Below are 1,153,433 nucleotides of genomic sequence, written 5' to 3' on the forward strand. Positions count from 1 at the left end.
TTTCAATCGGCTCCCACGAAACCATCCAGCCACAGCTTCCAAGCATCTGGTCAGTGAGTTCGGGGTCGAGTCGGTGTGGCCATCCATCAGCAGATAGAGCCGAGTGTCATCAGCATATTGGTGACAGCCCAGCCCAAAGCTCCGTATAATCTGGGCAAGGGGGCGCATAAAGATGTTAAAAAGCATCGGGGAGAGAATTGCGCCCTGTGGCACTCCACACACCAAGGAGTGGCGCGACGACATTTCCCTCCCTAGTGCCACCCTCTGTCCCCGACCAGAGATAAAAGAGCACAACCAGTTACGGGCTATGCCCTGTATCCCCACATCTGTGAGGCGGTGGTCCAGAAGATCATGATCGACCATGTCAAAGGCTGCTGACAAATCTAAAAGGATCAGCAGTCCTGACCCGCCTCGATCCAGTTGTCTACGGAGATCATCTGTTAGGGCAACCAGAGCCGTCTCCATCCCAAAACCAGGACGGAAACCGGACTGAAATGGATCTAATGCCGATGTTTCCTCCAGAAACCTACCAAGCTGTTCAGCAACCGCTCTCTCAATTACCTTACCCAGGTATGGAAGATTTGAAACTGGGCGGTAATTGGATAGGTCTAAGGGATCTAATGAAGTTTTTTTTAAGAGTGGACACACCACTGCTTCCTTCAGTTCCCCTGTGAATGTCCCCGTGTCAAGGGACAAATTGATAATTTCAACCAGGGGGGTCCGTGCAACATCTGGACACTCCCTAATCAGCCAAGACGGGCACGGATCAAGGAGGCAGGTGGTGGGCCTACCAACTTGGAGGAATCTATCCACATCAGTAGGGAGTATCCTAAATGGGGAGAACTGTTATTGTGTTGCCACTCTCCAGGCTTCTCATGGAGGAAAAACATAAAGAAAGACATCAGATGATGATTGTAGGGTCTGGGTTGGGTCATATGGGGAGAGGCTGTCCTTGAGGTACTGTGGTCCTGAGCTGTCTAAGGCTTTATAGGTCAAAACCAGCACTTTGAACTGGTGATCCAGAAGCCCCAGGAAAGTAATTACAATTCCCAGAGATATTAGCATATGAGATACTGCATACCCTCCAAGTGTCCCAATTTTCCAGGGACAGCCCTGGAATTATGAAAGCCATCCAGGTTTTTGATTCGATCCCAGAATGTCCCTATTCCGCCCACCATTGCTGCCAAGCTCAGGGAGGAAGGTGAGTTGATGTTTGTCCTGAGTGATGGCATTGGTGTGAGGGAGCACCTTCCATGGCTGCTACTGCTAGTCTCCTCCCTTGGGTGGCTCACAGCTGCTGCTGGATGGCAGGTAGGCAGGGAGGAGAAGAGGCTGCTGTCACTGAGGCCCTATGTAATGTGCTGGCTTTGAGGGGTGGACAGAGGGCAGGGCCACTCTGGGTGGGAAGAAAGGGGGAGTGAAACTGAGTGCAAGCAGTCTTGATTTTGTTTTCTAAAAATGCTTTGTGCATCCGTGTCTAATCTTGCCCCTTTCTGAAATTTATTTATTAGTGTGGTTTTCTTTTCTTTTTTGCAAATCTACCAAAGAGTAAGATAAAATGAATCAGGATTAGGGGGTTTCCTCAGGATGGTGGAGGCTGTGTGTGCTGTGTCCCGTAGTGGTGGTAGCACTCGCGCTTCTGCTGGGAGGAAATGCACGTGGGAGGAGTGAAAAATGTTCCTATTTTTATCTGAGTAATGTTGATACTGTTCCTGCAGCATTCTGGGAACTATTCGAACTGCAGCAGACCTCATTATCTAGCACTACCAAGTAAGTTTTTAAGGGGGAAGAAAAGTGGTCTTAGCAGGGAAATTGGGGTCTGTAAAGCCCCCTTTTTTCACCCCATTTCATCTACCTTAAACCATTCTTTTGGCATTTTTTTTCACTACATACAAATGGAACTGCAAAAATGGGGCAGCATTTCAGTTCACCCTGGCCACTTTAATCAGCTTGCCACATAGCATATGAACCTGTTTTGCATGCCACTGACTTCAGAGATAGACAGTGGCATTTAGGGCTTCTTTAGTGGTGACACCCCAGCTGCAGAATATTCTCCCTAGTGACACTTGACAGGTGACTTGTTTGCAACACCAGGTGAAGACAATTGTGTCCTCGTGTGCTTTTTAATTGATTTTCTGGTTAATTGCACTTCTGGGTTTCCTTCTGTGGTGCTTAATAGTTTATGGCTTTCATGTCATACAAACACTGGTGGAGGAATGGGGCTGCGGAGGGAGTGGACCACCCCTGGCACCACTATTCTGGTAGGGTGCCATTACAGCCCCCCCCAACACGCACCGTGCACCCCCCTGCGCTCTGGGCGCCATGCCCTCACAGGCAGCACATCACACCCCCAGAACACACGCCATGACCTCGCAGGCAGCGTACCATGCCCCCTGAGGGAGTGTGCAATGCCCCCGGAAGAAGAAGAGTTTGGATTTGATATCCTGCTTTATCACTACCCGAAGGAGTCTCAAAGCGGCTAATATTCTCCTTTCCCTTCCTCCCCCACAACAAACACTCTGTGAGGTGAGTGAGGCTGAGAGACTTCAAAGAAGTGTGACTAGCCCAAGGTCACCCAGCAGCAGCATGTGGAGGAGCGGAGATGCGAACCCGGTTCACCAGATTATGAGTCTACCACTCTTAACCACTACACCACACTGGCCAGCCATGCCCCCGCCTGCTCTCTGCCCCTGGTAGTGGAACATGCAGCTTCGCCACTGCATACAAATAGCTAGCTGAGGTTTTTTTTAAAAAAAACACTGTTAGCTACCTTGAAATTGTGGGAGTTTTTTAGTGAAGGGATTGAGAACTTCAGGCCCAGGGACCAAATGCAGCTGCCCAGGCCCAGGCTAGGAGCTCCAGTGGCACAATGGGTCAGTGTGTCTGGCTGTTAACCAGAGGTTTGGTGTTTTGAGCACCCAGAGAGAGCTCTGGGCAAGATTCCTGCATTGCTGGGGGTTGGGCTAGATGACCCTGGGGTCCCTTCCGATTCTACAATTCTATGAGTCTTTAGCCAGACCACAAAAACTCTTCTCAGGCCACACCTTGATTTCCCCTGGCTGGAATAAATTATTGAACTGTCACCTGCTTGCCTGGAGGATGGACAGGTGTGATTGTGACTGCATGCCGAGACCTCTGGTTTTGCATGGCTGGAATGCAGCCTACTGTGCAAAAATAGCAGTCACATCCAATGCTCCAACTGCATTTGCATCTTGCTACATTCATTACTGGCATATGGCCCCTGGAAAACCTTCCCATCAGTAAATGTACCCCCTGGACTAAAAATTGCCCCGCATCCCTGTTTTTATGAAAGACACATGCACACAAAAAGCCTTTTTCCTTTTTTATTATTATAATACATAGCATTAAGGGGCAGAGTTTATACATGTACTTCTTAATGCCCAATGCATTTGTGGAATTAATCACAGGATGAGCTAAGGGTAGGAGAGGATGGCGAGTGCTTCTTTCCATGTTGTTGAGGTATCAACATGGTGGATGGACCATAAAAGTCATTAAAAGGCATAAAAGTCAAGTGTGTACAGAAGGGAAAGAAAGACACATTGCTCCAGCAGCTCACTGCTACAAGTAAGGAAGGGATGGCCCTTTCTCTGAAGATGATAGTCCTCTAATCGAGCAGTGACTTTATCTGAAATTAAAATCAAACCTGACATATGGACAGTGGTAGGAATGAATTATATCTCAGCGATGACTGGAGCATTCCTTGCTAATTTTCTGCTTTATTCAGACAAGGAATGGTTTGAGAAGGGAAAGCAGAGATGGGGGGGGTGCGATTTTCCCATGCTCCCAACTCTGCAGGCATCAACAGCTCTAGGATGGAGTAATATGAACAGGGAGCCACTGTGCAAAAGCACCAAGTGGGGTGGGTAGGGCAGATGGCTGGGTGGAGAAGGAATCCCTTAAATATCCGAAGCATCCATGTCGTGAGTCCCATGGAAATGTCATGAAGGAGATGGTCAGATCATGAGGAGGAATGGAAGGAGCTTAGTGGCTGGAGCTGGACAACCCTAGGGAGGGTCTAATGTCTGAGCTATATTCAGGATAAGGTGGAAACCCAATGTCCATTTTCTTTGAGGCTCTAGGAGTCATTCCTAGGTGGTAGAGCATCTGATTTATGTAGAAACGTCTGATATCTGATAATTGTCTGTGGGGAGGGGTGTCTCTCAATGGGCCTCATGCTCAGTGGTAGAGCATCAGGTTCAATCCCTGGTATCTCCAAGTAGGGATGGGAAAGAATCTGTGCCCGAAACCCTGGAGACCCACTGTCAGTCAGTTAGGGCAGCAGTGGAGCCTAGTACACCCTCCTTTCTCAAGCAGTTCATGCTGGGCATGCTGCCTTTACTGGCACACTGTTCCATGGAGTGCAGGGTCCTTGGAAGCTAGTTTGCTGGCCCCCTGCAAGGTTTGGAAGCTGCCCACTCTGATCCAAGGATCAGTGACAGTGATCATACTTGGACAAAGGTTTCCTGCCTTTGTGACTGGGCCATACTTGTTTAAACAGTGATTACAGAAACATTTCTGAACAGTGAGGAGAGGCTAAAATCAGGGAAAGGAGCTATTCCCAAATGTGTAGAACTTTAGATGGGGGGGGGAGGGGCTGAAGTCTGAAAATGCACTTCAGATAGAATGCATTTGTTCAACAGTGACAAAAAAGGAGGAGGAAGTTCAAAATGCAGTTTGTAAACTCTCCTTCTTACATGGATCCTCAATTGATTAAAAACCCCAGTACATTTAAAACAGCAAACTTGTTGTTCACACATTCACACTGAGAGAGCATCAAAGGTGCTTTCTGGCAGCACAAAATTGCATGTGCAAATTGAAGTTATGTCCAGTAAAAGTCCACCCACTGTTCTGACATCCCAGCACAGGGAAAGTAACATTATCCCATTTTCCTGCAGCTCATTTTACTGGCTATCTACTGTGCTGTGTTGCATAGGGACCCTACTGTTGCAGTCAGAATGGGATGGGGAAACTGTGGCTGTCTAGGTGCTGTACTTCAACTCCCACCTACCCATATGAGCCAATTCATAGGGGCCAAGGGGTCTTCCCCACAAATAAAATATTTGAGGGGCCCACCCCCACCCCAAGCTGATGGTCATTGCCATTCAAATGGTGTGTGCGCACCATGTCATTTGATCAATTCTGTGGGGTGGGGCCTACCTGCCTCCACATACTTTATTCAAGCTGGGACGCCTGCACCTGCCCCATTCACCATGGCCAATGGAACATAGGAAGCTGCTTCATAGTGAGTCAGATCATTGGTCCATCTAGCTCAGTATCATTTACACTAACTGTTAGTGGCTCTTGAGATGCTCTGCATGCAAAACAAATGCTCCACTGCTGGGCAACAGCCCTTCCTCCAAATGTTCAAGGATGATAGGAGGTGGAGAGATATAGAAGATACATACTATGTCACCTATGATATAGAAGATCCAAGAGCTTGTCTGCCCTGCTGCCTGCATGCAAAGTTAGACATATGTACCTCAACCACAGAAGGGCTTGCCGATCAGAAGGTTGGCGGTTTGAATCCCCGTGATGGGGTAAGCTCCAGTTGCTCAGTACCTGCTCCTGTCAACCTAGCAGTTCGAAAGCATGCCAGTGCAAGTAGATTAATAGGTACTGCTCTGGTGGGAAGGTAAACGGCTTTTCCATGCAGTGCTCTGGTTTACCAGAAGCGGCTTAGTCCTGCTGACCACATGACCCAGAAGCTGTACACCGGCTCCCTCGGCCAGTAAAGCGAGATGAGCGCCGCAACCCCAGAGTTGTCCATGACTGGACTAAATGGTCAGGGGTCCCTTTACCATTACCTTTTACCTTAACCATTCCCTGGTAAGAGAATTTATTTTCCTAGTCTATGCAGAAATGTAAACTACCGGTAGACTGCCTAGTAGAAAGGTCAGACTTACTTCTCTTATGTATGTATGGCTGTGCCTTTTTCCATACCTAGGTGAGAGCCAGTGAAGTGTAAGGGTTAGTGTGTTTGGAGACCAGGGTTTGAATCCCAACTCAGCTATGAAGCTCACTGGGCGACCTTGAGTAACAGCCACTGCATAACCCCCAACACTTCTCTGATGAAAATAGGGATGTCCTATTCTATAATAATGATAATAATAATTTTATTATTTATACCCCACCCATCTGGCTGGGTTGCCCCAGCCACTCTGGCAGGCTTCCAACACACACACACACACACACACACACACACACACACACCATTAAACATTTAAAAGCTTGCCTATGCAGACTGCCTTCAGATGTCTTCTAAAGGTTGTATAGTTACTTATCTTCTTGGCTTGGGGATCGCATAACTCCATACTCTTCAACATTTATCTGGTGAAAATAGGGACGTCTTAAGGAAAAGTGGGACATTCTGGGATCAAATCAGAAACAGGGACAGTTTCTGTAAATCTGGGACTGTCCCTAGAAAATAGGGACACTAGGAGGGTCTGCCACTCTCAAGCTACCTTGCCTCACAGAGTTTCTGTGAGGTTAAAATGGGGAGACGAGATTCATGTGCACGTCGAGCTCCTTGGAGGAAAAGATCGTATATAAATAAAATGAATAAATAAGAACATAGGAAACTGCCTCATACCAGCTCTGACTATTGGTGCAGCTTGTGCAGTAGTCTTCCCCAACCTGGTGCCTTCAATGTGTTTTGGACTCCAATTCCCATCAGCCCAGCCAGCACAGTCAGTGGTCAGGGATGATGGAAATTATAGTCCAAGCCATTTGGTTGCAGGAGGGCTGGTGAATGCACTGCCTGGCTTTTACCCTCCAAGGTTACATGCAGTGGTCCTTTCCAGTCTAGGATTGAACCTGGGGACTTCTGTATGCATAGCAGGTCCGTTACCCTTGAGCTACAATATGTTCCCTTTTTCTGCACTGAGTTGTGGTCCTTCCCCCATTCTTTTCCCTCCTAGTTCATGTAGCCAGTGGCAGAGGAGCTGGGTGGGTAAGATATGTGGCTCTGCTAAAATGAAACTGACAGCAAGGCTGTCTGCAACACAACTGAATTTCAAAGCCATTCTTTCCAATAATGAAATGACTCTAAAACAGAATGTAATCAGTAATTCACATTGTAAGGCAAGTCTAATTGCTATGAAGAGGGGGGCTGAAATGGGTTTTGGAAAAGGTTCCACTGATGTATTTCGCATTGAGTTTGGTGAGGTCACAAGATAATGGGACATCCATGCTCAAGTGTCATATAAATCAATCTTCAGAACATCTTCAGTCTTTCTTTAATGGTAAAGGAGAGCAATGTTGCTTCCTTCAAAGCATCAGAAAACTTTGTGAGGCTTCAGTCTTTGGTTTTCTGTCTTCACCCAAAAGGAAAGTAATGTTAAACCTGGTGACAGCCTCATGAGCTGCATCCAAGAGTACTAAAGGAGCTTGTGGATGTAATCTCAAAGCCTTTGTCTATCATCTTTGAGAAATCTTGGAGAATAGGTGAGCTCCCTACAGACTGGAGGTGGGCAAATGTTGTCCCCATCTTCAGAAAGGAAAAAAAGGAAGACTCAGGGATTGACTGGTGAGCTGACAATGATACCAGGGAGGGTCCTAGAACAGATAATTCAACAGTCGGTCTGTAAGAATTTAGAAAAGGATGTTGTGATTATGAAGACCCAGCATGGGTTTCTCAAAAATAAGTCATGCCATACCAATCTGATTTCTTTATTTAATGGAATTACAAACTTGGTGGATCAGGGAAATGCTGTGAACATAGTGTATCTTGATTTCAGTAAGGCTTTTTGACAAAGTCCCCCATAATATTATTGTGAGGAGGCTGGTAAAATGTGGATTGAACGAGGTAACTGTTAGGTGGATTTGTAGCTGGTTGACTGACTGAACCCAAAGAGTACTCATTAATGGTTCCTCGTCATCCTGGAAAAAAGTGACAAATAGGGTGCCACAGGGTTCTGTCCTGGGCCTGCTGCTTGTCAACATTTTTATAAGTGACTTGAAGGAACTGAGGGTGATGTGCATCAAATTTGCGGTTGACATTGCAGTGGGAGGGGTAGCTAATGCCGCAGAAGACGGAATCAGAATTCAAAATGACCTTAACAGATTGGAGAACTGGGTCCAAGCTAACAAAATGAATTTCAATAGGGACAAATGTAAGGTTCTGCACTTAGAGAGGAAGAACCAGATGCACAGATATAGGATGGGGGACACCTGGCTTACTAGCGTGGCATGTGAAAGGGATCTAGGGTCTTGGTGGACCACAAGCTTAACGTGAGTCAACAGTGTGATGCAGCAGGGGAGAAAAGTTAACGCTATTCTAGGCTACATCAGCAGAAATATACTGTCCAGATCAAGGGAAGTAACACTCTATTTTGCCTTGGTCAGACTGGAATACTGTGTCCAATTTGGGCACCATAATTTAAGAAGGATGTTGACAAGCTGGAAAGTGTGCAGAGGAGGGCAATCAAAATGATCAAGGGTCTGGAAACTAAGCCTTATGAGGAACGGTTAAAATAGCTGGGTATGTTTAGCCCAGAAAAGGGGAGATGGAGAGGAGATATGATAGCCATCTTCAAATATCTTAAGCTGTCACGTGGAAGAGGGAACATGCTTGTTTTATCCTGCTCTGGAGGGTAGGATTTGAACCAATGGCTTCAACTTACAAGAAAGGAGATTCTGACTAAACATTCGGAAAAACTTTCTGACAGTAAGACCTGTTTGGCAGTGGAACAGACCCCCCACAAGAGGCGGTGGACTCTCCTTCTTTGGAAGTTTTGAAGCAGAGGTTGGATGGCCATCTGTCATGGATGCTTTAGCTGAGATTCCTGCATTGCAGGAAGTCCCTTCCAACTCTAAGATTCTATGATTCAATGAACTGGCTGTGAATGATCAGGAACAAGACCTTGGGGTCATGGTGGCTAACTGAATGAAAATGTGAACCCCGCAGCTGTGAAAAGGACAAATTCCATTATAGGGATTATTAGGAAAGGGGCTGGAAATAAAACTGCCAATAGCGTAATGCCATTATACAAATCTGTGTTGCAACTGCAGTGGAAATGTTTCATGCAGGCATCCCAGAAGGAACTAGTTGGCCACTTTGAGAACAAGATGCTAGAGTAAATAGCCCTTTGTTTTGATCCAGCAGGGTTCTTCTTATGGTGTTATATTCTTACTGTATACACTACAGCAACAGAGACACAAGATGACCCTCCCTGTTTGTGTAGTTGTAAGTTGTTTTAACTGATATTCATCTTGTATTTTTAAACTATGAACTGTTCTGGGACCTCATGGTGAACGCTGGTTACGGAATCTAAGAATAATAATTGTTCCCACAATGCCCCTGACATAGTCCTGTTTGCAGCTCTGCTGTTGGCACCTGCTATCATTGCCAGGTAAACCTTCCAATACCTAGGTGAAGGTAAAGGGACCCCTGACCATTAGGTCCAGTCATGGCCGACTCTGGGGTTGTGGTGCTCATCTTGCTTTATTGGCCGAGGGAGCTGGCATACAGCTTCTGGGTCATGTGGCCAGAATGACTAAGCCACTTCTGGCAAACCAGAGCAGTGCACAGAAACGCCGTTTACCTTCCCGCCGGAGCAACACCTATTTATCTACTTGCACTTGATGTGCTTTCGAACTGCTAGGTGGGCAGGAGCAGGGACTGAGCAACAGGAGCTCACCCTGTCGCGGGGATTCGAACCACCGACCTTCTGATCGACAAGTCCTAGGCTCTGTGGTTTAACCCACAGCACCACCCGCGTCCCTACCGGTTGTTAAATGTAGGTACTAGTGAGCCTGCTCGCATAGAATCATGGAATCATAGAGTATGGCTGGGGATGGGCTATGGCTCACTAACAAAGCATATTGCTTTGCATGACAAAGCTCGCAAGTGATGGAGTGCGGCAGGGTCAGTTGGGGTGAAGTACTACTGATTATTCCACAGCAGGGATTATGATGTCATCTCCTGGGGCGCTTTAAGACAATCCTCTGCATAGCAAATAAATAACCATTTCCCAGAGAGAAACCCACCTTGTCATCTAAGATAAGCGGAGGAAGAGGGAGGTTGCATTAGCATGCAATGCTAAGGATAATTACATTTGATATTTTGAAAAATCCACTAAGTCCATATATTATAATTGACCAGCCATGTCACAAGAGAGTGAGCAAATCTGTGAGTCCACCAGAACATTCCATCAGGCCAGATGTTAAGGAAAGCAGAGGTGGGGTGAATGAGGTGGGGAAAGCTGCCTTGGTACCAAAGCTATAACATCTGCACTGGTTTAAAAAAATCATTTTTGCTGTGCAATCTTGGAAGGCTGTGTGGGTTGTCATCACCCTGGATTCAGTTATGTGGAATGCTCTCCCCAGGGAAACATGCCTGGTGCCTTCACTGTCAGTTTTCAACCACAAGGATTCACCCAGGCTTTTACTTGTTAATTTAGATCGCACCTTGGTATGATGGCAGTCTTTTCTATGGTGCTCATCTTTTAGGGGGCAGGGAGGCCTGCAATGCATCACTATCATCTTCTAATATTACACAGTAGCAAATCAATATTCAAGGTATTTCATAGTGTGCAAGATGATAAGTTCTGCCCCAAAGAACTTACAATCTAATATTTGACACAAACAGAGGCCATGGATGCCATGCAGTCACAGTCTTCCTCCCATACTTTGCTGGGGGGTGGGGGGCTTCTACTAGCTGCTGGCATGTATGCTATGGTGTGGCAAACTTACCTGTTAATCTTTGCCTTCATTCCCAGCCAAACACACACTTGCACAAAACCAGCAATAACCTTGGGGAGATGAATGACCTTGAGAGATTGCAAATATATTGCCTGTCATCCCTTAACAGAGCTGCCTCTGGTCCAGAGCTCCTCTCTGCGTTTGCTTAGCTAAGTGCAGGCCCTGAGAATACCGCAGAGACACACGACTCATTACAAGGCACATAGAAAATGTGTGCAATCTGTGGAGAGGCAAGGATGGAGGAAGGAACACAATGACTTAAAGACCTCCCCACCGTGTGTGTGTCCCCCCCTTTTCTTCTTTTTGTGCATTTCTTGGAAATTTAAAAGGTCGCCAGGAGCTAATGAACCTCAGATAGCAAAGCTGTCTCCTGTTTGTTTGTCATTTTGAGTTTTTCTGGTTGATTAGGATCCAGCCTGGCAGGAAGGTATGAAATAACAAGTGCCTGGGAGTTAAGAGAGGTCACATTTTGTTCCCTGAAAAATGCTGAATTGACTGTGGGGGGGGGGGAATAATTTGTCCAGAACACTAAATGGAGTGGGGGGGGGAGAAGAGTGCGAAAGTGCAGTAGTGCCACAGAAATAAACACACTGTTCTCTGCCTCTACCTACCCTTTAATAGATCTCTTTACTTATCATTTTTTTAGCATACCCCTTCTTCAGTAAATCTATTTCTTTCTCCCCTTCACCAGCCCCCGGTTACAGAACTCAGTGACTTTGCCACCCAAACAAAAGAGAACTGTGTTAGAAAGTTGGGTTGACTCATTCAATTGGTTAGAAGGTGTGGTTGCACTGCTTAAGCATTGCAGACTACAGTATTTCTGTGTGAGAAGCTTGGCTTTATTTATTCATCTGCCATCCCTTTAACAATAAATCCTCTGGACAACCTACAAAACGCTATTACAGTATTATTAACCGTAAAATGTCTTTAAAAAATGCAATGCAAACATAAAATTGAACACGCTAAAGCACCACCAGAATAAAAACAGAAACAAACCCCAGGACAGAGTAAATGGGGTTCCCACTGTCTAAAAAGCACTCAGGCAAGTTCAGGTCCACAGTCACTCGCTCAACCAAGTGAATAGTTGTGGACAAGTACCATCTGGATTTGGAACACTGAACCAGGCAAAAGAAGTCAAGGGAGATGTGAATCAAGGCTGGCAAGGAGTGTGTCTTGAGAAGGCTGGCCACATCTGCCCCCGGAAACTAAGGTTCCCCACCTCTGCCCTAGAGTTTCCTTTACAAGCTCTCTCTGCCCCCTGCCCCCTTGTAATGAGTGTTCACCTGTACTCTTGTTCCTGCCTGTTGGCCTTGTTTTGGCTTCAACTGTGTTATAATCATCATCCCTCCCTCAGCCCAATACAACCTTAATGTTCAAAAATGTTACTTTACTTGCTTTTATTACATTTCTATCCCACCTTTCTTCCAATGAACTGTAGGTGACATGCATGGTTCTTTACGGGACCGCATCTCCTGGTATGCCCCGCAGAGGACCTTAAGGTCTATTAATAACCATAGTTTAGAGGTCCCGGGCCCTAAGGAAGTCAGACTATCCTCCACCAGGGCCAGGGCCTTTTCAGTGATGGCTCCGACCTGGAATGCTCTGTCCCATGAGACAAGGGCCCAGCAGGGTTTAACATCCTTCCACAAGGCCTGTAAGACTGAGTTATTCCGCCTGACTTTCAATTTGAATTTAGCCCCATCTTTTATTCCCCTCTCTTCTCTCCCCCTCCCCTTTTATGAAGATTACATGCTCTGAGACCCCACAGCTAATTCTCCCCTGGCCTTCTCGCTGGCCCAAGTAGGTCTAATTCAGCCAGCTAGCCCTGGGGATTATCTAATGCTTATTCCCCTAAACTGATTTCTGAACTTTGATTTTTATTGTTATTCAAGTTTTTATTATTTTATGCTGCTTTTACAATTGAGTGTTTTAAATTTGTTGTTAGCTGCCCTAAGCCCAGTTTTTGAACCAGGAAGGGCAGGGTATAAATAATTTTTTTATTATTATTATTTCATTCTCACAACAACCCTGGAAGGTAGGACAGGCAGAGAAAGAGTGACTGGCCCAAGTGAGCTCTATAGCTGAGTGGGGATTTGAAACCCAATCTCCCAAGGTCCTAGTCCTAATTTCCAACCACTACACACAACCCTCCCCACCGCCTCTCTCTCTCAGTCTGTTCTAACACTGCTTTTGATTGGCTCTAGTTTATCTTACAAGGTCTGGACATTCTATATGCATACTGGGAAATATCCTTTACGTTAAGTATTATGCTAATGACAATGGATTTTCAGGATCTGGTAACCTGTACCTGTTTCTCCCCACTCCTGGGCTATCTGCCGTGTTTGGCCCTGAACTACATGATAATCCACTCCTGGATTTCTGCCATCAGTGGGGATGGATGATCTGGCTTTTCAACCACTGCTGATTGCAAAGCTCCTCAAGAACAGAGGCCAAGGCGTGTAATGAAAGCTACTGTATACAATCGTAACCGCAAGGGGCAATTTAGGCAGATAGAATGCAGTTACCCAAATTACAATTTAGCCAGGGCATAAATCTTTCAGCAGTAATAATAACACTTACCCCGGCTATGCAGCTTTGCATGTTCAAAGCACAGATAGTAATTTGTGTGTCAGAGGTACTTCAGCCCCTGGAAAATTATTAACCATCAAGGAAGTTGCTCCAGCTGTGAGCACCTCCAGTTTCAAATTTGCAAAAGTGGCTGGGGAATCTGTGCTCACATTATTTTTCTTTGGCCAACCACTGCAGAAACCTGCAACTTTGAATGGGAAGAGTAAAATAAAATAATAATAATAATAATAATAATAATAATAACAACAACAACAACAACAACAACAACAACACGTGACAACCTTTCTAGCCTGCCAGAGCTGAGGTTCTCATTCAGCAGGCTTTAATCCTGCCATGGCACCCTGATGCCCTCTGGATTAGGGCACAATAAAAGACTGGTAGTATGCATTGCAGTATCCACCACTCCTCAATAAATAAATAAATGACCCCTCCAAATTTGAAGGTCATGGCCCCATTGTTCCCGAAGGAGATGTTTAAAAAGCAGTATATTTCAGTAATAGGTCAGCACCATTGAAATAAGCTTAAAAAACACAATAAAATAATTAAATCAGCACCACAATAAGACCTTTAAGATGAAGCAGTATGAGATGGATACTCATCTGGATAGCTCAGTTGATTAGAGTGTGGTGCTGATAACACCAAGGCTGCAAGTTGTACTAGACCAGGCTTCCTCAACCTTGGCCCTCCAGATGTTTTTGGCCTACAACTCACATGATCCCTAGCTAGCAGGACCAGTGGTCAGGAATGATGGGAATTGTAGTCTCAAAACATCTGGAGGGCCGAGGTTAAGGAAGCCTGTACTAGATGATCCTCAGGGTTCCTTCAGACTCTATGATGCTATGATTCTATGGGTGAGCTTTTAAAGGCCATATTGAAAGGGCCAAATACACAGTGGTTGGGAGGGAGCTCCACGTGTGAGGCAACCAATATTACAGATCTTTGAGCAGGGCCTTCATCATTCATCTGAGCCAGGGCAAGCTCATTCAGGTAAAGACTGCCTTGCAGCTATCTGCCAAGCAGACTGGGTATTCTATTTCCTGCATCTGACAGCAGGAGCACAGGAAGCTGCCTTATACTGAATCAGACCTTGGTCCATCTAGCTTTGTATTGTCTACACTGAGAGGCAGCAGGTCTACAGGGTTTCAGGAAGCGGTTTCTCTCTCTCTCTCTCCTGAGGACTGAAGATGCAACTTTCTGCATGCAGAGCAGATGCTTCAACACTGAGTGATGGCCCTTCCACATGAAGGCTTTTGCCATAAGACATTTGATAGTCTGTTTACTTCAACAGACTAATATGGCTGCTCCTCTGGAAATTGGTACTGTTAGAGCAATTGCTATTATTTATTGCCCCCGGTTACCATTCTGTGTGTGAAATAACCATGCACACTTCATATTTATTGCCCTCGGTTACCACCCTTTGCAAAACAACCATGCACACTTCATATTTATTACCCTCAATTCCCATTCCAAGTGCAAATTTAGCATGTACAGAAAATATTTTGTAGGATTTGTCCTTTTTATAGTATCGCTGGATGAGCACTTTAGGAATTCAGTTTATAGTGTTTCTGTTCCTTTTTTGTATCTGGTTTCTAACTGGTTTTTAATTGTTTTTGTATTTTTATGGAATTGGAAGTTGCTTTGAGACTTTTAAAAAAAGCAATAAATAAGTGCAAATAATAACAATAGTTTGCTGTCCTTGATCACCTTTCCATGTGGATAACAAGCATATACAGCAGCTCATATTTATTGCCCTCTTCACAATTCCATGTACAAATTAAGAGCAAACATGTAATTTTTGCTCCCCTCAATCACCATTCCAAGTAAATAGCATAGCAACCCCCACCAGTCAGTGCCTGGTGAAGTGTGTGGGGGTGTGTGGTTTGCAGGTGTACTACACCATGGGGGTGGGGGCATCCCAAGTGGGTGGGGCAAGCAGCGCGGGGTGCGCCGCCCGAGCAAATGCATCCCTCCCGCATTTGGTTTTAGGACAGCTTCCCTCTCCCCACCAGGTGAGAAGGTGGTTTGGCATTTTGGCAGGGACTGGGAAGCGGAGGAATGATGAAGACCGCCTCCCCAGCTTTGACCCTTCCAGGCAAGAGGAAGACAGTTTAGATTTACAACAGGGGGTTGAGGGAGGTCACAGATAAAAGACAAATGAGGGGGGAATTTGGGAAATAGTGGGAGAGGAGGAGGAGGAGGAGGAGGAAGCACCTGGGGGGTGACAGCTGACGGACACAGTGTCTTTAGAAAGCATTCCAGACCCCCCTCCCAGAACACGGCAGGCCTTGAAAGTAGGAGAGCAAAGATCTCAAAGGCAGAGGGTACATAGCAGCACCCGTTCCACAAACGAGGAATTGGGAGAGACGGCAGGATATAAATTCACTTGGGATAGCACCATTATCTAAGAGGCTGGGTTCTATTGCCTCTCTCTGTAAATACTGAATAAAAGGCGAACAGTAAGAAAAATTCCCTTGTCTTTGTACATTCCTGGGCAACCAGCCGAGATTTGCTGGCAGCATCCTGACACATTTTCTCTCCAAAATAACTTTTCTTCTTGGGTTCTTCTGCCCCACCCCTCCACTCACCCACCTGGCTCCACAGTTTGCCAGCTGCTCCAGTGCGGTTTGCCAGCCCTCCCTCCCAGGAGCAACCCAAAGTTAGACCTAAACTTTTGGGAAGAGGCCAGCTGGCGGCCAGGAAGGAAATAGGTGCCACCCAAGAGCTGCCAGCCAGCCTTGGAGGGGGAGGGGGACTTGGAGGGGCAGAGTTGGCACCATGCTTCTGTGTTGCCTGCGCGCCACCTCTGCAGCTCTTGCTCCTCCAGGCTTTCCAAGAGTTACTGCGGGAGAGCCACTGTGAAGGAGTGGATGCCATGTTGCAAAAGAAAACCAAAAACAAAGGGAAACATTTTTCAACATGCTGCTCTGCTTTTCTTCCTATTGAAAAGAGGCAACTCACAGAATGGGTGTTGAAATATACTCAGAGTCGCAAAGTGATTTCATGCTCTTTATTCAGCTCATAGTGGTGAGGAGGAATGAATGAAAGTCCCCTCAAAGTATCTGCTTTATATACATTATTTACACAATGGGCTGCACATGATTGGCTAATTCTGGAATTCTACTGTAAGCCAATCAGGTTGTGGATTCACTTATATCTGGAGCATGATTGGGTGGTTCCTGCCAACCAATCATACTGCTGCATTGTTCTAGGACCAATCAGACTGCTTCAGTTTGGATCCTATTCAACTCAGTACATAACAGGTGTGATACAAAGCACAGCCACCTCCGAAGAGACCTGTGTCAGCCGGAGACATAGCTGGGGGGGGGGGCTCTAGCCAGGGTTTCTGTCCCAGGTGAAGCCTCCAGAGGGGCGCCATTGAGGCTCCCAGCTTCCCAGCATGTCTGGGCTTCAACCGGAGAGAAAGATGAAAAAGTGAATAGCAGCCGCAAGCTCTGTCCTTCTGAAGAAGGCTCATTTGCAGAGAGAAGGAGAGTTGGGAAATCTGGAGAGGCTGTGTGGCTCTTCCGGTGAAGCAAAAGATAAGATGCCCTGTGGGTTTGCTACTGTGTGAGAAAGAAACTCTGGAGGGATGGAGGGACGGAGGGAGGGGTGGGAAGCTGAGGAAGAGAATCAGTTGGACTAGATGATCCTTGGGGTGATTCTATGATCACTTCAGAACTTAGAATGTGTTTAAACAGCTAAGGTTGGGTCATTTTACAAAGTATACATGATCTACACACAGGAAAGTAAAGGGGGGGGTGAACGTTTTTCCTGCCAGAGGCACTTCCCTGACAAGTTTTGGTCAGCCTGGCTGCATTAGGATTGTAATGGAAGGGCACTTTCTACTTTAGACTCCCAAAAAGAATTTCTTCCCTTACATGGAGCCTAAAATGACTACAAAATTATCATTTCCTAAAATGAGTAATCAAACCAAAATAAAATTGAAAGGAATCTTGTTGAAGCTTACTCAGGCGTAAATTTACATGACAAAATTCCTTGAAAGGGTTTGCACAGAACCAAGAAGATGAGTGGTTGGCATAAAGTCTCAAAGATGAAAAAAAAATAAAAATGTAAGGGAACCAGAGGGTCTTGGGCTGATATTATGAAAATGCAGTCTCTTAATGATCCTGTGACCAAACAAATCCAATTCAAAACCTAACCTTGGATAGACAATTATTGCACATTGAAGTTCTACTTTTGACAAACAATTTGCTTTTACCGGAAGGGATGCTCATTTTCGCTTTGGTCATACGGTTGTAATACTTCTTAGGATTACTTTATATTCAAATGATATATTGTCTGCTTTTTATGCCCTTTACGAATAAATGTGTTGTGGTGTGTGTGTGTGTTCATATGTATGTATGTATGTATGTATGTATGTATGTGTATGTATGTACTGTATGTACACAAACATGCATCTGGGGGTGGGGTGCCAAACTGGGTTTTTGACCCAGGTGACAGAAAGCCCAGTTTCACCCCTGCTGGATCCTGCCCTGAAGGCTCACTTGTTCCACAGTGTGCCTCACACTGCTTTTTCAGGCAGCACTGGGCCTGCTGGAGGGCGACCAGGAGGGGAGGCAGTGACTGGGGTCCCCTGCAGCCCCAGTGCTGTCCAGGGTGCCCCTCCCCCTCCCATTCCTAAACTACACTTCCGAGTGATAACAAGTATGCACAGCTCCTATGCATTGCCTCTCCATCACCACACCAAGCTGTGTCAACTCTGTTCAATAAGTTTGCAGAAAGAGATATAATGGGGGAAAGAGACAATAAAGCCCCCTGCCCCCAGGATCTTCAAGGCTTGAATAACTTTCCTAGGCACAATTAAATGGAACACAGCACTCAGATTTAGCCTGCAGCAGAGATCCCAATGGGGGCAATGCAATCTGAACCTGCAAAGCCTAAGCTTCCCTTCACTTTCTCTTCCTTTCTTGCTCAGAGCAACGAGGGAAAGACTGAATCATTTGGTGGAAGGGAAAGAAAAAAACAAACCCAGAAACCACTGCCATGTGAACTTTAATGGCTTAGTTTCTCGTAGCTGGAGGCAGCGGTTCATATGCATTCCAAACAGCGCTTTGAAAGCAAATGTACCATTTTGGAAGCTATTCTACCTGAAAAACAATATATTTCATCTACGTTCCCCCTGCATCCTCGCAGGGCCAAGAGAACACATCAATCTGAGGGGGGTGGCAGGTTCACACATGCAAGTGAGATGTCTGGGAAGGGAGAGAGTCAGAAGAAGGTTGATCAATCGCAGGTGCAAACCCCCACCTCCCCCCTACAATAGCTTTTACTGGAGGCCCCCAAAGCACTGGGGTTCTGAATGACTGTAGGGTGGGAAGTGATTCAGGAGGATGAATCAAATCAGTCTTCTCTGGTTTTCTTATCCCAAACTCTCCACACTACATGTGCAGGTTCAGCCCTGCCCAGATCTCAAACCTGGCATCTCCTCATGGTGCTTAAGAAGAGCCCTGCTGGATCAAGTCAAAGGAAAGCTTGCACAGAAAATGAGGCAAGACAGAGGCTGCTCACCTATTACACACATCATGCTGCAGCAAAACTTCCACAGAGCAATTTTCTGTAAGGCACAGGTGATGCATGTGCATATGTCTGGCTCCTGTTGGAGTTTTGTAAATATATTGCAGCTGTGTGCAGAAAGAAAAAGAAAAACTGGTAAGACTGCTGGTTGAAAGGATAAAGAAAACCCAAGGTTTATCGTTCATGACAAACTAAGCCGTTCTGCATAAAGGCTTTATATGTGGCCAGTATGGAGTCAATAAGTGAAAACTAGCACATGCAAACAACAAATACTGACTAAAACCCCAGTGCTTTGGGGGCCTCCACTGAAAGCTATTGTAGGGGGGAGGCACCATCTGAGGGGGGGCAAGGCAGTGTCCCCCAAAAAATTTTTCAAAGAGGTGGTCAGGCCTGTTATGTATAGGAAAATAAATTTTGATGATATGCGAAGGAGCAGAGTAGCTTACAGCTAGGGAGCTAAGTAACTCTTCTAGGTGATTGATAGCTTCTTTGTAAAGACTATACGTACCATGTCCAGACTCTTTATATTCAGAAGAACTTTACTTTCATAAACATATAACTGATAATAATATATTTACATTCAAACATGGGTACGTTCTCACTTGAATTGTAGATGGAAGACTTCTTCCTTAGACTTATAAATAAAAACTGTGGTGATACTTGCACCAGAGTTTTACCTCACTCAGGCCTTACAGCTTCTTATAAGAGGTTTTTACTTTCGCCTCAGCAGTATTTTCTCTGTTCCTTACAGAGAGCTCCTGCACAGGTTTCTCCCAATTAACGTTTAGGGATCTTCCTCTGTATGTTTCACTTCAGACAGATCACACTGACACAACACTGCCCTCAGCAGTATCCAGAGAAGCCTCTCAGCAGCCATTCTCTCCCCCCACACACACACACATAGAGGACAGAGAGCAATTAAAAACAACAGTTACTGGAATAACAGTCACAACAGAATGGAATGCGTGTCTCATGTGACTCAGTCAGCCAATCACATGAGAGCTACTGCCAGAGAGGGGAGGGAACCCATGTTAAAAGTACACAGTAATTTAACACAAGTAAACATTCAAATTTCAGGAAATTCAATCATTATCCTTAACAGGGCCCCTTCAATATTCTGCCGCCTGCTTTGGGTCCCCTTGGGCCTTCCTGTGGCTGTGATGGGGTCTGTCAGGCAGAAGGCCGCACTAGCCTGCTCAGCATCAGGAGACGTGCCTGACGTCACACATCACTTGTGCGCACCAGGTCCCATCAATTGTGGGGGCAACTTGGTGCCTGTGCCAGGAAGGAGATTCAGGGTTGCCACTAATGAGCCCTGTTAACTACATGTAGGGCTGCTCAGGAGAAGGGGGAAGTACGTGGCAGCATCTCCCAGATCAGGGCCTGGTTGAAAGCCAGTAAGTGGTGGAGCCCCCAGCTGCTATATAAGCTCCCAGTCTGGGCTGCTCCGTCGCTGATGCAACAGCTCTCTTGCAAACTTTAGCCTGCCAGAAAAAAGAGCAGGGTTTATCCTTGGCACAAGCTGATATCTACCATTAGGGCAGGACTTTGAGGCAGTAACCCAGGTCCAGGATCAGCAAGAGCCTGCCACCACCCCCTGCATATAAAGGAGCAGATGAATGTAAGACAATTAACACTGTTGTCTGTGGGTATTCATTTGCCTCCATCTTATAAGAGAAGTAACTGTTTTTGAGTCCCACTCTAGAACCATAGAATTGTAGATGACCAGGGGTCATCTAGTACAACCCCCTGCAATTCCGGAATTTCAACTAAAGCATCCATGGCGCATGACATCCATTACAGATGATCAAGTCTCTGTAGGAGACTTGGATGAATTTCCCTTTCATTCATTTTTCCAATAAGGAATTCATCCTCCAACTGGTCACCCAAGTACCAGGAACAATATATTGGGGAGAGTGTCAGAATGGCAATGATAGTGAGAGCATGTTCTTGGGCATAGAGACATAACCACCTTATGCTGTCAGAGCATTGGTCCATCTAGCTATGGCCCTTGCTCTAAAGAAGCAGGATGCTGGTTTTAGATGGAACTTTGGTCTGGTCCCTCAAGCTCCCACTTATGTACTACCCATGTTTGTTATGTTCTGCCTGCACTGTCGGAAGCAGTACATCTCTGAATGCCTGTTTCAAGGGGAATGCTGTTGAACTAAGGCTCTGCTTTGTGGCTTCCCATAGGCATCTGACTGGCCACTGCAAGAACAGGAAGTTGAGGGAGTGGGTGGCTCTGCTTATATTCCTTTCTGTTCTAGTGACCAGTCTTACAGCTCCAGCACCGTTTTTGCAGTGGCTGTCAAGGCCAGCTGTCAGGGTGCCAGGCAGAGGTTTTCGCCAGAAACTGGACCTCGGGTCTTGTCTATGCAGGGTAGGTGCTATCCAACTGAGCAACAAGCCCTCCAAGAACAAGTTGAAATATATGCTTTCTATGGTTTGAGGAAGGGAGTGTGTGAGAAGGGATGGACAGTCAAATAGCCAGTCCTTTGAGGGGTGAGACGTCAGCTGCATAAGCATAATGGCTCCGTGGTGTTGCCCTGGCAACTGTAGCCTCCAAGACGATGCAATCAAATTTGGGGAAGAATGAAATGAGAAATGACAGAGGGGACGGGAAACAGAGATATAGCGCATGCAGGCTGCCACAGAACAGATTCAGGCAGCGAGACATTATTCCAAGCAATTACACTAAGCATCATCTTGTATTTGCCAGCTAATTACAGAATATTATTTGGAGCCCACTGTCCATCCGTGCCAGCCGCCCCTTGCTCTCTGGGCTTCGTCAAAGCCTAAGGAATGACATTCTCATTAACCCAACTGTGTTTGATCTGTTGCTACATCTCCACTTGGCACAAGCCCAACTAGAACCGAGCTGTCCCCTTTGTAACACATCGCCACATCCTCTGCTGGTTCTTCTCCTGCTACCCCCTTCTTCCTAGTGCATAATTTGTACAAAGGGAGGGCCCGGTGTTATGGGGAAATCACACCCTTTAGAGCTGAAATCTCTTCCCTCAAATTAAAAATATTCAGGGATGTGGTCCTCAGTACATGCACAGGAGCCATATTTAATATTAATTCCCTCAATCCAATGCTGAACAGAAGCACTGGAAAGATACCTCAAAGAGGAACCCCATAGAATCCATATTAAGGCTTTCCTGTTTCTCTGCACATGCATGTATCTGCACATGCATGTATGTGCTGGCTGCTGGAAATGGGCTTGACTTCTCTCCTGACCCTCTGCTCTCACAGTGTGGATTCACTGGGTTAAGAATCAGAGAGCACACATCTGACATTAGAAATCTTAGAGCCCTGGTGGATCAGGCATGCTCTCCAGATACCTATGGGAAACCCAGAAGCAGAACCTGGGTGCAACAGCAAATCTCCCCCCTTGTGATTCCCAGAAACTAGTACAGTCATACCTTGGTTCTCGACAGGGTTGTCTTAAGCATATCCGACACCATCGTGCAAAGCTCCTTCCGGTGCCCCCCTCCCCGTTTCCAAGAGTTGTCCACCTTTTTTTAGGAAGGGCAGCGCTGCCAGCGGGGCTGGAAGAGGTGGGCAGCAGCTGGAGGGCGGCTCCTCTGGTGGGGAAGAGGCAGAGGCTAGATGCGGCGCATCCCGGCTCAGCTGGCCGCTTCATGCCGTGGTGGCCACGACAGATGGAGGCTCCGGGTGCGGCGCTGCTTCGGCGTGGCATGGCAGAGGTGGGCGAGGGTGGCAAGCTGATGCCAGGAGGTGCCGCGTCCAGCCTCCACCTCTTCCCTGGTGCCCTCCAGAGCGTGGCACCCTGTGGCACTAGCCTCTATGGGTAAGATGCCCATGATTCTCAAATGCCTTGGTACTCATCCATTTTGACTCCCAAATGCCGCATTTTGACTCCCAAATGTTCCAGTTTGCAAATGTTCTTTGGAAGCTGAATGCCCGACGCAGCTTCCGTGGCTTCCTATTGAGTGCAGGAAGCTCCTGCAGCCAATCGGAAAATGGGCCTTGGTTTTTGAATGCTTCCAGAAGTCAAATGGACTTCGAAGCCCAAGGTTTTCATCCCTCCCCCCCCCATTTTTTTATTGCTTTTCCACATTTATAACAAATATAACATAAAAAAACACACAAAAGAAAACACATTACAATACTGAAAAGAAAAAGAAACAAAAATATAAACACATGTTACTTGTAAAACCCAATTTGTCTTTCATTGTTAACTGACTTCCTTGAATTTCCCCAACTGAATATCATTGTATCACCTTGTAACAGCTCTCCAAAACCATCTTTCTAATAAAATTAACTCCTTCAATTTACTATCTTCTCTTTTCTTAACAATCTAAATCCATATTTCTTTACAATATATTCTTATTCTAATTTTAAGCCTATTTGATACTTTCAAGTGTCTTCTAATTATCTTATGTTACAATATTTGTCTAAATAATCTTTAAATTTCTTCCAATCTTCTTGGTACTCCTCTTCTTTCTGATCACGGATTCTTCCAGTCAAGTCGGCCAGCTCCAAAAAGTCCAACATCTTCATCTGCCATTCTTCTATCATTGGTATTTCTTGTGATTTCCAATTTTTGGCTAATAAAAGTCTTGCCGCTGTAGTAGCATACAAAAACAATCTAACACCTTTTTGGGGCAATTCCAATCCTATTATTCCAAGTAGAAAGGCCTCTGGTTTCTTAATAAATGTATTTTTCAACATTTTTTTCAACTCATTATAAATCTTTTCCCAGAAGTCTTTCACCTTGGGACACGTCCACCACATATGATAAAAGGTGCCTTCTTTTTCTTTGCATTTCCAACATAAATTATCATTCGTATGGTAGATCTTTGCTAATTTTACCGGTGTTAAGTACCATCTATACATCATTTTCATAATGTTTTCTTTTAATAAAGGTACGACTGTATCCAGAGGCATACTGCCTCTGATATTGGAGGCAGAGCAAAGCCATCATTGCTCGTAGCCATCAATAACCCTCTCCTCCATGAATTTTTCTAATCCTCACATAAAGCCATCCATGTTGCTGGCCATCACTATGTCATGTGAGCAAATTCTATAGTTTAACTATGTCCTGTGTGAGGAAGTATTTTATTTTGTCTGTCCTGAATCTTACACCATTCAGCTCCATAGAATGTCCATGAATTCTAGTATTATGAAAAAATAATTCCCACCCAGGGACGCGGGTGGCACTGTGGGTGAAACCTCAGTGCCTAGGACTTGCCGATCGTATGGTCGGCGGTTCGAATCCCCGCGGCGGGGTGCGCTCCCGTCGTTCGGTCCCAGCTCCTGCCCACCTAGCAGTTCGAAAGCACCTCTAAGTGCAAGTAGATAAATAGGGACCACTTTATAGCGGGAAGCTAAACTGCGTTTCCGTGCTGGCTCGCCAGAGCAGCTTAGTCACGCTGGCCACATGACCTGGAAGTGTCTCCGGACAGCGCTGGCCCCCGGCCTCTTAAGTGAGATGGGCGCACAACCCTAGAGTCGGACACGATTGGCCCGTACGGGCAGGGGTACCTTTACCTTTTCCTTTTAATTCCCAGCCACATTCTCCATGCCCTGCATAATTTTATACACCCTTATACACATTCCTCATCTAGTCTCTAAATTAAAAAGCCCCAAGTGATGTAACTTTTCCTCCTAAGGGAGCTGCTCCAATCCCTTCATCGTGTTGCCCTTTTCTGAACATTTTCCAGTTCTCAAATATCCTCTTTGAAGTGAGGCAGCCAACACTGTATACGGTTTCCAAGTGTGGTTGTGCCATAGATTGTGCTTTGTGGCATCAGTAGTTTCAATCCTATTCCTTGAAAACCCCTAAAATGGAATTTGTCTTTCTCACATCTACTACAACGGTGGGTTGACAGCATCACTGAACTATCCACCACAACCCCCAATGTCTTATTCCTGGTTAGTCTCTGTTGGTTTACGACCTACAAGCATGTATGTGAAATTCAGATTTATTTCTTTATTGCCCCAGTGTACATCTCTTTGCACTTGCATTGGATTGCATTTGCCATTTAACTGCCTGTCCACACAGTTCTGAGTTCCTTCTGCAGTGTGTTGCTGCTGTGGGAAGTGGCAGGAAAAAGTCTGCTGTATGGTTCTAGAGCAATTTTGGAAGTCATGCCTGATTCAGGCAGCCCAGCTAGGATCATGAAAATAAATGGGAAAAGGGAAGCTCTGGGCTCATCCACATATATCTTTGCCCTGCACTTTCTAGACACAGGTCTGTACTTTCAAGCTTTTCTTTTTGCCCTGGTGCTTTCTGCACCAAAAAATGCTCTTTACTGCTGAACTGGAGCAAATGTCAATCCATCGAAAACCCGAATTGCTATTTGCTCCAGTTCAGTGGTAAGGATTGGGTTTTTGTGGAGAAAGTGGCAGGCCAAAAAACCCCAAAAAACGCACTCAGACATTAACTAGGAAAGTGCAGGCCTGTGCCTAGAAAGCCCTCACTGAGCTAGTGAATCTGCTAGTGGCTTTAAAAGTCAGGGAGAAGGCTGGCCATGGGTATTATATATATACAGCAACCCATACAGTTTTCAGAATTTGATGTTACTGTTTAACCCTCTGGCAATCCTGAAGATTATCCTAAATCTACTAAATTGGGTAGGGGAGGGGGTAATCACAGGCGATCACTCCCTCATCTGCTGCAAACCCAAGAAATTGATGAGTCTGTAACTGCTCCAGCCAGATGGCTTGGAATGGGCATTTACTGTTCTGCTGTCTCCATCACTAGATGCTGACAGCCCTTTATCCCAGGCCTAGAGTGTTAATCCCATCACCTTCTGTGGCTTCGGAATAATTTTTTCCCCTAGTGCACAAACCTCTCAGATACAAATTCTTCCCTCTTGCCACTAGTAACAGAGAATGTGTCAGGGGAGGGGGAGGGACATGCCAGGAACTGAACTAACCTGGCAGGGGTCCAAGACCTGGTGATGGGGGGGGGTGGGGGAGAGGTGCCTGTGGCACTTGGACAAATGTAAAGACTTTGGGTTTGCAAGCAAGGGAAATGGCAGGCATACATGGAAGAATCTGCTTTTGCCAGCTGGGACACAGGGAGGCAATCTTAATTTGATCGCTTCCAGGCTTAGCAGCTCAGCAGAAGGAAATCATTGGAAAATCCATCCAGTGCAGAAGTAATTCTCATCATTAGGAAACAAGATAGGCTTGTGGTGTCTGCAGTGCTGAGGCAGGTGCTGTAGACAAAGGAAGGTGCTGGCCATAAATGATGTGATTCTCTTTGTCCTTTTATCTATCTAACTGTTGCCTTTCTTCTTTTACACTTTGGGAGAAACTGCTCCTGCTGGAATTCTCCCTGCTCTGTGCAGCAATGATGCATGCAGCAGGCATCCCTCGTATTGGCTTTGGAAGCCTTAAGTAGCCTGCAATGCATGCTAGACTACAAACTGTCTGCTGGACACTGTAAGAGGTCATGTCCTGGAGAGAAACACAGGAAGTTGCCTTATACAGAGTCAGACTGTTGGTCCTTCAATACTGTTAGCAGTAGAAGTAGGGAACTCCAGGCCTCTTAAAACTCATTGCAGCCCACTCCTCTCTCCAAAGGCCACACTTCCTCACTGTTTTGAACCCCAAGTGTTTTTTGCCTGGGTGGAAGATAGAGAGCAGCATGGGTGTGTATAGAGACCAGCCTACTATACCAAGGAGGGGCGTCATTCCTGGCTCCACTTTTGACTCTTGCCACTCATTAGAGTTAGAGGCAGGATGCCCAGAAGGAAATGCAGCCCTCAAGTTAAAAGGTACCCCACTTCCGCTTAACAGTATCATCAACTATCATAGCTAGGGGTTGTTGTTGTTGTTGTTTAGTCGTTTAGTCATGTCTGACTCTTCGTGACCCCATGGACTAGAGCACGCCAGGCACTTCTGTCTTCCACTGCCTCCTGCAGTTTGGTCAAATAGCTAGGGGTAGCTCTGCTAATTGCACAGTAACTTGGGTGTAAGTGCAACAAGGAAACTTCCTTCTACCAAACCAGATCATTGGTTCATCATCACTCTTGACTTTTCTTATAGCATCCTTCCCCAGCCTGCTGCCTTCCACAGTGAATCACAAAATTCTAAAGCGGAATAGGACTCCAAGTGTCATCTAGTCTATCCCTTACAATGCAGGAATCACAGGTAAAGAATCTCTGACACATGGCCATCCTACCTATGTTTAAAGACCTCCAGTAAAGGAGAGTCCATTTATGTAGACATTAAAAAAGCATTGGGGACAGGATGGTATCTTGTCGCAACCCACAACACAGCTGCCCAGAAGCCGAAAGACAGTCACCCACTGCTGTCCTATCAAACCAACCCTGGATACAGGATCAGAACCACTGTCAAGCAGTGCCACCAATACCCATCCTCCTAAATTGGCTCAAAAGGGTACCATAGCCAATGGTATTAGAAATCATAAAGAGATCAAGTAAGAATAACACAGTCACACTCCACCTGTCCTCCTTCCAATAGTGGTCATCCATCCACGCAAACAAGGCTAATTCTGTCCTATAATTAGGCCCGAACCAGGATCAAAATGGGTTGGGATAATTGATTTCATCCAAAAATACCTGCAACTGTTCCATCACAATCCTCTTGATCACTTTTCTTAAAAACAGAACATCTGGAAGGCATCTAGCGAGTCTAGTACAGTGGTACCTCGGGTTAAGTACTTAATTCATTCCGGAGGTCCGTTCGTAACCTGAAACTGTTCTTCACCTGAAGCACCACTTTAGCTAATGTGGCCTCCCGCTGCCACTGCGCTGCCGGAGCACGATTTCTGTTCTCATCCTGAAGCAAAGTTCTTAACCTGAAGCACTATTTCTGGGTTAGCGGAGTCTGTAACCTGAAGCATATGTAACCTGAAGCATATGTAACCCGAGGTACCACTGTAGTCTGACTAGGACCAGAGCTTTAGGGTTTCAGAATGAAGTCTTTCCCATTTGTACCTGATGATACCAAGACTGAATCTGGGGCTGCATACTCACTAAACGCTTGAGGCACGTTTAAAGCATGCTTCCCTATTAAGTATAGTGATTTAATTTACTGAAATTGAGAATGCTTAAATGCATTACTGTGTCTTTAATTCTGGAACGTTCCCCAGTTGCTCTCATGAGATTGGTTAACTCTGGTCACCTGGTGGGTATCTTATTACATTCTCCATTATGTTTTGTGTTTAATGACTTGACTGTAATGGTTGCATTTCCATGAACACAGAAGAGGAGACAGTGTTAAATAACTCTCTCTAAATGCAATAGAGGTAAGGAATGCCAATGTTTCTGTGTGAAGGTATGTGACAGAAAGAAGGACAGAAGTTGATGTTCTCCCAAAGAACCAGTAAGGAGAAGTCTTCTGGAAGGAGAAAGTGGGAATGTCTCAGAAGGAACTGCATGGCCTGGCTGGGTCATGTGCAGAAGTCTGGAAAGAGAGAAATACTGTACACCATTTGTTTGAAGGTTTAAGGAAGAAGCTGTAATCTTCAACTAAGAAAAAATAAGCCCAAGCTTGTATAAGCATGTGAATGTAAATACTTTGCACATATTCTTCTTTAGCTATATGTTATGCAAGTAATAGCTTTTGAATATCTTAACAAGTGTTAGGACATTGTTTTAGTTTCAAGAAAAGAGTCAGTATTGCACATGATTTGGCTTCCTAGCTGCAGTTTAGCTACTCTGCCTAAATAATCCTGGAAACGAATTTGTTAAGGATGTTTGGAATTGCAGCTCTGTGAGGAATAGTTTTCTCCTAGGGGTGTGTGCTTTCAATATACGGTGTGTAGACAGCCTGAGACGTTCTTCAAGCAATGGTATGCACATCTATCTGGGAGAAGTACTTGCTTCTGAGTAAACATGCAAAACAAGTCTACTTTAAGTCCCTGGTTGCCCTGAGGGGTAGCAGACTTTGGGCCTTAAAATTTCAGCAGGTGCACTGTGCGATGCCTAAATTTGGCACCCCCTGCCTCCATCTTCCATTGTTCGTTGTTGCTGCAGCACACTCTGCAGCTCTCTTGGCTCAGTGCCCAGTGTAGGCAAACCAGTTGCACGTTCCTAAATTCACTTCTGCCCTAAGGACAACAAACCACCCAACCAACAATGGCAGTTGTATTCTAAAGTGTATAGCCTACTATCTAGCCAATAAATAGAGAGAAACAGACAGGGACTGGAAATCTCGAATCCGTAGTTAAAACCTTTGGGTTTTCCACCTCCACCACTGCTACCATCTCACACTTTCTCATGTAGCATTCCCAAAGCAAGCCATTTTAAAAATAGTCAAATACTTTTGGATAGCATTAAAAAACAAACAAAAAAACAGATCAATAACTTGATGCAGGCCAGACCACTTGAGTGCCAGTTCTTTTCTTTTTTTTATAGTAGTAATAAAAACCCCTGCTGCCCAATAATGGAAGGAAGAGGAAACGAAGACGGATCTCAAGGGACACTGTCAGGTTTGGTGTTTCGTTTCTCTCTCTCTCTCTCTCTCTCTCTCTCAGAAGAAAAATCCAGGATGAAAAATTCCACAATTCATTTTGCCAATAATGCTAACCATTCATCATCCCAAACAGAAAATCTAATGTCCTGAAACTGTTTTTATTGCTTTCGCGTCAGGTTCTTGTTTGCTTTCATCCATCGTATTTATTTATATAAAAGCGGCTGTGATGCTTTTTCATCCACAATGTTTTAAAAGATGTTGGTGTTTCACTGGGGGGGGGGAGGTGTGTAATTAATGGAACAAAGCGCTAACTGCCCTCTTTGGTGCCCTCCCAATAGGCTTCTTCATTAAGCCCTGGTTGTTCTTCTATAATTATGAGGCCTGTGCATCTATTTGTGTGTGCATTTTTTTTTACCACCTATCCAAGTTAATTAGCTGTTTCCACTTCTCTTTCTCACTCCCCTCCCCTCCCATCCTCTCAAGTGGCTCTTAGGACTCAATGGGAGTAAACAGTGTTCTCTCTCTCTCTCTCTCTCTCTCTCTATCATCTTATCATCACAACTAACCTGCAAGGTAGACTAAGCTGGCAGGTGGAGACTTGTCCATTGCACCATAGGTGTGCAAAGGGGTGCTGAAACCAAGGGTTTGTCTGCATTCAGTATAGTATAAACCTGAGGTGGGGAACCTGCAGTGCTCCAGGTGTCATTGGACTCCAGCTTTCACCAGCCTCATACTTCATAGCCAGAAGGGACACGGGTGGCGCTGTGGGTTAAACCACAGAGCCTAGGACTTCCGATTAGAAGGTCGGCAGTTCGAATCCCTGTGACGGGGTAAGCTCCCATTGCTCAGTCCCTGCTCCTGCCAACCTAGCAGTTTGAAAGCATGCCAAAGTGCAAGTAGATAAACAGGTACCGCTCCAGCAGGAAGGTAAACGGCGTTTCCATGTGCTGCTCTGGTTCGCCAGAAGCGGCTTAGTCATGCTGCCCACATGACCCGGAAGCTGTACGCCGGCTCCCTCGGCCAATAAAGCGAGATGAGTGCCGCAACCCCAGAGTCGGTCACGACTGGACCTAATGGTCAGAGGTCCGTTTACCTTTACCTTTACTTCATAGCCAGTAGTCAGGAATGTTGGGAGCGGGTGTCCAACCGTTCTAGAGGGCCACAAGACAGTAATCGGTCTACACACAGCAGGAAAGGGGTGAGCCCTAAAATAGGCGGGCACTAAGGAAATCAGCCCTGAGTGCTCACTGGAAGAACAGATTGTGAAGCTGAGGCTCCAAGACTTTGGCCACCTCATGAGAAGAGAAGACTCCCTGGAAAAGACCCTGATGTTGGGAAAGATTGGGGGCACAAGGAGAAGGGGACGACAGAGGACGAGATGGTTGGACAGTGTTCTCGAAGCTACCAGCATGAGTTTGACCAAAATGTGGGAGGCAGTGGAAGACAGGAGTGCCTGGCGTGCTCTGGTCCATGGGGTCACAAAGAGTCGGACATGACTGAATGACTAAACAACAACAACAACAAAAATGTCAGTTGGGAAGGGGGATAGGGAGTATCCTATAACCTACCAAAGTTACACTTCCTGACATAATGTGTGAACCAAAATGCAGCCATCGTTTGAAATTTACACTTCCCTGAATATTGCAGTGCAGCTCCTCATCCCAAACCTTATGTACAAAAGTGTGTATAACTGAGGAAAATTGTGCATAAAAATGTTGATATTAGTGAAAATAACATCCAAAAAATGCAGTATTTGGGGGAAATTATTTGCAAAAGAATGTGTGTTAAGCAAAATTAGTTTATATGGATGTGTTCATTAGGTGAACTTTGCACTAAATGCTAAGAAATCATCATTCTTTTCCCTTTATTAATAAAAAAAAATGCTGCAGACATGTGGAGGAGTGAATATAAGATTGGGAAAATGAAAACCAAGAGAACCAAAATTGACAGATCCATCCATTCCTACCTGAAAGAGGGCACGCCACTCTAGATCAGGGGTCAGTAACCTTTTTCAGCCGTGGGCCGGTCCACCATCCCTCAGACCATGTGGTGGGCCAGACTATTTTTTTTTTTTTTTTGGGGGGGGGGGAGAATGAATTCCTATGTGCCACAAATAACCCAGAGATGCATTTTAAATAAAAGCACACATTCTACTCATGTAAAAACACCCTGATTCGTGGGCCGGATTGAGAAGGCAATTGGGCCAGATCCGGCCCCTGGGCCTTAGGTTGCCTACCCCTTCTCTGGATCCCTGATCAAGACTTCTCTACACTGCAACATTTTGTTGCAGGTCACACTTGTGCTTTACCCAATCACATGCTCATACACTCGTGTGTGTGTGTGTGTGTGTGTGTTTGTGTGAAATATACCTACCTCAGAGCTCTAAGCAGCATTGGATGACTGAATTTCTCAAGTATTCTAATTTCCCATAATGCCCCAGTGCAACACTGTGTCGGGAGCATTGTGGGAAGTTTAAATGGTGGTTGGACTCAATTGCATGGTGCTGCTGCTTCTGTCCACAGCCAGGCACTAACTTTGAGGGGAAAGGATGCCCCTGGGGGGAGGGGGAGAGGCTTGATTAGACAAATGGATTAGTCTTTTGTATTGATATTCTAAGGACTTCTGGATTTCATTTATTCTTTTTTTTTCCTATTTGATTTTGCTGTTAGTAAAAGGGGGAGAAATTCAATTTAGTTTGCATGTAAAGGCGAACTGACAAATGCACACTTTTCAAAACAATATGCAGACCGAAACACAGCAAACCTTCAAAATTCTGAATACCAATTATTGGAAACCACAGAAGGGAAAAGGACTCTTGTGCTCAAGTCCTCTGAGAGCAGCACTCTCATAATTTTCTTATGTTCAAACTTCCTGAATTCTGTTGTGCAGTTCCTCAGCCAAGTTATGTCTGTGAAAATGCATATACTAAAGTGTGCATACATTAGTGGAAATAGCATATAAAACGCATTGTATTGGGGGAAAGTGCTTTGAAAAAATATGCACATTGGGCCAAATTGCATACAAATGAAGAAAAATTAACCTTGGAATGCTGATGATCCTTCTTTAAAAAAAATCTGCACATTGATATTGTAATGTGGAAGACTGGGGGGAAATAAGAAAGTGAGACAAAACCAAAATGGACAGATTCACCCATCTTTGTTTATTGCAAATCACGCAGCAAATTTCATTATATGAAACATCTAAACAAAGAAAACATAAATAAGGTTCCTTGTTCTTATTTTTGTTTTCAGACAATTTCCACAGCATCCTTTGCTTCCTCAAAAGCCTTAAACACACTGCAGTCAAGCTATTCCTCCTCTCTTCCCAGCACCCTGTCCGTGCCCCACAATGCCTGCTAGTTCCCACTGGGTTGAAAAGCAATAAAAAGTCAAGAAGAAGTATAGCCTCCCCTCTTCTCTTTGTCATGTGGATGAATAGCACAGCACAAAGCACTGAATGCAATCAGTTCAAACAAACTTGCTGCTCCAGAAAAGTACATCTTTGCAGTGCCCTGTGTGGCTGGGTGGGGTGGAGGAAGGTTGCTGTGCTTTTGCATTCTGAAGAACTTTTGCTTACAAGCTCCCAATGACAAGGTCACAGTTGGTATCTTACATGTTGACATAGGGCTTCATGCTGCTTCTGCTGCTTTTCTGTTTCTTCGTGTCACAGAAACAAATCTAGAAAATGGTAACTTGAAATCAGGATACCTATGAACATTTCAGAGAATCTGGCATCATAACCTCAGGGTGGAGAGGTGGTGTTGTTTAGTGGGTTTATATACGACCTATCTGCCAAGGAGCCCGGCAGTCTTTAATTTAAATACAGAAAGAAAAAGAATATATACCATATTTTTCACTCTATAAGACGCACCAGACCACAAGACGCACCTAATTTTTGGAAGAGGAAAACAAGAAAAAAAATATTCTGAATCTCAGAAGCCAGAACAGCAAGAGGGATCGCTGCGCAGTGAAAGCAGCAATCCCTCTTGCTGTTCTGGCTTCTGGGATAGCTGCGCAACCTGCATTCGCTCCGTAAGATGCACACACATTTCCGCTTACTTTTTAGGAGGGAAAAAGTGAGTCTTATAGAGCAAAAAATACGGTAAGCCAAAGATTGACAAGAGTCCCCTCATACCAACTGGTAGTGGATGCTCTGTGTGTTCCCTGACCCCCTTCTGTTAGGACACGAGGGAAAGTGAGAGAGCAGCTGCCACAACAGTTATTTCAAGCTGTTGGTGGTTCTGGCAGCAGCTGATGTTATGTGTGCTCCCTGACCTGGGCTCACTTAAGAAGAGCCTTTGCTGGATCGGACCAAAGCCCCATCTAGTCTAGCATCCTGTTCCCACAGTGACCTACCAAATGCCTCTGAAAAGCTGACACTCTCCCACTCATTCCTCAGCATTGCACCTCTGTTTCTGACATTCATTCTGCCAGTTCACTGCTGCAAACCAAGACAGAGAAGGGGAGAAGCAACATTGACCTTGCTACCCATGACAAAGCTGTTTTTATATATAAAAAAGGCCCCTTACTATTTTGCATCCTCAGATATATTGATTGAATTTCTCTCTCTGTGTCTCTCTCATCTTTTCCTTCCTTGCTTGCTTCCTTCCTTCCTTCCTTCCTTTGTTTCTCCATCTGTCTGTCCATCTTCCTTCCCCACATGCTTTTGATTGGTTCCACAGAACAGCCCATGTGCACGTGTATGGGATACAGATATTTAGATATGAAAGCAGCCTTGAACCCAAAGTTGTTCAGGAATTTTAAAAAAAAACAACAACCAGGTTTTGAGATCAGTGGTTAAAATCCATGATGTTTGTAAAGGTTCATCCAATTATAGAAACTAGCCCACTGAACAGGGACGCAGGTGGTGCTGTGGGTTAAACCACAGAGCCTAGGACTTGCCAATCAGAAGGTCGGCGGTTCGAATTCCCGTGACGGGGTGAGCTCCCGTTGCTCGGTCCCTGCTCCTGCCAACCTAGCAGTTCGAAAGCACGTCAAAGTGCAAGTAGATAAATAGGTACCACTCTGGCGGGAAGGTAAACGGCGTTTCCGTGCACTGCTCTGGTTCGCCAGAAGTGGCTTAGTCATGCTGGCTACATGACCTGGAAGCTGTACGCCGGCTCCCTTGGCCAATAAAGCGAGATGAGCGCTGCAACCCCAGAGTCGGTCACGAATGGACCTAATGGTCAGGGGTCCCTTTACCTTTACCCCACTGAACAAAAGTAACATTTACATTTATTGCTTTTCTCATTTTTGTCTCTGCCACTGCCCACCACTGGTATGTGGCCGTTGGAAGGTTGCCCAGAAGAGAAAGTGTCCCTCAGGCTGGAAAAGGTTCCCCACACCTCCTCTAGCCTCCACAACACTTTGCAGCTCTGAGTATCTGGCCCCAGCATTATGACTTGCTCCTCTCCAACTTCCCCCTCTACTCATGCAATGAGGCTAAGGCAGAATAAACTAAGCTATTTCCCAGAGAACAGAGCAATTGCAAAGAAAAGAGGGATCCTGCCCCCACCCCCCACAGCCACTGTCTGGCAGACATCCTAGGACACAGGCAATAGAAGGCTGATTTTATACAAGGTCTTCCTTTCGCAGTGGCTTTGCCATCCATTCTCTGATGTCTGGCTCCTGCCAACACCCTGCAGGTCTGGAGGTGGGTGGGAAGAGGAAGACTGGAAGGAAGGTGTGGTGCTAGGCAGTCAACTTAAGCTGAGCAAGGAGTGACTGCAAACATACACTATCAGTGCTTTCATCCTGGAAAACAGAAATAACCATCTCACCTGTTTGTTTAATATTATTCTGTGCTCCCCCTTTCCAGAATCTTATACCTGGGCCAACTTCCTCCAGAGGAGGCTGTGCCAGATCTAAGATTGTCTCCAAGTGGTCAGTATTTTGCAGGAGGGGTTCAAGAACACATCTGGAATGTCTGGTTGGAGCAATTAAAGTGGATTAAAGAACTCTGTTACCCTGGCAGAAGAAATCCACTTTTTTAAAAAGCAAGCTTTTGTGGTTGATGAATTTTTTGTAAGGGTGTGTGGGGTGTGTGTGTGTGTGTGTGTGTGTGTTTGCATGCGTTAATTTATTTCCAGGCATTCTTAATATTCAGAATTTCTAAGAAATGGAGATATTTTTACAAGAAGTGTACGAAGAATAAGCACAATTGAAATTTGTCCTCTTGGTGAACAAATGAATGATTGAAAGATGCAAACAACCAAAAATGTAGTGCTTGAATATCCACTGCCATACTGGATAAGCTAAGTTGGTGTGATGCTCATAGCAGCAAGGTTGCAGGTTTGATTCTCATATGGGACAGCCGCATGTTCCTGCATTGAAGGGGATTGGACTAGATGATCCTCAGGGTCCCTTCCAACTCAGTGATTCTATGATTCTATATAACCTTCCTGCAAGCAAATAAGAAGGGATGCTCAGCCAAATGACTTCTTTATTGAGCATTCATCCTGAGGTTTGGAGCATAGGAAGCATTCTGAGGTGAACCAGAAAGAATAGAACTACACAGATGTCAAGCCAGGAGGCAGGGCTGACAGATAATCATGGAAACAGGAAAACATCCAAGCTAGGGAACCAGGCAGAGGGTCTTCTCGGCAGTGGCACCCACCCTGTGGAACGCCCTCCCACCAGATGTCAAAGAGAAAAACAACTACCAGACTTTTAGAAGACATCTGAAGGCAGCCCTGTTTAGGGAAGCTTTTAATGTTTAATAGACTATTGTATTTTAATATTCTGTTGGAAGCCGCCCAGAGTGGTTGGGGAAACCCAGTCAGATGGGTGGGGTATAAATAATAAGTTGTTGTTGTTGTTGTTAAGGAAAACCATGTTGCTCAACCAAGGCTGAGCTGAAACAAGAGGCCTTCTTAAACTCCTTCCTGTCCAGGAGCCATAGGAGCCAACTCCTAGGGGCTGATATTCCTTCACACACACCCCTAAAATATTTGAGAGGGCTGGGCACCCCCAAATTTGATGGGTATTGCCATTAAAGTGGTGTGGAGAGGGTTGCATCTTATGTGGAGCAGGGCTTACCTAGGTCCCTCCAATGTTTTATTCAAGTTGGCACCCCTGCTAGAAGCATCCAATAGGCAGCCTGTGAGCCCAGGACCCCAAGGCACCTAATCTAGAAGCCATCACTGCCGTTTGATAGCTTACCATATGGGGGAGCTGCATACTGACTCTCAACGATCACCTTGAGTTCCCTACATGGAAGGAAAGCAGAATACAGGGCTACCTCTGGTTACGAACCTGAAACTGTTCTTAACCTGAGGTACCACTTTAGCTAATGGGGCCTCCCGCTGCCTCAACATCTGTTCTCATTCTGGGGCAAAGTTCTTAACCCGAAGCACTACTTCCGGGTTAGCGGAGTCTATAACCCGAAGTGTTTGTAACTCGAGGTACCACTGTATAAAAATTAGTAAGTGGGATTTAAAACCTAGAGTTCTCTGCCACAGGATGCAGTGATGACCTTTGGCTTTAAAAGAGAATTTTATAAAGTTTATAAAAGAGAATTTTATAAAATTTATAAAGATGGAGAGGTCTCATCTGCTTATGCCCTGTTTGCAGGCTGGCTCCCACTAGCAATTGTTTGGCCACAGTGGGAAACGGGATGGTGGACTAAATGGACTAGACTAGACCTGATCCAGTGGGGATCTTCTTATGTTCTCACTAGTCGTGGCAGTTAAATAGAACACCCACTGTTCAGAGCAGCAGTTCCAAAATCTTTTCCACAACGAACCACTTGAAAATTGTTTTGTTTTTCGCCTGTGATCTCAAAACTGCTGATCGATGTTGGAGGCACCTGAAAATCAAATGCTCTGAGCTGCACCTGGGTGACTTTTCATGCACCACCCCTTCTCTCTCTCTCTCTCTCTCTCTCTCTCTCTCTCTCAGCTGAGTTTCTCACCACCATCTATTGTCTCAGGCAGTCACATGACTCCCAGCATGATTAAATATTTATAAGTTCTGTAGCTTTCAGCATTTTTCATTGCAAACTTCTTTCTTCCCCCTCCACTCTTTCCTTCCCTAGTACAGAGAGAGGCATCGTAATGTAAGAATCTCTCCAGAAATGGGCTGATGAATCAGCCATTCAGCTTTACGTTATATTCAGCATTTACACAGCGCTTTTGAGTGCTCAGCCCAACACATGTTATTTTGTGTTGTTGCTCCTCAGGATAGCTTCCAAAATTATCCTTGTCCACATTTCTTCCTGTATTTTGTAGCTCAGAATGAAGTGGAACCCAAGGTGTTAAAAACTATTCCCAAATTGCCACAGTGCTACAATCCTTCATGCCTTTTCAGTGGTACAGCATTTGCTTGGCTTTCAAAAGGTTTCAGGTTCAATTCCTAGCATCTCCCGGTAGGTCTGAGATAGGTTACCAGTTTGAAATGCTAGGGAGCTGTAGTCAGTCAGTCTAGACAGATAGATGGACTATTGCCATGGCTTGTGATGTCATTTTAAAATGAAGATTTTGTATTTCAATGGCAGAACATCTCCCGGTCATGTAAAATATTCCAGGTTCAATCCTGCACTGCCGACTTTAAAACCCAAAGTGCTGTTTACGTTTTAAATTTATTTTGAATATTTCTATGCCACCTTTTAGGACAAAGCCCACTGCAACAGGAGCGTACACGAAAACAAGCATAAGGCAACAGCACTGTTGTGGAATTAATATGCATCCATGCCATTCCTCCTTCCTGGGCTATAAATACTGATCAGGCAGGCAGCAACACAAGGAGCATAAACAAGTGTATCAAAGGGAACTAAAGGACACCAATCAATCCTCCAGTTTTTCAAAACAGACAAGGCCATTCATTGCAGCGGGGCGGGGGAGTTATAAGTGTAGGAGGCTGAGATAAATTATGCCTGGCCACCTCCAGTTATTGCCAGGATTCCCTTGGTAACCCTCCACTTTGGTTCATTGCTGGGTTGGCACAACTGAAGAGTTGTGTTAGGGGTAACTTCCTCTCAGTGACTTTCTCTTCTTTGACTTTCTACTTTCTGCTCTTTAGTAGCCCCCCATTTATGGAATACTCTTCCCAGGGATACTCACCTGGCACCAACTTTGTCACTGTTTCAGCACTAGGCAAATATGTTCTTCTTTTGCCCAGTATTTGAACAGCACCAATAATATCATACTATGCTGCTGCTTTTTAAATAGGCTTTGTAATTTTATTGCTGTATTGTTTTTTATTATTATTTTACTTGCTTATAAATGGCTTTGGGGCTTTTTAGTGGGACACAATACAGTGGTACCTCAGGTTACATATGCTTCAGGTTACATACGCTTCAGGTTACAGACTCCGCTAACCCAGAAATAGTGCTTCAGGTTAAGAACTTTGCTTCAGGATGAGAACAGAAACTGTGCTCCTGCGGCGTGGCAGCAGCAGGAGGCCCCATTAGCTAAAGTGGTGCTTCAGGTTAAGAACAGTTTCAGGTTAAGAACAGACCTCCGGAACGAATTAAGTACTTAACCCGAGGTACCACTGTATACAAATTTAATAAATCTGAATCTGCACCTCACAATGCTACGTTTAATTGCAGCTACCACTTGTCACTCTGGTTGATAAGGACAGTTGGAACACACCCAGACCTGTCCTTTTCTGTGCAAAGACACCAATGCAGACAGGGATTCCCCTTCCAAGAAGACCAATAGCCCTGGATATGTTTGCAGAGCAGCGATAGGTTTGCGCTCTAGACAGCTCTGTACCTGGGCTTTGAAGTGTAGCTTTGCTGGTGGGGTTTCCTGTGCAGCATCTCATTGTGATTTTCTGGCAGGCTTTTGAAAAAACAAGAGGAAATTAATCCAGAGCTCGCTACATTCACCTGGGAGCTGACAAGCCTGTGGGGTCTATTTCTGGCACTTGTCTGCAGTAACAGGCAGCTCCGTGTGTGTTGTATCAGGGGCACACAATGAATTATTTGTTTCACAGGGTTTCCCCCCCAGTGAAATAGTTCGTTTGCAAAAAAAAGTCATGCAGCCTTATTTCCCCCCACCCCGCCCCCTCTAGGTCTGCAATCTTAGTGCTTTCCTCGAACAGGAAGCAAGCTTTATGACCTCCAAACGCTCTCCCCCTCCCACATATCCTTTGCATGCAGAAAGCTGTAGGTTCCACATAATCTCCACATAAGGCTGGGAGCGGCTGTTGTGTGAAACACTGGAGGGCCAATGACAGTAAATGTAGACAATAATGAGCTACACTAAACAATGGTTTGATTCAGTTTAAGGCAGCTTCCAGTGCTCCTGTGGATAAATACAGGCCATGGTTCAGTGGTAGCACATTTGTTTAGCATGCAGAATGTTCCAGGTTCGTTCCTGGACTACTCCAGTTAGGGCTGTGAATATCCGCATCCAAAACCCTGGAGGACTGCTGCCAGTCAATGTAGACATTACTGAGCTAGATAGAGCAAATGTCTAAGGCTACCTATAGTCCTCCAGCAGACAGACTTATTGGAGGGGGATTTTCAACTGGTGGCAGAGAACAGTCTGTGACACCATGAGACAGGTGTAAAACCAAACTAAAATGAAGACTTTATTACAAAACAATAAACAGCAACACTTCTGGGTGTTTTTCCTGCAGGCAGAGTACAAACTGCAGCTTTTTCCTTTTGTAGCCACGGCCAGCTGCAACCAATTAACCCAGAGCTTACAGAAACTTCTTAAAGGTATACACATGTTTCTGTGCAGAATGTCTCCCAACAAGACTACACACAACTGGTCACCAAAGCCTCATCAGTCCACAATAACCCCACCATGATAAGCCCACTCAGCTACTGCTGCTACTTCACAGGTGTTGTCAGGGGCTCCTGTGCTGCAACAGGGAGCCTTTGAGGTTTATATGTGGCTACCCCATGTGAAGAGTCAGCTGCTTTTTGCAACATCTGCCTAGACCAGGGGTCAGCAACCCGCGGCTCCGGAGCCGCATGTGGCTCTTTTATACCTTTGCCGCGGCTCCGGGGCGGATACTAGCGAGGGGAGGAGGCGCATTGTGCGCCCCAACACTCCCCACTGTGGCGGGCGCTGTACTGGCTGTGACGTCGCATGGGGGCGGTGCGTGCGTTAGTCACGCACCGTCCCGACATCACCTTCCCACCCGCTGTCAGATCATGGCTCCGGAGATATATTTGTTTTAAATGTCGCAATGGTTTTGTGGCTCCCAGTTTTTTTTCCTTCGGAAACGGTTCCAAGTGGCTCTTTTTGTCTTAAAGGTTGCAGACCCCTGACCTAGACTCAGGGTGGGGAATCTTTTTTCAGCTCTAGGGGCCAAGTGCCAGTTGTGGATGGAGCCATATGCAAAAGCGGGGAGATCAATTAATGTGATTGTAACCTTTAATATAAGAACATAAGAAGAGCCCTGCTGGATCAGGTCAATAGCCCATTGAGTCCAGCATCCTGTTCTCATGGTGACTAAGCAGATGCCTGTGGGATACTCACAAGCAGAACCCAAGCACAAAAGTACTCTCCCCACCTGCTGTTTCCATCAACTAGTATTCAGAAGCATTGCTGCCTGCCAGCTGTGTAGGCAAATCATAGTATCATGGCTAATAACCATTAATAGGCCTCTCCTCCATGAATTTCTTTTGTTGGCAGCCATCTGTCTCAAGAGACAATGGAGTGCACCTCCAGGGATGAAATCAAACTGCTGTATTAGCAGGACCGAAGTGACCTGCCCAGGGCCCTGTTTTAAGTGAGACAGCTTTGCTGTTCACTTTGAAGGTGTCCTGGGCTCTGCCTTCATCCTGGGGTGTCCTGGTTTAACATGATGGGTGGGCAAGAGCAAGTGGAGATGGGCAAAAGAGTGCAGAGATGGGGCGAAGGGGATCTCCCTCTCTGGCTGCAACTAGCTCCCATCCCCCCTGGTCTTCAAGAATGGGCAGAATAGGGGGGGCAGAACAAAGATCAGAGGTGCGTAGACAAAATTTGAGACTGCTTGGGAAACATCCTGGAGAGGAAGAGCCTTGGGAGGGGCGGAAGACAGGGATCTTCAGTCCTGGCAACTGCTCTATAGGGGCAAGACATGCTGGGAAGTGTTACTGGGTTGTCTACCATTTCCTTGAATAAAGAGTTAACAACTGACAACTGTCTCTGTCTCTTCATTCTGAACTGCATCTGACTCCAGCCTTGACACCCACTTTGCCATCCCAAAATGTTGAGGGTATGCCCTCTGAGCCTTGATGATGTGGTCCAAAGGAAAGCAGAGCAATATGTTTTGCACCAGCTAGGCTGCAGGAGTTGCTGGAAGGTCATAAGCAAATAACCATCTTAGGGACTTCACTCAGGATTTGTGTAGGGTTTAATCCTTAACCTTCACTGCCTTGTGGGATATCTTTGATCTAGTCCAACCCCCTGAAATGCAGGAATCTCAACTAGAACATCCATGACAGATGATCATTCAACCACTGCTTAAAAACCTCCCAGAAAAATGAGTCCACAACCTCCTGAGGCTGAACTCTTGAACAGTTCTTAAACTGTCAGAAAGTTCTTCCTGATGTTTAGACGGAATCTCTTTTCTTCTAACTTGAAGCTATTGGTTCGAGTCCCACCCTCCAGAGCAGGAGAAAACAAGTTTGCTCTGTCTTCCATGAGGCAGCCCTTAAGATATTTGAAGGAGGCTATCATATCTCCTCTCAGTCTCCTCTTTTCCAGGCTAAACATACACAGCTCCTTCAACCGTTCCTCAGAAGGCTTGGTTTCCAGGCCCTTGATCATCTTTGTTGCCCTCCTCTGCACATGTTCCAGCTTGTCAACATCCTTCTTAAATTGTGGTGCCCAGAACTGGACACAGTATTTCATATGTGGTCTGACCAAGGCAGAATAGGGTGGTATTATGACTTCCCTCAGTCGAGACACTATACTTCTGTTGATGCAGCCTAGAACAGCATTAGCTTTTTTTTGCTGCTGCATCACACAGTTGACTCATGTTAAGCTTGTGGTCTGCCATGACCCCTAGATCCTTTTCACATGTACTACTAGTAAGCCAGGTATCCCCCATCTTATATTTGTGCATCTGGTTCTTCCTGTCTAGGTGCAGATCCTTACATTTGTCTCTGATGAAATTCATTTGTACATTCAGCTCGGGGCCTGAGGTTCTACACCCCTGATTGAAAGACCAGCCACACAAGATTAAGCAACACTAGAGACAGAATTCTTTTGATACAGCCATAACTTGAGCCCAAGTTATGTCTAATGTTCTCTGTAAATCATACTTCATGTTTCAATACCTTCTAACATTTCTCTGATGAAAATAGGGACATTCTATTTCATAAAAATAATTTTACTATTTATAACCTACCCATCTGACTGGGTGGCCCCAGTCACTCAAGGCGGCTTCCAACATATATAATAAAACATGAAACATTATTTTTTTAAAAAACAAAACAAAACAAAACTTCCCTTACAGGGCTGCCTTCAAATAGCTCGGGGGCTGGATAACTCCACACCTTCCAACATTTCTCTGATGAAAATAGGAACATCCAAAGGAAAAATGGGACATTCTGGGATCAAATCAGAAACTGGGACAGCTTCTGTAAATCCGAGATTGTCCCTGAAAATACAAACACTTGAAGGGTCTGTATTTTCACTATGTAGAAAAACAACTTACAAGTTTTCTAACCCTCTCCTATAACTCTGCCAGTGACTCCACATTCCTTATTCTGAACTGGGAGAGTTCACATCTAAAACCAGATGCAATTGCTAGTTTAAGCTGTACACATGCTTTCCCTCAAAGTAGCCAACAGAGGGCGTTGGCATCTAGCTGAGCTGAGTCTTCAGTGCACAAATACACATACTGTATATTTTAGACACGCTAGTGGCAAAACCAAGCTAGGCCCTTTTATCATATTTTGACATTTCACTGTTTACAGGGCTCTGCCTCCTTTTCTTCCCTTCAGCCCATGCTTTTAGTAGGGATTGTTTTCTCTCAGAGATGATTTAGGTGGGAGGGGAACAAGAGCTATTTTTTTAGAAAAAGAGGCACTGGAACTCACTATAAACAACACCCTTGTTCTCTTATAATGGCAATGGCGCCCAAATGAGAGGAGCTGGAACTGAATTCCAGTGAAAGAAAGTCCTGGCTAAAACTCTTCGGCAATGCAGGTTTGATACATACAACTTAGCACACACAGAGAGAGAGAGAGCATGCCAAAGTATCGTTTCTGATCCATGCTGTGCTCAACTAAATCAAAAGAGCTACCAAGGCATTGAGGAGAGGAGACAGAAGGAGAGGCTTTTGAGAATGCATGCCAGCATATTAGTGCTTTTGGAATACAGAAAGCTGCCTTCAGAGGTAGATTTGGGGGAGTACAACTGGTTTGCCCACACTGGGCACTGAGCTGAGACGATGCCACAGGGTGTGCTAGTAAAGGTAAAGGGACCCCTGACCATTAGGTCCAGTCGTGACCGACTCTGGGGTTGCAGCGTTCATCTCCCTTTATTGGCCGAGGGAGCTGGCGTACAGCTTCCAGGTCATGTGGCCAGCATGACTAAGCCACTTCTGGTGAAGCCAGAGCAGCACATGGAACTGCCATTTACCTTCCCGCCAGAGCGGTGCCTATTTATCTACTTGCACTTTGACGTGCTTTCGAACTGCTAGGTGGGCAGGAGCAGGGACCAAGCAACGGGAGCTCACTCCATCACGGGGATTCGAACCGCCGACCTTCTGATCGGCAAGTCCTAGGCTCTGTGGTTTAACCCACAGCGCCACCCACGTTGCACTACAACAATGGAAAACAAAAGAAGGCAATAGGCTGGGGGGCAGGGTACTGGTTTTAGGCACTGCACAGGGTGCTGCTGAAATTTTAAAGCCTGAAGTCTACCACTGCTATATTCATCTAGCTCAGGGTTGCCTACACTGACTGGGTCTCCAGGGTTTCAGGCAGCGGGCACATCCAGACCAACCTGGAGATGTCATTGGGGATTGAACCAGGAACCATCTACATGCAGAGCAAACTATCTACCACTGAGCAGTGGCCCTTCCCCTAAGCCTTAGCTTCATTGACAAAAGACTTTCCCCGACATTACTAACCATTTTTGGTGGCTAGAATGAAACAAAAGCATTTAAGGAGGTGCAAACTTCATCCTTTTTTGCTGATGCAAGACAGGTGATCACAAAGTATTAGAAAGGTGGAAATGGAGGCTCTGTGTAAGAATGGCATTGTGTTACAGTTGGCAGTGCCCACCCATGAAGAAGAAGAAGAAGAAGAGGAGGAGGAGGAGGAGGAGTTTGGATTATACATATACATATATACATTTTTAAAAAAAACAGAAGCTTTTTTACTTGGTATTATAGGTCAGGACATTAATAGGCAAGATGTTAAAATGTTTTATATGCAATAACTGCGGCAAGAATATTGTTAGCCCAGAAATGGAAACAAGAAGAAATTCCAACGAAGGAATAATGGCAGACAACATTAATGGACTATGCAAAATTGGACAAAATGACAGGAAGGATTCGAAACCTGCGGGACCAGACATTTACAGAAGATTGGGAGAAGTATATGAATTATTTGAAGAGCAACTGTAATCAACAAATTACGCTAGTAGGACTACAAGACGTTTTGTAAGGAGAAATATACGAAGTGTTACAAAGTAGAAAAAGATAGAGATATTGGTTGCATACTGGAAGATAAGAACTGCATACTGAGAGATTAGACTGGAAAATTTTCAGACAGGATTCATGAAGTCAAAAATTTGAATAAGATGTAAAAATATGTTTAATTACTGTTGAAAATGATATATTAAAAAAACTAATAAAAATTTATATATATATATATATATATATATATATATATATATATATATATATGAGTTTGAATTATCACTACCCAAAGGAGTCTCAAAGTGGCTAACATTCTCCTTTCCCTTCCTCCCCCACAACAAACACTCTGTGAGGTGAGTGGGGCTGAGAGACTTCACAGAAGTGTGACTGGCCCAAGGTCACCCAGCAGCTGCATGTGGAGGAGCAGAGATGCGAACCCGGTTCCCCAGATTACAAGTCTACCACTCTTAACCACTACACCACACTGGCTCTCCATGAGGTAGACTGAAGCAGCAGCCTCAGGCAGTGGAATCCCCATGGGTGCCGTGCCTTCCCCTTCTGCTGCTGGTGTCTTGAGGTGGCTTCTGGTGAGATCTCATGGAACTCTCACAAGAGCTCACTGGATGCTGCTGCCACCACACAACCTTTGTAAGCAGGGCTTCAGGGATCTGGTGACATGGTACCTTCCTATTTTGCCTCAGTTAGTGAAATGGGATTGGCAGTCCCTGATGGAAGGCAAGGTGCCTTAGCAGCGAACCTGGCTAAAGCTGATTGGCAGGTCTTCAGGCACCAAGTTGAAAAGAAAAAGGGGGAAGGAAAAGAAAATATCATCTGGTGACTTGGTGATGTCAAGTGATTGACAGGTAGGTTGCTCCAGCCACCCATCAAACTTGGCCCATGATGGGCAGAGGAGATAACAGTCTGGTCCACTGAGCTATCAAGGTTCCTCACCCCTGGACTAAATAAACCAGAGCTTTGAGGATGGCTGAATGTGAGGATGACTTTGCACCTCATGGTTATACTTTTATTCTATGGTTTAAAAGAGAAGGTAGCCACTGGATTTCACCATCCAAACATGGGACTTTATGGACTGACCTGCTGAGATAAATAAAAGACATCCCTTTCCTACTCAGCAAATTTAACTAGTGATAGCATATGGGGTTTAGATGCATTAGCAGAAGTTTGAACTGTGCGCAGAAATCTCTTGGAGGAGTGCACGTTGGCCTGGATGTAATCACAAAGAGAAAAGTTTAAGGTAAAAAAATACATGTTAGGTAGTAAAGATCATAGTTCTGTCGAGTTGAGTTGGAGATGCAAAGAACCATGTTTCGGGGAGAGAGAGAGAGAGAGAGAGAGAGGGAGAGAGACTAAAGTAAATATGTCTCCTCTCCCAAGGTGTGATTGAGAAGAAAGGCAAGGAAAAGTTAGGTTAGCAAACCTAAGATTACCAGACACCAGAAGGAAGGTCAGCACAGGTTAGGTCAGAAAGACAGTCTTGGAAGCTTTGAATTCATCTCTATCTACCTTCTCCCTGAGTTGCATTCTAACATTTCCAGCAGCCCTGACTGATGCAGTATCAAGCCCCTTTAAACAGGGTTGGCTTCCCCAAAGGAAACCTGGGAACTGTAGTTTGTTCCCAGTTCTAAAGAGACACCAATCCCCTTCCAGAGCTTCTGGGAATGCTTTAAGAGTTCCCAGGGAAGAAGGATGGGTTGCTAAACCACTCTGGAAATTGTGAGAGGAATAGGGGTTTTCTAATAACTCTCAGCAGCCTTAAAAAACTAAGGTTCCCAGCAGGGTCCCAACTTGAATAAAATATTGAGGGGCAGGTAAGCCCCACTCCACATAATTGATCACAAGACGCACACACCATTTGAATGACAATGCCCATCAACTTTGGGAGCCCCAGCCCTCTAAAATATTTCATTGGATGGCCAAGGGACCTGGGCCCCTAGGAGTTCCCAGTATTGTTGGGAGAAGCCATGACTGTTTTAAGTGGTATGATAATGCTTTAAATGAATAGTGCAGATATGGATTAAGATTGCTACATACTTACATATGTACTGGTGAAAATGATGTGCCACATGTTGTTAGGTTTTTGAAATATATATATCTAAATAAATAAATGGTTCTCTCACTTTTTTTAAAAAAAGTACATTGCTTATGGGTGGCTTTGCTTAACATTTAACCACACTTTTGTGTTTCTGGTGGGTTTTCTGAAGAGAAGGAATCAACAGTCCTGAAGCTAGGACAAATATATATCTATATACACACACTCACATGTTTATATATAATCACATATACATAAATCTGAGCAGATGGTGTCCGTTGCTTTGCAAGAACGCAGAAATCCTTGGGGTTTGGCAAAGACAGAAGGAAAGATCCTATTCTCAGTACCTTCAAAGGCCATCTTTTGCAGCTGCTGTAAAGACGTGGACATCTCTAGGCATATCATGGAATGCTGGATTGGTCTGAACTAAATTAAAACCAAACATGATAAGCCATAGCTCAGCTGGTGTTGATAACGCCAGGGTTGCAGGTTTGATCCCCATATGGGACAGTTGCATAGTCCTGCATGGCAGGGGGGTTAGACTAGATGGTTCTCAGGGTTCCTCCCAACTCCACGGTTTTATGATTCTATGTGGGTCCTGCAACCTATCATTGCAGTGTGGAGTGATGCTGTTCAGGCTCCAGCCAGGCAGTCATACTAGAGATTCCATTATGTTTCCCCTCCTCTTTGTTTCCTTCCCTGCCCCTAAGCCAATGTTCTGTAGCTACTGATCCTGTCCAGTCCTCAAGTTCTCTTTGCACTGGTTCTGCCACCCCCAGCCACTTCTCTTTTAGGTGTCTGCCCCCCCCCCCAATACTTTTTGCACCTCTGCAAACTTTGTGTATGCTGGTACTGTTACATCCACTGTGCTTAGCTGGTAGTGAATGAGGCTCTTAATCTCAAGGTCATGGGTTTGAGCCGCATGTTGGGTGAAAGATTCTTGCATCGTACAGGTGTGGACTAGATAACCCTCATGGTCTCTTCCAAATCTACAATTCTATTATTCTATGGATGGCATGATTTTGACTGCATAAGGACCTACACTCAGAAAATGAATCTGCAGATAGGATTATACAGCCAAAAAAATGGCTCAAGGCCCCATGAGGAGCCCCTGTGAGTGCCTGAGGGCCCTGCTCTTGCCACTTACCATCTGGCCTGGGGCGGGGCCTGAAGCCTCAAAAGGACTGCTCTGCTGCCCAGGAGGACTCCCCTGTGAGTGCCTGAGGGCCCTGCTCTTGCCACTTACCATCTGGCCTGGGGCGGGGCCTGAAGCCTCAAAAGGACTGCTCTGCTGCCCAGGAGGACTCCCCTGTGAGTGCCTGAGGGCCCTGCTCTTGCCACTTACCACCTGGCCCAGGGCAGGGCCTGAAGCTTCACAAGGACTGCTCCTGCCACTTACTATCTGGCCCAGGTGGGGCCTCACAGGGACGGTTGTTGCCACTGATGCTGCTACTGCCCAGGAGGACCCGGAGGGGTACAGAGTTCTTTTTAACATGTTTTAAAATGTTCCTTTCCCTTTAGATTTTTTATATATGGGGGTGGGATGGATGTTTGGGTGGGCTTGGGAATTTGTTAGATTTTGATGAATTTGTAATTTTGCAGTTTTTATTTGTATTGTTTTATTGTTTTCTGGGTTGTTTTTGTTTTTTCTTTTTATTGTTTTAAGGTTTTATTGTTTTAGGCTGCAAAAGAATAACATTAATTGCCATCAATGGAGGCTACTATGAGGCTTGGGATTGCTACCGTGGAGGGGCGAGAGAGGTATGGCGGTGGGAGCAGATGTTATAGGTGAAGGGGCTCGAGATATGGATATGCTCATACCCCTTCCAATCTGTGCCTCATCCCGAGGGACAAGGGCAGGGTGAGCAAGGATTACGCACCTCTGTCACTGGTGCTGTGCAATGCCAGGTCTATGGGCAACAAAACCGCCACCCTACAAGATTTCTTTATCTCGCAGGGGGTCGACCTGGCTTGTGTGACGGAGACCTGGGTGTGCGAAGGGGCAACAGTTACCGGGTTTCTCCGTCCTCCACCAGTCCCGGACTGTGGGCTGGGGGGGAGGGGTGGCATTATTAATCCGGGAAGATTGTCCTTTCAGGGCTCTACCATTGCCATCGATTGAATGTGTTGGCCTAGTGTGGGGCTCCGAGGAGAGCTTGGCTGTCTGGCTGGTGTACCGGCCACCTAGCGCACCAGCAGCCACCCTGTCAGGCCTATTGAAGGTGGTGGCCGGCTGGGCCTTGGAGTTCCCTAACCTATTGGTATTGGGGGACTTCAACATCCATGCTGATGCCACTCCCTCCTCACAGGCTCTGGACCTGGTGTCTTCCATGTCGACACTAGGGCTCTCCCAGTTTGTTTCGGGCCCCACACATCAAGCAGGCCACACGCTGGATTTGATCTTTGGCGTAGGTATAGATGTGATCATGTCTCCTTCGATGAAGGTGCCATGGTCTGATCACTATGCTCTGAAAGCCAGGATTGACTTTCCACCCCCACCCTGCTTAGGTGGCGAGCCGATTTGGGCTCGCCCGCAGAGGCTGATGGACCCTGATAGATTCCACCAAGCCTTGCGGGACCTTGCTCCCCCTGGCGACTCATTGACTGAGCTTGTTGAGGGCTGGAATATCCAGCTCCTGGCAGCCATCGATGAGATCGCACCGAAGCACCCTCTGCGACCCCGCAGAAACCGGGCTCCCTGGTTTACCGAGGAGCTCCGGAAAATGAAGCGGGACCTCAGACGGCTAGAGCGAGTATGGCAGGGTGCCCGTGACGGAGCCTCAAGAACATCTTATAGGGCTTTTATGAAAACCTACGAGATGGCGGTGAAGGCTGCTAAGAAGTCCTACTTCTCGGCCTCCATTGCATCCGCTAGCTCTTGCCCGGCGCAATTATTTAGTATAATCAGGTCTTTAACGTCCCTTGAGGGACAGCCAAATTTAAATAACAATTTGACACACAGCTGTGAGGCATTTGCGAGCTTTTTTGCGGAGGTCTTGTTGCTCCGCCATGACCACCCTGCCAATTTGGATACAATAAAGGAACTGGAGGCCCCTCGACTGTCCTCGGGTCCAGTATTGGACCACCACTTCAACCGGATATCCCCAGCCAATGCGGACAGACTCCTCCGAGCTGGAAAGCCCACCACCTGTCCTCTCGACCCGTGCCCGTCTTGGCTGATTAGAGCGTGTCCAGACGAGGTGCGGGCCCTCCTGGGGGATATCATCAATTTGTCCCTTGGCACAGGGACATTCCCAGGGGAACTGAAGGAGGCAGTGGTGCGCCTGCTCTTAAAGAAAACATCATTAGATCCTTTAGATCTATCCAATTACCACCCGGTTTTGAATCTTCCATTCCTGGGTAAGGTGATTGAGAGAGCGGTTGCTGAACAGCTTGGTGGGTTTCTTGATGAAACATCGGCTCTGGATCCATTCCAGTCCGGCTTCCGCGCTGGTCATGGGACCAAGATGGCTCTGGTTGCCCTAACAGATGATCTTCGTAGACAGCTGGATCGAGGTGGGTCGGGGCTGCTGATTCTTCTAGATCTGTCAGCAGCTTTCGACATGGTCAATCACGAACTTCTGGACCACCGCCTTGCCGATGTGGGGATCCAGGGCACAGTCCTTCAATGGCTGCGCTCGTTTCTCTCTGGTCGGGGACAGAGGGTGGCGCTTGGGGGGGAATTGTCATTGCGCCACTCCTTGGTGTGTGGAGTACCTCGGGGTGCGATACACTTCCCGATGCTTTTCAACATCTTTATGCGTCCCCTCGCCCAGCTTGTCCGGAGTTTTGGGCTGGGTTGCCATCAGTATGCCGATGATACCCAACTCTATCTGTTGATGGATGGCCATCCTGACTCTGCCCCACGCACACTGACCAGATGTTTGGAAGCTGTGGCTGGTTACGTGGGAGCCGGTTGAAGCTAAATCCTTCGAAGACAGAGGTCCTGTGGCTGGGACGGGACGATATGGGATTGGGGGGGCAACTACCATCTCTTGCGGGGGCGCAATTAGTGCCAGCACCATCCGTTAAGAGTTTGGGTGTAATCTTCGGCACCTCCCTTTCCATGGAGGCGCAGATTGCAGCTATTTTTCCATCTCTGCCAAGCTAAGCAGTTGGCTCCTTACCTCTCTCACCCTAGAATCATAGAATCATAGAATAGAATCATAGAATCATAGAGTTGGAAGAGACCACAAGGGCCATCGAGTCCAACCCCCTGCCAAGCAGGAAACACCATCAGAGCACTCCTGACATATGGTTGTCAAGCCTCTGCTTAAAGACCTCCAAAGAAGGAGACTCCACCACACTCCTTGGCAGCAAATTCCACTGTCAAACAGCTCTTACTGTCAGGAAGTTCTTCCTAATGTTTAGGTGGAATCTTCTTTCTTGTAGTTTGGATCCATTGCTCCGTGTCCGCTTCTCTGGAGCAGCAGAAAACAACCTTTCTCCTTCCTCTATGTGACATCCTTTTATATATTTGAACATGGCTATCATATCACCCCTTAACCTCCTCTTCTCCAGGCTAAACATGCCCAGCTCCCTTAGCCGTTCTTCATAAGGCATCGTTTCCAGGCCTTTGACCATTTTGGTTGCCCTCCTCTGGACACGTTCCAGTTTGTCAGTGTCCTTCTTGAACTGTGGTGCCCAGAACTGGACACAGTAATCCAGGTGAGGTCTGACCAGAGCAGAATACAGTGGCACTATTACTTCCCTTGATCTAGATGCTATACTCCTATTGATGCAGCCCAGAATTGCATTGGCTTTTTTAGCTGCCGCGTCACACTGTTGGCTCATGTCAAGTTTGTGGTCAGCCAAGACTCCTAGATCCTTTTCACATGTACTGCTCTCAAGCCAGGAGTCACCCATCTTGTATTTGTGCCTCTCATTTTTTTTGCCCAAGTGCAATACTTTACATTTCTCCCTGTTAAAATTCATCTTGTTTGTTTTGGCCCAGTTCTCTAATCTGTCAAGGTCTGACTTAGCCACTGTGATCCACGCGATGGTCACCTCCAGACTGGATTATTGTAACTCGCTCTACGTGGGGCTGCCCTTGAGACTGACCCAGAGACTCCAGTGGGTGCAGAATGCCGCAGCGAGACTCCTTACGGGGTCTTCGCTGCGAGATCACATTCACCCGGTGCTATACCAGCTGCACTGGCTCCCGGTGGAGTACAGGATCAGGTTTAAGGTGCTGTTTTTAACCTTTAAAGCCCTATACGGCCTAGGACCCTTGTACCTACGGGACCGCCTCTCCTGGTATGCCCCACAGAGAAACTTACGGTCTTCAAATAAAAACATCTTGAAGGTCCCAGGCCACAGAGAAGTTAGGCTGGCCTCAACTAGAGCCAGGGCTTTTTCGGCTGTGGCTCCGACCTGGTGGAACACTCTGTCACAAGAGACCAGGGCCCTGCGGGACTTGACATCTTTCCGCAGGGCCTGCAAGACAGAGCTGTTCCGCCAGTCCTTTGGCCAGGGCACAGCCTGGCAATCTTCACGGAGCTCTGGCCCAATGGTGGCCAGTGGCTTGAATTTAATTTTATAATGAATGATTTTAGAGTGTTGTTTGTGCTGTACTTTTGTACTGTTTTATTGTTGTTAGCCGCCCTGAGCCCGGCTTCGGCTGGGGAGGGCGGGATATAAATAAAATTTATTATTATTATTATTATTATTATTAAAATGGAACACCATTCCAGCGACATTCGGTGTCAGGTCGAGGAAGTTTTCTTTAATCCAGGGGCAACCGCCAATGTGGTGGTCTCCAGGTGGTGCTGAGCTCCAACTCCCATCAGCCCCAGTGAAAATAACCAATGGCCAGAGATGTTGGGAGTGGCACCCCAACAACATCTAGAAGACACTATGCAGACTTGCCCTGTTTTAAGCTATGGGCAGTCCTGCTACCATGGAGGAGACCACAGCAGTTTGCTGCTTGAGACAGAGGCCAATTTTAAATAATTTATTAAAAGACTGGGGACCTTGGCAGGCGTCAGGAGGTGTGTCTGAGGGTTCTGAGCTTCCCATGGGTGGCAAATTGGAAAGTGATGTGACATCCAGGCCCAAAGGCATTGTAGTGAGGGGTTTTTGCTGCTTCCACCACCACTACCAAAATATTGACAATACGGGGCGGCGGGGCAGGATGTACAGCCACCAGCCATTGTCAAGCTAAGGGGCAGAGGGCAAATGAAGACCCTGAAAAAAGCTAAAACCTGATACCAGTCTCGGCTGAGAGGGGCCAGAAGACTGCATAGCTGAGGATTCCAAATAGATTGGCAATCGGCTTGCTAGCTGTGGTTGCTGCTTCACTCGGTGGAACCTGCTGTACTCCATAGGCTTGTTCTATTTTAGCAAAATGAGTATGTATTTAGGGCACACGTTTATCTGCCGAAGTAGCATCCTATGGAGAATTCCCTGCTAGCAGATTCTTGCACCCTTGGGTGGCCCAATCTCCTGCAGGAGGGGCAACCTTCTATAATAAGAAAGAGAACGCTCGCTCCATACCCACTCCAGCTCCTCAGTTACCTTTAGAAAGCTACCTTGTGCTGAAACAGATCACTGGTCTATCCAACACAGTGTTGTCTGCACTGACTGGCAACAGCTCTGGGGTTTCAGGCAGGCATTCATCCCAAACCTTCTCATAAATGCTGGGTGCTGTACCTTCTGCATATAAAGCAGGTACTCAATTGCTGAGCTATGATCTTTTCTCCCCCAAACTGACATTTTAAAATGTATTTGGGTGCATTTTTTTTTATCTACAAACTGCATTGAAAACTTTGGAGTATTGCCAAATCTCAATGATAATTATACCCCAATCCAAATCTTTATTACGGTCATAGACCAGCATAAGATAAAAGCACCTTCATATATAAATAAAATATACTAGATAGGCAGTAAGGGAACTGCAGAAGTAGCGGGTACACATACTCATACTCACAGATACAGTAGACCAACATAAGATTAAAAAAAACATAAAACATGTAAATCAAACCTTCAATTTTAGACCTGCTGTGTGGCACATACCATCCTCTGACATATGTCAATCATAGCAGCACAATATCTGGCAACTGAATATGTTATAACAAGATTTATATCTTGGAGCAGTAATGAGATACAGTGGTACCTCGGGTTAAGAACTTAATTCATTCCAGAGGTCCGTTCTTAACCTGAAACAGTTCTTAACCTGAAGCGTGCTTTTGCTAATGGGGCCTCCTGCTGCCGCTGCGCGGCTGGTGCACGATTTCCGTTCTTATCCTGGGGCAAAGTTCTTAACCTGGAGCAACCACTTCTTGTTTGTAACCTGAAGCGTCTGTAACCCAAAGTGCCTGTAACCCGACTGTATGTACAGTCATACCTTGGGTTGTAAACGCTGCAAGTTGCGCGTTTTTGGGTTACGGATGCGCTGAAGCCAGAAGTACCGCAACTGGTTACTTCCAGGTTTCGGCACTCGCACATGTGCAGAAACACTAAATCACGCTTTGCGCATGCACAGAAGCACTGAATTGCAACCTGCATGTGCACAGACATGGCGCTGCAGGTTGCGAATGTTGCGGGTTGCGAATGTGCCTCCCACACGGATCATGTTCGCAACCCAAAGTTCTACTGTATAGAACTGCCTTGTGTGTCCTGGAAATGTATGTATGATCAGCAGAATAAACCTAACACATATGTTTGTGTATTACTGGCAGTGGAGGAAAACATGTTCATTTGTTTCTATAAGTCATTTTTTCTCCTCATAAGGTGTCTTCCTGAAACAATCTTCCTGGATGGCTGAAGGGAGAGCCTGGCAACAAGCCAGGCTCAAAACCCTTTGCTGTTTTGGTATCTCAAGATTGGTTAAATATGTCATTGGAGAGGTGAGGTACCTACTGGTTTCACTGATAATGAACTTTGGGGACCTAGCTACATATATCTGACTGACGTTCTACAAAAACTACACACTGTTTAATGGTTTCTTTGGCCTGTTCATAGCTCATGCCGTGTAAAAGCTGTGGGGTCAGACCTAGAGTTAACATTTTGTCTACCACTGTTGGTTTCCATGTCGTTTGAAAGTTGTCTTTTATAATTAGTGGGGCAAGGTCATGTGAGTAAAAGGATAGTCCTTGTGAGAACAGAATGCTGCACTAGCAGGGTCCTTTGGTCTTAGTAGCGGGCACTTCCAATATTGTTTCCCCCATCAACAAGATGGCAACAGCAGTGTCCTAGTTTAAAGGAGTCAAGGCCAGCCCCCCATGCAGTGAAGTAAGGTGGCCACCTCAGGATGCAGGCTCTGGAATTGGGAGGGGTGGCAGATCCACCACGCCTGCCACCTGCTGTGTGCTCCTGTCACCTGCTCCCTTCCACGAAGAGGGAGATACAACAGCAAGAAAGGTGACTGGAAAAGGCTCTCAAACCCCTCAGCCATCACTCTCGTCATTATTCTATGAGAGAGGGAGACACAGCTACTGTGAACCAACCCCCCCCCCTTCACACACACACCTTCCTCAAGAGGGTTGGTTCACAGCAGACAAGAGAAGGAGTGAAGATGAATATTGCAAAGAAGGGGAGGACTCAGATCAGCATCAGATATAAGGGGCAAGTAAAGATCTGCATGGGACACGGGTGGCGCTGTGGGTTAAACCACAGAAACTAGAGCTTGCCAATCTGAAGGTTGGCAGTTCGAATCCTTGCGACGGGGTGAGCTCCTGTTGCTCGGTCCCTGCTCCTGCCAACCTAGCAGTTGAAAAGCACGTCAAAGTGCAAGTAGATAAATAAGTACTGTTTCGGCGGGAAGGTAAACGGCGTTTCCGTGCACTGCTCTGGTTCACCAGAAGTGGCTTAGTCATGCTGACCACATGACCCAGAAGCTGTACGCCGGCTCCCTTGGCCAATAAAGCGAGGTGAGCACCACAACCCTAGAGTCGGTCAGAACTGGACCTAATGGTCAGGGGTATTTCTGATATTTCCCAAGTGAAGATCGGCATTAGAAATAAGGAGGCGGGGAGTGAACATCTGCATCAGAATGGGACAGGGTGTGAGGAGCCTCAACTGTATTTTAGAAAGCACTCTTGACAACCTACAAAGGGGTGTGTGTGCCAATTTCTGATTTGTTTCAGGCACCAAAATGTCTGGAGTCAGCCTAGACAGGGGTGTTGCAGGGGTGCTAAAATAATGCTCTTTCCTGCCCCTATTTTCCATGTTCATTCCCTAGTGTTGTATGATTTTTTTAAAAAAATAATATTTATTAAGAGTTTAAAGATTACAAAAAGAAAGAAAAAAATTAAACAAATCAATATAATACAATACAAAAAGAAAAAGAAAAACACTATGTAGAACATTGAATTAACAAAACAAAACAAAAACAATTAAAAACACTTCCAATATTTTCAATCTTAGCTTTCATTCACTTGTTTCATTGACTTCCTCATGCCTCCCTTTTTGTATTCCACTTCAATTAACTGTTTCAGCAATTCCTTTCCATCTTCCTCTGTTTTCTGTCCTGTAATTAATCTTAACATATTCTAACCTTTTTTTCCCCCTTTAATACATTAATAATCTATCTGTACCTAGTTCCTTATAACATTTCTGCCAAAGCCATATAACTTCATTCCACCATTTTTCTAAAGCTGATTAATTTTACAGTATTTCTGTAAATAATCTTTAAATTTTTTCCAATCTTCTTCCACCGACTCTTCTTCCTGGTCTCGGATTCTGCCAGTCATTTCCGCCAATTCCATATAGTCCATCAGCTTCATCTGCCATTCTTCCTCCATCTTCACCGGATTATGGTCAGAACAAGTTTTGGGGCATATCTCCACCTTGCTAGTTTTCGGAACCAGACCTCTAGTTATCCAAATTTGGTCAATTCTTGTCCATGTCATTTTAGCTTCAGAGAAAAAAGTTCCCTCTCTTCCCAAAGGATTCTTCATTCTCCAAATATCAACTAAATCCATATTTTCAGTCATGTCGAAAAAAGTTTTTGGTAGTCTACCATTTTTGGTGACTACCTGTCTCTGTGCCTTATACATATTTGTAGACACCACTCCATTCATGTCTCCCATCAAAATCATATTGTAATCCATATAGTCCACTAGAGTCTCGTGTAACTTCTTAAAAAATTCCAATTTTCCTTCATTTGGTGCATAGATACCTACTATCAAAAATTTCTCTCCTTGTGATTGAATTTCAATTGCAACAAATCTTCCTTGTTCATCTTTAAACATAAATTTCAGTCAAAACAAAAAAAATTCCTTCCAGTAGCACCTTAAAGACCAACTAAGTTAGTTCTTGGTATGAGCTTTCGTGTGCATGCACACTTCTTCAGATACACTGAAACAGAAGTTTCCAGACCCTTCTATATAGTGAGAAGGTGGGGAGGGGTATTACTCAGAAGGGTGGTGGGAATGGGTGATTGGCAGATAGCTGTGATGAGCCTGTTGACGACTCTTAACGACTGCAATAGGTCTTACAGGAAAAAGCAAGGGGTGAGAAGGTGAAAAATGGCTTTGTCATGTATAATGAGATAAGAATCCAAGGTCTTTGTTCAGACCAGGACTCTCCATGGTTTTAAGTTTGGTGATAAGTTGCAATTCAGCAGCTTCTCTTTCCAGTCTATTTCTGAAATTCCTTTGTAGTAAAACAGCTACTTTGAGATCTTGTATAGAATGTCCTGGGAGATTGAAGTGTTCTCCTACTGGTTTCTCTGTCTTGTGATTCCTGATGTCTGATTTATGTCCGTTTATTCTTTGGCGTAAGGTCTGGCCTGTTTGTCCAATATAGAGAGCTGAAGGACACTGTTGGCATTTGATTGCATACACAATGTTAGACGATGAGCAATTGAATAGTCCCGAGATGGTATGTGTGATGTTGTTGGGGCCAGTAATGGTGTTGTCCGGGTGTATGTGGCAGCAAAGTTGGCATCTGGGTTTATTGCAGGCTCTGGTGCCAGTGTCCGTGTTAGGTCTGGTTGTAGTATTATTGTGGGTTAGGAGTTGTTTAAGATTGGGTGGCTGTCTGTAGGCAATGAAAGGTCTTCCTCCCAGAGCTTGAGAAAGAGAACTGTCATTGTCCAGGAGAGGTTGTAGATCTCTGATGATGCGTTGTACTGTTTTAACTTGGGAGCTGTATGTGATGACTAGAGGTGTTCTGTTATTTTCTTTTTTGGGTCTGTCTTGCAGCAAGTTCTCTCTGGGTATCAGTCTGGCTCTGTTGATCTGTTGTCTAACTTCATCTGCTGGGTATTTTAGTTCTAAAAAGGTTTGCTGTAGATCTCTTAGGTGAGAGTCTCTGTCTGTAGAATTGGAAGTCTTCAGATAGTGCCAACCCAAAATTCTATCTCTCTCTTCTTTAGTTCGGAGGGTGATCAAACAGTCTCTTATTCTACTCTTTTCTTTTTTTCCCCCTCTTCTGAGTCTGAAGGCACTCACAATTCTGAATTCCTCTTGCTCCAAGTCCAATTCCCAAAAATCAGGAAATTCCTGCGTGAGAAATTCTATCAAACTGTCCTTCTCCAGTTCAGGTACAGCTCTAATCCTCAAATTTGTCTGTTTTTCTTTGAGCTCAATCATAGAAAGCATCAGCTTATGGTCATCGTTGCCTCTGTAGATCTGGGACTCTCTCTGCCTCCAGTTGTGTTACTTTATCTTCTACAACAGCAACTTTTTCCCTGGCTTCCTCTGCGGTCTGTCGAATCAAAGTAGATTCCTGTATCAATTTCAGGATGGTTTCTGTATTAGTATTCACCTTTTGTCCCAAATTATTTATACTTTCTGTATTTAAATCAATTTTAATAGTTGCAGCATCCACTTTCGCATTTTTCGCATCCACTTTCGCATTTGTCGCATCTGCTTTCTTGTTAAGCTGTTCCAATGTGTCATTAATCTTGCCCAATGCAGCCGCTAATGCCTCTTCTGTTGACATTCCTCTTGATTTAGAATGTACTGATGCAGCCGCTGAGGGAGCAGGGGAACCTGATGTTGAGGCTCTCCTAGGTTGCTGCCAAGACTTCCCAGACCTTGTTGTTTTTTCTGGGATTGACTGGTCTATCTTTCCTTTTCCATTTGCCATAACACTTAAAGAGTTCAAGGTCAGTCCCACAGTCCCACAGTTCTTATCTTACAGCTGGGAATTACCTAATCCAGCTCCTGTGACAGTTTCAAAAACTTCCTCTAGAGGGAAACAGTTGCAATTTGTAACAGTCCGTAATGTCCCCTTTTAAAATGCAGTTCAAGCAGTAAAGTTAGTTAGTTTCAGTTTTCAGTTACTTTTTAAAATCAGACAGAGGCAGTCAAAACAATGTATCTCTCTTATTTGGCAAGCTGTCAATGAACGTTCTATTTGCAGTGAACAAACATTTCAAAGCACGTCAGTATTACTGGCAGCCCGTTTCCAGGTTCGGAGCAGTAGTGTTCTAACTTCCTTCACTCTCTCCTGCAGGCATATACAATCCAACACTTCCCCCCTCTTCTCCTGCTTCCAAGGGGGGGGGGGTTAGATGTTTTTTACTGGTGGAAATTTAGTCCTTTAGAGTAGGTTTTCCAAGACTTTAGCTTGCAGCCTCTTTGCTTCAGTCTATTTACAAAAGGGGAAGGCAGACTTCCTGTTTTGAACCTCCCCCGTCCGATGCCAAATTAAGACATTTTAAAAATCCAATTCTTCACTCTACTCACGGGTAGTTGCTTTAAAATCAAATTGTCCACAGGAAAAAGTCAGCGCTCTCCGGCAACAGCTGTGCGGCTTCACTCCGTGAAGAAAGCAGTCGGTTCGAAGCACCGCGCCACTCACCCTGCGTCGCTCCGGATCCCCGAAACCGGGTTTCCCTGTGAGTAGGGGAGGCGCAGAAGGTGCCAGCTGAATCCCACGTTCACAGGCTTCACCCGCCTGTGATTTATAGTGGGTGTCCGCCTTCGCCGTGGCGGCCAGACCCAAATTTTCACGAAGCAAATTCCTCCCAGTCAGAGGAATTCCGCCATTGCCGATGGCGCTAACCCGGAAGCTCCCTAGTGTTGTATCATTGGACCTTTAGACAGGAGAGGAGGATTAAGGGAGCTAGGTGTACAGCAGTAAACTACCTAAATAGTTCTGGCAAAGTATAAAAGTGCTTGCTTGCCTGCCTTTTGTTAGGGAGATGGATTGATTGCTCTCAATAGCTGGCCTTCTGAAGGGCTCCACAAAATACCTGCAAGGAGGGGTAACTTTTTCTGCCGTGGGCAGCTTTCTAACGGCCCTATGCCCGTGCTGTGCAGGACCAGAGGCAAAGGTGGGCAACACAACTAATGTAAAAGTAGAGCAATGCCTGCCAAATTTATCTGTGTACAATAGACTAGTTACTACCCCTCTCTATGCTCCATCCAGGCAAGAGGGCACTTACCAGCCAGGCAAAAAGACTCAAAGAGAATGTAAAGTTAAGGCTCAGGCTTGGGAGGAAAGAGTCTCAAGGGCCAAAAAGAGAGATGTAGAGGAACAACACATTTGCAAGGGAGTACCTCTCTACCTAGGGGCGCGGGTGGCGCTGTGGGTTAAACCACAGAGCCTAGAGCTTGCCATTCTGAAGGTTGGCGGTTTGAATCCCCGTGACGGGGTGAGCTCCCGTTCCTCTGTTCCAACTCCTGCCAACCTAGCAGTTCAAAAGCATGTCAAAGTACAAGTAGATAAATAGGTACCACTCCGGCAGGAAGGTAAATGGCGTTTCCGTGTGCTGCTCTGGTTTGCCAGAAGCGGCTTAGTCATGCTGCCCACATGACCCGGAAGCTGTACGCTGGCTCCCTTGGCCAATAAAGCGAGATGAGCGCCGCAACCCCAGAGTCGGTCACGACTGGACCTAATGGTCAGGGGTCCCTTTACCTTACCTCTCTACCTACGCCAGCTGAGGATATCTGTTTGTGGAGACAGACTGCTGTCTGGAGACAGAAGAAGAGAGAGATCTGTGCTTTTGGACTGCACAAACAGAATTTTGGGGTGCTGCCTGTCTTCCTGGAAATCTGATGTGAGAGCACTAGACTTTTTCAGGTATAATATGTGCCTCCAACCATGCTCAGCCTGTATATCTACAAATTCAATTGATAAAGCACACTTCAGCATAACGTGTTGTGTTAAGAGGTTTTTGTGTTCATTCAAGCTCCAAAAAGGTGGGAAATTGCAGCTGCTACAGGCCACAAATTATTTAGGCATTGTAGATATGGTACTGTATTTTGCGCTTCAAGTTTCACAGCTATCTTGGAGCTGACTGACTGTCGGGGGCAGAGGATTGAACCTAGGTCCCAGATTTGGCTGTTCATGGGAACGAATGCAAAGAGTCTCTGCCATGGAAGCTACAAGTACCCAACTAGAATACTTGGGCATAGCCATGGGGGGAGGGGCAACTGTCTCCCCAAATCAAGTAAATAAATAAAAATGAAAAGAAATAATCCCAATATTTGAAATTGAAATGCTCACTGGGGTCACTTGGATGATGTTGTGGTCATTCTAGTGACGCAACTGGTAACCTGATTAAGCAAAAGATGTGGCTTCTGCAAACTGACCAATTGTGACACAGGTAGTTTGGTTCTGGAAGCTTCTCACAGTTTTCAAATGACTGAAGATTTTGACAGATTTTTCTAAGCAGTTGGGGGTCAGGAGAAAGTAATTTAAAACAACGGTTGCTGAGACATTTCATTCTAAATCTGCTAGACAGAGCCAGACAGAGGATGATGACAGGGGGTGTCTTGCCCGCCCCCAACATAAATCCTGACTATGCCCATGACCCTCCGCATAGAATTATAAGAGCTGGAAGGGACCTTTTCATTACAAAATGTTCATAAGTCTCATTTGTCAAACATGGGTAAGTGCTGCACCTCTGGAAAATGTCACTGCTCTGAAAAGTATGGTGTGTGTGTATGTGTGTGTGTGTGAGAGAGAGAGAGAGAGAGAGAGAGAGAATTCCATTGGACTTCTCCCCAGTCTGTCACTGCCTCTATTTTGCTAATGTGAATTGTTCAAATGGTCCCAAGGGTAGGGTGACTGGATGGATGGCTCTTATATCGAGCACATAGGCATAACCCATGGGTCGGCAAACTAAGGCCCGGGGGCCAGATCTGGCCCAATTGCCTTCTGGATCTGGCCCGTGGATGGTCTGGGAATCGCTGCATAGATTGGCATGGGGATTCTGATAGTTTCGGGTGCTCCATTCCACCCACACACACACACACTGTGGCGGCGCCTCCTCCCTCCCTCCTCCTAGCTTCTCCCCACCCTGCCTAGAAGAAAAAGGGGGTTGGGCTTTGTTGAGCCGTGATTGGCTGAGTGCCATTTTAAGCAGCCCCTCTCTGGAACCAGCCCATTTGCTCCGCTCATTGTTCCTCCGCTGCTGCCGCTGCCAACCCCTGCTACTCGCAAGGCACAGGTAAGCAGCCACCGGGGCTCGTCCGGTGCTGTGGAGAAGGGAGGGGAGAGTTGGTGGTGGGGATTTCACTCCCCGAAATATAGTCCAGCCCCCCCACAAGCCCTGAGGGACAAAAAAAGTTTGCTGACCCCTAGCATAACCCCTAAACCACCTCATTAATGTAGTGCATTATTTTTATTTTTAAGTTGTTTGGTACTTTTGTCATTTTTATTTTACTGCCAATGGATGAAGACTTGTTTACTGCAACTTCTTGAATCTCTGCAAGTAAAATATTCACTTATTTGCAAAGCTACATGTCTGTGATTTATTTTAGTCTAAGTATTTTTGTGGAGAAGTTAGTGTAAAGATGGATGAGGGCAGATGTAAATCTAACCAATTGTGCTTCACTTTGCTAATGTGTTATGAGAGAGTAAGATATCTCTCTTCCAAACTTCTCTCTAAAAACTGGTAGATTCACCTTTAAAGGTAAATTGAATAGAAGTTATCCCCCACTTTTATGTGCTGTATATATAATTGGTGGTTGGATGGAGTAGGAAAGGCAGAGTCATGTTATACTTTCTGATATTTCTCCTTATGTTTCCTTTCATAACTCTGTGTATTTTTAGGTTCAAAAAATGGAAACAACATAGAAAAGCCAGTGGGATTTGGTGCTTAGATCATTTTTAACTGCTCTATTAATAACCAAACAGTGGTCAAACGTTTTAAAAGCAAATCTTAATTAAATCAGCTTACTACAGTTGTTTCACTTATTGAAAGGGCAACAAAAAGACTTTTCATCTTCGTATGCATTTAATGCTTAAAATAATTAACCCAAAAAAGTTAGCCCGGACCTGGTGTGAAACATTGAAGTTTTAATCCTTAACGAAGTGCAATGAATTGGTATAATTTAGGGAACAATATTAAGCATAAATGCATAAGATATAAGAGGCCGAGCAGTTCTTATTGGTGTTTTGTCTCCAAATACCAGCATGAATGGGACACAAAAGGAAAAAAGAATTCAAATATGCACACTGTATTAAAAGAAACAGAAAGCAAACATAATAAAGGTCATTTCTCCCCTAAATTAGCCTTTGCCAACTTGGTGCCCTCCAGATGTTTGGAACTGCAATTCCCATCATCATCTACCAGCACAGCCATTCTAAGCCTGTTCCAAATGCTATTTACCGGTAAATTCACTTGGCAGCAAGCCAACCATTCTAGTATTTAGATCTGTGATTCTCCGGGCTCCTCCAGGCCACCTATTTATTCAGCGTTCATCCTGATCTGCTTGCCCAAAGCTTACATGGAGGTTAGTCTGTGCCTAGTGTTTACTGGGTATTTGTTTTCAATGCATTTCTCCATCACATTCCTAACCTCAAAAACTCAATCTGTTGTGCTAGGGGGACAGAATGCTTTTTACCCATGTTAATTGTGCAAAACTGAATTTTCTGGTATGCGCTCTGTCCTCTCCTGCAAAGGTAGGACCTCGTTGCGGGTAAGAACTGGCCTGCATAGTACCCTGAACCCTGCACCAGCCAAGAAGAAGGGTAATTTAAACGCCCCCCTGAGAGAGAGAAAACAGCACATAAAAAAGAGAACTGCAAAGGTGTGTTCCTGACATGTTTTGATCATGTGAGCAAGGTGAAAAATGTTGATTGTGTCAAGAAACAAAAATATAATGGTTATTGGGCAGCATAAAGCTTTGCTGCACAGACTTATGAAAGGATGGTGTACAGTTTCTCTTGATAAGGATATCTCTGAAACGCGTTGGGAATACCAAACTCTCATTTTTTAAAAACAAACCTGCGCATACCTGCATCCATTTTCAGCTGCTTTTGGCTCTCCTTTTGCTTTGCTTGAACTCCTAAAAATAGACGCACACCCCTTATCCACATTCAAATGATTACAATAGTACCTCGGGTTACAGACACTTCAAGTTACAGACTCCGCTAACCCAAAAATAGTACATTGAGTTAAGAACTTAGCTTCAGGATGAGAACAGAAATTGTGCGGCGGCAGTGGGAGGCCCCATTAGCTAAAGTTCTACCCTAGGTTAAGAACAGTTTCAGGTTAAGAACAGACCTCCAGTACAAATTAAGTTCTTAACCCGAGGTACCACTTACTATGAGTGGGACCTGCAACAAAGTGTTACAGCACATTCCTTATCTCATAACAGGGGTGCTGCTGCTGAGGCTTCTAGTCAGCTTGCCATTCAGAATGCTGTGTGTGTGCTGTAGTGACTCAAGCAGGCCAAGACACACACACACACACACACACACACAATCCCCCCCCCCACTTTATTTTCCAACCAACACTCAGCGGTCCATTGTTCCTGGAGGGTGCAGATCAAACTAAGCATGCACTGGGAGGGTTGTACTAACTACTGCATACAGCAGGAGTATGAAACCTTCTGCATGCAAAGCAGATGCTCTGTTCCTCCCTCCAAAGGGTTCAGTTATTTAGTGATAGTATTAGGCAGAAGGAATAATAATGGTGCCCCTTTAAGAAAAGGTCGTGCATTTCCCCTTTCCAGACCTGAAGGCAGGCTGGGAAATGAAGAAACAGTAATATTTTAGTTTCTATTGGCTCTGTTCAGAGCAGGAAAACTTTCCCTTCCCACCTTTCTTTCCTTGCAACTTTCTTTTTTAGTTCATGCAAGTTCAGGAAGAGAGGCAAAGATCACTTGTTCCTACAGAACTCCATAAAGAACTCAATAATTGTAGAGCTTCCTAACCACATTCATTCAAAGCCAAAAGGACAACCTACTGGAATGTGAATCCATGTGCCTTGTGAACTTCAATAAAATACATGTTTTAAGAGCTTTGTGGAGTTTTGTTGCATACTATCCAGACTGAGAGAGAAGTCTCAGGACAGAACATGCTCTACTACTGCGTTATGCTTTTCCTCCATGAGGCAATGGGTGGATGTCCGCAAAAGGCAAAAGTAAGGATGAATTTAGGACAGTAATTTACCAAGGGCAGGCAACAAAAAGTAGGAACTGCGTCAGGTAAATAGAGACCAGTATTTCAAATATTCTGAAATGTTTTGTACATGACATTCTGACTTTTAAAGATTTATTTACACTCTTCCACTAGCATCTCATGCCCCATAAAACCACATGCTGGCTCACAGTTAAATCAGAGGAAAGAATCCTGGCTGTTGGATCATAAATGTCACTTCCTGCATTACTTAAAATATTCTTTCACTACCCCCTGCTGCCCTCCCTCTTCCAAATCCAGAAATCTTTTAATTGAATTGCTGACCTAAGCATGCTCCTGCTTTAGAGGCTGTGAAAGCTGACAAGACCACAGGTTGTATTGACGTAACTCTAGGCCACAGCTAGATAATATATGGGCACAGAACAGAGTTAATACACCACAGTTTAAAGGGGGAAATTAATTCTGCAGTGTTTTCCTTTGGACTGTGAAAAACTCTCTCTGCTCTTCCTTAGAAGAGTTATTGATGCTGATCTGCATCTTGAAAAGTGAAATATAAGCCTCATATTACATCACAGTAGGGCAATATGACATATTTGACTAGCTGGCCCTAGAATTTGCCAGATCTGTTACAGACAGTGCAAATCGTTCCATATATTGTAAATACGTATATAGTGCACCATCACTGTATATACATGTCATCAATAATTGGTCCAATTGAAAACCACTTCAGAAAGAAAATTCTAAGCCTCTGCTGATATTTTGCAATAACGCTCTCATCTCCTGTACTGCTTGATGAAAGATACATTACACTAGGCTGTCCAGAACCGTAACTCAGAAGATTGTAAGGCAAGGCAAATGTTCCACCTGCTACCACTTAGACCAAAGTGGTTATTTTCTCTTCCTCTTTCTCCTTTTTAACCTGGATTGCATTGGCATTTTAAGTATTTTCCAGTTTAGATTACTGCATGCAGATGCCTGGAGAGAGACTACGCACAGACCAGCTACCATTGTGTGTGCGCCGCGTCGCCATCAGCGGAGAGCGCCGATTCCTTCCTGAAATTTGGACTGAAATTGAATACCCGTAAGTAGGATTGGAAAACTTATCGGGACTTTAAAATAATTGAAATTTGGCTGAAAGTGGGGACGGTAAATAAAGGAAGTCTGCCTCCCCCGGACTGCATGAACTCTTAAAGCAACGGCATGAGAAGCTGCAATTGAAGGAAAAGTAACTTTGGACTGTTTGAACTGTTTAACCTAGACATTGAATTTGAACTACCCCCCAGCAAGCAGGAGCAGGGGGGGGATGAAAAGGGAACTAATTTCAACCTGCATGAGAGGAAAAATTAAGTGAGAATTCCTGCTGTCTCTGACTCTGGGAACGGACTGCCTGGGTGAAGCACTTTGACAGGGGGCTGTCAGACTGTCAGACAAGAACTGCTGCAAAGCGGTGACTTTATTGGATACAGTTTTCTTGGACTCTATAGAAATAACATTGTTGCAACTTAAAGATTGAAAGACTGTTGTTAAAAACTTCTCCCCTCTGAGGGCTTTGGGCTTCTTTGTTGCGCTTGCTTATTGGATACAATGATGCACCCTCTAGAGGGTTGAAAGGTAACAGCTGTAACATAGACTGTTAAAAAACAAGTCACTGGATTTTTCCACTTAAGCTGTTCCTGTGGGAACGACCTTGGGATATGAGTGGCCCTGTAGAAGAGATAGTAACAAGATCTAAGGTTAAAACACAAAAGAAAAGGGCCTCAATAACAGGCTTACTGTCAACAGGCGCAGCTGGACAGGAGAAGGGAATAAACGCATTTATGGATTCAGTGACACAAGCATTGCTTAAAATAAATGAATCTTTAGAAAATTTGACAAAGCAGACCACAGAGCATACTAAACAACTGACAGAATTTTCAACAAAATTGGACTTGAACACTAAGAGTATTACATCTAATACAGAGACTATAAACAAATTGGCCCAAGAAAACGCTACAATTCGAAAAATAGCGGAAGATGCTAAACTAACTGCAGAAACCACACAGGAAAGTCTAATACCAGTGTGTAAGAAGCTTGACCAGCATGAGGCGGCCTTGTCTTTATGGGAGATGCAACGGAAAGAGAAGAATTTAAGATTTAGGTTGGTCCCTGAAAGTGAAGGGGACAACCTAGTGGATTTTCTCAGAAAAGAACTTTCAGATTTTTGGCAGGTAAACTTAGAGGAAGAAGAATTCAAGATAACAACTGCCTTCAGATTGGGCAGAAGGCAAGGTAGGAAGATTCCAAGGGATTGCCTGATAACTGTGAGATCTAAAGAGGAAAGAGATAAAATACTAAACTTGCATTACCAGAGAACTCTTCAGATTCAAAATGTCTCTGTGCAGATTTACAAGGACATCCCCAAATACATTTTGGAGGTAAGAATACACTTTAAGAAGCTGGTTGACCTGCTGAAGAGGAACAATATACCTTTTAGGTGGGAATTTCCACAAGGTTTGTCTTTCAACTTCAAAGGAAAGAAAGTTAAAATAAGAACAGTGCGAGATAAAGAACAATTCCTGGACAGAAACGAGGAGGACCTTTTGAAAGGAGTGTTGGAATCAACGTCTGAAACAGATCTTGGAAACTTTTGGACTCAAGTCACCATTGGAAGAAGATCAGCCGCAGGGAGCGGCTGGAGGTAACTAAACAATAATGTCTCTGCAATTTCTAACTTGGAACTGTAATGGACTGAACCTTCCCAGAAAAAGGCGTGAGGTATTTCATATCTTGAAAAGAGAACAATTGGATTTGATATGCTTACAAGAAACCCACGTGACAAGGGTACACAGAAGATTGCTTATAAACAAAAGATTAGGACAGGAATTTATTTCGTCAGATAAAGTTAAGAAAAGAGGAGTGGTGATTTATGCAAAGGAGAAATTGGCCCCAAAATTGATCTTTAAAGATGAACATGGAAGAATTTTGGCAATTGAGATACAAATCCAAGGAGAAAAATTTTTGACAGTTGGCATTTATGCTCCAAACGAAGGGAAGGCAGAATTTTACAAGAAATTGCATGAGACATTAATGGACTATCTGGATTACAAGGTGATCTTGCTAGGAGATATGAACGGCGTTGTCTCTACTAACATGGATAAAGCACAAAGACAGGTGGTTTCTAAAGATGGGAGACTACCTAAGACCTTCTTTGAAATGACTGAAAATATGGACTTGATTGATATCTGGAGAACAAGAAACCCTCTTGAGAGAGAGGGAACATTCTTTTCAGAGGCACAGATGACATAGACAAGAATAGATCAAATATGGACTATTAGTGGAATGGCTCCAAGGATTAAAAAAGTGGAAATCTGCCCAAAAACATGCTCCGACCATAACGCAGTGAAGATGGAAATGAAACTGACAACAGCTGGTTCCTTTAGATGGAGAATGAATGACACCCTATTTAAAGATGTTGAGATTTACAAAAAGGCCCAAAAAACTTTGAAGGACTATTTTGAGATAAATCTGAGGACAGAGGTTGAGAAAAGAGTGATTTGGGACGCAAGCAAGGCCGTGATGCGAGGTTTCCTTATACAACAGAATTCTTTAAAGAGAAAGAAACAAAATGAGAAGAAAGATAAGATTTTGGAAAAAATAAAAGAAGTAGAAAAGAAATTGAGGTCTAAACCAAAGTCTCATGAGATTCTGAGAGAAATCAAGTTTTATCAGATGCAATATATGGAATTGATGAATCAGGAGATAGAATGGAAAATTAAGCAAATGAGACAGAAGTCATTTGAATCAGCGGACAAATGCGGGAAACTTCTAGCATGGCAATTGAAGAAGAGACAGAAATTAAATACAGTCACAAGTTTGGAGGTGGATGGAAAGAACATTTTTAAACCAAATGAGATCAGCAATTGTTTTCAGAGTTATTTCAGAAGATTATATGCACAAAGGCCAGAAAATGAAGGGGAGATAGAAGAATTTCTTAAGAAATATGGATTACAAAAAATTTCGCAACAAAGTATGTTGATCTTAAATGAGAAAATAACAGTTAAAGAAATAGAGGGTGCCATTCAAAACATGCAACTAGGGAAATCTCCAGGGCCAGATGGACTAACCTCCAGATACTATAAAACATTGAAGGAATGGCTAATACAGCCGCTTAAGGAGGTTTGTAACGAAATATTAGAGGGGGGAAAGGCACCTGAATCGTGGAAAGAAGCTTTCATTACACTTATACCAAAGACTGAAACTGAAAAAAATCAGATTAAGAACTATCGCCCTATATCACTACTTAATGTGGATTACAAAATATTTGCTGATATTTTGGCAAAAAGATTGAAGAGGGTTTTAGTGGAGGAGATTCATAAAGACCAGGCAGGCTTTCTCCCAGGAAGACATTTATCAGATAATGTAAGGAATATAATTGACATTATGGAGCTGTTAACTGTAAATATTAATACAAAAGCAGTGTTGATTTTTGTGGATGCGGAGAAAGCCTTTGACAATATTTCTTGGAACTTTATGAAAAAGAATCTCCATGGGATGGGGGTAGGCCAAAGGTTTGAAAATGGTATAGGTGCAATATATTCCGAACAAAAGGCAAAGTTAATTGTAAACAATGTGGTTACTGATGAGCTTTCTATAGAAAAAGGGACACGGCAAGGGTGCCCGATATCCCCATTACTTTTTATATCAGTCCTGGAGGTTTTGTTAAACATGATCAGGGGGGACCAGCTGGTAAAAGGAGTTCAGGTCGGAGCTAAACATTATAAATTGAAGGCATTTGCAGATGACCTAGTATTGACTTTACAAGAGCCGGACACTAGTACAAAAAGAGTTTTAGAGTTGATTCAAATCTTTGGTCAGGTGGCAGGATTTAAGCTGAATAAACAAAAAACTAAAGTTTTGGAAAAGAATTTAACAAATGTTGAAAGAGAGAAATTTCAAAATGAAACTGGGCTAATGGTGGCAAAGAAAGTAAAATATTTGGGGATTAACATGACATCTAAAAATGTGAATTTATTTAAAGATAATTATGATAAATGTTGGACAGAGGTTAAGAAAGATCTAGAGATATGGTCAAATTTGAAGCTTTCCTTGTTAGGCCGAATTGCAGTGATCAAAATGAATGTATTGCCTAGAATGTTATTTTTGTTTCAGACATTACAAATTGTGGATAAACTAGATTGCTTCAAGAAGTGGCAGAAAGATATATCCAAATTTGTCTGGCAGGGCAAAAAGCCCAGAATAAAATTTAAGATACTTACTGATGCAAAAGAAAGAGGGGGGTTTGCCCTGCCGGACCTAAGATTGTATTATGAATCAGCAGCTTTTTGCTGGTTGAAAGACTGGCTACTTCTTGAGAATGCAGACATTCTGGATTTGGAAGGATTTGATAATAGATTTGGTTGGCATGCATATTTATGGTACGACAAGGTTAAAATTCATGAGGGATTCAAAAACCATATTGTTAGGAAAGCATTATACAATGTTTGGATTCGATATAAGGATTTGTTGGAAAATAAAACCCCTAGGTGGTTATCACCTATGGAAGCCAGGGAGGTGAAGAAACTCAACATGGAATCTAAATGGCCAAAATATTTTGAAATTCTAGAACAAGAAAGTGGTAAATTTAAACTACAGAGCTACGAGAAAATAAAGTCTAAAGTACGAGACTGGCTCCATTATTATCAAATAATGGAGACTTTTAAACAAGACAGGAAAATTGGATTCCAGGTGGAGAAATCGAAACTAGAAACAGAATTGTTAGAACCCAATACTAAGAATTTATCAAGAATGTATAACCTGTTGCTGAAGTGGAATACAGTAGATGAAACTGTTAAGTCAGCTATGATTAAATGGGCACAGGACATAGGCCATGACATTATGTTTGCTGACTGGGAACAGTTATGGACCACCGGAACTAAATTTACAGCATGTAATGCTTTAAAGGGACGCAGGTGGCGCTGTGGGTTAAAGCCTCAACGCCTAGGACTTGCCGATCGAAAGGTCGGCGGTTCGAATCCCTGCGGCGGGGTGCGCTCCCGCTGCTCGGTCCCAGCGCCTGCCAACCTAGCAGTTCGAAAGCACCTCCGGGTGCAAGTAGATAAATAGGGACCGCTTACCAACGGGAAGGTAAACGGCGTTTCCGTGTGCGGCTCTGGCTCTGGCTCTGGCTCTGGCTCTGGCCAGAGCAGCGATGTCACGCTGGCCACGTGACCCGGAAGTGTCTCCGGACAGCGCTGGCCCCTGGCCTCTTAAGTGAGATGGGCGCACAACCCCAGAGTCTGTCAAGACTGGCCCGTACGGGCAGGGGTACCTTTACCTTTACCTTTAATGCTTTAAAAGAAAATATTATGAAAATGATTTATAGGTGGTACATGACCCCAGTCAAGCTTGCGAAGATTTATCACCTGCCCAATAATAAATGTTGGAAATGTAATGAAGCTGAAGGTACCTTCTTTCACCTTTGGTGGACCTGCCCAAGGATTAAGGCCTTCTGGGAAATGATTTATAATGAAATTAAGAAGGTACTTAAATGTACTTTTCACAAGAAACCAGAGGCATTTCTCCTGGGCATGGTCGGCCAATTGGTGTTAAGGAGGGATAAGATTTTTTTTATGTACGCCACTACAGCAGCAAGGATCCTTTTAGCAAAGTATTGGAAGACACAAGAACTACCCACACTGGAAGAATGGCAGACGAAAGTGATTGACTTTATGGGACTGGCAGAAATGACCGGCAGAATCCGCGACCAAGAGAAAGAGACAGTGGAGGAAGATTGGAAGAAGTTTAAAGTATACCTTAAGAACTGTTGTAAAATAGAGGAGTGATAAAATGTCAAGGGGAAGGAAGATGCAGAATTGCAGCTAAAACTGTTTGATGATTTAAGGTAAAATTGAGAATGACAATGAGCTTAAACTTAATTGGCAAAAGGAGTTGTTGAAAAACTGTAAAATAAGGATGCAAAAAGGGTGAGGTATGGGGAAGTCCTAGAAAAGAGGCTTATGAAAATGAGGTTAAGAAATGATATCTTTGTATGTGTTTGTATTTGTTGATGCTTGTGTGTTGTTGTTGTTTTGTGTTAAAAATTGGAAAATTAATAAAAATTATTATAAAAAAAAAATACCATTGTGTGTGCGCGCGCACAACCAGAGCAACTGATGCTGCTTAGAAAAATACATCACATTACTTCTGGGATTGCTGCTAATGGCTACGGAATGAGAGCCGTAGCCTCCGGGAAAGGCTCAGTCACCAAGAGGGATCTGGGAAGAGCACAAGGGTGCTGTGCACTCCAAAAGCCCCAAATAGAATTTTGGGCGCTGAGGATTCGGTGGCGCTGGTCAGCGAATTCTCCTGTCCGCCCCACCACACAGAAAGGTGGCAGCGGCGGGGGGGGGGATGAGACGGGACTGAGTCACGGCATGGAAGAAAAACATCTTTAATCCCTGGTCCAGCTAGGATGTAGTAATACTTTCCAATTAATTTAAAGCGCTATTGAATAAAGATATTTGGAATTAAAAGAATCAGAAAATTGGGCATTATGATGGGGAAAAGTTTCAGGAGGTCCGCCCTATTCTGGCATTACCTTCTGTGACGTATGCGTTTGTCAGTTGGGTAAGTGATTTTTGGCATTTCCCTCCCAAAAAAGCTCAACAACTCTGGGTCATCTCCCCCCATTTTCTTAAATTGGAGTCCCCAAAAGTAGGGGACGTCTTATACATGGAAAAATATGGTATCTTCTTTGATCCCTTTCCCATCCATTAACAAGCTGGTATCTTGCTGAAGCCATAATAAATCAGAACTAGAGTCCTCTTTACCATCATAGAAGGTCAATGCCACAAATCATTACAATATTTTCACACAATTCAATTCTTGTAGTTATTTCGTAAAAAAATATGAAGTTCTCTTTAATTCCCTCTTGCATTACATTAATAATAAATCTTCGGGGGAGGCTTGCCAGATCATAAAACAGCAAGTATAATGTATATGAAGATAGAGTAAAGGCTCCCCTTCTCCTACGTACCAATCAGGTTATGGCAAAAGTCCTCTCCAGTGGCTGATTCATTTAGCAGGTTATCTTGTCTCCTTAGTCCAGAACGCACCTATTACTTAAGCCCAAATCCAAATACATCTTAAGAAACAGAAGGACCTCCGCTCATAGTGACTGCATTGGAGAGTTACCGATATGTGGCAGTGCTATGCACTCAGCATCCCCTGCCTCCAACATTCTGTCGGAACGAGAGGCAGGTATTAGATGAACTGCAAGCGAAAGCTCACCTCCCCCAACCCAGTTTGCAAGGATAATTACTCTCACATTATCCTTAATTTGCTGCACGGACGGTCTCCGCCAGCATGGGAGCCACTTTTCACCATGGTGGTAAGCACCGGAAGTCCTTCATAGTACAATTTTATATCTGTTTGCTCAGAGGCTGATCCTCTTCTGTCACTACCACATCCAGTTCTGAAATGTGCCAACTCTTTCTTGTATTTTCCCCAAAATTCCCCAGCCTTCAGTATCTCAGTACATCTGTGTTTTTTTGGTTCTATATGTACATAAAATCCCTTTTGGGAATTCTCACCTAAATGGGATTCCCTTTTTCCTGAGCGCTTTAGTCAGAAATTTAAAGTCCTTTCTTTCGTTCAGTATTCTTTTTAGAATTTCTTTCAGAATTATTATCCTCTTGCCATCTACCTATAGGTTGTTTTTAAAATGCATTTGCAGAATTTCATATTTAATAGCTCGTGAGAAGAATTGCACCAGGCCATCTCCTGGTAGCTTCTTCGTTCTGGTGAACACAGACAACATGGAACGCTCTCTCTATCACAGCCAGCATCTCTTCTTTCATTTTTCCCAGAAATTCCACTAGTTCTGTAGCGTTTGTCTTTAATGTTCTCACTGGACTTCAATGTCTGTACACTAATGCGCAAAGCATGGGTAATAAACAAGATGAGCTTGAGCTCTTGGTACAGCAAACTAAATATGACATAATAGGCATCACTGAAACCTGGTGGGATAAGTCCCACGACTGGAATGTAATAATGGAGGGATATAATCTATTTCAGAGAAACAGACCAGACAAGAAAGGAGGAGGAGTGGCGTTATATGTCAGGGATGTGTATACCTGTGAAGAGATCCAAGATTTAGAACCTCAAAGCCAAAGTGAGAGCATTTGGGTCAAAATTAAGGGAGAGAAGAATAACAGGGACCTCATTGTGGGACTTTACTATAGATCCCCAAGCCAAACGGAGGACATAGATGATGCCTTCCTGGAACAGATGGCCAAGCATGCAAAAGGAAGGGAGATAGTAGTAATGGGGGACTTTAATTACCCGGATATTTGCTGGATGTCAAACTCAGCCAAGAGCATAAGGTCAAACAGATTCCTCACTGGCCTTGCAGACAACTTCGTTGTCCAGAAAGTGGGAGAAGCAACAAGAGGAACAGCCATTTTAGATCTGGTCCTAACCAATGTTGATGACCTGGTTAGTGGGGTAGAAGTGGAAGGATCATTAGGCGCGAGTGATCATGCTCTTCTGAAGTTTACTATACAGCGGAAAGGAGCAGCTAAGCATACTAGGACTCAATTTCTTGACTTTAAGAAAGCCGACTTCATAAAACTTAGGGAAGTGCTGGGTGAGATCCCATGGACAGTAATACTAAAAGGAAAGGGAGTTCATGATGGCTGGGAGTTTGTTAAGAGGGAGATAGTAAAAGCACAACTTCAGGCAATACCAATGAGACGGAAACATGGAAGGTGCCTAAAGAAGCCAGGGTGGCTATCTAAAGAACTTTTAACTGAGTTAAGATTAAAAAAGGATGTGTACAAAAAATGGAAAAGGGGGGAAACCACCAAAGAGGAATTCAAACAAATAGCCAGCACATGTAGACACAAAGTCAGAAAAGCTAAAGCACAGAATGAACTCAGGCTTGCTAGAGAGGTTAAAAGCAACAAAAAAGGCTTTTATGAGTATGTTCGTAGCAAAAGGAAGAACAAAGAAACAGTGGGGTCACTCAGAGGAGAAGATGGTGAAATGCAAACAGGGGACACAGAAAGGGCTGAACTCCTCAATGCCTTCTTTGCCTCAGTCTTCTCTGATAAAGAAAACAATGCTCGACCTGAAGAATTTGGAGCAAATGATTCAGCAGAGGAAACACAGCCCAGAATAACTAAGGAGATAGTACAAGAATACTTGGCTAGTTTAGATATATTCAAGTCTCCAGGGCCAGATGAACTGCATCCAAGAGTATTAAAAGAACTGGCAGATGTGATCTCAGAACCACTGGCAGTCATCTTTGAGAATTCCTGGAGAACAGGCGAAGTCCCGGCAGACTGGAGGAGGGCAAATGTTGTCCCTATTTTCAAAAGGGGGAAAAGAGAGGACCCAAATAATTACTGCCCAGTCAGTCTGACATCAATACCAGGGAAGATTCTGGAGCAGATCATTAAGCAAACAGTCTGTGAGCACCTAGAAGGGAATACTGTGATCACCAATAGTCAGCATGGATTTCTGAAAAATAAGTCATGTCAGACTAACCTGATCTCGTTTTTTGACAGAATTACAAGCCTGGTAGATGAAGGGAACACAGTGGATGTAGCCTACCTTGATTTCAGTAAGGCATTTGACAAGGTGCCCCATGATATTCTTGTAAAGAAGCTGATAAAATGCGGACTTGACTATGCTACCACTCAGTGGATTTGTAACTGGCTGACTGACCGAACCCAAAGGGTGCTCATCAATGGTTCCTCTTCATCCTGGAGAAGAGTGGCTAGTGGGGTGCCACAGGGTTCTGTCTTGGGCCCCGTCTTATTCAACATCTTTATCAACGACTTGGATGATGGACTCAAGGGCATCCTGATCAAATTTGCAGATGACACCAAACTGGGAGAGGTGGCTAACACCCCAGAGGACAGGACCACACTTCAAAACGACCTTGACAGATTAGAGAACTGGGCCAAAACAAACAAGATGAATTTTAACAGGGAGAAATGAAAAGTATTGCACTTGGGCAAAAAAAAAAAATGAGAGGCACAAATACAAGATGGGTGACACCTGGCTTGAGAGCAGTGCATGTGAAAAGGATCTAGGAGTCTTGGTTGACCACAAACTTGACATGAGCCAACAGTGTGACGCGGCAGCTAAAAAAGCCAATGCAATTCTGGGCTTCATCAATTGGAGTAGAGCATCTAGATCAAGAGAAGTAATAGTGCCACTGTATTCTGCTCTGGTCAGACCTCACCTGGAGTACTGTGTCCAGTTCTGGGCACCACAGTTCAAGAAGGACACTGACAAACTGGAACGTGTCCAGAGGAGGGCAACCAAAATGGTCAAAGGCCTGGAAATGATGCCTTATGAGGAACGGCTAAGGGAGCTGGGCATGTTTAGCCTGGAGAAGAGGAGGTTAAGGGGTGATATGATAGCCATGTTCAAATATATAAAAGGATGTCACATAGAGGAGGGAGAAAGGTTGTTTTCTGCTGCTCCAGAGAAGCGGACACGGAGCAATGGTTCCAAACTACAAAAAAAGAAGAAAAAAAAAGATTCCACCTAAACATTAGGAAGAACTTCCTGATAGTAAGAGCTGTTCGACAGTGGAATTTGCTGCCAAGGAGTGTGGTGGAGTCTCCTTCTTTGGAGGTCTTTAAGCAGAGGCTTGACAACCATATGTCAGGAATGCTCTGATGGTGTTTCCTGCTTGGCAGGGGGTTTGGACTCGATGGCCCTTGTGGTCTCTTCCAACTCTATGATTCTATGATTCTATGACCTTCTTGCTCCAATTTCACAAAACCGCAAGATTTCGGTCTCATTTCCAAGAGAGTCATCAGATCTAATACCTGCTCTTTCCCCAGTTTAAGAGCACTCACGTCCTTCTGAGTTGTGTCCACATTGGTTTTTTTTAACCTCTTGATGTTCCACCCAAATTTTATTCACAGAATCTTCAACAGAGGTTGTTCTCTTAGTCTGTTCCACAATGTTGAAAGGAAGTTGAGTTATTGTGTTTTTATTAGCCTCTAATGCCACTTGAACCCCTCTCAGTGATTCATTTAAATCTGGATTTTTCTCCTCTTCCACTGCCACCAATCCTCTCCTTGATGAAGTCCCTATACACCTTTCTTAACTTCTGTCATTTTGGTCCTGTCAGTTGCAAATAAATTAGCTTAGACAACAGTCTTTCTGGGTCAGGATTTTGTTTAGTAGTTCTCTTCTAGACTAAACAATCTCACAGCCAAATTCTTGTGATCCTGTGATTCTTCCCCCTCAGATTTCAAAACTGGACCAGCATAAGAGGGTAAAACAACTTCAGAATTTTCATGCAGATGATCCCAGCGACCCTGCTCACAAAACTCTGCATGTCTAGACACTACAATCCCGCCATGCACAAGAAAAAAATTGATAGCCTTTGGACAAGCTCCGATATCTGACAAACCTCAACCTCTGTGCTGTGGGATCCCCTTTTCTTCTCTGCCCCCCTCAGGTTGTGCATCCAAGCCCAGCAACTAAAGGTTCTGAGATGATCTACGCATGGCTCGTTGCCAAAAAAGCAGTAAATAAGGAGTATTATCTACTGTAGAATGAAACCGCTTGTTCTGTATGTAATTAGCACACAGAATTGCTCCCCCCCCCCCCAACTTTCTGGGTATACCAGAATCACTCAGCATAGAATCCTTCATTGTTTGCAAAGATCTAATCTCACATTCTGTTCTCCTGAGGAGAAAATGGTCATGTTTTGCGCCGACTGATCCCACACTTCTTCAGCCAGGTATGGAAAGCTCCTGACATGAACTCTCCACCTCTATCACTTTGAAACTGTGCCACCTTGTGGGAGAATCTTCTATCCACATAGTTAACCCAATCCTTAATTACCTGGAACGTTTCACTCTTTTGCTTTGTGCCTCACCCACATGAGGCGCTAAAAATCATTGATTAGGACCAAAAAATACTTAGCCCCTCCTTCCATCTCAGGGAACGGCCCAAAGAGATAAACATGAACCAGAGCAAATGGTCTCTGACTAACCCTGTCACTTCTCTGATAAGACCTACATTTATTCTTTGATTCTTTGCATGTATTGCAATCCAGGAAAAGTTGAACTTTTTTCCCCTTTCATTTTGGACCCTTCACACAGCTCAGACATTTTAGCCTCATTTTTTGAAATTTGAAGTCCCAATGCATCTATGCCATAAATGTAAACAACCATTATGCAAAGCTTTATTTCACACTCTCATGCATGCCCCAGACTCTTTCACACAGCCTGGTTGGTCTTACAACACATACAAACCATTCTTCAGTGGCGCAGTGGCAAGTTTGCCTGCCTTCTCTACTGTACAGCAAGAATCAGAGAAAGACGCTTTGTTTTTTTTTTTTCATAAAGATTTTTATTAATTTCCAGTTTTTTAACAGGAACAAAAAACAACAAAAAAAACAGACAAACAAAAAACTCATATTTTCATAACCTTATTTTCATAACCCTCTTTTCCCGGACTTCCCCATACCTTTCCCTTTTTGCATCCTTAATTTAGTACCATTATTCAGCAACCTATCTTGCCCAATTAAATATAAATTTATCCTCTTTCTCTATTCCACCCTAAATTTTAAACCCAATTATCGCTGCAATTCTACGTCTTCTTTTCCCTCAGCATTTTAACACTCCTCAGTTTTATAATAATTCTTAAGATACATCTTAAATTTCTTTCAATCTTCTTCCACAGTCTCTTTCTCTTGGTCGCGGATTCTGCCGGTCATTTCTGCCAGTCCCATAAAGTCAATCACTTTCGCCTGCCATTCCTCCAGCGTGGGTAGCTCTTGTGTCTTCCAATACTTTGCTAGAAGAATCCTTGCTGCCGTAGTAGCGTACAAAAAGAAATTCTTATCCTTCTTCGGCACCAACTGGCCGACCATACCCAAGAGAAATGCCTCTGGTTTCTTGTTAAAGGTGCACTTAAGCACTTTCTTAATTTCATTATAAATCATTTCCCAGAAGGCCTTAATCTTTGGGCAGGTCCACCAAAGGTGGAAAAAGGTACCCTCAGTCTCTTTACATTTCCAGCATTTGTTGTTGGGCAAATGATAAATCTTCGCAAGCTTGACTGGGGTCATGTACCACCTATAAATCATTTTCATAATGTTTTCTCGTAAGGCATTACATGCCGTAAATTTAATACCTGTGGTCCATAACTGCTCCCAGTCAGCAAACATAATGTCATGACCTATGTCCTGTGCCCATTTAACCATAGCAGACTTCACTGTCTCATCTATTGTATTCCACTTCAACAGCAAGTTGTACATTCTTGATAAATTCTTATTATTGGGTTCTAACAATTCTGTTTCCAATTTCGATTTCTCCACCTGGAAACCAATTTTCCTGTCTTGTTTGAAAGCCTCCATTATTTGAAAATAATGGAGCCAATCTCGTACCTTGGACTTTATTTTCTCATAACTTTGTAATTTAAATTCACCACCTTCTTGTTCTAAGATCTCAGAATATTTCGGCCAATTGGTTGTCATATTAAGTTTCTTTACTTCCTTAGCCTCCATAGGTGAAAGCCACCTGGGAGTTCTGTTTTCCAATAAATCTTTATACCGTATCCATACATTATATAGTGCTTTCCTGACAATATGATTTTTGAAACCCTTATACACTTTAACCTTGTCATACCAGATATATGCATGCCAACCAAAGTTATTGTCAAATCCTTCCAAATCTAGAATGTCTGCATTTTCAAGAAGTAGCCAATCTTTTAACCAGCAAAAAGCTGCCGATTCATAGTAAAGTCTTAAGTCCGGCAGGGCAAACCCCCCTCTTTCTTTAGAATCGGTAAGTATCTTAAACTTAATTCTGGGCTTTTTGCCCTGCCAGACAAATTTAGATATGTCTTTCTGCCACTTCTTGAAACAGTCCAGTTTATCAACAATTTGTAATGTCTGAAACAAAAATAACATTCTAGGCAATACATTCATTTTGATCACAGCAATTCGACCTAACAAGGAAAGCTTCAGGTTTGACCATATTTCTAGATCTTTCTTTATCTCAGTCCAGCACTTGTCATAATTGTCCTTAAATAAGTTCACATTTTTAGATGTCATGTTAATCCCCAGGTATTTTACACTCTTTGCCACCACTAACCCAGTTTCCTCTTGGAATCTTTCCCTTTCAACATTTGTTAAGTTCTTTTCCAATACCTTAGTTTTTTGTTTATTCAACTTAAATCCTGCGACCTGGCCAAATACTTGAATTAATTCCAAGGCTCTTTTGGTACTAGTGTCTGGCTCTTGCAAGGTCAGTACTAAGTCATCTGCAAAAGCCTTTAATTTGTATTGTCTGGCTCCGACCTGAATCCCTTTTACCAGCTGATCTCCCCTAATCATATTTAACAGGACCTCCAGGACCGATATAAAAAGTAATGGGGATATTGGGCACCCCTGACGTGTCCCTTTTTCTATAGGTAGTTCATCCATAACCACATTATTTACAATTAACTTTGCCTTTTGCTCAGAATAAATTGCACTTATACCATTTTCAAACCTTTGACCTACCCCCATCCCATGGAGATTCTTTTTCATAAATTTCCAAGATATATTGTCAAAGGCTTTCTCCGCGTCCACAAAAATTAGAACTGCCTTCGTATTAATGTTCACTGTCAGCATTTCTATAATGTCAATTATATTCCTTACATTAGTAGATATATGCCTACCCGGGAGAAAGCCTGCCTGATCTCTATGAATCTCCTCCACCAGCACCTTCTTTAGTCTTTTTGCCAAGATGTCTGCAAAAATTTTGTAATCCACATTAAGTAGTGATATAGGGCGGTAGTTCTTGATCTGTTTTTTATCGACCTCAGTCTTTGGTATAAGTGTGATGAAGGCTTCTTTCCACGTCTCAGGTGCCCTTTTCCCCTCTAATATCTCGTTGCAAACCTCCTTAAGTGGCTGAATTATCCAGTCTTTCAAGGCTTTGTAATATCTGGAGGTTAGTCCATCTGGCCCTGGAGATTTCCCCAGTTGCATGTTTTGAATGGCACCCTCAATTTCTTGTTCAGTTATTTTCTCGTTTAGAAACGCTATACTTTGTTGCGAAATTTTTTGTAATCCATATTTCTTAAGAAATTCTTCAATGTCTCTTTCATTTTCCGGCCCTTGTGCATACAATCTTCTGAAATAGCTCTGAAAGCAGTTGCTGATCTCATTTGGTTTCGAAATATTCTTTCCATCTACCTCCAAACTTGTAACTGTGTTCAATTTCAGTCTCTTCTTCAGTTGCCATGACAGGAGTTTCCCACATTTATCTGCCGATTCAAATGTCTTTTGTCTCATTCGTTTAATTTTCCATTCAATCTCCTGGTTCATCAATTCCATATATTGCTTCTGATACAATTTGATTTGTCTCAAGATCTCATGTGACTTTGGGTTGGATCTCAGTTTCTTTTCACTGTCTTTTATCTTTTCCAGAATTTTATCTTTCTTCTCCTGTTGTTTCCTCCTTTTCAAGGAATTCTGCTGTATCAGGAAACCCCTCATCACGGCCTTGCTTGCGTCCCAGATCACTCGTTTCTCCACTTCTGTCCTTAGATTTATCTCAAAATAGTCCTTCAAAGTCTTTTGGGCCTTTTGGTACACCTCTGGATCTTTAAATAGGGTGTCATTCATTCTCCATCTGAAAGAGCCAGCTGTTGTTATTTTCATTTCCATCTTTACTGCATTGTGGTCGGAGCATGTCTTTGGGCAGATTTCCACTTTCTTTATCTTAGGAGCCATCCCACTAGTAATCCATATTTGATCTATTCTTGTCCAGGTCATCTGTGATTCTGAAAAGAATGTTCCCTCCCTCTCGAGGGGGTTTCTTATTCTCCAAATGTCGATCAGGTCCAAGTTGTCAGTCATTTCAAAAAAAGTCTTAGGTAGTCTCCCGTCCTTGGAGATCACCTGTCTTTGTGCTTTGTCCATATTTGTAGAGACAACCCCATTCATATCGCCTAATAAAATCACCTTATAATCCAGATAATTTGTTAGTGTCTCATGTAATTTCTTATAAAATTCTGCCTTCCCTTCATTTGGTGCATAAATTCCAAATATCAAAATTTTTTCTCCTTGAATCTGTATCTCAATTGCCAAGATTCTGCCCTGTTCATCTTTAAAAATCTGTCTTGGAGCCAATTTTTCTTTTGCGTATATCACCACTCCTCTTTTCTTAACTTTATCTGATGAAATAAATTCTTGTCCCAATCTTTTATTTATAAGTAATCTTCTGTGTGCTCTTGTCACGTGGGTTTCTTGTAAACAAATCAGATCCAATTGTTCTTTCTTCAAAATGTGAAAAACCTCACGCCTTTTTCTGGGAAGGTTCAGTCCATTACAGTTCCAAGTTAAAATTCTCAGAGACATTGTTAGTTAGTTACCTCCAACTGCACCCTGCAGCTGTTCTTCGTCCGTTGGTGATTTGAGTCCAAATGTCAAATTCCCCAAGTCTGTGTCTGCAGTTGAGTTGAGGACCCCTTTCACCAGGTCTTCTCCGTGTTTATGTAGGAACTGTTCTTTATCTTGTACAGTTTTTATCTTGACTTTCTTTCCTCTAAAACTGAAGGACAAACCCTGTGGAAACTCCCACCTGAAAGGTATGTTGTTCTTCTTCAGCAGGTCCACCAAAGTCTTAAACTGAGTTCTCACCTCCAAAATATATTTTGGGATATCCCTGTAGATTTGCACAGAGACGTTTTGAATCTGAAGCGTTTTCTGGTAATGCAAACTAAGTATCTTGTCTCTCTCCTCTTTCGACCTCAATGTAATCAGGCAGTCCCTTGGAATCTTCCTGCCTTGCCTTCTACCCAATCTGAAAGCTTGTTTCACAAGACAGGATACAGACATTAAATTATTTTCCAGACAAGGAACAATTAACACATTAGGCATTGCAACGTCAAGACTGTGAACATACACACTGTCACGCCCACTCTACCATCAGCCAGGACCACATGTGCAGGTGTATTAGGAAGCTCCTCTTCAAAAGACTGTGATGAACAAACTAGAGACTTAGGTTATTCACTGTCAATTATCCAGCATAGATGGGTGCCTCCATGAGATTCCTTGACCATTAAGCCTGATGCTGATGCTTCTTCTGCTTCTTAGCAGCTGCTGGCTGCTATTTGGCTTTGCTGCCACCCAAATTAGCAGTGCAGTTCCGCTGAAGATGTTTTGATGATCCACATGGAAAACCCTATGCTGACTCTTATGTGCAGTCACCGGCCTCTCTGGAATGCTGTCCATCACCAGCTGCATTCCTTCCACCAGAACGCCTCCCACTTCTTGGGTTGCACTGAGGGGTTAACTCCTTCCTCTCCTGGTGTTTTGACACCTCCATCAATGATCTCCCAGTGAGATACTGCATGGTCCCTTGCTGCTCAGGCAGAGCCTCAAGAGTTAAGACTAAACTGTCCCATGATTTATTCAGTGATGACAATATGATATACACCTTCTGCTGCTCTGAGTAATCCTCACCAAGCTTGCTGAATTGTGAAAACAAATCACACATCTTTTGCAGATGATCTGAAACACTTTCACTTTCCCTCAACCTGGCTCTATACAAAGCCCTTGTTCTTGCTCCCCACTGAAACTCAGCTGTATCTTTATTGGCAGCATCTATTCTATGCACATGTGATAGTTGGGAATTTTCCAAACTTAAATCGGATTAGCATGGGATTTGTCCTCAAACGTCTGTTGCCCATTATCAAGATTCCCAACAGGAGGATACATTACAGTGCTCCACAATCCCTCCTGCTTCAAATACGCCCACATCTTGTCACTCCAGGATAAATAATTGTGTTCATTCAATCTTTCCATCGGGAAAGAAACTGACGTTGAAGCCAACGCCATAGCAGCAACCAAGCTATCAGCTGTCCCGGACCGGTGATTGATTACTCACTCAGAGCGGCAAGAACACTGCTCAACTTCTGGCCCCACAGACTCTCCTTGCTGGCGCTCCTCACAGGCAACTCCTGGTAACACAGATTAGCTGCTGTTTATGCATCTGTGCCAACCCCAACACCTTCACAGGAATTAACCCATAACCTGTTAAAGATTTTATTATCTCCAGATCACACTGGTGTGTGCCAGCCCTAATATCAGCAGAGATTAGCCTTGGACAGCCGCCTTGGAAGCACACTGAAGTTCAGGTCACACACAAAAGGCAACAAAACACTCATGGAAGCAATAAAGATCAATCAAGTAAGTTGTTTACTTGAGCAGGTCATAAAATGCGTAACTGTTTCTTTTTACATGCAGTTACTACAACTGTCTCCTGTAGGAACTGTGCATGTTCAGAAAACAATTCCCACAGCAAAAGTTCATTTGTAGACTAAATAATTCAGCTCTCACTGCTTCTTGAATCTTCTTTCTGTTTCTGGAACGAATGATTGAATATACTCTCAATCACTCAGCCCAACATGCCAAACAAATCCAGGATTACTCTGAAACAAATACTCACATGATGTGAAGCCAAGAGAACACCAGTAATATGGTCTTGGAGTAAGTACTAATGATTCCTGCAATAAAAACATGCAATGCAATACAAATATATATTACAAGATGTCTGGTCAAATTACACAGGCATTACCAAATCCGTAATAACCCAGTCCTTGATAAGTTTGCTTGAAGCAATATTTCACTGAGTTCACAGGAATTTGCTCCCCCTGAGCTTGATACTGCAGTCCAAGATGTTGGTCAGGGAGGGAGAATGGCAGGTATGTAGGTGTAAACACCTTTCCCTCCAGAAAATAAACTCCCTTATATTTTCATAACAGCAGAGGACTCATGAGAAGTGGCTGGTCCCCACTGAGACCAGTAGGACCAAAAGCAGGGATGCCAACAGCAGGTAGAGCCAGAGCAAATAACATGCAGAGACAATGACAGGTGGAGCCAGTTTTGTCCCTATCCTATTCCCTGTTGGATTTTTACAAATGCAACACGGAGACTAAGAAGGTAGATGACAGCCAGTGTCACCCACTGGGTCTGTTGTAAATAGGAAGGCAGACAGGTGGAGGCTGGCTGAGGGCAGCCTGGGGTTGGTGGGACAGTGCCCTATTCACTGTAATGGAACAGCCTCCACTAGGACTCACATCTTTATGAAGCAGCCCCCCCACAACACTGAACCCTCATTCACATGGTCTTCTTTCCATGACAGGAGTTCCCATAGGCAATAAATATATTTGGGGTAACCAATACGGTGTCGTCCAGATTCCACTGGATCCCAATTCCAATCCTCCCCACCACCACCACCACACATAAAATCTCTCTGCAAGAAAAAAATCTAATGTAGCAGGTAGAGCTCTGAACATAGCCCACTCCTCTGTCTGAAGAAATGAACCTATGCTGCCAATTCTCGTAGTAGACCAGTATAAAGTAAGCAGCACATAAGCGGCACAGAAAACTCTACCAAACCATTCTACGTTCTAAAACTTATATTAATGACCCAAAAATTGAAAGAGCAATGTACAAGATCTACTACAGAAGCCACAAACAGAAAACTCATTCAAATTGTGGTCTGTGCTATACTTACTGGAGAACATTCAAAATTATTATCTTCTCCATTGCAGTAAAAAAATGAAATAATAATAATAAATAATAATAATAATAATAATAATAATAATAATAATAATAATAATAGAAGAAGAAGAAGAAGAGGAAGAAGAAAACCATTTCATGAACCTTCATTACACCCTAAATCAGGGCTGGATCTACACTGACCATTTTAACTTTATTAGAATGATATGAGATATACTATTCTAAAACGTCACAGGGGATACTGGTAAATTTTTAAAAGTTCCTTACCTTGTTTTGTCCGTAACAATGCAGCTTCCCTATTGCCGGTTCTTGGTTGCTCTGCAGCGCTCTCTGATGTCACATTTTAATAACACATTATTAACGTTAGAAGTGAAACGTAATGTGCCCATCTACATTATGAAAATCATTCCGTAACCCTTCCTGAATGTTATAAACCATGAGTGTAGATCCACCCCAGCTGGTTGCAGATATTAGTTTTGAAGCTCTCCTGCAAATACAAAAGTAGCATAGATGGAGGAGTGGGCTTGGCTAGAAAGCTAATGGCTGCATGACACTCCCGCTCCCTTGCAACCCATTGCACTCAGTGGAAGAATACAGTTTTTGCCACAAGGATTCAGATTGTGTGATGGAGCATGCCAAGAACATTAGAGCATTGTTACTGCTGTAACAATTTGTTACTAACAACTGTTTTCTCATGTATATTCTGTACCATGAAAAATAAATAAAAACTTTATTTTAAAAAAGAACATTAGAGCATAAGAAGAGTTAACTTTTCCAGATATGGTTACTCTAAGTCTGACACCCTTTCCTCTTCCTTTTGTGGCTCTACACAACAGAAACTCAGAGTAAAAGATTACAAACACACACATACACATACACTTACTTCCGACCAGGCACACCTTTTTCTCAGGCTTACTGCTTCTGATGCCTCACACATACAAGAGAAGCACCCACCTTTCAGCTGGATTTTGTGGTAGACAAAGCAAGGGTCAAGGGCTTTTGAGAGATGGGGAAAAATTGAAGGTGATCTTTATGAACATCACCACTGCTGCTATAACAAATTGAGCCAAGTGTTCACTGAGATTGTGAACTTTTAAGATCACCTCACCCATTTCTGTGATGGTGCCCTTTCTCTTTTCCCAGTTTAATTCAAATTAGTAGGTAGTCAGCCACTTACGTGCTTGCATCTGAGGCTTCCCAGCAGAGGAGTTAGCAATGATGTCGGCCTGTGTCTCGCTGCTCAGCCTGCCTCGGATTGTAGCACCCTGCTTGTGGTTAACGCTTAGCTGGAATGAAATATTCAACGCAGCAATAGAGAAATTAAAATAATAATTTATTTGTCAGACAAATAAATATGAGGCACAGTGGTATAAGGTTACCAAGCTCTGGCCTGGCCTCCTGCCATTCTGGCCAGCACTTATATTTCCTTAATCCAGCCCCCTTGCTCCTCCTGTGGCTGCCTCTGTCCAATCAGCCTGGTTGAAATTCCTATTCGCTGTTTGCTAGAACCAATCACAAAAGATACACCCATTTCCTCTTGTCCTTTTATGGGAAACAAAAAGCTATATATTCTTCTATCTATAAATGACAAATAAGTAGTAATATATCTTACATGTGTCTCAACAAGGAACCTTAATTACCAGCTCACCTCGCCCTATTGCCCTCCAAAACAGATGGTTTAATCTTAAATTTTTATCTTAAACAGATGTCAAGGATCTTGAGTTCACATCATTATTGAAAGATCTCCTTCTCTTGAAGGTCTTTAAAACAAAGGCCTGACAACCATATGTGCTCTAATGATGTTTCCTGCTTGGCAAGGGGGGCTGGGCTGGTGGCTGATGGCCCCTGTGATCTCTTCCAACTATATGAAATAAGAATCTAGCATAAGGATTTAACATTTCTTAGTTTCTAATTCCTTTGCATAATTACATTTAAGCCAATATATTTAATACATAACATAAATAACCTTTTAAAAGGAAAAGAAATCTTAAAAGGATCTCGGTTTAAGAAAGAAACAACTTTAGAAAAAGACTTCCCAAAATACTCTCTTCCTTTCTGCCAGCTAGATGCTTTTCCATTGCTCTTGACCTTTGAACCTTAGGAAAATATGGCTCAAGTTTAATGGGAGGCACATGGTTTTATTTTACTATTTACCCACTCTTAATTATGTTTATCTCTGCTTTTTTATCTTCTGTAATATGTAGGGTCAGTGTAACCTTGGCTGTCAGCCTGTAATTCCCTTTGACTTTGAGAATTGTTTTCTGCTATAAATCAGGGGGCCCCCTTGTCTAGGAGGAAAAACATTGCCAAGGTTCTTAGGCAGCTGCTCTTCTGCCTGGCATGAAACATTTGAAGATCTTTAAGCTCAATTTAAAATACAGGCCCTGATCAAGCCTCAATAAAAATGCAGGCTGTGATTAGATGCCTCAGGATGAGATCCTTTGACTCCATCCAAGGCAGGAAACAGTGATCCGATACACGTGGAAGATCTCCAGTCAACCCAATACATTTGCCTTTGTGACCCCCAAATCTCCCCCCACCAGGCCTTTTCCAACCTCAGAAAAACTGCTTTGTATAGTTGCAGTTGACCCAGAAGTCTATTTTAACAATTTTTAAAGAACAGCAGAAAAGCAGCAAAACTAGAACAGCAAAATAAAAAACAAGATTTAAAGATATACGGTAATCAGCCTTTCAAAATAACTGAAAATACTTTTTGATCACATGAGAAACTGTTGTCTGGGTGTGTATACTTTTCCTCCTCTTTCATTCAATGCCACCACAAATAGAATCTGTTTTTGTCTTGAACTTTTTGGTTACTTTGTTCAAACAGAAGGCGGATTGCCTTGAACTGGGTGTTAAGGACATCCAGCTATGATTTTAGCAACTACCAGCTTTCTCTCACATATGTTGCTAAACAGACTATCAAGTAGTAACAGCTCTTTAGCTGCTATTGATTGGAGCTGGATTTAAACTCTAAGGTACAAATCCCCAGAGCCAGTCAACCTATCCAGCGGCTGATATTTGAAAGGGCAATGAAAGGCTGAGCTGAAAGTACATTATTCTCCCAAGGCCTTCTGCTGTCTCACGCTTGCTTGCCTGAACGTAGAGGAGTTCAACATAGAGGAGCTTGGACACTTTTAGAAACCTTCTATGCATTACAAGCCTATCTACCTATAAAATGGAAATAACCAACCAAGAATATTGCCTGGAGCACAGCTGTGTTGTTATTACAGAGTTGATAGTCTTAAGAGGAATGTGTTGCCGGTGGGTAAACTGGGTAACTATTTCAGAAGAGTGTGTGTGAGAGCTGGACTGTGCAAAGCCTAGACAACAAGAGAAGTTATGCAAAGGGCACAAAAGGCATTGGAAGAATTAATAGCAGACTGGGAAGAGGAGGCAGAGAAAATGGATCGAAAGAGAAGGAGCAAAAGGGACAATGAGAGAACGAAAGATAGGATGAAAGATTAAATAAGTGAGGCAGAACTGAAGAGAAAACAAAGCTGATGAGAGATATTAATGCATTGGTAGGCAAGAAGTTTGTTGAAGGTAGTACAACAAAAGGGCAGGCCTGAGTAAGAGAAAACTAAAGATGGGTTTAAGTGACAAAGTACTGAAGCAAAGAAAAGGATGGAAGAGTAGTGCACCTCAACCAAGATGGGAATTGTTCGTAAGATTTGATTTGATTGAGAGTTTTGTATGAGAGATCCCATTCAAGGCCCAGGGAACTGAGGGCTTAAAATAAAATTACCGGAAGCAAGCAGAAGTCAGCCAAGGGGAAAGGGGAATGATGAAGCTGTCTGAAATAATCTTTAGGAAGGACTAAGGGTGGGGGAGATTAGCAGAATGTGGGAATGGAGAGGCGAAAGGTTAAATAACACAGTAAATTGACTACTTTTATCAGATAGGAGGAAAGTGGAGACAGCTTGCAAAGCGTACACAAGGGAGGAAAATATATAAAGGGTGGGGTGGGGAAAAGGCCCCCTACTTGTAGTGATTTCAATTTTTGTGACTCCCTTGTGAATTCTTTGTTGTTCTTTCTGAAGGGGAACAGAAGAAGAGTCTTGCTGGTTTAGGCCAAAGATTCATCTAAAAGCCCTCTAGACTGGTGGATTTTTCTGTGTGAGAATATTCAGCAATATGCATTAGTTGTGGATTTCAACCACATATCATTCCACTTTATTAATAGTTCTGCAATGCTTCTCCAATGAATGTTACCAAATTATTTTCCTCTGGAGGGGTACTCTTGCACTGTAGCACAACAAAAGCAGGACAGTCCCTCCCCTCAGCCCAAACAGTTATGATATGAAAAGTTGCATATTTCTATACACAACAACAGCAGCGAGAATGTTGGTAGCCAGTCATTGGAAAGGAAATTATATTCCAACAAAGGGGGAATGGTTAAGTAAACTTTGTGAGTACCTGGAGTTAGCAAAATTGATGGATTTAATAAGGCATAAGTCAAAAATTTTAATTCAGAAACAATGGAAATGTTTAAATGATTATTTATACAAGCACGGCTCAAATACGAAAGTTTGGTTGTGTCTAGACTAACCTGGTGAAGAATTCAGAGAGCATAAAGATTTGATGGATTATGAAATAATCTAAGGAAGGGAAATGATTGAAGAACAGATGTAAATGTGGGCAAGATAACTAAGAGACGTGTGGTGAATGCGGTGGAAGTCTTTTATAATATTTTAACTAAGATTTATATATGGCAGTACAGTGGTACCTTGGATTAAGTACTTAATTCATTCTGGAGGTCTGCTCTTAACCTGAAACTGTTCTTAACCTGAAGCACCACTTTAGCTAATGGGGCCTCCTGCTGCCGCTGTGCCGCCAGAGCACAATTTCTGTTCTCATCCTGAAGCAAAGTTCTTAACCTGAGGTACTATTTCTGGGTTAGCGGAGTCTGTAACCTGAAGCATCTGTAACCTGAAGCGTATGTAACCCGAGGTACCACTGTATTTGAAGCAAGAATTTGGTAATATTCCAGGTTATGAAAAATATTTTTTCTTTTCTTTTGTTCCCCCCCTTTATACCTTTTTTCTTTTTTTCTTTTTATTATTGTTTAACTTCTATTTTTTGAAAAAAAAAATTCTTAAAAAAAAGTTACAGGATTTTTGCAGGAAGCTATAGGGATGCAGGTGGCGCTGTGGGTTAAACCACAGAGCCTAGAACTTGTCAATCAGAAGGTCAGCGGTTCAAATCCCCGCGACGGGGTGAGCTCCCATTGCTTAGTCCCTGCTCCTGCCAACTTAGCAGTTCGAAAGCACGTCAAAGTGCAAGTAGATCAATAGGTACCACTACGGCGGGAAGGTAAACGGCGTTTCCGTGCGCTGCTCTGGTTTGCCAGAAGCGGCTTTGTCATGCTGGCCACATGACCCAGAAGCTGTACGCTGGCTCCCTCGGCCAATAAAGCGAGATGAGCGCTGCAACGCTAGAGTCGGTCACGACTGGACCTAATGGTCAGGGGTTCCTTTACCTTTTATAGGACTGAGCAGTATGACAAAACTTTCGTTGGTGCAAAGAGGAATGAAAAAGGGATTCTGTACAACCTTCCAAATACCATCATGAGCACACATCACCATGAATGTACTGAGTCAAATATTCTGTTTCTCACAGCGGGCAACCGGATGCCTTTTCTTGGAAGCCCACATGCAGGACCTAAGTGAAACAGTTCTTCACCACTGTTCTTTGTCAGCAACTGGTATTTGGAAACAGGCTCTCTCTGCCCCATTAGCAGCTCTGTCCTCCATGAATTTGGATAATTCCCCTTTAAAGCCATCTAAGTTGATGGCCACCATCACATTTTGTGGAAGTGAATCCCATAGTTAAATCTATGTGCTGTGTGAATACATACTTTCTTTTGTCTGTTGTGACTCTTCCATCATTCAGCATCATCGGATGACTCAGAGTTTAAATTTTAATATCAGGGCCAGGGGAGACTTCTGTCGATTTAACTGCCACGTGCTGGCTCACTGTTTCATTGTGCTATCCACCTGCAATATCCCAAAGTACTCTTCCTGATCAGCCACTACCAGCTCAGATCTCATCAATCTACATGAAAATGTAATTAATTTTTTTTTACCTGGTCCAATATACATCACTTTACTGCTAACTTACAGTTAAACTGCATCTTCCATTTTATTGCTGATGGAGACATCGTTTTTTAATTCTTTGCAGTCTTTCTGTTTTCACTTACCTTGAATAATTTGGTGTTTTCAGCAAATTTGACCACCATACTTCACCAATCACAACTCTGTCATCAGTCCCACTATAGATCCTTAGGGAGATTCCCCCCCCCCCTTTTATACGTGTCCACGGTGCGAATGTCCCCATGATACATAAGGGGGGCTGTCCTCTTGCACCAGGACTACTAAGTTTAATTTTGGCAAGAGACTTTGTCCTCACAAATTAATGGGTATGATTTGTTTTTAAAGAAATATTTGTAAAGGGGCTTTAAGATTTTGCAGGGGTGGTGGTGGTGAGATGAAGTAGAGAATTCTGAGGTGGTTTTAGCAACAATATGTTGAAGTACACTTGAGAAAAAAAAGGTGAGAGGGAATCCTTATCTGCTAAGTGACTAACTAGAAGGTGCTAATATGTCTTCAGGAAGAGAGCAGATTTAGGTTCCCTGTTACTGAGTATATTTTGAGGTTCTCTCTTCAAGCTTATGCAACAAATTCAAAGTCTTCTATTCAGAAGAAGAGTTTGGGTTTGATATCCCGTTTTATCACTACCCGAAGGAGTCTCAAAGCAGCTAACATTCTCCTTTCCCTTTCTCACCCACAACACTCTGTGAGGTGAGTGGGGCTGAGAGACTTCAGAGAAGTGTGACTGGCCCAAGGTCACCCAGCAGCTGCAGGTGGAGGAGCGGAGACATGAACCCAGTTCCCTAGATTACAAGACTACCGCTCTTAACTACTACATCACACTATATATTCAGGATGCTGCATTCCATGATTTTGGCCTTACCAAGCAGGGCTTTTCTTATGTTTTTATCCTCAAGTACTTTTTAACACATGCGTTCTATCCTCATACTTTCCCAGCCTTTACAAAATTCCTCACCCCAAGGTCATTTCCACCTACCTCTGTACACAAATCCTTCCGCTTTGTATATTTCTATTTCTCCTCACAAGTTCTTCATATCCCAAGAGTTTGTTAGTTCTGTAAAATTAATTATCCATCAACTATTGTTGGCTGTACATTCCCCTCCTTGCCAAAACCCACACATTCCAAGGACTTATTGGATGTATATCATATAATCTGAGTAGTAATTTACCACCCCAAAGTGGTGAATTTTTATTTGATTTTACTTGTACATCTTCTTTTCACATTCTGCACATTCTAGGAATAGGTTGTTGTTTTTAAAACAATTCCCCCCGCCCCTGTATCCCTTACAAAACAGAGGGCAGGATTTTAAAGAGGCTATTTATATACACTTCCCTCCAATTTCTCAAAATACAAAAAAGATGAGGGGATCCATATCTATTTTCAAAAGCAACAGTAGTATAATACTGCTTCTAATAATAATGATAATGCTTTCTGGTTTTTATCTAATGGATAGACATGCATATCTGCAATTTTTGCTTGCTTTGAAGAATTTCTATTTGAGCTTTGTGTCTACTTCTTCCCAGAGATTTTGCATCTATGTTTTTTTCCCCCAACTTTGAATAGCAGACCAGTAAAAAAAAGTGGAGGAGGAATTAAAGAACCTCTAATGAGGATGAAAGAGACTCTTGAGAGTCCCATGGACTGCAAGGACACCAAACCTATCCATTCTGAAGGAAATCAGCCCTGAGTGCTCACTGGAAGGACAGATTGTGAAGCTGAGACTCTAATACTTTGGCCACCTCGTGAGAAGAGAAGACTCCCTGGAAAAGACCCTGATGCTGGGAAAGATGGAGGGCACAAGGAGAAGGGGACGACAGAGGACCAGATGGTTGGACAGTGTTCTCGAAGCTACCAGCATGAGTTTGACCAAACTGCGGGAGGCAGTGGAAGACAGGAGTGCTTGGCGTGCTCTGGTCCATGGGGTCACGAAGAGTCGGACACGACTAAACGACTAAACAACAACAACAACAAACATGGGAACATTGTGTACACATGTGTAAAGGTGCATTAATCTTTCATTGTGAAAGGAGGCTGCCAAAAAGTGAAACTGGCAGTGTGTAAAGATTTGTATAATGTGGTGTGTATAAAGAGTACATTTATTTTTAACTTTGTGAGGGGAAACAAGGCAATAAATTGGAACATCTTTTAAGAAGAGAGAGAGAGAGAGAGAGAGAGAGAGAGAGAGATATGAATGTGAAGTTCTTTGAATATTTGAAAGTGCTATATAAATGCTATATAGTGTTTATTTATTTATTTTAGTGAGGGGAAACCCAGCCAGCCAGTAAATGAATGCAAAACATCTCTAAGTGGTGAAAGCATAATGAAAAGTCTAAATACTGTACTATTGTTAATAATATAATTATTATTGTTTTAGTGTATGTTTTCCTCTATGTGAAGCATGGGTAAGGGCAAGTGAGCTAGTCAAAATCTTTAAAAGAAGTTTGTGTAATGAATTTAAAAGCACACTTTTTTGGGTAAGGGGAAGCAAGCTATTAAGACTGCAGCTCTTTACCTGTTTACCTAGGAGTAAACCCAACCAAATTCAGTAAGACTTCGAGAGCCAGTGTGGTATAGTGGTTAAGAGCGGTAGTCTCGTAATCTGGGGAACCGGGTTCGCGTCTTCGCTCCTCCAGTGGCATAGCGTGGGGGGTGCAGGGGGGGCCGACCGCACCGGGCGCAACATCTGGGGTTAGGGCAAATCCACGGGTTAGGGGGTGCAAATCCACGGGTTAGGGGGCGCAAATTACTTGCCTTGCCCCGGGTGCTGACAACCCACGCTACGCCACTGCGCTCCTCCACATGCAGCTGCTGGGTGACCTTGGGCCAGTCACACTTCTCTGAAGTCTCTCAGCCCCACTCACCTCACAGAGTGTTTGTTGGGGGGGGGGGAGGAAGGGGAAGGAGAACGCAGGCCGCTTTGAGACTCCTTCAGGTAGTGATAAAGCGGGATATCAAATCCAAAACTCTTCTGAGTAGACAAGTATAGGATTATGCTATGATTAAAGTTGGAAGTGTGTTTCTAGGCACATTTATTTTTTCTCATGTGAAGAAGTGAGCCAGCATCTAAATCTAGAACCTATTACAAGTGTGTGTTTGATAACCAAAAATTGCTGACCACATGAAAGTGCCATATAAATGCTAAGTACTAATTTTCTAATTATTGTTTAGTTTACCCATGAGAGAAGAGCCAGTAAATTAAAGGATTTTTTTAAAGGACTGATTTTAAGGACGCAGGAGAGCCAATTTTATTTTTCTCTCCTAAGTAGTGAAGTGAGCTTCAAAACTCATAAAGTTAGAAATCTTGAAGAAAGAAATACGTGTTTCTAAGTGATGCAAATCTGTTTGACCCCTTGAAAGTAGGCATACTTTCTAAGTAACAATGTTATTAATACTATTTCAATTAAGCCTGAGTTTTGCTTCTTTCTCTCTCTGGAGAAGTGAGTTAAGATCAATTAAATTGGGGATATTTAAAGGGCTGTGTGTATCTGATGAATGCCCCCTCAATATCATTAACAATAACTAACAGAGGTGTGGTATTTTTGACCCCCAAGCTCCCCATGTTACCCTAGTTATTGTTAATAATAATAGTTATTATTATTTCTTTTTGTGAGCAAAGATGTGTTTTATGTTCCTTTTTTTTTTTTTTGAGCTGTGCATTACTCCTAAAAAGCACATTTACCGGTATATTTATGCAAAGGGAACAGAATCTAAAAAGTCAATAAAAGTTGGAAATCTTTCAAGCTCAGAGTTCTTCGAATTTCTTTTAACTCTTCAAATGCTATACACACACAGAGCCTAATTGCTAATATTACTAATTACGGCGAAACATGTTTTCTCTCTCTCTCTTGTGTGTGTGTGTATCACCTAATTACTAATATTATTACTAATTATTATGATTTTAAAACACATTTGCCTTCTTGTGAGGGGGAGGCAGGATATATTACTAATATTCATTATGATTAAACGTCTTTCTCTCTCTCTTGTGTGTATACGTACATCCTAATTACTAATACAGTATTAGAGTATATCTAATTATGATGATTTTTAAACAGGTTTTCTTTCTCATGTATGTGTGTGCGGGGGAGGCATGATATACAGCCTAATTACCTAATATTAGTGCCAATTATGATTAAATACATTTTATTTACCTTGTGAATATGTGCGCGCAGACACAGCGCCTAATTACTAATATTATTACTAATTACTATGATTTTAAAACACGTTTCCTCCCTCTCTCTCGTTTGTGTATGTGTGGAGCCATGAGGCGGCCAGTCACCCAGACTGCGCTTTAAAGTTGGGACCTGTCGAACGCAGCGTGTTTTCGCGCGGCTCAAAAGTAACTCGCTTTGATTTTGGAAGCAGGTCGCTCGCGAAGCGGCGGCAGCGGCCAGAACCAGAGCCAGCGCGCGAGGCGGAGCCAAAGCCGCGGCGGCGGCGGCTGCCGAGCTGGGGGGCGGCTGAGTCGGGGGCGGAGCAAGGGCGGGGAGGAGGCAGGCGAGGCAGGCTGTGCCCGGCAGGCGAGTCGCTCGCGTCGGCTGCTGCTGCTGCTGCTGCTGCTGCGACGTCCTCCTGCTTTCTCTCGCTCCTTCTCTCTCGCTCCCTTGCTCCCTCTCGCTCCCCGGGTCCGAGCCACCTCCTCGCGCGCCCCGCGCCCCGCTCCGCTCGGGCATGGCAGCCCCTCGCCCCTTGCTGCTCCGCCGCCGCCGCCTCCTCCTGTTCCTGCCCGCCGCTTGCTCTTCCCCGTCGGCGGCCGCCGCTGCGCCCGCCGCCTCGGCTTCCTTCTCTTCGTCGCCTCCGCCGCTACTGCCGCTGCTGCTCCTGCTGACCAGCGGGCCGGGCCCTTCGGCGGGGGCGGCCGCGAGAGTAGAACCGGGCGGAGGAGCTGGCGGAGCCGGCGGGAGGAGCGGCGGAGCTGGCGGCGGCAGCCCGTGTCGGGAGAAGACGGTGACGGTGTCTACTCTGCCGGTGCTGAGGGAGAGCGACGTCGCCTGGAGCAGCGGCGGCGGCGGGAGCAGGAGCCCCCCGGTCGGTTCATCCTCGGCAGCGGCGGCCCCGGCTGCCGATTCTTCCTCTTCGTCGTCGTCTTCCTCGGCTGCTGCTGCCGCCGCCGCCTCACCGGGCTCGTCGCCCCCCGCGGACTCGCGGCTGCTGCTCTTCGTACGGACCGAGCTGCCCGGGCGCGTTGCTGTGCAGGACGACCTGGACAACACCGAGCTTCCCTTCTTCACGCTGGGTAAGGTGGCGGGGGAAAGCGACCCACAACTTGGATGGGTGGGAGGGGAAAGGGGGAGCGGGGTGGGGTGTTTGCCTAGAGGTGCCTCCGTCCTGCCCTCTTCGCCTTCTTTGTGGGAATTTATATCTGCCTGTCGGGAGCTCCTGCAAAAGTTGTTAGGCGACCCCCTGGGGTGGGGGGGGGGAAAGAAGCATCTCTTTCTCCCCCTCCCCTTCCCCGCAATTTATGGAGGTAGCGCATGCGACCCCTGGGATGGGGCAAAAAAGAGCTCCTCTGCTTTTTGTGGGATTTCTTTCTTTCTTTTCTGTCTATCTATCTATATCTATCTGGTGATGCAAAAGTAGTTAGGCGACCCCCTGGGATGGGGAGAGAAAGATGTTTTCTACCCCAAATTTGTGGGCATGAAGAGACTACTGAGGTCGCACATAGGACCCCCTGGATAGGGAAATAAAGACTTCCTCCTCCCACATCGCTTTATTGTGGGGATTTATATCTATATCCTCAGGGTAGGGATATAAATAAGCTTTCCTTTCTCCCCACCCCTCCAATTTTTTTGTGGGCATGAAGAGAGTATGGAGGTAGTACAAGCACATACGACCCCCAGGATGATGCAAGAAATACATCCCTCCTAGAGGTGGGGGCATAAAAGGAACTGCAAAGATTGACCCCCCTCACCTTCCTCCTCCCATTGGGTTGAGGGTAGAAAGGGATGTATTCCCCCTGACCCCTTGGTGAGCATGGAGGGTTTGTAAAGGTAGATAGGTTTTCCCTCATGACCACACACAATATGGGGATAGAAAAAAGAGTCCCCTCCTTATGGATGTAGCAGGAGTACAACACCCCCAAAAGGGGGGGTGTAGAAAGATGCCCACAAAAGGGTTGCTCCCTCCTTTGGGGGCATGCTGGGAGTAGAACATGGATGCATGCTGCCTCCACTTTTTTGAGCCTGGAGAGCTGAAAAGGTGCTCCTCTTGGCATGAGGAGGCAGCAAAGAAAGGCGGGCATACCCCCTTCCCACCCAGAAGGGGTGGAACAGGGTGCTGATACCCCCCTCCCAATGAGGGAATGCAAAGTAGAAGGGTGGAAAGAGATCTGCCTGCTTTCCCTGAAATGTCTCTTGGGGAGGAGGGTGTAGTGTGCTACCATTACTCCAGGTGCTGTACAACTGAAAAAACAAGAACAAGTCCTTTACGAGTTACTTGCAACTGAATGTTCAGAGAGGGAGTAGGTGATGTCTGGAGCGAGGTGAGCAAAAATGTATAGCAAATGTGAGGTCTACTCCACAGAACTGCAGGTGCTCCTTGAAAGGATGCACTGGAATGGGGATGTGAGATGTAGTGGATGACAGTGCCTAGTATTGTGCTAGGTGCTGTGCATCTTAATTATACGAACAAGCAATTGCTAACACCTTATTGGAATGGCTTCAGCTACACAAATAATATTCCTGTAACGGCTTATTGGCTAACACACTGGGGAGCAGGCGCCCAATTGTCCAGTGATGGTTGGGGTGTGCAAGGCTTACCATACTTGAGTTGTGACTTTTCTACCCCCAACTTTCCCAGTGGGAACATACATTGGAAGATAGGTAGGCTTATCTCATCTCCATGTGAATAGGCATTGGAACAGTGGGCTGGAATGAAGGGGCAACATTAATATTGTGCCGGGAATTGTAATTAAAAGCAGCCAATTGCCTGCCTAGTTGCATACAAAAATTTGCCCACTAGGACTAGGAGAGAGACCCTACTTTGGGGGTGGGGTTGCAAGTTTACTATGATGGGTTGCAAAAGAGATGCCCCATGGGCACACTTACTGGGAATGGGAGAAGATCATGAGTAGTGAATGCCCAGCACATAGGATAAATGGATTTGTGTGTGGGGATAACACAAGGGAAGGCATGGGGTATTGAATGGCATACTTTGCAGGAAGCATTATATGTGCATTTAGGCAGGCGAAAACAAGATTCAGCAGTGGGTGGGAGGGCAGTGGCATATATTAGAAAAACCATTCAGGAGGTACAGTAGGTGGCCAGATGAAGGAATTGTGTACACTGGTGAGTAGAATAGGAGAAGTGCATGTCTTGAAATGGTGCCTTGGAGGGATGCTCATGTGCTGATGGCTGGAAGGATGCAGTGCTGTGTTTCTGGTTTCACAGACAAGAAGCTTTTTGGAGAAGAAGGGCATTGGATGAAGAATATGTTTCAGATGGCAATGGAGTAGAAGGATGGCAATGGAGTAGAAGGAGACACTGGGCCGGGGTGACCCTTCTGTAGATTGAAGGGAGCACACCATAGCACAGTAGCGAGGGGTGGGTAGGTAGGTGGTGGGAGACAGAGTGAGAGATAGTATAGAAATGAAATACTAAATAATAATAATATTGATAATAATACTCACTGATAGGTGAAGAGGATGCTTTGGAATACTTCATCAGGGTTTAATCAATCCTAAAGTGATGGAGAACCAGTTGCAGATGTTCCTTAGATAAAGTGACACATTGATAGGAATGGGTAGGTTTGGGAAGAAGTGATGATAACAGCCGTGGAACAGCCCGCTGCAGCAATTTCTTTGGCAGGAAAGAAGGAGATGATGTACTAGGATGCAATGTGCAAAGTACCAGTCATGAGAATGTCCTGGGAATGGACGTGAATGCATAATATGACGGCCCTGTGGGGTAGCATACCAGGCATGGAAGTTAATCAGGTAGGGAAAGAGCCAGTTGCAGACTACAGCAGGAGAAAGGGGGCTGAGATCCAAGACCTACGGTAGTGTAGGAGGAGCTGTGTGTGTAGATTGGGAGGGGTGGGAAGAGAGGAGGAGTTATCTTGAACATTTCTGGGACTATGGGAAATTTTTCTAGGTTGCGAGGGCTAGTCCAGGTTAGGAAGCATAGAAAACCCACATTAAAATGTTGTGCAGCTTGTCTGCATTAGATTGTATCAATAGTCTATAAACATTTAAAATTTTTTCTTTACTTAGGGCAAACTAGCCACATTAAAAGCTGTGTAATGTGATTATTATTTTTCTTTTTCTTTTTGCTAGGATGTTATAAATAAATAATAAATAAAATAAAAAGAGAATATTTTGCTGCTTGAACAACCCCTCATGTACATTTGGAAAACCTTGCGGTGGATCTAAATAAATAGTACTCAGAATAAGGGAGGTAAATGCAAGTTAGCTGTGCTCTGGAGAGTGGCAGAGGGTGGGATGGAATTTGGAATGGTGGTGGTGGTAAGGGATTGTCTTTGCAACGAATTCTTGGTGGCACCACCATGGACCAAAGCAGAATGACTGAGAATTGTGGAGCGGGTAGGCATTGAGGGTCAGGAGAAAGGTGACTGTGCTCCAGTGAGTGAGAATGTTATGAAAGGTTATTCTAAGATGTGTGGCCTGGAGGCTTGCTTCAGTTGAGGTTGGTGTATAGGGGAACAATAATGAGACTTGTTTGATTGGTATTCTGTAGAATATGAATAGGATTCTAAGCATGTGCTCTAGGCAACAGTGGAGAGGCTGGGATAACTGCTGGCAAAGCTGCTGGACAACTTGTTCTTCAAGTTGCTATCCCTGACTTCTGGTTTCTTCTGCTCCTGGTTAGGACAACTAAGAGTGCTAACACTATTGATTGACTGTTAATGATTTGGCTTATGCCTTATTTCTGTTGGGGGGGGTGAAAGAGAGAGAGAGAATGCCTTGGGCAGAAACAAGTTTATCAATATGATTTCCATACAGTTTCCAGAGCTTTGCGATGGGTTCATTTGGAGATGCTAAGCGGTTTATGGGTTTTCTTGCCATCTCCTATTCCTCCCTTGCAGTGTGTGCTGGACTGAGTAAATTGTCATTTCCATCCCTCAAGGATTGTTACCTTTGTCCCTGTGGATGTTTAAATTTAGGCCACATCTTCAAATGGAAAGTATCTTCCCTCTTCCCTGCCCCCTTTCCAAGCTGCCAAACACTTTGAATTTTGTAAAAAGACATTCTTTATGCTGAGGCAGGAGTCTCTTTAGTGCTGCTGTCACTTTGCTGTGGCTTGATTTCCTTCTCTTGCAATTGATAGCTTAATTATCTTTTAGCGCTTTGTAATTTCCCCCCTTCCCTTCTTCTGCTTCCTGGTGCGTTCCATGTCCCCCTCCTTTCTGTTCTCTTCGTCTGGTTTTGGAACAAGATCTGCAAACCTGCCCAGTATCTCTTGCTTTGGAGGAAACTCTGCTCATCTCCAGTGTGGCAGGTGGCATCCTTAAAAGACTCTGTTTTGAAGCTGAATGGTGGAGTATGAGAGTTGCGCAAAGATAAGGCTTTGTTCTAATAAGCATCTTGTATATAAATATTTTGTTCTGATTATTCTCATTCTAGTTGTCATGGTCTGTCACTTGAGTGTCTCTGTGTCTTTGCTCCAAGCTTCTAAGGTTCTCTCTAGTCTAGTGGGAAGAAGAGAAAGGAACAAACATCTGTCATCCTGTGTGTACCTTGTTGCTCTTTGCTCTAACATGGTGTGTTCTTGCCAGGCCTTGTCAAGGTTGTCGTGTGTATCATAGCTAACTTGTTATCCTCACTAAAAGTAAACTGTTTAGAATTCTGCATCCAGAAGCAGGCTCTCTGCTCTGGCAGAACAGCAAAGGCAGTCTGTTGATCTCCACACAGCTCCTCTTTTATCTACCAGCTTCTTCCCCTCACTGACGCTTCAAAACCTTGCTGTAATTTGTGGATCTGCTTGGCTTTGTGCTGCCACTGATTGGTGCTTAACTAGCTGTGGTTGTGAGTCCCCCTCACATGTCTTGCATAAACTTAAATGTGTCAGGCTGTTGTGTAGGTACACATATATGCCTGAAGTGCAGCTGTCCTAGGCAGTCTTTAGAACACTGGCTTTGTTTTTTTAAGCATTTTTTCCCTTTGATCATGGAAAGTATAATGCTGATGAAAAATACAGATTTCTCCACACTGGGGTCCTTTTAACCCTTCCCCAGTGATTTTAAATGCTGTTTTGTTTTGTTTTGTTTTTATTTTAAAAATAATACAAGAATCGCTAAGTAGAGCTTTCTATTGAATGTGTTTCTCTCACTAAAAGCACAATTTTATACTCTCAGTTACACTGGGTGATGAGGTTGCAGGATTGACTGAAAGGCCCGTCACGCTGTTTGAAGTGGATTGAGTACAGTGGTACCTCAGGTTACAGACGCTTCAGGTTACAGACTCTGCTAACCCAGAAATAATACCTCAGGTTAAGAATTTTGCTTCAGGATGAGAACAGAAATCGTGCTGTGGCGGCATGGCAGCAGCAGGAGGCCCCATTAGCTAAAGTGGTACTTCAGGTTAAGAACAGTTTCATGTTAAGAACTGACCTCTAGAACGAATTAAGTTTTTAACCTGAGGTACCACTGTATGCCGCTATTGTGAAAGATACACCAGAGACTCACCATATAAGGTAGGGTTGCGGGCAGCACTAGGGTCTACCCTAACTCCTCTGATCATGGCCACGGCCGTGTTGACAGTGCACTGGACCTGGAGTATGACGTTGCCCTCTTACAGACTTCAGCAGAAAGGATATTAGCTGCCCCTGCATTGAGGGCCACCCCACCCAAGACATCACAACAGAGCAACTTTGCACATAGTCACAGCACTCTACCACCCATGGGTGTAGCCAGGGGGGGGGCAGGGGGACAGCTGCCCCCACTAAATCAAGTAAATCAATAAAAAATACTTAAATAACTGATGTTTTTATCCCCTCCCTAATATAAAGGCTGCCTCCTAACAGAAATCCTGGCTACACGCATGCTAAAAAGGTAAAGGTAAAGGACCCCTGACAGTTAAGTCCAGTTGCGGACGACTCTGGGGTTGTGGCGCTCATCTTGCTTTATTGGCTGAGGGAGCCGATGTTTGTCCACAGACAGTTTTTCTGGGTCGTGTGGTCAAGACTGAGAGAGCTTGGGAGGATCCTCTTTACTAGCAAGCTCTCTCTTCCTTTTCTTAGATCTTTCTAATACTGTATTGTAAGGTAAAGGTAAAGGGACCCCTGACCATTAGGTCTAGTCATGACCCACTCTGGGGTTGTGGCCCTCATCTCACTTTATTGGCCGAGGGAGCCAGCGTACAGCTTCCGGGTCATGTGGCCAGCATGACTAAGCCGCTTCTGGCGAACCAGAGCAGCGCACGGGAATGCCATTTACCTTCCCACTGGAGGAGTACCTATTTATCTACTTGCACTTTGACATGCTTTTGAACTGCTAGGTTGGCAGGAGCAGGGACCGAGCAACGGGAGCTCACCCCGTCGTGGGGATTCGAACTGCCATCCTACCGATTTGCAAGCCCTAGGCTGAGTGGTTTAGACCACAGTGCCACCCGTGTCCACCCATAAACCCCATGCTACCACTCCATAAACCCCACATGGGGAGATTGTAATTCAGATGACAGAACAGGCAGCTTCAGGTTATCTCTCCCTTTCTCCATGCTATGCACAATTAGGATTTTAAAGGAGAGAACTTTGATGAGAAACAGGGAGAAGAGGAACTGTCTCCAGAAAATAAGAAGAGCTCGCCAAAGGCCCGTCTAGTCCAGCCTCATGTTCTCACTGTGGCCAAGCCGATGCCCCAGTGGGAAGGTGACAAGCAGTGCTTCAGTGCAACAGCACTCTCCCCACTTGTGATTTCCCACAAACTGTTATTCAGACACCTACTGCCTCTGACAGTGGAGGTAGATAGAGGCGCCATCTCTGTTGCTGCGTTACCCCTGCCAAACACCTGATTCATCTGGTAGTGCAGCAGCAGCAACAATAACAAAACGTTTTTTATATTTATATTTTAATTTTGCTGCTGGGAGATTCAGGGGGTCAACAGGGTAGCGCAGCAGCAAAAGATGTGTATTTTGCTACCTTTCTACCTCAACAAACAGTTGATTCACCTGGTACAGCAGTAGCAGCAAAATCCTTGCTGACTCCGTGAATTATACGACCAGGTGGGTGACGATGCTAGGCACCAAAGGTGGCACATGGACTTCTTCATCCGGTTGCAAAAGGCTGGTTGCCGGTCGCAAAATGCAGCTGGCACCTGCTAATTTCAGACATTGCTTTTGCATGCATTGCAAATACTCATACCACTGAGCTATGGACCTTGCCAGGACTGTAATGCAGGAGAGGGGGGCGAGTGGCTCCAGAACAAGGACCAGACATGTCATATGCAAGCATATAAATGGGTGTGTCGTTTGAAATCTCTTGAGAATGCCTTGCCACAAGTCTTAAAAGTAATCAGTGCCCTTAGGCAGTTGAAGGTGAAACCTTGTGCTTATCCAGAGTCTGCCACATGAATTACTTTGGTGGTGCAGGCATGGCTAATTCAAATTCATTGCCATTTCTGCTCTTGCTAAGAGAAAAATGAGGTTTTTTGATACATAGGTTTTACTCGGAGGAGATCCATTAAAATGAATACATATAAGTTAGTTGCGGGACGCAGGTGGCACTGTGGGTTAAAGCCTCAGCGCCTAGGGCTTGCTGATCGAAAGGTCGGCGGTTCAAATCCCTGCAGCGGGGTGCGCTCCCGCTGCTCGGTCCCAGCGCCTGCCAACCTAGCAGTTCGAAAGCACCTCCGGGTGCAAGTAGATAAATAGGGACCGCTTACCAGCGGGAAGGTAAACGGCGTTTCCGTGTGCGGCTCTGGCTCACCAGAGCAGCGATGTCACGCTGGCCACGTGACCCGGAAGTGTCTCCGGACAGCGCTGGCCCCTGGCCTCTTAAGTGAGATGGGCGCACAACCCCAGAGTCTGTCAAGACTGGCCCGTACGGGCAGGGGTACCTTTACCTTTACCTTAAGTTAGTTGCATTCATTAATTTCAGTAAGTCTGCTCTGAGTAGGACCAACATTGAATACAACTAGCATTTGGAATTCACCATTCACCATGTGCATTACATGCCTGAGAACTGCTCAAATATGACCAAGCTAAGTTTTCTTGTTGCTTGCTTTGCACCTGAGCCATCTGTGAGAAGTGGAGAAACTTCTTTGTTTCCCAACCTCAGCACCACCTGATCCCTGCCTTGCTTGCTTCAGAAAGACTTCTTGGAACACTAATGTCCCAACAAATGAAACTGACTTGTAGAAAATGTAACTTGAAAAAAGAGACATTGCACATACTTTTGTAAACCAATAAATCTTTAATAAAAATACGTTAAAAAAAAGGAAAGAAAGAAAGATTGCTTTCAGCCTTTCTCAACCTGTGGGTCCCCAGATGTTGTTGAACTACAACTCCCATCACCCCTAGCTAGCAAGGCCAGAGCTCAGCGATGATGGGAGTTGTAGTCCAACAACATCTGGGGACCCACAGGTTGAGAACCTCTGGTAGATGCTGGATGAGAAGCGAAGGGGGTGGGTGTGAAACTCTGAGCGGAGGTGACTCCCTGCCCATCCACCAGAGTTGCATGGTCGGCTGTCTTGGGTAGCTGCCTAGTGGGAGCAAAGAGGAGCTGTGGTGTTTATGATGATTAGGACAGGCAAGAGGAGGTGTGGGGAAGAGCAAGCAGCTGCCTTTTCCCTCCCTCTGTCCCTCCCTCCATCCCTTTGAGTCCATCAGTCTTGGTCTCACCTCACTCATATCCACTGAGGGAGGGGTAGACCTTGCCTGTGTAGAGACACCAGTTCCACAGGGCTCAGACTCGCTCTTTCCTCAAGTTGTGAAATTCATTCCACCCACCCCATGCTCTTCCCCACAGCCTGTCTTCCTTGAACCTGCCAGAGGGATGGGCTTTGCTGCTGGAGCAGATTTTGTTGGGAGGAGGGGGAGACCCTGAAAGGAGCAGCGAAGAAGATGAGAAATTGGCAGTGTGAGCAGCAACTGTGTGTCTGCTTTGCTTGTTATATGTGTGTGAGAGATAGCAGAAGCCAATAGCAGCACTGCCTGCTTGCCTGCCTGCCTGTTTTAAGGGCTGAACTGAGGAGGGGGAGGCTCCAGTAAGCAGTTTAACCCTCGCCTGTGCAGCATTCAGCCAGCCCTGATCGGCCAGACAATTTTTGAACAGGGGATACCCAGAACACATAATATAAATAATGCAGTTAGGAAAATGACCAACATCAACAGGGAGAGTCTATTCCATAAATGGACTAACATTTTGGAGCACAGAATAGCAGGTGCATTTGATTTTTCATGTTTGTCCACAACATTAATGCTCAAACATTAGCATGTAGTATCAGTAGTATCAAAATTTATTTGGATCACAAACCAGCATAAGATGAAACATATGGATAAACTGAACACATAAGACTTAAAACAGATAAGGGATAAAAACTAATAATAAAAAGGTGATCATACCATTGTTGTTGTTGTTTAGTCATTTAGCTGTGTCCGACTCTTCGTCACCCCATGGACCAGAGCACGCCAGGCACTCCTGTCTTCCACTGTCTCCTGCAGTTTGGTCAAACTCATGTTAGTAGCTTTGAGAACACTGTCCAACCATCTTGACCTCTGTTGTCTCCTTCTCCCTGTGCCCTCAATCTTTCCCAACATCAGGGTCTTTTCCAGGGAGTCTTCTCTTCTCAAGAGGTGGCCAAAGTATTGGAGCCTCAGCTTCAGGATCTGTCCTTCCAGTGAGCACTCAGGGCTGATTTCCTTCAGAATGGAGAGGTCTGATCTTCTTGCAGTCCATGGGACTCTCAAGAGTCTCCTCCATGTGAGGGGGACTGCTGTCACCATCTGCAGTGATCATGGAGCCCAAGAAAGTAAAATCGCTTACTGTCTCCATTTCTCCCCCTTCTACTTGCCAGGAGGTGATGGGCCCAGTGGCCATGATCTTAGTTTTTTTTTTATGTTGAGCTTCAGACCATATTTTGTGCTCTCCTCTTTCACCCTCATTAAGAGGTTCTTTAATTCCTCCTCACTTTCTTCCATCACTTTGTGTCATCTGCATATCTGAGGTTGTTGATTTTTCTTCCTGCAGTCTTAATTCTGGCTTGGGATTCATTCATTCCAGCTTTTCGCATGAGGTATTCTGCATGTAAGTTAAATAAGCAGGGAGACAATATACAGCCTTGTTGTATTCATTTCCCAATTTTGAACCAATCAGTTGTTCCATATCAAGTTCTAACTGTAGCTTCCTGTCCCACATTAAGATTTTTCAGGAGACAAATGAGGTGATCAGGCACTCCCATTCCTTTAAAAACTTGCCATAGTTTGCTGTGGTCCACACAGTCAAAGGCTTTTGTGTCGTCAATGAAGCACAAGTAGATGTATTTCTTGAACCCTCTAGCTTTCTCCATAATCCAGCGCATGTTTGCAATTTGGTCTCTGGTTCCTCTGCCCCTTTGAAATCCAGCTTGTACTTCTGGGAGTTCTCGGTCCACATACTGCTTAAGCCTGCCTTGTAGAATTTTAAGCATACCATACATCTCTTAAAAAGATAAAGACAAGGACAAACGGTTAAAAGCGACTATAAGGGAAAGAATGTAAAGGAGCATAGGTCTTGCATTTTGGACCTTCAGTTTAGGCCTAGTTTGTGGCACAAACCATCCTTTGACGAATATCCATCATGGCAGCGCAAAATCTAGCAACTGAGTATGTAACATCTGGGTTTTTATCTTGAAGTAGTATGGAGGTATAAAGTTGTTCTGTACAACCTGGAAATTTATGTAGTACAGTCGTACCTTGGATCCCAAACGTCTTGCGAGTCAAACATTTTGGCTCTCAAACACAGCAAACCCAGAAGTGAGTGTTCCGGTTTGGGAACATTCTTTGGAACCCGAACATCCAACATAGCTTCCACGGCTTGCAATTGACTTCAGCCAATCAGAAGCCATGCCTTGGTTTCTGAACATTTTGGAAGTCAAATGGACTTCCGGAACAGATTCCGTTCGACTTCCAAGGTAAGACTGTATAGGCAAGATGAACCTCACTCGTGTATAGTATTGGCAGTGAAAAAAGGCACGTTCTGTTGTTTCCAGTTGCCCTGAGCCACATGGGTATTTCCTCTCCTCATACAGTGTCTTCCTAAAGAGGCCTTTCTGGATGGCTGAAGGGAGGGCTTGGCAATGGGCCAGAGTGAAAGCCCTTTGTTGTTTCGGAATTTCAAGGTTGGTATTAGGGAGGTGAGGTGTCTTCTGGTTTCACTGGTTAAAAATTTCAGGGACCTGACTATATCTGCTTGGCGTTTTGTATCTTCCACACAGTATTTAATAGGTTTTTTTGGCTGGTTCATACCCCATTTTGAGGATAAAGCAGATTTGGGGGACTTGGGGGCGAAAGGCAAAAGTGGGCAGAGCAACAAATTTACTTTTGTACAGCAGGCTAGTTTCTACACACTTGAACATAGCCCTCTTTATTTTTCATCCAGGTGAGCAAGAGGCATCATAAGAGTTCAAGGAGATACTCCAGCCAGGCAAATGTACTCAGTGAGGGTGTAAAGCTGCATTGGTAATGGATATGACCTGAGAAGAGGGTGTACACCAGGTGTGGGGAGAGTCCTGATGACCAAACAGAGACTTGGAGACCACATTTGGCCATATCCTAAATTTGCCAGTCTATTTTCAGAGGCACCCCCATCACAATCTTTTGTTGTTGTTGTTGTTTGCATATAAAGAAAAACATGACCCATCCTACACCGGAGTGAAATCTGTCTACTAATCAGGATCACTTTAGACTTATTCTCTACCCACAGGCATTAGGGGGGAAAGAGAAAGCTGCAATTATCCTCCACGTTTCAGAATAACATTGTGCTGATTCTGTTATGTGTGAAGCAGCCTTAAGCCTGACAGCATATGATGTGGCTTGCTTGTTACTAGGAAGCATGAAATGGCAGGCTGAGGTTGTCGTCCTGATACCAAGAACTTGTGTGCTTGCCACATTAAACTAATAAGACTTGAATCTGTGGGGACTGGGTTGCTTAGCCCAATGCAAAGAAATGCAGTTTCCTGGAGAATAACAGAAATATCACTTTAGAAAACGGCATCAGCTATTGCTGCCCTTGCAGTTGAGATAAATTCCTGTGCCAGGGTTTAGAGTCAGTCTTCTATAAATGTGTGCTGGCCATCACTACATCTTCTGTGAGTGTATTTCCTCATGGAAATTCTACTTTGTGAAGAAGCTTGCCCTTTTTTTGCCATTCATGGCATGATCTAGTGTTTTAGTATTGCAAGAGAGGAAGGAAAAAAGCCCACTCCCATTTGGTTGTTTCCACTTGATGCATACTTTAAAAAAATTCTATGATTCTTCATCTTATCTGCCTGAAAAGAATGGTTAGGGAACTTTTTTCTGAATTCCTCTGATGTCATCTGTTAGCAACCACTTATCAATAATGGTCAGGGCTGAAACCAATAATGGGCAGTGCCCACTCTTTTCTCTGTTTACTCTCTCTGCCCAACCCCTTTCCTTGCCATCTTCTTGAAATTAGGCCAAAAACTGCAAGTTCCCCATTTCTGCTTTTCAAATAAAATGTCCCGTATATTGAAACTTGTCTTCCAAGGGGGGTTCCTCTTGCCCATGAACCTTTTGGTTGCCCTTTTCTGTATTTTCCCCAACTTTACAATAACCTTTTTGAGATGTGAACAGAATTGTGCACAGTATTCCAAGTGTGGATGTATGAAGGCATTGCAATATTGGCTGTTTTATTTCCAGTCTCTTTGATCCCTGTCATGGAATTTTCCTTTTTTCACAGCTGCCAGGAGACACTGGGATGTTTTTGTTGAGTTATCCATTACAAGATCCTTTTACTGATCAGCCCACTGTCAGCTCAAAGTTTTAAGATGCATTACTTATATTTATTGTGCACTGGACTGCATTTCTCATTTTATGCCCATTCATATGTTTTAGAGAAGTCTTTATAGGGTGTGACCCAATCAGTTTATTGTTTGTACCAACATGAATATTTTTGTGCCCTCCCCAAAGTCTGCTGCATGCTGGCACACATAAACACATTCACACCACATCCCAGCTTGGTATTGCAGAGAAGAGTAGAAATAAGATTTCTTTTTAGTGTACAAAAGTGAGTGCAACAATTCAGGCATTACCTCTTGCTGTCTTGGTCTAGGATGCAAATAATTGATGACATGTCCTTTAGGGGCATCAATCATACCTTATCTCATAGCTGTAACTGTTGAAAAGTTATGACAGTTCTTTTTACTCATCACATGTCAGAGAAGTATTTTAGCCCACTAGGGGGTGTTGGTGACTGGATGGAAACGCTTCTACAAGAAGTTTTCAGCACTGAATTTGGCTTACAGTAGTTTTTAAATTTTTATTTTTAAGTAGCCCTTATGAGTGGGGGGATAATTATTCCAGCTAACCACCAGAGCCCAAAAATAGCTTTGTGGATGTTATTGCATGATTACTGCAGGGGATCTCTGTCAGAAAACCCTGCTCCTGACTTCGTTTTCTTAGTCTCCTGGGGGCTGTTAAAATACGTATGTGGTCAGCCTTTTTTTTTGCCCATGGAATCATCAGCTTTCTGTGTTCTCCATAAACTTGCCTCTCTGTTCTGCTCTATCTTGGTGTGGCTCCACTAAAAGAAAAGTTCACACTGTACAGTATAGAAATTGGAGAAACAAACTTTGTTCACTACGTTTTGAGTTCATACCAAAAAGTGTGCTTTTGTTAGATAGATGTAAGAGACTGCTCCCCTCCCTATAAATGCTTATATATGTTTCCTGTAGCTCAGGATGCACTGATATCTTGCCGTGCATATCTTTTTTCTATCTTTTGTCATTTTCATCACCATAAAAGACTGCTGGCTCTGATCTTTAGATCTTTTATATGAGAAGGTCTCTACTCTTTCAAATATATATCGTAATTTTGTCGGCAGCCATAATATTTCTTTCGTATTATTCTGTACCTACCTTATGTTCCATCTCATTTTCTTGAACTATGAAATGCTAGGTTAGCAGAGCAGAATGTGAGTGTGTCACCAGCTTGCATGGGTGTTGTAAGGGTGTTTATCAATAAATTCACTTTGTAAATTAAAGGTAAATTTTCTGGGCTTGAATTCTGCTGTGTTGCGCAAGGACAACCTTCTGTCCTTTTAGGGTTGTTATCTGATATGAGTTGATGATCTGATAAGAGTGAGTATAGGAAACGTTTTCACAAGGGCCTGAATCCCCAACATAGAACTATACTACACTGCCAGTCAAGTACGCCACATAATCCCTTACAATGGGTACAGTTGGAGAGAGACATATTGGAAAACACACCCACCAAAGCATACCCATTCCTCCCAAACAAACTAAGGAAAATCCCCACAACATTAAACCGGTTCATGAAGACCATGCTTAAAGCATAGAAGGAAGAAGTAGGAAAACTGTCCCCAATCCCATCCCCACTAATCCCCCTGGTTCATCACCCACTATGCAGCACAAAATCTCCAGGTAAAAACCTGGCAAGCCAACGGCACAAGAAATACAAGACAAACTAAGGGACACCCAAATACCCTGGCTAACACACCACCAATTTCTTGCCCTCTTAAACAATCCAGTTGTAAAAGCACCAGCAACTAGATCCTTAACCACCTTTGAAAACATTCTCCTAACAGCAAAGGAACAAGGCAAGGGGATGGTATCCACAATATATAAAATATTGCTCCAAAGCCCCACAAACTCCCTCAATGCAATCAAAAAGCATGACATAGGCTATGAAATTAATCCCACCCAATGAACTGGAATGTGATCTAATCCTCCCTTTAGATCCATCTCAGCCAAAAGAAGGGAACTCATGCTGAAACTCACATACAGATGGTACTTAACACCACGGAAACTGGTGATACACCCAGGAACTTCACCAAAATGTCGGAGAAGCTCCACCTCCACAGGCACATACCTCCACATGTGGTGGGAATGCCCCAGAATCCAACCCTTCTGAACAACAGTCGTACAAGAGATATGCAAAATAATTAAAAAAGTATTAGAACTCACCCCAGAACTGGCCCTACTGAACAGTTTCCAAGATCATAATGACCACTCACATTACAAAGAGCTTATAACCCACCTACTCTCATCAGCCAGAAGCCTCATAGCCAGACACTGGAGAGACCTGTCAGGAGTGAACATGGACCACTGGTACCAAGTCATATGGGAAAAAGCCTACCAGAAAAAACTAACAAAAATTGAGACTGACACGGGGGCAAATAGAAGAGGATGCCTTCACCCCAGTATGGCTCCCCTTTATCACATACACAGCCCAACAAGACCACAACAACCCACCAACAACATATGAATGAATTTGGCTTACTTGACCCAACAAGCCCCTCCTCCTCACAAATGCAAACAAAACCCACTGCAGACAACTGCAGACAACCAATCACACGCTGCCCCCCAATACCTCTCACTATCAAGGAAATGTAACAAGCAAATAGAAAGAACCTACCCAGTTGACTCTGACACCCCCACTAAGTAGAAGAATATAAGCTTTACCACCACCCCTCTTCTCTTCCTAATCTTATACTGCATACAACACTAATGTCTTACAACAAATGTAACTGATCTGTAGAAAACACAACCTGAAAAGAGACAATACACTTACTTTTGTAAACTAAGAAAACCTTTAATAAAAATTATTTTAAAAAACAACAATAAGGGGCTGAATCCAATGATGCACATACAGATTTCCATTTGTACAATGGAACCTGCCTTTCCTCTCCTCTATCTCTGCACCTTCACAATCTGCGGTGGAGGGTCTTCCACTCCTCGAGAGCAGATTTATAGAATTCATTTATTTTTCAAAAACTTAACTAGCAAATGCAATAAAATGCAACAAATGAACATGTACATTGAAGCACAGGAAAGGTTAATAAATAATACAGAAATACAATGTAGAAGAAGGCACAATTTGTTTCGTTCAGTAAGCCTCTCTATAGTCCTCTGTGTGTTTGAGGTGGTTTTCTTGTATGGTTGTCATGGCATATATAGGAAAGAGGAGGAGGCCAAGATGCATAAAAAGTCAGTGGGTCTGAAGCTGGCTAGTCAGTTTTTCTGCTAACACAGCATTCCAAATATGGGCATTCCAAGAGCCAAGGGTTAGCCTTTCAGCAGAACACAATACCTGACAATTTCTAATTGTGCTGCTACCATAAGACAAACTATTTTTCATGACTTACATTCTAATTAAGATTGCCTCTGGAGAAGATTTTGAGGGTGGGGTGAGGCTGAAGGGGAGAGAAGGGAGAAGTTTGACTGTGCAAGAAGAAGTTGGTTATACTAGTAGAACAGCACGTTGGCTTACGACCCATGGCTAGTATTAAATACGCAGAATAGTAGGTAAGTAAACTCAATGTTTAAACTGACTCCAGATAGAAGTTTAGATGGACCTCTCATTAATTTGGATTCAAACAACTGCATAAATATTTCTGCATAGCTAAAGGAACTTTTGACAGCATCCAACTAAGTTCTGTTCCAAGTAGAGCGACTGAAATGTGGGCAGAGAGTTGTTACACTCAGTTCCTGCTCATCACCTCCCCAAATGAGGCGTCTGGTTTGCCACTGTGAGTTCGGGATGCTGGACTATATAGACCTTTAGCCTGATCCACCATACGCTCTTATGTTCTTAAAAGTATACCAAGATCGGTATTATTTGGCAACCACTTAAAAGACTCAGCATAGAATCCTAGCACTCCTGCTAGGGAACAGAGTGACTTCAGCTGAAAATTACAAACAAGGACAAAATTACAAACCTTGTAATAGAGGAGGGAGCACTCTTGGACACGCAACTCCATTGGTACAGCTCTTCAGACACAGGAATACATTATTTATAATTATATGGCATGAAGAGTCAAAGGCCTCTAGAGCTTTTGCCTGTTCCTGCAGGCTATTCTAATGTTCTTATTATGGCTACAACCCTTTGTGCTTCTTAAACAGTGACCAATTGGCATTTGCTTTTCAGAAAACTTTGAATTGAATTTCTTTATACTGGTGTAAATTGATAGAGACCTGATTAAGCATATTTCATTGACATATTTAGCATATATGTTTATATGTATATATGCACATAGACAGCTCTTACTGTCAGAAAGTTTTTCTGTATGTTTAGTCGGAATCTCCTTTCTTGTAACTTGAAGCCATTGGTTCAAGTCCTACTGTCTAGAGCAGGAGAAAACCAGATTGTTCCCTCTGCCATGTGACAGCCCTTGAGATATTTGAAGATGGTTTCATATCTCCTCTCAATCTCCTCTTTTCCAGGCTAAACATACCCAGCTCCTTCAAGTACTCCTCATAAGGCTTAGTTTCCAGACCCTTGATCCTCTTGCTTGCCCTCCTCTGCACACATTTTAGCTTCTCAACATTCTTCTTAAATTGTGGTGCCCAGAATTGGACATAGTATTCCAGGTGTGGCCTGCCCAAGGCAGAATAGAGTGGTACTATGACTTTCCTCAGTCGGGACATTTTACTTTTGTTGATGCAGGCTAGCATAGTGTTTTGGGGTTTGTTTGTTTTTTTAAAAAAATATTTGATTTTCAAAAATATAAACATACAAGAAAAAACAATTCAAAATCCAAATATCGAGATCACTCTGAATCTCCTGACTTCCCCCCATCCCTTCCACGCGTCCTATTGATAATATTTTCCAACTGCATATTAATACTTCTCCAATTTTTTTGTCTTTCTAAATTATCTATACATTCCGTTACAAGTGTGGTTAAAATCCTGCCAATGTTTTAACCTGCTTACAACGATCTCGTATATAAATTATAAACTTTCCCCATTCTTTTTAAAAGTTCTTGTCTTCTTGATTTCTGAACTTCCCGGTTAATTTTGCCATTTCAGCGTAGTCACAATTTTTAATTGTTTTTTTATGATTTTATTTTAAAAATGTACTTCTTTAACACTTCTATGTTTGCTACCCTGGATATCTTTGAGAGGAGGTGGGTAGCTCAGTTGGTTAGAGTGTGGTCCTAACAAGGCTAAGGTTGCTGTTTCGAATTAATCGCCATATTCCAGCATTGCAGAGGGTTGGACTAGATGTGTTGGGAGACATTCTGCACAGAAACATGTGTATACCTTTAAGAAGTTTCTGTAAGCTCTGGGTTAATTGGTTGCAGCTGGCCGTGGCTACAAAAGGAAAAAAGCTGCAGTTTGTACTCTGCCTACAGGAAAAACACCCAGAAGTTTTGCTGTTTATTGTTTTGTAATAAAGTCTTCGTTTTAGTTTGGTTTTACACCTGTCTCATGGTGTCACAGTCTGTTCTCTGCCACCAGTTGAAAATCCCCCTCCAATTAGATGATCCTCAGGTTCCCTTCCAACTCTATCATTTTATGAGGTAAAGCTTCTATGATAGAAAGGTGGAAAATAAGTCAAATCTATAAATAAATAAATAGGTTGTTTGGATCTGGATCTTTTTCAGGCTCCTTTTTTCCTTCAATATTTCCACTTGTGCACAGAGTAAAAATCCTGAAAACACTATTGAAAGGCGATCAAGACAATCAACTATTCCACTATGAAAACACCTTCAGATGTTACAGCGTTGCAATTTGGGAATTACTGTTCCTCCTTCATCTTCTAAAAAAAGGTAAAGGTAAAGGACCCCTGACAGTTAAGTCCAGTCGCGAACGACTCTGGGGTTGTGATGCTCATCTCGCTTTACTGGCCGAGGGAGCCGACGTTTGTCCGCAGACAGCTTCAGGGTTATGTGGCCAGCATGACTAAGCCGCTTCTGGCAAAACTAGAGCAGCGCGTGGAAATACTTTTTACCTTCCTGCCAGAGTGGTACCTATTTATCTACTTGCACTTTTGACATGCTTTCGAACTGCTAGGGTGGCAGGAGCTGGGACCGAGCAATGGGCGCTCACCCTGTCACGGGGATTTGACCCGCCAACCTTCCAATCAGCAAGCCCAAGAGGCCCAGTGGTTTAGACCACAGTGCCACCCATGACCTTTCATCTCCTTAGATGGTAGCTATAATCTGCAAATTCTTAACACAATTCTGACTTGTGCACAGATCTATGAAATAGCATGTTTGTTTTATAAATTTAGATTTCATGGATCTGTCCAGGAATCTGACTATTTCCCCCTGGTTTGCAATTGTTTTTTATATCCTTGAATGCAGATACCAAAATGACCTACACAGCTGCATTTTGTGAACTTAATCACCAGATTGTGTGGGTTTGGAAAGGGTGCAAGTTGGAGCTTTCTTAAAACGAAAAGATAAAATACAGTGGTACCTCTGATTGCGAACGGGGTCCGTTCCGGAGGCCCGTTTGCAACATAAAAAGCCTGCAACCTGAAGCGCTGTATCTGCACAGGTGCGCGGCGTGATTTGGCGCTTGTGTGCATGTGCGAGGTGCAATTGGCGAAACCTGGAGGTAACCCTTTCCGGTACTTTTGGGTCGCCGCGGGATGCAACTTGAAAAAACGTAACATGAAGCCAACATAACATGAGGTACAGTGGTGCCTCGCAAGACGAAATTAATTCGTTCCGCGAGTCTCTTCGTCTTGCGGTTTTTTCGTCTTGCGAAGCACCCCTATTAGCGGATTAGCGCTATTAGCGGCTTAGCGGCTTAGCGGCTTAGAAAAAGGGGGGGAGGGAAAAGACTCGCAAGACGTTTTCATCTTGCGAAGCAAGCCCATAGAGAAATTCGTCTTGCGAAGCGCCTCAAAAAACGGAAAACCCTTTCGTCTAGCGAGTTTTTCGTCTTGCGAGGCATTTGTCTTGCGGGGCACCACCGTATGTCTGTAGCTGGTAAGATCTGAATTTGCATAATTTCTTCTTTCTGCATATCATTTTTGTGTCATATCTGCTATGTTGTAAGCAACTACAGTGGTACCTCGGGTTACATACGCTTCAGGTTACATATGCTTCAGGTTACAGCCTCCGCTAACCCAGAAATAGTACCTCGGGTTAAGAACTTTGCTTCAGGATGAGAACAGAAATCGTGCTCTGGTGGCGTGGCGGCAGCGGAAGGCCCCATTAGCTAAAGTGGAGCTTCAGGTTAAGAACAGTTTCAGGTTAAGAACGGACCTCCGGAACGAATTAAGTACTAAAGCCAAGGTACCACTGTACATTAAGCAGAGATCTGCCTTGAGTGCTGTAGCGGAAGGGCAGTAAATAAAAATGTACACAAAAAACTGCAAATGTGTGTTTGATACAGGCCCTGTTGTGCTCTGAAGCAAACTTGGCTTCTTCAATGCAGAAGCTGGTTCACAACCAGTGCTATTTTTCTAGAAAAAGAGGTGCCGAAACTCACCATGAATGTCTTCCTTGTTCACTTACAATGGCAATGGTGCCCACCTTATAGATAGTTCGGGCAAGTTCCAGCTGAAAAGAAAGCCCTGTTCCCAACTATTGTTTTTGCTAGTGCATCCCCCAAAGGACACAGATTTTGTTACTTGGGTATAAAAAAGCTTAGAATTTGTGCCCCAAATAGTACCATTAACATAATTGTTTCCATTGGATATGACCAAAATAGTCTTATCAAGTAGAGTAGCAAGCTTCCAGACTGAAGAGCACTTACCTCCCGCAGAACAGAACAAATCCTGCTGAGCAAAACTACTGAAGGGAAATTGTGATGGAAGCAAGACACAGTCTGAGAACTCCCTGTGGTGGGAATTGAGTTAATGTCTACCGAGTCAAAGGATGAGGTGCTCTCACTTTTGAGGGAACCTGCCAACATGCAGGAGCCATTCTGTCAGCATGCATGCCTTTGGTCTTTCCAACAGTGTCACAAGTGTCGGGCACTGAGCTATGTCTACTTACATTCACACTGAGGGGAATAAAGGAAATAAGGAACAGATCCTGATTCTGGTTTGAATCATTTTGTTGGAAATAAGGGTCGGACTCAAACTGGTTGGCTGGCAATGGTGGTCTGCTTCTTCTTTGTAGACTACCATCTTCTTCGTAGACTACCATTTTTTACTACTAGCATGTCTAATTTACACAATCAAGACACAAACTACTTTCTTAAAAGCATCAGTGAAATAGATTTCTATTCTCATTTACAGTCAGGAAGGAAAGGAATTCTGTAGAGTAATCAGTAGGAGCATTCTGTGCAGCAGTGGGCTCACCTGATCTCCTTTTGGTTGTGTCACTGCTGCTTACCTTGAGTGAGGCAAAATTGAGGTCAATGCTCTGCCATTGCAGAGGTGGGAGTTTTGGATTTGCTTCTGCTGGTGCATTTCTACTGCACCACACTTGCTGCTACCTCTGTCCTTCCCCTCTGCCTCCTTGTAGGCAGCAGTGATGTGAACAGAGGTTAGGTGAGAGTCCCCATGCAATCATGCTGTCCACTACTACTTCTGGGGATGTAGATAAAGGTAGAATATAAGCTTTGCAGAGAGGCAGTTGCAGACTGAAGCCCTGACATCTCTAGGAAGGGGTGCAAAAGGCTCTTAGCTGAAATTATAAGAGAGCTGCTACCAGTTGGTACTGTATATAGCCTAGGCATACGGAGCCTTCCCTTCCTCACCTATTGGCCATGGTGACTGGGAGTTGGAATCTAACAATAGCTGGACAGCCAAAGTTTTCCCACTGCTAGTGTAGACAATACCAATGGTCTGATTCAGTATAAGACAGCTTCTGCATTGGGGGGGGGGCAATTCTCTTGAAGGTTCATGCAATCAGAACATGGTCTGAGGAAACTTGGTTAGTGCAGTGGACAGGCATTTTTAGTATAGTGTGCCACCATTAGCAAAACTCCACTTGGCCACTAAGACATAAGTGAGGCCAGTGCTTTTTTTCTGGGGTGATGCAGGGGTACACATACCCCTAAACATTTTGTCAATCTTTGTGGTTTTGTCCATTTACTGTATTTATTACCCCCGATTTGAACTATAAAATGGTGATTTTTTCCCCCTAAACATTTTTTTTTAAAAAAAAGCACTGAGTGAGGCATTTCTTCTGTTGAAGGGAAATTATGTTTTCAGTATCCAAACTGCAACATTTAGTTAGCATATCTGTTGCAATTGTGGCTGTGTGACATTTAATTGCACTAGTGTCACAAGGCTTGGTGCAAGGTCTATTAATGATGCAATTACCTCACTCCCCCCAATATTTGTGTACCTTTCCTTGGGAACTTAAAAAGCTTATGTGGCTATTCTTCCCCACCCCCCAAGCAGTTCCTACTATTTCATAAATGCTAGCCTCTTGCCTTTTAAAATTAATGATCTTTGTTTGCTTTTCCTCTCTGCCTCTGTAACGTGCATCTCCATCTTTCACCCCACCCCCACTGCCAAATGGTGAATGGAGGTAGGTTATTCACACCTTGTTAATCTGACCTTTAATACTTTCATTTATGTCAGGGCCTGGAAATTGTGGTACTGGAAAAGTGTGGTTCATAGTTTTTTTGTGGTGATGGTGGTGATGATGATATCAGTCAGTCATTTCACTTGTATCATTTTATTTGCTCTGGACACTATACTTCTGTTGATGCAGCCTAAAATAGCATTAAGTGTTTTTTTGCTGCTATATCACACCAGTGACTCATGTTAAGATTCTTAATCTCAGGGTTGGGGGTTTGAACACCACATTGGGCAAAATATTCCTGCATTGCCAGGGGTTTGACTAGATGCAGTTCTAGGATTCTGTCATGAAAAAAATGTTTAAAATGACATTTGTAAAAAAAAAAAAAACCAGAAGCATTTCTGTTAGGGATTCTAGGACAAGACCTGCCAAGAAAACTAAATAACTTATTTATGTATGCTACAACAGCGGCAAGAGTTTTGATAGCACAAGGATGGAAGAATGAGGAAATCCCAACGAAAGAACAGTGGCAAGAAAAATGGATGAGTTATGCAGAACTGGCTAAATTGACAAACAAACTGTGGGACAAGGACAACTGTGACTTTAAGGAAGAATGGGAGCTTTTTACAAATTATCTAAAAAGACAACAAAATGAACAAAATGAACTGGACTCCTTGGCAGGGTTTGAATAAACATACACAAATTTATTGGTTGATAACATGATAGATAGTTAATGTAAGGATATGTACAATTTTATAACATGCAGAGAATAACATGTGCTGATAAATCAGAGAGAGGAGCTGAGGGAAGTCTTTGTGGGGGGAGGGTTTGAAGGGGGGAAGGGGGGAAAAAGCGAATATGATATGTTGAAATTATTAATAAAAATATTTTAAAATAAAATAAAGTAGTCATGAATAATAAACAAAACATTAAAAAGTGCACAACCAAATTAAACAATTTCCCCATAAATCATAAGATCCAAAGTAAAGATACAAAAAATTAACAACAGTAACAACTGCCCCCCCTTTAACAATCCTCCCTAAACAATACCTGCTCCTAAGGTTGTGTTCCACAGCCTCAGCTTTTGTAGCTGGGGTCAGTCAGGCCCTGGTCAGGTGGAAAAAGGCATGCAAGGCAGGGAACAGATCTTCCAGTTCTCACAGTTCTTTATTGCTCATGCTGTTGATGAGTCTGGGCTTCCAACTTACAACACCTGGAAATAAGTGTAAAGCAATTTTAACGAGTAAGAACCCTTTCAGATTCGGCCAAAAGCACATCTGGTCCATTGTTGTGTTGTCACACTAGTTGGCCTGGTCTCCTTGCCATGGTTACTTGAATGCTGTGCTTTGGCTATCAGAAATGGACACTTAACTAGAGAGGTTCTTCAGGGAAGTGTATAGAAGGTGCCTGTGGTCTGCGCATTGTCATATACAAGCAAAATGAAATGTATACTTGGCTAGGATGAATCATAGCATGAAGTAGCAAGCTGTTGTCTAAGCCAGAAAACCTTTGGTTTTTTATTTATTTACTTCTTGGTTATGTAGCCCTGAGCAAAATGCCTAAGCATAATTTACTGACTGGATATTGAAGGACTGGCAGGGTAGGGAGAATTAATCCCACCTTTGCTTTTGCAGTCTGCGGTCTTGACATGTCTCAGATCTTTACTGTATCTTTAGGTATTTTTTTTCCTTCACCGAGCACACACATTGCTAGTGATCATCGCAAAGTGATAGAGGATTTGGAACATAGGAGGAAAATGTTTGTAAATAAGCATGTTCGGCTTTGAAATGAGATTCATTTTGTCAGGGAATGACAGAAAATTAGAAACATTGAATAATAGCAACATTTACTGAGTTTGCAAGAGGGAGAACAAGAGCACTGTAGCAAAGAAGTTCTGTCTTAAAACATGTGAAACCAAGAATGAATGTAGTAGTTTGGATAACTGAATTATGGCAGTCTAGGTTAAAAGGTAAAGGTAAAGGACCCTTGACACTTAAGTCCAGTCGCAAGCAACTCTGGCGCCCATCTCGCTTTACAGGCCGAGGGAGCCGGCGGTTGTCCGCAGACAGTTTTTCTGGGTCATGTGGCCAGCATGACTAAGGTGCTTCTGGTGAAACCAGAGCAGCGCACGGAAATACCGCTTACCTTCCCGCTGGAGCGGTACCTATTTATTTACTTGCACTTTTTGGCGTGCTTCTGAACTGGTAGATTGGCAGGAGCTGGGACCGAACAACGGGAGCTCACTCCGTCGCAGGGATTTGAACCACTGACCTTCTGATTGGCAAGCCCAAGAGGCTCAGTGGCTTAGATGACAGTGCCACCTGGGTCCCTTGGTCTAGATTAGTATAATGTATAACATGTAAGCCTCTGTGCAACAATTTATTTTGTTTTAAAAAATTGTGACCCACTTAATAAAAAGAAGATTTTAAGCAGTATACAATAAAAACAAAGCAATTACCAACAATATAAAAGATACAACCAGAAAATCTTATAAACAAGTATACATAACTAAATTATATGTCTGGATAGGCTTGCTGAACTAAGGTTTTAGCAGCTGTCACATGATTGAGCTGGGCATGTCAGTATCTCTTGGCCAGGGTATTTTTGAAGTGTGAATGCATGCTCACTGAAAAATGTGGACTAAACAGGGGATTTGGAAAACTGTTCTTCTTTACACACTGTCTGTTCCAACCTTCCCCAACCTGGTGCCCCGCAGAAGTTGTTGGACTACAACTCCTGTCATTCCAGACCATTGACTGTGCTGCCTAGGGCTAATGGGAGTTGTGGTTCAAAACATCTGGAAGGCTAGGTTGGGGAAAGTGTCAGTCTTGCTAGTTTGAATGGGGAATGCCCAATCTAATTGGAAGCAGGGTTCTAAACTGGAAGGGGCACCAAGTTATTCAAAGGCCAGGTACCCACTACCCATCATGTGTGCATGTGATGCGAAGACCTGACCAAAAAAACACTTTCCCCAGTTGTTGTTTTTTTTAGTCTCTCTGCTCTCCACCTGCTCCCCAGCCTTCACATTGATACTGCTGAATTGTTGGGATCAAAAGAGAAAAGCTTTAGTGGCACTGTAGTCCTGGCCACAGCAATGGCTTGAGATGCTATTCTGGGTGGGCAGTTCAAGCACAGAGCAGTTTGTTTAATTATAGTCTATTTTCTTACTACAATAGATTATGAGTTTGCTCAGAACCTAAATGGCTTTTTTTTTGGGGGGGGGGGTAATGGCAGCCTGCCAATAGGAAGCATGAATGGGTCAGAATCACTGAAAGTGTCTTTTATAGAAGGTGCTTATCTATTATCCAACCAGTCACAAAAACAGCTTTATCGAATTGTGGTTGTTAAGAAAAAAGTATTTATTAGAGCTACTGTTTGTATCTGAACAAAAACAAGCAACCAAGAGCTGCCCTTTTGCAAGAGTACCCATGCCGTCCAACTAGTGGCAACAGACAAAGCACTTGTACTCCCCAACAAGAAGACAGTCTGTAGGAAGGTAGAAGCTATTAGAAGATCCTAAAGTTTCAGGGAAGGCAGGCCCAGGGCTGGAATACTGTGAAGATTACAATCTTTTCTCTGTAAAGAAGGCCTGTGAGTTGAAGGTGGGGTTCATTCCAAAAGTACCTATTACCTGCGGTGGTGGGTGGTGATATAATAGGCTATAAAGCTTGCTGCCCCAGATACTATGGTGGAAGAGTTGTTGTACACAGAAGTATCCAATGTGGAATCTCCAAAAGACTAAGCATCATAGAATCATATAATAGTAGAATTGAAAGGGTCCCAAAGGCCATTTAGTCTAACTCCTTGCTGTGCTGCAATCTTAACTAAAGCATCCAATCACTGCTTTAAAACCTCCATGAAAGGAGAGTCCAAGGGAATCTCTGTTCCACTGTCAGAAAGTTCTTATTGATGTTTTGTTGGAATCTGCTTTATTCTAACTTGAATCGAACGTTTTGGGTCCTAGCTTACTGAGCAGGAGAAAACAAGCTTGCTCCATCTTCCTTGGGACAGCCCTTTAGATATTGGAAGGTGGCTATCATATCTGTTCTCAGTCTTCTCTTTTCCAGGCTAAATAGAGCCAACTCCCTCAACTGCTCCTCATAAGGACACTTGATCATCTTGGTGGTTGCTCTCCTCTGCACACGTTCCAGCTTGTCAACATCCTTCTTAAACTGTGTTGCCCAGAATTGTCCAGTCCACATTTTACCAGCTTTTCTGCAACAATATTATGGGGGATTTTGTTAAAAGCCTTAGTGAAATCAAGATACACTATATCCACAGCATTCTCTTGATTATTATTTTTTTCCCTTTTTTGAAGATGGTGACATTTGCCTGCCTCCAGTCTGCAGGGACCTCACCTGTTCTCCAAGAATTCTCAAAGATTATAGACAGAGGTTCTGAGATTACAACCGCAAGCTCTTTTAGTACCCTTTGGTGCAGGTTATCAGGCCCTGGATATCTGAATTTGTTTAAAGTACCTAGGTGTTCCCTTAGTACCTTTTTCCCTATATTCAACTGCAGCTCCCTCTTTGTATTGGTTATTCTGTTATCTTTAGGCTGGCACTGCTTTCCTTTTTGGTAAAGACAGAGGCAAAGCAGGTGTTGAGCAGTTCCACCGTCTGTCTGTCACAGTTTATCTGTCTTTTCCACATACAGTGGTACCTCAGGTTAAGTACTTAATTCGTTCTGGAAGTCCGTACTTAACCTGAAACTGTCCTTAACCTGAAGCACCACTTTAGCTAATGGGGCCTCCTGCTGCTGCCGCGCCGCTGGAGCACGATCTCTGTTCTCTTCCTGAAGCAAAGTTCTTAACCTGAAGCACTATTTCTGGGTTAGCGGAGTGTGTAACCTGAAGCGTATGTAACCTGAAGCATATGTAACCCGAGGTACCAGTGTAGAGATCTATTACTTGCTAATCCTTCATCTTTGAAATTAGCCAAAGAAAGCATTTTGTTTGTTTGTTTTTAACCACTCTTGCAAGCCTGAGCTCATTCTGAGCTTTGGCCTGCCTAACCTCCCTGCAGTTGTTGGCTACTTGTATATACTCTTCCTTTGTGATTTCCCTTTTCTTCCATTTTTTTATACATGCACTTCTTAAATCTCAGTTCATCTATAAGCTCCTTATGCAGCCACACTGGTTTTTTTAGATACCACCCACTACTCTTTCTTGTTATAATTGTCTGCCTTTGTGCCTGCACTAGTTCACCCTTAAGAAATTCCCATCCATCTTTGACCCCCTTCTCCTTGAGTATTTCTGACCATAGGATCTCACCCAGTAGTTCCTTGTGTGTTTTGAAATCAGTGTTCTTGAAGTCCAGAGTGCATGTCCAAGTACATTCTGCTGCCCCTTGCGTCTGTATCATGAAACACAAGAGGGCGTGATCACTTCCTCCCAAGGTCCCTAGCACTTCCACTTTGTCAATGTTCCTTCATGTTGGTGAGGACCTTGAATGAGATAGATGTTCATCTAGTTGCTTGTTCTACCGTCTAGGAAATTATATTGTCAGTGAGGCAATGGAGGAATTTGTTGGACCTTACATTATTGGCAGAGATGGAGTTCCAACAGATACTGGGGTGGTTGAAGTCTCTCTTTGTTTCTCTCTACTATTTTTTTTACCCATATCCTTTCAATCTGCCCTCCATGCTCCATGCTGCATTTAGGGCCTTACATATTTGGTAAGTTTGGGAAGCAGAGGAAGAGAGCTTTAATGTCCAACATGAATGGCTAAGGCATATATTTCTGATTTTGTGGTGTGTGGGGAGGGAATGGTACTGTGGCTTCTGGCAGTGACACTGAGGTCCAGCGCTGAGTGCCTTCTGGCAGTTCCCTCACTGCGAGAAACAAAGTTACAGGGAACCAGGCAGAGAGCCTTCTCGGTAGTGGCGCCTGCCCTATGGAACACCCTCCCATCAGATGTCAAAGAAATAAACAACTATCTGATGTTTAGAAGACCTCTGAAGGCAAACCTGTTTAGGGAAGTTTTTAATTACTGATGTTTTAATATATTTTAAATCTTTTGTTGGAACCCGCCCAGACTAGCTGAGGAAATCCAGCCAGATGGGCAGGGTATAAATAAATAAATAAATAAATAAATAAATAAATTATTATTATTATTATTATTATTATTATTATTATTATTATTCAATGTGAGTGTTCTGTCCATTTAAGAATCTCTGTGCCATATGTGCAGGCAGAATCTAGTCTAATACAATTGCATGACCTTGTATCTAACTCTTTAGATCCCTCAATTTGTAGTATATCAAGTTCAGGTGCATCTAAGTGTCTTGCTTAGCAGTTAAGCTGTTGCTTTCTTGAATTTAAGGAACAACAGGTCAATTTTTTGTCTTAGGAGGAGAGTGTGCTGGAGACATCCAGAGCCTTCATAACAACTCAGTTTATTTCCAGTTGTAGAAATTGAGGAGTGATAAAAAAACAGCACCCTCTTATTCTCGGGGCAGAATGGGTTACTCCTCCACACAATTTAACAAACCTCTCTTGAATGTTCAGCTTCTTCTCTTTTGCAGCATCTTATCAAGTCAGTTAAAAAGGTGTGCTGTAACTTCTTGGCTACCTGCACTCTTGTTAGCCTTTCAAGAAAACCCTTTGTGTTTATTATGAGTCTGAACTGGAAAAGTACTGTAGATTGTCAAATGCACCTTTAAGCAACACACTAGATAGCTAGAGCTTAGTGTTATGAGTGACACATCTATCCATGCCCATGGGAGAATAGTTAGGCCCTGGTATGTGTATATGCTGTGCTGAGATCAGCACTTTATGGAGTGTGTGCTTAAGGACTGGTCCCTTTCTGTGTGCGTGCAGTGGTGAGGCTGGAGTAGTTATGGCTGACTTAAAAAGTTTAAACTGTGCAAACATTGTCCTCTACTAGGGGCAACACCAGCAATAGCTAGGAGCAGCATCCCACAGAACAGAACGTTCTATGACATCTGAAACCCTTACTGTTGATCATCAGGAACCTGTGAACCTCCTGGCATTGTTGGACTACAATGCACATCACTCCCAGTCAACACAGCCCATGTTGAGGGATGAAGGGAATTGTAGACTAGGTGTCCGGAGGACTACAGGTACCCCATGCCTGCTCTGTTCTTTCATGGATTGTGTTAGGAAAACAAGTCCCCAGCTGCTATATGTTTATGAGATAAGTTTAAGCAAATGCAACCCATAGAATAGACACTATTCTTCCTCATTTCCTACAGCACTTAGTTATTTTCTTGTGTGGGATGAAAGCACTGGGAACCTTTCAGATCACTTGGCAGAGAACAGAAGACTCTTAAAAAACAGTGGTTGGGGTTTCCACACAGATTGCTTGCTGCTGCTGGATCACAACTTGTTAGGGCTGATTCTGTTAGGATTATCAGTATCTTCCTAATGACCAGGGTTTATGGGTTGGGGTTTGGCAGTGAGGAATTCAGGGATTGAACAGTGTTGACTGCAGCCTTGTAAATAAACCCACAAAATGTACAAGCTTGCAAAGATATTTGCGAGCCTGCTGGGAGCTGGTAGGGGAATGATGGAAATATCCACGCTTCTTCAGGTGGCCTGCTCCATTTCTCTGCTTTGCACATATGCTGGGTGCAAGAGGGGCTAAACATTCCTTCTCTGCTCCCCAAGCCTTCTCCCTTGTTTGCATGGAGCCCTGTGCACTTCCTGGCATGCAGTTTTTGATTGCATTTTATATTTATATTTATTTATAGTAGTATTTCTTTACTGCCATGCCATGAACTGTCAGGGCTATGAACAACATTAAGACATGAAACACCATTAAAGACAATAAAATAAGCATTAAAGTGATTGGCTAATCAGTTTAAACAGCTGTAAAGTCCTATTGGCATAAAAAGGTCTTCAAGAGACACCTGAAAGTCCAAAGTGAACATGTTTGCCAAATCTCAAATGGAAGAGTATATTGCATAGTATGGGACCAGTGTTACTAAATGCCAGACTTCAAGTTGAGGCCAATTGAACCTCTGTAACACAGAGGACAACACTAGCAGTCTTCTGGATGAGCTCAGTGATTGTGTTGGGATATAAGTGCTCTGGTGGTCCTTAAGGTATCCTAGACCCGCATTGTTGAGGGCTTTGTGTATCAGCATAAGAACCTTGAACCTGGCCATGATATATGGGCAGTCAGTGCAGATATTTTAGCAGAAGCTTTGGCTACCAGTCTACTGCTTACAGGGTTACTTAATACAGGCAAATACCTACTTACACGGGGGTTACCTTCCTGGGACCTTCAGCCATAAGTGAAATCCTGTAAAGCAGGGACCACCCTCTAAGCATCCTTTAAATGCCCTATCTGCTTCTCTCTTCAGTCCATGCCAAAAATACTGTATCCAAAAATATCCACAACTAGAATTGAAGCTCTGGGGCCAGCAGGAGGCTGGAGGTTGTGCGGGAAAGCGGCTGCTGCTGCTGCTGTGCTACCACACTAATAAGCTGTTAGGAAGGGAGACTGAGCAGTATAAACAAAGCCCCATTGCACCTAGGGCTTCCACCACTCTCACCGACACCCTATTTGGGCTCCAGGAAGGGTCTTCTCATGAGCCATGAGGACTCTCCAGCAATCTCCTGTCATTTCCGGGTATGAATTGATTATTTATTCCTGGGTGCCATGCATCTACTCTTTTGTACGTGAATAGAACATGTGTAAGTGGAGAGTACATTGCCTCTACTTGCTTTGGTGTCGCATGCTAATTCTACTCCTTTCCAGTTGGGACGCTAATGGGTGTTTCAGGCTATGTATCTCTTCCTGCTATGTAGGTTAATAAGTTGGTTCTATTAATCCAACCCCCCCCCACACTTTTTGAGAGTTAAAACACTGATTATTTTTTCATTTGCTACTGCAGGAATATAAAAATATGCTTATTGGCAAATAATTTCTTTTCCTTTGAGCATTGGTTAATTTAAATTCCTTACTACAATGAAAGCTGTTTAAAGAGGGGTGTCAGAAGCAAATAATTCAGTGCAGAGATTGCAATTATTGTAACACCCCAAAAGTTAGGAAGAGAAGAAGAGCCCTGCTGTATCAGGCCAGAGAGGAATCATCTCATCTACCATACTGGTCTCATAGTGGGCAATGAGATTCTTATTGGAAACCTGCAAGCAGGACCTGAGTGTAAAAGCATTCTCCTCACTTGCAATTTCCAGTAGCTGGAATTCAAAGGCATAATGTGTTTGATAGTGGAGGCAGAACATAGACAGCAGGGGGCAGAGAAGTGGGGCACCTGGTTATCTCTCATCAGCCTGCAATAATGATGTCCCTTACATGCCAGGTCCTTCCTCTCTTTGCTGTAAAACAGAGTCTGTTTTTGAGCATTTACAGCGATTCTGTTACAAGCTGCTTTTTATTATCTTCTGTTTTCCGGTGGATTTCCAACCTGCCTGCCTCTTATTGTGAAAAGCAAAAAACCAATAGAGATGCTTGAAAGCATGGCCAACCCTAGCTTCCTTAATGTGTGACCCTGAAATTTTGGATCCCCTCCAAACTGGTGCCAAAGGTTTTTTTTTTGCTACTTTTATGTTGTTTTGTACCACAAACCCCACATTTTGTGCCGCTTCCCAAACTGAATAACTGACGCAGCAAACCATGCCCACAAGTTAATGCTCAAATGTTCAAGTCAAAAGCATGGTTTTATGCTAGTTTTGTATTGTTTTGTGCTGCAGCCCCAATGTTTGGTGTGGCCCTCCAAAACTGAGTAATAGACACTCAAACTGGGGATCATAGGTATACCCCAAACCCAACACTGTCTGATTGACTCCAAACTGTGCCAAAGTTTTGTGGTAGTTTTGTGCCATTTTGTGCTGCACACCCCACATTTGGTGCCACCTCCTCCAACTGAGCGATTGACTTGGGAATTTGCCCCCATGCCCTCATCTGCTCAGGTGAAGCGATGGGAAATCCTAGCTAAAGTGACATCTGCTACTTTGTGTATAAAGAATGTAGTATGCACATTTGCTGGGGTGCTCTCATGCTTCTTTGCTTTAAGTCTACACCTACTTTAATAAAGCACTAGAACTGGTCATTCTGATGTTTTCACATCCTTCTTTGGTATCATCCCAACCACTCCCATGAGCCCTCCTTTGGGACTGTGATTGAGAGCAGTGTTAGATAGGCATTACTTAAACATGACAGTAGACCCTCCATAATTTGGAGACCCTGGAACAAGCCTGATTCCAGTCTCCTCCAGAAAGTCATTCAGGAATATTTGGAGTTCACCAATATCTGAGCTTTAGATTTACACATGCAAATTTAGTTTTCAAGTACCCTCTACGCCATGGGTACACAAACTAAGGCCTGGGGGCCAGATCTGGCCCAATCGCCTTCTAAATCCAGCCCGCGGACAGTCCAGGAAACAGCGTGTTTTTACATGAGTAGAATGTGTCATTTTATTTAAAATGCATCTCTGGGTTATTTATGGGGCCTGCCTGATGTTTTTATATGAGTAGAATGTGTGTTTTATTTAAAATGCATCTCTGGGTTATTTGTGGGGCATAGGAATTTGTTCATTCCTCCCCCCCCCCAAAAAAAAAATAGTTTGGCCCCCACAAGGTTTGAGGGACAGTGGACCAGCCTCCTGCTGAAAATGTTTGCTGACCCCTGCATCTACTCCAAAGGGATCCATCCCTACAAGGGTAAAGTGAATGGAAGGCAGATAATAGGCAAAGAGGTGGCCAAATTCAGCTAACCCACTCGCTATCACAGATGTTTCATCCCTTTGTTAAGTGAACAGAATGGCTAGTTTTCAGTCTTTCTCACTAGGATGAGCAATGTGAGAAATTGGCAGAAATATTGCGGGAAATAAAATAAAAGAGAAGCTGTTATGCTATTGGCTGGAGGGGGGGGGGATAAAGAAAAAACACATTAGCATATCCCTGAAACAAAAATTAGGAAATCTCTATCCCAAACCATTTAGAAAAAAATGTAGATAAAGGGCAGCAAAGTGAAGTCACTTAGTTTTTTTTCCCCTTGGGTTACAGATAAGTTAGTTTGGTGCAGGGAATACATGATCATGCTTTGATTTTTTTTTTTTTTTTTAAAAGAATAAAGTTCGACAAAACTAATCTGCCTGGTACTGGGTGAAAAGTTAGAATGCAATTCCAGATTTTAGTATCGGTCTTAAATTCCAGGCAAAATGTAGGTAAGATTTGTATCAATCTGCTCCTTAAGGGAGCAAGGAATTAAAAACTGAAAACATGTGCATGAGGAAAAATGGTTTACCAGAAGTGTGCTTAAGGCAGCAAGCAAGACCTTTTTGTGACTGCAGGGGAAAACTTTAAAATCCATTTCCAAACAACCCATTGGTGAAGAAAGTGATTGGATGAGAGCAGAGCCTAAAACATTCTACCCTAATTAAGGACCCCCAAAGTCTATGTGCTACTTGCAAAGGGACAGAAGTTTATGTGAGTCAATTGTTTTGCCTGCCTCACAGGAGAACTTACTCAAAGAGACAAGAACCTGGTTTTATAGTAGAGGAAATATTCCTGAGGGAGTCTATGAATGATTAAGGGCACAGTCAAAAGTGCCTCTAGGCAGACTGGACATTACACAGCTTACCTGGGTACAGCTACAAGAGTCAATAAGTGAAGTACCAGTATCTGATTTTCTATGGGAAACAGGAGTTCCCAGGAAGAGAGGTGATTTATACAAAATAGATTCTTTAGAACCTGTCAGGGAACTGCCATCGGAGAGTCAGGTGGTGGAGGGGCTCACGGAGGCTAGGAGACCCTCGGATGCAGAGGAAGGAACCAGCAGGGGGAGAGAGAGAGTTCATGGAGAAACCCAGTCAGAGGGATGCCTCCAGGAGACTTCCAGTGAGAACAGCGGGGAGGTCTCAGGACCTCCTCTGGGTATACCTACCCCTCTCAGGAAGCTGTCACGCCGAGAATCCCGAAGGAGAGTGTCCGTTAAGGAACTCTTATGTTGGTGCAAATTCCGGAAACGCCCACTGACAGATTCTCCCAGCGATTGAGGGAGTCATGCTTTGAGGGCTCCCGTTAAGGCAGAGCTTTGAAACCTTTGCAAAGCTCTGAGGGATTCAGCTTTTACGCACAAGCAGCTCATTATCCCATCACAGAACCCATTAAAACTATAACATACACCCATCAAGGTTCTCATTTATCTGTAATTCCAAAGCATTTTTTGAGCATTAACTTGTGACCCCAGTTTGAGTGTCAGTTACTTAGTTTGGGGGCGGCAGAAAATGGGTTTGTGGCACAAAACCTTGGCGCCAGTTTTGAGTCAATAAAGATTTTTGGGCACTAACTTGTGACCTTGGTTTGCTGTGTCAGTTATTCAGTTTGGGGAGCAGTACAAAATGGGCAGCTTGTGGCACAAAATGGCACAAAACTAGCACAAAACTTTGGCATCAGCTTGGAGGAGATCCAAAATTTTGGGGTCACACATTAATGAAGCTGCCGACTCTCTAGCCAGCAGGGAATAGTGAGAATCCTCCCCAACATTAGCTGGAAAAAGATAACCAGTCACCTGCTAACTGCCCATTTTAGGAAGATTATTAATAGCTAGGCTGTCTTCTCTACGAATGGGCAAGGAGAAAACTTTTGAAAGAAAGCAGGAGACCCAATTTTCTGTTAGAGGTAGCTGTGACCTTTGGAGATGGATGACTCAGGGCTTTATTTGAAATATTGATATAAATGTAGTTTTGAATAGATCTTCCTTGCAAAGATAAATGAAGGGTCAGCATAAGGGTGGGGGGGCAGTAGCTAATAGGCCACTGTTTCTTTTTTTTTAATATAATTTTTTATTAATTTCCACAAAAAGAATATATAACACATCACAATTTCAACTTTAACAGATTTTCCAATTTTGGACTTCCCTCAGCCTCTCTGACAATCATCCAAATTTGATTTTTAAATACACAGTTCTTAAATTTGCTATTGCCTTTCGAAAACCATTTGAGACCTGTTTTTCTTTTTTGCAATATTTCTTTGACTTTTACAGAGTTTTTTTAAATGCCACTAACGTTATTTCTCTGTCACTTATACCTTCCCAATAGTCCACCCACTTTTTCCAGTCCTCGATAAACTTTTGATCTCGTAAATATCTAATCTTCCCTGTCAATTTGTCCAGTTCTGCATAGTCCATCAACTTTGTTCTCCACTCCTCTATTGTTGGAACTTGTTCTTGTTTCCAGTTCTGGGCCAGTAATATTCTTGCCGCTGTTACTGCATATTGGAAAAGTTTGCAATCCTTTCTATTTCATTTCCTATAATTCCTAGAAGAAAAGCCTCTGGTTTCTTAACAAATGTATATTTCAACATCTTCTTCAGTTCATTATATATCAGTTCCCAGAAGCTCTTCACTTTTTTACATTCCCACCACATATGATAAAAAGTGCCATCCTTTTCTTTACATTTCCAACATTTCTTACCTGTTTTATACATTTTTGCAAGTTTTACCAGTGTAATATACCATCTATACATCATTTTCATTATATTCTCTTTTAACGCTGTACATGCAGTAAATTTCATGTTTTCATTCCATAATTTAATCCAATCATCCATTTGTATATTATATCCAAAATCCCTGGCCCATTTTATCATAACCGATTTAACTTCTTCATCTTTGGTATGCCATTCCAACAAAATTTTATACATTTTAGATAATATCTTAAATTCATTATTTATTATTTCTGTTTGAAATTTTGACTCTTTCTCTGCATACCCGTACTCCTTAAGATCCTTCTTAAACATTTCATTTGTTTGTAGGTAATGCAACCAGTCGTACACATGCTCTTTTACCTCTTCATAAGGTTTCATTTTCCATCTCCCCCCTTCCTTGACAATTAACTCTCCATATGTAGCCCAATTTTTCCTCATATTAGTTTTTTTAACACTCATAACCTCTAATGGAGACAACCAGTGTGGAGTTTTTGGCTCGAGTAGGTTTTTATACCTATCCCAAACTTCTTTCAACGATCTTCGGAAAATGTGGTTCTCAAAGCCTACATGGCCTTTCTTCTTTCCAGACCATAGATATGCGTGCCACCCAAATCTATTATCAAATCCTTCTAAGTCTAGCAACTCCGTATTATCTAGTTTTATCCATTCCTTTAACCAGCAGAGACAAGCTGCTTCATAATATAATTTCAGGTCTGGCAGGGCGAAGCCTCCTCTTTCTTTCGCATCTGTTAGTAACTTAAATTGAATTCTAGGCTTCTTACCCTGCCAAATATACCTTGAAATTGTTCTTTGCCATTCCTTAAAAATAGCCGTCCCTCTGATTACTGGAATTGTTTGAAACAGAAACAGTAGTTTTGGCAGCACGCTCATCTTTATTGTTGATATCCTTCCCCACATTGATAATTTCATTCGTCCCCACACCTCCAGATCTTTCTTTATTCCATTCCACACTGGTATATAATTATTCTGATATAAATCAATACTCTTTGGGGTTAACCAAACACCAAGATATTTCACCTTCTTCACTATTTCTATTCCTATTTGCTGTTGCATTAACTCTATTGTTTCTTGATCCATATTCTTAGCAATTATTTTGGTCTTTCTCTTATTTAAATAGGCCACTGTTTCATTAGACCCTGACACATTCTACTTATACCCTGGGATAAAAATCTAAGTTGTTGCTTAGATTTTTACCCAGTCTTCATTTTGAGGCAGGCTATAACAACTTAAATATACAATATTAAAATCTGTTAAAAGAGACTGCAGTGAAGATAATAGGGTGCCCCCCTTTCTCTGTGTAAAGGTATCAAAGGTCAGAATGAAGTGGTGCCTCTTCAGCATATGATGAAAAACAGCATAATAAAGGTGACCAGCTACACCTTTGTAAGGAGGGAATTCTGCAGCCTCAGAGTTGCCACTGAAAATAATCTCTCCTGAGCTACCACCACTCAAACTTCTGAGTGGGGCAGAACTAGTAAGAGAGCCCCCTCTGCGGATGTTAACACCTCAGAGAATCCATAGGAAATGAGTGGTCGTTTCCAATGTTTAGTGCTCCAACATCTAATCGAAAAGTACTCCTCTTGCTGCACAGTCTCCCTTTATGCAGTCTTCATATACTTTAAAGTAGCCGTTGACTCCATATCCAGAGTTAAACTATGAGAGAAATTGGAGGCCTCCACACTTGGGAGGCACTTGTTATACTTAACACGCATGTCGCATGAAGGAACCTCACTAAAAGTGTGATGTAACCCCCAGGCCATCTCTCCAGTACTGTTGCAACTGAGAAAGGTGTCAAGCAAAGGTGTATAATGGCCCTACTCTTATTGAATTTGTATATTAATTATATTTTATCCTACCTGCATAATGTGAACATCTATCCTCCAAAATTGTCAGGGACGCATATCCTTCTGCATGCAGATGATGCAGCAATTCTTTCAAGAACACCCATAGGCCTTAGAAGAGCTATGAAAGCATTAGCAATACAGTGGTACCTCGGGTTAAGTACTTAATTCGTTCAGAAAGTCCATACTTAACCTGAAACTGTTCTTAACCTGAAGCACCACTTTAGCTAATGGGGCCTCCTGCTGCCGCCGCGCTGCCAGAGCACGATTTCTGTTCTCATCCTGAAGCAAAGTTCTTAACCTGAAGCACTATTTTTGGGCTAGCAGAGTCTGTAACCTGAAGCGTATGTAACCTGAAGCGTATGTAACCCGAGGTACCACTGTATATTGCAAGGAGTGCAATTTAGAACTTAACTATCAGAAAACTAAAATCATGGCATTTGCCCAAAGGCCCCAAACACCTCCCATGGTACATTGATGATCATAAGATTGATCAGGTTGCCTGCTTTAAATATCTGGGAGTAGTCCTCCATGCTTCTGGAACCAGAAAAGCCCATGTGAACTATGCTGCTGAGAATGCACAGAGAAGTGCAACTGCTATACTTAAATATCTTAGGACCAAAGGTGGACATTATATACCCACAGCCTTTAAACTGTTTGAAGCCAAGTCGATTGCACAGCTTTTATGGTATATGGCGCCCAACTAGACCCCTTCACTAATCTTACATCATTGGAACTAGTACAATCTAAGTTCCTAAGATCAGTTCTTCAAGTGTCAAAATATGTCTCAAATGCTACCATACATCTTGAGACAGGTCTTGTAAGAGTAGATGCTATGTTGTGGATGGCTGCACTTAACTTCTGGCTTACACTATCATTTTACTCACATGGCTTTGCTCCACTAATTATAAAAGACAACTTTCAAACGACATGGAAACCAGCCGTGGTAGACAAAATGTTAACTGTAGGCATGGGCTATGAACAGGCCAAAGAAACCATTAAACAGTGTGTGGTTGATATAGAACGTCCCCAAAGTTCATTATCAGTGAAACCAGTAGGTTTAGAAGCACCCTGCACAATTTGGAGCCACAAATAAATTATGGGTTGTATTCGATGCTCTCCTACTCGGGGTAAAATCATGGAAGATATTGGATTTGACTAAGATGCATTAACTTCAGTGGGTCTACTCTGAAAAGAACTTAGTTGGATATAACACCATATCTTTTTATTCTGTTGGTGTAGGACCTGCAAACTTTGGGGTTTCAGAGAGTGAAACAAGCACAAGTGCCCATGCCTGTCAACAAGGTTGGTTCTAAGTGCCTAAAACACACATTTCAAATTGCAGTCTGATTCACAAGCGTTTTCCATGAAATGAAAATGTGTGGTGGTAGTTTGCTGTTGCTAATGTGGTGATTAGCCTTTTACAATGTAAACACAATATAATAGGGAGCATTACATTAACAGCAATATTAAATTTCAACATTGTCAAGAATGATAATATTGAAACAGCATATACTTCTGGAGAGCTGCTGAATAGGAAATGCTTTGTGAATAGGCCATTTTCCAAAATGCAAAGCTTTCTTTGCTTGCAAGCCACTGTGCTCAATACACTTGAGATTTAGCTACTCCACCATTCTGTCTTTTGAAAGCTTCTGTACTAGAAGCTCAGAAATATATGTGCAGTTTAAAACCTTATCAGTATGTTAAGCCTACATGTCTCCTCCAACATGAATTTAGCACCTTGCTGTTGAAAGTCTGCAGGCATTCCTTCGAATGTATGAACCTGGCCAAGCAATATTTCCCTCACCCCCTCCCTTGAATTTTCAATTCAGTAGGTGTGTGTGACTTGAAAGCTCAGTTAACAGTGCTTTAAACACTTGAGCCAAATAAAGGCATTCTCTGCTTGTATTTCAAAAGCTTACATCAACAAAAGGAAGAGAGAAATAAAAGTGCTTTTGTCTGTCTTGCATTTCTTAATCTCTGGGACCAACAAGGATCCTATGATCTGGATCAATCAGTTGGAGACAACAGAAACAGATTTTTCTAGGACCTTTTGTGCCTTCTCTGCTTGGTTTTTAAAATAAATGTTAGAGGCCACACTTAATTAAAATATGGCACTAAGTGCTGTTCTGAAAAAGTTGCCATGGTATCCCCACCTCCTGGCATAAGATGCAGTACAAAGGAGGTGTAGGGACTGTCAAAGCTTCATAGCACTTTGAAAAGCCTCCAACATCTGACACTGAATTTGGGGGATCACAGACTCTTAAAAGAGTTGCAAACAATTGGACAAACCTTGGTTACACCTTGTGGTTAGTCTGAATCTTGAGTCTGGGTTTGGGTGGCATGTTAAACCAAGCCATGTGTAGCAGCAGAATGACCTGGGAGGAGCAAATTGGCCTCTTGCATAACCTACGCATTCCTGCAAAGCCATGGTGTGCCTTAGCATGGTGTGTGAACCAGACCAGCTCAGAGACACTGCTTCCTGCTTCCTTGATCCTGCTTTGCTCCCTGGCTCTTTAAGTTCCTTCCTTTGTCTTTCCCTTCTCTCCAGCCCTGCTTTTCTCCTGGTACCAGGCTCACTGGTATGAACTTTTATTTCTGGATTGTTGTCTAACTTTTTGGTCTTCAGTATTGAGTCACAACCTACTACTATGCCATAGCCTGATCTAATATGGGTCACAGCAACAGCCCTACCTCCATACATATATAAGGTGGTGAATTTAAGAAACAAGGCTGCATACATATATTTGCTTAAAGCTCACAATTTCCCCCAGAGTCCAGGGAACTGTAGTTGGTTAACAGTGTTGGAAATAGTAGCTCTGTGAAGGATAACTGATGTTCCCAGGATGGTGAAAGTCATGTGCTTTGAATGTATGGTGTGTATTCTGTCTGTCCCGAAGTGTATGTTGTGTTTAAAGGTTTATCTGTATCTAAAAAGACTGAAGAGTGTTAGACTTACCTATAGCAGTGCAGAGTGTGTCTCTAGTGATGTATGGAAGTGAGAGCTGGACCATAAAGAAGGCTGAATGCCAAAGAATTGATGTTTTTGAATTATGGTGCTGGAGGAGACTCTTGAGAGTCCCATGGACTGCAAGAAGATCAAACCTATCCATTCTGAAGGAAATCAGCCCTGAGTGCTCACTGGAAGGACAGATCGTGAAGCTGAGGCTCCAATACTTTGGCCATCTCATGAGAAGAGAAGACTCCCTGGAAAAGACCCTGATGTTGGGAAAGATGGAGGGCACAAGGAGAAGGGGACGACAGAGGACGAGATGGTTGGACAGTGTTCTCGAAGCTACAAACATGAGTCTGACCAAACTGTGGGAGGCAGTGGAAGACAGGAGTGCCTGGCGTGCTCTGGTCCATGGGGTCATGAAGAGTCGGACACGACTAAACGACTAAACAACAACAACAACAAAGCCTCTTGTGGGGCTGGGGTTGAAGGGTGCATGGTTGCTGCAGCCCCACTCTGCCCTCTCTGAGCGCCCTTGTGAGGCTCAGATCCAGGGAGGGTGGCTCCACCTGCCTGCCTGCACAGGGGGGAACCAGCCAGCTTGCGGCACTATGTGGGTGCAAAGCAGGTGTCCTTAGCCCAGCTCATCTCTGCAAGCGCTGGTTTCTCCAGTGCTGGAGGAGGAGCTCAAGGCCATGCCACATTGGGGGCGCCTGCTTCATGCCCCCTCAAAAATCCACAACCGGGACCATGGCTCCTCTGGCTCCACCACACCACGCCACTGGCCTATAGTTTTCAGTCATAATTACTTCATCTACACTAGCTCATTGGAAAATATTTGGCCCTATGAAAGTCTGATAAGGAATCAAATAAATAAATAAATAAATAAATAAATAAATAAATAAATAAATAAAGGTTCCGGTCCAAACAGTTTCCCTGGATGGCTTACAAGAAAAATATAAAATGTAGCATATATTCTGTTTCCCTTTCCTCTTCTCCCCTAAGCCCAGAGAGAAGAGCCATAGATCAGTTGTAGAGCGTCTGCTTTGCATACAAATGGTGTGAGGTTCAGTCCCTGACATCTCCAGGTAAGGCTCGGAGAGAGAACACAGCCTGCAGGTCTGGAGAGTTTCTCCCATTCTGTGTAGACAGTATTGAGCTAGCTGAACCAGTGGTTTGCTTCCTAAGATTCTGTCTCTGCTAGGGGCATTGGGGGATCTTTCAGAAAGAATTAACATAGGAAAATGCTAGCTTCCCATTATCCTGCAATACTCTCCACAGTGCTTTGGGGAGACTGGTGTTTCTAATATCATGCCTGTCCCTGCCGCTACAGTTTGTGAAAAATGCTGGGAATTAATGTAGTTTGTATATTTCTTTGTTTCGCTTTGGGGAGGAGTGCTGCACTCACAAGAACACTTGAGGTTGGGAGGGAGACACTTATTCTCCACTTGCAACCTGGCTTTTTCATCTTCCTAAGATCTTTGGCGGGACGCAGGTGGCGCTGTGGGTTAAAGCCTCAGCGCCTAGGGCTTGCCGATCGAAAGGTCGGCGGTTCGAATCCCTGCGGCGGGGTGCGCTCCCGCTGCTCGGTCCCAGCGCCTGCCAACCTAGCAGTTCGAAAGCACCTCCGGGTGCAAGTAGATAAATAGGGACCGCTTACCAGCGGGAAGGTAAACGGCGTTTCCGTGTGCGGCTCTGGCTCTGGCCAGAGCAGCGATGTCACGCTGGCCACGTGACCCGGAAGTGTCTCCGGACAGCGCTGGCCCCTGGCCTCTTAAGTGAGATGGGCGCACAACCCCAGAGTCTGTCAAGACTGGCCCGTACGGGCAGGGGTACCTTTACCTTTTACCTTTAAGATCTTTGGCAAAGTGTGGAACACTTCTGATGTTCCTTAGCATGTTTACTTGTAGGCAATTTTGATGTAAAATTTACAATATTCCATTCCTTTGAGGCAAGAATAGCAAAGTTGCCTGAATGTTTCTTTAAACACCTTACTGAATATTTAAAACTGTATTTTAGGCATCCTGTTCTATTTGGTAACTGTTGAGCCAACAGAAAAGAGCTGCATATGTATGCTAGATACATTGAAAGTTTGGCAGCATAGGCATCACCATTTCTCTGAAACTCCCTCCCTATTAATGTTAAGTAGATGCCCTCATTATACTGTTTTTTATGCCTTCGAAGCCCATTCTCATTTAGGCACACCTACCCAGACATGTAATTTTATTATGTACATTAAAAAACCTCAACATGGTTGGACCTGGAAGCTGTCTGCGGACAAACGCCGGCTCCCTCGGCCTATAGAGCGAGATGAGTGCGCAACCCCAGAGTCATTGGCAACTTTTACCTTCCTTGTATTTCTGATTAGGTGGGCCTCCAGCTGAACACAAAACTCAAAATGCCTGACAGGTGTTTGTACTGTATTGCTGTATGGCATTGTAGTGGCATTGGGAAGTCTTGCGCAACATTCTGTTTGATCTAGAGCAGAGGTGGGGTACCTCTGGCCCATGGACTGCATGTGACCCACTGCATTTGGCCTGTGAGGCTGTTTTCCCCAGGCCACACCCACCTGCCCCACACCTGACCTATGTAATGTCAATTGTGAGATAGGTAGAGACACAGCTGGATCCTGCCTCTGGAAAGCAGGATTGGGAGTCCAATGCTGCTCAGTTTGAGAGCCCCAGGTAGTTTCCAAAACCCTGCGGAGAAAGTAGGATATAACGCCCGGTGCAATCCTGCTTGGTTTAGGCATGCATAGTAATGTAGGTTTTAGAGATTCATGAAAGATTCACATTTATAGTTCAATAAAGCTCCCACTCTGCTTCTCTGCACCAAATTTATTAATACTGTTCCTTTTCTCTGTAGAAACACTGTGCATATGACAAAGGCTTATTTTGTTAGCTGCATTGCATAGCTCTAGTGCCTGTGTTTGAGATGTAGAACGGAGGGGGGCATAACTCAGTCATAAAGCACATGCTGTGCATCCAGAATGTCGTAGCTTCAGACCTTGGTATCTCCATTTAAAAGGTCTCTGACTCTGAAGGCTACAGAAGGCCCTTCCTGGAGCTGTTGGGAGAACCACTCTCAGTCACAGTAGACATTAGGGAGTGATGGTGGAATCTGTGGTGTTGCTGGATTCAGATGCCCATCAGTCTCAGTCAGAATGGCCGGTGGTCAGGGGTGCTTTTATTTCATTTGTTGGACTTCTTACCTGCCCTTCACTATAAGGTTCCGGAGCAGACTTCAGCAATAAAATATACAACTATGAAAAACATACCAAATAATGGTATGTTAATAATACCATTAACAATGGGAAAACATATAAAACTTCCAGATGGAACTGACAGTATAAATTCAACAAGAGAGGTGGGTCCCCCAAAACAGCAACCTGATAGGTTTTTGGAGGGCCGAAGTTCTCGTCTTTATTTCAGTGACTCCTCAGTGCAATTCTACATAACAGCACAATGGATGTGTATGTGATTGTTTATGTGTTCCTTAGCAAGCTTCAGAGGGCTGGGGGTGGTGGCCGTGGAGGGAATGTCTGATGCCTAAAGTGCCTTTGTGGCCAGGATGCCCCTTGAGGGATTTGTTCCAATCTCAAAAGGTAGCTTTGCTGCACTGATATGAATCAGATGCCTTTCAATTCCAGGGCATATGAGTGCTTGGCTGACACCTGCTTTTCTGGCAGGTTTCCCTGCTAGCTTTATGGCATGCGAAGAGTCATTCAAAACAATTTTTTAGGATGTCTCGGCCCATAAAGCCTTTCTTCAGCAGGAATGGCTGAAAATTTGTTTTCAAATTACCTGGCGTGCGCTTTCTAAATTGCATTACTCCCCACCCAGCACTCCCCAGCCTCCCTAGGGATGTCTAGGATTGATCGATTGCTCTGTGTATACAAAACCTTTTCAAGTTGGATCGCTGAGGTGGGGCAGCTCTCAGACCTCTGCTAATTGGGAATGTCTTAACAAGGAGAAGAGTAGATGGTATTCAGAATGTAAAGTTAAAAGCCTGACAGCTGTATAAAAGACAAGGCTTATAATTTAACATGAAACTGCCTTTTCTTTCTCTCTCTCCTCACAACCCCCACTTTTTGTCTCTCTACTGGGAGATACAAGGAGGGGTGTGTTTTATACCCTCCTGCCAGCTTCCTTGAGGGAAAAAAAGGAAATTGAATTGATCCAAGAAAGGCTGTTTTCTCTGCAAGGGGAATCCTTGCACCATCCCAGAGGACAAGTGAATTGTAGCAAAAAGCCATTTGCTTTAACAGAAATATCTTTGAGCAGTATACACTTGAAATCCTAACTGAAAGAATGTGACCCCTAATGACTGCCCTATATATCAAAGTTTTTAATAGGAAAAGTTACCACCTTGCGGTGGTGAGAAGTGAAGAAGGTTTGGATTAAATGTACAGGCAGTTTTAGTGGTATTTTGATAATCAGGGAGAGGGAGGTGGCAGGCTAACTGAGCACATTGTACTTTGTTTTGGTTTTCACTCAGAAATGAGTGTTCGAGAGAACTCTTCCTATTCAGCAGGAGTACCTGCCTGAATGATTTGAGGTTGCACTCTGTCTTGATCTTGGCAGATGCTGCTGTAAATGTAAATCCTACCTAGTGTATTGATGAACTTCACTACGGGTTGTATAAAACATCCAATCTTCCTGATAGATTTGGCTGGGAGTGATTCCTGTCCTGCCTTCCACTCTAAAAGCCTGGGTTGTCGCAGTCAGCTCCCTGCTAATCAATGTTTGCCTCAGCAAATGTTCACATGCAGAAGCAATGTGTGTGTGTGTTTACACATATGTGTGTTTATATGCATCCCCATGTCTCCTAAGGCTGAATTGCAATGTTGACCACTGTGAGAACAAGACGCTGAACTAGATGGCCCATTGGCTTGATCTAGCAGCTATTCTGATGTTCTCAATGTGATGAGATCTCCTGAGGTTTTTCAAGGGGAGCGGACTTAGGGGAGCATGAATTTAGTTGAGACTTGACACTGTGGGAGGCTCTTTTCCTATGCTGTTTCCCCAGTGGAGCTATTTCTTTATTTCCCCCACCTGCTTTAAGCTTCCTGGTGGTACTGCTGGAGAAGAAAATTCAAAGCCATTGGTATCACCATTACAAATACTAATAGTGTTTACAGACTGTTGCTATTTACTGGCAAATTCAAGTTGTACAATTATAGTTTTTTCACATCAAAGCTGCTTCCCCAAAAGGTTAGATTTCGAGACAAGAAAAGTGGCTTTGAATTGCACTGGAAACAGTGGGGTAGCATTTGCTTTGAGGTGATGCCATGTAACCTCCCTGCAAGCAAATATGAATGAATGCTCAGAACTGTATTTTGTATTATTCATTTAACAGAATTTATATCCAGCTTGATTGTAACAAAACCTTTAAATGGTTTAAATGAAATTGAAATTATCAGTAAAGGCAAGTACTGTAGTGAAAACATTTTATAGACTATTAAAATCAGCAGTGGAGGGATGCGGGTGGCGCTGTGGGTTAAACCACAGAGCCAGGACTTGCTGATTGGAAGGTTGGCGGTTTGAATCCCCACGACGGGGTGAGCTCCCGCTGCCCGGTCCCTGCTCCTGCCAACCTAGCAGTTCGAAAGCACATCAAGTGCAAGTAAATAAATAGGTACCACTCCAGCGGGAAGGTAAACGGCGTTTCCATGCGCTGCTCTGGTTCGCCAGAAGTGGCTTAGTCATGCTGGCCACATGACCTGGAAGCTGTACGCCGGCTCCCTCGGCCAATAAAGCGAGATGAGCGCCGCAACCCCAGAGTCAGCCACGACTGGACCTAATAGTCAGGGGTCCCTTTACCTTTGCCTAAAATCAGCAGTAAACTAGATAGATGTAAGCATGTCAACATCTATGTGTCTGGCTAGACTTGTCTAAACAGTAATTTAAGCAGATGCCAAAAAGAATGTGGCAAAGAACGCCTCCCCTAGGCAGGGAGTTCCAAACTGCAGGCATTTCCACATTAAATTAGCTATTTCTTACAAAATTGCAGAATCGGTAATTGTTTGGCACGTGTTGTAGTGCCAGACCTACAGATCAAAGTGGTTGAGTGGGCACACATAGAGTAAGGTAGAGTAAAGCCAAGGCTATTAAGGACTTCCTATGTCAATAGAATTTGGCCTGAAGTCACCTGATCTCCCTGCAAATCTATCAGGATGAGGGCTTACTAAATGGGTGGCTTGAAAGTGCCCTAAAAGTCAACTAAATTGTATTCCCGAGAGGAAAACTGTCTTTGTGTATCCTAGGGTAATCTCTTAATTAAGTTTCCTTAATTGGGGCTGCTGGCAACTTTGGAGGGGGTGAGGAAGAGATTATTTCAATTGAGAAAATGGAATTTAAGGGAAAGGTTAAATGTGCCTTTTCTCAATTCCATTTGCCATTCTCAGTTGTTTTAGTTAATTCAGGTGATCTGGTTGTGGTTATTCTGTGTTGTTTGACCCCTGAATATGTGTACACAGGTTTTAGAACAAAAGAACCTCCCTACACACTGCCCAGGCTCACTTCCCAAGAAGTTCACTAGGTGTCGTTAACACAGCAGTTTGACTTCACCCTTGGAGTCCCAGTCCATTGTCTCTTGAGACAGAAGAATGCCAGCAAGAAATAGGTATTAGAAGTGGTGTGTAAATATATCATGCTTGCACACTTTAACACATCTGCTGCAGAAAACACTAGCACCAATTGAAACTTTTTCTAGAGAGTTAGCTGAGATAGTATTTTTCGGGGCAAAACCAAACAAATACCTTAAGACTCTTTGTTGTAATTGGAACTTAATTGCACTGCCCTAATTGTAGATCTGGCCTGACCTGTGTCTTGGAGAGAAGTGCCAAAAGATCAAACAAAACAGTTCCTAAAGAAAATTGGTTGTTAGGGGAAGAAAACTCACAAGTAGATCAAGGGATGATTACCACATGATGTAGTACCCCAATTAAACAACATTCTTACTGTGTAGCCTTGGGTGGAACTAAGCATTGAGAAGGTATGGTGTCTTAAGAGGTTGTAACATTCCCCTGCTGTTAACACTCTGTAAATGTGCTGCTGTTTTCCTCTTTAATGTGGTGATAAAATTGTTGGATTTAATTGCTATTGCCATGGGATCCCTTTTAGGGTTGAAGACTGGGGCGCAGATGCATATTAGATAAAAGAAACATAGGTTTGGGTTGTGTCTTAGGAACATGCCATATTTCTTTGTGTATAAGAGTCCCCCATGTATAAGGCAACCCCTATATTTTGGCACACAAAATTAAGAAATCAATATTTTAGGGTTGCCATGTCTCCAGAAGTGAAAATCTGGACGATGGGCGGCAGCAAAGGAAAATTGTTGAGCGAACAACCACCAAGCTGTTAAGCTTTTTTTTCGCCGAGCAGGCAAACCCAACCATTATGGTCAGCCTGTAATGGCTGGTGGAACTGGTTCTGGCAGCTTCTTCACTGCAGCCATAGGAAAGTAAGTGCATTCACCATCCATGTTCAAGACTACTCCCAATTAGATATAGTACTAAGAATGTCCATTGGTCCATATATTACCTACACTGACTGGCAGTGAGTTTTCAGGTTTGAGGTGGGGGGGGCACTCAGTCCTATCTACAGATATCAGGGATTGAACCTGGGACATTCTGCATGCAACTATGGAGTCTCCTGTGGGAACTGATATCAATATTAAGTCTCTGTTACGGACTTCTTTTCTGAGCAAATGCCATTCTTTGTATTATCTCCTTTTTTGGTGGGTTGGTACATTTATTTTCCCTACTATCCCATGCTGCTGATGTGTGTCTTTTCTGTGCTGCTGTAGCAGAATTTCATGGATTTAAAACTCATTTGACTGTGCTGACAGTTCCGAGTCTCCCCCCCACCCTTTTCATTTTGCTACTTGCCTAGAGGCCATTGACTCTGTGCTGTATAATTAAAAACACTGTGTCTGAAGAGCTGTAGCAATGGAGCTGCATGCCCAAGAGTTGCATGTCCACTGGAAAGAACTACTGTGATTTTATAAGGGGAATAGTGCCTGTTCTCCCCCTTCCCCTCCCCACAGCTATAAGACAAAGGAATTCTGCTCCCTTGCAACTGGGAATACATACTTCTGCAACACTCTTTGACACGTCATTTCAGTACCTGTCAAATAACACCGGTAATAGTAAACTTTTAAGCACGTAAGAAAAGCTTGGTGGATCAAATCAAAGGCTCATCTAGTCCACCATCTCCTTCTGACAGTGGCCAACCAGACACCCCAATGGGAAATCCAGAAGCAGGACGTCAGCACTCTGCCTACTTGTGATTCCCAGCAAGTAGCATTCATAGGTAAAGGTAAAGGTACCCCTGACCATTAGCTCCAGTCGCAGACGACTCTGGGGTTGCATGCTCATCTCGCTCTATAGGCCAAGGGAGCTGGCGTTTGTCTGCAGACAGCTTCCGGGTCATGTGGCCAGCATGACTAAGCTGCTTCTGGCAAACCAGAGCAGCACACGGAAATGCTGTTTACCTTCCCGCTGGAGCGGTACCTATTTATCTACTTACACTTTGACGTGCTTTCGAACTGCTAGGTGGGCAGGAGCTGGGACCGAATAATGAGAGATCACCCCGTCACAGGGATTCGAACTGCCGACCTTCCGATCGGCAAGCCCTAGGCTCTGTGGTTTACATTCAGAGGTAGAACATAGTAATTGCAGCTAGTAGCCATTGATAGCTTTATCCAACGTGAATTTGTCTAATCCTGTTTGAAAGCCATCCAAGTTGGTGGCCATTGTTGCTATTTGTAGAAGTGAATTCCGTAGCTTCGCATTTAAGTGCTTTTTTTTTGGTCTGCCCTGAATCTTCCAGCGTTCAGCTTCACTGGATTTCCACTAGTTCTAGTGTAAGGTTACAAGACGTCCCCGTTTCCCGGGGACAGTCCCCGGATTTACAAATCAGTCCCCATACAAAATCCATTGAGGTTGAAAAGTGTCCCCGGATTCATTGAAAAAAAATCTGGTAACCTTATTTATGAGAGAGGGAGAAAATCTTTTATCTATACCATGCATATTTTCCCCCGCCGCCCCACTTTTCATACATCTCTGTCATTAAAAGCCCAGGCTAGGTGGGTAACCATGTGTCAGGAAACTGCCATCGGAAGAACAGGTGGTGGAAGGGCTCCAGGAGGATAGAAGAGACTCAGCAGCAGAAGAGGGAACCAGTAGGGGGGGAGCAGGAGCTTCAAGGGACAGGAAGTCGGAGGGGAGGCTCTGGGACACTTCCAGTGAGAACAGTGAGGAGGTATCAAGGCCCCCTTTAGCGACCCCCACCCCTCGCCAGAAGCTGTCACGCAGGGAATCTAGGAGACGCGTTTCCGTCAAGCAGCTTTTATGCTGGAAACGTTTCCGCAAGCGCCCACTGTTGGATTCTACCAGTGACTGACGGAGCCATGTCCAAGGGCTCCGCTCAAGGCAGAGCTTTGCTACGTTAAGCAAACTCCGAGGGACTAACCCTTTTACGCACAAGTAGCTCATTGTCCCATCACAGCAATCCGACAGTCCCTGAAAGCGCTTGTGCAAGGAGAGGCATCATGAGCAATCCAACCGGAGCCGGAGAAGGGGGAGCAGCTGCAGTCGTTCCAAGCCTGGAAGAAAGGTACAGGATGTTGGAGGTTCAGTTAGCCCTGCAGACGGCTAGGCTTGAGGAGAGGAGGGCTCACGATGCAGAGAAGGGAAAAGCCACCCAAGTCTCAAGGAAGGTGCCGGGATTGGTGCAGAAATTTGGGGGTGATCCCAGGAACTATCAAGCCTTTAGGACAGAAATGCAATATGCCCTTAATCTGCAGTTTGATGATTTTTCTGATGAGGAATCGAGGGTGGCGTTTGTGATTGACCATCTAGAAAAAGGGGCGAGAGACTGGGTGAGACCCCTGATGGCAGCCAATAACGAGGTCCTAAAGGACACAAGGAAGTTTTTTCACGCCATGGATCTGATGTTCTCCAGTGAGATTGAGCAGGGAGTGGCGCGCAGACAGTTAATGGCGTGTAAGCAAGGGAACCGATCTGTCCGTGAGTACTGGACTGAGTTCACCATGTTGATCAATAAATTAAATTGGGATTTGTCTGCGGAACCGATACAAATGCTGTTCGAAGAAGGATTATCTTCGGCAGTAAAAGATGAACTTTCCCGGGCACCCAGGGTGGAGTCTATGGACCATCTGACTAAATCCGCGCTGGCCATAGGAGCACACCAGGAGGCCAGAGCCCTGGAGAAGCGGGAAGGGAAAGAGGAGCGTTGGAGGGATTTCCGCATTCCAGAGATTCCAGAGCAGCCTTCCCAGCCAGCAGAGCAGATGGAAATCAGAACAGCGTGCGCGCGCGCACGCAGTTTCAAACCCCAGCGAAGGGCGGAAGAAGGAGGGGAGAGGCGCCAAGAAATGTTTTCTCTGCCAACAGCCAGGTCACTTTGCCAGGGTTTGTCCGCAAAGAAAGGAATGGCGGGAGCTGTTGGGGAGGAGGCGGAGGGAGCTAAGGAGTCAGTAAAAGCCAATGCCTGGCTGGAACCATTGGGGCACAGCAGCCAGGCCAAGGATCAGTGAATGTGCCCACGCCGGAACCACCAAGACCAGCGCTAGTAATAGAGGTGTTGTTAGAACTGGCAAACGGACACCCTCTAAAGGTTAAGGCGCTATTAGACTCAGGCAGCTCCTGCAACTTTATGAGTAAGGAGTTTGCAGCCGCACACCAGATACAAACCATCCCTTTAAAAAATCCTCTGCAGGTGACCACGATTGATGGGAGGGCGCTGTTGGGAGGAGAAGTTAACCAGCAGACTGTCCCCATGACAATGAGGGTGGCAAGACACACGGAACTGATAGCGTTTAATATAGCCACTTTGGGAGGAGCGCCCATCATTTTGGGGATGAGCTGGCTAGCGCTGCATGATCCGCTTGTGGGATGGCATCAGAGAGTGGTTTCCTTTGGGTCAGCGCATTGTATGGGACACTGCACGGAAAAGGGGGGCCAAGTAGGTACCCAGGCCACGTTAGCAAAGATAGAAGCAACAGATCAAGGTAGGGTACCACGACAATATGCAGATTTGGCCGTCTTCAGCGAAAGGGAAGCAAATAGACTACCCCTGCACAGACCCTTTGACTGCCAAATCAACTTACTCCCAGGAGCACAATTGCCAGTGGGCAAGGTGTATGCAATGTCTGACAGGGAGATGCAGGAGTTAAGGGAGTTTATTGACAACCTCAAGCGTGGGTTCATCAGAGAGTCACGAGCGGTGGGGGGTAGCCCAGTGTTCTTTGTGGACAAAAAAAATACAGATAAACCAAGATTGGTTGTGGACTTCCGGGCCCTGTACGCAGTGTCCAAACCCGTGACTTTCCCCATGCCCAGAATCGATGACATTCTGACCCGGGTGAGAAAAGGGAAATTTTTTACCAAGCTGGACCTGAGGGGGGCGTATAACCTGATACGTATGAGAAAGGGAGATGAGTGGAAAACCACTATGTTCACCCCCCTTGGGGGCCTTTGAGTACTGCGTTATGCCTTTCGGCCTCCAGGGGGGGTCGGCCGTTTTTCAATCATTCATGAATCACGTCCTAGGACCATTGCTTTACAAGAACTGCGCTGCGTTCTTAGATGATGTACTGGTGTACTCAGAGGATGAAGAGCAGCATGTGTGAGATGTACGAGAGGTACTGAGCAAACTGCAAGAAAACCAGCTGTGGGTGAAACTGGAGAAGTGTCAGTTTCACACCAGAGAGGTGGAATTCCTAGGGTACCGGTTGTCAGACAAGGGGCTGGCCATGGATCCTAGCAAGGTGCAAGCGGTACTGGAATGGAGACCACCGAAAACTAAGAAAGATGTGCAAAGGTTTTTGGGGTTCGGAAACTTCTATCGGAAGTTCATCAAGAACTTTGCCCACTTAACGGCCCCCATCACGGATTGTCTCAGCAGTAAGAAGAAATTTGTCTGGACGGAAGAAGCGCAGCGAGCATTCGAAAGTTTAAAGAGGGCGTTTGCTTCGGAAGAACAACTCTTACACGTGGATCTGCAGCAGCCGATGAGAGTGGAAACCGATGCGTCTGACAGAGCGGTGGGCGCCGTACTCCTCCAGCCGGGACAGGATACGTCAGAATGGAGACCGTGTGCCTTCTTCTCGAGGAAGTTGAACAAATCCGAGAGGAACTATACCGTGTACGACAGGGAATTACTCGCCATCCATGAAGCGTTCAAGAGATGGCGACACCTGTTGATCGGGGCGCAACACAAGGTTCAAGTGCGGACAGACCACAAAAATCTAGAATACTGGAGGACAGCCCGAGTACTGAACCAGAGACAAGTAAGATGGGCGCAAGAGTTCTCCAAGTTCAATTTTGAAATTCGCTACGTGCCGGGGGCAGAGAATGTCAGAGCGGACGCTCTCTCCAGAAAACCTGAGTACTTAGAGGGGGAAGGAGCGGCGGAAGAAAGACATATCATCTCTGAGGACCACTGGGTTTGTGGGGCGGCATTGGTGGGGCAAAGAGAACTGGTAGAGGGTACTGAGAACGATGAATATGCCCAAGAAAAGCTTAGGGAACTCAGGGAGACAGGGGGTTTTGAGGAAAAGAACGGAAAACTATATTACAAAGGGGCACTCTACATACCAGATGGGGAACTAAGAGGGCGGGTGCTCAAACAGTTGCATGACAGCCCCACGGCGGGGCACTTCGGACAGCACAAGACCATGTGGTTGGTTACCAGGGAGTTTTGGTGGCCCAAGGTGAGGGAAGACGTGCGGGAGTATGTCCGGGGATGCGACAGGTGCCAAAGAGCAAAGGGAGAGAGGTTGGCGCCAGCAGGGTTATTAGAACCCTTACCCACCCCAGAAAGGCCATGGGAGATGGTATCCATAGATTTCATGACCGATCTATCGAAATCCAAAGGGAAAACCGCGGTTATGGTGGTAGTAGATCTACTAACTAAGATGTGCCATTTTATAGCTTGTTCACATGCAGTCACAGCGGAAGAAACCGCAAGGTTGTTTGTAAAGCATATTTTCAGGTTGCATGGCGCCCCCTTGAGGGTTTTGAGCGACAGAGGGAAACAATTTACTTCCAGGTTCTGGAGGAAGCTAATGAGCTTGTTGCATGTGGAGGTAAGTTTTTCCACCGCCAGGCACCCAGAAACAAATGGGCAAGCAGAAAGGGCAAACGGGGTTTTGCAACAATATCTGAGGTGTTATGTAAAAGACAGAGAAACTGGGTAGATAAGTTACCTCTGGCAGAATTTGCCTACAACAACGCGGAAAACGTGTCCACAGGGATGAGTCCCTTTCTGGCCAATTATGGGTGTCACCCTTGAGCATTCCCAGGAGAAGGAGGGGAGAACTGGAGTGTACCGGCGGCGGAACACTTTGTGGAAGAAATGGAAGCAATCCACCGGCAGCTCCAACTCAACCTGGAGAAAGCCAAAGAAGCATATAAGAAACAAGCAGACAGAAATAGGAGGGAAGGTGAAACCATAAGGGTGGGAAACCGGGTGTGGCTATCCACCCAAGGACTGCCATTTAAGGGAGGGTGTAAGAAATTGAGACCCAAACGGTTGGGACCCTTTGAGGTCATACAACAGGTGAACCCAGTAGCATTCAAACTCAGATTGCCCAGTCACATGAAATTGCACCCAGTATTTCACAGATCATTACTGTCACCATACCGAGAGGGACGGGAGTGGGGGGAACGTGAGAGGGGGGTCACCCAAACACCTGTCATTGAAGAGAGAGAACGCAACATGGAAGTGGCAGGAATCATTGATTCCAGGTGGAAGGGGAATCGGGTGGAATACTTGGTAGAATGGGAGGGGGAGGAAGAGTCAGAAAACACGTGGGTGCCGGCGGAAGAAGTCCACGACGAGGTTTTGATAGAAACGTTCCATCAGCGTTTCCCAAGAAAACCGCAGCCGGTGGAGCGATTTAGGAGGGAATACTTCAGAACCACTGATGAGGAAGGGGTGTTTGAAGGGTTCCCAGAGTCAGGGAGTGAGGAGGCGGCATACTCCGACAAAGAAGAGGAAGACGGGGAAGGAAATGGAAGGCAGTGGCTAGAAGTGTTTGAATCCTCTGAGGACGAGGAGAGTTCCTTCCGAGGCTTTCCAGCCTCACCGCCTGTAGAAGAGGAGGCGGGAGGGGGTAGAGGGGGGCCTGGAGGGGAGGTGGATGTCAGGAAACTGCCATCGGAAGAACAGGTGGTGGAAGGGCTCCAGGAGGATAGAAGAGACTCAGCAGCAGAAGAGGGAACCAGTAAGGGGGGGAGCAGGAGCTTCCAGGGGCAGGAAGTCGGAGGGGAGGCTCTGGGACACTTCCAGTGAGAACAGTGAGGAGGTATCAAGGCCCCCTTTAGCGACCCCCACCCCTCGCCGGAAGCTGTCACGCAGGGAATCTAGGAGACGTGTTTCCGTCAAGCAGCTTTTATGCTGGAAACGTTTCCGCAAGCGCCCACTGTTGGATTCTACCAGTGACTGACGGAGCCATGTCCAAGGGCTCCGCTCAAGGCAGAGCTTTGCTACGTTAAGCAAACTCTGAGGGACTAACCCTTTTACGCACAAGTAGCTCATTGTCCCATCACACCATGCTTAAAAGCAACTTACAAAAATAACCCTCAAAACATATTGAAAAAATAATAATATGCAGGTGCAAAAAAACCTTTGTGTATCCCCAGCAGTTAAATGTGTTTCCAAATTGAAATGCCTTGCATTGTTCATGCAGTGTGCCCTAGTGATGGCTTTGTCATAATAATAAGTTAGTACTTCTTATGTACAAACTGCTTTCTAGTATGTCTCAGTGCCAGTCACTCTCATTTGGTGAGCACAGTTGTTATTTTTTAGAGGAGCGAGCAGTGAGTGGCATGCCCAAAGCCACTCAGTGACTTCATGGCTGAGTAGAAACTCAGGGCCTCACATTCTAGTTTCAGTACATCAGGGCGGGAAACCTCAGACCCAGGGTCTGAATATAACCATCCAGGCCTCTGTTAGATCCTTGGTATTCTCTCTAGGCCACACTCACCCCAGGCTACACCCCTCACCACCCCTGATGCATTGTTTATCTAGTGTTTCTGGATGAAGTATTGGTATGTGTATGTAGAAACTTCTGACTTGCATGTAGATAAAATGTAGGCTATTCTATCCCATCACACCTGTTCCAGTGCCCCTGTTTTATCAGTGGCCTTGCCCACAACTTATATGCCCTCCCATTCTCCTGCAACATCTATCTTTTGGGCTGCGCTAGCTTTCTGGGTCTTAACATGAGTCACTTTCTAGAGTTGCCAATCTCTCATTTGATTCGTTGGTCCATTATTTTGATCTTACCAAAGCTTATCATTTGAAGCAGAGTTGCATGATAGACCTTTGGTTTCATGCAAGCATAACAGTAAATAAAATCTGATCTACAGTGGCTTTTTTGGGAGGATGGAGAATTCTTGGTTGTGTTTTTAAATGTAAAGCTTGTTCATGAGATGATAAGCCTATGGAAATAGTTGCCATGGTTAGAGGGACAGAAGGGCAAATTCACTCTACTCAGCTCCCAGTTTTGCTCTGCCACTTTTGAAATTTCTTAATGGTCACCCACCTCCAATTTTTTCCTTCCACGGCCCCATTGCAGAATTCCCCCAACCAAAAAGAAAAAAAAGAAAAAAGTTAGGTTTCCTACCTTAACAACAATGAAGTATTCCAGCCTTCAGTGGCATTAGCTGGTTTGGTGCTGTATTCATCTCTCATGAACTCCTTAACTGTTAGCAATATTCTGTCATTGGAACATTCTCTTTTTGTTTGTCCTCATCCTTCTTTTAGACTATAGCTTAAATTGCCATTGATCCTTTTGAGTTCAAAAGTAGTTACGTCTGAAAGTAAGCAGGCTTGGTCATCTGCTGAACTGCAATGCAGGTTGACTTCTGTTAGAGCATGTTTTCTACCTGTGATGGATAGGCAGAGCCAGTATGGTTAGAGTGCTGGACTAGCACCTGGGTGACCAGGGTTCAAATCCCTACTCAGCAATGAAGCTCATTGGGTTGTTTGTTCACTCTCAGCCTAACCTGCGTACAGGGTTGCCTTGAGGATAAAATGGGGCAAAGTATGTATACCACCTTGAGCTTGAAGGAAAGTTTGGCTATAAATATAATAAATGAATTCCAAAAGTATGAAGTCTGCAACAGGTCCCTATAGAAGTTTTCAAGTAAATGGGTGTCTCCTCCCTGCCAGTCACTCTGCCTTGTTACCAATCTGTTCTTTGATAATAAATATTAGGTGACTTAGTTGATCTTTTATACTCCTCTCTACCAATTCCTGTAAAATGTGATGTCATGTAACCTCAGAAGCTTCCATGCTGTACTGAAAGAACTTTGACTATTTTATTAAAGAATGATTCCTAAAAAAGGGCTACCACAAGTGGTGTTTGCAAGGAATGTGTGTGAATATGTGTATGAGTGACCAGGGGCGTGAGAAGGGAAGGGATTATTCTAGATGCAAGATAGTGTTGTTGCATGAACTGAGCCTGGGGAAACTTCTTTATTTAATACAATTATATACAGTCATATCTTGAGTTAAAGTAGCTCCAGGATGAGCGTTTTCGGGTTATGCTCTGCGGCGACCCGGAAGTAACGGAACATGTTACTTTTGGGTTTTGTCGCTTGTGCATGTGCAGATGCGCAGACGTCACATGCATGCACAGACGCTGTGAATCGTGACCTGCACCTGCGCAGACATGGGTTGCTTTTGCTTCAGGATGCGAATGGGGCTCCAGAACAGATCCCGTTCGTGTTCAGAGGTACCACTGTACAGTGGTACATTGGTTTTTGAGCGTCTCAGAAGCCGACCGTTCGGGTTTTCAAACGCCGAAAACCCAGAAGTAAATGCTTCTGTTTTTGAATGGGCCTTGGAAGTTGAACGGCTTCCGCTGCATGTACATGTTAATTTTTTTTCCATTTTCTGCAGACCACCCTTTGCGCCTCGGTTTTCAAATGTTTCAGAAGTTGAACGGTCTTCTGGAATGGATTACATTTGAAAACCGAGGTACCACTGTACTACTGCCTTTTATCAATGATTTCAAGGTAGCCTGCAATTTTTTTAAAAAAAAATATTGACATGCAATATAATTCACTGAGCACCTTAACAGTTGGGCTGCACATGTGCTCTTTCATCCTTCTCTACTTTCACACAGTTGAATACTGCTGTTGTATTTTGCCAGGACAAGATATCCTTGCAACGGTTATAATGGGGCTCCATGTTGGACAGATTAGTAGTGTGTGTTCTCTCTCCCCACCCCTGGCCTTGCATCAGTACAAAATGCTTGCATTTCTTTAAAGGTTTGTGTGTGTGTTGTGTGTGTGTGTGACTTTTCTCATTGTGATCTTTGCCAGGGGATTGACAGCCTCTCTAATTAGGCAAATTCAAGGTAACCTTAGCAACTCCTTGCAGGCGACAAGGACTCATCTCCTGCTGCCCTTGCGGGCAGCGCGTTGAGCATGAAGTGGCCTCACTTGGGAGTGCTGGCAGAGATTCTGCTGCTGCTTGCTCCAAGGGCTTCTATCCCTGTCACAGGACTAATACAGTCTGTGGCAACTCCTTGCTTCATTATGTGAGGCTTCAGTTTACAATATAGGGTTGCTTATTCTGTGTTCACTTCTCCCCCGTCCCCAGCCTTCCAAGTTCTAGATTGACAGCAGTGAAGAAGCATCTCAAGACTCTAGGAGATGCGTGGAAATGAGGATGTGTAGGAGGAAAAGCAGCATTGTAGCTAACCCTGTATTCCAAAAAGGTGCTTATTTTTGGCTTAAAAGTTCACAGCAAGTACTTTTTATAATGATTCAGCTCCTCTGATTGTATTCATGCTGGGTTCAGCAAAACACTCTGGGTGGCTACAGCTAAGAAATCATTCTCTCAGCTTAACCCCTTTCATATGAGAAAATTGGTTAAAATACAGTAGATGAGAATGTAGTTCTACTTCCCTCCCTGCCCCCTCCCAATCCCAGGATGGTATGGCAAAACAAATAATAATTTATCATTTCTATAGCACTTTCATTTTAGAACTGTAGAAAATATCTCATAAAATTAAGAGAGAAAGCCTTCTCCCCAAAATGAGAACATTTGCTTTATTTGAGAATCAATATCCTGCCGGGCTAATACATTTGCATTACTCAAGGAGGCTTACAACAATTAAACATTAAATTATAACAATCTCAAAAGCCTTTGTCAGGGCTTATTGGCATGAAGCAGACTGCCAAACCCCAACCCATAAACCCTGGTCATTATGAAGATACTGATAATCCTAACAGAATCAGCCCTCACAGGTTGTGATCCAGCAGCAGCAAGCAATCTGTGTGGAAACCCCAACCACTGTTTTTTAAGAGTCTTATGTTCTCTGCCAAGTGATCTGAAAGGTTCCCAGTGCTTTCATCCCACACAAGAAAATAACTAAGTGCTGTAGGAAATGAGGAAGGATAGTGTCTATTCTATGGGGTGCATTGGCGTAAACTTATCTCATGAACATATAGCAGCTGGGGACTTGTTTTCCTAACACAATCCATGAAAGAACAGAGCAGGCATGGGGTACCTGTAGTCCTCCGGACACCTAGTCTACAATTCCCTTCATCCCTCAACATGGGCTGTGTTGACTGGGAGTGATGTGTGTTGAAGTCCAACAATGCCAGGAGGGTCACACGTTCCTGATGATCAACAGTAAGGGTTTCAGATGTCATAGAACGTCCTGTTCTGTGGGATGCTGCTCCTAGCTATTGCTGGTGTTGCCCCTAGTAGAGGACAATGTTTGCACAGTTTAAACTTTTTAAGTCAGGCATAACTACTCCAGCCTCACCACTGCACGCACACAGAAAGGGACCAGTCCTTAAGCACACACTCCATAAAGTGCTGATCTCAGCACAGCATATACACATATCAGGGCCTAACTATTCTCCCATGGGCATGGATAGATGTGTCACTCATAACACTAAGCTCTAGCTATCTAGTGTGTTGCTTAAAGGTGCATTTGACAATCTACAGTACTTTTCCAGTTCAGACTCATAATAAACACAAAGGGTTTTCTTGAAAGGCTAACAAGAGTGCAGGTAGCCAAGAAGTTACAGCACATCTTTTTAACTGACTTGATAAGATGCTGCAAAAGAGAAGAAGCTGAACATTCAAGAGAGGTTTGTTAAATTGTGTGGAGGAGTAACCCATTCTGCCCCGAGAATAAGAGGGTGCTGTTTTTTTATCACTCCTCAATTTCTACAACTGGAAATAAACTGAGTTGTTATGAAGGCTCTGGATGTCTCCAGCACACTCTCCTCCTAAGACAAAAAACTGACCTGTCGTTCCTTAAATTCTTAGAAAGCAACAGCTTAGCTGCTAAGCAAGACACTCAGATCCATCTGAATTTGATATACTACAAATTGAGGGATCTAAAGAGTTAGATACAAGGTCATGCAATTGTATTAGGCTAGATTCTGCCTGCACATATGGCACAGAGATTCTTAAATGGACAGAACACTCACATTTAATAATAATAATAATAATAATAATAATAATAATAATAATAATAATAATAATAATAATAAAGCTTGGCGTGGTATGTAGTGGTTGGATTAGGACAAAGGTGGGGAATCTGTGGTCCTCCAGATGTGGTTAGAGTCCAAAGACCACGCCAGCCAGCGTGGCCAGTGGTCAGGGATGATTGCTCCCCATTTCTGCTTTAGAAAAGACATTGTGGAACATATATGTATAAAGGTAGTCACTGACTCTGTTCTTCTCTGCTTGTGTTTCTTCTGATTGCTGTGCTAGGACAGAATGCTACCTGCATGGGCACAATGAGGGACCTTAATTCTGTTTAATATGGTGTTGTAGCTTTATCACATACCCCTGCCTGTCCTTGTTGGTTCCTGACCACTGTGGGGCTCTGTCACTCTGTAGACAGCCTGTCCAGTTTCTCTCCAATTTTAATAGCAACTGAGAGTGAGCCAGGGTGAAAATGAGTTGAGGCCGCTTGAAGGGAGATAAGCTTAGGCATAAACTGTGATTTTCTGCCCTGTGAGCCCTATGCGTGGATTTCATCTTTTAATGGAAGTGCAGTAAATAAAAGCCATTTTCACAATAAGCCGAGCAACAGGTCATAAGCGCCTGAGCCACCAAAATTGATAGAAGTGAGCTAAGCGTAACAAATCTTCCAAAATTGCACCAGGCTCCGTGTATCCGGCTCCCTTCCTACATCTCACCAGTTACAGCCAGCGACAATTATTTCTGAGCTACAACACTCTCCAGTTTAAAACCATGCATAGCTGGGAAATGCTTTATCTTTTACTGTTCTCTCCCTCTCTCTAAATAGATTTGTATTGTAGCAAGAGGAGGGGGGGGTGGAAATCACATTTAAAGGGGCTTCCCTGCTTTAAGATAAAGGAGAAGCTGCAAGTTACAGTGAAGAAGCATGAACACTGATGGAGCGGGAACAGCCTTACTCAGCTGCATATTGGGTACATTCCTTCCACTAACACATATTGGTGAGACAGCATACTGCAACAGCCAGGAGTCAATGTTCAGCCACTGTGAGCAAGCATGACATATGAGTGGCCTCGTCTGTGCAGTAGCGGAGCAAGCCGATCGGGAGCCTGGGGTGGTGCGCATGCCCTGCACCCAGGGGTGGGGCCAACTGCCCACAGGGCAGGGAGAGCTGGGGCAGGATGCTCCGTGGGTCCTCCAAGGAGTCTGCCTGCTTCCTCCCACTCAGCCACCCTACAGCTGAGGGGGAGGCGTCAGGAGGACCCTTTTGGGCAGCTTGGAGCCTGTGGGCGCCCAAGCCACCATGTCACTCCCAGGAGAGATGCATGGCTCTGGCACACTGCAGGCCCCACGGTGAGTGCTACCCAGCACTTTGTCACCCCCCTCAGTGGTGACACCCAGGGCGGACCACTCCCACTGCATCCCCCTTCCACCGCGCCTGCGTCTGTGTCTGAAACCACAAAGATTCATCACTCTCCATTATTCTGGTTCCTGTGTGTATCTTGTGGTTCCCTGTCCCCAGCCAGCTGTGCTGATAAAAAGGTCCACTAGTCCCTAGCTCCCTAACAAACAGCAACAGTTGGAAGTACTGAAGTAGATGGGCCAAGGAGCTGACAGAGTGTTCCTAATTTCCTGTGTTCCTAATTTAGCCCTTGCTTCCTGTGCCAAAATGCCTTCATATGTTTTCATGAAGGGCTGCAGCTTATTGGCAGGGCAACTGCTTTGCATGCAGAAGGCTGCACATTCAATCCCTGATGCCAGTCAGTGTAAACTATGCTTAGCTAGATGGACCCAAGTTGTGGCTTGGTGTAAGACAGCTTCCTATGTTACTGTGGATACCTGTTGTAATATTTTCTGTATGGTGTGCATGTGCAAAGAAAGAGGAAGTTGCTCTTGTATAGAAGAATGCTCCTCCTTCTGCCATCAGTTGCTTCAGGTGTCTTTTAAAGACATCTTGTCAGGTATTAAGGTGGAGAAGAAGGTGAAATATTTAGGTATTTGGATAACAAATAACAGTGCTAATCTGTTCCAGAACAATTATGTGCTTGCATGGAGCAAGATTAAACAAAATATGGAGAGATGGAGTAGGATGAAACTTTCCTGCTGTACCTCCCCACAGCAGCGGAGGGTGCGCTGTGCTTCCCTGCAGCAGCAGAGGGATTTTCTGTGCCCCCAGAGGTTCCTGCTGTACCTCCCTGTAGTGGCAGGGGGTATGCCATGCTTCCCCAAAGCAGCAGAGGGCCTTGCCGTGCCTCCCTGCTGTGGTAGAGAGCCTTAAAACATATGGAAGTAGTAGATTTAATAAAAATATTAAATAAATTTCCGTATAGTATATTTAATATATTTCTAACTAATTTAAGAGTAGTTTAAGTGATTTACTAGTCAAGTTGCATCTGCTTCCCCACTCAGTGGTCTAAGTGGAATCTGTGCGTGGATAAGCCCCACTGAGTTAAACTAAACTTAATACTTTTCTGGGAATCAGCCTCATTGAATTCAGTAGGGCTTGCTTGTGAGTAGACACACATTTGCTTGCACTGCTTACCGAAAAACATCCTCCCCATCATTCTCACATACTACCCAAGCTGCCATTGCAGCATAAGGCAACCAGCTAAATCTTCTTCTCTCCATCCCCCCCCAGAAGGCCCCCCCCCCAGCCCTCATCTTACCATCCTCTCCCTTTTTATCAAAGGAAGGGAGGGCAAGCAAAAAGATAGTCTCCTTTAAATAAAAAGACATTTTTGATACGGAGGAAAGCTATTTAGGGGGAACCAACAACATAAACAGCACCAGAAAATAAAAATAAGTACTGTTCCCCATCTTTTTTCCATTGGTGGGGGTGATTGTGAGGGAAGAAAGAAGTGCTTTCCAGTTCTTTGTTTACATTCTTTGTTTACTTTGCCACTGGATCTTTGATTGTCTAGCTGGGAGGGGGGGCGGTGGTTCCTCCTGGATTATTAGCAGCCTCTTCATAACTAGCTGAGCTCTAAGTGGAAAGATAATGGTGGCGCTGTGGTGTAAACCATTGAGCCTTGAGCTTGCCTATCCAAAGGTTGGCGGTTTGAATCCCCGTGACAGGGTGAGCGCCCGTTGTTCGGTTCCAGCTCCTGCCAACCTTGCAGTTCAGAAGCACGTCAAAGTGCAAGTAGATAAATAGGTACCGCTCCAGCGGGAAGGTAAACGGCATTTCCATGCACTGCTCTGGTTTCGCCAGAAGCGGCTTAGTCATGCTGGCCACATGACCCGGAAGCTGAACACCCCAGGGTCAGCCAATAAAGCGAGATGAATGCCACAACCCCAGAGTCGTCCACAACTGGACTTAACTGTCAGGGGTCCTTTACCTTTACCTTTTAAGTGGAAAGATACCAGTAAAGCTTAGAGGGTTTGCTGCTTTGTGCCTTGTCATCATTTCTTATAGATTAGGAGGGAGAGAGGGAGGGGAGAGCAAACGAAGTGGGAGACACCTTGCCTGCAAAGTATTTGCAAAGTATCCTTTCAGCTGAGCTACCCCCTGGGGTATCAAGACTCCATCTTTTGTTCCCTGGTATATTGCCTTGTTGAAACACTTAACACCATTTTATTTCAATACTGTATTCAATGATGCAGTGATTTATCGCACAGCCCTACCTATTTGTGGTATGATAAGGTACATAGATAATTTTTAAATCATTATATAAGAAGATGTCTATATTGTGTGTGAACCAGATATCAAGTTCAAGGAAAACACTGCTATGGTTATCCCCAATAGAAGTGAGTACTCAAAAGAAACTAAATATGACAGAGAATTGGGGTACCTATAGAGATACAGTGGTACCTCGGGTTAAGAGCTTAATTCATTCTGGAGGTCCCTTCTTAACCTGAAACTGTTCTTAACCTGAGGTACCACTTTAGCTAATGTGGCCTCCCGCTGCGCGATTTCTGTTCTCATCCTGAAGCAAAGTTCTTAACCTGAGGTACTATTTCTGGGTTAGCGGAGTCTGTAACCTGAAGCATCTGTAACCTGAGGTACCACTGTATACTGCTTCCCCCCCAAAAAAAAATATGTGTAAGTTGAAAAAGTTCGAAGAAATCCGAGAATGGGTGTTGGACTGGTTTCAATATTATCAAATTAATGAGTATTTTAAAAAGGATTTATTAAAAGGTTTCATAGACCTTAGACCTGACTTTGAAAAGATTCTGCTTGAAGGAAGAGAAAAATTGATTTCAAAAATGTATAGTTATTAGAATGAACGAAAGAATTAGATGAAAGATGAAAAGGTTAAATCACTAATGATGCATTGGGCTAAAGATGTAGGATATAATATAGAAATGGGAAAAGTTATGGAAAACTGATATGACATTTACTTCTTGCTGTACCTTAAAAGAAAACTACATGAAAATTATGTATAGATGGTACTTAGCAACTAATAAATTGTCTAAAATGTATAAGAAGTTTCCAATAATTGTTGGAAGTGTAAACAAGTACAGAAGATGGATCTTTTTTTCATATGTGGTAGACTTGTAAGAAAGTGAGGGTATTTTGGGAAATGATATATGATGAGGCAAAAAAGATGCTTAAATTGATAATACCAAAAAACCTGAAGCTTTTCTTCTAGGGAGAAGTTAAAAAAGAAAAAGATGATTAGGTTCTTTATGTATGTAACAGCAACAGTTAGGATTCTGTATGCAAAAACAAGAGAGAGACGGGGGGGGGGGGAGAAGTAGTTCCCACAAAAGAATGGATAAGTAGAGTGATGGATTATGTCTAACTGGCAAAGTTAACAGCCAAAGCATGGGTAGGCAGACTAAGACCCGGGGGCCAGATCTGGCCTAATCGCCTTCTATTTTTTTTTTAAAAAATAATTTTTATTCATTTTTCAAACACATAATAAAAACAAAGCACAAAACAAAGAGTCAAAACACAAAACAAAAACATACAAAACATTTAAACAAATATAACTTCAAAATTGTATTTTCATACACCTTCTTTCCTTCGACTTCCCCATACCTCCCCATCCCTGCATCCTTGTTTTATGATTCTTTAGCAACCCTTAGGTCAATTTATCCTGATTCCCTTTCATTAAATTTCCTTTAGTTTTTTTAGTTACAGCTGTAATTCTCTGTTTCTTACCCCTTGACATCTTAGCATTCCTCAATTTTACAACAGTTTTTAAGGTATATTTTAAATTTCTTCCAGTCCTCTTCCACTGTCTCCTTCCCCTGGTCACGGATTCTGCCCGTCATCTCAGCCAGTCCCATAAAGTCCATCACCTTTGTTTGCCATTCTTCCAGAGTAGGTAGTTCTTGCATCTTCCAATACTTCGCCAGTAGAATTCTTGCTGCTGTAGCCTTCTAAACCCGGCCCGCAGACGGTCTGGGAATCAGCGTGTTTTTACATGAGTAGAATGTGTCCTTTTATTTAGAATGCATCTCTGGATTATTTGTGGGGCATAGGAATTCGTTCGCATTTTTTCCTTCAAAATATAGTCCGCCCCCACCACAAGGTCTGAGGGACAGTGGACCCACCCCCTGCTGAAAAAGTTTGCTGACCCCTGAAAATAAGAGAACCTAATGATGATTGTTGAGCAACAGAAGTAATTAGAGATTATTGTTTTGTTACTATGGTATAATAGAGAGTCAGTAGGGTACAGCAAGGGAGACAAATAAAAAACACCATGGACAACAGGGTGTGAAGTTGACAAAAAAAATCTATTATGTATTGGAGTGTACATGTGAACTTTTTGAAAATTTAATAAAATATAGCGGGGGAGGGGGGAGACCTCTCTTGGCTCTGGTTTTGCCTGATCCAGAAAAATATACCCGGCACTTAATTTTTTTGATCTGTTTTATTTTGTTTTATGTGTGTTTGTGTTGCAATTGTTTTGGTTTTAGGTTGCTTTTCTGTTTTAATAGGGCATATTTCATTTCTTTTTTTATAACATACACTGCTTAGAGGATTTTTTTATTTAAAAAAAACAGAAATATGGAGCAGTTTATAAATGCTTTCAAATAAAAGAAGTGAGTTAAGACTGGGAGACAGCCCTCCCAGTAGTGCTTGGTTTCCTAGGTGATGGCAGGGACCAGTGTGTGTATTGCCCTTCAGCTCAGCTCAGCCATACCAGGGCAACTTAGCTGGAGAGCAGAAGAACAGCTCAGGAGTAGCAATTATATAGATGCATGAATAATTAGTCAGCTTTGGGCAGAAAAAAAATGCTTAGAGGTCCTCTGGCTGGGGCGGGACGATATGGGTTTGAGGGGGCAACTCCCATCTCTTGCGGGGGTGCAATTAGTGCCAGCACCGTCCGTTAAGAGTTTGGGTGTAATCTTCGATACCTCCCTCTCTATGGAGGCGCAGATTACAGCTATAACAAAGGCGGCATTTTTTCATCTCCGCCAAGCTAAGCAGTTGGCCCCTTATCTCTCTCGCCCTGACCTAGCCACTGTGATCCATGCGATGGTCACCTCCAGACTGGATTATTGTAACTCGCTCTACGTGGGGCTGCCCTTGAGACTGACCCAGAAACTCCAGCGGGTGCAGAATGCTGCGGCGAGACTCCTTATGGGGTCTTCGCTGCGAGATCACTTTCATCCAGTACTATACCAGCTGCACTGGCTCCCGATGGAGTACAGGATCAGGTTTAAGGTGCTGGTTTTAACCTTTAAAGCCCTATACGGCCTAGGACCCTCGTACCTACGGGACCGCCTCTCCTGGTATGCCCCACAGAGAAATCTACGGTCTGCAAATAATAACATACTCAAGGTCCCAGGCCTCAGAGAGGTTAGGCTGGCCTCAACTAGAGCCAGGGCCTTCTCGGCTGCGGCTCCAATCTGGTGGAACGCTCTGTCACAAGAGACTAGGGCCCTGCGGGACCTGACATCTTTCTGCAGGGCCTGCAAGACAGAGTTGTTCCACCAGGCCTTTGGTCAGGGCGCAGCCTGACTCCCTCCTCTGGCAACCTGCACAGAATCTTGCTTAATCGGTTGCCATTAATTTGATTTTAATTAATTTTTATAATGAAATATTTTTGAATGTGTGATTATTTGATTGTTTGATTGTTTGATTATTGTTAGCCGCCCTGAGCCCGGCTTCGGCTGGGGAGGGCGGGATATAAATAAAATTTATTATTATTATTATTATTATTCAGTGATCAAGCCAGCGACCATACAGGTGACAGTGATGATGGCCGCTGTGGCACGCAGGCCTACTCCATACATATGATACTCTGCATAACAACACAATGTATTTCTAATGTGTTGTGCTCCGACGTTTTATTAGAAGTGGAAGGCATACTTGGCTTTTTCATTTTCACCAGCAGAAAAAATTTCAATTGATGGTATGGAAGCATCCTGCTTAGTTCTTTGCTTATATTCAGCAAACCTTCTCTCATATTCTTTCTGCTTCTGCTTCTTGACTTGTTTGTTAAGCTCAGGCATATATAATATAACTCAAAGTACTTGGCAATCATATTTAATGATTTTATGCAATATTACACACATTTTTTCATAACTTTTAAATGAAACAAGTTTAAAATTATTGGAAATTTCACAGAAACGTAAAAAGTCAATATTTTTATGTAGTTATCTACCAAGCAAAACTAAATGTTAATTTAACCAGAATATCTTCTGAATTCCCAAGTCATATGACAGCTTCATAGCACCCCACATTTTAGGAATGTGATAATTGAAAAAGTCAACATGCCCTACATTTCCACCAATCATTTGCATTGATTAGCTGTGATAGCAGTCAGAGGTGGATATGCTAGTGGATAACAGTTGCTGGATGTGTGTGCATGCAAAGACTATGTGCCTCTTGCTCATTAGACATTTACTTTATTTAATCTTTTAGACAGCACTTTATCATAAGCTCTCTGAAAATCTATTTGAATTATAGCTGCTAGGTAGCCTTTCTGTGAAACTTTCATTTACTCTTTCTTTCAAATAACTAACAGGTTACTGGCCTGAATGAGTTTTGTTCCCCTTTATGGACTTCTATATCCACTTAACCTAATCAGGTTAGGGTTAATCGGATTGTATTTAATGAAATGAGTTGCTTTCTTGACCCTTAATTTAAGATTGCACCAGTTTCGCAGCAAAGAAACTTAGTTATATGCATTTTTTAAAAAGAAATTGTTTTTGTTTTGGGCAAGTAGCTACTATTAATCTCTCTTGTCTTGTCCTTGATGGTCTATGTTATCAGAATGAGTGTATGTACTTTAATGTAAGAACTACCAGCAAAGGATTTGTCTTTTCCAAAGAGTAGTTCTGATGTTTTCAAGCATCTTGTGGGAAGTACCATTAAAAGGAAGGAGCAGCTTCAGAGTGACACAATTCAAGTTGCTATTTGTCATACTGCAAGGGAATATGTATTTTATTTTAATTTGATTCTGTTTATGAGCCACTTCTCATAAATCTACATCAAAGCTATTTTGCAATAAAAGCATCAACATAAAAGCAATTAAAAATAACTTTACATGCAAAAACAATTTCAGATCCAATGGTGAAAAAGACCAAGATTAAAAATTGCCACTTAAAGGTTTGTTGAAAAAAGAGGGTCTTCAATAAACAATGAAAAGGCAATAGCGATGGTGCCTGTCTGATATGTAATGGGAGGGAATTCCAAAGGAGTAAGGCATGCCATTTTCTAGTGTGAAGGAGGAAGAACAAATCTGATCAAAGTGGCAAATATTTGGCTGGGGGTGGTATTATTGAATTGAATTGAATTTTATTATTACAGGCACAGACCAGTTCTGGCTCACTTACAATATCAGGAAAATCATAAAATACATCAGGAATACCTTGGTGGTATTATATATGCACTAATTATTAATTCGGAAGCAGCCCAGACATTCATGTGGACCCAAATACTATTTGGGAGAAGACATATTTCATAAAATGAGATCCTGATTTTAACCACATTTTTATCAAAGGATATGAGGACTTGTCTGCCGTGTAACAGTATCAGGAACCTGGTTGTTTGACTCCCCTCAGTTCCAGCCAAAATTGCCCAGTGACCAGGGATGGTGATGGGAATTGCACTACCACAACATATGGATGGCCAAAGGTTTCTTATCTGTGTCATTCAATGTTCAGCCAAAATTTTTTTTAATTCTCATGTAGACATGCAATGGTTTGATGTAGTCACTGGAAACCAGTCTTTTAGCTTCCATTTTGCAGTGTGGCTTTCATTCAATGGTAGGCAGAAAGTAGGTCAAAGATCTATTAGTAATTTAAGCTAGATTTTGTACTCTCAGTTTAAAATTCCAACAACAAAACGACCCTCCCTTCCCACTTCTTCCCAAAAATTTATACTGCTGAAATGAGGGAAGGGAGAAGCTGAGGGGGTGTAACTGGCAGTAGGTTTCTCTCTCTGAAAATTCAGAGTATTTCAGTATGTCAGTGTTAACAGTATTAAGGAGGCTGGACCAATGGGCAGACTGTGTAAAACAACCTCTCATGTTCACTTGTAGATTTAGAAGTGAACTAGCAGAGAACTTACCTTGAAGAAAATATGTCAGAGAATGGTGTCAGGGATGCTGACAGGGCAGGAAAGGACCAAGAGCTGCCTGTTAAGACAGACATGTTCCTTAAATTTCCAGTTTTAGGAGACATTTGTCCAGAGGTTTATATGAGTATGCAGTGTTGGAAGAGCAAATTTGAGCAAGACTGCTGGGGACTGACTCTTCTGAAAAACGATTCATCAGCCAGCCTGTTCTTGGGGAACCTTAGTTACAAGTTTTAAATTTCTAAGTAGAATTGAGTATCACTGCATTCAAAAATGCAATTCCTGGATTTCAGAGAGTGAGTTAGCTGTAGTGTGGGGGCACTTTGCTACATCAGATTTAGGCCAGGTGTATCCTCCAGATGCTGATGGGTTTACAGCCCTCATCATCCCCAATCATTGGTCATTTTAGCTTGGCCTGATGGCAGTTGGAGTACAACAAAATCAGTAGGGAACTGGGCTATTTGAAACCTTGTTGATTTTTGCAGGATTCTTTTAAGCGGAGTTTTCTTGGAGCAGGGACTGCACATTCTCTGACATCCCCCGTGTTTTTAATTGACTGCACTGATGCCAGCTGAAGATGGCAGAGCTGGCCAGCCACGAGCTCCTGCTGCTGCTCTTAGACAAAATCTGTTGCTATTGTTGTTGTGTTGCTGCTGCTACCCAGGACTATAAGCCATTTCAGCTGTTTATATCCTCAGGGAGATTCTGATGACTTTCTTTCTCTGTCCCCAAAGTGCAGAATTTCACATTGCTTTAAGCAATGAGCATTCTGCTAAGCCGAGAGCCGGTCCTGCTCAGGCACAGATGGTGCTTTATGGGCTTGTGGATTTAAACTGAAAATGTGGCATCTCTTCTCCTTCTGTCTTCTGAGTGAAGGAAACTAAAGCAAATTCACACTTCATATTGGACCAGGCTTTGTTAGTATTAAGAGGATGCAAACTTGAGAGTGAAATGGAGCTCTGTCAAACAGGAATGGTTTACTAATTAAAATAATCTGCAGTGCTGAGGCAACAACTCAAAAGATCTGGCATCAGTCCATCTCCCTGTGGTGGACTGTTCTTCCTTGGAGGTTTTTTAAGCAGAGGTTGGACGGCCATATGTCATGTATGATCTAGTTGAAATTTCTGCATCACAGGGGATTAGACTAGATGACCCTCAGGGCCACTTCCAACTCTACAGTTCGGTGATTCTATGATTCTTTGGCAACCTTTGCTGGAGAAGATTTATTTTTGGGTCCACAGAAGACCTACTCCCAAAAAATTTGGAATATCTCTGAATTCACTGCACCATTGCAGCATTAGATCAAGGGACATTCTTTTAGTAGGCAACACTTTAGAGATCCTTGGCCATAACCCGCTTGTTGTGAAGCTTCTTTTGCAGAAAAACTTGGGGAAAGGCTGTAGCTTAGTGGTAGAGCATCTGTTTTGCATGCAGAAGGTCACAGGTTCAATCTCCAACATGCCTCCCTCTTTTTTTTGCCAAAGCGTTTTTTATCAATTTTCCAAATTTTAACAAATCAACCAGAAATTAAAATAAATGTAATACATTTTTTTCAAAAAGTGGCTTTCCGCATTCTATCCCATGAGGAGTGGCCACCATAGTCACGGACAGGAACCAGAAGCCCAATCTCTGATATCACTAGGTAGGAGGCTGGGAGATGCTCCCATCTGAAATCATGAAGAGCCACTGCCATTCACTGTAGACAGTACATGGCTAGATTGTTCTGATGGTCTGACTCTGTATAAGGCAGCTTCCTTTGGTCCTATGTTTTCAAAGAGTGCTTTGCCAGGCAGTACCTTAGTTCATATCCACAACTGGGATGGGGAAGGAAAATGCTGAAGTCTTAAGCATTTTTTGTGCCTCCTTCAAGTTATAAAATGTTTCCAGGGTAATTTAAAGCATATCAATAAAGCAGTAACAATCAAATTGACACTGAATCATGGTTAAAACGTGATTATAAATAACCCCACAAAAATATGACTAATAATAGTAAAAATACTAGGCTGCAAATTGTGTATTGGCCTGCTCAATCTCTCCTCTGCAAGCCACTCTTATACATAAAAGGCAGACCAATGTTCACCACTGGGCTACTAACTCTTGATGCAGACCATTCACTTGCTTAGAAGCAATCTATGTCACTTATGGTTCACCAGGTAACCGGTTGAATACAAGACAGAGTTAAAAGCGGAAAAACTAGCATTTCATTGGCATTAAAGGCGTGAGGGAAAAAAGAAGGTATTAGCCTGGCACTTAGAGGGCACAAGTGCTGTGAGAGGGGGAGGGGAGGGGATTTCTCAAGAAGGGCACAGTGTCAGATAAGGCTTTCTTACTGGTTGTCACCCATTTCACCTCAAATACAGGAGGTCCTCCAAAGAAAATATTGGTGTAAGAGCAGGCTGATGTACGGAGGTGTTCTTTTAAATATAGAGGAGTGGTGCAAACCCATCCCCTTTGCCACAGAAATAGCCTTCAGTGTGAACTGAACCATCCTCATGTTTTTTATTTATTTGATCAAATCCCACCTTTCCTCCAAGGAGCTCAAGGTAGCATAAATAGATTTTTCCCATTCCCCCCCCCCCTCCATGGTTTCCCTTCTCGTTTTATCCTGGCAACAAGGCTGTGTCGTTGGTTTGGCTAAGACTGCACTATGTTCACCCAGTGCATAGGGATTTGAATCCTGGTTTCCCAGGTCCTAGTCCAACACTCATAACCACTGCACCACACTGCACCACACACTGTTTCGATGCTATCTTCAGCTTCTTGTATAGCAGGAGTGGGCAACCTTTTCAGACAGAGGGCTTTATTCCTCCTTTGGAGGGGGACACTGTTGCGCAAGGCCAGGAGCAAATACGCATGGAGCAACAAAGGTGAATTTTATCTTTTGTGCAGTAGGCTAGTTTCTGAACTCATTCACATACTCCTTTATTCTCCACAAGCAAGAGGCATTATCAGAGTTCAAGGAAAAATCTCAGCCTGGCAAGAAGACTCAAAGAGGGTGCAAAGCAAGGCCAGTGAGAGGCATGGGGAGAGTTCTGAGGACCAGATAGGGAGTCCCCATCCCCGGTGTGACGTATTGTGACATGGGCATCTGCTATACCAGAGGTTCCCAAACTTATTTGACGTACCACCCCGTTTTCAGGAAAACAATTATTCAGCCCACCCCCCCACCCCCGGAACTCTACCATCTTTAAGCGAACAAACAGAAAGATGCAGTGACAAATTTGCTTTCTTTTATGTATCTATAATTGTACAGGCATCACAAAATAAAAAAAAATCCTTCCAGTAGCACCTTAAAGACCAACTAAGTTAGTTCTTGGTATGAGCTTTCGTGTGCATGCACACTTCTTCAGATAGTGTTGTACAGGCATCGTACAACATGGTAAAAGAAGATGTTGTTGTAAATAAGAAACCTTGAAGCTTGAAATTATAGTTGTTGTTTTTTAAGAAAAATCAAACATAGTAACATTCACATTACACACAGAAAAGTAAGATAACAAAGGATAATGTTAAAAAGAAAAATTACGGATAACATTAAAAATAATCCTTATGAGAAGAATGAATCTTGTGCCCTGCTATCAAATTTTATCAATTTTGTCAACAACATTCTTAAATCACCTTGATTAACTATTTGCAGTCAGTTTTTTTTTTTTAAGTTAACAGATTTGTGGCCACACTGAACCCACATTTCCCCTAAATAAGATGAAGGAATTGGCCAAATAGGCAAGCAAGCTGCGATCCACTTCCCGGGCCTGGGTGGAGCCAAAAAGGGTTCACCCAAGCCCAGGAAAACCCCTCACCTCCAACACAACCACTGGATCCATGGGAGAGGTTGTCACTGTCCCACATTGGCGCCTGACCTGGCGGTAAACATCATTACACAACAAATGAAACCTGTACGAATGGCTTTTCCAAAAAAATCTTCTCTTTCTTTATGCTTCCACCAGCCCCTTATTTTTATATAGTATCCGAGGCTACTACCTCACCCCTGGATTGTTCCAGTGCTTCCCAGGGGACAATATCGACCACTTTTGTAAATACTGTGCTAGACTATAGCCTGCTTCCTCAGATGAAGGGCATGATGCCACTCTGTTGGCTCTTCTTTTGTACTGCATTTGCTGTGTCTTAAAACCCTCTTTCATCCCAATACAATCTTTGTCCACCCACTGCAAGGCACTACTGCGCATCAGATCAATCAGTGCAATCTAATGTAGTTCCTGTAGAAGTTCCTTTACTTATTGATTAAATTTATATCCAACTCCTCCCTCCCGAAGCATCCCAACTTGGCACCCAATGGGCAGTTTTAAGTACCAGCTGAAGTTACACCATAGACTTAGGCTCGTGTATGCTGGTGATGGTCAAATCACACATTTCTTCTGTGTCTCTGTCTTGCCCCATAATGTGTAGCACAAACTAGGTCACTGTATCTTTATCTTTCCCCCATGACAACCCTGTGAGGTAGATTGGACTGAAAGATAATGTGTCCCAAGGTATCAGAACTAAGCCAGCAATAAATAACACAAAGTAAAGTTGAGTCTATTAGAAGAAACAGGAGTGTCAGGCCCTGTGATTTTTTTTTTAGAAAAAAAGGTGCCAGAACTCACCATGAACACCTCCCTCGTTCTGTTAGAATGGCAATGGTGTCTATCTAAGAGGTGCTGGAACTAAATTCCTGTGAGTTCCTGCTAAAAAAAAAGCCCTGACCAGTCCTAATGATCATAGCAGCTCATGGTTTCCCTCCCTCCCTCCCCATTTTATCCTTGCAACAAGGCTTTGCAGTTGGTTAGGCTAAGACTGCACTTCAACAAAGCTTCTTTCTGAATGGATGCCCAGTGCAAGGAGTATATCTGCATTAAGCCAATGGTCTGCTGACAACCAAAGAACACTTGCTGAAGCTGACACACTGTTCTTGTCTATAATAATTTTTCTCCTGAGTTATCAATGCCCTCTAAATTACCTTGTTAAAACCGCTCTTTATCTTCTCACTCCAGAGAAGCTTTGCCATGGGAGAACTACCTTTGTCCTTACTGCTGCTGTCTCACTTGTCTGTATTTATACATAGAATAAAAATACTTTATTGTTCATATGATGCGTGGTCATAGTAGAAGACTCTCCCATGGTCCTTTGCAAAAGATATAAAATGCAGCCACTTTGGAGGGCAGAAATTGATGGTGAGGGAGAAGCTAGCCAAATAATGCTTGCACATTATTCTGCAGAAAATGTCAGAGTATATTTTTCCAAATAATGGTGATTACCAGTAGTGCTAGTTTATAGTCTCATTTGGAGAAAACACACACTGATGTGGAAAGATGAATTTGAATGATACTTTGTTTTTGTACTAATGGGTTAGGCTGAGCTATGGAGTTGTCTTCTTTTTCGCCAAATCTTTATTAGCCATTATAAATATAGGCTATCATAAAACATCCATATATAAAATTATAAAATATATACAAATAAATAGTCATGGAGTTGTCACATTTATTTGAAAGAGGGAATTGGCATCAGTTGTGTTCAGAGTCTTCAGAATTCCACAGTGTACACAACTGCGCACAACAGTTGCACTCAAACATACAAACAAGTATTCTATGCAGATGGCAACCAGTTCCAGGAGCTTTTATCTCTTTTGCAAATCCTTCTCCCCACACTTTTCCATCAGCCAAATGGCTCAACTTCCTGCCAAGTTATTTTGTTTCATTCTTCTTTGTCACTGATGTCAAGCACTTGGATTTTCAACCTAGCCTACGCAGAAGTCCCAGGGACAGTTTAAGCTGTTTTTAAAGGCCATGGAATGGCTTCAGGGGGGTTGCTTGATCCTCAAATATTTGCTTCCATATGCAACATGGTAGCCCCCATTACCAAAGAAAACCCAAAGGGGCTGCCTCTTAATCCCAATTTGTTCATTTGGATTGCCTCTGAATACCAGTTGCTAGGACTTGCAGGAGGGCAGAGTGCTGTTCCACGTGTGTCCAGCTTGCAGGCTCCCCACAAGCATCTGTTCGGCCGCTGCAAGAACAGGATGTTCAGTGCTGGATTAAACCCATGGAGGCCTCTAAACATTGAACTAAGAAAGATTGGCTGTAATTTTCTTTCAAGATCAAATCAATATTATTTTGATCTGTTGTTGTGGGCTCCCGAAAAGGCACCCATAGGCTGGTGCCTACTCTGTCTGTTTGGTAATCCAGTACTGTGGGTGTTGGACTATTTTGCATGGGAAAATTTATTAGAAATGTGAGCACCCTACCTACAGTTGACAACAGCCCATCCCAGCACCTCATTCTGCTACATGTATAACCCATGCCAAAATGTTCATTTGTGTGTTCATTGTTCTGTAGACAAGGTGAGAATTAGGGTCCTCCTTTAAGAAAGCTGCAGGTTCTAAAACCAGACTGCAGCTTCCCATCCTACTATGAGTTGCATAGGATGTGATATGCAGGAGTAAATGACTAAGGTTGGTGGGGCAGTGACCCATTTGCCACAATGGACTAGCCTCCAGTCCAGCAGGGGAAGGCCTTGAGAGAAGTGAGGTTGAATGGGAAACGTGCCCCTTTATGGCTTCCCCACTACTTACCCCCCTCCCCCACTAAATAAAAGCCTGAACAAGGTCACATTCTAAGCTGTCTGAAACCCTGAGGAGGAACACTTGCCTTAGGAGGTGCAGATTGATTGATTGATTGATTGCATTTATAAACCCTACACACAAATAAATGATAAGTATATGAGTGGCAATTGATTAAATCAGCCAAATTAAGCATATGACTGAAACAGTAATATTTAAGAATAAAAACAATGTTTTCCATTTTTTATGTGTGTGTTCTTCCCTTACTCCCTGAAGGGTGACCAAGAAAGCTGATAGCAGTAAATCCAGTAAATTATTTATAGCACACACATGTATCACAGCAGGCATCATCTCAGAAGACATGTTTCCTCTTGTGTAAGAGTGGAGAGGGAATGCCTCTTCTAAAACAGTGCTTGCCAACTGCACTTTTTATAAAAGTACTTATACTAAAAACAGTAGGTTTTTTAAAATGTTGGATTACTTGCTTTTTTAGTCCAACAGATTGATTAAAGTTTGCACAACCCCTGCAATATATTAATTGCCTGATGATGTAGACAGGATACTTGTGGCTTCACTTCTGACCACATGTCATCTTGATTCCTGCCCATCCTGGTTGGAGAAAGACTGCCAGATTGGTATGACTACTTGGGTCCAGAGTTTTCAAGTTCCCTTTATGTTGGAAGAGATGACATGGCAGGGGCACCTGACAAACATTGTTTAGTAAAGGTAAAGGTACCCCTGCCCATACGGGCCAGTCTTGACAGACTCTGGGGTTGTGCGCCCATCTCACTTAAGAGGCCAGGGGCCAGCGCTGTCCAGAGACACTTCCGGGTCACGTGGCCAGCGTGACATCGCTGCTCTGGCCAGAGCCAGAGCCAGAGCCAGAGCCGCACACGGAAACGCCGTTTACCTTCCCGCTGGTAAGCGGTCCCTATTTATCTACTTGCACCCGGAGGTGCTTTCGAACTGCTAGGTTGGCAGGCGCTGGGACCGAGCAGCGGGAGCGCACCCCGCCACAGGGATTCGAACCGCCGACCTTTCGATCGGCAAGCCCTAGGCGCTGAGGCTTTAACCCACAGCGCCACCTGCGTCCCTCATGCGTGCTCTAGCGCAGTGTAAATGTTTTTTTCTTCTTCTGTTGGGGAAAGGGGATGGAATAGCATATGGCAGAAGGCATTAGTTATGACAAATGATTGATAAAACCCTTCAAGGGTTTTTGACTGCTCAAAGGGAATGTTCAAAGAACCCAATTGATTTTTGGAATGAGGAGTAGGTTTGTTCATCTGCTTTTACCCTGTCCACCAGCTTGTCTGCCTAAAAGCAATGGAGTATGGCTACTGGAATACAAAGATGCAAAATTTTGTGAAGTGTGAGGAGGTGTGTGTGTGTGCGCGTGTGTGCGTGTATGCATGCTGCATAAAATTTGATGCATTGCTTGTAACTCCTATATTTGTTTGATTTGTTGGGATCCCCTCCTTTTTAATTTAATTTTGTAATGCTTAGAATTAGTGGTGCAGTTTCACCCTTGATCTCTGCTTCTTCAGCTGCTGTCAGTTGAGATAGAGACTTATATGGTGGAGCCTTTCCTATTTGGGCTTATCTATTACATTTGAGGAACTCTTAAGAACTGCAAGCCCATGGATAATGGAAGGGTTCCTGGACAAAAAAATGCTTCCCCAAGCAGTTTTAAATACTTAAGATAATCTCCCCACTGCCTGTGACCAAGTTAGTATGCTTGAACAGCCAAGCCAAACATCAACAGATAAATTAGCACAAGAAAAATATATAGAAAGGAAATAATAAAACTTGCAGCCATTAAAAGCCAGATCGTGTGTGTGTGTGCGCGCGTGCATGCACAGGACCTGCTGAAGGGTCTGGGTGCAAGTGTGTATGATTTCACAAGGGACAACATTCTGTGTGAAAAGGTAGTGCTACTAATGTCTTTGCTGGAAATGTGCAGCCAGTGTGCTGTAGCTCCTCTTCTTGTTGGTGTGATCAATAATTGCTTAAAGAGCTCTTGTTCAGGAGACTCTATTGCTAGACAGCTCCAATCAGTGCCAGCATTTTGTAATGGAGATGTCTCTACTGCCTACTCTTTATATTACTGTCTCTCTTCAGCGCCCTCAATATGATGCTTGCATTTCTTCTCCCATCTCCCCCCAGCCACACCTACATGTGCTTTGCCAGTATTTTTAGGTCTTATGCCACTGAATCCTGTCTTACTCTCACCAGGCAGTTCTGTTCCTTTGCTCATGGTGTCACTGGTATCTGCTTTGCTCTCTTCAACTGCCTGATCTTATTAGCTTTTGAATAACCTGGAGTGCCACAGTGCAGAGGTAAAGATTGCTTAAGGCTTAGATGCATAATAGGAGAAGAGCAAAGTCAGGCCCTTTGCCGAAAGACTGCTGAAACTCAAGTTTGATTCATGACTCCCTGCTTGGATAGATGGCTGGCCTTTTTAAGATGCAAGTGATAGATGAGGGGATCCATACCTTGAACTTCTCAAGCACCTCACGTAGTTCCTGAGTACGGGGCAGTAATGGTCGACCTTCTCCCCACCTCAAAGCCTAGCCTGTAAACAAATGGCCCTTGCTCTAGCTTAAAATTTGTGTCCGCACGTCTGCTTGGGTAGAAAAGCTAATCTATTCTTGTTTCCCTAAATGAAGGATGCACTCAAGCAATTGAAAACAACTTCTAGAACAATCTCGTTCCATTATGTCTAATGGAATTGAGTCTGTGTGGTGTGTAGTGTGTGCTGATATCTTGGAGAAACAAAGAGGGATTTCTCCATTATTCAGAGAATGGATGAGACGTGAAATGAACTCCTCAGAGGCATTTTCAGTTTGTCACAGGAGAGCAAAGTGAACCACATTCAAGGGGCTAGGGATAAAATGCATTCTTCTACCCACCCACATGTGTGTTTTCCTTCCTTTTTGGTTGCTAATCAATCTGGCAGCAGAAGCCAAAACCGAAAGGCTCGTTCACTCAGTGTCTTAAAGAGTTGTCACTACTGTTTGGAATACAAAAAGCCTCATTTGAGGGTAGCATTGTCTTTCTCCTGATTGTAAGGGATTGTTCAGAGAAGCTGAATTCTGTTGGTAAATGGAATGAAAAGTTGCTGTCTTGAGTCTTTGTGCTTTCTCACACAAGTGTTTTGGCAGCTGCTTCATTTGGCTGTGAATAAAATCCCATCCCATTATGTCAGGCTATGTTGCTCTGCAGGGGAGAAAATCCATAGGTTGGGCTTTGCATATCCCTCCTGACTGGTATGTTTGAGGATGGTAGCATAAGTGCCCTTGGCTGGATGGGTTTTCTACCTCAAGGATGAAATAAGTCCAGAGCTGTGCAGAAAATTAGGGAAATTTCCTCTTTGCTGATCTAAGGGGTGCTTTGCATAGGTCTAGGGAAGATCTCTGCTCTTCCTTGTCTTTTAAAAATTGCATGTTTTTGCAGGGGCAGTAGTTGCAGGAACCTAAATATTATTACACCACAGAATGTAGCAAACTGCCTTATACTCAGACACATTGTTTCACCTAGGTTAGTATCGTCTATAGCAGCAGTGGCAGTGCAGGGTTTCAAGCAAGGAGCATACCTGGAGGTGCTAGAGTTTGAACCTGGGGCTTTCTGCATGCAAGGCAGATGCTCAACCACTAGGCTACAGCACTTCCTGATGAGTAAAGATGATTAAAGACAGGATTCTGCATTGCATAGGGTTGCCATACATCCTTTCCCCACACCCCCCGATAGGTCCTCTTTCTTGGGGGTAAAATTTCAGTCCGGGCAGATTTTTTGAATTTGCCAAAATGTCTGGGCTTTTGCAAACAGAACCAAGAAGTGTGTGTGTGTGAGTATCTTCATGGACACGCCTTTTCTCTGTACAAACACTTGCTTTACAAGCAGAACCAGGAAGTGTGCATGCAAGGATCACTCTTAACCTTTTCCTATCTCTATAGTGTGCCCGCATGGTGGGTGTTGGGATTGGGCAGATTGACCAGCTGCTGCCTAGACCTTTCCAAGCTGTTGGCCATGCCCAGTAAGCTGCCCATGAGTAGGTGGGAAAGATTCCTTGAGGGGGTCTCTGCTGACACCTCCCTTAGTGGGCCTGCCTCTCTCTCTCTCTCTTCCTTTCCCCTTCCCTGCTTTGGGGCCTCCCATACACTCTGTGTGCCTCAATGCCAAGATCTCCACCCCACCCTAATGCATTATCCATTGATTGCAATTAAGCTGACTCTATTTTACAGTACAGGGCGCGGGTGGCGCTGTGGGTTAAACCACTGAGCCTAGGGCTTGCCGATCAGAAGGTCGGTGGTTCGAATTCCCGTGACGGGGTGAGCTCCCATGGCTCGGTCCCTGCTCCTGCCAACCTAGCAGTTTGAAAACACGCCAAAGTGTAAGTAGATAAATAGGTACCACTCCGGTGGGAAGGTAAACGGCGTTTCTGTGCGCTGCTCTGGTTCGCCAGAAGTGGCTTAGTCATGCTGGCCACATGACCCGGAAGGTGTACGCTGGCTCCCTCGGCCAATAAAGCGAGATGAGGGCCGCAACCCCAGAGTCGGTCATGACTGGACCTAATGGTCAGGGGTCCCTTTACATTTACCTATTTTACAATACAGTATTAGAAAGATCTAAGAAAAGGAAGAGAGAGCTTGCTAGTAAAGAGGATGCTCCCAAGCTCTCTCAGTGTTAATTAAAAGTTATTCATCAAAGGCCAATGGGCATTTGGATAGCTATTGTAGAAATTAACCAAATCACCTTGGGTGGCTCTAAACACAATTCTTGAATGTAAGTTAAAATACAAAGCTGCCATGTAAGGTCAGGGAAAGCCCCCCCCCCCCATTTGTGCGTGGGAGGGTGTCCTGAAATCCTAGCAGACTGAAGAACCTAGCGAAGAAAGTGCTGGGGGGAAAGAGTGGAGGAAATGGCTGAAGTACTAGGCACCCGATTCCCCCCCTAAAAGCTTTGCTCCTTTCCTTTGATCACCATACTGCTTGGATCTTCATATTGTATTTCTTATTGCCATTATGCCTTTAGAAGACATCTGAAGGCAGCCCTGTATAGGGAAGTTTTAAAATGTTTAATGTTTTATTATGTTTTTATATATGTTGGAAGCTGCCCAGAGTGATGGGGGCAACCTAGTCAGATGGGATGGGTACAATTGTTGTTGTTGTTGAATGTTGTTGTTGTTTAGTCATTTAGTTGTGTCTGACTCTTCATGACCCCATGGACCAGAGCACGCCAGGCAGTCCTGTCTTCCACTGCCTCCCGCAGTTTGGTCAGACTCATGTTTGTAGCTTCGAGAACACTGTCCAACCATCTCGTCCTCTGGCCAAAGTATTGGTCTTTTCCAGGGAGTCTTCTCTTATCATGAGGTGGCCAAAGTACTGGAGCCTCAGCTTCAGGATCTGTCCTTCCAGTTAGAACTCAGGGCTAATTTCCTTAAGAATGGATGCGTTTGATCTTCTTGCAATCCATGGGACTCTCAAGAGTCTTCTCCAGCACCATAATTCAAAAGCACCAATTCTTCGGCGATCAGCCTTCTTTATGGTCCAGCTCTCACTTCCATACATCACTACTGGGAAAACCATGGCTTTAACTATACGGACCTTTGTTGGCAAGGTGATGTCTCTGCTTTTTAAGATGCTGTGTTGTTGAATAGGATGTCCCTATTTTCATTGGTGAAATGTTGGAGGATATGATGTGCACATCCCTAGTGCACACGAGCCATGGAAGGTGAGGGGACTCTTTTTTTGCTCTTCAAAGTATGGCAACCCTAGCAATGCAGAAGATGGTCAAACAAGGTATCTTCTAAAGTTGGATCCCATCAAAGTTACATTCTGCTTTGCCCTTGTAGTTCATGCTTGTGTAACTTGCTTGAGTTATTTGGAATGAAATGATCTGGGGAAATGTTCTTTGTTTCTGCTCTCTGCTTGTGGTAAACTCTGCACAAAACTTTATGACAGTGAGATAGAGTCGCTTCCTTCTAGCTCAGTGAGTCAGTGAAAAGACTGATGTGACAAGCAACACACTTGAAGAGCGGAAAAGAAATTTGCCTTATATGGAATCAGACCATGGGTTCTGTCAATCCCCTGATGTAACTATGACATCAGGTGATGTTGTGCTTTGAAGACCCCATTGGCAGGACTTCCAGTGCCATTTGAAAGCCTTTTGCTGTTTGCAAAGAGCTTTTGATATGCCCATGCTACTGTTGAGCCTCTGAAGACTCAAACAAGAAGGGGCAGAAGGGGTGTGTTTGCATGCATCTGAAAGCCCTTTACAAAGGCAGCTGTTTCTAAATCACCTGATTGGGGGGGGGGAGATGTGCCTCCTGAAAGGATTTACTCTGCAGGAGAAGTCACATGCATAGCCAATCCTTCTAAAAGGCAGCTGCTTCTAAAAGGGGCTGCTTTCTGTGTCCTTGTGTGCCTATTCCCACACAGCCAAACTGAGCCCTTTGCAAGCCATTGGCAAATTGGAAGTTGAAAGGAGCTGTGTGGATTGCTTCAAAGGGTAATATTGGGAAGGAAAAGTGGTTTCTATTTGATAGAAACCGCTTTCCCCACTTTCAGCAAGGTGCACTTCTGCTACTCATCAGCTGATGGTTGAGTGGGAGCGCACCTTGCTTCAGCAAAGAAACAATGAGGAACCCACTTTCAGATGCTGGTTGTTCCTTTGGAGCCCATATCAGATGTCATGTAAGATATCAATTGTAGGTTTCTCCACAATGGCCTTGCAGGGCAAATAAATGGGCCTGCTGGGCCAGGATTGGCTGGAGGTTCCCCATCTCTGTGATAAAGGATTGTGTCCTCATCCTTCAATCAAGCCTCTCTCTCCAAACTTGATGTCATAAGGCCCCTAACTATTGTAGCTAGTATCTAACCTTGCTTGAAGATCTTCAAGGCTTGTATTTAATGTGGCACCTGCATAAAACCTGAGAAAACTCAAAGACCTTTGTGAAGACCTTTTCTTTGTGAAATTTTCTGAGATGTTTGTTCCCCCTCCTCCCTAAAAAGACTACTTTTCATGGAGACATTGTTTTAACACCCATGGATGTTAAAACAAATATTATTGAAAAGCACTGAAAGTACTCGGTTATCTGTAGTTCTGCCCCCCTAGCAAAATCCTGGCTACGCCCATGTGAAATACTGTCATTTTATTTCCCATTTAAAATGGCATTCTGTTTTCCCTTATTTTTTTTAAACAAGGCCTCTGCAAAGAAAATCTGTTGCATGAGCATAAAATTGAGAAAACCATACATGAGTGCATTTAAATGCATTCATTAGCCTCATAATCCTCTCCCTCTAAGCAAATGTTTTAAAGAGTTGGATGGGCTACTTCCACATCCAGTGAACCTTTCCCTTTTGCAATACCCATTGGCTTTTGATTTGTTTGGTCTAAAAAGATTTGAAAAAGCTGCAGTGAAAGAGCTTGCAAAGTTTCTATTGTTTTTTTCACACAGCCTCCCCATATAATAGCAGAAAGCCACCCTAAATTTTCACTCAAAGCTCGGGAATTTCCATGTGTGTTCCTTCATACAGAAATTTGAAGCGTTGCTTCATTCCTCTCAAGTGGTTCTAAGCTGTCTCATCTGTTCTGTGGATCAAGAAGTGATGGGCCTCTCTGTAGATATCTTTTTTTCAATTAGCTTTTTATTAAATATTTTCTGGTGTTACAAAATGTTATGTACTGAGTTGAATAGGATCCCAAATGCAGCAGTCTGATTGGTCCTAGAACAATGGGATCCAAAATGCAGCAGTATGATTGGTCCTAGAACAATGCAGCAGTATGATTGGTCTGCAGGAGCCACCCAATCCGGCTCCAGATGGAAGTGAATCCACAACCTGATTGGCCTACAGGAAAATTCCGGAATTAGCCCATCACGTGCAGCCCATTGTGTAAATAATGTATATAAAGCAGATTCTTTGAGGGGACATTCATTCCTCCTCACCACTATGAGCTGAATAAAGAGCATGAAATCCACTCTCGACTCTGAGTATATTTCACAAAACAAACAAATAAATGGGAAAGGACATGTCTCCACTTTCAATTCATATAAGCTTGCTGCGTTCACAACCTGAAAGTTACATTATCCAAAGGTAACATAACCCGAGGGTCCAGTGTATTGGTTGTGTTCACTCCTGATAGGTCATTCCAGTGTTTAGTTACGATATTTCTTGTTGCTGAGAGTAAGTGACTTCTGAGTTTCTTGTCATGTGCATGGGCCAGAGGTGAAACTAGGCTTTCTTTCACTGAGGTCTAAGACTCAATTTGGCACACACACACACACACGGCAAACATACTATATTATTAAACATAATGATGATGATGGCAATGGAAACCCAGAAAGCTGTATTGAACTCAGTGGGACTTACTTCTGAGTAAAAATGCTTAAGTTTGCAGTATAAGAGTGCATAATCTTTACACATTTACCTGTGAGTAAGCTCCATTGAATTCAGTGGGTCTTACTTCTGAGTAGTAAAGGTTTGCAATTTAAGGCTCTAAAGAATAAAATAAAAGAATAGATGCTCCACAAGTTTCCCTAAAAATTGCTGGCTGCTAAACCATTGCAATAAAAGAATTTAAAGTGGATTGGCTACATTTCCCTTCCAAATTACAGGAAGGGATAGATACAAAGTGCTTTGTATGTCAACATCACATTTTTTTCATTGCCGGTATTTCATTTTCAATATAAACAGGGCTCAGTTTTTGTAGCTGATTGCAGTGCCCTCTTTATGTATTCACATGGTGTAAACATGTATGTTGCCATCCAAACACACACACACACTTTCCAAAAAGGATAGGGGGTGGTGATCTGATCACTACTTTTAATTGGATCTGTGAGACGTTGAAGGGAGGAAAAGAAGAAGAAAGTAAGAAGAAGAAAGTATATTTTAGGAGGTTGGCTGGGTCCATTCCAACTTTCCAGTTCTATGATTCCCTTCCCTTAACAGCAAAACAAGCAGCTGACAGCAACAAAACTTGCACATTTTCAACTTTGCTTGGAGGGCAGCCTTCCCCCTCCCTCCCTCCCTCCCTCCCTCCCTCCCTCCAGGATTTCTCTCCAGTGTGGTGTAGTGGTTAAGAGCGGTAGTCTCGTAATCTGGGGAACAGGGTTCGCTTCCCTGTTCCTCCACATGCAGCTGCTGGGTGACCTTGGGCTGTCACACTTCTTTGAAGTCTCTCAGCCCCACTCACCTCACAGAGTATTTGTTGTGGGGGAGGAAGGGAAAGGAGAATGTTAGCCACTTTGAGACTCCTGAAGGGGAGTGAAAGGTGGGATATCAAATCCAAACTCTTCTCTTCTTCTTTTCACACTGTTGTGAAAACAAACAGGGAGAAAAGGGAAGGAGGATCATTCACCTTTGTTGCTCAAGGCTTTCCTGATTCCCCCTTGCAAATAAGCATCTCTCTGGTACTCAGCAGCTGGCGATCCATGTGAGAAAAGACTACCACTGAAATTAGAGTTGGCTAGGCAGGAAGCTCCCTGCTGAAGGATGCTTTCAGAATCTGAAGCCACAAGGAGGGGCTGTTTGGAGGAAGCCCAGGTGGGCTGGGAGCCCCTATGGAGCCCCTCTGGAGGCTTTACTTGGCGCCAAAAATCCAGCTAGCCACTAATTACAGCACTGGCATGTGCATTTTTTCTGGAAGATATTTAATAAGGCTAGTTATGGGGTTACTTATATTACCTGTTCTGTTATTTTGGAGATTTCCTGCAGCACTGATATCAAAAGGATTGAACTTTGGGGCATTCCCACCTCACATGGAGGTATGTGCCTATAGAGGTCCAGCCTCTCCAGCATTCCTGTATGTTCCTGTGTGTATTAGTGACAACTTCCTTGGTGTTAGATACCATCTTAGTTAAGTTTCAGAGTGAATTCTCTCTTTTTTTGGTTGAGATGGACTTAAGTGGTGCTTTTTGACTATTGTATAGAGTTTATTTTGTATCCTATGTTGTGTTCCCATTTGTTTTTAATTCTAGTGAGGGGGTTTGTAGTGTCTTGGGGGTAATATTATATATATATATATATTGTTTCCCTCCCCCCTAAAAAACCCCATTTATTAGGCATTAACAGATATAGACCATCTTAAAACATCCATATACAAAAAAATAAAATATATATAAAGAGTCATATAAAATATATAGTAACATAAATTTTCATTGGCGTGTCTTCCTGCTAAACCATGCCATTCACCACTCTAAGAGATAAAATCTGATATTTTCATTGTGCCATGATGTTAAACTACCCCAAAAGGGGGATAACACGTGTTTATGCAACTGTTTGTACAGTGGACAGTAGAAAAGAATATGTTCTACAGTGTCCAGCACACTCAAATAACATCCACAATGTCTATAATTTCTAGGGATATTTCCCCCTAACAAAAGCTGAGGGGAAAACGTTCAGTCGGGCTGACATAAATGCCCTGCATCAGACTGGAATTATTAACTTTGAGATAGAAGTGATCCGGTTGTACTTAAACGATAGAACTTGGGGGAGCAGATTTTATTTATAGCTGACTCAATGTTTTGTTTTTCAATATCCCTTAAACTAATTTGGATATTGCAATAAATATATTGCTCACTGGAATTGTACCATAATTCCAAGTCGTTACCAATAGATCTAATTTTGCTGTGTATGAGTTGGAGCCATCTGGATTTATAGGAGTCCTTAAGTAAATCGGAAAGCAGACTTGAAGGCTGGAAACAAAAATGGCAACGAAGTCAGTATTTTATAGTGCTAGTCCATGCCCAATATTCCATCATGTATATACCTAATTCTGCACATATCGTCTCATAACTGATTGAATTTGGGAGCCCGAGGATACGTCTCAAGAAACATGAGTGTATCTAAATCACTATTATGTGCTTGTATCCATACTGGGATCCCAAAAAGTAGCTGGGATGACACTTTAGCTTGAAAAATCTGAATGGCAGCTGGTATAAATTGGTTACCTTTCTGAAAATAAAAGCGAGCTACTGCTGAAGAGGTATGCTTTGCCTGTTTATAGTACTTGGGCGATGGTTTAACCAAGCTGAGTTCCTCTGGAATAAAATTCTGAGATATCTATGCATCCTTACTTGCTGGATTTCTTGTCCTCTTATTTTCCATTTCTCTAGTTTCCAGGAATTAGAGAAGACCAGATTTTTGTCTTCTCTTATTTATAGAGCGTTTGTTAATTTCACAGTAAGAAACCAAGGAGAGTAAAAGACGATTCAAACCTATCTTCTTCAGTGATAATAAGGTTGCATCATCTGCATACGGTAAAAGTGGGACCGGTTTTTGGTTGATTTCAGGGGGCATGTGATTCTATTTTTTGGATGTGCTCTGGAAGATCTGATAAAAATAAATTAATGAGAAAAGAGGCAAGAGTACACCCTCATTTTACACCTTTCATGTTAGGGATATCAGAGGAGAGGTGACCTTTGATAATGAGTTTGATTTGGGAAATGGTAAAAGAATATAAATTCTGTATTAAGATCAAGAAACGTTGATCAGTTCCTAACTCTGCAAGCTTCTTCCACAATATCACACAGTCAAAGGCACCACGGAAATCTATGAATGCTGCATAAATCTTGGATTGTTTTTGAAATCTGTATTTTTCAACCAAATGTGTAAGTATGAGACAATGGTCTAAAATGGGGCAGCCTTTGGAAAAACCTATTTGTTCTTTCCCTTGTAAGTTTAGATTTTTCATTCAAGTAAGCAATTTAAGTAAAAAGTGCTTAGCATAGATTTTTCCCTATCACTGACAGCAGACTTATCCGACTGTAGTTCTTTGGTTCATCCAGATCACCTTTTTAAAAGATTGGAGTAATTATTGATCTGAGCCATATTTCAAGGATGATTCCATATTTATCAATAAAAGTAAATAATTGAGCTAGGGGTTCTGCCCACCAATCTATGAGTCTTCAATAATTTTATTGGTAGACCATCTGGCCGTGGCGACTTGCCCAGTTTAAAATTATTAACTATCTCTATAATATCCTCCTCTTTCCCCCTTGGCCACTCCTCTAGTCTGTCCAATTTGTTATCATTGATCTCCTTTCCATGAAATACTGGGTCCATTTTGATTCTGCAATTGGTGGAACAACTAAATGGTCACCAGCTTTCAGGCCTCCATACACTAACAACCAAAATGCTTTGTTGTTTTCGTTTTGGATGGAGTCAAGTAATTGGGACCATTTTTGAGAGGCATATTTTGTATGTTATTTTGGCCAAAATACTCCCACCCCACATCAAGGTAGATAGGTTCTAGTTTAGTACGGTTATCTTTGAAAATTTGGTGCATTTTAACATTCATTGTTGAACCAGGGACTAGTTCTGTATTTAAATACCCTGATATTTGGTGGAGTGTTGAGCTCTTCAAATGTTTGAAAATTTCACTATATACTTTCAGAATGTCCCTTTGAGAATTGATATTCTTTAGCTTAGACAGCAACTCATTTCTAAAATCAACTGTAAGTTTTTGCCCCACTACTAAACTTATTTCCTGAGACCATTTTAGTTGGGTCATTTGCCCATGTTGGCAAAATTTTGTGTTATTCCAATTAGTTGTTTCTAAATTGAAGTTTAAATTTATAGACATCAACAGTGGTTGGTATCACTTTTGGTATGTGTCCCAATTTTGAAGTCCAGTATCAGATTCACAATATTGTAAAGGACCATACATATTGTAGATATCACCCCTTTGCTGTGTCCCTCTCTTGTTAGGAAGGAGTTTTCCAAGCTGGTCATTGGCCTGCTGGCTGCTGCTTTTGTTGCTAGCTTAGTTAGCATGTCTTGTAGTTGGTGGTGGGTCAGCCAGGGTATTACAGTTTTCCTTAACTTAACTTGTGTATCTTGTGTGGATATGGGGTTGTCATTTTTGTAGATGTCAGTGAGGCAGCACAGTGGACGCTCGGGTTGCGAACATGATCTGTACGGGAGGCACGTTCGCAGCCTGCAGCATTCGCAACCTGCAGCGCTGCGCACGCGCACACACGTGTTGTGATTTAGCACTTCTGCGCATGCGCAAAATACAATTTAGCGTTTTTGCACATGTGCGACTGCCGAAACCCGGAAGTAACCTGTTCTGGTACTTTTGGGTTTCAGCAGGTCCGTAACCCCCCCCCAAAAAAAAAAAAAACAAACAAAAAACGCAACCTGAAGCGTCTGTAACCCAAGATATGACTGTATAAGCCTTTAGCTTGCCAGATCTTTATTTGGATGTGTTGGGGTGCATGGTAAAATAGTGGGTGATGGGCCAGGGGAGTTAGTGGGACTGGGACTAGTTTTCCTACTTTTTCCTTCCATACTTTAACCATGGAATGTGTGAACTGTTTAGTGTTGTGGGAAAGCGTGTTCTCCTTCATGGAGAGCACGTGTTGCGGTGGGGGCCGCCAGGACACTCCAAAGTTGGGGGGCGGGCTAATTGATCGTTGGCCACTGATGCGATTGGGGCTTCCCTTGTTGTTGGGAAGAAGTTAATGTTGCCATTTATTGATTGACAGCCAGAAATAGTAAAACTCCTTGCACGAGGCTAGGGCTTCCTCTTTTCGCCCGTGCATTGGATTGCCCGTCCCTCCCTCCCTAGAATAGGGTTGTTTGCTTTGACCTTGCTATGCCTGTCATGGGGTCGTCTGCTTTGGAGCGGGGGCCTGGTAGGAATTTTGTCCATCTGGCTGATTGGCTGGGGCCATTTGGTTTTCGCCTACTGCGTAGCAAATCGTCACAACTTGTAAGGTTCGCGGTTAGGCATTGGTTTATGGTTTGGTTTGTTGAGGGGCATGGATTGGCTGTGCCTGCCCCTCTAATGCTGCTGCTGCAAGGGATTCCGTTAAAGGAATTGGGAGCTAACTATTGCTTGTCCACTCTGTCAAGGGGGCTCGGGCCATAGCAATGAGCTCCTGGTTGCATTTGGGTTAGGGCAGGTTCCCTGCTCCGCGTAACCCCCAAGTGTATTCCTCCATTCTGACTTTCGCATCGTGCGGAATGTCAGTCTGTCCCCCATCGTGGGGGCAGATAGTCGCAACCAATGCCTACGCAACCACTCACAAATTTGTATTTTAATAAAGTTGTGGCCAAAATTATGCCAAAAATCTTAAACAAATTTTTTTGTGTGATGTGTGAGTTATTGGGGTGTACCTGGGGCCCTCGACACGCAATTTTCTCTTAATTTGTTTTAGAGGAATGGGTATGCTGTGGTGGGGGTGTTTCCAGTTTTTTCTATCTCCAGGTGCACCCATTGTTTTGTTTTCTATTCTAGGATGTATGGGATTATGTGGCGCACCTACCGGTAGTTGGTGATGTAGTATACTGTAGTTTTATGTTGGGAAGTCCCCATCCTTGGGGAGCGGGGTGAGGTGCAGGAATTTGGAGCTTACTAGTGGCTTTTTCTGTGAGAAGATGAATGAGTGTAGTTTTTTCTGCTTTTTACAGAGTTGGGGGAATCCAGATTGGAAAGGTTTGGAACAGGTAGGTTAGCTTTGAGAGTATTATTATTAGGATTATTATTTATTATTTGTACCTCACCCATCTGGCTGGGTTGCCCCAGCCACTCTAGTATTATCATTTTAATTATTGAGTCTCTTGGGCTTGTGAATTAGAAGGTCAGCAGTTCGACTCCACACGACGGGGTGAGCTCCTGTTGCTCTGTCCCAGCTTCAGTCAACCTAGCAGTTCTAAAGCATACCACCGTAAGTAGATAAATAGGTACCACTGCGGTGGGAAGGTAAACAGTGTTTCTGTGCGCCCTGGCTTCCATCACAGTGTTCCGTTGTGCCAGAAGTGGTTTAGTCATACCGGTCACATGACCTGGAACGCTGTCTGTGGACAAACAAAAGCGAGATGAGCTCTGCACCCCATACTCGCCTTTCACTGGACTTAACCTTCCAGGGGTACTTTACCTTTACCTTTTTAACCTTTATTTTATCTGGGAGGATGATACTTACTGGTTTTACTCCCATCTCTTCAGGTCTTTGTTGATTTTCCGCCAGAGGGGGTAGTAGTTTTGAAATACCGTATTTTTCGCTCTATAGGACACACTTTTTCCCCTCCAAAAATTAAGGGGAAATGTGTGTGCATACTATGGAGCAAATGCAGGCTCCTTGGCTTCAGCGAAAGCAACGCGAAGCCTCCGAAGCGCAGAGGGAGCGCTCCCTCCGTGTCCCGGAGGCTTCGCGTTGCTTTCGCTGAAGCCTGGAGAGCGAGAGGGTAGGTGCGCACCTGAAGTATTTGGTGGCTATCTGTGATGGCCTGGGAATCCGATTCAGAGGCTGAACCGGAGGAATCCCAGCCTGCACAGGAGTCCCCGCCTCCAGGGCCGGCTGAACTGGGGCAGGGCCTTGATTCTGAAGCGCCTGCACCTGTGCCAGATCCTCAGGAGCAGGAACCAGGTGAATCCACTCTGGCTCCAGAGGTGCTTGAGGACTCAGTGCCTACAGGTAAGTCTCCCCCTGGGCCCAGTAACCCTTCAGCCTCTCCTGAACTGCAGAGGCTCAGGGCAGAGAGGCGAAGGGAACTGGTTTCTCCCAGGAGGAGTGCTCGCCTTAAGGCCAGGAGAGGCGGGTCTCCTGGGGGCCGGGACCGCCCCTGGCCTCAGAGAAGATAAAGGCCAGTCAGCCCGGTCCCAGGTTGCGGGAGCAATGTCGTTGATGAGCTGTTTCGGCCAGCACCCGGTCCTGTTTCCCCCAGAGTTCCTGTCCTTGCCCGGCTTCCCTCTGTGGACCCCGCTTCGCCCGAGGAGGACTGTCTGCCAACCCTCAACTCAGGTCCTGGACCTCGCCCCACGGTAACCTCCCCCCCCCCCGGACCAGCACACTATCCTTGAAGCCTTCGGAGTGCAGCGCGAGTTCCGCAGGCTTCAGTTTCTTTTCGCTGAAACCGGGAGAGCAAGACTCTCCTGGCTTCAGCAGAGAGGGAGAGCTGCGCAGCGCCCCTTCAGCCAAGCGGGAGGAGAAATGGAAGGGGCTCTGTTTCTCCTGCCACTTCGCTGAAGGGGTGCTGAGCAGAGAGCGGGGATTCTTTTTTCTTGTTCTCCCCCTCTAAAACAAGGTGCATCGTATGGTCCGGTGCGTGCTATAGAGGGAAAAATACTGTAGTTTGTTGAGGATTCTAGTTATTTGTACCCCTAGATATCCAGAGTCGGTGCAGCAGAGTTTCATTTTTGTGATGTTAGTATATTCTTCCTGGGTATGGGGTGATGCGTTGAGGTACATAGCCTTGGATTTGCGAAGTTTACTTATAGGCGTGATAACATTGCAAAGGTGTTTAGTTCTTTGGTTAATGTTGTTGTGTTGTCTGCATAGAGCCCAAGTTTGTGGGTTTTGCTTTATATTTCCACCTCTATGATTTCAGGGGTTATTCAGAATTGCATTGCCAAGGGTTCGAGGGACAAGATGAATAGAATGGGGAGAGTGGACATCCTTATTTTGTGCCTCTTTGAATTCCTATATTGTTGGAGTCTAGGTTGTTGATTGTGATTTTTGCTGAGGCCTTAGAGTAAATGTCTTTCAGGATTTGTAGGAAGTTAGCGCCCAATTTCATTCTGGTTAGTACTTCTATTAAGGATTTGCATTCTAGACAATCAAAGGCTTTAAAGGGTATCTAGAGACATGATCGTTAGTGGGAATTTTGTTGTTTTGCTGTGTTCTTTCCAATTTAGTAGCTTCCTAATGGGGTCTGTTATATTATGGCCAGGGACAAAGCCAGCTTGGTCTGGGGTTATTAATTTGTGTAGGAGGCATTTCAGGCTGTTGGCCAGGATCAATGTGAATATTTTGTAATTTTGATTTATCTATGAGATTGGTGATAAGCTTCTACCATATGGCTGTTACTGAATGGCTTTTAAATAGATATTATCTTGGAGAAGAATCAGGTTTGGGGAATGGGAGCCCATTTTATGATGTCATTAAACAGATGGGTCATGTGGGGATCAGGACTTATTTGAATTTCTTGTAGAATTCTGTTGCGAAACCATCTGGGCCTAGGGCTTTATGTGGTTTTAGGTTTTTAAGGACAATCTCTCTTTTCTTTGGGGTGATCGGACTGTCCATGAACCGGTTCTTTTCACACCATATATCATATAGGCCATGAAATGGCACTGTAGTTCAGTCACAGGAACTATGGGGTCAATTCAGTAACTAGTTTCTTGTTGCCTTTCTGTGCCTTCTTTTCAATATCACAGTTATGATTAAGGAGATGGTAAACAGGTATGGTGTGAAAATAGGAAGCTGCCTTATCCCAAATCAGATGTTTGGTTCCCCTGATCCAGGCAAGGGGAAGCTGTAGCTCTCCTCTCTAGATGTTGTTGGATTACACTTTCCATTGTCCTTGACTATTGGCAAAGCTAGCAGGGGCTGATGGGAGCTGGAGTTCAACCGCATCTGGAAGACCACTGAGTCCACATCCATGTGCTAATTAGCCTTGCCTACACCAGGAACGCAGGTGGCGCTGTGGGTTAAAGCCTCAGCGCCTAGGGCTTGCCGATCGAAAGGTCGGCGGTACGAATCCCTGTGGCGGGGTGCACTCCCGCTGCTCGGTCCCAGTGCCTGCCAACCTAGCAGTTTGAAAGCACCTCCGGGTGCAAGTCGATAAATAGGGACCGCTTACCAGCGGGAAGGTAAACGGCGTTTCCGTGTGCGGCTCTGGCTCTGGCTCTGGCTCTGGCCAGAGCAGCGATGTCACGCTGGCCACGTGACCCGGAAGTGTCTCCGGACAGCACTGGCCCCTGGCCTCTTAAGTGAGATGGGTGCACAACCCCAGAGTCTGTCAGGACTGGCCCGTACGGGCAGGGGTACCTTTACCTTTACCTTTACACCAGGAACAGCTAGCCTGTAGCTCTCCAGATGTTTTTGGACCCCAGCTCGCATCAGCCCTAGCCAGCATGGTCAAAGTTCAAGAAAGATGGGGAATGTAATCCAGCAACATCTGGAGGGCACCACATTGGGGGGTCCTGGTCCACACTGACTGGTGTGTGATGATTTTTTTGTAGGGGAACAGTTAGGGCCAGAAGCACCAGTTTGTGTGGGCGATTGGTGGGGACATTATGACATCACACAGGTGAGTTTCACACCTTCCTCCCTAAGCTGGACACAAGCTTCCCAGGATTCTAATTTACTAGGAACATTTAAGCGACTAGCCTAGTCCCACTAGTGCAGTGACAACAATCCAATGGTCCCTAGAAATGCCAAGAATGAAATATCAGCTCTTTTTCATGCAAAACATGTGCTTTACTATTGAACTACAGACTCTGCTCACTACTGAGAGAATGACTTTTCCTTGTGCCCTGGCTGTGCCTGTATATCCGTGGTTTGAGGAAGGGATTTTCTCTTGAGTCACATAATGCTAAACTACCCCTGCCTCTTTCTGATTTCCTTTACAGATTGTGGGTTGAATTATTTTCTTAATCACCTAGATTTATTTGAACTTAGGTGTCATGGACATTTTGGTGTCTCTCTCCTCTTAGTTGATGACATCAGGGGAGTAATACTTATTATATATTCTGATCTTACACAGAATTCCCAGTAGTCTTCTGTCCAGATTGCTGATGATGTCTGCACCAGCTTAGCTTTAGCAGAGCCATTCTCAGACCATTTGGCCCTGACTTTGGGCTTCTTTGCCGTGCTTTCTATGCATAGCAACGTGGAAGGTATATCACAAATGGATTTCTTTGGGGGTGGATAGAGAAACATTATACCATGGACTTTATATGTTATAATGACACAGATTTGTAAACCAAGTATATCTCTTTGTGTAGTCTGACACCCTCATTGCTTCAGAAGAACAGAAATAGTTTTACAGTTCGTGCTGCTTCCCTAAAGTCTTTCTAATCTCCTTTTGAGATAGAGGCATGTGTATGCGTGTGCACAGTTGAAATGTCAGTGATTTTCAAGAGTAACCAGAATGATGATAGGCTTGTGTGGGCTGAAGCTAAACGTTTCTATGAGCAGTGTATTTCTCTCTGTTAAGTGAGTACAGCTAAGAGCCAGCTCCTGCATATGACTGTGCATAGATTAATAGTTTGATCCTGTAGTTTCAGCTTGCAAAAGGAAATGGTTTTAATAAAAGAGACAACTGGAAACAGTCAAGAATTGCTTCTCAGGTATAATTGCAGCTCACGTTTTAATGCTGCCCACCTTCAGACATTTTTGATCCAGGCACCTCCCATCCCAAGTTTTCTTGAGTGAATGAATGTATTTTAGGAACATAAAAAACAACCCTATACTGCATCATACTATATGCCTACTGTGCCCAGTGTTGTCTACTCTGACCGCAACATGTTTCTAGTGTTATAATTATGGCTCCTTTACCTGCAAGTCAGTGGAGGCTTGTGCAATAGACTGAATGGGGCTTCGTTTGCCCTCAGACAGCCCCATATCAGTCTGCCTTCTTACAGACAATCCAGGAAGCTTTCCTGCCTGCCAGCTTCCTCCTTCTCAGTCTCAGTGTTACCCCCTGTTGAACTCAGCAGGGAGGAGGATAGGGACAAAGCTGGAATTAATTAATTCTTTAAACAGCCAGGAATCGAGCCTGGGACTTTTGGAGTGCTGCAAATTGAGCTGGGGGCTAGGGCTGGGCAATATGTTGACATATCACCCCAAACCAGTTTGAAGTCCACAACAACAACAATAACATCAACTGCAACATCAATAATAATAATAATAATAATAATAATTAGAATTTATATACTGCCGTATACCCGGAGGTTTCAGGGCAGTTCACAGATATTATTGGTTTCATAATTTTAGACCTGGCAATAATGTGAATCATAATGTGTGTGTGTGTGTGTGTGTGTGCGCGTGCGCGCGTGCGCGCGCACGCACTGTGCAAAAATCACAATGTGGGGGAAATTGTGCTTCTCTTGATTCCTGTGGCCCCTTTTAATTCTGCTGGCTCTGCAGGAAAAACCATGAAGCCAGCCAATACCTTTATATAGCTCCATCCTTATTTGAGACATAGTGATATATCAGTATATCATGACGTTTAGCTGGTGATATATCATGATGCTGAAAAACAGATATTGCCCAGCCCTTCTGTTCACCTCTACATAGTTCCATCCTTATTTCAGACATCGTGATATATCGATATATCACAATGTTTAGCTGGTGATATATTGTGTAGTTGAAAACCAGATATCACCCAGCCTTACTGGGGGCATTCTGCCATTTCAAGGAGGTCATTAGCAGTGAGAACAGGCAGGTTTAGCAAGGTTGTCTCCTAAAAGTAATAAACACAGCCAGCAATGGGAATGAAATGGTCCTGAGCTCCGGGTATTCCTCTTCTTTGTTGCTGGCAGAAAGACTTATTGCTGCTTATGCCACACACTTGCTGTTCGTATTTTTCTGTTGTTTGTTATGAAGATTTCTGGGTCTGTTTGCTTGAGTTATGGAAACAGACAGGCTTTGGAACAGCTGTGTTGGTAATAATAATAGTGGCTTGGCTAAGCTGGGAACAGTCTGTTTCTTTCACTTGCTCACTGGGTGGCTGTAATTTCTGCAGTATCTCACTCACTTTATTTTCTCTGTAACATTCATATGCTTTATAGGTCTGCCTTTTCCCTGTGGATTGTTCACTTCCAGGTCTTTGCAGCTTTGTCCCCCTTTCCACCCTGCAAATCAGACCAAGAATCCTGAAATGCCACAATGATCCAGTGTAATAAGCTGTCACATGTTGTGCAAATGTGGCTCCTCACTGTAAACGAGTGTGAAACCCATGTGTTCTTGTGGTATCTGCTTGATATTCACAGGCATTATTCTATGTACTCACCAGGTTTTGCCTCATGTGTCCTTCAGAAGGTTCCCCCAGGATTTTTGCATTTCATTGTAGATTGACAGCTGCTCTGAAACACTTGTGAACCTTTCTTTAACAATTTTCACATTTTCCTTAACCCCCCACCTCTTTTTATGAGTATTTATTCTTCAGCAGAAGCAGCAGTGGTGTGCCCCCCTCGGGAGGGGGGGTTGGTTGGTCAAAAATTGGTCAGAAATTTAAGTCTCAGCATTAAAGCTAAATACTGGAATTTCTGAGGTGCTGCACATTATGGTTCATTTCAGACATTCCTCTTTTATACATGACATATGTGTGGCACAAACATGTGTTTGCAATTGACTGCATATTTTGAAGACTTATTTATTTATTTATTTATTTATCCAACGAAAAGTCAGAGGAAGAGCGCCAGACAGGCCACAATATATCCACCACCCCCTCCCCCCGGAGTGAGCTCAAGCGCTGCTCATTGGTCAGTTGGATCTGCTTCCAGAGGAATGCCTGTCCTAAGCCTACTGGCACTGACCAATTGCCAGCAGCCGGGTGTTCTGACCTGCCATCGGCTGGATCGCTGGCGTGGCCCGTAGCCTGGCTGCAGCACAGCCCACCATAGAAGGTGAGTGGATTTGCGTGCCAAGACCCCATGACCCTACAGTTCCCTGGGAAGTGAATGACCAGAAAGGACAACAGGATATTGATTTATGAATTCAACTAGGTCATAACTTTATTGGTTACAGAAGAGGATGGTTCGACATAGGCATTGGGTAAAGCCCGTCAGCTGGAAGTGCATCTGAGAGTAAATCACATTTTTTGGGGGGTGCTATATGACCTACATCAAATAGCGATACCCCCCATAGTCCCCATTGGAGAGGTGCTATGGCCTTAGCACCCACCTGGGAGTGGGACAGAAGCCACCCAAGATCCTTTTAACAGGATACCCTTTACCCTTTACCGTGGGCATGAATTCGTGTTATTTCATTCTGCATCTAGTTACCCAGGAAATATGGATGTCAGATGGAAATCCAAGGTTGTTCTCTCGATCTTTGGCTGTGGTGTGGGTAGCTCAGTTGGTTAGAGTGTGGTGCTGATAATGCCAAGGTTGCATGTTTGATCCCCGTATGGGACAGCTGCCTGCATTGCAGGGGGTTGGCCTAGTTGATCCTCAGGGTCCCTTCCACCTCTGAAATTCTATGGTACTATGAGGACAGGGAATCAGTAACCTCCAGTTGCTATTGAGCTCCCACCAGCCCCAGCCAAGTTAGGAATTGTTATCAAACAATCCCTGAAGTTTCCCAGCTTCCCCATCCCTCACTCAAAATGTTAACCACTCTGCACCAGAAGGTTCTAGGGTGATGTACAAAAGTGTGAATAAACTATGAATGCATTTAAATAATAACCATAAGCAAACTTTTTATTGAGTATGTGCTCCACTGAGCCTGCATTTCCTGGGGGCTTCCCACTGTGTCTGTGGAGTGCCAAATGTTGTGTTTATTGCTGTGTGACATGCAGTTTGCTAAATAAATATATTGATTCATATTCTCATCTCCTACAGCCCTACCTCTATAACCAGAGGTATGTTAAGTTGGGAAATGAGACTGTGGAACTGTTGTGCTGGTGTGTAGAGAGGTTGTCTTTCCCCTTCGCTGATAATCTTTGGCATGATATTTTGACAAGCATTTGCTTTTTAATGGGCTTTTTTATGGTCGCTTTGTTTTTCATATTGTGCTGTAAGTTGCATTGAGTATTATTATTATTATTATTATTATTATTATTATTATTACTAATGCAGAGAAGTGGGATATAAACTATTTCAATAAATGAGTAAGAGGGAAGGAGGGAAGGGAAATAATTTGAAATCTCATTTTTGTGGTAGCCAGCAACTGGATTGCTTCTGTTTTTTAACCCAAACATGGGTCAGATTCAGAAATAGCCTGAGTGCCAAGAGGCCCTTTAGGTTGTGCTGAAAAGCTAGAGGGAGGCACCAGTGTGGGTTGTTCCATTAGGGTGAATGATGCCTTGCCCCATCAACCTCCGTCTGCCCTCAGCCAGCCCACACCTACCTCTCTTCTTACTTAAACCAGTCCAGGGTATGGCTCTGCCAGTCATTGGCTCTTGCTCCACCTACTGCTGGTCTCCCTGCTTTCCACAGATTTGCCTTTGATGGTGCATTCAAACTTGCTGCCAGTAAAACCTATTTCCCACAATTCATTGCTCTCTGTGTGCGCACGCACACACACATTCTTGTGGTGTAACAATACAGACAGAAGAAAGTGATCCAGTGTACAGTCGTAACACTACTTACGTATCCCTCTGGATATGGAATCTTTGGGTTACGGCCACGGCAAAGCCAGAAGTGTACACTTCCGGGTTTTGCCGCATGCGCAGAAGCACTCAATCACACTGTGTGCATGTGCAGAAGCACACCTCTATTTGCGCTATTTTCGGGGTGCAAACAGACCCCCAGAATGAATTAAGTTCATATCCGGAGGGTCCACTGTAGTGACCTAAAGTTGTCATTACAACACAGACTGTTTTCCGCTTTTGAAGATATGTAACTGCTATTGCAAATCTGTAGCTACTGAAGGTATCTTTACAGCATGGGTATTTATTTTAAGGGTTATGCAAAATTGGCTCCGCTTTCTTTTAATGTTACGCTGAGTATATTTTGGTCTGGGATTAAATTGTGTGAGTTTAGTGGGAGAGAAGAGGACCTCTTATTGAGGGAGTTTCATTTTTTAATCATTGTATTCTGGACAATGCAGCTGCGATGATTTACAAGATCATTCTGTATGGGGCTTCTGCTTGTCCTGCCCAGGTCATGTGATGCACGTGTCAAATGTGGAATATTAAATTATTCATCCCATCCACAAGCTGCTGCTTTGCATTCAACATCTAAGCTGTTCAATAGGAAATGTACAGAAATATCTTGCTTGAAGTTATACAGTACTGCATTAACCAAACTAAACTTTTGTTGTACCTGGACCATTTGCTTCAGGTTTAGAGGCTGTGGTACCTTGTTTTTTGTTGACATGTTGCTTGTGCAATTCACATTGTCACCTTCTGCTAGGTCAGAAAACCTCCTGCAGCCATTTTCCCCTTTGTGGCTGGATGCAGAGGGGAACCCCCAAGGGGAACCTCCAAGGGAAGAAGGCTCAGAGCCATGGGATTGGTAGTCAGAGGGAGAAGAGGGAACATACTGGGAGGAAGAGGTGTCAAAGGTTGAAGAGGCAACAGGGTTTAGTGAGCAGGAAAAGGCTGCGTCAGAGAGCAGTCCAGAATCAGAGGCAGAAGCGGTGTGTATGTATGTGTGTCAAGAGGCAGAGTGAAGACAGGCTGCTGAAGAATCCAGGGAGTTTCGCCACTGCTGCGACCAGCTTTCCTTCCCCGTAGTCTCCTAGAACATGGAGAGGAATGAGGACAGAGCAATGAGAGATAAGACAAAGGAGCTTTAGGCTTCTAGGGAAGGAACCGGGGGAGGAGTCTTAGAGAGTGGTTGAAGGTTGGGACCTTCAGTCCTCACAACTGCCACATTGGGGCAAGACCTACTGGGAAGACTTGCTATGATCACTAGGCTTGAGTTGTTTTGATTTCTTTGAATAAAGAGTTAACTTCATGGACACCGGGTGTTTTATTGTCAGGACCTACTCCTAACTTTATTTCACAAGTGTAATCCTGAGCTGCATATCCTTTGGCAGACCCAGTTGCCCCAAGTTTATTCTGCAAGTACTATTACAGGACCTAATGTAATCCACAACACCAGGGATTCATTTTCCTACATGATATATTTTATCATCTGCCAGCAATTTTTTGCATTTTACAGAGGACAAAGAAGCCAGTCTCTATGGCAGGGGTGGGGGAATTTTTTTTTCAGCCTGAGAGAGTCCCATTCCCTTGTGGGAAACCTCCTGAGGGCAGCAGCATGCTAGTGGTGGGTGGAATGAGAGATAAAAGTGGATGGAGCTGTGGATGCAAGTCTTAACTTTGTACAACTGTATTCCTTAAGTGACAAAAACCAGAGGTTTATATATGCCACAACCTTATGTCTCTCTCAGTCTTCCATCCAGATTAGCAAAGAGGCATTGTCACAGTTAAATGATGTTTGTCTGTCAGGCAAAAGCACTCAAGAAGGATGCAGGGCTTGTGTGTGTTTGTGCGTTCTTGTTAGAAGGGGGCATGACCTGGAAAGAGGGACGGTTAGGCAGGCCCTGAGGTTCTCCACCCATGCCTTTCTAATCCTTAAGGCCTAAATGTCTCTGCTGGTGCATAAACTGCCTTTTTGGAATTAGTTGCCATAAGATATAATGGCTAAAAGACCTTATGGATAAAACTGTCTGTGGCTGCTTGTCATAATTATGTGCTGTTTCCAGTAAGTGACAATATACCTCTGAATGCCAGTTACTAGGGAATGTTGTTCTCATGTCCTGCTTCTTCACTTACCACTGAACCATTTGACTGGCCATTGTAAGAACAGAATACTTGAATAAATGGGCCTTTGGTTTGACCAAGCAAGGCTCTTTCTACCATCTTATGATTGTTTTCTGGCTCAATGAAGGGACCCAGCTGAAATGGATTAACTCCTACTAACCTAGAATCATGCTTTAGTTCAGGGTGTGAGGAACATTTGGCTCTCAGACGTTGCAGAACTATAAATCCCATCATCCCTTGCCATTGGCCATGCTTACTGGGGATGGCGGGTGTTGTTAAGCAACATCTGGAGGACCAAAGGTTCCACATGCTTGCTCTAGTTACATTAAAAAAAAAATTGAGCATGCTTGATCATATCTCGTTTTCTTGAATAACCCCCGCATTTCCTGACAAATTCCATAGTCCTAAAGTTGGGTGAATGAGCAAGCACAAATCATTAGGATAAATATGGCTGGCCCTACTGTTAGGTAGAATGAGATGGCTGCCTCAAGCAGCATATGCTTGGGGCGTTTTAAAAGACAGAGAGGATGTTGGAGGATAAATTTGTGTGTCACACAGCCTATTCTGTATCCCCTAGGCTATCTGCTATCCTCAATGGTGGTGGGGGGCACTTTCCTGTCACCAGTGTTGAAATATGATTCAGCTGTCACTGGGTTGACTTCTGTATAATTTAAGTGTGTGAGGTGCCATCTTGTCTGCCTCAGGCAGAAAAATGTCTCAGGCCAACTCTGGAACTCAAGGCTCATTAAGGTAGAGTGGGAGACTTGATATGTACCTGTTTGAGTTGGCTGTAGCAAAAAAAGATTGTGTAGAAGGCGGTGGTCATTATTTATCTCAAAAGATATTTCAGCTAAACCACAGAGTCATGGGATCCCGCAGAAATGCCCCCTCAGAGAATTTGCATCATTGAGGTTGAGCACAGGGAATCAGATGGTCCCTAAGGTACTTTGGACTCAAGTTGTTTAGGGCTTTTGTGAATTACTACAAGTGTCTTGAACCTGGTCCAGTTGAAGAAGAAGAAGAAGAAGAAGAAGAAGAAGAAGAAGAAGAAGAAGAGTTTGGATTTGATATCCCGCTTTATCACTACCCTAAGGAGTCTCAAAGCGGCTAACAATCTCCTTTCCCTTCCTCCCCCACAACAAACACTCTGTGAGGTGAGTGGGGCTGAGAGACTGCAGAGAAGTGTGACTAGCCCAAGGTCACCCAACTGGGACGTGAACCCAGTTCACCAGATTACGAGTCCACCGCTTTGAACCACTACACCACACTGGCTCTCTTGCAAATCAGCAGCCAGTGGAGTTCTCTTGGCAGTGAAGTATCATGTTGTTAGGAATCTGCTCCTGTGAGCAGCCTGCCTGCTGCATTTTGCACTAGTTGAAGCTTCTGGACCAGATACAAGGGCAGCCCCACATAAAGCATGTTACAGTAATCCAGCCTTGGAGTTACCAATACATGAACTACTGTGGTCAGGGTGTTGTGGTCCAGGAACCATTGCAGCTGGTGCACCAACTGGAGCTGGTAAAAAGTAATGTTGTTTAGAGGTCACTTGGACCTCTAGTGACAAAGATGGATCAAGGAATAACCCCAAACTACCTACCTGCTCCTTTAGGCAGGCAGGTGAGATTTCTCCCAGACTTGGGATTCCTCACCCAAAACCATTGTATTTCAAGGATTCAAGCTTAGTTTATTGACCCTCATTTAGTCCACCTCTGTATCCAGGCACCAGTCCAGGACTTGCACAGTCTTTCATGACTCAGACATAGTGGAGATATAGAGCAGAGTATCATCAGCGTGGGACGCAGGTGGCGCTGTGGGTTAAAGCCTCAGCGCCTAGGACTTGCTGATCGAAAGGTCGGCGGTTCGAATCCCTGCGGCGGGGTGCGCTCCCGCTGCTCGGTCCCAGCGCCTGCCAACCTAGCAGTTCGAAAGCACCTCCGGGTGCAAGTAGATAAATAGGGACCGCTTACCAGCGGGAAGGTAAACGGCGTTTCCGTGTGCGGCTCTGGCTCTGGCTCTGGCTCTGGCCAGAGCAGCGATGTCACGCTGGCCACGTGACCTGGAAGTGTCTCCGGACAGCGCTGGCCCCTGGCCTCTTAAGTGAGATGGGCGCACAACCCCAGAGTCTGTCAAGACTGGCCCGTACGGGCAGGGGTACCTTTACCTTTACCTTTATCATCAGCGTACGGATGACACCTTGCTCAAAACTCATTATGACTACACCCAAACATACAGATGTTGAATAGCATGGGGTGGGCACTGTCCTGGCTCTAAGGCAGAACATATGCTTTTATTGCAAAATGTCTCAGATTCAATCCCCAGCCTCTCCAGGTAGGGTTGGTATAGTCTCCCCTTTGATGACCTGGAGAACTATTACCAATTAGTGTTGGCAGTACTGTACTAGATGGCTCGGTGGCCCAATTCCATAAAACTACCTTCCTGTTGCAAATTCTTACACTGCCAATAGTTATTTGCTCATTGTAGAGCTCAAGAGTCTGAGTTCAAACCATTAACCTGTGGTGAGACGTTATACATTTGTAGACGGCATTTCCTTGCAGGTTGTCATGATCGGAACAATGTGACAGGAGGGAGAGAGCACCCTGAGCCTTGCTTGTATTTCATGCACAGTTCAGCAGCCCTATTGTTTGTTTTGAAAGGCGCCGTCTTGGTGAAGGCTAGCCTGTGTTGGTTAATTTCATGCCTGCTGTGCTGAGATCAATGGCTTCTTTCTTTCCACAGCCCAGTTAAAGGTTCTTGAATTACTAATACTAACCACAATCTGCCCAATTTAAAAAACAAAACAAAACAGTGTGTGTGTTTTGCCTCTTGCTAGGTAAATGTTATATGCTGTTTACAGTTATCCTTCCCCTGTTCATCTCCCTCACCCCCCACCCCCATTCTGCTTTCATTTCCCAGTGTTGATTTTATTAATGGCTGGTTTTGAATTTGTTCTTGGAATGATTGAGGCGGCAGCAGAGACTTACCGGCAAGTGTTTGGAAATGAGCAGTTATCCATGTCCATTCTTGGCAGAGGCAATAGAATTTTTAGTCTCCAAAATTTCCTTTTCACCTACTGTGAATTGAAGTCAGTACAGTGGTACCTTGGGTTATGTACTTAATTATTTCCGGAGGTCCGTTCTTAACCTGAAACTGTTCTTAACCTGAAGCACCACTTTAGCTAATGGGGCCTCCTGCTGCCGCCGCGCCGCCAGAGGCAACAGAGACTAATCCCTCCCTTTCACCCCTTCCCTTTGGCGTGTGCAGATAATTAGAATGAAAGGTGGACAGCAGTTCTACCTGCTACAAAGCTCATTGCAAAGTGAAGCAATGACCGCTCCCCGCTTAAAACGGGGGGGGGGGGGGCGCCCTTTGCGTGGACGCGTGCAGCCCCTGGATCTGGAGCGGCCCCAACAGCATAGGCTTGGCTTTGCCTTCCCCCAGGTGGGATACCTGGAGGTCTCCGCCTACCTCAGTCAGTTGTCCAATCCCACCTGGGGGAAGTGTTGCCAAGGAGACCAGGCCAGGTAGGGAAGGGATTACCTGCCCACACAATAGAGGGAGGATCTTACCTGGGAATCCTCACTTGGCTCCAGAGCTCTCCCACCCTACCCACCCTCAGTTAATGTCTTATTTTGCAGGTTAACTTTTCTTCACAGGTTTTGCAGGTTAATTTTGCTTCACAGGTATGCGGGCGCTGCTACGTTAAGGTCGCTGTTAAAGGGCTGGAAAGGAATTTCCCTGCATTGGCAGGTTTCACCTTTCCCGTAGCAAAACGTCACAACTTTGGCGGCATCAGGCCTTGGGCGGAATCCTTTAGTCCATCTTCCTCTTTGCGGCGGCGATACCAGGGTTCCCCGTTAAAGGGGTTTCTGAAGGGAGGCTTTGACTGTACGCCGAAAGGTCATCATTGCTCTCCCCTGCGGCGGCGGCGTAACGGGGGCGGCTATCTCTGCTTGAACATATGTTCTCCGGAGCCGGCCCATCCCCCCCCCACACACACTGGATAACCCTGATGCTCCCTAGGTCCCCGGCTGGGGACTGGGGAGGGAGAACGCCCAATGCCTGAGCCAAGGTCTACCTACATTTGAAATTTAATAAAGTTGTGGCCAATTTAATCCCATAGCACGTTGTCTTGAGTCGTTATTCCACATGACAGGGGGACCGCACGGGATCTGGGAACTCCGCCTGTCCACGCAATACCACTTTCACTCCCCTGAGTCCTCTGCTGCACACAGACTTTTTAGAAGAAGGATAATTTATTTTATTTACAAAAAAATATCAAGGCAGTACAGTGGTACCTTGGGTTACATACGCTTCAGTTTACATACGCTTCAGGTTACAGACTCTGCTAACCTAGAAATAGTACCTCAGGTTACGAACTTTGCTTCAGGATGAGAACAGAAATCGTGCTCCGGCGGCAGCGGGAGGCCCCATTAGCTAAAGTGGTCTTCAGGTTAAGAACAGTTTCAGGTTAAGAACGGACCTCCGGAATGAATTAAGTACTTAACCCGAGGTACCACTGTATACAACAATATACAGATGCAATAAAACATAGTGATATGAAGAAGGATAGAACCTATACAAGCTTCTTGCACTATTGGTGGCTGGTGCCCATTGGAACTGGTGGGGCAGGTAGCAAAGGACCAACATTAGGTGGGGCAGGAGTCAAAGTTAGGCAGATAGTGGCCAGGTCATGCGGGAGATTAATAATGATGAACTGTGTAGGGAGAGAGATTTTCTTCTCCTGGTAGGATTTTGAGTGAAACGGGTATGTTGCCCCTTTATCATATCATTGAAGACTTCAGTTGTGAAAGAGTTCTTTGCTATCTTTGACCATGGCCATTTTGGGGCTCTGCTTTGATACACACAAAGTCACTGTCAATGAGATCTCCTAATGTTCTGCTTAGCAAGCGGTTTATTTTTTTAGTCAGTGCATTCAATGACTTCATTGTTTTAACACTGAGGCAAAGCCTTTGATGCTTGGTGGGTCAAAATAGGTTACTGGAATGGAATGGAGAGAAGTAGATAGCTTGGGACCATATTCAGATTGTCCAAAGTGAGCTGGAAGATAACTAGCTCTGATGTATTTGAAGTAGCTGGATGGTTTACATTTTGTGGCAGCTGTGTTGACAAGTACATGGATATTAAACTAGTGCTTTTCACACCTAAAGTGTGAAAGACATATGCAACCTTAAACACCCATGTACTTACGTCAAGGAGTTGTGACTGCATCAGGTCTTTCAGACGCATGTTTATACGCAGATAATGGGCACCTCCCATTCACATTTCCATGTAATTAATAACTGTGGGAGCACTTCCTTACAGATCATTCTGTAACAGTTGTCAGCTGATGTGACAGCTGAATTGTGAAAGGATTCTTAACCCTTGATATAGGGCTTAGAAACACCCATCAGGTTTTAGTTCTTGTGCTCATACGGAAAAGTTTTTTGGAACGAGTTGGACAATTCATTGCCCTTATACAACGTATATAGAAGTGTAACTTTGTAGAATTTTTCTGACTCATGACCCATATAGAAAACCCATATTCTGAAGTAGAAGGCCATACGCCCACATGAGCAAAGGCATGGGCGTAAAAAGAGGGTAGGTTGTATCCAGTGTTAGTCCTACTAACAGTAGACCTATTAAAAATAATGAACATTACTTAGAGCCATTAATAGCAGTGGACCTATAGCTCTGATCTAAGCCACAGAGCCTAGGGCTTGCCGATCAGAAGGTTGGTGGTTCGAATCCCCACAACGGGGTGAGCTCCCATTGCTCAGTCCCTGCTCCTGCCAACCTAGCAGTTTGAAAGCATGTCAAAGTACAAGTAGATAAATAGGTACCACTCTGGTGGGAAGGTAAATGGCATTTCTGTGCGCTGCTCTGGTTTTGCCAGAGGCAGCTTAGTCATGCTGGCCACATGACGCAGAAAAACTGTATGCGGACAAATGCCGGCTCCCTCGGCCAGTAAAGCGAGATGAGCGCCACAACCCCAGAGTTGTTCACAACTGAACTTAATGGTCAGGGGTCCCTTTACCTTTACCTTTACCATCATAAGAAATGGGGGAACAAGAGGTGTGGCACACATGACTTGCAAGATGTGTAGAAACATAAACTTATGACTGAAACCACACAAGGAGGATGAAGAATAAAAGGGTCTATATCATATTAAGAAAAATAGTCAGCCAGTTAGATGTTCCTCATCCCAACTTATTTCAGAGAAAAATATTTTTTTTCTTTTTATATATATTCAGTGAAATCCTATAAAACAGATAAAATAGCTTATATTTGTTTTTCCTTTCATAAAACAGATGTACCAGGTAAGTTTTTCATGTAATGCAGTTTTCAATATGTCACTCCACCAAAATGAGGTGAATTTCAGTCATTGTTTTCCATCTTTAGGCAATCGATAGATGTGCAGCAATAAGAAGGCAATTCAACATATCTTGATTTTATATTTTTACCCTCTCCTTCAAAAAAAGATAATAATAATTTATGTTGTAAGCTGCCCAGAGTGGCTGGGGAAACCCAGCCAGATGGGTCCAGTATACTACTACTACTACTGCTGCTAATAATAATAATAATAATAATTCCTGTTCACCTCAGGCACTAAGTCTCTTCAATTATTATCATTGGCATAAGGTATAAAATCCACTGCACAAAAATCCAAAGGCTGTGTCTTGCTCTGAATACAGAGTTTTATAGAAACAATAATCATTTAACATACAGGAAAACTAAATCTTTACAAGCTTTTTTTTAGCTGCAAATGTATTTATAATATCACCGTGACAGAGTTTAGAAGCTAACATATGTTCTGTACTGATGATGCTTAAGTTGGTTAGTCACTGTTGACTTACTGAGCTTCGGAGATGTGTTTTTATCAGTTTTAGTTTGCTAAAACTCCTTTCATTTGAGGCAACTGATACTGGCATTGTAAGAAAGATTCTCAAAACTGTTGGCACTTGGGTCTCCTCAGCACAAAGATATAAATATATATCATCACCATCACCATCATAATGGAAACTGTGAGAATGATCAGGCACATACCAGAGAGTAAGATGTATTGAATTCAATTGGACTTACTTCTGGGTAAAAATGCTTACGATTGCAGTATAAGACTACACAGTCTTTACAGTTACCTGGGAGTTAGCTCCATTGAATTCAGTGGGGCTTAGGTAAAGTAGGTAAAGGACCCCTGGATGGTTAAGTCCAGTCAAATTCAACTGGAGGTGTGGCACTCAGCTCTGCTTTCAGGCCAAGGGAGCTGGCATTGGTCCACAGATGGGTCATGTGGCCAGCATGACTAAACCGCTTCTGGCACAATCGGACACAGTGATGGAAACCAGAGAGCACGGAAACACCGTTTACCTTCCTGCTGCAACAGTACCTATTTATCTGCTTGTGCTGGTATGCTTTCCAACTGCTAGGTTGGCAGAAGGTGGGACAAAGCAATGGGAGCTTACTCTGTCGTGCCAATTCAAACTGGCGACCTTACAATCAGCAAGCCCAAGAAGCTCGGTGTTCAGATCAAGGAAAGTAATAGTACCACTCTATTCTGCCTTAGACCAAACTTGTGTCCAATTCTGGGCACCACAATTTAAGAAGGATGTTGACAAGCTAGAACGTGTGCAGAGGAGAGCAACCAAGATGATCAAGGGTCTGGAAAGGGTCTGCATTGTGTGTGTGGTGTTTTTTTTTGGGGGGGTGGGGTTGGACTAGATGACCCACCTCTAAGATTCTTTGATTTTATGATTCTATGATTCTATCCATATCATCTGCACAGAGACAGACAAGGCCCTGCCACCACATAGCTTAAATATGGAAACGTTCCAGCTTCTCTATGGAGAATGTTGAAAGCCAATTATCTGACATTCTTTGTCTTTTGTACTTCTACCCACTCTTTAAAGGGTGTCATGCCACACAAAAAGCAATATAAGTAATGGTGTGGGGAGTGCCACTGTGAAGATAAGCATGCTTCCTTATTTTCAACTGCTCAAGAACATGGAATAATTTGATGAAAATGAAACCAGCTCAATGCAGCAGTATGGTGCAAGGGGAAGTAGTGGCTGAACGGGCTTGTCTTGCCAATAGCAGGATTTTTCTAGTTTTCTCCCTAATGATTGGAGTGCATTGTTGATATCTGACTTTTAGAAGACATCTGAAGGCAGCCCTGTATAGGGAAGTTTTTAATGTTTGATGTCTTACTGCATTTTAATTTGTTGGAAGTCGCCCAGAGTGGCTGGGGCAACCCAGTCAGATAAGAGGCATATAAATAACTTCTTCTTCTTCTTCTTCTTCTTCTTCCTCCTCTTCTTCTTCTTCTTCTTCTTCTTCTTCTTCTTCTTCTTCTTCTTCTTCTTCCTCTTCTTCTTCTTCTTCTTCTTCTTCTTCTTCTTCTTCTTCCTCTTCCTCTTCCTCTTCCTCTTCCTCTTTAATATAAATGAGTGGAGGGTGGATGGATGGATGCAGTGCTTTTGGGGGCAGGGATGCTCAAGAAAACACACCACTGGCACCTTTTTTTGAAATGTGTAGCATTTACTGTAACAACTTCATAGTGAGTACTGACACATTTTTCTATAAAAAAGAGCACTAGATAGATGGGTGCTGGCAAAGGAAAAACAGTAAAACTGATTGGGGAAAAAACCAAACTGCTATCCAAAACTTCATGAGACTTTGGACTTAAAATGGAGGCCTGGAGATAGATTGGCCCAATTTGGTCACACAAGTCTTCTTAAACCACAGTTTAGCAACTGAGAATGGGTGTTGAGATCACACATCCCTCCTTCCTTTCCTGGTGCTTCTATCTTGGTTTGATTAAATCTCAAATAATGCATGCCCAAATTTGGAAACTGTGCTTTTAACTGTTAGCTTAATAAAGAGGATCTAAAGCACACTGGTTAGCAAATGAACATTACCCTGTTTTGAATTTGATGTCTAACTGTGGCTTGTTTAAAGCAAGAGATAAACCTCCAGGAAGGAAGGAAGGAGTGTGTAGTTTTGTCACTCATTCCTGGCTGCTAATCAATGGTTTAGCAAGCTGGAATCTGTGCAGCCAAACAAAGTTGGCTTGGTCCATGCATAATGTTCAAACCATTGTTTTCCTATTTTGGGACTATGCCACAGGTGCATACTTTTTATGCATTGCCCATTCTCCATACACTCAGAATCCCTCCCTTGCTTCTTTGTCCAGGAAAGCTAAAGCTTACCATTGTGTCCAAATCAGCCAAACTATGGAATATTTATTTATTTATTTATACATACATACATACATACATACAGAGGGACGCAGGTGGCGCTGTGGGTAAAAGCCTCAGCGCCTAGGGCTTGCCGATCGAAAGGTCGGCGGTTCGAATCCCTGCGGCGGGGTGCGCTCCCGTCGTTCGGTCCCAGCGCCTGCCAACCTAGCAGTTCGAAAGCACCCCTGGGCGCAAGTAGATAAATAGGGACCGCTTACTAGCGGGAAGGTAAACGGCGTTTCCGTGTGCGGCTCTGGCTCTGGCTCTGGCTCTGGCCAGAGCAGCGATGTCACGCTGGCCACGTGACCCGGAAGTGTCTCCGGACAGCGCTGGCCCCTGGCCTCTTAAGTGAGATGGGCGCACAACCCCAGAGTCTGTCAAGACTGGCCTGTATGGGCAGGGGTACCTTTACCTTTACATACATACATACATACATACATACATACCCCACCCATCACTCTGGGCATCTTACAGCACATAAAAAAATGTAAAACATTAGACAAAAAAAATCCTGATGCAAGGTTGCCTATATTTCAAACAAAATATAGTTTGCCTGATTTGGGTATAATGTCAGACAGTGACTTGTCTGGGTCAGAACTGTGGCAGGGGATGTGAGCATATGAGAAGAGGAAGGGGTGGGCTTAAGCCTGAAGCATGACCCCATCATCCAAACTGAACTGAACTTTTGTCTTGTCTGAGGTAGAGGTACCTCTTCCACCCCTTGCACCCTGGGGCATAATATTTTATGAGTGGGTGGTATATAAGTACTTCTGCAAATAATAATAATAATAAAACCCATACTGTATCATTAATCTAGAAGTCAGGTGTGGACAAGAATTGCATTTGTAGCTGCAGAGCTACTCAGTTTTTCTTCTCTGCATTCTTCAGCTGTCTTTCTCAAGTTCCTTAGAAGTTACTTTAATGGTCCACAAATGTTCCTAGAAGTCAGAACACTGAGGAGCTTGTTAGTGCTGGGGGAATTCTGGTTGCTTGAAGCCATTAATTCCTTGTGTAATAATGTTTTAACTGAACCTTTAATAACTGCTCTAGACTCAGGGAAAGTACTGCTAGGTCTTCCTGCAAGTAGAGGCCTGAGTAGAGGTTGCTGGCATCCATGCTGAAGCATTTGGGTATGAGAATATAGCCTCCAAGGGCATTGCTATGCGGAAGCTCTCTCTCGGAGCACATTATATGGAGCCAGCCCATTAATCTGTCTAGTTCAGTGTTACATACTAAAAATGGCAGTAGCTATGCTGGAACACTATTCAGGAGTCCGAGCTCTTGGAAATTCCAGGGAATGAATCTGGAATTGTTTGTACACAAAGCATGCACTCTACCACTGAGCTACAGCCTCAGACCCTCCAAGTGTCCCTATTTTCCAGGGACATCCCTGATTTAAAGGAGCTGTCCTATTTTCTGATTTGATCCCAAAATGTCCCACTTTTCCTTTGGATGGCCCTATTTTCATCAGAGAAATTTTGTGGGGGTGTGCAGTCCCTTAACTCAGATTAGTTGTGGATTGCAATAGGGCTGATCTGGACCTGGAATAATGACAGGGGCATAAGAATGGGTGGTCCCAGATGTTCATGAAGGACTAGTTATTTGGAACACATTACCATTCTCATTAGGGACGCGGGTGGTGCTGTGGGTTAAACCACAGAGCCTAGGACTTGCCAATCAGAAGGTCGATGGTTCGAATCCCCACAACGGGGTGAGCTCCTGTTGCTCAGTCCCTGCTCCTGCCAACCTAGCAGTTCGAAATCACATCAAAGTGCAAGTAGATAAATAGGTACCGCTCCGGCGGGAAGGTAAATGGCATTTCCATGCGCTGCTCTGGTTCGCCAGAAGTGGCTTAGTCATGCTGGCCACATGACGCAGAAGCTGTACGCCAGCTCCTTTGGCCAATAAAGCGAGATGAGTGCCACAACCCCCGAGTCAGCCACGACAGCAGCTAATGGTCAGGGGTCCCTTTACCTTACCTTTAAAATCCTCATTATGAATAGCTCTTGGAGTATGTCAGATTGGAACTTAGACAAACAGTTGTCCTGCACTATGCACTTGTTTCTAGGTCCATCCTGCTTCTTATTTTTTGTTGGTGGGCAGGAGGATATTTTGTAGGACCTTTATTATTATTATTATTTACCGGTATTAATCATTGGCTGCTGCTCACGTATGTAGGTCATTTCAGGGTTGGTGTAGATAGGATTTCCCCTCCCCTGTTTTGTACTTTCTGATGTCTTCTGTATTGCCTGTGGGGACCCAAAATACTGCATTGTGGAGAAAATGAGAATTCTTACTCTTCATGGACGATTTGGCCGCCTTTGCCCATAGCTCCCCCCATTCCTGTGTTTTTTTTAAAAAGTCAAATATAAAATAGAGGAAATCTGACCTCTTTAATAAAATCCTGATTTTTTTATCCAACCTGGCTTGGGGATATATATGTCTATAATTATTAAAGGCCCTGTGGGCTCATATTAACAAGTCTGGCTTTAAATCTGCAATAACACCTTTGCAAGAGGTATGTGTAGAGACTGCTGCATCTCTCTTCCTTAGGCTGCTTTGTCCTTTCATTTTGGTATTCTCACAGAGGAATAGGAGTAGATAAATGCCTCTCATATAACTGCCTCTGGAAACCACTTAGCATTCCCTCCTTAGTTAGTTTTTAGGAGGATTTTTGAGGTCTGGTTTACTCCAGTCTGCATTTAGTTAATTTCAAAGTACTGAAGTTTTATCTGCTGCTACTGCTGCTATCTTAATTGGTATGTCATAGATTCAGATAGTGAATATTTATTTATTTATTTATTTAAAGATTCTGATAGTGAATAAATATTGATTGATTGGCTGGCTCATTTACTATTCTTGTAACATATTATGTAATCTGCTCTGTGGATGGCAACAACAAAAATGAAATTAAGAAAAGATGGTAAGCAGGTCAGGTGCACAGATTGTAAGGCTGTTGCTCTGTAGTAGAGCACCTGCTTTCCATGCAGAGGGTGTCAGGTTCAATCAACTAAGGCCCGTGGGCCGGATCCGGCCCAATCGCCTTCTAAATCTGGCCTGCAGACGGTCCGGAAATCAGTGTGTTTTTACATGAGTAGAATGCGTCCTTTTATTTAAAATGCATCTCTGGGTTATTTGTGGAGCATAGGAATTTGTTCATTCCCCCCCCCCCCAAAAAAAAAATATAGTCCGGCCCCTCACACGCTCATCTCGCTTTACTGACCGAGGGAGACGGCATACAACTTCTGGGTCATGTGGCCAGCATGACTAAGCAGCTTCTGGTGAACCAGTGCAGTGCACGGAAACGCTATTTACCTTCCTGCCGGAGTGGTATCTATTTATCTACTTGCACTTTTGACGTGCTTTCAAACTGCTAGGTTGGCAGGAGCTGGGACTGAACAACGGGAGCTCATCCCGTCGCGGGGATTCAAACCACCAACCTTCCGATCGGCAAGCCCTAGGCTCTGTGGTTTAACCTACAGCACCACCTTTCTTTGGTGAGATAGGAAGGCACATATTGTAGAGCGCGTTGGTGAACTACAGTGGTACCTCAGGTTACATACGCTTCAGGTTACAGACTTCGCTAACCCAGAAATAGTGCTTCAGGTTAAGAACTTTGCTTCAGGATGAGAACAGAAATCATGCTCCAGCAGCGCAGTGGCAGCGGGAGCCGCATTAGCTAAAATGGTGCTTCAGGTTAAGAACAGTTTCAGGTTAAGAACGGACCTCCGGAACAAATTAAGTACGTAACCAGAGGTACCACTGTACTGCCCATCCCAACGACAGAAGACAGCTGCATAAGCAAATTGGTTCTCACTATGTTTCTAGATAGTCTCTTTATCAAGGCAGATATGTAAAATATATATATACAGAATCACACATTCTCAAAGGTTAAAGACACTAAGCTGCTTTTGATCCTTCACATTTTATTTATGTATTTATAAGATGTATTACGGAGCCTTCATTATAAATTTCTGGGGCAGATTACAACAGTATAATGATACAAGTGAAAGAAGTAGAACAGTTTATATACATTTTGTTTTTAAAAAGAAAAAAGAAAAGAAGAAGTAAAACACTTCCAGCTAAATCAGTACCGTTTAGATTATATAGATCAAAAGAGGAGAGTTCTACAAAAATACCTTAATTGTCAAAGACCAGGGTGGAAAGAGGTGCTTTTTCAGCACACACTAGAAGCAATAAAAACATAACCTCTCCTGCCTGGAGTCTCCTCTTTTAATTCTTCTAATTACCATTTTAACTCTTTTCATTGTTATGCTGTTTTAATATGCTTGTTTTTATTGTACATGTTTTAATTGTGGATGTTTATTTTAATGGCTTGATGAAAATAGTTTTGTTCATACCCTCCAACATTTATCCAATGAAAATGGGGACACCCTATTTAATCATAATCTTCACTTTATTATCTATTTACCACCCATTAAACATTAAAAAACCCTATACAGGGCTGCCTTCAGATGTATTCTAAAGGTTGCGCAGTTACTTATCTCCTTGGCTCGGGGGTCACATAACTCTGTACCCTCTGATGTCCTACCATACCTTCCAACATTTCTCTGCTGAAAATTGGGGCGTCTTAAGGAAAAGCAGGACATTCCAGGATGAAATCAGAAACTGAGATGGCTTCTGTAAAACCAGGACTATCCCTGGAAAATAGGAACACTTGGAGGATCTGTTTGTTGTGCATTTTAATTACTGTATGTGCGGGGTTTTTTTGGTAATTTTATACTTGAAAACCACTTTGATTTAGAGTTATACACTTTGTAAATCAACAAATATTAATAATAATATACCTGTGGGGGAGGAACTGCTACAGGGAGAACCCTCTTCTCAGCCACTGTTCCCTGCACATCTGAGGGTGGAGGGTATTATGAATTAATTTCAGGCTGTTACACAGATTAGCAGGAACGCTTTTATGAGGACCTAGCAAATAAAGGGTCAGAAATCCCCACCAGGCGTCTCCCCTCCCACCACCCAGTAAACAAACTATAGAGATGAACTCCAGAAAACTTTGCGTTGCATCACGATCAGATTTTTTTGGTCTGTTCTTGCCCTGGTCTCAGATGTCCTGGGTTGATTGACAGTTAACAAGAGCTAAGCAGTTGTTGGTAAGTAGCTTGTCTCGTTCCCTCCCTCCGTTGCCTTTTCTGTGGGGAATTGGCTTGGGAAGGGCATGCCAGATGCCATTCTGCACACACACAGTCCCTGCTGCTCAAGGGACAGTAACCTTCCGAGGGCTGCGTTTCCATTCCATCATCCTACTGCTAAATGAAAGAGACAGTTCCCCGTTCAATAATTCATAGCCGCATGAAGCTAGCCACCATAAAGGAAAAAATGTCCTTCCTCCCAGGCTGCTGGTGATGATGGTTGGAGAAGTGATTCTGCATAGCCTTTGAGTAGTCATTTTTCTCTCCTGCCCCTCCACCCGCTCCATTGCTGCCTTTCCTTTCTTTTCCTCCTGAAATGAGTACTCCAAATAGACTTAATTAAACCAAACTTCTATTTGCACAAAAAAGAAAGAAAGAAAGATGCAAACAGGCCAGTTCCTAATTAAATAATAATCTAATGAAATGCATTGAAGAGGATAAAACTCTGCTTTCAAAGCAGTTCCTGCTGGTTAAAATGATAAGAGTCCTTCAAAGGATCGCCTGCAATTTGCCCAAAGGCACTGTTCTCTGCATGTGAGGTGGGCTTGTCTAGCAAACTCATGGAATATACTTTGTATATAGCTCCCATTCAATGCAGTGTCTTTTCAACACTGTAATATGAGCCATCTTCTAGTATTCTAAAGGTAAAGGTAAAGGTAAAGGTACCCCTGCCCGTACGGGCCAGTCGTGTCTGACTCTAGGGTTGTGCGCCCATCTCACTTAAGAGGCCAGGGGCCAGCGCTGTCCGGAGACACTTCCGGGTCACGTGGCCAGCGTGATGAAGCTGCTCTGGCAAGCCGGCACCAGCGCAGCACACGGAAACGCAATTTACCTTCCCGCTATAACGCGGTCCCTATTTATCTACTTGCAGTTAGGGGTGCTTTCGAACTGCTAGGTGGGCAGGAGCTGGGACCGAAAGACGGGAGCTCACCCCGCCGCGGGGATTCGAACCGCCGACCATGCGATCGGCAAGCCCTAGGCGCTGAGGTTTTATCCACAGCGCCACCCACGTCCCTCTCTAGTATTCTACTTGCGTCTAAAAACAATGGGACATATTCAGTGTTCTGTGCTCCCTCGTGCAAGAGCCTTCGGGCAGAGTTTAAAGGTCGCACAAAAAGGGAATCCAATGCAGCAGTTGTGCCAGTGAGAGTTTGTTGTACGGGATTTGTTGATTCTTGTGCAGTGTGTTGCACAACAATATTTGGTAATGTACTTGTTTTCCTTTGTGCTACATCATCATCGTTCTATTTGGGTGGCACCTTTCCATAGTTAAAACCATGCTCAAGGCAGCTTACAACACGAAAAGACTGACATAATTACAAACATAACGAAAGTAGTCATAAACAGTAAGACACATAAAAAGCTACACAACCAAATCGAACAATTTCCACAATGATAACAACAATAGGATCTAAAAATAAAGATACAAAAAAATAATTTTGTAGCTGGAGTCAGTCAGGGCCACACAAGGGCAGGTATATCACTAAGTGACTTTAACCTAGCCCTCTATTTTCGTAGAGGCATCCCATCCTGTTTAGAAGCCTGAAGGATTAGGATTCTAAATTTCCTAGAGAGCATCCACATGTACAGGAGACTGCCCACTTAAGATGTTCACCCTCCAAATTGTTGGAAGGGGACTGGGATTGCAAATGTTCTTGTGGCTTCTGTGTTGCTTTTACATGCAACCATAATCCCTGAAGAGGGCTACATGCTGTTATTTGTGGCAAAGAGTGGTGACGAGCCTTGGCTCCCTGGAACGTGCACCTGAGGATTGTATGTGACAGAGGAAATATAGCATCAAAGAGTACCCCTAAATATTGTGGGGGTACCACTGCTCAAAAGGTAAAGAATGAAGATGCCGGCAGAGAGGCTTGTCCAAGGAATGTGATGGACTGTGCTGTGAGCTTCTGGAAGAAACTTGCCTGTGTGTTTTCCGGAATCCATCCACCTGGCCAAGCCTGTTTCAGGATGCAAGAGGGGAAACCCCCATTGCACAAACAGAAGTCTTTGTATGGGGCTTCTGTTGACAGGATTTGAAGCGCATCCAATGCTTTTACAAGACTTCTGAAACAAATGATGGCTTACCGTATTTTTCGCCCTATAGGATGCACTTTTTCCCCTCCAAAAATGAAGGGGAAATGTGTGTGCGTCCTATGGGGTGAATATAGGCTTTCTCTGAAGCCTGAAGAGCGAGAGGGGTCGGTGCGCACCGACCCCTCTCATTCTCCAGGCTTCAGGAAGCTCTGCGCAACCCTAGGAGGCCCGGCGCAAAGCCACGCCGGGCTCCCAAGGGTTGCGTGGAGCTGCCTGCATTCCCGGGCTCCGCACAGCTCCGCGCAACCCTCGGAGCCCGGCACGAAGCCGCGCCGGGCTCCTGAGGGTTGCGTGGAGCTGCCTGAACTCCAAAGCCTGGGGCGCGCTGAAGAGCGGCCCCGGGCTTCGCGCAGCTCTCCGCAAGCCTGGGGAGACCGGCGCGGCTTCCTAGGCTTGCGGATAGCAGGCTGTTCTGGGGGCTGGGGTTGGGGGAAGCTCGAGCTTCCCCCACGCCAGCCCCGTGCCTGGGGGGGGGGGCAATATTTTTTATTATTATTATTTCCCCCCCCCCAAAAAAACCTAGGTGTGTCCTATGGGGCGGTGCGTCCTATGGGGCGAAAAATATGGTATTTATTATTATTATTATTATTATTATTATTATTATTATTATTATTTGTACAGTGGTACCTCAGGTTACATACACTTCAGGCTACAGACTCCGCTAACCCAGAAATAGTGCTTCAGGTTAAGAACTTTGCTTCAGGATGAGAACAGAAATCGTGCTTTGGCAGTGCAGCGGCAGCAGGAGGCCCCATTAGCTAAAGTGGTCCTTCAGGTTAAGAACGGACCTCCAGAATGAATTAAGTACTTAAACCGAGGTACCAGTGTAGTAGTAGTAGTAGTATATTTATATAACACCCTATACCCGCAGGTCTCAGGGCAGTTCACAAGATAAAATCACAATATAAAAACACCGAATACATAACCAAAATAAAGACAGAAACATCCGAATAACCCCTCCTCTCCCAAAATAAAGGGTATTGAATGACAAACAACCAAAGCTCTAGTTAAAGAGTAGCGATTTTGCCTGATGCCTAAAGGCATATAATGAAGGCACCAGGCAAACCTCCCAGGGGAGAACATTCCACAAGCAGGGAGCCACCACAGAAAAGGCCCCATTTTCATTTTGCCACCCTCTAGACCAGTGTTTCCCAACCTTGGGCCTCCAGCTGTTTTTGGACTACAACTCCCATCATCCCTAGCTAGCAAGACCAGTGGTCAGGGATGATGGGAATTGTAGTTCAAAAACAGCTGGAGGCCCAAGGTTGGGAAACACTGCTCTAGACCTCTCATGAAGGAGGCACACAAAGAAGGGCAGAAGGAAGGGCATTCCATGGTTATAAGGGCAATAGTGGAATATTACCCTATAATATTCTGTAGGGTGATCTAAGTGACCTTACAGGGGCTGGTGGTCTTTCAGGTTAAATTAGAAGGCTGATCCTACGGTCTAATGATCCCAGGCACTGAATAACATTTTGATCAAGGAAACAAAATAAGCTTGTTTCCTGGCTGTGCTGTACAATTTGATCCTGGACAAATTCCTTTGCTTCCCTTTTTAAACCCAACTCATCACTCCCCCTTTTTCTTCAGAGCACACTGAAAACTGATTTTTTTGGAAAATAAAATTAACTAACGATGGCAGGTGTCAAACTTTACCCCCAAACCCTGACCCTCAGTATGGGAAGATTTCCAAATGTGGCTGTTTGCTTCAGCGCCCTATTCAAAGTGGTCAGCATTCCAAGTCTCTCACTTTTCTCTCTCCCCTCAATAACACCCTCCTGCTTCTATTTTTTTTATTTTTTTTGCCGTCTGGCTCTGAAATTGCATCCTGTGCCTCCGAGCAGATTCTGCTGGTGGAGAAGTGCCAGATTGAGGGAGTTAATTGAATAGAGGCTGAAAACATCACAGAGCTACTGCTCTTGTAGCCACAGTCTCTCAGAACCCCTCCGGAGGTGTGTATCCAGAGAACACTTTGGATATCAACAAAATAAAAGAGGTTTCCCCAGTAACAGGAGTAATAAATAGACTAAATCTTCAGAAAGAGTTTGCAGCTTGGCTTCTAATCCCAGCATCTCCTTTAGGCTTGAAGTTGCAAGCTATCATGGGAGAGTCATAGATTCTTCTGTGAGGTATAGTTTCATATTGCCAAGCTGCGAAATGAGGGGTTTTGAGGCAGTGACTAGGATACACACACACACACACACACACACACACACACTATTGGAGAGGAAGAAGAGCAGTGAGAGCAGTGGGGGAGGGGAAAATCCAATACATACCTTCCAGTATTTCTCTAATGAAAATAGGGATGTCCCATTCCATAATGATAATCTTACTAATTATACCCCACCCTTCTTACTGGGTTGCCCTAGCCACTCTGGGCAGCTTCCAACATATATAAAAACATAATAAAACAACTTTGTTGTACAGTGGTACCTCGGGTTAAGTACTTAATTCATTCTGGAGGTCTGTTCTTAACCTGAAACTGTTCTTAACCTGAAGCACCACTTTAGCTAATGGGGCCTCCTGCTGTAACCTGAAGCGTATTTAACCCGAGGTACCACTGTACTTGAGGGGACGCAGGTGGCGCTGTGGGTTAAAGCCTCAGCGCCTAGGACTTGCCGATCGAAAGGTCGGCGGTTCGAATCCCTGCTGCGGGGTGCGCTCCCGCTGCTCGGTCCCAGCGCCTGCCAACCTAGCAGTTCGAAAGCACCTCCGGGTGCAAGTAGATAAATAGGGACCGCTTACCAGCGGGAAGGTAAACGGCGTTTCCGTGTGCAGCTCTGGCTTGCCAGAGCAGCGATGTCACGCTGGCCATGTGACCCGGAAGTGTCTCCGGACAGCGCTGGCCCCTGGCCTCTTAAGTGAGATGGGCGCACAACCCCAGAGTCTGTCAAGACTGGCCCGTACGGGCAGGGGTACCTTTACCTTTACCTACCACTGTACTTATGGTACCTTTATTGTAAGATTGTATTTTAAACCAATAAAGATGTATTAAAAAAACAACAACATAAAAAAATATTATTTTTTTAAAAACCTTCCCTAGATAGGATTGCCTTCAGACGGCTTGGGGTGGGGGGTCAGATAACTCCATACTCCCCAACATTTCTCCAATGAAATCCTAAGGCTCAAATCAGAAACCAGGATGGCTTCTCTAAATCAGAGGTGTCCCTGGGAAATAGGGACAATTGGAGGGTCTGCAGGCCTACACAGTGGTTCTCTGACATACATAATGAGATTTTTATTTAAGTTTTTCATAATACAAATAAAATAATGGCTACCAAAAATACAAATAAAATAAGTAGAATACGGAGTCCATTCTAATTCATCACCTTTATACCACCCACAGAAGATAGTAGCTCCTCCCAGCTCTCACCTGGGATCTATTTTTTCTCTTTCCAGCCTCTCACCCTGGGAGACCAACATTTCTGTGTCCCTCACCTAGGGTCCTCCACCAACCATTTACAACCCTCATGATTACACAATCCCTGGACCTTAACAAAAGTCGCAGGCATATGATTCCAAACAAAGAAGAGAAAGAAAGAAAGAAAGAAAGAAAGAAAGAAAGAAAGAAAGAATAGGAAGAGAAAAAGAGAGAGAGAGAAATAAAATAAAAAAGACAAAAGATAAAAAACATTAAAGAAAGATACAAAAAAAAGTCCGATTTTCCATCTGCCAGTTACATAAAAAAAAAGTATTTAAGACATTCAATCCATCCTTATCTCAATATTCACTTTCTATTAACCATTATTTCTTTTAAATCTAAGTGTCTCAGACTCATTCATTTTCCCCATGAAAAGTCCGAGAGGGGTCATGTTCATGTTAAAATATCTCCACGGCGATCACATATTGGGATAATATTCCATTTTTTCCCTCTTTAGTTCATGTCCAGTTCCGTATGTTCAAATTCCATTTCCTGTTGTGTTTACATTTCCTATTGTATTTATTATAGTATCCCACTCCTCCTCTAGGACTTTCCATTTTTGTTTTCTCCATTCTTTTTTCCAGAGTATCATTCCCTGAATTCATTCCAATAGTATGCAAAATACATTCTCTCCGAAGAAAGGCCAGGACTGAAGTATCCCCAAAGCTTCCCCCACCTCCTCAATTCCATCAATACCATATCCAGATAATTCTCCATCTCACCACTGGTGATTTTATCTTCTCCTCCAAACCCTTGTTTGGAAGCCATTTCCATTTTACCATCTGCTTTCTTCAGTTTGACCATTTCATCTTCCAGTCCTGCCAGCTTTTCATCAACTTGGTCTAAACTAAAGCATGGGTAGGCAAACTAAGGCCTGGGAGCCGGATCCAGCCCAATCGCCTTCTAAATCCGGCCCAGCATGTTTTTACATGAGTAGAATGTGTCCTTTTATTTAAAATGCATCCCTGGGTTATTTGTGGGGCATAGGAATTCGTTCATTCCTCCCCCCCAAAAAATAGTCTGGCCCCCCACAAGGTCTGAGGGACAGTGGACCGGCCCCCTGCTGAAAAAGTTTGCTGACTAGACCAGGAGTCAGCAAACTTTTTCAGCAGGGGGCCGGTATTCCTCTAGGTATTCTCCATTTCCATTTTCCATTTCATATATCTCTGATTCATTTTCTTTCTTCCTTTCATAAAACACTGATCTTATCATTTTTCATTGTTCAGCCATCAACTGTTGAACAATACTAACACCCACTAGGGGATCAAAAGGTATCATCATCATACTGGATGTTTTTGTTGTTTTGGATATTATTAGCAACTTAAAGGTAAAGGTAAAGGGACCCCTGACCATTAGGTCCAGTCGTGGCCAACTCTGGGGTTGCGGCGCTCATCTCGCTTTATTGCCCGAGGGAGCCGGCGTACAGCTTCCAGGTTATGTAGCCAGCATTATCAAGCCACTTCTGGTGAACCAGAGCAGTGCACGGAAACACCATTTAGTCTACCTTAATATTTCAAATTCAAGGTTCCACCTTAAAATCACAATCTCAATGAATCTTATCTCACCTGGATTTTTTCCCCACAGGAGTAATGGCTGATTAACTTTCAGCTTCCTTAGTTGCAAAAACAGAAAAAAGGGGTAAAGGTTTTTTTTACAGAGAATTCCCTTGTCTGTTTAATCTTTATTATCAACCATAAATCAGGCTTTTTGCTCTGCCTTAGACACTGTAACTACCAGTTTTTCTTTTTGTTGTTCTTAATGAGAGAAAGTGGTACCTACACATTTTCAGATTGTAAATTTTCACCAGCAGATAGAGGGATCTCTCTAAATCTCTCTAAATTTTCCTTGTCCCAGAAATGTTTAAGAAAGGTGCGTAAGTGGCATTTGGGTATGATATTGAATCAGCAGCAAGCCAGCTCATTCTAACTCCTGTCCACCTCTCATTGAGCTTGCTTACATACTGAAGGTTTATAAGTAAGAGACTTGTTTATAATTATATTTTTGGAATAATTTATGTTCTTATGTATCTGCATTGTTTTATACTTTCTGGATGTGCCATGAACGTATTATAAAGTAGTTGTGTTCTGTGTTATAAATCAAGCACTGCTAGGAGTTTGCTTACTAACATGACTTTGACCAAACCACGGGAGGCAGTGGAAGACAGGAGTGCCTGGTGTTCTCTGGTTCATGGGGTCACAAAGAGTCGGACACGACTAAATGACCAAACAACAACAAGGAGTTTGTTTGTTTTTTGCTTTTTGATGTATTACTGATCAATATTTTTTGGGGGGTGTGGCATGAGCAAATTTTTATTCTGAAAGTGTGACCCAGGGGGGAAAGTTTGAAAACCATGACTAACAGGTCCTTTGATTTATGTGGGTCTAGTCTGAATAGAATGTGGTTGAATATTGTTTGGTTCAGATGATACCAATGGCACCACCAAATTTGTTTGCTAACATGACTTTGACCAAACCGCGGGAGGCAGCTCAAACTTCATGTTCAGTTCCATTTTCACAGCTGCCAGACTCAGAAAAATCAAAGTTATTCTTCATTACTATGATTCAGACTTGAATACAGATAAAATATGTTGTTTGTTTCAGATCTAGTATTAAAGAACCATGTGCTGACTTTAAAAAACCTTATAAATTCATTGTCATTAATCAAGCTTTAATGGGTCTAAGCCTACTTTATAGGATGCTTAAAGAGTTTCAGCTAAGTCTAAACGACTAAACAACAACAAAGTCAGGTATAGAGAATTGGTGGTTCTCTATAGTTGCTGGACTGCAACCGTGTCAGCTCTGTCATTGACCCCACTGACTGGGGCAGATGGGAATTTGGGGTCCAGCCACATGAGAGTCACATCTTCCCCAGTTCTTAATTTAAAGTCCACATTCAGTGCATCCCATTGACTTCTAACTGTTGCTACTTTAGTGTGACAGTGCTGAATATTAAAAACAGAGTGTGTTCATTGTGTGCCTGTTTCATTTGGCTTTTTGGCAGGAAGGCTGTAGATGTCACACAGGGGCTTAAATTGAAGAGGGCTGAATCCTGCCTCTGAAACCTGTGAAGGCATGTAGGAGGCTGGGCTTTAAATCATTACCTTCCAGCCTGCATGCAGATTTGTGGAAGGGAATCTCAGTTAATCATAGGATAAATTTAGAAATCAATTATTATTTGCCAAAGTGGTTTCCCTCACTTTCCTTAATGAGAAGGTTGAAGGGATTAATCTTCTCTTCCCTGACCCCAGTATGTATGGATGAAGGGCAAGAACACTTAGCATGCCTTTCCCTTTCCTTATGCACTTGGCCCTGTAGAAGATCAAGTCTGAAGTACCTGGATGTGAAGCTGCAGAGAAATGGTTTTCCTTGTTTAGGACGATCCCCTTCATTGGAGGCCTGATGCATAATGGAATGAAAGAAGAAGTGTGTTCTTTGAGACTCAATTGCAGGGCTGGGAAGCTGCATCCAGTTCCAGTGGGATCCTGCATTTGTGATCTGGTTGGAGGGGAGCAGATGCCTCTTAAATGCCTCTTGCCTCCTAGGATAGGATGAGCTGAGCTCTCAGTGTTGATGAGTATATTTTTTAAATGGGAAATAACTCCCTTAAACATAGCAATATCATCAGCATCTCTTACTCCCTACAAAATAAGCTCTGAATGGATGGGTGCATTTCCAAATATTTAATTTACATCTCACTCTTCCTCCTAAGCGAGTCCTAGGTGGCTTGGCTGCCAATATGAACAGCTTACTAACCAACTATTATGACACTAGGTTATATCTAGTGCTTGTCCTACTCAAAGTAGTTCCTCTGAAGTTAATAGGAATGATTTAGGTTTATTTATTTTAGTAGGTCTAGTTTGAATAGAACTTAGTTGGATATAACCTACTTCTTTTGTTTCTGGATGTCACAACCTTCCCCTTCCCCAAATGTCCTAAGCTCTGAATAGTCCTCTGCTCATCTATGTGGTTTTTGAGCTTCTAAACGGGCATTTTTCACGCTTTTGTTTTGTAAATTTCCATAAAGCACAACTGCCAAAGACTCTTGGATGTACTTTCCACAAAGCTATTGGCAAAGATTTCCTCCAGCATTTTCCTGTGCATGCCTTGAATACAAGAAGAATTAGGAGCACAGGAAACTGTGTTACACTGAGTCAGACCATTGGTCTACCTAGCTCAGTATTGTCTGCACTGGCTGGCAGTGGCTCTCAAGGGTTTCAGACAAGAAATCTTTCCCAGCCTTATGTGAAGATGATGGGAGCTGGAACCTTCTGCATGCAAACCAACACACACTCTCCTCCTCCTCCTCCTCCTCCTCCTTCCCAGAGCCATTATAAGAAGTCATTCTGTACTGCTGCTCATTTTACAAACGGGGAGCAGAGTCCTGACTTATGCCTTGTCCAGGATCATCCAGTTAATGTGGGGCTTCTGATGTGTATATTGTGGCTTGCCAATCATAGAAGGATAGGTCTGCTACATGTGAACCTCCACCGTCACATGTAGTGTAGAGTGCCTCTGAATTTCAGTTGCTGAGGTGTGAGAACATGGGAGGGCATTTATTTACTTATGGAAGTATTTAAAACTTAGACCATAGCGCCACCCGCGTCCCTATCAGAGCTTTCCAAACCGTAATATAAGTTAAACTGATACAACTTGTTTGTTCAAATTTTCGGTAATTCACACCCCCAAATATCTAAAACTTTCCCTAGCTATTGGAATCTTCAACATTGCTGTAAAAGTCTGGACAGTGGGCTTCCTCTGTTCCAGTGGAATGGGAGCTAAGTTTCCGTGATGGTAGAGCTCCACCCTGGTGAAAGATTTAGGCACTGTTAAGCTCACCTGTTTCTATAATTCGGTGAGATAGGGGTTGCAACAGCAACAAAGATCATCGTTCATCTAAAGAACAATTGCTATTTCAGGCTCTCACATGAGAGCGGAATCTAACCAAACTGCTTTTGGTTCTGGATCAATGTGGATCATTTATGGATATTTACTTATTTATCTACTGCTTTTCCTCCCAAACTGATGTTTTGTGTTGTTGCTCCCTGGAAACTCTTGGTTCGTAAGCTGCTTTGGACAAGTGCAATGTACATTGTTCTACAAAATGCAGTGTAGATGGACAGTAGTACCAAAAATAAATATGTGATTTTGAAGGAGCCTCAGACTTTATCAGAACATCTAGTGAAATATATATTCAAGACTAAGTCCCACTGAAGACCATTGAATGGGCCTTAGTCATGGCTTATCTAAGCCCCATGGGGGGTACTGGGACCTTAACTAACTGGGGTGGCTATTTAAGAGAATCTGCCTTTCTCCATTTTCTCTTGTCACAGCATCCACTTGCATGTATGCTACCAACTCTTAAGTTGTCCAAAGATTTCATCCATCCCCAGCTATAAATCCTTAACTTCTCAGCTGGCTTCTCTGTCTGCTTCATGGGACAATGAAGCAGAACAGGTGAACATCTAGATGGCACAATTTCCTACCTGCCATGTTGATAGGAATGCTGACACAAAAAACACAAATATCTAATCTGATAGCACTCCTCACACTGCTTACTGAACAACATCCGGTAAGAAGTGGGCAATGGAATAGCGATGATACAAAGTTGTTTCTTGCTGTCTCTACGGTAACCCTGCAGAATGTGAGGAAGGGGCTAGGAGAATATCAGAATCAGATGATGTCATCATGGAAGGTGGAAGAGCAGCCCAGGGGTGAGAAAAGGGTGATCAAGATAGTTTGCAAGCAGGTAAAAGCAATAAATATTATTTTAAAATGTCAGAACAGCAATAACATGTTACATATACAATGCATGATATTGCAGCTGTTGTAAGAAAAGAAAAAGAGAAGAGAAGGAACGTCTGGCTTTTCCCAAAGCAAAGTAGCAATTCTCTCTGGAGAGCCAATATTTTACGAAGTTCATATTTGGGGCTTGTCTGCAGCAAGTCATAACATTTTGCAAACCGGGGGGGGGGGGGGAGGTCTTAATTCCTCCCCATTGTGTGTGAATGCATTTCCCTAGCTATCACCTGCTGCCAAGCAGATGTGTTATTTATTAAACCTCTTGGTGGAAAAAGGATCCCTTAAGCTTTAAACATCTGTGATGATGAAAAGAGCCTGGTTTTCATTGCCAAAGCTCTTTTTGTCTGCCAATCTGGGTGCTCCTCATGTATAGGCAGTGACATGCTATCTGCACATGACGGAGTGTCTTCTTCAGTTCTCTGTGGATTAATGTTAGAAAGTCTTCTTCAGTTCTCTGTGGATTAATGTTAGAAAGGCTTGCAACAAGCCCTCAAAAATGCTTTTCGGCACTCAGTGAATGTCTCTCCTGACCTTGGCACCCTAACCCATGAAGTATCTACAAAATGACATCACAAAGTCTTGATGACATTACTCAGAAACTGAAAATTTAAAAAGTAAAAAGAAAACTACTAAGCCAAATGAGCATATATAAAGATTCTTGAATGCCTCTCTCATCACTACTTGGGCTGCTTTTATAGTCTCAAATTTTGTTGGGGTTTGCAAAAACCCCAAAGTCCTGGAGTCCTGCAGGCCAGGCTCAGAATATGAACCCGGATAGAAGAGGAAAGATCCCAATTCCTTCAACCTGTTTGCCCAAGTCTTTCTCACACTACTACCTCAGATGCAGCAGGAGGCTTCATAATTCCCTTTCACCTGAATTTTGCTGTGTACAAATTGGTGGCTCCTAAATCATGCCCTGGCTCTAGTGACTGATGTTCATAGAATATTTACACAGTAAGCTGCATTGTTTTGTTTTTTTGTTTATTCATATAATTCCTAGGCCACCTTTCTAGAATATATCTGGTGCCATGGGAGACCTGCAAGTGATTGATATAAAGCTGCCATCACAACAGTGCATTCCATTATAAAGCATTTGTTGCATTGATAATATAATTCCATTCTGAAAACATGTCAAGATGAACAGAATCTTTTTTTTTAAAAAAAAAACAAAAACCTACGTATGTAAATAACATCTAATTAGCTGGAAGATAGCACTATTCTAAAAGGGGAATTAAAGCACCCACATCCAAAAAATATAACCTTCCCAACAATTCTGTATATGATTATTTCTTTCATTCTGCTACTATGGTCTTCCAATAGGACTGCGGGTGATCAAAGGTGTAATGTGATTTGATTTGACTTTCTGGCGTCTCAGCACCCATATGATTATAAAATACTGAATTGTTAGCAAATTGATGATGCATTGCAGATACATACTGAATGAGGAGATCCAGCACTGAAAAAATTCATACATTTGTGCTACCCTTTCTCAAAGGAATTGCAAATTGTCAAAAGGCAATTTGCAAACATGCCATTAAAAAACTGCTTAAAATAGTCTTAAAAGCAGTTCAATAAACAACTAAGGATTTTGCATTGTTTTAAAGTATAGGACAGAGAATCTTTCATCCAGCTGGAAAAGCTTCTTGAATTAATCTTGCCCATCCCTTTCAGTGGTCTACTCAGAGTAAGTCCCAGACCTCTCACCATTACACCATGCTGCCCCTCCAGTATATAGGATTCATGGCCAAGCAGTGACACAGTGTGCTCCTCTGGTGTGCTTTTGGGTATTTCAGGAAGCACCCAGGACCCAGTCTTATCATATTGGCCCTGAGCCTACAATGCTGACCCACCACATCCAATTGTGCAAGTGATTTTCATAATGGTTGTCTTTAATATTTGACAGCACGGTTTTCTGCTGGGTTGCACTGCTTAGTCAATGAGAACCTCTGCAGACAAATAAAAATGGGATTGGATGGCATGGAAATTGAGAGTCAAAAGGGCCCTGTAAATAATTTTAGAGTGCCTCCGGCAACCTGCTCAAACACTGCCATTATAAATAAGGTGTAATGTACTAGAGACTGAATTACAATCAAGGCAGCCATAAGGATGTGGAATGTGGACCGTGCTTATTTAAAGTATATACAGTTGGATTATGATCTGCAGGCAGCACAGCGTGAGGAATCAATAACCACTCACTCAACCAGGGGCCAAGGAGACTGTGATTATAAAAAAGGAGTTGGTGACAGGGAGGGGAGGGGGAGCGACTTAGAATTGTAAATGCCGATTTCTGAGGACGGTAGATATAGTAGTATAAGTTTCATTAATAGAGTGGCATTTATTAGTTGGCCTGTTGGCTCTCTATAAAATGCCAATGTTAAAGGAGGCTGAGATATCCTTTAGGGGTTTTTTGTAGGAATTTTGTCTTTTCTTCTTGATGATACAATGGGCTTTTCTTTCTGCTGCATGCATGGTCTTAGAAGAACTGTTTGCACCTACTGAACCAAAAGCTACTGTGTCAGTGGAGTTGTGTGTATGGAAGTGGTTTAACCTGCTCTGATGTGTGCTAAACTGCAGGGGTCAGCAAACTTTTTCAGCAGGGGGCCGATCCACTGTCACTCACACCTTGTGGGGGCCGGACTATATTATGGAGAGAGAAAAAGAGAACGAATTCCCAGGCCCCACAAATAACCTAGAGATACATTTTAAATAAAAGGACACATTCTACTCATGTAAAAACATGCTGATTCCCGGACTGTCTGCGGGCTGGATTTAGAAGGCGATTGGGCCGGATCCTGCTCCTGGGCCTTAGTTTGCCTACCCGTGTGCTAAAGGATATTGTAGCAAAAACGTCTGCCCAGAACTTTGCTCCAGGGAAGCTGACTGAAGCAAGGAAGGAAAAAAGCAGTTAAACCCAAGAAGGGGGGGGGGGGATGAGAAACAAATAAACAAAAAAGGAACCTTGTGGCACCTTCAAAGGAGCTGTTGTGGCATAAGCTTTTGTGGACTAGAGTCGATTTCCCCGAATGGTATCTTATGAAGGGGTATCTAGTCCATGAAGGTTTGTAGGTAATGTGCTAAGTAAGAATGTCTCTGACCAGGGCTCCCCCCCCCAAAAAGTGCTTTTTGGGGGAGTATGTTGTGTGAGGATACTTGGCAGATCCACAACATACATTAAAAACACATCCCATACACGGCCTCGGTCTAGTATATCTGAAGGAATGTCTCCACTGCCATCATTCTGCCCTGAGGTCCAGTGCTGAGGGCCTTCTGGTGGTTCCCTCACTGCGAGAAGTGAGGTTACAGGGAACCAGGCAGAGGGCCTTCTTGGTGGTGGCGCCTGCCCTGTGGAACGCCCTCTCACTAGATGTCAAAGAGAACAACAACTACTAGATTTTAAGAAGACATCTGAAGGCAGCCCTGTTTAGGGAAGCTTTTAATGTTTAATAGACCATTGTATTTTAATATTCTGTTGGAAGCCGCCCAGAGTGGCTGGGGAAACCCAGCCAGATGGGCGGGGTATAAATAATAAATTATTATTCTTATTAGTAGTAGTATGTGACTTTCCCTCAAAAAATCCCATGAATTGTCGTTTGTTAGGGGTGTTGGGAATTGTAGTGTTGTACGGTGTTGTAAAGATGCTTAACACAATTCACTGAGAGATTGAAACGGTATAGAGTAGGGCCTTACCTGAGTGGGTGATATTGGGCGGTGTGTGTGTGGTTATGCTGCTGTTTGTGTGGTGGCATATTGCTCTATATAAGAAGTCTTCAACTTCTTCAGAACTGGGACACACCTTTCACCCTAAGATGCATTTTGGGACCTATTTTTATATATATATATATTTACCATACATTTGCATGGCTGTAGTGCTGCTCTTGCAACGTACCTTAGATCAGGTTGCAACCCAAAAGCTGAAAGACCAATACTCTAGATCATAGGCCTACTGACCCCTTTTCAGAAAAAAAGATTACTCAGTGCACCCCTGGAAATCTACCTTCTTTAAGTGAAGGGGCAGGTCTGGCACTGCAGCCCTCCTGCCTTTGGCCAAATAGGCAGGCAAACTGTGATCCACTTTCCATTCCTGAGTGAAGCTGAAATGGTTCACCCAAGCCCTGGAAAACCCCTTGCCTCCAGCAGGATCACCAGATCCAGGGGAGGTGTCATGGCTGTCCTGCAACCAGTGGCGTAGCGTGGGTTATCAGCACCCGGGGCAAGGCAAGTAATTTGCGCCCCCTAACCCATGGATTTGCGCCCCCTAACCCGTGGATTTGCGCCCCCTAACCCGTGGATTTCCCTAACCCCCAGATGTTGCGCCTGGTGCGGCCGGCCCCCCCTGCACCCCCCACGCTACGCCACTGCCTGCAACAGCACCCGAACTGGCGGTAAATGGCACTACACAACAGATAAAACATGTACAAATGGTTTTTCAATAATTTCTTCTTTCTTTATGTTTCCACTGCCCCCTTGTTTTTATTCAACACCCCCCAATTGCACCTGAGGCTGCTCTAGATGGAAGTGGGTGAATGAGCTGGTTGTAAATTGTAATGTTGCCTGGATTTTTTTGTGTTTGCACCAGATGCTTGCTTTGCAACAAATTGTTGGCTGGGGGTTAGCTACGTGTGTTATGGGTATGATTGTTGGGAATGAACAGGAGTGAAATTTGTATGTGTAAGGATGTGCTTGGGAGATGCTGCCTTGCAGGGCTGCCAACTTAGAATAAAATATTGAGGGACCCATGTAAACACCGCCTTTCATTGATCACAAGATGCGGCATACCCATCTTCTTGGGGGGGGGGGTGGCCCCTCAAATACTGTATTGGAGGGGGGCAAGGGGACCTTGGCCCCTAGGGTTTGCCTCCTATGCTGCCTTGTGTGTAGGGCAAAGTGTAGGTGCAGCGTTTACCTTTGTTTAGTTATTAATAATAACTAAATTAATAATAAGTTAGTTACTAATTTATTTAATAATTAATAATAAGTTAATAATATTAAAATTTATTTTAAATGATTAATAATTAATAATAAATTAATAATAATTCGTACATGGAATTTTTATTGAAATACTTCTGCTTGTGCAGTGGAACTCGCCCTCCTCCTCACATGCCTCTTGTCTTCCCTAATCTGCTCCAGAGAGTTGGGGGAACCACCAGAACATATTTTGAGGTAGTGGGGGCAGGCAGGTGAGACACACAGGAGGAAGGAAAAGCTCCTTTGTGCAAGGGAAGCCCTTGTACAGTGTTACCGCAGGTTAAGAACTTAATTCGTTCTGGAGGTCCGCTCTTAACCTGAAACTGTTCTTAACCTGAGGTACCACATTAGCTAATAGGGCCTCCCGCTGCCACCGCACAATTTCTGTTCTCATCCTGAAGCAAAGTTCTTAACCCGAGGTACTATTTCTGGGGTAGCGGAGTCTGTAACCTGAAGCGTCTGTAACCCGAGGTACCACTGTACAGTTAATTTCCCTTTGATATTTACATGAATATATATATAGTTTTCTTGCTAATTATTTGCTCTTAAATTCGTTCACCATCTCTCTTGGAGCAAAACACTGGTCTCTAAATGTGGATCTTCATCATACTTTGCATTAGATTTTTATTTGTAATTATATCTTGTTATTTTTGATGCTTTAAAATTATTATTATTAAATGCAAATTGGTGTAAAATTGATTAAAGTAAAATAAATGAATAACTGATTAAAATCATCAGTTAAAAGAAAAGAAACACAGGAAAACAGATAAAGAAACCATTTTGGTGTTCTTTTAAAGTCTTAGCAAGTGCAATGCCCAATGGAACCAGGAACCAGATGGCTGCTGTTAGGAAGTGTCAGTCAGATTAAAAATGGGGAGTGAAGAGAGCAAGGATAGAACCTGCACAGGCTGCACATTTCCCTGTTCTGCTGATCAATGATCCTGCATGCATTTTGTAATAACAGGATGGATTCATCTTTAACTTCCTATGCAAGTTAAAAATAAAAATAGATAAATAAAAATTTGGAGGCCATTCCCACCTACCAGCGTTGTGATTGGAATGAACAAACAAATAAACAAATGGTTTGCAAGTGTGGATCTCAAGGGCAACAACTAGTTTGTATTGCAGAATTTTGTCTGTATGAGGGCGTGTAACTTGTCACACCGTTGATATAACAACAGCAGCAGCAGCAGCATCAACAACAACAGTATAACACATCTAAATACCATTTCCATTGGTGCTTAAATATTATAAAGTCAGAAACAAACATGATCATCCTCATTATTACAGTGGAGCTGAGAGAAAGTATTTACCCCCCACCTTTCCTCCAAAGGGTTCAGGGTGGTGCACATGGTTCTCCCTCTCCTCATTTAATCCCTATAAACAACCCTGTGAGGTGGGCAGGGACATAACTAGGGGCTAACCAGGTTGTCCCCCACCAAAGGCACAGACTCAGAGGGATGCAAATATGGCACCATTCCGCCTCTCTGCCCATCTGCACACGCCACACTTCACTGCTCTGGGCAGCTGGGCAAGGTGCACATGCTCCCCAGGGCGCTTCGGCAGGGGAATCCAGTTGCCGGCAATGACATCCCTGTAGGGCCCCTTCCCTGCTTGGTAATGGCACTATTAGCTCCTTCCCAAGGGTGCAAGAAAAGGGGAGGGGTGTTGCGCCAATACATCTCATTGACAAGGGTGCAAGGGAGCCTAGGTATACCTCTGAAGGTAAATTAAGCTGAGAGATAGTCGCTGGCCCAAGGTCATCAAGTGAACTTCATGAGTGGGGACTTGAGCCATGGTTTCCCAGGTCCTAGTCCAGTACTGCCTACGTCTCCCTAGTGAATTTGTGGCAGAGGTGAGATTTAAATTGGCTGTAGTTCAGAATATTGGTTATCCAGCTGAGTACATATAGGATATCAGCCAGATTAGAGGTTACTGGGACCTACAAGACCAATGTTGAGTTTAATCTCTCTCTCTCTCTCCTCTCTCTCTCTCTTTTCCCTGTGTGTGTGAGAGAGAGGGGGGAGGGGGGCGACACAGAGACCAATTGCCTGCTCTAGGCTACTTGCAATATCAGTTTTTTATTCATGAGCATTATAAAAAATATATGCTCACATGCTTCATGCACAATTACATTCAGAGAGAGAAAAGCGATCTATTGTCTAGGTGGGAGGTGTGGAAAGTTCCTGGCTCTTGCTAAGGGATGCTTAAGATGATTGTGCCACCTGCACATTAGGAAGCCACTTCCACAAACTCCTGCTCCCACTCCATCTGTTTAAATTTATGGCCTTACGCTGCTGCTTTTTTCTTTTCTTTGCATGGACTCAATTCTCTTTCATCTTCCGTTTTTTTTTCTGTAGATCACGTTTAGCTTGGTAATCATACTGGGAAAAGGAGGGTAGTAAGGGAGGACAGACCGAGGTGTGTGTTGCTTTTTTTAAAAAAAATAATATTTATTCAAATTTTAGAGGTTACAAAGAGAAACAAATAAAAAAGGGGAAAAAAAGAAAAATAGAAAAAACAGAAAAAATACAAACAATTGAAGAAAAAACAAATCAAACCTTTACATCACTTGCTTTCATTCACTTACTTCCTTGACCTCCTCACACCTCCCATTTTTGTATTCTAATTCAATTAGATATTTCAGCAAATCCTTTCCAACTTTGTTTTTATCTTAATAGTTTATCTTAATATTTTATCTTAATATATTGTAATTTTACATTCCCTTCTTTCACAAATTATTTTTACTTAGTCCTTTATATCTTTTCTGCTAAAACCACATAATTCTATTCCAACATCTTTCTAACATTCCTTAATTTTACAATATTTCTGAAGATAAACTTTAAATTTTTTCCAATCTTCTTCCACTGACTCTTCTCATTGGTCTCGGATTCTGCCAGTCATCTCAGCCAGTTCCATATAGTCCATCACCTTCATCTGCCAAGAGGTGTGTGTTGCTATTCACATGGGGAAGATTTTCCCTCAAGAAAAATAAGCTGAATAACTTATTTTAATAATGACCTTGAGAAATTAAATAAAAAGACAATAAGCATGGTAGATTAGAAAGAACAAGCCAATTAAAAACAAAACATGCTCTGCAAAATTCTGTGACAGATAAAAGTGGCCTGCAACCTTGACAGTAAGAGATGAATACTAACATGATTTTGCAAGGACCACACACGGCTGTGGGTTTTTAAAAGCCTTCTGAATTTTTAAAGAGTTGTAGGCTATTTTAGAAAAAGTAGAAAGGTGAAAAGGCTATCTCACTCCTTTTTATTTTTATGTTTTCAGTTAAACAACTTGGGAAGGGATGTGAGGAGGAGAAAACCATACTGAGTTTGCCTGCAGCTGGAAGGCATGGAACAACATTTCTCCAACTTTAATATCTGCTGTTTCATTTTATATTCATCATGTCAGCATAATCTGCTTTTATGGGAATAGTCTTGGTTCCCGACCAAATGCATTTAAGCCCTTTTGCTTTTAAGTTTGATTGTAATGCTACTTGAAAATTTCAATGAAATGTTTATATTTAAGGACTGTAGAAATGGCAGAGAGAAAATGGAATTACAAAATCAATCAGAAAGCATCTTGCTCTTGTGTGCGTATGTCTCTCTGTTTCCTTGTCTCTCTGACCTTTCTTGTGAGCAGACAACTGAATGGCTGGCTGGAAACGTCTTCCCTGCTTGTTCTTCAGGGACATATTTGTACAATGTGCTGGAAGCAAAATGGGCTTCTTGAGCACAATTCTTCTGCATTTGGAAGGAGAGTGTGGTGTTCAGAAAAATTTTACTCAGAGTAAACCCACTGAAATTAATTGACCTAACTCAGTCATGTTCATTAATTTCAGTGAGTCTACTTTGAGTAAAAATTAGTTGCCACCCAATCTACCTGCAAAGGGATAGCGGTCTCTTGCCTTTGGGGGGAGGGTCGCCAATTCAGCAGGAACAGAAGACTCTTAAATATATTAGCTCCTAAGCAAGCACAGATTATTGTATTGTATTGTGTTGTCACATATCATATCATAATCTCGTAATGCAGTTTTCAGTGATGAGTGCACTTCAGACAGATGTGAAGATATGAATTTCTTGGCAGGCCTTGGGAAAGGAAAGCAAATTTCCTGCTTTTTTAGCATTCTTCTGTAACACAGGGATGTATCCCACTAAGGCTGGATCAAAGAAGCACTTCAGTTAAACACGTTGTGAACTTTATATGAGAAACTGGGTTAGCAAAAGTGGAACTCCACAGTGCCATTTGCACAGTGTTAGAATGCCTAAACAATGGATATAAAGCACTTTTTCTTTGCCAATGTAGCTGAGTCCTAAGTTCTACTCAGGTGGAGGCCATGGCTTGGTGAGAGAGCATCTGCTTTGCATTCAGAAGGTCTCAGGTTCAATTGTTGGCACTTCCAGATTGGGCTGAGAGAGACTCCTGTCTGAAACTCAGTAGAGTGGCCACCAGCCAGTGTAAGCAATGCTGAACTAAATGGACCAAGTGGTCTGACTATGTATAATTTAAATGGGTATATTCTAAGAACAAACATTGGGTATTTACAACCCAAAATGTTGGTCATGTTATGGTGCACATATGCATTATTTATTTATTAAATTTATATCCTGCCTTTCCTCCCCAAGGAACTGTGGTGGCAAGTACACAAATCGTTATACAAATGAACGGCTAAGGGAGCTGGGCATGTTTAGCCTGGAGAAGAGGAGGTTAAGGGGTGATATGATAGCCATGTTCAAATATATAAAAGGATGTCACATAGAGGAGGGAGAAAGGTTGTTTTCTGCTGCTCCAGAGAAGCGGACACGGAGCAATGGTTCCAAACTACAAGAAGATTCCACCTAAACATTAGGAAGAACTTCCTGACAGTAAGAGCTGTTTGACAGTGGAATTTGCTGCCAAGGAGTGTGGTGGAGTCTCCTTCTTTGGAGGTCTTTAAGCAGAGGCTTGACAACCATATGTCAGGAGTGCTCTGATGGTGTTTCCTGCTTGGCAGGGGGTTGGACTCGATGGCCCTTGTGGTCTCTTCCAACTCTATGATTCTATGATTCTATTCTAATGGATTATGTAAAAAGAGTTCCAGTGCAGATTCCCCTTTAAGGTTGCAGTTCCCAGCATCTGCAATAATAATAATAATAATAATAATAATAATAATAATAATAATTTATTTATACCCCTCCCATCTGGCTGGGCCTCCCCAGCCATTCTGGGCGGCTTCCATAGAAACCAAAAATACAGTAAAATATCACACGTTAAAAACTTCCCTGAACAGGACTGCCTTAAGATGTCTTCTGAATATCAGGTTGTTGTTTATCGCTTTGACATCTGCTGGAAGGGCGTTCCACAGGGCGGGCGCCACTACCGAGAAGGCCCTCTGCCTGGTTCCCTGTAGCTTTGCTTCTCGCAATGAGGGAACCGCCAAAAGGCCCTCGGCGCTGGACCTCAGCGTCCGGGCAGAATGATGGGGGTGGAGACGCTCCTTCAGGTATACTGGACCGAGGCCGTTTAGGGCTTTAAAAGTCAGCACCAACACTTTGAATTGTGCTCGGAAACGTACTGGGAGCCAATGTAGGTCTTTCAAGACCGGTGTTATATGGTCTCGGCGGCCGCACTCTGGATTAGTTGTAGTTTCCTGGTCACCTTCAAAGGTAGCCCCACGTAGAGCGCATTGCAGTAGTCCAAGCAGGAGATAACCAGAGCATGCACCACTGTGGCGAGACAGTCCGCAGGGAGATAGGGTCTCAGCCTACGTACCAGATGGAGCTGGTAAACAGCTGCCCTGGACACAGATTTGACCTGTGCCTCCATGGACAGCTGTGAGTCCAAAATGACTCCCAGGCTGCGCACCTGGTCCTTCAGGGGCACAGTTACCCCATTCAGGACCAGGGAATCCTCCACACCAGCCCGCCTCCTGTCCCCCCAAAACAGCACTTCTGTCTTGTCAGGATTCAACCTCAATCTGTTAGCCGCCATCCATCCTCCAACCGCCTCCAGACACTCACACAGGACCTTCACCGCCTTCACTGGTTCTGATTTAAAAGAGCGACCAAGGCAGTTTCAGTCCCATGATGAGGCCTGAATCCTGACTGGAAGGGATCCAAATGGTCCGCTTCTTCTAGGCGTGCCTGGAGTTGTTCGGCAACCGCTCGCTCAATCACCTTGCCCAAGAATGGAAGATTTGAGACTGGGCAATAGTTGGCCATCGTGGCCGCATCTAAAGATGGTTTTTTAAGAAGCGGTTTAATAACCGCCTCTTCCAGCGGGTCTGGGAAGGCTCCCTCACGGAGGGAAGCATTCACCACCCCACGAAGCCCATCGCCCAGTCCTTCCTGGCTAGCTTTTATAAGCCAGGATGGGCAAGGATCCAGGAGACAGGTGGTTGGTTTCACTTGTCCAAGCAGCCTGTCCACATCCTCGGAGGTAACAGATTGGAATTGATCCCACTCAACTTGACTAGACAGAACTCTAGCACTCTCCCGCCCCGGCACTGCTCCCACGGTGGAGTCTACTTCTTCCCGAATCTGAGCGATTTTATCTGCAAAAAACTTTGCAAAATCATTGCAGGAGAACATGTGGCCCGTACTGGGCCCCGATGTTGCAGGTGGTTCTGCTAAATTGTGAACCACCTGAAAAAGTCTCCTGCTGCTGTTTTCTGCAGATGCAATAGAGGCGGTGAATAAATTCTTCTTCGCCGTCGCTATCGCCACTTGGTAGGCTCGACGTTGAGCTCTAACCTGTGTCCGGTCAGATTCGGAATGAGTTATCCGCCACCGGCACTCTAGCCGTCTCAACGATTGCTTCATTGCCCTCAGATCCGTGGAAAACCACGGGGCTGTCCGGGCTCCATGCAATCGGTGGAGTTGTGCTTGAAAATTCGACCACTAATGCACTTTCCAAAATAAATATATTAAGGAACAAGATAGGGTTTTAGATGTGTTTAGAGGGACAACAAACAATCAAGAGAGCTTACCCAAATAGAGGTGATGGTTTCCAGATGAACAGGCTGCCTGGGTAGGTAATTAGCTGTTGTGGTTCCCACCAATCCACAATAATCTTGGAAACATTAGGCTAACATTAGAGAACCCTTGTGTGTACAAAGCAGTCTGCCCGACCTGACTGCTGACTGTTCTAATCTTATTTTGCATTCCAAGGCGGAGAAGAATTTCTGGGTAAATGACCCTCAATTCATAATGTGTCTGAGCATTACAAGCTGGCCAAATTTTCATTTTGAACTTTGACAGTGTTGCTACTTACCAAGGAATATTAAATAGCTAAGCCAATTTCTTCTGTTCACACTTGCACCTCACCCCACATGAATTGTATGCTTTTTCTTTCTTTATAATAAAATAGTTTGGTATAAAACATGCACCCCCCCAACAAAATCTTGATAAAGGGCTGTATCTGACTATGTTCTCCTTAGAGTGCACCCTCTGGAATCAGCGGACCCTAGATGTGTACATTAATTCCAATGGGTCTGCTCTGAGTAACATTGGATACAACTCAAAACTGGAAGGTGTCAACTTAAAAACAACGTCTGGATCTCCAGTGGAAAAGCCTTAGTTAGTCTAAGGGAAATTCACAGATCTGGAAAATTTCAGAGAAGAGAGGCATGTTCTAGATTTGTCTGGTTCTAATTTGGGTGTTGCTAGTGTGCTGCCCTTAAGATTTTGTTGGACGTCCATCAACACTAGCCAAGATGGTCAGTGGTCAGCGATGGCAGGAGCTGCAGTCTAGTAAAATATCGAGGGCACCATTTTGGCTATCCCTGTTCTAACTGGACAGTGTTGGTCATCAAGTCTTAAGTACATGTGACTCACATGGATACTGTGAGGACAGAACAGGAATACAGTTTTTTAACCTGCCTTTAAGCTCTTACCTATTCTTCTAAATACATTTAATACTAACATCACATTACATTGTGCTTGGCACTGCAGTTCATATTTGGGGTTGTGTGGTGTCATATTTGTGTGATGTCAGTTATTCTGTGAAGCCAAGAGTGTGACAGTTTTAATTGCATTGTGGTGCCATCTGACAGGGCAAATTGGAGAGAAGTCTTTTGGCTTGCTAACTACAGAAATCTGAGTGTGCATACTTGCTCACTTAAGAACAGGCACCCACTTTCCTGCTTTGACACCATAACTACGCATGGGTTGTGCAATGCAGGGCTGCCAACTTGAATAAAATATTGGGGAGGGGGCAGGTAAGCCCCACCCCACATAATCAATCACATGACACAGCACACACACAGCATCTGAACGGCAATAGCCATTAATTTTGAAGGGACCTGCCCCTTCAAATATTTTATGGGGGGGGGGACTTCAGCCCCTAGGAGTTAGCTCCTATGGTGCAATGTATACATGAGTAGCTTGGTTTAAAAATAATGACCCTTGGTCATCGCCAAGATTCTAGGATAAAAGCCAAGAGCTTCTCAGTCTCATGAATATTGCTCACATTTATATTTGCATAATATCATTAGCTGTAGTGATTGATTGCTATAGTTTAGAATGTAATTGGTTTCATAATTGCTAACTAGAATTTTTGTAATGGATGGATTTGTTCTACTAAATTAGTGGTTTTAATATTTGGCCAATATTTGGCCAATTGAGCAAGGGCTTTTCTTTAGAGTGGTCAAACACTGAACATTATAATATCACATTCTAAAGACCAGTGCAATAACATCTAAAGGAGTTGGTCATTCAAACTTTTGCCACCCCTTTTCCCAGGAGCTATGCAGTACAGCTGTCTTTCTCAACCTAAGACTTTTGATGTGGGTCCAAAGTGCCAGTGTTGCTGAGAAACAGTTCTTTTGTTGTTATTGTTGTTTTAGAGAGCAACTTTCAAATCCCTCTTCATCCATGAAGCTCACACTGTGAGTGGGAGTACGGGTTAACTCCCATCACTCCAGGCTGTCTTTTACCATAAGGTTTTTTTGTGAGGGGGAGAGGGGGAATAAGGGTTAGAGGAGTGGGTGTATTTGCCTGAGCTTCTTGGAAGATGGTTGAGGAAATTTATAATTACTGTATTTTTCCATGTATAACACACCCTCATGTATAAGACACTTCCTATTTGGGGGGACTCAAAATTAAGAAAATGGGGGGAGATTGCCCCTGTGTGTAAGACTACACCCCCTTTTTTAACATTATTGTTTGGTAAAAAATCCTAGTCTTATACACAGAAAAGTACGGTAAGTATAAGTAAAATAGGTCCTCGTGTACTAGCACAGGTTGAAGCCTGCACTGTGCAAGTGAATGGAGGCAAGCAAACCAGCCAAACCAATCCTTCCTTGTTAACTTTGCTGTTGCCTCCTCTGCTCACTCAGTTGCTTGGAACTCTATGGCTGCCAGGCGAGCTGTTATATGCAAGCTGCACCAACCACATAAGCACAATGTTTGCAGCTTCTGTTTGCTTAGCTAGGATCCGAAGAGCAAGTGAAATGATAAAACTCTCACTTTCCAGTCAGGGCTACATACAGTGCTGTGAAAAATATATTTTATGTCTGGTTTAAGTCTAAGGAGTCTCGTATAGCAGAACAACTCTAGCCCTGCCCCATAGCAACAAAATCCCACTTCCTAACCTGAATTATCTGTTTCATCAGTTATTAGCAGAACATCCACCAAGCTACTTAATGTCGTCTGTCAGCTACAATGACATCTTTCTATTTAGCTGTCCCTATGTATGGGTTTCTCATATTGCCAGGGCATGACCTCAGTTTATATACAGTACTGTATTTCTTCCTTAGCAGGTGCATGAAATTCTAGGTCTCCTGATAGTACTGTTATTGCTATTGAGGTTCAGCTGAAGGGTTCTGTAGCAGTTGACAAACAGAAGTGTTTTGAGCGGATTTCCATGGTGCTGTTCTCCCCCACGCCCTCTTAAAAATACAGATATTGGTTACATCACCTCTTATATACCTCATAAAAAAGGTTTTTTATTTGAAGCTTTAGTGCTTTTTCAATGTTTCACTACCAAAGGTTATGGACTGTTTCTCTGTTGTCAGAACTAAAATGAACACATTTTTCAAAAGCAAAATGATTATTGTTTGTGTGTGTGAAATCTTGGGTGGGTTAGCTTAACTTGTCCCACTCTTCAAACTTTTTTCACTTGTGCTCCTGTTTTCCCTCTCCTGTTTTGGAAGGTTTTTGTGGGAAGACTAGAAATTGCACTCTATCTACAAGTCATACTTCACCAGGAGAACATATTACACTCCACATTTTGGTTTCTGAGATAACTCAGCTTTTTCAGCTAGAAAAAAGTAGTTAATTTATAGCTTCCAAATTGGAAAATAATGAACCATTTGGCCTAACCTTCTGTCCTGATGGCAGATGAATTTATACAAGGGATAAATTCAGGCATAATGGAAAGCCATGATTCGTTTGGCCAAACCATGGATTGTCTTAATGTCTGAACCTAACTCTGCCCGCAAACTGTGATTTGTTTTGAGACTAACAGTCTAAGACATCAAAGTTGAAGGTGATTTGTAAACCACACTTCCTGCTGTGGCTTGCTGTTCATGACTGAATTCACATATCATTAAGCCATAGTTATTTATTATAATACTTTATTTTGTAAGATTTTTTTAAACCCACCCTACATCATAAGATCAGGCTACATTGAATATGCAGTTTTAAAAGCAAATGTAAGCAATACAATAAATCATGTAAAATTCATCTAAATGGAGCAGAACAAAATAAATTCTGTAAAAGAAGTGGATCCCACAAAACAAGGTACCTTACCTGTCAAAGGTCAAGGTAAGAAGGTGTGCCTACTGTGTACAGCAGGAGATGTACAATAAAGATGCTAGATGCACCTCAGTAGGAAGTTCCAGTTTAAGGACTGTCACAGAAAAAGCCTTCTCCTCTGCTGCCATTTTTAGGTGAATTGCCTCCCTCTGCAGACAAGGTTTGTAGGGATGTTTGGATATTTGGGGCCTAAGTCATTTAGGGATTTAAACACTAATGTGAGCACCTTGAATTGGGTCTGGAAATGAATGGGCAATCAGTGCAGCTACTTTAAAACAGGGATTATATAGGCACTAAATGAAACCACAGCCACTAATCTGGCCATTGCATTTTGGCCTGGTTGAAATTTCTGAATCATATTCGATGGCAGCCCCACAATAGAGTGAGTTGCAGTAATCCAGTCCAGAGGTTACTGGAGCATGAAATACAGTGAGCAACTCACTCCTGTCTAACAACAACAACAACAACAACAACAACAACACTTTATTTATACCCCACCCATCTGGCTGGGTTTCCCCAGCCACTCTGGGCAGCTTCCAAAAAAAATATTAAAATACAATAGTCCTTCAGATATTAAAAGCTTCCCTAAACAGGGCTGCCTTCAGATGTCTCCTGAAAGTCTCGTAGGCATTTTTTCCTTTGATATTTGGTGGGAGGGAGTTCCACAGGGCAGGCGCCACTACCGAGAAGGCCCTCTGCCTGGTTCCCTGTAACTGAAGGTCTGCAGCTGGTGAATCAGCCAGAGATGGAAGTGGGCAACCCTGGGCACTGAGGCCACCAAAAGCCTCCACTGACTATGCTGGATCCAGGAGCACTTCCAAGCTACAGACCTCATCCTTCCAGGGGAGTTCATTCCCATCCAGAACAGGCCATCTCTCTACCTCCTTTACTAGTGAATGTGGAACAGATAACACCTCTGACTTTTCAAAAATTTGATATAATTTATTGGCTCACATCCAGCCCATCACTGCCTCCAAGCACTAGCCTAGCACTTTTGCCACCTCTCCTGATTCAGATGGATAAAAAGGTTAGCATTGGGTGTCATTTGCATAATGGTGACACTTTACTCCAAATCTCCTGATGACAGCTCCCAGTGCTTTCGGGTAGGTGGGCAGTGAACTTCTGCACCTCAAAAAGATTCTGCACTGTGGAGATGGGGGTGGACTTACAAATCTGTGAAGCCAACCTCTAAGCATATGGTGGGAGAGGCAAACAACTAGTTCAAGATCCTGGCTTGCCTGTCTAGAAGCTCAAACCATGGTTTTGCCAACACCTAAAGCATCTTGAGTGTATGTTTGCTGAGACTTCCCTTGAAAACCACAGAAGGCAATTTAATATCTTACCAAAGTACTTTATTCTACAATCTGGGTCTGGGGTACCTGATTAATTGCTTTCTCTTATATGTACGTTAAGGTCTTCCCCGAAGACTCTGCTCTATGTGCCTCTACCAGCTGATACACTCTGTTCTCAGGAGAGAACATAACATATAAAAGAACCTGGATCAGGCCAAAGATCCTTCAAGTCCAGCAACCTGATCTCACATAAGCCAACTACCGTAGGTTGCTCATGGGAAGCCTGCTAGCAGGACCTGAATGCAACAGTGCTCTCCCCATCAGTGATTCCATGCAGCTTGCCCATCCCACTATTGTCCCCAGGAAAGGGTGTTTCTCCTGTCCAGCTTTTGGGATTTTACAATACAGATTTTTATTAATGAATTATTGCTGCTGATAGCTGTGTTGAGTTTTGCTTCTTTGGTGGTTCTTTTTATTGTGTCTTATTGGTGCTTACTTGTAGTGGTTATAAGGGGTTACTTGTGCGTAAGTTGCCGTTACTTTCGGCTAGATTGCCTGGATAACCATGCCTCGGCTGACAGCCCTTCACTTCGTGGCCGTTCAGTCGCTTGCAGAATCCGTCAGTGGGCGTTTCTTGAACCTCTTCCAGCATAGAAGTTGTTTGACGCCAAGTCTCCGCCTACTCTCCCTGCACAGAACTCTTCTGCGCAAGAAAGGAGTGGGCAGAGGTGTGCCCGTGCTCTCTCCACTAGTTTCGGGCAAAGAGTCTTGGAGACCCCTCTCCGAATCCTCCATCTCCCTCCCTTCTCTGCTGGTGTTGCGCTGAATTCCTTCCCCTCTGCTGGTCCCCTCTCCTGCATCGCTCGGGAGCCTTGCCTCCACCTCTCGCTCCGATGTCAGTTCCCTGACATTACTGATACTTGTTTTGTTGTAGTTTAAACATTTCTTATTAGTTGCCTTGCATGACTTTGTAGATCAAAAGGCAAAGTACAAATATTTTAATAAAATTAAGTAGGAAGTTCTTTCACATATTTTCATAAATCTCTCCCCCTTTAGTTCAAAGCTCTTTCTGCTTGTTTGGCCTAGGAAATCTTGGGCAATTGTTCCCCCTTTTGTTTCAGAGATTAAGAATCCGTGGATTCCCTTCTGATCATCATTATTCCTTTCTGCACAGCGTCTTGAGTCTTCTAGGTCCTGCATTATCTAATCAAATTATCTGTGGAAAAGTACAGTGTGTTCTAAATGAGATATTACAAAGGCAGAGTAGAACAGTATTATCAATCCCCAAGTCTTCGAAAATGATGCTTCTGTTGACAGAGCCCTGAATCTGACCCTCATGCCCAGCACATATTACTGATGGGACATTAACTATATTAAGCTTCCCTAATAATTCTTAATATGGATTTGTCTTTTTGCTGCCCATGCACCTCATGCTGACATTTTTCACTGAACTACCCAGTGTGACCCACAAGTTTTCTCTTGGGTACTCAATTCAGAGATTTGTGGTTATGGAGGATTGATTAGTGAAAACAGCCACTAAGTATACAGTGGCAGTGTTAGAAAAGTTAGTTCATGTTGAAACTTACCTGTTTCAACAGAATGAAAATATACTCTAAAATACAACAAAATATCTTTCCCCCCCCCCCCCAACAGTCAGTATTGAGTCTCAGAAGATCTACTCTAATGGCTAGCTATGCAGGCCAAATGTATTATGAAAGGGGTGCCACATTTCAAAAAGTGAAAATCCAGAAAGAAACATTGAGCAAAGTCCGAAAAAAATGAAGTTTTTGAGCTAAGGCAGATCACCAAAAACAACACTGCCAACATGGGTTGCCATATGTCCAGATATTCCTGGACATTTAAGCGATTTCCACCCAGACACTATTTCTGATGACTAATCTGGCTAGCTACGTCCGGGAAATTCCAGAGGTATGGCAACCCTATATTATGAGTAGGGGTTGGGGCACAAATGTGATCAAGGTTGCAGTTAAAAGCAAACGTATCTAATCTACACATACTGAAACAATATGTGACATTGCCATCCTTTGAAATTAATATTTCTCTGAATTTTGTGCTGCAACTTTCTAATCAAATAGTGTGCAAAAATGCATATACTAGGCTAAAGTTTGCATAAAATGCATGTAATAATGAAAATGACATACACAGATGCATCATAATATGGAAACTCTAAAAGAGAAAATAAGCTTTGCAAAAATGTGTATATAAGGAGAAATTTACACTAAAGTTTTGATGAATTTTCATAAAGACTTTTTAAAATATACAAACTGATTTGGATAACTGAATGTATTGGAAAATGAGAAACTGAAATTGACTGATTTGCCAGTTCCCAACTATAGTTAATACCAAGGTCCATGTAAAAAACCGGTGCTTCAGTTTTCCTTTGTAATTAGGCAGAACTGAAATATCCTTTTGATGGGAGAAAGTCATTTTCACCTTGTTTTATCAGGCCAGGGGCGGTTTAACAGATAAATGATTTGTTCATTTTGTTCCACAAGCACACATTCTCTCCTGATGGAGGATGCAGTTTTGAGAAAAGCCTTCTCAGATTTTGGAAGGCATCATATCTGATGGTTTCCCAAAACACAGCAGACTCTGCAGTCCTGAGCAATGGCACTTACTCCCTAGTAAGTGTGGTTAGGAATGCAGCTTAAGTTTTCATTCAAGGAGCAACTTAAGAGTACTTAATCTCTATGTACTGGGTGATGTTTATTACAAGCACTATAGATTAAACATATTTATTGCTTTGCCCTGATTGAGCTGTCCTAGATGGATTTCAGCCAGGTGTGGGGAGTGTTGATTTATATTGGATGACTAGGTTGGAATACCAAGAAGACTTATCAGCAGTTTTTACAGCTTGTTCCAACAAGCGTAGTTTGGATAACCTTGGATCATTTTGATTTCTTATCAGAATCCAGTCCTTAATACCTTTTAGTAACCAAGCAAAGCTAAGAAGCCTTAGCAACCAAAGGTGCTTGCTTTGTGGCTTCTCCGGCATATAAAACTACTGTCCCCTGTGGAAGAGGTAAAGGGGCATTTAAAGGTTTTCTTGAACTATCTGGATGTCCTTAGTCTTGTCCAGAACCCTCAATTCTTCCCCAAAAAGTAGAATTCTGGAAAATAGTAATATAGTATGCATTGGATGTAAGAATTCCCAATGTAATGTAAGCATGCCCAAACCATGTCCCTAAATATTTAAAGGCAGTCCTTTGTTCTGAAGTGTTTCCATCCAGTTGAAATGAGGGGGATAGTGCCAAAGGCCCTGAATGCTTCCTTGTAATTCTGCAGTTGCCAGCATGGTGCCTATGAGCACAACAACAGCCACAAGGACCTCTCTGGTACCCATGAAACCTTTGAGCTCACTCGCTGCCTATTTAGCATGAGGTTGTGAGGACGCCCTTTTGAACAGTAGTGATGAAGCAGGAAAGAGCATTGTTTTCTGCCACATCACCTTTCAACTCCATGAAGTGACCTGGAGTGAAAAAAATTCTCTGGCTATTTCCCCCAATGCCCCACTCCCCAAACTTTTCTATGGTAAGGTTTCCCTTTTTTCAATCCACTAGTAACAATGAAGGGATGCTAATTAGACAAGCTTTGAGGTTCCGAAACTTTCTACCTCCAGAATCTGCTTGAGAGGTGACAATTAGTATAGCAGGTAGATGCAAAGTTTGTCCTAATCAGTTAGCAGTTACTAGAATCATTTTCCATTACTACCTAATCCATCTTTGAAGACTGCCAAATTCTTTGCCATAACAATATCTTTGTTACAACAAGGAGTTCTATAGCTTAAATTTCCTATAGGTAAGTCCATACATTGACCCTGGACTTAGCCTTCCTATTTTAGGCTCTAAAGCGGGGAAGGGTTCTTTTATATTTCCCCCTCCCTTGCCCAAAGATGCCATTCAAAGTAGTTGTCATCATCTCCTGTCATTCCTTGACATACCCTCCAACATGAAAATAGGGACGTCCCATTCCATAATGATAATTTTACTACAGTGGTACCTTGGTTTTCGAACGTCTTGGAAGTTGAACATTTCGGTTTTTGAATGCTTTTCTGAAGTCAAACATGCCATGCAGCTTCTGTATTGAGTTTTCCGTAAGTAAATGCTTCCGGTTTTTTAATGTTTTGGAAGTCAAACGGTCTTCCAGAACAGATTACGTTTGAAAACCGAGGTACCACTATATTTATACCCCACACATCTTACTGGGTTGCCCCAGCTACCCTAGCAGCTTCCAACATAACTCCATACCCTTCAACATTTCTCTAATGAAAATAGGAACATTGTAAGGAAAAGCAGGACATTCCAGGATCAAATCATAAACCCGGATGGCTTCTCTAAATCAGGGATGCCCTTGGGAAAAAGGGACAATTGGAGGGTCTTCCTTTCCTGCTTCTCCTTTCACACTCAACTTGTGCCCTACTCCACTTCCAGGCTGCATGTGCATTCATCCTTCCTTCTTGTACATGCACCTACAGCAGACTTCTTCTTGTATATTTGTTCTTTCTGCTCCTAGTTAGTTAGTTGGTTTGAAACGACCTTTTCTCTCTCTAATTCTACTCCTGGCCTGCTCCAGCCTTAAACCTCAGAGGAAGGAGACTTCCATTCCCCATAACTTTCCTTTTCTTCTTTAACTTTCCTTTTCCTCATAACTTCCCTTTTCTGCCTTGTTCTGGCAGAGGCTTGTGATGTGGCCAGGGTGCAGGTGGGCAAGTGAGGTGGCATTTAGCAGGCTGCAGCACTGATGCTCCCCATTTGGGAAGCAGAACGCTGCACCACAGTGCCCCTTGGGTTCTGTCTCTGCCACGAACTTCCTTAGCCACAACATTTGAGAAACTGTGACCCAGCCATGAGGTCTCCTGTCTTCATTTTGTGTGTACCACTTGGTTGTTCTCCATATTTTCTTCAGAGTCTGCTGTCTACTGCTATCAGTATTAATATTTAATGTTTGTTTAGCATCATTCACATCCTAGACGCCACACAGAAAGCAGCAGTAATACAGTCCCTGCCCACAGGGCTTACTGTCTTTATTAAACATACGAAACAGGAAGGGGGGGGTGGAGAGAGCGAGAGAGAGTGGGAGGGAAATGGTAATGAAAAGCCTGAATGATGAAGAGTCAGAAGTGTTGCAGTGGGTAGTGTAGTGCCTAGGAAATGCTTTTCAAAACAAACGGATGTTCAGGAATGACTCAGGAGACCAATGCAGTTTGATGTAGGCAAGTTCTAAATGTGTATCTATGAGTAGTGTTGGATGGATCACTGTATTTCTGCTACGTCAGTTTCTGCGTGTTCATTCATAAGTCCGTAATGACCCGTTCCTACAGTACTCTGAGGTAAAATCAACATGAGGTTATTTTGTCCTAAATTTTGCAGTTTTTTATGCATTTTGGCATGTTATTTGGGTTGAGGATTGTATTGTGAGCTTTTGTGAAGTGCAGAATTGGAAGGACAATTATATTCTGGCCCAGGTATTATATTGGCACATGTGATATCTGTTGGCTCACTTAAAAGCTTTCAAGGAAGATTGAATACACATTTTTAATAAACAAGCAAACAAAGCATTGTTAATTTATCAGGGAAGAGCATGTGTCCTGCATGCAGAAGGTCTCATGTTCAATTCCTGGCATCTTTAGGCAGGACTGGGAGAGATTTCCCATCTGAAACCCTGGGGAACTGCTTCCAGTCCAGTCGATGTGCACAGTACTGCGGTAGATGACCCTGTGGGTTTGATTCAGTATAAGACAGCTACCTATGTTGCTGTTGTTGATAGGCGTTTATTCCCCAGCTCTCCTGAAGTATTCAGATAGGACCATTAGATGGAAGTTTGTGTTTCCTGTCCTTGTTCCTGGTTGGATAATGAGCGACCTGGGCCACTAACTGTCCTCGTTGGGGATTCAAGTGGCAATGCCTCTGTCTTGGATATGTCGATAGAATAATTAGCAAAGTGCTGAGTAAGGGAGTTTGCAATAATGGTTTAACCTTGTCTCTGTCAAGGGGGAAAACAGCAGCTGGGTATTCAGGCAGCTATAGAACAGTGGGAATTTTGTGAGGGGGTGGAGGGGGATAAGTCTGATGGACAGGTAAGCTAATCTCCACGCAAAGGGTTTCACTTTCTAGATAGGGTCTGCTTTGCCTGTTCATATCTGTTCCACCAGCTTAAACTCACATCAGCTATCTTTTCAGTACTGCAAAATGGGGAGTTTGTGCTGGGGGGCCAGTGTTGTAGAAAGGAAAATGAACTTACGTGGAGCAGAAAACCTCTCTTGCGCAGAGGGGCATATGAGTCCCTGACACGAGCAGAATTTTAAAATACTGAAGTCTGTAGCTGTTGGCTACAATCTTTCCAAGAGCAGTTACTGCATATCTTAATTCTGAAGCCAGGGGCAAGCCCCTTTTAAGACTAGAAGATTGTGCATGGCTGCTCCTTTTGCTTGTATTCATGAGTATCTTTCAGAAATGGTGTAGCATCTTTCAGTTTCAGCTCATTTTTGGTAGCTGAGCCTAAGCAGGTTGAGTGTTTTATGTTCTGCTGTTGGCAGTGTTTGTACTAGTTTTAATTTGCTGTTATTTAGAAGAGGTTTTGCATGCAGTGTATACGTGTTTATCACCAGGAGCTTCTGAGATACGAGTGGCCTAATAAAGTTGCATCAAATTGAATAACCTAAAATTTGGGCAACTGGCCCAGGGTCACCAAACCATCTGGGGTTCAATTCTAAGGGTCGAAGCCAGACATTGTGAATGACTTGCTTCTCATTATATAAGGATTTGAAATGGTTTTCCTGTCTTAATAGCCTGTGGCTTGATTAAGATATAATGGGAATCCATGTTTTCCTGCTATGTCAGGTGTTGGGAACCTTTGGCCCTCCAAATTTTCCTGAACTACAACATCCATCAACCTTGGCCATTGACCATGCTTGCTGGGGCTGATGGGAGTTGTAGTTCAGCAACTCCCCATAATTGTGCCATGTGAATGAGCTGTAGTGAGCCTTGGACTCAATGTGCTCCTCCTTCCCACTTCTTTTTCATGGCTGCAAAGAGAAGACCTGAAGCATTCATTTCTGACAGGCCACTGTTCTCCCTGCCATCCAAAGGAGTTTGTTTATCTAGTGATCTGAAACCACTGTTTTATCCTGGTTTATTCTCACTAAAATTAGAATTTAAACAAACAGTTCCTGAGCTTGGGCACAGGATGTACCTAGGGGTTGGTCAGGTTGGCCACTGCCAAGGGTGCAGGCCTGGGTGGGGGGCACAAACATTGTGCTTCTCCACTGTGGCTCATAGTGATTCGGAGTCCACCCTGGGCTGCTCCTCCACTGCTCTGGGTTGCTGGGCAAGGCATGCAGGCTGCTCTGTTCACCTCGGTGTAGGAATCCAGTTGCTGGCATAGGCCATCACTGCAGCAGAGTGGGCACTGATTTGTAGGAGAAGGAAAAGGGAAGAGGAAGAGGTAGGAGGTGAAAGGGAAAGCAGTGAGCAGAAGGAGGGAGGCAGAAAGGAAGGCAGACGGACCAACAGAGGGGGGGGGAGGAGAGGAGGAGCAGAGCAACCAAACTCCAATGGCTCTGGGATGCAAAAGGCAACAAAATGCAAACTTTTTAAATTTCTGGTCCATGATCTCTCCCAGCTTTGGAGGCGTTAGGTACGCCTCTGCTTGTACATTGCAGGAAACTCAAGCTTTGTTTGAAACCAGAATCAACAATCTTTGTATGAAGCTTTGAAAGAGAAAGAGATAATGGGTGGGAGTGTGGCATTCACACTCCTTATTCATGTAGCGGGAAATCATAATATTCCATTATGTCTGAACTTGGCCACAGGGTGGGCAGGATCCCCCTGCCTTTTTCCCAGAAGGTCCACAATGCAGAGGGCTTCACTGGACACCTTTGCTGTGAAAGATGTAGCAGACTTCCCCAACCTGATGCCTTCCAGATATTTCAGACTACAACTCACATCAACTCTAGCTTGCACGGCCAACAGATGGAGTGTTGCAAATTGTAGAAGAAAACATCTGTAGAGCACCAGGTTGAGGAAGGCTGATCTATAGCACATTGTCAAAGGGCATGATAAGAGCTGTTCAACAGTGGAATGAGCAACCTTGGAAGGTGGTGGACTTTTATTGGAGATTTTTAAGCAAAGGTTGGATGACTATCTGACAGGGATTCTTTAGCTATGATTCCTGCATTCTAGGGAGTTGGACCAGAAAATCCTTGGGAATCCTTTCAAACTCTGCAATTATATGATGTTTTGAGCAGTTACATGCAGTTACATAATCTTTAAGCTTGGATACTGTTGAGAATGGGAGTTGCTGAAAGATACCCAGGAAGAAACCCTTTTCAACAGTATCTAAATATACTGAACAACTCTTTGTTTATGTTCTTGCAGAGATGTCCGGAACAGTTTCTGACATTTCCTTGGTACACTGGAAGCAGCAGTGGCTGGAAAATGGCACCCTCTATTTCCATGTCTCTATGAGCAGTGCTGAACAGCTCTCTAGGAACACACCGCCGACCCTGCAGGAGCCATCAGAGATTGTGGAGGAACAGATGCATATTCTCCACATCTCCGTCATGGTGAGTGACCACCATTCTCCCCGTGACCATCTCAAAGACACCCCTCTTTTATTGTCACCCTCCTCATTCAGCTTCTTCTGCAAAAGAATAATAGAATCATAGAGTTGGGAGGGACCATGAAGATCATCTAGTCCAAGCCCCTACAATATGCATCTGTCCCTCATTGGGATCAAACCTGCAGATTGGTGTTATCAGCACCATGCTGATTACTGACCAACTGCTCTATCTATGGTCATAAGTGGATTTGATTTATGTATATATCCATATATCTACACCTGTATCTTTATTCACACTGCTTTTCTGCATAAGTTACAGCCTTGCTATAAAACCACAGCAAAATACAATGGAAGCAAGCAGGCACGACAGGTTAAAATGATATTCAGATAAAAACCTGCAAAATGCCTGCTGGAATAGTAATAGTAATAGTAATAATAATAATAATAATAATAACACCTTCACTCACCAGCAGAAAATAGCAGGAGAAGGTGGATAGCTAAACTTCAGTGGGGGGAAGGTGTTCCACAAGTTGGGTGCCACCACAGAGAATGCCCTCCCTAGTTACTGCCAACCACTCTTTGTAAAGGGAATATGCCTTGAGCAGTGAATGCTGGTCTATCAGAATTAACTGCCCCATCAACCTCATTCTGCCCTCAGCCAGCCCCTATGTGCCTGCCTTCTTGCTTATGACTAACCCAGGGAGTGGACCTGACTGACCCTGACTGGGTCAGCTTCTTTCTCATTGTAGAATGCAGCAAGAGACCAAACCAAACGAGGATTAGTTGCCTCTGCTTGTTATTGGTTTTGTCCCCACCTATCCTTGGTGCCTGTGCTTTCTGCCTTACCAGTCCCAAGGGACATCAGCTGCCTCTGGCCTTGAGTATATTCATGATTAAACTCCACTGCTCTTAAAAGTTCCAGGCTGGTCCACTGCCTCTGGGTACTGTGTAGCCAAATTTCCTTTTTAAATTATTTGACAAGAGCAGCAAAGTGTGGCCTGGGGGAGTTTGGAGGGATGTTATCTCTAGGGCAAGGGTAAATGCTAGATGACAAATAGGATGACAACTTCAACATGCCTTTGTTGTCATTATCTCTTGTATAACTCAAAACATGTGAATTGAAGACTTCAGTGCTGTCAGAAGAGCATGGCTTTTCTATGCCATATTCAGTCGGATAAAGACAAAGCAATGGGACAACATATACTGTACGTTGATGCTTTTTAAAGTTTGATCACACTCATCAAGCAGGTATCAGCAGCACAGTGGTATTTTTTTGGGGGGGTTGTTTTTTGCTGTTTGCACTGAGAAAGCAAATCTGTTATTGCAAATCGAAGCTTTATCACTTCAAGGCTTTTTGTTGTTAAGGCTTTTTTAAAAGCTGCCGCTTGCCACTGTGCAGACTTTCTGGGACTGAGAAGAGAGACTTCTGGAATAGTAGTCTCTGACTGGTGTTCTTCAGAGAGAAGGCAAGGGGGAGACACAGGTGATGTCTGAACTCCTCTCACCTGTATAAGATGCTCATGATGGGTAGCTTTGTGATAACCTATCCAAGGAACAGTAATTGATTCCACCTTAACTTCAGCTGTAAATTGCCACAGTTCTGCTTGCACAGCTGCTGTAGTGGGGATTAAACCACTGTTATTTCTTTTTCTTTTTTGCTTTTGCCAAGAAGAGTAGTGCCTGTGTTGTGGTACCTGTGTTGAGTATAGAGTTCTTTCTATAATTTTTTATTTTTGCATGTTTTAGTTTGGGGGAAAGGCAAGGAGGTTGTGATGGTGGGAAGAATGCGATAGAGGCATATAATGTTACGCATTGTGTGGATAAAGCAGATTGGGATATGTTTTTCTTCCTCACTTGGGACAGATAAAGGGAAGTACTTCACACATCACATCACTGAACTGTGTAGTTTACTTCTACCAACTTGCAAGGCTTTAAAAGTGGATTCAACTAATTTATTGAGAATAAGGCTGTCAGCAGCTACTAGTCATAATGGCTATGAACATCAGCTGCTGGGAATTGCAACTGGGGAGAGCACTGTTGCATTCAATCCCTGCTTTCATGCTTCCCGTGAATGTCTGCTTGGCTATTTTAGGATCAGGATGCTGGACCATGTCAGGCCTTTGACCTGCTCCAACATTTTGAAAGTGGGGGGTCCATTTCCCCTTTTTGCTGCCACCTTTTGTTTCTGGTGTTGGCAGGGATTGTGTCTGCAGGTGGAGTGAACAAAACTTGTAAGGAGCTTTGAGTGCATACTAAACCCGGCTCTCTATGTTTGCATATAAGTGAAAATGAAATTAATCTTTCCAGCTGTAGCATCAGCAGGAGCTGTAGATACAATATCATACAAGTGCCTTTTTATTTATGTAAGTGCTTTTATGAACCGCTTAGAGCAGTGGTTTTCAACCTTTTTGAGTCCTTGGCTCCCTTGACCAACCACGTTCTTTTTGTAGCTCACCTGTGGGATATAGGGAATCCCCACTTACAGGTTCCATTTTGGGCCACGCTGTATGTCACTGGGACACACATAAGTGGGAATTTTTCCGTTTCACCCTTGCCCCACGCCATTCCGTCCCTGCCCATTTTCAGCATTGTTTTTGGTGCGCATGTAAGCGGGAACACACAAAAATACATTGTATTAAGACTTTAAGAGGAGGCTGCTAGGAGAGCAGAAAAGGCAGCAGAGGGTGAAACGCAAGTATTTGCTGTACAAAAGACTGATAAGTATAATTTTAAAAATAAAACTGATTTTCAAGGTGCAGGCAAAAGAGATAAAACTAGATGCTTCTTATGTGGGGAAATAGGACATTTTGCACAGAATTGTACAAAACAAAGTGGCACTAATAAAGAAAAGTTCCAGGGTGGTGGCAGAAAGCAAACTAAAAATGCATTTGCAGTTCCATTAGAACTATCTAGCAATCTCAAGTTAGAGGAAAACTGATGCTGTTGACAGTAACTCTTCTAGATGGTTAATTGATTCAGGAGATTCAGTGCACATGACATGTGATGCTGACTTTTTTCAGAGTTAAATGAAAATGCATCAGAGACAGTTACAATCGCAAATGGCCATAGAATATCTGTGCAAAGAAAAGGAGCAGGTTTGCTTAAGTGTGTTGCAGGCAGAGAAACTATTTGTAACGAAGTGAGAAATATAGTTTACTTGCCAGAATTAACAGACAGTTTGCCGAGTGTGTCAACTCTGATTAAGCACATATTTAATGTAAATTTTAATCGCAACAGATGTGCAATTACCAGAGATGGAATTTCGTATGCACAAGGTTTTGAAAATAATGGACACAGGTCAAGAAAGAGCAAATATGGTCAAGAAGAATTCAAGTGCAGCCTGTATCCCAGAAAATGGCGTAGCAGAGAGAAAGAATTACTTTCTAACGGAGATGGTCAGATGTATGCTGGCACAGTCTAATTTATGATTTGAATATTGGGGTGAGGCAGTGATGAAAGCAACATATTTGCAGAACAGACTGCTAATAAAAGCTACAAATAGAACAGCATTTGAACTTTGGTTTGGAAGAGTACCAAACATCAGTCACGTTAGAGTTTTGGATCAAAAGTGTTTGCATATGTGCCAGCACAAACTTAGCAAAATAAAAACAGTATTAAGGTTTTTTTTCCACTGCAATGGAGGGTGTGTGTGCTATGTCCCATTTATGCAGTTGGGGTGGCACTTGCCCTTCATCTGACAGGAAATGCACTGCTTGGGGGTGATACAAAAAAAATGGGGTGTTGAGGGTCAGTTGGGGAGGGAGTGAGAAAAGTCCCTGTTTTCATCTAAGGAACACTGGAGGGTATGGAAATCTGAAATGTGTCTGGAAGATGGTGAGGAAGAGGAAGAGGATGATGACAGGAGAGAGAGAGAGAGAGAGAGAGATATGCAGGAAGATATGGGCTATAAGTAAATCAAAGGAAGGGAAGGAAGGATAGACTGCTGCTGCTCTCCAGAACATCCCTCAAGTCTTCCTAGGGAGCCAAGGATCACTGGTTGAAAACCATGGACTTAGAGGAAAGTATTATTACACCAAGGCCATGGGGCTACTGGTAAAATTGTGGCGTGGGCCTGAATTGCAGCGAAAGCATGGGTGTTTGGGGTGAGGGAATGCAAGTTCAATCCTCCTGTATGCTTTTTTAAATATTTTTTTTTTATGAAGTGGGGAATTGCTTCTATTCTTAAGGCACAACTAGGCTTGAGGGTTAGATGAATTGGCCCAGGTCTGAATTAAACTCTGTAAAGTGGTGGGGGTGTAAAGTGTATAATGGCCTGGTCTGCCTGGCCTGGTAAGCCGAGAATATTTCTTACTGTCACTGCATGGAAATGCTGGTTCCTAGTGAGGGATTCACTCCCAATTTGCTCCTCTAAGGCATGGTTTAGCTTAATGTGTTGTCTAAACCTGGGATCAAAGTTAAGGTTTCTCTACTTCAGCACAATCTGTAACCATAGGACAACATACCCTCCAAGTGCCATGATTTGACTGAGACAATAACAGAAAAACATGAGCTATCACAGATTTGTCCCTTGGTCCCTAATGTCCCGAACTGAGTGGGGCTCCTAGAAACAAACTCCTTCCCAACAGGACAAACCCATCCTTCAACTGCCATGTAGCAGATTGTGCATCCTTCAGGCTCTGGCACAAGCTGGGCTGTTTACCTTCTTTGTCCATTTATTTATAAAATTTGCTCTGAATTTAAATTAGCTGCTGATGCGAGCTCCTGGTTCTGCCACTGCCCTCTTGCTACAGTTCAGCTTCCCTGGCACCCACCTGGAGCTCACTGGGCTCAGGCTTAGGAGGGAGCTTACTTGTGAGTAAGTGTGCAGGGCTTCTATGGCAGGAAGCGGGGAAGCAGTATTGCTGTTGTTGTCATTAGGAAGGGGGACCTGACCAGAAATGTATTGATTTCTTCTTGGGAAATGTTGGGGTCTTTGGCCATAGACGGCAGTGAAAGAGGAGAGACCTTAAGCACAGTGCTGTGTTCAGACGACACCATAAGCAAAACTTTGTCTTAGCTGTTGTGCTTATCTAAACAGCCAATGAAGTGGCAAAGTCGTCTCCTCCCTCCAAAGCCGGGACATTCAGGTAAAGTCATGGTTTTGCAGAGCATGTGAATTTGCTTAGCCCACAGTTTTCTACCAGAAATTACTTTTTTTTAAATCCTAGACCTGGCTGAATTGCTTGTTCCCTGGTAGATGACCCTCATTGAGTGTGTGTTTGAAGAGAGGGTGACTGCTTCCTCCATTTCTAGATCATCACTTTGTTATCTGAGTCAAACAATTGGAAAGAGCTGCTTCTTTGTTTTGTGTAATGATTCCTTTTATATGGTTTTAGGTCAGAGATAATCTTGCTCTATTTTTTATCTAATACCAGTGTGGGATTAGATGCTTAAATGAACACCATGAACATTGTAAGGATTTGCACATTTTTATGGGTAGAATATTTTTATGGGTTGTAAGGATTTGCACATTTTTATGGGTGTGGGCACAGGTGGGGGGGAATCAAAGAATTGTAGAGTTGGAAGGGATTCAAGGGTCATCTAGTCCAGCCCCCAAACAATGCAGGAATCTCAACTAAAGCACCCATGACAGGTGGCTATCCAACCTCTGCTTAAAAATCTCTAAGGAAGAAGAATCCACTACCTTCTCCCATCAAATGTGTTGGGTAACAGACTCTCCAACGGACAGATCTCACTCCTCTGTGACTGTAAAAGTGGATCTATAGAATCGTTATATCATATAATCTTCTGTTGTCCTATACATTCGGCTTCACGGTCCAAGTTTCTGGCCCCATATTTATCGAGAATAGCTGACAGACCTCAGGAAGCCCAAATAATATACTTATTAAACGACGAAGACTCAAGTAGATCCCTTGCAGTCGCTAGATACCTGATTAATGTCTTATTTCATAAGAGGAGAAATGGATCACTGTATGACTCTGACAGCTTAGCCAAACTTAAGAACCATCAATAAGTGCCAGAACTAAGACGCATATCCCCCAAAATCTGAGGGATTTGAATTGCGGTTGACATAGAGGGAGCTTATTGTGTATAGTTTACTTAATTGAAGTAAAATTGGTTTTATAGGGGTGTTTTAACTTGGAACTGTTTAAATTGTATTGTTTATGGATAAATTTTGATGTATTGTTTTTAGATATGGGCCAATGGCCGTAATAAACCAATCAATCAATCCACTACCTTCTGAGGGACTCTGTTCCACTGTCAAACAGCTATTACCACCAGAAAGGTCTTCCTGATGTTTACTCAGAATCTACTTTCTTGTAACTTGAATCCATTGGTTCAGGTCCTACCCTCCAAAGCAGGAGAAAACAAGCTTGCTACATCTTCTATGGGATAAACCTTGAGATATTTGAAGGTGGCTATCATATCTCCTCTCAGTCTTCTCTTTTCCAAGCTAAACATATCCAACGGTTCCTTATAAGGTTTGGTTTCCAGACCCTTGATTATATTGGCTCTCCTCTGCACATGTTCCAGCTTGTCAATATCCTTCTTAAATTGTGGCTCCCAGCATGGACACTATATTCCAGGTGTGGTCTGACCAAGGCAGAATAGAGTGGGATTATTACTTCCTTTGATCTGGACTCTTCCTTTTCTTTTCTTTCTTTTTTTGCTGCTCCATCACACTGGTGACTCATGTTAAGCTCGTGGTCAACAGAGACCCCTAGATCCTTTTCACATGTACTGCTTATAAGCCAGGTGTCCCCTGTCATATATTTGTGCAGCTGGTTCTTCCTGTCTATGTGCAGAACCTTACATTTGTCCCTATTAAAATTCATTTTTTAGCTTGGGTCCTGTTCTCCAATCAGTTAAGACCATTTTAAATTCTGATTCTGTCTTCTACAGCATTAGCTACCCCTCCCAATTTGGTGTCATCTGCAAATTTGGTGAGTATCCCCTCAATTCCTTCATCCAAGCCATTTATAAAGATGTTGAACAACAATGGATGCAGGAAAGAACCCTGCAACACCCCACTTGTCGCTTCTTCCTAGGTTGAGGCAAATTAGAATAAGATGCCCTATTTGACTACTGATTCAAACCCCCTAAAATGTATTTTATATAACTGACTTTTCATTTCTATTCTTTGTATAGCATATTGTTGTTTTATTGGTATGGCCGATGGCTGATTCTAATAAAGATTCATTCATTCATTCCTAGGTTGATGAGGAACCATTAATGGATACTCTTTGGGTTTGGTCCACTAACCAACTACAAATCTACCTTACAGTTACCTCGTTCAACCCACATTTTACCAGCTTCCTTGCAAGAATATTGTGGGGGTCTTTGCCAAAAACTTACTAAAATAAAGATACATAATGCCCACAGCATTCCCCTGATCCACCAAACTTGTAACTACTTCAAAAAAAGAAATGAGGTTTGTTTGACATGACTTACTTTTGAAAAATCCATGCTGGGCCTTTGTAATTACAGCATCCTTTTCTAAGTGCTCACAGACTGAGTGTTGAACTATCTGTTCCAAGAACTTTCCTGGTATTGACGTCAAGCTCACCAGTCGGTAGTTACCTGGGTCTTCTCTCCCCGTCCCCCCGCTCCTTGAAGATGGGGACAACATTTGCCTTCCTCCAGTCTGCAGAGACCTCACCTGTTCTTCACAAATTCTCAAAGATCATAGACAAATGCTCTGATATTACTTCCTCAAGCTCCTTTAGAACCCTTGAATTCAACTCATCAGGCTCTGGAGATCTGAATTCATTTAAAGTAGCTAGGTTACCCTACTACCTCTTTTCCTATCTTGGGCTGCAGCTCCCTCCTTACGTCGTTGCTTTTCTTTTGGGCATTGCTTTTCTTCTGTGTGAGGACAGAGGCAAAGTAGGTGTTGAGTAGTTCCGCCTTCTCTCTGTTACCCAATAGCATTTCTCTGTCTTCTCCATGCAATGGGCCTAGTACCTGCTTGTTCTTTCTCTTACTTCAGACATAGCTGAAGAAACATTTTTTATTATTTCTAACCTCTTGCAAGCCTGAGCTTATTCTGAGCTTTAGCCAGCCTGACCTTCCCCCTGCAACTATTGACTTCTCGTTTATACTCCTTTGTGATTTCCTCTTTCTTCCATTTCTTATATATGCCATTTTTAACTCTCAGCTCATCTGTAAGCTCCTTATGCAGCCACACCGGTTTCCTTAGATGTCTCCCACTTTTCTTTCTTGTTGGGATTGTCTGCATTTGGGCCTTCAATATTTCTCCTTTTAGAAACTCCCATCCTTCTTGGACTTCCTTCTCATTGAGTATTTCTGACTATGAGATCTCACCCAGTAGCTCCTTCAGTTTTTTGAAATTAGGCTTCTCAAAGTCCAGAGTGCATGGCTGACTACACTCAGCTTTTCTTTCCTCTGTACTTTCACTTCAACAATAGGTTCCTCACAGTTGGTGAGGACCAGGTCCAGGACAGATGACCCCATTTTGCTTCTTGCATCTTCTGGGAAATGAAATTGTCAGCGAGGCAAGGAGGAATTTGTCAGACCTTACATTCTTGGCAGTGTTGAGTTCCAACAGATATCAGGGAAATTGAAGTCTCCCATGACTACTATAGCTCTCCTTTTTGAATGTTTGGTAATCTGCTCTAGTAAAGCATCATCTAAGTCTTCAGTTGGGCTTGGTGGTCTACAGCAGACCCCCAGCATAAGGTTACTGTTGTTGTTTTCTCCTTCAGTTTTTACCCATATACTCTCAATCTGCTTTCCATGCTCCAGGTCATGGACTTCTTCACAAGTGTACACATCCTTTACATATAATGCTACTCCTCCTCCCTTTCTGTTTGGTCTATTCTTTTTGAACAGGTTATACCCATCAATTCCTACATTCCAGTCATGGGTCTCATCTCACGCGTCTTCATTAATGCCTACCAGGTCATCTTTGCCATCATGTATTAAAAGATGTGATTCGTCTTGCTTGTTTCCCATACTCTGTGCATTTGTGTACAGACAACTGGAACCATAAGATGTTCCCTCCATCTGCTTCCTTCTTATAGTTTCCTGCTCTTTGGTGGGTTTCTGGAGCACTATCTCAGTTTCCTGAGCATTAGTGAAGCTATTATCCACAGTACCAGGTGCTCTTCTGTCGACTGTAATGTTGTCTCCTTCCTCCTCAAGTTCTACTTCAGGGGTCCTCAAACTTTTTAAACAAGGGGCCATTGTCTCTCAGACACTGTTGAGTGCCGGACTATAGTTTGAAAAAAATATGAACGAATTCCTATGCACACTACACATATTTTATTTGTAGTGTGCAAAAAAACAGGAAAAACAAAACAATATTTAAACTGAAGAACAATTTTAATCAACATAAACTTACAAGTATTTCAATGGGGGGGAATATGAGAGTGGAGGGTGACCAAGTAAGAGGGAGGAGGCGCTGCCAGAAGCTGGAAGGGATTGGATCCAGCTGCTTGCAGTAGTAGCGGTTCAGAGGGAAGGAAGCTCATGTTGACTGTGGTCATCCCGGGCAATGGGCGGGCCGGATCTGGCCTGCGGAACATAGTTTGAGGACCCCTGTTCTACTTTAAAGCTCTCCTGATCAGGTTTGCGAGACTCCTAGCAAACACATTCTTGCCAACGGCTGTCAGGTGCAGCCCATCTCTTCCCATAATTCCTTCCTCAAGGAAGCACAGACCATGATCCAAGAAACCAAACCCTTCCTGACACCACCAACTGTGCAGCCAGTGGTTTACCTCCAGTATTTTCCTCACTCCTCCTGGGCCATGACCTTCAACAGGAAGGAGTGATGAAAACACCACCTGTGTCCCAAGGCTCTTCAGCTTCCTGCTCATAGTCTCATTTGTGTTTAGTCGTTTAGTCGTGTCCGACTCTTCATGACCCCATGTCTTCCACTGCCTCCCACAGTTTGGTCCTTTGCTATACATTAAGGGCTGTGTAGGGAAGTATTATTAGTACCCACATGAATCAGGTTAGTGGTCAGTGGGCTTCATAAGACTTCATAAGACTTCTTGAATCTTGCACCTGGAAGACAGCACACCTCCTGGGATATCCAGTTTCCTCTGCACACAACTGCTTCTGTTCCCCTCAGTAGGGAGTCATCTGTCACCACCAAAAATCTCTTCCTCCTCTTGGGAGTGGCAGGAATCATTCCATGTGCTGTGCCTTCCAAAGCCTGCTTGGAGTCTTCTAAGGTCTGCATCATCTTAACTTCAGTCATCCCCTCTTGTGTATTGGAGCTTATTTTGATGTTGTTGAGATCAGTTACAAAGGCAGAAATCTTATGGTTTGAGCAATTCCCTTTCTCCGATATCGTCTCCATGGAAGGTAGCAAATCTGAAGCGGTTAGATCAAGAATGGAAAAAGATTCCTTCAAGTCCATCTCCTCCTGTCTTCTTTCTCCTCTGGGGGGTGGCAAGAATCCTTCTGTGCACTGTACGTTCCACAGCCCCCTTGGTGTCTTTTGAGGTTGGCACCTGCTGTCCTAGCTCCTCTGGCTGAGAATTGGTGCCCAAGGTAAGAGCATGGAAGCAATTTTGCGACTCTAATGATAAAACGTGGCTTGTGACTGTCCTACTTCTGTGTGTCACATTCCTCCAGAGGTTAGTCTTCTGCAATGGGTGATCTTCCTCGTTCCTGGGGACACCCCATCTATCTTGCTGTTCTATCACAGCCAACTCAATTCTATCAAGAAATTCTGCATGTTGTCCTGTAGCTCGAGCTGCGGCTAGGCAGGCCTCAAGTTTGTTGCACCTTCTCTTCTAGCAAGACAGTCAGCTTGTACTTGATGCAAGTGTACTATTGCATATTCTCTGGCAGAAAGACAAACATGGCAGAGGTGCTGCAAGTCACTGCAGCAGCTGCCTTGCCCTCCATGTCTCTTGGTCCTATGTACACCATGAGATGGTCCTCTGGGCCTCCCCACTAAACTCCCCTGTTCCCCTCCCAGAATCTGCAAAGAGCTAAGTTTGACTGCTGCTGGCTGCTAACTCCTCCCTCAATTCATCCTGGCTTCCTCTAGGCTGTAACTCCTCCCCCTCAGAGCACTCAGCCACAACCTCAGGCCTGCACTGAAAGATGAATAACTTTAGAAAGGGGGTCAGTTTTGAAAAGTTGACAAAACCCTAGCCTGTGGATTGCAGAATATATCATATTAGTACATATATCACTGTAATAAATCACTGTGCAAAAATATGCAGGCTGAGCAGATTAATTCAACATCAGCATATTTGCATATGGTGCATTAATTAGCATGATTTATTTTGAGCACAGAACCTAAGTTGCTGTTACTGGATTGTGGTTCACTTAGGATAACCCTGACACTGACTAAAGTATGGGGTTTTTAAAGAATTCCATTTTTTTTAAGGGAAAAAAAGGTTTTTTAGTAGGTTTTAATTAAAGAAGTAAATTTGCTTTCCTCACTGAAGGTAGTTGCATAGCTTCATAACTCAGCCATTGGGAAAGTTGCCTTTTTGCAAAGAAGCAACAGATGTGAGCTTGTGTGAAGTACCATATCATTTACGTGGCACTTCCCATCACCACCTGGTTTGATGGAACCTGCAGGTACACCTCTTAAAAGATTCTAAACCAGCCATTGTCTCAGAAATAAACCATGTGAAAGGAAGCCCTTAGCGAGGATTTATAATGACCGGGAATTATAATTAAGCTGGGGAATAAGCAGAGCAGAGGGAGGGGTACGTTGTTCATTTTGTTTAATTCAGCATTTTACAGGGGAAGAATAATTAGTGGTTTTAAATGTTTTGACACAAGCAGCCCAAATAATCATAATAAATCATATCAGGCATATGCCCAGAACCTTGAAGTGACAGATGACAAACAGAGCAGTGACAGGTTGCTCCATCATGCAAGGGAAATCATTGAGGTAATGGAAGAATTATGGCTTCTGAAATCCACTCCACTCCTATTGTGGGGAAACATTCCAATTTATCAAAGCCAAATGAACATTAATTGCAGCAGCCTGGTAAATTTTCGAGCCGCTGTGACCTTCATTGAATTTTAATCCAAAACAGATAAGATTTACTTCCACACACAAGAGGAAACAACACAATTAAAACTCAAATGACAGCTAAGATTATGGTGCTGCGGGAGGTTAGCGGGGGGGGGGGGAGAGATGACAGCAGGCGTAATGACAAAAATATTGATTCCTTTGTACTTGACATTGCACAAATTAAAAAAGCGAATAAATAACATTCAGCTTTTGCATATTCCACTCACACCCCCACTACAACCGAAAACAAATTTCAGATGTTCAAGATGAGAAAAGAAAGGGGTGATGACAGTAATGAAGATGGAACTTCCTTTAAATGTAGTAATTAATGTTAAGTATCATTGGGGAGATATTAACGGGGAAACAAACAAACAAACAAGTATTAATTTTGTTATTAAAAGATGCTCCTGAACAAAGAGACATTGAGCAGCAGTACTTGCTTTTTGGTTTTCAAACTTGGAGGAATGCTATTTATAATGGACCAGCTCACAAATGTGTGTTCTGTATCAGCTACTTAAATCCAGCCCATGTTACTACATAAAACAAGCTCCTTTTTATTTGTTATGGTAGGTCTGTAGTTTGCTGACTACCAGGGCTTTGTCTAGGACTGCTAGACCTAGTCAACCTGCCTACCTTTTGTGAATCTTCTTTACCTCTAGGTTGTTGAGAACCAGTGTGGTGGTGTGGCTTAGTGCATTGAGTTCAAATCCATGCCCAGCAATGAAACTTTGATACACTCATCTCTGTCAACCTGATCTAACTCAGAGGGTTGTTGGGGGATCATACTCAACATTACTTGGACTAAATGACTCTTGGGGTTCCTTCCAGCTCTGCAATTCTATGCTGTTTGGTGTTTAAAAATCAAAAACTTTACAAAGAAAATAGGTGTTCGAAAGACCAATAAAATATACAATTATTAACCAGCAAGCTTGCGTAGTTTCTCAACAACAAGTTGCAAAAACTGCATGTAATTACATACCAGTGGGTTATAAAACATTTGACTGTGCTGACTAAATGTATCACTAAATAATAACTACACCACAGCATTGAAATTCCAAGATATGGTTGTCCAAAACAATTGTATCCTGCTGATGATAATTGTGCCAACCAGATGTTCTTTGAAAAACATGCCAGACATATTTCAACTTATAAAGTCTTCTTCAGTGACAGAAGTTGAAACACATCAGTTAAATATTTAGTCAGCACTGTCAGATGTTTTAGAATACAATGATGTGTAATTACATTGTACTGAGGCTACATGAGATTGTTGATCATTGTATATTTTATTGGTCCTTTTTTTGTAAAGTTATTAATAATTGTACAGGATACAATTGATGATCATAATCAACTGCCGGGGACCTGAAGATCCATGGAAGGGTTACTTTTGTGGGCTGACATTTTAACTATCAGCAACTCCTTCTAGGCTTCTGGAGGAAAGAGTGTGGATGTTGGACTCCTATTCACTTCATTTCTATACTGCTTTATATTTTTAAGAAAGAAAAATTTCAAAGCAGTTCACAGCATATTAAAACATCAAATAAAACAACTCAGAATGTAACATTACTGAAGAAAGTCAAATATAAAGTATACAAGATAATTAATAGGAAACTAAAATATTAACTTGAAAGATTTCAAAATGAACCATTACAAAGGAGGTCAACTACAGAATGCACATTTAGCCATAGAATAGTTGGAAGGGACCACAATGGTCATTTAGTCTAATCAGTATTTTGCCCAAAGTGGGCTTGAATCCACAACCCTGAGATTAAGAGTCTTGTTTCATGGTCTACTGACTGAGCTATCTGCCCAAACTTGCATCAAAGTTCACACAAAAAAATCTTAAACATTTCAAAAGAAAACATTACTAAATGGAGTCAAATATAAAATGTACATTTAAAAGAGAATAATTAACAAGAAAATAAAATATTATCTTAATCAGAGAATGTATCTGCTGCTGTTGTTGCTAATCCTGCCAATGGTGGTTCATGGTGGAGGCTGTGAAAGCTCTCTGGGTCTACAATAAGAGATAAACTGGTCTCCAGCCTCTTCAGCTGCCTCAGCTTTTGTAACTGGAGTCCATCAGGTCCCCACCTTCCTACGGCAGGTAGGAAAAGGCCTGCAAGACAGGGAGCAGGTCTTTCAAGACTCACCGCCAATACTATGAAATCAGCTTCTAGAGATCTGAGATTGAAGTTAACACCTCCACATATCTCTAATATATTTAATCATTTATTAAAAATAAAATACATTTCAATTGCAAGACAAGATGGCTAGCCAATCTTTGCTCAGAGGTAGGGATGTAAATATAACACCTGCACAACCTTTGGTAGTTCCCTAGAAATGAAAATATAATAAATTGCTTACATCCCAAGTGTTACCAGTGGTGATTTAGGACTCCTAAGTAATGTTATTGATTCCAGAAGGGGACTGTATTGCCTAATGAAAACCTCAGTTTTTACAGGAAGATAAGCTTCTGTAGATGTATGCTTGTGGTTTCTAGCCTGAAAAAAACCACTACTGTAGTCTTGATATGTTGAGCTCAGAATCAGCGTAAGGTAAGTATAGGAGGGCTTGAGATGGAGGGGGTTGGGAAAACAGGATGGTTTAATTTTAAATTAGTCCAGATTCATTTTTAGTCTATAGTCCATTCATCTTTATAACTGTATAAAACTGTTTACTAAGAAGCTTGTGGCGTATATGGGATCTTAAGGGAGGGGTAGTACCTCTGGTGGGATACACACAGTGCTTCTTCTGGGGGTGGTTTGTCCACCTTTGGTCATTACTGCAACAGCAGCCACATCCCAGAAAACTGCTTCAACTGGTCAGCTAAACCATGTGAGGGTAGCTGATGGGTCTCTCTTTGGTGAGTTAGAGACTTCCGCTATCTGCAAAAACAGGTTTGAGAGGTTGGGTGCGTCCAATGGTGAAGGTGATTTCTGCATGTGCAGAAAGGAGGGACAGATGGGGCTTGTCAGCCTGCAAAAGTAGAAGGAAAACTCTGATCCTGAAGTGCCTTGCGGCTCTTCTCATTCATGGGAAAGGCTTTGGGAATAAACATCAGGGGAAAATCTGTATCTGCTGCCTTAAGGGACACCTGCAGGAGAAGAGAAGGCTAAGGAGTAAACCCTACACAAATCCAGAATGGAATCCCTAAGACAGTTGGATGATGCTTGTATGCTGCCTCCTGGCAACTCCTGCACCCAAGCTGGTGCCAAACATATTGCTCTTATTTCCTTTGATGCACATCAACAAGGCCAAGTGAGGGGTCTTTTCTAGGCAGCCCCAGACCTCCGTACAAACTGCCCAGGCTTGTGCCACAGAGAGGTAACTTTGGTGCTGTTAACACAGCAAAAACTATACAGGAGGCAGTTACTGGTCTCTGCAGTCACACAGATGCAGTGATTCTCCATGAGTTTGAATTCCCCCAGAGGCACACTCCATTGACAGACAGATGCCAACAAGAAGAAGCTTGAGTTAACACATTCAGCTGTTACATGACCATTAATGAAATGGCCAAATATTTGGCATGAGAAGGCTTCAAAAAGTTCTCAGATATTCTTATTTTATTATTGTCTGCAACAAGTGTCGTCAGTATGAAGGTGCTCCCTTCCCAACCAATTTTTAGCCTCTCATTTTGTCAACTTTTAGCAGAGGGGCAACCAAGATTCAAGGGCATAGTAAACTTTTGCTGCTGTTGCATGCAGTTTTCATGAAATGTGCTGGGGACCCCTATTTCTCCCTGTAAATATTGGCTTTTCCTGACTTTATGGGTCCTGTAACTGCCATGGTTATTCAGAGGACTCCAGTTCACAACAAATAATAAGATGCAAAACTGTGTGTAATTACACATAAGTGCATTCTGAAACATCTGACTGCTGAATAAGAAGATCATTCAACTAATAACTACACCACAGCAGTGAACTTCCAATATACCACATTTTTCCATATATAAAACTAGGTTTCCCCCCCTAAAAAATAATGTCAAAAATTAGGGGGCGTCTTATACAAGGATAGTGTTGAGGGTGGATTTTCTTAAATCTGGGTCCCCAAAAATAGGGGGCGTCTTATACATGGGGACATCTTAGAGATGGGAAAATATGGTAAGTTTGTACAACACCATACTGTATAAATATTTTTTTGCATGATACAGTAATGCAGATCATGATCATAACCAATCGCCAAGGACCCAAAGACTCATTAGAAGGTTACTTCTGTAGGCCTTCCTCTAAGGAATGTAAGGTGATGCACATGGTTCCCCACTCTCCATTTCATCATCACCACAACCCTGTGAGGTAGATTAGGTTGGGCAACCAGCCCAAGGGTATCAAGTGAACTTCATGGCTGAGTGGGGATTTGAACCCTGGTCTTCCAGGTCCTAATCGGATGCTCATAACCACTACCTCATACTGGCTGTAGGCCTATCATACCTTAGAAGTTGCTGCCTCCCCAGTGCCCAGTTAGTCTATTGACTTTATGGCATACTTTTAACAATATCATTAATCTGCTGATAGTTTTAGTAATTAAGGCGTGAGGAGAGGTGTCCTTGGTTAATTAACTTTACACCCCTCTCCCAGGAAAAAGGGAAAACACCCTAAATACAGAGCCTTTCTGTTTGTATTTCCTCCATCCCTTTTACCTATAAGTAGTATAAGGTGCCAAGAAAAGATAAAGCTAGCAAAACTTTCCCTGGCAGAGTTATTGCACACACCTTCTTTATTAGACACTTGAGCTATTGCAGTTCCATCTCTTTTCCAGGAAAGTGTTAGTGGTGATGATGCGCCTTCTTGACCCACTTTAAGTTAGTCCATGACCTAGTTTAGAATCCTGACCCACCAGTTGAAGGCCATTGCTATAAGGTCCCGCAAACAGGGAATATCTCTTCTGTCCCTCTCCCTTTTTCTCCATGCAGAACAACAGAAATGGCCAACTAAGATCTGATTTAAGAGAAGTAATTCAACTTTGACCTGCTTTATTCAAAGAGCACCAGCATTTTATGGAAAGCTCGCATCACTGACCAAGTTGTCCCAGTGTTGCATTGATGCAAGTGGAGATATTTGGTCTACAACTTGCAAATTCATTTATGGCTACATTTCCAAAGGTGGTTCCTCACCTGTGTAGCATTGTGGCAGTTTTGTATGTGTTAACACAGCTTTATTGAACACTTTTAGTCGCACCTTGATGCGATTGATAGTAAAAATGGGGAGTCTTCTTGTAGCCCCCTAGAGGTTGTTGGACTTCAAACTCTTATCAGACCCAGTCAGCATAACAAATGTTCAGAATGGTGGAAACTGTGATCCCACAACATCTGGAGAGCCACAGATTTCTCATCCCTGGACTGGAGGGATTTTGGGGGGGCAAGGGGTTAGTTGAGAGAAGGCAACTTTGTTAACTGGCCCCAAACCCCCAGAGTTCTAACATCTATACAGTGGTACCTCAGGTTCCATACGCTTCAGGTTACATACGCTTCAGGTTACATACTCCGCTAACCCAGAAATAGTGCTTCAGGTTAAGAACTTTGCTTCAGGTTGAGAACAGAAATCATGCTCTGGCAACGCGGCAGCAGCAGGAGTCCCCATTAGCTAAAGTGGTGCTTAAGGTTAAGAACAGTTTCAGGTTAAGCATGGACCTCCAGAACGAATTAAGTACTTAACCGGATGTACCACTGTATTGGGATTGAGACCAAGCTGTGGTGTGTGAACTCGGGTGGTGAGAAGACACATGTTCTGGCAAAGCAGAAATGATACTCCCTGCCGGGTATGCCATCATGTCTGAAGAACTGCGGCCACATAGCAGCAGCTGCCAGTATTTAGCATCTAAATGGTGCAATCGGATGGAAAGCATTTGGACTGCATTAGTGCCCCAAAGAGACCCTTGCTATATGATTAAGCAGCAGGTTTTGCTCGGTCTCTCCTGTATATCCATCATCATTCCTGTCAGGGCTGGGCCAGTCAGCCTCTCTCCACCTCAGAAATTAATGATTTGAACTTAGTGACCTCATTCCCATGACAGGACAAAACTCAGGAAGTCAACATAAAGCTGTGTGGGAATGACAGAGTTCCTTCAAGTGGCCCAGCACAGCTGCCAGAGTGGCAGTAGCAGGCAAGAGCAGCTGAACTGGCTGAGGGTGGGAGAGGACCCAGAATGGAGGTGAGGCTGATGCTCCCTGCCTGTAAGCTGGTCTAAGATGAATGGGCTGATGCTCAATCACTGCAGATGGACAGCATGCCGAAAAGGGCTTCCTCCCATCTGCTTGGTAATGTGCTGTGGTTAGACATCCCTGTTGATTTTAGCAGGAAAAGTGCATTCAGAGCCTGACATTCTGTATTGTTCTGCTTGGCACTTGGACATGGCTTTGGGGTCTACTCAAGACTCAGATCAGAGGCAGGGTGAGGTAGGGAAGAGAACATTTAGTCTCTTGAAGAATTGCTGTGAGTGGAAGTCCTATTGAAATACACCCAGCCTAGCCCTTTTCTGGCTGCAGCTCTAAAAGGTAAAGGGACCCCCTGATCATTAGGTCCAGTCGTGGCCGACTCTGGGGTTGTGATGCTCATCTCGCTTATTGGTACAGCTTCCGGGTCATGTGGCCAGCATGACTAAGCTGTTTCTGGTGAACCAGAGCAGCGCATGGAAATGCCATTTACCTTCCTGCCAGAGGTACCTATTTATCTACTTGCACTTTGACGTGCTTTCGAACTGCAAGGTTGGCAGGAGCAGGGACCGAGCAACAGGAGCTCACCCCATCGCGGGGATTCGAACCGCTGACCTTCTGATCGGCAAGTCTTAGGCACTGTGGTTTAACCCACAGTGCCACCCGCATCCCTCTGGCTGCAGTTCTAGTCTGTGCCAAATGTACTGCACAGTTGGGATTTTTATCAGGAAATTGAAGCAGCATGTTTATGTCTAGTATAGCAGTCCTTCCCACCATTGTGGTCCTCACTCGCTTTCCCCCGGTACACTTGCTTTTCTAACTTAAGAAGAGCCTCCCTGGATCAGGCCGAATGCCCATCTAGTCCAGCATCCTGTTCTCACAGTAGCCAGCCAGATGCCTGTGGGAAGCCTGCAAGCTGAATCTGAGTGCAAATGCATCTCTCTCCACACTTGTGATTACCAGAAACTTGTTTTCAGAGGCACAGTACCTATGGCAGCGGAAATAGTACATAGCCATTGTGGCTAGTAGCCATTGATAGCCTTAGCCTCCACCACCCCTGCCCTCAGTTCTCATGACTTTGTACTCTACAGTGGTACCTTGGGTTACAGACGCTTCAGGTTACAGACTCCACTACCCCAGAAATAGTACCTCGGGCTAAGAACTTTGCTTCAGGATGAGCACAGAAATTGTGAGGTGGTGGTGCGGTGGCAGCGGGAGGCCCCATTAGCTAAAGTGGTGCTTCAGGTTAAGAACAGTTTCAGGTTAAGAACGGACCTCCAGAACGAATTAAGTTCATAACCCGAGGTACCACTGTATCTCTGTTCCTCTCTCAACTGTATCCTGTAAAGTTCTGCACAAGCCCTTCTTAGCATGTGCCCAGATGTTTATGACATTTTAAATAAATGCAATGAGGAAAAGAGTCTGTGACGTATTTGCTTTTTTTATTGGTTTAAATCTTTTCTCACTGTGTGTGTATTTAACCTCTAGTCTGTCTCTACAGGAACAAAAGATAGCTCAGCTGAAGCTTGTTCCAGAATTTCAGGAGCCAGAGAATCCACTTGCATATATAGCATACAACACACTTTACTCCAGTTGCTTTGAAATTGCTTTTTTAGAGCCTGAGTTCTGGTTACAAAGGATTCATAGTTTGTTTGTTTTTTAAGCTCTCATTGAATAGATTGATTAATCTAGTTACTTTCCTGAATGGTCTTTTGTTGTTTGTGTGATTTTGAGGCTCCTGCGAGTGTGAAGTTCACTGTGCAGTACATCTCAAGGGCAGACGATATTCAACATGAAAAAGCTGTTGGGATGCAGAGGTGTTGCAGCACAGAGATGATGGGGTGCTAAGTGGATGCTGAATGAGAGTTGAGGAAGGGAAACTGTCTTGAAACTAGGAAGAGGCCTGTAGCCTTTTGTGGCTGTCGGTAAAATTTAGCAGGTCTTGAACTAGTAGCTTCTCTCTTTATAGGTAGAAAAAAGGCATGCAGATAGAAATACAGACCCAAAGATGTGTCAGTAAATCATGAAGTCCCTTTGATTCTACTCTCTGCCCTCAGTACACATCTAGTAATCACAGGGCTGGCCCAGGAAATTTTGCTGCTTGAGGCACAACCCCCAACCACTCTGTGCTCTAAACCACTGAGCCTCTTGGGCTTGCCAGTCAGAAGGTCGGCAGTTCAAATCTCTGCAACGGGGTGAGCTCCCGTTGCTCTGTCCCAACTCCTGCCAACCTAGCAGTTTGAAAGCACACCAGTGCAAGTAGATAAATAGGTACCGCTCCAGCGGGAAGGTAAACGGCATTTCCGTGTGCTCTGGTTTTTGTCACGGTGTTCTATTGCTCAAGAAGCGGTTGAGTCCTGCTGGCCACATGACCCGGAAAGCTGTCTGTGGACAAACGCCAGCTCCCTTGGCCTGAAAGTGAGATGAGTGCCACAACTCCATAGTCGCCTTTGACTGCACTTATCCATCCATGGGTCCTTTACCTTTTTACCTTTACCCCTGCCACACCTCCTCCTCCATGTGCCACCCCCCCACTGCCACCTATTTCACTGCAGGTGTATGCTGCCACCATGTCTTGCTGCTGCCATGTCTCTGCCTCTGCTGCAGGTGTGTGTATGGTGGCAGCAGGATGTCAGAGAAGGTGGTGGTGGGATGTGGCAGAGAGTGGCATGCTTCTTGAGTTCAGTTCTGCTGCCTGAGGCAACTGCCTCACCTCACCTCATGGACAGGCTGGCCCTGGGTAATCAGAAGTACTTATGTGTTATGCAGTAGAGAACTGCAGCTCTCTTCACATTTTATAGTAAATGAAGAGTGGATTAAATACACACACACATATGCGGGTGGCACTGTGGTCTAAACCACAGAGACTAGGGCTTGCAAATCAGAAGGTCTGCAGTTCGAATCCGCATGATGGGGTGAGCTCCCGTTGCCCGGTCCCTGCTCCTGCCCACCTAGCAGTTCGAAAGCATGTCAAGTGCAAGTAGATAAATAGGTACCGCTCCAGCGGGAAGGTAAACAGTGTTTCCGTGTGCAGCTCTGGTTCGCCAGAAGCGGCTTAGTCATGCTGGCCACATGACCTAGAAGCTGTCTGTGGACAAATGCTGGCTCCTTCTGCCTATAGAGCGAGATGAGTGCCGCAACTCCAGAGTTGTCCGTGACTGGACCTAATTGTCAGGGATATATATATATATATATATATATACATACACGCCATAAATGCACACAGATTGGGGATGCAAGTATGAATATCAGACATTACAAAATGTGTCCTTTATATTTCTTGGAATTCAACCCCAATGTAGGAAAATGTGAAGTAGGAAGTGTTCCTCGGAGGCATATGTGCTAAGATCTGGCAGTGGTTAAATCACACCCATTGGAAGCAGGCAAGTTGGTTTGCTTATGGTTTGCTACAAGTCGACATAATAAATACTGATAATAGAGATGGAAATCACATACTTGGTTTGGGCCTCTGACTGGGCGTTACAGCAAAATGCATATGCTAAGACTCCTCTTTAGGAGAGTTATGCTCTTTTTTCATTTCTTTAGCATTGGCCCAGTCATCTCTATTTGTGGGAAGTGGTAATGAATGATTACAAAACATCCCAGTTGGTGCTTACTAAAGAGAAGAGCTGCTCAGTTTCAACACTGCTGCATGATGAAAGCAGGCACCGTGTGAGAGTTAAGGTGTTAGGGGAAGTAGCCGGGACAGCTCTAAATGGGAGAAAGAAACAAAGCAGCCAGATGTTCTCACAGACCATGAAAAGTGGGCCGTAGTTCAGAGGTAGAGCATCTGTTCACGTGCTCAGGTTCAACCACTTAGCATCTCCAGGTTGCGCTTGTTAGGTGCTGGACAGGAGTTGAATCAGTACTGTCTGATTTGTTCCCCAGGGATAAGTGAGCAGGCAGCTGGTGCCCATGGACACTGTCAGGAGAAACCAAGGACACTGTGTATAATGGCATAGATGTCAGTAGCTGTGGAAAGGGGGCAGTGGAAGTCAGGGGGTTGCTGCATACTGAAGCAAGGTACAAGACTGTGGGACATCGGCAATTTCTGTGTCTCTAAGTTTTCTCTTTCTCTCCATCATGTCCCCTACTCTATATAGAAAAGGGACAAAGCAGCCAACTGTTCTTATGAATCATGGGGTTTGGGGAAGACATTTATTTAGGAAGGATTGTAGCTGTGTGGTAGAGCATCTTATCTGCATGGGAAAGTGCCAAGTCGAATCCCCAGCATCGCCAGTTGGGCTAGAAGTGGCTCCTGCCTGCACCCCTGGAGATCTGCTGCTGGTCAGTGTAAACCACACTCAGTTAGATGGGCCAATGGTCTGACTCAGTATAGGGCAGCATCCTGTGTCCACACAGCACACCAGTAGCATATGGAATTTTGCTGCCATAAGATGTAGTGAGGGTCACTGGCTTAGATGGCTTTGAAGGGGCAGTTAGAGAAACTCTTTGAGGGATAAGTCAGTCAGTACTAGTCATGATTACAGACAACTCCCCACTTTTGAGTGGGTGAAGTCACGTAGATTTGAAACACCATTGAAAAAGCCTGCAAACCTCCCACCCTACCCCGCCTCCACCCTATTCCATCTCTTTTTGTGATGTTTTTGTGTCACTTCTGGGTTTGGCATGATGCACGTGTACACGGTCGTATGCATATTGGACATGCATAAATGGGGGGTTGTCTGTACTGTGTTTGTGGACCTCTGGAAGCAACAGTGGATGAGAGCTTATTGTCTTCAGACTCTGCTTATGGAGTTCATGGAAGCAGTTGGTTGGCCATAACAGAAAACTGAATGGTTGACTAATGTAATCACCTGGCCCAGGGCACTATACACTATCTGCTGGTGGAGGGAACAGTGAGAGTGGTGGTGGCGATTGCTTTTTGGCCCTGCTTGTGCTCTTTCACAGAGGACCTGTTTGACCACTATTGGCGCAAAGACAATGGATTAGATTAATATATGGTCTGATCTCTGTGTATGCATTTTGTTACTGTGTGCTGAAGTCACACAATATGCACAATGACACTTCTTAGGACCAATCTCCTAAGAGGATTAGCTGTGGGATAGAACAGGGTTCTCCAGCTTTTCCCCCTCACCAACTGCTTGAAAATTGCTAAGCATCTTATCTTATTTTTCTGCCTATTTCAGAAATAGATGCTATATTATTTTTTTATTGTACTTTTTTTGCTGCTTTTATTTCTTATATATTGTATTTTGACGTATTACAATTTGAATAAAAGAAGCAATGAAAACAAAACGAAAGCAATATGAACATGAATGTTTAATGCAATGGATGGTGCTATTTCCTGTCTTCTACCACACATCCACGGACATGCTGTGGATGACCTGAATGAAAGTCATGAACCAGTGGTGCTTCATGGACCACAGTTTGGAAACTCCTGTGCTGAGAGAATTGGGTGTAGGATAGAAAATTTAAAGTTTTCATGTGCAAGATGAACACTAAATTCACCTCAATAGCATAAAATTCTAAGGTAGCTTTAAGAAGAAAAGAGGAGCCTGCCGGATCAGGCCAATGGTCTAGCATCCTGTTCTCAGAGTGGCCAACAACATGCCTGTGGGAAGCCACAAGCAGAATTAGATCAGAAGAGCCCTCTCCCCTCCTGCGGTTTCCAGCAGCTGGTACATCTTGTAGATGATGATAATTGTGTAAGTCTACAGAAAGTTACTAGCTTAAGTTATTTACTTTTTACTAGCCTGCTAAGTCTTGCACACTCTATTTCCATGCCAGCTGTGGAAGTTGAGAAAGGCCACTGACCTCTTAGCAGACTGTAGTTTAAAAAAGAAAGAAGCCTGCCAAGTGGTCAGGTGGGGGAGAGATGGAGTGATCCATCCTACTTCTTCCATCCTGCTGCATTTCTATAGAGTGGTACCTCTGGATGTGAATGGGATCCGTTCCAGAGCCCCGTTCGCTTTCTGAAGTGAATGCAACCCACGTCTGTGTGTCTGCGCATGCATGGGTCATGACTCACCGCTTCCGCACATTCGCATGATGTCATTTTGAGCGTCTACACATGCGCGGGTGGCGAAACCCTGAAGTAACGCGCTCCGTTACGTCTGGGTCGCTGTGGAGCGCAACCCGAAAAGGCTTAACCTGAAGCGACTTCCACCTGAGGTATGGCTGTACAGTGGTACCTCGGGTTAAGAACTTAATTCATTCCGGAGGTCCGTTCTTAACCTGAAACTGTTCTTAACCTGAAACACCACTTTAGCTAATGGGGCCTCCCGCTGCTGCCGCGCTGCTGGAGCACGATTTCTGTTCTCATCCTGAAGCAAAGTTCTTAACCCGAGTACTATTTCTGGGTTAGCGGAGTCTGTAACCTGAAACGTATGTAACCCGAGGTACCACTGTACTGGGTACAGAAGAGATAATTTACTTCCTCTGCAGCTAGTGTGGAAACCAAGGCATGGAGTGGATCTGTCCATCATCCATCACCCCATTCACTCACCTGAATGAGTTGTGAGTATGTCCTAAGATGGTGGGCAGTGTTTAGATTTTTAATGGGCTTGTGGTATTCCAGGTGCTGGAAAGTCTAGGCCAGGCATAGGGAAACTCCGGCCCTCCAGATATTTGGGGACCACAATTCCCATTATCCCTAGCTAACAGGACCAGTGGTCAGCGATGATGGGAATTGTAGCCCCAAACATCTGAAGGGCCAGAGTTTGCCTATGCCTGGTCTAGGCTAAGGAATGAAAAGCATGGTTCAGAGGGTGTTCTTTTCCAACGCTCCTTGCCTTCTCCCCCCACTCATGTAAAAGCCAGAGATCAGGGTTGTCAGATGGCAGTGAGGGGGGTTGTTCTTGATTGAATGAATACTCAGCCTGCCTTTTGAAATCATTGAATCTTGAGAAAAGCAGGCATGTGCTCCTGGCAATGATCAAACTTAGAAAGAGGTGATGCGCTGTATGGGTATGATACCAAAACCCAGGAGAGAAGCTGTCTGCCTTTATGAACTCCTCCAGGCCTTTTCACTGACTGCTCCCTCTCCTCACATTGGGAACGAGGTCACACACACGTACATGTGTGAGTGTATGTACAAGGGAGCATACAGATTCTGAAATAAAGCCTAAGGCTCTGAAATGTATCTTCTCTGTTCTGTCCGGTCAGGTTGAAAAGAAAGAGAGAAATTCAGCTCCTAGAAGCTGCACAACTAAATGCTTAGTTGTCCCCTTAGCTGCTCTCTTGCCTGATTTCTGATGCCATCAAGACAGAGAGCAGGATATAATGATTGTGGGTTCAGAGCTCCCACCCACAATCCACTGGAAATGTCAGCAAGAAATATACCCTTTAATTTCAGAAACACTGGCATCATTAAAAGGGGAAGAGGGAGGAGAAGATGCATGGAATTTGCCATGTTGTAAATTAATGTGTCTCTTATTCTCTTATTTCCTATCAGGTTTCAGTTGCTTCATCACCAGTCTCTTTGCACCCCATTTTTCCGCCTCTCTGTTACTCTACATGTCCCTTCTTTCCCCCCACCGCACAAAACTCTGAAGCACCACAGGTCTCCCTGAAACTTCATATCTGCCCCCCTTTTCCTCCAACCTCATTTCCCCATTGTTTCTTTGCTCTTTCTTGCTCAGCTTGATGGTATCAGCATCACCACACAACAGCTTTCAGTCTCCCACTGATTCAAACACTGGATGAGAAATCTCAGAGTATCAGTGTGACAAGCCTGCAGGAGGCTACAACAAACTCCAGCATGCACCTCTCAGTTCAGGGAGAGGAGGAAGGGTGTAGGTCAGTGGTGTCCAAACTTTTTTCAAAGAGGGCCAGATTTGATGAAGTGAAGGGCCTTGGGGGCCGACCAAAGAGCCAACCAAAGTCTTTGAGCTTTTTACCCCAGGGACCAGATTAAACCGACTGGTGGGCCGCATTATGCCCCGAAATGGACTTTGGACATGCCTGGTGTAGGTGTAAAGACATGGGCATTCTTGTTTCCACAAAGTTGGTGGGCTTGGAGAGGGCCTTCAATGTGAAAACGAGTATTTGGAATTCTTCCTGCACCACTGAAGGAGCTGTAATCAGCCTGAAACTCCCCTACGAGTAAAGTTTGCAACGGTTGGGGCTAAGGAATTGACCTTTTAGCATGGCAGCACCTATACTTTGGAACTCCCTGCCATTTGATATCAGGCAGACACCTTCGCTGTACTCATTTTGGTGCCTGGCTTAAAACATTTTTGTTTTGCTGAGCCTGTCCAGACGCATAGATGCTGATTCATTCATTCATTCATTCATTCATTCATTCATTCATTTATTACTACTCATTTTAATTATTTTTATATGTTTTTCAGTTTGTTATTGACAGGTTTTAATTGATAATTCTAATATGGTAAATGGCTTAAGAGCTTTACTACGATCAAGTAGTAAATACATTTTGTTGTATAAAATACAATTTTAGTTTACTGAAAGGGGCACCGTGATAGAATGCACAGTGTCTAGAAAGTGTGAGGAGAAAAGCTATTCTCCCTCTCATAATGCTAAAATATCCAGAGATTTAGGAGAGAAAAAAGAAAGAACTTCTTCATACAGCACATAACTAAACTATGGAATTATCTCTGGCAAGAAGTATTTGACTGGGGCCAACGTGGATGTCTTTAAAAGTGAATTAGGCAAATTAATAGATGGTAAGGCTACCTGTGTCTACCAACTCTGATGAGTAAGTTCTACCTGCACTGTTGGACACATTATGCATTTGTGTTGCAGTTGCTAGAAACCTCTGGAAGAGAGAGTGGTGTTGTGCTCAGGTCCTGCTTGTGGACCTTTTGTTGAGACATCTGTTTGGCCACTGTGAGAACAGGATGGTGGACTCTGTGGGCCACTGGCCTGATCCAGCAGAGCAGTTCTTAATGTTCTTATGAAACCTGTTGTAGTGCATTCATTGGGTGGTTGTCAGAGACTTCTTTCTTTCTATAACTCTGAGATCCACCAGAGTTATATTCTTGCCCAGGAATTTTGCTTTCAGAACCAGAACTGAGCTCACAGTCCTGTCTGGAAAAATCTGCACCCGATTTCCTTCCATTCCCAAACCTTACTTCTTTTTAGCTGCCTAATTTAGTAGCAAAAGAAGCTGGGAGGGGGAGAGCTCTTGTCGGTGTTGCTATTATTAAACAGTCGTGAGGCAGATTCCTTGCCAGTTCTATAGCAAATCACTCAAAGCTACCAGTAGATCCTAATCTTCTTTCTGCCCACCTCGGCTAGTTAGGGATACCCTAACTTTGTCTCTCAGTTCCTGGAAGTTGTCATATTCTGATCCAGTCCCAGAATCCCCAAAGCAAGTGGCAATGCTGCAGGCAAAAAGGCTGGCTGAGGGTTGCTGGACCACAGATAGCTCCAAGTGAGCAACTTGATCTGATAAAGAATGGGAGCAGATTGAGACCTGTCTCCAGACTACCTCCTCCGGGATCCAGTCCTTTGAGAGAATTTCAGAGATTCACAGTCTCTGTCCTGAAGACAGGCATTCCTCCTTTGTTCCATAGCCTCCCTCCTTCTGGTGCACTTCCAGCACTGCCAAACTGGCAATTTGTAGTGGGAGGCATCTGGTTCTTTCAGCTCAGGGGAAGGTGTCCAGGAGGGTCCAGGTTCTAGGTGAATAGGCCCTGGAGGCTCCACTAGGAGTTCCTGTCCAGTTGCCTCATGTGCAGTCTCTATTTGGTACTTCTGCAGTCTCCCATCTCTATGCCCAAATTGCTGCTGGATAGAGGGGTCATGTTAGAAGTGTTGCTGGCTTGTTTAAGCAAAACGTGTTTCTGCAGTGCTTGAGGTTCATGTGCCCTGACTGATAAATTTCAGCTGCTGCTTTTCTTCGTCTGTCCCCCCCCCCCCGTCCCCCTTATTCCCTGGGGAGGATTTGCCCGCCGCAACGCACTGCTGGCTCCATCATACGATGAAGTGTTAATGACTTTTTAACACTGCACAAAGGCAGATTGGCGTGCTGGGTTGTGAGCTAATGTTCCTTCCGGTTATAGAAATAGAATTCCATATTACAGCTCAGAGGGGTGGCCACCACCTTCCTGCTCACTGTCTGTAAGATCTTGAAATCTGCATGTTCCTAGTCTGGAAATGAGCCTCGATGCCCTGGTTTGCTCTGTGATCATCTGCATGTTTTCTGCTAAAGGAAGCTGGCTTAATAAAACTCAGCATTTAGGGTTATTATGCATGAGATGCTGGGTTTTTCTTCCTGTCAGGTTTGCCACCAACCTACCCTCAGCTTTGAAAAGCAGAGTATGCTTTCTGATCATGGAAAACAATAGGGCTACAAGGGGCCAAAAATATCATCACCTGCTGACTGCATCTCAAGGCAGAACTAAGAACATAAGAAGAGCCTACTGGTTCATACCAGTGGCTCATGTAGTCCACCATCCTATTCTCACAGTGTACAGCCTGATGCCCATATACTGTTGAGCTCCTGCAATCCCAACCCACATTACCCAGACTGCACAGTGCTATAAACAGAGTGGTTGCACCATCTAGCTCAGAGGTCAGCAAACTTTTTCAGCAGGGGGCTGGTCCACTGTCCCTCAGACCTTGTTGGGGACTGGACTATATTTTGAAGAAAAAAATAAACGAATTCCTATGCCCCACAAATAACCCTGAGATGCTGAGGTGCATTTTAAATAAAAGGAAACATTCTACTCTTGGAAAAACAAGCTGATTCCCGGACCGTCTGCGGGCTGGATTTAGAAGGCGATTGGGCCAGATCTGGCCCCCGGGCCTTAGGTTGCCTACCCTACACAACAAAGATACAGAGAGCAGCTTTACATTGAGCCTGAACACTGGTTTCATAAGAAGCTGCCTTATAACAGGTCAAAGTATTTGTGGAGCCACTTTGTGGAGGATTTTGTATGAAAAGTAGGATATAAAAGCTGAACAAACAAAATGTGTTTGTTATTCCCCCCAACCCCTGGTACCTCTACCTGGGCCTCCTAAATAGTGATGTCTGGTGTTGAATCTGGGAATTTCTCCATGCAAAGCATATGCTCTGCTGGTGAGCTTCAACCCTTCCCAGGAATATGCTTATACCTCCTATATGCAAAGCAAACAGCATCTTTGGAAAGTAAATGTGAGAACATGAGAACTGCCTGCTGGATTGGGTCGTTGGCCCATCAAGTCCACCAACCTGTTCTTTCAGTGGCCAACAAGAAGCCTATGGAGAACCAGCAAGCAGGACCCCAAGCACCAGAACATTCTCAAATTTGATTCCCAGCTACTGGTATTCAAAAGCATACTCGCTCTGATATTGGAGGCAAAGCATAGCCATCATGGCTGGTAGTCACTGATAGCCTTGTTCTCCATGAATTTGTTTAATCCTCTTTTAAAGCTGTCCAAATTGGTGGTGTTCACTGCCTCCTGTGAGTGCAAGTTCCATAGCTTAACTATGTGCTGCATAGTTATGTGCCACATAAAGAAGTACTTCTTTTTATCTGTCCTGAATCTTCCAGCATTCAGCTTCCACTGGATACCCATGAGTTCTAGTGTTATGAGAGAGGGAGAAAAACATCTGTCCACTTTCTCCATGCCATACATAGTTTTATAAGCTTCTATCATGTCACCTCTTACTTAGGCAAGAGGTCCAGAGGGTGGCAACATGAGAGCAGGCCATTTCTGTGGTGGCTGCCTGCTTGTGGAATGTTCTCCCCAGGTGAGCCTCTTCTCCCATTCCTCTTCTCCCAGATGTTTGGCTTATTAAATAATCTATGTGTGTTGGTGGTGGTGAGGATATTGCTTTTGTTTATTATGGTATGCACTTTAGTGTTTATATTGTAAACCTCCCTGTGATCCTTGGATGAAGGGCAGTATAGAAATTTAATTAATAATTGTACTGTAATACTTGCCTTTTCTCTAAACTGAGAAAGTCCCAACCACTGTAACCTTTCTTCACGGGGGAGTCACTCTATTACCTTGATAATTTTAGTCACCTTTTTATGACCTTTCCACAACACTATAATATCCTTTTTGAGGTCAGGCAACCGAAAGTGTACCTGGTATTCCAAATGTGGTCGCGCCATTGGTTTGCCTAATGGCATTATGCTGTCAGCAGGGAAGGGGATGGTCTGATCCAATTCCTCCCCCCTCTGCTCCTGCGAGGTTGTTTTTATTTTGTTTGCTTGTTTTAAGTGGTGGAGCTCAATGTTGTTTTAGATTGGCCATTAGATCTTTTGTCTAAAAATGAATGAAAGCTGGGACATTTGTAGATATCTATGCAAAGCATAAGTTGCCCTCTTTTGAGTTCTTTGTTTGCTGCTGAAGATTATTCAAAGATGTGACAAAGAAGAAAATTCAGCATGAGACAGAAAATGGGGGGTATACATTGTCTGAAGGCTTCACTAGTTCATTCTGTATTCCTGAATATCGTTCACCATCCTACATGTATTGTTATGTACCGAGTCAGTTGCAGATTCTTTGCTTGGAGGATCCCAAGGCCTTTCTATTTACTTGTCCAAGGAAACAAGACAAATTCTTGTGTAAACTACTTTTGTGCAACACCAGGTATGGGTGGGTGAGAGGGCTGGAGGAGAATCTCACTTTGGCTTGCATTTTAAGGTGAATGTACGTAATTGGCAATTTCTGAAACAGTCCTTAAACCAGAAGAAAGTGATTCTTTGAAATTTGCACTTCTCTGAATTTAGCAGTGCAGTTCTCTAGCCAAGTAACATATCCAAAAATGCATCTTGGGGGGGGGGCAGTGGATTGTGCACAGAAATGGATATACAGTCAACCCCCTATTTAGATGCCTCCAAATGATGAATGAACACACACACGTGCCCAGCGCCAAACCCATAAGTATGCTCCAAATGTCATAAAGACGTCGAGAAAATATGTGCTGAGATCTGGCAAAGAACCACTGCACAAAATGAGGATTGCCTGTATTATGAAAATAAAATAATAATAATAATAATAATAATAATAATAATAATAATAATAATAATAATAATTAATTTGTACCCCACCCATCTGTGCACCCATTTGTACCCCACTCTGGGTGGCTTCCAACAAATATTAAAAATACATTAAAATGTCACACATTAAAAACTTCCCTAAATAGGGCTGCCTTCAGATGTCTTCTAAATGTCAGATAGTTCTTTATCTCTGACATCTGATGGGAGTGCATTCCACAGGGTGGGTGCCACTACCGAGAAGGCCCTCTGTCTGGTTCCCTGTAACCTCACTTCTTGCAATGAGGGAACCTCCAGAAGGCCCTCGGCGCTGGACCTCAGTGTCCGGGCAGAACGATGGGGGGTGGAGATGCTCCTTCAGGTCTACTGGACTGAGGCCATTTAGGGCTTTAAAGGTCAGCACCAAAACTTTGAGTAAAATAACTTACAAATATACAGTGTGTTGGGGAAACTTGCTTTGCAAAAATGTATATTAGCCAAATTCGCATACAAAAATGTGTATAACAAATTTGCATGAAAATACTGATGAATTTTCATGAGCACTTCTGCCCCCCCAAACCTCCCCCCCCCCAATTTTTTTGGTGAAAATATGGATAACTGAATTTAAGATGGGGGGGGGGAATGAGAAACAGAGAAACGGAAATTGTTGGATGTTCCCATTCCTAGTTGGAGATGACTGCTACCATGAAGCTGCATTGTGGGGTTCCTAGTTTTCCAAGGCTAAGCTGAAAAAGAGGGAAGAGTATTTCCTGGATTGGCTACAGATAAAGAGAACCAAAAAATAAATCAACAGGACATCCTTTTAAACTTTCTCACTGTTAAGAGCCATATCCCCTCTTCCTTATTTCTGCTCTCTGCTTCCCAAAGGGACCTTATGAGTTCAGATGCACTCGAGACAGATGTTTACTGAGCTTACTTGCTCACTGTGCTTTGAGACAGCAGGACATAGAAACCAGCAGATGTAAATAGCTGGGAGCAGAATTGGGGAAAGCTTCTCGATTGCGATTGATTATTCAGCAGTGGAATAGACGGACTCTGGAGGTGGTTGGTTCTCTTGCCTATAGATATTTAAGGGGAATGCTGTAATGAGGCAGTTGAAATAGATGACCTCCAAGATCCCATACACCTCTAGGCCCATCTGCACTGTGAGTTTGAAGCAGTATCATGCAACTTTGAACAGTAATGACTTCTCTCAGTGGATCCTGGGAACTGTAGTTTGTTAAGGGTGCTGAGAGTTGTTAGAACAGGCATAGGCAAAATCAGCCCTCCAGATGTTTGGGGACTATAACTCCCATCATCCCTGACCACTGGTTCTGTTAGCTAGGGATGATGGGAGTTCCCAAAACATCTGGAGGGCTGAGTTTGCCTATGCCTGTGTTAGAAGATCCCTATTCACCTCATAGAGCTACAATTATCAGAGTACCATAGGAAGAGGGATTTATTGTTAAACCACTCTGGGAATTGTAACTCTACATGACTCTCAGCATCCTTAACAAACCACAGTTCCCAGGATTATTGGACAGGAAACCATGACTGTTTGAAGTAGTATAATAGTGCTTTAAATGTATAGTGCAGATGAGGCCTGTGGATCTGAGGTCATTCCAACCCCCACCCCCTTGGGCCCAATCTAACCAAATTAGGTCTACAAAATTTACTCTGTATTTCAACCTAAGATTGTTAGAAGTCTGGAGCTTTACCATTGTGCCCACTGATATCTTTCCCCTTGTTTTCACTTACCTTGTAGCCTGAAGAAGTGTTCTGTTAAACTTGCTCAGTGCTTTGATGTTTCCGTTGGCCCCTAATAAAAGGCATTGCACCATAGTTACTTGTAATCTCTCCTCCCTCCCATCCCAGGGAGAACACAACACTCTACAATTTTAGCGTCACCTGCTTGTCATTCTTAGCAAACCAGGGGAGCTGTTACTCAAAGCAACAGTAAACATCCAAAATGGAAACAAAGCTTTTTCCTGGCTGGAAGAATGAAAAGGTTTCCCCAGTATTGAAGGTGTGGGTAGTACTCCACATACAAAAAAGGCAGGCTACCTGCAGGGTCTCTAGGGAATTGCTACGCAGATGAAGAGATGAAGTAAGCCTCACATGCCTGAAAGGCAAAAATGGAAGGGTGAAGGGGTGTGCACAGAAGCGGCAGGGGAGGCGTTTTAATTTTTAAGCAGGAGAGATTTAAGCATTTCATTAATTTCCTGCCAAGGTGCCCCTTTGATAAATTACAGGCATCTATTCTCCACCTCCTCCTCCTTTGCATCCCTCTATTACCCCCACAATCTCCCATGACTGCTTGTTTCTTCAGGCACCAGACAGAGCTGAGAAGCTCCCAGATAATGTGTGTGTGTGTGTGGAGGGGGCAGGGGGCACAAACAGGAAATAGATCTGCCTGCTTGTTAAGTGTGCAGCTTGCAGCCTTTGAGCTCTTCCTGCCTTATTCCGGCATCTTCAGGGATGCTTCTGTGATGGAGCGACCCGGACAAATGCAAGGTGGTTCTTTTAAAATGAGAGGTGTTACAAAACACAAGTAAGCGAGAAGATTTAAGATTTTATTCTAAACAGCAAGCAATATACACATTACCAAGCAAGCACTTTAATCTGCCACTTGGAAGCCCTCAGGAAGTGGCGAAGTGACTCCCCAGGTAGCTTTAGGTCTACACGGTCCTGCCATCAATCAGCCCATGCATGAGCTTCTTAGAACTGCCTGTTAGCCAGCTGAACTATTTAAAATTTTTAAATGATGCTCTTAAGGTGCTACACTCAATATGCCAGGAAGTTTGGAAAACATGAGTTTGACCAAACTGCAGGAGGCAGTGGAAGACAGCAGTGCCTGGCGTGCTCTGGTCCATGGGGTCACGAAGAGTCGGACACGACTAAATGACTAAACAACAACAACAAGCCTGTTACACTGTGTGGCTTGCCGGATGTGCTACGTGCTACTGGCTACATGCAGATTATTCATTAGCCACTTCTCCCAATGCCTCACTTTCTTCAAACAATGTCCAACATATAAAGAAGGTACCCAGCAATATCACTTCCTTCCAACAGATTAGGGCATGTAAGGCTGTTCTCAGTCATCAAAGAGCTTAAAAAGAGGTAGAGAGGGGAAAGCAAGCATAGGCAGGAAGGGTAACCATGTCAGATCACTAAACTCCTCGAAATACAATTATCTTCTGGATAGATTTCCCATACAGGTTCTTGAGAATCACCTCAACTAAATGTTAGAGTGCACCTCATAGCATATGCCTTCTCTTCAGCATAAAATCTGACGTGTTTGGCCACATTCTGGGGTTTTCTGTGTGAGCTCCTTCCAGCATGGGCATACAAGATGAGCACACTGAAATGTTTGCATGCTGAAAGTCAGCCTGAAGGCCACATTTCCTTTTCAGTAGCTAACCATGGACCAACCACATACCAGTGATGGGTGGGTGAAGCCTGAGGCAAAAGTGAGCATGGTCAGAGGCAAGAATGGACAGAGCAATGAATGTGAGTGTTGTACAGGAGACTACTTACTGCACATCCCTCTCCATCCAGGTAATCAAGAAGCATTGTCCTAGTCCAAAGGTACATTGCAGCTGGGCAAAAACACTCAGGGGGTGCAAAGCATAGCTAGTGAGGGTATGTGGCTTGGGAAGAATCCTAAGGACTAGATACAAAGGTCTGAAGTGCCACATTTGGGGTCTGAGGTTCCCCATCCCTGCTAAAGGTGCTTCTGCTGCGAAGGAAAAACAACATCTCAGCCTGTGCTGATTTCTTAATATTGACAAGGGTTGTCTTTAAGTATAATTTCAGCAAAAAAGCAGAGGCTTTCCTGTTGGGGTTAATTGAGGAAATTCAAATGAAAGATGTAAATTTGTTCATGTATGCAACAACGGCCGCAAGAATACTACTCCTGGCCCAGAAATGGAAGCAACAAGAACTCCCCACATTGGAAGATTGGCAAGTAAAGATGGTCAAATATGTGGAGCTGGCGAAGCTGACGGGGAAGATTTGAAATCGCTGTGATGATTTGTTTCAAAAGGACTGGGGCAAATTTATATTATATATGAAAGAAAATTGTAAGCAGTTGAATACGTTTGTAGGTTTAAGTTGAAATGTTTGGTAAAGGGAAATTAAGGAGCTGATTTACTTATAAGTAGGTGATTGTTAAAAGATTGATTTAAGGTAAAGAAGTGAATTTAGGAATGTGGAGAAATTGGTAATGAGATATGGAAGTCTGTTAGAGGGAAGGAAGGAGGTCGATGCTTTATTTAAGCAATGTTTTAAGTCATGAATTATTATTATTTTTTATTCTTTGATACGGAAATGTAATAAAATATGGAAAACTTAATAAAAATTATATTTTAAAAAAGACAAGAGTTGTCTTTTGGGTAGGGATGAATTATTGAATGGTCTTGTTAGAAATTGGCCCAAATCTTTGGCTGCATTTTTGCCACGGTGGAAGCAATTCCCATGTGGTTCAAAAGCTTGCAAATTCTCATCTGCCGTTTAGCTTTGCGCCTGGCCATAGATTTCTTCTCTATCAAGATTTTTCTTCCCTTAGGCATTGCTCTCTTGCAGCGTTTGCTGGGCTCCTCCAAATGCAACAAGTGTGCTGACTTTGTTCAGAACCATCCAACATGTGTTTAGGAATTCAGCTCATCTCCTCACAGACTGCTCAGAACTTAACTTGCCCCTCTATCTTTCCCTCTTCTTATCTTTCCCAAAGCCTGTCATGTATTTAGAGATCTATGCGCATTGTCCGTGCGGGCAAATTCAATTTCTCTCCTTCCATCGCTGTGATATAAAATTAAAGATTAAGGCAAGCACTCTTGCTGCCGTGACCCCTGGCGGGGATTTATTTGTCTTAGGCATTGTTCCTCAGAAGGACTTTGCTATCTCATGCGTAATGTGTAACTAATGTGTGTCTCCTTTGAGTGCATTCTGGTTTTCCTTTCTGTATTTGTAAGAGGATTTGAGGAGGCAGAAGTCTATGGGTCTTTCGATTTATTTTCTCTGGGGTGATCCTGTAACCAGATTGCCTAGTACTAGCATTTTGAGTTGAGGCATTCATATGAATGCCACCACCTACCATGGCATGGTACTGAACCCCCTGCCACCTTTGGTCTTTCAATTCACCTTTCAGCTGTTGGCAGAGTGGTAAAATGGGTTGTTATAAAAGGACAACAGGAGGTAACATAATTGAAATTTGCTCTGCTTGTGAGAAAGAAGAAAATAAGTTTTAATCCAGGGCGGATCTGCAGCCTCAGACATACCCATTTGCCATGAACCATAAAAGGCAAATGAGATATGTATGACCAATATCAAATAATAATAATAAATTGTGGAACTCTACTTCCGTTCTTGATGGATAATCATAAAAGAGACAGGGCACTAACCACTTCTAGATCAGACTTGTGGAATTGGTCCGATTTAATAATCCATGTAACTTTGGGATTTGAAACTGTGTGCGGGTGAGTGGATGGCTCTAACCTTCTATTTGACCTGCTTCTGTCTGGATTTCTTTGGTTTTCATTCATTGAGGACACTGGTGTCAAAGTCTTGGCTAAGTTTCAGGGGTCTGTCTGCAAGTAATCATAATTAATCCTGTTTTCGAGGATGGCAGAGGTGAGAATTAGTTGTGATTGCTTTTTAAATCACAGGGTAAAAAGGAGAGTGCACAGGGCTTTCAGAATGGCAGTCCTTGTGAGTTTTAAATGCATTCACGTTTCTTTCTTCTACATTTAATAGAAAACACATTTGGCTTTCATTTCACTGTGGGAAGGACATCCGTTTGAAGCAGCTGACCACTTACCTCCAGTTTCTTCTTTTTAAATCATAAATATTGAACACTTGAGCTAGTGCAGTAGGAAGGAGTGGGTGAATCTGTCCATTTCTAGCCTGTGGCACCTTTGCATATGTTCACACACCAGCCCATTCTCTATTGCTTCTGTATTTATATGTGATTAAATAATAATAATAATAAATCCACGTATTTTTGTTCATTTAAACCAGGGGTCAGCAACCTAAGGCCCATGGGTTGGAACTGACCTGCGGAGGTCATTTGACCAGCCCACGAGCCCCCAAACCATGTTGCCTGCTCGCGCACTGTGCTAAACTGGCACAGCGCGGCGTGGGGACTCGCTTCCACAGCGCCGAAAATCGCGTCTTTGCAGACGCCGGAAATCGTGGGTGCGTGCGCAATCCGGCCCATGGAGGGATCTCTCTGGGACCATTCCGGCCCATGCAAGATAAACCTTGCTGACCCCTGGTTTAAACCATGGGTAGGCAAACTAAGGCACGGGGGCCGGATCCGGCCCAATCGCCTTCTCAATCCGGCCTGAGGATTTTTATTTAAAATGCATCTGTGGGTTATTTGTGGGGCATAGGAATTTGTTCATTCCCCCCCAAAAAAAATATAGTCCAGCCCCCCCCCCCAGGTTTGAGGGACAGTGGACTGGCCCCCTGCTGAAAAAGTTTGCTGACCCCTGGTTTAAGCTATGAAGAACTGCAACACTTGGAGATGTATTAAATCTGGTGTATAGTTAAGTTCTGATCTGCACATCAGTCCAAGTGGTGTGGATCAGGTCAGTTAATCCAAAGTTGTGGGTAGCTCATAATTATTTCAATCATAGAATCATATAATTGTACAGCTGGAAGGGAACCAAAAGGTTGTCTAGTTCAATCCCCTGCATTAGCTATGCCCACCTCACTTCAGGACAGCTGAAGCCTAGAAAGGGATGTGTTTATGCCGTCAACATTTTTAATTGTCTGGGCTAATTTGTTCTAATTGATGGACAAGATATTGTGGGATTCAGAATTCAGGTCTACGGAAAAAACAAATAAATGCACAGCTGGCACCAACAATTTTGGGAATGAAGCCCTATAAAGATCTGAGGAAATATAAGAATTGCAATGTTTATTTGATAAATCAGGCGAATCTATTATAATACATAGATCAGCTCACAGGATGCTCCCTCCAATTAATCTGTCATCAGCTTTTAAACTTCTGAAATTATTTTTTAATACAAGGACTTACATAAACTGTAAACTGAGGAATGACTGTCTTAATATGATGCCTGCCATGATGCAGTTTAATTGGTTAATTATATGTGTTACAGTTAGATATAAGATTTCTCTAATTGTGTGACAGTCCTAAAATTATATTCTTTTCAAGGAGCTTATGTAATTTGAGGTGCCTGGATTTTTTTAACCCTCTTAGAGAAGCAGCTTGATGACTCTTTGGAACAAGATGGAAGCTGAACCAGATGGCGACACCCTGTTGTGAGGCAGCCACATTGTGTGCTGTTGGGGATAATTTCTGTGCAAAAAGGAGTAAATTTTGCTTCCTAGTGTGTGCAGCAGTACGAAACTGCTGGATATATTCTTCTCATCTTTTTAGTTTGTTTGTGGCCTTTTGTTTGCCATCCCATTATATAGATACTTGAAGACTTATTGATGGGCCATAATTCAGTGCTAGAGAAGTTGCTTTGCGTGCAGAAGGTCCCAGGTTCAGTCACTGGTATCTCTAGTTAGGACTAGAAGAGACCCCATCTGAAACCGTAAGAGAGCCACTGCCTGTCCCTTTGGACAGTGCAGAATTAGATGGACCAAGGATCAGTGCTTCTAAGAAGTGCTGCCTATTTTTACTTTGGTTTTATTTGCTAGATGGCATTGAGCTCAATGGGTTCAGAAGCAAGAGAGATCCTCTGAAAATGAATGTGTTACAATCATACCTCATGTTGCGTCTGCTTCAGGTTACGTCTTTTCAAGTTGTGTCCCATGGCAACCCAGAAGTACCGGAATGATTACCCAGAAGTACTGGGTTTCGCGGCTTGTGCATGTGCAGAAGTATTAAATCGCACCAGGTGTGTGTGCAGACGTGGCACTTCTGGATGCGATCGCATCAAGTTGTGGAAATGCCTCCGGGACGGATTACGTCTGCAACTTGAGGTTCCACTGTATTGTGCTTTGGAGTTCAGCAGCACATCAGATGAAGGGTGGTATAGATATTTAATTAATAATAACTCTTCTTCTTGATAAAAGTAATAAACATTTGAGAAAAAATATGTGCTGACTGAAGTGAAAAAGCCCCAGTTACCTGCCAATGCTCCCCCCCTCCCCACCTGTAATTCTGGTCTCTTGGGCTTACTGTGTGATGGTGACTTGATGAGGTCTGATGCGTTGTCTGCCAGCCCAGTTGCCAAACATATTATTTAAATAAGTTGCAGCCTGAAATGTGAGGTATAACTTGTTCAAGGAAGATGATCTACAGATACTGCAATTAAGCTGACAGTATTGTGTCAGAAATTCACTGTGGCACTGAAAGTGGCAGCACTAAGAAGAATGGAAGCCATGTGGGACTGGAGAGATTTTAGCCTGTTCTCCATTTGCCTGAACATCTAATTGGCTTTCAGCTGTAACCTGGATGGTGTTTTCATCTCCTCTTTTAGGGCAGAGATTCTTAGCAAGAAGAGGAGAATAGGTCATGGGCCTTTTCTGATGTCTAGAGCTGGGCGATTTATCAATAATATTGTCCAAAACTACTTTGAAGTTGCAATCTACCACAATGTCTGAAATAAGGATGGAACTATGCAGAGGTTTTCAACATTGTGATATATGACCAGCTAAGCATTGTAATCTACCACAATGTCTAAAACTGATAAATGACAATATTATCAGTCACCACATGGTCACTTTCATTAGCAGACAAGCCAAAATGCATCAAATATACATCACACTATACCAATATATCACAATGTCTGAAATAAGAATGGAGCTATGCAGAGGCGAACAAGACAGGGTAACATCCTGGCAACTTAAGGGTCTAAAACTGATAAGGGTATAAAACTTCTGCCACCACCTCCCACTGCCACCATGAGGTCTCACAGGCTGCCACAACTTTTGCTGCTGCTTCTCACCGGTGCAGCAAAACCTTGCAGGCCATCACCACTGGTATTGCCTCTACCTCCTTCAACCGTTCTCGAAGCTACCAGCATGAGTTTGACCAAACTGCGGGAGGCAGTGGAAGACAGGAGTGCCTGTTGTGCTCTGGTCCATGGGGTCACGAAGAGTCGGACGTGACTAAACAACTAAACAACAACAACCTTCCACCATGATGAGGCCTTGTAGGCTGCCTCTTACCACTGAGGCCTTGTGGCCGACTACTGTTTGTGCTGCCACTGCAAGGCCTCACAGGCTGCTGCTGCTACTGCCACCACCTTGAGCAGCACTACCTGGCAGGCCACTGCCACTTCTGCTGCCGCTTCCTATTGCCATGATGAGCCCTGTGAGATTGCCATTGTTTGTGCTGCCGTCACCAGGCCACCACTGCTTCTGCCACCTTGCAGGCCTGCTGGCAGTCCCTGATTATTTGGAGTCACTATGACTCATCATTGTATTTTGGATTGTCCTGAATGCAACCATTTGATAGACAAGCCCAAAACCAAACATCCTGCTTGGATGCATTTTGGTTTCCCTGCTGAGAAAAGTGACCATGAGGTGATTAATAATATCATGTTTTAACAATTTAGTAGTAGAAAGGACATTACCCTGGTCTCCTCTGCTTAGTTCCATCCTTATTTCAGATATTGTGATATATCAATATATTGTGATGATATATTGCAATATTGAAAACCAGATATTGGCCAAGCCTACTGATGTCACAGGAAGCTTGGGTTTACAACTACTTGACTAAACCTCTTCTTCCATTGCTGGGAGGAGTTTGAAAGCAACAGCTTCCAGTTTTAAATGCAGTGCAGTTCATCATGACATCCAAACTTGGGGAACTGCAGTTGGTTTAAGCTCTTGTAAGACCAACCAGGATGAAACCATAGTTTTAGGCCCTGGCTTGTCCACTAACAAGAATTTAAAGAGACCACGGTTCTCCCGAGTTCAGACATAATGATGAACAGCAGCTTAAACAACAGCAACTTACTAATCTTTTTGTCATGGTCACTAAAAAGCAGAAGGAAGAATGTGCAAGCCCATTAGTGTTGGTCATCCACATAGGAGGAAATCTGGTTTCCTATTATGTCAGTGTTGCATCTTCTCTGCCATACAGCTACAAGGAAGCATGTCAGTAGCCACTAAGAACATAAGAATTTTGCTGGCTTGGACCAAAGACCCATTGAGTCTAGGACTCTGTGTCTCATAGTGACCAACCAGAAGCCCCTGAGGAGCTGTCCTGGCCTACCCTAGCTAAGGAAGGCACATGTCTGATAGTTGAGTCTTTATTGACAAAAAGAAGCACTTACAGTAACTCCCATGGTGTTCTGGATGCACATGCACACACTCCTCTAGCTACTAAGCAACTTCCCCCACATATCTGTACTCTGCAGAGCAGTTGCAGCAATGGTGAGATCCTGCCCCTCCCTGACGGGTTGCGCTCTCACAACCTGAGACTTCTGCTGCCCAGACGCCATCACTGCTCTTCCCAGTTCAAGCCCCTCTTGGTTCTAGGGGTGAAGTGGGGAAAGATGGGGAATCTACTGACCCATCTGTCACCAGAACAGCCTTTTCTTCCACCACATCCTGTACACGTTCCTCTGTCTCAGACTGCCCTGATTCTCCCTCCTCCCCCTGCCCTGGTTCCTGCCTTGTAGGTGACGTCAAACCTCATAGATTGTTGGTCACCTTTACTAGATCACTCTCCTGGCCCCTTTCCTCTGCCACACAGTCTTCAGAACCCTGCCAGTCCCTGCCAGGAGCCCACTGTAGGGCATGAACACACTAGCACTCTTCCTTGAACTCCTCCTCTGTATTTATGTCCCAGAGTGAGCACACAATGGTACATACAAAATCTCATTGGGAAGCTGAGCATACAGGAAGATCTCAAGGAAAGGACTTGCATGCCACTGGTGCTGTGTGTGCGAGTGAGTGTGTGTGCATGTTCATGTAGCACTAATCCCAAATGCGACTTGAGTACAGTTTGGAATTTAAGAGAACCAGAATTCTAGTCTGTGCAGCATTTTAGTTTTACACTAGGGCTGCCTCAGAAGAACTTTGTATAAATAATCCCTTGCACGTTTGAGAGAAAGTGTAACAAAACTCCATGTACATTCAAAACACCCCCCCCCAAAAAAAACCTAGCACTTGCATTTTCTTTGCAAAGTGCCTGAGGATAACAATAGCCACTGCCTCCCTCACCTGTTCAGGTTCCCTTGTAAAAGACATTCTTAAGGAAATTTTGCTAATATTTGTGTTGCATTTTTAATGTACTCACTCCTTCAGGCTGCATGCTTGCTTTAAAACATGTTAGACTAAACTGGCAGGGAAAGTGTTGGACAATGACGTTATAACTGCTTTGAGAGTTCCTGACTCAATGTGTAAACAATACAAAGCACGCATATTATTTATTTCAACAAATCTAGTCAAGGAGTGGCAGAAAGGCTGACAATTACTCTGACAATAGGGCTAATGTCCACTTTTCTGCTACGCACCCCCCTCAGCTATAATATCCAGATGGGTTTATGTAAACATTTAAAGATAAAAAGTGTGAATGTGATAAACATATGCTTGGCAATATGTAGATCATGTAAGCCTATGACTGCTACCTAATTAAATGAATCAACAGTTGATGAATCAGCTAGAGCTCATATGCTTGATCAATTATATTTGCATATGAAAAAAATAGTTCTAAAGAAGAAGAAAAATGCTGTATTTTTTGTGACTGACACATGTCACTGCAGGGATCTTAAAAAGATGCAACATCCCCACTATCCATCTCTCTCTCTCACCTAGGAATGGAATAATTCTTCTACAATTGCACTTAGCACATGCAGGCATTACAAGTACTTGCATTAAAATATATACCTGTATTAGATAGCTTCTGGCCAATTAATCAGGGACACTTCAGTTGTAAATTTAAAATGTTTTCGATCTTTGTACCCATAGTATGCAGACTTGTCAGGATCAGCTAAAACTCCTCATTGAGAGAGTGGTGACTCACCCAGGAATGCTTCTGCGAATCTGAACAGCCCATGTCCTTCAAATTTGTTTACGTATTTTATAAAAGTTTTTTTTTTGCTGCACCCACATGCCTTCAGAACAGCTTACAAAAATCAAATACAGTTCAAAACACATCATATTGAAATAAAATAAGGTGAATGAAAGCAGATTTTGGCAAATGACACAAAATAAAAACAGCCATGAAAATTGCAGTAAAGATTATGGGTAGGCAGGAGAAATGAGTAGGCGGGATGGGAGAAATTTCAAAACCAAAGGCCCAGCGAACTACAGTGAACTCAGCAGCTTTTCATAAAGCCTGCAATTTAGAGGCTTAAAGTGATTAAACATTTTCCAAAGAAAGAACATTCCACAACCTCGGTGCCACTACTGAAAAGGTTCTGTCCCACACCACCACCGCTGGAAGCAGTGAACATGAGAACATAAAATGAGCTACTAGATCATCCCAATTCCCATCTTAGTCCAGTATCCTGTTCTCACAGTGGCCTGTGGGAAAGCTGTAAGCAGGACATGAGTGCAATGACGCCCTCCTCACTTGTGAATCCCAGCAACTAGTATTCAGAGAGGCATAGTGCCTTTGATTGTGCAGGGAGAATGCAGCCATTGTAGCTAGCAGCCATTGCTAGGGTTGCCATCTGTCCCTAGAAAAACGGGATTGTCCCCCTTTTTTTGGAGACAAGTTTTCCTGTCCTGTTTGGACTTCAAATGGGATGACTTGCTTCATGTACTCAAGCTCCTCCTCCTCCTCCTCCAACTTTGGGGGCAGAGGGTGGGTCCAGTAGGAGGAGGAGAGTGAGAGCTTGAGCAGGAGTTTGTGCAGGCAGAGAGTGGGTCTATGAGGAGGAGAGTTGAGAGCAAGAGTTATTGTGGGACATGGGCAGAGGGTAGAGTGGGGCTGAGAAGAGGAGTTTGAGAGAGAGAGAGCTTTTGCACAGGCAGAGGGTGGGTCACAGAGAGCAAGAGAGTGGGTTTGCAGTGCACAGTCCTCCTATACTGTAGTTTTGGATTTGGTATGGGATAGAGGGTGGGTAGCATAGCTGTCAACTTTCAGATTTGAAAATAAGGGATCAGCAGCCTCGAAAATAAGGGATCAGCAGCCTCACCTGTCCTGGGGACAGTCTATGGGATATCTAACAATATGGGATAGCAGTGGGAAGCAGCAGGAAACGGCGCTGGAATAAGGGAATTTCCCACAAAAAAAGGGAAGGTTAACCGCTATGGTGTGTAGGAGTGTAAGAGGGAGTTTGCAGGGGCCTAGTCTGGTTGCAGGGGGGGGGGGGAGGAGAGTTTTTGCACAGGCAAAGATGGGTGGATTGGAGATGGAGACTTGGAGACGGAGAGTGAGAGGTTTTGCATGTGCCTGTTTTTTTCCCATTGAATAAACCATTGTAAGCCCCTTGTTCCATTGTAATTGATTGCTTTGAAGTAACTTCTACACCAGGTAAAGTAATTTTTAACCCCCCCCCCCAACCTGTCCAATATTTTGCCAGACCTGTCCTGGCAATGGTAATTGATACCCTTATCATCCATGAATTTGTCTAATAATCCCCTTTTAAAGCCATTTAAACGCAGGTGGCGCTGTGGGTTAAAGCCTCAGCGCCTAGGGCTTGCCGATCGAAAGGTCGGCGGTTCGAATCCCTGCGGCGGGGTGCGCTCCCGCTGCTCGGTCCCAGCGCCTGCCAACCTAGCAGTTCGAAAGCACCTCCAGGTGCAAGTAGATAAATAGGGACCGCTTACCAGCGGGAAGGTAAACGGCGTTTCCGTGTGCGGCTCTGGCTTGCCAGAGCAGCGATGTCATGCTGGCCACGTGACCCGGAAGTGTCTCCGGACAGCGCTGGCCCCTGGCCTCTTAAGTGAGATGGGTGCACAACCCCAGAGTCTGTCAAGACTGGCCCGTACGGGCAGGGGTACCTTTACCTTTACCTTTAAAGCCATCCAAGTCAGATTGAGGCCTCTGCACTGGGAAGATTCAATGAATTTTTGTAAAAAGCTTCCTGATGTTCCTGGATATTTTAAATGTCTAGTTACCGACTGTAAATTGTGTTGTTTTTCTCCTTTGCTGTTTGCCATTCTGGACCGCTTGGGTGTGTGGGTAGGACAGAAATCTAACAGATGGAAGTGGTCTATAACGTAGCCTAGGCCCAAATCATATGAATATTATAACAACCACCTGTTTGGCACTTTTGGAGATCGTGCTTAAACCAGGCTTGTGAGTGTCCTTTTCTTCTGAAGTAAAGAGTTTGAAAGCTTTCGCTTCTAGTTTATATTACCCACAAGTTGTCATCTCATCCAAACTGCTGTTATGGTTATTTTAGTTTGTTTAAATAAGCCAGTTTCATAGCCACAGTTAGTTGCGTTTGGACTCCACAACAAGTGGAAATGGATGGGTCCCCCAATTTTTGTTCTCTCGTTTTCCATTTTTAAATTCAGTTCTCCACATTGCAGGAATTTACAATTGAAAAATCAAATTTGCTGTCAGCCCTTCTAATAAACACATTTCTGTGTGTGCAATTTTGCTCAATATACCTATTTTTGCAAAACAATTTCCCCTAATACAATGCCTTTCTGTATGTTATTTTCATTAATATATGCACTTTACCTCAGCATATGGACTGTTGTACACAATACTTGGCTGGAGGACTACCTTCAAAACTCAGAGAATGTGAATTTCCACTTCCTTAGTAAGTTGTGAATAATCAAAACTGAATGCAAAAGCTTCCAGAAACTTTTCAGAGGAAGTGACTTTATCTGGCTCATTTTCTTCATGCTAAATGTGTCTGGAAATGAATTGGGAGCTTCCTCTCTAGCATTTACCTTCCAGCTATTCATTCCTGTGGCTGTTAAGCAACCTGTTGGCCCTGCTACAAGCAAAGTGATTGCAAAAGCAGACAACTCCCGTTTGGTTGAAGTGTATAACTTTATTCAGGCGTCTCTGAATGCACCTTTTTGCCCACTCCACCTGGCAAGATTTTAGTCTGCTGCTTAACTGCCAAGTGATTCATCCCTCTTGGCATGACCTCATATACCTGTGGTAGTGATACACCTGTTGGGAACAGCTGCTCCCTCAAAGAGTGAGAGATTTCAACGTCCAAGCAGAGATGCTAACAGCGTGTGTTGACATCGTGTAGGCAAAATTGGTTCAGTCTCATCTTGTGCTCCCATTGCAGAGCGGTATACCTGTCTTAGCCGTCTGCTTTGCCACCTGAGTTTTGTAAAGCAAAAGGGAGGGGAAGCTAACTGGGGCACTGATATGCATTTAACAATATGTATATAAGTTGACTTTTAAGCGAGAATAGACATAAGAAGACTGGAGTATAAAGTCTACTAAAGAGAACTAGGTTGGGGGGATTAGCAGCTTCAGAATGTGGTGATAACCACTGGCTTGGCTTCAGATAGAGCACTGCTTATGCTAAGAGTCAGTCTTCAGCTGTCTGGTGTGGTTACAGCAAGGATGGACGAACTGTGGACCACCGTGGCCCTCCAGTGTGTGAAGAGGAAGACTGCCTCTGAACATGGCAGTTCCATGTAGCAGATCATTCCTAAGTACATTTGTTGTCCCAATAATTCAGTGGAAGGGGAGCAGGGGCTAAGAAAGTGTGGCTTGCTCAATGCTACTCTGTGTGTGTGTGTGTGTGTGTGTGTGTGTGTCTGTCTGTCTGTCTGTCTGTCTGTCTGTCTGTCTGTCTGTCTGTCTGGTGAGGTTGTACTAGGGACTTGCAAATTCACACTCCTACCCAGAGATGGAAAGACCTGTAAGTTTTGTTTCTCTCTGTATCTCATTTATCCAATCTTATATTCTGCTCTTCACTTTTCAGCAGCAATTTGCAATTTAAAATATTCTCATAAAAATTCATCAGCATTTTATTTGATTTTCTCCAAAACAAACACATTTTTATAAACACATTTTTATAAACACATTGTTTTATAAACATATTTTTGACCATGCATTTTCGCAAGCGGTTTCTCTTATGCAATGCATATTTGTATTTTGTTTTCACTAACATATTCATTTTGTGTGTACCTTTCCCCTAATCTATACAGTGGTACCTTGGGTTACAAACACCTCGGGTTACAAACACTTCAAGTTACAGACTCCACTAACCGGGAAGTAGTACCTCAGGTTAAGAACTTTACCTCAGGATGAGAACAGAAATCGTGTAGCGGCAGCGGGAGGCCCCATTAGCTAAAGTGGTACCTCAGGTTAAGAATGGTTTCAGGTTAAGAACGGAACTCCGGAATGAATAAAGTTCATAACCAGAGGTACCACTGTATATGTTTTGTACACATTGTGTGGTTGGAGAAGTGCATCACATAATTCAGAGAAATGCAGATTTCAAAGGATGACTGTGTTTCCATTCTCATATTGCTTCTGAAAGTGTGAATTGGATAGATTTAGATGTGAACTTGTCAACACATTTCTCCATGAGCAATATTTCAGGGGCCGTATGTCTGGAATGGACTGGGCCAGAGGGGAAAGTATGCAGAACAACATATTTAACACTTAGGTTAGTACAGCAGGCTGCATTTCAGACTTGCAAAACCCACTATTTCTTACACTCCCCCCCCCCCGGACCTCTTTCCCCTGGACCCAGGTAGCACGAGGCGTTGTAAAAGTTCAAGGGCACATTCTGGTTAATGGCCAAGGGGTCAGAGAGAATGGAGAGCTGCATTTGGTCCCTGGGCTGGAGGTTCTCTACCCCTGGTATAAATCGTATTGGACAAGATGGAACAGTTTTCTGGATTGATGTGTACCTTCTTATTTTTATTTTTATTTTTATTGGGTTTTATAAACAAGAATAATGTTATACAAACAAGTATACCAAGTTTTCACATGTTATTTGTATATCACAAAAATAGCATAATAAATGTGGGGGGAAATCTGCAACATAAGTCTCATTATTAGTGGTCAGTGTATAAGTTCTTGGTTTATGAATGGCCAAACTTGGCCCTCCAGCTGTTTTGGGACTACAACTCCCATCATCCCTAGCTAACAGGACCAGTGGTCAGGGATGGTGGGAATTGTAGTCCCAAAACAGCTGGAGGGCCAGGTTTGGTCATGCTAGGAAGAAGAAGAAGAAGAAGAAGAAGAAGAAGAAGAAGAAGAAGAAGAAGAAGAGGAGGAGGAGTGGCGAGTGGGGTGGGGGTGGGTGGTTATGCTTCTATTATTCTACTTAGTGTATGTGAGGGATCGTGTCAGTTACCTGTATGGGTTCTCTTACCATTCACTTGTTGTATTTCCTTGGTGGTGAGAGAGGTTGGGTGTGGCTTAGGGTGTGGTTGGTTGTCTTTGGTTGGCTGTAGTGAGGATTTTTTTTTATGTGTGAGTGGGGTTTGATTGTGTAATGTGTACTTTCTTATGTGGAACTAGCAAGAAAGTAAAATGGAATCATTTTAAATGTTTGATGATACCTTGAGCTGGACTCATTTTTCATATTTTAATGTATGAATAGTTAGAATTCCAGGCGTGGTACCTGGAATTCTAAACTATCCTCTTAAAGGAATGCCCCTTTCCATTGTTGCAAGTTTTTGTTTATAGATTTTATGACATATACTGTAAACTGAAAGGGACTTGATGCATGTCACCTTGTGAGTTACAGGTATATGTAGTGAGACTGCAGTTGCAAGACTCTTCTGGTGTGCAAGCCCCTGAGAAACCCTCTTTCAATACCCTCCACGGGTCCAGTTTTTGACATTATAGTAAACCTTGGAAGGGTGTATTTTTCTCACTGTTTTCTCAAGGAAATGAATGTGTTTCTTTGGGGAGTACTTTTTCTGTTAGACATGGTATGCCTTTCCCTTCATTTGTAGAGGTGCCCATGGTGATTTGAGCCTTTTTTGGATGTGATACATGGCACAGGATGACAGTGCAGATGTATTCCATTTGCACCCAGACAACTTGAGGAGATTAATTTTGAACTGTTTGAATACCAAGCAATGCAATTATTTTTGGAAGCTTTTTGCACTTTCTTAAGTCTGCCTGTATTTTCCCCTGAGCCCCTGACACTCTATTTTGTGTGTGGAAATTCTCTCATCTTTACCCATCTTCTCTTCATTGCAATTGCTTGAAGACTAAATATTTGTTTTCATAAGGGGAGTGCGGAGTAAAGAACATTACAGGTGCTCTCTTCTCTTGCTACCCTAAGTAGCTTGGACTCCTGGTATCACCAGCAACCAGCTCTGATTGTCCAGTTCTCGGCACCTTTCCCCTTAGGCACGCAAGCCTATGGCTCAAGCTATATGTAGCATGCAGAAGGCTAACAGCTTCATAGGAGGCCGAGGGGTCTGCCTCCCAGTAAAATATTTAAGGGGAACTCCCCCCCCCCAAAGTTGATGGACATTGCCATTCAAATGGTGTCTGTACACATCATGTGATTGATTATTCAGGGCAGGGCCTACTTGCGTGGCCCCCCACCATTTTATTCAAGTTGGCATCCCTAAATGGCTGGATATCCTGGTGTTAGGATTTTGACTGTACTACAGCTGCAAGGGCCTAACAGGTTTGTGTATTAACCGTTTTCTTGATCAAAACTTGCTCTTTGCTCTATAGAAAGGGAGCCAGCATGGGTGTAATGGTTAAACCACTGTGGAAGGACATGTGGGTCCAGAATTGGCCTCCACAGTCACTTACAGACTCACTGTTAAGGCCGTGTTCATGGAAGACAATCTTACTTGGCTACGAGTGATCGCCAAAGAAGAAATGGTTAGAATGATAGTGTTGGGATGCAGCCAAGGAATCGGGGGCAATTGGCAGGCCCCCGGCTGGCCCCAGCCCACTGGCCGGTGTGCCGGATGATCTCCAGTCCTTGGATCAGCATGAAACTGCAACCTGAGCTTCAGAAACCTTCAAAAGCTGGAGCACACAACTCAGCAGAGTAAATAACAGAAGTGGCAGGAGACGGCTGTATGAGCATATTTACAAGCAGTTTATTCCGTGTACATCAGGACAATAGGAAAAACATGTCTTCTCCCCTTCATGTCCAAGCAAGCAGCATAAGCAATAGCTATACACAAAACGGAAGTTCCCAGCAAGCTGCGCTGGAGTGTAAACAGGCATGTGACACACAACAGTCATGCCTGTACTTAAGGTGGAACGGAATATCCTAACAGTTAGACCAGGACTGCATACATACCATATGTTTAAAACACCACCAGTCAAAAGAATTTTGGGAACTCTAGTTTACCCCTCACATAGCTACAATTCCCATCACCCTTAATGAAATACAGTTCCCAAGATTGTGTTTATGGATGGGCAGGTGTCCTTTAAATGTATGGTGTGCACACAGCCCAGGGCTCTGGGGAGCCCCATGTTCAAATGTGGAGAGACTCAGCCATGCAGCCTTGGGCTAGTCATGCTTTCTCCATCTAAGCAACTTGATGGGGCAGTTGTGAGGATAAAATGGGGTGAATAATAAAATGGGAGGGAATAATGTATACTGTCCTGATCATCTAAGACATGGGTAGGCAAACTAACGCCTGGGGGCCGGATCCAGCCCAATCGCCTTCTAAATCCTGCCTGTGGATGGTCCAGGAATCAGCGTGTTTTCACATGAGTAGAATGTGTGCTTTTTTTTGAAAATGCATCTCTGGGTTTTTTGTGGGGCATAGGAATTCGTTCATTTCCCCCCTCCAAAATATAGTCCGTCCCCCCACAAGGTGTGAGGGACAGTGGACCCTGCTGAAAAAGTTTGCTGACCCCTGATCTAAGAGGAAGAGCAGTCTAAATATGTCATAAAATAATGCACGTAAAATGCTTCAACGGCCCCACCCCCTCTACCAGAGCAAATATTGGGCATGGGGGGGGGAGGCATTTCCATTAGGAAAACTACAAAGATTCTTGTAGCGCATTTAAAATCAACAAATGTATTGTGGTATGTGCTGCAGTTCACTTCTTCAAATCTGGTGTGTTGCTGGGGTAGCCTAGGAAGCCCAAGACTTGGGACTTTTGTGCAGAGTCTTCACAAGTTGTCTGAGCACTGGTGGCTGTGGCCCTTGGAGCCAGTCAGGCACATAGCTGTCAACTTTCCCTTTTCTTGCGAGGAATCCTATTCGGAATAAGGGAATTTCCCTCAAAAAAAGGAAAACGTTGACAGCTATGGTCAGGGACAAGGCAGGGAAACCAAACAGTTGTTGTTGTTGTTTAGTCGTTTAGTCGTGTCCGACTCTTCGTGACCCCATGGACCAGAGCATGCCAGGCACTTCTGTCTTCCACTGCCTCCCGCAGTTTGGTCATGTCGGAAATCAAGCCTTTATCGGGAGAAACTGGCAACTCTCCCAGCACCCAGCTTGGTCTCCTGTTGACCTCCCTGGCTGCATTCCCCAGCAAGATCCAGGCTAGGTCACGATAGGCGATTCTTCCCAAACGTGGGAAGAACACACACCCTCCCTCCTGCTCCCCCGGCAGGGAAAAGGAGATAGACAGAAACGTATTTACATGCTTTTATTTCTGTCTTTGCAGCATTACAGAAAACATGACTGCTCTCTTCAAACTCCAGCAGTCAAGGGACAAAGACTTCCTGTACTTCCTGTACAAGAGCAAGAGGAAGAGCTCATATTACACTCTGAGCTAATTCCGGTGCATTGCCCTGTGAATTGACTGTCCCTCTGTTTCCCACGGAACAGTCCCAACATTCTATCATGTGATGTTTTCAAGCTAGCAGTTTGCAGCTGCATTGCATCCATATCGTAACAGGTCAGACTCATGTTTGTAGCTTCGAGAACACTGTCCAACCATCTCGTTCTCTGTCGTCCCCTTCTTCTTGTGCCCTCCATCTTTCCCAACATCAGGGTCTTTTCCAGGGAGTCTTCTCTTCTCATGAGGTGGCCAAAGTACTAGAGCCTCAGCTTCACAATCTGTCCTTCCAGTGAGAACTCAGGGCTGATTTCCTTATGAATGGATACGTTTGATCTTCTTGCAGTCCATGGGACTCTCAAGAGTCTCATCCAGCACCATAATTCAAAAGCATCACCTGTCTGGTTGTAAGAATACTGGCTGAGTGCAGACTTGAGTTTGGTCAGGCCTCGCCCCATTTGCTTGAACAGACCATCATCCATGGTGTTGGAAGGAACTAATAGACAATGGCAGAGGGAAGTGTATTCCACAGTGTGGGGGCATGGCAGAAAATGTCCATATTTGGGTCACTGGAACAATATGCAAATTTCATACAAATTTGTGCCAAAGGCCTGTGCCCTGAGTTCTTGAAGTACCTAGCTGCTCCCCTATGTCTGATACATGAAATGTGTGTTGCTGATGTAACTTGATAAAACACGCCTGTTGTAATCCCAGCTTTGCATTTGAGCCTTCTGCTGTCTCCCAGAAAGCTCTGGTGATATTGCAAAGTTTGAACCTTGGCATACACCACTGCTGTTGCTTTCCACATGAGGCATCTGTTATGCTGAAATATTTACACATTAAAACTGCCTAAACATATTTACACAATAGTCGGAAGGGTTCCCAGAGCAATTGGCTCTATAATAAAGCTTCAAAGACAACAACAAAAAAAGAACTCAAATCCCCCCCCCCATTTCCGATGTGAACAATAACATTTCTTCTTTTACTCAGTTTCCAGCTCCATAAATTGTTTTGAATTGTCCATAAATACATTTTAAAATGCTTTTCAGTACACTTGCATGTGTTCTGTCTCCCATGGTTTATGTGGGTGGGAGGTAACTTTAGCTCCTGATAAACAACCACAACCACAGGGAACAAATGGTGAGGCCTCCTTGGGAGGGCTGCACAAACTCCTGCTGTCCCTATTTTCCAGCAGTGGTCCTTATTCCCCACCCCCAATGCATGCCCCTGGCAAAACACCATCACTGGTTCATCAATATATTTGATTTTTGGGCAGCTATTTTTCTAGAAAAAGAGGTGCCGGAGCTCACCATGAACACCTCCCTTGTTCTCTTTTAATGGCAATGGTGCCCACCTGAGAGGTGCCAGAACTGAGTTCCATTGAATTCCTGCTGAAATTAGCCCGGATTTGGGGTGAAATTTATGAGCATTAAAAGAAAAAAGGTCATACTTAGCCCCACTTCTATCACTGCTGCTCATTTAGTAGTTAAACCTTTGAGTGGGGCTGGAGGCATTTGGATCTTAGTGCACTGCATAAAATCAGAGAGTTGGAAGTGACCCCAAAGGTCATCTAGTCCAAGGCAGGAATCAGAACTAAAAAATTTATGACAGATGACCATCCAACCTCTGCTTATAAACCCAGTTATGTTGCCAAATAGCTCTTACCAGGGGCATTTTTTCAGGGGGAACTTGCCAGAACTCAGTTCTGGCACCTCTCAGGTGACTTCTGGAATCTCTCAGGTGGGTGCTGTTGCCATTCTAAGAGAAAGAGGGAGGCACTTATGGTGAGTTCTGGCACTGGCTTTTAGTACCAGAAAGTTCTTTCGAATGTTTAGTCAGAATCTTGCTGTTGTTTAGTTGTTTAGTTGTGTCCAACTCTTCATGACCCCCTGGACCAGAGCACGCCAGGCCCTGCTGTCTTCCACTGCCTCCCACAGTTTGGTCAAACTCATTATAATAATAATAATAATACTAAATTTTATTTATATCCCTCCCTCCCCAGCCGAAGCCGGGCTCAGGGCGGCTAACAACACTAAAATAGTGCAATATTCTAAAAACATTATAAAAATTAATTAAAATCAAAATTGATGGCAACCATACTAAAGTTCTGTAAAGATTGCCAAAGGAGGGAGTCAGGCTGCGCCCTGACCAAATGCCTGGTGGAACAGCTCTGTCTTGCAGGCCCTGCGGAAAGATGTCAAGTCCTGCAGGGCCCTTGTCTCTTGTAACAGAGTGTTCTACCAGGTTGGAGCCGCAGCCGAAAAAGCCCTGGCTCTAGTTGAGGCCAGCCTAACCTCTCTGTGGCCTGGGACCTTCAAGATGTTTTTATTTGAAGACGTAAGTTCCTCTGTGGGGCATACCAGGAGAGGCGGTCCCGTAGAGGTCCAGGAGAGGGTCCTAGGCCGTATAGGGCTTTGAAGGTTAAAACCAGCACCTTAAACCACCGGGAGCCAGTGCAGCTGGTATAGCACCGGATGAATGTGATCTCGCAGTGAAGACCCCGTAAGGAGTCTCGCTGCGGCATTCTGCACCCGCTGGAGTTTCTGGGTCAGTCTCAAGGGCAGCCCCACGTAGAGCGAGTTACAATAATCCAGTCTGGAGGTGACCGTCACGTGGATCACAGTGGCTAGGTCAGGGCGAGAGAGGTAAGGAGCCAACTGCTTAGCTTGGTGGAGATGAAAAAATGCCGCCTTTGTTATAGCTGCAATCTGCGCCTCCATGGAGAGGGAGGTATCAAAGATTACACCGAAACTCTTAACGGACGGTGCTGGCACTGATTGCATCCCGCAAGAGATGGGAGTTGCCCCCTCAATCTCATATCGTCCGGTCCCAGCCAGAGGACCTCTGTCTTTGAAGGATTTAACTTCAACCAGCTCCCACGTAACCATCCAGCCACAGCTTCCAAGCATCTGATCAGTGTGTCTGGGGCCGAGTCAGGATGGCCATCCATCAACAGATAGAGTTGGGTGTCATCAGCATACTGATGGCAGCCCAGCCCAAAACTCCGGACAAGCTGGGCGAGGGGGCGCATAAAGATGTTAAAAAGCATCGGGGACAGTACCGCACCCTGGGGCACTCCACACACCAAGGAGTGGCGCGATGACAATTCCCCCCCCCCCCAAGCGCCACCCTCTGTCCCCGACCAGAGAGAAACGAGTGCAGCCATTGAAGGACTGTGCCCTGGATATCCACGTCGGCAAGGCGGTGGTCCAGGAGTTCGTGATCGACCATGTCGAAGGCTGCTGACAGGTCTAGAAGAATAGCTTTGAGAACACTGTACTTTCTTGTAATTTGAAGCCATAGGTTTGGGTCCTACCCTCCAGAGCAGGAGAAAACAAGCTGTTCCATCTGCCATGAGACAGGTCTTCAGATATTTGAAGAAGGCTATCATAACCCCTCTTAGCCTTCTCTTCTCCAAGCTTAACATAGCCAACTTTCTCAACCATTCCTCATATGCAGGGATATAGTGTAGGTTCCTCGTGCCCAGGAAGGGGCGAATGTTGTGCCCCCTTGGTGGACTGGGCAGTGGTCAGTCCCTTTGCTGGCCAGTGTCTAATCAAGGGAGTCTCTCCTTGCAAACTGGTCCCAACCTGGGAGAAGAGATAAGGCAGAGAAACTGCTGACAGGAAGCCAGGCTGAACGAGGAAGTGAGTTGAGGGAGGAGTTAGCAGCCAGCAGCAATCAAACTTGGCTGATTGCGGATTTTGGGAGCTCATGACCAGGAGCTTGTGAACAGACCTTGCAAACGGTGTTTGCGAGGGCATTTAGCAGGGGAGTACTGCCTTGCAGTGTGCGTAGGGAGATTCTGAAGTGACCTGCAGCTCCTGTGCCATGTTTGTCTTTCTGCTGGAGAACATGCAACAATACACTTGCAGCAAATGCAAGCTGGTTGTCTTGCTGGAAGAAAAGGAACAGCAATTTGAGGTCCACCTAGCCACAGCTCGAACTACAGGACAACATGCAGAATTTCTCAATAGAGCTGCATTGACTCTGATGAAACAGCAATGCAGTGGATGCTCGGGTTGCAAATGTGATCCATGCGGGATGCAGGTTCGCAGCCCACAGCTTCCACAACACACAGCGGTGCGCCTGTGCAGGTTGCAATTTGGCGCTTCTGCACATGCGCGACCACCGAAACCCGGAAGAAACCCGTTCTGGTACTTCCGGGTTTCGGCGGTCCGCAACCTGAAAAAACGCAACCTGAAGCGTCTGTAACCTAAGGTATGACTGTACAGATGAGATTCTAGGCAGGAAGCAGAAGAGCCTCAGGGCACTGGTAGTCTTTTTATTACTCATGGCCCAGGAAAATATTGGAGGTAAACTACTGGCTGCATAGTTGGTGGTGTCAGGAAGGGTTTGGCTTCTTGGATCATGGTCTGTGCTTCCTTGAGGAAGGAATTATGGGAAGAGATGGGCTGCACCTCACAGTAGTTGGCAATAATGTGTTTGCTAGGAGTCTTGTGAACCTGATCAGGACAGCTTTAAAATAGAACTTGAGGAGGAGAGAGACAACATCACAGGCAACAGAATAACACCTGGTACTGGGGATAATAGCCTCATTGATGCACAGGAAGTGTGAGGTGATGCTCCAGAAACGTGCTAAAGGGCAAGAAATTACAAGAAGGAAGCATCTGGAGGGAATGACTCATGGTTTCAGTTGCCTCTACAGAAATGCACAGAGTATGGGAAACAAGCAAGACAATTTTCAATACAGGATGGCAAATATGACCTGGTAAGCAATACTGAAAACTGGTGGGATGAGACTCATGACTGGAATAATGGAATTGAGGGGTATAGCCTGTTCAAAAGGAATGGGCTTAACAGGAAGGGAGGAGGAGTAGCATTTTATGTAAAGGATGTGTATACTTTTGAAGAAATCCATGACCTGGAACATGGAAAGCAGATTGAGAGTATATGGATAAAAACTGTGGGAGATAGAAACAGTAGTTTCCTTACTGTACCTTACCTTACTGGGGGTCTGTTATAGATTGCAACTGAAGACTTGGATTATGCCTTCCTGGGACAGATTACTAAAAAGGAGGGATAATAGTCAAGGGAGACTTCAATTTCCCCAAAATCTGTTGCAACTCAAACACTGCCAAGATTGTAAGATCTGACAAATTCCTCCATGTTCTTGCTGACAATTTCATTTCCCAGAAGGTGCAAGAAGCAACAAGGGAATAATCTATTCTGGACCTGGTCCTCACCAACAGGGAGGAACTGATCGACAAAGTGGAAATTCTCAGAAACTTGGGAGGAAGTGATCAAGTTCTCCTGGGTTTCAGGATAGAGGCAAGGGAAAACTGACTGTAGTTGGACACACACTCTGTAAGGCAAATATCAAAAAGCTTAAGGAGCTATGGATGAAATCCCATGATCATAAATACTCAAAGAGGAATGAGTCCAAAATGAATGGGTGTTTCTACAAGGAGAAATATTGAAGGCCCAAATGCAGACAATTCTAACAAGAAAGAAAAGTAGGAGGCATCTAAGGAAACTTTTGTTGCTGCATGTATAAGAAGGGCATGTATAAGAAATAGAAGAAAGGGGAAATCACAAAGGAGTGTACACGAGTAGCTAACAGTTGCAGTGTGAATGTCAGGCTGGCCAAAGCTCAGAATAAGCTCAGGCTTCCAAGAGGTTAAACAATAGAAAAGGTTTCTTTGGCTATGTGTGATGTAAGAGGAAGTGCTAGGTCCTCTGCATGGAGAAGACAGAGAAATGCTATTGGGTGACAGAGGGTAGGCAGGACCAATAAACACCTACTTTTCCTCTGCCGAAAAGAAAGCGATGCCCAGCCTGGTGATAACAGAATAAGTGATGTAAGGAGGGAGCTGCAGCCCAAGGTAGGAAAAGAGTAAGGGAACACCTAGCTACTTCAAACAAATTCAAATCTCCAAGACCTGATGAGCTGCACCTGTGGGTACTAAAGTAGCTTGTGGATGTAATCTCAGAGCCTTTGTCTATGATGTTTGAGAATTCGTGGAGAACAGGTGAAGTCCCTGCAGACTGGAGATGGGCACGTGTTGTCCCCATGTTCAAAAAAGGAGAAAAAGAAGACTGTTGACTCATGTTAAACTTGTAGTTCACCAAGACCCCTAGATCCTTTTCACATTTACTACTAGTAAGTCAGGTGACCCTCATTTTGAGTCAACAGTGTGATGCAGCTATTCTGGGCTTCATCAATAGAAGTCTAGTGTCCAAGGGAAGTAATAGTAACACTCTTATTTTGCCTTGGTCAGACCCCACCTTGGTTTCAGGGACTAGCTAGATGAGGAAGAGGCCTCCATAGAAAGTGGAGCCCAGGACAGTTTGGACCCAGGTTCATGATAGTGGGAGACAGGACAAACCTCAGAGGAAGAGAAGGGCTGGGAAATGTTGGAAGGTGAAGAACAGAGGTAAGCCAGCAGATGCACCAGCCTTGAGCGAAGACAAGACTCAGACTTAACAGAGGTGGCACCAACTGATAATGTGTCTGTTGAAAGCCTGCCAGGTCCCCCTCTCCCCCTAAAACTAGGCGGTTTACCCACATCAGAGAACAGAAAACTAGACAGAGACAGAGAGAATCCCTTAGCTCTTGATGTAGGGAGGGATCTGACACATAGAAAACAGACCATAGTGGGGAGAGTCTAGTATCTCTGAACCACAGCTTACATGAGAGAGCATATCTCATGAATTTTTGTATATTTCTGTTCTGATTTCATAATAAAACTGTTTGCTGCATGTTCACTGTGTGACCTTATTGTCTTCACTGAACTGTGCTATGCTTCAGTGTTCCAGCCATGATACCTGGAATAATGTGTCCAGTTCTGTGCACCACAATTTAAGAAGGATGTTGACAAGCTGGAACGTGTGCAGAGGAGGGCAACCAAGATGATCAAGGGTCTGGAAACCAAGCCTTGTGAGGAGCAGTTGAAGGAGCTGGGTATGTTTAGCCTGGGGAAAAGGGAGACTGAGAAGGGATACGATAGCCATCTTCAAATATCTCAAGGGCTGTTCCATAGAAGATGTAGCAAGCTTGTTTTCTCCAGAGATTCCTGCTTTAATGGCACTGGAATGGATGACCCTTGGGTCCCTTCCAGCTCTATGATTCTATGAAAGCAAGGCCAGGAGCACCACACTCTTATGTCCTTGCATTTAGGTGCTCTGGGCAACACACATGGCTCCAGCAATGCTTTCCTGCCTTCTTCTTTCTCCTTCCCTCCTCAGTGGGTAGTGGTTGCACTCCCTCCCTCTCCCTTTGCCAGCCCAGTGGCAAGGTGCACATTGACGTTCCTTCACTTGCTATGAAAAGAAGGAGGTGCTGCTACCGCTTCTCCAAAGGCACAGCCCGGGTGTCACTTGCCTCCCCATGCACCCTTCTCAACTGCTGGGCTCACAGGGGCCAGGGCACAGGCCTGTTGTTTCCTTCTCATGGCGCCCTCCAATTGGACGCAACAGCTCATGGTGCTCTCCCTGCGGACCCAGCACCGCTTGCAAAAGCAGTGCTAGGCTTGCAGGGCCAGGGCACACACCTGCTCACAGTGCCCCATGAGCCCTGTGTCTTTTTTGCAAGTCTTGTAAAGTAACACTGGACTCACAGGGTGTCTAGAGCATGCCTTGCTTTGCATCAGTGTGGAGGGGTCGTTCCCCTGGCGCACACCGCCCCTGGCCTCACCACCACATTGTGCTCTGTGCATGACCTGGGCACAGGCAGGGGATGCCCCACTGCTGCCTGGTTGCTCCCTCTCATAAACTTGTGCCCGAGGCCTCCCCCACGCCACCCTGGGAAGCAGTGCTTGGAGCAGTGGAGTGGTTATTGCAGTACAACCTGTTGCCATTTTCTCACCAGTGTGATAAATGTGTATTTGGCTTGGACACTGACATGCTAGCTTTCTATGTGCGGTTATCCAGTCTCCACTTGCAGTCTGATGGGATAGAGAGCCCACATGCAGGTTTAGTGTCCCATGTGAAAAATAGGCTGTAGATAGTCACACAATCTAGCTCAGGGGCTGACATGTTCGCTCCTCCTTATCGATTTGGCCATATTTTCTTTAGATGAGCAAGAGGGCAAACTAAGTTGCAGAAAGGTTGTTGAAAAGACAGTACTTAAGTGCATGCAAGAGGCAGAGAGAGAACACAGACCAGAGGCACAATCTTTATTAGCATTTCTTCATCTGCAGATGCGAGGTTTGGTTTTCTTTTCTCTCTCTTTTTTTTAAAAAAATAAAAATAATTCATTTTAATGTATGTGGAATGTGCAGTGGAGCTGCATTAATTTGCACTAATGATCGAGAGATCCACTGAGATTAACTGCATTTTTGTAAATTAGCAAGGAAGCAAATAAACACTATCATCATAATTATCATTCCTCCCCCTCTTTCCTGAAAAAGCAAGCAGTGACTGTTCTGCAAAAGCAATTGTTACTTATTGCTTGTGGATCTGGCACGTGTTTTGTATTTAATTATTTATGAAACTTCGTTTTATGGATAATAATTATTCTGCAGCAGATTTTGATCAAATAAAGTGCTAGGGGCAGGAGAGGGGCTCAGCGGAAAGGACTGCTTGAGGTTTGAGTTGCACAATAGTGTAGCCTAGCATTAATGTACAGTATTAAGGTAATGCTTGGAAATCCTAGTTGAAAGCAGAACATCATGGAACTAAGCAGGGCATCCAGAAGTCTCTTTATGCATTTCTTTCCTGATGCAGAGTTATCAGTGACTGCAAAGTTACTATTTACTTACGTGGTATTTTCAGGCTTGCTTGACCCAGGGACAGTGGTGCTTTTTGCCATTTTATTTATATACGTATTGCATGCCCTTCATCCTAAGGTTCCAGGGTGGGTCATGGATCATCACTTCCTTCATGACCACCCTTCTGCAAGACAAGTGGAATGTCTGATAAAAGTATGCTTCAGACACTGCATGCATGTCCTGTTCTGTACAAAAATGGTGCCTGAAGGCTTTGTACTTCCATTTTTGAGCACCTTTTCAATGGTTCCTTAATTTTGCCCACTGTTCTCTGCAAATCCAATAACCTTTGACTTTTTGCACGCAGAGCCTACCCTCAAAGGATCCTAACTGGCCCATGAGGCTGTCTTGCCCATCTGCCACGTACCTGATTTCTGACATCAAGTATGGGGCAGGTAAAGACATGACTGCAAAGGGACACTCAGTCTTAAAGTGTGCTCCTGATTGTTGTCTGGCAAACAGGGCTTGCATTCATAATCTTTTAAATATGGTACCAGATGCAATCCCCACTGGCACTTGCCGTGTGGAAGCTGTAGTTTTGCACTTGGCACTGATCGCCTGATTGACACTGGCTGCATGCCTCTTTTAGGTAGGGTTCTTTCTTTACAGCCAAGCTTGAGATCATGAAGAGAAGAAAGATTTGGAAGTGTACTTAAAGTGCACTCTCAATTCTTTCCTTTTAACTTGGGTCACCTAATTCCATGGTGATGCCAGGTGACTAAAAGCTGGATGGCCCCACTCACCAGTCAAAGTGGCTCACATTGGCGGGGTAGCTAAGGATCCTTGCTGGCCTAAACCATTCTGTCGATTTGCCTTCCCCAACCTGGTGTTCTTCAGCCCTTTGGACTACAACTCTTTTCAGACTAGACAGCTAGCCATACTGCCCAGTGCTGATAGTACAAAACATCTGGAGGTCACCGGCTTGGGGAAGATTGCTGTAAATGCCTGCAATTTTCAGACACCCTATTGAGAGTTGCCTCTCATATGGTTCTATGACCTTTGTACTATTAACCCATATATCAGGATTGAGAGATAGTAGGAGAACCTGGAAAAAACAACATCCCTCCTCTTACTTTCACTGCTACTGCTTGGTTTGCCTTCCCTGGCCTCCCCTTTGACTGGGAAGGGGTAGGATTATGTTTAGGCAGATGGTATGGAAGGCTTCTTGGGATGGTGTGGGACTGATAGGGTGGAAGGAATCTGGCAATTATTATTTGGCTCAATCTTTGAACCAAGCTGGAGAAGATTGCAAGGACCTTCAAAAGCTTGTCTTTCATTTAAACATCTATTGGATCTTAGGGCTAATTACGGAGACTTGGTGGCCTTGCTGAGAGGTAATAGAATTCTTCTCAGGTGGGAGTTCATTTATTGTGTGGTTTTTCCTAGCTCAGGGAAATGGAACTCTGTGACAGGAAGGCAAAATATAGCCACAGCTTGAGTATGTGGATGCAGAAAGGGAACTTGGGTGAAAAGTATTGCAGGAATGCTCTCATGCTGCTCCAGCAACTCCATGTAACCCTTTGGAAATTCAGGTTAAACAGCATTCATTGGCTGAACTGGCTTTTGCTTGTTCAGGTGAGAAGGTGGCCAACGTTAGTGATTGCAGTTGATGCTGCATGACCTGGGTTAGTCAGATTCTCCATGATCAGGAAAGAACATCTTGGCGGAGAATTTATTGAAAGAGCCCCTCTTACTTGTTGTCAACTGCTGAACTGCATGAGGCTTTGGCAAGAAAAGCAAAACTTTCATGAGGCCAGTGAAGGTACCCCAGTGTTAACTGGGGTCTTTCTCTCCCACACACTCACCATATGACCTGGAGCAGAGAGCCGATGAACCCCGAAGAAGAGTCATCCTAGTTCGTGGGATGTGACCTTCTCTGAAATATTCTCACCTTTTGCTCTTGTCAATATGCAGGTGCAAAAAGGAACTGTACACAAGCACACCCACCCACCCACACAATTCTTAGAGCAGGGCCTCATTGAGTCATGCATGTGTCCTCATGTAATTATTCTGTTGCCCTCTTTCTTTTGGTCTGGTTTCCCCTACCTCAGGTCCTCAGCTGATAGACGACAATTCTCCTACTCCCTGACCACTGACCTGCTGGGTAGGAATAACAGCTTGCTGTCCAACAACTTCAGGGGACCTAAGTTTGGGGAAACCTATTCCAGGAAGGCTTACTACTCACTCATGTATGTGACAATGAAACCATGTTTGAAAGCAATCTTTTGTGTATTCACACCTCTCTCCCTATTACGCATGCAGTTTTGATCTTGGTGGTTGAGTTCTTGATTTTTGGAGAGAGAGAGACTTTCTCCCTCCTGTCTGTTGACAACATAAAGGAATAGAGTAGAGGGCCAGCATGGTGTAGTGGTTAGAGTGTCAAACAAAGGTAAAGGTAAAGGTAAAGGTACCCCTGCCCGTACGGGCCAGTCTTGACAGACTCTGGGGTTGTGCGCCCATCTCACTTAAGAGGCCAGGGGCCAGCGCTGTCCGGAGACACTTCCGGGTCACGTGGCCAGCGTGACATCGCTGCTCTGGCGAGCCAGAGCCGCACACGGAAACGCCATTTACCTTCCCGCTGGTAAGCGGTCCCTATTTATCTACTTGCACCCGGAGGTGCTTTCGAACTGCTAGGTTGGCAGGCGCTGGGACCGAGCAGCGGGAGCGCACCCCGCTGCAGGGATTCGAACCGCCGACCTTTCGATCGGCAAGCCCTAGGCGCTGAGGCTTTAACCCACAGCGCCACCTGCGTCCCAGGGTTCAAATCCCCACCTGATAATGACTCTCACTGGGTGACAGTGGTCCAGTCACTGTCTTTCAGTTTAACCCACCTCACAAGGAAAGGATAGCCATATATGCCACCTTGCGCCTCCTTGGAGGAAAGGCAAGATCTCTACCACAATAGTGCTAGTAGCAATAATAATAGTCTCTGGATAGGTATGGTGCTACATTAGCACACTTTCATTGTTGTGTGTGCTTTTAAACCAAGTAGTTTTTCTAGTTATTGTTCATGCTTTGTGCATAATGTGTAAAAGCAGCAAATTTTGAAAACAAAATGACAAAAAATTAAGTGATCCATTGCCCAATTGTGTGGACCAAATTAAAGAGAAATATTTGAGGTATTTCAATATTCACTCTGAACTGTACTGCCATATTATCTTGGGAGACCAAGAAGTGGAACATTTGTTTATTTTTTTAAAAGTACCACACTAGTTGCAATGGGCCTTGGTCTTATCTGAGGGTTTTTGACATGTCAAAAGGCAAGAAGCTATGATTGGTTACCAATCATAGTTACCAAAGGCTCCCCCCCCCCATTTTTCTACAGCTTTTCATGTTTCGTGGTGTGAGCCTGGTTTCAGATCAAATCTTAAGCTAATTCAAGTAAGCACTTAGTGGAACGTGGTAGTGCATATTTTAGTCAAACAAAATATCTGCTTGACAGAATTGCTGTTCTCTCTCCCTCCCTCCCTCTCCCCTTCCTTGGAACACTAAATGAAAATCAGCTTTGAGATGAAACTATACAGAAATTGAACATTCTTCACTGTGATTATTTTTTATGCACAGGAAGTCACATACTTTAAAGTTAGAGTTCCCACAGCAATTGTAACTCTGCCCTCTTGTGCATATTCTATATCTTTGGAGTACTTGTATCTGCTATTAAATGTATGCCCTTCGTGTATATGGTTGGTATAGTACCTAATAAAGACATACATAATATACGCTTTGCAAAAGGAGGCAGACTGCTTAAAATACCTGGCAGAGAGATAACCCTTTTGTTAAACAGCACTATGAATCCCATTTCATTTCTAGGTTTAAGAAGGAAGAACGCCCCAAGGGATATTGAATCATAGAATTTTAACTGTTCCTAAGGGTCATCTGGTCCAACCACCTGTAGTGCAGCAATCTCAAGTAGATCATACATGACAGATGGCCATCCAACCTCTGCTGTAAAACCTCCAATGAGGGTGAGTTCAGCACCTTTCATGGAAGTCTGTTCCACTGTCAAACAGTTCTTACTGTCAGAAAGTTCTTTCGAATATTTAGTCAGAATCTCTTTTCTTGTAACTATTCCTCATAAGACTTGGTTTACAAACCCTTGATCATTTTGGTTGCCTTCCTTGGTTGCCTTCCAGCTTGTCAATATCCTTCTTTAATTGTGGCACCCAGAACTAGACACAATATTCCAGGTGTGGTCTGGCCAAGGCAGAATAGAGTGGGATTATTACTTCCTTTTATCTGGACACTTTCTTTTCTTTTCTTTTCTTTTCTTTTCTTTTCTTTTCTTTTCTTTTCTTTTCTTTACTTTCTTTTTTTTTTCTTTTTTTTTTTTTTTGCTGCTGCATCACACTGTTGCCTCATATTGAGCTAAATTAGTGTGGTAAGTAGACAAAGCAAAGCTCAAAGGCACAGCAAGTTCAAGGCATAACTAGACACCTAAGATGTTGTTTCAATTGTTGACATACTCCCAGGATCCCTGCCATAAAGGAGTGGGAAAGTTATGACTTCAGCAGGGCAAATGGAATTCATCTTTGGACTGGGGAAGCAAACATGGACTAGGCCTGTACTGTCTGCTTACTCTAGTGCTGGCATCTCTGTCTTAGGTGGTGGTGGAGGAGGAGGCATCACTTGCTTGAAGACATACAGGTGATGTTTCCTCTGGAGGTGGACACCCACCAGCAGAGCCATAGGTATGGGGTGATGAGGAAGGCCCCCACCAGGGGTGCAGACGGGGGGTGGAATCAGTCTCCGGTTGGCGCAGCGCTGTCTCCTGCTCTGCGGAGCGGGCCAGCAGCTCCCAGTGCTCGCATTGGATCTGCGCCTGCAGCTGCCAGCTCTCATCGCCCAACGACATGTAGCCCAGGAACTCCTGGCTCTCGCAGCTCCTTTGTCTCCCACTCCAGGAGCTTGTGCTGCATCCGCAGGTGTGCCGATCGCCTGTGCAGCCGCTCCAGCTCCCAGCAAATGCGCTCCAGCTCCCCTTGCAGCAGCGAGGTGCCTTCCTTCAGCGGGTGACTCCCATCATCCTCGGCACCACTCCCAGGGGCTGCACGTCCTATCCCGGTTGGCTGCGTCTGCACCCACATCTTCCTCCAGCGCTTACGAGGCATCCTGAGCCCTGGAGGAGGAGGGAGAAGAAGGATGCTGGAGGTCAGCCAAGAGCACAGCAGCTGCCCCAGAGAGCCTGACTGACCCAGGGCCCTAGAGAGCGGAGGAAGATCCATCGCCTCTTTGCTCCATGCACAGACCTCCCCACTGTTGAGCCATCAAACCAAGGGGCACTGGCCACTCAGAGGAATCAAAAAGGGCCAGAAAGCTGCCAGTGACCCCCTTTCAAAGGCAGAAGAAAATCTTCCTCAGCTAAGTTAGGAACTGAATGTTTGAGCGGCCTTTTGGCCGCGCTCCTGATGGGCTTGGGGGGTGGGGTGGAGGAGGGCTCTCCAGGTTGCAGGGGAGTCGAAAAGGGGTGAGAAGGGGCTCGACTTGCTGGCTGCGCTGGAGGGTCCTTTGGGGCACCTGAAAACCTTTTATTAAGAAATAATAAATTAAATACTGGATTTTCTTTGAAAGAATTCATTACAGGGTGAAGTGCGTGAGGAATTGAATGGGTGGTGGTGGGGTTGGAGGAGAGGTGGAAAGAAGAGCTACTTTGTCCGTGGCTAAGGGGCGTAATCTGGACGGTTCTGCCAGGAGCGCAAGATCACCTAACCATGGACTAGGTGGCCACCAGCAGGAACTGATGAGAGGGGAGGCTCCAGTGGCATGAGAGGTGGGGATGTGGGCTGAGATGGAATGGGCTGAATAGCTGACAGCTCACTTGGTCCCTCCCTGGAATCATCAGCCTCTAACTCCCCCCCCCCATCCTTCATCTTCATCTGATCAGTCATCTTCATCTGAGCAGCAGGTAAGCCCCACCCTGCATAATCAATCACATGACACAGTGCACACAAACCATTTGAATGGCAATGCCCATCAACTGGGGGTGGGGTAAAGGTAAAGGGACCCCTGACCATTAGGTCCAGTTGTGACCGACTCTGGGGTTGTGGCGCTCATCTCACTTTATTGGCCAAAGGAGCCTGCGTACAGCTTCTAGGTCATGTGACCAGCATGACTAAGCCACTTCTGGCGAACCAGAGCAGCACACGGAAATGCCGCTTACCTTCTCGCCGGAGCGGTACCTATTTATCTACTTGCATTTTGACATGCTTTCGAACTGCTAGGTTGGCAGGAGCAGGGACTGAGCAACGGGAGCTCACCCCGTCATGGGGATTCGAACCGCTGACCTTCTGATCGGCAAGTCCTAGGCTCTGTGGTTTAACCCACAGTGCCACCCTCTGCTATAAACCCGTGTCCCATGGGGGTGGCGTAACCCCCCTCAAATATTTTATGGAGATGGTTCCTATGAATCCCTCCAATATGTCTCCACAAACCATGGTTTAACCCTGGGTAGTGCAGTGGGTGGTAGCAGCAGGACCAGAGGAGAAGCTTTGTAGCCACAATCTTCATTCCAAAAACTCACTTTATTGCTCTTTCATCCCATGGTTTGGCTGTTATCTGAGAATCTCTATGTGGAATTATGTAAAGCACCAGCCATGCCTGGACATCACACTGGTAATAAATCATCTTTAGGGAAACTAGCCTATGTATGAGTTCCACCAGCTAGGAGTAATGGGGCGGGGCAGGCAGAACCAAGTTATCTGCAATGCAATTGGTCAGTTAGTTAAGTGTTATTATTTATTTACTTGATGGGGGGAGCAGCTGCCCCCCCCATCCATTGGCTATGCCAATGAGTTGAACACTTGTGCATGCAGTTTAAGCAGCTCTCATTTCGCCCCTCCTTTCCTAGTGTGGGGAAACAACTCAGGCAGCAGCTTGCTTAGTGTTATTTACAAGCCAGTGTTCATTTTCAGTTTCTCTCAAAACAAACCACAAACAGAAGGCATGGCTTGGCTTCCCACTTGTGGTTTGCTTTGGAGAAACCAAATACAAGCACCGGTTTGCATGCAGTGGTAAACCAGCCATTCTGTGAGTTACTTTCTCTGCTTGGGTAGGGACTGCTTGACCTGAATGCAGCTCATATACAAGCTAATATTCTTAACAACAGTTTGTGACCAGCGTCACCTGCCTAGCAGTCCACTGTGTCCGCTTGAGGACTTGAAGTGAGGATTATGGATGGAAAATGTTTTTGGGTAGATAAGGGGAATTCTTAAGAGAAACAGGCCTGAGGTTTGTTACACCAGACATTCATCACCTCTGTTTAGCATTTCAGCAGCTAGTGGTGGTGAGGAGGATTTCTTTCCCTCTCTTTTCCTTCCAGGGCTTATAGAACTGAGGCACTTTAGGATTACAGAGGCTTCAGAAATGACAGGAATGCAATGAAGATGGTGATGAATGACAGTCCATGGAGAGGGGAGGAGGAGGTATCCACAAGGATTTCACTGAGATTGGCAGTAGCAAGTCCCCTATTTATCATCATTAATGACCTGTAAAGAAGAATAAACAACACATTATATTTCGTAGCATGTTACACAGGGAGGTGCTCTTGGGAGGAAGACAGCAAAAAATGCAGCAAAAAAATGTATTCACTCAATATTATGGGGCATCAATGTAGACCTGGAGCTTAAAAATATTTTTCCATATTAATTAGCTAACAAGAATGCTCTAAATTAATAATCAAGAGCATCAACAACTGAAAGATCAGAGCATTCAGCAAAATGGATCTCATTTTGGCAGAATCTGCCTCTATGGGAAGACAGCTCTTAAGTTCATTTCAGAAGATCAAACTTTCCCATTTATTGCTGTGTCATGCTCATGGAAAACATTTAGCTCATACTGCTCCAGTTCGTGCTTGGTAAGCCGAGAACAAGCCGTGGTTGTAGGTCATGGTTTGATTGGAATGAGACAGGCCACAATACTGGTTTTGATTTGATGTGAAGCAAAGGCTTATCTTAGGGTAGTGCATCAGCAGCAAAACTAGCGGTCACAGTTTTGCTTTCTTTACCTATAATCTGTTTCTTCCAGGAGAATCGGCAGCTGTTTCAAAGAACCCTCTTGAGCCCCCAAAGGGATATCTGCACCTGGGTATCAGTTGTCCAAAACATCTGGGTTCCAAGTGGAGTCGGTCCACCCTCTCCCCATGACTGTTGAATGCTAGTGTGTAGTAAGAACACTGTATGGGCAATGGAAATTTGAGGATGAAGAGAAATGGCAGGGGATTGGTTTGTTGTTGGAAGATCCTTGGCTGGCCTTATTATTTATCTAGCAGTACGCACATTAAACATTGAACACCCGGTCTCATTCTCCCCTACCCCTAGGTTAGGTAGCAGTACTTATCCCGCTTGCCCTTTTCATTATATGTCCCTAATCCCTAAAAATAAAACAAAATATGAAAATGAAAAACAAAGGGAAAACAAACAAAATCACTTCTGCTTCAATGCAGCTGTGAGAAAATGTGCTGAATGAGCTTTTTATTAACCAAGTAAGCAAGCAAACAAAGAAACAAACAGTTGCTCAGGTTGCAGAAATCACTCCAGTCCCACAATTGTTGTCTTTGGTTGCAGAACTCAAAATCTTTTAATCTGTTTAATGCCATAAACATGTGCATACTGGCAATGGACTGTGAGAAACATGGATTTGTGCTCTGCTTACCTTGGGGCAAGGTTCTAGGTACACTTTAAGAGGCCCAATCTGCATTCTAGATACTCTTCTGAGAGCTCCATGCTTTGTCCTTCTCTGCCAGTGCTTGTGTGGTTTGGGGACACCACGGAAGTATGGCAAAAAGGCTATCTATTATGCAAGAGAATATGCATGTTCACAGCTCGGAGGATTAAAGGCCTGTGTTCTTATCACTGCAGAACAGAGTATTATAAATCCTGTCTTAGAATACTAAATCCCCCCTGGATGTAGCCATTGTTTGGGAATATGGGGTGAGGGGGGAGCTTGGAGACAGAAATAATCAGTTTGGAATGACACATTGTCAAATAAAACATTTCACATATTATCCTTTTTCCTTCCCCTTTTCTCTATCTGGTGCTTTTGGTTGGACAATTCAACATGAAAAATAGATTAAAACAAGCCCTTTCTGAATCCCTCCGAAGTTTGACTTTTCAGAAAGATCTTTCTTCTCTCTCTGCATTTCATGTTTAAACACTGGGCTGCTGGTACAGGGGTCACTGACAGAAAATAGGCAGCTGAAAATGGGCAGTGTCTGTAAATGAAGGCTCTAATTCTTCTTTGTGGGGCTTGTTAACTTGTTTATCCTTTGCAGGGATGTGGAAACTTAACCTTTCCTCCGTTTGAAATCAGCTCAGGAATTATGGGCTTTCTTGACAGGTTTCTGGAGGAAAAGTATGTCTCTGTTCTTGAAGTTCTTTCTCAACTTCCAATATTGACTGAGCTTTAATGATACTTTGAAACTTCTGTTGAAAGGAGTCAATCATGCACTGAAAATTTAGGTTTGTGCAATTAGTTTAAAGTACTCTTGCCCTAGTGCACTAATGCTGTGAACACACTCAAGTTCACTCTGCACTTAGTGTCCTCCCACCACTGCTTTGGGAAGAGGTGTACACATCATCACAATCCATATCTATCCTGTAATTGTCCTCTCATTTTTTAATTAGATACTGCATTTTGATGTGCTTTCACCCTAACCAGCTTCAATCCAAATTGAGAAAATAATGACCCCTCTGTGCTTTAAGCCAATATAATGTGCACACAGCCCAAATCCACTAAAAGATAAAAGAAAATGACTTTAGCGTTCCAAAATGCCAGGAAGATGTACTGAAACTTGTGGCGTTATTGAATTATTAACGGGGAGATGTGCAACCACCCCACAAGTAAATGAGGACTAATGCTCCTTGCAGTACACTGTTCTTGCAAACAAATCAGAAGAAATGCTCAATGAAGACTGGATATAATCTAGACTGCATGTAAGCAAATTAGAATGATTGCTGAATAAACAGGTCATGTGCAGAAACCCTAAATTTTGATTTCACTTCGTTGTCAAAAAGCACCAACATCAATTACTCTCCCTTGGTATAAGTTAGCTCAGTTGGTTAGAGTGTGGTGCTGATAACACCAAGGTTACAGGTTTGATGTCCATATGGAAGAGCTGCATATTCCTGCATTGTAGGGGGGTTGGACTAGATGATCCTCAGGACCCCTTCCACTTCTATGATTCTATTATTCTAATAGGGTTCATGTTTTGTAACCTTGTCTTGTCTAACTGTTTCTTCTGTTATTAACTGTTTTGGTTACTACTTTCCATGCATTCATATACTTGTTGTTTGTTTGTCTGTATTTGTTCAACTGTGATCTATAATGGTATATATTCATAATGTCACCAGATCCTGTTTGATCACATTGTATTTTGCAGAATCTTGTATAACCTTTTTTGAAAATTATATATGGGGTGCTAGGGGAGGGGCAGTATCTCTGGTGGGGGACATGATGTCCTCCTTCTGGGTAGTTCATCTACCACTGGTCCCCATCCCCTGCACTCAGCTCTCATCTGTGGCTCCTAGAAGCTGTCAGCATGTGACAGCGGCCACACCCTGGGAACAGCTTTGTCTTACTGGCTAAACTAGGTATGGGTGGCCAATGGGTCTCAAACCCTCAGTGAGTTAGAGACTTGTCCTGCATGTGAAGGTAGGTTCCAGCAGACTGAGCAGATGAGACCAATAGTGGGTCCAGCAGTCAAAGACACAGTTCCTACACCAGATGAAGGTAGGAAGATGGAAAGGTAGCCCATCTAGGAGAAGGAAAACTCTGAAAGGGAGTAAACCCTGAGGAAAAATCTGTAGCCACTGCCTTGTGGAACATCTTCAGGAGAAGAAAAGCCTAAGGAGTAAAGCCTACACAAATCCAGAGTGGAGTCCCTAAGGTGGTTGGGTGGTGTTTTGTATGCCTCCTTCCAGCAACTCCTGCATCCAAGCCAAATGTATTGCTTTCCTTTCCTTTGGACCACAAGGTTGACTTGTCGCCTGGGCAACCCAGGACCTCCATACACATTGCCCAGGCTTGCGCCCCAGAGATGTCACTTTGGTGCTGCAAGTGCAGCAAAAACAATGTGTGTGGGTGGCAGTTACAAGTTATGAGCTCAACCTGGGTGGTAAGGTATGAGTGCTATGGGTTGCTGCCATTGATGGGAGAGATGATTGTGTCTCACTGGTCAGCTACTGCCTGCCTTAAGCTGGGCAGCCCCCAGTCAATAAAGTGCTGACCCACCATGGTCCACTTGCTTCAGTGGGTGCTTGGAGCAGACTGAACTTCTGCACCATGCAAGAAAGATCTATCTATCTATCTATCTGTCTATCTATCTATCTATCTATCTATCTATAACACAAACTTTTCACTCAGCTTCCAAGTACACCTCAAGTAGGCATACATATATTTGAGCCAAAGAGAAATACTTTATTATTGGAAATGTTGCTCAGTTTAGTATAATACACCCTAGCATTTTGAACTGACCAAATCTGTATACTAAACCAAAGGATTTCAAACACTAGCAGCGTTGCTACTTATTGTATTCCTTATGTCTAGAGCTGACCCTGCTACATGGTGTGCGGAAGGGAAGGGTTACAATAAGCAGTGGTGATTCACAACTGTGACAAATTTGCTCTGTTCAGGGTGGAAATCTAAGCTTGCCTTTTGTATAGCAAATGCTGGGTCTGACACCCTAAGCCCCTCTGCAAGAGATACCACATTAGCTTGGTTCCCCCACTTCTGCTGCATTACACAGGAAACAATATGATTTAGGGATGAGTCTTAGGCATATATGTTTGGTAAGCAGTGACATAGAGTGGGGGGTGGGGTGGGAGGGGCATTGCCCCAGGCACATTTTTTGAGGGGCACAACCAGTTGCCCCCACTACAGTTCCCTCATCAAGGGAAGCGCGCCCAGGCCCGGCCTTTGGGACTGGAGCAGCAGCAGCAGCGGCTTCTCTTTAGGGCAACCCTTGGGCCAGCTGAGGGGAAGGGGGAGGGAGTCAAGCCTGACCTGGGGGCAGAAGCTTCAGAGGGGCGGTGGTGGCAGCGATTGGCTGCAGCTTGCTCCAGGGGCAGAGCTGCGGGCAATCACAGCATGGGAGAGGGGTGCCGCCACTGCCTCAAACAACAACAAGTTTCATTAACAAAAAGAAGTTTGTGAAAGAGAGTTGGGTCAGGAGATGTGTTCTTTCATATAGAAGTTAGCTTATTACTTAAACTAAATATAAGGATGCAACAGGCTTAAGCACAGTAGTATATTCACAGCTTTTCTTAAGCTTCCTTTGCTACAACTCCCATCAGTCTAAGCAAGCATGGCCAGTGGCCAGAGTTTATAAGAGTTGTAGTCCAGCAACTTCTGGGCAGGTGAACCCTGGCTCGTGGGTTGTAGCCAAAGTTAGTCCTACTCAGAGTAGACCAACTGAAATAGGCACGTCTAAATTAGATCCATTAATTTCAGTGGGGGGGGGGTTCTGATGTACCTTGTCTGCCTGAAGGAATTTTTGTATAGCACCTAGCAATTTAGACACTGGAAAAATAATGTTTTCTTAATAAGACTGATTTTTAAAATTTGGGTTTAAGTGGAGTTGGAGAGTGAGGGTGTTGAACAGCTACGGAGTTTTGCTCTCTCTCCATTTAGGGAGGCCTGATTGCTCTCCTGTTGCTGCTGCTGGTGTTCACCGTTGCCTTGTATGCGCAGCGCCGTTGGTACAAGCAGCGCAGGATCCCGCAGAAGAGCGCCAGCACAGAGGCCACCCATGAGATCCATTACATCCCTTCGGTGCTGCTGGGCTCGCAGGGAAGGGACAGCTTCCGGAACTCACGCCTACAAGCCCACACCTCGGTCATTGGCATGCCCATCCGCGAGACCCCCATCCTGGATGACTACGACTACGAGGAGGAGGAGAACCCCCTGCGGCCTGAGCATGGCTGCCAGGAGGACGAGTTTGCGAGCCAGATGATGCAACCGCTGGACAGCTTGGGCAGGAGCGGGGAGAAGCCTGACTATGAAAAGAAAGGTTTGTTGCTTCCCTCCCCCTCTTCCCCACACTTTCCCTTTGCCAGAGGCAGCCATCTTTGGAATGTGCTGAAGGGGTCATTAAAAAGTGATGGATGAGAAGGGCAGCAGCCATGCTGGGTGTTTGTTCTTCCCTTGCCCAGAGCTGCGATGTGTAAGCACAGGGGGCTGCTGCACTTCAAATGAGTGTTGAGTTTCTAGGAGCAGTTTGCTTGCATGCAAATACAGGTCACAGGCATACTGCCTTGTGATGCTGCTGACAGGTGCTTTGAATGATAAAAACATTAATCAATTCGTCTGCATGCGCATGCGCGCGTACACACACACACACACACACACACACACATAGTAAGTTAATCATTGCCTTCCATTGAGGAACTTGGGGGTTGTATGCAGTGCAACTCTGTAGGGACTTGCCATAAGACACGTTGCAGCCTAGTACTGCTTGTGTGGTGGATATTAGATAAGATAGGAGGACTTGTCACCTGAGAAGTTTGCATATCTTTTTTGCTGGATGGAAACTTTCTGGGAACAAATGAAGTACAGCATCTTTCAGTGTAATACTTTGCAGGCCCCTCACCTGGAGCTTTTAATTTCCAAAGCACTTCTTGAAGGAGGGGATTGCCATCTTTTGTAATAGCATGGAAAGGCAGTAAGGGAGATGGGTCGTATTTCTAAATTCATGATTGAATGCTCAGGTGGATTGTGAAAGGTATTCTGCTAAGCCTCCATAGCCTTTCTTTCATTCCTGAGGGTCCCATGCTGATAAATGATTCCTGGCTTATGCTCTCATTTAAATGCCCATTGTTCCCACCACCCACTTTGTCAATGGATAAAGGCCACACTTAAATAACGTGACGTATTACAAACCGAAAATTTTCCATTGGGTATGGGAAAGATAAAACAATAGAGCAGCAAATGGAACTGGAAGGAGCCGTAGGAGCATAGGAAGTGTTCTTATACTAGCTTAGACTATTTGCCAATCCATTATGGGATTGTCTGACTCACAGTGGCTGTCTGACGTCTTGGGCAGAGAGAGGTGTTTCATCTCACCTGAAGTACGTGAGCAGAAGCACTGACTCTGTCCTTTTGGCCCTGACATTGTCACCTGCTATGCTCATGGATCTGGAGCCACAGGAAGAGGGGAGAGTCATTCTCTCTCTCTCTCTCTCTCTCTCTCTCTCTCTCACACACACACACACACACACACACACACACACACTTGGAGAGCAGTTGTCCTCTTAGATAGACAGATGTAGACAGATGTATATAACTGCATTCTTCGTTTGATAGCACAAGGACTCTTGCACTAGCGGATGCGTGAATTTCAGTATTGTGCTTCAAGAATCCAGGTAGCAAAACCTTGTTGTGCAGCAGATTGCACAATCTATTGTGCAACAAAGATACCAGCAACTTGCTTGTGTATTCTCTTGCACAGTGTTTCATAAGTGGAAAACATTTTGTCAGTGGAACAATTATGCCACTATGTGACTTTAACTTAGTGCTGCATTCGATACAACCCCATAACAATAAGCTTTCTTTTTCCTCCCTCCCTTCTCATCTTTTTTCCCCTCTTATGCTTTAGTTTGTAAGCCTGAGGACAGTGAGTAACTGGTTTTGTAAGCTACTCTGGGAGCCTGCTAAAGAACAGGATATAAATGCTTTAAATAAATGAATAAAAGTGGGTAGCAACACAACTTTTATATCCCTTCTTAATTTTCAGAGTTCCTCACAGTTGTTGTTGTGCTGAATACCTTTTGCGAGTGGCTGCTTTTAGTCCCCTTTTTAAGAAAGGGATACTGAAAGACCAAGAGTGATTCTGTATACGACAAGAGTGGAGCTCTCAGAACCTCATATCATTCATTACATTTCACCATGCGGCCTTAAGCAAGCCAGCATCTGTTCATCTGTAAAATACTTGTGATATGTTTGATTTCATTTTTGCATTTGAACAAGTAATGTGTTTAATTGCTGTGTGAATTAAATGTACAGTGCAAATTACAAATCCAAGTATAATTACTTTAAACCACACACAACAAAACAAAAACCTTATTTTACATTTAAAAAATACTCATTAAAATAAGATTATATTTTAAAACACAATGGGTACACAGTTCATGGTGCACATGCTTGAGGCATGATGGAACTGCAGAGAGGACGTGCAATGCTGAAGAGTTGAGTAGAAACATTTTTCCCCACTCTTTATGCCTTTTCTACCCCCACATCTTGCCCCCACCTCTGCTTCTACCTGCTTATGCAGCCACCTGCGCTGCAAGTGGGAAGCCAGCCTCAGTGTGAGAACCACGTCAGCAAAATAATTAAAATCCCCTGCAGCCTTGAATTTATTGTTTCCCCTTTTTTTAATGGTAGAAGGATACTCACTATATTAAAAACCTATGGAGTGGATTAAACCTCTGCAGAAATCTGATTTCTTGCTTGGATCCCTTAAAATATGATCTCTGCAGGCCTTCCACTAAAGCTAACGTGTGCTTCACAGCAGTGATGGAAGGTAGGAGAAGTCCTCCACAATTATTAACATAATCACATATTTCAGAGCAAGCGTCTGACTTCTAGACCAGCCTCCCCAACCTGGTGCCCTTTGGGTGTTATTGGTGATGTTGGGCTCTAACTCTCACCATCCTTGACCCTAGGCCATGTTGGCTAAGGAGGATGGAAGCTTCGAGTCCAACCCAGTTTGTCATAGACTGCTCAAGACACTCAAGCACAGTGCCATTTTTCTAGAAAAAGAGGTGCCAGAACTCACTATGAACACCTCCCTTGTTCTCTTAGAATGGCAATGGTGCCTACCTGAGAGATGCCAGAGTGGAGTTCAAGCAAGTTCTGACTGGGGGAAAAAAGCCCTGCTCAAGCATGTCGAACATTTCCATCTCTTCATTAAGTTTTATTAAAAAGGGAATCTCCCTGCCTTTCTTACTGCTGGTTCCAACAGTATGGTCTAGGGGTGGAGAACCTTCTTCAGTCTGAAGACTGCATTCTCATCTTGGAGCCTTCCAAGGGCCATATGTCGGTCATGAGTAGGGCCAGAGGCAAAAGCTGGTGGAGAAACATATGCATATCTTACCTTCATACAGTAGGCTAGTTTCTACAGTCACACACCCCTCTCTATCCTCTATCTAAGCAAGCAAGAGGCACTGTGGACCCAGGTGTAGTGACGTTGTGGGAGGGGGTACAGGCGGTGAGCCAAGACCATGAGACACATGAATGAATTGCAATTAGGTTTTATTGAGTACAGATGCATAGGCATGGGACTTGCATCCCTTGATCAACCAGACTGCCTGCTGGTTAATATGCTGTCTTTTCACAGAAAAGGGGGTTGACGGATGTTGGGGGTCACCCTCAACGTAAACTTCTGCTGTTCAGACACTGGTAGTCTGTCAACTGGGGTCTATCAGCCCCTGATTTGGGCTTCTGGAGAGGAAGTGTCACCCTCCAAGGGAATCTCTTGATGGGAGAAGGCAGGGGGCCCGTTTCCCCTCTGCTCCCTACTAAGTATTCAGCCCAATGCATCTTCCACCCCTAGACGTGGTGCACTTGCCAACTCATTGCCAAACCTAGAACCCCTGAAACCAATCAATGAGCTTAAACACCTGTTACCCACATGTCACTGCCTGGTGCTCACAGCTGCATGCAATCCTGCCTATTCAAGGCTCCGGTCTTGTGTGAAATCCTGGGGTGCTGTATTACCGAAGCACCATGAGCCTGCACGTTCCAGTGGACCACCTTGTTAACTTTCCTATGGGCCCCATCAACTTGAGTGAGGTTTCTGCCTCCCCTCCACACCTGCCTTTTGATCAGATTTTACCGTATGCTACTCATTTAAGAACACTCCAGTTACATCGCATTCAGCAACCAAAAAGGAGCTTACATAGTACCCTTCTCATCAACTGCTCCCCTCCTCTTAACCTGAAGTGAAATTCATTCTGGCAGAAAATGACTATTAGCTCTTGCTGTTTGGAGAGCAGGATCTGGGGAGCTGGCCCAGACTGGCTTGACCTCCTGACCCTTTTATTCCATGCGTCTTCTACCTGCCCACGCTCTGTGCACTGTGTTTAGAGGAAGGCTCACACAAGTGATAGGAATATGTGTTTTTCTTCCTTGTGCCGAACAGAAAATGCTTTCCCCAGAGTGTTTTGGCTAATGCACATTTGATTGCCTGCATTTTTAGCTGTTGTCTCTTGAAAGCAGCAACACCCATCTCTGCTTATTGAAATGTCATTAGAAAAGCATTTAATACTGTTAACCTGCAACATAGCAATAAAATTCCTCTGAAGAAACAAAAACAAGGCATTAAAATTTTAACTAGTAAGCGAGTGCATGGTAGCAGGGAGCAATTTTATTCTGTGTTCCCTCTCTCTCTGTCCCCACCCCCTTACAAAGCATTAGCTTTAATCTTTAAACACCCTGCCATGGATCGGGCCTTGGGTGGGTCTCCTCTCCAGTGCTTCCTGCTGTGCTTTTAGGTCTGCCAGGGAGACCGTGTTGATATATCTCATCGTGAAAGCAGTGTTGGGGTCATGCATGGCTGAGAACCAAGGTAAAAAAAAAAGAAATCTGTATGAATAAAACAAAACGATAGAGGTAGCTGGGAGAGAAAACAGTCAAGGAAGCAACAAGCTGCTTCAGTGTGGAACAATTCCCCAGGGATGGTCTTGTCTTCTATCTGCATTCATCCCCTGAACCCTCTGCACTACTGATAAAAGGAATCGTGATGCTTTGCCAAGAGAAGCAGACATGTGTTCTCAGTGCCACACTCCAGTGAGATATGTGGGGTGGGGGTGTCAGAATATTGAGCATATGTGCCTGTCCTGTTTAAGTAGTAATGGTGTGTGTCAACACCAAAGTTAGATACGCCTTTAAATACAAGTAGGTATTTATTTTAGCTGGCCTTTATACCCAAGTCAAAATTTAGGCTGCAATATCAGTCTGCATGTTCATTCGAAAGTGAATCCTGTTGTGTTCAGTGGAGTTTACCCCTACTCTTGGTGTCTGACCGGCCACTAAGGCACTGTGGGGAATCAAGGACAACGCCTTGCTCCCTGCTCTTAATTTAATGCTTTTGCACTGGGGTGGTGGTGGTGGTAGGAGCCCATTTTGGTAGCATGGGAGCTCACCTTAGTTTTTCAAGGCCAGAGGAAAAAGCGGTGAGTCAAGTAGAAGGTGTGCTGCCAAAACAGTCAACTTAGCTTTCCTCTTCTGCTTGGCTCTCGAAAGGAAGGGGGTGAGGATTTGATTGACTGGTTGATTGGTTTTGTTTATTTATATGCCACTTTTCCACAGTGAGCTGTGCCCAAAGCAGCTTTCAACAAGCACCCACTTATTAAATTGGGTGTGTTGAAGAAATTGTTTTATGAAATATATTAATAAATTCAAGTAGGACAAAAAAAAAAAAGAATTAATTCAGCTTTGAAAAAGAAGCAACTTAGACTTACGTGCAGAGCAAAAAGAATGTTAACAGACAATAAATAAAGTTCCACTGTACTGGTTCCACTGCTGGTTCTACTGTACTTAAAGGTGCCTCAGCTGTTGTTGTTTAGTCATTTAGTCGTGTCCGACTCTTTGTGACCCCATGGACCAGAGCACGCCAGGCACTCCTGTTTTCCACTGCCTCCCGCAGTTTGGTCAAACTCATGCTGGTAGCTTTGAGAACACTGTCCAACCACCTCGTCCTCTGTTGTCCCCTTCTCCTTGTGCCCTCAATCTTTCCCAATATCAGGGTCTTTTCCAGGAAGTCTTCTTTTCTCATGAGGTGGCCAAAGTATTGGAGCCTCAGCTTCAGGATCTGTCCTTCCAGAGAGCACTCAGGGCTGATTTCCATAAGAATGGATAGGTTTGTAAAAGGCAAAAGATTTATACTATTTCAAGAGAAACCAGAGTATATCTGATCTTCTTGCAGTCCATGGGACTCTCAAGAGTCTCTTCCAGCACCATAATTCAAAAGCAATGGAGTTTTCTTGGCAGGGGTACTGAAGTGGCTTGCCAGTTCCTGCTCCAGGTAGATCATGTTTAGTCAAAACTCTCCACTATGACCTGTCCATCTTGGGTGGCCCTGCACGGCATAGCTCATAGCTTCTCTGAGTTATTCAAGCCCCTTCACCATGACAAGGCAGTGATCCATGAAGGAGAGGATCCTCAGCAGCCAGGCTTAAATATTGTTCATAGAAGATGGGGTCTTCTTACCAGGGTAGATTGTTCATTGCATAGAGAATGCTGACAGCCTCAAAAGCAGTCTCTCCAAGTGTCCCTATTTTCCAGGGACAGATCCAGATTTACAGAAGCCATCCCGGTTTCTGATTTGATCCCAGAATGTCCCACTTTTCCTTAGGATGTCCCTATTTTTGTCAGATAAATTTTGAGGTGTATGGAGTTTGGCAAGCCCCAAGCCAAGGAGATGAATACAAACTTTAGAAGATATCTGAAGATAGCCCTGCATAGGGAAGTTGTTAAATGTTTAATGTTTCATTACATTTTTATATATGTTGGAAGCCGCCTAAGTGGGCAAGGTATAAATAAAATAATAATACTAATACTAATAATAATAATAATAATAATAATAATGGAAAAGGATATCCCTATTTTCATCGGAGAAGTGTTGAAGGGTCTGCAGAAGGAAAGTTTCAGGGGGGCCATTTGGGTGAGTCTTCTTCACCAGTTCAGCTTTTCCCTCAAAGTGCTGCAAAACTGTAGGATCCTGGGCCTCTTCTTGCTCCAAGCTGGAGAGGAAGGTCGTGGCTCCTCCCACCACCCTCATCAAAGGGTAATGATAATACATGCTACAGGAAGGGTGCTGAGCAGAAACTCTTTCTTGAAAATCTTCATGTCCTGCTTCTGTGAAAGCTGTTGCAGTTTCCTCCTCAGGTATACAGAAATAGGTATACTGGATTCTGCTCATTTTCCTCTTGCCTGTTTCTGCCTCTTCTCTTGATTTTCTTTGTGTAAATTATTTAGAACGGTTTAAGTCTGCAGGCACACAGGTGGCGCTGTGGTCTAAACCACTGAGCCTCTTGGGCTTGCTGATCAGAAGGTTGGCGGTTTGAATCCCCGCGGTGGGGTGAGCTCCCGTTACTTGGTCCCAGCTCCTGCCAACTTAGCAGTTTGAAAGCATGCCAAAAAGTGTAAGTAGATAAATAGGTACCACTCCAGTGGGAAGGTAAACGCTGTTTCTGTGCGCTGCTCTGGTTTCGCCAGAAGCAGCTTAGTCATGCTGGCCACATGACCTGAAAAAACTGTCTGTGGACAAATGCCGGCTTCCTTTGCCTGTAAAGCGAGATGGGCACCACAAGCCCAGAGTTGTCTGCGACTGTACTCAACTGTCAGGGGTCCTTTACCTTTACCTTTAAGTCTGTAAAAGACAGAAATTACTGAATTTTCAATACAGTTCAGAGAAGAAACCCGAAACAAGATTTAGGGCAGAATATTATTCTGCTAAGGTTTCAGGAATTGGCATATTTACATTTCATCACTTTCCTTCTCTCCATCTACAGAACATCTAAAAAGCCAAAGGTAATCTAACCAAAACAGTGGTGGTAGTAATACACCAATTGTCTCCCTCTTCCTGCTCCTCTAGAGAAAGGATAAAAGAAAGGGAGAAAGGAGGGACTGAGCGATGCTCAGCATGAAAGACAACTGCATCACTTGATGGATATAGTAGGTGCTGTTGTGTTTTGGAGACAGCTTGTTGCATCCCCAGGCAGGATGAGGTGTCATCCCTACTCTCTAGACGGTAACTTTTGGCTCCCAGGGGAAATCTCTCAGTATAGTATCACAATAATACTTCAGGGTTTTGTCACCAAACCTCAAACAGCTTCACCAGCAGAGCTGTCACTAAAACCTCTGTAGGGTGTCACTTGCTAATTGCCATGGATGGTGAGTCAAGCTGATTTCTTCCATCCTCTGCAACTTCACTGACCTCTTCCCCCTCTTCATTTGAACCTGTTGCAGACATAATTCATTTGGGAGACAAGTTTTCAGGTGAATGTTGAAATAGAGTAGAGAGAGGAAGCAGAGATGCAGGGATGCATGCAGCACAGTGACTGTGTGATGTCTTGAATCATATATTTGCTCCCAAAAGCTATACAGACATACCTTGGAAGTCGAACGGAATCCGTTCCGGAAGTCCGTTCGACATCCATAAAGTTCAGAAACCAAGGTGCGGCTTCCAATTGGTTCCTGATTGCGCAGGCGAGGTGGCAACAATAGCGGAAGCTGCACCTGACATTCGGCTTCCAAAAGAAGTTTGAAAACCGGAACACTCACTTCTGGTTTTCGATTGTTCGGGAGCTGGAACGTTCGACTCCCAAGGTATTCAGGAGCTGAGGTACAACTGTAGTAGCGCTCTTGTTTTCAAGAACTGCAGCATCAAGCTCCTCGGATCCTTCCTATGTTCTTTGTAGGCTATGGTTTCCCTCTTTTTTCTGCAGGAGGCATGTTATGCATTTTGATTCAGACAGAAAATTGCCATGCTCCCTATGTGAATGATTCAATCTGCCCACAGTAATGGTCCAGTGGCGTAGCGTGGGGGGTGCAGGGGGGGGGCTGGCCGCACCGGGTGCAACATCTGGGGGTTAGGGTTAGGGGGCGCAAATCCATGGGTTAGGGGGCGCAAATCCACGGGTTAGGGGCGCAAATCCATGGGTTAGGGGGCGCAAATTACTTGCCTTGCCCCGGGTGCTGACAACCCACGCTACGCCACTGTAATGGTCTTTAATGCTACAACACTCAACTGGATTGCATGCTTATCAAAGGGTGGGCCATACACTGGTAGCACTACTGTCATTTTATTTTTGTTCTTAAATGTTTTGTACACACACGTGTGTGTACATGTCTGAGAGATAGAGACAAGACAGAGATTGGCAATTCTTTTTGGGAGCCACGGATCTCCCAACAGGTATTTATGAGAATCCCATCAAGCTACAGTTCCTGGGAACTTTTGTAGAAGCCATTACTGCTCAAACTGGTATAAAACCATTATACGGTTGGTGTATAATCACCCAAAGAGAAATAGATAAAGAAAGGTGGGCACCTGCAGTCTGAAATTACACAGGATAGATTTAAGGATGGTTCCTGCACCTGAAAAAGTGAAAGCATACCTAGTAAACACCCCATAAATCAGAGTTGGAGCCCAATATATTGGCTCAGCACTCACAAAAGCTCTATTTAATATATCCAAATGAACTACCTTTCATATTATACCCATATACTGTATAAACATACAACTGAAGTGAAATGCACACTATGCAATCAAATGTGGTGATTTGATCTAATTCAGCCTGTTTGATAGAATGACTGAAATGCAGAATCACAGATTGTAGAGATGGAAAGGACCCTGAGGCTTCTCTGACTTTATTTAGTCTTGGTTGTATGTTTTTAAGTGGCTTTGAAAATAAGTGTTTGGGCTGTTCATCTACAGCTTTCTGGAATGGCCATGTTTTCTCACTTGGGCTGTTTGGTAAAATAAATTCATAATTAATAAACTAAGGGTGATGAGAAGGCTGTGTGTGTGTTTGTGTGTGTGTGTGTGTGTTGTGCAGAAAGTTAACGAGAGACAGATGTGTTGTAGATGGAGCTCTCTGTTTGTCCTGCGCTGGAGCTGTAAGCTAGCACAAATACATCCAGATAAATAAATGTGTTGTATCATCTGATGACAAGCATGTCATAGCGAGAAAGTTAATGGAGTTTCATGCTTTGACCTGATACCAGGCTGTGCAACAGCTAGATAAGAAGCAAGGTAAAGATCAGATGCTATTTTATCGCCCCCCTCCCACCTCCTCTTGCACTATTACAATGAGGCAGGGGGTGAGATCATGGTGGGAGGGAGGGAGGGAGTGGAGAGACAGATAAGGAGGCAAAAGAAACCGAAGGAAAGTTCTGATCACATCAAAGACTGACATGGTGACCTTGCGTAGAACACAGACAAAAATCCATGCAGAGAGGAAAATGCAGCATGGGACAATCTTTCGGTGGAGGAATTCAGAAAAGGATTAAAAACAAAACACTGAGATTGAGAAGAGTGGTGTGGGAATGCAGAGACAAAATCAAAGCTGCTTTGTATGTTTATTCACCGTCTGCCCTTCCAAAGCCCGGTGAGGAAAAATTGGAAATGTTGGGAACACAAATGTTCTGCGACATTCCTGCATTCACCCTGGAAGCCGTCCTATGGCAGTGCATCATCTTAAGTTAACTGTTGTTTTATTTCCCATGGTAATAATAAACTGGGAGAGCAATTTGTATGTATTTCCAGTAATGCCAGAAGTACAGATTTCTGTCAGACTACCTTTCTGCCCAACCACTTGAGATCTCTCTAATAGAAATCTCTTGGTGCTAGATATCTCTTTCTGTTGCCAGATTGCTTATTCTTTCTCCTGTTCCTCCTTTTCTCTCTTCACACTCTACTGTAGGCAGCCTCAGTTCTCTCAAAGGAGCAGCAATGAGCGATTTCCTTATCTTTGCTGTGTTGCTGGTGTGAAGCTCCCTCCCATTGGGGTTTACCAGTATAGTTGCTGCTGCCCTCATTTCATGTCTTTATCTCTCCTTTAAAAAAAGCAGACAAATAATAAAACTCATTAACTCTTAACATCCACTCTCCTTCCTTCCTTCCTTCCTTCCTTCCTTCCTTCCTTCCTTTCTTCAGATTCTATACCCAGGTAGTATCCATCAGCCTCAACTTCCTTTTTCTGCACTGTGTCTAATATTCATTCTTAGAAAAGCAGCAAAGGACCATGCACTGAGAAAGCTGGTTGGGAGGGTACTGTCCTGGGGCAACCTGTCAGTTCTTGGCTTGCCATTTTTTCCAGTCTTAAATTCAGCTCTCCACATTTTTATGTTAGCTTCCAATTCATTTTTAACATTCTCAAGGAAATCCATCAAAATTATTTGCAAATTTCTCCTAATATTCACAAGTGTGTAATTTAATTTTGCCTACTAATATTTATTTTTTGAAAACACGTTCCCCTAATACAATACATGCTTGTATGTTTCCCCCCACTAATATATGCAATTCCCTCCCCCGCCCCCTACACACAACACTTTACTACAATACAGCTGAACCTCTACCTGCAACCATAATCCTTTCCAGAGGTCCATCTGGAGGTCGAAAGGAGTTGCTGGGAGAGGCGCCGTTGTGTGCAGGTGTGGGCGGCGATTGCCCGCTTCTGCGCATGCATGAATGGCGATCGCTGCTCCTGCACATGCATGAATGGTGGCAAACCCGCCAGTTACTCCCGGATTTGCCACAGACGTTGGGCGAAATGGACACAAGCAGAGGTGGATGTAAGAAGTTTGACTGTACATGCATTTTTGAACTCATTTCTTGGCTGGAGAGCTGCATTACTAAATTTGGAAAAGTGTGATTTTCAATGGTTTGGTTTTCATATTTGTCAGGGAACTGCTATCAGTGCCGGAGGGAGAGAGCAAAAGCCAGAGGGATTCCAGAGAGTGTCCAGGGATCAGGAGAAGCAGCCCATCTTCTGGGGAAGAGAATCAGCGTAGCACCAGCGGAGAAGGGGGGCAGATGGGGGAAGCGGCGAGGCAGTCTCATGACTCCTTGCCTGGGACCAGCGGGGAGAATAGGGGTCCTCCATTGCCTACGTCCTCCTTGCGCAGGAGGCTTTCGCGCAGAGAGAGTAGGAGGAGACTAGGCGTCAAAGAGCTTCTTTGCTGGAAGAAGTTTAAGAAACGCCCACTGATGGATTCTGCCAGCGATTGAATCAGCCACGGGTGAGTGGCTGTCCAGACAGAAAAGATTCACTTTGGCAACCCACCCAGGTGTTTGCACCCAGCCGAGAAGATAGACACCTGCTTATGCACGAGCAACCCCTAGAACCATTACAATATTGTTTTGGAAAGTGTGAATTAGGGAGATTCATGTTTAAATGTGAACTGGATCCAGTATTACAGAAAATCTCCAGAACTAAACCAAAGACATTATCCCTCCATGACATTCATTCATGATAGCCCGGGTTTAGCTTATGCCCTCGCAACCCTTGTGGTTGCATGAGCTGATTAATGCTCACCAAGTTCTCAGCGTCAAATCGTTATAAAAGCTACTTAACTTGAGAGCTATAACACAGGCCCCAAACAGATGTGTCCTGACTTTATTGCCCTTTGATGCAACTTTGGGATGAAGTGCATAGTGTGCTACAGTTAGAACTGGAACATTTTCTCTGTGTCACTTTCCAGATGAAATTTGTTCACTTTCCCTTGAAGCTGTTATTTGCCATGATGGTGGTGGTGAAACATAGTGGGCTAATAGCAGGGTTGTTGTTTTCTAAATGATTTTTATTAGTTTTACAAAATAAATCTCAAATTTAACACATTAAACAAGATTCTTCTGAATCTTAGGACTTGCCTCCTCCCCTCTGTGGGTCCTTAGTATATCTAAGTCAACTGCATATTATAATTTCTCCACATTAAAGTCCTCCAAAATATACAAGTCTTTGTCACATTGCAGGAGTTGTTAAAAGAACTCAAGTGATTATAGTGTTCCTTTGAATACAGTTTGTATTTGTCCCATTCCCTATTGAAGTTCTGATCCTCCTGATTTCTGATTTTCCCTGTCAGTCTTGCCATCTCTGCATAGTCTAATAGTTTCATCTGCCAGTTCGCTTTTGTCAGCATTTTCTCTTTTTTCCATCGCTGGGCAAGTAGCATCCTTGCAGCTGTAGTCGCGTACATTAATAGTCTTCTCAAGTCCTGTCTGCACCTAAAATTCCTAAAAGAAAGGCTTCTGGTCTTTTGACAAATGTTATTTTAAACATTTTTTTTACTTCATTATATATCATTTCCCAGAATTCCTGAATCTTTTTACAATTGCACCACATATGATAAAAGGTCCCTCTTTTTCCTTACATTTCCAACATACATTCGAATTAGTCCCATACATTTCCATTTCCTTCTACTGGGTGTTAGATGCCAACGATACATCCTCTTCATATACCGGTAATTTTCCTTCAGTGTATAGCTCACTGTAAATTTTAGATCATCTTTACATAATTTTCCCCATGCTGCCAACTGTATATTATATCCAAAATCTCTTGCCCAGTGAATCATTACGGACTTCATCTTTTACCTCCCATTCCAACAACAATTTATACATTTTCGAAAGTAAGGTAAAGGTAAAGGGACCCCAGACCATTAGGTCCAGTTGTGGCCGACTCTGGGGTTGTGGCGTTCATCTCGCTGTATTGGCCAAGGGAGCCAGCGTACAGCTTCCGGGTCATGTGGCCAGCATGACTAAGCCACTTCTGGAGAACCAGAGCAGCGCACGGAAACGCAGTTTACCTTCCCGCCAAAGTGGTACCTATTTATCTACTTGCACTTTGAGGTGCTTTTGAACTGCTAGGTTGGCAGGAGCAGGGACCGAGCAACGGGAGCTCACCCCGTCGTGGGGATTCGAACTGCCGACCTTCTGATCGGCTAGTCCTAGGCTCTGTGGTTTAACCCACAGCACCACCTGCGTCCCTTTTCGAAAGTAGTTTCACCTTATTCTATAATAAGTCTCTCTCAAAGCTTGATATTTCAGTAGTGAAACCCTTTCTTTTATCCATCTTAAATGCATCATTCAGCTGGTTATATTGTAACCAATCTTTTAAAAGGTCTCTAATGTCATCATTTTTTTTTTTTCAGTTTTAGCTCATTTTATTCTTCTTTAAGTAATTCTTTATATGTTGCTGAATCTTTTCTCATATTCAATTTCTTTACAGATATCGCCTCTAGTGCCAATATCCACCATGGTGTTTTTGGTTCTAACAAACTTTTATATGTGTCCCATACTGTGTATAAGGGCTTTATTATTACATGGTTCAGGAATCCTCTGTGTACGTTAAGTTTTTGATACCATAAATATGCATCCCATCCAATTCTATTGTCATGACCCTCTTGGTCTAATATATCTGTATTTTGTAATGTTATCCATTCCTGGAGCCAGCAGAGACAGGACACCTCATAGTATATATTTTTATTTTTTGTAAATAATTTTTATTAAATTTTACATCTTTTTTAACAAAGTCACAATTAACAATATAAACACAAAATGAATTCCCAATTACTCCCTCCCCACAACTTCCCTTCCTGGTTTCTTACTTTCTCCTGCTTATTTTCTTAATTTGTTCTTAACATTTTATCCTCATTTTTCTATTTTCACTATTTATTTTGCTAATATTAAGTGTTTAGTCAAACCCTGCAAGTGAGTTCATTTCTTTACATTGTTTCTGTAGATATAACATAAAAGGTTCCCAGTCTTTTTTAAAGTTTCTATTGTCCTTATCTTTGAGTTCCAGTTAACTTTGCCATTTCAGCATACTCTGTCAGTTTTTCTTGCCATTGTTCTTTCATAGGTATTTCATCACTTTTCCATCTTTGGGCTAACAGAACCCTAGCCACAGTTGTAGCATATATAAATAAAGTCATTTTATCTTTTAGCAGATCTTCACCTGAAATGCCTAATAAGAAAGCCTCTTAACAAAGTTAATGTAAACACTTATTTCCATTTCGTTATAAAACATTTCCCAATAATTTTTTATTATTTTACAATTCCACCACATATGAAAAAATGTATCTTCCTTTTCTTTACATTTCCAACACTTATTAGAACTTGTTCTATACATTTTTGCCAATTTCAAAGGTGTAATATACCATCGATACATCATTTTCATATACCATATTTTTCGCCCTATAGGACACACTTTTTCCCCTCCAAAAATGAAGGGTAAATGTGTGTGCGTCCTATGGGGCGAATGCAGGCCTGGAGAGCGAGAGGAAGCTTCAGGAAGCTCTCTGCAAGCCTTGGGAGCCCGGCGCGACTTCCCACCGGGCTCCCAAGGCTTGTGGATGGCAGCCTGCGGGCTTTTCAGGGAGGTGGAGGAATTTCCCCATCTCCTAGAAAAGCCAATAGAAGCCGCACAGCCCCTTTAAAGAGCGCACGGCTTCTGCGGGCTTTTGTGGGAGGTGGGGGAATTCCCCCATCTCCTAGAAAAGCCAATAGAAGCCCCACAGCCTGTTTGAAATCTAGATTTGGTATCTCCAAATCCCTTCTTTTTATCTTCTTTGAAAACCTCATTTAATTGACGATTTTGCAGCCAGTCGTGAACATATTCTCTTAACATTATCCTTAAATTTTAATTTCCCTTCTTTTTCTATCAGCAGGTCTCTCTCTATATGTCGATCATTTCACTTCATAAATGTTTTCATAATCATATAATCAGGAAATCACTGATAAAAGTATGGGGAAAATATAAATATCTGTTAGAACAAAAAATTCCATGGTGGGTCGCCTGAACAGAAGCAAATTCATAATATATTTTTTAATCTGCCAGGGAGAAGCCACCTCCGTCTTTAAAATCTGTCAACAGCTTGTGTTTTATTCTTGGTTTCCCCGCTGCCATATAAACCTTGAAATATCTATTTGCCATTGCTTGAAGGGCCCTGCTCCACCGATCACCAGGCTTGCTTGAAACAGAAATAGCATTCTCGGCAACACGTTCATTTTTATCACAGATATCCTTCCCCAGAAAAATAAATTCAGCCTCCCCCAAATCTAAAATTTTCTTTATACTTCTTTTCACATGGTTAGGTAATTATCCTTATGTAAATTAATATTTTTTGGGGTCAACCGAACTCCCAAATATTTGACCTTTTTTATTATTATTACCATTTCAGTAACTTTTTGTAATTCATTTTTATTTTGTTCTGTCGTATTTTTCACCAGCAACTTACTTTTATTTTTATTCAATTTGAAGCCTGCCACATGGCCGAACTCATTAATCATCTCCAAAACCCTAGGTAAGCACACCACCGGGTTTTCTGTTGTTATCACAAGGTCGTCTACAAATGCTTTGAGTTTAAATGCTTTGTTTCCCACCAGTATTCCTTTTATATTTCTCCTCCTATTATTTTCCTTGCCAGTAGGCTAATAGCAGTTTTGGTGGGGTGGTTTGATGTGGACTTCTTTTTCCTCCTTGCATCATTCATAACAATCCTTCCTTCTAGCTGCTTTTAAGCCAAGGGAGGGGGTGTGCATGAAGATCCAGTTTTGACCCTCAGGAAATACAGATCCCAGGTACACATGCTTACCAAATTACATTTTCTGGTATGAAAAGGGTGAGAAGCAACAGATGGAAAAGGGTGAGAGGTTTGGAGATTCTCCTTGCAGAGGTCCATATTGATTTTTAAAAAGAAGATCTTGAATGAAAAGATGCTTAGAACTGCACCTTCTAATCAACTCATTTGTCTTTAACTGAAGGTTTCCTTCTTCTAATATGAGGATCTTTGACATTTACCCTCCCTGAACAGCAAAAACAGAGCGTCCTGGCCAGCTGTGTGGAGGACAGTGTGACTGTTTTAATGCATCCATAGCTGATACCCCTCCCTGCTTTTCCCATTTGTATTCCTGATAGCTTGCAATACCTATGACGATTGGGAAATTGAGGCACACAATACTTAGCCTCAAGGCCAACTGCAGAGGTAAAATGAAATTATCTGCTGGCACTTTGCCGTCTCTTGTTTTCTACAAGGAACTGGCTTTCCCCCTGACATCCAGACCAAAGATTCAGGTGGTTTTCTTCATATTTGTCTAAAGAGGTTTACCGAAAATAAACTTATGAAAATGCTGTATTTTATAAATATATGCAGTTTTTTTGGTCCCCAGACACAGGAAGGCAACAAGTATATTTGCCTTTCTGCTTGGTTGAATTATCCCTCTCCCCACCCACAAGAATCCCCATCTGCTTTAAAACAATGGTGGAAATGAATTCATTTGAATTGCCCTGAGTGTTTGCACTGAAAGCAGATGGTTTCATTTTTACAGCAGTTCATCATATTTAGGGTAGAGCAGTTAATCATATGGTCCTTATCTCTTTCTCTATAAACAAACTAGTCTTGAGGATTTCACAGAACCTTTTTGAAAGGCGTCTGGTGGGCAGAACTACACGGAGCGGCCCCAAGGGAACATGCCTGCATTATTTATGACTGCTGCAAATTCCCCACAAATACTGCATTTTCCCGTTTTCTTCCAAAGCCGGTTCCCCCCCCCCCTGGAAAAATGGGGTGTGTGTGTGTGAAATATTCAAATTACATCAAACTCCCGTTTCCCATTTTTCCGGCGGTAAATGGCTTTGGGGGGAAATGTGGGGAAACTGGTTATCCCCCCCCCCATTTTTTCCCAGGCTTTCCCATCTCTACTCCTGGGGCAGAACCATTTAGATACAGGTCTCCTTCAGATAAAAACCAGGAACAGCAAAGTTAGCTATAGAAAGGGGTGTCAAGGAGAAATAATTCTAGACGTCTTAAGCAAGACAACTGATATGGATGAAGGGAGAGACACCAGGGCCACTGAAAATTCTGAAGCTGGGAAAATTTCCCTTTGCAGTTGCAGTTAAGTTGATTAGCCAGACTTCTTGTATCACACCCCCCAGCATCACTGCCAAACTCACAGTGGCACTGATGGCTGCTTCCCATTTGGACTGTTAGGCCAGAAGGCAGGGAGGCCAGCAGCAGGTAGAGCTAGAGCTAACGACAGGCAGAGCTAGCTAATTCTAGTCCCCCTCCCCCTCCCCCCCTCCATAATTCTCCAAGGGCAGAAATAGAAACTTAGGGGAAGGAAGCTGATAGCCAGTGCTTAACCCTGGATCTGTTGTAAGAAGGTAGGCAGGTGTGTGGGTTGGCAGAGGGAAGGCTCAAGTTGATGGTGGTAGTGCTCTGTTTGCCCCAGTGAACCAGATACCACTGCACAGTGGCAAGTCTTGTTTTTCCCAGATGCATTTTGGTTACTTTACTTACTAGTTTCTTTTATTTTTTCAGGTAAGTGACTAGTAGATGTTTGGGAACAGAATCCCTCTGTTGGCCATTCTGGAGCAGCCCTACCCTAGGCTCACCTGGGTAGAAACTGTACCTACTTTGTTGTTCTTTGGTCGTTTAGTCGTGTCCGACTCTTTGTGACCCCATGGACCAGAGCACGCCAGGCCCTCCTGTTTTCCACTGCCTCCCGCAGTTTGGTCAAACTCATGCTGGTAGCTTCGAGAACACTGTCCAACCATCTCGTCCTCTGTCATCCCCTTCTCCTTGTGCCCTCAATCTTTCCCAGCATCATGTTCCAGAACATTGATCTAACTAGTTTGGTATGGTCTACACAAAACGGTATTGGATCTCCGGGTTTTCAGGCAAAGTCCTCCATCCCACCCCCCAAAAAAACCGTGCTGTGTCTGGAGATGCCAGGGATTGCTTGCAAAACATGTGCCCCATTCCTGAGTTTCTCCTTCTCATCTAAATAAAGAGTCCTCATAGTTCTGAATAAGGAGCAGAATTAAATAGGAATATAGGAAGCAACCTTATACTGAATCAGAAATATGATAATGATTATACTTGTTAGTTGTTTGTTACCCAAAAGTATCCAACTGACCTACAACATGTTTATACCATAAATATAAATATATTATACCATAAAAGCAAAGAAACCCACAGAACAACCACAGGAAGCTGTGGCAGCACAGCAGTAGCAAAATAACACAGTCTATCAGAAACCTGGGGGATGGGTGGGAAGATAAGTCTTACCTGGTGCCAGAAATATGTTAACGAAGGTGCTAGCCAGAGCTTGCTGGGGAGAGCATTCCACAACCAGGGAAGCAAACATGAAAAGGCTCACGCCCTTGCCACCACCACCCCAAGCTTTCATCAGGGTGGGGAGCTGGTGAAAAGCCTCAGAAGAAGATCAAGGTGTCCAGGTATTTTCATACTTAGGAACATTCCAGAAAATAAGCATCTAGCTGAATTATGCCTACACTGACTGGTATTGGCTCTCCAAACCTTAAGAGAGAGGTCATACCCAGCCCTAGATGGACCTTTCTTAAACCTTTTGCATACAGCTATGTTCTTCTACTGAGCTATGGTTCTTCCCCTTCATAGGGTCAGTTTGCAAGTGTGAAAGCAGATTTTGCTACGGATAAACTTTTTGTATTTGAGAGAAAGAATGTCAGACGGTGACCAAAGGAAAAGAGATTTTCTGCTGGAGAGGTATTGCCTACTTGATGCCACAGAGTTGATTTTTCACTGAGTGGAAGAAATTCTCTGCCTTTCTAGTTACATAAAATCAGACCTAATAAACCCATTTATTGTCCCTCCACCTCTGAACCTGTGTTTTCCAGAGCTGTGCTGTGTTCGATTTCCCTGTTTTGAGAAATTGATTTTTTTTTTTTACTTCCAATGTTGGGTTGCTCTGCTGGAGAAGGCTATGGATAGCTATATAATACAGCAGGCCACCTTGAGTGCAGGATGGTTAAAATGTGGGCACTGGGATGCACTACAATGAATGAGAGATGGAGACTGGAAACAGAAGGTGACATCTCTAAATCTAAATACCATTGAGACAAGGAGTGGATTGAGCCTGTGGTGTTTTTATATTGCAGGGTTAGTTCGGCTGTGGTCTAAACCACTGAGCCTAGGGCTTGCCGATCGGAAGGTTGGCGGTTCGAATCCCCGCAACGGGGTGAGCTCCCGTGGCTCGGTCCCTGCTCCTGCCAACCTAGCAGTTCAAAAGCACGTCAAAGTGCAAGTAGATAAATAGGTACCGCTCTGGCGGGAAGGTAAACGGCATTTCTGTGCACTGCTCTGGCTTTGCCAGAAGCGGCTTAGTAATGCTGGCCACATGATCGGGAAGCTGTATGCCCGCTCCCTCGGCCAGTAAAGCGATATGAGCACCGCAACCCCAGAGTCGCCCGCGACTGGACTTAACTGTCAGGGGTCCTTTACCTTTACCTTTATTCAACAGCAGCCTGTTAATTGTAAGGAAAAGAAATTTGCAGGGGATGGGAAATGGGAAGAGGCATAAACTGTGATATTGGTATCATCTTTGATAGAAGTAGCAACCGTCATGTCCTGCTTGGTGTAAGTTTGAGAGTTTGTGAATGTGTGTGACAAGCGAGCCCAGCTTGCTGGAGAGTGTTCTCTGTACTCCTCCCACCCACAGCTGTATCCAATAGGCAGATGGTCATACACACAGTATTTTGTACAGTAAACTGGGTAGCAGCCCCCAGGTTTCTACCTGCATTTATGTTGCTTGTTGAGTTAATTTGTTTTGAGCCTGGAGTTTATTACATCAAAAAGAGGGGAGGAGAACAATCTGCCCTGGTCTCAGTCTTTTGCCAAGCTTGCATTGCTGCCTAACTCTCTTGTTGCCTTGACACTAACGATGTCACAGGTTTTGAGACACTTCACTAGCTGGAGCTCCCCTGCTGCTTGTAGTGCAGACATGGACATCTGGAGAAAGATATCTGATAATAGCCTTAACCACAGCTCAAACAGTCCCATATTATCCAGTTGAAGGCCCCCCCCCCCGCCTGATCTGTGGCTAGGTGCTGTTCTGAATATGATTCTAAATTGGTTTGTCCTATGCTAGTTTTTTAGTTTTTATGCTTGGTGGCGGTGATTGGATTTGGGGAGGCCAAGTGCTTTATGGCCTTCTCTTTTATCTGTGACAGTGCATAAGAGCTAACTAGTCTTGTTGGTCATTCTCAGGCCTTGATATCAACAAGAGCTTCCTTCCAATTCCCAAATACATTCAGTTTTCGAAAGGATAATCTTCTTAGAGCTATGAAAACAGCTAAAAGCCCTTAGATTAGCCAAACCTCACATTTGTGGCAATAATACATTATACCCCTATTAAGTGCATTTTCTCCCATACAGACTTGTGTCCTAAACTGCCATTTGTGTGAAAAATAATCAGGAGTCTACAAGTCTGTATGTAATGTTTAAAAGTAACAAGTGTGTGTGCAAATACACTTAACTTTCCTAATGTATTCCAACTGTGCACACACTCTCCCTCCCCTTCCTCCTCCACCCGAGGCTTAAGGCACATAAAGACTAGCAGATTTATTGCAGAGTAAGCTTTCATGGACTGGAGCTCACTTCATCAGATGCAATATATACCATTGTCACTAGATCTTGTATAATTTTGCCTAGAGTAAAGAATGGGAATGCTGAATCTTGCGTGACAGCTCCTGGTATGGGAGTCAAGCTGCTGACTCAGGTCCTGATATACTGCCATGGAAATAAAGTCAGACTCTGACCATAAGGTGCACACTATCAAGAGAAGCTACAGGGCTATATTTATTATTATTATTTTTAATGCCTGTTGGGTTTTCTGTTGGGTCCCCCCCCCCCCCGTGGAAAGGGTAAATCTGGATTAAAGAGGGGGGGCAGTAAATACAGGCTGGTGTTTTGATTCCAATGATGCTATGCAGATGCTGCAGACAAAACAAAACAAAGCAAAACAAAACAAAACACCAGCCATGCATGAGGAGCACAGATCCTCCAATAAACACTCACCTGGAAACACTCATAAACTTTGCAATACTGAATGGTACTTCTTGTGCTGTTGCTTAAACTCTGCATTCCACCATATTTTCTCATTTCACAGTTACCATATGGGAAGTTGTTTGAAAAGCTTCTGAACTAAAACACATCTGTTTGGTTTAGCTTTAATAATCCAGCAAAAGCTATATCCAGGCGGAAGAATGATTTTGGTAGCAGTGATGGTGTGTGGGTTATTCAAAGTTTCCAGTGTAATTGTTTCTATACCCCTCTCCTTTGGTCCTCTGCCACCTCAGTCATTGCCCAAAAATTCAGTGTCTATGTTTGTGTACTTAATATATCTGTGCATCCATTGTGTATCTATATTAGCGGTCTTGTACACAGCATTGCCAGGGAATTCCAAGGAAAAACAACAAAATATTGCATTTTTAAATATTCAGTGGTTAAAATCAGTACAGTTTTTAAAGGTGCAGTCAGCCACATTGGTTCAAAATGCTATCCAACTATATCCAAACACAGGCCAAAACATTCTCCTTGATCCCAGGAACCATCATGCAATATTTGGGTGCAGTATCTTAAGAGGTGTCAAAATGCATAGAAGACAGACAGACAAGCAGTTTTCTTCACCCCACACTAATAATATTTGGAGAAAGAATCAGCAATGCAAACTTTAAAATGGTGTGCCAATTCATTGAAAGATATAGGCATATTTCCAACATGCATATTTCTATACAGGCATCTTTTTGTGGATTCCGAGAAAATAACAAAATATATTGATATTTGTTAGGAAAAATCATTCTAATATTTCCCTCCTGCTCATTCCTTGTTAAGCTGAGTGAAAAAGTGGGGGATTAAAAATAAAATTGTTCTAGATGCCTCTTAGACCATTTATATGGGTTACTATATTTACCGTTTTATTTGTCTCAGGGACTTTCGGAAGCTGCTCAGAAGATTAGTGAAAGTGTTGTGATGACTTTCTATGGCATTCTGAAATGGCTTATATGGACAAGGGTCATAAACCGTAGAAAATACCATAAAACTTTAGTTTCCCAGGGAGTAAAACAAACCACTAGGAGTTGTTTTCTTATCTAAATTTCAGTTTATGTTTTTCTTAACTTTGTCCATAACTATGAATGTTTGATACAGTTTGTACATTATTTACGGGCTGGCTGCAAGGTAGATAGTGGGCTGGTATGGAACAAAAATAGCCTAGAGGTGCTCTTTGCTTTCTGAAATAACAGACATTGTTTATCATTCTTAGAGAATTCAAAGAAATATGCTGCCTCTGTTTCCCAATTGTTTTTCCTAGGCTATCCTTTCTCTAGTATGATTCTTGTCTCAATATGGACCTCTTCTGGCTTTCTGCTGCAGAGGCTTCAGGCAAACACTTTTATCTCTTAAATAGAGAGGGGTCTTAAGCTCAAAGTTCAGGAGTGACACATATAGCAGACTGTGCCCTTTTGGCTTTGTTCAGATGCTGCTGCTAAGCTTGTAACCGTGGTCTAAGAGAAGCGTAAGGTAAAGGACACCAGGACGTTTAAGTCCAGTCAAAGGCAACTATAGGGTGTGGCACTCATCTTGCTTCAGGCCAAGGGGGCTGGCGTTTTTCCACAGACAGCTTTCTGGGTCATGCGACCAGCATGACTAAACCGCTTCTGGCGCAATGGAACAATGGAAGCCAGAGTGCACAGAAACACTGTTTACCTTCCCACCGGAGCAGCACCTCTTTATCTACTTGCACTGGTGTGCTTTAGAATTGCTAGGTTGGCAGAACCTGGGACAGAACAACGGGAGCTCACCACTGTCGCAGGGATCCGAACCGCCGACCTTCCCATCAGCAAGCCCCTAAGGCTCGGCGGTTTAGACCATTGCACCACCCGTGTCCCTTTGCCTTTAAGAGTAGCTAGATGTTGTTAGAATGCCAGTTCCCATCAGCCCCAGCCAGGATGACCAATTGTCAGTGGTGATGGGAGTTGTAGTCCCACAACACCTGTTGTACACCAGCCTGTCCTGTTTCACCACCTGAGGCAAAACAGGAATGTGCTGCCCCCCCCCCCCCCGCCTCTCCAAACTCAGTGAGAGCCAGAGTGTTCTGTAAAGCATTGCCTCTCAGCAAGAGGGGGGCGCGTGTTCCAGTGGCTGTGGAGGTGGTGGATGGGTGGGGAGCCACCTCTTATGCTTCTACTGCCAGAGGTGAGTGCAGCACCCTGCCTCATCAATGGACATGCTCTCTACACCATATTGGCTACACCTGGTTTAGGAGATGGGGAGTGGGCTCCCTTAGTGGCTCTCCTCCCTCTTCACCAAATTGGTAGTGTTAAATCCTCACTGATGTGAATCTTTTTTCCCTTCCCCCCCTTTTTTTGACCAAGCGTGTAAAGCTGTGGTCGCATAGGTTAAATGAGCTTAAGTTGCAAATCGACTGCTATTGAAACTTCCAAACTGTTTTCAAAGGCAGGATGTGAGGTGCATTGTAATAATCCCATCTTGCGGTTACCAGAGCATGGATCACTGCAGCCAATTTATCTGTATCCAGATAGGGCTGTAGTTGGGCCACCCACCTAAGGTAACTTAAGGTACTCTGTATATATTGACACATATGTGAACAGAATCAAACCTTGAACTTGGCATTAAATTAGTAGTTTGGTATGTTTGCAAGCATTTTAGGACTGCAAACATTGGCTTGGTTTATCTACTCATAGGTTTATCTACTCATTAAATTGATTCAGCAATTTTAATAGATGAGGGTAAGACAGTGGCATATAAGAAGTACGGTATATTTCTTGAAAACGTTTTTATTTTTGTCTCTGTTGTGTCAGCATAATAGGGAATGAAAGAAACAAATATTTCATATTGTCTTTTCTTCTAACACAAAGCTGGTAGATTAAATAATATTTTATTGGAAAATGCCTTCAGCCGGTACCTGCTAAATCCCAAGTTCTGATAGTATGTGGAGTGTAGGTAGGTTCAGGCATGACCCAATACTGAGATTAAGCTCAAAAAGGATTTATTGGAACATCAGGAACAAGAACGACAGTCAGAGGCACTTGGCCCAGTATATATACCTCAAGCCAGCTAAGGTAAAACACACATACTGACTGTGATAGGTTCTCTTAATACTGCAGTTAGTGAATCACAACACTGGACCTATCTCAGCAGGGATTGGCTGCCTGCCAGCTACTAACAATGTCATTGGAGGGTTTTAGAACCCTCTCTGTCTTTTGTTATACAGATGAAGCTCCTGGGTTACAGGAAACCTGAAGACCTAGGCCTGCACTGCATGCAGCATACAGCCTGGCTTCAGCCTACAGTGCCTGCATACATAAAAGTATGCACACCCTCCCCCTCCCCATGCCACTGATAAGTTAAAAACCAGATAATTATTTAACAAAACTTTAATTGGTGCATAGCTTTAATAAATCTGAAATATTGGCTGTGCTAAAATTGAAGTCAGAAACCCTGTTTTGAAACGCACATGCCAGCATACACTTACAACACCCTGGCTTTTTGATAAGGATTGAATTGTCAAAGGGCAATAAAAGGAGAGGTGTGGATGCAGTGAAGGGGCATGGAACTTATTAGGGAACTGCCATCAGAGCCAAGGGTGGAGGTAAGGCTCCCCAACGACGCTGGAGAGGGAACCAGCAAGGAGAGAGGGGGAGCTTCCGCTGGGGAAGGAGCTAGGCGTGACGCTAGGAAGAAAGGGGAGCCTGAGGGAGCTTCGGAGGGAGGGCTCCGAGACTGTTCCAGCGAGACCAGCGGGGAGAGCACAGAACCTCCGCTGGGGACGCCCACTCTGCGCAGAAAGCTTCCGTGCAGGGAGGCTAGGCGGAGACTTGGTGTCAAAGAACTTTTATGTTGGAAAAAGTTCAGGAAACGCCCACTGACGGATTCTGCCAGTGATTGAGACAGCCACGGAGTAGAGGCTGTCCAGCCGGGGGGAAAGTTTTAACCAAACAACTCAGCTTGCAGCAGTTTGCGGGTTACGCACAAGCAACCCCAACCCCCATTACAGAACTTGGCCACAGAGAAGCTAGTTGTAGATATACAACAACTTTGCCAGACCAATGATGCATTTGTTCCTGGCTGCTGCAAGCCCCAGCCAGAGCTCCTGTGTTTGGTTTCGGGCTCTTCAAGGTGTGCAGCTATAAAATTCACATGCTTTTTGTTAAACAGTGGGTAGACATAGCAAGACGATGCAGCGATTTCTCCAAAGCAGCTCTTTATTTGTAAGCTGGAACAGAACTGAACAGCAAACAGCTCAACTGGCCTGCTTTTATAGGCAGCCAGCTGTCAACATTGTAGCAACAACAACCCAGGGTTTCCTGCCTAAAGTAACAGAGCTGGACCTGAGTGAAAACTATATACACGATACTCCTGGTGGCCAGGGTGAGAACATCAATACATAACACTTTTCTCTTGCCAGAGGAGTCCGTAGTGGAGCTAGAGATTAAGGTCTCTTATTATTCATAGAATACGATTGTGCTAGGCTCCTGAGCCATAGCTGGGGGTGGGGATAGTCACATTTATTGCCCTGGATGAAGCCTCCAGAGGGGCACCAGTGAAGCTCCCAGCCTGTATGTGTGTGTACACAAATGTGTGTTGCGGGAGGCAAACTGGGTCTTTGACCCGGGTGAAATAAAACCTAGTTTTGCCCCTGCTAGGCTCTGTATGAACTTAGAAAACACAAGCCCCTGCCTGTGGACTTGGACTTAAAAAATAAGCAAGACCTATTGGAGAAAAGGTCTGAAGAAACTGAAATTGACCAATTATAGGAAGACTTGCAACACCTTCTAGAAATGACACCAAAGAAGGATGTTCTTCTCATTATAGGGGATTGGAATGCTAAAGTAGGGAGTCAAGAGATAATAGGAACAACTGGCAAGTTTGGCCTTGGAGTTCAAAACGAAGCAGGGCAAAGGCTAATAGAGTTCTGTCAAGAGAACAAGCTGACCATCACAAACACTCTTTTCCAACAGCACAAGAGACGACTCTACACATGAACATATATCATGCTACTGGAGATGACAACTTCCAGCTTCTGGTGAACCTGGAGACAGTGGTTTTCTTTTCAATTCAGTCATTCTTAGCTGTGTTGTGATGGAAATGTGCATAGAATCGTTCAGTGGAGCATCTTTATCAGTCAGGACAGCTCTAATCAACTTCAGTTATTGATGGGATTCTGAATCATGAATCCTTTGGCATTCATTCTCATCTCTTGAATACGCAAAGACATGAAGAAACATTCTTTCCTTCCCATTCAGAAGCTGAATTCTCCATACCAATCACATGTTAGTTTCCTCAAGGCTAGATAGTAAGACTGTCTGCAGTTATGGTATCCTTGGAGATCTCTGACATGCTGTTGTTGAAAAGGCTGCCCTTTTTTTCAACTTACCAGGTGATGGAAAGGGACCACACTGGTGGAACCTGCATTCTCCATTGCTGCTTCTTTGAATTTCTGCTACATTATTAACATCTGGAGGGGTAAAAGACAAATCATTAACTTTTCTGAGCCATTCTACCTGCTGACATCAAAGTATTATTATTTTTTGTAATAATGTCATGTCCTGTTTCAAGACTTATCTCTGTTCATTTTCCTTACCCTTGTGCAGAGTTCTGTGTAGAGCTGAGCAGCTGCACTGTGTGTTAGTATATGTTTGTTTGCGTTGTAAGGTGTGGTTGTTGTTTTCCTGAGTATTCTCTTCTCCTTAAAACGTCCCTCTCCCTTTTTGGTGATTTGGATACCAATGTGTTAAAGGTTGCCAGACTGTTCACAAGGGCACATGTTTGGAATGTGGAAGAGGAAAAGCATCCTACATCTTCGTCACCTTGATCCAGCAGCACAAAACTCTTCAACTGGCAGGTTGGAACTGATAATTAGGTGAATTGCACTAGCAGCACTAATGTCACTGTCATTCATATGCTTGATAAACAAATAAGAAAATCCCGTTATGCATGTTCAGGCTAAAGATGGGTCCCACATATGAAAAAGTTGAAGACTACTAGATAGCTGGCTAGTTGGGGCAGAATGTGGATAGGAAGGCACATGCTATTGAATGTCATGTGGTGTGGACAGTTGTCACATTGTGCTTGTCAGCAAGTGTAGCAGGATCAGATGTATGAGCCTGTTTGTCTAGGTAAGAAGAATGCATTGTTGTTGATGCGTTGAGCCATCTTCAAATATCTCAAGGGCTGTCAGATGGGAAAGGGAACAAGCTTGTTTTCTCCTGCTCTGGAGGGCAGGACTCGAACCAATGGCTTCAAGTTACAAGAAATGAGATTTTGACTAAACAGCAGGAAAAACTTTCTGACAGTACGAGCTGTTCGATAGTAGAATGGTCTCCCCTGGGAGGTTGTGGATTCTCCTTCCTTGGAGGCTTTTAAGCAGAGATTGGATGGTCATCTGTCATAGATGCTTTAGCTGAAATTCCTGCAATGCAGGGGATGGACTAGAAGACCCTTACGGTCCCTTCCTACTCTACAGTTCTATGATTCCATTATTCCCCTGCCCAAATTTGAAGTGAGGTCAGTGGGCTGCTTTCTTTTGTTGGCTGTTGATGTGCATGAGCATATAATGCACATTGCTTGAAACACTGCACAATGCAGTTTGGGGAAGAGCTATAGCTTTGCATATGCTTTGTGTGCATAAGGTCTCAGGTTCTATCTCCAGCATCTCCAGGATTGGACTGGGAAACAACCCATCCTGAAACCCTGGAGAAGTGCTGCCTACTCCCTGTAGACCATGCATGGCGATCCTCTGACCCACGACCCACAAGGTCCTTCAAGTAACTTGCCCCACACCTGATGCCACATTCTAGCAGGTGTGGGACAGGTAAAGACATGGCTGCAAAGCAATAGCCAGAAGGCTTTAAGCATGCTCCTGATTATTCAGTTGATGAAACAGACACAGAAACTTTGTAACTGCCAGCATAACACACTGTTTACTCAGAAGAACAGATACTAGAAAACAACAACAACAACAACAACTATTATTTCTACCTCGCCCATCTAGCTGGGTTTCCCCAGCTATTCTGGGTGGCTCCCAACAGAATATTAAAAGCACAATAATACGTTAAACATTAAAAGCTTCCTTAAGCAGGGCTGCCTTCAGATGTCTTCTAAAAGTCAGATAGTTTATTTCCTTGACATCTGATGGGAGGGCGTTCCATAGGGTGGGTGCCACTACCGAGAAGGCTCACTGCCTGTTTCCCTGTAACCTCACTTCTTGCATTGAGGGAACCGCCAGAAGGCCCTCGGCGCTGGGCCTCAGTGTCTGGGCTGAACAATGGGGGTGGAGACGCTCCTTCAGGTATACTAGAGACAAACCAGAAGTTGGAGCCACTGCTTGAAACAGAAGGCAGAACATGAAGAAGCACACCAGAACCAGGAAGAGGCATACCTTTGGCTCACCAGATGTTGCGAAACTATAACTCCCACCATCTCTGGTTAGCTGGGCCTGATGGGAGTTGTAGTCCGTAATATCTGGAGGGCCAAAAGTTCTCCATACCTGTCCTAGACCAAGAATAAGTCTTTTGTTCATCTTCCTGTCCAGAGGAGTCCGATGAGTGAACAGGACCAGTCCATGGTCTGGGACTACTTTACTGCCCAGGCTGATGCTCCAAAACACAGTTCTGTGGTTTGCCACAGAAGGTTCCAATTCTAGCATTGGTAACTTTCTACTGTCTGCTTTCCACTTTTGTCCTCGTCATACCAACATATATACTGCTGACAGGGATCTTCTTCACATACTTTATTGTTTGAGAGACAGATTTATTTCTTTAGGTCAATCTCCATCAGAGATGACAAGGCCTTGGTATGTTCTCCAGTGAGGTTGTTTGTTGACTGCACTGTGCTGTGATTCTGTTTGAAAGAATGCCTGTGAAAATGGCAGGCCTCCTGGGTCTATTCTGGTGTTTGTGTGTATGTGATTTTACTGCATTATCTTAATTGTCACAATGAGGGGAACAGCAAAGCAGGCAGGAGAAGGGGTAGATGAAGTGACACTATCTCTAAAGTGCTTTAATAATAATAATAATAATAATAATAATACCTCTCAGTCACTCATAGGTTGGGATTGTGGCTATAATTGCAAACTGTGCTATTAATACAATGCTTGTTTCATATCATTTTTTATAAGGGGGGGTGAAGCATTTCGCCGTTACCCAGCTCTAAATGAAATTAACATTCTGCAGTGTTTTCCAGTCAATGGTTAGTTTGCACACATGAGTGGAGGCAATTAGCTAGGAAGTGATTGAGCACCGTGACTGGGGAGAGGATGAGTATTGGGTCACTGTTCGGAGAAAATAAGGTGTAGGGTAGTTCTCTGAAACTAGCAACCTCTTCCCTTTTGGTAGAAATTGATGTTTTCAGCTGAGATGGGGTGCTGTTGAACTTCTTGAGGCTCTGCGGTTGTAAGGCCAATATACCCACACTGCCACATTGAGAGCAAACAATGGTTGAGGAGATTTGGCACCTCTGGGAGGGTGAGAATATGCAAAGAGTAAAGCCAAGCAGACAGTTCCAGTCCAGATAGTTCATTTCACTGCAGAATTTTACAGTAAACTTAACACTGAAGCGTACAGTCTGCAGGAATCCTCAGGTTTATTCGTGCTCATTAGTTAATCAATTTCATTGCTAAATCACTGCCCACGAAACGCCCTGAAGCCATGTCACAACAGAAACATCAACAAATGCATGCGTGCATGTGCGCACGCACATGCACACACACAATTCCAAGCTAAAGACATATACAGACTGGGGTTGGGTTGCTGCAATACATGTTAAACTACCGTATTTTTTGCCCTATAGGACGCACCTTTTCCCCTCCAAAAATGAAGGGGAAATTTGTGTGCGTCCTATGGGGCGAATGCAGGCTCTCGCTCTCCAGGCTTCAGGAGAGCCGCAGCGCCAGCCCCACAAGGTCGGGGGACAGCGGGGAGGCGTAACGCCGCCATCCCGCTGTCTCCCGATGTGGTTTGGAGGCTGATGGCGGGGAGATGCGTGCTTCTCCCCGCCGCCAGCCCCGCAAGCTCCGGAGACTGCGGGGAGGCGCAGTGCGTCTTCCCACTGTCCCTGACCTGGTCTGCAGGCGGGCGGCGGGGAGAAGAGCGCTTCTCCCCGCTGCCAGCCCCGCAAGCTCCGGGGACAGCGGGGAGGCGCAGCGCGTCTTCCCGCTGTCCCCGGACCTGGTCTGCAGACAGGCGGTGGGGAGAGGAGTGCTTCTCCCCGCTGCTGGCCCCACAAGCGCCTGGGGGGGGGAATAATTTTTTTTTCTTTATTTCCCCCCCAAAAAAATGTGGTGCGTCCTATGGGCCAGTGCGTCCTATGGGGCGAAAAATACGGTACCCTTGGCATTGATCTGGAGACTACAGCTGGTGCAGAAAACAGCAACAAGTCTGCTTGTGGAGGTGGCATATAACACCTTGCTTGCAGGATTTGTACTGGCTGCCAGTCTGCTATGGGGCTCAGTTGTACAGTTGACATATAAGGCCCTGTACACAGCTTAGGACCATGTTACTTGAGAGATTGCCTTATTCATATATATATATATATATATATATATATATATATATCCCAAAAGTTTTAACAAATTTACTTCACATGCAATATATCATTCACTTACAGTACATTTTCTGTTTTTACTTCCCACCCCTCGCCCCTGTTTGTTTTTGTTTTTTTATGTACCCGGTGGATCACTGTGGTCTGCTGGAGAATTTCTCTTACACGTCCCAAAGATCTCATAAACTCGCTGCACGGTAACTGGGAGCAGGGCATTCTGTGGCTGCCCCTGTTTATGGAATAGAATTCCTGTCAAGATGCGACAAGCGCTTGCCACCTGCCCTTTCCAGAAAGAACTGAAGATGTTTCTGTTCTGACAAGCTTTCCAAGCTGCATGAATATGTTTGCGGCATGGTTGCCCATTTTTGTTTTGCTTTTCGAATCACATTCTTTGGTGTTTGTGTTGTGTTTACCTGCTTTTTTAGTTGTTTTTATTAATGTTCTGTACAATGCCTTCAGATATGTGGAAGGTCATCAAGTATAAATAATAATAGTAATAGTAATAATAATTTGTATCCAGTAAGTTAAGGTCACATAGTGATATACTTGCTCCACTGGCTAAACTTTTTACACCCGTGAAACATGATTGCTCAAGAGCTGGTTGCTGGTAATGAGTTTTTGCTAGCACAACTGTTGCAGTGGATTTCTATGAGCTTTATTAAGAACCCAAGACTCCCCCCCCCCAATTTGTTAAACTAGTGAAAAAACTTGTGATTCTATCAAGGGGTCCCCCTCACACTGCTGCATCTCCTCCTGCCTAGTGCCAGATAAGGGCTGCTGTTGGCACAGTGCCCAGAACCAATGAAGGGGGAAGCATCTAGGGAGGGGAGGGATCTCATAAATATATGAAGGAGAAAAAGTACATTTGTTCAGTTCCCCTCAGAGGCAAACTGTATCACTGACAAAGCATCATTTTACTCTTACTTCCTCCCTGCCCCCACAATGAATTTACAATTGTGTGTGGATATGCAATGCATTCATTTTTTTTATCCTGCAAAGCGCAGTGGGTTGGAGACAAAACTGAATTTGAAGTGGGGTGTGTGTGGAGCCTTTTAATGCAGTGGATGATACATTTTTTTTGCATAGAATTCTCCCCCCTCCACCGCCTTGGCTTCTCTAAGCTAGGCAGACTGATGTACTTGTTTTAAATCAGTCCGCTGGATCAGCCTGGGAGCTGGGGAAGGAGACGAAAGAGGGTCCCTGGAGAGAACATTATCCTGCCTTGTTTATAATCCAATTCAATTGGCTTATCTAAAAACTGACTGGAGACCAAAACCACTTTCCAAAGCTATCGGTATCTAGCAGGTTGCTACGATACACAATCAGGTTTGGTTATTTTTTATTATTGCTTTGCTGCATTATGCACATCTAACAATATTACAGTAGGCCTACCTGTTCCTTTCTTCAGCAAAGGAAGCATAAATATCTCACACATGCTTTGGAGCGGGTGGTGGGTAGTGGATGAGAAGGGGGATCTATTTGATTCTTCAGGGCCATTTGCAGTTTGTGGTTCTGTACAGCCCTGTTGGAGTAGCCATAAGATGTTGAAGCACAGAGAAAGCAGTAGTGTCCACATTCTTCCCATCCAAGAAACCCCAGCAGGGGTGCTCAGTGGGTTTGCCTGCTGGTGGAAGCTGAATTATGAATGCCACTTCACAAATCTTTCAATATCTTGCACCAGCAATGTTCTTTTAAATCTACATACGCATATAGTAAGAAATGATACCCCACCACAGATGCACCTGTCCTTCCGATTTCTTATCTTCTTAGAGTAATTTCTAGCTTACACCATCTCTTTCCTCAGGTATTGTTCGCCTGTGTGTGCCATACACCTGTCCTAAGGTAATCCATCCCACTGGCAGTTAGCCCCTTGGCTGTCACTCATTACTCTCCTGATTAGCAATCATAACACATGAAATATTTCCCTCAGCCTCTGATCAACCATCTCAGGAGACTCTATGAAACACCAAAGTGACCGTGACGCAGTGCAACTTTGATGCTCTGTTAGGCTGCACAGTGTGGAATCAGCCTTACCAGTAAGCTAGGTTGTTTATCACACATACTCACAGGCTTTCTCCTATTTATAGTGTCCTTTCATAAAACTTGATTAGTTTGGCATTTAGACTTGGCTGCATTCCGGTGCCACCCAGGGGATAAACTTCCTGTCACACTTGCCTAGGCTGTTACTCCAGGCTTTTATAATTTAAGTGGAAAATGAAAATGGGTTGATGTTTGATTATCTGGAGGCTGTGGGCTCAGCTTCTTGCCCCTTTATCACCAGTTAAATAAGCAGCAAGCTGTGGTTAGCTCAGTTGCTCTGGTTTACGCTAACAAGGAGTGGGTGGCGATGCCCGGGTGAAGGACGTGTTGCCAGGGGTTTTCCCTGCAAGGGTGACAGTGGGACAGCCTTTCCCCCACTTCCACAGTTGTATCAGAGGGCAAAGTGCATCTAGCATTAGGAACAATGGAAGATACCTTATACAGAGTCAGAAAATTAGTCCAACTAGCTTAAGCTTTGTCTCCAGAAAAAGAACAAAAGACGACACGGATCTGCATGAAGTTTGTGTGCACTAACGTATATGTGTTGATTCAAATTTAGAAATGATGTCTACAATTTAAATAGAAGGATGTGACCTGTGTGTCTGCTCAGACTGCTGCCCAGGTGCTCACTGCTCATGGGCATTCTTGATACATACCTCATTCTCCCTTCTTAGGGTCCTTTACCTGTTAACCAGACTTTAACCAGGCAGCCCTAAAATTGGCAGCACCTTCAGAAAGAGGGCTGTTGTCATGCCCCCGCTAGAGGAGTCCTCTTCAAAGGAGGACCCTAGCATCCCACTGGGCACATAGGAAGCTGCCTTATACTGAGTCAGACCACTAATCCATCTACCTCAGTGCTGTCTACACTGACTGGCAGCAGCTTTCCATGGGTTCAGGCAGGGGACATTCCAGCCCTACCTGGAGATTGTACAGTGGTACCTCGAGTTAAGTACTTAATTCATTCCTGAGGTCCGTTCTTAATCTGAAACTGTTCTTAACCTGAAGCACCACTTTAGCTAATGGGGCCTCCTGCTGCCGCTGTGCTGCCGGAGCACGATTTCTGTTCTCATCCTGAAGCAAAGTTCTTAACCCAAGGTACTATTTCTGGGTTAGTGGAGTCTGTAACCTGAAGCGTCTGTAACCTGAAGCGTATGTAACCCGAGGTACCACTGTATTTAGGACCTTCTGCTTGCAAGGCAGGTGCTCTACCACTGAGCTATGACCCTTCTCGGGAAACTCATGTACACAGTAGCTCTGCATATCCTTTTCTGCCCATCCTAACAAGTTTGGGACCTGGTGATGCACCTAAATAAGCAGGCTATGGCCAGGTAAATATTTGATCAGTTATATTTGGTGTATTGTCTCTATTCAGAGGCTTCTGAAGTCACTGGATTCCTGCATACCTTTGCAACCCCTAGGAGTGACTATTCCTTCAAAGCATTTTCCAGCATTTTCATCCTGAAAAGCTTTTCTGTAATGCAGTATGCACCAGGCTACCATTAAGGATAACTCAAAAGTTATCGGTGGTTCAGAATGCTTCGGTTTGCCTCTGAATGAGTATCAAGAGGTGACAGTGTACTTCTGTTCTTCAGCAGCTGCACTATTGCTGCCTGTGAACTCTTGGACCTAATTCAGGTTGCTGATGCTTAGAAGTAGAATCTTTCATGACCTAGAACTGACATCCTGTGAGAATTCACACTGCTTATAGTCAGTCGATCCAAGGCTTGCTCTGTACACCCTCCTTAGACAAAAACTTCAACTGCAAATGGGAAAAGTATCCACTTCAATTGCCCTCAGGCTTTGAAATGGCCTCCTTAGCAAGACCAGAAACTACCCTTCTCCTCAAAGGGGTTAAATTAGAATGACTTTTAGCAGCTGAAACTGTTAATTGGCCCCTAAAATAGTTCACTGGCACCTCAACACATTTACTTGAAAATAAATTCCATGTATTTTAGTCAAACATAATTCCAAGTTATGTGTATAGAACAACTGTAGTAGTTTACCTCCTATTAATGTGTTAGTTCAAGAGGGATGCAGGTGGCGCTGTGGGTTAAACTGCAGGGCCTAGGGCTTGCTGATCAGAAGGTCGGCGGTTCGAATCCCCGCGACGGGGTGAGCTCCTGTTGCTCGGTCCCTGCTCCTGCCAACCTAGCATTTCGGAAGCACGTCAAACTGCAAGTAGATAAATAGGTACTGCTCCGGTGGGAAGGTAAACGGCGTTTCCATGCGCTGTTCTGGTTCGCCAGAAGCAGCTTAGTCATGCTGGCCACATGACCCAGAAGCTGTACCCGGCTCCCTTGGCCAGTAAAGTGAGATGAGCGCCGCAACCCCAGAGTCGGTCACAACTGGACCTAATGGTCAGGGGTCCCTTTACCTTTACCTTTACCTTTAATGTGTTAGTTCACTGTGTTTGTTGGGAATGGGGAAACATACATACACACAAACACAAAACAGAAACCTATCAATTTGTTCTGCAGTAGTTTAAGTGGGATGAGTGACTTATTATCCACAAGCTATGCAACCAGAAAAAAAATATGTAAAATTGGAACATTGTGTAGACACAAAAACACACATTTTTATCATATTAAAAATGCCCCCTTCTAACTGTCAGATGAGAGCCAGCACATTGCCAGGTCAGGGTAGCCAACACTGCACCCTCCCAGAAGTCACTGAACTCCTACTTCCACCAGCTTCAGCCACCGAGGCCTCTGCTCAGGGATGAAGGGAGCTATGGTTCAAAACATGTAGAAGGCATCATGTTAACTAACCCAGTGTTACACCAAAGATCAATGAGAAAAAAGCTGGCTTATAAGTAGGTCCATCTAGTTTGGTACTGTTTGTTTTGTAAGCTGTGTAACTTTCACACTAATTTCACAGGCGTGTGTGTGTGTGTGTGTCCAAGGTTCCATGTAGGCAACTTAGCCTTGCCACCTGATACCCATTTAAAGTGGAGAGGTTGGGGATTGAATCTGGGGGTTTCTGCAGGAAAGCCAGTACCATTGACCTATGGTTTCACACAAGTGCACCATAATCTCCTGACTATTATTAAGATGCTTTTACTGCAGATGTTTCATAAACACAGGCTTCCCTTGCTCCTACCATCCCGTGAATCCAGTTTGATGTAGTAGTGGTTTGTATGTTGAGCTAGGACTGTAGTGATACATGTTCAAGTCTCCATTCAACCATAAACCTCACTGGTGGTTTGGGATAGCGGGGGTGGGAGGCGCTTTTTCTCAGCCTAACCCACATCATGCGTTTGTTATGAGAACTGTGCCTGTCACTTTGAGCTCCTTGGAGGAAGGGCAGGGTAGAACTAAAGAAATCTAAGCCAGCAATGAAATGTGGAGAGGGCAGTGACAGTTGTGGATGATGGCTCCACCTTCACTGAGTCAGAGGCCTACCTAGGACCCCTTGTGCCCTTTGCAAGGAGCTGTAGCAGCTCCCCCGCTCCAAATCACTTTGACACACGTCTTGTGCTGCTGTGTGAGAAGCTCCCCCCACACACACATTCGCATTTGATCTTGCTACGACAGTGGCATCACCTTGCCACATACATACGATATATGCTATGCCCCTCATAGTCTGAAAGGTGATTTTTGTGGCTCACCCTGGACCTGTGCCCCAGCAGAGGCCAGTTTTGCCAGTCCCTGTGTACGCCTCTGCGTGGAATTGCCATCACCTGACAGCTTCATATCGTCACCTTCCAGAGCTGGTTCTGTCAGTGCTGATAAGTCTTTGGATGAATCCTGGAGCTCTTAAAAGCTACTATCAGGGAAATGTAGGTCCATTATCTCAGGCACCAGGGATACCCTTCAAAGGCAGAGCAAATCTGCAGCATGTCCAGTAACCTGATGTTATTAGAGACATCTTATAGATCCTGCTGCCCATAGTCCAAGTGTGAAATTACACATCCTGGCCATGGTGGCATCAAAGGCCTGACAAATGAGGGGCTGCTCGGCCTTTTTCCTTCTAACTTTTCCTCATGGTGCTTTCTATTTTCTCCTCTGTGACCTTTTTGCTGCTTTCTGCACATTTTCTAGCTCAATGATGTCAGTTGCTCTTCCAGAAACAGGGGTCCCTCCTAATGCAGTGCAGGGTGAGGGGAAAGGAAAGACTCGGGCCTTAAATAAGAATTGCATCTCCCCATGTCCTGAGGGGGAGTAGCTCATTCTATCTTGGTATATCCTACTTCACTTTACACTTTTGCCAATCTACACTGACACCCTGGTGTGTCCTGTTAAAAACACACTCTGCTTCATGCTGGAATGAGAATTAAATCTTTAGGCTGCAGCCTTGCCAGACACCAAATGCCCCAGGTGTCCAAATAACCTCCAAGTGCTATTCCTATCTAATGCATCTCTGGGCCAAGGCAGGCCAGCAGGGTTAATACTTAAAAAGGAAAAGGGGGGAAAGGCCCTGGGACTATCTTGGCATCTTAAATCAAGGTACTACGTTGAATGAGTTTAACCAATTCATTTCGCTATGTTGGCAATATAAGTTGGAGTTTGGAACAGTAGGCAAATTCTACATTAGGGCAAGTTTGGGCTAGAATACTGAATGATTAAAAAATAAAGGAATGAAAAGCAGCCCAGGAAGATTTTGTCTTGCAAAAATAGCATTTGCTTCAGCCCATACCAAGTCAGTCACTTCCCCATGTCACCACAGCATTGAATCTTCATGTCATGGCAGACATACAGCAACCAGTACTGGCATTTCCCACTGGAAGGGGGTTAATGTACCAATGAGGTTGTTGAAGGAAGGAAGGAAGGAAGGAAGGAAGGAAGGAAGGAAGGAAAAGAAAAATCATAGCTCATCCAGTAATTAATTCCCGGGCTTTTCAGTGTTAGTGGGAATGACAATTTGAAGCTTCTGTAATGTTGTATACTGGACTTAACCATCCATGGATCCTTTACCTTTACGATAAATAGTCTTTCCTTGGAGTTCAGGCCATTTATCTTCAAGTTTGGTTCTTGTTGAAGGTGTTTATAGTAGAGTTTGATAGATATCAAGCTTTTCCTGAGCCTTTACATGCCTCTCCTACTGGTAACACTGCTCTAAAGGGATCAGGTTATAGCCAACTAAGAACAGACTCATTGAAATTAATGGACCTATGTTAGTCATGCCCATAATTTTGATTTTTTTTCTGCTCTAAGTAGGAGTAACATTGGATGCGATGGGTTGCGGAAGGCTCTGTTTTGGTTGGGATGGGCAAACAGTGTTTTGTCTCCGCATGAGCTCTTTAACTGTTCAATTCCTTATTATCCCCTCACCACCAACTTGCAGCTACAGAGGTGACACAAGAAACAGTGGAGTCCCTGATGCAGAAGTTCAAGGAGAGTTTCCGAACCAATACACCAATCGAGATAGGCCATCTGCAGCCAGCACTTCGCAGCTCTTCAGTTGGGAGGCGAAAACGCAGGAACCGGCCCAGAGGTAATTTCACAACGTTTGGAATATTGAATCATTTCCCCACTCTCATCCTTCCTCTACCTCATTTCTTATGTGGTATCCTTTTTTTGCTCGGTCAAACTCAGGGGCTTGGGCATGCTTTTTTTTGGTAATGATGCTGTTTCTGGTATGTACCTGTACAACAGGCTGCATAAGGAAATCCTCATGCAACTTTCCACTGACACTTCCATAGTCATCATGGGTTAGGGAAATGGAACTTGTGTACACTAATACATCCAGGATACGGTCCTGTACCTCTTGTGCTCCACTAATGTGTCTTAGGATTTAGTGCTCCAAGTATCAGGGTAATTTGTCAGAGGCAACTGAGAATCTTCCAGGGGTGAACATAAGAAGAGTTATTCTGTACTTACCTATTTTAAATACCCTCTTTCTCACTGCGGCCTACCAGATGCCTCTGGAAAGCCTGGGAGTAGGATATGTGCACCACAGCTGTCTCCTGCTGTTGTTCCCCAGAAATGGATAATTAGAAGTGTGTTGTCTCTGATCATATAAGGTTGCATGCAACCAACCATTATGACTCATATCCACCGATATGACATTTCCTACTATCCTTTTAAAGTCATATGTATTGGTGCCTATTAGAGGCATGTGAAAAAATCAACAACAACAAATCCGTTTATTGTGAGGACCATGCCTGTGCACAAAAATCAACACTACAGTAGTTAAAAAATATTAAAATTCATTATATACTATGCCAACAAAACCTTCTTCCCACAAGATAGAAAAGGAGGGAAAACAAGCAGCAAGTTAAACAGACGATGAAGGGGTCTTTACATTGTCGTCTATAAATCTTTCCCTGGCTTTCATAGCCTTCATCACAAAGACCTCTACCACATCGGTAATGCATGGGTTTGCATCAACTAACAAAAATTTTACTCTATCTTCAGGACTGGTTATAGAATTGGGTATAATTTGCAGCAATGCGTCTCTAAAGCCCGAATAAATGGGGCAATAGAGGAAGTAATGTGTAAGATCCTCTTTAATTTTCATAAGGCAAGGACATAGACGATGTTCTACTGGGGTTTTTGTATATCTACCGGTCAGGTAGGCAGTTGGCAATGTTTGAAACCGTGCCATAGTGAAAGCTCTCCGAAGGATGGGATCGGTGATATCCACCAAGTAGTTGGCACAGATTTTGACTGCTTTTACTCGGGGGAACCTGTAGGAAAACCCAGAGTTTTTTATCTTGGTGGAGTCCAAAAAGGCATCTTTTTCAAAGATCCATTCCCGAACTTTATCAGGGCTCCACAATTTGAGAGAATTAAATTCGGGTAGGTTGTATCTGGATAGAATGTCTAGTAGGCTTTTATGCCAAGTTGTATTATTTTGTAATGATACAAAGGCTTGTTTAGCCAATAAGGTGTTCGGAGCATCTATGAGGTTGATGAAAAAACGCAGGAATCTTAAGTGGGCCCTGGCAGACACAGAAGGTAATCCTACTTCCACTCTTAGGAGAGCTGCCGGAGTACTCTGAGGGAGGCCTAGAATTCTTCTGAGATAAAATTTTTGGAAGATTTCAAGCCGTTCTAACAGCTTCTGATTCCAACCCCAGAGTTCTACTCCGTATAACATCTGTGGAATCACTTTTCCAACAAAAATTTTTAGTGCCGGGGTCACCAGTTGCCCTCCCCTCGAATAAAAGAAACTGAGCAGAGCACCAGTTGTCCTACGTGTTAGAAGGGCTACAGTCTTGAGGTGGGCAAGCCAGCTAGATGTGGCTTGGAAAGTGATACCAAGATATTTAAAAAGGAGACATTGTTCAATTTTGTGTTCATCTAGAGACCATCTAAATGTATGTCGAGCTCTAGTAAACACCATGTGAAAAAATCTTTATCATTTGTTCTCATGCTTTCTGTGGTTTGGTAACTTCCTAATTCTACTTAACTTGTAATGTTTCACACACAGTTATGAAAACTCTGGCTGCAGCAACTGTTGTCAACTTCTTTCAAACCGTTTCCCCCCCTAAGAGTATCAGTTACATTGCTTTACCTTCTCTATGTTACAGCCATTTCAAACATATGCACTCACATTGGTTAGCAGGTGAAAATGATATTATTTTCTACATCAGTCATCCTGAAGACCCCAGCCTAGGGCTTCCCATACTGTTATTTCCCCTGGTCAGTGATGGCATGACTCAGATGCTGTCCAGTTAAGCAACAGACATTTATTGACTTAACATGACTTGACTCTTGAAAGTAAAACCATCCTCAAAATGTCACTGGAAAGCCAACTTAATCCAAGTTTTAAGATTTTCTGCTAGTAATGTATACTATCCCTACCTCCTCATAGCTTCCACTTTTTCTTTCTTTATAATTCAAAACACTATTTTCTCAATATAGTATTTGTTGGTGGTGCCACCTCAGAAAAACAGCAATTGGTCTTGACACGTGAGAGGGCCTGTTCAGTGGATCTGAAAACATTTATGTTAACCATGTTTACCCAGAATAATGTTCCTGGCAACCCTGAAAAAACGAGATGAAATAATGTTTAAAACCATCACTGTTTTGAGATGTTTTTAACTGTAATTGTCTTTAAAATGTTTTATTGGTTTTATTTATTTTCAAATGATGTATGTACTTGCTGCCCTGGTCTCCTTCCGGGGGGGGGGGGGGAGGAAGGACATGATACAAATTAAATAAATACAGTGGTACCTCAGGTTAAGAACTTAATTTGTTCTGGAGGTCAATTCTTAACCTCAAACTTTTCTTAACCTGAGGCACCACTTTAGCTAATGGGGCCTCCCACTGCCACCACGCTGCCAGAGCACGAATTCTGTTCTCATCTTGAAGCAAAGTTCTTAACCTGAGGTACTATTTCTGGGTTAACGGAGTCTGTAAACTGAAGCGTATGTAACCTGAAGCGTCTGTAACCCGAGGTGCCACTGTAATAAATGTTTACCCAGTAGAGGACACATTCTGAATGACTTCCTCATTGGTTGTTGCCTGCTTGGTGCAATTCCCACTGTGCAATTTTAAAAAGAAATATGAATGTACTTTGGCATCCATCTGTCCTGGGAGACACTGGAGGAGTGTGCCTTTGAGGGTAAAGTAAAACTGTTGGAAGGTTGCAGCACCTGCTGTGGTTGTGGAGACCGATACAGGAGAGGGATATTTTGTTGCAGCTGGGGCAGATGAAGGCATCCAGTTTTTCTGCTGAAGATCCACCATGGTGTTTCTTCTCTCAGTTCTCCTCCCAGCAGTCATTCCTCCATAGCATCACTGCTATGATTGCACAACGTGTCTGCAGGCACTGTGGTCATCTGCATAGTGGGGTTGATGTTGCTAGACTTTGTACTGCTTGCCTGCCTACCTGCTTATCTATTTATTTAGCTCTTTAATTAAGTTTTCCAAAATTTCACATATATTTCAATACATAATGAAAACTTAAAAAAAAAAAATCCCCACACCCTTTTCCACGGCATACCTGTTTCTTTCCCTCTACTGCACCCTGTTTCCTATCTCTTAAACCTTAACAAAACTACTATAATCTTTAATCCTTTCTGTTGCTCATAGTTCAAATCCTGCTCACGTGTTCATCATATAATAATACTTATTTAAATAATAATGCTTATTTATTTACGGTGTTGTTTGTGCTCTGCTTTTTGCACCTTCTCCAACTCTTCCAACTTGCTCAGAAGCAGCTTACATCCATTAAATGCCTCAGAAAAAACAGCAATATGATAAAAGCCACATCAAAGAATAAACATTCAGAACAGCAATAATAAAGGCAAACCATTTATAATAATCAACAGGGATTAAAACTAAAATGCTGTTAACGTAACCTGGCTAGGGGATCCTAAACTTGATGTGTGAACTGTTTGCGTTTGCATTTTCACTAATTAAAATTAAGTCCTAAGCCTTAAAATTTCTAGACACACAATGGAAGCAATGAGAAAACATTCTAAGAAAACCCTCTAGTTTGCTGTACCTGGTGAAAAACAGTAATTATACTCTGATGGTTGGATTCCTTCATCTGCCTCCAAACCTGAATTTCATTGGGCAGAACTCCCACAGAAACATAGGTCACATTATAAAGGTAAAGGGACCCCTGACCATTAGGTCCAGTCGTGGCCGACTCTGGGGTTGCGGCGCTCATCTCGCTTTATTGGCCGAGGGAGCCGGCGTACAGCTTCCGGGTCATGTGGCCAGCAGGCCTAAGCCGCTTCTGGTGAACCAGAGCAGCTCACGGAAACACCGTTTACCTTCCCTCCGGAGCGGTACCTATTGGGTCTCAAAGCACTGACCATTTGCATGTCAAGGTTAAGGTTACCAGAGAGACTTCAGAGAAGCATGTGGAGGAGCGAAGACTCGAACCCGGTTCACCAGATCACGAGACTACCGCTCTTGACCACTACACCACACTGGGGGCATATGGACTTAGTTCAGTATTGTCTTCACTGGCTTGCTATGGCTTTCTCATAGTTCAGATAGGAGATTTTCCCAGCCTTTCTTGGAGATGATATCAGGGGTTGAAAATAATAATAATAATAATAATAATAATAATAATAATAATAATAATAATAATAGAGCTAGTGAGGTGTAGTGGTTAAGAGCGGTGGACTCGTAATCTGGTGAACTGGGTTCGCGTCTCCGCTCCTGCACAAGCAGCTGCTGGGTGACCTTGGGCCAGTCACACTTCTCTGAAGTCTCTCAGCCTCACTAACCTCACAGAGTGTTTGTTGTGGGGGAGGAAGGGAAAGGAGAATGTTAGCCGCTTTGAGACTTCTTTGGGTAGTGATAAAGCAGGATATCAAATCCAAACTCGAATAATAATAATAATAATAATAATAATAGTTGTAATAATAATTTATACATACTCACATACATACATACCCCACTTATCTGGTTGGGTTGCCCCAGCTACTCTGGGTGGTTTCAAACACATATAAAAACATCAATAGTAACAATCTGATCCAAAATAAAAAGTCACAATATCTTTAAAATGAAACAACTTACATCAAATAAAGCAATACTTAATAAGTCATTAAAATCTTATAGTAAACAGTAAAACTAAATATCATATATTTTCATCGACAGCAAATAATAATTAAACAGTTTACACTTATCAATTACAATAAAGAATTACTGACCTATAAGCGATAAAAAGAACAGCAAATCACAATACATAAAATGCCACAAAACATACAAAACTATCTAAAAGGATCAAATTGAGAGACACGGACACACAATTTATATGATAAATAAATACAAATAATATCCCTGAACTCTTCCCAGCTGCTTCTGCTGTTCTGGAAGTTGTGGTCTGGGAAAGGCTTCTAGGGCTGGAGGCAAGTGGAAAAGCTATTGCCTGATGAACAGAAAGTCTCTCTCCCCTCCTGCAAAGCATGTGCCCAGCTGCTGAGCTTCCTTCCCTTCATCTAAACTAAGGTCCCCAAACTAAGGTCCGCGGGCTGGATAAGGCCCGAGGGACTCATTTATCCAGCCCGCAGCAACACCCGCCACCCGCTGCCGCCGCCCGCTCTTACCGGTGCTGCACTGTGTGGCTGCCCACTTCTGGGTCGGAGGAGCACCGGAAATAGCTTGTATGCATGCGCAAGCGTTATTTCCTGTGCCCATCCAGGTCAGAGGAGGCCCGTGCACATGCGCACAAGCTATTTCCGATGCTCCTCTGACCCGGAAGTGTGCCAGAAATAGCGTGTGCGCACGCGTATGGGCACGCGCTCCCCCGCCCTCCGGCCCGCTGTGCGATTGGTGCTGGAGACACCGGCCCAAGGCGCGGTAAGTTTGCTGACCCCTGATCTAAATACAGAGCACCAAACATTCCCCACTGTGGTTTATCACATGGGGGTGCCTTTGGGGTGCATCGTCTTCCTTTCTATAGGAACCCACACAAAAGAGGGGAGTGGCTTTCCATTGTCAAGCTGACTGCATACCTAATCCCTGTGGGTTTCGGATAGAATTGTGGGTGGGTGCCTTGCCTTAATAGAGTTTCATTACTCATAAATGGATTTGGGAATATGACATTGGGCAAAGTGAAAGCACTTGTGTAATGATCGCTTCCTTCAGCTGGCTTAAGGTAGCAAAAAAAGACTCCCAAAATGTTCCATCCTGTTTGTGGGAGGCAAAATTCTGGGGACCATTTCAGCAAATGTTCTCCATTGGTGAGGAGAAATTCTCCCATCTGCTTCCTGAGGGCTGGGATCAACATGACCAGTTTTGGGGAGACAGTTTATTTGTTCTCTCCCCATTTTCCTCCTGTGCAGCAGGAAATAGATTGTTTTCTATTGTTATTGGAAAACGATGATGATAATGACGATCTGCTTATTTAGGTAATTTATTGATGCCTGCTAAATGCCTTCGGGGATCATACTCTTACTAAGCTGTACTAGTTAAAACAACTAAGGACAGGGGGCTAGGCAGTAGTTCAAATGGAGAACTACTTAGCCCTTAACCCACATGACCTTAGAAATTGGAGTTTTGTGCAGGATGCCAACCAAGACTGAGCATCCATCGTTGCCGCCTGTTACTTTCCTTGGTACCCGCAAATTCTGATCAATCACTCAAGGCCGCATTACCTTGAGACTCTGACCTTCCCACAACAAATGAGACCCTCTGCAGAACTAAGATTTCAACAGATGCCCTAGGCATATTTAGAGGGGAGATATCAGGAAAATCACCATATGGGTTGCAAATGTAAATGGATGCAGTCAGATAAAGGACACCACACACTATCATGCTGATTTCCCCCCTATATACAATGCCCAGAGGAAAAACATATATTGCCAATTCTTAATTGGCTTCCAGGTCAATCCACACAGGAAGTGACAGTTGAACTCCTAGCAGATAAACATCTATATATTACACACCAGGGAGCCAAGTTTGCGCTGGCAGCCAAGAAGCTCCGTTCTAGCTATGTGAATGCACTCCAATCTTAAGTTTTAATGTTGTAAAATTCTTTTTATATTGCAAACCCGCTACAGGTTACGTTGTGTGATTTTAGATGGAAGTTTCCTTTTATTCTCTGTCGTCCATTGTAAAGTCCTTTGGCGCTATACAATAAAATTGATTGACTATTGACTATTTAGGTAATTTATGTACCATTTCATATTTCAAAGGAAATCTGTAAGGTGTTTACAACATCCTAAAGACACTACAAATAAAATTCAAAAAAGGAAGGAAAAAAACCACAGGAAAAAATATACACATTTTAGAGCAGCAGAGATAATAATCAGTGACTGTCCCAAATAAAAAGCAATGACAAACCTAGACAGCATCTTAAAAAGTAGAGACATCACCTTGCCAACAAAGATCTGTATAGTTAAAGCTATGGTTTTCCCAGTAGTGATGTATGGAAGTGAGAGCTGGACCATAAAGAAGGCTGATCGCCGAAGAATTGATGCTTTTGAATTATGGTGCAGGAGGAGACTCTTGAGAGTCCCATGGACTGCAAAAAGATCAAACCTCTCCATTCTTAAGGAAATCAGGCCTGAGTGCTCACTGGAAGGAGAGATCCTGAAGCTGAGGCTCCAATACTTTGGCCACCTCATGAGAAGAGAAGACTCCCTGGAAAAGACCCTGATGTTGGGAAGGATTGAGGGCACAAGTAGAAGGGGATGACAGAGGATGAGATGGTTTGACAGTGTTCTCGAAGCTACCAGCATGAGTTTGACCAAACTGTGGGAGGCAGTGGAAGACAGGAGTGCCTGGTGTGCTCTGGTCCATGGGGTCACAAAGAGTCGGACACGACTAAATGACTAAACAACAAGCCCCAAATAAATGTGATGGAAAATATTTAGGAAAATGTTCTCCTTGTTTGGAAAGCATAAGAAACAGAAAATTATCTGGGGTAATGGTGGGGGGAACACCCATTCTCCTCCAATAATGATCCAGGAAGGACCTTTTTTTCCTAAAAATATTCTCAGCATGTGCTTGCTTGAGCAGGACTTAGATTTTCCAGACAATGATTGGAGGCTGGAGGAAAGAAAATCCTTTTCTAGTTCTTTCTGTCTTTTCTGTTTGATTCTCTCTTCTCCCTTATTTATTTCTGAGCTGTGTGAAAGAGAGAGAGAAAAAAAAAGAGAGAGAGAACTCTCTGTATGCTTCTCCTGTACTACAGGCCTGAAAAGCATTCCTTTTATTACTGTTATTATGAGGATGATAGTTTGGGACATAAATAATTCACTTGGTGGAGAGAAAACGTCGCTTTTTCTTAGCTGCTTTAAATGATGTAATTTCTCTTGTTGTTTCTAAGTATCCAGAGAGATATTGCTGAGGTCATTAATTAGGATGGGAATTTTCTAAGCCTAACAACATTTGCCACCTTATCTTCACCCTGCATGCAAATCAGGATGATAGGGAGTGGTTATATTGTCTTATAACCAACCACTCCCGTAAACAAATCAGAACAAATGCTCAGTAAATACTAGATATAGTATAACCACTACATAAGCTTTGTCTAAGCAAATCAGGGTGAATGCTGAATAAGCAGGTCATGTGGAGGAGCCCTAACTCTTCCCTTTTGTGCTATTTCTCTTATCTAAATTGCCTTGTGATCAGCTGGCATTATCTTGGTTCTTTCCTAGGGTTAGGGTAACCTGTATGCTGGGTCTCATGATTGTTATTGGGGGTGGGGTGGGGAGTTGATTCTATTTTCCTGGTGTCCTGTGATACAAATCTAGGAGGAATGCACACTCATCTTGTGTTGATTGTATATGTGGGGACTAGGAGTGAAACAGTTTTTCACACCAATTTTTTGCTTTCTTCATAGGATCTTTCCATTTGTTTGTTTTTAAAATGCATTTTAGGTTGCATCAGAGTAGACCTGTTGAAATTAATGGGCATGACGGACATAGATCCATTCATTTTAATGGGTCTCCTCTAGGACTTAGTTGGCTAAAACTCTTTATATCCCACTCTTCTGTAACACCCTGCTTGTGGTTAACACTTAGCTGGAATGAAATATTCAACGCAGCAATAGAGAAATTAAAATAATAATTTATTTGTCAGACAAATAAATATGAGGCACAGTGGTATATGGTTACCAAGCTCTGGCCTGGCCTCCTGCCATTCTGGCCAGCACTTATATTTCCTTAATCCAGCCCCCTTGCTCCTCCTGTGGCTGCCTCTGTCCAATCAGCCTGGTTGAAATTCCTATTGGCTGTTTGCTAGAACCAATCACAAAAGATACACCCATTTCCTTTTGCCCTTTTATGGAAATCAAAAAGCTATATATTCTTCTATCTATAAATGACAAATAAGTAGTAATATATCTTACATGTGTCTCAACAAGGAATCTTAATTACCAGCTCACCTCTTGCCCTCCTTGCCCTATTGCCTTCCAAAACAGATGGTTAATCTTGAATTTTTATCTTAAACATATGTCAAGGATTTTGAGTTCACATCAACATTGAGAGATCTCCTTCATTTGAAGGTTTCTAAACAAAAGGCCTGACAACCATATATCAGGAGTGCTCGATGGCGTCTCCTGTCTGGCAGGAGGCTGGTGGCTGATGGCTGACTTAATTTCAGGATAGTTACAACTCTTACAACTATATGAAATAAGAATCTAGCATTTCTCAAATCCTTTGCATAATTATATTTAAGCTAATATATTTAATACATAAATAACCTTTTAAAAGGAAAAGAAATCTTAAAAGGATCTTAGTTTAAGAAAGAAACAGCTTTAGAAAAGACTTCCCAAAAATGCTCCCTTTCTGCCAGCCAGACCAGTTGCTTTTCACTGCTCTTGACCTTTCAACCTTAGGAAGAAGATATGGCTCATTTTACTATTTATCAACCCTTAATTTGTAGGGTCAGTGTAACCTTGGCTGTCAGCCTGTAATTCCCTTTTTACGACTTTGAGAATTGTTTTCTGCTATAAATCAGGGGGCCCCCTTGTCTAGGAGTAAAAACATTTTGCCAAGGTTCTTAGGCAGCTGGTCTTCTGCCTGGCATAAAACATTTGAAAATCTTTAAGCTCATTTTAAAATACAAGCCCTGATTAAACATATAAGCTTTAATAAAAATGCAGGCTTATGATTAGATGCCTCACTTCCACCAAGGAAGAGTTCCAACTAGTGTTTATGTTTTCCCCTTTTTCTCTTCTTTTGTCCACACAACAACCCTCTGAGGTCAGTTAGGCCCAGACAGTGTGCCTGGTCCAAAGTCACGCAGCAAAAATTTGAACGAGGGTCTTTTCAGTCCCCATCTGGTCCTTCCACTCCGTGCTTGTAATAAATAGACTGCCTGCTTGCCACAGGGAAACTCAGCTCCTTTTAAGGTGCTTTTTTTGCTGATAGCCGCAATAAATCTCTTTAGTCCTTAAGGTGCCACAAGGTGCCCTTTTGCGTTTTCTGTCAAGCTGGGCGTTTCAAAACCACCTTATTCTCTTTTAAACCTTTTGGCCTTGTATTCTCAAATTCTTCTTCACTGCAGCTGTTTTCCCCTTCAGCTCTTTCCCTCTCCCATTTGGAATGTTCTCTTTTTCACGGCTCATGGTTAATTGCCCCTTTGGTGTGCTAGTGATTGGAACTCTATTGAACATTAAGGTTAAATGATGATATCACAACTTAGTATGTTTGCATTTTACATCCAATTGCAAACACAAACCCTTCGCCTCATTAATCCTTCACAATCTTTTTTTTTATTTTTTACTCTTCCTAAATGAAATTGTCGGTTTGGGATGCATTTATTTTCTCCCTAACAGCCTCATGACAGTTATGCCAGTGGAGTTCACATCCAGCGTTGGTTCCTGGGTAGAGACTAGTACCTGCCTTTGATGGATGTGCACGTGTGCAATTATTTTGACAGTTCCATTTAATTAATGCTGAACCTCCTCACAAGCTTATATTAGGAATGGCTTCCATTGTAAGTATCAATGGATGGAGGAAGGTTATAGGATGTAAACAGCTCAAAGCAGGACAGATTGTGAAAAGAACTCCACAAAGACACACAACAAATAAGCAGCACTCCCTTAACTGTGTTTTAAACATTGTCTATTTCTTGATTTCATTACATCTGATGTCAAGCTGTTACTAACAGCGATGGGTAAAGTTTATTCCCCTCATCTGAAGAATACCTAAATGTAAAATAGAGAAGATGAAAGAAAAGGGAAATTCCTTGCTATTTTACTAAGCTGTCAGACTTCTTTGTTTTTATGTATTTGTTTCCTCTACTCCAAATAGATAACTAAATAAATGCAAATCACCAAACACTCCCCTCCTTAAAGAAAACAGAGTATAAAGCACCTAATAAATGTTGCAAAGAGGCAGGTAAGAAAGGCTAGGAATGATCCAAGGGTTCTTTTTTGAGAGATGCCTACAAACAGCCAAGTTGCAGATTATTGCTGCATGTCCCTGCAAGACAGAGGTCTGAGCTAAAACAGAGTCACATCTCACCAAATAAATCCTGTGTGGTGTTAGCAAACCGATTCTCTGTGTCAGGCTTCCTTAAACTCAGCCCTCCAGATATTTTAAGACTACAGTCATACCTCGGGTTACATCTGCTTCAGGTTATGTTTCTTCGGGTTGCAGACCACCAAAACCCAGAAGTACCGGAACGGGTTACTTCTGGGTTTCGGCAGTTGCACATGCACAAAAGCACTAAATCACACTTTGCACATGCGCAGAAGCACCGAATCACAACCTGTGCGTACGCAGACATGGATTGTGAACGCTGTGGGTTGCAAACATGTATTCCGTACGGATCACATTCGCAACCCAAGTGTTCACTGTACAATTCCCATCATCCCTGACCACTGGTCCTGTAGCTAGGGATCATGGGAGTTGTAGGCCAGAAACATCTGGAGGGCCGAGTTTGAGGAAGCCTGCCTGTGTAATGATCCTTATGCAATCAAGGTAGCACCACACATGAACAAGAAAGGAAGTAACATCAAGCCTGAGATCATCCCCATATTTGCAGAAGCACCAAACCACAACGCTGGAGTCAGCTTTGGGTTCTGTCACTGAAAAAGGCAGGGTTTAAATAAAGATATAATCATAATCATAATAGCTTTTAGAAGCAAGAAATTCTAAAATGGAGAACACCTTAAAAACAGCCAGGTGAGTATCCCCATGGCCACATAATACTTGTTGGTGAAGAAGGGATGCTGTTTTATGAAAGGGACATGGCTGGTGGAAGCCTTTAACAGGGCAGTGCTCTGTGCTGTAACATTTTGTTTCCGTTCCTGATTGCCAATAAATAATTATTTTATGAATTATCTATTTATTGGTATTTTGATACTGTATTTTGATCTTGGTTGCCAAAAAGCTGTTGTTCTTTAGTGGTTGGGTTCTGCCAAACGCTCCTAAGTATTCTGAAGCAGTACATTTCTGTAACGTATGTCAGAACTTCTTTAAAAAGAACAAATGGAACCTGCAACAAAACGTTACAGTGCGGAGATTTTTATAATCTGTCCTATAACCAAAGGATAGAGTTTTGTCCTTATTTGGTTGCATGGGAGGGGGGGGGGTAATTGCTTGGATTTTTAGTAAAGTTCCAGATAGTTTGATTCCTTTTTCTCTTCTATCTGCTAGTGTGGCTTCACCAACCCATTATCTCTTAAGGTGACAATTGACTTGTTTGTAAAGAATGATTAATTGATTGATTATATTAAGCTTACCAGACATTCCCATTTCCTGGGGACAGTCCCCCAGATTTACAAATCAGTCCCCATACAAAATCCATTGAAGTTGAAAAGTGTCCCTGGATTCATTGAAAAAAAAACTGGTAACCTTAAATTATATTTCTATGCTGCTTTTCATTCAAATAAATTCCACAGTGATTTACTAACAATAAATAATAATAACATGATAGAACATAAAAGAAGTGATCATTACAATGCTACTTTACATCTCCATACTGGACATAGAAAAGCAGAATATCAGGAGGAAAGGACATTTTCTGTGTGGATAGATTTATTTATTTTCCATAAGGGTATGGGAGAGTATTCAGTCACATAATCCAGTCATGTGATCCTCATACTTGTGGTCTGATGTTATACAGCTGAGACATAGGTTGACCACCCGAGGATGATGATGATGTCAAAGCTGCTCCATGCCTGAGCTTGCTTCCTACAGTATTTAGTGCGAACCCCAAGATACATGAAAAAATTGATTTAAAAAGAGGATTTGGTGCCCTCTTTTGGATCAAAATTTTAAAGTGGCCAAATCCACTTGTCCAGAATCAGAGGTAGTAAAGCGCTGAAAATATATCCTGAACAGCAGGACCAATATTTTGCATATATAAACATAGAGCCATATCAGTGCATACATTTAGCACATGTCACTACCATGCCTTTCAGTTTCAGAGAGTTGCAGCAAGCATTCATAAAAAAAGGACTCATGTGACATCTTAAAACCCCAAAGCTGTTACTCTCTTGGGTGCCACAAGACTGTCTTTAATGTGTGCATGTAAAACAATTTTTTGTGTCCTTGAGGGCTTGCCAGAGGTCTAGATATTCCAAATAAAGAAAAAGCACCTCAGGATTTCAACAGGAGTCCGCTTATGAGCCATGAAAAAGCACCCACACATAGTTGTGCAGGTTCAGGCAGTAGTGTTTATTCTCTGCTAGGTAAAGGTAAAGGTACCCCTGCCCATACGGGCCAGTCTTGACAGACTCTGGGGTTGTGCGCCCATCTCACTTAAGAGGCCAGGGGCCAGCGCTGTCCGGAGACACTTCCGGGTCACGTGGCCAGCGTGACGTCGCTGCTCTGGCCAGAGCCAGAGCCAGAGCCACACACGGAAACGCCGTTTACCTTCCCGCTGGTAAGCGGTCCCTATTTATCTACTTGCACCCGGAGGTGCTTTCGAACTGCTAGGTTGGCAGGCGCTGGGACCGAGCAGCGGGAGCGCACCCCGCCGCAGGGATTCGAACCGCCGACCTTTCGATCGGCAAGCCCTAGGCGCTGAGGCTTTAACCCACAGCGCCACCTGCGTCCCTTTATTCTCTGCTAGCATTGCTTTAAACAGCCACAAACAGCCGGGAGAAGGGGGGGAATAGTATGTAAAGGGAAATCCTCCTTTAAAAGCAGCTGGCAGAGTTTAGCCCCAGAAGTATAAAGCTGTTAGGTGGATAAGAGCTGGCGCTGAAATATGGTGTTTATCTTGACTGCCAAAGGTAAATAAAAAGGTTAAATGAGCTCCTTTCCCGTTTAAAATAAATAAGTGATTAATAGCTCATTCTGCCAACGGGAATAATTTACTACGGTCGGGGCTGTGCTTAATGTGTTTCTCAGGCCTCTGCCGTGCTGTAATTCACCAAAAGCTCCCATTTTGGAGAGCGGCTGTGAGGGTTGGGTGAGGGGTGCAGAGAGTGCTCCACTATCAGAGGCTGTAAGCCTTTGAATGCAAGTTGGGATCGCAAGTAGGGAGAGTGCTGTTGCACTCGGGTCTTGCTTGCTGGCTTGCCATAGGGATAATCTCCCTGGAATAATAAAGGAGCGCTTGCCAATCTCATGCAGATTTATAGCCTCTTTTGTCCTTCTTTGGCAATGCTGAGTCGCCACCTTACCTGAAACTAATCTTCCCCTGTCACAAAAGAACACACCATGTTGCAGTGGCTCTCCTGGACAAGCTCTCAGTCTGCAGAGGCTGGGCCACTAATTAGGAAGCCCTTTGATTGACTCCTGATGCTGTAGTGAACTCAATAGAAGGGTCATGGCCAGAATATGCAAACTGCTTCAACTGGGAAGTCTTGCAAGTGAAGGTAGAGCTATAGGGATGCAAATGCTGTGATCCGCATAATTGAGCGGTGATGGGCGTTCCACATGGCCTCACACAGCACTGTACAAAGGAACAAAGGAAGCAGCCTTATAATGAGTGAAACAACTGGTCTATCTAAACCAGTACTGCTTACTGTAATAGGCAGTGGCTCTCCAGGGACGTCACACCAGGGACGTCTTGCCCATAGAGGCAAATGGCGTGGGGCGCCAGGGTGCCAAGTTCTGGAGGGTGCCAGGGTTAGAGGTGGAGGCTGGACGCAGTGCCTCCTGGCATCAACTTGCTGCCCTCGCCCACCTCTGCCATGCCGTGCTGAAGCAGCGTCGCGCCCAGAGCCTCCGCCTCTTCCTCGCCGGAGGAGCTGCCCTCCAGCCGCTGCAGGCCTCCCCCAGCCCTGCAAAGCTGCCGGCAGCACTGTAAAAAGCTTGGCAACTCTGGGAAATGGGGTGGGGGGAGGGATCTTTGCACCACGGCTCCAGATATTTTTAAGACGGCCCTGCTGCACGCTAGCAATCAGATGTAGGGAGAGTGCTGTTTCACTCAGGTCCTGCTTCTTGGCTTCCCATGGGCAAATGAGGTTGAGGTTGAGGTCTGTACAGAAGTACAGTGGTACCTCAGGTTACATACGCTTCAGGTTACAGACTCTGCTAATCCAGAAATAGTACCTCAGGTTAAAAACTTTGCTTCAGGGTGAGAACAGAAATCATGCTCCGGTGGCGCAGCGGCGGCAGCAGCAGCAGGAGGAGTCCCCATTAGCTTAAGTGGTGCCTCAAGTTAAGAATAGTTTCAGGTTAAGAACAGACCTCCGGAATGAATTAAGTACGTAACCAGAGGTACCACTGTACTATTTCTGGGGGACAGGGGGCGGGTGCATGTGTGGGGATTCCCTGGTCCTGAACGGGGTAACTGTGCCCCTGAAGGACCAGGTGTGCAGCCTGGGAGTCATTTTGGATTCACTGTTGTTCATGGAGGCACAGGTCAATCCTGTGTCCAGGGCAGCTATCTACGAGCTCCACCTGGTATGTTACCTGAGACCCCACTTGCCTGTGCACTTTCTTGCCAGAGTGGTGCATGTTCCTGTTATCTCCCACTTGGACTACTGCAATGCACTCTATGTGGGGCTACCTTTGAAGGTGACCCGGAAACTGCACCTAATCCAGAATGCGGCAGCTAGACTGGTGACTGGGAGTGGCTGCTGGGACCCTATAGCACCAGTCCTACAGGATCTTCACTGGCTCCCAGTACATTTCTGAGCACAATTCAAAGTGTTGGTACTGACCTTTAAAGCCTGAAATGGCCTTGGCTCAGTGTACTTGAAGGAGCGTCTCCACCTCCCATCGTTTAGCTCAGACACTAAGGTCCACTTCCGAGGGTCTTCTGGCAGTTCCCTCACTGTGAGAAGTGAAGTTACAAGGAACTAGGCAGAAGGTCTTCTCAGTAGTGGCACCCTCCCTGTGGAACACCCTCCCATCAGATGCCAAGAAAATAAAGAACTACAAAATTATTAGAAGACACCTGAAGGCAGCCCTGTTCAGGGAAGTTTTTAAATGTTTGACATTTTATTATGTTTTTAAATTCTGTTGGAAGCTGCCCAGAGTTGCTGGGGAAACCCAGCCAGCCAGGTGGGTGGAATAATAATAATAATAATAATAATAATAATAATAATAATAATAATAATAATTTCATTTTATAAGTTTGGCCACTGTGTTGACAGGATGCTAGACTAGATGGGCTAGTGACCTAATTTAGTAGTGGGGCTGTGTGCCTCTCTCTAGCAAGCAAATATTTGTGCTCTTTGCTGACTTAAAAAAAAAAAAGAGATAGCAGGTCTCTGCATAGAAATTGTCGTGGACTGGTTGAATACTGAGGAATGGTGGGAGTAATCAGTTGGGGAACCACCAGGGGAAGAAGTGTCAGGGCCCAGTGGGATGACGATGAGTGGTCAGAGGGGGAAGACGGGGAGGAGAAGGTGTTGGAAGCTGAAGGGGTAACAGGGCTTAGTGAGCTGGGAGAGTCTGTGGCAGAGAGAAGTCAAGAATCAGAGGTAGAAGCTGGTGAGTGAAAGAAGGCAGGCCAAGAGGCAGAGTTGAGTCTGGTGGTGAAGAGTCATCCATTTCATTCATTCAGCTGTTATTGGCATAGTTTAGCAATAAAATCATAAAAGAGGGGAGGAAACAACATTGGTAATCCAGGCATATTAAACACATAAAGCATATAAAAAGACTCAATAGCCACCATTAAGTAAAATTAAGTAATTTTAGATTGATTGGCTTCAGAAAAATTCGGCCTATTAAAGACATACTGGTCTACTCTGACCTTACATTGGCATGTTCTCTCACTAGTTCTAGCTTGATAAAAGGTAAAGGGACCCCTGACCATTAGGTCCAGTCGTGGCCGACTCTGGGGTTGCGGCGCTCGTCTTGCTTTATTGGCCGAGGGAGCCGGCGTACAGCTTCCGGGTCATGTGGCCAGCATGACTAAGCCGCTTCTAGCGAACCAGAGCAGCACACAGAAACACTGTTTACCTTCCCGCTGGAGCGGTACCTATTTATCTACTTGCACTTTGATGTGCTTTCGAACTGCTAGGTTGACAGGAGCAGGGACCGAACAATGGGAGCTCACCCCGTCGTGGGGATTCAAACTGCCGACCTTCTGATCAGCAAGTCCTAAGCTCAGTGGTATGTAGTAGATGTGTATTTTGCCAGTTTGTGTTACAGACAAAAGAGATCTACAATGCTCAGTCTAACTTTAGAATTCACTATCTGCCACTTCAGTACCTGCCAGACCAAATATGTGGTGTACTTAATTACATACCCTTGCAATTTAATTTACATTGGATCTGCTATATGGGCTGTCAGTGTCCGCATTAGGAAACATCAAGCCCACATTAGGAATCAAGTCATGAAAGCACCTCTATAGTTGAGCACTTTGTAGAACACCATCATGCAGATACAGATCTACTCTACACAGTCTTATAGGTTAATCAGAAAAAAGTTGGGATGAGGATAGATTATGTCAAATTACTGTACCAACAAGAAACCAGACTGATCTATCTGTTTAAATCTCTGCACCCTGGGGGTCTAAATACTGAATTAGATTTTAATTGTTTTGTTTAAGTTTTCTGTCAAGATGGCTACTGTTGGTATGTTCTTTGCTATATTTCGGATAATGTACCTTTAAATTTCCTGTAAATCTATGTGATTCATTGCACCTGTTGAGAGCCGTTATAATGCCACTAGGGTTTTGCCAACAGCATCAGCTTACTACACTTTTTAGTGGTAGCTGATCCATGGCCATTTGATTTACCTTTGGGGACTATTAATTTGGTATGTATTTATTATTGGTTGGTTAACATGCAGGGCTGTCATTTCTTTCACTTGACTGTATCTGAATGTAATGGTTTTCATTTCATATTATTGTTAGCTGATGAAGATTTATCATTGAAACAGTTCATTATCCTGGAAGAACTGTACTGTCTGCTTCTGTGCTCGGAGCACCCTATTGAGACATTTGGAAAACCCATCGTCTCACGTTTGTAGGATATTGACTGTGGAAAGGCATTCTGCCTCCATTTCAGTTATCTTTGACAGTGACTTACCACTCCTACCATTCCTGTTCATGGAACATTTATTTGATTCTTATTAGTTTGTGACTCCATGCACATATTATATGTCTTCTGTTTATGAATTTTGAAACAGTATAGTGTTATAAAAATATTTTCAGCATATTGTGAGGCTATGTGTTGCTCATTGTTGTTCCAAGTGTAGAACCTGACATTTGTCCCTTTTAAAATTCACTTTGTTAGTTTTGGCTCAGTTCTCCAATCTGTTAAAGTCTTTTTTGAATCCCAGTTCTGTCTTCTACGGTATTAGCTACCCCTCCCAGTTTGGTGTCATCTGCAAATTTGATGAGCATCCCCTTCATCCGAGTTATTTATAAAGATGTTGAATAACAATAGGCCCAGGACAGAACCATGATGGCAAGACACCTTCTAGCTTTCTTGCTGCTCTTGCTTCAAGAGCTGGAATTAGGCCCTGTGGGCAGCTGTGGCCACATGTTAGTCTGTTGAGTGGATTATCAAGCTTGTAAATCAGGAAACAGGATTACAGAGAAGAAATGCCTTGATTAAGATGTGTTTCTGGCAGAAGCTACATTAATAGCTGCAGATCCACACCCGCCCCCCCGACTCCTGGGCTGCATTCAGACAGTATATTTTCTTTTTCCTTACCTGATGATTTCCACATTTTATGTGTTCTTTCGCACAATGTTAAAGCCACTTCTGGAAATCTAATGGAATCCAGCAGAAGTTTAGCATTCATTTCTGTGTTCATTGCTTTCGGAAAACAATCCATTTGCACTGCCATTTCCCTGCAGTTTTCATGTATCATGGCATGCAATGAAATTTGTGGTGGTCTTCTGGCATGCAGTTCCCACCTTCCGTTTCCATGAGTAAATCATGGGAGAAGAGAAGCATGCATGCACATAAAGGGTGGCATTATGCCCAGTGACGTTTGCTGTTGTGTCTAGGGTTGGGCACTATCACCAGCTTAAACATCACAATATACCAATACAGTGGTACCTCAGGTTAAGTACTGTTCTTAACCTGAAGCACCACTTTAACTAATGGGGCCTCCTGCTGCTGCTGCGCTGCCGGAGCATGATTTCTGTTCTTATCCTGAAGCAAAGTTCTTAACCTGAAGCACTATTTCTGGGTTAGCAGAGTCTGTAACCTGAAGCGTATGTAACCCGAGGTACCACTGTATATCACTATGACTGAAGTAAGGATGGAACTACATCAGAAGCAAACAGGGTCATGTCTTGGCAACTGCTACTACTTAGGGGTCTAAAACTGATAAATTTTACTTACCTTTAACATATTGTTACAACTGTTATTTTGCAGTTCAGGTAATTTTTAAATCAACACATTTTCTCTAAAATTAAAGCTGTATAAATATAGTTAAAAAGGGAAAGGGACCCCTGACCGTTAAGTCCAGTCGTGAACAACTCTGGGTTTGCGGCGCTCATCTCGCTTTACTGGCCGAGGGAGCTGACATTTGTCTACAGACAGTTTTTCCGGGTCATGTGGCCAGCATGACTAAGCTGTTTCTGGCGCACGGAAACGCTGTTTACCTTCCTGCCGGAACGGTACCTATTTATCTACTTGCACTTTGACGTACTTTCAAACTGCAACTATAGTTAGAAGTAAAAAATTGAAAGAATGGATTAAATTTTACAGAATAAAAAAAAATTAAACAATTTAATCTGCCTCAGCTAACTGAAGAGTAATTTAAGTAGACTAAATGCCTTACCCTCCGCAGTGACCACAAGTAAGGTAAAGGTAAAGGTACCCCTGCCCGTACGGGCCAGTCTTGACAGACTCTGGGGTTGTGCGCCCATCTCACTCAAGAGGCCAGGGGCCAGCGCTGTCCGGAGACACTTCCGGGTCACGTGGCCAGCGTGACACCGCTGCTCTGGCCAGAGCCAGAGCCAGAGCCGCACACGGAAACGCCGTTTACCTTCCCGCTGGTAAGCGGTCCCTATTTATCTACTTGCACCCAGAGGTGCTTTCGAACTGCTAGGTTGGCAGGCGATGGGACCGAGCAGCGGGAGCGCACCCCGCCGCAGGGATTCGATCGGCAAGCCCTAGGCGCTGAGGCTTTAACCCACAGCGCCAAACAAATTCCTTATCAGGCACACCTGTGTGCCTGCAGTCAGGGATTACCAGACTCACTGGACCATATTCTCTTGGACTGCCCTTTGCACAGCAGAGTCCGCAGACAGATGCTGAGCAAGATGCCGGACCTGCAACCCACGGCTCAGAGAGAAAGCCAAATGAGGTTCCTCCTAGCGGACAGGGACAAGGACAAGGAATAGTGAAGTAGAACAACTGAGTGCCTTGCGACCCTCGACAGCCTCACTCCTGTCCCTTTTAAATCTATCCCACTGACTTGAAATGTCTTAACTTGAAATGCCAAAAAAGGTATTTGTATTTGTATTGTATTGCATTGTAATTTACAAATGTCAAGTTGCATCTGCTTCCCCACTCAGAGGGCCAAGTGCAGCTCCATGCATGTGTGTGCTCCACCGAGTTCTACTAAACCTACTTCTACTTTCCTGGGAATAAGCCCCATTGAATTCAGTAGAGCTTACTTGTGAGTAGACACACATTTGCTTTCACTGCTTACTGACAAACACCCCATCGTTCTCACTAGACAACTACCCAACCTCCCAGCTGTAATGTGGCCAGTTAAATTCCCCCCTCCATTTCCCCTATTGTGACACTGAAGCCCAGCCCCCAGCCACTCCCCCCAAATCCCACCAATCTCTCACTTTTTACCATCCATAAAGAACCAGTAGTAGTTAGAATGTTAGACTATGACCAGATAGACCCAAGCTCAACCATGATACCCAATGGGTCTCCATCTCTCAGCTTATTCCACCTCTCAAGATCTTAACTAGTGCAGCTGCTTGGAAAAGAAATACATTCTAATTCCCCCCCCCCTTCCTTCCTGCTAAGTGAATTACCATTGCCTCTTCCCAGGGAGTCAGAATGCTGATTTCCTTTCCAGCTTGTGCAGCAACACATTGTTCTGCCCCATCCCCATGTTTTAAAAACCTGTGCAGGTTCTAGGTAATCAGAAAATGCAATATCCCTGTCACTGACTTTCTGAAGATGTGTGGCCTGGGTAATTTAACCTGTCAGCACCATCAATCATGGAGGCGCAACCAGCAGCTGAACAAAAATGGAGGGGTGAAGAATGGCAGGCAGCTGTGCAATGGGCTGCAGTCTTCTAAAAGCACCCCCCTTCCTCCTCTGGCTTGTGCCTTTTGTGTGGCAGCAGTCCATTAAATGCTCCCTTAGTCAGTGAGCTGTCTTGCTTTTAGCTGAATAATTAAGTGCTTAAACTAGACATTAAAACATCTTAACATAGGTGGGTTTTGAGTCGTTTGAGCCTCAACAGTTTCCCTTGACTAAATTACAGATATAAAACTTACATTCTTGTGGAGGATCATTTCCTGCAAGAAGAGATGTATATAAAACTGCAAAAAGTGCTGTGGCCCCTTAGAGACAGAAACTGGTTTAATGAAACATTTAGTTTATTGGGCTTTACTAACTGGCTTATGGCAGTGACAATTCTCAAAACGATCACAATACTACTTATGGTCTTGCTGCTGTAGATGCACAATGCACAGGACTACAGTTGTCTCCCCCCCCCCAATAAATTGTTAAAGGTATCTGTGCATTTATAGGAGAAAACTGAAAATAAATCACCTACAAATAGCACTCTCAAAGTTCTGATCCTTAAGCAGCCAAAACTACAACATTCTTGCACAAGAAGTGGGGATATAAAATATAAATAGGTCTGGGGTATCCTCCCAAATATTGCAGAAGTCAGAACAAAAAGTGCCCCCAAACACCTTTAGGAAAAACTCAGTGTGAAAGCCCCCCCCCCCAGCCCAGTGAGGATTGGTGCATAACATCAGCCTTTGGTCAGTTGGGTTTGGCATAAATATCAGGAGTCTAGCCCCCTACGCTGTCCTGCTTCACACATCTGTGATATCTGCAAGACCACCACTCCAGCAAGGGCAGTTAGGACCCTACATTGTGAAATATCTGGACTTGGAAGCAGCCTGATCCCTGTTAGAATTCCTGCTCCGTGATTGCAGTCATGTGATTGTCTATCACATGACGGTATATGTTTTGACTCTACAAAGTGGGAAGTGACGGAGACAGGATGTTTGTGTTACTGTGTTCCATGAAGTGGGACTATTGTCCTTTGTTCATTCTCTTTGTTCTCTGATGCTAGAGAGAGAGGGAGCCATGTTGCAGTGCTTCATGTGTGTTTATACACAAAATGCTGAGTTGCTGAGGTCTGTTATACAAGCTTGTCAAACTGTGGATGCCTAAGTGTGCTGATGTCTGTTGGCATTGGTTGCTGTGATGTTCAGGCTGAAAAAAGCTCATTAAGCTCCCGAATGATCGACCAGGAGGGAGAGAACATGCCCGTCAGTCTCTGCCAGGGTCCTACCCTGTCATGTGGTAAAGTGAAGCAGCTTGCTTCAGTCACCACAATGAAGTGGCCACAGGATGGGAAATAGATAAAAGCAGAAATGGACAGTGCAACAAGACCCCCAGCAAGAGGTGTGGATACCATTTGGACTCCACTTCAGGCAACAGGATGTCTGGGCCAGCATAACAAGGTGGTTAGATATAGCCCAAAATTTCCCCACGGACGACCTTTCTAGATATTCTCCAAACGGGCATTTTCCAAAGTATTGCAAAGCTTGGCAACTTTTCAGAGCTGCCAGAAGAGTGTGTTGAGAGTGCAGCTGAATCTGTGCCACTGCCAGGGTCTGTTGTCTGAGCAGAAGCCGCAACACATTTTCCCTTGAAATATTTGTCTCCAGTTCTTGGCTGAATGGTTTGCTACCATCTAACTCTAGTTTTCCTGAAGAATTTCCTACACTTCAGAAGCATTCCCACGTGTTTTCTCCCTCCCAATGCTAGTGTCCTTGAGAATGTTTTCAACACAACCTGCTTCTCTTCCTCCACTCCTGAACCTGTAGAGGCTGCAACTAGGGAACATTGGTAGCACAGAGCTTCCTTGCAGCTTAGGAACATGAGAATTTTCCCCCAGTCACTGAATAAATCCCACCCAGGCAGTTGCTATCTCCTTTAGGACTTCAAGAATTGAATGGTACTGGAAAAGTGCTCATGAGAGTATTTTAATGCCCTAGGTTATGCGCTTGTGAACAGTTACGGTGCCCGATTTTTAAAGGGGGGGGGTTCAGGGTGCAGTGCCTCACCTTCACTCCCCCTACTAATAAAAAAGCAGGGCAGAGCCCAGTCCTGTTCACCACATTTTATTTGCCATTGCTGTAGATCTATTGGCTGGGCCACTACATTTTTGTTAACTTAAAATGATGGGTGCCCCATATGGATGGGTGCTGAACTTAGTTTTCCTGCTCACTTTGTTTGAGTTTAGCCCCTGCCCCTGCCCCTGCCCCTGCCCCTGCCCCTGCCCCTGCCCCTGCCCCCAGATCTAGGCCTCAAAATGCACACTCTCAAACATTTAATAGAGGTAACATAGGGACTGTTGTATCCTTACAGCACCCTTATTCTGACAGCAAGAAATTGTAGCCTAAGGACCCCTTGTCTCATTGCATATTTCCCTCCAACATGTTGTATTAATTTATTCTGAAATAGCAGGCTCTATATGGTGCCAATAGTTCAAAATGAACTTTGCCAGCAGCAGCATATGATATCATAGATTGGACACTTGGTGATGTGTTGATGACTGGCCCTAGGTCCTAGCAACCAGTGTCAAGATACCTATAAGCTGGTGTGTGTGTGTGTGTGTGTGTGTGTGTGTGTGTGTGTGTGTGTGTATGTCTGAAGAAGTAGCTCAGAACCAAAGAAAGGCAACCACACTGGTTAGAATGTCTGTCTGAGACTAGGGATGCTTGTGTTTAAATGAAGCTCACTTGGTGACTTTGGTCCAGTACTGTAACTCTTTCAGGTGAACCCACCAGGATTGTTGTGAAGATTAGCTGGGTGTGTCTGTACGCACACAAATGCACACAGCTGAGAGCCTTGGGGGCAATATAAAAGTAAAATGATAAAAGCTAGGGCTCAAGGGATGCAACTAACACAACATTGTTTTAAAGACATCCCCAACTCTTTCCCCAAATCAAAATTAGAAACAATGTTTTACCAGGCACAAGTATCATTAAAGAGAGCCCATCCCTTGTTGGCTGAATGCAGGAAAACAATGGCTTCAGAACTAAAGAACACATTGTTGCTTTGCAGGAAGTAGTATCTGAATGCAGAAATGGAAGATTTTGCAGTGTGGGGAATAAGCCTTGCTTATTACATGATCTTCCAGGTCTGGAGCTTTTGCAGTAAGCCAGAAGCAAACCGCCATGCCATATGCAGTAGCTTACTATGTGCAGGGCTTTGTGTTAGTCAGATTGCACTCATGCCATAATTTTCAGAGAAATCACAATTCTAGTAATATTGGCTGTATGGCTCCCACCGTTGTTCCAGTGCAAAAGCTTACCAGGAGGTGGAGGAGTGCCAGCAAATCGCAGCCCGGGCATTGCTAGTTCATAGCCAGAGGGCTTCAATTAGCAGCCACCCAGAATAATGATTTATTTCTCTTTGATATAATTTTACAGAGGGTTTTGGTTGTTGTTAGGTAAAACCACCACCCTAGACATCTTTTTCCCTGCCTTGTGTTTTTTACTTTAGCATCTCTTTAACTTTCTATTGGTAAAGAGTAGAAATACAGACTTGAAAGACTAATCAAATAATAGAAAATGATAATGCATACAGTTTCATGTTGTCTTAGAAAAAAACCCCACAGTGTTCTTCATCCAACTAAGTTCTGCTCAGAGTAATCCCACTGAAATTAATAGATCTAAGTTAGTAATGTCCATTATTTTCAATTTATTTATTTAACAAAATTTATGCATGGCTTGACTGTAGTAAAGTTGTTTTCAAGAAAAATGTATAATTATGATTAAAATACAGTGGTACCTTGGGTTACACACGCTTCAGGTTACATACACTTCAGGTTACAGACTCCGCTAACCCAGTATTAGTGCTTCAGGTTAAGAACTTTGCTTCAGGATAAGAACAGAAATCAGGCTCTGGCGGCGCGGCGGCAGCAGGAGGCCCCATTAGCTAAAGTGGTGTTTCAGGTTAAGAACAGTTTCAGGTTAAGAATGGACCTCCAGAATGAATTAAGTAATTAACTCGAGGTACTACTGTACAATTATAGTTAAAAACAGTTAAAACATTTTTTAAAAAATTAACAGCAAAGGAAGGAAGGAGAAAGCCAATAGTGGCTATACTCTGAGTAGGGCTAACATTGGATACAACAAATTTTGTTTGGTAATGCCAAACCTTGTTTGGATATGCCAACCTTGACATGGTAGGATTTTTTTAGATTCTACAAAGTCAGTCTCCTAATGATTGTTGGCAACGCTTGGTATAGTCTGTAGATCTCCATTGCTCTCTTAATCAGCAACAGTGTGAAGCATGTTCTTGCCTAAGAGACCTTGCCTAAGAGACAATTGCAACTAATTGCTTGCTCTCTAAAGGCTGACGACTGTGTATAGCATACATATTTCAGTGTGTTTCACAATATTTAAAATCTCATTTTATCCTTATACAGTAGGCTAGATTGTGTGTACATAATTTGATAAACACTCTGTAGTGAGCTTCATGAAGAATCCCACCCCACACCTTGTCTTCTGGCTGTGCCAGAGGTTGAGATCTTCTACCCGAGTGACATTTCCTAGAATGTGGGAAGCCAGTAGTGTTTTTAGCCTTAAATATTTCAAGGGCAAGGTAGCCTTTAATCTCACCTAAGCTGGCTCTATAACATAGCCTGCCTGGCAAATAAGAACAGGGATGGCTCTCCTACTTTTTAGCCTTTTTACTTTTTATTTTAAAATGTATTTTATTATATATTAATAAAAAAGATGGATCTAAAATTTCACAAGTCAGGGCTTGTCCACATTTCTGCTCATCCTGTCCCTAGAAAGAATTGGTCTGAGAGGCCTTTTGCTTGTCCTGTGCATTCTCTGCAGGGGTGCAAGAGGTTTTCCATTTGCTCTGCCACTTTCCCCTGAAAAACCCGCTCTTTAGTGCTTAATTGGAGCAAACAGGTTTTTGCAGATTGATATTTGCTCCAATTTAGTGAAAAAAGCGAAGGTTTCCCCATGGAAAAACAGCAGGAGAAACAGAAAACTGCTCAGCCCCATGCCTAGAAAGCACAGAACAGGCAGAAAACTTGTTGGACGTATGCTTTCTAGGCATGGGGCAAGCAGAAGTGTGGATGAGCCCTGAATCAGAGCAGATGTCATTCTGCAGAAAACCCAATTGACCTTTGCTCTGATTCAGCAGTAAAGAGCGGGTTTTCCCAGGGGAAAGCAGTAGGACAAGCAGAAGTGTGTATGAGCCCTTTGTGAGGCAGACAACCCCCAAACAAGAAACACTTTAATATATTTGCCTCTTCCCCTCTCTCTGAGCTCATAGCCCTGCTAAATACCGTATTTTTCACTCTATAAGAAGCACCAGACCATAAGATACACCTAGTTTTTGGAGGAGGAAAACAAGAAAAAAAATATTCTGAATCCCAGAAGCCAGAACAGCAAGAGGGAGTGCTGTGCAGCGATCCCTCTCGCTGTTCTGGCTTCTGGGATAGCTGCATAGCCTGCATTCACTCCATAAAGACGCACAAACATTTCCCCTTACTTTTTAGGAGGGGAAAAGTGTGTCTTGTAGAGCGAAAAATACGGTATCTCATTCAGGAATTCAGTCTGCGAGTGTGGTCATTGAGCTGATGCTTCTCCAAACACAGGCTCCAAAAAAATATGCCACCATATGGTCACTCTCTCCCAACATATCCTTGATAATTTGAGTACAGTTCACATGGTTCACAACTGGTTACAAAATGGCTTTCCTCTGACTCTCTTTGGAGACTTTGGTTCTCTGTTAAATGGTTAGATGTGAGGTGGGCAAGCTGCATCAGCATAGAGCTGGCACAGGATGCCATAGCCAGCAGCTTGAGACAGGTGCCTTTGGGATGCTTTTCTATACCCACACTCAAAGTCATGCTTTGTCTTCCGATGAGTTCATTGGTTGAGTCAAGTGATAGTGGAAATACCCCTCCTTATCTGCTCCTGTTGGTTGAGTTGTCCATTCCCTTGGCAAGGATGGTGGATCTTCTGCATCCCTTATTGGTGAGGCAAGGGGCAGGCCACCTCAAAATGGATCTCCAAACATCCAAAGGGTGAAACATATTGAGGTACAACCCAGACATTTAGGATGGGCACCCATGCCTTAGGTTGGGGAAATGACTTGAAACTATCAGATTGGGGGCTAGAAGCCAGACATGTAGAAAAGTCATATGATCTCATAAATCAGACGTTTGGGGGGCAGGGGATCAAATGTCTATTAAACAATATAATTTTTTTTATAAAACAATACAACACTTACATAAAAGGATGGAAATCCTGATAAAATGGAGGCAGTGCTTCTGCCACTTTTTGTGAAGACAAAAAGCATGCCTTCTTATTCTTCTCAATCAGTGCATTAAGAAAATAAGAAGAAGCTTGATTGTGTATATTGACAATATTTATTTTGATTCATTGGCCAAATCTATTATTTACTGGTCAGATGCTCAGCCTGACATACATCTCAGCACAGTTTCCATCACTCTTTCCAAGAGATTTTCACATTTCCTGGTGGTTGCTTGACCTTATTGCTTCCCTCCCAACCAACTTTGGTAAGGCTGAGCTCTGTCAGGTTAAAAATTTCTTTTGGTTCTTGGTTTGGAACAGAGGTCTCTTAAAGGGGCCAGTCCTCAGTATTACTCACAACTGAAAGCAGCTTTTGTGTCTTTAACTGCTCTCCATTCGGTGCAGTCCTCTGCCTCCTTGAAGTGATTAAGATTTCCATGGGCCAGGGGGTGGCACTTTCATTTGCAGTTCTCTTGCCAAGAAGCGTGGAGGCTGCACTTCTGCGTAGAATAATAAAGAATTTTTACAACAGTAAAATACTTTAATGGCAGTTTAAAGGGCCACTGCCAGCCCCCAGAGGCTTCTTTCCTTTTAACCTTCTTCACAGAGTAAGAGGCATGTGCCAAACATTTTCACAAGGCCTTTCATTTTCCTTTTCTTTTTTGGTTTTCCTTACCTGTACAGTTTCAAAATCACCAGGAGCATGGATCTTACAATGTCCAAAAGCAGGAGACTTTGGGGAAAGGTCTGGTAGAGAAGACTGTGTCAGGGACTGGCAGGAGGTCGAGGAGAGAGGGGATTTGTGGGAAGAGGAAGAGGAGAGTGAGGAGAATAATCTTGGGGAAGGTGCCAGTGATGCGTAGGGTTCCATGCCACAAGTGGGGAGAAATCTTCCCCTGTCACCAATTCCTTCATTAATGCCTGCAGTATCTGCGAAGTGATTGCCAGAAGAGGCAGAAGAAGTGGAGCAGGAGCAAGAGGCCAGTCAGCAAGAGCAAGGGAGAAAGGTTCAGGAATTGAGGAAAGAGCCTTCAGGAATCCCTGAACTCTTAGAGGCTACTATGTCTCCAGAATCCCCTGGAAACCCACCCACCCCTGCTGTCTCCCTGCTTGAGGAGGAGTTTAGAGCAGTCTCTGAGGAGGAGCTGATGGTTACTTGAACACAACACATCAGCCAATACAGTAATACCTCGTGTTAAAGACCCTTCGGGTTAAATCTTTTCAGTTTGAGTCCCACGGCGATCTGGAAGTACCGGAAAGGGTTACTTCCAGGTTTTGCCACTTGCGTATGTGCAAACACTCAAAATGACGTCATGCACATGCACAGAAGCGGCGAATCGCAACCCGCACATGCACAGATCCGCAGACGTGGGTTGCGTTCTGCTCAGGTTGCGAACGGGGTTCTGGAACAGATACCATTCACAACCAGAGGTACCACTGTATCTTTTAAGGGATGGTGGTTGGGGATATTCTATTGCTCCAACTATCTGAGACTCACACAGATCTTCAGCAGTGGCTTGCTTAGACAGCTGACTAGCGAAGAGCTTTGTTGCATATCACTTGTGCACTAGGACCTGATTTAACCAATAAAATGATAAAAAACAAAAGTCCAGTGTGTTGAACCAAGGTAAACTATTCTTGAAGCTCTGCAAACACCATTTTGGTAGTCAAGAGAACCCCAAAATTAATTGGTAGTTGTTGTGACAATGAGCTCAGATGTGTTTATATTCACTTGCTTTAAGGTTATGCTTATCCGTGGGCTTGGGGTGCTGGGCTCTGAGCCCAGAAAGGGGAACTATCTGTGAGACTTGGGAATTTGTCCCTTATGCCCTCATTTGGTCAGATGAAGTGCTGGGTAGGCCTGGCCAAAGTGACGTCTTCTGCTTTGTGTATAAAGAATGTAGGCACGTTTGCTTGGGTACAGACAAGCCATTTCTTTGCTGTGGTGTCCGTCCCACATCTGAAAAGGCTTGGAAACCTGGCAGGCTGCTTTGCTGTAAGTCTAACCTTCTTTAATAAAGCATTAGAACTGATCACTCTGACATTTGGAAATCCTTCTTTGGTATTCCTACTTTGGTGTAACCACTCCCTCGAGCCCTCCTTTGGGCCTGCAGTTCAGAAAATCCATTCACTTGTCCCCGTTGGTCTGGGTGTGTTTTGGGTCAGACTTGTTTTCTGGGCAACTGTTTGCCATGATCACTAGCGCTAATCCTCAATTTCCTTCTCTGTAGGTGGGATTGGATTTGGCCGTGCCAAAGGCAACTCTGGCTCTGAAGCAGATGATGAAACTCAGTTGACCTTCTACACTGAACAATACAGGAGCCGACGACGTAGCAAAGGTGAGGAGGGGAGCAAATTTGATTTAATGGCTTAGGCCACAATCGGTGAAGGTGCGTGATGCAACAACGTTGCTGAACCTATATGTATGACTGGATGGTTGACTGCCTGGGAAACATTAAATCATTTGATAAAGCCTAGGATCTTAACCATCATGCAACCCATGGGCTGTATTCAGCGGCAATTCCAGTGAAGGCTGGTCCACAAGGGCGAATGGGGCCCTTCCCCACCAGCCTCAGTCTACCCTGGGCCGATGCCCACCTGCCTGCTTTCCTACTTACAACCCACCCAGTAGGGTGGCACTACTGCTGATCTCCCTGCCTGTCACCCTTCCAGTCCCAATATGCACTATCCTGCACTGGCAAGTCCTACTCAGAGTAAGCCCATTGAAAATTATAGACATGACTAATTAAATTCATTCATTTAAATAACTCCACTCTGCGTTGAACTTAGGTGGTTATAAGCCCATGTGTTCAGCTGGAATCAGATGTTCCTTGCTGTCTCCAGCTGTCTGTACCTGCCTTCCATGGAAGCGGATTCTTTCTGTTTCTTTTTCCTTTCTCTCCCCCCCCGCCCCGTTTCATTTCCATTTCCTTTTCTCTCTTTCCTTTCTTCTTCCTGCTTATTTTCTATATCTTACTGTATTATGAAAAACTTAAACAAAAATCTCAACGTTCTGTGGGGGGAGAAGAAAAAAGAAAGAGAAACTAGTGCAGCAAGGCAAGGAATTGGCTTGGTTGACCACCTTTTCTCCTTCTGCGCCACTTTCTTTCTTCTTGCAGGAAGATTTCTTTTAATGTGTTTTATTTTACCTGAAGCAGGTATCTTTCACATTGAAGTGATACAATCCACTATATACAGTGGTGCCCCGCAAGACGAATGCCTCGCAAGACGGAAAACCCGCTAGACGAAAGGGTTTTCCGTTTTGGAGGCGCTTCGCAAGACGAATTTCCCTATGGGCTTGCTTCGCAAGACGAAAATGTCTTGCGAGTTCCTGCGGGGTTCCCCCCCTTTTTCTAAGCCGCTTATCCGCTAAGCTGATAAGCCGCTAAAAGCCGCTAAGCCGCTAATAGCGCTAATCCGCTAAGCCGTCAATGGGCTTGCTTCGCAAGACGAAAAAATCGCTAGACGAAGAGAATTGCGGAACGGATTCTTTTCATCTTGCGAGGCACCACTGTACAACCAATGGATTGCACCACTTCGTTTTGCTGTATGTGTAGAACAGGCTATAGGCAATTCTAGAGCAATGCAAGAAAAGGAGAGCAGGGAAATCTCCCAAGTTGTGTCAACTTTCAGTTTTAGCAGAGTTAGGAGGCTTGTTCTTTCTCTATTATTTTAAAGCCTTAGTTTCAGAGTGTGTCCCACACTTGCTTCCCTCCCCCCCAAAAAAAAGTTCTAATCTGCATTTGCATTCTTTTATTTTTGTGACAAGAGGTGGTTTTGAAAAATGAGTGTGAAGAAATAATGAAGTCGCAGGGTGCTTTGAGCTCAGGAACGAATTACTGTTTTGTGCGATGGCTTCTGTGCTTTGCATTCACTATCTGTACTTAAGCGTAGCAAGATGCAGGATCAGAAAGTTGCCTCTACTATCCTGGGAAAACACAGTGAAATTTATTTGAGTGATTAGGTGTTGGCATGCATAGGAATATGTTCATTTTGGGGCGAAGCTGGCTCAGTGGTTGCACACTGGATCAAACACAGGTACAGTATATTTCGGAAACAGACACATGCTGATGGTACACCATCTTTCATTTTGGAAAGTGAGAATCATAGAACTGTAGTGTTGGAAGGGACCCTAGGGTCATCCAGTCCAACCCCCTGCCATGAAGGAAACTAAACAAAACATCAGTGGCAGATGGCCTTTCAATCACGACTTAAAAACCTCCAAGGGAGGAGAGTCCACCACCTCCTGTGGGAGTCTGTTCCACTGCCAAACAGCTCTTACTGTCAGAAAGTTTTTCCAAATGTTTAGTCGGAATCTCCTTTCTTGTAACTTGAAGCCATTGCCTTGAGTCCTTTTCCTACCCTCAAGATCAAGATAAAGCAAGCATGCTCCCTCTTCCATGTGACAGCCCTTTAGATATCTGAAGATGGCTATCCTATCTCCTCCCAGTCTCCTCTTTTCCAAGGTAAATATACCTAGCTCCTTCAACCATTCCTCATAAGGATTGGCTTCTAGACCCTTGATCATCTTGGTTGCCCTCCTCTGCACACGTTCCAGCTTGCCAACATCCTTCTTAAATTGTGGTGCCCAGAATTGGACGCAGTATTCCAGGTGTGGTCTGACCAAGGCAGAATAGAGTGGGACTATTACTTCCCTCGATTGGGACACTAAACTTATGTTGATGCAGCCTAGAATAGCATTAGCTTTTTTTTGCTGCTGCAAATACACTTTTGACTCATGTTAAGCTGGTGGTCCACCAAGACGCCTAGATCCTTTTTACATGTACTGCTAGTAATAGGGTTGCCATATTTCAAAAAAATGAAGATCTGGACAGGTCTCTCAGGGGAAGTGGTGGAGCAAATAGAAGTGCTGAGAAGCCCCGAGGGAGATTCAGGATTGTATCCAATCTATCCCAGGATAGAGCTGACCCAGGATGATCCAGGACCAACTCAACCTGGATCTGGGTCCCAAACTGATTCAGGGTCCTTGCACAGTTTTAATTAGTATTTCAACCCTAACTAAACATGCAGTTGGCTGGGGGAGGGGGGAGAATGAGACACAAACAGGCTGCATCCTTCTCCGTCTCTCCTCACTGCCAGACCTCCCAACTTTTGGATTGTCCTGGGTTGGATCAGTTCCAACCTCAACCTAATATGGCCAAAACCCTGGTCCATCTGAATTTACCTGATTTGGTTCAGGAAGGACCTATGATTTGGTTGGATCTGGCGCACAGCTTTAGTAGAGGAAACCAACTACAAATGAAGTGTTCCTGTGGTCCAAGCTTTCCTTCCCCTTCCAAGCATTCTACTACTCCTTTTCCCATGCTTCATTCCCTGTCCTTTTCCATTGTAGTTATTGAAAATTTTCAGTTCTTCCCCCTCAGTTCTCCCCCAATTTACCTAATTTCCCTCTTGTAAATTTTGGGATTATCTTAGCCATGCTGGTGCTTCACTCTTGCTTCTTGGTGCCCCCTTTTTTGATACAATCCTGTTGGCACCAGGGCTGGCCCAATACGTTTTGGTACTTGAGGCAAACCACAAAATGCTCCCCTTGCCAGGGCAGAAAGGTCACTGTAGAGGCTGCATGGGGGGAGGGGGAAGCTTCTGAGGAGGCAGCAGATCAGGCATTCACTGTGACCGTGGGAAATATATTCCTTGGAGGCCAGATCTGCTGCCTCTGTAGATCCTGCCTTCTGAGGCAATTGCTTCACCTTGCCTCATTGATGGCATTATTAGATGTGAGGGGATGGTAGTGATGAAAATGACCTTGAAGATCAAAGTCTTAATTACAGGGCCAGCTGCCTCCCCCTTAACTCTCTGTTGTCCTTTGCTCCTGGTCATTTTTTCTGTATGTCCCAGTGAGTCTTTTGTGTAGGCCATTGTCAAAAATGGCCTGTTTTGTTTTGATACCTTTGCCACTTTCCCTTTATGGAAGAATATATCTATATCTGTCTCATCTATTTCTATTTCTGTATTGAACTCTGCTAATCCCATGTGCAAGGGAGATCACCAGTTTAAGATAAAACGGTGGCTTTTTTTTATAAACATAATAATTAGAACTGCAGCTGAGAACCATAATTGGGCAAGCTTCTAATTCCTACTAGGGAAAGCTGTGTCACCAGAGACAGCTAATTGTTAGTGATGATGCTTTCCTGTTGATTTTTATAGTGGGCCTCTTGTCACGGTTATTTGGAGTTAAATGGCCATTAAGGGCAGTGCAAAAGTGTCTCCAGCACAGATGAACCATAGCAGGACAGAGGACAATTGTTAAACGTGCTGCAGTGCTTTTTTTCTTCTTCCAGTGCTTATTGGAGTGGATCTGGTGGTTCATCTTTAACTCTGTACATCTCATTTTATGCTGTATCATAAAGCAGACTTTCCGCATGTGAAGCACATCTCTCCTCATTTGGTTTTGGGGCGAGAGTTCCAGGGTGAGTAATATGAATTCAAGGTTAACCCCTGAGGTTAATAAATTCAGTGGCCTTGTTAGCATGTCACACTCAACCAAGGATAGCATGGGAGCTGTCCAGTTACTGTTGGATTCGAACTCTCATCAGTCCCAGACATCATGGTAAATGGTCAGGGATGATAAGAACTGTAGTCCAGAATAACTGCACAACTCAAACAAGTTGTGTGGTTTTTTTTTAAATCAAGTAGTTAAAATAATAAATTCATATTGGGCTTTATTTAATAGCCAATTCATTTAACAGCAATTCATTCTTGTACTTTCTCCCGCTGAAGAAAAGAGTAATGAATACTCCTCACATTTTTGCTTTAGTGGATGTGTTTTGTTCTTCCTCGGGATCCTGCTACTGTTGTCTAAAGGCCGGTTCTTCACTTGTTGGCTAAAAGCCTGTTCTTCACTTGCAGGAAAATGGGGTAGCAGAATAAGAATGGACATTGGCAGTAACCATCCCAGGCTGCAGGTGAAATAAAATGACTCCCCTATGTAAAAGTCCTTGCAAACAGAAGTCTAGCACGTGATAATACAGATTATTTATTTATATTGAATTTATATCTGCCAAAGCAGTTCAGGGCAGCAAACACACCCATAATAAAACAATTAGGAGGGGAGAAGCATTCTTTTAAAATGTTGCAATAAAAACAATTTCTGAAACCTTCTCTCTTCATTCCAATGATCTCAGGCTTGCCGAGAACAGTGTCCTTCAGGCATCAAATGTCAATAATGGGGGGAGGGAGACACATGCACCTCATCAGGGTCTCACCTGCAGATTGTAGTGTCCAAGACAGTTGATATAAGGGAAGGTGTTCTTTAAGGTACTTGGGTACCAAGCCATTTAGGGCTTCTGTATGGTAGCACCAACACATTGAATTGGGCCCAGTAGTTTACAGGTAGCCACCACAGTGCTTTCAGGACCAGTGGCATGTTCCCATCAGGCTGCCTCACTTATCGAACTAGCAGCTGCCTTTTGCACCAGCTGCAGCTTCTAGTCTTCAAGGGCTGTCCCACAGACAGCACACTGCAGTAGTCCAGACAGGAAGCCAGCAGGGCATGGAAAATGAAAGCCATGCTATCCTGGTCTGGAAATGGTCATAACTGGCAAATCAGCCTAAGCTGTGCCTAATCACTGCCATCCACAGAGACTCTAGTGACAATTGGAACCCAGGACTACTCTCTATGAACCTTTTCCTTCAAGAAGAGTTCACCCCTCCCAGAATAGGTTGTGCAGTTCATTCCCAGACACAGGAAACACCCACTCACTACACCTTTGTCTTTGCAGGATTCAGCCTCATCTCCCACTGCTTTTGTATAGCTGATAAATAGCATAAGGGACAGTTTATACTCCAATTCCTTGTCTGCTTTTCTGTTTCTAATGAATTTTTGTCCTAAGGGACATTAGGAAGTACCACCATTCACCTACAGTCTGAAGTCTACCACATTATTCTGCTGCGTATAACACCAGCTATAAGTCCTAGTTTATTCATACCTTCCGTTGTAGTCATCTGTTTGGCCCCATTGTTACTTGTGCCAGTTTGCATTGTGGGAGCGAGTATCTAGGTCACATGACATACCCACATTCATGGTTCTATGTGGTATAGTCAAATATGGTTATCTTGTAGCAGCGTGAAGGAACCCCTGTGATAACTAGTGCCCCCCCCCCCGAAACATCCAAGTTTTTGACCACTTTTTTCTGTTCCAGGGCCGTGGCTGCATTTGCTTCCCTCTCACTGGACTGTGTGGCTGTTTTCTTCAACAATATTTGGTAGTTTCCTTTTGTCAAGATAACACAGTGAGCCGAAGCATTGCTTGGTCTCTGGAGAGCTGTATTATTGCCTCATAAACCAGCACTGCCATCCCATTATAGCCTAATTAAGACCATGGGGATTTAGGTTCCTCTTGTCCAGTGATAAGTTCCATGCCTTACTGAGATAAGGAGGTTCTGCTGTTGTTCAGAGGCTTGCAGCAGATATCACCAGTATATCTTATTTTTGGGAGGGGTTAGGGGAAAGAAGACCTTTTTTTTTTAGTCTACAGGATGTCCAGCTCTTTCCCCTAATTTGCAGCAATCTTTAATGGGAATTCAGGGGAGCCCAATTATCTGCCTCAATTTTGCATCAGCCACTGTGTGTGTATCTCTCTGACTCACGGAGCCTTCCGAGGGCTGTTAGAGAAAGACGAATCCAGGCTTTGATCTGCTTCTGTATTTGGTGTTTAAAACAAGGCCTTTATAAGGGAAAATTAGGTATTTGGAATCTGTTACATACACAGAAGCCTGTCTTTGATCCTCACACGCCTCTGGAGGCAACAGACACTTATTATTTCAAAGCAAAGCAAATGAGATGTGGAATGAAAAATTTAGGTAGTCTTTCTCCTCTCTTCTCCCTCCCTTCCCTTCCCCTTCCCCCAAAATGTACATAGATGCTAGGGCTAAGTAAACAAGGTGCATCACAGCAGGAGACACGACACTGGCTATAACAGCAGTAATGGGTGGGATTTTTTGGGCAGCGGGAGTGTAGATAGAAATTCACAAGTTCCCCTCCCTCCATTGCTATTCTTTGGACCTGCATTTTATCTACCTTTCACTTATTTATTTAATTTATTGTGAATAGCTTCCTGTAAAATCTCTAGAAGCTATTTCACAATAAGAAACATCAGCAATGAAAACATTTCATTATATACACAGTTAGAACAATTTCATTTATATAGAACTATTTCATAAATAAAAAACAATTTCAAATCCAGTACAGATACAGACTGCCACACGTGCGCACGCGCGCGCGCACACACACACACACACACACACACACACACCTTTGTTTAAAAGATTTGTTGAACAAGGTGTTCAATTGGTGCCAAAATTACAATAGACACAGTGCCTGCCTGATATGCAGGGAAAGGACTTGCAAAGAGTCTTCCACTGCCTCCCGCAGTTTGGTCAAACTCATGCTGGTAGCTTTGATAACACTGTCCAACCATCTGGTCCTCTGTCGTCCCCTTCTCCTTGTGCCCTCCATCTTTCCCAACATCAGGGTCTTTTCCAGGGAGTCTTCTCTTCTCATGAGGTGGCCAAAGTATTGGAGCCTCAGCTTCAGGATCTGTCCTTCCTGTGAGCACTCAGGGCTGATTTCCTTCAGAATGGAAACTCAGTTAGGCATGTTGTTGTTGTTGTTTAGTCGTTTAGTCGTGTCCGACTCTTCGTGACCCCATGGACCAGAGAACGCCAGGCACGCCTGTCTTCCACTGCCCCCCGCAGCTTGGTCAGACTCATGCTGGTAACCTCGAAAACACTATCCAACCATCTCATCCTCTGTCGCCCCCTTCTCCTTGTGCCCTCCATCTTTCCCAACATCAGGGACTTCTCCAGGGAGTCTTCTCTTCTCATGAGGTGGCCAAAGTACTGGAGCCTCAGCTTCACAATCTGTCCTTCCAGTGAGCACTCAGGGCTGATTTCCTTCAGAATGGAGAGGTTTGATCTTCTTGCAGTCTATGGGACTCTCAAGAGTCTCCTCCAGCACCATAATTCAAAAGCATCAATTCTTCGGCGATCAGCCTTCTTTATGGTCCAGCTCTCACTTCCATACATCACTACTGGGAAAACCATAGCTTTAAGTATACGGACCTTTGTTGGCAAGGTGATGTCTCTACTTCTCAAGATGCTGTCTAGGCCTGTCATTGCCCTTCTCCCAAGAAGCAGGCGTCTTTTAATTTCGTGTCTTTTAATTTCAGTTAGGCATATAAGGCATCAAATCATAAGTGTTTGGACAGGGTCAAATGGTCATTTCAGCTAACCTTCAGGTTGTATCCCTCCCCATATTCTGTTTTGGCTGTCTTTGCACCCAAAAACAACAACCCCTGCCCCACTACATAGTTTGATTTTGTCCTGCAAAAACCAGCTAATTGCATTTTTTAGTATTATGGCATCTTTTAAAACCAAGTCACAAATGGATCGGTTGCTATATATCCCTAGAACAAGGTGCTGAAATTGGGAGGGGGGCACACACACATGAGAAATGGATAGGAATTAAAACAGTTTCAAGGTGAGAGTAGTTTTTTGTAACTGAGTTATATAGTTCTTACATTATCAAATAGCTTTAGTCTTCCATGAAGTGTGTGTGTGTGTGTGCACGTGCTCGCATAAGAACATAGGAAACTATACCAAGGCAGACCATTGGTCCATTCACCTCAGTACTTGCAGCATTGATAGGGCCAGGTTCTCCAGTGTTTTGGACAGATGTTGAACCAGGGGTGTTCTGCACTCAAAAGAGGCACAGTACCACTGAACTATGGTCCATATGAACTATAATGAAATAAAGAGTGAAGCCATTGGTTCATCTAGCTCAGTGTTTTTAGCACTGCCTTGCAGAAGCTTTCCTGAGTTGCAGACAGGAGACATTCCCAGTCCTACCTGAAGATTCTGGGATCAGACCTGGGACTTTCTGCATGCAACACATGCATTCTACTGGAGCTACAGCACCCTCTCCCCACAAGTGACTGCGGACTCACTTGGGCTTTTAATCTTACTTTCAATTTTGCATTAGAGAAATATATATAGGAGCCAGCTCTTAGGGGCCATGGGGGCTTTGGCCCCCACAGTAAAATATTTGAGGGGGCTGGGCCCCCACAAAGTTGATGGGCATTCCCATCTAGATGGTGTGTGCACTGAGTCATGTGATTATGTAGGGTAGGGCTCACCTGGCCCCCCATAATATTTTATTCAAGTTGGCACCCCTAGAAGTACACATTGCGATTTGGATCAGGATCTTATTAAATCCCCCCCTCCATATTCCCGAGGCTAGTGTGTGGCATAATACACTACTGTGCCACAAACATCAATATACCTAACTATCCCTTTGTTCCTGCTTTGATGCCATGGTTGAGGAAACAACATTGCCTCTGCAGTTTGTAATCAGATCACCAACTGAGGACAGCAAGGGTAGAGAGCTGGAGTCGTGGTGGGCACACAAATGGTAATCCCAAAAGAGCATCGTCAGCAAATCTCAAGGACCATAGCAATATATGATAAGAGAAGACAGTTCTTCAGATATAGGTCTTTAATAGGATCCTAGGTGGATATTTTACAGTTATGCTCAGTGTGCAGCTGCCTGCCTTGAGCTTTGGGGATGAACCCTGGCCATAAAGTAGCTCTACATAGGAGTTCCAGAATAATGGGTGGTACAGCAGTGTTAAGTAGGCTGGTGACTGAGCTGATATCTCTGTGTGGTATCTTTGCTTGCAGCAGTATGAAAGGCAGTATGGAAGTGATAAAGTTGCTCCTTAGCTGATGAGATGCTTCCCGCTACTCTTCAGATGACTCGATAAGTGGATAGCACGTAAATCTGAGCTGAGGCGCCTGCTCAAATATTTCCTCAAAGTTCTTCTGCTTTCTCATTATTACAAAAGCTGCCACAGTGCTGTCTTGATTCTGCAGGAGGAAGAAATTGGGATAAACATTAAGTTGGGGTGCAAATTACCAACTGTTAAAAGTGAGTCCTGCGGGCTAAGGGAGTAGAATTCTTTCTCTTGGAGGAACCCAAATGTCACAGTAAAGTTTGTAGTTCTGGCATAGGGGTGAAGAACCTTTTACAGCCTAAGGAACACATTCCCTTTTGGTGGCCACATGCCATCAGTGGTGTGGCCAGAGGCAACAGTGGGTAGAGCAAAAAATGCAAATGTTGCCTTTGTACAGTACAGTAACTTAGTTTCCACACACACTTTCACATCCCTTTCTATCCTCCATCCAGACCAGCAAGAGGCATTATCAGACAGGGGCAGCCTATGCACGTGAGAGGAAGCCGTTTGCTCCAGGGGGGTGGATCCGATCCTTGCATTGCCATTGTTATCACAGTTCACACATTCCAGCCATGCAAACAAATACTCAAGGAGGGTGCCTAGTAGGGCTGGTGATGGGTGTGACTCCTGAGGGTGTGCTGCTTGGGTAGAGTCCAGGAGGTGCCATTGGGTGCCAAAGCCAACTGAAGTAGCCCTAAAATGGTACTGAGCAAGCTTTCACATTCATTAGACTGGATGCTAGACATGATTTATTATACCTACATTGAGTGGCAGACAGGAGCGTCGACTTGCCCCCCCCACACACACATTTAGGAGGTGCGGTGATGAATCACATGACGTGTCATGTGATGTTGGCTGGCATGGGAGGGGCGGGGCAGAGCAGGAAGTATGGAGGGCGATCTCTGTACTTGCTTGTCCCAGCCCCTGCCCAGGTCCTGGGTTGCCAGCCAGAGGCGGGAGCTGGGATGTGCAGAGGGCACCTGGCAGCAGTGGAGAGTGGCAGTCCCCTCAGTATTGGGGAGCGCTGCCCCCTGCCCCAATATATTGTGGGAGCCGAAGCCCCCTCCACCCCCTATAGCTAACGCCTCTGATGGCAGGGAGTATTAGGCAGAGATGCTCATTGACATGGTAATAAAATGAAATCTTACTCTGCAGTTTGTTAGAGGGAGTGGAGGATATGTACATGGACTTGAACAGCTAAAACTGTGAGAGGTGCAAAAATATTTCATGTTTTACCAAAGGCTACTGGAATAGCCAAGTAATGACTGTTGGCTCAAAACCCTGCAAGTTTTATCCTTGATCATAACATAACAGACCCCATTAGGAAACTACTGAACTACTGAATTTCCTGAACACAACAAAATAACCAAACTCCCACTGGCAATCATGTTCCTAGATATCCTTAAAGCCTTTGATCACTTAGTTGCAGAACAACTCCAGGCACACCTGGAGGATGCGGACCATTTGAATCCCTTTCAATTGGGATTCAAGCCTCACCTTGGGACTGAAACTGCCTTGGTTGTGCTGGTCGATGCTCTCCGGCAGGCTAGGGACAATGGTGAAAGCTGTTTCCTAGTTCTGCTGGATCTCTCAGCAGCCTTTGATACCATCAACCACGACATCCTTCTGGACCAGCTAGAGGGGCTGGTGTTCAGAAAGTGGTGTTGGGGGATGAGTATTTGGACTCCTGGACTCTCACTTGTGGGGTGCCTCAGGGTTCTGTCCTCTCCCCCATGCTTTTTAACATCTATATGAAGCCACTGGGATAGATCATCAGGGGGTTTGGGCTGGGTGTTCATCAGTATGCGGATGATACCCAGCTCTACATCTCTTTTAAATCAGAACCAGTGAAGGTCCTGGGTGAGTGCCTGGAGGCAGTTGGAGAATGAATGGCAGCTAACAGATTGAGGTTGAATCTAACAAGACAGAAGTATTGTTTTGGGGGGGACAGGGGATGGGCGGGTATGGAGGACTTCCTGGCCCTAAATGGGGTAACTGTGTCCCTGAAGGACCAGGTGCGCAGCCTGGGAGTCATTTTGGACTCACAGCTGTCCATGGAGGCACAGGTCAAATCTGTGTCCAGGGCAGCTGTCTACCAGCTCCATCTGGTACGTAGGCTGAGACCCTACCTGCCCACAGACTGTCTCGCCAGAGTGGTGCATGCTCTAGTTATCACCCACTTGGACTACTGCAATGCGCTCTACATGGGGCTACGTTTGAAGGTGACCCGGAAACTACAACGAATCCAGAAAGCGGCAGCTAAACTGGTGACTGGGAGTGGCCACCGAGACCATATAACACCGGTCCTGAAAGACCTACATTGGCACCCAGTACGTTTCCAAGCACAATTCAAAGTGTTGGTGCTGACCTTTAAAGCTCTAAATGGCCTTGGCCCAGTATACCTAAAGGAGCTTCTCCTCCCCCATCGCTCAGCCCTGACACTGAGGTCCTCCTCTGAGGGTCTTCTGCTGCTTCCCTCACTGAAGTTACAGGGAACCAGGCAGAATGCCTTCTCGGTAGTGGTGCCCCCTCTGTGTGGATGTTAAGGAGATAAAAGAATTACAGTCATACCTCCGCTTACGTATCCCTGCAGTTACGTAAACATTGGGGTATGTAAGCGGCAACCCAGAAGTATATTTCTGGGTTTTTGCCACGAGCACATGCGCAGAAGCATGTGTGTGAAAAAGTGGTCTCTCCAGTTACGATAACCTCGGGATCCGGGTTGACCTCCGGAACAGATCCCTTCCGCAACCGGAGCTACCACTGTGTACACAGCTTTTATGTCAAGGAAAAAAACAAGACTTTTAGAAGACATCTGAAGGCAGCCCTGTTTAGGGAAGTTTTTTAAGTTTGATGCTTTATTGTGTTTTTAATATTCTGTTGAGAGATGCCCAGAGTGGCTGGAGAAACCCAGCCAGATGGGCGGGGTATAAATATTTTGTTGTAGTTGTTGTAGTTATAAAATGGAATCATAGAATCATAGAATCATAGAATCATAGAGTTGGAAGAGACCACAAGGGCCATCGAGTCCAACCCCCTGCCAAGCAGGAAACACCATCAGAGCACTCCTGACATATGGTTGTCAAGCCTCTGCTTAAAGACCTCCAAAGAAGGAGACTCCACCACACTCCTTGGCAGCAAATTCCACTGTCGAACAGCTCTTACTGTCAGGAAGTTCTTCCTAATGTTCCTAATGCCTACAATGCCTAATGTTCCTAATCCCTACAATGACATACCCATTTCTCCAAAACAAACTAAAGAAGATCCCCACAATACTGAACAGGATCACACAGTCCATGCTTAAGCATGGAAGGAAAAAGCAGGCAAACTGTCCCCATCCACATCCCCACTAACCCCCCTAGCCTATCACCCATTATTCTAACATGCCACACAAAACCTGTCTCCACTTCCTGTCTTAGTGATTAGGGCTCTGTTTTGCTTCAGTTGCCTCTTTAACTTCCCCAGGGCTGCAATAGAGATAATGACATTTACATCTGTTCCCAGCGGTCCAGGTTTTTGGATGGTTTTTTTTTTTATTGCATCTGATACAGTCTTACCAAAGTAATTGAGTATTTGCACTCTAGCTTGGTCCTTATCTTGACAGCAAAGCAACACTTTTAATTTAATTTTGTTCCAAGCATGCAGGTAACAAATTTTACTAATCGTTCCACTCATGCCCGCTGCATGGTAATGAGCCTCTTGTTTCACAGGAAATAAAATACTACCATGTTTGCTGGGGAGGCAAAGGAGGGATGGCTTACAAGGGTATTGCTACTTTGTCTAACAAGCAGGGTAAATTGTAAGTCTTTGAGGGCATTTGGTAAATAGACTGGCATAAAGCAGGGTTGGAATTATTGAAAAGTGAATTCTGGTGTCCCCATCACACAAGTTTATTAGTAGGGTTGCAATGTTTAATTGACTTGCTGTGACTCTGACCTTGGACTGGCCCTGGGTACAGCTTTGGTTTCTGCCCCCTTGGTCTGGTTGCTTGCAAGTTCCCTGTTTACTCTGGAGCCCAGTGAAAACAGGTCATAGTAGAACCTAGTAAAGGTAAAGGTAAAGGGACCCCTGACCATTAGGTCTCACTTTATTGGCTGAGGGAGCCGGCGTACAGCTTCCAGGTCATGTAGCCAGCATGACTAAGCTGCTTCTGGCGAACCAGAGCAGCGCACGGAAATGCCGTTTACCTTCCCACCGGAGCGGTACCTATTTATCTACTTGCACTTCGACATGCTTTTGAACTGCTAGGTTGGCAGGAGCTGGGACCGAGCAATGGGAGCTCACCCCGTCATGGGGATTCGAACCGTCGACCTTCTGATCGGCAAGTCCTAGGCTCTGTGGTTTAACCCACAGTGCCACCCGCGTCCCTGATAGTAGAACTTAGAGGTGTGTAAATGACAGTATGGTTAGCTTTGTCCTTACATAAACCTGGCAACTATGTTCTGTGCATGGTTTATTCAGAAATCCCACTGACTTCAGTGGAAATTACTTCAAGGTAAACCTGAGAAGACTTCAGCCATAAGCTCTGATCAACAGAATGGCCCCCTGCTTCTTGACAGGATCATTTTTTTTTTAAATACATATTTATTAAAGTTTTTGAATAAAAATGCATAAATAAACAACATTACTTATATTACAACATAGTTTCATCACTTCTTTGGACTCCCCCGCGTCTCCCGCTCGCACTTACATCGTTACAGAAAAAAAAAATTTTTCCAAGCAAATTACCCACTTGTTTACAATCTTATCTCCGCTCATTTAAATAAAATCTAACAATTCTCCAATAAATTTATATTTTCCTTAATCTCACTTATCGTCAAAATCAGATCTAATTCAGTGGTAGGCCATTATTTATGATCTAGCATCCTTCTTAACATTCAACCAAATTACAATATTTTTGTAAATAAATCTTGAATTTCCTCCAGTCCTCCTCAATCCTCTCCTCTCCCAGGTCTCGGATTCTACCAGTCATCTCAGCCAGTTGCATATAGTCCATCAGCTGCATCTGCCACTCTTCCAGTGTGGGTAGATCTTGAGTTTTCCAGCTCTTAGCGATGAGTATCCTTGCTGCTGTTGTTGCATACATAAAAAATGTTCGGTCCTTCTTTAACACCTTCTGGCCGACAATACCCAGAAGGAAGGCCTCTGGTTTCTTAGTGAAGGTATACTTAAATACCTTTTTCAACTCATTATATATAATTTCCAGAAGACCTTCACTTTAGGGCAAGTCCACCAGAGGTGAAAGAATGTACCTTCATGTTCTTTACATTTCCAACATTTATTATCAGACAAATGGTATATTTTGGCGAGTTTAACTGGGGTCATGTACCATCTGTATATCATTTTCATTACATTTTCCTTCAGAGCATTACATGCAGTGAAGTTCAGCCCAGTGGTCCACAACCTTTCCCAGTCCTCAAACATAATATTATGCCCAATGTCCTGAGCCCATTTTATCATAACCGATTTAACCATTTCGTCTTGTGTATTCCATTTTAACAGCAAGTTATACATTCTTGATAATACCTTAGTCTTTGGTTCTAACAATTCTGTTTCCAACTTCGATTTCTCCACCTGGAACCCTACCTTTTTATCAATTTTAAAAACTTCTTTAATCTGAGCATAATGTAACCAGTCTCGCACTTTATCCTTCATTTTCTCCAAACTCTGCAATTTCCAATTGTCTCCATCTTTTTCTAATATTTCCCAATATTTTGGCCATTTGACCTCCATATTGGGTTTTTTTCGGGCCTTAGCTTCCAGCGGTGAAAGCCACCTTGGAGTTTTATTCTCCAATAAGTCTTTATATTTTGTCCAGACATTAAACACTGCTTTTCTGACAATATGGTTTTTAAAGGCCTTATTGATTTTAACCTTATCATACCATAAGTATGCATGCCAACCAAAAGCATTGTTAAAACCTTCCAAATCCAATACATCAGTGTCTTCGAGAAGTAGCCAGTCTTTTAGCCAGCAGAAAGCTGCGGCCTCATAGTACAACTTTAGGTCTGGCAGGGCAAAGCCCCCTCTTTCTTTCGCATCAGTTAATATCTTAAACTTAATTCTGGGCTTTTTGCCCTGCCAGACAAACTTAGAAATGTCTCTCTGCCACTTCCGGAAGCACTCCGTCTTGTCCACAATCTGTAGTGTTTGAAACAAAAACAACATTTTTGGCAATACATTCATCTTAATAGCGGCAATTCGGCCTAACAAAGAAAGTTTCAATTTTGTCCAACTGTCTAAGTCTCTTTTAATTTCAGACCAACATTTTTCATAGTTATCCTTAAAAAGACTCAGATTTTTTGCTGTCATGTTTACCCCTAGGTACTTTACTTTTTTAACCACAGTTAGTTCTGTCTCTCTCTGAAACTGTTCTGACTCTGTATCTGTCAAATTTTTTCCCAGCACCTTAGTTTTCTGTTTGTTTAATTTGAATCCCGCCACCCGACCAAAGTCTTGAATCAATTGTAACACTCTTTTCCTGCAGGGTCAAAACTAGGTCATCTGCAAAAGCTTTAAGTTTGTATTGTTTCGCTCCGACCTGGATTCCTTCCACCAACCGGTCCCCTCTGATCATGTTCAAGAGCACCTCCAGAACCGAGATAAATAGCAAAGGGGAAATGGGGCAGCCTTGTCGTGTTCCTTTTGCTTCTTGACAGGATCAATTATTTTATCACTATTTTATCACATCATATCTATTTTATTCTTGCACTGAGGCTCATGTTGTCTTCGATCTGACCCAGAATTCAACTCTGGTTTAAGGCATATGACAGCAATGAATCAGCCACGATTTCATCTGATTTGTACTGAAGAACAGTGGTATGCAAAAATCTATCTAAAAGATATCTATAAACAGTTTTCCTCAATGTATCAATGATTCTCATCTGATTCCAGAGCAGGGAAATGAAAGCAAAGTTGACTCCATTGATTTTAATTGTCCACTCTGGAGGAATGAGAGGGAGGGAGGGAGGCACAGAAAGCCCATCAGCAATGCGAATAAAGAGAGAACTAATTGGACTTACAAGAATGAAAATAAGCGAAATGTGTTTTGAATAATAGGACACCCCCCCCCCCATAAATGCTTTAATACGTGATAAAAAATGGTATGGTGTCTCTTAAGCACAGGTTTATATAGGTAAAAGGTTTATATAGCTTCAATGCTATTTAGGTAGCAAATACATATCAAATACACAGCGAATTCTCACAACTTATGGAAAACTCAGAAAAAGTCTGAGTGCAGAGCCACCCATGCTCCTGCTTCCAGGTATGGCTTTTTTGTCTTTTGTTTTTAAAATGGTGCTTTTATACTGCTGCCTTTATGTTGCATTTTTGTTTTAATGATATTGTTTACTTTTTTATGTGGGATGCAGGTGGCACTGTAGTGCAAACCACTGAATCTCTTGGGCTTGCTCATCAGAAGGTCAGCGGTTTGAATCCCTGTGATGGAGTGAGCTCCTGTTGCTCGGTCCCAGCTCCTGCCAACCTAGCAGTTCAAAAGCACATCAGAGTGCAAGTAGATAAATAGGTATTGCTCTGGCGGGAAGGTAAATGGCATTGCTGTGCGCTGCTCTGGTTTCAGTGTTCCATTGCACCAGAAGTGGCTTAGTCATGCTGGCCACATGACCCGGAAAAACTGTCTGTGGACAAATGCTGGCTCCCTCGGCCTGTAAAACGAGATGAGCGCCACAATCCCAGAGTAGTCTGTGACTGGACTTAACTGTCAGGGGTCCTTTACCTTTACCTTTTATTGTTTTTATATTGTACACGGCTTAGTGGGATGTCCGAATGCTTTCCCATAAAATAAAGTGGTTTAGAAGTGAAAGTAAAAACTGAGCCCCTCAGTTCTGGGCAAGTGGACAGGCAGGCTGTACGTTTGCTATGTTTACCTGACATCCACTTCTTCTCTGGAAACAATATGGACAGAAAAGAAAGTGTTTGAAGGATGCAACGTGGAACAAAAAGCCCACTGCACCTGTACTTCCCCCCTTTTTGCAGAGTGGGCATTTAGATGATTTGTGGCAGGGTAGAGAGACAGACAGTGGGGTAAATGTAACTACCAGAGGTGCTCATGTTCCTAGTTATTGACGGGCACTATTTTTTAAAAAAACCAACAACATCAGGCATTAGAGAGCGTGCAAGAAGAATTGTCTTCAACCAGGTGCTGCGTGATTTATTAATAATTTACAGTGGTACCTCGGGTTACATACGCTTCAGGTTACATACGCTTCAGGTTACAGACTCCGCTAACCCAGAAATAATAGCTTGGGTTAAGAACTTTGCTTCAGGATGAGAACAGAAATCGTGCTCCGGCGGCGCGGCAGCAGCAGGAGGCCCCATTAGCTAAAGCGGTGCTTCAGGTTAAGAACAGTTTCAGGTTAAGAACGGACCTCCGGAACGAATGAAGTACGTAACCAGAGGTACCACTGTATTTCATTTCTATACCACTTTATTTTTATTTTACAACCCACATTGTTTTCTCCTGCTCTGAAGGCTAAGGCCCAAATCACTTGCTTGAAGTTATAAGAAAGGAGATTCCTACTAAACATCAGGAAGAGCTTTCTGAGAATAAGAGCCGTTTGACAGTGGAATAGTCACCCTCAGAAGGTGGTGGACTCTCCTTCCTTGGATGTTCTTAAGCAGAGGTTGGGTGGCCATGTGTCATGGATGCTTTAGTTGAGATTCCTGCACTGTGGGGGGTTGGACTAGATGACACTAGGGGACCCTTCCAACAATTTGGCAAAGTTGTTGAGCAATATCTAAAAAAAAGAGACTCCTCCCCAATGCAGTATTCCATCTACGTCCAAATGTATGTCAGCCCTTATAAAATAAACTTAGAGCATAATATAGAATCATATCTTAATCATAGAACATTTCTGCTGCTGTTGCTGCCAGTGGTGGTTCGTGGTGGGTGGCAGCTGTGGAAGCTGAGGCTCAGTCACCTGGGTCTGCACTAACAGACAGCTGAGATCGTCTCTGGCTTCTTTAGCAGCAGCAGTTTTTGTATCTGAAGTCTGTCGGGGCTCTTCCCTCCCAGACCTGGTGGATAAAGGCCAAGATGGTCTTTTACTTTACAGTGGTACCTCGGGTTATAGACGCTTCAGGTTACAGACTCTGCTAACCCAGAAATAGTACCTCGGGTTAAGAACTTTGCTTCAGGATGAGAACAGAAATCACGCAGTGGCAGCAGTGGGAGGCCCCATTAGCTAAAGTGGTGCTTCAGGTTAAGAACAGTTTCAGGTTAAGAACGGACCTCCAGAACGAATTAAGTTCTTAACCAGAGGTACTACTGTATTTATTATTACACTAGCAGCCTTTGAAATCAATGGTTAAAATGAGAGCAGTTTTTAAAAGTTCAACCCACCAGCTTGATTCAAAATGGCATGTAAAAAGGTAAAGGTAAAGGGACCCCTGACTGTTTAGTCCAATCAGGAATCACTCTGGGGTTGCGGCGCTCATCTTGCTTTACTGGCTAAGGGAGCCAGTGTTGGCCAGCAGACAGCTTCCGGATCATGTGGCCAGCTTGATTAAGCCGCTTCTGGTGAACCAGAGCAGCACACGGAAGCACCGTTCACCTTCCTGCTGGAGTGGTACCTATTTATCTGCTTGCACTTTGACGTGCTTTCAAACTGGTAGGTTGGCAGGAGCTGGGACTGAGCAATGGGCGCTCACCCCGTCATTGCGGGGATTCGAACTGCCGACCTTCTGATCGGCAAGTCCTAGGCTTTGTGTCCCATAGTTGTTCCCAATGGGAGATGAAATCCTACTTCTTGATGTCAGAAACTTTAATGTGAAATCTAGTTGTTACATTTTAACAAGTACGCAAATGCATAGCAACCAAACAACTTTCCAAACTGCATAGTGACTTTATATCCCAAAGAGCTCAGGTTGGGAGTGGGTTTCTCCTCTCTCCCCATTTCAACCTCAAGGACAGAGCTTTGTGCCCTCTCCCAGGGGCATTTTTTGAATAAAAATGAAATGATGCCCACCAGCAGCCAGGACTCTCTGGAGTATGAATAGCCAGGCAGCTCAGAAAATAGGAATAAATGGCAGCTTTAATTGGATTTATTCATTTCCAAAAGGAAAAGGAAAAAAAAGAACCGATCCATGTTTATAGTAACCTCAACAGGACCTTTTTCTAAGAAAGGACACTTTCTTTGGCTGTGGGATTTTTGTTTGTTTGTTTAATGTCTCTCTGTCAGGACTGATAATCTTTTGGGATTACCTGCACAAATTTGGCAACCCATTTCCTATTCCTGTTGAAGATGTATACATTACATGGTTTGTTTGTATTTGAGAGATACTGATCAATTGCTGCAGTTTGACAAACTCTTAAACTGGAAGTAAGGAGACATTATTTTGGTTCCCTTCTTGAATGGGGAAATTCTCCTTGAAACTTGTTGATCAGGATTTCCACACTTCTATTTGTGCCACTGACAGTTTGACCAGCCCTCATCCTCTCAGCCACATCACCAGCCCACATGTCTTTAGAACCTGCCCCTTCTCTTGGGCAGCTGTGTACACCGTGATTTGCATTCTGGCCATAAATGCCCCCAGTTAATGCATGAACTATGAGCTAGTCAGCCTCCAGGGCCCATTCACTCCTTGTTGGCTTTGTATTTCCATTTATTCTGTTTGCAGCACCATTTTCTTCTTCCTTTCCCTATTGGGACTCCATAATATGATGAATTTGTTGGCTTGCAAAAGGTAAAGATGTGCCATAGGACTCTTCATAGGTTTTGTATGCATCAGTATCTGGCTTAAAACAGTGGGGAATAATGTTCACATAAGATTGCCAGTGTACCCTGTGTGCGCTCGTGCATGCACACACAAGAGATCAATATTTGAAGCATTATGGTCTTTACAGAAAAGCATATTTATTTCAATGCATCAGGCATTAAAACTCCTAAAGTCTACTGAGACTGAGTATTAGAGACAGATTAGCAAAAGGCTTCAAGGACTCTTCAGGCTGAATAGAACATGCAGAGTGCTCGGTTGTGGGAGTTGGCAGTTCCTGCTGCTTAAGCCAAAGATTTCGCTGTCTCCATTGATCCTGCTGCAAATTATCACCCATGGTAGATTATTGCTTTGGAGAGGGAGGTGTTTGTGGATTCTGCCTTCATCAGTCAAATTATCCTCTTTACTCTACAGGTAGCTACATTTATGTACCTCCTCAACATGTCAATTGCTGGACCACTGGTTAAGGAAGAGTGGTAGACTAGGTGGAAAGTGTTCTCCAGTTAATACTGATTCTGATAGACCTGGCTTTCTCTTTTTAAGTGAGAGTCCACTCCCGAGGTGTGTATCTATGGACAAAACCAAAAGAAGCCCAATGATAGCCCATCGTTTTGCACTGCTCTCTGACAGGATGCATTACTGTTAGTAAAGAGAGAGATTGATGACACCAGTCATATGCTCAGCTCTATTGACTCCTCTCTTGTGAATGAAAATTCAGTAGGATTGGGCATCTCACCAGTCAAATATTGTTGAAAAACTGTCAAATATTTTTAATGCAATGTACCAGTTGAGACATAATGATCTCCTTAATAGATGACAATTTAAAATGCATAGATTGAACAATCACCCTGCTGATGCACCTCATCCACTGACCTTTGTGAAGTGGCTTTGACATTTTTGCTGTGGCTGTGTAAAGTACAGTTCCCAGAACTTCCATTTTCAGGGAAGTTTGTGTCTGGATTTTTACTTTTTGAAATACAGTATGGCAACCCTACTAACTTCTTACTTAGCTAAGAATAACTTGTTTATTCTTGGCTAAGTAGCCAACTTATGAAAGTAAGGTTGGTAAATTTTATTGTTTAAGCCAAGATCATTGCATAAGAAGTGGCCTAATTAGTCTTCAGAGCATTAACAGAAATATACTTTAGGTTTTATAGTTACACTAATTACGATAGAAAATCAGTTAACTTATGAGTGGAATTTCATCCATCGAGCATTGAACACAATTATTTGTGTATAGTTAATTAATCATAGGTTTTTTTCAAGAAAGAGGAAAAAGAGAGAATAAAGCAAAAATATTTGTATAGAAGTGGAGGGGGGAAGATTTTAAAGGCAGTTGTGCTAAACTGGCAGTGGACTAGTTCTTCAAGCCTCAACTTCAACTTTCCTGATCTTTCAAAGTTGAACACACTTTTATTTATTCTAGCAGTTTGGAGATAAGTAGAGATTTTTGTCAATTTTATGTGGTTTTCCAATATTGGTCCTTTTTGGTATACTTTTAAGTCATTTTTAAGTTTACCTCCTGAACTTTTTTGGGGTTGAAATACTGTCTATAAATAAATAGAAGTATGGCTTTTTCAGAAAAGAAAATATGTTCTAGCTCCTTTTTCAAAAAATCTTCCTTAAAACTCCCAGCAGATTTCCATCTGTTTCTTTTTCCACAGGGATCAATTATGAAATAAACAGTTCACTTTTTCATCTTTCTCTTCGGCTGAAGCCCAGACATGCTGAGAGTTTGGGAGCCTCAATGGCGCCCCTCTGGAGACTTCACCCAGGACAGAAACCCTGGCTAGATCCCCCTAGCTATGGTTCTGTGGAGTTCCCCTTCCCCTGTCGTGGGGGGCAGCAGTGGGGCATTTCACTTCAGGTTCCAAAATGCCTCTGGCTGCCCCTGCTCTGTGCCAACAACATTCTGTCAAGATCCACCCACACTCCACCCCACATTTTGAGCAAAAAGATCTAAATGCAGTTTGTGTAAACCAAGAAGATATATTAGTTTGCATAATTCTACTTTGTTATTAAAAATGGAAATAAGCAATAAACTCTGCAGGCTGCTGAAAACTCTCCTCCCTATGCTGAAAATGCTACTGCACCTCCCTCCAACTTTGCAGGTTACACCAGGCAGTATCCACATAATTGAAAACACATCTTTTCAGCCATAAGTACTAGAAACCATTTTTTTGTCAAGTGAGAGCTTCAGGAAGCAAAATAATGCAAACAACTGGTGGCTTTCCCATGCTCCTGTAGCATTCTGTGTTCCTTTTGATGTAGAATTCACCTGATTGACAATGTGACATATTTCATAATCCATAAATTAAGGAATTTCTTTTTGTTTGCTTGTTTTATTGTGCTTTATTTAACAGGAGTTATCTTGCACCCTTTGATTAGCATGTGGGCCGGCTTTATGGAGTGCTTCAGCTATTTATTTATGGAATTTATGTAGGCTTTCCAATAATGTTTTTCGCTGGGGAGCTCACCATATAAAATAATAAAATGGGAAATTATTCCACAGCTGGCGTGCCATCACTAAGAAGACTCTCCCTCCATCTGGTAGCCACCTAGATAATTTCATCTGATGGGAGCACCCAGAACAGCAAAATAGGGTTCTGAACTTGATGATCCATATATATGCATGGAGATTAGATAGATAGATATATGATAGATGGATATGAAAATGAAGACATTTGTGCAAATAACATACGAAAAATAGATTGTATTTGAAGAAATTGCCTTGGAAAAATGGTCAGGTTAAGCAAAATTGCATAACAAAAATGAGCATATATTAGAAGAAATGCACACTAAAATGCTGCTGGTTTTTTGTTTTTTTAATCATAAACTTGTGTGGAAATGAGAAACTGAGAGAATCAAAGCAATGGTAGATTCACCCATCACTAGGTAAGCAGAAGGATTTCAAAAGCAGCCTTGAGAACAAGCAATGTAGACTGCAGAGATTTAACAGGAAACCTGTCTCCCACCCGCCCCTTCCATGCAATGCCTCACTGAGTCTCTTGGGGTTGTCAATCGGAAGGTTAGCGGTTTGAATCCGCTGGATGGTGGTGAGCTCCCGTTGCTCTGTACCAGCTCCTGCCAACCTAGCAGTTCGAAAGCACACCAGTGCAAGTAGATAAAGAGGTACCACTGTGGCAGGAAAGTAAACGGCGTTTCCATGTGCGCTTTGGTTTCCATCACGGTGTCCTGTTGCTCCAGAAGCGGTTTAGTCATGCTGGCCACATGACCTGGAAAGCTGTCTGTGGACAAACGTCAGCTCCCTTGGCCTGAAGCAAGATGAGTGCCACACCCCATAGTCACCTTTGACTGGATTTAACTGTTCAGGGGTCCTTTACCTTTACCTTAATCTGTAATTAGTTTTTGAGTTGCAGGGTCCTTGGTAGTGTGAATTGCTTTAATGAGTCTCTGCCTGAACATAACTCTGGATAGTTACTACACAGTGAACTCCCTTGACAAGTGTGGCCTTCTGAGGACTTCCAGTCGGCGCCAGCGCTTAATGGCGGTCCGAGCCTCGAGCTCCGAGGCAGGACTGCTTCGTTAGTTCGGGTCTTACCCGCTACGGCAAGCGGGGGACCCTTAAAATCACAGGCGCGGAGCCTGTGAACAAAGGAGATTCGGTGGGCACCTTTTGCGCCCCCCGGCACTGTGAGGGAGCCTTTTTAAAGGCTTCTGAGCGGCATCGGGGTAAGCGCGGTGCTGAGAGTCGTCACCCAGCTAGCGGAGTGAAGCCGCGTCGCCATGAGCGGAGAGCGCCGATTCCTTCCTGTAATTGGAATTTGACCACAGCACCCGTAAGATCGAAAAAGTAACGGGACATTAAATAAGAAATTCGGCTGAAAACGGGAAAGGCATAAATTAAGGAAGTCTGCCTCCCCGGAACTGCAGGAGAGATAAAGCAACGGAAATCAAGCTGCATTTGAAGGGAACCTTTCTATTTTTTTTTTAAGCTGTCAAACTGACATCGGACTTAAAACTTCCCCCCAGATTGGCAGGAGAAGGGGGGAAGGGATTGGGACGTTGTTAACCTGCCGGAAAATTATTGGAAAATTAAGATCTTCCATTGCCAAATCCCCCTGGGTCGGGCTGCCCAAATAAGACACCGGGACGTGGACTGTCAAACTTTGCGAAGTGGGGGTTTGTTCGTAACAAAGTTACCGGACCTTAGATTTACCCTGTTGCATTTTGGCCACATAGAAGATAGAGACGTTACAGTTTGGATATTGGAAACTTTTGGCTACTGTTACACTTCCTTGCTTCTTTGCTTTTCTTTATCTTTGCCATTTGGATACAATTGAATGCTCCCTCTAGAGGGCTTTAAGTGAAACTGTTGCACTTGGAAAAGTAACAGTGGGATTTTCCACTTGGAAATCAACTCTGTGAAAACGACCTTGAGGATATGAGTGCCCCTACAGAAGAGATAGTAACAAGGCAGAAAGCAAAACAATCTCAGAAGAAAAGGGGCTCTATATCAGGAACTGTTCCAGCTGCACAGGAAAAAACACCAGCTTCTATGGATCCTATGACTCAGGCACTACTTAAAATAAATCAATCCCTGGAAGCATTGACAAAGCTATCGACAGAGAATTCTAAAAAATTAACAGAGTTGACAACAAGATTGGATGTGAATACAGCCAGTGTTAAATCTAACACAGATTCTATAAATAGATTAATTCAGGAAAATTCAGAAACACGAAAGATTGCAGAAAGTGCAAAAACAACGGCTGAAGAGACAAGGGAAAAGTTTGGGCCTATTATTAAAAAAGTCAATGAGCATGATGCAGCCCTCTCCTTACTGGAACTTCAACGTAAAGAGAAGAACCTAAAACTTAGATTGGTGCCTGAAGGGGAAGGGGACAACCTTGTGCAATTTCTCACAGAGAACATTATAGCTTTTTGGCAGGAGGAATGGGAGGAAGAGGATGAATTTGAGATAACATCAGCCTTTCGATTGGGTAGAAAGCAGGATAAAAAACCAAGGGATTGTCTAATTACATTGAGATCAAAAGAAGAAAGAGATAAAATATTGAATCTACATTATCAAAAGGCATTGGTGATACAAAATTGTCAGATACAGATTTTTAAGGACATTCCCAAATACATTTTAGAGGTGAGAACATATTACAAAAGTCTAGCAGATCTGCTGAAGAAAAACACCATACCATTCAGATGGGAGTTTCCACAAGGATTATCCTTTAACTTTAAAGGAAGGAAGATTAAAATAAAAACAATTCAGGACAAAGAACAATTTCTGGAAAGATACCTGGAGGATTTGCAGAAAGGAACTGTGGAGGAGAGGGAATCACCTGATATAGCAAATTTGTCATTTGGACTTTTACCACCACCATCGGAGGAAGAGCAGAAGCTTGGAGCAGTTGGAGGAACAACTACTTAAATACAAAATGTCTCTGCAACTCCTTAGTTGGAACTGTAACGGTTTGAACCTTCCTCGGAAAAGACGACAGGTTTTTCACATTTTGAAGAAAGAACAATTAGATATAATATGTTTGCAAGAAACCCATATTGCCAGGATACATAGGAAATTACTGATAAATAAGAGACTTGGTCAAGAATTTATCTCATCAGACAAAGTAAAGAAAAGAGGTGTGGTGATCTATGCAAAGGAAAAATTGGCTCCAAAATTGATATTTAAAGATGAACAAGGAAGATACCTGGCAATTGAAGTACAAATTCAAGGAGAAAAGATACTAATTGTGGGAGTTTATGCCCCAAATGAAGGGAAGGCCGAATTCTTTAGGAAGTTGCATGAGACATTAGTTGACTTTTTAGACTATAAAATCCTAATGATGGGAGACATGAATGGAGTTGTCTCAACAAACATGGATAAAGCACAGAGACAAGTGATTTCAAAAGAAGGGAGACTACCAAAGATCTTTTTCGAAATGACTGAAACAATGGACTTGATTGATATTTGGAGAACAAAGAATCCTCTAGAGAGAGAGGGAACTTTCTTCTCTGAAGCAAAAATGACATGGACAAGAATAGACCAAATTTGGATTTCTAGCAGTCTGGCGTCAAGAACAAAAAAAGTAGAAATATGTCCAAAAACGTGCTCCGACCATAATGCGGTGAAGATGGAGATGAAACTAACAACAACTGGATCCTTTAGATGGAGAATGAATGACACCCTATTCAAGGATGAAGAGATCCACAAGAAGGCCCTTAAAACATTAAAAGATTACTTTGAGATCAACAGGAAAACAGATGTGGAAAAAAGAATAATCTGGGACGCAAGTAAAGCCGTGATGCGAGGTTTCCTAATTCAACAAAATTCTATAAAGAGGAAGCAACAAAATGAGAAGAAGGAAAAATTTTTAGAAAAAATAAAAGAAGGAGAGAAGAAGTTGAGGTCCAAACCAAAGTCCCATGAGATTTTGAGAGAAATAAAGTTTTTCCAGATGCAGTACATGGATTGTACATAGTATTGACTTTGCAACAGCCAGACACTAGTACTAAAAGAGTATTAGAATTAATTGAAATATTTGGTCGAGTAGCAGGCTTTAAATTGAATAGACAAAAAACGAAAGTGTTGGAAAAAAATTTAACAATGGAAGAAAGAGAGAGTTTTCAGAATGAAACAGGCTTGGAAATAACAAAAAGGGTAAAATACCTGGGGGTAAACTTAACATCCAAGAATGTGAACTTATTTAAGGATAATTATGAAAAATGTTGGTCAGAAGTTAAAAGGGATCTGGAAATATGGTCAAGGTTGAAACTTTCCTTGTTAGGCCGAATCGCTACTATTAAGATGAATGTACTGCCTAGAATGCTGTTCTTATTCCAGACGTTGCAGATTGTGGACAAGATGGACTGTTTCAAGAAGTGGCAGAAAGACATATCAAAATTTGTCTGGCAGGGCAAAAAGCCCAGAATTAAATTTAAGATTCTAACTGATGCAAAGGATAGAGGGGGGTTTGCCCTGCCGGACTTAAGACTTTATTATGAATCAGCAGCTTTCTGCTGGTTGAAACACTGGCTACTTCTTGAGAATACTGATATTTTGGATCTGGAAGGGTATGACAATAGTTTTGGTTGGCATGCATACTTATGGTACGACAAGGTAAAGGTGTATAAAAGTTTTAAAAACCATATTGTAAGGAAAGCATTGTATAACGTTTGGATTAGATATAAAGATTTGTTGGAAAGTAAAACCCCTAGGTGGGTGTCACCAATGGAAGCTAGGGAAGTAAAAAAGCTTAATATGGATTCTAAATGGCCAAAATATCATGAGATTTTAGAATACGATGGCGAAAGGGTGAAACTTCAGAGTTATGAGAAACTAAAGCCTAAGGTTCGAGATTGGTTGCACTACCATCAGATAAATGAGACGTTTAAACAGGACAGGAAAATAGGATTTCAGAAAGAGAAGTCAAAATTAGAAACAGAATTGCTGGAACCCAATACTAAGAACTTATCAAAAATGTATAACTTGCTGTTAAAATGGAATACACAGGATGAAATGGTGAAATCAGCTATGATTAAATGGGCACAAGATATCGGTCATGATATTATGTTTGCTGACTGGGAACAGTTATGGACCACCGGTATTAAATTTACTGCATGTAATGCTTTAAAGGAAAATATTATGAAAATGATCTATCGGTGGTACATGACCCCAGTCAAGCTTGCAAAAATTTACCATTTGCCTAATAATAAGTGTTGGAAATGTAATGAGACTGAAGGCACTTTCTACCACCTTTGGTGGACCTGCCCAAAGGTTAAAGCTTTCTGGGAAATGATCTATAATGAAATTAAGAAGGTTCTTAAGTGGACTTTTCCCAAGAAACCAGAGGCTTTCCTCTTGGGCATGGTGGGCCAAATGGTGTCAAGGAAGGATAGGATTTTCTTTATGTATGCCACTACAGCAGCAAGAATTCTACTGGCAAAGTATTGGAAGACGCAAGAACTACCTACTCTGGAAGAATGGCAAACAAAGGTGATCGACTTTATGGGACTGGCCGAGATGACGGGCAGAATCCGGGACCAGGGGAAAGAGACAATGGAAGAGGACTGGAAGAAATTCAAAATATATCTTAAAAATAATTGTAAAATTGAGGAGTGTTAAGATGTCAGGGGGTAAGAAGTAAAGAATTGCAGCAGTAAACAGAAAATTTAAGAATTTTTTTATGAAAGGGAATTAGGACAATGGACCTAAGGGTTGCTAAAGAACCATTAAACAAGGATGCAGGGATGGGGAGGTATGGGGAAGTCAAAGAAAGAAGGGTATGAACTGATGAGCTTGAAGTTGTACTGTATTATATTGTTCTTTATTATTTGTGTGGAAAATTAATAAAAATTATTATAAAAAAAAAAAAGACAAGTGTGGCCTTCTTGGGTGTTTGGTGGGCAATTCTCATCCCTCCCTTAAGTCTGCGAAAGGAAACTGGGCATGTACATGGGCAATTCTGCCATGCTTGGTTGCTTCCTTGAGGTGTTGGTGATCTACAGTTTCCTCCCCTTTCCTCCCACACACATAGGGCTGCTGTGAGTTTGCGGCTGCTGTGTACCAGAGCTTCTCGCAAGTGACTTCCTTTCATCTTAATGAGATTGGTGCAGGTTCAAAGCAGCATGGATGACCCATTCACCCCCCTCCCCAGCTCTTTTCCGTATTCCTGTAATTATCTTGAGGTGGGAATTTTCAATGAAATATCAAGTGCTGCCATGGAGTGGGAAAGAGAGACCTGATTGCTAGGCATTTTGGCATCCACATCTGGCTCCAGTTAACAAAATTTGTGCTGATTAAAAATTGGGTAATTAAAGTTCATTATGTCTTGGTTGGCTGATTTCCCAACTGTGTATTTATAAAGTTGATTTAGGACTATATTGTTATGAGGAGGTTGAGCTATTAAAGATAGTCATAAATTCATACAGAGTTGTGCATGTCTCCATCAAATCTAGCAATGTGCCTGTTTCCCAGTGTTTCCCTAACTATTAAATTCTGCATTATATTTGTACGTGACGTAAAATCTGCTTCCAGAAATATAACACAAGTTTAGCACTCAGGGAGGAAAAAATCTGTTTGCAAATAAAACAGAAATGAGCACCATATTCTGCTATATTTCTGGTAGAGGCTTTTACACCACGTGAAAGCTCAGCTATAAAGCAGAAATTAACAGGATATTGGTGAGAAAATGGAATATATGGCCGTGTGAATGCAGACCCAGTTAACCCTCCAGTGCAATAAGAGGAGAAGAAGAAACTTGTAAGGTAAGCCATGTTGGGGTGCTTATTATTCCCCTTTGCTGACCCCCCAACTTTTGGCTTCTGTGATTCTTTTGAAAGGTTTCAGAATCTTCAGAGGAATCTGCCACTTCATGGGACGTTTTCTCTAGCAGCCTGTCTGCCCCCAGTGAGTCCAGAGCACATCTACCGTATTTTTCGCTCTATAACACGCACCTGACCATAACACGCACATAGTTTTTAGAGGAGGAAAACAAGAAAAAAATATTCTAAACGAAACAGTGGATGTATGATTTTTGTGGTTCATGCTGTGGCCACAGACATGTGATCTGACGGTGAGTTTGGGGTAGCCCAATGCAAAAATCCTGAGGATCCATGTGGATCCATGCTTTGTAACCACGTTTTTGTGCCATTGCGGCCCCATGAAACAGTGGGTGTGTGTGCTTTTTGGTGCAGGCTGTAGCCATGGATATGCTATGTGATCTGATGGTGAATTTGGGGTGACCTAGTGCAAAAATCCTGAGGATCCGTGTGGATCCGTGCTTTGTAACCACGTTTTAAGTGGGGAGGGAAGGAAAAGAACTCAAGGGACAAGGAGCACGTGTGGGGTGGGTGGAAAAGGATGCTGCTAATAATGCAGGAGAGGCTCCTCTCCGGCTTTGCTCCTTTAGAACAAGCAGGCTCTTCGTCTCTCCCTCCTCCCTGGCAAGGAAACCATGATAGTAACCACTATGAGACAAATCAAGAAAAATTGCGACCAACACTCTCCCCCAACAAGCGCAGTGAGGTCAAAACACACACACGCAGAGAGAGAACTGGCCCTAAAGTCGCAGGGCGCTGGAAGTCGCAGGGGCGCTGGGGAGTGAACGGGAAGCAGCAGGAGGAGAAGGAGCCCTCTCTCACACACACACAGACACACAGAGTGTCAATTCTAAAGTCGGAGGCAGAGGGCAGGGAGAGTGAACGGGAAGCAGGAGGAGGAGAAGGAGCCCTCTCTCTCACACACACAGACACACAGAGTGTCAATTCTAAAGTCGGAGGCAGAGGGCAGGGAGAGTGAACAGGAAGCAGGAGGAGGAGAAGGAGCCCTCTCTCACACACACACAGACACACAGAGTGTCAATTCTAAAGTCGGAGGCAGAGGGCAGGGAGGGAGAGGGCAGGGAGAGTGAACGGGAAGCAGGAGGAGGAGAAGGAGCCCTCTCTCACACACACAGACACACAGAGTGTCAATTCTAAAGTCGGAGGGAGAGCGCAGGGGCGCAGGGAGAGTGAACGGGAAGCAGGAGGAGGAGAACGATAGCTCAAGCACACACACACACAGTGGCTAATCCAAAATCGGACAGCAAAAAACTGCAGGCAGGGACAGAGAGCACGGGGTTGTTTTAAAGCTCTGCTTCTCTCCCTCCTCCCGGCTAGGTTGGCTGAAAAGCTTTGCTGCTACTTAGCAGCTCAGTGGGGAGGAGAGAGGAACATAGAGGACGGGGTTGTTTTAAAGCAGCCAAGCCCGCTCTGCTTCTCTCCCTCCTCCCCAGCTCGGCTCGCTGACAGGAGCCGCTTACACCCGCTTTGCTGTTTCAAAGCGAGCCGCGGACTGCTCACAACTGCAGCAGATTCCCCCGCCATCTGTAGGCATTCGCTCCATAACACGCACAGACATTTCCCCTTACTTTCTAGGAGGAAAAATCTGCGTGTTATGGAGCGAAATTTACGGTAATTGGTGCCAATGGAAAATGTCATGAAAGAGAGGTCAGGAGGCGTGTGACACTGGCAGACACTGCTTACATGCCCAGGGTTACAGGGCACCGCAGGGAGCCTTTGTTTCAGAATCCAGCTTTCCTTCCAGACTAATTAAGTGGCAGCTGATTGGATTGAAAATGGCAATGATGCTTGGATGCCATTCCTGTTTTAAAAAAAACGACAACAAACGCTTGCATGCCTCTCCCCCTCCCCCTTAAAAAAAAAATCTTCTTGCTCTTTTGTTCTCTTAAACAAGGGTTTCTTGCTTCAGGGCCTTTTCTTGCCCTCTTCCTCAAGGATTACTACACTGGGCACACTCTTCTTCTTGAGAGAAGGTTCTGCTGCTCAGCATCCAGCTACATTTCAGCTATTGAGTCTTTGCAGAAACATACCATAAAGGTATAAAGCCTATCCCACAAGACAAAAAGCTTGCCCCTGAATTTAAACTCTGCTGTGTTTGCAAGGTGCTTCCGGGTCGGAAGAGTGATGGAAATAGCGTGTGCACATGCACATGGGCGCTCCTCCACTCCAGAAGTGTGCCAGAAACAGCACATGCTTGCGCACACACTATTTCTGGTGCTCTTCTGCCCCGGAAGTCAGTCCCTGCAGCGAGAAAAAGGCACCACGAAAAGAAAGAGCACGGAATCCCCACGCCGATCCACGTAACGGCCATGGGCCGGTTCCATGAAGCTCATGGGCTGGAACTGGCCCATGGGCCTTAGGTTGTCGACCTCTGGTCTAGATGTTTCTCTCGTAGAGCCCAGACGTGTGTTTGTGTGTGTGTGTGTGTGACTCCTGTAGAAGCAGAGCACTGTTCACTACCCCAACCATCAATGAATCAATTAATGTTCTCATTTCTTGACTAAACCTGTTTCTTGACAGCTTTAAGCTTCTGGGGCAAGGGATGAATAGGTGTTACTTTCATGTTCGTAAAATAAGCCCTGAAATCCAAGGATTCTGTTGCAGTCTGTTTAGTTAGTGCTGGGTCATAAAGTTTAAATTCATCTGTTTTTTAAAGGTCTCGTGTTAAGTCATTTATCTCTTGGTGTGTATTTAAATGCAATGTGCACATTGTGTATGCTCTCCAGGTGCAGAGAAAGTTACAGAGTTGAAAACAATTAAGTCTCATTTTTTTTTAAAAAAAGAGCCTCCAAATAATTGGCTAATACTAGCTGTATGGTATGGTTTATTTATGTACTGCTTTTTAGTCCCCAAAGCAGCGAACAGCATGAATACACATCAATACAAAAATAAATACACAATAAAAGTACAATACATAAAATATATCCTTTAATAAAATATATACTTTAATCACAGCGAACCAAGTGTAACAGTTAAAATATTTGAAGGCACACCTGTAATCTACATGCTTAATCCAGGCATTGCCAAAACTTTTTCAGAATACTATGAAAGTGGTATTAAATCATATTTCAATAATCAACTGAATAATGTTTGACAACTAGATATTGTGTTGTATGGAAACTCTAGTAACAGTTTGAAGGCAGAGACCTGAAAATCAAGAGGTAGTAGCATCAGTTTTCAAGTAAAAGATTTGATTTCAATTCCAAAGCAATTTAAGCAATTCCTACGTGTTAACGAAAACAAGCAACAGTAGTTCGAGTTGCTAGCTAAGATAATGGTGCAAAACGAGTGTCCAGGAAAACGTATTGAGCCTTTTCCTCCCCACTTCCATGTTTGATGCTGTTAAATTGAATTGGGGGTGGGGAGAAGGTTTTATGGTCACATTTCTAGGGAGTGGACTAGATGACCCTTGGAGTACCTTCCATTTCTATAATTCTGCAGTTCTGTGATTCTGCAATATTGGGTGTGTGTGTTATACTGATGTATATTTGGTTCTAGGTGGCTTAGCTTGGTCAGAATGAAGTATACACTTCCAGAGTTAATACTAAATACATTGCTTCTGGTAAATGAACCACCATAGTCAAGTGGGCTCATATGGGAGCAGGTAGTCATTAAAATATCATTATCATAACCAGTTTAGGCTTAGTTAAAATGGTTTAAAAATACTTTTTAAGAATCTCAAAAGTGAGATTGTTTTGATCACTTACTGAGGTTTCCCCACTTACCTCCTGGGATCAAGCTGAGATCAAGGCTTTGATGTTTGTGATAGATACTTTGTAGAATGCAACACATATTTTAGTGTGGAACAGCAGAATTATGTAATGTGAGCACTTGCCTATCTTAAAAGCAACCAGTGCATCTTGGACCTTTTTTTGGACAGTTCTTCACTGAGTGTGTGAACTCTCAGCACTCATCCACACTTCCCCATGTCCTGCTGCTTTTCCTCCGGGGAAAACTGCACTTTGGCTCTCAGTCGGAGCAAACGGCAATTGGGTTTTCCATGGATTGCTATTTGTTCCAATTTAGAGCTAAAGAGTGGGTTTTTCTTAGGAAAGGAGCAGGGCATTGGAAAAACTGCTCAGGCCTAGAAATTAAGGGTCAAGCCGAAAAAGCTCTCAGACCCATGCTTTCTAGGCATGGGGCAAGCAGAAGTATGAGTGAGCCTACAATTCTATTTAGTCTGCCTGTAGGGAGCTGCCAAGGCTTTCAGAGAATAATAATCAGTGTGCAAGGTTTGCCTGCCAATTCAGTTCCGATTTTGAAATCCTTCCCTTCCTGGAACAAATATTTATTTAGTTTTGGTGCATGTATTTCTCCTTAACTTTCAAATCTGTGTGGCCTGTTCTCTGCTCTTGCTCAAACTGTGTTATTATAGCAGAATTGACCCAATTATTACAGGAAAGGAGGATTCGATGTTCATGTGGTGTTGGCATTTTCCTTGTTTCCGCAGCCCCCTCCCCGTTTCTTTTTCTTTTGCAAAGAGAACATTTTGGCCTTCTTAACCTGAAGGAAGAAAGGGCAACGGGCTTTCATTCAATTAGTTTCACGGTCTTTGTGTTGTGCAGTAGGGTTGCCAATTTTTCTTCTGCTAGCACTGTAACTTGCACTTTCCCTCATTAAACTGGCTTTATTAACAAGCTCTGCGGGAGAACTAGTTTTGGTCTTGATGGAGGCCCAACTGCAGCACAATATTCCTTGGAGCTGCTGCGTATCTTGGCTCTGCATAGACTCAAAAGGTTCTGCTGGCTCTGAATATTTTCTTAGGTGTCAGCTTTTTGGCATGTGGGATGTTAAGACAGTTGGTCCACAGAGAGAGGGCACAGAAGCACTGTTTGACCCTCATGGCTCTTCAGTGCTGGGGTTGGTCTAGCACCAGATTTGGGCTGCAAAGAGCCTGTCTTCATGCTGTCAGAAATTCTTTTAGCCCACACTTGCTGTGAGAGGCCCTTTGCAAGAATGACCTTGAGCGATGAAAAGGCTTTCTGTGACTAACAAAACGGATTTTGCTGTCTCTGTACCATTGTAGCTCATACCAAGTTCCAGCTTTTATGTGCTCTGCAATTCCAGCTGATTTCCCTATAAATGATTTTACATTGGATAATACTTGATTTTCTTTATTCTTTTATGTAAAAAGTGTATTAATTTTCTTTAGAAAAAAATTATATAACTTGATGTTTCTCAGAAAACAGCTTCTTATGTAAAATGTAAGGGGGAAATAGTTTTGTGTCTTTTATTTAGTTATCTTCCTTTATCAATTAAAGTTTAATAACATTTCCCCTGCTCCAGTGTTTTTGGGAATGAGGGAGGGGGGATTTAAGTGTTCTGTAAATGAGATCCACAAAGAAGGGCGAACAAAGGAGTTTCTTTAGTGACTAATTTCACAGCACCAGATTTGATGTTCCTTCTGCAAATGTCAGTTACGGTACCTGTAGCAGGTAAATGTAGGTGAACCCCTGAGAGATGGCAAGGAGAAGCATAGTCTGGTTTTCCACAAACACACATTGTTCCTTTTTTAGCAAGGGACCACAGAGATAGGTATCATAAAGGATTGAGTCATCAATTCAAAATGGAGTGCTTTATAGGCAGGTGGGCGAGTGGGGAGATGGGAATCCCAACATGTTTCAAGCTAAAGCCCTTCCCTGGTGGGTGGGGGGGGGAATAGTTCAATAGAAACTTCTCTTCAAAAAGCATGGCTGTGTGGCTTCTTTTACAGGAACATGTATAACCATGCTTTTGAACAGGAGTTTCTCTTGAACTAAATATCCTAAGATGGAGACCTTATTCTAGCCTAAAATGTATTGGGATTCCAGCCGTCCCAACCACAAAAATGCTTTTTGTGCCTATTACTCAATTATTTATGCTCTCCATTGTTGGGGTGCTACCCAAGAAGGTACTGAAAATGCCATTACTACCTTGGTGATGAAAATTCTGGTCAGAGGTAGTTTGAAGGCTCAAATCAGAAACTTTCTTTATCATGCCTCAGTATGGTGATTGAGATGAGAATGGGCTCTGATCTTTCTCTTCACATTGTAACTGAGTTTTTCTTTTACTTCCCAGGTTCCCTGAAGAGCCCTGTGAACAAGACAGCACTTACCTTAATTGCCGTGAGCTCCTGCATCCTGGCCATGGTGTGTGGTACTCAGCTGTCCTGCCCACTGACTGTCAAGGTGACACTCCACGTTCCTGAGCACTTCATTGCTGATGGTAAGAGCACCGGCCTCACTGCTATGATGATAATTGCAGAGCCCTTCTCACACACCCCAAGCTTCCTAAAGATGTCATAGGCCATCTGGGGCAGAGGGGTTTGGGATCTGTATTTTAAATTGATCTAGCGCAGCATCTTGTCTCTGATTGTTAAAGGTAAAGGTAAAGGTACCCCTGCCCGTACGGGCCAGTCTTGACAGACTCTGGGGTTGTGCGCCCATCTCACTTAAGAGGCCAGGGGCCAGCGCTGTCCGGAGACACTTCCGGGTCACGTGGCCAGCGTGACGAAGCTGCTCTGGCCAGAGCCAGAGCCAGAGCCAGAGCCGCACACGGAAACGCCCTTTACCTTCCCGCTGGTAAGCGGTCCCTATTTATCTACTTGCACCCGGAGGTGCTTTCGAACTGCTAGGTTGGCAGGCGCTGGGACCGAGCAGCGGGAGCGCACCCCGCCGCAGGGATTCGAACCGCCGACCTTTCGATCGGCAAGCCCTAGGCGCTGAGGCTTTAACCCACAGCGCCACCTGCGTCCCCTCTGATTGTTAGGGTGGAAGAAAACCAGAGTGTGCAGTTTTTCATAAAGGGACTTTTTCTCAACTTGTTATTGCTGCTTAAATTTAAGTGTGTGTAATGTACATATTTGATTAGGAATATGTTATCTATAATTGCAGATACAGACTTATAACAAAACAAGCAATGAAAATATAGTAGAAATTATTGCATTTATATTCCCCCACCCCCAGTAACATATAAGGATTTCTTTAATCGTTTTTTATGTCCTTCCTCATGTAAATATAGTTTTTATGGCAAATATGAGATAAATAATCATGAGCTCACATTAACAATAAGAATTATCCATCAATCCCAATTTAAAAATAAATATACACTAATATATGCTGGCATGCGCTCAAGTAGATACCTACTGGTAATTATAATATGTACATTCAAATATAGAAAGGGGCAGCAAGATCTTCAGGTCATGAGTAATGGATGGTGGATGTTTATCCTTCCAACCTCGAAGAAGTCTCTGCTTCATTTTACTGCTTTGTTAAATGGCAGCACAATCAAATTTTACACTTGTGCTGTTTAGCAAGTCCAAGTTCCTGTATTTACCATACTCTTCTGTGTGTAAGACACCCCCTATTTTGGGGGGCTCAAATTGCCAGTTGTTGGGCTTTTTTGGGGGGGAGATTACCCTGGGTTGTTCAGCATTTTTTTAGTCAATTCCAGCGCAGATTCTTAATGGTCTCCACCCATTCCCCTGGTTCCATCTCATTCTCCCAAAGTCCTCTTAATTAGGCCATTGGTTTTCAACCAGTCTTCCATGGCACCCTGGAGTGTCCTGAGGAATGTTCAGGGTAGCCCCAGGGCCTGTGCTTTCATTAAATTGCATCCCATATCTTCCTGCATTATCTATCTCTCTTTCTCTTCCTGAAGAACATTCAAGGAAACCAGCTTTAACTTGCAGCCAATTATCTTCCTGAAATAAAACAATGGCAAAAAGTGGGGAAGTACTTTTGCATGACTCTTTATTTTCTTAAAATCTCTCTTCCCCCCATTCAACAACAACAACAAACAAACAAACAAACAAACAAACAAAAATCCTCCCCAGCTTCAGTAACTAACAGTTCCTTAGTTTTACACAGGGTTTTTGAGAAATGCAAGAAAATAGCAAACTAGCTTGATGGTGTGTGCTCTATAAGGAAGGATTTAAAAATAACCCTGAAAGTGAGGAGTATCTACAGTGTTTTTCACTTCTTCTACCCCCAACATCACTCCACCCTCTTCTTCTCTACCTCCCCACCCCCACCCCAGCAGGTCTCCTCCTCCTTAACAGTCACATAGCTTTATGGGAACAGGGAGAATGTTGCAAGAAAGCACCATGTCTGCATATGTGTCCTGTGCTATGCGTTTCTCGCTTTCCTTCCCCACAACGACAAAGTATTTCTGCTTTTGATCTTAATCTTGTTTTGCTCTCTCCAACACCCTCCCCCCACCATGTGTGCACAAATTTCGGGAAAGGCAGGCTGGGGCTGCCATGTGGAATATGTCAGCTCATCCCCGCAGAGCAGTGGCATTTCATGGGTTCCCATTGACACATGTGCTGCCACTTACATGTGTGCCAGAAAGGAGCAGGGCAGAATGGGGCTTACACGTGTCCTGTAATGGAACCCTAGTGTAAGTGGTTTGCCACAGGAGACCTGCGGTTTGCAGTGGCGTAGCATGGGGGGTGCAGGGGGGCCCGGCCGCACCGGGCGCAACATCTGGGGGTTAGGGTTAGGGGCGCAAATCCACGGGTTAAGGGGCGCAAATTACTTGCCTTGCCCCGGGTGCTGACAACCCACGCTACGCCACTGGCGGTTTGTCAAGGTACCTGAGGACTCAAAAATGTTGAAAACCCCTGAATTAGGCTGAGAGACATTGAATGTCCTAACAACACCTAGTAAGCTGGCAAGCCCAGTAGGATTTTGAACCCAACTCTCCATTTTCTAAGCCCATCACTCTGACCACAATACAACACAGACTTCAAAACTCTCTCTCTCTCTCTTGAGAGAGTGCTGTGCTGTTTTGTTTATCTCTTCCTGATAGTAGTAGTATTTATGAATTTTTTACCCCACCATTCCTCCCTAATGAGCCAAGGGCAGCAAACCCCAGAATGTTAACACAATACAATTAAAAAAAAACCCATAATAATAAAATTAATTAAAAACATCTAAAAACAATTAAAATTACCTAAAACAAATAAAAGCAATCACATACCCCCACAGCTTATAATTTCCAGAGAAAGTTATCTTTCAGACATCAAATGCCTGGGGGAACAGGAATGTTTTAAAATCCTCCCTGAGCCTTAATGACGAAGAAGGGAGGGAGAAGTCACCATGAAAGCGTTCCAGGAGTCAGGACCCTGCTATGAGTCTGAGAAGCAACCTTTGACAGCACCAACAATAGGACCTGTTAACAAATATTTTCAACAGTTTTTCAACTCCTAAAGTGTTTTGTGATTCATCCCTTGCTTTTTAATCTCATGCCAACCCTGCCAGGAATATGGGAAGTTGCCTCATAGAAGTCAGTCTATTGTCCACTTGGCCAGTATTGTGATTAGCAGCAGGGCTCCAGGGTCTCAGGCAGAAATCTTTCCCAGTAGAGGAGGCTGGTCCATTCAGGCAAGTGGGGCATTGCCCCACCAGTCTCAATCTGCCCTCAGCCACCACCACCCCCAATCTATGGAAAGTGCCATAGCTCAGTGGTGGAGCACTTAGCACACTCAGTCCCCAACACCTGCAGAATGAATGCGTCCTGTTTGAAACCCAGGAAATCTGCTGCCAGCAGATAATACTGAGCGAGATGAATTGGTGCTGTGACTTGGTGTAAGGCAGCTTTCTGTGCCCCTGTCTTTCTTCTTATTTAAACCAAACCAATGGTTGGGACTGCCAATGAGCACCCTCCTCCTTAATCTCAGTATTGCCATTGTAGACCTCTGCAGAGAAGAGGATGGGGCCAAAAGTAGAAGTTGGTTCTGCCTGTCATTGGCTCTGACCTCTCTGCCTTCTGCTCTACCATTCCTAATGGGCACCAACCACCACTGATCTTTTCCCAACCCCTGCTACTGGAGCCTTTCTAAACTGGAGTTTGAACCAGAGGCCTTCTGCATTTAAGACATGCATTTTGCCATTGAATTATAGACAGAAAAACAGCAACTTGCTACACACATCACCTTAGTTCTTCAATGTCCAAATGTAGCACTATTCACCATCCTTCATTGGACTGACCTTGGAGTTTCTGTTTCCAGGCTGGAAGTTTGCTAGGCTGGACTTTTTCACTGAACTCATCACTCACAGGAATTACTCAATGGAGGGGACCGGGAGAGCAATGCAGTGTGTGAATCATCCCTGAGGCACCCAGTTTTTTTGCTGCTAGTGCCTAATCATATCTGAATTGCGGAGAAAATGGTATTTGCCTTCAGGGCTCAGGAAGCCAGTCTATTTCAGCATCCTAGTGTCATCCGAAATGCTACAGTGTGGGCAGGAATGCCATGAAAGGAGAATTGGGAGTGGGTGGGGATAGACAGTTCTGCCTGGAGCATAATATAGATCTTTGAATGGGAAGGGCTGGTACATTTTATTTTATTTTACTTCCCTTCTACACCTTCTGCATAGATACTATCTATTTCGCATTATTAGAAGGTATGTGCTGATTTGTAAGGAAATGTTTCAGTGTATTTTAATAGCCTGTTATGGTAACTGTTCTTATCCAGTGCTCCAAGCAGCCAGATAGTGCTGTTGGGGCTAACAGGGGAATTTCCAGAAAGGAGGAAAGGGTCACCTCCCCCACCCTGCACCTAAAGCAGAACTGGCTCCACTGTACTGAACACATAGCAGCTGGTGGATGTGACTCCCCTGAAGCCCTTAATCATCAGGCAGGGATATCAGGGATCAGGCAGTCCTTATGGGATCATGGACCTAAGTTGTAAAGGGTCTTGCAAACTACCGTAATTCAGTAAACCTTGAACTTAGCCCAGTAGCACATGGACAGCCAATGCAAGCTTTTAAGCACTGGTGTTGTGTGCTGGCAGTTGTCTGTCTGCACCAGTGATATAGCCACAGCATTTTGCACCAACTGGAGCTTCCAAACCAATCTGAATGTTAGCCCCCCACAGAGTGTGTTGCAGTAATTGTGGCCAGGCTATTCTCAGTCGAAGAACAGCTGGAGTACCAGCTGTACCTGGCAAAAGACACTCCTAGGCACTCCAATGCTGCTAGCTAGGTAGTTTTACAATTATACAAGTGACCTCTGCTACTCAAAACCTTTGCCTTCTGGCTTCAGGTTTTGATGGTGTGTAGCAAAACTTTGATTGGTGGTGTGAGACACCTTCCCAGTACTGTTTCTATTTTTAATGTTATGACTGATAAAAGCCTCATACCTTCACTTAAAAGCTGCTCATCTCTGCTGCTTTTTCTGGTTCTCAGATGGTGAACTTGCTAATTTCTGATGGAGAAAAGAATGAGATGCTTATGCATTAGTTGGGAGCCATTGCCACTTTCTATTGCTCTCCCCACCCCCAAGGTGAATGTTCAATGTTTCTTGAATTTAGCTGACCTTATTAGCCCAACATGCAGTGAGCACCAAGTTCAACTACTAAGGGCAAATTACATTTTCTTCCTTCTGCTGGGACCCTTCACTCAGTCAGTTCTAACCTTCACCTTTTTTTCTTCTTACCACAAGGGCAAATTAAACAGCATCCTTCTCTTTTGGATCAAATGTTTTGCACAAAAACTCAGAACAGAGCAGGAGCATGGAGGCACTATGCTTGTTTCTTAGTGGTGGGTCACTGTTGCTTACCAGGATGGGTGAGGTGGAGAGGGTGTCGTGCAAACACTCTAGCAGAGCCCACCTGGCACTGCTGCTGGTGTGTTTGCTTCCAGGGCTCAGAAGTCAGTAGAAGGCTTTGGGGCTGTTCCTCATAGCCACTTATTCCTAGTGCAGGAGTCGGGAACCCTCCCTCCACCCCCAATGTTGCTAGACTCCAACTCCTGTTAGCCCATCATCATCATCATCATTTTAAATTTGTATGCCGCATTTCCGCAGTTAAAAAAACAATGCTCAAGGTGGCTTACAGCATAACAAGATTTACCGTATTTTTCGCCCTATAGGACACACTTTTTCCCCTCCAAAAATGAAGGGGAAATGTGTGTGTGTCCTATGGGGTGAATGCAGGCTTTCGCTGAAGCCTGGAGAGCAAGAGGGGTCGGTGCGCAATGACCCCTCTCATTCTCCAGGCTTCAGGAAGCTCTGTGCAACCCTCAGGAGACCGGCTCCGAGGGTTGCGCAGAGCTGCCTGCAGTCCCGGGCTCAGCACAGCTCTGTGCGGCCATCAGGAGGGGGGCACGAAGTCCCGTCCGGCTCCCGGTGGCTGCGCAGACCTGCCTGTAGTCCCGGGCTCAGCGCAACTCTGCGCGGCCATCGGGAGCGGGGTGCGAAGTCCTGCTCAGCTCCCGATGGCTGCGCAGAGCTGCCTGCAGTCCCGGGCTCAGCACACTTCTCCCCATCGCCAGCCCCACAAGCTCGGGGGACAGCGGGGAGGCGGAGCGCGACAGCGGGGAGGCGGAGCGCGCCTTCCCGCTGTTCCCCGACCTGGTTCTTCCAACCCCGCACCTGGGGGGGGGGGGAAATAATTTTTTTTCTTTATTTCCCCCCAAAAAAACTAGGTGCATCCTATGGGCTGGTGCATCCTATGAGGTGCAAAATACGGTACATAATTACAAAAGTAATAAACAATAAATAAACCACATCAAAAAAAAGACACAACCAAATGGGAAACAATTTCCACATAAATCAAAATCTAAAACTAAGAATACAGCATTAGTATCACAGTTTAAAATGACATAGGTAAAAAATAACAGCAATAAATACAAAACAAAACGGAGCCCTCTCTGCCCAGCAGCAGCAGCGGCAGCAGCAGTCCTTTATAGAGGCCATCAGGCCCTGCCCTAGGTTAGGTGTTGAGTGGCAGGTCTGGGGCCCTAGGGCGCTGAGCAGGGGAGTATAGCATGCTGGATCAGGCCTTTTTTTTTAAAATAAAATTTTTATTGATTTCCAATTTTTAACAAACACAAAAACAACATAAAAACAAACACACACAAAAAAAATCATAATTTCTTTACCTTATTTCCATAAACCTCTTTTCCCGGACTTCCCCATACCTTCCCCTTTTTGCATCCTTTTATTTTTAACAATTATTCAACAACCCTTTTAGCCAATTAAATATAAATTCATTCTCCCTTTCAATTTCACCCTAAATCAAACCAAATTTACTGCTGTAATTCTACGTCTTCCTTTCCCTTAGCATTTTAGCACTCCTCAATTTTATAGTAACTCTTAAGGTATATTTTAAACTTCTTCCAATCTTCTTCCACAGTCTCTTTCTCTTGGTCACGGATTCTGCCGGTCATTTCTGCCAGTCCCATAAAATCGATCACTTTCGCCTGCCATTCCTCCAGCGTGGGTAGCTCTTGTGTCTTCCAATACTTTGCTAGGAGAATCCTTGCTGCCGTAGTAGCGTACAAAAAGAATTTTTTATCCTTCCTCGGCACCAGCTGGCCGACCATACCCAAGAGAAATGCCTCTGGTTTCTTATGAAAAGTGCATTTAAGTACTTTCTTAATCTCATTATAAATCATTTCCCAGAAGGCCTTAATCTTTGGGCAGGTCCACCAAAGGTGGAAGAAGGTACCTTCAGTCTCTTTACATTTCCAACATTTATTATTGGGCAAATGATAAATCTTCGCAAGCTTGACTGGGGTCATGTACCACCTGTAAATCATTTTCATAATGTTTTCTCGTAAGGCATTGCATGCCGTGAATTTAATACCTGTGGTCCATAACTGCTCCCAGTCAACAAACATAATGTCATGACCTATGTCCTGTGCCCATCTAATCATAGCTGGCTTCACTGTCTCATCTATTGTATTCCACTTCAACAGCAAGTTATACATTCTTGATAAATTCTTAGTATTGGGTTCTAACAGTTCTGTTTCTAATTTCGATTTCTCCACCTGGAAACCAATTTTCCTGTCTTGTTTGTAGGCCTCCATTATTTGAAAATAATGGAGCCAATCCCGTACCTTGGACTTTATTTTCTCATAACTTTGTAATTTGAATTCACCACCTTCTTGTTCTAAAATTTCAGAATATTTCGGCCAATTAGTTCTCATATTGAGTTTCTTTACCTCCTTGGCCTCCATTGGTGAAAGCCACCTGGGAGTTTTATTTTCCAACAAATCTTTGTACCGAATCCAAACATTGTATAGTGCTTTCCTAACAATGTGATTTTTAAAACCCTTGTACACTTTAACCTTGTCATACCAGATATATGCATGCCAACCAAAGTTATTGTCAAATCCTTCCAAATCTAGAATGTCTGCATTTTCAAGAAGTAGCCAGTCTTTTAGCCAGCAGAAAGCTGCCGATTCATAGTACAGTCTTAAGTCCGGCAGGGCAAACCCCCCTCTTTCTTTAGAATCAGTAAGTATCTTAAACTTAATTCTGGGCTTTTTGCCCTGCCAGACAAATTTAGATATATCTTTCTGCCACTTCTTGAAACAGTCCATTTTATCAACTATTTGTAATGTCTGAAACAAAAATAACATTCTAGGCAATACATTCATTTTGATTACTGCAATTCGACCTAACAAGGAAAGCTTCAGGTTCGACCATATTTCTAAGTCTTTCTTTATCTCTGTCCAGCACTTATCATAATTATCCTTAAATAGGTTTACATTCTTAGATGTCATGTTGATCCCCAGGTATTTTACACTCTTTGCCACCACTAACCCAGTTTCCTCTTGGAATCTCTCTCTTTCAACATTTGTTAAGTTTTTTTCCAGTACCTTAGTTTTTTGTTTATTCAACTTAAATCCTGCGACCTGGCCAAATACTTGAATTAGTTCTAAAGCTCTTTTGGTACTAGTGTCTGGCTCTTGCAGGGTCAATACTAAGTCATCTGCAAAGGCCTTCAATTTGTAATGTCTGGCTCCGACCTGGATCCCTTTTACCAGCTGGTCCCCCCTAATCATATTTAACAAAACCTCCAGGACCGATATAAAAAGTAATGGGGATATTGGGCACCCCCTGCCGTGTCCCTTTTTCAATAGTTCATCCATGCCCATATTATTTACAATTAACTTTGCCTTTTGCTCAGAATAAATTGCACTTATACCATTTTCAAACCTTTGGCCTACCCCCATCCCATGGAGATTCTTCTTCATAAATTTCCAAGATATATTGTCAAAGGCTTTCTCCGCGTCCACAAAAATTAAAACTGCCTTTGTATTAATATTCACTGCCAACATTTCTATAATGTCAATTATATTCCTTACATTGGTAGATATATGTCTACCCGGGAGAAAGCCTGCCTGATCTTTGTGAATCTCCTCCACCAGCACCTTCTTCAATCTTTTTGCCAAAATGTCTGCAAAAATTTTGTAATCCACATTAAGTAATGATATAGGGCGGTAGTTCTTGATCTGTTTTTTGTCAATCTCAGTCTTTGGTATAAGTGTAATAAAAGCTTCTTTCCACGTCTCGGGTGCCCTTTTCCCCTCTAATATTTCGTTACAAACCTCCTTAAGCGGCTGTATTATCCAGTCCTTCAAAGCTTTGTAGTATCTGGAGGTTAATCCATCTGGCCCTGGAGATTTCCCCAATTGCATATTTTGAATGGCACCCTCTATTTCTTGTTCAGTTATTTTCTCGTTTAAGAACAACATACTTTGTTGCGAAATTTTTTGTAATCCATATTTCTTGAGAAATTCTTCCATTTCTCTTTCGTTTTCCGGCCCTTGTGCGTATAGTCTTCTGAAATAACTCTGAAAGCAATTGCTGATCTCATTTGGTTTAGAAATGTTCTTTCCATCTACCTCCAAACTTGTGACTGTGTTCAGTTTCTGTCTCTTCTTCAATTGCCATGATAGGAGTTTTCCACATTTATCTGCCGATTCAAATGTCTTTTGCCTCATTCGCTTAATTTTCCAAGGCCTTTGACTAATCTACTCCATCATCCTATACTCACAGTAGCCAACCAGATGCCTATGGGAAACCAGCAAGCAGAACATGAGCACAAGAGCACTTTCCCTTCCTGTAGTTTTCTAGCAGCTGGTATTTGTAAGTACTGCTGCCTCCAACTGTGGAGGTAGAGCATATCCATCATGGCTAGTAGCTATTGATAGCCCTCTCCTCCATGAATTTGCCTAATCCTCTTTTAAAGCCTTCCAAGTTGGTAGCATCACTGCCTCCTTGAGGAGCAAGTGCCGTAGTTTGGCTGAATGTTGCATGAAGACGTGTTTTCTTTTTTCTGCTCAAAATCTTCCGACATTCAGCTTCCCTGGATGCCTACAAGTTCTAGTGCTATGAGACAGGGAGACAAACTTTTCTCTATCCAATTTTTCCAGGCCATGCATAATTTTATAATCTTCTTTCCTGTCACCTCTTGCCTTTTTTTTCTAAACTAAAATGTCCCAACCACGGCAACCTTTCTTCATATAGGAGTAAATCCACCCCCTTGATCATTTTGGTTGCCCTTTCCCGAACCTTTTCCAACCCTACACTATCTTTTTTGAGGTTATGAGAACTGTACACAGTACTCCAAATGTAGTTGCACCTTATAATTGTATATCGGCATTATGATGCTGGTAGTTATCCTAGGTGGGGGGAGGGAAGTAAGGGAAAGACAACTGGAGTGGACTCTTTGGTCCTGGTTTCCACAATGGATCCCAGTGGTAGCATTTCTCTCTCAAAAACTGGCACATACATTCTTCTTCTTCTTTGACGATCACTCGTAGCCAAGTAAGATTGTCTTCCATAAACATGGTTTTAACAATGAGTTCGTAAGTGACTTTGGAGGCCAATTCTGGACCCACACGTCCTTCCACAGTGGGGACACTGGTTCCTGGGCAGCAGTTGATCACAGTGTGGATTTGCCAGGCGTGCCTTCCTCTTAGCACGTTTCTCCCTTGTGTTCTGAGTTCGAGTGTCTTCAGAGTCCATGACACCTTTGGTAAATGCTGTTCTCCAACTGGAGCGCTCGCAGGCCAGTGTTTCCCAGTTGTTGGTGTTCATACAAATCATCCAATATCCAGATGGGTTTTTATACACTCCTTAAATATGTCCCAACCTTTCCAACAGCAGCTGGAACCAAGCATAAGCCAACTGTATTGTCTACACTCACTGGCTGTGGCTTTTCAGAATTTCAGGCATAGAGTCTCTTCTATCCCAGATGCCAAGGACTGAGCCACTTTAATGCACTGCATGTCGCCAGGAGAACATAATTTAGGAGTTTTCCCGCTGACCTCTCCCATTGCTTTCTAAGCCCCAAGAGAATACATTTCCAATCAGTATGGAGAAAACTACTCTCCATTTTTCAAGCCCCAAATTGTTTAATTCCTTTTAAGAAGCTAAATTAATGTATTCAGTGCTGGGAAAGAAGTTAAACTAATAACACTTCATTGGGTGTTATTAAAAACTTCTAGCCCCAATGGTATCCCTAAATGGTTTTCTGTAGTTTGCTGTCAGAATGATTTGAAGCTGTTAAAGAAACAGCTCTCAGTGTCTCTGTTTGTCAAGGAGAGAGGCTCTAGAGGAGTTTGCATAAACTCAACCCAGCTGAAACACAGCAAGAGTTCATGCATACAACTTTGACAAGGCTTTTGTGAGCGACAAAGTGCTGTCCCCAGTATTGCACTGCAATCTGGCTCAGCTTGAGCTAGGATGAAGAGGGCACTGGGAGAAAACACCTTACAGTGCCCTGGCAAGAAAGTGCAACATTTCAGAATAGGAGACAGCTGCTGATATTTCCAGCCTCACCTTGGCAGCTTGGATGCTGCTCCCCATTGAAAGTCCCCTACTCTCTCTCTCTCACACACACACATACACACATTTCAAAGGATGTTTTGCAGTGTCATTATAGATGCCATTCTCATTCTACAGCTAGCTGTTCCACCGGGTCCCCTCTCTTCTTTCTCTTTAGAAAAGTCATTATGTCTGAATTGGAAAACAGCCCATTTCTTCCCCATTTCCAAGGATATTAATCTGTTTTACTGGTATTTCATTGGCAGGCCTGTGCAAGTGTTCTGAATACTTGCATAATTTGCTCAGCTGCCTTTTTCCCAAAGGGACTGGGTTATAAGTGATTCCATTTTTTATTGTAATATTATGGGGACATGTTGGATTTCATTTTATTTCAGCTTCTTTTCTCCCATTCTAAGAGGGAGCACATTTTAGTATTTAGAGGATGGTAAGACTGAGGGCTGGAGGGGGGGAGAGATTTATACCTATTATTATACTACTAGCACAGGGGACATACACCCTATGTAAATGTCACCATTTGCCCCCCTTTCATTATCTTTTTTTAGTCTTACATAGCGAATAGCAATGTTGCATGAAGCATTTTATTTTATTCATTACCCCCATCAACCAACCAACCAAGTAAACAAACAAGCAACTGAGTTCAATCTTGACTATGTCTGTTTGAAACAAATCAACTTCAAACTATGATTTATGAAGCTGGCTTGTTTCAGCAAACCGTAGCTAATATTAACCTCAGTTACATGCAAACCCTTTCAGTTAACCAAAATTGAAAGCAAAACCTTTTGAACTTCTCCACATGGCCATGCTGGAGGAGAGGGAGTGTACAAGCTCAGGTGGGAGTCTAAGCTCATTTCCATTCATAATAAGTTATGACTTACTATGATGTTTGAATGCCACCATGGTGCAAACCATGACGTGAAAAGCCTGTTCTTGCCTGATTTTGTCCTTTATGTTTAAGATGCCATTCCATTAAATAGATAAAATTACTACTTACAGTTTCCAATCTTTAGGGCCACATTCCACCCAATTTTTACAGTGTGTGTTGCATAATAGGTTCCCCAAAGAACTAGAAACTCCACTGCAGTGTGAGATTTACAGACACACAATGCATGACTTCTTGAAGTTCTATTTTGTGGCTCACATCTGTTAGGGAATTGTTAATATCTCACAAATGTTTAGAAGATGAACCCTTGGAACTTTGATCAGAACTAAAGATGCCTAGTGAGAGAGGTGTTCCTATCGGTTCTGGGCCCCTTGAAAGCATTGTCATGCACACAAAACCTCTTGGGACCTATGTGCCATGCTTGTGTATTTTGGATGATGCATCAATCTCTGATGAAGAACGTGACCTACTTATTGCAGACAAGCCATGGAAGTAGCATGACATCTGAGACATCATGTGTGTCTTAGTAACCCAAAAGACTTGAAGCTACACAAAATCCCTGATCACAGGCCAGAATGATGTGAGTGGGAAGGGCCTTTCCTCTTTCACATTAAAGAGTGGGAAAGAAGCAATGTTGGCACAAAATATTGGGAACTGCATAAGGTTACAGTTAAATGGAAATGAGTGCCAGCTCCAGAAGCAAAATATGGGGGAAGCTATTTGATTGGGGGCAGCTGTGAGGACTCATTCTGTGCTCATATTTCCTTAGTTCTGTCAATTTGTTTGTTGGTTTTTCTGTCCTCTTTCTACTCTTTGAACCATCTCCGGGTTTGTGCAGCTGCTCCATCAACATGTCAAGGACAGATGGTCCCATTCCTGCTGGATGTGGCATTAGGGCAAACCAAGATTTCCTGGAACAGGCAGCTGACCTCTTTTTTAATTATTGGCATAGAAGATTGCATTTTCTGCGTTTTGGCTTGACACCAGTGGCACCATGTCATTGAATTAGAGAATAACTTCCCTGGATAAAGGGGGAAAGCATGGCATGGGTAGAAGGTACCTTGAAATGAGGAGGATCATGGGAGGAAAGTAAAAAGGTAGCCTGTTCTGCAAAATACATTATCTTTAAAAAGTATTTTAGGTCCTCTAGTTTTTAGCCTTCCACCTAATAGTTTTTTTGGGGTTCAGGAGGTGGGAGGAGGAAAATGCATGCTTACTAGAAATAGATAAGCAGATGCACAGGAGATGATCTTGAAATATTTGAGGGTATATCCTGCGCAGCTCCAAATTTTCATCTAACTGTGGCTGCTAGAAAATTTCTGCCTCCTCCTCCTTCTTTATTATCATATTCATAGAGGAATTTTGATATACACAGTAAACAAAATAAAATAAAATATTTGAGCAGAAGAGTTAGACTACATTTTTTAAATGTCAGAAGAACATATAGAATGCATTTTTAATGCTTGGCAAAATGCTGTAAATAAAAACCATTTGAAATGAGAAAAGCACAATCCATACGTGAATGCAGAAATTTGGAGAAACTGCAGGAGGCAGCTGGAGAGAGCCCTGCTAGATTGTCTGGCTAGTCAAAGCTTGGTTGTTGTTGTTAAAATTTGTGTACTGCCCTATACCTGCAGATTCCAGGGCGGTTACAACATAAATTCACAATATAAAAACACAAATGCATAATAAAAACAAAAACAACCCAATACCCACCCGCCCCCAACACATCTTAAAAGGGCATTGGATGTCAATCAGCCAAAGCCTGGTTAAAGAGGAATGTTTTTGCCTGGCACCTAAGGTTATAATGAATGTGCCAGGTGAATTTCCCTGGGGAGAGCATTCCGCAAATGGGGAGACACTGCAGAAAAGGCTCATTCTCATGTTGCCACCCTTTCAACCTCCTGCACAAGTGGCACACGAAGAATGGCCTCAGAAGATGATCTCAGGGCTCGGGTAGGTTCATATGGAAAGAGGTATTGCGGTCCTGAACCATTTAAGGCTTTATAGGTCAAAACCAGCACTTTGATTTGGGCCCGGAAATTAATTGGTAACCAGTGCAGTCAGACCAGGATTGGTGTAATAAGTTCAAATTCTCTTGATCCAGTGAGCAACCTGGCCACTGATGTCTTCATCTGCTGAAGTTTCTGAACCATCTTCAGAGGCAGCCCTAGGTATGACACATTGCAGTAATCTAACCTTGAGGTTACCAGAGCATAGACAACAGTAGTTAGACTATCCCTGTCCAAATAGGGGTGCCCCTGGGCCACCAGCCGAAGCTGATGGAAGGCACTCCGGGCCACTGAGGCCACCTGAGCTTCGAGTGACAGCAAAGGATCCAAGAGTACTCCCACGCTATATACCCTCTCCTTTAGAGGAAGTGCAACCCCATCAAGAACAAGCATCCGGTCTAGGGAACCACCTGCTAACAATGCCTCAGTCTTATCTGGATTGAGCTTCAGTTTGTTGGTTCTCACTCAGTCCATTATTGAGGCAAGATACTGGTCCAGCACTTCCACTGCCTCACCTGCAGATAATAAGGAGAAATAGAGCTGAGTTTCATCAGTATTTTGCTGACAACATACGCCAAACCTCCTGATAACCCCACCCAGCTGTTTCATGTAATGTTGAACAGCATAGGGTATAGGGTTGAACCCAGCAGAACCCCACATTGAAGGCTCCATGGGGCCGAATAACACTCCCCAAGTATCATTCTCAGGAAATGTACATCTAAGTAGGTCTGGAACCACCATAAAGTGGTGCCACCCACTCCTAACTCAGGCAGCCACTTCAGGACACCATAGTTGATGGTATCAAAAGCTGCTGAGAGGTCAAGGATAATTAACAGGGATACATTACCAGTCTCTCTCCCAACAGAGGTCATCATACAGGATGACCAAAGCAGTTTCTGTGCCAAAACCGGGTGTAAACCCTGATTGAAATGGATCTAGAAAATCAGTTTCTTCCAAGAGTGCCTGGTCTGGTCCATGAAAACCCACTCCAGAAACTTGCTCAGGAAAGGGAGATTAGAAGCTGGCCATTAGTTAGTTAGATTTTCTGAGTCCAGGGAAGATTTTTTAAGGAGTGGTTTTACCTCTGCCTCCTTCAAACAGGCATGAATCACCAAGTGTTGTGAAGAGGTATTAATCACCTCCCTGGCCCAGCCAGTTGTTCCCTCCCTGCTGGTTTTTATTAGCCACAAAGTCCTGAGCCACGCCAGAGCCAGCTACCTCAGCATGGATGCTGAAGTCCCCCAGAAGGAGCAGTTTGGGAGTCCTCAACATTGCCTCCAAGACCAGCTCTGTCAGGGAGACTGCTGGGCAGTGAGGCAGATGGTAAACCAGCAGAATCCCTAATCTGTCCTGATTGATCAGTGCCAGGAGCACACACTCTAGATTCCCTTCCAACTGAACAGATAGCCTGGAGAGGGGGAGAGAGAGGGAGAGGGAGAGAGAGAGAATCTCTATAGACCACAGCAACTCCCCCTCCCTGAGCCTTGAGTCTGGCCTGATGCTGCACTGAGTACCCAGGTGGGCACAGGTGGGTGAGACCAACTCCACCCTGTTCACCGACCCAGGTCTCAGTAATACATGCCAGATCAGCCTCCTCATCAATAATCGGATCATAGGTGAGGGAGGTCTTTCTACAAGCAGACCTGGTATTCTTCAAGAGCAGCTGAAGACCCAAGGGCTGGCTGATATGACAACCACAGTTTCCCAAGTTGGAGGAGGGGCTGCCACACAACAGACACTAACTGCCTGTGCCATGTACCACTTAACCAGCCTGCCCCAACTCTCCAACCTTGAACCACTGTAATTGGGGCACCCCCTGCTCTCCCCCACTCCAAGCACATCCTACAAAGAGCCTTTACAAAATAAGTTTAAAACAGTTAAAAGTATTAAAACAATTAAAAGAAATTAAATCAGTCTGAACAATTGGGGACATAACAGCAAAGCCCAACCTAAGGTTCGTCTGGCTGTCTCAACTTCCAAGGCTGCAGTTAACTTCCAGGGTCCCACGCAATAGAAGGCAGGAGGCAGGTCCCACAGGACTCACAGCAGGTGCTGTAATAAAGAGGGAAATGTCTTGACCTTACACTCCTTCGGTGTGCCATTAGTGCACTGGGTGCATAGCTTGAGCTTTCTTGGTGGCAAGCAGACCCCCCCCCCCCCCGCCCTCCCAGGCTACTGAAGCAATCAGATTCTCAGTCTCCTGTGATTTCTAAAGTTTTGAGTAATGATAAAAGTGTCCTTCATTTCTCATAATATACTGCATTATATAATAACACTGGGGTGGCTGCAGATCTTCTAACATGGTTGTTAAACAGAAATATAAGGCTAACGGTTGCGATTGGAGACGCAGGGGCGGATGGATATAAGGTTGAGAGAGAATTCCTGCTCAGTCCAAATGATTAATCCTCCATGAATTTATTACATATGTCTCAGTTAAACTTGGCAATAAGCTTCTGTTTCATTGCAGTAAGCAAGTGTCTGAGAGCTGTGGGCTGGAGCAAAGGACACCAGTGGGCTGGGCTGGGAGTTTGTCCTTGCAGAACAGCAGCTTGAAATACGATGCCAATTAAAGCAAGGCCAGTGTTTTTACAACCCTCCTACATGTTATAGATGCTAGAAGAGCATTGCTGAATTTGTTAGTGAGAGAGGCTGATAGGAAGGAGTGCAGCCAGTGGTGTAGCGTGGATGAGACTGTGTGGGGCCGTGACCCCAGGCACATTTTTTTTTTAAGGGATTCAACCAGACACCCCCACAACGGGCTCCCTCATCAAGGCCAGAACTGTGGATAGGGAAGGTGTGCTGATAGACATCTGCAGTGGCAGAGATGGCAAATATACCCCAAGAAAAGCACTTTAGGCACATGCCTGCAAAGCCTATTACACCTGGATCAAAGCATTGTTCTAGAGCAGCTTTCTCCAGCCTACAACCAGGTGTTGTTGGGCTACAGCTCCCATCATTATCAGCCAGGATGGGGAAAGTTATGCTAAATATCAAATGATCAGCACTATTCTGTCCTACTATGGGAGGACTGGAATATTAATGCACTTTGTAAAGGTTAGTGGATATTTCTCAGAACTCTGTAGTAATGTTAGAATTGTGTTGTCTCATCAAGTTTTTGTTTGTTTCTAAAATGTATACCTCCCCACTGACAAAACAGTAAAGGATGGAAAATTAATAACTGGCTATTAAGGGTTAAGAGTTTCAGAAGCTTTTAGGAATATGGTCTGACGGTTGGTCCATCAGTGTTCTTATCACTGACTGGCAGTGACTCTCCTGAGTTCAGGTAGAGGACATTCACAGTCTAGCAGGAGATGCCAGGCATCAAACCTGGGATCTTTTTGCATGCAAAGCAGATGCTGTACCACTGCAGTACGCTCCTTTACCTTAAGTCTTTAAAAAGTCATGCAAAACAGAAATGAGCTTGCCTGGTGCTAGAATTTACAGTGAAGGAGGCACCAGCTAGATTCCACAGGTGGGGCCCCACCACCAAAAAGGCATTCTCCCTGGCTGCCACCTACCCTGATTCAAAGAGTGAGATTTCCCTGATAATATCCTCAATATATGTCAATGTGCAGGCAGTGCAAGACTTGGGGTTTTTCATTAAAACACTTTTTTTTCCAGGAAGGGGAGTTTTCCAAGAAACCAACCAGTGCTTTTTAGTGTGTGTGTGTGGGGGGGATCTGATAAACTTAAATATAAGGGCCTGCCTTTGCTGCACATTGTAATAAGAAGCTGTACAAGCATGGGTAGCAAGTTGCTGCTGTCTTCCTTATGAGCTTCATCACCCAAGACCCTGACCCCCCCACCCCCTCAGAGATCTTGAGGATAGATAAGTCTGGGTTCTTGAATCACCACAGGAATGCAGTCAGCAAGCTCCAGATGCAGCACCCCAACTTTCATTATTCCAGACTCCTGGCCATGCTGTCTGGGACTGGTAAAAATTCAAGCCCAACCTGGAGGGCAACACAATGGTTGTCCTGAGACTTCCACAGTGAATGAGAGAATGAGGCCTCTGTTTTCTCTGTTCTTGAGGATGCACCATTAACCTCGTACTTGAATGTCTCCTCAAACCAGCTGCAACCTAAGAGGACCCTTCTGCACACCAAGCTCTTTTGGAGCCACATGAGATATCCTGGCTGTGCTGGAAAGCACACCTGTATGACCCTGTTAACTGTTGAGCGGTCTTCTTCTAGGATACCTCAAGGCCTTTTCTTTGCTGCACACGGACCTACTTCTCTCTGCAAAAATACTTAAATCTTCAGCTTCCTCTAGGCTGGTGCTGGAACACACATTCAGCCTGATGCATTAAACCCTACTGGGAGCTGTCCATGGTCCTGATAGTCTTGCACTCTGACTTACGTATATGTTGATGGGCCTCACACCATTTTAGGCCTCTCTCTTGCTATGTAGAAATATACTTGAAGGGTATATGTGTCTGAGATTAAGTGAGTTTGGAGGCAGGTGTTAGAACAAATTGTGCCGTATTTTATTTTATTTTTTTAAAAAAGAAAAGTAGTAAAAACGTTATTTCTCCCTTGAGAGTGATTGGAGTGTAGCCTGGCGTTCTCTAATGAGAGGCTGTAATTGCCCTGAGGTTTTATATGCATCATGCATGACTATGAAATGCTAAATTAATGACAGAGCAGTGAAAAAGCCCAGGTTTGGTGTTGCTAAACATTGAGGTAGAAACAGCTGATCACTGGCCAGTAAGTTATATTTGAATGGGTCACTGACTAGCTGCCTGATGGTGATGGACAGGCTTAGTGAAGAGAAGGCCTTAAACCCAGTTAATGATAGAAATATTGGCTGTTGTGGAAAGCTGGACCTAAAAGACTAGGAAGCTATGCTGGTAAGATCCAGCCACATTGGTTTTGTATCTTGTGTCCAGGATGGCAAAGTGCTAAATAAGCCATGACTTCATTTAGCTCGTGAACACCATGCCATGATTGGTGTGCAGATGGACTTTAAGTGTTTCATCTGAAGATTGTTTATCTCTTTTCTCCACAACTGTCTCCACCATGATGCTCTCAAAATTTGATGCAGCTATTACCCACTTTCCCTTAATTTTCCTCTTGATCTCTGCAGACAGAAATGCTCGGCTTGGAACAACTTTGGTTGCGTTAATTAAATATGTTGCTTGAAACTGTTTGTTTTGACAAACTCAATCTCTCTGTCTTTCACCTTTAGAGGTGACCCAGTGTTATGTTTGTTTTTTTCAGGTGTTTACACCTGTGAGTGTCAAGTTCTCCCCTCCCCCACCAATCCCTCTGAAACAGTTGCTTGTTACATCTCAGAACTAAACAACCTCCAGTACATGATTGCTACAACTGTGTGCTGAAGACTGCAAATTGCACAGTAATTCACTCAGTATAAAAGATTAGCTTCCTGTTTGTTGACTTGGTTCATTGGCTTGTCATCCCATTTAGCATGTAAGAAATAAAAAAGTATTTATCTTTTGAATTAAAAAAGTTTACTGCTATAAAATTCCCCCTTTTCTTTCTTTACACTGTAGCTTAATCCCACAGTACAGAGCAAATTAGATCACATTAATGCTTTGGATAGCATTCAGGTTTGATTATTGCAGTAACTTTAATGTGGGTCTGCTCTTGAATACAGAACCTTCAGCTGGTTCAATTTTGCACTTTACATATTTATTATTGTATTTGTAATCAGCACTATCATAGAAGTATATCAAGGCAGTACAAAACATGCAAAGCCATAATAATATGAGTGAATGCACCCATGAAAGCATCATTAAAAACACCAATACATCCTGGAAGGTTATAAAGACAAAATAATATTCCTAAAGTCTATCTTAAAATGCAGTGGTTGCAATGTTGTTAAGGATAATTTACTGTAGGGAATCACCTCTCACCAATATTGGGAGACCTGCAAATCTTCAGCTGGGAGATCCTGAATGGATCCAGTACCAATGGAGCTTGCATTTGGCACCAAATTTAAAAGGTACTGAATGCAAGCCATACTTGCCAAGCAGTGCATTTTAACGTTTCCTGGTTGTTCCTTTGCAGCCATGTCTTCACCTGTCCCACACTTGATGTAATATATCTCATTACGTGGGATAGCTGAGCATGACCTTTGGAAGACAGTCTTGAAGGCCAGGAGCTAAGCCAAATAGAAAGCAGAAGTTGGTGTTACAGGAATCACTACTAAATTGGAATGGTAGGAACATATCACCTAGTGTGTGGACTTGTAGAACCTCAAGTGAGAAAAATCTTTGGTTTTTTTTTTTTTAATAAAATATCAGAAAATAGTTTTGCACAGTAAATAAGCTAAAGAAAACAAAAGAAAACAACATTTTATTTAAGTTGCTTTTGGAAGTGCAATTACATATATATTGAAGGATGTTAAAGGAGCGGGGAGAAGAATGGGGCGGAGAAGAAAAGGAAATGCTGCCAAGTATTTTGGGCTCTAAAGATATTTAACAAGGGAAAAGAACAAAGTCTGGGGCTGTTTCATCTGATTTTACTTGGCGGGGCGGGGGGGGGACCCACACACATTTTTTAAAGTCAAAATTTCAAGCCTTTATTGTAGAAGCTTTAAACAGGCTCACTGAACTTTGATGAAGACCTCTGGAAGAGGCATTTGAACTTCTGAAGCTGCTGTAGCCAGCTATGCTTTGATATAAATGTGGGACTAGAGAGAGGGAGGGGAAGGAATAATAAAACAAAACAAACAATGACTATGTCTCTCTGTGAACTCTTGTACAACTAAGAATCAGTTATGCTGGAGGCTGTGCAGCCACCCAATTTCTTTGAAGAAGAAGCCTTTTTGCTATCTACCACACCCAATTTTTTTTTTTCCTGTGCTAGCCATCACTTGGTCTGTTGGTGGCTTAGGCACAATCTGCCACTGGTACTTTGCTAGTGAAAGCAATTATAATCAGGTCTGTACAGTACTTCTGAATGACACTCATTGTTTTGAAAGATACATTATTGGATACCCTACACATTTTATCCATGGGCTCCTTTTCTTATTGGCTAAAAACTGAAATATAAGAAGGTAAGTGGGGGACTGTCACATCTGCAATGAAGTTTGAAGCTTTGTAGACAGTCTTCTTATTGCATAAAATGTTTCTAGTCTACAGAAGGGAATTGTGGGAGAAAATTGAGCCTACTAATTCATTTAGATAATCTTCAGAGGTCCTGGTTTGCACAATCTCCTGTTTGCCATGTTGCTGTGACTAGTGGCTGCTCAAGGCAGGTTCTTCTGTGATGGCATCTTGGTAATGAAACTTATTCCTTACCATATGTGCACATAATGCTAAACCAACATATGTTATTTGTTTAAATCATAATATGCAAATTCTGGTGCACTCTGCTCAAGCATTCCCCTTTCACTCCTCAGTTATAACCAAACGGGAAACCAAGGACAAATGCATCATGGTTTGTGGTGAGAGAAACAAACCATGAATGCCAGCTCAGATGTCATGCCAATTCACATGGTTTGTTGCACCTGAATAGAAAAGAAGAGGAACAAAACAGATTTATGCTTGTACACTTTATGGTTTAAACAAACCACACACCTTGTATTAGCATTATATGTGAACACCAGCATTGTTTTGTGGGTATATTGGACTAAGCCAGGGCTTCAAATCTGTGCTCAGCCATGAAGTTCACTGGGTGACCTTAGGCCAGCCACACAACATTTTCAGCATAACCTACCTCACAGTGTTGTTGTGAGAATAAAATGGGGGGTGGGGTGGAGATGACCTTGTATGTCATTGAGCTCCTTGCGGGCAATGTGGGATATAAATGCAAGCGAGCAAGCAGGCACAAAATAAAGTCAATTAAGACCCTATTATTTCAGAGAGTGTTTGGGATAATAGGCAACTCCTTACATTCTGCCCTTTTTCATCTCCGGTGTACTGTTGATGCTGTGCCCCTTGGATAGTGACATGGGATGTCAAATATTTTAAATAAAACAAATTAACCTGCATCTGAGCTGGCCATTCCATCTGCAGGAACTAGCCTGGTCATTCAAAAGCAGAAGTTTGTGGGGGTGGGTGGGGGTTGGCTTCTGAAAAGTTTATGAAATAAAAACCATTATTTTTTTTTAAGTCCTAGGTTTCTGCCATAAAACTTCAAGGTAATTGGAGGTCTGGGCCAGTGTTAACCATCTCAATTAGTTCCTTTTTTTTTGTCTCTTAAAGTTTTCCTGGCTTCTCAAGCTGTTCCAAAAAATCCTTTCCCAGTTTTTAGTGGTTTCCATGATGTAATTTTTTTTGCAAAATGTGGCATTATGGCAATATTTCTCCCTTGCCCCAGTCACCTCTGATCTCTGCAGCAAAATTGTGAAAACAGCCTTATAATCAATGTAATTGGAAATCAGAGTTAATGAGAACCTTGGCATTCACAAAATCCCCAAAGTGATGTTGGGCTTCAGACGCTAGATAAGAAAATGATTGGGCTCAACTGAAAATCAATTTGCCTAATTAGAAGATGCATACTCCCACCAGCCCATGTGGGAAAGACACTTTAACCCCCCCCCCCCCCACTAAGGTAAGACAAGCTGTTGGCCCATAAATGGACATTTTCTTGGCTAGTGGTTCCCAGTTAGGGGTCCGGGGACCCCTGGGAGTCTGCAGAATACACTCAGAGTGTCCATGGCACCATCCCCTGCCAGGGAACTCACTTATCTTGTTAATTGCACAGTGAATTAAACCCCCCCCCCTAAATCTTCTTTGTGTTTTAATATCACAAATTTTATGGTCTGTTTTTAGTATTTCTAAAATCCTTTGCTTATTAGGGCCTACCCTACATTTTATTGTTTTGCACAGGTAACTACCATAGAGTTATCAAAATTTTCAAAAGTAAGGGGTCCATGGCTTAGCTTTTGAAAAATATGGGGTCCTCAGTAATTAGCTAATTGGGAACCACTGTTCTAGGCAATAGTGTTCTATAATGAGATATAATAGCAACTCCCATTATTTTGTGAACTCTTTTATATTCTTTGTTCATTAATTTCCACCTACAAACAATTTCCCACTCTGTATGGAGTTCAGGGTTTGAAAAAGTTTCTGGCCAATGTTATTACTAAAGATCTTTCTAATACCTGTCACCCTGCCTGGTTGCTGCATCTCTGAGGAAGCGTGCGTAGAAGTTACAAACTACACATACCTTTACCACCTGATAGCCCCTTAAAACAGCTAGAAAGCAGCTTTCTAGTTTTGCACATCTGGGGAATCCTTTCTGGCTTCTACTAAATTGGGAGCTGCCAGTGGTCACTCTTTTGTTCCTGTTCTATCTGCAAAGCAGGGAATGGTCTGTGGGAGAAGAACACATACCAACTCAGACAACCGGTCTACCATCTCACTATTATCTACAGTGGCAGTAGCACTCCATGCGCAAGGAATGTTCAGAGGCTCATTATTTATTTATTTGATCTTCCTAGGATCATGTTGTTTGGGATCTACAGTCTGGTTGCTGACTTATTATCAAACTAACATTTGCTCTGCTTTCTGTGGTTACCGCTTGCACTTGCAGGGAGCAGTTTTGTTGTCAGTGAAGGAAGTTATTTGGACATCTCTGACTGGCTGAACCCGGCAAAGCTCTCTCTTTATTATCAAATCAATGCCACGTCGCCTTGGGTGAGGGATCTCTGTGGACAGAGGACTACAGATGCATGCGAGCAGCTGTGTGATCAGGAGACTGGTAAGTGGAAACATGGTTGGGGTTATGGTATGAACCATAGCTGTCAACTTTTCCCTTTTTTTAAAGGGAAATTCCCTTATTCCGAATAGGATTCCTCGCAAGAAATGGGAAAAGTTGACAGCTATGGTATGAGCCACAAGAGACTGTATAAAAATGAGAGAGGCATTACTTTGAGAACCACTGCAGTAAGAGGGGCATGTGGTTTCTGCAACCCTCTTTTCTTCTGGCTGGTCTAGGGAAATCTTCCTAGGCTTCTGACATTTTGTCTTCTATTCACAAGTGCTATGAATCACGTAAAATATGTTTTTATTGAAAGATTTTCATGCATAACACATAACACCTCTGTTTTCAGTTCACATAGTTCTGTCTACAGGTCAGTTACATTTGGTGTGATACATTGCTGTCATAGGCATTGCGAGGGTGAGGGAGAGAAAAATGTAGGGGGAGAGAGAGGGGAGACAGAGGGGAGACACTTTCCCTTCTTTTGCATAGTGTGTGTGTGGGGGGGGGGGGTTGTGTCAGCATCACATTGATATGTTCTTCATCTATTCATTTATTAGTTTTCATTGATGTAAGAGATTGGGGAGCCCAGGGTATAGTTGGTTGCATTCAGTTGATTGCAGTGAGTTTTGTTTGTGTGTGTACTATGAATCACTGTTGTGGACACCTTGTCCTTCACTTGGTGATATATTTGCAAACCTACGGGGTCCCCTACAAGCAGTGAATAAGGTGGGGAGGGGGGGTTGGGCGACTTCTAAATTTCCTAGTTGGAAGCTCTGGACAGATTCACTTTGAAGACAGGTTGCGAACAGCCCATGCAAAGAGGAGTTTGAATTGTCAGTCCCCCCGATGAATTCTGAAAAAGCTGCCATGGATGCTTCCTTAATGAAGATGCTGGTTTAGATGTTGCACTGGCAGAGTGGAAACTTCTTTCCCTAACTCACAACACAATAAAGACCTGCTTAATGGACACATGGGTCCTTATCACTTGACAGTCTTTCCGCAGTCCTAGGTGTATGGTGTCTTCATGGTAGAGGCCTGTACAATTGTACAAAGACTTAATTTAAATTGTACAAAGGCTTGTTCAGGAACACCATGGGATGAAGCCACGATAAAACAGCTCCTGTTCCATTGCTGTAATGTCCAAAGGACACTTGAGTAGAAAGGCAAGCTGCCTTAGTTCTGGTAAAGCTTCTTAAAAAACAGTGCTAAAAACTAAATAGATAAAGCTGGAGACTTTACTTGGCTTATCCTGCTCCCCATAGTGTAACTTGCCCTTTCTCTCCTAGCCCCTCAAGGAGATCCTCTGGAGCAGGATTTTGGGGGAGGTGGGGGGTGGAGAAGAAGGGAGCTCTTTTTGCAGGACACCACTTGTGCAATGCTGAATTGAACCTTGGGGGGGGGGAGAGATAATAATTTGGTTTTAACCAATTAAAAGTGAATACATTTTTAAGTGAACTGGAAACCTTGATCAAGCAGGGTTCAAGTGGACAGATTTACAAACCCCATCCAGATGCGGAAAGGTCAGAGCCTGAGGAGGCAGGGCTGGCATGTGCAGCCACACCCCTCCCAATATGGTTTCACTTCTGTAATGCCTGTTTGGTAGAGGTAAAGGGACCCCTGACCATTAGGTCCAGTTGTGGCCGACTCTGGGGTTGCGGCGCTCATCTCGCTTTACTGGCCGAGGGAGCCGGCCTACAGCTTCTGGGTCATGTGGCCAGCATGACTAAGCCGCTTCTGGCAAACCAGAGCTGCACGTGGAAAAGCCGTTTACCTTCCCGCCGGAGCAGTACCTATTTATCTACTTGCACTTTGACATGCTTTCAAACTGCTAAGTTGGCAGGAGCTGGGACAGAGCAACGGGAGCTCACCCCGTCATGGGGATTTGAACCACCAACCTTCTGATCAGCAAGTCCTAGGCTCTTACTTAACCCACAGTGCCACCCACGTCCCTTAATGCCTGTTTATTGTGGTATTTATTTTGTCTACTGTTGTAAGCTGTGCTGCCCTGAGTGGTGTATTCGCACCAGAAGGGTGGGATACATTAGTGTTGCTAATAATAAGCATGTAAATAATGTTGGCATGTAAACAAAATTACAAAGAGCATCTGGGAAGAAGTCTAAATGGGAAAACAACCCACATTAAACTTGAACCTCTACTGCTGATACAACTATCCAGTAGGGCTGTTCCCCAAAGACAGCTTTGTGCTGCCCAGGAGAACAAGGGGATCCTTTTGCTCAATGGTCTTTCATGGTTTATAATGGGAGCTGTTATCAAATGGGACAGCCACACAGAGATCCAAAGATGACTAGTTCAGGTCTCACCACTCTTGTGGCATGGGTAAATGGCAGAAGGCACCAAATAGCCTTATCACAGGCTTAACAATTTCTGATTTCCTTTGAATAGCAGACTAAGAAATTGTTCCTCTGACATTCAGTTAATAGTTTGTAGGCTCTTGGGAGAGGATCAATCAATCTGCAGCTTTCTTTGCATGCTTATGGATCTTGGAGACCTTTGTGGCTTCATTCTTCTAGGCAACCAATAGTGCAGATACAGGGAACACATTTGTTCGTTTTACTGGTGCTCCTTTGGGCTCCTGGCTGTGTAAATGGCACTCTGGGCTGCTGGCAGCAATCTGGTTCATGGACTGCTGTGGCTTGCATATTGAAACACAGAAGCACAGCTTGGTTTGCAGATCTTGGACGACAATGAAGAACAGAGGTCAGGATGCATGCAGAGGGATGGATTTCAGGACCAATAGCAAGTTTTGGCCTCATGCCATGATTCCTTGGGGGAAATTAACATTGCATCATGATGGTTTGGGAATGATCTAAAGGGGCCTTGCTGAATTCATAGAGCATATCCTTGCTACAGACACAAATTTGTCCCTTCCAAACACATCTGCAGCATGTAGCCTCTTCCAAGCCCCTGACACAGGAAATTGTGTGTGACATCATCCAAACAGCAGTATCTGCTGGGATTTGGAGGGTTTGTTTTTGAGTTGCTTGTCCTCAACCAAAACAGTAGCAGAAAAGCACAGAGGAGTTGGCAGGTCCAGGGGGGGGGGTGTCCATGCCATTTTCATCAGAGGTAAGGGTAATCACATCTTGTGAAGAGTTGGCTACACCTATGCAATGCCACCAGTTGCTATAAGAGTTTGGGAGCAGGAAAACAGAAGCAGCTGCCTTAAGCCCTAGCCCAGTCCTCTAGCCCAGAATTGCCCTTTCTGAGAGGCGACGGCTTTCCAGGGCAAATCTCTTTACCATCATTGGCTCTCCCAGGGTTGGGTAACACCTTTAAGTCTAAGGTCTGTCATTTCTTCCTAGCAACCTTCTGAGGACCATGCTCCAGTGGTGGGCAGTCACAGAGGCAAAAGTGTGTGAGGCAGTGTATATAAATTATGCCTTCGCAGAGTAGGCTATTTTCTACACACAAACACACATTCCTGTCCTCCAGAAAGGCAAATAAGACACACCCTTGGGAGTTCAAGGATACATTATAGCCAGGGAAAATCCATCAGCATGTGAAGCAGGCCTAGTGAGTGGTGTGGTCATGGAAGAGGGCTGTGTGGCCTGTGGAGAAGGAGAGGCCTGGAAGGGCACATTTGGCCCCTGGGCCTAAGGTTCCCAACACATGTGCTATTTAATCCTTCCGACTTTCCATGTCAGGATGGACATGGAACCTTATGCATGTAATCCTAATTTGTTCCACATTCAAGCTGTTTATAGTGTGGACCAAGCCAAACATTTTCATAGCCCTTTAGACATGTCTAAAGGTGCTTATGTCCCTGTCAGAGCTGCCCCTAGGTCCCAGCTCACAGAGGACCAACGCCAGGCTGTCGTTATGTACAAAAGTCTTTATTAAAGTTTGGTTTCCATTTCAAAGCCGCAGCGTGCAACTCTACGTCTTAAACCCTAGACCGGCGAAGCTCCATCTGAGTCTCCTCCCCTTCCACACCAGACTCTAGCCATGCTCCACCTCTTCCTTAGCTCCTTCCTCCTCTGGGCCCTCCTGCCCGCTGGGGTTTCTTCCTTTCTGGACTCTTCTGACGCTGACCCCCCTGAATCTTCCCCCTCCTTCCAGCGGGCTTTAGGACCTGGTTCCCTATCCGGGCTACCTGCTGTGCCGCTCGCCTGTACATTTGAACTTGGCGCGCGCGCCCAGCCGGCAACCTTCCTCTTGACCGTTCCCCCGCTCTCTGATGGAGGCGTGGTCAATCCTGACTCATCTCCTCTCGCTGGTGGTGAATACGCTGGTCCCGATACCTGGGACTCCTCCCCCCCACTGCGCTCTGGTGGGGAAGCTGGTCCTGATTTCCAACTGCTGCTCTGGGAGTCCCCGCTGGCCCCTTGCTTCTGGGGTGTCCCCCTTGTGGCCCCCCTTGCCCTGGCCACCGGCGCCCCCTTCTGTGAATCTTCCGATTCGCCGGAGAGGCTCATGGAATCTTTCAGGCTACTGTCATCTTCTCCTACGCTGCCCTCGGATTGCTCCCCTTCGCTCTCCATCTCCTCCCCTCCCTGCGCTCCCGCTGCGTCCCTGACAGTCCCCTTCAAAAGAAGCACAAATATGTTTTGAGATTACAAAGTTTATTATTTCTGAGCCTTTCTGGTATCTGAACTAAACAATTAAGTCCTGTCATTGTGTGTGTGTGTGTTTTTAAGAGATGCTGCTTTGACCCCTGACCTTCAGTGTATCTGATGGGAATGCATGTTGCTTTAACTGAGTTTGGCTTTGGATTTTGTATAATGCAAGAAGGAAAATTCTGCCATCAGGGATCCATTAATCTCCAGGCAGAATGTTGAAATTGTGTTACAGCTTGCCATCTTTAGTTTGCTGAAATGAAGTTTCCCATAAAATGAAGCCTGGAGCAAAAGCTTTAGCTGTGGGTATTAGAAGCACTAATTTTATTGTTTTTTTCAGGTTTATAGAGCTTCAGTTTCAGCTGTCATGGAATAAAGAAATATAAAAGGTGTTTGGGCCTTTTCTTTTCTTTTCTTTTCTTTGTTTAGGGAAGGGGGAGAGATGATTGAGTGGGGCATGATGGAAAAGTACAGTTATATATGGTATGAAGTGGACATAAAGGGTTCCCCCCTAAGGGGGCTTAGTACATTTATGGATTGGGGTAAGAGGTTCATCAACGGGCATCAGCCATTGTGGCGCAGTGGAGTACCTCATGGTCCAAGGCAGTCCATCTCTGAATACCAGTTGCTAGGGGGTAAAATAACAATGTTTGACTGCTGCTTTTGTGCCCTGCGTACCAGCTTCCCTGAGGCATCTGTTTGGCTATAGCAGGAAGCAGAGGTGCATCTTTGGTCTTACGCTATATTTCCTTGCCACCTATCCTGCTGTTTATCCAAAATATTTAAACCCTAAAGCATCATACAAAGTTTCTCACGCAAACTCCTGCTGTTGTTAAATCCAGACAGTACAAAACAGTGAAACATATTGCATTATCACGGTGTCCATAATACACACACTGTTGTTGTTGTTGTTGATAGTGCAACAAATCCACTTTTAGGAAGAAACAGATTTTATTTGCTCAGGAAAGTGACAGAGAAATGCGTAGAAAACTGTGGGATGAACAATTTCTTAACAGGAAGGCATATAAACTCCCTGCAAGCAAGTTTGTATGAATGCCTGTTGTTGCATAACCTCCCCACAATCAAACCAGAGCAATTGCTCAATAAATAAGCTTTGTGCAAGTAAATCAGAATGAATGCTACACTAAGCAGGTCCTCTAGGGGAGCCCCAAGTCAACCCCTCACAGAAAGGCATTCCATAGACAGGGCACCACCACTGGGAAAAAACGCTTTTCTGGCAGAGAAATCTGGAGAAGGTCCTTCAATGAAGATCTTAAGGCCTGGGTGGGAATAGGTGCTCTTTCAATTAAGCTAAAGGTAAAGGTAAAGGCCGGACGCAGGTGGCGCTGTGGGTTAAAGCCTCAGCGCCTAGGGCTTGCCGATCGAAAGGGCGGCGGTTCGAATCCCTGCGGCGGGGTGCGCTCCCGCTGCTCGGTCCCAGCGCCTGCCAACCTAGCAGTTCGAAAGCACCTCCGGGTGCAAGTAGATAAATAGGGACCGCTTACCAGCGGGAAGGTAAACGGCGTTTCCGTGTGCGGCTCTGGCTCTGGCTCTGGCCAGAGCAGCGATGTCACGCTGGCCACGTGACCCGGAAGTGTCTCCGGACAGCGCTGGCCCCTGGCCTCTTAAGTGAGATGGGCGCACAACCCCAGAGTCTGTCAAGACTGGCCTGTACGGGCAGGGGTACCTTTACCTTTTTAAAGGTAAAGGTACCCGTGACTGTTGGGTCTAGTCATGGATGACTCTGGGGTTGCGGCGCTCATCTCGCTCTTTAGGCCAAGGGAGCCGGTGTTTGTCTGCAGACAGCTTCCGGGTCATGTGGCCAGCATGACTAAGCCGCTTCTGGTGAACCAGAGCAGTGCATGGAAATTCCGTTTACCTTCCCACCGGAGCGGTACCTATTTATCTACTTGCATTTTGATGTGCTTTTGAACTGCTAGGTGGGCAGGAGCTGGGACTGAGCAACAGATTCGAACTGACCTTTAGACCACAGTGCCACCCATGTCCCCATTCAATTAACTAGTCCACAACAATTTATGATTTTTAAGGTTAAAACCAGCGCTTTGATTGGCTTTGGAGTGGAAAGTAGTGCAAATGACAAAGCACTGTACTAACTGGTGCATATCAGTAGCCTGCCTGCTCTATTTTGAAACAGCTGAAGATTCCAGTCTCTTTTTACACACAAAAGACCTTGCCGTAAACCTCAGTCTTCAGTGGGAGTGTACCTCTGAGTACCATTTGAGGGATGACATAGTAGGGGCAGACGTGTTAGCTTGCAGTAAATATTCAGTGTAACCAGCTGTCGGGCTCATTATACAGGTCTGTGGAGATAGAAAACTGTGGCTGGTTATAATTGGAGGTGAGTTTTGAACTATTAAAAGTACCACCTTTTTGTTATCAGAAAACAAACATTTTATTATTTGGCTGCATTAAGCTAACGAAGGGAATGTGCATATATTTGATTACCGTAATTGCATATTTGAGTCCTACCCAGCCCTAGATTTGCAAGGCAATTTCAGACAGATGTTTGGGAGTACATTCAGTGACAGAGGGTGTGCAAATGCCGTCTGGGGCGGGCGTGTAGGGTGCTCCCTTGGGGGAGGCAGGGTACGGAGTGAACCTGCTGCAACTCCTCTTGCAAATTACACCCAGGGCGCACCTGGGAGCGGAACTGTGGCTACGTTAGAGGTAGCTGTGCTGCTTCCTTGCGCGCCACAGCACAAGAGAATGGTGGCAACATTGCCCTGCCACGGCCAGGCACAGGGGAGCAGTTTGGCAGCTTCATAGCTCACTGCAGCCTCTCTCCATCCCTGGGTCAGGCTTGTCCTAAGGGTGGAGCTGCTCAGCCTCTCTCTGGAGCTGCCACTGTTGGGCACAAGCCAACCTCCACTGACAGAGCCTCTGGTGGGGCACCTGGTTGCACTCCTTCAAAATTGTGCCCAGGGCCATGGCCCTCCACGCTATGCCACTGAGTACACTGTCATCTTTGCAGGGAGCAAAAGGCTCATAAGCTAGCAGTTCAGCTGAGAGATCCCTTTCCCCAGAGGTGTGGTCTAAAGCCGAAAGGAAGACTGGTCTCTGACTCTACTCAAGGCCACACCCAGACAGTCAGAGGAGAGACACTGAAAAGTCTCAGAGTCTCTGCAGCTGGAGGGCATATCAATCAAAGTACAAATTAACAACAACAACAACAACAACAACAACAACAACAACAACAACAATTCTCATTGAGAACTGGAAAACGTGACCTGTGTTGGAGGTTGTATGCTGTGGAATGGTACAGTCGGGGTCAGGCAGATTTCAAGCAAGCTAGCCTATGTCCCCTGCCTAAACCTAGCACATCACATGCAGTTAGGGTTGCCACCCATACCTTAAAAAAATGGGATTGTCCCGTTTTGTGGGTACAGAGTCTCCTGTCCCATTTGCCCCCCAATTTGTCCTGTTTTCGAAGTTATAAAAATAAAATTGGCATTTGTGCTCTCACCCTAACTTGCTTGTCTCACGCAACTAGAAGTTGCTAAGTGCTTAGGAAGTTGGGTCTGCGCTTCCCTCCAAAGCCAACTGATTGATGCTCAAGACTAGCCAATAATGGAGCAGCAGCCTTTTCGAAGGGGAGAGTGTGGGCGTCAGAAGCAGCTTGAGTAAGGAGTCATTTTGTTTTGTTTTGTTTGCAAGATGAAGCATGTAAGCAAGCATTTGGGGATGGGGGCTTGTTTTGTTTTGATCCACCACCTTTTTGTTTAAAGCATTGTGTCCCAGAAGCAGCAGCTATGGTGCATATGAATACGAGTGATCACTGATCAGGTGTCCTTTATTAATCCTGCCAATTAATTGTTTTTGAAACATGCTTTCCTCCCCTTCTCACACACTGAACTAAATGCATCTCTTATGATGGCACATGCCACCTAGAACTGCTAGATTTGGTTGTGGGTTTTTAAAACAAATATTCAAAAAGGCAGGACTGGGTTGGCCCAAGACATTTTGCTACCTGAGAAAGAACAGTGGGATAGCAATCCTTCTTCCCAGAGGATTCTGGGAATTATATCTCTGGGAAAGGAACAGGGGGTCTCCAAGACTGTTAAAGTGGTATAAGAGTGCTTTGAATGGTGCTTTAGATAAGATTCCTGCACTGCAAGAGGTTGAACTAGATGACCCCCAGGGTCCCTTCCAGCTGTACAGTTCTATGATTCCATGAATGCCTATAGAAAACAGATGAGTTCTTTTTAGTAAAAGGTAAAGGGGCCCCTGACCATTAGGTCCAGTCGTGACCAACTCTGGGGTTGCGGCGCTCATCTCGCTTTATTGGCCGAGGGAGCCGGCGTACAGCTTCCGGGTCATGTGGCCAGCATGACTAAGCCGCCTCTGGCGAACCAGAGCAGTGCACGGAAATGCCATTTACCTTCCCGCTGGAGCGGTGCCTATTTATCTATTTGCACTTTGACATGCTTTTGAACTGCTAGGTAGGCAGGAGCTGGGATGGAGCAACGGGAGCTCACCCCATCGCGGGGATTTGAACCACTGACCTTCTGATCAGCAAGCCCTAGGTTCTGTGGTTTAACCCACAGCGCCACCCGTGTCCCATGAGTTCTTTTTAAAATGCCTCAAATAGGTGACAAGAAAAGATGTAACCCTGGTGGTTGAATGGACTTCTCTGATTATGATGCATACATGTGTGTGAATGAACTGGCATTAGCAGCTATATATATGGAAAGGGATGTTGGAGGCAAAGCTCTCCTAGGAAGAGAAACAGAATTTGTTGCTATCTCCTCCTCACTTGGACATGGGTGACGCTGTGGGTTAAACCACAGAGCCTAGGACTTCGAATCCCCCTGACGGGGTGAGCTCCCGTTACTCGGTCCCTGCTCCTGCCAACCTAGCAGTTCGAAAGCACGTCAAAGTGCGAGTAGATAAATAGATACCGCTCCGGCGGGAAGGTAAACGGTGTTTCCGTGCACTGCTCTAGTTCGCCAGAAGCAGCTTAGTCATGCTGGCCACATGACCCGGAAGCTGTATGCCAGCTCCCTTGGCCAATAAAGCGAGATGAGCGCTGCAACCCCAGAGTCGGCCACGACTGGACCTAATGGTCAGGGGTACCTTTACCACCTCTCTTTGGTGGGGTTTTACCATTCTTCTTACAGGCAGAAATCCAGCAGGCGGGGAGGATGTGAATTATTGAAATTAATGTGCATTGCTAACTCAGATCCAGAAATTTCATTGGGTCCACTCTGTGGGTGTGACCAACATTGGAAACAACAAAATGACTTTGAAGTCATTTCTGCACCAAGTAATTTTTAGCCTCCTAATTCTTCCCCACCCCCTCAACTTGTCCCATATTTTGCCTGACCTGTTCCTTGTTTTACCCAACCAAAGGTGTCAACCCTGCATTGTGCACACTATATGAGCTAAAACCTAAAACAACTCTGCAGGGAGTGTGGTAGGGAGGCTGAAACAAAAGTCCATGGAGCCAAAAATTATCTGACATCAGGACAAAGGTCCCCTTTCTCTGCCGTTACACTTTCACGACCCCTTTTTTTAAAATGCTGCATGATTGCAGAACACATATTTGTTATGCAATAAGAGTGAGGAATTAATGATCCAGGCAGTAAGAAACTTGCATGCTAAGCACTGTACGAAGAAAATGACTTATTAATGCTTCTTTCCACTTGTGTTCAAGTTCCTAAAAAAAAAAAAAAAAAAGAGCATTAAATGTGGGCCATCCCTTTAAGTTCTCCCTCCCTACCCCAGGAAAGAACAGTTCCTCCCAAGTAGGGAACAGCTAACCCTTCCTCGGTCCACCCCCCACTTCTTTTTGGAAAGGTTACAATTCAAAACCTTGCATCATGAATCACAAAGTTAGCGGCTTCTGGCAGATCATAAATCAGGCCTCTGGAGTCACTAAGACAAATCCCAGGACATTTAATCTTTAATATTAGACATGTTTAAGACGGTGAATATTTTATGAAGGTGCTGTTGCAATTTAGCACATCATTAGCTCCTCTTATTTTCCCCTCCCCTCCTTTACAGGACTTTTTTCCCCCTCAGTGAAAGAAAAGAAAAGAAAGATGTCCAGCAGATGAACCCATTTCACTTATCTCTGGCAACAAAAGATGCTTACCTAATCCCAGTGAGAGATTTTAAGGAACCCGATGATCATAAGAGCAAGTTTATCAGACTGTATTACAGTGGTACCTCTGGTTACAAATTTAATTCGTTCTGGAGGTCTGTTCTTAACCTGAAACTGTTCTTAACCTGAGATACCACTTTAGCTAATGGGGCCTCCTGCTGCCGCCATGCCGCCAGAGCACGATTTCTGTTCTCATCCTGAAGCAAAGTTCTTAACCCGAGGCACTACCTCCAGGTTAGTGGAGTCTGTAACCCAAAGTATTTGTAACCTGAGGTACCACTGTACTTCCTTAGTGGAAGCAGCTTTCAATCTGTGCATCTTCCTTCTTTAGCTAGGCGAAGGGAGGCATTTGCTTACCTTCCACCATTTCTCAAATGAAAACAAGTTCAAGACTGGGATAGCTCAGTTCTCATGCCAGTTATTCCTGTCCCTGCCACCACTACCCATAGCCTGAAAGTTCTGTTCCATCTGCTGCACTCAGTAGCATTTACTAACTCTGCAGTATTGATATAATCTACTCTGCCCTGTTTCCCACTGATTTAAAGCCCAATAAAGGTGTTTGCTCTTTTGGCTAAAGAAAGATACATTTGATAAGCATGGTTGCCTACAATCTGTTGGTGACAGTTGAAAATACATTCTGGAAATTGCAGTACATTGAAGTTTAGGCTGGGCATTGTCCAGGACTGCATTGTTTTGGGGGCTGATGACTATGCATGCACATTCATGTACACTAGAGATAGGATGCATGCCTTTGGCTACTGTGACAAGAGGATGCTGGGCTACTAGGAGGGGCCTTTGATCCAGCAGCACTCTTTCTGTATGCACTTGAGATACAATGCATTCATTTCCCAGGTCTGCCACCTAACTGTTAGGGGCTTAGGGTTTGGAACTGAAATCTGGACAGTTTCCTTTTATGGTTGGGGTTGGACTCCTTCTAAGGCTGGGGGTGGGGTTGTCATAATAGACCTAAGTGACCTCTCATAACTAGGAGGGCCTTTTACCAGCTTTGTCTGGTAGGCCTGCAGTAGTCATACAGTGGTACTTCGGGTTACATACGCTTCAGGTTACATACGCTTCGGGTTACAGACTCCGCTAATCCAGAAATAGTACCTTGGGTTAAGAACTTTGCTTCAGGGTGAGAACAGAAATCGTGCAGCGATAAGAACGGACCTCCGGAACAAATTAAGTTCTTAACCCAAGGTACCACTGTGTCTGGATTGGGATTACTTTTCCATTTGTATGCAATACACTTTATATGGGACTGCAGCAGCTGGATTGTTGATGGGACAGATGGGGCAGGTGGCTAACAGACTTCTGCAGCCATTTAAATTTATTAGCCAGTCATTTTAATTATTATATGTATTGTGGTTATTTTTTTAATGGTACAGTATTTATTTTTTTTACCCCGCCCTACTATTTTTTCATATTTTTTTCATTTATTGAATTGAAATTTCTGCTGAAGGAGCCCAGAGTGGCAAACGTGTCCACAGTTAAAAAGCAGAAAGAATTCTAAGACAGTTAAAGCGGTATATGACATTTTAAAATATGACTGTATAAAAATACTTTTATAAACAAATAAATATATCTGAGGAATGGCAACTCACACTAACAAAATATTGACAAGGTATCTTCCAAAAGATAAACCAGAGATAGTGATCAAATTGGAGCTGTCCCTGATAAATAGGAATAGCTGGAGCTACTGGAACATATGTGATGGGGAGTTATGCAAAGAGGCCCTCAATCTTCTTTATGCCAACTGTGCTTAAAACTTGCCCTAGCTTGGTGCTTTGTCAACAGAAAATGTCAGCTGAAGGGGAAAGGAGAAGAAAAATCAACACAGGCTTTTAACGGCTCCTGGATGAACAAATCCAATTAATCTTTTATTATATATTTTTGCCAGCGCTTGCTTGGGGATATGTATTTCTGTGAAACAAAGGATCAATCTAAGCCATCTAAGAATGGTGTGCCACATGGCAGCTGACTGCTTGCCCCAGGTGTGGGTCATCTGTTCCCACATCTTGCCAAACGGGAAGGGAAGCTTTAGTCCTTTCTCCTCCCCCCATGCAAGAAAGTTGCATATGAACTGATATTTAATATAAAAATTATATTTATTAGTACATGGAATACGCTTTTGGTTTCTCTTCTTTCCCCCCCTTCTCATATTAAGGATGTGTTTCAGAATGTTAGAATGTGTATTGGGTTTCTCTTTAGGAGAAAGGATATGGCTCACTGGTAGAGCATCTGATTTGGAAAAGCTCTCAGGTTCAGTCCTTAGCAACTCTAGGTAGGGCTGTGAAAGACTACCTGCTTGAAACATTGAGGAGCTGCTGCCGGTCAGTGGGCCAAGTGATACCTTCCTGTGTTCTTTGTTCCATTCCATGCTAACATTCACATATAACACATCATGAGGATGGTTCAATGTACTCTTTAGTTTCTTGGCTTTCATTTGTACAAACTGAGTCCAGAATATCTTCAGAATTTCATGAGCCCTTATATCCCACTTTGAACAATTTAAGAAGGCTGTTGACAAACTGGAATTTGTACGAGGAGGGCAACCAAGATGATCAAGGGTCTGGAAACCAAGCCTTACGAGGAATTGGGTATGTTTAGGCTGGTAAAAAGGAGACTGAGAGGAGATATGATAGCCACATGGAAGGTGGCGCAAGCTTGTTTCCTTCTGCCCTGGAGGGTAAGACCTAAACCAATGCCTTCAAGGAGATTCCGACTGAACATCAGAAAGAACTTTCTGACAGTTAGAGCTGTTCAACAGTGGAACAGACTTTCGTGAGAGGTGGTGAACTATCCCATTGCTAGGAGTTTAGCATTCCAGCATGTGCTTTCTCTTTCTAGGTGAGTGCAGCTGTCACGAGGGCTATGGCCCTGACCCTGTACATCAACACTTGTGTGTGCGCAATGACTGGGGACACAGTGAAGGGTGAGTGCAAAGTATTCTAAATGGGAAAGGCAATAAAAGCTGGCAAATGGTAGTGGTTGTGACTGGCCTACCTGTTGCATCCAGACTGATCCCTGCTGGGCCACATGAATGTCCCAACCAGTCCAGCCTCCTGCTTTCCACCTTGGCCAAGTAGGTGCTTGCAGGTGCAAACGCCGCCACCCCTTCCCCACCACCCTGATTTAGAGAAGCCATCCCGGTTTCTGGTTTGATCCCAGAATGTCCAATTTTTCCTATTTCCATTGGAGAAACGTTGGATTTATCTGATCCCTGAGCTGTCTGAAGGCAATCCTGTATAGGGAAGGTTTTTATTTTTAATGTTTTATTATTTTTTTATATGTTGGAAGCTGATCAGAGTGGCTGTGTGGGATATAAATAGAAAAAAAAATTATCATTATGGAATGGGGTGTCCCTCTTTTCATCCAAGAAATGTTGAGAGGGTATGCTCACCAACTGAGCACTGCCCCCTCCTTGAGAGTTTTTGCCTACCTGGGATGTGTCCTTGCACTCTGATAATGCCTCTTGCTTGTCTGGATGTAGTATAGAGAGGCATGTATGTGTGTGTGTGCAGAAACCACCCCACTATACAAATGTAAAATTCTGTATTTATTGCTATGTCCATTTTTTGCTTCTGGACCAAGTCCCCAAGAAGCGTGGCCCATGGGTTGGAGAAGGTCCCCCATCCCTATTGTAAAGAAAGAACCAATGTTATGGCTTGTTATGAGGCAGCTTCTTGCATTCCTACACTTGATTTGTATGTCACATTGTGAGGCTACACTCTAAAATGTAGTATATAAATAAAATAAATGCTACCTCTCTGCTAACAGGTTCTCTCCTTTCCTGGTTTCATGAGATTCTTCTTTTTCCATATCTTTCAGGCCTTGGCCATATACAACACTGGAAAGGGGCTATGACTTGGTTACAGGAGAACAAGCACCTGAAAAAATACTTCGGTGAGTCATGCAACCTCTTCAAATGGACTTTTGGCAGATATGGGAGCTGCCAGCCAGTTTTTGTTCCATTCTGTCAGAACTTATTTACACAATTAGAATCAAGAAGTTGTTATCTTGGCATGTTATGTTGGGAAAGAAACATTCTGCACAGAAACAGCAAAGATGTTTGTACCTTTAAAAACAGTTTCTGTAAGCTCTGGGCTGATTGGGTGCAGCTGGCCATGACTACAAAAGGAGAAAAGCTGCAGTTTGAACCCGGCCTGCAGGAAAAACACCCACAAGCTTTGTTGTTTGTTGTTTTGTAATAAAACCTTTATTTTATTTGGTTTTACACCTGTCTCATGGTGTCACAGTCTCTGTCATCTGCCACCAGACCTTGTGGGGGGCTGGACTATATTTTGAAAAATATAAATACCCTGCAAGCTGGTCCTGCAGCTGTCACCGGACCTGGAGGAGGAATGCACTCTGCATGTGCTCAGGAGCACATCTCAGTGGTGCCTGCTCACCGGCATTGTTAGCAAGTAGCAGCCACTCCATTGGCCCATCCCCGTGGAGCTACCAGGAGATGTGCACCATGTGCTGCAGCCCGTCGTCCGAGGCCAGGTCGGTGGGCAGGCAGCACATGCAGGGCGCTGGGCAGGTGACGCACAGCTCGCTCTCCAGCTGCTTCAGTGCGGCTGCCAAGTGTGCCACCAGCAGCAGCGTCAAGCCGGGCACCAGGTGTGGGGCCAGCAGGCACGCCAACCTCTGGCTGAAGCCCTATGATGCGCCCGCCACAATGCCCATGGTGCAGCCCAGACCCACTGCCCACCCGCCGCCCTCTCCGTCCATGGCCATGCTGGGTTTACCTCAGCGCACGGGCAGTGAGATTTCAGACTAGCTGCGGGAACTTCCTGCAGCCAATCCAAAGCCGCGCCAGTGTCATCGCCCACCCAGAGCCATCCACAGCTTTGGATTGGCTGCAGGAGCTTCCTGCAGCCAATCCAAAGCTGCATCAGCGTCGCCACCCACCCAGCAGCCATGCTAGCATCGCAGAAGTCAGTCTCCACGTGGCGAGGCATCCTCAACGGGCGGGGACTGACTGAGCAGGGTCTGCGGGCAGGATTGATGAGCCTGGGGGGCCACATCCAGCCCCTGGGGCCTTAGTTTGCCGACCCCTGGGGTAGGTGGACCTGTTCATATTTTCCTCCATCCCTAATTATTACCAGTGCTTCTCAGGACAGGGAACAAAACCCAAGTTACAAGGTAGGCAGTGAATGCCAGCGACCTATAAAACATATTAATTATAAAAAGATATAAATAGATGAGTCTTTAAAATGAACCTCAAAAGGCAAAGTCTTTCCATGATTTCAGGAATACCACTAAGAAAGCCCTATGAAGTGGTCCTGAGATGGATAAATTCCGTATTCTGTTAGAGGATTGTCTGTGCAAATGGGGCGCTGCCTCACCAACTTGCCTGCCTTCTTCCTTCCAACAAGTCCAGGAACCTGTCAGCTTCCCCCCTCCATCTCAGGGTTACCTCTTGCAGAACTCAGCAGGGAGGAAGAGGGTGGGGACAAAACCAGAATTAGTTGGCTCTGGTGGTCTTTTTCTCTGGGTCCACCTACTGTTTGTTACCCTCCCTGTCTTCCACCCTACTAGTACCAGTGGTTACCAGCCACCATGAAATCTTAAGGAACAAATAAGTCTATAAGGTTCAACACTTCTGTCAGCAATTAATTTGCAAGTAGCAAAAAGCTCAAGTATTCTGTGTTAAAAAGAGCACCAAGTTTGGGAACTAGAGCAACCACAGTCTATGTAGAATGTAGAGAATGTAGGCACCATTCTCATCTTCTGCTCTTTTTTGAAGGTCCACCTACAGCCTAGGCCAGGGTCTCTGGCTGCCTGTTAGCAAGAGCTTTGTGGTTCCTCCGGTGGAGCTTTCTATAAATCCGCTGGCCAGCTGCAAAACAGATGTCCTGGTGACCGAAGATCCATCAGATGTCAGGTAAGGATGATACTCCCTGCACTGTGGATGAGGGAAGGTCGCAGTACCCATTTAGGTTTCTAAAATGGAGTGAGCTGTTGCAGTGAAACCTCTACCTAGGCTTCTCTCTCTGCATGAGCATGCTGATCTACTGTATTTTTTGCTCTATAAGACTCACTTTTTCCCTCCTAAAAAGTAAGGGGAAATGTGTGTGTGTGTTATGGAGTGAACGCAGGCTGCACAGCTATCCCAGAAGCCAGAACAGCAAGAGGGATTGCTGCTTTCACTGCGCAGTGATCCCTCTTGCTGTTCTGGCTTCTGAGATTCAGAATATATTTTTTTCTTGTTTTCCTCCTCCAAAAACTAGGTGCGTCTTGTGGTCTGGTGCGTCTTACAGAGCGAAAAATAGGGTACCTGATGAGCCCTCATATTATGCTGTTAATGATACCCTTGATATTTATAGTGATACGAACTTGTTCCTTTGTAGAGATGGGAGATGTGTTGTTTTTCTCTTGGTTTTTCTGCAGTTGTACTCCAGGCTAGAGAACCTGGGTTGTGCACAGGCACATCTGGTTAATATTTAAACAAAAAGGGCTTCCTGCAGATACTGTCTTACCATGCATCGGGGCCCTTAGGGTGGTGGCCGTTTCCCTTTGAGAATTCCCTGCATTAAATACTAGACAGGCATTATCTGTGTTATAATTCTGGCCCTGACTGAAGACTTCAGTTTTTCAACAAGCCTTATAAGTAAACATCTTTCCCCCGACTGCTTCTGCAGTGAAATTGTTTTTGACGTTTTAATTGTTTTATCACTTGTGTCTTTGCTGTCCAGGGCTCCTTTGGGAAGAAAGGCAGAATATAAATTTAATAATAAAATAAATAATAAATTTAAATGGTGGTTTGTTTGTTTTTTGCTGTGGAGTGAGCTCTGTGCCCCTGCCCCCTCCCCTGTTCCAAGCAAGCATTTTGGCTTTTCAGATAATATCAATTCTGCTCTAAATGCTTTTGCTATCCTTATATCAAATACTGTTATTTGCCTATTCAGGTGATGTGCATGGTTAGCTCATCAAACCTTTCCTTGGCATTCTGTATATGTTAAATTATAAATAGTTTGGATTATAACCGTATTGGCCCGAATATAAGCTGCACCCAAATATAAGCTGCACCTTTAAAATTGGAGGGGGGGGGAGAGAGAGAGAGAGAGAGAGAGAGAGAGAGAGAGAGAGAGAGAAAGAAAGAAAGAAAGAAAGAACCCAAAATATAAGCCGCTCCATTCCTCACTGCTCCTGGCTGCATACTGGGGGGGGGGGGAGCCACGTTGCGTTGCCGGTGGCCTTTCCCCTTCCTCACTCTCTCCTTTCCCGGCCTTGGGGGAGAGGACGGGGGACCATGAACAGGGCAGGCACTGCTTTGCTGCACTCCTGGTGCTGTTTGCCCCACGCTCCTGGCTGCATACTGTAAGGTCGCAAATATAAGCCACACTTTAACTTTTCACGGCCAGAGTTTGGGGGAAAAGTGAGGCTTATATTCAGGCCAATACGGTATTATTTCCCTTTGTTGTTGTTGGAACACTGCTCCAAGAGGGAGTGAAGGTTGTTTCATGATTGACATAAGGGACAGCAAATCAGTTCTGTTCACAACTGTGCTCTGGGAAGGGGTTACGAGGGATTAATAAAATGGCTCCATAATTATCATAGTGAGCTAAATTATGCACAAGAGTTCACTTCTAAACATGTGTGTGTGTGTGTGTGTGTGTATGCCAGTCAACACCCATAGAAAATCTCTTAGAATTTGCATATGAGAGCTCATAATTTGGATTGTTTTGAAACTCCAAATTCAGGTTCAGGTGTTACTTTCCATTGCAAGTTAGGCAGGCTTGGTAGTAGACAAGGCTACAAATTTTTCCCCAGTGAAGAAATAATTATAAATGCTCCCACTTCCCAGACAACAACAATGGTGTCCTGCGTCATAGACTAACTGGTTTGCCATGTATAAAATTAAATGCATCACTTGTGCTTCTATGCCCAAAGCTAGTTGATGAAGACTTGGATTGATAACCCACGACGCGGGTGGCGCTGTGGGTAAAACCTCAGTGCCTAGGACTTGCCAATCATATGGTCGGCGGTTCGAATCCCCACGGCGGGGTGAGCTCCCGTCGTTCGGTCCCAGCTCCTGCCCACCTAGCAGTTCGAAAGCACCCTTAAGTGCAAGTAGATAAATAGGTACCGCTTTATAGCGGGAAGGTAAACGGCGTTTCCGTGTGCTGCGCTGGTACTGGCTCGCCAGAGCAGCTTTGTCACGCTGGCCACGTGACCCGGAAGTGTCTCCGGACAGCCCTGGCCCCCGGCCTCTTAAGCGAGATGGGCGCACAACCCCAGAGTCGGACACGACTGGCCCGTACGGGCAGGGGTACCTTTACCTTTACCTTTATTTTGATTCAACACTATTGGGGGGGGGGACTATTTAAATACACATTGGCAGGTGATTAATCTTGCCCATGAGGAAAACAACAACAGTAGGGACAAGAATATGAGAGAGCTGCAGAAGGTCTGTGGTTGTCCCTCTCAAGAAGAGAACCACAACTTTAGAATACAAGATGTGAAAAAACTGGAGACTCAGATGCAACAAAGGGAAAATAGTTAACTGAACACCTCGGTGACACACAGCAGATGTTAAATTATTTAACATTTAATAAATGTGGTAATAAATATTTTATGTTGAATTATGGAAGGCTCCACAAATACATTGGGAACGAAAGAGTGATCTATTGTGTCTGTATTCAAACCTGAGCTCTTCTCAGGTGGAGCTCAGCCTGAAAGACGGAATTGGTGTAGCATTCAATGATTTCTCCATATCTTTTTACTTGAAAGTAATCTTGATCACAGCTGCATAAGCTGCTGTGGAGATGTTAGTCTAGAATTAAGAGCTGGGTCTCTGTGTTTTGTTCACATTGCAAGAAACAGCCAAAATTTTATCTCTTCCCTCCTCAGTTTTTACCCCCACCTTCACCATTTTCTTCATTATATTGTTATTATTAAAGCACTTCTTACATAAGTGCCTAAGGCAATTTGCAGATACTTCATAAAAACAGCTAAAATGGATTTATAAGCAGTACAAAAGCAACTGAAAATAGGTTTTAAAACAATAGAGAATTAACACCTAAGGCAGAGTAGACCATTTCACCTAGCTAGGAAAGTTTGTTGAGACAAAAATGTCCTCAGCTGCTCCTGATGAGTACAGATAGTACTTTCCTGAAACAATTTAGATTGTTATCTTCGTATTATTCCTTCCTCAAACAAAAATTGCAGATATTGTTGAACATCTATAATGGGGGTGGGGGTAGCCAAGATGGTGCCCACCAGATCCATCATTCCTGATCCATGACCTGGCAGGCTGGGGCTGATGGTAGCTATATTTAGGTTGGTCAGAAGGTGGATCAGGATCTACTGGTAGATCTCTGACAAGCAGAAGATCAGCAAGGGTTTCTTGCTCCCAATTCTTTAAAGACAGGAATATATATATACAGTGGTACCTCGCAAGACGAATGCCTTGTAAGACGAAAAACTCGGAAGACGAAAGAGTTTTTCGTTTTTTGAGTTGCTTCGCAAGACGAATTTCCCTATGGGCTTGCTTCGAAGGCGAAAACATCTTGCAAGTTTGTTTCCTTTGTCTTGCAAGTTTGTTTCCTTTTTCTTAAAACCGTGCATTCAGGGGGTGCAGTTGCGACTTGACTTCGAGGAGCAACTCATAGCATGCCTTTTTTTGAGGTTTTTGAAGACTTTGGTGATTTTTGAAGCTTTTCCAAAGTCCGTGCTTCGCAAGACAAAAAAATCGCAAGACGAAAAAACTCGCAGAACGAATTAATTTCGTCTTGCGAGGTACAGGAGTGAACTTTTGTGTGAAAGGCCTGCACACAAAAATTACTGAAAGCAAAATTACTGACTTAGAATGTGCTCAGGTGTACCTGTTCTTTCATTCTAACCTGGTATCTTTTGCACTTGCCACTGGTTGGCGGATCTTAGGGTTTCTAGGAAAGCAACAACAGTGTAGTAGGTTTGACAAGCCAGAAGACTGTCACCCACACCCCAGATCAAGGACATCTGTAAGGCAGCAGGCTGGGGAAGCCTGATGTAAGCCCTGTACAAGTTGTTGTCCCAGGTTGATCTTTCACTCTCTTTTCTCTGACATCCATTGGAATATAAGACCTGCTTGTGAGCTTCCTTGGAGCACAGCCTGGCTTTGTTTCCCAGACTTATTTTATACCTGCCACTGAACTGGATGCTCTCCTGACCATGTTATGACATGTTGCCTTAGCAGCAAGGCCGCCAGGGCATTCCTCTCTCCTCCTCTGTAGGCATGGTAGCATCGCCACCCCCAGCCCTTATTTTTGAGCACACCATATTCCTCTAGGCCTCTTATTAGCCTGACACCTTTGCCTGAAGGTCATGCTTTGCTAAGAGCTTAATGGAGGAAAATTGTCAAGCACCTGCATTGTGAAAATACTTAAGTTCTTTATAGCTCTCAGGGTGAAGGTCTCAGCATGACCCTTCTATCTTAATGAAGGTGTCTTGAGTGCAGCAGATATGTGTGGCGAGGGTTTTGTGGTGGTGGGGATGCTGATCTGCTTTTGTGTGCTGGTTCAGAAAAGGATTCTGCTTTCTAGAGATGATGTTATTTACAAAGGGTGTTTATGTGTAGGATTGTTTGGATCTTTGAGACTTTGTGAATGGGAATAATTTCATGTCTTAAGCACAATCCCAGGTTCAGACAAAATGCCAAGTTAAAATCTGGCTTAGCTACAGTCCCACAGTAACCTAGAAAGCCCAGGAAGGAGCAGGAAAGTATGTGCAAGCTCCCTCCAGAAACCAGCATATTTATGCAATAACAGTACACCATGATTTGGGTTACCATGACACGCAAACCAGGCCTAATTACTAGTGTCTGTTCATTGCAGGAACACTAAACTGTGTGCAGAAGAGATAGTGGAGGGTGTATGGTTACTTAAGATCCATTCTGCACATGTGCTAGGGAAGCGGTGTGCTTAGGTTATTTCCCGATACATCTTTCTCGTAGCTTTGTAGATTATTTTCATTAATTTATGCATATCTGTGCACATGTTTGGGTTGGAGAACTGCATGACACAATTTGGAGAAGTGCAATGTTTCCAGAGATAAGCTGTACACCATTTTGCTTATTGTGAATTAGGCAAGTCTGCATGGAAATGAAAACTGAATGGCTTTCCCTCCATCCCTGTGAAGGGAAGCTCGGTGCGGGGGGACACACCTGAATCCCCTACAAAATTTCTTCTTCTTTTTTTTAAGAAGTTAAGGAATCTTTTGCATTTTCTGCCTTCCTGCTTCATAGCCTGTTGCATTTGCTCACTTTGCCCTCTTATTCTCACGTTGCACATTGGGAACTTGAGGGCCACTTGCTCTGCCACCAGTTCTAAAAAGACAATGTTTCTGTAATATTATTTATTTAATTCTTAGCATCTGCAGACATAAATCACAGGAGCAGAGACTTAGCTGTTGTGGTGACATGACTTATGGCTCTATCGTTATAGTAACTGTGGAGAGATAGAAAGGCCCCGCACTTGCCTGGCATGCTCTAGAGGAGCTTTGATGGGAGGATCAGCTGGAAGGATGTTTTCTCTTTAGCTTGCTGCAGATTCATCTTAATTTTTTCCTCTAGAGTGAACTCACTTGCTTTTGGTTCATTGCATGGTCTCTGGCATTACACTCCCCCCCCCCCCATCGGAAGGGAAAATATGCTGATTGGTGGTAGGGTGTGTAGATCGGCTGTGATGCCCTTTAAAGATGTCCTCCTTAAAATTGCCTTTGCCAGAGGGTCTTTGGATAATTCGATCTGGTGGCATGATTCAAACTCAGACTTGGACAGGATTTTGTTGCAGATCCCTGGAGACAAGTAAATGTCTTCCAGACTCTGTTCTCCTTCCCTAAAATGGGAGCAATAGCTATCTACCTCAAGAATTCTCATGAGGGTAAAATATCACAGTGGTGTAAAACAATTTGCCTATCCCCCCCCCCTGTGAATAATTGAATACCACACTGCCTCCCCACCCTCTTTCAGGGAGGGGCTATTGCTCAGTGACAGAGCACATGCTTTGCAAGCAGGTGGTCACAGGTCCAAACCTTCCCATCTCCGGTCAAAAGGATCAGATAGTAGATGGCGGGGAAAACCTTGTCCTGAGATCCTGGAGATTTGCTGTCAGTCAGAGAAGGCAATACTAGACTGTCAGACAAATCAACTCATTTTAAGGCAACTACCTGTTTTCCTTGGCAGATTTCAATCACATCTATAAAAGAATGAAAGAAAGAAATTGAAAGAAAGAAAGAAAGAAAGAAAGAAAGAAAGAAAGAACACCACTACTACTTATTATGATTATGATTAGAATTTATATACTGCCCTATACTCGCAGGTCTCAGGGCGGTTCACAGAATAAAATCAAAATAGAAAACCACAAAATACATGATCAAAATAAAAACAACAACAACCCAATACTCCCCCTCCAAAAAACCCCACATTTTAAAAGGGCATCAGATGTAATTACCGTTATATACTTGGAAAATGGAAATGAGCAACAAAAGATCTTCTGAACTAAGGCAGCACTTAAAGAAAGTATTAAAGAGAAAGTGAGATAGAAAGCAATGGGTAAATTGAATTAACCACCAAGTAATTGAGTGAACAGGACAGCTTCATTCCTAAAATAGAGCAATGGTGCTTGCAGGGGGAACATGCTTGGGAGAGATTTCCATAGTTGGGATGCAGCCATAGATAAAGACTTGTGCCTTCAGTTGCTGCCCCTGTGATCTTCGCAGTGAAAGAGGGCTTAAAGAGGAAAGCCTCTTCTGAAGATCTCAGAATTTAGAGTGCTAGAAAATGATTTCCAGTGCTTTTAGAACTTTGTAATGCCACCTTTTGGCTTCGGGACATTCCGTACACCTGTCTGAAAGAGTAGCTTCCTGCACAACCTATTTTTTCTTGCTTCTAGTGCCACTGAAATAAAATGGCTTAGCTTTGAGCAAGTCCTTTATCAGACCCTTTAATCAATGGTTACATTGAACCGTAGAGGGAGCTCCCTTCAAAGTCTATTGCTCTGTCAATAACAGCATCAACCGCCTCCGATAAAGGCATCCCTGCACTCCTGACAGCAGGCACCAGTGATGAATGGCAGATTTAACATGATGGAGCAAATTGATCATTGCTTTGCCGGACATCGCTTCACGTCACGGTGGTGCTGTCATCACCAGAGATAAATGCCCCACGCTGGGGAGATTACAGTTTCCTGGCCTTTGCTGTAAGCCATAGTGATTACCTTGCTATAAGTCAGTAGATCAGGAAAATACCTTCCAGCGAAATGGTAGAACTTGCTGGGCATTGGTACTGTAGTGCTTGTGGATATATTGAATATTTAATTGGCACTCTCAATGCGCTCAGTAATGTGTACAACAGTAAAGTGGCATGAATTGTGTTCATACAGTTTGTGGCATAAGCCAGGCATGCAAGCAAGAAGAGAAGATTGAATCATATAATCATAGAATTCTACAATTAGGATACTGAGGATCATCTAGTCCAACCCCCTGCAGTGCATGAAACTCAGCTAAAGCATCCATGACAGATGGCCATCCAACCTCTGCTTAAATACCTCCAAAGAAGGAGAGTCCACCACCTCTTGTGGGAGTCTGTTCCACTGCTGAACATCTCTTACTTTCAGAAAGTTTTTCTGAATGTTTAATTGGAATCTCTTTTCTTGTAACTTGATGCCATTGCCTTGAGTCCTACCCTCCAGAGCAGGAAAAAGCAAGCATGCTACCACATCCATGTGAAAGCCCTTAAGATATTTGAAGATGGCTATCATATCTCTTCCCAGGCTCCTCTTTTCCAGGCTAAACATACCCAGCTCCTTCAATCACTCCTCAAGGTTTCCAGACCCTTGATCATCTTGGTTGCCCTCCTCTGCACATGTTCCAGCTTGTCAACAGCCTTCTTAAATTGTGGTGCTAGAATTTGACACAGTATTCCAGGTGTGGTCTGACCAAGGCAGAATACAGTGGTACTATTACTTCCCTTGATCTGGACACTATATTTCTATTGATGCAGCCTAAAATGGCCTTAGGTTGGGGTTTTTTGCTGCTGCATCAGCCAGTTGACTCATGTTAAGCTTGTGATCCACCAAGACTCCTAGATTCTTTCACATGTACTTTCTCTTTTCCATTTCTTATACATGTCCTTCTTAAATCTTAGGTTATCTGTAAGCTCCTTATGCAACCCACAGATGTTTTTAGATGTCTCATGCTCTCTTGTTAGAATTGTCTGCGTTTGTACCTTCAGTCTTTCACCTTCAAGAAACTCCCACCATCTTGAGCTACCTGCTCTTTGAATATTTCTGACCATGGGATCTCACCCAGTAGCTCCTTAAGCTTTTTTGAAATTGGGCTTCTTAAAGTCTAGAGTGCTTGTCTGACTGCACTCAGCTTTTACTTGCCTCTGCATAATGAAACCCAAGAGGACATGATAACTTCCTCTGAAGGTTCTCAGTACTTTGTTGATCAATTCCTTCCCATCTGTGAGGACTAGGCCCAAGACAGATGATCCCCTTGTTGCTTCTTCTGTCTTCTGGGAAATGATATTGTCAGTGAGGCAATGGAGGAATTTGTTGGACCTTGGATTTTTATCAGAGTTTGACTTTGAACAGATATCTGGGTAGTGTTAACTGACCAACTGACAACTGAGCTACGCTTCTTCTCCAAGCCAAATGGGATAACAATTGGGTATTCAAGTCAGCTGTACAGTGGTACCTCAAGTTAAGAATTTAATTCATTCTGGAGGTCTGTTCTTAACCTGAAACTGTTCTTAACCTGAAGCACCACTTTAATGGAGCCTCCTGCTGCCGCTGCGCCACCGCTGCATGATTTCTGTTCTCATCCTGAAGCAAAGTTCTTAACCCAAGGTACTATTTCTGGGTTAGCGAAGTCTGTAACCTGAAGCATATGTAACCCGACGTACCACTGTACCTTGCCCAACCCCCTTGCGCCCCCCTGATTGGTGGGCATGGAGTGCAGTCCTTGTATGGACTTGTATGGACTCAGACCTTGCATTTATTCCTATTAAACAAACAAGCAGACTGATGCTCTAATTGTTTCTCACTCCAGAAGTCCAGTATGCCTCTTCTTTAATTTTTATCTTCTGATGGCCTAATTTAATATTTTTCCAGTTCTTTGTGATGTTTTTATTTTAAGGGTTCCAACATATCTCAGTGTCATACTAATCAACAGTCCATTTTCCTCAATTCTTCTCTCTTCTCTCCTTCCATTCCTTCGGAAAACTAACTTTGGGTACATTAGCAGCCTTCTCTATTTGTAAATCCACTCCCCCAGCAATCACATTAAGCAACCTCTTAAAGTCACAGCTGGCAGGAGAACACGTGTCTTGCCTTGTCACTAACACCTCTTGTAATTCAATTTATTCAACTATTAGCTGTTCATTGTTCTTTGAGGATCAGAAATATTTTGAGCACAGGGTCTGCAGATTCAACATGATCAGGCAAAAATGGCCCCTCTCTGTCATCTGCAGATTCCACTTCTATTTTTCTAAACAACAAGCTAATCTTTCTGTTGGATTTTTCCTGTACTTCTCGGATTACTTCTCAGAATTCAGATTGCAATGCCACTCGCTGCTCTTTAAGCAACACTTGCAAACGATCTTCTAGGATCAGTGAGATATTCTGATCAATTCTAATTTACTACCTCTCCCCCCTTAAGGATTTATAACACAGCTGTAAATTCCACAAAGAGATGAAGACTTATGGACTTGCAGAAGACGTACAAGTAAAATTACAGACAATAAAGAGTCATAGTCTGTTGATATCTTTAATGGCAATAGATCCTTTAATGCTTCTTGAGAATGATTCCAGTCTGTAGGATTGTCGTTTTAAGCTTTCCACAGATCTCTTATCTCTTATTTGTGTGCTTTTATAAAGAATTATTTTTCAATTTCTTCCTCAATTCATTCTATAGCTAAGAAAATAATGTGTTGCAACCCAAGTGTCCATAGCAGGCTGTTGTGTAGTTTGGGCAAGGTTTTAATTTCCTTGGCTTCAGAGCTGTTCTACTCACCCAGGGTCCCAGACATGCGGTCTTCCGGACCCTCCTGTGAGACACAGTTCTTAGAAAACTTCAAGAGGACAACCACATGTTTCACTCCTGACCCTGGAATGAATTTTCTGGCAGCTGGAAAACTTCTCAGCCACCGTAAACGCCACACAACTATCTCTTTCAGCATGGAAGCTGATAAGAGACTTCTAACTCACCACCATACCTCACTGGAACATCAATTTTTACCTATATACAGTTGTACTTCGGAAGTTGAATGGAATCCGTTCCAGAAGTTCGTTCAACTTTCAAAACGTTCAGAAAGCAAGGCATGCTTCCGATTGGCTTCAGGAAGCTTTAGCCTACCAGATAGATTTGGTTTAATTGAAGATTGTGTGTTGACTGCTGCAGGTGCCTTTTTGTATACATCTGATGAAATGGACTGCAGCCTATGAGATTTCATCCGATAATTAATTTCCTAGTCTTTAAAGTTCCTCAGCCACAATTCTCTTTATTGTTAATGCTGCCATGGACTAACATGGCCACCCCTCTGAAAATCATAAATATAAATATTTTGAGGGGATATATATGGGTGTTTGTGTGCACACAAGTGCATTTAACAATCAAAGAGACTGCCAAAATACATAATTCTGAATTATGAACCATATGGCATTCTAAGGTGTTCTGAACAATTCCCACTTCTCTTCATTATTACTTTTTCTTATCATTTTCCTGATTAGTCTGAATACACTCTAGCATTTAATCACAATTGCTTCATCCCAAAATTTAACATACCAAGATCTTAGCTGACATTGTTTTGTTTTTACATTTTGTTCATGCTAGTTTTGCTGTTACCACTATACCAAAAAGAAGAAGAAAGAAGTCCTTTTTGGTAGAGATCCTTCTAGATAAACATGTAAATAAAACTTTTGATCAACTGCAAGAACTTTAGGTTTTACAAACTGAATTGGCAATAAGTAGCAAGTACCGATGGGACATATCCCACAAGTGGGACATATCCACCAACATTGCAAAAAGTCTCCTTTTGTTAGGGTAGAAATATTTTATGCCAGGATTATGGATTCTGTAGGCCTCTATTTGTTGTTGCACTCCAACTCCCATCAGCTTCACCCAGCATGGCCCAGTGCTCAAGAATGATGAAATTCCAACAACACCTGGAGGGCCACAGTGCCCCCAATTCTTGTTTTATAGAATTATAGCTCTGTATGTGAGGAGAGGCCTTAAATAAGGGAGTTATAAGAATACTCAAAAGCTGTTGCCTTACTGAGGATTTCTAAAATAACATAGACAGAGCAGGAAATACATTCTAACCCAGAAATTGCCCTGATTTCCTTTCCTGTTCAGTTATCACACAGTGATCACTTGGATGCCAAGCAGATTATTTGGCCAGTTTTATAAAAAAGTTTTGCTATTGACTTAAACTATAGGGTGGGTTATATAATAATACAGTAAGCCCACAACTTACATATATGTAACTTGTACACATTCAGCTTTATGCGCTTGGCAAAAATTGCAAAAGAATTAAAAGGGGGTGGAAAGTGGGGAGGCATCTGAAGAAAAAAGACTTTGGCATTCCCACTCGCCTTTGAACCCAGTGTGTTTTAACTATACATGATTTTGGTTTTAGGCGTGATCCATGGAACATAACCCCCATGTAAGTTGAGGGTGTTCTGCATAAATAGGGGAGTAATGGACCCACCATGGTGTGGCATTGCCAGACATATGAGATACTAAGCTGAGGAGTGCTTCTGACTTGTGAACTGATTTGAGGGGAAGCAGCGGGTGGTGCTGTGGTCTAAACCACAGAGCCTAGGGTTTGCTGATCAGAAGGTTGGCGGTTCGAATCCCCGCGACTGGGTGAACTCCCGTTCCTTGGTCCCAGCTCCTGCCCACCTAGCAGTTCGAAAGCACATCAAAGTACAAGTAGGTACCGCTCTGCCGGGAAGGTAACGGCGTTTCCGTGTGCTCTGGTTCACCAGAAGAGGCTTAGTCATGCTGGATACATGACCCGGAAAAACTGTCTGTGGACAAACGCCGGCTCCCTCAGCCTTTAAAGCGAGATGAGCGCCGCAACCCCAGAGTCGTTCGCAACTGGACTTAACTGTCAGGGGTACTTTTACCTTTACCCCTGTGCTCAGCGCACACGCAGGGCATGCACACTGCTGCAGATGCCCAAGCGGGTAGTTACTCTGCTGTTGTTTGTGTTAGACTAATGCCAACACCTTGATTTGGGGGCAGTAACACATAGACCACCATTGCAGATTATTCAGAATATTAAGCCTTCAAAACACTAAAAACACTTGTAGAAATAAATGCAATGTTTGAAGTAGATCAGGAAGCGACTGGATGATTGTTTTCAGGTGCCGTCATCCTTTTTGTTTTTACTCATGTCTTTGCCCTTGTGTTGGGCGCCCTTGCTAAATCCATGTGTGGTGCGTTCAGTCCTTTTAAACAGCATGGCTGAAAGCATAAAGGACCAAGCTGAGAGAAGGCACTGTAAATCTGCACTGAGAAATGCAATGGGGGTGATGGTGGAGGATATTAACGTCAAATACATATTCTTTGCCTTTAAAAACTTCTAACACATTTCACTCTCTGCCAAAATACCACCCTACAATCCATCTGACTCTGCTCATAAGCTGCCTCTGCATTAATCCACTTTAATATTAATCTGCACATATATGGTCTTTTAATATGAAAATGTTGTTAGAAAATGTTTAATAGATACTTTAATAAATGGTCAAGCAATTGATGACCCACTAGACTGTGTAATCTTTCCTTTTAACCAGCTGTTTGCTCTGTTATTATAGATTATGCTTGGCTTGGCTGGACTCTAGTTTCTAGGCAGGTATACTCCAAAGAACAGGTTGGGTGTGTGAGTGTGTGGGGGTTCTCAGTGCATTCTGTTCTCTTGTCAGTTTTAAAGAGAGTCTGTGAGTGCTTCGAGGCTGACAGTATTTTGCAGGGGGGATTCAAGCACATACCTGAAATTTTGGTGTGCATGATTAAAATGGTTTAAAATACTATGCAACCAATCACCTTTTTTGTTTTCTTTTTAAACAAAAACAACAACAAATAAATTCTGCAGTTAGGGTAGTTAGAGTGCAGGGAGACCTGGCTTCATATCCCCACCTGGTTAGGAAGCTCACTTTGATGACCTTGGGTTTTCGCTTGTCCCTTGGCCTAAGCAACCTCACAAGAGCAGTTGTGAGGATAAAATTGCAGAGGGTGGACACTGCTCTTGTACTCTGCTCTTGATTCTCCCTCTCTCCCTTTGCTGGTTAGTTGCATTGTGTTACCTTGTGCTCTTGGGTTTTGTCATGCTTTGAAGTTTGCTTTTCTGTTTTGTAAACATAAGCTGCTTTGAGGCCCTAAAAGGTGTGATATAAATAGGAGACTTTAAAATATTTATTTATTTTAAAATAAATAAATGTTACTGTGAGAAAGGGCATTTTACTCCCCATCTTACAAATGGAGAAGTGAGGATTGGAGATAATGATTTGGCAAACATGGCACACATGAAAATGGGTTCAAATCTTAGGCCTTCTGATCCATGGTCAACCTTGTTTGCAGCTGCTCATCAAATTTGCTGATGACACCAAACTGGGAGGGGTAACTAATGCCCTAGAAGACAGAATCAGAATTCAAAATGACCCTAACAGATTGGAGAACCGGGTGCAAGCCAGTTTCCTCTTTTTTGCTCTTCATAATATGACAGCCCCAACTAAGCCTTTGAAGGAGTGCTTGAAGGAGCTGGGTATGTTTAGCTTGGAAAAGAGGAGACTTGGAGGAAATATGATAGCCATCTTCAAATATTTTAAGGGAGCATGCTTGTTTTCTCCAGCTCTTGAGAGTGGGACTCAAGTCAATGGATTCAAATTACAATAAAGGAAATTCTGACTAAACATCAGGAAGAACTTTCTGATAGTAAGACCAGTTTGGCAGTGGAACGGCCTCTCTCGGGAGGTTGTGGACTCTCCTTCCTTGGAGGTTTTTAAGCAGAGGTTGGATGGCCATCTGTCATGGATGCTTTAGCTGAGATTCCTGCATTGCAAGGGGCTGGACTAGATGACCCAGGGGTCCCTTCCAACTCTAAGATTCTATTATTCTAAATCAACTAAATACCACTTGGCTTTCCCAACTGTGTGCCATGATTGTATAGTAGACCTGAAGAGAGGGCATTCTGGTCTCATAGATGCCCTTGCCTAGTGTACCGGGAGGTATAGTGGGCAGGTGTGTGTGTGTGTGTCTTGATTTTAATTTAAACATGATGCTGTGGTACTCCGTTCCATAGGCTTATTTGGTTGTATTTCAGTCTACCAAGTTAAAAGTTAAAACTTATAAACAGACAAAGATACATGCACATGGACCAGAATGTGTAGCTCAGGCACAGGCAAACTCGGCCCTCCAGCTGTTTTGGGACTACAACCCCCATGATCCCTAGCTAACAGGACCAGTGGTCAGGGATGTTGGGATTTGTATTACCAAAATATCTGGAGGGCCGAGTTTGCCTATGCCAGGTGTAGCTCATATTTCCCAGAGGTAAGGCTTTTAGGAAATCACCCGGTATTGTGCAACTCCTGATAAAATGTTTGAGAATTAGCATGGCAGGATGGGCTGGGAGTGGGAGAGATAAAGAGACAGAGGAGGGGAGTTCAGTACTGTACTTTGGGCCTCATCAGCTGAGGCTTTGCTGAGATTTAGGGGATGATGAAAAGATTTACTGTCAAACATGTGTCTCATTCTCATCGCAGCAGGTCTACACTGGAGAGCTTTGTGTGTGCTCAAGATTTCAACCCCTCCCCCATCCTTTGCATTCAAAGGAGATCTGAGGCCAACAGCCTTATGTGACTTTTCCTGATGACACACTGTTTGGATTCTCATGCTCTCTATTGTCTTCAGAGTGTACTTCTGCTTCGAAGAGCCTGAAGCTGTGAGCCTCCCCACCCTGTTCCTTATTCCCTGTGTCACCATGATAGTTCAGCAGAGAAAGTTACTGCAGGTGCATCAGCTTAGCCAGAACCAGTAGCTCAGGCTGCCATTGTGACACCTGCATATGCTGGTGTGCCTTGCAGTTTCTCCTATGGCACCCACAAAATGTCTAAGTAAATATTCCCTTGAAAATCTATAAGGCAGAGAAGGTTCTCTCTTCCTGCTCAGTTCCCGTTTGCACTGACTCAGCCTTTCCTACATTGAACATGCCCCCTTAAACATGCCCACATTTTATTGGATGTCACACTACCCTCCTACCTGTGCTGAACAGAGAAGGGATGCAAAGAGTTTCTTACACACATTTTGTATTATGTTATGCACCCGGGATGGGACGCGGGTGGCGCTGTGGGTTAAACCGCAGAGCTTAGGACTTGCTGATCAGAAGGTCGGCAGTTCAAATCCCCGTAAAGGGGTGAGCCCCCATTGCTTGGTCCCTGCTCCTGCCCACCTAGCAGTTCAAAAGCACATCAAAGTGCAAGTAGATAAATAGGTACCGCTCTGGCGGGAAGGTAAACGGTGTTTCCGTGTGCTGCTCTGGTTCACCAGAAGTGGCTTAGTCCTGCTGGCCACATGACCTGGAAGCTGTATGCCGGCTCCCTCGGCCAGTAAAGCAAGATGAGCGCCACAACCCCAGAGTTGACCATGACTGGGCCTAATGGTCAGGGGTCCCTTTACCTATGCACCCGGGGCATGCATTTGTGACTGGTGTCATTTTCTCCAAATGTGCCCACAGACCCCAAAATGTTGGGAACCCTTGAGCTAGAACATCATCATCATCATCATCATCATCATCGTGATGATGATGTATTTATTTATACCTAGACTTTTCTCTTGATAGTCTTAAGTCAGCTTGCAGATAAATTAATGACAGCTAAAAACAAAAGGAAATACAATCATGAAAACAATTAAACAGTAATAGAATGGGGGGCGCACACGCGCGCACACACACACAAATCAATGGTCAGACTTGGCAGCTTCTTGTGTTATGCATTACTTTGCCACTAAAAAGCAAAAGACTCCTGGCAGAATCCGGCAGTTGTACTGTATATATTGAGAATAATTCAATTTGATTGCCACAAAACTACGTTTAGCAAACCCTCTTGAGAGAACACAAACAGCAGTTTTATGCTGCAGAAATAATAATAATATTTTAATCTGATTTAGGTAAAAGAGAGAAAACCTGAGCTAGGGAGCTGAATGTTTGGATTTTACTCACAAACATCCCAACAAAGGAAGAAAGAAAGAAAGGAAGAGTGAAACCATGTTTCAGGAGCAGCTTTGGTTCCAAGTCTTCATGGGGGCTTCTAAAGATCCCATAAAGGCTACTGCTCAGTTGACAGAGAGATTAAGATTTAAGAATAAATGAGTGAGGCTTAATGGGGTGGTTAGTGTTATGCAAAGCCAACTCTAGATTTTAGAGGAAGTGCAGTCATTGAGAGGGTGGATTGGAGGCTTAGGTGGAGTTAAACCTATCACATTTCTGCCCTTTCCTTGGCAGGCATAACAAATGCATTTGAATCAGTGTAAGAGTTCTATTAAGGCTTGGGTTTGCTGACCTTGGCAGGGGCTCTCTAATTACTTTGGGCTTTTCCCTTGATGGGGGAGAGCAGGGAAGGTTGTGAATGGAGTAAAGGGCATGGCTTGCATCTTGGTGAATGGGGAGTGGTTATTGGGAATAAATGACATATTTTTTGTCCAGGAAATGAATCACTGCTTGTACAGTCTCACAAGCTTCTTCTGGCTTCAATGCCTCTCTCTCCCCACCCCCACATCCTTTCCCAAAGAGAGAGAAATACAATATGACCCAGTTTAAGTCATCTGCTGAAATGGTGTACTCTGGTGATGAACTTTCCCCCCTCTTCCTGGGTGTACGGTATTTCATATACCCAGGAACAGGTATACTTCCCAGAGAATGGATACAACAGTGGCTGACTTTGGGGTCTCAAATCTCAACAGCGCCATGTGACATGTCTCTTGCCTTCCATTCTACATCATAGTTGTGGTACCTCCTGTGGCACCCCAAAAGCTCTGTGCCCAGTCTGGCTAAACCAGTTGCATTCCCTTAAATCTGTCTCTGGATTCAGGGAGCGATTGTGAAGCTTCCTAGGAGGTTGCTGCCTGTTCTTCAAGGAGGAATGATCTACCTTTTTCTGGCCTGCTCTACCCATCACACATTTACCTTTTCCAGACTTGTGTTTAAAAGATTTTCCATGAAATGTTTGGGCAAGAAAGGGGCAAGGAGATGAAATGTGGGCTATCAAAGGAAAATAGGAATATATGAAAGGGGGGCATTATTTCAGAAAATACTCCTCCTCACACCTTTCCATTTTGTCTTTTCACATTTACTTTTCAGCCTATAAAATCCAGTATGGACCTAGTCCTCGCTCCCTTTAGTTCTTCACTTTTTATGCTTACTCTTTCAGTGCATGGAAGGTACATTAGAAGCAGAATAAATTCAGCAAAGCACACTTATACAAATTCTTCTATTGGCAGTAATAATTATTATTATCATTGCAAAGTACACATTTCTCTGCCCACACAGCATTTCTCCAATTTCCCATTTGCTGTCTTTTAAGTCCTACACACTTGACCAAATAATACTAGTGTAATAAAACGCTGCTTGAGCAATCTGGGTGTGTAAACAAAGGCCTTCTCCTCTTCTGAGATCCCGATTTGATGACTGTCATGTGCTACCTTTGACGAATGTTCAGAAATGGCAACGAGCTCAGAATGCAGCTACAAGCTTTATAACTAGAACGTGTTTTTGTGTGCATAAAACTCAGATTTCGGCTCACAGTCAGCTTTCAGGTGCAATTCCAAAATGCTGGTTCTCACCACCTTTTAAGCCTGTTAATTGGCCTTTTCCAGCCAGCTGCCCTGCAGATTAGGGCTGGGTGATATTTCAGTATATCCTCCAAAACTAGTTTGAAGTCCATGTCATAATATTGGTGTCATAATTTTTGACCTGGTGATATATCATGAATCATGATGTGTGCTAGTGTTGTCTGGCTTTCCATATTGTGATATATCACCAGCTAAACATTGTGATATACTGATATATCATGATGCCTGAAATAAGGTTGTAACTGTTCATAGGTGAACAGGGTAATTTCCTGGAAACTGCTACTACTTATTTTTACTTACCTTTAACATATTGTTACAACTGTTATTTTATAGTTCAGAGCAACAGGAGCAGAAGGAATCATCAGAGAAACAATGACTGGCTTCACAATTTTCCCCACATCACAAATTTTTGCATAGCACACACACATCATGATTTGCGATATATCACCATGTTGAATATTATGAAATCTTTACCACAATGTTGTACCGACTATTACTACATTGTCCAGCCCTAATGTGTGTGTGTGTGTGCACGCATGCACGCACTATGCCAAAAAATAAATTGAAAATATGTGGGGAAATACATGAAGCCAGCCAATGCCTATACATATTTCAGGCATTGTGGTATATCAGTATATTCATATTGCAATATTTGGCTGCTGATATATTACGATGTTGAAAACCAGATATTGCCTAACCCTGTTCCAGATGTGTTAGATTGCAACTCCTACCACACCTCACCATTGACCTTGTAAAATTGGAGTGGTGGGAGTTGTAGTCCAAAACATCTGGTCCCCTTCTCCTTTTGCCCTCAACCTTTCCCAACATCAGGGTCTTTTCCAGGGAGTCTTCTCTTCTCATGAGTTGGCCAAAGTACTGGAGCCTCAGCTTCAGGATCTGTCCTTCCAGTGAGCACTCAGAGCTGATTTCCTTCCTTAAGGTTTGATCTTCTTGCAGTCCATTGGACTCTCAAGAGTCTCCTCCAGCACCATAATTCAAAAGCATCAATTCTTTGGCCAAGGGTCGTTACTTAGGTTTATTGTTAAATTAAGCCTTATCTATTGCCCTTTTGTTCCGTCCCTGGAGAAACTTCCTTGTGGATCCCAATGGATGAAGAGTTGGGATATAATACCTACCCCAATGAACGAACAAAGAAATTATTGTGGTCCCACTCTGAATTCCACCAGCGTTAGAACTCATTTATTCTTGTCTGTTATAGTTCTGGAGATGCCTGCCTGGTTTCTCAATCCAACATGTGTCTCAGTTTTATCATGTGGTTAGATGCCTCAGAAAGGGATGACTGTCACAGGCCTCATTCTTCCCTCAAGCAACAGGTTTCTTGGGCGTCTCCCAGCTACAAACTCTGCATCAGAGAGGACTCCATTAATATTCTGGGAATTGCAGCAAAGATTGACTGCCTCATTAGCAGGCATCGTGTGGAACCCTGACAATAATTAACAACTCAACGGTCTTATTTGCTGGCCTATCACAGAAGTATTCAATCAAAAATGTAATTTGCTCAGCGCACCCATTTAGCATGGAGAGAATATTCCTTCAAAGTTTTAAATAGACTAATTAAGAGGGAAGAAATACAAGCAGAAAATTATTAACAGTATAGTTTTAATGGGAAATTATTGGAGCGTATTAATAATGCAATAACCATTTTTAACAGCTGTCTGTCAGTTTGTGGGCCAGGGGTAATTAAATTAGTTGCAAAGGGTTAGTCAAATTAGGTTTGGGGCTTAACGAGGATACTTCAGGCTTCATGGACTGGTGTGTGACAAAGAACAATCTGCCATTGGAGCGTGGATGGCAATTGTTTAATGGGCAAAGGCTCCTCCCTCCCTTCTGTCTTTCCCCAAATAGTTAGAAATTAGCTTTGATTGAAACTTGTAATTTATTTAGCGAACACAAACTGAACCAAGCCATAAAAAAGAATAGATATGATTAACATCATTTTACAATTTTATCAAACACTTCACTGCCTGAGGCTACCAAAGCAGTGTACAAGATACAAATGAAATGCAAACAACAACAAATAAGTCTGAAAACAATGAAAACTATTCATGCAGTTGCACAGTTAATGTTTCATAAATGACTGGGCCACACTTCAGAGGAAGCCTTGTTAAACAATAACCTTTTCAGTAGGTGCCTGCAGGTAATGCATGATGCTGGGCCTACAGGCTAATTTTGTCTCGTAATTGGTTCCAGAGGTATGAAACTGCAGTACTAAAAGCCCGGTTTCTAAAACCACTGAATTGTAGATTTGAAAGGAACTGTGAGGGTCATCTAGTCCAACTGCCTACAATGCAGTAATAATATAACAATAATAATAATAATAATAATAATAATAATAATAATAATTTATTTGTACCCCGCCCATCTGGCTGGGTTTCCCCAGCCACTCTGGGCGGCTTCCATAGAAACCAAAAAGACACTAAAATATCACAGATTAAAAACTTCCCTGAACAGGGCTGCCTTAAGATGTCTTCTGAATGTCAGGTAGTTATTTATCACTTTGACATCTGATGGGAGGGTGTTCCACAGGGCGGGCGCCACTACCGAGAAGGCCCTCTGCCTGGTTCCCTGTAGCTTTGCTTCTCGCAATGAGGGAACCGCCAGAAGGCCCTCGGCTAAAACATCCATGACGTATGGCCATCCAACCTCTGCTTAAAAACCTCCAGGGAAGGAGAGTCCACAACCTCTTGTGGGAGACTGTTCCACTGTCAAACTGTTCTTACCTTCAGAAAGTTCTTCCTGATGTTATTTGGAATCCTCTTTCTTGTAACAAAGCCATGGGTTTGGGTCCTACTCTCCGGAGCAGAGGAAAACAATCTAGCTCCATCTTCCAAGGGACAGCCATTCAGATCAAATAGCCAACTCCTTCAACCATTCCTTAGAAGACTTGGTTTCCAGACTCTTGATAATCCTGGTCACCCTCCTCTGCACAATTCCCAGCTTGTCAACATTTGTCAACAATCGTGGTGCCCAGAACTGGACACAGTATTCCATTTGTGGTCTGACCAAGGCAGAATAGAGCAGTACTATTACTTCCCTTGATCTGGACACTATACGTCTGTTGATGCACCCAAGAATAGCATTAGCTTTTTAGCTGTTGCATTGACTCATGTTAACATTGACTCATGTTAAGCTTGTGGTCTAATAAGACCCCTAGATCCTTTCCGTGTGTACTACTAGCAAGCCATCTTAGATTTGTGAATCTGGTTCTTCCTGCCTGAGTTTGGAACCTGACATTTGTCCCTGTTGAATTTCATTTTGTTCGTTTTGGCCCAGTTCTCCAATCTGTTGGGGTCATTTTGAATCTTGATTCTATCTTCTGTGGTATTAGCTACCCCTCCCAGTTTGGTGTCATCAGCAGATTTGATTAGTATCCCATAAATTCCTTCATTCAAGTCATTTATAAAAACTTTTATAAAAACACTTCTGGGACATGCAGTACTTTCAGTAATATCCCATGTAGTTGCAAGGTTGGGATAAATTAGGTGAGGTGGTCCCAAGTTGTGGGAAGCCACTCAGGGCCCCACTACCATCATGAAGCATGCAAACCACTATCAGTGTTGTAAAGTATTGATCACTTCTCCTACCTGGGCAGTTATCTCTCCACAAGGCCAACACTGATGCCAAAATCCAGCATCACCTGAGCTCTGTGAGTGCGGCTTTCTCCCAATTGATGTGCAGAGTGTTTAAGGACCAGGACATTTGCAGGGAAACCAAATGCTTGTTTTCAAAGCTATTGTATTACCAACCTTATTGTATGCTTGTGAAACATGGACTACTTATAAACATATCCAACTCCTCAAATGATTCCATCAACGGTGTCTCCGAAATTTTTTACACATCACTTGGGAAGACAGGTGAACTAATACCAGAGTACAAAGTACAATATATAATTGTCAGTGTCAAAGCAATGATTCTTCAACATCCACTTGACTGGTTGGACTGGTCATGTTGTGCAGATGCCCGTTTGTGCATGTTGTGCAGATGCCTGATTATTGTCTTCCAAAGCAACTACTCTAGTCCAAACTTAAAAATGAATGGAGGTCAACAAAAGAGGTTTAAAGACTATCCAGGGGCGCCGACTTATAAAAAATATTGGGGGGGGCGGGGGCCCTTACCGACTTATAAAAAATATTGGGGGGGCCCAAGACCTCCAAACCACTGCTGCTGGGGGAACAAAAGGGGCGAGCCCCGGGCTGCCCCGACCTTAAGTGAACCTTTGAGGGCCCGCCCTTTGCGGCAGCCGATTGGCTGCCGCCGTGGACGGTGAATATTAATGAGCTAGGGGGAATCCCCGCTTCTCGCGGGGCTGACGCCAGCCCCGCGAGATTGTTGATGGGTCGAGAGCCCACAACCCCACCCCCTCTCTAGATCGGGAGTGGCTTTGTTTTAACTCATTACTGAATGTATTTTAAAAGGTAACTATCGTCAAACAAGGAAAATAAAAAAATACCAACATAATTTTGTGATTTTACAAAGCATAATATAACTAATAATTTTCTTAAATTATTGGGGGGGCAGAGCCCCCCCAAATGAATTTTTGAGGGGGCTCGGGCCCCCTCAGGCCCCATGGAGTCGGCGCCTATGAGACTATCTCAAGGCAAATCTTTAAAAATGTAGTATAGACACCGAGAACTGGGAAACACTGGCCTGTGAGCACTTCAGTTGGAGATGCTTGAACTCTGGATGAAAGGGAGAGACGTGCTAAGAGAAAGGCACGCTTGGCAAAACCTCACCATGATCAACTCCTACCAGGAAACCAATGTCCCCACTGTGGAAGGGCGTGTGGATCCAGAATTGGCCTCCGCAGTCACTTACAGACTCACTGTTAAAACCAGTGGGGGGGTGTTTGCTAAAGAAATGTTTACTCTCATTTTGACTCAAGAAAATCACCATTTCAATAGTTCAAATTGGGAAAAATAAATGCAGTAAATGGACAAAAGTACAAAGATTCACAAAACGATTAGGGGGGTGTGTACCCCTGTGTCCCCTCAGAAAAAAGCACTGATTAAAACCATGTTCATGGAAGGCAATATTACTCGACTACAAGTGATCACCGAATAAGAAGAAACCACTATCACTTACCCTAATCTTTTTTAAAATAAGAACCTAAAATTAGTGTTCATTTTGTAGATGTCTCAAAAGGCAACTAATACTAATGCTGTTTCCTGTTGGGGTTTTTTAATAGCAAAATCTTAGATGATTGATTATATATTGTTTTTAATGTGCAGCTCTGCATATCAGAAACTGGGGGGGGGGCGGGGAGCTGTTGTTTAGGAAGCATCATTTTAGAAGAGACACCCCCTCCTTCTTCTACTCATAGGAGGAAATACCTCTTTCAATATGGTGTTTGACACGTGCAGTTGTTATTAAGTACTGTATGTTTATAAACTGATCCAGACCCTGAGTTCATCATCTGAGGCCTTTGTTTGCATGCTTCCTCCACAAGAGGTCCAGAGGGTGGCAACATGAGAATGGACCTTATCTGGGGTGGCTCCCCACATGTGGAATTTTCTCCCCAGGGAAGCTTGTCTGGTACCTTTTTACATATGTTTAAGCACCAGTCAAAAACGTTCTTTTACACCCCAGTCTTTGGGCCTTCTATGGCCTTATAAATGTGTTTGTGGGAGGGGGGGTTATTGATTTGTTATTGCTTATGTTTTATTATGTGTTTTGTGTTCTCATTTTGTATTTTTATATTGTTAAATGCCCTGTGCTCTTTGGATGAAGAGCAGTATACACATTTAATAAATAAAATAAATATTAAAAGTGTTGCCGGAAAATCCGAGGGCTCTCTTGGACAAATGAAGACACCAACCAGAGCAAATCAGAGCAAAACAGCAGCCAGTAGGCTCAGTCTTTATTAAAGAGAAAGACTGTCGCGACAGGACTCCCACCGCCCACGAGGTGAAGCAAGATGGAAGCCCCGAACAAAAGACGACCCTAACTTTTATTAGTTGCTAATCCCCCAAGCTACACCCCCAGAATTACATCATATTTACATCATGATTACATTAAAATTGGGAGGGGTCGAGGAGGGGTTACACAGGTAATCCGAGTGTCCTGACACCTGGCCGGAGCCTCCTCTCCCCCTCCCACATGAGTCATTTTCAAAGACAAAAGAGAAGGGCGAGGTTTCCTGACCCCTGAGGGGAATCCGGTCAGAGTCTTTTGTGAGAGTCCGTGTGGAATACACTAAAAGGTGCAGCTTTATTGTGTCCTTGATAGCCTCCTGTCTGGACCCATCACGATGGCTATCAAGGCAGTCACGTCAACCGAGAGGGATCGCTGAGTACGTGACCGCTCGGTCGAAGGATTATGGTTGCCCAGCATCAGGTCACCCCCCCTTTGATAGTCCTAGAGATATGCAGTAAAATAAAAGTGGTCCGATAAAAATCCAACGTACGGCTGATTTTTGGTGAATATAAAACGGCGAAGACTTTGAAGTTCAATCCAACCCCAAGTTTAGGAAACAATGTAGCAAGGTCTTGATTGGATCAGTCATGGTTGATTGAATTCGGAAACGTATCAGTGAGCTGTCAAACAGGGAACCAGCGAATTCCGGCTGCAGTACCAGCGCAGCCGCCACCAGGGGCGCTGTTCGCTAATGCTGATTGGTTGAAGCGGCAGTCGACTGACCCAGGGTTCGGTCGCCCGGTCTACTCATGTTAAAGATAGGGCGATGCGGAGCGCTATAGCGGAAAACTGTCAGGCTAGCGCTTCCTTATTTACAGAAGGCTTTTAAGAGGTGACCCTCTAAAGGGACATCTCTAGGATTGGGGAGGGGAGATGCGTGTATGTGTGAGTGTGGTGCTTGTGTAATACACGTGACAATGGAAGGGGGGGATTCCCGGCGACAGTTCCCCCCTTCGGAGATAAGATTGCGAAGGTAGGAAAACCGCGCAATCCTTCTCTCCGCACAAATCAATAAAAGTTTGACATGTCATACCTAGAGTCTAGATTCTGGAAGTCCTTCAAGGGTCCCATCTCAATGGGGGTCGACTGGGTTCCAGGTGCTGGCGGTCTATAGGTGGTCGTCAATCGCGGGCGATGGGTTGGAAGGCAAGAGCCGCAAGTTTGACAGCACATCGGGAAACAGTGGATTGCGCAGCAGAAGACAGCAATGCAGATGGTCACAGTGATGAGGATCAGGAGTGCGTTCCCTAGGAGTTGTTTTATCCAGCCAGACCCAGGAAGCCAGCTCCAGAACTGGGTATCTGACAGTCCTTCGTGTTGGATGTCTTTAAGCTCGTCCGTTAGTTTATGGATGTTGTTAAGGTGTCCAGTAATATTAAGGGTTTGATCGGATACGTGTGTGCAGCACTCGGTTCCGACAAGGGCACAAACGCCTCCTGTCGAGGCAAGAACGTAGTCCAAAGCAAGGCGGTTCTGTATCGCGGTCTGCCTGACTTCTGTTAATTCTGTCAGGATAGATTGAGTAGCCGCATTGGACTCCTCCATGAAATTTAGTAGGATGTCCGTTAATTTAAGGATATCGACGTGGTTGGAGCCGGCTCCGTATGCGGGAAAAAGAGTGGTGCTTGTGTAATACACGTGACAATGGAAGGGGGGGGGGGATTCCCGGCGACAAAAGTAATTTAAAACCAGTTGAAAATCCAGCCTGTTGAACAGTTACCCTTTTTTTTGTTAATGCTAAATGCAGAGTGTTTTAATCAAGAGTGCTGTCTTTGGCCATGTTTCATTGGGGCGGCAAACTGTGTGTAAGGTTGCCTTATTCTGAAGAGCAAAAAAGAGGGCCCGTTTGCAGACTTCTACGTTTAACTACAGATCACTGTGATGACTCTCATTTTAAATACCCCTACTGTTTGTAGGCTACAGAAGCTGTGATATATTGCTCGTAGCAATGTTCTTAACTATATCCCTGAAACCGTTTTGCAAAATACTGGCAGTCCGAAGTTGTTCTCAACCTATTTGCATGCTACAATTTCCCACAGATACACTTGTGTTCAAAGCACTTTACAGAAAATAAACTATGTTAATCCACCCCAGGTTTTTTCAGAAATGCTTACAGCCTTGTCGCTAAATATCTCTGCTTCACCACCACCTCCAGCAGTTCATTACTTCACACATACACATGCTAGACGCAGCTTGCTGTGAAATGGTGAGAAGCTGCAATTACTGCAATTCCTTTTTATACATAACTATCCTTTACATCTGGTCTCTCTCTCTCTCAATCTAATTTAGAACCTGGGCAGCTTCCATCCCAGCCTTGTGCAACTCATGGTCACTGAGCATAACCCATTTTACAACAACCCCTCTCTCTGTTTCCCTCCATTCTCTGTCCCCTCTCTCAGACTTTATATATACACAATAGGGCAGGGGTCAGCAAATGTTTTCAGCAGGGGGCTGGTCCACTGTCCCTCCGACCTTATGGGGGGCAGGATTATATTTTGAAAAAAATAAAAATGAACGAATTCCTATGCCCCACAAATTACCCAGAGATGCATTTTCAGTAAAAGCACACATTCTACTCATGTAAAAACACCAGGCATGCCCCTCAAATAACCCAGAGATGCATTTTAAATAAAAGGACACATTCTACTCATGTAAAAACACTCTGATTCCTGGACCGCCCATGGGCTGGATTTAGAAGGCGATTGGGCCGAATCTGGCCCCCTGGGTAGGCCATGCAATAGGGAATAAGCTGTGTAGGCTTGAAAGTGACCTTACTGGGCGGTAAACTTGCACCAAGGGGAGGGCCAGGAGGGATGGGTTGCTGGTAGCTCTGGATAAGGTGGCCTGTCACTCATGTGATCTCCTTCCTTGGTAGGATGGAGGAGGGAGGGGCAGGGAAGGAGCTGGCAGGGAAGGAGGACTGTGTGCTGAGGCCTGGCAAGCCAGCCATGCTGAACTTGCTGTGTTCTGGATGGGATGTGCAGGCAAGCATGCCAAGGGACAGGGCTTGGAGGACAACAGGGATGGAGCTCGGAGGATGCTGACAGGCAGGCGAGCGCTTGTGCCATGTTTTTAAAATCCCCCCTGGACATAAATTTTAAGCCTGAAAAAGAGTGTGTGTCTGGGAAGATCAGAACAAATGGCAACCCTAGGGTAGGTTGGCAGAAAGGAGAGGGAAAAGAATGAGATAAAAGAGGGTGCAGTATCCACTTTTGGTTGTGGCCCCTGACACTGATCACCCACTCATTGCCAGTATGTCTCCTTATATATTACTCCTTAGGACAGGGGTTCTCAAACTTACCGGTAATACCCCAAGTGGGCTGAAATTTACTGAGACCCAGGGGCTGAAATTTACTGAGACTCACTAGTCACAAAATGTTCAATTTTCCCTGAATCTGCAATGCTTCTCAAAAATATCTCAACCAGACCCTGTAATGTAGTAAGTCCTGCCTTAAGGTGCCATTTAGCTCCTATCACAGGCTTGATGATTTTATCATTCCCTTCCTCTGAAGAAATCAAGGTGGTGTACATATTCCCCATGGTTAACAATTTAGCAAAGTAGATTATTATTATTTATTCCTGTATCGTAAGAAAATAGTGGCTTGCATAAGGCAACCCAGTGAGTTTCTTAATGCACCACAGAAAGCACATGGTGGGGTGAGATTTGAACAAGAGACCTCAGGGATAAAGGTTTCAAGGGTGAGGGTGAATGGCCACTTCTCATGGATGCTTTGGTAGCAAGATTCCTGCATTGGCCAGGGGGTTGGACTATTAGATAACCCCTTGGCATACCTTTCAACAAATGCACTACCATCTGTGTAGCTTTGGCAGACTTGGGTTAGTTTTGAGGAAGGTGCAGCATGGATAGAGATGTGTAAAGGAAGGGGGGGCATCACTTGCCTTCTCTCTTATAGGAAAATTATGAGCAGTATAGATTATTTTAATGGTAGCATTGCCTCCCATCTGCAGTTCCACCATCTGTTCTTCTCCAATTATGGATGCAAAAACCCAGCATGGTTTTTCCATTTCAGCAGTAGAGAATGATATATAAGTGCTATAAAAAGGATGCATATTCTTTGAACAATACAGCCGGCACCTGGGTGTGCATTCTTTGAACAGGGCATTTAACACCTGCACTCCTTTTCTCACACTTGAGGCTCCCATCAGCAGGAATCCCCTTTTTGAGATCAGTATGACTTTAGCACCTGCCACTCTGAATTCCTGAGGTGGTGGATGCCAGAAAAACATATTGTGCCATAAAGCTGATACTGCCACGTGAGTTGACTGAATTACTGTTGATTAAAAATATGTGTACTACAGAAAGCATCCCAAATGCTAACAAAATTAATCTCAGGACAGTGTTTAAGATGAGAGTTGGGGAACCTCAGTTCCAGCGGAGAGGAGGTGATGTGGCCCTCCAGGTCTCCCTGTATGACCCTTGAAACTCTACCTAGGCCATACCCTCAATGGCCCTGTTTTGCACCCTCCTTGAGTGTCTAACTTTGGTCATGCTTCTTGTTTGCCTGGATGGAGAACAGAAAGGGCTGTGTGTGTGTTTGCATGTAGAAACTTTCACCCAGATACATTCTTTTAGGTATAATTGGTACCTAGAAGTACCTAGAAAACGGGGGGGGGGGATGTTTATGTATGCTAGCACAGCTGCTCAAATGATTTATGCCCAAAGATGGAAGGAAGAAACAGTTCCGACAAAGAAAAACTGGGAATTAAAATTAATGGAATATGCAGAAATGGTGAAACTTACCAGAAGAATAAGAAATGAGATACTTTTAAAGAGAGAGGAAAATCTATTGACTATACGAAGACGCATTGTAAACAAATCAAAACATTAGTGGGACTGATATAAACACGTGCAGTAACAGACAGTTAAGGGGAAGATAAGTGAAAATTTGTAAATATTTTTGAATTGGATATGCAGTAATAAAAATATATCAATAAATAACTGCAGAAAGGAGGAGAGTGAAGTCGAGGGGAAGGTAAATTTGATTTGTAAAGATTCTGTTTTTCTTTTAAAATATTTGTAAAAGGTAAAAAAAAAAAATCCAAAAAAATCACACAGATACAATTTATATTAATTGTCCCACCCATTAATTGCCTTTGAGACCACCCACCACTGGCACGTGGCCCTTGGAAGGTTACCCAGAAGCGAATTCAACCCTTGGGCTAAAAATGTTTCCTTTGCCCCTGCTATCGACCATGAGCTTGAACGGGTGGGTTGGAGCCTACAAGTGGATTGTGCCCTGATCTATGATTGGTTGGACTAGTACCACCTTTATTTTGTAAGAGAAGGTGAAGATATTAAGAAGGAGAGAGGGAAAGGAGGAAAGAGAAAGGGGAAAGAGAAAGAGAAGAAAAATAGTGGGGAATGAAAAATGTATACTATTATCATGATCATGATCATTATTATTTTCAAAGTGGGTCTCATGTTGCAGGTTATTAGGTTAGCCCTGCATGTCTAATTGCACGCTCCAAAGTAACATCCAACCCAGAAGCCATTTTATCTGGCTCCTGGTGGCCATTTCGTTGAGCTATCTTTGCAGCTTTCATCTGGTCATCTGGTCACAGACCCCTGGTACTGTGCACAAACTCTCGTCCTGCCTTTGGTGAATTGCAGCCATAGCCTGACCTGTGCTTGCAAGCCGTGAGCAAAGCTTTCTTTCTTAGTTTCACGTAAGAACCTCTGGTGTAGCATGTGGGACTTGAGTCAGGACATTACAGTTGTGGACTAGGAAAGTTTTCTGTTGAAACACTTGTTGGAAAAGGAAGGTCTTCAGTTGGCACTGAAAAGAAAAAAGAGTTGTTGCTCCATCCATCTGCCTCAGGAGACAACAGAAGAGTGTGCCTTTAGGGTTAAAGTCAAACTGTTGAAGAGCTGTAGCAATAGAGACCAGTCCTGGGGGAAGACATGGGGAAAATCAGCTGGGGCAGATTTCGGCATCTGGTTTTGTAACTACTGGTCCACCATGGTGTTTCTGCTCTCTGCACTCTCAGAGTTTGTGCTTGCCTTTTATTTAATGGAAGGGAATTCCATAAGGTAGGTGCCAGAACACTAAAGGCCTGGTTCCTGATAAGATGCTATCTGCAGGAGGCTCTCACCTGTAAAGACAACAATTGATTGGTTATAATATTAAAAGGGGGGGTAGAGATTAGGGGGAGTTATCGCCCACATCTGACATGCATTTTGTTTCCTCCACACCTTCAAGTCAAACCTAGCTGAGGGAGAAGTTTTAGGGGCACTGGACGCAATTTGGAAGAAGCATGACGATTTGACAGTACTGTTAGATTCCCGCCCCCCTCTTGATATGTCAACAAGGCAGGAGCATGTTCAAACACATATGGCTGTCAAGTCTACGATGAGTCATTGCTGCCTCCTTTAAATGTGGGGTGCTGTGCCTTGAATACTAATTATAGTTGCCCCCTTGGCATTCTTCTGCTGGAGGCAGCCCTGTGAATGAAGAGTCAGAAATAAGACATACGGAACTCAGGAAAACAGAAGGGAGAGGGGAAATTGTGTTCTGTTGGCATTTTCATTTAGAAGCCTCCTGCCCTCTCCTTTTCTACAAGCGCCTCCCTCACTTGGGGGGCGGAGGATATGTAGAGAGCTGGATAGGAGGAAGGGGGGAAGAAGCAAGTCAGACGTGCAGATTCAGTTCCTTGCTTTGAGTGTTTTGTTGTTTGGCTCTTGATGCTTTTCAAGACTCCTGCCTTCTAATCCGCAATTGAAATCCTGTGAATAAAGGTAATGATAAAGGTGCCAGGAACTATTCAGAGTCACCATGCTCCCATGCGCTCTTAATAGGAACAAGTGGAAGCCTGATTTATTATAATAGTCATGGGGCTCCATCTAGCACTTTACCTCCACATCTTCAAATACCTTTAAAAAAAACAAAACAAAAAACAAATATGAAGCGGAATGCCCACCCCCGTGATTTAGGAACCTGTCGATCAAACCTTCTTTACAAGTAGTAGATAAACTGTATTGTTGAAGTGGATTGCTCAAAGTTTTGCAGTGGCTGCGGCTTGCACACCCATTATTTTATCTGTCCTTTACTGTGGCCTCCACTGTGTGTTTTGTGAAGTTTTTCCTGTGCTGTTGGTGCTTTAAGCACTACAACCAAATGCTGCAGGTGTACCTATAAAGCAGATCATGTGGGGAACCTGTGGTCCTCTACATGTTATTGGACTTCCAAATCCCATCAGTGCCAGCCATTATGGCCAGTGGGGGCATGATGGGAGTTGTAGTCCAGCAATACCTGCAGGGTTGCAGGTTCCTTGTCCTTGTTTCATGGGTTCAGTTAGATGAGGGGTAGCCAATGTTGTGCCCTCCATATGGCCTGGACTCCAACTCCCATCAGCCCTGCCCATTGGCATTGTTAATTGCTAAGACTCACTTAACATTATGACCTGAGAAGCCCATTAGACTATCAGGGCAGTGCTACACCATACAGTTAAATCTCATCCAATACACAATTAAAGCACATTACTTCCCGCAAAGATTCCTGGGGACTGTAGTTCCTCCTCACAGAGCTACAATTCCAGCACCCTTAACAAGCTACAGTTAAATACTTCTGCTTTAAATCTATGGTGTAGATATGCTCCCAGTATAAATGCATCACAGGGTTTATTCATATAGAAAGACATTTCCTTCCACACAGGAATATGGGCAAAGACATTTACTCATGTCCATTCTCATATTCTTCAAAAGAGCTGCTTCAGTTGCAACTCTTTTTCTAGTTGAGTGCATTTGCATAAGCAATCTATTAGTCTAATTTTCAGTTTAAATGGAATATTGCAGCTGGTTGGTTGAAATGATACTGCAGAATTTGCAGTGGCCAAGGGAGCCCATGCATTGCATGTGGAAGACCCTAGGCTAAACCTCTGCCGTTTCCAGTTTGAGGGTCTCTGCTCCCGTGACTGAGAAAGACCTCTTTCTGAGATCTTTGAGAGCTGTTGTCAGTCAAAAGAGACTAGAGGGATCAATAGTGTGACTCTTTGAAAGGTGGCACCATATGTTCATTTTTGTGGGAGGATCTATAACTGAGTGATAAAGCATGTACTGTGTTTTTCAAAGGTCACATATCTAATTCCTAGTTGCGTAGTTAGAACTAGCTGCCTGACCCTCTAGGGAGCTGCTGCGAGTCATAAGATAGAGCTGGCTATATTCAAGACTATACTAAGACAGCTGCATACCTTCATAATTCTGCTCATTGCCTCCTGGACTTTGCTGCTTCCAGTGATAATAGTAAAATGCATACTCATCTCAGTGACAATTATGATCTAGACCTGGGAGTCTACATGATGCCCTCCAGATATTATTGCCCCCCAAATTCCCATCTTACCTGACATTAGTCATGCTGGCTGGGACTGATGAGAGTTGTGGTTCAACAACTCCCATTAGCCCGCGTCTTTTGGTTGAAGGATTTCAGTATTTAGCAATGCAGATTTTAGCTGCTGCTAGGAGGGCCTTCCTCATTTTATACATGTGAGCATTACCTCTGGCAGCAGCACACCCAGGCTGGTCTAAAAAGCATCCTTTCCTAACCTGATGCCTTCTGTTGTTGGACCACAACTCCCATTGTCCCTGGCCATTGGCCCTGCTGGTTAAGGCTGTTGGAAGTTGGAGATCAGAATGTGCCAAGTTGGCCTATAGCACCCCATCCTTCCCAAAAACACTTTGGGTTCATTTGGTATCTATTTCTTATCTACCTATGGGGTTGTATCCAGCTAAGTTCTACTCAGGATAGACCAATTGAAATTAATGGACTGAAGTTAATAATGTCTGTCATTTTTTATGGGTCTACCCTGAGTAGGATTAGTCTTGGATACAACCCTAGATGTATTTTCCCCCCTAAGAGCATCATGGCCAGCCACAGAATTTTCCGAGTGGCCTTAAGGGCAACATTGTCTCCAGATGTTATTGGACTGCAACGCGTGTTAGCTCCAGCCGGCATGGCCAGTGGTCAAGGATGATGGGAAGTGTAGGCTAACAACACCCATAGACCCATAAATAGAGAAGACTGCTGTAAACTGCTGTAAAGTATGAAGGGATTCTTGGTACTTTAGGGTTAGCAGAACTGGATAAGTAAGAAGAATGCTGAGTGGTAGAATGAATAGTATCACATCTTCAAATATCTAGACTAAGGGCTTTTACATGGAGGATGGAGCAAAGTTTTCTCCTGCTCTGGAGGGTAGGACTCGAACCAATGGATTCAAATGATAAGAAAAGAGATTTTGACTATCTGTCATGGATGCTTTAGCTGAGATTCCTGCATTGCAGGGGTCTAGATGACCCTTGGGGTCCGAACTCTACAATTCTATGATTATACGACTAAACACGAGGAAGAACTTTCTGACAGTAAGATCTGTTTGACACTGAATTTTTCCGTGTATAAGACAATGCTTTTTGCATACACAAACATTAGGCAAAAATTGGGTGTCGCCTTAATACACGGATAGTGAATGCGGGGGGGGGGGGGCGGACATGTGATTAATGGCACCAGCATGCAGGAGATTGGCAGTGGTGATTGGGTGGGTGATTGGTGGCTGCAACTGGCTGTAGCTGTGGCAATTGGGCAGGTGATTGGCAGCTGTGGGGAGGTGGGCAGGTGATTGGCTGCGGCAAGTGGGTGGATGGGTGGGCTGTTGGTGGCGGTGAGCGGGCAGACAATTGGCGGCTGCAGCAAGGTGTGCGATTGGCAGTGGCTGTGACAAGCAATTGGCAGTGGCGGGCAGGCGGGTGAGCAATTGGCGGAAGTGACCTCCCTTACCCCCCCCCCCAAAAAAAGCTAAATAACTTAATTTCTTAATTTGGAGTTTAAAAAAATAGGAGTCGTCTTATACATAGGGGCATCTTATACATGGAAAAATACGGTAGTCTCCCTTGGGAGGTTGTGGACTTCATTGGAGGTTTTTAAGCAGAGGTTGGGTGGTCATCTGTCCTGGATGCTTTAGTTGAGATTCCTGCATTTCAGGGGGCTGGACTAGATCCCTTCCAACTTTACAGTTCTATTATTCTAATATTCTTTTCTATGACTACAAGTAGTGAGTACCATTTCCCCCCAGTCCTCTTAAACATCCCCCTGATTCACTCCTACCACCCTGCCTGGAGAACCATTATAAGGACTAAGCAGTCTGATTAATTCTAGGAATCGTCTTATGATGTGACTGAATGTGAGACTGGAGCTTTATTCACTTTAATAGGGTCTTTATTTTAAAACACAAACACTTCATTTTCTCCCTAAATTGCAGCAGCAGCAACCACACTCAGAACAAGCTGTGTTTCAAGCTGAATCCCATTGTGCTAGCAGGAGCTGTCTTTCAGCTGGGTCGATGAACATTTTCCCTGCCTTTTATATACCTGTGTAGGTTTTCCTCTGAAGTTTCCCTGTATTCACCATATAGCACATTTAGGTCTCGTTCCACAGCGCCGTTCCTGGTCTTCTTTTGTATTCCTTTCCATGCCTCTGTAAAATGGGCAAAATGTAATATGCTTGTGTGTGTTGCAACAAATGCCCTTTTTTTGTACCAAGCTGCTTCCCGCTGTTGTCTTCTCAGTGCTGACAATGGGTTGCACATTTTATTTCTCTAGTACCTTTTGAAAAGGGCTCATGTATTCCAAGAGGGCCTTTCAACATTCCCCAGCTCGTAGGTGGGAGGGAGGGACCATCCCTTGTGTGTTATTACTGGCCTGTAGTGACTTAGAATAAGCCATAAAAGTACTGGAAAAGGGCACTGGGAGAGAGGTTTTGAAACACCAACAGGACAGAACTTTACGCTGTCTGTTCCTCTTGCCAAGTTGCCTGTTGCTAACACACCAGTGGAGAGTGACTTCTGAGGCACAAGTTCTGTCTGATGTGTTTTGACAGATCTAATCAGGTGAGCATGGTGATGCCTCCTCTGTACCCACTCACCAGTGCCTACCTTTGTGAATTGCAGTTCAAACTGAATATCCTTCACAATTACTCTGTCATCTTGAAGCAGAGCCAGTGACTTCACTGAGGCTGATAAAGAAACAGAGAGGGAGAGACAGCATGCTAAGGAAGCTGCTGCAGAGCAGAATTCAGCTGTCTGGCACTGGCACCATCTCTAGTGGGCCTTGGGAGCCCAGGAACCCACATTTATTTTTATTTTTTTGTTGTGGGTGCTGAGCTCCCCCCCCCCAGCTGCCTTAACTCTGGTGTTCCAGCATTGCTGCCTTAACTCTGGGGCTCCAACTGGGCTGGGGTCTCCACATCCGCCACGGGGCTTCTGTTGGGACGCACTACCCACTACAGCCACAGATGTGTTTCTGAGGTGTGTCCTGGCCACAGTGGGCCCCAACAGAAGACCTGTGGTGGACATGGAGGCCCCAGCCCAACACCACCTCTGTGCTGGAATGTGAGCATGCACCATGACACAATCTCATGATGGTGCAGCACGCATGCACTCGGCACTTACAGTCTGAGAACTAAGTCAGCACCGCTGCTATATATTGTGGTGCTGAAAAGAGTGGCAGATTTATTGTGACAGAATCTTTGGTGGATTGCAGCCCACTTCTTTAGACAAATGAACTGCTTTCTTTGGTACACAGATTGTGTTCACACACTAACACACCCAAAGGGGAGTGTAGGCAGCAGATCAAAAAGGCCATCAAATACAATGGTTAAACAGAGCTGGTTTGCAAGAACAGAAAGGAGCCTGTGCATTCAGATAGTCAAGGTTTGGCTCAGTGTGTTATGTGAACGAAGCCACGGTCTTCAGCATTTCCATGCAAAGCTCAGATGCATAAAGAAAAGCACAGTGATCACTCAGGATAGCAGTAATCGGCAATAAGACACAGTCTTTGTAGCTTTGCTTTGATAATTAACAACTTGAATGGGAGAGCTCAGGTGATCAAGAAGAGCCAGTCATATTCCTGTTATTGCAATATATCTCTGGCCAACTGCTCTCTCTCTCTCTCTCTCTCTCTCTCTGTGTGTGTGTGTGTGTGTGTGTGTGAGAGAGAGAGAGAGAGAGAGAGAGAGAGAGAGAGAGACTGGGCAAGGAATCAGTCAAAGCACCCATCTGCACTTATTTGCCTGCTGTGTGCTCTGCCAGTTGTGCTATCTGCCACTCTCCCTGTTCTGCCTTATCCAGACCTGCTTTATTGCCTTCCCCTCAGTGTAATGGGCTATTGGTTTTCTGCCTGTGCTGCCAGGTGCTACATCTTCCTGAAACTCATCCTGCAAGGGTTTTCGTTCTGAGCACCTGTCAGGTATCTCTTCTCCTAACCATTTTATCTGGGTGTTGTTGTTTTTTTAAGTTTTGTTCCTCTTTCCTCTGAAAGGCACCAAGCAACAATTCCACTGCTGTGCCAATAACTTGCTGTTGTTGCTGACTTCAGTAAAGCAGGCAAGCAGGAGACAGAATGTCATGTATTTTATTGTCCCATGACACAAAAGCAGTTGAACAAATTGTGGTGGGCAAAGAACAATTGCCGTATGTGTTATTGCTGTATGTCTTACAAATTTGTTTGTGCCGGCATCATGCATGGTACTGTATGAGACACAAAGCGACAATGGTTAATTTCGAAGACCTTGTGGTTCACATCAGAGAGACTGGGGTGGGTATTCTGAGCCAGGTTCCTCCAGGTCCTGAATAGAAAGTGAGTGTATGTTTACAAGGAGTGGTAGATCTAGTAACTCATGATAGTTACTTAGGGAGCGGGGTGGGGTGGGGTATTGTTTTGTTATTTGTGTTTTTACTATTCATGCTTTTATCTTGTGAACTCCCCTGAGATCTTTTGACAAAGGGTGGTATATAAAACTAATAAATAATATTATTATTAATAATAGATCAATTAGGGGAGAACAGATGTCTGTCCCATTGTCTGGGGACCAGCCCTCTGTAAGTGGAATAAATAAAGCAAATGTTTACTATTGGATTAGACATGTGTACTGAAGTTAAAATGTACATGGTACTAGAGAGAGGTGATCAGCTTAGCAAGTATAATTGCAATAATAAAACAATATTAATAGGCTCAGAGAAATTGCTTAATAATGTTCCAGTTAGGATTCTTAACTATGCATCATCCCCAAATTGCAAATGAGCTTGCTGAGTTCACAGAGGAACTTACAAAAAGAGAGCGAGAGGGAGAGCTAACAGCACAAATGCATAGCTTGGTAAATGAGTTAATTAGTGTTCAATTACTAGACATTACTATCTATTACTAAATATTGCTGCTACCAATTAGATGTTGAATGGACCCATATTTTGCTGCAATTAATAATATAAATTTTATTAATAAATGCACAAATGTGTTTGGGTACCAAGTGAAACGTGTATCTGCAAATGTCTGGGTATGAAAACATAACCAGGGTTCATAGTTGTTGTGTTTAAATGTAGAAATTTCAGTGGAAAGCTTGGTTTTTAACACGTTGAACCCTTTCAGGGTTCTCGGAAGTTGGATAGGACTGTGGTGAGAGAGAAGCATGGAAACTAACCCGGCTCAGATAGCCACACTGGTCCACAATTAAAGAAGCTTCACTATCCTTTTAGACGGTTTCTTAATTTGGCAAACTGGAATCAACAGGGTTTGTGCTAACTCTGGTCAGAATGGATAAACCATAGCTTATGGCATTTTCTCTGCCCCCACTTGCTGTTGCTATGCTGAATGGCTGAGGCTTGGATGGATATGGGATACAGATTTATGTGGATGCAATGAATACAGAGAAGTGCAAACAAGGGTATGCATTTAAATTATTACCCTTCTGCCCTCCCTTCTGCTATCCTGGAGGGCTATCAGCACTTCAGGCCAGAGACAGTTTGGTTGGACTTGGTTTGAAGGAAAAGAGGAGGATCTTAGTGTAAAGTGCAGAGCAATAATTGTGAGGTGCCAGAACTGAAAGGATGACAAATAATACCCTTAATAAAATGTACCACACTCTTATATTGAATGCAACAAATTTCTTATTCTCCCACAAGCATTCAAGAGAGACCACAGTGGTACCTCAGGTTAAGTACTTACGGTAGTTCGTTTCGGAGGTCTGTACTTAACCTGAAACTTTTCTTAACCTGAAGTACCACTTTAGCTAATGGGGCTTCCTGCTGCTGCCACGCTGCCGGAGCACAATTTCTGTTCTCATCCTGAAGCAAAGTTCTTAACCTGAAGCACTATTTCTGGGTTAGTGGAGTGTGTAACCTGAAGCGTATGTAACCTGAAGCGTATGTAACCCGAGATACCGCTGTATATATTTCTTAACAGTTAAGGCTGATTCAAAAATGCATTAAGCACACATCATATTTGAATTGTGTCCACAGTTATTTTTAGTTGTTTGTCTCTTAAGTGTATATATATGTATATATATATGTGTGTGTGTGTGTATATATATATATATATATATATATATGCATGCATATTGAGAGTTAGGTTTCTCCCTACCCCCCATGTATTCTAAATAGATAAGCTGCTAAAAATACTCAGATTCTCAGTCTAAATATGCCATGTGGGATGTATATTGGATTCCCTGTTGCTTTGAAGTGGCACTTAGAGCTTTTCTGCATTGCAGTTTAAATGTATTTGTCTTCTTTTCAGCTGTTTTTTTTTTTTTTGGGGGGGGGAGGAGAGTAATGATTAGCTTTTTAAAGAATTCTAAACACAACAGCACTCAACAAACTATATTTTGTTTCCAAGTCTTTCAGCAGTAACAAAATCTACAATGTGTTGCATTCAGTGATAGTCCTACTCAGAGCAGACCCATTGAAACTGATGGAATTAAGAAGTTCATTAATTTCAATGGGCCTGCTCTGAGTAGAACATTCTCTTATCTTTAAAGTAAGGATGGGTGGATCAGGCTATTTCTGGTCTCTGCCACTTTTTCAACTGTTCACCTATAAGCCCATCCTGTGAAGTTTCTAACTTGATAGCAGTAGTTTATTGTCTTTAGCAAACTCCTAAGCAAGAGTTGTGAGTTTTATCACCCCACTGCAGGCTTTCTTTGAATGTGTGATCTTTTTTTAAAAAGGTGTCACATGCTGTGAAATTGAACACACTGAGTAATTGCATCAGGCCTTTAAGACCTTTGCAGACATATAATTTACAGAGCTCCTGTACTGTTGGAGTTTGTCATGTACATGCAAAGTCACATACTTTGTCTTAAACTTTTCACCAAATTCTTGGTTGCCAAGGAAACCAGCAAATATTGGCAGATGGAGAGAAATTCTTAGTTGCACCTGAAACCTGTCGTTGGCTTGCGTGGGTATGGAAACACTGGGAGGAAAAAAAGGCTTTCTCTGTTTGCGGCTCTGGATAGACATTGCTATTCAAAGTAGGAAGTATAGGGCTAGATAGACACAGAGTCCAACTTGGTATAAAACAACTTACATTGTCCCTGCAGTATGAGTAGCTTCCTTGATGTGTACTGAATTGGACTTCACGTCCAATATTGTGTTTCCTGTGTATTTTGTGATGCAGTTGTTTGGAGTATGGGGTGTTAGGGGAGGGTAGTACCTTTGGTAGGGGACACGTTGTGCTTCTTCTGGGGTAGTTTGTACACCTTTGGTCCACCTTGCACTCAGCTCTCACCTGTGGCTCCTAGAAACTGTAAGCATGCAACAGTGGCCAAACCTTAGAAAATGACTTTGACTGGGCAGCCAAACCTTCTAAAGGTAGCTGATGGGTCTCAAACCCTTGGTGAGTTATGGACTTCCCCTGCATGCCAAGACAATTCTGGCAGATTGAACAAATCAGACCAATAATGAGTCCAAAGAACAAGAAGGTGGTTCCCACACGTACCTTAGAATGAAGTGAGGGGCAGATGGAGTTCATCAACTCCGGAAGGTACCCCATCTAGGAGAAGAGAAGAAAAGGCCAAGGACTAAATCCTACACAGATCTGGAGTGGAGTCTGGAAGATGGTTGGATTGCACCTTATGTACCTCCTTCCAGCACCTTTTGCAGCCAAGATGGTGCCAAACTTATTGTTCTGCTTTCCTTTGGACCACATCGGTGACACTGAGAGTGGCGTCTTTCTACCTGGGAAGCCCAAGACCTCCATACTCACAGCCCAGGCTTGCTGCCCAAAGAGGTAACTTCAGTGCTGCTAACATAGCAATTTGACATCACCTCTAGAGGCACACTCCATTGAGAGACTCTCTTGTCTCTCAAGATAGACAGATACCAACATGTTAGGAAACTGATTTGTTGAAGGCTTCCATAATTGCTCCTTGTGCGACTTCTTCTCACTTTGAACTTCAGTTCTCCCCACTTTGCCCTATCACACAAACTGCTTTGAAATCACCCATTAGTTTGAAAAGCAACATGCTGCATTTCTGGGTATCATATGAGGGTAGTAGGGGGGTGGCCTGCTTTTGAAAATAGTCAGATCCCTCTGCCTCTTCCCTTTGGAGGGAAGCACCTGTTTCCTGGACTGTCAGGGCATAAAATATGCCCCTCACATGCACATGTAAATGCATCCCTATGTATTAAGAGGAGGGAGGGAGAAATTTGATTCAGTTCACATTTAAAAGCAAACCTATCTTATTCAAGAGTAATGCACAAAAATGCACCAGGAGAAACTACTTTGCAAAAATCTGTAAATTAGGCAAAATCACATGCAAATATGTATGTTAAGATAATTTGCACTAAAATGCTACTGAATTTTCATGGGGACTTTTTCTTTTCTTTTCCAAAAGAAGAATGTAAACTGTTGTAGAAATGTGGAGAACTAAATTTAAGATTGGAAAGATGAGAAACTGAAATGGATGGATTCACCCATCCCTGACTAAGAGTAGACTCCTACTCCATGCTTCTAGTTCAGGCATAGGCAAACTCCGACCCTCCAGATGTTTGAGACTACAATTCCCATCAACCCTAGCTAACAGGACCAGTGGTCAGGGATTATGGGAGCTGAAGTCCCAAACATCTGGAGGGCCGGAGTTTGCCTGTGCCTGTTCTGGTTAATATAATCTCTGGGTATAGGGTGGTATATAAATTCAAAAAATAAAATTAAAATAAAGAGATGCCAGCTTCAAACTCCTACTCAGCCATGAAGCTGATACCAGACTGAAGGCAAACAAATTGCTTTGACATAGGGTAAGCTGAGGCCTTTCAGTCCTGGCATTGGTAGGTACCCTCCTTCCAATAAAAAGCGGAACCACCTTACTTATACGGCTACATTTTGTCTTGGAGCCTTGGATTCCTGTATCACTCTGATCTTGATCTAAGTTGGAATCTGTTGTCCCTATGGATCCTGCTGCCTCACATTGTGTCATGGCCTGCTCAGAAGGCTTCCAGTGTATCATCCTGAGTGCCTCTGTTGGCCATTAGCAGAAAGCATGAATGGGGGCACTCATCTGGGGTTCCTGCTACCTACTTGGGCATACAGTTGATGGCTCTGGGATTTTGAGAACAGTATTTTTTCTGCATGTTCCCCTTACTCAGTACCTCAACAATTTGGCTTATCTGAGCATGGGACATGGGGGGGCACTCATCTGGGGCTGTATCCAACTAAGTTTTACTCAGACTGGACCCATTGAAATTAATGGACTTATGTCATATTCAGTTCATTAATTTCAGTGGGCCTACTCTTGAGCAGAATTAGTATTGGATGCAACCCTTCATCTACATTAGTACAGTGGTACCTCGGGTTACAGATGCTTCAGCTTACAAACACTTCAGGTTACAGACTCTGCTAACCCAGAAATAGTACCTCAGGTTAAGAACTTTGCTTCAGGATGAGAACAGAAATCGCGGTGTGGCAGCACGGCAGCGGCAGGAGCTAAAGTGGTACTTCAGGTTAAGAACAGTTTTGGGTTAAGAACAGACCTCCAGAACGAATTAAGTTCTTAACCCGAGGTACCACTGTATAGGTATCCAAACCAGAATTGAGCCAGAATGCTTAGAAGACTTGTTTTTTTCTGAGAAGGTGACTAAGATTTTCTCATCCACCCTGCGCCTTAATTAAAAGATCAGTTTTGAAGAATTTTATCTGAATGTTTACATGCCTCTCCACTCTTTGTGAGAGGCAACTTGTGCATGTATCTGATTTGAATAATTCTTCAATTCATGCCATATCATGCCATATCAATTCATGCGCGTGCACACACACACACACACGTTTTTCAGGAGCTACACAATCATAGTTGCAGTTAAGCATTTGTCATCAAATGTATTTCTTTTCTTAAAATAAACAGTGTAATATGTTATTTGTTTTCTGAAAAATAAGATTAAAATTAAAACCTCCTCCCTTTAAGCCTTGAATCCTTTACTTTAAAATGGGAGTGGGATTGTGGCAGTAGTCTAGGGGGCAATAATGAGAAGGGAGTATATGCATTTATTTGCTGTGCATGGGTTTATTTGCTTGTTGATGCTTTAACTGAGATTCCTGCGTGGCAGGGGGTTGGACTAGATGGTCCCTGTCAACTGTACAATTATACAATTCCATTATTCTGTGATTTTTTAAGAGTTTCCTGATGCCAAACCCTCTAGATAACATGCAATCAAGTTAGATAAAAATATTCAACAAAATCAATACAGCTTTTTAAAACAACAACAACAAAGAATAAGAAGGGGGAATGAATAGCAACTAAAGTCAGTAGGGGAGACAGTGGTCACACCCACAGCGTACATTTGAAGAACTATTGTGTCACTTTTAACAGTCATGGCCTCCCCCAAAGAATCCCGGGGGGGTGATTTGCAGTGTGATTGTGTGTTTGTGTTTGTGTTTGTGTGTGTGTGTGTGTGTGTGTGTGTATTCTAACAACTCTAAGCACCCTTAGCAAACTGCAGTTCCCGGGAATATTTTGGGGAACTAATGACATTAGAGTGCTTTTAAATGTATGCTGTGAATATGTCCTCTGAATCAAAGCCACAGGACAGGCATACGAAACCAAAGAAATTCTCTTGCCTGATTTCAAGTTTGTTGGAGGGCCATTGTTGCAGGCACTTTTCAGATGCATGTCAGCCATAAAGGCTAGATAGTTTTATGTTTCAAAGCTATATAGCCAGGCTGCCCTTGTGTGTTTTTTGTTTGTTTGCTTGCTTGTTTGAGAAGTGATTCCTCAGATTCCTGCAGATATATACTCTCCCTACCTCCTTTCTATACCCCAATTTCCTTCCCTAGCTTCTGTATTCATTGTCTCACGTCCTCCAGACTGTTAGTATATTCCCAGAAGGGTTCCAGTCCATACTGGAACTTTAGATTTGCACATTTTAGATGGATGAATGGGCTGTACTTCCCTAGCTCAACAAATCCACATTTATTTATTTATTTATTTATTTATTCATTCATTCATTCATTCATCTTAGATTTGGGGAGTGACAGTGAAATGCATTGAAAAGTGTGAGATGAACAAATGATTAACAGAAAGATGTGTAAGCACCCCACAAGTAAGTTATGACGAATGCTCATTGTCATCTAACTTCCCTGCAAACAAATCAGAACAAATGTTCAGTAAAGACTTAATATAATCTAACATCCCTGCAAGCTTTGTGCAAGCAAATCAGGATGGATGCTGAGTTAAATAGGTTAACTGAAGGGACCCTCTGTCTGCCTATTTATTCCAGTAATGGGCTGATTCCCCCCCCCCCTTTTTCCTGTTTGTCTTCTGATGGATGGGTAAGTTATTGATTCATCCCCCTCATTGTGTGTCTGTGTGACACACAAATGGATATATATTTTAATAAGTAAATTTTTGATACACCCTGTTCACTGCTTCTGCCGCAGGCACAGTATTCCAGAAAAAAAGTGAAGTGTGTGTAGAATCACTCAAAACAAGCAGCCCTTTAGAAGATCCCTGGGGCATGGAATGTGGCAGAAAAAGGTCTGGTTTGTCTCCTTCATGCACATCAGTCTCTTCCCCATGTGCTCAGAGGCTTTGCCTGGAGAACCTGCCAGCCGTTTTCTCCAAAGCAACCTTTTGTTCTCAGCTTCCTCTGGGTATGGCAGTCAGCCCTCTCCTGTTTCATTGTCACCTGCTCTTGTCAGACCTTCATATTTAAATAATAATCCTTCTATCGTATCAAACGGTTCAATGGAAGAATCCTGCTTGATACATAACAGCCCTTTCTCTGTTTTCTTTTACTGTGGCAAAAGGAGGAGAATGCCAGCTTGTTCATCTCATTTGAACACTTGGTTTCCCTCTTGTCTGTTCTCACTCACTCATACTCTGACGAGGTTAATATTTAATACATCCAGCTGCTCAGCCGAGTCCACCAAGCCTTCTGCCTTAGTGGTTGCAGCACCAGTGACAGTTTTCACCTTGCTTGAAAAGGGTGACCCTACTTTACTTAGGAAAGTACTGTTTATGTATGCGACGACAGCAGCAAGAATACTGTTTGCCCAGGGATGGAAAGAAGAAAGAGCCTCATCAAAAGGAGAATGGATAATGAAGATGATGGACTGTGCAGAGATGGCAAGGCTGACTTGACTGGGAAGATCAGGGACCAAGAAGATAATAAATTTAATAGAGAATGGTGTAACCTTGTAGAATATATTAAAGAATGCTGTAAAAATCTAAAAACGTTAGCAGGATTGACATAGCAGTTGTAATTTAAAATAACAAAGGATAAAAATGAAGTACAATAATTTGGATAAATGCAACTAGTTGCAGTTAAAAGGAAGACACATTTTGGAAGCCAAGAGGGGGGTGGAGGGAAGTCCAGGGGTTCAGGGAACCCCATAAAGGTACTGATATGGACTATGGTTTAATGTAAATATCTGTTTTAAAAATTGTGGTTTTTCTTCTTTTTGAAACTTTGAAAATACTTTTTTAAAAAAGGAAAAAGAAAACGGTGACCCTTTCTCTATCCAGCTGTTGCCACCAGACTCTGCCACTCTCTCAGTGTTATGCTAAGCCTTTAAAGTGCTAGACCATCATGGACCTGGTTATCTCAAAGGCCTCCTTCTCCCATATGGACCCTCCTGTATTTTAAGATACTTTTGGAGACTACGTGCATTTATATAAGCAAGCATGAGAGATAGGGCGATCTTAGTGGTTCCATCTGGAATACCTTCCTGATGGAGATTTGACAGGCTCCCTCTCTGCTCTCTTTTAAACAGAAACTGAAAGCCCACGCCCCTTTAAAGGCAGACTTTTAAATACAGTGTTACAGGTTTGGAGGGTCAGTCTGTGTGATCCTGGGTATTTGTTTAGAATCTAGTAGAAGAGACTGCTGAACCAGTCAGACAAGTTTGATAATGGCATTACCTGGCCAGATAAGTACCATGATTTACATATCCAAGACACATAACTGGGCCTTTTCTTACCACACCTGGTTGAATGCCACTTCATTTTGGCATGGGGAATAAAAGGGCAAGTGTGTGTGTGTGTGTGTACAGTATGTGAGGTTTTGTTTTTTTTTTTGTTTTTTTTTTTTGCTTATGCTGGAATCTTGAGATCCCTGAAATCCTAATGGGAAAGCAAGATCTGCTGGGGCATTAATGTGGTGAGCCCCTCTATCCTATACTCAGGTGGATATATGTGTAAATAAAACCATGTATGCTAAAGACACCACAGTCTCCACTGACCTTCATTCCAAGGAAATAGAACCCTGGGTGAGCTGAGGCACTCCTGGAGTCTCTCTCCACTCAGATATTGGGGTGTATGCAACAAGATGATTTCTGAAACTGGTTTGTTTATTTGTGCTTGTTAAACTAGTGGGGCTGTTCTTTCATTCAATTAAAACAGCACCAAAGCAGCACATGGAAACTAGATTAGCATGTTGAGAGGGAATTGCTAGTCTAAAACTCAATCACTCTATTTTTGTTTGTGCAGGGAATTGAGGCCCCATGTGTAGTTGTGGATTAACTTGATAGTTTATCACCTCTGAAAGAAAAGCCTCTTGTGCTCTTTGTATCTGGCAGCAATACAAAGAACAGAAAAAGAACAAAAAAACCCCCACCCTCCTCATATAAGTAGCTTTAATTTCATCCCCTTTAGCTTCACCAGTGGGCATGCTGAGCTAGTTTTAACAGCACCTTTCTCCTCCAAGGGAAGAAGCAATGCTGTCAACCTATTTCGAAACCATCAATGACCTTCTCTCCTCCTTCGGGCCAGTTCGAGACTGCTCGCGCAACAATGGTGGCTGCACCCGAAACTTCAAGTGTGTGTCAGACCGCAAAGTGGATTCGACGGGCTGTGTGGTATGTACACCTCTGAATTCCTCAGAAAGAGAAACAGCATATGAGGCTAGAGGATGGGGGAAATGATTTGGTTAATACTGGGGTTCAGATCCTACCTAGGGTTCAGCTAGGCGATGGTATCCTGAACACGCATTATATGCTAAGGTTGCTTGTCCAACTTAGGGATTGTCCAACTTAGGCAGTAGCATCCTGCACTCTAATTTGGGCACTGGGTTAAAGGTCCCACTTAAGGTTCAGCTTGGTAGTAGAATATTAATTCTCTAATTTGGCGACTGGGAGTGCAAAGGTGACCTGGTAAAAATGGGGAGATGTACACCCTCAGCACAACTGCTATGGATAAAAAGGTAAAGGGACCCCTGACCATTAGGTCCAGACTCTGGGGTTGCAGCACTCATCTCGCTTTATTGGCCGAGGGAGCCAGCGTACAGCTTCCGGGTCATGTGGCCAGCATGACAAAGCCGCTTCTGGAGAATCAGAGCAGCACATGGAAACACTGTTTACCTTCCCGCCGGAGTGGTACCTATTTATCTATGTGCACTTTGACATGCTTTCGAACTGCTAGGTTGGCAGGAGCAGTGACCGAGCAACGGGAGCTCACCCCGTCTCAGGGATTCGAACCACCAACATTCTGACCGGCAAGTCCTAGGCTCTGTGGTTTAACCCACAGCACAAGTGTAATTAATTAAATGTTAAAGCTTCCAACAGAAAGTGCTTATTGGTATCCTGGCTTCATCACTTTTTTGACATGATTTAAGCATCACTGTGCACAAATTCAAAGAGTTTCTTTTCTCCAGGTCCTTGCAAATCTCCTTCTTCCTCAAAAAGATTCCTGCATTGCAGGGATTTTTGGACTAGATGACCCTCAGAGTCCCTTCCAACTCTTCAGTGCCATTATTTTTTCTCTTCCCCCCTCCCTGCAACAAGCAAAGTGTTGGAAACATCAGACTGATCTGGATTTGGTTACTGAGGATATTTATGCCACTGATAATGTACAAAGTTCCTTAAATCAAACAGCTTTATTTTTTCAGTGGCTGTTTCTCCCATTTTCCCTCCTCCCCAATTTGTCTGACACTTTACCCTACAATCTGTGCCTTTCAGATATTGTCATCTGGATGGAGAGAGAGGGGTGACGACTGTACTGGACCACCTTTATAAGTCAATATGACACTAGAAGGGATTCATGGAATCCTAGAGTTGGAAAAGGTCCTGAGAGTCATCTAGTTCTAGTCCAATCCCTGCAATGCAGGAATCTGGGGCTCACAACTACAACCCTGAGATTAAGAGGCTCATGCTCTACCAACTGAGCTACCCCAGTCTGAAGAAACTGATGATAAATGGCAGCCCCACCTCCCTATTTACATTGTGTGAGGTGCTGATAGCGGGAATTGAAATCCATGTCATCAAGCAGGGATAGGAGTCCTCCCTCCCCTATCGTCCCTCAAAATAGCTGCATCTGTACTGAAAGGGATGCAGACTTCATGAGCCTGATGGTGCCATTTGTGTGTGAAAAAGAGTTTGCAAGCAAAAACACCTACACATCCACACACACACAAAAAAAGTATTAGAAAAGGTGTGTATGTATATATTGAGGTGTGTGTTTTTCCTCCAGTTCTCTCTGTTTTCAATTGTTATCTCTGAAGAGCAAACACTTTCACAGATTTGATGCCTTCTCAGCATTTGGTAGAATGATGCAGCCTGAAGTCACAGAAGTCTACGTTTGCCATCTTTCTCGTTTCATTCCTTCAGCCCTCTCTCTTCCATTTTGAAATATTTGTTTGAGGTAGAATAGGGAATCAGATGAGGCCAATCCCTTCAGGGGAGAAACACCCATACATTTTGCCTCTGTCGCCATGGGAAGGTCTCTCCTGTACCACTTGCTTGGGTGTGCCTTTTCTTCTTCTCAGTCTGTGCCCTGGTCTGTGGTGATCCCACTCCTGGTATTCAGCACTAATTGCATACATAACAATAGTAAAAAAGTTGTATTCCCTCTGGCTTCAGTGCAGTTTCTGTGCAATTGATATCATACCTCCAGACATGTTTTTCTTCCAAGCAAAATTTCTCACTTTCTCTTTGCACCCAGCCTGTCACATCATTATTTTCAAACTCACTCTATCTTTTTGTGTGTGAGAGAGCGAGAGAGCACATCTTCAAGATGCTGCCTGTGATTTGGCTGAAGCTGGGAGTAACAACAAAGTGCATCTGACTGTCTGTCTCTCCTCCCACTTCCAGCATCTCTCTCTTTCTCTATAGAGCTTGGGCTGCCATACGGTCAATGCTATACCTGTCTCACTCTTCTTTGCTAACTTGTTATTTTTTCTTTCTTTAAAAAATCTCTACCTCAGTGCTAGACAAAAGTTATTTAAATATGTAGATTCAATTTTATTTCAACCCTTCAGGTAACAAGTCCCTCACTTACACAGGAAGAAATTTGGGGAAAGTAGGGTGGGGAGGACGCATGGGAAATGAGTGGCTGGCTAAGCAGAAATCCTCCAAGGCAGAAATAGCCAACGTGGTGCCCTCCATATGTTGCTGGACTGTAACTCCCACCGTCAACTGTGACTGCTAGCCATGCTGGATGGGGCTGATGGGAGTTGTAGTCCAACAACACCTGGAGGGCACCATATTGGCTACCCCTGCAGGAAGGGGCAAAACTCTCCAAAATCACTGAAGACAAATGGCTATTTTTAATGGGAAGCAAATGAGCGGAGAGGCATTTAATGTCTGGCATCTTTCAACTATGTTCTGAAGTGAAGCTGCATTCCTGAATTCCTACCACCTAGTCCTCTGCCATGTGTAGATCCAGACCCAGGCCTTGGGTTTCATAGTAAAGGTAAAGGTAAAGGTACCCCTGACCATTAAGTCCAGTTGTGGACGACTCTGGGGTTGTGCGCTCATCTCGCTCTATAGGCCAAGGGAACTGGTGTTTGTCCGCAGACAGCTTCTGGGTCATGTGGCCAGCATGATTAAACTGCTTCTGGCAAACCAGAGCAGCTCACAGAAACGCCATTTACCTTCCCGCTGGAGTGGTACCTATTTATCTACTTGCACTTTTTGGCATTCTTTCAAATTGCTAGGTTGGCAGGAGCAGGGACCGAGCAACAGGAGCTCACCCCATTGTGGGGATTCGAACCACTGACCTTCTGATCAGCAAGGCCTTGGGTTTCATAGAATAGCTACTAATTATTAGTTCTCATTGATAGAATCTAGAATGTGAAAGTTCTTTTTTCCTACACAGTCATCCACATCTGTTTCCAGTGTTCAGACTGAAAGTGTCAATCTTATGTAGCCAATATAGAACTAACCTTACACATGAAGGAGACATCAGTAGGCCTGTGGGTGGGGAAATCCACAGTTTGCAAAAAAATACACACACACAAACACTATTTAGAGGAGGGGGTATGAAAGTGGGGAAGTTCTGGGGGGGGAATGCAGCACAGTGAGCTGTTTTCTGTAGCCCACTGATTGTCTGCTGATGGGGGGGGGGGTTGCATGTGTATTTTATGGAACAGCCACATCCAGAGCATATATTTCAAACACTATCATACCATCTTAACAGTCGTGGGGAATTTTTGGGAACTGTAGTTTGTTTAGGGTGCTAAAAACTGTGGCTCTGTTAGGTCAGCATCCTCAACAAGCTACAGTTCCCAGAATTCTGAATGAGTGATAAAGTGGTAGGATATGATCAGAGTGTCTAGGATTCTGAATAGGGAGCAGTCCAGATTACAACATCTTGTTGCACGTTTCACTTGTATGACTGTACATCTGTTTGACTTTAAGGTGTCACAAGACTCAACAGGTTAACAGAGCCATCCTATTTTTTATGTTTTTTATTGGATTTTACAAAGTAATATTTACATTCACAAACATAGATTTTTTTTAAAAAAACCAAATAAACGAGATTCTTCCAAATCTTTAAACTTCCCTCCACCCATCCATGGGTTCTTTATTTAACCTTTTCTACTGCATATCATATGTCACTCCAATTTCCCAGTTATCCATTATATCCAAAGTCTTTGTAGCCTTACAAGAGTTATTTTAAAACCAGCTAACGGGTTCAAATGTTTACAGTGGTCTTCCAAATATAGTATAAATTTCTCCTATTCTTTATTAAAGTTTTGGTCTTCCTGATTTCTGATTTTCCTGGTCATTTTTTGCCATTTCTGCATAGTACAGCAATTTGTTCTGCCATTCCACTCTGGTAGGGACCTTGTCATCTTTCCAGCTCTGGGCTATCAGCATCCTAGCGGCTATCATTGCGTACATGAATAGTGTTTTCTGCTCCTTCGGTAATTCTGTACCTATAATTCCTAACAAAAAAGCGTCTTTTTTTTTTTGCAAACATGATTTTAAACATTCCCCCCACCCCAGTTCCTTATATATCATTTCCCAGAATTCTTTTATTACCTTACAGAGCCATGCTTCTGAAATTGGTCCTCACTGTGGTGATCAACCTGTGGCTGGCTTTATCACTTCAGACTACAGGTGGGGTGGGGCTTACATATTTAAGTGAACCTTCAAACCACAATAAATTTTAAAATGTTAAATCTTTGCATGTAGAAATCCAGCATGTCATAAGGAAGGAGTCTTTAAGAGTCTTCTCCCTGACATGCTAGCTTTCTCCACGTAGGGCTGTGTTTAATATGGAGATGCAGTCTTTCATGCGAGCCCCACCTGCAGTCTCAGGTGACATTAGCAACCCAGGCAGAAGTAGACCACTTCAGTGCAAATAGGTGCTGAGAAGGGGAAAGTACAGAGCTGGACGTTTTAACATCCAGAAAAGGAGAAATTCCTAAACTAATTGCTAATTTGGAAACAGGAGGAAGAACCGTTGCCAGGTTTTATAAATCAGCAACAATGATGCTGGATAAACTCCCATAGATACACTGTGGTTTTTTTATTTTATTTTTTAGTGCAAAATATATGTATATCTGGCATCTGCAATATTAAATTATAACTAAGGAGAATCCCTTATTCTGCTGAGGCCTTCATTTCTGAGCGCTGCACATTGGTTGCCTCAGGGGGACACTTAGCAAAATGCAAGATATTGTGACTTGTTCTAAGATGCTCAAGAGACAGTTGAGTTTGAACATCTAAAGCTAAAATAATGATGGATTGGTCTTGTAAAGGGCATAAAAAAACAGATAATGTGAGAGGAGGAAATAGAGGTTTTTATTAAGGAAAACATTTGTAGTGTGTTGCCTTAGGAAGAGTTGTTACTTTTGGAAAGCAGGGGAATTAGTAATGCAGAAGCTGCTAATGGGAGCCAGAGGACAAGATTTAAAAGTTCTGCAAATATTGGTCTTCCAGGGACATTGAAACAGTGAGGAATATGAGGATAAAAGTTACTATGTACAGAGGTGGTTCATGCCTGCCCTTTCATAAAAAGAGCCCTGCTGTGAATCACGTCAAACCCACCTCCCTGAAACCGGTTGTTATTCAGAGGAACAGAACTAAAATGAGATGCAATCAAAGCCATTCCATGCTGATAGACCTATCACCCTCCATGAACTTATCTAATCTCATTTTAAAGCTTTCTCAATCAATGGCCCTCAGCACCTTGTGGCATTGTGCATCAATCTCATTTGGTAACTCCTAAGTTCCCGTATTAATGGAGATGCATCAACTTTATCTATGCCGTACATTAAACAAAAAACAACAACCCTCAGTCATATCCCTCTGTTGATGTTGCTTTTTCCAAGCTATGCCCAAATGCTCCCAAGCAAGCCCCTTCCTTGGTTCAAGCTCATGGTAGGTGACCAGTTCAAGGCTGGAAGGTGAAGGAAGGAGGGACTCTGGTCACATGGCTTTCGCCAAAGAATTATAGAAACTGTAGTTGAAAGCTACTGAGAATTATACTTCAATATATTTGATGCTGCACAAATGCCCAGGAAAACAAATATATATTTCCCTAGTGCCAAAGTGATGACAAGGCTGGCAAGAGGCAGGTTCCACTAAGAAGAGCTTTCCATAAACGGGGAACAATAACAGAGAAAGTGCATTCTTTTGTCTCCACGTTCTAGATCTGCTTCAGAGGTGGCACATAGAGAAAAGCTTCAGATGATGGCTTCAGGATTTGGATATTAATTATAAATCCTGTCAGGCCTAGGTCATGGGAACAGCCTGCTGGATAGCTCTAAGACCCATCTAGTTAAGCAGCCTGTTTTCACAGTGACCACCCAGGAGCCCAGCAGACAGAAACTGGCATTCAGAAGCATGGCTTCCTCTGATCATGGAGGCAGAGCACAGCCATCATGACTGACAGCCATGGATAGCCTTTGATATCCTCCAGGAATTTTCCTGATCCTCTTTTAAAGCCATTCCAGCTGATAATGGCCTTGGCAGCAACCATAGTTTAATATTGATTGTTGGGCTTTGGCTGTGCTCTTCTTTCTTTCTTTCTTTCTTTCTTTCTTTCTTTCTTTCTGGGTGGGGAATAGCATTATATGTAAAGGCTGTGTAGACTTGTGAAGAAATCCATGACCTGGAGCATGGAAAGCAGATGACCTTACTGTGGGTGTCTACTATAGACCACCAAGCCAGACTCAAGACTACAATGATGCCTTTCTAGAGCAGATTACCAAACATTCAAATAGGAGAGATACAATAGTCATGAGAGACTTCAACTTCCTTGATATCTATTGGGACTCAATCTCAATTTCTCCAAGAATGTAAGATCCGACAAATCCCTCTGTTGCCTTGATGTCAATTTAATTTACTACAAAGGGATCACCTGGTCCTCACCAACAGGGAGGAACTGATTGACAAAGTGAAAGTACTCGGAAACTTGGGAGGAAGTGATCATGTCCTTTTGGGTTTCATGAAACAGAGGCAAGGGAAAGCTGAGTGTAGTCAGACACACACTCTGGGCATGATCAGAAATACTCAATGAGAAGGGAGTATTTAAATGAATTCATATCTCCAGGGCCTGATGAGCTGCATCCGAGGGTACAAAAGGAGCTTGCAGATGTAATTTCAGAGCCTTTGTCTATAATCTTTGAGAATTCTTTGAGAACAGGTAAGGTCCTGCAGACTGGAGATTGGCAAATATTGCCCCCATCTTCAAAAGGGGGGAAAGAAAGTAGTCTCAGGTAACTACCGACTGGTGGGCTTGACAATGATACCAGGAAAGGTCCTAGAACAGATAAGTCAACAGTAGGTCTGTGAACATTTAGAAAAGAATGCTATGATTACTAAGACTCTGAAAAGCAAGTCATGCCAGATGGATCTCATTTCTTTTTTGATAGAGTTATGAGCTTGGTGGATCAGGGGAATGCTGTGGATGTAGTGCATCTTGATTTCAGTTAGGCTTTGAGGAAGCCCTCCATGATATACTGTTGAGGAAGCTGGTAAAATGTGGGTTGAACGAGGTAATTGTTAGGTGGATTTGTCACTGGTTGGCCTCCATATTGAGCTTTTTCTGAGCCTTCGCTTCCATTGGTGACAACCACCTTGGGGTTTTATTTTCCTTATATTTTATCCAGATGTTAAACAGTGCTTTTCTGACAATATGGTTTTTAAACGCTTTATGTGCTTTGACCTTATCATACCACAAGTATGCATGCCACCCAAATACGTTGTTAAAACCTTCTAAATCCAGCACATCAGTGTTTTCAAGAAGCAACCTTTCTCTCAGCCAGCAAAAAGCAGCTGATTCATAATAAGGTTTAAGGTCTGGCAGGGCAAATCCACCTCTTTCTTTAGCATCAGTTAATATCTTAAATTTTATTCGAGGTTTCTTGCCCTGCCAGACAAATCTAGAAATATCTCTCTGCCACTTCTTGAAACAATCCATTTTATCCAAAATTTGCAGTGTTTGAAACAAAAACAGCATCCTAGGCAGTACATTCATTTTTATCACAGCGATTCGGCCTAGCAATGATAGCTTCAGATTTGACCATATTTCTAAATCCTCTGGGCCCATTGTTGTTCAACATCTTTATAAATGACTTGGGTGAAGGAATTGAGGGGAAGGAATTTAGGGGATTCTCATCAGTCTCCCTCAGGAAGTTGTGGACTTTCCTTCCTTGGAAGCTTTTAAGCAGCTATTGGATGGCTTTCTGTCATGGATAGTTTAGCTGAGATTCCAGTGCTGCAGCGGGTAGGACTAAATGATCCTTGGCGTCCCTTCCAACTCTACAATTCTGTTATTCTGTTTCTGTGTTAAGCCTCAGAATGCCATCCAATTCTGGCCCCAATCATGCAGCAAGGCTTGTTTCATCCAGGGGTGTAGCATGGGTGGGGGCGGGGTGCAGCCAGGACAATTTCCCCCAGCACATTTTGGGTGGGGCATTTTGGCCACTCATGCCACCCTCCCTGAGCCAGCCCTGCACAGTTTTGTCTGGGATCTTATCAGATCCCAGCCTCACAAAGCAGCTTGGGGAGGGCAGCATGAGAAGGACCATAGTTTCGCAAAGGTGAGGCTGGGATCGAATGCCTGTTGCATTCTTCTCCTGCACCCTCTCTGAGTGTTTACTTGGCAAATGGAGTAAATGGGTAAATGGAGCCAGCTGCACCAAGCCAGCCCTCAAATACTCCATGGCAGGTTTCATCTCCTACATTATCAGCTACCTAAACACCCAAAGCTGGGACCCTGCTGGCTCCTGTTTTTTTTAAGGATGCTGGTAATTTGATAAGGAGGTTGTTTGATATGCAGTGAAGCTGATCCATAGTAGTAGCAGCAGCTGTTTTCCTTTGATATCAAATGGTGCTAACAAGGTACTAAAGGGGGAACTTTGCCTAGTTCCCAGCATCCCTCAGCAGGCTGTTTCCTTGCAGGTGATGGTGCTTCTCTAATGTAGCAGTAAACTAAAGTCACTTAGTGGTATATTTATTGCACTGGTGATTTATTTTTTATTGCACCACCAGTGGAATGTTGTTCACCAGAAAATGCACAAAACAATAACTTTGTTGTGGAATGTGTAGCACAAGTTTATGCTTGTGCAACTGCCACATTAGATTCCTCTTCTGTAGGATTTATTGTGCTATTAGACAGACAATGCTTGATCTAGGCCCATGCTTTATTCTTTTTAATTCAAGTCCACTTAACACCCCCTGTTCTTATTTATTTTTCTACAAGAGGCTACTATAACTTCCGTCCCTAAAGCTTTTCTTGCTGCTGCTTCAATCACCCCTTCCTTCTTTCTTTACTATGAGGTGTTTTTGAAGTAAGTGCCAGGAGCATCTCCACAGCACATTTATTAGCATTGTCAACAAAATGGCTTGTAATATTTAGAGGATGTGATAGAATATTTGAAAAGGCAGCAATTTACGCTCCACGGAAACACTCTTTTTCAAGTGTAATAATAAAGAAAGGAGCTGAGCTTAATAATAATAAAAAAGTGAAACCTTTTAGGCAATTAAGCTCACTTATTTTCCTTTCCATGTTGGGAAAGAGTGTCAGTAATGAGGCATTTCTGATCTTTGAAAGTAGAGCCTGTATCATCAGCCTTTGTTGTTAATGAGCTTTGTATCTCCTGAAAGTAGTGGAAATAAACAGGCAATGGATCGGATGTTTGTTTTCTGGAGCAAATGGCCCAATGTATTTCACATCTTGGACTCATTTAATCTTGCTTTCCAAGTCCTAAATACCTTCAGTTCATTTACCATGGCAATGGCATCATTTGGAATAACCACCATATTCCTGGCTATCAGATAGGAGACACAAAGGCAACATTACAGGAGGGAATTTTGCACTATGGTGCCTTCGTTTTTTTCAATCGGCCAAAACCAACTGTCCCTTCACATGTTCTCCCAATCACATGAGAACCACTTTTGCTGCTGACAGAATAAGGTAAGCTGCCTACACCAAGTCAGATTATTGGGCCTACTCCATATACTGATTGTTGTCTGCACTGGCTGACTGCAACTCACCAGGGTTTCACAGGCATTTTAGAACAACTCTACCTGGGCTTCTTTGGGATCGAACATAGGAATATGTGGATGATTTGACCACACAAGTGGGACCTGATTGTGTGGGTTTTTCTTACAGAATCAGCACCATCTGCCCTTCCAGCAGGCTGACAGTTTTGTGGGGAAGACCCACGCAGTCACCACTACCACTACTCTGCCTATGTAATTGGATCGTTTGAATGTTTCCCCAGTCACGTGCAAGCTGCTTGTTCAAGATGGCATGTGTAGCTTTGGGAACTTTAGGATTCTCTTCCCACTTGTGACCTTGAAGAGCATCCTTTGTAATGGCTGCTCTGCTGCAAGAAAAGTGGACAAGTTAGAAATGGCAACCTCTTACTCAGCACATCTGTACTTGTGTGCATTTATAGGATTTTTTTTGCTGACTGTGAGGACAAAAGCGTAACCATACCTCTTTTCTCCATCCTTTTCTCTTTTTTGTACTGATGGCAAGGCAGTGATGAAAGACCAAGCTTAAACACTGCTACTACTCCTGCCCCAATGTCAATAAATAAAAAAATAATAATGCAGGTAAACATTCTGAGTGAGCATTCTGAGCACTCCAACTCATTTGTCTGTTGTTTCATTATTACGTGGGTACAATTCAGTTCTTTGATTAGGAAGAGGGAATACTTTCAAAGCTCTGAGAATGTGCTTGAGGTGGAATTTATATCTGTGCATTGGAAATTGATTGTGTGCCCTTGTGCCTTATTCATTCTCTGTTGCATCATTTGGGACTTTTGGGTTTTGAGAATAGGCAAGTAAGAGGTGATGTGGTAGAAGTTTTTTTGGTTTTTGTTTTAATTATGCATTGCGTGCAGGAAGTGGATAGAGAAAAGTCCCCCCCCCCTCTTTCCCTCTCTCTCTCAACACTAGTACTCATGGACATCCAGTGAAACTGGAAAGTACTTCTGCATGCAGTGCAGTGGAACTTTCTCCCACAGGAAACAGTGATGGCCCCCAACTAAGGTGACTTTAAATGAGGATTAGACTAGATACATGGAGGACAAGGCTATCAATGGCTGCTAGCCATGTTGGCTATGTTCTATCTCCACTATCAGAAGCATTGTCTGTCTCGAGAGACAATGGAGTGTGCCTCTGAGGAGGGGAGGGTAGTCAAACTACTGTGTTAAGCAGCACCAAACTGACCTCTCCAGGGTGCAAGCCTGGGCAGTGTGTATGAAGGTCCTGGGCTGCCCAGGAGACAAGACCTCACCCCCCAGCCTCACTGATGTGGTCCAAAGGAAAGTTCGGCTGCAGGAGTTGCCAGAATGAGGCGTACAAGATACCATCCGAACATCTTAGGGACTCCATTCTAGATTTGTGTAGGGTTAACTCCTTAGACCTTAGTCCCTGCCATCGGCTCTCCTTGCTCCCTAAACTCTGTTGCCCCATCAGCATCTGACATGCCCCCCCCCAATCTTCTTCCTCTGACCTCCCTTCTGTGTCCCACCACCAATCCCCTGACTCTAAGCCTTCCTTCTCTAGGGTTTTCCTTGGAGGTTCCTCAGCTGGTGCCTACCACCACTCCTCTTCATCCAGCCAGTTCCTGACATGCACACACCCTTCTGTATCCTCCACCGAGGAAGTCTAGAGATATTATCAGAGTTCAAGGGCACATTCTGTGCATGGCAGGGCCAGTGAGAGGAAGGTTCCAGGGTTCTAAGAGGGAGGCCTGAAGGGCCGCATTCTGTTCCTCACCCTTGCTGTAGCATATTCCTGAAGCTGTGGTTTGCCCATGGCATCAGTTTCCTCAGTATGTATGGAGCGGTTTGACTTGGCTGTTTTTCTTATCTTTCCTAGGGATCAGTGAATGATTTGTCTTAAGTGAAGCATTTGTTCAGACTCCTGCCTAGTTTTTCTTCTTCTCAGCTGTGTTATAGTCTGAATAAATAATGCACGCAAAACTTTGTTCTCCATACAACACGCCAGCCAGCCAGGAGAAAGCTCCTGCGGGGATGTATTGACTAAGGACGCATCATCCACGATTATCCAGAAAGAATTATTGGCTGAGGTGGCTATTGATTTTCTAATAATTTCTAGCCCTCCCCCAGACTCATGTCACCAGAGAGGCAGATCACAAATTGAACTGCAGCTGAATTGCTGCAGGATTGATTAAAACTCACAGTAATTATTGCCTCTCTACTGCTCAAGGCAGACTGATCAATGTGAGCTATAACTGATAGGGTTCTTCAGGCAATCTCAGGAAATAGGCATGAGTATCATTTGCTTTGCACCCGCAGAAGAGCAGGTATATGGGAACAGTCAATGCTGGGCATTAAATGCTCCCTCAGAAAATGTAATTGATGTCAGAGCTAGAATATAATTCAACAAGTATGCTCCCCCCCCCTTCTTTTTCTTGGTCCAGATTGTTCAGGATGAAGGCCAAAAAGTCACTAAGAAACCTTTTACAAACCATGGGAATGTCTGTTGAGTAATTAAAGGTCCATTAACTACAGACTGTGTGTTCTGAGTTGCCAGTGAGTTTGCAGCCCATGCATGGCCACTGAAAAATGAGGGGATAACCAGCTTGTGTCAGGGAACCCTGGTTTGCAGAAGTACAAAAGGCAGCAGTGTAGGAGGCAGGTGGGAAGGAACAGGCAAAAACAGCAGTGGTCCAATGAAGGCTGGACATGCCAAGTAGTCACAAACACTACACTGCAGCATTTAATTGCGGCGCCTGCTTGTGAATTGCCTAATGAGACAAAGGAAACAAAGCCAAGATCTAGCTCCTCAGTTTAAGGAAGAGCCTAATAGTGGTAAGTTAGTGGAGGAGTGGGCACAAATAGTTCAACGTGGTGCAAGTGAAGGCTCTGTGGTACCTCCCGGCTTTCTTGGAAGAGCTGCTAATTGGTTGTGTCACATAGGAAGGGAGCACTTGACAGTCTGTCCCAGTCTCTCCGAGCCTGTTCACAGTTATAGGATGTCTTCTGCTGACTTGTTCAACCTACTTCACAGCCCCTGCTGTTTGGCAGAATCCCCGAAGCTTCTTGGCGCATGTGGTCCCTTGAGTTGAGATGATTAACAGCTTGCAATTAAAAGAACGAGCATTTAGAAGTACGAAATAGTTTGCAGATATTAAATTAATCATGATGATACAGGTTTATTTAACCAATAAATATATTACTGCGGGCCCTGAATTGCTGCCAGGAGTTTTTCCACCACCCAACTCTTGTGTGCGCTCTCTCTCTCTCTCTCTCTCTCTCTCTCTCCCCGTCTCTCAGAATTCAGAGGGGAGGTGTAGATGTCCAATGAAGGGGTCAGTGGCAGGGGAGTATAAGACAAACTGATCTGTGCAAACTCATCTTTCCATTAATCAAGTCAGAAGAACAGGCCCTCTTTCCTCAGAACTGGCCCACACTGAGAGCCAGTGTGCTGCAGTGGTTAAGAGCGGTGGACTCGTAATCTGGTGAACCGGGTTCGCTTCCCCGCTCCTCCACATGCAGCTCCTGGGTGACCTTGGGCTAGTCACACTTCTCTGAAGTCTCTCAGCCCCACTCATCTCAGAGTGTTTGTTGTGGGGGAGGAAGGGAAAGGAGAATGTTAGTCGCTTTGAGACTCCTTCGGGTAGTGATAAAGCAGGATATCAAATCCAAACTCCAAACTCCTCATCCAGTACACTTCATTCATCCCGTACACATACTGTTTGACCCATCTATCAAGCTTTCAGGAGTCTCACTGCTCCTCATAACAACCCTTCAAGGCAAGCTAAGGTGGAGCATCTAGGTCTTACCACCTTCCTGAAACAAAAGAGCCTGAAACTCAGGAAGATGGTTCTTCCCTGTTGAGGATGAGAGATTGAAAGGTGCCCATATCTATTCAGTAAGCTTCATATCTGAATGTGCCCCCCCACACACACACACAATACAGACAGACACAGACGCATCGTTTTATTTGTATGTTGCCTTTCCATAGCCAAAACCATGCTCAAGGTGTCCTACAACTTGAAGGAAAAAAATACATAATACAAACCTTAAAAGTAGTCATAAACAATAAACAAAACATCAAAAAGGTGCAAAACCAAATTGAACAATTTCCACATAACTCATTATAAAATCCAAAACAAAGATTAAAAAAATAATAACCGCAACAAGCCCCCCCAACCCCACTAAACAATACCCCAGCCCAATAGTTTGTTCAACAGCCTCAGCTCTTGCAGCTGGAGTCAGTCAGGGCCCCTCCCTTCTAGGCCAGGTGGAAAATGGCCAGCAAGGCAGGAAGCAGGTCTTCCAGGACTCTCAGCTAAGATGCTTTTCAATATGCATGATATTAATTCTCTCTTACACACAGGCACAAACTGGTGGTGTTTCAACTCACTTGTAGAATGTAACATCATTGATAAGCCTAGTGTAGTTCATGTTTTATTCAATACATTCAGGAAAGGAAGATTAAGAAATTGTCAGAAGCAGGTGCTTTTGAAAGGCAGGGAAGCAAACTGCTGGCTTGTGTTGCATTTCTAAATTTTGGTTGCTTTATTAACTTCCCAATAAAATATGCTCAGACTTGTTCTGTAATTTTTAAATCAATTACTCAGATTATAAATACTGTCCGTTTTCCCTTTTGTGCATAATGTCTGCTATTGCTGTTTAATGTAAAGAACTAATACCGTAAATAAGGGCTAAAAAACATAATAATACTCATTGATTTAAAACATCTTTACAGTGGTACCTCGGGTTACGAACTTAATTCGTTTCAGAGGTCCATTCTTAACCCAAAACGGTTCTTAACCTGAGGCGCGTTTTCGCTAATTTGGCCTCCCGCTGCTGCTGCGCCGCTGCCACATGATTTTCGTTCTCATTCTGGGGCAAAGTTCTGAACCCAAGGTACTACCTCCGGGTTTGGGGAGTTTGTAACCCAAAGTGTTTGTAACCCAAATCGTTTGTAACCCGAGGTACCACTGTACTTGATAAAAAGATGTCTTTACACGTATACATACACTTTCACCGTTCAGATGTCAGACTACAACTCCCATCACTATCCCTGACCACTAGCTGCACTGGCTATGACTGATGGGAGTTGGAGGCCAGCCACATCTGGAGAGCCACAGGCTCCCCTCTCCTGGACTAGAGGTCACCTGCCATTCAGTAGACAACACTGGGGAAGATGGATCATAGCTAAGGTATTGAGAGTGGCAAGCCAATGTGGTTTAGAGTGTCAGACTAGGACCTGGGAGTCCAGCGTTCAAATGCCTGTTTGGTCCCGAAGCTCACTGTGTGGCCTTGGGCCAGTCACTGCCTCTGAACCCAGCCTGCCTCACAGGGTTCTGGTGAGGATAAGTTGAGGAGTGGGAAAACCACATGTACCACCTTGAACATAGAAAAAGGTGGAATGTAAATGTACCAGATAAATGTTAATTTCTTTTTTAGCAAGAAGGGTACATGCCTGGGACCTTGGAAAGTTCCTTTCAGCCAGGGGGAGCAAGTGAGGGGCAGATGGACCAATGGGCTGGAGATCCTTAGGTTTGGGGCTTCTAAAACATGGCAGCCAGTCCTTTAGCAGCAGCACCAATGGGCATCCAAAGAAGAAGTTGTCCAGGCAGCAGACTAGAGATGGGATCTTCTGTGTCTCCCCCCCCCCAAAAAAAAATGTTACTGGTGGGGAACCTTTTTCAGCCTGAGGGGCTACATTCCCTTCTGGGCATCCTGCCACAGGCCACAGGCCAGTGGCAGGTGAAGCCAGAGGGAAAAATGAGTGGAGCAACAAACATAATTTTAACATTTGTATAATAGGACAGTTTCAACATGCAGTTGCACACTTCTCTCTGACCTGCATCCAGGCACTCAAGCAGTATTATCAGAGTTCAGGGACACAGGCAAAAACTTGTGGCACCATGCAGAATCAGTGCAGGGTGTTGCTTGTAGAGAGAGGGGGCGTGTCATAAGGAGAGTTCTGAGGGCCAGGTGGAAATTCCTGGAGGGCTGCATTTGGCCCCTGGGCTCAAGGTTCCCTTCATATAGGGGAGGGGTGGCCAACTCCCAAGAGACTGCGATCACAGAGAGTTAAAAACTGGCAATGATCTACCCCCTTTTTGGGGGTTCAGGACAAAGTTGTTGAGGAGCTTTTTTTAGAGGAGCAAACTTGTTCAGCTTCTTTGGGGAGGGGGAGCTATCTACCTGTTTGACATGCCTAATATAGGGGGTTGTGGTCACAAAGAAGTATTTTTAGGAACATAGGAAACTCTTGTCAAACTGAGTCAAACCTTTGAGCCATCTAGCTCAGTATCATGTACACGGACTGGCAGAGGCTCAGGGTTTATTTTTTTTTTTTTTAAATATAATATTTATTACTTTTAAATCTTACAAAAAAAAAGAAAAGAAGAAAAAAAGGCAAAAGAAATACAATACAATACAATATACAATGCACAACCCAACATTAACACATTAAACTAAACATAAAAAAATTAAAAACATACATCATACCGTTTCAATGCCCTATCTTTCATTCCCTCGTTTCATCGACCTCCTCTCACCTCCCTTTTTGTATTCCACTTCTATTAATTATTTCAGCAATTCCTTTCCCTCTTTCTCTATTTTCTGTCATATAATTAACTTAACTTATTTTAACCTTATCTTCCATTAATACCATAATACTTATTTATACTTAACTACTTATAACATTTCTACTAAAGCCATATAATTTCATTCCAACATTTTTCTAATACTCGGTAATTTTACAATATTTCTATAAATAAACTTTAAACTTTTTTCAGTCTTCTTCCACCATCTCTTCTCCCTGGTCACGGATTCTGCCAGTCTTTTCCATCTATTCCATAAGGTCCATCAACCTGGTGATCTTCTGTCCGAGGCTCTTAACTCTTTTCCAAGTCCCTTCTGCAGATCTTCTTCATATTTATACATGCACTTTACTTTGTCTTCTGTTGATCTTGTTCTTAATTTCCTTCCTTTGATGCCGAGGAGTAGATCTCGGGGAGGCTCCAACCTAGCAATATTTTTATTCTTTCTCGACAGGTCAGCCAAATCTCCGTAGTTAGCACTAAAGTCAAAAAGATGTTTCAGGACGGTTTCAAAATCCCTCCAAAACTGAAAGTCCCCACAACCCCAATCTCCTCCTGGCCCAAGTCCAAATCCCAAAGGTCAGTACATCCCTGCATGAGGGAATCTATCCAACTTTCCTTCTCAAATCCAAGCAGGGTTCCAATCCTCAAAATCTGACTTTCTCTAAATTCAGTCATAGAAGGCAACAACTTATATTCATCAAATTGGCTCTGTAAGACTGGGACTCTCTCCACTTGTATTACTTTAGGTTCAACAACAACTTTCTCCCTTGCCTTCTCAGCAATTTGCCATGTCAAAGTAGATTTCTGAAACAATTCCTAAATAGTTTCTGTATAGATGTTCACTTTTTGTCCCAAATCAGTCACTTTTTGTCCCAATTTGTCAATTTTGATAGTCATCACATCCGTCTTCTTATGAAGCTGTTCCAATGAGGCACTTATCTTGCATAATGCAATCACCAAGGCTTCTTCTGTCGACATTCTTACCAATCCAAGGTCAATCCCTGGTTCTCACAGTTTTTTATCTCTGCAGCTGGTAATCCCCCCAGCTCCACTCCTGTAACAGTTTCAAAGGCTCCCTCTAGAGGGGAAACAATTTCTATTTGTATCAATCCTTTTAAACACAGTGCAAGCAACAAAATTAGTTTCAATTTTCGGTTACTTTTTCTCCTTTTTAAACGCAGAAGGAAACAATGGAAACAATATATTTCTCTCATTTAGCTATCTGTCCACATACGTTTTATTCACAGTCAATGAACTTTCCCAAAACGTCAGTCTTACTAGCAGCCCTTTTCCAGGTTCAAAACGGTAGTAATTTATCTTTATTCGCTCTCTCTCCTGCAGGCTTACACGATCCAAAATTCCCCCCCCCCTTCTCCTGCTTCCAAGGGGGGGGTTAATGATTTTAACCGATGGGGGTTTAATCCTTTACAGAAGACTTTCCAAGACTTTAGCTTGCAGCCTCTTTGCTTCAATCTATTTACAAAAGGGGAAGGCGGACTTCCTGTTTAAAACCTCCCTGTTTCGGTGCCAAATTAAGACGTTTAAAAATCCAATTTTCCGTTCTACTCACGGGTAGTTGTTTTAAGATCAAATTGTCCACAGGAAAAAGTCAGCACTCTCCGACAACAGCTATGCGGCTTCACTCCGTGAAAGAAGCAGTCAATTCGAAGCACCGCACCGCTCACCCCACATCGCTCTGGATCCCCGAAACCAGGTTTCCCCGCGAGTAGGGGAGGCGCAAAAGGTGCCAGCCGAATCCCACGTTCACAGGCTTCTCCCGCCTGTGATTTTTGGTGGGTCCCCGCCTTCGCCGTGGCGGCCAGACCCTAATTTCCACGAAGCAAATTCCTCCTGATCAGAGGAATTCCGCCATTGCTGGAGGTGCCAACCCGGAAGTCGAGGCTCAGGGTTTCAGGCAGTAACTCTTCCCCAGCTCTGCCTGAAGTTGCCAGGGATTAAACCTGCAAGATGGAGGCTCTGTCACTGAACTGCAGCCCTTCCCAATTTGTTTTCCTTTATTTTCTTCCTTGAAAAAAGCAACACAGAAAATGTAGCAGTTTTATGACTTTTCCTTCACTTGACAGGCAGTTTATAGCCAACCATCATGCATCTCTGGACTGGCTGTTGTTTAGCTCATCTTCAGGAATTCTGTAATGCATCCTTAATTTGGAACTGCTATTAGGCTACATTTATTATCTTTCTTTTGCTCTCCAGATAACTGGTCAGCTTTCTGCTTTTAACTTATTGTTATTTCTCTCTCAGTTGAAAGAAAATTCAGGTGGAATAGGAGTGTTGCTTAATAAGGATGTCTATGGATTGATGTTGCTGGGTAGTTGTCTGCTTTAATTATTTGGGACAGGCAGAGCTTGCTGCAAAACAGAAATTTAAAATGTGGGTCACATTTTCAGCACGATGATAGTAGTTTAGAACCTCTAATAATAGACGAGAGACCAGGTACCCAGCTGAATTAATGTGTGTGTGTGTGTGTGTGTATGCAGGCACACACGCGCATGCACACACGGACACACTTGCCTACTCCTTGCTATTTTCAACAGAAATACTCAAGAGGATATGGGGGATATGTGGCCCTCCAGATCCTTTTGTGAGATATGGAAGAACCCCTCTCTCTGCCTGAGAAGAAGAAGAAGAAGAAGAAGAAGAAGAAGAAGAAGAAGAAGAAGAAGAAGAGTTGTTGTTGTTGTTGTTGTTGTTGTTGTTGTTGTTGTTTGGATTTGATATCCTGCTTTATCACTACCCTAAGGAGTCTCAAAGCAGCTGACAATCTCCTTTCCCCTCCTCACCCACAACAGAGAGAGGAGGATGACTCATAGGCTGGATCTAGACACATCAAAGAAGCTTTCAGTTAAACCAGGCATGGCCAAACTTTGCCCTCCAGCTGTTTTGGAACTACAACTCCCATCATCCCTAGCTAACAGGACCAGTGGTCAGGGATGATGAGAATTGTAGTCCCAAAGCAGCTGGAAAGCCAAGTTTGGCCATGCCTGAGTTAAACATATTGTAAATTTAAACAGGGAAATCCAGTAGGGAAAACAGGACTCCATAGCTCCATCTGCTGGCGCAGTGTTATATTGCATATACAACACATAAAAATTGTTTTTTCTTTACCAATCTAGCTGAGCCCTTAGACTAGAGTAAGGATGGGAAACATGTGGTCCTCCAGATGCTGTTGGATTCCAACTCACATCAGCCCCAGTCAGCCTGGCCAATAGTCAGGGATGGTGATGGGAGTTGGGAATTCAGCAACATTGCGAGGACCACAGGTTTTCAATCCCCATGCTAAAGGATACTAACCCAGGTATAGCCCATTTCTATTGTTCTCAGCATTTTTCCATCCTCCATGGGGATGAGTTGCATCTTCTCCTTTCAATATGACTTTCACATTGACCCCTGACAGGAAGTCTTTCTTAAATAGGTGTGTGCAATTAATAGTAGAAACTCAGGTAGAAAATAAATCTAGGAGAGAAGAGGTGTTCAAACTCATTTCTGTTACTTAGAATCCATTCCAGACAATCTATTTATTGAGCATTCATCCTGATTTGTTTGCAGGGAGGTTAGATAGTGTTGGCATTTTAGTGAGCATTTAACCTGATTTCTTTCTGAGGTGGTTGGACAATGTTGCATGAAGATAGTGTTATCTCACACTTTCCAGTGCATTTTCTCATCACTGTCCTTGCTGCAAAAATGTTAGCTATTTTGGGGGAAGTGAGCTTGTTGTACAAGGTGTAACTGTACAACCTGAATTTGCCGGTATGTGATTGAATTCTGCTGTGGAATAATGACAATCTGTAAGCATTACATTAGAACTCATATTGGGTTCTCATGCACAGGTGAGTTACCCATTGACAACACTAATTCATCTTAACCTCTTCTCTTCAGAGTACATCTCCTGGTAGTAGTAGCCCTCTTGCACAAGTGACTGTTGTTCTTCTAGTTTGTGCAGGCTTTTAAAGCATGAGTGCTATTGATGGACGATGCTTCACACAGACCTAAGCACCAGCTGTAAAGTATTGCTGTTCCTGGAAGTGATAGCATCATTTGGGGACCTAAACTTCCTTGCCTTCTGAAGGCGTAATACCTTGTGTTATACACCTTTCCTACAATAGTAGGCATCTCAGTGGTATAAAGGTGTCCAACTTGGAGAGAGTAATGCTCCCCTCTTCCTTAACTGTATCCTTCCCTTCTCAATGCAGTGCCCTGAGGATTTGAGGCCTATGAAGGATGGCACTGGTTGCTACGACTACTCCAAGGGAATTGACTGCTCAGATGGCTTCAATGGTGGCTGTGAGCAACTGTGTCTTCAGCAGACCCTCCCTCTCCCATCAGAACCCATGTCCAGCACCATCCACATGTTCTGCGGGTGAGTCCCATGGGCAAGAGGTGTTGGTGGGTACAAATTCAATGGACTGCAGTCTCAAAGCCTTCTGTATGCTTGCTTTTTGAACATTCCTGCCTGGCTAAGCAAATGTAATATGGAAGCTCAAGCCAACTCAAAACACTGTGCATTCAGCAGACAAAGTAAGGTTGTTGGTAGTTGGTAGTTGGGAAAATGCACCACTTCTGGAAGCTGCTACTGCTGTTGTCTGATGAACTTTGGATATGTCACTTTAAAGGGAGGTCTGGAAGTGACTGTTAACATGGCCGCTATCACCACCCACTAATTCTCAGTGTCATGCTGCCTTGTTCCATCTGGAGCCTGTCACTTTTGCACACCCCAGCCCTTTTATGCATTGTTGCTGTGAAGTCATGTTGGTGGAAGAGGGGTCAGCACAGCTGTCAGAGTTGGTTTGTGTTTAAAGATGTTGCTTGTCCCCTAGCTTTGCTGTGGGCTTTGGACTTGGGACACCTTGCCTTGCCTCTGAGATAAAGGATGCAAGGAGCATCCAGAGGAGGGGGTTTCTCTCAGCTTTGGGTTGGTGGATTTCAGCTGGCCACATTCCCCAGAGCAGAGGGACATGGGGTGATCACTGCATCCCTCTTTCCCTCCAGTGCCAAATTCCCCACAGATTTTGTTTCTTTAGCTTGTGGCAGCAGCTGTTGCTGCCTCAATACCACTTTGACCTTCAAAGGAATGTTAGGTGTGGATTTGTGCTGTGGAGAAGCACATTCCGAAATGTAACTCCAAGGAACATCTGTCAATTCCTGACACATCCAGGTGCTCAGGCAGCCGAGATTTTGCTGTGTCCCAGCCCTTCATGGCTCCCTGGGGGCTTTGAGTTCATCAACTAGCTTTTTCGTGCATGTGTCTATTGCTTTATTTCTCGGCACTGAAAAGTAAAGAGGAATGTGCATCCTGTGGGAAGGCTGATAGCTCCAGTGAAGCAGCCAGCCCATCAAAGTTTTGCTTTCAAATCCAGCAATGAAAAGATTGTAGACTGTTCTGATTCTGTGTGGATTGGCATGGGAGCAGAAGAATCGGCACACTTTCAATATTCCACCGCTCTAGAACTTGTGTCCCCTTATGAAAAGAAGAATGCAATTTGAATCAATTAACTACTCAAACAGCTGACTAATATTTCTTCAGTTGAGACATAATTTGGAAGTGGGGTTAGAGAAGAGAATGCCAAATTATTAGGAGAAATGTTTGATTCAAGGGATGAGGCAGATTGGGCTAAGCCTTTCCTCCCTGCTGTCGCTTTGGTGAGGGTTCTTCTACAACAAGTGTGGCAAACTATTTGCCCTTCAGATATTGCTGGGCTACAGCTCCCATCACCCCTGACCATTGCCATGCTGGCTGGGGTTGATGGGAGTTGGAGTCCAATAATACCTGAAGGCTGACTGGTTGCTTGCTGTTTTTCTGTTAAGGAACACATTGTGAAATAAGCACATAACACCAGAGGGTTTAGTTGGGCTCCAGAACAGCGTTTTCCAAATGCAATTCTTACCACCTCACAAGGAGCACCCCACAAAGAGCATTGGAGGTGCTAGTTTTCCCCCATGGTGCTGAACTGAAACTAGACAGCTCATTTGCATGAAGATCTGCTCTGTGATCAACCCCGCACCCCACCACATGGTGGTATATGAAGGACAGGTGTACTCTTAGCAATCCCAGCAGCAGTTTCTGCAAGCTGACATTTCTTCAACAGTGAAGTACTGAGGTCCCCCCCCCCATTTCACCCCTCCAGAGGAATTGTTTATTCTGCAAAAGGGCTTTTGAAATTATTCTTAGGAACACATGAGGAAAGCCTTAAATCATAGCTGGGAATTCACATGACTTTTGTCCAAGAAACATTTATTGGCACATATCTAATATCAATTTTGTTTATTTTCCCCAAAGCATTATAATGTAAAAATTTGCGCAGATTATCTTTTTCTTCATAGTAGGAATATTTAACCTCAGTGTTAACCCATTAAACACTGTTCAAAGTACTTCAGATGCATTGTCTAGTTGTAGTACTTAGAACAGCCCTGTAAAATAAATCAATACTGTATAATTTCTCATATTAAAGATGGGGCAACTGAGGCTATGAAATGTGGCTTGCCTAAGGTCACCTTGTGATTTCATGGCAGAAACAAGATTCAAAGCAGGAACTTCATGATTCATAGTTCAGTCTCTTTGCTAAAGCAACTCTTACTGTGTTTGTTACTGGTATTTGGTGACTGGTTTTTATCCCTGTGATGTTTGGTTTGGTTTTCTCTGGCTAAGCCCACTTTTACATGTGAGGTTTTTCTGCCCATTCTGTAACATGCTATGTGGTGCACTTAACTTACTCAGGGATTTTCATATGACTTCCACTACGCAACTGTAAAATATCTGTCTGGTCCATACTGTTAAAGCAGACTTCATGTAAGCCTATTGAACCCTCAGGAAGCTGCTCCAGTTCCAGCATGCTGACAGGGGCCACAACTGATGCCTATCAAGGGGGCAGCTTTACATTCTCCACATCCTCCCATGGTGCTCTACTCAACTCCAAATTGCCCTAGTATAGTGTTGTCCCAGGGAAAATTAAAATGGCAGCTCCCACCTCTCTGATGCTCATCTGAGCATTGCCGCTGCCTTTGTCTTCTAAATAAGTGAAACAAAATAAGAGGGACCCACTAAAGTGCATTTTGCTGACAAACCCTCCCCCACAATCTTCAAGCTGGTCCAGGTTTTAGCCAAGTCTTTGGTATATACTTTCCTCTCATTTTTCATCTCTTTCACACACAGGGTCCCTTGTGCTGTTCCTTATTTCGGTGCCTCACTTTGGTGCATCAGATTTAATATTTATGCTGCACCATTGTGTTGGACCATTTCACCTACTCCTGCCACCCCCACCCACCAAAAAAGAAACAGCGTAATAGATTTTATCTGGAACTGACTTTTGTTGTTTGCTGTTTGTGCATATCTGATGTATCTTTTTGTGTTTGGTTCTCAGCTGTGTTGAGGAATACAGGCTGGCACCAGATGGCAAATCATGTCTCATGCTGTCAGACATCTGTGAGGGCCCCAAGTGCCTTAAGCCAGATGTGAAGTTCAATGATACCCTCTTTGGAGAGATGCTGCATGGCTACAACAACAGGACCCAGCATGTCAACCAAGGGCAGGTCTTCCAGATGACCTTCAGGTATGCCTTGTTCTCCCTCAACCAGCTTTTGCTACAATGTGCATTTACTGGGTATATAAAAATGGTAAAGGACCCTTGACAGTTAAGTCCAGTCGTGAACGACTCTGGGGTTGTGGCGCTCATCTCGCTTTACTGGCCGAGGGAGCCGACGTTTGTCCACAGACAGTTTTTCCGGGTCCTGTGGCCAGCATGACTAAGCCGCTTCTGGCGAAAACAGAGCAGCACACGGAAATGCCGTTTACCTTCCCACCGGAGCGGTACCTATTTATCTACTTGTACTTTGACATGCTTTTGAACTCCTAGGTTGGCAGGACAGACGCATATGCACCTGGACAGGAGTGTTTGTGTGTGTCAAAAAGTCAAAAACTCCCAGATTCTGCAAGTACCCTGAATTCCCTTTGCTCTGCAGTTTCTGATACAGAACCCAGTGAGTCCATGATGTCCATGAACCAGAGTGTACTGGCTTCATGGACTCTTCTTATGGAAATTCTTTTAGTGGTTTAGGTGCTTCTGGGGCTGGTTCTGAGCACCATCCCCCCTCCCCGGAATCCCCAGCTTTATCTACTGAAGAAGGGGGTGACAGCTGTATGCATATGGTTACTCAGAACCTCCCCCACAATTACAACAACTAAATTGTCTTATATTTATCCATTTTTTGGCTGAATACTTTCATACACTCTCAAGTTTGTGCTGAGATTCCAGATTCTGCTCTAGATATCATATGCTATAACTCTTAGTATGAGTACAGCAGTGCAGAGTGCCCTGTTCTAAGCTTAGACCAAATAAATTGACCTAGGGGATGGAAGACTGCAAAGCTCTTTTATACCTTTCTAAGGTCCTTTGAGGAAGGATCCATACATGTAATGTTTTCTTTTTCTTTTTTGAAGTTTAAAGTTCACATCTGATTTTAAAAAGAGGATGTTGATTGAATGGCATGCACTGAGCCTAAAGAATGATCTGGCTTCCATTCCACTTTCCCTCTGTTCTTTTAAATTCAAACTGGGTTTAGGGCAGCTGATTTTATTGTAGGGAAAAGCCAAGTCTCCTCAGTCGAAAAGCCAGGTGCTTCCTTTTGTGGAGTCATTAAAATAGGAAGTGAGGCCTCAGGCCTCTAATCTAAACCCTATCCATTAAGCACATGAGAGTTTAATAATAATAATAATAATAATAATAATAATAATAATAATAATAATATGCCACCCATCTAACTGGGTTACCACAGCCATTCCTGGCAGCTCACAACAAAATATTAAAAACTCAACAAAATATCCAGCATTAAAAAGTTTCCTTTTGTTATTACTCCCTTTTCTTTATGGTTGAAAGTACTCAGTTTCATTCTGGTATCTTACTGCTAAACTGGAATCACAGGCGGTAAGAGCCTGCTGCATCAACAACAGATGGCACTTTTAGATTCCCTCCAATGCTGATTCAGCAACCCATACTCCACTGTCCTCTTCACTTGAGAAAGGTTGATGATGATGCAAATCTTAAGGCTATTCATGTCATAGTATGCAATGACTTGTTCTTGTGAGGCTGCCAGGGGCACTGCCTGGATTTCTGAATCCCACAGAGGATAATTAGGGAGAAATTCCTTCAATGTTAAATCTGTAAGACAGAAAAAGAAAACCAGTCATGGAATACTGGTGGAATATAATTAATATGAAAGCAGGGCGTGTGTGTATCAGGATGGGAGAGAATGTAGTCCATGAAAAAGGACAGATTTGCAGACAGATTTGTTGTTGTTGTTGTTGATGATGATGATAATAATAATTAAAAAATCAACATCATGGCTCTGTAGAGTAACTATATCACTCCATAGTAATAATTTTAACTATAGTAAATGGGCACCTGCAGGTTCTCAAGCTAAACCGGACCTAAAAAAAAGGAGGGAAGAGGAAAGTTGTTTTGGAAATTAGAGATCAAAGACTCAAACACTTCTCAGACAATTCTAAGGAAGGAAAGATGCAGATTGTTGGAGTTCACAATATGTGAATTGTTTGACTGAGCTTGTACAGTAAGCCCAAAAACTATGCACATTTAACCTGTGTGCATTCAGCTTTACGCACTTGAGATAGATAGATTAGATAGATGATAGCTAGATAGATGATAGATAGATAGATAGATGATAGCAGAAAGATGCGGGTGTCTGGGAAAGATAACTTTGGCAATCCCACCCACCACTGAACCCAATGTGTTTTGACTATATGCAGTTTTAGCTTTAGGCACGATCCCAGGAACTTAAACCCCTGCATAAGTTGCAGGTTTACTATATACACATCTGTGTAGCTTGAGTTCTATAGTTAGCTGTACATTCAATCTACTCATCAGAGGATGGTAGGATGGGGCGGTGCTTTTGACCTGACATTGAGCAGTGCAGTGGTGGCATGGCGGCAGCGGGAGGCCCCATTAGCTAAAGTGGTAGCTCAGGTTAAGAACAGTTTCAGGTTAAGAACGGACCTCCTGGACGAATTAAGTTCTTAACCAGAGGTACCATTGTATACGAAATTGAGTTGGCAAAAATGGAACTCCACAGCACCATCTGGTGTCACAGTGTTACTTCTCACTGCTGCTTACCAGGGCAAAAAGGTGAGGGGGAAAGGTGATGGTGAGTTTGGCATGGTACAAGCACACCAGCAGAAGCACTGCATTGGTTCCACCAGCGCGAGGTGAGCGGTGCTACCTGTGGGAATTACTTTAGTTCCCATTTAAAGAGTTATGCAGGAGAGTTCCCATGTTGTTTGACCCTTTAATTAGTTCCCTTTTCCCTCCTATAAAAACTATGCAAGACATTCTCCATATAAAGTTTAAATTTTGTTGTTGTTTAGTATTTAGTCTTGTCTTGCTCTTCGTGACCCCATGGACCAGAGCATGCCTGGCACTCCTGTTTTCCACTGCCTCCCGCAGTTTCATCAAATTCATGTTGGTACAGTTTCAAGAACATTGTCCTACCATCTTGTCCACATATAACTTTTACTTAGTGTACTTGCACTTGTTAGATTAAATATACAAGACAGGTGTTATTTACATTGCTGATACATCTTACATAGGCTTGTCTCTGAGACAAATACTGTTGCAGACTGATTAACTCTGAGGCAGACAGCAGCACAACAGAAAATACCTGCTGCTCTCACACAAAAGACTGTTAATACCGTAACTGCCACTGCTGTGCCAATGGACATAACTGCCTCAGATGTAGGACAGCACAGAGTTCCATAGCCCTTGTGAGCATTAACCCTTTACCTAGCATTTTGAATGCTTTCATCCCATGTTACCACCTCACCTCCTACTATTCTGTAGCGACTGGTGCATTATGGTGCTTAAATCGTTGTGTTGAAGTTTTGTGTTCTTCCCTCATTGCTTTAAAATGGTTGCATTCTTTCATAAAGTTTTATTGTGTGTGCTTCAGCTGTGGGTTCAGGTTTTCTGCCAACACAGGTGTCATAAGGCAGTGGCAGGGAGTTCCAGAGGAAAGGAGCAGCTCAGGAGAGGAAAGGATGGGGGGTGGGTAATAGAGGAAGGAATTATTTAATGTCACCTATTCTTGTTCAGCTTTCCTGTAACCACAATATTTAGAAATCTGAAATGCAAGCTGAAATTCTTAGAAATCCAGTGCCTTTCTTTCTGGCAGTTTAGAAGTGCTTCCCAACAACCCTGTGAGATGGGTTGGCCTGAGAGCTAGTGACCTGTCCAAGGCTACCCAGTGAGTTTCACAGCTGTGTGAGTTTAAATATTGGTTTTTCATGTCTATAAAATATTTTGTTGTGGCTCACAACAGTTTCACAGCTTATTGATATAGAGCTGTGGTCCAGACCATTTTTTTGACATTACATTTTTGCTGATGGGTCCTGGGGCAGAAATTGTAACGTTCTGACCAATTTCATGTGTATCTGTCATAAATAAAAGTAAACCAAGAAACAGCTCTTCATACTATTCTGCTTTGCAAATGGACACCATATTTAGTATTTCTGACATCACATTTTCCCCCAGTCCAGAGGAGTAAGCTGTGGACTTCCCTCCATTAGCCAAAAACATAACATGTTGGTAAACAGAAGAGGGAAATCCCTAGAAAAAATTATTTTGCCTATCTTTGGCAACACAGCCTCTGAAATCAGCTCCAGCCAGCATGGCCAGTGGTCAGGGGTGATGGAACTTCTAGTTCAGCAACATCTTGAAGAGTCATGGGCTGGATCCAGACACATCAAAGTGTTTCAGTTAAACACATTGTAAACTTTGTACAGTGCTACCTTGGCTTACAGACGCTTCAGGTTACAGACTCCGCTACCCCAGAAATAGTACCTCGGGTTAAGAACCTTGCCTCAGGATGAGAACAGAAATTGTGCAGTGGCGTCATGGCGGCAGCGGGAGGCCCCATTAGTTAAAGTGGTACCTCAGGTTAAGAACAGTTTCAGGTTAAGAACTGACCTCCTGAACGAATTAAGTTCTTAACCCAAGGTACCACTGTATAAGAAATTGAGTTGGCAAAAATGGAACTCCACAGCACCATCTGGTGTCACAGTGTTATAATGCATATACAGCACATATATGTAGAGGTAAAGGGACCCCTGACCATTAGGTCCAGTCATGACCCACTCTGGGGTTGTGGCACTCATCTCACTTTACTGGCCGAGGGAGCCGACATTTGTCCGCAGACAGTTTTTCTGGGTCATGTAGTCAGCATGACTAAACCGCTTTCTGGCGAAGCAGAGCAGCGCATGGAAACGCCGTTTACCTTCCCGCCAGAGTGGTACCTATTTATCTACTTACACTTTGATGTGCTTTCGAACTGCTAGGTTGGCAGGAGCAGGGACTGAACAACAGGAGCTCTCCCCGTCGTGGGGATTTGAACTACCGACCTTCTGATCGGCAAGTCCTAGGCTCTGTGGTTTAACCCACAGCGCCACCTGCGTCCCATACAGCACATATAAAGCATTTTTTTCTTTGTCGGTGTAGCTGAGTTCATTGGTTTTCTACTCCTGTTCTACAGCTTCAGCAAGGGAACCCCCATACGTCTGCGTGTCCTCTGGAGGAGGAGGGCCTTCCCCTCTACATGCACTTTGTGGGGAAAGATGGACACTCTCCACTCAGTTATATTTTACCTGCAGTTAAAGCCCCAACTCTGGAGACTTTTTTCTTCCCCTGCTATTTGTTCAAGCTTTGTTTCTCAATTCTTGTTTTCTCTTCCCTCAGTTTCCCAATGGAAGAAGAGAAATAAATACAGCCTTCCACCCAAGACTGCATTTAAGATAAATGGGTTATAAAGCACTCTGTGCAGGATACATAAGCTGTTTACGTATCTCCCTGTGATTGGGAGTGCTTTGCTTTTTTATGTTTTTTGTTTTTGTTTCTGTTTTTTTATCTTGTTTGTGCCAAAGATCCCAGTTAAGATATTCAAGAACCTCTCTGAGCATTAAGGACACCAGCTGTTTGAGCAGCCCTTAATTTGATGCAAGTGAAACATAGCAGGAAGCTGCCCTAATGCCGGGGATTAAAAGCCTTTTTCAACAAAGTGGAACAGGGGGGCTGCATCTTTTAAAGGGATTTACAGCTCCTTGGATCCCTTTAGCTACATGGATGAGTCAGCCTGCTTCCTGTGCCTTAGTAGCTTCAGTTTCCATAATAAATAGAATAATCTCAACCCACTGTGCAAGATGGCATGGCAGGGAAGCAACAGTCGATACTGCAGGAATCTACCCTGAGCAACTTTATCAGGTAGTAGCTAGGAATACTGTTGGGTAGTTGATTCACACCAAGTCAGACCATTGGTCCATCTAACTCAGTATTGTCTACAGTTACAGACGCTTCAGGTTACAGACACTTCAGGTTACAGACTCCGCTAACCCAGAAGTAATACCTCGGGTTAAGAACTTTGTGGCGCAGTGGCAGCAGGAGGCCCCATTAGCTAAAGTGGTAGCTCAGGTTAAGAACAGTTTCAGGTTAAGAACGGACCTCCAGAACGAATTAAGTTCTTAACCCGAGGTACCACTGTACACTATAATGATGATGATAATGATAGAATTTATATACTACTACATCATAACCTGGGACGCAGGTGGCGCTGTGGGTTAAAGCCTCAGCACCTAGGACTTGCCGATCGAAAGGTCGGCGATTCGAATCCCTGCGGCGGGGTGCGCTCCCGCTGCTCGGTCCCAGCGCCTGCCAACCTAGCAGTTCGAAAGCACCTCCGGGTGCAAGTAGATAAATAGGGACCGCTTACCAGCGGGAAGGTAAACGGTGTTTCCGTGTGCGGCTCTGGCTCGCCAGAGCAGCGATGTCACGCTGGCCACGTGACCCGGAAATGTCTCCGGACAGCGCTGGCCCCTGGCCTCTTAAGTGAGATGGGCGCACAACCCCAGAGTCTGTCAAAACTGGCCCGTACGGGCAGGGGTACCTTTACCTTTACCTTACATCATAACCTCTAGGTCCGGGGTGGGGGAGCTCCATACGTTGTTGGACTTCAGCTCCCATCAGCCCCTGCTGGCATTAGCCCATGCATGGGGGTGATGGGAGTTGTAGTCCAACAACGTATGGAGGCCAAGCTCTGTTTAAAAAAACCTTCAGTAGAGAGTCCACCACATTAGGAGGCTTTATGTTCCACTGTCAAACAGCTCTTACTGCCAGGAAATTCTTCCTAAGGCTTAGTCAAAATCTCCTTTCTTGGTGGTTGGTGAAGCAGCTTTTCCACAGCTCTCTCTGAAATGTATTTAATATGAAAACAACACTGGACAAAACAACTCGTTTTCAATTTCCTTTTCATGTTGTTTGCTTTTTTATTTGACAAAATTCCACCCCTGTGCTGATTAAACACAAACAATTTAAGCATGTGAGTCGAAATTCATGAAAATTCAGTTCACCTCTCTCCCCCCCTTCTTCCAGGGAGGAGGGGTGTGTGTCTTTATATAGTAACCCTGACTCTTCAATTCCAGAATGGCAGGCTTTTGTTTCAGCAAAGTTATGTTAATGTTGTCATGCTTCATGTTGGGTCACTGAACCGACGAGGGAGGAATTGTCATAATATTGATGGGAAGTTTTGGCAAGTTAATTTTAAAGCTGACACTTGGCATCTCCCTCACTGTTGCTTCTCAATAAAACTCCATGATGATTATGGGTCATGCATGACAGCTAGAGAGCAATATCTGCAACCAAGAGCTGAAAAGCAGTGTCGTTTCCCCCCCCCACATCCTTTCCCCAGACCCCACCCTTCCTTATCACCTACAGTGGTACCTCAGGTTACATACGCTTCAGGTTACAGACTCCGCTAACCCAGAAATAGTGCTTCAGGTTAAGAACTTTGCTTCAGGATGAGAACAGAAGTCGTGCTCTGGCGGTGCGGCAGCAGCAGGAGGCCCCATTAGCTAAAGTGGTCTTCAGGTTAAGAACAGTTTCAGGTTAAGAACGGGCCTTCAGAACGAATTAAATACTTAACCCAAGGTACCACTGTACTTTCTTTCTTCTGGTTTGCCACTCAGTTATGGATTATTCACATGGCCCAAACTGAACCTGCTCTTAAGAATTTGAAAATGAAACCTTGGGCTATACATCCCTACCTCACCTTATTGCCCTTTAAGAACATAAAGAAGAGCCCTACTCAATCAGACCAAAGGCACCTCTATACATTAACAACAACAACAACAACAACAAGACAGTGAGGGCCACCTTTCTTTATGGAAAACCTTCCTGAGACAGAGGCTGATTTAGGGCATCATGGCTGGTTGCCCTGCACAGAGCTCTGAGCCAGAGGCACTGGGCTTTGGGAAGGAGGTATGAGAGCTCTACCAGGGTCCTAGAGTGTGCCCGCCTGCTGCCCAAAGCCTAGTTAGTGCTTGCCCAGCTTTGGGCACCTTAGAGACCAGCTAAGTTTGTTATTGGTATGAGCTTTCATGTGCATGCACACTTCTTCAGATACCTCCAGATATCTTCTACTCATAATGCCCGTGGCAGCAACTCCCTTTTGAAGGCTCCTAGGGTTCTAGGGTGGGACAAGTCAGGTGTAAAAAGCCTTTGTCTGGTGGCCAGCATTAAGTCTCTTTTCCCTCGGAGGCATCCTGTGACAGATCCTGGAAGTTCCATATAGTCATTGTAGTCAGTAACCATTGATAGACCAAATGATATTTCCCCCATTCTCATATGTTAGGATAGTAAGTGGGGCATCTCAGTGGGACTGTGTGTCACCAATCCTGAAAGCATTGCACAGGCTGCCAGCAAGCTACTGAGCCCAAGACAAGGCGCTACTAGCACCCAAGTACCTAAAAGAATGGCTTCCCCAATATCAATGATCTTGGAACCTATCATTGGCAGACGAGGCCTTGTTAGGGGTGACGTATCTGCCACTCTGGGCTGCTTCAGGAGGAAGGGTGGGATATAGGTTAAAAATAATTAAATAAGTGCATTTATTTATAACCTGGTGGCTGCTGTCGTGCTCCTGTCCTAACTGTAATAGAAGTGAGGCTAACTCCTTAAGCATAAGCCCTAGAGAAGTACCAACAACTGTTCCATTTTTTTTTTAATGTGAACATATGGTAGACATATGTCTTTCCTTGCAGTGAGCGGCATGAACTGTAAGCCCCTTTACGTAGTGCACCCCCTTAGTCCTTTCTGTGTGCCTGCAGAATTATGAGAGTCTGGCTTGTTGGCTCATGCTAAAAGGCCAGCATATGAATGAGGATATTGTGAAAAGAAAGGCTATATAGCTCAGCAAGTAGGGCTAGAAAAGACTCCCATCTGAAGTTTGCAATGTAAAATCCAGTGCAGAGGAAAAGCAGCTTGAGGATCAGCAGAAGCATTATGGGGGATTGTATGCACATGAAGGTGATGGATGGTTGATGAAGGCCCCTGTGTGAGAGGCAGGGAAGGGAAGATCTCCCAGGGTGGGAGGCTGGGAGAAGAAAGGGAAGCTCCCAGGTGAGAGCTGGGAGGGTCCACCCCCTTCTTTGATCTTAATCAAAGGATTAAGATCTACCTTTGAGAGAGGACTCTACATTTTCATTTTCCTTGTTTTTGTCTAGATTTGTTTTGTTTATCTTAATGTATTACAAAAAAACCTTAATAAAATCTTATGAGCAAAAGAAGTAGAAGCATTATGGGGGAAAACCATTGCTGAATGGCAGAGCATCTCCTTTGCATGCAGAAGATCCCTGGTTTAACTCCCGGCATCCCCAAGTAGGGCTTGTTTTAAACATGCCCTGTTTTAAACATTGGAGAGCTGCTGCCAGTCTGTGCAGACAGTATGAAGCTAGATGAACTAATTCTCTGACTTGGTGTGAGGAAATTTCCTTCAATTAAGGGTCAGGTGGGATTATTTAGCTTGGTAATATTTTGGCCTTTCTCTTTACCTCTTAGTTATGTATTTCCAGGAAAGGTCTTGTATCTCTGGTTTATTGACCAACCCTGTCAAACAAAAGCCTGTGATTCTGATCTCAGGATGAAGGAAGACCCTTTAGATCTTTGAGCACATTTTGAATAGCTCTTGGGGAATATTAAATGTAAAGCATGTAACAACATTAAATTAATTTCATTGATTTTAAAAAGAGGGGTCCTTTGCAGTACCTAAATGTAAAAAGAATAATTGGTCTGTTTATTATTCCTGCCCTGAAGAGCACCACATTCCTCCGTGCCTTGAATAGCTTGTTTACCTCTTACCCTTCAGCTTGGCATAATAGATAGATCTGCTTCCCCGGGGCTGGCTTCTATTTCATTCCCTTTTATTATGGGTTTTTGTATGTGTGCACGCGCAATTCTATTACCTGTTCAGCGCTTTAAAGCCTCGGACATATTGGTTGGAGGGTAATGATAGTTTTTGAACCCAGGCTAATACCTCCACAGCACATGCTGTGCCGAAGGATTGGACTGAGGGACATGCTGGCTAGAGAGAAAAACTGAGCCTTTTGCAGTTTAAGCGGGGGAGCGGTACTCTTGTGGCAATTGGCTGGCTCCGTCAGCTCCCACTTGATATGCAGGCTCACGCAGGGAAATTCAAAGCAGTGTGCGAAAAAAAAGCTCTCCTGCCATCCGAGAACAGCATTAGTTCCTCAAGATCCATTTTGAACAAGCCGACTCTTCTTGCCCGTGCCAACGTCTCTTTTAGATAATTTGGCCTTTGCATTTCTCTGCATGCAGATGAGCTCCCCAAGGTCAGGGGAGCCTTGTTGCAACACAAGTGGGTAAACACCTTACTTGTTTCTGCAAGGCTTCACATACCCTCCGCAGCATTGGTTAAGGTGGTAAGAAGGCAGTGTATTAGCTGCAGATCTTTGGGGCTTTCATCCGTTTTGACTGTGCCCAACTCTGCAAACAATATAAGGAGGGAACCCGAAAGGGTCTGATATTAATTTAACGTATGGCTCCTCCCACCTGTCCCCCTGCCAAATGCTAGGCTTTGAATAACTACAGATTCGGCAACATTACGTAGCATATTTTGTCATTGTCTGTATTCTCTTTGTCTGGTTTTGCTATTTAGATCTTCAGTGAAGGGTGTGAAATGTAAACTAGTAGATGGAATAGCTGCTCTGAATAAGGCAAAACTGTGCCTTTAGTAAATTCAAGACATATTTCAGGTACTATTTTCCAAAAACTGGCTGCTTTTAATGTTCTCTGCTTTTAAAGTGCTGCTGCTGTTCATATGCTGTCATATATTGTTATATTATTGTTAATATGTAAGCAGCCCCAAGTATATTTTAATACAGAAGGGTGGAATACCTATATGACCTTGTGGACTGGTCTGGAAACTCCAGTGGGGCAGAATGCAGTGGCTAGACTGCTGGTGGGGCGACATGTCTGCTAACATATACTCTGTCAGTTGATATGCTAGCAGGCGATGTTCAAGGCTTTTTTGTTGATACACAGAGCCCTGAACAACTTTTGTCCAGGATACCTTAGGGACTGCCTGAGTCCTGCCCCCCTGCCCACAAAAAAATGTTACAGAGACCTGATTGATCGCAATCAGAAGTCAAGCATTAACTGCCACAGGTTCTGTGTTATGGAACGCTCTTCCAGCAGAGATTGAGCAAGATTGATGTTTGCTCTGATTTTGAGCTAAAGAGCAGATTTTCCCTGGGAAAGAAGCAGGGCAAGGGGGAAACTGCTTGGACCTATACTTTCTATGCATAAGACAAGTGAAAGTATGGATGAGCCGTCAGGGGTGAAGTGGCTAGGTCCCAGTTGCAGCAAGGGGGCATGGAATATGTGGCCCTTGATATGCTGATGGACTCAAATTCCCTGTTCCATTCACCCTGGCAAATGGTAACAAGAGCTGCAGCTACACAACATTTGGAGGATGACAGGTTCCCCAACACTGCCAGATTGAACCCAACAGCATTGGCAAAGAGCTTCTGTGACAGTGAAGTAAGAACACTGGGCCAATGGTCCATCTAGTCCAGCACTTTGTTCTCACAGTGAGCAACCAGATGCCTCTGGGAACCCCACAAAAAGGAGTGCAACAACATTCTTCCTACCTGTGATTCATATCAGCTGGAATCCAGAGGCAAATGACCTCCAAGACCAGAAGTAGAACATAACTATTAGAGCTGGGGGGTTTCCCTGCCTTCATGCCATGTAGTTCCTGCCAAGTGTTCTTAAGTAAAGGGACCCCTGACCATTAGGTCCAGTCATGGCTGACTCTGGGGTTGCGGCGCTCATTTCGCTTTATTGGCCGAGGGTGCCGGCTTCCAGCTTCCAGGTCATGTGGCCAGCATGACTAAGCCGCTTCTAGCAAACCAGAGCAGTGCATGGAAATGCCGTTTACCTTCCGGCCGGAGCGGTACCTATTTATCTACTTGCACTTTGACGTGCTTTTGAACTGCTACATTGGCAGAAGCAGGGACCGAGCAACGGGAGCTCACCCCGTCACGGGGATTCGAACCGCTGACCTACTGATCAGCAAGTCCTAGGCTCTGTGGTTTAACCCACAGCACCACCTGCATCCCTTACCAAGTGTTCTTAGTTCCTAAGAAAACTGGAAAGAAACAGCTTCCCATAGCTTGCTCTCCACCCACCTTTCCTGCACCATAGAACACACTGCATCTTCTCCACAGATGTTTGTAATCTGTTCAGTGAGTGAAAATAGTCATTATCTTGTTAGCTTGCTGTGGTGAAGGAAGTTCAAATTTGCATTTTCACAGATAATCACCAAGCACAAAAAGGGCCTTCTCATGCAGCAGCGTTAATTGGGCTGAATGGTTAGGGAGGAAATTCCTGCCACCAAAGCGCCAGATCATCCTTCACTCAACTTAGAAGAGATACTGGGAAGAGCCAGTTCTAAAAATAAGCAAGCCATGGTGGGAGGGAAGAAGATTTGATGCTGATGGAAAGGGGTGTGGTAGTGGTGTTGGTAGCAGGATGTGGGACGGTTCCAAAGGAAGTGGAGTACAATAACAATATTTGTATTAATATTAAATGACAGTGAAAAAGGGAGATGAAAAAGATAACTCAGACAGATTTTCCCCCTCTGCAGATATGTTGTGAGTATAGTGGTACCTCGGTTTAAGAACAGCCCGGTTCACAAACTATTCGGTTTACGAACTCCGCACAACCAGAAGTAGTGTCCCAGTTAGCGAACTTTACCTTGGTCTTAGAACGGAAGCCAAACGGTGGAAGGGCACTGGCACCGGGAGGCCTCATTAGGGAAAGTGTGCCTCGGTTTAAGAATGGTTTTGGTTTAAGAACGGACTTCATTTGGCAACCAATACACCACTTTGGTTTCAGATAGTACACGGGTAGACAAGTCTAAAAAGCCCGGGACACAAATTTTCACAGTCCTCTGGCAGCTATGGTGGTTCATTTACCGGAAGTATGTATTAACCATTAACTCTAGAAGTGTATATTCCATTCTGATCAAACTAAGCCTCCTAGAGCACAATATACATCAGCATGACTCCCCCTCCAATATCATAGAATTGTAAAGTTGGAAGGTACCTCAAGGGTCATCTAGTCCACCCCTGCAAATCTGACCATAAAACCTTCATCCCCTCGTTATTCAATTTAACAGCATTGAACGTTGTTGTGCTTATAGATCTGCTATCCTAGAGAACAAAAAAGAAGGACTCAAATGTGAGTTTCTTCTTCCAAATGGAACCTCTGACACGTCGAGCTATTTCCCATTTAGTCATGGGAAACAAAAAGAGGCAGTAAATTGGAAATTTCTTGGTGTGGAGCTTTCCCATTGCACCTCGGTATGAGCTGGCAATGGGAAATTGGCAAAACCCCTCAAACATTTACATAATTGGCAAAACACAACATAGGTGAAAACAAAAAACATGAGCCTTTCATCACATAGGACAGTCCTACAGTTGGGTGTGCTCATGTGCAGGATGGTGCTATTTTAAAACCAGGCCTGGATTTTCCAATGTTAGATGTTTTTGAAGGCAAAGAATGCCAGATAGCTGGTGCAGCAGCAGTAGTCCAGGAAAGTCTTAATGGAAGACCATGAGGGAGTTAACATAGAAAAGAGGAACTAATTCAGATGCTTGATGTGGCGTGGAGGACAAAGACGCATGAATGGACGTCCTAGTACAAACTTAGATGTAGAGTATGCTTCTATAATAAAGTGTCACCCTTCGCCAGGAGTAGGGAATCTTGGGCCTGGCCACTGAATATGGTTCTCTAGTCTTCTCTGTGTGGCCCTCACAACTGTCCACAGGCCACATTCATCACCAGAACTACTTTGCACTGTCCTTGAATGTTTTTGCCTGGGAGAAATGTGTCCCTGAACTCTTGGCTGCCGGTATAAAGGTAAATGTTTCATTCATCACTCTGCCCACTTTTGCCTCTGACCCTGCCCATAACTGGCATGTCACCCAGAAAGGAATGTGGGCCCCAGGCTGTAGAAGGCTCCCTGGCCTTCCTCTGTATCACCATTTTGTATGAGACAAATGAATACCTATCACCAGCAATACCTACTGCATTCTGTCTAGTAGCATGGGGAGCTTCTCACCAAAGTCCAGCTCTTCTATAGTCCTAAAGTCAAGGTGGGTTGAGGAAGTCTCCAGGTTTCCCTCACTGCCTGGATAGTAAGCTTTTCAGAATCGGGCATGATTCTCTTTGTACCTCCCTGTTCTCTTCACCTTGCAGCTGATGGCTAGGCATGGAATTAGCTGACCTAGGAGGTTTTCCTTGTCTCTTAAGATTTTATTATTCTAAATTTAACCTGGGATTATTGCACAGTTACTCCACATTATTAAGCAGTGTGACAGAAAATTGGTTTTACAATTATAATAATAACTTAGATATATTACACACCTTACCTTTCATCCCTAAAGGAGGTCCAAAGTGCTTCCCCCACCTGTCCCCATTGCTGATGCCTTTCCAGGGCACCCATAAAATAAAATAAAAATCCTTCAGCACCAAGTTGCAATTTAAATTCCCCACAATTCCACAGAATGACACCACATTTGGAGGTATTGTCAGAAATTACGTAAAATGGCAGTGCCAAGACCCTCTGTGAATGACCCAGTACCACCAAATGAAGATGCATTAAAGGGAACCTTGCCAAGGTGTCAGGAACTGGGCAGAGGAGGAATGGTGGAGACTGCCTCCCCATTCTGACCCTTCCAGGGTAGAGGAGGAAGAAGTCAGTATAGATTTACAACAGTGGTTTGTGGGATGTCACAGTTCAGAGGCAGATGAGGGGGAAAGCTGGGAAATAATGGGAGAGGAGGAGGCAGAAGCAGCGTGACAGCTGACTGACATGGTGTCATTAGGAAGCATCCCAAACACTACATCTCCCAGAACCCAGCGAGCCTTGAAAGTAGGAAAGCAAAGAGCTCAAAGACAGAGGGCACATAGTAGCACCCATAGATGTGACGAATGAGGAAGCAGGAGAGACGGGGGGTTGAGATTCACTCAAAACAATGCCTTTAACCAAGAGGCTGGATTCTATAGCCTCTCTCTGTAACAGAAGGACCTCCTCTATTCTAGGCTTTATTCTGGGGGTGAGGGGCTTGAACTGTGTAGCCCTTAATAAAACCCATCTCCCCTCCCCCCCAGCTCCTTCAGTTTAAGTCAAATTACTACTCTGTCCTTTTACTTAGGGGGCTATCAGAAAGTAAGGGGGCAGCTGCCTTGCCCCAAGCACTGAGCTAGGGGTTCAGAATGAATGTTCCAAAGCAGAATCTGTACAAGTCCTTTGCTCCACTGAAGTTGATAGAAGCTTTGGCATGCATTGAAGTGGGAACCAAATTTCAATTTGGCGTTGGTATTTGAAGCAGCACTGAGCAGTAAATAGACACCAACCATTTTACACATTACAATTTCCTAATAATCCTCCGCCATGCCATACTGTGAGGACAGCATGAAACAAGTGTTTCATGGCCATTGTGTCCATAGTATTCTGTGTCTCACTTGCAGGATCATCACCTTGTCACCACAAGTGGGCTTGCACGTTCCTATAAGTGGTCCTATTTAGGATTCACTCTGCTTACCCTGAAAAGGAGGAGGGTTTTAAAAATCACATTGTCAGGAAAGCACTATATAATGTTTGGATACGGTACAAAGATCTATTGGAAAATAAAACTCCCAGGTGGCTTTCACCTATGGAGGCCAAGGAGGTAAAGAAACTTAATATGAGAACTAATTGGCCGAAATATTCTGAAATTTTAGAACAAGAAGGTGGAGAACTTAAATTACAAAGTTATGAGAAAATAAAGTCCAAGGTACGAGATTGGCTCCATTATTTTCAAATAATGGAGGCCTATAAACAAGACAGGAAAATTGGTTTCCAGGTGGAGAAATCGAAACTAGAAACAGAACTGTTAGAACCCAATACTAAGAATTTATCAAGAATGTATAACTTGCTGTTGAAGTGGAATACAATAGATGAGACAGTGAAGTCAGCTATGGTTAAATGGGCACAGGACATAGGTCATGACATTATGTTTGCTGACTGGGAGCAGTTATGGACCACAGGTATTAAATTCACGGCATGTAATGCCTTACGAGAAAACATTATGAAAATGATTTACAGGTGGTACATGACCCCAGTCAAGCTTGCGAAGATTTACCATTTGCCCAATAACAAATGTTGGAAATGTAAAGAGACTGAAGGTACCTTTTTCCACCTTTGGTGGACCTGCCCAAAGATTAAGGCCTTCTGGGAAATGATTTATAATGAGATTAAGAAAGTGCTTAAGTGCACCTTTAACAAGAAACCAGAGGCATTTCTTTTGGGTATGGTCGGCCAGCTGGTGCCGAAGAAGGATAAGAATTTCTTTTTGTACGCTACTACGGCAGCAAGGATTCTTCTAGCAAAGTATTGGAAGACACAAGAGTTACCCACGCTGGAGGAATGGCAGGCGAAAGTGATCGACTTTATGGGACTGGCAGAAATGACCGGCAGAATCCGTGACCAAGAGAAAGAGACTGTGGAAGAAGACTGGAAGAAGATTAAGATGTATCTTAAGAATTATTATAAAATTGAGGAGTGCTAAAATGCTGAGGGAAAGGAAGACGTAGAATTGCAGCGGCAAAACTGTGTTTAATTTTAGGGTGGAATTGAAAAGGAGAATGAATTTATATTTAATTGGCTAAGAAGGGTTGCTGAATAATGGTTTAAAATTAAGGATGCAAAAAGGGGAAGGTATGGGGAAGTCCGGGAAAAGAGGGTTATGGAAATAAGGTAAAGAAAATATGATTTTTTGTGTTGTTTTTATGTTGTTTTTGTCTATGTTAAAAAGTTGGAAATTAATAAAAAAAATTTAAAAAAAAAATGAAAAGGAGGAGGGGCTAGAAAAAGTGCCCTAAACATAGTCTGCTTCTTCCCCCCCTGACTGGATCACCACACAGCGGTTGTAAAAGACAATTGAAATTTGGAACATGTAATATACGCACTTTGTTGAATAACACAGATAATGAGCATCCTGAATGCAGGACTGCAATCATTGCCAGAGAGTTGTGATGTTTTAATATTGATATTGCAGCACTTCAAGAAACTCAAAAAGCAGGAGAGGGATAATTGAAGGAAGAAAAAGGAGGCTATACATTCTTCTGGAAAGATGTACCTGAACAAGAATGAAGAATACATGGAGTAGGCTTTGCTATAAAAAATGATCTTGTGAAGCTCTTGTCAGAAGTCCTTACTGGCCTTAATGAGCAACATTCAACCCTTCAAATAAAACTCACCAAAAACTAGCAGGTGACTATTCTAAGTTTTTATGCACCTACACTGGGTGCCAATGAAGACATTAAAGAAAAATATTATTCTCAGCTGGATGCCATCCTATCAGAGACACCTAAGGAGATTATCCTCCTGGGTGATTTTAACACAAGAGTTGCATGAGATTTCAATCTGTGGCCAGGAACTATTGCGAAAGAAGGAATTGGCAACAGCAACCAGAATGGAATTTTATTTTTGACTATATGTGCAGCACATAACCTTGTTATTACCAACACACAATTCAAAAAAATAATAATCATGGAAGCACCCTAACTTGAAACAGTGGCACCTCTTAAATGATATAATAGTCCAAGCTAAAGATTGGTGTGATGTGCTCCTTACAGAGCCATGACAAGTGCCAACGAGTGCTGGACATATCACCAATTAACACATTCCACAATGGCTATTAACATTGTACCTCAACACAGGCTTCAAGGAAGGAAACCAAGGTGTGAAATGAACATTCAAGCCCTTCAAGATTCTATTAAGTGGGCTTGCTTCCAAATGACTCTTAAGGACCACCTGCTTTCAGAGTTCCATGATAGCATCAAGGAACACTTGACCAAGCTAAAATATCCATTACTACGGCCAGTGAACAAACTATTGGATACTAACCAAGAAACAGCAGGACTGGTTTGATGAGAATGATAGTGAGATAGAATGCATTATCAACAAGAAAAGATCTGGCAAAAAAATAGAAACTGCATCACTAAGGAAAAAAACCTACGCTAAGGCCGAGTTTCAAAGAAGAACCAGAGAACTAAAGAACACCTGGTGGATAAAAAAGCTCAAGGGATCCAGCACTTAGCCAACACTTATGATACATGGGACTTCTTTAAAGCCACAAAGACAATTTATGGGCCAATATATTATGGTATAAGCCTCCCACAGATGGTACCACACTTCTGTTACCCTGGAAAGAACATTACCAGCATCTCCTTAACCGCAACTCCCAGAAGCTGCCATGGTCCTCTCGCAAATCCCGCAAAAACAAATTAGAGATGAGCTTGCAGTATCTCCAGATTTGGGAGAGATGTGTACAGCTATTAACCAAATGAAAAACAACAAAGCCAGTGAACCCGATGGGATACTTGCCAAAGTCTTCAAAGTGGTCAGAAATGAACTTACAGACAGTGGCGGAGGTTATGTCCACACTGCCCAGGAGCAAGCTGCTCACGGGGGCGGAATGAGCCGCCCATGGCAGACACTCGGTGCGCCACCCGCCCACGACTCCCAAGCATTCCCCCAAGCTGTCAAAATGAAGGGGGAAGAGGGGAATGCTGCTGCCAAAGCAACACAGCTCCCCACCTTACCCCGACAGTTCATGGTAGGCTTGAGAGTCGCCGGCAGGTGGCACGCTGAATGTCACCCCCCTCAGTGAGGGCATCTGGGGCGCTCCGCCCCCACTGCCCCACTTCCTATGCCCCTGCTTACAGAACAATTTCACAAGCTCATAAAAAGAAAATCTGGGAGAGAGGAGATCTCAGCAGACTTTAGGGTTGCCAAAATTATCAATCTTTATTAAAAAGGTAATAGAACAGATTGCAGAAACTACTGTATTGAGGCATCTCTTTATTAGCTGGGGCTGGAAAAATTCTTGGAAGGATCTTAACAAACCATCTTCTAACTATATCTGAGGATACCCTTCCTGAATCACAAAATGGTTTTCAACCTAGGGGGGCAGTGGACATGATTTTCATTGCTCAACAGCTTCAAGAAAAATCCAGAGAGCAAAACTAACCCCTGTATATGGGGTTGACCTGACCAAGACCTGCAACACTGTAAATTGTACTGCCTTGTGGACTGTCCTTCTGAAAATTGGCTGCCCAGATAAATTTGTGAACATCCTTCAGCTCCTCCATGATAATATGACAGCAACATTCGCAGATAACAATGGCTCTCAAAGTGAACCATTCACAGTGGGAATAGACGTTAAACAAGGATGTGTTATCACCTCAACTCTATTATTTTCATTGCCATTATCCTACACTTTGTCAAAGGGAAACTCCCCACCGGGGTAGAAATCATATATTGAACAGATGGAAAGCTCTTCAATCTGAGCAGGCTGAAAGCAAAGAGTAAGGTTACCATAACCTCCGTCATAGAGCTTCAATATACTGATGACAACATAGTGTGTGCACACTCAGAGGATGACCTCCAAACCATCCTAAATATCTTCACAGAAGCTTATGGAAAGCTCTGCCTATCACACAACATCCAAAAAACCAAAGTGCTGCATCAGTAAGCACAAAAAACCCTTTGCAGCACCACAAATCCAACTTAATGGTGTAACATTGGAAAATCTCAATTATTTTTTCTACCTAGGCAATTATCTTTCCACAAGGGCCGACATTGATGCCAAAATTCAGCATTGCCTGAGCTGTGTGAGTGCAGATTTCTACCAATTGAAGCATGTGGTGTTTGAGGACCAGGACATTTGCAGGGAAACAAAAATATTTTTAGTTTTTAATTTTTAATTTTTTTTACTTTTTAAAATTTATACCCCACCCATCTGGCTGGGTTTCCCCAGCCACTCTGGGCTGCTTCCAACAGAACACTAAAAACAGAATAAAACTTCAGACATTAAAAACTTCAAACATTAAAAACTTCCCTAAAATGCTCGTTTACAAAGCTATTGCACTACCAACCTTACTGTGCACTTGTGAAACACGGACCACTTATAAACGCCATTTCCTACTCTTCCAAAGATTCCATCAGTGGTGTCTCAAAAAAAAAAAAAAAATACATATCACTTGGGAAGGTAAGCAACCTAATGTCAGATTACCGGAAGAAGCAAAGATCATCATTGTTGAAGCAATGATTCTTTGACATCAACTTTGTTGGACTGCTCATGGTGTTTGGATGCCTGATTATCGTCTTCCAAAGCAACTACTCTTCTCCCAACTCAAGAATGGAAGTGAAATACTGGTGGACAACAAAAGAGGTTTTAAGATGCCCTCAAGGCAAACCTTTAAAAATATAGTATAAACACCAACAACTGGGAAACACTGGACTCCGAGCGCTCCAGTTGGAGAACAGCCTCTACCAAAGGTGTCATGGGCTTTGAAGAAGCACAAACTGAGGACAAATGGAAGAAATGAGCTAAGAGGAAGGCACATTTGGCAAATCCTCACCATAATCAACTCCTGCCTGGTAACTTACGTTCCCACTATGGAAGGACGTGCGGGTCCAGAATTGGCCTCTACAGTCACTTACGGACACACTGTTAAGACCATATTCATGGAAGACGATCTGTGAGTGATTGCCAAAGAAGAAGAAGGTATTCTGTGTGAAGAGAAAGCAGACCTGGTTCACACAACATGGTAAATCATAGTTCAGCTTACCAAGACTGCACTGGTATGCAGGCTCACAACTGCTTTGCTCTTTCTGTGTCTCTTATACAGCTATATGACACTGAGCTAGGACAAGATTTGACTCAGTACATTCACCCAATTGGGATGTATGGTTAAACTCAGTGCTCACTAACCATGAGCTGTAACCTTAGTTTGTTCTGACCAGGTTGTGAATCTAGATTATGAGTCTGATTTACACATTTTTTGTCCTGATCTTCCATGCCTATTTATGTGGAAATCTAACTGCATTTTTAATGGTCCTTTAGGTTTTCTCAGGAAGTGGTGGAATGTATCTCCATGATGCCTGGGACTGGTGTGCATGTGGGGGGGGGGTCTCCCGCACCAGAGGTGGGGTGAGGGACGGAGGACAAACAGAGCCCACTGCACCTGCTTAGCCCCCACCACCACCACTGGGGTGACACCAGCCCCAAACAGCATGGCTGTTGAACCCTTCTCGCACCGCCTTCCATGAATTGAAATCTTGCAAGGCCACTTGGGAACGACAGTGTGGGATGCAGCAACTGTGCACTCTTCAATCCAAGCCTCATATGAGGAGGGTTTAACAGCTCTGCCACTCAGGGCTGGTGCAGCCCCAGCGGTGGTGGGTGCTGGGTGGGTGAGGTGGGCTTAGTTTGTCCTCCAGCCCTCATCCTTCCCCCCCACAAGGCTGGGGTCGAAGGGTGCGTAGCTGTTGCATCCCCATGCTTCCCCACCCCCCAGTGGCCTTGCAAGGCTGGGATCCAGGGAAGGCAGTGTAAGAAGGCACAACAACAATGTGCTGTGCTGTGCTGCCTGCCTGCACAAGGGGAAGCCCAGTCAGCCGACATGGCATTTGGCAGGCACCCCCAGCATGGCCTGGTGCTCCTGTGAGCATTGATTCCTCCAATGCCAGGAGAGGAGCGCTGGGCAGGGCTCTGCTGGGAGCACCTACTTTGTGCCCTCTCAAAAATCCATGCCTGGGGCCACAGCCCCTCTGGTACATCCCACACTATGCCCCCTGGTCTCATGGATCCTTACACTCCATCAGTGTGTATTGTGTGAATGCGTTTGCTGTTTTAATCCAGTTTCAGAAATAAAAGCACAAACCAGTATCTGTTGGTTTCTATCCACCATCTCTCATTCCTTCTTTCATGGCAGGCTTCTATTTCTGGTTGTTTGTCCAAACCCAACATGAATTAAAGACTCTTCCAAATACAGGATTCTACATTTTCTGGGCTAACGTCAACCTGGATATGTAACATTTTTCTCTTTTTCTTTTTTTTATTCCTTAGGTATATTTATCTACCTAATCCTGAACAAGAGCTCAGTGCAAACTTAAACATTTACTTAACTGGGGCATTTAGTTGGCCCAACTGAGAGATTTCAGCATTCTGTATGTTCTCTTAAGGTACTATAGCACAGAGATGCTTGCTTTATGTCTGGGGTGAGTGAACATGTTGCCCTAGGGTCACAGTTGGCTCAGTTTCATGCAGTCCTCAGCATCATTTGGCTCTCTGGATACTACAGGGGCAACATTTACTCTGCAGACCACCCTTCTGAGGAGCCTTTCCTCTTTCACTGTGTGTGTGTTGAGAGAGAGAGGATAGAGAAGCACAGAAAAAGAACTATGCAATGATGCAAACTGCTGAACTGTTGGAAACTCATTGCATAGTAGATTTGTATTCTATTCTGTGAAAGAAAAGTTGCCAGCAAACTGCTTATGCATTCCCTTGCAAACAAGAGGCTGCTGGTGCAGAACACTTTGCCAATGCAATGAGTAATTGACTTTAACTTATTGCCACACTGGATATAACCCTCTGGCTGTGCTCACTATCAACTGCTCCCCACCCATCTTACTTTTCCCATTGGTAAATGGCATTTCACGTAGAAATAATTCCCCCACCCCGGATCTGCAGCATATCCTTCCCCTCAATTATTCCCCCCCCTAAATATAACATTCTCCCCCTCACACACACAGTGGAGTGTAGAGTAAGAGACCCTTTCCACCCCTTTTTATTCCTTCAGAACCAGCTGCCAGGCCATTTGGGTCCATCTGATTTCTCAGCCTCCTTGAAGCAGTTTGACAATCAGTGCATCACACAACCCAGCAGGGGTTGATAGGTGGGAGGAACTGCAGAACTGATGCAGCAGGTGGTAACTGAGAGGAGGGAAGAGTGCTCAGCCTGCCTGCCATTCACCTTCTTCTCTCCCTTGCCTCACCTGCAATACTGCCATAGAGATTGCAGCTCATACCAGATGTCTGATACCTGCAGCAGCAACAAGTGAACATCTGGAAGGTTATATGGCATTGCCACACGTCATTAAGAAACCTGTGAGCCCCATGCAGTTGATGGATATGCTGATCAAATAGAGGCTGTGTGTAAAATGAAGACTGCAATAGAGACAATAGGCCTTAGTTCACAGCTCCCTAAGAACTGGATTCTGCCTCCTGGGAAAGCTGACTTGGAGATCAACTTGTGTGTGTGTATGTGTGTACACTCTCCTTGCATAGGGTGTTTTCTCTTCTACAGTTCAGCTGAAACACAGAAAAGTGACCTCAGCATGTACCCTACTTGTGCTTTTAGTGTAGACAATATTTCACACGTGAAAAGGGGGCGTACTTGCACCATCCCTATTTTCATAACAAGAATCCTCCCCCTTATTACACCTTGCTGGAAGCTGTACTGCCTTGTATTTATTCAACTTGTAGGGACTTTGTGGAGGGGGCTGAACTTGTTCAATTCTCATCAACAAATTCCAAGTAGGTGTTCTCTAAAGGAATAAATAGGGACAAGAGACCAGAAAACCAGAGACAATTGGTGTGTATGTGATGACAGGCACATGGACACACCAAACTAAACATCCTGTTTCAAAGGAATGTCTAGGAGTTGTATCCTGGTAGAGTCAAAATATAGACCATAGCTTCAAGGCAGAAAACACAGTTGGTTGTTGTTTGAGCTGTACTTATTTTCTAGCACACCACTCCCCCAGTACTAAAGCTTTTGAAGATCTGGTTCCTTCAGGAATATAGTAGCTTTCCTATACAAACTTCCCTCTCTCTTTTTTAAAAAGTCACTAATTTCGATCCTTTTCCTTTAATGCTCATGGAGTGCAAATCAGCAGTAGTACAGGAAGTAACCCTGCTTGCAGTATTGCAAAAGTAGTGGAATCAGTGTTAGAAACTCCCATTGTTCTAGGCACATTTTGCGACAGGGGATTTCATTAGTTTCTGAGCTTTGGGCACAGAACTGCACCTAAGATTTCAGATTAAAACTGCAGAGTGGAAGGAAAGGAGGACCTTTTTCTGCCTCCTCACGTCCAGCTACTCTCTGAAGACTGGAGAAGAGACCCTCTTAAGAATATTAGGGTAGGAGGAAAGCAGTGTTTAATGTCTGGACAAAATATAAAGACTTATTAGAGAACAAGACTCCAAGGTGGTTGTCGCCTATGGAAGCTAAGGCCCTGAAAAGACCCAATATGGAGGCCAAATGGCCGAAATATTGGGAATTATTAGAAAAGGATGGAGACAATTGGAGGCTGCAGAGTATGGAGAAATTAAAAGACAAAGTGCGAGATTGGCTACATTATGCTCAGATTAAAGAGGTTTTTAAATTGGATAAAAAGATAGGATTCCAGGTGGAAAAATCAAAGTTGGAAACGGAGCTGTTAGAACCTAAGACTAAAGTACTTTCCAGAATGTATAATTTGCTGTTAAAATGGAACACACAAGATGAAACGGTCAAATCGGTCATGATAAAATGGGCACAGGACATTGGGCACAATATTATGTTTGTTGACTGGGAAAGGTTATGGACCACCGGTTTGAAATTCACAGCATGTAATGCCTTAAAAGAAAATATTATGAAAATGATATATAGGTGGTACATGACCCCAGTCAAGCTTGCAAAAATATACCATTTGTCACATAATAAATGTTGGAAATGTAAAGAAACCGAAGGAACATTCTTTCACCTCTGGTGGACCTGCCCTAGAGTTAAGGCTTTCTGGGAAATGATATATAACGAGTTGAAAAAGGTACTTAAGTATACCTTCCTTAAGAAACCAGAGGCCTTTCTTTTAGGCATTGTCGACCAGAGGGTGCTAAAGAAGGACCAAACATTTTTTATGTATGCAACAACAGCAGCAAGGATACTAGTCGCCAAGCACTGGAAAACCCAAGATTTACCTACACTGGAAGAATGGCAGATGCAACTGATAGACTATATGGAGCTAGCAGAAATGACCGGCAGAATTCGAGACCTGGGAGAAGACGCAGTGGAGGAGGACTGGAAGAAATTTAAGGACTATTTACAAAAATATTGTAAATTGAATGAGTGTTAAGAAAGATGCAAGATTACAAATAATATGGCACCATTAAACTAGTCGAAAGGAGTATGAAAATAAGTTAAAATATAAGAAAAAGTTATATTTTGGATAAATATTATGTCAAAATTAAGTTTTTAAGGTTTGGGTCAAATTATCTAAAACTAGAGATATAATATGTGAAAGTTATAAAATAAGAAATCGAAATAAGGTGATAAATTGCTGGAAAAAACTTGATAAACCTGGAACGCAGGAACGAGGGACGCGAGGAAGTCCAATGAAGTGAAGAAAGTATGATTATGTTACTTTGTTTGTTTGTTCTTTTTATTGTATTAAGAAAACCTTTAATAAATATTTAAAAAAAAAAAATATTAGGGTAGGGGTGGAACTAGACCATGTGAAAAATGAACATAATATTTTAGCTGCAGTTGTTGCGCCCATAACCTAGGTTTGAGGTGTCATTTAGCTCTTAGCTTTCATATCTCAGTTTCTAACACTGACTGGAATACTGAAAAGTGTTTGATATGTATTTTAACATTTAATAAACCAGATTAAGCTTGGTTTTTCCTGTTTCCTATGGAGTTCCAGTAGGAGCTCCATAGTTATCTCCCCACCTCAAAAGAGAACAATAGTGTTCATTTTGCTGCTATTAACATGAAACTTCTTACAATCAGAAATTGGGAACTGGTGATCTTGGGCAAGGACTCCTTGTGTGGACCATATTTTTGTGGTGTTTCCACCACAGTAAGTGACAGGTTTCAAGGCTGGTGTAAAATGGACCACATTGAGACCACACAACAGCTGCAGCATCAGGAATGATTTAGATTTCTTCACTTGGCAACTGTTGATAGGCAGATTGAAGCAAAATGCAGCCAACAAAGCTGTATTTGAAGCAACTGTGTACACTATTGCTAGGGGGAGGAAAACGTAAGTCACTATATATTCCCCATTGTGATATTTATGAAGAACCCAGGAAGAAATTAATTGCAAATTTGCTAGTCAGCTTGTCTCGTTTCGGATGACGTATCTAGAGTAAGCTTATCTTTACTTGCCAATCCAGTGAAGGATGTGACGTTTAGAGGTGCCAAAGTTGCAGTGGTTGCAAAAAAGCCAAAGAAGGGAAATAGATTAGATTAAAGCTATTGCAATGAACTGCAAAGATCTGTGGAAACTTAACATCCGGCCCCTCATAGTACCATGACCAATTTCCTTTAGGCAATTAGCAATTGTGGCTGACATGGAGACATTAGAACTCTTGAGCCCTTTAATACAATTTCATTTAAACTCTTGGTACACACTAATTGTTTTATGACTTTTGGTCCTTGGCTATTATTTCAAGATGGCCATGTTTTTTGGTGAAACAACAAAACAAAAAATGTTTTGTTGTTGTTGTTTTTTGAGATAGAGATTCAAAGATGCATTTATCCAGATCAGTTTCTCTGCAGGTGATTAAGCAAGTGAGAACATGTCTTCTGGTCCCTTCCAACAATTCTGTGATTCTAGCTAGATGTTGAGAACTGTTTTACTTCAAATGCCACTCAACAAGCTAATAGATAACACACAGAGAGAGATATTTATATACACTTCCAAACAGACTCATAGAATTATTGAGTGGGAAGGGACCCAGAGGGCCATCTAGTCCAATCTCCTGCAATGCAGGAATCTCAACACGCAGTCCCCCATCCAATTTGAAACCATATCGGACCCTGCTTAGCTTTGCAAATGTGGTAGTGGTTTTATTGCTGCATTACAAGGGGTCGGAACCTGGGTAGCTGTGCTGCTGTTCTCTGAGACAGTCAGAAAGGAAATGGCCCCTTTCAGTTCAATTGCACCTAAATGAGGCAACCCACTGATTTCTTCTAACAGTGGGGAGAGTGCAGCTAGCCACAAGTCAGAAAAGCAAAGAGTGAAAGGGGGAGGCTTCAGATCCAATCTGCAAGGTCCCAGTTTTGAGGCTTCTTCAGAAAATACACCCATGCCTTCCACACTCTGGCCAGGTTCTAGCTGGCCTCGTCCTTGTTCAGCTCCTCTTTATCACCAAGACCACTGAACTACCTGTGGATTTTCATCCACAAAACTCCATTTGTGTTGTGCAATGATGAAATTCTCCAGGTCCCATTCAGAGGGTCTCAAGTGACCTCGGCTTATCCCCACATAAGCCACCAAAATGTGGTAAGAATTCACTTCTACACCACCTTGTTTATTACCCAGGTGAGGGTCCACCTTTTAAACAAACTACAGAACCAAGGAAACTATTTGGAGTCTCAACATCCTGGAGGGACCAGACATTTTTATTTCTATTGCAAAAGGACAGAGCTGCTTCAGAAATTTTGCTATAAAAAGTAATCATTAAGATGTTCTATACATGGACACTTATGCATTCCAATGAATTCTTGAATGCTGGTTGAGGGTGAGGATTTCCTGACAGAGAGCAGATGAACCTGCCAAGGCCCCAGTCTTATGGTTGAGTGGTGAAATGTGTTGTGCTGTCAACTTGATCCCAAGTACTGCAAATGTTGCACCTTGTTATTCCCAGGAGATGCAGACTATGGCACAGGTTGGACAATGACTGGGGATGGTGGTGGGAGACTCATGGTGAAGATGGCCAAGCACATAATTTTGTCTCTGCTGCATCACAGTGAACGCAACGCGTAAGGTTTACTTTGCTGCCTCCAACTTATCTTCAAGTAGCGATCTGGCAGAGTTTTTCAGAGTGGTGAGAGGTTTATTAACACCTAAATGGGAGGGTGGGGTGTAACAGCCCTCAGAGACTCACTGTGGCAAATTTGCTCAACAGTTTGGAAATGAAATCACTCGTCTCTGTAACAATTTAGATGCCATGGATTTGACAGTTCCTGTTGAAGGTGTTTAGTGTGGTTTTAAGATACCAGTTTTTATCTCAGAGGAGAAAGACAAGGTGCTTGGAAAAGTTGGTCCAACCACATGCTCTCATGACCTTTTACCTATTGTGAATCATTCAAGGAGGGTGCTGGTGAGATTGCTGCTGCGTATGGTAAAAACATAATTTCACAAGAGGGTTGTGCTTGCCACCTTAAAAGTGGTGGAAGTGTGTTTTCTGCTCAAAAGGCCAACCTGGGCGTAGAGGTTTATGTCAATCATCACCAAGTTGTAAATACACCTTTGTTAAGGAAAGGCAAAACTTGAAAACGACAGGTCATGACTTTGGGACTGAGTTGACTTTGGTCACCCTGGTGGATAACCTTTATCAGTAAAGAAACAGGGAGGGAGTGCGTAACTCTGTTCCTCTTGCTTGATCTCTCAGCAACTTTTGAGACCCTTGACCATAGTATCTTCCTAGACTGGCTCTGTGAGTTGTAAATTGATGCCCTGCTTCAGGCTCTGGCGCCTCTGGCTTGGGCTGCTCTGTGCACTGTGGCTGGCGCCAGCCTGAAGTGGGCAAAGAGGTGCAAGTGCGCAGCAGTTCCACACATCCATGTACCTCTTTCTCCAGCTTGGGCTGGAGATATGGCAGCCCTAGCTGACCATTATGGTCAGCAATCAGAACTGCAGTTTGGGACATCTCCTTGAACAGTATGGTGTTCACCTGCCTCGCACGGGGCAGTAGTGGAGAATGGGTTACCAGCCCCCAGGAAGGCGCAAAAGGGGTGGGGCACCACAGTTCACCTGTAGCACGCCCCACTGGAAGCTCCGCCATTGGAAATATGCTTTATTTTTATTTTTTTAATGATATTTATTAAGGGTTTCCAATTACAACAAAATAAAAAAAACACACCAAAACATCCAATTTTAAAATCTTTTTCCCAATAACATCTTTCCGGGACTTCCCCTCCCCTCCCCCTCTTGTATTCCAATTCTTACAAATAAACAAATAAATTCAACAAGTTCTTATCCCAAATTTAAACTTATTATCATTGACCCAATTTTAAAAATATTTTCCCATCCCCTAAAATCGACCTGTTCCCTTCCGCGAGTTCCCCCCTTTAATATGCAATACAGATTAAAATAGAAAAAGGTAAAAAAAATAATTTTACACCCTTTGGATTCCAAATTTCCCTCCCCCCTTTCCCGGTTGCGTTCCCAATGTTCCTCAACGTCTGATGTCTTCCTGGAGTTCCCACATCTCTCTAAGCCATAGTCCTTTACCAGTCATCTTTAATTTCGAATGTCCAATCTTGGAAGGAATCTGTCTCAAAAAAGGCCCATTTCTTCCATCCAGATTTTTACATCTAGGAGTAAAAACTCCAATTTTATTTCTTTAAGCCTGTCAAATCTGGATGTCCCAAATGTTCCCACTTCCAGCTTTATCCAGTTCTTATTATTTTTGTTGTTCTTGTTGATCTCACTCCTCCTTCTTTTTTTTTTTTTCCTGCTCTCCTGCACAAATGTTCTAATTCCAAAAGCTTCTAATTCCTCTGCAGAGGCTTGTTATTCAGGAACAAAACATTACGTCAAGTCCCTTTCATTCTTCAATAGATAAATCTATTGTCTCCTTTAGTGTGTAGACCTCTGTAAACAAAATAGTGTTCCATTTCTGCAGTTTCCCAGGAGATAGAAAGTTCTGGTCAAATTCCACGCCAACAATACTTGTAATATCCCTCAGCTCCTCTAGGTGGTTTGCAATAACTGAATTCCCTTCCAGATCACGTCCACCAGTCAAAATAACTTGTTATTCCTTATTTAAAACAATTTGTATCCAATTTGTAACAAATGTAACCGGCAAAGTCCTCGTAACAAAGTTCTCTATTTTATTCTTCCACTTTGACAGCTCTTTGACAGCTGTCAAAACCTCTATTTCTCTTCTCCCGGCGCTCTCACAAATCGCTCCCAGGGTTCCGGGGGGGGGGGGGTTGCTTTTTAATTCAATTCAATTCCACTTTTCTCCTCCAGCTCAGTCTTATAATTTTCCCTCGCGAAGTAATAACTTTGTCAAAGTAGGGTTGCACTCGATCTTAGTTGTCAAATCCTTTGCTTTAACTCTTCTACAACAGGGGGGGGCTGACTTCCTTTTTGCGCCTCCCCCGCTCGCTCCGAATTTTTTTTAAAAAAAATTATCCCCCTTTTTCGTCCAGGTTCCGATTACTCATGGGTTATTCTTTTAAGTCCAGATTTTCAATAGAAGAAGTCAGCACTCTCCGTCGAATGGCATGCGGCTTCGCTCGGCAGGGGAAGCGGAGGACTCAAAGCACCACCACCCCCCCGTCACCCGCTCCGCAGCCTTTAAAAAGGCTCCTTCGTGGGTCGGGGGCGCAAAAGGTGCCAGCCGAGTCACCATGTCCATGGGTTTCAGCGCCCATGGTTTTTGAGGGTCCCCGCGTCGCCGGCGCGGTAGGACCCAGCCCCTGCCGAGCAGGCTCCCTCCGGAGCTCGGAGGGAGTCCGCCATTCGGTGATGGCGCCAACCCGGAAGTCCATTGGAAATATGCTTTAATCCAGCTTACATGGCTGCCTCTGTGTGCACTGGGCACTGCAGCAACGCATCACCATGCTTGTGGCTTCCTGCTTCTGTACAGCAGCCTTGGCTGGGGAGTCAGTGGCAGCTCTGGGGCAGGAGGGAGCCAAGGGCACTTCCCGGCGCAGCAGCGACCTGGCAAGCACTGCAGCGCCAGCCATGGGGGCAGGCAGTGAGAGGGGGCTTCACCCCAGCAGGGAAGGGCTCTTGACTTGCAGCCAACCATGCACCACACTTTGCCGTGCCAGAAAATGGAGCCACCTTCCTCCCACCCTCAAGACTCCTGTGGCCTAATTGCACCCTTCTGGATGTTTGCCCAGGGTGATGCCCCACACACTACACCTCTGCCACCAGGCCATTGTATCCTCCTAGGTAGGAAGGACTATAGGCAGCTTCCTGTTTGGAATGGGATCTTATGTGAACTATGCCTCTCCTTGCCAGCCTTGCTCTGATGCAGCTGAGGAAGGCTGGTTCCTTTTGAGCATCAGTGTAGTATTTCTAAATCAGGTTGTCTTCTGTCACATCATTCCTGATTGTTCCTGGGGTTAAATTAACTGCCTGACAGGTGTGAACTTTTAAAAACACATTGCATTTGAGTAGGAGGTCAGCAGTGTAAAGGTTCTGCAATCTTTTATGTATTTATACTAGGCTGCTCAATAGAAACTCTCCCCCCCCCATCCTTTTGAACTTTAAAAAAACACCACTGCCTTTTTGGGACACAAAAATTGCTTTCCCAATTTTAGTCAAGCTTTGAACTTAATCGTCACAAACATAAGGCTCTGTGTAAGCGGCTGGAATCTCAAAGGAAGGAAGATAACCTCTGATTTACCAAGAAGTTGAGAGCAAAATAATTTAGCAGTGACTACCTCCCATAACAGTGACTTTGTAATTAAGGCATAAATCTGGAGCGGCATTGCCTTAACAGTGCATTATACATACGAACAAGGTGTTGCTGTGGGAACGATAAATTTTCCTGAATCTGTTCACGTTCCACACCGAGTCTTCCGACATTCCCTCTAGACACTTCAGGGGAAGCTAGATCTTTTTGCCTATCATGAGTTTTAAACCCATGGGAGACAGTTTAGTAAAATAAACAATTGCAGCGAGGAGGGAGGGTGGATTGAAAGACCAGAAGAGAAGGGAGGAATAAACATTAGAATGGGCATGTAGAAACTCTGCCATGGTACTCAAGCATTGCAGGAATGAATACTGTGGGTTGGGATACTTGTATGTCAGGATGCACCTCATCCAGCTCATGGAGCAGAACCCTCACATGCATAGTCTGAAGTCTGGTCAGCATAGTTTACCCATTCATCTTTTTCTTGGCCCCCTTAGAACAGGGGTCACCAACCTTTTTGAGCCAGTTGACATTGGAATTTTGAGAAGCCATGATGGGGTGCAACACAACTAAAAACACCAGTTGTTGAGGGTGTATATGAAAGGCTGGTTAGGGAAGAGCAAACAGTCTTGCATGGAAGGGGTATTATACCTTTTGTACCCTGTCCATAACACAGGTTGGACCAATTCCAGCACCAGTAACTTCCCCACATGCTAAATACAGGTGGACCAAAGACATGAGATATTTGAGGGGCCAGGAGACATCTCCTTTCTCTAAGGAGAAAGGGCAAGAGCAGGTGTTGAAAGAAATCAGAAAGACAAAGTGTTTCACCCAATAATTAGGAAGGAAGGAAGGAAGGAAGGAAGGAAGGAAGGAAGGAAGGAAGACTTGAGCTAAAGCTGCTATGGGGATGTATGTAATTGGGGAAGTAATTCTTTCCGTTTGTCCTGGATCTTCCAACACACAGTTTATTTGGATGACCTGAGGTTCTAGTATTGTGAGAGAGGAAGAAAAACTATTGATCCACTTTCTCTACCCCATACAAAGTTTTATATGTCTCTAGCATATAGCCCATGTTGGGCAAAAGATTCTTGCAATGCAGGGGGTTGGAGTAGATGATCTTCATGGTGCCTTTCAACTCCACATTCATTCCTCTCATTCAGCTTTTATCAAACTTTAAAAGTCCCAAATGCTGTAAACTATCCTCATGGGAGAGTTGTTCCATCCCTTTGATTGTATTGATTGAATGAGGGGGATGAGGGTTGTGGGTGGCTTTCCTGGGAGTTGACACCAGAGTTTCCAGGTGACACTTGTGCTGTTTTGCAAGCAGTGCACCTGGAGAGACTTTCAGTAGACAGCTGCCTCTTTATTTCCCCTGTCCCTGTGCCATTTGTGTGTGTGTCATTCTTCCTTGTTTCTTTTGTTTGTATGTGTGTGTGTGTGTGTGTGTGTGTGTGTGTTCTCAAATCAGATGCTATTAAGGAAGAAGGGTCCAGGTTGTGCTGTCTGGAGCATCCCTTGGCTCCGAAGCAAGTGCAGCTTTTAGTGCGCCTGTCGCCATTATGATTAGTATTCTGCTGTTAGGATGAAAAAAGGCTGCCAAGACAGAGCCCGAGGCATTCTGCCAGAGATGATTGACTGAATCATTTTCAGCACCTCGCAGTTACAGACCCGCTAAGTTTATATTACAGCGCTGATAATCCACCCACCCACTGAGTGGTTAATTTATTTTTAAAAGGGGTGCCAGAGCTTTAAGTCTGCCTGGGAGGCAGGTTTGCTGACCTGGACAAGGCTCTTACTTAATCCCAGGTGTGCTGTGGTTGCTCCTGGCGACTCATTTTTGCAGAAGGGCAGTGTGCACATGTCCATAGATCCTCTTCTCGTACTTGCTTAATGTGCTTAGAAGGTGAGAAGGTGAGCTCCACTTCACTAGAAGTGATACTTCCACTCCATTGATGTACTGGGGCTCCTAGCTCAGTGATTTGCATCTACAAGGTCCCAAGTGTAATCCCCGACATTTCCAGGCAGGGCTGAGAAAGACTTCTGCCTGAAATCCAGTCATTGTGAGCAATCCTGAGCTGGGGAGACCTGATTCAATATTGATATGACATTTACCGGAGCTTCAAGTTTCATGACTCTGAATTACAGAAGGGATTTTGTGTGTGTATTGGAGTGGGTGGGGGGTGCAATAAAATTCTAGCTGAACCAAAGATTGGACGAAAGATTGCTAACTCATAGCCCTTCCGATGTTGTGGGACTACAGTTCCCATCACTCCCTGACCTTTGGCCATTCTGGCTGGGGTAAGCAGGGTTGGAGTCCAGCAATACTGATGATCCTGATTTGGGACGAGGCAGCTTTGTATGAGAAAGTCTCTTGTGCCCAGTGCCACCTTCTGTGACTGACAGCAAGCAGCTCTCTTGAGCAGAGAAAGGCCTTTTCCTGGTTGTGATCCACAGAATCAGGGAATGGATGTGAGTGTGCAGCTGTGATTCTTGCATTGCTGTGGCTTGGACTAGAAATCCCGTTCCAATCCTACAATCCTGTTGTTCTATTATTCTAATAGCTTGATGACAGAGCATCTGCTTTGCATGCAGAAGGTGTGAGGTTCAATCCCCGGTACCTCCAGGGAAGGATGAGAGAAAAGCCTTGTCTGAAATCCTGGAGTGCTGCAGCCAGTCGGTATAGGCAGCACTGGGTTGGACATACCTATGGGCTGATTCAGTGTAATGTGGCTTCATTTGACTACCGAAGATGAGGCAAGGGGGCAAGATGTGGTATAAACGGGATAAACTAAGTGACAATGCACATATCAGTGATCACAAGTCATGGGTCACTAAGAGGTTCTCTCTCTCTCTCTGTGTGTGTGTGTGTGTGTGTTGGTTTGCAAGCCCCCTCCACAGAGGCTGGCCCCTCTCACTGTCCTCGGAGCTTGCATACCGGTAACCTCCTCTGGCTGACATCCAGGCAGACCAGGGAGATTTTGATAGGCGACATTTTCCCAAGCGTGGGTAAATGCACACCCCCTCCTCCTGCTTCTTCCCTAGCAGGGAAAGGAGACAAGTCAGAAACGTCTTTTACATTCTTTTATTTCTGACTACAGCACTAGAGAAAAAACATGTCCGTTCAGACCAGTTCTTCTAGCAAGTCTGACAAACTTCCTGTACATGCGCAAACGGAAGGTTTCAAATTACACTCTTCACAGGGCTCTGAGAAGCCTGTGAACTTCCTGGGAAATTCTTTCCCACAGCTAGCCGCATCATGTGATGTCAACAAGCTGGCTGTTTGCAGCTGCGATGTTTCCATATACCGACAGTGTGTTTGTGTGTGTTGCCACTTTCCCTAGGAAGATCTGCTGTTTACTGCTGAATCAGATTTTCTGTGGATTGACATTTGTTCAAATCCAGCAGTACAGTGGTACCTCGGGTTACAGACGCTTCAGGTTACAGACTCAACTAACTGAGAAATAGTACCGTGGGTTAAGAACTGTGCTTCAGGATGAGAACAGAAATTGTGCTCCGGCGGTGTGGTGGCAGCGGGAGGCCCCATTAGCTAAAGTGGTACCTCAGGCTAAGAACAGTTTCAGGTTAGGAACGGACCTCCGGAACGAATTAAGTTCTTAACCCGAGGTACCACTGTATACAGCTGGTTTTCCTAGGACCTTTTAGATCTGTGTCTTGAAATCCTACAAGAAATATGTAAAATAACCAAACAGGTGTTGGAACCCACCCCAGAATTGGCCCTATTGAATATTTTCCAAGACAATAATGCTTGCTCATTCTATATAGAACTTATAACCCACATAACTCTCAGCAGCCAGAAACATCATATCTAGACACTGGAGAGACCTGTCAGGAGTAAACATGGACCAATGGTACCAAATTGTATGGGAAACAAATATATTAGAAAAGCTAACCAACAGACGGAAACAGACCCGGGGACAAACACAGGAGGACTCCTTCACCTTGGTATGGCTCCCCTTTATTATATATACAGCCCAAAATGACAATAACAGGGATCTACCAACAGCATATGGATCAATACCGGATCAGTAACATGGCCTAACAACCCACCCCGCTTCTAAACACACAAACAAATCTCACTGCAGTTAAGCAAAGGCAATCAACCACGCCCTGCCCTCCAACCTTCTCTAACTGCCAGTGTAAACCAACAAATTAATAGAAAGAAAACCTGCCCAAGTGACGCTGACACAAAAACCTCACACATTTACCAATTTTGAAAAAAAGGAGGAATAATATGTAAGTTTACCACCCACCACTCTCTCCCCCACCTCTCTTCCCCTTCAACCCTATACTGCTTAGAACATTGTCTTACATTGAACATAACTAAGAGACTCTGTGATCTGGAAAACGAAAAGAAAAAGAAGGGAAACATTGCATGTTCTTTTGTAATTCAAGAAAATGTTTAATAAAAATTATAAGAAAGAAAGAAAGAAACTCTACTGTTTACATGCCTCTAATTAAAAAAGCCATTGCTGACCCCATATCAAAACACATCATGCTGAAGCCAGCTGAGCTGGTTTTGAATTGCTGCAGTGCAATTTCCTCATTGTCACTTTTCGGAATGTAACCTCATTGGACAAAGGGGTGGATGTTAATATGATTAACATTTGTAGCAGTGTGAGCTGGGAGAAAAGGTAATTAAATACCATGCTTTGTGGCTTCCGCTAATCACTGTCATGGGTCATGATCTCCTCCTCCTCTCCCTCAAATTAATGTTTTTATGTTGGTGCATTATGGGATGGCAAGTGGGGGAAGCTACTGCCTTAAGCAGGGAATACAGGAACACAGGAAGCTGTTGTAGGCCAGGTGAAACTATTTTATTGATAAGCGTCTATTCAGACTGGTTGTTCTACCTGATCCTCTTAGCAGCTGATAGCAACAGTGGTCCATGTGGTTCACTGTTGTCTGCAGGGACAGCAGGGGCTGAGACTAGGACCGTCTGGATTAAAGCATATTTCCAATTTAGGATGCTTCCAGACTTTCCCTATTTCAGGTGAAATACCAGAAAATTCAGTTTGCTCAAGTGGAGTGGATTTAGTGGTCTTGCACAACATACCCATTCTCCACACCCCATGCCAAAAAATTGGACTTTTTGTGATAAGGAAAGTCATAGTGAAATGCACTAGAAAGTGTGGGTTGACATTTGTTTGACGTAATGTCCTCTAACCTCTGCATAGACAAATTAGAATGGATGCTCAACATGAATGAATGCTGTATTGTTTTTAACACTTGATTGGAAGCCGCCCAGAGTGGCTGGGAAAACTCAGCCAGATGGGCGGGGTATAAATAATAAATTATTAAATTATTATAAACAGCCGGTGTAAACCAACCTCTCTGTAAAGAAAAAAGGATCTGTCTAATAGACAAGCTGTTTGGAAGACCAGTGACTTATGTCACCTGCCAGTGTTGGGTGCAAAGGGATGACTCGCCCCCACAAGCTTTTTGCTTTTTTGAAGGGTCCTATTCCTAAGACACTACCGGGCTGAGTGTGTGAGTGTGCTCCCCCCCCCCCCACACACACACTCGGCCTTTGCCTCAGTTTCATTCAAAATTATTGGAGCTGTGATCTTTTAAAAAAATAATTATTATTTTTTAAATTTCCATGTTTCCAAATACAGTACAAACTACATGGTGGAGTCCAACTTGTGATTAGAACAGCACCAAAACAAGGGGAGGGGTTGTTAAAGAAAAGAAAACACAGGAAAACAAAGTAAAAACCTAATTATGCACACCCAGGTGTATTCAAGAAACGAAGAAAGGAAGTTGCATGAATTAGCAAGCTATTACTATAGGCACACACTAAGAGGGCTGAGGCCACAAATATTTTGGCATTAAGTCATATCAGAACCATTTACGACGTGATTCCGGAGGTTTAATAGCATTGCTTTTGATACATTGTACAGGCATTGAGTGGGTATCAAGTGCTAATAAACGACTCTTTTACTATCACACCTCTATTTATTCCGTTCACACACTTTGGACCACAGAGCCCTGAGAAGTAAACAAAGAAGTGTAATGTTAGTGTCCCACTGTTTTGAGTCACACTGCCATTAGGAGGAAGGTGACCATATATTTGGGTATAAGATTTTGCCTAGTGACTGTTTGGCAAGATACTAAGGGATTATTATTATAACTGAAATGTAACTGACATTAATTAAGATCATGGAACACAGTGATATAAGATCGGAAATGCACCCAAACCATCATACAGGGAGCCACTTTAACTAAAATGTGTTAATTGGAAGTTGGTTGGCATTCTGATAATTGTATAATTTGGGAATTGTTATTTTTGTAATTTGGCTATTGTTGGGGTATGTTGGAAAACTAATAATAATAATAATAATAATAATAATAAATATTTAGATAATAAAGCTAGCTCTGTAGTCAAAGGGATAATTTGCTGCAGTGTTGGCAGGATTTCTGGGAGCTGTGAACTTGACTTGAGGAGCCTTCCACTTTAGAATAAATATTGGGATTCCGAACTGTGATGCACTTGATGGGAGTGATGGCTTTGGATATGGGAGGGTGAGAGTCAGATTGTCGCAATTTCTCAGTCTGTAGCCTATCTCAAGAGAGTGGGATAAATAGTGTTGCATTTTAAAGCGTGCAAGAGGAAAAACAGTACTTTGGTACCTCTGGTTATGAACTTAATTCGTTCCGGAGGTCTGTTCTTAACCTGAAACCGTTCTTAACTTGAGGTACCACTTTAGTTAATGGGGCCTCCTGCTGCTGCCACACCGCTGGCACGCAATTTCTGTTCTCATCCTGAGGTAAAGTTCTTAACCTGAGGTATTACTTCTGAGTTAGCGGAATCTGTAACCTGAAGTGTTTGTAACCTGAGGTGTTTGTAACCCAAGGTACCACTGTATTGCCTAATCAGTACTCATTACCAAAACAATCGTGTCCGAACACTGGCCTATTATAACTTTCCCAAACACACATTCTGTGTTTCCTCCTTCTCATACCTTCTTGTTCTCTTCCTCAGTAATTACGGTAGGTATATTTTCATTTCATGAGTGTAAGCCATGGGTAGGCAACCTAAGGCCCGGGGGCTGGATCCGGCCCAATCGTCTTCTAAATCCGGCCCATGGACAGTCCAGGAATCAGCATGTTTTTACATGACTAGAATGATGCTTTTATTTAAAATGCATCTCTGGATTATTTGTGGGGCATAGGAATTTGTTCATCCCCCCCCCAAAAAAAAAAGTCTGGCCACCCACAAGGTCTGAGGGACAGTGGACCGGCCCCCTGCTGAAAAAGTTTGCTGACCCCTGAAAAGCAATCACACACACCTTCCAACTCTTTGCCCAGAGCAAGGAGGGCTGGCCATGAGACTTCTTTAGAATTCCAAAAACCCACAGACATCCAACAAGAAACTCTGCCTTTTCACAGTTGCTTGAGAATGGAAGTTAACTGGCGGTTTTGTGAGTAGTGCATTGTTCAAGGCATGTGCAGCCCTCTACTGGCTGAAACGTCTAACTGCACCTCTGGTACCGTGTTCCCAGCTGGAAGGACTGTGAGATGTTTCTCTGCCTTCCACAATCTCTGCAAAGCCATTTCACCTTTTCAGCCTTCCACCTTTTCAGACCCAACTTTAGCCCAAACATGTGTTTTGGAAACTCACTTCTTAATGGTTTCTTAGAATCCAGGTAGTGCTGCCACTAACCTTTGATGAATAAACAAGACTACAGGTGACTTTCATTTTATTTGGACTGATTTCACTTCTTACACAATGGCTAAAGAACACGGTTATCACCCACCTGCATTTCTATGGAGAAGAATTCTAGAGTGAAAACCTTTTGGGTTCAACTCCTTGCCTTTTTAAATTCATATTGTTCTGGGGAAAGGGGGAGGACTGCTTTGGGGGTGCTGTTATTTTCTGTATATGTTTGTATATGTCCACCGTGTTCCTGAAAATCAATAAATATATTTGAAAGCACCCATGCATATACATGCACAACTTAGATCTGTCCTTGAGTGAGAGATTTAGCATGATTGTGCAAGGAAAAACACATCGTTTTAAACCTGTTTCTGTGTGGGGTGAATATGTGATGCTGGATGGGAGGAGCTGCAGCTCACATAAGAGCAGGGTGCCTTGACAATTTGCAGGTCCAGAATTTCAGGGAGGGGTCCACAGCTTAGTGGCATTCTCTAGCTGAAGGCCCTTTGGGATCTACTGCTAATCGCAGAAGGGAATACTCAGGTAGATGGAGCAAAATCTATATGGCAGCTTTCTACTTCCCGTTTCTGTCTTTGAATGTGCACTCTCAACCATAATGAGGGGAGGTGGATCCATTAAGAATGCAGTCTTGATTTTGCCCTGTTCCAGATGTTCACTCCCTCCCTAGCTACACCAGGAGTAGGTGCAGCCTGTAGTGCTGTTCAGTCCATCCATGGCTTCTCCTCCTTCACCCAGGAATAATTTGATTATGTGTGTTGTGGGGAAGAAGAAGAAGAAGAGTTTGGATTTGATATCCCGCTTTATCACTACCCTAGGGAGTCTCAAAGCGGCTAACATTCTCCTTTCCCTTCTTCCCCCACAACAAACACTCTGTGAGGTGAGTGGGGCTGAGAGACTTCAGAGAAGTGTGACTAGCCCAAGGTCACCCAGCAGTTGCATGTGGAGGAGCGGAGAACCCAGTTCCCCAGATTACGAGTCTACCGCTCTTAACCACTATACCACACTGGGAGGAGGAATTGCTTTCAAGGAAGGGAGGGAGTATGATGGCAGAAAGAAAATGGGTGGTCCATTGCTTGTTTTCACCCCACACCCTTTTGATCCCACCACTACTTTGGTATGCAGCCCCGCCAGCAAACAAATGCTGTCCTTTTTAAAAAAGGGGGGGGGCATTCCTAATCTACACACATCTTGCACACACACACACACACACACACACCTCTTTTCATTACCCCAACCCCTCAATTGCACATAGATTCTATTCAGAAATGATTTGATTTTTCTCTCCCCTCCCCCACTCCACCCCCAAATTCATATGCAGATGGAGCTTTTGGGTTCTTTCTATTCTTTGACTTCTTGCACTTTTTGGAAATCTGGGTTGCGATTGACAGCAAGCCAGGAAGGCCAGCTTCTGAGCATGTATGCATGTTTAATGTGTTCAGTTCTGGGCACCACAGTTTAAGAAGGATATTGACAAGCTGGAATATTTGCAGAGGAGGGTGACCAGGTGATAAAGGGTCTGGAAACAAAGCCTTATGAGGAACAATTAAGGGAGTTGGGTTTGTTTAGCCTGGACAGGAGGAGACTGAGAGATGGCATGATAGTCATCTTCACATATCTCAAGGGCTGTCAGGTGGAAGATGGAGCAAGCTCGTTCTCTCCTGCTCCAGAGTGGATGACCCACATCTATGGATTCAAATTACAAGAAAGAAAGAAAGAAAGAAAGAAAGAAAGAAAGAAAGAAAGAAAGAACTGTTCGACATTGGAACAAACTAGTTCAAAAGGTGGTGAACTCTGTTTTTGAACAGAGGTTGGGTGGCCACCTGCCAGGGATTCTTTAGCTATGACTCCTAAATTGCAGGGGGTTGGACTAGATGACTCTTGGTATCCCTTCCAACTCTTGTGATTCTATGAATACCAAAAGGAATTAATGTGCATCTCATGCATGTTTGAATCTCTGACATCCTCTCTGAAAACTGCAGCCTGCATTGATCCCTCTTCCATTATCTAGGGTGGGATAATTTATGAGGGTCATACTTTTCAGTGGGGTATGCTTTGTTTCATCCCCGTCACACACCGGACCTAAGAGCAGAGTGAAATGGTAGTGCAGATTTCCACTGCACCTGCCTTGACTGATGCATCTTGCATCTGCGTCCAGCATGTGCTTTGCAACAACATTCATCAGAGGCATAAATCTCCCTTGTCACTGCTACTGTCTCTCCCAGAGCTGCTGTTGCAGAGTCAGCTTTCCATGGATGCTGGAGCTGTCACTTTGAACAAAAATCTATTTGCCAAGAGTTTCAGTGTCCACGGTGCACTGTTGCCATTCTTTTCACGGGCATGGCCAGGATTTTTTTTTGTTGCGGGGCAGGGCTTTTGTTGGGGAAGGGGGGCAGAATCTCAGTTTGCTATGTGTTTTTATTTATTTTTGTTGATTCGGGGGGACAGCTGCCCCTCCCTGCCCATCCTTGGCTATGCCCATGATTCTGAATGTACATGGGGTTGCCTTACTCTGAAGGTGCACATTTCATACGTTCTGCTGTTTTGTTTAAAGAATAATAGAATCTGCAGCAAAAAGACAGCATCTGATCAGTCTGTGGTGCTGGTGGAAGAGGGCTAAACCTTCCCCACCCTCACCCCCCCCACACACACACCATTTTCCTGAAATCACCTCACCTCCCAAGCAGCAATAGGCCCATGGGACAAAACATCCAGTTATTCTGCTGTCATGTTTTGCTTGGTCCTAGATGTTGAACTGCCTAACTTGGTAGTGCCATAGCCTTCCTGCCAATCTGTCTTGAGCTCATAAGGAAGTTTTTCCCACCGCCTTGCTTTCCCTTTCTGTATAAACTGTCAGCACTGTGTCTTGTCCGGCTTACTGGATTGCAGATCAACAGGGTTATATTCAGTGTGGCACCTTTCATATCAGTTGCTGCTGCAAAGTGCCTGAAGCAAAGAATCTGAAGGGAAAGCAGGAGTGGTGGGAGAGAAGATTTGTCACACACATTCAGTGTGGGAAAGAGATTCAGGGTACTGTAGACTTCGGGTAAACTGATGGCATGAGTAGCAGATCAGACACACCAAGTATATAAGAACCATAATGACTGAGACTAAATGCTGCTTGCATTGAAACAATTTGGGCGGGGGGAACTTTGGCTATCTGATTGCTATAGCATTGGCAGAACTGTTACGTCTTATGAATTCTGAACCTTGAAGAAGTGGCTGCTCTTTTCTAGAACTAGTTATGAAACACCAGCTATCTTCTTCTTCTTTTTTGGCGATCACTCGTAGCCGAGTAAGATTGTCTTCCATAAACACGGTTTTACCAATGAGTCCGCAAGTGACTGTGGACGCCAATTCTGGATCCACATGTCCTTCCACAGTGGGGACATTGTTTTCCAGGCAGGAGCTGATCACGGAGTGGATTTGCCAAGCATGCCTTCCTCCTTGCACATTTCTCCCTTGCGTCCTGAGTTTGAGTGTCTTCAAAGCCCATGACACCATTGGTAAAGGCTGTTCTCCAACTGGAGTGCTCGCAGGCCAGTGATTCCCAGTTGTCGGTGTTTATACTACTTTTTTTTTTTTTTTAGAGATTTGCCTTGAGAGAGTCTTTAAACCTCTTTTATTGACCACCAGCATGACGCTTTCCATTTTTAAGTTCGGAATAGAGTAGTTGCTTTGGAAGATGATAATCAGACATTGATAATGCCTTAAATTCTTACCCGGAGCATGATGATCAACTTTGCTTGGGCAGAAAAGAGTCTTGAGATATCCGAGGCTTGCAGTGCAGTGGCAGAGATGGAGTCTAGTGATGTGGTGGATGTTTTGCTCTTATAGGGGTTGGTATACCCAAGGCTTTTTTTTTCAACTGGAACTTGCTGGAACTCAGGAAGGTGTTCATGGTGAGTTCTGGCGCCTATTTTTCTAGAAAAATAGCACTGGGTATACCTAAATAAAGCATTTGAAAAGAGGGCATGGGTGATGGAGGATGACAGAGGCTATGCTTGATTTAGGCTGCTTATAGCATTATATCTTAGCAAATTTAAACAATAACAACTAATGTTGGGAAAAATACACAGTAAGACCATTCATTCACTCACTCACTCACTCACTCACTCACTCACTCACTCATTGTGAATAAATAGTGATATGAATTCCTTTTCCCCACTAGCACTACTCAATATCTCTAAGCCTCCTGGATCTCATTCAGGACACTGCCTGTTAATATGCTTTAGGAAGCCTACAAGGAGGGCATAAAGGCAATAGCCCTTCTGTACTTTTTCTCTCTTTTCTATTACTCCCATACCAAACCTGCAAATCCCCAGTTCAGTGGCATTCTGCTTCCAGGTGGATATAAAGAGAGTAGAGCTGAAAGAACATATAGCAATTAAAAAAGGGCAAGACACTGACTCATGGTACAAAGAAATCCAATTAAAAAACCAAAAACAAACCTGCCACAGTTGCTGTAATATAGCAACAAAAACCAAAATGTGCATATATATTTTTTTAAAAAACTTCCAGATAGCAGTGTCCACGAAACTACCAGCAAAAGCTTCTTCTTCTTCTTCTTCTTCTTCTTCTTCTTCTTCTTCTTCTTCTTCTTCTTCAGAAAAGCATATATAATATAAATGTACACCAATATGCTAAAGGCATATTGACATATCGACTCAAAGAGAAATGAGTCCAAGATGGATGGAAGTTTCTAAAAGGAGAAATATTGAAGGCCCAAATGTAGACAATTCCAAAAAGAAACAAACATGGGAGGCATCTAAGGAAACAACTGTGGCTGCATAAGGAGCTCAGAGATGAGCTGAGAGTTAAGTAGGGCATGTACAAGAAATGGAAGAAAGAGGAAATCACAAAAGAGGCATGCACACGGGTAGCCAACAGTTGCAGCGATAGGGTCAGGTGGACTAAAGCTCAGTGTGAGCTCAGGCTTACAAGAGAGCATAAAAATAAAAATAAATAAATGTTTCTTTGGCTATGCCCAAAGTAAGAGGAAGAACAAGCAAGTGGTAGGTACTCTGTGTGGGAAAAAGAGAGAAATGCTATTGGGTGATAGAGAAAAGGTGGAACTACTCAACACCTACTTTGCCTGTGTCTTCACCCAAGAGGGAAGCACTGCCAAATCTGGTGATAACAGAATAATGGATATAAGGATGGAGCTGCACCCCAAGATAGGAAAAGAGCTACTAAGGGAACATCTAGCTATGTTGTTGTTGTTGTTTCGTCGTTTAGTCGTGTCTGACTCTTCATGACCCCATGGACCAGAGCATGCCAGGCACTCCTGTATTCCACTGCCTCCCGCAGTTTGGTCAAACTCATGCTGGTAGCTTCGAGAAAACTGTCCAACCAATCTAGCTATGTTAAATGAATTCAAATCTTCAGGGCCTGATGAGCTGCATCCAAGGATACTAAAGGAGCTTGCGGATGTAATTTCAGAGCCTTGTCTATGAGCTTTGAGAATTACTGGAGAACAGGTGAGGTCCCTACAGACTGGTCGTGGGCAAATGTTGTCCCCATATTAAAAAAAAAGGCAGGGGGAGAAGACCCAGGTAACTACCGACTGGTGAGCTTGACATTGGAAAGGTCCTAGAACAGATAATTGAACAGTAGGGCTGCAAACATTTAGAAATGGATGCTGTGATTACTAAGACCTAGCATGGGTTTCTCAAAAATAAGTCCTGCCAGACTAATCTCATTTTTTATGGAGTTACATGGTGGATCAGAGCAATGCTGCGAAATAGTGTATCTTGATATCAGTAAGGCTTTTGACAAAGTCTCCCGCAATATTCTCATGAGGAAGCTTGTGAAATGTTGGTGGAATGTGGTTAGGTGGATTTGTAGCTGGCTGGCGGACTTAACCCTAAGAGTACTCACTGATGGTTCATCGTCATCCTGGAAAGAAGTGACAAGTGGGGTGCCACAGGGTTCTGTCCTAGGCCCATTGTTGTTCAATGTCTTTATGAAGAAATTGAGGGGATGCTCATCAAATTTGCAGATGACACCAAACTGGGAGAGATGGCTAATGTTGAGGAAGACAGAATCAAAATTCAAAATGACCTTAACAGATTGGAGAGCCGGGTCCAAGCTATCAAAATGAGTTTCAATAGGGGGCAAATATAAGGTTCTGCACTTAGGCAGGAAGAACCAGATGCACAAATACAAGATGGGGGACACCTGGCTTACTAGTAGTACATGTGAAAAGAATCTAGGGGTCTTGGTGGACCATATGCTCAACATGAGTCAATAGTGCGATGCAGCAGCAAAAAAAGCTAATGCTATTCTAGGCTGCATCAACAAGAGACTATGTTGGATATTAGTGAGTACCGTATATTTTCCAACGCACAAGGTGTCCAGCACGCTCCTCTGTGTGCGTCACTCTGCACAGTGTTGCAAGGCCTTTTGGAGACAATCACCGATGCAATAAACTCACTTCACACCCATGGTTCAGGCAATAAAGTTTATTGCTGGTTTGCAGCTTAATGGTTCTGTACATCATTAGCCCATAAATTAGTCACTAGCATGCTGCTGGGACAGTCCGCTTCTGAAGATGGTTCTCTCCCTCCCAGCAGAGAGAGCAGAGAGAGAAAAGAACAAGCTCAATTCTTTCTCTCACTCTCTCATCAAGGCCATAAGAACTCTGCGCATGAACATTACCTCATGCTTCTGACCTTGAAGCTACCTGCTTCTAGATAGTTTACATGACATGGTGCAGATAAGGAATAACTATTGGTTTCAGTTTCATATATATCAACAGTCTAGTGTCCAGCTTAAGGGAAGTCATCGTCCCACTCTATTCTGCCCTTGGCAGACCACACCAAGCGTGCTGCCTTGAGTGCCTGGGGCATGCATGCATGCATGCGTGTATGGTGTTGGCAGGCCCACAGCATGCTGATGTTACTTGCACACATCATGCGAACGTACCAATGTGACATGTGCACACCCCGCAGTGTGCACATGCCACCAAGTGGAATCGGGCGGGGGGTCAGCCCCTTCATTTAAAATTTGTGGGTGCCTGGAGATCCAGGGCCATGCATGGTTGCTGCCTATGAAGCACACCTGGAATACTGTGTCCAGTTCTGTCCACCACAATTTAGGAAGGATCTTGACAAACTGAAATGTATGCAGAGGAGGGCAGCTAAGATCAGGGGTCCAGAAGCTAATCCTTATAATTGAAGGAGCTAGTTTATTTAGCCTGGAAAAGAGGAGACTGAGGGGAGATATGATAGCCATCTTCAACTATTTGAAGGGCTGTCACATGGAAGATGCCACAAGGTTGTTTTCTCCTGCTCTGGAGGGTAGGACTCCAGCCAATGGCTTCAAGTTACAAGAAAGTAGATTCTGACTAAACACCAGAAAGAACTTTCTGACAGTAAGAGCTGTTCGGCAGTAGAACAGACTCATAGAATCATAGAATCATAGAGTTGAAAGAGACCACAAGGGCCATCGAGTCCAACCCCCTGCCAAGCAGGAAACACCATCAGAGCACTCCTGACATATGGTTGTCAAGCCTCTGCTTAAAGACCTCCAAAGAAGGAGACTCCACCACACTCCTTGAGAGCAAATTCCACTGTCAAACAGCTCTTACTGTCAGGAAGTTCTTCCTAATGTTTAGGTGGAATCTTCTTTCTCGTAGTTTGGAGCCATTGCTCCATGTCCGCTTCACTGGAGCAGCAGAAAACCTTTCTCCCTCCTCTATATGACATCCTTTTATATATTTGAACATGGCTATCATATCACCCCTTAACCTCCTCTTCTCCAGGCTAAACATGCCCAGCTCCCTTAGCCGTTCTTCATAAGGCATCGTTTCCAGACTCCTACTAGAGGTGGTAGACTTTCCTTTCTTGGGTGTTTTTAAGCAGAGGTTGGATGGCAATCTGTCATGGATGCTTTAGCTGAGATTCCTCATTGCAGGGGGTTGGACTAGATGACGCTTGGGTCCCTTCCAGCTCTAAAATTCTATGATTCTGTGATATGTGCTTAAATATGCATTGGAGAGCTTCTTGATGGTGGTTATGTCACGTAGGAAGAACATAGGAAGGAATTCATAGTTCATCCAGACTTCCTTTGGGGCTGTTTCCAGGCACAGGTCCACACTTGAACATGCCGTGTCTTGTCCATGTGCTTCCCACCCTCCCTCTGAGCACTTTCCCCACAAAACCCACTCTCTACCGCTGAATCGGAGCAAATGCAAATCCGCAGAAAACCTGAACTGATGTTTGTTCTGATTCAGAAATAAAGAGTGGCTTTTCATAGAGGAACTGCCAGGGCAAGAAAATAAAAAGCTCTCAGACACAGTGCTTTAAAGCACAGACCTTTGCCTAGAAAGCATTGGGCAAAAGGTACGTGTTGTAGCTTGTGTAGAGTTTCATATTGGCTTCTGTATGTGTATTTTAAAGAAAGAATAAAAGGGGGGAACAATACAGCAGACCCCGAGGGATCTAATTAACAGCTCCTGTTTCTTGGACGGGAAATCCAGGTTTGAAGCTGAATGGCGGTGTCACATCTCAAAGAGGCAGCGTCTGTCTGCCTTCCAGAGTACATCTGCAGAGTGTTCTGGGACGAGGTTGGCGGCAGCCATCCTCCCAGACAGCAGCCTTGCTGAACATTCCTTTGCTGAGTGTAAGTGGCTCCTAAAAGCCAAGGCACCAGGCTGACTGCCTCGCGGCACTCCCTGGGCAGCCCTGTTAGTTACTTGCACCTTGTGGTGGAGAGCCAATGGTAAGGGGAACTCATTATTGCATCTCCAAAACCATAACAATGCACTTGAGCAACTTGAAAGCACAATGTTTTCAGTCTATCTCCACCACCACCAACAGACAAAGAAGGTCTGGACAAGACAGAATACCAATAGGCAAAGACTGGAGCATGTAAAATAAACGTAGCAAAAGTAGGGATGGTTTTGCTACTAAGCTTGCCACCTTCTGGTTTTAGGAAATTCAAAGCATTTTACGGTGAAGCTTAAACTGGAGAGGGGTGCCTCTCATTATGAGAGAATCAGCATTCATTGTTTAAAATGCTGCTGTTGTCCGGGTGCAGTCATAGAGGTGAGGGCAATGTGCTTGTAACCTGTCCTTTACTGCAAGTTGGGACAGTATTAGCCGCTCTAGAGTGTGTTTTAAAACAAAGAACGTAGCAAATGGTTCATTCTACAACAAATCACAGGGAGGCAGTTGATTACCTGAAGAGTTGTATCACTGAGGTTTCCCTCTGTCCTTGCGCACACACATAAACACACAATTTCTCTTTTACACAAATGCACCCTCGCTTAATGTCTCCTACCACCTAACACTGTGCTCATATTCTCTGCCCAGAGGGCACCCAGATCATTATTTTTGAGTTTTCTGATTTCTTTCTGCAGGGAGAATAATTTCATCAAGGACTTTCCCCAGTTGGCTGATGCGTTGATGGTGATCCCGTTACCAGTTGAGGAGCAATGTCGTGGTGTGCTCTCTGAGCCACTTCCAAATCTTCAGCTGCTCACAGGTAGGAGACTTGGACATAGTTGCAACTCACCTGAGTTCTAGGTGGAGGGGAGTTCTTATTAATGCCCAGTTGGGAAGGAAACAGTTTAAGCTGCTTGATGGAGTGGTCACTGCCACGTGAAAAGTGCAGGAGAGGCAGAGCCAAAGGCAGCTGGTCTTTCAGCAAAGCCAAATGCATAGTGTTCCTTCTTTCCCTCTGTTGCAGCCCGATGGAATAGCTGCTACAGACTGACAGCTGTACGAGAGCCGAGGGAAACTGGTCTATTGGCAGAGCCCTGCTTCTTCCCCTCTCCCTTTGCACTTCCCACAGATGCCACAATTTTTGTGGCTGGAAATTACGTTTTTCTGGATAATTTCCAATTCTTATGCCATGTTAAGTGATGTTTCTTCTAAAACACACACCCTGTTGGTGCCAATAAGCATGGCTCTGTCTTCATCTTGCCTGCAGCCTGTGTTCATTGAAGAACCCCAGCAGTGACTATTGTTATGAGGCTGTGATCTCTGTTACTGCACTCTTCATAATCCCAAAGTTTGTGACAATGAAATAAGCCTGTGGGAGCGTAAGTAGACAGCTCTCTTCTCTGGCCACTTCCTGCCTCTTGTGCTCTGACTCAAAATTATGTCTTCACAGGTGATATCCGGTATGACGAAGCCATGGGCTACCCCATGGTGCAGCACTGGAGGGTCCGAAGCAACCTGTATAAAGTAAAGCTAAGCACCATTGCCCTCTCAGCAGGTGAGAACAGCCACATTACAGTGACAATTGCAAGCTGGGAGACAGCTGTAGTTCTTTGCCAGAGACTTCTGCTGCAACTTGCAATGGTTGCAATGGTAACTTCTCAGTGGCAGTGTTTGAAACTCCCATTGTTCTAGGAGCATTTTGCGACAAGGTATTTCATTAGTGCGAGAAGTTTCTGAGCTTTGGGTGCAGAACTGTGCCTAAGATTTCAGATTAAAACTGCAGAGTAGGAGGAAAGGAGGACCTTTTTCCACCTCCCCACTTCCAGCTGCTCTCTGAAGACTGGAGAAGACACCCTCTTAATAATATTAGGGGGGGTGGGCAGGGGAAGGACTAGAGCATGTGAAAAATGAACATAATATTTTGGCTGCAGTTCATTCATTTTCACCTTTGTATTCTTGCTGTAAAAACGTGCACCGAGACATTCCATTGCTGCACCCATATTGTAGGTTTAAGGTCCCATTTAGCTCCTAGATTTCATGTCTCAGCTTCTAACATTGCTCAGTGGTGATACATGTGTCACACACATCCATCAACTAGCTTCCTAAAAGACTAGCAAAACACATGCCTGGCTATTGATCAGGGATGGGCATTTCAGCAGTTTCTGTACACATCTGCAAGGGAAGCAGCATTAGGGATACAGAACAGCATATTGTCAGCTTAGAGCAGATTCACTGAAAATAATTGACAAGACTAACTTAGGTCTGTTAGTTTCAGTGGGTCTGCTTAGGTGGCTATAACCTGTAGGAAGCTGCCTTATACTGAGTCAGACTATTTGTCCGTATTGTCTTCATTGACTGGCAATGGTTCTCTGGGATTCCAGGGTCTCCCCGGGGATTGAACCTGGGATGTTTTTCATGCAGCGCAAGAGCTTTACCTCTGAGCTAAAACCATGTCTTTAACAATGATTTAAGAGCCTAGTCCTCATGGTTCCATTTAGCTCAGTATTGTCAACCCTGACTGGTAGTGGTTCTCCAAGGCTTCAAGAGTTCTCATTGCCAGCCCCACCTGGAGATGCCAAAGATTTAGCCTGGGATCTTTTGCATGCAGAGCTGATGCTCTACCACTGAGGAATACCCCTTCCCTAATAAAGGATCATAAGAAGTGGCCATATTCTGGTTCAGGCTGTTTATCCATCTAGCCCAGTAATGTCTAGTCTGGCTGATCTCAGGCACGGATGGCTCTGCCTACTAAGATTCTTTCACATCACCATTTACTTGGTCCTTGTAACTGGAAATGACAGTGATTGTCCTTGTGGCCTTCTGCAGGCAAGGCCTATTTTCAGTAGCAGACAGTGAGATGGGGCAGTAAAGATGCTGCTGTGTAGGGGGAGGGGCAAGGTGGTGTCAAAATTGGTGCTATGCAAACACACCAACATTATAATGGCCCATGGAGGAGAGGGCTATCTGTAGCTAAGCTCTACTTCCAGAGGTGAAAGCAATAATGCTTCTGAATCCTAATCGCTAGAAACCACGGGAGGGGAGAGTTGCTGTTGCACTCAGGTCCTGCTTTTTGGTTTCCATGGGCATCTGGTTGGCCACTGTGAGAGCAGAAAGCTGGACTAGATGGGCTATTGGCCTGATCTAACAGGCTCTTCTAGTGTATTGGCTCCACTGTGTGTTTGCCCAGCACTGAACTCTACGCTTGCCCTTCCCACTCTCCGTACTGTCAGAAAGTCAGGCAAGTGCTGCTGTTCCACCCTTCTGTTGACTGCTGTATGTGCTCTACCACTGAGCTACAATGCCTCCCTCCAAGGCTAGGGTTATGCCATGCCTCTGTCTATAGCATTCTGCATAGGTTGGCAGCCAAAGCAACAGAAACACTAAGAATGTTGCTTATCACAAACAAGAATGTGCTCATTTCCCCCCCCTTTTTTTTGTATTTACCACCAAATATCTGTGTAAGGCCATTAAATTCATGTTCCCATTTTTCATATGAAATGCTTGAGGCTGAGAGTGACTTGGCTGAATTAATCAGCATGTCTATAACATATCCAAACTCAGGTTTTCTGAGATCTCTTATTTTTAAGTAGAATCACTGTCTGATTCTACTTACAAAGTACGGTCATCAGGCACTCTTTGCCTAGCTGTGGCATCAAAGTCTTATGGGGATGGTTCTTTAGCCATCAACCTGGATGGCTTTGAAAGAGGATTAGATAAATTCATGGAGGTTGAACTGTTATCCATGAAGGCTACGCTCTGCCACCACAGTTGGAGGCAGTATACTTCTGGATCCCAGTTGTTGAAAACCACAGGGTGGTTAGTTTGTGGTCAGGGTGGTTAGATTGTGGTCAGTTCCTGCATGTGGGTTTCCCACTGGCATCTGGTCAGCCACTGTGAGAACAGGACCCTGGACTGATTCAGCAGGCTCTTCTTATGTCCTTATGGTGTTATCCCATTCTTTGGAATTGGTTTTGGGCCCCGTTTATCTAAAAAGCAGCCCCCCAGAGAACCCGGTGGCAGGTGATAAACAAATACTCACTGATCTTGCTGTGTTGGTTGCCGAAATGGCTGAACTGAAGGTCACAGTCTTGCAAAACAGGTCCAGTGGTGTAGGTTCGAAGGTGGGCGTGTGCAGAGGGGTAAAGAAGAGCAAGCTTATCCTGAGGAATCCTTACGGAAACAGCAGTGCAGCTAATAGAGCACCCAGTTCTTGAATCTGCTTGCCAAGCACCAAAACTAGAATTTGTAGGAGAAACTAATAGAGAAGGAGGGCACATTGAGCAATTGGTCAATAGTGTATGTGAATGGTTTCCTTCTGTTGCATCATTTCTTAACTTAAAAAATAAAATAAAATAAAATAAAATAAAATCTGTGACATCCCTCCTCTTCCTCCTCCCTCTTGGCTCTTACAGGATTTTTTAATGTCCTGAAGATCCTGAACAAGGACAGCAGCCGTGAAGAACTGCTCTACTTCATTCAGCAGTATGGCTCCCACTACATAGCAGAGGCCCTCTATGGATCTGAGTTCAGCTGCACCATCCACTTTCCCAGCAAGAAAGTGCAGCAGCAGCTCTGGTTCCAGTATCAGAAAGGTAAGATGCTCCTAGAGGCTAGCAGAAGTTTTCTCGCTTACTCCCACTTTGCTTTGCATATCACGAGTTCTGCCTATTTCCTTCTGTTGTATGGCTGAGGAGAGGGCTCCTTTCCAGTGCAGGAGCCTGGGGCCACCACTTTTTTCCTTCTCCCAGATGCACACCTCTCCCCCACCCCCACCAAGTCCATCTGCGCTCCTTGATTTCCGCCTGCAAGGCTTTCGCTTTCTGTCCTGTTTCTGAGCCCAACGCACTGTGATCTTTGTCATCTGCTTGCCAGCCCTCTGAAAATTGCTGAGGGTGATTTGAGTAGGTTTCTATAAATGTGACATAATTGAGCTGTCTGGGAATGGTTCCGTTTTATCGCTTGCGACAATGACGGTCTTTAAGGAAGTATATTAATTCAGCAGCAGACTCATTGTGCAGTGCCATAAATAACCAGACACATCATTAAACAGGGCAATAAACTTTGGGACTTTGAAGTGATACAATTAGGTTATATTTCTAAAAGTTCAGCGATTTGCAATAGCCAGCTTGTTTGCCGCCTCCAGAAAACTACATGGCCACCTGGTTTTTGCAGCTTGCCTGCCACTTACCGTTTTCAGAAAGTTGGGCCACACTGCTAATCCCAGTCCCCTGCTGGTTAAATTGTATAGCTTGTTGTGAAAACAAATCTCCAGAAATAATTGATCAGGGTCCATCAGCATAAAACCCCATTGTACATGAGATAAATATCCTCCTCAACAATCTGTTTGTTGGTGACACAGGATGGAACTGCAGTGCGCTGGAATTTGGGGGGGGGGGGGTTTGCTCCCTAGGGACATTTGCCTCACTCCTTATCTGCTGGTTTATAAGGCTATTAGCTATGATAGCTATCTACTGTCTGCAGTCTGGGATTGGGCTGTGCATTGCATCCAGGAGAAGAAATGGAACACTGCGAGCATAATATACTTTTAAAGTACATTTAAAGCATATCACCCCCCCACTCCCAAGAATTCCGGGAACTGTAGTTTGTTACAGATTGATGGGAATTGCAACTCTGTGGGTGATAAACAGCAGTGCACATAGTTCTTGGTTGGGTGGGTGGGTGGGTGGGGAGTGTTTCAAATGTGCTTTGAAGTTATTGTGCATAGGCAAGTTATTGTGCATAGGCAACCTCATGCAAGACAGTGCAGGTGAGTGAAATCCACAAATTGGAGGCAAAACAGTGTGACCCTCCCAACCATTTCCTGGACAGTCTTTTCCCCTCCCGTGTTTCCCTATGTGTTGTGTTTTGTATAAAATGCATTCAGAACTCATCTAACCCATTTGCTTCAGTCTTAAACAATGATAAATGACAACTTCCTGGTGCTGCCTTACTAGAGAGTGGGGGAAAGTGAGTGTGTGCTCCTCCTTCCATGTCATTGATCTTACACACTGTATGATTTATGGGGAGACTTAATAATTGTTGATTATAATGATGGTATGAATGAGTAAACTAGACTGAATCCTGTAGGTTAGCAGTGCAGGTTTGTGTAGTAAATCCGGTGTAAAGTTCAGCTTGGTTGAGGGATTTGCGCTTCAGTGAATTCCACTCTGTAGCTTTCTTTTAAAAAAATATGTAATGTCCTTTCCCACAAAGAGAAACCTTTACTTTTCTGCATCTCGCTTTTTTACTTATGACAATACAGCAGTGGTTGCCAGTGTGGCGCCCATGGGCACTTATGTGCCCACAGAGGTGTTCCTTGGTGCCCACAGAGCTCTCCATTCCCAGTGACCTTAAGTTTGGAAGAAGAATCCAATAGGATAGTATTTGTGTGTGGTGCCCACAATCAGTTCTCCAGTTTGCCAATGTGACCATGGGGAGCAAAAAAGGTTGTCACCCCCTGACCAACAGAAAGATTTATTGTAAAGTATACAAATAAGCATCTTTGCTTTTTGCGTCAGGGCAGGTTGTTGTGGCATTTTTGCTTTCAATAACATGGCTTTCAAATAATGTAGAGTTCCTTCTTGGGAAGTAACGTAACAACTGTAGCTGAGAGGGTTTGTGAGGGTTGAAACCAGGTTATTGTTTCTTTGCGTATCATTTTTTAATGCCTTATTCTTCCACAAAAGAGCCAACCATTGTTATCGTCTCTCCACCCACCTCACCCCCAATATCACAACAATCCTGTCAGGCTGAGTGTCACCTAGCAAAGCTTCATGGCCGAGTAAGGATTTTAACCCAGGAGTCACTGTTCTAACTCCTATACCACACTAGTCCTCAGTTATATACTAGTTGATTGAAATCACAAGACCAGGACAACAAAACACCAATGAGTGATCATGTTTCTGGTATCTGCGGTTCTGTCATCTAATTCCTCTTGCATTGCTTCACCAGTGTGAGGGCAGAAGGAGAGAAACTACCCTGACCTTTTTTTTAAGGAGAAATAATTTGTTTGGGGAAATTGCAACATTTCACTGGGGACAGCCATTACACCAGCTACCGTCTGCCTCAACCATCCGATCCTAAACATATGCAGCTGTCCTGGACTGATTCATATTGTCTACTTTGAGTAGCTCTCTCTATGTTCTTCCCGAGTTTGGAGATGCTGGGGACTGAACCTGTTGCTGAGCCTATATACCTTAAGCAACACACCTAAGGAAAAGGGCAAAGAGTTCCAAGATGGAAGATTAGTGGAATGGCTGTTGTTATCACAGAGACACATCTCCACCGCTCTAAAACAGGGATGGGGAACATTTAGCCTTCAAGAAGTCCTCCAGTTACCATTATCCTTGACCACTAGCCATCCACAGAGGGGTGAGGGGGTGGCAGGGAGTTAAGAGTCCAGCACCTGAAGGGTTACAGCAGGCTTCCTCAACCTCGGCCCTCCAGATGTTTTTGGCCTACAACTCCCATGACCCCTAGCTAGCAGGACCAGTGGTCAGGGATGATGGGAACTGTAGTCCCAAAACATCTGGAGGGCCGAGGTTGAGGAAGCCTGGGTTACAGGTTCTCCAACACTGTTTTAAATTCATCACACAAGATCTACCAGTATTGTAAAATGCTGTAAAACAACACACTTTGCGACAAAGATGTCACAGCTGAGCCGTGGGACACCCCATTAGTTCACCATTTAAGCACAAAATCATGTTTATATAAGTGTGCTGAGTATATCCTCAGAAATTGACCCTTGACTACGGGATTAATTTCCCTGAGATTCAATGCCCAAGCTTGAGAGCTACCACTAAAGGTGTGTGTCCCTGATCTAGGTGAAAATACACAGTCCTTCATTGGAAGATTCAGAGAAGAGCCATAACTCAATGGTCGGGCATCTGCTTTGCACACAGAAAGTTCCAGGTTCAAACGCCAGAAGCACCAAAACTTTTCAGAGCTGCTGTCAGTCATTGTACACAGTACGGAGCTTGATGGACCGGTGGTCTGAGTCAGTATAAGATAGATTCCTATACACCCAAAACACATAGAGAAAATATGAATTCTTTGCTTCTTAATGCTTTATAGGAGATGGTGGAGGTCTTCTTAAATGGCCCTATCTTTACCTAAAATTTCTGCTGCAGTTGCTGCAAAAAAGAGAGAGAGATTGTGTTCAGGCTGCTTCTCTTTGTGTTTAAGAAATAATAGGAGCCAATACAATAAAGGAAAAGAAACCCCTAATATCTGAGTAGCAGGGAGTCAAACTTGATGAAGTTACCCTGTGTACGCCCACAGGAATTTCTGTTTGCTGCTGTTGCAATTACTGCATCTCCTAATAGCACAAGAGAGAATGCTTCTGTTTCTTCCCTACCTAGCAAGCATAATTTGTTTTTAAGACCTTGTGAAACAGACCTGACATTAAGGGGGAGGGAGGAGGCGAGAGAGGAGATGAAGTGTTTTTAATAACACCAGCTTTTTCTCTTCTTATTATTTTTGCAGTGAACATTTAATTCAATTTCCTCTCTATTACTCAGCCTTCTAAAAACACAATGCACCCTCAAGCACACAGCCAGAAACAAAAGGCACAGCAAAACACATTTGTGCAAGTGACAAAACAGTTACCCAGCTGTTTATTAATCCACATATGTGTATACCAATAGCGAATGTGGGTGAATGAGTGCCTATCAGTGTTGGAAGTGAAACAGGGGCCACCCCTACACCAAACTCAAAATGGTTTCTACAACACTTAGGTGTGCCTCCCTGCATACACAGACGTGTAGACATTTTTAGGTTAAGAGAAAGGTAATGGGATGAGATGTGTGGAACCAAATGTAGCCCCAAGGGAGCTGACCGTGCTCAGCAGTCCAGAAAGGAAACAACACTTCATCTCAGTTGAAAGAGGAAAATGGACCCAAGGAGCAGAGGCATTCCTGTTAGGGGCTGAAGATATGTGTCAGGGGTTCAGGAGCAGAGGCACAGGGAAGAGAGGAGATGGAGAGCGAAGGGGAAGAATCCGAGGGGAACGTAGGAGAAGAGGACAGTGGACCGAGGGATTCCATGAGCCTCTCCAGCGAATCGGAAGATTCACAGAAGGGGGCGCCAGTGGCCAGGGGTAGGGGGTTCCCAAGGGGAACGCCCCAGGAGCAAGGGGGCAGCAGGGACTCCCAGAGCAGTAGCTGGAAATCAGGACCAGCTTCCCCACCAGAGCAGAGTGGGGGGGAAGAGTCCCAAGGATCGGGGCCAGTGCATTCCCCACCAGGGAGAGAAGATAAGGCAGGGCTGACCACACCTCCATCGGAGAGTCAGACAACGGAGGGGAGGTCAGATCCGGCCAGTATCCTGGAAGAGGGAAGCAGTGACAGAAGTAGTGTAACGGTCAGGAGGAAGGTCACTGGGTTGGCGCGAGAGGCAAGTTCAAATGTACAGGAGCGCGGGACAGCAGAGAATGAGGATTGGGAACCGGGTCCTAAAGCCCGCCGGAGGCAGGGGGAGGAGTTAAGCGACTCAGCGTCAGAAGAGTCCAGAAAGGGGGATGCCCCAGCGGGCAGGAGGACCCAGAGGAGGAGAAAGCAGCGGAAAAGGTGGAGCAGGGCTAGGATCTTAAACTGGTGTCAGAGGGAGGAGATTCAGACGGGACTTCGCCGGTCTAGGGTTTAAGACGTAGAGCTGCGCGCTGCGGCTTTGAAATGGAAACTGAACCTCAATAAAGACTTTTGTACATAACGACAGCCTCGCGTTGGTCCTCTGTGAGCTGGGACCTAGAGGCAGGTCTGACAATATGATTCAACATTTGTTTGAAATTAATGGATCTGTGGTAGGCCCTGTTTGTATTATACATTCAGATCATTATCATACTACTTTAAGTGCTCATCACTTCCCCCAAGGAATCGGAAGCTTGTTAAACTGCAGTTCGCTATTCCCCTCACAGAGCTAACAATTCTCAGAGTGGTTAACAATATTTTTGTAAACTGCTTTGAGGATTTATTACAATTGAGCAGTACAGTCAAACCTCAGAACTCAAACGTAATCTATTCCGAAAGACCGCCTGACTTCCGAAACGTTTGAGTTCAGAGTCGCGGCTTCTGATTGGTTGCAAGAGCTTCTTGCACTCAAGAGGAAGTTGCGTCAGACGTTCGAGTTCCGAGGAACGTTTGAGAACCGGAACACTTCCAGGTTTTTGGCGTTCAGGAACTGAGACGTTCGGCAGCAGAGCCGTTCGAGTTCCGAGGTTTGAGTGTATATACATTTTATGAAAATAATAGTAATATTTCCCTTTTCCCTGGGAACTGTGGTTCTGTGAGGGGGAACAGGGGTCTCGTAACAACTCTCACCACCCTTGTTGTTGTTGTTTAGTCATCTTAGTTGTGTTTGACTCTTGGTGACCCCATGAACCAGAGCATGACTTGGAAACTCTCACTTTCTTCTCAAAGCTTCTCCTTTTTTATGTCCATGGAGTTTTCTTGGCAAAATACTGGAGTAGTTTGCCAGTGCCTTCCCCGCTCAACTCCCTTAGCTTACTACATTTCCCAGGATTCTTTTGGGGGAAGCCAAGACTGTTTCAAGTTGTATGATCCTGTTTTAAACACGTAGCCCATGTGAATCATCACTCAGTAAGAACTCTGGCTTGGCAGCTGCTTGCAAAAGCGATTCTCTCCTCACCAAAGCAGGAAAGGCCAATTCAGAGTTCTGCTTTGCCAAGAGAGGCACGTGGACTGCAGCTGGGGTAGAAACGTCCTGTGTCTTCCTCCATCTGTGCTGAAAACAGGACAGCAGAGCAGATGCAAAGAGCCCCCCCCCCCAACACAACATACAGCGAGCATGTGGGGTGGACCTCTGTGAATCACAAATGCACCATAAACTAAAATGTGCTGTTCCTCTTCCCTCTGCCCATTTGCTGTCAGGAGAGTGGAACAGATGGTGGGCTTTGCTTAAACTGCAATGTGGCTATTTGGCTAAAGCCAAGGCAGTCAAGTGCTCTGTCAGCAGAAGAGAGTGGGCTTTAAGTCCACTTAAATGAACCTATGGCTTTCCCAAATGCTCTCTGTAGTGGGATATTGACTACAAAAGATGCTCCCTGGAAGAGCGTATGCGGCAAGTGCTTATTTATAAAACACAATATTGCTTCTGCGAATCAGTCTGGCACAGGCTGTGTGCAGCAGCCAGCTCATAAAAGCAAACATTTCAAAATGGCAAAAAAAAATAAAAAATAAAAATATTGATAGGCAGCAGCTATAAATGTAATGTTTATCGAAGGGCCGTGGGTGAAGGCAGCACAGCAATTAGACAGAAGAGACACACACATACCCCAATCCAGGTGATTATTTGCAATCTCAGTTGTTTCTACATACTGAAGCCATTCTTTGTCTCTCTGTTTGGTATAAAAGCTCACTGGCAGGGCCCACCCATTAAAGCGAAAACCCACACAGGAAGGGGCAGACCACACCATCAGCTTTCCATTCACACAACTGGGATTGTGGGTCACTGTTGCTGTATTTGGGATATTACCATAAATGCAATCCACCTACCGTAATTTAGAAGCAATAGTTGGCTGCAATCAAATCTATCTTAAAAATAAAAACAGTACCCTTTCACTGTGCTGTAGATCATTATGTAGTATCTCGTGTGCAATCCAGCATGAAAAGGTCTGCTTATGTTGGAGCTAAAGCAAGGTTCTGTTTCTCATGATGATGAAACATGGAAATAAAGCAGCTTTAAAAAAAAGATAAGGTTTGGGCAAGGGTCCCAATAGGAGAGGGACAAGTTCTCAACTCACCAATACTATCATTTAGGTCTTCTTTCTCCCTAACTATGCCCTTTTAAAATGTGTGTGTGTGTGTGTGTGTGTTTTATTGTTTTTGTTTTTATTTTGATTATGTATTTTGTGGTTTTATATTCTGATTTTATCCTGTCAGCCACCCTGAGACCTGCAGGTATGGGGCGGTATATAAATTTAATAAATAATCATAATCATTATTATGAGAATATTATTCCCCTCTACATTCTTCACATCACACACTTAACAAAAATCACACAACGCTGCATGTCATTAAGAGAGTGAACACAAACAAACACAGTCTGCAAAATTCATTCCAAGTGCAGAGTCTGGGATCTTTAGGACAGAGTTACAGAGCCACACTAGCAGAGAATAAGATCTGTAGTGTTTTTAGGTGCTACAGTCAGGCAGGTGTGTGTCTGGGTTGTGCCCCCTAATTATTCACACTCCTGCACTTTTTTGGGTATCCATCACCTTAACTGTAACCCTGCCTTTCCTGAACTGTCTTTGGGAAAAACTAGAAGGAAGCTTGAAGAGAGAGCAGCCTGCCAGCCCCCCTTTTCACAAGAGTAAATTAGTAGGAAAGGTATCTATATATCCAGCTCTTGCAACTACAGTGGGAGCTTAGTGATCCTCTGTGTTCTACATAATACCTGTCACATCCAAAGCATTTCAGACCAATTAATGCTCCACTCTTGCTTGGCAGAGCCAGGGCACAAACACATATGCAGTACCTTGGCCTTCCCCAGCCCACGTTGAGAATGCAAGGGCCGTGATAACTGGAGCTTTGGCGAGCTGTGACTTTTTCCTCCCTCCAGCAAACCAAGCCACTACAGAACCAGCTTGAAATCATTTCCCCTGCCCCAGCATTTTTGCAAGGGCACCGCTGGAAGTTAACACCGTTAATTCTGGCAGATTAACGCTGGGCGACTGTGTCCTATTTATGCTTAACAAGCTGGTTTCCTTTCTCTCCAAGATATTTCGGTTACATCAGAGGGTGTGTTTCTTGTCCTTTTTTGGGCATGCCTAGGGTGTGCTAATTCACCCAGCTGTGGTTTCACGCTTCATCTGACCCAAGCCATATGCCGATTGGCTGATGCGCAAACCTGTCTGTTACCTTAAATAAGGCCTAGCGGCATCGCTGGCAACATAGCATTTTGCTGTGAAAGGAATTGAGACGTGAAGACATGGCGTGCGGGGGGAGATCCCCTGTAATGAAATAAAAAGCTGCCTTTCCCCCATCTTACGGACAAGTAGCTTTTCCATACGGTGCAACTAGTGGAAACTCATCAGGCAGTGCAGCGGTGTGGAATGCTGGATATTGAAGGTGCAGGGTTAAACATATCGTTTGTCAGATTTGATCTTGTTTACTCCCAATTTCTCCTTCCCCTAGCAGAAACATCAACAAGAAACATGGCTTTCCAAGACATTTTTTTTTTCCAAGCGAGAGACAACACAAAAGTCATGAATCAAAAACAAATCTCAGATCAGTTCCCATCCAGCAAGGCTATCGCTGCTGTTCAAAACAAAAGGTTCATGAACATAGAATCCTAGGAGACAGTTTTAGCTTAAAGTCAAGTTTCCTGCAATTGCAGCAGTCTAACTTCAGAATGATCAATGGGCACAAAGTCAGTCTCTCTCTTGCACACGCACACGCACATACACATTAACACATGTTGAGCGCTAGGGCTCTGTTGGCACTGTAAGGATGGGTGAGATCCTGGTTTGGGGAGTGGGGGGTTGATTTCAAACCAGGACTGTGGTGATGAAGTGTTTGTGATGGGTGGGTTGCACCAACACGGTTGGGAAATTAAAAGGATTCAGTAGTGGGGAAAGTACTACCAGCTACTGTGGTGAAAAGGCCAATGAAAAGAGACTGGTGCTGGAGCCCTGATACGCATGCAGTGGCAGAAAGTGGGGGTGGAACCTAGGGGTGCAAGGCAGGACTTATGAAAATCCCAGCTCTCTTTTATCAGCACTCTCCACTTACTCAGGAGATTTACTTGGCTAACTTCTATTTTAATAATAATAAAATGTGCACACACAAACACGGAGATTGCCTATCTTTTCTTCTAAGAGCACACACAAAAAAGGTGGCCGCTGCACCAGTTCAGCCAGGACTGTGGCACACTCCGCTTGAAAACTATGGCACTGAATGACAAGTCAGCCTACTAGGAACAACAAAGGAATCTCTTGTGTGGACACACGTGTTACACCCGCCCCCTCACACACACTATGCCTTTTTCCTCCTAAGGTGTGGAGTACCTCCTCAGGTGGTAACTGTAGATCTTAATGCAATGATCCCAACAGTCCAAGACTAAGAGCTGTCCCTTGGGGGTGATGGCTATGCCAACAGGGCACGTGAGTCCCTCCCGGATTAAGATGTTATAGCCACCCCCTTTTGGAAAATGCAGTATTTCCTTCCGGCTGCTGTCTGCAACGATCAGGTCCCCCCGGGCGTCCACGCACATCCCTGCGATGCACCGGAAGTCCTCGTTCTCCGAGAAGAAATGGCTGATCTGCCGGCCAAGATGGCCATCTGGGCCAACGGAACCAATTGAAAAGCCTCCTTCCAAGTGGTGCTCGTGTTGGCGGTTTTCAAGGTTCAAGCCCAGCCCCTGGGTGAAGTAGATAGTCCCTTCGGTGTCGCAAGTCACGAACTTGGGGCGCACAGCACTACACAGGCAACTGTACTTCACAACCCCAATGCTGCGGTCTACTGTGAAGCACCAAAGCTTCCCTCCTTCCACATCCGTCACTACAAACTGCCCCGATGGGAGGGCAGTGATGCCCCATGGCTTGCTTAGCTGGCTCCTGTGGCACGCCACACAGTGCCCGTCCATCGTGTACACCTTCACAGAGTTGTCGTAGCTGTCGGTCACGCCAATCAGTCCATTGCAGTTCATGGTGACAGACAAAGGAGTCAGGTTGGGTAGATCTGCTCCGAGAAAGCTGAGCACAAAGCTGTCAATGCCACTGGGACTCCGGCGGATCTCCTTTAGGAAGCCTTTGCGGGTAAAGACTTGGATTCTGAAGTTTCCGCGATCTGCTACAAGCACCTCCCCCTGGGGTGTGACGTGCAGGCTGACGGGGAGGTTGAAAGTCCCAGGAGTGCTGCCTTTAGAGCCCATCTTCTTGAGGAAGTTGCACTGCTGGATGCTGGCTGCTGCCTCTGGCATGCGTGGTTTGGTGGGTGAGGAGCAACTGGGCAGCGAGCTGACCTCTGCGTCAGCCACGTTTGCCTCCCTGAAGGAGACAGAGGCCACTGCCACCATCTCCACCTGCGATTCCTCCACATTGATGCTCCTGGGTTTTTTAACCACTTGTCCAATCTGCAGCGGCCCAACATGGCCTACCTTGAGGAGCTCAACTTCTTGCAGGGTCAACTCTTTGGGGAGGCTGTTCATCAGTTCAGGTTCCTCTTCATCACCCTCCTCCTCTAAGAGGGCTATGTCTCCCTGCTTGATTTTGGCAAGGAAGTAGTCACACCGTGACACAATCTGCACCTCGGCGATGTTCAGCAGGTAAGCCTGCTCCTCCATGATCTGGCTGTTCACTTTCTCCACCTCAGAGAGGGAAGTGGTGAAGAACTTTCGGGACCTAGCAAGCTCCTCTTGGACTTTGCGCTCCTCTTTCCCATACTCCTGCAGGACGGCTTTGTACCTTACTTGGAGGTCCTTCGAAACTCCTTCCAAAGTTGCCTTCCTTTTCTGCAGGTCCCCCATGAGCTCTCGCAGCTGGCCGAGCCGGGCCCCAAATTCCCTCCTCCGTTCGTCGGCTGCCTCTTTGATAGCAACCACGCTGTGCCCCTGCTGCACATGCTCAGCTTCTTTGCACGATTCACACAAGACCATGCCACAGCTCTTGCAGAAGTGCTTGGGGAGCCTCCTCCCACAAGCCTTGCACATGAGGATGCCAACAGTTTCGCTGAGTCCCGCTGTGTCTATTATCTTCAGCACAGTCAGGTTGTCCGTCAGCAGAGCCAAGCTGGTGATCCTCGTGACTTTGCTGCAGAAGGGACAGCGTATCCCATTGATGCTGTTGGCCAGGAGCTTCTCAGTGCACTGTTTGCAGATGGTATGCCCACAGTGCAGCAGTTTTGGCCTTAGGTGCTCTTCGGTAAAACATTCCATGCAGATGGGGCATTCCAAGACTTCACGGAGTGCGTCCACATTGAGATGAGGGGCAGCGGCCATGACTTTGCAGGTGAGGTCGAGAGTGGCTGCATTTATCTCAGCCGTTTTTGATGCTGTTAGGGAAAAGAGAAGAATAAAATATTTAAGTCCTAGTGGGTGCTTAGCCCTTCCAATATTCTGAACCAGGCTGATTTAATTGCACTGCTTTCTTTTCTTTTTTTAAAAAAAGTGTCAGGCTTCTAGATCTCATTACTTTTTTGGTGTGGAGCAGGGAGCTTCTAAGACTAAAATGGACATAGAAAGAGCTTTCACTGGCCCAAGTGAGAGATTCCTTACTTCTGCATCCCTCTACCTATGCCAAGCCATTATCTCACAAGAATCCAGTGCGTGCAACCTACTGCTTTCATTACACCTCTAGGCCACCACGCCCTTCAAGTGAGTTGCAGTTCTCTCTCTCTCTCTCTCTCTCTCTCACACACACACACACACACACACACACACAATACCCAGATTTGGGTTTGTTTCTTTGTTTTTTGTCACACTAAATAAAGCCATGGGCTCAAAAGGTACAATTAAATAGGAAGTTACTTCGCAAGTTGCAGCAGCTCTGGCACTGAGCAAGTCTGCCTTTTGAGAGGAGCACAGTATGTACCCTGGCCTTTCAAAGACTGCACAAATAAGTAAAGGAGCAGCTAGCTCAGGGGTCATCAAAGTTTTTGTGGCTAGGGGCAGTTCACGGTTCCACAGATGCTGCGGTGGGCCTGAGTGCACACACGTGCAAATGCTATTTCCGGCACTCCTTCCAGCACAGAGGAGGCATGTGCCTCCTCTGCGCTGAAAGCTTCCTGCAGCCAATGGGAGGCCAGACAGCATCACAGAAGGTGGTCCCTGCTCTGCTCCGCACTGCTTTAGCGCGGCGCACAGGAGCCGGCTGAGTGGGGGTCCATGGGCGGGTTAAACGACCCCCACAGGCCGCTTGTGGCCTATGGGCCTTAGGTTGCAGACCCCTGATCTAGCGCAACCTAGGTAGGAATGCCTCTCAAGTAGAATGTTACTCTTCAGAGCTTATGCTAAATATAATCCACCTTAATAAGTCAGATCTGTTTAACGTGATTTGGATTGAGAGAAGGACTGCAACTCATTGCCAGCACACCTGCTTTGCATGCAGAAGGTCACAAATTCAATCCCTGGCAGCTCCTGTTAAAAGGCTCCATTAGAACAGGCATGGGGGACCTTTGGCTCTCCAGATGTTGTGGAATTACATATCCCATCATCCCTAGGCATTGATCATGTTTTCTAGGGCTAGTAGGAGTTGCAGGTCAGCAGCACGCAGAAGGCCAAAGGCTCCCCACTCCTGAATTAGCAGGTGATGGGAAATATCTTCCTCTGCCTGAGATCCTGGAGGCCATTCACAGCAGATGCTACTAGGATACATGGAAAAATGTATTTTGCAGTACAAAGCAGGTTACCATATTCCTAGCATGGTATAGAATAATGAGGGGAGAAATAGACTAACAGAGAAAAGAGTATGAGATGAGAAGGACATATGGGAGAGAGAATGGAGAGCTGCAATGTTATTTCTTCTAAGAGCAGACATGGCCAAAATAATGGTCATGACCAACTTCGGTTGATTTGAGCTTTGGGGAACCTTTGGCCCCCCAGCTGTTGCTGAACTAACTCCCACCAGCCCCAGAAAATATATCCAATGGACACAGATAATGGGAGTTGTAGTCCAGCAACAGCTGGGGGGGGGGGCAAAGGTTCCCCTTACCTGGTTAATTTCTGTGTGTCTACTCTGTGTGTAACTTAGTGGAGGAGTGCAACCTATAATACCAATTATTAGATCTTAGTTTTGGCGGTAAGTCAGGCTTGGGAGGGGAAATGTGGGGGTGCCATGAATGAACAGATTCTTTTAGTGGCTAGATCACCTTCACACAGCTTCAGCTGCATGCATGTAGCTGGTGAGGGGCCAACGCTATGTAGAGAGCACATGATTCACACACATATTGAAGAAGAAGAAGAGTTTGAATTTGATATCCCGCTTTATCACTACCCTAAGGAGTCTCAAAGCGGCTAACCATCTCCTTTCCCTTCCTCCCCCACAACAAACACTCTGTGAGGTGAGTGGGGCTGAGAGACTTCACAGAAGTGTGACTGGCCCAAGGTCACCCAGCAGCTGCATGTGGAGGAGCGGAGACGCAAACCTGGTTCACCAGATTATGAGTCCACCGCTCTTAACCACTATACCACACTGGACTTGGATTCAATTTATGGAATCCTTAAAAGATGTGAAGTTGCAATGCTGGGAGAGATGCCTGCCTCAGTCGTTAGAGAGCCACTCTGAAGAGCCATGGCTCTGTGGCAAAGCGTCTGACTTGCATGTAAAAGGTCCCAGCTTCAATCTCTAATGGCAACTGCAGGTATTAGGGTTGTGAATGTCTCCTGTCTGAAGCCCTGGTGAGCTCCTTCCAGGCTGTGCAGGCAATACTGACTAGGTGGAGCAGTGGTCTGACACAGCAGAAAGTGCCTTCATAACAGGAGAGAATGACCACAGTTCAGGAGTAGAGCATATGATCTGTGCACCTCAAGCCACAGGTCCAGTCACCAACCTCAGGTAAGATGGGGCGGGGGACAAGACTCCTGACTGAAACCCTGGAGAACTGCTTCAAGTTAGGAACAAACAGATAAGATGAGCTAGATAAGATGGTTTTCCGTGTTCATAAGAGGAGCATAGCTCAACACCAGAGCTCTGCTCATGGGGAGTCGCAGAATCAACCCTTGGCGTCTGCTGTCAGTAAGCAACATACAGTGCTGGATTAGGTACATGCAGGCATACTCTGCATGCAACATATACAGGTTTTAGTTAAAAAGATGTAGTGTGAAAGAGTGCTTGAGACCCTGTGGAGTGGAAGGAAAGACCGATGATCTGGCACATTGCAATGTAGATTCAGAATAGGAAGGCCATCACTCAGTGGGAGTTTTCATGCTACCTGGATTAAGGTTAGAGATTGTGAAGCAATGATGCCAGTGAGAGCATGCAGTACTGGGGTAGTGCCTTGATAAAGGAGGTTCATGTGTTTACATACATTTGTTCACCCCTGTGGAGTTGCACCATTTGTTGGGTATCAGGAATGGCAAAATAAAGATCCTCTTAGGTTACATGTCAAAGACCATGTAACACTGCTTACTGTGGAGATGAGTTGGGATAAAATGTGAAGAACAAAGGAAATGGACTGCGTGAGGGCAATATACCACTCCTGATATTAGTCACCCAAAACAATCCTTCAAAGCAAGAAACTTCAACAAAAACCATAGATCGGATGTTTCCTAGCAGGCTTTATGCTTTCAAACCTCAAGTGTTCCAGTCAGTGCTGGTACAGCAGGGGTTAATCAGGTGCTTAAAAAAATGATTGCAAAAATCCTGTGCATTTCCCTGTGCAGGGTCACATTCCTAAGCAACCCCCTCCACATGGGCGTTTTTTTGGTAAAATACATGTAATTTCCCTTCTCAACTATCCTTAATGAGTCTTGTAACAGCCAGATATCTTGCACATACTGTATAGTCAATCTAATGAGACAGTATTGTTATCCAGGTTCCCAAACCACTTCCCTATTCCTTTCCTTTATATTAAACTCTGCATTCTCAGGATTCCAGCTGTGCTGTCTTCAAAGTAGTTAAGCCATTGAAAGCCATTGAAAAAGAGCCACACAAAACAGGTGGCATCATTAAGCCATTATGTGATAGGATAGAGATGGTCTTCGTCTTTTTCGTGGATTTGCAATTGGGAAAGCTTCCAGTTCTGCACAAGAATACAAACTTTGTATGCAGAAGATCTTGGGTGCAATCCCTAACATCTCCAGCTAAAAGTATCAGGGAGCAGATGACGAAAGAGATACCAGCAGGTGGTGTCGTACTGAGCTAGGTGAACCAATTGTCTAACTTGCTATAAGGCAGTTCCTATGTTCCAAATGCTTGGTCATTAAAGGAGGGGCGGGTGGATGAGAGAAATCCTGCACAACCACTGGGGTTATTAGAAAACATGAAGCTAGAGATGCATGACACTGGCAACCCCTGGGTTAGACAGAAGCCTTGTTTTCATCCAAATTGGGAAGGACTAGAGTACTCTCATAAAGCAGACAGGGGACTCATGTGCCCAAATGCTTCTCCATATAAATATTTTTAAAACAAGAGCAACAAAATCCCTACCCACAGAAAGCTAGCATGTCAGGGTGAAGGGTTCTGCCCTAGTCTTCTCTCCAGCATACTGATTTTCTATGTGCAGGGACTGTTTTTACTGCTTTCTTTGTGTGGGTCCTCATCTGCAGCTCATAATGCTACAGCCCTACCTATCATAGCAACTTTAATACCTGAGTGGTGAAAATTCCCTAACCTGCTACCATGCAGAATCTGATTATTAGATTTTTCATGGATGCAAGACACTGAACTTGCTGGAAATGCGCTTCCAGGAGACATTGCTTGTTATCTGCACATGTACAAGACTAGCAGATGTGTGAGTTTCTTTGTGGTTTCTTGGCTTGGTAAATTGCACAGAGGAGCTTCTGAAATGAGCTCCAAAAAGGGGAGAATGAGAAATTTTGTGGCTTTTTAATAAAAGAGAGGGCTCTCGGCTTTTACAAAACAAAAACAGTTAGCTGTTTTTTTTGGGGGGGTTGCAGTTAAACAATGAACTTGCACATCTTCTGCTTCTCAGCTGCCTACAAAGTATGACTGCAGAGAGGCATAAGTGCAGGGGAATTTCTAGATAACCAGAAGGGGATGAAGGATTCCAGGCACTATTAAATAAGACACTGGCCACGTTCTGCAGAGATCTACTTCTTAGCGATAAACTGCAATCGGTTTTAATAACAAGGCAGATTTGTGACTGGTGAAACTAAGTAGTGTTGCTGTTTTATTGGTACTAAATTCACACCATAAATACTGTGTGTGTGTGTGTGTGTGTGTCCGTCCCCCTGCGTGTTCGGATGCAGTTACTGGAAATAATTCAGCAACACAGCCAACTTGGTCTTTACCTCACTTGTGGTAGATGATCCGTAATGACATCCAAGCAGTCTATGTCTTGTGCGTCTCTTGTCAAGGCAGTTCCCTGGGTTCACAGAGGCAAAGAGAGGGGAAAGAAAATCGCAGTTAATGAGCAAGTTTCAAGCTGCCCCCACCCTGCCCCCAGAAAGTACTTTAGATACTACAAGAAACATGGTTAGCAATAAGGAGGTATATGCATTGTCAAAGTAGTAATAAGCCCAACACTTCCCAAGCTGTATTCAGCTCTTAACAGGAGAAATTTAAATCTGAAGACAAAAACTGTCTGAAGGAGACCAGCACTATATTATTTTCACTTCCCTCTGTGCTAAGCGTGAGCTGAATCAGTTGGGTACAATTTCCTGGTAGGGCCCAATTTGAATAAAATTAGTGCTGGAGTATAATTTGCTTGTCACAATTGTTTCTCTCTCCCACCCTAAAAAAGTACATTTACTCTATTTTGTTGTTTTCCAATTAATTTCATTTGCAGATGTTTGCACTAGGGCAAAACCTAACAAGCACAGCCAACAGAGGTGATTTAAAGCTGACTGAGCTGAACCAGAATTCTCAGTTGCACTGTGCAAATGGCTCCCTCTGAGTTCGGGTTTACTGAACAATTTTGCTCTATGACGTCAAAAGCCCAGAGCGCGGTGACAGTTCTGGGAGAGAATAGCTTAAAAGGAATGATCTGCAAGGGAGAAACTGTGGACAGAGGGATGTGGGCTTAACCCATTCCATGGCTTGTGGTTCCCACCCACCCGCCCACCCACCCCTTTCCACTATCTACTTGCTCTTCTGCTGAGATTCTGGACACATTTTTGCTGTGGTTGGGGAGAGGTTTGCAATGAGAGAAGAATGGGTGGGTGGCGTGGTGGGAGGGGGGCAGTTGAGAGAAAGATGGAGACAGTTTGGGGGGAAAGTGGTGGGTTGCCCACCACAAATCATGTTCCAGTCTTCCCCATAACTTTTCAGTTCAGTAGCCACCTGAGCTTCTGTGCCCATGGCTCCTGCCAAATGTCTAGAATGAGCTCACACCCACAAGATCTGACCAGTCCATACCATCTTGGTATCTCTGTGCTTCTAATTTTAACAATGGCAATAGAGGCAGGGTTCGAAATTAGCCAGGCGCCAGGCACATTTTGCACCTGCCTTTTGACCACTTGCGACTAAGTGAAGATGCCTGGGCACGTGACATCTCCACCATCTGGGAATCACTGGATCTGGACCGTTTCCACACACTAATGCCCCATCCTGCAGAATACAATCGGTTGTATTTTATCTGCACAATTGGAATGAATTTCTGGAACCAAAATTCTTTTTCTGTGCAGCCTGAGGAAGGAACAGTCACCATTAAGAAAAAGAGGTTGGAATAGGCCAATATATATATGTTGACTGTCCCTGGACCATGTGACTTTTATTATTTAAGTTATCAAAGCTCTTAACCTAGTTTAAGGTTGTCATCTGAACTAGCCAGGTGTTTAACTGAGAATCAATCAGTCAATCCATCATTTGGAAAACAAGACTTGCCTCAAAATATCAACTAGACATTCTGTTTTGGTGTCTGCAACCTTGGTTTAAGGAACCATTTGTCACCTAGCTTATATATCTGAGTTTTTAACACTGAACAGAAGTTTTAGTATTCAGGTTTCAATTGATGTATAAGAGAGTAAGTACAATACAAAAATGAAGTGTTTTGCTAGCAGTTTTATTCAGCTTCAAGTCTTATAAACACACTCTTCAGTACAGTGGTGCCCCGCAAGACGAATGCCTCGCAAGACGAAAAACCCGCTAGACGAAAGGGTTTTCCGTTTTGGAGGCGCTTCGCAAAACGAATTTCCCTATGGGCTTGCTTCGCAAGACGAAATGTCTTGCGAGTTTTTCCGACTCCCCCCCTTTTTCTAAGCCGCTTATCTGCTTATCCGCTAAGCTGATAAGCCGCTAAAAGACACTAAGCCGCTAATAGCGCTAATCCGCTAAGCCGTCAATGGGCTTGCTTCGCAAGACGAAAAAACCGCTAGACGAAGAGAATCGCGGAACAGATTCTTTTCATCTTGCGAGGCACCACTGTACTCTAGGTGCACACTTGAGTGAAAGAAGTTGGCATTGTTGGGGTGCATGGAGGGGGCACGCATGTCAGCAACTGCTCAGCAGAAACTGTCCTAAGTGAGGCTTCTCAGATAGGGGGAGTGTAGTTGCTTAGAGGACTGCTTAGCAAAAGTGTGACCAAGTGCGCTGCCTTGCCCCTGCAACTGAGGGAGCCAGGGCTACGCAAGTAAAGTTAGCACACCCTGCAGCATGTGTGGATAGCTGCTGCTGAATTTTGAGGGGGCCCAGCCCCCTCCTTGGAATTTTTTTGGGGCCCTCAGCCCCCATGGCGCCCCTGAGTGTGACCATGATAGTGATTGAACAAGACTCCATGAATGTGGAAATAAGGCAAATTAACCACGGATGCAGCTGGAGCCATATGTAAACAAGCCAAAGCGGTCTGTCTGCTAACGTGAGGATGAAATGGCACCTTAATATCAGAAGGAAGCCCTTCCAAACGTCTGTCGTTTATGCAAGGAAGTATGGCACATTAGCAGGTCTGGCTCAAAGCATCCCAGTTTGGTTAATAACAAAGGGACATGAGGCTCTCTCCCCACACCCTTAGTGTTTATTGCAGGCGAGTCCCCCCCCCCCACCAATATTAAGGGAAGTGCAAGGAGCAATGAATTCAAACTGTGGCAGATCGGATTTAGGCTGACTGTGGAGAAATATTACTTAATTTGTAAGGCCACTTGAAAAGTCTCAGGGAAGTCTAAACTTGTAACACTCAAAACCACTTTAGCCACTTTGCTGTACTTGCAAGCAAGGCAATTAAAAGATTTGAAAGAGCAAGTTCGTTTTAACCCTCTAATAACACACTGATGGTTTATAGTGGCCCATGTTAAAGTGATGTGGTGGCATTTCTGGCTAGAGGAGGGACAGCCCCACCACAGTTATTCAGGAAGGAGGGAATAAGGAGATCTGGGAGAGGCAGAATCATTTATAATCGTCAAACGCTGACACCCAGGAGTTTAGAATAGTCTTCTATCCCAAACTATCTGCTTATTCCCTCCTTTCTTAATAACCTTGGTGTCACACTTTATACACACACACTATACACACTTTAAGCCCTGTAAAAACAAACAAAAACACCAGCGCAGGAGCTGAAATGAATAGCCTTCATTGTGGTTCTGTCGCCCTGTAATGTACTGCATGAATGACTTCTTCTGAAATAGGGAATCCAGTACCCATTAGAGGAATGGAATATAGCGGACTGGAAAGTGAGGTCTTATGTCTTCCTTCCATATCCAGTGCCACTTTGTATATTGACAAGGTTACCAAAGTATGGTATGGCTTTGCTGGGCGTGCCAAATGTATGGCCAATCTAAAGCATTTTATAATTTATAACTCAAGGGGATAACCTTGACACAGTCAGTCACACTCTCGACTGCAGTTACTCTCCACATCTGTTCATGTAAATCAGGCTTAGGCAAACTTGGCCCTCCTGATGTTTTGGGGACTACAACTCCCATCATCCCTAGCTAACAGAACCAGTGGTCAGGGATGATGGGAATTGTGGTCCCAAAACATCAGGAGGGCCGAGTTTGCCTATGCCAGATGTAAATGGACTTATTTGCAGTCCTAGGTGCACTAATAATAATATGCTACTACCAATAAAGAATTTGTATTGTGCTTTCAGGTGTTCAAGCACTGTACATAATGATCCAGCTGTAGGGAAGCCACTAGGGCCCACCCTAGGAAGGAGAGGGAGACATACTTTTTCAAGCCTCTGACTGAAATGCCCTTTCCAGGATATCGCTATGGGGAAGATGGCTACAGATACTGTGTTTAAAAAGTATTTTATTTCTGGTTTTTGTTTTCAAACTATTGGTGAACATTCTTACATAACATTCTCATTGAGGAGATAACATTGCGGTGGGGACAGGACATTTTTACCAAGGTGTTGCTCTACATAGAATCACAAAATTGTAGCGTTGGAAGAAACCCAAGGGTCATCTAGCTCAACCCCCCTTCCGGTGCAGGAATCTCAACCTACAATTCCCCGATCTTATCTGAAACCATACCAATTCGGAAAACCTAACTGCCTGCCAGTTGTTAATCTCCATTTCCTGAGCAAGGTTCTGGAGGGAATGGTTGCAAACCAGATCCAGGAGCTTTTGGAAGAAACTGATTTTCTAGACATTTCAATTGGGGTTTAAACCCAGTTTTGGCACAGAAACTGCTTTGAGAACCAGCAAACTGAAGCTCAATCCAGATAAGACTGAGGCACTGTTAGTGGGTGGTTCCCTAGACCACTTGGGTGGGAGATCGCCTGCTCTTGATGTGGTTACACTTCCTCTGAAGGAGCAGGTTCGTAGCTTGGGGGTACTCCTGGATCCTTTGCTGTCAGTGGCCCAGAGTGCCTTCTATCAGCTTCGGCTGGTGGCCCAGCTACACCCCTACCTGGACAGGTATAGCCTAACTACTGTTGTCTATGCTCTGGTAACCTCAAGGTTGGATTACTCCAGTGTGTTACACATAGGGCGTCCTCTGAAGATGGTTTGGAAACTTCAGCTAGTGCAGAATTCAGCAGCCAGGTTGCTCACTGGAGCAACACGGTTTGAGCATATTATACCCATCCTGGTCTGACTGCACTTGCTACCAATTAGTTTCCGGGCCCAATTCAAAGTGCTGGTTTTGACCTATAAAGCCTTAAAGAGCTCAGGACCACAATACCTCAAGGACTGCCACTCGCCATATGAACCTACTGGAGCCTGAGATCATCTTCCAAGGAGCTCCTTCATGTGCCGCCTCCTTGAGAGGTCCGGAGGGTGGCAGCACGAGAACAGGGCCTTCTCTGCAGTGGTTCCCCGTCTGTGGAATGCTCTCCCCAGGGAAGTTTGCCTGGCACCTTCATTATACACATTTAGGCACCAGGCAAAATGTTTCTCTTTAACCAGGCATTTGGTTGATTTGATTGACATCCTATGCTCTTTTAAAAGGAGTTGGAGGGAGGTATTGGTTTTTTTTTTTTGGGGGGGGGGGGTTATTATGTATTTTGTGGTTTTGTATTCAGATTTTATCCTGTAAACCGCTCTGAGACCTGCAGGTATAGGGCGGTGTATAAACTGAAAAAATAATAAAATAAATAATAATGCCAGACTCTGCTTAGGTTTGCAAATGTGCTAGCAGGTTTATTGCTGCATGCGTAAAGGATGTTGCTTTAAAGCAGTGCTAGGGAACCTTTGACAACTCCAGCTCCCATCATCCCTGAAAAGTTGGCCATGCTGGCTGGGACGGATGGGAGTTCAGCTACATCTGAAGGGCCACAAATTCCCCCATCCTGATTTAAAAGACTGCTGTGAGTTCTCTCAAGGACCAGGGGCTTTTTTAAAAAACAACCACCACCAAACCAAAACCAAAACACAGCATCTCCTCTTCTGCCTGACACACCTCTGTGATCCTATATATTTCCTTCAATTCTCTCCACAAAACCCAGCTTTTTTTTAATCAGGCCTTTGGTACAATCTCCTAGTTCTTGTACTGCACCACAGGGGTGGGGAACATGTGCCCACCCTCCAATTGTTGTTGAACTCTGATTCCCATCAGCCCCAGCTAGCATGGCCAATGGTCAGAGGTGATGAGAGGTACAGTCTACCAACATCTGGAGGCCACAGGTCCCCCACCTCTACTGACCTGTAACTCAGCCATTAAATAACCTGCCCCTGTTGCATTACATGTGGCAATTTTTAGATTGCAGTCTCCTCCTGCTGAGCAGACTGATTGTGCTATACTGTATGTATAAAAATGAATTATGTATCTGGCTGCTGCTACAGGTGAAGGAACAAAAAATAATTTAAAAAGTGGAGACGGTGACAACATTGTTAGGCTACCCTAATGTAGATTAGGAAGTTGATTGTCAGTTTTCAAAGAATCCACAAAGCAATGTGTATGTGTGTGCTTTCTATCTTAAATTGTGTGACTTATCAAAGCAAAGATAAATTTGGGTTTGTATATGTTATGGCATCGAGAGGGAAGCATGTATTGCGACGCTTAGGACACTTTTTATAGGCTATCTCGGAAGTTTACTTAAGAGAAGGCGGGGAGGAAAGTGAACTGTGCGCCCTACTGAATTTTATTAATAATTATCAAAATGGCATCATTACATTTCCACCCTTCTTTCAAACAGCTCTCGATTCTCCCCATGACCTTTATAATCTTCACAGTGGCCCTGTGAGGTAGATTAAGCTGAGAGACAATAAATGACTGTCCAAATAAAACATGGCACTAAGCCAGGGAGTTAAAGTCATGCTTGTCCAGTCTTAATTCCAACATCCTGACCGCTAGGTTAGGGAACTGGAGGGGTAAAAATATTATTTGGCCCATGAGGCTTAGAGACTTTTGTGGTGTACGAATTTTAGTCGGGTGCAGCACTGATCACATGCTGGGCATGGAGAGAGAAAAAGAGATTTTTCTATGCATGTAATCCATAGATCTCTATGAAATTTTGCGTGCACGCCATAGCTCACCATGAAACTGGGGCTTCTTTCAGGGAGCTCTTGTCAGACCCGCAGGGGGGCTGAAGATTATGCCCTTCAGCTCCTGAGAGATAAGCGCTGCTAGTACCTCTGGAAGGATTTGGGGCTCCCTATGCAGGAAAAGACAGTGGGCTCCTTTCACCTGAAAGGGAACTTTGGCACAAATCTGCATGCAGAATTGCGGCTCCAGGAACTGCAAAACTTAGGCTGTGCTGCTGCTGCTTTCTGTCTCTCTTTTCGGCCCTCTCTCGCACATCCTTCCTACGGTGGGACTTACTTCGGAATAGAAAGTGTGCTCCAAGCTGGCCTAGATGCCCGTTTTAAGGGGCACTGAGCAGCTGGAAATTAGGAGAACGGAAGTGTTTTAAAACAGCAACCTGCTTTTGTATTGCACGGTGTGTGTCTGTGGTTTGTTTTTGTTTTTTTTAAATGACGTGTCCTTTGTTGCTTTTTCTGAAGACGGCTCTCCCCCCGCCCCCCTTGTTCGGATTTCCGCATCTGTGGTGGGCCGGAAGCTGGACTTTGGCGAGGCATCTCTGCAGAGGGAACGATGCTCGCGTCTCTTTGCACGGCCAGATCTCTCGCTCTTTTTGCACAGGAAGCGAAGTGCGCGCAGCACCGTCTGCTTTAGGGATGCAGCGAAGGGGAAGGAGGCGCGGCGGGATGGAAGAACCAGCCTTTTCTAGGCGCAATCGAGAAGGGTGGGAGTTGCATGGGGATAACTGGTTGGGGAGGAGATGTGCTGGGGTCGCCCAGTTCCTGCCCGTTGCCCCCCTCCCTTTCCGCGGTGCGGCCACCCCTTTGCCCCCCCCCAACAAAACAGAGCCCCTCCCTACCTGCAGCTTTCTCTCTCTCTCTCTCTCTCCTGCAGCTGCATCAAGCCTTTGTCCCCACCATCCTCTGCGCCTGCGCGAAGGGGCCTTTGCCACTCCCACCCCTCCTTCCCTCCCTCCCTCTGGCACAACCCTCATTCGCTCGGCAACGTCGCCTCCTGCGAAGCTTCATGGGAGTTGAAGTCTTCAAGGGAGGTCTTCTTTCCTCCGCCTCCGAGAGGAGTTTTGGGGCTAAGGAGTTCGAATCCGCGGAATACCCGAGGCGGATAATTGTTTCAGGCATTATTATTATTAATTTTAATTATAATGTAATTATAATATATTATTATTATTAATAATAATAATAATATAATTATGATTTATTATAATTTTAATAATAATAATAATAATAATGGCAGCAATAATGGAGATTGAGAGTCATCCAGCTTTAATGCGACTTTAGGGTTTTAAAACCCACACACAACAACAACTTTGTTTTTCTTTGGGAGAGTAAAAAGCGTTGCTGTACTCAGTGGTTTTGGGGGGGGGGGTGTTAGATCAATTTTGTTTTGCAGAACTCCCCCCCCCCAGTTGTCTGTTGCTGTTGTTTTTAAAAGGGCTATGCACCCGACAAATGTTTGCTTATAGCTTATATCAGCCAGACTTAGACTTTTTAAAGTGTTATTTGTATGTAGGGTGCGTGTGTGCCCAAAGCTTTTGTTCTCTTGTTATTGTTATTTATACCCCGCCTTTTTCTGTGACGGGAATCAAAGAAGCATACAGTTAAAAACAACCATTAAAATATAGAAAAATTAATCATTAAAATAAAAGAGCAATTGAACATTGATAGAATTAAAACCATATACATATGTGGTATCCATTAAAGCCAATAAAATAATCACAATAGAAACAGAATGGCACTAGCCGTTTAATTAAAAGCAATCAATTCCCGGTTGTCTTCATCTGCCAGCAGGACAAGGAAGCAGCCCGTCTGGCTTCTCCAGGGAAGGAGTTCCAAATCTTATTGCAAGCTTTTTATACTGTGCAGTATAAATCACATGCACCAATCACATCAATCCTGTACCTACTTACTTCCAACATTACTTCAGAGTTAAGCCCCCTTGAGGGACTTTCTTCTGCGTAGGGCACATTAAATGATTGCCTTGTCAATACAGGTGTCTAATAAAACAGTGACAAAAAATTTAAAAGGAAACAATTTAGAGATGTGGCAAAACTTTTTTTTTTTTTTTTAATGAATAGGGCACTTTAAAAACAAACAATGTGAAATAAGCTAAAACAGAGAAGACGAAAACACCCAACAGACTTGTGGGTTGTTTTTGTTCTGCTTGTCACCCTTTATGTTAATGGTTGCAACCATTAACTCCTCTGTGTTACAGGCATGGAAGAAAGGTCTCCTCTAGTGGACCACCCACCTTTTTTAGTGCTACCACCCACCCTTTGGAAGATGGCATAGGAGGTTACACTGGGTGGTGCCTGATGACCTGTTAATCTAGCATTCATCTTGATTTGTTTACAGAGAGATTAAATGAGGTTCACTACCTGATAAGAATTCTGATTAGTTTGCAGCTGGGTTAGATGATGTTGTGTCTACCATCTGAGATCATCATAGAGTTGGAAGGGATCCCCGAGGGTCATCTAGTCCAACCCCCTGCTCGAACTACCAGTCTTCTGGTAAACAGCCAGATGCACTGACTCATTGTGCCACAGAGATTACCCCACATTCTCCCCTGGTGCTTTCCCCCATCACTTTCTTTAATGCAGAAAGTCCAGTATTTGGGGGAGCTGATGACAAACCTCCCAATCAACTATCATTGTGCAGCCTGAATTTGCCTGAACCTACATTAAAATGGGGGATGCGGGTGGCGCTGTGGGTTAAACCACAGAGCCTAGGACTTGCCGATCAGAAGGTCGGCGGTTCGAATCCCTGTGATGGGGTGAGCTCCCGTTGCTCGGTCCCTGCTCCTGCTAACCTAGCAGTTCAAAAGCACGTCAAAGTGCAAGTAGTTAAATAGGAAACGCTCCGGCGGGAAGGTAAACGGCGTTTCCGTGAGCTGCTCTGGTTCACCAGAAGTGGCTTAGTCATGCTGGCCACATGACCCGGAAGCTGTACGCCGGCTCCCTCGGCCAATAAAGCGAGATGAGCGCCGCAACCCCAGTGTCGGTCACGACTGGACCTAATGGTCAGGGGTCCCTTTACCTTTTACATTAAAATTGATCCAAAATAATCGATTTAAATGGACATAGGATAATCACTGTGCTCTGTGTGTGTGTGTGTGTGTGTGTGTGAGAGAGAGAGAGAGAGAGATTAATATTTCCCTTTTTAAAGCAAATTACATCATCAAGAGCCACACGTTGTTTTGGGGGGACCTGAGTAGGAGTCACAAGACCACACTGCTTTCTGGGGAAAGTAGAAGGTTCCCATTTATGAGAAGATAAAGAGCTGCCTGCAGAGATCCTGGTCCTCTCTCTGCCCAATCATGCCTCACAGACATGGGGATTCAGAAAGAACCTGGCTTTCAAAGGGTGGCTTAATAAGCCACAATCCTTTCGCCTGCCCATTAAGATGACTAGGAGGTATGCCTAAGGCATTGGAAAAAAAGCTCCTTGGATTGTGGCTTTGAAGAGAAGCACCCAGCTGTGCCCCCCAACCCCTTTGGCCTATTTGGATACAGGTAGTTTTCAAATCTGCTGCTATATGATGAAACTTTAATGGGAGACAGTAGGAAGTGCCCCCGCCCACCCAGCAGGAATCTTAAATTGAACAGGGCTGTGCTCCATGCTTTAATAAACTTGTGTTGGGATTACCAACCGGCAGGCAAGACAGTAACGTCACAACACAAGTCTTGTGGGGCTCCAACACTGCTAGCACCTTGTAAAAGTGGCCTTCCCTTCCCACTTTTGCAGAACTTTAGTAGAGCAAGTTAAAAGCCTTTTCCCACTCTGGTATACTCAACTCAATGCTGGTCTGAATGTGCTGCCAGGCTCTTGTTATGACTGGGAGATGTACCTTATTTCATTTGTGTGTGTGTGCACGCACACTCTACATTTGGCATTTGTGTATTTGAATTGGTCAGGCATAGCCAGGCCTAACATTCAGTCTAGTTCTTGGGAAGATCCCTGAATGTTGAAGCGAGAGTATTATGGGAGGAATTCAGGGTTGCACTAAGTTGTTGTTTTTTCCTAGAAGAAAAGCACTGAAGGTGACCTTTCCATCTGGGAAAGAATTTTGGTTTCCCAAAGGGAATAACACCCTGCAATCCAGGGTCCAAATCCCCACAAAGTCATATTGCTCACTGCATGACCTTGGACCATGGGTAGGCAAACTAAGGCCCAGGAGCAGGATCCGGCCCAATCGCCTTCTAAATCCGGCCCGTGGACGGTCCTGGAATCAGCGTGTTTTTACATGAGTAGAATGTGTCCTTTTATTTGAAATGCATCTCTGGGTTATTTGTGGGGCCTGCCTGGTGTTTTTACATGAGTAGAATGTGTCCTTTTATTTGAAATGCATCTCTGTGTTATTTGTGGAGCATAGGATTTCGTTCATTTTTTCCTCCAAAATATAGTCTGGCCCCCACAGGGTCTGAGGGACAGTGCCCCAGCCCCCTGCTGAAAAAGTTTGTTGACTCCTGCCTTGGACCAACCATAGAGTCTCAGCCTATGTTACCTCACTTGGTTGTTATGAGGGACAGGGTGGTGGTGGTGTTGGTGATGAACCATGTACGTCACCTTGAGCTCTTTGTAGAAAAAGTAGAATAGAAATGTAATAATAAACCAAACTCTTAGAATTGTGTCCAATGTTCATCCCACTCATTGGACCCTTTGAAAGTAATGGACATGACTAACTTGGATAGATTAATTTCAGTGGGTTGTATCAAATGTTAGTTCTACCCAGAACAGACCCATTGAGATTAATGCACAAGTCTGACTTAGGTCCATTTATATTAATAGGTTCTGTTCTTAGTAGTGGAACTTAGCTGGGCACAACCCTTTACTTCTACGCCACTGTTTGTCACATATTCATTTGATGAATGTATTGCCTTAATCTTCCAAGTGCAGCATTTTTCCTTATGCTTCAGGTATCTATGTTTTGTCTGGTTTTTAGCATCATGTATACATTTATTCACTTAAATCTCCTTTTGACCCACTTGTTGTTGTTTAAACTTTTTTTGCAAAAAAAAATTGCTTCATAGAAGAAAGTGGAGGTGAGGGGATTATGTCACAGATTTCCAGCCAGTCAGAGCTGCCATGTAGACATAGCACTCATTTCCCCTTAAGCTGAACCCAGAAAATAAGATTGCTTGTCTTGGCTAAATGCAGCGAGTGTCCTTTCACAGCACCCACCTCCTCAAATTATCTACCTCAATTGTCTTGAGAATAGAAATGCAATAACAGAAGCACTCTTTTTGCCTTGCTATGAGATACCTTTTGCCACTGCAATAAGGTCTCACCAAATATTTGAGTTGGATGCTGTTTCCTCATTAAAGAAGGGAGCTGCATAAGTTTAGCCTGTTTTGGACCCTGGATCTCTGCAGAGGGCTTCTGCTTTCGGACACAATTGCTTTTCTTGTGACTGCAAACAATGCCACTTTGGGGATCTCTGAGTCTCAGAAGGAAATTATTTTTGTCTGTCTTCCTCTCCCCTCACGCACCAAATACAGCCCACTTCCCTTCACCAGAAGTTACAACTCTATAACTCCACTGGAGGGCAGCAGAAAATTACATAAACCAGTTTTTAAAGCACAGCATGCACTCCCTGAAAAGTTCAAGATTTAGGCAAGGATGGTATGTGTGCGTGTGATGTGTTTGTCTAGTCTCCAAGCAGTGGGAGATATTGGGGTGCCATCACATGCCCTGTGGTTACTTGGAATGAAGGTTGCTGGAGACTGGTTTCTTTGTGATAAATATGGTTTTATTTACACACACACATATACGTAGGCTGAGTGTAAGATAGAAGGTATCAGGGCAGGAGCACCCCAACAGATCTTTCTCCCTCATTCAGTTTTTGGGTGGGGGCGGGCAGTCCCAAAGCCATAGCATTGGTTTCAGCACAGAACATTCCAGGCTACTTGCTCAGAAGCTCTTTGGGGGGGAAACAGGAGGTGCCACCTAAGCTGGTACAACCAATTAATGGTGAAGAGGATTCTTTGGCTAATGTGGTTGGTGCTCTTGTAATTCCCTTCATTGGCCAACACTTAATCCCTGTCTATTGTTCCCCAGCTCTCTAATTCAGGACTTGCCATGGTGGCTCAAATGCAGATAGTTGGCAATTTAATTTCAAAACAACTTAGAAGGTGTTGAGAGCTGGGAAGATCATCCCCTCCACACATACACACAGATCAACCATATTTTACTTTTGCTTAATGAATGTTCAAACTACATCCTCCTACAACTATTACTTGCAACCGTACAAGCCGTTTAGAACACTCACTTCATCAATGAGCTGTTTCCACCCTCTGTGCTGGATTGTGTGCTTGTTGGGTAGACAGTTGAAGACTTAATTGTGAACTTAGAGGGTAAGTTATGACAGCTCTGTATCAGCCTATCTGGGAGAACTCTGAAATTTGCAATATTAGAAGAAGAAATATATAGTGAGAGGATAAATCCTCAACAGCAGCCCAGCGAGAACAGCATATTCTGTGGCCACATAATTCTGTGTGCTATTTGTATGGGGTCGGGGGTTCAGCCCAGAAACCTGGAGTGGGGGAGGATGAACGAATAAGATGAATGAAGTATGCTAAAAAGAGACATGGGTGGCTAAAATTCTGAACTGGAGCACTCCACATTGCACTATTTTGTTGCAGGTACCACTTTTTAAATATATCTATTCTAAAATAATTTACTTGGGACTGAACTTTAGTGTTTTACTTTTGTCCCCCCCCCTCCTCCATCCCACCTCTCCCTGCTCTGTTCCCAAACCAGAAACAACTGAACTAGGTAACAAGAAGGAACTGAAGTCCATGCCATTCATCACCTACCTCTCGGGCCTGTTGTCCGCCCAGATGCTGTCAGATGACCAGCTGATATCGGGTGTGGAGATCCGCTGTGAAGAAAAGGGTCGCTGCCCCTCTACTTGCCACTTATGTCGACGCCCAGGCAAAGAGCAGCTGAGTCCTACACCTGTGCTTCTTGAAATCAACCATGTGGTCCCTCTGTACACGCTGATCCAGAACAATGAGACCCGGGAGGTGAGTGGAGCAAGAGATGAAACTGGGGAAGTTGGCTGTGATGGTTCTAGGGGTTGCTCGTGCGTAAACCTGCGCCACACCTGGCTGGGTTGCCTGAGTGAACCTTTTCTGTCCGGACAGCCACTCACCCGTGGCTGTCTCAATCGCTGGCAGAATCCATCAGTGGGCATTTCTTGAACTTCTTCCAGCAAAGAAGCTCTTTGACACCTAGTCTCCGCCTACTCTCCCTGCGCGGAAGCCTTCTGCGCAAGGAGGGTGTGGGCAGCGGAGGACCCGTGCTCTCCCCGCTGGTCCCCGGCGAGGAGTCATGGGACCGCCTCGCCGATTCCCCCATCTGCCCCCCTTCTCCACTGGTGCTACGCTGATTTCCTTCCCCAGAAGATGGGCTGCTTTTCCTCATCCCGGGACGCTCTCCGGAATCCCTCTGGAGCCCTCTCTCTCCCTCTGGCTCCGATGGCAGTTCCCTGACATTGGCCAATTAGGGCAAATGGGGCACTGCCCCACCAGCCTCAGTCTGCCCTTGGCCGGCATATGATAAAGGGTAGAACATTCAATTTTCACACACCAGCTGCTCAAACTATATTAAAACACCTTCCTGTTGGGGGGCAGAAACTCCTATAATTCACCTTTCATCGTGTCTTTGTAAATACACTTGAAGTGCTATTGTTTCCGTGCTTTAGGCCTGTGCTGCTCACTGAGTTCCCTTTCTCTTCAGCCAATGCAAAACATATGGTCTGGTGTCCCTCTCAGCCAGTGGTGGCATATTATAATGGATGTAAAGATACCTGAGCCCTGCTTTTCCTTTAGAACACATTGCTTGTACCTGTGATCCTCTCAGTGCCAGCACCGTGGGGCTTGGCAGAAAGTATGCCGGCACAGTTCATAGCAGTGTTCTGGTATGGTAACCCTGCAATGAATTTGACTTTGTCCATCAAAGCATGGAACACACACTTTCAACATACTCAGCGCAGATTATTTCATCAATAAAAACATCATCAATTTATTTTTTGCTTTCTTAGAAGAGTGCTAAACTCACTGCTTTCCTTTTTCTTCTTCACACAAACAAATGAAAAAGATAGCAAAAGAGAAAAAAGAGAGAGAGGCAGAGGAGATCCTATTAGTGAGCCAGCCCAGAGAGCTTCTACTTTATTAATCCATTTCAACTTTGCTCACTAAACTCCAGCATCTCCTAGTCAGACCCTTAAGTCAGACCAGTAATAGGCCTCCTCCACTGAGTCTGAAACAGACCATCTAAAAGCCTTCTGAAAAACCTTGTTGGTTGCCAACTTGTTTCTGCAGACAATGCGCCTGGCAGACAAAACTGAGCCCGAACATCCTAGTGATTGTAGAGCACACTGAACACAACAGCCAATCTGACTTTGGCTGTACTTTGGTCTACTTGACTGAAGGAACAACTTGTGTAGTATTTTTTGCTGCTTTGTTGTGGAACATTTAAAAAAGAATGATGTAAGGCCAAATATAATAGACTTGTCTCACCCAAAGGATTTTCAGAGAATCAGTAGATCAACATGTATTTTAGGTCTATTGAGATTTTGGTGGAGCTGGCAGCATTGGAATAAGTTCAGGGCATAAAGTTTTGCCTGGAGGTCTGGTGTGCCTCAACCTACCTCATTCAGTCTGCTTGGCCTAGTAGCTGCTTGACTTTGTCAGAGAGTCTCTCTGAGCTTGTGCTGTAGGTGCTGTGAATTTAGAGAAGGAAGAAAGAGTTGAGAATTGACTGCAAATTTCTATGGTAAGAACTTAGCAGAACCAGGGCTGAAGGGTGGAGCAAGAAGACACTTGAAGGCAAAGGAGAACAGCAGCTGGTGGGCCATGTGGGCACACTAGAAGAAGTGCTGCATTGATTCCAGTGGTGTGCTCACACCGTCCTGAGTTCACCACCATCCAGTCATACCCTGGCAGTGGCAGTTATGCCAGTGTCAGGAGGGTGTCTCTGCAGCACTGCTCTACCATTCTGGCTGCTCCTGGTTGTGAGGCTGGATGACAAACAGGCAAAAAGGTTGGTGAGCAGAGAAAGAAGATTCATGCCAACATTTTTTTCCCTGACACCTGAGCAGCAAACACCAGGAATTTTGCATAGAATGGCATCTCAAAATCTTCTATAGTAAAAGAGAAGGTGCTCATGTTCCTCCCCTCAGAGATGGTATCTCTGGCATGTGCTTAAATCAGAGCCAAGCTCCTTCTCCTTCAATTCTCTTTCTAGCTAGAGTTAAAGAGGGAGTGTTTGACTCTCTTCTTAACTGATAAATAGATGGCCATTTTAACTTTATTTGCTCTCTTTGGTCCTCACTGGCTCTCAGTGCTGCATTGTGGCATGCAAGCACTTATTTCTTCTCTGAGCTGGCTCTTGGCACCATAGAGACTTTAGGAAGCTGCTTCATAACAAGTTAGATTGGGCCCTTCTAACCCAGCAGCATCTCCTCTGGCCCTCAACAGCTCTCTGGGGCCTTCTGCATCATCTGCAGTCTGTTTAACTGAAGGTACCAGGGATCAATCAGGGGCACTTTTCTGTGACTGAAGCACAGGACCTACCACTGAGCTTTGATCCCTCGCCATATCTTTGCAAACCTTTGTAAATCAGGAAGTTTTGATTTCCCTTCTGGCAGTGGTCTTTTCTACCTATGCCAGACATTTGGAAGCCTAAAACTAACAGCAAATCTTTGCACCATTCAAATCCCCACCAGCATACAGACTGTTTCTGTCTCACAACATCCCTACTCTGCCGTCAAATTGCCGTCAAGCAGAGGCCAATGGAATGTGCCCAACTGGCCACTGGAGGTCAGTGTAAGTCTAACGGGTGCAGGTGAACTTTCCTTGGTGACACTTCTTGAGCTTAGCTACTTGGCTGCTCTTCTTCCTTACTTCAAAACACTGAAAGAGCTTACATGTTAATTATATGTAGATTTATCTCCTCTCCCCCACGGTTCTTCATCTCGCCTTTCCCTCCCACAAACCAGGCTGTTGTTTCTCTATCCAAAAATGACAGCCCTGTTTAAAGTCACTTATTAGCACCGCAGCCTGCACTTGATTAAGGTGCTTGGAACACACCAGCTTGCAACAGCTGTGGGTGGGATGGGCAAACTGCAGGTCTGGAAGTAATCACAGGTAGTGAAGGTATGGCCACCATTCAGGCCAAGCTGATCCACTGTCCTTTACCCCATGGCAGTGGTGTAGTGGGAGGGGGCTGTCACCCCAGGTGCAGTTTTTAGGGGGCATATCACAGCACCCTGCCCCATCATGAGCTATTACATCCTTCTCAGCACCCTTCAGCTGGGGGGGGATTGCAAAGGACGCAAGAGGCATGCCCCATGGTCCCCCTGCGAACCCAGTGCTGCTTTTGTGAGCGGTGCTGCTTACAGAGAGGCTGCTATGAGCTGTTGCGTCCTTGTCACGGCACTCTGCAGCTGGCTCTCAGGCCAGGGCGCTTGTCTGTTGTGTCCTTCTCAGCCCCCCCCCCCAGCTGAGGGCACTGTGAGAAGGAAGCAACAACTCAAGGCACCCTCCCTGAGAGCCCAGCACTGCTAGCAAGAGCAGCATTATTTTTGCACTGGCTCCCGCTCCCGTGACATGGCCTGACAGGCCACTGCCCCTTCTGCCGCTGCCTCCTACCGCCATGACATGACCTTGTAGCCTGCCACTGCTTCTGCTACCACCTCCTGTCGCTGGGGCAAGGCCTTGCAGGCCGCCACTTCTTGTGCCTCTGCCATGAAGCCTTGCAGGTTGCTGCTGCTACTGCTACCACCTGCTGTGGCCATGGTGAGGCCTGCAAGGTTGCCAATGGTTTTGCTGCCACTGCCAGGCTGCTGCCACTTCTGCCGCCTGGCAGGCCTGCTGGCAGTCCCAAATTATTTATCTTCACTATAACTCATGACTTTCCTTTGAATTGTCCTGAATACCACCATTTGGTAGCTAAGCCAAAAAACCAAAAGTCCTGTTTGGATGCATTTTGGCTTGTCTGCTGATGAAAGTGACTGTGTGGTGATTGATAATATCATCATTTATCAGTTTTAGACCCTTAAGTAATAGCAGTTGCCAGGACATTACCCTGTTCACCTCTGCATAGTTCCATCCTTATTTCAGACATCACAATATATTGGTATATCACAATGTTTAGCTGGTGATATATCATGATGTTGAAAACCAGATATTGCCCAGCCCTAGCACCTATGGCAGTTTCATCAATATACGAGTACCAGAAGCACCCCATTTTAACACACACACACACACACACACACAGAGAGAGAGAGAGAGAGAGAGAGAGAGACTTATAATAATAATAATAATCAAAATAAATAAATAAAAATTGTCCAGTGGCACCTTGGAGACCAACTAAGTTTGTTATGGGTATAAGCTTTCGTGTGCACGCACACTTCTTCAGATACACGCTTCTTCAGATACAATGAAAGCTTATACCCAGAACAAACTTAGTTGGTCTCTAAGGTGCCGCTGGACAATTTATTTATTTATTCTGACTGTGTCAGACCAACACAGTTACCTACCTGAATTTTATTATTATAATAATAGTAGTAATATTGATCTTGCAGCCCAGACACAACTTCCAGTCCCACTTTCTCCTAGCAAGGTGCCTTGAGCATATAATCCATATCTCCTTAGGACAACCACTTCATCTGAACTAACTTTTATGACCTTGGGAAGGAAAGATGATTGTGCTGGCAGTGCAAATCCTGCTTAAAACCTCCACCAGACTTGCTTCCCTGCAACTGGGCTGGAACACTGCCCAGCTGCTGCAATGGAACATCTGAAGGAAGTGTGCAGAGGCACTAATGTTCCCTTTGCACAGAGGTGAGGAACATTTTTCCAGCCCAAGAGCCACATTCCCTTCTGGGCAGCCTTCTGAGGTCCACATGCCAGTGGCACGTGGAACTAGAGACAAAGGTGGGTGTAGCAACAAGTGTGAACCTCCCCTTTGTACAGTAGACTAGTTTCTGCACACACACCCCTATCCTCCATCCAGGCAAGCAAGAGGCATTATCAGAGTTCAAGGGCACACATCTATCCATGCAAAAAGCACCCAGGGTGTGAAGTGCAACTGGTGGTGGCTTGGGGAGAATTCTGAGGTCAAGTCTGAGAGGCCTGGGGACTGCATTCAGCTCCCGGCCAGAGGCTCACCAGCAGTGCTTTTCTTCTAGAAAAAAAGGTGCAAGTACTCACCATGAAGTTGTTACAGTGGGTGCCACACTTTTAACCAGTGCTTTTCTTCTAGTACAAATGGTGCCAGTACTGTGTACCCTTGAGTACACCCCTCCCAAATAAAAGCACTGGTCACTACCCTCCCTTGGCTTCCTACTCCAGAAAACTGGCTTGGGGCACCTGTGGTTTCCCCAATCCCCTCCTCTCACCCTCTGGAATTAATCTGCTGCATTAATTAGGAGGGGTCTGTGGAGGGTGATGCTTCTCCCCCTGGCAGCACAGCTTGAAGAGAACTGTTTCCAGCTCTTGAGACAGAAGCCAGCTCCTAGAATAAACCAACCAGACACTGACTGATTAGTCCCTGCAGAAAACATCCCAGCCCTGTCCTGAGTAGGGGGACTGCATGAGGTGGGGAATGGAGGCAGCATGCTTGGGGTGTGTGGAACGGAGTCCAGAGGGGGCAAGTCGGGTGTAGCAGACGGTGTGGCTGTTGAGGTGGGGCAGGTTTTTGTGCTGCCGGATGGAAGGCAAAAGCACACTTGAGTTACACCCTAGGCAAAAAAAAAGGGGGGGAGTGCCCTTATTTTGTGGGAAGAGGAGCAGGGGTTTGCCAGCAGACAATGGGTAAACATTAAGGACAGTGATCAGTGTAGTCGTAGGGCCTCTCCTGACATCATGTTTTCCTTTTCCAGAGCACTTTTGGAACAGTTCCTGTGGAGAAATGCATGCACAAAACTTTATGTGGGGATGGAAAATCCCCACATATTTCTTTCCCTTTTTCTTTTCTTTTTTCCCTCTCCTCCTCCTCCTTCTCTCCCCGCCCCCTCCAACTTTTCTTCCTGAAAGATCCATGGGCAGGAAATTGCAGGACTCCTTGTTTGCTACTTATGGATCTTACCTGGAAAATCCACTTTAATATTCCATTCTGGCATGTGGTTTTCCACATGGAGGGTGGGGACCTTGTTTGGCTTGGTGAAGCTGCTATGTGGAGACTGTTGTTTCTCACCCATTAGCCATGGCTGCAGCCACCCTCCTCCTCCCTCCCTCCCACCAGTTCTTATGGAGCAATCCGAATTTAAGGAAGCCAGCATAATTCATGCCTGGGTAGATTGTGCTGGGGCAATTTACCTTCATTCCAAACTCAGTTCAGGGGCAGTTCTGCTGCCAGCTGAACTGACCCGAGCCTCACAGAGGAAAACAAACCTTTAAAATAGAGTCTGACGTACCATACTTTTTTTTGTCTTTGCAACTTCCATGGCATTGCTAGCTTACGTGACTGAGCTGAATGGAGTTTGGGCTCTGGGGGGAAGTTTTCCAGCTGTACATTTGGAGCTTCAGTAAGAGGCAGAGTGGGCTCACCCAAGAGGCAAGGTGAGGCAACCACCTCAGATGACAGGATCCACAGAGGCAGCAGATCTGGCTTCCAAGGAATGCATTGCCTGGCACTGCCACCGCTGCTGCAGTGGCAGCAACAATTGCAGCACACTCCTTGGAGGTTGGATCCGACATCTCCTCAGCAGCCCCCCATGTCAACTCTTGGCGAACAGGAGATGCTGCTGGTCTCTTCCAGTGGGAGCCAGTGTGGTGTAGTGGTTAAGAGTGGTAGACTCGTAATCTGGTGAACCGGGTTCGCGTTCCCCGCTCCTCCACATGCAGCTACTGGGTGATTTTGGGCCAGTCACACTTCTCTGAAGTCTCTCAGCCTCACTCACCTCACAGAGTGTTTGTTGTGGGGGAGGAAGAAAAAGGAGGTTGTTAGCCGCTTTTAGACTCCTTAGGGTAGTGATAAAGCGGGATATCAAATCCAAACTCCTCCTGCTGCTGCTCCTTCTCCTCCTCCTCCTCCTCCTCTTCTTCTTCCCACCCTGCTTCCCGATACAGATTTCTCTCCCCACCCCACCACTGCTTTATCCTAAGTGTGGCTCTTCACTCATCCCTGAGGTGGGCATTTTCTGGTTCGCCTCAGGTGCCAACATTTCTTGGGCCACCCTGGTGACAAACAAGTGGGACAGTCACTTCTTCGGCTGCTTTTCTCCTCACTCTCCTGTTTTCAGCCAATCTCATTTTTTCTTGTCCCGCCAGGGCACGAGAGGCTGGTTGGGGCAGGCTTTTCTCCAGGGACCAGAACCATTTTTTTTTCTTGCTGTACCTTACGGGAGCAGAGCGTTCTTCAGCCATAGCGTCAGAACTGATGAGATCCTGCAAACCAGGATCCCCACTACTGTTGCTCTCTGTAGTTGATTACAGTTATATACCCCTCTTGCATTTGTCTGGGGTTCTAAACGGGATGTTATGCAGGTAGGAATGGATACTTATAACACACACACACCACAATTCTGAGTTGGGCAACCACCACACCAGTAGCCCCTTGGTTTGTTTGTTTTAATCAATTTATGTTAAAAGTTTTCAACAAAAAATACAATAAAAGCCTAATTGACCTAGTGAAAAGGAAAAAGAAAAAAGCAAGAATAAGAAAAGAAAGAAAAGAGAGAAAAAAAGAGAAAGTGAAAGCAAGGCCCTCTATCACAATTATATCTTAGCCCTTAGCAGTGGTACCTCGGGTTAAGAACTTAATTCATTCTGGAGGTCCATTCCTAACCTGAAACTGTTCTTAACCTGAAGCACCACTTTAGCTAATGGGGCCTCCCACTGCCGCCGTGCCACCAGAGCACGATTTCTGTTCTCATCCTGAAGCAAAGTTCTTAACCTGAGGTACTATTTCTGGGTTAGCGGAGTCTATAACCTGAAGCATCTGTAACTTGAGGTACCACTCTATTCCACACACAGAAGAGTGAACCCTCCCAGCTCCCACCTGGGAGCTTCCCCATCTTCCCTTCAGCCTCCCACCCTGAGGGATCCTTTCTACTCTGCCCCTCACATGTCCCCTTGTCTTCCATCTATCAACTTCCCGTGTCTCCTTCATTAATCCAAATTTGGGAGCTTCAAAAAGCAAAGCATAAAAATAGATAGAACAGAAAGAAAACAAGTATTAGAGATCATAGAAAGATAAGAAGAGAAAGAAAAGAAAGAATTATGACAATTATCCAAAATATTCAAAGTATGCACTCCAGGATATCATCTATCTGTATTGTCCAGATGTTTCCCAATCTGCTAGGTCTTGTTTTCTCAATCTTCCATTCCGGACATCTCAAATTCTGCCCTTTCCACTCAAAAACTCCAAAAGTAGCTCTTCAATGATTATTATCATTAAATGTCCAAAATAGTCATTCTCTGGTCCAATACGATGAATTTCTCCCCAAAGGTTTTGACAAATCTTAAAAATGTAATAGTCCATTCTTATTTCCTTTTTGTATCTTCATTAATTCATACTCAGTTCCATATATTCCAAACCCATTTCCTCTTGGCCATGCATTTTCTTGGTCTAAAGGGAAAAGGAAATATCCTTCCGCTATTTCCATTCTTTTTCTAGACCAGTTGTCAAGAGCTTAGAGGCATTTTATTTTCTGTTTTCACTTCAGTTTGTACACAAGGCCCTTTCTCTCTCAGCTCCATCTCTACCATCTCTGGTTGTCCCTGTTCATGAATCCATTCATCTCTTCTGACAGCAGCATCCTTTCTCTGTTTAATGCTCCAGATAGCTGTATGGATATCCACTCCAATTCACTGTCCGCTGTTACCCATTTTGTCTGCTGTTAGCCACATCTTTTTCCACAGGTCCTGTGCATTCTCTAGTCTGATGTATCTTTGATCCAATCTCTTTTAACGTTCTACACATCTCAGCTCTTAATTCTGTCAGCCGTTCATCTAGTAGTTATTGCATGATACCAATGATTAATGAGGCATTCAGTGTTGTCTTTCCCATGTTGGTTTCCATTAATCTCCCCCTTGGCAGTCTCTGCTTCCAGGAACTTGTACGCATTCCTTTCTCACACAGATAAGGTTCAGTTTAGTATACGCAGCTAATACAGCACATACAAGACGCAGACTTAGTGGCAGTATAAAATGAAGATTTAAAACAGACTTAGCTCTTATCAGTTGTATTCTTTTAGAGTCATCAGTAATTAAGCTTTTTTTTGGTCAGTTATTTTTATTAATTTTCCAATTTTAACCCAAGTATACAAATACCAATTAATTCCAAATTAATACAATTTCATTAAATTGGTTTCCTGTGTGCTGTGCTTGATGCGTCTATTATGATTTGATATTACTGTCTTTCATATTTTCATTAACTTCTAGTTATATTCCATTTAACAAATTAATCACTTAGACAACAGCTGAATTCTTAATGATTTCTATTCTGTTATTATGTTACTTAACCTTTTATAGAACTTCAAGTGAGGAACGCTAATTGTTCCCCCCCTCCCCAGTCTGTGTGTGACAATATATGTACAATTGTTGGTTTCATTGCCCTTGTATGCTGTCACGTCCTTGAGCTTCTCCCGCTGCTGCTGTTTCTTTCCCAGTGTAATTCAGGGTGGAGCTATGATCTCATGGTTAGCTCCTACTTGCTCGCCTTAGCTCCATCCCATAATGCTCAGGCAGTTCCATATAAACAACAGTCCACTCCTTCCCTCTGATTGGTTGAAATCTAGAAGATTTGCCATTCCCTCTTCAATCTGGGAAGGGGGAGCTGTTTCAAACATATCTGCTGATGATCTGGCAGCACTCTCCTTTTGATTCATTAGCATCCTAGGAGCCCCTGTGCCCCTTTTCATCCACAGCCACTAGAATCCTTTCATCTGGAGAAACTCCAGCGGGTACAGAATGCTGCAGCGAGGCTCCTCACGGGGTCTCTGCCATGGGAGCATATTCACCCAGTGCTTTTCAAGCTGCACTGGCTCCCGGTGGAGTACAGGGTCAGATTTAAGGTGCTGCTTTTGACCTTTAAAGCCCTTCACGGCCTAGGACCCTCGTACCTACGGGACCGCCTCTCCTGGTATGCCCCACGGAGAGCCTCAAGGTCCATAAATAACAACACCCTAGTGGTCCCAGGCCTAAGGAAGTTAGATTGGCTTCAACCAGAGCCAGGGCCTTTTCAACTCTGGCTCCGGCCTGGTGGAACGCTCTGCCTCATGAGCCCAGGGCCCTGCAGGATCTGATTTTTTCCCGCAGGGCCTGTAAGAAAGAGCTGTTCCGCCTGGCCTTTGGCTTGGAGCCAATTTGATTCCCTCCCTCCCTCTCTTTCTTTTTTCTTTTCCTTCTCCTCCTGCGATGAGGCTACATTTTAATATTTTAATGTTCCATTATTTTAATGTTGTATTTTATTTTTGTTTTTAAGTTGTAATCATTCATCTTGTTTTTATTATTGTTTGTAAGCCGCTCTGAGCCCGGGCTTGGCTGGGGAGGGCGGGGTATAAATAAAATAATAATAATAATAATAATAATAATAATTATTATTATTATTATCATCATCATCTTTATGGCTGCATTTTAGTTTTGGCCATTATTCTTCCTCTTAGGTTATGTCTCAACTCCTTTTAGTCTCTTCTTTTTCCATTGTTCGGGGGGTGGGGGTGGCGTTCAGCTCTAGTTTCTCAACGTGATCCATTTAAACAATAGAGCTCCCCCCCCCATTCCCTTTAAACCACACACAGCTTCAACTCTCTCTTTTTAATCTCAATATTACACCATCCAGCAATCAATCCTCACTTGTATATCCTTAAAACTTGCGCTTGGAGCGGGTTGCCAAATCATAAATGTAGAAACTACCGTAATATAAACAATAGGGCTTCCCTTTCCACCAGCCACCTCCAAAACAGAATAAAGTCTTTTCTCAATCTCAAACCTCAGATTGGTGTAGCTGAATAGTCCACAGTTCTGGTAATCACATCTCCTCTGGCGTGTGCCTTGCTTTATGCCAATTAAGATCCAATTATTAGGAGAACCTCTGCTTCTGAATGGCAGTATGGGGGGCTTGTGTCAGGAGAAGTGCTTACCCAGCACCTCCGCCTGCCCCTACGTTCCAGTAACAGAGGAGGCAGGTGGGGACTTTCGCTCCATTGCTTTCACAGCCGTCGATCGAGAGGGACCAGTATACAGTAGGTATACATTTGGCGCCCCCCCCCCCAATTTTTTGCCTGGGTGCACGACACCTGTTGCACCCTCGGGTAAAGACGGCCCTGTTTAATGCAACTAATTTGTCTATAATGGAGAGTCTTCATTTATTCCAATGTATTATATCCATATTTAGAGCTTTCCAAACCGTAATATAATTAAACCGATACAACTTGTTTGTTCAAATTTTGGGTAATTTGCACCCCCAGATATCTAAAACATTTCCTAGCTATTGGGATCTTCAACATTGCTGTAAAAGCCTGTTGTATATGAATGGGGTGGTGTATGAAAAAGCATGACCTCTGTTTTCTTAAAAGTATCTTGCAATCCTGAGACCCTGGAGAACTGTTCCAACTCTGTACATAGTATTTTACCTGCTGTGATAGGGTCAGAGGTGCATAAATTTATATCGTCTGCAAAGAGGCCTGAATTTTGTTCATTTTTGTTTGCAACTAATAATAATAATAATAATAATAATAATAATAATAATAATAATAATAATTTTTATTTATATCCCGCCCTCCCCAGCCGAAGCCGGGCTCAGGACGGCTAACAACACTAAAACAGTACAACATAATAAAAACATTATAAAAATTAATTAAAATCAAAATTGATGGCAACCATAAACTAAAGTTTTGTAAAGATTGCCAGAGGAGGGAGTCAGGCTGCGCCCTGACCAAAGGCCAGGTGGAACAGCTCTGTCTTGCAGGCCCTGCGGAAAGATGTCAAGTCCTGCAGGGCCCTTGTCTCTCCTGTACGAGTAGGTCCCAGGGTGGTTTGGGCTTCTACCTGCTGGAAGACCAGAATCATTTACTTGTTTGCAGCTGATGGCATAGGGACAGGGCTCCCAATCTGGACAGTGGGGTTCCTCTGTTCCAGTGGAATGGGGCCTAAGTTTCCGTGATGGTAGAGGCCCACCCCGGTTAAAGATTTAGGCACCGGCTAAACCTTACACCTGTTAAGCTCACCTGTTTCTATAATTCAGTGAGATAGGGGTTACAACAGCAACAAAGATCATCATTCATCTAAGGAACAATTGCTATTTCAGGCTCTCACACAAGAGCAGATCTAACCAAACTGCTTTTGGTTCTGGATCAATGTGGATCATTTATGGACATTTACTTATTTATCTACTGCTTTTCCTCCCAAACTGATGTTTTGTGTTGTTGCTCCCTGGAAACTCTTGGTTCGTAAGCTACTTTGGACAAGTGCAATGTACATTGTTATACAAAATGCAGTGTAGATGGACAGTAGTACCAAACATATATATGTGATTTTGAAGGAGCCTCAGAGTTCACCGGCACATCTAGTGAAAGATATATTCAAGATTAAGTCCCACTGAAGACCATTGAATGGGCCTTAGTCATGGCTTATCTAAGCCCCATGGGGGGCACTGGGACCTTGACTAACTGGGGTGGCGTTTTAAAGGAACCTGCCTTTCTCCCTTTTCTCTTGCTGTCTATCACAGCTTCCACTTGCATGTATGTTATCGTCTCTCAAGTTGTCCAAAAATTTCATCCATTCCCCAGCTATAAATCCTTAACTTCTCAGCTGGCTTCTCTGTCTGCTTCATGGGATAATGAAGTAGAACAGGTGAACATCTAGATGGCACAATTTCCTACCTGCCATGTTGATAGGAATGCTGACACAAAAACCACAATCATCTAATCTGAGAGAACGCCTCGCAGTGCTTACTGAACGATGTCCGGTAAGAAGTGGGCAACGGAATAGCGATGATGCAAAGTTGTTTCTTGTTGTCTCTATGGTAACCCTGCAGAATGTGAGGAAGGGGCTAGGAGAATATCAGCATCAGATGATGTCATCATGGAAGGTGGAAGAGCAGCCCAGGGGTGAGAAAACCTTCCTGGTTGACCATTCATCTTCACAAATGCTCCCTACACATTTTTAAACATAGTCATCTGAATTTTCCTTTGGAGTTTGTTACTACCTTCCGTGGAGATGATTCTGGAGAAAGAGAATTGCATTATGGAGATGGAAAGTCGAGAAGAAGTTGTAGGAAGTACTCAAACCGTACAATTCCTACCTTTGTAACTTATCCCCATGATATCAAAATAAGCTCCAATAGACAAGAGGGGAAGACTCAAGAGCAGCAGGTGCAGACCTTAGAGCACTCCAAGCAGGCTTTGGAAGCCACAGCACATTGAATGATTCCTGCCACTTCCCATGTGGAGGTGGCAGATGACTCCCTACTCAGGGGAACAGAGGCAGTAGTGAGTGTGCAAGGAAGAGGTGGGAACTGCTGTTACCCCGCCTTGCCCTGGCTTAAAGCTTAAAAGTGAGAATATCAAGGTGAGCTCTGTTTCTCCTCCTGCTCCTTCTTTGCAGATGAAGTTTCCTTGGGAGAGGTGGCAGGGGAAGCGGTGGAAGATATTCCCAGGGTTGGTCTGCGATACAGGGGTATAGGAAGTGCTTTTTGGATTACGAACACTTCAAACCCGGAAATCAGTGTTCCAGTTTGCAGGGGTGGAAATTGGAATATGAAGCTTCAATGTCCCCCTGCCCCTTCTCTGCTTCTCCTAGTGGACTACAAAGGGGCACCTTGCTAGACCCAGAACTCATCCTTTTTCTTCTCTCTTTTTTCTAGGTTTTTATTTATACTTTTTAAATTTATACATTTCATTAATTTTGCAAGCATTTTAAAATTTCAATGTTTAACTTCCTTCCCTCTCTTTCTGCGATTCCTTAAATTTATTTTTTAATATCTTCTGCTTTAGTGGCTGTTTTCCCCACGTGCACAAGTTGTTATTTATGTCTCGTTTTTACCTGTATGGGCCTATGGCCGTAAATAAAATTACTTACTTACTTACTATCTTCTGCATATCCATATTCGTTTACCGTATTTTTCGCCCCATAGGATGCACCGCCCCATAGGACACACCTAGTTTTTTTTTGGGGGGGGAAATAAAGAAAAAAAATTATTTCCCCCGCAGGCATGGGGCTGGCGCGGGGGAAGCCCGAGCTTCCCCCGACCCTACCCCCCAGAAGAGCCTGCTATCCACAAGCCTAGGGAGCTGCGCTGGTCTCCTCAGGCTTGCGGAGAGCTGTGTGAAGCCCGGGTGCGCTCTTCAGCATGCCCCAGGCTTTGGAATGCAGGCAGCTCTGCGCAACCTTTGGGAGCCCGGCGTGGCTTCGCGCTGGGCTACCTAGGGTTGCGCAGAGCTGTGCGAAGCCCGGGAGTGCAGGCAGCTCTGCACAAGCCTCGGGAGCCCAGCGCGGCTTGGCGCCGGGCTCCCGAGGGTTGCGCAGAGCTTCCTGAAGCCTGGAGAGCGAGAGGGGTCGGTGCGCACTGACCCCTCTCACTCTCCAGGCTTCAGCGAAAGCCTGTATTCGCCCCATAGGACGCACACACTTCCCCTTCATTTTTGGAGGGGAAAAAGTGTGCCCTATAGGGCAAAAAATATGGTAATTTGCTCACTTAATTCTCTACTCTTATGAAACTGCAGGTTATTACAAGAACCCTGCAAATGTTTTTAACTGTTAGCAATTTATCTGCAAATATTCAATAAACCATTTCCATTCTTTTATTAAAAGTTTGTTATCTTGATTTCTTATTCTTCCGGTAAGCTTCGCCATTTCTTTATATTCCATAAGTTTTTGTATCCATTCTTCCTTTTCTGGGACTTCTGCTTCTTTCCATTTGGGGGCGAGTAGCATTCTTGCTGCTGTAGTAGCATGCTAGTGCTTTTTCATTCCCCAGCAGTCCGTTAGTTTTCCAGTTGCTAATTAACTGGCAGACAGAAAATCCATTTTATATTTGCTTCCAGTCTTAGCAATAGTCAAAAGAAGGTTTTGCCTACTTGGTGCCGTGATTTAAGGGCTATTATGCAGTGTGTTGGTCCAGTGAATATTCCTTGCTCAAGAAGATCCTCTACTCCCAATAGACTGTGATTTACACACAATGTAAAAAACAACAACTAGCAGTGATATACTCATTGTTGTAAAAAACCTGGCAGTGATTTTTGGAAGCCAAAGTTGTGGAGATTTGGGGTTTTTTTCTTTGCTGCTTTTCTGTAAGAAAATTGCTGAGGAGCCAGAGATCAACCAGGATCTACCAGGAATACTCCGTGATCTACCAGTAGATCGCGATCTACCTGTTGAACATGCCTGCTCTACTCCAAAAAACTTTCTATCTCCGGCATGACGAATGTCTTCTTCTGAGCATGTGAGGCTCTTCCTGAACTCCATTATTTAGATATTACCATGGTTGTCCTAAACCACCATGTAATTATCTCTGCTGACTGGAGTGTCAGTAGTCCATTTTCCTCCCCAGAAGTTCCAAAGGCAGCCAAAGTGGTAGCTCCCCTTAACGAATAAGCTGTAAGCCCCTTAGAACCTTCCCAGAGCCCCATAAGCCTGGACAATAAACTCCTTAGGTCATCTAGAAATCAAGGAAGAAGAAACTTTCTTCCCCACAGAAGGCCCAGCAAATGCCACAAGCAAAGACTTGTGGAATTCCTAAGTTCTGTCTAAATAAAATTGTAAACACAGTCCTCCAGTTCACTTGAGCAAAAACTGAAATTGGTTTCTTACAGTGAATTTCTGTTTAAAAAGAAGAGTGGAAGGCATTCTTCCGAATCCCTTTCCTTTCGCTCTCTGCATCCATGTCTTTTGGGTGGGTGGGATGATGGTGTAACAGGGTTGGATTACATTTGAGTTTTCCCCTCCACCGACATGACATTCTTGATGTTCGTTTGAATGGTTGGTGAGAGTGTGATGTTACACAATTCTCAGCTTACATATATGTGTCCACTGTGGTAGTTTTTTGAAACAGACATGACTATTTGGGGCTATGGGTGGATGAGTTGTTTTTAGCTCTGCCAGTTCAATCTGGAGGGCTCCCGCCAGTGGAGAGGCAAAAGACTTCAAAGGGCCCTGCCTATCTGGTCCGATGGGAGGAGTCATTCTGTCAGAACAATGTCCTCTGGTCTACTCTTCAAACAGAAATTCATGGTAAGAAACCAATTTCTGATTTTTCTACCCAAACAGTTATTACAAAAAAGCATATATTAGATAAAAGTGTGAATTTAAGAAGAATACATTAGGGAAAATAACATACACAAATGCTTTATATTAGGGGAGATTGCTTGCAATAACAACAAAAAATCGTACATTAGTCAAAACTGCATATAAAATATTTTATTAGGAGAAATGCACATTAAAATACTGATTTATTTTCTTTGTTTTCTTTTTTCTTTTAAATTGTTTATGCAATTCCCCCAGTTTTATATTTACACATCATATTTCCATCCTTATACAATATTTTACATAGACTTTCCCACCCAGCTTTCCATGGCAGTTCAGATATATCTTATTTGGCTGCATATCCAATAATTTATCTACCCTATTCCTCCCCTTCCATATCTTTGTTGTTGTCAACTGTTGTTCATAAAGTTTCCCCTGCTTGGAAGCTAAATTTAATGTCATGTCTTTTTAAATACTCCCCAAATATTTCCTAATTATCCCTTGCATGTTTTTCATCTTGATTTCTTATTTTAGTAGTCATGGTTGCTAGTTCTGCATATTCTGTTAATCTATACAACCATTGTTCTTTTCCTGGAGTCTCTTTTGGTCTCCAATTTCTAGCATACACTATTGTTGCTGCTACTGTTGTATACAATAATAAATTGTGAGTCTTATTTGGTATCATATCACCAATTATACCCAGAAGGAATGCTTCTGATCATAGCTGTCAACTTACAGATTTGAAAATAAGGGACCAGCACCCTTGAAAATAAGGGACCAGCAGCCAAAATAAGGGACCTGCGGCCTCACCTGTTCCTGGCACTCCAGTCTTCCTGTCCTCCTGCAGTCTGGTCATACTCATGCTGGTAGCTTCGAGAACACTGTCCAGCCAACTTTGTAACCAGAGGTTCAACTGAATAGAATCTGAATCACATGCACCACAAGGCCTATGCAGACTCAACTTAAGATGGCTCCCCGGCCTGGCTTTGCACTGCAAAGTTTGCAGCAGCACGTGCAACAAAATGGTGTCCAGCATTCAAAAACACCCTCAGCTTGCATTAACTAGCCACACACAAGGCATGCAAGCTCTACCCCCCAGTCGTTCTTAGACTTCTTATTGGGTGAGCAACACAGCCAAGCAACACAGGGACGGCAGGGAGGGAGGGAGAGGAGCTGCTTCCTTTGACAGCAGTGGGACATGGCACTGGAATAAGGGACTGTCCCTTCAAATAAGGGACACTTGACAACTATGCTTCTGATTTCTTAGGGAATGTAAATTTAAAGATCTTTTTCTGCCATTGTATACGATCTCCCAATAATCTCAGGCATATTTACACCACCACCACAGATATATAAATGATCCTTCTGCTTCTAAGTACTTCCAGTACAGCTTGGAACCTCTTTTGTACATTTTGACCACCAATTTGGTAGGTAGGCATCAAATACCACCTATAAAGCATCTTTTGCATGTTTTATCTTATCAAATAACAGGCCAAAAAGTTTGTAGTTTTATTCCAAAGTTTTTCCCATGCTGAGATTGCAATGCTATGCCCAATGTCTATTGCCCATTTTGTCATTGCCTCCTTGATCAGTTCATATTTCGTCTCCCATTCTAATAGGATTTTATATACAGTGGTGCCTCGCAAGACGAAATTAATTTGTTCCGCGAGTCTCTTCATCTTGCGGTTTTTTCGTCTTGCGAAGCACCCCTATTAGCGGCTTTGCGGATTAGTGCTATTAGCGGCTTAGCGGCTTAGAAAAAGGGGGGGAAAGGGAAAAAACTCGCAAGAACTTGCAAGACGTTTTCGTCTTGCGAAGCAAGCCCATAGGGAAATTCGTCTTGCGAAGCACCTCAAAAGACGGAAAACTCTTTCGTCTAGCGAGTTTTTCGTCTTGCGAGGCATTCGTCTTGCGGGGCACCACTGTACAGCTGTACCTTAGTTGTTGAACGGAATCCATTCCGGAAGTCCATTCGACTTCCAAAAATGTTCGACAACCAAGGCATGGCTTCCAATTGGCTGCAGGAACTTCCTGCACCCAATCAGAAGCCACAGAACCCATGCCAGACATTCGGCTTCCGAAGAATGTTCGCAAACCAGAACACTCACTTCCGGGTTTGCAGCGTTTAGGAGCCAAAACATTCAAGTTGCAAGGTGTTCAGGATCCAAGGTACGTCTGTATTTTGGAAATTTTGTTGTTGTTGTTCCCCAATACCACTGATCCTTCTTGTACAAATCCTCTTTCTTTGTCTTTCCTAAAGACCTCATTTAGTTGAAAGTATTGAAACCAGTCAGTTACCCAATTCTGGATTTCCTCCCAATTTTTTAGTTTTATGATGCCCTCTTTATATTCAAGAAGTTCCTTATATGTTCCCCAGTCTCTTTCCATGTTTAGTTTTTTCCTGCCACTGCTTCAGTGGGTGAAATCCAACAGGGAGTCTTTCTTATGTCTTTCCCAGACATTGTGTAGGCTCCTCCTTATAACATGGTTAAGGAATCCCTTATGTACCTTAGCTTTATCGTAGTGAAGATAGGCATGCAATCCATAAACTAAGTCTGCTCCCCCTATGTCTAATATGTTTACATTCTTCATTTCTATCCACTCCTTCATCCAACACAAAATGCTGACTCATAATATAGTTTCAAGTCTTGGGGGGCAAACCCCCCTCTATTCTTCGCATCAATTAAAATTTTATATTTAATCCATGGTTTCCCCCTCCCACCGACATATAAAGTTTGATAAATCTTCTTTCCATTGCTTAAAGCAATTATTGTTATTTATCACTCGTAGTGATTGAAACAAGAAGATCATCTTGGGAAGGACGTTGATTTTGATTACAGATACTCTTCCTAACAGTGACAAATTCATTTGATTCTATTTTTGGAGGGTTTTTAAAATTTCAGTCCAGGCTTTACTATAATTATCTTGGAATAAATTCAAATTTCTGGGTGCAAGCCATACTCCTAGATACTTTTCTTTTCTACGTTTATTCCTGATATGATTTCTAGTTCTTCTTTTTCTTGCTTTCTTAGGTTTTTAATTAACACCTTGGATTTCTCTTTGTTAATATAAAATCCGGCCAAATTACCAAATGTTGTTATGACCTCCAATGTGTTAGGTAAGCTTTCCAATGGGTTGCCTAATGTTATTACTATGCCATCTGCAAAGGCTTTGAGCTTATAGAGTGACTGTCCTACATGAATCCCCATTATTCCCTTGTCCTCACAGATCTTCCTAGTAAGCACTTTCAATACTAGGATAAACAGTAATGGAGACAGAGGGCACCCTTGTCTGGTACCTTTTTAAATGTTAAATTCCGCCATAATGTTGCCATTAATGATTATGTTTGCCCACTGTTCCTTATATATAGCTTTAATTCTGTTATTGAATGCTAATCCAAAATCCATATATACGATAAATTTCTTCATTAAAAACCCACGAGACAGTATCAAATACCTTCTCTGCGTCTAGGAACAGTAGTGCTGCTTGCTTTCATTTCTCTTTTCTAGGTATTCAGTTATGTTCAAGATGTGCCTAATGTTGTTTCTTATTTGTCTTGATGGCTAGAAGCCTGCTTTGTCTTTGTGGATAAATGTGTTCAATACTTCTCCCAGTCTTTTCGGTATAATAGTTGCATATACAGTGGACCCTTGGTTTTCAAACGTAATCCGTTCCGGAAGACTGTTCATCTTCCGAAATGTTCAAAAACTGAGGAGCAATGTGCAGTTGGCAAAATCCATTGAGAAAAAAGAAAAACACACAGCGGAAGCCGTTCGTCTTCCAAGGCGCGTTCGAGAATGGAAGCAATTACTTCTGGCTATTTGATGTTCAGCTTCTAAAATGTTCGGCTTCCAAGGTGCTGTAACTTATCATCATTATTTAATAGGGATATTGGTCTGAAGTTCTTTGGTTGCTAATTAGTTTTCATGAGACTTTTTAAAAATGAAAAATAAAAAATCACAAACTGCTGCAAAATGTGGAGATCAGAATTTAAGGTTGCAAAAATGACTAACTGATAAAACTGAAATTAACAGATCCTACCATCCCTACACTTTGCCCAGTCCCTGTCATTATTTAGGATGAGGCCTTTTTCTGCTTTCCCCCCAGAATACGTAGGACAGGTGGTGTCTCCCCCCATTTGCAGAGCTGTGTCATCTAGAAAGCCTGCATGTTGAATATGGAAACATATGTGCTTCCATCATCCATCACACTCACAAACACACACCCTACTCAAATGAGAAGGGGTTGTCCCTTCTTTTGCAGCTGGAAACTATCCCCTAATTACTGTGTTTTGCCAAGGCTCTGAGCAGCAACAGCATGAACAGCAACAAAAAGATCCTCTGCTATGGAGACTTTGATTAATGCATACTTCTCCTCCCTGCACCTGCTGGACATGCATACAGGCAAACCCACACCCAGAGCAGCCCCTTTCCATGTGAGCATGGATTTCTTTCCCTGCCCCCCCCCAATCCACCTACACCCCTGCTAAAGAGAATAGAAGCACTTTTCTTCCATTCTCCACCAAGGATTCTTTGTCAACCTTTGTTTCAGGGCCTGGGTCCCAGATCCGAAACATTTGTCTAGATCCTTCACTGAAGAAGCCTGGAAAAGATAGCACAGATAGAATAAATTTCGGGTTGATTTGTCCAATAGCTGCCAATAAAAGATGTCTAGTAGGGCTGCTACTTATTAATTTTTTGGGGGGACAAGAGCAGTGTAACTTCTGGTACCCAGAGGCTGCATTCTCTCCAAAAGAACAAGTGCACAAGATGTAACCATCTCTGTCCATGTAGGCCCAGGCTATCTCTTAGCCACCACACCAATTTTAAGGTACTGCTACTTGCATGTTGTTTATTCGTTCAGTCGTGTCTGACTCTTCGTGACCCCATGGACCAGAACACGCCAGGCACCTCTGTCTTCCACTGCCTCCCACAGTTTGGTCAAACTCATGCTGGTAGCTTCGAGAACACTGATTTCCTTAAGAATGGATAGGTTTGATCTTCTTGCAGTCCATGGGACTCTCGAGAGTCTCCTCTAGCACCATAATTCAAAAGCATCAATTCTTTATGGTCCAGCTCTCACTTCCATACATCACTACTGGGAAAACCATAGCTTTAACTATACGGACCTTTGTTGGCAAGGTGATGTCTCTGCTTTTTAAGATGCTGTCTAGGTTTGTCATTGCTTTTCTCCCAAGAAGCAGGCATCTTTTAATTTCGTGGCTGCTGTCACCATCTGCAGTGATCATGGAGCCCAAGAAAGTAAAATTTCTCACTGCCTGCATTTCTTCCCCTTCTATTTGCCAGTAGGTGATGGGACCAGTGGCCGTGATCTTAGTTGTTTTTTTATGTTGAGCTTCATACCATATTTTGCGCTACAAAGCCCTAAATAACTCTGGACCAAGTTACCTAAAAAACAGTGTTTCCTTTCACTGCAGATCCTTCAGCACAGGTGTGTGATACTAGCCCAATATGGAGTAGCAGTCTGCATCTCAGTTGCACTGTTCTGAACCAGCTGCAAGGGAAGCTCCACATAAAGCTCATTACAGTAGTCCAGACATGAGGTAACCAATCCATGTGTCACTGTGGCCAAGTTGTCCCCATTCAGGGAAGTGCACAGTTGATGCATCAGCCGAAGCTTTAATTAGGTTCAGCTGGTGTGTCAGCTGCACTTTTACCTGGACAGGGATAACTTTGCTACCAGGAGTACAACCCCATCCAGATCAGGCAGGCTCCTCAGTGCTCAGACCTGGGAAGCTCTTGCCCATAGTGTATCTGTTTTAACAGGATTCATCTTCAGCCTTTTCACCCTGCTACTGCATCCAGGCACTGGTTCAGCTTATGCATGGCCTCTCCTGACAGATTTAATAGAACTGAGTGTCATTAAAATACTGATGGCAGTGTGTCACAAACCTGATGATTGCTTCCAACAGTTTCATATAGATAAGTGGTTCCCAAACTTTCAGGCCACCTCTACCTCGTGCCACTGATTGTGCCACAAATGTTACCAGCAACCTGCTTATGCATAGTCTTGTGCAACAACTTTCCAATGGTGTGGAACGAGTACAGTGGTACCTTGGTTTACAACCATAATCTATTCCGTAGGTCCCTTGGTAAACCAAAACAGGTTGTAACCCAAGGCGCGCTTTCGCCAATGGGGCCTTCAAAAAAATTTTCTCCGCAATCCCCCCCCAAAATGGGTTGTAATCCAAAAAAGGTTGCAAACCAGGACACACACTTCCAGGTTTGACGTGTTTGTAATCCAAAACGTATGCAAACCAAGATGTATACAAACCAAGGTACGACAGTATACTACTTGTATAATACTAAGTGACTTTAATTTAGCATTGGAAGCAACCCATTGTTCTGCTTTTAAAAGTGTTTCTCCCCCTTCTGTTTCCTCTTGCCTTGCTTTTTAAAAAAGAAAGAAAGAAAGAAATCTCTAATTTGGTCCTCCTCCCAGTCTTTTTATTTCCTTCACCTGCCACCACCTTCCTTTCCAGCACTGTTCTGCGGCATCTGATCTGCCCTTTGTAGCAATCTGTCCTCTGCTGGCTGAGAGATCCCAGTGTCAATCAAGGGTAATTGATAGCAGGCATTCAGGGGCTCCCAGTAGGCAATCGTGGTCACTACTGTGGAAAGAAATATGAGTCAGGTCTCGTGAGTACCAGCCCAAGGCAAGGATCCAGCCTCCCCCGCCCCCGGCCAAATGCCTATTAGCAGGAGGGCTGGTGCATGACATGTGTTTTCTTCTTGGAGGGGTGGAGCAGACAGCAGGATCAACCAAGGAGCTAGTCGAGGTGGAGATGAGACAAGCTGCCTCTTTGCTTCCCAGATGTTGGCTTTCTTTTGGCGCGGATGCAACTGTTAAGTAGACAGTTGTTCTGGAAGCAGACATGCAATGTGAGCTCATGCGTAGAGTGAGGCTCACAAGGGGAGCCAAAGCCTCACAGTAACAGACACAAAAGTGTCTGCAAGCAGCAGTTCTCCTGCCGGAAGCAGGCATAAGGTCCATGTGGCTGCTTGTAACTTGGTGTGGCAGGAAACAGGGTGCTTTATAATGAAATTTGTAGCTAATAAATGAGCAGTCTGGTTTGGTCAATTGGGAGCATCCATTGGCAAGCTTTCACTTCCGGTCATGGGAACACAGGAAACTGTCTTCTTCTGAGTCAGATCACTAGTCTGATCAGCCAGTATTGTCTACACTGACTGGCAGCTGCTCTTCAGGGTTTCAGCCAGCAGTCTCCCCCAGGCCTACCTGGAAATGCTGGGGACAGAACCTCAGACCTTTTGCATGAAAAGCAAATGGCCTACCATTGAGCTACTGCCCTTCCCCATTCTTCAGTTGTTTCACTCAGAAAGTCAGAGGTCACATATTTAAACTTAACTTTTCTCTCTAAAGCTGGACCTCATTATTCTTACAGGGTATATATGCTTTTTTTGCTTTTGTTTTGAGCTGTGTCTTGTTTCTGAATTTTCCTTCGTCCAGACTTCCGCTTGTTTCATGCTTAGAAAGTACTGGTCTGAGCACTTTCCACTTGGCTCATGCTTTCTAGGCACAGGTCTGAGTGGTTTTCCCCTTGCTCCAATCCTTTCCAAGGGGAAATCCACTCTTTAGCGATAGAGTGGAACAAACAGCAATCCAGTGGAAAAGTCAGATTGCCAGTTGCTCTGATGTGAGCACTGAAGAGCAGTTTCCCCCTAGAGTAAAGAAATGGGGCAAGAGGAAGTGTGGATAACCCCTAAGTATCTGTAGCTCTGCAAAGTCCAATGGAACTCCAAGCCTTCTGGCGCATGTGAATGGAACCTCCAGATTCAGAGGCTTATAAAATAACAGGCTGCTGGGTAGCAGCTACAACATAAGAGGGTAGTTGATTCCATGCTCAGCTCACATACGGGCTTCTCAAGGGCACCTGGTTGGGCACTCAGGGCCCAGCCACACTTCTGTTTGTCATGTGATTTCACATAATTTCAAACTATGGCTGAGAGCTGCTTTTATGTCTTGCCACTTTCCCCAGAAAAACCTGCTCTTTACTGCTAAATTGGAACAAACATCAGTTGGGTTTTCCGTGAATTAACATTTGTTCTGATTTGGCAGTAAACAGCTGGTTTTTCTGGGGAAAGCAATGGGACAAAAGAAATACTATTGGCAGGGCTTTTTTTCCAGCTGGAACTCATCGGAACTGTGTTCCAGAACCTTTTCTCTCCCCCCCCCCATCAACATTTTTTATAAAAAACCTGATTGGCTGGCTATCTGCATGTCCAATTGCAAGCAGGAAAAGGGGTGACCCAACAGGAACTAGCACTCCCTTTTCTCTCCACGTGCATTTTCCTGGAACAGTTCAGGTTTGTTTTGGCCGGCAGCTAATTGCAGAGGCTCCCATTTTGCATGGTAGATCCCAGGATCCAGGAATCTCAGATCAGCTGAGTGTGGGGTGGTGAAGGGTAGGGCTAGGGTATGTCAACTTGTGGAGCATGGCTGCCCCATCCTGTTGCCGAACCCTGGACCCAGCAGCAGCACCCAGCAGCCTCAGCTGGACTCCATGAGGCAATGAGGGGCAAGCCTGTGAAAGAAATCTCTGGTGAACATTTTCCATCTTGGAATTATATAATTAAATCATTGAAGGAGCTTGAACTTCTTCTCTCCACACCCCTCCCCCCCATCTAAGATATTTAGCAATGGAAGGAAGCCCCACCAAGCCTATTTATATACTGTAGACTATTATGCAATTTGTTAATGTTAGCATTTATGCACTACATTCACAGATGCTTCTGTTTCATTAAGCTTTTAAATGTTACTTTATGTTGCAGTGTGTTGGGTTTCCTCAAGCAAAAAAACAGGATGACTTTCTGTGCACTTGGTAGAAGTTATTATTATTACTATAACTATTATTATTAGGGCAGATCATTTCTTTCTTTAGCAACATTTTTGGGTAGTGCCACCATTTCCCTCTTTAACCTACCTATTTTGGGGCAGGAAAGAGAACAAGATTTAAGGTAGTTATAATGATCTGAGAAGAGAAAACACTTTTCTAGAATCCCTACCTTGAAAGATGCATCCCAACTCCAAGCTGCAATACAGTTTCTTTCCATGACAGTTTAGAGCATGGGCTCTAAGTTATCCATGCAATGGGAGGAGGCCAGATCCAGAATTCAAATTATGAGTGGGCAGGGAGGCTGTTGTCCTACTTTTATATATATATATAAAATTTTCAAATTTTATAATCACAATGATTCATAAATTCAATGCTTTTCCAAATAAGAGGAAACAAACAATATAGACTCCCCCCTGCCCCACCCCTGGATTCCAGTCTTTCCCCACATAATTTCTTGCATCTCATTTTATCTCCAGATTCTTTGTTTTGCCTCTTGTTTATCTTAATTTCCAATTATTTAATTACATAAATGTTATATCAAACCTGCTAACATTTTAATAGATTCACAGTGGGTTTTTTTTTAAAAAAAGTCTATAAATTTTTTCCATTCCTGCTCAAACTTCTTCTCATCCTGATCTCTGACCTTCGCGGTTATCTTTGCCATTTCAGCATAGTCCATCATCTTAGTTATCCATTCTTCTTTTGTTGGTATCTTCTCCTGTTTCCAATTCTGGGCAAGCAACATGCTTGCAGTTGTTGTCACATACATAAATAACCTTTTTAGGTCCCTAGGTCTTCCATCCCCTGTTAATCCAAGTAAAAAGTCTTCTGGTTTTTTAGCAAAAGTTGTATAATTATCTTTAAATATATTTATATTTCTGGCTGTCAACCACACTCCCAAATATTTCACCATTTTTTCTACCACCAATTCTGTTGATTGTCTAAATTTATTTATTTATTTTTATTGATATTGTGAGAGGTTAGGGGTTCCTGAGCTTGGTTGGTTGTGTTTAGTTGATTGTGGTGTGGCTTATTTGAGGGATGAGGCGGGCTAGGTTGTTTGGTCAGGTTAGCCATATGCTGTTTTGTTATATTTCCAGATTGCAATAATGCTAAAGCACTGGGGTATTATTGCAGTACAACTGAAAGTGGAATGATGTGTGGATGGTCCAGTATAAATCCACCAATAATGCACTATCATTGCATCAGTGATAGCAAAGAGCTGGGGTGCAAGTCTGTGAAGGGAATCCTGCCTGCTCCTCCCTCCTGTGCTGTGTGTGTGCCGGCAGCATCTCCGCAGCTCGTCTTTCTAGCAGAGCTCATGAGGTTGAACAAGTTGTTATGCAGAGACCTGGGAGCACTTCATTTTAGGTTTTAAAAGAAACTTGGTGTGCATTTTCCCCTAGTTGCTATTTCAATGTATCCTTGCTAGAATACAGTGGTACCTCTGATTACAGATTTAATTCATTTTGGGGTGCCATGTGCACCCTGAAAAATCCGTAACTAGAGACACTGCTTCTGTACATGCGCACGGCACGATAGAGCGTTTCTGCACATGCGCGAGTGGCAAAATCTGGAAGTATACACTTCTTGGCTTGCTGCGGCCATAACCCGAAGATTCTATAACCTGGAGGTTCTTCAACGTGAGGTACCACTGTATTGCTGTTGCTGTTTTGCATACCACTTTAAAGAATACTTAGGCACCTTGAACTGTGGCTTTGTTTGCTCTTCTATTTCTATTAAGTGTAACAATGGAACTGTTCCTTCTCCCAATAGATATCTGTCATTAAGTGTGGACAAAGTTTTATTGGAGCAGGAGCTCAGGGGAACAGAGTTCCCTTACCTTTATAAAATGATTTATTTATTTTTTGTCCAGGGATGCTGAAACAGATATATATACCCTGTGCCTGAGCCAAAAACCCACCTATATCTGTAACCAGTAAAGTTGTGCACATTTCTAATCCATATCATTGTCTGCTTGAGTTTATTAATCACATCTTACATTTAGTTGCTGCCTGGGTGTGTGGGTGTGTGTGGCACTGCGACTGGGCCTGCAGTAAACAAACAAGCAAACTTACTTTGTGGTGAGTTTCCCCACCTCTCCCCCCCCGAAAAGAAGCATTGCTTCTCGGACCCATGTCTTGAAATCATTTGAAATAATGGGATAAACAGAAGTATGGATGAGCCCTAAGAGAAACAAGATGCTAGATGGTCTGATTCACCTGGGATCTTCTCTATAACCCCCCACACTGATGCTCCGAGTCTTGTCCAGGCTCAGACTCAGGAGGGAACCAAGTGCACACTAGTAGTGTATGTTGTGCAGTTAAACTCCTCTGTCCACTCCACCAGCTGGATCCAATTCCTGATCCCTGCATCAGGGCAACCAAGGCAGTTTTGGCACTAACTCACACCTAAGGTCTGGTTGAAATAAATCTAGAAACTCGTAAGCCCTATGGGTGTGTGATCGTCAGCCTGTATAAATTGGACATTCACAAAATTCAAGCAATGCCATGCCATGAAAACTTAAATATGAGAACTCTGCACTCATCTGAAAGAGAACATGATGTTCATCTTAACTTCCTTTTTGAATTATTTGGTCTCTAGAGCATTTTCAGAGCCAAAGGTCAGGGTGGGAAGGTCATAAAGAGCAGGGAGGATAAAAAGGGTTTGCTGACTATGAGATGTCTGGGCACCTAGAGATCAGATGGAGAGAGCCCTCCCAAAGGAGACTGTCTCCCCCCCCCCCCATTTTGTTCCTCAATCATTATTTGCGGACATCTTTCTCCTCCCTAGTGGCCAAGGAAACATGAGAAAGAACGTCCCAAATTCAATATAAGCAGTGATGGTGCTTTTGATATTTCCCTCAATTGCCTTTCACATTTGTATGAAAAGTGCTGCTAGCTATATCTTGCACTGAACAAGTTTCAGTTGGTCCTGCCGTACAGAGCTGTACTACATCCACCCAGCTTGAGCAAAACTAGAGAACTAGGGTGATGATGGATTGTAATCATAGTTCCCTGTCGTTCTAGAGTAGAGTACTTTGTGATTGAGGTGAGAGCTTATAAGCAGTCTTACCCAGTAGAGATGTTAATAGAACATCCCCCACTCTCCCGCTCTCTCTTCTGTTCCCTTGGCTCCTATCAGTGACAAAACCCAGCACAAGCTGCCCACCTTGAGCCTGTTTTCAACACTGTGACCTTTGCTGCAGAAAAGATGAAGTCTCTACATGGGGTGAACCTCAGGAGATACGGCTCCCTGGGGTCTGCCAGCTTGGGGAGCAGAGCATGTGAACGCTAGAAAGATGAGGTCACCTGCCAGCAACAGTTCAGAAACATCATCATTGTTAGCTCTGTGAACCTGGCCTCAGCAGATAGAAAACCTCAGAATCCTTGAAAGCATCATCTGGCCCAGAAAGTCAGTTTGTTAATACTTTTCTTCGCTGGTGTTTCAAATGCTGCAGAACTCGCTGTAGATCCTGCAACCACCTAAAGAAAACTTGAGGTCCCATGCAAAGGTAACCAAAAACATTGCACCTGGGAGCTGTTGAGTTCCTGGGTTGATACTTTTAGCATCCCTGTCATTGGTAAATCAGGACATTATATCATTTAACTTGGGATTTAGTACGCCAACACGGTGCAGAACAGAAACAGGGAACAGATGGCCCTCCAGATATTGTTGGGCTACAAATGTCCACCCCCGCCCCCCACGCCTGTCAAAGGGAGAAAGGTATCTACACCAGCCATTTCTTCACACATAGATACTCTTTGTATATATCTGCTTTTCAGAACAGAAAGGAAGTTGAGTGTCTAGTCAGTCCTGACATCCAATGAAATGTGGGCATGTTTAAGGAGGAGTGTTCATTTGTGGCCTCCATACAATTTCCTGGCAGGCACATTAGTGCCTACAAGCACCACGTTGGTGACACTTGGCCTAATATACGCTTAGTGAATTATTTTTTACATCCTCGGTGCAGACTCCCAGTCTCCCTTGCCACTGCGAATAATTCAGCGTCCATTGAAAACAGGCCACAGGTAAAGCCAGCACGAGTGTTGTTTGTTTGCAAAACACAACACTAGCAATTCCCTTGACCCAACAACAAATGATAACCACTCCTTGATGCAATTGTCATTGCAACACACAAAACAGAGGAAGCCCTTTATTTGCTTAATGGCTTGTTGTATAAAGATGCTTAATGTAAAGCAGGATGTGAATATCCTTTTGTCTTGTTTGTGTCAAAACTAATTAACAGAATATGATTTGTGGTGATGGGGGGGAGTGATCCATCAATTCCACCCTCTGTGGGTGCACATGGGTGTGTGTGTGGAGTCAGTCATCTTACACATTTAAGAGCAAATCAGATGATGTTTTGGGTGATTCATAATACCATATATTTAATGGTATGACTCCTCTTCTACAAACAGCCATTTCTAGCTAGCTTAGAGTCTTGCAAATCCCCCTTTGGCACTGGAGGATATAAATTAAGTATAGCAACTGACTCACAGCAGAAACAGGACTTGGGTCAGAGACATTTGTGTTTTCTTTTAAGATGCTGTTGAAGGCAAAGTCTTGCAGCTTACTAGGAAGAAAAATGGTGCTGCTTGCCCTTCTCCAAGAACCAGGAGCTGTGGAGGGCAGCTTCCCCGCAAGGAAGAATTCCACTGCAGGCTGATCTATTATGGAGGTTTGGCTCCTAACATGAGCTAACTGTAACTTAAAGAAGTTCATGAAAGGAAATTTTCAAAGAAGTTCATGAAAGGAAATTTTCCCTTTCCTTCATCCTTCCTTGTAGCCACCTGTGCCTCCCAAAAACTTTTTAGGGTGCAGAGGTCATTCTGAATATTGTGGGGTGAAGCAGGCAGGGGGGCTGCTGGAGGAAGAGGGCATCACCCCAAACCAGGCTTGGATCCTTAAATAAATTAAGGAAGTTTACCCCACCCCACCCCACCCCACATTGTTCTGAAGAGGCTTTTTGTGCATTGTAGGCTTCTGCTCAGGAGGGCAAGGAGCAGACAAGAAATCTTTAAGTTTAATAATAATAATAATAATAATAATAATAATAATAATACCCCACCCACCTGACTGTGTTACCCCAGCCACTCTGGGAAGCTTCCAACAGATATAAAAAATATAATAAAACATCAAAATTACATATCTTAGGACTCAAGTTGGAAAGTTTGGATGCCTCTATTTCAGCACCTTTCTAGAGGTAATCTTAGGGGCCAAACTGGTTTTGGTTTTCTCTCTATGTGTGTCTCTTTTTAGCTCTGCAGTTTTGCCACCATAAGCTTCTCTTGAAATGCAACAGCTTCAGAGATGTATTTTTTATTTTATTATTACATATTTCTTTTCCATCTTTCCTTCATGGAGCTCAAGAAGGTATGCATGGAACTCCTCCTCTCCATTTCATCCTTTCAATCTCTAAGGTATGGTATTAGGCTGAGAGATAGTGACAGGCTTCCTGGCTGAGTGAGGATCTGAAATCTTATCTCCAAAGTCCTAGTCTAAAACTTTACCACTACACCACACTGGCTATAAGTGTCAAGCCTATTGGAGAGGGGTGTGGCCTGCTATTGCTATAACTAAATGAGGTGTGTGTCGACTGCAATATCAGTCAGTAAAATTACAAATCTAAGCCAGCATATACAGTGGTGCCCCGCAAGACGAATGCCTCGCAAGACGAAAAACCCGCTAGACGAAAGGGTTTTCCGTTTTGGAGGCGCTTCGCAAAACGAATTTCCCTATGGGCTTGCTTCGCAAGACGAAATGTCTTGCGAGTTTTTCCGACTTTTTCCCCCTTTCCCCCCTTTTTTCTAAGCCGCTTATCCGCTAAGCTGATAAGCCGCTAAGCCGCTAATAGCGCTAATCCGCTAAGCTGTCAATGGGCTTGCTTCGCAAGACGAAAAAACCGCTAGACGAAGAGAATCGCGGAACGGATTCTTTTCGTCTTGCGAGGCACCACTGTATAAATAATTAAGGGCAGATAGAACTGCAGATATATAAATGTATGTGTGTAATCAGCCAGAAACATCTAAAATACCTGTTGGAATATGTATGTCTCTAAACCTCACCCAGAGGGACACGGGTTGCTCTGTGGTGTAAACCACCGATCCTTGGGCTTGCCGATCGGAAAGTCGGCAGTTCAAATCCCCCCGACGGGGTGAGCTCCCATTTCTTGGTCCCTGCTCCTGCCAACCTAGCAGTTCAAAAGCACGTCAAAGTTCAAGTAGATAAATAAGTACTGCTCTGGTGGGAAGGTAAACGGTGTTTCCGTGTGCTGCTCTGGTTTCACCAGTCATGCAGGCCACATGACCCAGAAAAACTGTCTGTGGACAAACGTCGGCTCCCTCGGCCAGTAAAGCGAGATGAGCGCCACAACCCCAGAGTCGTCCGCCACTGGACCTCTGGGGACAAGGTTTTCTACAAACTGGTCCCCCACCCTGCAAAAAAGAGCTGTAATGGTTGTATCTAATGTAATTCCTACTCAAAGTACACCCAGTGAAAACAATGGGCATCAATAATTTCATCGAGTCTACTCCATGAACAATTTAGTTGGATGGAACCTCTATAGTATTCTCCTAATGTTCCTTGTGGGATGGGGAAGATGAATAATGTTGCCCTGAAGGCTACAGCTAAGGCCAGGCATGTCCAAAGTCCATTTTTGGGGCCTAATCCAGCCCACCAGTCAGTTTAATCTGGCCCCTGTGGAGTTTATTTATTTCCTGGGGTAAAATCCTAAAAAAAAGCTGAACAACTTCAATCATAAGAAAAAACCAATTTTTAAAAAATAATTTTTATTGAATGATTTTATGTTACAAAGAACAATACAACCATACTACCACTAAATATAATTGAGAAATAAAAATTACAAACATTAATATTTAGTTTGTTATTTGTTATTTACCTCCCAAACATTCCATGCAAAAACACACATCTGTACAGACACACACACACACACACACAATGATAATAATGAAAGTAAATATTCCCCCCCTTTTATCTTACAAAATCTTTTCTTCAACTTTGACTTCCTGTCAAGTCCCTTTGCATATATTTTATCTTACAATCAAATGTACATGAAACAACAAACCTTTCTATATAAATTTTCCAATACATTCTGAAAACATAATAAATCCTTAATTGTTGTCCACCTCCTTTTAGTTCCTTTATCACTCGAATGCTAGCACGGAGTCAAAACTAATATTGTATTTTTGAACAAATCTTCTATAACCATCCCATTTTTCTGCAAATTTTTGCTTTGAGTTTCTTCTGAGCTTGCTAGTCAATTGAGCCATCTCCACCAATTCCTGTAATTTGATTTGCCAATCTGTTATTTTTGGAGCCTTGTGATCTTTCCATCCCTTGGCCCAACAACTTTGGTTGGCCCTTTGGTCGGCCCTCACGGCCCTTCACTTCATCAAATCTGGCCCTCTTTGAAAAAAGTTTGGATACCACTGGCTAAGGCTGAAAACACAATTCAGTTGACTCAAGGGGAATCCTTGATTGTTATGGGTATGTCGTCTAAGAATAACATGAGCCTGCTGAAGATGGAGGGGGCCCTCTTTGATCTTTTTTCTTCGCAGTTATTCTAAGGCATCTCAATTCTTCACACCCCTGTTGCATTCACACAGCCTTACCTTGCATTCCCCACCACTTGCATTCATTAGAAATTTTGATTAAAAGCAAACAAAACCCTAGCTGCAATGAACCCTATCGGCTCAGCCAACTCTCCCCCCCCCCCCCCGCTCTTCTCCTGACTTAATTTGAGGTCAGTACTCAGTTGCTGCTCCATAAACAAATGTCAGCAAATTGAATTGAAACTGGGGGGAGGGGGGGAGCTCTTGTGCCTCAGTGTAACCGCGTTAAGGCACGTAGATGAACTTGCCATAATGAGGGGAATTGAAGGATGCATCAGATGGATAACGCTGTTTGTTTGAAGGTTGAGACAAGGCAGATGGTGCCTTGTGTACCTGCAGGATCTAATTAAAGCAGAGGCGCACAGTATTGGACTTACTGTAAGAAACAAATAAACCAAAAAAAATTACTCTATTGGATTAGACTCTGTAGCAAGAGCATAGCCAGCAAGATTATTCCTGTGGCTCAGCATGCCATCAAGCACCATAATCAGCCTGCCCCACTCTTCGTTATGCATCCTTATTTTATTAATTATATTGTTATACTACTTCCTCACACAAAACTTGTCTCTCAAAGCAACCCACAGGCAATGAGTAATGCAAGGCAGTGCTGAGTGTAGGCTCTGTTACTTAGATGGAAATAAAAAGCGGGCCAGGGGAAGGGCTACTCTCAGGCCTGCTGTTGTTGTTTAGTTGTTTAGTTGTGTCTGACTCTTCGTGACCCCATGGACCAGAGCACGCCAGGCACTCCTGTCTTCCACTGCCTCCCACAGTTTGGTCAAACTCATGCTGGTAGCTTTGAGAACACTGTCCAACCATCTCGTCCTCTGTCATCCCCTTCTCCTTGTGCCCTCAAACTTTCCCAACATCAGGGTCTTTTCCAGGGAGTCTTCTCCTCTCATGAGGTGGCCAAAGTACTGGAGTCTCAGTTTCAGGATCTATCCTTCCAGTCAGCACTCAGGGCTGATTTCCTTAAGAATGGATAGGTTTGATCTTCTTGCAGTCCATGGGACTCTCAAGGGTCTCCTCCAGCACCATAATTCAAAAGCATCAATTCTTTATGATCCAGCTCTCACTTCCATACATCACTACTGGGAAAACCATAGCTTTAACTATACGGACCTTTGTTGGCAAGGTGATGTCTCTGCTTATTAAGATGCTGTCTAGGTTTGTCATTGCTTTTCTCCCAAGAACAACTACTATTACTACTACTATTATTATTATTATTATTATTATTATTATTATTATTATTATTATTATTTCTGGTCTCCCTTCCCTTTTTTAAAAACTCTCAGGCCTAGAGACTTTTAAAAAAGGGAAGGGAGACCAGAAATAATAATAATAATAATAATAATAATAATAATAATAATAATAATAATTTATACCCCACTCATCTGGCTGTGTTTCCTCAGCCACTCTGGGAGGCTTACAACATATGAAACACAAAACATCAAACATTAAAAAACAAAACATCCACACAAGCAACAAACCAACCAACAAGTCAATAAAAACCAATAATAATAATAACATTCATGACAGATGGCCATCCAACCTCTGCTTAAAAACCTCCAAGGAAGGAGAGTCCATCACCTCTTGTGGGATTCTATTCCATTGCTGAACAGCTCTTACTGTCAGAAAGTTTTTCTGAGTGTTTAGTTGGAATCTCCTTTCTTGCAACTTGAAGCCATTGCCTCGAGTCCTACCCTCCAGAGCAGGAGGAAAAAAGGATGCTCCTGCTTCCATGTGACACCCCTTAAGATGGCTATCATATCTCCTCTCAGTCTCCACTTTTCCAGGCTGCATCACACTGTTGACTCATGTTAAGCTTATGGTTCACCAAGACCCCTAGATCCTTTTCACATGTTCTGCTAGTAAGCCAGGTGTCCCCCATTCTGTATTTGTTCATCTTGGTTTTTTTGCTGCCTAAGTGCAGAACCTGACGTTTGTCCCTATTGAGATTCATTTTGTTAGCTTGCGCCCAGTTCTCCAATCTGTTAAGGTCATTTTGAATTCTGATTCTATCTTCTGCGACATTAGCTACCCCTCCCAGTTTGTTGTCATCTGCAAATTTGATGAGCATCACCCTCAGTTCCTTCGTCCAAGTCATTTATAAAGATGTTGAATAACAAGGGGCTCAGGACAGAACCCTGTGGCACCTCTTCTGTCTCTTTTTTCCAGGGTGACGATGAACAATTAATGAGTACTATTTGGGTTCAGTCAATCAACCAGCTACAAATCCACCTAACAGTTAGCTCGTCCAACCCACATTTCACCAGCTTCCTCGCAATAATATCATACGCGACTTTGTCAAAAGCCTTACTGAAATCATGATACACTATTTCTCTGATCCACAAAATTTGTAATTCAATCAAAAAAAGAAATCAGATTGATCTGACAGGATTTATTTTGGGGTCTTAGTCATCACAGCATCCTTTTCTAAATGTTCACCGACCGACTGTTCAGTTATCTGTTCTACGACCTTCCCTGCTATCAACGTCAAGCTCACCAGTCAGTAGTTACCTGGGTCTTCCTTTCCCCCTTTTTTGTCTACCTCCAGTCTGTAGGGACCTCACATGTTCTCCAAGAATTCTCAAAGATCACAGACAAAGGCTCTGAAATTATATTCACAAGCTCCTTTAGTACCCTCGGATGCCGATCATCAGGCCCTAGAGATTTGAATTCGTTTAACATAGCTAGATGTTCCCTTACTAGCTCTTTTCCTATCTAGGGCTGCAGCTCCCTCCTTACATCATTTATTCTGTTATCACCAGGTTGGACACTGCTTTCCTTTTAGGTGAAGACGGAGGCAAAATAGGTGTTGAATTGTTCTGCCTTTTCTCTGCCACCCAATAGCATTTCTGCATCTTCCCCATGCAGAAGACCTACCACTTGCTTGTTCTTCCTCTTACTTTGGACATAACCAAATAAACCTTTTTTTATTATTTCTAACCTCTCCTGCCTCCCATTTTTCTTTCTTGTTCATATTGCCTGCATTTGGGCCTTCAATATTTCTCCTTTTAGAAACTCCCATCGTTCTTGGACTCCCTTCTCATTGAGTATTTCTGACCATGGGATAACACCCAGTAGCTCCTTCAGTTTTTCAAAATTGGCCTTCTTAAAGTCCAAATGTGTATCCGACTACACTCAGTTATCCCTTGCTTCTGTATTCTGAAACCCAGGAGAACATGATCACTTCCTCCAAAGTTTCCAAGTACTTCCACTTCATCAGTCAGTTCCTCCCTATTGGTGAAGACCAGGTCCAAGATAGATGATCCCCTTGTTGGTTCTTCCACCTTCTGGGAAATGAAATTGTCAGTGAGGAAATGGAGGAATTTGTTAGACTTTACACTCTTGGCAGAGCTTGAGTCCCAACAGATATCAGGCAAGTTGAAGTCCCCCATGATTGCTATTTCTCTCCTTTTTGAATGTTTAGTAATCTGCTCTAGTAAGGCATCATCAAAGCATTCAGTCTGTCTTGGCAGTCTATAGCATTCACCCACAGTAAAGTCACTGTTGTTTCTCTCTTCTACAATTTTTACCCATGTACTCTCAATCTGCTTTTCATACTCCAGGTCATGGATTTATTCACAAGTGTAAACATCCTTTATATATAATGCTGCTACTCCTCCTTTCCTGTTTGGTCTATTTCTTTCGAACAGGTTATGCCTCTCAATTCCTACATTCCAGTCATGAGTCTAATCCCACCAAGTTTCAGTAATGCCTACCAGGTCATATTTCCCATCCTGTATTAAAAGCTCCAGTTCATCTTGTTCGTTTCCCATACTCTGTGCATGTGTGTAGAGACAACTGAAACCATAAGTTTTCCCTACACCTTCATCCTTCCTATAGTTTCTTGTCCTTTAGCAGGTTTCTGGAGCACCACCTCAGTTTCATGAAGCTTTTACCCCCAGTGCCAGGTTCTGTTTTGTTGTACGTATTGTTTTCTCCCTTCTCCTCAAGATCTAGTTTAAAGCTCTCCTGATTAGATTCTTAAGAATCTTGGCAAACACATTCTTGCCAACTGCTGTGATGTGAGGCTCATCTCTTGCTAGAAGGATCAAGGAAGTGGAGACCATGATCCAAGAAGCCAAATTGTTCCTGATGACACCACCTGCACAGCCAGTGGTTTACCTCAAGTATTTTCCTCTCTCTTCTTGGGCCTAAAGTTGCTGCACCTTCTCTTCCAGCAAGACAACTAGCTTGCACTTGCTACAAGTGTACTGTTGCTTGTTCTCTGGCAGAATGACAAAGATGGCACAGGTGTTACAGATCACTGCAGCAGCTCCCTCGCCCTCCATGTCTCTGGTCCTATGCACACTGAGAGACAGAGTTCTGGGCCTCCCCCTTAAACTCTCCTGCTAAACGCCCTATTTTGGGAGGTCTGTTCACAACCTCTGCTGTTAACTGGAATTAGGGGGAGTGGGGCAGATTCTTTTATGTATTACTCGAAATTTGCCAAGGCTTTGTTTTACTACACCCTCACAAGTGAGGAAAGTGCTATTGGAAAATGGAAAATGAAATGAATAACAACTGCGTATTCAGGACTTATTAAGAGAAATAGAGGAGAAGTGTTCGCCTGAGCTGTACTGGGGCTGGGTGACTTTGAGACTAGTCGAATTTGCAGTGTATTGTCTTAGTGAAAGATCTCAAGCCAGAATTTGAATTTATGTTTGAAAGGCTGGAATTGATGGTTGTAATCAAGGAAAAGTCATGGAGGATTGAAGTGAGTAGGCCTGAAGAAGCGGATATATTAGTATAAAGGCTCCCCTGGAATTATAAGTGGCAAGATAAATTTGCCCTGAGTTTATCAACAAAGGAAAGGAGGAGGCCAAGTTTTTTATGGCTGGATTTTTCTAGGGAACATGGTAAAATCTCCTTTCTTATACAATGGGCCTGATGCAAAAGCCTTATCTCCAACAGAATGTAAATAATGGCCTTGAGATGTTGTAAGGCAATAACAAAGACTGAGACAATCTGGCTTGCATATGAAAGGATGCGTCTTCACAGATGAAGACTACCAGGGATGAGAAAATGGAATTATGCAAGTTGAAAAGAAGAATGAAAGATTTAAATTACTACAACCTCACTTGTTGTCATTTGATATAATTCCTCTATGCAGGAGTTGGTAAAGGGACAGCTGAAGGACAATAAATTTGCTAATAAATGAATGTTAATTAGAGATAACTCTGTAAAATAAGAACAATGTGGGTTGAATGTGGTAAATGTTAGGTGAATTTGTAGCTGGTTGACTGACTGAACCCAAAGAGTACTCATTAATGGTTCCTCGTCATCTTAAACAGGAAGAATCAGATGCACAAATATAGGGTGGGGGACACCTGGCTTACTAGCAGTACATGTGAAAAGGATCTATGGGTCTTGGTGGACCACAAGCTTAACATGAGTCAACAGTGTGATGCAGCAGCAAAAAAAAGTGAATGCTATTCTAGGCTGCATCAGCAGAAATATAGTGTCCACATAGAGGGAAATAATAGTCCCACTCTATTCTGCCTTGGTCAGACCACACCTGGAATACTTTGTCCAATTCTGGGCACTACAATTTAAGAAGGATGTTGACAAGCTGGAATGTGTTGTAGAGGAGGGCAGCAAAGATGATCAAGGGCCTGGAAATTGGTCTTAGGAGAAATGCTTGAAGGAGCTGGGTATGTTTAGCCTGGAAAAGAGGAGACTGAGAAGAGATATGATAGCCATCTTCAAATAACTTAAGGGCTTTCACATGGAAATGGGAGCATGCTTGCTTTCTCCTGCTCTGGAGGCTAGGACTCAAGGCAATGGCTTCAAGTTGCAAGAAAGGAGATTCCGACGAAACATTCAGAAAAACTTTCTGATAGTAAGAGCTGTTCAGCAATGGAACAGATTCCCATGAGAGGTGATGGACGCTCCTTCCTTGCAGGTTTTTAAGCAGAGGTTGGATGGCCATCTGTCATGGATGCTTTAGCTGAGATTCCTGCATTGCGGGGGGTTGGACTAGATGACTCTTGGGCCCATTCCAATTCTGAGATTATGAATTGGAATATATCTGAGAGAGTGGGAAACCGGGCTTTGGAAAAAATGTACTAAATTAATTTTAATTTGGTTTTGATGTGTTATAAATTTGAAATTGAATTGGCAGATTAATGGGACTTGAAAACAGGGAGCCCTCCAAGTAGGTGGGGTTCTCAAGGAGAGCAGGAATGAGTATTGCAAATTTCAAAGGAAGGAAAAGTTTTTAAAAGTCCAAGTACTGAGCTCATGTTTGGGCTTTCATCACTAGGAAGTATTGGTGTACCTGACCACCAAGTCTCCCTCCCACCCACCCTTATTATCCTTCCTGTCATCTTCTCAAACTATTCATTTTTGTATTGTGCGGGGGCAGGGGTATCATTTGAGTATATTGGGAGGGGTGATGCAGTCCCAGAAGCATGAGGGAACTAGTTCTCACTGAACAGATCCACCTCTGTCTCTAGGCTATTGAACTTTAGATTGCTATGTATGGTACCCTAATGTTTGGTCTTGAGGAGGAAATAGCAGCTGTAGGAGGGAAGTGATTCCAGCTGTGGTGCTGAGAAGGGTGGAGAGATTAAAACCATTTAGCATTATTTCCTACCTGAACCACTTCTCGCTATTTTTGGATCTCCAATAATCTTCTCTAGTTGTTCCCTTATATCAGGGAGCAAGGGAGGGAGGGAGGGAGGGAGGCCTGAGTTCAAACCCCCACTCAGACATAACATTTTATCAAGAGAGCTTGGGCCAGTTCTGTGCCTGCCAGCCATGCCCCTCTTCTCTCTCAAGGTAGTGCCATTCCATTTCACTCTCTACTTGTTTTCTTTCTTTTCCCCATTGGCATTCAACATTCTGTGGTGACCGACTCCTTGATGATTGTTCCCTGGTGGGGAGGGGGTCTAATAATGTCTTTTTGGTTGTAGTTCTGCAGAACTTGGGGTTCCCCCAAGTATGCATGCCTTCCTGTTTCTCAGTGGCTTTGTTTTGGCTACGTAGCCTTTGATAATCACTACTGAGTTTGTTTTTAGACATAAGATGCAATTGTCATTAAAAATAAAAGTATACTGTGCTGTTCACAACTTTGGTAAGCCTGCTCCATTGGACTGTGGTACATGCATTTTACAGCACACTCCCCACTCTGTGTGTTCCATGATTTCAGGGTCTTTCTGTTCTCCCATGCAAATTGTAGCTAGGTTGAATGTGCAGCAGTACAAAATATTGTTAACTCCTGGTTATCCAAATATTTTAGATTTCACTTGCCATTCCTATGTAGGAAGCTGCTCTGTTTTGCTATCATAAATGTGGGGAAAGGAAAACAAAGGAACATAAATGCAAATCTGTTAGCATGCTTGGTTGGTTGGATGCTAGATTCTCTCTCTCTCTTTCTCTCTCTCTCTCTCTCTCTCTCTCACACACACACACACACACACACACACACATACACATATATCCCTTCCTCCATGGAACTTTGGGGTATACATAAACAGCAGCAGCAGCAACACCAACACAACCCTAGGAAGTAAATCAAGCTGAAAGATGGTATCTGTTTTAGTGAACGTTTGGGCCCATATCACTTAGTTCCATGCTACTCCATACTAAGAAAAGAAGAAAAACCCTGCTGAATTATGCGAAAGGCTCATCTAGGCAAGAACTCTGTTCTCACAGTGGTTATCTGGATTCCTATGAGAAGCCCATAAGCAGAACCTGAGTGCAACAGCCCTCTCTCCACTTGGCAACTAGTTTTGAAAAGCATACTCTTTCCAGCAGTGGCAGAACACAGCCATTGTGGCTGGTAATCATTGGTAGCCTTACCCTCCATGATTTGTCTAATCCTCTTTGAAAGCCATCCAGCTCTCTCACACCCATTCTAGAAATTTGCTAAATATAGGGTTTCTAAGTAAAACCTTATTTTGGTTGTGGGAGAGAGATTATGCATTAATTTGGGTTTGTTTTCTGATTTCCCTAGTCACTTTTCTGTCCATGTGCCAACTTACTTCAGCAGCAGTCTGTTTAATACTGATTACTATTTGATTACTAAAATGTCCACAGATCCATCCCACTTCTGAACTTTTAGTTATGATCTAAACCTAACAAATGAAATCAGATTATCTCTTTACCTTCTGTTACTTCTCTTTTCTTCCTTTTTGATCAAATGGGAACATTTCCTAAGTGTCTGGAAGGCAGAAACAGCAGATGTGTGTGACTCAGGATGCCTTGTTAAAGGCAGCTGTGTATCTGGGGAAATTGACGAAGCTCAAGCAGTGGGGAGTGTTGCACTGGGCTCCGTTTATACCCCTTCCTTTTATAGCTGGCTTGAATAAAGTATTTTTGCTATTGTCTGCAGTAGAGCCCTTAGGATCCTCTCTTGGCACAGTGGAGGCCAATCCATCAGGGCAAATATGGCATTGCTCCACCAACCTCATTCTACCCTCAGCCAGCTCCCACTCTGCCTACCTTCTTCCTTACAACCACTTTTGGGCATGACACCACCACCTGTCATCTTCTTAATCTCAGTGTTGCCTCAGTAGGAAAGAGGATGAGGACAAAATGGGGGAGTGTGTTGGCTCTGCCTGTCAGTGGCTCTGGCTCCCCCTACTGTTGGCCTCTCTGCATTCTGCCCTACCAGTCCCACCATCCTCCAGTGTTCTTAGATGTGGATTTTAAAGGTCTACAGCAGAGATGGGAACTTGTAGCCCTCCAGATGTTGCTGGACTTCAGCCCCCATCAATCCCAGCCAGCATGGCCAATGTTCATTCACACTGATGGAAGTATTAGTCCAAGAACATCAGGAAGGCCACAGGATTCTCATTCTTGTGAATCCATAGTGAATCCTCACTATGTTTATTTGGAATAGAATCCTACCAAGTTCAGTGGAAGTTGCTAGGAAGTGCCCTAGCTTGGCAATGCTGCAGTTTCTCAAAACGTATTGAGACAACAAGTCTAGTTCTGACTAAGATGGGAAGTCTTTCTCTAGAGCTGTATCATGCAGGTGGGACTTGAATATTGTGCCATACAAAAAAGAAAACCCTGAACCTAGAATATTAATTTTTCAGGGAGAGTCTTGAGCCCAGCCTTTTGCCTGGTACACTTATTTTCTATGTGCAGGGAAACAATATTCTCTCACACGCTATCCTCTTACACACTATAAAGCTGAGCTAGAACCCTTCTCCCTGACAAGACAGTTTTCTACACACAAGGTTTGTTCATTTGGTTGGTTGGTTGATAGATATGGAAGAATATTCCACCATGCAGCCTTCACCAACCTGATGCTCTCCAGATGTTTTGGATTATAGCTGGCTAGTGCTTATGGGAGTTGTAGTGCAAAGCATGTAGATGGCACCGGGTTGGCAAAGACTGACATGGTGTGACCCCCTATCTTAGTCTGAAGCTGTACAACCCAGACACAGGTTGATTATTTAAAAAGATTATTGTTGAAAGCTGACATACAATAAGGACTGTTTAGAATGTTAGGCCAGAGAGCAGATAGAGGTTTTCTCACTGAAGTGAACTGTGTTTGCTTGTGTTTCATGCCAGGGATCAATTTCATAAATGTGATCTCCCATCAGCAGTCTGAAATAGTCTAGTCTAGTTAGCAACTGCCACCTCATTTATATATTAACACTGGCCACTTTTTCTGACAATTAGTAAATGCCTTTATCAGTTCTGCAATTCTTGACAGTCCATTTGTTCATTATTCTCTCCTAGGCCTTCAAGGGGGCCCTCATGAGCTCATACTGGTGCTCAGGGAAAGGGGATGTAATTGAGGACTGGTGTCGGTGTGATCTAAATGCTTTTGATGAAAATGGACTCCCCAGCTGCAGCCCTCTCCTGCAGCCTGTGTAAGTATCTCTTTACAGACAGACTTCTTTTTCTACACAGTAAAATACCGTGTGTGTGAATTTTTAAAACATGATTTCCAAGAAGCTGCAGGAACACCCATGTTCACAAGCAAGTAGGTTGATCCAAATTATTAGGATGATGTAAGCAAAATGTGGCGTAAGTCTGTGTCATAGCATGGAGAAAGCCCTGAGTTTGACTCCTGACATTTTCAGATAGAGCTGGGGGAAACTGGAGAAAAGCAAATTGATTCCCTTTTTTTGTAGTTAATGCACTTTAAACCACCAGAAGCACTATTTTTATAGTAATCTAGCCAACACTAACTTGTAGCCTTTTTGTTAGCTCCACCCCTAAAAGCTGAGCCTTTCTGTTTGTTATTCTCTCCCAACTTGTTGAGACAATATGTCTGCTATTTGGCTCTTTCATTTCTATTCATCGTGTTAATGGTTCCTGCATGAATAAAGCCTTTGAACTCCAGAAACTGTAAGTGATTACTTCAGTATAATTAACCCTCCTGTCTGAAACCCCAGAGAGTTGCTGCCAATCAGTCTAGGCAATACTAGGCTAGATGGACCAGTGATCTGACTCATATGGACCACTCATACAGACAAAACCTGGTAGACAGAGGAAGTGTGGTTTTCCCCAATATAGACTTCTCTTGCCACACATTTGGGGGAAAAAAGAGAGAGAGTACAATGGTTTTATAAAGATGGTAAGAAGGTAAAACTTGATTCTGAATACTAATGAAAAATGCATTATTATACATGAAAGCAGATACGGTCCCTTGAAAATTCACCCTGTACATATGATTAAGCATATAGGAAGATAAAACACTTAATAAAATCAAGTTCAATTATTCTTCCCTAAGGTCAACACAGTGTTCCATCAGTTCCAGGAGACAGTGCTATCTTTGTTGTGTAAGAACGCTTCATGCTGACAGGAGCACAGGTGGCTTATTTTGGACAGCAGGAGGGCATTACAGTTCTGTCTGGAGGGAACTAGGGACTTGGGGAATGCTGAGTCTCTGTGGTTTTGCTGGCCCTTCTGTGGGAGAGAAAGGTCTTTTTCTGGTCTGGTCTTAGGTGGTTCAGGGAAACTATAGGCCAGGCCTATGTGGCACTGGACAGGCACTGGTCATATTCAGTACAATATAAGGCAGCTTCCTATGTGTTTGCAAGCAGAAGACCTGCACAGATAAGCTCCTATTGTGTTGATTTGTGCACACAGATCCTAAAAAATACTGGGGGGGGGGGCGCAACTTAGTTTGATTCATATTTTAATGCAAACTTCCCTACTTGAGACTGTCCATAACAATATGTAAACAAAAATGCAACTAACCTTTGAAATTTGCACTTCTCCAAATTTTGTGATGCACTTCTGCACAAAAATGAACATTACGAAGGTAAAATGTGTATAATAATGCATATATTTAGTGAAAATGGCACACACAAATGCATTGTATTAGGATGAACTGCTTGCAAAAAACGCATTTGTGTACCTAAATGGTTTTTTGTTTGCAGCTGTACCAAAGGAAAGAAACTGGTTTCCAACCTGCCTGTCTTTTTCTGTTTGTCCCAGGTTGCGGCTTTCCCCCAGTGTGGAACCTTCTAGCACTGTTGTCTCCTTGGAGTGGCTGGATGTCCAGCCAGCCATCGGAACGAAAGTCTCGGACTACATCCTCCACCACAAGAAGGTTGATGAGTACACAGACACTGATCTCTACACAGGTGAACAGAGAGAGAAGGGTGGCGGGGGGGGGGGCGGGGACGGATGGACAAGAAGGAAACCCTTGTCTCTCGCCATTGTGCAAGTTCTGGGACGTGGCTGGCCTGTTTTCAATAACAAGGACAAGAACCTTGTTGGAAGGGGTTTTTTAAATGTGTTTTCCCCCAGAAGGTGACAAAATGTCAATTGTTGTGCTAGCTGCTCTGCATTAAAAAAGAAAGATGGGATATACTTTCAGAAGAATGGTTTCATGTTGCAAAGTTATCTCCCAGAATCACAAAACTCATCTCTTTCACTTGGCTTTGGATATCAGCTCATATTTTAGACCCTTCACAGAGAAGTGCCCCTCGGTCTTTAGCCTCTCAAATAAATATCATAGTGCAATACATCAGACATCAGTGAGACATCAGCTAACAAAATACTGTATCATCATTTACATGCTGATTTTCTTCCCAAACACTCAAGATGGTTCATCGTTTCCTAATCATGTGTTTATTAACCTTCTGAGCATTCTTGAGGAGGGAGGGTATGCTTTAAATGTGTAGTGTGTATAGCTTGAGAGACCTGATAGGAAAGGAAAAATGTATGGAGCTTCAAGAGGGAAAGAAGCAAATACAGGTGACCACTCCTGGGCATGGGAAATCACACTGGACCCTGAGGTTTATGCCAACTACTGATCATAAACTATCACACCTTTCTTGGCCAACTTGATGGAGAGACCAGTGACAGTTCATCTGCGGGCACTCTTAGATGAAAGTGAATTAACCCTGGTTGGCCTGATAGATTACCTTATTCAGAAGAGGAACAAGGGAAATGTGAAATGGGGAATGTGACCCTGCAACTTTGTTGATTCTTCTGGGTTTCTTAGCAGCTTTTGATACCTTTGACCACAGTATTCTCCTGGATCATCTCCATGAACTGAGAGTTGGGGAGCACTCTGACTGTGCCTCAGCCCTCTAGCAGTTACTCTGCAGTGTCAAAGACATGTTTTTCTTCCTAGCCCTGTTTAATACCTATGTGAAGATGCTGGAGGTGATCATTAGGAGATTTTGGAGCAAGATTTCACCAGCATTCTGATAACATGCAGTTCTTGTTTCTCTGTACAATCTGAATTGGGAGAGACTATGAATGTCATAAACCAGTGAATGGGTGGAGTCATTGATTAGGGCTAATGAACTGCAACTGAACTGACAGAGACCCTATGCATAGGCTGGTGCATGATCTCCTACTATCTCACCTCTCCATCTGAGATAACCAGGTGGAAACAATCTGTCTATCCATCCATTCTATCTTGGCCAAAGTATACATAAGAACAGTACCAAAACTGAATGCCATTGCTTTACCCAGTGAGCATAGAAGGGCACCCAAGGTTTTTCCAGGCAGTCTCTCATTCATGTCACAGTATCCATTTCCTGAGACACGCAATCCCCACACCCCACATTTGTCAAAAGCAAAGCACTTCCAAAATAGAGTGCTAGATCTCCAGTAGATTTTCAGAAATTGTCTCTTTTTGCCGGTTACTAGCATGGTGGCGCTGTGGGTTAAAGCCTCAGCGCCTAGTGCTTGCCGATCGAAAGGTCGGCGGTTCGAATCCCTGCGGCAGGGTGCGCTCCCGCTGCTCGGTCCCAGCGCCTGCCAACCTAGCAGTTCGAAAGCACCTCCGGGTGCAAGTAGATAAATAGGGACCGCTTACCAGCAGGAAGGTAAACGGCGTTTCCGTGTGCGGCTCTGGCTCTGGCCAGAGCAGCGATGTCACGCTGGCCACGTGACCCGGAAGTGTCTCCGGACAGCGCTGGCCCCTGGCCTCTTAAGTGAGATGGGCGCACAACCCCAGAGTCTGTCAAGACTGGCCCGTACGGGCAGGGGTACCTTTACCTTTACCTTTAGCATGGTTAGGTTTCTGGGCCTCCTCTAAAGAGCCATGTAAATCAAAATGCCTCTGAACATGAGCAGAGCACTTCATGTAATCCCAGCTCACTCCGACACAGTGCCTTGAATAGATTGGTCACAGCTTTTCATCAAGTTCCAAAATACTCCGTTCTGCTCATCAGCTAAGCATGCATGTTACCTAAGATGGCAAAGAACACAAAGTCCTGCATGATGTGTCCTTGGATCTTTGGGGGTTGTTTGAAGATAAGAATGAGTTGTAAGGGATTAATCATTCCTTAATTGTCCTTACTTCCCCCTGTCCAGGATTTTTCCTTCTGAAACATCCATTCAGAGATGAAGGGCTGGATGGGTCATTATCTAACCCAATATGGCAGTTCTGCTGTTTGCAAATACTTTGGCATCTTTGGGCTCATGTAGCTTTTGCAGCTTAGTCCCATCCCCTCTCCCCTCTCCAGGGGAAATTCAGTACTGTACGTGCCACAAAGCCAGTCTCTGGCATGTTTAGAGAACAGACCTAGCTCTGGAGGGGATATTTATGAGGTGCTAGTGGACAGATCAAGGATGGGTTTCTTTGTTTCTTTGTTTCTTTGTTTGTTTGTGGTGGCGGGGTCTACAACCTTTATGTGCAGTTTGACAGGTTCTACCAAAGGAACCTAGAGGGTACCACAGCCCAAGATGTTAGTCTCACCATCCCAGAACCTTGTGAACCCTTGAACACTTAAGATTGTTCCCAGAATGATATAGCATTCAAACATTCCTCTTACCACTGTCAAACAGGTTTAATTTTCAGCTAGATCTTCTTTTCAGATGGAAATGGGGCCAGGGCAACTTCCAAGACATGCTATATATGGCAATTCCCCCTGAAACTTATATGCAGAAAAACTCCCCTCCCCTCCATCACCAAAGTTTCCAAGACTAGGTGAGGAGCTAGTATTGAACCATTAGGGACAACCTTTCCCAACCTGGTGCTCTCCAGATGTTATTGAGCTACTGGCTGTGCTGGCTAGGGCTGATGAGAGTCATGGACTACTAACCCTGATGACTGTGTTCTGCCTCCCCTGTTGGAAGCAGTATGCTTTTTAATACCAGATTCCGCGGGAGAGGAGAGCACTGTTGCACTCAGTTCCTGCTTACATGCTTCCCATAGCCACCTGGTTGGCCACTGGGAGAAGAGGATATTGTACTGGATGGGCCAGTGGCTAGATCTAGCAGGCTGTTCTTTCATTCTCATGTAATCCAACAACATTTTGAGGGCAGCAGAGTGTGGAAAGCTAATTTGGGATGATATATGTGTGGTCACCCTGTAGAGCTGGAGGAGAGAGATCCATAGGCATAAGGGCTGGAGGATAAGACAGGGGAAAGTCAACATACAATTTAAAGATATAGACCAGAAATGGGGAACCTGCTGCTCTCCAAATGGAGTCCAATGTATATTCTCATCATCCCTCATTCTCAGGGGAGCACCAGTAGAATGATGAACTTAACATGAGTCAGCCTTATGATGCAGGAGCAAAGAAAAGCTAATGCAATTAGCATCAATAGAATTAGATCAGAGGTTTTCAACCTTTTTGAGTCCATGGCTCCCTTGACCAACTACACTCTTTCTGTGGCACCCCTGTGGGGGTCAGGAGCCCAGTTACATGTCACCCTTTGCCTGCAGAGCTGGCAGCCTTTCACCCTTTTTCAAACACCCTCCCTTGTGGAGTGTTCCTTCAACCTCTTCTCCACTCCCCTCTGCTTGGGAGTCTCCTGGGCAGCTGCTGCTGTTGCCCCTGGTCTCTGAGCTGCCCCCCTCTCTGCTCTAGTACCCACCTGGAGTACTGAAACAGTACCCACCTGGAGTACTGAAACAGTACCCACCTGGAGTACTGTTTCCAATTCTAGGCACCAATGTTTAAGGAGTATATTGACAAATGAACATGTGCAGAAGAGACCACGAGGATGATAAGGGTCTGGAAATCAAGCCTTATGAGAAACGCTTGAGGGAGGTGGGTATGTTTAGCCTGGAGAAGAGAAGCCTGAGATGGTATGATAGCCATTTTAAAATATCTCAAGGGCTGTCCCATGGAAGATGGAGCAAGCTTGTTTTCTCTTGCTCTGGAGAGTAGGACCCAACCCAATTGATTCAAACGACAAGAAAGGAGATTCTGACCAAAGGTTAGGTACAATTTTCCACCTCAGGAGGTGGTGGACTTCATTGCTGAAGGCTTTTAAACAGAGGTCAGATGGCCATCTGTCAATAATTCTTTAGCTGTGATTAGATGACCTTTGGGCACTCCTTCCAAATCTATAATTTTATGATGCTTTCAATGGCCACTTGTAGGGAGCGGGACTCTCTGAAAACAGCCCTGCTTGCATCCAAATCTATTGAGTGATAGTTGTGGAAATGTGTCCTGAACAACAGTGCAACAATATGCTGCACAGCCGAATGGTGCTCTTTGCTTGCGATGGAAAGCCTGCCTTTGTGTGTGAATATATTGCAGGCCACAGAACAACCCAGCCCATTATGTCACAGTAGAAACAGGCTCCACAACTGAAAGAAAGGGAGTGTGTTTTTTTTACAGGGTGAGGTACAAACTGAATGGCTTACAAGCATCTGGAATTAATATTAGGCTTGGAAAAAAATGTTTTTTTGTCACACCAGTGCTCCTCTGGTGGAAGGGTGAGACCCTCTAGAGGAGGGGGGAGGGGCTGGAGAACAGCAATAATTCTGTACCCCTGTGCTATATTTCACAGACTTTAATAAAAAAAAAAGTGGGAAAAATGGATGAGGTTTGTAATGATTAAGATATGCCATATCTGCCATATGCTTCTAAGGCAATGAGTAGTTTTCTCTAAAGCAGTCAACAGTTCTGGGACTGCACCACTTCAGGCTGTAGAAAACTAGCATGCTGAACTAGGCCTGTTCTCCCTGACATCTATACTTCATTCCCACTGAAGGTGTAAATTAATATCTGAGCTGGGTTGCACCAAGTGGAGACTCATCTTCCAGGTCTTCCACCAGACAAACCAAGTTCATAGTTCTACATTTGGGAAGGAGAAACTAAATGTGCAGGTATAGGATGGAGAAAAGTACACATGAAAAGGATATTAAGATTGTGGCCTTATCACATTCCGAAAATGTGTCAGCAGTAGTAAGCCAGTAGTAATGTGCAGGAGTAATAGTTGGCATTCACGTAATACCAAGCCACAGTTTATTAAATTATGGTTTGTAAAGCATTATCCATGACCCCTGTCCAGCAGCTTAACTGTGGTTTAACCAAGCAAGCTAGTTTATTCTAACCACCCCATTCCTCCTTGAGAGTATTGTGTCCCACTCCCCATCACACAAGCCTCCCACTGGGATAAGTGTAGTTGTTTCCTGTGCACCTTCCCAATCTCTTTGATATTTGTGTCCTGGAAAGAGTTGGGGGGGGGGACAAGAGAGGCAGCAGGGAGGGAGGAGTATTTTGGCCAAAGTTGAAACTATATGCCTAAATAATCCATTGAATCATGTTTTCCACAAGGCGGTTCTAGTTCATCTGACCAGTAAATTCTTTTTTTGGCTGCAGCAGGTTCTGGGCATTGCTGCTGGTTCCCCATCACTCAGGAGGTTATTTTAGGTAGGGGCCTTGCAGTGGGTGGGGTGTTTTGTGTGTTTGTGTGTGTGTGTGTGTGTGTGTGTGTGTGTGTGCGTGCATGCTGCTTTGTGCTTGGGTTGTTCTGGAAAGTCTGTTCTGGTGATATGAGCCTTGATGTGTGGGTGCCAGAGAGGTTGTGGCCAGTGTTAGCGATACTCAGAGCAGACATATTGAAAATAATGGGCATGACTACTCAGGTCCATTAATATCAGTGGGTCTACTCAGAGTAGGACTAACACTGGCCATATCCCATTGAGTGGCATGTGTTTACACATGTGTGCTGTTATATATCTCAAGAAAATAAATGGGGCTAGAATGAGAAGACCAAAATAAGTTATCTGATATATTTCATCAGGGGGAACAAACATAGTACTCTCCATATATTGTTGGACTACAACTCTGACAACTCCTTGGTTATTAACAGTGTTGACTGGACCTGATGGGCGTCGCAGTCCCACAACATATGGAGGGGCACCATGTTGGCTAGTCCTGCATCACATGCTACTTGGGCTATCTCCAGTGGTGGAGGGCAGAACATTTTCCATTCATTTATTGCTCTGTCCATGAGTAACATGAATTTATGCCAGTTGCAAATAAATATTAGGTTAGTTTGGAAGTTTTCGAAGTTTTTTGGTTTCTTCTTCTTTCACAATCACTTGTAGCCGAGTAAGATGGTCTTCCATGAACACAGTCTTAACAGTGAGTCTGTGAGTGACTGTGGATGCCAATTCTGGATCCACATGTCCTTCTACACTGGGGACATAGGTTTCCAGGCAGGAGTTGATCACGGTGAGGGTTTGCCAAGTGTGCCTTCCTCTTAGCATATTTGTCCCTTTTGTCCTGAGTTCAAGCGTCTTCAAAGCCCATGACACCTTTGGTAAAGGCTGTTCTCCAATTGGAACGCTCACAGTCCAGTGTTTTCCAGTTGTCGGTGTTTATACTTTTTTAAAAAAGATTTGCTTTGAGAGAGTCTTTAAACCTCTTTTGTTGGCCACCAGCATTACACTTTCCATTTTTAAAGTTCAGAATAGAATAGTTGCTTTGGAAGATGATAATCAGGCATCCGCACAACATGACCAGTCCAACGAAGCTGATGTTGAAGAATAATCGCTTTGACACTAGTGATCTTTGCTTCTTCCACTACACTGACATTAGTTTGCCTGTCTTCCCAAGTGATATATAAGATTTTTTCAGAAAGATGGAATCTTTCAATGATTCCAATGCACAGTCTTCACAGTAAGGCTCTGTTCCGATGGCATGAGTAGTCACGATGATTGGTAGATTCTTGTCGGCTTCACTGCCATCACAGCCATTGTAACACACAAACACTTTAGAAAAAAATATTCTAATGTACCTATTTTTGCAAAGTATATTTCCCCATATATTTATATTTTTGAATGTTTTTAGTTATTTTTTTTTTTGAATGTCTGTATTTTGGAGTGTCCTCCCCAAAATGAATATATGCATCTTTGTGCTCACTTTACCTAACTACATGCATGTTTTTGCACATTACTTGGCTGGAACACTACATTACAACATTGCGAAAACTGTAAATTTTGAAGGATGGCTAAGTTTCAGTTGGCATGCTGTTTCAGAATATGTGAATTAGCTAGAATTGCTGTTAAATGTGAACTGAATTACCCACCATACCTGGACTTTGACAATGCAGGTGGGAACTGACGAGAGTTGGAATTCCAATAACATGTGGAGGGCCACAGACTGTCAGTCAAATGTGGCCATGTACAAGAAGCAGCTTGCAAGGACAGGTGTAGAGGAAGGTTTAGGGGCGTGGAGCCTGTTTCAGTCTGTGCATTGTTTCAGAACATATATATGAGGCATGTTCACCTTTTAATTCAAACTGAATTGGATTTCATCCCCACTTGTAGTGTGAATAGATATAAGTAATAAGGAGATACCCTTGAAGTGCCCAGAATCTCTTGTGCTCAAGTGAAATTTGCTTTTCCTGGGAGTCATCCTCTCTAGGCACATTGGTGAGCCAAGTTTCTAGAGACCAACAAAGGTTCCTGCTGAACAACCCCAGGCATGCCTTTCTGCTTCTGTCCAGTTGTTTTAGCCAGATGCATCCACAGTAAGGGCTCATACTTACCTCTGTTTGTCCTGTGATTTCAAATCACAGGTCTGAGAGGTTGGAATATCCCCCCCCCCATTTTTTTTTTTTTTAAATGGTCCTGCAGCTTCTCCTGGGAAAACCCACTGTTTACTGCTGAATCAGGACAAACATCAGTTTGGTTTTTTGTAGATCAATGTTTGTTCTGATTGAACAGTAAAGAGTGGGTTTTCCTGGGAGAAGCTGCGGGTCAAAAGGAAAACCTCTTGGACCTGTGCTTAGAAATCATGGGACAAATGGAAATGGATGAGCCCTAAGTCAGAGGGCTGTGGAAGCCTAACACTACAGTTTGAAAACACACAGAGCCGTCTTTCCCATAGGGCTTAGTGGTGCGTTGCGCCAGGGCACCGGCCTCTCAGGGGTGCCCCAGAAAGTGGGGGAGCTGCGCGGCTTTGCCAGTGGCCTCCCCTTTCCCTCCCCGCCAGCTACGCCCTCCTACCACAGAGGCTTGGAAAGGGCGCAACTTCACTCCCAAGCCTCTGTGGGGATCGCTCTCCCACAGCGGCATGGGGGAGAGTTGTCCCCCCCGATGGCTGGCAGTGCGCAGCTACTGCCACCCCAACACTATCCATGGTAATTTGGGGGCGCTGGGCAGATATTTGCACCCCGGTGCTGCATCTTCTAAAGACAGCCCTGAACACACACACACACACACACACACCCTCCTTTGACACAAGCTTTAAAGCACTGGAGAGGTACTCTGAGCACCTTTCTTCCCTTTTGCTGTCATCAGCAGAACAAGCCTAACAACCACCTGTTTTAATATTGGCAGAGCATTATTTGTGTTCCTTAACAGAGGTGGCAAGATTCTCACCCTTCTCGCCCCTCCCCGCCACTTTCTGCTGCTTGTTTCACAAATGATCCACTTTATCAAGGAGCCTTTAAAGTGGCAACTTCATCAATCACCCATAATTTGCCTCTTCCATTGCATATACGTGCATAATGGGAATCCTACATTTATTAGGATTAATTTATTCTGTAGCTCTTGTTTTCGTTGTTTCTCCCTTGGGCTGTGAGTGATTTTGTTTGTTTGTTTGTTTTCCTTTTCTTGGTTTGAACACATCATTCTACACAGCACAATTTCCTGCTTTCTTTCTAAGGCCCAGTACACTTTTGATACATGATGAAACTTTTCCAAAATAAAACGAATGTTTTTTTTCTTTGATCACGGGTCTTTGGGTAAAAGTGACTTGTTCCAGTAAGAATGCCAATGAAGTTCATTTTCATTAGTATTCCTTGTGTCCACATTGCGGACAGGTAATTGATGATTACTACACTTGTACCAAAGTGTGACTGAGACAAAGGTTGTAAGCCAGTTAAATCCTTTCTTATTTCATAAGAACCTAAGAACAGGCTGCTGGATCTGGACAGTGGCACATCTGGTCCAGCATCCTGTTCTCACAGTGGCCAACTAGATGCCTGTGAGAAGCCTGCAAGCAGGACCTGAGTGCAACAGTGTCTGTGTGTGTCACATTCTAGTGGTGGACAGAGCCAGAGGCAAAAGTGCATGGAACAATTAATATGACACTTACCTTGCTCTACTAGGGAAGATTCTGGAGCAGATCATTAAGCAAACAGTTTGTGAGCACCTAGAAAGGAATACTGTGATCACCAATAGTCAGCATGGATTTCTGAAAAACAAGTCATGTCAGACTAACCTGATCTCATGTCACATAGAGGAGGGAGAAAGGTTGTTTTCTGCTGCTCCAGAGAAGCGGACACGGAGCAATGGTTCCAAACTACAAGAAAAAAGATTCCACCTAAACATTAGGAAGAACTTCCTGACAGTAAGAGCTGTTTGACAGTGGAATTTGCTGCCAAGGAGTGTGGTGGAGTCTCCTTCTTTGGAGGTCTTTAAGCAGAGGCTTGACAACCATATGTCAGGAGTGCTCTGATGGTGTTTCCTGCTTGGCAGGGGAGTGGACTCGATGGCCCTTGTGGTCTCTTCCAACTCTATGATTCTATGATTCTATGATTCTACTTATGCTTGTTTCTGCACACAATTGTGCAACCCACTCTGTCCTCCATCCAGGCAAACAAGAGTCATTCTCAGAGTTCAAGAACACATTCCAGCCATGCAAAAATACTCAGGGATGAAATGTTGCAGGCCTGGTAACTAGTGGGGATAGGGAATGTGGCTTGTGGAGAGACTCAATAACCAAATACAGCAGTCTGGAAGACCACAATTGTCCCCCCGGACCTGAGGTCCTCCAGTCCAACCTTTGAGGCTCCACAATTTTCAGAATCCAGATCACATCCAAGGTCTTGATTCTTAAGCTTAGCACTTTCCCCTCCCCCCCAAAACAAGTTTCCCTGTTCAGACTTCACTTGCCTCTCTCCCTTTTGTGTATTTCTGAGCCTCAATGAATATATTGCTTGTCCCAAGCTTACCAAACTTCCTAACCACTGCTTAGGTGATAACAGAATAAATGATGTAAAGAGGAAGCTGCAGGCCTAGATAGGAAAAGAGGTAATAAGGGAACTTCTAGCTCAGGGATCAGCAAACTTTTTCCGCAGGGGGCCAGTCCACTGTCCTTCAGACCTTGTGGAGGGCTGGACTATCTATCATCTATCTATCTATCTATCTATCTATCTATCTATCTATCATCTATCTATCTATCTAATCATCTATCTATCTATCTATCTATCTAATCATCTATCTATCTATCTATCTATCTATCTATCTATCTATCTAATCATCTATCTATCATCTATGAATTCCTATGCACACTGCGAGGGGGGCAAGTAGTCGTACTCCCCACCCCAGGCCCAGCCGCCTGCCTCATTTGCCAAAGGGCTAGCAGCGGTGGCATGAAACAGGCATCCTCCCTGCCGAGAGAAATAAGGTGCTGCACTTATCTCCCCAGGGGCTGCTGCCGCCACCGCTGCTGCTACTGTAGGCAGGTAGGCAGAGCGAGCTTGTCCACTCTGCTCTCTGGCCCACAGGAGCACTAGGGCGGTGGCGGCAGGAGGAAGAGGCCGAGCAGCAGTGGCTCTGCCGATCAAACCAGGCGTGGTGTTTGATTTGCAGACCCACCGCCGCTCGGCCTCTTCTTCCTGTTGCCATTGCCGGGAGTCTCGGCTTCACGTCGGGTTCCGGCTAAAACACGGGCTGGTTTTACGAGCCTGGGGGACCGTATCCGGCCCCTAGGCCTTAGTTTACCAACCCCTGATCTAGCTACTTTAAATGAATTCAGATTCCCAGGGATTAGTGGAATCCAAGGGTACTAAAGATGGGCCTGGGAAATCACACAACTGCTAAGGAGACAGACAGTAAAGACACCTCAGAATGAAAAGACCACAGCAAGGATGCAGTTGGAAAAGTAGGAGGTAGAAGCACTTGTTGCAGGGATGTAGCTGGAATGAAGGTATAATCACACATGAAATGTTGACAGGTTTGCATGGTTGAGGTTCAAGAGAAAGCAGTGTTCCCATGCGCCAGTAGCCTTTTAGCCTATGTGAGCATGAAAGTCCAGTTTAAGGATTACTTGGAAGAGTGGCCCTTCCCTCTTGTAGCTGAAAAAATTGGCTAAAGGTATCAGGTAGGGTGAGGGCTTAGGGCTCAGCAAGACCAGGATCTGGTCAGCTCTGACACTTGGCCGACAGAGGGTGCTCCTGCACTGTCCAGAGCGAGGAAGAACAAAAGTAAAATGAAAAGGGCAGCAGCAGAGGTTGCCAGCTGACCTTTTTTCAATCAGATCATATATTTCCAGAGCAGTTAAGGTGCCAGCAGTGTGGAGCAGTCACAGCTTCCCAGGAGTTGCTGAGGGAAGGCAAGGAAGTACATATTGGGGAGGCAGGCAGCATGGTCTTGCAGTCTAATCAACCTTTTCTCAGCAAGTGCAAGAGAGCAAAATGGGAGGATGTCATCTCCCATTATGGAAACTTTTAAGAATTCTCTTTTTGTGGCTTAATACCCAGCAGTAGTTGAATGAGTGATCAAGTGACTGAGGCATCCTTTCTAACTGGCTGTTTATGCACACCCAGGGCTGCAGTTTTTCTGGAAGGGATGCAGCTTTCTGTACAAAATAACCCAGACGCAGGTGGCGCTGTGGGTTAAAGCCCCAGCGCCTAGGACTTGCCGATCGAAAGGTCGGCGGTTCGAATCCCTGCGGCGGGGTGCGCTCCCGCTGCTCGGTCCCAGCGCCTGCCAACCTAGCAGTTCGAAAGCACCTCCGGGTGCAAGTAGATAAATAGGGACCGCTTACCAGCGGGAAGGTAAACGGCGTTTCCGTGTGCGGCTCTGGCTCGCCAGAGCAGCGATGTCACGCTGGCCATGTGACCCGGAAGTGTCTCCGGACAGCGCTGGCCCCTGGCCTCTTAAGTGAGATGGGCGCACAACCCCAGAGTCTGTCAAGACTGGCCCGTATGGGCAGGGGTACCTTTACCTTTACCTTTTTATAGCACGTGGTGCTTTGATGCCTGCACATTCAGCAGCAAGGCAAGTCCCTGTGGCCACCAAAAACCTTCTTCACTGCCCTTGTCTCTTAAAGCAAGGGTGACACCTGGACTGTCCTTGGTGATTGTTAGTTTAGGCGGAATTTATTTAATGCCCAGTGGAATTTCAACACATCTTGGTGTTGAGGAAGTGTGTGCAACTGAATGAGAGGAGAGGAATCCACAATCCAGGGTGTTGAAGTATTAGTTAAGGTTGGTGTCCCATAGCTACTCCTGCTTTCATTCATCATTTTGTTCTATAAGCCACTAGAGGAAGTGTTTATAAATACAGCAGTTTTACAGATCCACTTCATATTCGTCGCTTCTCAAAAGCAAGACCATGTGGGGTTGTCTTGGATGGATCATATACCTTATACCATGTGTCCACTGAGCCCAGTGTTGCATACTCTGATCAGCAGTACCTCTCTCAGAACAGTCATCTTTCTCATCAGCAGTGGCGTAGCGTGGGTTATCAGCACCCGGGGCAAGGCAAGTAATTTGCGCCCGTAACCCTGGATTTGCGCCCCCTAACCCTAACCCTATCCCTAACCCTAACCCCCAGATGTTGCGCCCGGTGCGGCCGGCACCCCCTGCACCCCCCATGTTACGCCACTGCTCATCAGACCCTATTGGATCCTTAACTAGAAGTATCTGGGATTGAAAGTAGGGCTTTTGGCAAGCAAAACAGATGTTCTACCCTGAGAGATTGCCTCTTCAGGTGGTGGGTGACACAACAATACTTAGGATTTGAAGGGCTTCAAATAGTTTAAAGAGATTACCTTGCAAAAATTATTACAGTGGGCAGGTGCATGGCAGAGGCAAGGCTGGCCCAATACATTTTGGCACCTGAAGTGAACCACAAAATCATGGAAGAAGGGGTGAGTGAAGATCTACCACAGGAACAAAGTGGGGATAAATATCTATATCAGGAATAAGGGTGGGAGAAAACCAACAGTGCCTCCTATTCGCCAAAGAGGCAGCTGTAGAGGCAGCATTTAGAGGCTGTGGGACTGCCAATGAGATGGCAGATCTGGTATCTCAGGAAAGTGCCCCAGCAGGCAATGCATTCCTTGAAGGCCGAATCTGCTGCCCATGTGCCCTTACCAGGCCTCATGGATGAGCCAGCCCTGGGCAGAGGTGATATTGAGGCTAAGAACTTCCTGAGTCATAGCTCAATCTCCTAGACCAGGCATAGGCAAACTCGGCCCTCCAGATGCTTTGAGACTACAATTCCCATCACCCTTGACCACTGGTCCTGTTAGCTAGGGATGATGGGAGTTGTAGTCCCAAAACATCTGGAGGGCCGAGTTTGCCTATGCCTGTCCTAGACACTACACCTACGTCAGTTATCATATATAATTAGTAGCAGTAGCACATACCCTCCAACATTTCTCCAATGGTGACGATGATCACCATCACCACCATTTTATTATTTATATGCCACCCATCTGACTAGGTTGCCTGGGAGGCTTCCAATATATAGGTAAAGGGACCCCTGACCATTAGGTCCAGTTGTGGCCGACTCTGGGGTTGTGGCGCTCATCTCGCTTTATTGGCCGAGGGAGCCGGCGTACAGCTTCCGGGTCATGTGGCCAGCATGACTAAGCCGCTTCTGGCAAACCAGAGCAGCGCATGGAAACACTGTTTACCTTCCCACCGGAGCGGTACCTATTTATCTACTTGCACTTTGACGTCCTTTCGAACTGCTAGGTTGGCAGGATCTGGGACCAAGCAATGTGAGCTCACCCCGTTGCGGGGATTTGAACCACTGACTTTCTGATTGGCAAGCCCTAGGCTCTGTGGTTTAACCCACGGCACCACCCGTCTCCAATATATATAAAAACATAATAAAACATTTAATGTTTAAAAACTTTCCTATACAGGGCTGCCTTCAGATGTCTTCTAAAGGTTGTATAGTTCCTTATTTCCTTTGCCTAGGTGCCGCATAACTCCATACCCTCTGATGAAAATAGGAATAGCCTAAGGAAAAGTGGGACATTCTGGGATCAAATCAGATACGGGGATGGCTTCTGTAAATCTGAGACTGTCCCTGGAAAATAGGGACACTTGGAGGGTCTGGTAGCAGCAGTAGTAAATAGCAACAGCAACAGCAGCAACAGCAATTAGTAGCAGTAGTATTTCTTACATGCCCTTCATCAGAAGGTCCAGGGCAGGTTGTAGCATATGAAAACACATGCAGCCAGAACACCCTCCAAAAATGTGCTTACTGATTGGAATCTGGAATGGCTCACTGTTTCACATGCACAGGTCATGTCCTTCCGATATAGCCCCCCTCAGCTAGCCCTGGTTTTTCCTGCCCAGTTTGTGTGGGTCCTATTCAGGGGTTGGTGTTATCAGATTCTGCCAAGGCTGATGCCCCAGCAGGGAAGCCCCCAAAGCTCTCTGTAAGCCTGCTGATCCTCCTTGCTGTGGCTGCCTGTTCATCTGGCCTCTCCAAGTAGGTAAAGCAGTGACAGCAAGGAGCAGGAGCCACAACCTCTGCTATCTGCCTCTTGCCTTTTGTACTGATGGGACGAGGCAAGTAAATGAGTGGTGGAATTACCCTGGGAAGTCCACCACTCAATGGCATGTTGGGTTTTATCCAACCAAATTCTACTCAGAATAGATCAATTGAAATCAATGGACCATAGTCAGTTATGTCTGCAACAAACCATTATCCAAAAGTCCCTGAAAACTTGACATCCTAGAAGAATTGAGTTGGAAGGGACCCTAAGAATCATCTGTCCCAACCCCCTGAAATGCATAAACCACTGCTAAAAAAAAAGGTGTACTAAGCATACCCAACTCCCTCAACTGTTCCTCATAAGACTTGATTTCCAGATTCTCTATCATCTAGTGTGCCAATATCCTTAAGCTGGTGCACAGAACTGGACAAAAGCAGAATAGAGTGGTACTGCCATTTCCTTGGAGATGGATAATACTACTTCTATAGCTATAATTCTTTTCTCAGCTTTCTTATGGTCCTGATTTATCAGCTATTTTAAAATGAGGCTGCATTTTAAATTGCATTTTAACCTGTATTTAAAATTGTGTTTTTTCCCTCCCCCTCTTTCCCCCCTATTATGTTTTTACTGTAATTTTATTGGTGTTAGCTGCCCTGAGCCCGGTTCTGACTGAGGAGGGCGGGGTATAAATAAATAAAATTTATTATTATTATTAAATCCTGTTCCCATTTCCCCTCCTCCCATGGGATATTCTTTTGTTTCTCTCCCCATCCCCCAACCCCTAATATGCTGGACACCTCAGTCCTGATACTCCCATTAATGTAAGAACCAGAGCTCAGTGGTAGAGCGCCCGCTTTGCATGCAGAACTCCCAAGTTCAATTGCTGACATCTTCAAGTAAAATTAGGAGAGACTCCTCATCTGAAAGCCCTGGAGAGCCACTGCTAGTTGGGGTTCATCCACACTTAACTTTTGATATGTGCTTTCTAGGTACAAGTCTGTGCTTTAAAGCTCCATGTTCAAGCACTTTTAAAAATTATTATTATCGCCAAGGTGCCTTCTCTGAGACAACCCACTCAAGCAGTAATCTGTGGAAAGCTCAAATTGTCATTTGTTCCAATTCAGTGTTAAACAGCAGGTTTTCACAGGGTAAGTGTCAGGGTAAAAAAAAGGGGAGGGGCTCAGACATGGCGCTTCAAAATCATGGACCTGCTCCTAGAAGCAGAGCACAAAAGAAAGTCTGGATGAGCTCTTAGTATCTTCAAAAGCATCTTCCTACGTCCCTCTCTTCCATTACTATTCCTGCTTCTAATTCACACAAACTGGGATGGATGGTGCATTGCTGCAACAAAAAATGGAGAGTCAGGCATATTTTTCACTCACACATGCAAGTTCATGCTGCCTTAGGGACAACTGTAAGGAATTTTTCCACTACAGGAACATGGTGGTGGTGGCTGTTGTTAATGTATTTATACCCTCCCTTTTCCCCTGATGGGATGTGAGGCAGCTTACAGATAAAAACAATTGATAAAAACATAGTAAATGCAATAATTAAAAAACACAATTAAATATTAATAAAATTACACACATATATAAAATCTGCTTAAAACATAGAAATAATAACAACAACAACAATCTATTTCTTATACTCCACCCATCTGGCTGGGTTGCCTCAGCCACTCTGGGTGGCTTCCAACAAAAATGCAGGGAAAATAACATCATCCTCAGACATTAAAAGCTTCCTGAAAGAGGGCTGCCTTCAGATGTCTACATTAAAAATAGCAGGGCACCAGCCCTTTCATTAAAAGCAGCCTGTTTTCAAAAACCTGTTGGAACAAGAAGGTATTCACCTGCCAGCAGGATAACAAGGAGGGAGCCTGCCTGGCTTCTCCAGGGAAGGCGTTACAAAGTCTGGGAGCAGCCACTGAGAAGGCTCTCTCCTGAGTCCTCAGCAGGTATGCCTGTGAGGATGGTTGGACTGGCAGAAGAGCCTCCCTGGAAGATCTCAAAACCCAGGCAAGCTTGTATGGTCTTTCAGATAGCTTGGACCATGTAGGACTTTATAGCACTTTGAATTGCACCTGTAAACAGTCAGGTAACTGGTGGAGCTGTTCTAAGAAGGGAGTCATCTGCTCCCTATAACCAGCTCCAGTCAACAATCTGGCTGCAGCTCCTTGAGCCTGTTGAAGTTTCTGAGCCCTTTTCAATGGCAGCCCCACATAGAGTGTGCTACAGTAATCCAAATGGGATGTAACTTGAGGCATATGTGACTGTGGCCTAATCAGAACATGTGAGGAACATGTTTTCTAACTTCCCTCTTCCCTTCCCCAATTCAGCTGCTCAATGCAAGAGCACCAGAAGTCCCTGCTGCTATCCATTAACACTCTCCCTGTTTCTAGGCACAAGGTTGATTCTTGCTGAAGTGAGTAGTTGTAAGGTGTTGTTGATAGGTCCTAAATGCTGCTGGGGTGGTCGGAGAGTCCTTCCTCCCCTTGGTAGCCGCCTCTGTGCCAGACATGAGATAGTATGATTGTAAATACTTGAAGTTTGAAAGCCTCAACTGGCAAAACGGCTGCTGCTATTGTTAAGCACATTCATTTATACCAGTGTCCCACCAGAATAAACAAGTTGACAAAGGGCTGATTCGTGCTGGACGTGGCATTCATGTTTGTCATGTTCCTTGCTATTTCATTGTGTGTGTCCTCTTTATGCAGCATGTAAAATGCTAAGGGATTCTGTCTGTCTCCAGAGCACATTATAGAACCTCACCAGAGAGCTGTGATTGTCACACACACACACACACACACACACACACCCCTGCTCATAGGTGTCAAAGTCCCAAGTACAAGTTGGATGTGACTAGCTGGGTACCATGTTTGCAACCGGGAACCATGAAATTATGAAAGGAACCAACTTGTTGGTGGTCTTATAGCTTCTCTCACACCTAAGGGTAAACTCAAAGCAAAATTTCAGCTTCTGATTTACTATGAATGAACTTGCTAAGTAGCCCATTCGACTTAATGGACTGTGCGCAAACATTTGGTAACTCTTCCTGTACCTACTGGACTTAGGCAAATAGATATAGCTATTCCTGGGCAAATAGTTTCAGCAAATCAATGAGGCTGAGAATTCTGGCACTCCGATAATAAAGTTACCAAATTATTCTTGTTGGGGTTTTTTTTTTTAAGTATAAAATATTAAAATGAAGTTGCAGAGCAGTAATGTAGTAATACAGCTCAGAAGTCAGAATTCAAAATGTAGCAAAAATATAGGCCAATCATTGATAATATCCGCACATTTGAATCGTATTCTACTAATACTTCAGCTGCAATCTTTTATCCACTTAACTGGGAGTAAGGTCTGCTGAGGTCAGGGAGCTTTCTTCTAAGTCAGGCTTCCTCAACCTCGGCCCTCCAGATGTTTCTGGACTACAACTCCCATGATCCCTAGCTAGCAGGACCAGTGGTCAGGGATGATGGGAACTGTAGTCTCAAAACATCTGGAGGGCTGAGGCTGAGGAAGCCTGTTCTGAGTCCTGCAACTAAAAAAAGGGGGGGGGTATTGACACCTTGTTTTTTAGAATTTTACCTGCTGTATCTAGATTTGTTTTATTGTTTTATTGTGTTGCTGTTTTGTTTTTGTTTTTAGTGTATTTTTTAAAAAAAAAATGTGTAAGCCACCCTCAACACTTCCTACAGTGAAAGTGTGAAACATATTTAAATTAATAAACTGAATCACTCAGAGAAAACATTTTAAAAATTCAGCAACGTATTCAGTTAAGCTATACATGCCGTATTTAAAATATTAAATATATACTTTAAGGAATAGTAATTAGTCATTTCAAAAATTAGGGCTGCAGTTTTAAAACACACCTGCTACGGAGTATGTCTCATTGAACACAGTGGAACTTACTTCTGAGTAAACATGCGCATGTTTGTGCTTTCAGGTTGCATGGCAAAGTATTAATAGCACCAGGAATTTAAACGGTGCTTAAGAGCAAAACTATAATCCTTACAGCACCACTGAAAGGTGGATCAGTTACTATTTCCCCTGTATTGCTGGGCGGTGGGGGGGGGGGAGGTGAAGAGAGAAAGGTTTTGCTTAAGACCCCTTGGAGAAGCACCAGCATCCTATCCACCAGCCCTATTTGCAAAGGGCACCATCCTTTATGAAGACAGAATATTTGCTGAGGGCTTCAGCAGAATGAAAAGCTTTTGCTGTTTCTTCTGAGTCCTGGTTCCACCATCCCCCTTTAATTATTCCTAATTCAGGGGAGTGGGGTTTAGGGTGAGTAAGAGGTGGCAGATGAGCTCACTTTGGTTGCTATCCTGTAACAACTTATCTAGGAGGAGTAAGCCCCGTTGTGCTTAATGGGACTTGTTCATTTCAACCTGGCTGACTTGGACACTTTTGCTATTGCCTCCCCCCCCCCCCAATCTCTCTTCCACAAATTTGCTTTGCTTTCTTGTCCTTCCCTAAAGCAAGAAGAATCTGAGGGACACAGCTGTGCCATTGATAGAGGAGGCTCATTCTGTGTCTCTTTGTATAAAAGCTAAAGCTAAAGGACCCCTGACAGTTAAGTCCAGTCACGGATGACTCTGGGGTTGCGGCGTTCATCTCGCTCTATAGGCCAAGGGAGCCAGTGTTTGTCCGCAGACAGTTTTTTCCGGGTCATGTGGCCAGCATGACTAAGCCGCTTCTGGCAAAACTAGAGCAGCACACGGAAACGCCATTTACCTTCCCGCCGGAGCGGTACCTATTTATCAACTTGCACTTTTCAGCATGCTTTCGAACTGCTAGGTTGGCAGGAGCTGGGACCGAACAACGGGAGCTCACCCCGTTGTGGGGATTCGAACCACAGACCTCCTGATCGGCAAACCCGAGAGGCTCAGTGGTTTAGACCACAGCGTCACCCGCGTCCCTGTCTCTTTGTATAGTTCATCCTATTCCCTTTGTATCGTTCATCCTATTCAGTGCCCCCTCTCCTGCTTCAGCAGGGCTGGCCCACCCATGAGCAAAGGTGAGGTGAGCTCAGGTGGCAGGATCCACAGGGGCACCAGATCCACTCCATAAGTAATGTGCTACAGTGACAGCAATAACTGCAGCATGCATCATTTGGACCTGGGGCAACCTCCTCCTCAGCAGCCCCTCAGTGCTGCCTCTACAGTGGCATCTGGGTAAATAGGACGCACTAATGATCTCCCCCCTCCCTTTGGGAAGAAATGGCAGAAGCTGCCAAGTGGGGTCTCCTGGGCTCTGCCCAGTATAATTCAGAGTGGGCCCCTTCCCTCACCTCCATTGTGGCCTTTGATTACTGCTTCAAAGGTCAGGTAATTCCTCCCACCCCCTTGTTCCCAAATCTGATCTTCACCCACCCCCTTGTTTCCAATGTAGATTTTTAATCCTGCCTTTTTCCTGAAATCTTCGCCCACACCTTCTTCCTTGATGGGGTGTGTGTGCCATTTTGTGTTTCACCTCAGGTGCCCAAATGTCTTCGACTGACCCTGCTCTTTAGTGTGGATTGTGCCTTGCCACCAAAATGTTTCACAGCCCAACCATGTTGACCTTGTACTTAGGTCCTCTTTCTTACCTCTTTCAGAGCAGGTGGGTACAGAATATGGCAGCATTCTGGCTTCCCATCTGCTGGTCAGGAACAGCTGAGCCAGCATTGCAAGCAGAGGTGTTAAAATTTGCTGATGGCTAAAAGCAGGGTGGGATTACTATCTGCCAGAAACAGGCAGGAGGCATCGTGACTCATTGAGGGGTGGGGGGTTGGCAGCAGCCAAGGAAACTGCGGGAGGGTTGCCTCTTGGGGTATTCCAAAGCAGAGCATCTCACGCACTGACTGTTTTGCCAGATAGGACTGGCTTGGGTGTCTCTGTCTGGCAATCCCTTTGTGCCCCCTTAATATGAATTTATATGAAATGCACACTCTCCGTCCTCCTCCTCTTCCTCCCCACACTTGGCCCTTCCATCAGCATTTTTTGATACATACAAATTTCATCTGCAACCACAGGCAAAGTTTTTTTTTTTTTTTTAAATTTTTATTAAGTTTTCAATTTTACATCTAAAAATAAACATTTTACAAACTTTAAAATATCCAATGACTTCTCTTCTCCTTCCATCATTCATTTTGCATATCAAGCATTCCTGCATTTTTTACTAAACCATTCAGATCAGTTTTCCACTTTTACATCCATCAAAAATTATTTAATCTGCTGAATTTATCTTAGTGCTGCCAGCGTTTTCAGCTGTATACAGTTGTTTTCCATATATTCAATAAATGTTTTCCACTCTTCTTTAAATATATGTTCTTCTTGCTCTCTTATTCTATGTGTTAAATCTACAAGTTCTGCATATTCTGTCAACATAAGTTCCCAATTTTCTTTAGTTGGGACCTCACTCATTTTCCATTTTGAGGCTAACAAAACACGGGCCACAGTTGTTGCATACATAAATAACCCTTTATGATTCCGAGGAATTTCTGTCTGGGTTATTCCCAACAAAAAGGACTCTGGTTTTTTGAGGAAAGCAGTTTTAAATATTTTTTTTCAATTCATTATAAATCATTTCCCAATATACTTTTACCTTTTAACATGTCCACCACATGTGAAAAAGGGTTCTTTACACTTCTTTACACTTCCAACACATATCTGATTCTGTTTTATAAATCTTAGCCAATTTACTCAGAGTTAGGTACCATCTATGAATCATTTTAAAATAATTCTATTTCAGTGAATAACATGCAGTAAATTTCAGGTCACTTTTCCAAAGTTTCTCCCAGAGGTTAAGATCTATATTGTGTCATATATCTATTGCCCTGTGTGTCATTGAAGCTTTAACTAGCTCGTCTTTTGTTTCCCATTCTAATAAAAAAATTATACATTTTGGACAAAAGTTTATCCTTATTCTGTAAGAGTTCTTTTTCAAATTGGGAGCTTGGCCCAAAAACCCATTCTTTCTATCTAGTTTAAACATGCCATATATCTGGTAATATTGCAACCAGTCCATAACTTGGCTCCTTATGTTTTCCATTGATTTCAGTAAAAGCCAGCAGTCTCCTGTAGGTCACCCATTGTCTATCTATATTAACTCTCTTAATTGTAATTGCTTCAATGGGAGATAGCGATAAAAGTGTTTTTCTTTCCTGCAGATTTTTATATTTCTCCCAGACTCTATACAGATTCTTTCTAAGAATGTGTTCATTAAACTCTTATAGATTTTAAGCTTCTCATACAAAAGACACATGCCAGCCAAATTTTAAATCTTGACCTTCTAAATCTGAAATGTCTGCATTGTCCAATATAATCCATTCTTTTAACCAATACAAACAAGCTGCCTCATAGAACAATTGCAGATTTGGCAGGGCCTCCTCTTTCTTTTGTATCTATAATAATTTTATGTTTAATTCTTGGCTTCCCCCCTTGCCACATGAATTTAGAGATATATTTTTTCCTTTCTTTAAAGCAGCTTAAATTATTTAGGGAAGTTTTAATGTTTTATGTCTTATCACTTATTATTATTAATATTCTGTTGGAAGAATATTATCTATACTATGGGGTATAAATTATTGCTGTTGTTGTTACCCCACCATATAAATAATATTCTTCCAACAGATTATTATTATTATTATTATTAACAATCCGGAATGATTGGAATAAAAACAACATCCTGGGGAGTATATTCATTTTGATGGCTGAAATTCTACTAAACATGGAGAGTTTCCTTCCCCATATCTCCAAGTCTTTCTTAACCTCTTTCCACAATTTAATATAATTATTTTCAAATAGGTTAAGATTTCTTACTGTCTGGGTTGAGTTAAATCTGTCATTCTGAGAACCTTTCGTGTAAAAAAGTGACAAATAAATGGTGGGTTGTATCCAACACTGGTCATATTCATAGTATACCAATTGAAGTTAATAAATATTGCTGTCTTAGGTCCATAAATACCAATAGGTTTACTCTCAGAAGAAATTTGTTGGATATAAAACAACAACAACAACAGACCTTAATTTGAAAGCCATAGTAAAGTAGTCACAGCAAGCCTTTTCAGCCTGAAGTTCTGGGACTAACAATTGTGGCCAGCATGGTCATGGAATTCATACCACTGCTGTTTTCACATGGACAGTGAGATCTGGAATTGTAAGACTCCAGTGCTCTTTCTTCTCACTCCTGCAAGTGTGATAATGAAAGCTCATGTCCCTTTGAGCTGTAGTTGCTATGAGGAACTTTAAATCATTGAGATAGCCTTGTTAGCATTTACCTTGATTCTGCTGTCAGACAAACCATAACATGCTCATCAGGAGCCTCCAGGCTTAGAGCCTGTGAATTTCTGGATCCGAGTGCTAGCAGTGGAAGAGGATTTTGTTTGGCCTGCATTTTCAATAGAAGTTACTTAATTTACATCTCCTGTTCTAACAATACACAGGTGAGCATGTCATTATCTTTTGGATTTTGCACTTCCATGGGTTTTTGTTGTACAAATCTCTGCTTTAAAACAAACAAACCAAAAAATACCACCCACGACAAAATAAATTGCATTTTAGGATAGACTATATTTAGAAATGTGTACACTGAGATTTAAATATTCAAGTACACATTTTGTGATAAACAATTTAAATCCAAAACTTTTGAATGGAAATCACAATTTATTACAGTGGGGCAGATCACATGTGAAATTGGCATGTGCTGGAAAGAGGCTGATTCATCCACTACGCCCTCTCCCTCGGGTGTGTTTAGGTACAAACATGATACAATAACGGACTTGGACTTGGGCTTTGCAGTTTTGATGGCACCCTGTTTGGCATTTAGCACACACACCCGCCTCTCACCTTCCAGTCTACCTCACTGCTGCAATGCCCCTTGTGACACCCTCTTGGCTTGGTGCCTAATGCAGGCAAACCAGTTACACTCTCATAAATCTGCCTCTGAACTATACAGGTTGCAGAGTTCCTTGACTCCAGTGTCTCACTCTTTCTCCAACCTGGGTATTGCCTCCTGTTGACTAAAAGGACTCTTGCTGTTCATCCTGTGATTTGACTGGGAAACAGTCGTGACAGGTTCCTCATAATTTTTAATTCTCAGTTCTTAGTCTTCACTTGGCAGTGACTTAGGGCCCAGCTCTGAGAATGCTGTTTGGTGGGTGGGTGGGTGCATTATATTTCCTGCCTTTGAAAACCTCTGCTTATGTCAGTAGTGTTGAGGAATATGAATGTTGTGGAGAATGCTAATTTGGAAAACACAGTTTGTGCAAATAAGACCTGGTAGTGACCCAACTTTGCTTAGCACTGCTGGGACTTTCTCTCTTCTAAATGGTGAGCCCATGTCCAGGAAAGGGGATGTTGAGAGAAAGACACAGATCTGGCAGGGTGGAGTCATTTCTTGTTTTTGCTACCAGTGCCAAAAGTGCTCAGTCTGCATGCTAATGGGCCTAGGGCTTATTAGCTGGAGAGCGCACAGAGATTTTTGACAGTGGGGAAATGAAATTTGCATACATTCTTAAGTTAACAAGCGAAACAATCTGGCGTCTGCATCTCTTTCTCTGTGGCCCCACTCCCACGCCAAAACACCATCCTCAGGAGGCAACCCTTTGGACAAGGAGAGTTGCCAGCATGCACTGAGCCAAAGGCCAGGAGCAGATCACCAAGCATTTTGCTCCAGCCAAATTTAGAGCATACCAGATTGTGTTCTGTGCATTTGGAACTGGGTGGGGCCCCCACCACTCTGGAATCCAGATTCTGGATGAACCTGAAAGAAAGCTCAGAATCCTACCACCACCCATTTCCAAACTTTTTGGCAAAACCAGGATCAAATCTCAATCCAGACCTCCACGGTTACAAATGCAGCCTAGCTCTATGTTCTTATGTAACTTTGCTTCGGGAATCCATGAATTACAGCTCATATTTTCACAGGAGCAAAGTCCTAGTGAGGGACTTAAATGGGCAACTGTTTCCCTTGTATCCCTCAACTAATAAGCTCACGATCAGAAGCTTTTTCTTTCTTTCTTTTTTGATAATTTCTGTGTCTGTCCACCCATTCTTCCACCATATAGACACATATCAGTGCAGAACAGAAACAGGATCTTCAATAATGCTTTAAATAGGACAGAAATACAAATGAAATTTAAACAAATAAGAAGAGGGGGGTGGGATCCAACTTTTGATTTGCCTGGAAATCCTTACATTTGGTAGGTTCTGACAGTGTCATAGATATAAATAAAAATATGTAGGACTGCAATGTTTAAATGATTCAACCCAACCTTGTAAACAATCCCACAAAACCTGCAAAACACACGCACACCACCCTTACTAGCCTGCTTAGAGTTTCCATGCTGGCTGTGGAGGAGGTAATGTATGGAACTCAGCAGGCTAGTAAAAGAGAAAAGAAAAACCTTTCTACCAAGTGGATTAACATGAGAGGCAATTCACTCCTCCTATCTTCTACACTCCTACAATATTCCATGCTGGTTTCAGAAGAAGGGTCTTTTCTTCCTCTGTGACCTAGCACAGGAACCAATCAGGCTGGTGAATGAGTGCCCTGCTCTGGTCTGAAGGACAGTCAGGGTGGTTGTTTCAGCACCACAGAGAGTTCCAAGTAGGCAACTTAGGGCTCATCCACACTTCTGCTTGCCCCACTGCTTTCCCCCAGGGACTCCAAGATGAACTGAGGCCTTTGAAGCCTTTTCCTCCAGCCCATCTCTGCTGAGCTCTGCCCTCTTTTAAAGGAATAGTCTGTCTGAAAGGACCAGCCCTCTGTCTTGAAGACAGACACTTTACTCTGTCTGGTGAACTCCTTGTACTGTTGGATTGGTGAGGTCATGTGGAAGACATTCTGGTTTCATGTTGGCTGGTGCCCACCGATACGCAACATTTGATGGAGCCAGAACCAATAACAGGCAGAGCCAACTGATTCTAGTTCTGCTGCCATGCTCCTCTCTGCTGAGTTCTACAAAGGAAACACTGAGTCTAAGGAAGAGGAAGGTGACAGGGAGTCCCCTGGACTGATTGTAAGCAATGAGGCAGACAGGTGGGGACTGGGAGAGGGCAGGCTGAGGTTGGTGGGTCAGTGCCCCATTCAGCCTCCTTAAAAAGAATATTCTCAAACATTTGCCAAAGTATGTTTTAACAAGCCACATTCCAGAGGTGTCTCCCAGTGCTTGAGTTGCACCATCTGGACTTTCTCAGATTTTAATAAAAGAACATGGAATGACATTATTCTGATAATGCAGTGTTTTTTTTACAAATGTGGTCTCTCTGAGATTTTCAGAACAATTTATGCTTATTGCAGACCAAACTCCTTATTGTTCTTATCCACAGTTCATTTAGTAGTTACTGCTTTTATAATTACTGTATAATACCAGGGTATGGTGTAGAGGCACGTGAGGCTTCTACCTCACTAAAGCTAAGGAGTTCTGGGTCTGGTCAGTGCCTGGATGTGTGACTGCCTGGGGATTTCCCTTGGGTTCCATGATGGGGTATAAAAAGCCAGGATATAAACAAAATGGTTAAGCACACACCTACCCTCCACTCATTTTCCACCATAAAGGCCCACCTCCAAAAACAAAACAAACAACAGCTTGTAGGGCCTTCATTCACATAACGGCTGCATAAGAAATGAAGATGGTCCCTGGAACCAAAAAGGAGTAGAACAGACTTCATCTGGTGAATCGCAAGAAGTTCCCTTCCTCTCTCAGTCTGCATCCCTGCCCCCCGGGTTCCTACCTGCCTTTCTGTGTCTCCTTCTCAATAACTTTTAAGCCCAACTCCCCAGCATCCACATCCAAGACAGCAACACCAGCCCCCTTGCCAAAGGCAGGCTTAGAGACACACACACAGACAGAGCTTCTTTAAGCCAAGCCGAGTCTTACTGGAATAATTCCTGGCCGTGTCTTGAGAAAACAAATATAGCACGTTGGTTTTCTTTGGCTGCTTTGAAAATGAGGTGGGGCCGGGGGCTTGAGGAGGAGGGAGGATCACTCAAGGACACACATTTGCTGTTCGGATCTGGAAGAGTAGCAGGCAACAGAACCAGAGCCTGGCTGCTGGGGTGTTGATGCATCAAGGATGGTTCTCGCAGCACATTAAGGAAACAGACTTGAGGATGGCTTGCAATGTGTTGTAGTGCCACTGAATAGTGCAGCTTGGTTGGGTGGGGGTTATATTCCCTTCCCTGGCATTCTCCATCATGCTCCCTGAAGTAGAGAGAGGAGCCGCAATGATGGAAAGCATGCTTTTCATGCAAAAGGCCCCTAGTCTCCAATTCAGTTTATGGTTCCTTCAGACAACAGGTCAGGGACTGCCTCTCCCCATATGAACTGACATGGGACCCTGCAATCACCATCCAAGGGCATTCTTCGTGTTCACCCTGTACAAGAGGCTTGGAGGGCACAAGAACTGACCTTTTCAGCAGTGGCTGTTCTCTCCCCAGGAAAAAAACAACTTTCCTCTATAGCACTTGATCTTAGCCAAAAGGCAGAGAAACTTTATAACCAGGTCTTTGGCCTTTAACTGTCTGTGGCCTTTTAGAAGTGGAGGAGACATTTTTAGAAGTGGAGGAGACTTAGTTTAATGTATCTATGTAGGGTTTTTTGGTTGCTTGGTTGTAAGTCGCTGTAGGCTTCCTTGGACAAAATAAAGAAACTAACACAACAACAACGTATTCATTCAGCATCCATCCTAATTTGCTTGCACAAAGCTTACGCATAGATTAGACATGTGTCCAGTCTTCATTGAGAATTAGTTTTGATTTTGTAAGGGGTGGTTATACGATAAAAAGCATTGATCCTGATTTGCTGGGGTGGTGGTGTTATATATAAGGTAAAGGTAAAGGTACCCCTGCCCGTACGGGCCAGTCTTGACAGACTCTGGGGTTGTGCGCCCATCTCACTTAAGAGGCCAGGGGCCAGCGCTGTCCGGAGACACTTCCGGGTCACGTGGCCAGCGTGACATCGCTGCTCTGGTGAGCCAGAGCCGCACACGGAAACGCCGTTTACCTTCCCGCTGGTAAGCGGTCCCTATTTATCTACTTGCACCCGGAGGTGCTTTCGAACTGCTAGGTTGGCAGGCGCTGGGACCGAGCAGCGGGAGCGCACCCCGCCGCAGGGATTCGAACCGCCGACCTTTCGATTGGCAAGTCCTAGGCGCTGAGGCTTTAACCCACAGCGCCACCTACCTTCCCATTAATCATTTGTTCATTTATTCATCCCACACTTCAGGGGATTTCTGCACCACTTTCCTCACTGAATAAAGCCTGCTTTTGCTTTAAGTGGATTTGTTGCACCAGGGTGACAGAACACTTATAATACACTTTAATTGTGCAAACATGCATACCGTATTTACATGAATCTGATGCTCCATCGAATCTAATGCGCACCTCAATTTTCAAAACCTTGAAACCAAAAAAGTATTTGCTGGTGAATGTAAAGGTGGCCAAAAGTGCATTACATTTGAGTAAATACAGTATAAGGTATGCACTTGAACACTTCCTGCAAAATAGTGATGATCCAGAGACACTTTCAAATGGTTGCTGGGTTGCAGGGATGTAAGAGACCCCTGTCTGAGCCCTTTGACAACTGCTGGCAGACAATGCTGGATGGCATGATGGGACGACAGCTCAGTGGTACAGCAGATGTATTTTGTGTACAGAAAGCTCCAGGTTCAGTCTCTGGCATCTCCTATTAAAAGGATCAGGTAGCAGCTTGAAGGGAAAGGACTCTTGTCTGAGACCCAGGAGAGATGGTGCCAGAGTAAACAGTTCAGGATAGATGGACAAATAATCTGACTTGCTATTAGGCGACCTCTTAAGTGCCTCCAGGGTTGAGCAACTTCTGTTTTTGGCTCTGGGGATTTGCTAAACAGCAGGTGTATACATGCCCATGTGTATTTCCCCTAGCTCTTTTTTTCTTTACTCACTGATAAATGTCTCAGCTTTGACACTTGAACTTAAAGGAGCAGCTTTGGCTCAGCTGGGCATTGTTAGTTATTTCTTACCATCTAGTGGAGGGTTAATATGGTACCCATATTAAACCATGGTGGAAGTGCACAGCTAAGGGTTTACATTTATCTTTTGTTCTGCTCACAGGTCTGTGCTTTAAAGCACTGTGTCAGAGCTTTGCCTGTGAAAACCCGCTCTTTAAAGCTGAAATGGTGAGGGTTGCCATTTGCTCCAATTCAGCTTTAAAGAGTTGGGGGGGGGGTTAAGTGTGGATAAATTCTAAGTGACTGAGCTGAGAATTAGCAGGTTGGCAGTTCATCTCTTGCCTTTGCTATGGCAGTGCCTTCAAATGAAACGTCTCCCTCTCTCTCCTTCTCCCTCTGCAATAACAACAACCTATAATGCAGGTTTATTTAAATAATGCCTCAGGTCTGCTTGGACTCAATGGGACATACTTCTGAATAGACATATATAGTATTGCACTGTACCGATTGGCTGTCATATATTTTTTTAAGGCACTCTCCCCTCCATTGTCCTTTTAAAATCATGCAAACCACTCTTTAAACCCCAAAGATAACCTAGCATACAGACAAAAACCATATGAAGGTCCCAAAATGCTCCATCAGCAAACACAGAAAGTCTGAAGGAGGACAGGGGAACGTGCAGCCCTTGAGATGTTTTTGAAGTCATAACTCTCATCATTCCTAACTGCTGGCCATGCTGGCCAGGCCTGTTGGGAGCTGGGAGTTCAGCAACATTGAAAGCATTTGGGTTATTAACATTCTGTGGCCTTTTAAATGCATCTGTGGGAGAGGGGATATTATTGGTTTCTTTGGTTTTGCTTATGTATTTTGCGTTTGCATTTTGTATTTTTGTATTGTGAACTACCCTGTGATCTTCAGTTGAAGGGCAGTATAAATAAAATAAAATAAAATAAAATAAAATAAAATAAAATAAAATAAAATAAAATAAAATAAAATAAAATAAAATGCTGCAGGTTCCCCAGCCCTAGTTTAAGGCCTTGAAAGATCTTATGCATCAAACTTCCCTATATCTGCAGTTTTGGGAAATGATGCATAATGAATTGGAAAAGATGTTTAAACTGATAATTCCTAAAAAAACACACACAAAAGAACCCTAGAGCCCTTTTGTCAGGAATAATGGGGACGCAAGTCCTGAAAGAGCTGACTAGTTTATTTAAGTACGTCAGCTAAAACTTTATATAAATGCATAATGGGAAGAGGCAGCAACAAAGGAGGAATGGCTTATGAAACTGATGGACTCATGCTGAAATGGTGAAATTAACTGCCAAATTAAGAGGACATAATAGCAAAGTGTTTAAGGAGGAATGGAGACCATTAAAGGATTGTCTATCAAAGTATCGCACATACATGAAGTCACAGGCCGGATTTGAAACAGAAGCAGTGGATTACTGAAAGAACCAATGATAGTAAAGTTTAGATAATAAAATCATATGTGTCGTAAAGTAGATTATAAAATGAAGTAAAAAACAAACAAACATCAGGAAAGGAGGAGTATAATTCTGATCATTCATAGAAAGCTGAAATTTTCAGCAGAGAACATTATTCTGAACTATATATTATAGTGGACACTCAGGTTGTGAATGTGATCCGTGCGGGATGCACGTTCGCAACCTGCAGCATTTGCAACCTGCAGTGGCGCATCTGTGCACACGCGGGTTGCGATTTGGCACTTCTGTGCATGTGCAACCGTCGAAACCCAGAAGTAACCCTTTCTGGTACTTCCAGGTTTTGGCGGGTGCGTAACCTGAAAAAACACAACCTGAAGCATCTGTAACCCGAGGTATTACTGTATATGGTGGTTAACAATGGGATAACAAAAATGTATTCTACATGTTCTAATGGTAGCCAAGCCATATTGAAAGAGGAAAGCTATAATCCCCTTTAATAAAAGGATTGACAATATGATAACACTTGCAACTTTTGAACAGACTACTTACAGACGTAGCCTTGGATAGATATGACAATAAGGATAATCATATGAAATTTATAAAAGAATGTATGGGTTAGGGTATTTTTCATACATATTCATATGCTGTTTTTTTCTCTCTTCACATTTTGGTGCCTTTTATTTTTATTTTCTTCTTTTCTTTTTTTGTATCACTTTATTTTTTCATCATTGAAAAATTTTCAATAAAATATTACCATAACACCAAGGAAAGGAAGGGTGGGAAGTCAAGAATGAACTTTCTGTTTTCAAATAATGTATATGATGATAAATATTTTGGAATATTTTTGGAGTGTGTGTGTGTGTGTGTTTGCGTGTGTTAGATCCAGAACAGGATTATCTCAGTAAATGAGAATGTGGCTCCTGAGGCACTGACCAACACATTCAGTTGTGCTCTCAGACAAATAGTCCACTAGCAGACCTGGGGATGTGCTACTCTTCTAAAAGTAGCACAAGGTGTGATACTCTTCTGTGTGATAAATCTTCTAAGAAATGTTCCGCAGCTTCTGGAGAATAATGCACTCCTGGGCAGTGGGCATTACAGTAATTGATCCACTGTTGTTCTCAAGAAATGACTCACCTCTCAAAGCAAAGTTAGCATACTACACGCCTCCCCCCCCCCCCCCCGGTTGCAGCAATAAGTATATTAGAGACTTCCGGGTTGGTGCCTCCAGTAATGGCGGAATTCCTCTGATCAGGAGGAATTTGCCCCGTGGGAATTTGGGTCTGGCCGTCACGGCAAAGGCGGAGACCCGCAAAAAAATCACAGGCGGGAGAAGCCTGTGAGCGTGGGATTCGGCGGGCACCTTTTGTGCCTCCCCTACTCGCGGGGAAACCCAGTTTCGGGGGTCCGGAGCGACGTGGGGTGAGCGGCGCGGTGCTTCGAATCGTCTGCTTCTTCCATGGAGCGAAGCCGCATAGCTGTTGCCGGAGAGCGCTGACTTTTTCCTGTGGACAATTTGATTTTAAAGTAATTACCCGTGAGTAGAGCTGAAGCGGGAGAATTGGATTTCTAATAGTTTAATTTGGTATCGTATTGGATTTCTAAAAGTTTAATTTGGTATCGTATTGGATTTCTAAAAGTTTAATTTGGTATCGTAATGGGGAGGTTCAATACAGGAAGTCCGCCTTTCCCTTTTGTAAATAGACTGAAGCATTGAGGCTGCAAGCTGAAGCCTTGAAAAGCCTATTGCAAAGGACTAAATTTTCATCGGTAAAGAACATAAAACCCCCCCTTGGAGGCAGGAGAAGGGGGGGGGAGTTGTGAACTGAATATGCCTGCGGGAGAGAGCGAAGAGAGTTAAAATACCGCCGCTCAGACCCTGGAAACGGGCTGCTAGCAGGACTGACGTTCTTTGGAAGGCTCACTGACAGCGATTACAACGTTCGTTGACAGCTAGCTAATAAGAGAAATACATTGTTTCTACTGTCTCCGTCTGCTTTTAAAAAGGAGTAAAAGTAACTGAAAATTGAAACTAACTTCATTGTTTGAGCTGTATTTAAAAGAGGACATTATTGACTAATATAAACAGAAACTGTTTGCCCCTAGAGCAAGCTTTTGAAACTGTTACAAGAGCTGGGCTGGGGAATTTCCAGCTGCAAGATAAAAAGCTGTGAGACTCTGGGACTGACCTTGAATCGGTTAAGTGTTATGGCAAATGGAAAGGAAAAAACGGACTAGTCAATTCCTGAAAAAACATTAAGGTCTGGGAGGACTTGGCAGCAATCTAGGAGAGCCTCAATATCAGGCCCCCCTGCTTCTTCCGCTGTTGCTTTTGTAACAGTATATTTAAAATCAAAAGGAATGTCGACAGAAGAGGACTTAGCGGTTGCATTAAGTAAGATAAGTGATTCACTGGAACACCTTAACAAGAAAATAGATGTGACAAATGCGAAAGTGGACGCTGCAACTATTAAAATTGACTTAAATACAGAAAGTATAAGTAATCTGGGACAAAAGGTGAATATCAACACATAAACAATCAAGAAATTGATACAGGAATCTACTTTGATACGGCAGACTGCGGAGGAAGCTAGGGAGAAAGCTGCTGCTGCTGAAAGTAAAGTAACACAATTGGTGAGAGAGAGAGTCCCAGCCTTACAGAGGCAACTTGATGACCATAAGTTGACGCTTGCTATGATTGAATTTAAAGAAAAACAGATGAATTTGAGGATCAGAGCCCTACCTGAATTGGAGAAGAAAAGTTTGATAGACTTCTTCACACAGGAATTTGCTGATTTTGGGGACTTGGATCTGGGTCAAGAAGAGTTTAAAACTGTGAGGGCCTTCAGATTTGGAAGAGGAGGGAAAAAAAGAGAAGAACAGAATAAGAGACTGTTGGCACTACCAGAAGAACCTAGAAGTACAACAGCCAAGAGTGGAAATTTTTAAAGACATCCCGAAATACCTTTTGGATCTTAGGTCTAACTACGGAGATTTGGTTGCCCTGCTGAGAAGGAATAAAATCATCTTTAGGTGGGAGTTTCCTCAAGGTCTATTCTTCAGCTTTAAAGGAAGGAAAATAAAAATAAGATCAGTAGAAGACAAAGTAAAGTTTTTGTATAAATACGAAGAAGATTTGCAGAAGGGACTTGGAAAAGAGCTAAGAGCATCGGACAGAAGATCACCAGGTTGATGGACTATATGGAATTGGCGGAAATGACTGGCAGAATCCGAGACCAGGGAGAAGAGTCGGTGGAAGAAGATTGGGAAAAAGTTTAAAGACTATTTATAGAAATATTGTAAAATTAATGAATGTTAGAAAAATGTTGGAATGAAGTTATATGGCTTTAGTAGAAATGTTATAAGGAATTAGGTATAAATAGATTATTAGAGTATTAAAGGAAAAATAAGGTTAGAATATGTTAAGATAATTATAGGACAGAAGATAGAGGAAGATGGAAAGGAATTGCTGAAACAATTAATAGAAGTGGAATACAAAAAGGGAGGTGTGAGGAGGTCGTTGAAACAAGTGAATGAAAGATAAGATACTGAAATTGTATGATGTGTGCTAAACTGTTTTTGTTTTGTTTTGTTTTGTTTATTGTGTTAGTGTTGTGTAATTTTTTTATATTGTATTGTATTGTATTGTCTTTTTTTCTTTTTTCTTTTTTCCCTTTTTTGTAGTGTTTAAAAGTAATAAATATTTTTTTTTTAAAAAAAGCAATAAGTATATTAATTACAAACTGTTTTCTTCTGCTGAAGGTTTGTTGTTTTGCTTGGTCTGTTTATTAGATTATTGTAATGGTTTTATGGTAATGTATTATATTGTTTTAATGCTATACCTTTGGCCTTCTTGTAATTCAATTATGAAATGTTTTTGTAGTGAGTGACTAAGAAGATGATGATGATGGTAGTAGTAGTAGTAGTAGTAGTAGTATAGCTCAGTGCAAGTGGACCTACTTTGCTCTTAGGTACAATCCCTGATATCTCCAGGCAAGTCTGGAATATACCCTTTCCTGAGACCCTGAAGAGCCATTGCCAGGTGGTCTTGAATCATAGAAATGTAGAGTTGGAAGGGACCCAAAGAGTTACCTAGTTCATCCCCCCTTAGTAGTCCAAGTACTACTAAGCACAGAACTACTAAGTGAGATGGATCCTTGTATAAGGCAGCTCAGTAGAAAGTTCTTCACAGAACTCCACACTTTACCCCCCAAGAATGGATGATCCAGGAAGGAATTTATTTTGCAAAATCACCAGAACCCTCATTCAGCTTCTGTTGCTCTCCCAGTTGCTGGTAGGCATTGTTCCCTCCCCCCCCCCCACATACTAGTGCAAAGCTCCTAAGTGAAGATGGGAAACATAATCCCCTGAGCTTCGACTTCGTGATGATTTCACATCATTGCGCAACACCCATCATGAAAGCCAAATCAGAGTGAGAGCAGTGGTTCTTCGTGTTCGCTCTCACTTGTATCCAACTAAGTTTTACTTGGGGTGCACCTGCTGAAATTAATGAGTGTGAACTAGTTATGTCCATTAATTTCACTGGGTCTACTCAGAGTAGTACTAGAATAGAACACAACCCTCCCCCCCCCGAAACCTTATTGGGGGAAGGGAGTGGTGTACCTCCCAGTATCATTATCACCACTACTGTAACGTAATCACCACCCTTTGCCTGATTTGTGCCACCACTCAAAAGATCATATAAGCCCTTCTGGATTTTGCATCCTGCAAACATGGCAGCTGAGCACTTCAGTTTAGCACTAGGGGATGATCATCTGGTGCCAGTTGAGTTTTCTGTCTAGCATAGTTGGGATTCAGAAAGGAAAACATTTGGGAGTTGGGGAATAAATAGTGAGTGAGGGAACTCACTCTGTGTGTGTGTGTGTGTGTGTGTGTGTGATGATCATGAATTAAATCCAAGGTGGCTTAGCTCTTTCTTCTTGTGGAGTAAAGTGTGTGTCTTTTGCCCTCTGTGTGCTGAGGTTTTCCATTGGTTTGGCTCTGCAGGAAGATTTTTCTTGTTGCTACTGTGTTCTCCCAAGGCAATGGACTGGAATCCTGCCTGCTCTGAGGTGCTCTGTCTTCTCTTTCATCTTTGCAAAGAGAGTCACTGAAGCAGACACTGCCATGGCCTCTGGGACTCTCCCACTCCACCCCCACCTTCAGACCTCCTGCCATGGGTCGACCCCAGCTTGCTTGGAAGGCCCCACTTGACTGCAAGCCAGCAAGACCCTCTTGGCAGCTCAGCCTCTGACTCAGAAACAGCCCCACCCGGAGCACCTTCCTTAAATCATGTATATTGCACACAGCCTGAATGTTCATTGGAAGCCCATGGCGATGGCAGGAAAGGATTTACCACATCCAAATTCACTTGACAGAAAAACAAAATTCCAGCATAATTTTAACCAGCTGTTATAGGGAAAGGGAGAGGGAAAACAGTGTGGGGAGCAAGAGAAGCGGGTTCAGGAGAGGAGGAGGAGGAGAGAGGAGAGGTTGTCACCACTGAATGTGCTTGCTGCAAGAGGAAAAGGCCATGGTGGTGCAACTTCCTAGCTATCGCTGTGCAGGGTACCTTGGGGTTGCCGATACAGATGACTGTAATTATCACCAGCAACCAGAGATGGTCACACATTTGCATGTGAAAATCTGGAGGTCACATCCAGTAACCTTTTCCCTCCTACAAAGCCACTCTTCTCCCACAGAAAACATCCCTTCATTTTAATCACTAGAGGGGGGAAATTGAGACTTTTGTGCAGAGGAATTATAATACATTTTTTATTTTGTGGGCCATGGTAGATATATTTATTTATAGCATTTATATCCTACCTTTGTGTCCAAGGAACTGAAGGTGGTGTACATGGTTCTCCCCCTCCTCATTTAATCCCTACAACAGCCCTGTGAGGTAGGTTAGGCTGAGAGGTAGTGACTGGCCCAGGGCCACCCAGTGAGCTTCATGGTTCAGTGAGGACTTGAACCCTGATGTCTCATGTCCTAGTCCAACACTCTAACCACTACATCACACTGTCACCCTGACATTGTTTTGCTGATACCAAAAAACTCATGTCTGTAAAGGAGTAGTTAGTATTCATAGAGATGTTAGGATCTGGCTGTGTGTCCATTTTATGATACAAAGGAAATGCTATTTTTCCTGTGCTGGGTATATGCATGTCATCCAGTGCACAATGCTATCCAAATATTCTGGTCATATTTGAAGGCCCTCTGCCATGTCCCTCTCTCCCAATTTAGGCAGTTATTGATAGGTGCTATGTAACACCACATGAGCAGCAGGTGATGTTTTGAGGGGTGGGGTTTTTTGGGGGGGGATAGAGAAAGTCTCCTGCCAACCTAACAGTTCAAAAGCATGCCAAAAGTGCAAGTAGATTAATAGGTACTGCTCCAGCGGGAAGGTAAATGGCGTTTCCGTGCGCTGCTCTGGTGTCAGTGTTCTGTTGCGCCAGAAGCGCCTTAGTCATGCTGGCCACATGATCTGGAGAAACTGTCTGCGGACAAACGCCAGCTCCTTTGGTCTGTAAAGGGACATGAGCGCCACAACCCCAGAGTCATCTGCGACTGGACTTAACTAAAGGGGTCCTTTACCTTTACCTAGAGAAAGTGAGCATGAAGCCCTGCAGATATTGTTGGACAACAACTCCCATTAGCCACAGCCAACATGGCCAGTGCTCAGGGCTAATGGGAGAGCAAGTCAAACAGCATCTGGAGTGTACCATGTTGTCTACCTCCACTCTCAGGTATGCTGGCTGTAAGTCCTGGGTTGCTGTTTTTGAATCATTTCCTCTGTATTTCCTAATGTATTATTAACATTAACAGCAGCAACAATGGAATCAGTTGCTTAGAAGGGGGTAGTCCCTCCCTCACTGAAGCAACAGCTCTCACTTTGGAGATCCCAATAGCAGCAGGGAGCAGGGCTAATACCCTGTGTGAGCTTTGTTTTGGTTCTTGCTAACCACCGCGTTTCCGTGTGCGGCTCTGGCTCGCCAGAGCAGCGATGTCACGCTGGCCACGTGACCCGGAAGTGTCTCCGGACAGCGCTGGCCCCTGGCCTCTTAAGTGAGATGGGTGCACAACCCCAGAGTCTGTCAAGACTGGCCCGTACGGGCAGGGGTACCTTTACCTTTACCTTTAACCACCATATTCTGTGGGGAGGAATCTCTCCTCTCCCCTTTGATTTGAGGTTGGTTGGTTTTCCTTCTTCTGAAAATCATAGTTTTTCTGCTTATTAGGGTCAGCTGGAGCTTATGCAGGATTCTTAATGAGGCATATTTGACTGCTTTGGCCACTTAGATCTTTTTTGCATTACCTGATCTGAGATAGCCTGGCTCTACTTATTAAATGGATTACATTTAGTCCCCTACAACCACCAGGAGCAATGCCTCAATGCCTTCCACAAGCTCTACATCAGGAAGATTTTGGGCATCACATGGCAGGATAAAGGCTCAAACTCCCAGCATGCTTGCATTCCTGTCTGAGTGACATCTACGCTGGCTTTGTCATGACCATAGAATGGAAGCTGACAGGGTCACCAAGCTCCAGGGGGAGCTGCCTTAAGGAACCAGGCCCATTGGCAAACCATTCTCTGTGCTACAAAGATGTCTGCAAATGTGGCATGAAGACTGGCAACATCAACCCCACTGTTTAAGAATCCCTTGCAGACAATCACAGTGCCTGGAGATAGGCAAAGAGGTTGTGCATCCATTGCAGTGACCAGAGGAAGAATGACTGCTGTGAGGACCACAGAGAGAAGAAGTGCAATGGTGGATCTGCAGCAGCACAAATGGATGCCTTCATTTGCCCCAACCAGTGGCGTAGCGTGGGTTGTCAGCTCCTGGGGCAAGGCAAGTAATTTGCACACCCTAACCCTAACCCCCAGATGTTGCGCCTGGTGTGGCCGGCCCCCCTGCACCCCCCACGCTACGCCACTGGCCCCAACTGCAATAAAACATGTCTCTACAACCACAACAGGTGCTGTATTCTTCCAATAGTTTGACCTTACCCTCAAAGGGGCACTCCTCCATTGTCTTATGAGACAGATGGATGCTAACATAGACCAGTTCAAACCACTGGCCCATCTAGTTCAGAATAGTCTACAACAGAAGTGGGGAACTTCGGGCTCCAGGGTCAATCTGGCTCTTCCAGCCTCTGTATGTGATCCTTAAACTCTTCCCAGGCCACACACCTTCCCAAACCACACCCCTCACTAGCCCTCACTAGCCCTGCTTTGTACCTTCCTTGCATGCTTTTTCCCTGGCTGAAGAGTGTCTTTGAATTCAGAACATGCATCTTGCTCACCTGGATGGAGCATAGAGAGGGTTTTGTGTGTGAAGAAGCAGGCCTAGTATACAAAGATGAAATTCACCTATATTGTTCTGCACACTTTTGCCTCTGGCCCTACCTGCCACTGCCATATTCAGAGGGAATGTGGCCATTGGACTGGAAAAGCTTCCTCACTCTGGTCTACACTGACAGGCATCCTCCTCTACTAATGCTGAGGATCTGATACTGCTACAGCTGTTAGATGTTTTTCAGCACTATGAGTAGGTCAATGTACGCCTGCCCCAATGTTATTGTGGACTCCAACTCTCATCATCTTGACCATTAGTCATGTTGGCCGGGGTTGATGGAAGTTGGAGTCCCAACAGCATCTGGAGGGTGCTATGTTGGCTGTCCTTGATCTACTGGCTTCTCTTTGAAATGAATTGTGTTGCTGCAACTGCCACCACCAACCAAAGCAAAACAAGTTTTGGCTCAGTCCATTGGCATTCCCTTGTCGCCCCATCCGCTCCTGTTAAAGGTGAAGGAATGTGCATTTGGTAGGCCTGAGATGGACAGTTGTTCTGTATTTCTAGCACCACTTCACCTAGGGCAACATCTGTTTTGCCTAATACACTGAGCACCCTGCCTTTTAGCTGAAGGTGAGAGCCTGGTAGCAAAGAGCAGGAAGAAATGAAGAGTGCTGCACCAGCTTTTGGAATGCCTGCCAACTAATTTTCAGTCTGTATGTTTTGTGGGCATGTATGTTTTGTGGGCATGAAGGCTATTCTACCCTTTTTTAATGACAACATCAAGCCTAAGAGAGAGATTTGCAGACAGAGAACATTCAAGTCAAGCTCCATGCCCTCATTTTGCATTCGGCAGAGAACACCTGCATCAGTTACATGGTGGCCATGGATAAAATCTGCACATTTGTGACATTATCCTGGAAGTACCAATTTCAACACACCTTTTTATTGAGTTTTCAAATACACTGACATACTGATACAAAATGATACCCTCACATAGCATCATGTACTGTGTAAATGAGAGAGGTGCAATTAGCAAATCTGCACATAGAATTATGGAGAGATTCTGGCACTGTGTTCTAATCGAAACTGTTTAGTCTGATACACAGTGGGGATGAGATGGTGAGGCTCTGCATCATTTGTATATAATTAACACAATGCTAATCACATTACTCTGCTTTCTTTGGACCATACCAGCGAGGCTGAGAGGGGGGTCTTGTCATCTGGGCAGCCCATGACCTCCATACACACTGCCCAGGCTTGCACCCTGGTGAGGTAACTTCAGTGCTGCTTACAGCGATTTGACATTGTCCCCAGACATGCACACCATTGTCTCTCATGACAGACAGACGCCAACAACCAACAACATGCCAGACTGCAGAAAGAAAGAAAAAACCAAGCAACCTGTCACAAATACTTTGCCTCTGGCTACGTTTTAATGTATGTGATTTTTTCTTCAGTGAAGTATCCTGCCACGATTTATTACAGTAATAATCTAAATTATCAATATCTGAAATCCCCCCCCAAATAATAATAATAATAATAATAATAATAATAATTTGTGGTTACTGTGGCTCCAGCAGCCATGAGAAGACAGGCAGAGAGTTTTCTGTTTTTGATACTTGCATCAAGAGTGGCAGATGAACCACGCTGTGCCTCTTCTCCCAAGCACTCAAGGGCATGGCCTAGATTGTTGCTGTTCTGGTCAGATGACATCATTGGGCAATTGAGGCCCTTCCATGCCCCTCTTTTGGATCACTTCACTAACCAATAAACGCTTGCTGGATTCATGGACTTCTTAAAACTATCTAAGAAGCATTCTGGGTGGGAACACTTACATGGATCTGGCAGAGAATAGAGGCTAGCATTACAAGGCACCTGGGAAGGCCCACACACCCCTATCAGGAGGGGTTGCACTGCCAGTCCTGGAGACCCAAGATTGTAGCATTGCCATCCTCTGACTCGCAGGACTCTCATTACAGAAGCCCCAGTACAAGCAGAATCTCTCCTACTTTGCCAGTGAAGGTAGAGCTTGTCATTGTCAAAGCAGAAAAGAGGAATTCCATCCCTACAACACTGCCCCCCCTTGCTGTTAATATGCACGCTCAAGAAAACCAAAGCATGAATAATAAATCAGTACCCTCTTGTGGGCCTCAGTAACTTTACCAAGCAACTCTCCATGTCTTTCCAAGCTGCTTGATGATAGATGATTGTGTACTGCCCGTTGTTACTCTGAACTCCCTCTAAAAGTATGGAAATAGGTGGCATTGCTCTTACTACAGGTTCAGGGTGTTGCATGGCTTCTTCTCTTCCTCCTCCTCCTCCTCTTCAACCCCCCCCCCCCGCATTACAGAATAGCAGTGGTTCTCAAACTTTTTGCTCTATGCCACACTTTCAGAATAAACACTTGCTCACAGCACACTAATGGAAAACAAAAATGAAACAATTTCTAGTAGTGCTTGATTTATAACTTAGAACCCAACTACTTTATAATATGACCGTGGGACATCCAGAAAGTATGAAGGAATGCAGCTACACAAGAACATGACTCATTCCATGTGTGTGTGTATGTGTGTGTGTGTGTTTTATCGTATTGCATGTGTGTATGTGTGTGTGTGTGTATATACACACACACAAACACACACACACACATGCAATGCGATAAAAAAACACAAATCTGAATAAAAACAATACAAACAAAAATACAGTCAAATCCCAGTTTTCAGACGGCTCCGTTTTCAAATGTTTCAGCTCCCAAATGCCGAAAACCAAGAAGTAAGTGCTCTGGTTTTTGAACTTTTTTTGGAACCCGAATGTCCAACGCGACTTCTGCTTGAGTGCAAGTAGCTCTTGCAACCAATCAGAAGCCATACCTCGGTTGTTGAATGTTTTGAAAGTCAGATGGTCTTCTGGAATAGATTACGTTTGACAACCAAGGTTTGACTGTAACAAGAAAGAGGATAAAAGAAGAAGAAAATACAAAGCCCTCTATCAGAGGTTGATCTTAACCCTGTTCTCACAATCAAGTGTTTGGACCCTCCCACCTCTCACCAGTGGCAGAGGAAGCCTCTCCGGCACCTGGGGCGGGGGGTGCCCGCACGGCGTCCGTACGGACTGTGCCCACACGGCACTCATATGGACTGTGCTTGCGTGGCGCCCGTATGCATGGCAGCCTGTATGGATGCTACGCACGCGCCCTCAGCTGCTGTACAGCTGAGGGACAGCGGGTCTTTTTGTCAACCCCCCCAGGGTAGCACCCGGGGCACGCCGCCTCCCCGCCCTTCCTTTGCATGCCTCTGCCTTTCACCTGGGAGCTTCCCTCTCTTCTCCCAGCCTTCCACCCTGGGAGATCTTTCCTTACCTGCCTCTCACACAGGGACCTTCATTAACCATCCATCACCTTCATGTGCATACCCTCATTAACCCAGAATGAAGGACATCAAAAAACAAAACAAAACGTAGGCAAGAGTAAAGTGAACAGAAGAAGAATGAAAAAGAGGAAACACAGGAAATAAAGATCATAAAAAAATGAGAGAGAGAAGAGAAATAAATAAAGAGGAGTCCCGATTCCCTGTCTCTCAATTATGTATATAACGATTATTCAAAATATTCCAAGTGATATCCAGCTGTATTCCAGAGTAATATCCAGTTTTTCCTCAATTAGCTAGGCGGTGTTTTCCCAGTCTTCAACCCCAAACATCTCAAGTTTATTCATTTTCCTTTCCACACAAAATGTCCAAAGTTCAATTGTTATTATTGCTAAATGTCAATAATACTTTTCATCCCGTCCAGTATGACTTTTTCTCCAAGAAATACCACCCTTCATCATCATCAGTAGTTGTTTACTTGTTGTATATTCATTAATTCATACCCAGTTCTATGTATTCTGATCCCATTTCCTGTTGGCCATGATTTCCCGTTCTAATTTAGAAAAATAAAAGGTTCCTTCCATTTCCACTTCTTCCATTCTTTTTTCCAGAAGAATCACCAGAGGCTTGGTGGGTTTTTCCTCTGAATTCACTCCAACTTGTACATAGGACTTTCTCTCTCAACTCTATCTCTGCCATTTCAAGATGCTTCTTAATGTCTCTATCAATGTTTTTATTCCACTTCTCCAACATCACAACACCATTGTTTTTCTGTTTCACTCCTATAGGCACCTGTATGGAGATCCTCTCCATTTCATCATATACTGCCTTCTCACTTTACCATTCCATTCTCATATTCAGGTAGATCTTGATCAGTATTTCCCCCCCCCCTAAAAAACCTATGTATTCATTGGTTTGATCTGATGATGATGATGATGATTTTATTTATTAAATTTGTATACCACCCTCTACCCACATGTCTCAGAGCCGTTCACAGGATAAAATCACAATATAAAACACAAAATATACAATAAAGATAAAAACAAGTAGAAGCCATTTTCGTTCACCATTTTATGCATCTGAGCGCTTGCAATTGCTCATCCAATAATTACCACATAATACCAACAGTCAGCAGGGTGTTCAGCAGTATATTTGCCATATTGGATTATGTTAGTCTCCCCCTTAACAGCCTGTTAAGATCCAAAATAAAATATTGATTGTCCTTGAATATTCCAATCACACTTGCCATCTTCTCGTGCCACACCAGTGTAGCGCACCACACCCTTTGAGAACCACTGGAATAGCAGGTGGTTTAAGGCACAATTCCATTAGTTGTTTTGCTTTTGTTTTTGGAGGGGATGCTTAGCCTCAAGCAATATGCCCTGCTACCGACTCAACCTTTGAAAACATGCTGATGATGGGGCATACCACAAAAATTACACTTCCTTGTATCTGTGCCAAAATACCATGGTTGTGGCTATCCAGAAATTCCTAGGCTGATCGAACTGATACTTTGCCTTTGATCTCCCACATATACCTGGCTTGACTCCTGTGAACTGTGTAGTGTGGCGGACAGAAGGGGAGAGAGGGAGAAGAAGATACCTGCCACTCCCAAACTGTAATGACTTCCATCTGGGACTGAACTTTGCAATGGTTTTCCTTTATTGACGTATTTTATCACTGTTCTCCCTCCCCTCCTATCTCACTTAAGAGGGGAAGGCATTGACAGCACCCAAAGGAACTTCCTATCCCAAATGTTTTACCTCGGAAGTTGGTGGGCTCTCCTTCATTGGAGGTTTTTAAACACAGGTTGGATGACCTTCTGTCAGGGATTGTTTTGTGTGATTCGTGCTTTGCAGTGGATTGGAGTCAGTGACCCTCAGGGTCCCTTCCAACTCTACAATTCCATGATTCCATCCACTTTCTACCATCTCCAGTGCTCTTCCCTTTCCTCACCACTTGGATCCATTTGTGCCAGAACCCTCACAAAACTCTCTTTATACGTGGGCAAGGGGAGTTCATATGACTGGAGTGTTGGCTTCCAGAAGAACTTTTGTCTGTTAGACCAGCTCTGCACTTCCTCCCCAAGCTGGTTCAATGCTCATATTGATCAATTTCATTATGGGTGATACCCAGTGTTAGTCATACCCAGAGTAAACCTGTTGCGGCTGCTCTGAGGATGACTGAAGTTGGATACTTTATTCAGGTACGAGGAATCCCCAGGCTACCATTCATCCAAGCCACGCCACTGCTGTGTACCACCCTTGAGTGTTTTTTTGCCAGGTTAGAATGTGTCTTTGAACTCTGATAATGCCTCTTGGTTGCTTGAATGGAAGATAGAGAAAGATGACTGAGAATGAAGAAACTAGCCTACTGTAAAAAAAGAAAACTCACATTCATTACTCCACCCACATTTGCTTTGGCCCCACCCACCACTGGCATATGGCCCCCCAGGAGGTTGCCCAGAAGTGAATGCAGACCTTGGGCTGAAAAGGGTTCTTGACCCCTGATGTATATTTCTTTAACCCACTTTTTCAGACCAAAAACTACACTCTCCCTAAAGTGCCTCATATTAGTAAAAAATCCAAGACAGTGCTGGTGGCATGGACTACTGTACACGAATATGAATGAGATGCAGCTCCTGCCTTCAACCTTATAAACTAAAAGGCACTGTTCACACACATGGGAAGTGATGTGAAGGGGGCAGTAGAGAAGGGTGTTAAAGTTGACCATCTTGGAATTATGAGTATGTCCTTTCTCTGGAAGCAGTATGCCCCTGATTAGCTGTTGCTGGGAATTGCTAGTGAGGAGAGCACTGTTTCTGGTTGCAGGCTTCACACAGGCATCCAGCTAGGTTCTATGAGAAAAGGGTGCTGACCTTCGGACTCATCCAGCCACAGAGTTCTTCTTACATTCTTAGAGAGATGGTCTGGATGCTGTTATCCATGCCCCAATAATGTCCATCCCAGATTATTGTAATGCTGGAGTCTCCACTGTGTCATCAAATACCTACAGAGATCTCCCAAGGCTACAATTAGGTCCTCCTTTCACCAGAATATAAGTCATAATGGCTGTGTGAGTGTCTGTTAACTCTCCCAAGCACTACCCACACTAGCAGTGGCTGCTAGCTACAATTCCTATATTCTGCCCCCAATGTCAGTATGCCTCCAAATGCCAGTTGCTGGAAATCACAAATGTGAAGAGTGCAGTTGTACTCAGGTTCCTTTTGTCCCTTCCCATGGACTGCTGCCTTCAAGATGGTGGACCAGATGGGCCTTTAGGCCGATCCAGCCCAATCTTAAAGAATGCTAGTGAGTTGTAAATGGCACAGCTACCCAGTGGCATCTTCCTCTGGCTTGGTGGCATAGGCCACAGTGCCTTTCCTGTTTACTTCTTCTGAAAACAGAGTTGTGTTGTAGTTTTGGCAGTTAAGGTGGAAGCCTTCCTCTTGAATTGCCAGAGGGGTCACACAGGATGTTCAGAGGACCCAGAGATTAAATACAACCTTACATATATGTTTTAATCAGGTAGCCTGATCTTTTCAAATTGTGTTAATCTGAATAAAATAAAATTAGATTTTTAATTTTTTAAAAAGTACCTTGTACTCGCCAACCATTTTGGTGTCTTTATACGCTTAGACCACATCACAGTACAATGGAGCAGATTTACTTAGTTCTGCTTTCCAGGGTGGGAAGCCTCAGGCCTGGGGGCTGAAAGAGTCTGGTCCTCTCCTGCAGACATGCCTTCTTTCCAGAGCACACCACCGTAGGCCACACCCCCTCAGCCCTCCCATTCTTTGCTCCCTACTTGGGTGTTTTTGCCTGGCTGGAATATGTACTTGAACTGTGATAATGCATCTTGCTTATCTGACTGGGGAGAGGAAGGAGGATGTAGGAACCATGGATTTTTGTGTGATATTGTGTGACTGAAATGTTGTCCTCTGCACAATGGTAAGAATCACCTCCATTGTTCTACTTGCATGTGACCCCCAAGGAAATGTGATCTTTGGGCTGAAAAAGGGCTGCTCTAGGTGGTTGGATAGGATAGTATCTGGGCAGTGGGGACTGTGGCCTGGGGCGCTTTTTTGAAAAAAGGACATAATCCAGCACTCCCATGACGGGCTCCCTCATCAAAACCAGAACTGTAGGGAGGCAAGCCATGCCTGGGCCAGGCCTTCAGTGCCTGGTTCCATCGTATGAGGAAGCTGCTGAGACAGCTTCCTTGTGCAACAGCTCAACACCACCAGCTACCTCCTGGGTCAGGCCTGACCTGGGGGTGGAAGCAGCAGAGAGGAAGAGAGGCAGTGGCAACATCATTTCCCCTTTCCTCTGCTGGGTTCTGGAGTGTGAGTACACCCCTCTGCGCTACTTTGTGAGCCTAGGTTCAGACAGTCCAACCCTAGCCTACCTCAGGCGGCAGTAGCATACACTCTGGGTGCTTTTCCTTCTATTTCCAAAAGTAAAAGGGATGAATACTTAACTTTGTTCAAAAGCTGAAAGTTAAAGGAAAGGGTCTAGGATCTCCCTGGGAGGTGGGGACCTCCCACAGCCCCTCCACCTCCTAGCTGTGGCCCTCAGTTGGAAGCAGCTTGGTGTGCAGTGGTGGTTTCTTTAAAACATTGTTTTGTGCAGTGCTTTCTGCATTGGCTTCTCTGGCAGGGACACTCTGACATCTGGCAGAGATTCCCTGCGCGCCTTGCACAAATTCCAAATATGTGTTCTAGGGCATGTACTCAGTTCATGCAGGGTGCTGGTCAAACCCATAATTTATTCTTATCCTGCCCTTCCTCCATGGTGCTCAGAACAGTACGGTACATTGGTTTCTCTCTCCCTCCCTCCCTCCCGTTCCACTTCTTCTCTCTCTTTCCCTCCTGCGCCACCTCTTTGTCCTCACAACTTCCCTGTGAGGTCGGCTAGGCTGGGAGATAGGGATGAGTTCATCTGTAGGTTCTGATTTTGCTCTGGAGTCCCTGCCTCCCCCCCCCCCCCAGTCTTGAGTTCTCCACCTTTCCACATCAGTTTTGACAACCTCTTTTTTAAAGTTCTCATGAAAATCCATCAGTGACATTTTCCTAATATCCACATTTTTCTGCAAGCACTTATCACTAATATGATTTGTTTGTGTATGTTCTTTGCACTAATACATGCTTTTTTATGAGTATATATATCTGACTGTGAAGAATGGCAGGATTTCAATTCATATGTTTCTTTGGAAAGAGTGAGTTTGGTAGATTCGCCTTTCCGTGCAAACTGATCAGAATCCCTGCTGGGAAATGGTGACTAACTTGGAGTGTTTTGGTTGAGCAGGGATTTAAAACCCATTCTCCCTGGTAAATGTCTGACTCTCTATCCACTTTCCCATCCTGGCTTTCTTAGTTATCACTGTAATCCTCATGTGAACACAGGGTAAACCCTAGGAAGCACCCGCACTTGCCCATTGCCTCACAATGCAGGGGAAGATCAGAATATTGGGCAAATACTCATATGCCTCTGGGGAAACCCACAGGGCTTGAGTTATGAAGCAGCTACCAGCAGACAGAACCATGCTGGCTCCCAGCAACATAGATAAATTGCAAATGACAATAGAAGGGAAGGACATTAATTCTACTGCAGGCTGAGAAGAAGAGACCCCACTGAAGTGAGACTTTTAAGATTTATTTTATGATGCCGCCTTACCTCAAATGTATTCACAGTGCTTTTTTTTCACTTGGGCATTGTCTAAAATGCCAGTCCTGACAGCTGACCTAAGTTTTCATGTGCCTGCTCAGCCTGCTGCCCATGTTCACATAGCAGATAGCTTCCCCCTGTCCTGCTTTCATGCTGAGAGCCTCCCGCTCCACCTCTGGCCATGCATTCCATTGTTGTTCAGCAGTAATGCAAGGTGGTGGTGGTGGGAGTGAGAGAGATGGGAGCATTTTGATTACTCTTATGGACTTGATTTATGGGGACCATTTTAAATCACAAACCATCTGTGCACCTCTTCCCGGTCCAAAATGGATAAAAGACCATCAATCTGAGCACAGGCACCCGCCACCCGCCCTGCAACACATGCACGCACATACAAAGCTAGATCTCCCTTCCTCTCTCCTTCCCTTCTTATTAGCAGCTCAGTTTCCCAAGCCTAATGGTCTTTTTGCCAGAGCCTAACTGCCTTTTCCCAAGGGTAGGGTGACTTGCATGTGTTTTTATTATTTCCTTATGGAAGCCAAAAAAGCAGATAGGGGGAAATGAATACCAATCTTTATTGCTCTTTGGCAAGATTATCTCTTATCTTCCTTTCCTGTGAGGATGCCTTGGAGAGGAGAGAGAAAGGGGGTATGCTGCCATAAAGATCCCAAATGACCTCGGCCACGTCTCAATCTCTAATTCACCCTTTTTGTGTGGTAGAATAGTGATAGCCCTTCTCATGAGCCTAAATTGGGGCACAACATGGGTGAAGGAGGTAATCATCTATGCAGAGCCTAAGGGGTGTGCAGTCAAAGCTCCTTGATGGAGCATATGCTTTGCACGGAGAAGATCCCAGGTTCAGTCCCTGGCATCTCTAGCTGAGAAAGGCTCAGGTACCATAGGGAAGGGACGCAGTTGGCACTGTGGGTTAAACCACAGAGCCTAGGACTTGCTGATCAGAAGGTTGGCAGTTCAAATCCCCGCGATGGGGTGAGCTCCCGTTGCTCGGTCCCTGCTCCTGCCTGCCTAGCAGTTCGAAAACACGTCAAAGTGCAAGTAGATAAATAGGTACCACTCTGGTGGGAAGGTAAACAGCGTTTCCGTGCACTGCTCTGGTTCACCAGAAGCGGCTTAGTCATGCTGGCCACATGACTTGGAAACTGTACACTGGCTCTCTCGGCCAATAAAGCGAGATGAGCGCTGCAACCCCAGAGTCGGTCACGACTGGACCTAATGGTCAGGGGTCCCCTTATCTTTACCTTTACCATAGGGAAAGGAAAGTGCAGGCCTGAGGCCAAATATATCCCTCAAGAATTCCCTGCCTGGCCATTGAGACTCCCCACACCACCCGCCTCCCAAGCCATACACTCTCTCCATGGGCCATGCTACTCACTGACCTCCCTTGCACCTTTCTTGGTTGTTATTGGCAGGCTTGCATCCTTGGACTATGATAACACTCTTGGTCGCCTGGGTGGAAGATAAAGGAAGGTGTGTGGTAGAAACTAACCTACTGTGCAAAGGTTATTTGAAGTTTATTCATAAGCAAATGAAATTGCAGGCAGGATTTGAAATTTGAGCAATGGGAAGAAATGATAATATATGAAATAGAGGAATGTGTATTAGGTGAAATGCGCAATATTATGCAGTATACAAAGGGGATAGGTATAAAAACAGCATGGAAGAGGAAGTGGGAAGTCAAATTATAAGATAAATGTATAACAAATTTGAAGTTTAAAATTAATTGGCTAAAGTTATAAAAAAAATTAATGAAAATTGTAATAATAAAAAATAAAATCTGCATTTATTATGCCACCCATTTTTGCTCTTGGTCCACTGCCACCAGCATGTGACCCCCTAAAAGCTTGGCCAGTAGGGAATAAGGACCTCAGGTTGGAAAAAGGTAGTAGGTGATGGGAAAGTCATTCTGCAATCTAGTTCAGCAAACATGATAATCTTTTAAACATGAGTTTCTAATAGTGAAACACTATGGAGTTGTGTGAGCAAAAGGTTGTTAGTGCTGTAAGTGCTCTTCCAGGACACTCAGTTCCATGACAGTTTTACACATTCCCCTCCAAACTCTTAGCATTTTAAGAGCATGCTCAATCCTCTGTGAGGTCTTTGAGGGGAGGATTCTGACTCCTCTGCACCAAAGAACACTTTTTATTTCTAAAGGGTTTTGGAGGGGGCGGGCAGTAACATTTGCAAATCTAGAGATTTCCATAAGTCTGTTGATAGCTCCTGACTTTAGATGGGTGTGCTGTTTTAGCTATGGAAGGATTGACACTCACCCTGAATATCATTCACAAGGGGAATGGTACAGCTATAAACATATGTACATAGACAATTATTTTAGCTTTCCCCCATGAAATTGCAGGTGCCCCATGAGAATTATCTTGTGCCTTCGTTTTTTTATTATTTGAATTCCTAGTTTGGTTTATGCAGATGCCTCTTCCTCATGGTTTGGATCATGGTAGGCAAACTAAGGCCCAGGGGCCAGATCGAGCCCAATCTCCTTCTCAATCCGGCCCGCGGACGGTCCGGGAATCAGCATGTTTTTACATGAGTAGAAAGCGTCCTTTTATTTAAAATGCATCTCTGGGTTATTTGTGGGGCCTGCCTGGTGTTTTTACATGAGTAGACTGTGTGCTTTTATTTAGAATGCATCTCTGGGTTATTTGTGAGGCATAGGAATTCGTTCTTCTTTTTTCAAAATATAGTCTGCCCCCCCCCACAAGCTCTGAGGGATGGTGGACCAGCCCCCTGCTGAAAAAGTTTGCTGATCCCTGGTTTGGTTAAAAGGCTTTTAAAGTAACCAGATAAGGAATTTATTTTTGTGCACTCATTGCCTATAAATAAAGTGCTTCTTCCCAGTCCTTGAACTCCATCATACCCCAGTAGATTCCATAACTTAGCTGCCAGTCTGGATAGTCTCTGACAGGAACGATTAAAGTATTATCTTTGAAGACTTTCAGATTTCAAAGGGATATAATTTGGAAACAAGGGCATCCTAGCCTAGTCCAAACCTCTTTTGAAGATATATATTCTCTGTTTCTAAGAACTCCAGTCACATGGAGGTGGCCAAAGTATTGGAGCCTCAGCTTCAGGATCTGTCCTTCCAGTGAGCACTCAGGGCTCCCATTTTGAATGTTTCATCCTGGAACTTTATCAAAAGCTGCCCTGGCTTCTGTCTCCAATCCCAGCTGTCCCACCTTGGCTCCGTCCACAGCCCCCGCCTCAATGGCCTCCTCCGTGGCCTCTTCTGCTACCGCCACCATACTTCCAGAAGCCCGCACTTCCTGAAGTATGGTGGAGGTGGAGAGTGCAGGTGGTAGCCATGGCAGGGCTGCCAGAAGTATATTGTGGTGAAAAGCGAGTGGGCAGTCGTGGGTACGCCAACAAATGGGTAGGTAGCAGCAGGCAGGTGGCAGTGGCAGGATGGTGCCGGGGGGGTGGGGTGGGGAGTAGAGTCCTGATTTGTCCTCCTGAGAGGGTATGCTATATATATACTGCACTGTCCATAATCCCTATTTAGCAGGAAAAGTTATTTTTAAAAAATACTTTCAAATTTAACAGAAGAAAAAACAGAGAAAGAGACAAAAAAGTTGAAAGAGAAAACAGTGTCAGCTCATATTAAGGGCATCAGCCCTGAGTGCTCACTGGAAGGACAGATCCTGAAGCTGAGGCTCCAATACTTTGGCCACCTCATGAGAAGAGAAGACTCCCTGGAAAAGACCCTGATGTTGGGAAAGATGGAGGGCACAAGGAGAAGAGGACGACAGAGTACAAGATGGTTGGACAGTGTTCTCAAAGCTACCAGCATGAGTTTGACCAAACTGCGGGAGGCAGCGGAAGACAGGAGTGCCTGGCGTGCTCTGGTCCATGGGGTCACGAAGAGTCGGACACGACTAAACGACTAAACAACAACAACAACTATCAGTATGATTGCAGATATTAATATTGCACAGTTTGAAGCGTCTGGATGCATAAAAACTGGATGCATAAGAAACTGGGGGAACCAGGTCGTTCCATCCCTTCTTAACAACCTGGCAGGGAAGATAACTTGATTGTGGAGTTTTGTTTTGCTTTTTAATCTGTCCCTGTTGGAGGGATACTTGTTAAATTTTTGTTGGTGTAACTTGTTACGAGTTTTCAGCCTTCAGCTTCTTCACCACAAAATCCTAGATTTCAGGGAATGGGGTGAGAGTAAAATTTGTGGACCCAAAACTCACTGCTGCTGTCTGAAGAGGAGCCCTAGTGGCTGCTATCCCCATCTGCAGAGTTCAGATGGGGGCGTGTGAAGTGTGTGTGTTTGTCCCACTTTCCTGTCCCCAAGTGTTGGTAGACTGGTATGGGGGACAGGAGTTCTGTGGCTTCATCTGTGATTTCCACCCTACCCCACCACTGCACAGAGCGAACGATTTGATAGGACACAGGCACAACCTCCTTCATTTCTCATTGAAAAAGAATTCAGAGGAGCCTAACTATGTTGTCAATTGACCTGAGGATGTTCACTTGAAAATATAATTTTGGCTTAGATCTGGATTTGGTGCACACCTGGCCCCTATGTTCAGTGCCCCAATGTGAACACTTACTTTTCTTTTTAGGTAAAATTGAATATTTGGAGCATGCAGCATGTTAGCAATGTGTGGGGTTGGGCGCTTCTACCAGACTGTTGGGATGTTTGTTCATTGGTTCCTGCACTCTATTAATGAAGCAGACTCTTTCTTTCTTACAAAGGGATCTGAGAGGAAAACTACGCCTCCTGGCCTAAATCACACCTCAGCCAGGCCTCCAAAGCCTTGTTTTGTTTAAGCATATGTTGAAACAATCAGTTACAGCTATACACAGGTAGAGTCATAGCTTCGTTGTTGGTTGGTATGTCTGTGTATATACATGTGTGTGTGTGTGTGTGTGTGTACACACACATACACACACAATGTAAAACCATAAACTGTATGGTATAGGTATGAATTAGAACCTTATAAAATGTGCCTTCTCATTTCTGTGTAACTCAAAGCAGGGATTAAACAATAGGAAAAACTCATCAGAAAATTTTCCAAGGTAGAAATCTTTTTGCAACTTTTCATTGTGCATTTGAGAGGATGAAGCATTTTTCCCATTTCCCTCTCCATTTAAATATTTTCCCCATGTCTTTAAATAAATCAATATAGGGTGCTCTGCGGGTGGGGGTCAGTTAGGAATGAGAAGACAGGAAACTGGAATTTAATAGGCAAAGAAAGGAACGAAGTGAAGGGGGGCAAAGTTGCTACAAACCCATCCCCCCCCAGCTTGCAGACCACCATGCATAAGGCAGAGAAAGGAGAAATTTCCATGTGTCTGTGGCATTCGGGAAGGCATCCCTAGAGCTCTCAACATTACTAGATGAGGCCCTGCTTTTCTCATCTCTTTGAAGGCCAGTTTTATGGAAAAAACAGAAATCTCTTTTTACTCCAAGGCAGGCAAAGCGACAAGGTTGGATAAAGCAGTGAAAGTGAGGAGCGAAATGCAGCCTGTGTGGGTTACAGAAGGCCAGGAGTTGAAGGAGAAGGGCTGGGAGGCACGTGAGACTGCTCTCCCACTCCTCTGTTAAGCAACACTTAAACAGTACAGTCATACCTTGGGTTACAGCCGCTTCAGATTGCGTTTTTTCGGGTTGTGGACCACTGAAACCCGGAAGTACCGGAAATGGTTATTTCTGTGTTTTGGTGGTTGTGCATGCGCAGAAGTGCCAAATCGCAACCTGCGCACGCACAGATGTGGGTTGCAAACACTGCGAGTTGTGAACGTGCATCCCACACAGATCACGTTCGCAACCTGAGCGTCCACCGTATTGCTCAAATGACCACCAGAGGAAAGAGCAGTTAAATGGTCTGAGTATCAGACAATGATTGGGAATACCCAGGTTCAGTTCATAAGGAAATAAAACAGATGGGAGTCTGTGGCCCTCCAGATGTTGCTGGTGTGCAACTCCTACCACCCCGACTTGCTGGGGTCAATGGGATTTGGAGCAAAACAGCATATTGGATGGCCATCTGTCATAGATGCTTTTGTTGAATCATAGAATATTAGAATTGGAAGGGGGTCAAGGGCCACGTAGTCCAACCCCCTGCAGTGCAGGAATCTCAACTATTGATCCAGAGAGTACAAGCCATTGCCTCCATTTTATTTTACAAAAATCTAATGATCCAGTAATTTTTCAAAAATATACATGACCTCTGCATGTTCCACTGTAATATATGCCTTCTTAGTACTTCTAAGTAAATATCTAGAGCTGAATCTTTGGGGCCAGAAGGCTGGAGGGTGTGTGGGAAAGGGGCTGTTGCTGCTGCACTACCTCACTAATCAGCTGTTAGGCAGGGAGGCTGAGCAGCATAAACAAAGCCCCACTGTGCCTCCAGTCTCTTCAGGGCTTCCTCCACTCTCATTGACATACTCTTTGGGTCTCCTTGTGGGCCATGAGGACTCCCCCGTTCTCTTTCACCAGTTCTTGGTGTGATTCTATTTATTTATTTTCTGGTGCCAAGTGTATACACAGTCTCGTGTGAGTAGAAAGTGCATAAGTGGAGGGATGCCTGTATAAAATTCATCTGCTCTCTCTGGCTCATACATTTTCAGAAGTGGAAAGAAAGACCAGGAAATAACCCTGACAAGAGGGCTTGCCCCACCTCCCAGTCACACTGATTGGGCCCTGATCACAGCCAAGAGCCCATTCTTGCTAACCCAAGTAGCACTTTGGCTTGTCTATCAAATTGCCATTTCCAATTGCCACCCGAGAAGCTCCTCACTCCCTTAGAACCACCTCTGCCTTGCTTGCAAAAATTAGGATTTTAAGGGACATACTGAAAAAGTATGATTGCTTTACGGTTTCCATGAATGTCTTGGGAGAAACGGGGCATTTGACGGGTATGCTCTTAGCCACATCCCTGTGACCCCATGTCTAAACAGCTAATCATCCTGAATTGTCCAAAATCCAACCCACCCAAAACACCTTGCATGGAGAAATGAGGCCAAAGAAAGTGGCATATTTCTTTGGGCTAGCAAGGTGATAATTGGATTTTAAAAAATTGTCCACACCTGTTGAAGATTAATTACGTTGTCAGTTTTCTCTCTAGGAAACGGCTCCTATTTTCCTAGAGAAAAAGATTATGTTGCTTTAATTGTTTTGTTTTCTTTATTAATGACCAGTGTAAAGTTTTATAAATAATAAAGACTCTGAGAAACAGAACCAATTGATGTTTATTCCTATAACAGGAATTTCACTAAGAGATAGCTGGAATGCTGCTGCTGCCGCTTCTGTAAAGAAGTAAAATATGCAGGAAAACTTTTCTGTAAAGAACTCAGCTGCAGAAAGAAATGAAAATGCAAGAGTAGATGCTCACACACCAACAGTATAACTTTGCCGTCTATATTAATTTTATTTATAAAATTCATACCCTGTTTTTTCTTTTATTGCCACACTTGCAGTTTAACAGGTTTGTTGGCAAATTCAAAGTGTCTCTGTCACAATTTTTTGATTTTCTATTCAATTCCTTGATTCAGACTTCCGGATCAGTTGTGATCACGTTCAGGTCGTGAGTTTGTCCAGTGAGCTTGTCAGGATGACTCAATCATAGAAAAGGGTGAAAGGGGGAGCGACGGCAACACAATACCCCTAAATTTCTTGATTTACCAACATTGAATATTGTGCTTGTAGCATCTGAAGGCAGCCCTCTTTAGAGAAGTTTTGAATGTTTGAAGTTTTATTCTGTTTTTAATGTTCTGTTGAAAGCTTCCCAGAGTGGCTGGGGAAATCCAGTCAGATGGGTGGGGTAGAAATAAATTATTATTATTATTATTATTATTATTATTATTATTATTATTATTATTAATTTGTTTTATGGATTCTTTTCCTGGCTTTTTGATCAATTCTTTCTCATTTTAAATCAAGTCTTCCAGAAGTTCTGGGTTAAAAAAAATTAATCTTTTGATATCTCAAGGGTTGTCACATCGAAGAGGGAACAATATGGTTTTTTCCTGCCCTGGAGGTTAGGATTCAAACCAGAGGCTTCAAATTACAAGAATGGAAATTCCGATTAAACATCAGGGAGGAAATAAGAGCTGTTTGACAGAGGAACAGTCTCCCTCAGGAGGTTGTGGACTCTCCTTCCTTGGAGGTTTTTGAGCAGAGGTTGGATGGCCGCCTGTCATGGATGCTTTAGCTGAGAATCCTGCTGTGGTGTTTGCCCGTTCTTTTGAAAATGTCTGTACAGGGGAAGACAAAGAGTTAATAGGTAGACCAATAGAAAAGCCAGAGGTGGAACCTACCTGTTTATAAAAGGGCTTAGCCCAAGGTTTAGTTAGCTAGTTAGTTAGTTAGTTAGTTAGTTGGTTGGGAAAAGGCAGCTGGGAAAGCAGTTGGCAGACAGATGGAAATAGAGAGACAGTTAGTGCAGTTGGTTCTTGTGTGAGGGGAGGTAGAAGAGTTAGAGACAGAATAAAACAAGACTAAGAGGAGAAAGAGACGCAGGTGGCGCTGTGGGTTAAAGCCTCAGCGCCTAGGGCTTGCCGATCGAAAGGTCAGGCGGTTCGAATCCCTGCGGCGGGGTGCGCTCCCACTGCTCGGTCCCAGCGCCTGCCAACCTAGCAGTTCGAAAGCACCTCCGGGTGCAAGTAGATAAATAGGGACCGCTTACCAGCGGGAAGGTAAACGGCGTTTCCGTGTGCAGCTCTGGCTCGCCAGAGCAGCGATGTCACGCTGGCCACGTGACCCGGAAGTGTCTCCGGACAGCGCTGGCCCCTGGCCTCTTAAGTGAGATGGGCGCACAACCCCAGAGTCTGTCAAGACTGGCCCGTACGGGCAGGGGTACCTTTACCTTTTTAAGAGGAGAAAGGGTAACAGCTTTTCAAATGCATTTAAAGTTTATTTGTGTTTGCAATAAACCACAATCTTCATTATTAACTTAAGAACCTGACTGAGACTAAATGATTTACCGGGGAGGACCTGGTTGGTGGCAGCAGATTAGTGGTGTACGGGTCAATAGTCCGTGAGATGACCGGGGGCTCTGTACGAACGCCATACCTGCATTGCAGGGGTTTGGACTAGATGACTCTTGGGTCCCTTTCAACTCCACGATTCATATGAAGCTACCCACTGTGACCCTAAAGTTTTGGGCCTGGTCAGTGACTGCCAGTCCATTTCCACAAATGAGCATGTAGTTTGGCTAAAATTGACAGGAAGTGGGGAAGAACCATGCCTGGAGCTCCTTGAGGATAGGTGGGGCAAAATGTAATAATTTAACAATAGCAGAGTCTGAATTTCCTCCTTGCAGGTTATTGTAGAATCATAGAAGTGTAGAGTTGGAAAAGCGCCAAAGGGTCATCTAATCCAAACCCCTGCAGTGATTCCAGCATTGGAAGGGGTTGGGCTAGATGGCCCTTTGCATACCCCCTTCCAACTGTATTATCTCCCCTTTTTTGTTGGCTACAAAAACACCATACATTTAAAGCACATGACTTTTCCCAAAGACTCCTGGAAACTGTAGCTTGTTTAGGATGCTGGGAACTGTAGCTTTGTGAAGGGGTAAGCTACAGTTCCCAAGATTCTTTTTAGTGGGAGGGGATGTGCTTTAAATGTATGGTGTGTACACAGCCTTTGTGTGCACGTTCTGTAAATTCTCAACAGGCATCTCATTGCAGACTTGTCATCCAGAGCTGCAGCCTGGGAACTGAATTTTTGCAAGGTTCAAGGCAAGGTGGGCTAGTTTGAGCAAGCCACCAACCCCAGAATCCCCTCTCTCCAGTCTTAACACCTTGAGGTGGAAAACTGGGAGAAGGGAAGGGTGCATTGAACACACACCATATGTGACGTATTTTTATGGATCTCCTAAGGCCAGGTGTTTCCTGAGCAAAGAAAGAACCAAACTGGGCAGGAGCAAAATGGAAACAATTCTTACTCACCTTCCTTTCCACTGCCTCCCTCCTTTGCACCTCACAAAGGGCTGTCATTTGGGGGAGGGAGAGGGGGCTGAAGTCCTAAGTGCCCCTCCCCCTCCCACCCTCCCAGTCCCTACCATTTATGCCTATTTGTGCCCTCTTGACAATTCTGCTGTGTTTTCCTTTCCTTGAAGGAGAGGGAATTGAGAGCCTCCCCTCCTCCCCAATGCAGGTATGTGCCTGTTCTCCATTACAGCTCCATTGGGGCTGAAATATGATCATGCCTGTGTCAGACCTACCAATATATTTATTTATCCATATAGGCTTTTCTCCTTAAGTTCATTATGTCCAAAGGTTTTCAACCTTTTTGAGCCCACGACTTCCTTGACCGACTATATTATTTCTGTGGCACCCCTGTGGGGCTCAGGAGCCCAGTTAGGTCATCCCTTGCCTGCAGAGCTGGCAGCCTCTTAGCCTTTTTTGAACACCCTCCCTTGTGGAGTCTTCCCTCAGCCTCCTCTCCTCTCCCCTCTCCTTGGGAGTCCTTCAGACAGCTGCTCAGTTGTTTCATTCTAGGATCCTACGTGCCTATTGTTCTAGGATCCATGCAAGCCTTTTGGAAGCAGAGACGTGAAAGGGCATCAGAGGCAGGAGGGAAGGAAAGAGGGACAGAGGCCAGTGTTGCCCGCAGCACCCCTGACCATCCTTCAAGGCACCCCAGAGTGCACGGCACACTGTTTGAAAACCACTGTGTTAGGCAAAGGATGGCTTGCTATTACTGTTGTTGTAGTAATAGTAGTAGTAGTAGTTGCGGTCATCATGTTAATCTCACCGCTGCTTCTAAATTTCAAAATGAAGCAAAAAGCTAAATAAAATAGTGTATGGGGAAAATACTTCATTGGCAGGACTTAAGCTATGTATACTGTACACTGTACACTCCTATTTGCTAGAGTAACTCCCACCACTGGTCCTTGAATTGGTCTACACACAAAGTTAGCCACAATCAACGAACTATGTCTATCCTGCTGTTTCTCATGAAAAAACTGTGTTTTCATACCCTCTGACATTTCTCTGACGAAAATAGGGACGTCCCATTCCAGAATGATAATTTTACTATTTGTACCCCACACATCTTACTGGGTTGCCCCAAAAGCTGCCCAGAGTGTCTGGGGCAATCCAGTAAGGTGTGTGGGATATAAATAGTAAAAGTATCACTCTGGAATGGGGTGTCCCTATTTTCATCGACAAAAAGTTGGAGGATATGCAACCTATCCTACACTTGGGCCAAGATCAGTATTTAGGCTCAATATCAGCTCTTGGCATCCTTGGGCATCTTCCAGGGCACCAGAGGTGCTGGCATCTGCCCTCTACCACCTCTGCCTAGCAGCAGCAAGCAAACTTAAATTTACCAGGATGCTCTGAAGCAATGCCATCCATTGTGGCAGTTATCACCAGGTAATTTCCATGGCTAAGGTCCCACCAAGAAAATCTTTGCCAAGAGCCCACTCGAAACTGGAGCCAGTATCAATTTTCTAGACCACAGATGGAAAACCTGTGACCCTCCAGATGTTGTCAGGACTCCACCTCCCATAAGCTTCAGTTGGCAAGGCCAGGGTTGATAGGAGTTGGAGTCCAGCAACATCTAGAGGACCATAGGCTCCAGCCACACAGTTCTAGAGAAATAAAGGCAACACATGCAACAATAGTGTGCAGCCTCAGTGCCCTTTCCCATTCACCAGGCATCACTTCAGGCCAGTCACTTCTGCCACTCCCAAATTTTGGTCTAGACTTGCTTCTTGAAACTGCTGGAGCAAACAGTGGTGTGATGGAAACAGCATAGCAATGGTGCCATTTGGGGACTTGCAAGAGGCATTAAGATGACTAACTTTGCCTTTTGGTTTCTTTAGGGAAAGAATAAATGTTCTGTTTCTCCTCTGGCAGGAGAAATTTGTTACCCGCATGTGGCTTTTTATGAAAATAATGTTTGCGTGTCCATGTTTTGTTTTGTTATTACCACTGCCACCACCTGTAAAATCAGCTCCTGGCTTTATGGATTGCTGGTTTGACACTCCAATAGGCTGGTTTGCATGTTTTATACCAAAGACTTCGGCATTTCTTATGCACTTTTGAGTCTTTGATCAGGTTGAGAAGAAAGTAAAGAAAGGAGGATAGGCACAAGAGCCATTCTGCCAAAGCCTGACTCACAATAGATGTTCAGAGCTAAGGAATGAGTTTCTTGTTACTCCAGGATGCCCAAAATGCTGACTGTTCTCTCCCTCGACATGCAATCCTACTGTGCCACTAACATGTCCAGCTCTGGAAGCTGCCAATTTATATATGAAGCCGAAAGAACACAGGGCGTGATCCAGAAGTACTCCTGCATACACAAAAGTTATTTTTGACCATTTGCAAAGCCATGCAAAGGGGGGGGGGGAAGGACTGGCTTGACAGTTGTTTTATATAAAACCCACTTTTCAACACTTATTTATGCAAACATGTGCCCCTCAACTGCTTTTTAAATTGTCTCAGGGCCGAGCTGAACCTTACTGATCTTTCATATCACATTTCCACTGAGTATTTATTCCAATTTATTTTTCAGGACGCACATAACATTGAAAGGAGCACTCTGCTTGCACTGTATTCCACTATTGTTCCCAAAAGTTAGGATATAGTGCAGAACTTAACATTTAAGAGAAAGTCATGAAAATGGAATAAACTATCATGTGAATGCAGCCTAAATCAGCACTGGTGGGCTGCAGTACTCCAGGGTTTCTGGCAGGAAGTCTTTCCCAGCCTTGCCTGAACAACTTAAGACAATACGTGTGCAAAGTGCACACACTACCACTCGGCTACTACCCTTTCACACAGCTTTCACAGAGTCCTCTTTTAAAGCCACCTAAAGTCCTCTTTTAAAGCCAGCACCTGCCCACTCATGCAAGTCATTTCCATAAATTCCAATCTGCAATGTATGGAAAAGTCCCTTGTATTGTCAGTCCTGAATCTGCTGCTCATGGGTTCAGTTGAGTGACCTCAGGTTCCAGAGTTACAGGAGATGGGGGAAGAAAAATAAACCCAACAACAACCAACTCCTCACCACTTCCTCCACCACATGCATATGTTTTCTCTGTCAAGTAAATAAATGAATGTTTCTCAGGTGTTTCTTTTCTTTGGCCTGCAGGAGAGTCCTTGAGCTTTGCTGATGATTTGCTCTCTGGTCTTGGAGCTGCCTGTGTGGCTGCTGGAAGGAGCCATGGAGATATCCCTGACACAAGCCTCTACTCCGTCATTTTCAAGTGTCTGGAGCCTGATGGATTGTACAAGTAAGGAAGGAGTCGTGTGGTGGAGTCATGGGGCATGGGGAAAAGATCATCCAGTGTCTTGTGCACATTACTTCTCGCATTTCAAAGTCTGTATGGATTGGAGACTGCCCAACCCAACCTCAGTCTGTCCTTAGCCAGTCACCATCTGTCTGTTTCTTACTGACAACTAGTTCAAGGGGTGGTGCTTCCTCTCAGCTTCCTCCTCCTTGCCCCAGCTTTGTAGAAGGGAGAAGGATGTGAACAAAAGCAAAATTAATTGCCTCTACCTCTAATGGACTCTGGCTCTGCCTGCCATTGCTCAGGCTCCACCTACTGTTGGCCTCCCTGCCTTCCGCCCTACCAGTCCCAATTGGCACCAACAACCACTTTCTGTATGGCAGTAGCAACAAAGGGCTGAAGAGAAGCAACTGTCCTATTATTTGCTTTTAAATTAGAAATGAACCACTTTTCCCCTCAAAATAAACTGAAAAGTGGTTTACAATAAAATAGACTTAACCCTAAAACTATCAATGCAATTGTTCCCTTAGGTTCTTAATCCAATCACAGTTAAGTCAGCTCCTTGGTACTCCAGGGAGCTGCAGACTATGAAATGGCCAATGGTGGAGGAAAGCTTGTGATGATTGCAACTGAACATGTACAGAAAGCCAATACAGGACTTACTATGTGACAATGGTGGTGGCAAAGAAAGCTTACTTCTCTGTCATCATTGCATCTGCAGAATGCCAGCCATCATAAATCTTTTCTGTAGTGAAGAGCCATTGAGTTAGGAGTTAGATACAAGGCTGGCCCAAGACATTTTGGCACCTGAGGAGAACCACAAATTGGGGCTCTCCTCTCCCTGCCGGGAAAGAAGGGATGAGTGAAAATCTAAAACAGGAAAATGGGAAGGGGGGGAATAGAGATCTACCTCAGGATCTGCTGTCTTATGGATCCTGCCACCTGAGGCAGTTGCCACACCTTGCCTCATGGGTGGTTAGCCCTGGTTAGATAATAAAGAGAGCCCCCAAAGAGCCAAGGTGACCAGTCTGCATTGCATTATGCAAATAAAATCACTCATATCCTTTCTAAATTTAATGCCACAGATTGGGCAGATTCAAAGATGGATATACGACACCATCTGATTGTGTTGATTTGGATACTTTCTTAATGTATCCTCCAAGCAGCTTGCTCATGGTATGGCATGGAAACAGCCCTGGTCATAGACGATTTACACTAGTAAATGAATATGGGGTATGTGACCCTGTTGTTTTGAATGGAGCCTCGGATAATTTGAATGGAGCCCTTAGTGACCTTTGATACTATTGACTGTGGCATCCTTCTGGGCTGTCTTGTTAGTTTGGATCAGGGAAGCACCAGTTTTTGTTGGCTGTGGTCTTTCCTGAGAGAATGGACCCAGTATGTGGTGCTGGGGGGGGGACTTCTGTTCCACCTCAAATCACTCCTGTCCTTCAACCAAAATTGCTAAAATGCACCTGCCAAGTTTGCATCCTGCAAGCTGGGGATGGATTTCAGCTCAGTAGTGCCTTGGGTGCTAAGGTCAAAAGCTTTGTCAGTTTGGACAATCCTCTTACTAAAATGGGTTACCTCCTCCATTGGAGTCTGTGAGTCTTTGAATGCTTGGAATCCCAAGTGGGGAAAATGCTGTAGTGCTCAGGTCCTACTTTCAGGCTCCCAAGAAGCATCTGTTTGGCCACTGTGAGAACAGGATGCTGGACTAGATGGGCCATTGGTCTAATCTAGCAGGACACTTCTGATGTTTGGAAAACAAGTCCAGGAATCTAGATGTCCAGAGAGATGGCCCCCTGCATTAGCCTTCTGCTGTGACTGTCATTTTTCTTACAACTTCCTTGGTAAAATATTGGGGGCGGGGGTTGATGGAAGAGAAGAGTGCTTTAATTTCCCTGAGATTTAAGACATGAAGTACAGAATGAAACATTAGACTGGAAAGATGTTTGGAAGGGGTGGGGGACAACCCTGGAAAACAATAGGAGAATATCAGAGCAGCCTCGGATAATTAAAACCCATTGTTGGAATGAATAATTCTCCCCCCTGCTTGGAACCGCAAAGGCAATTAAACCTGTGAACTGGCAAATCTACCACCACTGGCAAACTTTTCAGGCTTTGTTAATACTTTCCTTCTGCACCTCTAGCCAACTCCACAACCATTGGCTCCCACCAGCACCACTCTCAGGCCTCCCCTACAAACTCTATTACATATGTTGACATGATCTTTAAAAAGGAAATGGCTTTATTACACTTTGGTTTACGAGGCACGGCAGCTCTAATGCGTGCTTGCCATTTAATAATTTTTAATGTTTCCTTTTTAAAAAGATGTGCGTGTGTGTGTGTGCGCGCGCACACACACACACACACACAACCCTTCTGATTGTATATATTAAGAGTCAGGCTGTTCTGAAAAGGTGCCCAGCATGAATGTGGAAAACACAGCACAACCTGGCAGTGATTTGCTTCTAGTAAATTGTTCAGTCGCTATCAGTTGCTGCATACCCTCCAACATTTCTCCGATGAAAATAGGAACATCCCATTCCATAACAATAATTTTACTACAGTGGTCAGCAAACTTTTTCAGCAGGGGGCCAGTCCACTGTTCCTCAGACCTTGTGGGGAGGCAAACTATATTTTTGTGTTGTTGTTTTTTTTTGGGGGGGGGATGAACAAATTCCTATGCCCCACAAATAACCCAGAGATGCATTTTAAATACAAGGACACATTCTACTCATGTAAAAACACACTGATCCCCGGACCATCTGCGGGACAGATTTAGAAGGTGATTGGGCCGCATCCGGACTACGGGCCTTAGTTTGCCTACCCATGTTTTACTACTTATACCCCACACATCTTACTAAGTTGCCCCAGCCACTCTGGGCAGCTTCCAACATATATAAAAACATAATTAAACATTAAGCATTAAAAAAACAAACCTTCCCTATATAGGATTGCCATCGGACACCTCGGGAGTCAAATAACTCCATACCCTCCAACATTTCTCCAATGAAAATAGGGACATCCTAAGGAAAAGCAGGACATTCCAGGATCAAACCAGAAACCAAGATGACTTCTCTAAATCAGGCGTGACCCTGGGAAATAGGGGCACTTGGAGGGTCTGTTGCTGACTCCTCAGTTGCCAGTGGTACAAGAAAAGGAGGGGGAGGAGGAAGAGGTGAGGTTGTTTCCTTTCCCCTCCCAAATACATTGAAAGGAAGCAGCACAGCGTAGGCTTGCCCTTTGTGATACATGTGGCATGAGAATTAATTCCCCCCGTTGGACTTATTTATTTGTTAACTCTATCCATATATACCACTCAGCAACAATGTTCTCAGGGCGGTTAACAATAACGTTTTTAAATTCCATAAACAGAATACAGAAGGGAGATAGAAACAATTTCAGCCTGAGGGCCACATTCCCTTCTGGGGCCCACTTGTCAGTGGTGAGGCAAAAGTGAGCAGAAAAGTGGGTGGAGCAACAAATGGAAATGTTACGTGTGTATGTGTGTGTGTGTGTGTGTGTGTGTGTGTGTGTTCTAATCGATTATAGATATCTAGTTTTCTATAAATCTATCAGTCTGCATGGTGCATTATCTGTCAGAATAATACAAGCTATAGGAAGTCAGTGTGATTTACACCAGGGTAAATTGTGCCACTGGAGCTAATCCCTGTTCTAAACTCTGTTCAGACTGAGCTGGCCCAAGCCTGGCAGATGGAAAATAGTTTTGCTTACTGTGTCCTTTTTGCCAGTGTAACTTTCACTGGGTTGCTAAGTCATGTGACAGAGCTGAATGGAATTTGGAATGGAATGGAATTTGGAATAGGGGCCTGCCTCCCTTGCCCCATCCTGCCCCCACCATACCCCTGGAACTTTTCAGCTATGACTCTTGGGGACCCGCTTATTTGCAGGCCTATTCCACCTGGGTGGAGGGCATAGGAGGGTGGGGCCAGACTGATTGCAGCAACTTCATGTATGGCTGATGCATTTATAGACAATCCATCAATGGTCTCCATTCCTCCTTAAACACTTTGTCATTATTCAGGTAGGTAGCCGTGTTGGTCTGACGTAGTTGAAATGTATAAAAATATATAAAAACTGTCCGGTGGCAACTAAGTTTGTTCTGGGTATAAGCTTTCGTGTGTATCTGAAGAAGTGTGTATCTGAAGAAGTGTGCATGCACACGAAAGCTTATACCCAGAATAAACCTAGTTGGTTTCTAAGGTGCTACTGGACTATATATATATATATTTCAACTTTGTTGTTATGTCCTCTTAATTTGGCAGTTAATTTCACCATTTCAGCATGAGTCCATCAGTTTCATAAGCCATTTCCGCTTCGTTGATAATCCTTCCTCATTCCACCTCTGTGCATATAAAGCTCTAGCTGCTGTTCTTGGGTACATAAATAAATAGTCAGCTTTTTTGGACTTCTGTCCCCATTATTCCTAGCAAAAAGGATCCTTTTTGATTCATTATATATCATTTCCCCAAATCCCTTCACCTTTTCACAGGACCACCACATTGTTGAACTTCTTCATCAACACAGAGTATGTGCAGCCAATGGGGCTCAAAATATGTTAGACAACCAATTATCTCCTGGGCACCTTCGAAGGTGTCCTAAGAACATAGGTACACAGTAAGAGCCCTGCTGGATCAGCCTAGTGGCCCCTCATAGTTCTGCATCCTGTTATCACAGTGGCCAACCAGATGCCTCTGGAAAACTCACAAACAAGACCTGAGTGCAAAAGCCCTCTGCCCATTTGTGACTCCTAGCAACTGATATTTAGAGGCAGGCCACCTCTGACAGTGGAGATAGAAGATAGCCATAGCGGCCAGTAGCCACTGGCGGAGGAAGAGGAGTGCGGGGGGAGCACACCACCCCTGGCAGCGCAATCCCAGTAGGGTGCCATCGCAGCTGCCACCCCACCTTCACTGGGCACCCCGCCCCTGCAGGCAGCGTGCCCCACCCCCAAACTGCATGCCACACCCCTGGGGGCAGTGTGCCACACCCCCAGGACATGTGCCAGCCCTGCCCCCACCTGTTCTCTGCCACTGCTAGTAGCCACTGATAGCCATACCCTTCTCTTTCATTCCTATATGTGCCTTTTTTCTTCCTCTGACGGCAGTCCTCCCTTCATGGATGATGCTGAAAAGCTAAATGTGTCCAAAGGGAATGATTTCATGCCAAATGTTCTTGTTATCACTGGCAACATCAAATCACAAGCAAAACACTTCAGAGTAACCTTAGTGTTACCATGAGCCAAATGGCCAAGAAGCCGGTGTGGAGGCAGCCGTAAAAGGAATATCTTTAAAACCATTTGGCATGTTCTCTGCTGTGCTCTGTGATGACAACAACTGGTATAAAAGAATGTCAGTTTCCCAGTTCAGGAAGGCTGGAGCTTGGAGCTGGGGTGAGAGATGTCGCTTCAGTAATGAAACAACCCAGACTGAGAGCTAGTTCAGGAACTCCACCTTTCATGGCTTAGGGTCAACCCCTGATCCAAGCAGATGTTTCCATGCACCTCCCCTTCCTCCCAAACAGCCTCATAGGCAACTAGCTGGGCACTTGGGCTGCTGCTCACTGTTTCCTCTGCTTCTGTAGCCTTGGGGGAGATGAGGGGAGGGGTCTGAGAGCCAGCCATGAACTCAGGCAGCTTTTGTGGAGGTGTCCAGCCCTGGTGTTGGGATGTTTGGATCTGATGGCTTCTCAAGGTCATTGGCAACATGGAAATCTGCTGAAGGGTTCTGCTCTCCTTCCTCCTTTAAGGAGGAGACCTTGGGTTCAAGGACAGGGTTCAACACTGACATAGATATGGATATCTAAATACATGAAGCTGCATTATAGTGTCAGGGCAATCAGTTCATCCTTTGTAGTATTATCTACACCAGACTACAATTCCCATCATCCCATCATCCTGAACCTCTGGCTGTACTGTCTGTGATTGGAATTGGTGCCTAGCACCATCTGGGAGCTTGAGGAAATGCCAAGATTTGCAGGATGAACCTAAGAGTGTTTGGGAGGCAGCTTCAAAACAGCCAAATGTGAACTAATCATCCTCAGTGACCACAAAATGCCAACTAATGGTTGGGGGAGGATGGGATAGAGAACCGAATGAGAAGGTGAATTGAATGTGGTATCCTGGAAGATATTGCTGCAGCTGCACTTGTCTATTTAAATGTGCTTAACACACACACACACACACACACACACACACACACAGATTTGTTCTTTTTTACCTTTTTTGGGGGGGAACATTGCAATAAGCACATAGCCACCTGCCCTAGCAAATTACCTCTAGCAGAGGACCAACATTAGTCACACTCAGATTTGACCCATTTAAATTAATGCACATGGCTAACTTAGGTCACTTAATTTCAGTGGGTCTACCTTAAGTAAAACCTAGTTGGCTATAATCCAGATACCATTTTGGTTCTCACTGGTTGATAGGTATGCTGCCTTTGAGTGCACTGATTTATTTGTCCTGCCTGCAGAATAGTGGAATAGTAGGGGTACATGAGATATCTAGAGGCAATAGTGAGAGGAAGTGAGGGAGCAGGAACTGAGGAAAAGGAGCATGCTGGCATCAGCATCAAACAGATGTGTGCAGTCCTAAAAATGAGTAGCCTTCTCAAGACATCCTGAAGGCCTCTCCACTCCCAGAGGTGCTTTGATGTTAGTTCTGTTGCAGCATCCAACCCACAGCATCCAAAAAAGCTTATAGTTGATGCTGCCTTCACCTCTCTAAAGTGTCACCATCCCCAAAAGCATTGATGGATGACAGTTCCAGTGGCTGTCCAAAATCTGTCCAAAATACAGCCCATAAACATTCACACACATACAGAGAGAGAGAGAGCTTCATATCAGACACAGTTGAAAAGGAAGCATAGGTTCCTCCAGTTTCCCAACACTTCAAAAGTGACAACAGCCTAAGCTGTGGAACGTGAGGCCAGCGCTGTGCTCTGAACCTCTGCAAACATCTCAGAAACAGAGGCTCAAGAGGTGTGTTTTTGTTTTGGCCTCTCTCTCATTTCCTCCCTATTCCCAAATGACTTCCCCATTGCTTATTTGCTTCCACCACTTGCTTTCACCAGTAAGGAAAAGAGAAACACATACTCTACCTTTCACCAGAGCCCTTCCCTTTCCCTCAGGAAACTTTTTTCCCCCTCAGGAGACTTTTGTTTTGCAGCCACCTCTCAGGCATGCTGGACTGTATTGTCCTGTGCCCCAAACCCAGCCCCAATTTGAATAATACGATCTAAAGTCAGAAGGGGGTTGCTTCAGAAACCTATGTGGATTCCATCAATATTATCTAACCTACGGTCCATTTGAATCATCCTGCTTCGACTTACCTCAGGTAATTAGTCTGCAACTGACTGACTCTTTCCCTCTTCCCTTCCCTTCCCCAAGCCTATTTCCTTCCTCAGATCAAAGCTGGGCTTGAGGTTTCTGAAAACAAACAAACAAACAAACAAACAAACAAACAAACAAACAAACAGAGGCTGATTGATTTCTCTGCTTTTTTAGACTATCATTTTAAAGAAATAAACAAAAACATTATTCTCTTCCCCTCCCCCATGCTTTCACTCTCTCTTACGAAAAAGCAGTTTGGCAAAAATATGTTCTCTTTCATGTTGGAGCCGTCTTACCTGTAGATTAGGGCTTGGAGAACCTGTGTCCCTCAATATGACTACATATTCCAGCATCCCTGAACATTGGTTGGCTGGGGCTCATGGGAGTTGTAGCCCAGTAACATAATGGAGAGAAACAGGTTCCTCCAGAGCTGCTGCATCAATTACTACTAGCTACATAGGCTGTGTTCCACCTGCACTGTCAGAGGCAGCATGTGTCGAGTATCAGCTAGGGAAGGGGAGATCACACAGATAACATGTGTAAATGGAATGGAAGTCTAACAGTGCAATGCTATGCATACCCACTAATGACCTTAATTGTCCCATGCACCATTCTTCCCCACTCTTCAGATGGTTTAATTTTACTTGCTTCAAAAAGTGGCAAGCCAGACCTGCAGAATTTGAGCTTATTCTGCTCAATGAGGGCCTGGACCCTCCCTCCCTCCTCTATTTTCAATTGCAGTTTCTTTGGAAGTGGGGGAACCTCTGAGAGGGGGTGAGCAGTAGAAGGAATGCTGCTTTGCCTGCAGAAGGTCTGACGTTCAATCCATGACATCTCCAGGTTGGACTCCTGTGAAACCCTGGAGAGCTGTTGCCAGTCAGCATAGATATTACTGAACTAGATGCACCCAGCAATCTGACTCAGCTTCCTATGTAACTGTAAGGTGTCAAGCCTGCCAGCAGTATGCAGTAGTAAATTTATAATAGTAGTAGTAGTAAATTATTTGCACTTGGAGAGGCCCATAAACTGGGTCCCAGCATGCCAGTCTTTGGGCCTCCTTTAATGGAAGCAGTGGTTGTTGTGTTGGGCAGCAGAGGCTTCTAAAGGCCTCTGTTCTCCTTAGCCCATTATTTGAGAGATGTCTCTGAACAAGCTAGCAAGGCTGTTGTCTAACTGGGATGAGAAATGGAGGCTCTTCCTGCAGAAAAGGCTCATAAAGGTCAGCTCCTTCTGGCTAAATCCTCGGGCCACCTGCTCTGCATTCAGAAAACTTCAATCCTTGCCACCTCTGGCTGAAAGAATTAGGTAACAGGTATTGTGGGGGGGGGATCATTGCCAGAAAGCACTCCCTGCTAAGCAATATTGGGGGGGGGCGCTAAAAGAGATTAGAAGAACAGATAGTACCCCAGTTCCTGCTCTCTCTTCTGATTGCTTGCCATATTTCCCCAGTGCTCCACACTCCTTTTCCAAATCAATTTCAGTATTTTGGAGTTGGAACCAAAAATATATCAGTATTTAGCGTGGTAGGTTGAAGGGTGTATAAGCCAAGGAAGCTCAGTAATGTCTACACTGACTGGCCAACAGCTCTCCAGAATTTCAGACAAGGAAGTCTTTCTCAGCCCTACCTGGAGATGTTGGGACCTTCTTCAGACAGATGCTGTGCCCATGAGCCTCAGCCCACCATGTACATAAGTTAGCTGCCCTATACCAGGAGAGGCTGTTCCTTTCCACTCACTTCCTTCTAAACAATGCACTTCTATGAGTTGTCAGCCTATTGAACCTACTTCAGTGTTCCTAGAACTGGAGCCAGAAACTGGATGCTGAGAGAATGGAGTAAGGATTTTTTTTCAGGAGAGGGAGATATCATGCCCCACTCCATCTCTTTCTGCAACCCACTCCTCTCCTTCCAACAATACAGGCGGAGGAGAACTGTCAGTTGCCGCAGAGTTCCTGCTTCAAGACTACATTAGCTGTAGGTTAGATTAAATCCCAGTATTTTGCTTTATTTACATTCCTGCACGACCTTCCTAATTTCTGGTGCTTCTGCCAAGCGCTGGCCTACATGTTACTGGAAATAATGCAGAAGCTATCTCATGGGAGACCTCAGTCCTTCAACCTCCTGCTGCACATTTCTCTGTGCTGGGCCAGATTGGCTACTTCACTGTGGAGCTGACCTGCCCCACTGTGCAAGCATGTCTAAGAGGCACTGCTGGGGGAAGGTGTGATCATACAGTCATGCATCATTACCTCCAGGAGACAATATCTTGGAAGCCTTCACTGCCTCGGCCAGTGTCGTTTTGCTCCTTTGCAGGCAGCAGAGAAAAGGAAGGTTGTGTTGTTTGGATGGCAGTGGGCCAGGAGATCTCAAAAAGGAAATGCACCGTGTTGTACTCTAGCAGGCTTAAGTTACAGAGCATTTGGAGGATCTTTTAGATGGTAAGAACAGTTTGCCCATTGAAACAGTTCCTGAAGGCAACCAGGCTTTCTCACTTTGCTGATGTTCTCTAGGCAGAGATTAGCAGCCATTGGTTGGCAATGCTGTCTCTCTGGAATCCTTGCATTGAGCAAAATGCTGGGCTGCATGGCCTTTCATGACCCCTTCGAGCTCTGAGATTTTGTGCACATTGGCAAACATGCATTTACTCCACATCAGGAGTGGGGAACTTTCTCCCCACAGGCCAACTTTGGCAAGCGGTTCTGCCCACTCACCAGTTACCTGGTGTCATTGTGACATCAGGGGGACAACTTCAAAGGGACTTGCTATCGCCACTTTGTGAACCTCCATTTGCATTCAACCTGCACCTGCATGGCTCACATTAAGCCCCTTTAAAGGTGCACTGTCAGTGCCAAACAGTGCTCATATCAAGCCCCCGTGGCTACACTAGAAAATTCTTTATGACACCCAATGCAGCAGATCCCAGTGTGATTCCCTGTCCATGCTGATCAAGGTACTTCACTGGCAGGGGAACACTGAGAAGCTCACTTTAAGCTCCCACTTTAAGTCCTACACCTAGTGTCACGTATGAGGTCAGGTGTAGACAGGTGGGTGTGGTGTGGGAGGGGGAAATAGCTTTGTGGGCCAAACAGGAACCCATGTTGGGCCTAATTACACCAGCAAGCTGGAGGTTTTCACTATACACAGCCATCAAGTTGGGTCAGATAAAGAGAACAAACCAAGAGCCCAGAAGGACTCTCTTTGCTCAGTCCCCTCATGCAGGAAACTTTCTACCACCATGTTCTATGGACCAGGACTGAATCCTGGAGATCCATAACTTTGTAGTATGTATGGTCCGTCAGAACTTTCAAAATTGTCCCCTTGCCATTCATTGCTGTCATAGGCTCCCAAGCTAAGTTCATTGGCAGTCAGGGCAACCATTGATCTTAACTGCTGCTGTAAGCCAATCCTGATCACACCTAGCCCTTTCAGAACTCTCAGTCACCACCATCCTTCTTGTCTCTGCTTCGTACCACCAAGTTTTCCTGGCTGGCTGGAACGTGACCTTGAACTCCGGCTTGTCTGAATGAAGATGTGTATGTGTGAGCATGAAAGCTGACCTACAGTACAAATGTATGTGTGTTGCTCTGCCCATTTTGGCCTCAAGCCCTGCCCACCACTGGACCTTGAAAGGTTGCCCAGAATGTTGCCCTCAGACAGAAAGAGGCTTCCCATCCCCTGATGTATTTTTAATAGTAGGGCCATTCTTGAATGTGTCTCATAGCCCTGTCTCCAATTCTTAGAGTAGGAAAAGAAGCTGAACTTTTAAAGTTCCCCTTCTTCCTGCTCCCCACAACACACTTAGACTTGGACTTTTCCTTACAACATCACAAATGAAATAACATTCTTTGCATTTTTGTTACGAAGCTCATAGAATTCTCCACCCAGCCCCCAGCCATGTCCAAAGTGTGGATGTGTGTGCTGCCTTGGGCTGATGCAGGAGGACAAGGAAAGCAAGTGAGATATCATTTTGGCTTTGAACTAAAGTGGGGAGGACAAATTAGCTGAGACATTTAGATATATTCCAGCCAAGGAGAAGAGAAAATTGCTGATTGCCTTCCCTTTCTGCAAAATGTTAGCAGTTCTGTCTGTTGATAGTTTAATAACCCTTCATTAGTCATTAACCCTCCATCAGAGGTAGAACAACTCACTGGTTTTATCTCAATTCCTTTTTTTTTCTGTGCCTCCTTCATGTCCAGCAAGCTAATGTAATTAAACAAAACATTTCCTTAATCTTATATCTATCCAAGAGAGTGGAGGGAGGGAGATATCTAAGTCAGAGGCAGCAAAAGCTGTTGGTGATTTCACTTTCTGCATAACCCGTAAGTGTTCATTCCATAGCATCCTCCTTAGTGAAGGAGTATTCATTGATGTTTGGCAACCTTATTCCCATTCCTGCTAAGGCTAAAGTGGCAGGATTCCCTCCCCTTGCCCCATGGAGTAGAGTTGATGTCGTTTGAATTTTTCATTTTTTCCAGCATTTAGTTCTTCCTGTTGTGAGGAAAAGCAAATGGTGAGAAATGTACCCATGGATTCGGCTGTGCTGGCCAGCATATCAAAAAAGGCACAGCATTGTTTTTCTTCTCAAAGTTGTGAACTCTGTAGCACAAACCCACAAGAGGGCAGTGTCATAGAAGCTGTGAGAACAAGGCTAAGTCCCCTCCTCCTTTGTAAAATATGAATACACAGCCGCTTTACACTATCAGATCACTGGCACATTTAGTTTAGTGCTAAATGAACCTGGCATCTTCTGCATGCAAAGCTATGTGCTCTACTATTGAGCAGGAATGGGCAACACCAGCAATTTCAGTTTTTCATTTTTCCAGTCTTGAGTTCAGTTCCCCATATTTCCACATCAATTGCATTTTTCTTATAAAAAAAGATCTCAGGAAAATTCATCAGCAGTTTAGTGTGAATTTCTCCAAATATACACTTTTCTGTATGCAATTTTGCCTAATATACAACTTTTCTTGTGCAAAGCAATTTCCTCTGATGTAAAGCACGTTGGTAGGTTATTTTCCCTAATACAATTTATTAAATTTATGGCCCAGCCTTCCTCCTAAAAGGAGCCTAGCACAGCAAGCAACAAGTGTTAAAACAATAAAACATGTTAAGAACCATCTCAGTACAAATGCAGACTGGGAAAGTTCTCAATTTAGATGGCTTGTTGGAAGAGGAAAGTGATCAGTAATATATGCATTTATAAGCGCACCTCACCTGAATCTGTGTGCATTTCTTGGCTGAATGCAGTTCTTCAGTCAAAGTGAGCCAAATTTTGAAGAATGGTGGATTTTGGTTTGTGTATTGCTTCAAAAAGCATGTTTGGTAGGTTTGCCTTTCTCCCCCATCTCTACCACAGAGCCATCCTTAAAGGTAAAGGACGCTGACAGTTAGGTCCAGTCGTGACCGACTCTGGGGTTGCGGCGCTCATCTCGCTTTATTGGCCGAGGGAGCCGGCGTACAGCTTCCAGGTCATGTGGCCAGTATGACTAAGCCGCTTCTGGCAAAACCAGAGCAGCATACGGAAACGCCGTTTCCCTTCCCGCCAGAGCGGTTCCTATTTATCTATTTGCACTTTGACGTGCTTTTGAACTGCTAGGTTGGCAGGAGCAGGGACCGAGCAATGGGAGCTCACCCCGTCGTGGGGATTCGAGCCACTGACCTTCCGATCGGGCAAGCCCTAGGCTCTGTGGTTTAGACCACAGTGCCAATTTATGTATGTTCCCTGTTCTGCCCATGCCCCACCTCCTTAGAAGATGCAGAGGGAGGGGGAACAACACTATTTGCCTTCAGGCTCCTCTAGGCAACCTATTTATTGACCACCCATCCTGATTTGCTTGCACAAAGCTTATACGGAGCTTAGATGGCATCCAGTCCTCACAGAGTCTTTGTTTCAGCTTAGTTTGAAGGGAGGTTATATGACCGTAAGCAGTGATCCTGGTGGTTATGCACCTTCCAATTAAGCATCGGTTCATCCCAACTTTTCAGTGCATGCCTCCTCTCTTTCCTAACTTCTTTATTGTTGTTGTTAAAGTGAATTTGTTTTGCTAATTCTCTTCAGTTGTGCAAACCTATATTTCTGTCATGTGTTTGAATCCCTCCAGCAAAATACTGTCAACCTGGGAGCAACCTTCATCAGTTTCAGAATGCAAAATCCACCTGCATTACTCTAGCCATTATTATTGATACATTCTTGTTGTTCTTCTTCTTGTGGTTGAAGTGTGTCGTTTTGTGATGCAGAAAACACAGAACAAAGAAACACACACTTATTTTTCTAAGCTGGCCTTGAATGAACACTTTTACAGATCCATTTCCCTGAGCAAAGGAGAGCCTGCAAGCCTAGGCTCTGAGGTGGTCCAAAGCAGCTCTCCCAGGACAAGGTAACAGCGTGACCCAAGAATCAGTTATCTATATTAAAGGACCTCCTCACTGACACCTGCAGTATGTGTTCTATTTGCCCTGCAGGGTTTTGTTTTTTGCAGCATTTCTGTTCAACCTCCAGAAGGGTGCTCTTGCTTACTTCCCCCCATCCTGCTTTTTTTTCTTTTTCCCTTTTCTAACTGAAAAAAGACCTCCATTTTCCATCTAATCTCCCATTTACGCAAAACATTGCGTGTTTGCTGCCCCTTCGTTCCCACTCGCTTCCAAGTCCAGCTGCTACCGCCGCTTATCAGGCTTTGATAGCAACCCTTGGACCCATCCCAGCTGCGCAAGGCATTCTTACAACTCAAGGTTTTTGAGACCCAATGTTTCCACCACAGTTATCGTGGGGGTGATGCTGCTGTGCCAGCGGCCCCAGCACAGGGCTGATAGGGAAGCGGATGGTGGGCATCGCATCTCAATAACAACCCCTTCCAGGGGGAATTTGGCTCAGTCTCCTGAGACCACCCAATGGGTTTTCTCCCACGACTGAGCAATATTAAAACAGATGTTTCCTATGTCCACAGCTATCAGAGGGATGGTTAACAGGATGGGCCAAGGTTTAGATTGGCATCCCATGCTGTATGTTTCTCGCTGAAATGCAGACAGAATCGAAAAATGGTTTCACATTGTGTTCATTTGGGAAGACACATAACAAGGAAGCATATGCAGGGAAATGGCATAATTACAACCCCATTTGAACAATATGATACGATAATCTTTATTGTCATTGTCCCATACAGAACAACAAAATTGGGGGGGGGGGAATCTACATAAGACATTCAAAACCAACAAGCCTGCTATCCCAGCTATCCCAACCTGGTTAGCCCCCTAAAAACTCTGATACCCCATTTTTAAAATACAATACACTCCCATAGAGACTCCTTACACTGCGTTTAAAACCAGAATCGCATTTGGATAGAAACTGTTTCTCAAGCGGCTAGTCCTAGTCTTTATAACCCTGTACCTTCTTCCAGAAGGCAGAAGCTGAAAGAGATCATTTCCGGGGTGTGCACTATCCTGCTCTTCCATTGAGTCCTTACTTGGAAAGATGGTATTCAAAACAGCATTCATGGTTGTGGAACAAATAATTAGGGATAATTAAGGGAGCATCCAGGATCAGTTGAAGTGCTGATTTTTATTCTTTCTGCCTCTTGCAACTGTTTGGATTGCTATGAAACAAAATTATTTAATGTCTAGATTTTTGAGCTGCATTGGGTATTGAACTGGCAACCTCAAGGGAGCAAGAGCAGGAGGTTCAGCCTTGTGTGCCATTACCCAGCTCTGGGCAATGTGGGGGTGAGGTGGGAATGGCAGCCATATCAGCCAAGAAAGCAATAGGCCATAAGGAGTCGAGTGATGCTTCCTGACCCATATAAATAATCCATTTGGCCACTGTAAGAACAGAATGATGGACTAGAAAGGCTTCTTCTAATGGACTTCATTTGTTTTTCTGCCCACAAATAGGGGTGGAGAATTCCAAGAAGCCTTTCTGCCTTGCCATTGCACAAAGACAGAATCTGACACCAACCTCTCCCTTATCCACAGCAGCCTCTGAATTATACTGTCACACCCTTTCAGCTTCATGCTGATTCGGCTGAACCAAGCCACCTGTACTGTTCCTGTAAGAAGCAATCAATTCATTTCCAATCCTCAAAGCTCAAGCTTCAGTTAAAAGAACTCTTCCTCCAGCCTTGCTGGAAAAAGACTTGTTCACATTTTCTTTGGGAAGCATCAGTGGCCATTAGTCAGGTTCACCCAGGTTTACTTTATTCAGCTGAGGACAGTCCCCAAAGCCTTAATTGCCCAGGAACTTGAAGCAAATCTCAGTTAAGACCCAGAGCACTCCATGATTGGCCAGGTGCCACTGAGCACTTCCACAGTAACATCTGTTCCCTCCCCTCAGAGGCAGGATGTTTGGCTGCTTGGACAGCTGGGCTGGACCCAAAAGGATGTTCTTCTGCATTCAGCCTGGCACTGCCCAGCTGGAGGCATCGGTTCACTGCACAGCCAGGGGTGGTTTGGGGTTGCTGGGTGCTCTTCCGGAAGCTTCCAAGATTTCGCATTCCTTTCTCCATCCGACCATGTCACTTTGTTCTTTGGTTTTGCAATCAGTTAAGCTCTCATATTTTGTGGTGCTGCCACAAGAGGATGTTTTCTTGGTCAGAGGCGGCACATACTTCTGCCGGGATCATATCCCCCTGTGGGTTTCCCTTTTCTGTCTGTCTGGTTTCTGAGACTGCATTAAAAAAAAAAAAAAAAAATCAAACTATTTGTATAAATAGGAACCCTCCCATGTCAGGAAGTTGGGGGAAAGAATTCCTCAAACAAGAGACATTAGCATCCATACATAATACTGTGCTTTTGTTGTGCAACCCATGAAATCTGCAATGATAGAGGCAATCCAAGTATTCACATTCTTTGCCTATTCGATTTGAAACTAGGTCTTGGCTAAGTTTTCAACAGTTCAACCGTTTAGCCTGAATTTGGTGGTAGAGTTGTAGGGTTAAGAGGGAGCAGAACCACTTCCTCCCTTTTGCCATTTTGAGGGTGAGGCGAAAGACACAGGAGATTCTTGCAGTACTCATCAGCTGACAGCTGTCATTTTGTCTTTCCCAGAATGCCCCATTCCAATAAACATTATGGGGGAAAGAAAATGGCACCCACCAGCCAATTAGAACTGTAAAGAGCTCTGGTGACCTTTCCCACCATCCCCCCAAATCACTGACATATCACCCTTCTCCCAGTTTTATACCCTACAACCAGAAACGTTGTTAGTGTGATCAGTCCACTGCAGCTTAAACAGCTGTGCTGTCTTCACACAAGTTTGTCTGGACCACGGGGCAATGGTTTGAGGTGATCTGGAACCAAAGGGAAGTCTGACCCCAAAGATAAAGAATAGGTAGAGCAATGAAAGGGATACAGTAACATGCCAGATCTGAAGATGACCTAGTAGCACAAAACGGGGTACCGCCAGTTGACATGTTTAGTGATTATTCACTTTGATTTGCTTGTACAAAGCTTACATGGAGATAATATGATGTCCCCTCTTTATTGTGTGTTCATTCTTATGTGTTTTTGCAGACATTATAAGTCTTTAGGTCAATCAGCTATTTATCCAGCATTTAGTGCAGTGCCCTGTCACTTTCATGACTGTAAACAAAAAAACAAAAAAAAACCCCAGTTTTTTTTAAAAAGTAGATTTGTTGTGACAAAACTCTTTTTTATACTTTTAATTGTGCAAACTTGCATTTCCGGCATGTGATAGAATCCCTCCTGCAAAATAACTCAAGGTCTGCTCAAATGACCAGGAAGCCCTCTAATATTCTTGTTCAGGAGGACCTAATGGCCAGCCTGTGTGGGCTCACTCCATATCCTGAAGGAAACTAAATTACTGAGACAGATGCAGAAATGTGCAGTTTGGTGATTCACCATATGGGACAGCTGTACACAAACCCAAAGTCTCCCAGTTTGAGCTCCGGCAACTCTTAACTATCTTCTTAAATTTATTTATCTAATGTATGAATTGCTTCCTATGAAACATCTTGAAAGGATTAAGTGTGAATATATATTTGTGATGTACCTCTAGGGGCTGTATCCCTCTAACCACCACTGTCCCCACATGAATCCCCTAGAGCTTCCCCTTCCCACACCATGCAGCTACTAAGCTCCCTTTGCACCTTCCCAGCCCCATTTCTGAAGCCATTTCTTTCTTCTATTCTTCAGCCCCATTTTACACCCCTGTTTTCACCTTTACCTCAATTTATTTATTTATTTTTATTGCACGCACAGTTTACTAAGAATGGCTGTGTTTTGGTTTTCATGTTTTGGAAAGTGCGAACTGAATCTAATTTCTCCACCATGCCTAGCAGGGTACACACAAAGAAACTGTTATACACCTGTCACTAGAGCAAAGTTGGAGAAGCTTGAAGCAATTCTCTTCTCTTCCCCCTTCCCTTTGCTAACAAGTCATTGACAAAGACCAGGAGCAACAGATACTTGCCACCAGTCCCCCTGGTGTATAGGCATGGATCTGCCACCCTCCTTTTGAACCCAAGGCTCATAAAGGTTTCATTCAAACATTGATTCCAGCACCTCCCACTTGGGTTAATACCATAGACAACCTTTTTCAGATGCCAATAAGGTATATCTGTTCTTCTTGTGAAATGTTTTGCACCAGCAGAACACTGTTGTGCAAGAGAATGTATAAGCAGGTTCCTAGTGGTGCAAATGATAGTGTGATCTGTTGCACAACAGGTTTCCACTAGTGCAGCTGTTGCATTGTATTCCTTGTGAAACATTTAAAGAGCCCTTGCCCTCGTGGACAGAGAATGCTGCATACAGTCCTAATTATACTTGTTCACAAATTATTCCTTTTTAAAAACAAGAATTAACTAAATCCATGAACAATTAAAAGAGAAGTTTAAAAACCAGACTGTTTTGAAACCAAGCTCATCTTCCTTTTCATAATTGTGGTCTGATTTTGATGACTACAGTGAAGAATGTGGCTTTGTTTTCTGTATAATCTTGGGGGTTGGAGCTTGCCTTCACTATTAAAACATAGAATTCATCTTAGTCTGTCATGTGTAGAGAAAATACTGGGTAGATAAATTGGGATCTTCTGTCCCCCGTAAAAGTTACAGTATAGAGGAAGGAGGACCAACATCTTAACTGAGCCACTTGCACAAAGACAGATTATCAAGTACCAAGGCAAGCCCGGCAGACTGCCCTTCCAGATCTGCTGATGGCAAAGCACAAAGCAAAACCACCTCCCAATTGAAAATGCTTTTCTGTATCTAAGAATCTTAAATTCCCCACCCCTAAATGACTAGTGTCACATGAATGAGAGGAACAGCAGTCTCAGTCACATTGGCTGGGATTATGTGCTTGCTTCCAGGCAGCCATTTACAGGTAAACACATTGCGGACTGTGGCAAGATGAGGATGGCTAAGGTTGTATTAAATAGAACCAAGCTTCAAATCCTCTAGCTCAACACCACCACTACCCTGCGCAATCTCCGATGCTCAGTTGGCCCATTAATCCATCTGGCGAAACACCACTACTCAAGTTGGCCCTTCAGGACCTTGGGCATATTTTTTCCCTATCAACAGCTATCTGAAGAACCTGGGAACTGAACATAGAAACTCCCCCTTGCATCAAAACAAGACCTACCACTGAGCTATAATCTACCTTATCCAATATTGCAGATGCTCTTCAAGGTCTCCGGAAAAGTCTTCCCTCTCTCACACAGATAAAACCACACACGCCTAAGATATTTTTATCCAAGGACGCTGGAAAATGAATCTAAGAACTTTTGTTCATGTACTCTACCGCTGAGCTATGGTCCCTCTAAAATTGCCCAGTCTTTAAAATATTTGGGTAGGCCACGCTTCTGTTGAGCTGCCTATGTACACTGGAGCCCTCTTGCAGTCCTTTGGAGGGGAGCTGATGAATTTATTTTGGTGTACGCCTGGAATCTGAACCCCATAGAGATTCCCTAGCTTTGCACGGCATCAGCCCCCTGAAACTGCCATCTGTGACTTGTGTGTGTGAATCATTCATGCGCTCTGATATAGGATCCCTACCTTTCCTGACCACTGGAGTCAAGGTTATTTACCGGGTATTGTATCTGATCAGCCAGCAATGTGGTTCAGATTATATGGAGAGCTCTCACTAGGGTCAGGACAATGACAGTGATGAGGGAGCGTCTCCTCACACACACAGCCAAACTCTTCTCCCCCCACCCCCCCCAAGTATATTTTAATGCAAAGAAAAGGATGGGAGTGTTTACTGATAGCTGGGGAAAACTCCATCACTTGAGCAGAAATGAACAGGAGGGTAGTGTTAGGAAGAGCGATATACATAATGAAAATATATTGTGTAGAACAGAAGATGCTATATGAAGCACAGGGGCTATATGCACAGAAACCCTTTGCCTGGGAGTTCTTGTCCATAAGCTGTTGCAAAGCAGGAGGGAAGGGTGCAATAATGAGATGCATTTTAAGTCACCTATAGCACACATATCCCTGCTATCAGAAATGGTAAAATCTAGGGGAAAGCTTCTGATTTTAGCGGGGGCAGGGACAGAATTGACTGAAGTTGCCGTGTGTGTGTGTGTGTGTGTAGTCTCCTTCCTGAGTTTACAAGGGAATTTTGGGGTTCAGTTTAGAGGACAGACTCTCTCTCAGTGTACAATGGTTTGTTTTGGATTAGATAGTGATAGCACTCAGCATGGATATGAAACTGCATAGGATGGTACCTCTCCCTAATCCACATGTATGAGAATAGGAGCATTCTCACTGCTCACCTAGTTTGCCTTCCCTTTCCCAATGTTGTAAAGTGGCTGTAATATTTAAATACAGCTGACATGCCTAAAATCCAAAGTGCATAGACTCACAGATCATGTTGTTAGCTGCCAGGTTTTCTCCATATGAAAGATGAATGTAAACGTTAAGCCCCCTCCCCCTCACACACATCAACATCCAAGGATGTTGGTGGCCAGATGGGCACACCACATGTATGGACTGGATTGGAGAGATGATACAGTATACCATTCAATTTAGCCACTGATTTTTGAAGTTTTCAGAGCACATTGCATACAGTGTCCCATCTCAGAAGTCCTTAAAATGACTCTGCAAAGTCTCATCATCCACATAATATGGGTAGCAGACTGTGGGTGCCTCCAGGCCACAGAAGAATTCAAACAGAGATTGGAACTTTAGGTTTCTACAAGGTAAGTAGACTGAAGTGCTGTGTTGCCCCAGCACAACAAATCCACTTAAAAAAGAAGACTTTTTGAGGGGTTGGAATGTAACTGGGAAATACATTGGACAGTGGGGGTGAACAAATGATTAACAGAAAGATGAGCAAACACCCCACAAACAAATCAGGATGAATACAGGATCAATGCTCATTGTCATGTAACCTCCATGCAAACAATCAAAATGGATGCTGAAGGAAGATCAGACATAGTTTGACCACCACTTAAACTTTGTGCAAGCAAATCAGATTGCATGCTGAATAAACAGACCATATGGAAGAGCCCTGAAGCTGAATGATAGTGGCTTGGCCACCTCATCGAGTTTTGTGGTGGAAGTAAGATTTTAATCCATCTCAAAGCTCCGGTACCTAGCCACTACTATAAGCAGCTCCCTGATATTATGTAAAATCTCCATCAACAGATGTCTTTTTAATTGCATCTCCCTGAAAGACATCATATCCAGGGAGCCTCCCTTGACTTGCTGTATCCCACCCGTTACATGAAGGCAGGATTAAACCTCCCTAATAAAGAAAGGCAGGCTCCAGGTGGGAATGTATGTTATTGTACCTGGCTAGGTGAATCATTGGTAGATCACATGCTTTGCTTGAAGTAGGTCCTAGGAACCATTCCTTGCAATTTCAGTTTTTAGAAAGGGTCAGATGGCAGGTGACAGGAAAGCCCTCTGCCTGAGACCCAGAGAACTACTGCCATTCAGAGTAAACAATATGGGCTAATTCAAGGATGGGGAACCTTGGGTTTCTAGAGGTTATAGGTCTCTCAACTCCCATCAACCCTGGCTAGCATGGCCAGTGACCAGGAATGATGGGAGTTGTAGTACAATGGGCCACAGATGTCCCTGGTCAAGTTGGACAAATATTCTGTAGCAGCAGTTCTCTACCATTGAAGGTCTGCTAGATTTGGCCATCTCTGTGATGCATCTTGCCTGATTATCATTCCATGATGTAAAAATGGGGGGGGGGGGGAGAGACATCTGTTCCACTTCAAAGAGGGGCACATATTTTTTTGCTCACCAGAAATGTGTAAACCCCATTGAGCCTGAAGCAGCAAGTGCCCTTTTCCAAATCTACGCTGAACTTCAAGCGCATCCTGACATGCACACAGTGATTATTGATTTGACCTTAATTCAGCTTCGAAGTTTGTTTGTTTGTTTTCCTCTCCCTGACGGCCCAGCTTCTCCTTTCTTAGCTCATAGCATTCATGTGGATTCCTTGCCAGCTATTACTAGCACAATGTGCTTTCCCCCATTGCAAAGAGACCCAGAGAAGGGGAGTTTACTGTTAAAGGGAAATGCTTTTCTAAGCCAACATAGTAGACTTGTCTACAACCAGTCACAATGACTGCCTCATCCTCTGTGGGCATTTCTCTTGAACAAACTCTGTTCCAAAGCCTGTTCCCCTTTCTAGAACCACTTATTGGCCACCCCTGCCCACCACTTCATTCCCCCACCCCCTGTCCATTGTGTTTGTTTATTCCAAACTCTGCTGTACCCTTTCCTAAAAACTCAGGGCAGGTCATGACATATTTGCTGTGTAAACATGGTAAAGTTTGAAAGGATTTAGTTGGATCACAAAATTAGATGAGATGTAATGGTTTGTCTAATGCAGTGTTCTTCAAACTTTAAGAAATGTTGTTTAATTATTTTTTTATTCTTCCCTTTCTTCTAAGCCAGTGGTCCCTGGTTTTTCAAAAGCCAAACCACAGACCCCTACCTTTGAAAAAGTTGATAACTCTATGGTAGTTTCCTCTACAAAGCAATTTTTTGAACAAAATGTGGAATAGCTCATAATAAGCAAAGAATTTTAGTTATACTTAAAAATAAAAAATAAAAACAGTCTAGGGCTGATTAATATCTGGTTTTCAACATGTGATGTATCAGCAGATAAATATTGCAATATTCTGTTATATCACAATGTCTCAAATTGTAGATCAGGCATGAGGATGAGAAAGAAGCAGCTGTGGAGATAAAATGGGTGGGGGGAGGAGAGGAAGGGGAGTCACTCCACCACATGGTTTGATGGGGAAGGGATGGGGATGGGGGACTATCAAGCTGCTATCAGCGGGGCAGCCAGTGGTGGCAGCCAGTGGAAATGCACATCCACTGTGGCTGCTTTCCTACTAACTGAGAAAAGCTGCTCACCTCAGTGCCAGGGGAAGGCAGTGCCACGATGACCTGAAGTGTGGGCAATCAGCTGCCCTGTTCTCTCTCAGCGTGAGGGAAGGCAGCTCAGATCAGCAGTGTTATCAGCTGACACCATTGTGCAATATCAGCAGTGCCTTGAAATTGGCTGGCCTGCTCCCCCTTGCACAAAGAGTGATATTTTCCTGCGTACTGCCAGGCCAAAATTGTTATTTCAAAACAAGTTTTGGCCAATATATTGAAAAATCACACTGCGCTAAAACAGACCACAAATTTTGTGATATTACCATGCAAAAATGACAAAAAAATTAGTTGGGAGGAAGCAAGGGATTGGGCCGTGGACCCCCTGTGTGTTTTCTGTGGAGGGGTCCCCAGACCTCTAATTGGGAACCACTGCTCTAAGCAGTTCAGGGGAGCCCCCTTCCCCATTATTGTTGGATCACAACAACCTTGTAGCTTGGGTTGAGTTAAGATATACAGTGGTGCCCCGCAAGATGAACGCCTCGCAAGGCGGAAAACCCGCTAGACGAAAGGGTTTTCCGTTTTGGAGGCGCTTCGCAAAACGAATTTCCCTATGGGCTTGCTTCGCAAGACGAAAATGTCTTGCGAGTTCCTGCGGGGTTCCCCCCCTCCCCCCTTTTCCTAAGCCGCTAAGACGCTTATCAGCTGATCCGCTGATAAGCCGCTTAACAGCTGATCGCTAAAAGCTGCTAAACCGCTAATAGCGCTAATCTGCTAAGCTGTCAATGGGCTTGCTTCGCAAGACAAAAAAACCGCTATACGAAGAGCCTCACGGAACGGATTAATTTCGTCTTGCGAGGCACCACTGTAGTGAGTTGTTCAAGGTGTTGATGATTATGAATTCAAATCTAGGTCTCCTTGATCTAAGTCCCACACTCTATCCACTACTCAAGGTATGAGGAACATGTGGCCTTCAAGATGCTGCTGGACTACCACTCCCCATCATCCCTGACCACTGGCCATGTTGCCTAGGGCTGATGAGAAGTGGAGTCCAACCATATCTGGAGGGACACTGGTTCTGCATCCCTGTGCTGCACCACACTAGCTCAAGTAAGCAACTAATGGAACACCTATGCATACTAAAGGATGTTGGGATATGTTCTAGAATGCATGCTCAGTTCACACTGGCCTCTGAGAACTAACACCAGAGTTGGATCATGTGTGCTTTTCTTGTCCAGTGAACAGGTGTTTTCAAACTTTGCATTGTTTCAAAACAACAACAACCATCATCTGTGAATGGAGATGTGTGTCCTGGCAAAATTGGGAAGTGATGCAACTCTCAACCCACTTTTAATTCTCAAAGGGTATTCTGCACCACACCCAACACTGTTGCAGCTGTGCATTGCAGAAAAAGAATGTGCAGTAGTGGTGAGCAAGCTGCCTTTCAAGAAAGCTGGTCCACCACTGCTAATCTTTTAATTGAGGAACCCCAATAAGTTTCTAAGTAGTGGCAAATTCTTGTGGTCTCTGTGCAGGTGTGCATATGGGGAAACCTGTATCTGGACAGACCATCTTCTCAACATTATAACACTCCCAGGGTCACATAAGCAAGGTCAGAACCAAGAGGGGATGTGACACCCACTGACTCTTTCTGCTGCTCCTTTTCCAGGTTACATTTACATGTTTTGCTCTGCCATATTGGCATGTGGTTCCTGGGAGGAGAGGCGGCTTCTGGAGTGCCAGAGCAGGTTCCACCACTATTATTCCAGTGGAAAGTGAGAGGGAGGAGCACTGGATTTGGGCATCACACAGGGGGCCACTGAAATCTGAGATGCCAAGGTCCAACACTTCTGGGAAGTTGCGCAGAAATGAATGTGGTCTCCTGGATGAAAACAAAGTTCATTGTCCTTGATCTAGAGAAATGTTCTGCTGCACTTTTTGGATATAGCTGTGTTGTTGTAGCCTGATAGGATTCCAAGGAACCACACTTTGATCTAATTCAACCTCCTGTCCTAAAGCATGCTTGCATTGATATCTGAGGACTTATGTGCATGCTTACACATTCTGGGGTATCGAATGACTCATTCGCGTGTTCAAGGCACACATCAGTTGTTGTAGTCAGTTGACATAAGATATCCCAACCGGAAAATTAAAAAAGCAGGATCTCTTTTAATTTCTCTTTCTTCAAAATTGATGATCACAAAATGATTACCCAAAGCAATCAGCCAGGGGTAGGGGGTCTGGAATGTTCCCAGATTCATTGCTTTTATAGACAAGTGTTTGCTATCCCAGGCTAACAATCCGGAGATAATTACCCATTGACTCTGTAAGCAGACTGCGAAGCAGCCCACACAGAGCCTGTCCAACTTTTTCTGTAAAATGTCCAAGAAAAGAGATTCCACAACCCCCTAAGGTAACTTGCTATGAGTAACTTTTAAGAGCTAGAATATGTATAGTGCTTTATTCCCCCCTCCCTCAAATGCATAACCTATGTCTGTTTTCCACTTCTAAAAAGTAGGTTTTCTTCTGCCTTTTCAGGACCAAGCAAGATGTTAGATGCATCTTGTTTGGCCTTTCAGTCAGTCTTGCACTCTGAAAAGTCCTGGTGATTTTATGCACAAGCTCCCTCACATTAACATTGCTTTTTAGCACTAAGGAACCCCTGAAGAAAATTAATTCTTCAATGCAATTCACTGCCTATTTATTTGTTCCCTTAAACTAAGAGTGGAAACATTTTTTCAGTCCAAAAGCCACATTCCTTTCTGGGTATACTTCTGAGAGCCACATGCCAGGTGGGGGGCAGAATATAAATGTTGCCTTTGTACAGTAGGCTAGTTTACAAACACAGACACTCACTTCTCTGTCCTCCATCCAGGAAAGCAAAAGGCATCACCAGAGTTCAAGGGCATACTCTTGCCATGCAAAAACACTCCAGGTGCAAAATAGATTGCACATATAAGAGAAGTTGTCTATTGCCCAAGCACAGTTTGCATCTGTTCTTTCCCCAAGCTGCAGCAGTACCACCATTTTTCACCAAACAGGCTTGTTTCCAAGGCGATCCCAGTTGACAAGGGATGTTGGCAGCAGCCTGGTGATTTGAGATTGATATACAGCCAATCACATTTTGACTGCACATCAGTGGGCTCTGCCAGTGGCGAAGCTGCATGCTCCGGTGCTGGGGGTGGAGAGCAAGCAGGGGTGTGACTGGCACGCATCCCGGGTCATGGCATGCCGCCCGTGGGGGCGTGCATCCCAGGGGTGTGGCACGCCACCCTTGGGGGTGTGGTACTGCCTGCAGGGTCATGCGCCTGACACAGTGGGGGGTGCGCAGCGCATGTCTGGGAGAGCGGCCGTGATGGTACCCCACTCTTGATGGTGCTGTGGGCAGTGTGCTCCCCCCATCCTTCCCTTCCTCCACCAGTGGACTCAGGTACATTAGTAAAGAAAAAGAACTTTATGTGTGTTATAACACTGTGACACCAGATGGTGCTGTGGAGTCCTATTTTTCATCAACAGGATTTCCATTTATAAAGCTTACAACACATTTAACTGATTCCTTTCCCCCCCCTTTTTTTTTTGATGTGTCTAGATCCAGCCAGTGTCATATAAGGGACAGGGAGCAATTTCTATCACTCTGAAGCAGCACTATAAAGCCCATCAGATTTAGGGGTTATCCACACTTCCACTTGTCCTATGGTTTTTAGGCATGGGTCTGAGCGGTTTCCTGTTTGCCTTGCAACTTTCCTTTGGGGCAAACGTCAATCCACAGAACACCCAATTGACACTAGCTTTGATTCAGGAGTAAATATTAGGTTTTCCTGGGGGAAAGTGGTGGGAGAAGTGGAAGTTTGGATGAGCCCTTAGTTTACGTAATCAGGCCACGATGCTGCACTATAAGGTGGGCCCATCTGGGGAGGGTCTTCAAAGGCAATGCTTCCTGTAGGGCCTTGGCTACTGCATCATCTCCTTGGTTACTTCAAGAGGAGGATATTGATTTTCTTTCTCCTTTGCTCATTGTGATGAACCTTCTCTCCTCGCACCACCTCCAGCTGTCAGATTGATGCCAATCCCTGGAGACCCTCTCACTTAAGGGGTCTTGAGCTTTTAAACAGCTTTCAGATGTGTCTTCAGGCACTTCCAGCACTAGAACTATAAAAAGCTGATAGGCTGTAACCTTTGACTAATGGATTCAGTGTTAACATTGAACTTTCATTCAGGGCACCTTTGGCCTGAGGGCTAGCTGAAGCAGCATTTGCAAAATGCTCATCAAATGCTTTGACTGAAAGAGATGGCGAATCCTAGAAGACATGGAACTGCTTCTGGCATGTTCTAGCAGCCTCTGGAGTAGCAGTATAGAACATCTGAACGTGGTGATTCCTCCTTGATTGGAACACAGCAAATTGTGATGTTGAGGTTATATCACTAGGATATAGCTCTGTGCATCATTGTGGGGTCTTGCCAGTTCCAGATGCTATCAGCCTTGAAATAGCTCATAATTGTCATGTGGATAATTGCACTCCTGCATATCTGAGCACTGTTATCTCCGCCATATATAATTTTGTCAAGTTACGGGCCTGCTGAGGGCATCAGAAAGCCATCTGCAAAGCCCTAAAGCCAATATTTGTAGCTGCCCATAGCTTCCTGTTGAGCATAGCAACTATAGGATATTGCCCCCAATTACTCTGGGGCAGAATCTGTGGCCTTCCAAATTTCTTTGGACTCACAATCCCTGACCATTGGTCATACTGACTGGGGTTAATGGGAGCTGTAAGTCCAGGACAACAGATTCCCCAACCTTGCTTTGGCAATTTCTTCTCAGGTTCTACCAGTGCTTTTTTTCCTTTTTTAAAAAAATGTTTAGGGGGTACTCTCATTTTTCTACTCATATTGAAAGGCTGCCCCACAGTGAGGCCAAACTTAGATTCACAAAATGTTTAGGGGTATGTGTACCCCTGCAAAGCCCAGAAAAAAAGCACTGTGCAAGCTCTCTCTCCAACCTCTTTCCACTGCTGATTTGCTGTTTTTGTGGTGGTTATAGCCACAGGGATATCCTGTTCTCCCCTCATAGAATTTACCCCCATCCTCAACGACAAGCCACCACAACCGAATGAGTATGCAAAGTAGATCTGTTTATGAGCTTCCTTTTATTGTGGCATTGTCAATATGCTTCACCCATTGAAATTCCAAAATCCAAGAAAAAGGCTCCATTTATTTTATTGGCACAGTGAGAAGGTTTTATGTGTTGATTTACTGATCCCTGATTATGCTGAATCACAGAGTTGCCATCAAGCAGAGGAAATGCATTCTTGTGGCTTTGATTTATATTTGTATAAATATATACTTTAAATTGAGCAGTCTCTGAGTAGACATTTTTGCACAGATATCTGAGGAGCTTACAGTGGTGAGGGCACACTACACTGACATTCCGGAGGAAAGCTGCATTGCTTGGTTTTCCTGTGCAGTTCACACACACACAACCTTATTTTGTGAAGCTCTGAAGTAGCACTGAACCCAAATGGTGCCCAAATGTCGTAGTCTCTTTGGCAGGTGGAGAATTGGGGGGGGGGGGATTTCTTAGATTTTTTTGTGGGTGTGAAATTTCCCATCGATTTCAGGGGCAGCTTGCTGTTGGTAGGATTCTTCCTTCTTCCCCCCCCCCCTGCTAGCTCTATAGGCCTGGGGTGGGGGATCCCAGGTCCAGGACCTAGCTGATGTAAGTGCTCTGGCCCTTGGGACTGGTAGGGCAGAAGACAAAGCCGCACAAACAGTAGGTGGAGTCAGAACCACTCATTTTGATTTTGTGCCCATTCTCCTTCTCCCTGTGGAGTTCTTTGCATGGGAGAACACAAAGAAGATGGAGCCCAAAGCTAACAGACACCCCCCCCCCACACACACACACACTGATTGTAAGTAGGAAGGCAGGCAGGGGAGGGCTAGCTGAGGACAGACTGAGATTGGCAGGGCAGTGCCCCACTCACCCTAATGGATCACCTTCTACTGATTACACCTTGGATGGTGAGAGGACCAAAGCAATGACTCTATGCTGCTGATCTCACTGTTATGGAAGGTTTTCACGGCAGCAGGAGATGGTCAATGCATTCATAATAGCATATCCCTTCACAACATGCCACCTTGGTTCTTTTGCCTGGTCAGCCCCTGTCCATCAACATGTTATTCTTGTTCTCTGACCTCTTCAGGTTGGCACCACCTGGCAACTTGTGCCAAACAGCAAATTAGGCTGGCTTCAAGCTTACTGGGTCTATCTTGCATCTCTCTCTCTCCCCTCCCCCCCAAACATGAGGTCCACCATTGCAGTTGGACCAAAAAAGAGTGGCAAAGGGCAGAGCTGGGGAGGAGGGAATGCTGCCTCTATGGGGTGGGTCTAATTATCTGCATATATATGTAAGACAAATATATGTTGCTACAGATCAGGGATGCTGACACATCTTGGAAACCAGGCCAGTGGTGAAGTGCCTGTTTTCATAGCCTGCAGCCAAGGATCTGAGCCCCAATATTTTGCCTGTTTTTGCCTATGCGATCTGAAGGCTGAGCTGGATTCTGCAAAATAGTCTCTCCACCCCAAAAAAACCCCAGGCAGCTGTTATCGCTAAGACAAGAGTTCTTGCTGAAACACAAACACACACCAGCCTGCCTTTGTTCCTGGGCTGTGCCTTTCATTTTGTTCTGTACGCAATAAACTCTGGCATGGTCCAATCCCTTCAGATGTGGGGCCCCATATAGCAGTACTTATGCTGCTGGGAACACTCTGCTCTTAATATTTGGGCTCATCCAGCTGCACAGACCCTGTGAGGGAACGAGATGTCATAGAAGGGGAGATCTAGTCATCCACCACAAGCAGCTTTTACATGAAGATCAAGACTTTTCATATTTTCCCCCCAAAAGGGGAAATAAGGTATCAGAAGACCAGGCAGTTCCCAGAGAAAAAGAGAAGGGTGTGGGTGGAGTGGGGAGGGGTGGGGTGGGGTGGGTGGGCGGGACAGAATCTGGTCCTTCTAAGAGCACTTGTCTCTGCTTCACAGCCTCTGCTAAGGAAATTTTTTCAAGGAAGATGCATACAAAGTCAGTTTTCACCCACACTTCTCTCCAGTTTGCATGTAAATATTGCAATTCTAGCCATCCTTTACATTTTCCACAATGCTCCTCACCCACCATAGCTGACTCCACAAACTGCAAGTGAAGATGCAAAGCTAGGGGTCATTTTCCCCAACTGTACCCTTTAAACTGAAGCTGCCAAGGACTGGGATCTGCTACTTTCTGCATGCAAAGCCAGTGCTCTGCTGCTAAGCTATGGACCTTCTCCATAATAGGTGCACATTATTGTACTGAACCAGCCCATTGGTCCATTTAGCCTAGTATTATCTACTCTAGTGATGGGAGCCTGTAGACATTCCAGATGTTGCTGAACTCCTAACACTTCTCAGCTCCAGCCAACATGGCCAATGGCCAGGAATGATGGGATGTATTATCCAACAACATATTTCCACTGGCAGTAGCTGTCCAACATCTCCAAGAGTTTGAACCAGGTACCTTCCACATGCAGAATTGTGCTCTGTTGCTGAGCTTTTGCCTTTCTCGTTAGGATCACAGTTTGTGACAGGTAAAGCTGAGGCAACAGATCTGTGGTACCTCTTCAGGACATATGCTCCTATGTGGAATTCACTCCCATGAAGAAAAAAGTGATGGACACAATCTTGGATAACTTTCAGAGAAGGTTAGACAAATTCAGGCTGTCCATGGCAACTATCCAAGATTGTAATGTTATTCTTCCAATGGATCCCACCACTGTTGGAGGTCGTCTACCAGTTGCTGAGAATAGCAAGTGGGGAGGGGGGTATCCTCCTAATGGCTTCCAATGGGCATCTGGATGGCCACAGTGAGAACAATATGCAGGACTGGATGGACCACTGGCCTGATCCAGCAGAGCTCTTATGTTGCATACACAAACATGCACACCAGCTTCTCCATCCAATTGTCCCTGAAGAGCCTGGATAGTCTCCACTCCGAACATACTTTAGACCCTGTGTGTCCTCAGATGCTTTTTCACAGCCTAATGGGCATTTTTACAAATCTGGTGCCTGGCTGCATTATCCCTTTCTCGGTATGTGATTTCTCTGTGTGTGTGTGTGCCTCTTCCTTTCATCTTATCACCATACATATATACCTCCCCATAGCATTTTCTCCCGCCCCCTTCAACATTGCAAAATTCAGATTGACAGTTTAAAAGGGCTATGCCTGGCTAGCCATCATATTTAAAGAACTGGAATGATTCCCCCAGCAGAGCAGAGCAGCTGTCCTGCTCAGCTTTCTGTGGCCAACCATGTGTTCTGCCTACATGTAGTTGATTGTGACCATCAGGTTGGCTTGAATAGGGATTCCAATCTCTCAGATTTCTGACATCTGCAAAAGGGAGAGGGACCAACCAAATTCTGACTAAAATTCCCATGAACTCCACTCCTTCCTTTGTATCCTGTGCTGGTTGTCCAACATTTCTCCCTGCTTCCACTGTGTGAAAAGTTAGCAGTGAGTAACTAGGGTTAATAAAAAGTGTAGACCAGGGGTGGAGAACTGGAGGGCTGTGGATCAAAGGAAGCCCTCCTTCTTTGTTTAGCCCTCCAAACTCTCCGCAGCCCACACCCTTCACTGGCTCTGCTTTGCACCCTCTGTGAATGCTTTTTCCTGGAATGTTTTCCCAAACTCTGATGATGCCTATTGCTTGCCTGAATGGAGGACAGAGAGGGGTGTGTGAGTGTGTGTAGAAACCAGCCCACTGCACAAAGGTAAAGTTAAGTTTAATTGCTGTGCCCACTTTTGCTTCTGGCTCTACCCACCCCAGCACATGGCCCCTGGAAGGGAATGCAGCATTCTACTCCACCCCTGGTGTAGTCAGTTCCCACTGTGGGTGTCTGGAAGGGAATAAACTGCACAGAATGGAGTGTTGCTTTTGTCACAAGTAAAGGAACTTTGAGGGGTCAACTTGCTGTTAAGTAACCATCCAAATCCCACTTGGCTGCATCTGCTTTCAGAAAGAGCAGCTCCTGTTCCTCTTCAAGGGCACAACTGCCTGCCTTCCATCAGCAGGTGCCCTGACACTGGACAATCTGCACTTTGTCAAAGCCAGCCCAGGATCCTTGCTTTGTTTGTTTGCTTGCTTGCTTGCTTGTTTTGCACCACTTAGCTAAGAATGGAGAAAGGGGGGAAGTGATTGCAGACAAGAAAGGAGGAGAGGGAGAGGGAGAAATCGAAAGCTTATTCAGAGATTTACTTGGACTGCTTCTGATGAGGAGATCTTGGGTTTCTACAGTGTAAACCTCTCCAGATGCCACGTGGAGCCATGTGTTAGGCTTCTTTTTCCAGTAGGGCACAATGGTGTGCTTAGAACCACATGCACCTTGCAGAAGGATGTGTGTGCTCTCCTGCAGTACTTCATACACTCTGAATTTGGGAGCATGTCTTTGGTGTTTGTTTGTTTGTTTATTTATTTATTTATTTATTTATTATTTCCATATATGAATCACTTCCTATGAACCATCCCTAAAACAATTGAACATGAAAACCGCTTCAGATATAAGAACAATTTGAAATACAATGCAGATATAGACTGGAATTAAAACAAAACAAAAACCCTGCACTTAAAGTTTAGTTAAGAAAAAGATCTTCAGTATGCACTAAAAATCAATACAGATGACACTTGTTGATGTTTAATGGGAGGGAGTGCCACCACACCAAAGGCTGGTGGATATACCTTCATGCATTAACCCAAAAGTAATTTTTTACATGTCAGGTGTGGGGGGAAAAGCACCCCTACAACACTATTTCCTTTGTGTCTTTAGTGTACATTGGAAACACCACGTTTGGTGGCAGTGTACTACCACAAGACTTACAGGGCAATTCAGAACTGGTGGGGTGTGGCGAAGCATGGCCATTGCCACACTTGTTGATGTAGGCTGTGATGGAAGGCAGGGGGTGGTCCAGTTGTTCTGCCAGGTGCTGCAGTTGGGCCACAATTGAACCCTGTGCTTTCAAACATTTGCAGTGGGTCTGACTGTGTACCCTGAGGCAGCTCAGTCCATTCCTGCCCCTGGACCAGGGAATGGGTGGGGGTGGAAGTCCATAGATCCCACCTGCGGACTTTTTGTTGGCCTGAATATTCAGTGGGCAGAACTGACCTCCCTACTGGCAGAATGATGCTAGCTTTACTCTGTAGGTTGAGGGACACCTTCACCACATCCCATCACAGACCAACATGAAGGGTTGTTGGCTTGCAGCCTAAGCCATCTCTGTGAGTCTCCCTTGAGCCTTCCTGTAGTCTAGGGGTGAACACCCCATGACCCTTGGCCTGATTTCAGCATATTTTCACCACCTGAGTACTGGTGAGCCATCCATACCACTGGCAAGAGTGATATGTGTCCCCATCTGAGCAGTCTACCAGGAAGAGAAAGGGATGGGGTGGTAGGAAGAGTGAGATTAGCCCTGCCCACTTAATTGGTGGGGCCTCAGGCAGAGAGAGATTAATCCCAAGGGAATGTGGTCCTTGGCAGGAGAAAGGTTATCTGTTCCTGCTTTAGTCTGACATCTTGCACCAGAATGTATGGCGGTTACCATAATTTCAGCCATTCCAGCATATTATGTTAACTTTACTTTTCATGGTTGAGGCCTTATAGTTTTCTTCTCTTCCAGGTTCACCCTCTATGCTGTGGACACCCGAGGAAGACACTCCGAGCTGAGCACAGTCACTCTGAGAACAGCTTGCCCATTGGTGGATGACAGCAAGGCAGAGGGTAAAAGCTCTTGACTTCAGAGCTGAGTTATGGTCATAATTGATCATAATCACACCTTCATAATTGCCCCTCCCCCCGCACACACACACACACAAGTTCTAAGCAACCTAGCACACTGCTCACATATTTCCAGGGCAAGGTCTAGAGGTGTATGATCCACCATCCGTTATGAAGCTGCACAGGGTTGATTTTGGTCAAAGGTGCGGTGAAAGACCACCTTTGAAGCCTCTTCATGCTGCTCTGAGTCCAGTCAGGGGTGGATGGGTGTGGTGGGGTAGGGGAGGGCAAGGTGGGATATTGCCCTCACAATAATGTTGACATTTTCTCAATACATTTGTACCTATATGTAGGCTTCCCATGAAGTTCTAACTGGCCACTGTGAAAATAGTGTGATGGATTAGATGAGCCTTTGGCCTGATCCAGTAGTGTTTTCTTAATGTTCCTATATTCAGTATGTGCACAGCAGTATAAGAATGATATTAACAATCTGTAATGTATACAGAGGAGGGCAGCTAAAATGATCAAGGGTTTGGAAACCGAGGAACAGTTTAGCCTTGTTTCATGTTTAGCCTTGAAAAGAGGAGACTGGGGAGATAAGATAGCCATGTTCAAATATCTGAAGGCTTCCAGTTACAAGAAAAGAGTTTCTGACTATAATAAGAAAAGAGATTCTGACTATAAATAACTTTCTGATAGTAAGAACTATTTGGCAGCGTAACTGACTCCTTCAGAAGGTGGTGGACTCTTCTTCCTTGGAGAGCCTTTTAAGCAGAGGCTGAGTGACCATTTGTCAGGGATTCTTTAGCTGTGATTTGGCATTACAGGGATTTGGACTAGGAAACCCATGGGGTCCCTTCGAACTCTACAATTCTATTATTCAGTTAATCTGGTAGATCCTTCCTCTGGAATTCTTGCTTGAGTGGACATCACCTTGTCTTTTCCCAACCCAGAGCTGCAGTCTTTGATCCCCCAATAGTAGAACAGTAGGTTAGACCCCCCCAACTAATCTGCAGTAGCAACTTTGGCTAGATTAGTGTCCCTCCTTTTCACACGTGTTGTATCCAACATCTGCTGACCAGTAGTTCGGCACAAGGCATATGCAGCTCATTAACATTGAAACTTGTGAGGGGGTTACCTGAGAACTGCATCCAACACTACATTTCCCCGTTTGAATTATATGTATGTGTTTGTGTGTGCATGTACATGTACATGTGTAGGGGTGCTGGCAGCATGGACAGGCCAGATGAAAATACAAGGCCATTATACCCTGGGCACCTGCTTTATAATCCTCACACCTCCTCCTTGCACTTCAAAGAGGTGTGTCTTGTCCCTTCATATGCTTGAAAACGCAAGTGAGGAACTAATATTAGACGGAGCCTTCAGATGCCTGCTGTAAATCAGAAACTTGCTTTGTTAGGATGGATGTGCACACGGATAATGTCTTAACTACTGCTGAGCCAAAATGCCTCTCCCTTCCCTAGACCTTCTCCACCATATTCCCAGGGTGCAAAGTGGTAGCGGTGGGGATTTTGATGACTGAGGGTGGGTGTTGAAAACAGTGACAAAGTGCTTGCCCAACTTTTCAGTGGTGTTACACGTGCTGCCTACTAGTATGGTAGGCACCATTTCTCTAGTGTTTCCTTCCTACCTAGAATGCACCAAAGCGAGAGCAGAAAGCAGCTCCCTATGTTTCTAAGAGATGACCTGGTCTCCACTGCTGGATTCCCATTCTGCCATGGCCATAGCTTAGTGGTAGGTAGGGTTGCTGCTCCATATACAGGAGGTCCCTGGGTACATTACTAGGTAGGGCTGGGAAAGACTTCTGTCTGAAACTCTGGATCTGTGTAGATCAAAGGTGGACAACCTCTGACCTTCTGGCCAGTGCTTTTTTCTGGGGGTACTCAAGTACTAGCAACTTTTTAATTAAAAGTGTGGCACCTAATATCAAAAATTAATGGTAAGTACCAGCACCCTTTTTTCTTTTTTAAAAAAGCAAAAGCACTGCTTCCAGCACTGCTGGAGTTCGCCTCCCATAATCCATTACTATTGGTCATGCTGGGGCCACAAGCTCTTTATCCCACTGGCAACTGATGTAGACAATCCTAAACTAGATAGATCAGTGATTTGACTAGGTTTGAGGGAACTTCCTTTATAGAGGAAGGTGGTGGAGGAGGTGAATATTGGACATAATTTCATGAAAACTTTTCCAGCTACAACCCATTCACCCTCTAAGCCTCCAGGTCCAAGCCAAAAATGTATCTAAAAGTAATTTTTCTTCCATTCCATTTGGGCCAAGATCTGCTTCCTTTGTGCTTAGATGATGATTGCCCCTTCCCACCCCTCTCCTACTTCCTTTCCAGAGGTAGCAGACAAGATCTACAACTTGTACAATGGCTACACCAGTGGGAAAGAGCAGCAGACAGCCTACAACACTCTGATGGAGGTCTCCACTTCCATGCTTTTCCGCATCCAGCATCACTATAACTCCCACTACGAGAAATTTGGGGACTTTGTCTGGCGCAGTGAGGATGAGCTTGGACCCAGGTAGTTATATCCAGCAAGCTTACATTTGTGACCCCTTCTTGAAATCCGGGAGCACAGTGTCGAACCAGCCCTATACTGCCAAATTTTTTATGTTGCCTTAAAAGTTTTGGTTGCTCAGGGAGATGCTTTGGCCTGCAGCCTTGATGGCGTGTCACACATGTCTGGCATCCACAGAGCTGAATGTGCATGCCCCTCTATTCTGGCCTCAAACACCTCCTGACACTGTCCAAAAAAGCACTTGCCTCCTGCTTAGGAAAAATCCCATTTTCTTTTCTCCTTTCCCAAAGATCTCTGGCTATCTACAAAGCCTCCAAAAGAGGAGAAGGGCAAGCCAACTCTTTTTGGGGGGTGGGGCACTTCTTAATGAAGTTTTAATAGCAGAAAGTTTGTATTCTCAGAGGGTCATTTATTTCCCTACCTTGAAATGTTTATCAGAGGATCCACAGAAAATGCTGAGCCATAAAACTTAGTGGCGAGCAGGGAGGCTGTTGCATCTGCAGCATAAATACATCACACCAAAGACCTCCAGGGCCCAGTTTCAGGAGGAGCCACAGATTGCTGCAAACAGCTGCTTGCAGTACGACCCAGTATTCAGTCAGCAGGAGACAGGAAAAGGCTGAGCTCATAGGTGGCCTTGGTTGCGATGCTATGAAGCTAGCCAGCTCTTCTCTGCACCTGCCTCAATCCCTGTCTGGGACCATCTTTCTCTCTCTCTTTTTAAGCCCTCCACCAGCCCCACTGCAAGAATCTCACTGTTCCCCCTGACCCCCAATTTGTAGCAAACATTTGTTCCAGGAAAACAACAAGAACATATATGCACTGACCACATTGTGATCCAAAGGCAAGTGGCATGTAGGAGCATGAGGAGCTGCCTTATGCAGTCACACCATTGGTCCATCTAGCTCGTTAGTATATGCACTGGCTGGCAACAATTCTCCAGGGATTCAGACAGGGAATGTCTCCCATCCCTACCTGGTGGTGCCAGGGATTGAACCTGGGGCTTTCTAGGTGCAAATCAGATACTGTAACAGCTGAGCTATGGTCTGTCCCTGAAACAATACAATAAGAGCAGCAGCAGTAGACAGGAGGTGAGAAGGTTCTCACGTCTGTGGTGCTTATTAAAAGCTTGTGACACCTATAAGGGGTCAGTTTGTGTGCTACTGAAATGAGCTGTTTGGCAGTTTATTGATCTTTGTTTTTAATTCTTTTATGCTTTTCTTGCATGGTCTAATCTCATTTTTATTCTAGCAAACTTATTTGATACATTTTTTATGATATAGTGGCATACAAGCATTTTTCATAAATAAATTAACCCTCATCAACCCAGCCAGCACAGCTGGTGGCCAGGGAAATTGGAGTTCCACAGCACTGAGGTAGGTAATACACTCAATTACTGGTACAGATGAACAATAGGCTAGATGAACCCATGTTCTTGACTTTGCAAGGCAACTTCCTATATTTTGACATCCATGTACCTATGATAGGTTTCCACCCTGCCCAGACCTTGAACCTAAGATATCCTCAGATGAGGTAGGTTTCTGTGGCCTACAAGCAAGATAAAGTGCCTGCAAGTAGTCTGTGTATGGCAGGCGTGAGCTGACTTCAAGCTTGTGGGGTTCTTCACTAGGTCCGCAAAAGACTCAACTCTAAAATAAAACATTTCCATGCTAAGCAATTGGCTAAGAAAGTGAACTGATCTCCAAACCCTTCAACAGAAAAATCCCTGTTGGTTACCCTAACCTTTTTTCTTTTCAGAAGTATAATGGCGGAGGAATTGGGGGTTGGGCCATTTTGTTGCTGCTACTGTTAAAAAAGCAGGGGCATCCGGAAACCTTGACGATCTGCTGCAAATCACCCAGAAATCTATCTAAATCGCTCTCCTGGCCACCACATTCATTGTAAGGCATACCATGATGTGCTGTCCCTTTCTTGATGCTGCCCGTTAATGACTTAATCAATTACCACTTGTGTAAGATTATTACTGTTTTCTGGAGTGGGTTTGGTGGGAGGCAGGTCAGCATTTGAGACAATTTCATCTCCAGGTTTATAAAAATCCACAACTTCCACAGGGAGAACTTGGAGAGGACCCAGCACATGATTTATGGCCCTGTCCTGGCTGCTTTTCTAATTGATTTCTTTGCCTTCTCCAGGAGGTACCTTGCTCTTGCCTTCCCTGTTTCCTTCTCCCTTCCTTCTCTTTCCCTTGTCTTCTTCTTCCTTAAAGGGGGGAGGGGCGGTGGCAGGAGAGGGGAGATGTCAGCCAAAGATAAGCCTAACCTTTACACATTACTTCATTAACCTTTTCACATAAGTGAATCACACCAGGAGCTTGGCCTCAATATTCCCAATCTTCCAACTTTTGCTGAAAGGGAGCTTGTCATAACGAATGTCTCTGAAGGCTCCATTTCCTCCTCCTTCTCTCCAACCTGTTCTCCCTTCTAGATTTACTCTTGCATGGTGCTGCTGCCACTTCTCCCAGCCTGCTTTGTCCCATCCAGTCACAGCTGCTTCCTGTAAACCACACCCTTGAGGATCCTTGCAAGCAGTGGACCGCTCCAGGGGGCTGTGGGGATGGGAGCAGACCATAACTCTCAACTGTCAGGCGGTCATGATGGAGATTGCTCAGGTGGTAATAGTGGAAGGATGGGCTCCTCAGCAAGGAGCAGGGGATGACTCTCAACCTGAGCTTCTTTTAAGTCCCAGAGTCATCTTTTGTAAAAGTACAATGCTAAGCATCCATGTAAATAAACAAAAGTTTTTCACAGCCAAGCTACATAACTGTTGACTGATGCATGTTTGCCTTCAACTTGCTGTCCACCTCTCACCCCCTGCCAGTTGCCCATTGATGGGTGGTGCATGACCATTGGGCAGAGGGAGGCAACCACTCAGGTGGCAGTTGCTGAGTAGCAGCAGCAGCAGCAGCACTGACTCCTTGATTGTTTTCCTCCATTGGAGGGCAGACGTGGGAGTGCGAGGTGGCCAGTTCTGCACCCCCTAAACTAGCCTTCAGTAGCCTTCAGGTGTGCTTGTGTGGGTGTGGTGCTGCTATCCTTTTGCCAGCAATAAAGTCACCTTCTGAAGATGGAATGGGACATTATCTTGTCCTTTACTTCAGGCAGCAAAATGTCTCGATCCAACTCTGGCTGGTGCCCTCTAGGGCACTAGTAGGGAAGAGGACAGGGAGACCAAGAGTAGGTGGAACCAGAGCCAATGACAGGCAGAGCATACTAATGCTAGTTTTGCCTCCATCCTCTTCCCTGCTGAGGAACATTGAGACTTAGGAAGAGGAAGCTGGCTAACATTGAGACTTAGGAAGAGGTGTGTGTGTGTTTTAAAGAAATCAGGCAGCTGGTGGCTGGCTGAGGGAAGTCTGAGGTTGGTGGGGCAGTGTCCCAGTCACCCATACAGAGCAGCATCCATTGCCATCACCCTTTGTTGTCTCCGTTTCATACAATGTGTAAGGAATTCAGTCTTGGAATGAAGGTCCAAGGGGCCATTCTCTGTGCCAGAGGACCAGCTTGGGGGGCCAACGTCGTGTGTGATGGCTGGGTGTGCACAATGTCATGACATCACAATGTGATGTCAGGAGGAGCCTGGAATGGAGCTGAACGTGGCAGCCGTGCAGCTTCAATGGCCGCAGACGACTCCACCTCCTTCTGGCGCTGCTGCTTCAACCTTCCTTCCCCTCTGTGGCAGAAGGAGTAGGAGAAGGAGCTGGTCACTGAAGCCATGCTGCACTCAGCTGAATACTTTTTGGACACTGGGGGGCCAGCCTAACTCCCCAAATACTGGGCCCCTTCAAAGGGCTCAGCCCCCAGAAGCTGGCACCTCTGTTCTGCACACATCAACAAATAGCCCAACTCCTTTTACAAAACATCTTAACTGGCAACTCTGAGCTTCAAAACCCCACAAAGCTCTCCATAATCAAATAATTCCCCTGTTTAGACTTGGATTACTGAGAGCTCTGCTCCTGACATGTCATTAGCTTGAATTTACATTCCTGCTGGGAAACCCCAAAGCTGAAACCCAGAGCTTTACTGTGGCACCAGAGGGAGAGGAGAATAATCAATAGTCTTGGAGCTTTCAAACCACTGTAGTAAACACTTCCTTTTGATTTAGCAGTGTCTCCAGAGTGCTTTTTTCTGACCCTTGGCCTGTCACCTCTTTCAAGTTCACTGCACTTGACTGTTCCTCTTTGACTTTCTTCTCACCACAAAGTCAGCACCGCTTAGAGAGCAACTGCAATCAAGGAAATACAGGTCTACAAAGGGGGGGGGGAATGCTAGCACCTGCTAATTTGGGGCAGCCTACTGATGCTGGCTTCACGTCCTTGCACTTTTACAAGTGTGCTGGAGATGGGGGAGAAATCCGTTTCATTTCACATTCACAGGCAAACCTGTCTTAATTCACACTTTCTGAAGCAATATGCAAACCAAAATGCAGGCCAGCCTCTCAGAATTTTGCAGTGGATTTCCCCAACCAAGAAATGTGCATAGACTAGGTATGGAACAGAAATGCATATGGTAGGAATAATAACATACTAAACTGAATTATATCTGGGTTAGTTGTTTACAAAAATCTCAGGATGTTTGTGTCTCAGGAGAAATGTGCATTAAATGCTGATGAATTTCCAAGATGACACTATCTCTATCTAAAACTGATGTGGAAACGTAGACAGTGGAACTTAAGTTTGGGTGGGGGGAATAAGAAATCAAAATGGACAGAGTCGAGGGTTGTGTGGACATTTTGGCCCTAAAACAAAGTTTCCCCAAACTCTGGAAGAAATGGAAGCATTTTGGCCCTGAATTGAGGAAGCGTTTGGGGAGCCCCAGCATATCAACAGATGATGTCGGCTGCTAACTGCGGCTGCCCTGGCTGCTTCTCCCACACCTGGCGTCCTTCTCCTGTGTAGTCTCAGACTGTCCCGTTTTCCCTTCCAGAAAAGCTCACCTCATCCTGAGGAGGCTGGAGAAGGTCAGCAGCCACTGCTCAACCTTGCTCCGCAGCGCCTACATCCAGAGCCGCACGGACACCATGCCGTACCTGTTCTGCCGCAGTGAGGAGGTCAGGCCACCTGGCATGGTGTGGTACAACATCTTAAAGGACACCAAAATCACATGTGAGGAGAAAATGGTCTCCATGCTGCGCAATATGTATGGTGAGTCGAAGGGGCGATGAGAGGATGCAACGGACCAGGCAAGCTCATGACGAGAATCTCTACTGTGGTGGTGACTTGTGGCATCTTGGAAATTTGAAGCAAAAAAAGAGGAATGAAAAACCACATGGGACTTCATGGAAAGTTGCAAATTGAGAGATCAGCAAGACTTCTTTTTTTGTCTGTTTCCTTTTTTCAACTATTATTATTATTGTTTTTAAAAAGGAAGTACATAATTTTGCTCAGTTTTTTTTTAAAGTGTCTCCTTTTTAATCTCTCTCCTCCCCTCTCTTCCTCCCTCCCTCCCTCCCTCCCTCTCTCTTTTGTCCTTACTAAATGCCTAGACTATGTGATCAAAAGTAAAGAGAAAGAGATGGAGAGGGAGGGGAGGGAAAATCAAAATAGCTGGGGAGGGGGACACAACAGTCATGGGTAGGATAATCCCTACTACCCTTCAGGATGGACTCATTTTCCCAGGAAGAACTATGTCCCAGAAAATGTGTTTAACAAGCAAGGAGCCAAACAAGAGGCACCATCCTGGAGGGAAGAGATGGAACAATTAACACGAGGCAGGGACAAAGGCTTTGCTAGAGACCCTTGGAAAGAGTGATGAATGAAAACACAAAATGCTCTTGAGTTTACAGAACTTGCTGTTCACGCAGCCATCTTTTAGCAGGGTCCTGACAGGTTGTTCTGTGCATTAAAACATTCATATTTACTTCCACCTTCTCTGCCTTCCTGATGTTTCTTCAATCAGCAGTGCTTCCTTATTGCTTGCTGCCTTTGTCGATCATGAAGGTTTAGGGTTGGGTTCCCTCCCCAGAATTTGTTCCGGGAATAGGTGATAAGCGGTGTGTCTTAGTATGAGGTAGACCTGAGATAATGGAAACTTTCAGAATCATGGGCAGGTAAGGAAGAAGCAAGCGTTGGGGAATATAAAAAACCAAGTGGTCCATGAAAGGGTTAGGAAGACATGATTTTCCCAACAGTTTGTCTAAAAACATAAACTTGAATATATGTATAAAAGAATCTGCATTTTAAACCATGCAGCTGTGCACAAGATCATAGGACTTGCCTTATGCCAGATCAGACCAGCGGTGCATCTAGCTAAGTATTATCTGCATTGACTGACAGTGGCTCTCCAGGGTTTCAGCCCAGTACAGTGGTACCTTTAGATACGAACGGGATCCATTCTGGAGCCCCGTTCGCATCTAGAGGCAAACGTATTTAGCGATGGCACATCTGCGCACGGGCGCGTCGCTTTTCGCTGCTTCTGCGCATGCTCGTGATGTAATTCTGAGCATCTGCGCATGCGCAAGCACCGAAACCCGGAAATAACACGCTCTGTTACTTCCGGGTTGCTGCAGAGCACAACTCGAACGTGCTCAACTCAAAGCGTCTTTAACCCGAGGTATGACTGTATTACCTGGAGATGCCAGGGTTTGAACCTGAAACCTTCAACAAAGTAGGTACTGATCAGTCACCCTTACCCTGTGGTTGTATAATCAGATAGTGCCCGAAGATGAATTTAAAAAAAGTAGAACTTTAGAGTTGGAGAAGGGACCTTGGAGTTCATTTAGTCTAAACCAGAGGTCGGCAACCTAAGGCCCATGGGCCAGAAGCGGCCCATAAGGGTCGCTTAACTGGCCCATGAGCTTCCCTCGAAACAAGCTGCCCGCTCGGCTAGTCCCTGCACGCTGCACTAAACCGGCGCAGCACGGCGTGGGGACTCTCTTCCACGGTTCCGGAAATCACTTCTGTGCATGCCCAGATGCCAGAAATCACATCTGTGCATGTCTGTGTTGCTGGAAATCACTTCTGTGCATGCCCAGACACCAAAAATCACTTCTGTGCAGGCACAATTTTTGGTGTCTGGGTATGCGCAGAAGCGATTTCCGGCGTTGCACTGCACTGGTCTGGCCCACGGAGGATCTCTGCGGGAGTGATCCGGCCCATGCCCAGTAAGCCTTGCTGACCCTGAAACAACCTGCTCAGCCAGGATTGTGCAGTTACAGTATCCCTGACAAATGGCATTTGCTTCTCCAGTGAAGGAGAGCCTCCCGCCTCCCAAGGCTGACTGTCTGACTGCATATTTATGACCCACATTTGCCTTACACACACCCCATGTGTGCACACACATCAAGGCAGCCTACAACATACAAGAATAAAAAAGACATCCAATTGGTTCATGTGTTTTTAAAAAAATCACATTTCAAAGGTCTATCTAAACAATATGCATGCAGGTTCCACTATCCAAATGCTCATAATATGAACATTCACTTGTCCAAACACAAAGAATTGGTACCCAAACCTCACTATATACACTGCAAATCCAAACAGCCAGATCTGCATATAGTACTGTAGTACTATAAACAAATAAGCAGCCTTAAACAAGCCTTACTTTTTGTTTTTTGCTGGTTTGATTTTCCTGGGTTTTACTTTTTTTATCATTTTGGGGTCCAGATTCCTTGGTTGGGAGCACATTAGAATTTTTCCCAATGGGAATTGTCAACTCCTTATGCAGACACCCACCTAACAAAACAGTTGTGGAGCTACAACATAGGCATCATGCTTAGTAGCCAGAGGTGCCAGCTTGTGAGGGCAATTTGGGGGGTGGGGGCAACATCACACGTGTGACGAAATGTGTGGCACTGTGTCCTGACATCATATGCATGATGTCAGGATGTCGAGAGGAGCTGGGGATAGAACTGGACACAGCAGCTGCATGGCTTCAAGTAGCTGGCGGCTCATCCTCCCCGTGCTGCCATGGTGGGAGGCTTCTTCCACCCTCCTTCCCCACCACGGCAGGAGGAGGAGCCAGCCACTGGAGCTGAGCCACATCTGGCTTTGTTCCTGGCTCCATGCTCAGCCTCCTCCTCTCCCTCAACATGGGAGAGGGGGATTACCCTCTACCAAAAGATATTGAGGGGCCCCAAAACAGCTGGCGCCCCTGCTAGTGGCAGTTGGTAGCCTTCTCCTAAAGAAGGGAGGGGTGGTTCCTACAGAAACTGTTCCCATAGGGAGTCCCACAGAGCAGGGTCTGTCACATGAATGCCTCAGTCCTTAGGGGTGTGGGGAGCCACTAGAAGTGCCCCACCAGAAGGCATCAGTGATACAAGGAATCAGATGTGCTTTGTACTTTGGCATCAAGTTTGAACTCATTCAACATGGACGTATTACTAAGGCCAATGTAGATAGAGCTGATATAGATATATAGATATAGATACATGCCTTCATGCAAGAGGGAGGCATCAGCAGGCTTAAGGGAATCACGTTTTTGGGCGGGGGGGGGACATGCTCAGTGGCACAGAATGCTCACCGACTGTTGGGAGAAGAATGGAAAACGGGTGAGAGGGGAGATGGAACAGTGTGCCTAGAGTGCAGAACTGCTGCCATGCCTAACCTTGACCTGGTACCAGTCACAGAGGATGAACCAGGCACCCTGCAGATCAAGGAATTTGAGAAGCAGCTAGAGTCCCTGGAACCAGAGCTGAAGATCCCCCTGATGGCCTCCTAGGCACAAACCTGTTCAAGAACATTTGGAACTACCAGAGGAGAAATCGGCGCCACTACCATCCAGTCCATGATAACAACATAGCATGCACCTGTTTATCTCAAGTCATCGTGCAGCTTGTGAGTAAGGGGTCCCCTACTGAGAAAATAAACCCTGAAGCTTCCTCACCCCCAGCAATTGTGTTTAGGGTGTGGTCTAGGAGGTCAGAGGTCTCTCTCTCTTGAGCCACTCAATTGCCAGAAACAAGGTGGGTCGTTGGGTCCCTGGTCCTGAGTGTAGTCTCTTCTTGCTCTCTTGTACTTTGCCTGCACTCCTTATTGACGCTAGTTGATGCTCTGCACTCCTTATTGACAATAGTTATTGATGCTAGACTGTTGCCTGACCTTGTCTTTAGATGATGCCTTGAATCTAGGTCAGTTCTCCATGCTTCACCTTGGTTTGTTCAGACTGTTCTCCACCCACAAACCTGCCCTCAAAGTGTTTTGGTAAGAGGCTTATCCATCCTGGGAGTGGAACCCTAGCTCCAGCAGGCACCTACTGAAGTATGACAACTGCAGTGCTTCATCCTGCAACACTTTGTTGTAGAACCCATTTTCATTTTGTTTCTGTGGGGTTTTCCCCCTCCTCACCCCAGTTGGCTCTTTTCTGCTGAGTCTATGATTTAAGCAGGTTTTGCCCAAATAGCCACATGCCTACAGCTTTCTGGGGCCACCTTGCCGACTTTCCTTGCAATGACATCTGTCCTCTGAAGCAGGCAGCACTTTGCCACGCTGTCAAAAACTTTGTAAAAGCAGAGAAGTAGCCACTGCTTTTTTATTTTATTTTACTTGATTAAGGTGTATAGCAGAGGGTTGGACAAGATGACCCTTGGCTTCCCTCCCATTCTATGATTTCAAGGTACCTGTTGCTGAAAGTTTTTAGGATCTTGCAAGCCTACTGGCCAAAGTGTAAAAAGTGCCTCCCCACCTTCACAACCCAAGAATGGGTCTCCAAAGATGGGAAGACACTATCTACACTGTCCAAGTGTATCCTTTTTTATTTTATGCATATACTGGGGATTAGGAGAGGGTTAGGGCTAGGGGCAGACTGAGTTCCTTCCCAGCCTTCTTCTGCTGTCACCACAGCTGCTAGAGTAGCCACCATAGGAAGGGAGGCAGAGGCAGGTAAGCAGGAACACCACAAAGCCCAGAAACACCAGGCCATGTTTTGGGGGCCACAGTGGCAGGGGGAGGGGAAGTATTTAGAACTGTCAGGAATTTGGCACTTCTGCTAATTCCAGACCCACTTCAAGCCTTTTGTGTGTGTGTATGTGCTTAGGTGTCAGAGCCAACCCAATACATTTTGCCACATGAGGCAGACCCCAAGATTGCACTCCCTCTTTGCCAGGGAAGAAGGGGTGAGGGAAGTGCTACATCAGGAACGAGGGTGGGGGACAGGAAGATCAACATCGGGATCTGCTGCCCCAGTGAATTCTGCCACCTGAGGTGGTCGCCTCACCTTGCCGCATGGGTGGGCCAGCCCTGGTGTGTGTGTCTGTGTCTCTCTCTATGTATATAAATTATTCTTCTTGCTACATTTTAGGCCAGGTTTAATTTCTGCTGCGTATTTTCCAGTGTGCAGATTGCTTTCTAGTTTACACCTTGCAAGTTGCTTCAGACCACCCAGGAAAGTTCATGGTAGAAACATGTTTTTCAAATCTTCTATTTTAGCATTTTGTCAATCCATTTCTTCTTCTTCTTCTTCTTCTTCTTCTTCTTCTTCTTCTTCTTCTTCTTCTGCTTCTGCTTCTGCTTCTGCTTCTTCTGCTTCTGCTTCTGCTTCTGCTTCTTCTGCTTCTTCTGCTTCTTCTTCTTCTCCTCCTCCTCCTCCTTCTCCTTCTCCTTCTCCTTCTCCTTCTCCTTCTCCTTCTCCTTCTCCTTCTCCTTCTCCTTCTCCTTCATCTTTGTCCCCTCCTCCTAATCTGTGCTATCTCTGCCTACTCTTCTTCTTCCTAAGTCTAAATGGGTCTTCAAAATCATTCTAGCTATGTTTTGTACTAATTAATGCTCCAAGGGAAGCCTCATGTATAACACATTGTACTGACCCAAATGGGATGATAGCCATTTGCCAGGCCAGGAGAGCTTACTAGCGACAATGACCTCACTGAGGAAAAAGCAGAGGTTTGTTAGAGGTACCTAGTGGGCAGTGCTTTTTTTCTGTGGATACGCAGGGGTACACTTACCCCTAAACATTTTGTGAATCTAAGTTTGGCCTCATTGTTAGACATTATTTCAATATGAGTAGGAAAATGTACCCCTAAACAATTTTTATGAAAAAAGCACTACTAGTGGGGTTTTAGTAGGGTTTTCACCCAGTAAGGCCAGAGGTGCCAACTTGAATAAAATATTGGGGGAGGTAGGTAAGCCCCACCCTCCATAATTGATCACATGACGTGGTGCACACACACCATTTGAATGGCAATGCCCATCATCTTTGGGGACCCCGTTCCCCTCATTTTTGGGGGGATTATGTTATGAGCAAAGCTAATAACTTTGGTTGGTTTAAGGAAATAATGTCCCACAGCACTGCTTCCCTGTTTAAATTAGCACACCTGCCTGATAGCTGCTCTGAGATAATGAAGACTATATAGGCTTTTAGAGTTGGAAAGGATATAGGATCTCATCTAATCCAACTCTCTGCATTATGCAACTGGAGCATTCCCCAGCAGCTGAAAAGCCTCTGCTAAAATATTTCCTTTGCTAGAGGTATTTAACCAGCATCTGGATGACCTTTTGTCTGGGATCTCTCTCATGCCATCTGTGATCTATAGATGCTAAGCAAAAGGACCTAGGTTTGCCTGTCTTTTTTGTCTTGGAACATGATTCTCACTGAAAGCACAAGAAATCCCAGGTGCCTTTGGGAAGTTGGACATAGCTCACTGGCAAATCTCTACCAAAAGAGGCACATCTAACTGGGATAGGCAGTGCTGGGGGCACATTGTCTGCCTTCCTGTAAGGCAGCTTCCTATGTTTCTAAATTCAGAAGCAAATTGGGGAAGGGCTATAGCTTGGTGGCAGAACATCTGCTTTGTACGCAGAGAGTCCCAAGTTCAACCCCTGGCATCTCCAGGTAGGGCTGGAAAGGACCCTGCCTGAAATCCTGGACTGCCACTGCCGGTTTGGGTAGACAATACTGAGTGAGACAGTCCGATAGTCTGAGTATAAGGCAGATACCTATGTTCCTAAATCCTGCCTACCTGGTTTGGGCACAGGAGCAAAGAGGCCCTCAACATGCTCAACCAAAAAAGAGAAGAAGTTTACAAGACACTTTAAAGGTAGTGAAGATCCCAAGCAATGATACACATAGACTTCAGTACTGCTGGGATGGGAGAGGGGGTGTTGCATTCAAGCCCAGAGCTTGATTGACAAACACTTGGGGGAGTCACGGTATAACTGCATCTTCCCCAGCAGCCGTCATCTCTGCCCAGCCAAACGTGATGTGTCCAGCCCTTCAGATCAAAGCCAGCCCCAGGCACTGAAGCAATGTGAGCCCTTGATGTCCAGCAGCAGAGCCAAACCAAATGCAGAATTGACATAAAAGGGGTCTTGACTGAAAGGAAGGATCTGTGGTTCCTTCTTTGGAAACTTTTTGACCATGTTATGCTCGGGCTTTGAAGCCAAGCCTGTTGCACTTTCCGGCTTCCTGAGACTTGGCAGGCTGTTGAGCACTCTGTTAATATATACTCAGGTGTCCCTACCACTGCTGGCTGGCTGCCTTCCTCTGAGCACGGTTCTACTCCAGTCCCACATTCAGTACATGACATGGAAGAACCCAGACCCACACAGTTGCTTCCACCTGCCCTAAAGGCTCTACAGCAGTGCCAGAAACTGACCAGGTGAAGGGGTTGGTGGAGGTTGGGGTGGTCAGATCAGCCTCTAGTAGCAAATTTAGCACCTGGGCCCTTAGATGCCTTGACCAGGGAATTCTTGACATGGACAGAGACTGTTTTTTCTGGAAATAGAGACTATGGAAGACCTTTGTGAGATCAAAATACCTTTTCATGTACTTGGTTTCTCTCTCTCTGTGTGTGTATAGTTGGCATCCATCTGTCTTGAGAGGCAATGGAGTGTGTCTCCAGGGACGAAATCAGTTTGCTGGAGAATCACAGCACCTGCTGTGGCTTCAGAGACTGGTAACTTATAACTGTTTCCTCCTGTGTTGTTTTTGCTGCATTAGCAGCACAAAAATGAGCTCTCTGGGGTTCAAGCCTGAGCAGTGTCCAAAGGAAAGCAGAGCAGTTCATTTGGCACTAGCTTGGCTTAGGAACTCCACTCCAGCTTTGTGTAGGCTATATTCCTTAGCCTTTTCTTCTCCTGAAGATGTGTAATGGATTTTGCAATACTTGAATAATATAATATAATATAAATACATAAATGGCCAAATAAAAAACAGGGTGATGAGGGGAATGGGGTTGAGGACACATTGGGTAGGGACAAAGATTATGCAGAGGAAGGCATCACAGATGAGCACTTAGTTAGGATAGATATAATATGGTCATGCCCACAGAAGGGAGGATGGCTGGATCCCTAAGGACATGCTCTATGAGGAGCCGCCTTCAGGCTGTAGGCTTGTTGGCAGACCAATGCTGCGTTACAAAGATGTTTGCAACAAAGATATGAAGGCTGAAAACAGTCCCACCCTGTGAGAGTTCCTTGCAGCTGACCACAATGCCTGGAGACAGACAGTCAGGTTGTATATCCACAGAAGTGACCAGAGGAGGAATGACTGCTGGGAGGAGCACTACCAGTAGTAGCAAAACCGGATGTCTTCATCTGCCCCACCTGCAATAAAACCAGTCTTTCCCATATTGATCTATACAGCTATAGCACACACTGTAAATCTTCAACAGTTTGACTTTACCTCCAAAGGTGCACATTTCCATTGTCTCCCCAGACAGATGGATGCCCGCAACAACGATTTCCACTCCTGCTGCCTGAAGTGCTACTATCCATTTCTCTACCCCAAGCCTCTTCAATCTCAGTCTGTTGCAAGTGTAGACCAAGCATTCAATGTCATTAAAAGGACATTAGACTATCAGGGTAGCTACAGGGGTAGCTTGGATTTTTGCCCCGGGTGCAGCCTCCGGAGGGACACGATTGAGGCTTCCAGCCTGTGTGTGTGGCAAAGGTGTGCTAAACTGGGTCTTTGACTCAAGTGAAATAAAGCCTAGTGTCAGAGCTGCCTCCAGGTCCCAGCTCACAGAGGACCAACGCTAGGCTGTAGTTATGTACAAAAGTCTTTATTGAGGTTTAGTTTCCATTTCAAAGCCGCAGCGCGCAGCTCTACGTATTAAAGCCTAGACCAACGAAGTCCCGTCTGAGTCTCCGCCCCTTCCACACCAGTTTAACACTCTCGCTTTGCTCCACCTCTTCCTAAGTTCCTTTCTCCTCTGGGCCCTCCTGCCCGCTATGGTTTCATCCTTTCTGGACTCCTCTGACGCTGACCCTGATGATTCTTCCCCCTCCTTCCGGCGGGCTTTAGGACCTGGTTCCCTATCTGGGCTACCTTCTGTGCCGCTCGCCTGTACATTTGAACTTGGCGCACACACCCAGCCTGCAACTTTCCTCTTGACCGTTCCCTCGCTCTCCGATGGAGGCGTGGCCAACCCTGACTCATCTTCTCTCGCTGGTGGTGCATAAGTGGGCTCTGATACCTGGGACTCCTCCCCCCCCCCACTACGCTCTGGTGGGGAAGCTGGTCCTGATTTCCAACTGCTGCTCTGGGAGTCCCCGCTGGCCCCTTGCTTCTGGGATGTCCCCCTTGGGTCCCCCTTTGTCCTGCCCATCGGCGCCCCCTTCTGTGAATCTTCCGATTCGCTGGAGAGGCTCACGGAATCTATTGGGCTGCTGTCATCCTCTCCTACGCTGCCCTCGGATTGCTCCCCCTCGCTCTCCATCTCCTCTCCTCCCTGCGCTCCTGCTGAGTCCCTGACACCTAGTTTCACCCCTGGATTAGAGTGGGGTAGGTCTGCCAGCCATTATTGTTGCACAGGCTGCCTCTGAACAAGGTGATCCTTTCTCTATCAATTGATGGGAAGGCAGCAGCAAAGGCAGTGTGTGTGGATGCATTGTGCTTGTACCCAGATTGCAGGATTCCCTTAAAAGGGCATCTGATTGGCCACTGTTGGAACCAGGATGCTGGACTAGATGCATCTTTGGCCTGAACCAGCCAAATTGTCTTTGTGTTCTTGAGCCACATTAGACTAGGTAGCAGCCACATGTGTGCATGTGCAGCAGTTCCTATTCCTTTCTCTGGTTGCAACACCTTTTAATTAATGGGGGTTGGGGGCGGGGCTATTGCTATTTGGATTCTCCATTGTAGGTGTCAAACCCCTTGTTCACTGGCTCTGTGACAAATCTGTGTGTACATTTATATGAAAATGAACTTGGGAAAGGTACAAATGGTCACAAATGTGTGGTGGGGCTGCTAGACAAGTGAGTCTGTATTATGTTGGGAAGAAAAGCAGTGGGGCTGGCTACATGGGAACAGCCCCTCCAAGGTTGAAAGGTTATGAGAACAGGGTCATGGGTGGGTCAGAGGCAGACCATTGTCAGCTTTTGTGAAATGGGGAACGTTCCCTCAGTAGGCAAGGCAGGGCATGGAAACAAGGGCAGGTATAACCAAGGAACTGGTTAAGTCACCAAATCTGAAGTGAAGGCTCAATTCTCCAGTTGTTCCATTTGGTTTAACTTCAAGCACAACCACCCCCAAAGTTATAACTTTCAAATTTTCTGAATTTGTTACTGATCTTTAGGTGGTCAGGGATGCGGATTCTGCAGTCTTCCCCATGTTCTTTGACTATAACACCCACCCATCCCTGTCCTTTGAGCAAGCAGGCTGAGGCTGATGGGAACTGGAGTCTCTCCAACAAGTTTGGGTGGGCCATAGGTTCTGCATCTTCAGTGAACTTAGGATACCTACAATGAGCTTAGGATACTCACTGAAGGATTTAGTAGCTCTAATTTTATTGCCAATGAAGAGGGAGACAGTGAAATGGAAACAGGTTGAATGATGGGGAAAGATCTCAAAGATTTTGGTGGGGGTAGCCAACTGGGTTCACTCTAATTTCTGCTGGACTCCAACTCCCAAGAGCTCCAGCCAGCATGGATGCATGGAGTACTGGGAAGTGCAGCTTTCTAGGACTCCTGACAAATATTAGATGCATTGGGCAGTGGCGTAGCGTGGGGGGTGCAGGGGGGGCCGGCCACACCGGGCGCAACATCTGGGGGTTAGGGTTAGGGGGCGCAAATCCACGGGTTAGGGGGCGCAAATCCACGGGTTGGGGGCGCAAATTACTTGCCTTGCCCCGGGTGCTGATAACCCACGCTACGCCACTGGCCTTGGGGAAATTACATTTCCCAGGGATCCTAGAATTAATGCACCAGGAGAGAAGAGAGGGCACTAAGACCTCCTGCCCCTGCAGGATTTGTTGCTACTTGAGCTGCTGCAGTAGCAGTGAAATGAGTTGATTGATGGAAAAAGGGGCAGAGTTCTTCTTGTGTCTAAGATGAAGATCTGACCCAGGCAGAAACATAGGGCTGTAATGCTCTGCCTCCTGTGGAATTATCAGATTCTGAACTTTTGCGGTCTCAGCATACTATCTCTATGTAGCTTGTTGTCAGGGACTGGATTGAACAGGAGGAATGGGAAATGGCTCCTCTCAGAAGAGGAGGAGGAGTCAGGCAGTTTCAGGAGAAGGAAGCAGATAAGTTGCCACCCCATAGGTCTTATGACTGTAAGACAGATCTCCTGCCAGGTGCTTGGCTGCCCACAAGCTGCCTCTATTCGATATCCAAGACAGAGCTGGTGGCTTTGAGAGAGCTTTTGGAGAAGAATCTGGCAAGGGGCTTCATCAGACCTTCCAATGCACCAGGAGGTTCCCCAGTGCTGTTCGTGAAGAAAAGGGACACTACAGAACTTAGATTATGCACAGACTACTGAAAGATCAATAGCCTAATGGTGCCCAATTGCTATCACCTACCACGTATTGGGAATTAATTAGAAAGGCTGAGGTCAGCGAAGATTTTCATGAAGCTGGACTTAAGGGGGGCTTATAACTTGATCCATGTGAGGGAGGGAGACAAGTGGAAAACAATGTTCTGCACCAGGTATGGAAGTTTTGAATACCTGGTCTTCAGATGGGGATAGCAGCGTTTCAAGCCTTCCTTAAACATGTTCTCAGTGGCCTGGTGGATAAGTTCATAATCAGTTACCTTGATGATGTTTTGATTTACTCTGAAAGCCAGGAACAGCACATGCGACATGTGACAGAGGTGCTGCAGAGGCTGAGAGAACACCGGCTTTATGTGAAGTTGGAGAAATGCCAATTCCATGTTTCTGCGGTAGATTTCCTGGGTTACTGCCTCATACCAGAAGAGGTGCACATGGGTGTGCAGAGGTGCAGAATGTAGTGTCATGGCAGGAACCCAAGACGAAGAAAGACCTACAGCAACTACTGGGGTTCTCCAACTACTACTGCAAGTTTGTGCCAGCCTATTCAAGACTTCGGGCACCTCTCATGGACTGCTTCAGGGGTAAGAAGCCTTTTCAGCGCAACAGGCATTTGAGCAGCTCAAAACCATGTTCTCCTCAGAGGAATACCTAGTGCATGCCAACCCTCACTGGCCACTGGTGGTGGAAACAGATGCCTCTGACAGGGCAGTGGGGGCAGTACTGCTGCAAGAGGACCAGAATGGCAACCTACACCCTTGTGCTTTCCACTCTAGGAAGCTGACTCCTTCCTGAGCAGAGGGGGTGCAACACCAGGTGGAGGTGCGCACTGACCATCAGAATTTGGAGTATTGGCAGATGATGCAACGTCTCAATCAACAGCAGATTCGTTGGGTGCAGTTCTTTGCCAGATTTTACTTTAGAGTGCATTATGTGTCTGGCAGTCAGAATCAAGGGGTGGATGCCTTTTCCAGGAGGCTGGAATATCAGGATGCTGAGCCAGTTCCAGTGTATAGGCATATTTGAAACCAGAGCAACTACAGATGGCAGCAGGGTCAGTTGTCAAAGTATCTGAATTTTAGCTGAAGACACGGGAGAATGCTTTTGCAAAAGGCAAGTTAGAGGTGCTGCGGAATGATGCAGGTGAGGCTGAGGGGGTTGTGGGGAAAGATGGGCTATTGTATAGAAGAGAAACTCTCTATGTTCTGGAGGGAGATCTCCTAGCCAAGGTCCTATGTCAATGCCATGAAAACTCTACAACGGGACACTTTGGGCAGCACAAGACACTACGTGATGAGGCAATTCTTGTGGCCAAGGTTGAAGGAGGATGTCAAGGAGTATGTCTGAGCCTGTGAGATTTGTCAGAAGGCAAAGAGGCCCAGGGAAGCACCTGCAGGATTGCTCCAACCACTACCCACACTACAAGGACCATGGAAAGCCATAGCTATGGACTTCATCACTGATCTGCCTGAGCCGCAGTGGCAGACAGTAATTTGGGTAGTGGTAGGCCTATTCACGGGATGCAGGTGGCGCTGTGGGTTAAAGCCTCAGCGCCTAGGACTTGCCGATCGAAAGGTCGGCGGTTCGAATCCCTGCGGCGGGGTGCGCTCCCGCTGCTCGGTCCCAGCGCCTGCCAACCTAGCAGTTCGAAAGCACCTCCGGGTGCAAGTAGATAAATAGGGACCGCTTACCAGCGGGAAGGTAAACGGTGTTTCCGTGTGCGGCTCTGGCTCGCCAGAGCAGCGATGTCATGCTGGCCACGTGACCCGGAAGTGTCTCCGGACAGCGCTGGCCCCTGGCCTCTTAAGTGAGATGGGCGCACAACCCCAGAGTCTGTCAAGACTGGCCCGTACGGGCAGGGGTACCTTTACCTTTACCTTTTAGGCCTATTCACAAAAATAGCACACTTTGTGCCCTGTAGAGGACTGCCGACCGCACAAGAGACAGCACAGCTTTTTGTAGATCCTGTGTTCAAGTTGCACGGGCTCCCCTTTAAAGTGATTTCGGATTGTAGAACCCAATTCACCTCACAGTTCTGGAAGAAGCTCATGCAACTACTCAAAGTAGAAGTATGTCTCACCTCAGCCCAACACCCAGAGTCTAATGGGGAACGGACCAACTCCATGTTGGAGCAGTACCTCCAGTGTTACGTGAACTACCAACAAGATGATTGGGTGTCCAAATTGCCCTTGGCAGAGTTCGCATACAACAATGTACATGAACCCAGCACACCCCCTTTTTTTGCCAGTTATGGGTACCACCCACATACTTTCCCTTCCCAAACTGACATATTGTCAGTACCAGCTGCAGAAGACTTCGTAGAAGAGTTAACAGCCATCCAGAGCCTGCTAAGGGAACGTTTGGATTATGCTATGGAGTCGTATAAGAGGACAGCCGATGCCCATAGACAATTAGGCAGTGAGATAAAGGTGGCGGACCAGGTGTGGCTGTTTATAAGAGATTTGCCCCAGAGAGGTAGATGCAGGAAACTGGATCCTCAGAGGGTGGGGCCATTTGAAGTGATAAAACAGATCAATCCGGTAACTTTCAGACTCAGGTTGCCAGCCTCCATGAAGATACACCCTGTATTCCATAGGTCTGTGCTGTCCCCAGTAGTGCCAGCACATGCCTACCAAGCGCCCAGGTAAGCACCCCCACCTCCTGGCCTGGTAGAGGGAGAGGAGGAATTTGTAATAGAGCAGTAGAGTAGATTCTAGACTCACGCTTGAGATGGAAGACTAAAGTACTTGGTTGCATGGAAGGGGTATGGGCCAGAAGAAAGGTCTTGGGAATATGCATAACATGTTCATGCCCCGGAGTTGCAAAGGGAGCTTCATAAGAGCCACCCCAACAAACCAAAACTGAAGGGGTGGGGGGAGACAGGGGAGGAGGAGGAAAATTATGGAGAGGAGGATGATATCAGGGACTGGACTGAACAGGAGGAATGGGAAATGAGCCCTTGGTCTGATTGGCTCCTCTCAGAAGCGGAGGAGTAGGAAGTCCCCTCCCCCATCTCCAGCAGTTTAAGGAGGAGAGGGAGACAGGGATGTACAGCTGAATGAAGAAATCCCTAGTTACAAGATAATGGGGGGGGGGGAGTTAGAGAGCAGACAGCAGAGACCTCCCTGGAGAGTATGGGAGACTCTCCTAGTCCCTTGCTGGTCCCTCTGCATTCAAGAATAGAGAATGCGGAGAGATGTGACTCCTGTGACTTCCCATACGTTTCCAGGATGTTGTGGGAGACGGAAGAGGAGGGACTCAGAGTAGCCAACCTCTCCTATGCATGGAGACATGGATCTTTTGTCTGGCAAACATGAATGAATAAAAAGCCACAAAATATGAACTGTTTATTCTTCTTGCCGCTGAGGCTACCAGGGGAGGAGAGGATACTCTACGTCTGACACTTGTTAACAAAAGCCTTGATTATTCCTTTCATATGTGGCTACTGGGTATTGAATCCAACCAAGAGCTCTGTGGCCACCTTCTAGACATTCTGTTGCACAAGGAATTCCATGGAGTATCCTTGAACTCCAGCAAATTTTTCTCATAGTTTTAAGAGTTTCTTGCACTATGGAGGCTGCAGAAAGCCAGACACTGAGGTTTCTGTGTAGCTGGATGGAAAGTTTGAGTTTTTAAATTCTGGAGGTTGGGGGGGGGGGGGTATTGAATAAAAGGGATTCCCTTCTGCTTTTCCCCTCCAGCCATGTTTCCCCCCCACTGTGGCTGCAAAGCTCATTTATAGCCACTTCCATGAGCTGGAGCCATAATACGTGATGGAAAGAGCAGTTGGAATTTGCAGAAATAAGACGGCTAGCATTTCAGATTAAAAACAAAAAGAATCCTGACCCTTTTGAAAAGACGGTGGGGATTTTAACAATGCTTCCAGTGCAGCAAAGCCCACAGTAGTGGTTTTGGGAAACTTTATTAGCCTTTTTCCAGAGCCTGATCTATAGGTCAGGACTTAAAGAACTGGATGTTTTAGCAAGGAAATAAACTTTATGCATGAAAATTCAAGGGAATTTGCCAGCATAGGTGCATAATGGCAATGGCAGGTGAAAGAAGGGCCACAAGAATGACACAGGACACTGGTATTGGGTTGAATTAGGCCACAACTTTATTGATTACAGGAAACACTGGGTTTGTCTAAGGCACTGGGCATGTCTCCAGCATCAGGCAGCACCCCTGCTACCAGGTAGGAACCTGGTGGGGTCAAACTTGTGCTGGGGAGTCACTTCTAACATGGAATGGATTCCACAACCCTGTACAAGCCACCATTGGGAGAAGTGTATTGGCCCATCGGCTCCCCAGTGGATTCCTGGACCCCTCCAATGGGGTGCCCCTGTAACTAAGGATCCAGCCCAATGCCTTGTCCTCCAGAGTTGTGACAGTTGCTATGAGGTAAGCAAAAACCTGCAACCCAGCCAATTTGCATGCAGGAGAAAATTCTTCCTTGGCCCCAAATACAGTGACTGAATAAACCATAGCACGGTCTGTAGGCAATGTCCTCCCCAGACAGGCCCCTAAAGACTGGCTGGATGGAAAATCCTAGGATGATCGGCCAAGAGGGCATTCAACACCTGGCCACCTTCTTAAAGAAGCTAGAGGTGGGCTGCTCACAGACCCCAAGCCCTTGCCTCCGATTGGCAAAGTGGGCATTTCCTGCCCTTACCAGAGGACCTGATGCAGCTGGAGGTGGGCAGTGGCAGCCATCACCTCCCCTAGTTGCGCCAGAAGATGGCAGCCTCCCTGAACCCACCATGGCCATGAGGCAACAGCCGCCCATCCAGAGTTCCAGGTGAGTGGATATTCACAGCTGATTCCAATGAAATGAGATTTCTCCCCTACCCTCTTTATGTGTGCTTCTCTCTCTTGAAACCAAGTTGCCCCGTACTTCATGAGCATGATAAAACAATTGACCACAGAACTAAGTGGCCTTCCAGATATTTTTGAACTCCAACTCAAATTTTAAGAGTCCAATGTCACTTTGGTCAGTTTCTAGATGTGGAGAAGGGCCAGAAGATGTGTCAAGTCACTTTGTCCTTCATCTTAAGCAGCAAAAGATCTTGGGCTGTTCCAAGCATTTTGAAAGAAGGGAGGGGGGAAATTGGGTCTGGAGACAGAAACCCATGACAAGGAAAGTGTATATGAGGTGTCTGGTGTGGGACATCTTGCAGAACCATTGTCAGGTGTGGTAAAATACTTGCAGGTGTTTTTTAGTTTTTTAGCCAGTGTCCACCTATACAATGCAGGTAATTTGGAAGAGCAAGGAGAATGATGGTGGCAGAAAAAAGATTATCCATGGCAGCAAAGCCCTGTTGATGTGATTGTTGGGACCACTTCTTGGCTAGCAGCTATTGGTAGGTTCTGCCTCCACTTTCACAGGCAATATTTGGCTCTGAATACCAGTTTCTGGAAACAGTGCTGTTGTGCCAATGTGCTGCTTTTGGGCATCTGGTTGGCCACTGTGAGAAGATGATGCTGGACTAGATGGGCTTGCACTATCACTCAATATCCAAAAAACAAAGTGTTGCACCAACAAGCCCAAAGCAACCCTTCTGCAGTGCCACAAATCCAACTTAATTGTTGGAAGGTGTCAATCACTTATGGACACACTGTTAAGACTGTGTTCATGGAAGACAATCTTACTCGGCTATGAGTGATTGCCAAAGAAAAGAAGGTAGCCTGACTACCACACCAGGTGGGTTCATAGTAAGACCTTGCTCGTTTGCAATTTGATCACAGATGAGGGAGCCAGTCTGGTGTGTATTACTGAGACCTAGGTAGGTGAGATAGGTGAGAGGTAGATCTTTCCTCTGTAGGAATTGAATGGTGTTTGTTTCTCAATTGTGCTGCAGTAATTGTTCATTTCCTTAGCCCCATGGAACAGTACATAAAAGGAAGGAAGCTTAAGTCACTGGAATCGGAATAATAAAAAGGACCCCCATCAAGTTCAGAACTCTTTTAATACAAGCTTTTATACTGCTGCTTTTGAGTCTTTGTTTTCTCAGGTAAAGACCACATATATATAACTTTAACATACAGGAATAAGACAATGGGAAAATAGTGCTGATGCATTATGGGGGAAAAATTATTATTATTTGAATATGTGAAATATAACCAGTTACCTGAAAAACTGAGGGAGGGTATGGGGAGGAAGAGAATAATTGAAAATGAACAAATACCAGACCTGTAAAAAAAAAATGACATTTAAACAAAGACCCTGAACAGGAAAAAAAAACAACAACACCAGTACAATCATAGAGAAAATAACTGTACTACTAAAAAGGTAATAAATTAGATGAACAATTGTGTAAATATATTTTTTCTTAAAAAAGATGACAATCTTAATAAATAAGGTGGTTTTTTTTTACTATTTACATCTTTATATATTGCTTGGAGATTTAAATTAGATTTGTTAAAAACAAACGAACGCAGCAACGGAACAAGTAAAATAACCAGGAGCAGCAAAAGTACAGGCATGAGGTACCAAAATAAGGTTTAAACTGTGTTTTTGTTTTGTCCCTCCAATTTCCTTCTTACTTCTCTCTCTCTTTCTCGCTTATACAGTAGACCCGTAGAACTCTTATGCAAACAGTTCCATTTAACTTTTTTTGGGGGGCGGGGGTAAGTATTGGTTGACACTGACTTGGAGCTGATGCCTAAAGTACAAATTCCATAATAAAATCACCAATAAGTGTAACCATCATAACTGTAACAATAAAAAAAATGATATAATATGGTTTATCATCATGGAGGAGCAGTTGGTAATAGGAATAATTATATTATCTATCAATATATATATATTTATATCTATATATGTTGCACTAGAAGAGATCACAGTTTTATTTGCAAATATTACTATATTATATTCGGATATAGTTCAAAATACGTATTCTGCTTCTCTTGAAGGCAGCAGCAAATGGGGTTTACTCCCCCCTTACACTTGTGTTTTGTTTCAAAGGAATAGAGAGACAGACCCATAACTTCAGTCGGAGCAGTTTATGTCCCAGGCGCTCAAGCACTGTAAACTCCACAAATCTATTTCCCATCCCTCTTGCTCCTCTTGCTGGTGAAAATTAGACCCTCAAGTCCATCAGCTAGATCCAGCAAAGGGGTTGATGGTAGAGTGCTGGTTGCCCTCCAGATAGTCCAATAAGAGTGTGGTGTGGTGTGGTGTGTGGTGTGGTGTGGTGTGGTGTGGTGTGGTGTGGTGTGGTGTGTGTGTATGGGAGGGCCAACTCTGTGAAACACCCATGACTGTACATTCAGTTGCCCTTGCTAAATCTGAGTCCACAGGTATGCTGTCAGCTCTGAAAACACTGAGTTACCTGCTTAGGGCACAGGATCATGGTGCGCATCAAAGTGTTTTTGTTCTACAATCAGCAGAGTGTGGATCTGGTACATTACACTTAACTTCCTGTTTACCTCCTTACTGAGAAATGATGGAGAACAAAGCAGGAAAGATGGCTTCAGACCTACTTTTGAAACCTGAACCAGTGGCTGAAATGTAAGCCTCGCTACTTTTTACCAAGGCAGTGTGAGGAACCTGTGGCATTCCAGCTTCCATCACCCCTGACTATTGGCCACATAGACTGGGACTGATGGTCCCAGCAATATTAGAGGGTTGGGGGGAGGAGACATACATTTCCCCACTTCTGTTCAAAATAACTTGCAGGCCTCTGTGATTTTTGGGACTGGGGCTCTTGAACTATCTCTGTGTCAGGCATTCCTGTGGGCTGCAAATACCCTTCTGTGCCTTTGGGGTCTGGGGAATGTGTGTTTTGAGACGAGTGGGGTAGGAAACATGTGAGTTTCACAAGCATTCCTTTTGGCTTTTTCCCAGCTTAAGGGGGCCAAAAAGATCCAGCCTCTAGGTGGGTTTCTAGGTCAGCTACATTCTACATCTCCTCAAACACGCAACCACTTAGCACTCAGGGCAGGGGCTAGCTATGTGAAAGCAGCATGACTAGTCTGGTCAGTGTTAGTTATCCATTCATTTGTCTTGCCAACCCATTTCTACTGTCAGGTTGTGCAAATGTGTGTGGCTTTCCATGTGAGTGTACACAAAGCTCTACAGAATGGAGAAATCTGCCATTTTAACTGTTTGGAAGCACAGGAACACATGACTCAAACCTGCTAACACTTTGCAAGTCTGTTTTTCTCTTGAAGCAGCAACAGTAAGGGTATATTTCAGCCACTGCTAGTGATTTGCACCTCTTTCCCAACACACATGGAAGCATGATACAAAGAGGTGATCTCTGGTTCTAGGAAAAGCTTTGACTTGGGACAAAAGTAGGTGCTATGGAATGGGTAATGAAAATATACATTGTTCTGCTGTTAGCGAAAGGGCCTTATCTTATTGGAAGAGCATCTGCTTTGAATGCATGTCTCGGTTTCAACCCCCAGCATCTCCAGAAAGGATTGGCTATGTCCCCTGTCTGAAATCAGCTAGTGCAGCTTCTTTCATACCTGCCTGAGGCACAGGCCAAAAATCTCCACTTTTGCAGAACTTAGGAAACAAAGAGGCCCCACTTCCAAGGAAGAGTCTGTCTGATTGCACCAGGACCTCTTGTTCCTAGGCTGGAGAACTGATGAGCCAGGGAGAGGAAATTGGCCTTGGCCCAGTTGTGCAGCAAAATTGAGACACTTCTCTGTTTGTGCCACAAAAACATTAGGCTGCTCTGCCTATACTGGGCCATTATCATTACACCAATGGTGGGAAACCTTTGGCCCTCCAGATGTTGCTGAACTATAGCTACTATCTGCCTCAGTAAGCATGAGGAAATGGGGGGGCTGCCTCCGGTAGTGTATGCTGGTGATGCAGTGGTGGTGGTACAAGTCCCATCCAACAATTCTCCATAAGCTAGCCTGCTCTGTACCTCCTAAGCCCTCTGATATGGTGGAAGACATGAGCATAGAAATTTAGATCAACTGGCTGGAACCTGTATGTGTACTGACTGGGCACCATTTTGTCCTTTGCTTCTAGAAGAAGCTTTGGGTTGGCCCTGTCTTCTCCTAAATCCTTAGGGTGGTGCAAGCAGTGACTGTTTGGTGTACTTTATACATGTTGGTCACGTATGCGTCAAGTAGGGCAGTGTAATTGTTTTCCAGTTTTGTGACCTGAGCAATAAAGATGGAGCTGGTTTGGGATATGTTGAGGACCAGTGAACATTCTGAAGAATTGTCTCCTAGTTCCCATACTACGTATAAACTCATCAGCAGGAACACTTAGTGGCTGCTCCCACAATCCTTTGCAACACATACCACCCACAATTAAGAGCATTACTCTCCCCTAGCCTAAGCAACATCATGCATTGGTAGTAAATGCTGTCCAGATCAACATGACTTCCATGATCAGCAAGATCATGCTTGAGGAAGTAAGAGGAACACTGATTCTAGAAATGGCCTTGGACTATGGGGTGGACAAGGGATGGAGCTGTGAAAGTGTGTGTGGTAAAATAGGGATGGGGAACAATAACTCCTCCAGATGTTGCTGGGCTCTCAGCTCCCATCTGCCCCAGCCAGCATGGTCAATGGTCATTGATAATGGGATGTGCAGTTCAATGCAATCTGGAAGACCTCCTCAGTTGCTCCTCAGACCTAGTGAATTCACAGCAGAGGTAAGATTTGAGGTCCATCTGATTCAGTATTGTCTATATCAGGGATGGGGAAACTGGTGACTCTATAGGTATTATTGGACTCCAACTCCCAGCAGCCATAGTCAGCAGGGCTAGTGCTCAGGAATGAAGGGAGTTGGAGTCCAGCAACATCAGGAAAGACAGAGTCTCCTCATCCCTCCTGTAAAACAACACATATTATACTGTTAGAATTAGTATACTGCATATATCACACACACATATATTAGAATGTTAAGGTATTAATCATGCTATACATGCAGCACATTTCATGGCAGCCCAGTTCAGTATAGAAAGTCCAAAGGCAGATAGAGATGGTGCCCCCACATCCCCCACAAACTTTGCAATCCGTGGCTGACCTAGCTGTTCTGCTAATCCTGCACCACCTATCCAGTAAATGATTTTTTTTTCTTAATGAGAAAACATTGATGTTTTCCCCAAGAACTGGAATCATCTGTCTAATCATTTTAGCAGCCACCTTCTTTTGCATTCTTCTTTTTTTTGTGTGTGCTGTCGTTCTTTTGAATTTAGTCCGTGCAGTTAGGAGAGCTGTGAAACACTGGAAGTTGTATCAAATACAGTCTGATCAGTGTGGACTGGGTTAGGGGGAGAGATGCAATTTCTTTGCCCTCAAAAACATCTTGGGAGAAATTAAAGTAACCCCCCCCCCCACACACACACACAAATGACAGACATACCAAGGGAAAAGGCAGATGCCTATGAAGTACTACAAAGCATAAGGGAAAAAGGAATCAGGGCAAACCAAAATTGGCAAACGTTATTGGACTCCAACTCCCACCAGCTGTACTCAGCATAGCAAACAGCCAGGGACGGAGGGCAGCATGTTGGCCAACCCTGGATTAGACAATGAACCCAATTCTCTGACTCCCCTCTGAGCTATCTCCGGAAGACTTGCACAAGATAATGTTTCATGAGATTTGTGCCCAACATATTATAAAGCCCTCAAGTTGTTTGAGTCTCTCTGTCTGACTGTCCTTAGTTGTTAGAAATGTACATTTCCTTGAAAACATGTGCAGTCCCAGCAATAACGTTGCCTCTCCTCTCCCCTTTCTTTGCACCACCCTCTTTTGTCTTTTCCTTTCTTCTCTTCAGTAGCCACTCAAATCAGTTGCAGCAGGAAATGTTGGTTAAGAATCTTTCAGGTTTAAAAAGCAGGCAAGCAAACAAACAAACAAACAAACCTCCCTCCCTCCCTCCCTCCCTCCCTCTCTCTCTCTCTCTCTCTCTCTCTCTCTTTAAAGACAGAAACAAAACACAGGTAAAACCTAGAACAAACCGACAGTTACAACCAAGTGACACCAGAATGGAGGTAGCTGAGTCCTGCTTCCAAAGCACCTTCCAGCGGCTAAAACCCTCCTCATCGTCTCGATGGACAAGAAAATCCAAGCCACCAACCCAGCCCAATATGTTTGACAGGGTGGAGGGTGGTGAAACTTCTAGGAGGAGTCATTTGCCCTTAGCATTTGTATATTTGTTTCAGAAAATGTATACACCACTTGATGGTTAAAAAAACAACACCTCAAAGTGGTTTAATATGCACGATGTTCTCTTTTGATTGCTTTCAAATCACCTGTCCCTTGCACATTTGAACTGATTTGCGTGCACAAAGTTTGCAAACTGGGCAATGCTGGCTACTTATTGTTTATTCTTATTTGTTTGCAGGGAGGTTACACAAACTTGCAGAGCCTTTTTGCACTGGAGCGTCAACGAGGCTCCCAGGCTGTGTGTGTATATACCGTATATGCAAATGCACATGGGATGTGTGTGCCAAGCTGGGTCTTTGACCCGGATGAAATAAAGTCTAGTTTTGCCCCTGCAACCTTGTGTCAAATGAATTTTACTCCACAGTTTCCAGTGCATTTCCCCATCACTTTCCTTATTGCAAAAAGGCTAGCTCTTTTTCTTTCTTTTGGCTGAGTGGAGTGCTGTGAAGAGGAGGCAGGCTTGTAGCACAAGAGCACCAAACCCACTTTAACTGATGCAACCCCTAATTTGTGGGCATGTGAATGAATCCCACCTGAACACAGCAACAGTATGGAATAGGTGGAACAGTATGGAATAGGTGGAGTTAGGAGAATAAAAGCAGTTTCCCAATTATTTCAGGAGCTGGTTAACATGGAATAGGATGCAAGCTAACAGGGATAGACAATTCTGTCCAATTTCATTTTCTCATTTTTTCCCCCAATCTTAATTTCAGTTTCTGAACTTAAGTTCATTTCTGCATTAGTGTGCAATTTTTTACGTCCTTATGAAAATTTGGCAGCATTTCAGAATGAAATTAATCTAATAAACCTACTTTGTATGCAATTTTATCTAATATGCATATTCTTGTGAGCCATTTTCCATAGTCATAATAATTTATCACTAATGTTATTATTATTTTGTACATTTATATCCTGCTTAATACCACGACAGTATTTAAGCAACTCACAAAAGTATAATGCTTTTTTTCTATGTTGCTTTTACCAATGTGGTGTTTTTACTGCACACTTTTTCTGAATATTTGCATTTTTTTCATGTATTATTTGGCATTGCAAATTCTAAAGAAGTGTGAAATCCGAAGGACAGCAGCATTTTAGTCTGTGGATTGTTTGGGGGAAGTGTGAATTGCATAGGTTTCCACTGAAATACAAACCAAACTGAATCCTCCCCCCCCCCCCAATTCTTATTCATGAACAGAGTTGGTGCTTTTTAAAGCAACTGGGGCCGAGACAGCAGCAAGAAAGTTCTGTAGGAAATTATTGGATAAGAATGTTTCTGACAAATCAAATTCACTTGCCTTTTTAAAGTCACACCCCACGCCCATCCCCAAGCATACTCCCTTACGTATTTCAGCTGGAATTTGTTTTTAAAAAGATGTTCTCAGATGGGAAAAGATTCCCATCTTAACTTCACCTATATCTGGATGGACTTGGGACTATAGAATGATAATTTGCATGGTGGTGGAGGAGAATAATGTCTCCAAACCATAGTTTGAGAAGTGTGTGTGTGTGTGTGTGTGTGTGTGTGTGTGTGTGTGTGTTGGGGGTGATTTGTTTTGAGTAAAAGGCATGGCAGCAGGAAAAGGTTGACCCTTTCTTTCCCAAGTGCCACCAGTAGGATTCAATTCAGAGCCCCCCCTACAGCTGCTTAGAAAGAGGTAGAGCTGCAGACCTGCACATACATTCCCTCCACATGCCATTTAATTTGGCTTTGTCATGCCTTTCCCTGAAAAATACTGGGAAAGTCAGTTGGGTTCTGGGTGTTTTTGAGAACTCTTTGTTAAAAGTTCTCAGAATTCCTAGGGGTGAGAGCAGGACTATTAAACCACTTTATGTTTATGTCTGATGAACAGGCATGTCCAATTTGAGAATCAGTTAGCAACAGTTAACATTTGCAAAGACCAGGGTTCTTTTAAACTTGAAATATTTCCATTGGCTGCGAATAGTGCCCCCCCCCCCCAATTTGCTAGAATTGAAAAACAAAGGATAGATGTGGGGAACCTAGTTTGCTGAATCACATGAGTGGCCAGTGCTGTGGTTTCTCTTCCCCATAATGGCATCCAGTTATGTCAAGATGGGGCTACTGCTTTTTCAAAATGGCAAGCAAACAATCCTGGCAACAAGTCAAATTGTGTGCCTGTTCCATCACCGGACCACCTAAAACTTGGCTGCTTCTTCTTTTGGCAGACACCAGAGGGAATTGTAGATTCCCTGCAGGGATAGGAGACCCTGAAGTTGTACAAGCCCAGGCCCCTGTGTGCAGAATTTAGAGTTCTATCAGCAAAATTGCACATGGAGTCCAATGACTGAGAGACAGAGAGAGGATGGGGGAAAGCTGGCAGCTACCAAGAGCTGACTCCAGATATGATGGTGTGGAAGAGGTTAGATAGGCAATGGCAGGAGCATTGTGGGATCCTGCCCGAGAGGTTAATACTGATAAGGGTTGTTCCACACAGCTCAAGGGTCTTGCACCAGGTAGCTTCTATCACTTTGGGAAAGGCCCACCTCTCTCTCCTCAGTCACAGGTTGGGTCATTGTCTCAGGGATTTTATATTTGGAGGAGAAAGGCTGATCAGGTGATGGAAAAGCCACATGCACACACGAGGCTTTGTTTGCTGCTGAAATTTCATTTTGGGCCTTGAGGGTTATTGGTCGCATTCAACCCACTGAAATGAGCAGACCTAAGTGGGCTAGGGCCATCAAATTCAAGGGGGTCTACTCTGAAGAGAACTTAGTTGGGTATGTTTTGGGGGCTGATTGGTGTCTTGTTTTTCTTTGTCATGCTTGAGGAAGGGAAGGTGGGGAGGAACCCCGAGGTGGTTTGGAAGACAGGCAACCGGTAAAGCGGTTTAAGGCAAACTGTTTGGTTGCTTGGAGGTTAAACAGCACCCTGTTCCTGACACAGTTAGGGAATCAGTTTTACGGGATATAGCAGCAGCAAGAGTAACAGCAGCAGCAGGATGGAGGTTTGGTTCTTCCGCTTCCTTTTCTTCTCTGTTCCCCATTGGTGGTGCAGTGGGACTTCCATCCTTCATCCCCAGCTTAGCAGCTGAAGCCACCCCCACCCCCCTTGACCCTCAGCTTTTTGCCACAGAAATGCATCCTCTCCCTCAAGCACTGGCTTAAGTATCTCAGGAAGCCCGCTCTCCTTGTCTGCAAAGCTGGCAAGCAATTCTTCTTTTTCCTCCCCCCCTCCTCATCTTCTTCTTTCCAACCCAACCCCAACAAACCAAATGGCTTACTGGCTTCCCTTCCTTCCTTCCTTCCTTCCTTCCTTCCTTCCTTCCTTCCTTCCTTCCTTTTTCTCACACCCTCATTGAGCATGAAGGGAGTCTGAGCATACAACACTGAAGACAGCCAAGGCAATGCACTCCTTCTTCTGTTGCCATGGCATGCTCCTCTCCCTCTCTCCCTCTCTTCCTCTCTCCACCCCACCCCCACCAACTTCTCTATAAATATTAGGTACATATTTATATATGGCTTGGTATTTTTTTTTTTTTGCCTTAATCTGCATACAAAAGAGGAGGAGGGACTTAAGCCAAAAGACATACAAACCCACAAACTGAACCACGCATTGTTCAAACGAGGTGGATGCACAATTGCATCAGACCATGATGCCTCCTCCTTCGTCTCCTGGCACATTTTTGTTGTTGTTTTAAAAAAGTCCTCTTTGACTCAACTATTTGCCATTTCCTGTTTTGCTTCTTCTTGCTAGGTAAGATATGTTTAATACAAGAGCCTGCCTCTCCCTCCACCCTCCACCCCCACCCCCACCCCCAATTTCAGTTCTCCTTGGGCAAAGAAATTAAAGGCAGACTGGTTGAGTCCTACAGGTCCCTGGTGCAGAAACACCATTGAGTTGAGCAGCTGAAACTGTTTTGTTTTAAACAAATGAGGAAAAAAACACACACAATACCAACAAAAATGGGGTAAGTGACGATGCCTCTCTCCTAGCCTTTGGAGGTGGTTTCTCTTCTGTCATCTTGGTATTATCCAAAGCTGAAGGCGCGAAGCTCCCGTCGGCTGTGCTCTTGGGCGCTGGGGTCCCGACAAGCACAATCCCCCTGCATGTCACAGGACATTGGGAAGGGGATGACCTGTACAAAGGAAACCAAGAAACATAGGGCATCAGTGCCTCACTCTTATTTGCAAAGCTGCTTAAAAGGATTTCTAAAAGCACAACAGGGCAGGGCCTTTTTGGTGTTGACACCATCTTTGTGGGACCCCCCCCCCCCCCCCGATGGATATACACTTGGCTTCCTCTTTCAAATGGGCCTTAAAGACTTGGGGCAGCTCTAGGCAACCTAGACCATTCACCCTGATTTGGTTTGTACCAAGGTTCTGCAGAGGTTTGGCACTAGCACTATCTGCATCAATGATTTGTTCTGGTATGTTTGTAGGAAGGCTTATATGGCAATGAACATTCATTCTGATTTGCTTTTGGGGTTTATATGCCTTCCCTTTAACCATCAGATTGCCCCCAAGCCTCTTCCAGTACATTTCCCAACCATCACATTCCTAACCACGAGAAGTCATTTTTATGAATATCTAGTAGATCTGTTGCACTAGGGTGACAGAAGGATATGCTTTAACTGTGCAAGCCTTCAATATCCAGAATGGACTTGAATCTCTCCAGCAAAAATCTGCCATCTGGAGATGGTGTTAAACTGAGCCACTGACCTATCAATAAATGAGCCACATGGCTTACCCTTTAGAAGACCATTAAATCAGAAACTAATGAATTTGGGTCAGGGACAAGAATGGGACCTTTTCTGCAGTCCATAGCTGGAGTTGGGTGGGATCAGAAGCAAAAGTGGGTACAGAACTGAGAAGATGCTTGCCTTTTGTAATGCTATGAACCTACTATACAAAGTTAAGAGGCTTCTATATCTGCCACCTGCCTCCTCCACCCTCCACCCAGGTGACCAAAGAGGCCTTGTCTCAGTTTAGGGGCACATTTAAGCACTTAAGTTGAGGAGCTGGGCCAGTGTGACCTGGGAATGACCCAAAGGCTGGACAGAGGTGCCTGGGCCAATAAAGGGGTGTGGCTTACGGGGGGGGGGGGGAGTTCCAACGGCTGGATATACATGCCTAAGAGGCTGCATTTTGCTCCTGGGCCTGAGATTCCACACCCCTATGCTAATAGCAATAATCGGCCAGCATTTACAATGTAGACTGGTTTAGCAATAACCCACCCACCCCGCTCACACTTGCCCTCCCTAACAGTTAGGATCCCATCCAGATCAGACCCAGGCTTCATTTTGCAATGTTCAAAAGTGAACAGGATTTCTCTCTCTCTCTCTCTCTCGCTCTCTCTCTCTCTCTCCCTCTCTCTCTCGTATTATAAAGCTTGCATCAGGTAGAGCAAGCCCCTGCCCAGCTTTCCCAGGTGAGCAGAGTTCTGGATTTGGGGTAGGAGGTCACATTTTGCCAAGTGAGGGTGGGTGAGGGGCTTGCAAGGAATGGAAGAAGGCTATAATGCAAGAGCAGCTTCCTGTCTCTTTAACCGAAGAAGCGAAGGCAGGAACTGGAGCAGCAGCTGGGTGTTGCTTTGGTGAAAGGAAGCTGATTTCAGTGGATTGCATCAGGAATTTACATAAAGTAAAGAGCAGGGCAAAACTGGGGTTGGGGTGGGGGTGGAGAGACTTTGGTGCCTGGGATGAATTCCCAAGAGTCTTTTCCATTTATTGAGCCAGAGTTAATGACCTAATTCCCTTCCCTTCCTGAACGATGCCACAACCTGTTCAGATGTTTTTAGCAAGCATAAATGTGTGTTCCCTCCCTGCTGACACATTGGCTTCCTCCTGCTATGGCAATTTCTTCTTCTTCTTCTTCTTCTTCCTCTTCTTCTTCTTCTTCTTCTTCTTCTTCTTCTTCACCATGGTACAGGTCATGTAAGGAGACCCTCCCATCTGGCCTCTCTGCTGACACATTTGTTATGGGTGCTTCTGGGAATGCACATGCCACACATACATATGTGTGTCCTCCCATTGCTAGGCAACGCCTCCCTTCTCCTTGCATGTCCCTACCTGCCTCTTCACAACATGCCACTCTCTCTTTGCGCCCAAATTATGCAGAATGAGGGGGGCTGGGTCACCTCTGGTCGTCCCCCCCCCCCAACCTGGCAGACTTTTCCACCAAGGGCTGGAAGGATCTCAACGCAGATAACTGGGTCCCCACCGTCTGGCACCAGACAGATCTTCCATTGTAGTGCTCTGCTTTCGAAGCTGTGGAGATCCTTCAAAAGTAGCTACTGGGGAAATCACTGACTAGGAAGGATCAATGCAGTTTCAGCAGCAGCGAGGATGTTCCAATGTTCCTCCGCAGAAGGGAGGATTTTTCTCCTCCTTCTTCATGGAACAAGGAGGGTACTCGATTCAGGTCAGCTCCTCCTTGAGGAGTTTTCCTGTTGAAATCCATGTGGATTTTCCTTCCCGACATAGTGTCTCAATCCTCTACAGGAAAGATTCCAGAAGTCCTACCACAGAGGAAAACATTATGCTGAGAGAAGGGAGGGAACACTGAAGGTCTAGTAACATGATAGGCACTGGAAGCTTCATCGCCAACAGAGGAGGCCAGAGGAAGGTGAGATCCTCCAAGCCCCACTGCACACTAAAACAAATCTAAGCCACAATCTTTTTCCAGTGTCAGCTAATCAGATGCCTCCATGAAACCTATAAGTAGGGCTGGAAGGTAATAGCCCTTCACTGCTGTGGCCATCCTAGGTTGGCATAAAATCACAATTTGCCAGGGCTCTTGGAGACTTTGGGCATAGGAATGTAGGAAGCTTCCTTAAACAGAGTCAGAGCATTGGTCCGTCTACTTCAGAATTGCAAGCATTGGCTGGGAGCAGCTCTCCGGGGCTTAAGGCAGGGGACATTCCCCATCCTCCCTGACGATGCTAGGAAACTTAAACATGCAACTTTTGTGCCCTGCCAGTTAATTATGACCCAGCACACTTAGTATTGTCCACTTTGACTGACAGTGGCTCTCCATGCTCAGATCTCATTAGGAGGGGACTTAACCTGGGACCACCGACATATTTGTCCACGTACAATATTTTGTACCCACCCTTCATCATAAGGTCCCAGGCTGGGAATAATATACAGATATGAAAACAAGCAAAGCCCTTTATAATTATAAAACAAGGAGAACTGTTCCAAATGGAACAGGACAGTATGAATTCAAATGAAGAGGCGGGTCCCACAAAACAAAATACTGCAACTGTCAAAAGTCAAGGTAACGGATGTGCCCTTAGAATGAACTGTGCTTTCCTTCCCACTTGACAAAAGATCAAATGCCATGGATTTTTGAGCGTGTCACCAGCAACACATAAGCCACTGTTATTATCATGACCTTGTCCTCCTCTTCATCATCACTTTACCCCACAATCTCTTGGTGGGTTACAATCTAAAACACATTAAAAACAGTTTTTTTCAAAAACTTGCAGTCACATAAAGGGTGGTTCCTGAAAATATACATCTCACGTGACAAAAGAGTAGAGTAAAAAGATGTGTCTTCATAATTTGAAGAAAGCTGTACAATAAGGATGCCAAATGCACTTCTGTGTGGAGGGAGAACAACAACTTAGAGGCTGCTGCAGAGAAGGACCTCTCCTGAGCCACCATCACCACACTGAGCTTCTGGGGGTAGCAGAACTACGAAGAGTGCCCTCCACCCTAAACATCTGATACGTTCTACAGGAGAGGAGGTGGCATTTGATATATTCACCACTGCTGCCATTAGGCTGCCTCCCACAGGTTAGGAATATGAGCCTGAAGAGAATCATTTTATCCTGGGAGAAAAAGAACTTGTTATGTGATTTTAGTACCAATAATGTTCAAATTTTTAGTGAGCAAGTCAGGCTAGCTGTAGGAGATCCAGGGCAGATATGTTTTGATGTTTATTGGCTGATCCTGCCCTTAAGGCACAAGTTACTAGATCCCTTACTAAATCTAGAGGATTTGTTATTACACCTGGGCCATTGGGACAGAGGACTGGTATCTGTTATTTATATGGAACTTCTTGATAAATCTATGTGACCGTTAGAAGTGGACATGGGTAGCTCTGTGGTTTAAACCACTGTGCCTCTTGGGCTTGCTGATCAGAAGGTCAGCAGTTCGAATCCGTGCAACAGGGTGAGCTCCCATTGCTCTGTCCCACCTTCTGCCAACCTACCACTTCTAAAGCATACCAGCACAAGTAGATAAATAGGTACCGCTGCGTCAGGAAGGTAAATGGTGTTTCTGTGTGCTCTGCCACTCATCACAGTGTTCTGTTGCATCTGAAGTGATTTAGTCATGCTGGCCACATGACCCGGAAAGCTGTCTGTGGACAAACGCTGGCTCCCTCAGCCTGAAAGTGGAGATGAGTGCCATACCACATAGTTGAATTTGACTGGACTTAACCATCCAGGGGTCCTTTATTTTTTTTAACCATTAGAAGATCTTAAGCTTACCTGGGAGAAGGAATCTACAATTGAAAAGAAATGACTCTTAAGTGGACTGCAATATATGTCAAATGCCAACAGTGTCCTTCAGCTCTCTATATTGGACAAACAGGCCAAACCTTACGCCAAAGAATAAACGGACATAAATCAGACATCAGGAATCACAAGACAGAGAAACCAGTAGGAGAACACTTCAATCTCCCAGGACATTCTATACAAGATCTCAAAGTAGCTGTTCTATTACAAAGGAATTTCAGAAATAGACTGGAAAGAGAAGCTGCTGAATTGCAACTTATTACCAAACTTAAAACCATGGAGAGACCTGGTCTTAACAAAGACATTGGATTTTTATCTCATTATACATGACAAAGCCATTTTTCACCTTTTCACCCCTTGCTTTTTCCTGTAAGACCTATTGCGGTCATTAAGAGTCGTCAACAGGCTCATCACAGCCATCTGCCAATCACCCATTCCCACCACCCTTCTGAGTAATACCCCTCCCCACCTTCTCACTATATAGAAGGGTCTGGTGACTTCTGTTTCAGTGTATCTGAAGAAGTGTGCATGCACACGAAAGCTCATACCAAGAACTAACTTAGTTGGTCTTTAAGGTGCTACTGGAAGGAATTCTTTTATTTTGCAATATATTTGTGTGCCTCCTCCATGAGAGGTCTGGAGGGTGGCAACATGAGAAAGGGCCTTCTCTGCAGTGGCTCCCCGCTGGTCCCTGGCAAGGAGTCATGGGACCGCCTCGCTGATTCCCCCATCTGCCCCCCTTCTCCACTGGTGCTACGCTGATTCTCTCCCCCAGAAGATGGGCTGCCTCTCCCCATCCCGGGACACTCTCTGGGATCCCTCCGGAGCCCGCTCTCTCCCTCCGGCCCTGATGGCAGTTCCCTGACAGGTGGCATTGTACTTTTGTGCAGCTTTCTGACAGGAGATCAAATGCACCATAGAATTTCTAGTATAGAATTGTTGGCATAGTTGTGACAATAGGAGAATATTCTTCAACTTATGTTGGGAATGCCCTCTGGCATCAAAACTTTTGATGGATTTTTTTTTAAAGAAATACAGTACCAAAAGCAAGCAAACCAACAAATAAATAAATGCCCCACCCAAGCCTTCCCACAACCTGACCTTCTAAACTTATGAGATAATGAAACAGCACGTTTCCAAACTAAGGAACTTCTTAGGTGGATGCTGGAATTATGTGGAATTTCCAGGACTTTAACATCTCGCTGTGGTATAAGAATATTGAAGATAATAGCTCACAAATGACGCATTTCTAAGGGTAAGCAAGTCCCAGAACATTTCTGCACCATGAAATTCCTAAAATTGTTGGATATTTTTCTCTCTTCCTCTTTTTCCTATACAGTGGTGCCCCGCAAGACGAACACCTCGCAAGACGGAAAACCCGCTAGATGAAAGGGTTTTCCGTTTTGGAGGCGCTTCGCAAAACGAATTTCCCTATGGGCTTGCTTTGCAAGACGAAAATGTCTTGCGAGTTCCTGCGGGGTTCCCCCCCCCTTTTCCCCCCTTTTCCTAAGCCCTAAGCCACTTATCAGCTGATCTGCTGATAAGCCGCTTATCAGCTGATCCGCTAAAAGCCGCTAAACCGCTAATAGCGCTAATCCGCTAAGCTGTCAATGGGCTTGCTTCGCAAGACGAAAAAACCGCTATACGAAGAGCCTCATGGAACAGATTAATTTCGTCTTGCGAGGCACCACTGTATGGGGGGGGGGGGGGGAGGGAAACCTGAACGACGTTGTCAGTAGATTTAGTTTATTTCCTGGGGTAAAATCCCCTCAAAAGCTCAATCCTAAAAAAAGGCCAACAACTTGGGCCAGCCCTCACACATGCTCACTTCATCAAATCTGGTCCTCTTTGAAAAAAGTTTGGGCACCCCTGGTAGGGATCCGTGTGAGAATAAATATTGTAGTATGATTTATTTTAGATCCTAGCTATTGTGTATCAGGAGAGCCCTGCTGGATCAGACCAAAGAGCCTTGCCCAGCACTCTGTTCTCACACCAGCCAACCAGATGCCTATGCAAGTAGCAATCAGCAGAGAAGGGAGTGATCACCTGAGCTCCCATCACCAGTATCGCTGCAACATTCTGGGAAGAGGAAGGAGTGGTGAGGCTGGGGCATGGCAAGTGTCCTGGTGGAGCTGACCTGGTGTTTGCAATGGTGCCTTTGCACCAGACCCTTGTTGCTACCTTGATCCTCCTCCTACCAGTAAGTCACACTGGTGCCCATGACAGGAGGTCAGGTAAGCACCCACTTGCCAGCTACTGCTGAACCTATAACCATATTCTCCAAGCATTACATCCATAAATTTACTTTGGTTTCTGCCAGTTATTCACTACCAAGTATTCACTATCACTATGCAAACATGTCAGGTTGACTGCTTGAGTCAAATCCCATCTGCCCTGGGCATTTTGGGTTTTTTTGCTAAAGGAGGAGTGGTCATCCTGCAGTTCACATGGGTAGGGAGAGAGCCCAGAGAAAGAGAGAGGGAAGGATGGATGAGAGGGGGGTCAGAACAGGTAGGCTGATGGGAAAAGAATAGGGAAAGAGGAAAACCCTCTGCAAGTAACAGAGATCTGTCCCTCCACTATCAGAAAAAAGAGCAAAGAAGGGTGACTGAAGAGAGAAAGGGTTGCTTGTTTTGCTCTGGCTTTGCATACTTCCAGCATGTAATCCGCCTAACCGATTACTCCCAAGGGAATGTAGCCCTCAGTGGAAGAAAGACTTGCCCCACTCCTGCTGTAAACAGACTGCAATTTGTGTTTATGTGCATTTCTGATAAAACAGTGTCAGGTTCTCTAAAATGTGCGCTTCCATTCCAAGATCAGCACCTGTTTTGCGAATCAGCCAAAAGACTGTTGAACTGACAACTTAAAATGGCCTCTTTTTATAAATAAATAAACATGTAGGTCATTTCTTTTTCCCCAAATTGCTTTGATACTCTGTGTGTATCTGATGTATAACGGAATCGCTAAAAGCACATGTGCTACGTTATTCCCCTCCCAGTCTGTAGTGAGGCAATATTGTGGAATTCAATGGCCTGATCCTTGCTTTAAGGAAGCAATGGTTCTGGCAGAGGCAACAGAGGCCCATCTTTTTGCAATTAGAATGAGCTCATTATTCATGATTCGCGGATGTGGACTGTGAGGAGAGGTCGTTCCAGCCATGGAACCTCCTGACAAAAGAGAGAGCAGGTGAGTAAAAGCAATCCAGATTTTCTCAGCCAGCAAGAGAAGTTACACACACACAGAGCCAGATTATACACCAGACAGGAAGAGCTCAGTAGTGGTTGGCTGCCTGTGTCTTCCAATGCAAACATATTTCAGCACAGCAGGGGTAGCTCTTCAGATATTGTTGGATTCTAACTTTCACTACCCCTGACCACTGACCATGCTGGCTAAGGCTGATGGGAACTGGAGTCCAACATCATCTGAAGGGCACCGTGTTTTGTCTAGAACATTATTGTTTTATCAGTTTCTCACCCAAGATATGGAATCCTGGAGAGCTGCCTGTCACTGTAGACTATATGGAGTTAGAAGGACCAATGGTTATTGGGGAAGGACCATAGCTCAGTGGTAGAGCATATGCTGTGCACGCAGAAGGCCACAGGTTCAATCCTCAGCATCTCTAAGAAGGGCTGGGAGAGGTCCTTGTGAGTTACTGCCAGTCAGTGTAGACAAAACTAAGTGGACCAATGGTCTGACTTAGTATAAGGCTTCTTCTTATGTTCCTATGCATTTGCAAAGACTGCATTATTCAAGCATCCTTATGTTACCAGGATGCTGTGCTCCAAGATCTCTGAGTTAGCTAGTCAGAGATGATGGAAGTAGGATGTGTGTGTGTGTGTGATATATATATTTAGGTGGCACACATCAATGTAAAAACAAGCAAAGAATTGAGTCATTTTTTAAAAAGTGCTGTGATGCTTATCCTGGATCTTAATAATGTAATGAAAAAACAGTCCACTATTACAACCTATAATTCCCCCCCCCCAACTCCACTCACGGTGGGCAGGAAACCCTATGAAGAAAACATTGCAGTGGAAAGATATGTCATGGTGAGTTGAGAATCCCGGAATATTTGATAAGGAATTGTGGCCACAGTGACCAAGAACCGCCTGGCCTTTAGGGAGAAAGAAGGTGACCACTGCCATTCACAAATAACATAAACAAGAATATGAATATGAATAGTCTAGCTGCTGGATCAGGCCAAAGGTCTATCTTGTCTAGCATCCTCTGCTCACAGCAGCCCACTAGATGCCCCAATGGGAAGCCTACAAGCGGGACACAAGTGCAAAAGTGCTCTCCCCATGTGCAATTCCCAGCAACTGGGATTCAGAGGTGATACAACAGGCTTCCTCTTTTGAGGGATATCCAGAAAGAGCAGCAAAGTCCTGTTTGCTAGAATGGGCACACAGTGGAATGTGGATCCAACAGGGAGAACTTCCTGTCAAAACTGCGCGTAACTTATAAGACGGGCTGGTCCTGTATCTCTCTCTCTCTTACTCCATCTTGCTCGTTTGCCTTCATCATGCATTTTCTACCACTGCTTCTGACGCCATCATCCTATACACACACAAATTTACCTACAGATTGCTACTGAATGTGATCTGTGAGTAAACGTTATTTTATTCTAAAAAGACTTCTTTGTGTGTTGTTATTGTTTTAAGTGGGATAAAAGGGGGAAATACCTGGAAGATTCCAGGCTGCACCAAGGCATCCTGGTTGCTTCATCAAAAAGGCTGTAACCAGCTGAATCAACAGCTTCCTATTCTGCTGCAAAGGGATGTACTCTGCTGTACTCACAAACTTGAGTAAGGAAGGATAATATCTAACTAATATATCATCTCCTAGTTACCATACACTTTCCAACATCTGTGTTTAGATGTGAAACTGAAATGTAGTTGTCTGATATTCATTTTAGCAGAGGACTGGGCTATATTCCTTTGGTTGCTGCCCAATGTATTTCAGCTTTTGATTTTATCTATATTTTGATAATTTTATTATGTCCACTTGTTCTAAGAGTTTGATGTTTTAGATTATTTTATGTGAACCGCTTAGAGGTCTTTTATCTGTTTATTCTTTTTGATTAGGTAGTATACAAATAAATGTTGAGAGAGAGAGAGCACACGCTGCTCTGCTTATAACTTTGCAGAAAACCAATAAATACAATAAATAAACAGGTACCAAATGGTTTGCAAATATGTCTGCAAAATCCAACCCTTTCTGGTCAACAATCACCCTAGAGGTATGCAGTTAATGCCTCCACCATCAATACACACACACAAACACAATTGCTGGCTTGCTTGCTCAATTTAACAGTGTAGTTCTGCTGTTCTAAAGCATTTGTCTCCCTTTACAATTGTTATGCAGTGGAGAAAATAAGAAGGTAGAAAGCTTCACTAAGCATTCAAGCTATGAGGGAGCTGGGAATCTTGGGAGGGTCAGGAGGTCGCAGACATTAAAAGGAAATAGGATTTTGTTTGTCCTTAATGGAGGACCTTATCCCCTCTGGATCCTTAGAAGAAGGCCCCATTCCCTGCCATTAGTTAGGAAAGGCTGGATGGAACACTCTTTGTTGAGCCTCAAAGACGCTCCCAGGTCAATTGCAGGGCAAGCGGCTCAGTAGATTAACATGTTCATTCTGCTGGCTGGCTACACACTGCCTTCCTGCTGAACTAGCAAGACAGCCTGCCTGGTTCATAGGAGCGTGTGTCTTGAAAAACCTTTGCAAACTGGTAGGGATAGGCAAACCATCCATTTCAGTTTCTTTGTTTTCCAGTATTAAGTTCAGGTCTCCACTTCAGGTTGTAATATTTATTTTTTTAAGTCCTTGTGAAAATTTGTCAGCATTTTACTGCAATTTTCTCCTAAGAGACACATTTTTAGTGCAATTTTGTCTAATAGACACATTTTTGCAAGACAATTTCCCTAGCTATAGTGAATTTTTCTACTTTGTTTTCCCAAGTGTATGTATCTTTTATGTGCATTTTACTTTGGTTATATGCATTTCTGTACATATTATTGGGGTGGGAAACTGCATTGCAAAATTTGGAGAAGTGTAAATTTTGAAAGGTGGCTGTGTTCTGGTGTGCATGTCGTTTCAGAAAGTGCAAATTAGGCAGATTCATATTTAAATATGCAAACTTTATTAAATTCCTCTCTCATGCCCTTCCTTTCTTTTCCCCCTCCACTTTCCTTAGTCTGGCCTTCACATACAAGTTCATTCTAGGTTTGTTTTTTGTGAAGGTGGCACAATCATGCTTGGAAGACAAAGCAGTCAGAGTATTTTGATACATAACACCCTCCTTTCTCTTGCCTTTCATTCTTCTCCCCCTTTTGGAACATACCATTTTAACATTCCACTAACAAAGTACCTCAAAGGGCAAAGCAAGGATGCAGGTGGGGTTACTCTATTTCAGCAAACGATGGAAAGAATCTGCTTTACAGTCAAGGGTCGCAGACAGGGCCGTCTTAAGCATATCTGGCACTGTGGTGCAAATATCTCCCCTCCCCCCCCCCCGTTTCCCAGAGTTGTCGACCTTTTTTAAGGGGGGGGGGGGACTTCGGTCCAGCTCGTTTACATTGCATGGTCTGACACGCACTCGGTGCTGCATGTAAGTAAGAGGCGCCCAGATCGCGGCCCAGACAGCCTCCCATCCTTGCTCGGTGCTGGAATTGCACAGGGTGCTTCCCTGCTCCTCTCGCAGACTCCGCAGAGAGGCGCGCAGGCAGCAACGCGGCCAGAGAGGGGCGGGAGAGACATGCCCACCCCATGTCGCGCCTGCCCCCAATTGCACCCGCCAGATGCCCAGGCAGCCCCAGAGGGAGGGGACACAAAGGGGCTTCCCTGAGCAGGATGCAGCGCACTCCAATGGGTGGCTGAGAGGAGAGGAGTGGGCTGCCCCAGATCGGGGAAGGGAGCACACCCTGACTCTCCTTCCCGGACACTCAGCCTGTGGTGCCCTCCAAAATCTGGCGCCCTGGCGCCCCCCGCCACTCATGTCTATGGGTTAGATGCCCCTGATCACACAGGAAAATATTTCTCAGGGCTGGGCCCCACTGTCCGAATGACCCAGCGTCTGAATCCGAAACCGAACAGGTACCTGCAAGCTCCTGGAAGCCACAGAACAACACACATTACAAAGAGGGGCATAAACTGAATCACAATTTCCAAGCAGAAACAAAAGGCATCAAACAATAAATGGTAATTGTAGCTTAGTTGGCAGAACATCTGCTTTGCATGCAGAAGGTCCTATAAGTTTATACAATCCTGCCAATAAGTTTATACAATCCTGAGCTAGACGGACTAAAAGTATGGCTCAGTATTGCAGCTCTCTGTTCTCCTAATGTGCTTGTATTCATTCAATTCAATTGTTTTGGAGCAAATATACAGATCTGGGATAGTCAGTATAATGCCCTAAAGATTTTGTTGGCCTCCTACTCCTATCATGCCAGGCCAGCATAACTATTAGCCAAAAATGATAGGAGTTTCAGTCCAAAAAGATACAAAGGGCACCACATTGCCTACCTCTGATGTAGATAAATTTTGATATAGATAATTTTACTCCGCTATCCGCTCCAGATGTGTTCACATCTCACCAAAAGCTTTGTTACTTTACTTGGACAGTACATTTTGACCTCTATTTTGATTCACTGTTACAAGTGGAATTAGCCAGGGAACACGTCGACTTTGTACTAATTGCTCAGTGTTTGCAGAAAAACACCAAATGTCCAATACTTTGTGCATTTATTTCATTGTTTAAATACGGCCAATATTTTTAAGAATTTCTGGCAGATCTGTGTACTCCACTTTGGAGAAGTTCTATTCTAGTGTTGCAGTGCTTCTTCCATTTCAACAGAAGTGAGTCAGGATAGAAATCAGCCAGTTACCTACTAGGAACATAGGAAGCTGCCTTATGCAGAGTCAGACCATTATCTACACTGACTGGCAGCTGTGACTCTCCAGAGTTTCAGAGTGGGGATACCACCAGCCCTACCTGAAGAGGCTGGAGAATCAACATGGGACTTTCTGCATGAGAAGCACTCACTCTACCACTGAGCTAGTAATTTAACCCCATTAAAATATTAACTCTGATTGGTGCTCTCCTAACACATCATGGTAGTTAAGGCCCAGCATCAAGACAAGAAACAAGTAAAAAGAGTGGCAGCATGTTCCACAGGAAATAAAACATCCCCAAATGTACCAGTACTTTCTGGCACATCTGAACAAAGCAAGCTATGCCTTTGAACCCAGAACTATCCACAGGAGATCTGTCACTGACATTCCTAAAACAGAGATGAGGAACATGTAGCCTTTGAGATGCCTCCTTAACTCCTATCAGCCCCTGCCAGCACAGCCAGTGGCTAGGGATATGATGTGAGTTGTAGTTCCATAGAACCTGGAGGGCCACAGGTTGCCTAACACTGCCCTAATGAAGTAACAGCAATACACTTCCCTCTAGTGTTCTTCTTCCATATGAGGGCTGCTATAAAACCACGAGGGTGCCAGCTTACCTTTTTAGTCTTCACTGTTGAGGCACAACAGTCCCCACCATCATAGTTGCAAAAGGCTCGGTTATTGTTCCCATCACAATAGTTGTCTCCCATAAAAGGCTGAAAGAAAGAAGCCAAATTGAGACAATAATAATAATAATAATAATAATAATAATAATAATAATAATAATACTGCTGCAACCTATATCATGCCTTTAAGAATCCAAGAACCCTGCTGGATCAGACCAATGGCCCAGACCCTCCGGCATCCTGCTCTCACAGTGGCCAGCTAGATGCCCCAATGGGAAGCCTACAAACAAGACCTGGGCACAACGGCACTTATACCCCAGCAGGCCTTCTGGCTGATGGACCATGCCTATTGGTCAATTACCTGGTGTCACTATTACAACCGGTGATTCATTTCACCTCTCCTGTGACATGCAGCATGCTGTGCCACAAAGGTAAATCCACGCCCAGCCAAGCAGGGCTTGAAGTTGCCTTTGAATGGCTGATGGGTTCTGACTTCCAAATTCCACTTTTGAACGGCACATACTTAAAGCGTGCAATTCACTCCCACAAGATGCAGTAGGTGACCACCAACTTGGGTGGCTTGTAAAGTGGATTGGACAAATACAAGGAGGAGAAGACTTTCAATAACTACTAGCTATAATGATGTGGCTATAATGCAGGTGGCGCTGTGGGTAAAAGCCTCAGTGCCTAGGGCTTGCCGATCGAAAGGTCGGCGGTTCGAATCCCTGCGGCGGGGTGCACTCCCGCTGCTCGGTCCCAGCGCCTGCCAACCTAGCAGTTCGAAAGCACCCCCGGGTGCAAGTAGATAAATAGGGACCGCTTACCAACGGGAAGGTAAACGGCGTTTCCGTGTGCGGCTCTGGCTCTGGCTCTGGCCAGAGCAGCGATGTCACGCTGGCCACGTGACCCGGAAGTGTCTCCGGACAGCACTGGCCCCTGGCCTCTTAAGTGAGATGGGCGCACAACCCCAGAGTCTGTCAAGACTGGCCCGTACGGGCAGGGGTACCTTTACCTTTACCTATAATGATGTTCCATGTCCAAAGTTGGAGGCAGTATGCCTCTGAATGCCATTTACTAGCATTCAAAGGTGGGGAAAGCGCTGTTGTGCTCAGGTCCTACTTGCAGGCATCTCACTGGGTCACCTGGCTGACCTAGTGAGGATACAATGCTAGGCTAGATGGATCTTTGGCCTGATCCAGAAGCAGGGCTCTTCTTACGCACTTACAACACAGTTGGCTGCTTGCACAAAAATCACACCATTTCATTGTTTCCCCATGAAACTGTCCTGCCTGCTGCTGTTTTTGCAGGTGGGGGTCACTTAATTGCATCCCACAGTTCCCATTATGTGACCATTAGGGCTCTCCTGTTCCGCTAATCCTAGATGGAGACACACGCTGTCCTTTCAGAAGAAGAAACTGTCTCTGGAAAATGAAGTAGGGAGCTAAAAGCAGCCCTTGTTTTGTTTGCAGCTAATTAATTGTGTGGGGTTTTGTTTTGTTTTGTTTTTTAATAGCAGGAGAAATAAAACATAGGGACATCTGAAGAACAATCAGTGAGGACATTTTGGCACTCTATCCTTTCTGTGGAGCCAAGGTCAAGCTCATAAATATTTCAAGGGGACACTGTGAAACATTTTAGACCCCATAAGTTTTTAAATCACAGTTATTCCTCTCTCCATACGTAAACCTGCCCTTGAGGGGTTAGAGGGGAGCATCAATGCCCTTCATTGAGTACCATGACAGGAGAGCTGTCAGCTTGCTCATTGTAAATTTCTAAATTCCTCTTTATTCATTGATGGACTCTATGGCACTGTACAGCAACACAATACAGTGGTACCTCGGGTTACATATGCTTCAGGTTACAGATGCTTCAGGTTACAGACTCTGCTAACCCAAAAATAGTACCTCGGGTTAAGAACATTGCTTCAGGATGAGAACAGAAATCGTGCGGTGGCAGTGCAGCGGCAGTGGGAGGCCCCATTAGCTAAAGTGGTGCTTCAGGTTAAGAACAGTTTCAGGTTAAGAACGGACCTCCAAAATGAATTAAGTTCTTAACCCGAGGTACCACTGTACAGTAGAAGAGAAATTAAAACAGCAACAAAACTCTTCCACAGGCCCATCTAGTCCAGCATCGTGTTCTCACATGGGTCACCCAGATGCCTCTGGGAGGCTCACAAGCAGGACTTGAGTACAACAGTGCTTTCCCCATTGGTGATTCCCAGCAATGGGCATTCAGAGGTTTGCTGCCTCCAACAGTGCAGGGAGAAAATAACCAGACTTCTCCAAGCTGGTTCCTTACAGATGATGTCAGTCAACAGCTCCCATAACACCCAGCCAGCATGACTGATGGTCACAGATGATGGAAGTTGTAGTCTGAAAACATCTGAAGGGCAGCAGCTTGGGGAAGACTGGCTAGGAGGATCATTTAAATACATTCACATGTATACACCTTGGCATCTTTTGATTGCACATTGTTGTGTGGTTGTTGTTTGGCTTCCTCCAAGGTGCTCAGAGCACCATCTCTCACACCCCCATCCATTTTCTGTAGCTTTGCAATGAATTTAAGCAAACATAGGAGACCTACTGGAAAATTCACACACACCCCCTTAATCAAATCTTGTAGCTGTACCAGGGAGTGAAAATAACACGTCTTGGCCAGAACTATGCCTGTATGCACATACACACCTCAAGAGCGAGTGAGCTAATTTCAAGGAGATGAGTTAAGTGCAAAGCGTAAACACAGATCTATTAATGGAACAGTGAGACAACTTCTAATCATAGGTATTAAGATTCTCTTTCATCTCTTCCTCCCTTTCTTTTCAATCCTCTGCTTCCTATATACATGGTCTTTTCTCTAAAGGGGGGACTGGAATTTGTTGCAGGTAATTTTTAGTTCAAGGAGAAGTGTGAAATGAGTGATGTAAGTGTCACCAGAAAGCTCTAAGGTGAGAAGAGGTAATAAAGAAAAGAGAAACAGTGGGGGTTATTTTTTAAGAGTTTAAGGTTTTTGAAGACACTGGATTTTGGGGAAAGGCTGTAGCTCAATGGTGGAACATCTGCTTTGCACACTGAAAGTTCCAACTCTTGGCATCTCCAGGTAGGGCTTGGAATGCCTCCTATCTGAAACCCTGGAGAGCCACAATACTGAGCTATATGGTCTGACTTAGTGGATGGCAGCTCTCTATGTTCTTATTTAAAATCAGCTCTGAAGGCTGGAGTCTTAATTTATTATTAGGCAAATGGTCATAGCTCAGTGGTAGAGCATCTGATTTGCATGCAGAAGGCCCTAGGTTCAATCCTTGAGATCTCCAGGTAGGATTAGGAATGTCTTAAACTCTAGACCAGTAGTTAACCGCCTTGAGACTCCTTAGGGTAGTGATAAATCAGGATATCAAATCCAAACTCCTCCTCCTCCTCTTCTTCTTAGTATTGCTTTGTTTAACACACACATGCACACATATGCAAGAGTTGGCTCATGGATGCTCACCTCACAACCCTTGATGCAGTGGATCAGTGCAGGATGAGGATACCACTTGAGTTCAGCGGTGCAGACAACGTTCTAGATGGAGGAAAGGAAGCATGGAGACATTAGGAACAGAAGGAACTGTCTTATATCAAGTCAGACTCACTGGTCTATCTAGCTCATTACAGTTATGGGCAAAACTTTAAAAAGCTCACAACTGTGCCCCAAACCGTGTCTGGATTTTCACTTTTTAAATATGGCATCCCTGCTCCTGGAGATTGAACTTGCGGTGGTCTGCATACAAAGCAGGTGCTCTATCAACTGAGCTACAGCCACAGATGGCACAGCACATTTCGTTAGGGTGTGTGTGCACCCTGGGATTTTTTTAAGTGCAAACATTTATTGAGTACATACTCATACTAATACAGGACATCATTTTTATTCATCAGAGTAAAAAGACTAAAACTTAATGAAACTTAAAAATAAATAAATCAACAACTAAACTTTACTTTTTTAAAAAATGCAAACTTTAAAAATGAGACACAAAAGCATTTTTTTCCCTGTAATGATAAAAAGGTGTACACAAAAATATAGTCCATTTCATGATCTTTATCTTTAACCATATTATGAGTGAACCTAATATGGGAGAATATGAAATCCTTCCTAGGCTTGAGTGAATGAAGAGCTCTGTAAAAGTCAAAGGTTTGTGTATGCCGTAGCTGCATTCATGGAACATTTGAAAATCACCTTGAGGCAAACATAAAATGTGAATTATTATTATTATTATTATTATTATTATTATTATCATCATCATCTGTCAGGCTAGAATGTTCAGCTGATGTATCAGAATGAATAAACTGGAATACATGCTAATTGACTAAAGAAGTCAATTAAGTGGGCAACATTTGAATAAAAGGGTCATCTGAGAAGAAGGTTCCCCTCCTGTGTGAGAGAAAATTGGGGCACCATGTTTAAGAGGAGGCTTCCTGTGATACACATGTGCATCACCTAAAAAAGAAGGAATGCTTTTCTAAAGTTAGCACTATTTTTCATCATATGCAAATTGATGTAGATTGATGTAGTGTTGTCCAGCGGCGTAGGAAGGGGGGTGGGGGCGGACCACCCCGGGTGCCCTCACTGAGGGGGATGACATTCGTTGCGCCGCCTACCCACGATTCCCAAGCCTACCCCGAGCCATCGGGGTAAGGGGGGAGCTGCACCACTTTGCTGGCGGAATTCCCCCCTTCACCCTTCATTTTGACAGCTTGGGAGTTGCGGGCTGGCACGCCAAATGTCTACCATGGGTGGCTTGCTCCGCCCCTGTGAGCAGCTTGCTCCCTCCCCCCCCCCAGCTGCAGGGCGCGCACACCGCTCCAGACACTCGAGCGGCTATCCCGTGCATGGAAGGGCACCATCCATGCCATGCCCCCTTCAGGAGTGCACCCGCCCTGGGCAGCGCAGGCATATGCTCCACCGCTGGTGTTGTCTCTAAGGTTAGTTCTTCTTAGAGTAGATCAACTGAAATTGATGGACGTAGCTAATATGATGTTCAAGACATAAGGCAGTAAAATCCTGTTAGCGTCCCTCCCCATTCTTATCTGTAAAAATATAATATGTAAGTAAGTAGTACTTTTACTTCTGTGCCCCTGTTGTTATGTATCCTTCAGGATACGCACGTGGCAAACCCGGAAGTATATTTCCAGGTTTTGCCACGAGCACATGTGCAGAAGCCCTCTATCGCACCACATGTGTGCGCAGAACAGGCACCTCCGGGTGCAGAAACCTCGGGATCCGACCGGAGTTCCAGAACAGATCCTGTCCGCAACCAGAGGTACCACTGTACTAATAATGTGCTGTCGTTTCATGACACCCAAAATCAGCTGCCTGAGGTCACGACTTCCCTCTGCCTAATGATAGGGCTGCTCCTATGCCTGAAGATCACTCACTAGAAAAATCTAACATACCTCAGAGGGTATTGTAAAGTTCACCACCACCCCTGGGGTGGGTGGGGAGGGACAAATAAAGGAACTGAGCACTCATCTAGAGCTTCTGAGTCACTCTATTTTTTGTTCTTCTCCAGGGCCTGATGAGCGACATCCAAGGGTACTAAGGGAGCTCCCTTGTCGGTGTAATTTCAGAGCCTTTGTCTATGATCTTTGAAAATTCTTGGAGAGCAGATTGAACCGGGGAGAACAGAATGAACTTTGCATCTGCATGCAAAGCAGATGCTCTACCATGATCTACTGCTCAGCTATGGCTTTTTCCTTAAGAGACAGTAACATAGAAAGCTGACTTTCATGGAGTCAGACTATAGGTCCACATAGCTCAGTACGGTCTACGTTGGCTAACAGGATTTCATACACTTGACATTCCCAGTCCTACCAGAAGATGCCAGGGAATGAACCTGTGGCGACTTCTGCAAGGTGGATGCTCCTCCACTGAGCAACAGGATACTGAGAGACAGGATACCATTTTATCAAGCTATGGCAACACACTGGTGGCATTTATTTTGCATGTGTTCAATCTCATCAGGTTTTTATGAAAAGTGTGGTGGTCTATGAACACACACATACCTTACCCTTTCCCCTGCTAATTCTGAAGGCTAATTTAATCTGTCTGTGGGGAAACCTTGGTGTGTTTTTACAGTTTCGGTCATTTGAGGCTTACCTGGTATGTGCTAGAAAAAGGACTTTTATACTATCTGCACAGGACTGTTTATCTTTCCGATGCACTCGGATTTTCCACTATTACTCAGGGCCCAGATTGCTCCACCTGTCTTGCAACAGGCCTGGTCTGTGTGAAATGGAAGGAAAAGGAGTCTGGGGAAGGCCGGGCAGGGGGGCGGGGAGGAGGAGAGCCCCATGCTGTTTATTTGCTGAGTGAGCGAGAAGACTGCAAAATTCAGCAGGGGCCCCTCTTTCTTGGGTCAGATGCCTTCCCAATTGAGTCCTTGACAACCCTCTGGAAACTGAAGGGCCAGTGCTTGCCACAAACAGGAAGATAGTATTTCATTTCATCTCAGTCTCTTATTTACTGCAAGATGAGGAATAGAGGAGCATGTTCTTATTTTTTAATATTTGGAAAGATTGATGAAGTCATCAAGATGGGCCTCAGGATAATGAGAAGCGGGAAAAGCAATAGATTCTATCCCCCTGAACCCTTAGGGCAAACCAGCTTAGAGGTGCCAATAATTCCTCTCACCTTATCTGGTGAGTGGGGTTGCGGCCAGACCATGGGCCCTGCAGTGATCTGGTGAGGGGGGCGGGGTTTAACTGACCACCTACTGGCGATTGACCTGAGCCCGCAGGTCTTGGATGGGCTTTCCCTGGGGGCAGGCCCAGCCAGCCAATCAGCACCACCTGGGCCTGCTCCCAGGAGGGGCGGTATAAATTGTGGCGCAGCCTGGCAGTCCCTTCTTCTCCCGGATCTCCCTCCCTCTAATTTTGTTGCAATTCATACTATGACCTTGCTATGGATCATTTTGGCTGCCATATTGGGGCCAGGCAGGAATTTTTCCACTTGGCAAATTGGCACTGGCCATTTGGTTTGCCTACCTCATAGCAATCATTACAACTTCGTGAGGTTAGGTACTGGGTAAGCCTTGGTTTTGGCTGGAGGGGAGGTTGTAGCCTCTGCTTGCCCTTCCTTGGTTAATGGTATCCTGTTAAAGGGATTCGTGAGGAGTGGCTTCTGTCTGACATCCAGGCTATGACACTCCTCCAATAGAGACCCCTTGGGGGTACCCCTATCTTATGTAGGTCATAGCGCCCCCTAGTGGTGATTTACCCTTAGATGCTGTCCCAGGCTGGAGTGATATAATTTGGCTTCAGCCGATGCCTATGCCAAACAGTTCACAACTGTAACTGATTGTGACCTATTGGAACCCATAAAACTATATGCTGTTGTCTCACTTGGTTATTCACCCCTTAGGGATCTGCGGAGTCTGGGAGACTTGGCACACAAGGGAGAAGAAGATAGCAAGACTTTCTCTTACATACAGTCAAAAACATCCCTAATAGAGTGGCATTTCCAGACATCCTCTTTGACAAAAGCAGAGAAGGAGGCTAGTGTGGCACAGGGGTAATTTCCACTCAGCCTGAAACGCACTGGGTGATCTTGGACCAGTTCATTATCAACCTAACCTACCTCGTGTACACCGCTTAGAGATTTTTGACGTATGAAACGATTCAGAAATGCTTTTAAAATAAACAAGATTACAGCCTTAAAGTTTTTCCAAGTGGAAAGAATGACTGTTGCTATTCTTCCTCTTAATAATATTTATTTGAAGACAGCAATACCAAGTCCTTGCGCTAACAGCAGCAGCAGCTGCAAGGCAAATGTGTGTCGGCTGCAGCAAATGCCAGTGTGTTACATTTGGCCCCAACCTGGTTTCAATTCCAGAGGGAAAGTTTTCAAGGTGGTAACAGGCATCGTAAAAGTCTAATGGCCCTGTCTTATATAACACTCACTCTCAGCTGGCTAACCAGTGGCTGTGGCACTGCAAATGACCCCCATACACTGCTTTCTGGTCACTGATGTTGTCTACAAGACACACCTATGTCACACAGGTGCCATGGGTGTCCTCCAACACCCAACACTTACAGCTGCCTTCAATTTTACACCTACAATCTAGCCCATATTTCCTTGTGGCCATCCCTACCATTGTATTTGTTAAACCTGTGCTGTGAGTTTTGGGCATTCTGTCTCTCAGAGGTAGGCATATAAAGGGAGATAGCTGCACACTGTTTTGGTGACTTGCTACAGAAGATCTTCAATTGAATTCTAGTAGTTTGGGAAATGTATTCCTTTCATAAAGGCCTCAATTTATGCTTGTTGTGGGAGTGGGGGAGTGCAAGCTTGTAGGTGATTGTAGCAATCCAGTGATCTTAATCCCTAGAAGAGAAATGGTATTTCAATCCATGTTACAGGCAAATGAGGTGAGGACAGTAAGGGTAAAGGACATTTTCCTCCTTCATCATCTAAACAAATCTGAATTAGGGCTGAACATAAACAACTTGCTTCACTCCACGATCATTTCCTTGAGTGTTGTAAAGCACTATTCATTTTTAGCTGTTTTCAACACTCATTTCCAACATAGGAGTGTTATTCCAGTCATCTTCTTTGTTTACATTGCCATCTTCACCCTCACTGTCCTAATTTGCACTATTTCATTCCATTGCCTGTGGAAGCCCATTTGAATGCCTCAATATCACTATCCAACATCTGGTGTGGCAGCATCATAGAAACATTTGTAGATAAAAGCTTAGTTTGCATGTAACACTAAACCATGGTTAAACATAGTTAAACAATAGTTAAGTTGGGTGTCTGGTGGATGATCACTTAAACCTTGTTTTATTACATAATAGTTAAAAGTACCAGTGAGAGCAGATGAGACATGAGAGTGGTTTGAATTTTTTGTCACTCTTCACTTAAGTTAAAATTAAAGAGGTCTGGATTTGTACAAAATGCAAAGCTATAACTATGGTTTATAAATGAATTATAAACCCTGGTTAGTGGAAAACCTTCAAGTTTTTAACGCTTGATGTTTAGCTCTGTTTTCATTTTACAGTGGTACCTCTGGATACGAACAGGATCCGTTCCAGAGCCCCGTTCACATCCTGAAGTAAACGTAAGATGCAACTGCGTGTCTGTGCGTGCGCGGGTCTCATTTTGCCGCTTCCGTGCATGCGCATGACATCATTTTGAGCATCTGCGCATGTGTGAGCAGCAAAACCCGGAAGTAATGCACTCCATTACTTCTGGGTCGCCGTGGAGCGCAACCCGAAAATATTCATCCCGAAACTACTTCAACCCGAAGTATGACTGTATGTTGGAAGCTGCCCAAGAGTGGCAGGAGCAATCCAGTCAGATGAGCGGGGTACAAGCAAGCAAGCAAGCAAACAAACAAACAAACCATAGTTAAAAAACCATAGTTAAGCTGCTGGGCTGGGTTAACACATAATGCTAAACCATGGTTTAGATTTTGTGTGAACTAGGTCATATTTTTGTGGATTGTCACAGCCAACTGGATTGAACAGCTATGTGGGCAATGAAGTTGAGGATAATGAGGGCAATGAATGGCAAATGAGGGCAAGAAGGAGGAGGAGCCAGAGGAAGAAAGGCATTCTGAAGAGCATTGAAACAGTGCAAATCTTCAGCCAAGGGAGCACCCTCTCGGTGATTTGTCCAGCTGCATTGAACATGTGACTTTTGAAATAAATGATCAAAATTAAGGAATAGTCATCACACCCCTAACCTGAATTGATTTTCTGCATGCCTCTTCCCATTGAGGGTGAGAGTGACTTGTATTTTTTCCTCCTTTTTTTGGTCTGTATTCCTGGAATACTTCAGCCTTTCTCTCCGTCACCTCCCCACAATCTGGGCCGCTTTCCCCTTTTTACTACCAGTTATTTCCCCTCCTCTGGCTACCTAATGAGCCCTCCAGGGATATGTAGGTATAAAAGTCGTTATGGCTTCTTTCAAGAGACGGCATCAATAAAGGAGGACAGAATGGGGAGGGAGGGGGGAGGGGAAAGCTACAACACTTTCAAGCCAGGATTTTTATTTCACAGTGAATTACAAAACCAAAAAACCAACCCCCCCCCCCCCGAAACCCCACTTGAAAGTCTATATGGTGAGAAAGAGCCTCTAAAATGTAGATAAGGAAGTTTCTAATGTGCTGTGTGGTGCAAAGAGTGACAGGAGGCCCTGTAAGTGGGGGTAGGCTGTTATTATTGTAGGCCACCCACTCTCTGGTCCTATTCTCTGCAAGAAATTGCCCCAATGGCCATGGTAGATATGTAAATTCCAAATTTATCTTGAGGTCTGAGGTCGGTCATTCCTCCCTTCCTTTATTTTGTTTCCAAATCTGGATGCTCAAGGACTCTGTTCAGCCTGCTATTTTAAGAGGACCCACCTGATTTGGACTTCACAGGCAAATGTACAAATCTGGAGCTAGTTCTCGTGTCAGTTTTTTACACACACACCCTTTTGCAATAGTTCTCAATTCAATAAATGTACCCGAGTGTGTACAAAACTGCATGCTTCAGATTAAAAAGCATATGAAAAATGCAGACCTGAGGTAAAATGGTGTACCATTCAGCCCAGAAAAAGTGCAAAAATAATGGGAATTTTTATGTGTTTAAAAGATAAATAAATCATAGACTGATGGGGAAGCAGAGAGCAGATTTATGGATTAACAGAAGTGAATGGCATGGACGAGAAATAGACTGTGAATGCTCTATCCCTATCTTCAGAACAGCCAATTCAATGACAAGGTTTTTGAGTTAGCAATCTTAGAAAATGTGCAATGTTGGAAGATCCAGGACAGATAAAAGAAAACACTTCTTCGCAGAGTGCCTAGTTAGACTATGGAACTCGCTGCCACAGGAGGCAGTGATGGCAACAAGCCTAAATGACTTTTTTAGATAAATGCATGGAGAGGGGCATCAATGACTACTAAACATGTTGGTCATGCTTTGCCTCTACAGTTGGAGGAACAATGCTTCTGAATACCAGTTGCTGGAAATTGCAGGAGCCAAGAGTGCACTTGTGCTCAGGTTCTGCTTGTGGGCTTTCTTCCTATAGAGGCATCTGGTTTGCCACTGTGGGAAAAGGATGACAAAAGGGATGGACCATTGACTTGACCCAGCAGGCTCTTCTTATGTTCTTAAGATAAACAAAGCCTGAGAATTTGGACTTCTGGGAGAAGCGGAAGGTGATAGGAGATCTAAACTCATTGTTTACTGAACATTCGACCTGACCCGATTACAGTCAGTTTAGATGGCACAGATTACTAAATGAACATTCATCCTGATTTGTTTGCAAGGAGACTAGGTAGCATTGTAGGAAGATTAGATGATAGCCAAGAGCCACCCAACCCTCCCAGTGCTTTTCCCTATCACTGACCTTTCTGATTGCAAAAAATCCTTTCTCCTCCGGAAATACAAATCAGCTATAATTGTGCAGCCTAAATTTGCTGGCAAGTGATTGACCCCTACCTGAAAGCAAGTCACTGCTTGAATGTGCCTAATAATACCAATAATAATTTATATGCTGCCCATCTGACTGATTTGCCCCAACTGTTCTGGGCAACAACTTAAAACATCAAGCAAGGTAAAACATCAAACATTAAAAAGTTCCCTTGAGATATCTTCTAAAAGCCAGATAGTTGTTTATTTCCTTGACACTTCATGGGAGGGCATTCAACAGGGAGTGCACAACTACCAAGAAGGCCCTCTGTCTGGTTCCCTGTAACTTCTCACAGTGAGGGAACCACCAGAAGGCCCTCAGAGCTGGAACTAAGTGTCCAGGCTGGATGATGGAGGGTGGGGTGGAGACGTTCCTTCAGGCATACATGGCCAGAGCTGTTTAGAGCTTCAAGGTTAGCACCAACATTTTGAATAGTGCTCAGAAACGTACTGCCTCTCCATCACATTTGAACACTTGCCCATAATACCATAAGGATAAGCATGTATGGCTAGTCCAGGATCATGCTTCCCTCACTGGGATCCCCTAGGTAACGAGTTTATAGAGCATTCATCCTGATTCGCATGCACAGTGCTTATGCAGTGGTCAAACTAGGTCCAGTCTTTAGTGACCATTTGTTCTGATGTGTGGATTGCCTATATGACAATGAACATACATAATGACTTACATAACCTTCCATTAGTCATTTGTCCAAGCCACACTTTCCTATGCTTTTCTCCATCAATTTCTGAACAAAAAAGGGAGTCCAGTTGTTGTTTTTTTAAGGTAGATTTGTTGCATGATGGCATGTTTTAATCCATTTTAAAAGTGCAAACCTAAAATTCTAGTATGCATTTTAATCCCTTCTATAAGATAACAGCAGTCTGGAAGAACCCAGTGACCAACTAGAGTCATAAAGGCAACAAGACACTGTGTCTGGTATTCAGGGGTAAGCTACCTTTGAACTAGCAGTGCCACTTTGTGCCAAAGACTGAGGGGACCTGATGTCACCTGTGTGCATGGTTGGCAGAAGGCCCACACTGTCAGTAGGAGGCTGGGTGTTACCCTGTGCCCCAGCGCCCCACACAGAAGGGATAGGCCAGGTAATGTGCTGTGCCTCATCCCCACAGTGCAGAATCCTGCACCATGCTGTCAGGAGGCAGCCATGTGCCAGAGCACCCCATGGTTGGGAGGAGGCTGGGTGCCATGCCACACAACATGTGCCCTGCACATGGGGATGTGGTGGGCTCCCTACCCTAAAATATTGAACAGCTAAGCCCCATGAGTCAGTACCCCTGCTCTGAACATCAGGTTTCTGTTTATTATCCTGGCCATTGCTGATTGATGGTCTTCTCCCTGACCATGAATTTGCCCAGTTCCGCTTTCAAGACTATCTGCTGGGTTTGTTGCAACCAAACCTACCTAGGAAGCCCATGAGGGGGTCAATGTTCCACAACAATCTATCCATCAAATCACACTTGGGACTATCCACTGACCTTCACTCTTGGAGGGTTCATCCAATGCTGGATGTCTTGTAATGTCTCGTTGGCACGCAACAGGATGGGCTCACTAGGATGGTCTGGGCACAAGATGGTACACTCAGCTCCTTCAAAAAGGGGAAAAAAAGGAAGATTGGGGAGGGGAGGCTCCATTATATATTTATTTTTTAAAGTGGTATACCACTTGATTGTAAAAGAAACCTCTAAGCAGTATTCAACCCCCAAGCAGTTTATTAATCACCCATTCATTGTACACAACATTTTTATGCCACTTACTCCAAAAATATTTCTATGTGATTTACATAAAATTGGATAAAATGTTCATTTAAAATAGCAATAAAAGCTGACTTTAAGAATATAATAAAATTATCAAAATATAGATACAAATCAACAGAATTTAAAAACAAATGCACATAATAAAATGTATGGGGAGGCTCACCTAAATAATAATAATAATAATAATAATAATATTTTTTATTTATACCCCGCCCTCCCCAGCCAAGGCCGGGCTCAGAGCGGCTTACAAACAATAATAAAAACAAGAAGAATGATTACAACTTAAAAACAAAAATAAAATACAACATTAAAATAATGGAACATTAAAATATTAAAATGTAGCCTCATCGCAGGAGGAGAAGGAAAAGAAAGAAAAAGAGAGAGAGAGAGAGAGAGAGGGAGGGAGGGAATCAAATTGGCTCCAAGCCAAAGGCCAGGCGGAACAACTCTGTCTTACAGGCCCTGCGGAAAGAAATCAGATCCCGCTGGGCCCTGGTCTCATGAGGCAGAGCGTTCCACCAGGCCGGAGACAGTGTTGAAAAGGCCCTGGCTCTGGTTGAAGCCAATCTAACTTCCTTAGGGCCTGGGACCACTAGGGTGTTGCTATTTATGGACCTTGAGGCTCTCCGTGGGGCATACCGGGAGAGGCGGTCCCGTAGGTATGAGGGTCCTAGGCTGTGAAGGGCTTTAAAGGTCAAAAGCAGCACCTTAAATCTGACCCTGTACTCCACCGGGAGCCAGTGCAGCTTGAAAAGCACTGGGTGAATATGCTCCCATGGCAGAGACCCCGTGAGGAGCCTCGCTGCAGCATTCTGTACCTGCTGGAGTTTCTGGGACAGCTTCAAGGGCAGCCCCGCATAGAGCGAATTACAGTAATCAAGCTGTAACAACATAATAACAACAAATAACAACAAAAAGGCTTTCGCCAAATGAAGAAAGCATTATAACAAAGGCTTGGCCTAAATATCAATAGGCAGGGAGTTTCAGAGAATAGATGCTGCCAGATCTTCCAGCTCAGACAAGACAGAGGAGATGGTTCATACACACGGGGCCATTAGCACCAAACACGCTTGGGGAACCACTGGGCTCCACACACCCATCCCCAATGACACTTTCTGCTACCTCCCACGCTGGAAGACTGGATTTGTGATTTAACCACAAGAAGTCGTCAGATGGTACTATGTATGTGCAGATCACCAAGGTTAATTTAGATGGCTGGTGGTCACAGCAACCTACTGGGTGCCAAAGTGCAACTGCTGCCTGCTGATGCTACCAGCAGCCTGTAAACCAGAGGTGGAAGTGAGCTTCCAACATATGAGGGCCCCACTGTAGCAGGGTAAGGAGTTGCCAAGTCCCCTTGCACCTGGAGCTGGCACTGCACCCACACTGGAATAGTCACCACAAAGAAGCAAAATGAGTGGGGTGGAGTTCTCCAATGTGGGACTATCTTTGTAGATAAGGAGTGGGGAATCTTTTTCACCTGGGGGCACACTCCCTCAAGGGCAAGTTTAAAGAGGGGCCACATGCTGAAGCAGTACCAAAAGCAGACATGGCTAGACATGTACCATGTCCATATTTCATCCAGGCATGAAAGACAGCATTAGTCACAATTCACAGACACACTACAGCCAGCCTTGTGAAAATCACTAGAGGGTCAATAAGGGGAGCCACTGGGGATGAGGTTCCCAACCCTAGTTCTAAAATCTGGCAGCAGAGCTGACAGGATCAGAGGGGGCTTATCTTAACAGGGGAAAGAGCACAACCATTTGCCAGGAAAATGAAAAGGGGAGAGTCTTCCCAGCAAGAAGCCAAATCACCCTTGTCATGGGCCCAGACTAACAAAATGAAATTTAATAGGGACCAATGTGAAGTTCTGCAGATGCACAAATCTAAGATGGGGGACACCTGGTTTGCCAGTAGTACATGTGAAAAGGATCTAGGGGTCTTGGTGGACCACAGGCTTAACATGAGCCAAAAGTGTAATGCAGCAGCAAAAACAGCTGATGTTATTCTAGGCTGCATTAACAGTATAGTGTCCAGATCAAGAGAAGTAATAGTCCCACTCTATTCTGCCTTGGTCAGACCACACCTGGAATACTGCGTCCAATTCTGGGCACCACAATTTAAGAAGGATATTGACAAGCTGGAAAGTGTTCAGAGGGGTGACCAAGATGATCAAGGGTCTGGAAACCAAGCTTTATGAGGAGAGGTTGATGGTGCTGTGTATGTTTGGCCTGGAAAAGAGGAGACTGGGAAGAGATAGAATACCATCTTCAAATTTCTCAAGGGCTGTCACATGGAAGATGGAGCAAGGTTGTTTTTTCCTGCTTTGGAGAGTAGGAGTTGAACCAATGGCTTGAAGTTACAAGAAATGAGATTCCAACTACGCATCAGGAAGATCTTTCTGACAGTAAGAGCTGTTCAACAGAAGAATGGTCTCCCTTGGGAATTTGTGGGCTCTCCTTCCTTGGAGAGTTTGGATGTCCATCTGTCATGGATTCTTTAGTTGAGATTTATGCATTGCAGGGGGTTGGACTAGATGACCCTTGGGGTTGGTTCCAATGCTATGATTCTGAATGTTTTGAATGGAAGGATGGGGGCCAGTTGAGCCAGTAGCACCTACCACCTACATGAATTCCAAATTTGGGCTGTGATGATAAGCTCAGGTCCACTAACCAGGAAGCATCATAATCCATGGACTGCAGCTCAGAGAAGGAGCAGCATCACTGTTCCCCAAAGGCATTGTGTCTAAAATCTGCTCACCACTGCAACAGGCATGCCCAGCAGATGAGTGACCAAATGCTAGATTACATGCCAGAGGCCTCTTCCTTTAAGGATCTCCATTCTCCAGCAAAGGCAGTCAGGCTGAATGACTATACAATAGTTCAACCTGCAACCAGCCCATGTTGGAGAAGGTTGCCTCTTCCTTGGTACCTGTCTAGGGTTCTGAAGGGCTTGGCATTGACCACTCTCTTTCCGGAGTGGATGCAAATGCCTTGCCCCTCAGTCCCCTGTACTGGCTGGCTGCTATGGACTCCTGCCTGCCTCCTCTTCTGAGAGCCAGTGTGGTGTAGTGGTTAAGAGCAGTGGACTCGTAATCTAGTGAACCGGGTTGGCTTCCCCGCTCCTCCACATGCAGCTGCTGGGTGACCTTGGGCTAGTCTCTTGGGCTAGTCTCTCAGCTTCACTCACCTCACAGAGGGTTTGTTGTGGGGGAGGAAGGGAAAGGAAATTGTTAGCCACTTTGAGACTCCTTAGGGTAGAGATAAAGTGGGATATCAAATCCAAACAACCCCCCTTCTTCTTCTTCTTCTTCTTCTTCTTCTTCTTCTTCTTCTTCTTCTTCTGCACTCCAGCTTGGGTTCTTCTCCTCATCAGGACTTGATGCAGATCACTTGTACCCAATCTCATAAACTACATGAATTGCCATGCTGTTTTTATTCTCTCCATTTGTGTGTGTGTGTGTGTGTAGTGTTAATTCTATCTATGTTTAATTGCTTTTAATTATTCCCCACCACCACCTATGTTTTTAGCTGTTCTTATTTTTATCTGCATCCACCTTGAGTTCATGTCAGGGAGAAAGTTGAGATATAAACGTCTGATAGCCACCATCACCACCATCTTGATTTCTTTAGAGGAAGAGTAGGGTACAAATGTAACAAGACAATAAGAATTTTATATCTATCAATGCCCACTTACACACACACACACAGAGGGGGAGGGGGGGAGGGAGATCACACATAGATTTTTGCACACAGAAATCAAGCAAGCCAGGGAGCCCATCTCTCTGGCAAGCTAGTTTTCTATGTGCATGGAAATTAGTCTTACTATTGCTGTTATTACCACCCTGAGCATCTTCGGGAGGAAGAGGTGAGAGCTAAACAGATTAATCAAACAGATATGATTTATTTCTATGAGGGAGCTTTCAGCCTGAAATGCATTTGAAACCTGTTTACATAGGGCACAAGTGGTGTGGCACAGTTGCTAGCAGGTGAGCCCCTTATTCATTTCGCCTAATGGTTGCGCACCACAGGAGCCCTGCCCTCTCCCTATTAAGGTAAGCAGTAATATATTAGAGCTTTTCGAAGACACAAACCTACACCCCTGGGGGTGCTGCCGCCACTGCTGCATTGGCTTTCCCCCTCTGCGAAATCACTCTCACAGTGGCACAGCTGCTGTGAGTGTGTCATTAAGGAGCTCTGAACTCCAATCAGTATCAGAAACAAGACCAAAGAGGGGAGGCAGCTTCTCACTTCTGGCTCACAACAAACCCTTCCCTGATTGGTGTCTGCAGTAACACCAATGTCTGCATCTACCCATTTTGGTCTCTCCCAGTTTCTCACCCCCCTGCCCCCCAATCTTAAATTCGGTTCTTCACATTGCCATGTAAGTTTTTCTTTAAAGTCCTCATTAAAATTTACCAGTATTTTAGTGCAAATTTCTCTTAATGAACACAGCTTTTATGCCATTTCCCCTCACATATACACATATTTCCAAAAGAATTGCCCCAAATATATTACAATATTTTCACTGATATGTGCATTTTTACTCTAGTATTATTGTGACTATTGCTATTTTTACACATTACTTGGATGGAGAAATTGCATTGCAAAATATGGAAAAGAATGAATTTCAAACAATAGCTTTGTTTCAGTTTGCACATTGTTTCAGAAACTGCGAATTAGATAGGTTTGCCTTTAAATGCCTTTGGATAGGCTTGCCTTCCATTATTTTTGAGTGGCTGAGTCAAACGGGTAGATAGATTTTGCTGTTGTTTGAAGATGGGTTATCTTTCTGAGTTTCACCTGTGTATATACGTGCCAACCTAACAGATCCCATGGATGCAGTTTCACTGATAGCAGCATTTTATTAAGCTTTCTGGGAAAATTGCATAGACAGCTGTTACTGGTTCATTCCCAGTGGATGGAAGACACAACATAGGACTGGAGGGTATGTCTGTATGTGTGGGTGGCTATCTGTCACTCACTAGACAAGATTCTGTTCTTGCTGACAACAGATGCCTCTTTCAATGCAACGCCTGACCTATAAACCACCGAAATAGCCTGCTTATTCCCCAATGATTCTGCACAGCTGCTAAGATATTCATCAGAGGCCTTGCTTGGGATAGATTTTGCCTTCTGGGTTGTGGGGGTGGGCCCAGCCAATGGCAATGAATGAAAGAAGAGCCTGCTGGATCAGGCCAATGACCCATCTATGTGGAAGGACCATAGCTCAGAAGAAGCATATCTGCTTTGCATGCAGGAGTTTCCGGGTTCAATCCCCAGCATTTTTCCAAGTAACATATGTGCACCACACAAACTTCCCATCTAATCCAGCATTCTGTTCTCTCAGTGACCAGACAAATACCTGAATGGGAAACCCACAGGCGGAATCTTAGCACAAGCACTCTCCCCTCCTGTGGTTTCCAGAAACTGCCATGCACAAGCATTACTTCCTCTGGCTGAAAAGGCACAGCATAGCCATCATGGCTACTAGCCGCTGATAGTTCAATATTGTTTATGCTGGCTGGCTGTGGCCCACCAGAATTTCATGCTGGTGACATTACAGGCTGACCTGGGATTGCACCTGGGGCTTTCTGCATGCAAAGCAGAGGCTGTACCCCTGAGATGGGTTTACTGCAGCTCACCACTGCCTGAAGGTGGTAGAAGTTGCTACACGCCCTAAGGACTCGAGCATGGAAAACCCAGGCTCAGACTGACCCTGGTCCATAATACATACTGGCAGAGCCAGCACTAATTGCTGCAGCCTTACCTCCAAAGTTTGCCATAAGGGTAAAACAAGGAGGATAACTGTAATTGTAATCCTAAGGTTCTATGATCATGGGGAAAGTGACATAAATGAATAACAAGACAATACCTTGTGGAACAAGGCAATTGCCATTTAATTTCCATTTCAGCTTCCATTCCTACACCTTGCCCCCTCTACCAAAAAAAAAAAGTTAGGACCCAGCATTATGAAAAATGAGGGGGGAAGATGTCCCTTGAATGCTACAGCAACCTTTGGTAGGCATCTAAAGGTCACCTCTTCTCCAGAGATAATACACGTTGTCAGGGAAAAGGATGCCTGCTTGCCGTCTCACTGCTTCACCAGCAGTGCAATTTACACTTCAGGAGAGGAGCAGGCCTGAATTGTTTTGATATGTGATCCATAATTGGCATCATTACAGAGCAGTGAGCTCATCTAGGTCGCATTCCTCTCCCCCTTGGGAAGGCCTTGAAGCAACTCACAATAGTTAGGCTATAATGAGGGATCAGCACAGTGTATGTGTAAGAGAGAGGGGAGGGGAGATATTTCTTTGGAGTTCAGAATGATAGCCAAGGAGAGAATGGCATATGGGGAAATCACACAAACACACACGGACCTGGAGCTTTACCTGCAATGCATCTTTGCTGTATTGGTAGGACTACACAACCTGGATCAGTGATAGGGATGGGAGGATCTGTCAGTTTCAGTTTCTTCCTTTTCCAGTCTCAAAATTCAGTTTGCCAGGTTTTGTTTTGGTTTTGGTTTTTTTTTAAAAAAAGTTATCATGGAAAATCATCAGGATTTTAGTGTAGATTTCTCCAAATGTAACCTTTTGTCTGCAATTTTGCTTTGACATACACATACTTGCAGAGGAATTTCCCTCTATATAATGTATTTGTGTATGTTGTTTTCAACATTAGCTATATTTGAAAGTATGTAGTGTGCATTTTACCTTAGTATATGACTTTAGAGACGCGCATATTTCGAAAGGAGATTGTGCCTCAGTTAGTGGATTATTTCAGAAAGTGTGAATTAAGCGGATTTGTCTTCAAATGCAAACTGAATCAAATCTCTCCCCCATCCCTTGTCAATGATGCTCACACTTTGTGGAAGAGCTACTCACAGAAGGTCCATAGCCTATGCTTTGCATAGCGAAGGCCAGAGATCCGGCCCCTGGCATCTCCAGGTAGGGATGCAAAAGTCTCCTGTTTCAAACCCTGGCGTTGTGTCCATGATATGGACAAATGAAAAGGTGTTGACCAGCAGAGAGTCCATTCCCACAGGGTTATTAGCCACCATGGCTATGTTTCTATGCCTCTGAATACCACTTGCTGAGAAATGCAGGTGGGCAGAGTGCTGTTGTGCTCATTGTGTTCAGCTTGCAGGAATCCCACAGTTACACGGATGCTAGACGAGATGGACCATTGGACTGACCCAGCAGGCTCGTCTTACATTCTGCTTCTACAACCACAGGCAAATGTTTTCAGGATGTCATTGGGACAATGGAGGTTGTGTTATACCAAGCCAGGCCATTAACCTACCTAGTTATCTGTTTATTTAAACAATTTATACATCGCTTAACTGCAATAGTTTTTAAGCAGTGTGCAATAAATACAAAAAAAGGGTAAAAATCAGTTCAAACTATAAAATCAGACAGAAGTCAAAATGCCTGCTGAATTTTAGAAGTCTTCTGTAGAAAGATGTTCAATAGGGAGGGGGCCCTATTGGAAGGGATTTGCACAAAATTGGGGCTACAATACTGAAAACACAGCTCCTGGTGGATACAAACTGTGAACCAGAACCATGGGGCCCCACTACAAATTACTCCCCTGAAGACCTCAGTGATCAGGGAGGGATAGAAGGGAACAAGTGGTCATTTAGCTACCCTGGACAGAAGTTGTTAAGAGCCTTGCCAAATGATACCAGAACACTGAACCTGGCCCAGTAGCACATGGGCAGGCAGTGGAATATTTTGAGTTATGCACTGGTAATAGGCTGTCCACAACAATTTAGCTGCAGCATTCTGCATCGGCTGGAGGTTCTGGACTGGGCCCAAGGGAAGTCCCACACTGAATACATTGTAGTAATTGGGACTTGAGGTTGCCTAGCTCAATATTGCCTACACCAGGAACAGAAAACCTGCATCCCTGGGAAATGCAGTCAAACAACATTTGGAGGGTCACTGCTTCACCATCCCTGGTCAACAATGACCAGCAGTTGCTCTCCAGGTTTTGTATTCACAATAGACCCATTGAAATCAATGGATGTAAGTTAGTAATGCCCATTAATTTCAACAGATCTGTTCAGAGTATGATGAATATTGGATGTAATCCATAATGTCCTGCTTGTGCACTTTGTGGAGTCATTGAGGCAAACAGGATGCCACACTAGCATTCAGGAAAATTGGAACCTTGGTCTGATCTAGCTGGCCTCTTCTTTGTAGAATCATAAAAAATCTGAAGGGACACTGGGGGTTCTCTAGTCCAAGCCACTGCTCAATGCATGATGTTGCAGCATCCTTGATACATTCCCATCCTTGATAAATGGACCAAATGCCTCAGCATCACCAGTGGCAAGCTAGTCCACTGTTGAACAGCTCTTACCCACAGAAAGCCTCTCCAATTTTTCAGCCAAAATCTGCTTTCCACTCATTCTGTGCTAGGCTAAGGCAACAGGTGTATGGTAGCCCTTCAGATATTTGGAGACTGCTGTTGCAGGGATGGGGAACCTGTGGCTCCTCCAGCCTCAACCAGCATGGTCCATAGTGAGGGATAACAAGAGCTGTAGTCCAGCAACATCAGAAGTACCACAGGGTTCCTCATCCCTGCACTGCCATGCTTCCCATTAGTTGTTTCTTCTCTTCTCCAGGTTAAACAGACTACAAAGTCACTGCAGCATCCACACAGAAGTGCCTGTGCACATAGTTACATAAAGGCTGCTACCCACAGTTTAACTGTGAGCAGCCATCACCAAGGACCACAGAGAACCGCCCTGTTATGTGAGTGCAAGGGAGCATCATATGTTACCAAGAGGTCTGGCACCTTAAAGTCTGTCTTGCCCTTTCAAGAAGGACTAATTAGCTGTGTTGTTTTGAGACTCAGGCCAATGGGGGAAGGTGGGAGACGGAAGAGGAAGCTTTTGAAGAACCCTTGCCTTTCTCCTGCCTTTTTCACTGACATCAACCATTTGGCTTCTAAGCTGGGCAGAAACCTTATAAATACCTATGCTGTATCCCTCTGGACACTGCAGTTTCAGGCCCCCGCTCAGCTGGCTGGGAAGGGAGCAGTGTCCTTGCATCCCTCTGCAGAGGTGAAATGAGCCGCTCCAGGTGCCGTCTTTCCGGCAGTGAATCACGTTGTTCCCACGGCCCTGGTAAGAGAAAGCAGGAAGAACAGCTTAGGAAAAGGGTGAAGGTGTTCCAGGCATCACTATCATTCACTGGAAGCTGGTCCATTGGGGAAATGGGGCACTGCCCCTACACCTGCAACCTCAGTCTGTCCTCAGCCAACCCCACCTGCCTGCCTTCTTACTCATATCCAATCAGGTAGTGGCTCCACCTGTCATTGGCTGTGACTCCACCTCTGGTTTGGACACCCTGCTTTTTACCCTGCCAGTCCCAATGGGCACCAGCCACCACCGGTGGCATTATTATCCATCACTTTTTCTGCATGTGTACAAAAAATAATAATAATCATAAAAGTGTGCATGAAAAAGGTATCTTAAAATTCAATATATTAGAGGAAATGGCTTGTAACAAAATGTGCACATCAGCCAAAGCTGCATGTGTTTGCTATAAGCAAAACCTGCAAAAAAATGAAAGTGAAAATGCAGGTGAGTTTTAATGACAATCTGCCCTGCCCCCAAGAAAAAAATTCTTTCAGAAAGTGTAGAACTGAACTGAAGATTGGGATCTGTCAACTGAAATTGGCAGATTTGTCCCAGCCTTCCTAAAGAAATTTCAGCTGCATTGAAATCACCAAGGAATTCTCTCCCATTCAAACATAGAAACCACACACACACTCACACACATCCCTAGCTCCAGTATCAGCCTATTATGGAGCCAATTTATTAGGAGGAGAAAACTATATAAAACACTAAAACAATAATTTATCCTCACCAGAAGGGTCACATTAATTGAAGCCTTTATCATTTTCAAGGGTCAGTACTCTCACAAGGTCCACCAAAGTCTGCAGAGCAGTAACACACACCTATTTCTGCTTAAAAACGAGGACTATTAAGGCCCCTAATGGTTTAATCCTCATTGCAAGCCAAGGAAAAACTGGACTCCAGCAAGACTGAAATGCTGGTTTCAGTGCCAAGGTACATATCATATAATGTTCACTACTGCATGATATAAATGCTTTAGTGGGGGGTGGGGGTGGAATTGCCTCACAGCCAAGCTGATGTTTCTCCTGCATTAAAAACATGCTTTAAAAAGAAAAAATGTACACATATCCATGGACTACTCCCCACCCCGCTACATCATGTCTGAATTAAGAGCTGAACCTCACTTAAGTTTTATATGTCAGTATGGAATAACTTCTGTTTATGTGATGAGAGCTCAGACTTTCAGCCAACCCACCTTACACCAGAGATTGGCACTCCCCCCACCATGTTGCCCTAACCCCCTCCACCCTTCCAAATATAGCAAGGAATAGGATGTGCAATTGCTATAACATGAGAGCTGGTGTGGCACAGTGGTTACGCAGCCTTTCTCAACCTGTGGGTCCCCAGATGTTGTTGAACTACAACTCCCATCACCCCTAGCTAGCAAGGCCAGAGCTCAGGGATGATGGGAGTTGGAGTCCAACAACATCTGGGACCCACAGGTTGAGAATCACAGCGTTAAAGTGTCAGAGACCAGAGTTCAATTCCTCTCTCAGGCATAAAGCTCACAGGGTTAGCTTAGGCAGTCACTCACTCTCACTCTACCCTACTTCACAGGGTTGTAGTGAGGGTAAAATGGGTTAGGGGTGGGTGGGAGAAGAATGTACACAACCTTGAGTTCCTTGAAAGAAAGGGGGGTACAAATATGATAATGAATAAAACACCATGAATGGCGCGTGAGGATTCCATCCTCCCCCCCCCCACAAACAAGCTACTAAGGACCCATAGTTTGACACTTGTGCAAATAATGTATTTTGCTCTCCCATCTTTATAGATTTCCCAGTTGTTGGAAACCACAGGAGGGGAGACAGCTCTTGTGAGAACAGGATACCAGACTATGTGGGCCACTGGCCTGATCCAGCAGGACTCTTCTTATATTCCCAGTGGGGCGATTTCCCATTCCCTCAAAGGCTTGAAGCAGTTTTCAACACAACCCTGAACTGTGAAACACAAACCCCATTACATCAGTGCACGTTTTCTGCACCAAACATAAGAGGCTGGTGGAACCAGGCTCTCTTGGCGGCTGTAAGGCTGCCAAACAGCTCACAGGTACATTGACTGCCAAGTTAGCCAAAACACACCAAGGGTGAGGGGTGGGGAGAAACAGGGCCTGCTAGATCTAAACACAGAAGAGTCAAAGTCTGAATGGATGCTGATTGGTATGTGACGGTTTTAAACAGACCAGATGCCAGACTTCTGTGTGGAAGGTTTGGGAAGAGAATATGCCAGTTCTTTGCATCTCTCACACAGCACAGCATGGCACATGCAGATCTGTTCTACTATGCACAGTTCTGGTCAGTCCTTCTGAAAAAGGATGCTGTAGACCTTGAAAAAGGGACGCGGGTGGCGCTGTGGGTTAAACCACAGAGCCTAGAACTTGCCGACCAGAAGATCGGCGGTTCGAATTCCCGTGACGGGGTGAGCTCCCGTTGCTCGGTCCCTGCTCCTGCCAACCTAGCAGTTCGAAAGCACGTCAAAGTGCAAGAAGATAAATAGGTAACACTCCGGCGGGAAGGTAAACGGTGTTTCCGTGCGCTGCTCTGGTTCGCCAGAAGTGGCTTAGTCATGCTGGCCACATGACCAGCTCCCAGCTCCCTCGGCCAATAAAGCGAGATGAGCGCCGCAACCCCAGAGTCGGCCACGATTGGACCTAATGGTCAGGGGTCCCTTTACCTTTGGACTTGGAAAAGGCACAAGGATGTACCCTACTAAGTTCTACTCAGATCAAACCCACTGAAATCGATGGACCTAAGTTAGTTGTGCCCATGCAAACCCACATTCACACTATAAATTTAAAGCACTATTGTAATGGTTCTAGGGGTTGCTCGTGCGTAAGTCGTCGCCACACCTGGGTGAGTCACCTGGGTGAACCCTTTCTGTCCAGACAGCCACCCATCCGTGGCTGTCTCAATCGCTGGCAGAATCCGTCAGTGGGCGTTTCTTGAACTTCTTCCAGCAAAGAAGTTCTTTGACGCCAAGTCTCCGCCTACTCTCCCTGCGCAGAAGTCTTCCGCGCAGGGAGGGTGTGGGCAGTGGAGGACCCGTGCTCTCCCCGCTGGTCTCCGGCGAGGAGTCATGGAGCCTCCTCACCGATTCCCCCATCTGCCCCCCTTCTCCACTGCTGCTACGCTGATTTCCTTCCCCCACAGATGGGCTGCCTCTCTCCCTCCTGGGACGCTCTCGGGCATCCCTCTGGAGCCCTCCCTCTTCCTCTGGCTCCGATGGCAGTTCCCTGACAACTATGATACCATTTTGAACAGTCATGGCTTCCACCAAAGAATTATGGGAGCTGCAATGTGCTAAGGGTGCTGAGAATTGTTAAGAGAGCTGCAATTTCCTGGGTTGTCTGTGAAGAGGAACTGATTGCTAAACCACTCTGGGAACTACTTATCTGTGAGGGAAATAGGTGTCTCTTAACAACTCTTAGCATCCTTGGCAAAATACAGCTCCCAGAATTCTTTGGGAGAAGTCATGACTGTTCAAAGTGGTATCAGTGCTTTAAATGTATGGTGTGAATGTGGACTGAGTCCATTTAGCTCAGTATTGTCTACACTGACAGGCAGCAGTTCTCCAGGCTTTCAGACAGGGAGTCTTTTCCAGACCTACCTGGAGATGCCAGAGATTGAACGTGGGACCTTCTGCATGGAAAGTAGATGCTCTGGCACTGAGATACAGGCCTTCTACTTTAATTAGGATTAACATTGGCTATAACCCATGGGAGCGGGAGAAGAGGGCAACAGAAACAATGGGTTTGTAGAAGTTTTGGGGAGGTCTCTCTACATTTATGTGATGATGATGATGATGACCAAGTAGAGCTTCCTTGTTTGGGGGCAGTGCAGCACTGCAAATGTTAAGTAGGGCTCCAGCTTGTGGGATTCCAAGAAGTGTCTGATTGGTCACTGTGTGAAATGGGATGACGGACTTGAGGCATTGGGTTCCAGTCTCATTGGACTGTTTGTTGTATTTTTTTCATTCACTGCTTTAATTTATTGACAGTTTGTTTCATTTTTACTTTAAATGCTAATGAAGTTCACATTTATTATTTATTTATTGCACTTACGGCCCACCTTACTCTCCAAGCAGCTCAAGGTGGCATACATGGTTCTCCCCCTCCTCATTTAATGCCCCCCAACAGTATGTGGCCCTCCATGCCCTTCTGTCTGGCCCTTGGAACTTTCCCCTGGACCCCTCTAATCTCCCTGGGCCATACCCCTCCCTGGTCTTGCTTCACGCCATCCTTGAGTGTTTTCGCCTGGCTGGAATATATCCCTGATTTGGGATAATGCTATTCACTTGTTCACATTGAAGGGCAGAGAGAGATGTACCTGGAAACTGGCGTACTGTATCAGGTTGCCATATTTCAAACAGTGGAAATCCAACTTTTTTTTTTTTTTTGCCCAAAGTTGTTGAATAGCAAATCCCAGCCCTTGGCGTGGAAACAGTTCTTCATCCCTGGACTACTTATATCATTGGTTGAATCAAGCAGGGCTTTCCTCATAAGATCAGGAGACAAGGGTGCCAACTTGAACAAAATATGGGGGACCAGCTATGCCCTGCCCCACATAATCGAACACGCAATGCACATCAACTTTGGGGGGCCAGCCCCCTCAAATATTTTATTGCAGGGGGCCAGAGCCCCCATGGCCCCTAAGAGTTGGCTCCTTGGTTGGGAGATAAGTTTAATCATAGCAAACTAGTTCTTCAGGTACTTGTACTTTTGTATCTGAAATGGCACCTTTCATGCAACGAAAGGAGTCTTTGGGTGGGAGAACCCCAAGATATGAAGTTGCAGAAAAAGGCTTTATGGGAAAAAACCCTAAGAGGTGTCATGTGTGTGTTTGTGCGTAATACGAGAAAAGTAGAACAAGGATTAGGTATGCTCAGTGCGCATGGGGGGGGGAGGGGATACTGGAAAATGAAGGGGTAGGTGTGCAATGGAACATTCTGAAAAAGAGCAGGGCACTGCTGGCTGGCAACTTGTAGAAGGCCTTTTCAGTGCTGACACAGCACTTATGGGAAACTCTCTCCATAGAGGTTCACTTGAAGCCTTCATTATGGTCTTTTCAGTACCAGGTGAGATACTTATAGGCCACCTATTACAGGCTGCAAGATGAAACATAATCAGACACTGGAAATATCTTTCTGGTGCAACACTAGATGATTGGTAGAAGAGTAGAAAACAGTCCTTCTTGAGTCACAAACAAATATGTTACAGTTATCTCATGGGCAGATCACCTAGGCAGTGTGGTTTGACTTCATTACTTACACTAGTTTCTGAAAAATGAACAATATCCCCCACCAGCCCTTAGCTCGATTTGGTTGATCTGAATCAATGTTTCAACCTCTACCCCCACTTTCACATGTATTAGCATTCTATTTTATCTCACCTGCAACATGAAAGAAAAGTGAATATTATTTAAACCAGCTTTTTCACAACTGTTAAGAGCCTCTGACATTTACCTACAATAATTGAGAACTAAACCAAAATATTGAGAGTATTTGGCTGTATGATATTGCTTATTAACAGCTAATTTCATCTTGCTTTCCTTTGTTTGATCTTCTTTATGAACTAAGAGTATATATGCTGACTAATGAGAATGAATCATAAGTCTGATACAACACTGCAATGTGGCAAACCCAATATGTAGCTTTTGCCATGCATGAATGATATAAGACTGTTATGGTCTATTCAGTTGTATTATCTGATGTAACTTTTGTAAAATCAAATAAAAATCTGTACAAACAATACCAGGTAAGGTAGAACATACTCATAGGTGACTAGTAGCCATGGGTAGTGATCATATGGGCAGCTCTGTCAATGGAGGTTTAGGTAGCTTCCATGCAGGACTGCCTTAAGCTTATGTGGTGCTGGGGTGCAAAGATCCACCTGCCTCCCCCAGGTTGCCCAGTCCCAGGTGCACAGGAGGGCGGAGCCGGCTGGCTACCTCAGCGTCTCACTGGCTCGGTCGCCCCCAAACTTGTGGTGCAGAGCCGGCCACAGCAGAAGAGCCCGTCTCAGCGCTCCAACAGGTGGGCTCTTCCCCGGACCCAACTCTTGGGCCCCGGACTCTTGGTCTTGCACCCCTGAGAGACTGGCGCCCGGGTGCCCTGCATCCCTTGTGCCTATGGGTAAGATGGCCCTGCTTCCATGACTAGAAATGCTTTTACCAACTGCAACTATGACCATTCTTGGACCAGGAAAACCTGGTCTCAGCGGTTCATGTGTTGGTTACTTCAAGACTGGATTACTAAAAAGCAGTCTAGGTGGGGCTTTCCTCATGCTTGATCTTGAAGCTGTGGTCACTGCAGAATGCTGCAGCATGATTGCTGATAGACGTGAGGCTTTGTCAGCACATATGACCTCTGTGCACAGATCTGAAATGGTTGCTGATTTGCTATTGGGCCAAGTTCAATATGTTACTATTAGCATATAAAGCCCTTGGGACCAGTTCGCCTATGAGATTGTCTCACCCCACATGTGCCCACTTGACTACTTCTATCAGCAGAACTGGCGCTACTACAAGTGTCACATAATACCCGTTCTGCATTTGTAAGAACTCAGACGTTGAGTGTGGCAGCACCTGCACTTTGGAACTCCCTGCCTATTGAGGTCAAGCAGGCACATTCACTGTACACTTTCTGGCACCTGCTAAAAACATCCTGTTTAGACAAGCCCACCAAGATGCTTAGAAAACTGAGGTGAGTTGCAATTTTTCAGTATTTTAACTTCTGTATGTTTTAAAATACAGTTGTGGGTATTTCTTGATTTTACTGTTTTATCTTTTTCTCTAAACTGCTTTGAGGGTTTTCTTTTTAAAAAACAATCAAGCGGTGTATACTTTTTATGAAATAAAAGGAATGGATGGATGGATGAATAGAATGTGGCAATGTAACACATCCTGGTGAGACTTCTTTGGGTATCGCTACAGGGGAAGGCTTTTATGAAACCTGCAACAGCTTAGATGAGGTTGGAAGGGACTCACAGCTTGGGTGCCATCCTCTTCACACTTGATCCTGCACTCGCTGTTGAACTGGAAGCCGTTGGTGCAGTGGTAGAGCCCGTAGAACTTGGAGGGTGGAGGTTCGCAGGTGACAGGTGTACAAGCTCCTTCTAGCCAAGTTCCATCTTGGCCACACTGGATCTTAAAGGCCCTCCTACAGTACATTGGGGGGGGGCAGAGAGAAGGTAAACAGGAGAAACGGTTGATTTATTTAACACACAGCCTGAGTTCTGTAACGTTTTCCCAAGCTGCCACCACGACAGACATTTGTGTCCCTGACACTTCAGGACCATGGTGGTGGATTTATGCTGTGTGGTCTCCTAATGAAAACAATGACTATTTCCAAAGGTCCAGCTGCTGAAGTTGCCCCCCCCCCGCCCCACACTGAAAATCTTCACCCAGACCTTAAGGTCAGTGGCTATTTTTAATGTGGGTTTCTTTTTCTCCACTCGCCATCCCCACTGAGTCATAAAACGTAGAATACCAGTAAACTTCTTTTTCCCACCAAGGTTCAAAGAGGACTCCCCAGGTTGCATATCAAAGAGGGTATTTCCAAAAGGAGGTTCCTAGCACAGAGCTGGTTTGTGAATGCAATGGCTTATAGAGACAGAATGAGAGGGGTGAGCTTTAATGGCTGGCATCTTCAATAAAGGAGCAGGTAACAAGAGGCTCCTGAGATAAACCATTAAATTGCATTCTCATGCAAAATTCCATGGAAGTCATCCTTGATGCTTTGCCCTTTTATGTGTGCGCAGGGGAGGGTGGTGGCAGCCAGGATTGTGGTTGTTGCATTTAAGCGCTATGGAATTAGAGGAAACTTTTTGCTCCCTTGATCCACTCCTGTTGTACTCTCTTGCAACAGCTTATGCCTAGAAATCCGTCCCAGAACAGCTATGTGGCACTCCCTTTCTCCATTCCTTCAAAGGCCTCATTCTCATAAGCAACTAACAGAGGAGGCCAATTTGTTTCTGGCCTGTTCAAGACATCTGAAGTGCCCTGTGGTCTATCTAGTCCAGCATCCTGTTCTCACAAGTGGTCAACCATATACCTATAGGAAGCTCACAAACAGGACATGAATGCAATAGCATTCTCCAGAATCATGTGCCCCAGGCATTGGTATGCAGAGGTGATTTTGTGCCAGTAATGATTTCTTTTCTTTTTTTTTATAAATATTTATTGAGATTTTTTAAATACAAAATGCAAAAATAATAAACAATATGACATGTATCATAACATATTTTCAAAGCTTCTTTGGACTCCCTCACGTCTCCCGCTCCCACTTACATCATTGTAAACTTTTTCCAGCAATTTATCATCTTGTTTACATTCTTAAGTCTCGTTCATTTAATTTAGTCTAATAATTCTCCAAAAGGTTTATATTTTCCTCAATCTCACTTATCATCCAGATTACGTCTAATTTAGTGGTGCTCAATTATTTATGGTCTGGCATCCTTCTTAACATTCAACCAAATTACAGTATTTTTGTAAATAAATCCTAAATTTCTTCCAGTCTTCTTCAACCCTCTCCTCTCCCAGGTCTCGGATTCTGCCGGTCATCTCAGCCAATTCCATATAGTCTATCAGTTGCATCTGCCATTCTTCCAGTGTGGGTAGATCTCGAGTTTTCCAGTGCTTGGCAATGAGTATCCTTGCTGCTGTTGTTGCATACAGGAAAAAAGTTCTGTCCTTCTTTATCACCCTCTGGCCGACAATACCCAGAAGAAAGGCCTCTGGTTTCTTGGGGAAAGTATACTTAAATACCTTTTTCAACTCATTATATATCATTTCCCAGAAGGCCTTCACTCTAGAGCACGTCCACCAGAGGTGAAAGAATGTTCCTTCATTCCCTTTACATTTCCAGCATTTGTTATCAGACAAATGGTATATTTTGGCAAGTTTAGCTGGGGTCATGTACCATCTATATATCATTTTCATTACATTTTCCTTCAAAGCATTACATGCAGTGAAGTTCAACCCAGTGGTCCACAACCTTTCCCAGTCCTCGAACATGATATTATACCCAATGTCCTGTGCCCACTTTATCATAGCCGATTTAACCATTTCATCTTGTGTGTTCCATTTTAACAGCAAGTTATACGTTCTTGAAAGTACCTTAGTCTTAGGTTCTAGCAGTTCTGATTCCAATTTCGATTTCTCCACCTGGAACCCTAACTTTTTGTCATTTTTGAAAACTTCTTTAATCTGAGCGTAGTGTAACCAGTCTCACACTTTATCCTTCATTTTCTCCAAACTCTGCAATTTCCAATTGTCTCCATCTTTTTCTAAAATTTCCCAATATTTTGGCCATTTGGCCTCCATATTGGGTCTTTTTCGGGCCTTAGCTTCCAGAGGTGATAGCCACCTTGGAGTTTTGTTTTCCAATAAGTCTTTATATTTTGTCCAGACATTGAACACTGCTTTTCTGACAATATGGTTTTTAAAGGCCTTATTGATTTTAACCTTATCATACCATAAGTATGCATGCCAACCAAAAGCATTGTTAAAACCTTCCAAATCCAATACATCGGTGTCTTCGAGAAGTAGCCAATCTTTTAGCCAGCAGAAAGCTGCGGCCTCATAATACAACTTTAAGTCTGGCAGGGCAAAGCCCCCTCTCTCTTTCGTGTCGGTTAATATCTTAAACTTAATTCTGGGCTTTTTGCCCTGCCAGACAAACTTAGAGATATCTCTCTGCCACTTCCGGAAGCACTCCGTCTTGTCCACAATCTGTAGTGTTTGAAACAAAAACAACATTTTTGGCAATACATTCATCTTAATAGCAGCAATTCGGCCTAACAAAGAAAGTTTCAATTTTGTCCAACTATCTAAGTCTCTCTTAATTTCTGACCAACATTTTTCATAATTATCCTTAAATAGACTCAGATTTTTTGCTGTTATGTTTACCCCTAGGTACTTTACTTTTTTAACCACATTTAATTCTGTCTTTCTCTGAAACCGTTCTGACTCTGTATCTGTCAATTTTTTTCCCAATACCTTGGTTTTCTGTTTGTTTAGTTTAAATCCCGCCACCCGACCAAAGTCTTGGATCAATTGTAGTACTCTTTTCGTACTAGATTCTGGCTCCTGCAGGGTCAAAACTAGGTCATCTGCAAAAGCTTTGAGTTTATATTGTTTCGCTCCGACCTGAATTCCTTCCACCAACCGGTCCCCTCTAATCATATTCAGGAGCACTTCCAGAACCGAAATAAATAGCAAAGGGGAGATAGGGCAGCCTTGTCGTGTTCCTTTTTCAATTTTAAACTCTTCTGTGACCACATTGTTAACTATCAATTTAGCCTTTTGTTCTGAATATATTGCATCAATCCCATTCTCAAAACCCCGTCCCACTCCCATTTCTTTTAAATTTCCCTTCATAAATTTCCAGGAGATATTGTCAAAGGCCTTCTCCGCGTCTATAAAAATTAATACTGCTTTTGTATTTATGTCTGTTTGCAAAAGTTCCAAAATGTCAATAATGTTCCTTGTGTTAGCAAACAAGTGTCTACCTGGGAGAAAGCCCACCTGGTCCTTATGAATTACCTCGTTTAAAACTTTTTTAAATCTACTTGCCAGAATATCTGCAAATATTTTGTCTTGTTGTTTAGTCGTTTAGTCGTGTCCGACTCTTCGTGACCCCATGGACCAGAGCACGCCAGGCACTCCTGTCTTCCACTGCCTCCCGCAGTTTGGTCAGACTCATGTTTGTAGCTTCGAGAACACTGTCCAACCATCTTGTCCTCTGTCGTCCCCTTCTCCTTGTGCCCACCATCTTTCCCAACATCAGGGTCTTTTCCAGGGAGTCTTCTCTTCTCATGAGGTAGCCAAAGTATTGAAGCCTCAGCTTCACGATCTGTCCTTCCAGTGAGCACTCATCGTGAGCACACAATCTGTCCTTCCAGTGAGCACTTATTTTGTAATCCACGTTTAAAAGAGAGATGGGACGATATTTCTTAAGTTGTGTCTTTTCAGCTTCCGATTTTGGTATCAATGTGATGAAGGCTTCTTTCCACGATTCTGGCGCCCTCCTCCCCTCCATAATTTCATTGCTAACCTCCATCAGTGGTTGTATCAGATAGTCTTTTAGTGTCTTATAATACTTGGAGGTCAGCCCATCTGGTCCTGGAGATTTGCCCAATTTCATATTCTGAATGGCTTGTTCAATCTCTTGTCGTGTTATTTTACAGTTCAGGATTGATCTATTTTCTTGTGACAATTTTGGTAATCCATTTTTTCCCAAAAATTGTTTAATCTCAATCTCATTTTGCGGCCCTTGGGTATATAATTTTTTGAAATATCTCTGGAAGCACTTTCTAATATCCACAGGGTTCTGAATGTTTCTTCCTTCAATCTCTAAATTTGTAACTGTATTTAGTTTTTGTCTCCTCTTCAGCTGCCAAGCTAGCAGTTTTCCACATTTATTCGCCGATTCAAAAGTTTTTTGTTTCATTAATTTAATCTTCCACTCTATTTCCTGGTTTATCAATTTAGAATATTGTGCTTGATGAAGTTTAATTTCTCTCAGCGTCGGCTGTGACTTCGGGTTTAATCTTAGCTTCTTTTCTAATTCTTTAATTTTCTCCAAGATTTTATCTTTCCTCTCATTTTGTGTCCTTTTCTTTGCAGCATTCTGTTGTATCAAGAACCCCCTCATCACTGCCTTGCTTGCGTCCCAGATGGTTCTTTTTTCCACCGTAGTGTTCATGTTTATATCAAAATAATCCTTTAGAGCTTTTTGGGCCTTCTTAATAATCTCCTGATCTCTAAACAAATTGTCATTCATCTTCCATCTAAAGGAGCCGGTTGGTATTAGTGTCATGTCCATCTTTGCTGCATTATGGTCGGAGCAGGTCTTTGGGCAGATTTCCATCTTTTTGACCTTGGGTGCCAGACCTCTAGATATCCATATTTGGTCGATTCTTGTCCAGGTCAGTTGGGCTTCAGAGAAAAATGTTCCCTCTCTTCCCAAGGGGTTCTTTGTCCTCCAAATATCAATCAAATCCATATTGTCTGTCATTTCAAAAAAGGTCTTTGGTAGTCTGCCATCTTTTGTAACATTTTGGCTTTGTGACTTATCCATGTTGGTTGATACGACCCCGTTCATATCTCCCATCAAAATGATGTTGTTGTAGTCCAGATAATCCAGCATAGTCTCACGCAACTTCTTGTAAAATTCTGATTTCCCCTCATTTGGCGCATAGATTCCTAATATCAAAAGTTTCTCTCCTTGATGTTGTATCTCAATTGCCAAAATTCTTCCATGTTCGTCTTTAAATAGGAATTTGGGTGACAGGCTCTCTTTTGCATATATGACCACACCTCTCTTCTTTACTCTGTCCGAAGATATAAATTCCTGACCCAGTCTTTTGTTTATTAACACTTTTCTGTGGAGCCTAGTCACATGTGTTTCTTGCAGGCAAATAATGTCCAATTGTTCTTTTTTTAGTATATGAAATATTTTCCTCCTTTTTCCCGGGATGTTACAGCCATTTATATTCCAGCTCAGAAGTTGCAGAGGCATCCTGAAATAATCTGGTTATTTTTCCAGGGGTGGTATCTTATTCGCTGAATCTTCAGGTTCCAAGGGTGCCGGTACCTCCGGTGCTCCAGGCCCAAAGGGTAGTTCAATTCCTTTTTGAAGGTCCTCTCCGTATGTGGTCAGAAATTTGTCTCTATCTTCCGGTGTTCTAATTTTAACCTTCTTCCCTCTGAAGGTGAAAGATAGTCCTTGGGGAAATTCCCACCTAAAGATAATTGAATTGCTCCTAAGCAGTTTAACCAATTCAAGATAGGCGGATCTAAGGTCCAACAGTTGTTTAGGGATATCTTTATAAATTTCAATTCTTCTATCCAAAATGTCCAGTGACTTTTCGTAATGTAAGCCCAAAATCTTATCCCTTTCCTCCTTTGATCTCAATGTTATCAAACAGTCTCTGGGCTTTTCTTTCTTTACAAGTCTTCCAAGCCTGAAAGCAGACACAATTTTAAAGTCCTTTTCCTCTAAATTCCAGAACTTGGAAAATTCTTTAGTCAGAAGCTCAGCTAAGTTGCCTTCTTCCACTTCTGGTATCGACCTTATCCTTAAGTTACTCTCCCGGTTCCGCAGTTCTATCATAGATAGATAGGTCTGATGTTCACCTACTTGTTTGCAGAGTGGTCTTACTAGTCTGACTAGTGTCCTCAGCCAATTTCCGATTTTCTACTGTGGCCTCCGCCAACTGCCCAATTGCCTGTGCGTTCTGTGATACTTGTCCAGTTAATCTATTTAGACATTCTGTGTTTTGATCAATTTTGGCTGTTTGTTCATCGGCTTTCTTGTCCAGAGATTCCACTCTCTTGTCCAGAGATTCCAATTTTTCATAGATTTTCTCTAGAATAGAAGCAGTTGCTCCTGAGGCCATATCTTCCAATTGTAACTGTTCAGTTTCTCCCTCTCCTGCCCTTGGCAGAGAAGCAGCTTCTTCCTCTGAAGGCAAAGTAGGTACAGATGATCTACGTGTCTGCGAGACTGAGGTTAAAGTTGTCAAAGTTGCTTGTCTAGTTCTTCCCCTCCTTCTTGCGCCACTCATTCCAGAGTTATCTAAAAGTCAAGGTCAAGCTGAGTTGTTCCCATGAGAAAGCAGCGGCCCAGAGGAAAACAGTCAAACAGGAGGTCGGGGAAAAGGAAAGTGAAATGATGTCACTGCTGTAAATCCCAAATCCTCTAGGGGGAGCTTGAAGTGTCTTAAGGGAAGAATCCAATTTTAGTAAATTTACTAAAATCAAATTTAATGTCCAAGAACCTTCAATAGCAGGTTTTAAGCAGAGTTAGTATTAACAGCCACATTGTTTCAGACAGTGCATACTAGTGCTTCAAATGATGTTTCAAAGTAACAAGTCCAAACCCCCTCAGATTGTTGCAAGTTCTAATACACAATAGCCAGATCTGCAGAACTGACAGCTCAAGTTGCTCAGGCAGCTCCAGCACCTGGGTTTCTCATTCAAGTTGTAGTTCCAATAGAAGAAAGGTATCACAGTACAAATAAAAATCAGAGAATCAAATGCTTAAAGTCCTTATTTTGTTTAAGGAAAAGTTCAGTGGGTGCTCAGATCAGTTAGGCTAAAGATTCTTTTTAAGCCTCCACTCCTCCAGCTCTTTGCTTTGAAGTTCAGTAACAGTGGAAGACGGACTTCCTGTTTTGCGTCGCTCCGCTTTCAGCCAAATTCAATAATTTAGTCTCAAATTTTTTAAAGTCCTTCTTTACTCACGGGTTGTTGCTTTCCCGAATCAAAAGTTTCCAGGAAAAGAGGTCAGTGCTCACCGGCAGCAGCAGCGCGGCTTCACTCCGTAGATTGCGAAACGACTCACAGCGCCGCTACCCCCTCCACGTTCCGGAGCCCCTTACGGGGTTCCTTCAGCGTTTCGGGAGCCGCTTCTGGCGCCCGCCGAGTCTCAAGACCACAGGCTCTTGCTGCCTGTGGGTTTCCGATATGGGTCTCCGCTTCACCGTAGCGGATGACCCAGTTTCCATGGAGCTTCCTCCTCACGAAAGGAAGAGGACCGCCATTGCCGTTCGCGCCGCCTCCGGAAGTGTGCCAGTAATGATTTCATAGAATCATAGAGCTGGAAGACACAATGAGGGTCATCTAGTCCAACCCCCAATATGGGACTCAAACCCACAACTCTGAGATTAAGAGTTATTACAGGAGGCAACTGAACCACAATGACCACTAGACTTACTGTTAACACATTCTTCTATTAAAGCAGTCCAAGTTGGTAGCCTTCTCTATATATCATGTAGTGAATTTCCATAATTCAGTTGTGCTATGTGAAGTCCTTCCTTCCTTCCTTCCTTCCCATATCTCCCACTTCAGACTTTAGTGGAGAGCATACATGGAATGTCCTCCATTGCCATGGAGCCCATTTTGTAAAACCCTCTGCTTCATGCAGAAAAAGTCAGGTCACTTCCGCACTATACATTTAAAGCTTCTGCCACTTTGAACAGTTATGGCTCCCCGCCCCCTTCCCAAATAATCATGGGAACTATAGTCTGCTAAGGGTACTGAGACTTATTAGGAAACCACTTAGAGAGCTACAATTCCCAGCACCATTTACAAACATTTTACCATGTGAGATAAGACTCAGCTGAGAGGTAGTGGCTAGGGATATATGGAACCCTTTGTCTCATTTTTCCAATTCTAAATTCAGTTTGCCACATTTCTACAACTATTTGCAATATATATATATATATATATATATATATATAACCTTCATGGAAAATCTGTAAGCACAATGCAAATTTCTTCTCATACACACTTTTTCGTATTATTTTTTTTACTACTGTACAGATTTTTGCAAGGAATTCTCCCCTGCAATCCAGTTGATATGTTATTTTCACTAGTACACTCCTGTTTATGCACACTTATCCCCTAAAATATGCATTTTTGTAAATACTGTTTGACTGGAGAACTACATCACAAAATTAAGAGAACTGCAGAGTTTGAAGAATGGCTGTTCTTGTATTCCCCCTAGAAGTGCAAATTAGGTTTGCCTTTACATACAAGCAGAATTAAATTTCTTCCCCATTCCTGGTCATGAATGGCCAAAGGTCATCGAAGAAACTTCATGGCCGAGTAGGGATTTGAACCTGGGACTCCCAAGTCCTAGTCCAGCACTCTAACCAGTACACCAGACTGATTGTAAATTATCAGTAATGAAAAGAGGCACAGCAACCTTTTGCAGTACCCACTTACTTCCTTGCCTTCCGAGAGGATCCTGGGACATGGTAACCTGGCTTGCATTTATACTTGCAAAAGGAACCAACTTTGTGTTTCTCTTCACGACAGCGAGCAGTTTGGAGGTCGGCACTGGGGACTAAAGGAGGAGCTGGGCACATCAGTTCACAGAGCGCCTCAGGAAAGGACCAGAGCCCATCTTCCAAGCATGTCAAGTTGCTGTTGTTCCCTGGACAGAGAGAGAAGTGAGAGTGAGTTGTGATGTGAAGAGTAATGCATGCCGAAGAATTTGGTGAGCCGAAGGCTGTGTTAACTAGGGATGGTCTGACCCAGTATAAGGCAGACTCCTGTGTCCCTATGCTCTTTAGATAAAGGACCATAGCTCAGTGGCAGAGCATTTGATCCCAGCTTCAGTCTCCGACAACTCCAGGTAAGACTGTGAGAGACTCCCTATATGAAACCCTGGAGAGCCATTGCTAGTCAGTGCAGACGATATTAAGCTAGATGGACTAATGTTTTGGCTCAGAATAAAGCAGTTTCTTATTTTTTAAGAGTGTATAATTAAAGCAACATACATCTTCAAAACATCACCAAGCATCACATAAAACAGGGGGAGGGAGCTGGGTGTCTTCCCAATGTTCAGCATGGCTAATGGTCAGAGATGCTGAGAGTAGTAGTCCAACAATATCTGGAGGGCCACAGGGTCCCCAAACTTATATAAAAAAGAAAATGAGTTCTGTATTTTGGAGTGTACTACTGAAGTGATTAGACATGACTAACTTAGGTTCATAAACTATGGTGAGACCACCCTGAGTAAAACTTAGTTGGCTGCAATCCAATAAAATTCAGAAATGGGGGGAAACAATGTGCATGTCGAGCTAAGCCAAAGCATGTTCCCCAATATACTAGCTTTCTATGTGCAGGGATGATGGTGAGCATTTCATCATGTGACCCCCCCCCTCGCATACAATCTACAGTGATACAGCTCAGGCATAAGAAAGTTATTCACATTGTATGTTCTGAAACAGAAACTTTTAGAAGCCACCTTGTCAGTATTACAGGCCAGGTACTTACCAGGCAACGAAATGCCACTTCAAAGTAGTTTTGTAAATTGTTTGGAGACCTTTATGTGAAACAACCAATTATCAAGTTTAAATAAAATAACAACAATATGTGATTGCCCAGTGTAGCCTTTGGAAAAGTAGCAAGATTGCAAAGGATGATGGCATTATCACATATTGTGCCTTCTGTGAGCCAAGGGATTCATTTCATAGTCCTTACTTTATTCATGTCCACAGTAATTCAGGCCATAATGTCCTTCATATTGGGAGCTAATCAGTGGTGTAGCATGGGAGGGGTGATTACTGGGGCGATTCCCCTGGGCGCAAAATTCTTAGAGTGCGCAAATCACACTATGCCACTGAGCTGCAGCAGTCCTGAAGTTGCCGTGAGACTGGGAGGGGACTCCCTTTTCTGACCCGGAAATGCATGGAGTGCACGGAGCACGTGTCTCCCATGAGGCTGGGTGGGTTGCGAGAAGGGAGTCTGGCAGTTGGCCAAGGCCAGGCCCTCCCATGCTGTGGTGGAGCCCCCTATCACTGCCTTCCTTCTTTGGCCCCTCAAGTCCTTTGCTTGTAGGCACGTCACGTCACATGCTTCTCATGCTATGATTGGTGCCATTTCCATGTGCCCTGAGTTGCTGCTGTGCCTGGTGCCCCCCTTGGCTCCCTCCTGTCCCTGCTTTGGGGCAGAGGTTGCTGGAGGCCTCACAGCATTACAGAACTCCCAACCCAGGCCCCCATATGGGAGCAGGCAGCTGCAGGCATGGTGGGGCACAGCAGGAGCACACAGCATGGAAGGAGAAATGACTGCACAAGCCTATAGAAAGTTGACATATACAAATCAGGTCACAGGTCTATCTATTGTCTATCTACTGACTGGTAGCAGCTCTCCAGGTGTTCAGGTAGGGATGTCTTTAGTCATGCCTTGAGATGTTGGGGATTGAACCTGGGACCCCCTCACAGAGCTGTAATTCTAAGTGTGGTTTAACTGTCAATCCTTCTTTCCAGAGGACTCTGAGAATTATAGTTCTTTGAAGAGACACTGGATCTCCGAACAACCCTGACAAACTAGTTCCTATGATTCTTTGTGGGAACCATGGCTGTTTAAAGTGGCATGATACTGCTTTAAATGCATAGTGCAGATGGGAGCCTGTTGCATGGGAGTCTGTTGTGCTGGATTTGCGAACAAGGTAAGTAAACCACAGTTTAGAATCTTGGACTTTGTGGGGTCCCTGAATACTTTTTGTTTCTTTTAACAAATCTGACGTTTTACATAATCTGTTAAAATAAATGAATAAGTAAAAGAAACAGGGAAACTCTAAGAAAGACAATATTGTTCTGATATGAAAAAATTAACTTAATGGCTACACAATTATTCGTTAATCTGTGTAGAAATAACTATAATATAATATAAGCTAAGTAAGAAATCATGAGGTATTTTCATTTAAAGGAACTACTTTAAAAACCTCCAGAGACACAGAGCCCACCTTGGAAGGTGGTAAACTCCTTCATGAGAGCTTCTTAAACAGAGACTGAATGGTCAACTTCAAGGGCTTCAGACGCAAACCTTTTTTTTTTTCCAAAATCTCAAAATAGAGAACGGTTTTTCAGACATTTCAGCGATTTTCAACCAGACACTACATATGGGTTTATTGCAAATAGGTGGGAAGGTTAATGCTATGTTGCCTCTTAAACCTGACTCAGTTTAGGGGTTCCACATATCTTAATCTAGTGGCAGGAGTCAATGAAGAGAAAGACAAGAATGAAGGAAAAGAAAGAAGCAGTGATGCGCAGATGTTCGCCTGGAAAAGGGGGGGGGGAGCAAGAGGGTTTTTTGTATCTTTCCCCCTCCCAACAGCCATGAGCCGTTGAGGTATTTTTGTACAGTTCTGAAAAGCTCCCTTCCTGGTCCAGCGGCTTTGTTTTTCTCCTGTCTGACTCACACAGCATGTCCGCAGTCCAGCGCAGATGATCTCATACTTGCTACGGCAGGGTGATGAACTGTGACATTAAAAAACAGTGGTTTGTGTGACATCAGTGGTCAAATTAAGGAGTGAGTCATCCCAGCTTCCCGACTCAAGGAGCTTGCTGGCTGAGCCCTATTAGTCATCGTTTTGTGATTTGGCGCCCAGAATTTCTTTTTCTCCTCCCCACCCCCCATTTCACTTTTGACAGCTACCGGTCCAAGTGTTGCTGTAATGCTCAAGTTGCAAGCAGGGTGGGTTTCAGGCTACTTCAGAATGCCGAAAGCAGCCTCTTCTTGGTCAGGCCAAGAGCCTGTGCTTAGACCAGGATCTTTTCTCAGAAGCCAACAGACATTTCTCAGCTTTCCAGCCACAGTCCAGAAAGCTTGCACCTCAAACATCTGAGTTCAAATTTATTCCATGAATATGCAGGCTGGACCAATGTTGCTCTTTCCAGGCTTTGCTTGTGGACAATGCTTTCTCACATTCTATGCTGAGTTGAGCTGTTGGGTGGTTCCTCGCGTGGTGAAACGGGAAGGGGCCGCAGCTCAGTGGTAGAGCATCTGTTTTGCATGCAGAAGGAAACTGTAGGTAGAGCTGGGAGCATCTCCTGCCTGAAGTTCCTGGAGAGCCACTGTCAGTCACTGTATCCAATACTGTGCTAGATGACCCAATTGTCTGACCCTGTATATGGCAACTTCCTGTGTTCCTATGTATCTATATTGCAGTTTCATATAATGCTGAGATATTATTTTTAAAAAAAACGTTAAGTGGTTTAGAAATGCTTTTAAATAAAAATAAACAAACATTCATTTACTTACACATTTTAGAGTAGAATTGGGAATAGGTTTACGAAAGAACATACACAAAATTATAGTGGGCTGGAAATAAAACAGATCTACCTCCATTACATTTGTATGCATTGGCTGAGATGAACTGGCTCTTGATAAGGGCTCAGCAGACTGAGTGCTTAGTCAGGTGGCAGAGATAGTACTGAAGCCTATGTGGTGCCCTTGTGGAGCAGAGCTCAGTATACAAGGTTTAAGGGTTGTCGGTGCGAACGTGTGTGCTTTACAACCAAGCAATATATAAATTTTGTGAAAGAAAGAAAAAAGGAAAGGTAGGCAGAGATCAGGTATTGCTGAGACACAAGGCACTGGAGCCTGGGAGCAGTGCTAGGAGACAACACACACAACACGGTAGCCTACCCACACTTGCATGTAACACCGAAGCATAAGGATCCATTTTACGCTTGTGTCTTTCCTGCTTACCCTTCAGCTGGGCAGGAGGCTTACAAGTGAAAGAACATCTCTTGCCAAAGGTGGTGCCCTCACTGCAGTTGAAGGTGGCTGGGTAGACATGATACTGGTCAGGGAACCCACAGTCCACAGGTTCGCAGGCTACCTGCTTGCTCCACTTCCCATCCACACAGGTCATGGTGACATTGGGCTCCACCTGAAAAAGGAAGCATGGACTCATTAAGAGCTGAATGAGACACGGTGGGAGCCCCCAAAACCATTTATTGGATTTGCCCCAATTGCTTGTTAATTGAGTTTGAGCCCATGGCCACTTGCCTTTTTTGGGGGGGGGGCAATTACTTTTATTGATTTTCCATAATTTATAACAAATTATCACCATATTGGTACAAAATAGTACAAATTTAATACAAATTTAAAAGCTGACTTCCCATCTCCCCAGATGTTTCCTCTCTCTTTTTCTCCATGCATTGCTGCTCCTAGTACAACAACTTTTCCAACTGTATGTCAAAATTCATTCATCCCTTCTCCCTGCACGTCACCTGAACAAGTACCAGTTTCTGCTTTGACTTTTATACATTGTTATAACAGGTCAGTGGGCAACCTTCACCATCTCCAAGTTCCCTTTCCTATAGGTGATGATGATGATGATGATGATGATTATGTCATGGAGTGGAAGAGCAGTACTATTGGAACACACACTGCAAGCTTCCCACCATCAGGCTGTAGGATGGAAACAGATGCTACATGATAGGCAAGAGCCAATGTAGTCTGGTGGTTAAAGTGTTGGACTAGGTCCTGAGACACCAATTCCCCATCTAACCCAGCATCCTATTCTCACAGTGGCCAACCAGATGCCTCAATGGGAAACTTGCATGCAGAATCTGAGCATAAGAGCACTTTCCCCTCCTGTGGTTTCCAGCAACAGGTATTCAGATGTACTGCTGTTTCCAGCTGTGGAGGTACGGCAGAGATACCGCTATTTTATTATTTATTATTAGTCAGTTGTTAACATAAACAAATAATCAAGTTTATTTTAAAATGCAGGAACAAGCTTATGGTTTCAGTTAATTTTTCTCTTGTCAGTTTCTTATTCTTAGTCCCTAACAACTTCAAAATGATTATTCCCAACTATCTATCTGACTCCACCTAACAACTCCTCTCACTCTCTCACAATACAACTCTACCAACCCACACCTAATCCTCCCTCTTCCTTCTTCAACTCCCAAACCTTAACTCTCAACTCCCAAACTTCAACCCAACTCAACTCAACTCAAGCTTCCAATAGATCTTCTTCTCCATGAATTTGTCCTATCCTCTTCTACTGCCATCTAGGTTGGCGGCCATCACTGTCTAATGCAGTAGTAAATTCCAGAGTTTAAATGAGCTGTGTGAAGAAGTACCGTATTTTTCGCCCCATAGGACGCACCGGCCCATAGGACACACCAAGTTTTTTTTTTTGGGGGGGGGGAAATAAAGAAAAAAAATTATTTCCCCCCCAGGTGCTTGTGGGGCCAGCAGCAGAGAGAAGCGCTATTCTCCCCGCCGCCAGCCTTCAGACCAGGTCCAGGGACAGCGGGAAGATGCGCTGCTCCTCCCCGCTGTCCCCGGAGCTTGCGGGGCCGGCAGCGGGGAGAAGCGCTCTTCTCCCCGCCGCCCGCCTGCAGACCAGGTCGGGGACAGTGGGAAGACGCGCTGCGCCTCCCCGCAGTCTCCGGAGCTTGCGGGGCTGGCAGCGGGGAGAAGCACGCATCTCCCCGCCGTCAGCCTCCAAACCACATCAGGAGACAGTGGGATGGTGGCGTTCCGCCTCCCCGCTGTCCCCCGACCTTGTGGGGCTGGTGCTGGGGCTCTCCTGAAGCCTGGAGAGCGAGAGGGGTTGGTGCACACCGACCCCTCTCGCTCTCTAGGCTTCAGCGAAAGCCTGTATTCGCCCCATAGGACGCACACATATTTCCCCTTCATTTTTGGAGGGGGAAAAGTGCGTCCTATAGGGCGAAAAATACGGTACTTTCTGTTCTCTGTCCTGAATCTTCCAATATTTAGCTTCATTGGATGCCTATGAGTTCTAGTGTTATGAGAGAGGTAGACGAACTTTTCTCTATCCACTTTCTTCGTGTCTTGCGTAATCTTATAAACCTATAACTTGTCACCTCTTGTTCACCTTTTCTCTAAACTAAAAAGTCCCAAATGCTGCAACCTTTATTCATAGGAGAGTCACTCCATCCCCTTGATCATTTTGGATGCCCTTTTCCAAACCTTCTCCAACCTTACAATATTCTTTCCGAGATTAGGTGACCAAAACTGTACACAGTAAATGCGGTTGTGCCATACATTTTTATAACGGCAATACATCAACAGGTTTATTTTCAATTCCTTCCCTAATGATCCCTATCATGGAGCTTGCCTTCTTCACAGCTGCCACACCCTGAGTTAGAATATTCATTTAGCTAACTACTATGACCCCAAGGTCTCATTCCTGATCAGACACTGCCAATTCAGACCCCTTGAGTGTGTATGTGAAATTAACTTTTAAAAATTGCCCTGACATGCATCACTTTACACTTGTTTACACAATTGCAATTGTCATTTTATTGGCCATTCACTCAGTTTGGAGAAATCCTTTTGGAGCTTTTCACAATCTTTTTGTTATAGCGACCCTAAAAATCTAGTATCGTCATTGCTCACTCCTAACTCTAGCTCATTTATGAACAAGTTTAAACACACAGATCCCTTGGGGACTCTGCTTTCTATATCTTCCCATTCATATAACAATCTGTTTAGCCCTCCTCTTTACTTCATGCAACATAACAAATTCCTGGTCAAACCATTTTTTTCTCCAAGCATTTTGAAAGTCCAGATTACTTTGTCATCTGGATCGCCTCTATCTATATGCTTATTGACACTCTCAAAGAGTTTTAATAGGTTTGTGAGACAGAACTTTCCCTTGCAGAAGCCATGCCGCCTCTGCTTCAGTCGGGCTTGTTCTTCTATATGCTTGGTTATTTTATTTTTAACAATACTTTCCACCATTTTTCCTGGGACAGACATTAGGTTAACTGGCCTGTAATTTCCAGGATTCCCCCTGGATCTCTCTCTTTTTTAAAAATGTTGCCACATTGGCTACTTCCCAGTCCTTAGATATGGAGGCTGATCTGAGAGACAAGCTACATATCTTTTTGTTAGACGATCAGTGATTTCACATTTGTGTTCTTTGAGAACTCCCAGCTGGATGTCATCCAGACCCAGCAATTTCTCACTTTTAATTTTTTCTATTAGGCTTCAATATTCATCTCTTGTCACTGCTACCTGCCTCAGGTAGGGCAGGGAGAGATCCCCGCCCGAAATCCCAGGGACCGATTTGCAAGTCAACAAAGACAATACTCAAATAGATGGACAAATGGTCTGACTCTGTATAAGGCCGCTTACTAATTCCTATATCACGGGTCAGAAACCTTTTTCAGCAGGGGGCCAGTCTAGTGTCCCTCAGACCTTGTGGGGGGCCCAGAATAGATTTTGAAAAAGAAAAAAAATAACGAATTCTTATGCCCCACAAATAACCCAGAGATGCATTTTAAGTAAAAGGACACATTCTACTCATGTAAAAACAAACTGATTCCTGGACCATCCGTGGGCCGGATTGAGAAGGCGATTGGGCCAGATTCGGCCCCCGGGCCTTAGTTTGCCTCTCCGTGTCCTATATGAACAATCTGAGCCAAACAGAACATACATGGAATGGTTAAATGGCAACACCTACCACACAGCTGACTGGGACACTGTGAAACTATGTGTGCCCCCCCCAGAAAGGGGGAGGGGAAGAGAAGAGAGATCTGATTCAGGTCTGGCAATGCCGGGAGTCTGGTTCTGCCAAGCATTGATGTGTGCTTATGAAAGCATGGGGAATTTTTCCAGCATACATCAAAGGGAAGCTGAGTCCCCATTTGCCAAGGCACCCTAATAGTTTCAGCAGCTTGGGACCTATCTGCTTTTGATATATGGCTGCTTTTGGATGGGAAAAGCAGCCTTACAGCACACCTCCTGTCTAAGGAAGACAGGCAGTTCCTCAAATGGACACTTCCCCCTGCAGAGTTTTCCAAGCCAGTAAACTGATGCAAAACAAGGAATGCCTCCTATAAATTGGACTAAGGAATCGGTGCAGTTTGGAATCTTTCAAGACCTCAAGTTTAGTTTATTTGGTCTACAGACCATAAATGTCATATACAGTATAGGATGACCAGGAGTGAAAAGACAACAATCCACAAATCTATGCGCCTCTTTCAAAGTTGTCTAATTTTCTTCTAAAGCCCTCTCAGCCAGTGGCTATGTTACCGGATCTTGTGACAGCATTTATTTTATTTTTTTAAAAGGAAATGCTAACTTAATAATAAAAGAGGCAAAGGCTGCAATCCTATGCCGACTTACCTGGAGTAAGCCCCATTGAATTCAGTGGAGCTGAATTTATTTACAGTGGTACCTCGGGTTAAGAACTTAATTCGTTCTGGAGGTCTGTTCATAACCTGAAACTGTTCTTAACCTGAGGTACCACTTTAGTTAGTGGGGCCTCCCGCTGCCACTACGCGCCCCTGTGCGATTTCTGTTCTCATCCTGAAGCAAAGTTCTTAACTCGAGATACTATTTCTGGGTTAGCGGAATCTATAACCTGAAGCGTCTGTAACCAGAAGCATATAACCCGAGGTACCACTGTATTTATTTCGAAACATTTGTAAAAATAAATAAATGTAAAAGCACAAACGATTTGCAAAAAGATAAAAGAAGAAGAACATCAAGAAAAAAAATCACAAGACTACTTTAAAACATACAAAAGTTAAAATCCTAAAATTGATTAAAATTACCTCTGTTCTGTAAGCATTTGGATAGGCTTGCCTAAACAAGACTGTTTTTAGCAAGCACTGAATAGAGTACAGTAAAAGCACTGCTTGATCTCAATAGACAGGGAGTTTAAAAGTGCAGGTGTTATTGATGAGCTTTCTGAGTTATACACCCTTCCAGACATACCTTCTGCAGTGCTATAGTTTGTGAATTCTTCATGCATTTTTTAAAAGTCCTCACAAAAATTTGTCAAAGTTTTAGTGCAAACTTATCCCAATGTGCACATTTTTGCAAGTTCTTCCTCCTAATACATTACTGCATGCTATTTCCACAAACACAAAGCATTTGCAAACCTTCCCCTAACATACATATCTTTATTAATTTTTTGGGGGTAAACATTTGGTTTGAGAGCTGCCTTGCACAATGTAGAGAAGAGTGAATTCAGAAACTGGCTGCATTTTGGGAATAGCGGTTTAGGTAGTTTCATATAGAAATGGAACTGAATTTCTCCCCATAACTAGGCTGTTATCCAGTGGAATATCCTCTGTTATCTTTAACAAATAATATGGTAACAGTAATGCATACCCTACAGAACACACACAAACCCTTTGTAGTGCTGCTGGTTTGCAAAATCCATCCACTGCCCCTTACAACTGGACCCTATACAGTCCCTTTCCCCCAAAGAACTGGCTGCTGCATTTTGAAAGAGGAGCCTCAAATTGAACCCACATGAGTCTGGCCTTTTCTCTCTCCCTCTCAGCTCCCGCATGATTGATTAATTTTTTACAGAGCATTAAGGAGCTGTCAAGTTTTAAGCAGCACCTCCTGACCACAGAGGCAGCAGAGGAGGAGAGGCTGTGATGACACCAAGCCACCAACTGAGAGAGTGGCAGCTTGTTACTAAGCAGGGGTGGGGGTTGCAGAGGCAAGAGGTGGGAAACAGGGAGGAAGTTCAACCATCAAACAAATGACACAGGCAAAGAAGCACATGCACTACTGGATTGCTATTATTGCAGGGGGGAATTTTAGTCAGTGGCAAAGCTCTTATCAGTACACAAAAATGAATTCCAAATCCTTGATAGACAACGTGTGTGCGCGTGCATGTGCTTGCTTGTGAAATTGCAGCGTATTTGTGTGCAAGCAAAATCGCTTGTGATGTGGAGAGCTGCATGCAAAGGCCCTCTCAGAATTCTGCACCTGATTTGCAGGCAGACAAATGGAAGAACCACAGCTTACTGGTAGAGCGTTTGCTTTGCATGAGGTGAGTCCCAGGTCAAATCCCCGGCATTGCCAAGCATGGCTGGAAATAATCCCTGTCTGCACTCACTGTAGACAATACTGAGCTAGGTGGACCAATGTTCTGACTCAGGCAGTTTCCTAGGTGTTTTGAACTCAGGATCCCAACCATTATATTGGAGAAGGGATGTTGCTCAGTGGTAAAATGCAGAACCATCACATGCAGAAGGTTCCAGGTTCAATCCACAGCATATCCAAATAAGGTGGGGAGAGACCCATGTATGAAAACCCTGCAGAACCACTTCCCATCAATGTAGACAATACTTAGCTAGGTGGACCCACGATCTGGCTCTGCATATGGCAGCCCCCTATGTTCCAAACTGAACCTTTCACCAACCTCCTCCAAGGGTGTGGAAGAAATTTTTTCAGAATATAGAGGCCTCACCTAATCTGAGATTATAAACTATATCTTATTTACCTTGCACTTAAATCCATCACTGCTGCAATAGAGGCCTCATCCACACAATGCAGTTAAAGCTCTATGATACAGTGGTACCTCTGGTTACAGACACTTTGGGTTACAAACTCTGCTAACCAGGAAGTGGTTGCTCCGGGTTAAGAACTTTGCCCCAGGATAGGAATGAAAATTGCAGGATTGATGGAAGTCAAAAATTTGAATAAGATGTAAAAGTATGTTTAATTACTGTTGAAAATGATATGTTAAAAAAACTAATAAAATATATATATATATATATAAAGAATGGAAATTGCACACCAGCGGTGCAGGGGTAGCAGGAGGCCCCATTAGTGAAAGCATGCCTCAGGTTAAGAACTGTTTCAGGTTAAGAATGGACCTCTGGAATGAATTAAGTTCTTAACCCGAGGTACCGCTGTACAACTGTTACAGTCATGGCTTTCCGCAAAGCATCCTGGAAACTGTGGCTTATTAACTGTGGCTTAACTGTGACTTTCTGATGGTTGTGAGGAGACCTCCCTTCCCCTCACACAGCTACAGTTCCTAGAGAATAGGTACTGATTGTTAAACCTCATTCTTTCTTATCTCTTTCTTTCTGCCCCCACCTGCTCTCCCCTTATTCCCTCCTCCCTTGCCATTTGAATGAAATTAGGCTGAGGGACACATGAAATTCAGCCAAGGGCCACAGGTTGCCCACCCCACCATAGATACTGGAGCAGGGAGATATTTTTCTACGTGTGTTAAAAAGAAAGAAATCAGCAGCTTGCACCTATTGGGATCAGCTCTTTCTCTACGTTTACTCAATGAAAAGAAAAGGAAGCAGTACCATATGTGGAAAGGACAAGTGCAATTAATATTTCCTCAACATTTCCTTAGTTTAAATCAAAAGTCAATGGTCCATTACTGCTGCCTTGGCTTATTAGTTGGCCACTATCTGTAGACACCAGCAAAGCCCTCTCCCGTGTGCCCTAGCACATTATGAGGGCTAGCGAAATAAGCAAGGTCACCTCTCATTTCTGCATGGCACAGAGATGGCAAGAGACAGCAGGAGTTTCTCTCTAACATTGCTGCTTCTGGATATGAGACCCTTCAGGCTAGGGCCTGAATGTCCTGTTCACCAAAGTTTTGGGGTGCATTCGCCTCTGGTGAGCTGGCGAGCGGATTTGTAGATGCTGGCCTAGGTTAATGTCTGCATTGTGAAGAACTTGACCAAAGCCCTCCTAGATCAGGCTAAAAGCCCAGTCAGTCCAGCATCCTTTTTCTCACAGTGGCTAGCCAGATGTCTACAGGAAGCCAGCAAGGAGGACCAGAGCATAACAGCACTCTGCCCACCTGTGATTCCCAGCAACTGGTATTCAGAGACTTACTGGAGTCTACAACTCAATGGTAGATTACATAATCTGCATGCAGGAGGCCCCAGTTTCAGTCTCCCTGTCATCTCCACTCAAAAGTGATGGGAAAGACCTCTGTGTGAAACCTTGGAAAGCCACAATCAGTCAGCATTGGGACAGGACTCAGCTAGATGGGCCAACGGGCAGATTCCCTACATGCATCCAAGCCCCAAAACCTCAGTGGAGAGAGACTGCTGTGTGTGTGTGAATTAACTAAGTACCCATTTGCCTTGCAAGCAGGGCTCCTTGATCAAAACCAGGCACACTAACTGGCTCTAATCTCCTGCCGCCGCCAACCCCCCCTCCCCACCCCACAGAGGGCTCCCTGCCACAAAAACGATATGGATGGTGATTTGTTTGGTTTGCAGATTCTTGCACTTCTTGACGATAAGGGCCCATTTCCCAAGCATTTCCTTGTTCAGTAAGTCAGGCTCATTTGAGAATTTGTTTTCCGTACTGCAAGAAGTGATCAGCTTTAGGGAGGTTCTGGTACTGGTGCCAGTTAGCATGAAGGAAGTGGGGGTGGGATGAGGCCCAGTCTGCAGTGTCCTCTGTTGGGTCTGCAGTTAAATCAAAAAGGGGGTGACTCATCCTGGACTCCCCTCCCTCCACCCCCACACCTCAAGTATCTCCCCTTGGTAGCATTATGAAGGGTCTTAGTGTTTTCACAAAATGATGCTATATAAACCTCTAGGCGTAGCCCACCCACTTGCAAATTTGTCCTCAATTAACACTCTCAATGAATGCTCTCCACAGCGCGGCCCTTGAATATGCAGAAAGTTGTGAAACTGCTTTGTGCATGTGTGTGCTAAACCTTGGATTTCTCTTATTCGCATAGAGCCAGTGGAAAGAGAAGTAAACAAGCAATTGGTGGGGCGGGGTGATGCTGTGTGTGTGTGTGTGTGTGTGTGTGTGTGTGGAGGGGTGGGGAATAGTAGCTGCCAGCTCTCTCCTGGAAGAGACAAGGAGGAAGTCAGTTGGTGCTGAGGCCACGTTAGGGTAAGATCTGTCACAATGAAGGCCCAGATAGGGGACTCACTTTAGGTGGATAGCAAAAGGAACATAGGAAGCTGGCTTATCTTGAGTCAGACGATTGGTCCATCTAGCAGAGTACTGCCTACACTGACTGGCAGAGGCCCTCCACGATTTCAAGCAGGGGACATTCCAAGCCCTACCTGGAGATGCCAGAAATCTGGGACCCTCTGCATGCAAAGCAGATGCTTTGTCACTGAGCTATGGTGGGCTTTCTCTTCATAGCTATAGGGTTGTATCCCATGCTAGTTCTACTCACAGTAGTCCCATTGAAAACAGTTTCCATGCCTTACTTAGATCCATTAATTTCATTGAGCCTGCTGTCACTGGATACAACCCATACAGTCTGAAATGGGTCTAGTGGTTGTGCAGTTCAATTCCTGCAGGCACTCTAAGACAACCCTCCTGTGTATCACCTCCCAGACCCGACCCACAAGGATCCCTATTTATCAGGAATGGTACCTATTTCATTGGTGCCATTAAGACAGGGCTTTGAAGGACAGAAGTCCAGAGAGGAGGCAGGGAAGGAAAGCCCCCCCCCCCCAAATCAAACTGAGGCAACATAGTACAGCTTCATAGAGTGGTATATTAAGAACAAATCAATGCAGACATTTTCAACTGGAAGCCAAATTTCACTTAACTAAAGTACTCCAACTCTATATTTCATTGATCCCATATATATCCCTATCACAAGGAGAAGTGGGAGGTGTCCAAAAAAAATTCATGAGACTTATTAATATAACTCAAACAAGGGGCAACAGAATGCAACAAAGTGATCATGCCTTAACCTAATGTTGTTGTTGTTGTTGTTATTATTATTATTATTATTATTATTATTATTATTATTATTATTTTATTTATACCCCACGCATCTGGTTGGGTTTCCCCAGCCACTCTGGGCAGCTCCCAACAGAATATTAAAAACACAATAAAACATCAAACAGTAAAAACTTCCCTAAACAGAGTTGCCTTCAGATGTCTTCTAAAAGTCAGATAGTTGTTTATTTCCTTGACATCTGATGGGAGGGCGTTCCACAGGGAGGGCGCCACTATCAAGGAGGCCCTCTGCCTAATTCCTTGCAACCTCACTTCTCGCAGTGAGGGAACTGCCAGAAGGCCCTCGGCACTGGACCTCAGTGTCTGGGCAGAACGATGGGGGTGAAGATGCTCCTTAAGGTATACTGGGCTGAGGTCATTTAGAGCCCTTAAAGGTCAGCACCAACACTTTGAATTGTGCTTGGAAACGTTCTGGGAGCCAGTGTAGGTCTTTCAGGACTGGTGTTATATGGTCTCGGTGGCCACTCCCAGTCACCAGTCTAGCGGCCACATTCTGAATTAGTTGCAGTTTCCGGGTCACCTTCAAAGGTAGCCCCACGTAGAGCACATTGCAGTAGTCCAAGTGACAGATAACCAGAATATGCACCACTCTGGCAAGACAGTCTGCGGGCAGGTAGGGTCTCAGCATACCAGATGGAGCTGGTAGACAGCTGCCCGGGACACAGAATTGACTTTAGTTTGAAGAAGAAGAAGAAGAAGAAGAAGAAGAAGAAGAAGAAGAAGAAGAAGAAGAAGAAGAAGAATAGTAGTAGTAGTAGTAGTAGTTTGGATTTGATATCCCACCTTTCACTCCCTTTAAGAAGTCTCAAAGCGGCTAACATTCTCTTTTCCCTTCCTCCCCCACAACAAACACTCTGTGAGGTGAGTGAGGCTGAGAGACTTCAGAGAAGTGTTACTGGCCCAAGGTCACCCAGCAGCTGCATGTGGAGGAACAGGGACGCGAACCCGGTTCCCCAGATTACGAGACTACCGCTCTTAACCACTACACCATACTGGCTCTCAGTAGTTGGGTGTGAGTGTGTGTAGATACAAGATTCATTGTTCCACCAACTTCACCTACCCGGCTTCACCTACCACTGGCATATGGCCCAGAAGGGAATGTGGCCTTCAGGATTAAAGAAGTCCCCAGCCCCTGCTATAACCCATAGCACTGCCTACTATTATATTATGAGATCCTGTTTCTCTTTAAATGATGGTGAAACCATTCCCCCCCCCCACCCAAACCAGACAGCTATTCCCTCACCCTGGCAGATTTTGCACTGCAGCAACAAACCTGATTCTTTGCAAGATCGTCATCTCTCTGTATTTGTAGGATGTAGCCTGTCTTGCAGGTGACATTGCACTGGGCACCATTAAAACGCCCCGCACTGGAGAAGGTCAGCACAGCATTCTCAATCTCCAGTTCTTGGCAGTCAGTGGCTTTGCAGGAGTAGTGGACACAACTGTTGTGGGAGAATAGAAATATTTATGCTTCTTGATGGTTTACAAGTACAAAACCAACAACAATGTGCACAATTAAAATACACAATAAAGCAATAAAACACCTGTAATCAAAATGCTCAATAAAACAAGTTCATCTAGGTTGCATTCACACAGCACTTTATTCCATTTTCCCAGCTGTAAATTTCTGCATTATATTTGAGCTGTCACACAACATAAAAGCCATTTCTGGAAAGCCAGCAGAATATAGTGGAAGTTTTGTGCTCGTTTCCATGTTAATTGGTTCCAAAAATAATCCATTTGCAACCCCATAAACCCAGAAAGTTACAGGAGTAAAGTGACAAACCTGAGGTAGTATGCAAGCTTACAGCTCCTTCCTGCTGTTTTCATGGAGGAACCATGGGGGAACCAAAGCAGGTATGTGCGGAATGGGAGGGTGGGGGGCAGCGAAACTGTCCAATGACATTCCCACTGGTGGGAATTAAATTTATCGTGACACACCAGCATATGGGTCAAAAAGCCGCAGTTGCTTAACACAACAGGTACTACAGCGTGAAAGGAACATTAGAAAACAGAACATAAGCACAAGGAAAACTAACACAACACTCCCCGCATCCAACTGCATCCCAAAACAGTGCTATGTTCAAAACAGTGAAAACGGTAATTAAAACAGGAGGTTGTAACTTATCCTTTAAAACCGCTCAGCAGTTTCAGTGCCCCTGCAATGTCCAAGTTCATCATTTTAGCCGTGGAGTCCCATGCAATTGCTTCCCCCCACCCCCCTTAAATTATCCTAACAACATGCAGAATTCTTCCCTCGCCAAACCTTTCAAGGACTATGTTTCAGCAAGATTCAGCAGGAATTATTCCTAAGCTCCTAATTGCCAAAAAGAACCCCACCCCCATTATTCCATTTGGAAGATTGAAAAGGCGAGAGAGGAACGCAAGGAGATCAATACCATGAGATGAAACTGGGGAGGGAAGCATTACGGAAGGAGTGCTAATGATTGCTGACTTTAGCATAGAAGGCACTGTATTGGTATTCTATAGCATCCAACTGCCTGCTGAAGGATCAACCACCCTGCTCTCATTTACCTTCACAGCAAGCCCTTGGATTGAAAGGGAGCACTTTGCCCAAGGCCTGCCTGGTTGTCTTTTTACCTTTATGAGCTAGTTGCAGTGGGGGCTGGTGCCCATTGGGAGAGGCGGGGTGGAAGGCAGGTAGACCAATAATAGGTGGAGGCAGAACCAATGACAGGCAGAGCCACTGGGGGCTGGCAGGAGGCATACTGGAGTTGGTGGGGCAATGCCCCATTTGTCCCATGGTCCAGCCTCCACTGACCACTTGCAGCACAGCGCTTTAAGCTGATTTTTGCCATGATTCATGGCGCAGTTGTGACAATGTCACAGTTTATCTGTTAAAGCTGGGCTTCCCAGAGTGGTCAGTACTGGTCCTCCCCCAGATCAAAAAGTGGCTAGGGGTGGAAAAGCAGTGTGCAAGGCATACTGCGAATAATTTAATTAGGAACTAGGTGCCTCAGAAATGCCAATGGGCATGTGCAGAGTTCAACTCCCTTTCCAATGATGCTACTCAGTATTTAACAGGCTGTTTTATTTCCCCTAACATTGTTTGATTCGTAGTCATGGAGATTGGTCATTAATAAATGTTGACTATATATCAATATATCTCAACTGTATTTTATTTATAGTTGTAAGAATTTGGGTTGGGGTCGCTGACAACATTATAAGCTCATCAAGAGATCAAGGGATGAACTCAGAAGTTTGGGAAATGCTGTGAAATCAGTATGGGTTCAAACTTTGAATGCATTTCACTATCACCTCACCCCAAAGAGAAACAAAATGTGTACAAAAACCCATATATGGGGGGGGGGGAGAGACAGCACACACAAATTAAGTGAAAATGATGTACAGAAATTTATTGCAAAAATGGGCAGAACTATGCATAGTAAGAGAAACACATGGGGTTTTTTGGTGCGTTTTGTGTAAAACATAAAACATGTATACACACTTTGATGCATTTTGTTAAGAAGAAGAAGAAGAATTTGCAAGATGATGTGTAAATGGGCTGCACTGAATTTATAATTGGAAAAATGAGAAAATGAAAAGAACAAAAACTGATAAGATGGGTTGGGTCACAGGATGAGCAAAAGGCACAAGATTTTGGAAGTGCATTGATAAACACTAAGAGGCTGCTGTTTTGCGGCTGGTAATTGAATTCGAGAAGCTGAGAGGCTCTTTTGAGGTGACAGGTATCCCCTTCATATGTGGCACAAAATCAAACACAGGAACCAAATCTACTCTTACAGGGAGTGCTTTACATCCATGCGCAGGCCCTCCCACCAGCACCTGCACAGATGTAACTTGAAGAGGGTGATAACACAGTCCACCTGGTAGAAGCCAGCTCTTGGCTGGCCAGGCAAGGTGGATGGCAATAAAACAAGCTTTAGTGGAACCAAGTAAAGCAAGTGTACTTTCTTCCAACTGCAAAGTATGCAGAGCAGTGACATAATTACACAGCAAGGAAAACACAGGCTACCTGTCTGTGGGAATACAGTAGAAAACTCAGAGCAAAAGAAAAGCAAAAGTAAGAGGGGAAGGGGGAGGACGGGGAAGAATGAGAATAGAAAGCAAAACACCGTTTACCTTAAAAAAAACAAAAAAACATTGTAAGTGTCATTGCTTTGGGGAGAAGTGGGACTCTTGGACCCTTCACCTAGAATGTTGACTGAGCTTTCAGCACACATACCTTTAGGAGCCCAACGTGGCATTGGCAAATTTCAAAAGTGTCTCCACATGGGATTTCGCTAACATAAGGTGTGATGATATCCACCAACTTGGACGGATTTAACAAGGAAACGAACAATTATACAGATGATAAAGTGTACTAGTTATGATAGCTATGCATTTCCTCTGTTCAGAGCTTTTTTTCAGCGGAAACTCACCAGAACTCAGTTCCAGCACCTCTAAGGTGGGCACCATTGCCATTATAAGAGAACAAGGGAGGCATTCATGGTGAACCTGGGGTTTGAACCTGGGGTTTGAACCTGGGACATAGAATCATAGAATCATAGAATCATAGAATCGTAGAGTTGGAAGAGACCACAAGGGCCATCGAGTCCAACCCCCTGCCAAGCAGGAAACACCATCAGAGCACTCCTGACATATGGTTGTCAAGCCTCTGCTTAAAGACCTCCAAAGAAGGAGACTCCACCACACTCCTTGGCAGCAAATTCCACTGTCAAACAGCTCTTACTGTCAGGAAGTTCTTCCTAATGTTTAGGTGGAATCTTTTTTCTTGTAGTTTGGAACCATTGCTCCGTGTCCGCTTCTCTGGAGCAGCAGAAAACAACCTTTCTCCCTCCTCTATGTGACATCCTTTTATATATTTGAACATGGCTATCATATCACCCCTTAACCTCCTCTTCTCCAGGCTAAATATGCCCAGCTCCCTTGGCCGTTCTTCATAAGGCATCGTTTCCAGGCCTTTGACCATTTTGGTTGCCCTCCTCTGGACACGTTCCAGTTTGTCAGTGTCCTTCTTGAACTGTGGTGCCCAGAACTGGACACAGTACTCCAGGTGAGGTCTGACCAGAGCAGAATACAGTGGCACTATTACTTCCCTTGATCTAGATGCTATACTCCTATTGATGCAGCCCAGAATTGCATTGGCTTTTTTAGCTGCTGCGTCACACTGTTGGCTCATGTCAAGTTTGTGGTCAACCAAGACTCCTAGATCCTTTTCACATGCACTGCTCTCAAGCCAGGTGTCACCCATCTTGTATTTGTGCCTCTCATTTTTTTTGCCCAAGTGCAATACTTTACATTTCTCCCTATTAAAATTCATCTTGTTTGTTTTGGCCCAGTTCTCTAATCTGTCAAGGTCATTTTGAAGTGTGATCCTGTCCTCTGGGGTGATAGCCACCCCTCCCAGTTTGGTGTCATCTGCAAATTTGATCAGGATGCCCTTGAGTCCATCATCCAAGTCGTTGATAAAGATGTTGAATAAGACCGGTCCCAAGACAGAACCCTGTGGCACCCCACTAGTCACTCTTCTCCAGGATGAAGAGGAACCATTGATGAGCACCCTTTGGGTTCGGTCAGTCAGCCAGTTACAAATCCACTGAGTGGTAGCATAGTCAAGACCGCATTTTACCAGCTTCTTTACAAGAATATCATGGGGCACCTTGTCAAATGCCTTGCTGAAATCAAGGTAGGCTACATCCACTGCATTCCCTTCATCTACCAGGCTTGTAATTCTGTCAAAAAACGAGATCAGGTTAGTCTGACATGACTTATTTTTCAGAAATCCATGCTGACTATTGGTGATCACAGTATTCCTTTCTAGGTGCTCACAGACTGTTTGCTTAATGATCTGCTCCAGAATCTTCCCTGGTATTGATGTCAGACTGACTGGGCGGTAATTATTTGGGTCCTCTCTTTTCCCCTTTTTGAAAATAGGGACAACATTTGCCCTCCTCCAGTCTGCCGGGACTTCACCTGTTCTCCAGGAATTCTCAAAGATGACTGCCAGTGGTTCTGAGATCACATCTGCCAGTTCTTTTAATACTCTTGGATGCAGTTCATCTGGCCCTGGAGACTTGAATACATCTAAACTAGCCAAGTATTCTTGTACTATCTCCTTAGTTATTCTGGGCTGTGTTTCCTCTGCTGAATCATTTGCTCCAAATTCTTCAGGTCGGGCATTGTTTTCTTTATCGGAGAAGACTGAGGCAAAGAAGGCATTGAGGAGTTCAGCCCTTTCTGTGTCCCCTGTTTGCATTTCACCATCTTCTCCTCTGAGTGACCCCACTGTTTCTTTGTTCTTCCTTTTGCTACGAACATACCCATAAAAGCCTTTTTTGTTGCTTTTAACCTCTCTAGCAAGCCTGAGTTCATTCTGTGCTTTAGCTTTTCTGACTTTGTGTCTACACGTGCTGGCTATTTGTTTGAATTCCTCTTTGGTGGTTTCCCCCCTTTTCCATTTTTTGTACACATCCTTTTTTAATCTTAACTCAGTTAAAAGTTCTTTAGATAGCCACCCTGGCTTCTTTAGGCACCTTCCATGTTTCCGTCTCATTGGTATTGCCTGAAGTTGTGCTTTTACTATCTCCCTCTTAACAAATTCCCAGCCATCATGAACTCCCTTTCCTTTTAGTATTACTGTCCATGGGATCTCACCCAGCACTTCCCTAAGTTTTATGAAGTCGGCTTTCTTAAAGTCAAGAAATTGAGTCCTAGTATGCTTGGCTGCTCCTTTCCGCTGTATAGTAAACTTCAGAAGAGCATGATCACTCGCGCCTAATGATCCTTCCACTTCTACCCCACTAACCAGGTCATCAACATCGGTTAGGACCAGATCTAAAATGGCTGTTCCTCTTGTTGCTTCTCCCACTTTCTGGACAACGAAGTTGTCTGCAAGGCCAGTGAGGAATCTGTTTGACCTTATGCTCTTGGCTGAGTTTGACATCCAGCAAATATCCGGGTAATTGAAGTCCCCCATTACTACTATCTCCCTTCCTTTTGCATGCTTGGCCATCTGTTCCAGGAAGGCATCATCTATGTCCTCCGTTTGGCTTGGGGATCTATAGTAAACTCCCACAATGAGGTCCCTGTTATTCATCTCTCCTTTAATTTTGACCCAAATGCTCTCACTTTGGCTTTGAGGTTCTAAATCTTGGATCTCTTCACAGGTATACACATCCCTGACATATAACGCCACTCCTCCTCCTTTCTTGTCTGGTCTGTTTCTCTGAAATAGATTGTAACCCTCCATTATTACATTCCAGTCGTGGGACTTATCCCACCAGGTTTCAGTGATGCCTATTATGTCATATTTAGTTTGCTGTACCAAGAGCTCAAGCTCATCTTGTTTATTACCCATGCTTTGCGCATTAGTGTACAGACATTGAAGTCCATTAATCATTCCCCCGTGTCTCTTATTTAAGGATTTTTTCCTCCCACCACTAGGTCTGCGTGCTGTTTGCTCCATTTGGTCTATGACATTTGGATGATCATGTTCATCAATTGATAGACTCCTACCTTCAGGAGCACTGTCTTCCTCCCCCACATTAGTCAGTTTAAAGCCCTCCTGATGAGGTTTCTGAGATTTTTGGCAAAAACATTCCTCCCAACCGTTGTAAGGTGCAGCCCATCTCTTGCCAGAAGTCCATCTTCAAGAAACTGCAGTCCGTGATCTAAGAATCCAAACCGTTCCTGTTTACACCATTTACGAAGCCAGCTGTTCACTTCCACTATTTTTCTCTCTCTCCCTGGGCCACGTCGTTCAACTGGGAGGACAGATGAGATGACAATTTGTGCATTTAATTGCTTCAATTTCCTGCCCAGAGCCTCATAGTCGCTTTTGATCTTCTGGAGGCTATTGCTTGCAGTGTCATTGGTTCCCACATGAACCAAGAGGAAGGGGTATTTGTCAGTGGGTTTTATGATTCCTTGCAGTCGTTCAGTTACATCTTGGATCTTAGCCCCGGGGAGACAGCACACTTCCCGAGACATCTTGTCAGGCCCACAGATCTCTGCTTCTGTTCCCCTCAGTAGGGAATCCCCTATCATCACTACACGCCTCCTCTTAGGTTTGGTCGGGGTTCTTCCGTGATCTGTCCGTTCCAAGGTCGCCTGCACATTCCCTGAGGACTGACTTTGCTGCTCGTCTTCATATACCTGATCGACTGTAACGAGGGAGAGATCCTCAAATGGAGTCTGCTCTTCGTCTTCCATTCTAGGGGAGAGGACCTCAAAGCGATTGTGTATTTCTAAACAATCAGAGCGAACCCTGGGCCTCCTACTTCTTTGAGTCACGTTTCTCCATATATCTGGCTCCTGTGTTGGTGAACTAGCCTCCTTCTCAGGGGAGTCCCCTGTTTCCTCCTTGGTGGACTCTGTGTGCTCTGTTGCTTCCAAGAAGAGCTCCAGCTCTCTAATTCTTTGGAGCGTAGCCACACGTTCCTCCAGTTGCTGGACTTTGTCTTTTAAGAGGGCAATCAACATGCAATTGCTGCAGGTAAAGCTGCCTGCAACCTTTGGCAAGATGGCAAACATTGCGCAGGAACCGCAGGCGACTGCAGCTGTTCCCTCACTCTCCATCTTGAGAACGTGTCGTTGGGGCTGGCTACAGTGGTCCTCCATCATAAGAAGCTTGCAGACAGGACAAGTAACTCCCCCCGAGAAAACCCTAGGTCTCCCCCAACAAATGTTTGAGACTAGCACCCCTAAATCTAAAGATAGATCAAATTGCGCGTGCTGCTAGGCGCGCGCTGCTGCCCTGCAAGCTCTGATAAGCTCCTCCCACAGCTAATCACCTACCTCAACAGAAACCCTGCCCCCTCTGACCTTTGCACAGGGAGAGCAGCTAATCAGCCACAAGAAACACACACAGGAGAAAACCCTTTTTGCTCCACATTCCACTTGCAAGGCAGATGCTGTCCCACTGAGCCACGACCCTTTCCCTTAGGAATTTGGGTGGCTATAGTGGAGACAAAATGTGGGGCAAGACAAGCCTTTGGTTTGATCTAGCAGGTTCTTCTTCCTCTAGTTTTCACCACCTATTTCAATAGGTCTACTCGGGGTAGACCTATTTACTCCTTTTATTAGATCAAGAAGACCAAGATAGTTGCATCCATAGCAATAAAACAAAACAAAACCAAAAAATCAATGCAGACAACATGCTCTGACCTAGATACAAGACTTCTGATCACTGTGTTGAAATGAGATGAGTAAGCTCAGAAGCCCAGTGAACAGCCGTATCAAGTTTCAAATGAGAGGTCCAGTTTATGGACGTCTGGCCAAGTCCCAAGGCAGGAGGAGACAGAGACAGAGAAAGACCCATTGCTGCAGAGAAATGTCTGAAAGCATTGGCGAAGGGATGGTGGGTGGTAGTGGCAGAATCACATGCTCTGTTTGCTTCTCCGCCTTCCCTTTAAGCTCTTATGAGCTTAAAATGTTGGAGCGGAAATTCTTATCACGGCATTCAAGCATATACTTTGTGATCAATCAGTGCCAATGCAGTAAAAGGTGGGAGGCAACTGAAGGGTTTTAATTTGTAGGGCAAAAAATCAAGGCCACACTTCTACAAAATTCTGAAGCCATTTTTTTGCAGAAGGTGTGTGTGTGTTTTTCAAAAGGGTACAGAATTATTCTTTAAATAATAATGATGATGCCTTATTCCTGTAACAACAGTGCTTTGATGGAACTATCTCTTTGAATCTCTGCAAGAGGACACCTTTCTTAAGGTTTGGCAAATCGATGCAATCGCTCGAGAAATAGGATTAAATACGAGATGATAACTGACTTAAAAAAAGTAATTCCAATCCACATCTGAAAACTTAAAAAAGAGGGTTTTATTGTTTTTGATGCTTTTGAACATCACCTATATACGTCAATAAACACTGTACAAAATATACACAAAATTGCCTTTGGAAAAAGCAAGGAGAAGGGTATTTTAATTTTTAAGGCTGTTATGATTGATACCTTTGGTCAGTGCTTTTTTTCTAGAAAAATAGGTGCCAGTACTCACCATGAAGTTGTCACAGTAACAGTAAAGTACAGTAAAGCCTCCACAAGGTTAAAGTACGTAGAAATAGACATATCAATGAAAATTGCATAGAAAGATGCATTATATTAAAGGAAATTGCTGTGCAAAAATGTGTACATTAGGCAAACTTCCATACAAAAATCGGCATATTTAGATAAATTTGCACTAAAATACTGGTGAATTTCCACTGGACTTTTTAAAATATGAAAGAAAAGAAAATGGCAAACTGGTGTGGAAATATCAACAAAGATCTCATTAAATTAAATTGACTTCTCCACATTTTCCAAGCAGTTTGCAATTTATTTATATTTTTAAAACAAGAATTCATTGTGAAAAATCCATCAGTATATTAATGCAATTTTGTCATAATATACACATTTTGGTATAAATTTTCCTCAATATGCACATTGCTGCAAAATGATTTCCCTTAATATAACACAATTTTTGCATGTTATTCTCACTAACATGTGCATTTTCAGGAACACTGTCTTAGTTTGTGTACATTTGCACACTTCACTTGGCCGGAAGATACATTGCAAAATTCAGAGAAGTGTGAATTTCGAAGGATAGCCCTGTTTTGATTTCCATTGTGTTTCAAAAAGCACACGTTTAGTAGATTCACTTTAACTGAAACTGAATCAAATGGATCACCCACCCCTAGTCCAAAGTCAAAAATGAGTGCAACAATTAATTTTACATCTGTACAGTAGATTCTTAGCACCCCGCCCCCCATCCTCAGTCTATGCAACCAATAGGCATTAAAATAGTGGAAGGATACATACCATCCAGGCCAAAAGGAAAAAGGAAAGTAAACCCTGGGTGTGAGGCATGTGGTCTGCAGAGAGGGAGAAGTGGCCTGGAGAAGGTCCCAAGGGCCAGACAGAGAGGACAGGAGAGTTGCATTTGGGCTGGAGGCTCCCTGCCTACTCAGGATGTTGCTGCCCTACAACTCTCGTGGCCGTGCTGAGTGAGACTGATGGAAGGTGTGGCACAGCAACACGCAGAGGGCCCCACAGGTTCCAACACCTATGGTATATTGGAAGAACGTTGGGGAGAAGAGAGGCCCTTCACTTACTCCCTGATTCCAAGCCACAAAGAGTTTTAAAGGTCAGATTAGGTGCTGTGCAAGACCATCCTGTGTTTATACCATACCCTACAACATTTTTCCAATTAAAATGGGGGTGTCAACAACAACAACAACAACACCCCACCCATCTGACTGGGTTGCCCCAGCAAAAACCTCCCCATACAGGGCTGCCTTCAGATGTCTTCCAAAGGTTTATAGTTTGATACTTATCTCCTTGGCTCAGGGGTTGCATGCCCTCCAACATTCCTCTGATGAGAACAGGGACATCATAAGGAAAAGCAGGATATTCCGAGATCAAATAAAAAACCAGGACAGCTTCTGTGAATTCAGGACTGTCCCTGGAAAATAGGAATGCTTGGAGGGTCTGTTATGCCCAAGCCCACCCAGTGAGCTATATAGATAAATGTAGATTTCAAACTCAGGTCTCCACTGATCCTACACACACACACACAAACACACACACACTGCTGTGAAAATAAATTGGAAGTGAAAAGAATTATGTACAGCTACTGGAAGTGGGGTGCAAGATTGTGCTAGAATGGATCAAGGTCTTTCTTTCTTTCTTTCTTTCTTTCTTTCTTTCTTTCTTTCATGCAGAGAGAGCCTGCCCTCTTTGAGTTGTGACTTCTTTTCCAGGATTTTCCTAGCATAGATTGAAGCTGGACCATAAAAGCCGAGGAGAGACAAAGGAGGGGGAAATAATCTACTGACATTTTCCCATGTGGGTTAAATGCCCCGTCTGCTCCCATTCACTGGGAAACTCCATGGATTCTGCTGGCAATGCCAAAGGTCAGGCACAGCTTTTCTCCTCCTGCTTCTTATTATCCCCTTGATCAGGCCTACAGAGGCTGGAAGTCTATGGGTGGTAAAGACACGGGAGGGTGAGAGAGGCGGGGTGGGGAGAGAAGAAAGGACTCACCTCTGCTCAGCCGGGCTATAGGTCTGTCCGCTTTGGCAACTGCTGACGGTGATGGGGTCAAAGTTTTGGAAGGAGCGCAAGGCCACCCCAGAGATGGCCACGAACGGAGAGCTGAAGGTGATGAGGATGGCCTGGGTATGGTAGAAATGTTGGCTAAGGTCATGAATGACAGGGATAATCAAAGGGTTTTTCCTGCAGCTCAAGCCATGGATTCCTGTCAACAAAGGAGGTAAGGGGTGATGGAGGAAGGAAGGGGTGGGGGGAGAGAGAGAGAGACAAGAGTTTTAAATTGTTGTTTTGTTTTCCTTTATTTATTTATTTTATTCATTTACATAATTTATACCCCACTTTTCACATGTGTCTCAAAGCGGATCACTAAACAAACAAACAAACAAACAAACAAATCACACAACATCCCAAATTTCAAACTTAAGATCAAAATATCAGATAATAACAACATTTGAGCAGCATTTGGGGTGTATGAGAAGAAATATATATATATATATATATATATATATATATATATATTAATGTTCCTGCTACAGAAGTTCTATCTGTGGTATGAGATCTATGACTCATTGACACGTAAATCAGTAATCAATAAAAAAATCAATTTGACCTTGATTGGGTGAGGAATATATTAGCATTTAAAGCTTTTGTTTGTTTTTTTAAAAGTGTTACATGCCACCTCTGATGACTTTGGACAAAGAATGGACCCCAAAATATTTTGAATAATTAATCTGGTTTTCTCATAATACAATTTTACCTGCTAATTGAAACTTTGTAGGGATGCCCGAAGCATTTGTGTGTGTACAAAACTCCTTGAGCATTTTGCAAAAATAAAAATAAAAATGGTGCTGCACATTTATATGTAGACAACGCATGAGGTTTTGATCCTAAAATAACTTATGAATGTTCATGGAAGTTGGGGGAAGTGTCCTCTTCCCTCCTGCCTCATGGAGCTCCCTAGGCTTCCCCCTCTAAGCTGATAATATACAAGAGGCCCTTTTAAAAATTGTTGTATTGCTTTGCTCGTGTATTTTGATCATATTTTAATGTGTGCATAAATTGCTTTAAGACTTTGTAAACCACTTGGAAACCTATTTTGCCATTAAGCAGTAAATGACAGTAATTGTAGTAGTAGCAGCAGCAAAGTAAAGGGGAAGAACTGTAGTTTAGTGATAGAGCATCTACTTTGCATACAGAAGGTCCCTGATTCAATCTTTGGCATCAGTCAGTCAAGGCTGGGAACGTCCCCTGTCAAAATCCCTGGATAGTTGCTATCATTAACAGTAGACAATACTGAGCTTAATGGACCAGTGGTCTGATTCAGTTTAAGGCCCTTATACATGGAGGGCAGCACCCCTGAGCAATGTGAGACAAGATAGGGAGGAATCCTCGATAACTGAGTGGAAGTTTGACTGTGATCAAATACTTCACTCACATCAGCTATCTAGATAGGAATTCAGAACAATGCTGTTGCCACACAGACACATTTCACTGATTTATTCTCCCTCCCTTTTACTGATGATTTTTAGGATTTAAAGTGCACCTGCAGTGCCTGTCCACTCAGTGAAAATACTTTTTGGTCTTTTCAGGGCTACTGTACCTTTATGTAGAAGCTTGCAGCTTCTGTTCAGCCTCTGTTCAGCAGGAACATGACTTTACTGAATTGCCTCTTAATTAGTCCACGATAGAGACAGGAACCTTCAGAACAGTTTTCCTTTCATTATGAATTCATTTTTTGTAAAGTAGTTCTATTTTTAAAAATTGTAGGTTGTAGGAGAATTTGTACTATTTTAATTATATTATTTATTTTACTGTAAATTCTTATTGTGGAGTGCCATGAGATATATTGTATGAAAGCTGCTGCAGTGTTCTGTCCTGGCCCCGTTGTTGTTCAACATCTTGGATGAAGGGATTAAGGGGATGCTCATCAAATTTGCAGATGACACAAAATTAGGATGGGTAGCTAATGCCACAGACAGAATCAGAATTCAAAATGACCTTAACAGATTGTAGAACTGAGCCCAAGCTAACAAAATGAATTTCAATAGGGACAAATGTAAGGTTCTGCACTTAGGCAGGAAGAAGCAGATGCACAAATATAGGATGGGGGACACCTGGCTTACTAGCAGGACATGTGAAAAGGATCTGAGGGTCTTGATGGACCACAAGCTTAAAATGAGTCTACAGTGTGATGCTGCAGCAAAAAAAGGCTAATGCTGTTCTAGACTGTATCAACCAACAAAATTAGTGTCCAGATCAAGCCAAGTAATAGTCCCACTCTATTCTGCCTTGGTCAGACTGGAATGTCCAATTTGAGAAAAGATGGTAGCAAATGCCTTAAATGAATAAAATATATTTCACAGTCAGAAATTTAGAGAAAACCATCAATTAAAGCTCTCTTCCCCACCATTGAACATGAACTGACTAAATAACAGATGTAGTACAGAGCTGCTAGCAAGCTGAATGGAAAGCAATTAGAGTCAGAATCTGGAGACCGAATCTTCTAATTAAAATTGCATAGGATCTTCACTGAACAGGACTAGTCCAGAATAAGTATTACAAGAGCACTGCCGGACAATATAGTGTTTATATCAACTGCCATGTGGAAACATAGTTTTAATTCTGCTTCCAAACAATTTTGGAAAAGCAGGCTTCACGCTCTGCTAAAAGACCTAAGTGGAAATTACTTCAGACTCTTTTCTGCTTTCTTATTCAGGTTTGAAGAAGTTATTATGATTGTATGGACAAGCTCGGTGCCCCAAATCCGCTGAAAACGAGCATATAATGCAAGCTATCCATCATGCATTCATGTATGCAATTGGTATAGTAATATAATTAGTTGTCAGGTTTGGATCAGAATATCTAAAATATTGCCTCACCCATTGTATACTCAACGGACTCTCCAGGAGTGAGGCACCTCCAGATTCTACCACATCAAGAAATCCATTCCTTCCATATGATATAGGAATAATGCCTTAAGTGTGGTGGCCCCAACCCTTTGAAACTGCCTCCCATTACATATCAAACAAGCACTGTCTCTCTTATCTTTCTGATCTTGCTTTTCCAAGCTTGCTTTTCACCATCTAGGTCTCAAAGCAGCTTGTGATGATAAAAATATACAACACAGGCAATTAAAAATGCAAATTAAACCTCAACAATTTAAAACCACAATAATTCGAAAGCAGACCATTTAAAACCTCAGAAAACGTTTTAAGTGGAGAGGGTTTGTTTGTTTTTTAATCCAGTCTGTCTCATATTCAAAATTGGTTTCATAGATGAATTTATCTCAATTGTTTTCATGTATATGAAATTGCTTTACACATGCTTTTATTGCTGGCGTTTTTACTGTTAAATCTCTCTGAGGCGATTTCATAGGAAGAGATTCACAGGTGGGGTGAAATAAATAAAATAGATAAATAACCACGTCCCTCCAACAGTTTAACAAAGTGACAGTGGAGGCTGGTCCATCAGAGCAAATGGGGCGCTGCCCCACCAACCTGAACCAGCCTCCCCCTACATGCCTTCTCACATACATGAGGCATGGCCCTCCCTGCCACCTCCCTGCTCCTCTTCTATCTCAGTGTTTGTTCCTTCAAGAGGAAGGAGAATGGGGCCAAAGCTAGAATTTATTGGCTTCATCTGCTCATGTGCCTGAATCAACCTGCCGTAGGTCCCTCTGCCTTCCACCCTCTCCGTCCCAGTGGATTACCAGCCACCATCTGTGATGTTCAGATTCTAGCTAAAGTACAGCAGCAGAAAGTACTGCCAACTTTCCCCAGTCCCATGAAATTATATGAAGGAGGGTCCTGTGGGTGTCCCCACCCCCCTTAAAATATTCAGTGAATGCCCATTTATTTACTTTATTTAGTAGTAGTAGTAGTAGTAATAATAATTTATTATTTATACCCTGCCCATCTATCTGGGTTTCCCCAGCCACTCTGGGCGGCATCCAACAAAATATTAAAATACAGTGGTCTAGTTGTTTCGTTAATAGTGTTTTATAGATTGTAATTGTTTTACTGATGATTTGTTAATTATTCTATATGATTATGCTGTTTTGTGACATTCTAATATGTTATTTAAGGGACGTGGGTGGCGCTGTGGGTTAAACCACTGAGCCTAGGACTTGCCAATCAGAAGGTCGGTGGTTTGAATCCCCATGACGGGGTGAGCTCCTGTTTCTCGGTCCCTGCTCCTGCCAACCTAGCAGTTCGAAAGCATGTCAAAGTGCAAGTAGATAAATAGGTACCGCTCTGGCGGGAAGGTAAACGGTGTTTCCGTGTGCTGCTCTGGTTCGCCAGAAGCGGCTTAGTCATGCTGGCCACATGACCCAGAAGCTGTACGCCGGCTCCCTCAGCCAATAAAGCGAGATGAGCACCGCAACCCCAGAGTCGGCCACAACTGGACCTGATGTTCAGGAGTCCCTTTACCCTTTATCTTTAATATGTTATTTATTCTTTGTAAGCCAATTTGATTTTTTTTTTAATGAAAAGCAGCATAGAAATATTACAAATCACATCAGTTTATTTTATTAAATTTATATGCCGTTTGATGGGGGGGGATTTCTAGGGCACCGGCAAGGCTTACCTTGCCTGGGCCGGTTCACTGCCATGGAGCCCCCTCCGTGGGCTGGATCGCGGACAGCGTGAGTGTGCATGCCTGCGATTTCCGGTGCATGCGTCTGTGCAGATGTGATTTCTAGTGCCACAAAAGCAGTTCCCTGTGCTGTGCAGCGATGCTTTAGCGCAGCACGCGGGGACTCACCAAGCGGGCAGCTCAGTTCAGGGGTGGCTCATGGGCCAGTAAAACAACTCCCATGGGCCGCTTGTGGCCCATGGGCCTTAGGTTGCCGACTCCTGCTCTAAGATGTTTACAAAGGATGAAACAGCATAAAAAAAAAATTCTCAACCATACTTTAGAATCATAGAATCATAGAATCATAGAGTTGGAAGAGACCACAAGGGCCATCGAGTCCAACCCCCTGCCAAGCAGGAAACACCATCAGAGCACTCCTGACATATGGTTGTCAAGCCTCTGCTTAAAGACCTCCAAAGAAGGAGACTCCACCACACTCCTTGGCAGCAAATTCCACTGTCAAACAGCTCTTACTGTCAGGAAGTTCTTCCTAATGTTTAGGTGGAATCTTCTTTCTTGTAGTTTGGATCCATTGCTCCGTGTCCGCTTCTCTGGAGCAGCAGAAAACAACCTTTCTCCCTCCTCTATGTGACATCCTTTTATATATTTGAACATGGCTATCATATCACCCCTTAACCTCCTCTTCTCCAGGCTAAACATGCCCAGCTCCCTTAGCCGTTCCTCATAAGGCATCGTTTCCAGGCCTTTGACCATTTTGGTTGCCCTCCTCTGGACACGTTCCAGTTTGTCAGTGTCCTTCCTTTAAAACATACAAAAGTAAAAATACTATCTGGATCACTCTGAAACAATGGCTTTCATGATAGTGCAACCAGGACTTCTATTTTATCCTATGGTGAAGGACAATATCCAAACAGGCAGAGGGATTCTTACCAAGGTCATGGCTCTGGTCTTTGGTGTCAACCAGTTGAACAGAAATGGTCTCCTGCTGATCGAGATCTTCGGTCCCATCTGCAACCAAGTGGATTATAACGGCGGCAGCAACCATTGGTTGTGAAAAGGAAGCCTGGAGAGAGAAGGAACAAGAACATCAAGATACAGGACTTGCTGGTTTCCTGTGTGGCCCCTCTTGAAGCAAAACAATTGCTGGCTGACACTTAAAAGTGTATGTAGGGATGGATTATATATCAGTGGCTGAGAACATGGTAGGCATGCCTGATCAGGCCATTGGCCCATCTAATCCAAAATCCTGTTCTCAGTCAAGCAGATCCCTCTGGGAAACCTGCAAGCAGGACCTGAGTATGAGAGAACTCTCCCCTCTGTGGCTTCCTGCAACTGGTTTTCAGAAGCATTATTGCCTCCAACTGTGGAGGCAGAGCAGAGCCATCCTCGCTAGGAGCCATCAATAGTCCTCTCCTCCTCCATGAATCTGTCTAATCCCCTTTTAAATTCACCCAAGTTGGTGGCTATCCCTGTCTCTGATAGGAGTGAGTTCTATTGTGTAACTATGCACTGTGTGAATATGTTCTTTCTTTTAACAGGTCCTAGGTTTTTATTTGTGTGTGTGTGTGTGTGTGTATGCATATGCAATTGCATATCATTCTCCCACAAAGCAACAGGTGTACAGCAATGTAAAAGCAATCAATCAAACAAAACATTTAGAAGCAGTATAGAACCATCATTAAAATGAATGGCAACCCCAGAAAACCGTAAACTTCTGAATAAGCCTGTCAGCATTAACAACAACAACAAAAGTCTTCAACACTGAAAATCAACACTGAGGATGCCTGCTGATGCCTGTTGGGAGAGAGTTCCAGAGTATGGGACTGATGACACCAAATGCCCAAATTCTGGTTAAGGCCAGAATTTCTCTGGAAGACCTCAGTGATCAAGCTGGGCTATATGGTTGTCCTTAAGGTAATCTGAACCCAATTTGCTCATGTTCAGTCCTTGCCATCTCAGGATAATATGCCTGCATTACAAAATGAGAAATATGTGTATTTTCTTAGAGGGGGTTAGTTCTTAATAACATTTTTTTTGGGTAAAATATATTGTTTATTCTTGACCAGTGAATTGCCTTAACTAAGGGAAATGCTTTATAGCTGACAGGGAAATGAACTTATTTTCCCCTCCCTCTTTCATCTTCTCTTCCTCTCTTTTTCTTCTTCCATTCTTTGTTATGAAGAATGAAGGAGAGTCCTGCTGGATGAGGCCAAAGACCCATCTACTCCAGCACCCAGGTTTCACAGTGGACAACCAGCTGCCTCACCACCACAAAAACAACTCTCCCAGCTAACTTGTGATTGCCAACAACACTGGTCTTGTCTGAGGCCAATGGATTGTTGTTTTATGACACATGGGCGATAATAAATGCATTATGAACATGAGAATGTTTGCACTAAAGTAAGTTGTTCCACCTATAGAGAAACTGTTGATGGGAGGAAGATAGGGCATAGGGAAAGGAAAGACGTGTATGTAATGAGTGTGCAGGATGGAAGAAAAATTAGTTTTGGTTCAGATTTTAATGTAAACCCTACCCAACATGCAATTTTTAAAACAATATGTCAAATGAGACACAAGCCATTTCCAGGATTTGAGGATGTAGTTCCTCAGCCCAATAGAGTACCAAGATGTGTACATAAAAATGTGCATGAAAAGTGCATAAAAATGTAAGTGTTGGAGAAAATAGCACCTATGGTGTATTTATACCACTTGATTGTAAATGGCACCACAAAGTTTAAATTGTGTGCTAGTATACATTATGGTTTACAGAGGCACTATACCAGTGACAATTGATGGCGAAGATGAGCACATCAGGTAAAATTGCTCACGAAGATGTGTATTTTAGGAGAAATTTTTTTGGGGGAAATACGGTGAATTTTCATAAAGGCTTCTTTTTTTAAAAAAAAATGAAATTATGCAGAAATGTAAAAATTGAACAAGCATGGAAAACTGAGAAATCAAAATGTATCAACCCCCCCCCCCCTTTCTGGACTTTGTATCTGTTTGTAACTTGGAAAATTTACAAACCTTCAGTGAATACAGTGGTACCTGGCAAGACGAATGCCTCGTAAGACGAAAAACTCGCAAGACGAAAGAGTTTTTCATTTTTTTAGTTGCTTCGCAAGACGAATTTCCCTATGGGCTTGCTTCGAAGGCGAAAACGTCTTGCAAGTTTGTTTCCTTTGTCTTGCAAGTTTGTTTCCTTTTTCTTAAAACCGTGCATTCAGGGGGTGCAGTTGCGACTTGACTTCGAGGAGCAACTCATAGCACACGGTGTGGTAGCCTTTTTTGAGGTTTTTGAAGACTTTGGTGATTTTTGAAGCATTTCCAAAATCCGTGCTTCGCAAGACGAAAAAATCGCAAGACGAAAAAACTCGCAGAACGAATTAATTTTGTCTTGCGAGGTACCACTGTAGCTTCTCTTTCTCTCTCTCTCTCCTTCTTTCTCCCTACCCCATGCAATATCTTACCTTGAGCCAGAAAACAGTCTGGGTGTTGTTGGCAGCACATGGGTACCAAGCATGCTGAGATATTCCATCACTGAAGTCATTCGCTTTGGTTCGGCACACCTAAGAGAAAAGGAGAATCAGCATGAAGTCGAACTGAGCTCTATAAAAAGTCATGGTAAAGTCTATAAAATTATTGAGTAGCCAATGTGGCACCCTTCAGACATTGGGGACAACTCCATCAGTCCCAGTCAAAACAGCCAATGGTCAGGGATGATGGGAACTGTAGTCCAAAGCATCTGGAGTGCATCAGATTGTCTTCCCCTGGTGCAATAAGAAAAGGATAAGTTCTTTATACATTTCTTGGTTAATATTTGTTGGGGGCATAAGACAATTAAGCTAAAGCTGGTTATCACAGAATTTTAGAGTTGAAAGGGACCCCAAGGGTCATCTAGTCCAACCCCCTGCAGTGCAGGAATCTCAGCTAAAGCATCCATGACAGATGGGCCATCCAACCTCAGATTAAAAACCTGCAAGGAAGGAGAGCCCACCACCTTCTGAGGGAGACCATTCCACTACTGAACGGCTCTTACTCTCAGAAAGTTATTTCTGGTGTTTATGGAGATTATGGAGGGATGAGTTGCAAAACAAATGCACAAAGCATCTCTCAAGCACAAAACAATAAAAATGGAGCCAGTGTGGTGTAGGGGATAGATTGCTGGGCTGTGAGTTAGTGAGCTCCAGGTTCAAATCTCCATTTGGACATGAAACTCACTTGGGACTTTTGGCCAGTCATTATTCTGTCAGTCTAACCTACCTGACAGGCTGTGGTGAGGATAAAATAGAGTGGGGGGGGGGGAATCATATACACTGAAATTGAGATGCTTGGAGGAAAAGCATGATATACATGTCATAAACAAACAGAATCACAGAGTTGGAAGGTGTTTATCTAGTCCAGCACCCAGCAGATGCAGGAAATCTGCCGCTACAACATCCCTGATAGATGGCCTATTCAGTCTCTCCTCAAAAACCTCTAACCAAGGTGAGTCTACCATCAACAAAGGCAGTCTGTTAAACAGTTTATTTACCAGGCAACAGGGGATAAACAAACAAACAAATGTGGACTAGCCATGGTAAATAGGGTGAGTTGTAGTAAAGCAAAGGACAGTCTCAGAAGAGAGAATGTAAGCCTAACTTGGTGGTATAACCAGTGCCCCCTCTGGTCTTCCTGCCCCTGTCCACAGGCCAGGCACCAACAGTTGGCCAGATTAAGCATTGGTCAAGGGCCTCAGGGGTTCAAAGGGGCCCACTGCTGGCCAATCTGGCCACAATGTTATTTTCTGCCCTCCCTGCAAGATCCCTGGATGCTTCTCAGTGGTGAGCAGTGGATGGTGGTGATACTTTTCAGTAGGGGCCAAGCTCAGCTCTCATCTACAATGCCACAGTCCATAGATCTATGAAACTGATCTGTAATCCAGGCTGGACTACAGCTACCCTGGTTGGATGAGGCAAGGGCCTTGCCTGTCTAGGTCTATTTGTGGCACTTTTGCACCACTGAAAGCATGGGTGAGGAAGCTATTGCCTTTTATCTGTGGTTAGACCTCAGGTAGTCAACCTTTTTATACCTACCGCCCACTAATGCATCTTTCTTGATGGCAAAATTTCCTTACTGCCTACCAGTGCTCGATGGAAGGAGGATTCAGCTTGTGCCATAGAACCCCCTACCGCCCACCAAGAATCCTGTAACACTCACTAGTGGTCGGTAGGGACCAGGTTGACAACCCCTGGGTTAGACTGTAACTCCCACCCAACACCAGAAGCCAGCATGACCAGTAGTCAGGGATGATGGGAGGCGGAGCCCAGCAAAGCATGTAGGGAGACAGGTTTTCCTCCTCTGTCCCTCTAGTTGTTGGACTTCACCTCCCAGCAGTCCCAGCAGCCAGCATGGCCAATGATCAATGATGGTGGGAGTTACAGTCCAGCAACATCTGGAGGTCCATGGCTTCCCCACCCTTGGGCCCAAGGCATTGCCCATCAGCTCCCCTTCAGGCTTCTCCCAGATATTTCCAGCTTTGCAGCTTCTAAGCTTCCTCCTGTATTCTCACACTTTTGTATTAAAGAAAACATGGTAAGCAGAGAAGCTTCCGTGGGGATATTTTCAAGACAGGGGTGATGTCGATGGCAAATGAGTTCCACAGTGGCTGAAGTAAGAATAGTTCCCTTATGTCCAGGAGGAAAAAAGTCAAAGCAATGCAAAAGTAGCGCTCCGCATATTTGGAAACAGAGATGCTGGATTGGCCAAAAGTGAGGTAATGATTTCTCTAATTTGAATCCCCAAAGGCTGAGAGCAAAGGAATCTACGGGCAAAACATAAATCAACTTTAATGGGCTGGAAGAAGTTTTTCAGTTTTGTTTAAAAATAAGGAGGCAGCGGGAGGAAGGAAAAAGAAAACCTTGACTGGAACCGAACCTCAACAAGGCTTGCCAGTGGATAGGGTTACATTTTACAACAGTGCAGGACTTTACATAAACTATCTTTGGCATTTGAAATTCATTCCAGCAATTCGACATGTATCATTTTGCAATTCTCCTTTCTTGCATTTTCAGCAGGCTGCCTCTCATTGGGGAGAATGGATGGTTTCTTTCTTTCTTTCTTTCTTTCTTTCTTTCTTTCTTTCTTAAATACCTATCCAGTTAGGGGATTTATCTTACCCACATCTGCAGTTTATATGGCTGACACAAACGGACAGCCTTTCTGGAATTCTATGGACATTGTGGCGTGACTCTTCTCTTCTCTTCTCTTCCTTTCTCTTCTCATCTCTTCTCTTCTCTTTTCCTCTCCTCTCTCTCTCTCTGAAACCCACTTGGCCCCCAAGAACACAGAGAGGAATGGGAGAGCTGGGGTTTGGCATAGTTCATGTGTCGCTTAATGGATGAGTGAGAAACTATATTAAAAGCTGACCCAAACCTCCACTAAAAAACTTGAGCCAAACCCAAAACAAACCATTGTTGAGGTTCAGGAAAGCTCTGATAATTTTAAATATCTATGTTTTTATTTTTGCTGCTGCTACTCCCCCCCCCAAAAAAAAAAACCACCTCAGCATTTTTCCTGGGTTCTGTCTGCAACCCAGAAGCAGAAATCTTAAAACGCAGAGGGGAGAATCTGGTTTTAAAGTTCTCTTTCTGGATCTGAAAGGCTGTACCATGGGAAGCTACAAGTCAGTGTCATAGCATCTGCCTTTGCATGCAAAACATCCCAGATTCAATTCCCAACATCTCCAGGTAAGACCAGAGGAGACCTCTGTCTGAAACCTTAGAGAACTGTTGCCTGACTTTGTTGGTGCATCATTGCTCTGACTCAGTAGAAGGCAGCTTCCTTTGTTTCTATGATTTGTTACTGTTTAATAAGGTCACATCATTTCTTCTGAAAAATTTTGTTTGGTCATTGTCTGCCCTTGTAACTTTCAGACAATCTGTCCATTAATGCCAAGTCCCAAACCTGAGATAGCCACATTTCATATATGTCTGGTTTAGACATTTCCAGCAGTGGTTAGGCAAGCCACTGTTATTAATTGCCAACATGAGGTATTTGGAACCATCTGACTTATTTACCATGGAATAATGATTTCTTCATAACTTCAGTTCTACACAGGTGTTCTGCTGTGTGTAAAACCAAAACACAAGAAGCAAGAGTGGGTTGGACACACTAATGTCCACCCTTATCACTCTCCATCTTGTGGAAAGTGGAGGTCAAAAGAACATAAGAAAGCCCTGCTAGATCTAGCATCTTGTTCTCAAAGTGACCAACAAGGTACCTGTGGGAAGCCCACTCACAGAACCTGAGTGCAACAGCACTTACCCTACTTGTGTTCCATAGCAACTCTGGCAGTGGAGGAAGAACATAGCTAATGTGGCTAGAAGCCAATAATAGGTTTATTCTCCAGATCCACCCTCAAAGCAACTGTAACGCAAGGAAAGCAACAAGGAGCAACCAACTTCATGTTAAGGCAAAAATAGGTATTGCCCAAAACTGGTGTCTCCATTTCAAGTGAATACTCATAAGGAGCGCTCTGCTGGGGGAGGCCAATGACCCATCTAGCCCATCCTGTTCTCACAGTGGCCAGTCAGATGCCTCTGGGGAACCTACAAGCAAACCCTGAGCACAACAGCACTCTGCTCATCTGAAATTCCCTGCAACTGATTTTTCAGAAGCATAGGCATGTGCACAGCTTAATGTTTTAAAAAAGGAGGGATTGTGGCAACGAGGAAAGAGTATGAAGTAGCAATCCTTCTCCCTCAGCTGCCACAACCTGTGGGGAAGCAGTGGTAGGGGAGACGCAAAGTTGTAAGGGAGAGAGGAAGCAGAGAGAGATGCAGGCAGAGAAAAATAAATGGGTGGTGTGGGTCTGAAACAGATATGCAGCTTCTGCTTGCATCTGTCTTTGGAAGCAGCTGGGGCAGAGAGTAATGGGCTGCAGTGGTAGCAGTAAGTGAGAAGGAGGAAGTCATTCTCTAGGACAGGAAGATGAAGAAATCCTAAACTGGCAAGTTTGGGTTAGCTCATTACAGTGGTACCTCGAGTTACATACGCTTCAGGTTACATAAGCTTCAGGTTACAGACTCCTCTAACCCAGAAACAGTACCTCAGGTTAAGAACTTTGCTTCAGGATGAGAAAAGAAATTGCGCGGTGGCAACGGGAGGCCCCATTAGCTAAAGTGGTGCTTCAGGTTAAGAACAGTTTCAGGTTAAGTAAGGACCTCTGGAACGAATTAAGTACGTAACCAAAGGTACCACTGTATCTAGTTAAATATAAAGATAACAAAAACTGACTGTATCTTTGTCTGTTTTCATTAGAGCAAAATTTTGGTATTTTGTATCTCATTTTTTAAGTTTGTATTTTTAAAGCAAAGTTAAAAAAAATAGTTAAGTTTTAGTTTCTTTAGTTTATTGGATGAATAAAAACAATCCCCTTTATGATTGAATATGAGTATATATTCAATTAATGTTTGCCTTAAAAAAGAATTTCACATGGTGCATACCCTAACAAAATGTGCTGTGCACATATTCAAAGATACACACCTGTATTCAGAGATATACTGCCTCTAACAGTGAATGAAGATGATAGTCATCATGACTCACAACCATTGATAGCTGTGTCCTCTAAGAATCTGCCCAATCCTTTTTTAAGAACAAAAATCGACCCAAGAGGGAGCCAAGCCAGTGTTGTGTAGTGGTTAGGAGCAGTGGACTCGTAGTCTGGTGAACTGGGTTTGCTTCCCCGCTCCTTCCCATACAGCTGCTGGGTGACCTTGGGCCAGTCACACTTCTCTGAAGCCTCTCAGCCTCACTCACCTCACAGAGTGTTTGTTGTGGGGTAGGCAGAGAAAAGAGAATGTTAGGCTCATCTACCACCAACAACCATGGTTTTGATGTTGTTTGGATCATGTGAAGGTGCTCAAAATTAAAATATCAGCTCCCAATTGCCCTGGCACTGATCAAAATACTGAAAAATTAGGGACACTGAAATACTGGAAAAGCAAACCTTCCCAGGTAGGGATGGGTGAGGAATCTGCTGAGCTCAACTTCCAAAGTGGGTCACATCTAACCTAGTTCTACTCAGAGGATACTCACCTACATCAAAAGGTCTAAATTAGACTTGCCCATTAACATGAATGGGTCTACTCTGAGTAGGACTAACATTGTCCAAAACCTATAAATGGGGTGCCATCTTGCTGGTTGACACCTCATCTTTGATGGTGGAGCACCCCGGTTGTGGTCTAGGAATCAGCCTATAAGTCATTAAGATAATTAACATATCTTAAAACAGTGGCTTGGAACCATGGGTATGTTTCTTGTTAACTTGGTACAGGGTCACCAGGGTATTTAATCAGCCCAGAAGCATGCAAAGCAACCTTGAAGAGACAAGCATCTCTATCTGTTGTCCAAAATTCTCTGATGTAGAGTTGAAAAAGCTGTTTACTGCAAGAGTTGGTCTCTCTCTCTCTCTCCATGAAATGATTGAATGTTATGCTTAGGTCAGGACATGAGTACAATTGCCCACTTATGATTTCCAGCAACCAGTGTTCAGAGCCATGGTGCCTCTGACAGTGGAGGGAGAATATAGCCAGGAATAATGCTATGGCCATTGATAGTCTCATAATTATATAACATGTTTACTAGAATGGGCCTTTTTGTGGTGGCCCCCCACTTATGAAATGCTCTCTGCAGGGAGGCTTACCTGGTACCATTGTTACATATCTTTAGGCACCAGGCAAAAATATCACTCTTCTCCCAGGCCTTTGGCTAATTAAACAATCAATGGTACAGAAATCAAACAAACAAACAAGCAGAAAGAATACCATAAATACTGTTACCTATCTCAGATGTTCTCAGAACATTTTTACTGAAGCATTACCTACACTTGTTTATCCAAGGGTAAAAATACAGCTGACCACATATGAGGCAGTGGGCAGAACCTAACACTGTATTAAGGATGCATTCTCTTTTACCCTCTGCTAGGTATTGCCTACACCATATGGCGGCCACTCTCCAGGGTTTCAGGGATTGAACCTGGGTTCTTCTACATGCAAAGTGGATGTTCTGCCACTGAGCTACAGCCCTTGTAGATCACAGAATCACAGAACTGTAGAGTTGGAAGGGACACCCATGGTCATTTAGTCCAATCTCCTGCAGTGCAGGAATCTCAACACACTGTTCCCCATTCAATTTGAAACCAGACCAGACCCTGCTTAGCACTGCAAAAATGCACCAGCAGTTTTTAATGCTGCACCACTAAAGGTAAAGGTAAAGGGACCCCTGACCATTAGGTCCAGTCGTGACCGACTCTGGGGTTGCGGCACTCATCTCGCTTTATTGGCCGAGGGAGCCGGCATACAGCTTCCAGGTCATGTGGCCAGCATGACTAAGCTGCTTCTGGCGAACCAGAGCAGTGCATGGAAACACCATTTACCTTCCCACTGGAGCGGTACCTATTTATCTACTAGCACTTTGACGTGCTTTCTAACTACTAGGTTGGCAGGAGCAGGGACCGAGCAACGGGAGCTTATCCCATCGCGGGGATTCGAACTGCCGACCTTCTGATCGGCAAGTCCTAGGCTCTGCACCACTAGGAGTGCCAAATTGGGAGAAGGGTCTCAATTACTCAGGAAGGTTATCATGAGTGGCCCTTTGGACTCCTGGGCAACTAAGATTTACAGGGTTCTTTCTCCCTACTTGTCCATGTGATGCCGGATGACAAATTTGCCTTCTACTCCTCTCAACTGGAAGCCTCTGCGTCTGTTTTCCTGGCATCTTGTATCAAACTTCTCCCTCCAAAGCTGCTTTCAATTAGAGGCATCTAACATTGTCTCTGCCTTTTCAGTGGGTTCTAAATCCAGCCCTGTCCTCCTTCCACCCACACACTGTATGTATGTGTGCGAGGCGGGCGAGCGGGTGTGTGTGTGTGGAGAGCAGGAGACAGAGTGAACGAGGGCAGAGGGAGGCACAGATTATGTTTCCAACCCCAGGGGGATGCCATGAGGTTTCCCTTTGACTCACTTAGCCCAGCATTTGCTAATGATAAGGCAACATGTCAACTCTCTCCACTCCCCCCCACCCCCTCCACAAAAAGTAGCTGCTACTCTCTGAGCTTTCTTTCTATCGCCCCACAGGCCCCAGGAATGTGTCCGGGTGGGGTGCGGGTGAAGAGGGAAAGTGATATAGCAGTTGTGCACGACTCATGCTCTTTCTCCTACTGCCCCCTCCCTATACAAAGTGTCCCCGACCTGCGTGGAGCCAATTCCAATGCAATGCGACTTCATGCCTGGGGTGGGGGAGGTGAGGGTGGGGTGACAATATGTACACGTCTCAAAATGTTAACAGCAGACCATACTGCTGATGTACATATTGCAGGAAATAAATACACAAATAAATAAATAAATAAGCAGGCAAGCTTCCATTCTAGCCTGCAACATGTCTGTTCTGCAAGCACAGCCAGCCTGCCCATGAGGTGAGATGAAGCAGCTACCTAAGGCTGCAGAGGTGCCCAAGGCAGCACCCGCCACTTCTGCCGCTGGAGAAATGCCCCCCTTTCTTCAAGTTCTGTGAGAGGGAGGCATTCCAGTGCAGAGTGCTGCTGCTTGTCTTCTCCACCCCTGTGGAAGACTTAGGAATGGGCAGATCTGTCAATTCTAATTTCTTGTTTCTCTCTTTTCTTTTCTTTTTGCAATCATGTATCCCGGTCTCTGCATTACTGCAGCCAAAAAATTAAAAAAATAAAAAATCCTGAAGATTACCAGCACTTTGAGTGCACATTTCTCTTAACAAATGCATTTTTTGTTTGCTGCTTTGACGAAGATACCCAATTTTGCAAAGCATTATCCTTAATACAATGCATAGGAGCCAACTCCTACGGGTCGTGGAGGCTTCAGCCCCCACAACAAAATATTTGAGGGAGCCGAGTCCCCATAAAGTTAAGGGGTATTCCCATTCAGATGGTGTGGATGCACTGTGTCGTGTGATCAATTATCCGGACCCCCACAATATTTTATTGAAGTTGGCACCTCTGATACAATGCATTTCTGTGTGTTATTTTCATCTAGTCCAGCCCCATGCAATGCAGGAATAACTGCTGAAGAATTCCAGATGACCATCGAACCTCTGCTTAAATGCCTCCAATGAAGAAGAGTCTACCACCTTCTGAGGTTGTCCATTCCACTGTCAAACAAGTATTACCCTCAGAAAGTTCTTCCTGATGTTTAGTTGGAATCTCCTTTACATTTGAATTGATTGATTCCATCTACCCTCACAAAACAAGCTTGCTCTGTCTTCCATGTGACAGCCCTTCAGATATTTGAAGAAGGCTATCACATCTCCTCTACCATCTCTTTTCATTTCTGTGTGTGCACACTTTCCACTGATATATGCATTATTGTTCACATTTCTTGGTTGGAGCACTGCAAAATTAAGAGAAGTGTGAATTCAGAAGGCTGGCTACATTTTTGTTTGTTGGTTGGTTTGATAACTGTGAATTAGCTGTGGTGTCATTTTTTATGAAAATGCAAGCAGCGCTGCATTTCTTGCCGATATCTAATGTGACTAACTTCATGTGCAGCGGGACCGTGTGTGATCATGCACATGAAATCCCATGGATGTGCTCTGGTGATACCATGCATGCTTGCCCACCAACTAAGAGTTTCAAGGGAACAGCTTTGGCTCAGTGGCAGAGCACCTGCTTTGCATGCAGAAGGTCCCAGCATTTCTAGGTAGGGCTAAGAAAGATTCTCTGCCTGAAACCCTGGAGAGCTGCTGCCAGTCAGTGTAGACAATACTGAGTTGGATAGACCAATGGTCTGAGTCATTATAAGACAGCATTCTATGTTCCTATATGTATAGGACAGCACTGTTAACTGCTAGAGACTGGACATCTCTGTGAAAGTCACATCAACTATTTAGCAAGGCATCTCCCAAAGACATAAGTTTTTTGGGAGCTTTGTGCTGCTTTTAAGTTACTGCTGTTCCTGCCAACAGCTTTCCTGTTGTTCTTTTCCACTGTGGTGTTTTAATGTCTGCAATCTAATTAGTTTTTATTGTGAATTGAAATCATTGTAAGCTACCCTTGGAATTTATTGAAGTGGGATGGGTGTATGTCCCTGAAATAAACAAAAGGCTGAAGATAAACTGGAAGCAGAGATTTACCAAGGACAGGGAGTAGAAAATAGGGGCTGTCCATAGTAAATAAGGCTACCTGATAAATAAAGACGGGGAGAAATATAATTTCTATTCAAAGGCAACCCTACTTAATTCACAGTTTCATAGGAAATTGCTTGGGGGGGATGTACATTAGAATGAATTCAGGCTAAAATGTTGGTGAGCAGATTTTTTAAAAAAAAGAATTAGCAAACCGATGTGCTAATGTTGAGAATTTAATACTGGGAGATTGAGAAACTGAGAGAAACTGAAATTGAAACTGAACCATATCCCTAAACTACCCCTAACTGGATCATGTGAATTTTAAGCTGGCTTCAACTGAGAACATTCTGGATGTCCTTCAAGTGTGCAGCTCAATCTGTCAACCAACTTGACAAACAATCCTTGCCAATCCATCCCAAATGGGGAGTGAGCAAGTCTCTTAGCTCAAGCAATTTAAAGGGATGGGGAATAAATACAAGCCTCATTGTGATTGCTAACTTTTGGGGAAAAGCATTTGCCTCCCATGCTAGTAAGAAAACAAACAAATAAAAACCCCAATTATTGATCCACACAGACACTGAGCGCTTCCAGTCTGTTGCTATTTTCAGGTGAGATTCAATCACATGCCTGCAAATTCAATTCACAGAATGAAAGCTGATTTGTCATTCTGGTGCATCTAATCTGCTCCCCTCCCCCTCCCCCCATTTCAGACTTTTTGCAGTAAGAAAAGTGATAAGGAAATGTAATGGATCACAGTTGCTTGATGGAACCTCAGATGACCTCCCCACAAACAAATCACAATGAAAGCGCAATAAATAGCCAGTCCTGTCTGACCTCCCTACAAAGTCTGTGTAAATAAATCAGGATGAATGCTCAATAAGCAGGTCATCTTGGAGGCAACTGCTGTGGCTCAGCCAAAAGGAGACTTTTCCACATTGAACCAATGGGCTAGTTTTATATGGAGTTCCACTCCTCCTTTGTCCAGGAGCAACTACGTAGACTTCAGTTTCACCAGTGTAATCCTATGCATGATTACTCAGCAGTGGGTCCCTGTGTATTCAACAGGGCTTAGTCCCAGGATACAGCCTAAAGAAGTTGATTTGGTGCAAAGATTTGGAAACCATTCTGCCTCCTGCGCAGTATTATGAACAAGGTCATCCTGTTCAGCTACTGAGCCAATTCTCCGAGCCAACACGTTCTCTTTGACTCTGGTCCTGAGGATGACATCAGCAGCTCACAAGCAAATGTGCAATCATATGCAGCTTGCCAAACAAAGGGTGACCCATGGGAAGTTACTTTTTTTTAGGAGTCAACTCTGCCACTGTACAATCTATGAGCAGATTGTCACTTGCCCTGTGCCTTTACTATATTCTGTGTGTTCACTGGGCCCTGCATTCTGTTCCTCTTGATTTCTGGCTTTCTAATAATGAGTCCCAGCATTGGAGAATGCACCAGTTTGCTGCAGATTTCAATTCATTTGAATCTTAATTCTTGTCCCTGCACATGCAGATTTGGCATAAACATGGTAGAAAATATTAGCAACTGTTGGAAATAAGTTATTGGACTAGATCAGGGATGGGAAAACTGGGACCCTCCATATGTTGCTGGACTAGAACTCCCCTCATTCTTGACCATTAGCCATGCTGACTGAGGCTGAAGGGACTTTGTGTCCAACAGCAAGCAGAGGGCCATACCTTTCAGCTATGCAGGGCCAGACTCTGACAAATGCACTATGCATGACATAGCAATTAAGGATAGTGATTAAGGGCTCTCCAACTTCCACCAAACCCAGCCAGCATGGCCTGGGGATGATGGGAGGTGGAGCTAGGGATGGCAGAGAATTCAATTAGGAACAGGAGTGGAAATTGCCACAATCTGCTTGTTCATCTGAGGTCAGAAACAGAAATCATGTAAACAAATATTTGCTATTGATTTTCTTTTTAGCCCACAAATATCACACAAATAATTACCTTATTTTCTGTGCTGTTCATGACATTTCCCTTCTGCTGGAAATTAATTGCATAATTAATTACATTAATTTATGTAATATTGGACAGCAAGGTTTCAGAAGCTAACAGGAACAGAATGGAAACAGTGCTGGTTGCAATTAACACAGGATGGCAAGGAAACTACTGCTTCCTTACATGTTCCTCACTGCTGCTGTACTGCCCAAGTCAATGATGGAGAATCTGTGGCTTTCCAGTTGTTGTTGGACTCCAAGTCCCATAAGCTTCAGCCAACATGGAGAACAAGTCAGGGATGGTGGGAGTGGCAATCCAACAATTTCTGGAGGGTTGCTGTGTCTCTATCCCTTTAACAGTTTGGTTTGATCCAACAAGGCTTATTTTATGTTCCTGTTTTCTAAATCCACTGCAGAGGCCCAAATGGTACTTGGGGAACCGTAAGGTTTGACAAAGATACGTAGGTCAAACAGAAAGTACTAGCTTGCCCAGTACATGAGGACATTTTGCAATCAGTTGCTATATTTAACATTGGATGTCACAAGGCCACTGTTTATTTAAGCCTGGTACTTTGGAAGGCAAATCTGTTGTGCTCAAAAGAAGTTGTGTCATCTGTTCCTTTTTCCTGTTTGAGATTGCCCTAGTGGGGACCATTCTTGTGAATGAAGTGTAAATAATGGCTTGCTTCCACTTGGACAAGCGAGCAGGATCAAGTTTCCATGTACATCCACAAGCTGGCGGATGCCAGCTGAATTGCACACAGCTCCTTGGCAAACAGGGTGAAGTTCTGGAGAAGGAACATCCAACCCTTTGGTCCATTGAGGCAAGGACAGGATGCTTTTGCTCCAACAAAATAAAATGATGTGCTAGATCTCAGTAGCAGAGAATAACAGAGAAAGGAGTTTGAGAGAAGCAAATCACAGTGGCAAATTCCACCTCTCATGGAAGTGAGTGGATTTAAATCAGAGATGGGGAACCTGTGGCCCTTTGAGTGTTTCTGGAATTTACCAGCCTGAGGGAGGGCAACTAAAGGAGAGAACTCTTGAAACAGCCTGATGAGGACTGGGCATGTTCAATGGCCATGGAATACTCATAAACAAAGGGTTGGGAACCTCCAGATGTTGCTGTACTTCAGCTCCCTTCAGCCCCAGCCAGCATGGCCTATAGATGTTGTGAGGATGAAACTGGGGAGGGGTAGAACTGTGCATGCTACCTTGAGCTCCCTGATGGAAAAGTGGAATATAAATGTAATAATAAAAATAACAGCATAGTATTTCACAATGGCATAGGTAAATGCAGGCGATACAGTCTGGGCACCATCAAACAGGTGGTTATAGCAGTAGCAAAACTGCCATGCCCATAGGGGAGAAAAACATAGTTGACAGCTGAACCCTCCAGCAACATCTGCATGCTGGGAAAGGGGTGTCTGACCAAGAGTGGAAGCACAGGCAGAATACTGACTAAGTGGATTAATGATGGTTGCAAAAGTCCTGCCAGGAAAGCAGCAGTATCTCATTTATGGAAGCTGGATTCAACCACTCTCAACTGAGCCAGGTCCATAATGAAATGCTCTGTTAGCAGGCAACAGTAGATGGAGAGAAAACCTCAATTTTCCACCTCCCTGTCCTAGGACCATGGTTGTAACGGATTTCCCATACTCTGATGGTTGCCAGTTTTGGCAATGCTGAAATCAAGCCCCATATCCACCCGTCTGTCTACCCCATCCTCCCTCCAAAACTTATTGCTGACCTTCCTGTGCCTTCTGGATCCGTGTTAAGACCCCCCCCCCCAATATTTTCACTGGAGATTCCTGGGCAAGAGGCGTCGGCTGTTGTAAACAGCTGCACAAGCAGCAAATACCAGCTCTGACCACACTTTCTCATTCAAGAAAGGTCAAGAGAACCATTTTTCACTTCAAACAGAGCTGTGTGTCGAAAGAACAGAACTTTCTCATACCCGGTGAGTAATGCCTGAGGAAACCAACAACCATTTTTAATGCGTCCAGTATGGTTAATACCCAAATAAAATGCACTGCATAAACTAGAGAGAGAGAGTTTGACATTCTCTTGTGAAGTGGATTAGATGATAAGTGGATGGGAGGATACTGACTTCCCCTCCTTCTCTGCTCTTATGGACAGTGTGACGAGTTGGAAAAGAGTGGAGCTGAGTGTTAGAAGGTTCAAGACAGATATAGAAAGTATGTCTTCATGCAGTCCATAGTGAAACTATGAAACTCACTGCCACAGGAGAGACTGGTGGCCACCAAAGTTGATGCCAGTTGCTGGAAACCACAGGAGGGGTTTGGAGCACTCTTGTGCTCCAAATCCTTCTTGTGGGTTTTCTACTGAGGCATCTGATTGCCCACTCTGAGGACAGGATGCTGGACTAGACAGGCCATTGGCCTGATCATGCAGGCTCCTCTTATGTTCTTAGAAGACTACTTTAACAATATATGGATGCCCTGTCCCACCAACCTTAATCTGTCCTCAACCAGCTCCTGCCTACCTGCCTTCTTACTTGCAAGCAGTCCAGGGGGTGGCATTACCTGGCAGCTTCTTCATCCTCAGTCTTAAGTGTTGCCCTTGCAGAACTCTGCAGGGGGAAGGAGGATGGCGGGGAAAGCTAGAATGAGTTAGCTCTGACTGCCATTGGCTCTGGCTCCACCTACCGTTGGGCTCCACCTACCGTCTGTCTTAACAATCCCAATGGGCATCAGCCACCAATGTGCAGCCCTCCAGGAGCAGTCCTCGAGGAGCCAATGAGTGAACTCTGCCTCCTGCTTCATTCAGTTCTCTACAAACATATGTGTCTGAATCTAAATTCAATGCAGATTTTTGCTTCTCCTGCATGCTCTGGCCAGGTTTATCTTCAAAAGCAAGCAGGCACCTGGCATGGTTACTTGGTGCCTTTCTTGGTGCCTTGATTGCCACAAAGGTAAAGGTCAGCCAACCAGGTCTTCTCAGTTGGTTGGGAAGCAGGGAGGAAGTGTGGCTTTGCAATTTCCCCAAGGGCTAGCCAACCAAGATGGCACAGTCAACTGAGAAACACAAGGGGAAGGAAGGTGACCCAGTGATTGTCACAAGGGCTAGTCACTCAGCACTATGCACAGCCAGCTGGGAAGTGCAGGCCAGAGGGAAAGTGACTGTGACTGCCACAAGGGCAAGCCAATCAGCATTCTTACAACAGGCTTCTGCTGCAAATAGGAAGAACCAGTTCCTCTTGAGCTGGATTCAACATGAATTTGCATATGGCTAAAACAATTGTTTCAAATGGTGGGGACATTCATTTGTTTTTGGAAAGTAGTTCCTTTGGTCTTTTAGGATATAGGGAGACTGATTTGTGAGTAAACATGCATGGCATTTGTAGGGACATGGGTGGCACTGTGGGTTAAACCACAGAACCTAGGACTTGCTGATCAGAAGGTCGGCAGTTCGAATCCCCGTGACGGGGTGAGCTCCCATTGCTCGGTCCCCGCTCCTGCCAACCTCGAAAGCACATCAAAGTGCAAGTAGATAAATAGGTACTGATCTGGCGGGAAGGTAAACGGCGTTTCTGTGAGCTGCTCTGGTTCGCCATAAGTGGCTTAGTCATGCTGGCCACATGGAAGCTGTACACTGGCTCCCTCGGCCAATAAAGCAAGATAAATGCCACAACCCCAGAGTCAGCCACGACTGGACCTAATGGTCAGCAGTCCGTTTTACTATGCATGGCATTATATTGTATGAGACAGACACATAGAGATAGAAAGAAGCTGGATGTTTCTCTCTGTGATGGTGTCCCTTCTCCTACCTAATTATCAAACTACATTTCGATGCACAAGACTTTAGAATTAAGCATATGTTGTGGTTTTCCTCTCCTCTCCTCCCCTCTCTGTGAATACCAGGCACAGGGCCTTGTAGTGGTGTGCAAATCAGAAAAAAACATACTCTTTTCCACAGCTGTCATTGTAAAAGTGCTGAGTAACAAAACCTCCACCACATAAATACACTCCAGCTCGAGAGACTAGACCATCCAGCTCATAGGCTCTCCCTAAAACAGCGGCAAGTCTACTTCCTTTGGCACATGAGCCAGCTTCATCTGCATCCAAGTACAGTTTTCCTGCAACCCAACCCCACAGTCAACAGTCATAGCTCAGTGGTACAGCATGTGTTCTGCACAAAGTATTTCCCAGGTTCAAAACCCATCATCTCCAGATAGGACTGGGAATGTCTCCAACTCTGGAGTGCCCCTGCAAACCAGTCTAAACACTATTGATCTAGAGAGAACAATGGACTGACTGGGCATAAGACAACTTCCTATGTTGTTTTGGGGAAGGGCTGTTGCTCAGAAGGCAGAGCACATGCTTTGAATGAGGAAGGTTCTAAGTTCAATCCCTGCATCTCTAAGTAGGGCAAGGAGAGAACCCTACCTGAAATCCTAGAGAGCTGCTGCCAGTCAGTGTAGACAATATAGAGCTAATGTTACTATTAGGCTGACTTGGCATAAGGCAACTTCCCATTTTCCTAATCTGACAATCTTTCACTCAGTCAATTAAAAAGCAAAAGAAGTACCTGCCAGGGGTGCTCAGAGCACTGAAGACGCAAGGGTGGAAGATGATGTGGTCTGAGTACTCTAGGGCAGGGGTAGAGAACCTGGGTAGCCCTCCAGCTACATGAGCTCTGAAGCAGCAGGGATGATGGGGCATTGCAATCCAGCAATATCTGGAGGACCACAGGTATCCTCACCCCCCATTTAAACCCATGCTTGCCCCCAATCACATATAATATGAGACAGGAGGGGAAAATCAAAAGGAGTATTTGGATAATGGGAGGGGAATCCTCAAACTCTCATCAGCTCCAGCCAACATGCCTGATGGTCCAAAATGATCAGGTGTTGTAATCCAGCAACCTCTGGAGGTTGCAGGTTCCCCATCCTTGTTTTAGGAGATGTGCTTCAATGGTGCAGTATGTGCCTTGCATGCAAAATGCCACAGGATCTGGGAAAGGCCTGCATCTCAGGTCTTTTGGACAGTCAGTGCAGAGTAGGCAAGATGGGGATAAATTGACTGATGGCCTGATCCAGGAGGATGTGTTTCCTTTGAAAGGCTATGAAAGGCTCATAGGAAAGGCACATTAAAGTGGATGGGACACTGACCAACCAACTGCCGAAGCTAGAACCAACACACTTCCCTTCTTATGTGCAACCAGTCTAGTGGGTGGTTGTGTGTCATGGGTCCCATGGTGCCATCCAGAACAGGGCAAGGCTGGCAGGACCTGTTAGGAAAAGAGGAGGATTCAGGAGCTTGGGGGCAGAGGGCTCAAGCAGTACCAAACTCGGGTTAACGTTTCTGCCAAAATCTTTAATGCTCAAATCAGTATGGTATGTAAGTAAGGCAAGGGTTAAAAGGCATGTCAGGCTGCATTGCATGGCTAGGAAAGCTAATATCTTGATCCAACGAGTGACATGCCCCTGCACCTTACTTTTAAAGAGCAGGCTGGTCAGAGCTGTGGTGTGGCAAGCGAGAGTCATCTTTAGGATGGGCAAGCAAATGGGTACTCCTCCAAGTGGGTTTGGCTTGCATGGTCTGTTTGCACTTGTGCTGGCCCAGAACCAAACTTAAGGGTGGCCACTCATAGACAGAAGGAAGCAGAAGAGGCAGCTCCAGCATGAGTGGAGCCTGACTGGAAGTGTCTAATGGTGAAAGAGCTGGACTCTTCCCCCACATCCTGTTTGATCTTTCCCCAGGATCCAAATCTGAATTCTCAGGACCCACAGCTACTCTCTCTACCAATTCTGAGACCCCTTGGGTCTGGAGCCTGTCCCAACTCATTAGGACCTTCCTTGGGATTATCAGACTTTAGCACTTCCTACTCCTCCTCTTGCCTGACTGCCCCCATCTCTATGTGGCTCATGATAGCTTTTGCTTGGCTGGAATGTGTACTTGAACTTGGACAATGCCTCTTGGCCTTGAAAGCTAGAGAGGAGAGATTTTAGGAAGAAGGAATGACTGAAGCTTCCAGTGGAGCTGAATACTGGGAGGTTCAGGACAGATAAAATAAAGTACTTCTTAATGCAGGGTTTGGTTAAACTATGAACCTTGCTCTCACAGGAAGAAGTGATGGCCACCAACCTAGATGGCTTTAAAGGAGTATTAGACAAATTCACGGAGAAGGAGAGAGCTATTTATGGCTGCTAGCCATGTTGGCTATGCTCTGCCTTTGCAGCTGGAGATAGCCATGTTTCAGAATACTTCTGAATACTCTTCTCAGGTTCTTATGCTGTCCTTAAAGATGCACCCTGAATTTGCCAATGACAATGAACAGGGCAGGCGAGTAGATCATAAAATATATTTCTGCAATCTTCATTGCCAAGATGGTCAAGTATGAAAATATTTCTTACAGCAGTGTGGACAATAAAACAAAGGAGCCTTCATTACTGAGTTGTGCATTGTTGGGTTTTTTTTAAGTGTCCTCCACTGCTGACTTGAGAAGCTGAACTTCCAGGCTTGAAGAAAATGAACATGTGGCTTTGGGGATGACATTCCATTATGCCAGAGAATACAGACTTGCATGTCTGTGTATTTGTGGCTTTGCAATAACATTACAATCTTGGAGTGCTGTTCTCATATTTGACATGTTTTCTTGTACAGAACACGAAACCAAATTATACAGAGAAGGCTATGGCTGGCCCTGTTCTGGAACCACCACGGCTACACTCCCTCATTGTTGCCATCTTCCTCTCATTATTGTGGTTTGAAGTCAATCAAGTAGAGCCTGCTAGCATATTTTTTATCCTAGCTTGATTGGCTGGTGGCATGCAGGCAAGAAGGAAGGGATCTTTGTTGTTGTTACTTAAGGCTTTGTTGCAAGATGAATTGTGCAAACTCTGGTGAAGCTACACAGTGGCATGTCTTGGAGCTTGTTTGTTTATGTTTTAGTAAGAGGTGAGTGGGGGGGGGGGAGCCACAGTTCTTCAATGCACAAACATCAGAGGCACCTTCTTGGGCAACTTTTTGAGCAATTGTTTCATCCAGAATGGAGGTGGAAGAAACTAGCTAGCATCAGGGGAGTTATCCCTACATTTTTCAGCATTAGCAGGTAGATTAGAGGGTTAGTGCTGACCGCAAGAGTTTGAGGGGCCTTGGGTATGGCCCTAGATGCCAAGGTGGTTCCCCCTAACCCAGAAGAGGTATGCAAACAGAGAATTCCCAGGAAAAATCATATGGGTGCCATGTGCTGAGGACATGGCAACACAGTGCAGCTATCAAACAAATGACGACACCACAGAGGGGAAATGAAGCCAAATGAGAGGGAAGGCAATGCTCCCAAGATCAGCACTGCCCTCATTCCGAACAGGCATTCACTTTGGCCATTTTAAGATTAATCCCTGGGAAATGTCTGTATTTCTTTTTGAAACAGATGGGAGAGAGTAGAGTCTGGGGCTCCCAAAGTGAGGAACAGAGAGAAGCTGATGATGGAGGTGGGGGAGACTCTGTTTATGTGTTTGCATATGTGACTGGATGACAGATTAATGAACAGTGTGTATATGCCTGGGTGAGAAAGAGAATGAGTGGGTGAATATTCTCATTATCCTGAAGCTTTCTGTTGCTATTATGGGATGCTTTGCATATATTTTTCATTACAGTGGTACCTTGGGTTACATACGCTTCAGGTTACATACGCTTCAGTTACAGACTCCACTAACCCAGAAAAGTACCTCGGGTTAAGAACTTTGCTTCAGGATGCGAACAGAAATCATGCTCCAGTGGTGCGGCAGCAGCAGGAGGCCCTATTAGCTAAAGTGGTGCTTCAGGTCAAGAACAGTTTCAGGTTAAGAACGGACCTCTGGAACGAATTAAGTACTTAACCTGAGGTACCACTGTAATTGCATGTGTTTTCTCTGTAAATGTGTTTAGAATGTATTTTTTTTACTCATCTTTGTGTTTTCAAATATGTGGGAGATCTTTTAATGTAACAAGTGACTAGCAAGTTTAATAAAGTATAATACACCACCAGGAGCATCACCAGTTGAATTTCTTTCCTTCCCTTAAAAATGAATAACTGCTGGGGAACAGCAGGGGGCAGACAGAGGTGCCCACACTCACTTTCACCTTTGGCTCCACCCACCACTAATATACAGCCCCTGACCAGTTTACCATGAGGGAATGCCAGCCTTGACATCAAAAAAGATTGGCTGCTCCTCGCACAGAACTGAGTGGCTGTTTGGTTTTAATGACCCTGCCCAACATAGGAAGGTGCCTTATACCCTCAGACCATCTACGTAGCTCCCTCTAGCTCAGCATGGTCTACCCTAACTGGTAGCAGCTCTCTGGGGATTCAGGCAGAGGTCTTTCCCCTGTGTGCCCTGGATATGCTGGGGACTGAACTGGTGAACTTCTGTGTGCAAGGCAGATGCTCGGCCACTGAACTGCAGCCCAAAAGCTGGGGCCTGGTGGTACAGTCCCTCAGAATTCCACCAGAGGGCTGCAGCCTCTCTCTGATTGGTACAAAAGTCAGCTAGCAAAAAAGGGGGAGGAGAAGCACTTTGGGATGGAGAATAAAAGGAGCGGTTTTTGAGAGAGAGAGTTAGACAACCCTGCAACAGGGTTTAGTTTGAGAGATGGGGACAGAGATAGGGATTAGGATAGGTTTTGACTTAGGGAGAACTGGTTCTGATTTGAGTTGAACATCTGCTCTGAGGAGAATATAGTTAGAGCAGGCATAGGCAAACTTGGCCCTCCAGATGTTTTGGGACTACAGTTCCCATCCCTACTGGTCCTGTTAGCTAGGGATGATGGGAGTTGTAGTCCCAAAACATCTGGAGGGCTGAGTTTGCCTATGCCTGAGCTAGAGGAAGGAACCTCACAGCTTAGATGGGAAGAGCAGGTTGAGTATCTGGGAAAAGTATACAGACAGGAGGTACATGGAGAGCTGAGTCTGAGCCAGGAGAGGGAGAAGCTGTGGGAATACAGACTCCCTGGGTCTCATTCTAGCCGGGGGGGGGGGGGAGAGATCTTCTAGGTAAAGAAGACTCCCAAGCCAGTAACAAGGGGTGAGGGGATCCCCTGGGTTTGTTATACCAAATGGAATACCTCAGGTGTGAGATTGCTAAGAGAGTGGGTAACTGACGAAAAGTGCCCCTCACTTCTGAACCAAAGTATTAAGCTGTGAAGGAAGTTGTGCTGCGTCAAAAGTATTTAACTGTAACACCTGTATTTAACTGTAACACTAAGTAAGGGAACGAGACTGAAGTAGCAGAAGCTGAGTTAAGCATTTTACCACCCATTCTAGAAACCTGAACATCTACCTGAAGTGCAGCAACAGATCTTTAGCAACGGAAGCTTAAGAAAAGCTGTGAATATACTACTGTGCTTAAGCCTGTGATATCCTTATATAAAGTTTAAATAATAAGTTAGCTTCTACCTGGAAAAGCGCCATATTTAACTGGGGGCAGTTAGTAGGTGAGTCTGCTACATATTAATTGGTGGCAAGGGTGGGATCTGCTACAGTAGGGAAGAAAGCATCTATCAACTTTGGTTCCTATCACTCACTCATAATTCCCCATCTCCTGTTCCATACTTCACATTTCGGCATCAGTTTGCAATTCTTTTTAAATAAAAGGTCCTCATGGAAATGGGTCTAAATCTGAGTATGAATTTTTCCTAATATATACACTTTTCTATGCGTTTTCCTCAAACAAACACATTTTTGCAAATTATTTTCCCTCCTGTATTTTTATACACTGCTTTCATTAATACATCATACTTTCTGTGCTATTTTCACGCATATATGCACTGAAATGCATACTTTCATATGTGGATTCCTAGAAATGTTATTTATCAGAAAACTGCACTTCAAAATTCAGAGAAGTGTGACATTTAAGAGGGTGGCTGTGTTTTCCTGTGCATATTGTTTTGGAAATGGTGAAGTAAGGAGTTTTGCATTAAAATGCAAACTGAACCAATTGTTTCTCTCCCTGCCCTGTCCCTCATCTGAGATATCCTCCCATCCACTCCAAGAATTCATCTCTCTCCTTCCTCCTGCCACCCATACTCTCTGAAGAAAACTAGATTAGTCCCTATAAACCAGTCTGTCTTGTCACACAGGAACAACACAGCCACACTATATAAGGTCATTATTCAAGTGTTCTTTTGTGTGGAGAAAGACAGTGACCCCTTCTCATTTCCTCCTTCCTTCCAGGTTAGCACCCCTTAAAATTTCTATCTACCCACCACATCACGCATGTACTCCTTGGAACAGGATGGTTTGTCTTCTCTCACCACTACTGCAGGGAATGCAGTAGGGGGGCAAAGAAGGAAAATGGCAAGCTGCCCAGCCCAGAGAGACTCTCAGTTTGCAGCCAATCTCAGCCATGACACAAACACACATACAAGGCCCTTATTTGTAGGTGAGAATGGGAACAGGTAGGAAGGTCATGCCAGTACAGTTCTTAGGGTAGTTATTATGTGTCTTGCTCTGAAGAAGCCCCAGATTCTGGCTGGTCATGGAATAGTATCAGTATGGCTCATGAGATTTCCATTCCTTGAGATCCAGGGGCAGCTCCAAGCATGAAAGCAAGGCTGAGTTCTCAGTGCAGGGACTTATCACTTGATATAATGTTCTGCCATACCATCATCTATCTATCTATCTATCTATCTATCTATCTATCTATCATCTATCTATCTATCTATCTATCTATATATCTACCTATCTCTCTATCTATCTATCTATCTATCTATCTCTCTATCTCTCTATCTCGCTATCTCTCTATCTCTCTATCTCTATCTCTCTATCTCTCTATCTCTATCTCTATCTATCTATCATCTATCTATCTATCTAATCTATATCTATCTATCTATCTATCAATCACCATCATCTATGTATGTATGTATCATCTATCTATCATCTATCTATCATCTATCTATATCTATCATCTATCTATCTATCTATCTATCTATCTATCTATCTATCATCTATCTAATCTATCATCTATCTATCTATCTATCTATCTATCTATCTCTATCATCTATCTATCTATCTATATCTATCTATCTATCATCTATCTATCTATCTATCTATCTATCTATCTATCTATCTAATCTATCATCTATCTATCATCTATCTATCTATCTATCTATCTATCTATCTATCTATCTATCATCTATCATCTATCTACCTATCCCTACACATAGAATGCTAACATGCAAGGGAAAAGGTTTTGAGTCTAAGATTTTCTGTGTGCAGGGATTATTATTTTGTGCATTTAATCAATACAATTCCTTCCTTCTGCAGTCTGGTGCAGATATGGTCAGCAGGGTGGGGGGAACACAGATCTGGCCCACAAGCATAACCCATCCAACACAGTTTTCAGCCATTCAAAAACAGCAAACCACTGGAACAGATAAAAGGCGCCATCTAGTCCAGCATTCTCACCAGATACCTATTTCGCCTCACATGAGATCTCATGCACATCCAATGAAGCTGAATGTTGGAAAATCCAGGACAGATAAAAGAAAATTGAACTATGGAACTCATTCCCACAGGACGCAGAGGTGGCCACCAACTGGGATGGCTTTAAGAGGAATAGACAGATTTGAGGAGGAGGGGGAGGAGACAACTATCAATTGCTACCAGCTGTGATAATAATAATAATAATAATAATAATAATAATAATAATAATAATAATAAAAAATAAATAAATAAAATATTATTTGTATCCTGCCCATGTGGCTGGGTTTCCCCAGCCACTCTGGGCGGCTTCCAACAAAGACCAAAAATACACTAAATGGCTGTGCTCTGTCTCCATGAACAGAAGCAGTAATGCTTTTGAATACCAGTAGCTCAGGTGATGTCTATGTGTTTTGACTGGAGAGATAACAGAACACCCTGCCCCACTCCCATTATTTGAACCATGATTTGGTTCTTTTGTCTCAGGTATTTAAATGTATCATCCTGTCTTAGGCCGGCCCTATTACAATGTTCTCAACGATGTTGGGGGGTGGGGAGCCTTTGGAAACTAATAAGATTGAAATGATTTTGTAACACCTCAAAGTTCATTTGTTTCTTAAAAACACACTAAAAAAACAAACTTGATTTGCTTCTCAGAAAAAAGGTCAAGTCAAACTTGGTTTCAAACCTGGATGGCTGCTGTGCTGTCTGCATCTGTTTCTTTTATCTATTTTTTGAATTGTGCACCCAAACACACATACACACAGAGAGGGAACAGAGTGTGCCAACCCTCACTTCATTCTTCCCCTTATTTATCTGCATGGACTCTTAAGTGAGAGTAAAAGAGGAGATTCATTCAAAAGATAAAGAAGAAGGTGTCTCTCAAGGGTGGGGGTGGCTGGGAGTTCCTTTGATTGCTGTGGTGGCTGGTGCCCTTTGGGGACTGGTAGGGCAGAAGGCAAGGAGCCCAATAGTGGGTGGTGCCAGAGTCACTGAGAGACAGAGCTAACTAATGCTGGTTTTGTTTCCTCCTTCCTCCTTACTGAGTTCTACAAGGGGCAACATGGAGGAGGAGAAGGAAGAGGAAACAGGTGGAGGTGGAGAGCAGCACTGTGAATGCCCCCCCCCCCCGCAACTTGATTGTTGTGGTGCAAACTGTACAGGGTTCCTAACTGGGTGGAAGACCAAAGCTCAGTGATAGAGCATGTGCTTTGCATGCAGAAGGTCCCAGGTTCAGTTCCTACCCTGGCATCTCCAGGTAGGCTTGGGAATGTCACCAGCATGAAATCCCAGAGACCCACAGCCAGTCAGTGTAAACAATACTGCGCTATCAAGTAGCCATGGTGGCTATGCTGGACTTTCAGCTTTCTCTCGGTAGCCAATCAGCCTCTGATTCTAACCTAGAGGAGCAACCAGCTCAACTTATGCTAGACACTCCTGTGATTTGAAGGAGTCTTCTAGCCCATTTGTCCTCAACTGGTAGGTTGGAACACACTACCAGTCAGGGGTCACATCAGCAGCCCTTAGACTAAACAAATACAGATTTTTTTTTTTTTAAAAAAGCTTTAAAACCATCGGAAAAGGAGACCAGGGGCCTTGAAGGTGTCTGTCATTGTTTAATACCAGGACAACAGGTCAAGTCACTGTTCACAGCCTGCCCCACTAGGGAGAGATACGCTATATTTAGCTTTAAATTATAGTAATTGTATACATTTGCATTCTATGAATCATATAAATCAGCATATGCAAATTTATGTAAAACAATCTATTTTGTATTTCTCTTTTAACTATCATAATTATTTCCAAATCTGCACAGATACATGTAAATTAGCATGTGCAAATTTTATGCAAATTGGCACCCTCTCCTTTTGTGATGCACTTCCTTAAAAAAAAAAAAAGTGGCCTAAACTTATTTCAACCCCAATATTCAGTGGTGCTTCCACTATCTGGAAATGGTTTTTATGTTAGTGGAGAATCCCCATTTCTGTGCCGCAGTTTCATTTCAATGAGTAAAATAGGCCTCTAGAAGAGAATCCCCTAAAGGATTGGCACTGCCAATGAATACAATGTTTTCAAACCAGGGAGAGGAAGAGAAGAAAATTTGCCTGCTATGATTGAGAAGCCATTTGCTTCCTTTGGAGTGACCTTGCTGAGAACTGGGATGTCTCCACTTTGGCATGCCTGAGGAACCTCTCGTTACAACTTCCCTTTCAATAGCCAAGGGCATTCCCTCTTACGCTGCAGAAATAATCTCTCCCTGGATCTCCCTATAGCTTCACACCTTCTCTCTAGCTTTAATTTTGCCACTGCTGCTGTTGTTGACATTTTATTTTAAACAAGCACCAAAAACACATGTAAATTCCTTAGTTATTTATAGCACAGCTTCTAGAGCTTTAAATAGTATTTTCTTGAATAAACTGGTTTAATGTTAGAGAAGCCTTGAGCAACATGTGATCCACCAAGCTGTCTGAAGTTCATCAGCCATACATACTAACCTAGGTGGCCACCAATGCCTGGACATGGTATAAAGAGGCCTTTCAAGTGCCAGATGCAGGTTTGAGGGGAAAAGTGGCCTCTTCTGGATCCACTCATACTTCAGTGGGCTATGTGCTGAGTAATCTTGTGTTCTTAACCTGCTGTCCACCAGCTTCATAGTGTGTGGCACGACAGGTTCTGTGCTCCACAATGTGTTAATGTTCATGCATTATTCTTACATTTGCAACACTGAACCTGTTATTTGGTTACAGCAATTACAATTATTATTATTATTATTATTATTATTATTATTATTATTATTTTGCAAAGGAGGAGTGCACTGCAGCAAGAATAATCTCTTGCTTCACAAAGTATGGTTTATGAAACTAGGGCAAAAACATCCAGTGCTTTAAAGGAATGCATAACAAGTAACACAGCAGAGTGTGTTGCGCTAGGAGACCAGGGTGCAAATCCTCCCTTGGCCATGAATACTGCTGGGTTAGATGCAGGCCAGTCATACAGGCCAGTCAGCGGCGGAGCAAGCCGATCGGGCGCCTGGAGCAGCATGCATGCCCTGGGGTGGGGCCAGCTGCCCACGGGGGCGAGGCGAGGCCAGGGCAGGATGCTCCATGGGGCCTCCAAGAAGTCTGCATGCCTCCTCCCACTCAGCCACCCTACAGCTGAGGGGAAGGCAGTGGGCGGACCATTTGGGGCAGCTCGGAACCTGCGGGCGCCCAAGCCATCGCGTCACTCCCAGGAGAGACGTGTGGCTCAGGCACGCTGCAGGCCCCACGGTGAGTGCCGCCCGGCATTTTGTCACCCCCCAGTGGTTACACGTAGGGTAACCCCCACCGCACCCCCTTCCTCTGCCCCTGGTCACACTGTCTCTCCCTAAAACCTACTTCACAGGACTGTTGAGAGGATAGAAAGGAATGTACTGTTATCCTAGTTCAGACCACTGATCCTGCTAGCTCAGTATTGACTGGCAGCAGCTCTCCAGGGTTTCAGAATCATAGAACTGTAGAGTTGGAAGGGCCATGGGGGTCATCTAGTGTAACACCCTGCAATGCAGGAATTTTTAACCCAATGTGGGGCTCGAACACACAAGCCTGGGATTAATAGTCTCATGCTGTACCAACTGAGCTAGGAGGAAGTCTTTCCGAGCCCTCCCTGGAGATGTCAGAGATTGAACCTGGGACCTTCTGGATGCAAAGCAGATGTTCTACCACTGAGCTATGGCCTTTTACACATAACCATGGAAACCACCATGAGCTCCTTGGAGGATAAGTATGAGAGAGAGAGAGAGAGAGAGAGAGAGAGAGAGAGAGAGAGAGAAGCTGCCCACAGGTGATAGTCCTTATCTAGGGACACTGTAGTTCTCTGCCCAGGCTCAACAATTACCCTGAAGGAGCCTGGGTTAGCTAGACAGCTGGAACTTTGTAATAGGTTTCCTCATAATAGTTTATGAGTTAGTACCTCGTAACTGGCTTGCTTTCATTTCTTTTCTCTCCCCCAGCTGCCCCGCCACTCTGCTTTTTTAAGAGTCCAGAGCTGCAATGCAGAGCAAGCCAAGGCACACGGAGGATGGAATCTTGGCTAAGTAGCGTTCCATTGGCCCGTCGAAGGCTTGAGTCAGATGGATCGGGTGAATATGGAGAAGGGGAGAGAGTTCCAGTAGCAGCCAAAAATATGTATCTTTCCTTGCAGGGCGCAAGCTGAATTTAACTATCATTGTTAGAAGTCGTTTCCTCCTCATTTGATGCAGCATTTCCCTGGCACTAAGTGCAAATACATTTTTATCTTGTCCGTCTCCCCTCACCCCCGAAGAAAGCCCTATTATCTTTATTCAGTGACACCAAGGCTGACATCCGAAGCACAGTTTACTAGGATGCCAAAGTCCTCTTTAAACAGGGTTGGGGGACATTTTTTAGCCTGAGGGCCACAGTCCAGTGGTGGATAGGAGCCAGGGGCAAACAAATATATAAATAAAGTGGGTGTAGGAACAGATGGGTTGTATCCAAATCAGTTCTATTATAAAAGAGACCCATTGCAATTATGTTGGTCACGTTCACCAATCTCATTAGTTCTACTGAGCAGCGCTAACATTGGAGACAACCTGTTCCCCAACAGTCATGGAAGAATCAGAATTGGCTTTTTTCTTTTTCTTTACAAGTTTGTATCTCTATCCAGGCAAGCATCTTCACAGTTCAAGGGTGCAATCCAGCCAGGCATAGATCAGGGCTGGTAAAGGGTGTGCAAAGGATAATCTCAAGCGCCAGATAGAGAGGTTTGGATGGCTGCACTTGACTCCCAGGTCTTAAGTTCCCTGTCCCATTCTTAAATTCAACAAATGTTGCTGGAAACTATTCCTTAAAATACATATATTAATGATAATCAGACTGTCAAAAATAGGATTTTTATGGTAAAGAGCTCATTTCCTTTTGTGAAAAAAACAACTATGAAGCCTGATGACTTGAAAATTTTTGCCATTATTATCTTCATTGATTTTGTCAGTTGTGTTGTGTTTTCATTCTGCCCTTCCTCCATGGAACTTGGGGAAGGAGGCTGTCATCCTTACAACAATTCTGTGAGAGTGGATGACTAGGCCACCATTACCGACTGAGCTTGCTCATCATTGGACTGTACACCCCACCTTGTTTGCCAAGAGAACAAACAAACAGCAAACAAAAACAAAAACAAAACTGAAGGATAACTATGTTCTGATTTGCATGTTATAGTATGGAATGTGAGAATCAAGCCAGCCCATATCAGAATTCACAAAGACTGAATTTATCAAAAACTCCTGAGACCCAACACACACATACACACACATTCCACATACACTGAAATAATCTAGATTTGGATTGCTTCGGGAGATAAACTAAGAGATAACGAAGCTAAATTCCCTCTCTTGGGAGGCATGGTTTGACCCTCTCCCTGTCTTGTTTTTGATGTCCAGCAAGGATGGGGCATTTCTTCAGTCTAAGGACCACATTTCCTTCTGGAAGTCACATGCCAGGCATGGGCAGGCAGAGGTGAAAATTGGTGGAGTGGCAAATGTAATGGTTACCTTTGTACAGTACGCTAGCTTGCACAGACCCCCTCTCTAATCCCCCATTCAGCAAACAAGAGGCATTAGCAGAGTCCAAGGATACATTCCAGCCAGGCAAACACATTCAGAGTACAGAACAGGGCCAGCAAGAGCTCTGAGGACCAGGCAGAGAGGCCTCATGGGCCACATTCTTCCCCTGGGTCTGAAGTTCCCCACCTCTGTTACAAACAATAAACTTTCATATCATGATTTTATGACAACTGAAGCTGTTATTTTTGTCCCCTGGCTCTGTGGGTTTGGCTCCCTTTATTTTGACTCAGTACTGTTTCATAGTTTTTATTGTATTTTGATATATGTCGTGCACTACTTTGGATGCCCTTGAGCTGGAAAGCAGGATAAAAATAAACTTTAATAGTAATGATGATAAGATGTGGGGAAAGGAAGGTGCCATGTTTAGAGGCAATGCACCTCTGAATATAAGTTTTCAAAAATGTTGTCTTAGTAGTTGAGTGACAAATAATTGAGAAGGACCATTGCTTTCATTTCCTGTTGGACCATCCAGCAGCGGCATCTAGTAAACTGTTGCAATATACAGTCATAAAAGGTAAAGGTACCCCTGCCCGTACGGGCCAGTCTTGACAGACTCTGGGGTTGTGCGCCCATCTCACTTAAGAGGCATGGGGCCAGCGCTGTCCGGAGACACTTCCGGGTCACGTGGCCAGCGTGACATCGCTGCTCTGGCCAGAGCCAGAGCCAGAGCCGCACACGGAAATGCCGTTTACCTTCCCGCTGGTAAGCGGTCCCTATTTATCTACTTGCACCCGGAGGTGCTTTCGAACTGCTAGGTTGGCAGGCGCTGGGACCGAGCAGCGGGAGCGCACCCCGCCGCAGGGATTCGAACTGCCGACCTTTCGATCGGCAAGCCCTAGGCGCTGAGGCTTTAACCCACAGCGCCACCTGCGTCATACCTCGGGTTAAATACGCTTCGAGTTGAGCACGTTTGAGTTGCGCTCCTCGGCAACCCGGAAGTAACGGAGCACGTTACTTCCAGGTTTCGCCACTTGCACATGTGCAGACGCTCAAAATGACGTCATGCACAGAAGCGGCGAAAAGTGATGCGCGCATGCACAGATGTGCTGTCGCTAGTTACATTTACCTCTAGATGTGAACGGGGCTCCAGAACGGATCCCATTCGTATCTAGAGGTACCACTGTATAGGACATTGGATAAGATCAGTGACTGGAGGGAATTTGGAAGGCCAGTTTTCTTACCCCAGATCTACCTGGACCAATACTCTGATTCAGGAGAAGTAGGCAGCATAATGTTGATATAAGTTTCCACTAGAACCCCACCACCACCAACCCACACAATGCTTTGCTTATGTATTTATGGAGGGAATGATTCCAGTGGATATGGGGGTGGGGAAAGATACTCTTGTGGTTTGCAAAGTAATAACCAGTGGGGCCCTGGAGGTCAGTTGGGAGAAGAAAGGCTATTTTGCAGTCAAGGCAGCTGCATGATCTTATAAACATAAGAGAAACCATAGTTGAGTGGTAAAACATGCTTTGCAGGTAGAATATCATAGGTTCGATCAGTGCTTCCACCCAAGAAAAATAGGTGTCAGTACTTATCATGAAATTGTTACAGTCACACTTCTTAACAACAACAAAATGAGGTGCCAGTACTGTGTACTCTTGAATACCCCTGGGGGGGAAAGCACTGGGTTCGATCCTTGGCAATGTATGTTTCAAAGGACCAGATGGTGAGCTGATAGAAAGATGCTCTGCTGCGAACCAGAGAGCTGCTCTGTCCCCCAAAACAGTACTTCTGTCTTGTCAGGATTCTACCTCAATCCATCCTCCAAATGCCTCCAAACACCCACACAGGACATTCACTGCCTTCACTGGTTCTGATTTAAAGCTGAGTATCATTTGCATGGGTATGCAAATGATACCCAGGTGGATATAGCTGGGTGTCATTCACATACTGGTGAACACCCAGCCCAAATTCCCTGATAATCTCCCCAAGCACCTTCCTGTAGATGTTGAAAACCCTGGGGGAGAGGACCATGCCCTGAGACATCCCACAAGTGAACACCCAGGGATCCGAACACCACTTTCTGGACACAGCCCTGCAGGAAGGATTGGAACCACTGTATAACAGTGTTCTCAGCTCCCAGCTCCTCTAGTCAGTCCAGAAGGATACCATGGTTAATGGTATCAAAAGCAGCTGAGAGATCCAGCAGAACCAGGAAAGAGTTTTCACCTCTGTCTCTAGCCTGCCGGAGATAATTGACCGTGTGACCAAGGCAGTTTCAGTCCCATGTTAGGTCCGGAATCCTGAATGGAAGGGATCCAAATGGTCTGCATCATCCAGATGCAATCTGGAGTTGTTCAGTGACCAGACGCTCAATCATCTTTTGCCCCACCAGTCCCAACGAGCACCAGCCTCCACTGGTCTCAGGTAATATTTTCTCAGCCCTGCTTCCAGTGTACTGTAATGTATCACTGGGTGAGCCTGGATCAGTCACTGCCTCTTAATCTAACCTTCCTCACAGAAATCATATACACCACTGAGCCATCGGCAGAAAAAAAAGGATAAATGCAATAAATAAATAAAATCCTTTGTGTGGAGATGGCGGGGATCCATCCTGGAGCTATTTGTGTGCAAAGCATGAGCTGTGCTACTGAAATGCGGCTTAACCCTCCCCCCACAAAGAAATAGTAAAACATTCCATTGGCTTGGATGCACGGCTTAACACTTTAACCAATGACCATCTGCTTTCCTTACTTGATTGGCTGCTGGCTGACCTATCACAACCAATTCTGGGCATCGCTCATCATGATGTGAGACTGACACGTTGGACGCCCACTGGTCGACAAAGCCTTTGGGTGTATAGACTCCACAGTCTATGATGCTGGTCATCTGCTCAAACTCTTCGCACACGCCGTCACCATCATGGAAGTAGCACCTGCTCGGTTCATCTGCAGTAAGAGAGAGGAGGAGGGGAAGGGGAGTCAAGAAGGATGGAAATGCCATTTCTTAATAACCAAGTCCAGTAAGCACTGCGTACTTTGACCTAATGAGCAAATGGGAATGATGCCCTCAGAAAATCAGAGCTTTTGCCCTTTAGAAAAAATTATGTAAATTATTTAAAAAAATTGCATGGGAATGATGTGCTCTTGCTTCCGTCAAAGTCTGGCTTTCATAGTACCACCTACTACCTCACCCACCCCTTCACACACACTCACTTCTTGTCACACTTGAGCTGACAGAGGACAATGAGGGAGCCTGGGAATTGCTAACATATGTATCATAGCTTGTTTGTCAAATGTGCATGTTTTCAGAAATCTACCAACAACTCTCAGTGCATTCACACTTAAAAATAGACCACTGAACTACCGTTGGAATAGTTGCATGAGGTCCCTTACCTCTTGTACAATTCAGAGTTATCAGGTAATTTGAGGATAAGATCACAAAGTTTGTTCCAGTTTCCTTGCAGGGAGTGCCCCTAGAGAGTGGTTCAATTTAGATCGGGGAACCTCAGGCCTGGTGTCCACATGTGGCCCTCAGAACTACCCACAGGCCACATCCATTCCTAGCCACATCCTAGCCACACCTTCTCTCCCAAAGTCACAACCCTCACTTTGCACCCTGTGTGTTTCTGAGTGGCTGTGATGTGTCCTTGAGCTCTGGCAATGCCTCTTGCTTTTCTGGACAAATGATAGAGTGGGGTGGGTGTGTTTGTAGAAGCTGTAGAACCTGCCCATCACTAACACATGACCCTTGACAAATTGCCCAGGAGGGAGTGCAGCCCTCAGGATGAAAAATGTCCCACATTCCAATTCAGATGATCCTACCAATCATTAAAGATCATGATTGAGCCATAGTCTCGCTTCTTCCTTCCTCCATATCTCCCCATCCATCCATCATTCCTTTATTTATTTTCAACTTTTTGTTGTTGTTGTAAAAGGTTTTCTTACAGCTTAAAAAGATGTAATGCTTTCCATATCCTCCTATTGTTAAAAAAATTTCCTTACAAAATCAAATGTTAGTCCTGTTCAGAGTAGACACGTTGAAATTCATGGGCATGACTAACTTCCCTATTCTGGGTGGGTGTCTTGAGGTAGAGAAAGGGACACAAAGATCTCTGCAGTCCTGCAAATTCCACACACTTTGGTGTCTGCCTCATCCCACCACTCTCTCCAGATCCTGTCTGACTCTTTCCATGGCTCAACAGCCCTTTAAAGGGCTGTTTCAGTTGGAGATGCCAGAGACTGTATCCGGGACACCTTTGCTTGCAAGGCAAGGGCCCAGTTTGTGGCTCAGCTCTGAATGTTGTTTTCTTTGTTATGGCTTACATCTAAACAAAGGTAATTGCTACTACTACTACCTCTTGTGGTTTACTGTTTTAAATGTGCTATGTTATACATTAAGGGTGGCAGTTCGGCGGCAGAGCATTTGATTTGCATGCAGAAGGTCCCAGGTCCAACCCTTGGCCCCTCTAGACAGGACTGCAGCCAGAAAAATGAGAGAGCTGCTTCCAGTCAATGCAGACAACTCTGAGCAAGATGGACCAATGAGTTGATTGCGCATAAGGCAGCTTCCCACCACCACCCCTAAAAGAAATCCCAAGATATTTTATATCTGGTGGTTTCCCTACATCTATCCGTGCGCCTATTTCTCACACACACACACACACACACACACACACAAACACACACACACCTGACTAGAACCAGTGTAAAACTGTATAAGTAAACAAAAATAAACATAATAAAAAACAAGCAAACAACCCTCTGCACAGGAATAGAAAAAGAGCAATGAAGCAAATTAACTGCTGGCAGAGCCCAGCTGATTTCAGTGGCCTCCTGCCAGTGCAAGAGAGGCTCCAGGCCCCTGGTGTTGTTCACTATTTTGTTCTTAAATGACACTTGCGAAACACTGAGTTTAGCAAGGACAAGCACTTCCAAAGGAACAGCTCCAGAGACTGGAGGCCTCTGTTTACCAACTCACGGCATATTTGGCATGGGCAGTAGCAGAAGGGAAGGGAGGGGGGTGTCCCTTGCAACTGAAGAAAGATCTTTTTGCACCAGTCAATGAGACACTAATCTGAACTAGAGGGATCAAAAGTCAGAGGGAGATGGAGTGACTCTCTATGACAGGGGTCAGCAACCTTTTCGGCCATGGGTCAGTCCACTATCCCTCAGACCATGTGTAGGGTCAGACTACCTTTTGAAAAAAAAATATATGAACAAATTCCTATGCCCCCAAATAACCCAAAGATGCATTTTAAATAAAAGCACACATTCTAATCATGTAAAAACACCAGGCAGGCCCCACAAATAACCCAGAGATGAATTTTAAATAAAAGGACACATTCTACTCATGTAAAAACACGCTGATTCCCGGACCGTCCACAGGCCAGATTGAGAAGGCGATTGGGCCAGATCTGGCCCCCAGGCCTTAGGTTGCCCACCCCTGCTCTATGGGGATAACCCAATGGTGGGGAGGAGGGCAAAGAGTGTCCTCCTGTGTCTTTAAAGGAACAGAACTTCCACTGCAGGTCATTCTCTAGCTGTCCCTTACTTACCACCCCTGATTTTCTTCCCCCTTGTAAATCCCTTTCCTTACATAGTGGAAAAGTATCTGCTTTGTATGCAGATGGTCCCAAGATTCCTAGGATGACTCCAGGTAAAGGTAAAGGACCCCTGACAGTTAAGCCCAGTTGCGGGCGACTCTGGAGTTGTGGTGCTCATCTTGCTAGTTCCTCAGAGGGCAGATCTGCCACACCTCCCAGCTGTCTCATTGCTGGCCCGGCCCTGGATATACCAGCAATGGAGACTGAATTCCTTGAACCATGTGGAGTTTGGGGTTTCATGTGCCAAGTTGTATGGATGCACAATGAAATTATTCAAAATCCATCCTTTGGAACCACCAGAAGTGGTTGTTCTAAGAGGCCAAACTATATATGATTCTACTCCCCTGATCAGCAAGGTGTTTTTTTTTAAAGGTTTGTGTGAGAAAGAGATCTGGAACAGGATCTTGTGTGGAAGGGTAAAAGGCATTCATCCTTTGTCCCCTTCTGCTTGGTCTCAACCTGAATTCCTTGAACCCAACTCCCTGTAATGCAGGAATCCTGCTCACAGCTGTCCCTAGGTGGACTTGAACCACGCACTTGCTGTTTACAGCAGGGCTGGGAATTCCAATTGGTGTCAATGAGACCTTTTATTTCCATGCAAATAACAGGCATGGGGCAGGGGCAACAGTCTGGTGGGAAACAAATACTTTATAAAAACCCATCTATGTCCCCTCACCAAGGTCTTAATCTGGATCAAGCTGCAGCTATTTGTCCTCTAACACACACACACACACACACACACACACACACAGCCCAAATTCACATAACAGCCAATTACATGAATTAGATCACATCTAAATCAGTTCATTCATAGACTAGATAATGCAGAAGTTATAATTCGCCCAGAAACTCAAGTGAGAAAGTCAAGTGGAAGTACACTGGTACCTCAGTTTATGAACTTGATCCATTCCGGAAGTCCGTTCTTATACCAAAACCATTCTTAAACCAAGGTGCACTTTCCCACCGCCAGTGCCCTTCCACCATTCGGATTCCGTTCGTAGACCGAGGTAAAGTTCTCAAACAGGGACACTATTTCCGGTTTTGCGGAGTTTGTAAACCGAATTGTTCTTAAACTGGACTGTTCTTAAACTGAGGTACCATTGTACTGTATCTGAATCAGTCCAAGCATACCTTCCCTGCAATGTATCAAAGACAAACAGGGACAACATGCTGCCTATAGAAGATTAGAAACCAAGGCCACTCAAAATACTGGAATTGCCACTGGCAGACTGCATACCAAAAGGCGGAGATAAGCAAACTTGCTATACTCCGTTTCTTCTTTCTTCTTTATAAGGGGTGGATATTAGGTTCCATCAGCCATAAGGTGTTTTTTTATTGCAAAATCTGTCTCCCAACTTTTCTACGCTTCAAACGTCTGGTACAATGGCTTATTTCCTAAGTTAGATGGGTTCCAGGCAAAGTTTCTTCAGTCTTTACTACAGTTTCCAAATTGTGTCCCAAATCCAATCTTATTTGTATCAACTGGGCTACGATACTGCCCTTGTATCCCTGAGGCAAAGGCTTTGGGACATCTCACAAAGCGACCTGCAATCCAGATCCACTGTAATCTGTGGCCCAATTGCAGCTGGAATCCAATACGGGCACAACTTTCAGTTAGCCTCATGTCTTAGGAAACCTATCGGTGTTTATTTACCAAACCTAGATTAAAGGTATTTCCATTGGAAGTTTTAAATGGTAGACTAAGAGGCATCCCCTATCATAAAAGGCTTTGTTTATGTTCTCAGGATGTCAAATGCATGAACCATTGTGAGCAGTACGAGCAAGCAAGGGACCAACTGATCAAACCCTTACTAGCAAATTTGCCAGGGAAATCTGAAGCCTCCCATATTAAATACCTTCTGGAAGATAGGTCAAATGATATTAACTGACCGTGGCAAAGTTTCTTTTGGGGGTCGCAAGAAAAAAAAGACTACCATGCTCTAGACATACCAACAATACTCTGCTCTTCAATGATTTATAAGGCAAGAGAGTGTTTCGTTATATATCAATTGAAATATATATCAGGGGAGGAAAAATATTGCCTTAGCTAGGAAAAGGAAAAATAAATCAATCTCAGGGCTTGCCCCACCCCCACCCCAGTTTCACATATTTCTGCATATTCTCCACATTTCTCCACAAGTTTGCATTTTTTTATATGTAGAAAAATCGTGCTTATAAAAATTAATCAGCATTTTAGTGTGAATTTCTACTTACCCCTGTTTGTATGAATTTTTCCCTAAAGTATACATTTATTTCAGGGAATTGCCACTAATTTTAAGCATTTTTAATGTTATTTTCACTATTGAGTGCATTTTTATGTACACTTTCCCATAATATACACAATTTTGTATTCATTATTTGCTTGGAGAACTGCATTGCAGCATTTGGAGATGTACAAATTACAAAGGAAACTTCTGTTTTAGCTTACATATTGATTTGGAAATGGCTAATTAGAGTGTTTTGCATTAAAACGAAAACTAAACCAACTTTCTCCCCATTCCTAGTGCTAACATGTTATTCCAGATGTTCTTTAACTACACTGTTAATCACTGCTGGCTGTGGCTGATGGGAGTTAGAGCCCAATGGAATCTGGAGGGTACCACAATGGCTACCTCCCAGCTAGCTCATAAGAAGATTAAAAACCAAAGGCCCATCTGGTCCACCATCCTGTCCCCACAGTGGCCAAACAGGTGCCTCTGGGAAGCCTACAAGCAGAAAATGAGTGCAATAGTTGTTATCCAGAGGCATTCTGTCTCTAGTACTGGAGGCAGGGCTGTCACACCGAAGATGGAACAAGCTAAACCGACTAAACATCAGGAAGAACTTTCTGATGGTAAGAGCTGTTTGACAGAGGAACAGATTCCCACAAGAGGTGGTAGACTCTTCTTTTTTAAGCAGAGGTTGGGTGCCATCTGTCATGGTTGCTTTAGTTGAGATTCCTGCATTGCAGGGGTTTGGACTTGATTACCCTTCCAGCTCTATGATTCTATGATAGTATATAGTCATCGAGTAGCTGTGTCTTAGCTGTTCTACCATATGCTTGGTAGTTTTATCTTTAGTAAAAAATTTCCACTAGTGTTCCTAGAACAGAGATTAACTGAGCTGTAATTTCCTGGATTCCCCACTCTCTCTCTCTCTCTCTCTATATATATGGAGTGTCAAATTTGCCACTTTCCCATTTTCAGGAATGGAAGCTTAAATTGCTGATCTTCTGGAACTTGTCCCTAAGAATTTGAGTTATTTAGGAACCCTTGGGCAGCTGCCATCTGGACCTGGTGACTTGTTCATTTTAATTTGTCAACAAATTCTAGAACATCACCTCCTGTTACCACCTTTTGCCTTTCTCCCTCAGACTTCCTTCCTGAGAAAGTTAGTCAAGGCAAAAAGATCTGCCCTTTATCTTCTACGGTGCAGCAGATGGAAATAATTTATTCGGCATCTCTGAAATTTCCTTTTACTCCTTTAGCACACCTTCAATTCCCTTGTCATTCAAAGGTCCAAACATCTCCCTAGCTGTTTTCCTGTTTCTAATATTTATGAAGTAATTTTATTGTTGATTTAATGTGCTTTTTTTTTTTTAGCAGTGTACTCCTCAGCTTATTTTTTGCACATCACATGCTGCTTGCATTTCTTTCATCAAAGTCTGTGTTCCTTTCTGTTTTCCATATTTAGGCAGTACTTCCATAAAGGAAGCCTTCTTGCTTCCATAGCTTCCTTGACTGCTCATGAACCACACTGGCATAATCTTGGCCTTAGTGGTTGTTTTCTTGTATACATTCCAGCTGAGCTTTCTGAAGAATTTGGACCCTCTTGACTTTCCCTTCCAAATTCCATTTTTTCTTATCTCTTGTTTTTTGTTAGAAGTTTCCTTTTTTCAAGTCAAGCATGACTGAGTTGGACTTTCTTGGCAACTGTCCACTTGCATACGTTGGCAAGGCATATTCCTGATGTGGTTGCACCCCAATTCCCATAAGCCCTACTCAGTATGGCCAGTGGTCAGGTATGATGGAAGTTGTAGTCCAACATCTTCTGGAGGGTACCATGTCAGCTGCCCCTGGGCTAACCAGATGCCCACCCATATATGAAGACAGATCCCCCTTTGCACTGAAATGCACTGAAAAATAATCCCAAGTTTCATATCATGCTCAGTGGCTTCCCCATGTGATGTTAAAAAATAGTAGGCCTCTGATAAAATCATATGCTTGGGATAAAGAGAGGACATGGGCCTGATCCAATGTGATGAGTTAATTCATACTTGCATGGAGAGGGAATCTTTCGAATAGCTCTAGTGCGAGCCAGTATGTGATCTGTATGGAGGCTAATTTGTTCCTGATTATGTTTAAGACCCCAATAAATCTGTCTGCTCTGAGTCTGAAAGGCCCAAGGGATGAGAGGAACAGAGAGACAGAGATGTCTGAATTAAAACAGAGATTGCACAGTTGATTTAAAAAAAGCTCGCTGAACGCAGCCCAGACAGCGAGCATGCCCCTTCTCAGATTCCAGCTCTGTTGTACCGAGTCGGCATGCCCTGCCCTCCATTACCTTTTTGGCCAGCCCCAATGACACTGGTAATGAGAGCCAGGAAAAGATTAGGTGTTCCATTGGTTTCATGGAAGAATCATGGAGAAATGTGGTTTAACTACCGCATTCATCTTATTCTTCTTTTTAAGGGAAGATATGTTCTTAACATTGGCAGGATACTACAAAAAAAATATCAAGCTGCCCTTGTAAGGAGAGCAGGAGGACAATCATCAAATGTTTTAGTGCCCAAGATGGAATGTCCAAAGTACATCTCTTATAATGTGAAAATGCACATTAAATGAAATTCAATAGATACAAATGTGAATATCTACAGAGAGGTGCAGATAATTTGGTGTGAAAAATGAAAGGGATATTGGGGTTGACATCCATCAAAAGCTGGTCATCATCCAACAACTGCAAAAAGGGCAAGTGTGGTTTCAGAGTACATTGAGAGAACCATACTTCCAGGACAGAAGAAGCAAGAGTCCCACTATTATTCCACTCTGGAGTCCATTTCTGGGCACCACAATTTAAGAAACATGTTGACAATGTGTGCAGAAGAGGACAATAAAGATGGCCAGGAATATGGAAAACAAGTACTATGAGCAAAGAACAAAGTATACGCTCATGAACCATATTCCACTGTATCCAGCCCTAGGGAACTGGGTACCAGATCCATCTTAGCAGTTTGCGGCACAAATGCATTTACAAAAGATGCCTGTCAATTTTAGAAGTTTTGAGAGGTCAACGTGGACTGAAAACCACTGAAGAAGACCATTGCTAGATCAGACCAAAGATTCATTTTGTCTATTATCCCTTTTGCTACAGTGGCCAGTGCAGTGCCGCCAGGAAGCCCACAAGCAAGGTACAGCATCAGGGTGGGGAACTTCAGGTCAGGGCATGAAAGCAGCCCTCCAAGCATCCCTATCTAGCCCTCAGAACTCTTCCCTTGCCACACCCTTCACAGGGCATGCCTCCTGCCCCAAGCACATTTGCCTGGCTGCAACATGTTCTTGATCTCTAATAATGTCTCTTGTTGGCTGCACGGAAGATAGAGAGGCATGTGTGAATGTGTGCATTTGGAATTCTGATAACATGCCATGGGCACCAGTCACAAAATGGCTACAGTAAGTGTGTGGCATATCCCAGAATGCTGTGGGGTGTGTGGCATTTTAGTCTCAATGTAGGAGATGCTAAGGCACTGGCAACAGTGAAAGCAGACTGTAGATTTGGGGAGAATATTTAATGAAAACTTTTTAGGGTGCCATAAGAGGTAGGGACGCAGGTGGCACTGTGGTCTAAACCACTGAACCTAGGACTAGCCAATCAGAAGGTCGGTGGTTTGAATCCCAATGACGGGGGGAGCTCCCGTTGCTCGGTTTCCCCAGCCACTCTGGGCAGCATCCAACAAAATATTAAAATACAGTGGTCTAGTTGTTTCGTTAATAGTGTTTTATAGATTGTAATTGTTTTACTGATGATTTGTTAATTATTCTATATGATTATGCTGTTTTGTGACATTCTAATATGTTATTTAAGGGACGTGGGTGGCACTGTGGGTTAAACCACTGAGCCTAGGACTTGCCGATCAGAAGATTGGCGGTTTGAATCCCCGCAATGGGGTGAGCTCCTGTTGCTCGGTCCCTGCTCCTGCCAACCTAGCAGTTCGAAAGCATGTCAAAGTGCAAGTAGATAAATAGGTACCACCATGGTGTGAAGGTAAATGGTGTTTCTGTGTGCTGCTCTGGTTCACCAGAAGTGGCTTAGTCATGCTGGCCACATGACCTGGAAGCTGTACGCTGGCTCCCTCGGCCTACAGAGTGAGATGAGCGCACAACTCCAGAGTTGTTTGCGACAGGACCTTATGGTCAGGGGTACCTTTACCCTTAAGAGGTACTGGCAGGCACACTTGTGCCATGTGAAGAAGCTGGCCTACTATACAAAGCCACCACTGGGGTGTGGTCCCTGAAAGGTTGTCCTGATCAGAATGTGCCTCTCAGGCTGAAAAAGGCTCCCCACCACTGTATGACAGTAGCACCCATTCTTTGTTGTCAGCAACTGGTACACGGCCTATTAGGCTGTTACTCAGCTTGCCCTGGCAAAAATAATAGTCAGGCATAACTATGGAAGACAGGAGCTTGCTGAACGGTTCATGGTGAGAAGGGGGGGAATACATATTAAAAATGCAATCTTGGAGTTGTGATGTTTGGTGGAATAAACACAGCATATGAATTCCCAAGGATCTAACTTGTATCAGGAGAGAGAAATGTCTTCACTGGTAAGAAGGCTTGGCCTTTAAGAGTACTGAGACAGATGTTAGACTAAAAGAAGCCTGCTTTATATCCTCATTATAACTTGGGCGGGGCATACTTGTAATTGGCTTATGAGGTTTTGTTTTTTAAAAAAAGAAATGTTTCTTATAATAAACCAAAACTTGGCTATATTAAACACTGATAAGTCTTTGGCCTCATTCTCAGAAATAGCAGATGTGATGTTGAACTGTTTTTTTCTTTAGTTATCCTTCAAATAACAGTTTCCTACACCTGTTCTCCTGCCCCCACACTCAGTCTTTGGCCTGGGTTTAATCTAAAGTCTTCTTTGGCACTTACCAGAGATTCCATTCCTAGCCAAATGACCCAGATGATCATTGTTGAAGAGAAGGAAGGTATATCATTGACACAGTCTGTGACTGTAACTTTGGCACACATGGGTATATCTGATAATTTATTTTCTTTATTTATTGCATTTATATATCCTCTTTCCTCCAAGGAGCTCAAGGTGGCATGTATAGCTCTCCTCCTCCTCATTTTATCACCACAACTACCCTGTCAGGTTGTCTAGTGAGTGATTGGCCCAAGGTTAAGTGGGGATTTGAACCCTGGTCTCCCTAGTCTTAGTCCAACACTGTAACCACTACACCACAGTATTCTTTTTTCCAGTTTGGCACATTATTTTTTATTTTATTTTATTTATATATAAATATATATTTAAATTTCTATTTATAAACAGGACATACACATAAAGTGCATTTTAGTTGGATGTGTTTTAACACATCCAAAATGCAGACATTTTAGAAAAATGTCTTCTAAATAAAAGAAACTCTAACTTCCCCAATAGGCAGCTTTTAAACAACTCTAGCAACAGAAAGTCCCCCCTCCACCACCACCACTAGCAAACAGTTTGCACAAGTACGGTAGGTTCTTCTGAATGTTTAGTTCTCTTGAGGCTGTTATGAGGACAAAACGGGGTGGAGGAAACCTCATGCTACCTCCTTGGAGAAAAAGTGGGGTAGAAATCTAATAAATAAAAATAAAAATAATAGTCAATCTCGCTCAGACATATGGACAGCTTAGATTAATCTATCTACTTAAATCAGGACTGATGGAATACATCTACTGCTGATGTCAACTAACAATGTCTCTTTCCTTCATTCTCCACTATATTTGCAAGAGCCATTATTATTATTATTTTGTTATTATTTATTAACCACAACAATAATGATTTTGCCTGTGATGGACAGCCTTTTATCAGATTGCACATAAAGAACCAAACAAAAACTCAAAGCAATCTACCCCATTTGGCAACCAGGGCAAAATCCCCCACGTGGGGCTCAAATTGCACAAAACCGACTGGGCAGAGAAGGGTGGACACACAGCCCTGCATCCTGCTTTCAGTTTGGAATGAAGCTGCTGGCATCAGAATCACCTCCTTTTCTACAACAGCTACTCTTTAAAGAAAAGGGGGAAAAGGCCAGGCAAAATGAGAGACGGGAGGGTGGGGAGAAGGGTATTTTTAAGCAAGCCTGTTTACTTAGGGACCATGCCAATGTCAACAGGCCTTGTACCGTATAATGACATGTCCAACTTTTGTTTTTTTAAAAAACAATGAACAAAAATGCACACGTGTTGTTTCTGAGTAACAGATTCTTGGACTAAGCTGGCCTTTGCAGTTTAGTCCCTCTGCCAACTGCAAAAAAAAAGAAGAAAAAAAAAGAGGATATTCAGTCTTGGGTCTCCCACTGCTTCGCATCACGGACATAGAGAAGGTGCCCCCACACTCTCCCTCTCTCATGTAATATTAGAACTCAGGGGCATCCAATGAAGCTGGGTGCTGGAAGGTTCAGAACCAGCAAAACAAAGCACTTCTTCACACAGTATGTAAAGGGACCCCTGACTATTAGGTCCAGTCGCGAACGACTCTGGGGTTGTGGCGCTCATCTCGCTTTATTGGCCGAGGGTCATGTGGCCAGCATGACTAAGCCACTTCTGGCGAACCAGAGCAGCACACGGAAATGCCGTTTACCTTCCCGCCGGAGCGGTACCTATTTATCTACTTGCACTTTTTGGGGTGGTTTCGAACTGCTAGGTTGGCAGGAGCTGGGACCGAGCAACGGGAGCTCACCCCGTCGTGGCGATTCGAACCGCCGACCTTCTGATCGGCAAGTCCTAGGCTCTGTGGTTTAACCCACAGCACCACCCGTGTCCCTTCACACAGTGTGTAGTTATAACCATTGCATTGGCTCCCAGAAGAGATAGCAATGGCCACCAGCTTGAACAGCTTTCTAAGAGGATTAGACCAACCCATGTAGGATGAGGCTATCAGGGGCTACTAGCCACAATGTCTGTGATCTGCCTCCACTGTCGGAAGCAGCATGCCTCTGAATGACAGTTGCTGGGAATCACACAAGTGGGAGAGGTGCAGCTGTTGCACTCAGATCCCCATAGGCATCTACATGGCCACTAAGAGAACAGGCTGTACAAGAGTGGAGGGGGTTGATGCTCACAAATGGATCCTTTGTATGAGAAACTGGGGTGTTGCAGGTACATCTAAAATGATGGAGAAAAAGGTAAAGGTAAAGGAGCCCCTGACCATTAGGTCCAGTCGTGACCGACTCTGGGGTTGCGGCACTCATCTCGCTTTATTGGCCGAGGGAGCCAGTGTACAGCGTCCAGGTCATGTGGCTGGCATGACTAAGCCACTTCTTAATTATCACATGCGCTGGGTAATTTAATAAGCATCCATTATGAGTTGTTTGTGGGAATACCAGCTAACATTGTGTAAAGCAAAAGGCCACCTCGACACTTTGCAGTGCTATTATTCATCACTTTGCTTATTGCAAAAAAAGTTATTTATTTATCTGAGGGTTGGGGGTCGGGAAGGCGCTATTGTTCAAGAAGTCCAAATCAAGTTTAATAGCACAACCTAAATTTGCTAGTATGCGACTTAATCCCACTAGAAAATAGAGACAGTCTGGAAAGATCCCTACACACAAACCACTACCTTTCAATTGTTTTGACAAAGGAAGCAGTTGTTCAGAAAAGCCATGCTTACTATTCTGAGGAGGAGGAGGAATTCACAATAAGTGATGTGCAGGGATAGAGAGTTGGCTTTTGGACACTGGTTTCTCTGCAGGGCGTAAGGAATGGGGAAGACGAAGAGAAGCATGGTCATAATGAATATGGATGGTCATCCATCAATTTATTTTAAGCACATTACCTCCATGACAAAGGGAGGGGGAGCAAAAGGAAGGGGGGGGGAGATGTATAAAATTAGGTTTGTGTCACTCACTTAACATTTTAGCTTCCCCAGAGGATCCTCTCCTAAACAGAGCTTGCAAGCTCATGAATATTAATCATTTCCCTGAATGCACTGCTGTCTACCAAAACAATGAGATTAGCAGGGGCAGAAGGAGCTCTGATTTATTAAAGAGAAGAGAACTGGTGGGATGGTTTGAACTCACAGAAGTAAGGGTGGGGGAGGCAGTGAGGCCCCACTCAGAGAAAAGCTTTTTGGAAGAAGCATCTTCAAAGGGGCACCAGCAGAGGTGTTAAGAAAGAGACAATCCACACACTTTTAATGTGGTTCACCTTCCCTCCGCAAGTACCACGACGAGGGCCACAATGGGATCCACAATGATGCAGTATACAGGATGTCTCCTGCTCAAGATGGGGAGGCCTGAGTTAAAGTCATCATTTGGACTCAGACTTCACAAATGAGCAGGCCAGCTGCTTCACACATAGAAGGTTCCAGGTACAATTTCTGGTATCTCTATGCAGCGCTGCAAATGTCCCCATACTGAAATCCTGGAGTACTAGCCACTGGGAATCACAATTTATGCTCGGCTCCTGCTTGTGGGTTTCTTAATAGGCACCTTGCTTGGCCGCTGGGAGAAAAGGACAATGGACTTAGATGGGCCTGATCCAGCAAGGCTCTTATGTTCCTAACATGTTTGAGATTTTGGCTCCGTTCTGAACCTCTCTTCATTGTCCAGCCGTCTGCGGAAGTGTGGTCAGTGAGGACAAGGGAAAGGGCCTAGATTATAACATGCTAGCCACTAGGCTACTGCCCAAGAGAAGTTTGTCAGACCTTTCTTCTTCAACTGCTTTGAAATAGGCTCTTTAAAACTATTGGGTTGGATTCAGACTTACAGTGCCATCCAAGGTAACTACTCCACGGTAAGTTCACTTAAGGCAACCACATCTGTCCTACCAACTTAAGTCCCATCAATATAAGACATGTGGCTCTTGCATGGTTTCCCACAATGGAAAGAGTCCCTCAAGCTGAAAAAGATTCCCCACCCTTACTATTATGGAAGAAAACTACATGTTTGAGGGGGTTCCTAACTCTCTAACCATTGCAGTGCACTACCCCTTTGACAGTGGTCTATTACTAGTGAGAAGGAAGCACGTGTTTATCTGTGGTAGGAAGATACCCCACACATTCCAAACTGTGTGTGTGTGTGTGTATGGGGAAGGGAAGAGCCATGGGCTTGGCTGGGACCCCATCTAGTCCAGCCCCTTCAATGCAGGAACCACAGCTAAAGAATCCCTGGCAGACGACCACCCAACCTCAGTTTGAATACCTCCAGTGAGTGAGAGGGAGTCCACTCTACTATCAGACAGTTCTCATCATGAGAAAGTTATTCTGGAGATTTAGTTGGAATATCTGTTCTTGCAATTTGTAGGTATGAGATATTTGTGGAGGCGTGGTGGTGGTGAAGCAATAAAACTGGTACAGCCATACCTTGGATCTCAAATGCCTTGGCTCCCAAACGATCGAAACCAGAAGTGAGTGTAAAGATTTTAGAATGGTTTTCAGAAGCCAAATGTCCGGCGCGCCTTCCGATTGGCTGCAGGAGCTTCCTGCAGCCAATCAGAAGCTGTGCTTTCGTTTCCGAAAGTTTTGGAAGTCAAATGGACTTCCGGAAAGAATTCCGTCCATCTTCCAAGGTACATCTGTACTGCTGCCCCACCTCACAGTACTCTCTCTTCACAGCAAACTTCTGCTCTGCTATCAGATCCTACAAGGAGAGCCGAATCCCACATGGTTCAGCAGGGCATCTCAGGCAGTGTGTGAAAGCAGCATGCAGCCAGATGCCAAAACCAAATTATTTCATTTACTCCATCCTAGCCACCTTCACATTTGCTAGAGCATCAGAGAGAAATAAAACAATCTTATTATCCCTTATCTGGGCTTTATGTTTGTGTTGCCGTTGTTTTCCAAAGAGGCCAGGACAGCCTGACAGAAGAGACCACACAGATCCTCCCCCTCTCTCCCTCCTTTCTTTCTTTCCCCCTTCTTCCTCCAACACCCCTCTCCTTACCTCCCATGGCCTAAGCAGATTGGTCCAGGCCTTATCTGATTAAGAGGAGGCTGGGGTGGGCTGGGGAGGAAGCCAGGAGAAAACAAAAGAGGCAGTTAATTGAGTTACAGGCAAATGAGTGGAAGCCTCAAGAGCAGACTGTGGTGGAGATAAAAGTATGGACATGTCTGAGCAACGAAAGAGCATCACACAGCTCTCTCTCTCCTCTCTCTCTCTCTCACACACAGAGAGTATGGGTTGTATTCTGTGTTAGACCTACTCAAAACAGACCCATCGAAAACAATTCACATGGGTGACTAAGATAACTTAATTTCAATAGACAAAACCTGGTTGAATACAGCCTGACGGGTTGCCTCCAATATTAGTCTTACTCAGAGCAGACGCATTGGCAACAATGGACATGACTGACAAATCTCTTAATTTCAGTGGGTTTATTTTTGGCAAAACTTTACTGAATACAATGGGTGGTAGCCAGTGCTAGCCCTACTCAGTGTAGACTCATTGAAGTTAACAGTTATGGTTAACTTAGGTTCATTGATTTTAGTGGGTCCGCTCTGAGTAGGTCTTAGCTGAATACAGCCCAACATGATAGGTTGGAGCCAATATCAGTCCTACTCAGAGTCGGCCCACTGGCATTAATAGCCATGACAAACTTTGGCCTATTCATTTCAATTGTTCTTAACTGAGTATAACTTAGAGTAGTTCCACACTTTTGTGATTCCCAGTGGGATTCACTCACATAACAAAAGTCCAGCTGCAGAATTAAAGTCGATTTGAAGCTCTGGAATATCAGGGGGATTTTTTGCTTGTTTTTTGTGATAAAAGATTGGAAAATACACTGGGAAAGAGCAGGATGACATTTGCTCGAAGCAGCATTGTCTAACCTCTCTGCCAGCGAATCCAGATAAAAGCTCAACAAACAGATGATGTCACTGGATTGTCGAACCTCCCTGTAAACAAACTGTGGCGAATGCTCTGTGAACAGGTGGAAGGGATCTCTGCTGCATGTGAGCCAATTCTAAAAGAAAGAAGGTGGCGAAGATCGCAAAGGAGGAACACTTCATGCCGCATTGGTCCAGGAGGGAAACAAGGGGTTATTTCCAGCTGCTAATGCAACCCGCCCGCCCCCTTCCCCTGTACTCTTCCAAGCAAGTGTACTCTTCCAAGCAAGGGGGATTCTAGCTGGCTAATTAGCTTAGGGAAACCCACACACAGGTACGTTCTTCAATCATCTCACCTTATCCGTAACACTGAAGCCAGGGATTTAGATATAAAAACCAAAGGCTCATAGGATCAGGTGGAACAGTCCTTATCCCAGACAAACTCATATCCAACCAGCAGGGAAAGCAACAAGTAACTGAGCAGCAGAAGTGAAAACAGCATCACAAAAGAGATGCCAGAGATTGAAGATGGGACTTTCAAGAGGCAAAACAGATGCTTTACCACAGTTATTAATAAAAGGCAGCAGTAGTAGTTGCACAGAAGCTGGAGGACACTAGCTATCGGTTCCTTTGGAGGGCGCTACTAGTGCTACTTACAGAGAGACAGTATCATCTAAACCATGGGTTCGGGAACCTGTGTACCTCCCCCCGGGATGCATTTGAACCCCAACTCCCAGCAGCCCCAGAGAGAATGACTAATGGTCAGGGATGATAGGACTTGTAGTCTAACAACATCCTGTTCCCCATCCCTAATGGGACAAGCTGTTCGACTGTGGAGCAGTCTGATGTATTTAAGCAGAGGCTGGATGACAACCTGCCAGGGATGCTGTTGTTTCTACTTGCACTGAACCAATGGGTTGGACTAGATGAAAATGTGGATTCCCACGTTGAATCCCCACCCAGGCAGGAAGCTCATTGCCTCAGCATCAGCCTCTCCAAGTGTCCCTAATTTCCAGGGACATCCCTGATTTAGAGAAGTTGTCCCAGTTTCTGATTTGATCCTGGAATGTCCCACTTTTCCTTAGGCTGCTCCTATTTTCATTAGAGAAATGTTGGAGGGTATGGAGTTATTCAGCCACCGGGCCATCTGAAGGCAGTCCTTTATAGAGGTTTCTTAATGTTTAATGTTTTATTATGTTTTCATATATGTTGGAAGCTGCCCAGAGTAGCTGGGGCAACCCAGTAAGATGTGTAGCATATAAATAGTAAAATTATCATTGTGAAATGGGACGTCCCTATTTCCAAGAGAGAAATGTTGGAGGGTATGCAGCATCTCTCATCCAAACCTACCTCACAAGGTTGCCATGAGGACCAAGTGGGGATGAGGAGACCCACATACACCACCTTGAGCTCCTTGAAGGAAGCAGTGGTGTATTAATATAATAAACATATATAAATAAAATAATAAATATGTTGTTTCGTTTTATTATGTCCGCAGTGCTAGAGCAACAATAACATACATTAATCATTGAGTAGTAGCAGGCAACATTCTGAGAACTAGAGCTCCTTTAAGCAAAAGCGGTTCTGAGGTCAAATGTTACTTCAAGCTATTTCACCCTCTTTCTATTTGCCCTATGCAAACAGTCTATGATGGTAGTACCTTACAGCAGTCAACAGCTGATGGTAACTGGATGTGAGCATGAATTGGCCAAAAAGAGAACCACTTGATTGATTTTGATGGAAAGGTTGTGCCAAAAGATTGGCAAGCTTTGGATTTTGTTAGAACAGGCTGTAAAGCTACATGTTATTACCCAATGTGATTTTTCAACTTGTATTGCCATAAACCAAGGAGTCTGGATATGAGAAAAGGGAAACAATAAATTGTCCACGTTGCATCCCCTCAGCTCAGAAACCTTGCAAAGTTATGCTGCCAGAATTGGCACACCCAACACTGGGGCCCCTATTGCAAAACTGTCTGCTGAAGAGAAATCTGCTAGTTGCAGTTTATTTATTCGTTTACTTACAGTATTTTATACACCGCTTTTTAGGCTGACTTCACAGGCAGTTTACATAAGATTATTCAAGTTACTACTGTCATTATCTTTACAGCTATATTGGGATATTAACTGGCCTCTTGGCATGCTCTGAGTTCATTTGTTTTTATGGGTGTATTTTAAATGATTTGTTAATAATTTATCAACAACAGTTAATGATTTCATTATTGATTTAGTATTGCAAATGGCATTGTTATGTTCATTATGCATTGTGGTTATTCTGTTGTTGCCTTCAGACTGTTATTCTGTGGTAAATCGCTCTGAGTACCAATTTTTAGAAAATGTGGGTAAATAAAACAAGAAGAATAAGACCATAACACAACAGCGTAATAAATTAAGGGCATCTGCAGATGACATAGGTTTTTTGTGGATAACCCCTTGGATAATGCAATGAAAGTATTTTGAAATGATAAAACAGTATGGTGAATTAGCCGGTGTTTATGTAAAGAAGGATAAAAGTAAAATGATAGTTAAAAATATGGATTGGCAAAAGAAAGAAAACTTACAAGAAGAGACGGGTATAAAGGTGGGGGGAAAGGTGAAATAGCTTTGTATATGGGTAACAAATAAAAATGCAATGTTGTATCAAAATAATTATGTTAAAGTGTGGAACAGTATGAAAACTGGTTTGTTTAGGTGGGAAAGAATGAAACTTTCATTGATGGAAAGAATATCGGCTATAAAGATGAATGTATTACCTAAGATGTGTTTTCTTTTTAAACTATTCCAATAGCAAAGAGGTGCTAGAGAGGTATATTCTGAGAAAAAGCCATCTTTAAAAAAAAGACAGACAAAGGGGAAACAGGAGAAAGAAGGGGCTGCTGTTCTCCCCAGATTTAAAAGGGGGTCATAATAGTGTCAATATTAATAGTGGGGAGTGGTGGGGATCTGCCAGCTGGTTGGCTGAAGGAGCAGCCCCCTTTCACCTTTCTTAAGAGCCTCTTCTCAACAGTGCTGATGCAATGAGATACTGGTATGGTTCTGGCACCCCATTCCCAGGTGGGTAAGAGTGGGGTGCATGTTTTTAAACCTCAGCTGGCTCACAGGACACCACTTCTCTTTTCTTCCCTCTGAGCAGCTTGTTATTGGCACTGGGGAAGGCTGAGAGGAGGTAGAGAGTGGACTCCATTTTATTTTTGTTGTAACATATATTTTGCTGTACTGTCCATTTTCTAAAGAGTACGTTTATGTCAGAATCGGAGTGTTTTATGCAACCAATTTAACACATTGCACTCAAACAAATACCCTCAGCAGTGATTCCCCTGCCAGGAATATACTCTTCTCATATGCTGCCAGTCAAGAAGCAAGACTTTGCTGCCAATCAAAGGAGGGAGAGAAGCACACACACAAACACACACACCCCACTCAACTCACCAACCCCAAAACCTGGTGGCCAGGGAGTGCCTCTTCAGCAGGAAGCAGCTTAGCTTCCATTCTGGACCCTAACCAGGTGAGGCAGGTTTGCACAGGGGCCTGGAGCTGCATGAAAAACCTTTGGAAATGCACCGTCCCCCTCTTCCCTCACAGCGAAGTCACGCACCCACACACCCCACCACCCTAAATATGCTGGGCTTACCTGTCCCCCACCTCAGCCTTCCAGCCAACCCCTGCACCATTTAAAAACCAAGGTTATACATGCCCACACACTGTGTTAGGGTGGCGGGGTTAGTATAAAACAGGCATGTCCAAAATACGTTTCAGGGGCCTAATCCTAACTTTGGTCGGCCCTTCACTTCATCAGATCTGGCCCTCTTTGAAAAAGGTTTGGACACCACTGGTATAAGATTTATTCACTTCAGTTCTGTAGGAAAAGCCTGATTCCATGAGCACACACAATCTCTCTCCCCACTCTCTTTCCATTCCAGTGCAAGGATCTTAAGCAAGGGTCAGCAAACCTTTTCAGCAGGTCCACTGTCCCTCAGACCTTGTGGGGGGCTGGACTATATTTTTTTTTGGGGGGGGGGGAGTGAACGAATTCCTATTCCCCACAAATAACCCAGAGATGCATTTTAAATAAAAGCACATATTCTACTCATGCAAAAACACCAGGCAGGCGCCACAAATAACTCAGAGATGCATTTTAAATAAAAGGACACATTCTACTCATGTAAAAACATGCTGATTCCCAGACCGTCCGTGGGCCAGATTTAGAAGGCAGTTGGGCCAGATCCAGCCCCCAGGCCTTAGGTTGCCTACCCATGATCTTAAGCGATTCCAAGTGGAAAGGGGAGAGAGAAGGGTGGTGGGCTGCTTGGGAAAGCAAGGCAAGCCAGATCGGGAGGCAGGCAGCCCCCAGATCCACAAGGGCACCTGCTTCTCCCTGGGATTTAATTTTTAAACTGGCTGGCGTGGGCTGCAATGGTTCTCCTCAGAGGCAATGGCCGTGGTGTCGCTGCTTGGGCGGCGGAGGCCGCAGTGGATGTTGCAATGGTCTCCTTGCGCTCCCCCAAGGTGGCAGCACTGTGCAGACGGTGTTGGCAGCTGTGGTGCAGGCGACCACACCGCCTCTGCCGCAGCGAAGGCAGGGGTGGCGGACATGGCACTGGTGTACAGGCGGACCAGACCCCACTGTGGCGCTTCCGCTTCCAGGGAACACCATAATAATAATAATAATATATTTAATTAACCCCCCCCCCAAACCCAGACATTTCCTTTGAAATGCAAAAATCCACCCAGATGCTATTTTTGACATTTAAATCCCGTACATGTCCAGGTTTTCTGGGACGCATGGCAGCCCTTGGTTAGAATAGGAGATGAAAGATGAGTTGGTCAAATCAGCAATGATACAACGGGCAACACGTGTGGGGCACAATATTGAGACGGCAGCATGTGGAAAGTTATGGGAAATAGAGATGACATTTACTGCTGGCTATTCAATAAAGGAAAAATATATGAAAATGATATATAGATGGCATTTAACACCAAATAAATTAGCCAAAATGTATAAGACTGCATCAAAAAAATAAATAAATAATGTTGGGAATGCAAACAGACAGAAGGGTCCTTTTTCATATGTGGTGGACTTGTAGAAAGGCAACAGGCTTCTGGGAAATGATACACAATGAATTTAAAAAGAGTGGAGGTTCTTTTTGGACTATTTAAGAAAAAATGAAAACTACAGTCAAGATGAATTTTAACAGGGAGAAATGTAAAGTACTGCACTTGGGCAAAAAAAATGAGAAGCACAAATACAAGATGGGTGACATCTGGCTTGAGAGCAGTACATGTGAAAAGGTAGTCTTAGTTGACCACAAACTTGACATGAGCCAACAGTGTGATGCGGCATCTAAAAAAGCCAATGCAATTCTGGGCTGCATCAATAGGAGTATAGCATCTAGATCAAGGGAAGTAATAGTGCCACTGTATTCTGCTCTGGTCAGACCTCAACCTGGAGTACTGTGTCCAGTTCTGGGCACCACAGTTCAAGAAGGACACTGACAAACTGGAACGTGTCTAGAGGAGGGCAACCAAAATGGTCAAAGGCCTGGAAACGATGCCTTATGAGGAACGGCTAAGGGAGTTGGGCATGTTTAGCCTGGAGAAGAGGAGGTTAAGGGGTGATATGATAGCCATGTTCAAATATATAAAAGGATGTCACATAGAGGAGGGAGAAAGGTTGTTTTCTGCTGCTCCAGAGAAGCGGACACAGAGCAATGGCTCCAAACTACAAGAAAAAAGATTCCACCTAAACATTAGGAAGAACTTCCTGACAGTAAGAGCTGTTCGACAGTGGAATTTGCTGCCAAGGAGTGTGGTGGAGTCTCCTTCTTTGGAGGTCTTTAAGCAGAGGCTTGACAACCATATGTCAGGAGTGCTCTGATGGTGTTTCCTGCTTGGCAGGGAATTGGACTCCATGGCCCTTGTGGTCTCTTCCAACTCTATGATTCTATGATTCTATGAAATCACAAGCAAGATTTTAATAATAGGCAAGGGAAGGAGAATAAATAAATGATTTCAATATAAGTTATAATGCAATAGAAAATGAATGGCAGTTATGGCAACAGATAAAGGAATACAACAGGAGCATCACAGACATTAAGGATGGGAAGTCAAAATGTAAAAAATTATTCTATTGAATGGAGATTGAATAATGTCAAATTTTGAGTAAAAAACAACTAATAACAATAAGACCTTCAAGGTACCTTTTTAACTATAATAAACAAATTTATGGTAGCATGAAAGGCAGATGTTCTGTCACCATGGATTTCTTTGCTCCAGTTAGAAGGGATATAACTCTTATAAATGGGATGCACAAGTATATATAATCAACTGGTAAAGTCTTTGGCTCTGCAAACCTACAGGCCTCTTGATGGCTTCAACATTGACCAGCTTTTGTGTCCAGCAATCCTCGGTAATCAAGGCACAGCAAGCCTTGCAAAAGAGATCTGGTTAAGCAATTATAGCCCTTGAAAGGAAAGGATAAAGTACCTTTGATTCCTCTTCAAGGGCACTTATTAGCATCTCAAAGAAGGTGTCAACTTCTTCAGCTGGGCCCATTTTGGCTCCCAAAGGCTTATTCTTCACCCTCTCTCCTCTGCTTGCAAGCAGCCCTTTCAGATCACAGCCTTCCCAAAGCTACCCCCACCCCACCCCGCTCTGCACATCTGTTTCAGAGGGCCTTGGACACAAAGGGTAGCTCAGCTAAAAAGGCTTGAACTGCAGGCAAAACAGATATTTGATCTCTGGATTCCATTGAATTAAAAACCATAGGGAGGGATACCTGTTGGCTACCTGCGCTCTAATTTCTTTTAAGACTTCCTTTCAGCCCATAAGAGAGGACTTCCTTAAGCTTTCCTTAGTCAGTTCCTTTGTATAGGAATCTAGTGCTCCTTTATTTCTTTATTATTAAATTGTATTTTGTGTTCTCCTTTTGCATTTTTATGTTGTGAACTTCCCTGTGATCTTCAAGTGAAGAGTGGTATACAAATCAATCAATCAATCAATCAATCAATTAATTAGGAGCTAAATCTCAGGGCTAGGTCTCTTCAGGTCCAGACTGCTATGATATAGTCCTCTAACACAGCAATTCTTAAGTGTGCTTAAAATAGTTCTAATTAATTTAGCGAGACTGAAGGCTTAGTTCAGAAATAACCACTGCATGGTCCTCTCAAGATGTTGTTGGACTGGGCAGAGATTATAGAAGCTGTAGTCCAGTGACTTCTGGAAGGTACCATATTGGCTACCCCATCTTAGTTAAATGTGCTGCGGAGGTCAAAGTCTAGAGGGATATCTATGATACTCAGCTTCAACAGATGCTGAGGGAGAGACATAGGGTTTGGTTGGGTAAAATAAGGGACAGGTCAGGCAAAAGATGGGACAATAGGGGTGGTAATTGAGGCTAAAAATTACTTTATATAGTGCAGAAATGGCTTCAAAGAAATCCATCACAATGAGTTGTTTCCAATGCTAGTCATACTAACAGAGTAGACCCAGTGAAATTTATGGATCTATGCAATGCACATTAATTTTGATGACTCACATCCTCCCCACCTGCTGGATTTCTGCCTGTCAGAAGAATGGTACATGTAGAAACCCAGCCAAAGAAAGGAAGAGGTGGAGATAGCAACAAATTCTGTTTCTCTTCCTAAGAAAGCTTTGCTTCCAACATCTCTTTCCATATAGCTGCTCATTTCAATTCATTCTCTCTCTCTCTCTCTCTCTCTCTCACTCACTCTCACTCTCTCTCTCTCTCTCTCTCTCTCTCACACACACACACACAACATAGTCAGAGAAGTTCATCCAATCACTAGGATTACATCTTTTCTTGTCACATATTTGAGGCATTTAAAAAAGAATTCTGTTATCTATAGGCATTCATAGAATCATAGATTTGTAGAGTTTGAAAGGGTCCTAAGGGTCATCTAGTCCAACCCCTTGCAATGCAGGAATCTCAATTAAAGCATTCTTCTCCCAGAGATATAATGCCCAGAGTCATCTGGGAAGAAGTATTGTTTGCTGTACAACTGCTCTTCCTCAGGTAGCAGATTCAGAATGAAATGTCTCAACAACAGCTGTTTGAAATTACTTTCTTTTAACCCCAAGTGCTTAGAAAAATCTGTCAAAACTTCAGCCATTTGAAAACTAGGAATTTAGATAAAAAATTAACACCGGGAGTACCGTTCATGAGGTTAACAAGTATATTTTGCAAAAGAACACACCTTTTTTATCTTATCTTGTGTTATACACACATACACACACACACACACACACACACACACACACACACAAAACAAGTTTTATTGGATTTGGTGGAAACCTTTACAGCACTTCCTTCTCGAATTCCTCTTTTTTCCCAATGCAGTTTTTCTGTGCACACTGAGTAAGCATAGCCCCTTGAGACGCTCCCCTGTCATGGTCGACCTTAGCTGAGTCTTTATTCTCCACAAAGTATTGAATGACCACCCTAGGGCTGAGCAAGAGAGATGGGCAGAGCCTTTTTGTGGCAGGGTAAAAGATTTCTGCCTCTTTTACTAGGTCTGCTATGTTCAGCTCTTCTAACTGCTCTTTGTTGAGTTTCTTCTCCTTCCACATGGTGCATTGTATTTCAGCTTCAGAGCTGAAGTCTTAAAACTTACAAAAACTCAAGAACTTTCCTGTATTCATTTCAAAAAAATTGATGTGTCCTAGGTATGGCTGACTAGGTTGGAGTTAGAACACCGATGACAGCCAGGAAACTACAGTATATCTAAATAAAACCCTGGCTCACAGCAAACGTTAGCTATGAACTCCGCACCGATCCGAACTGTGAACTTGCCTAAATTGAACTATATAATCGACTGAGGTCTGAGGACTTTCTGCAATATAAATAGCCTGTGGAAAAGTTCCAGTCATTTATAGACAGGCCCAGCAGGTTCGCACTCTGAGGTTTGGACTCAGTTTCCAGAACTGAACTACCTGCGACACGATTGGTCCGTTCATGGAAGCCACACCTTTCACTCAGTTGGGTTGCCAGTTGCATGACTAGAATGCACAACATCATCCAAGTGACCTCAGTGAGTATTCAAATAGTCTTGATTATTTCTACTTTCAGTTATGCATTTACTTGATGGGGGGGCAGCTGCCCCCCCCTACTTCTTCCTAACTACACTCATGGACCAGTAGTACCTAAATGATAGACAGATTTATTGTGGCAGATGATTTGGAGATGGATAAGATCGATGAAGGTTGGTGAAGCTGTGACACTCCAGATGTTGTTGGACTCAAACTCCCATGAGCCCCATCCAACTTGACCAGTGGTCAGAAGTGATGGGACCCTTTGCATGGAAGGCCACAGGTTCACAATTCCTGAGACAGATAAATGGAGGCCAATGGCCATGAAATAAATAAACCCCCTTTCTATGCAAAGAAGAGAAGTTTAGGGACTGCAGATATCATAGTGCCATTATACAAATCCACAATGAGATTGCACTTTGAATACTGTAGTGTGTGTGTGTGTGTGTGTGTGTGTGTTGTCCTGGCTGATCAAAGGGTTGGAGCAACTTCCATAGGGGGAAAGATTACAGAATTGGGGACTTTGTAGTTTTGAGAAAAGGCAAGTAAGGGGACTCTTTATAGAAGTGCATTACATTATGCATGACATGGAGAAAAAGGATAGAGAGGAGTTTTTCTCCCTTTCTTGTAATACTAGAACTCAGGGCGTCCAATGAAGCCAGGGTTTTTCTTCTTCTTCACCTTTTTGCACACATTAACTGCAGGGAACATGTGCAAAGCATAAACACATATGATACAAGGAAACAGAGATACTGAACCTGGACTGCAAGCAATTTGGCTCTGGCTGTTATCACTGCAAGCCTGGCCAACTGAGTATTGTGCCTCAAGGGTGCCCTCTAAGCTTGCCTGAAAATTTCATCTGCTGACCCTACAGACCAATCTTGATCAACCAGGCCCTATAAAAGCTCAAGACTCGAGAGTTTGCTCTTCTGTCCAAGCATCTAGTCTCTGGTGTCAGGACAGTGCATAAGCACTCCTGCTACCTCTCCCTGGTTTTTAAGTTATTAACTCAACCACTCATTAAAAATACACATTTTTATAGCCTGGGGTTGTTGTTGTTTTTTCAAAAAAGAAGCTTTAAAAAGGAGCTTATGATGCAGGTGGCGCTATGGGTTAAAGCCTCAGCGCCTAGGGCTTGCCGATCGAAAGGTCGGCGGTTCGAATCCCTGCGGCGGGGTGCGCTCCCGCTGCTCGGTCCCAGCGCCTGCCAACCTAGCAGTTTGAAAGCACCTCCGGGTGCAAGTAGATAAATAGGGACCGCTTACCAGCGGGAAGGTAAACGGCGTTTCCGTGTGCGGCTCTGGCTCGCCAGAGCAGCGATGTCACGCTGGCCACGTGACCCGGAAGTGTCTCCGGACAGCGCTGGCCCCTGGCCTCTTAAGTGAGATGGGCGCACAACCCCAGAGTCTGTCAAGACTGGCCCGTACGGGCAGGGGTACCTTTACCTTTACCTTTATGATGCTCACAACCAAAGATACATGCAACACAAGATACATGTAACAGCCACCCAAAAATACCAAGTTCATAAAATCCAAAATCGGCAAACCAACAAGTCACAAAATTCATCCCCAATGAAAACAAGAAAAGTCACAGAAAAAGCAAGATAGCCTCAACATATCCATACCGATAAACTCCCCACCCTCACCCCACAGCTGATTGGTAGCCAGAATAGTTATGCCACTAGCCATGCCATGCCAAAGACACTTACCGATGCAATTGAAGGACAACTCTTGACGGCAAAAGAGGGAACATCCATCTCCATTGACCTTGTTCATGTCATCACACTCTTCGCCGAGGTCCCTGAGAGCAAGATACAAAAATGGGGGGGGGGGGAATAAATGCTGTGATGGTCCAAATAACCCCTTCTGCCTCTTCTACTTCCTTCTCCCATTACAGGCTGATAAAGTGAAATGTATATTGAGGGAAAGTAAGAAAAATTAAAACATTTGTAAGGATCAGCAAATCTGTCAAATTCAGTTTCTCCTTTTTACACTCTTAAGTTTTCAATTCTCCCCAATATGCATTTTTGTATTATATGTTCATTTTGTGCACACTTCTTCCTAGTATACAGGCAACAACAGATTAACACTTGCATGAAATCAGAGCTGTAGTTAATGGCAGGGAGGGGCTAGCCAGGTTTTTTGCTCTAGGTGAAGCCCCCAGAGGGGCACCATTGAGGCTCCCAGCCTGTGGTTGTTGTTGTTGTTGTTGTTTTTGTGTGTGTGTGTGTGTGTGTGTGTGTGTGTGCAAATGAGCAAAGGGCCAAGCTGGGTCTTTGACCCAGGTGAAAAAAGCCTAGTTTCACCCCTGCCTGAAAGACGTGTGATGGCACATGCACACATGATGCTAAACCCAGAAGTGACCCCCAAACATCACTCAACACATGATGAGAATGGTAGAATGGGGGTCGGGCACAGTGCGAGAACTGCACTGTGAAATTTGGAGAAGTGTGGATATTGAAAGCTGGCTGTGCTTGGGTTCACATATTATTTCTGAAAGTGTGAATTGGGTAAGTTAGTCTTCAATTGTGAAATGAATTTATTTCCCCTCCAATCCTAGTAGTAGACCTCAAAACACTTTATTGTACAGCGAAAGTCTATATGTAGCATAAAGAAAACATGAATGCTCTTTTAAAAGCATGCACAACCATTTCAGCACCGTAGATCAACTGGGGGACAAGTTATGCAACCTTTAGTAATCACTTTTACAGTCCAGATTTTTGCTCATAGATCCCAATACCCAGATTCCATCTGCAACCTTTCCTCATGGTAATGATTGATCATTTTGGTTGCCCTTTTCTGAACCTTTTCCCAACTCTACAATATCCTTTTTTCAGGTGAGGCAACCAGAACTGTATACTGCATCCCAAATGCGCCCACACCATAGATTTGAATAATGGCAATATTGTATCAGCAGTTTTATTTTCATTACCTAATTATCCCTAGCATGGAATTTGCACAGCTGCAAACTGGGTCAACATCTTCACTGAGCTATCTCTTATGACCCCAATGTCTCATTCTTGTATCAGTAGGTGCTTGGACTAGATAATGTTCAAGGTACCTTCACTCCTTCATTATGCCTTAAACTAGGGATTAGCCTGTTCACCAGAGGTGACACTCAGGCCAATGCAGCCAACTCTGATGAGATGATGAGAGTTGTACTCTAGCAGCATTTGATGGGCTACAGATGTTCACATCCCTAGATGTGTCATCAAATCAATTTAAAAGCACCATGCACTTACTTCTGGATAATCCCATCTCCACAGTAGCCGCTTCCATGGACATAGGTGAGTGGTGGGGATGTTTCACTCTCTTCCATCCCAGAAATTACTGAAACCCAGTAAGTGTATAAGATGCCTGCTTGTATTTCACTGCAAGATAAGGAAGGAGACATTAGCCAGGCATTAAAGTGTAGGATAGTCTCAACATATAATACTAGGTGCAGAATACAACTTCCTGGAAAACCTCATTGTCCTCATGCCCTCTAACATATCACAGGTGTAAACAAAGACATTTGGGGCATCCTGATTCTCATACCAAGGCCTCCAACTGTACCATCACTGGACATTCGGGCAAATCTGTAAATTTCTATTTCAGAGGGTTTTTTAAATGCAGTTTCTATGCAGGCCTCTCAGGATTGATTGCTGAACCACTCCAGGAACCAGATGAATTGCAGGAATTGCAGCTCTGTGAAGGGAATAGTTCCCAGCATTATTTGGGGGAAGTCATGACTGTTTAAAGTACAGTCATACCTCTTGTTATGTTTGCTTCAGGTTGCGCGCTTTCAGGTTGCGTCCCATGGCGACCCGGAAGTGCCGGAAAGGGTTACTTCCGAGTTTCGCCACTCGCGCATGCGCAGACACAAAAAATGACATCACGCGCATGCACAGAAGAGGCGAATCACAACCACACACGCACAGACACGCAGACGCAGGTTGCATTCTGCTCATGTTGCAAACGGGGCTCCAGAATGGATCCTGTTCGCAACCAGAGGTACCACTGTAGTATGCTATTGCTTTAAATGTATAGAGCAGATGAGGGCTAAGTTTTACTCAGAGCAGACCCACTGAAATTAACAAGACTATACATCTACACTGAGTATGACTAACACTGAATACGGTACATTCTTCTAGGACCTGAAGGGCTATCACATGGCAAAGGGCTGAACTTACAGGAGGAGAGATTTGGATGGAATATTGAGATAAACTTCTTGATGATAAGGGCAGTTTGCCATCAGAAACAATTTCCAGGGCAGGTGGGCTTGCCCTTGCTGGAGGTCTTCCAGCAAGTTTGGGGTGGCCATCCATCAGGGATGTTCTTACTCTGGATGCCTGACACCAAACAGGAGGTTGGACTACAAGACCTTTCACAGAAACATAGGAATATTAGGTAGCTGCCTTATACTGAATTCAACTACAGTGGTACCTCGCAAGACGAATGCCTCGTAAGACGGAAAACTCGCAAAACAAAAGAGTTTTTCGTTTTTTGAGTTGCTTCGCAAGACAGATTTCCCTATGGGCTTGCTTCGCAAGACGGAAACATCTTGCAAGTTTGTTTCCTTTGTATTGCAAGTTTGTTTCCTTTTTCTTAAAACCGCGCATTCACTTCGAGGAGCAACTCATAGCACACGGTGTGGTAGCCTTTTTTGAGGTTTTTGAAGACTTTGGTGATTTTTGAAGCTTTTCCAAAGTCCGTGCTTATAGTATGTTAAGATAAATTATTGGGATTAAAATAAAGCTGGAAGGATTTGCTGGAATATCTAAATTGAATTAGAATACAAAAATGGGAGGTGTGAGGAAGTCAAGAAAATAAGTGAATGTAAGTAAGTGAGTTAAAGGTTTGACTTGTTTTTTATTTCTTTTTCTCCTTTTTCTCTTTTTTGGTTTTTGGATGTGTATTGTTTTTCTTCTTTTTTTCCCCCTTCATTTTTTATTGTTCTTTTTTTCTTTTTTTTTCTTTTTTCCTGTAACCTTTAAAATCTTAATAAAAATTTATTTTTTTAAAAAAAAACAAAGTCCGTGCTTCGCAAGACGAAAAAATCGCAAGACGAAAAAACTCGCGGAACGAATTAATTTTGTCTTGCGAGGCACCACTGTATTGATTCATCTGGTTCAGTATTGTTTACACTGACTGGCACTGGGAAGGGTCCAGCTCTCCCTTGGAGATGTTGGGGCTTTGATGTGGCACCTCCTGCATGCAAAGCAGATGCTCTGCCACTGAGCTACAGCCCCTTCAGTCCTATCATACTACTGTTCTTCTTATTAAAACATGTGGCAACAGAAGGAAGCTGAACTTATTTTCCCTCCTCGGTGTAGAATGAATCTAGCAAAACAGATGACTAGAAAAGCTCACACCATTAGCATTACAGCAGGGCTGGGCCAACATGAATGAAATGTTTATGGCTAACTCTAAATGACAATTTCCCAGTTGGTGGGTATTTATGTTTTTATATGAAGCCAGAGTATCTCCTTCTGATCTGTTTCTGCCAAAGAAAGAATGAATTTGAGATGCAGCAGAGAGTAATAAAATTGTAAATTGTCTCCTAGACAAAAGGAAACTGGGACAAAGTGCATGGATTGCAGTAATAGAGAGATCCATCGCTATCTGCTAAAATGTTTTTATTACAGCAAAACTAATAGCTCTTTAACAATGATATTGTTTGCACAGCAGAATTGCTCTTCTTTCTTCTTTCTTAAAAAAAGATGTGCATTGTATCTTGCAATCTGATGTACAGAGAGAGAGAGAGATGGATAATACTTTATGAACATATTCAGCCACACAGGGTAAAATGGGTAAGGAAGCCCCTTCAGCTGAACCAGTATCTATTGGCCATTTGTGAGCCAGAGTGAATGTTTTAATGAATCATATGGCAGATGCAACCTTTCTCCAAGAGATGATCCAGGGCTGGCCCTATCACTAGACTGATGCTGTGTGGCACATCAGTTTGGCACGATTGGGGGGACTCGTAGCCGTGCACCATCACTACACCGTGCATGCATGCTCCGTGACATGCCCACATGACATGAGCACACCCCACGGCATGCTGCCGTCACTCACACATTGTGGAGCATGCTGACATGTTGTGCAGTGTGTGTGGCAGCCACTGCAGAACTTTGGGGGCCCTAGCCCCTACATTGAAAATTGGGAGGGGCTCGGGCCCCACATAGATGGTGTGCCTGATTGCAGACAAGAGTCTCCCTCAATCCTACCTAGATGGGGATTGAACCAGGGACCTTCAGCACACAAAACAGGTGTGCTAATGGTCTGACTTATACCAAGGTAGTTTCCAATGTTCCTAAGTCTTAGATGGCAGGGCAAGCCCATTACATTGATTGTGGGGGAGGGCTGGCTTCCAAGTAGGAAAGTGAGAAGAAATGTATTCTATCCCTTGCAATTGCTTGTCCCTCCTTAGAAAGACTAAGTGCGTATATCAGGTTAGGGGAACCTTTGGCACTCTGGATGTTATTGAACTATAACTCCCCGTTTGTAGAGTAGACGGGAACAATATTAATGAATATAAAACTGTGCGAAAAAAACAACAGTACAATGAGAATGATTGGAAGACTTGTTTTGTCGGAAGCATTTTTTATTTAAGTGTTTCATTGTATTAATTAGGAAGATTAAGTTTTTTATGTATATAAATTTGCTTTTTCTTCTTTCTTTTCTGTATTTTCTTCTTTTCTTTTTTCTTAATTCTTTTTTCTTTAATTCTCTTTTTGTAGTATGAGATTGTAAATTCTTTGTATCAGTGTGTAATTTAAATTAATAAAGATTATTTATTTAAAAAGAAGAAGAAGAACTATAACTCCCATGAGTCCCAGCATGGATGGGTGGGCATCATAGTTGTGGTTCAGCAACATCTAGAGGGGCCAAAGATACCTTACACCTGCTATGTGTGGTCACCATCAATACAAAGGGATGGGTCCAACTAAGTTCTACTCAGCGTACACCCATTAAAATTAATGACTCTAACTTGGTGTTGCCCATTAATTTCAATGGGTCTACTTAGAGTAGTGCTAACACTGGATACAACCCAAAAATCAAAATGATATTTTCCCTTCCTCTCATCACAAATATAGCATTTAAATTTAAAATTATCTTCCATGATTGCTTTCTGTGAATTTTTCTCATTTTTACTGCTCATGGCTCCTCCAAATCCTCCTCTGTCTTTTTAACAACAACAATAACTTTATTATTTGTACCCCATCCATCTGACTGGGTTGCCCTAGCCACTCCGGGTGGCTTCCAACAAATATAAAAGTGCAATAAAACATCAAATATTAAAAACTTCCTTATACAGAGCTGCCTTCAGATGTCTTCTAAACGTTGTATAGTCTACTTATTGGTCTCCTTCCAACTGAATTCCTGACATAACTTTTTCAGTAGACTTCCATCATCTAATCATTCCACTTGACCTAGCCATCTTAACCTTTCTGGCACAATTAATAGACCTGATTTTGTTAACATCCATCCACTGCACACTCAGCCAAAGCGAGCACCCCAGAGATAGGGCTTAAAAACAGGTTCTAAGATTCAGTTCTGATTTTTTTGTTTTCCTAATGAGCATGTACCACCAGATTTACAGATTAGCATCTCTTGCAGGCTTGTGATCAGTGACAGAGTGCCATTACTTCTTTACAGGGCAAAAGGAAACACACCAGTCTGTGGGATCCAAGCATGCGATCTGCTGTTTGTGGAATTCCTTCAGGAAAGCTGAAAGTTCAGTAATAGAGCACATGCATTGCATTCAAGAAGGTCTGAAATGTCAGAGAGCCCCTGCTTTACATTGCAGCCATGGAAAAATCAGTAGTTCTCAGTGCACATCCACACAAAGAAGCAAGAGGCACTATCACAGTTCAAAGACACACTCCAGCCAGCCAAAAAACACTCAAGGAGCAGTGTTAGGTGAAGCCTGGAAAGGAGGGAAAGAGTCCTAAGGGCCAGATAGAGAGGCTTGGAGGGCCACATTAATCCTCCAGGCCTGAGGTTCCCCCACCCACCTCAAGCCTTCACAATGCCTAGGAGATACCCAATATGAAATGTTCTTATCTCCTCCCAGTCCTGTGCAAGGATGGTATAAACCAGGTGTCTGTGTAGAGGAACAAACTGTAGTTTGTCAAAGAGGGGGAAAGAGAAGTGAGACAGAATCACATTTCAGTTCTGTAAGCTGGCAGCATTCTGGGATGGTGGCTGGTACTTTCTAGTGTTCTGATGTGGAAGCCATGGACTCTTGTGCCTCCACCGACACTCACAACACTCACATAACTGTATATTTGTAAATAAAATCAGGGACCCTCCAGACTGTTTTTGCTTGTTTGTTTGCACCATGACACTGATGCAATAATGATGCGTTTGTGGTGGATTTATACTGGACCATCCACATGTCATTCTGCTTTACTTGTTGTCCTGTGATACTTCCCCAGTGTTCCCACACTATCACTGTCAAGAGGGGCACTATTGCAACAAAAGTGGGACAACCCCCTGCCCTGAAATATTTGTAGTATGAAATGTCACAGGATTTCATCTGGAAGTTATGGGACGCACATAAGTGAAGCAGAATGTCCTCCTCAAAACTTTTGCAAACACCAAAAGCATTGAAAGCAGGGGAGTGTCTCACCACAGTGGCCGCCTTGCAAAAGAAAGCAAAACCACATTCATGCTGTGCTGTTTGGAGAATCTCACCTATCAGAGAAGTGGCATGAGCACACACAATATTGTTAACAATGAATAAGTGTTGCTCCATTCTTTTCTGCATCTGGGGAAAATGTCATTACAGGGTCAAAGTTGCGTTCAATTTTGCGTTCAAGCTTCCAGCCTGCATCAGAGACTCTGGGCTCAGGGAGTGTATGGCGCTTTTATCCCTCTGCTTACTATGCCCCTTTCTCTAACGGAGAGCAGCGGAGGCTGGTCTACTAGGGCAAATAGGGCATTGCCTCATCAACTTCAGTCTGCCTGCAGCCAGTCCCCACTTGCCTGCCTTCTTCCTTCCAACCAAGACTGATACACTGTTAGTGGGTGGTTCCCTAGACCAGTTGGGTGGGAGGTTGCCTGCTCTTGATGGGGTTAGACTCCCTCTAAAGCAGCGGGTACGTAGCTTGGGGGTACTCCTAGATCCTTTGCTGTTGCTCAAGGCTCAGGTGGCCTCAGTGGCCCGGAGTGCCTTCCATCAGCTTTGGCTGGTGGCCCAGCTGCACCCCTATCTAGACAGGGATAGCCTAACTACTGTTGTCTATGCTCTGGTAACCTCAAGGTTAGATTACTGCAGCATGTTATACATACGGCTGCCTCTGAAGATGGTTCAGAAGCTTCAGCAAGTGCAGAATTTGACAGCCAGGCTGCTCACTGGTTGTAGCATATTATTACACTGATCCTGGCCTGACTGCACTGGCTGCCAATTAGCTTGTAGGCCCAATTCAGAGTGCTGGTTTTGACCTATAAAGCCTTAAATAACTCAGGACCACAATACCTCAAGGACCGCCTCTCACCCAGACTCTGTGTTCATCATCTGAGGCCCTTTGTGTGCCTCCTCCATGAGACATCTGGAGGGTGATAACACAAGAAGGCACATTTTCTGTACTGACTTCTGTACTAGCTCTCCCTGTTCTCTCCTGGGACGTTTGACTGGTACCTTCATTATATATTTTTAGGTGCTAGGCAAATATGTTCCTCTTCAACCAGGCCTTTGGCTGATTAATATTCTACAGCTTTTTAATATGTACCTGTGGGAAGCAGAGGCTATTGTTTAACTGTTTTAATTATTTACTTGTGTTTTTATCTTGTATTTTATTCTGTGAACTGCCCTGAGATCTTATGATGAAAGGCAGTATACAAATTTAATAAATAAATAAACTAGTTGGCTTTGCCTGCCATTGGCTCTGGCTCCACCTATTATTGACCTCTCTGCCTTCTCATCTACCAGTCCCAATGGGCACCAGCCACCAGGGACAGAGAGCGCAGCAATAGCCAAAATGCACTCTCCACCGAGCCTGATGCATTCCTGTTCCTGCTTTAGTGTATGAGCCTGCTTCAAAGTTAAGGTCATAAGCAAGTTGGTGTTTTAAGATCTATATCCCCTGTCTTTTAATGGGCTTTTGGAACACTGACTTAGGGGATAATGATTGTTCTGACTTCCATATAAATGGGTTACTGGAAAGGTCTCCTTTCTGCTGGACATCTGTTGATCAATCCACAAATAACAAAATGCCAACAGCTCTTCCTTCTTTTTGAAATCTTTCCAATGGGTCCTTAAATCAAGGCTCTCTTGCGTTACTAGCACCTCCCTCAAACACACAAACTGGTACTACTAAGTTTTAATCAGGTAACCAGGGTGATGAACCAAGTAAAGCTTCAATGCAGAATAAAATGTGCCTCCCAATCAACCAGTGTGGCAGGCAACAAGCAAAGGATTCTGGAATTCAGAATTTGGGAAGAACTTTGTGGGCACATAATGTACAATGCCTGGGAAACATATTACCATCAAGGAGGATGTGTTATTTGCCTCTGCCATGCTGACTCCCTCAAGAACTAAATTTAATTTTTTTGGGGGGGAAGTGTGAGAGAGAAATTGAAATTGACAGGTTTCTGTGTCACAGGGATCGGGACCCTTCAGATGCTAGTGAATTTCAAATCCCATAGTCCCTGACCATGCTGACTTAAACTGATGCGAGTTGAAGTCCAAAAAATATTGGGTGGTGAGGCAGGTCCCCCATCCTTGATTTAACATCTCTGGTTTTTGCCTTTAAAATAACAGTATGTGTGTGGCTGTTGGGAGTGGGGTTTTCGACATCAATGGGTAAATAGCCAATATGGGTGGGGGGGATGGAATAATCTGCCAATTTTGTATTATCTCGGTTTCTCACTTTTCAAATCTTAAATTCAGTTCTCTACATTTCCAAAGCAGTTTGTTCATGCTTTTTGTTTAAGTCCAGAAAACTCATCAGCATTTTAGCATGAATGTCTCCTAATGTACACATTTTTATATGCAATTTTTGTATGCAATGTACACAACTTTGAAAGTGATCTTATGTTGCATTTTTGTAAGTGACTTTCACAATTGCATCCATTTCTATGCCCACATTATCCTAGTAGATGCATTTCTGTACACACCAGATGGCTGGAAAACTGCATTGCAAAACTGCAAAAAGTGCAAATTTCAAAGGATGGTATTATTTCTAATTAGGTAGGTTTAAATGTTACTCATACTCATACTCATACTCACATTAGCATTCATGTACATGAGAAACTTAGGTTTATTAACTTCAATGATTTTAACAGGCCAGGCTCAAGAATCTTGTGCTAATTCATAAAGCCCTACACAACTGGTGTCCAAAGTACCTTAAGGACTATCTGATCACTATGTGACACTACAACTGAAATCCAAGACTTGGTCAGTCTTTACTAGGAGACAAGTCTTTATTGTGGCAGGCCCTGCCCTGTGGAACTCCCTGCCAGTAGAATTACTGCATTAGTCATCTCGTTTATTTTAGATATCTTTTAAAAATTGTTCTTTTCCAACATGCCTTTGCAATGTGATTCTTTCTTTTTCAACCAACCAGTCTTTATTGATGTTTCTATTTATGTTAATGTAGTACAGTATTGATGTTGTACTAATGTACTACTGTAGTATAGGATGTGATTCCTGCATTAAAAGACTCTTGCGGTCCCTTCTAATTATACAATTCTATGATTCTATGATGTTTTTATATTGTACACAACCTTGTTATATGGTCACCCCCCCAACCCCCCCCCCCCACAACTCCACCATTTAAATATATAAATACTCTGAGAATAGCTTAGTTGGGTAAGGCCAGTAGCAGTTGTGGATTTCCAGGGAGGATTTTCTGTGTTCCCACTGGTCCTTTGAAGTATATCAAAAACAAAGGACTTCTTACAATCCCTGAATGAGGGAAGGGTGATTCTAGGACACATGAATTAGGGACCGCCCTCACCTCTTTAGGTCTATTTTTCTGTTTTTGTCTTCTTCTTCTTCTTCTTCTTCTTCTTCTTCTTCTTCTTCTTCTTCTTCTTCTTCTTCTCTCTCTCTCTCTCGTGTGTGTGTGTGTGTGTGTGTGTGTTTAAAACAAAATGCCAAAAGGCTGTGAGAAGCTTGACTTGGATAATGTAGGGAATCCTTGTCTGAATCAGAAATCTAAGCTCTGCGTGTGTTGGAGGTACAGGGTAGTAGTGCAGTATGCAGTAAACAAAGGAGAGACGTCAAAACTCAGACGGCTATTCTGCTCTCCTGTTATTTCAGCTGTATTTTCACTTATTTGGACAAGGCTAGAGAGGGAACAGGTGCAAAAGACACACAACAATTTCTCTGCCCCTGCAACCCAGACAAATGCACATCCCACCCCTCTTTTCACTATGAAGTTGATTTAAAAGGCAAGAGTGCCAAAGAACATTTGGATCCCACAAGAGGGGCATCAAACTAACACAGCCATGTCTGGATTTTACAGTCTCCTGTGAATGATGGACAGGAGGGCAAAACAGGCCACATGCAGCCATGATCTCTGCAGAAAGCCACAGGGCTGTGGGGTTGGCTGGGATCTCAGGGGCCAGCTATGCATTTCAATGTGGAAACTATGGTGTTAGTTTCCTGCAACAGTGCCAGTTGCAGACATCAAAACAGGGAAGTGGGCACATATGGGGTAAGGCAATCCCACAGGTCAACCGGTCCCAGATGAGTCTGGGAAGCCCACAAGCCCATTGATCGCCCATGATCATCTGTGATTTTTCCTAGTTCCCTTTTGACGCTGTCCCAGTTGCTGGCGCTTTGCAAATCTTGTGGCAGCAAATCCCAGCATTTAGCTTTGAACTGTGTAGTGGTTGGGACTGGTAGGGGCAGAAGGCAGGGAGACCAAACATTAGGAATACAAAGAAAGCTGGCTCAGTTTTGTCTACCCTGGCTGGCACTGGGTCTCCGGGGTTTTATGCATGAGTCTCTCCCAGACCTCCCTTGAGAAGCTGGGGATTGAGCCTGGTACCTTGCAGATGCAAAGCAAGTGCTCCGTTGCTGAGCAAAGGCCTTTCAGCTAAGCCAGAGCCAATGAAAGCAAGGGCCAACTAAATTTAGTTTTGCTAATCTCTTTAAGGGGAATAATGAAGAGGAAGCCAGCAGCCACTGCCACCCTCTGGACTGGCTGGAAAAAAAGAAGGCAGGCAGGTGATGAGTAGCTGAGGGCAGACCAAGGTTTGCCAGGCAGTGCAGCATTTGCCCATTCACTGTGTCAAGAACCATGCACTGTGTGAAGACTGAACTACTGACGACAGAGGGAGAAAGTCACACTAACAACATTTTAAGAAGGTTCTTGCCCCCCAGTTAGCAGGGCTGGGAAATAGGGAAGGTCAGGGGTGGCCTGTCCAATAGGTGAAGTGAAGCCATTTGCTTCAGGAGGCAGATCCATGTGCCTCGCCCCCACCACTGCACTCTTGTCGGCCCTGCCAGGTCTTCACCCACACTGCCAACACAGCGCTGTTGCCCTTGCCATTGTCATGGTGGTAGCAGAGGCGCAGCTGCAGGTGAGGGTACAGTTGCCTTGACAGGTCTAGATTACAGTGTTTCCCAACCTTGGGCCTCCAGCTGTTTTTGAACTACAACTCCCATCATCCCTGACTAGCAAGACCAGTGGCAAGGGATGATGGGAATTGTAGTCCAAAAACAGCTGGAGGCCCAAGGTTGGGAAACACTGGTCTAGAAGCAGCATAGGCCTGGCAGCAAGGGCTGGGAGGGATTGGGGACCCTGATCTGCGGAGGTAGGCAGCATTGGGGAGGGGCATTGGGGTGTTTTGTCTAGAGTGCTAAAACATCTTGAGCCCACCCTGTGGGTGGTGATTTACCAAGGTTAGAGATCAGAAAAGAAGAAACATCTGTCCTACCTTGGGAGGGACAGAGCTGCATATAGAAAGTTGAATAAGGTGTCTTTTCCAAAAGGATGCTCCACAATTTTTCCCTTGGGAGGGACTTTGTGTCTTGACTTAATCTCCACTGTTACCATCACATTTGCAATTGGCCTCAAACCCACCCCACCCACCCCAAAAACCCCAACAACAACAACTCACAGCAACCAATGGACCAACACATTGCACTCTGCTCCAGACACAAATCAGGATCTGCAGGACTTGTTCTAGGTCAAGGCATGAATGGGGTTGCCTGAATGAAGCAAGGGATGGAGGAACATGGGGAGCAGTCTTACAGTGAGTCAGACCATATGTCCATGTAGCTCTGGTCTACGTTGACTGGCAGCAACTCTCCAAAGGGTTTCAAACAGGGAAACTCCAGGCCCTACCTGGATGCAAAGCAGATGCTGTACCTATGAATTACAGCCCTTTCTCTAAGAAGAAGCTGCCTTATACTGAATCAGACCCATTGGTCCATCTAACAAAGTATTGCTTTGACTGAGTAGCAGTGGCTCTTCTGGGTTTCAGATGGGGGAAAATAATCAAAGTCCTACGTGAGAGATGCTGAGGATCGAGGGACTCCCCACATAGAAATATGTTCTGCCAGTAGCTCCAGCCCTTCCCCCAAAAGAAATGAAGTAAGAGGGGAAAAGAGAGAGAAGTGGGTGGCAGAAAAAAGAAGGAAAGAATACACTAGCAAGAAAAAAATGAAAGAATGGGGAGGCAGGTGGTGGAAAGGGAGAGGGCAAAGGGAGAGAAGTGATGGCAAAAAGAGTGTCAGGGTGGCAAGATAGAGGGGCAGAAAAGAGAGGAAATGGTGGCAGAGGGGGAAGAATGGGATGCCCTGCCCCCTTATGACTCTGTTCCCACCCAGCACCCATATGTGGCCCCCAAGAGATTTTCCCCAAGGGAACATGACCCCCAACAGGGGAAAAAAGGTTCCCCACGCTAGAATAGACAGTGCTAGATACGATGGTTCTGGTGGCCCAGCCTTGTATAAGATATCTTCTTATGTTCCTATGAAAAGAAGCAGCGCTAAGATATCCTCAAAGCTCTGTGTTTCATTTTGGGTGGGGCTGCATGCCATTAAATTTACTTTAATCCCCAGCCCCCAGCAGGTGGACCTGGCAGCCATATCTGAATGTTTGAGAGTCAGAATGTTTCTCTGGCTAGCAGGGCTTCAGGGGGGAAAACAAGAAGACAGACTGACAGATTCTGGAGATGGATGAGTGGGAAGGAATGCAATAGCAAGAGGCAGCTGTGGGGATGAGCTCTAGCAAATTGACCACATTCAGTGGAGATTGGAGATCATGCTTCTTTTTGCCCAAAGCAGGGGGTCATGTTATCTCAAGCCTCTGTGCACAGAGGTTTGACCCAGAGCCAAATGCAAGTCAGCAAGAGGCAGACTTGACTGTGGCCTCTCCAAGGGCGCTTTGCTCCAACCTTTCAGCGCTGGCTTGCAGCTGCAAACTACACAGCAAGGAGCCATGCCACTGGCTGAAGGGCACACAGCTGAAATTTGGTGTACTTCAGATCTTGGTTCAGTAACCCCTGATGGATTTAACATGAAAGGGGCTTTTTGAGGCATAGGGTACTTTCAGACTTTTGCAATTTATGGGTGGGATTCAATCACATACCAGCAAGTGCAGGTTGCTCAGTTGATTTGGCAGTCCTGCGCAACGACTCCACTCCCCCCACCCAAATTGTGTGTGTGTGTGTGTACTTTTGGCAATAAGGAAAGTGTCAGGAAAATGTACTTTAAAGGGGGCGGTGGGATGATTACTTGGCAAAAAGTCATATAATATATTAATATAGTATTAGAAAATAGCTACCAACTTAACTCTAGAGGCACTCTGGAATTAGAATATGGAATCTAGCCCTTATGCAGAAACCAATGAAGCATCCTACAATTGCTCAGAATGCAAAGACCAAAGATTTTTTCAAAACTGTATTACATGTGTTTATTCAGTACGCTGGAAAGGACAGTGTTGTCCTCTCACCCATGGCTCACTCTGAGACAATCTGTTAAGACAGAGAGCAGAAGATACCCAACTGTTGTAATCAGTTCAAAACTGCTTACAAACTCACTGTTTGACTGCATATGCATGGAATGTTTCTTTGGGGGTGGGGGCTATGGAGATTGCTTGCCATATGTATTTTTAGAAACTGAGACATAAAAAAGTTTTTTTGTTTTTTTTAAAAAAGACATATAATCTCCCCACAAAAAATCAGAATGAATGCTCAGTAAACAGTTTTCTAATGTCCCTTCAAAATTTGCACAAACAAATCAGGACAAATGCCCACCAAACAGGCCATCTGGAGAGGGGCCTGATGGACATGCTCTCCTGCCTCAGAAGAATTTATCCCAAAGCACAGAATCTGACACCGTACAAGCACACTCATTTCCTCCCCTAAAGGAAACTACTGGGGCAGGGGGAGGGGCTGTGAATTTGATTGGAGGAATAGCTTTTGGAGAGGGAGGTTTAACCCTTCTCCCTGTTGACATTGTAGGAAATGTATAGATGTTGGTATGTACTATCAGGGAAATTGTAGATAGGACAAGGAGAAATTTTAACTGTTCTGGTGCTTCTGCACCAATCAAATTTGGGTATAACCCTATGGCATCATTAACATCCAATATTCTCACTGGATCCAGCTACTTCCCAGCTTAGATCAAACCATACTTGTTTATCGAATATATGCCCACCCTGTCCTTCAAACAGGTCCTCAGAATGCCATTCTTCATTGCCTCTCTTGATGCAAGTCACATGGTATTCTTCAAACAGAAAACTGGCTTGCAATTATTACCATAATATATTCCAGTGGTGGGGAAGCCACTTTTTTTTTTAGCCTGAGAGCCAAATTCCCTTTTGGCCAGTGGCAGACGGGGGACAGAGGCAAAAGTGGATGGAACAAAGCATGTAAATTCTACCTTTGCACAGAAGGCTAGTTCTTACACACACTCATTCCATTCAAATGGGGGGAATTCTGAGGGCTACATAGGGATGCCTGGTGGAGTACATTTCACTGCTTATAATAATATAATTCATTTCCTTACATAGATAAACCAACATCATTTGTGCAGAGGAGGGAAGTGTCAGCAGGTTTTGGGGGAACAGAAGGTTTGCTGAAGTACGAAAAAAATAACATTGTAAATGAAGGGGGTGGAATCCAAACAGCACAATGAGGACTGGGTGAGCACAAAAAGATGGGAGGAGGAATTCATGGAGTATCCTAGAACAGGGCATGTCCGGGTGGGTGGAACACTGAACACTGAACAGGACATAACATTTTGTTGCAGGTCCTGCTTGTGGTGACCACAATCACCCATTTCTGAAGTGTTCTCAGATCAAAGATTTGCATCAACAGATAAAATCAAGAACTGTTTGCCTTTGCGTTATCAGTACTTACGTGTCCATGAATTTCCGGCTGAGATCTGAGATGATGAATGGAGAGCCCTTCTGAAAGGGAGGGTCCCGGGCTACTTTGTACCGGATAGGTCGGCAGTTGGCACACTGCTTGCTCTGAGGGACCGAGCTTATCATGGCAGCATCAATCTCCAGTTGTTCATCCAAAGTGTAGATTTGGATGCCACAAACTTCTTCATTCACCTTCTTGGAGTCCAGCCTGATGGTCATGGGGACATCACAGAAGAAGTTCTGAGGGCCAAGGGATATGTTCCGCCCACTGACCATTAAGAGTTTGATGTCATTCACCGCTTCGCTGAAATGCCAGTCATCAGAGACATAGGTCACCCATATGGTCAGAGACTCTGGGATTACCGGGTACTGAAACTCTAGCTCTAGGTAGCAGCCCTGGGGTTCGGGACAGGCAGGAGGGATGGTTTGCTTGATGACTGCTGAATTGGGGCTCCAAGTTCTAACACTGGCCTTGCACGGCTGTTCCACATCAGGGGGACCTTGAAAGCATAAAGAAAATGTAAAGTTGAAGACAACACCTCAACACTGCATCGGTCTTATAAAACTGGAAACCCGAAATTTCAGTTTCCACAATGTAATTTATATGTTGTATAAAGAAGAATTCCATGGGACACTGATGGGCCACAAGCTTCTTTCCTTTGCCCATCAATTACCTTGGACAACCTCAAGTATTGTGTTATTGCACTGGAAGAAAAAACTCTCTATCCACTAGGGAAGGAGAAGCCAGTCAATTTCAGTTTTTCTCATATTCCCATATTTCCAAACCCCAGTTCAGTTCTCCTCATTTCTGGATCAGTTTGCAATAAAAAGTTATTGTGAAAATTCATCAGCATTTTAGTGTGAATTTCTTTTAATATATACTTTTCTGCATGCAGAATATAATTTATTATGTATGCTATTTTTGTTAATCTGTACATATTATTTATTATTATTATTAAATTTATTATCTGCCCTTCATCCGAATGTCCCAGGGCAGGTTACAAATTAAAACACAACATTAGAACAGAATAACAGAAACAGTTTAAAACAATTTATAATTACAGAAATAAAGTGGGCCATAAAAATATGCACATCCAGTGTCAAAGGCTAGTTGCATTTCTGTTAGGAGGTTTTGTACTGAAACACGAACTGAACAGAATTCTTCCTCTAACCCAATTCACTTTCATATCTGGTTTTCAGTAACACCGCTTGAGACCCTTCTTCATGTGCCCCCTCCATGAGGGGTCTGGAGGGTGATAACACAGGAACAAAACTTTTCTGTGGTAGCTCCCTGTAGGTGGAATGCTCTCCCCAGGGCGGCTCACCAGGTGCCTTTGTTACATATCTTTAGGCACATGGAAGAAATGCTCCTCTATAGCCAGACCTTTGTCTGATGAAACAATCATTTGTCTTTAGAACTGGTGGGGAGTTAATTGCAAACACTGTTTGACTGTAGAATTGCTTTGCAAAATTTGGAGAAGTGTGAGTTTCAAAGCGTGACTGTGGTGTTTCAGTTCACATACTGTTATGGGAAGAGAAAATTAGGGAGTAACAAAACAAAATTTCTCCCCCATCCCTCCTGTTCACTTTTTCCATGACCGTGCATGATTTTTCATAGATTACTCTGATGTGTCCCTCATTTGTCTCCCCTGCCCTTCCAAAGCTAAAAAGACTGCAGTGCAATAAGAAAATGCAACAGAAGCTAGCAAAGGATTGGTAACAAGCAGATAAAAACAACATTAAACTGAAACAAGTGGAAAAGGACAATGCAGCCAAATACAACAGTGGAAAGAAAATGTTATCTTCTCACATTTGCTTTTCTTTTCTTTTTGCAAAATATGAATGAGGCAGTGAAGGCTTGGTCACAAAGAGATAGCATGCAACAGTGACTCGATTTATTTGGAGCAGGATCACTCTTCCTTATGAAAGCTCATGTCATGACAAACTAGTTAGACCTATTCCTCACTGAAAAGGTCTGTCTGTGTTTGGGGCTGTACCACACCTCCAGTGCCACAGATGGGGAATGTGTGGTCCTGTGGATGTTGCTGGACTCCAGCTCCCATCAGCTCTAGACTGTATGGCCAGTAGTAGGGATACATCCCAACAACATCCAGAGGGCCACAGATGTGTCAAGTGTTCTGCCTCCCACTGTGGGAGCTCTGAGCTTCAACTGTCTTATAGTGCAATACTATGTGGGTCCACTAGGAGCAGGCTCCTTTGAGCTCAATGGATTTAATCCCAGGTAAATTTGCACAGCAAGGATGAGGAGCCCATGGCTTCCAGATGTTGCTGGACTCCAACTCCCAACACCCCACCAGCATGGCCAATGGTCAAGGATGATGGGAGTTGTAGCACCTGGAAGACCACCCCCACTCCCAATCACAGTTTATGTTAAACTTGCAAAACACATTGGGTGGTATTCAACTCAGTTTTATTCAGAACAGACCCACTAAAATGGATGGTGCTAACTTAATGACATTAATTAATTTCAATTGGAACAAAGCTCAGCTGAATACCACCCACTGAACTTCAAGAAAACATCATTCAGCAGGTGAAATGAAACCTTAAGCTTTTTATTAGAAAGGCAAACCATCCATGAAAGGAAAGGACCATACTGTAACTCCTCGCTATCACTTCATTCACTTTGCCAGAAAAAGAGGTGTCCATCAATTGCCCTTGTGTTCCATCAGATGACTTCATCACTCCTGCTTTTAAAAAGGTTTCATGTAGATGTTAAACAACATGGGGGATAGGATTGAGCCCTCTGGAACCACACATTGAAGGTTCCATGGGACTGAAAAGCATCCCCCAAGCAACACCTTCTAGAAACAACCAGCCAAGTAGGACTGTAACCACCACAAAGCGGTGCCACCCACCCCTAGTTCAGACAGTCACTCCAGAAGGATACCATGGTTAATGGTATTGAAAGCTGTTGAGAGGTCGAGAAGAATTAACAGGGACATGTTTCCCTTGCCTCTCTCTCAATAAGAGGTCATCATACAGGGTGACCAAAGCAGTTTCTGTGCTAAAACCGGACCTAAACCCCAATTGAAATGGATCCAGAAAATCAGTTTCTTCCAAAAACTAGTTTGCTGGAAACATTGTCCAGAGTTCAGTTGTTTTTTGAGACCAACAGCATACAATATCTGTGTGAAACCTTTATTCACAGCCAAGAAGTGGGAGGAACAAAACATGGACCACTGAGATGCAAAGGATATTCTTGGCCAAATTAAGGTAACATTGCATACCCTACAAGAAAGCAGTTAAAAATCTCTTTTAAAATACTATTACTGTTATTAATACTACTAACAGCAGAAGCAATGAGAAAGGCCTTTTGAAACGTAAGAATCTTCCTATCAGACAGCCCATTGGTCTATCTAGCTCAGTACAGTCTACACTGACTGGCAGCAGCTCTACAGGATTTCAGACCAAGAGTTTTCCCCAGCTCTACCTGGAGATGCTAGGGATTGAACCCTAGAATCAACTACAGCAGGAAATTGGGGGGAGACGTGCCCCTTTCCCCCCATAGAAAACATCACCTCATGTGTGTCCTCTGCTGTGTGGGTCAGGGTTGCCCACTCCATTTTAAAAAACCCTCAGAACTGAGCAAGCATTGTTGGGAAGAAAGCTATGCTTAGATCTACTAAATCGATAAAATTTGCATTGCAAAAGCAAAAGTGGGTTTGGGCAGAGCAGGCGGAAGAAAGCTGCCTGTGTAGATATGTGAGGGAAATCAATAAGGTTTGCTTTGTGAATCAGAAGAGAGTTGACGAGGAAAGAAGGCACCTGCAAAATCATTTGTAGCTCAGAACAGGGGAGACAGGGCTTCCAAAGCCAAATCAAGAGAAGCAGTCCAGAAGGATATAATGGTCCATTGTATCAAAAACTGCTGAGAAGTCTGGGCACTCCCCTAGCCTAAGCTGTCACACAAGTTATCTTTCAGGGCTACCAAGTCTGTTTCTGTCCCAAAAATACATCCTGAAACTAAGCTGGAATGGATCCAGTCCAGGACTACCAGCCAACGCCAACGAAAAGAAAACCATTACAGGGCTTCCTGTTTCCAGTGTGCCAGGAATGGAGTCTCTCTCTCCAGGAATGGGAAAGAGACAGATGGAGAAAATCAGATAATGATGGGGGAATTTCATTATCTGCATTCCTCTTTGGTTGGAAGAGGAACCAGGCTCTCATCCACAGTTTGCCTGGTGGTCTGGCACTCGCTTCCCCATGGAACGCGAGGGCAGGCAAAGGCATTGAGACCACAAAGCACTCCAGGTGCCGCGACCCCCTCCCAATCCCGTTCCTGGAAGCACAGGTTATCCTGTTAATTGGACTTAACTGGAGTAAACTACAGGTAGAGACGTTGAGATAAGAAACTGCAAAAACAACCCAGCTACAAAGATGTAAACGTTTTGGATTGAGAGCAGATTTCATTTGGTGAAAGAGACAATGGGGGGGAGGGGAGCCCATGGTTTGCTTACTTAAGGTTTTTCTCTATATTTATGATAAGGCAACAACAACAACAACACCCCCGCCCCCGCCCCCTGAATGCAAGTTTTATTAACAAATATTTGCACAAGTGAAGATGGAAGAAATTGGAAAATAATATGGAATTTAAAATTGGAACTGCATGTGCGACAGAAAGGAACTGAGAGGCAAGGAGAAAAGAAATGCTATGCTATGAAAATATAGAGCAAAATCTTCCCTAACCTTCATTATCCACAAAGGAATATGTTTGAGATAAGGATAAATGGCCATAAATCAGCAGCAGAGAGGAAAAAAGTTTACCAGCTGTGAGAATAGCAGTTTTTGGATTAACTATCTGCAGTCCAGATTCAGACCATTCTTCCTAGGCTGGAAAAATGGCAAAGACAGCTTCCTTACTGGAGGCCGAATCAATGGACGAAGCGATGCAATGACTTTTGGAAACTGTGAGATAACAGCTTCTCCTGAGACATGATGGAAACCATCAACAATTGCAGGAATAAAGGGTACAACACCATATATGGATGGGAAACATCATGGAAAAAATTGTCACATGCAGGAAAGAATAAGGATTACAGCTAAAGTTCCTCACTTGAAACTTTATAAATTACCTATTATAACAACACAAATTAAAATCACAAAAATCTGGAATGGAATGAAAATTATTAAAATTTTGGAATGCAGAAAAAATATAGAAGAATGAACTCATCAACTATAGCATATGAGGGGGGGCAGTTTAATTAAATTTTATAATTTGACATTTGAATAATTGCCATTAATAATTGTATTAATTGGATAAAATTGATAATGTTATAATGAGGCTGTTATTGGAACGATTTTGAACAATCAATAATTATTATTTTTTTAAAAAAAGAATCATAGAATCATAGAATCATAGAGTTGGAAGAGACCACAAGGGCCATCAAGTCCAACCCCCTGCCAAGCAGGAAACACCATCAGAGCACTCCTGACATATGGTTGTCAAGCCTCTGCTTAAAGACCTCCAAAGAATGAGACTCCACCACACTCCTTGGCAGCAAATTCCACTGTTGAACAGCTCTTACTGTCAGGAAGTTCTTCCTAATGTTTAGGTGGAATCTTCTTTCTTGTAGTTTGGAGCCATTGCTCCGTGTCCGCTTCTCTGGAGCAGCAGAAAACAACCTTTCTCCCTCCTCTATGTGACATCCTTTTATATATTTGAACATGGCTATCATATCACCCCTTAACCTCCTCTTCTCCAGGCTAAACATGCCCAGCTCCCTTAGAAATCCATTACAACAAGATAGGGAGGGGGGCAATTTTGATTCTGTTTGCATTTTTTTTTAAAAAAAAACCTACTAATTCATCCTTTCCAAAACCATACATGAACTGAAAAGCAGGTAGTCTTCATAACTCCCTGAATTATGTGATGTGGTTCCCAGACAAAGTAATAGGCATAAAAACAAGTACATAAAGGGAAATTGTACCTAAAACTGCATAAAATAACATAAAATAATATAGTTGGTTTTATGTTATTTTCTTTTAAAATTTATTCATTATTTATGCATTTTTCCAGTTGTCATGTTTACACATCATATTTCACCATCCAACATAATTTCTATACTGACTTCCCAACCTTACCTTGCGTGGCGTTCTTGGTATTCCTAGCTAAGCTGCATATCAGTTTTTTATTCCACCCTCCTGTTCCCCTTGTTGCCTCTCCTTGTTTTTAGCAGTTCTTCATAAGATCACCCCTACTTTCAGATTGATTTCAATATTTAAGTATTCCCCAAAAGAGTCCCATTTGCCCTTCGTCTTTTTTTCCATCTTGATCTTTTATTTTGGCTGTTAAGTTGGAAAGTTCAGCAAACTCTAACAATTTATACAGCCATTGGTCTTTCAATGGAATTGGGTTTTTTCCATCCAACTTCTAGCATAAACTACTCTGGCCGCCACTGTTGCATAGAGAAAGATGTGCGCCTTTGCTTTTGCTCTCATTGCTAATGATTGCTAGTAAGAGGGCTTCAGGGGGTTTTGAAAATGTAATTTTAAGGATTTTTTTGAGTTAATTGTACACCATCTCCCAGTACTCTTGGGCGTACTTACAGTGCCACCACATATGAATGAAGGATTCCTCAGCCTCTACACATTTCAGACAGAGTTTAGAGCTTCTTCCATACATTTAAACCAATTTGGAGGGTGTCATGTACCACCTTTAGGCCATTTTTTACTATATTTTCCTTTATCAAGTTGCAAGCTGAAAAGTTCATTGTTTTATCCCAGAATTTCTCCCAGGCTGAGATTTTGATATTGTGGTCCATATCTATGGCCCAATGCATCATTGCAGCCTTAACCATTTTGGCTTTTGTTCCCTATTCCAGAAAGATTTAATAGAGTTTAGATATTAATTTTGGATTGTTTTCCAATATTCCTTTCTTAAATTCTGAACTCCCATCTAGAAAGCCATTTTCTTTGCCCTTCCTAAAGACCTCATTTAGTTGAAAGTATTGGAACCAGTCTGAGACCCAGTTTTGTACTTCTTCTCTTCTCTTTAATCCTAAACTGCCCTCCTTCTGCTCAAGGAGGTCCTTATATGTCCCCCAGATCTTGTTCATGTTTGGTTTTTTATTGCCACTGCTCGATGGGAGATATCCACCAATGTGTTCTTTGTTTCCCCCCCAGACACTGTAGAAGCTCTTTCTGATCACATGATTGTGAAATCCCTTGTGGGCCTTGGCTTTGTCGTAATATTCGTAGGCGTGCCATCCGTACATCAGATCAAATCCTTCTTGATCCAGGATGCTTATGTTTTTCAGCTCCACCCAATCTTTCATTCAACAAAGACATGGTACATTTTCAGGTCTGGGAGCCCAAATCCTCCCTGTTCTTTGCATCAATTAATATTTTATATTTAATCCTGTCATCCCGTTCTCTCTCTCTGCCCCCCCCCCCGCCATATGAAATTAGTAATGTAATTTTCCCATTGTTTAAAATAGCTGGTGCCTTTAATCACTGGTAGAGCTTGGAACGAAAAGATCATTTTCGGTAAGATATTAATTTTGACCGCTGATATTCTTCCAAGAAGCGAAAGCTTCATTTGGTTCACTGGATGCTCCAAGCTTAGACCATGTGGTTTAAGCAAGCCATCTTGGTGTTTCTATACAAATAATTTACAAACTACTATCCTTATACTTAAGGTATATTACCTGTCTTTTCTTGCTGCCATATGGAAAAGTACATGAACCTGACCTTTGAAGACTTTGTAAACCTTTTTTAACTTACCAAACATGTGGTTTCTTTCTATGCTAAGGGAAGTGGGGAGCTTTGGAAGCGACTTAGAAGGGGATATTTTAAAGGTCTTCTAGCCTATAATCCCATGTTTTACTTTGCTGCATATTTTGTTATTTTAAATCTCTACTGGGGCTCTCTCACCAAAGAATACTTGCTCCAAACCTGTATCTAGACATACAGAGAACTATTTTATTTTACCATATCTAGTATTTCCCCACCCCCTTCTAAACCAAATCTAACCAATAATTCCTGCACTGCAGGGGTTTGGACTAAATTACCTTTGATGTCCTTTCCAACTCTACAATAGAGAGTACTACTAGGCTGGGAGGTATTGGAGAAACTTGCTATGTATGTGTGTGAAGCTTAAAAAACCCCAGTTAAAAGCAGGGGAACCTTCAACTATCTCTTACAGTTTAGTAAAGTAAGCAACAAGTGGAAAACCTCTAACATACAGCAGTCACAAAACTTTCCTGACTTCCTGAAAGCAGCAAGTGTTCAAATAAAACAATGGTGGGGGTGCTAATTATATTACAGATGGACCAAAATCCTCGCCCCATACACGTTAATAGGGGACATAAAGGTAATGGTAAAGGGACCCCTGACAATTAAGTCCTGTTGCGAATGACTCTGGGGTTGCGGCGCTCATCTCACTTTACAGGTCGAGGGAGCCGGCGTTTGTCCACAGACAGTTTTTTCTGGGTCATGTGGCCAGCATGACTAAGCCACTTCTGGCAAAATCAGAGCAGCACACGGAAACACCGTTTACCTTCCCGCCAGAGTGGTACCTATTTATCTACTTGCACTTTGACCTGCTTTTGAACTGCTAGGTTGGCAGGAGCTGGGACCCAGCAATGGGAGCTCACCCCATTGCGGGGATTCGAACCACCGACCGGTAAAAGTGTGAGATGAAATTTTGACATACCTTGAATATTATTTAGCAATGGGCAATACACACACACAACCCTGTATTTCGGTTTGGACATAGAAATGACTTGTCAGTTATGCTTATTTACATCTGTGCATGTGCGTGTGTGTGGGGGGGGTAACCTTCCTTCCCTGACAACTTTACATTCATAATGTGGGTTGCACTATATTAAATTGATTTAAGAATCTCGCTGAGAGTCCTGGACACTAATCTTGGCTCAAACAAAACAAAGTAAACATCACCACCGCTTCGTGTCTGGGCAGCAATGGTCCTTGTCTCACGAGACAGTCAAGCACTACTGTATAAGCAAGACAAATTTGTGCCTCAAACCTGCTAATTATGAACTTCTCTGCTATCATTCGAACTATATTACTTTTTCATTTTTCTTGTTCTCTTGCTTGGTCTTCTCTTCCTTCCTCCTCCACTGTTGTCACAACCACCCTCCACTTTGCTTCTTGTCCATTTCCCTTCCCCCAGAGTGAGGTCACCTTCTGCTTCACGGGGACTCCAGTGTCCAGATGGGTCACACGGCATCGGTGATGAGGCTCTGAATGCATACTGCACAAGGGTCCTGCCTTCCACGCAGAGATCACAGGCTGATCCCACTTCTCTAGGAGGCCAGGAAATAAGAAAAAGAAAGAAAACGCACCAACTTAGTAACAGTTGAATTCAATGGAATAAAATGCGACAAGATAACAAGCTGAAGATCACTTAACCCTCCCACCTCACCTCTTGATATGGCACACCAGAGAAAGAGGCAGAAAAGATGCAATTTGCCCTTCCATATAAATTTATCTGTGCTTGGAATCCAACTTCCCCCAGCGCAGCCAGTGCTGAGAGATGATGGGAGCTGTAGTCCAGCAACAACTAGAGAGCTTCTAGTTATACACCCCTAGTATTATGGTCATGTGTACCTTGAGGTGGGCCCTAACCAGGACTGCCCTGTGAACCAAGGTTTGCAAGCTTCTTTTAACCCTATGCCTGCACCTTTGGTGCTCGTTAACTTTTTTTAAAAAATATTACTAAATTGGGGCCTATCTGATACCAATCCCAGGTAAGTTAGGTTCCCTCCTTTAGAAAGCATCAGTCGTACCTTTCTGGACATGCTCTTAAAGAACTGAAAAACAAGTTTTGGTTTCATCAAGCAATTTGCCTCCAAACATACATTTGGAAAGGACACCTCATGCTCATTAAAGGAATTGCCTTTCCATTCAAAGCATGGAGACTTGAAGTGCAACTTCAAAAATGAGAGGAATGGGGTATATTTCACTACTTTGGAAGCTCTGGGTCCCTTCCTTATGCGCTAGAGACACAGGCATTTGCAAGGGAAATTAAAAGCCAGCAAGCCAGTCACATGAACGTCCAAGAGGGCTTCCCAATCGCCTCCTTAGATCAAGAAGTTTGTACCGCACAAATCACTGCCATTGTGGAAGAATTAAAGAGATAGCGATCGCTGGAACTGCGGAAATGACAGCCACCTGGGTGATGGAGAGCGTCTCTCTTGCCCGAATGGGACTCCGCAGTCACGCCCGTCAAGAATATCTGCCTGCGTCAGTCCGGTGCATATTGAGTAATTGCAATGGCTGGGGATAACGAGATTAAAAACTGCTTTGATGCAGTCAGGAAACGAATGGGTTGGGGGGGGGGAGTCTTCTGTTTCTGCTCCTTTTTCATATTTATTTGAATGCAAGAAAATGCTTCATTATGACAAGTGGTGTGTGTGATGTGGACAGCAGCACCATCAGGTCATTTTTGATTCTGTACTTAATGGACCTAAACTCCCAACCCCCCACTTCCACCCCATTTACATGGCAACATCTGTGACTCCACATCAAATTTTTGTAAGCCCATCTGGCTGTGCTGAGGGCCCTCCTGTTCATTCTGGAGAATGGGGCCCTGGGCACCTGCCCCAAACGGCTGCCTGTGCAGCATGTGGGGAAATGCATAAACTTCAAGGCCTCCATGGGTGTCTCTGCATGCTCAACTTGATAATCTATTACATATAGCAATTATCAAGTCTGCTCCAGTATTTACTTGTGCTTACTTGGCAGCCCAAGTTCACATTCATTTTAAGACTCTAGCATACAACACCTGCTTTCTGAGAGCATCCGTGCAGTGCCTCACCCCCTGCTACCAGCTCAGTTCATTATAATAATAGAACTGTAGAGTTAGAAGAGATCCTGGGGATCAGCTAGTCCAACCCCCTGCGATGCAGGAATCCTGCCCACAGCTGTCCCTGAGTGGGCTCAAAACATCAACCTTCCGGCTAACAGCCAGACGCACTGACCCATTGCACCACAGAGATTCAGGGCTTTAGAGCAGAGGTCATCAAACTAAGGCCTGCGGACCAGATACGGCTCACTGTGCTTGTTAATCTGGCCCACGAACTTTGCGGACCCTGCCGCCCGCTCAGTCAGTCCCTGAGCTAAACAGGCGCGGCGCAGAGACCTCGCCATATGGAGACTGACTTCCATGACGCGGCATGGCTTCTGATTGGCTGCAGGAAGCTCCTGCAGCCAATCAAAAGCCGCAGATGCCTCTGGGTACCGCCCCTTCCTTCCTACTAAGGTGGCCAAGTAGGAGGAAGCAGCTGAGCAGGAAGGAAGTGGAAGCGGCGCAGAGGCTGCCTCCGCTGCCCAGGCCAGCAGCGTAGGCTCTGTGCCCTGCCAAGACAGAGGACACCAATGCTGCCGAAGATGAGGCAGTGTTGGTGGCTGTGGCATGAGTGGCATAGGTGGGGGGGCCTTTCGGGTGGTGGGGTGCTTTCGGGAGGCGTTGGGTCCAGCCCCCCAGAAGGTCTGAGGGACAGTGAACCGGCCCCCTCCTGAAAAAGTTTGCTGACGCCTGCTTTAGAGCATCAGACCTGGGGGGACAAATGTGGCCCTCCAGGCCTCTATATCTAGACCTCAGAACTCTCTCCATCTAACACATCTTGCTGATCCTGCTTTGTACCCCAAGTAGTCTTGCCTGGCTGGAATGTGTCCCTGAATTCTGAGAATTCCCTTCTGGACAACTTTCCAAGGACCACACGCCAGTGGTAGATGGGGCCAGATGAAAGCAGGTGCAACAATGAATGTAATTCTACCTCTGTACAGCAGACTACTTTCTTCACACACTTACACGTACTTTTCTGAGCAGCATCATGTGAGGGAGGTTCCCTGCTACACCACTCCCTGACTTTGGAAACCTTGCAAGTTACTGGAGGAGAGGAACTGTGAGCAACATCATGTTTCTAGGCCCAGTGTGTCCCTCTTTATTTCTGCTCTCGCAAAGAGGTGTAATGTCATCAATGCAATCTTGTTATATTTCTAGTACAGAAATGTTGATTTTACTGTTATATCGTTATTTATTGTTATTAATGTTGTTACATTTCCTCCTTTTTAATTGTGTTAAACCATTTACTTGTTATTAAATTGTTATTGCAATGGTGTTAGCATTGTGATCTATTCTGGCATTCTTTGCCATGGGTGCTTTGAACATGATTCTTTCCGTGGAAAGGCAGCATTCAAATAAAAAGATTGCAATGTCATGTGCTCCATCAGGGCAAGCAAGAGGCATGACAGGAGTTCTGAGCTGAGCAAAAGAACACCCAAGGAGGGAATGAAGTAGGGCTGGTGTGAGGCAGGGCTTGAGGAGAGTTTGGAGGGCTACATAGAGAGACCATTCCACTGTCTTAGATCAGCGATAAAGTGACAGGAACTGACCAAGGCATCTATTATTAATTCAGAACAAGAGTCTGAGGAATTTCCCTGTTCTGCCTTTAAAATAAAATAAAAAATATCGGTAAGATTTATTTATCCTAGGCTTGAGAAACTGAGAAAATGATGACATAACTACTGGACAATGTCTTCTTAGATATCCACAAGTTATGCCAATTCCATACTACTGAAACCCCAATGGAAGGGTTTGTCAAAGAAATCTAGTGTTGACTTAGGGTATGATCACTGTGTTATGAAATCTTAGATCGAACAGGCCAGCCATTGTGTGTTACTTAAGTACGAACTAGCCAGGGGTTATTAAAAACATACTGATTGAGGTTGAAGACGTATGTCAGAGAGACGTATTTTGTTACATAACAATTAACCTTGTATCAGTATGTTTTTAATAGGCAGATGGAATTTATTTAACATACAATAACTGCTTTATGAAATATAAATTAAATACATATTGCAAGAACTTAATTTACCCTTTCAGAAAGAGAGAGAAAAGATGGTGGCAGTGGGGAGTAGTGGTGAAGGCAGGGAAAACCAAAGGCCACTTCAGACATAAAGGATTGTATTAAGCTAAGATCCACTCAGAGGAAACCAACTGAAATTAATGTGCCTAGCTTAGTCATATAAATCAATTTCAATGAATCTGCTCTAGCACTGGGCACAGCCCAAGGTCTTTTTCTCATATGAATGATTCCAAGCATTTCCTTGGGACTATGCAGTTCAATCATGAATACTACATAGACCATATAGGAGGGGTTACCAATGGCATCTAGGGGTGCTAGTGTGTGTGCCCCAGTACTGTCTACGCCTCCCACAAAAGGTCTCCAAAAAGGTCACTTAAGAATCCATATCAGCTTCTCCTGCATCGAATCCCCTCACCACCACTTAGAGATGTCCACATTTTATTGGATGCCAGGACTGGACACCTCTAAGCGAAGGGTGATAGTGACTGACACAAATGCGTCTTAGCCCATTGATGGGGCAGCTGATTGGGGAGCGGCATGCCCTTACCATTCTGATCCTCTTTGTCTGCTCTTTTTCTTTTTCTTTTTCTTTTTCTTTTTCTTTTTCTTTTTCTTTTTACACTTTCTCAAAATTCCAAATGTGTCCACTGACACCCTCCTCCCCCCTGCAACAAAAGTTGGTAATCCCTGTGATAGCATGGGATAGAGGGATAGAGAAGCATCCTGAAGGTTGACTGAAATAGGATTGTGCTTATCTGAGTGCCCAGCTTAAGCACTCACCAAAGGACCAAGAGCCTATCTCTATGGCTTCCTTCCATGACCCCTGCTGGCAGGGCCACCATCCCAGCAGAAATGGACACAAATAGAATCACATCCCTGCTGGGAATCTGGAAGCGTGTGCCGTCACCTCTGTTTCCTTCCCTGCTGCCACAAGGCAGGGGATCAAGTGAAGAAAGCAGAGTAATTAAGACAAGCCTGATGGCTTAAGGCCAATGGTCCATCTAGTCCAGCATTTGTTCTCGTAGTGGCCGACCAGATGCCTGTGGGAAACCCACAAACAGGATTCAAGCACAAGAGCCTTCTCTCTTCCTGCTGTTTCCAGCAACTGATATTCAGTCACGATGCCTCTGTCAGAGGAGGTAGAACATAGCCATTGTGGCTAATAGCCATTGATAGCCTTGTCCTCCATGAATTTGTGTAATTCCCTTTTAAAGCCATTAAAGTTGGTGGCAATCAATGCCTCTTATAAGGGAGAAAGAAAAAAGTGAACTGTCAGAGGCAGCAGCTTGAAGCTGGGGCCAAACAGGCTCTCCCCATAGCTAAGTTGCAGTAGGTTCTGAGGAAGGCCCTGCTAGTCTAGAAGCTATTTTATTTTATTTTATTTAATTTTAATTTTAATTTTAATTTTAATTTTAATTTTAATTTTAATTTTAATTTTAATTTTAATTTTAATTTTAATTTTAATTTTAATTTTAATTTTAATTTTAATTTTAATTTTATTATTTCATTTCATTTCATTATTTATTTATTTATTTTATGGTCCACCTTTTTTCTCTAAGGAAACCAAAGTGGCACACATAGTTCTTCCCTTCCTCATTTTAATCCCACAACAGCTCTGCGAGGTAGATTAGGCAGAGAGGCACTGAGTAGCCGAAGGTTACCCAGTGAGCCTCATGGCCAAGTGAGGATCTGAACCCTGGTCTCCCATGTCCTAACTGCTACACCATGTGAGGTAATCATATAGGCACCTGTAGACTTTGCATTTGGAATGGAATTATGTCTGTACTTGCCCCACTCCTGACATCATATATATTGTCAAGCAAAGGGCAGGAGGGCATGGCTTGCAGGGAAGAAACAGCCAAATTAAGATGCTTCCTAGACCTACTTAGACCAGTGGGCAGATGAACCTCTCCCCACCTGCTATCCCATAAACTAGCAAAAAAGACAGTGTCTTCTTTTCTCAGGGAGAAAAGAAAGAGAGCAGGGGATTTTAGCCCAGTTATAAGAGCCCCCAACTATAACCTTAATCTGAACAACTAATTGCTTCTCCACTGCCATTTACCATCCCCATCTTTCAAAGTTAGACAAACAGGTGTGCATTGTCCCCACCAATTCACCTTTCAAAGAAGTGCCTGTCTATGGGTGGAAACCACTCCAGGGTGATGAAGGTCCCCATTCGGTCCACGATCTGTGGTGTGATAGCGATGGGGGCAGGCTTCTTGACAGGTTGCCAGCTCTGATACACAAGGTCCAAGTAGCAGTGCATCCTTGCCACCTGGTTGGGTGTGAAGGAGTTGGTGCAGTCATCGTCTGAGGGGATAAGGCAGGGTGGAAACAAATCACACAATGTTGCACATGTGAAAGAGAGGAGAGAGGGGATGGGAGGGGGAAAGAGTTAAATAAAAAAGAGTTAAACGGTGAACATGGCTGCTCTATAAGCTCTCCTGGGTAACACTGCAAGCTTCCATGGCATTCCAGGAGAAAGAGCTGACCAGTAGCAGCCTCAACTGAAGAAAGGAAAAATGAGAGAAAGAAAAACTAAATACTTATTTATCCTTTCTCTTTACCACCTAGTGATCTGGAAGGGAAATTTCAGAGCAAATTAGAGGCACTGCTCACAAAGCCCTTCATTTAAATGCAGGATAGACAATCTGTGGTCCTCCAGATGTTGTACAACACCAACTCCCATCAGCACCAAGCTAGTATGGCCAATGGTCAGGGATGCCAGGAGGTTGTAGTCCAGCAACATCTTGAAGGCAATGAGAGCCCTAACCCTAATTTAAACACAACTGCTGCCAATCACACAATATGAGATGGGAGGGTCCAATCAAAAGTATTGGGATGATGGGAGGAAAGCCCTCCTTGTAAGTGCCACATGACTTCTTGTAGCCTTGCCCACTTCATGCATTTCTCTCAGCTAAGTTTACCTAAAGGAATGCAGTTTGGATGGGTAGAAAAGTGGGGCGAGGGAAGTGGACAAGCTTCTGGATGAAGAAGGGACTTATCATCATTCATCCACACTTCCCTTTGCTCGACGAATTAAAAAGCCCTTGCTTTATTCATTCTTCTTTTGTTCTAAAAGGTGCTGAATTCAGATGGGCAGGCATAAACCAGAACATGTAGTCATCAGTGCTACTGCTGCAAAGTCAGAAACCTGGGCAAGAGAGGTTGGCATGACCCTATACTTGGTGGGGAATGGCAAATTTTAATTTCCTTCAGATTCTCACTTTTCCAGTCTTAAATTCAGTTCTCATTGTTAATCATATTAGTGTCCTGATTTTTAAAAAATTAAATAACCCTAATGAAAATGCATCAGCACCTTAGTGTACATTTCTCCTAATATACACATTTTATATGCCATTTCCCCCAGTTTAATGCATATGTGTATGTTATTATCACCAATATATGTATTTTTAAACACACTTTACTCTAGTACAAGCATTTTGACTTGGCTGTAGAACTGCATTGCAAAATGAGAAGGGTAAATTTTGAAGGAAGGCTGCTTTTCGGTTTGTGCATTTATTATTTATTTTATTTTATTTTTTGCTGTCCTTCACCAAAAGATTTCAAGCAGTTCACAAGATAAAAATGTAAGACAAAAGCACAGATAAGTAGCTAAAACAGAAACAACAAAATAATAACCTCTCGCAAACATGTTAATTTTTTTTTAAAAAAACTGCTCTTACCCATTTTCTTTGAGTCAAACTTTTTGGCCCTGAAAATTCAGCTCATGAACAGTTTTTGATGGATACAGCTTTTATTCCCCTTAAAATTGGCTTGGACCAATGATTAAATACACTGTGGGTATTCAATATAATCTTTCCAAACAGATAGTAAGTAGCCTGTGCGGTCCTGTTTGGTCATCACTGTCTTGGCCACTGGGACAAATAAAGGAACTCACTTGCATCTTGTTCTGTTCTGACTTTGCTTAGAGAACATTTTCTTATAGCTGCCCTGAGTAAAAGTGGCAAGGATCAAAAGGAGCAGGTCCCAGGTCCGTCCCCCCACATGCTTCTGCTCCATAGTATCTCTGGAGGCCTTCCTCTCCAGTTAATCTATTCTCCATTCAGCAGCAACCATGTGCTCCCCAGCAGCCTCCTTCCTCTCTTCCATCCCCACAGTCCAAGGCCAAGGCCCACTGCTGCAGTTGCAGGATTGAAACCTCTGACCACCCCCACATACTGCACTGTTTTGGAAAGTGTGAATTAGTTAGGTTCACCTCTAAATGCAAACTTTTTCAAGTTTCTCCTCATCTCTATCCTATACTTGTCTAAGTCAGAATTAAGTCTCAAGGTTTTCAGTGGAGATTATTTCCTAGTAAGTACGTTTATAACACATGTGCTATCAACATTTTTGAAGCCCAGCTGATCAAATGAAACATAATTGCACTGGTTCTCTATCTCACATGTTCTAGAAAGTGCTTAACTGACTGGCATCAACCTGAACACGTAAGTTTCACCTTTGCTGAAAAAACTGAAGCCTGAATAAGAAACTCTAAAGATTGCTTTATTTTGCATTTTGAAAAAGGCCATTTTGAAAAAGGCCAACTCTAGTAGAAAGCTAGGAAGGGAGGGCAGAGTACCTGTGTAGCTCATAAAATTGTTAAATGGAGTGTCCTGGAAGCTACGGAAACCACACATGTCATTCCCGGGGGCTGGATCACCACAGGTCTTGTGTTTTGGAGCTGGATTTGTGTCATGGCAGAGGTCACCAGTCTCAAAGGAAGGTTCTGTTTCCATGCATGGATCATTGCAGGAGAGGATCTCGGAGATTCCTCGGAAGACGTGGTAGAGCCCCAGACTGTGCCCTATTTCATGGATCATTGTATGGGTGTGTCCCGCTATGCCATAGAAGGAAGGATTCAGCACAATTCCCCCTGTAAATAAAGAGAGATAGTTGTTTTTATACTCATATATCCAGAAACATCATGCAATGGCTGTTTCCCATTGGGGCTGGTAGAGTGGAAGGTGAGGAAGCCAATGGGAGGTGGAGCCACAGCCGATGACAGACAGAGCCAGCCCCTGAATGGCTGTATGCAAGAAGGCAGGCAGCTGGGGCCTTACTGGGGTTGGTGAGGCAGTGCTACTTTTGCCCTCATGGCCCAGAACACCAATGAGGAAAGGTTTATGGTGTTGGGTATGTTTAGCCTGGAGGTGATTAAGATGTGGCTATGATAATCATGCTCAAATATTTGAAGGGCTGTCAGAATAATAGTGGAGCAAATTTCATTTCTGTTGTGCAAGAGACCAGGAACTGAAATAATGGACCCACAAATTATAAAAAGCGGGATTATGACTAAGCATTAGGAAGAACTTCTTGATGGTACAAGCTGTTCAACAGTAGGGCAGACGGACTTGAAAGGTGACGCAATCTCCTACATGGAAGGTTTATAAGCAGAGGTTGCATGGCCAACTATGACCTTTAAAGTCCCTTCCACCCGTATGTTTCCCTGTGATGGAATCATTCAAGCGCTATGATTCATATGCTATGATTCATTATTTACGCACTATGATTCATACACTATGATTCCAGCTCTATAATTCTGTGATAGCAGGAGAGTAGGAGCAGAACTCAGTGAAGGACCACCAATAAATGGCTTTCAAAGGGGGTTGGGCAAATTCATGGAGAAGATAAGTCTCTCAAAGGTTATTAGTCAATATGATTATACAGTGGTACCTCGGGTTACAGACACTTCAGGTTACAGACGCTTCAGGTTACAGACTCCGCTAATCCAGAAATAGTACCTCGGGTTAAGAACTTTGCTTCAGGATGAGAACAGAAATCGTGCGGTGGCAGCGTGGCAGCAGCAGGAGGCTCCATTAGCTAAAGTGGTACCTCAGGTTAAGAAAAGTTTCAGGTTAAGAACGGACATCCAGAACGAATTAAATTCTTAACCCAAGGTACCACATAAGAAGAGCCTGGCTGGATCAGAACAAAGTTCCATCTAATCCAGCATCTTGTTATCACAGTGGTCACACAGATGCCTCAGTGAAAAGCCCACAAACAGGACCTGAATGAAACAGTCTCTCCCCATTTGTGATTACCATCAACTGGTATGCAGAGCATACCGCTTCCATCAGTGGAGAGAGAACATAGGCATGGTGTTCAGAGAAAGTATATTTTCACTGAATGCTAGTTGCTGGGGCATAAACAACAGGGGAGGGCTATGAGCTTCACACTCTCCCTGTGGACTTCCCAGATGCATCTGGTTGGTCACTGTTGGGAGAAAAAATCCTAGACTACATTGACATTTGGTGTGATCTAACAGGGCTCTTATTATGTTCTTCTGTGCGCAAGCAAAACAAGGCAGATTTATCTTAGGATAAGTCATCCCCAGTGCTATGTTTCTAGAAAAAGAGGTGCTGGAACTCACTATGAATGCCTGCTTTATTCTCTTAAATGGCAATGGCACCCACCTGAAAGATACCGGAACTGAGTTCTGGTGAGTTCCAGCTGGGGGAAAAAGCCCTAGCATGCCCATTAATTTTAGTGTTACAACTGTGCTAGATGAGACGCAGAAGAGCCATGATCACTCCTGTATTTGGTTTGTAAAAATAATAATGGCAACAGCTGCAAGAGAATTCAATTCAAGAAAAGGTGGTCATTGGGGTGGGCCTTTTTAAACCCTATCTCCAGCACCATTTTCTCAGTCCACTTTACTGCCCCATCCTCCCAAAGCTGCTATTGGGGAAAACCCTGCAGGCGTCGTATGAGCAACCTGTAAATGTCCCTGCATCGGGCAAATAGGGACTTTGTGAGAGGTTTACCATTGGAAAAATTGCATAAGCCATTAGGTGAAAAGCTGGGCTGGGCTGGGGGGGAGGAAGGAATGCTTTAATCAGTAATAAGTTAGCAACCAGCAGGAGTCAAACTTAGCTCATTGAAGCTTCTCATTGCAGAAGCGCCGAATCACAACCCGTGTGTGTGCAGACGTGGGTTGCGAATGCTGCAGGTTGCGAATGCGCATCCCGCATGGATGACGTTCGCAACCCGAGCGTCCACTGTATAGGGTCCAGATCAAGGGAAGTAATAGTACCACTCTATTCTGCCTTGGTCAGACTACACCTGGAATACTGTGTCCAGTTCCAGGCACCACAGTTCAAGAAGGACGCTGACAACCTGGAACGTGTGCAGAGAAGGGCAAGCAAGATGATCATGGGACTGGAAACAAGCCTAATGAGAAACTGTTAAAGGAGCTGGGTATGTTTAGCCTGGAAAAGAGGAGACTGAGAGGAGAGATGGTAGCCATCTCAAGGGCTGTCCCAATGGAAGATGGAGCAAGCTTGGTTTTTTTCCTGCTCTGGAGGATAGGATTCAAACCAATGGCTTCAAGTTACAAGAAAGCAGATTCTGACTAAACATTAGGAAGAAATTTCTGACAGTAAGAGTTCTTCAAAAGCGAAACAGTCTCCTTTGGGAGATGTGGACTCTCCCCTCTCTGAGGTTTTCAAGAAGAGATTGGATGGCCAGGAAGAATGGCAGATGAAAGTGATGGACTATATGGAACTGGCGGAAATGACTGGCAGAATCCGAGACCAAGGTGAAGAGTTGGTGGAAGAAGATTGGAAAAAAATTTAAAGTTTATCTACAGAAACATTGCAAATTTAAGGAATGTTAGAAGGTTGTTGGAATGAAGCAATGTGGTTTTAGCAGAAATGATATAAAGGACTAGGTTAAAATTGATTTTTTAATTGGTGAAAGACGAGAATTACAGTATATTAAGATAAATTATTAGGATAAAAACAAAGTTGGAAAGGATTTGCTGAAACATCTAATTGAACTAGAATACAAAAAAGGGAGGTGTGAGGAGGTCAAGGAAATAAGCAAAGGAAAGAAAGTTATGTAAAGGTTTGGTCTGGTTTTTTTTTATCAATTGTTTGTATTTTTTCTGTTTCTTTTTCTTTTTTTGCCTTTTATTTTTTGTATCTTTGTAATTTTTAAAATTTGAATAAATACTATTTTTTTAAAAAAAGAGATTGGATGGCCATCTGTCATGGATGGTTTAGTTGATATTCCTATATTGCACAGGGTGGGACTAGATGACCCTTGGGGTCCCTTCCAACTCCACAATTCTATGATTCTATTATAAGTATACATTAAAACAACAGAGACAGTGTTTTGCCAGGTATTAGAAAATACAGACTTCTCAGATAAAGGATTGGTGGATCTGTCAATAAAACTTCTCATTTTTCCAGCCATAAGAACATCAGAATGTAAGAGGAGCCAGCTCAGTCTGTCCAATAGCTCATCTAGTCCAGAATGCTATGATTCCATTACACCTTTGGATAGGGAAAGTGAACAGTTGACAACTGCGAGGAGGAGTAGGACAGTCAAGGGACTCTAGTGGTCAACTGTGAGGTCCTTGCTGAGGTGTGAGCCTTGGCAGGTGCCCAATGTGCTGTTCCTTTGGTGCTGCCACTAGACAGTGTGTGTGAATGAATAGCAGCAAGAGAGAATCCATGTTGATTATTTTGCTGCAAACCCATCTCAAAGCTTATCTCCCTACCATTCCTCCCCACCCCATCACTAGATATATTGGAAAAACACTCCCTAAGTGAGGAGATAAAAATCACAATACAGGCTGGCTCAATTTCATCAGGGCTTAAGGCAACTGTGCAGGTTGCTTGATTTTCTTATTTATTCCCTTTTTAGACCCCCCTTCTTTTGGTGGAGGTTATGTATATTTTTCACAGCTGTCAAGAGTCTAAATCAATTGCAATCTCCCCACCAAAAAGATAGTTTCCTTCGACCAGATGATCTATATTCCAAAGCTAAGATCCGGACAGTGGTGCATATTTCATCTTATTTTTTCTTATTAAATACATATTGGATTTATAGAAAGAAAAAGAGTACAGAAAGATTAAGCAGCAAAGTTCTTGCTGAAGGAGAAAAGGTGGGCAGTGAGGGCTTTTAAAACAGGAAATTAATTTTTTATCCTTTTGCCTTATTGGGGGGGGGATGAGTCAACTTCAGACTGTCCACTGTTTATATTTTCTTGTGATGATTACTCTTGCACTCACTTTTATATAGAAAACCCCCCCAAAGAAACTGAATCCAAGGTACTAAAAGGTACTACTTTGGACCATTAAGAGATTAGTTGAAATCAAGAGAAGAGACAGTGGAAAATACCTATGACTGGTCCAGCAGGAGGTGCTACAGGAGAGTACAACACCAATTAGTCAAAAAATCTAGTTATCTGAATTAGAAAAGCCTGCTTCTGTTCCCAAGCTGCATGCCAGCCTTTCAGCTCTCCCATTCAAGCTCAGTGTTATATACTGAGTCAGACCACAGGTCCAACTAATGCAGTATTGTCTATGCCATTGGGACAATGGCTCCCCAAAGTCTTCAATTCATTTGTCAAGCCCTCTCCCTCTCTCCCCTCACTCCCTGTTGGTACAAATGAAGCATCTTACACTGAATCTGACCACTGGTCCAACAAGCTCAACATTACTTACTCTGCTGGGGGAGTGGTTCCCCAGCACCCTCCTCATACTCCTGTCTCTGACTTTGTCTCTTTCTATGTGAAGCAGCCTCTACTGACACAGATCGCTGGTCCACCCAGGCCAGTATTGGGCTCATCCACACTTACCTTTTGCCCCATGCTTTCTAGGCATGGGCCCTTGCTTTCCCAGTCCACATCCCAATGCTTTTTCTTTTTCTTTTCTTTTTTGGCCCACCACTTCCCCCTTGCTCTTTAACGCTGAAATTGCCATTTGTTTTGATTTAGCAGTAAACAGCAGGTTTTTATAGGGAAAGTGTCCAGGGCAAAAAAACAACAAAAAACAAGCACTTGGGCACGGACCTGGAAATCCTAGACCTGTGCATAGAAATGTGGAGCAAAGGTAAGTGTGCATGAGCCCATGGTCCCCCAATATCTCAGGCTGAAGTCTTCTTCATCTCCCGATATCTGATGTTCCCTTATCACTGAGCTATGGCCATTAAGAAGAGAAGAGACTGCCTTACACTGAACCAGAACCATTGGTCCCTCTAGCTCAGGATTGTCTGCACAGACTGGCAGTGTCTTTCCAGGGTTCTAGATGTGGCTCTCTCCTAGCCCTACCGGGAGACACTAGAGATTGGATCTAGAACCTTCTGCATGCAAAGCAGGTACTCTAACATTGACCTACATCCCTCCTTTTTAGTTCTACAAACCTGACACCTACTCCTGAAGGCTACTCCTCTGAAGGAGCAAAGGCCAAAACAAAAAGCCCTCCTCCACACTTGCAGGTGATTAATTGGGGGCATATTTATGGCTGATTTTCAGAGAGGTAAGATTCAAGGATGTGATGGGGCAGGTGGGAGGGGGGAATCACACCACCTGCTTGCAGAGTTCTGTCTGGTGGCCCACATCCTCTCTGCCTTCCAATGCATCCCAACTGACAGAAGTGAGATGCTACATCTATTACTGCCCCAGAAGGATCTTGGGGAAGCGAGAAAATGCAGATGTTGGAAGGATCCCTGGGAGTGACAAGTCAGCAGCAGAGCATATGCCCTTGCTGCCAGGGGTGGGCTTGTGGGGCTCCCCCAAGGGAGGCATGGAGGATACCACCCCATGCACCACAGTCCAAGGGAGGAGAGGGGCAGGGAAGCTGCCACCCACTCTCCTCCTGCCCTCCGTGGGCAGGGCAGGCCTGACCTGGCAGCAGAGCAGCTGCAGCCATGTGCAAGGCACCCTGCAACTGAAGACAGTGGGCAGCATTGTTTCTGCCCACTCTCCTGCTCTCCTCCCCTAGGGTCAGGCATGAGCAAAAAGGCACAGCTCCTTCTTGCACAGAGCCGGGCTCCAATGAAGGCACCTGTTTGTATCCCCTCACAAAATTGCACCCAGGGCCACAGCCCCCATGTACCCCTACGCTACGCCTCTGTGAGTGGTGCTCTGCCTCTGAAGTTTGCCCAGGTGGGGGCCAGCTTCTCTTTCACACCCAGGCAAAAGTGAGAGTTTCTTTCATTCCTGGTTTAGTGCTTTAGTGCATTACTGAAAATGTAGGAGGCATAATAATACATAGCATGAAAGGAGTTGTGTTGCAGCTGATGAGTTAGTGTAAGGCGCTGGTAGTGTCCTATGTTCCTAAGTCAGACTACTGGTACATCTAGCTCAGAATTAACTATGCTGACTAGCAGTGGCTATCCAGGGTGTCTCTCTCTGCCTTATCTGGAGCTGCTGGTGACTGAACCTGGGACCTTCTGCAGGCAAAGCAGATGCTCCACCACTGAACAATGACCCATCCCTCAGGACTGAGAGAAGCTGTGGCTTGAGCCACTGCCAGTCAGTGTAGGCAGCACTGAGCTAGGTGGACCAATGGTTTGCCTTTGCATAAAGCAGATTCCTATGTTTGTCCCATCATCCCTGATCGCTGACCCAATATGCTTTTTCTAAGTTAATCAGCACACGCTGAAGTTTACTTAGCCTTTCCCCCACACACCACTGGAGGCGATATGGTGTAGTGATTAGAGTTCTGGACCAGAACTTGGGAGAGCAGGGTTCTAATGCCCACTCAGCCATGAAGCTGATTATCATATAGGGTTGGGAGCTATATAAAAGCAGGATATAAATAATTCAGAAGGACTTATCTCTATCCCCCTTAATAGAGTCATTTTTGCAGTCTTTCCTTAGCTGACCCTGTGATACCACTTGTAAAGGGATTTTTCAACATTAAGCATGGATGCTTTATCACTTGATGGGTCTAAATACTGTAAGCCAGCTGTTGTGAGTGAGGGTTCCAGACCATTCCTAACCACCTCCAGAAGCCCCCATCATGTAATTTCATCATGCCATGTCATTCCCAGGGGCTTTGGAGAGGGAGAGGGAGAGGGAGAGGGAGAGGGGGGAGAATATGCCCAAAGGCCCTCTGGAGATGGTGAGTTTTCCTCACCCCCAAATTGTTAACCCTCTGAAAATTGGTTAAAACCACTCCCCTGCCATTTCTCCACCCACAAACTGGATGCTTTAGCCTGGCCCTATCTGGCTGTTCCCCCACCATGAAACTCCAGGTGAAACGAAGGGCATTTAGCCAGGAATTTTGCCCAGGGTGAAGCCTCCAGAAGACACCACTGAGGCTCTTAGTCAACCAACTAGCTTCTCCAATATGGACCATATCCTCAAACCCTAGGTTAGTTAAGGACATACCTTCTCACCTAGTTCCAACTTCCACCTAGCAGTCTATGACTGCCCATGATTGGCTGCTCCCAACCTACAGCCTGACATACAGCTCTTCAGGAACACCCAAGTGGGACAAGGAAATCAGCTGCCTGCATTGCGAGCAACAATTGCGAGGTTAATAAGTCACAGTGTTACATCTCCCCCACTAAAACAGCATGTTCCCTCACTCAAAAACCTTTACAAATTCCAAACGTGGAGAAGATGCCCTCAGAAGCAACTTCTTTGAAAAAGGTGAAATACTTTTGTCTTGACATCATTTGAGAAATACTGTAAAGTGTTTGGGGTTTGTAATCTAATATTTTCCTGGTAAGCCAGGAAGCGAGGAATGGTGAATATTGTTTTGATTATTATTATTATTATTATTATTATTATTATTATTATTATTATTTATTATTCGGTGGACTACTTAACACTATGACTGCAAATGATAAGAAATCAGGATAAAGGTTAACAGCATCCTGTCCTTTCTTCTTTGCCACAAGGAGCACTCCACAGGGAGGAGATTCTCCCTTTTCAATGTCTGCCTCTTCAGTTGCCGAGAATCACAGGTGAGGAACGCATTGCTGTTGTGCTCAAGCGCTGCTTGTGGGCTTCCCATGGTCATCTAGTTGGGCAAGGAAAGGATGCTGCATTAAATGAGCCTCTGGCCTGATCTAGAACTCTGCTTAAGTTCATAGGGAGATGATTTGGCTAATTATCCCAGCTCTAGCAATGCTTGGGTCAGATAATTGCAATGCTGGGACTCCCAACCTGAGACTCATGGGCTAAGGGCCCAAAGATCTACAAGAGAACCTACCAGGCTTTCTGATTCTAATTCTCTTGCATTGGCTGTATCATTTCTCTCCCCTAAGGGCATATAATTGCCCAACATGAGAATGGAACGCTGGATGAGACTGGGCCATTGACCCGATCCAGCAGGACTTTTCTAATGTTCTAATGCATAACAGTAAGAAAGGCCTGTTGCCTTTGTCGTCTACCTATGAACTTCCCAGAGCCATCAGGCTGACTACTGTGAGAACAGGATGTTGTTTGACCTGATACTGTGGAGCTCTTCTGGTGTGACTTACCCAGGTGTACCAAAGCTTCCTTGTCCCACGGCCAGGTAGCTACACCTGCCAACTCTTCTTCAGAGCTGTTAGCAAAGAAGATGTTGAGATGTGTTGAGCCATCCAGTTGGAGCCTGTTCTTAAGTTCTTTGACATCTAAATAAGCTCTGCAACAGAAAGAAAGATGAGAAAATATCACATAAAAGAGAAGCGACCCCCTCAAAACAGACAAAAGTCTCATAATATGAGCTAACATCAGAATGGGTATTGGGCTGGTATATAATTGTAAGACCCTCTCCCCATCTTCCCCCCCCCCCCTTTGGGAAGATCCAGCAACCACAAGGCTACATTTTGACCAGAATGGGAGTGCCAATGGGAATGATGAAGAATCACCCATAGAGGAGCCACAGTGTTTCCAGGTTCAAATCACCCCATACCTTTCAGCTGTGTCAGCTTGAATCTCACTGAAGAGGTAAATCTGTACTTGGGCTACAGATTGAATGCTCTGGTATTTTAAAGGAAGGAAGGAAGGAAGGAAGGAAGGAAGGAAGGAAGGAAGGAAAACACTTTCACAAAGAGTCTAGTTTATCAGGAAGAAGAGACGCAAGCTAAAAATATCCCAGACATGCTGCTTTTCTGTTTATGGAAGGTTAAAAACAAACAAATTTTATTTATTTATTTAAAAGGATGGAGGAGAATCTAGTCATGTATAAGCCTGCCCTGATCTGATGTGACTGTGAGCCAAGGGCTACTGTGTGATTACTGACAGTCCTGCCCACAATCACTTGGAGTAAGCTAACTGAGACCTGTTTCTTTTTGCATAATGACTATAGGCACTATACCACTTCAGAATGCAACCAGAGGCTCAGATCACTGACTCATTTGGGAAATTGCCATCTCATAAATAGAAAGATGACTCAGCCTGGGGGGGGTCCCCCTTTGCTCCTAGCTCAGTCTTTGTGCATTAGCTCACTAAGACTACCTGGGTCCCTAAAACCCCTTCCTGATGTTCTGTGAATGCATGCAGTAGATAGCATTGGGATCATGTTCGTGCTCCCTGACTTGCCCTAAACTCCACAGGCTCATCTTATTATCTGAATAGAGTTAATGTGGGTGTTTCTCAGTGTTAAGTGACAATATTGCAAAACACAGCCTTCCCAGCTAAAAGGACAGAGCTCACATCAGTGCAGGTGTGTGCATGAAGATGTTGTTCAGGCACCCTACACCAACCTAGTGCCCTCTAGCCAGCATGTGCAATGTGGGAAATTAAAACTGCTTTATGTTCTAACAATGCCCTACAATATAGCATCAACTGCAGGGCACCCACAATGCACTAGAGCAGGGTGGGGAACCTCAGAACCTGGGGGCTATCCTGACTTCTCTATCTGGCTTTCAGAACTTTCACCAAGCCATAAACCTCACTTTCCCTGCTTTGCACCCTCCCCTTGTGAGTTTCTGCCGGTCTGGAATGTGTCATTGAACTCTGGTAATGCCTTTTGCTTGCCCAGATGCAGCATAGAGACTGACCTACTATACTGGTCAATGACCGTAATAAAGATTTGTGGTGGTGGTGGTTGACCTATTGTACAAAGGTAAAACTTTACATGCATTGCTCCTCCCCTTTTTCCCCTGGCCCCACCCACCCTTGGCATGTGGTCCTTAGAATGCAGCCGTCAGGGAAGAGGGTTCCCTGCCCAAGTGTAACGCTACATTAGGAGGCATGGTGGGAAATTAAAATGGCATCTTGCTATTAGGCACTGGTTGTTTGACCCAGGGCAGCTGTCAGCAGTTGGCCCTATCAGGGCTGGGGCAATGTGCTGATGGGAGCATGTCATGGGCACAAAGCCCCAATCCCCATCCTCCAATGCATTCATTGCTAAGTGTGTAATGGGGTCAGCTCTTTGGGGCTGCCTACATCTCACTCCCTTCTCTGCTGCTAAATGCATTGTGTTCTAACACTTGGACACAAAAAAAAAGGGGGGGGGGAGAAAACAACAAAACAACATAGACATTGCTATTTCCACATCCCTGCTCAGTGAAAAATCCTCGCTTGGTCAAACATGGAAATTCAGCACAAGAATTCAAAATATGAACAACATGCAGCTGAGCCCTCACTCTTAGTTCTGTAAGGTAACAGTGCATTTTGAAACTTGCAGTAGAGGTGAAACCAAGACTCAAATTACTGGGGAAGGTGGGGGGGGGGAGAGAGAGAGGAAAGGAGGGAGGGGAGGGAAGTCCCCCCCTACTCTCATGCCTTTGGAGACAGCTCTCTTAGCAACTGCTTTTAGAAGGCTACAGAGGGGTTGATTTGGCTCAACTTAGAGGGAGTCACGACCCATAGATTTTATTAAGGATCCTCCCCCTCCATAATAATAATAATAGAAGCAGGTAAAACACATATCCAGAAAGTCAAAGCTAGTCTTAGGGGCACAAGGACATCAACCTGTCATTTGTCTCTTGATGCCTCATTAGCAACGCAGACAAGCACCTCATGGGAGATTGCTGAGAGTATCAGATACTCTCTGCTCAGACTCAAGAAGCGTGTGGCACCAACAGGAGCCCATCAAACTCTCACAATGAACTGCTGTTGTTTAGCATCGCATAATGTAACAACAATGATAAATGCAGCTTAATACTCACTTGCCATTTAAAGAGCCTCTGGAAACAAACAAAAAATATTTCCATTTTATTTTTGGTGCCTGTTAAAGATGTTCCTACAAGCCTTCTAAATTAAAATCTTTACCCCAGTTAGTAACTGTATTAGACTTGCACTGACTTGCAGTTTAAAACCACAACAGAACATACATAAACTGCATTTTTTCCAGAAAATTTTTATTATTTTTTCGCAATATAATAAAATTATATTTAGAAGCAATGAAGTAAAAAAGAAAGAAAGAAAGAGAAAAAACAAAAGAAAAGAGAGGAGAAAGACAATAGAAATAGCAACAAACACACAGCCCCCTATTCTAATTCTACCCTAATCTTCAATCCACATACAAAGAGGTGAATCTCCCCAGCTCTCACCTGAGAAGTTTTTCCCCTTCCTCAGCCTCACACCCTGAGGAAAACCCATTCTTGCCTGTCTCTCATACTGTCTCCCTTTCTTTTCACCATAACCCCTCTGTGTATAACTTCTTTTCTACAACTAACAGTAATAGAGCACTATCAGAAATTAACAATAATAAAAAACAAAGGAAAATTATAGGTGATACAGATATATAATCGTGCCCTCTGATCCTCGGATGAAGAGTGGTATAGACATTTAATACATTATAATACATAATATATGCAATTGTTTTAACTGTTGTTTTTTTAAAAAAAAACACACAACATTTTTCCTTTTTTAAAAAATTATATTACATATTGCTTCAGGATGCCTCATGAGAAGTGATTCATAAATAAATAATCATAACATCAGAATAAAAGAGAAATACATTACAATAAAACATATGTAATAACCCATAAAACAGACCTACTTAAATAGAGGCAAAATATTCAACAGCAAAAAACAACAACCAATAAACAGTGAGATGTCTAGGACAAGAGATACCTTTTACCTGGTGATAAATGTACATTAAGGATAGTGCCAGGTGGACCTTACTGGGAAAAGAATTCCACAAGCAGGGAGTCACCACTGAAAAGGCCCTTTCTTTTGTCACAACCTGCCAAACCTCCCCTGGAAAGAGGCCCCTGGAGGAGAGTATCAGTTACAGACTGAGGGGTTTGTGTAGGTTGTGGCAGGAAAGTAAATAATCCATTGTCACATCACAACCTCCCCTCCTCCCAGTGTAGGCACTTCTATCTCACATTTCATTCAAAGGAGCTCAGGGCGGCAAGCATGTCTCACTCGCCTCACCCCAAATTTATACTCACAGCCCCCCTGTGAGGTAAGACTAAGCTGAGAGATTGTGACTGGGTGACAGCTCTGCCTGAAATCCTGGAAAACAGCTGCCAACCCGTGTAGTAGCTGGCAGTGTATTGCGCTAGATGGATCAATGGTCTGATTCAGGATAAGGCAGCTTCCTATTTTCCTAGGAGATTCCCATTGAATCATTGTGCAATTTTGCAAATTAAACAAACAAACAAAAACAGGAGAGGGGAAAATAAAACAACCCATTGTTTTTTTAAAAAAATTCTGGCAAAGTTCCATTTGTCTGGATGAAAAACAAATAAATCCAGAACTATTTCTTCAGAATCTGACACTAAAGCATATTTTGTCATGACAAGTTCTGACCCAGAAACTATGCTAGAAATACAGGCTTGCAAAATTCAGGTTGGAAGCTAGGTGTGACAGATTCTGTTTTTAAGCACAATGCCTCTTCCCAGATAGAACACTGTGCAAGGCAGCACAATTTCCCAAAGCTTATTTTATTTTTTCCATTTTGTTTTGTTTGAAATGGGGCAACTGGGAAACATACTAATGAAGGGGGCTGCACTCTCTAGGGCAAAAAAATTCTCCAAGGATGGGAAACATTTGGATTCTTCCACCTCTCTCTCTTGGCAAGCTGTGCATGTGTTTTCGCCTGTTACACGTGGTGCTCTCATGAACCGTTTGCTCCTCTGTTCCACTGAGCTGGGTTCCTTGAATTCTTTGTGAAAATTCCCTTCCCAGAAGGAAGAGAGACCACGGGAGCTGGCTCAGGACCAGAGGCTTCCACTCATCCCCCCAAGGACTCCCCAATGGAAAACAGACATGCGTTTCCACAATAGCATTATCGTTTCTCTCCTCCCCCTGTCTCTCACAGAAGTCATTGATTTCAAAATATCTCTAGGCTGGGTGTCCCCAAGCCTCCTTCTGCTGAATCATGGAGAAAAGCCATCTCCTCAGGGATACCATTGGTTTTGGGTGGGGGTTGTTTCCTAACATTTATCTTGAGGCAAGCAGTCACAGATCTATCCTGAAGGATGCAGCTCTGTGACGATTAACCCAGTTCTCATAGCCACTGTTGCCCTGTGCTCTCTGTGACCTGTGACAAACACATAGGTTTTTCTGATGATATTTAAGCATTGGCTTAAAAAAAATCTTATAAAGAATGAAAGGAAGAGAGGTTTCCCTGAGTGTCCATTTGAAACCTCTGTCCATGTTGCGTTCCACCTTCACAGCTTCATCACCAGATGTGGCATACATGTGAACAATGCAAAAAGAGCCCCTCTGGTTCAACCAATGGACCATTTGATCCAACATCTGGCTTCCCACAGATACTTCCAATAAGGGCTTCATTCTGGCTGCCTAGCACAGAGTCCCAGCACTTCAGGCCTGGACATCAACAGCAGCCCTCCATAAATCTTTATCTACCCTCCCTAGCCCACATACCCACTCTCCAGCAACACACATCAAGATTCTGGCTTCACACCCTACTGCACTCTACTAATGTCTCTTGATGACCCAGAAGTGGGGTGTGTGTGTGTGTGTGTGTGTGTGAGAGAGAGAGAGAGAGAGAGAGAGAGCATGTGTAGAAACTGGTCTACTGTACAAAGATAAAGTTTACAGTCATTGCTCATATCCACTTTTGCCTCTGGCCCTGCCTGTTTCTGTCATGTGTCCCCTGAAAGATTGCCCAGAAAGGAATGTGTCCCTTGGGTCAAAACATTGTCCACCACCTCTGCCCTTGAACCAGGTATGCAGATGTCTACTGGCTCTGAACAGAGTTTTTAGTTTACTGTCAAGACTAATAACCCTTGACAGGCCTATCTGCCATGAATCTAATGGCAGCTATCATCATCATCAGTGCTTTTTTCTGGCAGTACAGTCATAACTCATGTTACATCCGCTTCATGTTATGTTCTTTTAGGTTATGTCCTGCAGTGACCCGGAAGTACCAGAAAGGGTTACTTCCGGGTTTCGCCGCTCATGCAGAAGCGCAAAATGACATCACGTGCATGCGCAGAAGCAGTGAATCGCAACCTGCGCATGTGCAGACGCGCCACTGAGGGTTGTGTTCTTTTCATGTTGCGAATGGGCCTCTGGAATGGATCCCGTTTGCAACCAGAGGTACCACTGTACTTAGTGGTACACAGTGCCATCACCTCCCCCCCCCAAAAAAAAATATATTGTGATAAGGTAAATGGAGGGTCGGGAGAACAAGCAAACAGCCATGGCTAAAAGGGGGGTTGCAAAAAGTAGGTTGAAGCAGCAGTGGCAAGAAAAAGAGGGCTCTTGTTCAGAGCTGTAGTTGCCACACTCAGTCAACAGGTTGCACTGTTCCCCTTCTGCTGCCCCCACAATTCATGCTCTCCCCCTGGACGCACTGCCATGTCACTGCCTCGCTGTGCCATGAGCAGCCAGGTAAGCGCAAGCACCACTTCCCTTTCATCTCTGCTCACTCTTTCCATGTCTGTGGGATGGGGACAGAGGAGTGAAGGAAGGGAGAAAGAGAAGGGGGAGGAGGCAGAAGCCTCTACTGCTAGTGCCGCCATCCTCCATTCTGTGGTTGGGGCAAGCCGTTGAGTTGAGCACAGAGGGGTTGTGGCTGGTGGCTGGGAGGAGGGGAAGGGAGAAGAAGGGAGAGGACAGGAGGAGTGGGTGTGAAGAGCAGATGGGGCAAAGTAGGGGGGGAGGTTGAGGAAGCGGGAGGGGTGCACAAAGTGGGGCTTTAATTAATTGAGGGGGGACAGGAGAGAGAGTACATGTGTGAGAGAGAGGAAAGGCCGGTGGGGGTTGGGGAAAGGATTATGATTCGTACCGGCACCATTTTTCTTAGAGAAAAAAAAGCACTGATTATTATTATTAATACCCCACCTTTTTCCTTGTGGGACTCAAGCACTGACTGAAGAGTTTCCAGATGTGTTCTATATATTCAGTAAGGCCATATCCATACCATGCATTCAAAGCACTATTATTTTTATTTTATTTTATTTTTTAAAATGTTATTAACAGTTTCAACAAACCACTATTAGACCACTTTAACAGTCGCTGCTTCTGCCAAAGGATTATGGGAACTGTAGTGGGTTTAGGAGGCCCCTTATTCCCCTCACAAAGCTAACATTCCCCAAATTCCCTGGGAAAAGGGATTGACTATTAAAGGGCTCTGGGCACTGCAGCTTTGGGAATGGAACAGGGGTATCCCAAAAACCCTCATCATCTTTAAAAAATCTTAGTTGTCAGGATTCTTGGGCGGGGGGGGGAGGAGCCTACAGTTGCCTAAAGCGGTATAATAGTGCTTTGTATGTATAGTGCTGATGGAGCCTCAGGCAGTCCCATTTGAGAGCCACCTAAGCTAGCGGTCATTGCCACATATTGTGGCAGAGAGTTCCAGACATGAGGCAGAGTGCCCACAGGCAGTGCTTAGAGTGTGTTTCAGCAAGAAAATGGCAATGGTGGGCCACTGAAATGGTGGCCAGCAGGTGAGGAGGAGCGGCTCTCAGGCTACTATTCTGCACAGATTTAACCTGAACACGGTGCAACTTGCTTGCAAATAAACATGCATCACATACAGTAGGCTTAATCTGTGAGTGCTGAATGTCTGGCAAAACCAGCAATTATTGCTCCATTCCCCTTCGCCCCAGGACCTGGCCACATCTGGCAGATGCTGTCTGGACAGTTGTCTGAAAGGGAGGACAGTACCAACCACACAACGTCTAGTATTCTGAAGGCAGACAGGTTAAGGGAGAAGCTTCTTTCTCTTGCCTCAAGAATTGCCTCAGACCAGGAAGATAACAATATTGAAACACATATATGCATATATCTTCTCCAACATCTGTATCAACTTTATAGTATCTGTCACTGTAAGGGCCTGGTTGGGAACATCCAGCCGACAGGCCATTTAGCCCACAAGGCCATATCGCTCACCACCTCTGGCATCAGGTGACTGACAGGTGCACAGGCCTACTTACCTTCCAGACTTGGCCAGGTGTGTGTGTGTGTGTGTAGAAGATAAGGATCTGGTCCCCTGGCTTTATCAAGTTGCCCCAGCCCTGGTCTGTACCATCTGCCTATACAGTGGTACCTCGGGTTAAGAACTTAATTTGTTCCGGAGGTCTGTTCTTAACCTGAAACTGTTCTTTTTTTATATATATATAAATTTTTTTATTAGTTTTCCAATTTTAAAAAACACAACAGAAACAACCTACAAACAAACACATAAATTCATAATTTCTTAACCTTATTTTCATAAGCCTCTTTTCTCGGACTTCCCCATACCTTCCCTTTTTTGCATCCTTTTTTATTTTTAGCAATTATTCAACAACCCTTTTAACCAATTAAATTTAAATTCATTCTCCTTTTCAATTTCACCCTAAATCAAGCAAAATTTACCGCTGTAATTCTACGTCTTCCTCTCCCTTAGCATTTTAGCACTCCTCAATTTTATAGTAGCTCTTAAGATATATTTTAAACTTCTTCCAGTCTTCTTCCACAGTCTCTTTCTCTTGGTCACGGATTCTGCCGGTCATTTCTGCCAATCCCATAAAGTCGATCACTTTCACCTGCCATTCCTCCAGCGTGGATAGCTCTTGTGTCTTCCAATATTTTGCTAGAAGAATCCTTGCTGCCGTAGTAGTGTACAGAAAAAAGTTTTTATCCTTCCTCGGCACCAATTGGCCGACCATACCCAAGAGAAATGCCTCTTGTTTTTTATGAAAGGTGCATTTAAGTACTTTCTTAATCTCATTATAAATCATTTCCCAGAAGGCCTTAATCTTTGGGCAGGTCCACCAAAGGTGGAAGAAGGTACCTTCAGTCTCTTTACATTTCCAACATTTATTATTGGGCAGATGATAAATCTTCGCAAGCTTGACTGGAGTCATGTACCACCTGTAGATCATTTTCATAATGTTTTCTCTTAAGGCATTGCATGCCGTAAATTTAATACCTGTGGTCCATAACTGCTCCCAGTCAGCAAACATAATGTCATGACCTATGTCTTGTGCCCATCTAATCATGGCTGGCTTCACTGTCTCATCTATTGTATTCCACTTCAGCAGCAAGTTATACATTCTTGATACATTCTTAGTATTGGGTTCTAACAGTTCTGTTTCTAATTTCGATTTCTCCACCTGGAAACCAATTTTCCTATCTTGTTTATAGGCCTCCATTATTTGAAAATAATGGAGCCAATCTCGTACCTTGGACTTTATTTTCTCAAAACTTTGTAGTTTAAATTCACCACCTTCTTGTTCCAAAATTTCAGAATATTTTGGCCAATTAGTTTTCATATTAAGTTTATTTACCTCCTTAGCCTCCATCGGTGAAAGCCACCTGGGAGTTTTATTTTCCAATAAATCCTTATACCGAATCCAAACATTATACAGTGCTTTCCTAACAATATGATTTTTAAAACCCTTATACACTTTAACCTTGTCGTACCAAATATATGCATGCCAACCGAAACTATTATCAAATCCTTCCAAATCTAGAATGTCTGCATTTTCAAGAAGTAGCCAGTCTTTTAGCCAGCAGAAAGCTGCCGATTCATAGTACAGTCTTAAGTCCGGCAGGGCAAACCCCCCTCTTTCTTTGGAATCAGTGAGTATCTTAAACTTTATTCTGGGCTTTTTGCCCTGCCAGACAAATTTAGATATATCTTTCTGCCACTTCTTGAAACAATCCAGTTTATCAATGATTTGTAATGTCTGAAACAAAAATAACATTCTAGGCAATACATTCATTTTAATTACTGCGATTTGACCTAACAAGGAAAGCTTCAGGTTCGACCATATTTCTAAATCTTTCTTTATCTCTGTCCAGCACTTATCGTAATTATCCTTAAATAAGTTTACGTTCTTAGATGTCATATTAATCCCCAGGTATTTTACTCTTTTTGCCACCATTAACCCAGTTTCCTCTTGGAATCTCTCTCTTTCAACATTTGTTAATTTTTTTTCTAGTACCTGAGTTTTTTGTTTATTCAACTTAAATCCTGCGACCTGACCAAATACTTGAATTAATTCTAGGACTCTTTTGGTACTAGTGTCTGGCTCTTGCAAAGTCAATACTAAGTCATCTGCGAAGGCCTTCAATTTGTAATGTCTGGCTCCGACCTGGATCCCTTTCACCAGCTGGTCCCCCCTAATCATATTTAACAAAACCTCCAGGACCGATATAAAAAGTAATGGGGATATTGGGCACCCCTGCCGTGTCCCTTTTTCAATAAGTAGTTCGTCAGTAACCACATTATTTACAATTAACTTTGCCTTTTGTTCCGAATAAATTGCACTTATACCATTTTCAAACTTTTGGCCTACCCCCATCCCATGGAGATTCTTCTTCATAAATTTCCAAGATATATTGTCAAAGGCTTTCTCCGCATCCACGAAAATTAAAACTGCCTTTGTATTGATATTCACTGTCAACATTTCTATAATGTCAATTATATTCCTTACGTTGGTAGATAGATGTCTACCCGGGAGAAAGCCTGCCTGGTCTTTATGAATCTCCTCCACTAACACCTTCTTCAATCTTTTTGCCAAAATGTCTGCAAATATTTTGTAATCCACATTAAGTAATGATATAGGGCGGTAGTTCTTGATCTGTTTTTTATCAACCTCAGTCTTTGGTATAAGTGTAATAAAAGCTTCTTTCCACGATTCGGGTGCCCTTTTCCCCTCTAATATCTCGTTACAAACCTCCTTAAGCGGCTGTATTAACCAGTCCTTCAAAGCTTTGTAGTATCTGGAGGTTAATCCATCTGGTCCTGGAGATTTCCCCAATTGCATATTCTGAATGGCACCCTCTATTTCTTGTTCAGTTATTTTCTCATTTAAAACCAACGTACTTTGTTGCGAAATTTTTTGTAATCCATATTTCTTGAGGAACTCTTCCATTTCTCCTTTGTTTTCCAGCCCTAACCTGAAACTGTTCTTAACCTGAGGGACCACTTTAGTTAATGGGGCCTCCCCCCGCCACCGTGCCGCCACCACACGATTCCTGTTCTCATCCTGAAGCAAAGTTCTTAACCCGAGGTACTATTTCTGGGTTAGTGGAGTCTGTAACCTGAAGGGTCTGTAACCTGAGGTTCCACTGTAATGCTATTTTTAAGGGTGGTTCTGTTTTGTAACCTGTTATGGTTGAGAAAGTGGTAGACACAATTTTGTAAAACAAATAGATGTTTAAGCATGTGGTCTGAGCAGGTTTCAACATCAAAAGCTTTTCAGTTTATAAAAAAGCAGACCAGTTTAAAAATGAAGTATGGTATGGATAGAAAAGTCTTCCCTTCCTCTCATAATCCTAGAATTTGGAATAAATAAATGAAGATGAGTGGGGGAGAATTTCAGAACAGGTGTAGAAACATAGGAAGCTGTCTTATATTGAGTGATATCCCTTGTCCATGTAGCTTAGTACTGTCTACACTGACAGGCAGTTATTCTCTGTAGATTGAATCAGGGACTTTCTTTATAAAAAGCAAGTGCTCTATGGAGCCATGGTATTTTCCATAAAATGAAGTAAGAATCAAGCCTTCATGATTTCAAAAAAAGAACACAGGAAGCTGCCTTATATAAAGCCCACCTGGCTCAATACAACCAACACTGAACGGCAGTGGCTCTCCAGGGTTTCAGATAGGGAGCTTTTCCAGTACAACCTGGAGAGGCCGGGCACTGAACCTGGGAAGTGTGTGCTCTTCCACTCAGCCTCTTATGTTGCAGTTACCGTGTTTGCTAGCATAGCACCAAACAACTGCTAGTAGGCACCTCAAGCCCCCCTTCTTCAGCATGGTCTGTGAGCCACCCATCATCCTCTCAAGGTTATTTGGGTCCCGTGATGGAGGATGTAATGTCACTCAAATGGGCCGATGCCAAAGAGAACCAAAGCAGCCAGACTCAAGGGCTGCCAAAGTCGCATTTCAAAGCCATGAGTGCAGTCCTGGAAGAGGATCAAAGCCTTTTTGAGCTGTCATTAGAATGTTTCCTTGACGCATCTCTTTGGTAAAGGCCAGTAAGCTCCATTCCTTAAGCTTGGCAGTCTGAAACAGCAGTTCGGAACAGAAATGGGGAGAGGAGGGAAACGGCGTGCTTGCATGAAGGGTGGGAGAGCATAATTTCGAAACAGAACTCATGCTCCCAAACGCAAACCAAAGCAAGTGATAACTCAACATAGCACTTTTCCTAAGATGGGACATTTGTGTAATGCCAGGAGACTGCCTTACACTGGAGTAAGTGTGTCAATATGTCAGTTAAAGGTCTTCTCTGCTTGAGCTGCTTTCAGATGCAGAGAGAATGGCTGTGTACACAACATCCATTTAAAGCACAGGGTTCCAGGCCCCTCCCCAGTATTTTGGAAACTGCAGTTTGTAAAGGGTGCTGGGAACTATAGCTGTGGGGGGAAGGGTTCCTAGCATTCTTTGTAAGGGGAAGGATATGCTTTAAATGTATGGTGCGTGGAGAGGGAGGGAGGGAGGGAGGGAGGGAGGGAGGGAGGGAGGAAGGAAGGAAGGAAGGAAGGAAGGAAGGAAGGAATTCTACAGATTGCTCAGAGGCCACTGGGGATGCTGATATCACATTATCAAATCACATGTTCCTCTTCCCCCATCCCTGCAATGTGTTCAGCCAGACCAACCTGTTCCACATGCTCCTTTGCATGCTGCAGAGCGTAAAGCAGAGGGGAACAAGACAGCAGAGGGAGATAGTGATCTACTTGCAGATCTGTGGGTGATTTGCATTCCTTTGCAAAGGTTTCTGAATCCCAGTAGCTGAATTAAGCTTAAAAATTTGAAGGGGGAAAAATGCAGTGGGGTTTTGCTAATTCATTATTTCTCAGACTCAAATATTGTTTGACACCAGCCCCTATTGTCCAAAGCAACTGGGCATGCTGGCTGACAAGTTCTCCATCCCTTAGTTTCAGGGCTGAGGATATGGCCCTCCAGACCTTTCTATCTGGCTCTCAGGATTCTCCCCAGGCCACACCCACTCACCCTGCTTTTGCCTGGCTAGGAAAGGATGTTCCAATGCAGATAGAAACCTACTGGGCAAAGGCACAACTTACATTTACTGCTCTGCCCATTTTTGCCCCTGGCAATGTAGGTCTTGGAAGATTGCCTTAAGTTGAACAAAAAGGCTCCCAGCCCCAGTAAACTCCACTGAGCACAGTTGGATTTCCTCCCAAGTGAGGAAGCCTAAGGACTGCACTGTCAATTGAGTAATGCTTTCCCAAGGAGCCTTTCATCACATGGTGAAGCAAAGAAACATCAGAGCAGCTTTGTAAAACAACCTGACCTCCCTTTATCCAGGGGCAAAACTAGGCTTTATCTCACCTAAGTCAAAGACACCGTTTAGCACACCCCCGCTGCACACATTTGCATACACACACACAAGCTGGGAGCCTCAATGGTGCCCCTCTGGAGGCTGCACCTGGGGCAAAAATCCCGGCCATACCACCCCCATAGCTATGGCACTGCTTTATCAAAGCAAATCCAAAAACAATCACATGGAATTTGGTTTAGTCATTGCTTGTTTCCAGCCTCCCTCCACAGTGACCAAAGGCTTGATGATGGTTGGTCTCTCAAGGGACCCTGGTGAGCTTGGTAAATCTGAGTCAGAAATCGCAATCCAGCCAGCATAGTTAGGGATACAGTTGTCAGCTTAGTGCTCTTGGGACTGGTAGGGCTGAAGGCAAGGGTGTTGCTAGAGCCAGTGCATTCTGCTTCTGCCCAACATCAGCCTACCTGCTGAGTTCTGCAAGGGCAACAGTGAGAACTGAGGAGGAGGAGGCTGACAGCAAAGGAAACTGCATGGACTGTTTGCAAGTATGAAGGCAGGCAGGTGGAGACTGGCAGACTGAGCTGGTGGGATAGTGCCAACAACATATGGATGGCCACTTCCCTGCCATAATTCAAACACTCCTGCCCAGCGCTATTTTTCTAGAAAAAGAGGTGCCGGAACTCACCATGAACATCTCCCTTGTTCTCTTAATAATGGCAATGGTGCCCACCTGAGAGGTGCCAAAACTCAGTTCCTGTGAGTTCCAGCCGAGAAAAAACCCTGCTTCTGCTAACCGCAAGCATTACTGGGGAGGAGTGCGTGTGGCAGAGGCAGATCTGTCAGTTTTGGTTTCTCTCTGTTTTACATTTTCCCATTCTTTCTTAAGTTCTGTTCTCCACATGTATGCAAATTTTTAGATGTCCTCATGAAGAGTCATTAGCATTTTAGTGTGAATTTTTCCTAATATTCACATTCTTGTATGCAGTCTTGCCTTGTATACACTCCCCCCCCCCAAAGCAATGCCTCCTTATATAATGCACTCTTGTGTGTTATTTTCAGTAATGTGTGCATTTTAATTTTACCCTAGCATATGCACTTTTGCACACCTTGTTTGGCTGGAGTATGGCAGTGCAAAATTCAGTGAAGTGTGAATTTCAAAGAATTTCATTTTGTATACTGTTCCAGAAATTGTTGTAAATTAGGTAGGGTTATCTTTTAAATGCAAACTGAACCAAATCCCACCCACTCCACCACCCATCACCAATTTGCATATACATGTTGCTTAATACTCAACTTTCATGCTTAGACATTTATGTGAGGATTCTAGGTTGCTTGTTTTCAACAAACAACCCTTCATTAATCCATTTTTAATTCATTGTCCATTTTTGTTTGAAGAACAGAAGCAAACACAGAGAAAAGATAAATCACAAGATAGTAGGAGAAGACTCTCAGTGTTACAAGTGGCTGGATTCAAGGGCTGGGGGAGAGAACAATGCTCCACCCCCAGCCCAAATGGCAGTGCTTACAAGAGTTTCTGGCTTGCCACTGCTATTGGAGAACAACCAGAGCCCAAAATAAACTCCCCCTCCAAAGTCTGTTGCCCCCCTGCCCCCAAACTTTGAGCAACTAAAAAATCCATTCTTTTGGCAGAGGCCCTAGAAGAAAACATGCAATGACACCAAGTTCAAATCCAGATTACTGCTGACCTTTTTTTAAAAAAATGGTATTAGGTGAGGCGGTCAGCATGAGGAGAAAGGATAAATAACAGGTCTTATCAAATGGCAACCCATTGTTGTGGAGCACCATGCATACTTCATAGGATGAATGGAAGAACTTAAAAGATCAGTCCTGCTAATCTTTTACTAAGGTCCACTATCCTGTTTTCTACAATGCAAACCAGATGCTTCCAGGAGTGAGCAAGCAAGGCCTGGTCTTTCCCTGGTGTTGCCCCACCCCCTCCCCACTGTCACATAATTTTGACTATGGAAGTAGGTTTTGCTTATCACAGCTCATAACGTAGCATGACTTGCTAACCACTGCCCCACGGCACTATAGATTCTCAGTGAAAACCCTTTCAGACTAACTCCATCCAGGCTGGCCATGGGCTCCTCCAGAGCAGAAAGGATTGTAAGGGGGCTTTGTACTGTTGTTTGACAAACAAGGGCTATGTGAGCTCCCATGTGTCTTCTGTCCTGACTCCTGGCTTGTTCATAGGTCCTGCCGTTTGATCTTGACTGCCAGTTCTTGGCTTCGGATTCACACATGGCCTGGATTGCCAGTCAATTAATTTTGCATTGTATAAATAAGTTATGGGCTTTGAGACTGGCCACAGAGGGCCTGTCTGTAGGCAGATAGGTAAGGCACTAAAGGAAGAGTATTTTTCAGTGGTTGCTCCAGATCAATGGAAATACCTTGCAAAGTATGTACATACGGCCTCAACTTTATTGTTTTCTGACTCTCGTTTGAAAAGTACTGATTGAGGGCATGATGAAGAGAAGACCCCGAGAGGGTTTGTGTGCTAGAGATGGGTAACACTGTCAACTTCATTCCTCCCCAGTTTCTTATTTATCCAATCAAAAACTCAGTTCTCCGTCTTTCCACATCTGTGATTTTTTTGTTTTTGTTTAAGTCCTCATGGAAATTCATCACCCTTTCTAGTGCAAACTTCTCCTAAAACCCACATTTTTGCAAATCCATTTCACTGAATATAATGCACTTCTGCATGTTATTTTTTTATGAATATATGTATTTCTGTGCACCCTTTATACTAGCATATGCATTTGTGTACACCTTGCTTGCCTGGAGAACTGCACCGCAAAATTCAACGAGGTGTAAATTTAGAAGGATGGCTTTGTTCCAGTTCTTGTACTGCTTTGAAAAGTGAGAGGTTTGCCTTTAAATGCACATGGAACCAAATTTCTCCCCTATCCCTAACACATGCTGGTGAGTTTTGCACGAGTCTCTTCAACAACCCGAGCCTTCAGGAGAATTGCACTCATTTGCCTGTTATCCGCCCTCATCTCCACCTGATATTCCCTTGGCACCCTGATGTTTTTCCAGAGTCTGCACACCCAATCTTTGTAACAAGGAGAAAAAGTCACAAAAGATAAAAGGAACAGCATCAGGAGATTTACAGAAGCCAAGTTTGCAAAAGCAAAACATTTTCCTCCTTATTGCTCTGACAAACTCCCGCTCTCCGACATTTGTATTTACTAGATCCAGTGTACATTTTGAGGCAGGTTCACAGACGAGCAGTTTTTAGGCTAAATGCAAGGAGACTTTAAACTGGCAGCAACAACAGAGTGAAGGTTCCTTTGAGACACAGAGCTGATAATTTCTGTGTCCTGCACAGCACTTAATACTTATTTAAGAATCTTTTAAAATAAACTGCTGAGATAAATTAAAAAATCTAAGGGGTATACATAAAAAAGATATTAATGCTATACAGATAAAATTTAAAAACTGGCATATGTAACTAAATTAGATAAATGTGATATATCATGTAACTATTATTACTTTATTAGTATTATTTATCAGTTATTATCTATTATTAATCATCTATTATTATCAATTAAATGCGTATCACACCCTTCCTTCCCTCTTACTATTTATTTTTATAAAATATTATTAAATAAGTATCATTTATTAATTATTGCCACAGAGTGGCTCTTTGGTGTTGGAGCTCACAGTTATGGAATGTCCTCCCTACAAAGGCTTGCCTTTTTATTGTTTGTTTGTTTGTTTGTTTGTTTGTTTAGAGTATTCGTACCCTGCTGTTCGGACGCAGGTGGCACTGTGGGTTAAAGCCTCAGCGCCTAGGACTTGCCGATCGAAAGGTCGGCGGTTCGAATCCCTGCGGCGGGGTGCGCTCCCGCTGCTCGGTCCCAGCGCCTGCCAACCTAGCAGTTCGAAAGCACCTCTGGGTGCAAGTAGATAAATAGGGACCGCTTACCAGCGGGAAGGTAAACAGCGTTTCCGTGTGTGGCTCTGGCTCGCCAGAGCAGCGATGTCACGCTGGCCACATGACCCGGAAGTGTCTCCGGACAGCGCTGGCCCCTGGCCTCTTAAGTGAGATGGGCGCACAACCCCAGAGTCTGTCAAGACTGGCCCGTACGGGCAGGGGTACCTTTACCTTTACCTTTACCCTGCTGTTCAACCAGAAAGGCTCCCAGAGCAGCTTACTTGCAATCAAAACAAGACAGTCCTTACCCGCAAGGCGCACAATCACAAGGGAAAAGGAGCAGGAAAGGAAGAGGAAAATCAAAATTGAGACACCAATTTCTGTTCCTAGAATGACCAGCTGGCACAGTTTTGGGGCAGGAGGTGCTTGGTTGAGCTGGGGATCCAGCAAAGCTGATGAAATGAGCCCTGGCTCTGCCAGTGACTCTGGTGCAATGGCTGCCCCCCGGGTGACAGTTGAGGGGAGAGGAGGTCTACTGCTTATATTGCATACCCCTCAACTGTAAAAACAAAACCACCAGAATGCCTATATTACACAAATCCAATTGGAAAAACAAGTGAACGTAACAGGCTGTATGATAACAACTGCAGAGTTATTTACTAGAAACTACTTCTCAAAAATTAGATACAGCTTCTCATAGTGTAATAATCTTCTAAGTGTCTAATGAAGATGATAGAGACAAAAGAAACTGGCACTGGTAGATGTAGAAACAGAGCTGTGCCAGCATCTACCAGTGTCAGTTTCTTTTGTCTACCAACTTTATCATCTTCATTAGACACTTAGAAGATTATTTCATGTCACTCTTCTAAGGAATACGTCAGACAGAAAAATACAAGAGAAGATGAAGAAATTAGAAATGAATGTATTACGGCACTGACAAAATAGGATTTGTATTTTCTGCATACTGGACTTGGTGGTCAACTGAATAAGCTACATTTTAAAATATTATGTCACGATGTTGATTTTGACACTATGACAAGATGTATCTAGTAAATACCCCTCAACTGTGCCAATTAAAAAGGGACATCCTATTTTTGTGCTCTCATATGAGAGTATGGCACCTAAAAAAGCACAAGAGCATGGTCCCCCAAAGCGTGTGAGATCATGAACTTCCACAAGATTGCAGAGTGCAAAAACACATGCTCTGGGGCTCCGTAGTCCCGGGCGGGTAACATGTCTCGCCCAGCAGCACATCCCAGTTTTGGGCCTGGACATGTTAGAGGGTATGATATTGTGATCCTTTGGGTGCCAGAGGAGAACCTTGTACTCCAAGGTCTTTGTGGTGCTCCAATGGATGCCTGCAGGGGCTAGAAGATACAACCCTTCACCATTACAGAAGATACAACCCTTCACCATTATAACTCACCGATGCAGGCAGGGTTGCATAAGCAGCCCAGTTGAAACAAGCCAAATTCAAGTGCAGACAATTGGTCTAGGTTGAAACATAATCCAGAGACAAAGTTAGGTAAGGCAGTACAATTAAGAGCCAGAGACCTGCGTGGTTTTCAGCACCTGGAGGCTCTGGAGGGTGACCTTACAGATGCTTCCCTTCAAAAGTACATCCAAGCCATAGCTGCTGGCAGTGAAGTATAAGAGATCGCTTACTTCTGAGCAGACCAGCAACTCTGGGTCCATAGATGCATACAGTGTCTGTTGTTCTTCAACCTGAACCTGAAGATTTTGGCACCAATGCTTTTGAGAACCGATGGTTCCAAGTTTTCATCACCAGGTACCAACCTGGAGGGCCCTTCAAAGGGATCCCCAGCATTGGATTCAGGGGGACTCAACCTGTAAGATGTTTGATTCATCCCTTGGCATTGTGTAGAGCTAGGCATGAGTCTTAATTGTAATTTTTAGTGCATTTCAGTTCTCCAGCACTTAGAGCTTTTCCTGCTGCTGGTTTTATGTAGATTTGATGTTTCTTGTGTTGGTGTAATAATTATTTCTTCTGATTTTATGTTGGTGGTAGTAATTATTGCATTCATATAGTTTTAATTTATTTGTGGGTGTATTTTTTCTTTCACTGAATTTTAATGTTTTGAATTTTAATGATTTGTTTGATGAGTGGTACTGAAAAGTCACAAAGAATAAAACCTTACAACAACTTTGTTATGGAGTAGGCTGTAGCTGAGGGGTAGAGCATGCAGAAGGCCAAACATTCAGTCCTTCACACCTCCATATAAGGTTCAGATAGACTGCTGCCTGAAACCATGGAAAGCCACTGCCAGTCAGTGTAGACAATATTGAGCTAAATGGTACATTGGTTTGACTCAGTATAAGGCATCTTCCTGTGTCAACCCAAACCATTGTGTCCAAGTGATATGACACATAGACCATGACAAATGATGCTGTTGTCTGTGAGTGATGAACACATGTTTATTCAGCCTTCCCCGACCTGATGTCCCCCCAGAGGCTGATGAACTACAGCTCCCTGTGTTCTATGTTACTACATACTCTAGCTCTCTAGGGTGTCATAAGAGCTTGAGAAGAACCCTGCTGCATCTTGTCAATGGCATATCTCACCCCACATCCTATGGGAATCCTACAAACAGGACGTGAGTGCTCTCCCCACTTGTAACTGGCAATTCCCAGCAGCTGGTGATTCAGAGGCATATAATCTCCAACAGCGAAGGCAGAACTAAGTCATGGTGGCTAGCAACCCTCCTGAAGATGCCAGCAACTAAACCTGGATACTTCTGCATGCAGTGCAAAAGGCTTCTCTCTCCAGTTATGACCTTTACAGCAAAACAAGTTCTTTCCCAAACACTCTGGCTGGTTGTGATCAGTGTCACATAAATGACAATATCATAGATGCTAAACCCTGCTGCTGCTTTAACCTCATTGTGCAAAAGGAACACAGCCAGGGGGATCTTGGTGCAAGGAATATAGATGCATTTGAAATTATTCAGCCCCTGTTGCAAATCAGGTGAAATTCAGTTGAAAATGCCACTTCGCCAGGCTTTTCCAGTCTTACTATAAGTTGCATTTACAGCTGAATTTGAGGAAACCACTTGAAGCATCCATTGTGTGGAGCTATTTTCATTGCTTTGGTTGGATTTGCTCCTTTCAAACAGCAGAAAACCTGTAAATTTTGAGAATAAACTTGATTTGCAATGGGACGGAATAATTTTGGTTGCAAATGTAAATGCTTGGCTTATTTTAAGAGTTACCCTCTCATCTCATTCTATATCCTTTTGGAACTTGAGGACCGGCAGAATAGGGTTTCTCTCATTCTGTGCCTTGATCATTTCATGTGTTTCCTCTCCAGTGAATTCCACTCCTCCAAAATTCTTGTTCGGCATTAGGACCATTTATCAAATTAATTCCAGGATTGGAGCACAGGATTGGAGCATTTTTATCTCAGCTTTCATGGCTGCCTTTGTTTGTTTGTTTGTTTAAAAGCAGTTCTAAACCACTTTGTGTGTTGTTGTTGTTGTGTTATAAACCTCTAAGTGGTGCACACTATGTGCAATATAAAAACAATATCCATTAAAACAAAAATATAGCCTAAAGTCATTAAAAGAGCATACACAAATAAAAGCAAATAAGAAAGAGACTCAGGGGCTTCATACACACAATTCACAGACCTTCCAATGGTCCCTATTTTTCAGGGACAGTCACAGATTTACAGAAGCCATCCCAGTTTCTGATTTGATCCTAGAATGTCCTGCTCTTCCTTAGGATGTCCCTATTTTCATTGGAGAATTGTTGGAGGGTATGGAATTATGCGACCCCTGAGTCAAGAAGATAGGTAACATCTGAAAACAGCCATGTGCAGGGAAGTTTTTTAAATGTTTAATATTTTATTATGTTTTTATATATGTTGGAAGCTGCCCAGAGTGGCTGGTTAAACCCAGTTAGATTGACGGGGTATAAATAATAAAATCATCATCATCATCATCATTGAATAGGACCTCCCTATTTTTCATTAAAGAAATGTTGGACGGTATGAACTCAGGGTCCAATCTTAGGAGCAAGTGAAAGCCTGGGCAAAAATATTAATCTTTACAAGGTATCTGCTTGTAAATGGTTGTAAATGACAGAGGGAAGGGCATTCCACAGTACAGGGACAATAGCAAAAGATACCCATTCTATAGTCACTGCCCTATGATATTCTGTAGGGTGCAATGCCATGAGCAGAATTTCCCCAGGTGATCTAAGTGACTTAATAGGTCTGTGCAGGGGAAAGAGGTCTTTCAGATTGCCTGGATTATCTGTTAACAGTGCACCTTTGAGCATGATCTAGTGGCTGTTTGGCGGTCAGTGCAGTAGAGGTATAATTTGTGCACATCCAGGTGTTCCACTCAATAACCTGACCACAGCATTTCACATCAGCTGCAACTTCCAAGGGAAGCCCTACATTGAGTGCAATACAGTAGTCCAATAGAGAGATTATATATACAGTCATACCTCAGGTTACAGCTGCTTCAGGTTGCGTTTTTTTGGGTTACGGGCCACCGAAACCCAGAAGTACTGGAACGGGTTACCTCTGGGTTTCGGCGGTTGCACATGCGCAGAAGCACTAAATCGTGCTTTGCATATGTGCAAAAGTGCCAAATCGCAACCCGCGCATGCACAAACGCGCAGACACCGGTTGCAAATGCTGCAGGTCCATACGTGAATCCTGCACGGATCACATTCGCAACCCGAGCATCCGCTGTATATCTGAAGGGTGTTCGTGGAGAAAATGGATAAGACTGTTCCGTCGCTTCAGAGGGCAAGAGTAGTTAGTACCAATGTGCATGAGCTGCACAGAAGCTGACTTTAGCTAAATGTTCAGAGGATCTTCCTAATGGCAAAGCAGTGGAACAGACCATCTTGCAAGGTAGTTGGCTCTACTTGGCTAAAAGATTGGGAGCTCCCCCCTGCCACCTCATTGTGGACAAAATCCTAAAGCTGAACACTCCTTGCAGAAGGAGAGTCTGCAATTTCTCTAGGACAATCCTTTTGCAGCCTCACAAACCTCTTGAATTGTCCAAAGTCTATTTTTGTAGCAGGTTCTTTGTCAACCATTTCCTTATTTTTATTCTAAAAAGGAGCTGACTCACCGATTAGGGCTGAACAAAACCATTAACATGCAGTGGGGTGGGGGGGAGGGTGAAAGAACAACTAAAAAATAATAATAATCATATCAGTGTCCAAGTAACGGGTTCCACCCTTTCCTCTGTGCTGTTAATTTTTACTACATCTTTTGGTAGGAATTCAGCATGGATTTTTTCCTGGCATTAATCCCTCAGGTTTCCCTTTTCTGTGTTAGGCAGTTCTATATTTTGGTAAACTCCATCTATTAATAGCTGCCTTGTGTGGCTATTAAAAAACACAAGCACTTGCTTAGTAGCCGAAAATCACAGGCTGCTCAAGCTGACAGCTGCAAATGGGGAAAGGCGGACTTGAAGACTGACATCATGATGTGAAGCACCTTCCTGGCTCAGAATCAAAACAAAACAACAGAGGAACCTATCTTTAGCATGAGAGGCACATTCCATCTGGGCGACCTTGCAAGGGTCACATACCAGGGGTGGGCAGAACAATGAATGTAAACTATCACTTTGTACAGTCGCCTAGTTTCTGTATAAACCCATCTCTACCCACCATCCACACAAGCAAGAGGCATTATTAGAGTTTGAGGACACATTCCAGCCAGGCAAAAACACTCAAGGAGGGTAGAAAGCAGGGGCAGTGAGGTGGGTGGTCTGGGGAGAGTTCCCAAAGACCAGGTAGAGAAGCCTGGGGGGCTGCAATTCAGTCCCCAAGTTGGAGCTTCCTCATACAACATAAACAATTGCCAACTTGAGAAGGGGGATGGAAATGCCACTTACCTATCAAAGAGGAGGTAAAAGTTCACACTGAGGAAATCAGAACCCATTAAACTTGCATGTTACAGTTTGATTCACTATACAATTTGCCCAAATTTTATCATGCCAACTGTAGGGTACATGCAAGCCCTGCAAGACTTTCTTTTCTTTTCTTTTTTCCTTTTCATTTTGCAGGTCTACTACAATTAGGAATGGGCATTTCTTTCAATTTCAGTTTCTTTCCCCCACTCCATCTTGAAGTTGAAGGGAAAAAAGGAACTGCAGCCCTCCAGAGGTTAATGGACTCCAACTCCCATCATCAGTGACAATTGGCCATGCTGGCTGGGTCTCATAGGACCCTGGGCTTCCAACAATATCTGGATACCAGTTACTGGAAACCACAGGAGGGGAGAGTTCTCTTTTGCTTGGATCCTGCTAGCCGGATGCTGGACTTGATGGGCTATTTGCTCTAATCCAGCAGGCTCTTCTTCTGTTTTTTTTTTTGTTAATTGCATGGTGTACATGTGAGATGGCAGAGGAAAGATGGGTTGCTCCATCACTGCTTTGGGTCCAGCACAAAAGCCAATCAGGGAACAAATTCTCCCCCTTTTCTGTCCTCAGCAAAAGAAAGGCAGCAGACAGTTGGAAGATGAATGGAGAGCCCCCGTTGTCCATCCTCTTCCAGCCCTCCACAGGCCAGTAAAACATTTTGCAGGCTAGTAACTTCTCTGAAGACTTTATTTACAAGGCTGTGCTAAAGCTCACATCGGCTAATAAATACATGTGTACTTCCAACTGACAGTTATTGCTAAAGACAAAGCCTTGCAAAGAAAACAAACGGCCTTTCCATATTCATCTCCTCATACAAATCTCCCTCTTCACATGACTCTTCCGAGAGATTGTTCCTGAGCAAAAGAAAGCTTGTCAAAGCTTTTGTATGGCTTATGTTTTAACATTCTGTTTGAGTTTATGGCTGGCATAAAACACTCATAAAAAGTTACACATCCCCTCGCCCTGGGGAGCGATTCTGTTCTGTCCACAAAGAAGATAATATTCATTGAATACCTCTAGCCAAGGCACAAGGGTGTGCATGAGAGAGCAGGTGAAATAAAACAGCGCCAAGTGGATGGAGATATTTTTCAAAATCCTGCTGGTTCTAAATCTAGGCAGAAAAACCATCATGTTTTCTTGATTAAGCACCGCTCTCAATTAGAGGCCTGCCCTGCAAATAAGTGGCTTTCCAGCCAGCTGTATCAGAAAGAGGTGAGACGGTGAGGCCCACCCCACAACCTCAGCTGGGACTCATTACTGAACGCTTCCTCCCTTCCCCAACCTGCCTATATCAGCAGCACTTCCACTTGGCTGAGAGAGGCAAGACAGAGAGGACCACACCACTGGTTGAGCTGGGAGTGGCTGCCGCTTGACTGCTCCCATCCCAGAACCACCTCCGGCACTTATACAAGTCATACAAAATCCCACACAAATACAGTGGTACCTCTGGATGCAAATGGGATCCATTCCAGAGCCTCATTTGCATCCTGAGTAGAACAAACCAGTGTCTGCAAACCAGTGTCTGCGCATGCACGGGTCACAATTTGCTGCTTCTGCGCATGATGTCATTTTGAGCATCTGCGCATGCGTGAGCGACGAAACCCGGAAGTAATGCATTCTGTTACTTCTGGGTTGCCGCGGAGCGTAACCTGAAAACGCTCAACCTGAAGCGAATTTAACCCGAGGTATGATTGTACAGGGAAATAAATTTATATACATGTCCTCAAGCTAAACCTACAATTCACCCTTAGTTTTTAAACTCATTATAAACGCAGGCATGCCTCAACCAAACCTCCTTAGATCTGTGCCCCCACCTCCAAGCCCCTGCTAATTTGTGCCAAGATATATCTCCTCCACTCTAAGGGCCCCATCATGGGCACATGAAGATGTCAGGTTTGTACATCAATTCCCAAGAGTGTGTGCAAAGAGTGTTCAAGTGTGTGCAAAACGGCCCTCTGAGCTGCTCATCAACCCAAACCAAACCAACTAAACGGACTGATAATGAGAGCTAGGAACACAAAATGCATTTCCTCATGCATTCTAAAACTTGATTCATTATGAGTCAGTTTAAAAGAGAATCATTAAATCAATATGAATTGTTGTGGGCATGGGAAGAGGTGTTGGGGTGAGGGGAATATGAATGAGGGGAACATAGGCAGGCCTAGTATGATTAGAAGGACCTTATATGCTCAGCAGTGTGCCTACCTGTGAGGAGAGTCTGGATCAAAGCATGTCTTGGTGACATCAGTTATCTCTGGGTTACAGCAATCCCCACCATCAAAGCTGTACCTCTCAAAGTTACAATCCATGTCGCACACACCATTCTGCTTCTTCTTGTTGAATGACGAGTGTCGCATGTGCCGGCAGTCCCCTCCATCGTACCCGGTTAAGGTATGGTTGCACTCAGGGTCACAACTGTCATCTCCAATCTTGCTAATTTCACAGTTGGCCAGGATCAGGCGATGCCGGAGGGAAGAGTTCTTTACTTCCAGCACCTCCAGTTCCCATGTGATGTTGTAAGGGCTGAAGGCATCGTTCAGTTGCTGGTGTTGAAATTCTATCTGTTCACGGCTAACAGTTGGGTTGTGATGGTGGTCATCATAGATATTCACCACTCGGTAGTGGACTACCTTTTTGTGACGGAAGTTTGGGAGCTTGTTGTAGCTGGCAATGACCTCTTTGTTGTCACACACAGTTTGCCCACATAGAGGAGGATCAAGGCTTGTATCCAGCAGGTAGCCAGGGTGGGAAGTGAATTCGATCTGAGGAAGACTAGGGCTGTCTTTCATCGGAGACCAGATGCTTTTCACATTCAGTAAAGTCTCCTGAAAAACGAGCTGAGGTAGAGGAGCATCTGCTTCATGAGTCACCATGGCCATGTCAGACAGAATCTCCTTCTGACACCGGGCTGTTCTCCAAAGGCTGAAATGTTCTACGTAGCCTCTGTAATTCTGATTCAGGGCATTCCCACCAAGCATGAGAACTTTGCATTTCAAGGTCAAAGGGCTAAAGATGTTCCCTACCTGCTCCCCACTGGTAGCCACTTGAGCACCGTTCACATAGAGTTTCATCAGGCGTCCATCGTAAGTGACAGCTAGGTGAACCCACTGGTTTGCGAGGTAGTTACGATGATCCGTGATGGTGGTAACCTTCCGGGCACGGTCCGTCTTCAAGGAAAAGAAAAAGCGGGGTTCTCTATTCCCCTGGTCACTGATGGTGTTAATCCCCAGGACCCATCCTCGGTCACGGGTGGTGTAAGAACATTTGTCATATAGTCCTAAGTGCCCCCCACAAAGAGAGAGAGAGAGGAGAGAGATAAACAGAAGTAAATATGAGTGATGACAGCACAAAATTTACAAAATTTACATCGATCTACAAAAGACAGCAATTTTCATAATAAACCGGTTGGCATGAAGACAAGGAGCACTGAACCCTTTTGTGAACACGTGACCATAAATGGGAGAAATCATTTCAATATTGCAGCAAAAGGTCAAGAACTTCTAGAGGCATATGACGTAAATGGGACACCCAATTCTTTGTCTAGGGGCCAGAAATCCTTTGCAATTGCTTAGTGGTGAAATTACAGTAAGAAATCTCATTAACTTCACTTGAACTGTAAGCTTGACGTCACTAGTTTGGACCAAATCCTCACAAAACACATGCATTTGTTAATTCTTAGCACCCCCACAAAATTAAAATCCCCTGAGTTCATGGGGGGGGGGGGGGAATTGAGAAGGAACAGTCCATGGTTGCTAAACCTTAAAAAAAAAGGCTGTACCATAGAAGTATGCTTATCTAAGTTCCTTTAACAGATGAAACCACATTGCATCAGAAGTAATCAGACAGCAACAGAAAGAAAATCTGGGGTTTCTTTTCAGAATAAACCCTGCTAGCTGGTGCAGTACTATTTTGGAAGGAATTGGTGTAAATGTCTTACAGAGGGCACACCAACTCATGGTAGATGGGATTTCTGCACCAATCCACCCAAATCTCAAAACCATATTAGGCAAACTCACGGAGGATAAAACTCTTAGTGGCCTTCCAGTTATAATAGTCATATATTACCTCTAGTATCAGAAGCAGCATGTCAATGAATACCAGCTACAGAGCAACCAAACGCAAGAGAGAAGGGACTGAGGTTCAAGGGGTAGAGTATGTCAAAGGTCCCAGTTTCAATCCCTAGTATCCCCAGGTAAGACTGGGAGGTGCTCCTTGCTTGAAATCCTGGAAAGTCTCTGCCAGTCAGTATAGGCAATACGAAGCTAGTTGAACCAATGGTGTGACTCAGTATAAGAGGGGTTCCTAAGTTCCTAGTGTACAAATGAATGAGAGGGAAGTGGATGGAGTTGTTGGCTCCAGATAATGCCTGGCAAGCAAATCAAAATATCAATGCACACATCTGCTAGAAAGCCACAAGACATGGATATTAGGGTTGTCATATGTCCAGAATTTCCTGGACATAGCCGGAATATGGCAGTCAAATGCAGTGTCTGGGTGGAAATTGCTTAAGTGTCTGGATTTTCACTTTTTGAAATATGGCAACCCTATGGATATTCTGTGCAAACCCATGTGCATAGATACAAACTGACAGCGCACAGCTTACCCTTCATTCTCCCCACCAGACAGATTCTCTGCTTCAAAAGGCAGTGTAAGGTAGACTAGTGCCACATTTACAAATTAATGGCTACTGTTCTTGGCAGCTACAAGCCATTATGACTGTATCTAACCTCCAAAATCAGAGTCAATGTCCTTCTGAATAACAGTTGAATGGGGAACAAAAGCAAAGAAAGGGTGATTGCATTCAGGTCCTGGTGCAGGCTTTTTATAGGAGACTGAGTTGGCCACTGTGAGAACAGGATACTGGATTAGATGGGTCTTTGGATTAATCCTGCAGGGTTCTTCTTAAACTGGCTCATGCTCTCCTTCTTCCACCCCTCTCCCACCCCCAACTAAGCCCTCACCTCTGCACCCTATCCTTCCCTTAACTGAAGCCCACTGCCCCTTTGTGTTCTCAGCATAATCACTCAATCCCTCTCTATCAACAATTGTGGACTCGGAGACCATCAGCTGAGCAAAGGTTATCAGAAGAGTAATTCCTCCCTCCCCCCCCCCCCCATTCCCAGACCAGCTCTGTGAAGTGTTATTTTTGCTAGGGGCTCTTTCTTGTCCCTTCCCTTCTTGCCTTTGCAAGGGAGGTGCCAGCTAGGTAGTGTACTTATTTCTCTGTCAAGTGCATACACTTTAACAAACAACAAAGCTAAATCACATCTCGAGACCAGATTGGAGCTGAACACTGTGACTGCTGATCATCAGTATGGTGCAAGGAGGGGAGGGGAGACAAATGAGCGGCTTTGTCCTGGTATCTGAATTAAAGCTAAGGCTTGTATCCAATACTGGTCCTATTCAAAGTAGCAGATCATGGATAGGCAAACTAAGGTCCATGGGCCGGATCAGGCCCAATTGCCTTCTGGATCAGGCCCAATTGCCTTCTGGATCAGGCCCATGGATGGTCTGGGAATTGTCGCGTGGATCGCCAGTGTGCACGTTCTTTCCCTCTCCCTCACATGGCAGCGGTGGTGGCAGCGCCTACTTCCTCCCTCCTCTGGGCTTCTCCCTGCCCTGCCTAGAGGAGGAAGGGGACTGGGCTTTGTCAGTGCCGGCAGCAGCAACGCTCAAGTGGCCACCATTTTAAGCAGCCCCTCTCCAGAGCCCTTTTGCGCACCGCTCATCATCCCTCTGCTGCCACTGCCAGCGCCTGCTGCTCGCAAGACACAGGTAAGCAGCCACCGGGGCTGGTGGTGTTCTTGCATCATTCACCCCCCTTCAAAATATAGTCCAGCCCCCCACAAGGTCTGGGGGACAGTGGACTGGCCCCCTGCTGGAAAAGTTTGCTGACCCCTGGGGTAGACTCTTTGGATTGCTATTTTATTACTTTTTTAAAAATGCATACCTGCATATATTCCAAAATGTTATCCAATCCACTGTAACTGACTCGGAGTACACCCACTGCAAATGATGAACATGGCTAATTTAGCTCCATTATTTTTAATGGGTCTACTCTAAATAGTTGGATACAGCCCACTGAAACTGATGGGCTGTATCCAATTTTGTCCTACTCAGAGTAGATCACTGACACTGATGGACGTTGCTAACTTAGGTGCACTCATTTAAATTGTTATACTCTGAGTTGAACTTGGCAGTATACAACCCATTAATTTCGATAGTTGAATTAATTTTGACTCAGAGAAGACTACTTTAAATGAATGGCCCTAAGTTAGTAATGTACATTACTTTCTGTGGGTCTCCTCTGAGTAGAACTGACACAGAATATAACCCATAGTGTGCATCAGGCATGGGAAGGTTACTGAAGCTACAAAAATGAAAAACTACAGAGTTCGACATACCCCAGTTGCCTTCTCGCTGACAATTTCAGTTTCTCTCAGACTCCATCTTTCCTTGCAGACTTAAGTTCTGTTTTCTACATTTCCACATCACTTTGCCATTAAAAAAAAAAAAACCAATCCTCATGGAAATTCATCAGCATTTTAGTGCAAGTTTATCTTAATAGGCAATTTCCCCAAACTTATTAGACATTTTTATGTTGTTGTTTTTATGTTGATATGTTGTTGTATGAATGTGTACGCACAGCACACTTTAATCTAGCATATGCATTTTTGTACACATTGCTTGGCTGGAAAACTGCATTGCAAAATTCAGAGCAGTGCAAATTTCAAAGGCTGGCCGCATTGTGGTTCATGTATTGTTCCAGAAAGTATGAATGAGGTAGGTTTGCCTTTGCCTGTGAACTGAATTGAATTTCTTTTCCACCAGCTTCACAACTTGTAGATCCTTTGGATTATGTTCTAGAAGAATGTTGTGGTTTTTAATTTCCAGTTTCAAAGGGCCAAAATTAGCCCAAGATCAACCCAGTGGTGGTGTGTGGGTTTGTGCGTGCATTTGGGGTGCTGGTATTGATCTCATAATTTGTTTTCCACACTAGATAACAAAAAATGTGCAACATAAAGCGGGGGAGGTAAGAAAGAGGAGGGGGAAGAAGAGATCTCATCATCCCCAGTCATGTTCAAGCCTGGGGTGGGTAGAGAAGTATAAAAGGGGCATACCAGGAAGGGGACCTGAGCCCACTACTTCCATTCTTACCACTCAGGGGCATTTACCAATGTACTTTTAGGGTAACATAACATATCACCAAATCAACAAAACAAAAAACCACCACAAAAGCCCATGGTTCCTGCATTGCAGTGAGGTTGGACTAGATGAAAAACTGCAATCAGCTGCCTGGCTTGCTCACTCAAGTCAGTTGCCCAGGTGCTAACTGTTGATGAGCAAATTCAATGATGAACACCCCCCCCCACCCTGCATTGCTCTCTCCCTTCTTAGTGTCCTTTATATTGACCGGATTGCCCTTCATATACTGGGTAGACCTTTGTAAAGCAGGGCAGTGGGGCTGCTCTGTAGCAATGGTGCATTATATGCTTTGTGGTCCATGGGCTCTAAGGGAGAATAAGCTCAAAACCAAACTGCAATGGAGGACCAGACAAGTGAGGCTACTCGCTATCTATTGAGGCTTAGTGCTAGGTACAGCATCAGGTCCCCCAGCTCCACATGTCCTTTGCAGGCAGTACAATCATAGTTTCGTAAGTTCTATCAGAGCCATAATTGGGCCCCTTCCAGCTCTATGATTTCTTAGTGCCAGGACCATCTTCAGGGATCTCAATGAGAGATATGAGGGATTGAGGGATAACGGGGCCAGTGTGAGATTAAACCCTGTGGGGCTCCTAGGCAATTGAAATCTCGCACACACACCCTCAAAAATTATCTCTAACACATTTTTGTAATTTTATTTCAAGATCAAATCAACATTATTTTGACCTGTTGTTGCAGGGCCCCTAAAAGATGTGGGGCCCATAGAACGGTATCTACTCTGCCTATTTGGTAATCTAGCACTGGATGTGGCCACTGGAGGATGGCTTGAGAAGGACGCAACAGGCATGTGGCCTGCCAGCCCCTCACTGCTTTTACAAATCTCACAAAGCAGTGCTGGGCTTGCTGGGCACTGTGAACGCACCCTTCAAAGCAGTTGGCCAGCCAGGCTCCCCAGTGCATGCCCAGGCTGGCAGCGCAGCATGGCCCCACTTTACTGCAGTGGGTGGGGATTTTCATCCAGGTTTTCATGCAGAGGCTCTCCTAGCCTTTCCTTGAGATGCCAGGGAATTGAATTTAGGACTTTCTGAATGCAAGGCAAATTCTCTGCTGCTGAGCTACAGCCCCTCTGCTCCTCTTTCACACTCCACGAAGCCACTTTTCACATTCCATTTAATTGCTTCCCCTGTGCTTATTTAAGCTCCTGAGCCTCAAGAGGCCCCTCATTAGGCCCTGTGACAGCAGCTGCACCCCGACATGCTTCTTGCTGTACTGGCTGAGCAGCAGCAGTCTTGGATGCTGAAGAGGTGGATTGAAGCCACCTTAAAGAAGCAGAAATTCTGGAAACTGATCCAAGGAGCAGCGGCATAGCATGGGTTGCTGGAACCCAGGATGGGGCAAGTGTTGCACCCCTCAGTGGACTGGACAGCTGGGGTAGGGGCGAATGCCAAGGGTGTGTGCGCAGAGCTCATATGGTGGGTGAACAGAGCCTGCCTCCAACAAGCTCTCTGCCCGCTGCCTCCATCCACCTGACCACTAAACCAACCTGTCTGCTGCCACGCCTCAGCTGCCAGGGCTCCGTGCCTGTCATGGGGGCACCTGATTGCCCCCCCTCCTCAAAAATGTGCACCCTGGGCCATGGCCCCCTCCTCTACACCTTTGCCAAGGAGAAATTGGTATTATTTCAGAGATTGAGGTCCCACTCCCGGGTTGTGTCCTCTTTCCGTATTTTCTGATCAAACATGTTATTTACACACAAAGGCTCTGATTCATTATTTCATTTTTGGTTAGCACCCACAACCAGAAGGATGCACATAATCTGACTTGAGAGGCATGGTGCAAAAAGCGTTTATTGAGGGTAGGGTGGGAATTAGCACATCATTTAAAGGTACAAACAGGTGAAGCTGCTCTTGAGGCTTTTGAAACTGTCTGGTGGCCATTTATTAATCATATAAGCGATTCACACTGAAATTGTATCTCTTCCATCACAGGCCAGGAATTGAAATCTAACCTATCCTTAGCTCTCTTATGGCTGGAAAGTGACCCAAACTCAAGAATTAAACACAGGGACTTAGTTTTTGTTGTTGTTTGCAGCAGTGCAACTGGCTGTTGTTTGTCACTGGAAAGCCAAATCAGAGCCTCAAATGGAGACCTGGATTAATTATATTTGGGACACAACTCTTTCAGATTACTTTCTGGAGAGAAAGAGTGTTATAAGGGGAGTCTCAAAAAGAGATAGGTCTAAGGAGGGTTGGTTTCTGTTCTACTCCTTCATAAATAAGGGACAGCAAACTCTCCACTCCCAGTCTCTCAAACCCCTGTGCAGAGAGGCCCCGAGGTCCCCGTAAGAGGAATAAAGCATGAGGCACAGGATTCCTGTGATAAGAACCTTCACATGCATAAGAGCGGAGTGCTTACAATATCACATTGATGAATACTTTTCTTGCTTCTGCACTATGTTTAGCTTTGTATATGCTTGTAACTGAAAAAACTTTGTGTGGTTTTATTTGTTGCTTGTGGTGTTCAATGATTTTTTTTTTTAAATCAAAAAATTATATCCTGAGACATCAGTTATTTATATGTAACCCACCCCCTACTTAAAATTTAAATATATATGTTAGACCATTCTGTGAATAATGATGTATATGCTTTCTACACATATTAAAACAGATAAATTGAGCTAAATATATGGGTTCTTTTCGATGTTATTAGATCATGTACTTAATATAACTTTCTTTTAGGGGCAGTACAGGATTCCCGCTGGTGTACCGACCTTCCATCTGCACCAAGGATTACCTGCCCGAGCTGCTTCAGGTCATGGTGGATGTTCTCCTAGAGACTCCTAGTCTGGTGGTCCTAGGTGATTTTAACATTGATGCCAACACAACCTTACAAGGGGCTGCTTGGGACTTTGTGAAAAGCATAGCCTGCATGGGGCTGTCCCTGAATAAATCTGGCCCTACTCATAGCTGTGGACACGCCTTAGACATGGTGTTTACCTCTGTGCACATGGGTGGTCTGACATTAAGTTCCAGTGGAACAAAAGAAGTGCCATGGTCAGATCACTTCCTGGTGCAACTAGACTTCTGTGCAACCCTTCCGCTCTGCAGGGAGTTGGGACTAATTTGAATGGTCCAAATGGTAGGGGATACATTATTCCATGTTGATGGCCTCTCAGCTGATTTCCTGGAAGCCCGTTGGAATGCGGCATTGACCAGGGATATCAACTATCTGGCTCTGAAGCATCCTCTCTGATTGCATGGAGCTCAGATGGCCCCTGGAGCTGAGGGTGGTTTCCCCTGGAGCTGAGGGTGATGAAACAATCACTGTTATGGCTAGAGCACCAGTGGTGAAAAACCCATTCCAAATCAGACCAAACATGGGATAGAGCTCAATGTCAAGTTTACCAAGTGGCTATAGCAAGGGCGAAAAACTGCCTCTATTGCATCTGTGGAAAACAGTACCAGGAGACTTTCAGGTGGTTCATAGTCTAACAGAACCACCTTCGCCATCAGGGTCTGGTAAGGACTCAAAGATCTCCTTGCAAAGTTTTTGGGAGATAAAATCAATCAAATTTGGAAAGAGGTAAACTCCACCATGGTAGGGCTAGGGCAGGAGAGTGCCACAGCTCTGTCTAGTCAAGTTGTGTGGGATCAATATTAACCTGTTACCTCGGAGGATGTGGATAGGCTGCTTGGATGAGTGAAACTGACCACCTGTCTGCTTGATCCTTGTCCATCCTGGCTCATAAAAGTGAGCCAAGTTGGGCTGGGCAATGTGCTCTCTGGGGTGGTGAATGCTTCCCTCTGTAAGCGAGTCTTCCTGGACCCCCTTAAAGAAGCAGTTATTAAACTGTTTTTAAAAAATCTTTAGACCTGGGCATTATGGCCAATTATTGCCCAGTCTCAAATACTCTATTACTGGGGTTGAGCAAAGTAATTGGACCGGTGGTTGCTGAAAAACTCCAGGCATGTCCTGAGGATGTGGACTATTTGGATACCTTCCAGTCAGGATTCAGGACCTATCATGGGACTGAAATTGTCTTGGTTGCACTGCTTTTTGATCTCTGGTGGGCTAGGGACTGAGTTGAAAGTTGTTTCCTGGTTCTGCTGGATTTCTCAGTGACTTTTGAGACCATCAACCATGGTACCCTTCTGGACCATCTGGGGGCACTGTTATGCAATGGTTCCACACCTTACTCCTGGGCCGTGTCCAGAAAGTGGTGTTGGGGGATGAGTGTTCAGATCCCTGGGCTCTCACTTGTGGGGTGCCTCAGGGTTCCGTCTTCTCCCCCCTGCTTTTCAACATCTATATAAAGCTGCTGGGAGAGATCATCGGGGGGTTTGGACTGGGTGTTCACCATTATGTGGATGATACCCAGCTCTACCTCTCTTTTAAATCAGAACCAGAAGGCGGTGAAGATCTTGTGTGAGTGTCTGGAGGCACTTGGAGGGTGGAGGGTGGTCAACGGATTGAGGCTGAATCCTGAGAAAACAGAAGTACAGTTTCTGAGGGACAGGGGGCAGGTGAGTATGGGGGTCTCCCTGGTCCTGAATGGGGTAACTGCACCCCTGAAAGACCAGGTGCGCAGCATGGAGGTATTGTGAACTCACAGTTGTCCATGGAGGTGCAAGTTAATTCTGTGTCCAGGGCGGCTGCCTGCTATCTCCATCTGGTATGCTAGCTGGAACCATACTTGCCCGCGCACTGTCTCATCAGTGTGGTACATGCTCTAGTTATCTCCCGCTTGGACTACTGCAATGCACTTTATGTGGGGCTACCTTTGAAGGTGATTTGGAAACTATAACTAATCCAGAATGTGGCAGCTAGACTGGTGACTGGGAGCAGATGCCGGGATCATATAACAGTGGCCCTCAAGGATCTACACTGGCTCTCAGTACTTTTCTGAGCACAGTTCAAATTGTTGATGCTAACTTTTGAAGCCCTAAATGGCATCTCCACCCCCATTGTTCAGTCTGGACACTGAGGTCCAACTCAGTGGGCGTTCTGGTGGTTCCCTCACTGTGAGAAGTGAGGTTACAGGGAACCAGGCAGAGGGTCTTCTCGGCAGTGGCGCCTTTCCTGTGAACTGCCCTCCTATCAGATGTCAAAGGAATAAAGAACTACACAACTTTTAGAAGACATCTGAAGGCAGTACTCTATAAGGAAGTTTTTAATGTTTGATGTTTTATTATGTTTTTATATGTGTTGGAAGCCACCCAGAATGGCTGGGGCAACCCAGCCAGATGGACAGGGTATAAAAAATAAAATTTTGTTGTTGTTGTTGCTATTTCACCTTCAGGTGCAACCCTCATCTTTGATAAAACTTTTCATCAAGTTATTGGTTTTGTTACTGTGCTAGGAGATCACCCTTTAAGAGTGAAGCAAAGGAGGGGCGGTGATGGAAATACAAAGAGTGTTGTGGAGAGGCAAGATTAGTGGGGAGGCATTCTTGGGAAGAAAAAGTTAGAGTGGGGGATGGACTATCCCCATAACTTTGGAAAGTTGTCACTGCCCACTTTGCTGGAAAAATACAACCAAAGGTGACAGGACTTAGTTATGAAAGGGGAATTTAGGTCAACAATCAAAGCGGCAGTCAGAGGCCCATGAACAAGGAGTTAAAGGTTGGGGCTGTGTTCTTTCTCCTCACATGCTTTAATCGCTTAGTATCAAAGTCACGGCGGAACGCTTGAAAGCGCAAATATTCTACAGGAACCTATAGAAAGCTTTTATCTGTCCAGAGGAAAATAATTAAAAGAGACAGATTTGGGTTAAGTATTCCCATGTTCCATGCAATTGGATAAAGTCGAGGAGGATCCACCCAAACACTTTCCCAAGTTCGGAGGAGATTTCCTCGGATGACTTTGAACCCATTGTGGTTTGTGTGTGCGCGTATGTTTATATGTATGTGGTGTGTGTGTGTGTGTGTGTGTGTGGTATAACTTAGCCTCTCAATTTCTCTTCCTTCCTTCTTCCCCATTACATTCTTCCACAAAACCCTTAAATAATTCAAAATGTCAATGTAAACAAAGCAAAGATTCAACCTGCATAATTGCTAACACCAGTAAAGTGGCCTCAAGGGTCACACAGGGAAGCTTATGGCCTATGAGCAAAAGAGTTATTGCAATTGACAATGGCCCTAAATAATCCCCTCCAATAGAAAGTGCATTCAAGACCCACCTTTTCCACACAAAAAACAGCAGCTCCATATAAAACAGTTGTGAGTGGACTTTCCATGGTCACTTTGGAACCGGTACAGCACTAGGCAGGAGGCCAATACTAGGTGGTGCTTGAGTTCCTCCATGGTAGGAGGAACCAAATACAATGATAGGTGAAGACAATTCTAGCCTTGTCTACACCTTCCTCTTCCTTAGTTCCTAAAATGCAACACTGAGTCTAAGCAGGAAGAAGCTGGCAGGTAGGGCTAGCTGTAAGAAAAATTAGGCAGGTGTGGGTTTGTTGAGAGTGGTGGGGACATTTTTCAGATCATTCCTGACTCCCAAAGTTAAACTGACACTCCTCACTCGCCCTGTGGTCCAAAGCTTGCTTTTCTGAGTAATCAAATGTGTGGCATGGGCCAGAAAGTCCACTATTTTCTGCTTGAGGATAAATGAAGTTTATCAAGAAAGAGTTAAAGACAATGGAGGCTCATGCCCACTGGGACTTGGTGGAGCGGAAGGAAGGGAGGCTAACAGTAGGAGGAACCAGAGAAAATGACTGGGAGAGCTGGAGCCAATGATATGCGGAGAGAACTAATTCTTATTTTGTCCCCAACTTTCCCTCTGACAAGTTCTGCAAAGTCAATACTGAGACTCAGGAGGCTGACAGCCAGTCTCCACCCATAGATTGTATGCAAGTGAGTAGGCAGGTAAATGTTGGCTGGTTGAGGGCAAACTCAACTAAAGAACCCCTGGAAAATGCCCATCCAACCATTATTTAAAACCAACCAGTGAAGGAGCATCCATGAACTTCTGAGATCATCCGTTTGAAGGTCAAACTGCTCTCACCTTAAACAGAAGTTGGGCAGGAGGCACTCTGCCTTCTTTTTAACACCTGTTAAAAATTGTACTGCCCAGGCAGTTGTTGATTTTTTTTGTCCATTTATGTTATTGTTGCATTGTGTGTTTTATGTTGCACATGGGGATGGTGGATAATTCCAAACAAAAAGTGAAAATTCCCTTCTTTTTTTGGTTATTCCTCCCATTTCCAGAATGGAAATCAAGCCAGTGTATACCATTGGTACTCACTTTTCCTTTCACTTTGCAAATGATATGTAATTGATTGCACCCCCCTCCCATGTGCATTGTGTTTCCTTTGCATTGCAGTTATAGGATGGAATAGCATAATGACAATGTAATTTACATAACTTACATATTTAATTACAGATAGGTAGCCGTGTTGGTCTGCCATAGTCAAAACAAAAAATTCCTTCCAGTAGCACCTTAAAGACCAACTAAGTTAGTTCTAGGTATGAGCTTTCGTGTGCATGCATGTGTATCTGAAGAAGTGTGCATGCACACGAAAGCTCATACCTAGAACTAACTTAGTTGGTCTTTAAGGTGCTACTGGAAGGAATTTTTTATATTTAATTACATAAGTGACCTAAATTTGTCACAGCAGACAGCAAAGTGACTGACATTCTTTTTTGACACTAGATGAATTGCAGTGGAAAGGAAACAGTGTTGAGTAACCTGGAGAATAGAAGACTGAAAGGCAATAAGATAGCCATCTTCAAACGACTGAAGGGCTGTGACATGGAAGATGGAGCAAGCCTTGTTTTCTCCTGCTCCAGAAGGTAGGACCCAAATCAACAGATTCAAATGACAAGAAAGGAGATTCCTATTAAGCATTATGAAGAACTTTATGACAGTAAGAGTTTCATTGTGGGTTTTTAAGATGATTAATTGTGATCCCTGCAGTGCAGGGGGTTCAGCTAGATGACCCTTGGGGTCCCTTCCAACTCAACAATTCTATGAATTGTTAAGGATAATTATTTAATTTCCTAAAATGGGAATGTTTACTTATGTGAACATGGATCCACCCCCCTCTGGTAGTAGCTCTCATCTGACTGTGAGTTACATGAGAGAGGCATTTCATTCTGTTGTGACTGTTATTCCAGTAACTGTTGTTTTTAATTGCTCTCTGTCCTCTGTGTGTGTGTGGGGGGGGGAGAATGGCTGCTGAGAGGCTACTCTGGATACTGCTGAGGGCAGTGTTGTGTCAGTGTGATCTGTCTGAAGTGAAACATACAGAGGAAGATCCCTAAACATTAATTGGGAAAAACCTGTGCAGGAGCTCTCTGTAAGGAACAGAGAAAATACTGCTGAGGCAAAAGTAAAAACCTCTTATAAGAAGCTGTAAGGCCTGAGTGAGGTAAAACTCTGGTGCAAGTATCACCACAGTTTTTATTTATAAGTCTAAGGAAGAAGTCTTCCATCTACAATTCAAGTGAGAACGTACCCATGTTTGAATGTAAATATATTATTATCAGTTATATGTTTATGAAAGTAAAGTTCTTCTGAATATAAAGAGTCTGGACATTGTACGTATAGTCTTTACAAAGAAGCTATCAATCACCTAGAAGAGTTACTTAGCTCCCTAGCTGTAAGCTACTCTGCTCCTTCGCATATCATCAAAATTTATTTTTATATACATGACATGAATGAGATGAACGCAGGGCAGAATGCAAAACAATTCCGTCTTGCATTCCTAGTTGCACACCACTTTGCTTATATTTTCTTATAAATATTTAAATAAATATCATGTACTTTTGCCAGCTGAAGGTCACAGTTTCAGTCTCTCGTTAAAGACTCTCAGCAGGACTGGGGAAGACCCCTCTCTGACTCAACATAAGGCAGCTTTGAGTTTTCTTAGGTATGCGCTGCAATCTTATGCAGTGTAGCATGGAAAGGAAACCAGAGCAACTGAGCTGGGTGTACGTCGGGAGTTGTGGCTGTGTTGCTATGGGACATGGCTGGTTTGGGCAAGGGTAATGAAAATGCAAACAATGTTTGCTATTAAAAGTGGCTTTTAATAAATAATATTAGGGTAGCTCTGCAGGGTTTTGGTCTTTTCTTTACAAATGTGCCGTCCCACAAAATATCCCCCTCTTTTTTCCTGTATGATCTTCTGAGACGGCAAAAGAAGGACCAATGACAAATGAACACCAGGTGAGAGGCTAGTAAATGAAAACAAGGGGCAAAGAAGAACCTATAGATTCGCATAACAGGCTGGGAATGAGAAGTCGGGTTGCCATATTTCATGAAGTGAAGATCTGATCAGTGGCTCAACAAACGTTGTTGAGCTTTTAATCAAAGAACATTTTTTGGGAGGTCATAAAAAATTGTCCACAAACAAGGCAGAGGAGCAGCTCTGGGCACTCTGTGGGCTCCAGCAGCTACAGCTCTACCACAGCTAATATTCCAAAGAAAGTCCAAGTTCCTTACAGCACAGTTTGGAAACCATAATGCTGAGGCAACATGGAATGCCCCAGCTTAGTGTCCTCCCTCCCTCCACATAAACCACTTGAAAATTATTTAGGGTCTTGGTGGACCACTTTATATTTTTGTGTCCATTGTAGCAATTATAGTTGGATGCTATATAATATTATTGGGGACGCAGGTGGCACTGTGGGTTAAACCACAGAGCCTAGGACTTGCCGATCAGAAGGTCGGCAGTTCGAATCCCCGCGATGGGGTGAGCTCCCATTGCTCGGTCCCTGCTCCTGCCAACCTAGCAGAACGAAAGCACGTCAAAGTGCAAGTAGATAAATAGGTACTGCTCCGGCAGGAAGGTAAACGGCGTTTCCGTGGGCTGCTCTGGTTCTCCAGAAGCGGCTTAGTCATGCTGGCCACATGACCCGGAAGCTGTATGCCAGCTCCCTCGGCCTATAGAGCGAGATGAGCACTCCAACCCCAGAGTCGGCCATGACTGGATCTAATGGTCAGGGGTCCCTTTACCTTTATATGATTTTATTATTGAATCAAGGTTAAACTTCTTAATTCTAGCTGCCCATTAGGTAAGCTGCTGATCTTTGCCACTCCTTTCAAGTGCAGGGGTTGGACTAGATGATTCTTTGGGGTCCCATCCAACTATGGAACTAGAAAAGCTGCATCTCTAGCACAATGTTTCTGGACATTTTTTAAAGCATCTTTATCATGTCCCCAAAAGTGATTTAGTAGCAACTAGAAAAATCGGCTCTGTCCCTGGTTGGAATTGTGGAGGAATTTGTTCTGCCCACATTTTTAAAATGGATTTTTATTGAATTTTTCAAAAAATAACAATGTAATAGAACAAATGTAAAACAGTTAAGGAAGAATATGCCGAATCAGGAAATACATAGAAATCTGACTGTTGAAAGGCATGTGCTATTGCAGTTATTGGTTTGGGGTAAAAGGATCGTGCCAAAAAGAAAATTGGGAGACAGGTGAGTGAAAGTTTTTGTCTTTTGTGTTTGCATATATCAGTGACTGAAACCATATTGATGCAAATTTGTCAGTTTTAATTTCACCCCAAGTTTCTCTAAATCGCTGAGTCGGCTTTTCATCTAAAGCTAATTACCAGATCCTAGCATGTCATGCGTTTATGGAGAGATTTATGGGATCTTTCCAGTTGGACGCTACTTTGAGCTTAGCAGCCAGCAACAGTTTTAGAACCAAATCTTTATGAAGTCACGCATTCCCTCTCTGAAGATATAGAAGAGTGCTAGAGTGGAGTCAGATACCACAGACTGTTACATAATCTTGCTTACAGTAGCAAAAACTGCTCTCCAGAAATTAAAAGCTTTTTCGCAGGATCACCATAAATGATACAGGCTGCCTTTCATAGGACAGCTTCTCCAACACAAAGGAGAGGTGGCAGAAATGCCACCTATGAAATAGTTTTAAATCTGCTTCGCGTATCTTCACAGAGGTGGACTCTAAGCGTAACTCAGTCCAAATAGCTTTCCATTGTGAATCTGTGAGCCTGACACTAAGGAGTTTTTGTTGGCATCCATCTGTCTCAAGCAACAATGGAGTGCAACTCTTGGGATGAAGTCAAACCAGTGTATTAGTAGCACCAAAGTGACCTTCTGGGGACATAAACCTGAGAAATGTGTATGGAGGTTCTGGGCTGCCCAGATGACAGATCACAGGCCTCCCCTATCAGAGTATTGTATATCTAAGTTCAGTCCACATTTTAAAGCCAACCTACCTAATTTGCTGGTCACAGACTTGCATGCTAATTAGAACACATCTTTCAACTGGATTACTCAAGTGCAATTAAGCTTTGATTTTTAAAATGTGTATAAAATATGGGTCGTATCCAACCAAGTGCTACTGAAATTAACTGGCATGATTAAGTTGGATCCAATAGTTTCTGTGGGTCTACTCTGTGCAGAACTTAGTTGGATGCAACCCCATGTATTTAATGGGGGGAAAGGCATACAAAGTATATTGTGTATACTGAAGGCATACGTTAGGGAAAAGTGTGTACAATTTAAATGTGAATTTTAAAACCCTACAAAAATGCATTGGAACAGATCTATGATTGAGTACATGTGAAACTAACCCCAAATAGAAATGGGCTGATTCATCTATCTCCAATACTTGGGGTGAGATATCTGGACAGTTGTTCATGTTAAACTGAACACAGGTACAAGTTGTCTCTACACACGTACAAGTTTGAATGCATGCACACTTATTCATCTGTACAGCCAACTGTTAGGAGGGTTCACACATTACATTAAATGAGTATATAATCTATGTACATAAATCAGTGCTCACTAGTTCAGTTTCATGTAATATTCAATGGGTGTGTAGATTGTAAACACAACAGTTGAGCTACACAAATCAACAAGTGTTCCCTTGCACATGTGTAGAGAGAGCTTGTGCCAGTGTTCAGTGTAACATCTGAACAAGGCTTACATATTATATGTGAATTCCTGTACAAGTGCATAGGTCAGATATTTCTGTACACAGATTCCATGTTGCATTAAACACCCCTTATCTTGGATTTTCAAATCATTTTAAGTGGTAGCTTTGGTGGGGGTTGTTGTCAGCCCCCACCCCCTATTTTCTGCACATGCTTAAGAATCTCCTTCCACATGATGGAAGGGTAGATGCACAAGACAGACCTTTAGACAGGCAGATAGTCACGATCTGCCAAACAGATTTCTACAAGCGGACAGACCCTCCAAGTGTCCCTATTTACCAGGGACAGTCTAGGATTTGCAGACGCCATCCTGGTTTCTGATTTGATTACAGAATGTCCTGCTTTTAATATGCCCCTATTTTCATCAGAGAAATGTTGGAGAGTATGGAGATATATATATATATATATATATATATATTGATTCATAATGAAGTATACAGTTTCCATTCGCTATAAATGAAAACTGTATACTTCATTATGAATCACCCTGTATTATTATGGAATAGGATGTCCCTGTTTTCATCTGAGAAATGTTGGGGGGTATGGGTGCACTATTGGAAATACCCTGTAGACCCACTGACTGAAAAACCCAGAGAAGGAGAGGGGTGGTGGTTTTCATTTTGTTAACCATCATCTTTCCTTCTGGATTTACCCTGTGGTACATGTTTGTAAATGGGAGAGGAGATAATAATCCTGGAGACTGCAATTTAGAACAGAGTTAGAAAGCAAGCTTAGAGCAAAAGCTTCACATGTGTGTTTCTCCTCACAGACACACAAAGGACTCACTGTATAACTTGTCCATTGCCTGGTCTTTTTGTGTGTGGTGGTGGTGGGGGGGTATTTTTGTTTTTTTACAAGCCCAATAGGAATACGATAGGTGAAGGTATAAAAGCAAACAGGCCCATCTTGGAGAAGCGTTTCCCGCTTCCAGCCGCTGAAAGCACAACACACCCAAATTAAATCATTCTCCACAGCAAACAGAGGTCCCGGCCCGACTGACAAGGGCGCTCCTCCACACAACACTGATTTCCCCTGGCGATCCCCATAAATCTCGAGCCTATTTCAGTTTACAGTTACGCACGCACACGCATCAGGGAAGCGCCACTAACCTTTGTTCCATGGGTTCATCCCTCCCCCCTACTCCCTATAAATCCAGAGTAATTGAGAGCAGAGCTAGGCCCTTGGTGTGCATTATAGGATACTATAGATTGCCAAAAATATGTACATTTCAAGGCCCCACTTTATGTTGGGACATTTCAAGGCCAAAACATTCTCCTTGGGGCCTGTTCTCTCTTTCTCTCTGCCTGGATCTGACCCCACCCATGGTGAACTGCCTGAAAAACCCACCGAGAGCAGAAAAGCTTGACATTTTTTTGCAAAGCGCAGCAGTTTCTATCCTTGATATAACTGTTCCCCCAAAACAGGGGATGAGTGGGTTGAGAATCTGGGGATACTGTGCCAGATTGTGTCTCAATCAGTCTTTGGAATCTTGCCTTCTGTGCCACCAACATACTGGGGCCCCAGAAGATCAGGCAGACGAGGCCATATAAATCCTAGGACTGCAGCTGCAGGACAAAAGAAGTCAGCTGGCACACAGCCTCAAGCTTTTGCATTGTCAGCTGATTCCACAAGCCCATTGCCACAGACCCGGCCCTACAAAACCCTGGAGGCCAAGCCAGCTTGTTAGACTAATCTAAAAGTGGAAATGCTAATCACCTTTCCACAGGCAAAGCTAGCTAAGTGTCCTATTCTCGAGAGGATGCACTTCAGTTTGAAAGGCTGTCTCATGGAAGTCCAGACAAAAGGTAAAGAAGCGTGAGACGCAGAGGCCTTGATGTTGCCCATCCACAGTTAGCATCTGGACAGCAGACTCAGCAGGCACACTGGTCACAGTCTTCCACACTGTGGTGTGATATCCTAGATTTCTAGTTCAGTCTATTGTCATTATTCTAAAGTTGCCACTATACATATACATTAGCTTATGAAAATTTCACACAAAACGGTACCCTCTTTTTGTCTGTGATGCCTTTCCTCTTTGTTGGCAATGTGTAAAAAGCTTGGTAGAACATCCACACTGCATACAAAAGATCCCGTGTTCAATCCCTGGAATCTTCAGGTTGGGCTACAAAAGAGCTCTGGCCTGACAACCCGGAGAGCCAATGCCAATCAGTGTGATTGATACTGAGCTAGCGGGACCAATGGTCTTACTCAGTACAAAGTTACTTCCTGTTTCCCTATGTTTCCCTATCATCTACGTGTGTTCAGGGCAACGTTTGAACAGAGAACTCCAGAAAGATTGTGTTGGAGAAACAGGCATTTTTAGGTGGAGAAGGATGTGAGATGTACACATCTCTGGCATAGAGGACCTGTGGCCTGCGCACATGTGTGTGTGTGTGCGTGCACACACACACACACTCTGCTGGACTCAAACTCCCATCATCTATGACCATTGGGCATGTTGGCTGGGGTCAGTGGGATTTGGAAGGCACTATGTTGAGGAAGGCTGAGATAGAGCTGTGAAGGAGTTGGCGGAATCCTGAAGAACAACTTCAACAACTCACATGACCCGCCAAATCCCAACTCAGAATGGTGTTCAGAAATTAAGAGTTTACACCAAGGGATGGCAGAGAATATGTTATTTTGCTCCTTTGCCCCTTCATGGTGAACAAGTCTAAATTTAGATTTTCCTATTTTATCATAATATAGATTAGAAGATATAAGTCCGTTAAGTCCAGTCGCGGATGACTCTGGGGCTGCGGCACTCATCTCGCTCTACTGGCCAAGGGAACCGATGTTTGTCCGCAGAGAGTTTTTCTGGGTCATGTGGTCAGCATGACTAAGCCGCTTCTGGAGAACCCAGAACAGCACACAGAAACACCATTTACCTTCCCGGTACCTATTTATCTACTTGCACTTTGACATGCTTTCGAACTGCTAGATTGGCAGGAGCTGGGACTGAGCAACGGAAGCTCACCCCATCGTGGGGATTCGAACCACCAACTTTCTGATCGGCAAGCCCTAGGCTCTGTGGTTTAGACTACAGCACCATTCGCATCCCTCATAGAAGATATAGGAGAGGTTAAAAACAAATATGACATTCACTGAAAACCAAACACATTCATCATTTGAAATTCACCCTTCTCTGAATTTTGCAATTAATGTGTACAAAATACATGTACTAAAAGTGTGCATATAGATTAGTGAAAACAACACAGAAAAGTACATTATATTAGGCAAAATTATTTTGGAAATATGTGTATATTTGGCAAGACTGCATATAAAAATGGGTGTAGTAGAATTTCTCACTAAAATTTAGCTGATGAATCTGCAGGAGGATCACAAACTGATGTGGAACTGTAGAAAACTGAACTTCACAACTGTAAGAAAGAGAAATAAAAATTGACAGATTTTCCCTTCCCTTCTTTCCAGAAGTTCCACCATGACAACTGGGGCTGATGGGAGTTGGCGTCAGCACTGAGAAGTGAAACACATGAATTGTTGCTTCAAGGCAATCAACCAACCAGTCAAAAGCCCTGTTCCCCTCTGCAAAGAGCTTGTCTTAACTCCTCTGGAGTCTAGGATGGTGGCTACACTCACATAGTAAAAGGTGGATTGAACTGCACAAAGATTATGGTTATCAGGTCCTCTCTGTTTGCTTGTCAAGCTAAATCAAACAGATGGAAATTCTGCCTATCAGGACAGATATGTCAGGAGGGAATCAAGGACACACAGATAGTAAGTAAAGGAAGGAAGATAAGGGTGGGAGTGAATGAATCAAAAAGTTACACACGTACATCATACAGCTGGGCAAAGTGTCTTGAATAAATATCCTTATTTTTAACACTGGATGAGAAGTAATTTATTTTGGGATAAGCAAACACTATTTTTAAAAAATATATTATTTTGGATAGCAGAAGTGTAAGTCAACCAGATCTTTACCAGTCTGCATCTGTATTGGAATTGTTTTTTGATGTTTTAATCTGAATCTGTATTGGAAGTGTTTTTACATCTTTTAATTGTTTTCTCACTTGCATGTTCGACACCCTGGCCTCCTTTGGGAAGAAGGGTGGTATATTAATCAAACAACAGCAGAACACACCTCATACCTCACACCAAAGTCTCTGGTTAGATAAAGCAGAGTTAGGAAATGTTGAAGTTCCAGGGTTCAAATATTGCTATGTCCACCCATGAGTGCACAGGGTGGTTATGAGCCAAATTGCTAGCTCTCACAACCTCAGTTTTCCCATTCTGTGGAATGAGCACAATTACAACTTAGATCACAGATGCCTTTTATTATTTCAGAGAGAATTAAGGCTGTTTGCCTTCCGCATTGAAAAGTCTGTTGCACTGGATTGGCAAGTTGCAGGGACTTCTTGTTTCAAGAATCGAGAATCAAATGTGCTAGATGAGGGAGTAGGAAACTTTGTTTTAGTTAGAGTAAGGTTACCAGATTTTTTCAATGAATACAGGGACACTTTTCACCTTCCTACTAAATAGATGGGTTTTGTCGGGAGACTGATTTGTAAATCCAGGTCCTGTCCCCAGGAAATGGGGACGTCTGGTAACCTTAAGTTAGAGGGACATATTCCCTTCTGCCACAAGCCAGCAGTGGGTGGCACCTGAGTCAGTGCAGCAATTAATGTCAAGTTTACCTTTGTATAGTAGACTAGTTTCTACACATACTTGGCCATTCCTTTGTATTCTCAATCCAGGCAAGCAAGAGGCATGATCAGATTTGAAGAACACATTCTAGCCAGGCAAAAGCTCTCTAGGAGGGGACAAAGCTAGGCCAGCTGAATGTGTGTGGCCAGGTAGGGGTATAACCTGGAGAGAGGGAGAATAGCTAGGGAGGAGGTGTGGTCTGAAGGAAATCCAAAGAGCCAGGCAGAGGGGTCTGGAGGCTGCATTTGGTCCCATCCTTGTGCTACATCATTGAATCTAAACCTTACACGTTAGAACTCAACATGCTTCAGTTCTTTGTCTACATGTGAACATTAAGGGTGACAGATGCGAAAAGATGGATGCCCAAAGGTGGCATGAATTTGTGGGATGTAAACACAGGAGCAGTCAATGACAACATTCCTAGAGTGTACATGTTAGAACATGGGGAGGGATGTCTGTCCAGCAAGCAGGTAAACTTCCTGGGGACGGACTTCCTCCGCATGTGACCAGAGGTGGGTGTGGCCTCACCTGTGCAGGTAATGATAAAAGCACAGGGCAGGCAGCCACTCTCTCTCTTCTCTCTTGCCTCTTGCCTCTCTCTGCCATCTTCCTTCGATGAGGAAACATCTAAGGATGCCCTCTTGGCTCTCAGCCAAGAGAGGACAGTACTATCTTCCTATAAGATAGTTTCTAAGTGTATGTAACCTTTTTAAGCCTGCCTACCTTCTGGGATCATATTGTGAACAGAACGTGAGTAAACTCTTTTATACTTTTATAAAGACTGTCTCGTGTCTTGTATTTTAAGAGGGAACAAAAGGGGAAAATACCAGAGTAATTATTATAGAGGTTCTAGCGAACCTGTGCAAGCGTTACCGTTGCGAACTTAAAGGGGAATGTCTATAAACTCTGCTGATATTTTGGGAACTTGTTAGCACAAGTAGGATAAGGATATAATTAGTCAATATATCCTCTCCTGCACCCCAGAACATTCCCACAGAATTGATGCTCCACGCTGTCTTGACATTTTTCTGCACTGCCCCATAATTCTGTCCTAATTTTCACCAATGTGGCCATTTCTTGTCTGGATTGTATCACTTCAGTCTGTAACACATTTTGAAGGGGTAGGCACCCTTTCTCTTTTTTTTGTGAAGGGCCACATTCCCTTGTGGACAATCCTGCACGTGAGATGAGAAAAAAATCTTCTCTGAAAGTGTCTTCTGAGAAATTTTGCCTCAGGTCTAGAGTATACATTGTATTAAGAATCTTCTTGCATGGCGTTTTTACTGAGGCTCAAAAGGAAAGCACTTTGCAATAAGAATTACAATGAAGTTGTATGTACAGTCACATTAATACTGCAGTGTTTTGTTAATGTGCCCGTGTGCCACTTGTGATTTTTTTTTGGGGGGGGGGGTTGAGATAAAAGATGCAAATGAATCAAATGAAATTAAATAAACGAAATCTGCTGTAGATGGTGCATGTTCCAGCTCCAGAATGAATTGTAGAAATTCTTCCAGTTAAAATGGCATTTAGAAATGGAACATATAGTAGAGTGAACTTATGGGGCAATAAATCAGTGGAATGGGGGGGGGGGCAATTCATTCATCCCACTAATGAGGAATGGTGAAAAAAAATCAAATCTGTTTGCATTTAAAGGCAGACCTACCTAAGCCACACATTCTGAAATAATATGTGAACCAAAATGCAACTATCCTTCAACATTCTCACTTCTCTGACTTTTGCAGTGCAGTTCTCCAGCTAGGTAATGTGTATATGTGTATATACTAGAGTAAAGGGTGCATATAAAATGCATATAATTGGTGGAAATAATGGAGAGAAAGGTATTACATTGGGGGAAAATTGCTTGCAAAAATGTGCATTTTTTGAGAGATTTGCACTGATGAATTTTCATGAAGACTCTAAAAAAAACACCACAAACGGATGTGAAAAGAAGCAACTGAGAGCAACTGACAGATTTGCCCATCCCTGTCCCTAACCAGAACTGAGGGCTGTCAGTCTTGAAAGGTTATTGCCTAGGTACTGAGTGCTTTCTGTGCCTGTCCAGTAACGGGCCCAAACTCAGAAGCTAAGCATTCCAAAAACTGTTTAATATGCACAAAGGCCACGATCTGAAGAGAGCTCTGCTGTGCTACCTCTGGAACCCTTCACCTCACTCTCCCCTTTCATCTTGAACCCTGCTGCAACCTTGCTTTCATCAGAGAATGAAAGTTTGGGAAAACGGAGGCATTTCCTGTCAAGCTGGGCTCCAGTCACTCAGGATCATGTTCCTTAACCTGGCAACTGGAAAGTATGGAGAGACAGTGAACAGCAGCAACAGAGAAACTCTCGCTTCTCTTGGCAAACACGCCTTTTCCACTCCAACTCATTCATCCAAATTTTGTTTTCCACTCCTGCCCATTAGTCAACCATCACTTTGCGAAGACTGGAGACCACATAGACTAGGGGTTGTTTGTTTGTTTGTTTGTTTGTTTGTTTGTTTGTTTGTTTGTTGAGGGACTACCCTTTTGATTGCACTAAGAGTCAAGCAGGATTTATTTCTGGTGAGAGCAACCAACTCTGGTTTTGTTTGTTTTGTATGTGTTTTCATGTATAACTGCTGAAGCAAAAAGAACAACACATTGCAATGTCAGAAATGGCATTTACATCCGGAAAACAGACTGAATGAATGTAAAAGACCCACTCACATTTTGATGCATAGATCTTACAAAAAAAAACCAAAAAACCAACCCCAACAACCTCATTTACTTCCCAGCTCCAGCAGCCCCAAAACAAGATAGATTTGCAGCATCTGAGGTGTGGTAGTGTAAACTCCATTTTTGGCATATGTTTTGGGACACAGCGGGTTGAGTCCAGTGCTAATCCTACTCAAAGTAGACCCACTGAAGTTAATGAGCATGACTATAAGTTGTAGTCAATACTAATCCTACTCAGAGTAGACCAATTAGGCCCCCATCTGCATTATTAATTCAAAGCAGTATCATTTCACTTTAAACAGTCATGACTTCCCACAAAGTATTCTAGGAACTGAAGTTGAAAGCTGTTTCTTCACAAAATGGCAATGGCCAGACTGCCCTATGAAGATGGGTTGACTGTTCAACCACTCTGGGTCTTTCAGCACCCTTATCTCAGCTCCAAAATTCTTTGGGGAAAGCTATTTATTATATATTTAGGGCACTGTTTATTGCAGTGCATTTAGCACATTTGTACCCTGCTCTTCAGCCAAAAAGACTCCCAGAATGGCTTACATGTAATCAAAACAAGACAGGCTTACAATCCACAAAAACATGGCACACAAGGGAAAAGGAACAAGGAAGGAAGAAGAAAACCAAAACTGAGGGACCAATTTCTAAACAGTTGTTCCTATAATGTCCAACAGGCATAGTTCAGGGGCAGAAGATGTCTGGTGAAGTTGGGCCTCTGACAAAGCTGAGCCTTGCTTCTATATCTCTCCCTCTGAGGCAGTCAGACAGAATGACTGCCCCCAGATAATAGCTGAGGGGAAAGGAGGCCTGATGGAGCTGGTCTGTTACAGTGGATCCGATGGAGTGAGCTCTGTCTGCTTCCCAACCCTCCCACTGATGGCATGGCTTCTCCAGAGGATGGCTATGCCTGCTTAAAGTGGTACGATACTGCTTTAAATGTCTAATATAGACGAAACCTTATACATGTCTAAACACCAATGGATCTACACTGATTAAGGATAGCACTCGATAAAACCCAGTGTGTTGTTGCACACCAGCTATCTGCAAAAGTTATCACACAACCCAGTGGCAAAACCTGTTGGGAGCCATTGATGTGGATATTCTACACTTTCTCTCTCACACACACAAAGAGAGAGGGAGGGAGGCTTGGCTTTGCTGAACACTGCAGCTGATAGCACGAAAGTCAAACGAGTTCAGAAATAGTCTCAGTCTCTCTCTCTCTCTCTCTCTCTCTGAAGCAGTGTGAAAACTGGCAGCCCTTTGCATCAAGGGCCACCTCCCCCTCCTAGATGAGGGATGGCCCGGGGAGATGACGAGCCCTTTTAATAGTGTTGTAAAATTAGCTCTTTAGAAAAGTCACACACACACATACCACACACTGCAGCTGATGGTGATGCAAGGACAATTTCAACTCCAGAGGAGCAAAGGAAACATGCTCGAAGGCCAAGAAAGGAGGAGGGTGATCCTTTCTTTCAGGGAAGAAAAGGATCTTTGGCACTTTGGATTCTACACCCAGCTTTTAATGAATCTTTTTTAAATATATCTATATCTATATCTATATCTATATCTATATCTATATCTATATCTATATCTATAATCTATCCACGTTTGGCCTAAGAAGTACACCCCCACCCCAAATTCCATGTCTATGCCTATTCTGAAGCCCAGACAGAAGAGGAAGGAAGAGGCAAAGTTGCTAGGAGAAGACAGTCACCTAAGCCTCCAAGATCTGGTGCGAAACACACAGGTGGCTGCCTCAGGGATTTGGTTTGGGTGGCCGTGAAAAAGCAGCAAATCATCAAGCATAAAGTTATTTGTTACTGCTATCAGGGTGTAGGACTAACCCTGAACATTAGTCCATCTGGCTCAGTATGGATTTCAATGACTGGAAGCCCCCCAGGGTTTAAGGCTTGGGTGGTTCTGTCCACTGTGGCACTAAGTGATAATGTGAGTGCAAGGACTTACACTTCCCACCTCCTTCCACAGTGCACACCCTAAATCTGTTCTGGGGTTTCACCAGTGCTCTGGAACATATTTGGGGAGGGCAGTGGGAGAAAGGGGAAGGTGTGTCCTAACAGGAAGAGTGCACAGGAAGAGGTAGAGTGGTACCTCAGGTTACATACGCTTCAGGTTACATACGCTGCAGGTTACAGACTCCGCTAACCCAGAAATAGTACCTCGGGTTAAGAACTTTGCTACAGAAATCGTGCTCTGGCAGCGTGGCGGCAGCAGGAAGCCCCATTAACTAAAGTGGTGCTTCAGGTTAAGAACAGTTTCAGGTTAAGTACGGACCTCCGGAATGAATTAAGTACTTAACCCAAGGTACCACTGTACTCCCAGTGTTACCTCGAGGCAAATAAACAGATGCCCTGACCGCTGGGCTATAGTCCTTCCCCCAGCAGCATAGTATGGGTTGCTGGTGCCTGGGGCGGGCAAACCACCAATGCTGATGGAGTGACTCTTCCACCATAGCCAAGCTGGTCTGCATTGCACCACCTGCCCTCCAGGCCTATGCAGGCAGTTAAAATACATCTTTCCACAGTGGTTAATCAGTTTCTGTTTTTAAACTTTATACATGGTTTTTATTATAAGCTGTGAACCACTTTAATTTTTTTAATGAAATACCAGTAAATCAATACTTTTTCTAAAAACAACAACAACAACAACTGCCTCTCCTTGGCTTTGGCTCTCCAGGGCTTCAGGCAGTCTCTCTCCCAAGTTTACTTGGAGGTTCCAGGGCTTGAACGGGGGCCTTCTGCTGAAAAGCAGGAGCTCTACCACTGAGCTACACCCCCCCCCCCACTGAGAAGGGAGATCATTACACAGAGGCAGATCATACACCCATCTAGTTCAACATTTGTCTACATTGTTGGAATTATGGAAGCCAAGACCCAAGTCTGGGGCAAGCACTCTTTGGTGAGAAAACCCCAGCAGAGATTTAACACAGCAAAGCAAGCAGCGAAGAAAAGCTTGGGAGTATAGGTAGTAAAACCTTAAAAACATGCGCTTCCAGTGAATCCCAAAATGTCCCCTTTTAAAAGCTCTTTCCAAGCTATCCCATTTCCCTTGCATAGAGACAGACCACGCATTTGGGAAGTCATAACAAAACCCTTTGAGGGTCAGATTCATGTGCTTTTCCATGCAACAGCCAGAAAAGATGCACAGGCAGCTAAAACATTGCTTAGTTACAAAATGTAAACATTTCTAAACTATTGACAGAAGGAAAATGCTAGTTTTAGACTCCATGCTGGCCTGAAACAAAGTAGTAATCAGTGTTCTAACGTTAATCATAGAACTGTAGAATTGGGACCACAACAGTCATCTAGTCCAAAAGTTTAAAATCAGAGATATAACCATAATATATTCTTCCTTTCTTAAAGGTTGTTTCTAAAAATCAATCAATCAATCAGAATTTTTTGGAAATAAAAATCCAACACCATGGAAAAGGAATGTTACCATTAGCACATGATTTCCCCCCCCCCTAAAATATGTAATCTTTCATTTAAAAAAGTTAAAGATAGCTCCCAATGCAAATGTTATCTGCATTTATTTATTTACATTACTTATAACTCACACTTCATGTGCAAAACCATTGGGAGGATCTCAAGGTTCACCATTCCTGCCATGATCTACTCTCCAGTTATCCAATTAAATTTCCTCATTTATATAAAAAGTTATAATATATTTATAAAAATAGTTATATCAACAAAAGGGGGGGATATCAGAAAGGTTTCGAACAACTGTATCTATATACAATAACAACCACATAAACATATAAAACAAGAGGACAACAGCTGTTATGGAAAGGTGTTTTCTTTATTGCCTCCATAAGCCTGGCAACATAGGGAAATTTTTCAGAAAGGTTTTAAAGGCTGAAACAGAAAGCGCCTGGTGAAATCTCTGCTGCTGGAGCATTCCACAGAACTGGACCACCGACACTAAAAGCTCCATTTCATGTTGTTAGATGAGTCTCACTAACTAGGAACAGCCAAGGTGGTGCTGAAAAACATTCTGCACCACTGGTCTATATATCTGTATCTAAGCTTGCACTCCACTGTTTTCTATCTCATAAAATAGGATCAGTTGCATCCCTGAGACCCAGAAGTCACAACATTGATGAACAAAGGAAAAAGATTGGAAGATTACAGCTGAAATTATCTTCCTCACTTAGGATTGCTCCTATTCTCTTTCTTCACAAGATGGGGACCATTTGGTGTACAAAGCAGAAGGATGGGAGAACATGGGGGCCACTAGCTGCTGTATGACTATGATTCCCACCATCCTTAATAATTTGTCCATGCTGGCCAGGGCTGATGGGACCTAAAGTCTCACAACATTTTCAGCAAGTTACCTCCTACAGGATTCTTTTCCCCTCAGATCCAGCTGCTTTAAAAGAAAGCATTTGGTTTCTTGAAGCTCCTCATTTTTCTGCCTCAAAAAAGTCCACATAAAAATTAATACACTCAATTTGTGTGCACTGTGTTGTTTGATGTACACATTTTTTATGCTAGTTTGACTAATATGTGCCTTTTGTCTGACTGTACACCTTACCATATACATATGGGGGCGTGGGGGATGGGGGTTGAAGAACAACACCACAAAATTCAGAGCAGTTCAAATTTCAAAGGATAGCTGTGTTTCACTTCACTGATCAGTTTCAGAGAGTGTGAGTTAGGTCAGTTCACAACTAAAAGGCGAGCCAGGTAAATTTCTCAAACATCCATAGTTTAAAGGTGAGAATGGGGCAGAAAGAAGGATTGTGGCTCAGTGACAAAGCACCTGCCCTGCATGCAGAAGGCCCCAGCTTCAATTGCCAGCATCTCCAGGTAGGGCCAGGAACATCACTTTCTCAAAATCCTGAACAGCAGCTGCTGGTCTGTGTGGACAATATTCAGCTAGGTGGACCAATTGTCTGACTCAGCACAAGGCATCTTGAGTGGTAAAGTGGAAGGAGAGTTAAAGTCTCTCTCCCCCCATCCACTTTTTGCTGTGGCTTCTGTTTTCTTTGCTTCGGGACAGACTCCTCTGAGTGACAGCAATCTTGTAGGTCAAGTATAGGGCAGTCGAGATAAAGAAATAAAAACACTGTAATGTGGCAGGAATGACAGAAAACAGCCCCAGAGACAGAAAAAAGAGAGAGAAAAAGCATCTGCTGCCAGAACAGTGTGTGAGAGAAAGGGAATTCCCTCCTTTTTCCTTTAAGAGATCTATGGCTTGGTAATAACAATAAAGTTTAAGCTATAGTTAACATTTGCATAGCTCTGCAGACTCTTTCATGTATATCATTTTGCTATAGTCCTTACAACAACCCTGCAGCATTGGGAAGTATTTATTTATTGTCACATTGCAGAAGCGAGGGTGAGGGTGAGGGTAAACTAAGACTGAGAGAGTGGGAATAAAAATATGCAATACAAGGGTAACAAACTCTTGCCTACCTTACAAGGTTGTTGTAAAGAATGCAGCAAAACACAGTAAATTATTTGAACCAGGGGCTTCCTCAGTGGTATCTCAGGGTACTGCCACAAGTTTAATAGAACTCATTACTGGCTCTCATTACTGACCCCCTTCCCCCAGAAGAAGCAGTATAGTGTACTGGTTAGAGTGTCAAAATAGGCAAGGAAGACCTGGATTCAAGTTCACACTCATCCATGAAGCTCACTGGGGCATGCTGCTATCTCTCAGCCTTATCAACCTCACAGAGGTGTAGATATAAAAGTTGAATAGTGGGGAGGAAGAACAATGTATATTGTCTTGCGCCCCTTGGAGGATAGTCAATATGAAAATGTAATAAAACAAATTAAAAGTGTTCCAAATCACAGACTTTTATACTCATATCCCAATACTCTAGGGAACAGGGCAAGCCTCTCAAGTCCAACTCCACCAGAGAATATATTCCCCATTTCTCTCTCTTTACTCTTCCCAAGAACAGAGGGATATGTACTGGATGTGTCCAAGCTTCTCCCGGGGCCTCGTTGAATGAAAAACAAGACACATGTTCCAAGACCTCATGATTAATAAAGCTTACAGTTCAACAGTATTTTTTTTTGGGGGGGGGAGCACCAAAACTTTTATAGTGCAACATGATATTGTAGTCAGCTGTTGACATTTGCAATATTGGAAAGAATTTCAAAAATGCTGAAAAAATGTGTGTGCTTTTGGAAAAAAAAGATCCTTCACATATTCTGCCCCGTTGCGCGATGAGGTTTGGGAACTGCAAGCGCTCATGAATTATCACTATTTTTAAAACTGCCAGCACTTTATACAGTTAAAAAGCACTGCTTTAGGAAACCACATGCTTATTCTAACATCAAATAGCAAAAGTAAAGCAGGGAAGCTTTCCAACACATTTGGAAAGTGAGAACCTTTAAAGAGAGGAAGATAAGCTGCCTGTCCAATCCACTGGAGTACATGTCTAAAGAGACATCATTTTCCCATGATCCTATTCAAATGAGAAATATTTCTCTTTTTAAATGTCCCATTATGAATTCACTGGTGAGGGGAGGAATGAGCTCTTGAACAAAAATGAGCAGGATCCAGTAAAAACTTCACCGGGTTATATCCGACGCTAGTCTTACGCAGAGTAAACCCACTGAAATTCATGGACATGACTAAGTTAGGTTCATTCATTTAAATTGGTCTACTCCGAGTAGCACTTAGATTGTGTACAACCCAAGGATTCCTATAGGACAGAGCCAGTGTACGTTTTACTTAGAAGGCAAGCCCACCCAGTTCAAACGGTTTACACAGGAGGAGGACTAACTTTTTCCTGCCACATCAGCGTGCTTTCATTGACTGCTGCCCGATCCAGCAGCGCACGTGTACTTAGGGATAAATCCCGCGGGTTTACAGCACAATCCCAAACACACCTACTCTGGAGTAAATCATATTGAATTCAGTGGGCTTCACGCTCAGATTCAGCGGGGCTAGGATATTGCAGTCTTGTGCCAAAGCAGCCGTGCTTAGGTCTGAAGCCTTTTTACAATACGCTCCAACTCACGTGGACTAATAAGTAAGTTTCCTTTCCTTCCCATACCAGCGGGCTTACTCTCAAGTAGGGGCGTCCGATAGGGAGGCACCGTTAAACGCGTGCAGTTAACTCATCGAAAATGAATGAAACCACACTTAAAAGGCAGCTCTTAGGCAGGATCGGGACCAACCTGTCTAAAGGGGAGACGCATAACGCCCTCTCCACCTTATCTCATCCCTCGCTCGCTCGCTGGCCCCTGGGCTTTTCTTCTAGCCACGTTTCTTCGGAAGTAAGCACAAGGAAGAGGGTTTTTTTTTTTTGGGGGGGGGGGGGAGTTTAGCCTGCTGGATCAGGCCAAGGGCCCGTCTAGTCTATCATGCATTTCTCAAAGCGGCAAAGCCTGTGGGGATCCCGTGAGCAGTACCTGTGCATAGGTTTCTTTCCTCCTGCGGTTTTCCCCAAACTTCCTAAGTTTCTGCCCATTCACAAAATAGAAGAGACAGACAGGCGTGCATGCATATACTGGAGACACAACAGCACGTGGCTTTAAAGAAACAACAAACCACGACATAAACACTCAAGAGCCTCCTCCCGCCCGCCGTACACTTTGCATTCAACCAGAGTTGAACAGTAAGTCCAGATGTGGCACGCACAAACGTGGTCTAAACGTCGCCAACGTTCAACACGTAATTCCTTTGGGCAACGGGTAAGATCCAACGCCAGTTCCATTCGTAGTAGACCCGTGGACCCGAATGAATACAGCTGAAGTACATTCATTTCAAAGGACTGGATCTCCCGTCAGTCTCACTCAGAGTAGACGTCTCGAAATCCATGAGTAAAAATCTAACAAAATGCATTAATTGCAATGGGTTCTTCTCAGAATGGACCCCGTGGAACGAATGGTCATGCCTAACTGAATTCCATCCGTTCCAATGGATCTCCTCTGGAGTAGAACTGGAGTGCTCAACCCAAGTGTGTGTGGAGGGGTAGGTGTCTCTGGACGCCCCCAGTAGAGGAAGTCCTGCTTACCTGCGACGACCGCCGGAGTCTTCTGCCCGCCCTCGGGCCGTAGCCACGCTTGGACCGTGAAGGCATCCCGGGGTAACTCCACCTCCGCCTTCAGCCGCAGCTGGTCGCCCTCGCCGCGAAAATAGAGCGCTCGGCTGACTGCCGGCTGCTCCCCGCCCTCCTGAGCTCGCCTCCTGCGGCGCGGAGCCCGCGGCGCCTCCGGCCCGCCCGCGCCCGCGGAGGAGCGTCTACCCCGGGCTAACCTGGTGGCGCAGGTGCCCGGGGCGGGGTAAGGCGAGTGGAGAGCGGCGTGTTGCTGCGCCGCCGCCGCCGCCGCCTGCTGCTGCTGCGCCGCCTGCCGGGTGTCCCTTCGAGCCCGGCCGGAGCGCTCGGCCAGCCCGCACTCGGCGCCGCCGGCGTGGGCTGCCGCCGCCGCGGCCGCGCACACCAGCAGAAGGGGCAGGAGGACGCTCCGGCGCTGCATTTCCAGGCTTCCCCCCCACCCTGCTCCCTTGGAAGTCCTCGCGTGCTGCCAGGTTGGGGCTCCTCCTCGCTTTGCGCTTCACTCTTCTGAGGGACTCGCTTTTTTTATAACCCTTCTCAGTGGCTTCTCCCCCCCCCTTTTTTTTTTTTTGCTTTGAGGATTTCTCTTTCTCCCCCCTCACCTTTTGAAACCAAAATAAAAATGAGATTTTTAAAAACTCAGAGCTTGTCGTCTCTCTCGGTTTTCTTCCTGCCTCCTCCTCCTCCTCCTCTCCTCCTCCTCCTCCTTCTCTCTCTCCCTCTCTCTCTCTCCCTTTCTCCTTTTCTCTTTTGCCTCCTTCTTTAAAAAGAAACAGCTTCGGCTCCAAAGATTCGAGCACACACGAGGTTCCCTCCCCCTTCCCAAAAGATGCTCTAATTCATTTAATTTTTTTTCTCTCTCTCCCTCTTTCTTTTTTGGTGCCTCCTTTATAACGTAAGCCACAGCCCCCTTTCTCCCCCTCCTTTCTTCTCCACTTAAATGAAAGGGGGGAAGAGAAAGAGTGGGGGGAAGTTGCCCCCTCCAAGATGATGAGTAAACAAGAAATCTATTGGGGGGGGAGGGTGCTCCACCTCGACAGAGAGATTCCCCCCAAACTGCAGTGATCGTGACTAATCAATCACTTTGAAGTAAGCGAGGTGGGGGGTTAGAGAGAGCTGCATAGGTTGGAGCACTTCGGCGGGGTCTTACAGCACCACCTTCGCTGTTACTTCCCTTATTTATTCGTATTTAAAAGGGGCAGTCAACATGAAGGTAGTATACTCCAATGTGAATTTCCACCAGAGGTGCTTTAAAACCTGTCCCAAAATACACGCACGCACACACTCCTACTCCCCCCCCCACACACACTCACGCACACCACTGCGCTGTACCCTTTTGGCACTTCTCTCGCACCCCCAACCACCCCCTTCTCATGAACCTCTTTGCACTTTGCTGGTGAACCTCATTCTTATACATATTATTATTTCTTCCTACACCGCATAAAGAGTGTTGAAACTTGATTCTCTTTCTTTTTGCGCGCTCTCTCTTTCTCCCTCTCCCTCTTCCCTCTGTGTTAAATCCCCCCACCAATATTATTTCCTTTAAAAGTTATGAAATCGCCAGCCAGAGCTGCCCCCTTTCGTGGTCCCCCCTCGGAGCAGCTAGACGGTGCAGCTAACCCAGAGCGTTGCATCCAAGGTTTCCCATCGGATCGCCGGGGGAAAAAGGGGAGAGGGGGAAAGCCGTTTGTCCTTCCAGAAGCTGGAGCGAGGAAAACCAATGGGTGTGCGGAGGGTTTGCCTTTTCGGTTCTCCTTCTCCCGAGAAAAAGAAATCTCTCATCGATTTAATTTGTGCTTTTCATTCAGAAAAACTAAAACACTGACTGTGTTGTTGTTTTTTAATTCAAATATCAAATTTGTTCTTTAGCTCCTGAGTTCCTCTGCTTCCGTTAAGCGGAGTGGTAGCCACAGGTAAGACACTGAACGTTTATTCGTTTGTGGATCTGTTGCTCAGCTGGGACGTTTTTTTGGGGTGCGGGATTGTTGTTTTGTTGTGTGTGTGTGTGTGTGTGTGTGTGTGTGTGTGTGTTTCTTTAAAGACCTCAAATGCTCCCCCTGATGGCAGCAAAGAGGATTTCCCAATCCTCCTCCTAAGTGGAAAAGAGAGGGGAGAAAGTCTTTCAAAGGCACCAGCTACAAGCCCATTCAGAAAACACACGAATAGAATCTTGGCACACACACCCCCATCTCGTTAATTCACGTGTCCATTAATTACCCTTCAATCGGGGCGGAGTGTCTCTGTGTGGGGGGGGGGGCGTAGGGGAGGATAGCAGCAACCCTATAACACCTTTATAGACGCAGCCCCAGAGCACAGACAATCTGGAAAGGGATTTGTTTTGCTTTTCGTTGCTACTTCTAGGAAATATAGACCGGATTGCCATCAGTCTCAATCTCTCTCACTTTCTGCTTCAGAAATCATTCTCTCTGGTCTTCTGTGCAAATGGGGGTGCTGGTTTGGCTATATTTTTAATAGCCCTGAAAGTCTTGTGCCCAGCATTTCCCACAGACTGATACCTTCCCAAATGTGCAAGCCTACATGTGACCAAATGCGCAAGTCTCAATGTGCAAGCTACTTTATCGATAAAGCTACTTCATAGATTATAATAGTGGGGTGCATACACAAAATACACAACACCCTAGAAACTAGTTTGATAAGGATGCCGACAATTGTAACAACCGTGAGTGGTAAACTACAGTTCCCAGAATTCCTTTTAAAAAAGGGGGGTGTCTTCAAAAATGCTTCAGTTGTTTTTTGTGTACACAACTCCCATCCCTGTCAGGAGAGGATCACAGCGAAGATGCTCCCTTCTTCAATCACATCTCTGAGATGTGGAGAAGAAAGCATGATCATGATCAAAGGCTTCAACTACATCTCAGTGTCACTCACCTTGACCTCTGCGGGTTTATAGTGAGTGAAACACTTGACTTTTAGGTAAAGGTGAAGGGACCCCTGACCATTAGGTCCAGTCGTGGATGACTCTGGGGTGCGGCGCTCATCTCGCTTTATTGGCCGAGGGAGCTGGTGTACAGTTTCTGGGTCATGTGGCCAGCATGACCAAGCCGCTTCTGGTGAACCAGAGCAGCGCATGGAAACACGTTTACCTTCCCGCTGGAGCGGTACCTATTTATCTACTTGCACTTTGACGTGCTTTTGAACCGCTAGGTTGACAGGAGCAGGGACTGAGCAACGGAAGGTCACCCCGTCACAGGGATTCGAACCACCGACCTTCTGATCAGTAAGCCCTAGGCTCTGTGGTTTAGACCACAGCGCCACCCGTGTCCCTAAAGGTCCCTGACTTTTATTCTGCATCAATATCTATTTAATAATAATAATAATAATAATAATAATAATAATAATAAACCCTATTCAACCCCCCCCCCCCGCACTTTCCTCCTTTTACTTAAGTTTTTATAAGGTGGCCCAAATGGGCTGCCTTTTACATTTCTTTCTTGCTTTTAAACCATGGATGGGGAACGTGTGGCCCTGCAAATGTTGTTGGACTCCAAATCCCATCACCCCAGCCAGCTCAGTCAATAATCAAGCATAATAGGAGTTGCAGTGAGTGGTGGCTGGTGCCTGTTGGGACTGGCAGGGCAGTAGGTAGGAAGCCCAAGTAGAAGGTGGACCAGGAGCCAATGACACATGGAGCCAACTAATTCATCTTTTGTTCCCATGCTTCTTGCTTACAAGAGCAACATTGAGACTAAGGAGGAAGAAGCTGACAACCACTATTGGACTAACTTGATGTAAGAAGGGCAGGCAGGTGGGAGCTGGCCAAGGGCAGACTGAGATAGGTATATCAGATGGACCAAGGGCAAATGTTGCTACAGTACAACAAGTGGAGACTGGTCCATTTACCCCAATACCCATGGGGCTTCAAACTCCCTGTCACTGCTTTACATTGATAGCAGATTCATGGGGGGAGTCCACTGTGCCCCCTCCCTCCCAGGGCAATTTGCAGCTCTGTGTTTTAACCCACATGGTAAGAGCTTTGTTCCTGGGGCAACCTATTGGCAACATGAGCCACCTCAGTTGAAAGCATTCTACTGTCTGCCAAATTTCTATTGAGCCACTTTACTACTGGTGTACAAAATGCTAAACAGTTCTGGACCAGGGTACATCTTGGACCTTGTTGACACCAACAGCGAGGAACTGATTGACAGAGTGGAAGTACTCAGAAACTTAGGAGGATCATGTCCTCCTGAGTTTCATGATAAAGAGGCGAGGGAAAGCAAAGTATAGTCAGACATGCACTTTGTTGTTGTTTTTTGTTAGTTTTTGATTAATTATTTTCAGTTTTATACATTTCAATACATTTTTACAATCATTTTAACATTTCAAAACTTGACTTCCTTCCCCCTCTTTCTGTGGTTCCTTAAATTTATTTTTGATATTTTCTGTATATCCAAATTAACTTAATTTGCTCATTTATTCATCTACTTTAAATATATACTCTTATAAAACTGCAGGTTGTTACAATAATCATGCCAATGTTCTTATCTGTTTACAATTTGCTTGCAAATATTCCACAAATCATTTCCATTCTTTTATAAAAAAAGTTTGTCATCTTGATTTGTTCCCAATACCATTCCATTCATGACTTCTTTTCATTTTTATTTCAGTTTTCATTTGTATACCACCTTTTTATATTGCTAGATGCAAGGCTGTTTGCAAGCTGAAGAAACGACAAAATACACAAGATTTTATAACAATCCAATTCAATACAAATAAGTCATAACTTTTATTTTCTCCCAAGCCTTCCCAATTTAAGTCTGTTGAATTGTATTTTAAATGTTTAAATTCTGCTTTTATTATTTGTATTGTTTTTAATATTCTATTTCTGTATTTCACTTTTCAAGCAGAATGTTTGTGAATTCAGGACAGATAAGATAAAGTACTTCTTTGTGCTGCGTTCAGCTAAACTACAGAATCCGTTACCACAAGAGGTCATGATGACCACCAACTTGGATGGCTTTAAAAGAGGATTAGACAAATTCATAGAGGATCAAGCTATCAATGGCTAGTAGCTGCAATGGTAGTATTCTACCCTACTGGTAGAGGCATTAATGCCATTTGCGGGGAACTACAAATTCTGTTGATCTCATTTCCTGCTTGTGGGTTTCCCATAGGTTAGCCACTGTGAAAACAGGGTGCTACACTAGATAGGCTTTGACCTGGTCCAGCAGGGCTCTTCTGAGCTCATTTATTGTTTAGTTGTGCTGTATTTTGAATTTTTATGTTTTATTGTTAGGTGGCATTGACTTCTGTTTGAGAATGCAAGCTGTTTAGTGGAAGACACTCATTCTAAGCAGATGCTCTACCACATATGCTCTACAGCTCTTCCACAGGTGTTCTGGGAAGCAGCTCCATGCATAGGGCAGTGGAGGCTGGCTCTTTTGGGCAAATGGGGCATTGGCCCACCAACCTCAGCCTGCTTTCTTCTGCCTGCCTTCCAGCAATCAGTCCAGCAGATGACCCTGCCTGTCCGCTTCCTCCTCCTCAGTCTCAGAGTGTTGTCCTTGCAGAACTCAGCAGAGAGGAAGATGGGGGCAAACATAGAAAGAATTGACTTTGCCTGTCATCGGCTCTGGTGCCATCTGCTGTTGGTCTCCCTGCCTTCCACCCTACCAGCACACATGAAAATCTATACTCATTTTTCTGTGCATTTCCCCCCCTAAAATGCACATTTTTGTATGCAATGCCACTTGTCCAAAGTAACTTAATATATCTGCTTTGAAGTAATGTTGGGGTTGTTGTTGTTTTTTTTAAAAAAATCTATAAGTAAATTTTAATGTAACTTTAAATGTCTTTATGTACAGCATAAAGGCAGATTTCATGCAGAGGCAGTTTTACAAGCAAGCAAGCAAGCAAGCAAGCAAGCAAGCAAACAAACAAACAAATATCCACTGACTTGTTCTGAGCTAGACCATTGGCCAGTCTAGATTAGTGTTGGATACACTGCCTGACAGCAACTCTCCAGAGATTCAGAAAAGGCTATTTCCCAACCCCACCTAGAGGTGTAAGAATGAATTTGGGACCTTATCTATTCAAAGCTTCTGCTCTGTTACTGAACTGCAGCCCACCTAACATTTCAGTCCTCATGATTCTGAACTAAATTCTGAAACAGAAACAGCAGGGCTTCAGGGAAGAACTTTTCTCAGCTCCACTGCCACACTAGGGGTGCTCTCTCTAGGGTCCCAATCCCACAGGGCATAAGTGTCTCACCAAAGTATTGATCAACATAGGGTTTCTAGTGCAGCACTGTAAGTGTGTTAAGAATCATTTATTCATTGCTTCAGGCATAGTGAAAAGATGAGCTTCTAACTCTTCATTTCTATGGTTCTACAGCAAACCTTTTTGCCAAGGCTTTCCATGAACTACAGGCATACCTTGGAGATATTGCAGGTTCAGTTCCAGAGGACCGCAATAAAGCTAATATAGCAATAAAGTGAGTAACACAAGATATATATATTTAATTTCCCAGTGCTTATAGAAGTTATCTGGAAGCGAAAGGAAAGTCCAATGCTGTAAAGAAAAATATTGCATAGGAACCTGGAATGTAAGAACCATGAACATGGGTAAGTTGGAGGTGGTCAAAAATGAGATGGCAAGAATAAATATTGACATCCTGGGCATCAGTGAACTAAAATGGACGGGAATGGGTGAATTCAGTTCGGATGACCATCATATCTACCACTGTGGGCAAGAAACCCGTAAAAGAAATGGAGTGGCCCTCATAGTCAACAAAAGAGTGGCAAAAGCTATACTGGGATGCAATCTCAAAAATGATAGAATGATCTCGATACGAATCCAAGGCAGACCTTTTAACATCACAGTAATCCAAGTTTATGCACCTACTACTGGTGCTGAAGAAACTGAAATTGACCAATTCTATGAAGACTTACAACACCTTATAGAAGTGACACCAAAGAAGGATGTTCTTCTCATTATAGGGGATTGGAATGCTAAAGTAGGGAGTCAAGAGATAAAAGGAACAACTGGCAAGTTTGGCCTTGGAGATCAAAACGAAGCAGGGCAAAGGCTAATAGAGTTCTGTCAAGAGAACAAGCTGGTCATCACAAACACGCTTTTCCAACAACACAAGAGACGACTCTACACATGGACATCACCAGATGGGCAGCATCGAAATCAGATTGATTATATTCTCTGCAGCCAAAGATGGAGAAGCTCTATACAGTCAGCAAAAACAAGACCTGGAGCTGACTGTGGCTCAGATCATCAGCTTCTTATAGCAAAATTCAAGCTTAAACTGAAGAAAGTAGGAAAAACCACTGGGCCGGTAAGATACAATCTAAGTCAAATCCCTTATGAATACACAGTGGAAGTGAGGAACAGGTTTAAGGATTTAGATTTGGTGGACAGTGTGCCTGAAGAACCATGGATGGAGGCTCGTAACATTATACAGGAGGCAGCAACGAAAACCATCCCAATGAAAAGGAAATGCAAGAAAGCAAAGTGGCTGTCCAATGAGGCCTTACAAATAGCGGGGGAGAGAAGGCAAGCAAAATGCAAGGGAGATCGTGAAACATACAGGAAATTGAATGCAGATTTCCAAAGAATAGCAAGGAGAGACAAGAAGACCTTCTTAAACAAGCAATGCAAAGAAATAGAGGAAAGCAATAGAATGGGAAGAACCAGAGATCTGTTCAAGAAAACTGGAGATATGAAAGGAACATTTCGTACAAAGATTTCCATAATAAAGGACAAAAGTGGAAAGGACCTAACAGAAGCAGAAGACATCAAGAAGAGGTGGCAAGAATACACAGAGGAATTATACCAGAAAGAAACGGATGTCTCATATACCCCAGGTAGTGTGGTTGCTGACCTTGAGCCAGACATCCAGGAGAGTGAAGTCAAATGGGCCTTAGAAAGCACTGCAAATAACAAGGCCAGTGGAAGTGATGGTATTCCAGCTGAACTATTTAAAATTTTAAAAGATGATGCTGTTAAGGTGCTACACTCAATATGCCAGCAAGTTTGGAAAACTCAGCAGTGGCCAGAAGATTGGAGAAGATCAGTCTACATCCCAATCCCAAAGAAGGGCAGTGCCAAAGAATGCTCCAACTATCGCACAATTGCACTAATTTCTCACGCTAGCAAGGTTATGCTTAAAATTCTACAAGGAAGGCTCAAGCAGTATGTGGACCGAGAACTCCCAGAAGTGCAAGCTGGATTTAGAAGAGGCAGAGGAACCAGAGACCAAATTGCAAACATGCGCTGGATTATGGAGAAAGCTAGAGAGTTCCAGAAAGACATTTACTTCTGCTTCATTGACTATGCAAAAGCCTTTGACTGTGTCGACCATGGCAAACTATGGAAAGTTCTTAAAGAAATGGGAGTGCCTGATCACCTCATCTGTCTCCTGAGAAATCTCTATGTGGGACAAGAAGCTACAGTTAGAACTGGATATGGAACAACTGACTGGTTCAAAATTGGGAAAGGAGTACGACAAGGCTGCATTTTGTCTCCCTGCTTATTTAACTTATATGCAGAATTCATCATGCGAAAGGCTGGGCTGGATGAATCCCTAGCCGGAATTAAGATTGCCGGAAGAAATATCAACAACCTCAGATATGCAGATGACACAACCTTGATGGCAGAAAGTGAGGAGGAATTAAAGAACCTTTTATTGAGGGTGAAAGAGGAGAGTGCAAAATATGGTCTGAAGCTCAACATCAAAAAAACGAAGATCATGGCTACTGGTCCCATCACCTCCTGGCAAATAGAAGGGGAAGAAATGGAGGCAGTGAGAGATTTTACTTTCTTGGGCTCCATGATCACTGCAGATGGTGACAGCAGCCACGAAATTAAAAGACGCCTGCTTCTTGGGAGAAGGGCAATGACAGGCCTAGACAGCATCTTGAGAAGTAGAGACATCACCTTGCCAACAAAGGTCCGTATAGTTAAAGCTATGGTTTTCCCAGTAGTGATGTATGGAAGTGAGAGCTGGACCATAAAGAAGGCTGATCGCCGAAGAATTGATGCTTTTGAATTATGGTGCTGGAGGAGACTCTTGAGAGTCCCATGGACTGCAAGAAGATCAAACCTCTCCATTCTGAAGGAAATCAGCCCTGAGTGCTCACTGGAAGGACAGATTGTGAAGCTGAGGCTCCAGTACTTTGGCCACCTCATGAGAAGAGAAGACTCCCTGGAGAAGACCCTGATGTTGGGAAAGATGGAGGGCACAAGGAGAAGGGGGCGACAGAGGACAAGATGGTTGGATAGTGTTTTCGAGGTTACCAGCATGAGTCTGACCAAGCTGCGGGGGGCAGTGGAGGACAGGAGTGCCTGGCGTTCTCTGGTCCATGGGGTCACGAAGAGTCGGACACGACTAAACGACTAAACAACAACAACATAGAAGTTATGTTCACACTATACCATAGTCCATTAAACCAATTCCCCACCCAGCTGTAAAAAGATAAAGGAACCCCTGACCATTAGGTCCAGTCGTGACCGACTCTGGGGTTGCGCGCTCATCTTGCTCTATAGGCCGAGGGAGCCGGCGTTTGTCTGCAGACAGCATCTGGGTCATGTGGCCAGCATGACTAAGCCGCTTCTGCTGAACCAGAGCATCACACGGAAACGCCGTTTACCTCCCCACCAGAGTGGTACCTATTTATCTACTTGCACTTTGATGTGCTTTCGGACTGCTAGGTTGGCAGGAGCAGGGACCAAACAACGGGAGCTCACCCGGTCGCGGGGATTCAAACCGCCGACCTTCTGATCAGCAAATCCTAGGCTCTGTGGTTTTTTTTTTTATAATAATTTTTATTAGTTTTCCAATTTTAAAACAAAACAACAAAACAACCACAACAACATAAAAACATCGACAAATACAAACAAACACACAAATATAAGTTCTTGACCTCATTTTCATAAGCCTCCTTTCTCGGACTTCCCCATACCTCACCCTTTTTACATCCTGTTTTACAATTTTTCAGCAACCATTTTAGCCAATTAAATTTAAATTTGTTATCTTTCTCAATTTCACCTTAAATCATCAAACATTTTCAGCTGTAATTCTGCATCTTCCTTCCCCTTGACATTTTAACACTCATCAATATTGTAACAGTTCTTAAGATAAACTTTGAATTTCTTCCAATCTTCCTCCACCGTCTCTTTCTCTTGGTCGCGGATTCTGCCAGTCATTTCTGCCAATCCCATAAAGTCAATCACTTTCGTCTGCCATTCTTCCAGTGTGGGGAGTTCTTGTGTCTTCCAATACTTTGCTAGAAGGATCCTTGCTGCTGTAGTGGCGTACATAAAAAAAAGTCCTATCCTTCCTTGACACCAGTTGGCCGACCATGCCCAAGAGAAATGCCTCTGGTTTCTTATGAAAAGTACATTTAAGTACCTTCTTAATTTCATTACAGATCATTTCCCAAAAGGCTTTAATCTTTGGGCAGATCCACCAAAGGTGAAAGAAGGTACCTTCAGTCTCATTACATTTCCAACATTTATTATTGGGCAGGTGATAAATCTTCGCAAGTTTGACTGGGGTCATGTACCACCTGTAATCATTTTCATAATATTTTCTCTTAGGGCATTACATGCCATGAATTTAATACCGGTGGTCCATAACTGTTCCCAGTCAACAAACATAATGTCATGACCAATGTCCTGTGCCCATTTAATCATGGCTGATTTAACTGTCTCATCTATTGTATTCCACTTCAGCAACAAATTGTACATTCTTGATACATTCTTAGTATTGGGTTCTAACAGTTCTGTTTCCAATTTCGATTTCTCCACCTGGAAGCCAATTTTCCTGTCTTGTTTAAAAGTTTCCATTATTTGGTAATAATGAAGCCAATCTCGCACCTTGGGCTTTAATTTCTCAAAACTCTGTAGTTTAAATTCACCACTTTCTTGTTCTAAGATTTCAGAATATTTCGGCCATTTGGATTCCATGTTAAGTTTCTTCACCTCCTTAGCCTCCATAGGTGATAACCACCTAGGAGTTTTATTTTCCAACAAATCCTTGTACCGAATCCAAACATTATATAATGCTTTCCTAACAATATGGTTTTTGAAACCCTTGTGAACTTTAACCTTGTCATACCATAAATATGCATGCCAACCAAACCTGTTATCAAATCCTTCCAGATCCAGAATATCTGCATTCTCAAGAAGTAGCCAATCTTTCAACCAGCAGAAAGCTGCCGATTCATAGTACAGTCTCAAATCCGGCAGGGCAAACCCCCCTCTTTCTTTTGCATCAGTAAGTATCTTAAATTTTATTCTGGGCTTTTTGCCCTGCCAGATAAATTTAGATATATCTTTCTGCCACTTCTTGAAACAATCTAGTTTGTCCACAATTTGTAATGTCTGAAACAAAAATAACATTCTAGGCAATACATTCATTTTGATCACTGCAATTCGGCCTAACAAGGAAAGCTTCAAATTCGACCATATTTCTAGATCTTTCTTTACCTCTGTCCAATATTTATCATAATTGTCTTTAAATAAATCCACATTTTTAGATGTCATGTTAATCCCCAAGTATTTTACTTTCTTTACCACCACTAACCCAGTTTCATTTTGGAATCTCTCTCTTTCAACATTTGTTAAGTTTTTTTCCAGAACTTTAGTTTTTAGTTTGTTCAACTTAAATCCTGCCACCTGACCAAAAAATTGAATTAACTCTAAAACTCTTTTTGTACTAGTGTCTGGCTCTTGTAAAGTCAATACTAGGTCATCTGCAAATGCCTTCAATTTATAGTGTTTAGCTCCGACCTGAACTCCTTTTACCAGCTGGTCCCCCCTGATCATGTTCAACAAAACCTCCAGGACTGATATAAAAAGTAATGGGGATATCGGGCACCCCTGCCGTGTCCCTTTTTCTATGGAAAGTTCGTCAGTAACCACATTGTTTACTATTAACTTAGCCTTTTGTTCAGAGTATATTGCACTTATACCATTTTCAAACCTTTGACCTACCCCCATCCCATGGAGATTCTTCTTCATAAACTTCCAAGAGATATTATCAAAGGCTTTCTCCGCATCCACAAAAATCATGACTGCCTTCGTGTTAATATTTACAGTTAGCAGTTCCATAATATCAATTATGTTCCTTACATTATCTGATAAGTGTCTTCCTGGGAGAAAGCCTGCCTGGTCCTTATGAATCTCCTCCATTAAAACCCTCTTCAGTCTTTTTGCTAAAATGTCGGCAAATATTTTGTAATCCACATTAAGTAGTGATATAGGGCGGTAGTTCTTGATCTGGTTTTTTTCAGTTTCAGTCTTTGGTATAAGTGTGATGAAAGCTTCTTTCCACAATTCAGGTGCCTTTTTCCCCTCTAATATTTCATTACAAACCTCCTTAAGCGGCTGTACTAACCATTCTTTCAATGCTTTATAATATCTGGAGGTTAGTCCATCTGGTCCTGGAGATTTCCCTAGTTGCATATTTTGAATGGCACCCTCCACTTCTTGATCTGTTATTTTCTCATTTAAGATCAACATACTTTGTTGCGAAATTTTTTGTAATCCATATTTCTTAAGAAAATCTTCCATATCTCCTTCATTTTCCGGCCCTTGTGCATATAATCTCCTGAAATAACTCTGAAAACAATTACTAATCTCATTTGGTTTAAAAATGTTCTTTCCATCCACCTCCAGGCTTGTGACTGTATTTAGTTTCTGTCTCTTCTTCAATTGCCATGCTAGAAGTTTCCCACATTTATCCGCTGATTCAAATGTCCTTTGTCTCATTTGCTTAATTTTCCATTCTATCTCCTGGTTCATCAATTCCATATATTGCATTTGATAGAATTTAATTTCTCTCAGGATTTCATGAGACTTTGGTTTAGACCTCAATTTCTTTTCTCCTTCTTTTATTTTTTCCAGAATTTTGTCCTTCCTTTCATTTTGTTGCTTTCTCTTTAAAGAGTTCTGTTGTATCAGAAAACCTCGCATCACGGCTTTACTTGCGTCCCAAATCACTCTTTTCTCCACCTCTGTCCTCAGATTTATCTCAAAGTAGTCCTTCAAAGTTTTTTGGGCCTTTTTGTAAATCTCCACCTCTCTGAATAGGGTGTCATTCATTCTCCATCTGAAAGATCCAGCTGTTGTTAGTTTCATTTCCATCTTCACTGCGTTATGGTCGGAGCATGTTTTTGGGCTGATTTCCACCTTTTTTATCCTTGGAGCCATTCCACTAGTAATCCATATTTGGTCTATTCTTGTCCATGTCATTTGTGCCTCTGAAAAGAATGTTCCCTCTCTCTCAAGAGGGTTTCTTGTTCTCCAGATATCAATCAAGTCCATATTTTCAGTCATTTCAAAGAAGGTCTTAGGTAGTCTCCCATCCTTAGAGACCACCTGTCTTTGTGCTTTATCCATGTTTGTAGAGACCACGCCATTCATATCTCCTAGTAAAATCACCTTATAATCCAAATAATCCGTTAATGTCTCATGCAATTTCTTGTAAAATTCTGCCTTCCCTTCATTTGGTGCATAAATGCCAACTATCAAAAATTTTTCTCCTTGGATTTGTATCTCAGTTGCCAAAGTTCTTCCATGTTCATCTTTAAAAATCAATTTTGGGGCCAATTTTTCCTTTGCATAAATCACCACTCCTCTTTTCTTGACTTTGTCTGATGAAATAAATTCCTGTCCTAATCTTTTATTTATAAGTAGTCTTCTGTGAGCCCTTGTTATGTGGGTTTCTTGTATACATATCAAATCCAATTGTTCTTTTTTCAAAATATGAAAAACCTCACGCCTTTTTCTGGGAAGGTTGAGCCCATTACAATTCCAGGTTAAAAATTGCAGAGACATTTTTAGTTAGTTGCCTCCCGCTGCTCCCTGCAGCTGTTCTTCTTCCAAAGGTGATTTCAGTCCGAATGTCAAGTTCCTAGGCTCTGTGGTTTAACCCACAGTGCCACCCGTGTCCCCACCCAGCTCTAGGAGGGGGGAAATCCATGTCCAGCCCATGTCAGCTCCACTCACATGGCCAGAAGTGGGGCAGTGGTGGTCAGGGGCTTCTTTCCCCCAGAAGTATCCAGGCTGCCTGTAGCTGCACCCACATCTTCATAAGGAGCAATACATGTGAAGCACAATCAAGTGAGGCATGTGTGTAGATTCCTGTTTTTACAACGCTGGTTTTTAGGTTGCCACCAACAAACACCTTACTCAAAATAGACCCATGGAAATAAATCAGCTCTAATTAGTCATGTTCATTCATTTCAGTGGTTCTACACTGGGAACATAGTTGACTGTAGCCTTCTGTTTCTATGATATTATTTTGTTGTGATTAACTTGTATTTTCTTATACTGTTTAAAAGGGACGTGGGTGGCACTGTGGTCTAAACCACTGAGCCTATTGGGCTTGCTAATCAAAAGGTTGGCAGTTCGAATCCCTGGGGTAAGCTCCTGTTGCTCGGTCCCTGCTCCTGCCAATCTAGCAGTTCAAAAGCACATCAAAGTGCAAGTAGATAAATAGGTACCACTCCAGCAGGAAGGTAAATGGCGTTTCCATGTGCTGCTCTGGTTTTGCCAGAAGGGGCTTAGTCATGCTGGCCACATGACCCAAAAAAACTGTCTGCGGACAAACGGCGGCTCCCTTGGCAAGCAATTTCTCCCAACACAATACATTTCTATATGCTATTTTCATTAATATGCATATTTTAACACACACTTTGCCTAGTATACACATTTTGGATGCCTTACTTTGTTGGAGAACTGTACTGCAAAGATTTGGAACAGTGTAAATTTCAAAGCATGACTACATTCTCTTTTGCATATTGTTTTAAGATCTGCAAATAAGGTGGATTCAACTTTAAATGTGAACTGAATAGAATCTATCCCCAAACCCCCAGCTAACTGTGGCAGAGGTCTTTGTCTCCTCCTTTGTCCTAGGTGCCCTGCCAGGTTGCTTGCATCTAGTTTGAGGGAAGATGTGTTGATTTTTCACATCAAAGCACATTTGATTATGGATGAATTAATAGAAAGCTGATTCAAGATGATCTCCTGTGTGTAAGTCAACGAGGATTTATTTGGGGTGATCTGCCTGGGGGATTAATTGGTTTCTATTCTGTGAAATTTACATTTGAGTAAATACTTCCCAGTCAGCATATATAAAGATAAAAGTTCTGTCCTTTTCTGCTTTTCTCTAATATTCTTCTTGCTGTTAATCAGACTTGTTAGTCTGCAGGTGTCCAAGAGACTTTTTTTAGGCAGAAAGAACCAGATGCACAAATATAAGGTAGGGGACACCTGGCTTACTAGCAGTGCATGTGAAAAGGATCTAGGGGTCATGGCAGACCACAAGCTTAACATGAGTCAACAGGCGGATGCAGCAGCAAAAAAGCCAGTGCTATTCTAGGCTGAATCAACAGAAGTCTAGTGTCCAGATCAAATGAAGTAATTGTTGTTGTTTAGTCGTGTCCGACTCTTCGTGACCCCATGGACCAGAGCACGCCAGGCACTCCTGTCTTCCACTGCCTCCTGCAGTTTGGTCAAACTCATGCTAGTAACTTCGAGAACACTGTCCAACCATCTCGTCCTCTGTCGTCCCCGTCTCCTTGTGCCCTCAATCTTTCCCAACATCAGGGTCTTTTCCAGGGAGTCTTCTCTTCTCATGATGTGGCCAAAGTATTGGAGCCTCAGCTTCAGAATCTGTCCTTCCAGTGAGCACTCAGGGCTGATTTCCTTAAGAATGGATAGGTTTGATCTTCTTGCAGTCCATGGGACTCTCAAGAGTCTCCTCCAGCACCATAATTCAAAAGCAGTAAAATGAAGTAATAGTCCCACTCTATTCTGCCTTAGTTAGACCACACCTGGAATACTGTGTCCAGTTCTGGGCACCACAATTTAAGAAGAATATTGACAACTGGAGCATATGCAGAGGCGGGCAATCAGGGAGATCAATGGTCAGGATACCAAGCCTTATGAGGAACAGTTGAATGAGCTGCATATGCTTAGCCTGGAAAAGAGGAGGCTGAGAGGAGATATGATAGCCACCTTCAAATTTCTTAAGGGCTGTCACATGGAAGAGGGAACAAGCTTGTTTCTCCTGCTCCAGAGGGTAGGACCCAAACCAATTGATTCAAGTTGCAAGAAAGAAGATTCCAACTAGACATCAGGAAAAACTTTCTGACAGTAGGAGCTGTTCAACGGTAAAACGGACTCCCTCAGAAGGTAGTTGACTCCTTCATTGGAAATCTTAAGCAGAAGTTGGATGGCCACCTGCACTGGCTCCCAGTGGAGTACAGGGTCAGGTTTAAGGTGGTTTTGACCTTTAAAGCCCACGTACCTACGGGACCACCTCTCCTGGTATGCCCCGTGGAGGACCTTAAGGTCCACAAATGACAACACTTTGGCAGTCCTGAGCCTCAAAGAGGTTAGATTGGTCTCAACTAGGGCCAGGGCCTTTTCAGCATTTGGTGGAATACTCTGTCACAAGAGACTAGGGCCCTGCGGGACTTGACAACTTTTCACAGGGCCTGCAAGACAGAGCTGTTCCGCCTGGCCTTTGGTTTGGACTCAATCTGACCCTTATGTTTCCCTCCCCTTGTGGTTTTGATCTATGGGCTACTTTTAAAATGAGGCTGCATTTTAAACTGCATTTTAACCTGTATTTTATATTGGTGTCCCCCCCCCCCATTATGTTTTCATTGCAATTTTACTGGTATTAGCCGTCCTGAGCCTGGCTCTGGCTGGGGAGGGCAGGGTATAAATAAAATTATTTATTTATTATTATTATTATTATTATTATTATTATTATTATTATCTGTCATGGATGCTTTAGTTGAGATTCCTGCATTGCAAGGGGTTGGACTAGATGACCTTTGGGTTCCCTTGCAACTCATTCTATGATCCCCAACACATTAGAAAACATAGCTACAAATACAGTGGTACCTCAGGTTACAGACGCTTCAGTTACAGACGCTTCAGGTTACAGACTCCGCTAACTCAGAAATAGTATCTCGGGTTAAGAACTTTGCTTCAGGATGAGCACAGAAATCGCATGGTGGCGGCGTGGCGGCAGTGGGAAGCCCCATTAGCCAAAGTGGTACCTCAGGTTAAGAACAGTTTCAGGTTAAGAATGGACCTCTGGGACGAATTAAGTTCTTAACCTGAGGTACCACTGTACATTATACTGCAAAGAGAGAGAAAAGTCCCAGTAATAACGGAACAAGACCATCTCAGTTTATCAAAAGGGCTGGGAAAATACAAGTATTTACCTGGTCCCAAAAATATGTCAATGAAGGTGCCAGGTGGATCTTGCTGGGGTGAGATTTCTACAAACTGGGATCCACAACTGAAAAGACCCTCTTTCCCATGTTACCACCTTCTGAGCCTCTCTCAGACTTGTAGAAAAGTCTTAGAGGACTATCTAAGGGTCCAGTTAGGTTCATATTAGGAGAGGCATTCCAGAAAATATTGTGGTTCTAAGCCAGTTTGGTGTAGTGTCTAGGGTGTTCGGCTAGGACTTAGGAAACCTGGATTTGACTCCCCACTCAGCCATGAAGCCCTCAGGGTGAGCATGGGCCAGTCATTGCTTCCCATCCTAAATAACCTCACAGGGTTATTGTGTGGCTTAAATGATATGTGGGAGAAAATGTTTGGAGATAAATGCAATTAATCATCATCCTCTTCTTTATATGTCATAACCTGCCAATAGGTAAGAGGCAGATACATTTTGTGCATGCTAGATGTTCTATTATCTTAAAATGCCACTTCAAAATTTCTCATTCATTCCCATATCCCCTACCCACATAATTTCTGTGCTTCAGAAGGCAATGGAGCAGAGGCTACTTTATGATGGCTATAAACAGCCTCTGGTTCAGAGGCATTGCTTGGCAATTCTGTGAAACAGGAGATTGGATTAGATAGGTCTGTTGTTCTTATGAGCTGTGGGGACAGAATGTGTAGTAGCGTAGCAATGTAGTGATCAAGAATGTGCCTCTTTTGCTTTGTAAGATTTTGGATGCTATGCAAATATTAACATCAGCTCATGTGTAGGAAATCCTTGGCCTTTTGGATGTTGCTGAACTACAACTCCCATCATCCCTTGTCATTGGCCATGTATGCTGGAGCTGATGAAAGTTGCCCTCCAGATGTTGATGGACTGCAATTCCCACCCCCACCCCTAGCCTTGCCTGTTGGAGCTGGTGGGAATCTAACAACATATTGCAGGCTCCCCATCCCTGGGCCAGAGTGTCCAGAAAAATACCCATTCATTAATGAAACACTCCTGTTCAATAGCCTACCTTTGGATTAAATGAGCGTGTGGGGTGTATCTTTGGAAAAGTAAAATGAATGCCCTGTTTTATTAACCTGCATAACAGAAACATCAACCTATTGTAAAGGGGCCCTTATTGCCTATTGCAACGGTGTTCAAAACACTATCCAAATCTGCTAAACTAAGCAGAAATTTAAACGGGTGCAGCTATTATGTTTCAGGTGTTTGCTTGTTTTCTTATTGCTAGGTTGGAGTTTGTCCCATGAATGAATGTGCTTTCCTGTACCCTACTGATTCTGGCTGCTTTTTCATCTTAAATATGGATAACTTTTTCTAATACTGAGAAGAGTAAAACATGGCACATAATTATAACAACAACTGATTAATTAAAAAAAAGAAAAGAAATTGTAAATTGTGTTTGCTGAAAGTGACCACAAAGTTAAACAGGATAAGATTGGTTACTGGATTAACTGATGGTGTCAGAATTTTTCCTATTTTGCCCAGACTTGTAAGTTTGGGGGCACTCCTGCCTTGTTGACCGTTGACCGTTCCTTTTTTCCTTTATACCTGGCACAGGCAAACTCGGCCCTCCAAATGTTTTGGGACTACAACTCCCATCATCCCTGACCACTGGTCCTGTTAGCTAGGGATGATGGGAGTTGTAGCCCCAAAGCATCTGGAGGGCCGAGTTTGCCTATGCCTGCTCTATACACTCTGACTACCTCTTATATAGCTTGATAAAACCTTCCCTTACTGGTCTTCCTTCCTGTCATATCTCCCCTCTTGGTTCACACAGTCCTCCATTCAACCCAACTCTAAGGTTACAAGAAGAATCCTGCTAGATCAGACCTAAGGTCCATCTAGTGTTCCAACTGTGGCCAACCAGGTGCCCCAAGCAAGGCATGGAGGCAATAGTCCATTGTTGCTCTTCAGCAAATGGTATTCAGTTCTGGGTGGGGGTGAAGGGAGTTGGAGTCCAAAACCCTGGTAACAGGGAACAATACAATGTTAGTAGCATTAAGGGGTGGGAAAAAATGGGTTGTATCCAATGAAGTTTTTTTCAGAGGAAACTCACTGAAATTAAGAAACCTAAGTGAGTCATGTCCATTAATTTCAGTGGTTCTACCCTGAGTATGAATAAGATGATTGGCACCCTAAATTCCTTGGTAGACTAATAGAATCATAGAACTGTAGTGTTGGAAAGGACCCTAAGGGTCATTTAGTCCAGCCTCCTACAATGCAGAAATCTCAACTAAAGCATTGATGACAGATGGCCCTCCAACCTTACCTTTGTCCCTATTGAAAACCGTTTTGTTAGTTTGAGCCTAGGTCTCTAATTTTTAAGGTCATCTTGAATCCTGATTTTGTCTTCTATAGCATTAGCTGCACCTCCCAATTTGACATCATCTGCAGATTTGATGAGCATCTCCTTGATTCCGTCATCCAGGTCATCTATAAAGCAGTTACCCCATATAATGCATTTTTGTATGGTATTTTCACAAGCATATGCATTCCTTTGCACAGTTTATGCATTTATACACATTACTGGGGTGGGGGGTGGGGGAGGGAATAACTGCATTGCAAAATTCAGAGAAGTGTGAATTTTGGAGGTTGACTTTGTTTCAATGCTCATAATGTTTCAGGAAATCTGAAGTTGGTAGGTTTACCTTTAAATAAAAAGAGGACCAATTTTCTCCCCCATACCTATTTGTGACTGCAGGTTTGAAGGAGGTCTCCTCTGAACCACCGTCATGTAGCCTCCTCTGTGCACTGGCAAATGACCTTCTTAGTTCCGCAAATCCTTTTATCAGAGGCAGATTTAGGGCAGCACAACCAGTTCCTCCACACAACGCATTGAGCTGAGGGGGCAAATTTTCACCTCCTTCCCAAAAAGCCCAGTAAGCACTTGCTTAGGAAGGAGTCATGAGGGCTCTGGCAAGGTCTGCTCCTCCCCCAAGCCTGGTTAGTGCTTGCCCATCTTTGGAAAGGAGCTGGGAGGGCTCTAGGACCTGCCAGAGCCCTCACACCTCCTTCCTTAAGCTCAGCACATCCCTTACACAGCTTTGGGAAGACAGTGCAAGGGCTGCTTAGGGCAGCAGAGTCAACTTTTGGCCATATTGCACAGGCCACCATATTGCCAAGATCCAACCTGCTTTCATATCCCTGACCCTCTCCTTGTCTATAATATCTGTTTCCTAGTCCTCTACTGATTATCCCAGTGGAAGGGGGGGAGCAGCAGTTCAAATCCCCACAACAGGTCAGCGGTTCAACTCCCCGTGATTGGGTGAGCTCCTGTTGCTCAGTCCCTGCTCCTGCCAACCTAGCAGTTCAAAAGCACATCAAAGCACATCCCGCTCAAGCGGGAAGGTAAATGGCGTTTCCATGCGCTGCTCTGGTTCACCAGAAGCAGCTGTCATTGATCTACAACCTCTCCTGGACAATGACAGTTCTCTTTCTCAAGCTCTGGGAGGAAGACCTTTCATTGCCTACAGACAGCCACCCAATCTTAAACAACTCCTAACCCACAGTAATACTACTACCAGACTTAACACGGACACTGGGACCAGAGCCTGCAATAAACCCAGATGCCAACTTTGCTGCCACATACACTCGGACAACACCATTACTGGCCCCAACAACATCACACAAACCATCTCGGGACTATTTAATTGCTCATCGTCTAACATTGTGTATGCCATCAAATGCCAACAGTGTCCTTCAGCTCTCTATATTGGACAAACAGGCCAAACCTTACGCCAAAGGATAAACGGACATAAATCCGACATCAGGAATCACAAGACAGAGAAACCAGTAGGAGAACACTTCAATCTCCCAGGACATTCTATACAAGATCTCAAAGTAGCTGTTCTATTACAAAGGAATTTCAGAAATAGACTGGAAAGAGAAGCTGCTGAATTGCAACTTATCACCAAACTTAAAACCATGGAGAGACCTGGTCTTAACAAAGACATTGGATTCTTATCTCATTATACATGACAAAGCCATTTTTCACCTTCTCACCCCTTGCTTTTTCCTGTAAGACCTATTGCAGTCGTTAAGAGTCGTCAACAGGCTCATCACAGCTATCTGCCAATCACCCATTCCCACCACCCTTCTGAGTAATACCCCTCCCCACCTTCTCACTATATAGAAGGGTCTGGTGACTTCTGTTTCAGTGTATCTGAAGAAGTGTGCATGCACACGAAAGCTCATACCTAGAACTAACTTAGTTGGTCTTTAAGGTGCTACTGGAAGGAATTTTTTTTCTTTTATTTTGTTTTAAAAAAATTCCATGATTTCTTGTACGGGCGGCCCTTCACCGTGGTGACTGACCACAAACCGTTGCTTGGCTTGTTTGCTCCTGAAAAGCAGACCCCCCAAGTGCTGTCTCCTCGCGTCCTCAGGTGGTCAATTTTTCTTGCCAGCTACCAGTATGCACTGATTCACCGCCCTGGGAAGCCGATGGGCCATGCGGACGCCCTCAGCAGGCTACCACTACCGGAAACAGGCCCCGACCCAGTACCTGCACAAGAGGTTATGAGCCTGGAGCTGCTTCCCGACCGCCCCATTCAGGCACAAGAAGTTGCACACCATTCCAAGAAAGATAGGGTCATCTCCTGGGTCCTGGACTGGGTGTGGAGGGGCTGGCCCAGCAGCAGCCCCGAGCCAGAATTCGCCGGCTACACAACCCGCAGACATGAACTGTCGGCCCACAAGGGGTGCCTGTTATGGGAAGCAGGGTCATTGTTCCCCAGCCCCTCCGCAAAAGGGTCCTCACAGCCCTACACGAGACACACCCAGGGGTAGTAAGAATGAAGGCCCTTGCCAGGAGTTATGTGTGGTGGCCGGGGATTGATGGAGAGATAGAAGCCTGGGTCAAACACTGCCAGGCCCACCAAGAATCCCGCCCAGATCCCCCAAGGGCCCCAGTCCAGTCCTGGGAGTCCGCCCGAGCACCATGGTCACGCGTGCATGTGGACTTCGCTGGCCCCTTTCAGGGGAAAACATTCTGCATAGTGGTGGACTCCTACACCAAATGGCTGGAAGTCGCACTGGTACCATCCACTTCTACGTCTGCAGCCATCCGGGTACTACGCAGGCTGTTTGCAACCCACGGGCTCCCTGACACTCTCATCTAACAGACAACGGGACTGCATTTACGTCAGGAGAATTCCAAACCTTCACAGCGCAGAACGCCATCCGCCACATCCATTCGGCGCCATTCCACCCTGCCACCAATGGCCAAGCAGAACGCATGGTGCGGACCACCAAGGAAACCCTTTGCCGCATGACGCAAGGGGATTGGGAGTACCGCCTTGCCACATTCCTTCTAGCACAGCACAGCACCCCCAGCTCAACGACTGGCCGGAGCCCCACTGAACTACTAATGGGTTGGCGCCTTGCAATCAGATTGGACCACCTTCACCCCGATAGAGCTCAGGATGAGGTAGAGGTGGGGGAAGGCAGGAACCACCGGACCTTCGAGGCCCAGGACCCAGTGTACGCAAAGAATTTTGGGGCAGGCCCTGCATGGGTACCCGCCACAGTCACCAGGGTCACTGGCCCCGTGTCGTACGAGGTGCTAACAGATGGGGAGCAATGCTGGCATCGCCACTGCGACCAGATACAGCGACGATTCCTGGGAGAAAACCAGGAGGAGGAGGACAAGTCAGAGGAGTCCCAAGGTAACAGTGGGGCAGTGGGGCCCATAGAGCAGCAGGCGCCAGCAGGAGAGGCATAATCAGTAAATACAGAGAGGACCCGTGAGGCCGAAAGGACACCGGAACCAGAACCACGACGGAGCAAGCCGGTTGCGCCAGACCAAACAGCCCCATCACAGCCAGCATCCTTGGAACACGAGCCAGAACCTGAACCCCGGACCAGGGAACACCCCAGGCCGCAACGCACACGTAGGCCGCCGGCGTACCTTGAGGACTATGAATGCGACCTCCTGGGCAGGACTGGAATTTAGAGGGGAGGGGTGTTATGTACTGAGTCGAATAGGATCCAAACTGCAGCAGTCTGATTGGTCCTAGAACAATAGGATCCAAAAGGCAGCAGTCTGATTGGTCCTAGAACAATAGGATTCAGAATGCAGCAGTCTGATTGGTTGGCAGGAACCACCCAATCATGCTCCAGATAGAAGTGAATCCACAACCTGATTGGCTTACAGTAGAATTCCGGAATTAGCCAATCATGTGCAACCCATTGTGTAAATAATGTATATAAAGCAGATACTTTGAGGGGGCTTTCATTCATTCCTCCTCACCACTATGAGCTGAATAAAGAGCATGAAATCACTTTGCGACTCTGAGTATATTTCAACTGACTTGGAATTTGTTTTCTAATGGTTTACAATCAACGAATCCTATATAACGTTTCAGCAGTCAAGACTGTCCTTTATGTTGTCTAGTTCTGATTATTGCTCATGTTTCAAAGGAGAAATAAATAAATGTCATGGAGGGAAAAATCCCTTCCATCTATACATCTGAAGGTTAGCAAAGCCATACCCATTTAAAACATCATCCTACAGTGCCTTTTGCAAATGTAACCAGCTAGTCTTGAATCGATTTCATCTGTACATATACCCTTTCATACCATAAAGTTGCCTCTGATTCCCCCTATCTACCCAATCAGAGCATTGTCAAGACCAGGAAAGTCAACAGTTGTCACTGCTATTTAGGATGGACTCAGCTTCAAGGGGTAGGCAATATGTTTTGCAATGTTTATTTCAGCATAGCTTCTCTACTTTTTAATTGAACAAAGAACTGGCCATGATGACAAAGAATGCAGCACGCCTGACTTTAGAGGGGAAATTAAGCAGCACAGACTAAATACATTGACTTAATGTCTAGCCTCCCAGGATAGACAAAAGAAATTTCAAACTGTCTCATTGTAAGACTTCATATAAAATCTGCAGGGGGAAAATCCTGGCCAACGATGAGAAAACAAAACATAGTGCTGCCTGCAGATCTGTTTATGTGATCATAGGAATAACAGAAGTACGGTAGTTTGGAAACTACTGAGTAGAACTGAGGCAACAGAGGGAACCCAAAGGTCATGTGGTCCACCCTTCTGGCTGAAACAGGACCATCAGTAGGGAATGCTTGTGTGACAGAGGAGAGTCCTCTCTGTAATATGTATCTAAGTGGCAAGGATATCATTTACTAACAGGGAGCAGAGGAAGTGTAGCTTCCCGTGCCTCCCAAGCAGGCATATATAGTTCTCCCTGGTTCCCAAGCTTTAATGTCATCACCCATTTGAGGTTCCTTCTAGAATCTCTTTGTATCTAAAGACTTCTTATAGGGCAGATGCAAGAACTCAGAGTTTTGGGTTCATTTTTTCTCCTCTCTTTAAACCATTCCTTATAGGACTTGGTTCCAGACCACCAACCTGGTTGCCTTCCTCTGGATATCCTTTGGTTTGTCAAAGCCCTTGTGCTCAAGTCCTGCTTGTGGACTTCCCATTAGGGCACCTGGAAGACAACTGTAAGAACAAGATACTGGACTAGATGGGTCTTGGCCTGACCCAGCAGGCTCTTGTTTTCTTACCTTTGTTTGACATGCAACTCCACATGTAATATGTAGTTTGGTCCTGGGAGTGAAAGAAATGGGAGCATGTTACACAGAATGAGATGCTGAGTCCATCATCAGGGCCTGCTGGCATCATGATTTATCCATGTCACATTTTCCTGTTTCATCAAATGGAAATGCAGATGGATTCGAAAACCCATAAAACCAACAGTTTGAAACCAAAACCAAGAACAGTCCCATGTCTGGAAAGCATAACCAAACTCAGCTAAAAGCCAGCAGAGCCAAAACAAAACAGCCATCAAAAAGCAGAAGAAAAAGCAAAGCAAAACTCAAAACCTAGTTGTAGAAAACAACAATACAACTCAGACCCTACCAACTCATGCGAAAAGCTTTCTGAGGAAAACATGCACACATGCACCACTGCCACCACTGCCACTGGAAAGCCCACAGTGAAGTTGCTGGACTTAGCTGTGTGGCACAGCCTTCCACGGGTTGGGTGGTACCAAAGAGAACCCATGGCTCCACATTGGGATGGGGAAGCTGTGGCCTTCCAGATGTTTGCTGAACTCCAGTTCCCATCAGCCTCAGCCATCATGGCCAAGAATCAGGGATGATGAGAGCTGGAGTCCAGCAATGTCTGGATGCAGCTCCTCTTCCCTGGCCTAAATTTTTCACCAATTGTACATTGGTAGAGGCACCGTAGCTGACTCCAGGATGTTGTTTTCCAACACTCCATGACTCGCTTCCCCCTAAGCCGAGGTTGCAGAGACTAACACATTAGAGAAAACATTCCATGAGGTGTGCAGAGCCACTGACAAGTTCACAGTCTCATCATCATCACCATCATCATCACCATCACCATCACCATCATCTACCCTTCACCCTTAGGTCCCAACATTAAAACTCAAGATTACAATATTAAAACAACTTTAAGCACAATAATAAAAAGAAGGCTGGTCCTAAAAATATATACATCAAGTGTCAAAAGCCAGGGCAAAGAGGTGCATCTGCAGCATTTATCAGAAGCTGTGCAATGAAAGTGCCAGGCATACTTTTGTGGGAAGGGAGTTCCACAACTTAGGGGCTGCCACAGAGAATGTCCTCTCTCAGGTCAACCATCCTTCTAAGATTCTGAGGAACTGCCAATAGGTTCTTCCTACTTTGTACCCCGAGTGTTTCTTGCCTGTCTGAAAAGTGTTTTTGAATTTTGATAAGTTCTCTTGCTTGTCTGGATGGAGGATGGAGAAATATGTGTGTAGAAACTAGCCTGTCAGTGTTACTCCACCCGCTTTATGCCAATGTCCCCACCCACTACTATCATGTGCCCCCTAGAAGGTTCCCCAGAAGAGAATATGGACTTTGGGTTGGAAATGTTTCTCCAACACTGGCCTACAAGTTCAGAGGCAATGGTTCACCGGGAGTAAAGGCTATCAGTTGCTACTAGCCATGATGTCTACATCCTGCCTTCACAGTAAGAGGCTGTATGCTTCTGAATGCCAGTTGCTGAAAACTTCAGGAGGGGAGAGTGCTGTTGTACTCGGGTCTTGCTCACCGGCTTTCCCAGAGGCAACTGGTTGGTAAATGTGAGAACTAGATGCTGGATTAGATGGGCAATGGGCCTTATCCAGAAGAGCTATTCTTATGTTCTTACGCCTATGACTCAACCCTGGCACATAGTTGTTGCACATGCACCTGGACAGCGCTGGCAGGTGCCATGATATTGGCTGTGTGACCTGAAGGTGTGTGATCATTCATTAATTGCTTCTGAGTGCAGGAGAAAACTTTTAGTCCTGCAACCTGTTTGTTCTAACGGTAGCTAACCAGATGTATGTGGGAAACTTGCAAGCAGGGCATAAATACAAGAGCACTCTCTAATTCTGCAGCTTGAGAGGTTCTCCCCTTGTGACTCTAGATAGGAGGGAGAAGCATATCTGCCATCTCCCTCCTCTGCCACTCCAGTGGAGCACAGAGTCTCATCAGGCAGGGGGTGTTGGCTATTTGCAGTATGGTAGCGCTGCAGAGAGCTTGCTGGGGAGACCATGCATTAAAAAGGGACTCAAAAATAACTTAAACAAGGTTTTAATTACAAAAACAAAAACTCCTTATACACTAAATACATCAACAACAAACCAGACCCAACCACCAACCCAACCCCCAGGGTAATGGGAGAGCTAGGTGCTGCTCCTTATATACTACATGCAAATGCTGACACCCCTTAATCAATGCAACTCAGCAGCACCTGCTATGTTTCACAGCTGTAAAGCTGGGTCTCGTTATCTTGCTCTGGCCCTTGCTCTGGCCCCTTAAAGACATACACATTAGGTGGAACAATGATGAACCTTTACATTTAAAGTAACCATTCAACAGGGGGAGCACTTTGAGGGAGGGGCTGAACAGGAAGAAGAGATTGTGGCAGGAAGGGCAGACCACAGTTTTGTCACCAATAATCAGGAGCCACCTTCATGGGTGGCATCTGACACATCCACTCAGATGGAATTTTCTTGCAGTGGTTTTAAAGGGAAATACTTTGCATATGCCCAAAGACACTCTGCTGTTAGCAGGCATGAGAGACGAATGAGATCCAATTGACATTTAAAGGCAACATTTCCTAATTTACACAAGATGTGAACCAAAACACAGTTATTCTTCAAAATTCAAACCCCTTCAAATTTTGCAGTGCGCTTCTTCATCCAAGTAATGTGTACAAAAATGCATGTACTAATAGAAAGTGTGCATATATTAATAGAAGTACTACGCAAAGATGCATTATATTATGGAATGTTACTTTTTTTTAAAAAAAGAAGAAGGCAGAACTGCATACAAAAAAATCAGGAGAAATTCCATTTCGAATGCCAATGAATTTTCAGGAGTTTAAAAAATAAACCATAAACTGGTATGGAAATGTGAAGAATCGAATGTAAGACTGGCAAAATGAGAGGAACCAAAATTGTCAGATTTCTTCATCCCTAGCTATTAATTCACATGTTCTTTCTAGGCAATCAACACCAATCCCCTTTGGCTCAATGACTTCCTTCATCATTTGCCTCTTTGGAGCTTTCCCTCCTTTTGGCCCTGAAAAACCCACACAGCCTTTCTCGTCCCAGATTGCACTCCAGGCATCTCTGTTCTACTGAGGCTCTCAGGTGGTATGAGTGGAATGTTTTGATTTAATTCAATCCTGGCGTTGCTTTCCTTTCACAGATCAATCCATCAAGAGATTGCTGCCCTTTTGGGTAGGGGGGATGTGAAAATCTGGGGGAGGGGAAGATGGGAGGGATGTGTTCCTGCAAATGTGGTTGGGGTAGTGGACAATAGGCAGAGAGTGTAGGAGTCTGACCAAGGCAACAGCACTGTGGGTGGATTAAGGGCTAGCTGAGGGAATTAATATAAGCAGGATTGAGTCCTAGGGCAGCTGATAGTATGGTCACTTCAAACAGGATATTATAGAGTTGGAAAAGGGCAAACAAAATGATCAATGGGATAGAAACTCACCTATGAATAAAGTTACAGTATTTGAGGCTGTTTAGTTTACAAAAAAAAAGTGATTATTAAGAGGTGGTATGATAGAAATGTAAAAAATTGTGCATGGCATGGAGAAAGTGGATGGAAATCTTCCACTCTGCTTGGCTGCTTTGCAGCAGCCTGGAAGTCATCAGATCCACCTCATTGATGACTCTTTGTATGCAGCATGTTAGAGGTTAGGCTGCCCCAAGTCATCCAGCACAACCCTCATGTACCTGCCAGGAACTAGAAGAGAAGGGATCAGTCCTGAGTAGCAAGTTGAGGGACCAGTGGCATGCATACCCCCAGGCACCTATCCAAAATACAACAGCAACTATTAGAGACAGAAAAGTAAGGAAGAGATTTTTATCTAGGCTCATACTAGTGCAGGTTCAGTAGGAAGCACAAGGTCCAGGAGTCAAGATTCGAAGTTACATGAACAAGGCAAGAGTTTCATAATTACCAACAGAGGCTTCAAAGATCTTAATACACACACACCCCTCCTACAAAGTTTTTACAGAGTGAGTGGGGTGAGCTCAATCACAGAAATCTCTCACCCTATACCTATCCCTACTCTGTCTGGGAGCTGAGGGGAGATTCTTATCTCCCTCACAGAGATATAATTCCCAGAGTTCTTTGGGGAAATGGGGATTGCCCATTAAACTATTCTAAGAATTGTGGCTCTGTGAAGGGAATTGGCTTTGCCTAACAACTCTCAGTACTAGGGTTTCCATTTTTCAAAAAATAAAAGTCTGGACACAAAAGTTGGGGTGGTGGTAGGGACCTTTGGGGCAAGATTGCAATGAAAAATGAGCAAAAATGGCAAAATGGCAAAGCAAAAATGACACTGCCGACATGGGTTGCCATACTTCCAGATTTCCCCGGACATTTTTGCCAATTTCCACCTGGACACTGCTTCTGACAGCAGTATTCCAGGCATATCTGGGAAATTCTTGATATATGGCAACCCTACTCAGTACCCTTAACAATATGCAGTTCCCAGGATTCCTAGGGGGCATGTTGAAAGTGGCATGACACTACTTTCAGTGTATAGTGCAGATAGTATCTTATTGTGAAACTCCCTTATTTGGACTTCCTGAAACAATATGTGAACTGAAACACAGCTGTCCTTCAAAATTCACCCTTGTCTCCAGCCAAACTAGGGAAAAGTGTGTTTGCAAATGTATACATTACTGAAAATAAACAAAAATGTTTTATAGGAAAATTGCAGACCAAAATATTTTTATTAGGACAAATTTTCACCCAAATGCTAACGATATTTTTCTTGTTAGAGAACTCTTTTTTTTCTTTTCTTTTCTTAAAATGCAAACTGACAGGGAAACATGGAGAACTGAATATTAAAAATATGAGAAACTGAGAGAAATGAAAATTGAGATTTGCTTGGTGAGCTAACTGGTACTTGTTTCTGAATGGATATTTAGCTAATAGGTGCTGACATTATGTGGGACCAGAATGGAAAGATTATCCCCTCCCACCCCTTTCTTCTGAGCCTAGGCTCCTTTAGCATAGAAACTGAATAAATAAAACAATTGTGATTGAATAGAGTTGTTATTGCGCTGGGTGCTGTACAGAATGTGGAAAAGAGACAGTCTCTGCTAAGCAGGTTTACATGAGCTAAAAGTCAGCATAACTCAAAAATTCAAGCTCTCTACTTACAATGAAGGATATAAGGGTCACCAGGAATGGCAAATAACACATGACAACTTCTTCTTTCCATCAAATAATAATAACGGGAAGCCTCCAACTAGGTTCTAGTTGAGTAGACCCAGTGAAATTAATGCACCTAAGTTAGTCACCTCCATAAATGTTAATGGTTCTACGGGAGATAAACACTGCAGATAACCTAATGATAGAAACTGCCAGATTTGTCCACCCCTAACTGCAGCACCCATTCTTCACAGCCTCCAAGTAATGGATGGTCCACTACTTTCCCCTTTTTAAATATTTCCTTTCTTTCTCTCTTCCCTGCCTTGTTCTGCTGTAGGGCTCAATCATCCATTCAGGTGAGTCCAAAACACTTGCTTCCCCACTCTCAATTTCCAGTTGAGTAATCACTCCCTTTGCAGTTTCACATGCTGTTCCCTTCCCCTCCCATTCTTATTTTCCCCTTCCATGTGTATCTTGTCCATGCAGAGTTTGGTCTGTTTAGGCAAATGGGGCACTGCCTCACCATCCTCAGTGTGCTCTCACCTGCCTCCCCACCTGCCTGCCTTCTTACATACTTCTGGTCCAAGAGATGGCCCTGCCTGTCATCTTCCTCCTCCTTAGTCTCAGTGTTGCATTTGCAGAACTCAACAAAGAGGATCTTTGGCTCTGCCTCTCTTTGGCTTTATCTCCATCTATTTTGGGAGCCTTCTGCCCCAACAGTCCCAATGGGCATGAACTGCCACGGTGCTTTCCTCCTCCAAAACCTTCTTCTGCTCTCTTTCTCTCTCTCTTAGTCATTTCCCCTTTTTCTCAGTGCTCACCTCTCCTCCCAGCCAACAACCCCTTTGGTAGTATCAGCTAAAGTTTAAATGCAGTCGCACTAATGCTAGGCTAGTTCTGGAGCTGATGTCCCCACCCAACCCCAATAACAGTTTGGTTTCTGGCTGACAGCACTGATGAAACACTAAAGATGAGCAATCTTGAGGTGCATCAAAATAATTTGGTGCAGAGTTTGACCAATACATATGTGCCATTGGTCAAACTGATTTTTTTTTTTAAAGCACTTCTCAAAAAGTCACCAGTAATATTAGCTGGTTCAGATGTACATACTGATAGAATCCTTGTCAAGAAAAGGGATGTGATTGTCTCAAGGTGGTTTTATGAGCAGTGTGTTTTTATCAGTATGCCCACACATTTGCACCACCTAGAGTTCTGAAATAAAGAAATGGAAGGATCATGGGCATAGCCAGGATTTTTGTTAGGGGGTGCAGGACTTTTGTTGGGGGGGGCAGGACTTTTGTGCCCTCCTTGGCTATGCCCATGGTCTTCCCTGTTGCATACCTAATGCACTGGCTTCATACTTTGATGGAGGAAACCCTCTAATACTAGCCATTGAAACTGAGGGGCCAAATTTACTCATGTCCATTCATTTCAGTGGATCTACTCTGAGTAGGGCTAACAATAGCTACAGCTACAGGCTAACTAAGAGGTTCTCCAGAAGACCTGTTGTTTGAGCATTCATCTGGATTTGCTTGCAGAAATATTATGCAGAGGTTAGACTATGATTGGGTTTCACTGAACACTTGTTCTGATTTGTCTGTGGGGTAGTTACTGTATATAACACTGCTGTTCAGCAGTAATAATAATAATAATAATAATAATAATTTATTATTTATACCCCGCCCATCTGGCTGAGTTTCCCCAGCCACTCTGGGCGGCTCCCAATCAGTGTTAAAAACAATACAGCATTACATATTAAAAACTTCCCTGAACAGGGCTGCCTTAAGATGTCTTCTGAATGACAGGTAATTCTTTATCTCTTTGACATCTGATGGGAGGGCGTTCCACAGGTCGGGCGCCACTACCGAGAAGGCCCTCTGCCTGGTTCCCTGTAGCCTCACTTCTCGCAATGAGGGAACCGCCAGAAGGCCCTCGGCGCTGGATCTCAGTGTCCGGGCTGAACGATGGGGGTGGAGATGCTCCTTCAGGTATACAGGACCGAGGCCGTTTAGGGCTTTAAAGGTCAGCACCAACACTTTGAATCGTGCTCGGAAACGTACTGGGAGCCAGTGCAGATCTCTCAGAACCGGTGTTATGTGGTCCCGGCGGCCACTCCCAGTCACCAGTCTAGCTGCCGCATTCTGGATTAATTGCAGTTTCCGGGTCACCTTCAAAGGTAGCCCCACGTAGAGCGCGTTGCAGTAGTCCAAGCGTGAGATAACCAGAGCATGCACCACTCTGGCGAGACAGTCCGCGGGAAGGTAGCCTGCGTACCAGGTGGAGCTGGTAGACAGCTGCCCTGGACACAGAGTTAACCTGCGCCTCCATGGACAGCTGTGAGTCCAAAATGACTCCCAGGCTGCGCACCTGGTCCTTCAGGGGCACAGTTACCCCATTCAGGACCAGGGAATCCTCCACACCTGCCCGCCTCCTGTCCCCCAAAAACAGTACTTCTGTCTTGTCAGGATTCAACCTCAATCTGTTAGCCGCCATCCAACCTCCAACCGCCTCCAGGCACTCACACAGGACCTTCACCGCCTTCACTGGTTCTGATTTAAAGGAGAGGTAGAGCTGGGTGTCATCTGCATACTGATGAACACCCAGTCCAAACCCCCTGATGATCTCTCCCAGCGGCTTCATATAGATGTTAAAGAGCATGGGGGAGAGGACGGAACCCTGAGGTACCCCACAAGTGAGGGCCCAAGGGTCTGAACACTCATCCCCCACCACCACTTTCTGAACACGGCCCAGGAGGAAGGAGCGGAACCACTGTATAACAGTGCCCCCAGCTCCCAGCCCCTCTAGACGGTCCAGAAGGATGTTATGGTCGATGGTGTCAAAGGCCGCTGAGAGATCCAGCAGAACTAGGAAACAGCTCTCACCTTTGTCCCTAGCCCGCCGGAGATCATCAACCAGCGCGACCAAGGCAGTTTCAGTCCCATGGTGAGGCCTGAATCCCGATTGGAAGGGATCCAAATGGTCCGTTTCCTCCAGGCGTGCTTGGAGTTGTTCAGCAACCACCCGCTCAATCACCTTGCCCAAGAATGGAAGATTTGAGACTGGGCGATAGTTGGCCAAATTGGCCGGGTCTAAAGATGTTTTTTTAAGAAGCGGTTTAATGACCGCCTCTTTCAGCGGGTCTGGGAAGGCTCCCTCACAGAGGGAAGCATTCACCACCCCGCAAAGCCCATCGCCCAGCCCTTCCCGGCTCGCTTTTATCAGCCAGGATGGGCAAGGATCAAGAAGACAGGTGGTCGGTTTCACTCGTCCAAGCAGCCTGTCCACATCCTCGGAGGTAACAGATTGGAATTGATCCCATATAACAGGACCAGACAGAACTTAGCACTCTCCCGCCCTGGCCCTGCTCCCACTGTGGAGTCTACTTCCTTCTGAATCTGAGCGATTTTATCTGCAAAAAACTTTGCAAAAGCATTGCAGGAGATCTTGGGGTCCCTACCAGGCCCCGGTGGTACAGGTGGTTCCGATAAACTGCGAACCACCTGAAAAAGTCTCCTGCTACTGTTTTCTGCAGATGCAATGGAGGCGGCGAAGAAGGCCCTCTTCGCCGTCGCCATTGCCACTTGGTAGGCTCGACGTTGAGCTCTAACCCGTGTCCGGTCTGATTCGGAATGAGTTTTCCGCCACCGGCGCTCTAGCCGTCTCAACGATTGTTTCATCACCCTCAGCTCCGGGGAGAACCACGGGGCTGTCCGGGCTCCATGCAATCGGAGAGGGCGCTTCGGAGCCAGACAGTCAATAGCCCTGGTTAACTCCGCATTCCAGCGTGCCACCAGGGAATCAGCTGAAAGGCCATCAACTTGGGATAAAGCATCCCCTACCACTCTCTGGAAGCCAATTGGATCCATTAAGTGGCGGGGGCGGACCATCCGAATCGGTCCCACCTCCCTGCGGAGGGGAAGGGTTGCGGAGAAGTCCAGTTGCACCAGGAAGTGATCTGACCATGGCACTTCTTTTGTTTCGCTTTTAGTTAATGTCAGATCACCAACATCCGTAGAGGTAAACACCAAGTCTAAGGCATGTCCGTGGCTATGAGTTGGGCCAGACTTATTCAGGGACAGCCCCATGGAGGCCATGCTTTCCACGAAGTCCCGAGCTGCCCCTTGTAAGGTCGTGTCGGCATGGATGTTAAAATCCCCCAGGACAACCAAGCTAGGTGTCTCCAGGAGTATATCCGCCACGACCTGAAGCAGCTCGGGCAGGGAATCCTTGGTGCAGCGGGGAGGTCGGTACACCAGTAGGAATCCTGTACTGCCCCTATTGCCCAACTTCCAGAACATGCACTCAGAAAACTGGGTCTTCCCAATAGGACGCCTGGTGCAGACTAATGACTTCCTAAAAATCGCTGCAACCCCCCCTCCCCGCCCACATGACCTGGGTTGCTGTGCGTAAGAGAAACCTGGTGGGCAGGCAGCGGCAAGGACAGGCCCATCTGCCTCATCCAACCAGGTCTCTGTCACACATGCCAGGTCAAATCCTCCATCCACAATCAGGTCGTGGATGGCAGTGGTTTTATTCATCATTGACCTGGCATTGCACAGCAACACTTTCAGGTCATGTGGGTTTCCCTTGCTGATTACTGTATCCTTCCGGTCAGGACCAGACCTGGAGGCAGGGATAGTCCTCAAACAACGACTAAACCTGCCTCCTCGGTAATGACATGGTCTGGTCTTAGCATAACTCCTCCTCCTGCCCGTGATCACTGAGATCGGGTGTCCCAATACATCTCCCCCTGTGGAACCTGCCCCACCCAATCTATTGGCTGAGGCCCACTCCCAGGCAGCCATGACCCTCCCCCTTAAAAGGCAAAATACAAACTAAATAATAATTTAACAGAATAATAATAATAATAAAACAAAACAGAACAAAACAAAACAAAACAAAACAAAGCAAAGCAAGGAACAATAGTGCTGACTCAGTGCTTATCCCACCCCAAGCAAAAATAAAATAATGAAATAATATAATATTATAATATTATAAAAAACAACAACCACCATTTAAAGTGCTGCAAATTAAAAGCGATTAAAACATTTAAAACCATTTTGTCCATTGCTGCCGGTAGCTGCTCAGGCCTCTTATGCTGTGGCAGTGAGTGCAGGCCCCGCCCCCTAGGCCGGATGGAGTTGGCAGGAGAGGGAGCGGTCCTCCCAACACTCACGCAAGCAGCAGCAGCAGCAGCAGCAGTCGTGTCCCGGAGGCCTCTCTCAGGCCTCTTATGCTGTGGCAGTGAGTGCAGGCCCCGCCCCCTAGGCCGGATGGAGTTGGCAGGAGAGGGAGCGGTCCTCCCAACACTCACGGAAGCAGCAGCAGCAGCAGCAGCAGCAGCAGCAGCAGTAGAACAGACTCCCACAAGAGATGGTGGATTCTCCTTCCTTGGAGGCTTTGAAGCAGAGGTTGGATGGCCATCTGTCATGGATGCTTTAGTTTAGTTTCTTGCAGGGGGCTAGACTAGATGACCCTTGGGTACCTTCCAACTCTAAGATTCTATGATTGTATGACAATGTGGATTCATCTTCAATTTACCCTGGTTTGCTTGAGCACTTGTGTGGGGTTTACATCTTCCCATTAATCATTCACACATCCCACACTTTTCTGGGCATTTCTCAATACTTTCCTAATCATAAAATATCTGTGATTTTTTTTTCAAAAAAAGTGTATTTGCTGCACTTGGGTGACGGAGCAATTAGAATGGATTCAAACTAAGGAGAATGTTGGAAACTTGTTTACTCAGAATTAAGTAAACACATGTGAAATGGGTCAGAATACACATCTGAAAAAGTTGCTGATTTTTTATATAACTTACTTGTTGTTGGTTTTTTTTAAAAAAAACCCCATATACTGCTACTTATAAAAATAGCATTTTACAACAATTATTCATAAAACCATACAATAAAAATTAGAAATCAGCTAATGATTAGAGAATGGTATATTCTTAATTGCCTGCATAAGCCTGACAGAATAGAAAGGTTTTGAGCTGGCATCTAACAGTTGAAATTTAAGGTGCCTACTGAATCTCTTTCAGCAGAGTATTCCACAGGACTGGGCCAAAACACCAAAGGCTCCGTTTCTTTTCACTGTCAAATGAACCTCACCAACTCATGGAATGACCATTGACACTCCTACAGATGATCTCAGTGACTGAGCTGGGATAAAAGAGTTCAGCCTTCCCTGAGGTACCTTGGACCTAAGTTGTTCAGGGCTTTGTAAATTAATCCTGGAAACTTGAACCTAGCTCAGTAAGTGCAGATGCTTTAACAATGGTGTCACATTTCTCAGTGCCACAACTTCAATGCATGTGTTTATGGGACACCCATAAGCACCTGGGCAGTACCTAAAATTGAATAATAGCTTAAAGTGAAACAGTAAAATTTCTGCAACCTGGTGTTTCCCCAACATTAGCCTAGAGTCAATGGATTTTGGCCCATTATGGCAAACGGGGTACTGCCCCACCAGCTTCAGCTAGCCCTCATTTCCCTGCCTTTTTATTTGCAGTGGGATGGCCATGCCTGTTACCCTCCTCCTTCCACTCAGTCTCAATGTTGTCTTTGTAGAACTCTGCAGGGAGGAAGATAGGAGCAAAACTAGCATTGGTTTGCTCTGCCTGCCATTGACCCTGGGTCTGGTTCTACCTACTGTGGGCCTCCCTGCCTTCTGCCCTACCAAAGCAACTCCCGACTCTATCACTCCATTAGTATTAGGTAAATGCCAACAACCTCTGCACACCAACTGTGCCTATTATATAAATGCCACAGCTGGACAGGAAGCCTGAGCATTGTGCCCTATATTTTGGCTCAGCATTTCCCAACGCTACTGACGTAGGTTTTTGTTTTTATTATTTAAACTAATCTTTATAGGGGCACCAGACTGACAAATCAGGAAATGGGCAGGGCAATACACTTTGTTTGTACTGGGTCACACAGAAGAATTATGGGGTTTGTTTTACCCGTTTCATGTTTTGCAAGAAGGAATGAAGAAAGAAGATGTTGAAGTTGAAGTTAAAATGCACTGCTGAAATCTTAACGGTTTGGACTCTACCCGTGTGTGGCCTAACAAGACAACCACACCCAGTTACACCAAGGGCTCCTCAATTGTTCTCCTATGATGACTTTTCTTATTTCACTATAATAGGTTACAGACTGAGTTATGGAAACACTCCAGGGGCCTATTACTTAGCTCCCCTTCTTTTAAGAAAGAAATATTTTTTTGGAAGTTGGGAGAGGACAGTTTTCAATTAATTCAAAATGACCGGATGGCATTTTCAAAGCTATTGAGCAGATCTGGGGTGGCTGAACTCCATTTGGAAGAAGAGAAACAAGCATTCCAAACCACCACTTTCATAGGAACAGAAGAAGAGCCTGATGGATCGATCCAGTGTCCCATCTAGCCCAGCAGCTTGTTCACCTATTGGGAAACCAACATGCAGGACTTGAGCCCTCTCCCCTCAAGTCCTGTGGTTTTCAGCAACTGATATTCAGCAACTGATATTCAGAAATATTGCTGCCTCCAGTTGTGGAGGCAGAGAAAAGCCATTATGGTTTGTAGCCACCAATAGCCTTCTCCTCTTGTCTAATCCTCTTTTGAAGCCCTCTAATATGGTGGCCATCCCTGTCTCTGGTGGGAGTGAGTTCCATGGTTTATCTATACACTATATGAAGAAGTGCTTTCTTTTCTCTGTTCTGAATCTGGCAACATTCAGCTTCATTGAATGTCCACAAGTAATAGCGCAATGAGAGAGGGAGAAAAACTTTTCTTTATCCACTTTCTCCATCCCATGAATAATTTTATATACCTCTGTCACCTCTTATTTGCCTTCAAAATTAAAAATCTAAGGTTATAGCTCAATTCAGAGAGTGGAGCTGAGCTAAAATTTCCACCAGCTACAAATCTTCCTGCCTTATGACTCATGAGTGAAGGTCATCTGCTAAGGCTGTCCTCTCTTGTTCCCACCATCCCATGTGAGGTTGGTAGAACCAGAGAGAGGACATTTTTTACCCATGCAACCTGTCTGCAATGGTGCTGTTGGTGCAGGACTTTGGGGCAGACTTTAGGGCTCCACTCAGCAGAAGATGCATACAATTATAATAGTTTATATTACTTTACTTCCTTCAAAATGTAGTAAAACAGTCCAGTTGCTTGAGTGATTTTACTACATTTTGAAGGAAGTCCATTCAGTCCATTAATTTTAATATGTTTACTCTGATGAGGATATAGTTGGATATAGATATCCATTATTATTTTCATCACTAAGTTTACACCCCACCTTTACTCCATGGAGACCATGGTATATACATGGTTCTCCCCTGCCCCATTTAACCAAGAAATGGTGCCTGAACCTGAGGAACCTACTGAGCTTCATGGCTGAGCAGGGATTTGAAACCTGATGTCCCATGACCTAGGCAGACCCTCTAACTGCTACATCATACTAGGTCATTACCATTTAAACAAAGAAGTCTCCATAAGATCATTGAGAAAAACACTTAAGTCCAGTGTCTACAGTAATCTAACATATTTTTTGTGTGCCAAGCAAATAACTTTTCCTTCCCCTGGTCAGTGTGGAAGTTACTAATGTAAGTTGCTTTGTTAATTACTTAGATTCCGTACCAGCCCTTCCGCATAAGGTTCCATGGTAGGTTACAGCAATATAATGTACAATTATAAAAACAGATTAAAACTGTTAAAATTATAAAACAAGTAAAACAATTCCAAATGGAACAGAAGAATACAAATTCAGCAGAAGAGATCTGGGAGGAGAGGGGCTATCAATGGCTACTAGCCATGAGAGCTATGCTTTACCTCCTCAGTTGGAGGCAGCAAATGCTTCCAAATACCAGTTTCTGGAAACCACAAAAGGGGAGGCAGTGGCGTAGCGTGGGGGTGGCATAGTCCTGGGCGCATTGTTTTGTGGGGGTGCAACAAGCTACCCCCAATTGGTTTCTTCATTGAGAGGAGTCGTGCCTGACTCGGGGGCAGAAGCAGCGGAGAGGTGGAGAGGCGATTGGTAAGGCTTCCATGGCAGTAGATAAGAAGATCAAGGAAAGCAACGGCTTACCAGTTAGAAACTTTAATGATCACAGTGAGAGAACAAAGAACACATCTCCTAGAAATGGTGGTGCTCCCAATTAAGGATCACACCCCCTTCTGTCCCTATTAATCTATGCCACTCCTACAAATCTGAGCTTGTACCCTCTGTGCTTTCTGTTCTGCTAGCTTCTGAGCTCTTCTTGACCTTGGGCTGAGGGGAGGAATGTTACCCAGAGACAGTGAATCTGTTAACCCTATCTCTCCCAGTGTTTCCTCTCCTAGCTGTTCCCTATCCAGTTTTTCCCAGCTTCTGTCTTCTGACCTATGTCCCTCTGCAAACCACTGTTCCAAATCTATACGGTCCTCCTGCTCCTGGGAAGATTCAAGATCCTGATCAGGAGCCTGGGGGGGCGGGGAGGAGGCTCCCACCATTCCCTCCTCCATGTAGTCCTCCTCAGCACGGTCCCTGACAGCAGCAGACACTTCGCCACCCCTCTCCTCCGCTGAGCTGTGACACACGAGGGAACTGTGGAGGTAGCTTTCTTGCATGGCCAACCAGCAACCAGCCAACTGCAGCTCCACCCCCCGGGTCAGTCCTGAACCAGGGACAGAAGTGGTGGACCCTGGTGCATGAGTGAGCCACTCAGTGGTTCCCTACCACCCAGCATGCCTCGCCCACTCCCCTGGCACCTAAGCACACCTTCCAGTATGTGCACATCCCTGCCCCCAGTAGTGATAGGAGAAGCAATGCCCCTGAAGGGAGGGTGCCCTTTTGCTCATGTTTTGCTTGCTTGTTTTCCAAAGGCAACTGGTTTCCCACTGTGAGAACAGGATGCTAAGCAAGAGGGGCCATTGGACTAATCCAGCAGTCTCTTCTTATGTTCTTATGTTCCACAAAGGAAAATAACTATCAACGGTCAGGGCAAAGAGGTATATCTTCAGCACAGGGTGAAAGCTGTACAGTGAAGTTGCCTCTTTTGGAAAGGAGGTCCACATTCTAGGGGCTGTCACACACAGTGGCGGAGCTTCATGCTCTGGCACCCGGGGGCAGAGAGCAGGTGGGGTTGGGGCTGGCGCGCGTCCTAGGGACGGGGCATGCCGCCTGCGGGGGTGGGGCATCCAGTGCAGGCGGGGGGCAGCCACAATGGCACCCTGCTGGGATTGCGCTGTCGGGGGCGGTGCACTCTCCCCGCACTCCTCTTCCTCCACCAGCGGCCACAGATAAAGCCCTCTCCTTTCTGGGCAATAATTCCCCACAATTCTGAGGGTGGCAGAACTTCCTCTGTAGATATTTACACCGGAGAAGGTCAGTAGGGCTGGAGCCAATCTTTCTGTCAATTAGCACCTAAGTCATTAAAGGCTTTAAATGCTAATGTGAACACTTTGAATAGGGCACAGAAATGAACTGGCAACCTGTGCAAGTGTTTTAAATCTGGGGTTATATGCATTCTAAAAGGGATGCCTTCCAGTAATCTTATTTCTGCATTTTGGACCAGTTGAAGTTTTTTGATCATCTTCAAGGGCAGCCCACAGAACAGTGTATTGCAATAGTCTGGAGGTTACCAGAGTGCAGATTATAGCCTCCCCCAGTCTGTTCTGCTGAATGTTATGGCTTTGCTTTTATTTCTGCTTACTGAGCAAGTCTTCTTATGATTTCTGTGTTTGATGTAATTCAATATCTTATGGTACACCTTCCTTGGAGTTAAAACACAATAAAAATTCACATTTTAAAACAGCACAGAACAATTAGACAATAATAAATAATAATAATAAATTTTATTTATATCCCGCCCTCCCCAGCCGAAGCCGGGCTCAGGGCGGCTAACAATAATCAAATAATCAAACAATCAAATAATCACACATTCTAAAAATATTTCATTATAAAAATTAATTAAAATCAAATTAATGGCAACTGATTAAGCAAAAACACGTAGAGTGAGTTACAATAATCCAGTCTGGAGGTAACCGTCGCATGGATCACAGTGGCTAGGTCAGGGCGAGAGAGATAAGGGGCCAACTGCTTAGCTTGGCGGAGATGAAAAAATGCCGCCTTTGTTATAGCTGTAATCTGCGCCTCCATAGAGAGGGAGGTATCGAAGATTACACCCAAACTCTTAAGGGACGGTGCTGGCACTAATTGCACCCCCGCAAGAGATGGGAGTTGCCCCCTCAATCCCATATCGTCCCGCCCCAGCCAGAGGACCTCTGTCTTCGAAGGATTTAACTTCAACCGGCTCCCACGTAACCATCCAGCCACAGCTTCCAGACATCTCGCCAGTGTGTCTGGGGCCGAGTCAGGATGGTCATCCATCAACAGATAGAGTTGGGTGTCATCAGCATACTGATGGCAACCCAGCCCAAAACTCCGGACAAGCTGGGCGAGGGGGCGCATAAAGATGTTAAAAAGCATCGGGGAGAGAATCGCACCCTGAGGCACTCCACACACCAAGGAGTGGCGCGATGACAATTCCCCCCCAAGCGCCACCCTCTGTCCCCGACCAGAGAGAAACGAGCGCAGCCATTGAAGGACTGTGCCCTGGATCCCTACGTCGGCAAGGCGATGGTCCAGGAGTTCGCGATCGATCATGTCGAAGGCTGCTGACAGATCTAGAAGAATCAGTAGCCCCGACCCGCCTCGATCCAGCTGCCTGCGGAGATCATCTGTTAGGGCAACTAGAGCCGTCTCGGTCCCATGACCAGCACGGAAGCCGGACTGGAATGGATCCAGAGCAGATGTTTCATCCAGAAACCTACCAAGCTGTTCAGCAACCGCTCTCTCAATCACCTTACCCAGGAATGGAAGATTCGAGACCGGGCGGTAATTGGATAGATCTAAGGGATCTAATGATGTTTTCTTTAAGAGCGGATGCATCACTGCCTCCTTCAGTTCCCCTGGGAATATCACGGTGCCAAGGGACAAATTGATGATATCCCCCAGGGGATAATCTTTAACAGAAATATTTTTTACAAAAGCCCGGTGCCTGCCCCGACCTCTGCCAAGCAGTGGCAAGAGCACATGGGGTCACAGGCACATATACAGGGTCTGTGTCACTTTGGAGAATAGAAGATACGGCAGAGACTGACGTGCTTTAAGCAATAGGGTTTATTCGCCTTTTTACACCTTCAGTCCACATGGAGGGAGTCCAGATCTTACAGCATGGCCCAAAGCATTGCAGGCAACTGTTTCTTCTGCCCTGCCAAGATGGATCTCCTTCTTCTGCCCAGAAGCCCCTGCTTCAAAACTCCCCTTTTCCTGTCCCCTCAAACACACACTTATACCAGCTGATTATCCAGGCCAAAGGATCTTTCTGTGGTACATCAGCACCTCTTCCCCCAGCCAGCCAGGTCTGCATCTTCCTTCACACTACAAATTACCAGGTTTATCCTGTCTATAACACTATAAATGAAAACAGCTCCAAATATGGGGACTGGTAGTGAAAGCTACTAGTGCATACCCTCACTTGTGGAATTCACTGTTAAAGGATGTGTGGCTCAGATGACTTTGAAAAAGGGGAACACATATATTAGTGGAGGAGAGGTATACTAAGAGTGGTTAGCCACATAGCTGAACAGGCCATAGCTCAGTGGTAGAGCATATACTTTGCATGCAGAAAGTCCCAGGTACAATCCTCAATGACATCTCCAGGTCGGGCTGAGAGAGACTCCCTGCCTAAAATCCTGGAGAGATGCTGCCAGCTAATGTGGGCAATATTGAGTATGTGGACCAATGGGCTGACTCAGTGTTAAGCAGCTCCCCATGTGCCTGAGAGCCTTTCTGTGCCATGTTCTGCCAATGTGCAGGGATAAATATGCACTTCCATGAAGCACTGCATGAAAACAACATCTCAGGGTCTTGATGACACCAAGATTGCTTTTGAAGTGCACTGATAACATGGAGGAGGAGGGGCCTGTGACAAAATGAACACAATCCCAAGCTAGATGGACCAATGGTCTGCCTCAGGACAAGGAAACTTCCAACGTTCAGCCACATGGATCTTGGATATCAGTGATGAGGAGGAGCCACTGTCAGGAGTGCCTCACAGGTGTGTTTGATGGAGACCTCTGTCTTCACAAGTGGTACCTTCCCTCCCAACCTGGCAAGGGCACTTTGCTGTTCTATCAGTACACTCTGTACCCTCATGGGGCTCCTCTGCCCCTCTCCCATGCAACATTTGGAAGAGTTCCTAACTGGTTCTACAGCCCAGATTACCTATAGAAGGCTGCTACAGGGAATACATCAGGACTCAGGTATCATAACCAGGGGCCAAAGAGTCATTCCCTTCTCTCCAGTCTTCTCCCCTTGTGACGGACAACAGAGCCAGACTAGAGTCTGGTGATGCAGTTCCTCAGAATTCTACCAGAGGGCTGGAGTCTCTTGCTGATTAGCTACAAAAACAAAAGAAAGCAAAAAAATAAACAGGATGGTGATACAATCGCTACTGCAATAGACACAAGATAATATCACCAAGGGAACTATCTGTAAACCAACAATAAACACTCATAAAGTGGCAAAAGTAGTTTCTTTCCCAAATAAGTTTGGAAATGATCTTTAAAAATTAAAAACACAGTAAATGAAGAGTCCACTTCTAATATATCAGTGGTTCAGTGCTCGTTTTTTCTCTTTCCAAAATAGGTTTTATCTTGAACAATTGCAAACGCAGTAATAGAGTCCACTTGTGGTGTATCAGTTGTTCAGTGCTTGGACATCACTCTGGTAATCAGATGTTTCGTCCCCAAAGGGCTTAGTCATCAAGCTTTGTAGTAAATAATATACAACAGAAGACAGTATATAAATGGCTTAAAGCAGGGGTGTATCTGTCCCCATCAGCATGTTTCTTTCGGGAGGAGCATAGAAAGAGGACAATGTCCTTCAGTTTGTTAATCCCCCTAGCTGGGGGGGAGATCTTCTAGGTAAAGAAGACTCCCAAGCCAGTAACAAGGTGTGAGGGGATCCCCTGGGTCTGTTATACCAAATGGAATACCTAAGGAGTGGTGAACCAGAGCAGCGCACGGAAACGCTGTTTACCTTCCCAACGGAGTGGTACCTATTTATCTACCTGCACTTTGATGTGCTTTCAAACTGCTAGGTTGGCAGGAGCAGGGACCGAGCAACGGGAGCTCACCCCATCGCGGGGATTTGAACCGCCAACCTTCTGATTGGCAAGCCCTAGGTGCTGTGGTTTAGACCACAGCGACACCCGTGTCCCTAGATTTAACTGTAACACCTGACATAACTAAGTAAGGGAACGAGACTGAAGTAACAGAAGCTGAGTTGAGCAATTTACCACCCATTCTAGAAACCTGACCATCTACCTGAAGTATAACAATAGATCTTTAGCAATGGAAACTTAAGAAAACCTGTGCATATACTACTCTCTGTAAGCCTGTGACATCCTTATATAAAGTTTAAATAATAAGTTAGCTTCTACCTGGAAAAGTGCTATATTTAACTGGGGGCAGTTAGTGGGTGAGTCTGCTACATATTAATTGGTGGTTAGGGTGGGATCCGCTACAGCAGGGAAGAAAGCATCTATCAACTTTGGACCCTATCACTAAGTCTGTGACATCCTTATATTTAGTTTAAGTAATAAGCTAACTTCTACATGAAATAACGTATCTCCTGACCCAACTTTGTTTCACAAACTTCTATTTGTCAATAAAACTTTTGTTGTTGCTTGATCAACTCCTGCCTGAGACTCTAAATCACTATGTTTTCCCTCACACAAGACCTCCACAAGATAGCCTGTTGTAAATTGTGGAAATTAGTTTAATTGGCGTATCCTGAGGTGCGTCCACTATATTGAACTGGGGACAGTTAGTGGGATGAGTCCACTACATCTCTCCTTCAAGACCTCCTGAAGCTGCCCCCTCCCCACTTCCTCCTCCTCTTCCCCCCCTCACTAATCGCTTTACCAATATTTCAAAGGCATTATGTAACGGAAAAGAGGGAGGAAGTTATTCCTACTGACACAGCCAATAAATCATTAACGTTCCTTAACAGGCACACTGCCGCCGCGTGTGTCAGCCTTGTCGTGTTCGCTTTCAAATCAAGGCTTTCCAATTAAATATTCATCCCCGCCTTGAAATATTCATGCCGCCCTTGCTGTTTCTGTAACACATATTAATTTCTTATGGAACTTCCAGGCAATGCATAAGTTATAAACTTTTGTCTACCACAGGAAGCCCACTTCTCTTCCCCTTCTCCGCCTAGGCACTCCTGATTTGCAGCTTCAGGAAAGGCCTTTTGAAAGAAGTGGTGGTGGAGGGAAGGGGAGGGACAGGGATGGTCAATCATTTCAAGTGCTCCCCCTTCTTCTCTCTCCTACAATTGGGCATCCCTCTCCACTTAAATCAGGATATGGATATTTGTTATTGCATCTTCTGCCTACAGCATGACTCATCCCACCATTCACAGTAATTCCTGTTGGCTATATATTTCCAACAGAAATATATTAATGTGTGGGTAATTTCTGGAGAATCCATTCCCTTCTTCAGCTCTTCAGCCCTTAACCCTAGTTAGAGACAAAGGAATATAGCAGGTAACTCTCATCACCCCTGCCCATTGGCCATGCTTGCTAGGGCTGATGGGACTTAGTCCAACAGCATCTGGAGGGCCAAAGTTTTACAGCACCTGGAATATAGGAACATAGGAAGCTGCCTTATATTGTGGCATCTTCTAGCTGAAGATCATGCACATATCTCCACAGTTTCATTCGTTTGCATGTCCCCGCCATTTTATCAATGTGCCTCAAAAGCAATCCTGGTGTCAACAATATTTTGGAGGTAAGGCATTATTTTCACATGCCACTTTGCAGATGTGTGCATGAGGTTTTGCACATAGGTAGAACATTACAGAGAAAGGCTCCTATGGACATAAGAAATATCTTATATGGAGTCAGACCATTGGTCCATATAGCTCAGTATTGTCTACACTGGTTGGCAGCAGTGCTCTTGGGATTCAAACAGGGAATCTTTCTCAGCCCTAGCTGGAGATGCATGTAAAGCTGATGTTATACTACTCACATGGGAAACAGTATTTGGTGCTGCAAATTTGGGATTTTTAACTTCTCAAGCAGAATTTGCTACAAATTACCTTTCAAGCAACATCAGGTGGCAACCATACATACTCTTCCCATTGAGGACGAAGTAAATGTTAAATACATAAGGGGCTCAGGACCCTGTCACATATTTTCATTATATTTGCACAAGCAAACTGCATGTGTATAGATGAAGATCTAGATCTCTGTGCAAATTAAGAGGAAGGGTACTAAGGGTCCGAGTGAAATAGCACATTGGAGCTTGTAAATATATAAATTAATTTAATTAGTTTTTGTCACAAGTGAGGGGAAATCGAAAGCTGGGGCCCAGGACAAATGATATAGGGCTCAGGGCCCCCAAAACCACCCCAAAAATGAGCTGCACTGAACTCTCTGTAGAAAATAAGAGGTTTAACCTTGCACTTACCTGAATATAAACCCTACTGAATTCAATATGATTTGCTTCTGAGAAGACATGGTTAGGATTGCACTTTAAGAGATTATATAAGGGGCATCTTCAAATATCTGAAGTGCTGTCACATATGGGGGTCTATGGGGACAAGGGGGGGCAGTACCCCATCTCCATCCCCAATGAACCATAATCTCCTGATTCCAGCTTTCTTTCTTTCTTTTTCTTAAAAACAGTAGGTTTCTAACATTTGTAAAATCTAAAGTATGAGGCAAAATGCATAGGCATTATTATTCTCAATTTTTGGTAATAAACTAGGTACTTTTGGTGTTTTACTCCCCACTGGGAAATTTCCCGAGAATGCTGCTGCTTTCACAGATGTTGGCCTAACCCCCCACTACCTTGATAGCAAGAACAGTTTTGACTAAACATGAGTTCCTAATTTCCTTACCTGAAAAACTGTTGGTAAATAAGAGTTCTGACCCTGGAAAGTAAGAACATATATACATTCATGTATATGTTCAAATGGTTGGAGAACTTGTGGGTGACAGGATGTTGTTTGACTACAGTTCCCATAATGCCTGACCATTGGCCATAGTGCAGTGATTTGTTGATGGGATGGGAACCCAACAACATCTGGAAGGAAGCCCACCAGTTTCTCAGCAGATCCACCACTCTATGAAAGTAGAGATGTTTCATTTGTCAAGGTTCCCTCCCTAAGCAGAGTCTCCGTGCATACTTTTCTATGTGCTCCTGATGGTAGGAGTCTATCAATTGATGAACATGATCATCCAAATGTCATAGACCAAATGGAGCAAACAGCACGCACACCTAGTGGTGGGAGGAAAAAATCCTTAAATAAGAGACACGGGGGAATGATTAATGGGCTTCAATGTCTGTACACTAATGCACAAAGCATGGGTAATAAACAAGATGAGCTTGAGCTCTTGGTACAGCAAACTAAATATGACATAATAGGCATCACTGAAACCTGTTGGGATAAGTCCCACGACTGGAATGTAATAATGGAGGGTTACAATCTATTTCAGAGAAACAGACCAAACAAGAAAGGAGGAGGAGTGGCGTTATATGTCAGGGATGTGTATACCTGTGAAGAGATCCAAGATTTAGAACCTCAAAGCCAAAGTGAGAGCATTTGGGTCAAAATTAAGGGAGAGATGAATAACAGGGACCTCATTGTGGGAGTTTACTATAGATCCCCAAGCCAAACGGAGGACATAGGTGATGCCTTCCTGGAACAGATGGCCAAGCATGCAAAAGGAAGGGAGATAGTAGTAATGGGGGACTTCAATTACCCGGATATTTGCTGGATGTCAAACTCAGCCAAGAGCATGAGGTCAAACAGATTCCTCACTGGCCTTGCAGACAACTTCATTGTCCAGAAAGTGGGAGAAGCAACAAGAGGAACAGCCATTTTAGATCTGGTCCTAACCAATGTTGATGACCTGGTTAGTGGTGTAGAAGTGGAAGGATCATTAGGCGCGAGTGATCATGCTCTTCTGAAGTTTACTATACAGCGGAAAGGAGCAGCCAAGCATACTAGGACTCAATTTCTTGACTTTAAGAAAGCCAACTTCATAAAACTTAGGGAAGTGCTGGGTGAGATCCCATGGACAGTAATACTAAAAGGAAAGGGAGTTCATGATGGCTGGGAGTTTGTTAAGAGGGAGATAGTAAAAGCACAACTTCAGGCAATACCAATGAGACGGAAACATGGAAGGTGCCTAAAGAAGCCAGGGTGGCTATCTAAAGAACTTTTAACTGAGTTAAGATTAAAAAAGGATGTGTACAAAAAATGGAAAAGGGGGGAAACCACCAAAGAGGAATTCAAACAAATAGCCAGCACGTGTAGACACAAAGTCAGAAAAGCTAAAGCACAGAATGAACTCAGGCTTGCTAGAGAGGTTAAAAGCAACAAAAAAGGCTTTTATGGGTATGTTCGTAGCAAAAGGAAGAACAAAGAAACAGTGGGGTCACTCAGAGGAGAAGATGGTGAAATGCAAACAGGGGACACAGAAAGGGCTGAACTCCTCAATGCCTTCTTTGCCTCAGTCTTCTCCGATAAAGAAAACAATGCCCGACCTGAAGAATTTGGAGCAAATGATTCAGCAGAGGAAACACAGCCCAGAATAACTAAGGAGATAGTACAAGAATACTTGGCTAGTTTAGATGTATTCAAGTCTCCAGGGCCAGATGAACTGCATCCAAGAGTATTAAAAGAACTGGCAGATGTGATCTCAGAACCACTGGCAGTCATCTTTGAGAATTCCTGGAGAACAGGCGAAGTCCCGGCAGACTGGAGGAGGGCAAATGTTGTCCCTATTTTCAAAAAGGGGAAAAAAGAGGACCCAAATAATTACCGCCCAGTCAGTCTGACATCAATACCAGGGAGGATTCTGGAGCAGATCATTAAGCAAACAGTTTGTGAGCACCTAGAAAGGAATACTGTGATCACCAATAGTCAGCATGGATTTCTGAAAAATAAGTCGTGTCAGACTAACCTGATCTCGTTTTTCGACAGAATTACAAGCCTGGTAGATGAAGGGAACGCAGTGGATGTAGCCTACCTTGATTTCAGCAAGGCATTTGACAAGGTGCCCCGTGATATTCCTGTAAAGAAGCTGGTAAAATGTGGTCTTGACTATGCTACCACTCAGTGGATTTGTAACTGGCTGACTGACCGAACCCAAAGGGTGCTCATCAATGGTTCCTCTTCATCCTGGAGAAGAGTGACTAGTGGGGTGCCACAGGGTTCTGTCTTGGGCCCGGTCTTATTCAACATCTTTATCAACGACTTGGATGATGGACTCAAGGGCATCCTGATCAAATTTGCAGATGACACCAAACTGGGAGGGGTGGCTAACACCCCAGAGGACAGGATCACACTTCAAAACGACCTTGACAGATTAGAGAACTGGGCCAAAACAAACAAGATGAATTTTAATAGGGAGAAATGTAAAGTATTGCACTTGGGCAAAAAAAATGAGACGCACAAATACAAGATGGGTGACACCTGGCTTGAGAGCAGTACATGTGAAAAGGATCTAGGAGTCTTGGTTGACCACAAACTTGACATGAGCCAACAGTGTGACGCGGCAGCTAAAAAAGCCAATGCAATTCTGGGCTGCATCAATAGGAGTATTGCATCTAGATCAAGGGAAGTAATAGTGCCACTGTATTCTGCTCTGGTCAGACCTCACCTGGAGTACTGTGTGCAGTTCTGGGCACCACAGTTCAAGAAGGACACTGACAAACTGGAACGTGTCCAGAGGAGGGCAACCAAAATGGTCAAAGGCCTGGAAACGATGCCTTATGAGGAACGGCTAAGGGAGCTGGGCATGTTTAGCCTGGAGAAGAGGAGGTTAAGGGGTGATATGATAGCCATGTTCAAATATATAAAAGGATGTCACATAGAGGAGGGAGAAAGGTTGTTTTCTGCTGCTCCAGAGAAGCGGACACGGAGCAATGGTTCCAAACTACAAGAAAGAAGATTCCACCTAAACATTAGGAAGAACTTCCTGACAGTAAGAGCTGTTTGACAGTGGAATTTGCTGCCAAGGAGTGTGGTGGAGTCTCCTTCTTTGGAGGTCTTTAAGCAGAGGCTTGACAACCATATGTCAGGAGTGCTCTGATGGTGTTTCCTGCTTGGCAGGGGGTTGGACTCGATGGCCCTTGTGGTCTCTTCCAACTCTATTTCTATGATTCTATTCTATGATTCTATGTGCATATGTTCTGAATGACCTTCCAATGAATACCTGTAGCTTAGAGCTGGAGCCAGCACATGTGTGACCTCACCATGTTCCCACATTCAAGCAAGGTTATAGGGAACCAGGCAGAGGGCCTTCTCGGTAGTGGTGCCCACCCTGTGGAATGCCCTCCTTTCAGATGTCAAGGAAATTAACAGCTATCTGACTTTTAGAAGACTTAAAGTAGCCCTGTTTAGGGAAGTTTTTAATGTTTGATGTTTTATCGTATTTTTAATATTCTGTTGGGAGCCGCCCAGAATGGCTGGGGAAATCCAGCCAGATGGGCAGGGTATAAATAAATTATTGTTATACTGACCCATCTAGATTTATTTATTATTTTCATTCATGTATGTCATTTATATTCCACTTGTTCTCCAGGAAGCTCAAAGTGGCATACAAGGCCCTCTTCCTCTTCATTTTATCCTCACAACCCTGTAAGGTAGGTTAGGCTATGAGACTGTGAATGGCCCAAGATCACCCAAAGAGTTTCACGACTGAGAGGGAATTTGAACCCTGATCTCCTGGGTCCTAGTCCAACACTCTAACCACTATGCCACACTCACTCTCTGATAAATAATAGATAAGGGTGAGGAACCTCAGACCTGGGGGATAAATGCAGCCCTCCAACACCCTTCATTTGGCTCTCGTGGGAGTGGGGGTGGGGTGGGGTCTTCTCCAGACCTCACCCTCCTCAAGTGCTTTGGCCTGACTGGGCTATTGAACTGTGATAATGCATCCTGCATGCCTGGATGGAGGATGAGCAGGTGTGTGTGTGTGTGTGTGTGTGTGTGTGTGTGTGTGTGTGTAGATACTTTTGATTTTTGCATGGTGCAATAGTCATACATTGTTATGTTTACCTCCCTGCGGCGGGGTGCGCTCCCGCTGCTCGGTCCCAGCGCCTGCCAACCTAGCAGTTCGAAAGCACCTCCGGGTGCAAGTAGATAAATAGGGACTGCTTACCAGCGGGAAGGTAAACGGCGTTTCCGTGTGCGGCTCTGGCTCTGGCTCTGGCTCTGGCCAGAGCAGCGATGTCACGCTGGCCACGTGACCCGGAAGTGTCTCCGGACAGCGCTGGCCCCTGGCCTCTTAAGTGAGATGGGCGCACAACCCCAGAGTCTGTCAAGACTGGCCCGTATGGGCAGGGGTACCTTTACCTTTTTTAACTTATGCCTGAGAAGTAGGGCGGGAGGAAGAAACTGTCCATTTTGGTTCTCATTTTTCTAAGCTTAAAATTCATCTTAAATTCTGTTCAAAACATTTCTGTAGCAGCTTGTGATAATTTTTCTTTGTTCTGTTTTTCTTTTTTAAAAAAAACCCTAGTGAAATTAATAAGCATTTTAGTGCCAATTTCTCCAAAATAACCACATTTTTATACATAGTGTGGACTAAGGTACCTATTATTGTAAGCAATTCTCCCTATTACAATGCACTTGTGTGTGTGTGTGTGTGTGTGTGTGTGTGTGTTATTTTCACTATCATCCTCATTTTTATCCACTCTCTTAACAGACACATTTTGGTAAACATTGTTGGGAGAAATGCATCACAAAATTCAGGTAAGTGTGAATTTCAAAGGATGGCTGTGTTTTGGTTTGCATATTGTTTTGGTAAGTGGAAATTTGATAGATTTCGCTTCAAATGTGTACTAAATTGAATTTCTCCCCCATCCTTACCTGGGACCTTTTGCATGCAAAACACATGCTATCCTGCTGAGTTATGGCTCTCATCTCCATGAATTTTACTGAGCAAACAAGCTTCTTACTGCAGCTATGCCAAATGAACAGAGCACATGCGCCCAATTGCCTGACCAGCAGATAATCACAAAATATAGTTTAACCGTCATATAATCACAAAGCAAGTTGAGGCTTCAGCAACAGCTGTGGCTTGCACATCCTATCACTGGATGGGGGAATCGGGGATGTGAGTGGCATTTGGAAAACATTAGCTGAGAGAGCAAGTTTAAAGTGAGGGTGGGGGGTGGGAATAAAAAGCAGAGACTTTCCTTCAATGAAAAATTTCATACAGCTCACAGATTGAACGCACCTGTGTCGAGGCAGCAGCAAACTGCAGGGATTTAAGAGCCTCCGACTCCTCATTGATATGGAAAGGTCAGCACGGGGTCAACCTCTGCTTTCCTAGAAGTCTCTAAATCCATTTTCCCAGGATGTATCTCAACAGCTCCAGAGGGATCATTAAAAGAAATCCACCAGCTCCATCACAGAGGTGCTTTAGGTTCTCTCCCTAGGACTGAATTCGTGTTCAAACAGTCTGTAGTCTGGGGCATTTTATGTTGCCACTAGACACATCTCAGACAACAATAGGCCATGGTTCAAACACACAGTGAGGAACCAGTACAAATACACACACACACAAGTCCCTTTCCTTCAGCCAAACCAAACTCTGGCTTGATTCCAGCATATTTTTTGTAGGGTTCCGCTCATCATTCTTATTTTTTCCATCATTCTTTGGTAGTGTTTGTGTATGTGGAGGGGGGGGGGTGCCCATTCTTTAATGAGTGCATATCAAGCAGGAAATTAAACAGACTGGTTTTCCCATATCAAAAAATTCAGGTTTCTCTCAGTTTCTCATTTCTATAATCTTAAATTCGGTTCCCCACATTTCCACATTTGTTTGTATTTCTTTTCTTTTCTTTATAAAGTCCTCATGAAAATATACCAGCATTTCAGTGCAAGCTGTTCCTAATGTATGCATTTTTGTGTACCATGTTGCCTAATACTGCAAAGCATTATTATCACTAATATATGCATTTATACACATTTAAACCTAGTCTGTGCATTTTTGTTGCATGTTACTTACCTGGAGAACTGTGTTGCAGAGCAGCGCACGGAAATGCCATTTACCTTCCCACTGGAGCGGTACCTATTTATCTACTTGCACTTTGACATGCTTTCGAACTGCTAGGTTGGGAGGAGCAGGGACCGAGCAACAGGAGCTCACCCCATCGCAGGGATTCAAACCGCCAACCTTCTGATTGGCAAATCCTAGGCTCTGTGGTTTAACCCACAGAGCCACCCGCGTCCCATGTTAGTTTTTAATGGCAAAAATGTAGTTTCAGTGCATCAGAGCAGAGCTCTATCCACATGGGAATGACAAACAGATTAGACATGCATTATTGAGTAATTTTACACATTTTGCCAGCATAAATAGTCCTCATGAAATCTGAAGACAAATAGGCAAAAAGAAAAAGCAAACACTCAGCATCTGGGGATATGATTATATCTGCTGTAGTTTGGCCTACAACTGGTGTCCTCTCACCCAGTCAGCAAAATTGCCCCAGAACTTTTCACCTTATAAATATATCTCACAGGGGCACCAACTATAGCGGGCAGAAGGGACTTCAGCCACCTCAATATTTGTGGGGAGGGGCCAAGCCTGCCTAATATTGAGGAGAACCTGGCCTCCCACCTACAAACATGCCTTTGATTCTCCCCATCCTCCACCGCCAATTGGCGACTGCTCACATGCCGGGTAGGGGCAGAGCGTGTGGAGGATGATTTTTAATCTCCATGCTCTCTAGCTCCTGCCACCAGCAGGGTGCAATGGAGATCTTGGGGAGGGGGTGCTGGTTCATGTCCCCGCTCGATTGCATTATTCATTCATTCATTCATTCATTCAAAATTTATACATTGCCCTATACACAGAGGTCTCAAGGCGGTTCACAAACATGACCACAACATATTAAATCAAACCAAAAACAATAACCCAATCATCCCCCCCCCAAAGAACCACATTCTAAAAGGATGTTGGATGTCAATAAGATGTTGGATGTTGGATGTCAACTAAATGCCTGGGTAAAGAGGAATGTTTTGCCTGGTGCCTAAAGGTGTACAATGGAGGCACCAGGCAAACTTCCCTGGGGAGGGGAGAGCATTCCATAGATGGGGAGCCACTGCAGAGAAGGCCCATTCTCATGTTGCCACCCTCCAGACCTCTCAAGGAGGCGGCCCACAAAGGAGGGTCTCGGAAGATGATCTCAGGGTCCGGGTAGGTTCATATGGAAAGAAGCAATCCTTGAGGTATTGCTGTCCTAAGCTGTTTAAAGCTTTATAGGTCAAAGCCAGCACTTTGAATTGGGCCCGGAAACTAATTGGTAGCCAGTGCAGTCAGACCAGGATTGGTGTAATAGGCTCAAACCGTCTTGCTCCGGTGAGCAACCTGGCCACTAAATTCTGCACCAGCTGAAGTTTCCAAACTGTCTTCAGAGGCATGCTGGGGCAATGGCCCCCCTGGCACCCAGCACATGACTTTGTGTATATGACGCCATGTGACACCAACCCCGCTCAATGTGGGGGACAAGTTGGTGCACCTGCTATCTTATGCTGAGTCAGACTATTGGTCCATCCAGCTCAGTATCTTTTACAATGATTGGCAACAGGTCTTCAGGATTTCAGATGAGAGTAAACCTGGGCACTTCTACATGCAAAGCAGACAGTCTACCACTGAGCTACTGCCCTTCATCTCCCAGGTTGACAAAGGTAGGGAAGATATTTCAGTTAATTAACATGATATGCTCTCTTGGCAGGAACTCTAACAGTTCTCTCCCTCCACCCAAATTATTGACTTTGGATTTGGTTTCAGCAGCAGAATAAAATAATAATAATAATAATAATAATAATAATAATAATAATAATAATAATTTGTATACCGCTCTTCATCAGCAAATCTCAGAGCAGTTTTCAAGACAAAAACACAAGGTTATAAACACAAAATACTCTCCCTCCTCAACCCCTCCTTTGGCTTTTAATCATCTTCATTGAGGATAAGGCTATCCATTTCTACCAGCCATGAAGGCTCTGCTGTGTTCTACAATCAGAGGCAGCAATGCTCCTCATTAGCAGCTGCTGGAAACCACAGGAGAGAAGACTACTCTTGAGCTCAGGTCTTGCTTGCAGGTTTTCCAGAGACTTTTGGTTGGCAACCGTGAGAACAGGATACTGGACTCACTGAACCAATGGCCTGATCCAGCAGACTCTTATCTTCTTAAAGGAAGAAAATATTAAGCATTTCACATTCTTCAACACTGAAAGCTAAGGGAAGAAGAGACAGAGATTCAGCAAAGTTGCCAACCTTGCATTTCTCCATAGCCTGATGGTGAGAATAGAGTGGTGAGGTAGCTGAATCTCTGGAGAGTTCTGGATGCTTCCTCTTTCCCCATCCTCGAGCCTTTAAATCTTATTTATCAGAGTGTTGAATGGGCAACTGGCCCAAGATGGAGATGTACATACTGTTGAGCTAGCAAAATGCCAGGTGGATCATCATAATATTAATTAAGGGCAACCGTATTTCAAAGGAAACTAATGCCAAGTTCATATTGTGAGCTGGAAAAGAGAATGCTATTTTCTACAAATACACCCCCAAGTGCCTTTACATTTCCTGTGACTCAGAATGATATTTTCTCTGAGTTATAGTGCTGCTGAAAAGTTCTGATTTCACTCAAGTGTCCCCAGAAGACCACCAATAGTACAATTCATGCAAAGCCCTGTTAACCTACAGAATTCATTGACACAAGACATTATACTGACTGCTAGCCTAAATGGTTTTAGAAACAGACAAATAATAGTGACAACATTCACAGTTACAGTTTTCAAAATAAATACCGGTTCTTCTCAAAATGATCTGACAGCATTGCAAAAGGAGTACTGATCCTTTTAAAAATTCTCATATCAGAAACCACACTGGTGCCCTTTCATCCCTGGTAGCTAAAATGCTTCCAAAGAGAACCTGAGAAACATAGTTCTCCAGGATTTCTATTGTAAATGACAGGTACCCTGGACCCCTGATGAGAGGCTCCATTTCAGAACTGGACTTGAATATAATCTGATACCTTTTTTATAATTTTAAATAGTGAGTTCACTCATTATTAATTCATAGCTATTGGCTGTATTTCCTCCATCTTCAGAGCATCAAAACATAATTATAATATCTTCCTTTGGCAGAAGTTCCTGCATTACAGGGGGTGGACTAGATGGCCATTGGGGTACCTTCACACTCTAAAATTCCTTGTTTTTAGTGATGTGCCTTGGAAAGAAGATGATGGCTTTTTTAGCCTCTGTGACAAACACCTCTCCTCCCACCCTGCCATTTGGTTAAGATATTTGGTTAAACTATTGTGGGAATTCACTCCCACAAGGTATAGTGATGTCCTTTCTTTCTTTTTCATTCATTTATACTCCATCCTTCCTCCCCAAAACCCAAGGTGGGATACATTTGATCCCCACAACCACTAGGTTAAGCTGAGAGGCAGTTATTGGCCCATCATCCCCCAATGAGTTTTATGGCTAAGTGGATCCCAGCACCTCTCCACAAATCTCCCTCCCTCCCTCTCCATAAACTGGTTCTGTCACTACATAGACTTGCTTGTATGCACTATTGTCTAATATACACATACCATTTCCCCTAAAACATGTACTTTTGGCTGTTGTTTCCATGAATAAATGCTATTAAGGACACTTTAGCCAAATGTTTGCGTGGACAGGTGGAGTCCCCAGATCCCGCGCGGTCCCCCCCCCCGTCATGTGGAATAACGACTCAAGGCAACGTGCTATGGGATTAAATTGGCTGCAACTTTATTAAATTTCAAATGTGGGTAGACCTTGGCTCAGGCATTGGGCGTTCTCCCTCCCCAGTCCCCAGCCGGGGACCTAGGGAGCATCAGGATTATCCAGTGTGTGTGTGGGGGGGGATGGGCCGGCTCTGGAGAACATATGTTCAAGCAGAGATAGCCGCCCCCATTACGCCGCCGCCGCAGGGGAGAGCAATGATGACCTTTCGGCGTACGGTCAAAGCCTCCCTTCAGAAACCCCTTTAACGGGGAACCCTGGTATCGCTGCTGTAAAGAGGAAGATAGACTAAAGGATTCCGCCCAAGGCCTGATACCGCCAAAGTTGTGACGTTTTGCTACGGGAAAGGTGAAACCTGCCAATGCAGGGAAATTCCTTTACGGCCCTTTAACAGCGACCTTAACGTAGCAGCGCCCACATACCTGTGGAGAAAAGTTAACCTGCAAAACCTGTGAAGAAAAGTTAACCTGCAAAATAAGACATTAACTGAGGGTGGGTAGGGTGGGAGAAGCTCTGGAGCCAAGTGAGGATTCCAGGTAAGATCCTCCCTCTATTGTGTGGGCAGGTAATCCCTCCCCTACCTGGCCTGGTCTTCTTGGCAATGCTTCCCCAGGTGGGATTGGACAACTGACTGAGGTAGGCGGAGACCTCCAGGTATCCCACCTGAGGGAAGGCAAAGCCAAGCCTATGCTGTTGGAGCTGCTCCAGATCTAGGGGCTGCACGCGTCCACGCAAAGGGCGCCCCCTGTTTTAGGCGGGGAGCGGTCATTGCATTTTGTACACAACACTCGGCCGAAAAACTGCCTTACAAAATCTGGAGAACTGTGAATTTCGAAGGATGTTTGTGTTTCAGTTTGCGTATCATTCGGAAAGTGAGAATCAGGTAGGTTCACCGTTAAATCTGTTGAATCCTTATCCTTGGATGAATGAGTCCAGCTGGGATAGTCTGATCATCATAAGCTGAATGATGGAGTGCCCATTGGCTTCTTCTTTCCTTTCTGGCAGCAGTTCAGTGCTGTTGTTATTGTGGAGTTCTGCTCCTCTGTCTTGAAATAATGTTTTGTCATTACCGCCACCTATTTGACCCTATGTCCTCAGTCACTGTCCTTCATCTTCTCAGTTGTCTTGTAGGAGGCATCCCAAATTCCTTGGAAACTATTAATAGCATTGATGTAAGACACACACTCCGGCAGCGGATACATTCTCAGGGAAGACTAAACATTATTGAAAGGTTACTCCATTCATTTTGATTGTGTGCCTGTTTAAGCCATTTCAAGAAATGTTGCCTTTAATAGCATGGGGATCTAGCCAAGGTGGGCAACCTCAGTCCTATCTGATTCTCAGGACTCTCTGCAGGCCACATTCCTCACTAGCCCTGGTTATGGCTTCCTGTAATCATTGCTGAAGCAATTAATTGCCACTTGAGTAGTCTCACTAAATTGTGTAAATGTCTTTCCACGGTCCCAAGTTTCTGTTCCCATGGCAGGGGGAAGAATCGTTTCACTAAACTGACTTGCAACAGCTCTCCAGGGTTTCAGGAAGGGTTTCCCAAGTCCTACCTGGGGATCTTGGAGATTGAACCTTGGACCTTTTGCTTACAAAGCCTGTGCTCTACCACTGAGCCATGGTGCTTGGTCTTTCATCTCCTGGTGCATGATCCACAGCCAAAATGCAATGTCTAGGCACATGGGGCAGGGCTGAAAGAAAAAGCTCCAGGACACAGGTAAATTAAACACATCCATAAGAAGATATCCTCAACACCTAAAGGGTGTGTGTGATCATCCAAATTTCCTTGACAGACTTTTACTGGACTACAACCCCCATCATTCCTGACCATTCGTCATGTTTGTTAGGGTGGTTGAGCACTGGACTCCCAACAAAATTTTGGAGGACCACAGATTTTCCATCTTTGGTGTAGACAATATTGGGCTAAATAGACAAAGACCTTGGCTTGTCATATGGTGCTTCCTCTGCCCAAGCTTCCTCCACCCCTATAGACTAGGGATGGGGATCTGCTGCCTTCCAGATATTGCTGAGTGACAACTCCCAGCATTCCTGGTCAATGGCTTTGCCTGAGATTGATGGGGCTTTTAGGTCAGCAACATCCAGAAGGCACAGGTTCCCCCATCAGCTGTGTGCACTTTCCAAGGGAGAAAAATGGAACCAGCCTTACCACCTCATAACCCAAGTGGGGCTCAGAAGGTTTGTGGACACCAGGTGAAGACCTCAAGGTTTGCATTGTGTCCACAGGCAACACATTGGTGGGCCCTGATCTGGATCTGGAACTACCTGCCCTCACAGTGCACACAAAAAATATGAAAAACTGCCTCCCTCCCTCAGTTCCTAGCCCATGATCTATAGCAGAAATGCTCCCAGGATTTGTTGTCAGACAGCTCCAAGACCCATTCAGAGGCCATGTGGGTGACCCTTTGAGCTTCACCTTCCTGTATCCATTCTGACCATCTCACCACATCCCATACTGTGTGCAGTATGATGAAGAATCCAGAGCCCTTGGTGGCGCCCCTTGATACCCATCTGTTTTTCTGAGGCAGCTTTCCTGAACTCTCCTGCAAGTTATTAGAGAGCTTTGGACGTCCAGCAAGCAGTGTGTGTGTGTGTGTGTGTGAATTCCAAAGTAAACGGTTTTGCCTCAAGAAACATGCAACATAGTAAAGTAATTTGACTTGAGCTTATGTGAATCTTTGGGGCTTTGAGCTGTTTTTGATCTGGTCCCAGAAGTGGGAGTCTGGTTTCAGTATCTTGTTTTTGTTTTGTTTTTCCTCTGTGTGCTTTCTGGGATTTGCTCACCATGGAGGCTTGGATTCCTGCGCCTGACAAGTTCTGCTTTATGCTACTTGCTTTGCCACCTGCATAGCTGGAGTCAGATTTGAAAAAGCCAGCTTTTCGCTGCTTTTTTTTTTGGCTTTTATTTCTTTTTTTTTCTCTTTTCATGAACCGTTGAGGGGAAAAAGAGAGAAAGAGGCACAACAAGACCAAGCTTCTTGGTTGGAGCATGACTGTCCTGGCTATCCCAGGGCCCCAACTTCTCCAGAGCATGCCAGCTTTCTGTTCACAACCTGTTTGTCTAATATCACCCTCCCTTAGGACAGCCCTGTTTTGTTTAATTAAACCCTTTCCCCTCCTGATCTCAACTCCTTTTTCTGAATGTAGTAGCAGTAGTAATAGTGTGTGTGTCATTTGTACACCACTTTTCAGCCAAAAAGGCTTCCAGAGTGGCTTGGATATAACAAATTAAAATAATATGCAGGTTTGCAATCTTAAAGGACGCGGGTGGCGCTGTGGGTTAAACCACAGAGCCTAGGACTTGCCAGTCAGAAGGTCAGCGGTTTGAATCCCCGCAATGGGGTGAGCTCCCATTGCTCGGTCCCTGCTCCTGCCAACCTAGCAGTTCGAAAGCACATCAAAGTGCAAGTAGATAAATAGGTACCATTCTGGTGGGAAGGTAAATGGCATTTCCGTGCGCTGCTCTGGCACACCAGAAACGGCTTAGTCATGCTGGCCACATGACCCGGATCTGTACACCGGCTAACTCGGCCAATAAAGCGAGATGAGTGCTGCAATCCCAGAGTCGGTCACAGCTGGACCTAATGGTCAGGGGTCTCTTTGCCTTTACCTTGCAATCTTAAACAAACAAAATGTGGCACACAAGGAGAATGGGACATGGAATGGCTGCTGTTGTTGCTGCTGCCAGGTGACAGTTGAGGTGTTGGAGGTGCCTGATAAGAGCTGGCCTTTCATCACATCTATCTATCTATATCTATCTGTCTGTCTATCTATCTATCTATCTATCTATCTATCTATCTATCTATCATCATCTATCTATCTATCTATCTATCTATCTATCTATCTATCTATCATCTATCTCTATCTATCTATCTATATCCCTTTTATTGTTCATAGTTCAGCAATGGACGAGGCTTCTTTGCATGCAGAAGGTCTGATGTTCCATTCCTGATATTGCCAGCTAAAGCAAGGGTGAGGAGCCCCAGGCCTCTTTATCTGCACTCCATCTCTCTCTCTCTCTCTCTCTCAAGCCACACCCCTCACTGATCCTCCTTCATAACCCTTTGGGTGTATCTCGCCTGGCTGGAACGCATCCTTGAAATGTGTCAATGGCCTCTGGCTTGCTTGGATGTGCTTGTCCAATATTCAAGGGGAGTTATTTCCAGTGTGTGTTTGTGTGCATGTAGTGAGTGGTGTGTGCATGTATGTAGAAACTTCTGGGTTTTGTGTGGCTGGAATGTAGCCACCTGCACAGATAAGACTTGCATCCATTGCCCTGCACAATTTTGCCATTGACTTTGCTGTCATACAGCCCCAGAAGGTTTTCCATGAGGGGACATGGACCCTGGGTCCCCACCCCTTAAGCTGAAGACTGTTAAATCTTTGGTGGTTAAAAGATGCTGTTCCTGGCAGCCTTGAAATAATTAGCTGTGAGTAGTGGTGGAGGAGAAATTCTATTCGTTGCTCATTTAAAGACAAATCTATAAAACCCTCACTTTCTGAAATAAGCAAACCAAAATACAGCTAGCTTTTAAAATCCACACTCATCCAAATTTTGCAGTGCAATTCTCCAACTAACTAATGTTTACAAAAATGCACATGTTAAAAAAGAAGTGTGTATAAAAATGGAAGAATGAGTGAAAATAACTAACAAAAATGCATTACATTATGAAAAAACTGTTTTGCAAAAACATGCATGTTAGTCTACACTACATATAGAAATATGTCTATTAGCCGAAATTAATATGCTGATGAACTTCCATGAGACTTAAAAAAAAAAAAATTCACAAATTGCTGTGAAGTGTGAAGAACTGACTTTTAAGTTTGGAAAAACGAGAAACCAAGATAACTGAAAGTGACATATCCTTCCATCCCTAACTGAGGATATGTGTTACTGATTATTTTTTGGCATTCTTAATATTTTAAGTGTTTATTTTATTTTTTTAAAATTGTATTCATTTGCTGCTTTGTGGTTTGCCACAATGGGCTCATTGGGGAGGAAGGGCAGGACAGATATTTTAATAATAATAATAATAATAATAATAATAATAATAATTTTGGATGGCTGTTTATTTACTCTTTCTATAGCCCTTCTTAGGGTTTCCAATGGCAAAGAGGACTGTAGCTGTGTTCAGCTGACTATGCTTGTAACTTCCCTTCAGACATTCCCACTACACCAGGGATTTTGAGGTGCTGGCTACTGCTCACTGGGAGTGGTGGGGCAGAAAGCAGAGAAGCTAACAGTAATGGCAACAAGAGCCAATGATGGGCAGAGCCAACTAATTCTAATTTGTCCCTCTACTCCTCTCTGCTGTGGTCTATAAGGGGCAAAACTGAGACTAAGGGCTTGCCAAACCAGGGGCACCAACTATAGGGGGCTCTGGGTGCCTGAACACCCCAAAAAAATTACTGTGGGTGCTTAGCACCCATGCCGCAGGGCCCCTGATGCAACTTCCTAGGTCTTTAAAGGCCTTGGAGTTGCTCTCCTAGGTCTCACGAAGTCTCGGAACCTGAATTCCAACGCCACCGGAAGTCAGGTTCTGAGGCCGGGGTGGGGGTGGGGGGCTGACGTCATGACATCACACTGCAACACTAGGCATCCATAACCTGGGACCCAGGTCAGCTCTCCTGGTCCACACTTCCACTTCTCCAAGCAGTTTTCTTTTTGTCCCACCACTTTCCCCAGGAAATCTCAATCTTAGCACTGAAATGGAGCAAATGGCAACCTACAGAAAACCTGATTGACGTGTGCTCCAGTTCAGTGGTAACGATCGGGTTTCCCTGGGGAAAGCGGTGGGGAAAGCTGAAGTGTGGATGAGGCATTTGCAGGAGGAAGAGGACAGGTACTGCTGCCCCCACCTGGGCTGGTTTTAAATAAGGAGACTTGGAGGTATCTGCTGATTCCGCCTGATGACAGAGGTTGGCTGGTGGGGCAGTCTCCCACTTGCCTCAATGGACTAGCCCCCACCTGCCCCTCCAGAGGGACAGTTAACAGATACCCAGGACTGGGGTGGCAGGGGAGGGGTAGAGCACAGCTGCTAGCCAGCCACAACTCCTGGGCCAGGTCCGACCCAAGGGGCAGAAGTGATGGAGAAGTGGCAGCAGCGTTACCACCCCTCTCTGAAACTGGGATCTGGCACGAGAGGGAGCTGTGGAGGCAGATTACTCGTGTGGCAGCCCCACTATGGGCTTGGCCATAGCTCCACCTCCGGGGTCAACCCTGACGCAGAGGCAGAAGTGGTGCAGAGGCAATGAGCTCCAGCAGTGGATGAGTGCATTATCCGGTGATGCCCCCTGCCCCCCGCATGGCACATACACCCCCCCCGGGTATGCACATCCCCCTGGTTCCTGTGCACCAGCCCAGGGTGGCAACCAGTGACACTATGCCCATGATCTGAAGGCTCAGGGGATTCCTAGTGGTTAAGGAAGTAACAATTTCAAAAACTAAAACGAAGAAGCAGCCCCCTCCCCTTTACCCAGAATAGTCCAATGAAGACTATGATAACTGGCTGGGTGAGAGGCAGAAAACTTGTGTGGGAAGGGAGAGGGCAAAAGGAATAGTGTATCCTAGAGGAGAGCATGGCTGGTTAGCTAGAAACCTGAGCACTCATTTTGCTGAGCTGCAACATTTTATTGTTAGATTCACATTTTTTCCCCCAGTTTAAAGATGTAGGAAGAGTGTGCTGGATCAGGCCAATTATTCACCTAGTCCAGCATCCTGTTCTCACAGTAGTCAACCAGATGCCTGTGAGAAACTCCTGAGAGGAAGTTCCATAGTTTAACTATGCAGTACTTTCTTTGATAAACCTTCAATTTTCTAATATTCAGCTTCATTGGATGTCCATAATTTCTCGAGTTATGAGAGAGGGAGAAAAACTCTTCTCTATCCCTTTTCTCCACACGATGCGTAATATATTAAACGTCCCATTGAACTTGCAGACTTTTGGAGCATTCTGAATGGTGCTTTCCCCCACCTCTCACATAGGTTCTCTCCCTCACCCAGTACTAAATTCTGAATTGAGCATGGCAGTACCATGGTGGTGGCGGTGGAAAAGTAGGAGAAAAGGAATAATTAATTCTTCTGTAGAACTATGTCAGCCAATCAAGAAACATGTTTGGGGGGGGGGGGGGGAGATGGGACTCCACATTAGGCATCAAGCAAATGCCACTTTATGGTTTTAGCACTTGGAAAACATAGTCAAATAAAACCACATTGACATTTTTGCTTGCCCACTTACTCCTCCACGTTCCTTTCACTATTTGATGAGCAAAACCATTTTTAAAAAAGTAAAAAGTAAAAGGTCATATGCAGTTAAAGGTTAAAGGATCTTTTCATCCCCCCCTCTTTCCACCATACATCTGAGCTGGATGAATCACCAAGGTTAAATAACCCTGGCAGACTCTACGGCACAGTAATATGTGAACAAGGCTGGTGTGAGTAATAATCTGTCTGAACTGTTATTAGATGTAAACTTTTCAAAAATTCAAAATGGGAAGGTCAGTGATTTAAAGCTGGGAAGTTTTCCCCAAGCTGTAGCCAGAAGTAAAAATAACACCATTATTTTATCAATTATCTTAACCCTTATGGTTTTTGTTTCTATTTCCCATGAACTAAGCAGGGGGGGAAATGACCTTCCATATGTTGATGAACTGCAACTCCCATCATCCCTGGTCATTGGCCAGATTTGCTGTGACTGATGGGAGTTGTATTTCATCAATATCAGGACCAAAAGTCTCACACACTTCCGATACACTAAAAGGGCACAGAATCCCAGAGACCTCAAGGTCGGGTAAACAAACCTTATGAATGAATGAATGAAATAGGCTTTTTCATCCTGAGGACCACATTTTGTCATGAACAACCTTCTGGGGGCTACATGCCAGAGAGGGACAAAAGCAGAGGCAAAATGGGTGGAGAAACAGGTGCAATTATTGCTGTTCAACAGTAGGCTGCATTCCAGTTATGCAGAAGCCAGAGGGTTCTAGACCCATCTACATCTTTCTATCCAGGCAAGCGTAAGTCACCATCACTTTCATAGACACATTCCATGGCACTTGTGAAGCAGGGATGCTGAGGGATGAAGTCTGACATAACTCTGAGTTCATGGGACCTCCTTCTTAGCAGACATGCATAGCACTGCTCTTTTTGATCAAGAGATGGTTATCAGGACATTCCCTATAGGATCAAGTTCCTCATGCATCCCTACAACCAAGCCTATGGGCCCCCTCCAGATGCCATTTTTTATCATGCATCCATGGTGTTATCAGGTAGCCATACACAATCCCATTTTTAATACTGTTTGCACCAGCAAGAGTATGGAGAAAGTCACTGCTGAATTTCCAGTCAGTCTGTATCCCATAACTTACTGATGAAATTCCATTATCTTTTCATGTCACCAATGTTTTGGTTTATTTCTGTCCCATTTTTGTTGTGGTATAGGTCCTCTGGAGAGCAATAATTTGGTCGTATTGGGAAACAAACCCATTACTATTTCATTATTAATGGTTCAAGAACCTATATGGCAGAATATGCCCATGATAAAACATCTCTCAGCTATCAACATTTTGGACAGTTTCATTTGCCTAACTTAAGCTTAAACGCTGCTGCAGAGAATGAAAGTTACCCAATGTCTAGGCAAAAGTTGACTGAATGCTTAGTAGGCCCTTATGAGATGACTGATAATAATAATTTTAATAATTTTATTATTTATACCCTGTCCATCTGGCTGGGTTTCCCCGGCCAGTCTGGGCAGCTCCCAATCAAATATTAAAAACACAATACAGCATTAAACATTAAAAACTTCCCTAAATAAAAATAATAAAGAGTTACCTTGGAATCCCGAGAACAGAATAGTTTCCCCCTTTGAAACAAATCCCTAGTTGGCACCAGCTGTACAACAACTCATATGAAATAAAGGAAGGAAGGAATCCAAGTATGCAGAAAAGCAAGACATAGAAAAGGTTATCTAGGCAGATAGGGGAATAAAAATTTACGTCTCCCCCAGACAACCTATTTAATGAGCACCAGTCCTTATTTGCTTTCACCCATTTGATGCAAAGGTTAGATTGCATCCAGTCTTTATTGAGCACTCGTTCTGACTTGTTTTGTGAGGTTACATAGCAATCAGCATTCATCTTCATGCACTGCAAGGTTGTAAGAGCTGTTCAACAGTGGTATTAGACTACGTCAGAAGGTGGTGGACTCTCCTTCATTGAAGGTTTTTAAGCAGAAGTTGTCTGGGCATCTGTCAAATATGCTTTAGCTGAGATTCCTGCACAGCATGGGGTTGAAATAGAGGACCCTTTGGGGTCCCTTCCAATTCTATAATTCTATGATTCTTTGCTGAACAGCAGGAATAAAGACTGGGTCAACCTCTGTCCTAGAGCCACTTCACTTCAACAACCTGGAAACCAGTGGCTGTGTTATAAAATAGGGGCTATTTGAGTTCTAGATGGTACCTTATTCAGTGGTATTGCTACTGCATTTTGGACCAGTTGATACTTCCCAGTCATCTTCGAGGGCAGAGCCACATCGAGTGCATTGCAATAATCTAATCTGGAAGTTACCAGAGTGGCCGAGTACAGAGGTTAAGTCATCTTGTCTGAAAGGGGCAACACTTGGTGATCCAAAGGGAGCTTGAAATGGTCATCACTGAGGACACCTGAGCTTCCAGTGACAATGCTGGATCTATGTTATTGACAAGATGCTCTGTAATGGTGCAGGATTTGGTGATCTCCATGTTTTATCTCTCACAGCGCTCCACCACTGTCTGATATGCTTACTTGTTTGCACATTTGCCAAGAAATTTGAGTGGTGTCAGGTGCTGAGAGAGGCATCAAGGCCTACTTGGAGTCCAGTTCGACTAGAATGTCTATCTGATTACCTTCAGAGGTGGCCTTTGGCTAAATGGCCATTTAATAATTCTACTCAGCATATATGCATTTTTTAAAAGTGTCAAATGCACTTTATGCCCATTACGTGCTGCAGTGAGGAAGCAGGAAAAGCATTGCCCTCACATTCAATCACCGTGCTTAGTCCCCAGGGAAAACAAGATGGGAGCTCCAGAAAAACATGTCATCTGCTTTCTTTGCTGCCAATGTGAGATTTACAGAAATGTGGTTCACATTTGCAGCTGGGTTGGCCAAGTCAATTAACCTCTCTCTCTCTCTCTCTCTATCCACCCACCCACCCCCTCTTTACAATTGACGAAAGGGTGGTTGCTTCAAGAGGTCACCAAAGTTGCTTCCATCCTAAATTTCCCTCCTGAGATGATTCTTGCTAAGGTCTGCAATTGTTATGCTAGGATCATGAGTTCCCAGTGGATCAATAATCACTATGGGACACCCCACATTCCTTTGGATATTTATAGCATTGGATTACTGTCACAGTGCTGTAAGTATGAGATCATTGTAATATCATGAGGTCCACAGGGAAGGCTTGTTATTAGCAATCTTTCTTGCTAACCCTGAGACTCATTTCTTAACGTTGCTTATTTTCTCTCCCCTGTCTGCTCCAACTGACCTCAAGGGTTTCCTTCTACTTCCTAGCTTTTGCATCCTTCTAGATGGTTATCAGGTCTCAACACTTCTATATGGTTCTTTTAATTCCTTTTACATAAATCAGTCCTGGTTCCTCCTCACTGCCCCTCACCCCCACGGCTGCACAATATGCATGTTTCTCAAACACTGCCAACCCAGAATATGAAATATGCATCTACCACAGAAAAAACAAAACAAAAACCCCACTTGCATCTGATTTCAAGGAAGAAATATCTGAGATTGCAAGGCTATGATCCATCCGACAAAATCCCCAGGAGTTCTTAGATTCATGCTTTGCATACCCCTGCTGCAAAATTCCTTGCAAAAAGACCCATCTGGAGTGAAGCAAAAGAAGGTATCAGAATACAAAATAAGTTACCTAATAATTCATGTTGTTTCTGAACTTTGCCCTGCCGGATCGAGGCATTTCCGTCTTTTACACTTTGTTCAATGTGGCTTTAATCTGCTTAGACAAGGGAAAGAATTTCTCAATAGCTCTTTGCATGCAACCTTAACAAGGGCAGGCCCAGGAAAGTTTCACCTGCTCAGTGCTTTGCAGCTCTTCCCTGGTTTGTGAGTCATCACCACAGGATACTGCCAGGGCCCACACCTAAATAGGGGACCCATATCAGTCCCTACAATCTCCTCCTGCTGTTCCTCTTAACCATGATTTTCTTTTACCTGCCAACTCTACTATTAGGCCAAGGATTGGGCACCTGCAGTCCTTAAGTTATACTTGGACTCTAACTCCCATCAGCCCCAATGGCATGGTCAGTTGGTGGGAGTTGCAGTTCAGCAAAATCTGGAGGGCGGCAAGTTTGCATTCTCTGCATGAGACAGAGTGAGGCAGCCACCTCAGTCAGAAGATGCTAGGATCCAGTAATCAGTGAGGTCCTGTGTGTGTGTGTGTGTGTGTGTGTGTGTGTGTGTGGTGACTCCCTGCTTGTGGAATGCTTTCCCCAGGGAGGCTCATTTGGTGCCTTCACTATGTATTTTTAGGTGCCAGGCAAACACATTGGTCTTATCCCAGGCCTTTGGCTAATTAAACAATAAATGGCCTTTTAAACTGGGGTGCATTGCTTTTGTTTGTTACTATGCATTTTGTGTTTTTATATTGTAAACTGCCATGTGATCCTCAGATGAAGGGCAGTATAGAAATGTAATAAATAAGAATAATAATGGCAGGATGTTGAGAAGCTGAAAAGTGTGCAGGGCAACCAAGATGATCAAGCATCTGGGAACCAAGTCTTATGAGGAACAGTTAAAGGAAATGTGTGTGTTTAGCCTGGGAAAGAGGAGACTGAGAGGAAATATAATAGCCATCTTCAAATATCTCAAGAGCTGTCACATGGAAGAGGGAACAAGCTTGTTTTCTCCTGCTCCGGAGGGTAGGATTCGAAACAATGGCTTCAAGTTACAAGAAAGGAGATTCTGACTAAACATCAGGGGGAAAATTCTGACTGTAAGAGCTGTTCCACAGCGGAACTGACTTCCTTGTGAGGTGGTGGACTCCTCCCTTTGAGGTTTTGAAGCAGAAGCTAGATGACCATCTGTCAGGGATGCTTTAGCTGATATTCCTGTATTACAGGGGGTTGGACTAGATGACCCTTGGGTCCCTTCCAATTCAAATTCTATGATTCTATGAAAAAGTCACCTCAGGATGCATCATCCTCACTTCATCTCCCTCTGCTGGTGCAGACTGAGTACAGAGGGAGAAGCAAGCAAATTGGCAGTGTCAATGCAAAGAGGTGAGGAGGATGGAGGAGCCCTTCTCAGGCTACCTTGCCAAAAGCCCTACAAAACTCAGTACTGGACCTATATTTGGCCTCTTCAAGTGTCTGTGACTTTCAAGTTGCTATAATATAGACCTGTTGCCCCACCCACTTTTGGTTCTGGCCCCCCACACCTCCAGCATGTGGTCCCCAGAAGGTTGCCTATGAGTAAATGGGTCTCTCAGGCTTAAAAAGTTTCCCCATTCCTGCTGTAAAGGAACAGAATGAGGGAAATTCTCCCACACTGAATTACATTCTAGTGTACAAGAAAAACCTACAGCTTTGCTTATTTTAAGAGCAGTTACTTTTTTAAGACTCATTTTGCCCACATATTGACTATAAACAAAACAAGAGGGATCCCTCACATGATATTGGATGGGCAACCCCATCATGATGTCATTATTTTTATCAACATGTGGCAAATAATTCCTCCGGTCTCATATTTCTTTTTCTTTTTTAAAAAACCAGTAGGTTTTTTTAAAGCAATTAAAAGCCTCAAGCTTTTTACAGACTGAGCAAAATGAGTTCCAGCCTTCAGGACAGAAAAAGCAAATATATTTTTAACAAGCAAGTGATTGGGTCATTGCTAAATATTTCCAAGAAAGAGAAACAACAAAGACACTTGTATCCAGGAGGTCTTACACATCTGAGGAAAAAAAAGGGGAAAGGAAAAAAAGAAAACCATCATGGAAAAATAATACCGGAGGATTACCGTATAACTGAAATATTATATGATTTTTTAAAAATCAGGTTGGTGCAGCGGCAGCAACAAAACATTGGAGGAATTTTTAATTCATTAGTTCAAGTTTCACACACACAAGCATTAGTCTTTACATATGTAGTAGTAAAGTTAGTTTTCAGGCTTCAAGCACACTTGGGATTCAGACACTGCTGGGTGGCTCTAGGAACATAGAAAGTTGCCTTATATTGTCAGACTGTATTTCAATCTAGCTTAATACTGTCTGCACTGACTGGCAGCAGCTGCCCAGAGTTTTAGCTGGGAAATCTTTCCCAACTTTACCTGGATATGCCAAGGATTGAATCTGGGACCTTATGCATGCAAAGCGGTTGCTTCACCACTGAGCTACAGCCCTCCACCTTTCTGCATAAACACACACACTTCTCCAGTGCCTTAAATGTCTAAACAGAGAAACATTTATTTATTTGTTTTGCAGAAGCTGGGATGTGAGTCATGAATTTGAGGTTTTCCTTGACACTTCTGTGTGTATGTAATTAAGAACATGTATAAAGACACAAGACTATGAGTGTGGTGAAATGACAAACGCAGTAGGATAAAAGAAGAGCATTTTCCAGGTTAACAGAGTTTCAAATGGATTTTTTTCCCTCCCACCTGGAAGTAATTAACACAGAAATGAGCGCTAAAGTTCCACTAGATCCTGCTAGATTTCCAGAAATGGCTTGTACTACTGTACCGTGTGAAATGTCACGTAAAATGCAGAAATTATCAGGTAAGAGGAGAATAATATCCGTACCTGATAATGTCCTGATTAAGCCTAGCTGAGCTGGGGAAAATCTGCCCCATGCCACCAGAAGTCTTTCCAAGGGTGAAACAGGAAGTAGGAAAAACCAAACAAACTTAGTAACCCTCCTCTGCGTTCATGAAGCTTGTTATTTCACACTTGGCCATCTTTACGTTGAATATTGCTCTGTAGCTTCAGGACATGGTGGGATGAAGAAATAAGAGAACTACACTCTCTTAAGATTACTTAATGGATTAGCATGAACTGAATGAACATTTCCAGTGTGGAAAGAAGTTTTCAGGGAGATCATTTCCTCCCCCTCCAAAAAAATATATATATATCCCCAAAGCATATACAGTATTTTCATGTCAATTCCCTAGGGTTCACAGCCTCAATCAGCTTTTAACAGCCACACACACACACATCATAGCTGTCAATTTTCCCTTTTCTTGTGAGGAATCCTATTCGGAATAAGGGAATTTCCCTTAAGAAAGGGAAACGTTGACAGCTCTCTCTCTCTCTCTCTCTCACACACACACACTTACTGTTTTTCTTCTTAAAGGTTAAACAACAACATATATACAAAAAAATTAATCCTGCCTCACACTCAGTACCTGAGCACAACAGCACTCCCCGAACTTGTGATTCCCAGTAACTGGTATCTACCTCTGACAGTGGAGGTAGAACATCAGAAAAGCTCCACAGGATCAGGTCAAAGGCCCATCTAGCTCAGCTTGCATGTTCTCACAGATTTATCTGAGAGGCCCACAAGCAGGACCTGAGTGCAACAGCCCTCCCTCCACCTGTGATTCCCAACAACTGTTAGGGCTGTCCTGTGTCCAGAATTTCCTAGGCATAGCCGGGATTCGGCCGTTGGAAACAATGTGTGAGCGGGAACCGCTGGAATGTCCGGGAAAATCTGGACATAAGGCAACCCATGTCATAAGTGTAGATTTTGGTGAGCTTCCTTAAAATTAGCTCTTTTGCGTCCGGATTTTCACCTTTTGAAATATGGCAACCCTAAACAACTGGCATTTAAAGGCATACAGCCATGGACAGTAGAGGTAGAAAATTGTGACTAGCTACAACCACTCAGGGACGCAGGTGGCGCTGTGGTTTAAAGCCTCAGCGCCTAGGGCTTGCCGATCGAAAGGTCGGCGGTTCGAATCCCTGCGGCGGGGTGCGCTCCCGCTGCTCGGTCCCAGCGCCTGCCAACCTAGCAGTTCGAAAGCAACTCCGGGTGCAAGTAGATAAATAGGGACCGCTTACCAGCGGGAAGGTAAACGGCGTTTCCGTGTGCGGCTCTGGCTCGCCAGAGCAGCGATGTCACTCTGGCCACGTGACCCGGAAGTGTCTCCGGACAGCGCTGGCCCCTGGCCTCTTAAGTGAGATGGGCGCACAACCCCAGAGTCTGTCAAGACTGGCCCGTACGGGCAGGGGTACCTTTACCTTTACCTACAACCACTCCAGCGTTATTACATTGAACTGTACAGTGGTACCTCTGGTTGCGAACGGGATCTGTTCCAGAGCCCTGTTCACAACATGAGCAGAATGCAACCTGCGTCACGATTCGCCGCTTCTGCGCATGCGCGTGACATAATTTTGAGCATTTGTGCATATGCGAGCGGCGAAACCCAGAACTAACCCTTTCCGGTACTTCCGGGTCACCATGGGACGCAACCTGAAAACGCTCAACCTGAAGCAAACGTAACATGAGGTATGACTGTATCTCTCCTAGCAGAAAGGCAGAAAAGGGATGCACAGTACCAGCATAAGGCTGGGACTTAAAAAACAACAACCACCACAATGCATTTTGCTTGTGTCTCTTAAACCTTTGCCTTTATACGGGCTGTAAGCAATGGAGCACAGTTGCTGAGCCACTTCCTGTGAGTGCCCAGCCATACACATCCAAGCACAATGATGACTTTAATCCATTGGGATCCCAGCCACCCCAATCCCGCAATGAAAAAGCACTTGACCATCATCCAAACCCACAGTGATCCATTCAAGGAGGACTCCCCCCGCCCCCACCCCGGCCTTATAAACCTCTGTGACAAGTGGGATGGTCTCTGTTTAAATATGTGGCCTTGTGGGATCCTGCTGACATCATTTCAGACATTCAGTAAACAAGGAGACATACACGGAGCCCTTTTCAGGGAGGTGTGTGGTGTGAGGGGAACGAGAAGTTACTCAGCACTGACTGTCTGCAAAGGTGAGAGAGGCTGGAAAAAAACAGCCACCACTTTATTGTTCTAACCTTTCTGTAAATATAGAGTTGATCACCCATTTTTCCAAGGGATTGAAAACAAGGCTTTCTGCCATTGACTTTGCAGGCAATGTTCAGACATATTTTAAGCATTATTTTACAGAGCCAACTGTGTTTGGGGTGGTGGGGTAGGGAGGAAAACCTATTTAAGATGTGTGCAAAACAAAAATGTACTCATGGCGGGGGGGGGGGGGAGTGTAAGAGAAAGATTCCCTGCGGCATATTGGCCAAAGCATGCTTTATCTCTGTGCTGTTGTTTTTATTAAAAAAATAAAATAAATATTCCTTCACAGCTCTTCCTGGGTGGCGGTTAGTTTTCAGAAAGAAGCCATGCTAATTTCTCCATTGCTCAAGAGTTTGTTTGGGGAAATCTGACTGAAAGGAATATTTGTAGACCTTGAGAGATTGAGGAATATTATTAGATGCAATGTTTTTGAATGGAGAGACTTGGAAAGAGAGTTGAGGAAGATAGTCATTATTACTACAGCTACTGCTGCGACTGAAGCGAGGGAGCCCAGGCCATCAATGGCTTGAAGGAACTGTTGGGTAACTCTTCGCCTACCTTATCTGGGGGCTGCTGAAGAACTTGTGCTCTTGGGGAGGGCAGAAGCAAGGGATCACAAGCCAAGAAGCACACATGTCATCAGCTCCCAGTTGTTGAGAGGGCTCTGACAGTTTTGTGTGATGCATTTGTTTTCGTATTTAAATTGTCAACCATCCTGGGTGCCTTGACGGGAAGGCAGACTATTGGCCTCACCATCATCAAAAGTAACAAACCTCTTCTCCCCCAACACCAGTCCACTATGATAGTATTTATTTATTTAAGGTTATACACAACCATTCCTCCAAGGATCAAGTATAAAAACACAAAAAATACATAACATAGTAACAAACAAAACAATACCTCCCAGTTTAAAAGGCCATAGCTTGCTTAACCAGCCAAAGGGCTGAAGAAGAATGCTTTTGTCTGGTGCCTAAAGATATGTAAGAAAAGTTTCAGGCAAGCCTCCTTTGGGGACAGCATTCCACAAGCTGGGAGCCACTGCAGAAGAGGCACATTCTTGTGTTGCCACCCTTCAGGCCTCTGTATGGACATGAAGAAAGTCCTCAGATGGTGATTGTTGGGTCCAGGTCAGTTTGTTAGGGGAGAGACAGGCCTTGAGGTATTGTGGTCTTGAGCCACTAAAGGCTTTATAGGTCAAAATCAGCACTTTGAGTTGGGCCAAGAAAGTGACTGGCAGCCAATGGAATAGGGCCAACATTGGCATTAGATACTCAAATCGCCTGCCTCAATGAGCAACCTGACCTCTGAATTCTGTATCAGCTGAAGTTTCTGAACTGTCTTCAGAGGCAGCTCTATGTATAACGTGTTGCAGTAATCTAACCTAGAAGTTACCAGAGCATAGACAACAGTAGTTAGGCTACCCCTGTCCAGATAGGGGTGCAGCTGGGTCACCAGCTGAAACTGATGGAACACACTTTTTGCGACTGAGGCCACCTGAGCCTTGAGCAACAGCAAAGGACCCAGGAGTACCCCCAAGCTACATACCCTCTCCTTCAGAGGGAGTCTAACCCCATCAAGAGCAGTCAACCTCCCATCCATCTGGTCTAGGGAACCACCCACTAACAGTTCCTCAGCCGTAGTAGTAGTGATGACCACCACCACTGTTATGTATTGAAGTTCTCACTCAGGCCACCAGGAGTATTGTGTATGTAGTTTTCACTCAGGTCCACGTCAGTTATTTTAGGCGGGAAACCCGGGGTTGTTCTTGCTACAATGTTTGACAGCCAGCTGCCTATAAAAGCAGGCCGGCTGAGCTGTTTGCTGTTCAGTTCTATTCCAGCTTACAAAATAAAGAGCAACTTGGAGAAATCGCTGTGCCGTCTGTCATGTCTACCCACTATTCAACACTGGCGACGAGGATGGGATCGATGGACATCAGAGCACAGCCAGACGCGGCCACCCTCTGAGATGAGCTGAATCACAGAGCTGAAACACTGAGCGAAATCACGGAGCAGAACCAATTCAGAGCTGACCGTTCTGGCTAGAGCACAGTGTACCATCCATCGCCTCCACGTCGGCATCGGAACCATGGCTTCACTCGTGCCTCTACCGCCGTTTGCCCCAGCCTCTGAATCCTGGGACTCCTACCTCGCTCGGTTTGACTTCTACCTCCAAGCAAATGAGCTGACAAGAGGGTCTGTAGAGCAGAAGCAGGGCCTCTCCTCAGCCTTTGTGGCCCCGAAGTGTTCGCGACGGCCCGAGCATTGGTTGCGCCTCTAGCAGTCCAGGCAGCACCTTGAGACACGATTCAAGAGAAGCTCCGCAACCACTATGCACCAAAGCCGTCCAAGATTGCTGCCCGCCATGCGTTCTACCACTGGAACCAGGCAGAGGGGGAGTCAATCAACAACTACACCACCACCCTCTGACAGGCTGCAATGCACTGCAAGTTCCGAGACTTAGATGATGCCCTGATGGATCAAATCATCTGTGGGGTCCGGGACATCCGTCTGCAACGGCATCTCCTCGCCATGCCAGACCTCACGCTGCAGAAAGCCACTGAGGAGGCCGTGGCCTCAGAAGCTGTTGAACTCTCCGCCCAGGAAATCCACAAGGCCAGTAGACCGTATTTAAAGGACTATGTTGTTGGACATGTAACACTGTTGGTCTAATGGAAGTAATGTGAAATGTAACCAATATGCTTTTGTGCCTAATTGAACCATTACGTGTAGTGCTGTATATAAGGAAACCATTACGATTGTAACTAACGCCTTATCTCGGTGGGGAGGGGTGTTATGTATTGAAGTTCTCACTTAGGCCACCAGGAGTATTGTGTATGTAGTTTTCACTCAGGTCCACGTCAGTTATTTTAGGCGGGAAACCCTGGGTTGTTCTTGCTACAATGTTTGACAGCCAGCTGCCTATAAAAGCAGGCCGGCTGAGCTGTTTGCTGTTCAGTTCTATTCCAGCTTACAAAATAAAGAGCTACTTGGAGAAATCGCTGTGCCGTCTGTCATGTCTACCCACTATTCAACAACCACCATATTCCTTCCTTCCTTCCTTCCTTCCTTCCTTCCTTCCTTCCTTCCTTCCTTCCTTCCTTCCTTAAGCTGACTATAGTACTAGCAATATCATCACCATAACTATCACAGGAAAAAGGTGTTTTTCTGGTATTCCTACAGCCTCTAACTTCACTGTTGTTTCTTTCGCAGGCCCTTTTTGAGGCCTACTACATATCCAGACAGCAAATCTGTCAGCCTGCCATCCTCCTCTGGGTTCTCATTATATGTCGGAGGAATTCCTCGCAACATACATTCTTGCTTTCCCCTTCATTTCCTCGTGTGTGTTTCCAATACGTTGACTTAGGCTGACAATTCAAAGGAAAAGAGGCCTACGAAGAAACAGCCCAAACCTCTCTTTGCCCAAACCCAAACATACTAAGGGTGGAAGCAGGGGTTATTTATCTGATTATTGTTTGTTTGTTTCTTACTGCCCTCTGCCTTCTTTTTCTCTTTTAAAGGCCTCTGGAAGAGGTTGACCCTCTCTCATAATGCTAGAATGAGGGAACATCCAAGGAAGCTAAATGTTATAAGATTTAGGACAGATGCAAGAAATAATCATTCACCAGCTCCCAATCAGCACATTTTTAATGTAATTTCACATGTGCACACACCAAAATTGAAGGCAATTTTCTTTCATATAATGCCTTTTATTCTTGTTGTTTTCACTCATATGTCCATTTACATTCACAATTCCTCCCAGTCTATACAGTTTGTTTTGGTTTTTTTTTTTTTTTTTGTAAAAATTATTTGGCTGGAGAACCTCATGACAAAATTCTGAGGAGGAATTTTGGTGGCTCTTTCACATATTGTTTCAGAAACTGCACATCAGGCATTGTCACCTTGGAATAAAAACTAAACCAAATGTCTCCCCCATCCCTGCTCCTCGCTCACCTCTGCCCATAGCCCAATCCTGACACAAGCACAAGCTGGGAATTGCAGGTGGGCTGAGTATTCTTGCATTCATGTCCAGCTTCCAGGCTTCCCACAGGCATCTAGTTGACCACTATGAGAACAAGATGCTGGAGAAGAAGGGTTGTTGGCCTGCCTTATGTTTCCACAAAAGGGTTTTGACTCCCTGATTAGGTTCCTATGTATGGCTGGATTCTTACATGTTAATCAACTACCATGTGACATTCAAAGGCCTCCACAAAAAATGTTGTTCAATGTGCTTTACAATTAGTTATGGAAAAAAGTTTGAATTGGACAAAGGCGCCTTAGAGAACTATATATCTTCAAAGACTCCTTTGCCTGGGATACTGCTGTAATGTTTAGGTTAGTGCTGGACCAAATGTTCTCAAAGGGCTGATCTTTCTTTGGAGGAAGGGAGAGTCAATAATGGAAGGGGGTATAGTTCCATGTCCATTTTTGAAGTTGGGTTTGAAATTAAGATAGGTGGCAAAATTTGTGACGTTTCTTCCAGAAGTTGCTAGAGCACTGCAAATGGAATGAGGATCAAACTGGACCTGTGAGTTTTGCACTCAGTTCATATTGAATCCAGGTCTATTCATGTACTCAGCCTTTCACACAATTCCTTGTAGATTATCACAGTGCCTGGAGTCAGACAGTCAGGTCATGTATCCGCAGCAGTGACCAGAGGAGGAATGACCGCTGGGAGGACTGCAGAGAGAAGAAATGCCATAGTGCACCTGTAGCAGCAAAACCAGACGCCTCCATCTGCCCCACCTGCAATAACATATGTTTCTTCTGTATCGGTCTCTACAGCCACAGCTGGTCCTGTAACGCTCCAATGGTTTGACTTTACACCCAAAGGTGCACTCTTCCATTGTCTCCTGAGAGAGATGCCAGTAACAATGTACAGTTCAAATTATGAGAGCGGAAGGAGTGGAGCCATGCTTGCTGCCCTCTTGTTTCCATCACATCCCTCCACTCCTTATTGGAGAAGATCTGAAGAGGGGAGCCTGCTCCATGAAAATAGGGTCCTTCCACCACTTAGAAATCTGACTGCACAGGTTTCTACATTACATGGGGAGCCTAAATTCACAGAGCAAGCTCCCCACTTTATCTTCTCTTCCCTCATAGGAAGTACAGAAGAGCTGGGTAACAGGAATGGGCCTGTCAAACATGGCCAACTCTATGGTGTCAGTATCAGAACTGGAATTGAGCTTTGGTTTTTGTTTTAAATTTGAAGTAATTTCATTGATAAAGCAGGAAAGATACATATTTAACAAATATTCTGACACTGCAAATGGAAATAGAGGTCAGTCAAGAGGAGTTGGCTTACTGATCTCATACAATTATTATGTCACCCATCTTCACAGGAGTTCCTGTGAACTAGCTAAGGGGGCTAAACATATTTCAGCTTTGAGGAGCACACCCAGCAAGCTTTATGACTGAGCAGAGATTTGAAGCTGTGCCTCTTCCACCATCACCCTTAACACTCCATATATATTTCCTACTGGCCCCCAAAGATGTAGGATGGAGAAGCACTGCTCAGAGAGTCCAGCTGTTTGCAGGCCAAGGGGATGGAAAGGGTTGCCAATAGTCAGAGGGATGGAATCATTCACATTCATCTCCTACATCTTTTGACGATGCACAGAAGGTTGGTTTACAAACAAGAGTCACTTGCACTCCAAGCCTGAGTGAGTGCATTTTTCCATATGCATGTGACTCCTATACTCTTCAGCATAAACAAAATATTTTGATGCCAAGAACATGCGCCAAGAACACTGAGACCCTTATTGGGGTCTTCCAGATTCCAGCCTTGCCTGGATCTCCACATTTGACCAATGATCCCTTTTGTCAGATCGTTGGCATCAAATCACTCTTGTGCATTACACTTCTGCCCTCCCAATGACAAACTGTTCTTCTCCCTCCCTTTCAAGGAATGACACTGGAAAATAAATAAATAAAATCTGCTTTGATAAATCAGAACTGTCTACTTACCATTCTGAGCACAGCTGCAGCAGCTGGGAGCATCTGGCACAGGACATATGGCATTTAATTTCCTGATATTTACATAGATTGAAACAATTCTGAGTCCAAGCCTTCTGCACCAGACCTCCAGGCAAAGGCTTTGTGTTCGATTCATTTTTCCTCTCTTTCTCTTCTTTCCGCCAACGGGCTGGGGATAAGAGTTGAAAGTCTGTGCGGGCTTTAGGATGTTGAAAGGCTCGGAAGACCTTGATCTACAAGACTTACTGTGTAAATGCTACTTTTTTGCTTCTGGGGAATCCAGGGGGGGAAAATGCTCATAAGAGCCCTCGCCATTTAAAATATATCCCTCTTTGCTGACCTTGAGTAGGCTTGAAGCAGATCAGCAGCAGGGAAAATAGGGGCCATGTGGGCTTAGGAAGAGAGAAAAGAAATTTGGTCACACAGAGGAGAATGAAGGAGCATGATCAACAGAAGCTTTGAGTTGGGAGGGGGGTCAATGGGCTCACCTCATTCTTTGCATTGATACTTCCCCTTTGGGATCAACTAGAGATGAGAAAGAAATTAAGCTTTATTTTCATTTTAGTGCAAAACTCCCTAATTCATACTTCCTGAAACAATACATGGACTGAAACACCTATCCTTCAAAATTCACACTTCTCTGAATTTTGTGGTGCGGTATGCCAAACATATAATATTTCCAAATATATATATATATATATATATATATATGGAGAATATATTTCTGCACTGCAGATCGGTTGATGTGTATGCAGCCAGACTTATGTTGGGACTGTGTTTATTTATTTATTTATTCAGTATTTTGAAAACTGATGCAAGATCATCACATTCAGAATAAATCATCATTTGAAATGAATCAGAATCACAAACAATGGGATGTATCCAATATTAGTCATACTGAGAGTAAACCCATTAGTGGAAATGAGTCACTTAAGGCCATTAATTTCAATAAGTCTACTATGAATAAAAATGGTTATAAACCAATAATAAATAATCTAGGGATGGATAGATCTCTCTTATATTTAGTCCCTCCCTGTTTTGCATGTTAATCCTTCTGTCCATTCTGTCCTATCTACACATTGATCTGTGGATTTTTTAAAAATTAAAAGTATAAAAATTCATATTTAAATAATAGCACAAAATCCATATTTAAACCCTATTTTATTCCAATGCACACATTCCTAAACATATTTTCATATTGCATCTTAAAATATGCATTTTAACACATTTCTGCATTTTTATACCAGGAAGTATTGCAAAATCTGGAGAAGTGTTAAATCTGAAGGGTCATTATATTCCAATTCCAATCCAGGAATTTGCTTAAAAATATTGACTAAACAAATTTCTCTTCTACTCTAATTCACTCCTATCCTTAAAATAGTCCTAAGAGACCAAAAGGGGATAAATATTATTAGATGCACATTAATGTACATATGCAGATACAAATATAACTTCATTCCATAGCTGAATGAGACTTTGATCAATTAATATTTCCCCGCAAGAACCTCATGATACACCATACAGAGCCAGATGCAAAATGGGGGTGGGGTGGGGCCTCTGCACACTTGGAGTCAACCAAGGTGCCTCTGAGCACATGCCCAGCCCAGGAATCTGTTTTGAGGACAAGAACTGATTTCTATGGCTGTGTACATATTACTGCTTGCTCCAACTCCAGTGTGTGTGTACCCACTGCTAGTGTTTGAAACCGAGTACATGTGATGATAGTCATAGTCCCTAGGCACCCTGTGGCTTCCTGATAAATACTCCTGTTTAATGTGTTTTCCACCAAACCATCTTCAATCCAATTTGAAAATGGAAATGGAAGCTGAAGCATACATGTCAGGCATCAGGTGTGCCTGCTCAGATGACAGCAGGTGTGCAGATGGTAACTTCAGTGAACTGAACAGCACAGGGGGAGTTCAAGTTGGGCATTGGGTGAAGACATATGTGCTTCCTTGTGGTCATAAGACATAAGAATGGGACTCGAAATGAAGTGACATGAAATGACCTCACTGCCTTCCAAGCTGCTAAACGTGTACACAGCTTTAGTCTTTTCACAGACACTCCTTGTCTCCTTCAACCCTACCAGACTGTCTTCATTTTCAGCAACCTAATGAACAACACATTCCTAGGCACATCTACTCAGAAGGACATCCTACTGATGTCAATGGAACTTACTCTTAGGTAAGTAGAGTTAAGATTGCAACCTAAGGAGAGGGAGCCTTTTGTTGTTGCTTTGGATGAACTGTTGAGAGTCTACTTTACATAACCTGAAGATCTACCGGTAGATTCAATTAGCCTGCCTTGCTCAGTGGTGACTGGTCCATTAAAGTGAATGGGGAATGGCACCACCAACCCTGGTCAGCCCTCAGCCAGCCTCTACCTGTCTGCCTCCTTACTTAGAACCAGTCCAGAGAATAGCACTGTCAGCTTCCTCCTCCTTAGACTCAGGGTTGCCTTTGTAGAACTCTTCTGGCAGAAAGATGAGGAGAAAACAAGAATGAGTTGGCTTTTCCTGTCATTGGCTCTGGCTCCACCTACTGATTGGTCTCCCTTCCTTCTGCCCTACCGGTCCTAATGGGCACAAGCTACCATTGCTCTGCCTGGAACTATATCTTCCATACACGAGTTCATACTGCCCTTCCTTTGACCCGCAGGAGAGACCCTGTCAGTTCAGCAATTAACACAAGACACGGGTGGATGATTAGAATGGAAGGTGTAGATACAATTAGAAATTCTAGGCAAATCTGGTTTCTGCACAAGTTGGAGACAATAAGTTAAAAATCCTGAGAAACAAAACCACTTCCCAAACTGTACTAGTAATCAAGACTGGGCTCTACTCTCCCCGCTCTTGCACATATCATTAAAGGATTTCTTAAATAAATAAATAAATAATCAATTTAACAGAAGAAGAAATGAAGGTTTTAAGAAAGCAGACTCCAAAGCAGAGATCTCAGTCTGGCTAGCTACCTGAAGCAGCTGCAATGTGTTTTAATTGCAGGATCAATACTGGGTTCAAAGAGTGCTTAGAAGCTGCCGTGACTACGAGGTCACAAACATTATTTGAAGGATAAAGAGATATCCCACTGAAGGGAGTGGGGGAAGAAAAGCACACACACAGGAATTCTGCGTTGAGGGAGACCAGTCAGTAGTAGATTTGTTTTGACTGTGTTAAGAATCTCTGGGGCTGAAGAGGGCAACAGAAAATGGGGAAAGGCGGTTTCAGTTGCTGCTGCAAGGAAGCAACTCGTCTCCTGCAAGCACCACCATGAGCAATAGCTTGGATCTTGACTCTGACCAAGACAGGAAAGCAAAGAATGCCACCCACCCCCATGGGAACTCCAACAAGCGACTGGAAGTGGGAGCAAAAAGCAGTAGGGTAGGCCAAAGAGATATTTATAATTCCAATATATTTCAGACCTTGCTGGACCTTTTTCTGGGAAGTAGGACAACCATTTTAAAATAGATTTTTAATTACAGAACCAAACTTCCCTTGGGCAGGAACCTTGTTCAGTGGTTAGAGCATCTGCTTTGCATGCAAAAGGTCCAGGGTTCAATCCCTGGTATCTCCAGGTAGGGCTGATAGAGAACTTGGTCTGAATTCCTGGAGAACTGCTGCCAGTCAGTGCAGACAATACTGAGCAAACAGGGCCAGTGGTCTGCATAAGGCAGCTTCCCATGTTCCTATGAATGGTATATTGTATAAAACTCTCTCATTAGCCCATGTGCGTATAAGTCATAATCTACTTTAAAAGGATATTGATTAATATCACATGTTCAAAAGCGCATTTTAGGATGTAAAGCAAAAGGGACCCCTGACCGTTAGATCTAGTCGTGGACGACTCTGGGGTTGCGGCATTCATCTTGCTTTAATGGCTGAGGGAGTCGGCGTACAGCTTCCGGGTCATGTGGCCAGCACGACTAAGCCGCTTCTGGCGAACCAGAGTAGCACACGGAAACGCCGTTTACCTTTCCGTCAGAGCGGTACCTATTTATCTACTTGCACTTTGACGTGCCTTTGAACTGCTAGGTTGGCAGGAGCAGGGACCGAGCAACGGGAGCTGACCCCGTCGCGGGGATTCCGACCTTCTGATCGGCAAGTCCTAGGCTCTGTGGTTTAACCCATAGTGCCACCCGTGTCCCTTATTTTGGGTTGTAGAATATACATATTAAAAGGACAGATTAAAAGGACCAGTGGTGTTAAGTTGTGGGTTGACATAGCAGACGACACAGCAATTTCTCCAAGTAGCTCTTTATTCTTGTAAGCTGGAATAGAACTGCCTGCAAACAGCTCAGCCGGCCTGCTTTTATAGGCAGCCAGCTGTCAACATTGTAACAACAACAGCCCGGAGTTCCCGCCTAAAATAACTGACGTGGACCTGAGGGAAAACTATCTACAGACCTGAGTGAAAACTATATACAGTATCCCCCTGCTGGCCCAGGGTGAAACTTCACTACATAACAAGTGGGGTCCCAAATGGCCCTGACCAAGCTGGCTCAGAGAGGTGGCCAAGGTAAGGATATGGTTTTGCTGGTGATATCATTACCTTATTCCTGTGTCATTCTGTTGACAGGATTAGCAGGCGTGGGGGGATCTTTTTCAATCCAAGGGCCACATTTCCTTATGGGTAACCTGTCAGGAGATCACATGTGAGTAGTGAACAGGGCCAACTGCAAATGTGGGTGGAGCAATTATGTTATGGTTACAGTACATTTATATGGTAGACTGCATTTCAGCTATAAAAGCACCACAAGATTCCTATCTTTTCAACTGCAGAAGCAAGAAGCATCAACCCAGTTCAAGGGTTAATTTCAGCCCAGCAGAAGCACCACAGAGGTGTGTGGCCTGACTTATGCCCTAAGGGCCAAACAGAGGGGCCTCATTAGGCCCCTGGGCCTGAGATCCCCCCACTCCTGGATTGCAGCAACCATGGATGCATAAGGTAAAAATGGAACTGAGCTGCATGCCTGATACAAAGTTATATTACCCTAAAAATAATGGCTTGCGCTCTCAGAGTTGATAAAACACAACCTGCAATATGCTCATTTGAATTAGGGCTGTTTCAGTAGCTGACAAAAGAAATCCAAGCCTCATAAAACGAAGCTAAGATAGAACAACCCCTTCCTGGACTACCTCATAAAAAGCGATATTATTCATTATCAGAATTTAACATTCATGATTCAACCAAAATCTAAGTAATGGGGAACCTGTTCTTCCTCCTCCTTTCATCCGGTTGCGAGCTGCATTAATCCTAATTGAAATCTACTTGGCAGTAGCAATGGAGAAACAGCCTGTGCTGGTCTTCTACTTACCACTGCCAGTCCAAACCACAGACGGCAGCAATGATGGCGTGAGCAGAGGCTATTTGGTCGACATAGCTGGAGTTTTCCACTAGCAATGTGGCCCTTTGGTTGAAAATGATTCTGTCATCACTGGCCTACTGGGTGCCTGCCTGTCTTCTTCAACACATCCTGCTGACAAGCTACTTTGAAAAGCTTTTAAATACAGTTATTTATGGGTTTTCACTACTTTATTGTAAGCAGCCTGGTTGAAAATTAGAATGGAAATTCTGTACGTAATGGTGTTTGAAAGTATGGCCAAAGAGTGGCCCAGCAGTGTTTCACATAAAGAAGGACCAAAATCACTATACAATACAAGATGGTGACTGTGGCAGGGGATGAGGTGTCCTGCCACACACATTCCACTGGCCAGAGCCCACAAAATCCACTGTAAGACTGAGTGACAAAGGACCAAGTGATGTACGCACGTGTGAATCGGCCCTCCTCTTCTGAGTTTGCTTTTAGCACTGGATTGCCATATGTTTGGAATTTCCTGGACATAGCCAGTATTCTGCCCTCTTAAACAGTGTCCAGAGATTTTGCAAAGAATTGTAGAGCAGCCGTATTCAGCTGCAGGTCACCTTCTGTTGTCCTTACAGAGTGGGACAGTGCTTCCAGCGACGCCTCTAAGCAATTGCTAGCAGCAGATGCATCTGCTTCCGACAAACCTGCCAAGGAAGTGTCTGGGAAGTGTCCCACGTGTGGTGCGTGTGTGCGTGTGTGTGTGTTGGTGAAGCTCATCTCAGTGTTCCACTGAACTTGAGGGAACGAGCCCCTCTCCTCCTTAACTGCTTAAATAGGATTAGCTGGCTTCCTCCCCGAATAAATCTGCTTGCTTCTCATCTTCAGCCATGCGCACCGTGAAAACAACCCTGATAAATGAGAGGTTTTTAAGACACTTCCTACAAGAACTATCAGCCATACATCAAAGTTAGGCACTTCCAAGAGCTCCAGTGCTCTGGCAATCTGTCTGTGGGATGCAAGATGACGCTCCGATGCCCTGAGCCGACGCTATCTGGGAGCGTTGCTGGAGCAGCAAACTCAGCCCCTCAGGAGGCCTTGGAGAGGGCGGGGGAGGAAGAAGAGGTCTGCTAATTCTGGCCTTCTCCAGAGAAACACTGATGTGACATGCTGGGCCTGGACAAGCCCCTGCAGTCAGAAGGTCAATCCATCAATCTCAAGGACTTGCGTGACCCTACCCCCATCCTATGTTTTCCCTTCCATGTAAAAGGAGGGCCTCACAGACTTTAATGGTGTCCTCACAATACCCCTGTGAGGTATCAAGTGCTGTCTCTCTCTCTCTTTCCCCTTCCCACTCTCCAGATGGAGAATGTTGGAAGGCAAGAGATTCTGGGCCTGGTTTCACTGAGCTGGTAAAACGCCTTCTGAGTTGTACCACATCAGAGTGAAGGCAGGGAAATGCACACATCTCTTATGCTGGTTTACTGCAATGCACTCTCCTTTGGGCTGCCCTTGGGCCTGGTCCAGATCCTCCAGCTAGTGCATAATGCAGCAGCTACACTGCTGATGAGGGCAGATGGCTGAGGGCATATAGCGCCTTTGGCAAAACATCTGCAATGGCTGCTTGTATGCTACCAAGCCAGGTTCAAGGCTCTTGTGTCAATATGCGATATGCACAGCCCTTAACAACTGATAGGTTAATTGTTGCCTGCTTTATTGATTTCAAGAAAGCAAAACAGAACACATTTGAGTAGACATACGTAAGAGAATCCAGTTACAAACAAACTGGGAGGGGTGGCTAACACCCCAGAGGACAGGATCACACTTCAAAACGACCTTGACAGATTAGAGAACTGGGCCAAAACAAACAAGATGAATTTTAACAGGGAGAAATGTAAAGTATTGCACTTGGGCAAAAAAAAATGAGGGACACAAATATAAGATGGGTGACACCTGGCTTGAGAGCAGTACATGTGAAAAGGATCTAGGAGTCTTGGTTGACCACAAACTTGACATGAGCCAACAGTGTGACGCGGCAGCTAAAAAAGCCAATGCAATTCTGGGCTGCATCAATAGGAGTATAGCATCTAGATCAAGGGAAGTAATAGTGCCACTGTATTCTGCTCTGGTCAGACCTCACCTGGAGTACTGTGTCCAGTTCTGGGCACCACAGTTCAAGAAGGACACTGACAACCTGGAACGTGTCCAGAGGAGAGCAACCAAAATGGTCAAAGGCCTGGAAACGATGCCTTATGAGGAACGGCTAAGGGAGCTGGGCATGTTTAGCCTGGAGAAGAGGAGGTTAAGGGGTGATATGATAGCCATGTTCAAATATATAAAAGGATGTCACATAGAGGAGGGAGAAAGGTTGTTTTCTGCTGCTCCAGAGAAGCGGACACGGAGCAATGGATCCAAACTACAAGAAAGAAGATTCCACCTAAACATTAGGAAGAACTTCCTGACAGTAAGAGCTGTTTGACAGTGGAATTTGCTGCCAAGGAGTGTGGTGGAGTCTCCTTCTTTGGAGGTCTTTAAGCAGAGGCTTGACAACCATATGTCAGGAGTGCTCTGATGGTGTTTCCTGCTTGGCAGGGGGTTGGACTCAATGGCCCTTGTGGTCTCTTCCAACTCTATGATTCTATGATTCTATGATTCTGCATGGATGATATAATACCTAGTACAGAGACAGAATAGATCGAAGCAGTGGATTGTCTTAGAAAGTAAGTTACCAACTCTGTGTGATTTTCAAGTGTTACTATAGCTCCTCCAAAGTGAGGAATGGGTACTGGGTGGGCCTGAGAATTCAGAGCCCTTATTAATACAGTAAAAATAAGATAAAAATCACACTTCTTTGAACCAATCTTTTTTTGCTTCACCTCCCACCACTTGTTTGTGTTGTGTTAGAAATTCAGTCAGGGCTATATCCCAGAAATTATTGACTCATGCCTCTTTAGGTAGCATTGTACACAACTTCCATTGTTTGTTTGTTTTTCCTTCTTAACTTTATTTTTCAGTTTCTTAATATAACAAAGAATACCCATATGCTGCCATTCCCGGAGGAACATTTCATGTATACACAACATAAATAATGCAGTCAAACATAGAGGGCTTATCCACACTTCCTTTGCTCTTTCCATGCATGGTCTGTACTTTGAAGCTCCATGTTTGACCATCCTTGTTTTTGCTCTGGAGCTTTCCCCAGAAAAAAAGCCCCTCTTTTTAAACTCAAACAAAGCAAACAGCAATCTGTGGGAACCCTGAACTGATGTTTGCTCCTACTGAGTGCTAAAGAGCAGGTTTTTGAAGGGAAAGCTCCTGGGCGAAAAGACCATAGCTTGGACACAGAGCTTTTAAGCACAGACCTGTGGCAAAAAAGAATGGGACAAAAGGTAAATATGGACAAGCCCTAAGTTTGTAAATGGTTTAGAATTGATTACATCAGTTAGGTGTATTCCACAATATGACTTAACATGATTGTCCCATAGTGAGTCATGGGTAGTTGGTGGTGAGAGGACAACATTGTCTTTTCCGCTATACTAAATAAACATGCACCATACAGTATCAAAACTGTCTTTGGTCTTTGCATTCCATATTCTATCTGATCATACCTCTAGAGTTAAGTTGGTAGCTGTTTTCCAGTATTGTACAGTATTATTATATTTCTAGCCATGGATATGAAAAAGATTAGTAGCTCTTTAAACCATAGATTATCACAGATTTAATAAAGCTAGTCTTGGACCATCCTGCCAACAGTAAAAACAGGAGAAGATCTTTATGCTAAACAGTTGGATTTAGGGGGCCGCTAGGGGCGCACTGGAAGATGGCTGACAATACCATCTCTCCGGCTCACACGAGGTAATTAAGAGGCTGATATGGGAGTATGCAGCCTCCCTTGTACCCCAAGGGAATGGGGAACACTGCCTTGCTTGCTGTTGCCATAAATCACCCCTGGATTCAAAAGAAGGGGGTGAGAGCACTAGGCACAAAGCCCTTGTGTGGGTCCGGCTCTCCCTAACGCTGTCTCTGATTGCGCAGCTAGTTGCAGCAGCTTAAAATAAACAATTAGAAAAGAAGCAAATGCACATACTTCGAGTGAAGATCGGGAGTAAAGACTGCTAATTAAAGGGATCTCTGTGAAGTGGAGCGACGGGCTGGATAATAAATCAAGAAGAAGACTCATCAAAGGATTGGTATGTCGGAGCGAAACTGAAAAGGGGGGGGAGGAAAAAACTTTTCTTTTTTTGTCTTATGTGAGTACCCAATAACCCTCCCCCCCAGAGAAAGAATCGTTGCAATTACTGATCACAAGCAGGAAATTAAGAACTGTGTGGAAATAAATTACTAATCAAAGATATGGCTTGTGGGAACATCGGGAAAGGAAAGAAAGCTTTGTGACGCAGTTATAAATAGAGACTTGTTACGGCAGACCTGCCCACAGGAGGACGAGGGGGAGGAGGACCATGGTTGGTTATTATATCGGAATGTGAGAGAATATGAGTTTGACCTGGCAGGGCCCCCTGAGAAAATTGATGACAGACTGGCAGGTCTGTGGAAATCAATGGACAGACTGTGGGAATGTTTTGTACGGAGGAGTGGAAATGGTGTCTGTCTTTTTTTGATATGGCTCTTGCAGAAGCATAAAATCCACACAGGGTATAACATGTTTTGTTTTCAACCCGCTTGTGGAGACTATCAGAGATCACAAAGAAAGGAATATATGATAACAACAAGAAGATGAGGAAAATAACAAAGAGACTATCTGGACAGAACTGTGTAATTAAAGCAGCAGCAAGAGGGATGTTTGGATCCCTTTCGGAGCTCAAAGTATGGGTACCCCCAACAAAAATTTTAAAAATTGGCTGTGTAATTTGGAACTAATGTGATTTGGAATTAATGTGATTTGGAATTAATGTGATTTGATTGGCCTGTTAATAAAAATTATTTTTTAAAAAAACCAGTTGGATTAAAGTCACTTTCCAGTGACTCCTTCCTTAGCCCTCCTATCACTAGAAAGTCCCCACCATTCCCAAGCTGCCAAAATCCCTTCCTTCCACGAGCCTACAAACCCTTTCCCTGCCTCCCCACTTACCCATAAACTTCCAGGCCTCCTCTCTTCCACTCACTGCTGCTGCTACCAGAGCAACAGACAGCTAAGAAAAAGTGAGGAAGGTTTGAAGGCTCACCAGAGGAGGGTAGGAGAGGAAGAGACAAAGGAGTTTCTTTTATCATCTCAAATTAAAATCCGTTTCTGAGAAGAATTTGGAAGTCACAACAGGACAGAACCCTGTGGCACTCACTTGTAGCTTTTTTCCAGGATGACTAGGAGCCATTAATGAGTACTCTTTGGGTTCGGTCTGTCAACCAAACCCACCAAACAGTTACCTCATTCAACCCACATTTTAGTAGCTTCCTCACAAGAATATCATGGGAGACTTTGTCAAAAACCTTACTGAATTCAAGATACACTATGCCCACAGCACTCCTCTGATCCACCAAGTTTGTAATTCCATTAAAAAAATAGAAATGAGATTTGTCTGGCATGACTTATTTTTGAGAAACCTATGCTGGATTTTAGTAATCACATCATCCTTTTCAAAATGCTCACAGACCAACTGTTGAATTATCTGTTCTAGGGCCTTTCCTGCTATTTATGTCAGGCTCACTGGTCAGTAGTTATTTGGTTCTTCTGTCCCCTCCCCTCCCCACTTTTGCCCTCCTCCATTCTGCAGGGACCTCACCTGTTTTCCAATAATTCTCAAATATTATAGACAAAGGCTCTGAGATTACATCCACAAGCTCCTTTAGATGCAACTCATCAGGTCCTGGAGATTTGAATCCATTTGAATTTAATCTAGAAACAAATGAGCAACCAGTGGGTGCTATGTGTTCATGGCAACTGATGCCAGAAATTGCAGTTCCTAAACAACCCTCAGTGTGGTGAAGTGGTTAAGAGCAGTAGACTCGTAATCTGGGGAACCGGGTTCGCGTCTCCGCTCCTCCACATGCAGCTGCTGGGTGACCTTGGGCCAGTCACACTTCTTTGAAGTCTCTCAGCCCCACTCACCTCACAGAGTGTTTGTTGTGGGGGAGGAAGGGAAAGGAGATGGTTAGCTGCTTTGAGACTCCTTCAGGTAGTGATAAAGTGGGATATGAAATCCAAACTCTTCTCTTCTTCTTCAATGATAATTCCACATAGAGTGTATTACAGTAGCCCAGCTGGGATGTTACCAGGGCATACCCTACTACAATGTTCATCCAGCTGGTGGGTGTTGCTTCAATTCCATCATCCCAGTGTTTTGATTTGTGCTACTGTTGGCATTTGTCTGATCTGGTGCAGCCTATGTGTTAATACCTGGAACCAGATAGGAGAATTCTACTCTAAAATAATAATATTTAAAACAACTAAAACAAAAAGCACCATAGGTTTGGCAGGATATTTTAAAATTTTATTTTCCTTTGACTTGAAGGCTACAAGTATGGGAGGAGATTGGAGAAAGAAGACCTTTCCAAGCCAGTCATCCAAGAGACGTTCTCAGCATTTAGAGTTGTCTTTCGGCATTTGGAGAAGCTGTGTGTTGCAGCCTGGCAAAGAACCAGGAAGACTTGGATTGCGAAACCCTCTCTTGCTCCTCAAACTTGCTCACAGATGACAATTCCCAAAAGGCTAGAGCATGAGATGTGGTGCCAGAGACCAATATTATGAATTTATTCAATTAGAATTTTATTTTTTTAGGGCTGAGACCAAACAGCCCCTCAAGTCTGCCACCCTGTTTTCAGTTATTGAACTCCTTCTCTGTGTCTTGATTGTTTTTTTCTCTCTCTCTGTGCATGGGGAGAATAAATGGGGATGCTCATTTAAGAGCAGGGGAGAGTTCCTCTTTTCTCTTTCTTTTCACTTCTGCTTTTAGAGGTGGTGATGGAAGCTGAAATCACGAATACCATCCATGTTATGTTTATTTTTAGAGCTGAAATCAAATGGCCCCACAAATTTGCAAAGTGAACTCTATGCTTGTGTGTATCTTGCATGTGTGTGTGAGAGAGAGAGAGAGAGAGAGAATGGATTGTGTTGCTCACTGTTTCCTAACAGTGGAGAGTCTTCCTCTTTTATCTCTTTTTCTCCCCTCTCTGCTGCTGCTTGGAGTGGTAATGGTGATAGTTAAGCTTGCTCCCACAGGAGGTAGTGATGTCCACCTACCTGGATGGTATTAAAAGAGGACTAGCCAACTTCATGGAGGATAAGGCTATCAATGGGTACTAGCCATGAGGGCTCTGCTCTGCTGCCACAGTTGGAGGCTGTAATGCTTTTGAACGCCAGTTGCTAGAGACCACAGGAAAGGAGAGAGGGCTTGAATTTCTGCTTGCAGGTTTTCCACAGGCATCTGGTTAGCCACTGTGAGAACAGGACGCTGGAGTAGATGGGCCATTGTCCTGATACAGCAGGCTCTTCTTATGTTCATATGGGCAATGTGTGGCCCTATCTCTCTACATACTCTCTTTTACATAATTTTATATGAGTAGCAAGGAGAGGGGATATGGGGGAAAGAAAGACTAAGTAGCAGTTGGTTCCACCCACTTTTGACTTCAGCTCCAGTCCCTGAGAGATTACTCCCAAGGGAATGTGGCCCCAGAAAAGGGGGGGGGAATGTTGCTCACCTCCTCAAGGCAGAGACATTTCCAAGAATGATCTGGGGTGCTGGAACAGTGTCTACTCTTATCGCCACATCATTCCAATGATATTCTCTTAAGAAACCATGACATCATCTCAAAAAGGACCAGTGCTGTGGTCATTGAGGTTTCTCTCTCTTTCTCTCCATGCATTAACATGGCTGCATCTCCTAGATTCTCTCCCACCCCAACTAGATCATTAATTTTTAATGGCACATTGCTTTAAATATGTGCAGGACAATGTGTTCAGCCGATGAGTCAGAAGAGTTGTCCTTTCCCCAAGCTCGTGCCACTATATCTCACACTACTATGACACATACATCTGTAGAAATTCCATCCTCTCTCCATCTGCCCCCCTCTTCCCATAAGTCTTATGAGTCTGAGGTGCTCCTGGACTCAGATTTGTGCCTGAAGCTTCAGACTGTAGTGAGTGGGCCAGGGATATCTTTTGCCATCTCTTTCATTCAAGAACAGTCTATTGAGCATTTGCCGTGACTCTGCCTTAGATACATGGAATCAGACTTGGAGTGGGTCTTTTAAGGCCATCTAGCCCAGTGCAGGAAATCCAGAGCTAGAGCACCCCCAAGAGATGGCTTTCTATCCAGGCTCTGATTTAAGACCTCCAGTGAGGGAGAGTCCACCCCTCGAGTAACCCATTGATTCCCATTAGCAAAATTTGATGGTACTTTGGATTCTGGACATGAAAAAGCTTTTTCTTTTTTCTTTTTTTCGGTGGGGCAGGGGGAGGACTTAATGTAAGAGACAACTGGGCACAACATGAAAGTCAATGGGAGACTGGGTCTCCCAACACTTTTTTCAAAGCTGTAAAGCAGATGTGGACCTCCAGGTGGTTTTGGACTACATCTCTCCTTATGTCTTGCCATTGAGCATTAGTTGCAGTATAGTAGCATCCCAGGGGACAAAGATTCCTCATACCTGCCTTAAAGCTGCCACAAGATCAGGCTGGGGCTTTGAAGGAGATGGTTTTATTTAACCACGTCCTCTGCATTATTTCACAGAACTAAACTACACATGCCCTAAAGCCACTATGCATATTATTCCTGTCTTAAAAGCATAAGAAGAGCCTGGTAGATCAGGCTAATGGCCATTCTAGTCCATGAGCATCCTGTTCTCACAGTGGCCAACCAGATGCCCTAGTGGGAAGCCCACAACAGCATGCTTTCTCCCCACCTGCAACTCCCAAGTGGGTCTTCTTTGTGACCATTAGTGCCTTTGGAGAAGAGGCAGATTTCATTCAGGGAAATTGCATTGTGGAAGGGATTCCCACTGCCACACCACCACCATCACAGTCCAATCCAATTTAGCCTCAAACCAATTCAGTCCCTATGGCTGCTTTGAAGAAAGATGACAGAGGATCTATGATAGCATCTTCTGCATCTTGCCTCATTTGGCCCAGAAAGAAGCTGGATTCATGTGGATATGAGTTCATTTCCCCAATCACTCTATATGGGTAGGGGCAGCAGGAATTGTCAGGTTGCTCAGCCTAATGCCATTTCCAGTAATAAAAATGTGTAGATATATCTCCAGTAATGTAGCTGAGCTCAGTTTACTGGATCTCTGTCGTCTCAGAATAGCTTTATGTAAAAAGCACCTCCTCTGCAGACAGCAGACCGAATTTATAGGGCTGTATCTCATCCATGGGCTGACCATTAAAGTCCATATTGCTGTTGTCAGCCAAATGGAGAAAGGATCAAATATTGGAACCTGAAAGCCAAGTCACCATTAACCTCTATGGAAATCAAGAGGAAGAGGCCACTCCTATCCCAGGAACCTGCAGCCGCTAAAAATTCCAGCCTTCTATAGTGATCCACTGGAATATCATTCAAAAGTGGATTGTAGCCTCCTGTGTCGTTTGCTTAAGATGGATATGCGGGAATATTAATGATGATCTTTATCTACCCCCCCCCCCTTGCATTTTGCATGCATGCCAACTCTCTTGAAGAGATGTATTTCAAATTTCATTTCTTCTGCCTGTACATCTCAGCTAGCTGGAATAGGATGGCGTGCAATGAACATTTTCCATGGGCCTGGACGACAGCAAGTTTATTCGAAGAAAGGGGGAAATGAAGAGAACTAGGAAATATAATATGCTATCAAAACACAAGGCAACACTGGAAGTGGGTGAAGCGGGCAGGTAGGTGGGAATTAGCTGCAATTTCTCCCGTTAACAGCTATTTTCCTTTCCTCTTAAGGCAAGACAGTGAATGGCACGGTTAACTGCCAGTGAGAACCACTGGGCTGTAGGGATTGCATCTAAAGTTAGAGGAAGCTGGAGGGTGTGGGAGGAGGAAAAACAAGAACTACTACAAGATTTTGATTCACAAACAAAACAAAGAATATTTATGGGGGTCATTGCCACCTTAGTTTCCACAGGACAATTATTCCCTTTCAGTTGAGAGGGACCTTCCTTTAAATGGGGCAGTGTGACATAGGTGTTGGTGTGAAAATAGAAAAGATGCAAAAGGTTAAAGCTAATCTGAGGGTTTTTGTGGTGCCTTAATCTGTAGGGTTTCTGAGAAATGTCCTTGTGTTCTCTTGAGGATGTGTTTATATGTGGGTAACCTTTTTAATTCAGCAGAGAAAGGAAGACTCGGGCAAGGAGGGTAATTATCACCCCAGAATTAAACTGCAGAGAAATGCATAAATAAACATAGGATGTCCTTCATTAAATGAACCATTTCATTGTGCACAGGAGCTGGTGCTGAGGACATTGAATGGAGAGCAAATGTTTTGTGTTGAGAGGCATCACATCAAATTATCCTGAAACTGAGGAACATGATGCACAATCTGGGTAACAATTGAGATGAATCAGCCACCACACTCAGCAAACAATATATATTGATAACTCCCCCACCCCACCAGCAAGATGTATGTTTTTTATTATGTTTTTATTATTATTAAAAAGTAAATGAATTGCATTGGGTCCTCTGCACTAGCACATCTGGGGCTGTAATATGTCTTAATGGCATTATTTTAGAGAAACAGGGTTTCTCCTTTGGCTACAAAGGAATCTGATGAAGGCATCAGCTTTTCAGGTTCAAGCATCAGACTGGTGTTGCCTCATGCTGTGTCTCAACAAAGATACAGGCTAGAACATTTCCTAAACTAGAGGTTGGGGGCCTCCTTCAGCCTGAGGACCATGTTTTTCCTTGGCCAACCCTCTTGAGGGACACAGGCCAGCAGTGGCAATGGGCACTGTGGTTGGGGCCTTTCTGTACTCTTTCAGGCGACATACAGGATAGACATGCATGTACAGAGAGGGGTGTGTATATGTATATGTATATGTATATGTATATGTATATGTATATGTATATGTATATGTACAGTATATGTATGTGTGTGTGTGTGTGTGTGTAGAAACTAGCTCACTATACAAAGGTTCATATAGCTTTCTCTGCCCACTTTTGCCTCTGATTCCACCCACCATTGGCACGTGGCCCCCAGAAGATTGCCCCAAAAGGAATGTGGCCCTGATGCTGAAAAACATTCCCCCTATACTAAGCAGTAAAGCAAGGATGGAGAATATATTGCCTCAAGTCCCATTAGCATGGTCAAGGATGACTGGTGTTCCCCATTCCTGGCCCAGGGTTTGCAAAAATGTTGTTGGTTCCTGCTTATCATCTTTAATGAGATATAGTAGAATGGCTCAGAGTATGAGCTATGAGGTTCATAGGTTCAACCTTCCCTCTGTATTGTAATTGCTGCAAGGCTTTAGACCAGAGATGGGGAACCTGTGGTCCTTCAGATGGTATTGGACTCCATCAGCTCCACGCAGCATGGCAAACGGTCAGAGATAGGAGCCAAAAACATCTGAAAGGCCACACTCTCATGGAATGAAGAGTGATATTGAGGATGGTCAATGGCTTTCATCACCAGGACTGACTAATGAGGCTTCTTAGTCAGCCTTGGGCTTTGTCTGAGCAATGACTCCAGATCTTTCCTGGCACCAAATCCAGCACCTCGTCTGGTTGCCTGACTTGGACTTGGCTCTCACATTTTGGCACTGATAGCTCATCTCTGACAATATTTGTTTCAACTCCTTTTAGATGTCCACCAAATCCTTAGCTTGCTTGCTTTACTTTTGCAATGCAGAGAAATCAAAGTACAGCAAACAGGCCCTTTCCCCCTTAACCACTCCAGCCTCTTTCACCCTCACAACATTTCCCCCCTCTTTTTTTGTGTGTGATCATTTATTTTTTAGCTTGTTGCTGGAATCACAGCTGAACTTCCTATTGGCCCTGGGGGAATGGACAGCAATAATTTTAAATGGTTTGGTAGACACAGCTATGGCACAAGGCCAAGACTAATTTCAAGCCTTGTGGTGCTGTATAAGAGTCAGGGAGGGGAGGGGAGGAAGACTAGAAACCCTAACCCAGAACCAGAATTATCCCTCAACATTAGTGGGAATCAGAAAGGCCTATGTATGTATATTGGTAGGGCAAAAAGATTGACGGATGCACACATTTATGATTTTATGTTGTTGGAGGGGTGGCGGTGGGGTTAGAAAATGAATACATAGAATAACTAGACTTTGGGATATCAGTTGGGTAGCTCTTTGATGGGACTTGGCATTTGCTGAAATTGTATAAAAGGATTGTGCAAAAGGTTGTACCTTGCCTACTCTGCTTTCAAAAGGCCTTAGTCAATTGAATAAATCTGTTTGAGCCGTCTCTCTTGGTTGTCTGTTTTTCCTTTCATTTGAGGATTTCAGTTTCCCGCCAAGCAAGAATATGGCTCTCGGAAGCAGAACTTTTTTTTTCCAGCCAAAACTCACTGGAACTCAGTTCCGGCCATAGGTATCAATTCTGTGGGACCCTGGGTGCCTAAGCACCCAAAAGCTCCCCATGAAGGGTCTGGGCACCCACAAATTTTGATGCCAGAGCCATGCATGCTGCATGGTACCCACAGCCCCAAGCACCCATGGTCACAGGACCAAGCTGGCACTCCTAGTTAGAATCATAGAATCATAGAGTTGGAAGAGACCACAAGGGCCATTGAGTCCAACCCCCTGCCAAGCAGGAAACACCATCAGAGCACTCCTGACATATGGTTGTCAAGCCTCTGCTTAAAGACCTCCAAAGAAGGAGACTCCACCACACTCCTTGGCAGCAAATTCCACTGTCAAACAGCTCTTACTGTCAGGAAGTTCTTCCTAATGTTTAGGTGGAATCTTCTTTCTTGTAGTTTGGAACCATTGCTCCGTGTCCGCTTCTCTGGAGCAGCAGAAAACAACCTTTCTCCCTCCTCTATGTGACATCCTTTTATATATTTGAACATGGCTATCATATCACCCCTTAACCTCCTCTTCTCCAGGCTAAACATGCCCAGCTCCCTTAGTTGTTCCTCATAAGGCATCGTTTCCAGGCCTTTGACCATTTTGGTTGCCCTCCTATGGACACGTTCCAGTTTGTCAGTGTCCTTCTTGAACTGTGGTGCCCAGAACTGGACACAGTACTCCAGGTGAGGTCTGACCAGAGCAGAATACAGTGGCACTATTACTTCCCTTGATCTAGATGCTATACTCCTATTGATGCAGCCCAGAATTGCATTGGCTTTTTTAGCTGCTGCGTCACACTGTTGGCTCATGTCAAGTTTGCGGTCAACCAAGACTCCTAGATCCTTTTCACATGTACTGCTCTCAAGCCAGGTGTCACCCATCTTGTATTTGTGCCTCTCATTTTTTTTGCCCAAGTGCAATACTTTACATTTCTCCCTGTTAAAATTCATCTTGTTTGTTTTGGACGAGTTCTCTAATCTGTCAAGGTCGTTTTGAAGTGTGATCCTGTCCTCTGGGGTGTTAGCCACCCCTCCCAGTTTGGTGTCATCTGCAAATTTGATCAGGATGCCCTTGAGTCCATCATCCAAGTCGCTGATAAAGATGTTGAATAAGACCGGGCCCAAGACAGAACCCTGTGGCACCCCACTAGTCACTCTTCTCCAGGATGAAGAGGAACCATTGATGAGCACCCTTTGGGTTCGGTCAGTCAGCCAGTTACAAATCCACTGAGTGGTAGCATAGTCAAGTCCGCATTTTACCAGCTTCTTTACAAGAATATCATGGGGCACCTTGTCAAATGCCTTGCTGAAATCAAGGTAGGCTACACCCACTGCGTTCCCTTCATCTACCAGGCTTGTAATTCTGTCAAAAAATGAGATCAGGTTAGTCTGACATGACTTATTTTTCAGAAATCCATGCTGACTATTGGTGATCACAGCATTCCTTTCTAGGTGCTCACAAACTGTTTGCTTAATGATCTGCTCCAGAAGGTAGTTCTGGTACCTCTCAGGTGGGCACCATTGCCATTCTAAGGAAACAGGGGAGGTGCTCATGGTGAGTTCTGGCATCTCTTTTTCTAGGAAAATAGCATTGCTCAGAAGGTTATTCAGAAAGGAGTGCAGGCCTCAGGCAGAAAAAAAGTTCCCCATCTCCGCTGGCAAGTCTTGTGACACTCTGACCACAGCTATAACGCAAGCAAAGGAGAATCTGCCTAGGCCAGCCAGACTTGGTGACCTTTCAGGTGTTGTTGGACTCCAGTTCCCATCGTTTCAGACCATTGGGCCTGCTGCCTGGGGCTCCTGGGAGTTGTAGTCGAACAACATTTAGATAGTATTATTGGGGAATCTGGCCTACAGCAAAAAGAGCAACAAATACAACAAAGAGAATCATTAATTTTGGAAACTACTTAATTATGATGGGCATATTTATATTTCCTTGCAATTTACTGTCAAGAAGGTGATGATTTGCCAGCTTCACTCCGGGTGCCCTGTGTTAAGTATAAATTTCAGTTCCAGCGTAATCATGACAGTTGCCTTCTGTTAGGTATAAATTTAAGCTCTGGTCTCAGGTGCCCATTCCCTTAATTTCAACTGAAATTATTAACAAAGGAGCACACTAATCCTTTTTTGTTTCACAGAAAATTGCTAGTTAAAAATGATAACCCCTAAAATCATCTGATTTCATCCTGCTTTTAAGAGTGCCATCAATAAGCGTAAACTGGTAGTTTCCTCTTTTCCTTCAATAAATAATAGATTTGTATTGTATTGTATTGTAATTTATAAAATTTTATTTTATAAAAAAGAAATCATTAATTAATTTTGAAGTAAAGAATTTATTATTCTGTTGTTGTTGTTAAGCCAGTGTGGTGCAGTGATTAAACTGTCAGACAGGGATTTAGGAGACCAGGGTTCCAATCCCCACTTGGCCATCAAGGTCAGTGGGTAACCTTGGGCCAGCCACTGCCTAACCTACCTTACAGGGTTGTTCTGGGGATTAACTGAGGAGAGGGAGAGCCATTAACTGAGGAGAGGAATCACTACCTTGAGCTCCTTGCATTAAAGATGGCATATAAATGTGATAAATGAATGAATATTATTCATACATTATCCAAAAAGTATATTTATTTGAGATTTCTTAACTGCACTTTACCATAAGGTCCCAGGCAGGTTGTAACAATATGGTATAGAATTATAAAAAGAGATAAAAGCAGGTAGAGTGGCAAAAACACATGAATAAAACTTCCAGCCACAACAGAGAAGTGATTCTCCCTCTCAAATCTCCCCTCCACACCAATCCCACCAAAGGTCCAGTCCCTACATGCCAATGCCACCTGAACCTACTATAATGTTTTTGTGTGTCTGTCTGTCTATCTGACCTGTACCAAAACGTTGCAGTGCAGGGTTCTCCTTATTCAATGTGAAAGTCAGCCAGCCATGCTCTGTTTCAGTATGTTCCATTCCATTCCGTTGAACCTGGTTTTCTCCTTAGGTTTTTTTTGTCCAACAAGTTGCCAGCACAGTCCTCGTTAAGATGCACATGCACACACACACACACACACACACACATGGCTGGCACTTAGACAATATCCAAAAAGAGGATCAAAGAGATTTCCATGGATTTGGGCATACGCTTTCGGGTTGCCATATTTTGAAGAGCAAAAAGGAAGACGCATTTGCCTACTTCCAGGTCTACACTGACTGGCAGCAGCTCTCCAGAGTTTCAGGCAGAGACTCTTTACCCAGGCCCACCTGGAGATGCCGAGGATTGAATATGGGGCCTTCTGCATTCAGAGCACATGCTCTGCCACTGAGCTATGGCCCTAAAACAAGCAGAAGATTGCACGATCAGGGAGAGGTTTCAAGAGATGGACAGAGCCTGGATGAGGCTCTCACTCAGCATTAGGCAGAGGCTGGGCAGTGTAGTGTAGGGGTAGAACACTGGACTTGGAGGGGGAGGGGGAGGGGGAGGGGGAAGCCCTTGGCAGGACAAGGGAGTCAGGGGGCAAATGGAAGAGGGATCCCAGCAGAAGGAGAAGAGAAAGGGAAGGGAATGAAGAGGGTCTGGAGGAGGAGAGGGGAGTGCTGGGGGGCAGTAGGGGCAAGGGAAGCACTGAAATAGCTATGCAATGGGGAGAGGCTGGGGTGGGGGCAAGGGAATGAAGCAACAGAAAAAGGGAAAGCAAGCAAATGGGGAGCGATCAGAAATCGAAGAGGGAGGAAAACTCGTTTGGGGAAGAAATCAGGGAGTGCAGCAGAGATTGGGGTAAAGGAGGGAGGAGGGAGATTAAATCAGTAAGTCCCACTTGGGGAGAAGAAGGGTCTCCCAGAGCCAAAGATAGCCTCATTTTGTGGAGGACGCCCCCAAAAGGGAAGAGAAAGGGGATTGTGTGGTGTGTGGGGAGGGATCGTTGGATGGAAAAAGAGTGGGAGAGGGGGGATATGGAGGAGGCACACTGGGGGAGGAAGGGGAGGGAGTCTGAGAGAGAGAGGGGGGGGCACTATCGATTTTGTCCTGGGGGGCTTCAATCAAGAAGCGCTGCTGCAGTCGGCTGCTGAGAGATGACTGCCTGTCTCTCGGTCTCCCTTCCTCCTGCTCTTTCCGTCTCCCTCACTCGCACGTATGCATACAAACACGCACACAGGTTGGCACGCCTGGGTACAGGATGGGCAGGCCCAGGAGGAGGCGGAGGCTCTCACTATGTGGCGATAGTGTGAGGGGAGTCCAGGCTCTGCCGCCACCCCGTCTTCTTCCACGCAGAGGAAGAGGATGAGGATGAGCAGCAGCGGCTCCAGCTAAGCCCAGTCTGAGGCAAGGCTGCGCGGCTGCTCCGCTCAGTGTCTTCCTGCCATCCTCTCTCTCCCCGCCACCTCTTTCCCCGCCTTTTTTCGCTCCCACGATGTTGCCGCCGCCGGCCAAAGTCAGAAGAAGAAGGAGCTCAACTCCAGCCACCATGGGGCGACGAAATCTCAGACAAAGAACAGTTCCTGCTGGCGCTCGCGGACCAAGGGGCGGGGCTTGCGCACAGCCAAACAAAAAACCCTGGACATTTTGTCACATTATAAATTTCCACCCGGGCACAAATTTTAAGCCTGAAAAAGAGCGTGTGTCCAGGGAAAACCCGGACATATGGCAACCCTAGATAAATGCAAATTTAGAAATAACGGCTATTCTTGAAATGGAACTGCAATACCTTTCCCCAGATAAGGACGGCTATAGGAGTATAGGGTCTTTGGCTCCCCAACAAAATATTTGAAGGGGCTGCCCCCCTCAAGTTGATGGATTTATTATGTGAGGCAGGGCTTACCTGCCCTCCCCCAATATTTTATTCAATAAAATATTGAATTCAATATATTCAATTCAAAATATTTGATTCAATAAAATATTGAATAAGATCCTGGGAGCTGTAGTTTGTCAAGCATGATAATTGCTGATAGTTGTTAGGACAGGTCTATTCCCTTTACAGAGCTACAGTTCCTGGAGAGGTTTGACAAGCAACTCCTCTTCCCAGGGAACTCTGGCAATCATACAGGAGTTCTCAGGTGACCTGTGTGCCTGCTCAGTATAGGGGCTCACAGTTGATTGGTAACGTCAAAACTCCTCCCTTCTGATCTCCTTTTTGGGGTTCTTTATGTTAGTAAAATCATTTATATAATATAGACTGAGACCAGAGAGAAAAGAAATCCACAGCTAATCAGATGTAGCCTCAGCAAACATCATGCCACTCTGCCTGGTTGCTAAGCAACACCTCCCCCATGGTTATATGACTTGCTGATAATATAATTAACCCTTACGTTACAAACCTAATGATCTTGTGTATCTGCACTTCCAACACTTTATCTTTAAACTGGACTGTGACTGGTAAGTTCTTTGCATAGGCTGTCCACTGTAAAATAGGGCACACAACTTCCATACCCTGAAAAGAGAGCCTACTTAAGACTCTTACCTTGGGCTGCATGCCCAGAAGTGATGCTACTTTGGCAGATATCAGAAGGCTCAATGGATGCTCAGATACCTCGTAGAAAATCAGGAGCAGCTCTGCAAACTTCTATATTTATACAAATATAATTGGAAGCAGGATTTGGAGTTACATGTCTAAATAACCAAAGGCTTTAAGCAATGAATAATTTCTTAATGTGTGTGTGTGTTTGTGTGTAAAATCAGCTGTAGGCCCCTGTAGAAATTGAGACACATTAGGCAGTAAACAAATGTTAATGTCCTGGATTGAATCTGCTTTGGAAGGAGGTAATGAACTTGATGTACTCAAGGCAGCCTAAGAAGTGGACATGGGATCCATCAAATGGACCTTCAAAGGATGGAGGATAGAGAGGGGAAAGGAAGGCGAGTGTGTCTAAAAAGTAGCTCACCATACAAAGACTACATTTACATGTGTTGCTCTGCCCATGTTTGATCCATGTGGCCCCAGGAAATTTATCCAGATGGGAATGTAGCCCTTGGACTGTAAAAAGTTCCCCACTCCTATCCTGATATAAATGATTTGGCATCCGTACTATATATGATTCTAGCATTTGCATTCATCATAATATTTCATAATATCTGCAGTATATGTTGAAAGGAGGAATAAAAGATCTACTGAAATGTCCTAACTTTACATAACTTTGTGTGTGTGTGTGTGTGTGTGTACGCACGTGCGCATGCGTATGTAATTTCTGTGAGGCAGTTGAGCTGACTCCAGTGAAACATTTAATGTTGTAAACAGATCCTTGTAGGTCTGGGCCAGGGGGGAATTCAAACTAAGCCTGAACCAAAAACTGGTGTGAATAATCTGTGTTTTTTTCCTGAACCAGAATATAATTAGAACCATTAAATACAACCCAGGTGGTTAAGAAAGCCCATCAGAGACTCCATCTCCTCAGAGTATTGCGGAAGAACGATGTCAATCAACATCTGATGATCTCCTTCTACCGGTCAACAATAGAAAGTGTCCTTTCATACTGCATCACGGTGTGGTATGCTGGTTTGACATCATCTGATAGGAAGTGCCTACAGAGGGTGTTGAATACAGCACAAGATATTATGGGCTGTCCCATGAATCCACTGGATGAATTAGCAGAAGATCGTTGCCTCAGGAGAGTGAGGAAAATTCTCAGGGATGATTCACACCCTGGCCGGCACTTTCTTGATCTGCCGTCAGGCAGAAGATATAGAAGCATGATTAGTCGCACCAACAGGGTAAAGAACAGCTTCTATCCATGGGCTGTTAGGCTGCTGAATGAACAACTGACTTTCGGGTTTGGTGTGTGTGCATCATTAAACGAGGGAAATTAAGACTAAGAGAGCTGAGGGAGGGTGCTCATGTAATCTCACTGTATACAAGTTGTACAAGTGACAATAAAGTATTTCAATTTCAATTTCAATTGTTGATACCAAACCAGCACAGAACCTGGTTCACATTAATGGGTCAGTTTAAAAACATCAACACTGATGCATTGGTGCGCTTAGCTGGAACAACTGGACATTATAAGGGCCCTGCCATGGGGAAAGCCCCCCTAGACCCACAAATATTATTGAAAAGCATTGGAAATACTCTATTATCTGAGGTTCTACCCCCATCCCCAACCAAAGCCTACCCCTGCTGAAATGCCCTCTTTCCCAAGAAAAGCTCAACAACTTTGATTTCTGAGTTTTGGCATGTCAAAGGGTTCTGAGTGCCCTCTACAGGCCAGCCTATCCCAAATTACCCTTGGGAAGGTTGAGAGAAGGGGTGGAGCAGCCAGCTTCCCTTCTGTTTCCCTGGCAACTGGTTGCTCCAGATCACTGTCTGAAACATAAGAACACCAGGAGAACCCTGGTGGATCAGCCCAAAGACCCATCTAGTTCAGCATCCTGTTCTCATAGTGGTCATCTGGACACCTGCACTCTCCCCATTCACAGAAACTGATATGCAGAAGCACAATGTCTTCAGACATAGAAGGAGAACATAACCATTATGACTAGTAGCCACTGACAGCTTCTAAATTGGTGGCCATTTATATTTATATTTTTTATTTTAGAGTGAATGCCATAGTTGGCTTTAAATGTGGAAGGCTTTTTGATTCAATCAGTGGAGGATATGGCTACCCATGGCTACCAGCCATTATGGCTATGTTCTCCCCATACTGTCAAAGGCAGTATGACCCTGATACCACACATTTTTGTATGTCCCCCCCCCCCCATACTTGCATTTTGATGTACAATTTCTTCTAACATATGCTTTTCTATACCTATTACTTGGCTGGAGAACTGCATTGCAAAATCTGGAAAACTGAATTTCAAAGGAAGGCTGTGTTCTGGTTCATGTAATGGTTCAATAACTGTGAATTAGGTAGGTTTGCCATTAAATGCACCTGAATAATTATTTCTTCAATGAAGAAGAAATAATTATTCAGGTGCATTTAATGGCAAACCTACCTAATTCATTAAATGTCATTCATTGGAGTTTTTAAAAGCAGAGGTTTGGTGGCCACCTGTCATGGATGCTTTTAACTGAGATTCCTGCATTGCAGCAGGTTGGAGTAAATAACCCTCAGAGCCCCTTCCAACTCTACAAACTCCATATCTAAATCTTATATACACTTTTGTTTTGTTGTGTTTATGAAATTCTCCATCACTTTTGAACACTGAATCTGTTTCTTTGTATATCCATTGTTTTTATGTATATATTGAAAACCACCTAGGGAACTTGGGCCACATTCACACAATACATTAAAAATACTATGATACCTCTTTAAAGAGGCATGGCTCCTCCCAAAGACCTCTGAGACCTGTAGTTTGTTAAGAGTGTTAAGAGTTGTTAGGGGTGCTTGGACAGCAAACTTTAAAATGCAGGACCATACCTGGAAAGAGTGGAGGAAAGGTAAGTGTGGATAAGCTCAAAGCTACAATTCCCAGAATGGTTTATCAATCAACAGAGCCAGTGTGGTGTATTGGTTAAGAGCGGTAGTCTTGTAATCTGGTGAACCGGGTTCGTGTCTCCGCTCCTCCACATGCAGCTGCTGGGTGACCTTGGGCCAATCACACTTCTCTGAAGTTTCTCAGCCTCATTCACCTCACAGAGTGTTTGTTGTGGGGGAGGAAGGGAAAGGAGAATGTTAGCCGCTTTGAGACTCCTGAGGGTAGTGATAAAGCGGGACATCAAATCCAAACTCTTCTTCTTCTTCATAGGCAAATCTGGAAATTTTAGCTCTAGAGAGGGAGAGGGAACTCCTAGCAACACTTGACACCTTTAAGAAGGTGCAATTCCCACAATACTTTGGGGGAAGCCATGACTGCTTAAAGTTATATCATAGTGCTTTACATGCATGGTGTGAATGTAGTCATTCATTCATAAATACTTTCTTTAAGTTATGTAAAACAACACCACTGCATGAAATTCAATTTGGTTCTCATTTCATTGTGAACATACCTATTTTATATTTCTTGGAAAAGGATGCGGGACTTCTAGGGTGGTGCCTCCGGCAATGGCGGAATTCTTCTGATCGGAAGGAATTCACTCCGTGGAAATTAGGGTCTGGCCGCCACGGCGAAGGCGGAGACCCACTAAAATCACAGGCGGGGGAAGCCTGTGAACGTGGGATTCGGCTGGCACCTTTTGCACCTCCCCTACTCGCAGGGAGACCTGGTTTCGGGGATCCAGAGTGACGTGGGGTGAGCGGCGCGAATTGATTGCTTCGAATTGATTGCTTTTTTCACGGAGTGAAGCCGCATTGATGTTGCCGGAGAGCGCTGACTTTTTCCTGTGGACAATTTGATTCTAAACAACTACCCGTGAGTAGAACGGAAAATTGGATTCTTAAACGTCTTAATTTGGCACCGAAACGGGGAGGCTCTAAACAGGAAGTCCGCCTTCCCCTTTTGTAAATAGACTGAAGCAAAGAGCTTGTAAGTTAAAGTCTTGGAAAGTCCTCTGTAAAGGATTAAACTTCCATCGGCTAAAATCATTAAACCCCCCTTGGAAGCAGGAGAAGAGGGGGGGAAATTTGGATCACGTAAGCCTGCAGGAGAGAGGGGAGAAAGTCAAATTACCACCACTCTGAACCTGGAAATGGGCTGCTAGCAAGACCGACGTTTTGGGAAAGTTCATTGTTGTTGACAGCTAGTTACCGTAAATAAGAGAAATACATTGTTTCCATTGTCTCCTTCTGTGTTTAAAAAGGAGTAAAAGTAACTGAAAATTGAAACAAATTTTATTGCTTGAACTGTGCCTAAAAGGATTGATACAAATAGAAATTGTTTCCCTCTAGAGGGAGCCTTTGAAGCTGTTATAGGAGTTGATCTAGGGGGATTTCCAGCTGCAAGATAAAATTGTGAGAACCAGGGATTGACCTTGGATTGTTTAAGAATGTCGACAGAAGAAGCCTTAGTGACTGCATTTTGTAAGATAAGTGATTCATTGGAACAGCTCCACAAGAAGATGGACGTGATGACTATTAAAATTGACAATTTGGGTCAAAAAGTGACTAATTTTGGACAAAAAGTGAATATCTATACAGAAACTATTCAGGAATCGACACATGAATCTATTTTGATATGGCAAACTGTGGAGAACGCGAGGGAAAAAGTTGCTGTTGCTGAACCTAAAGTAATACAAGTGGAGAGGGAGAGTTTTACAGAGGCAATTTGATGATTATAAGTTGTTGCCTTCTATGAGTGAATTAAGAGAAAGTCAGATTTTGAGGATTGGAGCCCTGCTTGGACTGGAGAAGGAAAGTTGGATAGATCCCCTCATGCAGGGATTTACTGACCTTTGGGACCTGGACCTGGGTCAGGAGGAGACTGGAGTTGTGGGGACCTTCAGATTTGGAGGAATTTTGAAACACGTCCTGAAATATCTTTTGGATTTTAGTTTTAACTACGGAGATTTGGCTGACCTGTCGAGAAGGAATAAAAACATTGCTAGGTCAGAGCTTCCCCGAGATCTACTCTTCAGCATCAAAGGAAGGAAATTAAGAACAAGATCAGCAGAAGACAAAGTAAAGTGCAAATATAAATATGAAGAAGACATGCAGAAGGGACTTGGAAAAGAGTTAAGAGCCTCGGACAGAAGATCACCAGGTTGATGGACTATATGGAATTGACGGAAATGACTGGCAGAATCCGAGACCAGGGAGAAGAGACGGTGGAAGAAGATTGGAAAAAGTTTAAAGTTTATTTATAGAAATATTGTAAAATTCATGAGTGTTAGAAAAATGTTGGAATTAAATTATATGGCTTTAGTAGAAATGTTATAAGGAGTTAAGCATAAATAAGTATTATAGTATTAATGGAAAATAAGGTTAAAATAAGTCAAGATAATTATAAGACAGAAAATAGAGAAAGATGGAAAGGAATTGCTGAAACAGTTAATAGAATTGGAATACAAAAAGGGAGGTGAGAGGAGGTCGAGGAAACAAGTGAATGAAGGATAAGACATTGAAATGGTATGATGTATGTTTTTAAACTGTTTTTGTTCTGTTTTGTTTAGTTTAATGTGTTAATATTGTGATGTGTATATTGTAATGTATTGTTTTTTCTTTCTTTTGCTTTTTTTCTTTTCTTTTTCTTCTTTCTTTTGTAAGGTTTAAAAGTAATAAATATTTTTTATTTTTTTTAAAAAAGGACAAAAAAGACTACTGAATTATATAGAGTTATGGCCAGAGATGTTAGAACGGGTAGCTTTTAAAATGCTGTTGTTTTGAATATTGTATTTGTGAAGGAGACTGGTGGATCATTACTTTGTGCTTGTGATATTTGTAAATTCTGATGTTAATACTAAAGGGTTGTTTTTGTTTTGTTTTTTTAAAAAGGATGCGAACACACATACATGCTTCAAAAATTGCACTTCTCTGAATTTTAAGTTGTAGTTTGCCTACCAAAAAAAGTATCTGGAATTGCATATGTTAGGAGAAAGTGTGCATATAGTGCATAAATTATGGGCAATCACAAATGTCTTAGGGGAAATAGATTATAGAAATGCATGTTTTGGGCTACACTGCATACAAAAAATGTGCAGATTAGAAAAGTTGTGGGGGGTTTTTTATTGTCACACATTGATTTGTGTTTTTTTTAAAGATATTTATTAAAATTTTCCAATTTAATACAAAAAGAAAAAACAACAGACAAAAAAAAGCAAAAATACACAATTAAAACGAACAAAACAAAACAAATATAGTTCCCATTTCTTATTTCCATTACCTTGTATCCCGGACCTCCTCTCACCTCCCCCTTTTGTATTCCCATTCAGATTCTTAATTCAGCAAATCCTTATTATAACTCAATATAACTTATTTTAGCTTGTTGTTCAACCTTTACATTACAGCTGGTAACCATTTAATTTCTGTCCAACATCATTCTAACATTCATTAATTTTGCAGTATTTCTGTAAATAGTCTTTAAATTTCCTCCATTGATTTGGATTTGTGGTGAACTGAATTTAAGAGTCAGACAGGGAGAGAAACTGAAATTGACAGATATACCCATCTTTAGATATCACTTGCTGTTCTTTTCCCTTTGGGGGGAAACACTGATACACACACATACTGGAGAGGCAATAGAATAGGGGCAATTTTGTTTGCAGAAAATAACCAAGAAGGGCTCTAAATACTGGTCCTCCAAATATTGTTGAACTCCAACTTCCTTTATCCCCAACCAACATGCCCAATGACCAGGGATGATATAGCCCAGTCGCTAAAAGACCTGTGTTCCTTCTCATTGCATTGAGCACTGGCTGTGAGTTTCCTCCTCTGTGGTCTCAATGTTACCCCTTGTAGAACACAGCAGGAAGGAGGAGGATAGGGCCAAAATTAAAATTAGTTTGCTCAACCTCTCATTGGTTTTCTCCTATCTGCCCTACCAGTCCTAATGGGCACCTGCCACCACTGAAGATGCCTAGTAGTTTAGCCCTTAGCTGGGGCAAAAATACAGGCCACAGAGAGCTGGGAACTTATCTGGGCCCTGTTGATACCTGTGCTTTTAGCTACAGATTGCAAGCTGCCCTTCCTTAGACCTTCCAGGCACTACTGGATGTGACCTTTGGTTGGGAATATTATTGCTGTTATAACCCAAGGTTGGGTACTTGTGGCCCTTTACATCTGCAACTCCCATCACCACCCCTGTCATGGACTCATTGGATGCAGAGGAATGGTAAGAGGAAGCAGCTGGAGAACCACCAAGGGAAGAAGGCTCAGACCCTGGAGAGCGGTGGTGGGACAACGACAACTGGTTGGAGAGAGAAGAGTGGAAAGAGGAGGTGTCAGAAGCTGAAAGAGTAACAGGGCTTAGTGAGCCAGAAGGGTCTGTGGCAGAGGGAGGTCCAGAATCCAAGGCAGAAGCTGGCGAGTGTCAGAAGGGAGGTCAAAAGGCAGAGATGAGTCTGGTTGGTGAGGGTGTCTGCCCCTCCTGCTATGACAAGCTCCCCTCCACCCTGTCTCCTAGAACCAGGAGAGGCATGAAATGGGCGGAGGAGAGACTGGCCACATACCAGCACAGTCTATGATTGCTTGGGGAAAGCCCTAGAGAGAAGGAGACATAAGCAGATGTGAGGAAGCAGGGACCTTTGGTCTCAGCAACTGATTTCACAGAAATCGGTTTCATAGAAATTCCATAGAAATTTCCACGGGCAATGAGCTGCTGTGCTCATTAGGCCTGACACTCAGCCAAGTCTGTGGAGATTGTGTTTTTGCTACTAAAGAGTTAATTCCAACCTCGAACTATATGATGTTCTGTCTGACATACTCTGCGACAACCCCTAACCATTGATGATCCTGGGTAGCACTGACAGGAGTTGGAGTTCAAAATCTGGAGGGCCACAATTTCCTCATCTCTGCCCTAGTCTCTATAGCCTACAAACTCCATGATGCAGGGATGGGAGACCTGTGGCCATTGGCCCTCCAGATGTTGCTGGGATCCAGCTCCCATAACCATTGATCATTGGCCATGCTGGCTGAGGCTGATGGGAGATGGAGTCCAACAACACCTGAAGGTCCACAGGTTCTCCACCTGTGGTGTTAAAATGTTTACTGAGCTGGGTGGACTAATGGTCTTGCTCAATAGAAAGCCAATTCCTATGTTCCTTCCTGTGTCTATCCCAGGTTAGGACCTCCCCATCCTTTTTAATACCCAGGTTCAGGGCCTGTAGAAAATAAGTTTCTATCATCACGACTGGAAGTGGATGCTTTACACAATCCCCTGTAGCTCCATAGCTGACTCCCCCGGCACATCAACCCTTACTAGGACTAAACTGTTGTGATCCAAACAAGCCAGATTCCCAGACAGCTGCACTGACCATATCCCAAATCCCAGCCCCAAACCTTGGATCGGATCGAGCAATATACAGAAGTTCTTTTGTTTGTTGTCCTGTTTGTCTTGTATGCAGCTGCCTCTGGGCTACAAACTTCTCCTCTAACAACTCAAACTGAAAGGGACACAGTATGTACAGCTCAAAGACAATGCCCCCCTCACAAACAAATTTCTAGACTTCCCGAAGTGGTTAAAAGACAACATCTTCTGCATATCGTTGTCTCCTCCTCCAAACCCGGTCTTCATCCCTGCATCTTCTTTCTCTCTGCCTTTATATACTTAACTTTCCCCTTTGGAGATAAGAATAAATTGAGCTGCAAGATTCTCAGACTCTCTGTTTTACTGATCTGTGAACTTCTTCCTTCTCCTGGATGACACATTCAGAGCTGATGAGGTGGGCAGGGTGAGGGATAAATTTCAGAAATGGGGGCCTCCAGCATGAAGCACCGAGGACTCTGCAAAGGCCAAGAAAATGCTTGCAGCACATGGGGCCAAGCAATGCACAGCCTTGGACAGATGCGCTGAGGGAAGAGGGTGGGGTCAAAAGAGTTCCCCCTTCCATCAGTATGGAGGGCAGCCAAACCAGCAGAATGGACCCTTTTCTGGACCTCAACTGTTAGGGAGAGCCCCAGAGGCTGTCTTGGCCATAAAGTAACACACACACACACATGCACACACACGCACACATACGCACACCAGAACACTTCAGCAGCAATCAGAACCCAGGAGACGCAACACTTTTGTCTTAATTCAGAGCATATTTTAGGCTGCAGCTTGTGTGCACACACACATAACCCATGCACTTTTTTCAAGCCAAGCAAATTGTGCTGGGGAGGGGTGGATGAGAGGGAATTGAATGTGGAGAGGAGTTAAAGTATTGCCCCCAAATGAAATGCTGAAACAGCTAAGTTTGCAAAGGGGGGTGGGAGCAGAGAAGCCTCTCACCACCCACATATTTTTAGGAGTCTCATGCTAGCTTTGAAGAAAGGGTAGGTGTGGCAGCCCCCAAATGCATCAGCAAAAGTAGGGATGAAAGAAGGCACAGGTTTGGCAAAATTCTGCATGTGCTCATTTATAGGTGAAAATTTAGAAATAATGCAGGCAATTTAAATAGAACTCTGCAGTAAACCACAGTGAGAAAGACTTTTGACCAGGTGAACTGTGTGCCACTCCAGTCTGATGTCCAGGTGCTAACTGTGGATGGGCAGCTTGAAGAACCCTGATGTTCTCTCACTTCTGGTGGTAATTTATCTTTAAATCAGATGAACTAAGCAGGTTAACATTGCTGTGCGACAACACCCATCATCCTTGGCACTTGGCCATGCTTGGTGGGGCTCATGCAAGTTGTAGTTTAGCAACATCTGGAGGGCCAAAGGTGCCCCACTTCTGAAATAAAGGATGCCTTCAGGAGGGACTGTTTTCTGATGGCCCTACGAAGAGAGGCCAGTCCTCTGTACAGTATGACATACTGTGGTTACCCTAGGGGAGTGGGGGAATGGGGGGAAAGCACTCAAATAATGACGATGGAGAGGAAACAAATATCACCATCCAAAGCTAAATTGAGTGGAAGCTAAATTCCAAGATGATGAAGGAAGGTGCTTTGATTAATAATGTGCCATCATTGTGCATGTCCTTTACAATGTTGCAACATGAATATAGGTCTCTGCCTTTAATTTACAAGCAAATATTTAAGATGGGATATATTTTAATATTTTTTAAAGAACTAATTATAGGTTGTAGCCAACTAAATTTTACCCAGAGTAGACCACTGGAAATTAATTCACCTGATGCAGTCATGTTCATTAATTTCAATGGGTCTACTCAGAGTATGACTAACACTAACACATCTCATTGTCAACCCACTTTTCTTCCAAGAAAGATCATATGCTTCAAGGATAGTCAACACAGTGCTCTCCAGATGTTTCTAGACTTTAATTTCCATAATCCCTGGCCATTGGCTGTGTTGAGTAGGGTTGATGGTAGCTGTAGTGGCTACCCTTGACATTCAATGTCTGTCCTCTCCACCCCTCCACACAATTTATCCTCAAAATAACCCTGTGATGTAAATAAGGCTAAGAATTCACAGTCACTCAGTCTGTGCCTAACACTAACCACAGCATCACACCAGCTCACAAGAACTTGGTACGGGTAATTAGGGGAAGATTACATAGTTGATATCTAACTGCAGGGGGTTTTTTCGGGGGGTGTCTATTTATTGAGCAAAGAGCATCCCTGTATAAATAAAGTTTCTTCTTCAGTATAATGTTTAAAATTCATTTCCTTGAGTAGAAGTGCCAAGATAGAGAACATAGATGTTCTCATATGCAACACCAGGGACAAATATACACTACCCATATGTTTCACTACTGACATATAATTACACCATGACTTCAGGGTTTGTGATGAAATTTTTAATTTCACAGCAATCATTTTACATTTCCACAAATGAAAACAATTATCAGTGTCTGTTAACATTATGGCAGACTCTTTCTTTCTTTCTGTCTGTCTGCTTTGTCGTTAACATTGACATGAGTGCTATTAAAACAAACATTTTAATCATTTTTAATAACTAGGGATCTTTTCCCAGTTGTTGCATGCCCTCCTGTGCACCTAGGGAAAGCTGATCCATCAGAGCAAATGGGGTACTACTCCACCAGGCTCAGTCTGTCCTCAGCTAGCCACCAGCTCAGCTAGCTTCCACCTGCCTGCCTTTTTTTCCACTTACGATCAGCCCAGAGGCTCTGCCTAGGAGTTTCTTCCTCCTTAGTAACAGATTTGCACTTGTTGAAGAACTCTGCAGGGTTGAGAAGGGAACAAAATCAGGATTAGTTAGCTCCTTCTGTCATTGGCTCGGACTCCACCAATCATAGAATCATAGAATAGAATCATGGAGTTGGAAGAGACCACAAGGGCCATCGAGTCCAACCCCCTGCCAAGCAGGAAACACCATCAGAGCACTCCTGACATATGGTTGTCAATAGAATCATTGACTCTGACTCCACCTACTGTTGGCCTCCCTGTCTACCACAATTTCAGTCCCATGGGCACTAGCCACCACTGCCTGCACTGATATCCATCAAGGTTACCAGGGACAGTATTGAATACCTGGGTGAATAGTAATGTTTTAGATTTCTTCTTAAAGTTAACAATGAGGGAGCCAGTTGCATGTCACAAGGGAGGACATTGTACAGATAGGAAACCACTACCAAGAAGGCCATGTCACATGTCAGTTCCTTGCCATACCACCAAGATACCTTGACCCATATTGCCAGCTAAATTCATGACACCTCTGCCCCTCCACATCTGTCCCTCTCTACTAACCTGAATGATTTTGCCCTTTCTCTCTAGCTGTTCTTCATGACCTGATTAGGAAATATGAGACACTTACAGCTTGATGCTTGGTTATATTATTGGTCCATATACTCTCACAGGCAGCAGCCCTCTAGAGCCAACAGCAAAGAATGGTGCTCCTCATCAACTGATTCCTGATTCAGAGTTGCCAGGGATTGAAGTTGGGACCTCCTAAAGTTGACAAGCTACCACTAAGCTAGAATTCTCTCCCTGAAAAATGGCCAAAGCATCACCTCTGCCTTCAAAACCCTCTTTAAAAAACCCATAACCCTTTTCACGATGCCTGTGGCTTAGCTCCACACAGCAGCAGTTCTTTTGAACACGAGGGCTCCATTACCTTCTGGGAACCTTTGGGAGTGGTAGTTACATGTCAATGGTGGGTGAGGCTAGAGGAAAAGTGGGTGGAGCAAGACAATAAACTTTAGAATTGTACAGTAGCCTAGTTTCTACACCCACTTGCACACCACTCTTTATCTACCATCCAAACAAGCAGGAGGCATGATCACAGTTCAAGGGCTCATTCTCATTGGTCAAAAGCATTCAGGATGTGCAGCCAGTACAGTGAAGAGTGTAGCCTGCATAGAGTTCTGAGGGTCAGAGAGGCCTGGGGTGCCACATTCAGCCATCAGCCCCTGGGCCTGAGGTTCCTCAGTCCTACTTAGCAAGAAATGTTGAGAATTGAACCTGGGACCTTCTACATGGAAATTCTTTGATCTCCTGCTGAATGATGACTCATCTAGGCCAGTGTTGTCTCATCTGATCTCCAGAGTAAATCTCCAAAGACTTGGGCAGAGAGGGGACTTTTTCAAAATATCAGGCAGGAGGACTGAAGGAGCCTCCAGAGAAGAGCCTCTGGGCATGGGAATGAACAATTGTTGTCTAGATGGATAAACAGTCCTGCTTTCCTATGTTCTTATATGCCCAGATGGCATAAGCACAGCCTGCTGAAAGTGCTTTCAGGGGTTAGATTTCAGGGAAAGAAGGATTTTCTTTTGCTGGCTTTCCAACACCAAAAGTGCAATTGCCATGGGAAGATGAATGATTGCATCATTTTGCTTCCAGAAATAGCTCTCAGGCTATTAAACACACACACCAAGAAAACAAAATATGCACTGAGGAATTAGTTGAAATGTAAGCTGGGCAAAAAATGTTAAAGCTTCCCAAGATACCAACCCAAAGCCAAAGTGCGAAGGTGGCTTCGTTTGTTATAAAAAATCAGGGGAAGAATGCATTTGTAAGGCTGGTCTCTAGAATGTCCACATCTTATGATCGCACAGCTGGGTTTTTGAGTATGAAAGCAAAAATAAAATAAAAAGTGCAGTTAAACAAAGGAAGGAAGGAAGGAAAGAAGGAAGGAAAGAAGGAACTGGGGTGGGTGGGGAGGAAATGTATGGAATCACAGATTAATTCCTGAAAGCAAGTCCCTCTCTTTACTTAAGCCAAAGTTGGCAAGCCTTTGACACTGCAGATGTTGTTGGCCTACAAGTTCCATCCGCCCTTGCCCATAGGCCATGCTGGCTAGGGTTGATGGGAGCTGGAGTCCAAGAATTTCTCTTTCACCATAGGCTTCCTACCCTTGTTTTATACTGAAATAATAATACTTTAATATGAACAGTACTACTAACAATTTGTAATATGACGTTAAACAAAGTTAGTAAGAAGGAAAAGAGGACAGTGAAGAATGTGAAGGAAAACATTATAGTGTTTCTCCATAGAACAAAAGTGGGGTGAACCTTTGGCTCTTTAGATGTTGATGGATTACAGCTCCCCTTGACCATTGGCCATGCTGGCTGGGGCTGATGGGATGTGGAGTCCAACAATTTCTGGAAGGCCACAAGTTCCCCATGCCTGACGGAAACTTTTCTACTTGGCCTGCTACCCAGTTAAAGACATTTCAGACTCGGTCTAGTAACAAGTTTGTGATAAAATGGCTTCCAGAGATTCTCCAGCCAATTTGCAGGCAGTGAAACGAAGAGTACTGATTCACCAGAGGGCAGGGGTTTATCCAGGAGTTTTGGGAAACTGAATCCCTCAGGATGTTAATGAACTACAACTCCCATATGCCCCAGAAAGAAGGGCCAATGGGTAGGGATTATGGGAACTGTAGTTCAGCAACATATGGAGGGCCAAAGGTTCCTCATCTCTTATCTGTTAGGTTGAAATAGACACTTCTAATTTGCTACTTTGTACATAGGGGGAAACTGCGGACAGGCATTGGGGGGGGGCATGAATCAACCTGAATTGACCATTCACATTGCATATTGGTTTAGTAAAGGTGGTTGGGAATTTACAGAGAGCTTTGTGTTTGGGATGAGCAGTTGTGGGGCTTTTTTTTTTTAAGGGGGGACCATACAGCCCCCACTCTCTGCAATAAAAACCTTCCAACCACTTCATCTACTCAAAAAATTCTATCTTGCAAACTTTGGAGAAATTCAGTTTTTGAGAATATTTCTCTCTCTCTCTCTTTCTGCCACTGACTGCATTTAAAACAGCATCATGCCACTTTGAATAGGCTCAGCTTCCCTAAAGAATTCTGGGACCTGTAGTTTGTTTAGGGTGCTGTGAGCAGTCTAGGGGGCTTAGAAGATACCCCTGTCACCCTCATGGAGCTACAAAATCAGTTTGCTGGTGAGAGGGATTGATTGTCTAACCACTCTGAGAATTGTAGCTTTGAGAACTGTAGGGGAATAAGAGTCTCTTAACAACTCAGTGGTCTGATAACTGCTTAAAAAATATAGCACAAATGGGCCTAACTTCCCCCACTAGAGGTCAATGGACAAAATAAGTTGCGTTGAAAGGTTTGTCCTAACTCTAGCACTTATTTAGTATTAAGAGTACAATATAAACCTCAAAAGCCACAGCACAGGAAACATCAGGCTGTGCACCATGGGTTATCTGAATGATTTTGTGCCCTTAAATGCCCTTAAATACAAGCACACAAGAAACAAGAGCTTAAATCAAAGTAAGTTATACTCAGAATAGTCCTGCTGAAATTCACTGACATAGTTAGAGCAATATATGTAAATTCTAGTGGGCCTATTCTGAGCAGGACTAATGTTGGATGCAACCCAAGATGTTGGATGCAGAAAAGGGATGTTCTCTGGTAAATCAGGTAAATTCTATGGTAATTTGGTAAATCTAGGAAATTCTACGGTAAATTAGGTTGGGTTTTTTTAAGGGTCAGTCAGGATCTCAGGAAGGCTTTCCAAGCTTTAACATCTATATGAAGCCGCTGGGAGAGATCATCAGGGGGTTTGGACTGGGTGTCCATCAATATGCAGATGATACCCAGCTCTACCTCTCTTTCAAATCAGAACCAGTGAAGGCGGTGAAGGTCCTGTGTAAGTGCCTGGAGGCAGTTGGAGGATGGATGGCGGCTAATGGATTGAGGTTGAATCCTGACAAGACAGAAGTACTGTTTTTGGGGGACAGGGGGCGGGCTGGTGTGGAGGACTCCCTGGTCCTGAATAGGGTAACTGTGCCCCTGAAGGACCAGGTGCGCAGCCTGGGAGTCATTTTGGACTCACAGCTGTCCATGGAGGCGCAGGTCAATTCTGTATCCAGGGCAGCTGTCTACCAACTCCACCTGGTACGCAGGCTGAGACCCTACCTGCCTGCGGACTGTCTCGCCAGAGTGGTGCATGCTCTAGTTATCTCCCGCTTGGACTACTGCAATGCGCTCTACGTGGGGCTACCTTTGAAGGTGACTCGGAAACTACAACTAATCCAGAATGCGGCAGCTAGACTGGTGACTGGGGGCGGCCGCCGAGACCACATAACACCGGTCTTGAAAGACCTACATTGGCTCCCAGTACGTTTCCGAGCACAATTCAAAGTGCTGGTGTTGACCTTTAAAGCCCTAAACGGCCTCGGCCCAGTATACCTGAAGGAGCATCTCCACCTCCATCGTTCAGCCCGGACACTGAGGTCCAGTGCCGAGGGCCTTCTGGTGGTTCCCTCATTGCGAGAAGCAAAGCTACAGGGAACCAGGCAGAGGGCCTTCTCGGTCGTGGTGCCTGCCCTGTGGAACGCCCTCCCATCAGATGTCAAAGCAATAAATAACTACCTGACATTCAGAAGACATCTTAAGGCAGCCCTGTTCAGGGAAGTTTTTAATCTGTGATATTTTAGTGTATTTTTGGTTTTTATGGAAGCCGCCCAGAGTGGCTGGGGAGACCCAGCCAGATGGGCGGGGTACAAATAATAAATTATTATTATTATTATTATTATTATTATTATTATTATTACTCTGCTAGCTAATATCTTTCTAGCTAGAGATTGTAGAAATGGAACATGGTGCATGTAAGGTAAGGATGGGGAACCTCTGGCCTGCCAGATGTTGGACTGCAATTCCCATTGGCCCTGCCCATTGACCACACACAGTGTTCTCTAAGGACAGAGGAAGAGCCATTCTGTAACAGCCCAAAAACCCATCTAATCCAGCATCTTGTTGTCCCTATTGGAAGCCCACAAGCAGGATCTGAGTGCAATAACACTCTATGCACTTGCATTTCCCAGAAGCTGGTATTCTCAGGCAGACTGCCTCTGATACTGGTAAAACATATCCACTGTGGCTGATAGCTTTATTCCTCATGAATATATCTGTTGGCATCTGTCTGTCTTGAGAGACAATGGTGTGTGCCTCCAGGGGTGACAATCACAGCGGCCACTATGGCTGCAGAGAACAGTAACACATAATTGCTGTCTCCCACGTTGTTTTTGCTGCCCTCTCTGGGGTGCAATCCTAGGCAGCGTGTTTGGAGATTCTGGGCTGCTGAGATGACAAGACCCTGCTCTCAGCCTTGCTGATATGGTCCAAAGGAAAGGAAAGCAATACATTTGGCACCAGCTTGGCTGCAGGAGTTGCTGGAAGCAGGCATACAAGATGCTATCCAACTACTTTAGGGACTCCATTTCAGATTTGAGTAGGGTTTACTCCTTAGCCTTTTCATCTCCTGAAGATGTCCCACAAGGCAGTAGGTACAGATTTTTCCTCAGGGTTTACTCTCAAAGCCTTTCTCATGAATGCGTATAACCACAAAGCCGAGGAGGTTTAGGATCAGAGTTTTCCTTCTCCTAGATGGAGAACCCCACCTGCTCCTCACTTCCTTCTACAGCATGAGGAGGAACCATGTTCTTGAATCTGTCTAATCCTCTTTTACAGCCATTCAAGGTGGTGGCCATCATTACTACTTCTATTGGAATCAAATGCCATAATTTAACTATGGGCTGTGTGAAGATGGATTTTTTGTTTGTTTGTTTCTCCTCATTTCAGCATTCAGCTTCTTTGGATGACCGGGGTGCCATCTAGGGGGACTGGGGTCCACAAAAAATTCAAGGAGGGTACCAGGCCCCATCAAAATTCCACTGCAGCCATGCATGAATGCCATGGGGCATGCTTGCATCACGTGCACAAGACGCATGACATGTGCATGACACATCAGAATGCCCTACAGCATGCACGAGTGACATCAGTGCCCTCCTTGCATTTTCTCTTAACTAAAAAGCCCCAAACGTGTAACCGTTCCTCACAGAGGAATTTCTCCAGCACCTTGATCATTTTGGCTGCCCTTTTCTGAAGCTTTTTCAGTCGTACAACATCCTTCTTGGGGTGAGGTGATCAGAACTGTATGCAGCAATCCACAATTCTAACCCTGAGCCATGGCTTTCCACAAGTTATAGGCATATCTGGCCTATCTCCACTAGCTGTTAAGTGTTATTATGACACCTAGGCTGTTCTTGAGCTGTTTTTGCACCAAGCAGCGG

General features: G+C 44.1%; 3 protein-coding genes and 3 long non-coding RNA genes across 10 annotated transcripts; 2 read left to right on the top strand and 4 right to left on the bottom strand.

Annotated features, from left to right (window-relative positions):
• Positions 1-7,471: 7,471 nt before the first annotated feature.
• LOC307207986 lies at positions 7,472-19,721 on the bottom strand. The gene is made up of 3 exons (XR_013834920.1): positions 19,596-19,721; positions 18,841-18,953; positions 7,472-7,507 (listed from the first exon to the last, which is right to left on the bottom strand). It is a non-coding gene; the product is annotated as an uncharacterized lncRNA (long non-coding RNA).
• A 76,546-nt stretch (positions 19,722-96,267) lies between these two features.
• Positions 96,268-765,728, top strand: ASTN2 (astrotactin 2). 5 transcript variants are annotated; one of them, XM_079961923.1, is made up of 23 exons: positions 96,268-97,007; positions 249,141-249,328; positions 322,232-322,610; positions 360,806-360,955; positions 390,933-391,040; positions 426,554-426,700; positions 450,457-450,624; positions 464,179-464,263; positions 465,160-465,234; positions 467,084-467,221; positions 513,070-513,220; positions 533,855-534,021; positions 537,020-537,208; positions 585,335-585,459; positions 586,090-586,194; positions 589,052-589,231; positions 618,887-619,152; positions 661,534-661,667; positions 663,244-663,392; positions 723,715-723,856; positions 757,205-757,305; positions 759,666-759,849; positions 764,790-765,728. In XM_079961923.1, exons 1-23 carry the CDS (start codon positions 96,443-96,445, stop codon positions 765,025-765,027), a joined length of 4,134 nt encoding a protein of 1,377 aa, XP_079818049.1. In that variant the 5' UTR covers positions 96,268-96,442; the 3' UTR covers positions 765,028-765,728. The 5 variants fall into 5 exon arrangements, with proteins under 5 accessions (XP_079818049.1, XP_079818050.1, XP_079818051.1 ...); XM_079961924.1 differs by lacking the exon at positions 759,666-759,849 and having other exon boundaries at positions 764,790-764,954; XM_079961925.1 differs by lacking the exons at positions 96,268-97,007; positions 249,141-249,328; positions 322,232-322,610; ... (8 more) ...; positions 533,855-534,021; positions 537,020-537,208 and adding an exon at positions 539,851-539,874.
• On the bottom strand, positions 538,482-540,445 carry LOC307207968. Its single transcript, XR_013834903.1, has 2 exons — positions 540,252-540,445; positions 538,482-538,813 (listed from the first exon to the last, which is right to left on the bottom strand). It is a non-coding gene; the product is annotated as an uncharacterized lncRNA (long non-coding RNA).
• TRIM32 (tripartite motif containing 32) lies at positions 597,812-613,020 on the bottom strand. The gene is made up of 3 exons (XM_079962079.1): positions 612,971-613,020; positions 605,565-605,638; positions 597,812-600,646 (listed from the first exon to the last, which is right to left on the bottom strand). Exon 3 carries the CDS (start codon positions 600,591-600,593, stop codon positions 598,647-598,649), a length of 1,947 nt encoding a protein of 648 aa, XP_079818205.1. The 5' UTR covers positions 600,594-600,646; positions 605,565-605,638; positions 612,971-613,020; the 3' UTR covers positions 597,812-598,646.
• Positions 765,729-782,463: 16,735 nt separating the features above from the next.
• On the bottom strand, positions 782,464-1,034,405 carry PAPPA (pappalysin 1). Its single transcript, XM_079961901.1, has 22 exons — positions 1,033,928-1,034,405; positions 1,001,681-1,002,752; positions 976,559-976,704; positions 967,914-968,207; positions 965,449-965,641; positions 959,643-959,764; positions 950,470-950,977; positions 936,402-936,530; positions 934,869-934,960; positions 908,261-908,454; positions 876,890-876,988; positions 874,350-874,482; positions 868,815-869,028; positions 858,073-858,241; positions 847,014-847,197; positions 842,736-842,946; positions 833,988-834,159; positions 826,839-826,986; positions 817,573-817,682; positions 808,133-808,204; positions 804,638-804,736; positions 782,464-791,741 (listed from the first exon to the last, which is right to left on the bottom strand). The coding sequence occupies exons 1-22, from the start codon at positions 1,034,388-1,034,390 to the stop codon at positions 791,634-791,636; spliced, it is 4,932 nt and encodes a 1,643-aa protein (XP_079818027.1). The 5' UTR covers positions 1,034,391-1,034,405; the 3' UTR covers positions 782,464-791,633.
• Positions 1,034,406-1,127,362: 92,957 nt separating this feature from the next.
• Positions 1,127,363-1,130,425, top strand: LOC307207979. Its single transcript, XR_013834914.1, has 3 exons — positions 1,127,363-1,127,900; positions 1,128,459-1,129,030; positions 1,129,093-1,130,425. It is a non-coding gene; the product is annotated as an uncharacterized lncRNA (long non-coding RNA).
• The last annotated feature ends 23,008 nt before the right edge of the window (positions 1,130,426-1,153,433 follow it).

The sequence above is a fragment of the Podarcis cretensis genome, assembly GCF_951804945.1.
Source record: "Podarcis cretensis genome assembly, chromosome: Z".
Taxonomy (NCBI): domain Eukaryota; kingdom Metazoa; phylum Chordata; class Lepidosauria; order Squamata; family Lacertidae; genus Podarcis; species Podarcis cretensis.

Excerpts from the sequence above, each read along its gene's own strand:
- ASTN2 (XM_079961923.1), top strand. The coding sequence starts at position 96,443 with ATGGCAGCCCCTCGCCCCTTGCTGCTCCGCCGCCGCCGCCTCCTCCTG. Across the intron at positions 513,221-533,854 it reads TGGATTCGACGGGCTGTGTG|TGCCCTGAGGATTTGAGGCC; the intron begins GTATGTACACCT and ends TTCTCAATGCAG. Across the intron at positions 723,857-757,204 it reads GAGCCTGATGGATTGTACAA|GTTCACCCTCTATGCTGTGG; the intron begins GTAAGGAAGGAG and ends CTTCTCTTCCAG.
- TRIM32 (XM_079962079.1), bottom strand. The coding sequence starts at position 600,593 with ATGGCCGCTGCCCCTCATCTCAATGTGGACGCACTCCGTGAAGTCTTG.
- PAPPA (XM_079961901.1), bottom strand. The coding sequence starts at position 1,034,390 with ATGCAGCGCCGGAGCGTCCTCCTGCCCCTTCTGCTGGTGTGCGCGGCC. Across the intron at positions 934,961-936,401 it reads GGAGATGGGATTATCCAGAA|GGACCTCGGCGAAGAGTGTG; the intron begins GTAAGTGCATGG and ends TCTTGCTCTCAG. Across the intron at positions 817,683-826,838 it reads TCCAGAGGGATACAGCATAG|GAGCTGAGTGTACCATCTTG; the intron begins GTATTTATAAGG and ends CCCTTTTTGAAG.